A 1,153,433-nucleotide genomic window follows, 5' to 3' on the forward strand; every position below is an offset into this window, starting at 1 on the left:
TGAATGAGATCCAGTTTCCTTCCTGGTAATCAGCTCTTCCATTGTTGAGGTCATTCTCATTCCTTGTCATGCAAGCCCTCTCCATCTTCAATTTAGCTATAAAATGTTGATTCTTCCTTGTATTTTGAGAATTTCCTTGCCTTCCCTGTCTGAAACCAGCCAAGGAAAATTCTCAATTTTTAACTGCTTAATGACTGTATTAGGCCCATTCACCTCATCTCAGTTTATGAAGGTCAAATTACTTTGGGTTTGAATTATATCAGAAAAATCTACTCATGGCAGTGCTTAGATTAGGGTTTGATTGGATAACTAGGGGAAGAAACTCTTTAGATTTCTGCGAAGGGAGTAAATGTCATTAAAGTATTCAAAGATACTTGCATCATTAGAGAAGAATTAGAATTGTTGACAACAGAGAGATAATATTGATTAGCATGCATGTTTTAATTTCTACAATAAAAGCTAAAATGGTAGAGAAACTATAACATTCAACAAGCAGATAGAGAAACCTTTAATCAATTTAAACAAAAATTTAAAAGACAACAAACAGAACTGCAGGCACAAACAGGGAGTGCAAAATAAGATAGATGACTCAAAGTAAAATACATCAGTAATGACACCCTTCTTAAGTGAGCAGCCTGGCTTAACCAACTAAAAAATACAGCAGAATATATTTCATCTAAAAATATAATTATATGTTCTGTGTGATAAGTTTATCTGAACATATTGACAGAGATGTTTAATGGAAAAAATAGAAAAGAGTACATAAATATCACCCAATTGAAAGCATTTATGCTTACATCAGTTAAGGAAAATAAGCACACTTTAAATCAAAAAAGCACAATTAGAAATTTGTCACTAATTATAAAAAAATAAAGTTTTAGTTCATCAGAAACATATTTATATGAACCTGATAAAACAGTTTCAAAATAAATAAAGCAAAAGTTTACATAGGATAAGGCTAAAAATAAAGTATATAAGTTACATGCACATTTATATATGCAATGTACAAATTTGTATAAATCAATCAAAAAGGTCTACAAGGCTACAGTTTTTTAAGTCTAAAAAATGAAACTACTGCTGGAGAGTAAACATATACACATGCAAATCTGTATCAAAATGTCACTGATTAAAAATATAATAGATTTGAATATTTATTTGGTGGAGTACTAGTAACTGAAGTTTCTTAAGACATACTGTAATTAAGGTAGAAAATATAACTAAGAAATTCCATGTTTGTATGTATAAGATACAAACATAAATAACAAATGGAGCATAGTGGGAATTTAAAAAATATTTTTAGTAGTGTGCTACATGAGAGGCAAGTTTTTCACTAACACTTTATTCTGACCCAATGAGTGGAGTTTGATAGTAATCCTTGCTACAAATAAATAAATAAATAAATAATATTTTTTAAATGAAAATATTACATAATAAAAATATTACATACAGCAATTCAAAGGGTATAGGTATAACTAATATATTAAAGGATATTTGTTTAGTTATATACCCATTAAAATAATAAAAAACATTAAATTAATGAAGCATTCATCTCAATACCTAGGAAATGAAAAACCAGCAAATAAAGCCAAACAAAGTAGAAGGAAGAAAATGAGATGAAACTAGAATCTAATAAAATAGAAACAAATATAGATTGATGAATCTGCAAAGCTTAAATATATCTTTTGCAAATATAAATAAAATTTACTTACCTGTAATAAAATTGATTGAGAAAGAAAAGACACAATAAAACAATTTTAGAAAAAATGGTGTATTATTCTACATCCTTTAATATTACAAATATATCAAAATATATAATTTTCAAAGAACATTTTATCAAGAAATATGAAAATGTACATTAGTGAAATGAACAAAGTCCTAGAAATATCCAACTTATAAAAAGTGACGTAAGAAGAAATAGAAATGTGGATGAATTCCAGAATTTGCAAATGATGGCTAGTTACTTTCAGTCACAGACCCTATGTAGACTAAACCCCAACAGTAAAAAGGGGTTTCTTTTAAATATGGTTCATATGAGTCTATGTTGATAACTCAATCCTTTGTGTAAATATGGTTTTATTTTTTCAAAAATAAAATACTAAATTTTCATCTTGTAAATAATCACAATAGTTTTTTGTTGTTGTTTTGGAGGGTGAATGATGTTTTTTATTGCATGATTTTAGAGCTTTTGTTTAATGTTATACTTTCTAAAATAAAATTTTATGTTTTATGAACTGTAACTCAATATATTCCATTTTTAGTTCAAACATTTTTGAAAACTTTTTTAGTAGAATTAATATTGCATAAAATTATTTAGCAACTTGTATAATGTTAAGCAACTTGCAATTATGACAACTTCCAGTGCAGCAAGTTGTTATGAATAATTCCCCAAACCTGAAAGTAAAAGTTTATTATAGAAACATTTATTCATAGCTGATGCTCCCAAAATGTAAAGTGGTTTTCAATGGAAATTAGGAACATATTTAGTAAGCCTCTGTCACATGCATTCACTATGCAGTGTCAACTGCTCTTTAGTATATAATATCAGTCAAGTACCAAAGCTAGAGAACCATCCCTTTCATAAATGCCTCAATTTTATAAGGCCAGGAGCTACTCTGGGCTTAAAAATTATTTTAGTCTACTGAAAAAAAAAAAAAAAAGGAAAAAGAAACCTCTCCTCCTTCTTTTTATTTAAATATTGTTTCACTGTTTTTTCTAAGGAAATTGCAAAGGAAATCTTTCTTTATGAAATTATGTACACGTAAAGATACAAGTATAAAAATTAGCTCAATTATTAATTGCTATTTTAATGAATGGCAAAACTTTATTTTCCTGTGCTTGCTTAATAAATGTGAGGATCATCTATATTTCCTTCAACCAACATTAATTGACTTTTATCTCTGAATCTTAAGTGACAAGTTAAATTGCAGAACAATTAATGTCTTAAATATAATGTTTCATAGAATTAATATCAAAATATTATCAATAGCTATCACACATTTTAACAAATTATAACAATATTTGTCTGTCTTAACTGAATTTTCTTTGAAAAGCCTCAAACTTAGCTTCTTGGGGGACTCCAAAGGAATTCTCATCCTCCTTCAGATTGTAAATATATTTCTTTCTAGATAGACAAAGAAACCTTTCTAGCAAATTTTCTAGAAAGAAAACTCTTTATTTAGAATCATATAATGCTAAGAGTAAAAATGTCAAGTAAAAGGAGTGTCACAATTTAAAAAGATATATCACCACATTAACAAATATTTTAAAGATGATTGAGAATATTGACAGAATGTGGGGGGAAAACCATCTTCTCTCAATTGTCTATGCTTGTATGAATTGTCACAGGTCTTTCGGAGAGAAAGTAATGTTTGTGAAATTTAATATATGCATTACTGTTGTTTCAGAAACTTTATTATTTAGAAGTCTACTTTATACAAATAGTCACATGTACACAATAATCCAAGAGAGCTCATCGTCATATTGTTTATGGCAGCAAAAATATAGATAAATTTTAATGGTGGGAATGGTAGTAAAACGTGTTTATGTGAAATACTATGAGGCATTCAATTTTTAAAAAGGTACATGACTTCATAAAGGAATGAAGATATTGCTTAAGTATATTGTTAAGCTTTAAAACACTTTATATTTTGTAATCATACATATCAGGGAAATAGAATATTCACATACATTGAAAGGATAAGTAGCATACAAAATTATAAAAAGAAAATACAAACAGAAGAACAGAGAAAAACATTATGTTTTCTCTGTCCTTGCAGAAACTGGTTCTAATAAATTATAGATAAACCGGTTCTAATAAATTTATTTTTAAACACTTTTCTCTCTCAAGAGTCCTTTGGGAAAGTACTATGTCCTGGTCAAATGCCTGATTTACCATTACCTATAAAATATGACAGATTAATTTCACTACATTCTATAAACTGCTGCCACTTATATTCATTATTGCTCTCATCATAACTATGGTGTCCTAGCAATCTTGTAATGGTTTGAATTCCCTGCAGCTAAACACTATCATAATTTACTTGTTAAAGAAAACTCAGGAGTTGAGATGAAATCTACATCATGCAAGTGAGTTTATCAAAATAAATGTATCGTTTTTTAAAAAGAAATATTGTACATATCATATGCTCATTTTATAGTATATGAAGAAAAAGATTTATATTAGTCTCAATTTGAAATTCATTCCCATATGTAGCTATATATTTTTATTCAAATGATAAATGCATTTTCATTCTAATATGTCCAAAGTCATTTCTCCCCATGAGCTGGCTGCGAAAATTGAAAGATTTCAAGATTTCACCTACTCAAATTTCTCCCTTACTAAGAATGATACCTGTACAGAAGTTACATTTAATGGGAAATTGATTGGATGGGAATGGAAAGTTTATAATACATATTTATGCCCCCAATTTTAAACATAAACAAAACAATTTCTAATCTGTTCTATTCACAGGTACTCTTTTGATAATTTTCAACTCTCAAACATTCAAACCCTCAATCATGTAAAGTAATTCAATGTTCCTTAAATCATTCGTATAATCAAGATTAGATGATGCATGATTAGTCATTGTTACAAGAAAATGGGGAGTTGTAAGTAAATATTTATAAATTATAACCAAGATGTGATCACTCTGGTGATATTCATTTTTCCACAAAAAGTGATGAAATAATCATCTATCGCAATGTTGACAAGCTCTTTTGAATATAATAAAATATAAATATTAAACTATCAAGATCATGATTTTTCTTCTTGTGGGCTTAAATTGTTGCCCATAGAACAAAAACACTTCCATATAAAAACCTATATTTTAAGTATTTTAAGGTGCTTTGTGTTTTGTTCAAAAACATAAATAACCTTTTTTTTTTTTTTTTGGTACTGAGGCACTTGACCACTTGGCCACATCCCCAGGTATTTTTTGTATTTTATTTAGAGACAGGGTCTCACTGAGTTGCTTAGTGCCTCACTTTTGCTGAGACTGATTTTGAGATTACAATCCTCCTGTCTCAGACTTACCACACCCAGCAAAAAAACTCTTAATTTTTTAATATATTTAATCCTCATAAACATGCCCAGGGTATACTGTGTAATCTTCATATTAGAGATGATGAATGTGAGTTTCAGATAGGACAGAGAGCTTATACAAAATGCTATAACACAGATTATTTAACAAAGTGTGGGCTTGAAAACTTAAAACATTATATAATAAACAACAGAAAAATTAAAAGTGGCCAGGAATTGATAAAGAAAAAAATTCATTGATATAAAATTGTACACATAGACTTAGTAAGAGATAGAAATATATGACCAGCTCAATAATTGTGGAAAAGTCACTTTATAAAAGGATACATCCATTCATAATAAATATCATTAATACTTTAGTAACTCATTTCATACATGATAAAAATGATGGAGAACAAAGTTACACTCCTCTTCCCCTTCATTTTTCGTGCTCTTTATAAACAAGCAAGGCTATAGGATTAAGGCTATGCTGCATGTGCCCCTACCTTTGCCACAGTCTTTTTAGTTGCACAGAAAACCACGTAGTTACTAATGGTCACTGAGTTGTGGGTGGCATCTGGGCAATTTTCAATTCTCTTTGACTTGGTCATGGATACACTGCAAGTTCAAAGTGACAAAGATCCCTAAAGAGCTGCCTCATGAAGATTTGGAATCCATAAAGCCAGAAAACAACTGTTGCTAAGTCATTAAGATCGTGTAATTAACTCATTAGTGCACCATAGCCTGCCACATCATCAATAGTGCAGGCGAAAGATTCAAAACCAGTGTCAGTTTCAAAAACTATAAACTACCCAATACAAACTTAGGCAAAAGATGTAAATACATCATAGAAGTGAAAGTAAAAATGGATTATGAAATAAAAAAGAAGATTCTCAAACTCACTATTAAATGTGAAAATGCAAAGCAAAACCACAGTTTTATAGTTCCATGCCAATCATATTGGCAAAACATTAGACGTTTGACATTTGACTAAACTATTAGCTAAAAAAGTAGAATATTGAGGGTCAGTAAATGATTCCCCAAAGTAAAGACCTCAGAAACAAAGTTTCTCTCCTTCTCTTCTGTTCTTATTCACTGTTCCCCTTTCTCCTCATATGCCAAGGAATAGAAACTAGAATTTGTCTTCATTAAGGTGGTTATAGACACTGGAACATGTTCTCCCCCAGATGAGTCATAAAGGCTAAACATGCTACTGTAATCTTCTCCTGCCTTCCCGTCTTTGAGTTAGCCATAAGGAAATTCTCTAACCTACTTTGCCTAATAGTAGTAGATCACAAGGTCCTCATTTAAGAATGGGCCTGACCCCATACCTAAGAGGCAGAGAAGAAAAGAATAATCTAGCAGATGGGCATTGCTGAGATTCTCCACTCAATCTATTGCTCTTAGATCAAATCTCTTTGGTCCAATTTTATTTCTATACAGCTTTCTATATTTTTCTCAAATGGATATTCACCCTGGGTTTTATTGGTGTGCATTTTTGAAGTCTATAGTGTTAGGTAAACCTGATTAAATAAATGTATTATATTTTTTCTCTTAATAACCCTTCTGTTTTTTTTCATTATAGGAGAGTTTGGTCATGACCCCTTATGACAGGTGAAGAAAGAAATTCACTCTTGTTTTTCCCCTGAGCTATCATATTGGCAAACCTTCAAATATCTGACAATGCCAACAGTTGGCTAAAGCATGGCATAACAGAGACTCATATATATATATATATATATATATATATATATATATATATATATATCTGACAACATTTTACAAAATGTTAAAAGTGCTCTTAACTTCTTACATTCAGATGGTATGAGCTTTATAAGCCCTTCTTTGACTCCATCCTGAGAAAATTCTTATACTTGTGCTAAATCATACAACCTTTCATTATAGTCATAACAGATATTACTTATCTCAGGTGGTGACAAGCCAAACACTTGGGGGAAATATTACAAGTAAACTATTTTGAAGCAATATCTTGTTTCCTCACCAATTTACTCCAAGTTCTAACAATTTTAATTTCATACCTTTATTCTTACATATAGCAGAGGACTTGGCTCATGGTAAGCACTTGAGCATTATTGTTTAGTTTGAAATTATAAAGGAGTTACTATGTACAAATTAGTTTCTATGCGATGTATTTAATCAAGACATTGATTGTAAAGCAGAATAGGAACTGAATAAGCATCATATCAATAGTCTACATGGTGAGAATTTTTGTGGGGAAGCTGTTAAAAATAAATATATTTAATATACCAGGCATGGCTTATTATATATAACTTCCTATTTTTTTTAAAGAGAGAGAGAGAGAAAGAGAAAATATATATATATTTAGTTTTTGGTGGACACAACATCTTTATTTTTATTTTATGTGGTGCTAAGGATCGAACCCAGAGCCCCATGCCTGCAGGCGAGCGCGTTACCGCTTGAGCCACATCCCCAGCCCTGAACTTCCTAATTTTCAATTTAAATATTGTTTAAAGGTGATATTTTTCTATTATTGAAAAATTATTTAAAGTGTTATTTAGTATTGTCAACTAAGTGTTGTCAATAAGTGTTATTAAGTATTATTAAAGTGTAGTGTCAAGAGCCATCATGGGCTGTGTGTGTGAGCTATGTGCATTTGAGTGCACGAGGGGACTGGACTGACATTGCTGCTCTGTCTGGGCTGTGCCATGTATGTGTCCTTTTTGCTCGCTCTGTCTATGATCCCCACACAGCACCTGAGATGAGGGTGGCTTTCCAAGATGTCAGTCAATCTGCTGACCATAAGACATCACCAAGCCACCCTCTGTTTACTGTAACACAATCCCTTGCCTTGTTTGGGTGGAATATTCTCGAATGTCTTTCCCCAATAAATAGGAGGGTTTCAGGCATGCTCTCTTTTGCCTGCCTCTCTTTTCTCCCTTGTGGGAGCTGAGGTCGAGGAGCTGTCACTGAACCCCCCAAAAGGTATTTTCTGTCTCTGTTTGGTTATTTAGTGGCCAGCCCAATTTACCTGGATTGACCCTGACTGATTCAGTCGCTTGTCACAACAGTGTAGGACACTTTAGATGTGATAGAAATCTGTTTGATTTAGAAATGGAACTAGAATCCAGGAACAGTGACACATTCCTATAATCCCAGTTACCCAGGAGGCTGAGACAGGAGGATTGCAAGTTCTAGGCCAATCTTAGCTTTGCAAGACCTTGTCTCAAAATAAAAAATAAAAAGGATTGGGGATGGAGCTCAGTGGTAGAACACCCCTGGATTTCATTCCCAGTACTGCAAAGGAAGGAAGGAAGGAGAGAAAGGGGGGACTATGGGTGTGAGAGGGAAAGGAAGCAAGGAAGAAAAAAATGGAAAACTTACTTGTGAATTTTTTTTTTATTATTTCACATATTATATGGTCCTTTCTCTTTCACAAGCTTCCTGAATTCAAATGTCTGTGAAATATCTGAGCACAGTAAGACTTGATGACTTTCTGATTGGGAAATGGCAGTGTTCTATAAATGCAAGGAGTCTCATCTTTATTCTTTTGTAAATTCGTAGTATGCATTCCATGACATATTGGAGATCAATATATCTTTGGCTTTGTTTTATGTAGTTGGACAGGCACAATAGTGACTGAGAGTTCAGCTGGGTTTTTAATTGAATATGCTCCTAAAGATGAATCAAAACCAATGAAAATGACTTATTTTTAATTTCCTTTGGGGACATATTGCTGGCCTGGCCAATACTGAATTGCCCTATTGCCTTGTTCTTTTCTGTTTGAGTTTCTCTCTTTAAGCAATACTGCAATAGCTTCTGGCTATGCAATTAGGCATCTCTGTCTGCCTCCCCTTCAATCTTTTTCTCCTTATTAAGCTACTAGGAAAATGTTAAGCCCCTAGGCATCTGCATCTATTAATAGGAAGAGAAGATTAACTGTCACTGTTGCATAGATTCATGATTAGCAGACTGCTGACAGAGTTCTCTTTTATTTCCTCCCTTTTAGTAACAAGAAAGCCATGGGCATCATTGGAATATCATCAAGTGACTCTGCAGTGGGGCTTCTAATCTGATTCTGATGGGAGGTTATTGGTCCTCCATCTTGAATTTTCATCCACAGAATTACCACAAAGAAAACAATTAGACATTGTCCAAGACTTTGACATAATGAACAGAGAGAGAGGTCATGTGACATGTGAGAGAGCCTGAAAGCCAATGACAAAACAGAGCGTGGCAAAAAAATGATCTAGGTTCCTGCTAATTCTAACCCATTATACTCAAATTGTTACATTCCCTTGTATGTCAGGATTGGAAATTAATATCATTAAGTCAAATATTTAGAAAAACATTTTTCCATAACAATAGACAAGTTTACAAACAGAATTGTCTCAGTAGAATTACTGGAAAATGCTGGGCCCTGTGGCACACGCCTTTAATCCCGGTGGCTCAAGAGGCTGAGGTAGGAGGATCATGAGTTGAAAGCCAGCCTCAGCAATATAGGAAGGCCCTAAGTAACTCAGTGAGACCCTGTCTCTAATAAAATACCAAAAGAGGCTGGGGATATGGCTCAGTGGTTAAGTGCCCTTGGATTCAATTTCCAGTACCCAAAAAAAAAAAAAAAAAAAAAAAAAAAAGAGTTATCTGTAAAGCCAATAGGTATGTTTGTGGGACAAGGCATTCTACAAGATTGTTTAATTATTTTAAAATGTTATCTTCAAATTATGCTATTTTCAGGAAAATGGATGGAAATGGAGACCACTGTGTTCAGCAAAATAAGCCAGCTTTAGAAAGTTAAGGATTATGTGTTTTTCATATATGTGGATGCTAGAGGGAAAAAGGTTTAAAAAGGGATCTCATGAAAAATAGAAGGCAGAACACTAGACTAAAGAATGAGGAACAGTGGGAGGGAGGAGAGAAGAGAAAGAGGAGGTACTGGGGAATGAAATTGATGTTATATGCATGTATGAACATCACAGTGAATCCCATTATTATGTGTAATTATAACACACTAACAATATATATTTTTTAAATGTTATCTTTAAAACATCAGGGGACTCTCAATACATATCATCCATTTTGGTCTAGCATTTTTCCTTTCCAGCAAAAGACAATTTTAAAAACATTACTGTATTAGCTAAAAATTGGGCAACAGAGAGGTAGAAAGCATCATAATGAAGAGATTCTCCAAGTGCAGCACCTGGACCAGCAGCATGGGGATCACTTGGAGAATGTTAGAAATACAACTTCTCAGGCCACGTTTTACCTTTCATGAATAAAAAACTCTAGGGAGGGAAGAAATCTGTATTTTAAAAACCCTTCTAGAGACTTTGATGCACACTAAAGTTTGAGAACCCACAGGAAGCATTCATTAAGAATATGGTCTCCAAGGTCAGCCACTGGGTTTGAGACCCAGCCTACTGCTTAGTTGTCCAATCTTAAGCACTTCACTTAATTTCTCTGTTCTTCAGTGTCTTCTTCTGTAAAACCAAGACCATATTAAAACTGCTTATTTCTAGTTGTTATAAAGATTTAGTGAGTATATGCAAAAGGCTTATAACAATACATGATGTGTTATAAGCATTATGTATATAATCATTACTAACATTAACATAGCAAAAAACTGATTTGCAGAATTGGATTGATTTGAATTTAGCCTCAAGAATGTCTATAAGCAAAAGGGCTATTAGATATTAGGAAAAAAGTGGAATGAATCTGACAAAACATTCCGATGTGCATACATAAATACACCAAATGAATCTCACCATTACGTACATAGACAAGAAATTAATTTTAAAAAACTACAAGTAAATTGTAGAAAGACCAATTATTAACAGAGGGAAGAAAGCAGGGAATAGGAAAAGGGAAGAGGAAAGAGAAATACTGGGGTCCTAATCAGAATAAGATAATTATACAAGCATGGGATATGTGAAAATGGATTCTACTGTCATGTATAACTAAAAGGAACAAAAAAATAATTAGAAAAAGTTTTGGAAATGGTTCTTGTGGATAATACAAGCCTGTGTTGATGAACAAGAAGAACTACCTCAGAATTCAGGATATTTGTGGACTCCACACACAGTAGTTAAGAGGCATTTGCCACAAAAGTGTGATAGAAAACAAGCTTCATTCCTGAACATTTCCTCATGAGTTAAGGAAATATATACATTCTATTGATAACAATTCTCAATGTACTCATTGATTCTTTGAGAGAATGAGTATGTTTCACCTGTCCCTGGCCTATTGTCGGTTCATAGAAATCTACAAAGGAATCTGTGAAAGAAGAAAATACTAAAAAAAAACCTCTGCTTAGAAACAAAGGGTTGGAACTGGTCATCTTCCACTCATTCCCTTTCTTTGCTCTGTGCTTCTCAAGTTAGAATGTGCCAACACATCATCTGGGGGTCTTGTTCAAACACAAGTTGTGATCCATTGAATCTCTGGTGGGTCTTGAGAGTCTACATTTTCTAAAGAGCTTGCAAGAGACATCAACACAGATGGCTCAGTTTACTGGTTCCATGTTGCAAGGATTTATATCATGTTTGATTATCGATAAACCTTATTCATTCTTTTTTCAAAACACAGTTTAGATCTTCCACCTCCATCACTGCAATTCTCTTTTCCTACTACCACCAAAGTCATTTTTTCACACAGTGCTTTGATCATATTCACCCTGGGGTCAAAAATTTTCAGTAGATTTCCTAGGATGAATTTATTGATCATCAAGAGGAGGACTCAAGAAGAATTACTTACAGAGGTGACAAATTCATTTTAATATATGGATGAGTTGCTTTGAAAATGACAGGAATTATCATGAAGGAAGAATGGTCATCATGACAAAAGGCATGAAGGAAGTGTGGGCTGGTAAATGTGAAACGCAACCTCTGGTGAAGAGATGTGCACAATTGGATTTTAAGAGCAGGTAAGGACAGACTCCAGCCTGTATCCAGAGAAATGTGACAATATAGAAAGCTGAACAGCAAACTACAAGTAGTTTGGGCTTACCAAGTCATAGAGTACACATTTGGTATTATTCAAGCTTTTCAATAATTTAAATTGATTTTTAGACTCAAGAATCAGTGATTCACAAAATCAGCTTATTTAAGTCTGATTTGAGAAATCAGGGTTGACTTAGTTGAACACTAAACAACACTATGTTCTGATTATCACAGGGTCATTGATTCTAAGCTGTTCATTATCATTTCCCTTCATGACTTTCATATTCTAGTGGTTAGATTTTCTAGATTGTTTTTTGAAATGCCTTGTGGTTCTCCTTCCTCAAACCACCTGAGAAAAGTGGGATACCAAGTTCTCAGCCATACTTACTGTGTACACTATATAGAAAAATTTGTGAATTAATTTCCTCTTACCTAGAGCAGCCACTGCTATCAAAGCTGTAGCTGTGGTCTTTTAAGGGAATCAACTAGAGTCAAGGTATAAAGACAGCAGGGTCTGTTAGTCCTAAGTAGTTTGCCTTTGGGCCAGACAGATGCTACTCTACCACATAGAGATGTGGTATTTGGAAAAGAAATTATCTCAATCACTTTGGGCTGCTATAACAAAGGATCCTAGACTGGATGGCTTAAATTACAAACATTTATTTCTCTCAGTTCCAGAGGCTTGAATTCCCAAACAAAATTACCAGCCTACCTGCTGTCTAGTCAGGACCCTCTTCCTGATTTGCAGACAGCTATTGGTAGGTGAGATCTCACACAGCCAGAAGAAAAATCTTTCCCATCCCTTCTTTTATGAGAGCAATACCACTAATGAGGACTTTGAGACCTAATTACCTCCCAAAGGTAATACAATCACTTTGTGAGTTAGGATTTCAACATGAAAATGTTGAAGGAACACAAACATTCAGTACATAACAATACTTTAGAAATTTTCATATTTTTCACTGGAAAAGTGGACAAAATAATTGATGTTGAATATTTTGAGAAGATTAAAAGTCTAGCTCGAGTGGCATGCCTGTAAGAGTTGTCAGTGAATTTGAATGTGGTTGAGTTTGTATGTATTTCTTTGCTTCTATTTCCTGGAAGGGACTATGGAGAATTAATATCATTTCATCTTTAATATATGATAGAACTCATCCAACGGTAAAACCATTTAGACCTGTTGATTTCTTTTTGAAAAAAAAAATAATTTTTGACTCAATTTAACAGACATAGGTCAATTCAGATTATCTAATTTTTAATAATGTATGTTGTTCATTTTGCAAATGTCCCATATTCTTTGGGTATTTCTGTTTTCATTATTCTCTTTGAATTTCAGTTTGCACAGTTTCTGCTGATACATCTTGAAGGTCACTACACTAATTCTTTGTTTGTGTCCGATCTGACTAAAGTCTATCAAAATCATTCTTCATTTCTATTATTTTGATTTTTATTTCTAGCATTTCCTTTTGATTCCTAGAGTTTCTATCCATTTCCTGATATTATCCATATGTGTTCTAGATTTTCCAATAGTGCCTTCATGATGATTGAAATTCATTGTTTGTTGATTCAGGATCCATATCATATTTGATTCTGGTTATAAAGCTTGCTTTTCTCTCCAGACTATTTTCCTTGTTTTTTAGAATGCCCTGGAATTTTTGTTGAAATCTGAATATAATGCATTGGATAATTGAATCTGAGGTAAACAAGCAGTTAATGTGAGATTTTATGTTGGTCTGTCTGCCTACGAGACAGGCTATGTCTGTTATAGCTCCAGTTGTAGGCATCAGGGACTTCAAATTCCCCTAGTGCCCTTGGTCTCCTGTTATCTTATCCTATCTAGCCAGACAAAATATGTGGCCGCATCTCTTTCAACTACAACTCTCTTATTATACTGGAAACCTTTGAGTGCTGTGTTAAGGTATGGAAGAGGAGAAGAATACTATAATTCTGTGGTTAAATCTAACTATAAGTGAATCAGTGCCCTTGTGTAGTTACCTTTGTAGGAGTTTCTTAGTTTTCTCTTCTTCATCACCTCCTACTTTGGTGAGACAGGAAACCTACAGGGCAGAGGAGTTGGGGCAATGTCCTTCCCCAACACTGGATAAGGTACAGGTCAAGTATTTTTCTCTGGAGGGTGGGATTTTATTTTGGAGAATGCCTTGCTCTATTTCAAAATAATTAATTTTTCTACTCCTCCTGCCAGATCCACTAGGGGATTGTTTTTGACACTTTACCATGAAAATGTGGTGTGGTTTCTATTATGGGGCAGACTGCTCAGAAAACGAACCAAGTCCATTTTGTCTGAATTGGAGAGTTTTCATTTAGCCTGTTGGCAACTACTCCCCACAAGAATAGCCTGGATCCTGAGCATATCAAGGTCTTTAAAGGCAAAAGCCATATCTGGGTTTACATAGCTTCAAGCAAGCAGGGGTATAGAAGCTGAATTGAGCAGTTAGAGAGACAATACAATGGGTACATTGGTATTTCCCATGGGACTTTCCAGTTGGCCTAGCAGCAAGCAAGCAGAAGGAAAGTGGGTCAAAATGACCCTAGTTGAGTACAAGTTAGAGAATGGTTACTAACATCTAGACAATCAATCTCTGACAAGGTACATTGCCCCCCAAAATTGGGAATCAAAGAGAGAACAATTTTATATTGTATAAGAATTGCCATTTTGTGTTACCAAACATGCTAAGCTAAGCAACTATTGGTAGGTACAGAAGTGGAGTGTTCCCATGGGAGAATCATTTCTTATATGATAGGGAGTCTCAGGGTAAAATGGAGTCTGTTTGGACATTGCCCATATAGCTTGGCCCATAAAAGTTCCTAGAGTTACAACCCTTGTGAGCGTGGTTCCCCCAGTTTTATACTCAAGCAAGTTCACATTTGGCTTTTAATAATTCATAAAGGTCCTATTTAAATGTTCTTGTGGCTTCTTTTAGAAACCTAGTGTATTAATAGAAAATGTTAGGTATCATGGGACCAATATATCTGGAAACATATCTGCCACTGAAAAGACAGTTGCTCACAGTTTCTAGAGGAGAGTCATACTGTGCTACAGTGCCCACAGAGGATGCCCAGGGTCAGTCAGGAAGCAGGGAGATGGGGAAAACTGGTTTTCATGGGCGGAAACAGGCAAAAAAAGAGAAAGCAGTTTTATCATTATCTAGTTTGAGTAATTTCAGTGGTCTCTGGGGACAAGGCACTGTGCCTAAGCATCTGGGTCTAGGGTGCTTAGAGCAGGTGGATAGTTGTTCAGAATATCCAATAGAGGAGGTGTGTGGGCAGTGGACTTTAGATTGGCTGCTTTTTATTTGAAAAGTATGCTAATAAGTGAGTTTGTTTACAATCTCTAGGAAGTGGTTAACCTTGGTAGAGGCAATCTTTCAAGGTCAACAAAGTATCAGAAAACAGACAACAGAAGACATGTTTAATGCATGCTCCAGAGAGTCCTGCTGCATGCAAGCCAATCTCACCTGTGACTCTATTCACCTGTCTTTCCAGATTGCACTGTGGTGGTTTTCACTGACTCTAGTTTTCTGGTGGGACCAATGAAAGTCATAATTTTCATTTTTCTCAGTTTTTTCATGTGGTAAGAAGGGGATTAATATCTTGTGAACTTTTTAGATATTAGAGCTGAAACCAGAAATCTTCAATCCATTTTTAATTGTTTTACTAATTTTATTTCCATGCCAGGCCTAAAATATTTGCAATAGCTTCCAGTTTCTAAAGCATTGTATTGAGAAAATTTCTTTTTTTTTTTTTTTTTTTTTTTTTTTTTTTTGCTAGGTGAGCTCATTCAAATACTTTAATGATTTGCAATCAAATTGTCCTCACCTACCCTGGTGAAGAGCACCAGTTTTTATTTTTTTTTTTTTATTTTTTTTTTTTTAAATTTTTTTTTATTGGTTGTTAAAAACATTATAAAGCTCTTGACATATCATATTTCATACATTAGATTCAAGTTGGTTATGAACTCCCAATTTTACCCCAAATACAGATTGCAGAATCACATCAGTTACACACCCACGTTTTTACATATTGCCATACTAGTGACTGTTGCATTCTGCTACCTATCCTATCCTCTACCATCCCCCCTCCCTCCCCTCCCATCTTCTCTCTCTACCCCATCCACTGTAATTCGTATCTCTCCTTGTTTATTTTCCCATTCCCCTCACAACCTCTTATATGTAATTTTGTATAACAATGAGGGTCTCCCTCCATTACCATGCAATTTCCCTTTTCTCTCCCTTTCCATCCCACCTCATCTATCTGTTTAATGTTAATCTTTTCTTCCTGCTCTCCCTCCCTGCTCTGTTCTTAGTTGCTCTCATTATATCAAAGAAGACATTTGGTATTTGTTTTTTAGGGATTGGCTAGCTTCACTAAGCATAATCTGCTCTAGTGCCATCCATTTCCCTGCAAATTCTATGATTTTGTCATTTTTTAGTGCTGCGTAATACTCCATGGTGTATAAATGCCACATTTTTTTTATCCATTCATCTATTGAAGGGCATCTGGGTTGGTTCCACAGTCTAGCAATTGTGAATTGTGCTGTTATGAACATCGATGTAGCAGTATCCCTGTAGTACGCTCTTTTAAGGACTTCGGGGAAAAGTCCAAGAAGGGCAATAGCTGGGTCAAATGGTGGTTCCATTCCCAGCTTTCCCAGGAATCTCCATACTGATTTCCAGATTGGCCTCACCAGTTTGCAGTCCCACCAGCAATGTACAAGAGTACCCTTTTCCCCACATCCTCTCCAGCACTTGTTGTTGTTTGACTTCATAGTGGCTGCCAATCTTACTGGAGTGAGATGGTATCTTAGGGTGGTTTTGATTTGCATTTCTCTGACTGCTAGAGATGGTGAGCATTTTTTCATGTACTTGTTGATTGATTGTATGTCCTCCTCTGAGAAGTGTCTGTTCAGGTCTTTGGCCCATTTGTTGATTGGGTTATTTGTTTTCTTATTGTCTAATTTTTTGAGTTCTTTGTATACTCTGGATATTAGGGCTCTATCTGAAGTGTGAGGAGTAAAAATTTGTTCCCATGATGTAGGCTCCCTATTTACCTCTTTTATTGTTTCTCTTGCTGAGAGAAAACTTTTCAGTTTAAGTAAGTCCCATTTGTTGATTTTTGTTATCAACTTTTGTGCTATGGGTGTCCTATTAAGGAATTTGGAGCCCGACCCTACAATATGTAGATCGTAGCCAACTTTTTCTTCTATCAGACTCAGAGTCTCTGATTTGATATCTAGCTCCTTGATCCACTTTGAGTTAACTTTTGTGCATGGCGAGAGGAGGGGATTCAGTTTCATTTTGTTGCATATGGATTTCCAGTTTTCCCAGCACCATTTGTTGAAGATGCTATCCTCCCTCCATTGCATGCTTTTAGCTCCTTTATCAAATATAAGATAGTTGTAGCTTTGTGGATTAGTCTCTGTGTCCTCTATTCTGTACCATTGGTCCACCCTCCTGTTTTGGTACCAGTACCATGCTGTTTTTGTTACTATTGCTCTGTAATATAGTTTTAAGTCTGGTATCGCTATACGAGAAAATTTCTTTTTATAGAAACTTTTTGCAGCCTAGGAATGGGAGGGCAGTTCACTCATATAGTACCATGAGCTTTTATTTGCTTTAAATTTAAGATAAACCAATGAAAAATGTTATGATTACTTTTGTTATTTGTACAAAGTTTCCTGGAAATTATTTTACATAACAAATTAGTTATTCAAATATTATTGATGGAGCTAAGGAATTAAAGACAAATAATTTTTCTGGTGTTTTGTGTTGTCAAAAACTTGTCTATGACTCTGAAGACTCAGATTTGAACTTACTAATTGCCAACTGGATATCTTAACAAGTAATTTATACCCAAATTTCTCAGGATGTGAATATGCATAGTAGCCTATCTAATTTACAGTGTAGTTGGGCATGTGAATGTTCTAAATGTATATTGCAAAGTACTACATAAATGAAGAAAGTAATCCTTATTGATAACTTCCAAGTAAATCTTCCCAATTGTCGGTATTTAAAAGAGTCGGTTTTTAATACTAAATGAGAGAAACCCCAACCTTAGACCAAACGTGTTAAGAACAAGTAAATTGACTGATGAACGGGGGATACTAGGGGATTGCTTTTGACACTTTACCAAGTTATTATTTTGCTTACTCTCAGCCAGGCAACATTACCTAGAAACTCTGATATTAGAAGAGTAAGTGCTGAGCAAGCAAAGTGAAGAATGACACGTAAGCTTATTCAAAATAAGCAACCAAGTTCATGAGTTCTCAGGGAAGCTAATTAGGAAGTACAGATGGCTTTTATGTAGAGTATATTCTTGTTGGTGAAAGTCAAGGGGAAATCACTGTACATACTTATATATCTGTTGTCCAGACCATTAAAGGGATTTATGTTCCTGGATTAATATTTTATTTTTATACACACACACACTATGTATGTGTGTGTGTGTATGTGTGTGTGTGTATCAGTAAATACAACCAAAAATGACAAACTACAGACAGAAAATGATCACAGACTGTGCCTCAGGTAATAACACTGGGCAAAGAACCTCATTGCCCAATAATTATTTGTCCCAGGTGGGTTATAAAGTGCAGAGGTGAGGAATTGTTTTCCACAATTATGTTCCTATTTTTTTAACTTTGAAAGTGGTGAAGTTTTGCGTCACCCACAGTTTGTATCACAGATCCATAACAAATTCCAATTGAATTCACTTCCCCAAGATATTTATGTCAGTAAAGAATAAAGAAGAGGTATAGAATTTCTTGAGCATCTACAATGTACCTAGTTCTGTGGGAAGTACCTAGTTCAATACGTAGGATTTTAGAGGCACTTGGGTGACAAAACATGTGAACCTGCATTTGAGTCCTGGGTCATATAAGCTGTATGAGTTTTGACCACATGTCTATTCTCTTAATATCTTGATCTTAATCCTCATTTATAAATTGGGATAATAATTCAATCTGCCTAGGTACATGTAAAACAAATGTCACCATCCTGATACAGAGTTGATAGCTGCTATTTTGTTTGCATACATTATCTCTGACCACCTCCAAAGGAGTTCCACGAATTAGGTTTCTCTCTTATACTTTTATAAAAAACAAAAGTCAAATCGAAATAAGAACTGTGCTCAAAGGAGCAACATCGCAAGACTTGAACCAGATTTTTCCTAGCTTCCGTATTTGGGGTTCTTATCAGTCTGTTATAGAACTGTACAATGACAAAGTATTAATACATAACATTATCCCATTAGAGTCATGTGACATATATTAACACAATATATTATATATTAACAAAATGCAAATGTGTTTCAGTTGAGTTTTACCTCTTTTTGCATTGTAAACTACAAGCTTCTCTTACCTCTTCTTGAAAGCCAAAGGTTTTGACTTTTGAGTACAGTAATTTATCTCTTAATTGTGATTCATTCTTTTTCAGAAAAACTCAGACTATTCTCACAGTATGGGAAAGAGTAAAAGTTCCTAAACTATCAACTTGGCTTATGTATTAGGTCTTTATATGGATCATTGAATTGGGTAAATCCAAAGGTGAATCCTCAAAATAAACTGAAAATAAAGAACACATTAAGAAGATATTTATATGTATTACACATACATTTGGATCAATTTTAGAAAATGTATAACATATACAAAATTTAGTTAATATTAAATTTATGATTGCTTTATTTCCTGTGTAGTAAATTGTAACTAGTTTTGAGAATCAGTAATTTTTCAAATGCAACGGAAAGATGAATAAGATTAAGTTGAAGTCAAAGAAATAATCTGCATGCTAAATTTTATGAAATAGAGAAAAATGTAAAACATTTAAAAATATCTAATTTTATCTAGGTCAGTTGGCTTCCTTAACTGGTAAAAAGAAAAAAAATCTATTATATTTTAAAAAACTTAATATCAAAAATTGAAAACAATGTTTTCTTTCATTTTCAAAATCTGACTGCAAATTTAATTGAATATAGTCATATCAATTTTTTTTAATTCCTATAATGAGAGAGGAAAATGTAAATGAATAGCACATGGAAAGCTGCATATTTTGATTATGTAAATTAAAATTTTGATGTAGAGTTATTAAGCAATTTTCTCAGATGCTAATGTTTAACAGAGTAAGGCTGATTTTCTTTTTCTTGTTTTGACTAATCAATGCACTTTTATAGGATTTTTTGAGACTCTTGTTTAAACTTTAATGAAGCCAGTTAGTCTCTAGAACAGAGTAATAAGATGTCAATTGCTGAAAAGTAAATAGAATAACTTTAATAGAGAAAGCCCTTTCTCATAAGTGTACAATAAAGACAGTGGAAAATCACCTTTTGTGGGTGAGATGGGAAAACAGACTAAAGCATAAAAATTGTTTTGAATGTAGTAAGTACAATTAAAAGGTAGAATCAAATATGTTATAAGTGCATCTATTTGTAATACATATTATAAATGCAATAAAAATAGTTCATTTATCTGCTTTCTAGGAAACAATTCAGTAAATTCCAGCATTTCAAAAGTAAATGGAAAAAAAATATAACAATTCATATACTAGATACACTTTACATGTTTGAATTAAGTACACAAAATATAGGCATACTTATATCTTTTTACAAAAAAGAAACACTGGAAGTATAAACCAGATGCCAAACTAGACAAATACAGAAGTCAAGAGGAAAAGTAAAATACAGATAAAAATGGGTAAGTGACTTCCTAAAACATAAAATCTTATATATTTTGGCATGCATGTTTTAGCTATTCAAAAATTTAAAAAAATATAAAAAGTGAATGTAAATCTCAAATGAATATAAATAAATTATCCTAGCCATTTATCAATTTGGTGACATGAACTGTTTCCAGGAGACATTCAAACACTCTATTCTATATATCCTCAGTGGTATATATTTTAAGGTCCAGCAAAGGAATAACCTAAATCATAGGTATGCTAATTGTACTATTGTCATTGTAACTTTGAAACTATTCAAATATATCTTAGGATAACATGAAAATTATTTTAATGTATTAATTTAAGTATTAAAAATATAAAAGAAAATTCAGTAAAATATATTAATATAAACTCATGATATCTACATTCTTAAAAATAAATTTCCTATCTCTGCCCATGAAGGTAAGTTGAAGCAACAGAATATCCGACTGGTTGCAAAATGCCAGCCTCAAAAGAAATCAGAGCTGCATGGAGAAATTGCTTTTCCAAGTAAGGGTCAGGGAAAACACAAGTTAATTGCAAGACATCTTGTCATGCTAGAAATCAAGGACAAGTTCAATAATTGTTGATGCTATGTCAAGTGAATGCAAGACCCAGAAGTTAACACCAAATTAGGTATAATATAAACATCAAAATAAATAATGTCTGAAATTGATAATTACACAGAGAACACAGTAAAATCCATAATGAAAGTCAAAAGGAAATGTTGAAAAATATGCTACTAATAAAGTTAACTATTATAAGAACTTTTTACTCTGAAATTGGAAATTAAAGATACAAAGTTCACCCCAAGGGAAGATGATAAAACTCTTACAATTAGGTAATAACAGTCACTAAAAAAGGTGAAGAAAAAATGACAGAATTTTAAAAATCACAATTCTTTTGCCTCCAAAGAAATAATTGATTCATTTAAGGATCATTAGTATAAAACTTTTAGTTGAAAGGTGAACAGAAAGCAGATCTTTGTATAATATTATCCTACACAGGACTTTCTAAATGCAAAATATTGGCACCAAGCAATCAAATGTAATAACACTAAAAATAAAGCCACTGGATATTTTATATATATATATATATATATAAAATACAGTATGAAAAACACAGTACTTCCTATGGGATATACTTGCAACAATGTATAAAAAACTAATCAAGCATTTATACCTAACTTACAATTTGCAGCCATCATAAAAAACATGTGCAAACAATTACTTGAATCCCCAAATCACTAATTACTAGAAAATTGAGTTCTTCTCTTAAAAAGTAGCTGCCATGAAAAAAGTGAAAACGGTTCCAAATGATGAAAATTGAAGTCAAATATTTCATATGGTTATAGGTCAAGAAAAAAAATTAATAAAATACATTTTTGTTCAGGGGCAGAGGTTTAATACTGTCTGTGAACTCAATGAATTAAAATTTTCTCATATGAGAAAAATGACACAGTTATAAAAGAGAAAGTCCTTATTTCAAATGTGTCAAGACACAAGTTTAAAGATTAAACATGAAGTCTGCAATTTACTCTGAAATGTTTCAGTTAAAATGCAGATGTAGATAAAAAAAAATGTGGCAAAGTGTTCAACACTGGGTGTGTGAATTTCATTCTACTACTCTTGAGATGCTTTAAAATGTTATCATAAGCTACTTTAAAATAGCTGCAAATAATAACTTGTGAACAAAACTTTAATTCCAAGAGATGGGTAATGATTTTTTTCTACTTTTTTGTGTATTAGCAGTTGATATCACCCTCTCTTTTGATGCATGAAATGTCCTGATTTGGCCCAGTGGGAATATTTTGCATAGCATTGACCTCAGCTGATTTAGATCAACCTTACACTTAGGTCAAGAGCAAATGAGAACAGGGTGGCCCCTTGGCCACTCTAAGAAATATATTAAAATATATGATGTCCTGTAATCATGATACTTGGTTTGTTTGGAGTCAAGACATATTCATCTGTCAGCAATTGTTTAGCAATAATAATTGTATTTATGTTTTGTACCTGATTGAAGGTGGAGCCTAGAAAATTTGATGATTAAGATATTGTGGAATTAGAATGTGCCTATGAGACTTGCCTAATTTGAAACGATCCCATCACAAACGAAATTGACTTTTCTGCTGCCAAGATGCTCTAAAGCATGCCAAACAGATTCAAAACTGAAGATTTGTCTCCATTTGTACATCTTCTGCAACCCCAATAATGGGAAGACAAAGAAACCCTGACATCTGATCCCTTTCAGTTTATACCCTGCTCCTGCAGTTGCTGTTCTGTCTCCTTTGCCTGTAACCAAGTTATTCCATGAGTATGAACCATTGGAGTGCTACAAGTTTTCCAGAATCTAACAACTAGGGCAATCCACCTCAGTACATTTACTTCTCTGTCCTTGTAATAACTGCCTTTATTTTTTTAGTGTTTCCTTACTTTCTGGCACAGGTCTATCCTGCCTTATACCTTTAGTCAACCTTTTTTTGAAGGGTCTCTAGGTGGCACTCCAGCCCTTTTTGTTTTGTTTTGAGACAGGGTGTCTATAAATCACCAAGGCTGGCCTCAAATGTGCAATTCTCCTGCCTCAGCCTCCAGAGTAACTGGGATTATGGGCATGCACCACTGTGACTGGCTCTAGTTTTTTTTTTTTTTTTTAATTAGTAATACATGACAGTAGAATGCACTTATGGACTTTGATATATCATATATAGATGGGATATAACTTCTCATTTTTCTGAGTGCACATGTTGCACAATCATATTGGTCATGCAGTCACATATATACATACAGTAATAATGTCTATTTCATTCTACTGTTTTTCCTATCCCCACATCCCATCCCCTCCCCTCCCATCACTTCCCTCTACCTAATCTAAGGTAATGCTATTCTTCCCTAGTGCCCCCCACCCACCTTATTGTGAATTAGCATCCGCATATTAGAGAAAACATTCAGCCTTTGGTTTTGTGGGATTGGCTTATTTCGCTTAGCATGATATTCTCCAACTCCAACCATTTACTAGCAAATTGCATAATTTTACTCTTCTTTATAGCTGAGTAATATTCCATTGAGTATATATCCCACATTTTCTTTATTCATTCAAAAAACCTAACACCAAAAAAAAAAAAAAAAAGCAAATAACCCAATCAATAAATGGGCTAAGGAACTGAACAGACACTTCACAGAAAAAGAAATACAATTGATAAACAAATATATGAAAAAAGTGTTTAACATTTCTAGCAATTAAAGAAATGCAAATCAAAACTATTCTAAGATTTTATCTCACTCCTGTCAGAATGGTAATCATCAAGAATACAGACAACAATCAATGTTGGTGAGGATGTGATAAAAAAGTAACACTCATACTTGCTGATAGGACTGCAAATTGGTGCAACCACTATGGAAAGCAGTATGGAGATTACTCAGAAAATTGGGAATGGAATCACCATTTGATCAAGCTATCCCACTCCTTGGTTTATACTTAAAATCAGCATACTCTAGTGACACAGCCACAACAATGTTTATAGCAGCTCAATTCACAAAAGCTAGACTATGGAACCAGCCTAGCTGTCTAGCTGTTTTTAACAAAGGATCACTAAAAGAGATTGCAGACCAAAGAATATTTTGACATTATTTCTATGCTCTTTCAGTGCACAAAGCAGGATATAGGATTTAAAAAAAAATAGAAATGAGTTCATATTAGTATGTAAAATTCAAATTTGAACAAAAAAATGTTTTCTTCTGAATTTTATTGATTTTATATTAGTGTATATTTCAATCTTTCATTGAAAATGTTGTTTCAAAATTACCAAAATATAATTTTTATAATATACTACAATGTAGATTAAATGCATTAAAAGTATAATATCAATATTATCAAAAATAAGATACCAAGTGAACTTTGAGTTTTCTTTGTTGTTCATGTTTTTAAATTAATTATTTATTTAGGAATGCATGGTGAAAATGGTTGTAAAGTCAAAGCCACATATATTACAAGAAATTATGCGTTCATTGCTATTTCATCTTGTTTGCCTCCTCCCTCCCCATAAGCAAATGTCAGTACATTGCACTATTGAGTTTTTACTGTTATTCAAAAGGAAGTATACCACACACATTGTTCTGCTTTCTTACCCTGCAATATGTCTTATAGATCTAGCAATTTCAAAGCATAAGATCTTTCTCATTGTTTTCATGACCAAATTTAATCACAGAAAATTTTCTCCACTCAGTTTATAAAAAAAATTGATTAATTTAAAAGTACTAGTTTTCCTTGATTTTTTATATTTATTTTTTAGTTATAGGTGGACAATATATTTTATTTTATATTTTTATGTGGTGCTGAGTACCAAACCTAGGGTCTCACACATGGTAGGCAAGCACTCTACCTCTGAGCCACAACTCCAGCCCCAGTTTTCCTTGATTTTTAACAACAGAATATCTGATTTATTTGGTATTAATTCTGGTGTATAGTGTAAGAATCTAAGCTTTTGGGTACCAGGGATTGAACCCACTTAACCACTGAGCCACATCTCCAGCCCTTTTTATTTTTGAGACAGGGTCTTGCTAAACAGCCCTGGCTGGTCTTGAACTTGCAATCCTTTTGCCTCAGCCTCCTGAGCCACTGGGATTACAGGAGTAACCCTGTGTCCAGCAGGATCTAATGTTTTGAATGTCCCTCAAGTTCTCAGGTCCATTAATGTAAATGTATGAATTTTCCCTAGTCATTTGAGTTTCACTTTTTATCATTTATATCATATAATAATTTCCATTTGTATTTGTTTCTGTTGCTTCAAATAGATTTAAAATAAAAATTAATTATATTTATTTTCCACTTCACATATTTTTGTCATTATTTTTTTCTTCAGAACCAACTACCTCCTTGAAATTTGTGTATATATTTCAATTTTTGTTTTCATCAAAATATGCCTTTAAATGTATCTCTACACAACATTTTCTGTTAAAACTTTATATAATTGTTGTTTGCAGCAAATATTTTTATGTAACTTGCTTTCTTTCATTTAATTATGTCTTTAACCTATGCCAAAACTTATATATGATCCAATTTTAACTCACATTCAGAAGGTCTACAGTCATTTATTCAGTTTCCAATCCCCCTACAACCAAATTTATTTATTTGACTGGTTGTTTGTAAATTTGGTACTAATTTTTGGACAATACACTTGAACTGACAGATACAGTTTATTATCTTTATCAACGATAATCAATTTTGCTGTAGCAACACTAAAGGGATTGAAAATAGAGAGTTGTTCCAGATCCTGCTTGGGGTATTGGTGAATGTTCAATATATGGAGCTCATAAGCACTTTTCTAAAACTGAGTTTGAAAATACTAATCCTAAGGGTAAATTGGGAAAAAACAAAGCCAACAATTTTTTTTTTTTTTTTGCCATTTCTCCTATTAAGAAATCACTACTTGAATCTGGATTGACCACTTGATTTCTTTGACCAGCAGAATATTAGTGAATGGTACATAAGTAGAAGCTTAGAAAGTGCCTCTATATTGGATCTTGACTATTTGATGTTGTTGGAAATCCTGCAAGTACCACTATGCAAAAAAGCATAGGCTGGCCTGACTGGTGATGAGAGACACATAACTCAGCCTTGCATCCAGCCAACAGCCAGCCAACCTCCAGATCTATAAATGAGCCCAAGTACCAGCAGCTGCTGGTCAAGCCCAGACAGGTCCAACAAAACTTTGCAAGTGAACCCAGCTAAAATTACCTACCCACAAAAATGTGAACTAAACAAATGGATGTAGTTTTAAATCAGTTTTAAGACTGTGTTATGATGCAGCAAAAACTAAATAATATACACAATAAACTATAATATAAACTAATGTAAATTACAAACTATGAACAGAAAACTAACATAGATAGTAAACTACGAATCATATAGATAATAATCTATGGGCCTGTTTTAGTCAGCGTTTTTCGCTTCTGGGACTAAAAGATCTGACCAGAATTCTTTTAGGGAAGGAAAGTTTATTTGAGGGCTCACGATTTCAGAGGTCTTAGTCCATTGAAGGCCAGTTCTGTTCCTCAGGACTCCAGGTGAAGCAGAACATCATGGTGGGAGAGTGTGGCAGAGGGAAGCAGCTCACATGATGACTGAAAAGCAGAGAGAGAGTCTTCATGCTCCAGACACAAAATATATATGCCATAGCCACGCCCCCAATGAACCACTTCCCCCAGCCACACCCCACCTGCCTCCAGCCACCACCTAGTTAATCCCATCAGGGATTAATTCACTGATTAGGTTAAGACTCTATCTGAATCATTTCTCTCCAAACCTTCTTGCATTGTCTTACAAGTGAGCTTTGGGGATTTACCTCACACCCAAACTGTAACATTACCTAAGAACTATTTCATCATAATACATCTGATAGTGTTTGAATTCATTTGTGTACTGATAGATATTTAAGCATGTCTAATTTGTTGCCTTTAAAATTATGCAGTGAACATGACTTCCTTTCTCACATGAACAAAAATTTCTCTAAAGTATATGCTTAGAAGAAAACCCAAGACGTTTTAGGTCTCAAGTTCAACTTCTCTATGTATAGCTACATTGTTTTTCAAGTAATTTCATCATTACATTAGCATCAGAAATATATAAAAGTTGGTATTTCTTCACACCTTTGATATTTTAGGGTTCCTTCCATTTATGATGATATGAATATGAAATAATATTTTAATGTTTTAAATCATCCTTTCTCTGAATTCAATTTAACAAATATATTTTTATACATTTTCACATTATGGCTATACATATTTCCTTTTCTCTCTGAACTGTTAGGATTTAGAAGCCTTTTTTTTTTTCTTTTTGTAGGAGGTATTTTACATAGAACTTTATATAAAGTATATTTCACAGTATACAGTACTATGAACACAAGTAGAATTTTTACATAATTTAAGTATATTGAATGTTACTTTTCTTAATCCAGTGGTTCTGAACCTTGGTTACATAATAAAATCATCTAGGAAGCTTTAAAAAATATCAGTGGCCAGGCTGCCAATCATACAATATGCCACAATCTTTATTTGTCTTGAGCAAGTCAATACCACTCTGTTCCCCTGCTTTTCTTCTTGGCTTTCCACCTCGTCCCCTGTGTATTGGATCTGTTCTCTATCATCCTTTCACCTCCATCTCTTCTGGAGTACTTCTGAAGTATCAGCCTAAATTACTGGGAGATGTTTTCCTCTAATTTTGGTCTACAGAATAGTTGAACTTGCTGTTGTGTTTTTGGTTTTGTTTAGAACAACTAATTCACTCCTGGAAAAAAGAGAGAGAGAGAGAGAGAGAGAGAGAGAGAGAGAGAGAGAGAGAGAGAGAGAGAGAGAGAGAGAAAAGAAAACCAAAGAACAAAATTTCTGTCCATTGTAGTAGGGGAGTCAGGCATCAGACAATTATAAAAAATGGAGAATTACAACTGTGGTAAATATTTAGAAGTGGATAATAGTGAAATTATTAAATAAAACTTAGGCAGTTGGCTTGATCATTAATATCAGGTAAATCTTTTCTGAGTTATTGGTGTTTGATTTGAGATCTTAAAAAATGCACAGTTAGCATAGCTAAGCATAGCTGTTTCCTTTTATTTCTTGTTGTCACTGGAAACATACTACACTATGAGAAATAAAACATACTACACAAGTCATAAAAGAATTATCAAGTATTAAATATTTGATTTTATTGGTGATTAGATCACCAGCGGTGAAGATAAATTTATCTTTTATTTTGTACTGTTACCAAAATCCAACATCCAAGCATATATTCTTTTTTATCATAAATAAGTTGTGTAACAGACAAAAAGTCCAATTTTCAAGGGAAACCCAGGTCTACTACTGCAACAGATGTCTCTCTCCATCCATAAGAACTTCTGACCTATGCTTTTGAAGAAATGTTACATGGGCTATACCTCTGACCTCACTTTAGCTTTTTCATGTAAAATTATGTCATGCATTTTTGCCTAGTACAAATTAAAGATTTTTTTTTTTTGGATAATGCCTGTATAGGGTCTTAGTATCCCTGAAGGGCTTTTTGTTTAAATTTATTGATTGAACATTAAATAGAAAAAAATGTTTGAATATTTAGAATTTTCTAGTACATTTCTTCAATGAAGAATCTATTAGTAGTACAGTAGAATTAGAAATGTGACCCATTTGAGAAAGACTTTATAAGATCATATTGAAGTAAGGATAAGAATAAATAATGATCTTTAAAGTTTTAGAAAAAAGCACTTTTATATAATCAGATCTGGAATCTAAAACAAATGGTTATTAGTGTTGAGTTGTTTTTTAGTTCCAATAACATCCCATCCATATCAGTCAGAGCAATAATACAAAATTTTCAACTTTACAAATTCTATTTTCTATTCTGGCTTGACAGGAATGTTTATTTTCAAAAGTTAAGAATTCAAATGTAGACTACCCAATTAAATGACTACATCAGGTTTCCTTAGTTAAAGATAATGCATTTGTAAGAAATGTCAAGAGAGTATAATGCTCACACCTCTTCCAGATGCAGACAACCTTCTAATATCCTACAAATGTGGCTCCACCTGAATTCACTGTAGATATGTTCTCTTATTTGTGAAACAAGATTGAAGAACTGGAGATAGTTAACCTAATGCTGTAATTGAATAGAAAAGGAAAAATTAAAATGAATCCATTGGAAAATAATAGCCGGAATGAAGAAAAAAATGAGAATGTTACAAAGAAAGCCTGGTAGTCATAAACTCTAGACTTCACTTTAAAAAGTGCATGATTTTATTTCAGATTTGGCAAGAGTCCCATTGAACTATAATTTTTATCTAAGCACTTGGGCTTTTGTGTCAAAGAACTAGCAAGCAAGAAGAGAAGTCATTATTTTTTAAATAAGTTATTGCCCCTAATCATACACAGAAAATACCTTAGGTACTCAGTCTACAGTGTGCATAACCTCAGGCGCACCAGCACTTTTAGATAAGGACTACTTCTTTTCACCTATATACATAGAACACATAATATATAAGTACATAACATCTATAAGAACACAAATGTAAAAAAAATACATACTTTCACAATATAATAGACTTTTCTTTTTCTCTCATTGATCATTAAGGAATTTTGATTCCTCAAAAGGAATCTTTTTGGGCAATTTTAATTCATTCAGCGCCAGGACTATTGATATTGAAATAATATTTAAAATACTACTCAGGGAAAATATTCTCTCTTTAGCAGACATGCAGAGTGCATTCTCAAAGCAGGAATTTCTTAACTTATTTATAATGGATTTATTACTTTGTTTTGGCTTTTCCACAAGCTTGGGATAATGATATTATACCTTCTCTAAAATGATTTTTTGAACTGCAGAAAAATTGAAATGTCCTCAGTGCTTACATATCTACCAAAATGTTTGTTTTGCATGATGTCCTAATATACATGCACAAATATTCCCAAAAGGAAGATAACTTTACATCATATTAACATGCCATTCATTATCAAGCAAACCATAACAAAATACTACAAAAGAACATTTTCATCTCCATCAAAACAACTATGTATTATTATATTAAACCAGACTTTCTTCTGCAACAATAGTTGCATACTTGTTTGCAATGATTTATAAGTGATTACAACAACCATGTAGCACAGTTTTTACTATTACTCCCTTTCAAATTCAGGGTATTCTGCATTTTCTGGATAATTTTTTCAAAAATGTTTTTAATCCTAGCAAAGCAATGAATACTTTTGTTTGTGAATACTTCTGCTAGAGGTTTGGCAATAGTCCCATTGAACTATAGGCTATAATTTGCATCTAAATACTTAGGCAATTTATGTCAAAGCACTAGCAGGCAACAAGAGCAGTCACCATTCTCAAATGAGTTATTGACCCTTATTGTTAAAAAAAAAAAAAAAGTTGGTTACTTTCGTGCAATGGAGTCATGGAAAATTATAGGTGGCATCCAAGTGATCGATTTAAGTGCTACTCATTACTCCCTTGGTCAGTTTTCTCTTCCACCCAATCTTGTTTTCCCTCCTTATCTTCTATTTCCCCAAGAGCACTCCATAGCAAATCCCCCTACCGGCTAAAAACTATATAAATCTAATAATAATAATAATAAAGCAATCGACTGTGAAAAATAGAAACAGATTTAGACTGTGTATCTCAACTCTTCATGATTTAAAATAATTCTTACATTTTTCTTGTTGTAACCACATACTGTTTATGATTCTCTAGTATCTTCATTCCATTCCACTTATATCTTTGTACTTCAGAGGCAGGGAAGTTATTTTCCCAGAATTCGCTGTAGCTAGTGCTCTACATATAGTTAGATTTCATCAATGCCTGGAAAGCCTCCAATAAGAAGGAGGCCATTTCCCAGTGGCTGCTTCTGCTGTGCAAAACCAGAGTCAATTCAAACCAAAACGAAAGAGTCTGCAGATTCACTTGTTCACGGCCAGAGTGAAAGCAGCCTGCTAATAGAGGCTTCTTACTGCCTGTGCCTCTGTTTTAGTCAGCTTTTTCACCATAGTGACTAAAAGGCCTGAAAAGAACAATTAGAGGAGGAAAAGTTTATTTGGGGGCTCACAATTCAGAGGTCTCAGTCCATAGATGGTTGGCTCCATTCCTTGGGGCTTGAAGTGAAGCAGAACATGATGGTGGAAGGGTGTGAAGGAGGAAAGCAGCTGAGGACATTACAACAGGAAGCACAGAGAAAGTCTCCTCCTCATGACAAACTACAAATGCCAAAGATATGCCCTTAATGCCCACCTCCTCCAGCCACATCCTACCTGCCTTCAGTTACCATCCAGTTAATCCTTTTCAGAGAATTAATGCTCTGATTGAGTTAAGGCTTTCATAACCCAATGATTTCACCTCTTAACATTTTTGCATTGTCTCACACATGAGCTTTTGGGGGACACCACATATTTAAACCATAACAGCCTCATGTAATCCAGAATAGCAACTGTGAATAGACTATGATAACATCCTCTATTGAATTGTTTGGGGGCTATAAATTTAGATGTCTTATATTCAGTTTTCAGGATTTGTATTATAGAATTATTTGCATTTTTATCAATTCTAAAATTGAGATTTTAGTAGCATCAATAAATAAGTTTATTTTTAATTGCACCCAGAAAAAAAAATGTCTGATATTTGTTTCCTCATCACCTGAACAAATACAGGGAGCCAACACAATTGGTTTGGACTATATAAATTAGTGGAAAGCATTTTTAGAGCATCAGTTCCCAATTCCTGTGCCAAACTCTCTTCACTAAACACTACAAAAACCTCCAGAAGACTTGTTACATGAAATTTTAAGAACAGAAATAAACTTGTTACCATTTTCTGTATTAGATAATCTATTTCAAGGAATAGCGCCATATTTACATGCACTCATGCGCGCACGCATACACACACACATAATGTTTGGGTTTAAAAGTATGTATTACTCAAAAAAGACTTTATGATAAATCCAAATATTTCAAAAAAATCTCATATAGCATATAACATTATTTCTTTTTCTAGGAATTGTTTACTTATTAGGACATTTTCAACATTTAAGATAAAGTGTTTGGCTCCTGGTTAATGATTGTGGTATTTTATTTCTGCACTTACAAACACTACATATCTGAAACAGATCAATATATCTGGAGCACACTTTTAGAGAAATTATATCCAATTTCAAATAAGTAAACTTTCCACCTATCAAAAAAACCTATTCACTACATTATCTTTCTGCCATCCTATTCACACAAAACTCCATGCTGCAATTCTTCTATTTAAACTCTTATATAGAAATCCTCTTCCCTTCATTCCACACTCACTCCCAGCCCTTTCTCCCAATAATCATGGCTTCTTTTGGCTTCTGATACAATCTGTAATGACAAAAACAAAATCAGTTCATACAAATTTGGGTAAAATTTAAAACTTCTCAAAATTCATAGGATTTTTAGGCATTAATAAGGTGATATCTGAAGCTTTCCAAGGCATGTGTGTTAATATGATATCAGTTTCAAAAATACCTTTCAGGAGGTGCTGGGGTTGTGGCTCAGCGGTAGAGCACTCACCTAGCACATGTGAGGCCTTGGGTTTGATCCTCAGTGCCACATAAAAATAAATAAAATGAAGGTACTGTGTCCGACTACAACTAAAAAATAATTATTAAAAAAATAACTTTAGTGAGATGAATATTGATTGAGAGTCATATATTCTTGGTAAACAACTTTCCAAGAAGAACTTCCCTTTTAGAGCTAATTTTAGAATGGTGTTTTGAAATTTTCAATTTGCAAAATTTTACATGCCAAAGCAAAACATAATTTCCTAACACAGCTACAAAGGCTGTAGAACAAGAACATGGTAGATTGCCAGACCTAGCCTAAACCAAATCCTTAGATAATGAAACAAAATAACAGCCCATACAAGAGAATCAGAAATTTGAATTCCCAAAACTAAGAAATCTTTGCTTGGGTATAATTCTAAAATATTACTATTGTCCAGCAAGTAACGAGAATCAATAATAGTTGCTAGTTTTTATGCAGCTCTTATCAGCTCAAAATCTTAAATACAATACTATACTTCACAGTTTATTCATATTTCACATCTATCTTCTTTAAGCATCCTGTATTCAGATTCCTTAGCATCTCATATCAGTCCAGGCAGGGAAACAGAAACCAGTCTGGTTATTTCAAAGAATAGTTATAAGTGGAACTGGCTATAAAAGTGATTAGAAGGGTCAGAGATTAAAGAAGTGGTAAGGTGGGCCCATTTCTGAGGCTGCTGCCTTGGCCACAGAGTGCTACAGAAATGCTGTTAAGGCAGATAAGCAGGCAGTTAGCAGCCCACACTCTGATATTGCAGGAGCCTGATGTCAGCCCTCCCAAAGTTGCTGCTGGCTTGCCCCCAGTGCTGGAGCCAACAGTCACCTCCCCCAGCCGGCTATGCATAAATAGTATGGTTCCTCCTCTTCTCAGAGTCCAGTCTACTTCAAGTGCCTCACGCTGGCAAAATCTAAACAGGCATCATCTGGCAAGAGAGAATAGGAAATATAATTTAAGTTTCTAGCCCCATATAACACAGGGGAAAATGAGTATGAAATTGAACTCAAATGAATCTTTGGCACATTCATTTATGCACTATTCCTAGAAAGTACAATGCAATTATGGTGGAGCATTTGCTTTGGAGGCACTATTAATACATAGAAGTATATTATATACTATGAGAGAAGTGTGTGCAGCACTGGTGTGGTCATCAGAAGAAATATGCTAAGGATACAGTTGGGTTGCCGTACATTGACCCTCAGGTCCTTTCATCAGCTTTTATTTTACACTCAAATAATTTTACATGTTAAAAATAACAAACAATATTACAAGCAAATTTGTGTCCAATAATAACAAGCATTCAATTGATCCTTAAGTATCTTACCACTATTTGCATTGAGGCTGCTACAGACACAAATAGAACCTGTAATACAAACTACTGGTGGTTAAATTTACTAAAGTCTTCTGCTTAAAATAGCTTTTTTGATCACAGACCCTTGCTATATAAATTAATAATTTCTAAAGCACATAAATGATTGCCTTTGGTATACTATAAACAGATGCATGGATTTCTAAATAAATTCCTTAAGTAATATTTATATATATGAATATAGAAATATATATTTATATATATGAATATAGAAATATATATTCAGTATACATCAAATATACATTCAAAATATAACAAATATATATTTAAATTTATGTGTGTGTAGAAGAAGAGGTATATGTTGAGGGAATATTTATATATTGATATCTGGAGGTTAAGTTCACATTAAGGCTACATGTGAAACAATTGCTCCAAATCAGAATGCTGACCAAAGACAAATCTACTCTATATGTAATTTCTCTGGCTTTATTGAATTGAGTAGGGCATTCAGAGTTTTTTCAAAAATTTCAATTTACCTTAGAGAAAATTCTCCTCACATTGCTACTCTAAATATAATGTTTCTCATAATTCCAGTCTCTCAAGTTTGAAAATGTTCTTTTCCTGAATTACTGTTTTTAAGTGAGAGATATCTAATAACTTGTAATAAAATCATTTGCATCTTTATTTTATATTCTATTCAATATTTCCATGTTAATCTAATTATGTTCATATATTACCTAATGCTAAATCTTCCTTACATTTTAGGATAACTACAGGAGCATGTTGTATTAATCTTCTTATGCTCTGTTTTCATAAACAAATGTGTTTGGGGATATTTATAATTATTTTGAATTAACTTGAGACATTGTATTTCTAATATTCTTATTCTGTTGTGGAATCAAAGATATTACTCTGAAAGAATATGTTGAGAAATTTATTTTTTTCTGTTCTGGGAAGAAATGATGTTTGCATAGGAAACTATGTTACTTGAAGTTGTCTGGGTCTGGTGACTTTAAAGGCAATAATTTGGATGAAGGGTTCAATTTAACTATCATTTACATTTTTTGAAGTCAATAGAATATTCAAGTTTTTTACTGTTTCATGGATCAATTTTGGATATTTTAATTTTCTGGGATTTATTGATTCCATGCACAAAACATTAATATATTAGTAGTATTTTAATGCAATTTTTATGAAGATATTTAAATTCTTTTTAATATCAATGCTTTTCATGACTAATGTGGTTTTTTAATATCTGTTGCCTTATGCTAGGTACTGACAAAAAAATCATACTTTGAAGTTCTAACCTCCAATATCTCAGAGTGTAACAGTGTTTAGAGCCAGGGCCTTTAAAAAGGTAAGTAAGTTAAAATGAGGCCACTCGGTGAGCTCTAATTGAACCTGACTAGAATTCTTGTAAGGAGAGGAGATTAGCACCAGCAGAAGAGACCCCAGAGACATGATCAAACAGAGGCAAGTCCATGTTAGGATGCAGTGAGAAGACAGCTCTGGACAAGTAAAAGCCCTCTGGAGATGCCAGACCATTTGACACCATGATCTTGGACTTCCAGCCTCCAGAATTGTGAGAAAATTTATCTCTGTTATTTAAGCCATGATTTTATGGTGTTCAATGATGGCAGCCCTAGCAAACCAACAGGACTTGTATTAACCAGACTTTCCAAATTTTGTTATTTTATTGTTTCTTTCCCTGGAATCAATTTTTGGTTTAATGGATGAAATCTACTTCTGCTCTTGCTTTTATTGTGTCGTGTACTTTACATTTTAAATTGTTTCAGCTTCTTAAAGTGAATAGTTATATTTTCGTAAACTTTCACATTTAAAAAATATATACTTCTAGCTCACTCCAACAGTTTATTTATGTAGTATGTGGTTTGTATACATTTCTAAAATGTATAATCACAGTGGCATTTTGTTTAACCTCAAGAGTTAACTTGTCATAGCTTTAGATGGATATTTTGTTTGTTCATTCCTTGTTACCTATTTGTAACTAATTTCTAGAGTATTGCAAAATGCATGTATTGTATTAAAGTACATGTAAAGTAAAGTACATGTCTTATGTTATTTCTAAGAAATAGCATTTTCCTTGTAGCTAGAAACATGGTTTATTTTGAAATGTTCCACAGGTGTTTTATTCATACAATATCCATGCAACAAACTTTGGTTGAGTACTTATTTGTGTATGTATGTGTCAAAATCTGAGCAAGGCAAGGGAGAGTATCATGGACACAAAACAAGGTCACAGTGATGGTGCTTACATTTTAGTTGAGAGACAGATAAATAAAAGTAAGCAGTCAGATAAAAGAAGTTCAATTTATAATAAGTGCTAAAAAAAATAAATGAGGGATGAAGTACAGAATAGCAAAGAGGTTCTTCTTGAAGTAAGGTAGTCCTGCACACCTGTAATCCCAGTGACTCAAGAGGCTGAGGCAGAAGGATCATTAGTTCAACCCAGACTCAGCAACCTAGGGAGACCCTAAGCAATTCAACAAGATCCTATCTCTAATAAAATATATATTAAAAACAACGGGGAGGAGAGTGGGGAATGTGGCTAAATGGTTAAGTGCCCCTGGGTTCAATCCCTGGTAGAAAAAAAAAAAAGGTAATCCTACAAGTCTTCTGTGAAAAGATGAAACTATGTAAGACACAGAACTGGAGAAGAGTTAGCCCTGAGAATACTGTTAGTTGTGTGTAAGAGAAGATGATTTCCTCCAGGAAAAACAAAGCCAGCTTTTGCCTATGAAGAGCAAAGGTTGACAGCAGGAAACCTTTCCTCTAGTACTGGGTGGGGGGTGGTATCTTTAATCTAGGCAGGATGATTTACCTTTTGGTGGCCTGCTTCATCTGTGGCACTCACTGTCTGTCTCTTTGGCCCTAATGCCAAATCTGCAACTCTCCTTGGAAATAACATCCTCCTTATTTCGAGAATTGTATGCACAGATTTAATCTGAGAATGATGTAACAAATAGAGATCTGCCACATAACCTTTTTCTTTGGTCAGCCTGCAGTATCTCTGATAATAGAATTTTTATGGTTGTACTAGGAAAATTCAGCTTTCAGAAAGATATCAATTTTCATTTCTATGAGGTTGCAAAATTCTTGTTTCTCATGAGTTCTCTCTCAAGTTGATAGCATCTGCTTCATAGCTTTCTGAATTCTTGTCTTTTCTGGCTTTCTAATGGCACCTATCCAGCTTGCTAGTGCTATTATGAATTTATTCTCATAATTACATTTTCCTTGTCTTTTTCATGGGATTTGGAAAAGGAAGGTAAGTAAAAACTTGGGATCAGTCAACTTTGTATTAGAAATCCTAGAATTTATTTCAAAAGTATTCACTATTTTAAAACGTTTTATAGAATACACAATTTTGAATATTAGTGTATTAGTTTATGAAAATCTTTAAGAATGCATGTTACCTGCATAGAAGAATCATTTTTTTATTTGTATTACTAGCTTTTTTTCCCTCCATGATGTTAGTACAAATTTCTATTTCTGATATGAGTATAAAAGTGGCATGTTAGTTAATTATCTAATAAATAAAGTAAATGAATAACCATGCAGGATAATTTGACACTTCATGTGATGCATATAAACAAAATAGAAGTTAGCCAGGATTAATTATGCCTCTGTTGTAATCTAGACTCTACGTGTACATATTAAACCAACTCAGTCTTTCAAGTACCACATGGTCTCATTCATAAGTACAATCTAAAAATGTTAATTTTAGAATAGGAAGGGAGTTACCAGAGACTGGGAGAGATAGGGAAAGTTTGATCAATGGATACCAAGTTATTTTAGGATAGGAAAAAGAAGTTCTCTTCTTTTTTACTCTTGCACAGTAGGATGACTATAAAACAATAATAATGTACAGTACATTTTTAAAAACTAAGAAAAAATTTGGAAAATTTTACCATAAAGAAATGATAGGTATTTGAGAAATAATAAATATTTGAGAAGACAGATATGTTCAACTTTACATAAACATTACAGAATGAATACATATATTGAACACAAGTTATCTCAATAGGTACAATTTTTGTTTTCATGTAAAATTAAATGTTATATTTTTTAATTTAAAAATTTTTCAAAACATAGTCTTATTATTGTATTTCAAGTATGTTATATTGTTTTCCTAAGATCCCAGAGTTACCAGCTGGCCTAACTAAGATTGGATTTACTTATTCCAATTCTTTGTTGCTCTCTGTTTCTACAAAATTCAAAACCCCTAACAAATGAGGCTGAATGTTATTGGACAAAATTATCGGTGTTAAGGAATGGGTTTACAGACTGTGAAATACATGGACATGGAAAGAATACATTATATTCTGACAGAGATCAAAGAGGGAGAGAACAGATAAGCAGAGAAGCAAGGCTCCAGCTAAGCAAGGGTAGTTGCCACTCATAGCCATGAATGTTAACAGAACCACTTCCACACTATCATGGACTAGGTGAGAACTCAGTGGCTCTAGCTTTGTTGCTATGAGAACATTGGTTGCATTTGTTTGTTTTCTATTTCAGGATGCAGATTTCTCACTTTGGTACTTCAAATAGTCACAAGAATAATCAGTACTTTTCATCATTCACCTTTCCCTTGGCCTAATGTAAAAAAAAAAAAAAATGTCCTTGATAATATTTTATAGTCTTGATACTTCACTTAATTTTTGACAATATATTTTGCCCAAAATATGAAATGTTGCCAAGGCAACATAGTAACTTCTCCTGGTCCAAGGTATCTGCTGTGCTTTAAAAAGTTCAATTTAAAATAAAATAATTAATTAATAATAATAAGACAATGTAACTGAGTTTTTGTTCAATTTCTAAAATATTTTAGTCCCACTGAGTTCTATTAAACTATGTTATAAAATTTTTAAATGTGATTTCCAAAATATTCTAAGTGAATAATAATATGCCAGACAACTAGGCACTTTGATAAAGTTGGTATCTAAGACTTTCTTCCCCCTACCTAATTGCCACCCTAAAGCACCAAATTTCCCACAAAATTTCAGCGTAAAGAAACATATTTGAAAAGAATAACCAAAGGAAGTTTCACTGGGATTCTAAAAGGGGTAGGAAGAAGATTACCAATTCAAGATACCTAATTTAAAAATGCAGAACATTTTATTCACTCAAAAATGTCCATCACCACCCCCTCCGTCAACTTGCCCCAAATTTACAAAAGTAATGATTGTAAAACAACTCTATTGAGGACCACTGTGTATGTAGTAGTTCAGTTTGATAATCTGTGTACTATAAAATCATGTGTAAGACAGTCTCCTATAGTTAACACACAATGTATTTATTTTATTGTTTCAGACCACTGATAGCTTGGACTAAAGACATGGACGAGAATATATGTTTACATATATTATATATATTTACACTATGATGCTCATATCAATGTTTCCCCCTCTGTTCTTTATCCCAAGCTTTGGAATAAAGGGTGTCTTTAAATGTACATTGTTCCAATCTTTAGTAGAAAATTAAAGTGAATTCAAGTCTGAAAAAAATACAAAAGAAAATGGAAAAATAGAATAAATACACAGCAGTTAAACCAGAAAAAATGTCAAAAAGGGATAAAACTTCTTAGAAATTTCTGAAAAATAAACAGTACTTGGGAAAGGATTTCATCTTCTCTCTCTCTCTCTCTCTCTCTCTCTCTCTCTCTCTCTCTCTCAAACACACACACACACACACACACACACACACACACACGTACGTATAAGTGGCATACATAAGAAATATGTCCTCCTCCGAGAGATGGCCTAAGAAACTTTACAGTAAGGGCTGGGATTTTGGCTCAGCAGTAGAGCGCTTGCCACTAGACGTATGGGGCCCTAGGTTCACATGTATGAGACTAGTGCTCTGCCACTAAGCCACAACCCCAGCCCCGATATTTCTCTTTTATTCTAACAGTTTTTCCTTCATGAGTTGTGACATTTTATTATTGGTTTTTAATACATTTAATATTTCTGTTGATTAATCTGACTCTTTACTCATGACAAAAGAATCCCCTTTCTAAATTTGATTTGTCTGATATTAGTGCAGTTGCAAGAGTTTTCTTAAATCTTTTCATTCTTTTACTTTTAACCAATATGTGTCTTTGTGTTTCAAGTATATTTTTATGAAGCACACATGGCTGGTTTTTGCTTTTTTCCTAATCCAGGAAAATATTTTTCTTGAAATATCCAGTCTCATAATTTGATATAGGTATTTCTGGGTTTGGGTATAATTTCAGCATCATGACATGTGATTTCTATTTGTCCAGACTGCTGTATATTCTTCTGTTCCCATTCCACTGCTTTTGTATTTGAAGTGAAATATTTTTTAATATTATATTTTATCTTCTCTGGAAATATTTTAGCTATGCCTTTTTGTATTTTAGTGCTTATTTAGATATTATAATGTGAATCTATAGTCACTGGTTATACTCAAAAACTATTCTATGCACAACTTAGGAAATTTTTGATGATCTATATCCATTTTCATTATCACCCTTTTGGCTTGTTTCATGTATTTTACTTCACCTATTTTCAAATGCATGTTTATTGTTGTTAATACTTGAATAAAAATGTATCTTTCATGAGACTAATCCAAGTACATCAGATAGAATTAAAAGATCTGTCTACTTAATAACATACGTACTCTTCCTATAGTTCTTTATTTGTTCCTGTAAAACTTGGTTTCCATTTGATATTATTTCCATATATCCTGAAAACCCTCTTTAGGCACTTCTTATGTAACAGCTTTACTTTTTTGACAAAGTTTTTGCACCTAATACTTTTCGGTAATAACTTTATCATTCATTTCTAAATGGTAATTTGATTAAACTTAGAAATCTAGTATAAGAGTTGTGGTTTTGTTTGTTTATTATTTATTTATTTTATTTGTTTTAATTAATTACACATGACAGTACAATGACCTTGACATATCATACATTTGAATCAGGTGGGATATAATTTCTCATTTTTCTGAGTATATAGGCTGCAGAATCACATTGGTCATGCATATATATATATATATATATATATATATATATATATATATATACACACACACACACACACACATTAATGATGTCTCATTCTATTCTGGCCACCACTATTTCTTCTGGGAAGTTAGCTTCATTCACTTAGCTGTTTTCCTAAAGACTTTTAGTTCAGTGTGTCATTTTTGCCAATGATTATTTTAAAGATTTTTTTTCTCTTTGATGTTAAACTGAAATTGAGAGCCTAGATATGTTTTTTTCATGCTATTTTTCATGATTGGGATTTATTTAGTGTCTGCATATTTTCCACCAAACTTGAGATAAAGGCTATTATTTTCTGCAGATACTTTCTGTCCCATTCTCTCACCCATTTTCTTCTGTGATTCAAATTTCATGGATGTTGAATTGCTTCTTATGTAATGTGTTGTTTGGGCTGGTTTTATTTGTTTCATATCCTTCTTTTTTTCTCTATTATTCAGATATAATAAATTATAATCATCTAAGATCTAATCCAGTAAAGTTTCCATCAGTTAATGTACTTTTCAACTATAAATTTTTCATTTGATTCATTTCTAATTTATATTTTTACTCCTGATATTTCCCAAGTCTATATAATTGCTTAATATTTTCATCTAAATTTTTATTTGCTGATTACAATTCTGAGACATCTTGAGTATTTTTCTATTTACTGCTTTTGTCCCTGAATATTAAGGATCACATATTCATTTTTCCTGTTATGTTTTATAATTTTCTGTTTTTTATTAATTATGGTCAGGATGCATCATATAGCCTGTATTTTCTTCCTCTGAAGAGTATTAATTCTCTCTTACTAGTCAATCAAATTATGTAAATCAGCTTAGAATTACAGAGACTTGATTTTATATTTCATTAATGTTTAGTTTAACTTTTTCAGTTTTTTTCTTAGTCCAATGAAAACCCCTTAGTTCTGTTACATGGCGTTTGCTATTAAGTTGTGTCTCTTCTGAAGTTTCTATGGAAAACACAAAGTATTTATATATAACCTCTAACTTGACTGAAATATTCTGTCCCTTTCATTATGCAGAAAGTGGGATGTATGCCTAACTCTTTCATCATCAAGCTACTGCTTTTCTGCCGAGCTCCTAGGCGTCTTGCCTACACATTTATATTTAGGGGTCAGGCAAAAATGGACTTCTTTTTAAATCCTATTTCTGAGTCTTTCCTCTTAAAGACTGAGGAGAATCACAGAAGAAAAGCTTTATAAATGTAGATGTCAGTGAGATTTTTTTCAACTTTCAAAGATCAAAATCCACTAGTTTCTTTTTTTGTTGTTGTTGTTATTTTTGTTGCTGTATCCTCAAAAAGTTTTACACCAATCCAGAGATTATACTTTTTATAGGTGGGTCAGGGTGGGGGGGGGATAGTCCAAACAAACTTCTCTGCTTTATTGGGATTGGAATTATATGTTATTTTTCCAAGTGTGATCAGCTTTTTCTTGTAAAGAGCTCATATAATTCAACACTTAATGCTAAAAAAAATGCTTCTAAGTACTTTAGCAAAAGAAAAACAACTTGATAAAACATCTAGAAACTTACGTGGCAATTGTTTAAGTGGAAAAATATAAACATACTCTATTAAAGAGTACTCTCTCAAATACAACAACTAACATAATTTAGTGAGTTATTTGGATAGAGGGTCAACTAACAAAAGTCTAAAAATTTCTGCTATATAAACAGATATAACTAAGGAAATATTATTTTTAATATTATTTTTGAAGTTATCCCTATTATAGTAGCCACAAAAATTTCAGTATACCAAAATGCTAATATAGCTTAAAAAGTGCTAGACTTACCTAAAAAAAATGTAATATTTTTAAAGTATCTGAAAGTGGTTCTGCAGAAATAGAAGTAATATATTTCTACATGTATAGGTCCAATATTGTAAAGATGTGACAAATTAATCAATAAACTATGTAATGGTATTTTTACAAAAATTATCAATCAATGAAAATGAATAAAGTCTTAAAATTGATTCTTATATCTGTGGAAATTAGTAAAAGGCATAGAAGATTTCTAGCCATCTGAAAAGGATGAATTCTATGAGCAATATTGGGTAAGTTAGCTTTCTACAGGTGAAGAAAATTTACATATGCATATGTCATCCTGTAAATGAAAATACACTACAATTTTGTCAAAATGTGTTTAAAATTATTCAACAAAACACTAGTGATAAAACATAGGAAAACAAAGAAGCCCCCAAATAAGGTTAAGACATATTTGACTGCATGAAAATGTAAATCACTTATGTGATGAAGGACACTTCAAAATTTGCAAGAAAAATGAAAGGCTAGGAAAAATATCTCCTTTTATATAGAGATACAAGTATAGGTATAGATATAATTATATGTGATGTTGCTTTGCCCATACGTATCTATACTTCACATGTGAACCTGCATAAGTAAATCCAATTATATATTAAATATATATTATATACATACTTCCTTACATCCATTCTTGCAATCTCATTCAGAACTCTTAACTTGTTCCCAGAAGAAAAATATATGCACTGTCTACGTTTATATCAGCTTAAATGTGAACAAATAATCCAAAGATAAAACACAATTAATTAGTGAATTAGTGAACGTGAAAAAGTGCTAAAGACAAAAAGACAAAAAAATTAAAAAAAAAAAAAAGAAAGAAAGAAACTTGGGAACTCTAAATCAAGACTCCAATGTAACATGATTTTTTACCTACCAGACAGGCAACATATTTTTGAGAGAGATATTTGTCATTGATGAGAGTATGAAGAAATTGGCACATTAATACCAATAATAATATAATAAATTGTGATGTTCTTTCAGATGGCACCTCAGTGATATTTATAAAACATGAGATGTTCCTGTCTCATGATGAAGCAATTCCTCTGCTATCAGCACTTTTTCTATGGATGATAACACACATTACAACAGTGATTAGTCAGGGCAAGAAGTTAGGCACTACTATTATTTGTGACAAAGCAGACTAAGCAATCTTTTACTTTAACAAAGTATATCTTGGAACATGCAAAATATTTTTTAGTATATACCAAATGCATAGAAAGTAAATTCCATAATCTGTGATCAAATATAAGTGTTTCAAATCTCATTTCTGTGAACAAACATTTAATTGAGAAGGACATAAGTATTTTATTGATACCCCTGTAATTACCTAAAAATAGATCTGGTAATAGGATGATTGGGAATTGAGAATGAAAGGAGAATAAAGAACTTTTCAAACCAACAGCAAGTACTCTTGAAATAAAGAATAAATAAAATACATGTAGCTCAAAAGTTGAGGCACATGGCCCTGATTCAATTCCCAGCACCACAAAAAAATATAGAAAATGAAATAAAATAAGAGATTTTAAAAAAAGGGGAAAAGAAGCATTCACTGTGAACTTAGTTGTTTGCTAATTTTATGTGGTGAGAGGCCATGTTATACAAACCTGGCTTTACGGAATTTATTTTGGTGACTTGGATATGCATTAGATGAATAATCACAAAAACCAATTAAAATACCTGATGGAGACTAAATTTATCCTTGTTAATTCAGGGAGAAGAATAGATAGCACCTGCAGATAATTTACCTTTTACTTAAATATAATAGTCTTCAAAAAATAGACATTGTCCTGATTGCCCTGTAATCATCCTCTAATGAAATATGAAATCTAGGAACTTTATCTCCTTCTATTAAATTTTAAGCACTGTCAAATGCCCATACTCTTTCCTCTGCTGAAGAGAACTGGTTACTATAACAACCACCTAGCAGTATTACTAACCACACACAGGAAAACAAAACCCACAGCCTGAACTGCAGAGTGATTCTGTGCTTATTTAGAATCTGTCAGAAATATATTAAGCAAGAAAGAAAATGAAAGAGGTTTGAAGTTAGAATATTAATCCACAAGTAAGATTAAACAAAATACAGGACAGAGGACACTGAGGAAGCTGCTAGGGTCACCCCTCCTCCTGCTCTTTTCTGGGGGAATCACAAGACGCTAGTGCTCTAGTTATTCAGAAAGTGTCTCATTTCACTCCCCAACTGGTCTCAGGGCTGAGGGGGCAGCAGGGAGGGATAACTGCTGATGCCAGATACAGAGCAATGAAATATCTTTCTCCCCGTCTCTAAATATCCAGAAACACACCCTGATCATAGCACCTCTGGGAGAGGCAAAAGGGAAGTACAAATTCTGAAGGTTCTGATTGTACTTGCTGTAAAACAAAGACAATACTTCTTCTGCCTTCTTTGTCATGGTGAGAGTAACATTCTAAAATTGTAGGGAGTGATGTAAAAGCTACTAGCTTTATAAAATGAGCAGTATTTATTATGATTAAAATGTAAAGGACCAAATATCTGTCATGTATTGATAAATCACTTTTGTCATCATTATTTTTATTTAAATTAAATTTACTTTTTAACTGACAGAAAAAGAAAAAAAATGAATATATTAATGATACCATGTGATGTTTCAATGCACATAGTCTGTAATGTTTAAATCAGGTTAAACATATCTTTTTCCTCAAATATCTTTTTCTTTGTGGTGAAAACTTTCAATGTAATTTTTTTTCCTAGCTTTTTGATATGTACAGTTCATCATTGTTACCTACAGTCCCCTTGCTGGACAATAGCATACCAGAAACTCTTTCTCTTATCTAACATAGCTTAGGACCAATTAGACAACTTTTCCCCATTTTACCCTCCTTTCACACTCTCTAGCCCCACAATTGGTGATTGTTATCATAACCAGTTCTCTTCACCATACTATTTCAACTTCTATGAGATCAACATTTTTAGATTCCAAATATGAGTGAGAACTCGTGGTGCTTTGTTGAGAGCCACAGCAGAGTCGGAATGGCCCCTGGCATTTTGCCAGAAGGAATAGTTGAGAGGTGACACCAGCGAGCCATTAAGATGATCATAATTAAGTTGTGTATAATTGCTGTGACAGGATGATCCTGGATTGAAACAGGCTGTGTATTCAATTGTATATAGACCCCTGCTGTCCATCTCAGGCGCCCGCTACTTTGGAGTTCTGTGGGGATTCCTGGGGAGTTCGCGTTGGTTGGTGAAGTTCCGGTGGAGGGAGTTCCAGTTGGTGTGGTTCCGGTGGAGGGAGTTCCAGTTGGTGTGTGGTGTTCCTGGAAGGACCGCGTGGGTGTGGGTGGCGTTTGCTGGAGTTCGGGCAATAAAGGAGTTCCTGTTTGAACCTGTAAGTGTCTCCTGGCGGCTCGGTTATTTTGTGCCCAGCCAGACTGAGGCAGTGCTTGGCTCTTGCACCTAAATTCTTTCACTAATCTCCAGTTTCATCCATATCATTGTATCCTTTTTTTATGGCTGAATAGTATTTCACTGCGTATATTTTTATAATGGTTCAATATGGTTATTTTGCTTGAATATCAGCAATAATGCTACATTTGAAACTAAATAATATTCTTTTAATATTTTTTATTGAATATAAGTCTCTGGGAATTAAAAAATAAAATGTATTCAAAGGTGTAGCTCAGAATAGATGGCTATAGTGAATTTTAAAGAACCAATGGTTCTGATAAGGTCTAAAATATATATTCTCAATAAATAATTTTTATTTGAACTCTGCGAGTATTCATATACTTGTAGTCAATCAGCAACCTATGAGTTTTCAGAATTTAACCACCTTTAAAATGTCAAGTTCCCGTATGCTGCTAAATTTACTTCCCTCCACATAACAGTGTAGTGACCTAAAACGGTTTTACTCAATTAACTGGAACCATTTTTACAGCTGTGAGAGAGTAAGTATAAAAATGACAACCTCCCATTTTAGCTCAGCTTTTTTGAAAGTAAGAAGTAGTCAAAATAGCTTGTTTTAAAGAGAAGCAAAAAGCTGTGTGACCATCTTGTCTTGACTGAGTTCATGTACAACAAGTTCCAAACCATAACAGTATTTTTGTAGCTAAGTGACAAGCCTCTAAAAATAGAGACTTATAAAGAGAAATGCTGGTGAGATTTAACTACAGAGCTGATTGTGTTCCTATAAACACTCACCAGGCTTTTAAAAACCCTAGGTGACTGTTAGATTTGTTAAAATAGAGAACTAGAAAAGCATGTGGTAGCAAGGGTGTGTGTGGGCTTGGAAGTGTGTTTGGTTTTGTTTGATCAAGTAGTATCTATGATTTGCTTTGTGAATCACCTATCATGCTTAACAAAAAGTCTCTAGAAAAACAGCAGAAGAAAGACACACAGCCCACAGCTCAGCCCTACAACCCAAAGAATGTCAATTTCTTGGATTAAACAGTCTCATCTGTGGCAATGATGTATCTAGACTTCATAATATCCAATAGTCTTCATAATATTCAATATTACATGAAAATGACTTTTATAATTACATGTAAATATTTGTTTTGTGTTTTTCTACTGAAACTTTTTGTGTGTGTGTCAGGAATTCTTTCATTTATGTTTGTTTTGATGTTTTCCAAGGAAGCTTTGAATCTGCATTTTGATTTCTGCTTTCACTTTAAAAAACGACGGAGAGAAAGATTTTACTAAACTGAGAGAAATTAAGATTCTTAGCTAATTAGTAAGATTTGGACCAATGCCATTCGAAAACATGGTACAATTTCAGAGGGTATTTTTAAGGAAATTTAATCAAAAAATAAAACACTTACACAAAGATCCTAGCTCTTCATTAATTTGCCACTGTCCATGGAAAAATCTAACCTGTAGCTTGGCACTCAAAGTGCTGTACCATTGATCACTGCCTTGATTTCAACTAACTTCTCATTACCATTCTACACATGTCACTCCAGCGGTCAAATCTTCTAATTATCTCCCATCCCTACCAGCTTCTTTGTCCACTGAATTTCTAATGGAAATGCTCTTCCTTTTCATTCTTTTTATCCACATATGACCAACCCTTCAAGACTGACTGAAGTCTCCTCATGAAGTTTACCTGCTCATATCAGCCTTATGTAATGTCTCCTCAATTCAAATTGTAGCACACCTAAGGTTTATTGTTCATTCAGCACATGTTTCAGTCTCCCGGGTAGCATTTCTCATTTATAGAAATGCTTTCTCTCTTTTTAATCACATTGCACTCAGGCAATATAGAAAAGGGTAAAAGGTTCTGACTGACTTTCCACAAGAATTAGCAGATTTTCTTAAACACAATAATAATAACCATGATTACCAGTTACATTTATAGACTAGTCATTGTATTTACTGTATAAGAAATATATAGAACTGTGTTTAAATCCAAATTCTACTACTTCTTAACTTTAAAGCTTTGATCAAGTAACTTACTACTTCCGTGAGAATGTGTAAAAGATTTCACAAGTGTTACTTAATATTCACCATAATGAGGCAGGATAAGTTCTATTATTGACTCCATTTTAAAGTTTGAAGAAAGTGAATCCCAGAAACCTTACCTAATATCAAAAGACAAAATTACAATACATTTAGCTTAGATATCTAATTGGCTTTTATTTGCAATTCTAAAATAAATAAAAAGAATGAGTGCTCTCCTAGGTATGATGGAACAATTGTCTTTTTGTGGTGTGGGAATGTTATAATTTAGATATGAGATGTCCCCCAAAAGCTCATATTTGAGACAATACAAGAACATTCCAAGGTGAAATAATAGGGTTATGAGAGCCTTAATCTAATCAGTGTGTTAATCCTTTGATAGAGATTAACTGGGTGGTTAACTGTAGACAGGTAGGGTACAACTGAAGCAGTAAGGTTCCTGTGGGTGCCTTTGGGGTATATACTGTCCCTGGAGAGTGGCACACACTCTCTCTACTTCCTGGTGGCCACGTGCTGATCTGCTTTCCTCTACCATATTCTTCTGTCATGATGTTCCACCTCATATTGGGCCCAGAGCAATGGAGTTGGCCATCTATAGACAGAGACATCTGAAATCATGAGCCCCAAATAAACTCTTTTTCCTCTAAAATTGTTTTTCTCAGGTATTTTGTTTACAGCTGTGAAAAAACTGACCAAAAAAAAAAAAGAGAAAAAGAATAATAAAGAAAAAAAGAAAAAGGAAGCAATAATAGAAAAAAAAAAGATTTTTTTTTCTTCTTTTTGGTTAATACTAGGTTACTTTAGAGTAATAGTCTTGCAAGGGTTCTTTCTTATTATGCTGACTCTTTGTATTGTGTTCTTTTGTATTGGCTACTGTTGATTGTGTCCTTTTGTATTGGCTATTGTTAATATCAGAAAAAAATGGCCTGTTTGGAGGTTTTTCTCTCTACTTAATGTTGAGGGCCACAGCTGAATCGGGATGGCACATGGCATTTTGCCAGAAGGAGTGGTTAAGAGGTGACACCAGCAAGCCATTGAGATGATGATGGTTAAGTTAAGCTGTGTATTCAGTTGTATATAGACCTTTGCTGTCTGGCAATAGGGCGGCTCCTGCTGCCTCCTGCGCCTGCTACTTTGGAGTTCCCAGTTGAGTTCTCGCGGGGTTCCAAGAGAGTGTGGTGGTGGGTGAGAGTGTTCCTGGGGAGCGTGTGTGGAGTGCCGGTGAGAGTTCGGGCAATAAAAGAGTTCCTGTTTGAACCTACAAGTGCCTCATGGCGGCTCCGTTATTTTGTGCCCAGCCAGACTGCAGCACCTTAAAGCTCCATTTTGATTATGTATCACTTAGTATGAATGACTCCATTGTGGCTTAGGCTGGTTAGTTGGGGCGTAGTTCAGGTAGGACTTCAGTCCAGAACAATGGCCTACTTTATAAAATTTGTTCAATACTCAGAACACTGGCTGGTAAATTCAAGAGTTATGATCTCCCTGATTGAATAGGATCTCTAATCTTGGAAAAGCAAAGTATTTTCTCAGAAATACTTTGCTTTTTACCTGTAAGCAAAGTAGATTTCAGGGTTTTTCATGGCTCATACGAGAGATGGGTCTTCATTTTTACAATAAATCAAGCATGAGGTCAAATAATTTTTTTTTCTTGTGGTTCTGGAGATTGAACCCAGGGTCTCATGCAAGCTGAGCATGCACGCTACTACGGAGCCATACTATACCCCCCTCAAAGGAGTTTTTAACACTAACAAAGAGAACTGCTAAGAGACTGTGTTCTACTTGCTCTACTGTCAGCAAAGCTAAAATCCCTGCTGTTCTCCCTTAGACTGGTAGACTGAGTACCATTGGTTAAATTAGCTCTCAAGGTGCCCAAAATCAGTAAGGACACGGCCTAATAGAGCAAGTCTGACAGTTACAGTTACAAGAATAGTTTGTCTTCAGCTACAACTGAGCTTTTGAAGTTGGAACTGGTGTCCAATTAACAATTCAAAAATTAAGGCAGAATGCATAAAGAAAGGACAAGAAAATATCTCTAGCACTTTTGCTTTTTAATAGGTTTGACCTTTTTAAGGTTGGATTTTGTGACAGGCTATGCCAAAAGAAAACCTACAGGAAATAAAACTGAAAAGTTCTAAAAATACAAAGTACAAACACTATAATCTTATAAATGCTTAGGCCTGTATTCAGCTCAGAGGTCCTAAATACACACACCTCTTAATTACCACTCCATTCTCCATAAACTATACAAACAGGCAGCATGTGACTGCTGCCTCTCCCTCTGCTCACCAATTCCACTCCTCAGGGCAGTCAGTATCAGGTTCTTTAGTCATAACTTCACAGCAAGTGTGAAGGTGAGAGTCATTGATTTCCTGCAGGGCTAGGTGAACACTCTTTCAAAGTGCTTGCACATGTTGATGCCTCCATTGGCATGGAAGGCCTAGGGCCATCTGGTGTGCTACAGAGCCCAGCCCAGAATAAGGAAGTCCTGCTGCTTCCTAGATCGGTGGGAAACAAATTGTAGGATTCTATCTAAGCCACACCATTCTTGATCTCAGTTTTCTGATTTGGGAAATAAAACTTATTCTAGATGCTTTAGTCAGCTTTTGCATCTCTGTGACCAAAATACCTAACAAGAGGAACTTAGAGGAGACAAATTTTATTTGGAGCTCACAGTTTCAAAGGTCTCAGCCATAGATGGCTGAAGACCTCATTGTTAAGAGCCCAAAGTGAGAAAGCATATCATAGGAGAAGGGCCCAGTGGAGGAAAGCTGCTAAGCTCATGGCACAAGATCAGGAAGCAGAAAAAGAGGGGAAAGGGAGAAGGATACAGAGAGAATACACCCTTCCAGGGGACACCCCCTTAATCCAAACCAGCCATGCCCCACCTGCCTGCAGTTATTACCCATTCAAACTAGAATGAATGGATTAGGTTACAGCTCTCACAATCTAATTATTCCACCTCTGAACATTCCTGCATTAATGGGAGATTGTGGGGCCACCTCATATCTAAACCACTACACTAGATTACCACAAAGAATTTAGCCGTGTAATTTTACGTTAGTAAATCTACCAACCATGTAGAGTTTCCATAATAGTATTCTTCTCCTTATCATCTCTCTCTTTCTGGCAGTAACTTATATTTCATTATTTCCTATGAGCCTCTATCATCTCCTAGGATGAATTCTTTTTATTATTATTATTATTAGTTGTTCAAAATATTACAAAGCTCTTGACATATCATATTTCATACATTTGATTCAAGCGGATTATTAACTCCTATTTTTACCCCATATATATATATATATATATATATATATATATATATATATATATATATTGCAGATTCACATCGGTTACACATCCACTTTTTTACCTACTGCCATACTAGTGTATGTTGTATTCTGCTGCCTTTCCTATCCTCTGCTATCCCCCTCCCCTCCCCTCCCTCCCCTCCCTCCCCTCCCCTCCCATCTTCTCTCTCTACCCCATCTACTGTAATTCATTTCTCTCTCTTGTTTTTTTTTCCTCTTTCCCCTCACTTCCGCTTATATGTAATTTTGTATAACTATGAGGGTCTCCTTCCTTTACCATGCAATTTCCCTTCTCTCTCTCTTTCCCTCCCCTCTCTCATCCCTGTTTAGTGGTGATCTTCTTCTCATGCTCTTCCTCCCTATTCTGTTCTTAGTTGCTCTGCTTATATCAAAGATGACATTTGGCATTTGTTTTTTAGGGATTGGCTAGCTTCACTTAGCATAACCTGCTCTAGTGCCATCCATTTCCCTGCAAATTCCATGATTTTGTCATTTTTTAGTGCAGATTAATACTCCATTGTGTATAAATGCCACATTTTTTTATCCATTTATCTATTGAAGGGCATCTAGGTTGGTTCCACAGTCTAGCTATTGTGAATTGTGCTGCTATGAACATCGTTGTAGCAGTATCCCTATAGTACGCTCTTTTTAGGTCTTTAGGGAATAGTCCAAGAAGGGGAATAGCTGGGTCAAATGGTGGCTCCATTCCCAGCTTTCCAAGGAATCTCCATACTGCTTTACAAATTGGCCGCACCAATTTGCAGTTCCACCAGCAATGTACAAGTGTACCCTTTTCCCCACATCCTCGCCAGCACTTGTTGTTGTTTGACTTCGTAATGGCTGCCAATCTTACTGGGGTGAGATGGTATCTTAGGGTGGTTTTGATTTGCATTTCTCTGACTTCTAGAGATAGTGAGCATTTTTTCATGTACTTGTTGATTGATTGTATGTCCTCCTCTGAGAAGTGTCTGTTCAGGTCCTTGGCCCATTTGTTGATTGGGTTATTTGTTACCTTATTGTTTAATTTTTTGAGTTCTTTGTATACTCTGGATATTAGGGCTCTATCTGAAGTGTGAGGAGTAAAAATTTGTTCCCAGGATGTAGGCTCCCTATTTACCTCTCTTATTGTTTCTCTTGCTGAGAAAAAACTTTTTAGTTTAAGTAAGTCCCATTTGTTGATTCTTGTTATTAACTCTTGTGCTATGGGTGTCCTATTAAGGAATTTGGAGCCCGACCCCACAATATGTAGATCGGAGCCAACTTTTTCTTCTATCAGAAGCAGAGTCTCTGATTTGATATCAAGCTCCTTGATCCACTTTGAGTTAACTTTTGTGCATGGCGAGAGAAAGGGATTCAGTTTCATTTTGTTGCATATGGATTTCCAGTTTTCCCAGCACCATTTGTTGAAGATGCTATCCTTCCTCCATTGCATGCTTTTAGCCCCTTTATCAAATATAAGATAGCTGTAACTTTGTGTATTAGTCTCTGTGTCCTCTATTCTATACCATTGGTCCACCTGCCTGTTTTGGTACCGGTACCATGCTGTTTTTGTTACTATTATGTTACTATTACTCTGTAGTATAGTTTGAAATCTGGTATCGCTATACCATCTGATTCACACTTTCTGCTTAGAGTTGCTTTTGCTATTCTGGGTCTTTTATTTTTCCATATGAATTTCATGATTGCTTTATCTATTTCTACAAGAAATGCCATTGGGATTTTGATTGGCATTGCATTAAACCTATAGAGAACTTTTGGTAATATCGCCATTTTGATGATGTTAGTTCTGCCTATCCATGAACAGGGTATATTTTTTCCATCTTCTAAGATCTTCTTCTATTTCTCTCTTTAGGGTTCTGTAGTTTTCATTGTATAAATCTTTCACCTCTTTTGTTAGGTTGATTCCCAAGTATTTTATTTTTTTTGAGGATATTGTGAATGGGGTGTTTTTCCTCATTTCCATTTCAGAAGTTTTGTCGCTGATATACAGGAATGCCTTTGATTTATGCGTGTTGATTTTATATCCTTCCACTTTGCTGAATTCATTTATTAGTTCTAGTAGTTTCTTTGTATACCCTTTTGGGTCTTCTAAGTATAGAATCATGTCGCTGCAAATAGTGATAATTTAAGTTCTTCTTTTCCTATTTTTATACCTTTAATTTCTTTTGTCTGTCTAATTCTGGCCAGTGTTTCGAGAACTATATTGAATAGAAGTGGTGATAGAGGGCATCCCTGTCTTGTTCCAGATTTTAGAGGGAATGCCTTCAAGTTTTCTCCATTCAGAATGATGCTAGCCTGAGGCTTAGCATAGATAGCTTTTACAATGCTGAGGTATGTTCCTGTTATCCCTAGTTTTTCTAGAGTTTTGAACATAAAGGGATGCTTTACTTTGTCGAGTGCTTTTTCTGCGTCTATTGAGATGATCATATGGTTCTTATCTTTAAGTCTATTGATGTGGTGAATAACATTTATTGATTTCCGTATATTGAACCAGCCTTGCATCCCAGGGATGAATCCTACTTGATCATGGTGCACAATTTTTTTTGATGTGTTTTTGTATCTGATTCGCCAGAATTTTATTGAGGATTTTTGCATATAGGTTCATTGGAGATATTGGTCTGTAGTTTTCTTTCTTTGAGGTGTCTTTGTCTGGTTTCGGAATCAGGGTGATGTTGGCCTCATAGAATGAATTTGGAAGAGCTCCCTCTTTTTCTATTTCCTGAAATAACTTGAAAAGTATTGGTTTTAATTCTTCTTTAAAGGTTTTGTAAAACTCCGCTGTATACCCATCCGGTCCTGGGCTTTTCTTGGTTGGTAGTCTTTTGATTGCTTCTTCTATTTCATCCATTGATATTGGTCTGTTCAAATTGTGTGTATCCTCTTGATTCAGTCTGGGCAAATCATATGACTTAAGAAATTTATCGATGTCTTCACTATCTTCTATTTTATGGGAATATAGGGTTTCAAAATAATTTCTAATTGTCTTCTGTATTTCTGTAGCATCTGTTGTGATATTTCCTTTTTCATCCCATATGTTAGTAATTTGAGTTCTCTCTCTTCTTCTCTTCGTTAGCATGGCTAAGTGTCTGTCGATCTTATTTATTTTTTTGAAGACCCAACTTTTAGTTTTGTCAATGTTTTCAATAGTTTCTTTTGTTTCAATTTCATTGATTTCCACTCTGATTTTAATTATTTCTTGCCTTCTGCTACATATGCTGTTGTTTTGTTCTTCCTTTCCTAGGGCTTTGAGATGAAGTGTGAGCTCATTTATTTGTTGTTTTTTTCTTTTTTTGAGGAATGACCTCCAGGCAATGAATTTCCCTCTTAAAACTGCTTTCATTGTGTCCCATAGATTCCGATATGTTCTGTCTGTATTTTCATTTATCTCTAAGAATTTTTTGATTTCCTCCTTTATGTCTTCTGTAACCCATTGATCATTCAGTAACATATTGTTCATTTTTCATGTGATGTATGATTTTTCCTTCTTCTTTTATCATTGATTTCCAGTTTCATTCCATTATGATCAGATAAAATGCATGGTATTATCTCCACTCCTTTATATTTACTGAGGGTTGCCCTATGGCATAATATATGGTCTATTTTTGAGAAGGATCCATGTGCTACTGAGAAAAAAGTATATCCACTTGATGATGGTTGATATATTCTATATATGTCAGTTAAGTCTAGGTTATTGATTGTGATATTGAGTTCTATAGTTTCTTTATTCAACTTTTGTTTGGAGGATCTGTCCAATGGTGAGAGAGGTGTGTTGAAGTCACCCAAAATTACTGTGTTGTGGTCTATTTGATGCTTGAACTTGAGGAGTTTTTTTTTAATGAATGTCGCAGCACCCTTATTTGGTACATAAATATTGATAATTGTTATGTCTTGTTGGAGAATGGTTCCTTTTAACAGTATATAATGTCCTTCCTTATCCCTTTTGATTAACTTAGTCTTGAAGTCGATTTTATTCGATATGAGGATGGCCACCCCTGCTTGCTTATGAGGACCGTGTGCGTGGTATGTTTTTTCCCAACCTTTCACCTTCAGCCTGTGTATGTCTTCTCCAATCAAATGTGTCTCCTGGAGGCAGCATATTGTTGGATTTGTTTTTTTAATCCATGTTACCAGCCTATGTCACTTTATTGGTGACTTTAAGCCATTTACGTTTAGAGTTACTATTGATATATGGTTTGTACTTCCAGCCATGTTTGATTATTTATCTTCTTTTTTTTTTAATTCGGTTTGTTTCTCCATGATTAGCTCTCCCCCCACCCTCTGGCTTTACTGAGGTACTTCCCACTGTTGGTTTTGGTTATTGTGTTTCATTTCTTCCTCGTGAAGTGTTTTGCTCAAGATGCTTTGCAGTGCTGATTTTCTGGCTGCAAATTCTTTTAACTTTTGTTTATCATGAAAGATTTTTATTTCATTGTTGTACCTGAAGCTTGATTTTGCTGGATATAAAATTCTTGGTTGGCATCCATTGTCTTTCAGTGTTTGAAATACGTTGTTCCAGGATCTTCTCGCTTTCAGCGTCTGTGATGAAAAATCCATTGTTAACCTTATTGGTTTACCCCTGAATGTAATCTGCCTCCTTTCTCTTGTAGCTTTTAATATTTTCTCTTTGTTCTATATATTGGATATCGTCATAACAATGTGTCTTGGCATTAGTCTACTGTGATTTTGTATGCTCGGTGTCCTGTATGCATCTACTATTTGTACATCCATTTCTTTTTTTATATCTGAAAAGTTTTCTATAATTATTTATTTCAACAGGTTGTTCTTTCCCTTGGTTTGACTCTCTATACCTTCCTCTATCCCGATGACTCTTAAGTTTGGTTTTTTTATGTTATCCCATATCTCTTGGATGTTTTTCTCGTGATTTTTTACCAGCCTTTCTGAGTTGGCTAGACTCTTTTCAAGATGATATATTTTGTCTTCATTTTCTGACGTTCTGGCTTCTACTTGCTCCACTCTGTTAGTGATACTCTCATTTGAGTTTTTAATTTGGTTTATAGTTTCCTTCATTTCTACAATTATTGTTTGATTTTTTTAAATAATCTCTATATCCTGATAAAGATGCTGATTTGCTTCTTTTATCTGCTTATGTAATTCATTTTCAATGTGTTCTTTCATTGTTTGAATTTGCTGTCTCATATCCTCTTTAAGATTCCATTCCATCTGTCTAAGGTATTCCTTGAGTTCTTTATTTGACCATTTTTCTGATGCCTCTAGGTCCTCCTGAATATTTAGGCTGTCTTGCATTGTTTGTACTCCTTTTCTTCCTTGCTTTTTCATGCTGCTCATGTTACTTCTTGTTCTGTTTGACTGCTGAGTTACTGTTTACTCCTCTAAATTTATTTGGTTTTGTGTGTCTCTGGGGTCTCTCTTTTGTGATGGGAGACTATAACTAGAGATGATGAGTTTTGTTGCACTTTAATGCAGATTCATTCATTTCCTAAACTGTGTGCGGATTCTGATGGCATATAGTGGTCTGCGGTTTGGTCTTGGGACTTATATTTAGGTCGAATGATGTGATGGTATTGAGGTTGGTATCTCTTGGCAACCTTGGAAGGTTGCTCTACTGACGAGGGATATTAACAGGAGAATGGTCTGGAGTATTTGGGGGAAGCTAGGGACTTGGTAGCACTATATAACACCTCAGAACGTTGACCTATACATATTTAGTAAATTACACGTAAACAGCATCATGATGCTTGGGGGGAAAGGTATTAGAAGGGAAGGGAAGAAGTCACTAAAGAGAATGAGAGTAAACAGGTAGAATTCAATGAAAGGGGAATAAGGAAATTGAAAAGAAATGAAAAGACAAAAGAAAAAAATAGAAAATAAATAAAGAAAAAATTTTAAAAATAATAAAAAAAATAAAAACTAGAAAAAGAATTTAAAATATAAAAAAATTAAAATTAAAAAAAACAAATTAAAAAAAAATTTAAAAATGCAGTCTTTGAGTTTGATTAACTTCTCTTCCTGTAGGTGGAGCTGTGCCCACCGGGCCAAGCTTCTCCTCTCACTACGCAAGAACCAATCACTATGTAGCAGCTCCTCCTCCCCGACTGGGAGGGTCTCCAATCCTGAGTGCCTCGGGCTTTTTCTTGTGTCTAGTCACTTCCCCACTTTTCCTCCAGCCAGGCCCCGCTCACAGGTGACGCTCACCACAATACTGGCTACATGCCAGGTCTGCTGCTCCCATGAGCCCTATTTTCTTGAACGACTGGGCACATTCTCCATGCTTGCCATTCCCTTAGACCCTAAGGTTGTGGAGCTTGGGGCTGAGGACCCTCAGAATATTTTGCTTGCCCTCCAGGAGCACGCCCCCCGGTAGCTGATGCAAGAGACCTCAGTTGTTAGCGCTGGTGGGAGCGGTAGCCGGGGGTCCCGCGCTGTGTGTCCCGCGCCGCTCCTGAATCCGTCTGACTATTGAGCTCACGGGAGAGCTGGGAGGGCCCCTTGAGGTTTCCCTGCTGTGTGGAGAGGGAGGGCTAGGGGGTTACACACCTGCCGTCGCTGGTTTCAATGAAGTTATCTCCTCCGCTGCATTCTGGTGACTTCAGTTCTCTGCCATGGTGGTATATCATGTGAATGGCAACAGTTCGTTCCCTTTGCCAGGTGACCGAAGCAACGGGTGGGTCCTGACCGACTCTCCCAAGCCACTACCTATGAAGGCTGGGTTGGTATTAACCTTCACAGGATCAGGAGGGACCGACAAGTTGTTTCAGCGGGATTGTTTAGCCCTGAATCACAGTGGTTTGTCTGTGAGACGCAGGCAAACGGGAGACTGAATTCGGCCACTCCGGGCTCGTTGTGTATTCTGAGAGGTGCAGACTATTCGTCCCAGATCCACGTTAGCTCAGCATTGCCTAGTGATCCTGAGCAAACATCATTTAGAAGGTTTAAGACTCCCTATGCCCGCGCAGCTGAAGAGGTCAGAGACTTGATACCTCCGTGCCCGCCGCCATGTTCCTCTTAGGATGAATTCTAAGCCTTCTCTATTCATTAACTATCTACACTCCTCATTTTCCTTCTACACTCATTCATTTGTTGTAATATAGTTGTCAATGTTTTAGACTAAATAATAAATTTTGAATTTTCTAGTCCATAACAATCATGCTGTTATTTTTCCAGATCATTTTAGTAGTGATAGATATCACAGGTACTTCCTAGAAAGTATTCTCTTATCCCCCAAGTTTTGGACTTTCTCAATCTTGGAGTTGTTTTTGACTCCTTCAGCACTTTGTAGTTAACCCACAGCTATATCTTATTATTCTCTCTACATGTCAAATCACCTTTGTCAATAACTCAACTATAGGTGCTGAGAAGTGAGACTAACCAGCTCAACATGACTTTGCTATTGCCCAGGAACATAACGCAGTCAGTTTCAGAATTTGTTTCAGGAAGAAACAAAGTGCTTCATACCTTGCATAGAATTTTATTATATAGTAAGTCCGTACTATATAATATATTGGTCAGCTCTTTCTTCTAGGTGTATGTACTCTTCACATAATTGATAAAATAATTTTTAAGTGTTCTCAGCATCCATATATACTTTACAATCCACCAGGAGTTTTAAACAGAAGAACTAACTACCTAATACATGTTTTTGACACTCCTCTTATTAACCATCCCACCTTAGCTCTCATTTCGGGCATTGATTTTAAGCCCCTTTCAAACAATGTAATTTCCTTACATTATGAGAGACTTTCCCTACAGCACTTGGTCATCCACTTCTAACTCTGTTCTTTTACTGGGAAGTGTATCTGATTATTCATCCAAGCTCAACACATTCTTTGCAATTTGCCTCAATCCTCCCTATATTTTAAGACATATTTTAGCCTGGGCGTGGGATGTAGTTCAGTGGTAGAGTGCTTGCCTACAATGTCGAAGGCCCTGAGTTCAATTCCAGCACCACATTAAGAAAGAAAAAGAAAAAAGAAAGAAAGATTTTAGCCATAATAATTCTTCCAACTAATTCAAATCATTCCTTTCATCTCAGTCTTCCTATTTAGTATTTATATATACGCACTTTGAGATGTTTTGTTGTTTCCAGGTTTTAATGTTAGTTCCTTCTCCAGCAGAATGAGTGGCACTCATCAAACAGTGTGTCTTCTCCCCCCATTTCCCTGCCTCTTTGAGTTTAGGGATATGGAACTCCTCATGGTCAATGGGCTGGGAAATAACTACTAGGTGTTACTTCTGAGTAAAACCACACCAGAGCTGGACCTCAACCATTCAGCTGCTTCTTTTACCAGAAGGCTGCATGTGCTTGATGGAGCCCCCAGAGATCTGGGCACACTTACAATGCTATAGGACAAAGCTCTCAAGCTGCCTCTGCTGGTCACACGGTGAGAGCAAAATGAAATCTTTTGTATGTTAAGCCTTCAAAGTTGGTTGGATGACTTATGATAAGAGACAGGGACCATTTCTCTTGTTATTTCCTTCTTTATTTTTCCTTGTTATTTATTTAGACAGGATCTCAATATGTTGCCAGGCTGATCTTGGATTCCTGGGTTCAAGTTATTCTTCTGGCTTGGCCTTAGGAATAATTGGGACTATAGGTGTGAGTCACCATTTCCAGATTGGGGTCTATTTCTTTAAATTATTTTGTTGTTTTCTAAACAGTGTACTACGTGGTTTCTGTACAAACATCATATTCATTAAATGCTTTTAACTATATGCATTTTATTGTTTGCATTTATTTATCCCTAGACATTATTGGTAGAAATTGTAATGTCTTAAAATCATATCAATGATGATATACAATTCTTCCTCCTCTTCTTCTAAGAATTGCATTTCATAGTTTTGAAAAATCAGTTTTAAAGTTTTATAAAGAAGAGAGTTATTTGGGTGAAACTGTTACAGATTAATCAGGAAAGCAGTATGGGATAAGAGATTTATCATAGAAATCAGGCTTTACACAATTGGAGTTAATGGAAAGTTTGAAAAGGGGAGTAGAAGGTTCAGAGAAGAAATTGACCACCCAATCAAAACAGCCAGCATGTTTAGCCACTCAGGTGCAACTGTGGAGGGTGACATGGTGGAGAAATCTTCAGAAAACTTTACCTCTATGGATCTTTAGCCAAGTGTCTGGTGATGTGTCTTAGGACTACTGTTGGTGCCAAGAGCTTCTGGCCTTGCTAACCACTAGCTAGTTTGAAGCCAGATGTGGAACAGAGAAGAGTAAGCGTGTTCTGTATTGTCACTACCACTTAAGATAGAGACCTTCAGAGAGTAAATGCTACCTCACCTCTACTTTCCAAATCCCCAATTTCTTCTAGCCAACACACACACACACACACACACACACACACACACACACACGCACACAAAGGAGATTTGAGAAACAGAATGAAGATAGGCTTGTCAAAAGAGAAATTCAAGTGAAAGTAGTCTGCATGAGGGGCAAAAAATAGTGTGTTAGATATATACACTAATTAATTCTTTATTGCTTCTTCATCAATGTGTGGCAGTTACTGTCCTGCTTAAATCTGAGTTGGCTTTGAGACTGCTTTGGTTGGAAGCAGAAGTGAATCTATTCCAGGTCCTAGCTTTTCGGTTACGAGAACTTACAGGGAGTTCATTGACTGGATCCTCAGCTGTTGCCCTCCAGGGTCAACCTCTGCATCATTGCCAGGCCATGTTTTACTCCAGCTGCCCCAAATTCATGCCTGAACTTGTCAAGGGAACTAATGCAGGCCCATTCCTGTGAGACTTCGGAGTCCTGTAATTTACAACTTAATCCCGAGGTCCCTGTTGCACTGGAACACATGTGCTACAATCTGAAATTCCTTTAAGTCATCCCCTTCCTTATCCTTCACAGGCAACAGAACTATCTGACAGTGGGTAGCTCCCCCTTGCCTTCCACAGCATCGTCTCCATTTACCTTCTCAGGGTGATTCTCCTAAGAGATGCCTGTTTTATGTAATCCTGTTCTGGTATCTGTTTCTTGGAAGACTTGAATTAACATAGGCAATTTTTTATGCAGCAACAAACAACTAAAACATAGTTTACTATCCTTCCACATTTATCTATGACAGACACTAAATCATATAATTAGAGTCATACATATGCATTTTATCTATACATAATAACGGGTTTGATTATGGCATTTTTGTACATTCATTTAACATACTTTGATTGTATCCACTTCCCCAATAAATTTATTTTTATAAAATGTTTAATTGTTAGCAGTTATTCCTTTAAGAACTTCTGATATTAGCATGAATTAAGGAAGGAAATTCCTTTTGTTCAGAATATATATATAAAAACATTATAATGGGTATTTTGAAAAGAAACAAAGTCTTCAGCTTCACCAGCTCACAATGAGTAGTCAACACACCCTTTCTGATTGCTTGTCATCTAAAAGGCAAAGTACTCAGCCTTGAAAACAGACTGACAAGACAACAATTGTGTCTTCAAGAAACATATATTATGCTACAGAGAAAATGAATATAAAAATATAGCCAATCGTATCACTAGGTTAGCTCCTGTTTTTCTACCTCTATGTATTCACTACTGGAATAGACCTTTCAGAAAATAAGTCAAGGAATGCCTGCATTTCACTAGGGTTGGTAGAAAGAGTAACTTGTAAGAGAAGATGACCATTAAAAAAGATAAACATGAAAACTAAAAAGAACTAACAGAAACTCTGTGAGAATTTAAATGGTTGAAGGAAAAAAAATGGAATATTTAATATGCAGCAGATTTTTTTCAAACTGACGGCCTAAATTGATCCTCAAAAGAAAAAGAAAATAAAAAAGAAATCAGCCAACCAGAGAGTTCTACCTAACATTGGGAACTCAATGACCAGGGATCCTGACCATCTTGAGGCATTCCTATACTAAGAGCTATAGTATGATATGACTTCTATTATACTACAATAATAGTGATTCTGTCCTAGTTGTTTATGAGTGGTAACTTTCTGGAATCCAAAAAATGAGAAAATAAGTTTGAAACCACAGCAACTAGGAAGAATGAAAGCAGAGAAAGCAATTCCATTCAATAAGTAGAAAATCATTTGAAACCTTCAAAATCACACATTTATAGAGTTAAAAATCACATTTCAAGGACTATGTAACTTAGAAACCATAATAAAATTCTTCAGAAAATGAACTGTAGAATTCAATATATTTAGTTTTTTTCCTTATTTTCTAGTCTCTTTATAATAATGGCATCAGTTATTGAGTGTTTTTATGTGTCAGAAAATGCCTTCCCTATACTCTCTCTTTTAATTCTTCCCAAAATATGTAAAGTAGGCATATTGTAGATGAGGCCCATGAACCATAAGATTAAGTAAAAGTACTCAAATTCAGCTTGAAGTAATAGAGCCAAATTTCAAGTCCAACCAAAATTCTGACACACATGTCTTCCCATTTAAAATTTAACAAACATTTTAAAACTGTGCACTTACATTTTGAAAAAGTTTTATGATCTCACAGTTAGCACTTAATGTCAGCAGAATTTCACAGCACTGGGGAATGATCTCAGGGTTTGTCATTCACTGAGCTACATCTCCAGGTACCCCCAACTTATTTCTTGTTGACATAGAGTCTCACTAAGTTGATAAAGATTGACTCAAACTTGCAATCCTCCTGTCTCAACCTCCTGAGTTGCTGGAATTACAGGCTGGTATCACCATGCCTAGCAATGTTAGAAGATTCTTATGTGTCCTAAAAGAAAAATTATATAGATAAAATAAGCAAAAACATATAATCCTTCCATATTAGTCAGCTTCTGACTGAAGTTTATTTGAGGGCTGACAGTTTGAAAATCTCAGTCTATAGACAGCAGGCTCCGTTCCTTACGGCTCGGTGAGGCAGAACATCATGGCAGAAGAATCTGATGGAAGGAAGTGACTCATATTATGATAAGGAAACAGAGAGAGACTTTACTCACCAGACATAAAATATATACCCTAAAGCTACACTCCTAATGCACATCTCCTCCAACCACACCGTACCCACCTTCAGCCACCACTCAGTTAATCCCATCATTAGATCAAGTCGATGATTGGATTAAGATTTCCATTTCTCCTCTAAACCTTGTTGCATTGTCTCACATATGAGCTGTAGGGGGACACATCACATTCAGACTAGAACATTCCACTCCTGGCCCCCAAAAGTTTATGACCATCTCACAAAGAGTACCCATATTCTCAATAGTGCCAAGATTGCCTAAAGGTACAAGTCCAAAGTCTCCTCTGAGACTCAGGGCAATCTCACATTATGAGTTCCTGTAAAAATCAAAGTCAATTTACAAGTAAGTATCCAATATATAAAGTACAGAGCAAACACTTCCATTCATAAAATTAGGGGCATAGAAAGAACGGATAATGACAAAGCAAGATAGAAATCCAGCTGGACAAACAAGTCCTGAGCTCCATATTTGGGATCTGGGGCACATGGCATGGTGAAGTACTGTTCAACAGGCTTGTGTAATTCTGCCCCTGTGGCTTTCTCTGTTGCAGTCAAAGTGGCCTTTCTGTTGGCTTGTCTCTGCTCAATTCCTGCAGCTTTCCTGGGATGATGTTCCACGTTACTGACTTTTCTTTTTTTCGGGGATCTTCTCTGCACCTTTGGTTTCCTCCTCACATCTACATACTTTGCCCACTCAGAGGGTTCCCACAGGGACTCTGACCCCGCTGCCTCCCAGGCTTTCCTTTAAAATTTTGGTGGAAGCCTCCATGACCCTCTAACTCTAGCATCCTGCATTCTAGCAGAACCAATACCATGTAGTTGATGCCAAGGTCTGTCGCCATCTTGAATAGTGGGCCAGCTTCCAGGGACTCTGGCTGCAGGAACCTCTGAGTGCCTGGGTAACTGAGCATGCTGAAAAAACTTCCTAGACCCTCTTGTGCAAGAAGGGTACCCCACTGGTCTCTTCTCAAGAGAATTTTTACTTTTACTTCTTTGAGTCTGAGATGAGTGTGGTCTTGCCTGCTCTTAAGAGGTCCTTAAGCCATCTTTCCTATAGTCTCTCGGCAAAGACATTAGCATTTCCTTAATGGCAGTAATGTCTTTAAAACTGAAACTTCCTTAGCCCAGTTTTACTCCCATCTTTCATGTCCAAATGTCCAAGTTTTTCAAATCTTTCTGCTCTTGTTTCTGAATATCACAATAAGCTTGGCTAAAAGCCACCAGCAATACCCATGCCACTTCCTGAGTGATATGCTGTCTTAAAATTTCTTCTGCCCCAGATTAAGAAGTCCATCACTTTTAAAATCAGCCTCACAAAATGTCTCAGGACATAGGCAAAATGCAGCCAACATCTAAGCCAGAATATAACATGAATGGCCACTAGTTCAATTATAGATAATGTCCTCCTTTCCCTCTAAACCCTTTTGAGCCCTGTCTTTGCTGTCCATAGTCTTATTGGCATTCTGGTCTTCTGAGCTCCAATCAAAATTGACCATTACGATCCACTTACAACAATCTAAAGCATTTCCAGCTTGCACTGTTGCTACACATCTCAAAATGCCTCTCACCAATTGCAAAACCTCCCATAGCTTCTGAACCACATGGTTAGGTTAGTCATAGCAATGATTCCATTTCTCAGTACCAATTTCTGTGTTAGTAAGCTTTTTTTTTTTTCCTGCTGCAACTAAAAGACTCAACCAGAACAATTGTAGAGGCAGAAAAGTTTTTTTTGAGGGCTCATGGTTTCAGAGTTCTTAGTCTATTGATAGCCAGCTCCATTCTGAAGGGCTCAAGGTGAAGTAAAACATCATGGCTGGAGAGTGTGGCAGAGGGAAGCAGCTCACATGAGCATTGGGAAGCAGAGAGAGACAGGGAGAATCTCCATTTGTCATATACTCCAAAGCCAGATCCCCAATGCCCCATCTCCTCCAGCCATATCCCTTCTGCCTTCAGTTACCACTCAATTAACCCCATTAGGAGAGTAATTCACTGATTGGGTTGAGGATTTCATAACCCAATCATGTCCCCTCTGAACCTTCTTGCATTGTCTCACATGTGAGCTTTTGAGGGATACCTCACATCCAAACCATGTCACCATCTTTCTAAACACAACCCTCACACAAGTACACTTACTTTTTTAAAAAGTAAGATAATTTTCTATATCATCTCAAATAAAATTTATTATTTTTGTGGATACTTTATCTTCTATTACCTAGACGGATCTTAATTTCCTATCCAGTCCACCCTTGATGTGCATTTAGATTATTCCCACTCATTTTTCTGTCTACCAAGGATGCAACTAAAAACTGTGTGCTTATGTTTTCTTGCATTTCTATTAAACCCCTCACTGTTATTTCTGTACCATATACTCTCTGAGGGACCCAAATCATCATTCTTGAAAATTACAACTCTGGCAACATTTTTAAAAACAGTATACTAAGAACATTTAAAAACACACCAATCTTTCACTATAGTGTTTTCTTTTAGGCAAGAAAATCTCAACCTGAATGTTTAACTCAAAGTATGTGTTAAACTGATCAGATGGATACAAGCAAATATGAGAAAAAAGGGCAAATAGGACATGAGGACAGAAGACAGGGTGTCAAGCAAAAACAACTATCAAGAGATTTTTTGTTTGTCTGTTTGTTTTTAAGTGAATCTCTTGAAGTTTTAGAAAAAAAAAACTATTTAGGAACTCACATCCCATAAATGAATATAACAGCTGATACATCACATATGTATTACCAGCTAATTTACCAAATACTTCCCTGATGCTTAAACGTAGTTAAAAGAGCTCAGGAATTTAGTTGTTAAATAGTTTTTTCCCTCATCCTCCTCATTAATTACTTATTGGGAGAGTCGACTTATTAAACTGAACCACTATTACAGCAGATACATTTTGAGTTCTTTGGAAGTTACTTGTTAAATAAAAAAAAAAAAACATGCTATAAATAACACTATTCTTGTTAATAACAAGGCTTTGGAAATTCTAATGCTTCTACTTTGAAGATATTTATTAATGGTATCTGCTATGCTCTGAACATTTGTTCCTCCTGGTTCCTTTATTCTAATCATGCCAATTCCATTCCTGTGCAATCTTATCTCATTCCATTAAGAAGAATAAGCATTATTAAAGCTCTTTAAGGGAAGGTCAGTAGTGTGAAACCCTTGGTATATTAAAAATCAGAGGCTTAGAGGTTATTCAATAAAATGACATTTGCCCAAAGATAAGCAGGAATTAAGACAGAAGGGCCTTTAGTCTTAGATTTCTCATCTTCTGTTAACTCCTGATGATCATGGACTTCAGATATTATTATTATAATTGTAGAAGTCTCCAATTCTTTACTCAAACTTGGTAAGAAATGTTCATTGCTATAATATCTCGGATTAGAAGTCTTCATGATATACAAATGGTGGAATGAAAATACTTCTTGGACTAATTTGCATCTAGGTCTTGACCTTGATCAGATGATTATAAAGGCATTAATTCAGAGAAGCTATAATCTATAAGAGAGAACAAGAAGCTATTTCTAAAGTGTGGAGGAACAGAGAAAATACATATTCTCTTTGCACAAAAAGCAGTATTACTCGGTTTGGAATTTACTAATCAGACCTTCATCCTCAACCTACTATGTGCCAGTTTCTGGGATGGAAGCTGATGGTTAATAAAACACAACCTTTCGGTTTAGTTGGAGACACACATATATAAACAAATGAATGTCATAGAATACTGTAGATATTATAATAATAATATTTGAAGCAATGAACAGTGTGAATGACTCATAGGTTTCATTTCATCTGCCAAACTTCACAGGTTGGTAATAGCTTCTAAAGCACAATTTTGAAGAATTTGAAACCAGGTCAGTGGCATGTTACACTAGTGACGCCTGCTATAGATCTTGGGTGGAAAGGCTCATTCTGCATGTTGTCTGTCTACCTGCCATCTCTGTTGTGTAGGGTAGGAAGGTACACCCAGGTAGGTGTGAGACTTGGTTTTAAATAATAGCTGACATTTATGAAGAGCATTGAAAGTTAGATACATATATGGAGAAGGAAGTGAAAGACAGTCAAAAGGAAAAAGTATGAAGAAAGAAGTATGAAAACCAACAAATGTCATAAAATATCTTCAGAGTTAAGGTCCGCAGGTTGGGAGGGAAGCAGGCAAATGTCAGGCTGGAGATTTCCACAGCAGCCAATCACTGGTTCCATTTCATGTGTGCTGAAGAAGAGCTATAGGAGACCAGTGCTTCATAAGGCAAAATCAAATCAGAATATGTGGTCTTGGGGTTGAAAATCTTCCTTTTTAGCAAGCTCTCCAGGTAACTCTTAGGCATACTGAATAATGAGAGCTCACAATAGGAAGCCATTATATCATGATGATTAAAGTTTTCAGGAAATTTCATGCTGAGCAGCTAACGCATGTTGTCTACAGGTGTTTCCTACTCTAGAAGTGGGCCAGGCTGGGGCCTATCATTAGTGCCTGCAGCCAATAGCCTCTCAGAACCCCTCCATGGGCCAAGCTGCTGCATCCTTTCCAGCTCCCTAATTTTAGTTGGGAAGAAACATTTTCATAGTGTGCAAATTATAACCCTGGAATTTAATTGTAATTAGGAATATATACTCAGTTTAATTGGAACATTGTTCAGTAAATTGGACAAAAGGGGATACTTTATCCTAGAGTCAGAAACATGTTTTCAGCTATGAAGATAAAGAGCTTTAGTGAGAATAACACACTGTCCTTGTCACAGTGGTTTAGATTACAGTTCAGTGTTCAAGTCACCTGCTTTTAGCTACAGAGTTTTTGTGGTTTATTACAAAAAAAAAAAAAAAAAGAAAAGAAAAGAAAAGGAAAAAGTGAGTGCTATTTCACAGAACCCTTAGCTCATTATGTGAAATTTTCCTACTATTCAAGTAGCCTACAACTAATCTGGATTAGTTCTATTTACCTGTAGCTATAGTATACACCCCAGTAGATCCTTTTTTTTTTTTTATTCTGTTAATGTAAGCTTGTAAAATACAACCACAGAATGGACAGAGAAAAACCCCTGAGAGTTGGGATTTCATTACTCTATGAAAATTATAACTGCTGTTGTTGTCTTTTATGTACTACAGAAAATATTAATTTAATACAAAATATTTATCAATGCCTGGTTCTTCATTCACTTATTTCTTTAAAAATTCATTATTGCCACATTGCTGAGTGCTGAAAGCCAAATAGTAGACATGAATCAGAAGTGTTTCCCACTTCAGAGAGCTTCCTGTCTAGTGAAGGGTTATTTATTAATCAAATCATCTCAGTATGAGTCTAGTTAGAGCTGTAGTAAATGCTATGAAGAGAAGTCACATCATGGGGTGTTAAACAGGGGGAGAAGAACACATTTTGGGGGTTAGAGAAAAATTCCCTGAGAAATTACAAGTCTGAGTTGCAAACCAAAGGGAAGTAACTCTAAATTTGCATGCTGGGGTAAATTCTAGGTAAAAGGAACCTCATGTTTGCAACCGGGAGGATGACAAGTTTAGGGGACATAACATACAGGGGATGGGGGAGTTCATACAAACAGAGGATGAAGAGTCAAGTAGGGCCTTGGCAAAACAAAGTCTTAGAGTAATGTTAAAGTCTTTAGATCTTTCATTTAACCACTCAAGATCAATTAACTCTTATTAAGTATATACTACCTGCAAGTTCTGCATGTTTATTTTGCATGAATGACTTTATGAAATGCTATGGCATCATCAAGAATCCTAACTTCAAGTCCCAGCACCCATTCTCTTTGATTCTGGGGGAATTGTCTGCCAGCCCAAAGCCCAGTTCCTCCCCATGAATTGTGGCCAAAGCAGCTGCCTCCCCTAAAATTATAGCACCCCCCCACCCCAGGGCATCCTCCATCCATGGCAGTACTCAATGTCTCCCCCTACTCCCACACCTCACAGCTTTGCTATAGTAAAGTGAAAACACAGCCATGAAAAATAATGATGTATTGTTATGTAAACTCTCACTGAATGAGTTAACAATGTGTTTTGGCTGTTGGACTGTCAAACTAAACAAAATCAGAAATATAGAATATGTGACATCATATCAACATGTATGCTGGAGCCCCATACAAAATGAAAAAAAGAATAACATCAACAACATAACCAGATTTTAAAATGAAATTTATTAAGTCAATTGAAAGAGGCCAGTGGAATTCTCATTGACCAGTAAACAACTCATATGTTGCCAAATTAAAAAGTGGATGTGTTCATGTTCATATGGACTCAGCAGTTTTTACCATCTGACAATGCAGTAGCTTCCATCTTTGAACTCTCTATTCCCTTGCCCTCATGACAGTGTATCATATGTGTTTTCTTCCAGTTGTTGACTAACAATCCTCTTCTCTCTCTCTCTCTACTGTACTCCTCTTCATGTGTCCACCACTGAAAGTTTAAGAAGTCATATGATGCAAGGCTATTACTCTTCTTATTCTGACTACTCTCATGATTTCCACGCTTTCATAATTTAGCTACCATATAGATGAGATTTTTAAAATATACTTAAACCCTAAGCTTACTCCCCATGCTTAACATTTGCATCTTCAGATATCTGATGTATAGTTCCAACTGGGTATAAAACAAAACAAGAACTCTAAACTGAAATCTTCATCTTCCTTCCAAAGTCATTTCTCCTTCTATCTTCTCCATTTCAATTATGGCTCAGTGAATTTATGTACTGTGCATTTTCCCTCCTAACTATTTCCCAAATCAATGCATTATTTTGTATTCCAACATCTCCTTGGCAAATGTGATTTTTTTTCCATCTATCCCACATATGCCTTTGACCTTACCTCCCTCAAATTCAAATTTCATCCTACTGCCAGAGTGATCCATGGACACTTAATGCAAATTAAGTGTTTTAGTCCCAAGCTAAAAATCCCTCAATGCTTTCTTATTTTCTATAAATCAGTTCAAAATACTTAGCCCAGCATAGGTTTGTGAAGGTATGAACTCTGTTTATTTGTCTAGTTCTTAGCATCATTTAAATGATTCATGGAGCACATGGTTTAGTATTTAGTATTGCTGCAGAAGCTTTCAAAGAGAAATGAATAAAGGCTAGAAATGTGTTGTCATAGATTATTATGCATGGCTAGACACAGCACTGTATAGGCAACCAGGGGAGACTGTGAAGTAAAATAGCAACAGTGTCAATAACTAAGAGTAGAGGTGGTTAGTCAGAGCAGCTGATGTAGCAATCTGAACATCTGCTGAAGCATCAATGAAACAATGTGTGTCATGATTTACATCTGACTACTCTAGGACTATATGCAAAAAAGAACTTCAGAATAATTGGGCAAAATCACTTTAAAATTATATGTATACCATATCACTATACCTATTTGAGTAGTCCTTACCTAATTTGAATTACAGACCCCACTTATAGTAATTAAATGATTGCTAAAGGCACTTTTAGAAAAAGATATGTGTTTGAACTTAAAATTATAAATTTTCACATAAAATTTTATAAACTTTACTGAGCTTAGCTTAAAAATTTCTATTACAATCAACATTTAATTTTCCTTAGTGCTTCACTGGGAGGCTTAAAAAGTTACATCAAGATAAACTTCAGTAGTATGAGAATAGACAATATAGCCAAAAGGCAGACATTTGCTTTAAAAATAATAGTAAGTTAATTAGAAATTAGTTTTGTTGGTGCATCATACCAAATATTTTCTTTATTAAATTAAGATATCTATGCCAATAGTCCCAGAGAGGCATGTGCTTAAGTAGATGCATAGATTATATTTGAACATAGATCTATAACTACAGAAATAAATATAAAATTTAAAAAAATAGCTATATGCATTTAATATCTACAATCCATATGGTTGATTCATTCATGGTTTAATTTTTAAAATATATTTATGTAGACTTTCAATATTTTCCCCCTTCACATTTCTTAATTTAGAGTATGCACGGAGGCACAAATATAACAATATTTGGCATTACTCAAAGTATCTAATTAGCTTAGCAATTAACATTGTCATTAATTGTCTCAGCCCTACAGCAAAGATTACATTATTTAAGTAAAAGAGAATGAAGAGCTGAGCAATAAGTGGGTGATTCAGAGCTGTATAAATACTCCTCCTGGAATATTCATTCAAATTCTTAATCTTCATCAGACTCAGGATTTAGAGTGAGAATTATGTGGACAATTTACCCAACTTGCCACTTTGCCATCTGTCCTAAAGTAATCATTGTGTTTCTACAATAATTGCATTGTGAAATCTTCGTTAAGGAACAAACCACTACTTGGAACAATTAGGCTGGCATTGAGGCTGTTGGCCCAGCAAAGTGCATTATTCACAAATCCCACATGTTCCACATATGTTGGTCCTACTGCAGACAAAACTAGAAGTCTATAATTTTGGACTGATTTGAAAGCTTAGAATTAAAGACCAGCAAATCAAGTCAAATATCCATGTTAAATAAGGAGCAAAAGTCAAGACTTCATAAAGTCTTCTTCCCTGCACCCCCTCTGGTTGTATACAAAGTATATTCACACCAATTTGTGTCTTCATACATGTACTTTGGATAATAATGTCCATCAGTTGTGGGTAACAACTGACAAATTCAGTAATTTCATTTTACTGATATGTATGCTGACCATAGTTCTGTTTAAGATTTCCCATTTGCTTTCTATTCTTTTCCTTTGCAGCCTGCTGTCAGCAATCAGAGTTGTCTGTGGAAATGGCTCATGGCCACTGAAATGGATAAGAGATTCTGTGTGTTTGACAATCTAATAATGTCACACCCTATTAACTCTCCCTAAGAACTGAAATAATTTGAGATGATGGGTGTTCTAGGTAAAAATAACAATCAGATTGGTGCTATCTTTATTTCTTTGTTCAGGAGCATGAAGTCTACACCAGCACTAACTTATATGATCATTATGAAAATCCCTTGGAAGAAGGAAAAGATCAATCAATTGGGAGGTGGTTGTACTTATTCATAACTAATAATACATTCAAAATTGACTTGATTTCATCAAGCTCTCATTGTTTTAATTTTTCCTATATCATTTCTTTCTTTTGTTTACTTTTGCTTCTATTTTGCAGTGAATAAAAAAAGAAACATGTGACAAAGTGCATTGCTTTTGCCTAGAATTTTCCATATATTCCAATCCCCAAAAGACTTAAAATTATCTAACCACAAATATTCATCCCACTTCTCATAATTGGCAGAAACATCTGGGATATTTTTGGAAGACTTGAAACTAGAGAACCCCAGTTCAGTTATCAAAATAATGGCGAGTTCATGTATGTCAGGTTTGTACAACTTTATTATCTATAGATTCCTTTTTATGAATGCAAGAAGTCTGTGCTCTTTAAAACCAAGTAAATATTGTATTAGGCAGTATCAGGTGTAAGGAAGAAAAAATTCTATCATGTATTTACAGAAAACTAGAAATCTGCCCTTATCTTTCTAATAAATGTAGTCAGGTTATTCACTTTACAATTTATAAAGCTTCCAAATTCTCATTTTATTAAGTAACAATTTTCCTGCACAAAATGGAAACCTAAACTAATATTTTTTTCTTAATAACCATTCTTTTCCAAGCTTAAATTTAAAATAGTGTCAAAAGTAGGTAAAATAAACTTTATACCCATTAGGGGGATTATTAGTAAAAACAATTAGTGTTAGCAAAGATGTGGAGAATGGAAACCCCTGTATGCTGCCACTGGAATATAAAATGGTACTGCCTTTTTGGAAAAGAGTATGATGAATCTTTAAGAAATTTAAAATGTAAGGTAGGCATGATGGCACATTTCCATAATCTCAGCTATGCAAGATGTCAAGGTATAGTGAGCCCAAGTTTGAGGCCAGCTTCAGCAACTCAGCAAGATCCTGTCTCAAAACACAAAATAAAAAGGACTATGGATGTAGCTCAGTGGTAAAACTATTGTGTTCAATTCCCAATACTGAAGGGAAAAAAAAGAAAAGAAAATTTAAAAATAGAATTTGCCATAGAATCCTGCAAATTCCCTTTGGGGTATATACCCAGAAGATTTGAAAGCAGGGACAATATTCACAGTCATAGTGATAGGGAACATAAAAATATAAGTGGTAGGAATGTGAGATTAAGGGGATAATTCTATAAACTAGGCCATTGTGCCAACCCCCACATGATTTTTTTAAAAAAGGAATTTACTCACAATCCTTCCTGGCTTAAATCTACAGGATACACTACATTCCTCAATAAATAACCTGTTACTTAAGGGAGAAAATCAGGCCCAAAATACTGATAAGAAGAGTGCAAATTACTCTGAATAGGGAATTTTGTGACCCTTAAAACACCATTTCCTAGAACTCAGAGAGTAATTCCCCCTAACCATAAAATCTGTAAGAACAGGTTCCAATTAGAACCAGTCAGCATGGGACAAAGTGACCAAGAGTTGTCATGCACAATGGGGACTTGAAATTCTGATGGCATCCTGCTGTCATTCATAAGTCAAGACCTGGGCAGGAAAAACCAGAGGGTGGGGAGGTGTGCTGTCCTTCTCCTGAGAACCCATTCTCTCCCTTTACCCTTTCCTATCCCTTCAATAAAATTGCTATTCTGAGTGACATGTCTGAATTCTGGCATGATCTCAAGAACCCATGAAGAGAGGATCTCAGTAGCTGCCTCAACTCTGCAGCAGGATCCTGCTCTATAACAATAGGAGTATTTCTTATATTAATTCAAAAGTAGAAGTAACCCAGGTGTCTGCTGATGGATGAATGGATAAACAAAATATAGTATATACACACAATAAAATATTACTTAGCCTTAAAAAGGAAGAAAATTCTGCAATAGGCTGTCACATGGTTAAAACTTGAAGATATGTTAAGAGAAATAAGCCAGTCACAAAAGGTCAATAGTATGATTCTACTTACAGGAGGTACCTAAAAGAGTGGTGGCCCAGGGACTGAGGAGAGGGAGGAATAGAGAGTTTTGTTTAATAGATACAGAGTATCAGTTTTGCAAGATGAAGAAGATGGTGGATGGATGGATGATGGTAATGGATGCACAACATTGTAAATTCAGTTAATGCCACAGAACTGTACATTTAAAATTTATTGAAACACCTGTATTTTATGTTATGTATATTTTAACACGATTTTAATGTCAAATAATTAAGAGTTGATGAAATAAAATTCAAGTATTTATTCTTTCTTACGAATTACCTGTACTCATATATGATCATTCAATTTTCTGGATATATTAGTTTGTATGTAACATTGAAAATGCACTTGCCTTGCTTCTACAGGTATATAGTTTCTTTGCACTTATGTTATTCCCATTGTCCTTTCCACAGTTTTAGCAGCTGTTTGAAACCACATGGACACAACCAAAATGAGATATCCAGCTTCCACAATGAGCTGCTTTCATGTAAAAGCCAGCATGTGATCTGCTGAAGCAGATCCAGATTCCTGAAAATAAATAGATTACTGTTTAAATGTTTAAAATTAGAGAAACCAGACCATTTGAAAACATGTTAGTGAATGTGTGGTATACATAAAGGGAAATAGTTGGAAAAATACAAAACAAAAAGTTATTTGTAGCTATTAATGTTTGTTCTTCATAAATTATGTATATTTTCAAATTTGTCCATACAGAGCATTATATGATAGACAGTCAGAACAAGCAAAGAAGGAGGAGGAGGGGGAGACACTGCAGTTTTGTTTTCTATTACAAGATGCTGATGTGCTAATAAGTATGGATCATTTTGGAATCGCACTTAAGAAGTTTAATACCTCCTTTCCCAATTGAAAGAGTCCCTCTTATGAAAACATTGCTGTAGGACGTAACAATGAATTTTATTTAGTATCATTTGTAGGTTTCCTTAATGTATGATTATCTTGCTTTTGGAAGACTGATGTGAGGGATGTTAAATGCGGGTCCTCACATCAACTTTAGCACTGCACTTGATAGCTCCATCCAGTTCATTCATTAGGAGTGGGCATTACCACTTAACCTTGTCTTTATCCCTCATCTAGCTTTTAATCCATAGTTCTGTTTCCAAGAAATACTAAAAGGTCTTCTCCAAGCCATGAGACAACATGTTTTTATCATTGTGCAATACTCTCTTAAAAATGTGTTGCATAGATGATATTCCAAGACCACAGGCACATTAATTCCTTTTATGGCAGTCACCTGGCCCTTAATGTGAGTACGGTTCTCTCCTGATAGGAAAGTCAAAGAACTGTAAGGACTGTTCTGAGGAGTAATCAAAAAATCCGGAAATGGACTTCTTTAACTTGCCTAGGATGCCACAATAGCTCAAGTAGAATTGCCTTGGAGGAAGACTGATACTGAACTTTGCATAGAATCACCCTATATCCATGAACCAGGATTGTGAGGGTAGCATATAAACTTAATTTTTATAAACTAGATTAAGACTGCTTATAAACTCAAAGCTTCTGAGAAATGAAGCAGCAATAAACAAATTGAGTGGTACTTTTAATTCCCTGCATTTCCTAGTTTTCACTATTGCAGGCAATTAGATATTTTTTTTTTCAGCATGAAAGTTAATAATCAATTCCATTAAATTTAATATTTTTATTTTTCCACACAGTTTGTTTTTAAAACCAAAACCTATGCTGGTCCTGTAGTTCAGTGGTAAAGTACTTGCTGCTTTGCAAACAAACAAACAAACAAAACCAGCAAAAGCCAGCTAAAATCACAAACCATACATAAACCATATAGTAGTTGTCATTGTCTTTAAGAACAAACAGAATGTTTTTAGCTTTTGAACTCCTGCTATATGTGTTGTACTTATATTTTTCAGGGATCTCTCTGTGTAGCACGGTGAAGGATAAAGTCATCTGCAGACCTCTTCTCTCTTCTACTATTGATCCTTGCTCCTTTATGATATCCTGTGTAAAGACAGGGAGGACATTGATGTCATTTTACTACACAGCCCCCACTGTGAATGTAACATTTTTGCACCTTGTTCTTTTAATTCCCTTGCTTTATTGAAAACCAAGTACTTTGATGAACACAAATACTAATTGGGTCATGAAATTCTATTGTAAAAAGTAATCCATTTTGAATATCTGGTATGCTTGGGATATTAGATGCTATTTTCAGACTTAAGGAAGTTTTATGTACACACACACACACACACACACACACACACTCCTCAGGTTAACAGTATCAGCATCATCTGAAAACATGTTGAAAATACAAACTCTTGAGTACCTTCCTGGACCTATTGTATCATCTACACACTAAAGCTTTTTATGAGAATATTATAAGCCTCATGATACTAATATTTATGTATTAACATGATATGTAAATAAGGCCCAACATTTGTATTTTTATTTTATTTTATTTTTGTTACTGGGGATTTAACCTAGGGGTGCTATAACGCTGAGCTATGTCTCCGAATTTTTTAAATATTATTTTAATTTAGTTTTTTCAGACAAGACTCTGTAAGCTGCTGAGGGTCTTGCTAAGTAGCTGAGATTGTCCTTGAACTTATAATTTTCCTGCCTCAGCCTTGAATTCAAGTCACTGGGGTCTTAGTGTGCCCTGGCAACCCAACACTTTTAAGTGTTCTATCTATAGACACCATGAAAATGCTTTGCAAACAAACAAACAAGCTTTATGAGATAGGTATTACTATATTCTAATTTTATAGACAGAGTTCCCAGCCTGAGAGATTCCATAGTAGGTCTCAGTTGATAAAGATGATAAGTGCAAGAGTTGGGAATTAAATTGACCCTTGTTGGATGTCTGATCATAAGTACCCAGCCATCTTTGCTATGTACAAAAGGGCTCATCTCATCTGATTTGCTTGGTCAAACATGGAAGTAGTAAAAAGATTTTACCCTGGTGGTGGGGGAGGGTGTCATTATAACTTAGTAGTAGTGGTGGTTGCATTTTCAGGTGTAGTTCAATAGGAATAGTGTAATGCCAGATTCATGGGACCCCAATAGACCTCCAGGAGCTGAACCCAATGCAATCACACAAGAGTCTGTATTGCAAGCTCCAACCTGGGCTCACAACCTTTTCCAACTCAGCAGTCCCAGGGAGTCAGTCCTGGTCCTTTGGTCAGTGAGGATTTATAGGTTTTTTGGGGGATACTCTATGCATCACAACATCACACAGCAAATCATTTCACACCGCAGGAAAATCAAACAACAACTCTTAACATTGGTTAGCGCATTCACTGGCGGGAACAAGTTGGGTAAGGGTGATTGGTTAGTACAAGAGGAGGATTCCTTTGAACTGATTGGTTTAAACCGTCAGGGGTGTATGTGATAAACTACATGGTTTCCCAACGTTATCAACCACCATAAATTACTGGGGGGTCATCTGGCATTCCAGGTATTTTCCCTCTCTCATGCTGACTGGTGGTTGCTAGGGGGTTGCTATGGGTCCTCATCTAGCCTAACTGAGTCAGGGACAGCTGGCTGCTGCAGATCTCTCCTGTTATTTGCAGACAAACAACTCAGCAAGGTGGCTATCTGCCTAGGAGTGCTCTGTGGGTTTTTCCAAGGACAAGGGTCACGCCCCCTTCCTTGGACAGGCTTTGCTCTGAGGTAGAGGCTAGTTTCTCAAAAATGGAGTCACAGTAGTTTCTCAATAGCATTTTAGCCACCCAAATTAGGAGAACAAGGCTCAAGTCTTACATGTCTAAGAAGGAACAATGAACACCTTGTATCCTTTTCTCCAGGCTCAAGTCAACACCACTGTTACCTGTGAAAATAGATTTCTAGAAAGTTGATCTTGCTTTGTTCATGCTTTCTGCATTACCATCCTAGGAGATCCATGATTAAAGGATCACATATTAGATATGTCCAAATACAACGGTAAATATTACCACTTGCTTCTAACATGGGCTCATTTAAGTAAAATAGTGTTTAAAACTTCAATTGAACCCACTTCCTCCACTCTTTACAATCTCACTTTTCAGACTAACAATTGTTAAGATGAACAGTCTTCTGAGCACTATATCTATATCTATCTGTATATCTCTGCCTTTCCTATGTATACATAATTTCTTTTTTGATAAATTGAGATTATACCAAGCATCTTGTTCTGTAGTATGTACTCTTCTATTAATAAATTGTGAATATGTTTTATTGTCGGGTTGTATATGCATTATTTTATAGTTCATTATATAGATAAGTCATATTTAAAAAATATATTCTATATTCTATAGATAAATATTTATACTTTATATCATTTTTATTTTGCCATTGCTGTGTTGCAAAATTTTCACAAATTTATATCACAGAAACTTATGTACCAATGTGAATATATCATTAATGACAAATTCTACAAGCAAAATTGTTAGACTTGATAATGCAAATTGTTCATTTTAACAAGTAGCATCAGTTGACACATCTATCACTGATGACCTTTCACTTTGGCTACAATTTAACTTTTTAAAATGTTTTCAAAATAAGAGTTGAAAAGTTGCACAGCATTGGTATTTTAAAAAAAACTTTTTTAGCTGTGCATTGATACAATACCTTTATTTTATTCATTTATTTTTATGTGGTACTGAGGATTGAACCTCATGTCTCACATGTGCAAGGTAAGAACTCTACCACTGAGCCACAACCACAGCCACTGCATTAGTATTTTCATTTTTATTTATGTGGCTATTAACAAAATTAAGTGTTTTTATAGAGTTATTAACTATTTGCATATCAATTTATAATTCCTTGTTTGTTTATTTTACCCATTTTACTTTGTTAGATAGAGGTAATTTTGAAGTGAAGTTCTCATCATTATGATCCTATTTGGCCCTCAGAAAGTATAAAGTATGTAAGCAATCTCAGTGTGTTCACAGAAAACTAATCTTGAGGTCACATTTTGTTGTATTGTTGTTTGTATATGTCTTACCTATTTATAAAGCAAACACAATCTATAGACAAGCTAGATTCAGACTATTTTGGAAACATTTTCATTCAAAGAGATCAGTTTTGCCTATTACTAAAATATCTGACTAATAATGATTATCTAAATTATGTGTATTTAGACAACTTTATTCGATATTTAGTCTCTGGAAATAGAAACCATAAAAGGAAAAATGTTTCAAGGAAGTAGGAATTGCAATTTATGATTTGGGTATGTTCATAGAAACCAAATTGTGAACAGCTTTGAGACAAAATGTCTTCTGTGGTGCTGGAGCATGGAAAGACCCACAGAACACTTTTGAGATCAAGAGAATGGAAGAGTAGAGTAGGACAGGTTAGCTTCAAGTGGGAAAAAAAAAACAAAAAAAGACCTATAATCTCCTCTAGAAACAGGGATTAAGAGCCATCCACTGCCTACTCCCCACTCCTTAGTCCCCCCAAAGATCACCAGAATAACCTATTGATCAAGCAAAACAAAGTTTATTGAAGTTATTTTAAAAAAAAATTAGACATTTTAATAGTCTTAACAATGCTCAGAGGAAGAAAGTCAGATAAAAGTATATATAGGGTTTTGGGTTTGATCAGTGGCTTAATTAAACTTTTTTTTTTTTAATGGGTTTGATCAGTGGCTTAATTAAACTTTTTTTTTAAAGAGAGAGAGAGAGAATTTTTTGATATTTAGTTTTTAGTTTTCAGCAGACACAACATCTTTGTTTGTATGTGGTGCTGAGGATTGAACCCGGGCTGCATGCATGCCAGGTGAGCGCGCTACCACTTGAGCCACATCCCCAGCCCCTTAATTAAACTTTTTATTGAACAAGTTAGCTGTTTTTTCAGGTGAAAAATTATTTGCCTGGACAAATTTATTTTCAGAACTTCTTGAAGTTATTTATTATTTTACAGCTTATTTTCCATGGATAAGAATTTCTTGAAAAGAATGTTTAAGTGAAGTTAGCACAGGGGGTCTTCTTTACTATTCTTTCCTACTCTTAGTAGTTAAGCTCCATGGATGCATTTAGGTTCAAACCCAAGATTCCTAAAAAGGTTATCTGGGAGTCAAGTGTTTTCTGCCTTCCTGGCCTTGGCAATCACGCAATCATACTCATCCTAATATTAGAAGATTTTTATTAACTGCTATGGTATAATTTTAGAAACCTGATAGCCCCTCAGAATACCTTAGCATATGTTTGAAGGTGTTTAGATTTGTAGTTAGGAATGAAAGTTTCAGTAATGTTGTTGGTTGAACTAAGGCATTAGATAAAACTCCTTCAAATGAGAGCGTGATTGAGCTAGAGATCAGCAACTTTAAAATTATCATATTAATGCCTTCTCAGTTTTGAAAGGATAAGAAGCTATGAAGAAAGCAGGACTTTAACATCTAGAATATGAAGAAGATGAGGAGATAGTCATTCAAAGAAGAAACAAAAGATGAAATACAACAAAAAAAGCAATTATAAAATTAAGTACTTAGGTCTAGCCAGTACAGGCAATCCCAAGTCTAGCAGTGGGAATGTGATACAGGAATAATTTAAATAATAAAGTTTCAAGCTTGAAATTTTAAAATTTTTAAAAAGAATTTTAACATCGAATCAGGTCTTAACTTGTGTTCATTGCAAAAGACCTTTGTAGGACGTGTAGATGAGTGAGGAGGGTCCATTATTTAATCTAATTCCAGATCCAGATATAGGATATTTACCACCATATGCAATATGATTTGCAATTACTTGCTTGACTTTGTTTATGTATAAAAGAACATTATAATATACCCTGTACTTAATTCAGAACTATTAGATATTAATATCATGTAATTTAATTTGTGGAAAGTATGTAACACATATGCTACTTTTTCAGCATATGTTTTATCCTCTCAGCATTAGTTGTCTGACAACAATCCTCTTAAGAATACACAATGACATTTTTTAGTAGCTAAAATATAAGCATTTTTCCTGGACTAGCAATAAAATAAACAATTATGTAAATTTTTACAGTACAGATTTGAAGAACAGCAGCTAGAAGTTATCTATTTATTATATGTTAAATGATCTTATTGTCTTATGTCTTTCTTATGTATTAAATTTATATGGACATTTTTAAATCATAGCACAAGAAAAGGATAGGAAATATTATTATTTTTATTTAAAAAACGATTATTGCTTTTGACATCAACTTCCATTAGCTCATGCTTTTTAAAAAACTTATGACTAGGGTGAGTAAAATTATGAATAAATATTTAACTTTCAAGAAGTTTTCTTAAACTTCTGCCCAGGATTAGTTTGAAAATTTAAACAATGGACTCTCTTTTTAAAAAAATTTAAACAATGGACTCTCTATCTTTTAGTAAGAAAAAAACCTTGTCAGCTATATTAGCAATTATTAGACTACATTCCTTCCCATGATCATTTCTCTCCTTCCATTTCATATTCTCAAGTCAAAAATAATTGCATACTCAATAGTATTTATATAATATGTTGTCTTACAAATTATTAGAGTATACAAAAAGCTTTTTTCCCCAATAACTGAGCTAACAAAAAGAGATTAAAATTTTGTTGCTTCATTACTGGAACTTAAAAACTACATCAACACAAGTTTTCAACAAATCATTTCTTGCATTTTTCTGCTGAGTTCTTTGAAAAACCTTTTGCCTTTTTTGAAAGAGGTAGTTTGGGATCTGGCTTAGGTAAACTAAGAACCAAATGTGCTAAAGAACTCTCAGGTACTAAAGCAATGTTCCGAACTAGCCCTTTCACCACCTCCAGGCTATGGAAAGAAAAACTCAGAACCATCAAGATGAAGAATCTGTTTCTCTTTTTCTCTCTGCCTTCTGTTCACAAAAGGGAGAGATGTCTGTCTCACTGGATCAAATTGAGTGGTGCTCAAGAGAACCCTTTGGCGATTTTGCAATGTGTCCTTTAAAGTTGGCTGGCCACCACAAGTGTACCTGACTCAGAGGTAAACAGTTTATAAAGGTCAAATTGTGTCTAGAGCTGCCCAATAATAAAAAGAAACAAGAAATGTGCAATTGAAACCAGCCACCCTTTTACCTGGTGACTATTTTACAAGAGCCAGTTGATGCACTTGCAAACATGATCTAGAACTGAGTTATCTTGAATGGAATCCCACAGGCAAGACCTAATTGGAGTACTGGTCAAGCTAAGAGCTTTCCTGCATGGAAGTCTAAGGAAGAAATCATAAACAGCCATTTAGAAGGAAGGTATCACTTAAGACAAGGAAGGATAGCTGTATTGGGAAGTCACAGGTAGAAGCTGGGGTGGATTTTCTAAGCCTAAAAATCACCTCATGAACAAGGTAGCATTTAGACATTGCATAGACAGAGAACTCTGAAGACAACCCTAGAATTGGCCAACCTATTGCTTGTAACTGTGATGGTACAACACAGGAAGGCCCCATTCCTGACCCTTCCCCTGCAGGCTTCCAAGCTCAGCATGCCTGAGATGTGAGAGAGGGACAGGTTTTCAATCAAATGTAAGAGTGGGGATTTATCTGAACTGAGCCAGTATTTTAATACATGGAAAAATGAGATTTTTAATTAATTTCTGAGAATGTCTAGAAAATCTCAGAGAGAAACACTGAGAAAAGAGAAACAGAATTTGACCCATTTTGTAAAACCTTGGAGAATATTCTCAAGACTGCATGAATCTGTGTTTTTCCAGATTTTAATCCTAATTAGACCCAAATAAATGTAATTTTCTTTGTTCTCAAGAAGGTTGATTTTGTTCTTGGTAAACAGAACTATTATAAGTAAAGCCTTTATGAACATTTTGTACAAGTCTTTGTTTGAATATATACTTTTGTTTCTATTTGATAAACACCAGATAGAAGGTGGCTGGTATCTATATGACTAGATAATATTGTAGGTGTATATTTAATTTTTTTTTTTTTTAAGAAACTGCCAAACTGTTTTCCAAAGTGTTAGTATCATCTTACATTCCTATCAGCAGTTTATCAAGAGTTTCAGCTCCTCCGTATTCTTGCTATGACTTGATATACACAGTCTTTTAAATTTATATCACTTTAATAAGTTCTTGGGATATTAAAATGCTTTTAATATGAACTTTTCTAAAAATTGATAATATTTTGAGCTTTGTTATTGTTGATGTAAATTAACAATTCTGGTTTAAAGGAAATAAAAATCTTTTATTCTGAACCAAATAGAATGACCATGTCCCAGGAACACAGATTCAAGTTACTCTCAGTGATGTGTTTCCTAGCAAAACGGGAAAATATTTCCTATAGGTTTCAGATGCCATCACATTCTTAGCTTTCAGGGTGACAGAAGTGGAGATCTACTAAGCTTAGCAATACATCCTGAAAACATCACCTAATAGCTATGAGCATGTTAGATCAGATACAAAGGTGAAAAGTAAATGGGTATTTTCTTAAAGGAGCTAACATTGTCTTGAGATAAGAATTTAGGATAAAGAGAGAGAAATACTGACTCTTAAAGGAAATGCCCACAAGCCATTGAGATGCTGAAAGCACAGTTATCAATCTTGAGTAACAGGCTCTTGGTCCATGCCCTTGTAACATGAGGGAAATATGGAAGAGCAGGGAAAACTGGCATGAAATTTGCAGCTCCACCATGGCTCCACCTCCAGTCCAGCTCCCCAGTACAGCCCTTCTACAAATATTGGACCCCCAGCCCAGGAAGGGCTTCTCTCTCTCCATACAGTCCACATTCTCCCTTGAATGTGCATCTGCCTTCCTAAATAAACCTCTCTCTGTGTCTTTTTTTCTGACTTGCGCTTTCCTGTCACATATGCCAAAAACCTAGTGGGTCCTGAGTTGAAACTCCTGACTTTCCTCTGGGAACCATTCTGACCCTTATCTTGCAGACATCTCTTCTCCTGTCTGAGATAAATTTGGCTCTGCACAGCATTCCATCTCTCCACAAGCATCATCAAATGGTCTGTAAGATCATTAATATAGATGCAGCCTCTTCAGAGAACTTTAGCCTCACACTATTCATGTAATTGCTTTAGTGAAATGTCTGTTCAAGTTTTATTCAATTTTTAATAGGTTTCTGTATTCTTATTTGTGAGTTTGAAAGTTCTTTTTATATTCTGGATATAATTCCTTATTTATGACTTGCAAATATTTTCTTCTAAACCTGCCATTTTTTGATTCCCTTAAGGTGTGTTATTTAAAGAGCAGACAATTTTAATTTGGATAAAGTACAATTCATCACTGCTTTCTTCTATGGGTTATATTTTTCAGTGTCATATCTAATGGCACAGTTTTTTCCTAGAATTTTCATATTTTTTTAGGTTTCATGCTTATTAAATTTTTAATTAAATTTTGGCACATGATATGAGCTTGGATCAAAGTTCTTTCTTTTCTTTTCTTTTCTTTTTTGCATATACTGCTACAATTCTTACTGCACTAATTGTTGAAAAGAAGAACCTCTCTCCCCTGCATTGTCTGGATGCTTTTGTCTAATGTCAGATGTCCATATATGTAAGGATTTCTTTCTAGGCTCTCTGTTATGCTTCATTGATCTATTTATTGTTCTTGACACCAACAGCACACTAATGATTTCTGCCATTATAGAATAAGTTTTGAAATCATATAGGGTCAGTCCTCTAACCTTGTTGTCCTTTTTCAAAAATGGTTTGGCTATTCCAGGTCCTTTGAATTTCCACATGAATTTGAGAATCCATTTGTTAATTTCTTCAAAACACCATACTTGCACTTTGATTAAAATTACTTTGAACCTACAGCCTTGCTTGGGAAGACATGACATCTTAGCATTATCAAATCTTTCAACTAATAAAACGAGATCATTTATTTAGGTCTGATAAAGTTTTCTTCCAGTACATTTTTGTGTCTTTCTGTATACATACTGCACATCATTGTCAGATTTATCCCTGTTTGACTGACAGAACACATAAAAATGAAAACAAGTTTTCTAAAACATGAGAACTATGCATTTTATTTCACAGACAGATCAAGAAGCCATGTCCTCAAACATTTGGTTACCATATGAGGCAATAGAATTCCTTATGTTTCATGTTGATAGAATTGTTAAGGGAATAAATGCTACATGGTGGTAAATTCATGGCTGGGTTGAGCCTTCTTCAGAGGGACTTAGAGTGAAACTAGTATTTTTAGGAGAATAAATTATATAAATTTATTGTGCAAAGAACTGTTAGTAATTTTTAGTGGTGAAATTTAAAACTTTTTTTGAGTTGTTTTAAATTGACTACTCATCTAACTATGACAAGGTCAGATTGATACACTATTGTAATTCTGTAGAATTTAATTGATCAGATGAAATATCTTTTTCTCTGTAATGCTGATGAACACCAGGTCTGATAGTCTTCCCTATTAGTAAAGTCCCACAAGTCTGGCAACCAGTAAAAGTTGAACTGCCAATAATTTGTTATGGAATGGTAGAGGCACTGTCCTCCCAAGAGTCAAAAGGCTACTTGACTTTTATGACAGGTCCCTTAGAGCTTTATGTGCAATTAAATAATAATGTTAAATAAAATTTCACATGACTTTAAAAAAAAGAATACTTGAATTCACAGTTAGGGAATTTCCTTCCTTCTTGCACAATCCTGAATTATCTTAAGCTGTGGGGAAAATACTTGGTATTAAAATGCTTTTGCAGTTATGTTAATTCTTATGAGTGGCAGTTGACAGTTCAAGGCTGTGGCCTTGGGGGCTGACAAGGTTCCTACTCAACCTGAATTCCAAACAGACAGAGTTATTTTTAACTCTACTATCAACACACATGACTGTCCTTGCAGGGAAAATAAACCAAACTGATGTGATGTGTCCACTGCTAAGGTGAGAGAGATTGAAGTGCAGCCAGTAGTTTCATGTGATCCTTTAGGGCAGTAGACACCTTGAAAAAACAAAAACAGTTACAAGATAAAATTCTTTAAAAATTAATTAAAATAAAATAAATAAGAACAGCTATTTTAGTGAATTATTCAGGCATGCCAGAAGTTTACTACTGAGAAAAACATCATGAGGGGATTAATTATTCTAGATTAATTCTACCTTATCCTAGATTAATTATTTTATTAATATCTGATAGTTCAATTGTTGATATTATGGTGATACTGCAGAGACTAGTTTAAGGAGGTGCCTTAACATTATTTCTTAGGGCTATTTCTATTTTTTTTTTTAAGAAATGTGTTTAATCCTAACAACATTGTTATCTCCATGGAGAGCTTCATTCAACTCACACATCATTCAAGTCTTCATAAATCACTCAGCTATGACCTCAAACTTCACTTCACTTAATTCAACACTTACAGGGAAAAGAGCACTTGCAAAGCATTGAACTTGAGCTGGAGGGGACTCCAAGATAAATAGCACACAGCATTCACCCTCTAGGGAGTCACTGTCTAAAACTGAAGAGAGACACACAGATCAAAAGTTTTAAAACAAGGGAATTTCTGAGTATTTCTACTATTATGCTGAAGGAGGAGGAGTGAATTCTGGCTATGTGCAAGTGTAGAATAAGCTCTCTCTTCTCTTATTTATGGCTTCAGTCTCTACAAATTTGTTTGTGTTCATCATGTTATGACATATTATTAAGTAGACTATTTCACTTCCAGGTATAATAATAACTAGCAGTGCTTAGACAAAGAAATTTCATATAAAAGTCATCTGGAAGCAGTTGATTCTATGTGATCATAATTCATTAAGAACCCAGGCTCTTTGTTGTTTTTATTTTTAATTTACACATAATAATTTTTATACATAATATTTATGGAACATACTGTGATACTTTAAGAAATGTTAGCAAAGTATAATGATCAGATCAGAGTAATTGGCATATCCAGCACCTCAAATGTTTCTGTTTTAGGAACATTCAAAATTCTCTCTACTGTTTTTAAATATACAATTTGTTGTTAACCACAGTTATCCTGTGGTGCTGTAGAACACAGGAGCCATCTCTCCTATCCACTGATTCCTGTGTTCATCAACCATTCTCTCCCTCTCCCAGCTCCACCACATTTCCCATGCTCTGGTGACCACTATTCCACTCTCTATTACTATAAGTTTTTTTTTTTTTTTTCTTCTTTCCATATCTAAGTGAGAGCATGCCATGATTGTCTTTCTGTCCCTGGATTCTTCCACTTAACATAATGTCTTCCAGTTCTACTGATGTTGCTGTATATGACATAGTTTCATTCTTTTTATTACTGGATGATATTCCAGTGTGTGTGCGTGTGTGTGTGTGTGTGTGTGTGTGTGTGTGTGTATTCTTTATCCATTCATTCATCGATGAACACCTACAATGTTTCCATATATTGGCTATTGTGAATGAACATGGGCATGTTGCTGCATTTTCAAGGTGCTAATTACTAGGCTTTGTCCAACTCCCCACTCAGTCATCTTCAGCACTTTCATCATTTGGCTTCTTACCTACTTGCTGCAAAACATCTGCTTCAGCTCTCTGTGGGTATTATATTCTAAATCTAGCCAAATAAGAAAGGGGCAAGATTTCTCACTCTTTCTTTATGTTGGGGAGAAGAATACCACCCAGCATCATCTGCCTAGGACATTTCTCTTATATCTTATTTGTCAGTATTGAGTTAGGTTTATTCCTAACAGAATGACTTGGCAAATGTGGAAACGCTCACCATATTTGTCTTCGACCTTTTGTCATTTCCTGAATCTGTGGTGGGGCCTGCTTTCCCTGAGTGTGTTAATGCCCAAACAGAATTGAGAAACTAGAAACAAAAGTTTCTGCCAAAATACATTTATATAACCAAGGACTCAGAATATACTGTCACCGAAACTGAAATGAGGACATCACCACCAGGTCTAAAATAATCCCAGTTAAGAAAATAATCAGGGCTGGGGATGTGGCTCAAGCGGTAGTGTGCTCGCCTAGCATACGTGCAGCCCGGATTCGATCCTCAGCACCACATACAAACAAAGATGTTGTGTCCGCCGAAAACTAAAAAAAATAAATAAATATTAAAAAAAATTCTCTCTCTCTCTCTCTCTCTCACTCACTCTCTCTCTCTCACATTCTCTCTTTAAAAAAAAGAAAGAAAGAAAAAAAAAATGAAAAGAATCACTGGCAAGGAAGTTGAAATAGTGGAGGATGGGGACAACCTGATCACCAGGCAGGGGATGCTGGAGTGTGACACTGTTGGACAGACACATGCACTTATATTGCTCAGACCATGTTGCAGTGCCCAAGAAGCTTAAAACATTGACATGTTGATGCTCAGGTCATAGGAGAGCCTAATCTTCAGATTTAATTGGTCCAGGTTAGGGTCGAAAGTTTTCTCTTGATTATCATTTTGGTTTTTGTTTTGGTTCCTATGACAGTTGTAAAGTTTAACTGACTAAAACAGCCTTAATTTTCTACTCAACTCGACTAAAATTTAAACAGTTTTCTTTAAGCCCCTGACCTCCCTTCTCTTAGAGCATTTACTTTAGAAAACTTTTATGTCTAAATTTTTTCTTTTTCCTTTTGAAATGTATGCAAATATTTCCATAGCTTCTTACCACTTTACAAACTACTAAACATCTTTTTGAAGAATCTGAGAAGCATCTCTTTAAAAACTAAACATGGAAGGAAATAATCCCCATTTTTCTCAGTATTTGAGGAGTACAGGAGTGTGACATTCATGGGATAGACACTAATTATCCAATACAGAAGATATAACCACAGAGAAAAATATTTGCAAACTAGTCATGACTCAATGTGTTTCATACATTCCCTTGATCAACATTCCTCCAATGAACATCCTACAAGACTATGTCACTAGCTTACTCCACCACTTAAAAACTTTCAGCCTTTGTCTCAGCAAAGGCCGAATATCTGGATTTAATCTGTGCTTTCTCCCTCATTTCTAGCAGCAGTACTGGAATAAAATCAACATGTGGTCATTCTTTTTAGAGTGATTTTTTTTTTTCCCATTTAACGTAACCACATTAGAAATCCTACTGCCAGACTAGGTAACCTCAGTAGACCTTCATTCTCCTGTAGGTTATGTTCCTTTTATATTGGCTTGGAAGATTAATGGAGATAGGCACACTTCCTGACCTAAGGTGGACTCTCAGAGTTGCTGGTTACTTTCTTCTTCCCCTCAGGGATAACATGGGCACAGATAAAGGCTGGCCAACCTCATTTCCAAAGCCTTCATTTTACTTATTCTAGTTCAACAGGGTTATGTTGCTCAATTTGTCAAAACAACCATCCAGAAAGTAATTGCATTTTATGTAGTATGCTATGATAAACCAATTTAGAGTCATCAATAAAGTTTTAAGAATACAGAGTATGTAAGAGCTGGAATCAAGGATCAATTAAGTAGAAATTTCAGGGCAATGAGAAGAGATGATGATGATCTGGGATTAATTTCTTTTTTTTTTTTTTTTCCTAATTTAAGGCATCTTTTTTTTTTTTTTTTTTTTTTTATTGTTGGCTGTTCAAAACATTACATAGTTCTTGATATATCATATTTCACAATTTGATTCAAGTGGGTTATGAGCTCCCATTTTTACCCCATATACAGATTGCAGAATCACATCAGTTACACATCCATTGATTTACATATTGCCATACTAGTGTCTGTTGTATTCTGCTGTCTTTCCTATCCTCTACTATCCCCCCTCCCCTCCCCTCCCCTCCCCTCCCCTCCCCTCTTCTCTCTCTGCCCCCTTTACTGACATTCGTTTGTCCCCCTTGTATTATTTTTCCCCTTCCCCTCACTTCCTCTTGTATGTACTTTTGTATACCTCTGAGGGTCTCCTTCCATTTCCATGCATTTTCCCTTCTCTCTCCCTTTCCCTCCCACCTCTCATCCCTGTTTAATGTTAATCTTCTTCTCATGCTCTTCGACCCTACTCTGTTCTTAGCTACTCTCCTTATATCAAAGAAGACATTTGACATTTGTTTTTTAGGGATTGGCTAGCTTCACTTAGCATAATCTGCTCTAATGCCATCCATTTCCCTGTAAATTCTATGATTTTGTCATTTTTTAATGCAGAGTAATACTCCATTGTGTATAAATGCCACATTTTTTTTATCCATTCATCCATTGAAGGGCATCTAGGTTGGTTCCACAGTCTAGCTATTGTGAATTGTGCTGCTATGAACATCGATGTAGCAGTGTCCCTGTAGCATGCTCTTTTTAGGTCTTTAGGGAATAGACCGAGAAGGGGAATAGCTGGGTCAAATGGTGGCTCCATTCCCAGCTTTCCAAGAAATCTCCATACTGCTTTCCAAATTGGCTGCACCAATTTGCAGTCCCACCAGCAATGTACAAGTGTACCCTTTTCCCCATATCCTCGCCAGCACTTGTTGTTGTTTGACTTCATAATGGCTGCCAATCTAACTGGAGTGAGATGGTATCTTAGGGTGGTTTTGATTTGCATTTCTCTGACTGCTAGAGATGGTGAGCATTTTTTCATGTACTTATTGATTGACTGTATGTCCTCCTCTGAGAAGTGTCTGTTCAGGTCCTTGGCCCATTTGTTGATTGGGTTGTTTGTTCTCTTATTGTCTAATTTTTTGAGCTCTTTGTATACTCTGGATATTAGGGCTCTATCTGAAGTGTGAGGAGTAAAGATTTGTTCCCAGGTTGTAGGCTCTCTATTTACCTCTCTTATTGTATCTTTTGCTGAGAAAAAACTTTTTAGTTTGAGTAAGTCCCATTTGTTGATTCTAGTTATTAACTTTTGTGCTATGGGTGTCCTATTGAGGAATTTGGAGCCCGACCCCACCGACTGTAGATCGTAGCCAACTTTTTCTTCTATCAGACGGCGCGTCTCTGATTTGATATCAAGCTCCTTGATCCATTTTGAATTAACTTTTGTGCATGGCGAGAGAAAGGGATTCAGTTTCATTTTGTTGCATATGGATTTCCAGTTTTCCCAGCACCATTTGTTGAAGATGCTATCCTTCCTCCATTGCATGCTTTTAGCCCCTTTATCAAATATAAGATAGTTGTAGTTTTGTGGATTGGTTTCTGTGTCCTCTATTCTGTACCATTGGTCCACCCGCCTGTTTTGGTACCAGTACCATGCTGTTTTTGTTACTATTGCTCTGTAATATAGTTTGAAGTCTGGTATCGCTATACCGCCTGATTCACACTTCCTGCTTAGCATTGTTTTTGCTATTCTGGGTCTTTTATTTTTCCATATGAATTTCATGATTGCTTTCTCTATTTCTACAAGAAATGCCGTTGGAATTTTGATTGGCATTGCATTAAACCTATAGAGAACTTTTGGTAATATCGCCATTTTGATGATGTTAGTTCTGCCTATCCATGAACAGGGTATATTTTTCCATCTTCTAAGATCTTCTTCTATTTCTCTCTTTAGGGTTCTGTAGTTTTCATTGTATAAGTCTTTCACCTCTTTTGTTAGGTTGATTCCTAAGTATTTTATTTTTTTTGAAGATATTGTGAATGGAGTGGTTGTCCTCATTTCCATTTCAGAGGATTTGTCGCTGATATACAGGAATGCCTTTGATTTATGCGTGTTGATTTTATATCCTGCCACTTTGCTGAATTCATTTATTAGCTCTAATAGTTTCTTTGTAGACCCTTTTGGGTCTGCTAGGTATAGAATCATGTCATCTGCAAATAGTGATAATTTAAGTTCTTCTTTTCCTATTTTGATGCCTTTAATTTCTTTCGTCTGTCTAATTGCTCTGGCCAGTGTTTCGAGAACTATGTTGAACAGAAGTGGTGAGAGAGGGCATCCCTGTCTTGTTCCAGATTTTAGAGGGAATGCCTTCAATTTTTCTCCATTCAGAATGATGCTAGCCTGAGGCTTAGCATAGATTGCTTTTACAATATTGAGGTATGTTCCTGTTATGGGATTAATTTCTTGAGGTGGCATAAGAATATTCAGGTAGGCAGATCATCTTTATTGTGTCTCTCTAATCTACCTCTGTCTATATCCACATGTAAAACTGATTCCTTCTGTGAACATCTCCCTCTACTCCACTTGCCTGCCTTATATTATATTACTAATCCTGGACTTTTCACTCTTATTTTCTTCTTTACTTGTTTTTTAGGGCTTATCTTTAAATATGCTTTCATTTTCAACCTCTCCTTGAGCCTCACACAAGCCCTTCAACTGTGAAGAAGTTAGACCACATATACTCATCAGTTTCTCATTCCTGTAATGAAATACTTATGGATGATTACTTATCAAGAAAAGAAATTTATTTAGCTCACAGTTTTGGAAGTTCAAAATTCAAGGTCAGGTTGCTCTATTGGTTTGGGCCTTTGGCAACATAGCGGATAGAGTTAGTCTATGGCAAGAGCATACACATAGGAGGTAGTGGTCACTGTGCCAGACAGAAAGTCAAAGAGATGGAGGTGGGACCAGCTCAGACTTCTGTGATGACCTCACAAAAACTACCAAGGAATTGCACCACAGCTACCTTAAACTCTTCCAAAGGGTAATTCTCCCAGCCAGACCTGAGGACCTCCTAATAGGCCCCACCTCTTAAAATTTCCTCCATCTCCTAATATTTTCCAACCAAACCTCCAACACATGGACCATCAGGGGACACATAAAACATATTCAAACCACAACACCATCTAAACTCCTTTTATACATGAATAACTTGATGAAGTATTTTGCAAAATCCAAATAGGTCATAATCAGAAGAAACAGGACGAAACTCCCATCATCTACTTTTAAGTTCAATGTATTTTTTACTTTGCCATGTTAATGTATTTTAGAATACGTAATGAATTTGCCTTTGTATTTATAGCTTTCATTAAACTATTAAGTAAAATATAAATACAGGAGTTCTTAAGACCTATTTACTCTTCTTCCTTAAACTGACTGGTTAACTGAATTTCTGAGTATGCCTAGTGCTGCTTGTTGCCTGTCAACTGAGTAGTACACACACACCTTGTGACTCTCAGCTGCTGCATTAAGTTTTCAGGGTTGACTGAACATTAAGAGACAATCACCATTCTGACACATGAATTTTTCATTGTATGCATTTGCTGAGAAAAAAAAACACAACAGTGACACACTCTTTCTAAAATAAAAGATTCATTTTGGAAGGAATGGGATTAAAAGTGTAATTGATCAGAATTTTCATGAAGACAAAAACATAGAACTAGTAACACTATTTTCATATAAGCCTTTTTGTCACCAGAAAAACATGGCTAAATTATTTAAGGTGAAACCAGGAGCCATCTCTCCATCTAATCCACAAGTGTTCACTCATCCAGGAATTTCTGAGTGTCGACTTGGGTGCCCAGCACCAAAATGTGAGCAAAGAAACACAGTCCATGCAAGGATTGAAACCACAGTTTTGTAGGATAGTGGAACAGTAATGACAAAAAAACACAGTAGCATTTGGGAATTACTAGTGAAGGAAAGTGTCCTGAAAGAAAAAGACTCTTGGTTGCTGATTAAGGAGGGAGGCATTTACAGCAGTACTGGACCTTGGTTTGGGATCAGGCATGGAATTCCTCAGCAAGTAACAGGGAGTGAGCAATTTGAAGGTTTAAGGAAGTTACTCAGGTAAGTTTAACGAACATCTATTTAACCAAAGTGACAGAGAACACACAAGACCTCTGCAGTCTGTCAAAAAAAAAAAAAAAAAAAAAAACCCAAAACAAAACAAACAAAAAAAACCCTGAATGAACAAAAAATCAAAAACAAAAATCCATTGAAAGACAAGTTCAGCTCTCAGCCATAGTCTAATTGTTATAATTCTATGCCATAAAAAAGGCAAGAATAGGGAGAAGTAAAGTGTTGTTAAAGTATCAGATGTAATCTTAGGAATATTGTTTATAATCAAACTTTTATATTAAGTGCATATTTTCCCCTGCAGTTGTCTCTCAGGTTTACAGGCTAATCCAGGTTTTAATGCACAGTGCTCCGGCCTAGCTCACACTCCATAAGGCTCCTCAAAATCAGTGACCACCACTGTTCTTCATTTCTGTTACCAGTACATGTGGGGACAGATATTACCCCATAAATGTATAGTTAAATTTAAAATATTCTTGGCCTTGAATTTCAAGTGTTCTTAATGTGCCACTGTCAAGCAGAAAGAGCAATGAAAAAAAAAAAGACTGAAAAAGACATAGACTTGTCCTTGGGAACTTCGAACAACTGAGGTTTTTATTTCTGGCTTGTATTTAAATTACTTTGTGACCCTGAAGAAGTCACTTGTTCTCAATTTACTCCCACCTATAATAATAGGAGCAGTTCATTATTTTTTTTTCCTTCCTGTGAGTTTTATGTGCAAAATAAAACCCTTTGCAATGCACCAAAGAAAGAAAACCGTCTTTTATACATTTTGTTCAATTTTTACATATTTTTAAATTTAAAAAAAAAATTATTCAATTTATTTTTAACTAATATATAAAATCATTAAAATCGTACATAATTATGGGGTACCATGTGATGTTTTGATATTTGTGCACAGTGTAAAAAGCTGGTTAAACATATCTATCTCCTCAAACATTTGTCATTTCTTTATGATGAAAACATTCAAAATCCTTTCTTCTGGCTTTTTGAAATATATATGATATTATTGTTATCTATAGTCATACTATTGTGAGATAGCACAACAGAGCTGCTTTCTCCTATTTAATTGTAATTTTAATACCCATTGATCAGCCTTTCCCATCCATCTTCATACTTCCTACGCTCTCCAGCTTCTGGTAATCATTCTACTTCCAACTTCCATGAGATTAACTTTTTTTTCTTTTTTCTTTTATATTTCATATATAGGTGAGATCATGTAGCTCTTGTCTTTCTGTGTCTGGTTTATTTTATTTAATGCAATGATCTTTAGTTCCATTCATGTTGTTGTAGGTGACAGGATCTCATTCTTTTTTTTATATCTGTGTAGTATTCCATTATGTGTATGTACTGCATTTTTTTTTATTCCTTCATCAATTAATGGACATTTAGTTTGTTTCCACTTTTTGGCTATTGTGAATAGTGCTGCAATAAAAATGGGAATTCAGATGTCTCTTTGATGTACTGATTTCATTTTTTTATATATATCCAGTAGTAAGATTGTTGGTTAATATGGTAGTTCTATTCTTAATTTTTGAGAAACCTCCAACCTGTCTTAATAATGAATGTACTAGTTTATACATAGGTCTTACATTTAAGTTGTTAACGTTATTTTGAGTTGATTTTATAACAGGTGAGAGATAAGAGCCCAAGATCATTATTTTCCATGTAGATATCCAATTTTCTCAGTACCTTTTATTGAGAAGACTACAATTACTTCACTGTGTATTCTTAGTATCTGTCAAAATCATTTGAATGGAAATGCATGGATTTTTATCCAAGATCTCTATTCTCTTCTATTAAATTTTCTATTAAATACTAATAGTGATTTTTATTTGGCTTCATGAAATCTTACTCTTAACCCTACTACTTATTTTGTAGCAATTTGAAGAAAAAATAAATCATAAATGTAAGAATAATTTGACATATGAGAATATAATAATCATCACCATACTAATCATCCTAATATTTAAGTCCTTGTGTTCTAGACTTTCTGTTACTAAACAGTAAAAATGGATTAATTTATTTAACTACCCAAACCATTGTATGTAGATATTATGATGTCTGTTTTCATTTTAAAGAGGAAAACACAGAAGCTTAAAATGACTAGGCAACTTCTTAACATGGTATATTTAGTAAGTATTAGAATGGGATTTTTACCTGGAGTATATGTTGTATTGTCCCTTACCTATGCCAAATTAGGTAATTCTTTATCTACAGCTGCATTTTTAAAAAGTATATTTATCATGTTGAATTGGAAAGTAAATTTTTAGTATACTCTTTTGCGTATTTATTTATGAACTCAGATATTTATACCAGGAAAATTCCCAGGTAGCATTCTTCAATGACGACGCTTTCTCAGGTATCATGAATAATTCACATAACAAATTAGCATGCCCGCTCCATGTGTCTTTCCTCTGGACCCACCATTTTAGATAGAATCCCACAGTGGATTTCCTTTCTCAGACTCATTTCACTTTATTACACAAAATTCAATGCAGCTACTTCTAGGTATAAACAAATAAATAAATCAGAAAAAAAAATAATTAGTACTGTCATCCTCCCCTGCACTTCTTTGTGTGAAAATCATAGAGAATTCTTAGGGAGAAATAAAAATAGACCAAAGTCCACACCCACTTCCCTTTTTAACAAACATCCTCAAAGGCACTGGAAAGCATAGTTTCAGCTTGCTATTGGGAAATATTAATAAGTCCTTTAGAATGTTCTCAAGATTGGGATGCATTCTCTTTTCATTTTTGTTTTACAAAGACTGTATTCTGTTCTTGTGTAATTTTGAAAATAGTGAAATATGGTATCTGAATCCAAAGATTCAAACCCAAAGTAATTTATGGGACATGGGAAAATAGTTTTTACATTCTATAATTTAAAAAAAACCTCATGGGCTGCTTTGTCCTAAGTCACCTCCACCAACCTGACAATTTCCTTGAACATCTTGTCATTTCTTTATTGGGGAGAAAACTTCTCAAATTCTTCCTCCTAACTTTTTGAAAAGTACTGTACCTTATTGTCATCTATAGTCACTCCACTATGCAATAGGACACTAGAACTTCTTGCTCCTATCCAACTGTAATTTAGTCCCCATGAACCAAACTTTCCTATCTCTGTCTTTCCTACACTACCCACCCTCTGGTAATTACCATTTTATGCTCAACTTCTAAGAGATCAACCTTTGCAGATTACACTTTTTTTTTTTTAATTATAGAATCAGGCAACACTTCACTCTACAAAATGGAATAAGTGTTTCAGTGGGTAAGCAGAAGTGTTTCATTATGTTGACAGAGGGAAAAAAAGGGGAAAAAGCAGAAACAAATATCAAAGAACGGATTGACCATTTCGAATTATTTTTCTTTTAGGACAGGAACAGGAAATAAAGAAAGAAAGAAAGAAAGAAAGCCATAAATGAGTGGTTAATATCAGGTTACTTCAAGTTACCTTTTTTGTGTGTGAAATAATTAAAGCAGAAGGAACTTTCATTATATGCCCAGTGACACCGACTTCTTTGAGTAATTTTCTGCTTCTCTGTCCACTTTTCTTAGAATCAGATAACTAAGTTATGGTTTGGTGGTGTGCAAATGTAGCATGAGTAACTCTATTTTGAGTAAGTCTGGTTTCTTGGGACCCAGTGAAAGAGCTTAATGCAGAACAGTGGGCCTCCGATTATGTGATTATGTTTTGTTTAGCATATCTATTCAGTGGATATGAAACTAGAGAACAGAAGGAAACATTCAGCTAATTTAGGCAAAACAGAGGTTGGTAGGGGAGCTTATGGTGTTAGGTTAGTGATAAAAAACCAGTGAAAAATGCTTGAAAAATCAATGTCTTAACTGTTACCTATTCACTAAAAAAGTTTTTTAGGTGAGCCTAGTATGATCCAGGCATGGTACTAATATACCATCTTGCAATTTCTTTGGAGTTGGACTTCTATAAAGATATTGGATCACCTTCAGGGATTGATTCATCTTCCTCTGCCCTTGCAAAAGCCTAACTGCTCCATTCACTAAGGGCCTTGATTTTAACTAGCTCTACTTGCATTTTGATTGAGTACTTCTGAAAGGGCTTTACCTATTCACTCAACAACTATTTCTGAGTTGTTTGCTATGTACAAGAGCTATACCATGAAAACATTATGCAGGATACAGGCTGAGTTAGAATCTTTTCTTCGTGTTAAAACACTACTCAAACCAACCAAATGCAGCAAATATATCCATTTCCACATTCTTCAGGGTGACTTACTTATAAAGATTAAATTAGCAATGGATTCATCCCAAAGGAATGACAGAGAGAACTATAAGCTCCTCCATTACTTAGTCGCCAAGACTTAAGGCAGTGGGCAGATAGGGAGGTGATAACCACTCTTCTTACCACTGCACTCTTGAAACAGAGGCGTATTTGAATATGAGTCACTATCTTCAGCGAGCTTTAGTTAAAGGATAATTACATGGGTTGCCTTAGAATAGAACAAAGAAAATTAACTCAGTAGATTTTTCCATCTAAGACTAATGCACTAATATGGACATGTACACACATTTTGTAAGAAAAGAGCAAAGATGTCCTAAATCAAATTTATAAGGAGATTAGAGGGATAGGGAAATGTTTGCTTCCAATTTTGATCAAAGGAAAGTACACTTGATTAGAGGAATGTGACAAAAATTAGTGCCAAGTTGACTGCTGTTCTCCATTTTAGGGCCAATAGGAAGATTCATTTTCTGATTTATCTCTGGAAAGGGGGAAGACTTTTAAAATCACACACAATGCTGTATGTCTGGAACCACAGTATTTATTAGTTTTGTTGTCATTCCTTAATAAATGTTATAGAATTTTATTTTAGCAAGTGTGTAGCAGAAGTTTAAAAAATTCCCTTGAACTTTTCATTTTCAGTTCAGAAAAAATAAAATAAAAACAGGTAAGATATTCCTTGGGGAGTTAAGGAAAGAGAGATATTCTCCCAGTCCTCACCCACTGTCCCAGTGAAATCTCTTTCAAGAAAGTGCTCTTCGGTCTTCCTTCTACTCTAATTCAGCATTGAAAAATGAAGATCCTCAACATTCACTGTTTCCAGGACTCAATATTTTTTGGAAATTATTTTTCATAATTCAGCTTGTGGAGACTACCTTGTTTTCTTATTTTAAATCACTGAGTTATCCTCTCTTCTATTTCTACTTCATGAAAATTATCTCATCCTAACATAAGTGATACAATCTTGGCTTTTTATGGTTTCTTTTTTATATGACTTGTCTTCTGCATATTTCTCTTGCTTCTCATTGTGTCTACATACCTGACTTCTGATTTAGAAATAAGCACTACTTGTGAATAGACCAATGAATTCCAATTCTATAGGAATCACAGCTCACCCTCAAGACAAAGGAATTAAACTCCTATCAGTTATACTTACTACTTAAAAGTTATTCTGCTTAAGTAGATATTGTTAACCAAAATTAATTAAAGGTGATTACAATCTTTGGTGATAGGAGTGGCAACATTTTTGGATCAGATATAGAACCATTGTTAGGAGCATTATCTCTGGAGTCACCGGGTTTCGGTTGAACTTCTGACTTGATCATTTATTACCTATGTGATTTGTGTAAATCAGTTAAAATCTTAATGCATTTCTCCCATCATCTGTGACAGTTACCTTACAAAGTTGTAGCAATTTAAAATAAGGTTTTTCCTATTAGAGGGCTTTGGAACAGTGTCTAGTCCATAGGAAGTTGTTATCAACACTTTATCTACTCCATCTATCCTGATACACAGAGATGTCCAGTTCCCAGAATCCTTCCACTTGTTTGCAGGGAATCAAACTTTACAATATATCAAGAGAGCTGACTCCTATAGAAAAGTAAGAAGTTAGATAAAATTATCTCAGAGATTCCTTTTAGCTACAATGTTGTGTGGTTTTATAATTCTTCCTTTCACATTCCCCTCAGAATTGATTACTTTGCCTGATTTTCATCAATGACGAAATTATTAAGTGAAATTTCTTGTTATAATTGCAACCTTTTGAAGTAAATATTTTTCTTCCTTTATAAGCATTAAATATTACAAACTCACTTGTTAAGAAGTTAATATAGCAACTATACTTCCCAAATGGAAACATGCTAATCTGATAATTACCATTCTTTTAATTAACATCAGTGTTGCTGATTTCATTAGAATTGAAAGGCCCTGGTGTTGCTGTCTGATGGGGAAAACAAGATATAGAATTTGAGAGTCAACACTGGGAGAAGAATTAACTGCACCTTTGTGAGAATCTTGCTCTTCCTCATTTTAGTAACTTTTCTAGTTGTTGAGAATATCCTATGGCAGGAATGAAGTTATATTCTTGGAAATATGCAAAATGCTTTAGGAAAGAAGTTTAGCAGTAGACATATATACCAAGAACTTCCTACTGATTATACTGAACTCTGTCAACTTCAGGTATATTGCTTCCTCAGGGACAGAAGAATCACTGCAGAAAATGAAAGTTCTCTTGATAATGACATATACATAAAGGCGTATTGTGTTTTCAGCTATGAATGTGAAAGGACGTATCTCAGCATTTCCAGGCATCTCATTATTTTCTTAGTTTCGAGATTCCAAATGACCTTTAGAAACAGTTTGAAAAATATTCCCTGATGCAAACTTTAGAGAAAAAAAAATGCCCTGAGCAATCAGACACAGCATGCTACTGTTTGCCAGTCATTAATATACCCTATGGATCTGCAGCAGGAGGCAGAAGCCTAGAGGATGTATTTTCTAAATATTTGCAGGGTGAAAGCTGCCCAACTCCTGTGGGTATATTTGTGCAGCTGTCTCAGAAAACATCCCTCCATGGGGATCTGCTCTCTTCACTTTCTCCACAGCTTTTTCTTTTAACTGTTAGTTCTTTAACCTCTTGGAGCTGGGCTACTCATTCTAATCTCTAATTTCTCCCAGGCTTGCTCATTCATTCATTCATTGCTCTCCCATTAAGCACAATGCTTTCAGGTGCTTTGAGAATCGAAGAAATCAAGCAACAAGACACAAATACTGTACTTAAACAAAAATTATTAGGGCCCTGAGCGGTTTCATATGGCTGAAATCCCAGCAGCTCAGATGGCTGAGACAGGAAGATCGCAAGTTCAAAGCCATCCTCAGCAACTTAGCAAGGCCCTAAGCAACTTAGAGAGTCCCTGTCTTAAAATAAAAATTAAAAATCCCTGATACCTACACCCCACACCAAAAAATAAAAAATCATTAGGTTACTGGCTGTTTAAGACAAACTGGTTTATAAATGGTATGTTAGACACAATCTATTACCTATCACAACTGAAGTAGGTAGGTTGGAATTGCAGGGAAGATTTTCACAATCTCATTTAATCTTGAAATAGTTATAGAATATTCCTAAAATTCTGAGCTTATGAGAAAAATTTATCTATTTATTTAAGAAGACATATATTGTTACATATTAATTGCTAAAGGAAATTTTACCAAAAGGAGGAAATAATCAATAAATCAAAATCTGAAAAATTTATACAAAATTATAAATGAATAAATTTTAAACCAAAATGTTCAGTAGTTTTTAACCAATAGATTTTCTGAAAGATTTTTTAAACAGCTATATAAACCAAGTCTCTTTTGAATTTTGTTACAAAGTGTATATATATATATATATATATATATATATATATATATATATATATATATATATTTGTTACAAAGTGTGTATATATATATATATATATACACACACACACACACACACACACACACACAAACACACACATGGGGTTGGAACCCAGGGGTGTTTTACCACTGAGTTACAGAGGTAAAATGGACTGGGGAGTCTGACTGATTGAGACAAGGTCTAAATTGCTGAGGCAGCCTCAAACTTGGATCCTCCTGCCTCATCCTCTTAAATTGCTGGGATTGCAGTTCTGCATCACCATGCCCCACTACAAAATAAAAAAAAAAAAATTAAAGCAATATTTTAAACCAGAAAATAGTTTTTCTCTCTTTTTCTTACATTGGACAAATAATAGAAATATTTTTTTGAGTTATAATCTCATCTCAAGTGCAACACTTTCCTTATTACAATGTTTTGCTTCTGCTATAGAATGACATATATATATATATATATATATATATATATATATATATATATATATATATGATTTAAATACATACACATATATGTACCATTCTTAATGACAGAGAAGGAAGAAAAATACGGAGTCACACAATTTGCAGATTTTAAAAGACCTTTTTATTGGGATGTTCCTAAAAAAGCACTTCTTCACTGACAAGTAAACTTTAAATTTTTTAGCAATGAAAAGATGCCACTTTAAAATGTGTCACTTTTTACTATGGAAATTTATGTATACATATAGAAACATAAAGAATCAACTCATATCCCTGTGCCCATAATGAAGTTTCAACAAATATCAACTTTTTGTTCTTACTATTTCATCAATTCCCCCAAGACAGTTTGATTTTCTGAATAGCTTCAAATGGTAAATACTTCAGAGCATATAATTAACAGATAAGAAATGTTAGAAAATGATACTGTATCACACTTAAGTTAATTGAAAAAGATATCTGATATATCTTTTCACAGTTTATTTATTAAGACCATGATCTAAACAAGATCCACATATTGCATGTGGCTGATATGTCCTTTATAGCTCTTATAATAGTATGTTAATTTGCATTCTGTCTTAGGTGTCACCATTTTCCCTTGCCACCCCAATGCCTTCCTCTCTCTCCCATTGATATGTTTATGAGTACCCCATTTAGCCTGTAGAATTTCACACATTCACATAATAGGGATTTGATTGGCTATGTTTTCTTGATTTTTTAAAACAAGTTTCTTGCTGTATTTCTGAATTTCCTGAAAATAGGAAGCAAGCACTGTTTATTGAGTCTGCTGTTGTGTATCTCCTTGTGTTCCATCAAGACATATAGCGTATCTTGTTTTTGTAATTTAGTACTGTGCAGATTGAATAGGAATCTATTATAAAGTCATCTGTCAAATTTTCACCTATATATCTTAAAATCTACTGCCACATTTTTTCATTGGATGTTACAAAACAGCAAGGTCATTTAGTTTTGTCATTCTCCTGCAGTCATTTGCCTTGATTCCTACCCAAGGATCTTCTTAGTTTAGTAACTAAGAAACTCCTTGAAGAAGGGCTGAATAAGTCTTTAAATTCTTTCTCATTTTCAATTCTTAAAATAATCAGAGTGTGCCCGAGTAAACTCTATGGAGACCAATAATTTATGTTCTGCTTTGTCTTTTGCTATTTCTGTTTTTTAGGTACATAGGGACTTTAATATATTTTATGATTTAGGTCAATCGCAGTCATTATTCTTTGTGATTTTCAAGCTATCTTGTCTTTGGCCAGTAGCTCTTGGCTCTTCTTCCTTTGATGAATTCCTTGCTTTCAGGTATACTAGAATATTTCAAGTTAATCCTGTAAATTTCTTGTGAATATTTCAAGTTCATTTTGTAAAATTCTTGATGTAGACTCTGAGTCAGCCATTTATCTAAGAAGTCCTAATTCCTTTTACTGGAAATCTGGATTTAAAGACGACAGTCTATGCCTTAGGGCTGTTTCTTGCTTCTGGAATTTTTCAGGGTATTGAGCTGAAAAATAGATAAATTTTAGAAAATAATAAATCATGGATGCATACTGACATTTAGACTTGACATTAACAAGTTTTACTTAATGTGTAAAATTTAACTTGATTTTTAAAAATAGATATCTGTTTTGTCTTTCTAAAAATTTTAGATTTTAAATTAAGTTAGCATACCTATAGTTGCTTTACATTATACAAAAATAGTTTGTATATGCAAATCATATATTTTCAAAGTAAAAATTTCCATGATTTCATTAAAAATAAGCTTAAGAAGCAGTTTTGTCTGGTTCTTTTTAGAAAATAGAATGAATATTTCTATATTTTTGAGTTAAAATATCATGTTTCTTAAAGTCACAATTCTACATTTGCTTATTCTACCAATCTTATGTATTGTTATGTAATATATAAAATATTTGTATATTTATCATTTATATTGTAAATATACTATGTGTTCTGTGTTTATGCATGTATATATACTGTACATACTATTTCCTTTATGAATTGCTTTCGGGTTTGTTTTTATTTAATTTTTGGATTTTAATTCATGAAATACTTACATGATTCCAAAGTCAGAGCTATCCAAAAAAAAAAAAAAAAACTTTCAGAGTTTATAACTTTGTTCTTTCTCCTCCTAATAATTTTCTTACCACAGAGTAACCATTTTTATTATTTTTTTTCAGATGACATTTTCATGTTTTTTCTTTGAACACAGTTAGCTTATAAATCAGGCATGGCATGGCTATACACACCTATATTCCCAGCAGCTTGGAAGGCAGGTGCAGGGTTTGAAGTCCACAGGACTAGAAATTCAGAAGGAATGAAGTAGCAAAACAGAACTCATGAAGATGAACTGGCACCCAAATCTGTCTTCTACCTGAATGAGCAATAGCTTCTCAGCACTTCCAAGCTTCCAACTTCAATGATGTGGGTGACCTGAAAAAGAGCTAGAACAATTTGCCACAGCCTTAGCCTTCAACATGTCCCCTATTCAGAGAAGATGCAAATGGAGGTCCAGAGAAAGTTGGGGAAGATTCTGGCCATGCTGCTGCTTCTTTTAGGTCCATAGCAATGTCACAAACTATGTGAACTGCAACTGTAGCAGACTTCACAAAGATCTGACTACAAATAACATACAATTGTCACTTGTGGCTAACCCTAACAGAGAACCTAGGACAATATATGGAGAGGATGCTGAGCCACTTAGTTCAAACTAAGTTGATATCCAAAAAAGCCACCACAGGCCATCTTTTGTCAATGCATTACTTAATATTCTCTCTTTCAATCATTCTCAAATAAATGCAATGACACAACCATGATTCCATCTAACATGGCACAAATATATTTCATGTAACCAAAACCCATACTACCTTCTCCCAGAAAGAGAATACAAAAATTTTTTTCTGTCTTTGGGTAATGTTTATTCCTTTTCTTGCTGAATTGTGGCCCCTTTTTGGTACTCCATAATATAGGTACTAATATAGGTTGCTTCCTACTATTAATACATGTCACATGGCAGAAGAACAAGAGCAAAGATGAAAAAGTGTACTTACCTGTTGTGGAGTCAAATTTTCACCAATGTGACCAAAATACCTGACAAGAAAAACTTAAAGGAGAAAAGATTTACTTTGGCTTATAGTTTCAGAAGATTCAGCCCATAATTGGTTGGTTCTATTGCTTTTGACCAGAGCTGAGTCAGAACATCACAGAAGAAGAACATGGCAAAAGAAAGCTGCTCGTGAAAGAAAGGGTCTGGGGAGAAGAAAGTCCTTCCATGACATGCCCCCAGTGATTTGCTCCTCCAACTGGCTCACACCTCCCAGTATTCATCCAGCTATTAGTGCTCAAAGTCCTCAAGATCCAATCATTGCCTTAAAGTTCCACCTCTGTGCATGTGAGACCTTGGAAACATTCTAGGTCACAACCATAATATGTGTGTACAAGAGGAAGAAAATGATGATGTACATATGACTTAAATTTGTGCACAAGCACATGTGTGCATGCACACACACATGCTTATCAAGATATGGAAGACTATTCATGTCCATCATGTCATTTCTACAACTTGTAAAATAGATCATAGCTGGTATTTAATAACCATTTTCTACCACACCCTCACATCCATTAAGGCCTTGATGAGTAATTTGATGGGTGATGGTTCCATGCCTAGTAGGGTGACCTAAATATTTATGAAGGTCTATTTCATAAGAATTGCTGCCTCTGTTGAGTCACTCCTGCTTCCACTGATGTAGGATGTGGGAGTTCTAAGCAAGTACATGAGGGATCTCCTGAATTCACACCTACTCTTCCTTACTTCCTTGATATTCAGGATTAATCAAGGAAAATAAGCTCCTTCTTTTCCCTGTTCCTTCCAATTGAATGGTATGTGACTGTGTCTCCTGGTAGAAGCATTTCTACCTTTCTAGTCTAAGACCGCTATACCAGCAGAGACCTGTGTCACAGATTAAGCACTTGCATTCCCACCCCATGATTCCCATACCTATCAATCCTAACAAGAGGAAAAACAATACCACATTCTGGTCACTCATCTAGAGCATACACTTCATCCTGGAGAATACATACCGTCATCCTGCAAAGCGTGCCCCCAATCTGTATTCGTAACAAAGTCTTCAAAGTGCCAATCTAAACCTCTCATAGGCAAGCTATGCAGGCTAATGATAAATGTAAGACAAGTGGATTCTATAAATATGAACCCATTGCAGTCCTTCTTGTAAAGTGAATTTGTCAGAATTGATGTTTGTGTGGATATCGTGAAAGAGAATGAGGCACATGGTAAATCCAAGGGTGCATCATAGGAGGGAGGACAAATCCACATCAAGAATTAATGAGAAACCCCGCTGGGGTTGTGGCTCAGTGGTAGAGCACTTGCCTTGCTCGTGCAAGGCCCTTCGTTCAATCCTCAGCACCACATAAAAATAAATAAAATAAAAGTATTGTGTCCAGCTACAATTTAAAAAAAAAGAATTAATGAGAAACCAAAGTGCCATTCTTTCCATGACAAATGTACAGTCTAAAATAATCAACTTGGTAGCTGACAGAAGCCATTTACCACTTTTTGAAGTAATATTACTAATCTGTTAGTTGAGACAGTCTAAATGCTCTCTAAGTTTTAAAAGGAAGGAACATATAGTCTACATGTTGAGATTTTGGTATAAAATATGTAATGTAATTCCTGGAAAGCCTAATCTGCTATTCTTCTACAACGTGATTTTTTTGTGCAGCAATATGTCTTTGAATCACTAGAGTCATAGAGACAGATCTTCCTTAATATGTTCTACAGCTGCATTATATTCCATTATGCAATTAGACTATAACTCATTCAGCCTGCTCTCCAATGATGGAAATTTTAATTGTTTTCTTATATAAAACAGTTTTGCTTTTTAAAATTATGTTGGAGAAATTATGTTGAAATGAATAGCTTTTCTCATCATTACTCTCTTCATTTTTTTTTTTGTATATTCAGGGTAAAATATGCATTTTTAAGCTTTCTATTTTTATTTATTTTATTCAGATATAGTATAAGGAACAAAATATTCTTTTCTTTCCTTCAGATGACACATCTTTATTCAGATTCTTAGAGGAATGTATTTGTGGAATATAATTTAACATTATTCAATGAAAATCAAGTGTCTCAGTTATAATTTGAAACTATAACACACATTACTCAACAAGTAGAAATTACTGAATATACATCTGTATTAGAATGCTCATGGGGCCAGAAATAATGTAGCTCTATGGAAGTTCATGCCTACCATGCACATGGCCTTAGATTTCATCTAGTCACCAAATAAATAAATAAATTCTGCAGTATTATGTACTTTGTACCTTAATGATAAAGCAAATTCGTCTTCTAATGGCTGAAACAAATCCACACAAAAAGTGTTTCTAAAAATACCATTGATTGTTTTGATAAAATCATACAGAAAATTTTAGGACTATATGGATGCTGCAAATAACAGTGATCCATAACTTTCAGATTTATTTAAAGGAAAAATTAAATTTCAATCCATTGAGATCCAACTGAGATTAGATCTCCTATAACTCACTTTATGTCTTCCTCAGTGACAATTAATTTTTTTCTTATGATTCATGTTTGAAACCTCAGTTCACCTGGGCCAATTGCACTGACATTTCTTCTTAAAATATAATATTCATATTAAATTACTTCTCTAAAATAATTAAATATGGTGATTTTTCTTGTTTCATTTTTTTAAACAAACTTATTTGCTGTAAGTGTTAAGTTGTCTAAAAGGCTTTCAAGATACAAAGTAGAGGGTTCTTATACTGATATGAACATAAAACAAGCTGGATAGAAATTTTTGAAAATTCAGAAATTACTCTAGGAAAAGAAATGAGATGTTAAGCAAAGATGGGGACCTGAGTGATAGGAAACTGGATACGTCAGAATTGTAAAGGATTAGTGGCATAAAGAAGACATTTTGCTGGGCTGAGGCTGTGGCTCAGTGGTAGGGCGCTTGCCTAGCATGTGTGAGGCACTGGGTTCAATTCTCAGCACTACATATAAATAAATGAATAAAATAAAGGTCATGCATATAAAAAAAATTAAAAAAAGAAGACATTTTGCTAAGACCAGGATAGTTAAGACATAGAACAGGTACTAAAATGAATATTGGTCCTACCCAAATTTGACTCTTTGTAATACTGTGGTTGCATCAGAAATTTCCATTAAGAGACTCATGGATGAGTATGGAAAGAGTGAGAATATTCTATGTGGAGTTTGTGTCTTTCTTCCTATTTTATTGGTTGCATTTTACCTTCTAAATAAGAAAAATGTTTCTCATTCTACATCATTGTATTTAAAATTCTTTCAACTATTATTTATTGTAAGAAATATATTTTTACCATGAAACAAAACATCATATATCTATAAAAATTTTAAGAAACAATATGTTGCTACATTATATACAGTAGATGTTGATATTTTGCCCTCTGTTCAACTCTAGGCACAGTGTCACTAACTAAAATAACACTGATGTCCTGAACCTAAAACCAAGACTAAAACTAAATCTAATTCTAAAACTCCAAGCTACACCGCTTTTAGATATTTGTTTATGGTTGTCTCATGTGTCTCACAAATCCAACATAACTAAGATTAAAGCTTTTTCCTCTTGCATTGTCTAGATTGATGAATGAAATACCATTCACCTTGTCATGAAGTTAGAAACTTGGGAGTTCTGTTACAGTAAGGAAAACAAAGTCCTCATTAATCAGTATTCTTCCATTGTAAGTAATAGACTTTTTTCAACATAAGGTATTTATTGACTCATTAAAGCTGGTCTAATCCTGGTTTTCTTTTAAGAGCCCGGAGCTCCTTTTCCAGGTACCCCCCAAAAAACTCTCATGGCATCTCAACAGCTTCAATTACATCACATGACAATCTCTAAACCAGTCCCTGTGTCTGGGGAAGTGGCATGTGCTGATGTGCATAGGCCTAGACCTGAAACCAGTTCCTGTGCAAAAGCAGATGGGATAATGCATCATGAGTATCTGTCAAAGCTGTGCCATGTGATCCATTTTTTCTTGCAGAACACGAATTATTTGCAGCAGATTGGCTTCTTGAAGGAGAATTGAGGTTCTGAAAGGAAGAGTAAATTGTGAAATCTTTCCCAGTTAGGGAGCCTATAATGCCCATTTCACATGGATAGTGTGTCATGTCTCCCCTTGTAAGCCACGAAAACTGTGGTTAATTGATCCCATTCCTAATATATGTTCATGTGGCTGTACACTCACTCTGCACTGGGCACTCTAGAGAGGCACTTGAGATACATCTGACTTATTACCATGTGTTGAAATGTATTTTCACTATTCTTGACCTGGATTTTTTGGCTCTACTCTATGCCTACCACTTATGTAGTCATACAATATCATATTTAACATAACACAAATCATTTCTAGAGCTCTATTCCAAGGTCCTTTTAAGCATGAGTTATTACAGAATTTTAAGCATGAGTTATTACAGAATTCTCAGGCCTTCAAACATATACTTCAAATAAATACTTCCTTCAAATATATACTTCCTTTTGATTTTAAAGAAATATTTAAGTGTAAATATGATTGTATTGCTGGCATGAAAATATGACCATATTGCTAGCATGTTTATAATCCTTCAATGATACTCCATTGCCTATAGAAAAAAAGTTCCAAATCATTATCAGGCATACAAAACTCTCCAGGACAGCTCATTTTTTGCTTATTTCTTATTCCTGTTTACCCCCACATAAGCCTATGTTCCTGTCATAACAAACTTCATATTGCTCCTTAATTGCATCTTCATGACTCATAACATTATGCATTGCATATCTTTTTTCCTATGCTCAGAAAGTTTTCCCTTCTTGCTTATTAACTTCTTCCCACTGAGACACTCCAGAGTTAGCCATAGCATGTTTTCTCCCTTGTTGCAGCAGTTTAGTAAATGTAACTTTGTTCAACTATGGGTTTGTCTCTCATAATCTTGTTGCCCTGTGCTTTATCTGTATAGAACAATGTGTTATGCCACAGCACACAGAGAAAATGAGAATGCTGTTTGTAAGGTATGCTAATTCTTTATACACACAAAATAGGATGCTGCTTGATTACTTTAGCACCAACAGTTGTCATCTGTCTTTGAAAGACTGAGAGATGTCAACAATTCAGCATAATTTTAACCCAGTCTCAAACATGAGAGGCTCTACTAGGGAAAGCAAGGGACAATGCAACAAGGTAGAAAAAAAGAGAATTATTTTTGACAAAAATCCAGTATACAAACTCCCACCAAGCAAATCAAAGCCTTGATCAAAAACACTTTCCTTATGAAGAACAGTTATTATTCATTGCTACCAGTGGCCCTTAAGAGTAGAAGTTCCTTCTTATGCCACTCACTAATCCCTGGTCCCCTAGAAATGTATTCATTTACTTCACAAACAGTATTTTTTCCAGAATGATGCATGATAGGGACATCACACTTTGTCCTACCACTTTCCCAGAGAGGTCCCTCCACTGCAGAAGCTTTATAATATTTCTTAGTTTGACATGACCAGTCCATCTGGTAGTGGGCCCCAGATAATATAAAAGTTGAACTACCTAGGTAAGGTGGAGTGGAAAGAAATGCATTTGAAAATAATATTCAAGTTTCTTATAGAGAATTCGGATTGCCTGCTATTGGTAATTGTATGAAGGAAGTGAAATATAGGGGAAGATTATTTCAGAGAAAATAGAGCTATGTGTATAACACAATATTTATATTTTTAGAAGAAAAGAAGGTGTAGAGTGAGGTGGTCACATAACCAGAGGTATAGGGACATGAATAACAATGACAAGAAGTGAAGCTATGAAATGTCCTTCCAAGACTTCCTTTACATTCTTGTTTTTGTGAGGCAGCTTTAAAGTAAGGAGTAAATATGGAAAAAAAAATGAGTTGCACTGTGTTCCCCCAAAAGAGAGGCTGAAGATCTAAGACCAACTGTTTCAGAATGTGACTTTATGTGGGAATAGAGTAAACTACAGGGGAAATCATGTTAAAATGAGGTAATCAGTGTGGGTGCTAGTCCAATAAAACTGATGCCCTTATGAAAAGGGGATTTTGTAAGCAGAGAGACACACATAGAACGAAGACAGTGGAGACCCACAGGGAGAGAATGGCTGTGAGTCCAGAACTGCCAAGATTGGATGGCAAAAGCAGAAGCCAGAAGAACAAAGATTCTCCCCTAGAACCTTTGGGGAGAGCTAGGTATTGCTGACATCCTAATTTTGGATTTTTGGCCTCTAGAACTGTAAGAGACCATTTCTGTTGTTGCAAGCCACCTTGTTTAGGGCACTTTGTTATCATGGTCCTAGAACACATTCTGAAGGCAGGTTGAGAAAAGATGGAAGCCTTGGGAAGCAGCAGGGCTGCCCAGCTTCAACAGGAAATCTTCATGGCCAGCCCCAATGTTTTTTTTTCACTACCTCCGCCAATGACTCCTGGAAGCCTTCCTTCCTGAAGCCAAGGTTTTGCTGAAAACAGAATTTAGATCACCTAACTCCAAGCTCTAATACTTCGTCCTGAAGTCAGGGGAAGTTTTGCAGGATATTTTCAGTCTGGTTCGTAGCCTGTAAAATGCCAGTTTATCATCCTTTAAGTAGGAATTCTCTATACACAAACATATACCACACCCCTACCACATACAAGTACACAAAAAACCATTGATAATGGATGAATAATTTTGAAATGGTTTTCTTCAAAAAAAGTTAAAGGCTGGGTGCGGTGGTGCACGCCTGCAGTCCCAGCGGCTCTGGAGGCAGGAGGATTGCCTGATCAGAGTTCAAAGCCAGCCTCAGCAATTCAGCGAGGCACTAAGCAAATCAGTGAGACCCTGTCTCTAATAAAAAAACAAAATAGGCCCGGGGATGTGGCTCAGTGGTTGAGTGCCCCTGAGTTCAATCCCTGGTACAAAAAAAGAAAAAAAGGTTAAGAATATTTTTGTCATTTATGATTTTGTAAATGGACTTTAGGTCTACATTTTATAACTTTTGGGAATCTTGATTTTAAATCTTTACTAGAAACATCAGCCATTTGTAGGAACAGTAGCTTAATGTTTTTCACATCTGAGGAATTACCTTTGAGATTTTCCATTCTCCCTACCACAAAGCTACTTTTGTTTTATCATTTCACAACAGACCAATACCATGTATTTCCCAAAGATATTATATTAAATGGCATTATATTAAAACAACATTGCATACAATTCATTATACTAAATAAAATACAAAGTTAATTTTTTTCAGATGGCACATGAAGATAGGTATAGGTAGTAATAATGTTGATGTCTTTCATATCACTATTTAGCTGTCTTAATTCATAAGCTTTTAATAAGTAAGGATTAGAAATATTCAAATTATTCAAAAAATATTTAGCTTGAGCTTCCAGAATACAGGTACTTAAAATAATTCTGACTCTGAAAATTATAATCACTTTTAATCAAGTAAAATGTAATTAACTCCTTCTTTTCAAATATGGGTCCCACCATCCCCCTGATTTAGTCATATCCTTTGTTAGTTATTGCTAAATGCATTTATAGCTGTGTCTTTCCTTTATAAAGACCTTTTTTTCTTTTTCATTTGCTGTGCATTTGAAGAACTAATTTTATGGAAGACAGAGCTATAATGACTTCCTTGGCCAAGGCCATCCATTAACACTATATAAGGTTTGGGCTATAAATAGGCAAAATAATAATGCATAATAACTATGCCAAAAATGCTATTTAATAAGGCCACTTTCACACTTTAAGTCATGGTACTTGGAAAGTAGCCAATATAGTAGTTTACAAGATAATTTTTGTGTCCTTATAAGATCTTAAGATAGCTGAGCAGGGTAGCACAAGCCTTAAATCCCAGTGGCTTGGGAGGCTGAGTAGGAGGATCACAAGTTCAAAGCCAGCCTCAGCAATTTAGTGAAGCCCTAAGCAACTTAGCAAAACTTTGCCTTAAAATAAAACATACAAGGCTGGGGATGTGGCTCAGTGGTTGAGTACCCCTGCATTTAATCCCTGGTACTCCACCAAAAAAGTATCTTAACAATAATCTCAATCAAAAATAATTATGTTACTAAGGCCCACTGTTTTTACTAAAATAAAATACTGAAAATTAAAGCAAAAATGGAAAAAAAAAACACCCACGCTACAGTTATTTAGCTTAAACTCTAGATACTTTAGTGTGTGTAAGTGTTTCACCTGAGTAGAAAATAATGTCTGTTGTACACGATATTTTTCTTTGGTGTTCTGGAAATAAGACTAGTAAGAAACAGATTTCTGTTGTGCATTCTTTTGACTCTTGCACAATAAGACACACTGCATAGAATACAATTTTTCAAAAAACGTATGACACATATTTAAGAACTTATATTATACCAGTGATAAAACATGCTCAACTAGATTAAGCTATTGATGAGCCAGTACACTTTTATTTGTGTGTGCCTAAAATTTTAAGATAGAGAGGAATTCATTGATGCATTACTCTCCCACCCCCACACCCCAAAAAGAATAAGGGAAGAACTATACTTAGCTCTAGGGACCTAATCTCCTCAACTATATCTTTTTTCTTTACTTCCTATTCACACATATGAAGTTGAAACATGCTCTTCTCTTCACATCTGAGAGGAAATGTGAATATTTTCCATCAGTTTCATGTAGAAAACTTATGAAACAGAAATCTAATTTGCCTGGCTTCTATCATAGGTCTATCCCTGAAACAGTCACTATGAACAGGGGTCAGGGGGGTTCATGGTTGGCCTATCCTAGGTCAGCTGTTCATTTCTTGGTTCAGGTTTGCATTTTTTTTTCAGGAGGGTAGGAGATGATGTGTGGTTGTGAGTAGCTCATGAAAACATTAGCTTTATGGTACTTCCCAGTGTCAGGATTGTCACTTGGCTTCTGAAGTCTGTCCTTCCTAATATACCATATTACAGTGAACACATTTAGTACAATTATAAAGGTCTTAGCTTGAAATTGATTCAAACTATGTTTTGAAGGAATATTACAGACATCCTTTTGTGAATATTAAGCTTCACCTGGAAGAGAGACTTCTTACTTTGGAATAATAAATGAATAATAGATATAATAGGCAGGAAGTCACAAAATCAGTAAATACTTTAATAAATATGTGATCATTTCTACTTGGCTACTTAGCAGCAATGTGGTGACAAAGGACTAGTCAGAAACTAGATTTTTAGATTTGCACATTAGTTCAAGGGTTTTAATCTGAAAATGATTTTTTTAAAAAACCGTATTCTCTAATCATAAAGCATAGCATACAAACGTAAGGATTCATGGAAGTATAGCCTACTTTTTCTCAATGCATCAGGTTGGCTCATGACAGTCTTTGGTAAACTATGTGCATAATTTTAATCATTGTTTTCATTGAGATTTATAAAAATCTCATTTTACAAAACATTTCACTTTTCTCTTCAACTTTTCCCTAAAGCCCAATCCCCATTGTCTAAGCTCTTGGTAAAAGGGCATCACCTTTCTCACTGTATAACTGGTTGGATGTAAATGGAGGGAGCAAGATGGCATAGAAGACAGAAAATGGGATCAGAACATTCAGCCCAAGCAGTGAATATGGAATGAGGATGGTTCTCTGCTTTACTGGGTCTCTTACCCTCTTTAAAAATTACAACTTGATTAATCAATTCAAATTTAATTGCTCAAATGCAAACATATGTCAGCCTCTATATTTCTTCAAATTTTAAATACTAGGTAATTCATTATTTTAAAATGGATGTTTGATAATCATAACGCTCATCACAACAAGTACTCACCATTAGGTTGGTGGAGGTGGCTGAGGAACAAAGCACCAAGCACCCCCAGGTGAAAGAACCACCAATCAGGCACTGACAGAACCGCAGGGTCTCCTGGCCAATCGTAGATCTTAGCCAGCTTCTCCTGACCAACCCCAGTAGAACAAGAGACTCTAAAATCCCCCTTTTCCTGTCCCAAGCCCTCCCTTCCTGCCCTAAGCCCAATGAAAATTCTAGTCCGGTTCTCCTTGGACCCACACTGTTGGTCTGAGGGTTTGGGATTGATTCCCTGGGATTGAGATCTCAATAAAGCCTCCTTCAGCAGTCTTTTAAAAAATTTGCCTCCTTTTGGTTGCTGCTGCCTGACCTTACACTCATACAACTCAATGTCACCATTAACCTGAATAGACTGTATTTTTACACGGAGTCTTCTGGCAAAATCCAGATTACTAAAAATCTATAATTGCTACCCATATAAGAGAGTCCATCATTTAACCAAAACCCAGTAGGAGTTTCAGAGGCAAAAACTGTACCTAAGACATTATGTTCATCTGTTGGCAAATGTTTCTGACTTCGTGATTTTCTCTGTGAATATGTAAAAAATTAAAGAAATAATAATAAAAATTCCTCATAGGTCATTGTGGGGAAAACAAATAGTTTTTATTTTCATTCTTTGGAATAAGGAATGGTATTTTTCAGTTTGATGCACAAGCAACTTTAGCTTTTAGAGTCAGAAGTAAGTTATATAGTGACTGATGCAGAGATACTTATCCATTAATTTGATTTTAAAACTAATTGCATCTTCTGAAAAATAAAGAAGCAATAACTGTAATAATGTTGGAAATCCTTTCAAAATATTTATCTGTAAAACCCAGAATTAAAGATTGGCATAGATTATCATAAAGAGTTTTGTATTTCAGCATGGTAGCTACTGAAAGATGGCTGAAAATGTTGACGTACTGGGCTTTTTCCTGCAAATCTAAGGTGCTACTCTTCACAGAAGATGGTTTGAAGAGCTTTGCATATAAAGATCCTAAGTGCCAGAATGTATGAGCCTCAGGGTGCTCTGGTTTAGATTCTGCTCTACTGGCTATGGGCCCACAGGAACAAAACATAGGACTTTAATCTATTTATGGTGTCAAACAGAAACCAATTTCTGTACGTGGTAAAGAAATGAGGGGAAAGAAAAACACAAAAAGTTGGACATTTCTTCTCACCAAAGACTCATGCTGATGAAATGAAACTGGGTTCAAAAGAGCTGTCTGCAATATTAAGCTTAAAAAATGGCAGAAAAACACAGGACACAGAAGTAATTTTCATATCCAGGGTGGGACTTCTCTGTGACCTCATGGGTCCTCTTCCACACTGGAAGGCAAGAGCAAGTGCACCCGGAATCACTTTATTTATAGGGAAAAGACAACAAAGAATTTTCAATAGAATATTCTACACCAAATAAGGCAGGGGATAAAGTTTCATAGATGGAGTCTTGCTTCATGATATCTTGTGGTCAGCAGATTGATTGACATCTTGGCAAGTGACACCCATCTCAGGTGCTATGTAGGATCACAGGAGAGCCAGAGGAGAGGCGCACTTGCATCACACAGCCCAATCAGCATGCAATGACAGGCCTGTCCCCTCATATAACTACAATGTGCATAGCTCACACACACAGCCCATGGATGGCTTGCAACAATTTCTTATCCAATGACAGTGTCCTTTGTGTCAACTATTCTTTCTCATAGAGGAATCAACAATGAATTTGGCTGACCTAGGTTAGCCAACACTTTTGTAGCCAGCACATTGTGTGAGACACACTTTACCTGAGTCATTGCTAATAATCACAAGAGTCTTCCAAGTGGGCACCACTGGCTAATAAAGGCCAGAAGGCTACATCTCAGATGGTACATGACCCACATGAGATGGCACTGGTTTCAAAATCTGTAATCTTCCCAATGTGCTCTAACTACAGGATAAAATTGTTGGTTAGGATCTATTTCAAGGTAAATATAACTGACCTGAGTTGTTAGCTAAGCAGACATGGTTCTTGTGTGATTTGGTAGGTATTGAGAAAGAGATCTGTCAGGTGCAAGTAGCAGTCCTTTAGATCTGCTCCCTGCAGCACAGTGAATAAGAACCTGTACTCACACTAATTGCTGAAGGTGATAAAACAGTTAGCTCCTCTTGGGTCTGTTCCTGGTAGATGGATGATAAGAGAATGTCACAGTAGATGAAGGGCTGACACTAACTTAGATTTTGAGAAAGAAGCACATCTCCGTATCTAACTCCAGAGAGCAGTGCACATCAATGGTAATCCTGGTAAGGATCACACCAGGGGAATTCTAATTTTCAGTATATTTTTTGAAACTTGAAATATATTACATTATGTTATATATTTTCTTTAATTGGATGTATCCTAGGAATGTATAAGTAGTTTTAGAAATAAGTTTGAGAAAGAAATTATTATAAATTTGTACAAATAAAGTTTGCCTGTGAGAGCAAATGTTATTTTATTATTCAGGGGTTGATTGTATCTCCAGCTGCCTTGTCATCCTAACATTTCATTATCCTATCACAAAATACCATGCTTCTATTAGAGGAAAACTGCCCATCTGGGTCATATCAAATTTAATTACTCTAATACTCATATAATTATGGAGTTGTCTCAAGTTCCAAATGCATCCACTCCCTTAAAAATTAATAGTTTTACAATGAGGAAAAACTGTGTAAGCCCTTTAGTAGGAGGACATTTAAAAAGTAAAGAGGTGGTTAAATTGTATCAACATAAAGAATAACAAGAAAAATCTTAGAGTCCTTCTCTTTCTGCCTCCACCTCCCACCCACCATTGCCACCCCCAGCATGGAATATCGTACACTAGCAGAGGGGAGAAAAGATGAAAATGTGTTTGACACTCAACACATGTTTATTGGGTGCCTGCAATGTACCAGGCATTGCTGTAGATACTTGCAATATATCCCAAAGAAATTTAGATCCCTCCTTTTTGCTATCTTATGTTCAAGCGGTGGGTGCTTAGTACAAATGGCAAGTAGAGATAAGTGCTACAAATCTAAAAGTGTAGCAGGATTATGAATTGGTGAATTTGGAAGAGACAAAAAAGATAGATGGAACTCTTATTGAGTCTTTAAATTGTAATTAACATGTATTCCAGGTAGAGGCACTAAACCAAAAGTGTGCCTAGTTTATTCAAAGAAACAGCAAGGAAGACAGAGGTATGGGAATAAAGTGAATACGCAAGAACTTTGGGGGTGGGGAGGGAGAGAAGAGTTTACAGAGGCCAAATCACTCAAGGCCTTTTAAACTCTGTTAAGGACATAGCCTATTGCAGTATGCCTGACAGGAAGCCACTGGAGGAAGCCGTAGGAGAGATAGATCTTGGTTGTGTTTCATAGCACCATTCTTGTTCTCTTTGAGAATAGAGTGGAAGAAACACGGGCATAAGTTACTGGGAAAACAGATTTCTGCATTAATTCAGATGGTGGCTCAGACCAGTAGGGTAATAGTGGAGGTATAAAGAAGTGGTCAGATCAGGACATATTGTGAAGCTAGAATCAATATGATCTTCTAATGGAGAGGTTTAGATGAAGTTGGGATTTTTGGCCTATGAAATTGGTAAGAGGAGTTACCATCACTAGGGATGGAAAATCTCTTTGGATTTGCTATAGTTTAAAATTGTCTATCAAAGTTCATGTGTTGGAAACTTCATCTCCTACACAACAATGTTGGAAGTTAGATAGAGCCTAGTAAGAGGTAATTTGGTCCCAAGAGTTCTGCTCTCATGAATGGATTAATGTCATTATTTCAGGAGTGGTTTAGTTATTGTGAAAGTGGATTTTCTCATAACAGTGAAGTTAGCCCCCTCTTGTTTTCTTGGTTATGCACTCTTTTGTCCTTCTGCCTTCCATTAAGTGACAACACATTAGGAAGACACTAGCCAGATGCCACAGTCATGTTCTTATCCTTCCTAACCTCCAGAACTCTGAGCAAAATCTATTTCTACTTATTATAAATTACCCATTCCCAGGCAATTTGTTATATGCTGTAGAAAATGAACTAAGTAAGTTAAGCATCTATAGGAGAAGGTATAGAGTTCAATTTTGGACATACAAAATTTGAAGATGTCTATTGGTCATCCATGTACAGATGTCAAGAGTCAGTGGGACATCAAAGACTTCTGAACTGATAGTAGCGGTGAAACATTGCCTGTAATCTGAGCTTCTTGGAAGGCTGAGGCAGGAGAATAACAAGTTTGAGGTCAGCCTGGGCAACTTAGCAAGAACTTATCTTGAAATAAAAAATAAAAAGGGTTGAATTATAAGTTAAGGTAGAGCACTTGCCTAGCATGTGCAAAGTCCTGGGTATTCAACATTAAAAAAAAGCTAAGAAAAAGCATTTGAACTGGTGGACAGAGACATTGGGTAGTACATGGAAATTCATAGTTCTGGATGAGATCACCCAGGAAATAAATGCTAATAGAAAAGAGGACCAAGGGCTACACCCTGAAGGAGTCTTATACTGAGAAATGGAGGGAAAGAGAGAAGGAAAGGCCTGCAAAGGAAAATTAAAACAATTGTTACCAGGGAGCTAGGAAGAAATACAAGACATGAAAAAAATGTATCTAAGGGAAGAGACAATGATCTGCTGATTCTAATATTTCTAACTTGTCTAATGTAAGCCAGACTTACTACCCACTTTGATCCATATAGTAAAGGAAGAATGTTGATGTGTTTCTTGATCTTCAATTTAACTCAATGTCATAATTTAAAGACAAGAACCTGTACATGTGCACAGAGAAATCAAGCTGTGGACCCAGGAGTTGAAAGCACAGGTCCCACTAATATCACTGAAAGTCATTCACAACTCTGACCTTGATTATTTGTATGGTGTTGAGTGAATAGCTTTGACCTTATGTAATTTAACTGTAAATGACACATTTATTGCAGTAAATGACACATGTTGGAGGCATGAAGTCTATGTGTTTCATGTTGTAGGGAAATCTGCAGAATCTATTTTAGCTGCTTGCATGTTTGTCTGGGTTTCCACTTCACCAAACTGGTGAAGAGAAGTTTATCGAAAAGAATTCAGTTGACTCACTGCCAATTCATTCTGAGAGTAGAGGCAGAGATTGGGAAGTTCTAGACTCTGACATGCAGAAAAGAGAATCCTTATGTCAGGAAAGAATGAGTCAGCATAGAGGCCAACTAATCCTTTCCTTGGCTGAGGAGCAGGGAATCACAGCCTCTGAGTATGAGAGTTCACACTTTGTTTCCACCACAGGTGCTGAAGAAAAGCAAAACCCGGTAATGAATCAGTCAAAACCTTAAATGGGTGCGGCTAAGTTAAACTAAGTACCTGGCTGGTACCAGAAATGCAAGGGAGCGCACATAGACAAGAGAAACAGAGAGTGGCAGAGTTGGAAACATAAATCCCTACTTGGTTTATAAAAAGAAAAAGAGGGATGTTTTCTTTGTAAAAGAGAAAATCTTCAATATTCTTTATACAGTCATAGAAAAAGTTTGGGAAAACCGAGGACATTTTAGATGAGTTTTCTTCAGAAGAAAATTATGTAAACAGGTAATATTGAAATCCTTCTTTCCTCTTCTTCTTCCTTCCTCCTTCCATTCCTGTTCTCTTCGTTTTTCCTTCCATTTTTCCTTCCTACTACCCTAGCAAATTAAATGATCTTTCATGTTTTCTCCCTTAATTCTGATTATGGCTACAATTGCAGAGTTGATATAGAAAATCACTGTGCCAGGAAGAGCTCCTGCCCACCACCAATCCTGGGAGACTATCTTTCAAGATTCTAGCACCAGAATCAACAAACTGGGTATGACCCACAGCATTCTGAAAAATATTTTTTTAATCATATCATTGGAGGCATTGTAACTTGTCTTTTCAATGTTGTTTTTATAAAATAGAGAAAAAAATGTTTATGAAAGGGAAAAAATGTCAGTTTTAAGTCACTGTAAAATAAAAAATAAATAATAGTTGAAAATCATGAACATTTTAATATTTCTATTTCATGTTTTTTTCATATGTTTCATATGTTTTTGGTATTAAAATTGTGCTGGAATCACAAGATTTTCTAGCTTTTAAGAGATATTTATAGGCAGTTAATCATTTATTTAAATAATCTACAAAATGAAACATAAACACAGAATCCTGAAGTTGTTTATCTGTTTGAAATTTTGAAATGCTAACAATTATTTTTTAAAAAAGACAACATATACCAAAAGAAAACTAATTGGCATATTTTAATTCTACAAAAATGTATAAATATTTAAATTTACAGTAAAAGAACAATTATACCATATAGTAATGCTTACAATGTTTAAAATTTTTAATTTTTATGCACAATTTACTTTTATAAATGCTAAAGAACTGTGTGTCAGGCATATATTTAGAACATTTTTGAAATTACTTCTTTCTAGCTGTGACTACACTGACTGAGAAAACAAAAACTACCCCCCCACACACCAAATCATAAGATCATCAAGTCCTTTTTTGTCCCCCTTGTGCTATTCTTAGCTGAAAGTACAACTGGAACCAAGCAGCAGCTGATATTCATTTTTACACTAAGTGAATTCACAATGAAAATTCCAATTTTTAAAATAGATGTATTATAGATAAAGCCTTAATCATCTAATTTTTCATTTTCCTTTTAACTCATTAGAAACAGAAGATTAAGTGATTTGTTCTCTTTACAGAAAAAAAGGATAACTTTATAATGACACACAAGTGTCATTAAAGTGGTTTTTGTTTTTGAAGACAGAAGACTGCCCTGCATCACTACTATTTCAGAAGGATTTTAAAAACAAATACAATGAAAATTTCCTTTAGAATTTATTGAACAATATAAAACAAAATTTGGGCACAAATTTACACAAAGTATTTAAAACACATTTCTGGTGTTCACTCAACACCTTAAATTCATACAATAGCTTATAATTAATAGCAGTTTGAACATAATATAGTAAAACCAGATGCATCCTGCACTGTGGAGAAGAGGGGTTGATCTTATCTAGTCCTTATTTTAACACACTTGGAGAAAAGGGTTGGGAAGCGGCTGAATCCTGCAACACAAGCTGCCTTAAGACAATTGGATTTACGTGGCCCAAATGAATTAGAAATATATCCAGGATTTGAAGATACAAGTTATGTAGAATGACTAGTTGTGGATATTCACACATGGATTAAGATCTTGAATGTCTTTATTATAACTTAAGAATTCATAAGTTTTGCAGCCTCTGAGACTAGATTTAACATCTACAGATGGGATGCAAGTTGAAATGGTTGTGATTGTGCATGACTATCATTTCTTAAACAGTGGAAACAATGTGTGTAGGGGGGCTCAATATTGTGGGGTATACTTAAGCGATTTATGGTATGATCCTAAACACACAGCATTTTTTTAAAGTAAAAAAAAAAAATGGTCCAGCTATTTTGTTGTATTTTATTTTCTTCTCCTTTTATTCATTTTTTTCTTTCTTATTTATTAAACTGTTTCTAAGCACCAAAGCAAAATCAAATTTATGACTTATGTTTACTAGAGTCTCTAGAGCTACATTGGGAAGCCCAGAAAAATCTGATTACCCTGCAGCTTTTGAAACTTAGTAACATAGAACTAACCAATGTTCACAATAATGTATGGTCCAATTCTCTGTCAAACTGAAGGCTATCTTTACTTTTAGCTTGAAGATATTATAAAGAAAATGGAAGAGACTGTGCTCCATAAGTTACTACTTTAAGAGGCTTAGCTTTGTTTCCTGAAACCCAGTTTGCTCAATGATTCTAGAATGTTCTATTGTTCTGTAATCATGCTGTTTTTAGGAAATTTCTTTATTTTTTTTGTGGCAGGTCTTATTTCCTGTGCTATTATTTTGTAGAACTAATTTTATGTAAGTATGAATGGTGGTAAGAATATAAATATTTCTAAAGAATCAATGTACTAATAACAAAATTTTAATAAAGCCTTTTTTGTCATATTATGCCCTTTTTATAATATTTTGGAGCAAGAGAATGAAGCTATATATTAACAATGAGAAGTCCTGGTATCATTGCTGGTAGCTGTAGGATTCCCAGGCAAACTATGTTACCTGTCTGGGTCTCACTCTTTTATCTAGAAACACAGAACCTAAGAACAGATCATCTGTAAAGTTTTAAGTTTTCTGTAATTGTTTTTCTTCATAGACTTGCACTTAGAAAATAAATTTAGTAACAGCTATTATTAGACCATGAAAATATGTAAAAGTTTTAAGAAAATGTAATATATCCCCTCTAAAAGTTAAAAATCTTAAGACCTTCAGGAGTTCATTGAATATAACCAACAAATTGAAATTAAAATTATTTATAGCTTAATGAAGCAACTTATATAATATAGCAGCATTTATATAAAATGTCATATTTCATTTCTATAAGGCAGGATATTTTATTACAGAGAACAATATATAGTCCATATTTTAATATGAAGGTTATTAGAAAGCAAATTATCGTTTGGAGACAAAGTTATGCAAATCTTGTATAAATATATTACTGGAATTTAAAATTTAGACACACAAAAAAGAATTACACAGTAGCACTTAGCAACTTTAACACACACTTTTCAGTTCATTAGTTCAAGAAATATTTAAAGAGTACTCAGTATGTGCTAAGAACTATACCAGATAATGACCATACCCAGTGAACAAAACTGACAAATACACTACCTTCAAAATGCACTTACTGGGCTGGGGTATAGCTTAGTAGTAGCACTTACCCAGCATGCTTGAGGCCCTGGGCTCTATCCCTCAGGGCAGAAAAAAAACAAGCAAAATAAATAAATAAAAAGGCAAACAACATATTCTAGAGTGTGTGATGGGAGCAGGGTACTGGAAGAGGTGGAAGGGCAGATAGAAGAGAAAATTAAACTTATAGCTTGTCAGAGGTAAAGGGGATAGGGTGGGAAGGAGGACAACAGTATATCTTACTAATGAGGTGATTTTTGAATAGAGATCTCAAGAAAGTGAGCAAGAGAGCTTTGTCAGGTAGAGGGAAAAATACACTAAAGCAGAAAGTCTTTTAGAAACCTGTTAGAGAAAGTAAAAAGTGAGAAGAGATAAGAAATACAGTAAGGTGTGTGTGTGTGTGTGTGTGTGTGTGAGAGAGAGAGAGAGAGAGAGAGAGAGAGAGAGAGAGAGAGAGTAAGTTCGTATCTAAGGAACCTGAGGGTCTATGGAGAGGGCTGTCATCATGAAGTACCTTGAAGGTCTCTGAGGAGAAATGAAAAATCATTGGAAGACTGGGTGCAGGGAAGTGACACAATCACATGAATATTTGACAGAACCACTATGTCTGTTACATTGAGAAAAGACCAAGACAAGGAATGGCAAAAGTAGGGAACCAAATTATAAGTACATTGCAAATAAAAAAAAGTATGAAGTCAGTGACTCACAGTGGATATGGTGGGAAAACATTGATGCCTGGATATTTCAAAGGTAGCATCAAATAAATTTGATAATGGAAAGATGAGAAAGAGAGAAGTCAAAAGTTATTTTAGATTTTTTGACACGAGCATCTAGAAGTTTGGAGTTGCATTAACTCAGATGAGAAAGACCATGGAAGTGGGAGGATTGAAATAAGGAATGCTTTCATGTTTTAAATTTTCTATAGTATATGAAAATATTTTTGAAATAAAAATTGAATGTTTTCATTGCTTTCTGGTTTGGGATGTTTTATAATATTTTATGTCTTTTGTTGTTGTTGTTGTTAGGCACTACCATGGTATGTGTTCAAACCATCTGAATAGTCTTTGAAAATTCTTCCCTAGCTTAAAATTCATGCAGGTTTAGGTTTTCTTGTATTTTCACTAGGACAATAACAAGCTTTCAATCATTTAAAGTGCTGTTTAAATACTTCAAATTCAGCTTACATAAAGTAATTGTATTTTAAAAAATTTGTCATTAATCATTAACTATCCAACATATAACTTTTGATTAACAAATCAAAAGTATATGGGAGATATATAAAAGAACATTTGTCAGTTACTCCTCTGACACAGTATTAATATTCAAAATATATAAAGAACCCCTAAAACTTAAACAAAAAACACTGCCAAATATCTCAATCAATAAATGTGCAAATGATCTAAATAGACATTTCTCAGAAGAATAAATGCAAATAGTCAACAAATATGTGACAAAATTTAACCATCTTTTGTGATCAGGGAAATGTGTATCACAGCTACACTGAAATTTCATCCCACTCCAATTAGAAAGACAATAATAAATAACTCAAATATCAGTCAGTACTGGTAGGATTTGGGGAAAATGCAAATTTATACATTGTTGGTGGGACTGCAAATTAGTATGACCACCTTGAAAAGCTGTCTGGAGATTCCTCCAGAATCTCTAGATTCCTCCAGAATGACTAGGAACCACCATGTAACCCAGCTATCCCACTATTCTGTATTTAACCCAGAGGCCTAAAATCAGCATGCTATGGTGATATGTGTATATCAATGTTCATAGTAATGCAATTAATAATAGCCAAGTTATAGAATCATCCTAGCTCCCTGTCAACAGATGAATGAATAAAGAAAATGTGGTATATATAAAAAGAGAATGGAGTTTTACTCATCTGTAAAAAAAAAATGGAATTTAAAAAAAAGAAGAATGAAATTATGTCATTTGCTGATAAATAGATGGAACTGGAGAACCTCATGCTAAGTGAAATAAGCCAGACTCAGAAAATCAAGCATCAAATTTTTTTTTATTTGTGGAAGCTAGAGAAAAATAAAACTTTAAAAAAGGATTTCTCATGAAACTGAAGGGAGATTAATAAAGTAGAGAAAGATCAAGGGGCTGGGAGGAAAATGGGAAAGTACTGAGGAATGACGTCCATCAAAGTATGATATGTTCATGTATGAATATACCACAATGAATCTGTTTTATATATGCAATTATAATGCACTAATTAAAAGAATAATAATAGTAATAATAGCAGGGAGATCACTAGAGTACAGCAAGTTCAGGAGGCAGGAGTGGGGAATTAGATCAATTATGTACAGGTACAAATGTGACATAGTGAGTCTCACTATTATGTATAATTAAGACGGGCCAAAAAAAAAAAAAAAAGGAAGAAAGAAAAGAAAAATAATTATTTTAAGCTTTTCAATTTTAAGGGACAATGCATTTTAGTCAGGACAAGTAGAAAATGGCGGGGGTGGGGGGTGGGGGGGAGTGTCAGAAATGGGAAATGGGATTGTTGTCGGGCCTGATTTGAGAGGCCATGATCAATTTAAGGGAGTGGTTCACTGGCTCTGGCAGTGAGATCTGCCTTTCTAAATTTGTTGTCAATTACAGAGTCTATCCTTAAAAAAATTCTCTGACATTCAAACTTTTTCTTACAATTTTAGAAAACTGAGAGATTTACAAAGACCTCCAAGTGTGGATGTCTACATTTTTAGGAGCAAATCTAAAATGCTCCACCTTGGACATTCCTTCTCTAGAACTGAACCAATACAAAGTCAACAGTAGAAGGAATGCTACCTATGAAAACCATTCAAGAACTTACTAACCTTCAGAAAATGTTTGTATTTTCATTATAAAAGATTGTAGGTACATGGGGGAAGTTGTATGCAACCACAATATAGTTTTTTAAAGAGCTTTTATGGAAAAGATGAGGGCAAAAAAATTGGAATCTTCTGCTTCAGAAGACATATCTGCCATCCTCTGCCCCACTCCCAGCTCCCAATTATTTTGAGCTGCTTAATACATTTATCACAAATAAAACACTTGTGTGAAGCAAATTTATGGGCACTGAAAATAATGTCAAATACAGTAACTTATTAGTAAGAATCTCACTGATTGATATTTCTCCCCCTTTTTTCCTATTGTTTATGTATCTTGAACACAAACTGTTTTAAGATGAACAACATGTAAAGCTTCTCTAATTATGTGAGTCATAATTTATAGTAATTGATATCTAGCAGTTTAATTAAAATAAAAGTTTAATGAATGTATAGAGTTCAGTCCCCTGGTGATGAAAATGTTAGTATGATGGCATAACAATGAAATTCTAATAGCAATGCATTCATTTTATTAAAGTTAAAAATTAGAACTATAATAGTGATTAAACTAAAATTTCTAAGTGTGAGAGAGTTAAAGATTAAGTCTAAAACTCTAACTTGGTCCTACAATTCTGTACAGTGTGATAAGCCACAGACTCTAAAGAGGAAGGGGATGTTGTTTGTGGAGATAGGGACATGGCTACAGATTTAGCTTGTGCCATGGAATTGTTTGTCTTCAGCCTGTGTTAGGAACGATTGCAACCCAGCCGCCATGTCTCTTCCAAGGACTGTTTCCATTTCCCTCCATCATTCTCCTCAATATCTGGCTAATTTCTGCTTGTTTCATTTGAATTTGCATTTCCTATTTAAAGCGAATTTTCAAATTCTTCTTTCTTTTTTTGTTTAAATGTGATGTTTTTGTAAAGACTATGAATTCAATATCCAATTTAAATTTTTTTCCTGGTACAAAATGTGGAACCTGATATTTTGTACAATGAATTCGATGCTCAGAAATAATTTGTGATCATATTTGTTGACATAGAAATTCAACATGTTCCTATGAAGGTCCAGTACAAAGAGTGAATATATAAAGCAATTGATAATATTTCATAATGAAGATATTTTGTAAGGCATTTACATTATGTCTCTCTCAATCACTATGACAGCAAAAAATAAATTAACCTCCCATTAACCTTGTGACATGAGGGCAGTAAGATTTTTTTAAAACAAACACAATTTGTTTTTCAAGTTGTTCCATAGCTTAATAACACTTGGCTATTATTTATGTTTTTTATGTGCTTCTTCAATGAGATACAAATTTTAGTAGGGAAATAATCCAACATTCCTAAAAATGAATTATAAACAACTATGTTTTAGAATACTAAAAGGATTTTTAAAACTTTCATTTCAGCAGTTATTATTTTTCCCCTCATTGAAATAATGGAAAACCAAAAGTATAGACACTTTGATGGCTTGGGGGAAATAGTCTTCATGCCCCCAGGGTCATGTTTCTTAGCAGCCATTGTTGGGATCTGCTTCCACTACAGTCCTGCATGGTAGGCACCATTTTGTCTTCTTCAGAAGGTTCATCTAGACATTGGTTACTGTTAACATGTCTCAACGTGAGTCTCTGTAAAAGATAATCAATAATCAGCTCAGCCTCTTTCATCTTTAGCTTTACTAGCACATCAGATCAAAAAAGCTTTTTAAACAATCCTTTATGATTTTTTTTTCAGTGTATTACATTGTGATATGTTTGTAGAAGGAACTGTGCATAGGTGTCTCTGAGTTAATTATACAACTCTGATGGTTAAGGAGTTATTCTTGTCTAATGCACCTTTATTTGCAGATAGTTAAAGCAATTGGCTAATATTTATCATGGGTTGCCAAAAATTCAGGCTTCTTTGCAAAAAGCCCATTGTGAGCTCTAAGTATAGTTGAGGGCTGCAAAAATTAACAAGCTTTCACAAAAGCTTAGTTTTCTTAGGCATGTGTTATTCAGTAACTATTTGGTAAACATACAAATAGATGTCACAGCTGTGGCCCAAATGAACAAAACTGCTAGTGATGTTCCCATTTCAAAATATTAAACAAACCATAGTATCTGACACATTTATTTTAGAATAGTGATTCATGGCAACAAATGATCTGTCTTGATAGTATGATCACCATATTTTGATATACATTTTTAAGAATTTGAACATATGAATATCAAATAATAGCAGAGATATTATGATCAGATTTTTAAAAGTGCTATGCTTGTTTATTTTTACTTTCTTCATAATTCTAAAAGGTGTTCTCAATTATATTGAAAATCACATTTTTGAAATTTCCAGATATATCTTTTTTAAATCCATGTGCTTTATATGTACTAATTATATATAGTTTTCTTCAGTTTCATAGGCAATGCCTAGAACCACATTAGATGAAAAACTCCCCAACCAGAAAAATTTATGAAGTTATTTGTGGGTATATCTTTAAAATAGCACCCCAGATTCCCCCTTTTTTGTGCAAATTACCAAAATTAATGGTTGACAAAATCTTTCCTTCCCCTCCTTCCCTTCCTATTATTCATTTAGATTAGGACTGAAAACACTCAGAGCTGCCCTGTTGTGAGGAAAGACAGAACAAAGAATTGGCTGTGGTGGAGGATGCCCAATAAACAATAAGTAGGAAATTAAAAGAGCAAAACTACTAGAAGTGAAGGAGATTTCAAGATTGAGACCTTTGTTGTTGCTTTTTAATACATGAATCAAACTATTTATACTCAAAAATGGAGAAAAAAGAAATTGTCAAGGATAGAAAGGCAGGAAGATAGTTGATTTATTCTTTTCATCGTGCCAGAAATTCAAACACCAGCCAGTTAAAAAAGATCCAAATGAAACTAAAGCAATTTTTTTCCCTAAAAAGTTCTAGTCAACATCAAAAAAGAATCCTTCAATTTTGTTACTTACCTGAGGTCATTTGTATATATATTCTCCTTCAAAAAAATCACTTACCATTTCATGCTTCTATTAGGTCCTTTTTTTAAGAAAGTATGAACTGTACTTATATCTAATACATTATTGCCCATTGAACTATCCCACAAAGCTCTGTCATTATCTTAGTCTAAGCTGATCCCACATGACAGATGGATTCTTTGATCAATGATCAGATCAGATACCTTAGGCCAAATTGGAATAAACTGAGATCTTTTCTCTTGAAGGATCAAATTAAGTATTATCAAACATTACACAAATGATGACAATTTAAAAAAATACTAGTAAGCATTGTTCTTTCTAAAAATGCATGAATATTTCTTTTGAAGGTATTTATTAATAGCCTAAACACACTGCTGCTAAGATAACAAAGACCAACCAAAAATTTCTCCTTTTTACTGAAGTGCAGTAGAAAATCAGACATTTTAGGCTCAGATAGACTTGTGTGAATTCCTCTTCCGTCACTTACTAGCTGTGAATATTTGGGCAAGCCACCAAATCATTCTAAGGAACCAGATTTTTTTTTTTTTTTTGTCAGAAAATACTTGGTTAGATTTATAAATGCTTACAAATACCCCTTCCTCTTCTGCTAAAAATAAATAGACCTTGAGTCAGCTAACTAACTCTGGTCCCTTAGCAACCTGATAAAGATAAAACAGCTAACTATATGTTCCTAGGAAACACAGTTTATGGTAAAAATGACCTCTGATTGATAAATTGCTTCTGCAACTGAAAAATTGGTAAAATACTAAATTCATGTAAGAAGATAAATTTGGGTATTCTGAGTGTAGACTCCTGTAATTTCCAGTGTCCCATTGGGTTCTTGGAACTGCCTGTAGAGCTGGAACAGGAGATAATTCCTGTGAGGATAAGACTATTAAGCCAGGATGGTTTCAACATCTGGCTGAGTGGATCTCATAATCTTGCACAGGGCTGTCACCTGCGCAGAAGCTGTCTTCCAGAAGCCTGTAGGAAGTGCTGGGGGAACTGCCACAAGATTTCCTAACAAGAGAAACGAGCTGTGGTGGTCTCTGCCCTAGAACTCTATAAGTAGACATGGGAGGTGAAATTTTAGTTTTAAAAATGTCCCTTGTTGGGCATTGCACATACCAGGTATGGTTAATATGAAAGCACACTAATATAATATATGTAAATTGCCTTCCATGCAAGTCCTCTTTATGCAAAGGGTCTAAACTTTTCTGACTTATATTCAGAATGTCCTTATCTCAAACATGATTCAAATCCAAAAATACCCCTATTGCCATCCACTTTCCATACTTCCATTGACAGCTATGTTGCAAGCAATTCAAGGTCCATTGTGTCTTGCACTAAAATCCATTAGCTGGTACATGGGAACCAAAAAGCCTCCCTAACCTCCCAAGCATTCTCATAGTAAGGCATTGGACAACATAAAATCACATTTACTGAGTGATAAATCCAATAAAATCAAGTACTAAGATGTGTTCTTATTTGCAATGTTTACCAGAATTGCTCATCAGTTTGCTGATTTTAAATACATGCTTCATTTTATTCCTTACTGAGAAGACAGTCATAAATCATACAAGGAGAGATAAAAGATATTATTTTAAAAAAGTTTTATTGTTATAATTATACAACTTCACCACAAATAAATGCTTAGAATTTTTTCATAAAGTTATTGAAAATTACATCTTATTTAGTATTTAATAGTGCATTTTCTTAGTATTTCAGATTAAAATAACTATATACTTTATAAGGAGTGTGCTACATCTACAAACAACAAAAGCACCTATTAAAAATCAACAAAATTAAATAAACAATACAGATTAAACATTTCATTTTTTTCAGCTATTAGATATTTTAACTATGTTAGTTTTTTTTTTTTTTTAATCAGCTCTGATACAGACTCTGTTGTCACAGACATGGCTATAATTAGCCCAAGAAAACGTTGATATTTAATAAAATATTTTATTAATTATATTTATGTACATATATTTGAAATAGAAAATATATATATGTTAATGATATACTAAACACTACTTAATATATACAGTCTCCAAATGAATGAGAAGCTAAGAAGCAAAAGACATAAAAAGATGCCATACATAAAATTTTTTTAAACCATATTTTTAAAAAGTTTCCAGATTTCAATGACCAAGCATAGCAAAAGTACTAAACAAATATACTAAAGTCTGCAACGTGAATCACTAAAAATGATTAGAGAAAGTAATCAGTAAGATTCCCAAAAATATTCCTAAAAACTTCTGTTCTGGTATAGTTTCTTAGTAGCCATTTTTGCCAAGCACTATCGTTACATGCTTCCACAGTGAGATGTTGAGAGCCATCAGCTACTTTGCTTAGTGAGAGACAGGACTGGGTGGTTATATGAAGAATAGTGTGGGTCTGTTTGACAAAGAAAATAATGAATAATGACAAAAATCAAGTACAAAGGCAGTAATAAATCAATCATCCTGGGCAACACACAATTTCTACTGGATAAGGATGGAAGACACATGTCACAATAATTGCATCCATGGAGCTGTGAGCCACATTCTTTTAGATGGCTTTAATGTCAATGGTACTCAGCAGGATTGAATGGAGATAAAACAGAACTATGAAGAGGAGTTTGAGATCAAATGATGAAACATTTTGGAGAAAGAGAATTTTGGATAAAAGAGATTATGTTCTCACAATCTAAGAATAAAATGCCTTTTAGGGTCAAAAGTGTTATTTTGTGAGTATATATTCAAAGTAGTTTGTGAGTCCAGAGGATTTTCAATTAATTACTGTGCTTGGCCTTCTAATTCCTTTGACTTAAACTTTAGTAGGGAATAGGAAAAGATCTGGGGAATAATTAAGTTGTGAGACTTTGCTCTAGTTTGTACAGTATGGTATTCAATTGTTCCTGCTTGAGGAACATGGGGCTAACCTGAAGTTTTTCAAGTTTCCACATATATATTGACACATTCATTAGAGGTCAGCTGTAAAGTTAGCAAAACTTGAAAAACGATCAACTATATTTTGGCTTTTAACTTCATCAAGGTCTCCACATATAATTTTTCATTAACTAATTGATTTGACTGTTTCACGCTTTCTATAGATGTTCTCTTCAGGAGCATAGACTCCAGAAAGTCCATAGACCATGGCTACTTGCATCCGCAAGCTCAGTGCCAGCCATGCGAGACACTATGTAAGAGCATAGATTCAAATGCTGAATGAAAAGCCACTGTGGAACATAAATACAGAATCAACTACATCTCTTGAGCAGCTAAATGGACACAATCATTGGATTCACTGTTTCAAGCATTTATCTTCTATAGTAAAATGGTAGGTAATTTTACTATAGAAATATCTAAAGATAGGAAAGATACAATTATAATACACCATATATTATTTGTAAAAATGATACTTTTAATGATGTAGTTTTATTTGTTAAGAAGACTAGTTTATTTTTTTAAAAAACAGGCCTGAATTTCCCATACACACTGTTCAAAATTTCTAGGCTAAATCATCCCCTACTCCAAGTAACTTATCTTCTTGCAATAAACTTTTTTTTTTTTTTGGTAAACGTCATGTTAACATCAAAGACCCTACTGTTAGGAATTGTGAATTCCATGTGTCATTAAAAAGAATGAACTACAGGGTTTTTCGTGTCATAAAACAAAAACAAAAATTGTTTTCCTTAGGATATTAAGGCCAGGAAAAGCGACTTCATGGCATGAATAAAATATAACAATATCATAAGAAACACAGTTATAATATTTTCTTAAGAAATATTTATTACAAGAATTGTCATGAAAAACTTGAAAAAACTTTTATTTTAGGTTGTTCTAAAAAGTCACAAAATGGAGAAAATTTAAAAATCTAAATTTCACTGCCATAAAAATAACTTTTCTTTTTTAAAAACAGATAAAACTATTTAAGATACACATTTCTTAAAACCAAATATGGGGTTGGGGTCATGGTTCAGCGGTGAAGTGCTTGCCTGGCACGTGCAGGGCAATGGGTTCGATCCTCAGCACCACATAAAAATAAATAAAAAACTGAAAGTATTGTACCCAACTTCAACAAAGTAAATATTAAAAAAAAGCAAAATATGATTTCTGGGTATTCTGTTCAGGATAGACAACAATTATTAATATTCTCTGTGTTTTCTAGTAATTTTAACATTTATGTGTATTTGTACAATTAAGGTCATCATTATATATCTCTCTTCAGTTTATGTTGGTATATTTTCTATCATTAAAATAATCCTTTAAAACTAGTAGGAAATAATATCTATGAGATAGACTTGCTAAAATTAACTTTTTTTTGTCTTGGGAGTTTCTTTTTGAGTTGGAACTAGTACAAATAATGCTGTGACAAACATTTTTAACATATCTGTGTACATCTATAATAATTTCTAAAGAAATGATTAACAAAGAGCATTTTAAAGAAAATAGTTAGAGAAAATTAGAGTTTTAGAAGTGAAATTAAAAAGGTCTGAATATTTTAATACAAATTAGTACAGTTCTTTACCCAAACTACCTGTGATAATAATTTAGTAAGAACAGCAGCAGCTGCTATGGCTTACTAAATGCCAGGCTACAGTATCGTGTCAGTTTTACTGCATCTTCATTGGTATTATGTTTTTCTTAATACATAAATGTTTGCCATAATTACAGAATAAAAAAAGAAATGACAAAATAACGCTCATGATATAATTTTTATGTATTATTTTGATAGCTATTTCAATTATTATTTTTAAAATTTCCATTGGCTATCTATATTCTTCCTATGCAGTTCATTCATGACCTTATATGATTTTATATTGTGTGTCAAATTGTTTTCTTTAAAATGCTCTTTGTTAAGCATATCAGTCCTTTGCCTTTTATTTCAAATGCCTCATTAAAAGGTTTTCATGCTAACTCAATTTTGAAGGCAATGTGACATACAGGCTGACATGCAGCTTACTGCAAAATACTTTTCATTTGGGTTTATTTAAAATATTGACTATAAAATGAAGTAATAAACCCTAAGTGAGTATTGTGTTTTGTTTATATATAACATTAATTAATTGGTCTTTTCTGAAATGCAAGACATTATTATTTCCTTGGACATATAAATTTAAATCAAACTATTTTAAGGTGCATAGAAATGATTTCTGTCATTAAACATATTAATATATTTCCTTATCTAAGACAAGGGGTATCATGAAGTATCTCTAAATCTACCCTTCCAAAGATACAATTCATACTTAGAACCAGCTGGAATCAGGATAGGGAAACAATTTTGATGACAAATAATATTGCATAATTAGATCATACCTTTATTAAAGAACACTGTTATAAAACAATATTTAAATAAACAAATACAACTGACTGCATAGTTGATTTAAGAGCCAATCATACAAGTCTCAGTTGGCATACTAAAAGTTTAAAATAAAACCAATAAAATTAATTGTTATATAATGATAAATGGATTAAGAATAAACTTGGACTATTTTAGGTATTTAATTTCATGACATAGGTGCTAGGTTTCCCTTATTGACCAAGTACAGAATAACAACTCTTTACAATTTATGTGGTAAAGTTGTTACTCAAATATTAATTATGATCACCTGACAAAGCAGTCTGTGCAGTCAGTAGAATGGGATGTAAGCATTCTAAAACTCAAGCATAGATGATTAACAAGGAGGAGCTACAACTGCAGCACTTATCTATTGAAACTTCTATTCACTAGTTGTTTCTAATGCAAAATCAAAGCTAAGGGGTAATGTCTAATGGTTACCTCCTTCAAAAGGTAAACCAAGCCATTGTTTTTATTGGGAATTTTACACAGGGATATGGCTACATTGTATTTATAGATTACTTACCTTGAAATTATATTCCCATTTACCTGCTTTCTGATAAAGATAAATAAAAGAGGAGGGTAGTAAGTAAAGTCTAAATATAAGCTTCTGTGATTTCAGTAAATATTAATCTAACATAATTTACCTACTGAAAAAAATCCTTATATTTCATCTCTGAGAAACATTTCATACAGATGGGTATAGAATTCATAACAAGTATTTTCTCAGTCAACTTGCTCAGTCACATGAAAAACAAGACTTATTTTTAGCATCATATTTTGCTCCCTTTTTTTCTTTGTTGCATAGTGTTTGTTGAGCACAAGTGTTCTGATCTAAAATTAGATTCTCACACTGTATGTAGCTGCCTAGATGTTCAAAAAGAAATGTGATTAAGTGCACATACTGCAGGAAAATGTAAATTTGAAGGAGATTGGAATACACTTAGGATGTGCAACAGCCTATAAGAAAATTTGAATAAAAGAGAATGGATGAGCAACAGACTTTTATAAAAATAATTTTAAAAATCACTTTAGTGTCCCCAGCACCATTAATAAATAAATATTTCTCTGTTAGATTCAATTTAGTTTTTCTCTTTTGTTTGACTCTGTGACAATATGCATTTCATGGCACTGAAGTGTTTGGTAATTTATTCAAGAGATTATAGACCAGGTGGATATTCCATAACTCTGCTAATGATGCTCAGGTTGCCTCTAAATCAAGCAAATTAGACCAGGTAAAAAGTGACAGACAGCAAGTTAAGTTTATAATTGTGCTATTTAAGAAATATTTAGTTATTGGCTGACTATGTAGTTCAGTGGTACAGTATTTGCCCAGCATGTGTAAAGCCCTGGGTTTGAATCTCCAGAACCACAAAATACCAGAAAAACACAACAACAAAAGAGAAATGCTGAGTTAGGAAAGTGAGAAATTCTATATTTCAAATCAGAGTAAATCAACAGTATGCATTTATTATAAACACAAGCTTATTTCATTTAATTGAAAGGAAAGCAACTGAACATTAATTATATTCAGAATATGAGTAACTAAAGTGTGCAAGCATTAGACCATAGTGTCAGAGTAGTTTCATGACTGTTTATCTAAATAGACCATATTTATCGAAGAATAATTTTCCTATTATTAAGAAAAGGAGAAATCTTATGTGAACAAAATTTGGTACTGCAAATAACTGTTAACATTTGATTATCTTATTTATAATACTGTACATTTAGCTTATTAGATCTTCACCATTGGGAGCCTCTAGTTATTTATAGTTTTTCAATTACCTTGAGAAATAATGTAGTACAGTAGAAAAATTGCTAGATTAAATACCAGAAATCTGAGTGTGCAAACTTAGCCAATATTTATTCTATGCTCCAGTTTATTAATATGATAAACACAGAGCATAAAAAGCTCAATCTTATAAGACCATTCAATTGTATAAGAAAACAGATAAAATTATATAGCACTCGGTTAACTCTATTCTGAAGCAGCTGGATAGACTCCATGTTTTCAGGGCTCATGACACTGTTTCCATTTGTCTCTGGATATTTCAACAATTCTGCTCCTATTTATGACTTTCCTTTCTAAGACTGAAAGGAGTATAGGAGATAAGGTGATGGAATATTTCAGCTGTTCACACTGTAAGATTCAAAACTGTACTGATAACTAGCTTCTTTGAAAACTTTATTAGAACCTAAATCCTAGCTCTGCTGCTAGCAGGGTAATCTTTGTGCTTTAGCTTTCTCCTGATAAAGGTTGGAAGAAGAGAACTTTAAGGTACGTTTCAGCTCTGTAATTCTGTGAACTCCACCAATTTTTATTCTGCCTTGAAACTGCATGACCTCAGAGGTTTCTCAAAGAATAATAATTTTGCCCTTGCTAGCAAAGGATAAAGAACTGAAGAATCGGTGAGCAGCTCTCACCCATTTTCCACTCTGAAGACTAGAGCTACAGAGCAATGACTCATTCACATCCCAGCACCTCTCGCCCTTTGCTTCCTTTCTCTCCCTTAGACCCCCTGGAAGCCTTGCATTTTCCAAAGTGCATTCATGGTCCCCCCCCCCCCAAGTTTGCAATAATTTCCAACAGCACATAAAACACCATGGAAAGTTCATAGATATTTGGCACTGTCTAGACCAAACTTTAATGGAGATTGTTAAAATAGAGATTTGGACTTAGGGTGTCAAGCACAGTTCTCACATTCTATTTTTCTAATAAGTTCCCAGGTGATGCATGCCACTGATCCTAGAACCACCCTCTGGGTAGCAAGTATAGGGACTGTTAAGTGGACTAAAGGGACTCTAAACATGAAACTTAAAATTAAAGGAAACCATAAAAAAATAAATGTTTTATTTCAATTTTGTTGGAAACTAACTCTTTTTAAATGACTTCTGACACATAAAATCAAATTTCAAACTTGAAATTTTGAAAAGGCAGGGCATTATTCCTATCATTGTTCTATTCTCAGGTGATTTTCTACAATATGATTTACTTATTTCTAAAAATTTGGCAAAGTGATGACATTAGACAAGTTGTACAATATAATTTTCAAAGTATATAAACATATAGGAGAGTAAATTAAATTCTGACACTTATTTGTATGTAATGTGATCAGATTACTTATTTAAAATGAAATTTCTTAACATTTATGGCACATTATAAGCTTGCGTGTGTATATTCTAAAAGAAAAGTTAATGTGGCTTGAAATTTTACAGTGCTCTGAAATACTACAACAGATAACTGCTAATCATCCAAAAGGGTAAATTTTCAAAAAAAGAACATTTTTTTTTTTAATCTTAGATGAAGCCATACTTTTTACTTGTCTTGTAAACTTCCTTAGCATTCAACAACATTGTTACTGACAGAATATATACACTTTAAAAAAGTTTACACTTAACTACTAACAGGAATTACTTTAGAAATGAAGCAACTTCAGTTATAAGTATAGAAGTCATTGTTCACTCAAGAGGTACAGAAAAGTTTGAAGACTAAAAGTGGTATTCTGAAATTTGATTGTGCTATATCTTATCAAAATTAATTATCATTCCCCTATCTGAATAAATTTATGCTATAGTCTCTTACTTTTGGTACAAGCCAAACAAATTTCTGGCATTTGAAAGAAACTAAGCATCAACAATAAAATGTTTTATTTAAAAATAAATGTTACTTTAGGATTTCTACTTTTTCTGTACATTTGTCTTTCCTTCTCCTCATAGAAGAGGTAGTGCACTGATTTAAGAGTTTAGATTTAGATACTTTTTTAGTAGAGGAAAAAGTCTTCTCTAGCTTTAATGTAAAGAACAGTGATAACAGATAATAGTTGAAGATAAAAAGAATGGTGACCAAAGAAGGTGAATAAGATACTGACAGGCAAGGAGTATCAATAGAACACATTGCCACAACACAGAAAGGAATCTGGATGTTTGTCCTTAATTATGTCCCAGAAGAATTTTTGTCCCAAGAGACTAGTAACATTATATAAATTTCAGGCCAGAATTAATCCTATATAACCAGTTTTAAATCCCATACAAATTCAGTCAGTTTTCCTGATATTCATCTTAGGAAACATAAAGTCATGCAAATTAGAATGGCACTCAAAAAGTTTTCAAAAGAAGACCCGGTTTAAAATATCAACAATACTGAAAACTCTATAGATTGGTTTTTAAATATTTTTATTGCAGAATATTTTAAGCTTATATGGAACACTGCATCTGTGAGACCCATTTATCTCTACTATATTATTTATCTTGTAAAATAAAGTTCAGTTCTTCTTTGAAATACATCAGTGACCAATTAATAATGTTGAAAATGTGACACGTATGACAAATTCATTTTGCTAAGCAAAGGGAAATGAAAGTGATGAATCTGTTTCTGAGGCTGCTTCCTTATGTTGAAGAAAATATTTCTTTTTTATTAGCTCCATCTGATGGCTGAACTGATTTTTACACATTGCCTAGCTATAAATTCCCATCAATAATTTTGTTTTTTCTCTACTTTCTTCTCTATCAGAAAGGTGCGCTATATTGGCTTATTATATGACAAACTGGTTTATCAAATTCTGGAAAACATTTTCTATGTTAAGTAGCAAAGAATTCTTTGCCATATTCTTTATAATAGTAAACATATCAGGGATTACAATGGTGCAAGATTAAAAAAATTGAAAATAAGAACATATTGTCAAATTGTGCTATACGAACATCTTCATATGTACCTCTCAGATAAGTATAGCTCGCCCCTGGCCTAATTTATATTGGACATTTACATGGAGATCACATATTTTAAGCATATAACAATGATTATTCATGTTTCATACTAATGGACCAGTTTAACTAAAGCCTACTTATATGATATGCCCTCCTAATGTCATCACATCTGAGCATGAATGGTTGGAATATAATTCTTCCAATACAGAAAAACAAAAGAGTAGGATTAACATTTTAAAAATATGTAACTGACCTTAAGCATTAATTAAGGAGTTAGGGAAAATACTCTACCTCAGCATCGTATTCCCATAGTTGATTTCCTCTCATGTGGTGGCACTTTAGCATGATTACAGGTCCGTTGAGTCTGGACACATCCAAGCATAAGTCATCAGTTCGGATTTCTTTGTCGGCTGTATAAGAAAATACCTGAAAATAAAAAAATTCAGCCAATAAAATAGTATCTACTTTATAAAAAGTCACAACATAATACAATCCCATATGTGAAAACTGTTACGTCAGTTACATTTGTGTTTTCAAATGATTTCTGTTATGTGAGCTTGAGAAAGCTGGTTCATCTCCATCTTTTTCCTCAACTACAAAATAGGGACAATGCCATTTCTTTCATAGGATTTTGGTAAAGCCTCAATTTAACAAATTAAATTAATAAACACTTATTATTTGCTGTCACTTTATGTCCTGTATACTATTTTTGTTACAAAATTCACAAAAGATTAAATAAAACAAACTTTGTAAACTGTGTGGAGCTCAATAAAGAGCAGTCCTTGTTCCTACCACGTTATGACCAATTCAACTCTAGAGAATGGTATTTTTTAATCTAGAAATTTAAACCTTTCTTTCCATAACATAAAACATTGTGTGAATTTTACTAAATCGTGTTAGTGGGTTTCTTGTTTTTTTTTTTTTTTTTTTTTTCCTAGTGGGAATTGGACTCCTAGGTTGCTTAGCCACTGAGCCACATTCCCCAGCCCTTTGTATTGTTTATTTTGAGACACAGTCTTGCTAAGTTGCTTAGGGTCTCACTAGTTGCTGAGGTTGGCTTTGAACTTATGATCCTCCTGCCTCAGCCTCCTGAGCCACTGGGTTTACAGGCTGTACCATGACACCTAGCTTGTCAATGGATTTCTGATGGTTATAGGATTATCTTCTTCAAAGATTTCATTAACAACAGGGTCTTATACTTATCTTTCTTATGGTGGTTTTTGCTAAGGGTAACTATATCAGGTCTCAAAAAATCCAGAAAATGCCAAGATGCATCATGGCCTCATTGTTAGAGAATTCAAATACAAATTATAATAATTTTTGTTAGTTTGTGCTTAGTACAGTTAATTTATTTATAACATTGGCTATTAAAGTTTCATGAAGCTTATTATGAAATAATCATAAAATTTGTTTTCTTCCTTTTGCTATGGTAAGTGTGGTTCAGTGTTGGGTGGATTTCTTTCTTTTTTCTTAGCAATGCCAGAGGGAGTGTAATGGAAAAGGTCATCTCAGGGCAGACTGAGGAAATTTGAGGAAGTCAGCTCTAGGAACAATTCATCAACTTCAGATCCCTTGTCTATAAACTGAACAAGTTGATCTTGGAAGGATTCCCTCCACATATTGCTACTCAGTTTCTCCAAAAGTCACAAGAAGTTGTGAGAGGAAGCTGCAAGTCCAGACTGTTACCACGAACAACCTTAAAAAAAAGATTAAGTCCACCTCTGAAAAAAGATTTTTCACAAGGGTTATACATTTTATTCAACAGTATAAACATTTGAGAGGTATGTTATGCTAGTTTAATAGATTACATAAATATATCATGGATTTCGTGTATATAATTTAGAAAAGTCCCATCTTTATTACTTCTTCATGTTCATATTTTAATGAAAAACATCAAGTAACCAGAAGAACAATAAAAGGAAAAAAAAAAAAAAACCAAAGATAAGCCTGTATTCTTCTCAAACATTATTTTTAAAAACACAATTATAATATTATTTAATTAAATAATTGAGTCTAGTAGTGAGTCATAAACTGAGGGAGAGAAAGATCTAGAGAAAAATTTTTGCTCATTGTAGCATTATTTCAATACTAAAGGAAAACCTTCCACATTGAAATTGCTGTCATTTAATTGTAGAGACATGACACCAAAAGAGACCTCAGACCACACACATTCAAGTCTCTTACAACATGCATGATAATGGTATCAGCATGGATTATCTTCAAGCCTCTGTGACAATTTGGAAACTACCTTTTGAGATATCTCTAGAGCAGTCTGTCACATTCTTTGTTCCTGAATTCTAATTTTGATGCATTCTTTGGTGAACTAGTAGCTATCTAAAGTAATTTACATTCAAGAATGATATGTTTGTAAAATGTTTTCTGAGCCTCTATCTATCTATCTATCTATCTATCTATCTATCTATCTATCATCTACCTGAAATTATCTTTCTTAGTTGTTTGAAATTGAAAGAAAATTAACCATTGGTGAAATACTTGGCATATAAGTAGCTTTTATGAAAAATATAAATCTGTAAGTAATAATTTAGGTTTTTTCCCCTGGCATTATTTCCTATAAAATTGGGAATAATTTGGTTTCATAACTGAGAATAATTTGGTTTCGTATCTCATTTTTGTGCTTGATTGTTTCTGTGATGGTTATTTTACCCTCTATATTAATAGTCGGTGCATGTTAGTATATAACTCTCCTTCTTGATTTGATCTTGAAATGATAAGGTTTGATATGATTTCTTTATTTTTGATTGTCTTTTTAATCATAATTGCCACTTTTGTGTTTTTTAAGTGACCCTGACTGTAGAGGTTCATGGGATTCAACTTTGGATGTAGTGAAACAATACACACAGAATGCTTGCAAGGTCCTGGTACATGGAAAGCATTCAGTAACTAATATTTGTTATTATTCCAATCCTGGAGCTATTCCCAGGTGTGGACTTGTATGTGGATCCCTGCTTTGATGATATATCCAGTACTCAATAAGTTGCAGGGTTTGCTCTGGCCAGTCTGTGCCCGCCCTACAGCCATGCCCACAGTCCTGAGGAAATGGTTTTAATCCTGATGACAGACTTTCCTGAAACTTTCAACTAGTACCATCCCACTCACATATTTTGTCCCTCTAGATTCACCACTTCTGAGTTCCTCATACCTTGGAGACAACCCCAAATCTGTTGCTAGATTTTGTGAGAAGCAACTGTTCCCCATACCCAGGGTCTGTTGCTTGTCTCAGTACTCCTAGTATGTGTGAATCCCAGTTCAGAACCTGCCCAGTTGGCTCTCCTGCTACTGTAGTTGAACCTCTATGCTCAACCATAACATAAGATAAAATATTTTAAAGCCAAACACTTATGAAGCACTTTAGAGCAAACTTCCACACCTGTTGGCAACTGTGATTGGTTTCTTTCATTAGTAAAGTCTCATTGTACAATCTCACCCCCCAAATGGAAACTATTCCTTTTCTCTTTCCACCCAAATTGCTTTATCATTGGTAATCGATATTTATTCTTACTAAAGCCAGAACTGAGTCATACAAAGCTAACATTTAGTTTTAGTTGCTCTACTGCATCTTTAAATCAACTTTAAATATCATCGATTGATCAGAGACCACTCACTCTAATCTAAGGTGACTAGAAGCAGAATTAAATAACCTGTCTTTCCTTATATCATATAACTGAAAATAGAAAGTTAACACTAATGGGGCACCTACCTGAGTAAGAAATCACATGTAATACTCTTTGTATAAACATAAAGAAACTTACTTATATACATATGTAAATAAATATAAAATATAAACATAAATTTGCCTTTTTGTTTTACTGTTTAATTAATATTCCTATAAATATATACCAACTTACACCTTTGCAAAGAATAAGTCAATTTCTTTAAATAAAGTACAGTTAATGGTTTTTTGAATATTCTGTTTTATATACTGTGTTTCATATTGTCTAAATACACAACATTTTTATTAAGCAATCTAGTATTGCATATATTGCTATGTAGTCTGCCACTTAAACTGGGTCTATAACTACTTAAAAGGACATTTTTTTATGCAGTTCTTTTAATTTCAGTTGTTTTATTAGGGAAGACAGATTCTGTGTTCCCAATTTTGGTGAACTTCTTGATTAATATGCCTTCCAAAATGACTTCTATTGCCATAACCACTCATTTTTTTCTTGTCTCCTAATGTATTAGTTTTCTAGGGTTACCAGAAAAAATATCATAGAATGGGTAGCCTAAAGGGGAAAAATATATTTCTTAACATTCTGGAAGTTGAAAGTCTCAAGATCCAGATATCAGTAGAGTTATTTCCTTCTGAAGTCTCTCTCTCATATTGTCTCATAGATGGGCAACTTCCCCATGTCTTCACCTCCCCCCACCCCTTTCCTCTTAAAGGACACCAGTCATATCAGAGAAGGGACAACCTAGTTATCTCATTTTGCCTTATTTATCTCTTTAAAGACTGTATCTCCAAATACAGTCACATTCTGAGGGCCGGCAGTTACTAAGGAATTTAACATATGAATTTTGAGGAGGGCAAAATTCAGCCTATAACATCTATTAACCCTATAAAATGCCTTGAAAGAGACACTATGTCTTTTATTACTTTTAAGTGAAAAATATGGTATACGTGAGGTTTTGCTTATTTGACTTAAGTCACCTTGGAATCCAGAAATTGGAATGTACAATTTGTATTATTAATCAAAATTCTGAATGTAATATAATATCAAATTGTATCCTCTTCTGTAAGTTAGGCCTACTTTAGGTTGGCAGCCTAGGTTGGGGAAGGGTATCATTGCCTTCTTGATTTTCGTGTCTTGAGTATCTTTTTGTTTTTCACATTGCCTCTCTCCACTCTCAAATTCCCCCAGGCTGCTAGTCAGTGTTCATTCTTCAAGGATGGTAAAGTTCTAGGAGAGGTCTTACCCAAGCTGTTTGTTTCTTACTCCTTCCTGTTCTCTGAATCCATAGAGAGTATGGCTCTTTAGAGATTCCCATCCCTGAGAGCCTCAGCGCAGTGCTAGTAAGGAGGACAATGCATATTTTTATAAGCATCCACTTTTTATGATTTGACAAACTCTGGGAGGCATGTTGACCACAGGGGACAGGGCAGTCCAGTCCCCTCATTTCAGTTGTCACAAGCCAACTTTGTCAGGTATGAGTCAGGTCACATCTTGCAAAACTTACCAAGTGGAAGAAGCATACATCAAGCTCTCAAATGGTGTCCTTACCAAGTTCACGGCAACATGTAAGCAAAGGACCTACTGTCAAAAACATTATCAAGAATTTCAAGTTGTTAGGGCTGTATATGACTATACTGGGTTGTATACCCACAAATTTACCTCATTTGAAGTCAGACTCCCAGCTCCTTCCCTCTAGAAAAACAACTACTCTCTCCATAGAAAATCTTATAATCTTCTCTACATTCTGATGCTTTCTGCTATGGGTCTATTTGTGTTCCCTACATTATGTTGCCTTATCCCCCAGTACCAAAGGATGTGAACATTTTTGGAAAAAAGTTCATTGCATATGTAATTTGTGGTTATGATGAGGTCATATTGAAGTTGGGTGGGTCCTTAATCCAAAATGACTGATACTTTTATAAGTAAAAGATAAAGATACAGGGATAAAAGGTGGTCATGTAGTAACAGAGACAGAGACTGGAATGAGGCATGGAACAAGCCAGGGAACACCCAGAACTGCTGGCTAACAGGAGAAGCTAGCTGAGGCAAGGAATAATTCTCCCCTAGGTTTCAGAGGGAGTGAAGCACTTTTGACACCTTCATTTCAGACTTATAGCCTCCAGAACCACAAAATGATAAATTTCTGTTGTTTTAACACATACAATTAGTGGTAGTTTATTACAGCAGCCTTAAGAAACTGATACTTCCTCTTTTATTCCTTGTGCTGACTGAAGACTCTAAAAGTCATGGAACAGCTTTCCAACTTATCATTGAAATTTCTATAAGAAACCTGATTTTTAGATTTCACATAAATTTAATCTTGGTGCCTGGACTGAAAAGCATAACATCCTATTATATTTTCAAAAGCATCATTTTCACAATCATCTTTCTATTCGGATATATGTTCAAAAAAGTAGTTCTTTACTGTGACTAGGTGATTTGCCTGTTTTTATGCATACTTTATTGAAGCCAGATTGATTTCTACCTCTGAATTGATGTTGTGCTCAAATAAGTACAATATATATGGAATTATAACTAATTCAATATCAATTATTTTCAATGTCAATTGTTTTTATTTCATTTTTTTTTCTTTATTTTACATGTGTATATAGTTTGTTCTGGGTTTTTTCTTTTGAGGAAGAATATCCGAAGGCATTTATAATTTTTTTTAAACATTTAAAATCAAAACAACATTTAAATAATTTTCAAAGACTGTTGTGACAGTGATCTAAAATATTCTGCAATTAAATTAATTATTTATTCTACACAATTAAAGACTACCTATACAATACTTTTTTTTCAAAAATTTGTTACATTTAAAAAATATTAAAAATATATTAAAACATATAGTTACTTCTTTAAAAATACTCTTTTCACTTTACCTCTTTGAAAAATTACAAACCTGCTCAGGTTTCTAGCATAACTGTTAGGGAAACCTACTTCTAGCAGAGCAAATTGCAAAGTAGGGATACTCTCTGCTCTGTGGTATCTGGACATTTCTGGCTTCAGCTAAGGGCTGAAGATCTACACGCCCTCTGCTGGCTCTGTCTTGCTACAGGATTTCTTTTGTTCTTAGATGTAAGATATAGGCAGATGATGGATAGATATTTGCTTTGTTCATTATTTTTTATTAATGCACAATTGACAAATAAATACATATTTTGAATAGACAAAATATTCATTGGGTATTCACATTGAGTGCAGTATATTAGATTCAGCTTTATTATGTAGACTGTGATTTCTTTATATTTCATTTAGCTTTAATTAAAAAAAGGTTTTGGTTGGGAAATTTTATATCAACTATAAAGTTTCACAGTTTGGAGGGTCTCTATATATCATATCATTCCAATGGTTTCACTTTCTGGATGAAGATACTGGCTAAAAATCTATAGGACTCATCCAGTATGCCCAACCTGCCTAACGACAGGGGGCTCTTTAGACCCCACTGTCCCTTATACACTTATTAGTTAGTCATTTTAGATCTTTAGACACTCTGTGGGAAACTGTTTAAGTATTTTAAGTGAGTTAATTTTGTCAACAATCATGCAGAAGGAAAAATATAAGGGAAAAAAAAGCATGTAACAGTTTTCTTTCTCATTTTATAAAAATAAACCAGCAAAAAATGTATTAAAATAAAAGGAAAAATTGTTTAGCAACAAAAATTAGACTTTAAGCAAAAAAATATAATTTATTTTAAAAATGTGCTCCTTCTCCATATGTCACACCATCTTAAAATCAGCATGAAGAACACATATATGGAACTGAGTTTACCAGTGGAGGCACCAAGCAGAGACTTTTGTTCCCAGACAGAATCTTCTTCTATGCCTTAATTGATTTCAGGCTCCATCTATTGGCTGTTATCTCAGTGGTTTGTGTAGAGGGGAAGAAGTAGGAAGCTTCCAGCTATGACTCTTAACTTACACTTGTATGATATCTATGGTCTTTTACTGCTTCAATATTTAAAGTTCTGATATTAAAAGCAGTTTGTAGGTGTGTTATCAAGTTCAATATTTTCATCCTGACCTTAACATCATCTGCAAAACCTTAGCTCTTGTTTTTTTCATCTCACCAGATCATATTGTTGCTACATGGTATGTGCTAATTTTATCAGGACCATCCTTCTCACTTCACATTGCCAAGGAAAAGAACAAACTCCTAATTCTTAATGCATTCTGTCTTTCTTTTTTTTTTTTTTTTTCTTCCATTTAGTGCTTTGTAACTACTTTTCCACTGATAGCTTATCCACATTGCATTGCAGGCAGCTTTCATTACTGTTAATCTTTAGAGCAGGGTAATGCTTAAAACTATAGGTTTAGGCAGACCTGGTTTTGAGATCAATCACTCATCAGAACTTGAGTTTTTGTGAAGCTTTGCAAAATCTTGGTTTCCCCATCTGGGAAAAGAGCCTCATGTTTCATGGGCTATTTTAAATGGTTGAATTAGGAATTCATATGAGCTCTAAACACAGTACTTGCCTCAAGTAATGTCTGAATGTCAGTGAGTATCTGTGAACTATTCATGCATAATATCTACATTTGATTATATTCTACCTCATCTTTTCCCACTGGCAATTTGTTTTTTAAATAAAACATTGCTCCCCATATAGCAGTTCTAAGGATATATTTGAATCCCTTTGGAAATTACTGTAGGAACAGAGCAGTGCCCAATAATATCTTATTGAATTGAAATGAAAACAATTTGTCTTTGAAATTTTCTAGTCCACTTTCTAGAAAACAGCAAGAGTATAAGATACCACATAAGCAGCATGAACTAATACAATAACACAGTGTGACTGACATTTCTATTTTCTTTCTACTTCATTATTAAATCCTCCTATTTTAAATTTTCCTGATATTAAAAGTTTATGCATTTTTAATACTTCACTCTGCCCTAAAGGCATTTACAGGAAGTCTACAACTTTTGAAATCAAATATATAAGCATTCTGCTCTACATACTCATATTTTACTACTGTAATATCAAAGACTATAAATTGTAAATTTAGCCCAATTGGGAATCCTTCCAAATTATATCCCACTACATATGCTTGGATGTGCAGATGTTGCTTAATTTGACTGTGGTACATTGTGCAGATGGCCCAAGTTTCCCGTCCCCTGGTGCACATGCCTTATATAACCTCCTTCCCTTGAGTGTGAGAGAGACTGTGACTATGATAGGAAAATCACTCCAGGATTATGGAATGTTATGTAAAATGTTATATAAGACCTCAGATTAGCCAACAGCAAAGAAAGATTTTGCTGCTGGCCTTGAGGATGAAAGCTCTTGTTTTGAAGAGGGCCATGTGGCAGGGAGCTGAGGGCAGCCTTAAACAGCTGAGAGCAACTACTGGAAGAGTCAGAAAACAAATAAACCAGGACGGAGTTAGTCCTATAGCTGCAAGAAATGGAATTTTACCAGCAAGGAAACTTAGAAAGGACCCTGAGCCTCAGATGATACCACAACTATGGCCAACATCTTGATTTCAGCTGTATGAGAACTTCTGAGGACAACTCAGACATTGTGCTGTATTGCTGACCTACAGAACTATGAAATAATAATTGTCTTCTATGTAGCAACTTCTTAAGCAACAATAGAAACATATATATTGACCACCAGGAAAAAGGATACATTCAAAACCCATATCTGTTCTGTCCAAATGGAGTGACTTTTATGCTTTTTTTTTTCATCTAATCATTTATTTATTAATTTACTCAACAGATAATTTTGAATGTGTTAAATGTGTCAGGGTTTAGAACATTACATGTCCTTTATTAACGTTAGATTAAATACATAAATAACTATTTGAGTATAAGTTTCCTCCACTGTGCAACCAAATTTAAACTCTGTTCTCTGGATTCTTGTTATAGTGATTTTCTGTAATAAATTCTCTCTTTTAATGGCATTCTTTCAAATTGTATCATTCCTTAAATATTTTATTATTTGAGGAACTAATCCACAAGCACATAAATTGCAAATGATGAAAAGTAAACTCCTGCATGAATATTCTTCACTCATAGGTAAACTAAATGTATGCTTTTCTTTCATGGCTGTCATTGGTATGTACCATTGTATAGTAAGATACACAATATTTAAGGTTCTCACTGTGCCTAAAAACAGACATAGAAGTAATATATATGTATGTGTAATTCACATGGTATATATATGTGTGCATCTATCTATCAATCTATCTATATACTTCACATGACTTCTATATAAACTATTATATTTATTTTGGTATTTGTTAGTTACAAATTAATGGCAAAAGATTTTGAGCCAAACTATTGAAAAACATTTTACTAGTATTTTTGTAACATTACCTATGTCTTAAAGGTCTTTTAAAAATTTTTTCTTACTTGTAGTTGGACACAATACCTTTATTTATTTATTTATTTTCATGTGGTGCTGAGGATTGAACCCAGCACTTCATGTGTGCTAGGCGAGTGCTCTACCACTGAGCCAGAACCCCAGCCCCTGTCTCAAAGGCTTGGATTTGTAATCATGAGGTAAATTCCAAAACTCTGGAATGTGGCATATAATCAGACAAAGATAGTAAATGTATGGGTAGTCCCAAAGGTAAATTATAATGTTCCAGATGACATAAAGATACACTTCCTGTACACTAATAATTCCTCTACTCAGTAAAGATAAATGACTCTTTAGTTTAAATTACACATGACTTAAAATTAACCTCCAAGCTGGGCACAGTGGGGCATGACTGTAATCCCAGTGGCAGTTCAAAGTTAGCCTCAGCCAAAGTGAGGTGCTAAGCAACTCAGTGAGTCTCTGTCTCTAAATAAAATACAAAATAGGGCTGGGGATGTGGCTCAGTGGTCCAGTGTCCCTGAGTTCAATCCCTGGTACAAATAATAATAATAATAACAACAACAGCAACAACAACCACCACCTCCCAATTATTACCATAACATTTACATTGATATAAACAAGATTAAATTTGTCTAGGTGGTTTCTGATTCACTTATAGCATTCTGTGTTGCTGAACACTAAGAGAAGGGTCTATTTAATTTTGGTCTGTCCAAAAGCAAGATGATACCAGAAAAGACTCATACAGAAGCTCATATAGGAGTAGAGAAGGGACAGCAGCTGACAAAGGGTATATTATATATTATATTGTGGCTAACAGTAGCACAGTCCTATTACAGATTTCTGGTAACCTATGTAGAAACACCACCACAGTATCAGTCCTTTTGCAGTGGGACTGAGCTGCAATGTTTATTTATACAACACCTGCCCTCAGCTTTGCTTGAGGTGAGCTTCTGGAGAGCAGAACTGATTAGCTCCCTGGGTGTGACTAGATGGACAAAGCTGCCTCTGACAGCAAGAACCCTCAGGCAAAGGGGCGGAGGTGCTGGCCTTCAGATACTGGGATGGAAGCAAGCAGAAGCAGAGAAAGTAAACTACACTCTAGGAGCACTTGATGTGTATAAGGCAAGATGGCTGACATTTGAAATTATCTATCTATCTCTCTATTTTTTTTTTTCTTGTGCTGGGGATCAAACCTAGGGCCTTATGCATGCAAGGCAAGTATTCTACCAACTGAGCTATATACGCAGCCCTGAAATATTTTTTATATTAAATATTATATAACAGATTATAAATTACACATTTCTTCAGTGAACCTCTAAAATAAGCATAGGTCTTCTTCTTTTGCAAGTCAGAAATATGATGCTTCCAAAGGTTAAAAAAAAAATCCCATAAAGTCTTTCAGTCTGCAAGTGAGACAATCAGGTTTTGAACTAGATGTCAGGCCCCAAATCCCATGTTCTTCTCACACACATGGTATTTTATTCCTTGGTTATAAAATTAATTTTTATGTTAAACTCTATACTGTATACAGATTTTATTAGTTTTACCCTAATTTCATGTGCATTTTTCCTAGGATCGCATCAGGATATCACACTATATTTAGTTGTCTTTTCTCATTAAGTCTATTCTGAGGTCCCTTTGTAAAGATCCCTTTATAGCTTTGAGGAGTACTTTTCAGGTATCTTAGAGAATGTCCCTCATTTTGAGTTTGTCTAATGTTTCTGTCATGGTTAGACTGGGGTCATAGGTTTTGAACAGGAAGACCACAAAGTTGCAGTGGTGTTCTTTTGACATCTGACCAGAGGTGCATGGTCTCAACATGATTTACAGTGCAGCACCTTGATCATGGACCTATGGTAGTAGTTCCTAGTGTTTCTCTACTATATAGTTACCACCACGTTCTATGTCCCACTCTTTGAAGGCAAGTTAATAAGTACACCACACATACAAGGGCAGGAAGAAAGTTGGGCTCCATTCCCTGGAGGGAACCATTCACATATATCATTTTAAATTCTTATGTAGTTGAGATTTTGGAAATCAATTATAACCTGTATCTAAAAACCTCAGTCTAAAATTGGGGATCATGACTTCATGTGCCTATATTTAAAATAAAATTTTTTAGGCCAATTGGTTAATTCACTGAATTAATTAAAAAATCAGGTCTCCTTGGTGTTAGGATTGGAGCATGACAATTTCTGCCACCCAGAAGTGGCACTACTCTCAGCAGTGTGTAGACCATGGGCTGAACACTGGCAATGAGGACTAGTCATGACCACTTTGATCATTCCAAAGCATTACAATGAGCCTAAACGCATCTCTGAATGTTTTTGCTTATAACGACAACTTTTTGTATTACAACCATACACAATTATTTTACTTATTTTAAATAAGTTAAACATTTCAAATCTTTTTAAAGAGTTAGAACCAAAACATAGCAGTAGAAAATATTTTATCTGGTAGGTTTCCATTAGAAGATTAAGATGCTCTATTAGAAATTGGAATGGACACTAGGAGGTTTCCATGGTAACCAATTGAAGCCCTTTCTCTTTAATGGCAAGGTATCATTTTTGTACATACCACATGTAGGTTCTTGCTCTGTATTGGATAGAATTCTTTGATAACAGAATAAAAGAAATGAATTGAAAAAAAAAGTTCCATATTCTGTTCTTGCTTGCTGAGAAATTATACCTGGGCACCAAATAACAAGATTGGAAAGCTCTTTTCATTTTGGCTGTATTCACTATGTCATTTTTAATAACAAAAGTGCATGTCCGGGTATTTTCATGAGATTTATTACAAATAGATAAGTTATTCTTCAACAGCTCTCTAGTCTGAAGGCTTTTTGGTCCTTTTGTGTCCTCATAAAAAATCCCAGACATTTACATTCCACTATCATCTTAGCTCCTCTATGTATAAAACTTAATTTTCCACCGTCTCTGTCCAGTCCTTCAACTCTGCCTAAGCCAGTTTTCTCACTGTTGTTCCGCACACTCTGTTCTCTGTGCTTCCTGACTGCTTCGTGAAATTTCTTGGACCTGTGGCTGTCCTTATCAGATCATGTTCTGAATGTCTTCTCTAGAGAATTATGACACTTGTATTGTGAAAGATTCTTTTAAATTTCACTATGTGCCTATTTACTTATTTATATTTAAAACTGTTGCAAAGTGTGTTTAAACAGAATTAGATAGGTAGATAGACATACATATCTCTATCTCCCTCTGTGTGTTTATTTCCAGTAAGGAAAAAAAAATGTAGGTTTTATTTTTTTCTTATTTATATATATGTAGGAACAATAGGGATTGATTAAATTTTAAAAAATTAAATAAGTGAAAATATTTGTAGAAAGAATATATTCAATTTTCTCTGGGTATATCATGTATTTTGTACCAAAAAAAATCTTGAAAAGTTACACAATTTATGGAGTCCATAAGATAAAAATAAACCAATTTCTGAGGAAATTATAATGCTCTCTAATGTCTAGTCCAGTAAAAAAAAATAAATAAATAAATTAAAGGTGATCACAGGAAGGACTTTGGTATGTAATGAATATCATCACCAAATTTCTCATATAAAAACAGTTTGCTTGAATTTTAAGTTTAGTTTTGAATTCTTAGTGTTCACAGATTACGAGTAGATATTTCCTATTCAGTTTATTTTTCAATTCATAGGGATTTTCCTTTAAATCGAGAAGTAGTTTTTGGATTCTTGCATTGCTATGAGATAGTTTTCAAAATTATTGTTAATCAAACTTTCAGAATTCCTGTCTCCTGTCAGTAGACAAGAAATTTCACAAATCATCTGGCTTTGCTGCTCTTGCTTATCCAATAATAGAGATAGAGAATATTAGGACTACTAATTCCTACATTAGTTATAAGCTGAGAATTTCTCAAGTTTGCAGTGTTTTTTCTGTCAATGAAACATTATATACAATACATATGGTATCTCTTAATTTTCCCTGAAAGTATTAGCAGTAACTGGTAAATCCTGAATTCTTATTTGTTACTATGCTCTTCTTTTATTCCTCATGATAGAAGAAGAAGAAGAAGAAGAAGAAGAAGAAGAAGGAGAAGGAGAAGGAGAAGGAGAAGGAGAAGGAGAAGGAGAAGGAGAAGGAGAAGGAGAAGGAGAAGGAGAAGGAGAAGGAGAAGAAGAAAACATCAGTTTTAAGGCAAAATTGTAACACTGTATTTCTGGATTGTAATGCGTGTAGATGTATCATGTTTGGCAACAATGGCAAAATGATAGAAGGTAAACAGAATTAGACATTTATAAGACCCCTATAATTTACTCTCAGTTTCAATATCAACTTGAGGTAGACTCTGATAACTTAAAGGCATATGACGTAGACCTTATAAAAAAGAAAATGTTCACAAGATTCAAAGGGATTTAGATTAAAAAGACAATCTAAGAAACAAAATGGAATTCAAAACAAGGCTCAAATACAAAAGGCAGAAAAGGAAGCAAATAGAACTAAGATATATACAGGATAGCAACTTGGCATAACTGAAACTCACCATGTCAATAAAGATGCAAATCTAAAGGGTCTAGTGATACTCCTAGATTCTTCAAAGCTGGCTGACTTCAAGTATGGTGTGATGGAGGATAGTGTAAGGAAATGAGGAACTAAGCCATGGAGAAATAGAATATGTATGAGAATGGAGGTGGCCTTTTGAGATGTACTGGGGAATTAAATTGACCAAATTACGTTATGTGTATGTACAAATATATCACAGTGAATCCCTTTATGTATAATTATAGTGTACCAAGAAAAGAAAATTAATTTAAAAATAGAAATAAAATGTAGGATGAATGGGGCTAAAGGTTAAGTCATGTTTCTGGAACAACATTTTGTAAATCTTGCGGTAGATCCTTTCTATGATTAGAAGGAAGTTTCTCAGTTCCCTTCCCATCTTATTCACACATGCAGGCATGAACATGTGTACACACACACACACACACACACACACTCCTGGCCTTCTTCACAACATGAAGATTAGTGTCTGTATAGAGATGACATTCTTTCTATCTCTTCATTAATTAGCCAGTAAGAACTCTGGATACTCCTGCTAATGGATTTGTGTGTTGGTGGAGGGATGGAGGGATGGAGGGATGGAGGGAATAGCAGGACGTCCTTACAAAGTGTCCATGTCTTTCAAAGAGTGTATATCTGATGTCTTTACATGAGCACAAAGAAAGGATCCAAACAATTCCAGACAAGAGAATCAGAATCCTATTTATATTCATTTCTAACAAAACAAACAAACAAAAAAACATGAAGAGGGCAATTTTGTCTATGACATATTTTGTGTATTTTAGAAAATAGGAGAAACATGTCTTATTAGCAAGGTTGGATAGATGGATGCAAAAAATCATGTTCCCTTTGTATAATATATTTATTTATGAGCCACTCATAAAAATGGGGAGCACCTGTTTTCCAGTTTTCTAGAGGGTTATAAGGGTGAGAACATTGGCATGACCTGGATATTTCTAAGAGTAGAATATCTCAAAAGGTATATACCTTTCAAAAAGGGAGATAAACTTTCAGATACTTTTTTTCCTGGGCTCTAAACAATCAAAATATAATAAAAGAAATCACTGACGCTGAACAAATATATTTTAGACAACATGTAATTCATTTAAGTTCTGGTTAAATAATATATATTTTATCACTTCTCCCACTCAGTATTCCTTATGGCAATATGCTTTTTTGAAAAAATTCAGATTTTTGAAATTAGACATATAGAGTTAGATTCTGCTCTAATACTGCTCTCTGTTAGGATAAGTTGGAATGAGTTGTATAGATTAACTTCAGTTTATTCATTAATAATAATTTAAAATAATAATTATAATAAAATTATATAATTTATCTACATTTATTATGAGAACCAAAGTATATTCAATGTATGAATTATTTAAGTAATAATTATAGATACTATATAATTATAGATAAAAGAGATACTATAAATAATATGATTATGGGTGTAATTGACATTGAATTATATATTGAAAACACTTAGTATATATTATAAGAATGATAAAAATAGAAATAGGCATATTACTATTATATATTTAAAATACCAAATAAAATTCCTTTGCTCAAAAAGTATTCAATACATATTATTTCTCTCCCCAATCACACTTGTTGACTATCAGGACCAAGAATGCCTCATCTGTCCTTAAAAACATGCAAAGTATTAATAACTAAACCAACTCACACTGCTAATCAGTAATAAGACCGTCAGAGCAGGTAAATTGGTGGGCTGAGGGGGCAGATGGATGCTGCTCATTGTAAAACATTTTTCTTTTGGTAGATTTTTCAGTTAACAGCCCCAATAAGAAGAGTTCTATTGATGGTGTGAGATGAGGGAGAAGAGAGATGTTTGTGTCTTTGTGTCAAGTGTGTATCTGAGTTTGGGCAGGAGGTCATTAAATTAGGGTGGTATTAAACTTTCTGCCTTATGAGACTCTGAGCTATTTCACCTTTGACTCTGTTTTCTAGTCAGGAGCACAAAGCTATGCGATTTTTTTCAAAACCTTCTGGGACGCCCCTTAATAAAATGAACACAACTGGCCTTCTTCACAACATGAAGATTAGTGTCTGTATAGAGATGACAAAGTATATTCAATATACCAAAGTATATTCAATGTATGAATTATATAAGTAATAATTATAGATATATATAATTATAGATAAAAGAGTGTACAACTTAATGTACACTTCCCCCCAAAAAGCTTGAGTATCATTTTAAAGTTTATGCCTTATAAAAATTAAATAGAATTTAGTTGTATGCTCTTTAAGGCAAGACATTGGTTGATGATGATGATGATGAACTTCAATTAATGGGTTAATCGACAGAATATTTCTTTTATCCTACTGTGTGCATTGATACTGTGGTATCATCATTAATTTTAAAATCATTCTAATAGACAGTTGCTTCTATATGTTCATTCTGGGGTCCTCATACTGCTTTCTTATCAAGAATCATACTAGAAATCATCATGATCTCAACATATAAAAAATTGAAACTTTTTGAAGTTGGTTTGTTTTTATATTATTGACACAGAGGTCATAACAACTTTGTATTCCTGGCTAGAAAACAAAGTCAAAGATGTAGCTTATTTAACAAATCTAGGATTTCATGAAATTAACTATTATTGACAATTTTCCCAGGGCTTCTGAAAAACAAAGTCTCCTATGTGATAGAGGCTAAGTACCATCATGTAGAAACATTAGGTTTATAACACTTAGAAGAAAAGATAAATCTAGAAAAAAAGTGCTCACAATACACATGATCACTTTTTTAAAAAACCTTAAGAAAAATCATCTTATAATCTGAGTAACTCATGAGAAAAATAAAAAAGCTGAGTACAACAGATTTGCTATTTCTAAGCCAGAAACACTCTGACCAGGCCAAACAGGGCAGAATCAGAAAATGAGCTCAAGTTCCTACAAATTCTAATCAACTTTAAGTTTACAAAGATGTTCCTGTAATATAAATAATGTAGGCTTAAATTAAGAAAATATTATTTATTGATTGATCAATTGTTGGATTAAGATTTTTAAAAGCAATTGAAGCAATTTTCTAATACTCTGTGTATGCCATATTAGCTATTAACTGAAGAGGTCATTATCATTTAATACTTTAAAGATCTACTTTTAGTTATTTTATATTTTTTCTTTATATTAATATAGGATTTAGAGCTACTGACAATGCTATTTATTACAACAATTACTAAAATTCCAAAGTCAATAAAAAAAAGTCAAGTAAAAATAGAATCCCCTGAAACAATCTTTCTCTGATTAAAACATTCTGAAGGACCAGTATGACTTAGAGCCATTCCTTGTAGCTACTCACCTCATTTCCTGAAGTGACAGGATGAAATAATACCTGTCTCTGACTCTGAGAAAGTCTCAGAGCTCTTTTCCAGAGAAGTGAGTTGTTTTGTGAACACTCAGCATGACTATTTCTGGAGTTAACTTTTTGAGCCTCTACATTAATTTCCTCTGGCTGCTAAAAAGAATTAACACAAACTTGGTGGCTTAAAACAACAGAAAAATATTCTTTCACATTTCAAGGGGCCAGAAATCCAAATCAGTTTGGGTGGAAACCAAGGTACCAGCAGGACAAGGTCTTTCCAAAGACTCTTGGGAAGAATGTTTCCTTGCTTCTTCCAGTGTCAGGTGACTGCTACCACACCTAGGGTCACAGCCACATCCCCTCAAGCTCCGCCTCCACGGTCATATTGCCTTTTCCTTTTCTGTCTGTGCCCATCTCTCTCTCCCCTCACTTCTCCTTCATGTGGTTGTACTTAGGGCCACACAGACAATTCAGGGTAATGCTTCTGTCTCCAGACCTTTACTGTAATTACTGCAAGATGTAATTTACTGCAAGATGTTTTTAGCCATATAAGGTAATACAGGTTCCAGAGATTAGAATGTGGATTTCCCCCCTTCCACCCAGGGAAGAGGGACATTTTTTCCTTGACTGCAGTCCCAATTCTAAGCATTTCCATAGGAACACTTTCATTCTCTAGGTAGATGTGGTTTCTCTGAAAATTTGAAACTTGTATCTGTGTTAACATGTTCTTAAATAATTTTGAAATTTTTGTAAAAATTGGCCTACTTGTTCATTCTTCCAACAGACTTTATTACTGGAGGGAAATCTTACTATTTTTTTTTTTAGATGAACTAATTCTTCAAAAAGTTTATACATGATTAAATGACAGCATAATGGTTAAAAAAGTGAGAAATATTAGGAGTGTATTCATGAGAATAATTTCGATACTATGAGTTGAAAAGAAGGGAATATCCATGTATATTGAAAAGCAGGAAAAAAGTGTGGGTTTTGAAATTGGACTAGAGGGATGGATTTACACATTAGAAAAGTGGGGAAAAGTCATGACAAATGGGTGTGTGGACAAGGCAAGATTAAGATAAAGCAACAAGAAACCAACAATAAGAACATTTTTAAAAGTGTAGTACAGTTTAACAGAGCTGATGGAGTAAAGTTTGTGTATTCAGTAAGAAAAGTACATACAGAGCAATGTTAATTTTTTGCTGAAATAACTAGAAATTCCTTAATGGTTTTGTTTGGTTTTCCAGTTGTGTGTGATTTTTTTTTTTTTTTTCACAAGGAGTCAGCACACTTCATTTTCTAATGAAGCAGAGTACAGATAAAGACAGACTGGAACAACACAGAGCAGTACTAGAAACTATAGTAACTGAAATGTGAGGTGATCAAGGATTAGGAAAGTAGAATTGTTAGTGGAAGAAGAGGGAAAAGTAAATAGAAAAGAATTAGAAGAATTCATAGGGCTCATTATTAGTTTGGAGAAGGCAAGGGACAGTAAAATATGAGAGAGAAAATATAAACATGAATGAATAGAGAGATTACAAGGATAAAAAAGACTCTGGATAAAAGATGAAGTGAGACACGTTGAGTTTGAGGCTATACTTGGTCATTCAAGTAGAAATGTGCATTAGTTGATTTAAACCAATGGGTATAAGCCCAGGAATTGATAGGATTTTGGAGATTCCTTAGAGATAATTTGAGATGGTCTTTTTCCTAGGAAAATAAAATATAAAGAACCAAGAATAAACAGAGTAACATGGCAATAATAGATGCATTGACATGAACATGTATTCTAAGACCTTGCTGATTCTATATAAATCCCATGAAAGCAGGCTCTCCTGATATTTACTTGGAAGAAAACTAATTGTTGGTTTAAAGAACTTAAGGATGGGTGGTAGTTCATGACCCTGAACAACTGGGTCAATGTGAAATGTTTGCATTTTTGGATATTTTTTGCTAATAATGCCATATGCTAGAGCGTGTAATATGGGCTAGGATAACCAGGTTTTTCTTTGATGAATGATTGAATCAAGTTACCATTTGCTATGTGGCTCCTCCTCCTCAATGAATACGCTGAAATCTAAGGACCATGTGATAGTATCAGAAGGTGGATTCTTTGGGAGATAATTAGGTCATGGCTTTGCCCTTATGATTGGGATAAGAGTCTTTATTTAAAAAAAAAAAAAAAAAAAAAAACACCAGAGAGCCATCTAGTCCCTTCCAACATATTGGGTCATTGAAAAACAGGTGTAATCTATGAACCACAGAACAACCCCTCACCAGACACTGAATTTTCTGGCATCTTGATTTTGACTTCTTAGTCTCAAGAACTGTGAGCAATAAATTTCTATTGCTTATAAACCATTCAGTTTATATTTTTGTTACAACAGCCTAAACAGCCTAAGAAACCATACCACTCCCACTATCTTTCAGTTTCCTGCTAGGAACATAAGCCAACAAAAAACACAGAAGTTCTCTCCACTAAGTATTAATGAGATTGAAATGCTCTTGGAATAATTTCTACTTCTATAGAAGTTGTGATAACGCTGGTTCCTTCCAGCTTGCATACATCCAACTCATTTAAACATTTAATGAATGGTAGATGTTCCTTCTTTCCTCATAGGCTATTTCATTTCACTTGCAAATTTACTTTGTGAAATCCCTGGTAAGTTTTAATTCCACTGTGCAAACTCCTAAAAGGGGTCCAAATTACTGTTGAAATGGCGTCTAAGTAATTATAGTACTTATAAAAATTCAAAGTTTAAAATAAATACATATCTGTTGAATGAATGTATTCATTACAATCTGTGAGAACATTAGAATGCATTACTAAAATAATTAAGCTTTCTCTAGGAGAGGGTTTGTAATGAAAAGATAAAATGTTTGTTTACTCCTTCACTTTTTAATATACCTATCATAAGGTTAGGTTCTTCATAAGTATAAATAGTCACATTTTAGAGTAGGAGGAGGAGACATTTGTATGAAAGTGTAGGCAATATCTGATGATCTCTTCTATATCTTGGCAGGAAACAGGGTATTAATAAATGGTTAGCATAAGCTTCCCTAAAGGCTTGCTATCTTGAAAAATGGCTCTGAATCATTTACCACAATAAATTACATGGAATGTTTCCATGTGAATTCTAGCTCTTTCCAAATGAGTGGCTCTAGGGAGAAAGAAAAACATTATAAATGCATTTTCTAAACTGTATTTTTCCATCATTTTATATTTAAGTCTTTAAAAGGAAGAAGTATAACATGTAGAGGGGGTGCTTTTCATTTTTCTCCTTTTTGATTAAAGTTGTGTTGCAATTCAAAGGGAAACATTCACAATTTTTAAAAATTTTTATATTAATGCTTGATTTCAAAGTAAAGTGATAATTTTATAAATATTATGTTAATCCAATTTGTACCAAATTTTAAGTGTATTTTATGTAAATTTTAAATAAAAATTAGTATAAATACTAGAGTAGATTTAATATGTGCTCAGTAAGAGTGAGCACCAATCAATACCAATATTGATACTGATTTCTTTAGGATGATGTAAATGTCTTGAAGATACCTACTTAAAACCTTAAAGAATGGCAATTCTGCATGAAAAAGGAAAAAGCATAAAGACAAACATTGTTTGGAATATATACTCTGCTTAAAGTTCTGTATGTCAAAACATACTATAAACAAAGTGTTGAAGTCAAAAAAATCATTTATAATATGAATGGCTTGTGGTAATAACTTTATTTAATACAGTGTTCTTATAGATGACATGAGAAAAAGAATTCCTTAACTCTCAAAGGAAACATAGCAAAACTGTAACTAGGAAATTTGTAATAATGACTTTTTAAATCTTTAAATGCATTGATAATGCTTGAAGTATGTTTTAAACAAGAAGAATATCTTCCATACTAAATTGGCAAGGATGAACAACACAAAAACACAATACAACATCAATATTGGCCACTGTGATTATACACCCAAGGAAGTGTGATTGGGAATCCATGCAAACACAATGACTATCAAGCTGGTGTGGCATCAGAGAGACTTAGGTTCAAACTGGCTTTACCAGCTCAATCATGCTACTGATTTCTCGGGGTTTCCATTCAATTCATCCTGAGTAAAATCAGGACAATAACACTATGTACTTTGACCATGTTGTGAGAACCAAAGAGCATAATCCATATTAAATATCTATCATGGAACCTTTTCCTAATTTAGCCACTAGTCTTATGTACAGGGATAATTTGTCACTATACATTAAAAGCTTAACAATGTTGTATAACCTTTGATTCCACATATGTATTTGTAAACATATTTCTAAAGAAGGAAGTATGGATATTCACCAGATATCAGCTACAAGGATAGTAATTCTGGCCTATAGCAATGGAAATTTATAAATAATATGTATTGGATTACAGGAAATGAACTGAATAAATTGTAAGTTTATCTATTGAAATACATCTTATGCACATTAAGGCATTGCTAGCTGATAGCTCACAGAAGAAAAACTAAATTGAGTTTTGAGTGGTATGTCCTAAGTTTGTGAGATGAGGATGGAGGATGGAGCTAACAGTGTAAGTGGAGAACAGTATCAGTGAACTGAACAGATTTGAAAATGCTTGGACTGGGCAGGGGATGAGAAATTATCAGACATTTGTTTTCAGCAGAGAACATCAATGCAGATCAAGCACAGAATATCAATGTAGATCAAGCTGGAAAGCCATATGGGGATGAAAGTAAAAGGAGCTCTGTGGATCAAACTAAGAAATTTGGACTTTCTTCTTTGGGCAGTGGAGAACTGTTAAAGATTTTAATAAGATTTTAAATTGTACCTAACATGAATGATACAATCATAGGAATAATGACATATTTAAACCATACAGATTAAAAAGTTATAGGTTAGGACACAGATAAAGACCCGAAATTAAGTGAATGCAAAGTAGGAGACAAAGGACATTTTTACATAGAAATGCCAGGATTAGTTGACAAGAAATGAAATTCCTATGTTAGGTTTCAATTTTGGATGACCATACGAAAGAAGAAAATCATCCCAGTTTGGAAACAAGTGAGTTTAAAAATGCCTGTTGAAATTCACAATAGTTAATTAATTGTGGATTCCAGAGCCTATCAGAGGCTAGGGGATGAAGAGATGATGGGGAACTACTTCCAGAAATCCTTGTCATCTTTTTCAGAAATATGGAGAAGATAATCTCCACATTAGTAACTTCTACTAAAATACTTTATGTCAGTAAATTGTAAGGTCTTTCTGTAGGATATGGAAAAACAACCTCCAAAGAGAAAAGGAGGACAATGGGTCCCTCCTTTGAAGACAAGGTCTTTCTGAAGAATATAAAAATAATCAATCCCTATGGAGAGAAAGAAAACAATGTGCTCTGGACTTTGACCATTTCCCTGCAACAACAGGTTCTGAACTTTCACAACTGTTCCCCCTGACTGCCCAACACCACACATTCTGCTATGGTTAAGTCTCACTGAACCCTATAAAACTCAGACACCTATTGTAACCAGTTGCCATTTTCTCTCTTGAAAATGTGTCCCTCCAGTGCTTAATAGAGCATCGCTGATCCACTAAGGTCTGTCTCCATTTCTTTTACTTTCTATTTCATTTGGTGCTGGAAACCAGGATGGGGGTTCAAGGCTCTTCACCCCTCCCCATCCTAACAAACCTCTACCATTCATGTCTCACTGTCTTTATGCCTTACACTCAAAGGTTAATAACACACATGTTAAATGGCCAATGAGACCTGGAAAGTGATGGTCTCCATTGATGGTCTGGCACTTCTGTGGATCTCTGAGGCCAGGGAAGCCCCCAGCCACAAATAGCATGGCTGAATTCCCATATTGACTTTTTTCTCTTTCTTTCTGCCTCATTCAAGGTGACTCACCATACCCTCTCAGTGTACTTTGGCTAAACAGTGGCTGGCACGTGGCCCCAAACTGACCCCATTCTTGGGCTAGGTTTTTGCTGCCTCATTGCTACGTGGACAGAACAAGGACTTGTATTGGATCCTTGATTGGTATTGGAGGCATCCTCCTTCTAATCCTCTCATCTCCAATTTCTACCTTCTCTTACATGCAGACCTCTGGATCAAGGACCACTTTCTCCATTTTGTTCCTACAAGAATACCTGCCTTCTCATTCTTCAAAGAGGCAAGATCCCTTCCAGTCTCTCTCAGAGGCGCCCTGCCCCAGCCCCCTGCCACTTGGCTGGTCTTCTACCATTGGGATTGCAGAAGGGGATGCCCTCTCATTCTCTGGTAGAACTGCTGTCCAGTGATGTGAGATATGAAATGATGCTTTGATCTCAACTGTGATTGCAGTCAAACCTTTCCAACATGAGGTCTACTTCCCATTAGGTTGTCTCATAAATAATTTTAAAAACCTTCAAATTAGATGCCTCATTAGGCTTAGTACTCAGATCCAGCTGCAATATAAATTAGACAACCTGCATCGATGGCCCAAATTCAGGACCTTTGATCCCCCAAATTCTCCAGGATTTAGACAATTTTCTCCATAGAAAGGCAAATGACCTGAGGTTCCTCCTCCAAGCTTTCTTTTATCTTGCTCAATGACTTTATTATGTCATCCTTGCTCTGCTCTACAATTCATTCCTGCTGATTTCCTGTTCCACAAGCCCCCTAGATCAGGTCCTGACCCCCAGCTTTCTTTTTCATTTAAAGTCAAGAGTTGGTTTGGATTTTCCTTCACTGAGGTGTTAGGAATGTCGGTCTTGACTTGCTTCAAAGTTTCTTTTCTGTGGGAGAAATTTGGTGCGTGGGACAGAGGAAGGCTTGAGACAACTAAAGGCAGCCAGCTGAGGCCACTCCCTGGTGCTGCATGAAAGTCTCATGTCCTGAGTCTGAACCTTGCAGCCCTCAGGTGTACCAAATATTGATTACTATCTATCTCTGTTTCTGAATGATTTGGCCTAATGGTGGAAGGCACACTCACCCAATGAATCTTGGAACCTGAGATAAAATCTTGGTGTGATCTGAAGTCTTTGGGAAAGAGGTGACCCATTAATTAATGACCCATTAATAACATTAATGCTAGTGTGTGAGTCAAGCAATCTCCCCTCTTCAGAAATGCTTCCACCCCAATTCTATACATATTGTCTGCCTGTTAAACAGAGGCCCATTATGAGACTTTCTCAAGATAGAGCTTCCCTAGATTTAAAATTAGAATACCTTCTCTAGACTCTCATAAAACACATTTTCTTCTATGCTACCCTCATCTGGCAAGAAAAAGACCAGAAAATCTGCCTCACTTAATTAGAGCAAAACTCCAATTAGTGTAAAACTCCTCATCTGTCCTAGTTCAGGAATACAAATTATTTATTTTCTCTAGTGGAGACATCACCCAGAGCATTAGCAGGGGTTTTTCCCACTTCAAATTGAGGGGCATAATATGAAATCATGGTCCTGTGAGTATGATAACCCCAAACAACAAAGGGAACATGTAAGAGGTTTTGCACAAAACATCAGCTTCCCTTACTTCTCTTAGCTTCTGCCAGATTACTATCTCTCCAAGGTTTACAGAGCCTGCAGAGATTGCAAGACTTACAAGGCTTGCAGAGAACAGGTTGAGACCAAAGAAAAAACAAGTGTCACTTTTAAATTCAAGCCACTTGTGTGACCTAAATGTCTGGCTCTCTTATCTCCTCTTGGTAATCTACCACCTGCTTTCTTAACAAATTCTTCCCTAAACACTATAGCACAGGGAGGAAAGATGGAATGATCTCCTATATACAAGTCCGTTGTGCCTTGAGAATCTTTACATTAGGATTTCAGGACTCTCTCATTATTTCAATATCCCAACTGAGTCACTGCCACAGTCTGGCTGGGCACAAATGCCGCAGTCTGGCTGGGCACACAATCACGAGCCACCACACAGCTTGTAGATTCAAACAGCAACTCTTTATTCCCGAACTCACACCGGCACTCTACAAACACGTTCTGGGGAAATCCACGTTCTCTGCCCAAATCCACGTTCTCTGCCCAAATCCACGTTCTCTGCCCAAATCCACGTTCTCTGGGCTTCTATCTCCAAAATATACTGTCTGAATCACGTGAGAACTCAAGGGGAACTCAGGCAGCAGGATACGCCCTATTCCCAGCAGGAATAATCTTAAACCTTAAACCTGGAACCTAAACTGGGAACGCCCTAAACACGATTATCTTAAAACCGGGAACACCCTAATCTGCCTTGGTCCTTGAGCAAGGTCACCTACAGTTAATGTCGCTGCAACATGTCAGCAACATGGGGTACGCTGGCAAGGAAATTGTCATACCTACTTGGCTAATGGCTCCCAGCAAGTCACAACTGTGCCCAAAATAGCAAATGAACCCACTCCTTACAGACCACCGGGTCCCTCTGTCCCCTCATCCAATTCTCCTCCTTAAACCCAACCCCTGTCCCCATCACATCCTCTTACAAGATCTAAAACTCTTCCAGTGAAACATGTGCTCCCTCTCCTGGAAATGGCAGGAGCTGAAGGGACAGACTGAGTTCATGTTCCATTTTCTAAGACAGATATATCCCATGTTGAGGACAGATGAGGCTCCTTTTCTGAAAATCCTACTACATTTAGAAAGGAGTTTATACATCTGACTCAGACCTATCACCTTACTTGGGCAGATGTTTACTATATTCTCACTTCCACCCTGAGTCCAGATGAATGTGCCCATATTTGGCAAGTAGCTAGAGAACATGCCAATCTCCTCAGTACCCCAAATCCCATATTAATCCTGTATCAGATACTGCCCTCCCTATGGCTGAACCTAATTGGACATACCAATCTCAAGACTCTGGTGTTACTAGATTCCAACACATGATTACTTACCTTCTTGAGGGCATGACAAAAAAAATTCTCATATCCACGTTAATTATGACAAGGGTGGTCAGGGAAATCACTCAAGATCCTGATGAAAATCCTGCCATCTTTTTGGCTCAACTTACTGAAGCTACCAAATATACCACCTAGATCTCAGCACTCCCACCAGTACTCTCTTTTGCCATGTCTAATAATTTACTGTCAGTTATGCACCTATATACATAAAAAAATTAGACAATTAGAGAAAGTTCCAGAGATTCCTCAGCAGCAATTTCTAGATGCCACAAAGAAGAGGCCAAAAAGGAGAAAGAAAAACATCCCAAGCTAAATATCAACGTCTGGCCTCAGCCATCCATAACCCTAGAAAAAAGCACCTGCTGCTTGTGGTCTCACCAGATACCTCCTGGGCCTTTTTCTGATGTGGGCAGATAGGACACTGGGCAAAAGCTTGCCCTGAGTCTTCTTCACCAAGCCCTGTCCCAACTGCAGAAAATGGGGGCACTAGAAGATGAATTGTCCCCAGGGAAGGACACCCCTCCTTTCAGTATGACCCACTTCCCAAGTCCCATACACTGAGTTACTGGAATGATGGGGGTCCAACTCCACTGCCCATATCACTTCACATCTGAAGAGCCCCAGATCACAGGGATAGTGAATGGCCACGCAGTTTCTTTTGTGATCAACACAGGGCAAGTCTTTCCCTTCTGACACAATGGCATGGACCTACTTCCAAAGCAAATACCCCTACTGTGGAAGTCTCTGGAACCCCTACACATTCACTAAAGATAGCCCTTTTTTTTTTTGCACATTTGGATCCCCCCCACTATCCCACTCTTTTATTTTCATGCCACATTGTCCCATTCCTCTATTGGGCTGAGATCTCCTCCACAATTGAAAGCCTCTGATATACATAAAAAAACAAACAAACAAAAAGCTTAGACAATTAGAGAAAGTTCCTCCTTTAAGATCTACTACCATTTTTTAAATACATTCCAGCCTGGACCTGCTCTCTCCGCCCCTTAACCCTCCTGATCATGCCTTCCTCACTAGGATTGACCCCACAGTCTGGGACACCTCTCAACCCAACATTGCTAAACAACATCCTCCTACTCAAATCCAACTAAAAGACTCTACACATTATGTTACCCGTCCCTAATATCTTCTCACTTTCTCAACTCTCAAGGGTTTAAAGCCCATTATCTCCAGTTTAGTACAAGCTCATCTTCTTACAATAAACCACTCTCCTCACAACTCCTGCATCCTTGGTGAAAAAAACAAACAACAACACAAAAAACAATGGCCAATTCCAGCTAGTACAGTACCTCAGAAAAATCAATGAGGCAATAATCTCCACCTGTCCTGTAGTCCTGAATCCCTCTCTACACATACTATTTCATATACCCCGCCACCCACCCATTTTTTGGGCTAGACAAAAAGGATGCCTTCTTTACTATCCCCTCCATCCTACCTCATGCCCACGTTTTGCCTTAACCTGAACTGACCCAGGCACTAATTCCTCTTAACAATTAAATTAGACTGTTCTCCCATAAGGCTTCTGGGATAGCCCATAATACTTTGGTCAGGCTCTCCAAAATGACCTGGCCACCATGAATGTATCTCCCAGTCACCTCATACAATGTGTAGGTGGTCTCCTACCCTGTAGCCCCTCAATAGGACTCTCCACACATCACACTACAATCCTCCTCAATTTCCTGGCCTCCTGGCGGGTAGGTACTAGATCTCTCAATCTAAAGCCCAGCTCTGCTCCCCTCAGGTACAATATTTTAGGCATCCTTTTAACCCCAACCACCCATATTATATACGCATAAAGACTTTAGGCTCTAAAGGATATACCTTTACCTTCCTTTAAAATAAATAATTTTTCCCTCCTATGGTGTTGCATTTATTTTCACATCTGGATACCAAAATGCTCTCTTAAAGCCAAATCCCTTTATGAAGCCTCAAAATGGGATTATTTTTAACCTCTTCCATCTCCACATTCCGTTTCCTCTACCATTTCTACTTTTTAGAGTTCTCTTCTCAAATCCTCAACTCTTTATCTATCAAACCCTAATGTCTTTCTTCCTGTCCCTCTACTCAGAACATGGACAAGCCCTAGGAGTCCTTTACTAAAAGGTGGGGGATACCCCCACCCCATTGATTTCCTATCAAAACAACTTGACTCTATCTCTCAAGGCTGGCATCAATGACTCAATATTTTAGCTACAGCAGCCCTCCTCATCCCTGAGGCCCACAAATTTGCCTTTTATCAACCTATCACTGTTCTTACCACATACTCCTCTTAGATCTCCTCAGTCATTGATCATTCCTCTCCAACCCCTCAGCCAGGATCCAATTACTGTACTCTGGATCCCTTGACTGCCTTCCAGCAAGACTCCTCATTGAACCCTCCTACTCTTCTCCTAGCAAAAACCCCTTCTACCCCTGTGGTTTCTCACTCCTGTCCTGACACCCTTTACTTCTTAATGAACCCCTTTTCACATATAACTGATCGACCATTCCCTGACTCCCCAGCCTGGTTCACAAATAGAAGCTCCCCAAACAGCCCCCTTACCTCCCAGGCTATGCCTTAATCTGAGGTAAAACTACTGTGGACTCTCCCTTCATTATAACCCAAATAATTGATGCCTCAACTCTACCCCCAGGCATAACCTTTCAATAGGCTGAACTAGTAGACCTTACTAGAGCCTTAGTATCCATGGACAAATTAATCAAATTTTTACTAATTTCAAATATACCTATCACATTATTCTAACATCTTAATTTGGAGAGAGTGGTTTCCTTATTCAGAAAGAGCACCCATTTTCAATGCTAGCTATATTAAAATTTTACTAGAGGTTTACTAGTACAATTTACTAGAGGCTTTAAAAAAATTTACTCTCTTACTCTGCCTGGCAGCCATCCTCTACTGAAGAGGACATTGAGCCAAAAACCAATACATTTTCTTAGAAAATAATGAGGCTGACCAACTGGCCAAATAAATTGCTCTCTCTGGGCACCACTCTCAGTCATCATGAACTCTGAAATCCTTTCATATAACCTGTTCTCATAAAACTCCAACTTCCCCCTGACAAAACTAAAGCTCTATTATCCTACCTTCACAATCTGTTCCATTCCAATCTTCACTCCCTTCAACTATTCCTAAAGCCTGTCCTCTTCAGCTTTACTGTACCTCCAACAAATTTCTCAATCTTGTACCACCAGTCTCAAGGCTAATCCCAACTCCAATGTGAGACCACCCCGTTTGCCCACACACCAAGCTAAGGGAGCCCTTTCTGCTGTGGATTAGCAATTTGATTTCACCCAAATGCCCCTATAAGAAAAATGAAATATCTCCTGGTACTATGTTTACTGGGTGGTTGAAGCCTTCCCAACTACCAATAAAAGGACTTCTACAGTTGTAGCTGTACTTTCCTGAGAAATAATCCCAGTTTTTGTCTACCTGCCTCCCTCCAGTTGGACAATGGCCCTAAATTCACCTTTTCTGTTTCCTAAAAATTAGTAAAATTTTTGCATATAAAAGAGAACTTCCACATTCGCTATCTACCTGCAGTCCTCAGGAAAAGTTGAGAGGACAAATAGTACCTTAAAGGCAATGGGTTAACCCATCTATAGAAATCCAGGAGAATCTAATTAAGCTCCTCCCTTTGGCCTTTCTCTGGAATCCAAGGTCTTCCCAAGAAGCCTCTCATGATTAGCCTATTTTAATTCCTTTTAACAACCCTTATCCCACCTATCATTCAACCTCAATCACCAAACCTTCCCTCTGATGTTCTGAATACCCTACTGGCCCACCTCAGCGCTGCCCTCTGGAATATGTCACTCCCACCTTCCCCAGCTTCAATCTTTGGGAGGGCCCCTCCTATTTCCATAGGGGACCTAGTATACCTACCCCCTCAATCTTACAAGAAAAATGGAAGGGCCCCTTCAGGGTTATTCTGACTATCCCAACTGCAGCCAAACTAGAAGGCCTTCCTCTTGGGTCCATTTGAGCAACTTAACACTTGCTCCTACCAATGCCTCTTCTTATTCTGTTCCCACAGGCCCTACCAACTATGTATTATGAGCCTTTCAATTATTTCAGAGAAAAAAACTGAGCCTCCTGCCTAAACCTCCTAATGTCACGTTCTCAGATGACCTTCCATACTTTCTTAAAACTCTCAGAGATCTGAATTATATTTATCATATCCACTACTCCTTCATCTTTCTCCTCTTCAAAAACTTACTAGATCTTATTTTGGAACTCTGGGTTCAAGGGACATTCATTGACCTGACACCCACCCAAATCTTCTTCTTCTTATGTTTTCTATATATCATCTCTGACTTTACAAACACACACTGGACATAGGAGAGACCTCCAAATTATTCCCTTACTCGTGTGTCTAGGCATATCTGCTGAGATTGGCCCAGGAGGAGCAGGATTGGGAACTTCAATTCATTAGTATAAAAAGTTATTAGAACAGGTTATTGAAGATATCCAACAGGTAACTGATTCAGCACTGACTTTACCAAATCAATTGGACTCCCTGGCATCTGCTCCTACAAAACTAATCAGGGAAGAATGCTGTTTCAATGTAAACCAATCAGAATTTGTAAGAGACAAGGTTAAACAGGTCTAGGACCGAGAACTGCCTGGAACTAGCTAATTCCAGGTAGTCCTTAGTGGGGGATCTAAAATCACAGACCTCCTTGTTATTCCCCCTTATGTCCTACTTAATATCTTAATATTCATCTTTCTCATAATAACTTTCTTCTCTGTATTCTTTTTTTTTTTTTTTTTTGATACTGGGGATTGAACCCAGAGGTGCTTAACCACTGAGCCATATCCCCGCCCCCCCTTTTAATTAGAGACAGGGTCTTGCTGAGTTGCTAAGTACCTTACTAAGTTGCTGAGGCTGGCTTTGAACTTGCAATCCTCCTGCCTCAGCCTCTCGGCCACTGGGCTTACAGGTGCGTGCCACCGCACCTGGCTTCTCAGTATTCTAAATTTTATAGGGAAACAGCTTCTTAGTAAGGTGACCCATTTAGCTCAAACTACCTCCCAGGAACATGTCAAAGCCATTCTCCTCCTGTGCTCACAATCTGATTCTCTGAAACCACAAAAAGAGGACTTTGCCTATGATGACCTTGAGGTTCCTTCCAAACACCCCTTTTCAGCCTTGACTGCCATGTTCTTGGTACTCTCTCCTAGGACTCTTAAAAAGGAGGGGTCTTTTTAGGAGGAAGCAGCCAGACAGAGGTATCAATGCCCCTATTCATTATCACCCTTCAGAGCTTGGAATGAAGGATATGGAAACAACCCCCAGGGCAAAAGGAGGAATGGGTCCTAGCAGAGAGAAGGAAACCAGTGGGCTCTGGACTTTCACCATTTCCCAGCAGCAATGGGCTCTCAACTTTCACAACTGTTCCCTCTGACTGCCCAACCCACACAGTCTGCTATGGTTCAGTCTCACTGAACCCTATAAAACTCAGACCCCTATTGTAACCAGTTGTCATTTTCTCTCTTGAAAATGTGCCCCTCTGGTGCTTAATAAAGCATCACTGATCTGTTGAGGTCTGTCTCCCCTTCTTTTACTTTTTCTTTCATTTTGCTTTCACTTCCTTTCACTTGTAAACATTTATCACAAGTTATTCAGATTCCTCTTTGCTTTAATTATTTTAAAAGTGTTAAATAATCAACATGATGTTATTTGCTAATGAAAGGAAAGCATTACAGCAACAGATAGGAATGGAGTGTCTAATTTTGTCACGATTCTCTAAAATAGATAACTTTTATTTTTTAAAGGTTTACAAAGATTGTCTCAAGATGACCCTTTCAAATTTAATAACATTTCCCACCTGTAAACTTGCTTTTACCATATTCCTGGGACAAAAACTTCCATCGATTCATTTTGATATTTTGCTGGATATCTGAGTGTTTAAGGAGAATATATCTAACAACTACTTAAAAGCAAGTTTCTTTCTGATGTCTTGACTTAAGAACAAATAGAACTACCAAGACTCCTGTGCAAGGAGAAATGTTTAAGGAATAACTGTCATCAAACATAAAGCACACTCTTTTAGAAAAGTGAGTTTTTTTTTTTAAAAATGATGTTAACAGTTGTTATGATTTTCCTATAAAAGCAGGAGAAAGAATTTGAATATTTTTATGGGCTGGGGGCTACTTATAAAAATTCAAAACTAAATAACCATAAAAATAGATGCTGTTTCCATGGCAACATGAAAGAATAGCAGTGAAAACAGAAAGGGTAACTCTGAGAATAAAATCATAAAATCTGTTCTTTTCAAAAGTGAACAGGAAAAAAATTTAAACATGTACCAAAGTATTAATTATCCTGGAAATATAGAATTCTATCAAAGCACAAGTCATAATAATAGGCTTTTATGTGAGGTTTTAGCTTTTTAAAAATATATATTTGTTAGAATAACAAGAGAAACAGTTCATTGCTTTCAGCTAAACAATGCTAAAGAAAGAGTGAAATTTTTATCTTGCTTATGGCATTAGCCACTGAACCAACATTTTTTTTTCTTTTTCTTTCTTCTTCTTTTTTTTTCTTTTTCTTTTTTACTTTTAGGGGTAGAAATAAAAATAATTGAGAACATAAATGGATATTGTAAATAAAGGGGACATTTAATGTAAATAGACCGGTATATATTAAAGTCCAGTATGTATCATATATAATGTTAATTGTTTTAAGGATTTCACTAGCCTTTTGAGAAAAAAATTTGAGGTAAATATTTTATCCATTCTACAAATCATCAAATATTAAAGCTTAAAAATCTGAAGTAGGGCTGGGGCCATGGATTAGCAGTGGAGCACTTGCCTTGAACATGTGAGGCACTGGGTTTGATCCTAAGAACCATATAGAAATAAGTAAATAAAATAAAGGTATCGTGTCCATCTACAAGTACATAAAATAAAATAAAGTGAAATATAAGTAACTTACCCATAAAACATTCAATCAGATGAGAGTGGTTCTACAAAATGATGATGTTGTTTTTTATTTAATTCTCACTCAGTAGTCTAATATCCTCCATTTTTATTATGAAGGTGATACGCATACACAGAAAATGTGGAGTAAAAAGTGATAACTCCTATTCCAATTCTAACTTCTTTCTAGATTTCCTCTCTTTAGAGTGATCTATATTCCAGATTTCTATCCATTTCTAATAGATTATAGAGCATCCTGTCAGTATATGGATACTACAGATATCATAAATGAAAATGCTCACATCCAGTTTTCAAAAAGTAAAATCCTTTAAATTAAGTTTTACCCTGGATATTTTTCTACATTTGAATTCTAGATGATAGTATCTATAGACCTTCCTCAGTTATGTTAGCAGCATACAGTACTCCATACTATGTGGACATCAAGATTCATCTAATTATTCTTGTCTTAATAGGTACTTAGTTGTTTCTATTATTTATTATATAGTTAAAGTACTCCAAAAATTCTTCATATATAGTTGTATGCATCAATAATTATTTATGAAGATGGAGAAATACTGGTTTTAATTTCTCTCTTATCCTTAAGTTAACAATGCAGAGATATCAGAATGTATGTAGAAATTGGTTTATGTATATTGTTTACTTTTTTGCTTTATGAAGCCTGGAGTTTGATGTCTTTCTATTCTTTTGGATACTATGACAATAACAGCTAAATTTCCTTGGCCATGTCTACATGGTACTAAGGTACAAATCCATTGCTTCATGTAGTCTCTCATTTAATTACTTGACTAGTATTTATTATGTATGTACCAAATCCCAAGGACTATGGTAAGTGCTAGGGATAAAGAGAGGAGTAAGATATAGACCCTGCAAACAACATGCAACTTTTAACATGTATAATCTAGGTATATGTTAGGGTATCATCCAGACAAATATGAATATTTAACTATTTGTCCTTTTGAACACTAACCTTGCAACCTTAATGAACCTAGTGGATAGTTTACCTGGGGTACCTTCTTCTATTTTTAATCTGCATTAGAATTAGGGAGATATCATAAGTAATGTATCTTTTTTGAATTCTGTATGACATTATGGTGCAGATGATTAGTTGAAAAATTTCCCCATAATTCATTGAAATAGATGAGGCAGTCACTCTTAAATGTTCATCCAATACCCAGGATAAATGAACTAAGGGAGCAGCCATGTGTGAGTGTGAGGCCAAATAGATTCTCTGTTTTTGCACTTGAGGGTGTTAACTAAGTAACTTAATTTCATCCAGAAAGACGTAGGTGGAAGTATGTACAGCCTCCAGAAGGCTTTTTTTTTTTTTCCCCTAATTAAAGGACAGACAGGCTGTGGTAGTTTCCCCTTCCCCACTTCTTCCTGTCTTGAATGTACATGTGTTTTCTGGAGTTTCGGCAACCCTCCTAAGATCAATCAATGACAAAACTTCATTGAAGGATTGAAAAATGGAAAGATAAAATGTTTCTGTTTTTTTAATGGAATTGTTGAGGACCCAACCAATGTCCTTAATTGACTACCTTAGACTAGTTATTAAGTTACAAGATAAACCCCACACATTTAATCTTATGATATTTAAGCTTTTTTTTTTTTTTTCAGTTTCCAGATGAATTTATCTGAACTTCATTGGTTTTTAGCCTGAGAGGCCGCTCACATTCATCATGAATCAATATGACACTGTGCTGGATCATTTTTTAATACCGTGTTATTGTCCTGCCTGAATTACTGCTTCTATCATCTTCTTTCATAAAGTCATTTTCCCAAATGCCATAAGTTAGAAACTTGATTTTAAATATTTTCTTGCTTGAATTGAAACTTTGGAACACTAATTAGGATTTGAATTATTAATTGCTTTATATTTAAGGGAAAAACTTACTTTTAATGTTCTCTACAGAATCACACAGGCCCTGCATAAACTGTGGTATCAAAACTTAATCAGCACGTGTGGCCATACAGAATGAAGACACCCGTGCTGGATCAAGTATGGACACTTGTGCAATCTCAGGTCATGCTAACCAAGAAATTTTACCAATTACAAAGAAGCAGAGGCTCAAACATCTCCAATTCAACCATCTCCAATTCTACTCCTTATTACAATTGCCAGGAATTCTAAATCCTACCTCTCAAAAAGGCCATGGCAGCAGGGTTGCTCAGGCCCAGACATGGCCAAGTGACCTGGATGGCGCTCACTGTAGTGCTGCTTCTCAGTGCTTAGGGAGAATACAGAACCTTTTATATGCTCTGAAGAGATACCAATAATTAATTGGACTATCACACGAAAGATATTGTCCTAGACTTTTAGGTAGCCTTTAGTGTTGATTCAAACACTTTAAATTTTTGCTGAAATTCAAAATCTTCTAGAAACTCTGAGGCACATGAAAATTACCCAAATAAATATAGAATAATTACCACAGGAAATTGTTGCAGTGGCCAAATGATTATTTTATATTCAGTTAATAACAGAATAGAGTGTAGTCCTCGTTTGCTCAGCATGATAAAATGAGATGAGTCTAAAATATTTGTCTATTCTCATTAACTTGGGCTCATTGAAAGTATTGTCCTTTTTATTCAATTCTGCTGTCTTATATTACAATACGTGGGACAGTAAAATAGCTAATTTTGTTCTTGATTTGAAGGCCAATTCATTTGCTAAAGTAAAAATGTGTTATGAGCATTCCAGCTATGGCCTACACTCATCATTTTAACAACATTTCCCCCCCAAAGCATGAAGCTGATTAAATGAAAGTTTACCTGATTTCCTCCCATGCCATGACAGTTGAATATACCCACTTTTTCATTTTCCTTACGGCCCATGTTGTCTAAACATTGATTGGTTTCCACGTTTCTTATCTAAAGGGAACATATGCAAAAAAAAAAAAAAAAAAGGAGGTAAATAGTTACTTAAGTCAAAATAGATTTTAATACTATTAAATTGTATATTGTTACCTGATACAGGTTTATAAAAAAATTTCTCCAAGAACATGCTGCTTTAAAATATCTATTTTTTTTTATATCCATTTCTAGTCCTATGTAAGTTTTTAAACATCCACTGAAGTAAATTTGAACAGTTTTGACTTTGGCCTTAGAATCTAACCAGGAGGCACTCCTTTTTATAGTATAGTGTCAGAGAAGAAGGAAATGTCTACATGTTATGAATGAGGAATTCTTCTTAATATAAAGGAGAGCTTCAAAATTCCACCCAAATAACTACAGTCCATTTTTGAACTTTCACAGTACCATATGCAAGAAAATAAAAACAAATCAGTTAAATACTGAAACTTATGGCTTTTACATTGCCTCATTACTAGATGCTCCTTTCTGTGTATTAATAAGGATTAATTACCTTGTTTATTTCTGTGATGAAGACATAGTCATGCATCTTCTCTTATTCCTAATACCAAACTTAATGGAAAGTGCTTGACCCTAAGAAAGGCTGTTACAAAGCTAAATGGAGTTTCACATTACAAATTCTTCAAAAGAAAGATTAAATTGCCCACTGCAGACATGAGGTTTTTGGTTTACACTCAGACACTGCATTAGTCCCATCATTAGCATAAAGTTAATGCATATTTGAGCCAAATGTAATTATAAAAGCCATTCATTAAGCTTAAGGATGCTAAAATTGCTAAATCAAGTACAAATTAATATAAAAAAGGAGGAGGAGACAGAGGAATTCTATTAAATGGGACGTTTTGTATTTTTTCCTTATTATAAATCTACAAGCATATATTTCTGTATACCCATCCACTCTATTTCTGAGAATTTTGTGTCTCTAGTCCATAATCGGATATGCATATTTTCTGCTCATGCAGTATAATGACTTGGATATCTCTATTTAATTACCTGTGCCTGAGGTACACATTTATTCATATCAACAAATTGATAATAGTACAAAATTATTATATTAGCAAATAAATTTGTATAATTCATTTTTCCTGTACAGAACCCCAGGGACAAATACTGGTTTCTAGAGTTGGGAAAAGTGGCATGATGTGCGCTAAGGCCATACCAGGAAGTCAGAATAGTGGAGATCCGAGATTATACTTAGGGCTAGAAAGAACTGTACAGAGGTCCCAAGCCCCTGTTCTGATGGGCTGATATTTACAGCACTTCATCAAGGAATCTGAGCAGTAACTGATGAGAAAGGACAGAACATGCAGTAATATTACAGGGAAAGAAGCAAAACCCACATGGAGGTATAGGATTTAAAGGTATTCTCAATCTGATTTAGGTTGGTTTAGAAACTGGAGGAGGCTTGGCCTACTGGAAAAAGACTTCTCAGGTCCTACAGATAAACAATAATTAGAAAGGTGGTAACTGAAAAAAGATGTAATAAGTCTATGCATGCTACACATGGTCTAATCAACTTACATAGCACATAAATTGAATTACTTTTAAATCCCTTACATCGGACTCTTTTTCTTAAATTTTCATAAAAATCAGACTTCTTAAAAACAATAATTTGTTATTATTCATAATTAGCATGGTAAAAAAATATAAAATAGTGCCATAATACTCAGAGGATACGTATTTTATAAAATGATTAATTTACCTATAGATGTTAGCTATACAATCTCACTTAAAGTACCTCAGCTGGCACATGGTACTTGAATACATAACTAGTAAATAATTACAATCATTATAAGTTGAATCAATTATAGGATTTTTGACTCTTTGCTAGATGACAGAAAATTCAAGGTATATTCATTCCAGTACCTTCTATGATAGTTGCATTTTCAAGGGACATACTACAGATACATGCCATCCTACTCTTTGACAAATTAAGTAAGGAACTTAAGCATTCTTCCAAACAATTTGCCCCACTAGCAACTCATTATTAGTCTACTTTCTGCAATAGAAAAACTTTATTTTTTGTCTGTAATACCTATTATGAACTCATTAATGCAATCAAGAAACATCAAGAGAATCTATACCTCATGCCAAGCACTATTTGAGGTTGGAGGATATAGAAATGAAAAAAAATAAGCATAGTCCCTTTCATCATGAAGCTTATATTTTACAAGGAATGAAGGCATAACTAGAAAGACTTGTAACATGTCAGATAATCAAGAAATTTTACAAAAATTATCAAGCACAGTACAGGCAGGGAAAGTGATGAAGGAGTACTGTTTTGCAGTGAGAACCAATAAAGGAAACCCTGAGAAGATATTACAAAAGATACCTTAATGGAGCGAGAAAGCAGCCACATTTCCATCTATGGAGGAGCATTCCAGGCAAGGGAACAATACACACATGTTCCATGCAGTTGGAAAATACTGATTCAACACATTAGCAATGTGGCCAGGGAACTGTGAGTGAGTGTCACACTGTGAAGGTATCCAAGACTAAGTAATGTCAGGAACCATAAGTTTTTGAGCATAAGCATATCATAACAGCTTATTCTAGGTGCTGTGTGGAGTACAATTACAGGTTGACAAGGCTAGAAGCAGGAACTAAGTAGGGGGCACACTGCTACAATACAAGCAAGAGAGGACAGTTGCTTAGAACTGAAGGATAACAATGGAGGTGGAAGGTCAAATCTGGGATATATTTTCAAAGCCAGTAGGACTTTCAATTGAATTGGATATGAGCTATGACAGAAAAAAAAAGATGTTGAGAAATATTCAAAGTTTGGGCTGAGCAAATGATGTTTCCATTTACTGGGAACAATATTCTGAGTCCTTATATGTGAATAGCTATCTATGTAGTCTTTGTACTTGAAAATGAGTTTGGTTTATGGGAAGTCCTTGGCTGACAATATATTATTTGAGTGTGTTTACAATGTCAGTGCATTTACTTACAGTGTAAAGGGCTGCTTTTAGAAAGTATGATGACAATCAGGTGTTTTTGCCCATTATTTTTACAAGATTTTTATTTACCTGGATGACAAGCTTTCTTTTTTTGGGGAGGTGGGGTGGGTGGGTGCCAGGGATTGAACTCAGGGGCACTCACCACTGAGCTACATCTCCAGCCCAATTTTGAATTTTCTTTAGAGAAAGGGTCTCACTGAGTTACTTAGCGCCTCACTTTTGTTGAGGCTGGCTTTTGAACTTAAATCCTCCTGCCTCAGCTTCCTGAGAGGCTGGGATTACAGGTATGTGCCACCACGACCAGCAACTTTGTTTTCCTTTTCTTTAAACTCTAATATATTTGCCAATATACCTTGCTGTGATTTATATGGATTACTCCTTCAGGTATGTAGTGCTCCTTTTCATCATGTAGTACCAATTTTATTTTCAGGAAAGTTTACTTAAAATATAATCATTAATGCTCATTTTGTTTCATTACTTGGTTTTCCTGTTTAGGAAATATTATTTTGGATCTTGTTGCTTGTTTTCTGTGTATGTCATTTTGATCAAACAATATTATTTTAAATCTCTTCTTTATTAAAAAAAATCCTTCTCTTTTTCTTCTAAAATTTATACAACATTTTCTCTTAAGATTACTGATCACATGTTCTCAGAAGTTTACTGGTCATTTCTGGAATTATTTATTCTTTAATTTCTAACTCTTGCCTTCAAGAGCTAATTTCAGAGCTTTCCTAAGTTTGATTTATATTATTATCTTCTACATCCTATTATTTACAGCATTTGTCTTAGCATCTTTAAAAGAATCAGGGTGCATTTTTCTCTGACTTATGATCTTAAAGCACTGGTGTGCTTGCATCATTTGCAGGGGTACTGCGCCCCTTACTATCCATGCTCATTAGCACTCATCCAGTTGTACTCTTTCTTCTTTTCTTTCATTATTTTGGTTCCTTTTTCTTTTATATAAAAACCGTTTTCCTGATATTTGAAGTGGGAGTATTTGTTGAGGTACCATTTCTAACTTTACAAGTCTGGAATTTCATTTCTTGTAGGTTTTTGAAGAGTTAAGAAGAAAGCCCCTATTTATACATATCCTGGCTCTGTTTACCTCTCTTCTTTGTATCTGAAGCTTACATTTCATTTGCTCCTATGATCCCTACCCCCCCCCCCCTTCAATTTGGGCTTTTTTTCTTTTAAGTTTCTCTTAAAGAAGGAGCTTCAACTAATGTGTTTCAAGAATCTACACATTCCAGGATATTAAGACCCTTCCAACATTAGACAGTAGACTCTTCATTTGCCTGAACAGCCTTCTCCAAGATTCAGCTACTATTACTGAATTAGCTAGAAACAATTCCTCATGAGCAGCTACTGGGAATTTGAGTGTTAACTATGTATTCATTTCTATCAGACACTTACTTCATTGTTTCCCTGTTTCCTTCATTGTTTTCTCTGACATATCTTGCCACTTAATTTTATTGTCAATTCTTCATCAGTTTTTGATTTTACTATCTTAGCCATTATTTTAGTAGGAAACAGTTCAGAGTTTGTATGTGCTAACCTATTACCTCCCTTAAAAACATTAAGTTAAGGAATTTGCCCTATTAAGGAATGTAAAGTTATTATAGAGAGTCTTGGAATCACCAATCCTGGCTTCCAGACAGGCAAGCAGCCTTTATTAGAAACAAGGCATAGAAGGAACAAGAAAGGATGGAGTTCTAACTGAACAGAGGTATCCAGAGGTCACCCAGATAAAGGTGACAACATGCACATAGAACAAGATCTATAAAAGCAGCCTAGTGCCAGACCTGGGAATCCAGGTCAAGAAGATTAGAAGCAAAGAGACTTCATGTCCAGTACCATGTGTTGGACTGAGGTCAAGTGAATGACTTCTAGCTATGAATGGGGTGACCCAAGACACAAACAAGTTGGAAGACTGAGTGTCAGGAAACTGGGGTATCAATTTCCATCTTAAAAACAGAAGGGACATTTGGGAAGCAGAAGGGCAACAGAGGGAGGAAGGGGGGAAAGAAAGGAAAGACGTAGTACTGGCTACTGAAATGGAGTAAATTATATTCCATGAATGTATGATTATGTCAAAATGAACCCCAACATTATATATAGCTATAATACACTAATAGAAACATAAAGAATTTTAAAAATGTTTAAAAAAGTACAAAGGGCACTTCCTCTGGAATATTCCAAATGTTTCTGTCATTAGGCCTATGATATCCAGAGTAAAAAAAAATGTCACACATACCCAGAAGGCAGGTTAGTGCACATCAGATTGTTCTTAAGTCAGTGAGCCCAGCACTATTAGTATCCACTACACTGTCTTCAGAAGGCAAAATGGAATTTAGTGGTCCTTGCTAATCCACAGCAAGCAAATCATATTGCACATCAGAAGATAATAGCATATAGAAAAGCTCAAAATATGCATCTTCTGAAACACAAAAATAATCAGAGTTGCTTGATCATGTGTGATTTTAAAATCAAAAGCCTTTATAAGAATGGTTTGGGGCCATTCTTAGAACGTACACAAAGAATATATTTAAGCAAAGAAAAGATCCTGGTCTTGTCACTCGCACCAATTGCTTGGGCATGTAGGATATTTTTCAATCCTGAGAAAAATCTAGGCAACCAACAATTGAACAATTTTATTCATTAGGAAGTCCTCATAGAATCTGTTCTGTGACCTATATCAAAATAACCACAATATTTCTGAATTCTATAAAAATCTTTTGACTCATTCTTTATGTTATAAAACAACTTCGAATGTATGGCATAAGGCCAAGATAGTTTGAACTTTGTTTGCTTTGAGATTACTTTGTTTGCACATAATCTTTTACTGCAAGGAAACAATTCTTAATGGTATAAACCTGAGTGTATTTTTCCCACGTATGTTTTGATGTTTGAAATCAGCAAAACTTTTTCTCTGTTTCTTCTACTTATCCAGCCAGCAGCATCATTGTTAATATTCTTTACATTTGTACAGTGTGTTCATTAGCTTTTGCTCCCTCTGCTGGACTGCAAAAGCAAGCAGCAAAGGGAACTTCAATTTTAAGAGAACTATATATACACCCCACCCCACTACCAATTTTTGCATTTCAAAAACTTATACGTAAAATCCTTTCTAAAGATAAGACCATCTGAATTTAAAGGAGCATTTTTTTAAAAAACAATTACACCAATACATGCTTAAACTTTATTTGCATGTTATGCAACTTTTTATTTAACAGATTTCAACCTCATTTACCTTTTTTTTTTTGTACACCATAAAGAAGGAAATTGGCACATGTGTAATGAATTCTAGAGTTCAGTGTTAATTTTCCATAATATAATTGCCCTGGTGGATATATGCTAAGTTTATTATCTGTTTACCAAACTAAATAAATCAGAAGGATGTCAGCAAAATCATTATATTTAACAAATAAAAACTGACTTTACTTACACAGACAAGGGTTTAGAATAGTCTTGAGTAATGATAGTGCTATTTAAAAAAATTGTTACTACAAAAAAGTGAAGAATAAAGAAAAAAATACATATTTTTTAAAATTTTGGTTGATAACAATGACAGCAGCAACACAAATTCATGGAGAATTCAGTGAATCCCAAACTGTCTTATAGTTTGCTGCAGTTGACTCTGTCAATACATATTTAAGTAATAAAATTAGAATGAATTCCAGTCATTATCAGAAATGCGAAGGAAAAATAGGTTTTCAGGTAATAAAATAGCTTATTTTGTTCATAAGTAAGTTATCCAGCCCAATATTCTTTAAGGTTAACATTTGATGAAGAATAGCATGTTTTGCATAAAGACATCCATACTCAGCTAATCTGAAATGAAAATGACCTAATGAGTCCCAAATGTTTTAGAAATAAATCACGGGCTGAGAGAATGACAACATTTATGTGAGGCACCTGAAATGAAGCTTTCTTACTGGTTATCCTATTAAAGGGTCAAGAACACCGTGCATCTATAAATAAATCTCTCGATTACCAATGAAGACGGTAAACCTTTAAGCGCTTTAACTTCTGCATTTGCTAGTAACTGATTTTTGCCCCTAATCCCTTTAGCCTAGCAGCTTCATAGATGTCTATTTTTAGTTATTTAAATCTGCTTTAAAAAATGTTAAGAAATACAATACCATATATGCAAGGTATGGCTAAAGGATACAAAGGACAAAGAAGTACTGAGGTCAAGTCCACCATACAAAAGGCACAGACTAATGTCAAAACATGAGAATGCAAATTTAAGCATTAAGAGCTAAGTCTCTTGGCTGCAGAAATCCTCTACTTCTTTTTGCCTTCTGATATTCCTAGGTTCCAATTTTTTTTTCAGTACACTATCCTGTCGTAACCCAAAAATTTGAGACTAGGCATTCTATTTTAAAATTCCATTTTTCCATCTTATACTTGAATTAGTCTTTATATTCACAAGATCAGAACTGGCATGTTAAATCTACAGAAGCTAAAGGGCTAGTTAGGAGAGAATTTAATGCAGCAAAGAGCTCCATCTCCTTATTCCATTATGATCTGCTTACTGAGTCTAAAAACCACATGCTTCATTAAGTTACTTAAAGGTTTTAGTTCAAAGCAATTGAACAGCTTTTAACTTCCCATTGGCAACTGCATGTAATTCATGGGCTGGGTAAAATAATATTTCAATTGCCTGAGCAAAATGTAAACATATAGGATATTAAGATTTAGCTATCTGATATCAATAATTTACTGATGATTATTTTGGTGATGGCATATAATAATACTGAAATTTAATACCATACCATATTTGCCTTTGTATCTTCCAAAAGAACAAGGAAAGTTACAAATTCATAGAAAAATGTTCATGTTTGCTAATGTACAACAATATTGAGTATAAGGAATATACAAATTATTAATTCTCAACAACTTCACTGGAAACTAAGGGAGAAGTATATATGAACATGCTACCAAGAAATATTTCATTGTTTTGGTGGCCAATTCTTTGATGTCTGATACAATTTTGTGACTCTAACTATTAGAGAAAAAGTACCTTTAAATATAAGGAAATATAGCTCTTTTACTTTCTTCCAATAATGGTTAATGGCAGGAAATAAGAAAAAAATACTTTAAATAAATGACTGTTATCCATTAACTGTCCCATACTAACTCATTATCAAGATGACCAGTTTAAATTATTTATAAATAGCTATGCAAAATTGAATTGAGAAGTAGTGTTTGGTGAATATGCTCTTTTGTTTCCATGGAAACAAATGTTGAGTTGCATTTCTTTAAAGTTTTTTTTTTTGTACCAAGGATTGAACTCAGGGGCACTCAACTACTGAGCCACATCCCCAGCCTTTTTGTATCTTCTTTAGAAACAGGGTCTCCCTGAATTGCTTAGCACCTTGTCCTTTCTGAAGCTGGCTTTGAACTCATGATTCTCCTGTCTCAGCCTCCCTAGCTGCTGGGATTACAGGTGTGTGCCACCATGCCCAGCTTAAAGCTGGTTTTAAAGTGGAAAACTATAGAATGTCAATATCCCAGAAACCTCAAAACTTAATTGGGAAATTAATTAGTTAATTAATTAATTAATTAATTAATATTATTTCATATTTTAAAAATTCATTTGGTTTTCAAAACAATAGTCCATAGCATGCCATAATTTCTACTGATTTTCGTTACCTGTTTGATTATGTCTTGTCATCTCCCCTCCCCTTCATTTTAGTAGAATGGATTTATTTGGCTTTGCATCCTCAGCATGTGACACAGGATTCACCTTAAGATCTTATTTAATAAAAGCCATTTAAATGAATGAATATAATAAACTATTTTCTCCTTTCAGTTCTGACAAAACAGTGTTTTCCATTAAAACTAGCAGTTAAATTTGAGTCCTGACTTCTATAGTTAGAAGTGACCAAAAGCCAATCACAACATAATCACATTTCTTTCTATCAATTTCCAAAGTCAAGGAGTTGTTGTTATTTTGTTTTTCCTTCTTTTTTTGGTATTGAATCCAGAGGTCTTTTACTAATGAGTCACATTCCCAGTCCTTTTTTATTTAGAGACAGGGTCTCCCTAAATTGCTTAGAACCTTGCTACATTGTTGAGGCTGCTTTTGAAGTTGTGATCCTCTTTCTCAGCCTCCCAAGCCACTGGGACTACAGAGAAGCAGCGCCATGCCCAGCTATTGTCACTTTTAAACAACATAAATCATTAAAAGCACCTAGAAGATTTTTAGCATAGTAAGAAATCAGTAAATGATACCTATAGTAATTATAGTAACTGCAGATACTGGGGTTGCTATCTCTTCTTACCAGGCAAGATACTAGATGCTCTGTCTTCATTCATCAGTGTAAGCTTGCTTTTTACCTCCATTCTTCTGACAGAGCTTCTGAAAAGCTAGTGCTGTACATTAAAGTTGAGGTCAGGATTTGGAACCTCCTCTGCCTGACTCCGGGCCCTGGGATTTCCCTAATACCTCACGCTACCTGTTCAGGATGTGTCTCAGATATCCTGAAAGACTCAACCTCTCTTTTAATTTTTTTTTTCCAAAAATACTTCTATAAATTAAAGAATGGCCATCTGATCCATTACAGAAGATAATTAATTAAAATCAGTAGGTTGTAGAAAGAAATTTGTCTAAACTATATTTCATTTTTATTTTCTAAGGAAATCAATTGGGTTTCCTTGGTATAGTGCAAGAAAGCATAAAGCTGAATTTTTAATTTGGAAAAAAAAACACCTCATTGTTTCACAGGCCTGGGTCCTTCTTAAGTGTCACCTGGTTGCCCCAGTGAATATCCAAAAAGTCTTCTCTATTGATATCTGTTTTGTTATAGCATCTGGTCACACACTTTTTTTTTTTTTTTAGGAAATTCTATTAAAAAATAAAAACATTCTTTTCATATATAGTGAGGTTCATGAATAGCAAACTTTTAAATAAAGAGATGAGAATGCTGGACCTTCTACTAGAAATCTTCAATGGGTTATAACAACTAATATGCAAAGAGTATTATTGTTAGAAAAACACTCTCATGTAATCTGGGCATTGAATTTGAATCCTGGTGAGACTAGTGTTAACATGGGGTAACATGTATTAGCAAATAACAACACCACCACCCTCCAATATAAACAAACAAAATCAATACTCTGAAGCATAGGCTATTCCATGAATAAAGTCATATGTCTAGAAAATGGTCAGTCAGTGTTATAACACATGAGCCTTTTCACTACATTTTTCAAATTAAATGTATGAAGTTGAAAGGTTCTGTGGAGAAATATTAACATTCCTAATGAAGAGGCAGAGATGTAGTAAATAGGGCATGGATAAGACACATAAAATAGTCATTGAAATTTAGCTAGGATTTCATTCAGTTCAAGTATTTGTTTTTTCATTGTTATCTAGTTATAATAAGTAAGGTATGTTTATAAAGTTACAGATCAGTAAAAGGCAGATGACCAAAACAAGTATTAGACTGAACCATATTAGCTGTCAGACACTCTACCATTCTGACCTACAAAAATGACAAATTAAACTTAAAGCCATGCTTAATTAATAATTACTTCCAAAACACATTATAATATTCTGTTAAGATGCTTTTATCTACAGCAATATTAAATTAGTTCTAATTCAGAAACCTAATTCCTATTAAGTTGGAAATTACCAATATGGAGGATATAATTAATAAACAAATAATTCTTATTTTGAGAAATTAAATATGTATTACATAGATCTTTGTGTAGTTATGATGAAGTCAAATGTATATTTTTAAATAGAATACATATTTTGGAAAAGAATAGTACAGTTCAATGATGGCCAAGCCACTGCTATAATACTATGATACAAAAATTCTTGAGAGGCTGTTATAATTGTGTCATACATCAACAGATTGAACACTGAAGCAGGTAAGACAATTCAGCCATCTTTTACCAACCCAGACATTAACACGCTTTTAAAAGTATAATTACGTGTATTTTTCAAAATATGGAAAATGCATGTATTTTTCAAAAATGTTATTTATATTATCAAGCAATTAGTTATTATATCATTTTTAATGAATTGATAATATTTAAAATTATCAGTCTTGGTATCAGTACAGTAAATATTTAATTATCACCCACATAAACAAAAGCTTCTGGAAGTACCCCCCCCAAATTTAAAAACATAAGGTTTATATGAGCAAAAAGCTTAGAAATATAAACAAAAATATAGTGTGTGAAATATTAAAATGGTTCTTCACTTTTAACAATTCTCTTTGATGAATACCTTTATGATTCTTAAAAAGGTGTAAGAAATTATTTAAGATAGATCTATTTAAAAATCCTTACAACATTTTGTTCATGATGTAAAAAAAAAAAATTGAGCCCTATAGAAATTGCCCCATTTGCAAAATATATTTATAACTTAACCAAAATAAATAATTCATACCTCACCAAGTGAGTAATAACGTCTTGGGATCTGGGAGTCCGGATAGATGTTTTCTAGGTACCAAGAGAAAGGCTTACACTTCAGATTTTCTCTTAGTGTTTTTCTGACTGACACATCTCCATAATCCACTTTGACAACACCTGGAATTTTTCAGAGAAACACAAATCAGTTGATGCTATTTTCATTTTAGCACTTTTCACTCTGTTTACTTTGCTTTCAGTTTTTGTTCTCATCATTATAATTTCATCAAATTCAATTGCACGTGCATCTGCTATTATACTGGTTTTCTTAGTGCACATACAATTATCACATGAAATAGATGCAAAAACAGTTCTTCTATTGGTTATGACTTTTTAAATGCAAATATTTATCACCAAGTACTGGTAATTCTTATATCAAATAATTAATCAACTAAATGTAAATTGGTATTAATTTAGTAACTCATAATCAAAGCTTAACAGAACTATGCAATAATGTTATCTGTTTTTCTTTTTAAAAATTTCAATATTTTTGCTGATCTTTATATTTTCCCTAAAATGTGTTCACCATCTGTAGATTTTATGAGAAATTTATATAAATATGATCCTTACAATGAACTGCACATATGTGATCCAACTTTCACTTGTTTTCAATGTTAAATCATTTAAGTCCAGAAAGCAACCAGGCACAGTTAAAAAAAAAAAAAAAAAGACCCATTATTTAGGACATCCAGACCAACCAGTAGAGCCAATAAATCACCCAATAAAATATTCAGTCATTGTTTTGACAAACTGAATGTCTGTGACTAATCCCAAATTATTAGTTTACTACTTTCAAAAGTAGCAAAATTCTCAAATTCTATCACCAACTAGCTCCATCTCCTTCATCTCTTCAATCTTTTTTCAAAATTAAGTGGCATAATATAGTTGAAAAGCATTCTTGATTATGCTTAAACAGCAAAACCATTTCCTTCCAAAAAAAATATTGATCTCTTCAGTTGGTGTTTGGACAAAAATAACAAGGTCTTTGGACCTTTTGAAATCAATAATATTTGCTTGCAAAATCTTTCTATTCAGAACTTCCAATCTGGAGTGCAACCTTCAAATGAAGAGGCTCAAAAACAATTTTGTATTTTGATCACTAAAAGAATATCTTACTGTGTTGTGGCAATTGAAATGAGCTACATTATACATAAAGAGATGCCATTGGTCTAGAGTCGTAGTCTCAGAGGATTTAATTCAACAGTTACTTTTACTGTTCTGGTTCCGTTTTTGAAGTGAATAAATTTAATTGAGATGGCTTATTTAATAACAGCATTCTCCTTTTTTCATCTGAAGATTTAGTAATCCTGGCTTCAGATTTTTTTCCTAGGCATGTTTTATGAGTAGTTTTCTGACAGGAAGTCATGTCTGAAGAAGACTCACCTGCATATAATTTTACAGTGGTCCACAGAAAACATTAATTGCTCACCTTGGCAATGGGCAGTTGGTGGAGATTCAAAGAAATTATTGAGGAAAGGTAAAGCCTTCTTTACCTGCCATACCTATATCACCCCTTTGCACAGGCACACAAACTGGGATTTTGTCTTAATCCCAATTATGGTAAATCACTTTTAGAAATGCAAAATAACATTGTGATCTTATTTCTATATTTTGAGGAGAATTTTTTTCTCCCTCCAGGTTCACTATTTTACTATTCAAAAGTGAAATATTATGAAAAGACAGCAGGGCTAACCAAATACTCCATACAGGTCATATTTCCCAGGCATCTGCATTTAGGTAAGGGCATCTGGTTGGTCCTGGTCAATGAACTGTGGGGGGAAATGGACAAAGTCACTTGCAGTCTTAAAGACAGAAGAACAGCCATGAGACACCACAGGTTCCTTCCCTCTCCTATAAAGACTGAGAGACTTTGTATCCCAGCATGTGCAGCTTCAAGACAACAGGACCCTTATTGTGCCTGTGACTGTGCTACAGTGACTATGAGGCAGACCTGGAATTAACCTGGAAATGCCATCTTACTTGTTTCCAAACATTTATCTCCAACCCAAACCTCCCCCAAATTGTTTTTCAATTGTTTATGCAACAATTTTATTGAAATATCTAATAGGTATCTCAAGAATGGCAAATCTAAAATATGATTCTATAACATGTTCTGTCTCTAAGATTCTCCATGTCCATTATTAGCTCAAATAACCATCAGTTTTTCACTGGGCTAAGACAGATAATTCTCTCTATCTCACACCCACACTTGCAATTCCTTAACAACTGCCACTACTTATGCCTTCACAATATATCCTTAGTCCTCTATTGCTTCCATACTGGTCCTATCCTCTCATCTCTTAGATCAGTCCCGGGAGCCATCCTTGAACTGTGCATGAACTAAAAATGAAGTGGAAGCCATTAGACAGGAAAGTCTGATATCTGGGTACTCCCAGGGACAGCCCTACTGGTTGGAGACTGCCCAATACATGTGACTTCCTAATTCGCTTCATCTAAGTTCAGCACTGCAACAGAGATGGGATGACCTGCTGGATCCACACAGCCACACAGCCTCTTAGAGATGGGTGTGGTTTGCCAAGATGCCAGCCAACCCGTTTGCTGCAAGAATCCTGTCACACTGAGAAGCAAGAGTCCTCCTGCTGAAACCTGCTTTTGATGTGTTTTCCTTTAAATAAAGAAATGAAGCAATTTTTTTAGTTGTTGGGTTCCAGCTCCTTTCAGGACTGGAGGAACTATCAGACACTCTGCTTCCCTTTTATACCTAATTTCTGGCTCTGTCTCTTATTTCTTTCTAATTATATCAGACTTTCTATTTCTCAGGCAGCTCACACCTTCTGAGCAGAAAGCTACCCTGGCGGCGTACTGGCAAACCCTTAATAGACCAGCTTTGAAAAGGCCTCCCAACTAGCACTCTCAACATTTTACATTTCTCCATCTATCTTTTATTCACTGATGCCTACTCATTAGACAACTTATTCAAAATACAAATAAAATTATGTTACTTCCCTGCTCCTAAGCATCCAGTGATTTTCCATTGTACTGAGAATAACTAAACATCTCTTAATGATTGACAGGAGACTCTTCATTGAAATGGCTCTTGGCTATCTCTCTGAATTCATCCTTGTTTTGCTTTTCTTCAAACACACCAAGCTCATTTCTTATACAAGGTGTGTAATTATCCTCCTGTCTGGACTAGTATTAGTTTGGGACTTTCAGGAATTGTCCTTTACTTGTTCCAAGTCTTTTGTCAAACTTTACTTATCCAGGTTTACCCTGATCATATCGAAGTTGACTGCTTCCTTGCATCATCCTTGGTCATGTTCTATTTAACTTACTTAATTTTTCTCCATAGCACCAACCCTAATATTATATGACAGATTAATTTGCTCATTTCCTTTATTACAAGATTTTGGACATTTTTTTAAATCTCTTGAAGCTTAAGATATCTTATTGAAAATACCTTGTAATATATTGTGAATAGGAGATATTATCTGGAAAAGGCCTACTACAGTGCCTGGAATATAGCAATTGCTTAATATCTAGTATTTATTATAACGTATATCTGTTGTTTTTGCATGTCTGATATCCATCTGACTTTTGGTAAAAGCATTAGTTTTCTTTGAGTAGACATCCCTCCCTGACTATCAGTTTGGGTGGGGCTGTTCTCATTCCCCTTCCTAACCTTTTAGCTCCATCTAGGTGTACAAACTAAATTCACATTACTAGAGAGTCTTGATAAAATGAAAATTCTGATTTGGTTGATCTCCAGGAGGGCCTTTCAGTCTGCAGTTCAGACAAGCTCATGGAGGATGTTGCTCAGACCAGAATACGATTAGCACTCAAAATAATCAGAGCATTTCATTTATCAACCTTATATACAAACAGATAGTAATGATTGACTCATGAATGGCCCTGTGAGAACCTAATACAAGTTTACTCCAAGAAGTTGTTTGTACCATCAGAAATTTAAAGCTCTATTTCCTCTGGAATTGGTACCTGCAAAGATGATTTAAACCTGAGCTTATGGAGATACTCTATAGAGAAGGCCTTGGACAGAGATACCATGAGGAGTAAGATAAATAACCAGAAGTGTGTGTATGGGGAGGGAGGGAGGGAAGGGAGGAGAAAGAGAGAGAGAGAGAAAGAGAGAAAGTGGGCCCAGAGGTCAAATCATGATTAATTCAACCAATATTTGCTGTAGTCCATCTATATACAAGGCACTTATTCTAGATATTTTGGATAAATTAATAAACAAACAAAACTAACCACCTTGTCTATGGATTTTATATTATACCAAAGATATATATATATATATATATATATATATATATATATATATATGAATTTTATATATATATGAATTTTATATATATATATATATATATATATGAATGATACATGCTATGGCAAAAATAGACTTGGACAGGAAAGGATGATTGCAACTGAAGGAATCTTAATACATTATTACTTTTTGCAAAGACAATTTATATAAGTTGACAGTTTTTAAGGCAAGTGTTTCAATGAGACTTACAAAAGCCCTAAAAGACTTTGATGATGAGATAAAAAATGTATAATAAGAAAAAAGTGTATTTTAATTAACTCCAGGTTTGTGGTTTGATTAATAGAAAAATGATAACACTTATGGGTTGTTCTATTTTATTTAATAACTTTTCCTTTATTAATCATCTTTAAACACATTGCATGGTAGTATTAAATTCATATATTTAGAGCAAACATGTTTTAAATTTTAAATAACTATTACATGGAAGATCATAATATTCCCAGTTAGTACTTCCCTAGTACAGACCTAGTAATTCTAAGAATTCTAGTTTTCTATAATCAAGGTATAAAAAACAAATGACCTGATTGTACACTACAGCTTACAATCTAATGGATAAAAGTATCTTTTGCAGAATAACTTAAAGTGGAGAAAAGGGGAAACTATTTTCCTTCTATAAAGAATGCTTAAATAAATCAATTTTACATCTAGTAGACAAAATATAATTTACATATTAAAATAATTGTCAATATAAGAATATGAAAAATGTTAATAAAAACCTAAAATTTTATGTGTGTGTGTATGTGTTTATATATATATATATATATATATATATATATATATATATATATATATATATATATATATATATATATATATTTAGAGATGGGTGTGGTTTGCCAAGATGCCAGCCAACCCGTTTGCTGCAAGAATCCTGTCACACTGAGAAGCAAGAGTCCTCCTGCTGAAACCTGCTTTTGATGTGTTTTCCTTTAAATAAAGAAATGAAGCAATTTTTTTAGTTGTTGGGTTCCAGCTCCTTTCAGGACTGGAGGAACTATCAGACACTCTGCTTCCCTTTTATACCTAATTTCTGGCTATATAAAGTACTGCCACTAAACCAACTCAAATGGAAATAAATGAAATAGCAAGAATCTGAGAAAAATAAAAACAGTACCTTCCCTTTGCTACTCAAAAAAATTGATACAAAGAACTTAGAAGGCTCCCATTCCTTTCTTAAGCAAAAGTCAAAATTATGCAGTTAATCATAAATATTTTTATATAAATAATGTGATATTAATAATATATTTGCACATTATAGGAGTATACCAGCTATACTGTTTAAGAATTTATTTATTTATTTTTGGTGTCAGGGATTGAACCCAGGGGTGCTCAACCACTGAGCCACTTCCCCAGCCCTTTTTATTTTTTATTTAGAGACAGGGTCTTTCTGAGTTGCTTAGTGCCTTGATTTTGCTAAGACTGGCTTTGAACTCACAATCCCCTTGCCTCAGCCTCCCAAGCTGCTGGGATTACAGGCGTGTGCCACCATACCTGGCTAAGAATTTATTCTTTGAAACTTTCTAAATTTAACATAAATAGAAAATCATCCTTCATTTTATTATTTACTTTTAATAATTTTCCTTAATGTCTTTATGAGTAAAGATGTATATTTTATGTATATTATTATCAAATGTGACAATAATGATAAAAATAAGCCATGTTAAAGCCAATTGGTGATCATTGAATTCTATACTATTTAATTACTATACATATCAGAAGTTTAGGAGATTACTTGGAATTTTTGTTGTTTTTAAAACTTTGATCTACTTTTTCAATTTAATATGTCCATTCTTTATGTGCATACAAAATACCCAGGTTCCTAAGCTCTCACTAGACAGAACTGCATAAAAGGCTGGTAGCCCATCTCAGCTAATAATACACAATGATTATTTATTGAATATATCATTTACTGTTATTACTTTGACTTTATTTTAATGCAATAAGAATGAGATAATGAATTTTATAAAGGGCATATCTTCCGTAGAGAGTTGTATCATACCAAAGAACCAAATATCAGCCAGCTTTGCAGTTTATTTAATTCTCTCTGATACAGTTGAAAGTTAGAACAGGTTTTGAAGCTGAATTTTCTAGGTAGTTACCTCAAACTTCAGTTCTATTTGACATTAAAGATCTTATATTCAACTTCTTGGCTTCAGTTCATAAGGAAACTAAATATGTTTCCTTCATAAGGAAACTAAATACGTTTCCTTCATAAGGAAACTAAATATGAATAGTAGCATTTTAAAATAAAGGTCAACTTGATATCATTGAGGAAAATGGAGTATAAAATCTACAGTCTTCAGGAAATTATTCTAAGTCAGGAACTTCAGGGCAGTACTGAACACTTCAGCTGGAGCAGCAAGTATATGCAGTCACCAGCTCCCTCACTCACATATTTTATGGAAACTGCAAAAGAAATATTAATCTACTGATGATGCTATTCATCTACTTGTGTACATTCTGTTTTCATTTTTTGGTTTTATTTTTCTCCCAGTAGAAAGGAAATATTTGTGTGCAATTAATTTATTAATATTTCTTAAATTTCTCTAATTTTTCAAGGATGACTTGTAATCATACATAATAGTGGGATTTTTATGCCATATTTGTACATGAACATCACATAATTTGATGACTCACATTAAAATTATTTGAAAAGTATATATTCATTGCAGATGAAACTAAATCATAAATGAACATAGAAAAGTTTAAAGTCACCTGTAATGTTTATATTTATCTTATATTAATAATTTTTCTAAACTTCTTTATTTAGTAGATACAAGTTTTATTTTTTTTGCAAAAATTGATTCATAATATAATATGCATTTGCAACCTGCTTTTTCCTAACAGAGTGTGTCATAAACACTTTCAAAGCTAAGTGAACTCTTCTGTAACTTAAATATATATTTAAGATATACAATGAGACTTTTAAATTTAAAAGAATATTTTGATTAACATTTCAATTGTTCATATTAATGGGATTCCATATGACATTTCAACACATGCATATAGAGTGCATTGATGAAATTCAGCTACCCTTAATCCACTTTCTTCAAATGCCCAATCTTTTGAAACCTTTGATTTCAATGTTTCTATAGAATTCTATTTTACAAATTAGTCATAATGCATTTAATTAGTCAACTATAGATTAACATTCAATTTATTTTAAATTTTAGACCTAACAACCAATAAATATCTTTATACATTTTTTTTAATTTTACCATTATTTCATTAATTTCTAGAAGCAAGGTATTCTGATAACAGAGTCTTAAGGCTTGAAGTTATTACAGTCAGTCCTCCATATTCATTGATCTATGGATTTGATAAACTGCATTGTGTACCTCAGTTCTGTTCATTTATCAGCAAATAACATAATTTCATTCTTCTTTGCAGCTTAATAAAACTTTATTCTATTTATATTTCTCATCTTCTTTATCCATTCCTATCTGGATGGGCACTCTTGATACAAACAAATTTGGTGTATTTGTTGCAAATATTTAAATTTTAGAGAATTTTTAATAGTATAAAGTGTTTTAGTTTTAATATTGTAAATGATAACAATCTTCTGCTCTGCCCTTGATATATTTGAAAATGATTTTTATATCCTGAGATATCAAAAATGTCCAATTCTAATAATATAAACACAAATAAAATATAGAATGTAAAAATGTTTTACCTCATATTATTTTCATTCATTTAATCACCATGTCTTTTTTTTTTTTTACTTTCATTGTTCTTTTTCTTGTATATATAAAAAGATACATCTTTAAAGTGATTCACTTGTTTCAGTTTGCTTTAAGTAGATCTCTAATATACCTTATAGCTTAACAGCCTAAAGGCACCTTAAATTTTATGTAGAATCAACTTAATACAACATAGTACTCTATATTTAGTCATTATCTGATCTTTGTAAAATCTAAACGAGGATTTGACATTATGCTATTGGATCATTGCAGATCAATAAAGAAAAATAAGGTAGTTTCCCCAAACTTGCAATTGTACCAGCTTTCTGTGTTGTCTTGAGGTCCTGGACTATTGCATCATGAAATAATTTTTTGTTTTATAAGGTATCTCAAGAGCAATTTCCTGTATAAACCCAGGAACAGGGAAAACAGTGTTTGTCCTTAGTAACTTATTATGTTGTTTTCTTCTTACAAACACTTCTATCTTTATAACTGACATATCCTTCTACAGTCTATCCAGTATACCACATGAATTTAGTATACTATATCAAAGTATGTTTGAAACAGGACAGTCATTCATTCATTTAGCCAAGTAATAAAACCATAATAAAGCATGGCGTTGGTAAAAAGAGTTAAAATATGATTTAAGAGATTTTATTTCTACAGTAAACACATTTGTATATTCTTTCTCATTAAATATCTCTAATATCCCTATTATTTATTATTTAAGGATGAAACTGAGGCATGCATGAAATTCCAGCAACTCAGGAGGATGAAACAGGAGAATCACAAGTTGGAGGCCAGCTTTGTCAACTTAGTAAGACCCCTAACAACATAGCAAGACCCTGTCTCAAAAATAAAAAAATGATAAAAAAAGGACTGGGGATGAAGCTCGGTGGTAAAGTGCCCCTGGATTCAATCCTGAGTACAAAAAATAAAAATAAAATTTAAAAAAGAATGAAATTAAGTCTTTGGTTACATAAATTGCTAAAGTTAACCATAGAAATAGCAGAAAATAGTATAATTGTTCTAGTGGCAGGGTTAGAAGTCACTCACTTCTTTCTAATATCAAAATCCATGTTCTTTTCTACAATACTTGAATGGGGTCATAAAACTTGAGAAAGCGGGAAACAGCTCCACCAAGAAATCTTTCTCTGAGTGGTGGTACTAACCATGATAATTATCAACCTTCAAAGGATGGGAACCACTTGGCAAATTATCTCTGTTCTGACAGATCAATATGATGATCCAAGAGCCTGACAAACTTGAATTCATAGAAATAAATGATTAATAGTATAATATGATATAATTGGAATTTCCTGTATTGGCTTGACAATTAAATATAAGCTAGGATATTTCAGTGTATAATTGACTGAGGAATCAAAATATACCCATAAAGTGCCTCACAAATTGTGTTCTATAATTACTGTGCAGGAAGCTAGATTCAACTGTTTCTTCAGTTCTGTGAGACATTATTGTAACATCTCTGACTCGGTGATGGAGTCAACAATCAACGGCATTTTACACTTGTTGCTGAGAAGGTAATCATACTTGGGTTATTACTGCCTGAGTATGTACAATTTCTTTTCCTCTTTGTGGAATCACTGGCCAATTGTACTTTCTGTAATTAGTTAATAGCTATTGAAATCAATGGACAATTAAATGCATCCTGATTATTAAAAATTTTCCTTTGATTCTTTCTGGTAAAATCAAGAAAACAGCAAGATAAAAATTTGTTGAGTGGTTTCTGTAACTTAGAATAAAAAATCTGAGACAAAATGAATCGTCATTTTAAGAAATTCTACACTGTCACCCACCTGATCGCAGTCAGAATGATACTGAGTGGAAAACACATACACACTTGTAACTTTTTCTGAAATATCAGCCTTCAAATGTGAAGTAGCTTGATCAATTATTTTAATTGTTCAAAAATAGTTATGCATGTATAAGAATGCTTGTACATGCTTGTACAAAAAGCTGCATCTGCATGAATTTATATCTAAAAGATTTTATTTAGTAGGCATACTATAATCCTAGGTGAAAAGGAAGTTTTTTGTTATATTTTGTATGGATAATTTTTTTTTTTGGGTAATGTTATATTGCACAATGGTGATCCTGCAAAAGGTGGAAACTTAGATAAGAATCAGTAATTAAACATTATAATCTTGCCATATTTTAATGGAAACAATGAGCAAACAAATCTTTCCTACAGGATTTCTGAGAACTTTTACTATGCTAACATGCACTGTGAACAACCAAAGTAGATAGCATTTTCCAAATTTACTTGTCTTTTTCCAGAATTTGAAACATGCTCCTTTAAATTACTGTGAGAAATGCAGTTCTCATTGTATTTTCTATATCTATATCTTAGTCACTAGATCCAAACTGATTCCATTAAGAAAAAGCTTTAGTAGAAAAAAAATAGCTGTTATCATTTGCTTTAATTAAACCAAGAAAATGGTCGTCAAGGGCAGAGACTGAATTATGGGTCTTGAACTGTCCTGTGACACAGGCGATGCCTCTCTTGGGAAGTCTCTGTGTGAAGGCGTGGATCTGAGACTGCCCAGTTGCTATGTTGATGCCCTGTTCAATAGAAGGTTCTGTGCCAATCACCGAGTATTCAGTCCTTGACCTTGAGGTTCAAATGCCAGCTGCTTGTGGGTAGAAAGTTATGGGCGCAAGCTGATAACTGGGCTGCTCATATTCATGAGTTCTGCTTATTTTGAAGAAACTTTCTCACAATAAATCCTTTCGATGTTTAAACCTATGTAATAAACATGCCAAGCTTGCTTGTGGTCACTATTTCCATGTATTGGAGCACACATCTAGTTTGGCAATGGTATGGCAATTGATGTAACCTCATAAGGCTTCATATCTTCCCCTGTTACATGGACATAATAATAACACTTTCCTCTAAGTGTCATTGTGATTACTAAATGAGTTAATGAGCAAAACACTCAGGCAGGACTTGATGCATAGCAAGGGCTTGTTGAATGTTACTGATAATGCTTGTTGTTTAATGTGAATGAGAATTTCAAGAGGCACACGCTTTCCTAACAGAGGAGCAGGCTAGTTGTTTTCTGAGCCTGTGCACTTCTGTTGTCTATCAGCTGTCTGGTGTGGGAAAACAATCACCTCCTTTGACCCAGATGCCCTTTAGTGAGAGGCACACCATAGATCACTTTCAAGATTTCTTGGATCTGTACTCCTGCTGCTATCATTTAGGGTCTCAATGTAAGGATTTTTCTACTCCAAATATCTAATAAAAATGTAGCTGAAGCTCCACAATTCCTGCACTTGACATTTATCCTACCTACATTTGTGCACCAGGGTGATTCTGACCACACATTCTGTCACATATTCACAACAATAACAACAACAACATATCACAAATTTCAGAATCACAGTCTCTGTTAAGACATACCAATCAGCATGGCAGAAATTGGTGTTCTAAAAGAAGAACGAAAAGCTGTTCTAAAAAGCATGTTGATTCTGATGTGAACAACCAATTGTAAAATTATTCTTGGACTCTATTGTCAATTAATTTCCTCCATCTGTCCTAAACTACTATAAATGAATGAGCTGGAAAAGGCTACAGGAGAGACATTAGTCACCCCAGGGACACTGTGCACTGTTACTATGGCACAACCAATGACACAAATTTCAATAAGCATGAATTTGACTTATGCTTTTTGGAAATGGTGGAGTAAAATTTTGCTCCTGGGTTTCCCATGCAGAATTTATCTTCTTAAAGCACTGTCATGTCAAATAACGGAAACTGAAAACAATGCAATGTTTATTTATTACATATATAAGATAGAGTTCACAAAGCAGAGTCAACACTGCTATGCAGGAGAGGATCTCAGCAGTTACTAAATAAAGTCAATATTCAGTCATGATGAAAAGAAGCCAACTGTGTCAGCTGCACTATTGTGATGCTAATACTCTCCTACATGGTGGTTTAATTCAAATACTGCATAGGAATTCTAACATTCCTTTCTTCTTTTTTTTTAGAGTTTGCATTTTTCTGAAGATGTTATTGGCCTAGGACTGGACTAATATTTAATTTAACAAATGCTTTGGGCCCATAAGGGTATTGGATGGCTCAAGAGGAGAGTCGGAGACCAACATCTTGAAAGTAGGATGCATTTAATACAGTTTTTGTTTGGTTGGTTGAGGGTTTGATTTGTGTAGTGGAAATAAACATATTTTGAGTTATAACATGCCTGGAATATTCAAATATATAAAATCAAATATATAGAACATCCAGGAATCTTTTTAAAATATATGAATTTCACAAATGTTCATTGAAGCTTCTTATTTTACTTCTTCGGTCTGTTGATTTTGCCTGTTGCAAATAGGCTAATCCTTCAAAACCATTGGTCAAGATGAAGAAGGAAATGACCAGACAATTCAGAGAGGGAGGGAGGAGGAATTTCAATGCAGTAGAAGTTTACTCATTAGTAATAGTTTAAAATCACAAAATCGTATCAAAATTCTGTATGTGTTAGAAATGACCTTTTGCAGATGAAAAGCCTGAGTCTCAGAAACTTGATTGGACTTGGGTGAAGTAGCACAAGAAAATGAAAGATCTTGCACTGGAACGTGGGATTCCTGACCTCAAGTTAGTGCCCTGAACGTCTGTTCCTCCTCACAACACTTTTAATTGTTTCTCATTTTGTGTTAAAAACTGTGCTGTGTAGTCGGGATACACTATTCAACAACAACCACATATAGTTTCTTCCGTCGTCAACTTAATCTGTACATATGTAATCAAACAACACGAATGAAAATCAACAATTGTAATGACAAATATATTTGAGAAATATACAGGGTAAAAAAAAAAGCATAGGATAAGTAACTGGGGGTTAGGGAGAGGCAGATCAGGCTATCTGAGGAAGTGACCTTTGAGTTGAGATCTCGAGATAAGTAAAATGACATACCCAGGGGAGCATTGGGCATGATGGGAAATGTCACCTAGTTTTATTGTTTGGGGACATGTTGGTAAAAAAAAAAAAAATGATTTTCTTTGGCTGTTCCTGAGGATTATTCACCTATTTATTTCTGTATTATATTTTTGTACCAGAGACTCTAAGGTGGCTCAAAATCATTCGTTCCTTTCCATCAAGTGTGAGGAGAACCTGCATCTTGCTTCTAATCAAGACAAAGAACAAAAGTGATGGGGTATAACTTGTGATGACATTATGTGTAATTGTACTTTGCACCTTACTATCTGATACTGTGTTTGACTTCCTGCATTTCTGGCTTTGGTGAAACAAACTGCCTTGTGGCAAGCGGCCTCATGGAGAAGTCTAAAGAGCAGGACTTTTCTCATAGCTAGCAAGAAACTAAAAACGTCCCTCTTGCAATCTGCAAACTAAACTCTAATGATGGTCATGTAAACTTGGAAGGAGACGTTCCCTCAGTCAAGCCCTGAGGTGAGACTGCTTCCCCAGCAGCCATAGGAGAAGCCCTGATCAGTGTCCCCAGCTGGGCCACCCCTGGATGCTAACCCACAGAAATTGACAGATAATAAATGCATGTGTGTCTGTGTGTCTATAAGCCACCAAGTTTGTGGTACTGTAGCACATATCAACAGATAACTAACATGATCCTCCTTTGTGCCATTTCAGAAGTCATTGGGAATGTCCTCTTTTTTATATTGATAAGTTGAACTTCTTAGGTTTTGTAAAATCTCCCAAAAATCTAAGGAAAGAATTCTGTGAGAAATAGTATGGAGTTCTTTAGATGATAATTAAATTTCTTAACATATAATATAAAACTTTCATAAAGTTGAACTTCAGGAAATATTTGCCCGTAACTACATAAAATTATATAAACAAAGATATTTTGAACATTTTTTTCCAAAATATCTTACTAATATCTAAAAAGCATTAGGCAAAAAGCTATATAGAAATGAAGACACTGATTACCATTTTAATTCATGTGGCTTATCCACCCAAGTATAAATTCTAGATCCATCATATACCACTCATATGACCTTTGATAACTTACTTTCCTCTTGGAGGGTACAATAATTAAGTTTAGCTACTTTATTGTATTATGGTGAAGGAATAAATATTATAATACATAGAAAATACCTGGCACCGATAAAATATAACTCTTATCATTGCAAAAATGCATAAATGTCTTTTTTCAGTTATATAAACTTTTCAGTAATATTTCATAAGTTAATAATAGAGTATAGTCTTATACATTCTACTTTTAGAATTTTAAAATGCAAATGGAAATAGTTTTTCAGTTTATATTAGACTAAAAGTTTGAAAGTAATTTTCATTGACTTTAGTCATAGATTAAGCTCTATTATCTTCTTTGGATTTATAATCTCAAGATAGATTTAATAAAGTATTTTACTAATGTTTTCATGAATTCATTAATCTTAATATTATCTCTTTTTTTGGAAATGTAATACTTAGTTTTGCATTTATTTTTCCTCCCAAGTATTCAATGTTTTCCAAGTTAAGAGATGTTCTGCAAGGCAGTGTTGCAGAAAACTTTGCAAAATTTTAAGAACATTAAAATTGTATAGCTACTATAGTAAAACTGGAGATTTCCTTTTTTGAGAGAGAGAGAGAGAGAGTGTGTGTGTGTGTGTGTGTGTGTGTGTGTGTGTGTGTGACTAGAGACTGGACTCAGGGGAACTCTGCCACTGAAACACACTCCCAGCCTTTTTTATTTTATTTTAAGACAGGGTCTTTTAGGTGAGTATCTCACTAAATTGCTGGGCAGGCCTCCGATTTGCAATCCACCTTTCTGAGTCACTTGGATAAAGGTGTGAACCACCATTCTCAGCCATAATTGTAGATTGTGGCTTGACAACTATTATGGTTTAGACATTAAGTATGCCCCCAAACCTCATGTATGAAACAATGCCAGAACATTCAGAGGTGACATTATTGAATTATGAAAGCCTTAATCCAATTTGTGAATTAATTCCCTGACAGGGATTAACTGAGTTGTAACTGCAGGCTGGTAGGGCTTGGCTGGAGGTGGTGTGTCACTGGGGGAGTGCCTTTGGGATAGATATTTGGTGAGCTGAGCCTGGCCTCTCTCTCTGCTTCCTGATCATGTCCTGAGATGCTTCCTTCCACCACACTCTTCTTCCATGATGTTCTGCCTCACCTGGAGCCCTGAGGAATGGAGACAGCTGTCTTTGGACTGACACCTCTGCAACTATGAGCTGCTATATAAACTTCTCCTCCTCTAAAATTGTTCTTATCAGGTCTTTCAGTCACAGCACTGAAAAAGCTGACTAAGACAACAGACCAAAGCTAGGTTTAAATATTTATAGAATGAACATTAGTAGAGTTGTTATGGAATATACTATATAGTTCCTCAAAAAATTAAAAGTAGAGGAAAACATTAAAAATAGAACTACTATATGATCTAGTCATCCTGTTATGAGTAAATGGCCATATAAAGTCAGGGTGTTAAAGAAATATATGCAGTCCCATGTTCACTGCAGCATTATTCACAATAGGCAAGATAAAGAATCAATCTAAGAGTTCTGTCAGTGGATGAATGGCTAAAGAAAATGGGTTATATATGCATAATGGAATACTACTAAACTTTGAAAAAAAAATCCTCTCATCTGAAACAAGGATGAACCTGAAGGCCACTATGCTAAGTGGAATAAGTCAGGCACACAAATCAGAGGACTATGATCTCATTGAATGTGGAATCCAAATAACCTTATCTGGAAGCAGAGGATATGGTGGTTACCAGAAACTGGGGTTATTATCTCATGGGGAGGAACACTGGAGAGATGTTTATCAAAGGATTCAAAATTTCAATTAATTGGAAGAAATAAATTCAAGTGATATATTGTAAAACATGGTGACTATACTAATAATATAATGTATTTTTAAAAAATTCTAGGAATGAAATGTCCTCACCCTACAAATGATAACTATTCAAAGTAATGCATTAATTTAGCTAGAATTAGTTATTGCATAATGTGCACATACTTCAAAACACCATATTTTATATGGCAAATATATACGATTTTATCTATCAATTAAATTATTTTGAAAAGCGAGCACAGGTTGTTATTAAAGAAAAAAAGACAGATCAGTATGCTTTCAAATTTTAAATAGTTTTGAGTTCAACTTTTAAGGATTCTTTATTTATATAATCAAACAGTCTTCTAAGCATTGAATATGTGGGAAAATATTAGATGATATTAATGGGCCAAAACTTAATTAATTGAAAATTATCTGCACTTATCCAGGTACAAAAGTGCATGCCTATAATCCCAGCACTCAAAAGAATGATGCAGGAGGACTGCAAGTTCAAGGTCAGCTTCAGCATCCTAAAGAGATCCTGTGTCTTTGTAAGATAAATAAAGAGGGCTGTGAACATAGCTCAATGGTAGGGCATCCCTAGGTTTAATCCCCAGTACTGCTTAAAAAATATATCAGTACTAAAGCAATATTTTAATTTTCACTCATAGATGTATCCATTATTAATATGGCATATAGTAATATTAACAAAATCTTAAAAACTTTTGATCAAACCTCATTAACAAAAATTTAGTTTAGGGCTTCTTCAAAAGGGAGGGAAAACGTCATGATATTTTGCAGAGTAGATTTATTTTATTAGAAGATCTTGATAATTTCTAGCCAATATGACATGTTTTATTGTTATATACTAATATTTTTAACTCTCTTACGAAGTTGGAATGGTGACACAAAATTTAGGTAGCTTTTAAAACTACTGTTGATTATATAGTTTTCTGCATTAAAGGAGCTAGGTATCATATATTAAGCATACAGTATGCTTTTCATATACATTATATGCCTTCTGAAATTACTTCTGATAGTATGATTTCACTTTATATAGTATAAAAAAGTCTTCCTGACACTGAGACTTACACCTTATTTTCTAAGTTATAGTAGATTTAATTTTAAGTGCAAAGAGAAGATTCTTAGCAATCCAAGCCACTATAAAGGCAGCATGACAAAGTGAGGCAGCTCAATGGTTAATCAAGGAAAATAATTTTTTATTTCATAATACACAATTATTTAATACTTACCTTGGTAATACAGGAAATAATTGCAACCAGTATGCCCCTTGCATTGTTTAATAGGAGCTGAATAAAATGCATTTTATATGCATGTATAAACTATATTATATTAGGCACCTACAACAGAGAGGATGAATAATGAAGTAAACTTTCTGGATTTAGGCTTTTCCTACTAACAGGGAGAAAGGAAACACTCATTCTTCCATATATAAAATATTAGTTTTATCTCTCTTCATTGTCCTAGAGAAGATACACAAGCTGCACATCTCAGATCACTTCTGAGATTGCAAACCAAGGGGCCCCAGTAGCATTTGTGATAAATTATCAATTCCTTTTTATTTTTTATTTTTGGTACTGAGGATTGAGCCCACGGATGCTTAATCATTGAACCACATCCTCAGTGGCCCTCCTTTTAATATATTTTATGTAGAGATAAGGTGTCACTAAGTTGCTTAAGTCTTTACTAAATTGCTAAGGCTGGCTTTGAACCTGTGATCCTCTTGCATCAGCCTCCTGAGCTGCTGGAAATACAGGTATGAGCCACCACACCAGCTAAATTTTCAATTCTTAATCTGAACATTGAACAAAATGAGCAGAATAATCTGCTACCAGTCAGATGAACTTGATGAATGGGGGTTGAACTTATGTGTGATGTGTAGCGTGTGTTTGTTTGACAGAGAACTGATATCTCCTGAGTCAGTTCCCCAGATAGGAAACTGCAGGTAAAATGATCAGTGAGTCTAAAAGTCTATGTGGGCTTGAGAATACTCCCCAAAGATAGAAGTCACATGTATGTGTCCACAATGAGAAAGGACAAGATAATCCAGCCAAAAAGGAATATGCCCCCCAAATGTGGCATGACATCAAGGATTGCTGAGCTTTGCTCCATCCCTAGGCCACAGTTCTGGTATGGCAAACCCTAGCGCCCTCTAGCAGGGAACGGCCACTATGCCCTTTGTCTCCTAATTTCTTCAGCTACATTTGTACCACACATACTACTTAACTATTTAATGTATTCATTTTATGTGTTCATACTGGAAAATAAACTCCATGAAAATAAAGACTTTTATGTCTCATGTATTTTTAGATCCCCAGGACCCAGAGGAATGCCTGGGACATATTAGATAATCAATAAGTGTTTGCTAACTGAATGGCTGGATAGGTAGACTATTGGTTGTAAGTCAGATTAACTATTCTTATGTGAATTTTCATTTTTGTTTCCTTTGTGTTCTCCCCTAGGCTTTAGTGAAGTACCCTTTAAATAATTTAAGGTTAATGCATAAGCAAAACCACAGAATGATTCTTCCTTTATTGCTAAATTTAAAGGTCTGGGCTTGATTTTGTTAGTGGAGACAGTGCAAAGAAGAAAAATCAATGTCTACTTTCTTTTCCCTTCCCTTTATCCTTCCTTTCCTTTCTCTTTAAAAAATTCTCCATTGCAAAAATAAAACATAAATCTACCAGTGTTGATCAAGAGTTATACTGTGTGAAAAAGAAAATAACAACAGAACTCAGACAACTCAAAAGAAGCTGAATGGACTAAGACATTTAGGTCCTAATTAAAAAGCAATAGCTATTATATCATCTTTTAAAATTTTTGTTGACATTTACTTATGAAAATAATATGGATGAGGAGAACATTCTATTCTAAATTTTTGTTTGTTTGTTCTAGAAGTTTTCAGTGTAATGGCTACAGAAAACCTAGCAGAATCCTACTTTAATATGACTTACTTTTTCTACGTGTGAACTTACATATTTGCTAATTTACAAAAAAAAAAATAGTTAAAAACATGAAGAAATCATCTGGAATCCTTAAATATTTGCTTATAGTTCAGGGGCCTACTCTTAAGATTTTTCTTCTTTAGTTTTTTAACCTAATATTATGGGACCATAGAAAACCCAAAGATAATACTGTCCTGGATATCTATGAGTTTGAATTGAAAAAAAAAAATCTTTCCAGGATTTTCATTCTTTTGTCATGAAATTCTTATACTTATTAAGGGACAACATTAGCTTGTACTTTCTTATACATTTTCATTTGGTACAAAATATATTTAGTATGATTTTGATATGAAGTTACAAATTCAAGAGAGTTCAGTAAAACATAGACACCAAAATGCTATGCCACATGTACAGCTGCCATTCTATTAACTGAATGTAAGTAAAAGCCTTCAAGTCTTAAATTCCTAAAAAAATCAAATTGGCTACAAAATGACTATTTATTTATTTGCACTGACTCAGTAGAACGTAATAGAAGTATATTGTATGATTTGTTTCACATTGTATGTATACCTGTGCTTCAGTGTAAAGTTCCCCCCAAAACTCCTGTTCTTATCTACCCATACAACACAATATATAAACCTGAAGATATGTCATTAAATAGCATTAGCTGCACTCAAAACAGAAGTATTGCACTGAAGATGGAATTTGCTCAGAAAAAATAGTATAAATTTTAGAAAAGAAAATGAGATGCCTACCTTTTAAGGGGGAAAAGAATAATGTACCATTCTGTCTCAACCACTTTGATATTACAGGTAAGATTATTTTTACTATGGACTCTCTGAGTAAATAGAACTTCTTTGCGTATATAACTGCTCCATATTATTTTTACCAAGAGGCAAAAAAAGAGAAATTATGTATTCTTTTGACTCCCTTGTGTGATATAATGTGGGGTTTATATGGTATTTTGAAAAATCTGAATGTGTTCAGTAATGACTAGATTCTTCCAATAAGATGCAATTTAAGAGAATTATGAAACCTCAAAGTGGACATACCAGGCTATGCACTGCCAGCACAAAAAGAAAATCTAATGTGGGCTCTCATCCTTTTTATTACTCAACAAATCCAGTAGATGGAAGCCTTTCCCTTTTAAAACTCAAACTGCTTCACAAGCATGTTATTTGGATTTGCTACTGCAAAAGAAGCTGGAAATGGCTGGGGCGGTGGGGAGGTGGGGAGAGAAAGAATGAAAGAAACTTGCTTTCCTAAGAGCATATCAGAAAGACCACAATTTACCTACTTTGTAATTGGTTTCAAAATTGCATTATCAATGTCAAGTTGTTTTGACCCCTAGGAGGTGAATGAGAAAAGGAAGCATAAATTGATTGATGCTGAAACCAGGCTCTTGGTGGCTGCACAGTTTTGTCTGTCTTCCTGCATTAGTATCCATGTTCCTTTTACCCTTTCTCAGTGATAAATTCCCTAGGCTATTGGTTACATCTGTTTCCATCCATAATAGTTCCTTGGAAGCAAGGCCCAGAAAAACAGAGAAGGTTTTTCTAAATGAAACCCTCCTGGGACAAGCAGAGGAAAGCAGCCCATGATTTCTCCTGAAAGGCATGACTCAAGTACATAGCCTCTCTGTCTCCTCTTTGTCCCAGTGTATAGCTTCTCTCTTCTCAGTTGGTCCTCTTTGTTCTCTCAAACAGTAGAAAACACCCATAGATTATCCTTACACTTAACTATGCAGCAAATGAATGATTTTGCTTTAAATAACTGATCAGATGTCATCATTGTGATGACCACATCACTACTCATCTATTGATTGGTTATTAAGCTCTCTGTCTCTTTGAAAGATATTTAAAACAAGGGTAGTTTTAAGTCTGGGTTTGGAGCACTATAAGGAACAGGGCAAACTGGATATTTCTATCAATTCAAAACTAAATATGGAATAAACACTGGTCAGGGAAGCCACATTTCTTTTTAACTCTCAAGGAGGCAGTTGAACGACATTTCCATGGGTTTACAAGTCGAACTAATGAATCAAGTATGTACAGGGCATCCTTCACTAGCACAGCTAGAGTACTTGAAATCATCATTACAGAATTGTCACTGAATTGCGTCACAATTTTGTAATGTTTCCCTGGTCCTCTTATTCTTACTCAGTTCACAAGTTTATAGTTAAGCTCTAATTTAGACCCTTATCTCTGGTAATGATTCCTGACTGCTCTAACTGCTCATGTTTTCCTCGTACTAAGCAAGAGCCATCCGCTCACACTTCATCAAAAACTCATTTAACCATCTCCCCTTATGCTTTTAAGGACAAAAAGGCAATTATATTTAATTAAGATTTGAAAAACAACAGCAACCACAACTTGTCCAGGTTAATGGCATAGAAGTATTCCATTGTCAACAGACAGGAGATCTAGGTAAAGTATTGATATAATACAGCTGGGACGGGTGGTGCAGGCCTGTAATCCCAGCAGCTCAGGAAGCTGAGGCAAGAGGATTGCAAGTTCAAAGTCAGCCTCAGCAAAACTGAGGTGCTAAGAAACTCAGTGGGACCCTGTCTCTAAATAAAAAACTAAATAGGGCTGGGGATTAACCGCCCCCCTCCCCACCAAAAAAAGTATTTGATCGATGTTTATTGAATGTGGAAATTTAACATAAATCTAAATACCTTTCAGAAATACCATTAAATCTTATTAAAAATCGCAAAATGTAGAGTTTAGTCTCTTTGTCATAGCCCCAGTTTCTGTAGTGCACAAGAGTCGAGAAAGAAGGAAGCAGATAAAGGGAGGAGGAAGCAGATGTTATTTTGTTGTAGTAACTGATGAACCACCTCAGCTGACAAGTCTGAGGAGGAACTAACAAGGGTTTGAAGAGCTGTAGCATACTTTGAAGACAACTTTAGCCTCACAACTTGAGAGTCCATAAGTGGCACTCATGGATAAAATCTGCCTCAAACAAATAAAAACAAAGCAAAATACAAACATACTCCAGTTTGTTATTCAGACTCTAAAAATCCTGAAAAGTCCTTAAAACAGTACTCTTGTCACAACTGTCAACTACTACTATTACTAGCCGAGACAAGATTTATGCCTAAGATAGGAAAGCATTTGTTACTATTCTGTGATCAAAATATGCTCATGTCTTTGATTTAGTAATGTGGTAAAATACAACAATTAAAAATAGTGGAAACATGAAATGAACATTTATTTTAAAAGTAGGGTACAATTATTATGCAAGATTTTTTGGGGTAAAACTTTCCAATGATGATGTCCTGTCCCCCATCTGTATGATTACTCTCTATGATTGTCAACAAGCAGTATACTATTTTGTGTATCATTTTTTAAAACAAATTATGGGTGTGAGTTGGATAACCAGCATTCAAAGCTAAATTATCTTCAATGTTTGAAGGACAGAGACACATAGAAGCAAAGATGAAAGGACCAGAAAAAAATCTAGTGCCATTTAGATTGAAACCTTAATTTAAATGGAGAGTACATGCATATAACACAGATTCAACTTGTCATAGCATTCCTTATATTTATTTGATTACTAAAACAGTCAATATCAAGGCTTTACGTTTTCCTTTATAGTAGTATGTCTCCTCATATATTAGGTGAGATATCCTAGTCTCAGCACCAGCATCTGGTAGTAAATATGAAGTGCTGAATCTTTATTACAAAATGTATGAAACAGGTATTATTTTTGTGTATTATTCATTTTCTATAATGTTTTCATGACTATAATTGACTTTGGCATTAAAATACCTAGTAAAATGTTTTGAATTTTTTTTACAAATTAAATTAAATTTTAACTTATCCTCTAGAAGTTGTATGCTTTAAAAAAGGTGTTCTAAAATTTTTTGATATTAATGATAAAATGGAGGAGTGAGCCCACATTTTAACTTATATTAACATTATCTATTGAAAATGGAAAAAGTAAATGAAGGTTATGATGTTTTCATGATTTGAGCTCATCTATAAAAGACATGATTTTTTTTTAACATAGGGCAACATATCGTCACTGTGAAAATTTTCACATGTGCAGAAGAAAAGAATAATAATCACATGCAATTGAACTAACCAAGAATAAGCATAATATTTTATCACATTTCTTTACAATATTTATTTTCTATATATTTTCAGCTTGCTGAAAACATAATGTATTTTGCATTTTCATTTTAGTATTTTACCTTTTTTCCTAAGTAATTTTCTAATGAACAACACTATGTAAATATTGTAATGGCTACATGATACTCTATCTAATAGATGTGCCATGATTTAGTTTCTTAGTCTCCAATTGTTGATTATCAGATTTTATCCCTGTCTAATACTATAGATGACATTGGGATGAATGAAGTTGCACATAAATATTTGTATGAGCTTTTTGATAACTTACTTGTAAACCTCTTTCCCATTAGGTTTCAGAGACCATTTTGAACCATATAGAAAAATCCATAGAGCAGAGGGAATAGTGAATGCTTCTACACCTTCACATCTTGACCCCTTTGGATTACTTGTCTGAGAAAGGTCTATTCTCAAACTAGACAAATTTCAAGTTAGTGTGCCAAAAAAACTCACTCCATTTGATGAAATTAAACCACAATTTTGTATAAATCTAGGTAACTTCCTTACAAATTTTTTAAAAGACATTAATTGTTTTTGAAAATTCTTTTTTTAAAAAGAAATTTAAAGGCTTGTTTCATACTCTTTAAGTCTCAAAATTAGAATCTTCACAAAGTTGTCAGTTCTATTCACCAAAAAGTAGTTTCCGATATTCCTCATCCTTAAAGAAAATATTTCTTCCTTTCTCATATGTTATAAAAAAATAACTTATAATATATGACTTTGGGCAATAAATTTCCATTTTGCTTTTGTATTTCTCTGTATGAGATATAAGCACTTAAACTTGTGCTAGTAAGCTTTACAAAGCCCTCTGTTGGACAGATTGTTCATCCATATTTAACGGAGCAGAGGATAGGTGAGTGTCTATACATGCCTTGTTCAGGCTTTTAAGTAGTATGGCCCCAAAACACGAATGTTTCTAGAAGATATTAAGATTTAATTAAAGCACTAACATTTATGAGGACTGCCTTTATAATTGTTAAGAATATAAAATATATACAAAATTAGAAATAGTTTTAAAATTGTTTTTGAAAAAGTCTTTTAAAAAAAGAAATTTAAAGGCTTGTTTCATACCTTTTCCCCACTCACGACCAGACTACAGATGCAAACTACATAAGAAGAATTCCTTCAGTTGTGAAAAACAAAATTGTCTAACTCTGTTAAAAGAAGATATAATACCTACAATTATGTAGTTTCCTTCACCTCTACCTTTCTTAAAGACTTTCCACTCACCATTGTTTCCTTTTTATCTTCAATCAAGTTCTCTCCCTCTAAATTCTTCACAGAAGTACTTAAATATGTTTTAGTATTCCCTACTAAATACAATAAAAGTGCAATAATAATAATAATAATAATAATAATAATAAAAACAACAATAAATGGTTTTGTGGCCCTCATTTTTACGTATCCATGTTTAACTTCTTTAAACATTTATTTGTAATGGTGATCCTCAATGTGGGCAGCATATTAGAATCAACTGGAGAACTGCTATGACATTAGGCATTGGCCATTTTCAAAATTCCACAGGTGAGTCAAAGATGGCTTCACAAGTGAGAAGCACTGTCCCCTGTTTCTGTATCCACACTTCCTACACTGTCCTCAACTTACTCAAAGCTGGGTTCCATGAATGCCACCCACTGAAACTCCACTAATGAAAGTTATCAATCCTTTCCAAGCAGCAAGATCCTACAGTCACTTCTCTGTTCTCCTCTTACCTTCTCAGTACCATTTTACAAAGGTAGCTACTTCCTTTTTGCCAACTTGGTTTTTCCTAGCTTCTACAACACCATAATCTATTGATTTATTTTCCTACAGAATCCACCCTGATTCCATTTGCTGGTGCATACTCATAGACTGGCCTACTAAATGTAGTTATGCCCTGAGGCTCAATTCTGAGACTTTCTTTGTTTCAATATAAAATTTCTTTCTAGATAATATCATTTAGTCCAATGGATGTAAACATTATGGACATGAAGATAATTTCTCAGACTCTTTCTAGTAATTGTGACACAAGATTTACAAATCTAGCTGCTTATTTACTACTCACAATTGAATCCCTAGGAGGGCTTCTCCAAAAGTTTAAAACCAAACCCTGGATTCAGCCCCACTCAACCCCAAAATAGTCTTCCTTCAACTTCCCAGCAACCAGTATCTCATAACTAAAATTTAGAAGGTTTTCTATTTCTCTTAATGTTCTCTTCTATGGACACTATTAGTAAACCCTGTTGATTCTACTTTTGCAGCATACCTTGTCTATTCCATTCTTAGCAACTCTACTACTGTCATCTGAGAAGTTCTCCTTAAGACTGTGACAAACTCCTCTAACTGGTTTTAATGCTTAAGCTTTGTGACGGTTAATTTTAGGTGCCAATTTGACTGCATTAAAGGATAGCTACAATTGAAAATTCATTATTTTTGGTGGGTCTGTCGGGATGTTTCCAGAGAAAGTTAGCACAAGAATCTGAGTGGAATAAATAGACAAGATTTACCCTCAAAATGGGCATATACCATCCAATTGACTGGAGACGGAGAGAACAAATACAGAAGGCCAATTGATTGGTATGTTTCCCAGCAATCCCAAACTGAACACACTAGTTTTCTACCTTGGACATCAGAACTCCATGTTATTATTTATTAGCTTTTGGACTCCAGAACATATATCAGTGGCCCCTTCTGGATACACAGAATTTGGGGCCTCAAATTGAGAGTCATATCATCAGGATCTCTGATTCTGAGGCCTTTGAACTTGGACTAAGCCATACTACTAGCACCCCAGGGAATCCAGGCTGCAGAAGATCTGCGCTTGGTCTTCTCAGCCATGATAATTGTGTGAGACAATTCCCTAACAGATCTTCTCTTATATACCTATACAAATATGCTATTGGTCTGTCCTATATAATCCTAGCTAGTACATACTTTTTCCTCTTTACATTCAATACTTCACAGAACCACTGTAGTAATTTTTTGAATATAAAAGTCTAATTTTGTTCATATGCTTTAAAAATCCTCCAGCAATATCAATTTGCTTATGATAAAATCAAACTCCTTAAAATACTCTGAATGATAGAGTCTGTATCTACTTTTCTCCCTACATCTTGTATCAATCTATGTCCAACAAAGTATGCCTTATATATTTATTATGGAAATATTATCAATACTATTCAGGGCACTGACTTGTGTCCCCCAAATATCATTTGTTGTGACATCCACCCCCAATATGACTGTATTTGGAGATAGAACCTCTAGGAGGAAATTAAAGTTAAATGCAGTTATACTGGCACAGATATAATCCAGTTGGCTTGGTAGTTTTATAATTTCCATAATATATATGTCAGAGCTTCTGAGCACTATTCGTCAGGTGAGTATTATTAGGTAAGAACTAAGGTGATCTTGGCAGGAATTTAAAAGTCCTCCACCCCCAGTATAACATGGCAAAAAATTTTTGTGAGAACACAGCCAGCAGCTTACAAGCCAAGAAAAGAAGCCTCAGAATGAAATCTGCCTTGCTCACACCTTGATCTGGACTACTACCCAGCCTCCAAATTAAATTTCTCTTATTTGAGTTATCCAGGTCTATGACGTTCTGTTATGGTTAATGCAGATTTTATTTCTTTTACTCAGAAGTATCCTCATCTTATGGTTTTAACTTAGGTGTCTTTTGCCTCCAGTACTTGCCAAGATCATTACATAGCTGCACTTAGTCATAGGCTTCAGTGCTACCTTCTGAGAGAAACCTTCCTGAATCAGTCAATCTGAAGTTGTCATCCTCTCCCAGTTGCTCTTACCCATTTTTATTAGCACATTTTTTTCTGTCTTTGAGATTGTCCTGTTTATTTCATCATTTGTAAACCATTCATCTACCCCACTGCATTTAAACTCCAAGAGAGCTGGAAAGACATCTGCCCTGGCTACTGTGGGATCTCCAGCATTTCCAAGAGTGTCTGGCACATAATTGAAAATTTATAGATGCTTGTTGAATGATATATATCTGGAACACAAGATAAAAATTTAGTAAATCCAACTGACTTTTGCAAAAGGAGAAGGATCCCAGGAGCTGAGAAATGCTCATGTGTTATGAAGGAGCTATGTAAAGTTGACATAGTACCTGCAGGCTTGGAGTGATTTAATAGAGGTCTCTGATATCCTTATTTTTCTGAGTGGTATAGCATGGATTGAATTGTAGCACAGATACTGTACAATTATCATTTTCACAAAACCCAAGCCCATATACATTATGAATTTGTTTCAGCTGCAAAAACTCAAGCTCCTATAAATGAACCTTCCCCAAGGTAAATGAGCAAGATTTGAGCCAGGTTTGTTCACAGAGCTTACGTTCTTTCCATAGTGCCATGCTGCCTATCCCACAGTCCTTGTGAAATACAAATACATACTTGATAACATCTGAAAGATGAGTTTTAGGGCTCCCCAAGGAAACCTTGTGTCTTGAATATATTAGGTTCAATACTCAAGAAAACAAATGTCACTGCCTTTTAAAGACTCTACCAGATGCTCTTCAATTCCAGAGTACGTGGAACCATTCACTGAGGATTTGTGGAATACACCAGTGAGATCTGACCTTTGAAGGAATTAAAGAGCATGGTAGGTCAGCAGCATCTTGTTCCTCCCTAACATCTCTTACCAGTCACCAGAAAGTTGATATTAGGTAAGAGTTATTATTAGGTATGGGGATTTGGGGGATGTTATACTAATGCAACAATGATTAGTCAACATTTATTGAGTTTCCTCTGATTTGAGCTCTGTTCTCATAACTGTATAATGCAGGTGTTAGTCCATATTAGCAATGAGAAAAGTGAGGCCCACAGATATCAGTTAACTGTGCACCATCCAATGACAAGGAAATAATAGACACAGGATTCAAAAATAATAAATCCAGTACCAGAACTGTGGCTCATAATCTCAACATGGTGCCAGCTCCATCCAGTTTCCTACCTCTGACTCTGTACTTCATCTGAAGTGAAAAACCCTGTACCTTTTATCATACATAAAGTTTGTAGCAGTAAGAAAGTAACTGACTGGATCTCTTCCATAGCAGAACTGCTTTCATCCCAAACAGTAGGTTCCAGGGTTCTTTAAGAGAAAGACTGCTCTGCATGTGCTCAGCCACTTTTCCGGGTGCTGTTATCAAAGGGGTTTCTCTGTTGTGCCCAGCTTTGTCTGAGGAATATTGACCTTTGCACTATCTAATCTCCTATGTGAAAAGGATCATAGTTAGAACACGAGGGAAAAAAAGAATATTTGTGTAGGCTTATCATAACAAAAAATACCAATAATTTCTGAGAGCAAATCTTGTTTATTAGAGCCAGAGATCATTTTTCACATATTTTGTACAATTTATTATCTACTGAATTTTCTTTTAATTAAAATGAAAATGAACTAATTGGATCCATAAACAAATGTTTATTCAAAAAAAAAAAAAACCCCAAAATAAAAAAAAAAATACATTTCAAAATGTATTCCTGTTCAAAACCCAATCTTTCCTTTCTGTACTACCAGCCTATTGACTGTTTTTCTATTCAAACACCTCTCATTTTTAATCAACTACTTTAAAAAAATATTGTGAGAATCTGTATTATCATAAACCATCATATTTTACTTTTTAACTTTCTTCCCCCTGCCCTCAGTCTTCCCATTTTCTAAAAAAATTAAAAAATATTATATATTAAACTGCTTTTTTCCATAAATTATTCTCCTTTAGAATTTTTTTTTCTTGAGGTTCTGGTGATCAAACCTAGGGAAGCTCTATATCACTCTACTATCTCTACTGCCCTTTTAATTTTTTTTTCTTTTGAGATAAAGTCTTATTAAGTAGCCTAGGCTGTCCTCAAACTTATGATCCTCCTGCCTCAGCCTCCTTGGTTGCAGGGATTACAGGCATGTGTACCAAATCAGCTCCTTAGATAATTTTTATTCATGCCTGTCATCAAAAATATGTTTATAGATCATCTCCAAACGTCCTACTCTTGTTTCATCAATACAGAAGATGACAAGGCCATAAAAATGAAGACTTTTTTTATTATTAAGATAGAATTTACAGCTTCTATGTTACTTTACAGTCAGGCCCTTCCAAAAGGTTCTATTCATGTAGGAACTACAAAATATGTGGAATTTTCCAAAACATGAGAATGGGAAGATAGGTAAATCAGTTATTTTATATTTTTAATTGGTAAGCAATGAAATGGTATATAAGATTGAGGAAATTACAGCCTTGGGATTTGGAGAGTAAGTTTTGTTTCTCAGATTGCTGGTAATGGCTGCTCAAATTTTCAAGAGTTTTTTCTGACTATAATTTTTGAAGTTTCCATATCTATGTTAACTAGTGACTAAGAAAATTATGTCTTCAACTGGCTAATTTCTGGACCATTTGCCTATATCCTCTTTACTTTTTCTCAATCTTTCTTTCCTTTCTGGGAATTATTTTTCCACTTCTAGGTACTATAACTAGAGAGGGGTTGTCTTCCATTTCATTCCTAGATGAGGGTTCCTAACATCTTGAACTCCCTCAATTACCACTAATTATTTTTAGAATGATGTTGCTTAGGTTTGTATCACTTCTCTTCATTCATGGTTTACAACTCAATGGCTTTATAACCAGAAACTTTCCGCTGTGCATTAAGCAAATTCTATTTTTACCCCCTAAGGATATTATATGTATTAAAAATTTATTTCTTCATTTCATCTAGAACAAATGAAGATAAAAATTAGCAGAAATGAAATTCCATCATCTCAGTGTGTGCCTTGGCCTAAAGGAAGGAGTTCTCTCTGTTATTTCTCCATTTGCACCACTCACAGCCAAAGCAATCTCTGCCTGCTCTCCTCAAGTGCCCAGCTCAATTCCTCCAAGTCTTTACATCTTTAGTGACAAACCAGAATTGACTTATTTTTTGCAACCTGACCTAAAACTTGGACTTGGTTTTATTTTTGGTAACTACATTCTCCTTCCTCCCTCTTCTCATAACCACTTTTCACACATCAGTTAATATTTGACTCCACCCCAGTCTCTGTCCATCTTATGAGATGATTTTCCTCATTGTACATTAAGTTCTGCCAATTCTCTTGAAAACCCACTTTGGTTTTCTTCTGATAATTCTCACATATTAACACTTTTTAGAAGTCCTGACATATATAACACACTTTGGAAATGAATCCTGGCTTGGAACAGATTTGAATTTGCTTTAACAGCTTAATTCACTGTATTTGATAGGTTTTTAATCTAAAAGATAGGTGATGTCAGTTGGTTCCTCAATCTTTCTACCAGTTTCTGGGTGTCCTCATCTCTTTAGGATACAAAGCCTGATGTGACTTGTGCCTGAGGCTATGCCATGGATTCCAGGCATATTGCTCATAATTAATTAAGTATATATTAATTACATACATAGAGAGAGGCAGACATGCACACACTGATATTTATGTTATTGTATATATTATTACGTTATCTGTGTGCATACAGATGAGTATATATATGATACTTTTCAACTGTGTATTTTAGATAAAGGCATATAACTTTCAAACAAATTTTTAAAGAAAAGAGGAACCATATTTTTGTTTCAAATATGACTATTAGATTATCTTATTCCCCATGTCCAGGATATTTTGAGGAGTAAGCTAAATGAAATATAAAGAAAAATAGCATTATACATGATATACCACTAAATCCTAATGGCTTTGGCATAAATCAATCCTAAATGATGAATATGCATACATTCAGGAAAATGTTTAATATATTATTCATTAAGATTAATAACAGGAAAAAACAACAGGCTTTAGTTCTTCTTGATAATATTTATTTCTTAAGTAGTCTACTAGAAGAGATAAAAGCATCTGATGCCTGTCAATAGCATGCCTTCACACTAATGGACACAGGTCTAGGTCTCTTTGCCAACCTGATATTAAATCAGTTTTCTCTTGGGGGAAATGCTCATTACTCTTCATATTGAAAACATTCTCTGGAAATTTTGGCTGCAAAGTGGGGGTTTCCTTTTATAGAGACAGTTCATTCTATGCAGTAAGTAAGACTGTTTAGTCAGTCAATCAATCTAATTACATTTATTTACTATTTAAGAGGAAAGAATGCAGACAATGGTATTCTAAGCCTATGGTTATTTCTTCCTGCTCAGAATAAAACTGATAGAGAAATATTTTCTTCTATGATCAAAATGACTAGTCTCAGTCTGTCTATAGGATGATCTTGCCACAGTGGTCCATATTACTTTATGAAATGGATATGCCTTTTGTAAATTCAATTTTACCATTTAAACATACACTTTAAAATAATTTTAGTATGAATAATTATAGCTATGTACAAAAGTAGTCCATATTAAGGAACGTTTTGTAATATAAATGTCATGTTCTAACATAAGTTTGAAGTTTTTAATTCTCCCTTTCTTTAAAATATTACTAATTTATAAACAAAGCACAACTCTGTTTTCCCTTGGTAGCTATGTTCTCCCATTTGTTTAAACTGAACATTATGGTTGGGGATGATTTGTATAAAAACTATTTATATCCAACTGATCTGTAACCTGCTTGAAAGAAAAACATGTCTATTCTTATATCCAGGGAGCTGAATGTAGTGACTGACTTGGTGGGTGTGCTTATGAATAGAATAAATGGATAAATAGAGACTCTATAAAGTTAATCATTTTGCTTATTGGAAAAGAAGACCTCAGTACAGAAGAACTGAAAAATCATTCCATACATAGCTTTGATATGTAAATTAAGAGGTGCTGAACTAGATTTTCTAGTAATTGCTAAATTGACAATAGTTATATTTTTGCAGAAATCTAAGAATACAAATGCTTTCAAAAGGGTAGGATAACAATATTCAAGTCATAGAAGAATATGGGTCAAAAGTTCATTTCTAAAATACAACTTTGGAAAACAGCATTTATAGTGAGGTCTTATTTTATTGGACCCAAAGCAGTCTTTCTAAGGATATTGTTTTGCTGTACTTCCTAATTTTCATCATATTGTTCTTAGTTTTAATGGAATTTCCTGGAGATGAGGTGTTCTCTCTTGAACATTTAAGGCCTGTTTTCCACGGTCATCAAATGTTACTGATTTCCCATGGGATAAATGATAGTGAATGATGTGTTAATGCTTTATAAAGTTAGGTTAAATACCTTCATGCCAACAAGGAAATTGCACTATTACACTCCCTAATTAAGGTTAATTGAAAATTAGGTTTCTATTTTAACTCTGTGGGATAAAATTAGAAATTATCTTTTCAGAATTATGAGATAGTGTTTCTTTGTCTCTCAATGCAATATTGTTTTCCTGAAAATAAGTATTATGATATGATTTGAATTCTATAAGGATAATGCAACAGGATCTCATCTCTGTTTGCTTAACATAAGGCACTTATATTGCATTCCATTCAATACATAACCTGTGTGATTTTCAGTTTATATAATTCACTGCTCAAATTATATAGGATTTTAAATGCTACTTATATCAAAAAGAATTATTGAAAGGTAAATGGCTGTGACTGTTTCACTTTTCAGACTCCCTCATGTTAGTGTCATCTGTTGGTTATGCAGGATTGAAACATTTCTATCAACCCACTGAGCAGTGCTTTACTGTGGTTCCTTTGTAGATGGGATAAAGCACTTGGGTGATATTTTCAGATGAATAAAGGCACTGACTTAAAAACACAACTGCATAAACATGATGTGAAAGGCACAGGTCTGGGGAGTCAATTCAACACTTCTGTTTAGCTCTAGTCTTTATCTTTTATATCTATTCTAAAAGAGCTTCACATAAAAACTCCCTACAGACAAAGAATTTGCTCACATTTAAAGTTTAGGCTATAGACATAACCATTTCATTTCATCACAGGGTGCTTTGCTTTTTTTCATATTTTGGAGTATGGTTTAATTTTCTTCTATTACTATAATGGGTCAGAGCATGCAGAACAGTGATTACAACAAAATTGCATTTTTAAGAAAAGGTCTTGCAATTAGCTGATGGATAGTGAGAGATAACTATGGCTGGCAGAATCCTCACTAGGTCCACCACAGAATCCATAGAATAAATGAACATGACATTTACCCCCAAAAGATAAAACATATGCTATAGACATAATTCAGAAATCCACTCAGTAAAGGCTGGAGGCAAGCCAAGGCCAGAAAACATGTAAGACAGAATGGGAAGATAGGGATAAGGAAAAGTAGTGATGTAAACTAGGTGAACTGGTTGGATGAGCACACATGTGGCTAACCTAGTCTATTTTTTTAATACTTTTATTTGTAGATGGACAGGATACATTTATTTTATTTATTTATTTTTATGCGGTGCTGAGGATCGAATCCAGTGCCTCATACATGGTAGGCAAATGCTCTACCACTGAGCTACAACCCCAGTCCTGGTCTATTGGTTTTTAACCCAACTAAGGTAATAAAGTGCTAGAGAAAGATAGAAAAATAACAACTGGATTCTGAAGACTTTAAAAGTCTCAGAGACCCATAATATTAGATGGGGGAAAAAAGCTTATAAGGACCTTAATCCCAGAAAATATTTCTAGGTTAAAATAAATCAGAAATTAAAATGCTAGAGGCTAATGCCACTTTAAAAGCTGCGTCAGGGAATTTGGTACCTCAAAAGCAGATTGAAATTTTTATTTGTAGTTTAAGTCTATTATTGTGAAAACTCAATTAATGAATTTGCTATTTCAGAGTGCTTAAAAGGTTGATCTAAATTAATTATTGAGCCATATAGTCTTTATACTTTCAAAAAGGATGTAATTTCTTCTTCAATGCAAAAGAAATGGTCACTTTTAGGCAATATTTTAGTAATTTAGAGGTGATTAATCTATTACTAAATATAGCAGTTAATATTCATTATAGAACAAAAACTATCCCCTACTTGGTATCTAAAACAATGACTAGTTTTTAACTAAAAATTTTGCAGGTCAGCAGTTTGACTTGATTTAGCTAGTTAAAAGTTTTTTTTTTAATTCATTTTTTCTGGATAAATATCCTTCTCTCATTTGTGAAGAGCCTTTAGGTTGGTGGAGGTTGGCTAATTAAAGATGATTTTGACTGGATAGGCTGAGGTACATGGGACCTCTTTCTGCATTGTTTCTCAGTCTTCAATAAGATAATTTGACTTGCTCACATGGAAAATTCCCTCTTTTCAGAGAGAAGGAAAAAAAAATCTAAATCCTTCAGTCTGAGGATGAGAACTTATTCTTTTATTTTTTGCCCAAAAAAGTAAGCTTTAAGACAAGACTGCATTCAAGAAGTGAAAACTAGACTCACTTCTTGATGGGAGGGCAAGAATCTGGTCTTTTTTTTTGACTCCCTGATATTGTGTGCTAGAATAGAGACTTCTAAGCAAGATTCTAATTCTTTTTTTTTTTTTTTAATTTATTTTTTTTATTGGTTGTTCAAAACATTATAAAGCTCTTGACATATCATATTTCATACGTTAGATTCAAGTTGGTTATGAACTCCCAATTTTACCCTAAATACAGATTGCAGAATCACATCGGTTACACATCCACATTTTTACGATTCTAATTCTTTTTGCCTATGCTTTTGTGAGAAGATTTTGTGTCATCTTTTCCTGTGGTCACAGAATGTTCATGTGTTCTCATTGCCTACTTTACTCCCAGACTCCTATTTCTGAAGCAGTGACAGTCTCTGTAGAATCCATGTTACTGGGCTTGCCAATAGTGTCATATCTTACCCAGAACTGTGAACAAACTGAACCAAGTATGGAAGTCAAGGTGCAGTTACCTTAAGAAATAAATCTAATTAGTTCCCTGAAATAAATAAGGACTGAAGATGGTATCAGGAGCAGAACTATAAAGTTTAGGAAAGCCAAAACTAAATTCAGGCAGTCATTGTGCAAGCTGAGCTAAACAATGTTGATCACAAGGCTGAGCCATAGTTGTTAGAGTATGATATAGGAGCTAACTGTCTAAATTCAAAGGTCAGGAAATTCAGTGGCTATTATTCTTTCACTAATCAGTATGCTATCATATAAAAGTTCTGTTAAGCACTTACCATGTGACAGAAAGAGGATTAAACATGTTAACTTTGATTTTATGGCAACCTAAGAGATGGGCACTATTTTCACATTTTTTTTTTTTTTTTGGTAGTACTGGTGATTGAACCCAGGGTCTCTTTGCCACTGAGCTACATCACCAACCCCTTTATCTTGATACAGGGTCCTTCTAAGTTGCCCAGGATGACCTTGAACTTGGTATTCTCTTACCTCCATCTCCAGAATTGCTGGGATTATAAGTATACACCACCATATCCAGTCTGAAGTCTATTTTGTAAGAAAAGAATTTAAGGACTAGAGAGTATCTTGCAATATAGCAAAGTGACAAAAGTATACACAACTGGTATGCAGAAGAGTGTGAAGCTGAACTCAGGCCTGTCTAATTCCAAATATTTTGCAAAGTCAGAATGTTTATTCCTAAGGAGGTTGTAACTGAAGTTAATATCGGAGACCATGTAGTTATGTTTCAGAAAGGATAATAATTTAGCCAAATTCATATATTTGACTGGTATCAAAATTGGAAATAGACTCTAATTTAGGTTATGCACAGATAAAGCTTGAAGGACAAATTTGTACTATATAAATACATAAGCTGTATATAGATACACTGTTCAAAATTGATTCACAAATATGTTTCCATTCTTTGTAATGTCCAGCTGTGTTTATCACTCTCTGCTCAATAAACTCTCAAGATTCTCCTCAAAAACTATCTCTCAATATACTTAACCAGAAGAAAGTGAATAAGGTGATTTATTAGGTGTTTTCATCTGAAAAAATACAAGTGGAAAGTGCTTTCTATTCAAGATCCCTTTGTCTGCTTCCCCAATTATTTTATACAAACCAATACACTCTTTCAAATTATGTATTTTTTTTTTAAATTCTAGCTTTGTTTTCCCTTCCTTCTTTTTAATTATTTTTTAAACCAACCCCATTTTCACCCACCCAGCTTCCCATTCTTGAAAGTACAACTCACCGTCATGTGGTGCAACTCAAATGCCACTACCACCTTGACTGGATTAATCTTGGCTGCCCTCTGAGTTCTTGCATAGGACTTACATTGCCTAATATTCAGCATGCTCCCACACCAGTCCGCATCCTTGAAAGGAGGAGTTCTGCTTTATGTTTCTAAAAATATCTATTGCATAGCACAGCATATGGTAGAAACTATAAGCTCAATAAAGGTTTATTAAACTGTTTCATCTATGATCATAGATTTTTGGAGGACATCCATCTACACACAGGTTCACTGTTATAAATCTGCATCACTCTAAAAATGGACATGGGATCATCATCACAATCACCTGGTGCATATTTTCAGTAGAAAACTGAAAGTTCATAATCAATTTAGAAAATCACATTTTTTTTTTTTTTTCAAAACAACCCCATGCATTGGGATAAAATACAGTCTCTAGTGCTCCCTTACCACCTTTCTCTCCTTCCTGGAATTTCCAAACATCCAAGACCTAGTTCGAAAATAGTTGGACAAAGAATTGTTTATTCCCTTAATATTCATGATCACAAATGGTTACACTGTTTTTATGGAAGAGAAAAGGAGAAGCCTGAATATAGAGTCAATGAACTGTAAATGGATTATCATTTTCTTTACATTGTAAGCAAGAGCAGTAAACAAGGACATAAATGTTAATGATCTTTCTTTTAAGTGAAGTTATCCAGTCAGCACCATTGCATTTAGGGCAGTGCAATGATTAAACTACTGTAATATATGTGTATGTGAATATTTGCAAATACCCAATCAAGGAAGAAAAGTAGTCAGTGTAATACTGTATAATTCAAAAGAGTACGGTCATTTTTCTTTTTTATGAGATTTATTGCCAAGCATTTTTTCAGGGGTTTACTAAAATTCATTAACTATATTTTCAGAGACACAATATGGTAACTTCATATGGCATTTATAGCCATGTTCATTAAATCATTAAGTCACTTTTCTTTGCAATGCTTTTTTTTTTTTAAAGATCAAGGGCTACCATTTCAGTCAGTTCACCTTAACAGATTGCTTAGACAGCATTCTATCACATTAGGTTAAAGAAAACAGTCATTCTAACTTATAATTCATTTTACTGGGGAGCAGCAATCTAATTCATATTGATTTTGAGTAAACCTTTGCATACCTATCTGCTCCATTTGAAGCTAGGCTTGTACAAATCAATACATCTCTAGCATCAACATGCACTGAGTAATCAATGGATAAGGAAAATCATTATTTACTTCTCAGTAATTGTGTTTGCATTTGAATAAAATATAATAAAAAGTGCAAGGCCATTCTAGAGGAAGAAGTAGTGACCCATAGATCACAAGTAGATTATTTTGCTTTCCATTTTATTCAAATGAAGCACAAAGTCTGGGGAATTTTACCAGGAAATTAAAGAGATAGTCAAAAGTCCCACCTTTGCCTCACTTTCGCCCTTTAGAACTAAGGTAGTTGTCAACATTTTCATGATCTTTCACCCCTAGGAACCTTCCAGTTCATAAACAGTATTTCCAGGCACCATGGCTGGAGATAGCAGGATTGTCCCCTGGATTATGATCAGAGCTTGTGATGATCTGGTCTCTGCCCACCTGCTCTTTCTTGGCCCTGACTCTCAGTATAATTTCCCCTCTTGTCTTTTGAACTTGGAATATATACCTCGTTGCTCTAGTGTTTGAATGTCGGTTTTCCCTGGTGGATTACACCTTGGATTTTCCCACTGGCCCTGTGTTTTCAAGATCACCTTGAACAGGACACCTGCTCTAGTTCCAATCCATTTGAACTTCCTTTTCTGATACCAATATTGGCTTCAGCTCCTCTGTGAAGGATTGGAAAGGGAAGTCAAACAACAGCCACAGAAATAAAAGTAAATGAAGTACCTTGTTGTTCTGATTCACTGTGCTTTATATTAAAACAGCCCTACAAGCAGCAGGACAAATGAGTCTAGTTTCCTGCTTTCCAACATAACTGAGCAGATGGGCTGTGATGAAATTGCCCATCAAAATTTGTTTTGTCCTGTTTTATTATAGTTATTCAGATAAGGAATGCAGATTGAAATAAAGAACAGCTGAAAACAGGTTCTGTTTTGAGAGAATCTTGTGAGTGAACATATTCACAGTAGTAAGAATGCAAGCTGTACATTTCTTTCATTGTATTTTCTTGTAAACTGAAAGAACTAGAGACTGTACATTACAAATATTTAAGTAGTAAAGTTAGATGTAAGAAATTTTGAATAATACAAAGAACATAGGCAAGTAAGCACGCTATTCAAAGATCATGCAAATTAGTGAATCAATTAGCAAATAAGAATATATTTTGAAAAACAGTAAGATCATTTGTTTTTAATCCTAAAAAGAAAGAAAAACACAAAACAAAGCCAAAACAGGACCAAATATGATTTTTTTTTTGTGATAGGATATAGCATTCTCATTGTTTAGAGTAATTTATTATATTGCACAAAAAATTCAAATTTAGTGATTTTGAACCAATATGTATTTTATTATATAAGGTATTGTATAATTTTATAGCAAAATAAAATGATTCTATGAATCCACATGGAGTTGGTTTAGAATGATAAAGGATCTCTCAGTTTATCTTTATCCAAAGTAAAGTGTAACCAACTCTGAGTTCATACAGTGAAAAGCAGAGCAAAAAATTTCTGGACATACAAAAATTTGCCTGAAATAAATCACCTTATAAAAAAATGACAATATTTTCTAAGATATTCAGTTCACTAAAAGAAATAAGGGAGAAGGAAAAAAATATCAAAATTCATGGATTATACTTCCATGGTAAGAGAACTGGCTGTTTGAAAGAACATTTTTTCTTGGCTTGAGTGTATATATGTAGAGCACCATATAATTCATGTAACAACCGAATGAATCAGAAGAATATTTCAGGATGCCAAGTATACCATAAGCAATGTGCAAAAATATTCACATCCTATGGAAATATTTAGGATTTGGAAGGGCATAATCCACTCAAAGCTCAGATATACCAAACTTTGCTGAGATGAGTCAGTCAGAAATGAAGTTTAGCAGATCTTAAGAAACAATTTGCTAAATGTAAGCAAAGGAGAAAAAATTAATAATTATAATTTTATTTCATTTAATCAGCATCCCATTTTATAAGGCCTGAACAGCAACCTATAAGCTGTCCTAGCCAATGATACCTCCCTGCTTTTGCTATCATCATTTCAATGGAAAGTCAAATGTGACTACTATTCAGATGTTAATGAGTATAGTGATTCCCCTTATTTATGATCTCAGGCTGCACATGTTAATTGGAGAATTCCAGAAATAAGGAGTTCATGTTTTAAGTTGTGGGCTGCAGTTCTGAATAGTGTGACAAAATCTTACCTTGCTCATTCTGTCCAAACTAGAATGTGAATTATCTTCTTGTCCTGTGTACCTTCACTGTATGTGCCACCCGCATTAGTCACTTAGCAGCCAGTGGCCATCAGGTTATCAGGTCAACTGTGTTGTATCAGTATTGTTTATGTTCAAGTAACCATACACAGTAACCATCTCATCATGCAGGCGTTGTATTATCTCCCATCGCCTCAAGAAGAGTGAGGACAGTACAATAAGATATTTTGAGAGACTATATTTGTATAACTGTTATTAGAGCATATCTTTATAGCTTCTCTATTATATGATTGTTATTCATTTCTTACTATGACTAATTTATGATGTGAACTTTATCATATTTATGTGTAGGCAAAACCCTTTATAAAGGGTTTGGTACTATCTGTTTTCAGGCATCCACTGAGGTGTTTTATAGTGATAAGGGGAGTACTGTATGTTGACCATCCCATTAAATGACCTGTTATCTCTTGACCCATACCCTTCAATAAATGAAATTTTGTTACAGGTGAGATCATAGAGGACATACATATTTGAGTAGCTTGTTTGATGTCAGGAGAGGTACAAGTCAGTTCTTTCTAAAACCATTCTCCACAATGCCTCATGATTACCTCCTGATAATGACTAGACTCCATTAAAGAATCTGCATTCCTTAAATAACTGCAGCATCCTTCTCCCTGTGTTAAGCATTATAGTCAAACCAGAATGTTCCTGAGACAGGAAGGCTGACACTGAAATCTAATAAGGATAACTCACAAGGAATATGAAACAGGATAATAAAGCAATATAAGAAAAACAAAAATTATTAATTGCAATACAACTTAGAAGACACTCAACATAAAGAGCACCTGTGTAAAGTATCTTTAAATTATCCTAGAATGAGCTAAAAGTGATCCTAAGAGATTATATTAGTGAATCTCTGCTTTTAATGTATGGATGAAACAATTGATTTAGCCTTAGGAATTTATATACCCAAAACTATATTGCAATCAAGAGCTTCCAAGGCAATTAGAAGGTGGATCTCCCACTAACACCCAATGCTGTGTTCTTTGTGATATTATTGACTAAGTTCTGACATTTCTATGTCTTTTGGATAATGTTAATAAAAACAAGTATTGTCAAATTCCACAATTATTAGATTATATCAGAGAATCAAAAGCTTTTCCAAAATAGTGAGTGATTCCTATTCCAGTGGAAGACATGATGATTGCAGGAGGCATGTGGATATCAGTTTGTAGGTTAATAGCTAAGTATTTATTTAATGTGCATTTGAAAAACATAATATACATAACACATAACACATATACATAATACATGAAGTTATGACACTATAACTTCATAGTTTCAGGCTCAGTTAAACTGTGAGATTTAAAATTAATTTAAAGAAAAAATAAGCAATTATAGATTTGGATATGTAAGAGTAATGAAAGAGGTAAACAAATAAGTGGCAGAGGTTTGAAAAGTATTGACCTGGAGTAGAATATATCTGACATATAAAATTGTGGGTAGTGATTATCTACCAAAGAATATGTCAGTTAGGGGGTTTCCTAAGTAGTATAATTTAGTGTAAGTGATAAATTATCCCACATTAGATACAAAATGAGCTAGAATACTTCCTGATTACACCCTGTAATTTTTTTAAATATAATTCAGTTGTTATGTTTTGCTTTATTGCTATATTAATTTCAATAATCGATTAAAAAGCACTTTCTCCAAGGGTCTAGAATTCTCATAACTAAGATCTGAACTGAGCAAATTGAATTCTGGCAATTCTCAGTCTCTTAAGTAAAAACACACAGTTTTAGATCCTGAGTTTAGAAAATCAAAATAATCCACCTGAGACACATTTCTTAAACATATTCCCCACTAAAAAAACCCAGAAAATTCTACATAATAGCATATAGTTTATATTTACTTGATTAATAGCAGCAAGCTAATGGGCAAATCTCTTACTTTGTTGAAAAACAAATAGGTATCAAATCTCTTCCGAGAAGCTTATCTCACAAATCTAAAAGAATAGTGATCAAAGAAAAAACATAAGAGATTATGTTTAGCAGATATATAGTGAACAATATCTAAAACTGAAGTGTTTGTTGTCATTTTAAATTCAACCCCTTAATGACAAATGAGAAATTCTACTCTCAATGAGAAATCATGGCAAGAAAAGATATTCACTGGAAGAAAGTCAGAATGACAAAACAGACTTTTATCACCTATTAGGAAAATTTTGAATACTGTCCTTGGTACACTGGTAGCAAGAGAAAAAAGTGACCTCACAGTCCATTATCAAAAATGATCTGACCTCAGAACATAGCATCTGAAGTTCTAGAACATTATTAAGTGGATAATTTTGCCTGAGTGGCTCATGGAAAAGTGCCATTTTATGCAGTTTCTTAAGCTAAAAGCTATCTTTTAGATGCTGTGGGAAACTATTATTACATTTATAAAGAGTTTTATTATTTACACATATCAGCAATAATGATAAAGAACAACTAACTTTTCATATTTCTATAATCTTTTATTATATCACATTTGTGCTTTATGTTTATGTTCATATTTACAAAAGACATAAAGCATACATATATGTGTAAATATGGAGGTGTGTATATGTATATATATTATTTTTGTGAAATCTTAAAGGATGGATTGTACTGTAATATGTGACATACATTTTGAGGTAACCTCCACAAAAACTTGAAATATATTTTATATTTATTTATTTAGACAGGGTCTCACTAAATTGCCGAGGCTGGCCTCTATCTCACAGTCCTCCTGCCTCACCCTCAGTGCTAGAATTAAATGTTGAAATATATTTTCTAAAGACATATTTCAAACAATGCTAACAAAATTGCAATTCATCTTACACAGCTTAATTACATTTGCCTAAAGTGAAACAATAGTTGACATTATCTAAAATAATAATGTAGATTCAATTTTTCAAATGTATGAATGGTGATGGTTCAAGGGATTTGTAGCCCTTCTCCAAAGTACTTATGAGCAAATTCCAAATACCCATTAAAAGCCTAGAATTAAATATGTCTCATTCAATCACACCTTGGGTTCTTCCATCAGCTTTCATTAAGAAATGGTCTTTTAAGTACCATAAGTGAAAATAAACAACAACAACAACAAACTGAGCTGATGACTAACTACTATGTATCTCAGAGTTTATAAGAGTACATTGGTGAATAAGATTTGGTCCACACTCAGGAACATCTCAAGAGTCAGCATGATGAATAATCATCATCCAGCCCAGTGTTGCATGCCTATAAACCCAAAAGTGGCTCAGGAGGCTGAGGCAGGAAGATCAAAGTTCAAAGCCTGCCCCAGCAACATAGTGAGGTCCTAAGCAACTCAGCAAGACCCTGTCTCTAAATAAAATATAAAAAAGGATGTGTCTCAGTGCGCAAGTGCCCTGGGTTCAATCACTAATACCCCCCCCCCAAAAAAAAAAAATCATCATCATCATCACCATCATCATCATCATTGGTTACAGTTACATAACTGGAAGGATCTTGTATTTATCCCTACTCAGAAATCAGGTTACTTTCAACCTTTGAGAAGTCTTATATATCTTATTACTTTAACTTATGTTTAAATAATTGAAATGCAATTCATTACAAATTTTTAAGAGATCTTAAACTTCTAGGGAAATAAATGTAATATTATAACTTATGTTCCCCAGTTGGCCAATCCATTAATTATGCAATGGGTTCAAACCTTAAAAACAATGGATAGACTATAGTCTATTTGTACCATGGCATTCTAATTTGCCTTAAAAAAATAATATCTATGATACATGCACTATTACAAATAAATTTCAAAAAAGATTCCTGAGTAAAAAAGGACTTAAATTATAAAATTTTTACTATATGATTACATTTAAATGATGTTTTATACCAGGCATAACTAGTTTATGTTGCTAAAGCATAAGAGTTGTGGCTGTCTTGCATGGTGGTGTATGCCTATATTTCTAGTGACCTGGGAGGCTAAAGCAGCAGAGTAACAAGTTCAAATCCAGCCTCAGCAATTTAGCAAAGCCAAGCATGTAGCAAGACCCTGTCTCAAAAAATAAGAATTACTGAGGATGTAGATCATTGGTAGAGTACCCCTGGGTTCAATACCTGTGGGGATATAGCTCATTGGTAGAGTACCGCTGGATTCAATATCTGATAACAAAAAAGAAAATAGTATGGCTGTCTGTGGGAGAATGGACTTGACAGTTAAAGGGCAGAAGGGAATTATTGGAAGTGATGGTAATACATTGCATTTTGAACAAAGCCTTGATTTACACAGTTGCATGCTTTGCCCAAACTCAGCAAATATGCACTTAAGATGTTTATATTTCATAGTGTGTAAATTGCACCTCGAGAAATCTCAGTATACAAATGTTGACTCTACTTGGTGCAATAGATGTTTGTGTGTTTATGGGAAGTATACAATTTGCTTCGAAACATATGGGCTAGGGTTGTGGCTCAGCAGTAGAGTGCTCACCTAGCATGTGGGAGGCCCTGGGTTCGATCCTCAGCACCACATGAAAATAAATAAATAAAAATATAGGTATTGTGTCCAACTATAAGTAAAAAATAAATATTTTAAAAAATAAGATGGAATAATAAATGGAAAAAAGTCTAAGTAGATGGGTAGGTATGTGATAAAGCACGTATATACTACAGTAAAACACAGATGGTTGAGTTTCATGTTGTTCATTATACAATTCTTTCAAATTTGTTGTATATTTGAAAATTTTCATAATAAAATTTTGAAGATAAATGCACACATTTATCAAGCAATAGAATAGTGGAAAGTTGACATCACTTTTGGGACATTTAAAGAACATAATAACATATCCTACAAATTTTAAAAGCATTTAGGTTGCTTTACTTCATCCTGGAGAATATATGTTTAATGTTATGTATTAGTAATTAAAATTGGTTTGATAATAGGACAGATTACAAATTTCTACTTTTGCTACCACAGACCAATCCTACCAACTATGTTTTAGAAATAATTTGAGTTCTGTAATGACTTCCTCATAAGAAGTCTAATGGCACCCAGTGGTTTCAGTAAACTAAAGCATGAACATTATTTTTATGGCACTTTTCCTTGCATCTCGAATCATAATTTGAATGAAAAGGTGTTCATTTAAAAACCAGCTTTTTCTTTAATGTTAAAAGTAAGCTTTGAACATCATTGAAATGTAATCATAATTCTTTGCACTTAGGAAGAAAAACATTTAAGACACAGTTTTTTTTTTTCTTCCTACCTTCCTTTTATTGGTGCATTACAGTTGTACGTAATTGTGGTATTTGTTGTTATATATTCATATGTGCATACACTATAACAATATAATTTGACCAATATCACTCCCCAGCACTACCCCTCCTCTCCCGAAAACCTTACTCCCACTCACTGATTCCTCCATAAGCTCCCTTTGGTTTTTCTTTTTCCTCTCTAGCTTTCACATATGAGAGAAAAAATAGGAGCCTGGACCTTCTGAGTCTGGCTTATTGTACTCACCATAATGATCTCAAATTCCATCCATTTTTTGTGTGGAAATTACATAATTTTAGTTTTCTTTATGACTGAATACAACTCCATTATGTGTGTGTGTGTGTGTTTATATATATATATATATATATATATATATATATATATATATATATATATATATATAACATTTTCTTTACTCATTCATCTGTTGATGGACACCTTGGCTGGTTTCATAATTTGACTATTGTGAATTGTGTTGCTATAAACATGGGTATGCATAAAACAGTATAATGTGATGACTTTAATTCTTTAGTTTAAACACCAAGGAGTTGTATAACTGAATCATATAGTGGTTCCAAGCCTAGTCCTTTGAAGAGCCCCCATACTAATTTCCATAGTGATTATGCTAATTTACAATCCTGCCAACAATGTAAAAGTGTTGCTTTTCCTCCACAACTTCTCCAGCATTTATTGTTTCTTGTATATTTGATAACTGCCATTCTGACTGGTGTGATATGAAATCTCAGTGTAGTTTTGATACACATTTCCCTAATTGCTAATTATGTTGAACATTTTTCATAAACTTGATGGCCATTTGTATTTCTTCTTTTGAGAAATGTCTGTTTAATTCACTTATCTATTTAGTAATTAGGTTTTGTAGGTTAATTTTTTTTGACTTTTTAAAAATATGTTTTAGATATGAACCCTCTGTTGGAAGAATAGCTAGCAAAGGTTCTTCCATTCTGTAGGTCTTCTTTTCATATTCCTAATTATTTCTTTAGCTGTGCAAATGCTTTTCAATTTGATGCCATCCTACTTGTTAATTCTTGGCATTCATTCTTAAGCTTTAGGGGTCCTAATGAGAAAGTTGTTGCCTGTGATAAAAACTGGAGTGTTGACCCAAGGTATTCTTCTAGGAGTTGTATAGTTTCTTGTCTAATTCTTTGATCTCGGATCCATTTTGAGTTGATTTTTGTGCAGAGTGAGAGATAAGGGTCTAGTTTCATTCTTCTACATAGGGATAAGCAGTTTTACATATCTCTTGTTAAAAGGGTTTTGTTTTCTCCAATGTAAATTTTTGGCACCTTTGTCAAGGATAAAATAACTGTAAACGTGTGGGTTTTTCTGTGACTTCTATTCTGTACCATTGGTGTCTCTGTGTGTGTTTTTATGTCAGTACCAAGTAGTTTTTGTTACAACAGCTCTTCAGTATAATTTGAAATCAGATATTGTGGTGCCTCCAGCATTGCTTTTTTGGTTTAAAATTGCTTTGGCTATCATGGGTCTTTTATACTTCTAAATAAATTTTAGGAATATTGTTTTGTAATTCTATGAATAATGTCATTGGTATTTTGATGGAGATTACATTGAATCTGTATATTGCTTTTGGTACTATGATCATTTTAACAATATTAATTCTGCCTATTTATTTGTTGACTTTTTCTTCTTTTAAGGAATGAACTCCAGGTGTGCTCCGTTTTGTCAAATGCTTTTTCTGCATCTATTGAGATGATCATATGATTATTATCATTAAGTCTATTGATGTTGATGAATTACATTTATTGATTTACAGATGTTGAAACAACCATGCATCCCTGGGATGAACCCCACTTGATTATGGTGCACTATCCTTTTGATATATTTTTGTATTCGATTTACTAGAATTTTATGAGAAATTTTTGAATCTATCTTCATTGGAGATATTGGTCTGAAGTTGTCTTTCTTTGATGTGTCTTTGCCTGATTTTGAAATTAGGGTGATGTTGGTCTCATAGAGTAAGTTTGGAAGTGCAACCTCTTTTTCTATTTCACGAAATAATTTGAAGAGTATTGGTATTAGTTCTTTGTTAAAAGTCTTGTAGAACTCAGCTATGTATTCATCCAGTCCTGGACTTTTTTTGTTTGATAGGCTTCTGATGGCATCTTCTATTTCATTACTTGAAATTGATGTGTTTAAATTGTGTATATCATCCTGATTCAATTTGGGCAAATCATGAAACTCTAGAAATTTGTCAATGCCTTTGATTTTTTCTATTTTGTTGGAGTACAAGTTTTTCAAAATAATTTCTAATTATCTTCTGTATTTTTGTAGTGTCTGTTCTGCTATTTCCTTTTTACTCACATATGTTAGTAATTTAAGTTTTCTCTCTCCTTCTCTTCATTAGCATGGCTAAGGGTTTGTCAATTTTATTTATTTTTTCAAAGAACCAACTTTTTGTTTTAGTCAATTTTTTCAATTATTTCTTTTGTTTCAGTTTCATTGATTTCTGCTCTGATTTTAATTATTTCCTTTCTTCTACAGCTTTTGTGTTGATTTGTTTTTCTTTTTCTATGGCTTTGAGATGTAATGTTAGGTCATTTATTTGTTGACTTTTTTGGCTTTGAAGGAATGAACTCCATGCAATGAACTTTTCTCTTAGTACTGCCTTCATTGGGTCCCAAAAATTTTGATATGTTGTATAGTGTTTGCATTTACCTTTATGAATTTTTAATCTCCTCTTTGATGTCTTTTGCAACCCATTGTTCATTCAGTAGTATATTATTTAGTCTCCAGGTGTTGAAATAGCTTTTATTTTATAATTGTTTTCTAGTTTCATTCCATTTTGATCTGATAGAATGCAGGGTAGCATCTCTACTTTTTTGTATTTGCTAAGAGTTGCTTTGTGACATAATATACAGTCTGTGTTAGAGAAGGCTCCATGTGCTGCTGAGAAGAATGTGTATTTGCTTGTTGAAGGACGAAACGTTCCATATGTGTCAGTTAAGTATAAGTTATTGATTGTATTATTGAGTTCTATAATTTCTTTGCTCAGCTTTTATTTGCAAGATCTATTCAGTGGTGAAACAGGTATGTTAAAGTCACCCAGAATTATTGTGTTGTGTTCTATTTGATTCTTGAACTTGAGAAGAGTTTGTTTGATGAATGTAGACACTTCATTGTTTGGGGCATATATATTTATTATTGTTATGTCTTGTTGATGAATGATTCTTTTAAGCAGTGTGAAATATCTTTCTTTATCCCTTTTGATTAACATTGACTTGAAGTCTACTTTATTTGATATGAGCATAAAAACCCCTGCTTGCTTCTGCATATGAGTCATATGATTTCTCCCAACCTTTTACCTTTATTTCCTATGAGATGAGTCTTTTGGAGGTAGCATATTGTTGTTTTTTTTTCATTATTATTATCCTATCTGCTAGTCTATATTTTCAATTGGTGAGTTTAGGCCACTAACATTCAGGGTTATTATTGAGACATGATTTGTATTCCCAGCCATTTAAAAAAAATGGCATTTAACTTGACTTGGTTTCTCCTTTGATCTGTTCTTCCTTTAGTGTAATACCTCCCTCTGCTTATTGTCATCATTGTTTTTCATTTCCTCTTCATGGAATATTTTGCCAAGGATGTTCTGTAGTGTAGGCTTCTAGTTGTAAATTCTTTTGTTTATCATGGAAGGTTTTTATTTCATCATCAAATCTAAAGTTTAATTTTTAAACCTTTATTTTTTTATTTATTTTTATAATGGTGGTGCTGAGGATCAAACCCAGGGCTTCTAAAATGCTAGGCAAGCGCATTACTGCTGAGCCACAACTCAGCCCCTAAAGTTTAATTTTGCTGGATTTAAGATTCTTGCATCCATTTTCTTCCATTTTTTGGGGGGTTGGTGTTCCATGATCTCCTGGCTTTGAGAGTCTGGGTTGAAAAATCTGATGAGATACGAATTGGTCTCATCCTATGTGATCTGATTACTTCCTCTTGCAGCCTTTAAGATTCTATCCTTATTCTGTATACTAGGCATTTTCATTATAATGTGCCCTGGTATAGATTTGTTGTAATTTTGTACATTTGGTGTCTTGTAAGCCACTTCTATTTGATTTTCCAATTCATTCTTGATATTCAAAAATATTTTCTGTTATTATCTCATTGAAGAGATTGTGCATTCATGTGGTTTGAAACTCTGACTACCTCTATCCCAATAACTCTTAGATTTAGTCTTTTGATGCTAACTCATAATTCTTGGATGTTCTGTTCATGGTTTCTTACTATCTTCACTGTGTGGTCAACTTTATTTTTCAGATTGTGTACTTTGTCTTCGTTATCTGATATTTTGTCTTCCAAGTGATCTAGTCTGTTGGTGACGTTTTCTATTGAGTTTTTTATTTGGTTTATTGTTTCCTTAATTTCAAGGATTTCTGATTGTTTTTTTTCCCCAGACTGTCTCTGTCTTGAAGTAATCTTTTATTACCTGTATTTGCTCTCTTACCTCTTTGTTGGAGTGATCAATTTTTGCCTGTATTTGCTCATTTAGATCATTCTTTAATTCACAGATCTTTTTAATTATGAACCTTCTGAACTCCTTCTTTGACATTTCATCAACTTCACTGTCCATGGGATTTGTTATTATAGTATCCTGGTTTGTTTGGGGCAATTTCCTCTCCCCCACCCTTTTTTCCATGTTGTCTATGTGTCTTCCTTTCTTGCAGAGTGGATGTGAGATATTACAGTTTCTGCTTATAATCTTGTAGTAGCCATGCAGGTTATCTCTACTTCAACTTGATGCTGGGCTTCCAGACTCTGTAGGTGTCCTATGATGGATGCACTGCAACTAAAGGTGGTGGTAACATAGGGGAAGTAACTTGAGATATCAGTGCCCCAAGATGGATTCAAGGTCTTTTAGAGATGGGGTTGAAATGGTGGGTCTTACACTGGTTTTGGGATGTCTGTTACAAGATGCAGCTGCTTCTAGGCCTTGTCTGTTCTTGAAAGGTAGAGGCTACTATGTGGGGAATGCTATGGCCATATCATCAGTGTCCCAATATGGAAGTTGGTTAGACCTGGGCTCCCAGGTGTGGGGGTGGGTGAGGGACCTGGACCTACCATGGGCCTGAGTCCCTCGCAGGTGGGCTGAGGTGAATCTGAGCTGGGTCTGAGCTCCAGCAGGTGTCTGCTGGTGGCAAGATGTACCTGGGCCTACTGTGGGCCTGGGTCCCATACAATGGGCAGAGGCAGATCTGGACCCAGCCTGAGTTCAGGAAGGGGTCTGCTGGTTGAAGGAGGCAGTCCTGTGCCACAACCTGATCTCCAGTGGGTGTATCTTACTTCTTTTGTATTTTTACCCCTTTTATTTCTTTCTATTGCCTAATTGATCTGGCTTGAATTTCTAACTCCATGTTATATAGGAGTGGTTAAAGTGGTCATCCTTGTCTTGCTCCAGATTTTAAATATAGTACTTTCAGTTTTTCCCCATTTACTATGTGATTGGTTTTGTATTTTTCAAATATTGCCTTTATGATGTTGAGGTAGGTTCCTTCTATCCCTAGTTTATTCAGTGTTTTTATCATAAATGAGTGCTGAATTTTGGTGCTGAATTTTGTCAAAAGACCTTTCTGCATGTATTGATACGACTAAGTGATTTTTGTCCTTAATTCTATTGATATGATGAATTACATTTTTGATTTGAGTATGTTAAACCATGCTTGAATCTCTGGGATAAAACCAACTTGGTCATGCTTTACAATTATCTTAATATATTATTGGACACATTTGCTAATATTTATTAGGGATTTTTGCATCTAAGTTTATCTGGGTTATTAGTTTGTAGTTTTCTTTCCATGATATGTGTCATCTGGTATTGGTATAAGTGTGATTCTAGTCTCACAGTATGAATTTAAAAGTGTTCCATTCCTTTCTATTACATGAAATAATTTGAGAAGTATTGGCATTGATTCTTTTTTAAAGGTCTGCTAGAATTTAGCTGAGAACATTTGAGACTCTTAAGAACATTTTTGAATAGTGATGAGAAGTGGTATATAAAATAAATCAGTAAAAACACTTAAAAACTTTTAAATAAAGTGCTAAGGCACAATTATTTCTGATATATTTGTCACTTTATTATGAGACATTGATTTTTAGGTAATATCAGTTACCTAATTTTATACAATAGTATATCTCAGAGGAATAGAGTTCAGTAATCCTGACTTTCAAGTTGTTACGTTCAATAATAAATAGATATGAAACTATATTATGTAATAAAATTTAAATACATATATGTACCCACTACTTGTTAATCTGTTGTTTGAGTTAATTTTCAATTCAGTTAATTAAGATTTATTAAGCAACTAGTATGTGTGAGGCCCTGTTGCTAAATAGACTATATTGGTTAATACTATATTTTATAAGTTTGCATAAAATGTTACCAGGTCTTCTCACATCAAATATAACTAACTGAATATGTATTCATGAAAATAAGACTAGATAGCTTTTGGCAACCTTCAAAAGTGACTAGGAATTTAGCTTTTGTTTTTCTATAAGAGAAGCAACACACTAAGCTGAGTCCACACTGTGCAACTTGCTAATATCAAGACAAAATCTGTTCCTCAGAAACTTATGCTTTCTGCCAAAATATAAAGTTTAAAGAAAGAGTCCCTCATTTCAGTGAGGCAGATACCATGATGTCAGAGTTATAAATGACATCTATACCTATGTTATGAAACAGACAGATTAGGATGGTGAGAACATGGGGTTAAGAGAATAATTTTAGAAAATAGGCCCACTATGCTGATCCCCAAACGCTTTCTTTCCTAAGAAGCAATTTACCTGCAGCCCTGCTTGGCTTCAGTGGATGGGATATGTCACATTCCTCAGCAAACTACCTGTTCATTGCAGGAGAAATGCAGACCCCAAATAATGTTGATAAGAGGAACCCATGTTACCCCGAAGGAGGAGACTTTTGTAACTGGATCCCAAAACTTTGTGAGATATGGTCAGTTACTCCTAACCATAGAATCTGTAAGAATGTATGGCTAAGAATCCAAATAGAACCAGTCAGCATGGGCAAGGTAACCTTGAGTTGCCATGACTGGGGAGACTTGATAGTCTGATGTCACTCTGCTGTCAGGCAAAAGTGAAGAGGTGGATCTGGGTGGGACTCTGAATCCCCAATAAAACTGGAGTGGAGGAGAGGTGCATTGTCTCTCCCCTCTCTGAGAGGACCCACTCTCTTCCTTGAGAGTGTCCCCTTCCCCTTCCCTTTTCCTATCTCTTACATAAACTCATTTCTGTTACTCTGAGCGACATGTCTGAGATCTTTCTTACTTGATCACAAGAATTGAAGTTTAAAGAGGGGGGGTCTTCACAGTTCCTCACTTTCTCAGAAGGCCCCAGCTCTGCAACACCTATGCCACTGTACTATGGGAACTGAGACTATTTAACCTAAGAAAAATAGCTCATATGCTGCACATTTAAGATGGCATTAGATTGAATCATAAGAAATTATATAGATAAAAATGTTTAGGCATCAGCGAATTCATGTGGTTTAATTAAATATTATTTTAAGAGGCAAGTCTCCATTTCTTCAAATGAAAAGTTGTATCTCCTCAACTGAATTGTTGCCAGAATTAAATGAGATGTCAAATCTGAAAATACTCAGTCAACTACAAATATATCTATGTGTTATATTTTCTGAGCTTGGGAAGAGTCCATACATGGGGCTGGTGTCTTATTCTAATGGCAGGTGAGTAGAAACCAAAGCTTAAAGGCACATATAAATTCAAAATCAGTGTACAAAAGGCAACACAGGAATCAATGTGGATTTCAAAAAAAATTTCAAATGAGTGTGATTTCTGAGAATGGTGACAGCAGAAATGCAGTCAGGTAGAAAGCCAGTATTGTAAAAACAAATACGAAATCCCAGGCATAGAAATAGGAGCACTCAATTTGAGGAATCCAGACCTTAAGCAGCTAGAATACACTATAGTGAATTGCTGCTGTGGGGAAGTAAAGTTAAGAACTATAATAGTGCTAACTCTTATAAGTGTTCTATGCTAAACTCCTCTATAGGCACTATTTAATTTGAATTAGCAATAAGCTTAATATAATATATTGTTAATACCCATTAAATACGTGGTAAAATGAGGATCAAAGAGTTTAAGTCACTTGACAAAACTTATGTCCAAATCAAGGTCATTGTAATGCAAAGCTCATGGTCTTTACATGACTTACTTTCAGAAACCACACAGTCACCAGAGAACAAGGTTCAGAGCCCTGTGCCTGAGTAACTGTCACGCTAAGTTATACTTCAGATAACCACAGCAACAACAGTAGAATATTAACAGTAAGAATAGCTAGGAGATACTAGTTAAGAATCTGCACTGGACTTGCCTGGTTCTCCGTGTACCAGAGGGAGACAAAGTAGGTTTGAGTAGACAGACCAAATTGAGACACTGATGAGGAACACAGAAAAGGATAAAACTGAAAGTTCCTGTCCTAGTAGGACCACCGAAGGAGCTTAAGCAACTAGTGCTGGGAGTCATTTCTCATAGTGCAGTTTTGGCAAAGTGACAAACAGTGAAGTCAGACCAACTTCAATTCAAGCTTTGCTCTACTGCTTTCTCTGTTGTTGATTCTGGAAGTTCTTTCACCTCTCTGAGGCTCAAATTTCCCATTTGTAATCTGGAAGTAATAAAGGCTCATGGGTTATGAGCCTTAAATGAGATAATGCACAGGCAGAACTTGGAGCTGTGTCTGACTAATTGTATTAACATGCACTTAGTAACAAGCAGTATTATTGATTAGAAGATATGCATTTCCCTTTTTAGGAGGCGTAAAAAGTAACCATCTGTTTCATCCATGGGACCAACCTTGGCACAAACTTAGAAATCAGCGCAGGAGCAGGTTGTGCAGAGACATGGGGCAGCGATGAATGCATGGCATGTTCATGGTTCATGAAAAAGAAAGAAAGTTGAGTCAAGTGCAGAGATACTGAGTGAGTCTCTACCTCCTTGATGCCCAATTAATCATTCATTAAAAGGGATCCTGATATTTTTTGAAAGCAGATCATGAGGATTTGTATAAGTACACCCTTTAATTGGAAACAATATGTAAGCTAGACTTCTATTATTTTTAAACAGCACCAAAAATGTATTCAAGAAAAATTTCCTGCTGGAAATGGTATATGGAAAACCTTCACATGAAATAATTACACATCCTGAAAGTGCATTTAGTAGTTTGTTTCAAAGAAAAATCAACCCTATGGTTAAATTTTTATAATATATGGTTGACTAATAGATACATTATATTTCTTCTCTTTTATATGTTTATTTATAACTACTGGTTTTATTAATCAAAGAAGTTAGAATGTATATTTTTCATTGTGATAGATCCTGTACATGGATCAATAAGATCTTATAAGAGATTTGTGTACAAGTGATTTGTGTATTTTATGGGTAGTCTCATAAAGTACAGTTTTTGTCTTTATTGCATTTTTTCCCCAATTCTGCTCCAGAAACTCACAACTGCAAACTTCTACAGCATGATACAAGAAGTATATCACAAAGTTAGTACATGTCTCCAAATGAAATTCTTTCAGCTTTATTGAATCTGAGATATTTCAAAATAATAAAATCAAGCTTAATGACTACATTTCCCAAATATATTCCAGGGCCTCACCATTAATGCTTAAACAGAATTACAGATAACAGTTCTAAGACACACATGTGGTTAAAATCCTTCAATGCCCACCCCGCCTCCTACCCAGCTTCGTGATAGAGACAAGAGAGCCTTTTTATGAACCTTTATTAACTGCCGAACATCCTGTCTCCTTAACTCCAATTCCTGAATACTCACCTCCCCAGACTCCAGCTCCAACTCCATTTCCCACACACATACAATTAATCTTTAGGAAAGTCAAGCTATTTATTGTTCTCTGGTAAAATAGACTTTAAAAAAGCCATACATTTCCTTATCCTTAAATATTCTCAAAGTACAGCTGCTGGTTTCTACTTGTCATTTAAGACATGGTTTAAGTCTGAGGTTCCCTGGAGAGCTTTGTCCTGTCCACTGGTTTGCATCCCCTGCCACATGATGCCCTTGCCTTCGTAATTACTTGTCTCCTAAGTAGAAAATGAACATGTGAGAGCAACTACACCTTTTATTTCCTCATTCCTGAAATCAGCATGTTCATGTGCATATAAGAGGAAGTCAATGAATATTTTTAAATGAATAAACAAGTTATCCTCCCTATTATTCTGTTCATTAATGCCCTATTTACGTATAGATATTTCCACTTTAATTCTTGATCCAGGAATCTCATGGTTCTAGGTCACTGAGATTCTGCTGTGATCTTAGCAATATCAAAGACAATGGGCATGGGTTTCTCAACTACACAGAGTCTGGTGAAGCACAAACTAACACTTCCAGAAGACTCCCCTGGTATAGTCCTACTTGTTGGAGTCTAAACAAGTCAAGATGGCGCCTGGCATTTTGCAGAGGGAGTGGTTTGTGAAGTAACGCCAGCTAGCCATTAAGTGTGGAGATTCCTTATTGGTTGACTGCTGTATCTAGTTTATGTTAATTAAGATAAGCTGTGTGTAATGTATATATACCCCTCCTGTCCTACAATAAACAGCTCCCACTCCTGCTGTATCAATCTACACAAGTTGTTCGTCACCCCCAGGTTATTTTGCTGCAGCTGGACTGCGGCACCTACTTTTACTTCTCTTCCTACCATTCATGTTCTGCAAATATGTGCATATCAGAGTTACTTAACACTGGTCCCGTTTTACATTGCTTGTGGGCCTGGAAGGACACTAATGATGAGTCTCTCTATATTGTGGATATTAAGTTTATTTACTAGCTTTGAAATCTTCCCTGCATTTGCTTCTGGATATGCTCATCTCCCTTCCTGACTTCTCCCTCCACATTCACGTTATCCTAGGGTTTGGATTTATATCCATTTTCAAAGTCTTTCCCAATTTAAATGATTTCATAATAAATCATTGAGTCATGCTCATCCACAGCCTAAAAAGTGACTTGTGGCAGCTTTAATGTTGAATCTAACAGCAGTGTTGTTTGTGAATAATTTTATTTTTATGTGATACATTCTGATTTTTTGCCATTTTCAGAGGAAAATATTTATGTTTAAAATTTTTAATGTGGTTATTTTTTGTCCACAGAGAAAGAAAATCTTGATATCACTCTTTCAAATTAAAAGTGTTTTAAATTATGTTAAATGATACTTAAGATGATTGTGGCAATGTTTTTGTAAGCAAAGTAAGATCCTTGTATTTTATCCACATCTCATGGATAGGAAAATGTAATGGGGTAAATGCAATGATATGTTCCATCTTTTATGTGTCTAATTATTGATGATGATGATGATGAAAAAATTAATTATAGATCTTTAGATTCTGACTTTATACCTCTCTCTCTCTGGATTATACAAACCTATTTACTGATGACTCTATGTGGACATTTGTTGGAACATTCTTAGTACTCTCTAAATTTGTATTTAGTTAATAAAATATGTATGAATTGTTATGATGTCTTCAAATGTTATGGCATTCTCCAGTGATATGTTATCTAAAACATTTTAATGGAACCACAATACCTAAACTTGAAATTTAGTATTTATTTCGAAAAGCTTATGAAAAATGTAGAAAGGCAGGATTATCTGAAGGAATTCACTAGTCTTTTCATTTCTCTGACCCTTTAAAAAGTTCTGGAAAAGCTCTGTTTGATTCTGGCTATGTTCTTTCATCCTTAATGCTCACCTCTGAATAATGTGCAGACTCCAGAGGGGCAGAAATTCAAGTGCATTTCCAGGACCTCACAGAATAAAAGTGTCAGGGACTGCATTGTGAAGGCTCTCCTACTGTCTAGTATAAAATGGTATTGGGACTTCCTCAAATAGATTCCCCCACTGGGATGCACAGTTAGGAAGCAATGCATAGCACATCAGAGGCAGGCCAGGCCCAAACATGAAATAGATGCCGTGGCTTTGTTATGAATATGACAGACTTCAGGGTCAGTGCTCCTCTCAGGAGGGAATGCACACTGTTTTTCAAAGGAGTTCTGGGACATGCAAAGAAACCTAACACTGTGTTTCTTCCCTCTTGACTCAAAATTCTGACAAATGGAAAGTATCCTTAAACAAGCAATCAACAAAAGCACACTTTAACACTAAAGCCACTAAGTGGTATTAACACTCTTAAATTGGAAGTGAATATATCAAGAGGGCCTAATCAAACAAATGTGCTAAAGAACCTATTTAGGAAACCATTTACAAGAATAGGTTCTTTCCACTCTCAAATTACTGGGAAGTCATTTAAAATGAGAGACTATAAACAGCAGTGTGTGGCAGGATTGTGGAGTGATTAAGGACCAGGCATTAGAAACAAGAGCAAGGTTATAGGTCTCTCTGCAATACTTGATAATTCTGTGACCTTGGTGCTCTGTTGCCTCATAAAATGTCCAAACGTTTATGACTTCCTCCAGGTTTGTTCTTTGGGAATGATCAACAGTATACTGGGGTGTGTGCAGTACTGGGGTTGAATAATTGGCAGAGTCAGTAGAACACTAAAGAGGAATGTGTTGAGTTGACTCTAAAATTGGGAAGGGAAAAAATTGGGGAAAATCTGAGCTGGCCATAAGTCTCAATGTGTTTTGAGATGGTTTCCCTATAGGAAGGGTAGGAACCATTGTGTGCATTTGGGGATACACCAAAATGCAAAGAGGGGTGCTGCAGGTGTTGGAAGCAGCATCCAAAGTGGTCATATGAAAGTGACTAAAGGAATCCAAAGTCGAAATAAATGGAAATAAAGAGAGTCAAATGCTGCTTCAGTGGTGGCAAGGTCCTTGCTGTGTGCTTTAAAGTTAGCCAGACACCAGGAGTTAGCCACCCAGGCTTAGCCTTGCAGAATACAGAAAGAATTAGATTAAAATAAGATGTCCCTTTAGCACAGGTTGAGAGCAAGAATGTGCTGTCATGGCATTTTGGACTTACAGACAAATGCCTATAGGTCATGGCCTGCCATAATGCTAAACTAAGGGAACATTGTGGACCTAGGGCCCACATTAGGGCATTGGCGGCCAGTGAAAACCCTCAGATGTGGGACCCATTCAGAGAATCTAGTACTTCCAATGATTCAGAAGTTAAGGTGGAGGATAAAATGATAGCGGAAACTAGACCTGTAATGAAAGACCCAGCAGGAGCAGCCTGAGGCGGCTCATCCAGATCTGCTCCTAGCAAGAGAGATAACAACATACCACCATGAGACCGTGTAACCCCCACAGAGCTAGTGGAACTGGGACCTAAGTTCAGGAAGAAAACAAAAGAAAATACATAGGTATGGTTGCTCTGCTTTTGGTACACTGAAACAGGTGGGATAATGTTGAATGGCCTAGAACTGTCTAAAATGGCTTTAGTAACTGCTCACCCTGCTTTATGTCAGCAACTTTTCACCAACGCTGCTGATGAAAGTGCTTGAACATTATTACCTTAGATGCTTTTTTGTCAAATTCAGAGATATTCCCATGCCCAGAGGCATCTGAGCCTCTGTCACCTAGGTGCCTGTGAGCAGGGGAATATCTCTTAATTTGCTGATGTATTATCAAATTCAGAACAATTTTCAGGGTTGGGGATGAAATATGCTATTTACTTGCAGCCTTTCCAGATAGAATGAGCTTCACTGCCAGGATGAAGGGTTTAGTGTTACATGTGGCTCATACATCCATTTATGCCACCTTGGTATCAATATTATATCTCCATTAGTAAGGTAGCCTCTCCAGCAAGCATCACAACTGATAGCAGATCTATAGGAGAAAGACTGCAGCAATAAAAGGGAGTATGTCAAACCTAGCTCAAACTGGAAGGACCTCCTTGAGTTTCCTGTCAACAATGTGGGAGGACTTAAGAGCAATAGGAATGGAAGGAAGGAAAATTGATAAATAGCCTAATGTCATCCTAGTAGTTATGGAAGCAGTTGTTAAAGCACAAAATATTTCAGCCATTCTCTCTCAAAAAAGAAAAAGAAAAAGGAGTCAGTAAGATAGACTGGACTCCTCTTCTAAAAGGAAACAAAGACATGTGTCTTCTATTAGGAGATGCAATGGAAGTGGAACCCACAGCTCCCCGGGGAGGAGTCCTTGAGACCTTTATTGTGGGTGAGTAGGCAGGAGTTCAAGTTTCAGGAGTCTGGGCCATGTCCCTAGACCAGAGACTATATGCAGAATTGTCAACACATTGGTTTTAAAAAATATTCAGTGTAACAGCATTAGTGGACATAGGACTTCAGTGGATAGATATATGGTAATCCAGACAAATTCTCGGGCAGGTGTCCAGCTATTTTGCTTTCTTTATTTTATTATTTCTCTCTCTCTCTCTCCCCCCCACCTCTCTTCTAAATTAGGTATTGAACCTAAGGGTGCCCTACCTCTGAGCCAGATCCCCAGCCCTATTATTTTTTTATTCTGAGACAGTTGCTTAGGGCCTCATTAAATTGCGGAGGCTGGCTTCAAAATTGTAATCCTCCTGCCTCAGTCTCCCAAGTTGCTGGGATTAGAGGTGTGAGGTACTATGCCCAATCAGGTTAACTGCTACTGATGGATGTCTGTGAAAAACAGAGTCCAAGCTGTAATATTGATGCTACAATTTGGATACCTGCCAGTCACCTGCTTCCTGGTGTTCATAGCTCCCATTCCCAAATACATTATAATTACTGATATTTTATGGGGCAAATGTCTACATATTATCCTAGGGAAATTCCATTTGTGATGCCTGGAGATTAAGCATGTGTCAGTCAAAAAGCCAATATTAAGAGGGCACACTAAACACACCCCTGTTGTTCTACCTGAACCCTGCTGAATTGTTGTCAACAAACAATATCAGCTCCCTGGTGTCCATCAAAAGATGATGGGGACAATATATGAACTGACTAAAGTAAATATAATTCACCCATCACACAGTCCTCTTAGCTCTCCTATATAGCTGTTAAAAAAGCAGAATGGAATTTGGCACATGATAGTGGATTATAAAAAATTATTTATATGGTCATTTCCAACATAGCCACTATTCTGGAAGAACATAACCCTCACTGTGTTCTAAACCTTGCTAATGCCTTCTTTAGTGTGTGTGTGTGTGTGTGTGTGTGTGTGTGTTTGTATATATATATATATATATATATATATATATATATATATATGCATAGGTATAGTGTATGCATATATATGTGTATCATTAATACACCTATGTGTATTTGTGTGTGTGTATGTATACATACACATCCACACACATCAATGAGGCATTGTGCCTTGGGAACTTTATTTAAAAGTTAAGTATTTTATTTATTTATTCTATAAACCATTTCTCACTGCTACTCAAGTTTCTCAAATGTTCTCTGCTGAATTCTACCAGACCTATTTGCCTTCTTGTGGGAAAGTGGACAATGAACTTTTACCTGTACCTCAAGGATATCTCCATCGCTTTCTAAATAATGATCACATCTAATTTTCTTTCACTACTCACCAAAGCTACCCCTCCCCTATGCTTTTGATCCATTTGAAAATGACAGGATGAGTCATAAACCCTGAGAAAATACAGATCCCTGGCTTATCATTAAAATTCTTGGGTGTTGTCTAGTCAGGCAAGACCAGGTTATACCTCAAGCAGTGATGGACAAAGTTCAGGTGTTTCCACTTCCCTACATAGTAAAGCAATATAACAATTTGTGGGGCTATTGGACAGCTTTCATACCTCATCTGGCTCAATTAATATACGTGTGTGTATGTATGTGTATAAAATTTGTGTAGCAGGGCTACAGTATAGGACTGAACTGACTGGCATACTCAAGTATTTAATCAGAACAATGAACAGTATACATAGGCGCACACACTTAGGACATTAGACACATCAAAACCTGCTGAGTTTACCATCCATATCACCCCAGATGAGTTTGGATGGGAGCTTATGGTAGCCTATTCAGGGACATAAGTCCCCCACTGAATTTTGGTCACAGTTATACAAAGAAGTAGAAAATATTACAGTCTATTGGAAAACAATTTTCTGCCACTTATGCTGTCCTTATTCCTATGGAATCTGTCATCAGAGAAGCACTAGTCAAGGTCACACAACTATTGAAGTTATGATTGAAGGAAATCCCAGCAGAAGAAATTACCATTTGGCTACACTGCAGATTAAACATACAGATCGAAAGACTCTGTGGATAACTGTGACATGCTGGGGACTGCCCATAAAGAGGTATGATATTGCTTCATGTCAGAACTGTCTTGTCTCTCTCAGCACTGCCTCAATGACTGGATGCCACTGAGGGGCATATCAAGTGAGGTGATGACCCTCTTCAGTGATGACAGATAGACCACATTGGCCCTCTCCTTTTATTAGAAGAAGACAAATATGCTTTGATTTGTGTGGACAGTTATAGGATTGATGGAAGCCTTCTCCAGCAAAACAGACAATAAGGAGACAACTATTAATGGACTGATTCAGCTGAGTGCCAGGAATGGCACACCATAGGTAATTGAGAGTGACCAAGCAACTCATTTCGCAGGCCATGATATGAAACAGTGGAGTCAAGACCAGGGCTTATTATGAATTTTACACCCGCCATACAATCCAACAAGGGCTGGATTAATAAGCAGAATGAATGGACTGCTGAAACAAACCTTAAGGATTGAGATTAACTCGATGCAGGGGTCGAATGCTCATCTACTTAAAGTACTGAGGACACTAATGTGCTAATGATGAGCCCAGATATCAGTGGCCTGCAGTTGTTTCAATTATACCTCACCCATGGCCATCATTAAAGTTCCAGATAAGAGCACATCCAATGAACATTTTCTTAAACTGGCCTGGAGCATTAGTAACAACTTCTGTGGCTAGCTCCTCAGGGCATCACATCAGAGACAAGGTAGCAGAATACAACAGTTACTAATAGGGCATTATGTAAAAATGTGGATGTGTAACCGATGTGATTCTGCAATCTATATTTGGGGTAAAATTGGGAGTTCAAAACCCACTTGAATCAAATGTATGAAATATGATATGTCAAGAGCTTTGTAATGTTTTGAACAACCAATAAAAAAAAGAAAAAAAAAAGATATACACCCACAGTAAAAAAAAAAAAAAAAAAAAAAAGAGAGAGAGACAAGGAGACTGAGTTGGCCATGCACAGTACAAGTAAGCCACTGGGGGTGTTGCCTTACTGATCCCTCAAGAGGAGGAAAAAATGTCTAAATTTACAAGTAAAGCCTGCTGTGTTTGGAATCTGGCCCTCACAAGTACAGGTGATGTTACTCCTAAGTATCATCATCCAAGGAACACTTTGTATCAGTTTATGATAGTTATATATTCCAGGGGTGTCTTATTCTTTCTACACCCTGAAGCGCAAGTAGATTGGTCTCATATACTTGTTCAGGTATGCCTACTGTGAAGACTACTTTAATAACCCAAGATTACACAGTAGCATGCATACTGCCTCACGGACTGATTTGCCACACTATTGATGCCTGTTCAACATTTGGCATGTTCTCAATAGATTAGCAACAGGTAACCTATTCCTGGACTGAGTTAAGAAGCAATGCTAACCAGACTGACTGTTGCTTCTGGTTAGAACTTTCTGTGATTACAGCACTAGGACTTCCCTGGGTAGTTTTACCCACACAAAAGATGGAATGGACTGCGATAAACAGAACTGTACTAAAATCACAATCTCTCTCATTCTTTAACCTAAGTGTCTAAGCAAGTTAATGCTATCTTAATTTCCTTAGCATGCTTACTGATAGGTTCTTGCTCTCTGTACTGCTGTTATGCAATCTGAATGCCATGTGCCCATGGAGCCCTGTCCTGAGGGCTTTGTGTAGGACATGAGTGGTATAAAATTGTGAGGGACATTAAAAGGCTAATAAGGCACTAAAGGTGGGGAATGTTGGCAACTTTAGTGCCTTATTAGCCTTTTAAAGAACAAACATAAGAAAAACTATCTGAAATTTTAATTAATTCAAGTATATAAATTAAAATACTGTTATAGCATTATAGTCTTGTTCATTATTTTTACATTTAAATTGATAATTACTGCTGGAGTGATGCCCAAAGAAACTCTTTCAAACACTGCATTTCCTTAACTTTCAAATATTTTAAATAAGGTTAAATAATTTCAATTGTAATCATTACTGAGGCACTACTGAGTGCTTACTAAAACTTGCTTTGAGAGAAGAAGGACTCCAAAGAATGTGAAGAAAGGAAATTGAGAGAGCAACTCGCCACTTTCCTTACCTCCCTCCAGTCTTTAGGTGAGAATCAAAGCAGAGTGACATTGGTTGTAAAGTACAGGAATGTACTCAAAAAATATCTGAAGAAATCCATCTATGTACTGAGAATGCAACCTATTCCATATATTCCCTGGCTTATAGATGTGAGCAGCCCTCTATTTTATCCTGGCCTGCAGCTACAGAGAGGTGTGTGAGTAACAGCATGTCCAAAACCTCTTTTTCTTTGGGATTGGTAACAGTTTATGGGTGTGTTTACAGACCTGAGGTTGAGCACACAGGATAATGAAGGCCTTGTTGAACTCAAGGCACTTGGATCTGGATACACAAGCCAGCCACACTAATTCCTAGCTCTGTGATCTTTGCACTCTGCCTTGCATAGCCTCAATTTCATACTGTGAAAATAACAACAATATCTAATTCTGAGAACCATGGTGAATGTGAAATAAGGTCACACATACCAAGAGTCCACAGCAGTGCCTAATCCCTTTTGCCTTCTTTGGCTATTTACCATTTCAGAGGAGTAGAACTGAAAAGTCCAAATATTTTAAGTAAGTTTAAATAATTTCAATTGTAATTATGACTGAAAATAATTAGATATTGGGAATAACAGTTTTGGAGTAGTTCCCCAATTTTTTTTCAAACCAAATAGAGACACATGGAACTTACAGTTGATTACTGTGTATAGCAATAATGTATCAGAACTTTCTGGAAAAATATTTCCAGAAGTTGCAAGGGTATTTGGCCATAGTCTAAGAAGAATCTAGGGATTAGGCAGTATTGTTTAAAGGATTGCAAAAATAATATCCTCTGTGAATATAAGATATTAATATAGATATATCTTTAGAAATGAGAAAGGTCAGGTTTGTAAGAGAAAAGATAGGTGTTTGAATAATTACAATGTTTAACATTTTTCATAGCATATTGTTCATTTGGTTTTTGAAAGTACCTATACAATTTAATTCCTTTAATGATTTCTAAAATATATATCACTTTACTTTTACAGTTGAAAATAAATTTGGAAGTGGTAAAATGACTTTCCTAAGTTCAGAAGTATAGTAAGCCTTTACTTATGCTAGGCCCTGAGTACCACCATTGACGTGTCTACAGTGTCTTCCATGCTGGATTGGATGTAAAAATTAAAGTATTAGTATATGAGCTTAATAATAAGGAATAATATATTATTGTTGACTATTATAGAGTTTTGGGATAGAAGTTTAGAATAATTGGGGTGAGATGTATATGGTAAGAAAAGAGAGTGCAAAGTTTTCTTTAGCTTTTGCTATTTTGAGAATATTGAGATAAATCGTCCCACTGATAGCTGAAGAAGAAAAGAGAAAATTGTCAGGAAATACTGACTCGAATATTTTACCACAGATATAGGCATTTGCATCTGAGAGTAAGATAACAGTTGTGGTTATCTTTGAGGATCTCTATTCCAGACTAGAAAATCCCACAGGCACTGGACTTCTATAATTACTGGGACTAGACTTCTATAATTAATGGGACCTTGTGTTAGTCAAGTATTCCTCAGTGGGCCTCAAAAGCAATTCAGTTTTAGGATTTGCTTTAGGTCTAACACATTGCCTTTGCTTTATTCTAGAGCTGTTCTATCCACATCATCAAATTAAAAGTTCAGTTCCTGAATCATTTTAGGAACACTTCAAGTGCTCCATAGTCATATATTAGTGTAGAATTATATAATGGTTTCATCATCACAGAATGTTCTCTTGAGCATCAACTTCCCTAGAGTGTGATGAGTTCTTCTGGGAGAAAAATCCTCAACTCAGGCAAATCAGCGGTAATTGGACTATTCAGTGAGCTTGGGTTCTTTCTGTGGGGTTATTTTTGATCTCAGGGGACAATCTCTTTAATGTATCTGGTGTTCTATAATTTTTATATGTTTTCTATGTATTTCACAATCAGGAAAAATACTATGGCTACAAATAATCAGTTATCCATCAACAAAACTATTAGGAGTAAAGTTTGTGTTTATCTAAAGTCATTTTGAAGATCTATTTCAGGAGGAATGCAAACAATGCTCATGAGAAATCCTCCCTTGTTGATGGAATTATCCAAATAATGGAATCTAAAGTTGTTTCTGATCTGGGGTAAAGCTGTGAAGCTTATGGAAGTTGTGTTTTATCAATAACTGCTTATCCGTATCTATATTTTACCCCCTTTAAAACTGTGAGCTTTGAGCTCTTAAAGTATTTTCCAACGGTCTTGGATTCCACCACCATATCTTAGGCAACTCTATCGTAATCTTCAGATATATCCTGCATCCTCTAAAACTCCATCTAAAATTAAAAAAAAATTCTAACCTTTAGTTTTGAGGATTGTCTTATTTAACTTTGCACTATAATCTCCAGATCCATCTATTTACTGGTAAATGTCATAAAGTCACTTTTCTTTATGGCTGAGTAATATTCCATTGTGTATATATAGCACAATTTCTTTATCCATTCATCTGTTGAAGAGCAACCACGTTGGATCCATTACTTAGCGACTGAATTGTACTTCTATAAACTTTGATATGGTTGAGTCACTGTCATATGCTGATTTTAAATCCTCTGGATATATGCTGAGAAATGACATAACTGGGTCAAATGGTAGTTCCATTCTAATTAGAAGACGATAAATCCAATGCTTACATAATTCCATCAGAATGGATTCTATTGTCATATTTAACTACAAAGATCCAATAAAAATAAACCTTAACTAAAGTTTAAAATAATTTTTAAAATTAAATTAAATTAAAAATAAATCATTTTAGAATTCTATCAAGCTTATTGTATTTACTAGTTATTGTTTGTGCAATATGAAATGGTGATGGCATAATGAAAATGTTCTGAAATAAAATTATTTGTCTTTTCTTGGGTGAGGGTGGAGTTAAAGTCTGTATCACTGAAAACAAAAAAGAGAATAAGAATACATACATTTGGTTTGGTGTGACTCTTATGCCTCCCCACTTCTGGTACTAGAGATTGAACCCAGGGCCTTGTTCATACTAAGCAATTGTTTTACCCCTAAACTACACCCAAACACCTTCTACTGTTTTCTTAATTCCATAGCCACAGGCATTTTCAACTATCTTGAGCCAGAGAAAACAATAGGGACAAATATACATTTTTTTTAAATGAAGATTAAAGGGGACAATGAATTTGAATACAAATCTATTCCACATAATTTTCTCCGTATTGTCAAGCTAATAGCTTGACTAGTTTTATCTTATGTATTTGAGAAAGCATTGATATTAGCTCAGGGCCATTTTTGTAGAAAATTGGACTATTCAATGAGCTTGGATACTTTCTGTGGAGTTATTTTTGCTCTCAGGGGACAATCTCTTTAATGTTTCTGGTGTTCTATAATTATTATATGTTTTCTATGTACTACACAATCAGGAAAAATACTATGGCTACAAATAATCAGTTATCCATCAACAAAACTATTAGGAGTAAAGTTTGTGTTTATCTAAATTCCTTTAAAATATTCTATTATTTGTTTATTCAAAGATAAAAGCATGATAAAAACAGTGACATCATGACTTTTTTTTTTTTTTTTTAAAGGGAATCCATAACTTTAATAGTTGTTTTGCGGGTGATCCTTCAAAACTTTTAGTCATTTGTTCCATGTATAATACAAATTATTTTATTTTATTTTTTTTTTATTTAGCAAAAGTTTATTTTATTTTTTTTTCTTTCTTTTTTTTTTAATTTTTTATTGTGGGTTGTTCAAAACATACATCATGACTTTTTAAAAGTTATCTGTCAGGCCACTCAACAAGCAAGAACTCCCTTTGTTAGCTATGTAGTAATACAGACAATTTTGTTTAAATTTTATAAATTTATAGCATGTGATTATACAATTTTCAAATAAAGTCTTTTGTGTTTCAAAAGCAGAAAATTTTAGATCTAAGGTTAATAACACTGAGAAGCAATTTGTAAAGATCATAGAGACAACACATAACATCCTTAAATCGATATTATATCAAGTAATAGGTCTCAAGACTCCCAAGGAGAGAAAAGAGTGTATATTTGGAGCTGTATTCATATTTCAAAGTCACCAAGGTGCCACTCACTGAAATATTCTGTCTATAAATAGACCCAAGTGACAGAATCATATCTTCTCAAAATGCAAAATGTTCTTCTCAGGGGTTCAATTAGTCACAGTAAAAACACTCAGAGCAGCTATCTTCCCAAGCTTGTGTAGCCCATAAAACTTGGTTTTCCAAAACATTTTCATAATCCATTATATCTCATGTAATCAAAATCCATTGGAGGACTCCTGTTTCTTTCTGATTATTTCAGTAATTATAAGTAATCTTATTCACTATACATATAAATGTGGTAGCCATGATTTGGAATAAGATCTTCAAGAAGATATCTAAGGCATAACATATACAAGGTTCATTCAAGTCAGAATGTTATTTTCCAGATATAGTGAAAGGTTTGCTGGGCAAGGGAATAGTGTTACTTATTGATTGAATTTGTGTAAATTTTAAATCTAGTAATGTATAGTCAAATATACTTCTTTTTAAAATGTAAATTCTTATAATCCAACATACCAGGCCAATAATATCACATCCTAATCCTTAGTCCTTATCTCTGGAATAATAAAGTTGTCTGCCTGCTGGTTTGAAAATTTCTTGTACTAATGTGTCATTAGCAATTTTATAGTCAATTACAAGCAAAGAGCCTAATACAGTATATTAAAACTACTTTCTCATAGCAGGATATAAGATCAATATTCATAAATCAATAGCTTTCCTATACTTCAATAGTGAGTCTTAGGAATTAGACCAGAAATGCTACAACTTTTAGAAGAAAACATGGTCAACACTCTACCAGATAGGTGCAGGCACTGTCTTCTTCAACAAAACTCCTAAAGCTCAGAAATAAAATCAAGAGTTAACAATTGAATGACATCAAATTAAAAAGCTTCTATACAGCAAATGGAACAAATGAGAGCATGAAATGAGAGACTTCACAATGGGAAAAAAATCTTTGCCAGATATTCCTGGAACAGAAGATTAATATCTAGAATAAAGAATTCAAAAAGCTTACCACCAAAAAAAAATCTCAATCAGTTATGGGCAAAAGAACTGAACATACATTTCTCAAAAGAAAAAAAATATAAATGTTCAACAAATATATGAAAAAATGTTCAATTTCCCCTAGCAATCAAGGAAATGCAAATCAAAATTGCTTTCATATTTTATCTCACTCCAGACAGAATGGCAATTATCAAGAATACAAATAATAAGTGCTGGCAAGAGAGAAAAAGTGTATACTCATCTCCTGTTGGTAGGACTGCAAATTAGCACAACCACTCTGAAAAGCAATAAGATGGTTCCTCAAAAGACTAGGGATGGAATCACCATATGACCCAGCAATCCTACTCCTTAATACTTATCCAAAAGAATTAAAATCGCATCCTATGGTAATATCAATCCACATCAATGTTTATCACAGCACAATTCATAATAGTCAAGTTATAGACTCAACCCAGGTGCCTTTCAATAGATGAACAGATTAAGAAAATGTGGTAAATACACACAATGGAGGTTTACTCTGCCACAAAGAAGAATGAAATTATGGTATCTGCCAGTATATGGATGGAAATAGAGAATGTCATCCTAGAAGATATAAGACAAACTCAGAAATTGAGGGATATTTCCTCTCATATGCAGAAGCTAGAGCTAAGTAAGGGAAAGAAAAAAAAACAGGAGGGAGGTGCGGTGTCAGATCTCATGAGGATACAGGGAAGATCTGTGGAGTAGAAGAAGGAGTGGAGAGGGAGGGAGGAGGAATGGAAAGAGGAAGTAAACACAGAATGAATTTACAAAATTATACTATGTTCATGTATAAACACAGTAAATTCCACCTTTATGTTTATTGATAAAGCACCAATTAAAAATTAAATAAATAAAAGTAAGATCAGTGGCTTACAGGATAGAGAATAGGGGTAGAAAAGGGGAGGAGAAAGAAGAGGCACTATGGAATGGAATGGCACAAAGTCAATTCCATGCATGTATGATTGGGTCAAAATGAATTCAATTATTATCTATAACTATAATGCACTAATAAAAGCATTAAAAACAAGAAAATCACTTTCTTAACAATGAATGAATTTAGGAATGAATAAATGTATACATTGATTGATATAACTCTATTCCCTAGTCCCAACAAAATAAATAGCTACAATCTTCTAGATCATGAACAGTACTTTAATACTTGCTTAAAAAATAATTTAATTTGCTTTTCAGTACATCTCATTCTCCAAAATTTTAAAACCTTCTGTAAAGGGAACTGGCAAGAGCTGCATATGATATTTCAGGTACTGATACCCTGTGTATTTAGCTCCATATGAATTTGTGGTAGAGTTAAAGAGATCCTAGACTTGCAACCCAGATCAGCTTGAGTATATATTCTAATAATTTCTTCACTCTCTCTGATTTTTTAACCCTCTTTAAATGGGGATAGCAAGTATTAAATAAAATACTGCTTGCAAAGCATCTGACACATAGCAGATTTTTAAGACTGACAGTAAATACAGTGACCTTAACTCAGGCAAATTAAACTATGTGTTCCATAAAAAAATAAGTGTTTTAAATATTTTTAAAGTTAAAGCTCTTGAGGAATTGTTGTGTAACACACACACACACTTAATTATTTAGTATACTTTACTGTTATATACTTTTGCATAGAACTGTCTCAATCATGGATTGGTAAATTTTTCTGCAAAGAGGCAGATAGTAATTATTTCAATTCTTGTGAGACATACAGCCTCTGCTGTAACTACTAAACTCTGCTCCTCTACAGCTAAATCAGCCCTATAGAAAACAATAAACAATTGTGCATAAATAAATATGCATGTTTGTGTTCTAATAAAATTTCATTTATGGACACTAAAATTTGAATTTCATAGAGTTTTTTTGTCATAAAATATTTTTTTTATTTTCTTCAATAATTTAGAAATGCAAAACACATTCTTAGCTTTAATAATCAGATAACAGACTTGATTTGTTTCCACAACCAGAGTTTGCCAACTCCTGTTATTAAAACAATCTATATATACTGAAATTTATGAATGACTAAGGGAATTTTCAAGAGTAATGTTTACTATACAGATTTCTTGCCCATGTGCTGAATTAATAACACAGCCACCTTTTGAGAGGTGAATTAACTTTATTAGTAATATCTATATCTAATATCTCTATATTCAACATTTATTAGATCTTTTTGTCTTCTATGTCCATTTTCTTGGTGAGCTCATCCAGTGTTCTGACCTTAAAATCATTTACAGATTGGTGAATCCAAAATTTATATCGATAACCTGAATTTATTCTCTGAACCATAGACTCTTACATCAAAAAAACTATTCCACCTTGATGTCTAAAATACAACTCAAACTGGACATGTTCAAAACTAAATTTATGATTTTTCTTCCAAACCTCTCATAGTCTTTCTATCCCAACTTATGACAATTCCTCTATTTTTTTAGGCTAAATTTTTTGATTCTTTGCTTTCTCTCACAACATGCATCCACCTGCAAATACTCTTGGCTCTCTCTTTAAAATATAACTGAAATACTAACATTTCATGACATTTTTATTTTATCATTACCATCGTCTTTAAGTGGGATTATTCAAATAGGATCCCAAATAGTACTGCTGTGTCCACACTGGCCAGTTACAGTCTATTCTTGATAGAATATATAGAATGATCTGTCACTACCTAACACATGCTGTTTCTATGTACATCTCTCTGATAACTTTCAACTTCTGTTAGGGAAAATGAGAATGACAGTATTTGCTGTGTCTTGCAGGGACCTATATAGATGCCTCATATTTCTCATTTCCTCCACTTTCCTTCCCTCATTTGACCTCCTCTAGCACAACTCTTCCTGTTGCACACTTTACTAGAGCCATGGTGGTCTCCTTGACATTCTTGAGAGATAACGCTCACACCTGTCTGACTTACTCTGCTTCTTGCTTGTAACATAGGTTTTTGTTTCAACACTGCCTCTTAATGATTACCGATCTATTTAACACTATATCCAACACCCACTCCCAGCACTTTCTTGCTTAATTTTTCTCCATCATGTAGATACCATATGACAAATATTGAATATTTTAACCATAAAACTGTTCCATTAGCATGTAATCTCCATGATAGCACTTTTTATCTGTCTCTTTGGCTATGGTACTACCTAGTAGAGAAGAATGCTACCTGGCATAGTAAGAATTCCAAGTAAATTTGTTGAATAAGAAAGGATTTTTGGGGCACTGGGATCTTTGGTGGGTGATCTTTATTTTTGTTTCTTTGCACGTTTGTAGATCCAATCAGAAAGAAAAGAATAGCTAGGACAGACTTTAGATCAAGAGACACAGGCCTGGTGTAGTGGTGCATGCCTGTAATCACAGCAAATTGGGAGGCTGAGGCAGGAGGATGGTGAATTCAAAACCAGCCTCAGTAACTTAGTGAGGCCCTAAGCAACATAGTTAGAACCTCTCTCTAAATAAAATATAAAAAAGGGCTGGGGATGTAGTTCAGTGGTCAAGTGCCCCAGGGCTCAATCTCTGGTCCCCCCACCACCTGCAAAAAAAAGACACACATATTAGGTTCTAACGTGGTAAATTAAAAATTTTATGACTTAAACTTCCTTAAAACCATGCTAAAAGAAGATAGAAATGTATATTTCTATTATATATATGAATACATGCATATACATATACGATACATATGTGCATACCACAAACATGGATGCACATATATACACTTCTACATATGCATGATAAAATACAATATATGTATGACTTACTAACTTTACATTATTGTGAGGATAAAATATGATCAAGGTTTTTGAAGGTATTTTGTGAACTTTAATTTCTATTCAATATGAAATCATTAAAAAACAAGGGTTTTAAAATTTTTTTACCAATTATTTTAGGCTAAACAATTCATTTCATTACATATACATATTTATTTATTTTTGTCCCATAAATCTTGTAACCTGAATTGGATGAAGGACTACTTTTAAATTCAAATTTAGGTTGATGGTATAGGGATTATTCTCCAGATGTAGGAGGAAGAAAAGGAAAAGAGTCTTAGAAAAAAATTCATTTTATCATCAATATCAATACAGTACATTAGGGGACAAAAAGAATAATAAATAGAATTTAATCAAAATCATTTTATTAAGTTGTGGTAATCAAGTAAACTCAGTGAAATGACTCTTTTGTAGAACACTTGCCTAACATGCCTAAGACTCTAGGTTTGGTCCCTAGAACTACAAATAAAAGTTTATGCACTTCATTTGGAGAATTTATGTGCTATTATAGGAATGAGTATAGATGAGAAAGGATGAGGATTAGAGGAGATACATGTGGAAGATGAGGGATGAGGAAACTTTGGTAGTTTAACAAAGTTAGAAAGTTGAAGCAATAGAGATCTACTAAGAGTAACTAAAATGATGGGATTAAGATGACATTATGTCTGACAGGTTTAGAAAATATCAACATATTTTTTATTTCAAGGTCATATAGAACATTCCAATTTTTTAAAAATTGGTATTTTGAAGAAAGAAATAAAATGGAGATTTTTAGAATCAAGTTATATATTATCACCTAATATACCTGCAAAAACATCTCTGTGGTTAACAAAAATGAAAGTGATATTAGAGGCACATGTTACAACTCAGGATATATTTCATCTGCTGATAAACCTCTTCAAAGTTGAAAAAACACTCTTTCTGGCCCTTATGGAAATAGGTCATCAATTTTAGAAACCATGGAAATCAGAATTTATATCAGTAATTTGCAAAACCCAATAATTTAATATCTATTGTCATTATAATGGTATCCATTTCCATGCAAATTTTCCTTAAAACCACACAGCAAGTGTTAATCCTTATATTCATTTGATTTCTTCCTGTCCACTATGTCTCTATAAAAACTCCCGGATTAGGGGGTAAAGAATCCTGCAATTTCATTCCAATAATGAGTATATTTCAAACATCACTTTTTGCCAACACAGGTATTGACATACTAACAGACGGTGGTTAAGTTCTGAAGTATATCACAACATTTTAACTCTTGTATAAAATACACTTATTATTTTATTGAGTCACTGCAAAAAATGTTTCTCAATCACCTAAAATTCCTCTAAATTATGATTAATGCATTATTCAACAAATATTGCCCCTGTTGAAGAGTAATTCCATATTGAAAGTCCAGAGAGGCAAACATGTACAGAACACAGATAGTAATACATGTATCAGCTTTTTTCATGCTACTCTTGGTGTTAAAACATATGGTATTAACATAAACTATGAGATATCTACAAAATAATAATGATTTGAAAATGAAGTCCAGAATACAAGTTAAATGTTGATAAAATTTGTTTCTGGTTTGACCCATGACTGAATGTCTAACATATAATAGATGCCGAGTAATTATTTGTTTAATAAATGGATGAATAAACAATTCTCACAATCATATGCCTCCACCTGCATATTCATGATAAAATATGACATTTATGATTGTCTAACTTCACATTTCTGTGTATTACCAATGTCTTTTCATTTTCTGTGTTCTGATACTTTAAGATATATGAGGCCTTGTTAACCTTGTGTTATCAATGCCTACATATAGTAACTAACTCATAAAGAAACCTGGTTTTCAAATGAAAACCAATTCAGAGCTCACAGCTACACATACATTCTCTGTAAGGTTCTAAGCTGGCGGCCAATATCAACATGCCCTAAATTTTCCAGGTTTGGTATAGACATCTAGGAACAGCCCTGTGTCTGAGAATTTGTTGAAATTATTAAAAGTGCTCAATCCTAAACCTGCTTGCTCACACTGCCTTGCTCCTTCATTTCCAGAAATACCAGAACAGAGGCTCTTGCTCACACTTTACCATTCTCTGCCTCCTGACTGACCTGCAGCTTACCCCCAGGGCCTTGCATGGCACATCATACCTCTGGTTTCTAGCATTGGACAACAACAAACTTCTTCCTCATAATAGTCATTTCCTTATCTGTCATACCAAATGTGATTAAAACAGACACCAGGTATCTTTAAAATACAATTCCTCTGGAAAAGAGTTTCAACTCAAACAAGAAACGTTTCCACCTTGGGGGGAAAAAGTTGATCTCATATGAAAGTAATTGAGATACTTTTTACCAAAGTAGTTTGCAAAATTGTAAGTCTGCAAGTCTAATTTTAATTCGATGGAAAGTTTCTGTAAGACACTTTGGTAATATGCAAACCAATATTAATTTAGTTTGTGATAAAAAAACACAAACAGAACACCAACTAGATAAAATACCTAATAGTAAAATGTGATGTTTAAAATAATATATATGTTCCACATTATAGAACACATATCATATAGAAAATGTATAAAGTACTTGTTCAACAAACAAAAAACTATAATTCTGTATTCATAACAAAATTTGTATTTGGATAGTCATGCAACAAAAACTGTGAAGTTAAGCACTAAAATACAGAATGATTATAACTATTGTACTGAGTTTATGGATATTTTATTTTCATTTTTAAAACATTTCAAGAATAGAGAAAATAAACTACGTATGCACAATATAGGTATAATAAAGTCAATAATTTTTACCATATTAGTTCAGGTCTTTTTTTAATAATAAAACATTACAATATAACTAAAAGCTTCACTGAATCCCTTTTTCTCCTTGCCCATAATTTATGAATAAAGCATCATCTTTCATATGCAGTTTTAAATTTTTTTCCTACAATGGATATTCCTTTGTAATCAGTAAAATCATTTTAAATTTATCTGGAGGGGTCTTATCATGTCTCTTCATACTGAATGAATATTAATCTGCATCCCTATTTTGCATTTTAAAATGACAGCATTTCAACTTGAACTTTGCCTTAGCTTGGTGTATTTGCTGTGTGGAACTGACATTCTACCAGAGATGGCATATCATGGGTCATTTAATAAGTATCAATTATTTAAAGCAAGACATTTTAATCAATTCAATTTGTGTTCATTTATTGATAACTAGAGAAAGTCTATTTATTTAAATGTTATTCAGAACATAGGACCAGAAAATAACTTCAGTATCTCGAACAAATTTGGATTCTTATCCCAGGAATTTATCCAGTTGGATATACTACAGGCTTTATGCAGTAAATAGGTCACACTGCAGGGAGAGTGCTAAATTACAAGTAATTTATCCTAGTTCTTTTAATAATAAGTATTGAACCGTTAAGGTTTTAAACAACTGGATAGGTAGTAGTAATTATATCAAGGGTTTTTAATCAGAAAATTTGAAATTTTAAAATTTTATAATTTAATGTGATCTTATGTTTGCTTAGATGACAGAAACTCTACAGGATCTCTCAAAAAAAGTTAACTTCTAAAAGCTCTCCTTAGACATAACCATACTTTGAATAAAATGCTCTGTCTATACAACAACTTTGCATTGCTTCCAGTGCCTAGAAGGAGAGTTTCTACAAATGAAATACACACCATCCATTCAAATATCCCCTACTGGACGACAGCAGTCATCATTGGTGTGCATGGGTTTCTAATGGCCTAGATTGGCAAAACTCTGATTTTCCTCAGGGTCTTGAAGTCAGTTAGGCCAGGGATGCTTTTATTTTATTTAGTTAATTCACATATTTGTGTATTCATTTATTTTTGTAATGGAGTCCCACTGTGTTGCAACAGCTGGCCTCAAATCCCTGGTCTTGAGGGACCTAACTGTCTCATTCCCCTGAGTACTGGAATTACAGGTGTGCACCACAGCTCCTGGCTGCAGGCTGTTTTGAAAAGAGGAATACAAAGTCCGTGGCTATTGTCTTTATAAATTGCACCTCTTAAAATATCTCTACTGTTAACCATTCTAATTGTCCCCTGCAATCTGTTCTTTCAATTCCAAACATAGCAGGGGTTCATTTATCAGCTAGATTTCTAGGTGTGCTAGGTAGTTCTATATGCAGGTGGCACTCAATTCCTTCTCCAATCCACTATTCCTTCTATTCCACCCTTTGATATTATTATTTGCCTGACATTCATTCTGATACATATATGCTCTTTTACATTCATTGTCTATGAGTTACTCATCTTTGAATCCCTAAGAGTTCTGAAAAAAGTATCATATAGATACTTAATAAACACACATTAAAATGCATAAATTTAGACATAAAGGAAATACAATAAATCTGGGAAGTTGTCAAATTATAAGAAACTTGGGAGCCAGGTGCAGTCATACATGCCTATACTGCCAGCTACTGAGGATGCTGAGGCAGAAGGATTGCTTGAGCCCCGGAGTTTGAGAAAAGGACACTTAACTTCTTTTGTTTATTTTTCTCATTTGTTCTAAGGATCAGCAAAAAGTGAATTCCAAAAACATTAATTCCTATTCTGTTTATAACATATTTATACCTCCTGGAATTCTGGTAATTAAGCTTTAGAAATGAATTCTGTTAGTCCTTATAATACAGTATCATGCAGCTAAGCTTAATAAAGTATAAATCTGATTTATACTTCAAGGTATAATTATAATGTTCAAGGTATATAAATTATATATTTTTCTTTTTTTTTTCTTTCTAGAGATTAGGAGAATATATAAAAGTTTTCACAGTGATTATCACTGGCATTAAAGTTTCATTTATTTCTCACAGTTTTTTAAAAAAAATATTTATTTTTTCCATATTGACACATATTCATTTTATGACAAAGAAAATATGAATTATTAAGGGATTAAATAGAGCAGTTTTGTGTTTAAACAAAATGATTCTTTACCAGTTATTCTGTATTTTCCTTAAATACATAACTGTTTCATCTAGAAAGCTTTTTTCTTTAAAAGTTAGAAATTTGATTTATATAATTTGATTTAAAATAATGATATTTATCATTTGCAATTTGTTGAACAAAATCATTGATCAAAGAAAGGAATTTGCAAATCTTTATTTTTGCAGTTATGAATTTCCTATAACATTGGCCCACTTTGCCCTATTATTTCATACTATATTATTTTGAATTCACTTGACATAGCAATGAACTCTATATAGCTCTGTTTAGTTATCAAAGAAATGTTGAAAATATTTCAAAATATCAATGTTGAGCAATGATTAATAATAGGTATAAATGAATAGCTCCTGGTATTGTAAAAGTAATTAGCAGCTTATTCTTCTTCTAAGACAAAAATAAGGAATACTTCTCCCTGTTAAAGAAAAAAGTGGTAGATTTCCACCAAATCTGCAAGTGGCAGCTGGTGCTTCATTTGAAACTAGCCTTTTGTTTTAACAAATAAAAATCATCTAGTGTCTTTCTTGGATTCTAATCATAGAAGATAATATCAGAGAGTCCTATTCTACAATTGTAGTAACTTGCAAAGCCTCACAGACAGATGATTCCATTATTTTGGAACTGTCAATCACATACCCAGTCATTTATATTGCTTTTGATCTTTCATTGTTATGTTTCCTCATGGACATTTCTTTTCTCTTCTTTTTCATAGGATATTTAAACATTCAAGTCTATCTCCTTTCAAAGGGCATTCTAGAAGATTCCATTAATATTCTTTGCCATAGAAGAGAAATAAGATGTTTTCTTCATTCCACTTATGTTATAGATGATTCTTCAAGTTAATCTAAAAATTTTTGGAAATCATACTTCTACTATTATTATGGCAATATTTTTTTTTCTTGCCTTATGGAAAACTGTATGGGACAATATAGCTTTCCACGGAGCATAAATTCATTATGATTCACAGTCACATTTACCAAGACAACTCACCGATGTTCACGAAGTCAATAAACAACCTTTGAAATGAATTGAAACTGGAAGCATTCTAAGTACTGAAGAAATTTAAGCTGTAAATATAACACAGCAAGCAATCAAATAACTGATGTGGATTTTCAGACCTTATTATCTAACATTTCTGGCTACCATACCAAAACATTTTTGTGGGGACCCCCTACTGCAAAAAAAGTCAGCAATCATATGCCCATTTGTTTCTATCAGAAAACCTGCCATTATCCTTTCTGTCTTTCCTTGCTTAATTGTAAGCTATAAAGCTATCATACATTTTGTTGTTTCTACCTCTAAAATATGCCTAAACTTTGTATATATCTTTTCAATGACTTCAATGACGCTATTATGTGAGTTGAGGACAACAATATTTTATACTTGGTTTAGAACAACACATCTTATAGCCTCCCCTCCGATTTTCTCTTGATTCCAATTCTTCTATAACAGTCAGAATGATTCACTTTCTACTTATGTCCTTTACTTTACCCTTTGAGATAAAGTCCATGCTGCTGCTCAACTCTTCCAACCTTATTAAATCTTTCCCTTTCAGTTCCTGGACAGCATCATGCTCTTTCTTAATTCTCTGCAGGGATAAACTGTGATCCTTCTGTCAGAAATCCACATTTTCCCACTTGTCTCCCTTTTCCCTGGCTAACTTCTGCTACTTTAGAAGTTATTTCACTCAGAAAACTATTCTGCCTTTCTAAAACTATTTTCATAACCCTTGCTACATTTTCTGTTATACATTTTTCATCCTACATCATACCTTTCAACTGTATTTTAATTGCAATATTTGCTTGACCTTAGCCACCTCTATGAGGTAACATTAATGAGGATTGGGAGTGCCATCTTTTTTTCATCATTTGTTGAAGAAAATAAATAAGTGGAATTAAGATTCAACAGCAAAAAATATTATTCATATACATCTTATCATAACTCAAATTTATTGCCAAAATGAACAGAACTACCTAGTTTTCTTCCAGCCCAGGGCTTTCAAATTCTTGGCTCTTAAAGAATTATCTAAAATACTGTCATCATTCCAAAGCCATTGCATTTCTTTTATATTGTTCTCAATTTGTTTTCACTCCTTTCAGGGCTGGGAATTTTCTGCTTTCTGTACAAATAAATCTATTTTTCTATCACAAGCAGGTTTTCTGTTTTAGAGCTGAATCCTAATACTGCCAAACACCAAGGATATTAAGCTTAATAACCCACTACTAGGACCCTTCTCCATAATGGCCCTCTGTTGGAGTAGCTCTCTTTCCTGTGTCCTCTGTATGAAGGTACCCATGTGAATAGAGAGCCATACCACCATAAGTGAAAGATCCTCATCTGCTCAGTAAAATGTTAAAGCAGTGAAACAGGATTCCATTATTACCAGGCTTTCTGAAAAACAAGGTCATGTGATTTTTCCTTCCCCAAACTTCTTTATTCTCTGCCATGTATTTAAGCCGTCTACTTTCATTCCCTCTTTTAGAGTGCATTTAATTATAAAAAGGTCAGAAAGGAAAGTTTAAAATTTCACTGTCTTTTTAAAATCAAGTGTTTCTAGAGGCTCTATTGAGTCATACCTGCATGGCTGCAGAGCTAGTGAGGTCCTGGAAACACGGGAAAGAAAAGACAAGATTCTTAAAAATGTTTTTATTCAGCTAGATGTAAGGGTGCACACCTGTAATCCCAGGGGCTTTGGAGGCAGAGGCAGGAGGGCTCAAATCCAATCTCAGCAACTTAGGAGGGCACTAAGAAACTCAGTGAGACCCTGTCTCTAAATAAAATACCCCCCCCCCAAAAAAAAGGCTGGGGATGTGGCTCAGTGGTTAAGTGACCCTGAGTTAAATCCCCAGTTAAAAAAAAAAAGATTATTTTGGGGGGAAGACAGACCCATAAACAGACTGTTTCAAAACAATGTGAGATTTTAAATCCAGGTTTGAGCAATTTTACCAAAGCATTGATAATTAATGATTAATTCTGCTTGGAAAGAGCTAGGAGAAAGAGAAAGAGATTTGTTACACAAGAAAGACTCCAAGGGTGCAGCACACACCTCCGTGCTTAATGTGCTATTGCAAGAAAACATTCAGGTAACCAAGAATACCCATGTGAATCAACAGATTTACTTTGGTTGTCACAGAAGAAAACTAATGGCATTTTAGCATTTGCCTTTAGTCTTGATTCATATAATTTTATAAATTTGTCCAGTTTCAACTGATACCTTACCACTAATGTGGCTCGGGAAAACAGAAGCACAGGGCAACAGATATTGGCAAGCTTGAGAACAAAGAAATCAGCCCCTATAAAGAGGAATCATATTAGTGTCCTGGTGAAACCTCTACTGCAGGGTGATAAAGTAGAAGAGGTAGGTGTATTGCAAATAGGTCCCTCAACCTGTTTGTTTGAGCTCCTTATATTTAGGAAATTTGGTCTAGTAAAGAACATTATTTTTTAAAAATAAATGTCCAAATTTCAATTAATGAAATAGGGCATTATGTATGAGACCATTCTTTCACTTGGTTACATACTCAAAATTTTTCTGCTAGGTATCTAGGACAGAATTTTTAATTCCTATTTTACAGATGAGTTGCTGAGGAGATTCAGTGAAATTAAGTTCTATTAAAACTCAAGAATTCTTGTGAAAAACCAAGGTTTGAGCATTCTGGCTGCAAGCTCAGCATTCATTCTCCTTAGATCTAGGCTCAGTGGAGATAGAATACAGTATCTATCTTTTGCAAAACATCCATATATGAACTCAATGACAACTTAAATTCGTTCTTTGATACTACCAATCCCTTTAACTTTTTTTTATAGGTCATAATATCTAAAGCACTAAAGACTGAACAACATTGCAGGATTAGACATAAATTCATATTTGTAGTGTGCAAATATGTTTGAATAAATGAACACTACTTTTATTTGTTCATTTGTCCACTCATTCATTTACCATCTGCTCACTGAACACTCATTTATAGGACAGCATTAGTACCAGCCACTGACTAATGATATATAGATAAATCAAAGTCCCTGCCCTTGAGGAGTATCCAATTGAGCTACAGATTTGTAAAAACATAAATACAATTTTGGGGATATAGATAAAATGCCATGGGAGAAGATTCAGCAAAAAGACAATCATCAAACAAGATCTTGGAAGCATTTTTTTTAAGATGAATAAAGTATAAGGGCATTGTGGGATGAAATAAAAGGGTATATGATTAGACAGAAGCTAAATGTGTCCAGATTGCTATCCAAATGTGAGAAGCCTGGTCTGGTGAATGCTGAGTCCAAGAAGTAGTAACTTCAAATATTTTCCATAAGATAAAATCAATTATGCAATGCAGTAAACTGCCTTCAAGCCTAAAACAGATCATGTAAAGACAGCACACTTACTGTTCAAATTGTTCAAACCAATCAAACGAATTTATTCCTTAATGAAGATTGCTTGGGCATTTGCATCCAAAACTTGTCTTTCACAAACAACACATTACCCTTCTTTATTTCTGTAACAAGAAGCAGCTATTGCTTATTCCAAGAGCTAGATATTTGTGGTTTAGGAGAAAAAGAATAAAGGCATTCCAAATTAGTTCTCACTACTCTGAGACAGATGCCCACATATTCTGATGTCCTGGTGGGTTATAAAGATAGACATTACTCAGAGTATGTAAAATTGTGCATAAATGATACTTTGTCAAAATTGGATTATAGCTTCACTTTTATCTGAAGTAAGTCCCTAGAATTTTTTCATTAAAATTCCAGAGAAGTTGTTATTTGCCATGAGAATTTTATTTTTTAGTGATGAAATATATGGAATTTTCTTAACAGAGAAACAATTGTGGTTACTTAATAGATATTTTCTGACATAGATTATTTCACTGGATAGACTTGTCAAATTACTGATACATAATTTCTCCTCCTTTTCCAAAATCTTGCATTATTCTTATTTCTTGTATAGCTAATTACTTGATTACAGCTTTATTTTGTACTGCATTGTAGTAAGAAAAAGGCATACTTTTATGAAGGAAATTTCTGATAAGCTCTAAATTTTCCTTAAACCCTTGAAATATTTATAATGATGACAAAGTGTCCAGACTACTAATGACACTACATCCACTCTCCTCATGAAATCTTTTTGTCCTCACCATTCTTCCAGCTGAGTCTAGAGTAATAATTGTGAAAGAAAAAATACACACTATAAGTCCTTTGAATTTACATTATACAAAAGGACAAAAATTTAAATATAGTCAATAGGAATTTAGTAATGGCAGGGAGGACTGTATTACTAAAATTTAGAGGATATTTAACTTCTGATAATCTGTATTGATAACACAATTGAACACAATGTGAAATTGAAGTTAGAATAAAATGCAGATTTTTGGTCCATGGTATAGTGTGTTCTGAGTGAAAAATGAATCTTCCATAAAGATCTGTTTCACAGATTTCTGGAAGCCAGAGCTCAATGGCCAAATCATAGGGCTCTGGATGCACAGGAGACACAGAGCGGCATTATGAAACTGAGAATCAGACTAGCTTCATTCTTATTAGTCATAGCACAGATGGTTAGAGAGAAATAGGAAAACAGTTGTATATACATTGGGGAGGGAGGTGAGTAATGTCTGTCTCACTATAACTGGGCAACAAGTGAGGGGATATGAGAACCCTTTGTATTCATTCCATTGCCTTTGTTTTCTCTCCTCTCCCAGCTGTGCAAGAAAGCATTGTACAAAATTGATTGGTCTCAGTCCCAAATATTCCGTGAGGGTATTATTTTAATGGATGGGTTTCCTGGGCCCTTCAGGCAAAAAAGGGAATCTCTGGTCTTCTCTGCTTCTTGTTGTTAAGTCAACAGGTGTTGGTCATTCTCTCTGCATTTACAGTGAGTTTTTAAAAATTTCCTCTGAATTCCTAAGTGAGATTGTGTTGGCTAGCTTTGAGGACAGGTGCACATCATCTGCCCAGCTATAATAAAGGACCTTTGTTTCCCATTTGGTATGTGTATACTGCCTACCCTGGAAAGTAACTGGCTGGGATATGAAAGAATGCGAGAAATTTATATGGCCTCCATTTCCAAAAATGTGCAGGACTAGATATCTTGAGAAATTAAATTGGAAAATCACACCAAAATACAGAACAAAAAACCTGATGATTGATCTATATTGATAAATTCAACTATATTAAAAATACAATTTTCAGTTAGTCAAAACATCATAAAGAGAACAAAACTGCAATCCATAAATAGGGTAGAAATACTTTCAATACCTACATCCAAGAAAAAGAAGTAATATATAGACTATATAAAGAATAACTCAAAATCAATAAGGAAAACATAATAAACATATGAAGAAATGAATTAGATTATGAAAATGTCTTTAAAAGAAGATGAGATATTGATAGTCCAAAATAATTGATGCTTAACTTTGTGTGAAAAATGACAGCAAGGCTGGGTTGTGGCTCAGGGGTAGAGCGCACACCTAGCACATGCAAGGGCCTGGGTTCAATCCTCAGTACCACATAAAAATAAATATTAAAATAAATGAATTGAGTACAAACAAAAAAGAAATATTTAAAAAAAACCTGACTGTCTAGAAGATTAATATGTAAACATAAATTTAGCATCCTGATTAGATAGGAAAATACAAAAATAACATTCTTATAGATACCTATATAACATAAAAGTCAATCAGTTGAATATATATCAAAAGCAATATTGACCAAAAAAAAGTTCCAGAGGAATACAACAAAATAATTTTATTTATGTAAAAAGATCAAAAGCAGGCAAAGAAATGTGTGATAAAATTGGTAAGGAAAGAAAGTGACAGAAGGTTCATCATAATAGTTAAAAAATAATATATATATATATATATATATATATATATATATATATATATATATATATAATAGCTAAATATAAAATATATTTAGTATATTTTATATAAAAATATATAAAATAGTTAAAATGCAGAAGTAATTTGGTCAAGATGATGAGATAAATAAGATGTACACAATAACTTTTTAAGGTAAAATTAGTACCTAGTTTTTAAACAAATTTTTTATTCAAAGCTTTTTTTTTACTATCTTTAAACTGTATTTTATCATATGAATGCTGCCTTGATGATGAAAACAAAAAATCCTCAACTATGTTCCTAAAATAAATGTTAATACATATAATACAAATGTAATATAAAATTAGAGAATGAGTTTAATGATATAAAAATAAATTGAAAATCAAAAACCATGGGATTATGTTTGATAAATTTTGCAGGCAAAACCTAAAGTGAGAATCCAGAAAGGACAATTCAAAGTGATGTGATTAAATTTACAGCTCTCTGGTGTTGTAATTATATCCAATGACAGACTCTAAATATACAGAGGAGCGCATTGTTAGCACATCCCTTAAATTATCCTCCATGAGATTTTGGTAGAAAAGACAAAGCATACATCAACTGTACTTCTGTAGTAAGAGTTTCAATTGCAGTAATATGATATTGCTGACCAATATAATTTATGGAAGTTCTAGACAGCAGAGCAGCAGGACAGGTTTTATAATGTATTATTGAAATTCAAGAGCACTCTCGTCTAGTGCTCCCATGCAAATAGAAGTGCATTTCATATCCACATGGAGTTGGACCCAAGGATTGCTTGGTGAGAGGTGTCATCTCAAAAGTACCTTAATTCCCTTCCAGAACTAAATCTATGTCTGCCCACATATCCTCAATAAGGATCATAGCAGAAACCAGTATGATCTAAAGAAAATCAGTCAAAGCAAGTGTCGACAGTTATTTTCCAAGAACAGAGGAATGTTTAGTAATACTCTAGAGAAGGAGTATCAAGTTTAAGGCAATAGGAACTCCTGATAGACAAGCCAGAATAATTTAGTGGCAAAGCATGCCCTCAGTACTTGAAAAGTTCAACCTACCATAGAGAATTAATTGATATTGATTGTTATATGTTGGGGGAAAAAACCCTTCCAATAATGATATGTTTGTGTTTTCATAGTGAATTTAAATTCTAGAGTGTTTTGTCTTAAGGTCAATTATCTAAGGCCACAAAGCTGAGCTCTATTTTATCATACATCAGTATACAAAGACATATAGACACTGGCTTATAAGACAGTAGAGTCAAGGATATGTCTGTTTCAAAAGGAAGTGAAAAATTATGTGAAAAGGTGGGGCTATTTTTAAAAAAATTCATATTGATGAAAGCAGAAATTATTGGTTATCCTAAGAGAGAATTTTGATTTTCCAGTTGTAGCAAATATAGGATTCCTAGTTAAATTGGAATTTCATGTCAATAGTTAATAATTTATTAGTATAATGCAGCCCTGCATGGAAAATACCCACATTGAAATATTTGTTGTTGAGCTGACATTCAAATTTAACAGGGAGTCTTTCTATATAAGTTAACCATATTAAGAAACAGTGATTTGGGAATTAATATATTCAATATTGGAAAAACTAATGCATCTATTATAGGGGTCAGGGGGGCCAACCAGAGGATATAAAAATAAGATTAAATAGTTGTTATTACACTGTAAATTTCCTCAAACTTTAGTATGTACCACAATTACTAGAGGTCTTGTAAAATGCAGATGCCCATACAGTGGGGCTAGAATGGACCCTGAGACTGTTTATGGCTAATAAGCCCAAATTGGACAAAATATACTGAACAGAAAAAAAATTTAAACAGCAGTTTTCAAACTTTAGTGCACATCAGAATATTTTGGTGCTTTTATTAAACACATTCCTAGACTCTAACCTCAGAGTTTATTTCTAAGAAGTTCTCAGTTGATGCTTATTTTGCTAGTTGAGTCCACACTGAACAGGATAGGTTTAGAGAGCAAATCCTCACAGTTGATCTCTATGTGCCATATTTAAATATAAAACCCAAAGTTAAACATATCCTTAATTATACATAATTATGACAGAATAACTAGTTTCAAAACAAAGTTTCAAACAGAATGTTAAAAGAAATAAAAGCACAAGTGAACTAACTCAATTCCTAGATTTTTTAAGTTTAAACCCCAGTGCCAATAGCAAGATCTATCCCCTTCCATGGACACTGATCTAATTTATTAGTTGTGAAAATAATAAGATTTTTAAAAATATTTATTTTTTAGTTGTAACTGGACACAATATCTTTATTGTATTTATTTTATTTTTATATGGTGCTGAGGATCGAACCCAGGGCCTCTCATGTGCTAGACGAGCGATCTACTGCTGAGCCACAATCCCAGCCCCAAGGAGAATACTTTTTATTGAGCTTATGGTAGCTCTGAATGATTGCCTTGAGGACAGGAACACAGCTTTCTGTAGGGGAGAACCATGGACCTCTAGGTATTGTGTTTTCCTATGAGGATGGACAGGCTCATTTTTTAGGCAGATGGGCTTTCTCTGATTTGAAACACTATTTTTTTTTTGGTACCGTGGCTAGAATCCAGGGGCACTTAACCACTGAGTCACATCCCCAGAAATTTTTGGTATTTTATTTAGAGAAAGGGTCTCACTGAGTTGCTTAGGGCCTCACTAAATTGCTGAGGCTGGCTTTGAACTTGCAATCCTCTTGCCTCAGCCTCCAGAGCCACTGAGATTACAGGCATCCGCCATCATGCCCAGCTGATATCAAACACTTTTGAGTTCCTCACCAGTCACTTGCACAGGGAGCTGGCATGCCCCAGGATTTGACCTGATAGAAATGAGGTGACAAAGATACTGACTATATGGTGTGACAGTGCCACTGTGAGCAGAACTCAGGAAGAAATGGTGAATGAATGTCCTGAAAACAGAATTTAGCATGAGGCAAACGATTTATTGAGGGTGGGGGTCATTTCATAAACAAGATAGAGACTCTTCAATAGAAAACACCCACTATTTTTGGAACTTCTACAGATTTTAGCTAGAACCCCATGGCAGGGTTGAAGTATTCCCAGCTATAGACCCACATGACCATACTACTGTTGGGGAGCATCAGCCCCAGAGGCTGTTAGTCACAGTGGTGATGTCAACTTTGATTTTGTGCATTAGAATCACAGCAAATATTTCCACCTTTTCTTTCTTTCATTTTTTATTCTTATTTGTTGTATATGACAGCAGCATGCATTACAATTCATATTACACATATAGAGAGCAATTTTTCATATCTCTGTACACAAAGTAGAGTCATACCATTTGTGTCTTCATACATACACTTAGGGCAATGATGTCCATCTCATTCCACCATCTTTTCTACCCCATTCCTCTCCCTTCACCTTCAACCCCTTTTCCCTATCTGGAGTTCATCTAATCCTCCTGTGATTCCCATTATGAATCAGCATCCTTATATCAGAGAAAACATTCTGCATTTGATTTTTTGGGATTTGCTAACTTCACTTAGCATCATATTCTCCAACTCCATCCAATTACCTGCAAATGCTATGATTTTATTATCTTTTAATGCTGAATAATATTCCATTGTGTATATATACCACATTTTCTTTATCCATTCATCTACTGAGGGGCATCTAGGTTGGTTCCACAGTTTAGCTATTGTGAATTGTGCTGCTATAAATATTAATGTGGCTGTGTCCCTGAAGTATGTGGTTTTTAAGTCCTTTGGGTATAGACTAAGGAGTGGGATAGCTGGGTCAAATGGTTGTTCCATTGCCAGTTTTCCAAGGAATATCCATACTGTTTCCATATGGGATGCACCATTTTGCAGTTCCACTAGCAATGTATGAGTGTGCCTTTTTTCCCCCACATCCTCTCCAAAACTATTGTTGTTTGTATTCTTAATAGCTGCCATTCTGACTGGGGTGAGATGAAATCTTAGAGTAGTTTTGATTTGCATTTCTCTAATTGCTAGAGATGTTGAACATTTTATATACATATATGTATGTGTGTGTGTGTGTGTGTGTATATATATATATATATATATATATATATATATATATATGTTGATTGATTGTATATCATCTTCTGAGAAGTGTCTGTTCAATTCCTTGGCCCATTTGTTGATTGGGTTATTTATTTATTTTTGATATTAAGATTTTTGAGTTCTTTATATATCCTAGAAATTATTGCTTTATCTGCTGTGTGTGTGGTAAAAATTTGCTCCCCAAATGTAGGCTCTTTATTCACCTCACTGATTGTTTCTTTTGCTGAGAAGAATCTTCTAGTTTGAATACATCCTATTTATGGATTCTTGATTTTAATTCTTGCTCTATAGGAGTCTCATTAGGGAATTCAGGGCCTAATCTGACAGGATGAAGATTTGGACCGACTACTTTTTCTTCTATTAGACGCAGTGTCTTTGGTTTAATTGCTAGGTACTTGATCCATTTTGAGTTGAATTTTGTGAATGGTGAGAGACAGGGGTTTAATTTCATTTTGTTGTATATGTATTTCCAGTTTTCCCAGCACCATTTGTTGAGGAGGCTATCTTTTTGCCAATGCACTTTTTTGGTGCCTTTGTTTAATATGAGATAATTTTAATTATGTGGATTAGTCTCTGTGTTCTCTATTCTGTACCATTAAGGGTCTACCTGTTTATTTTGGTGCCAATACTGTGCTGTTTTTATTGCCATTGATCTGTAATATAGTTTAAGGCCTGGTATACTGATGCCACCTGTTTCATTCTTCTTGCTAAGAATTGCTTTAGCTATTCTGGGTCTCTTATTTTTCCAGATGAATTTCATGACTGCTTTTTCTATTTCTATGAGGAATGTCATGGGGATTTTGATTGGAATTGCATTAAATCTGTATAGTGCTTTTGGTAGTATGGTCATTTTGACAATATTAATTCTGACTACCCAAGAACATGTAAGATCTTTCCATTTTCTAAGGTCTCCTTTAATTGTTTTCTTTAGCGTTCTGTAGTTTTCATTGTAGAGGTCTTTCACCCCTTTCATTAAGTTGATTCCCAAGTATTTTTTTTTTTGAGGCTACTGTACATGGGGTTGTTTTCCTCATTTCCCTTTTGTTTATCATAGAAGGTTTTTATTTCATCATCAAATCTAAAGCTTAATTTTGCTGGATATAAGATTCTTGCTTGGCATTACTTTTCTTTCAGGGCTTGATAAATGATGTTCCAGTTCTGGGTTGAAAAATCTGCACATAACCTAATTGGTTTTCCCCTATATGTAAATCCTTTCTTTTGTGGCTTTTAATATTCTCTCCTTGTTCTGTATGCTAGGCATTCTCATTATAATTTGGCTTAGTGTGCATCTGTTGTGATTTTTTTATATTTCATGTCCTGTATTAGGTTTTCCAATTCATTCTTCATGTTTGGAAAGTTTTCTGATATTATTTTATTGAATAGATTGTTCATTCCTTTGGTTTGGAACTCTATGACTTTCTCTATCCCAATAACTCTTAAATTTGGTCTTTTTATGCTACCCCATATTTCTTGAATGTTCTGCTCATGGTTTCTTACCATTTTCACTATGTGGTTTACATTCTTTTTAAAATGATATATTTTGTCTTCATTGTCTGAGGTCCTGTCTTCCAAGTGGTCTAATCTGTTGGTGATGCTTTCTATTGAACTTTTAATTTGGTTTATTGTTTCTTTAATTTCAAGGATATCTGTTTTTTTTAAGAACATCTATGTCCCTATTGAAGTAATCTTTTGCTCCCTGTGTTTGCTTATGTTGCTCTTTATCGAAATGATCTTTTGCTGCCTGTATTTGCTCTCTTGTATCATCCTTTAATTCACTGAACATTTTAACTATGTACATCCTGAACTTCTTCTATGTAATTTCTTCTGCTGTGCTTGCCATAGATTCTAATAATGAGATATCTTGATTTCTTAGGGGCACTTTCTTCTCTTGTCTTTTCATATTGTTTGTGTGTCTTCCCTTCTAGCACTGTGGATCCTAGTCATTATCATTTTTAACCTCTAGGTTTATAGTGTCCTATAGCATTCCAATATCTCTCCTTTGAAGGAAAGAACAATGTTAACATTTTCCAACATAAACAATATAGAACCTGAAATCAAGTAGTTGCTATTAAGATGTTTACAGTTTGGTCACAATGTGCAAAAATGGTGAATTCAATTATTATCTACAATATAGTCCATTGGTTTACAAAAGGATTTACTGTTTCTGATGCTAAACAAAGAACCAAGGATGAAGTGTAAGAATGATATGCTGAGGAGGTAGGAGGTGAGGATATAGTTATTATATCTTAAGAAGTTTGAAAGAGAAATGTAAAGAAGAAGGTTAGCAGCAGGAGAAGAGAGAGGAAGTAATTTGGGGTTGACAAGAAAGTGGGAAGACAGTAGAGTACATAAAACAAACACACATATGTGTTAAGAAAAAATGTTAAAATAGTAAAAATGAAGAAAAAAAAGAGAATATATAACACAACTGTAATATATACTATTCAGACATCCCTGTCCTCAGTATGTTAATTCATGCAAAGTACTTGGTTTCCCATGTTGGGGACGTAAGGACGGGAAAATAGAGAGAAGAAAAAAAAATTTGAAGGAAGAAACAAGGTTGTTTTGGTTGGAGATGAATATCTTTCCTGCTTCCCTTCTCATCCAATAGGCGGAGTCATCTGTTGTTAGCTGGTGTCTCCAGCCTCAGAATGTTGAAGGTTACCAGGGTGGGAGGGCTGGTGTTGGGAGGAGGAAACTGGAAGTGGGATGTGGCACCCACCTGTCGCTGAAGGGAGACTGCACCTCAAGGATCTCCTTTGGGGCCTGCTTGTGTGATGTGGGTACCTGGTCTTATCTCCTTATCTCACCTGAAGGCCTCCCAGTTCCTGGTCTTTATATTGGTCTCTCAACTGTATCACACTCACCTTTTCCCTTTCTATTTCCTAATAAGGGACCTTTCTCTCTGGAGGTCTTGTGTGTTGTGCTTTGGGCGCTGTGCACCTGCTGCACCTGTCACTGACAGCTTTTTTGTATTGGGCAGTCACTGTGCCAGGTTAGTAACTACTGCGAGAAGGCGCTGTTAGAAACCATGGGTACCATAGTTTCCAGGAGTTCCAAACTGGGAGTTGCCCCCTCTAAAGATGGTGATTAAGGTGACCCAAGATGGAGGCAGCTGCTTTCAGTGATGGGGTTTCAGGTTGGGTGGGGAGAGCCAGGCAATGGCATTAGACAGTGTGTTCAGAGCTGACCTCTATATTGTGCAGCGTGTGGCTGGTGGCTGTCGGCTGTCATCAGAGCTTGTGCAATGTCCCTAGGTGCAGACAGGCTACTGTGACGGGGAGCCCCATGTTGGTAGATGGGGTTCCACACCTTAGTACAGCCGCAGTTTCTGTGCATGGGTAGCTGCTGAGTGTCTGGTGTGAGAGCAGCATATGAGTTTTGGGCGGGTGCTGATGCCAGTGATCCTGCTGGGGTGCCTGGTAGTCCTGTGTGGGTGAGTAGGTGGGAGACCTACTCTGACACTGAGGCCTGAAACCCTGTGGGGGCACAGCAACTGTGATTCCTGTGAGAGAGCAGTTGTGCGGGTGTCCTCTATCGCCCACAGAGAAGCAGTACTCTCACCAATTGAGTCCCAAGTCATGGAGCGACATAGCATGCTGCCTCCCTCTGGCCCGCCCTCTTGGACCCCCGCCAACTTTCACCTTTTCTGATTTAGATTTTATGATTCACTCACTGATCCTCCCTACTTTCTCTGCAACCAACTTTCTGTGTTGTGGCCACCCTAGTTTAAAAGGCTTAAATCTGAACTTGGGAAGTGATAGCTTTCTTCTTTTCAGGAAGATGCAGTGGTCCTCATGTAAATCAGTCTACCTCATTCCTTCAGACCAAAGCTATAGGAAAGATGATGGGGTGACATTTTCCAAATCATTCACAAAACCCTTCTCAAAATTATTCAAATACGTTTCAGAACAAATACATAAAATTTTCATGTGTTATATAGCGCAAAAAACCTCCTGAAGACAAAAATTAGATTCTATATATGAAAAACAATAAAATGCAATTGAATACTTTGCATATGGTTATGGTGCAAGACATAGTTGAGATTGTACAAGAAAATAAAATATCTAATAATAATATGATGAGGAACCAAAATGCTAAAGGGGAGTATAACTAAAATGTTAGAGCACAAATCAAAAGGCAAACAAACAAACAAACAAAATTCAATACATCAAAATCAAGGATTTCTCATTGGATGAATACAGAAGAAAATAACAAAAGATGTGAAAAAAGTTTGGAGCAATGTGATTAAGATTTCTCAATATTAACTTTGCTCTATAGTCTTAAGTTTTCAATTAGGTGAATGTGTTGCACACTCAAAATAGAATAAACATTAAAAAAAAAAAAAAAAACTTTTATGGTACCAGAGAATGAAACCAGGGGTGTTTTACCACTGAACTATATCCCCAGATATTTTTATTTCTTATTTTTAGAAAGGGTATCACTAAGTTTCTTAGGGTCTCACTAAGTTGCTAAGGCTGGCTTCAAACTTTGGATCCTCCTGCCTGAATCCCCCAAGTGATTGTAATTATAGTCCTGTACTATGCACCCCACAACATTTAAAAATGCTTTTTTTTTAAAAAAAAAAATAAGTCCTGCTTCTTATCAAGGAAAGAAAATCTCAGACCAATATCCCTAATGAACATTGATGCAAAAATCCTTATAAAATATTGGTAAACTGCATTCAAAAACACAATAAGAATATTGTACACTATGATCAAGGGGGTTTTATTCCAGGGTGAAAAGTTGGTTCAACATATGAAAATCAATAAATGCAGTACACCACATAAATTGAGTTAAGGACAAGATCATATGATTATCTCAATGGATGCAGAAAATCATTTGACAAATCCAGCAACCATTTATGTTTAAAACACTAGAGAAATGAGGGATAGAAGGAACTTACCTCAACATTTTAAAGGGTGTATATGACAAACCTGAGGCAAACATCGCATTGAGTAGAGAAACCATTTCCTCTACAATCAGGAATAAAATAAGGATGTCCACTCTTATTCCTCCTATTTAATATTGTCCTTGAAACTTGTCTGAGCAATTAGGCAAGAGGAGGAAATTAAAAGGATATAAAGAAAAGAGGAAGTCAAATATTATGATTTGGATATGAAGTATCCTCCAAAAGTCTATGTGTGAGACAATGCAAGAATATTTAGAAGTAAAATAAGTTATGAGAACTTTAACCTAATCAGTAGATTAATCCATGGATATGGATTAACTAGGTGGTAAATGTAAACAGGTAGGATATGGCTGGAGAAAGTAGGTCACTCTGATTATCTGTTTCTATGTCCTGAGCTGTTTTCCTCCACCATGCTTTTCTTTCATGATGTTCTGCTGAACTTGAGCCCAGAGCTATGGAGTTGGCTGACTATAGACTGAACCTCTAAAATTGTGAGTCAAAATAAACTTTTCCTCTTCTGCATTGTTCTTGTCAGGTTTTTTGGTCACAGTGGTAAACAAAGTGACTAAAAAATCAAATTATTTGGGGCTGGGGATGTGGCTCAAGCGGTAGCGCGCTCTCCTGGCATGTGTATGGCCCGGGTTTGACCCTCAGCACCATATACAAACAAATTTGTTGTGTCCGCCGAAAACTAAAAAATAAATAATAAAAAATTCTCTCTCTCTCTCTCTCTCTCTCTCTCTCTCACACACACACACACACACACACACACACACACTGTCTCTTTTAAAAAAAATCAAATTATTTGTTAGAGGATGACATTACCTTATATTTAGAATACCAAAAAATTTCATCAGAAGACTTTATAGCTTATAAACAAGTTGGGCTAAGTACAAGATTAGAGAGGAACATACCTAAATCAATTGCTTTCCTATACTTCAATAAGGAATCTTCTGTGAAAAAAAAATAGGGAAAATTTTTCCATTTACAATAACCTCAAAAATTAAATACTTGGGAACAAATCTGACAAGAAGGAGAAAAGCCTCTACAATGAAAATCATAGAACTGAAAAAAGAAATAAAAAACTTTAGAAGATGAAAGATCTCCCATGTTCTTGGATATGCAGAATTAATATTATCAAAATGGCAATACTACCAAAAGCATTATTCAGAGTCAATGCAATCTCCATCAAAATACAATGCTGTTCTTCACAAAACTAGGGGAAAAAAAACCGTTCTAAAATTCCTTGGAAGAATAAGAGATACAGAATAGCCAAACCAATCCTCAGCAAGAAAAGCAATGCTAGAGGCATCACAATACCGGACCTCCAATTATACTACAGAGCTAAGTAACAAAAACAACATGGTATTCACACAAAAACAGACACAAAACCCAATAGAGTAGAATAGAAGACACAGAGACAACTACATTGTTTCAGTAATTTGATACTTGACAAACATGCCAAAAACATACATTGAAGAAAAGGTAGCCTTTTAAGCAAATATTGTTGGGAAAGCTGAATATGCATAGGTCGAAAAATGAAACTAGGTGCCTATCTCTTGAATTACACAAAAGTCAAATCCAAGTGGATCAAAGACTTGAAAATTAAACCAGAAATGCTGCAACTGCTAGGAAAAAAAGGTAAGCTCAATAATCTAAAATATTGGTACAAGTACCAACTTTTTTTTTCTTTCTTTTTTTTAATGTTCCAACATTCTAAACAAAACTCCTAAATATCAAGAAATAAAACAAATAATCAATAAGTGAATGGCATAAAATTAAAAAGCTTCTGTACAGTAAAGGAAATGAATAGTGTAAAAAGAGCCTGGAGAATGGGAGAAAGCCTTTGCCAACTACTCCTCCAACAGGTGATTAATATCCAGAACATGTAAATATATAAAAAAGCTCAACACCAAAACAGAAATAACCCAATTTATAAGTCTCAAAAAATTAATCAGACGCTTTTCAAAAGAAGAAATTCAAATGGCCAACAAACATACAAAAAATGCTCAACATCTCTAGCGATTAAGGAAATGCTCACTCCAGTCTGAATGGCAATTATCAAGAAATACAGTGATAATAAATGCTGGCAAAGATGCGAGGAAAAAAGGTACACTCATACATTGTTGGTGGGACTGCAAATTAGTACAGCCACTCTAGAAAGTAGTATGGAGATTCCTCAAAAGACTAAGAATGAAGCTACCATATGACCCTGCTATCCCACTCCTCGATATTTACCTTAAAGAACTCAATATACCATAGTGATATAGGCACATCAATGTTTGTAGCAGTGCAATTCACAATAGCCAAGTTATGGAACCAGTCCAGATGCTGGTTGACTGATGAATGGATTGAAAAAATGTGAAACACATACACAATGGAGTTTTACTCAGCCATAAAGAACTGTGAAATTATGTCATTTGCCAATAAATGGATAAAACTGGAGAATATCATGCTAAGTGTAATTGGCCAGACTCAGAAATTCTGAGTCTCATATGCAGAAGCTAGGCCAAAATAAGGGAAAAGTGAGGAGGGATCCTATGAAAATAGAAGAGCTCAGTGGAGTAGAGGAAGGGGATTGAGGGAAAGGGAGAAGGGATGGGAGAAGAGAGGAAGAGTGGAATGAAAGAGACCTTATTATGCTATTTACATTTATAAAATCCACCATAAATTTCATCTTTATGTGTATCCATAAAGCATGAATTTAATAAAAACCATAAATCAAAAATATGAATCCCACTTAATAAAAAAAACAATATGAACAAAGATAAATGGTACACTGGAGAAGATATTGCTACTACAAAACATCAGACAAAATATTATGACTCAGAAATTTTGCTCCTAGATATATGTCCTCCCTCCTGATTCTTGTTTAAGTCATTAACAATATGTATGCTGCATGTACCCCAAACAGTACTTGTACACAGTAAATACTGGGTATTATTTGTTGAAGAAACATAAGTTCATGCCAGCAGGGAACTGGAGCTTCTTGGTTTATGTTAGAGTCTGTAAACAAGTCTGGATGGTGCCTGGCAAAATGCCAGAGGGAGTGGTTTCTGAAGTAACACCAGCGAGCCATTAAGTGTGGAGATTCCTTATTGGTTGACTGATGTATCTAGTTTATGCTAATTAGATAAGCTGTGTAGAATGTATAAATACCACTCCTGTCCTGCAGTAAACGGCTTCCATCCCCCGGTTATTTTGCTGCAGACGGACTGCGGCAGGTTTATAATCACAACAAGGGTGAATAGTTAAAAAGCAGTAGATTCTAAACCAATGAGTACTGTTTAGCACATCAATGTGCCTTCAGAAACAAAGAATGAATCTTTACATCACAAAGTTTGTGTAAGACAGGGAACAAAAATAATGAGATATGTAACCCAATATTATTTATTCCAATTAAAAATAAATTCACCCAAACAATACACATTTTTAAATAAAACATTAAAATAAAATACATATATTAAACTGTTGGAGGCCACGATCAAGTCAAGATGGCGCCTGGCAGTTTGCCAGGAGGAGTGGTTTGTGAGGCATCGCCACCGAGCCATCAAGATGGTGGGGACTCCTTATTGGCTGATTGCTGTATCTGTAAGGGAGCAATGTCATGACTGGATGATGCTGACTGAGTCAAGCTGTATGTAATCAGTTAGATATATATACCCCTGCTGTTCCGCAATAAAGCACTTCCCGCTTCAACCTTCAAGTTGCTTGTCACCTCTCGGTTATTTTGCCCAGCCGGACTGCGGCATTAAACAAATTACAGTGGTTATCTATAATGGGGGATAAAATAAATAAATAAGCTATTTCAGGAGTAAAATATTAATGTGCCTTGGACTAAGAAGTATGATTAAATTGTCTTTACCCAAAGTTTAGGGTAAACACTGTAGTGGGTCAAAGACGGTCACAAATATGTTGCTATACTTCCCTGAGAGACAGAGAGAATAATTAAAAATCTCCTTCTTTGAACTCCAGACATTTGTGGATTCCCAAGACTACCTTACAAGACTCCATGCAGCTTCTGCTCAGGCCCCCTGAATCATGTTCTCCAGGAAAAGCTGGCTTCCTTGCTAGTTATCTTTACTCCCTGAGACCACTTGTTGGAGACTCCAGAGACCAGCAATTCAGTTGAGCTTTTCAGCTCAGCTCAGCCTTTCACTATCACATCAAGACATTAGACATGAAGGAAAGACAACTTGGATTTTCCAGACAAGTCCATCTGCCATCTGAATACCATCAAGTGATTTAAGATTAGGAACTTTAGAGAAAATAGGGAAGACAAGTACACCAATGCCATACGGATCAGAGGAATTGTCCTACTATGTTTTCCCTAATCTCCTGACCCCCCCAAAATCATGACACAATGAAATATTATGTTAAGCCACCAAGTTTGGAGTTAATATTTTTAGTAAGAAGAAATAGAACCAAGACATATGAACAACAAAACCTGACAAATACATATTTTAAAGACAACAGGTCAAGAATATAATTACAATGGACTAAAAGACAATGAGAACCAAACTGTGATTATAAATTCTTAAACTGATTCCCAAGGGGAGTCAGAGTCCTTCAAACCAAGGCTGCCACTGCTATCCAGTTATACACTCATTTAATTGTTCTCTAAGTCTCTGAGAGCAAGACACTTGTTCCTTTTGTCTTTGGCTCTTGCCCCCATGCCTTCTTCCAATTTTAAAGGCCCAAGACAGAGGACAATATAATCCCTTAGTAAGTGCTGAGATATCATCCATCCCATTCATACCAACATAATCCTATTTCAAAAGATCTGAAGAAGCTATTTATTTCAAAAGATGAAGTCACTGTCTGGGACTAACTTCATATACTTTATCAGATTTTCTAATAGTTTGTGATACCTGCCCAAAGTTAAGAGATACTATCTTAAGGAAGCTCTGAATTACTTTCTTAGGTAAAATTGTTATTATGCAAATATTTTAAGTGTATCCATTATTTATAAATGACATTTTAAATAATAACTTTCCTAAAATCATAGAAAGCCTAGATATTTATTTATTAAGTATCTGATCCTTGGATAATGCTTCCCATTATTTTCTCCATTTATTTCTATTATTATTTTTATAATCCATCAAGTCCTTACTACATCTCAGATACAGTTTCACTGTCTTTATTCACTTTATCTCATTGATGCTCCCCAAATTTCTGTGAGATAAATATTATTAAAAGTCTTATTTTGTAGAAATAGAAACTGAGATATAAGTAGTCTATATAACTTATTGAGGATTATATAGCCAGCAATGGATCATATTTTTAATTCTTTATTAATGTCTTTTTTATTTAAAATGTTAAGTTGAAATGTTTTCTCTATTCATATCTGAATCTACAGAAAAAAGAAAAGAATGAGAAAAATAGCAGGCATTGGTTTTATTAAACTAAAATTGGATTTTAAAAAGACAGTAGAATGAAAGAAGTTGGAAGCAGGTATAGAAAACAGATCACTTGGCAAGAATCCCAAAAGAAAAGAAAGGAAGAAAGACTGCCAATGGGTAACAGGACTGAAACTCCATCTGTGGAAGACAGCTACTGTGGTCCTAAGTCTGGGCTCCTCTTGGTTTATGCTCCTTGTTACCATGCAGCCAGGCTGACCCCTGCGTTATAAACACCAGGCCCTATCCCTCCTCTTCCATGGCCACCCTTCCCTATTTTCATTCTTTATGATTGTCTACTTCTGATCCTTGCATTCCCTTTTGTTGTCCCATTTATCTGGACAACTCTTAGCAAAGTAAAGTTAGGATGTTGGTTGCTAATGTATTTTCCCTGGAGGGTTTTTTAACTTTTTTTTTTTCCTATTTATTGTCTTTTCCAGAAAGAAGTCAATATATACCATAAGAAATGAAAGTAAGAATGCAAGTACTTTGTACTAGAAAAGGTTCTACTGAGGTTTAAAAAAGAAAAGATCCTTTTGATGTTACTGTTCCTTGGACTCTGATGTAGTTTAAAGTCAAATTTACATACTGTATGATGCAGGATTGTACAGAGAATAATATGACTGTTAGTAGCATAATGGGGTAGCATCTGAAGAAGATAAAAAGAAAAGGCCTTTAGCTTTTGTGGTCCAGGGTCCAGGCCAGACCAGAGCCACCCTGAAAGATGACTGAGAAAGCTGCAGAGACAGGGGGTAAGAGGTTGGTCACAGGGGACATGCCCATCTTTACACACAGTTTTATGTTGTGGATCATGTTAAAGCATGCATTTCCAATTTTTCTCACATAGCTAACACACTTTATTTTTAGGGGAAAAATACTTCTATGAGCACACTGTAGCACCTGGCACCAATGAGCGCGGTAAGTGACATCATTTATGGTTATAAACCCAGAAACCTGACAAGTTCATGCACCACCCCAATGCTTTCCACCCTTGCTTATTTCTCTAAAATAAATAAGACATTAGAATTCTAAAATCGGAAAAATCCAATGAAATAAAATACAGCAGAATAGATACAAAGTCTCACTAAGTAGTTCATTAGCACTGGCTTCCATGTTTCATTGTTTTCCCTCTACAATGAAGAAATTATATTTTCCTTGTTAAAAGGTATACTGGAAATATAGCAAACCATTAACTTCAGAAGATAAATATGTTAGAATTGTATTCTTTATGTATTTGATGAGGAAAACTCTAACCTTAGTAAATAGCTAATCCTGAAAATGTCAATTCTTGGTACTGATCCACAGTATTCACAGAAACAATAGCTTACTCTGACATTACGTGAAACTTCTCTGAAGTAAGACCTATAACTCTTGGAAACTTTTGCTTAACATGATGTCATCTGATTTATGACCTTTATTGTTTAACTCATGAACATCAAGACGTCCACAGGCCATGCAACTACTTAGCAGACATAAACAAAGATAAGAAGAAAATGTGGTTTTAAAATTCAAAGGTTGACTAGATGCCATAGGAATTAAAAGGCAGGATCAACTATGCAGATGTCTGTTACATCTATTACCTCTAGAAGCAGCATTTCAAATAGGGAGAGAATGATGTTATGAGAGTACTTTAGATTTGGGAGAATAATGATATGGGGAAATATTATTATGATGGAATATATACTTAGCCGTCCAAACTTGTAAAGAAACTTTCTATCATTATAGCATAATACTGTATAATGATATCTCAGTTAAAATGAGAATGTCACATGGCTTTTGCACTTAATATAATAAAAGCATTTTTACTATGGCTATAGAAGGTACAGTATATTAAACAACCAAAAAAATCAGATTGTAATAACCAATATCTTCCAAACATTTCTTAATCTGGAAAATAAATATGCTCTTTTTCTTATGAAGACAATAAGAAAATATATTCTTATAAGACTATCTGTACATAGAATAAACATATGCATAAAACAATTAGTCTTTCTATAATTTTTCTTTCATATCTGCTATAACTAAAAAAATAAATAATTTATATGGTATTTTAGATGAAAGTTTAAAGTGCTGTAGATTAAATAAAAATAAAAACCCTAAAACCAAAGGAAATCAAAATATGATAGTGGATATAGAAAAATAATGTTATAGATAAATATAATGCTTAATATTAAATGCTTAGTTTACTTAATGTTTCTAATGTAAAGTATAATAATAATTTTTTTTTCAGTTAAAATGGAATCATTTATAAAAATTATCACAGGAGCAATCAGTTAATTCTTTCAGTAACATTCACTACAGGATTGTTTAGTGATCTGTATAGCAATTTGTATGAATTATGCATTACTATTCATTTTTTCTATACTCTCAAACATGGGACAAATGCTTCTGCTATCAAATGTCTGATTAAATTTATTTTATGGACTTTTAACTCTAACGTTCCTCTTCTATTTTCCTGATTTAAAAAACTTTACACATGTAATTTAAACATAAATAATTAAAATAGGGTGTGTGCTTCCCATTGAATTTTCATTTTTCCATGTAACTCAGTCAGTAGGAAAAAAGTTTCCATGAAACTCAGTCACGGGTGAGAGGAAATCACTATCTTTAGCCTTGCTTTTGAACTGAACCAGTACAATGGATATTTAATCAGTCTTAACTTTCTAATTCTTTGGATTGACATGTATCATCTTGCTTAAACACTGGATGACTGAATAACTGAATTCACTAATCTTTGCATTTCCTCTATTTTTCAGATCATATTTTAATAATAGGATTTTTAACCTTCCTTATAATACCACAACTTGTAGTTAAATCTGTGAAATTACTAGTTCATCACTCTCCCCTTCTTTCTAAAATTATATTATCCATTAAATTGCATTATAATATTCATTAGGCTTAGAAAGCATTTAGGAAAAATGTATAAAGTCTTATGAAGATGTTCAAAGATACTTTAAGATGGAACAACTTTTCGGACTTGGAAACATTAGTAGGCCATTTAGAACTTGACTTCTTATTATCATAAAGTCAGGAATAACCAATCACACAAATTTTAAAAAGATGAGAGCAAACATTACCAGAAAGAGTCAAAACTCTAATTCAATTTTATTTCCACAGATTGAGCTTATTTTAAAATAATTGCCTCTTTATAGGAAGTATTTTAAGGAAAGGCATTTATTTTGGGTGTCAAAAAAGTCATTGAATTAGAGAGGATATCTGCATTCTGATAGTCCAAAGCCTATATAATTTGTAATTTTTTTTTCTGGAATTTGGTAGGATGAGGACCACCTGAATGAGAGTCAACCTCCCACTCCATGTAAGAATGATCACTGTCTTTGTCAGTCCACTTAGTCCATTCTAGGAATGGTCACTTCTGGGAACAGTATGCTTAATGCTTACAATAGTATAAGCACTAATAATATAAGCATTAATAATAATGTAACAATAATATAATAATAATATGATGATGACTATGATGTGTAGGATTCACATGAGGATACTTCTGTGGGTGAAAGGCAATGCTAATAATAATGATGTCTAGATAACAGGCCTAAGTTAGCCTATTCCAAATATACAAGGATGGATAGTCACCTTCCTTAAAGACTTCCTGTTCCCTGGTTTTAAAGTTTATTAGAATATCTTATGTTGAGTTTAAATCTATTTCCTTTATATTTTAAATTCTGGGGTTTTCAGAGTAAGGGTTAAGTGGCTTTATTCATTCATATACATGTTTCTCTGATGGCAGGATTTTAGAAATATAAATAATAATCACATCCATCTCTTATTCAATTCTTACTAGAGAGTCTCCAGAAGATTAACATCTAGCCTCTGTTTGACTATTTCTAGATAGGAAGTTCACAGCATTGAAAATCAATCCTTTATATTTCTAGATTGTGTTTTGACATAGAACTTAAAATTGTCTCTCAGTAATTTCTTACGTTCTGAGTCTGTACAAATATCTAAGCCCTCCAGAGCTTCTTTAGGAAAAATTCAACATATTCTCACACCTTATTTCCAAGTGGAAGCCCCCATTTCTTCTTTGGTGATTCATATGACATAGATCAAAAGCTAGCTATATATAGTTTCATTTAATTTGATATTCACTTTGGTTATTTGAAAATATTCAGACACTTGGGATCGATGTTTTTTTTTTTTTAATTCCAATAAGAATTTTTAATTGAAAACATACTTATTTAAATTATACTGAAATGGTAAGGTTTCTTAAGTTTTTAAATTGCACAAAATCTCTAGTTAATCACAGTTCTCAAATTTTGTGGTGTTTTCAAAAAGAACAAAGATGTTTCATCAAAAATGTGCAAAGTTGTAAGACAAAATAATTTAAAATGTCAATGATAGCATAGTAGACCTATTTTAATTATGGCAATTCTGAAAGAATATCTTTCAATAAGAACACCATCACTATACCTTCATTTATCTTATTTTTGACCACAGAAGTAAGATTTAACTGATAGATGTTATTGGTATTCCTATATGTATAAAATACATCTTAACTTACAGAGATCATACCCAATTTAAAATTTAGTTGCTGAACCAAACTAACCAAATTAAAGGCTAATGTGAAGTCCTTCATTATTTGGCATGTTAGTTAAATCTATTTGTAAAATATAACAATCTGTTAATTCTAGCACATTTCCTGTAATTAAAACTTAAACATTTCAAGATAATTAACATAAAATTAGCTCCTGTGTCTTGTGTTAATGAATCAGGTGTTTGTGTGGGAGTGCTCTACAACACAACTTTCTCACCATGTATGTCATAGCCAGGCAAATGCCAGCATGTTGGCCACCAGCACTTAACACTGACAAATCCACAATAACAGTGATGCTGGAAAAATTACACAGAAGGTCTATGTATCGAATCCTATATTTTCAGAAATTATTTCCACTTCCCTTTCAAAGCCTTAGCCCCATTTCCCTTATGCAACTTTTCATCCCAGTCTGTATCCATTTTTCTACCTTATTCCTTATCGAAGATTCACTGCAACACTCCTTTAACTTGATAATCCCATTTAATAAAGATACACAATGACAAATTGCTAAAGGGGAGCTGCTTCCTATTGAATATGAATTAAGATGCTGAGATAATTTGTCATTAAGAGTTTATACACCCAGAAGGAAAATTCATGGCTAGTTTTTTTTTATTTGTTTTTTTGTAAGTGACTATTTTAGAGAGAGCCCCAGAGCTGGGTAGATTAATCCACCTTGTATCATTACTGAGTTTAGAGGAGACTGGGTTTCTCAATTCTTTAAAAGGCATCCTTAACTCTGCTTACTCTCCTGAAAGTATATGTAACTGGGTCGTTCCAGAATTGAAATCATATTTTATTTTAGAGCTAAAAGATGAATGCTACATAGGAATTCAGACAAATGTGGCTATCAGGACAACTAATGGCTGAGTTTTATTAAAAAGAAATATGCAACATAACCACCTGGAAACCAAAAAGCTTGTGTAAATGCCACTGAATGTCAAAGTGACAAACTCATTTCAGTTAAGAATTAGCATTCAGCTGGACATGAGTGGTGGTGCATGCCTTCAATTCCCACAATTCCGGATGATGAGGCAAGAGGATCTAAAGTTTGAGAACAGCCTCGGCAACTTAAATGAATACCTAAATAACTTAGAGAGACCCTGTTCAAATAAGATAAAATGGACTGAGGATGTAGCTCAGTGGTTGAATGAAGTACTTCTTTGTTTAATGCCAAGTACAAAAACAAAAACACTATACTCAAATTTAATGTAACTAATTTTATATTTTTAAGCTGTTCAAGTTTAGTTATGCTAGATTTAAATAATAAAATTGGGGCATTCTGAAGAATAAATGACAAGCTGCAAGTAGACATGATAAAACCTCTGCATGCACCTGAATCATTTAATCCACATTTGATTATCTTACATCAAACAAAACTTTTCAGCCAATTCCCGACTAAAAGATTCACACAACTTGCACAATTGTTCTTGATTATTTGCATTAGTTAGAAAAAATTTGAAATTTCCCATTTTGACCAGTTCAACAAACCTTTGGCAACTGAATCATGATCCATCAAATGCAACTGGGTTAGAATTTATAAATTGGAAATTTCAGACTATTGCATTAGTTGTAGGCACAAAAACTGATTAGACTAGAACTATACAGTTTTGCTTGAGAGGAGAATAAAATTAGATGTGTGAATAATATTGCTAATATTATAATATAATATTATAATAATTATTAAAATATACTAAAGGAACTCATCATTCTGTGATTCAATCCATACAAGACCTTGAGTGATATTTATTCTATGAATAAATGGAAACTACTCAGGTTTGATAAGGATAAAATTATTTTGAAGGGCTAATTATCTGAAGTAATTGTTGAATTGCTAACCAAAGACTCAGGTCACAATGATTTACCCTGAGTTTTCAAAGTCAACCTTTCTGTAATATTAAATAAATATTATTTATACATGGAGCAATTAGTTTTGTGGACCACAAATAAAATTCAAGATAGTTGGAAAGAATTAGTATAATGGGAAATAATATAATAGCTTGAATAGCGTTTTTACAAATTGTAACTGTTAGAGAAGATGCTTTTACATTTGCTCTGTGATTAAAAATAAAAACACTTATTCATAAGGAGAATTATCTGATTCAAGTATTCTGCTCATGCTTATTGTCCTGACAGATCACTGGCTTTACTAAAAAAAAAAAAAAAAAAGAAAGAAAGAAAAAAGAAAAAGAAACCAGTAATTTCATCCAACTCAAATCTAAATCATTCAAGGAATGTTTCTGAAGAATCTGGAATGTTTCAGGTTTGGGGAAAACTGTTTGAACAACATGTAAACCAAAAAAGTCATAAGGGCTAAGACAGATTTTACTGCAACAATTAATTTTTTAAAAATTGTTTATAAATTAGTTTATAACACATCTAGTAGTCATGGATAATGCACTTAGAAATGTATATAACAGATTAAGGATTAGTGATCAGAGTACATGAAGATCTATGTATACATAAAACGTAAAAAATTTCTAAAATTAACATTAGCAAAAACTATAATTCAGACATGAATAAATGATTTTTTCCACAGAATAAATCCAAAGGTAAATTAAGAAATGAAAAAGGCATGCATTCCTGATAGCAAGGCAAAAAAGCAACTGAATATCCTTGTAAATATACATGAAAATATGAACAGATAAGTATATACATATAAGTACATACACACCTAGTGATATGTTTTGGATATAAGGTATTCTCTTAAAATCTCCTATGTAAATGCAGGGGTATTCAAAGGTGAAATGATTAGAATTACGAGAGCCATAACTTAATTAGTAGTTTAATCATTTGAATGGATTAGTGGGAGGCAACTGCAGGTGAGAGGGGCATGGCTGGAGGAAAAATTTCACTGGTATATGCCTCCGTCCTGGCAACTGGCTTTCTCTCTCTGCTTCCTAACTGACATGAATTGAGTAGCTTTCCTCCACCAGGCCTTTCTTTCATGATGTTCTACCTCACCTCCCACCCAGAGTAAGGGAGTTGGCTCACCAAGGAGTGAGACTCAGAAAGTGTGATGCTAAAATAAATTACTCCTTCTCTAAATTGTTCTTGTCAGATATTTTTGTCACAGTGACAAAAAGCTGACTAACAACTTATATATGCAAAAATGAAAGGGTTAATAATACAAAGAATTGATGATATACAGTAAGTACACAAATACCATTGGTGGGACTGATGATGACAGTCTTTTAAGAATAATTTGAGTTTCTGACAACATCTATCAAAATAAAATGTACATACATGTTGATCTAATAAATTTACTCCTATGAATGTATCTGCATAATACTAACAGTAATTTCTAACAATAATTGAGTATTTAATATTTGCTAGTCATTGTTTTCAGTGATTTATATCTCTTATTTCACTTAAGTCTCAACACACCTTATGTGAAAGGAAGACATTTTAATTATAGCTCTCATTTTAAAGAAATTGGGCTGAATATATGGCTGAATGTTAGAATACTTGCTGAGCATGTGTGAAGCCCTGGGTTTGATAGCAGTACTGCAAATAAATAAATACATAAATTAATAAATAAAATCTTTTTTTCAAAAAGGAAACTAAGTGCATAGTCTGAGTAGAGAAAGGTCAAGCATAGCCAGAATTTTAAGTAACCCAGACAGTTTGTCTCCAGAACTCTTATTTCTAATGTTTTTTTTTTTTCAGTTAAATACCATATTTTAATTTATCTTTTATAGATTTAAAAAAATGACAGCGGAATGCATTGCAATTCTTATTGCATGTATATAGAGCAATTTTTCATATCGATGGTTATATATAAAGTATGTTGACACCAATTTGTGTCTTCATACATGTACTTTAGATGATGATATCCATCACATTCCACCATCCTTGCTAATCCCCTGCCCCCTTTTCCCTCCCACCCCTCTGCCCTATCTAGAATTCATCAATTCCTCCCATGCTTCCCCTCCCTACCCTACTATGAGTCAACCTATTTATATCAGAGAAAACATTCAGCATTTGTTTTTTTTGGTATTGGCTAACTTCACTTAGCATTATCTTCTCCAACACCATCCATTTACCTGAAAATGTCATGAGTTTGTTCTCTTTTATTGCTGAGTAAAATTCCATTGTGTATATATACCACATTTTTTTTTATCCATTCATCCACTGAAGGGAATCTAGGTTGGCCCTACAATTTAGCTATTGTGAATTGTGCTGCTATAAACATTGATGTGGCTATGTCCCAATAGTATGCTGTTTTTAAATCTTTTGGGTATAAACCAAGAAGAGGGATAGCTGGGTCAAATAGTGGTTCTATTCCCAGTTTTCCAAGAAATCTCCATACTGCTTTCCATATTATCTGCATCAATTTGCAGTTGCACCAGCAATGTATGCATGTACCTTTTTCCCCACATCCTCACCAATACTTATTGTTTGTCTTTATAATAGCTGCCATTCTAACTGGAGTGAGATGATATCTTAGAGTAGTTTTGATTTAACAGAGCAATAGTAACAAAAACAGCATGATATTGGCACCAAAACAGACTGGTAGACCAATGGTACAGAATAGAGAGCACAGAGACTAACCCAACTACAATTATCTTATATTACACAAAGGTGCCATTGGAGAAAAGATAGCACCTTCAACAAATGGTGCTGGGAAAACTGGAAATACATATGCAACAAAATTAAATTAAACCTCTATCTCTCACCATGTACAAAACTCAACTCAGAGTGGATCAAGGACCTAGGAATTAAACCAGAGACTCTACATCTAATAGAAAAAAAAGTAGGCTCTAATCTTCATCATGTGGGATTAGGCCCCAACTTTCTTAATAAGACTCTTATAGCACAAGAATTAAACCAAGAATCAAATAAATGTGATGGAATTAAGATAAAAAGTTTCTTCTCAGCAAAAGAAAGAATCTGTGAGAGGAACAGAGAGCCTACATCCTAGAAGCATATTTTTACCCCTCACACATCAGATAGAGCACTAATCTCTACGGTACATAAAGAACTCAAAAAGCTAAGCACCAAAAAAACCCAAATAACCCAATCAACAAATGAGCCAAGGACCTGAACAGACACTTCTCAGAAAAGGATATACAATCAATTAACAAAAATATGATGCTAGAAAGCACTTACAACAGGGAGACATAAGGAAGGCAATATCATTATTGCAAAAATACAAATTTATAACCATAAAACATCTATAAAAGTAGCAACAATAAAAATTGACCTAAAGTCTGTAAGAATTAAAGAATTCAAAAGAGTTTTGATTAATTACAACAATGAAAAGCAGTTGTATGTCCACTACACTGATAATATTGAATACAGTTATTATCCCTTATTTCAAAATAAGGCATCATTCAGCTATGAAATCAGCCTTGTATCATGTTTTCAGGACTTAGAGAAAAAATTAGGCTTGACACTAAAAGGGCTGACTATTTAATATTATATCTTTAAAAGAAATCAGCATGATAAAAAACATCTGTATCTTACAAATATCAAGAGGTATAAACAAATACAGGCCTTAAACTTTAATAATGAACCAAAGAAACCGCTTAGAAGGACAGTCTTTGATAAGCGGATATTTCTAAGGTATTAAAAAAGAGGTTAAGGGACTGGGGTTGTGGCTTAGTGGTAGAGCGCTTGCTTGGCACATGTGAGGCTCTGGGTTTGATCCTGAGCACCACATAAAAATAAACAAAATAAAGATATTGTGCTCATGTATAACTAAATTTAAAAAAAAAAAAAAAAGATTAACAAATGGGGAGTTAACCTTCAAAATAAGTTCAAGGATTTCTCTCTCAATGTGCGGTTTGTCTTTACCAGGAATACAGATCAGATTACAATATTGCCAAAGGAAGGTAATTTTTTCTCAGGTACACATAAATATCTAAAGGTTTGTTTCAAGAGTCTTTCAATTATATTTTCCATTTGTTTCTGCTAAAAACAAGAACATAAGCTGTCCATTAAGAAAAGGAAGAACCACCCAGGGGTTATATAAGGACAGCTGCTTCTAATCACCCTGTCTATTGATACACAGTGAGAAATCCACCTCCCCAAAGAAGGAAAATCAATATTTATAGAACAACCAGCATTTCAAATAAACAGCAATTGTTATGACTATAGTCTCTTTTAAAGTTCTTAAGCTTTTTACCTGTAACCAAAAGGGAAAAAATGCAACCATTTATAATAAGGTGTTCTTTGAAGAGAGATTTCTGTTTACATCAATTTATTTCAAAAGACTTGCTGGGACAAGCATTCTGGCTCAAACTGAAGCAGCCCATTACTAGTGAAACCTGCCTAAGGCTTTAAGAGACTACTGGGCTTTAAGAATCTGTGATGCCATAGTATTTGTAACCTTAAAAAGACAGCAGAAAGCACACTCAACAAATGTTGAAAATCTATTCCTCCACACTATTTCCAAGTAAATATATTTTTCACTTGTACACCCATTTAAGACATGTAATGAGACACCACCTACTCTTTCAGTATTGCCAAATGGCTGTTGGGCATGGGTCCAGATAATTAGAACATATAGTATTATGAAAACATAAGATAAAATTAAGTCGCAAATGTAACTGAGACGGGGATGAAGAACAGGTAGTAAGCATAGATAGTAAATGATTAGGTCCAAAAGATGAGGGTAGATTATCAAAGAAAAGTAAATGGGTTGCTAACACCTTTGATTGCATTTCTCTGCTCAACATACCTCCTGAGATAGACACTTTCCAATATATGTGATTATTCTCTGGGTTGCTGCTTCCTGGCACTTAGGGAAAAAAAAAAAGAGGAAGTGGGAGTCTATAAGAAAGCGAAACACACCTACTCCAGCCTGCACCCAGTTCTGGGCCTGCCTTCTCTCAGGGGAAGTCTGATATCTGCGCCAGGCTTGCTATCTTTCTTAGATAAAACTTGCCAATAGGTTTTTCAGGTGTTTAATCTTCAATACTGGGCAAATGAGGATCTGATCCTGATTTCCAAGACCCATATTATAGCTATTTTAGATCTCATTTTAAACATTAAATGAACTCGGGGTTCATTAGAAAAAAATCCAGAAGTATTTGATATTTAGGAACTTTTGCATCATGTTCCTCCATTAGATAATTTTATTGTCTGCCTAAATCATATTATGGTATTAACCCTGGAGAGCAAAATTTTATTACAATGCACACCTAAGATTAAAAGTGTCAAACCCTAAGCATATAGGTAAGTCAGTAGGGCTTTCTTTTCTGATGGTCAATTCAGAAGAATGACATTCCTGACATATGAAAAGAACTCTTTTGCTCTCTTTTATCAGTGGGTCCTTAACCAGGGCTGGATCAGATGGTAGGACAACGGCTTTTTTCCTTCATTCATTTATTAATTTATTAATTCTAATCATTCAACAACTTTTTTAAGGACTATAAAGTGACAGGAAAGCTGCTATCTACTGAAATATGGATCTCTGAGCAGATAAAGACCCAAATGATAAAAATTAAGACAGTATGGCAAGTGATAACAATGCTTGCCCTGGCATCAAACTTTAGAGAATATACTTTTGGAAGGAAAGAATACCCATGTAATGGGAAACCTGATACATCCACAAAACCAATCAATAAAGTGGACAGGTATTATTTGTTCAAAGGCACTGGAAAGAAGCAGAGTTGTTATCATAATTCAGTTCACAAAGGTCTAGTACTTAGACACTGAGTTTTGGGCAACTGTGTAAGTGGAGAATAAAATTTGGTAATTGAAGTCCTAGAATAAAAAAAGCAGAATCTCCTTACAAAATATAATAGAAAATTAACAGATACCCAGATGTTCTTCCAGAAAGAAACATAACAATTTCCTTGGTCAAAATGCTAAGCAGGTTTTAGGGACTCAATATAAAATCTTTTACACTCTTTCGAGTTTTTCACAACCATACAAGTTTGTGTGCATATTATAGTAAAGGGTACGATTCTAAGTGTCACTGTGAAGGTCTTTATGTCCCCCTCACCATATACCCACCAACTTCTCTCTTCACAAACTTATTCATGACCCAAGGAAATGCAAAATTAGAAACTGGAAAATTCTAGGGAATAGCAAAGAAATGTATAATTTTCATTTTAAGTTACAGAAAATATCAGAATCTATAGCCTAAATAAATCGTGGCAATTTTTTTTTTCTCATAAAAAATGACAGATTCCTGACAACCTGAATAACCCACTTTATCTGTTTTTGAATGACCTGAAACCTGCCTCCGGCTAGAATTGTTTTTAGGCATCCAGCTCTAGGTTCTGGCCTACTTTTACTCTTTTCCACTGAGAAGCAATGCACTGTTTCATGCTTTTGTTTTTCCCTTTTGCCCACTCTGGAACAGGCTAATTCCATCACATTCAGGAATGCTGTCTTAGATACAAGCATAAATGCCCCAAAGGATGTTCCTGGATATTTTCAGCACATTCCCCAAGCGCCATTTTTCTGTTTTCTAAAATACCTTCTGGATTAAGAGAGCCCATTTTAGAATAATGACCTTCCTCATGATATTCATTATACTATAAACATTATCCTTTTCAGCATACACAAACCATCTCTGCTGAGAAAAACAAAGTTACTAGTTTCAGACACCATTTAAACTCTAAAAGCTGCCGTTCCATCATAGTTTCAGAAATGATTCATTTATCTGTCTTTTTAACTCAATGAAAAATTATGTAACAGATGAATGTTGGGGCTCAGAGAACAATACCCTCCATATAAGGAGGTATTGTGGAATAGTAGCACCCACTTCCTGCACAAAAAATCTTAACTGGGCTTCTCCAGAAATCTTCCCCATGGCTGATTTTAGGACTGTCAGCAAAAGAGTCTCTACAAAAGAGTTCAATGTAGATAAACTTATATTTTCATGTTGCTGCCCTATTTTACTTTGCCGCTAGCCTAGAAAAAATCAGCATTCCAGGTGCTGGACACCCCCTTACTAAATTTTTCACAAACATTTATCCAGTATAATAGTTTGTAGAAATGTGTAAACAAGGCCTCTGGCCTTGAGCTGGGACTTCATAGAGATGTCTACATTTCTAAGATAAGAGAAGTCACCAACTGGGCTCCATAGTAACAGCTGGCAGGGGGAGGAAAATAAAGGGGATAAAAAGCTCTCCCCTTCTCAGGTGTTGTCCTTGAAGGGTTATCTTGCCCAGAACAGTGAAAGAAAAAGCTGCTTTTATGTGAACTTCTGCAGACTGTGAACTTCTGAGCCCCTCCCTTACATGCTGGGTATAAAATTCTGAAACTACCTGAACTCTGGGTTCAGGGGATTGATTACAGCAAAAGCTGGGCCCTCTGAACCTGGCTGCAGCCAAATAAAACTCTTTCCCGCTATCTTTGGAGCCTTGCCTCATCTGTCCCTACAACAATGGTATGCTGAGCAAGTTGATGTAAATGAAATTAAAAGGCCTTAGAAAACAGCTCAGAATCAAGGTTTCTGTAACTTTGTCTTGTACTTGCCGTCCCAGCCCCTCTGCTAAGACAGGGAGAACTTCTACGAAGTTCCCTTATGTTCTATTCCTGCCAAAGAAGAAACGAATAACTATGGTCTTTTCCTGAGCTTTGTCAACTGAACTCATATTGCAGAAAGAAAGATTAAAGACTCTTCATCATCAACACATCTGGACAGACTTGTCACAAAACACACTTCTCTTTCAGTCCTGTAGATAATCCACTGTGCCTTGTGCAGGCCCAACAAACTTTCTCCCAGGCCATTCTGTGTTCGCTAAACTCATTGAGTTCCCCTAAAAGTCACTTACTGTCCCCCAACTGTCCTCATTTTCCCCATCATGTCTAGAAAAAGGGTACATAAGTTTGTAAATCATGTGGTCCTAATAGGTAATAACTCTCCTGGATCCCACTTATCATGCTGATTTTTTTCCCCTTTTGCAAGTTAATAAATTTCCAAGGCTTTTCTCTTATTTAATCTGTTTTTTTTTTGTTTTTTTTTTTTTGGTCAGTTCATTCCAGCAAATCTTCAGAGGGTAGAGTTGGAAATCCCCTTTAACCCTATACTGATATAATTTTTCACAGTAATATTCATTGTAGAGGAATATAATGCATATATCCACAATTATTCTCAATCACTGGTATTCCTAAATGTAAGTTGTATATAATCACAAGTAACACATGTCCTTCCTCCATTACTCCACTTCCTTATTCATATTTGAGCTTATATTATTTCTGTAAGGGATGACTTGAATTCAAAAAGTATCATCAAAAGAAAATGAAAAGGTTACATAAATGTCACTGCCTTGGTAAAAATTTAACATGTTCTTACTGAACTTAGCTCCTTGAACATCTGGTCTATATTTCTGCTGTAAAGAACATCATGTCTATTCGTGAAGCTATGTTCTTGGCAATAACTTCTTGATATAGAAGAGGCCTGAAAGCATTTGAAAAAGTCCTTCTAATCAAACATTTACACATATAATGGCCTAATTTTCCTTACTTGCATAGAATTCTGGGTCCTATTGTGAAAGCTCATATTGTTTTCTTCATATTTATTTATAAAAGAAGAATTTAATTGCCTTATACATGACTTCAGAAATGATATCATGTAAATTAGAATCCAAATTGACTTTTCTAAGTCATGTAGTAGATTATATTAGAGAAAACAAGGTATAGGCATGGGTATTTTTTGTTGTTGTTATAGTATTTTAGTCAGCTTTTGCATTTCTATGACTAAAAGATCTGACAAGATCAATTTTAGGGGAGGGAAAGTTTATTTCCAGGCTCATGGTCTCAGAGGTCTCAGTCTATGGACAGCAGGCTCCATTCCTCGGAGCTCCAGTTGAGGCAGAACATCATCACAGAAGAGTGTGGCAGTGGGAAGCAGCTCATGTGGTGATCAGAAAGCAGAGAAATACTCCACTCCACTCTCCCAATTCAAAATATATACCCCAGAGCCACGCCCCCAGTGAATCACTTTCTCCAGCCACAGCACACTCCCCTCTAGTTACCCCTCAGTTAATCCCATTAAGAATAATTCACTGATTAGTTAGGGCTATAACCCAATTATTTCTTTTCCAAACCTGCTTGAATTATCTTATATCTGAGCTTTTGGGGGATACCTCACATCCAAACCATAGCATATGGGTTATATAATAACACTGATGACCACTAAGCCTACATATTAAACCATTGAAAACAAAATGCTTACAACTATGTTATAAATATAGTTGAATTTCTGCAATTTATCCTTTATCTCCTTGTCTACACTTGGAAATTTGACAGGCAACCTTTCTCTTGTATAAGTTTCTCTTCTATCTTTACATTGTTTCTTTTTTTAATGCCTTAGTTTTATAGCTTTTTTGGAAATATGTAATGTGGCTATTAAATAAAAACTATAAAATTACAAAGAATTAATATAGTAATAATTCCATTCTATTATTAGTTTTACTATGCTATTATTCTTCCAAAACATAAATTTTAATGTTTAAGACATATTCTGTCTTGTTTCTAGAAAAATATATCATCCTTCCTTAATCAGATTTAAAAAAAATAAGGCATTATGAAACCATCTTTGCTTAAACACAAACATTTTTACTCATTTCTTTTTTCTTTTTTTTTGGTACTGGGCATTGAACCAGGGGATAACCACTTAGCCACATCCCCACCCCACCCCCCTTTTATGTTTTATTTAGAGGCATGGTCTTGCTGAGTTGCTTAGGGCCTCACTAAATTGCTGAGGCTAGCTTCAAACTTGCGATCCTCCTACCTCAGGCACCAGAGCCACTGAGATTACAGGCATGCACCACCACTCTCAGCAAATTTTTACTCTTAAATTAACCTGATAAATGTCAATTAAATTTGGATATCTCTATGTACTGCTTGCTTTATTTGGATTGAGGGAAATAAAGGAGAATATAGAGATATTAACTTTCTCATTTTAAATTAAATTGTGTAGTACAACTTTCCAAGACATTTTTTCTGCAACATATGGTAATAAACACTATTTTATTTAAAGTAGTAGAAAAATAGGAATAGTGAAACACACATTGAGCATGTTTAAGTTTTTGTGTTGCTTGTAGAAGAAGAAAAATGTAAGAATTGCATACCTGGGGATATGATATAGAAGAAATCTTTAAATTCATCCATCCAAACTTCTGCCAGTCTCCTATTGTTCTTGTTAATGACATGACCAGTGCCACCAGGGAAAGTATAAGGGGTTGCCTTCCGAAAAACATGACCAACGTGGGAGCAAGTTACAATCTCCAAAGAGCCTCCACATTGCCAAATCTGGAAAAAGAGAAATCATTGTTTAACAGTTACTATCAAGAATGCAATAATAATGTATACGAAATAATTGAAAATTTGACAAATATTCAGATATTATATGTTTCAAGAAAATATTACATATATGCAAAATCTAGAATTAGCATACTTACATTTGGCAAGAAATGCTACTTTGGAAAATCATAATATACTGGTAGCTTTGGAATCATGGCGGTAAGATGTAATTGCAATAATGTCATTTTATTAGACAATCTAATTTTTTGTAGTTAACATAATTGCTATTTAATACATATTTGGTATCCAAAATTTTCAATGACAACTCTTGGAAGACATATTATATATTTCTTAATGTTCTGGGATTTACTATGCAGCTGAGGTTAAGAATTATGTAAAGTATCCACAAGACATTTATTTCTATAAAATTTTATTGTATGGCCAAAGATGCACATACACACATACACAGACACACACACACACACACACACACACACACACACACACACAGAGTTGGCCTTCTATATTCATAGATTATACATCTGTGGGTTCAACCAACTAATGATTGAAGATATTAGAGGTAAATCTCATCTGTACTGAATATGAACATAAATTTTACTTGTCAGTGTAACAAATGTCACAGACTTTATATTGTATTAGGTATTATAAATAATCTAGGATGATTTAAAGTACACAGGAGGATACGTATAGGTTATATGCAAATGCTATGCCATTTTATATAAAGGGCTTGAACATCTGCAGAATTTGGAACCCATGAGGGGTCTTGAAACCAACCTTCCAAAGTGGAATACTAAGAGATGTGTGTACACACACACACACATACACACTTACACATACACACATCCTACTACTACTTACACATACACATTCATATTACATATATATATTACATATATACTGTAAGTTTCTTAAGGAAAAGTAATAGTTATTGCTATATGGAATTTCAATAACAGCTTTAGACTATTACTAAAGTCATTTTTATTTCATAAATATGATTTAAGAAGAGTTGCTTTTTTAAAAAAAGTCCTCCATTAATATGTAAAGTTTTATTATGTTATGTATAGGTTCAATTTTTTTTTTTTTTTTTGTAAAAGAAAAGGTTTTCTCCAATTGGCCCTTCAAGTAATGTTAGGCTTAGAAGAAGGCTTCTATTGGGCCTGGGATCCATTAATAGACATCCAAATTTTACCACAAGATGAAACATGATAATAAAATATCAGCAGCAATGGTTTATGAATTTTAGGTAAATCTATATTTTTTTTAAAATTTTACTGTTATTTAAACTGTAATGTTAGCAGGAGGTTCTAATCAAACATTGAAATATTAAACAAGAAAAAGAAGAAAAATGAAATTCATCATTCCCCTCAAAAGATAGGCAATTAAATAATCAAAGTATTTAATTAATTTCTAACATGAAATCTATAAGCCTTCTCATAATTACAAATAGCTTTATATTCTTAGAATTAAAATGGAGAAAGTTGGTCTCCACTTATCAAATCAATACTTGCATAGCAGTCTGGATCATATCTCTTATGTCTTTTTTTTAAGGATGTCACTAATTTATTCACCCCCTTGAAACATCAATCACTTTCCTAATTTCTTGATTATTTCTCTCTTAATATAACATCTTCTCAAATCATCTATCTTTCAAATAGTTAAAAAGTAAATAAATGAATAAATAAAATTACAAAAGAATTTTAAAAATCAGCATTTGATCCACATCTGTATTCAGCATACCTCAGTTTTGCTTCCCTTCACTGTAAAATAATATAAAATATATCCTCTGATACATGTTATTTACTTTCCATAATTTACACTCTATTAACTGTAAAATGCTTCTTATTTCTACAGCTCCTCCAAAATTGGTATTGTAAAAATTACAATTTTTTTTCCTTAGATGCATTATTTAGTAGATTCTTTTCTTGGATTCTCCTTTTCCTCCTCCTACTTCATTGTTTATCTACCTTCTCTTTAAATTTCTATTCAAATGTTAGCTTTCATCTCTCTTTGTACATTCAGTGGATGGTCTCAATTTGCTCCTGTTATGTACATGTGATCAGAATACTAACAACCTCAATATTTACAACTCAGCCTAGACCTCTCCTCCAGGATTCAAACTTGTGTATCCAAACATTAACTTGGCACTTCCACTTGCTTGTCTCAGAGATATCCAAGCAGCTATGTCCAAAGTGGAATCATACAGTCATTCCTTTTGTGTCAGCAAGGTTTTATTTTATTTTATCCCATTATGTTGTTTTAATTTATCAATGAATAGTGTCAGTGTTTTCCCAGGGGATCAAACAAAAATAAACAGTAAGACCAAACTACATGTTATCGTTGATTCCTCTCTTCCATTTCTCATATGCATTTCCTGAACAAACCTTATTGTGGAACCATCTGTAAAACAATTCTCTGAATATCCATCTTTCCCATTCCACTTGGGCTGTTATAACAGAATTCCATAGACAAAGGCCAGGCAGTAGTTTAAACAAGAGGAGTGTTTTCCTCACTGTTCAGGAGCCTGGGAAGACCATGATCAAGTTGCCAGCATGATCAGTTTCTAATAAGGGTGTTGTTCTCCCTGGCTCACAGATGGCCACCTTTTTGCTGTGTCCTTACATGATCACACACACACACACACACACACACACACACACAGACACACACACACACAGATTGAGGAAGAGAGAGCAAGCACTGCAGTTGGGTGGCTCTTCCCCTTCTAAGAATATCAATGTTACTGGATTTGGGTCCCACACAATAATCTCAGTTAACTTTTACAAGCCCAAATAGAATCTTATAGGCTTTTAAAGTTTCAACATATGAATTTGGAGGGCACATGTTTCAGTCCATAGCACCACTTCTCCATTTCCAATGCCAACACCCCTGACCTAATAAACATATTTGTATGCCAACTGTAATAGACTCTTAATTATCTTGCCACTTTCACCGTTTCTGTCTTACAATTTGTTTTGTTATAAGAAATCAAAGTGGTCTTTAAAAATTTAATCATTTCATTTCATTCCCTGTTTAAATTCTTCAATGCCTTTCCATTGCACTGTGCATATAAACAAAATCCTTTAGCAGGTTCTCTAAGATCCCAATATGAGTATCTCCCTCTGTAAATGCACATGGTGATATTGGCCCTTTGCCATTTCTTACAATAATGTATCACACGGTTTTTCACACAGCAAAGCCTCAATAACTGCTTCTCTTCTTCTTCTATTAATATTCTGGCAACTTTGGATGCTTATTTCTCATTCTTATCTCAGCTGAAAACACTACTTCATCAGACAGACCTGTATGCTGCTTGAGTGAAATGACCAAATGAATGACAAAAATTGACTAGCAAGTTTAATTATGAAAATTATGGCAGAATTATGAGATTTAAATAGAAATATTTTAGGAGGATTTTAAATTAGATTATTGAAAATATTTTAAAATATCAAATTAGGTGAAATAATTTAGTGAAATGATATATGTGCTGTTCCACAGGTCTTGGGAATTGAGGAAATTCTTTGGATGTCACAATAGAACAAAAACAATATAGAAATGTTTGGTGGTTCATGGTGACTGAAGGATCCAATCAAAGATGATAACACAATCATACACTAATCTCTCTTTTTTTTAATAAACAAACTTTAGTGAAATAATCAGGCACTTGTACCAGCACCAGGACTTTCCAAAAGGTGCCTAGAATTCAGAACATATAAGACATGGTTTGTTGTAGATGAGAATTTACATAAGGTCTTCTTATGATGAGGAATGCAGAGTTAGTGGAGTAGCTGTTCCTACTTGCTATGGGTTAGACACAAGTAAATAGCTTCTTTCCTTCATCACAAGCTAAACAAGGAGCTAAGTGAGAGAAGGCAAGAGGGGCATTTCACTCTCAGGTAGTTACTTGCTGAACAAGTATCACTAGACTGTCTTAGTGCTGTCATTTGTATGGAGCAGAGTATGTACAGAAATTTTGGGGGCACAAGTTCTTCCCCTCAACTGTCGGAGAAAAACATGACCCTAGTAAAATAGGTACAGAATTCTGAAGGTGGCATTGGAGTTATTGTACAGCTTCTTTGCAAAATAATTAGGTCTAGTAATGAAATGATGCTGGGAAGAAGGGATCTTTAACAGCAACTGGTCAAGAACTCAATGGTCTGGGCTCTAAATAGCATGGATCATAGAAAAGAAAGAATGAGCTGTGGGACAAGAAATGTGGCAGATGAGCAACGAAATGAGAAAGGCAGTTGAGGACCCTATGTTGTGAGAGAAAGACTAAAATCTTGGTCTTCAAAAGATCCTTGGATAACATAAGGGATAGGGTCTGAAGATAAACACAGTTATAAGGAAATAAAAACTGTGTATGGAAGATAACCATGCTGGTGGAGGCCATTAGTGCAGGTAGAAGCACACAGAGCCAACAATGGGCAGTCATCATTCTTTAACCATCCCTTGGGATCCTAAATACTGGTGGTGGGGAGGCAAGTCCAAATCCATGCTCTTCCCCAAGCTCCTCTGTCATTATGAGCCTGGGGAGAAAACAGAATGTCAGCTACATAGTGTTTATGAAGTTTTGGTTTCAATATGTGAAAATAACCATAAACTCTAGTATCTGTCCTAAATCTGGGAAGGGCTGATCTTAGAGCATATAAACAGCTGGAGGAAAAAAAAAAACATTTAAAATTCAGACTGTACTGTAAGTCCTCTTACATATAAACCAGTGATTGACAGCTGTACTCAGAGTTCCTTATTTGCCTTTTTTGCAAAGACAAATCAGCACTGTGGTTGTGTGAGATGCCTAGAGCTCTATATTTCTACCCTGTAATTTCTTGGGCCTACCACAGTTTGTGGGCTTCTGGGATTTACTATATCAGGGCTCAAAACATGATGTCACAAAATATGGCACTTTGGCAACTGAGAAAATTGTAGAAACCAGAAGATCACTCTCATTTTTTCCTTCCTTATTCATCTGAAACATGGTGTTTTAGTTAGCTTTTTGATGCTGTGGCCAAAACACCTGACAAAAACAAGAGGAGGAAGAAAAAGAGGTCTTAGTCCTCAGATGGCTGACTCCATTGTACTGGGCCCTGTGGAGGCACAGTATCATGGCAGAAGAACATGACTAAGAAATGCAGTTCAGTACATGACAAACAGGAAGAGATAAAGAGAGAGCGCTTCACTTACCAGGGACAAAATACAAACCCAAAACCATGCCCATAGTGACCCATCTTCTCCAGCCACCTAACTGCATACATTATCACCAGGTTAATCTACAGTAGTTAAAATTATTAAAATCCAATTATTTATCCTCTAAACTGTCTTGTATGGTCTTACACATGAGCATTTGGGGGACACCTCATACCTAAACTATAACACACAGCAATATGGAATTCTCTGACACACTCATCTGAAAGCCAGTCATAAGACACTTGTTCTAAAGGAAGTCTTGTCTTGTATCCCAAGTCCAAGAAGAATGTGAGCATATCAGCCATGTTACATCACTCCAACTCTTCTTTCTTATCTATTTCCAGATCGTACCATTTTAATCCAATCATGCTTCCACATAATTGTCCATTTTCATTGATCCTAAATATGAAAATACTCAGTATTCCATTACCTTTGTGCCTTCAGTTCTGCAATCTCCCTTGTTTTACAGTACTTTGGTTAAATACTTCAAGGGTTCTTTTTTTTTTTATTGGTTGTTCAAAACATTACAAAGCTCATGACATATCATCTTTCATACATTTGATTCAAGTGAGTTATGAACTCCCATTTTTACCCCAAATACAAATCGCAGAATCACATCAGTTACACATTCACAATTTTTACATAATGCCATATTAGTGACTGTTGTATTCTGCTGCCTTTCTAATCCCCTACTATCCCCCCTCCCCTCCCCTCTCATCTTCCCTCTCTACCTCATCTGCTGTTGTTTAATTCTCTCCCTTGTTTCCCCCCCTTTCCCCTCACAACCTCTTATATGTAATTTTGTGTAACATTGAGGGTCTCCTACCTTTTCCATATGCTTTCCCTTCTCTCTCCCTTTCTCTCCCCCCACTCATCTCTGTTTAATGTTAATCTTTTCCTCATGCTCTTCCTCCTTGTTCTGTTCTTAGTTGCTCTCTTTATATCAAAGAAGACATTTGGCATTTGTTTTTTAAGGATTGGCTAGCTTCACTTAGCATAATCTGTTCTAATGCCATCCATTAATCTCTTCTGTTTAGTGTTATCAGTTATGAACCTTGTGATAAGTGAGGAAATAAATTTTCCCCTACACTCTGAACCTACACACACAACAGAGAATGAAATCTGGTTGGAAATCTTTTTAAATGGGGTTTCAATGCTCTCCTTTCCTCTTTAATTAGCAAAGGTGAGTATGTATGGAAGTGCTGATTTTATATTACCATCCTAACTTGCAATGAGAGTTTGAATGTATATGCACTGACCCAATGCCTAATAATGGATGTTGACTTACAAAACTTAAGGAAAACCTACCTTTGATTTTAACTCTTAGAAATGAGATAGATCTCAAATATATCTGGGAGAGACACATAGAGGTGGTAATAAATGTTCCATAACTTAGTGAATGTTCCTTCTCAACTGCTGACTGGGAATAATGTGAGTACTTCTCTCAACCACCATCTGTGCTCAAAGAATATGTTGATAAACTCATATTGCATAGTTTAGGTAAACTTCTGTCCAAAATTTGAAAGTGAAAAGATCAAGGTAGGAACACATAAGAAATATGAATCACCTAGGCTGATACCTGCTCATAATAACACTGAATAAGTAGCTGCGAATAGTGGCCCCAGCCTGTAATCCCAGCAGCTCAAGAGGATTTCAAGTTTGAGACCAGCCTCAGCAACTTAGCAAGATCCTTTCTCAAGAAAAGAGGAGGTGCTTGGGGTGTATCTTAGTGGTAGAGCAACCTGGGTTGGTTCTTAATACTGTAATACTCCTACTTCTACTCCTACTATTATTACTGCTACTGAATTAAGTAACACAAAATTAAACATTTCATTGATAAAACATTATAATTGCTTAACATTAATTGATCAAAATTTATATGGTTAAATGTTAAAGTAAATAGAACTTAAATTGAGTAGTAGCTCCAGTGACTAACATGATAATTTACCTTAGTTGTACCTTCAATAAATATAGAAAGTTAGAAAAGAAGGAAGTGATAGTATGATACATTTACTAAGAACTTGGGCTATGAAATAAGCAAAAGACATATTCTATTGGCCCTGTTACTTATTGTCTATGTGTATTGTGAAAATTACTTACGTGTTCAAGGGCTTAATTTTCCCTTTGGAAAGTAGTCATAGTAATAGCCACATCCAAGACTATAACAAGATTGTGTGTTTCAAGCACTACAAGTAGCACTTAGAATAGATGACGTAAAAAGATACCTTGCCTGTCATTTTGTTGTTGTTCCGAGAAATCAATACTGTTAGGGAAATCAACTATTCTTGCTCAAATATGTGTATTATTGAAGAATCTTCCATTTCTTTAAAATTATAACTATTATATTATTATAATAATATATTATATTTTATATTAATAAAATTAATATTTATTATAATACTGCCTTTAATATATATATATATATATATATATATATATATATACACTTTATTATTATAGTACTGCCTTTCTTTAAAAGTATAATATGTCTAAGAGTTTAGGTACACTGTAAAGAATTTAAAAGAATAGCCATTTAGTTGCCCATTAGAATTCTACATTTTGCTTTCTGAAATTATCTCCCAATGTCTGAACAGCAGTATAAACTGAATAAAAACATGCTGTGTCACCCCTATGAACAGGTGATGCAGAACTCCTGTGTATGTTCAAGCATATCTGATTGTTATTTTCTAGGCTTCCAGCAGATTAATATTTATACACTATATCTCTCTCAAGTAAATTTGACCATGTATGAAATACAAACTGCTCCTTTTCCTTAGAGAATTGAAGCTAGTTAGTTATTTGTCTTTGTTCCCAGATATTTTTATGAGAGTCTTTTGATGATAGAGAAGGTTGTTAATCAAAATGTAAAATGCCCATTGCTCATTTGATTATCTACTTGATTTTCTTCCTCCCGCTAGGAGGCAATTAACTAACATACATTATCTTTTTCATGTTTTTCTGGCACCTACATCAATGACATTGTAATTAAGGATCAGAAACTTCATAAGTTCCAACTTTGCAATCTCAGTTCTAATGCTGTTATTATTTCTAACGTTACAGCTGTTGTGTCAAATTCATGCAGTTGCATGTACTCATACTATTATTTATCTGCTTTCCCAGTACTATTTTTGGCAGAAAGCCATTGTTTAATACAGCCTTAATGATAAAAGCAAACAGTAATATACAATGGAGACCATGTGGCACAAAGGTCTTGAGTGTAGCCTACAGCTCTCAAGATGATATCCTGCCCTGCCTCTCACCAGCTAGGTACCTTGGTTACTTCATCTTTCTATATGGTACAAGTTTTAAATAGTAAAATCAAAATAGAAGGATCTACCCCAAAGAGGAGCTTTGATGATTAAGGTAAACCAGTCTGTATAGGGACAGTTAGCCTTTATGTGGGACATGGATTAAAACAGAAAAATCAAGTTTCACAGAGTTAGTGGAATAATCCAAGAAAGAAGTAATAATGATAATCCTACGGTTATGACAAAGAAATAGAGAGGGAGACAATAAGCTGACACAATTTGTGAGGATTAAACTAAACCTTAGTGTATGTATTTCCATTACCTATTACCTCCTTTCTATTAGGTCCAGCTCACATTTTTTCCCCCAATGAACAGCTCTTGACTCTACTTGCTTTTAATGATCTCAGTCTTCATGGATTTCTAACACTATGAACCAACTTTGTCACATCAATTCTGTAGTTTTTCCTCTTGCTAAATGTTTGTATATGTGTTTACATAAAAGCTTCTTTATACATGCACACATACTTATATATATTTTACATATGGCCTTATGTATATTAGTCTTATATACCAACCACATTATCTCTTTGAGAAGAAGCACTACATGCTTCACGATTTAAAATTGAGATACAATTTACCTGTAGTAAAAAATCAGAACTTAAAGATACCATTTAATCAGTGTGTCCTAAGTTTAAAAGAAATGTTTATTATGTAAGTGTTCAATATGTACTGATATGTTAATGTAATAAATAAAATATGAAAAAAATTACATGATGTATGTAAAATATGTATGTCATGCAGTTGAGTTAGGAACAACAAGTACAGATTTCTTTGTGTTGGCAAAGTGAAAACAAAAGCAAGATAAAAACACTGTTTGTTTGAAATAATTCCTATCAGCACTTTGACTCTCCTTTGTTTACATGTATCTAATTAAACTGATGACGAATTCTTTAATTCTTACAAGTGAACAAAGTCTGAAAAAAGCCTCCATTGAGATCCTGAATGCACATGATAGTTAATAAGTTGAGATAAACACAAGAGGCATGATATAATTATACAAAAGGGGCAGATTTGGGATTCTGTAGGCATTTTCTCTTCATCCTTGTAATGAAGCTCGCCAATTATTCCTCATAGTTATTTTGAGTAGAAATGCCTTAAGAGTTTTGTTGACACCGTCTACTTTTCATTGTACTGTGTAGTTGAGGGGATGATCCAGGAGGTATCACTAGAGCTGGAGACACATCTTGATGTGATGATAATATTTCAAGATGTAGAGTCATCCACACCAAGCTTCTGTGGTCTTTAAGTGTTCACTTGCCTGTGACCACAGGGAGATTCCACATGCCCCAGGACTCCTATTTTTCCCCCTGTAGTACTAAAAATCTAACCCAGGACCCTGTGCATTAAAGGCAACACCTCATTTACTGATGTTATACCACCTGCCCGGTTGAATGCTGTTTTGAAGAAGAATTATTTGTAGGAAAGAGAAAAGCATAAAATTTGAGATTAGAAAGCTGGATTCTGATTTTGAAATAGACACAGATTGACTGTAAAATTTGGATTACATTACTTAATCCTAACAATCCTTAGAAAATTCACATGTAAAAGAAGAGGGAGTAAGGTTGATGATGGCTGAGATATTTTAACAATTATTTCTACGATTCAGATTAGTCTCTTGACATCAGGTATACAGACCATATCAGAGATCATATGCCTAGATAAAAATGAAAAAAAAATTCAAAATTTGTGTCAATATTTTCCTACTTAGGTAAACATACCTTAGATGGATTGGAAGAGGAAGAAAGAATACTATTCTCTGATGAAGAAAAAGCATGAAAAAAAATGGCCCTGTGAACATTCTGTAAGGAAATACATTCTCCACCTCAAGTTATGTGAGTTGCCTATTTAATTTTTAACTTTTATTTTTTTGTGATGCTGGGGATCGAATAGAAGGTCTTGTGCATGTGAGGCAAGCACTCTACCAACTGAGCTATATCCACAGCCCAGTTGCCTATTTTAGAAAGTTTATAAAGGTTATAGAAACAAGGAAACTACAAAAGCACTTTTGTTCTCCAAGAGATGTTTTCAAGAGCTAGTTATTATACATTAGGGTAATTTAAAGATGTTTTTTCCAAGTTGGTATTGAATGTACATGGTGGTGAGTTGAATTCATAGCACATTTTATTTCCTATTCATTTGTTTCTAAAGTGATCAGTTATTTATTATTTTCCCTTATAAAGTACTTTTCATCTAAACTTAGAAATGAACTTTTTGAAAACTCCAAATTCAAACTATTTCTTATTTTTTTTAAAAAAATAATGATTCACTTTGTAAAAGATTTAATGCATTGATTCTAAAATAGGTCTTTTTTAGAGAAGGATCCCAACCACATTATACCTCTTTACATTTTCAGTCTTGACCATGGGACAGCAAAGGATGAGGAGAAAATGGATCAAAAGAATGGAAAGGTATGCTTTTACTGAGTATCGCTGAAGTAAAGAACTGCTTTGAAATGGAATTGAGAGGGCATGTGAAGGAACCAGCATGTATGCGACATATGGTGGGGCTGCGGTGGTCACAGATGGAGTTTTTAATCTCATGTCCCATTCCTCTCAAACACAAAAACTCATCCCCAGTAATTCAAATGCACAGTGGAGATACCCCCAATATACAAACGCTGACATTTTATGATGTATAATCTACTCTCACTTTTTCCTTTCAACAACTTTCATTCCCTGGAGCTTTCTGACCTTTAGAATTACCACATATTATGGTACTCTATTTTTTGGAGTCAAGAGAATTGTTATATGTTATTATTCTACATCTTTCAAGGGCTGCTTATTTTGGAAAATCCCAATTCTTTCCATCAACAGGGAAAACATGTTCTGATTGTGTTGTGGAAATATTTCATATTGTACTTAAGTGAAATGTATGAATATATGAATATAGCTGGAAAGAAATGAAGAACATAAATAGTGAACCGGATATTGAAAATCCTATGTAGTATAAGGTGGCACTGACTAAAAAATTAGAGTCTAGCTTTTCATATTTACAAAAAAAATATTGCTTTTATATAAGCACAGATTGTTCTCAGCAGATAACTCATAAAAATAAGAAATGATATGTGATAAGTCACATTCAAGACATGACATGAGATACAGTTATATTTTATCATCCTTCAATAACAATAATCTTAAAAGTCTAATAAATCATGGATGTTTTAGAAGTCCTTTCAGTACATTTAAGAGGACTATTAAGACAAGAGCAGATTTATCAGAATTTGTCTTTCCCTTGTTATACAATTAATCCAATAAGTAAATCTCAAACATGGGAAAAAAATGGATGTAGATGTTACTGAAAACTAGATAGAAAGTACCTGAGATACATTAAATGATATTCAGATCAGATATTTTGCATTTTGTATTGGTGTCCCCCTGTATCTGATGGGGTGACTGCTTGTCAGATCAGTAACATCTGCTGCTTCTAGCCACAGAGCAGCTCATGACAGCTGCATGACGCTGCCCTAGAATTCATGCCAGAATGGTCCCTTTGAATATCAGTAGACCACCTGGGTACCCAGCTGCAGAGTGCCACATCTCCTGCTCTTTTACACATGCCAGAAATGCAAAGAATTTGGATGGGAAATACCTGATACCTCAGGAAAAAAGTTACCTTTTAGTTACTTAGTTCCTCTATTGGCAAATAAAAATCCGTTTCTCTAAACTGTAGTTCCTTCATTTTTTTTTTGTTTGTTTAAATGAAATTTCCCATATAACTTATAAAGAGGTCAAGTGATTCTTAAGCATTGTGATAAATTTGAGGACAGGGAATAATCTCTGTCCTCTCAAGCATGTTCTCTCAGGACTTGTATCTACTCAGCAAATATACACTGTCCATTGACTTTATGACAAGCACCCTGCTGGGCTCTGGGGCACAGAGAAAGAATCATAAAGCATGGTTCTCTATCTTCAAGTCACTCACAGGGCAGTGAAATTGTGAATGTTAGATTGAGCATGTTAAAGTCTACTCACCAGTTTGCATGTGACAGTTGAATAGCAGTTCCCCATGATACAAGAAAGGGACTATTTTAAGAAGTACTCACCCCAAGTCTAGTTCTAGGTTCATGGTCATTTAACAACTTGTTTCTGGTCAAAGACCCAAGACATCTTATAGAAAGCTATATGTTTTGTTTCAGATAAATACTTTCAATAGGTTGCATATATAAAATTCTAATGCTACCAATGAAAATTGTGATTCCCTTTCAAAAGTCATCTTACAGACACTTTTTAAAAAAATTTTGGCTTTGAAGTCCTTAGTGAGACAAATATGAAATGCATAAAAATACCCATATTAATATTGATGTCACCTCAAGTGCTCATTAAAAGTACACACAAAGTCCACTATACTGGGAAGTAATATTGTACTTTCAACAGTTTTTCATTTTTTAAAAAGAAATTGTTGGCATTCAATGTAGATTACATCACACATTTCAGAAGAGTTAAGAAATAACCATGAAAGCTGGGGAGGCAGTGCACTGGTAGAGCACTCATTTAGCATGTATGAAGCTTTCAGCTCTATCCCCAGCACCAGGAAAAAAGAATCAAAGAAAGAACTGTGAATAGCCACATTTACAATATTATTTTGCTTACTTATCAATCAAAAACAAAGAAAGTGAGGTATGATGTATATTTCTCCCAATACCATCCTTGAAGCATAGTAAAGATAATTTCTTCTTCTGATTCAATAGAATTGCAAGATGTCATTCTACTGACATTTAAAGGTTGTAATATAGAGAATATCGGTGCTTATTCAAATGCTTGCTGAAGAAACCAAATTTTCTCCTCCTATCAAGCCCCTATATCAATTTCATATTTTTAATCTATAAATAATCTCTTTCCTTTGACTTTACTTGAGCTGAAGAAGAGCTGCCCTGGCAATCTACTCATTTTTCCATGAAATGTCTTCTTAGGAAATAGAATCAAACCTTTTCCCCTTGGCCTCTTGAACTCAGAATAGAGGAGCACTAGATTCGGAGCACAGAGAAGTGGTTTTGATATTCAGTATTGCCAATATCTAGCCACATGACAATTTCCTTAAGGCTCAAAATGCTCAGCTATAGAATAAAATAATAGCTTACTCATATTGTTCTGGATAAGACATTGTGAAATAATGAGTGTGAAACTGCACTGTCAGCTAATAAGTGTCACCCAGATGTACTTAATTTTATCTCTATCATATTCTTCTAAACCCTAAAGGTATTTATCTCATCAATTTTGCCTTCCTCTTTTTTTCATTATCATCTCGTATTTTTAAGCTTCCTATTGGTTTATATTCTATTTAAAATAAAATGATAAAATCAAAGGGAAGCAAATATGGAATAATTAGCTTGATCTTTTTTTACCTTTTATCATGCACTTCCTTTTCTGTTTGCTGGTAAATTTTTTTAAAGTTTTTCTTTCCCTATATATCCTCAAAATCTAATTATCTTAACAACTTATATTCTAGTATCTTGAACCCATCATCTCAAATTGCTCAAGAAACCTTTTATGAGCTTTCATTATTCTTACTTCTCTGCAGCATTTGACACTGTTGACAATCACCATAACTTTCAAAGTTTTTGTGACATTATATTTGTTCTTCTCTGACAGCTTTGACTTAGCATTCACTTTCTCTTCTTTCTTCCACCTCTAAATGTAGATGCTACCTAAGGACATGCTTTCTTGTGCTGCTCTCCCTGTTTTCTTTCTTGACAAAGTCATCCATTCTCATATGCTCATTTAATTATAAATTCCATAAAGCTAACTCTCAAATCTGTCACCTTCCTTATACTTTGCCTTGACTCTACAACATGATTTCCAACTTTCTCAGGAACATCTTTAACTTTCCATGACCTTAAAGAGTCAAGAGTTTCCATTCTATTCCACAGATATAGAAAGCAAGTTTGCAGTTCCCAAGGTCTTCTCTTACAGCCAGAGAAATGATCAAGGAGTATTTGTCTTTTAGCAGATCTTACTATTATTCAAATATATCATTAGAAGTTTAGTATGGGATTCTTTTCCCTTACTTTATTATAGTTCCTTATCTTAATTTAAGAATTGCAGAAGTTATGATGGTTTTTCAAATCCAAATAAGTTTGGTTAGCCAATAAAAAATGGATTTGAGAAATCATCATAACAGGGTATGACATACTTAAATAAACAGGAAAACAATCAAAACTTTGTTAGTGCTAGGTGTAGTGAGGCACACCTATAATCCCAGCTATTTGGGAGACTGAAAACAGAGGATCACACGTTCAAGGCCAGTCTCAGCAATTTAGGAAGACCCTGTCTTAAAATAAAAACATCACAAATAGTGCTGTGGATATAGCTCAGTGTTAGGATGCCTGCCTATCATTTATGAGGTCCTAGGTTCAATCTCCAGTACAAAAAGCAGAAGCAACTTTGATAGTGGCATAGAGCACGCAGACACATTTGTTAGTATGCAGGCAGGTAAGAGAAAGGTTAATAATTCTATCCCCAAATTTTTAATCTTAGTTTTAGTATATTTGCTGTTTCATAATTAATGAAACACTTTTAGATTCTTAATCCAAGTCTGGATAATTTAGATGCTGTAAAAACCATTAAGTTGATAATTTTTAATGGTAATTTTAAAAATCTATTATAAATTTAAAACTAGCTTTTCAATGATAATTACTCAGTTTCATTGGTACTTAACATTCGATTTTAGGACAGTTGGATCAAAGTCTTCTCAACATTTTCTCATACCCTCCAAGAGTCATTCCTAGTATCTACAATCTGTTATTGCTGAAATTGTTCAGTCTTATTTAAATAAATCTCATAATTAGTTTCCTTTTTAAACTACATTTCAGATTGACTAGAACAACAGTGAAGGGATTGGTAGCCAAGTACCTAAGATAGACATCACTAAGTGTGACAGTATAATCATAGCTTAAGATGTTGCACATTTATTGCAGTAGTTACCATAGAGATTTAAATTTGGCTCTTTAATGAAAGCACGTGGATTCGAATTTGAATGCATTAATGTTGGCTAGCAAGGTGCAGTAGGTTTCCTAACTGAATGCACATATATGGAAACAACATTTTTGGAATTTTGTCCTAGAAACCTTGGGAATATATATATATATATATATATATATATATATATATATATATATATATACATACATATATATACATATATATACATATATATATATACATATGAAAATAGTTCAATTCTTGAATTTTAATGGATACTTTATTAATTCATTCATTTAAATATTAGTCCTATAAAGTGCCCATATAATGCTCTTGTGATATTTCATTCATGTAATTTTCAAGAGGGAAAACAAGAGGTGGGGAATACAATGTTCTACTATACATTTAGGTACAGCTCAAATCATAAGGAAGGAATACAGAAGTATAGATAATAAAATAAAAATTTGCATATTTTAGCCCCTATTTTTCTGTTCCAACTAGAAGTCTAGACCTTGGAATTTTTAATTTACAAATGCTTTACCCATTGTACTTGATCCACATCAGTCTTTACCTCCTTTGAACTTAATGTACTACACATATGCAATTTATCTTACATTCATCTGCACTGAAATCAAGAGCTACAAATTGTGTATATGGCATTCAATGTCTAGTTCAGGTTTAGGTAGATAACTGTCAATATGATTGATAGGTAAAATTAGGGAGGTGGGGACCTGGCTGTTACTTCAGAGGTGATCTGAAGTATCATGCAAATGTTACAAAATGCATTCAAGATAAAAATTAAGTTAATGAGAAAAAAAAATGTCTTCTCACATTTAAAGGATGCTGGAATATTTTAACTACTATGGAAGTATAAGACCTGCTCAAGACAAATGAACATGTTCTGGCCTGTCTTCCATTTCCACATCTCTTGTACCTTGCACAGTGCTTGGTAAATTCTAGGTATACATTAACTGTTGAATCAATTTACCAAAATATACTAAAAGTATGAGTTACTTCTTAACCACTCCCACCTGCAATCTTTAGGCTATTTGGGATTCTGTAGATGTGAAATGGAAAATTAGGTTCATATCATTGGTGCAGAAAATCTTCTGCATTTACAGTTTGCTCTGTCTTGCATATTCCCTCTTCAAATTCTTGCATGGCTAGATTCTTCCTGTCATTTTGGTCTCAGCACAAATGTCCCCTCACAGTTCATCTCTGGCCATTCTAGGTATTATAGTTCTCTACTCTTCACCTTCCATCTCTGTCACTACACTTTACCTAAAATAGTTCTCTTCTAAACTCTCCAGCATAAGCTTGATGAGACAAGGCACTGAGTATATCTTATACATATCTGCATGCCCAAACACTAAAAAATATCTTTAAATTAATGAGTAAATTCCGTGAATTATAATTATTTGTAAATTTCATTTGAATTTAATGGCATTTTTCTCTCATTAACCAAACCCAATATGTATAAATGATTCTTCAATTTCAATGCTAAATGTATTTTTCACAAGATATTTACTACTTTAACTTTCCCATTCCAACTTAAAAAAAATGGAAACTTAATTTGTCAAATGAGTAGTTAAGAGTTTAGTAAAGGCAACATATATTTAGATACAAAAAGAAACAGTTCATTATAGGATATTTCAGGGGCACTTCAAAGGTAAATCAGCAGGATAATTGCCTTAATTTTCAATTTCATTTTGTTTGATTAAGAACACTTAATGTGAGGCTCTAGTAAAATCCAGTAATAAATATCTCAAAGTTTTCTATGCAATAATTCTGTGCATATTAACATTCTTCAAAAGCTCTTTTTAATGACAAAAATTCAAACAGATAAATTGAGTTTCTTCCTATTTGGAATCAGAAGGATCATAATGACTTTTAAGACAAATGTGGGTACCTGTGTGGTATCTGTGCACATGAGCAGAGAAGCATCAGAGAGCTGCATAACTGAAATGTGTTTCCAGACAGTAACAATTTAGATATTTGTCTATCATAAAATTATTCTTACTATTGTCTTTGTGGTACTGGGGATTGAATCCACGGGTGTTCTATCACTGAGTTATAATCTCCTAGTCCCCCCCCCCCCTTTTTTTAAACTTTTACTTTAAGACAGTGTCTCACTAAATTGCCCAAACCTGGCTTACTGCTATATCCAGGAACATCCTGCTTAATGTTTTTGAAATATCCTTGCATTTGATAAAGGCCAACTTTTCAAAACAGTTTTGGTGTCACAGTTCAAAATTAATAGCTCATTTCTCTTTCATATAGTTCTATTTTCATTCAATGGTATGATCCAAGAAGACTGAACAAAACTCTCTCAATTAGACTGACTTTTGAATGAAATTTATTTCCAATGCATATGTTTAATTAAAACCTATAAAATATCATTCCTGTGTTACATATTAATGAAAAATATATATTTTATACATTGTTATTTTTATATCATTTTCATCCCAGTTCTTCTGTTTATATGCATTTAATTCCACTCCATTTTTTAGGGCTTCATAATTCCACAATTCCTTTTACTATCCTAGTCTCAACTCCCTCAGGAAGTCTGGCAAGTAGTATATCACCTAGCACTCATTTGCAAAAGAAACCCCAATGTTTTTATTTTTTAATTTACATATTATTTCCATATTCTATCCATTAAAATAACTATCACTACAAACATGTATAGATAGATGGATATACTATGAGTACGTAGTAAACAGAATTGGTTACACATTAGATACTTTTTTTTCACACTGATAAATCACACACAAACACATACATGCACACACACACACACACACACTTAAACAGAATGCTCAAATGATAAGTTTTGTGATATCATAAAAAACAAGCAGTGAATATTATTAGTAAGAGAGTGACTATACATATTTCATTCCCTCATAGAGGTGGTTGTCTGTGTCTAAAACGCCTTTCTAAACAGTCTCTAAATAGATAACTTTTACCAGTTCTTTAACACTCAGTGCAAATATCACCTAAACTCCCCTCACACTAATTAGGCTTTGTTTTACCACATTCTATACCCGCACACTGTTGCTTAACAAAGTTGCGTTTTACTCTTATAGAATTTCAAGTTTGTTTAGTTCATTCTAAGAGAGCTGGTAGAAGCTGGCACAGTGACTGTACTGTGGACAGTAATTGTCATTTATTTATGGGACTAACAGAAAACATATAGCAAAAACTAAAATAACTAGACAATTTATATCTTGATTATATTTTAATCTCTTCAAATTTGTATTTATCTGAATAATTACACAGAAGCAACTCTGTGCACAAAACCTGTTTAGAAACATGGTGGGTCTGAGTAGAAAAAAAAAAGGAATATTATGATTATTCAAATGTGAATTGGCTCACAGTTTGATTAGACTGAATTTAAACAACCCATATTTAAGAAAATAATCTACAATGATATTCTATCTACTTTAAGATATAATCCTCTGAGAGATCGAATTGTTGGAAAGCAATGAAATTGGGTCGTCTTCTCTTAGAACATCCTAGAAACAGCAATCCATTTTAAGGGCATTACTGTATGTATGCCAGTGCAATTATTTTTTTCCCCGTTAGACCTCATTAATCATTCATGAAATTAGTACCCACTACTCACGGTTACTAGCTCTCCCTACTTTCCTCTTACAATACTTCTCTTGTCCTAGTGACGGATATTTATTGTTATTCTCAGCTGTTTTATTTTGAATTTTTTTCATGTGAGTTTTCCAACCCTTCATTTTAGAAACTAGTAAACAAAGGTGTAAATAAGCGGTTATGCTCTAAAAGTAAATTGTGAGTAGTACTGGCCACCCCAAAACTATATTTTCAAGCAAGTATTTTAAGAAATAATTAAACAAATAAAAAGAGAACCAGAGATTACACAAAGTTTTAGTGCATCTAAATCTGAAAATTTCTTGTATTTGTAAAAACACGTATTTCTACATAGTAGATTTGAAAGCTAAAATATAAAGGCTATTTAATAGAATATTCCGATTTTATTTCACAAGATATTTTAACAGAGAGATAATTTTAAAATTATCAAGACTTAGACTATATTGTAATTTTAACCATACCAGTTTTTTATAATTAATTTTTTATTTATATATGACAGCAGAATGCATTACAATTCTTTTTTTTAATTTTAATATTTATTTATATTTTTCATATTTTGCTAATGTTTGTTAATGTTCTTCTAAAGTTTGATTAATGTTGAATTTACCTGTTGTCCATTTGTTATTTTATTTTACTTTCTATATACAGGGATTGAACTTAGGGGCATTTTAACCATTGAGCAAAATTCTCAGCCCTTTTAATTTTTTATTTTATTTTTGTGACAGGGTCTCACTAAATTGCTTAAGGCCTCACTAAGTTGCTGAGACTGGCTTTGAACTTGCAATCCTACTGCCTCCTTCTGTGTCACTGGGATAATTGGCAAGGGTCACAATGCCAGGCCCATTTCATTTTTTTTTCCTAAAGGAATATATGAAGTCAAATATTTATGGTATTTAATATTCAAAATAAAATTATAACATACTGGCTTTGGATGAATAGAGTCCTCTTAGAAATGAATAAATTTAATCCATACCACCTATTCACCCAATGTTTTAGAAAAATATAAATCAATGTGATACTCTTTTGACAGCACTGCCTGGGTTCCAATTACCCAGAGGAATTTTATTCTGTGATATAAATTACACAAACCCCTCTTTGAGTAGAGAAATGTTTAAACAGTGGTTCAAGAAAGAGGAGTAGTTATCAGATAATCCACGTGTAAGCACAGGAGTTAAAATTTCAATGTATTACAATATGGTTGAGGTTTAGCCTGCACCAAATAGGTGACCAGAGAGTTGTCTGCTGGATCAGAATCATTGATACTGTTTTATAGTATTTAAGCATCTACACATGCTTGATCTCAGAATCTTTTGAAAAATAGGCAAATAAATATCTATATTAACATTAGGAGAATAGTTTATCATATTTAAAGAAAAGTTTCTCCAAATCAAATATCCATCAAAACTGTGAATCATGCATAAATTATTCAGAGTCAGTTCAATTAAAGGAAATACTTCTGTTATAGTTTGGCTTCTGTGACTGGTCAAGTAAAACTTGAGTAGTCAAGTTTTATACATTGATGAATAATCCATTTTCCTCACACTTGTATGAACTGAATTTACAAAAGGCAAAGAGTTCCAACAGAAGTAATTGTGCTAGACTGGTCTAATTTGATTTCTGCCTAACAAATTATTATGACTGACATTTCCATCCTTCAAATTTTCAACTTTTGGACATTTTTAGAGAAGACTTTTCTTTCTTTTCATGCTATTAAAAAATCTGAATTTTACAATCCCCAAAAGGTCTACAAACTTCTTTGCATAGTTTACCAGACTGTTTTGTCCTGTGGGAATCTCTGCCTTTCATCTTTTCTAAATTTATTACATCAGCTATCATTTATTTTCAACTTCATTGCTGGTAGGATTCGGAAATAATTAGATTTCACACAAAAAGTTGTGTTTTTTTTTTGGTTATATTCTTCAAATAAATATATTGATGATTTTATTGTGATTTTAGGACAAATGAGGCATTTAAAGTAATTTCTATCCTCCTAATTAAAACATTTTTGACAAAGAACTTATTTTAGGACAGAAATAATAAAACATAATAATACCATTGTAATATACATTTATAAAAAGCTTTAATAAGTATAATTTTATTTAATCAATTCAATTTCCCTAATGGGTAGATTATTAATATTATACCAACAGGGTTATTTAAAAATAGCTGGACTGTTATACTGATACTCTATATACAGATATACCATTGACTAGATACCTTGAACTACACTTCCATTTGTTTTTCTTTGAAAGATGCCTCTGTGTGTGTGTATATGTCTGCGTGTTTTCACTGTTTTAGCAGCTTTACTGAAGTATAATTAGCACAAAATGAGTGCACATATTTAAATTGCTTAGTTTAATAAGTAGTGTGAAACTTGTGAGACCTTTATGACAATCAAGATAATGAATACATAAATTATTCTAAGAATTTCCATGTACTCCTTGGTAATCCCTCCCTCTTGCTCTGCTCTCCCATCCCAATCCCCTATCCCTAGACAACAAGTTATCTGCTTTGTGAAATAAATTAGCTTGCATGTATTAAAATTTTATATGCCTGGACTCATACTGTATGTAATCTTTTTGTTTGGCTTATTTTGTTCAGCATAATTCATTTGAGTTTCACTAAAATTTTAGGATGCATCAATAGATAGTACATTTTTTTTTTGAGCAGTATTCCATGTATGCACAAACCATAGTTCATTTATGGATCTGTAGAAAGCCACTTGGACTGTGTCTGGTTTTTGGCTAACATGAATAGAGCTGCTGTGAACATCAGAGTACAACTCTTCATATGGACATGTTTTCTTCTACCCTGGGAAAATACTCAGGCATTAAGAAATAGTAAAACCGTTTCCTAGAGTTAAGTGTCCTGTTTTACATTACTGCCATTGTTTCAGGTACAGTTCTTAAAATTAATTTGCATCACCAATAGGGCTGGAAAATTTAATCTGACTCTTTCTCATGGCTCGGTGGTGTTGGTTCATTGTATTTTATCTTTCATTTCCCCCATTACTAATAATGTTAGGGATTTTTTCATGTGCTTATTGCCATTTGTATACCTTCATTAGTTAAGTGTCTGTTCAAATTCTTTGGCCATTTTTTATCAGGTTGATTATTTTCCTTTTAGGAGTTTTGAGAGGGATTTTTTTTTTCTTTTTTATGGATACAGATATATTATTTGCTAATATTTTCTTCTTATCAGAGACTTGTCTTTTCAATTTTCTTAGTGATATGGAAAAGCAAAAGTTTTTAATTTTGATAAAGTTCAACTTATCAATTTTTTCTCTAATGGTTCATACTTTTGGTATCAAAGAAATATTCCCTTAACCATTGGTCTTAAGTTTTTTTTCTTCTATGGGTTCTTTTAGAATTTTAAGTTTTATATTTGAATTAATATTTTTTATTGTGTGAAGTAAAATTTAAAATTGTTTTATTTTTCTGTATATCTTTATTTAGTTATTTTAACATTATTTATTGAAAAGATATTTTTCCACCTAAACTGATTTTACATAATTGTTGAAAAATCAATTGTTGATAAATGTGAAGATTTATATTATATTTTCAAATTTATTGACTTTATGCCAATACCACCCAGCCTTGACCACTATAACTTCATAATAAATTAAATTTGAAATCATATTTTGTTAATTACTCTTTTCTTTATTAAGCCTTTTCTTGGGAAGAAGGGCTAGTCTACATTACTTGCATTACTATGCGAATTCTAGAATCAACTTGTCCATTTATTCTACCAAAGAAAATATCCACGGGCATTTTGCTTATTATTATATTGAATCTATATTGATATGAGGGAGAATTGTTATCTCAATATCATGCTGTATTTATAAACTTAATAAATATATTTTTGCATTTATTTAGGCCTTCTTTAATTTCAACAATATATTATAGTTTTCGCCATTGAGGTCTCATACATCTATTGTCAGATTCATCACTATTGCATATTTTTGATTATCATATATAATTGTTAAATTTCAATTTGATGTTGTTTATTGCTACTATGTAGAAATGCAAGTTACTTTTTTGCATTGTTCTTATATTCTATAACCTTGATAAGATTACTTTTAATTTTAATACTATTTTGGTAACTTCCATGGGATTTTCCAGATGATATTATCATCTGAAACAACAATCTTACCTTTTTCTTCCAAATATGGATAGCTTTAATTCATTGTTTTTATTGCACTAGCTGATTTTTGTCAAATACATTTCTTGAGTTTATTTAGATGATCAATTAGTTTTTTTTTTCAGTTTGTTAAGATAGTGAATTATATTGATGGATTTTTAAATGTTAAATCAATCTTGCATTGAATATCTCTTAGAAGTATTATTTGTTCTGCCTATTGGGAGTCTTGATTTTTTATTTTAATTTAGAAATTTTACATTGATGTTCATAAGGGATATAATTTATAGTTTTCTTACAATGTCTATGTCAGTTTTTCACATCTTAAAAATGCTGACTTCATAGGTTCATAGGGTGAGTCGGGCAGTATCATCCCTTTTGCAATTTTCTGGAAAGAGTTTGTCTACAAATGTACTTATTTCTATTTAAAATGCTTGCACAATTCTCATATCATCTTATTGTAGTGTTTCTTCCATGACAAGTTGTGCTTTTTTTTTTTTTTTTTGTTACTGGGGATTAAACCCATTTCACCACTTAGTTTCATTACTTTACTAGATATTTGGCTGATATGTTTCTTCCTGTGAACTCTGATAGTTTGTGGCTGTCATGGGAGTTGCCCATTTTATCAAGTTGTCAAGGTAATTGGTTAGAAATTTAAATACTTTATTGATCTTATTTTCATTGATTAAAGAAAGAGATTTTGGTTTCAATGCCTTTCCTAAAATGTTGCTGCTTCATAGTTCATTATTGCTGCTTAGATATTTATTATTTCCTTTCTTTTGGATCAATTGGAATTATTCTCATTTCTTTTAGTTTCTTAAGCTGAGGTTAGTGATATTATATCTTGTTTTTTTCCTAATATCAATGTTTAGGGCTATAAATAACCACTGAGTATAATTGTAGTGACACTACAAATTTTATATGTTATTTTCTCATTTTCATTCAATTCAAAATATTATAACTTTCACTTGTGATTTCTTTGATACATGAGTTATCTGTTATTGGGTTATGTAATTGCCCAATATTTATACTACCCCCATGTCCCACAAATAAAACTGTGTGGAACATATAGTTACTGTTGATTATCTGGAGAGATCACAGAGCAATATCATTGTTAATCCTTTCTGATGGTTCTTTCCTAAAACTTGAATCCTTTCCTCACCAGTATGTGTGCATCAGCAAGCAGCTGAATACTCAAGTGGTCACTTCTGCATGTCTCCTGAGTTCCCTGTCTATGCTCCTCTTTTTTTCTCCAGTGCATTGTTCAGCAAACTCTAGGGGCTCTGATCTCTCCAGGCATTCAGCTTCAACTCTTCAATTCATGGTGTCCTGCAGGCTCTGTTTAGGATTCTCTTACCACCACTGAGGATTAGAAGCTTTTTCAAGGCAGTAAATCAAGGCAATTTCAGGGCATTTCTTGTTTGTTTCCCATCTCTCAGGACCACTGTCCTTTATGACCTGCTGTTCAATGTCTCGAAAGTGTTGTTTCAAATATATTTGCTCATTTAAAAAAAAATGATTCAGGTGAGTGTTAGCGAAGGGGAAAATGTAGTGTCTGTTACTCCAGGTCTCCAAGTCTAGATAATGTTTTCATTTTTATTTTTCAACTTAAAAGATATTTTATGTAAACTGATTCATGAGTGTGGGAAAATAGATTCCATCTTTGATTATTAGATCACAGTCATTATCCCAAAGCTTATTGTGGCAGTATAGAAAGAGTTATTTTACAAAATGTTAATTTCTTCTCTGGGCAGGGGGTTGCTAGAGCTACATCTTGAATGACACTTAGAGCAACAATATTTTACATGTATGTTGTATATTCTGGTCTTCAAGGATTTGCATGCATTTTCTCATTTCATTATCTATGATTGAGGTCAGATTATTAAGGACAAGGTTGTTAATAAGTGATTTCAAAAATCCTGTGGTTTGCCCAATGTTGCACAGCTTATAACCATCAGTATAAGAGATGCCAATAATAACACACTTTACGTTTATTTGGAAAGGTACTCAGCCCTATGTGCATAATCTCATACAATCTTTCCCTCAAATATATGAGGAAGTGTTCTGTCCTTCCTGTTCTACAGATAATCAAACTAAAGCTTCAGAGCCATAGTACCTTACTCAAGCTTATCGGAAAGTGCCAGGGTTGGGTTTTGAACCCAGGTTGCGTCTTGAAATCCTAGTCCATGCTTGGAACCTCAGTCTATCCTCCATGGCTTTGAGTCAGACCTGAGGCCCTTGTTGCCTTTGAACTCCTGTTTTAAAATCACCTCAACTGATTCAAAAGTGGCAATAAATCTATTTTAAAATAGACGAAAGGATATATATGCTTAGAAACACTGTTTCTTGTACTGTTATTTATGAAATTCAAGAGGTTGGTGACAATCCATATTGGTGACAGTTATGCTGATTATTATTATTCAAAGATTATTATTTAAAGAGAGATAGTAATTTTCATGGTAATTCACAATTTGGTTAGCCTATTGTATGATCAATTATTTTATATGGCTATTCATTTCTCAGTTCTATCTAATGTTTTAATCTCTAGCTATCCTCCCACATTTAGTACTTCCTATTGCTCTTCCCTTCCCTAGCTTTCTGTTTTGAAAAACAGTCACTCATGAGTACTTTATTTCTTAAATATTCCCAAGAGACTATTTACACACACACACACACACACACACACACACACACAGAAACTCCTTCATCATTTTCTAAAAATCTGATCATTTGTACTCCCACTGGCTGCATTCTTTGTCTCCCTGATAACTGTATTATAAATCCTTTTTATATATTTATGCTTCTGTTACATTTTCTGACCAGTGTCTCCTTGTTTATTATGTTAGTCCACTGAATTCCTTATTAACACATCTTTCAGCTAGATGAAAAGTATCCATCTAATTCAAAAGCTATGTGTCAAAATGAAGGTTAGACTAGTAGTAGGGAATCACATTTAACAGAAGAGTCAAAAAGAGGTAAATAAAATTTCAAGAGAGAAAAAGAAATGGTAACCAGTAGTATGAGAAGTAATAGCAATGTTGTTATGTTGATTTTTTTTTCTTATGTAATTCCAGCATAATACCAGAGTATTGATTAATGATGGGTACATACTCTTGTTATTGCATGTAAGGGTAAAAACAAATTGTTTTTAAGCTTTTTTTGTGTTTCATTTTTTCCTTCTTCCTTCCTTGGTTGATCTCATTTTTCTTTCCTCCCTTCCTCTCTGTCATCTCCTATGTCCTTCACTTTGAGAACTACACCAAGTAACAAGTTTGGTTTTTCCAAATGTCCTGGAAATTTCTGCAAATATGTACCATGGTCCTTATAGAAACTTGATAGCTCTAAGTCTGGTTCTGAAATTTGCTTTGCAGGTTATATCAGACTATAAATATATAAGCAAATATGGAAATAAGAAATTTTCATTAATGGTTGTCTCAGACATCTGTCTACAAGGAGGATTAAGAGCCAAAAGCATAGTATAACAAGGTCATTCTAGTGCTTCTAAAATAATTCATTTATCCCCAATCCACCAAAATCAGCATTATAAAAATTGGGATTTTTATCCTCAAATGTTGACATTTTCTTATAAAACATATTTATATTATTAGTAAAACAATAGTTTTTGAATAACAAATTTAAAGGCATGAATATTAAGCTTTACTGATTAGTATACCTATACTCTAAAAATATTGCTATACAAAGGATTTGGGCAGAATAACAGTATATCAATATTTCACATTCAATTTTAGGAAGAAATAAATGATATTATTAACTCAATCACTTAAAAATAATGCTGTGCATGTTTTGAAGGAAAAAATATGCTAGCCCTTATTGCTTAACATAAAGGAACATTTGTCACTCTTTTAAATTTTTGAATGTAATAAATATTAAAATTATTTACTTCATAATATCATATTTATGAAGAAAGGGTAATCCTAAATAATTATATACTAGGAAGATTATTCATTAAATAAATTTGCATTTTTCAAACTGATTTATCAAATAATAATGTCTACAATTATCAACATTCTCATGTTACTTTAAGAATTATCTAGAATTCTTTGACAATAAATTGATCTTAATAGTTATTTGAAAACAAATTAAAGCAGAACTTGCAAATTCCAATTGTACAAACATTTTTAAGCTTCAGTTCCAAAACATGAAATGATTTCAGAGTAATATTTCATTTTAAAAAAAACAAAGCAATTGAAACCCCTATTTTCCTTTTACTATGAATAAAAAACTTACTTTTGAAAACTTAAAAAATAGTTTTAAATCCCAATTTTATAGCAAATATTTCATGCAATAGGACTCTAACAAGGCTTCTAAGTAAGCATTAAAATGACCAACTGATCGGTAAATTTCATCATTTAGCAAAAGAAAATTTGACAGCAAATTACTAGGTCTGATATGTGCATGCTACAGCATACTATGTTCAGAGTTAAAAAACAAAAAACAAAAAACAAAGTAAAATGCAATTACCCTAAAAGATATTTCAAGATTCTCTCCACCCCAGATATCCATTCCTGCATCGTAAGTTCCTATCTCTTCAAAGTAGTTTCTGTCAATAGAAAATAGGCCACCAGCCATAGTAGGGGTCCTAGTTGAAAAAAACAAAAACAAAAACAAAACAAAAACAAAAGAATATCTTTTGAAATCAATGTGTGGTGTTTAAGGAGACTGTAGCAAATATTTTTTGACATTTTAAATATAAAAACTAGTATTTCAAAAGTTCAAACTAGAAACACAAAAACAAGTTGCAAGAGGTTTTAAGATTTAAAAATTACATTTTATTTCACATTTTCTATAAACTCACTTTAGATGAGTCTATTTCTGTCTTATATGTGATCAAAGAGCTATATGGAAGGAACACTGACCCCCTTAAAACTGGGGCTTCTACATTCCTTCTGAAAGCCAAAGTGAGGTCACTTTGCACAGTCTTTAAAGAGATGAACTAATTCTCAAACAGTCATGATCTTTGATAATATAATTATAAATCATTGAAAAATAAACCTTAGGAAACTAAGGACATGCTTTTTCTCTGAAAAGATTCATACTCTAATTAAATATGAAAAGAAGTAAATGCTATATAAAATGCTTATATGAAATAAGTATCTAATTATAGTTACAAAATATTTTTACATGTACTTATTGTTTCTCTTTATCTACGTCAAAGGGTAGAATTTATTATCTGACCTATGGATAAACAAAAATCCTGTATGCTATTCAGCATTTTAGGACTTTATCATAAATTCCAAAACTTTTCCTTAGTAATAAAAGCCTTTATTTTTGTTTTTCATATTCAAGTTTTCTTACAGGATACAAGAAATTAGGCCTTAAGTTTTTAAAGGTCTAATTAATTTTCAAAAAAGACTAATTAAGGACAATGGTTCATGTGTGAGCTACAGAAGTTTTTATACATAAACCATATGAAATAATGATTAAAAAATTGTTCACAAATAGAACCAGATTGGGAATGATTATTTTTGAAGTGTTAGTTGTAATATTGTGGTTTCCAACCTCATAGCACATTAGCAGCATCAAAGCATCTATCAAAAAAGACATCCATGCTCAGTTACCTCCCTCCATGGATTCAGATTTAGCTGGCCTATGTAAGAACCCATGATAGCATGTACAGCTCCTGAGAAATTCTAATATACTATTAAAGAACAGAAACACTGATCTAATAACTTAGATTTTTATTGCTCGTGTCTGTGAGAATGTTAAAGAACCAACTATTTTGGTTTTCTTGAAACTGTATCCTCTGTCACAGGCTATGTTCATGTCTTCTAATTAAACAGTTTAGTTCATTGAAAATCCACCAAATAATATTATACTTGGACATCAACCATATTGCAAAATTCTCTATTTCTCCCTGTGCTCTCACTATTTTATACTCAGGTAATTAACTGTCCATCAGTTGGAGTAGCAGAGCCTTGCTTAGTCTCAGAGCTGTTTTATTACTTTTGGTCTTGCTAGGTTCCTATCATGAACAGTATCATTGACCTTCTGAGTTATAATGAGAAATACTAACAAAGCTAAACAGATGGTAATTATGGAGTAGCCATGACCTCACCTGATTGGGGTTTTGGAACTCTATAGCAATAACTACATAAGGTAATACAGTGCTAGAGAGTCTATTTAATAAAATTAGCAACAAAAATTGCTGCAATTATCCTATCATGATGCAACCAAATGCTTAAGAATGTTAAATGATGCATTTTAAATGATCAATTCAGAGAGCATATCTATTTATCTGCTTATAAATAAAATACTATCACATTTTAATGTAAAAGCATGTGTTCAATTTCATCTTACTCTTGGTCATTATTCCTATAAATATGTGAGAAGTTCATGAAAAAATGGCTAGAAATAAACCATATTAGGCCATAAGAAAGACTCAAATAGCATTCACATTCAGTTGAAGAGTAGCAAAAATTAATAAGAGAAAAATCCTGCAAAAACAATTCTGTATTTTCTGAAGACAAGTAATCTTAGAGAGGCTTGTGTGTGGGTACACGCATGTATTATTTGTGTGTGTTGTGTTTGAGATATTGATTGGCTCTTTCACAGTCTATAGACTGTGGTTCAGAATACATACTCCCTTTAGCCATGGTCATTGTCCTACTACATGTTCTGTTCTAATTAGACTGCTCTGTAGTGTCCCTAATGAACTATTTATATGTGCCTATATGCAGCTTGAAGTTCTCTAAAAAAAGACAAACTTTGATTGTAGTTGAATTATCTGAGGTTATTTGTTTTTCAAGTTTGTGTCCATACAGTATTAAAACCACTGACCAATCAATCATCTAGTTTGGGAGTGGGTAATCATCTCAATGTAAACACCATCTAATACAAAGTAGGCCAAGATGAATTGAATGAACAGAAGTAAAACACTTAGCTCAGTGTCCAGCACATCAAAAAGAGTTAACAAGATTTGATTATTTATCTTTGCTATTGTTATTGATGTTAGTCATTCACACAACAGCCATGAGTGTCCTTCACTTAATTTTGGCTCCCCATATACATACTCTTTGTGTTGCAAAATAATTCATAACTACTTTTTATCTATCATATTGCCTCTGAGATCTGCCTCTGAACACAACTTCCTACTCATTAACCTCTCCTATTTCCATCAAAGTTGTTTTTCATCCCTAATTAATAGTTATGGTTCCTTAATTAATTCATATTCTCATATTAATAACCTCCTTAGGGAATTTTTTCTTCCCTCCTCCCAACCCCTCTCCAAGGTTCTACCATGTCAGTGAAAAATAAGCTTAGTACCCTTGGTTCTCTGTTTTTGCATTGTCTGACCCAATTTTCTTTCTGTAATTCCATGTGCCTGAATAAATTTACCATTTACTTCATCTACATCTGCTACTAAGACCCAGAGCATCTCTGGAAAGTAATGAGATAAGGCCAACTGATTATACTACAAGCCCATGTCATTGATTGGATTGTCTGCTTAATTCACAAACTGATAATAATCCTTTTATCCAAGTTTATTGATACATGTCTAATTTTTGAATAAATGTTTTCCAAAAATTTTGAATTCACTTAAGAACCCTGGAATTAGGGATGTGCATGAAGTCTAAACTCCCTCAAACTCTAGCTCAATATGTTTGAGTCTTCCTCATGACTCCCTACTTCCTCTTGTGTCTCAGCAAAGAATACCTCTGCTCCTATGCTGCGGGCTAACATTCACACTCCTGCTCTTCACCCAGCTCTCTCCTGCATACTCTGTCAGCCACTTGTTCACTGACTACTGCATTTAGTTTTATGCCTTTGAATTTTTAGATTGTCCCCTGGAGCTTACAAAGATGCTCAGTTAAGTTCTCTCCTAAACCAAAATACATCTTCATTCCATTACACAGCTCATTCAAACTAGGGACATAACGTTTCTATTCCCTCTACTGGTAACCTTATCGAAAGGATACTTTCTACCTACTCCCTCAACTTCTCTTGACCTTCAAACTAAGAAGCTTGGATCCTGCTCCCATTTCTGTAATAATTTCTTTCTGGAATTTCATTGTTCTATAGAGGTCATTCCTTCTACTGATTTGACCATTCATTTTGTAATTTTTACTGACATCCCTTCCTTTTCCTCCCTCTCTAGCTATAAGACTTTGGACATATTCTTAGTTTATATGTATCACATGAGTATGATATGTCACTAAAATGTTTTTGTGGATATATGCACTTAGCAATTATCTTCTCTTGTCCAAAACGGGTCTTTAGAAGGGTATCTCAAGGGTGTCTCTTGGCATGTTACTCTTTCTCTGCTCTTTACCTAGAGACGATCATTTGCACATGCCTATAACTGTTTTTATGAGCTGGTGCCTTATCGCTTCTCACTTCCCTGGGTGTCAATTTTGCTTTTCTAATTACTCATTTTTATTTCCTCCCAAAACCCTCCAAATTCTATAGGCTGTTATTTGTAGTGGTTAAATAACTCAATTTCTAGACTATTGGTATTTAGGTCTATTTTAGTAACATGTCTCAAATATTATTCATAATTAAGATAATGGGTAAAGATGAGTATTTTATTATTATCACACTTGTATAAAGTGTGTCTTGAAGAACTTAAGTCTTCACATGCTTCTGAATTTTTACATTATACAATACAATGATTTTATTTGGTTAAGTATTTTCCAGACGTAGAAACCAAAGGAAAATGAAATGCTATGAGTTTCCCTTCCTGCCTCATCCTGTCCACCGCACTCAGTACAGAGAGCTCAGTGGACAGAAAGAAAGCAAAGGCACAAACCCTCTTCTACTGCAGAAGTGAATGTCAAATGTGAATGAAATTTAAAAATTTTACAGCTGAAAAGTGAAAACTTTGGTGGAATATTGTACACTACACAATCATTTGCACATACAATTGTGGATAAAGATGCAGCTTTCTGTAAAGAAGAAACTTATTTTAAGGGCTTATGCTGGCTTAAACTCTGAGCAGTGAAGCTTGCTCAAGTCCTTAGAGTCTATGAAACACAAAAGAAGTCAATACTATTTGTAAAGGTTGAGATAAAATATAAAGTTCTGTTTAGTATAGGAAAATGAGTTGTTTTGGAGTCCAAGAACCCATTTACCAATAAGTGTGTGAATTAAATACCTTAACCTGTGCTTAAAGATCCTCTTTCTAATAAAAAAAAAAGCAGTTACTTTCTACCTTTTCTCTCAGTAGCTTTTTATAATCTTCATAAACTGATACAACCCCAAGCTTCCAAAAGGATGTGCAATAGTTGGTACAAACTTAATAGTTCCTTTGATTTTTCTTTTTTGCCTAAGAAGGTTCAAAATAAATAATAATACTAGCTGGAATCAGATGCATGACAATGCTTTGACTAATATGATAACATTATTCAGTATATACATGTGATATTTAATTCACATTCCTGAATCTTTCTATGGGATCTCTGCTATCTTCTCATGTCTACAGTCTGCTAAGAAAAGTCTTGCAAAACATCCCCTAAACCATTAGGAAACAATATAAAATAAATATACTCTTTCTATATAGAATATAGGTTCAAAGATTCCATCTGAGATGAAAATTTTTCTCTCTCTTGAAATCAACATATTTTAGATTTTAATATGAGGAATTAAGAATATCAAACAGTTGAACATCCCAATTTCAAATCTTTTCTTTCAAAGCATTTGTTCTGTTCATGATGTTGATCCTTCCCTATGCCAGTATTTTAATATCTCCAATTTGTATAGAAGTATCTTAAAGGTTTTGCTGACATCTATTTGTTTCTTTTCTCAAATATGAAAGTATTTGGGTTGAGAAAAGCTGAATGAAGAAAATCTAGTAGATTTAAATTTAGAAACGAACTGTTAGTTACTATTAAGTATAAGATAATTTTTACATAAGAAATTACAGAATAAAATGTTTATCATTGATTATACTAACTAGAGAAATTATAAGTTAAAGACAATGACAAAAATTTCTTATTTTGGAGGAGGGAAGAATCACAGCACTAGCAGGAGGTAGCAAGAAACCAATTATATATTATTAAGCAAATTTCATAAAAACCAAATTTTATATTATCAAATTGCTAAGTTCTGAAAAATATACATCATATGAAAAGAGTATAGGTTAAAAAATAAAAAAAAATTGGTAAAAAATAAAAAATAATAAAGTATAAATAAACCTTAATTCAGTTTTGCTGCCAAATAAATAGTGGGGGAGCTAAGTAAGTGAGACTTTAGCAGACATTAAGACTTTTATTTGTGAGAAAAAGGATACCTTAATTGCTTTGGGAAGTACTGATAAATATCATCAGTGTCAAATTTTAAATGAATCTGGAAAAATGTACTCTGGTAGGAAATAAGCAAAAATATTAAAAGAGGTGGCTGGCTAATTGTTTTTATACTTTTAGGTTCTTTTCACATCTATTTTGCAACACATGTGTGTTCCATAAATTTATCATCTACTTACTGCCAAATATATTATTCATTAAATAGTTTACAACACTTCATGAGTTAAACAAGGCATGGAGGAAAATTCCTATTTTATACTTAAAAGAGTGGATCAATTCCTCAAATGGAGAAGCCTGCAAAAACTTGACCCTACCCAACTAATTCAATACTTCTTCTGTGATCACAACACTAGAAGGATTCAGAAGACAATGCATATGAACACCCTGAGCCTTTAATAATATGAAGACATAGCAGTTGCAATTCAAGATTCTATCAATCATGTTATTTAATTTATTTGATATTTTTAAGAAATTCCTAATTCTAAATAAGTACAAAATAGATGCATGAGTTGAGACTAATGTTGATAAAATGGGATGTATAATAAGTAAGTAAAATATGTCAGGAATAAAATCTAATAATTAAATTTATGTTTGATTCATTAGAATAGCTAAGGACTAATAAAAAATCGAAAACTCCTTTGTTTTACTTTAGAATATGCTTAACGTGGTACTCCACATAAGAATGAAAGAAATCATATTAAGAATATGAATAATGACAAAGTGTAAGTGTCCATAAGGTAAGATATGGAGAGTAAAAAAGTTAAACAGATTTGAAAAATAACCAGTAGGTTTCTAATTAGGAAATCTTTTTTAAACATTCAGAAATTAAAGGGAAAATGAATATCTTTATTACTATTTATTAAGGGTCACTTATAGGGCATAATTAAAAGACTAATGCAATCCATAAGATTTAAGTCAGGTTCTTTTCCAGAACTATTCATCGCTCTAGTAGTACACACAATTAACTCCTATGGAGCCACCCTCAGACCTCATATTCAGGCCTCTCCCTCTCTCTCATCTAGCATACATATGACCAATGCCAGAGCATGAACAACATTAGAACAGAGATCTCTTTATTGATGTTTGTATGTGCAAAATCTAGCACAGTGCTGACCAGTGTGTGTATATGTATGTTTGCCTGTGAAATCAGACTCATCTCAATAGCTTAGACCAAATCATGTTAATTTTTGTGTTAATAAAAATATATATCGTGTCCTCAGATTTACCAAATGATTTGTAGGATTATCTGCATTTTCAAATCATTTTGCTATTCTTTGTATTTCATTAGGCAACATAAATGTGTATTCTTGGAGGGCTAATGTTCTTGATAAGTTTCAAACTCAAACATTCCTCAAGTTGAGGGTCACACATTTAAAAGGTTAAAGCCAAACAAAGTTATTCATGCAAAGTCAATTGGTTGCAGTAAATGTATTTCTCTCAACTTTGCTTGGCACACAGATGCTGAGAAATATTTCTCCAAGTATATGAATGGTGACAAGTAGCAACAGACCCTCAGGCTCAGAGTCTGAGACACACTTATAGGAGTTTTAAGGGACTAGGCTAAACTTTCCAGTTAATTTCATATGGGCATTTTCTATTTAGCTCTACCTAATGGTGCCAAGTAAGAATAAGGAAATATTGTGGCAAGATTCTTTAACTTCTCAATAGCTGGAAACCCAGATATTATTTAATACTTCTCATTTACAACTGATGCTAATTTTTGAAAAGACAAAACATTACGTAGTACAACTAAAACACAACTACCAGGCATTTTTTTGGCACACAAGCTCCTAGTTATGACCTCTGGCTTAACAATTTGTGTACTCTATTGTTGCATGCATAATTGAGACATTCCTAAAAACTCATACAATTTACTAACATGTCAAGAGACTTTACTGATTAAATCAGACTAAATATTCAGGACTCATGCTATTATTCCATACTCATAATTTAAAAACTTACTTCACATATCCCATCTATTATGAGAAAGAAAACACTAAGGACTAGAGACTGACCCCCCCAAAACAATAAGTATAACCATTATTAGCTGGACTCTAAATGTAGTATCACTGAATGTAGGCCACCAGTTCAAGTTGGTACTATTTGAAGATACATGATTGTATTTCTATATGATGACCAGCCAAGCATGATGACTACAAAGTACTGTCATTAGTGACATTTGAAATGAAGCATTCCACTAAGAAAACTAAAATTTTAACCTCATTTTAATCACTTTAGCTATTCAGAATTCTGTTAATCATGTGGGAAAAAAATTATCTCCAACACCTGGAATGATTTATCTATTTGTATGACTGTGAGAAAAATGATCACATCTTCAAGTAATAGATTACAAGTACAAAGAAAGTTCACATCACAGCTATGCTGATGAAAATTACCTGCAGGCTGTTACAACTGAGCCAGTGAATTAATTAACCTTTTGCCATAAAAATCTAGAAACTTCAGCAGACACTGCAGTTTCTCCACTTCTCTTCCTCTAGCTTCTTCAGTATTTTAGAAAATGAAATGGTGTGTAGTTACTAGGCAAATAAAATGCTGAGACTTTTATCAGTTCTCACTTCAATAAAACCACATGAATTCTGGTTAAATACAGAGAGCTGGGTGATTCATCTTTTGTTTCAGTTAATGAAAAATTAGTAATTATGGTTGATTTCTGTGTAGATCTTTACGTCCATGAATCAGATCAGTAATTTCGTACTATGAATGATAGCTACCTTAATTATGTATCTTTTGACTCTGAGAAAATGAAGTTTTAAAAAATCTTGTTTTTTTTAAAACAAGTACAAATGTGTATCCTTATAAAATTCATTTTCAAATCAATAAACACATTACTTATATTTAAGTGCATTGGCCAAGCATTTTGATATTTTTCATTTGGGCTTTGAAGCTTAAAAACCAGCTAACACTAAATGAAGCCAGGATCTAGCTAAAGAGGATTTCTAATAATGGTGGTATTATGTATGAGACACTGTATTTACTCAGGTTGTTAAGGGTAACTATTATTAGAACTGGGTGAAAGTGATGATGACACAAGACTTAAAAACCACTAAATTATGCTTTAAATATTGACATGATAATTTACTTGTGGTTATGCAAATTTTAGGGGACACATTCCATTCTAGTTGATGGGGTAGTATTTCCTTAAGAAGTTAATAGCTCATAATTTTTTATTACTCAATAACAAGTAATTAGAGCTGCTCTCCTCTATTAGACAATTTTTAAGATTAGTTTTTGATTATTAAGTAGTTAATAATGAATAGATCATGCTCTCAGTAGTTTGCCAGAAAGTATTTTTTAATAGAATGGATTATATGTATGTTATTTTAGAATTTTAGGATATTTCTCTATTGTTACAATAGAACGATGATTTGCCAAATTCAACATTAAAGAGTTAAATTAGTGAATATTTCCTCCAAAAATTATTAGGAAACCAATTTTTGATTGTAGGTAAGAAGTACACAGCAATGTGTTAAATTAGGAAGGCGATACTTTTGTGATAATAATACTTATCTAGACAACCAAATATGCATAATATTCTTTTTTTATTAAGGGAACATAAATATTTTACTAAAAATATTCCAAATAAATAGCTATTTGAAGTAATTTGAAACCAACAATAAATCCTTCAAAATTGTTAATAAAGTTTTCCATATGGTTCTTTACATTGTCTCTAAGTGAAGATAACCATTTAAAGGATGATAAATTTAGATATGTACCAAAACATTTTTTGTTAATTCAATTTTGAGAATATGTCTACTATGAAGTATAAACTTCTAAATAAGACATATATTTCCTTGATGTATCCAGTGTTGCACATTCCTGTCACATAAAATTTGTAGTAAATATATTTTGAATATAAGAATACATAAACCTTTAAATCATATCTGGCATTTCTACAAATAGTTCAGTTTTCCCATATTAACTTAAAGTAGATTCAATATCATATACATACATTTTACCTTTTACAATCATGTATGTATACACAGGAATAATAAATTTAGGACTGTAGAATGATAAATATTAGAACAAAAATTTATAATATTATTTAATTTTTTTAGAAACACCATGCTATTCATTGTTTGGTATGACTTACCTGACAGGCAATGTTCTGTCTCCTTTCCTCCTATCCATTTCTCTTTGGGGAACAGGATACCAGCGGAAATTTAGTTTCCAATTAAAACCCCCATAAGTCATATCTGACCCAGCCATATATTCAAAGGTATCGTCACTAATCACATCAATGATGGGGCATACGACTGTTTTCCTGAAGAAAAATTAAAACCAGTTTACATATAAACGATCATTTAAATACTACATTAGCTTCTTTGAATTGGTTTTAGCGGCTAAGATATAATTTAATTATTTTGTGACTTAAGTATGCCTTAATTTTATTTTGTCCTTTTTCTCTAGGAAATTATTTCCTTTTATTATATCTTTCTGATGGTAAACTTTATGTTATCATGTAAAATCTAATCAAATACATGAATTGATCTTCAAGTTGATTTCCAAGTGTATGCCAAGTACTAACTCAGCAGGGTGAGAATGATCTATTTCTTATAAAACCTCCACCCACAGCATGATCAGTAGATTCATTTTGAGATTATGCATCATTTCAGCTACAGCCCACTGAAAAGTGATAGAATACAGAGAGAGAGGGAAATGGATGCTAAAAAATTGGTCTGATAATTTGCCTTTCAAATTGGATTGGTTATGTTAAAGTAAGGGTTCTAAGAAAATCTTCATGAAGAAAACACCTACTAGGAAACACAACAAACAGAAACAATTAACATCATGTACTATCAGAATAAGTAAAGCTTCCCATGAAGAAAAACAGGTTTATGACAATTTCTGAGTCAACTGTCCTATAACTAAGAATTTCCAATTGTTAACAATCCAGATGAAATTTCAAGACAGGGAAACATTAGCCATTTTAGTCTCATGTTTTCTCCTACTCCTAAAGTTAGAAGAAAGCCAGGATGTTTTATGTTCTTGATAGTAACTTTTAAGATGGTAGGTTTTAGAACACTTTACTTGGGGAAATCATTAGGTACACTTTTAATCTGTTTTGCCTTCTCTCACTCTTCCCCTACTCCAAGTTTATGTGTTTTCTTGTGGGCTAAACTTTCTGTCATCTACACAATTAAAAGTTCAGGTCTCCCCAGGATTGCATTGATTGTAGCTAATTCTGAAAAACAGAGGTGTTTTTCTTACTGGGTAGGAGACAAATATACAAACAGGCTCCAAAGTAACCCATAGATGTAGAAAGAAATGAAGCATTGCCCATTATTTCTTCTTGTTTTGTAACACTAGGATCATCAAAACTATTAACTTAGTTTCATGTTTCACACTATTGGCCAACCCTGAAGTTCTCTGAAATCAGCATGATGCACCTGGCCTTGGAAAAGTTTCTTGGTGATGCTAAACACAACAAAGTAATTATCTTTCTTTCCTCATTAGATTTAACTTGGAGAAAGAAAAAATTAGATCTAATAACTTTGAACAGACTTTATTATCTAGTTATGGCAATATTAGAATTTATAATCAGGACAAGAAATAGAAGTTCACTATATACAAATGTAATACAAATACATTGTTAGTAAAAATGAATGTGCCTAATGTATGACCATAATGAAACATTATATTTAAAAATTTCTGAAGTTGAATGTGAAATACATACATTTACAAAGCAGTATAACATTTGAAAAGTTGCCAGTAATGCATTTTATGTTCCAGATTCATTCTACTTTGCCCGTCTTACTCTCCTGTGGGTACTATACAACACACAAAATATTATTAGCTGTGTATTACCTTCAGTTGACTAAAAGGTTCTCACTGCTTTCTTGAACTGCTGTGGTTCATTTTACTGACAGCCTCTATTCATCTTCCTGGCAAGTTCCAAATCCTGCCATTTATGTGATATGGTTGAACAAGCTCAGACTAAGCAGCCCCTCACTGGAGCATCTAATTAAAAACTTTAATTCTAGAAAGACTCTTTTACTATATATGATAAATGTATAAATGACTTGGTATGTAATGCTTTGTTATTGCATCAGATGGCATTTAGTGTTAGTTATGTTCATTAAGCTTCATCATCAGAAATGAATGTAGATATGTATGAGGGTTCTTAACTTCTGTAGAGAGTTACTCAGTTTTAAAATTTCACAATTTATTTGTAGAAAGTGCCAATACTATTAAAATTATGATCTCTGATTTTTTAAATCCTGATTTATTTTGGCAGTGTGTGTGTGTGTGTGTGTGTGTATGTGTGTCTTTATTCTTAAAAACCTCAAGGTGATTTTGAACTAGACTCTGACTGAGGGCACTGATGCAGTAAGCGAACACTGGTGAGAGAGTAGGAAGAACTAAACAATTGTTCCCTTATTGTTTAATTTTTTGAGTTCTTTGTATACTCTGGATATTAGGGCTCTATCTGAAGTGTGAGGAGTAAAAATTTGTTCCCATGATGTAGGCTCCCTATTTACCTCTTTTATTGTTTCTCTTGCTGAGAGAAAACTTTTCAGTTTAAGTAAGTCCCATTTGTTGATTCTTGTTATCAACTTTTGTGCTATGGGTGTCCTATTAAGGAATTTGGAGCCCGACCCTACAATATGTAGATCGGCGCCAACTTTTTCTTCTATAAGACGCAGAGTCTCTGATTTGATATCTAGCTCCTTGATCCACTTTGAGTTAACTTTTGTGCATGGCGAGAGGAGGGGATTCAGTTTCACTTTGTTGCATATGGATTTCCAGTTTTCCCAGCACCATTTGTTGAAGATGCTATCCTCCCTCCATTGCATGCTTTTAGCTCCTTTATCAAATATAAGATAGTTGTCAACAAATGGGCCAAAGACCTGAACAGACACTCCTCAGAGGAGGACATACAATCAATCAACAAGTACATGAAAAAATGCTCACCATCTCTAGCAGTCAGAGAAATGAAAATCAAAACCACCCTAAGATACCATCTCACTCCAGTAAGATTGGCAGCCATTATGAAGTCAAACAACAACAAGTGCTGGAGAGGATGTGGGGAAAAGGGTACTCTTGTACATTGCTGGTGGGACTGCAAACTGGTGCGGCCAATCTGGAAAGCAGTATGGAGATTCCTGGGAAAGCTGGGAATGGAACCACCATTTGACCCAGCTATTGCCCTTCTTGGACTATTCCCTGAAGACCTTAAAAGAGCGTACTACAGGGATACTGCTACATCGATGTTCATAGCAGCACAATTCACAATTGCTAGACTGTGGAACCAACCCAGATGCCCTTCAATAGATGAATGGATAAAAAAAAATGTGGCATTTATACACCATGGAGTATTACACAGCACTAAAAAATGACAAAATCATAGAATTTGCAGGGAATGGATGGCACTAGAGCAGATTATGCTTAGTGAAGCTAGCCAATCCCTAAAAAACAAATACCAAATGTCTTCTTTGATATAATGAGAGCAACTAAGAACAGAGCAGGGAGGAAGAGCAGGAAGAAAAGATTAACATTAAACAGATACATGAGGTGGGATGGAAAGGGAGAGAAAAGAAATTGCATGGTAATGGAGGGAGTCCCTCATTGTTATACAAAATTACATATAAGAGGTTGTGAGGGGAATGGGAAAATAAACAAGGAGAGAAATGAATTACAGTGGATGGGGTAGAGAGAGAAGATGGGAGGGGAGGGAGTGGGGATAGTAGAGGATAGGAAAGGTAGCAGAATACAACAGTTACTAATAGGGCATTATGTAAAAATGTGGATGTGTAACCGATGTGATTCTGCAATCTGTATTTGGGGTAAAATTGGGAGTTCATAACCAACTTGAATCTAATGTATGAAATATGATATGTCAATAGCTTTATAATGTTTTGAACAACCAATAAAAATAAAATAAAATAAAATAAAAATAAAAAAATAAACAATTGTTCCCAGTACTGCTAACTACTGGCACAAGGTATGTAACTTCTTTATTACTCCCTATTATAAGGTACCAATAAGAACATCTACATTACCTACTTCACACTGGGTTTGTGAGGACACAGAAATTTGCTTTGGAAATGTGCTTATAACATATTGTACTATTTCAAATTGATTTCCTTCACTTAAAAAGTAAATATTCAGCACATTTTTATGGTTTGAATTATTTATTTCTTAAACACTAATGTTCAACATGAATAAGCCAATCTTTTGTATTAAATAAAGAAAAACATTAAAAAAAAGAAAAGAAAAGAAAAGAAAAGAAAAACAGTGAAGTAAACTTTCTGAAAATAGCAACTTGGAAGAGAATTCTGATGGACAGCTGAAACTGTCCTCACAGGTTCAGTCATAACCCATGCAGACATAACACAGGAATCCCTACCTGTCTTCCTTTATTCTCGCCAGCAAGGGCTCCAGCCACCCTAATGTGCATTCACAGTGTGCATCCAGAAAAGTTATGACCTGCCCTTTTGAAGCAGCTGCTCCTCGAAGACGTGCTCGTATTAACCCAGAGCGCTCTTCCATCCTGATAATTTTTACTGGTACTTCTAAATTTTTCACATAATTCTCTAATGTCAACTTGAGAAAATCTGTAACATGCAATGAGAATTTTTTATTTCAAAAAAAATTGAAACTTTTAATACAGAGTAGAGATACTTTCAAGGCAGAAATACAACATACAGAAATGGTGACCAAATCTTAGAATTTTTTTTTTGGCACTAAGGAAAATAATATAAGAAATTTCACTAGCTAATTAATGTTATATATTCAGTGATATAAATTTTAAATATAAGCAATTGATGGGGGAAAAAAGAAATATATTTGAAAGTCATTTTGGCTGATCTCTTAGGTTAATAAAGGCCAAAAAGAATAATAACAAAACTGAATTAGTTAATTTTTCCTGGAGTGAACACTGTCAAAATATACTGATGAAAATTTGATAGGACGTTGATTGATTATAAAGCAAAATACAGATCACTGCTTGGCTATCTTTTTGACCATAATAAAGCTTTATAATAAAATAAGTACAAGAACAATATTTTATACCTCTTTCACTGGCATCATCTACCAAGATGACCTCAGAGAGCAGGTAGTGTGGGGAGCGATTTATAACACTGTAAACAGTTCTAAGGAGAGTGCTCCAAGCCTCATTATGAAACACAATGACTACACTTGTGTTGGGAAGTTCATCAGGGTAGACTTTTGTCTTGCATCTGGAAAAAAAAGAAGAAGAATGTTAATAAACTCATTTTTCATTCTGATCACCATGAGAAAAAGTATTCATAATAACACAACTTTAGACTTGAAAGCCCCTTACCAAGGAAACATTTTATGAATATCTGAAATCATTTTCCTTTTTAAAAAGTGCTATGAGTAATCACTTGGCCTTTTGAAAATTAAATATGCATAATTACTAATATTTTATTTTAACTCCTGCAGAGAACAAAGCAGCATGATTTCCACAAGTCTAAGAAAAAAAAATCTGAGAAAGCTAAAATAACATTCTGAGACTGTCAATAAAAGACCCAGTACAACAGAGACAGTTGAATTCATTTAGTGGCTGTAATTTTTATTCTTTGTTTGGGAAAAAAAATAATATTATATAAGTCAAAAATTCACAAGAACATAAATAGACATGATTCTACAGGGATTTAAAGCATGTAAAATGGAGATTGCTTTTCTGTTCTAGAATCAAATCATGTATGATTTCGATTCCATTTGAAAATGCCATAAACCATGACTAATTTCAAGACAAGGTTTGGGAGTCAAGATCTTGTCCCTAAAATTTCCTGTTTACTGGAGATCAGAAAAAAATAATTGATTAGCAGCACTTCTGAAATTTTAACATGCATGGACACCGCCTGAGGAAAAGAGTGCGCTGTGACCTTCACCAGGGCCTGGAGGGCCGACATTTGGCTCAATGGCAGCATCCTCTTTGGGGTGTCTGGTGCTAATCCACCTGCTGGTGGCACTCCTCTGCATGGTCATGTGGGCTGTGGTCAATAGGATCTGGTGGACCTGCCTGTAGTGGTGAGAGACCTCTCAGAGGTTTGGAGTCTCCCCTCATACATTTCTGTGCTTGAGGTTCTGGGGAACCTGGGTCTACTGGTGGTGAGTCTGTGGAGGCAAGGGTGAGCCAGTCCTCATCAAGGTCCCTGGTAGTGCTGTGAGGTCTCTCTCTGTGGGGCTTGCTCTTTGGGGCCTACCTGATGTTGCTGGCAATCTAGAACCCCTACCCTTCCCAGGTGTCTACCTCTGTAGGCATGGTCCTTGTGGTGGTATTGTGGGTACTATGTACAGGTATGTTCCCCTGTGTCAAGGTGGCAATTAGCTCCATGCTGCATGGTGGGGGGCAGCCGGCACTGATAGCAGCTGGCATGTGTATAAGCAGGTTGTCTCACTGCTTAGTGCTGTTACATGTTCCCTCCTACCAGCATCTATCATATATTCCTCAGAGAAGACTGTGTGGACCTGTGTGGTCCCTGAGCTTAGAAAGGTGGGACTCTCCCCACCCTTTGCATGATTCTGCATTTCTAAATAGCTCCCAGGTAATTCAGATGCTGCTGGTCTCAGGAAGACACAGATTCATGAAGAACTATAAAATGATTGTCATTATTTCTGACCTTCATGATTTCAGAAAAATTTTCAACTTTGCTTACACATCCAAACATGTCCAGATTTTACCTTTCAAGCAATTGCTACAAAAAGGTAGGTTTGATAAATAATATGTGCAATAGTCTAAGTGATCATGCCAGATTTCACATGCAGAGGGTATTCCCCATTAATTTGTCAACAATCAGACATTTCTGTCATGTAATTTTAAATCATCATGATTATAGAGTGCAAAATATTCCACAGGGCATCTGGAGCAAAATAGAAGTATATTCACGTTAAGCTATTTTTTTTTAAATATAAGGTACGGAGGGCCTAAACAATGAAAATAATTCTATAAGATAATATAAACCAGATACCCCCTGCTACTTGTGACAACCTATTATATTACACAACACAAAGTGGCATTATTAAAATTTGTTTACTTCACAAGTTAGTGAAAAACCCTAATAAAATGTTGAAGATGAAGGCACATAATAAAACAGAATATATTGTGTGCCTGTCTCAAATGATCTTCTAATCATTTAAAACAGCATAAAAATGGCCTGTTCATTGAAATCTGCGCAATACTCAGTTAAGAATGGGCATAACCCACAATCATAACAATTTTCAGCATATTTTTATTTAAAAAATATTTACTAAGTACCTACAATACAAAAGATACTGTGCCCTAGAAAATCAAAATGTAAATTTTGGAAGAAGCATTTGAACTCATAGCTATCTCTTCCTGTTCTGGTGGTAAAATTCAATTGATCTCCCTTGCCTGTTTATCATTTGACTTGTATCTCCACGCAGCTCAACATGATGTGGCAGAGAAAGCCATCTAGGTAGGTGAGATGGGCTTGGCTCTTTAATTCTATCACTGTCCTCAAAACCTACTCTTCTGCCTTAACAAAAAATCCCATTACTTTCAGCATGCCATGCACAAAGTATGACAGAGATCATCATAAATAAATCATTAAATTTGGAAAAAATAGGATGTAGACAGTCTAATAGTCAGCAACCACAGACTTGACCCAAGACTTTAAGTGAATAAAGTGTTCTCAATGTCATTTAGAATAAAAGTGACTTTTTTTAAAATAGAAATTTCATTTGTTACACTAAATGCCAACTAAGAACATATGGATGAGATATGAATATAGATAAATTATTTAAAATATCAAACTAAAAGCAGCTATTTAGGTCCAACATCTTAAACCATTTATCAAGTTTATTTTTGTGGTTAAAAATTCACTTACAAGTGTTAATTTTATATTCATTATATGTATCAAAGTTATAATGAGCTAATTTACTATTAATGTAGCTACTGTATTAACTTAGAGCAAATATCCACTGTCATTATTTAATGTAGCATAAAAATAAAATGTGAATAATAGGTTTATTAATTCTTCTTCTTCTTATATAAACAGTCATTCATCAAAGAGAATAAAGTTTCAGTATATTAGATGAATAAATTCTAGAAATCTAATGTATAGTACGATGATTACATTAATGATTCTGCACTATATACTTAAATTGTACTAAGAGAATTCATCTTGCTTTCCTACCACAAAAAATTATAGTGATACATTGAGCTGATTATTTTAATTAGCTTGATTATAGTAATCATTTCCTAATAGTTATGTATATCAATACTTCAAGGTTTACATCTAAGTATATGCAATTGTTATTTTTCAAGTATACTGCAATAACTTTGGAAAATGTCATTTATCAGAGAAGACTTAGTTAATAATAAAATAATTAGTAGGATAAATTTTAAGCTATACACATTAAATATTTTCTATGTCACTTTATCCAGTTATCTCAAATACACACATCCGTAGGAACAAGAGTTATAATTTTTATGATATCTAATGGATTTGTGATATATTGCACTGGTGTTAATGTTTGTATTTTATCAAAGTCATTGTGTTCTAAGTTACAACATGATTTTATGTACCACTTGGAAAGAAAAATAATGCTGCCAAATAAACTATAGCACAATTTTCTCTTATCAGTAGAATCTATTTAATACCTAAATAGAGAGAGGGTTGCCTTGGCACACATCTGTAATCCCAGATATTCTGGAAGCTAAGGGAGGAGGATCACAAGTTCAAGGCCAACATCAGCAACTTAGAAAAACTGTTTCAAACAAACAAACAAACAAACAAAGCCTAGGGATGTAGCTCAGTCCTACAGCACCTCTAGGTTCAATTTTCCGTACCACAAAAGCAACCAAACAAATACCTAAGTTAAATAGAGCTTACAGAAGAGCTTTCATTTGGAAGTTGATGTCAATGAATATTGCCATGCTTAATTTTTGAGTCCACCACATAGTGTCCTGGTGCTTTTTAAAGATTTTTTCACCAGTTTCAAGCTGCATTGCATAGCAGATGGGAGGCAAGTGCTCAGTTCATATCTCAGTAGTAAAATATAAAAGTTTTACTCTGTGGATATCTTGCATGGTACAATAAAGTTTTTATAAATTTATATAAAGTGATTTTCAAACTTTAAGGTAAAAATGAATTATATAGGGATTTTGTTAAAACCCAGATTCTGATGTGTAGATCTGAGATGAGCCCACGGTTCAGCATCTCTAACAAGATCCTTAGAGATGCCAACACAGTTGGTCCCGAGTTGACATAAAAAGCAAGATTACATAACTTGCTTAGCTGATGATTAGCAGAAAAAGATAAAAAATAAAAATACAGAATTGTAGTCAATGTTTTAACAATAAAATGTTTGCTTCATCATATGAAATTTAACTTTGCTGTAATTTTGTGCCTTTCTTTTAAGACAATTCTTTATTCTAGTCTAAATCATAATGCAATCAATATGAAGAAGTGTCAACTGACAATTTCAACACATATAAAGAGTACACATAACTGAACTGACACAAAGACTATACAATCAGCAAGAACCATGTTCACACATGCTTAAGAAATACTGCCTATGTATCTCTTTCCAACTGGTTGAAAATATTATAACTAACTATTGATTATATAACTCATCATGATTTTAGACATGCAAAATGAAAAAAAAATGTACATCTCAGAACAGGTAAATAAAATATTTTGATTAACATGCTGAAGAAAAAGTACTCCATGTAATGTTTATTTTAGAACATGCCGTGGGCTGGGGATGTGGCTCAAGTGGTAATGTGCTGGCCTGGCATGTGCGGGGCACTGGGTTTGATCCTCAGTACCACATACAAATAAAATAAAGATATTGTGTCCACTGAAAACTAAAATAAATAAATAAAATAAATATTAAAAAATTCTTTCTCTCTCTTAAAAAAATGAACATGCCATTAGTATTTCAGCAGGCAGAATTTTTAACTCATCAATTTTTTTCCATAAATAATTGAAAACCAACAAAACAAGAAAATAATTTGAGAAAAACGTGTCTAAGTTCTTCAAATAAAATAAATAGATGTGACTTAGCTAATGGTCTCCTCTCTCAGATAACATGAAAAAGAAGTTGTGATATTAAAAGAATAATTCCACCACGTTTCAACTCACTTTGTATATCTTTCACATAAGATTAAAGTAGGTATTTTTAAAGGTTTCATCCAAAATATGTGATAGATATTGCTTAATATACATAGCAGAGTATAAAGCTCCAATGTTAAATTGGAAGCTCCAGTGATTAAATTGTGTGTTTAGTTCCTTGGACCATTTATTGATTGGGTTATTTGTTATTTTGGTGTTGCTTTTTGAGTTGTTTATATACCCTAGAGATTAGTGCTCTATCTGTGTGCAAGTGGTAAAAATTTGTTCCCAGTATGTAGGCACTCTATTCACCTCACTGATTGTTTCTTTTGCTGAGAAGCTTTTTAGTTTGAATCCATCCCATTGATTAATTCTTGATTTTAATTCTTGAGCTATAGGAGTCTTATTAAGGAAGTAGGGGCCTAATCCAATATGATGGAGATTGGGGCCTACTTTTCTTCTATTAGACACAGGGTCTCTGGTTTAATTGCTAGGTTCTTGATCCATTCTGAGTTGAGTTTTGTACATGGTGAGAGGTAGGGGTTTAATTTCATTTTGTTGCATATGGATTTCCAGTTTTCCCAGAACCATTTGTTGAAGAGGCTATCTTTTTCCCAATGTATGTTTTTGGTGCCTTTGTCTAATACAAGATAACTGTAATTATGTGGGTTAGTTTCTGTGTCCTCTATTCTGTACCATTGGTCTACTAGTCTATTTTGGTGCCAATACCATGCTGATTTTGTTGCTATTGCTCTGTAGTATAGTTTAAGGTCTGGTATCCTGATGCCACCTGCTTCACTCTTCTTGCTAAAGATTGTTTAAGCTATTCTGGGTCACTTATTTTTCCAGATGAATTTCATGACTGCTTTTTCTATTTCTATGAGGAATTTCATTGGGATTTTGATTGGAATGACATTACATATGTATAGTGCTTTTAGTAGTATGGTCATTTAACAATATTAATTCTGCCTATCTAAGAACAAGGGAGATCTTTTAATCTCCTAAGATCTTCTTTAATTTTTATCTTTAGCATTCTGAGTTTTCCTTGTAGAGGTCTTTTACCTCTTTTGTTAGATTGATTCCAAAGTTTATTTATTTATTTATTTATTTAGGCTATTGTAAATGAGGTAGTTTTCCTCATTTCCCTTTCAGAGGATTTGTCACTGATACATAGAAAGGCCTTTGATTTTGGGTGTTCTTTTGTATCATGCTACTTCGCTGAATTCATTTATAGGTTCTAGAAGTTTTCTGGTGGAATTTTTTAGGATCTTCTAGGTATAGAATCATATCATGGGCAAATAGTGCCAATTTGAGTTCTTCTTTACCTATCTGTATCTCTTTAATTTCTTTCCTTTGTCTAATTGCTTTGGCCAGTGTTTCAAGAACTATGTTAAATAGAAGTGGTAAAAGAGGACATCCTGAAATAAATTGAAGAGTATTGGTATTAGTTCATTTATAAAGGTCTTGTAGAACTCAGCTGTGTATCCACCTGGTCCTGGGCTTTTCTTGGTTGGTAGGCTTCTGATGGCATCTTCTATTTCATCACTTGAAATTGGTCTGTTTAAATCATGTATATCATCCTGATTCAATTGGGGAAATTCTATGATTCTAGCAATTTGCCAATGCCTTTGATATTTTCTATTTAATTGGAGTACAAGTCTTCAAAATTATTTCTAATTATCTTCAGTGTTTCTTTAGTGTCCGTTGTGATATTTCCTTTTTCATCACTGATGTTAGTAACTTGAGTTTTCTCTCTCCTTCTCTTCATTAGCATGGTTAAGGGTCTGTCAATTTTATTTATTTTTTCAGAGAGCCAAATTTTTGTTCTGTCAATTTTTTTTTCAATTGTTTCAATTTCATCGATTTCTGCTCTGATTTTAATTATTTCCTGTCTTCTACTGCTTTTCTGTTGATTTGGTCTTCTTTTTCTGGGCTTTGAGATGTAATGTTAGGTCATTTATTTATTGACTTTTTTCTTCTTTTAAGGAATGAAATCCATGCAATGAATTTTCTACTTAGCACTGCCTTTATAGTGTCCCAGAAATTTTGATATATTGTATCTGTGTTCTCATTCACCTCTATGAATCTGTTAATCTCCTCCTTGATGTCTTTTGCAACCCACTGTTCATTCAGTAGCATTTTTTTTTTTGTCTGCAAGCGTTGGAGTAGCTTTTATTTTTTATTTATTATTGATTTCTAATTTCATTCCATTATGATCTGATAGAATGTAGGGTAGTATCTCTACTTTTTTAATATTTGCTAAGAGTTGCTTTGTGGCATAATATATGGTCTATTTTAGAAAAGGATACATGTGGTGCTGAGAAAAAAGTGTATTTGTTCATTGAAAGGTTAAATATTCTATAAATGTCAGTTAATTCTAAGTTATTGATTTTATCATTGTGTTCAATAGTTACTTTGTTCAGCTTTTGTTTCAAAGATCCATCCAGTCATGAAAGTGGTATGTTAAAGTCACCCAGAATTATTGTGTTATGGTCTATTTGACTCTTGAACCTGAGAAGTGTATGTTTGATGAACATAGATGCTCTATGTTTGGGGCATATAAATTTATTATTGTCAGGTCTTGTTGATGAATTGTTCCCTTATGCAGTATGAAATATCCTTCTTTATGCCTTTTGATTAACTTTGGCTTAAAATCTGCTTTATGTAATATAAGGGTAGAAAGCCTTACTTGCTTCCACAGTCCATGTAGGTGGTATGATTTTTCCCAACCTTTCACCTTCAGTCTGTGGACATCTTTTCCTATGAGTTGAGTCTCTTGGAGGAAGAATATTGTTGGGTCTTTAAAAAAAAAAAAATCCAATCTGCAGTCTGTCTTTTGAATGATGTGTTTAGGTCATAAAAATTCAGGATTATTTTTGAGACATGATTTGTATTTCCAGCCATTTTTGTTTATTTTTGATATTTAACTTGACCTGGTTTCTCCTTTGATTAGCTTTTCCTTTAGTGTAATACCTCCCTTTGCTGATTTTCATTGTTTTCAATTCCTCTTCATGGAATATTTTACTGAGCATGCTCTGTATACAGGCTTTCAAGTTTTAAAATTTTTTAACTTCTGTTTATCATGAAAGGTTTTTATTTCATCATCAAACCTAAGCTTAGTTTGCTGGATATAAGATTCTTGGCTGGCATTCATTTTCTTTCAGAGCTTGATATATGTTGTTCTAGGATCTTCTAGCTTTCAGAGTCTGGGTTGAAAAATCTTCACATATTCTATTTGGTTTCCCCCTATATGTAATCTGAGGACTCTCATGGCTTTTAATATTCTCTCCTTTTACCGTATGCTAGTCATTTTCATTATAAAGTGCCTTGGTGTGGATCTGTTGTTTTGTACAAATTTTGTTAATTCTGTACATTTGGCATCATGTAAGCCTCTTGAGTTTGGTTTTCCAAAATTCATTCTTCATTTTTGGAAAATTTTCTGATGTTATTTTTTTGAATAGATTGTTCATTCCTTTGGTTTGGAACTCTATGCCTTCCTCCATCCAAATAACTCTTAAATTTGGTGTTTTTATGCTATCTCATATTTCTTGAATGTTCTGCTCATGGTTTCTTGCCATTTTCACTGTGTGATCCACATTCTTTTTAAGATTATATATTCTGTCTTCATTGTCTGAGGTCCTTTCTTCCAAGTGGTCTAATCTCTTGGTGATGCTTTTAATTAAACTTTTAATTTGGTTTATAGTTTCTTTCATTTCAAGGATTTCTGTTTTTTGTTATTATTGTTTTGTTTTGTTTTTTAGAACCTCTATCTTCCTATTGAAGTAATCTTTTGCTTCCTGTATTTGTTTATATGACTCTTTGTCAAAATGATGTTTTGCTGCCTGTATTTGCTCTCTTAATCATACTTTAATTCACAGAATATTTTAATTATAAACATCCTGAACTCCTTCTCTGTCATTTCTTTTGCTGTGCTGGCCATGAATTCTAATAATGTGGTGTCTTGATTTGTTTGAGGTACTTTCTGCCCTTGTCTTTTCATATTGCTTGTGTGTCTTTCCTTCTAGCACTGTGGATCCTAGGAGTTACCAGTTTTACCCTCTACCCTTATATTGCCCCTATAGGGATCCAATACCTCTCATTTGAGGTGAAGGACAGTGTTATCAGATAACAATATAAACAATATATGCCCTAAAAACAAATGTTTGCTAATAAAACATTACAGTTTGGCCACAATGTACAGAAATGGTGAAATTAATTATTACCTACAATATACTCAATGGGTTTTTAAAAGGGTTTCCATTTTCTGATTGTAGACAGAGATCTTGGGGTGACGAATAGGATGATATGCCAAGGAGGTAGGAAGTGAGGATATAGAATTATTATATCTTAGGACATGTGAAAGAGAAATGTAAAGAGAAAGATTAGTAGCAGGAGAAGGTAGAGAAAGTAAATTTGGGTATACAAGTAATTGGGAAGACAATAGAGTACATAAAACAAACACACATATATATTAAGAAAAATTTAAAAAAGTTTAAATAGCAGAAATTTGTGGGGAAAAGTTAAAATAATAAAAAGAATGAGAAGGATGTACAACAAAACTGTAATATGCTTTTTAGATATGCCATTCCTCAAAAACCCTAAGTCATGGTTTCACATACTTTGCGGATGTGAGGGTAGGAGAAGCTCCCTTCTAGAGAGGGGAAAAAAAAGATTGTAAAAAGAAAAAAATTGAAGGAAGACACAGGGCTTGTTTTGGTTGGAGATCAATATCTTTCCTGCTTCTCTTCTCATCCAATAGGTGGGGTCGTCTGTTGTTAGCTGGTATCCACCCCAAGGATGTTAAAGGTAACCAGGGTGTCATTGTGCCAGGTTGGTGACTGCTGGGGAGAGGGGGGAGTTAGAAACTGGGTACCTGGAAGATGGTGATGAAGGTGACCCAAGATGTAGGCTCCTGCTTTGAGTGGTGGGGTTTCCAGTTGATTGGGGGAAGCTGGGCGATGATGTTGGACAATGAGTTCAGCGCTGAGCTCTGTGGTTTGCAGTGCTGGCCGACTTCAGAGCCTGTGTGAAGTTCTTTGGTGCAGGTAGGCTACTGCGTGTAGGGGACTCTATCAGCTGCTGTAAAATCCCAAGATGGGGTGACCAGGGAAGCTCCACGTTGGTAGATGGGGGTCCACATGGGTGTGGTGGCCAGAGTTCCTACTTGTAGGAAGCTGCTGGGTGTCCTCCGTGATTTATGCTCCGGTGGATGGCCAAATATTCTTCATGGGTGCTGCTCTTACCCATGGTCTCACTCCAGTACCCTGTAGTACTGCATGGACGAGTAGTTGGGAAACCTACTCTGATGCGGAGGCCTGGAGCCCTGGACAGCATGGTGCTTCCTGCGCCAGGGGTGGAGGGTGGGTGAGCAGGAATATCACTCACAGAGAAGCAGTATTCTCACTGCTTGAATCCCGGATCATGAAGCTACGCAGAATGCTGGCTCCCTCTGTCCTGCCATCTTGGATCCCTCCCAATGTGATTTGTTTTTAAAGATAACAATGTTAACTAATGTTTCCTGTCTCAAACTATCTGATACCAAATTTTTAAATGATATTGGTTTATGAAGACATTGTTTTCTTTCATGTAAACATCTAAATGGAACTATAAAAATGATATTATTGTGGGACCACATTGTATATGTTGTTGAGGGATCTTTATTTTATTTATTTGTATGTGGTGCTGAGAATCAAACCCAGACTCTTCTTGCACATGCTAGGCAAGGGCACTACCACTGAGCCCCAACACATTGTATATGTAAACTAACTTTTGAGTAAAAATAGCAGACTGCAATGGCAATTGATGTCCACTCATTAAAGCATGTTCCTGAGATCTGATTTTCCAGTGAATTCATAAATTTTAACATGGCAGAATTTCTTATGAACCCTGCATTGATATGCTGAATTAGTAATACTTGAAGTGAAAGTTTATTTCCTTTTAATTATTTAATGATTTATCAGTGACACCAAACAGTGTCTGACTGATAAAATTACCCCACGTGATTGAAAAATGCTAAGTGTGAGGGTTTCAGTCACAGAGATTGTGATTAAAGTGTCTGGGGTATGTATGTGGATAATGGGATTTTTGTTTTACACAGTGTAGATTAGATATAAAAAAATATACTTTTTGAAGTCAAAGTTAAGAGCTGCCACATAAATTTATTTAATCCTAAGACATATTTTTAAATATGTAAAACCTTCTTTTTGCCTACATCAATATTTTAAGATAAAATGCCCTAGGTTAATATCTCTTTTTATATCAGATTAAATTAAGATGACACTATTTTCTGTAATTATAGGTGTGCAGAGTCAGAAAGTTCCCCACTTCCTTTACAACCTCTTCTGTCACCTAGATGTACACAGATGTTCCAATCTTCTGTCCGTTTTCTGTGGATTTAGAAATACTTAGAAAAATCCTATTGCTGTACTTGGGTGAGTATGTGAGGATAGAATCATGTTTCCAATGTCTGTAAAACAGAAATATTGTGAGATAGCATGCCTATTTACAATCTTTCCCCTCGGCTATGCACACATTATGGGAACATAAACTGTTACAATTTGATTTTATCCTTTTCAAAAGCATATTGATGTTTTTAGATAAGCTATGGAACACAACATGCCACATCAAAGAAAGAAAAATTGACTAGAAGATGAGACTGTGAATCACAAAGATCCATAATTACACAGTGGTTTAGAACTCCACACCAAGCCTGTCAACACTTGTTTGGATTGCTGCTCACTGTGCCAGTGGTTACCTTTTACTACCTGAATCAAAGAAGATTAATAATTATAATTAAAATAAAGACTGGCAATACAAGTTCCCTATATGATAATTGCAGAATTATGTGTGGTTTCTATTTCCTAATAAATATTCATATCCAAAGAGAGAAACTGCATCATGTTCCAAAGCACCCATGCAAAATAAAATTTGGGCAACAGGAAAGGACTTCTTTTCATAAAATTGAACAGCTTGGGGCCTTAAGGAAAATAAAGCATGGGTTTCTTTAGGTTGATTTATATGTATAATGTGTTAAGTCTTCCAAGAGTAAGTTCCTATGTCTTAATTTCTTTAGTAATTTAAATTTTTAAAAATATCAAACTTTTTTTTTAAATTGTAATCTTCCCCAAATAGTTCTGTTTTAAAGTCCAACTGTAGGCTATAGTCATCCTTGGCCTATTTGCCATCAGATCCGTTAGATCCATTCCTGGCTCTATTTTCTCTGTATCAGTGGGTATAGAGTGAAAGGGTTGTTATCCAGCAGAATACATTTCCAATACTGCCTCATTTCTTGGCTTCTGTTTGAAATAATATCATGGGGATCTGAGGTTGGAAGCCAGGGAATTTCATTCTCTAACCTACTCTAATCCCATACAAAATTATTCATGTCTCTTCCACAGCCCACTCATTGCATGTGTCTCAATATTTTCACTTACTGAGTGGAAATAAAAAAACTTTTAAAATAAATCTAATTCTATAGACTAGGAGATACTTTAAAAGCTGAAAAGTAGGAAGGTTTATCTTATTTATTTAATTTTTGTAGAATCTAGCATCCTGTGTGCCACAAAAATATATTTAATAAGGAATTGAATAAATAAAACTTCACATTATAAAAAAACAGACTATTATATGAATTATCAGGTCAACCCGCCAATCATATCTCTATATTATTATAATTTGAATTAGATGTGTAGAAATATAAATTTTTCAAAAAATTTTGCATCTTCATTTTGCTTTTCCATTTCTTTAGATCCAGACAAATCAATAGTCAAGTGATAGGGAAAGGAAAGATTATAAACAAGAAAATAGGTCTGCAAGTTATTATGTTCTATTCTAATGCATTTCTTACTAAGGGATATAATTCCTATTTGGACATATTGGAAATAGTCCCAGGCAAGATCTGTGAATGATTGTCTCCCTCATCTGCCATTTACAATCTTCCAGTAAACTCCAATCTTCAATTTTGTCATTATCTGAATTAAGGTAAACTCATCATGATATCTATATTGCAAAAATTCTGAGGACCACAAATAAAATTATAAAGAAATTATGTGAATGTAATTTATTATTAAATTATTCTCATGACACACTAAATAGATATTACATATAAGGTCTCTAAAATTACTTGGCCAGCGTTGCTCCTGGTGGGATTCTCACCATTGCCATAGTTCTACTAACTTTTTTGCAGTTCCTGTGGCCAAGTTTCCATTTTATTCCCCATGTCCAACACAGGTTGAACCACATATCTAGGTTTGTAGATGCTTTAGGCTTAAAAACAGCTTTATTTGTCTGCTGTAACTTCAGGCCAATGCAATGGAAGCTCTTTTTCTTTCCTTGAGTCCTTCTAAAGCATATATTGCCCCTAATCCCATGTTCTCTCCAGATGTAGCTGCTCATTTTTAGATCTTCCTGTTTATTTTCCTTACTTTCTGCTTAATATTTTTGTGTTCAAAGAACCCAGAGGTTACATTTTGTCTCTGCTTCTTGGCAGCTCTTGAACATCCATGATCTGACTCTGTCAACATGTAACCCCTCTGACTAATCAACTTGGAACGATCCCTGACATTTTCTCTACTCTGTTAGTCTGATTACCAAATCTTTCAATCTCAGCCAAGGTTAGGCATGTTTCCCACTAGTTAAGCATGATTTAGAAAACACGTATGGGAGAGAATAGTAAGTGGGTAACTTATTCATTTCTTAATTAGGTAGCAGTCATTGTACTATTGTTTTATATGGATTGTCTCAATTGACCTTGATAACTGAGACCTCCTATAACCATATAGGATAATCTTCAGAGCCATGATAGGGTTATAACCTCATAAATAGCATAAATAATTTCATTTCATGCTTCAAGAACTTCCACAAAATAAATTCATTCAAACAATAAAATGTTCAGTCTCCTTCTCAAGAGGAAGAACTATTCATATAAGCAAACAATCCTCTTCACTGGATAATATATTATTCAACTGGACGGACTGCCTGCTTATTAGTTGACATCAAGACGCTTTCCTCATTATATCTACCAATTCTGCATGTTATGTCACATACTTTCCCAAACTTCAATGAGATACTGGCATTGAAAACCCTGTCTTAAGCTGCTTAAGCCCAGACTGCCCATCTCTGTGAATGACCATCTTGGCTTTCCCTTTCCAATATACTAAGACTATCTGTAAGGTTGCTATTCTTTCTTGCAGTACGAAATGAATCATGTTTCCATCAACAGGTTATTCTATCGACATGTGACTAGAAGAAAATATAATCCACACAATATTTCTTGTGAAATAGTTATATTATCACTCCCATTTGATAAGAACTTGATGTTCAGTCACTAACATGTTTCCAAATGGTGGGGCTGATTGATGAGGCTGCATGGCCTCAAAAGTTGCTATTCTCCTTCTTTGCATATGGGATAAGGGTTTTTACTAATTCAGGGAAAATTTTGGTGACAACGTGACACCAAGCTTTTAATTAAACCACATGAATAATAAACATGATAATGTATTTTTCTTCTAGTATCTCTGGATAGAAATAAATAGGTCTTGCACGTGAAGAAATTTCCTACAGTGATTATTAGAGTTAATAATGATTCTGAAACCTAGAACAGTAAATATCCATCATTGCTTGGGTCTTACACATAGCCAAGGTGAGAAAATGACACTGACATAACCTCTGGAGACTGAGATGATGTTACTACCCAAAAGTCAGAATGGGACAGTAGGTATCTAGAGTCAGACTCTATTTTTTAACTGTGCCTCCCTTTCCTTTGCTGAGAAAATGGAAGATGATAGAAGATGAAAGTGAAGAAGATAAAGAAGAAGGAGAAGGAGAATGAGGAGGAGTAGAAGGAGGAGAAGAAGGAGAAAGAGGAGGAGGAGGAGGTAATACGTGCAAAGCATTTGGGTCAGCACTTTATAGTACACATTTGTAAACTATGTGTGTATGTACATATATGTATATATTTGTAACATGTATATGTTAGTATATCTGTGTCTTTTGATTGCATATAGACATAGATGTCCTATTTGAATTAAAAATACAGAAGAGTAAATTCAAACAAAATTCCATCCAGATAGTGTATTTTAGTTCACACAGCATTTCACTGGCAAAGAAATGCATTTTGTAACCCACTGTACCACTGTTCTCTTTGTAGAAATAAAGCTTCACAAGGAAGAATCCTTAAGGAGGCTTTATGAAGAACTTTGGTACTAGTGGAGATTCTTAAAAAAATAAATTCTTTTGTCATTTGTAAATTAATCCAGTGCCTCATAACACTGCTAACTAGCAGAAGAGCAATGTAAACCAAATCAAACCAAACAAAAACAGAAGTGATTTACATAAGCCAAAACTGATAGAAACATGATTCTTCCAGGGCAACTACATGGGAGATGTCACTATATATTTTAACTCATTAACACATATAAGTTTCATGGTTAAGGAAGTTATTTTACTGTTTTATCAGCTAGCTCTGTCATTGCCCTTTGGGAAGAAACTACCTTTGTTAGGGAGAATTCATTGATGTCTTGGAGAAGCAAGCATCATTATGAGGGATTGGATTCCCAAAACAGAAGCAATTATTAAATTATTTGAGTAAACAAGAGTAGAGAACTTCACCTTTGCTTCATGTGGGTGGAGGCTTGAGATGGAGGATACTAAAGAAAAGTAAAAAAGAGACAAGACAGGGAGGTGAGCAGTAAACTAACGTAAGACTAAGAAGGCCAGTGGGCTTTTCTCAGTGATGTGATTAGCAGGAAGATCTTTAAAAGTACCAATAAAAAAAAAAAAAAAGATCTTTAAAAGTGACTAATGTCTGAAGTTCAAGTTTGATGACCATGTTGTAATTCAATTCCATCTCCTCTCCCATTGTCCATTAAATTTAGGCTATTCACAAATGAATTATAATAGTGGTTTAATGACTATATCTCTAATTTGGGAAAGAAGCCAAGTTTAGTGTCTGAACTAAAATATTGAGGAGCACAGGAAATAATCACAAAAGCAATCACAGGGCATTAAGTCCACCAAGTAACTGAAGAAATCCTGGGAAGAGCTCTAATGTCCACTGATAATTCCCCTGGGGTTTTAACCGACTCATATTTCAGACAGAGTACACTCAACTGACATCTGAGTTGTATTAAAAAATAAAAATTATTATTGCTTTAATTATTGCTCTAGTTTCTACCAGAAACTGGCAACTATATATTACTATTGGAGTTATTACTCCCATGAAGTGAATACTTAGTAAGTAGCCTTTTTTTTTCTAGGACATTAAATGAGAAAGAAGATCCTGAGTATTGTACAAGTAAGTTTAATATTCTTTGTATTGCAAAGAATTCTCCTGAATTTTGAAAATCAACCAAAATAGAAAAGAAAATAATACTATTCAAATAAATCCAATGGTCTTTGTTGTTTCAGAATATGAATTTAAGAAGTTGTTCCTTTTGTGCAATCTTTGAATATGCCTCATTTCTCCTTTTGAAAGTATTTAACTTTGTCTAGAATGTTTTTTATTATATGTGAAAACTATAATTAAAGTGACTCTCTTACAAAATTGCTTGGTACTTCCATTTGTAAAATTTGATTCTTCCATTGTTAATGACAACAGCACTGAATTTCTTATCAATAGATCTGAATTCTGGAACAGGTTTTGCTTCTGCCCTCAGGTATGGTCTTATTCAAGTCAATTGACCACTCTGGGGCTCTCACTTTTTTTTTTTTTTTTTTTTAACAACCTAGCCAGAAGTTTAATCAAAGAAGTGGTAAATAAAACAGGTCAAAGGAATCTTATAAAAACTTAAATTGTTTTAGCTTTGTTAACAAAAACCCAAATTAATTTTAAAATGTATTATTTTGAAAGTATTAACTAAAATTATTTGAAATTATGGTCTTAATGGTTTTTAAAAAGTCTCTGAGGCAATAAAACTACTATTATTCACCCAGATTCAAAGCCAGTAACTGCTGTTGACATCATAATGGTGATGCTGACATGAGGAGTCAAAAAAAATCCTTACACTATCACATACAGTCACCATAGGTCCATGGAATATTCTTGATCCTCAAAATATATTCTCTTCAGTGCAGACCAAAAAAGACAATTCTGCCCATGAACTCTTGTACCTGACGTTTGAAGGCTCTTCATCACCCAATGATAACATCTAAAGGTGCCACAGAGCTCACTGAGTTCACTTCATGTTCCCTTCTCTCACTGTCAAAATTAATTCTTTAGCAGTATTGAGTATCTCAATTTCTCTAGGAAACAAAGATTTCTCATTCATTAATATTTTTCTAGCTCTAAGGATTCCTAGTATTTGAAATATTTTATTCCCTGAAGAACTCACATATATTGTCCATGATGGGGCTCCTGTCATACATCCTCTATGAAATCTTTTCCTCAAAGTTAGTCAACTATTTGCTTTCCTAATTCCCCAGTAAACTTTATCTATCTATCTATCTATCTATCTATCTATCTATCTATCTATCTATCTAATTATTTTGGGTACCAGACATTGAACTCAAGGGCACTCAACCACTGAGCCACATCCCCAGCCCTACATTATTTTATTTAGAGACATGGTCTCACTGAGTTGCTTAGCACCTCACTTTTTTCTGAGGCTGACTTTGAACTCAGGATCCTTCTGTCTCAGCCCCGGAGCCACTAGGATTACAGGTATACACTATTGTGCTCTGCTATATTTTATATGTTTGTTTTCCTTTCCTTCTAATATAAGTACATTGTTGTGTAATTCAACCCCCGAGAGAATGGAGTCATTCTGAAGGGGATGGAAAATCCTCCTTCATATTGTACCTGGTATTCTCCAGACAAGATTGGAAAGATTCCCTGAAAGGGTCCCTTTTCCCTTTGTATTCTTCTAGTAGAGAATTCTTTGACTATACAACATTTATATACTTGATACATGCTTGAGAACTCATATGTTGGTTATGGACCACACAGTTTTAAATAAAGATGCAGCTATTGATAATAAAAGTCCAATTGGTCAAGTAAAGCTCTGTAGCCACAGCAAATTATGGAAAGAGATGATGTTTCAGAGTGAAAATCTCTTTTTAAGTACATCCTAGCATTTCCATATCATTAGACTGAGGCCAGCATTTTTAGGAAAAATGTAATAGAAGTGACATTGTGTCCCTAGTGTATCATAACAGGTGATAGAATGCTGGTTTGTGTAATTACTGATGTTAATGGTGATAACTTAAGGAAGGTAGTATCTGCCAAGTATCATACTCCCTTGTAGAGTATGTTTCCCTTTTAATAAATAAGCACCTGGTGAGGATACAGTTTGAAAATTGGTGCCTTTTTATCTCATCAAAATTTAATCCACTAGTTATATTTTATCCATTTATGATCATCACCTTTAGTATATATATTGTGCATACATTTTCTCCATATTTGGAGATGAATCTTCAGGGTGAATTCCTAGAAGTAGAATACTTAAGTCAATGCAAATGCATAAAAAATTGTATTAGGTATTGCCAAATCCCTCAACATAAGGGTGGTAGAAATTCACCTTCACATCATAAATATGTGATAGTTGTTCTCATATAATTGTAAGCAAAATGTGTCATCATAAATTAAAATTTTTTTCTCCAGTCTGATAGGTAAATTAAAATATCTCAGAATAGTTTTATCTTGAATTTTCAAATTCAGGAATAAAATTAATCATCTTTGAAAATGTTTAAAAGCTAATTTTGTGAGTGTGTGTGTGTGTGTGTGTGTGTGTGTACATTCATTTTAGTCTTTTGTTCATTTGCTTCCAACCATATTAGAGAATTTTTTTCTTTGAACTATATTTTACTATCTGGTTATACTAGTTCTCCACTGTAGCTTTTTTCTTTCTTTGCATTCCTAGTATTCTAGCATGGTGTCTCTTGTAAGAGTCCCTCTACCCATTCTGATCCATCTCATTTTTTATGTATATTAAAGCATTGGCATGTCCTTCCCTAAATTTTGCAGCATGGTTATTAGAGTTTTGTTTTGATTTCTTTCTTTTAATGAGAATTTTAAATACATAGACCTTTCATGTGCATTTCCTTAGCTTTGATACACGCAAAAACTTGTGTAATCTAAATTATCAAAATATAAAACAGAAATAATTGCTGACATTTTTTTTTCACAAGGAAATTTTGCCACCTAAATCAATCACATAACTGTTTTTGCATCATATGAATATTGTACATGACATATAATTATTTTTCCATGATATCATATTTTATGTGTTCTTTTATCTACGGTTTCTTTTGTTTTCTTTCTCTTTGTCTCCCTACTACATACAACTGAAAATTTATTCAAATGTGTCAATATATATTATATTTTAACTACAAAACAAAAAAGAACATAAGCTTCTATTTTTATATATAACATTGAATAATGAACTATTGCTGAGCATTTTCTGAATTGTAATGGATAACTAAGGGCAAAGCCATCTCCATATATCAACTCCTCCCTTCCCATCATTAACGTCTCATATGTGCCCTAAGCTTCAATTGTTATAGCTAAATGTAACATAAAATATCATGCCTCAGTGACTGCAAGCAATATCAAAATGTCAAATATATCTATTCTTAATTTTAATGCAATGCTATTTAAGAGTGAGAATTCTTAGCAATAAATATTTCTACCTGTAATAAGATAATTTTCAAATGATTTATTAAAAATGAAATAATAAATTTCATCAAAGTAGATTCACTACAATTGCATACTGAAAAAAATAGAGAACATAATCACTCCCACATAGATCTGGTATCAGTTCAGCAGCCTTTACATGTTGCTGAGATTATATTGAGCTATCTTAAATAAAATATATCTTCATTTAATTTTATTATTAAAATTTGCACATCTGTATTCTATAAAAATGAAATAAAAAGTAAATCAAATACCACAATAATGGGTTATCCTTTAAAATCATTATGATTAAAATTCTACAGTGAATATTTTTATAGTTTAACATGTTAAAGTAATTCTAGATTCTATATTCAGATAATGTAAATAAGAATTATAATTATTTTATTTCATAAATATAAATATCTCTTTCTATAATGTACAAGTCCTGAACTATACTTGAAAAAATAACTTTGTCCTTAATATTTATTTAATCACCATATTCTCACTTTATCTTTAAACTCTTTTGGGATGAAGTAGAATTCTTTAAAAGACTGTCTCTCTCTTCTGCTGACACCCAAACACCTATTTCCTGAGTGGTATCTGTAATCCAACCTGCACCATGAACTCACAATTGCTGAACCAATTCCTGTTTGAAGAGAGAACATATGTTCATTCAGTCTCCTTTTCCTACCTTCTCCCCCTGAGTAATAGCCATGCTGGCTAGATTTGGAATCTATTTCCTTATTGCTATCCCTTTTCATTAGTTTCCAGATGGGTTAGACTCTTGGTATCAGCATTGGGATTTAGTCCCCAGACAGTTAACCCAATTTCCTTTCTGGAAAATCATGTCCATAGAGACATTAAGCTCCATGATCTGGGGAGAATAGGTGGAAGGTTGACAAAAGAAGAGGGAGAAATGACTGATGGGGTTGGGGATATACTAAGTAACCAAGACCATCAGGAAACCATTTTTATAATCATGAGCAAAGCTCTTTTTGAGTGTATATTTGCTACTCTCTCATTTTGCACTGTTCATATTATCTAGATTCACTGCTGCCCATCCTTAATTTTAAGGATGAGGAAAGTGCATCACAAACAGGGGAAATGATCTGACAAGAGTCATTCTGCTGTGACTAGTATCCAGGTCTTTGAACTCCCTGAAAAGTGACTTTGCCTTGTTAGGATATCCAGGACCTAGCAGGGCACACATAAAACACTGATGTTCCCCTCTTATGAAACATATAGGAACAGACTGAAAATAAAATAAACAGGAGAAATAAACTTAATTCCGTAATTTAGGGATTAAAATAACATATGACACTTTATCATTTATAAAATATCTGTCATGATGTTGGCTACTTAGAATAGAGTTTCACTGAAATAGCACAGTACAGATGAAGAAAAGCAGTGAAATATTTCAAAGCCCTTTCTAATTGACTGATAATTTATATAATCCATTGTAGAATTTATTATAGCATATTTTAGGGATTTTTAAAAATATTTTATTTATTTATTTGTTTATTTGTTTATGTAGTGCTGAGAATCAAACCTAGTGCCTCACACATGCTAGGCAAATGCTCTACCACTGAGCCCCAGCCCCAGACCCATATTTTAGGGATTTTAATTTTGTGTAATTAAATGTTTGACTTCATACACAAGATTTATAGACAATTTACCCAGTGCTTTCTTTTCTAGTGAGTATGGGATCGACCTATAAATTGCACATAGGAAGCCGTCAGGAGTAGAACACAGGCACATGGAGAACAAATGGTGAGGAAAGAAGACAAAAAAGAAGGGCCTGATGAAACACTGGGGAAATGCAGCAAACCACAGCATTTTAATATTTTTGTAATATAACAAACAAAGTCAGAAACAAAGCAACTGTAAAAGAATTTGCAACTATGAGGGGAAAAGGTTGGAAGGGACCATCATTTTCTGGGAGGTCTACCGTAGTAGCATGGCCTCTTGGGAAGGTGGAAAGGCCACCTCCTGCTGCACTTGAAAATGCTAATAAAAAGTAAAAAAAAAATGAGTATATATATATATATATATATATATATATACACACACACACACACACACACACACATATATATATGTGTATATATATATATTCTCTCTCTATATATACACATATATACAGAGAGAGAAACAAGAAATTGCTTTCCTTGAAGATGCTTTTCCTTCAATTCAGTCTTTTTGCTCTAAAAGACAGTTTCCCTGCCATAAGGAAAATTTCAAGAGTAGTAAATAGGCTTGGAAATCAAATTCCCTTTTCCACATGCTCTGGTAAGGAATAAATTGTCACTGGTATCTTTTATTAGATGTTTCAAATAGAATTGGCTTTCACTCTCCAGGGAAAAATTACTGCAGTTGTGATTGTCAAATTATAACAAACTCAAGGTCACTCCTCCCTTAGATTTCAAATGACATATTATCCAGAACTACATATTCCAAGTTTAAGGAACTAAATCAACCTGAACCCAATTGTCATAAGCAACACCTACCTAGAAAACAAAACAGTTTAATTAGGTAGAGTCCTAAGTCAAGGAGTTATTTTAATAGAAATCCTAATCACAACAGATGCTGGCTTTGGACATAGTGGTGAGGGTGATTAATTCTTTGCTACTTATGTTTCAGTTACTTTATTAGTGGCAATAACACCAAAGTACTAGAACCCTTAATAAAAAATTCAAGTGAAGAATTTTTTTCTTACATGTAAAATTTTGTATGAGATCAACATTTAGAGAACTTCTACTACAAGTTCTTAATATAAATATTTGTTGAAATAACAGTTGATTCTTTAGAAATATATGACTGTGTGTATGTACATGTGCACATATATGCACATGTGCATGTGTATTTTTAAGATGTGGAGTAAAAAAGCAAACAAAAAATCAGGAAATTATCTGAAAAGCTTAAACTCTAGACAAAAAATATAACTTTAGAATTGCTGAGAGAATATATATATGCTGGAAAACTGGAGGTTCCTTTCTGATGTATATGACCAAAGCAACTAGTCTGTCCCTAGTTTTTTGATCTCCATTTATTTTTACCCCTTTCCAGGTTAATCACTAGAAAAGAAAGCATTGGGTAAATTATCTATAAATCTTGTGTATGAAATCCAACATTTAATTTACATAAAATTAAAATCCCTGAAATATGCTATAATAAATGCTACAATGGATTATATAAATTATCAGTCAATGAGAAATGCCCTTTATAATTTTCACTAATAATTGAAATTTTCCTTTTTTCTACACATACAAAATTTTCATTTATGACTCAGGGATAAAAGTTGTGCCTGGAACATATGGGAACATTCACTTCTGGGGGAACTGTTGAGTCAGACTGATTCTGGTACTCGCTGAAGTGGATAGAGGAAGCTGCACATAAAGCCAAAGATGCATAGTCTCAGAGCTGAATGCTTGCACATCACATTCAGTGCTCCTATGTCTAATTTTGTAGTCACGGTTTTTATTATTTTTCTTTTTTTTAACCTTACAAACTTTAAATTCTATTGTTAATTTGGTATACATAAAAAGAAGCACCCTTATTTGTAGTTAATGTATCCAAATTTCTAAAACTTCACTTTCTTTATTTAGTAATTAACTTTGAAGCCCTACAAACTGGATCTGCCCTACATTTGTCCCTGGACACATACAAAATATATCCTCATTCCTCATATATCAGAAATTAGTTTGCTCTTTCCTCAGGGCCTCTTTGTTTCAGTGTGACAGACATCTAAAAGTCATAGGAGCTGATAATGCTGGACATGCCTGGAGCAGATTCCTTGGAAATCTGAGGCAAGAATATCACTTACCCCAGAGATTGGAGAAAAGTCTTGGGGAAAGGGTTACAACCTTTCTCTCATAAATAAATGAGCTAATTAATTAATTAATGTCACCTGTGCTCAGAGACTGAAAACATCAGTTGCAAAGGTTTTGGTGGGCCAAAAGTTGTGCTAGAAACCATCCCTTCCTAGATAATACAGGGCCTGACCATGGCACATGAGGGGCCAGAAAGCACAAAGGTTTTTTTGTCACATTGATAGTTTTGGTTCCCAAATAGCATCCATATCTCAGGCCATCTGAAGACAGCTCCTATCATAACAGCATTGGGTATCAAGTTGTGACTTAATCTCCAGCAGAAACTGAAGTAACTTATTGGTGAAAACACTTTTAAAATAATGAAGCAGAATTTGAAGCTTGCTAGTACTGCAAGACATATTATTAATATGATCCCCAAATGGCAATGACTAAAACATATGGATAAAATTTTTTAGATATAGATTTAGTCTTGGGAAGGGGTAAGATTGGAAAGATGAAGACAGGTAAGGAGATTAAAGGGCAGGTTTTTGGCAACAGATTGTCTGCACTCAAACTATGTATAATTTACTTGAAGCAGAACCTTGGTAGAGTGACTTAATCATTTTTTGATTAATTTCCTCATCTTTAAAGTGAAATCACTATTAATGCCTACCTCATAATGATGTTGGGAGGATCAAATGAATTGGTACCTATAAAGCAATTGGCACAGTGCTATATCTTGTTGAATACTCTGTAAATGTTGGCCATCATTATCAACATCATAATTTATCATCATTATTAAAATAGGCTAGGAAGCAGATAAAAATTAAGGAAGCATTTAAGAGATATTTAAGTCCTAGTGATTGATTTTGACATGTGGTTAAAAGCATGGAGGAGTTGAGAAGGCTCCAGATTTTCAAGTATCAGTATAGAGTTAAGAAATACTTAATAAGGAACTGGAGAGACACAGAGAGCTTTTGCATAATTTAGTGTATATGTGGATGATATATGCCAAAAAATAATAAAATATTTTACTTTGAACCTCTAGAGTTAGTCAAATGTTGAGACAGATAATGGCAAATAGTCAACACAAAATATTTCACAAAATTAGTAATACTAGATATGAAAAATGTGCATCAAAAATGAATACTAATGTTAAGATATGAAAGACAAAAGCAGAACTCATGGAGGAGAGGAAAGAGCACTGAAAAATCCCATATATAATTCAAGATAAAATGATTTTATGGAAGTCTTAGAACATACATTAAGAGACAAAATGAACAGTCTCCACAGGATGTCCTAACTGGGAAGCCCTTTGTGACCCTAGTAAGAGGGACCCTAAGAACAGTCTTGGGGCCAGCCACCATATTAAATAGTGGAGTGATAAATTGGATGTAAGTAGAGATGACTACAGAAAAGACTATTTTTTCAAGAATTTTAGCTGTTAAGGAAAATTAACAAAAAAAAGCAACATCAAGAAGAGTATTCAGACCACAATGGAGGGTGTGGTTCTTGCATGAAAGCTGTTCACCTATTATTTTTTTACTGTAGAAGTCATGGGAGAATATTTATTGGCTAACAAAATAGTCAAATGGGAAGGTGGGCTTGAAGATTGAGAAAAGCTATAAAGTTATTGACACATGTCTATCTGAGGCTACATCTAAAATATATAGTGATTAACCTGTTTACAACCTTTCAGTAAAGTGAGAAAATATACTCCTGACTGAATATCAATGTCCTGGCTGACTATTGAAACTCCAATGATGAACAACCATTCTCTGGAGTCGCTGGTATATGTATTTTCCCTTGTATGAATCACCTTCTTCTCCAAGTTTCTGTTAATTTCCTATAATCTGATATCAGAACCATAATGAATGTGAAATTCTGATGTCCTGGAAACTAATGTCCTCATGACATCATAAGTTTATACTCATTGGACTTTCCCTCTTTTATTAGATATTCCTGTTTTTTTCTTGAAATTTGTACCTCCTAGAACCTTACTGCCTAGATAGGATCTCATTGTGTAATATATTTTGCCCACTAAGTTCAGAGGTCATTAAGTATATACAAATTCTGTCCAAACTTTTTGAAAATAAATCTTAAAACTTTTTTTTTCTGAGAAGAGTATTAATTTCCCCCTTTTTAAAAAAACATGAGTATATATTGCTCTTAGATTAATAAAAAATAAAAATTATTTAATCTTAATATTACCTAATTCTAATATCACTGAAATGCTAACTTCTCAGTGAAAACTTTGTTCTTTTTTGGTAGATATTTCCAAACTCTTTTGTATGTATATGAGGGTATAATCATTGTCTGCATGGTCCAGAAAACTCATGAGGCTAACACCTGCCAGAATATGTTTATAATATCATTTTATATCACTGAAATCTAGATATATGTAAATTAGAATACAGCATATGATGCATAAAATTAATGTACAAATTTAAAAAATTTCTATAACCTTTCTTTCCACTAATTTACAGTTATATTTTCCCCAAAACATACTAGGTTGAATTCCAATTGCATGACCAGATGTAATCCCCTTCAGCTATAGTACTTTTGCTCATTCTTATGTCTCAAAATAAGAAGTTAAATGTGAGTTATGTACTCAATATTGAGAGTTTCATTGTAAAATCTGGAATTTATACTTTATTTGTTATTTGTCATATTCTTAGGGATGGTGTTCACAAGAGGTACAGCAAAAAGTCCCTTTTGAAAAATCCCCAATAATATAAGTCTTTTTGTAAGACAGAAGCTATTTGAGTAGCTAAATAGAAAAGAAAACTAGAAAGAGAGGATTTTTGACATTGCTGCCATTATGAAGAATTTTTTAAAAGAAAAAGCAATTTACTTTTGTGTTTCTCCTTAACACATTTGAGCAAAAACACGGATACAATATGGCAAGTAGTTATTCTGATAGTTCTTCCAAGTCTACCTTGCCTAAATAAAGATGACAAGTGAACTTTATTATAGTATTATGAACCACGCTTATTTTATCTAATTTAAATAAATAGAAGAGTGATATTTGCAGCATTTCTCAAATGGAAGTCATTTAAATTTCAAATTAATTTTTTTGTGATAAATAACAAGAAACTTGCTTCATATGTAAAAATTAAAATCAACTGACTTCTTGAGTTTTATTGGAAAACAATACTCAAAAGCCAATCAATTTTTATATATAGAAAATGATGAATATAGAAATGTGTGAGGAAAATGGCTCTCTAGTTTCCCATTATGCAATATATATATATAGGTTATTATTTTATAAGGACAGAGATCCTTCAGTCATATCTTTAACTGTCACAGCTCATAATGATGACATATTCTGAATCTAGTCTTGAATATCAAAGCTTCAGAGGGGAATTTTCAAACCTAGAATATTAATATTTAATACATTACTACATGTAAGAAGGTATTGTAGAAAAAGCTCAAAGGGTTTTGTGTTTGTGTGTATCAGAAATGAGACAGTATGTAAGAAATGTTTTATGTTCACTGTGGCATGGCTAACAAAGTAAATATTTTACAAAGTCAACGATATTACTAATATTAATTTTATACTACCAAACTTTAGTTGTCCTAATATAATTATCTTAAAATTTATAATTCACAAGCAAAGTGTGATAATTGTATTATCTCTAAATTTTAGGCTATTATGCCCTTAGCCATATGATGCCTTCAACCATAGTTAAAAGGGAAAGTCTTTTGAAGTGGAGTAAAAATCTCGACTGAAATATTTTCATTGTAAGTATTCTATAAATATACAATTTCAGCCTTTTAAATATTGTTATCCATTTGCTCTTCCAAGCATTCATTGAATATTTATTTATGGACAGAATGATCTGGAAAGAGCTAGAAATTTGGAAAAAAAATTCTTCGCTAAATGGATATTTAAATGGAAGAAAGATAAATCAACTCTATGAGCTTAAAAAAAAGGTATGGAAAGATGAAGTTTAAAGAAAAAACATGACAAGTAAAACAACGGACAGAGCAAGGAAAACAGTCAATGATTATTGGCTGGAAAAGAAAACACTTTAGGCAAAACGAAACAGATACACAAATACTTAGAAGCATCAGAGAACAAGTTTGGTGAAGCAAGAGTGCTAAGAGAGAAAATTGTAAAAATAGGTCTAAGACCAGGTTATGAAGGATCTGTCACATCCCAGCAAGGCACTGGGCTTACCCTCAGGGATCAGTATAAATAAAGCAGAGCAGGTTAGATGACCAGGTTCTCATTTCAGAAAGATTCATCTGGTACTGGTAAAAATTAAGTTGGAAGGAAGAAATAGTGAAAATGGCATATTCAGGAAATTCAGCTATTATAAAAATCCAACTCATATTAGTTGAGACACAAAGTAGAAATTATTGGCTAATATAATTTGAAAATTCAAGAGAGAATGACAACTTGGCAGATGACTGGATCCCTGTGCTCAGAAAATGGTGTTAAGTGTCTCCTTATATCAGTTTGATTTCCCTCTGTATTGACTTTTCTTTCCACATGTAGTTGAGTTAACCATCAAAAGCTGAAAAAATGTTACTTTCCCCAACAGCCCCTGTGAAAGTTTGAGTAAAGACTCTCACAGATAATCTTTATTTATGTGCCTTCTGTAAACCTTGCACCACAACCATGGTAACAGATGCTCTTAGTAACACACCCATCACAAGCCCACCTATTGAGTAAGGGAGATGAGCAATTCCACTTCAGTCACAAAGACTGACACAAGGGAAAGGACTGTTCTCCTAATAGGAACTGAAATAATATTATTTAAGTAAGATGGAAGAAAGGATGAGAGGCAAATGCAACAATAGCACAATAAGCAGTACACACATGTTGGGTTCCCTAGGTGGAATGTTTTTCTACACCATGTAGTAGTGAAGCCAGAATTAGAGTGGCAGTCAGTATACATTGGTAAATCAAGTCAGGTTGGATCAAAGAGGCCAATTTTGAGTGAGTCCAGCAAGTTGGAGACTGTCTTCTGAAGGGTTGAAATGTTAATTCCTTCAGAGCCCTCCCTCCACCCTTATCAAGAACATCCCCCTGCTCCAACCTGTTGCTAAGGTAACTTGTCCCAGGAATTGCCCCTCCCTCCAGGAAGCTATAAGGGATTCAAGTCATAGTAGGAGTGGATTTAACTGACTGAAATTTTCTAATGTAAATAACTTAATGGATATAGTTATTGATAGAAATTTTGAAAACTTAGAAGAGTGATAGATGTGATATCTTCAATTCTGAATATGTTGACTTTAGAAGACTGTGAAACATTTAATTAGATATATCAACTGTATAGTCCAGAGAATAAATTAGAACTTGATATAGTCATGTATGAGTCATCAGTATATATGTGATATTCAGAGTCAAGGTCCTAGGAGTAATTTCTTGAGGAAAAATTATAAAAGAAGACAAATTGGTTTAGAATTAGCCTTGAAGATGTTTAGCGCATAAGTCGTGGAAGACAATGAAAAACAGGCAATTTACAAGAAATTATTAGAGAAATTATGGAATTCAAAAAAAGCAAATAGGTCAAGAGAAATATGACAAAAGGATAGTAATCTATGAAAGATCTACTAAAGTCCAACAGTGTGGATAATTGGATGTCACTGATGATACTCTCCAAAGAAACTTTGCTATTATGAATTGTGCTACTATAAACATGGGTATGCACATATCCCTAGTATGCTGACTTCAACTCTTGTGGATAAATACCTTGGAGTGATATATCTGAGTCATATGGTAGTTCCTTTCCTAGTCTTATGAAAATTGCATCTGGAAGACATTATGTGATGTGAAATAAGGCATTAACATTTCAGCCCTTCAGAGGACAGTCTCCAACTTGCTGGACTCACTCAAAATTGGCCTCTTTGATCCAATCTGACTTGATTTATCTACCTATACTGATTGCTTGTCTAATTCTGGCTTCACTACTACATGGTGTAGTAAAACATTCCACCTAGGGAACTCAACATGTGTGTACTGTGTGTACAGGAAGACAAATACCACATGATCTCATTTATATATGTGAAATAAAAAACAATCAAATCCATAGAAGCAGAGAAAGGAAAGGTGGTTACCTCTGGGAGGTGCTAGGAATAGGCAGATGTTGGCCAAAGGATATAAAGTTTCACTTAGGAGAAATAAGGTTCCTTTTTGAGACCTGTTGTGCAAATTATAATGTAAATTATACTTGATGATAATGTATATTTTGCAAATGCTAGGAAAGGAAATTTCAATTGTTCTTACCACAAGAGATGATGCATATTTGAGTTGATGAATATGTTAATTGCCTTGATTATTCTACCTTGTATGTGTATAAAAACATCATTGTACCCCATAAATAAATATAAATGATAATTTATCAAATAATTTTTAAAAAGGAACATAAAGTGATCACTCCAATATAATGTTCAAATATACTAAGCACAAGAAATAATTTTTAGAAGGTGGAAAATTTTCCTTAAACAAAGTTCTTCAAAAGAAGTTTGTCTAGCAGAGTTGGAATAGGAATAGCAATACGTAAATGCTGGGGAGAGACATCAAATTGCAAAGCGTTATAGATCAGAAGAAAAATCTTGAGCATGAGATAGTAGAAACTGAGTGCAGTACAGTAAAGTGAATCCTAATTTACAGATGCTGTTAGAAGTTATTAGCCTAAGGCACATCCTTTGGATTCTCTTCCTTGAAATTATATAAACAATGTTTGTATTTATTTGCACACATGCATCTTACTTGGCAAGAAGTATTCTTAGATTTCATTAAATTCTCCACTGAGGTTTATGACCTAAAAAATAGGTCAATCACTACCACCACCAAAAAACTCTACTGTATCCTCAGATTTAATTAAATTGGCTGTTATGAAGGATTTGGGTATATTCATTTTATCCAGTCAGAAAACATCTTTTGCTTTCATTTATTAATACTTCTTTCTGAACTTTTGCAAACCCTATTTTTGAAAACCATAGTTCTTCCTTTTGTTATTATGCTCAAACACACCAAAGATTCCAACTCTTTGATCTGGAATGAAGACAGGTTGGAATGGACCTGACCAAAGTTTATAAAATCATACAACAAATATAAAAGAAAAATACATATCCGACAAATTCTTAAGTACGATTATTATGAGTAATCCTTGAAGGAGGACAGAAACAAAGAGAATTGAAATAAAGATAATTACTATTTCTTTGTATTTCAATACAGGTAAAATAGTCATGTGTCTCATTATAAAAAGTATTTATATAGGATTAAATGACATTTGGATTCAGACCTTAGGTACTTTAACTCTGATAAGCAATTATGAAACAGTCTGATACTAAAGTTCATTCTAGGTAATAAAATAAATGACCCTTATCTGTTCTATGACTAGCATTCTTCTAGGCAGATTTAGTTAGCTTCATGCACACACATTGCAACTAAAACACGGTAATGCGGGACTTCACACACCAGACTCCAGTGTCAAAGATACCAGGTGAATCGAAGTTCTGTCAGTACTGACTCCAGAAAACATGGTTAAACCTAGCCACAGATTACTGTACAGAATAGTCATGAACACATAATGGATTCTCAATAAAAATAACCCAATATTGTTAAATTTCTCTTATCATGTTATATAAAATATTTGCTGCAATATGTATGAAGTGATATTATGTTTATTACAACAATGCAACATTCACGTTAGTTTTCTGACATTAGGTCATGTTTTTCTCATAATAATGACTCAAAATTTTGGGAAATAAGTTAATTCTATAACAATACGTTATGCTTGCTAAATAATATGAATACCAGATACAAAGAAGGAAACAGCTAATAATTGATGCGGAATGCTTCCTACTTTCTCAAAGCTCTTTGCAGAATTAACTTTTCGGTTATTTATTCTTTTTTTTAAATCAACTACATGATATATCTCCTCTTTGATCTAATTGGAAACTTAGCAAAAATTGTGAAAATCCTTATTGGTTGCTAAAAACAATATCCCCTAGATATTTATAACTTAAATTAAAAAAGACCAGATAGTTATTGCAGAATTGTAACAAATAAATCAACATTACTACAGAGTATACATTGAAAAATCCTGCTTCAAAGCTTTATATGTTTCCTTCTTCCTATCTAACATCACTTGATACTTACTACTAAGTCTCTGAGGGAATTTACAAAAAAACGTGACAATTGCCTCCTCAGGGGACAGATAGTATATAAATACAATCAGTGAGCAAGGTTTAAGCCATGGTAGAGAGGTATCTTTAGTTTCAGCTGGAGATTTTGGGCCTCAAACTTTTTCACAGTTTTGTCCTATTTGATTTAAGTCCGTTATCTCACAGTCCCTTTTCCTGGATTCCTAAATGTTGCTGATGAACTGATCATTACCTATTCTACACACCTTTCCTGAATGCCTACTATATCTCAACAGTGAGATAATAACAAGTTACTACTACTGTTAATAATTAAAAGAACAAAACAATATTCATGATATAAATAACAACTAATGATCACAGGCTATTTTCCAGGCATGTGTATTTATTCACTCAGTCCTCCTAAAAAGAGAGTAACTTGTCCTTCTCATTTATCTCAAGAGGAAATTAAGCTGCAGAAAATAAGATAAGATCTCTACTTTGTAAAAACTGTGGGGAGATTTATAATAAGCAGATTCATCATAAAATCAGATATGGAAAAATAGATAAATCTAGATTGTTAAAGGAGGGTGACATAAGGATTCAACAAAGGCAAACAGGAGAGGGATATGGAGATAAGAGGAACACATGATTGAAGTTGCTAAGAATATGTGGCAGGAGGTAGGGAGTAGTAAGCAGGACACAATGTTGGAAAGGTAGCTAAAAGGTCAATCAGACAGGGGCATGTGTGCCCTTTCCAGGGTTCAGACTTCATCTCTGTACTTAATAACTTCATGGTTAATGAATAACGGATGCTCTTAGTTGGGAAAGTGATATCTTTACATTATAAATATTTAATCATTCCTCTGGTAGCAGTGTGGAGAATAGATTTGAGAGAGACAATACTCGAAGGAAGGAAAACAGTTACAAGATTTTTTGAAGTCAAGGTAAAAGGTAATAAAGCTCTTCAATAATACACTGCATCAGAGATGAACAAATGAGCACATTTGATAAATAAGTCCCAATGGCTAGGTGGCTGTCTCTGCAAGCTCAGATAGCCTCTTTGTTCTTGACCCCAGGCCTATTCCTCACTCCTATAACCTATACTCTTTTACACTTTTAGACAACTATGATCACAAATGTAGGATCTTTAGCAGGTACATATTTGTAGTGAGTAAGCAGATTTAGATGTACTTCTTTCACTCAATGAAGAAATTCATGTGTGTGTGTGTGTGTGTGTACACACACACATATTTCTTCATTGTATATGTATGTACACACACATACATATACACATACATATTCACACACAAATATACAAACACATCCATGAGTTCAAAAAAAAATTTTCCATATAAATAATTAAGATAAAAATCATAATTGTCTCAAATTGTATGAATCAAATGCAATGGCAAGTAAGACATTTAAATAAAGATGAACGAAATATATATAAATAAATAATATAGAATGATTTTTCTTTTTCTGTGAGAAATTCAGACATATTCCACAATTTTAAAGGTGAAACATGTCTAGATTGGGGGGGACAGAAATGATAAAAAAGAACATGGCTCATGTAATTATTATATTTTAAAAGGGTGACTGATAAATTAGAACACAAATACAAAGCTATATAATTCTCACCAGACTTAACTGTTTTTTCCTGCAAAAATATGAAATGAGATGAAAAGAACATTTCCCTGTAAAGCAAGTAGCTTTGTTTTGTATACATTTTATGGGTCAGAAATGATAATTACTGGCAAATAATAAACATGTTGAGAAAAGATAATTGTAACTGTAATGGTATAAATTATATAGAAATAAAATACAGATCAGATGCATAATGCATAAATTTTCTAATTATCATATTAAAGACAATAAATTAAACAGATGGATTAATTTTAATTTTATACATTATAAGTCAAGAATGCATATCCAAATTATTAACATAGCAATATGCAATGTATTTTAAGTTATTATCTAGATATTTTTGATAATTTTTTACACTATCCATTTAGTTATTACGGAACACCTCAACTTTAACTATCTACATTATTCTTGATCACTATCTTAAAATGACTTGTGACTACTGGGTTAAAGAACACAGACCTGGAACACAGGAAAAGTGAACTTTCTTAAGGAGAAAGTAATTCTTAGATAAAAATATGTGAATACTATTGTGTTAGTCACTTACTTAAGTATTTATTTACCTACATACTCAATATAGTATTAATTCCTCCACGTTTAAAGCCCTATGTCAAGGAACACAGATGCACTGGAAAGGATCTTTCAAGATCCACATGATGATTATGGATTTGTAGAAAAAATTATCTCATTGACGCTTCCATCCATCCATCCATCACTCATTCAATCTACACATATGAAGTTACAATGATCACTAAGTTAGACTCTAGGATTAGAACAGCACATTAAAATGGTAGTACCCATATCATGCACTAAATGCTAAAATGGAGATTTTAAAAGTCACTGACTTTCCATTAAAGGGGAACAACTGATATTTGAGTTCAACCTTAAAAGGAATAATGTACCAGTATGAAAATGTCTGAATCACAAAAAAAAATATGGTGTCTGGGACTACTCATTTGTGTGTGTGTGTGTGTGCGCACGTGCATGTGAGTGTTTCTATAATAGATGTACAAGAAGAAGTAGCCAAAACAGAAGACAAAAATAAAGACAGAGAATGAACTATAAAAAGCCATTAGACTTTTCTCAGGACTTTTGACAATCTTATGGAGTTGGGACATTAGGGAGTTGTAAATGTCTTTAAAATGACACCAACATCATTTTATTCATTTAGAAATTTAACATTCGTAACTGTCAAAGATGAATCACAGGAAAATATAAAGTGGAAAAAGAAAACTTAGTAGAATTCTATAATTGGGACTATCATAATACAGGAGTTTTTAAAGTAGAAAGAACAACAATTCAACTTATCATGCCTTGAAATGTATCAATTTATTTTTTCACGGAATATTTATACCTTAGATATTTTTCTAGAATTAGAAATATGATAATAATAAGACCAACAGAAAGCCTCTTTTTAGCAGTAGCAACCTTTGATTAAATAAATACATTAAAAAAAAGATAATTTTAAGTTCCATGAAACAACTATAGGTGGTAATGAACTGGGAGAGTGGGATGGTGGTGATACTGTTAAGGTGATTACAAAAAGGCTATCTGAAGTGGTTGATATTTGAACTTACACTTTATTAATGAGGAGTTGGTCAGGGGTAAAGTGACTTAGAAAAGAGTGCAATGGTCCAGAGAGAATGAGCTTGAATATCCAAAGAACAGAATTACAGCATGTATGTCTGGATCAAAATGAGCTTGTGAGAATGCAATGCTATAGAAGCTGTTGAGAAGGTGGTCAGAATTCATATTATCCATGGTCTAGTAGGTAACGTAGGAATGTTGCATCTTAACTAGAGTCCAAATCTCTTGGAAAAATCACTATAGAAGTTGTGACACTTAATTATCATAAAGTCCCTTATTGTTGCTCCATGGATGATGAATTGTGTGGAAGCAACAGTAGAAACAGAGACAAAGGCAGTGACTTGTTCTAAGAGAAAAAGAAAAGTTAATTAATTCAGGACACATGATGGTGCTGGTTCAAATAGAGGGTGGCTTATAAGTGGAAAACAAAACAAAAAACAAACAAACAAAAAAACCCAAATTCCTGGTGTACTCTCCAAAGCATCGGGTAGAAGATGTTGTTATTTTCTAATGCAGGGAAGACTAGATGAGGAGCAGACAAAGGATGGGGTCCTGGGAACCAAGAGTTAGGGACAGTCTCAAGGCCTTTGGTGTAAATGACTTTGGAAGAGATTTGATAGTAAACGAAAAATATGTATACAATGTGACATGAGACAGTTCATAGAAGAGACAATTCTGCTACAACTGGAAATGCCAGTCCTGACAGTGTGACAGTGTAGCTTTCAACCTTGACAAATTGAGAGCTTCCTAATGCAGGAAATCAATAAACTATTAATCACACAGATGTCTAACATGAAAACAGAATTGGAAGCAAATAAGGAGAAATAAAAAAAAAAAAAAGGCTTCCAATCACTCCTGCAAGGTAGGCGGGCCTGCGACCCACCAGCAGAAGAGGAGCAGCGGCCTGCTGAGAGGCAGAGCCGCCCCCTCCCCCTGCGCCGGCAAGGTAGAGGGAACTGTGACCACCCACAGAGCAGGCCCAGTGGCCTGCTGAGAGGCAGAGCTGCCCCCCACCCCCCGCGCCTGCCAGGTAGGCGGAACTGTGACCACAGACAGAGAAGGCCCAGTGGCCCGCGGCGGGACAGAGCTTCCAATCACTCCTGCAAGGTAGGCGGGCCTGCGACCCACCGGCAGAAGAGGAGCAGCAGCCTGCTGAGAGGCAGAGCCGCCCCCTCCCCCCGCGCCTACAAAGTAGACGGAACTGTGACCACCATCAGAACAGGCCAGACCTGCAACCGACAGACAGAACAGGCCCAGTGGCCTGAGGAAGGGTAGAACCGCCCCGCCCCCCGCGCCTGCAAGGTAGGCGGACCTGCGACCCACTGGCAGAACAGCCCCAGAGGCCTGCAGAGGGGCAGTGCCGCTGCCTGCGCCTGCAAAGTAGGCAGAACTGCGACCACCGACAGAACAAGCCTAGCGGCCTGCAGAGGAACAGAGCTGCCGCCCGCGCCTGCAAGGTAGGCGGACCTGCTACCGACCGGCAGAGCAGGCCCAGTGGCCTGCCGGCGTGGTAGGCACATTGCCCCAATTGGAGGAGGGGCAGAGCCGCCGCCCGCGCCTGCGAGGGAGACTTTGCAACTATACAAGACCAATATAAATATATAGGGGGAAAATTCAATAGCACAACAGTTTCACCAAGTAGAAAGGAACGCGAACAGTATGAAGAGACAAGGAAAGAAAGGACCACAAGCAATGCAGGTCAACTCAACGTTAGAAGAGGTAATAGCTGCAGCAGATGGAATGTCAGATAAAGAATTCAGGATATACATGCTTCAGATGATCTGGAGTCTCAAGGAAGACATCAGACAGCAAAATCAGATAATGAAAGATCACTTCAACAATGAATTACATAAACAAATCCAAGAAGCAAAAGATCAACTATACAGGGAGATAGAGGTTATAAAAAACAAACAAACAGAAATCCTAGAAATGCAGGAAGCAATAAACCAACTTAAAAACTCAATGGAGAATATTACCAGCAGAGTAGAACACTTAGAAGATAGAACATCAGACAATGAAGACAAAGTATTTCAACTTGAAAAGAACATAGACAGCTCAGCAAGACTGTTAAGAAACCATGAGCAGAACATCCAAGAAATATGGGATAACATCAAGAGACCAAATTTAAGAGTCATTAGGATACAGGAAGGGACAGAGTTTCAAACCAAAGGAATGAGCAATCTATTCAATGAAATAATAAGAGAAAACTTCCCAGACTTGAAGAATGAGACAGAATCCCAAATCCTAGAAGCCTACAGGACGCCGAATGTGCAAAATCATAAGAGACCCACACCTAGACACATTATAATGAAGATGCCCAACATACAGAATAAGGAGAGAATTTTAAAAGCTACAAGAGAAAGGAAGCAGATCACATTTAGGGGTAAGCCAATCAGGATAACAGCTGATCTTTCAACACAGACTCTGAAAGCTAGAAGATCCTGGAATAACATATTTCAAACACTGAAAGAAAATGGGTTCCAACCAAGAATTGTGTATCCAGCGAAATTAAGCTTCAGGATGGAAGATGAAATTAAAACCTTCCACGATAAACAAAAGTTTAAAGAATTCGCAGCTAGAAAACCATCTCTTCAAAACATCCTTGGCAAAACATTACAGGAAGAGGAAATGGAAAATAACAATGAAAACCAACAGTGGGAGGTAGGACAGTAAAGGGGGGGAAATAATCAAAGAGGAAAACAAACCATGTTTAGTAACAGAAATAAACAAATACGGCTGGAAGAACAACCCATATCTCAATAATAACCCTAAATGTTAATGGCTTAAACTCACCAATCAAGAGACACAGGCTAGTAGAATGGATCACAAAACAAGACCCAACAATATGCTGCCTACAGGAGACGCATTTAATAGGAAAAGACATACATAGGCTGAAGGTGAAAGGTTGGGAAAAATCATATCACTCATATGGACTTCGGAAACAAGCAGGAGTGTCCATACTCATATCAAATAAAATAGATTTCAAGCCAAAGTTAATCAAAAGGGATAAAGAGGGACACTACATACTGCTTAAGGGAACCACACACCAACAAGACATAACAATCATAAATATATATGCCCCAAACAATGGTGCAGCTATATTCATCAAACAAACTCTTCTCAAGTTCAAGAGTCTAATAGACCACCATACAATAATCATGGGAGACTTCAACACACCTCTCTCTCCACTGGACAGATCTTCCAAACAAAAGTTGAATAAGGAAACTATAGAACTCAATAACACAATTAATAACCTAGACTTAATTGACATATATAGAATATACCACCCAACATCAAGCAGTTACACTTTTTTCTCAGCAGCACATGGATCCTTCTCAAAAATAGATCATATATTATGTCACAGGGAAACTCTTAGACAATACAAAGGAGTAGAGATAATACCATGCATCCTATCTGATCATAATGGAATGGAACTGAAAATCAACGATAAAAGAAGGAAGGAAAAAGAATACATCACTTGGAGAATGAACAATAGGTTACTGAATGATCAATGGGTTATGGAAGACATCAAGGAGGAAATTTAAAAATTCTTAGAGATTAATGAAAACACTGACACAACATATCGGAATCTATGGGACACATTGAAAGCAGTTCTAAGAGGAAAATTCATTGCTTGGAGTTCATTCCTTAAAAAAAGAAAAAAACAACAAATAAATTATCTCATACTTCATCTCAAAATCCTAGAAAAAGAAGAGCAAAACAACAGCAAAAGAAGTAGAAGGCAAGAAATAATTAAAATCAGAGCTGAAATTAATGAAATCGAAACAAAAGAAACAATTGAAAAAATTGACAAAACTAAAAGTTGGTTCTTTGAAAAAATAAACAAAATCGACAGACCCTTAGCCATGCTAGCAAAGAGAAGAAGAGAGAGAACTCAAATTACTAGCATATGGGATGAAAAAGGCAATATCACAACAGACACCTCAGATATACAGAAGATAATCAAAAATTATTTTGAATCCTTATACGCCAATAAATTTGAAGATAGTGAAGGCATCGATAAATTTCTTAAGTCATATGATCTGCCCAGATTGAGTCAGGAGGATATAGACAATCTAAACAGACCAATATCAATTGAGGAAATAGAAGAAACCATAAAAAGACTACCAACTAAGAAAATCCCAGGACCGGATGGGTATACAGCAGAGTTTTACAAAACCTTTAAAGAGGAACTAATACCAATACTTTTCAAGCTACTTCAGGAAATAGAAAAAGAGGGAGAACTTCCAAATTCATTCTACGAGGCCAACATCACCCAAATACCTAAACCAGACAAAGACACTTCAAAGAAAGAAAACTACAGACCAATATCTCTAATGAACCTAGATGCAAATATCCTCAATAAAATTCTGGTGAATCGGATACAAAAACATATCAAAAAAATTGTGCACCATGATCAAGTAGGATTCATCCCTGGGATGCAAGGCTGGTTCAATATACGGAAATCAATAAATGTTATTCACCACATCAATAGACTTAAAAATAAGAACCATATGATCATCTCGATAGATGCGGAAAAAGCATTCGACAAAGTACAGCATCCCTTTATGTTCAAAACTCTAGAAAAACTAGGGATAACAGGAACATACCTCAATATTGTAAAAGCAATCTATGCTAAGCCTCAGGCTAGCATCATTCTGAATGGGGAAAAACTGAAGGCATTCCCTCTAAAATCTGGAACAAGACAGGGATGCCCTCTCTCTCCACTTCTGTTCAACATAGTTCTCGAAACACTGGCCAGAGCAATTAAACAGATGAAAGGAATTAAAGGCATCAAAATAGGAAAAGAAGAACTTAAATTATCACTATTTGCAGATGACATGATTCTATACCTAGCAGACCCAAAAGGGTCTACAAAGAAACTATTAGAGCTAATAAATGAATTCAGCAAAGTGGCAGGATATAAAATCAACACGCGTAAATCAAAGGCATTCCTGTATATCAGCGACAAATCCTCTGAAATGGAAATGAGGACAACCACTCCATTCACAATATCTTCAAAAAAATAAAATACTTGGGAATCAACCTAACAAAAGAGGTGAAAGACTTATACAATGAAAACTACAGAACCCTAAAGAGAGAAATAGAAGAAGATCTTAGAAGATGGAAAAATATACCCTGTTCATGGATAGGCAGAACTAACATCATCAAAATGGTGATATTACCAAAAGTTCTCTATAGGTTTAATGCAATGCCAATCAAAATCCCAACGGCATTTCTTGTAGAAATAGAGAAAGCAATCATGAAATTCATATGGAAAAATAAAAGACCCAGAATAGCAAAAACAATGCTAAGCAGGAAGTGCGAATCAGGCGGTATAGCGATACCAGACTTCAAACTATACTACAGAGCAATAGTAACAAAAACAGCATGGTACTGGTACCAAAACAGGCGGGTGGACCAATGGTACAGAGTAGAGGACACAGAAACCAATCCACAAAACTACAACTACCTTATATTTGATAAAGGGGCTAAAAGCATGCAATGGAGGAAGGATAGCATCTTCAACAAATGGTGCTGGGAAAACTGGAAATCCATATGCAACAAAATGAAACTGAATCCCTTTCTCTCGCCATGCACAAAAGTTAATTCGAAATGGATCAAGGAGCTTGATATCAAATCAGAGACACGCCGTCTGATAGAAGAAAAAGTTGGCTATGATCTACATACTGTGGGGTTGGGCTCCAAATTCCTCAATAGGACACCCATAGCACAAAAGTTAATAACTAGAATCAACAAATGGGACTTACTCAAACTAAAAAGTTTTTTCTCAGCAAAAGAAACAATAAGAGAGGTAAATAGAGAGTCTACATCCTGGGAACAATCTTTACTCTTCACACTTCAGATAGAGCCCTAATATCCAGAGTATACAAAGAACTCAAAAAATTAGACAATAAGAGAACAAACAACCCAATCAACAAATGGGCCAAGGACCTGAACAGACACTTCTCAGAGGAGGACATACAATCATTCAGCAAGTACATGAAAAAATGCTCACCATCTCTAGCAGTCAGAGAAATGCAAATCAATCCACCCTAAGATACCATCTCACTCCAGTGAGATTGGCAGCCATTATGAAGTCAAACAACAACAAGTGCTGGCGAGGATGTGGGGAAAAGGGTACACTTGTACATTGCTGGTGGGACTACAAATTGGTGCAGCCAATTTGGAAAGCAGTATGGAGATTTCTTGGAAACCTGGGAATGGAGCCACCATTTGACCCAGCTATTCCCCTTCTCGGTCTATTCCCTAAAGACCTAAAAAGAGCATGCTACAGGGACACTGCTACATCGATGTTCATAGCAGCACAATTCACAATAGCAAGACTGTGGAACCAACCTAGATGCCCTTCAATAGATGAATGGATAAAAAAAATGTGGCATTTATACACAATGGAGTATTACTCTGCATTAAAAAATGACAAAATCATAGAATTTACAGGGAAATGGATGGCATTAGAGCAGATTATGCTAAGTGAAGCTAGCCAATCCCTAAAAAACAAATGCCAAATGTCTTCTTTGATATAAGGAGAGTAACTAAGAACAGAGTAGGGACAAAGAGCATGAGAAGAATATTAACATTAAACAGGGATGAGAGGTGGGAGGGAAAGGGAGAGAGAAGGGAAATTGCATGGAAATGGAAGGAGACCCTCAGGGTTATACAAAAGTACATACAAGAGGAAGTGAGGGGAAAGGGAAAAATAATACAAGGGGGACAAATGAATGCCAGTAGATGGGGCAGAGAGAGAAGAGGGGAGGGGAGGGGAGGGGAGGGGAGGGGGGATAGTAGAGGATCGGAAAGGCAGCAGAACACAACAGACACTAGTATGGCAATATGTAAATCAATGGATGTGTAACTGATGTAATTCTGCAATCCATATATGGGGTAAAAATGGGAGCTCATAACCCACTTGAATCAAAGTGTGAAATATGATATATCAAGAACTATGTAATGTTTTGAACAGCCAACAATAAAAAATTAAAAAAAAATAATAAATAAATAAATAAAAAACTCACCTTTATTCCCCCAGCATTTTCTGCCAGTCTGCTCAAGGCAAAAATTGGATATTTATGAGTACTGATACTGAATTTCATTATTTGGTATTTTTCTCCTTCTTTCCCCCAGGTCGGGTTAAAACAGATATTAAGTTCAGAATACTTTTGCTAGGGGGCCAGATATAGCTCCCAACAACAACAAAAATACAGAATGAATAATGTAAAAAAACAAAAACAAAACAAAACACACACACATACACAAACACACACACAAACACACACACAAATAAGTAAATAAATAAAACCCTAAACATTATATTTCCATTGGTTGAAATATAAAATGTGGATTGATGGCTTCCAGTGTCCATTTCACAGACTGAGTAAATTAGATTTACCTAAACTACATATTAAAAATCCTGTTTTAAAGTTCTAACATCCTATTACACAGAGATTGATGATAGTTAATATTGTGTGGTATAATTCAAAACAGCTAAAAGAAAGGATTTTGAATGTTATCATTACAAGGAAATTATAAGAATTTGAGATGATAGAAAATCCTAAGTGTTATGAGTTGATCAATAAATAATGTATAAATGTAAGCAACACAGCATTCCCTATTAAGATTTACAGTTATTATCTGTCAATTAAAAACGAAGTCCTTGTTGGGTGAAGTGGCACACATGTATGCCCAGCAACTTGGGAGGCTGAGGCAGGAGGATCATGAGTTTGAACAAACTAGTGAGATTCTGTCTCAAATTAAAAAAATGAAATGGGGTAGGGATGTAGCTCAGTACCTAAGTACCCTGGGTTCAGTTACTAAAAACAGTCAAAAGAAACAAAACCGAAGTCCTCACATTGTTTTTCTTCCCCATATCTACTTCAGCAAAACACTGCATATTAGATTCAGGATTCTGGATTTGTATTGATTTCTCTGGATGAAACTAATGTGCAATTAGATTGGAAACACTGATGGTGGTGATTGTGAATTACTGTTACAAACCCCAAAGTATTAAGGAATAAAAATCTTAACATATCTGGTTATATAAAGGAGGGTAGAGCCCAACAGAAACAAAAGATCTTAATATTTTTAATATAACATCATGATAGAGATAAACAGAAGTATGTGATTAATCAAACTTTTAATTTACAAATCTTTATAGTGACGAAAGCTTGGTATTGGCCATCAGGTAGCCAGTGAAATCTCCTAAATATTCTCAAGGATAGTAATCTATTAATTTCTTATGTGGTTTTAAGTTACTCTGTAGTCCATGGACTATTGTTAAAGAAGGATAGTTATTACCATAATCCTGATCTGTGATTGTCTACCTGCAGGATCAGTGTTAAAAACATGGACAGCAAAAACCCTGCCTCTATTTGTGCTTTTATTAAACCAAAAACAAAATCATTGCTTCTGTTGAGGACATTAAGAGCAGTAATATTCTCTGATATACAGACCGTTCATTGGGGATGATACAGTACCTAATATATACAATTAAAATATATCTTGGGCTGGGGATGTGGCTCAAGCGGTAGTGCATTCGCCTGGCATGCGCCGGGCACTGGGTTCAACTCTCAGCACCACATAAAATAAAATAAAGATGTTGTGTCCACCGAAAACTAAAAAAAAAATATTAAAATACTCTCTCTCTCTCTCTCTCTCTCTCTAAAAAAAAATACATCTATCCTTCAAAGTCTAACTCAGATATTATCTTACTGAGGCTTGCCTGGTCATGCCCATTCAATTCCTTCCCATGAATGACCAAATTTATATTTTCTCCCCAACAGATGTTGTATTAACCCTTTATATGTGTTTTTATTATTCTTCTAACATACAGTTTTCTTCCTGTCTTCTCTGCTAGAAAGAGAACAATCACTCCTGCACCAGGCACCCAGTAGGGGCTTCATAAAACTATTTTAGACTCAATTAAAATCTAAGGACAAGTAATGTAAATGCCAGAATTTACTTTCATCAATCTAGCTTAGTTGTGAAAAACATGATTGTGAAAACACAAACTATAAACAGTTGTAATAAAATTAGGAGAATCAGAGTCTTGAGATGTCAAGGATGAAAATCACAACATAGTGTCATCAATTGAATGCTATAACAGAACAAGAATTTATGTGAAGGGAAAGCATTGATGGCTACAAATCTTATGTTTTTTTGGATGTATCTGCTCAACTAGAAGTCAGTTCTATAAGAAAGAAGTAAATAATGCTCAAGTACATATGCTTATTGAGAAAAAATATTTAGAACTGGCTCTTAGCAATAATGGAATGCAAATAAAGAAACCTTTGAAAGAAGGAGATAACCACGGGTGCTTTTTTATTTTAATTGAGAAGAACATTTTATGGTATTTGGATTTGGTTGCCTCTGTATGTGTAAGCCAAAAATTATCTAAGCCTATTTGGAATAGTTATCTAAAGGGTGCAATCCCATGCTACTTTAAGTAAAGCCAATGGTGATGATATACACATGTGCCATTATTACAAATGTTTTCTCGTCATGATTGCTAATAGGTATGAGACAGTCTTCAATGCCATGATTCACAATGCAGGTAACAGATGCATTGGTCTCAAAGCTTCCTCCCTAAATTGAATTTCTGACAAGAAAGCAAAAGCAACAAATCAAACAAAGCTTCTATGACATGCGAGAATTTCAAAGTATACCTAGAGAGAATTATTCTCCCACACTAGCATCAATAGATATTCATGTTAGACTTTCTATTGTCTTTATTAATTACTGACAGTATAATTTCATCACTGCACAGGCACCCAGATTACATTATTAATACAGATCCCAACTCTGTAGGCTGACCAGGATTCCTTCCATTAACTTTAACTTGAAAATAGGTTGCACATGCTAGTATAGGCATTTCATTTACACATATAACATCTGATAGGACCTCATTCATTCACATACCAATAGGAAAAAAACCTCAAATGCTGAAACTGATAATATTATGAAAACTCTTTTTTAAAAGTTCATTTACTTGTCATAAAATAGGATTGCATTTTCTTAAGTAAAATTGTATGCAATGTTAAGTTTTCTAGGCTATTTCCTAAAGTCACTTTAGCTCATGATGAACAGCTTCAACATATGCATTTATAAAATTCTCAAGCATAATCTTGGCTATAGTTTGACGTATCCTCTCCAAGAGTCAGGTTCTAAAACTGAGTGGGCAATGGGAAAATAGTAGAGGTGGGTCCTGTAAGAAGTGATTAGACTATGAGGGCTCTTCCTGTGTGAACAGAATCAAGATCTTAATTAAAAAAAAAATGCTTCAAAAAAACATTTTGTCCTCTTGGCTTGTCTGCCATGTGGAGATATCGCCATGCCCAGGATACCATCTTGGAAGCAGAGATGGTACTTCTGTCCCTGTTTCCCCAAAGCTGGTTTGTCAGAAAAAGTAATTTTTGTTGAAGATATGACTTCTGAGGATCTATATGGACTATAGCAACTGTGTATAACTCTGGAATTCTTGCCCTATAATGATGAGACTGAGGACATAATGCATATCTTAATAACTTGATATGCTTTGAATACAAGTATCAAATAATGCAAATCTTAGAAAACTTAGGATACAGTTCAGATAAATAATTTCTTATCCAAGGTCAAAATCTGTCTTCGGACTCCAGAAGAAGTATGTTCCTAAATTAAGTATTAAAACATTACAGAAATCCCACATTGTAATATTCTTACAATCTCTATTCTAATGCTCCTCCCTCAAATTTTCTGACACAGTTATAAGACCAATTATTTTTTCACTAATAAGTTTTAACATTTATATAAGAAAAACTCCATGTGGACACATCTTGTTTAGTTTCCACTGTTAAACTACTGTAAAACTCTCAGGAAATGCCTTGTTTTAAATGCACAATAACTAAAATGTAGAACCAACCTAGATGCCATTCAATAGATGAATGGATGAAGAAACTGTGGTATGTATATACAAAATGAAAAATTACTCAGCATTAAAAGAAAATAAAAATATGGCATTTTCAGGTAAATGGATGGAGCTGGAGAATATCATGCTAAGTGAAGTAAGCCAATCCCCCAAACCAAAGGCCAAGTGTTCTCTTTGATAAGTGAAAGCTGATCCATAATGGGGGAGGGAGCATGCGAAGAATGGAGGAACTTTGGATGGGGCAAAGTAGGGAAGGGGAGGGGAGGGCTGGGGTTATGGGAGTAGGAAAGATAGTGGAATGAGAAGGACATCATTATCCTATGTATATGTATGACTACAAAGGTGGTGCAACTCTACATTGTGTACAACCAGAGAAATGAAAAGTTATGCTCCATTTGTTATAATGAAATGAAATGCTTTTTTGCTGTCATATGTAACTAACTAGAACAAAATAAATAAATAAATAAATAAATATGTAAATGACAAAAATCTGATTAATGTAACCACTGTGATATTTGATAAGGTATTAAAGAAGGAAAAATTATTAAATTTTAAGTTTCCTGAAATATGGTATATCGACTGTATACTCTGCTTGATTAAAAGAAAGCATAATACAGGGAAAACACTCCCCAAAATCAAGATTGAATGTTATTTTAAGTAATGTAAAACCTATAACAGTTATTTTCATTATATTTTATTTTACTTCCTGGACTTAAAATACTTTCCCTACTTTGTGCTATTTTTTTATAGTAATCCTAAAGAAAGTATACTATCCAAAAACAATAAAAAATTAGGAGCTACGAATTTAGTCCAGTTGTACATCGCTTGCCTGGTATGTCTATGGTTGTAGATTTGATTCCTAGAACCATGAATAATAATATTAATTAGTTAATTTTAAAAAGAATTAGAAGTAACACAAATCTAAGAAACATTAATAGCAAAACAACCAGATTTATGAACCTACCACTATGATAATTTTTAATCAAAATATTTATGTAAATGACTAAAACCTACAAAACTTACAAAGAACAAAATTTCCTTCTCAGCTTCCTCACTTGAAGTCCAGTTTTTCAGATGCAAGTACTCAGATGTTACTTTGAATATGTATGCACATTTTTATTGGAATAGTAACATTAACAATTGGAATACTGCTATATTAATATATACATAATTTATATCCTAATCCTATGTCCAACATAGTTATAATACTATTGTCAGATATTCCATTAGCTGTATTTGCATTTCCTAAATACCATATCTGGATTCTCCACTTTGTAAAATGTTATTAACTCCTTTACTCTTGGAGTCACTATTTTCCTAGAGCTTCCGATTTTTTTACTGGATTATTTCACTTTTATAATAACAGTTTATTCTATTCTGTAACCTCAGATGGAAAGGTTAAAGTCTCACTCTCTAAAAGTAGGAAAAAGTTATAATTTCTTTTTGTATTTTGTTCACCCAAATTTTCTGTTCCCAGGGGTAGTCGTCGTCTTCTTCTTGTTTTTTTTTTTTTTTTTTTTTTTGAATATATTTTATCTGTTTTTTTTTAAATTTATTTATTTATTCCAATTTGTTATATATGACAAATTAGCAGAATGCATTTCAATTCATATTACATATATAGAGCACAATTTTCATATTTATAGTTGTACACAAAATAGAATCACACCATTCATGTCTTCATACATATACTTGGGGTAATGATGTCCAACTCATTCCACTATCTTTTCTATCCCCCTGCTCCCTCCCTTGTCCTCCCTCCCCTTTGCCCTATCTAAGGCTCTTCTATTCCTCCCATGCTCCCCGCCCATCCCCATTATGGATCAGTACCCTCATGTCACAGAAAACATTAGGCCTTTGGTTTTTTGGGATTGGTTTACTTTACTTAGCATGATATTCTCCACTCCATCAACTTACCTGCAAATGCCATGATTTTATTTTTTTCTTTTAATTCTGAGTAATATTCCATTGTGTATATATACCACATTTTCTTTATCCCTTCATCTACTGAGGGGCATCTAGGTTGGTTCCACAGTTTAGCTATTGTGAATTGTGCTGCTATAAACATCTATATGGCTGTGCTACTGTAGTATGCTGTTTTTAAGTCCTTAGACCCTGAGCCTAATAGAAGAAAAAGTAGGCCCTATCTTCATCATGTTGGATTAGGCCCTGACTTCCTTAATAAGACTCCTATAGCACAAGGAATAATATCAATAATCAATAAATGGGATGGATTCAAACTAAAAACTTCTTCTTAGCAAAAGAAACAATCAGTGAGTTGAGTAGAGAGTCTACAGAATGGGTGCAAATTTTTACCACATGCACATTAGATAAAGCACTAATCTCTGGGGTATGTAAAGAACTCAAAGATCTTAACACCAAAAAAACAAATAACCCAATCAATAAATGAGCCAAGGAACTGAACAGATACTTCTCAGAAGAGGATCAATAATCAATAAATATATGAAAAATTTTTCAACATCTCTAGCAATTGGAGAAATGCAAATCAAAACTACTCTATGATTTCATCTCATTCCAGTCAGAATGGCAGACATTAAGAATACAAAAACAATAAGTGTTCACAAGGATGTGGCGAGAAAGGCACACTCATACATTGCTAGTGGGACTGCAAATTGGTGCAACCAATCTGGTAAGCAGTATGGAGATTACTTGGAAAACTGGGAATGGAACAACCACCGTTTAACCCAGGTATCCCACTCCTTGGTTTATATCCAATGGTAGTCACCTTCTTAAGGGGAAAAAACTTTATTATATTTATATCATATTGAAAAAATAATCAAATAATTTGAATGTTCAGAAAATTAAGATGTTAGAGATTATAAAAATAATAATGATAATAATTATAAAGAATATTATTAAATCTCTAAAATTCTTTCATGTGTAACCAGAATGGCATCAAGAAAATGAAATAACCAGATGATAATCCATGTTCTGATACTAAGGAGCATGTAGTTAACAGTAAGAAGCAGTCAACATTACCACTCATGATGTTCAGATATTGGTCCTATATCCACTTAGCACAGAGGTTGCCAAAAAGACTTTGCAACAGAAAAGCCAAGAAATTATTTTAAGAGAACCACATTCATTTTTTGAAATATGAATACAAACAGATCAAAAGAACACATTTTATTCCGCAAGTCTAAAACTCTATCATTGTAATGTGAGTAAACATGATTTTATTAGTAATTATCATAAAATTTATACAGGAGAATTAAAAATAAGCCCACAAAGACTTGTAGTAGCTTCTTACCAGTAGCATCTGTGTTTACCTATTGGTCATAACATATTGATTGAATCAAAGCTTTTAAAATAAACAGGAACTAGTTTTATTACAGCTTGCTTTTTATTTCTGCCTTTATGTTGCTTCTAATCTATGATTATCTAAGTATTTCATGCCTCTGTGTCTTTAGTAAATATTCATTGTCTAAAAATAAATAAATAAAAGAAATGACATAAAGGTTTGTAATTCAAGCTTGATCTCTTCTTTTTCTCTTTTGAAATATCATTTATGACTCTCTCTGTTGTATGGATCAAAATCCCAGACAACACAGCCTTAAACATAAAAATGAATTGAAAAAGTCAGAGTTCTCTGATTTCACATGTAGTTTGATCTGAATTCTCACAATATAATTTATGAGACTTTTTTTTCAGAGTATCAAATCTTCTCTATGACTTGCTTTGAGCATCTATTCAGAAATAGCTGCACCCATTCTAAGTTTTAGAATCTTGTATCCCAATGTCTAGAAGAAAAGAGACTATATTTCCTGTAGAGCTCTCAGAGGAAAGAGGAAGTTTCTTACTCAGAAGACACCAGCAAATATCTGCAGTGTCCTTTTGGTTCAAATTAACACAGTAGGCCAACATCTGATGAAATTAACATAGGCCAGAGATTAGACTTCACAAATTTAGCTTCCAACTGGGTTGGGTCAATTTCATCCAAATCATAGATCTATGAATAGAATAGGTACTCAGATTTCTCAGAGTGGAGTTGTGGTTGTGTTAACATGGAAGATTAATTGGGCAGATGAAGTGGCATAATCATTTCATTATAAGTGCTCAGTAATGCAGAGTTGGTCCACCACATATAACTAGCTACAAGTCTGAGTTCAGACACAATCATTCGTTTTCTTAGCCCCATAACTGAGAGTTTTTCAAAATTTGAAAAGCCCCTCCTGCTACTGTCTAGGTATTCAGTGCTGGGAAATCAGACAAAGGACCTTCAACATGTTAGGCAGGTAATCTACCACCAAGTTATAACTCCCAGTGGTGAAGAGGTTCATTTTGAATGACCACAAAGATGAACTATTCCATATATATATATATATATATATATATATATATATATATATATTTCATGTGGTATATACTTTGTATCTGTGGAAGCTCCTGAGCATTAAACAAAGGACAGGCAAAAAATATCATTTTTCTGGCCTAAGTTAAAAATTTGAAGAATGCCAGAGGCATAGAAACTCAGGAAAATATGAGTAAAACTGAATTGAAGGTGAAGTATTTTATCTGAACAATTTGAAGTGAGCAGTAGAGAATTTAAATCTTAGTAGAATTATGGTTTCCTAGGAATTCTTTGTTTTACCTGGTTGAGTACATTTATTGAGATAGATTATTTAATCATGTCAAAGGAAAGAGCCCTGAAGGAGAAATGACTGCATTCTCCCATGGTAAGTTTTTAGGGGAAAAATGCAAAACTGTTCTCAATAGAACTAAAATTTGAAATAGTAAGAACAATATCAACTAAGAAGGCACAGTAGTGGCCAAAACTGGTGGCTAAAGAGAAAAGTCAGGAGAGAGACAGAAATGCCCAGGGTAGGAATATATCTGTTTCCCTGAATTAGTAGTGTATAACAGGATGCTTTCCTTCTGAGGTGGTTCTGGCTGAAGAACTATAGTTGAGAGAGGCAGTTAGCACCCAGGAAAGGTTACCAATGTGAATGTGGAACCCAACTCTCAGGGTTAATATGCTTAAAGTCCTGGCTGCATCACTTAGAAATTGTGTCACTTTAAGCAAGTTGCTTAATCTCTCAGACAACAGGCCCCTGAAAGGGTGAAAATAATATTAATATTCCCCAGTTCTTTATTATATTGTGATAAATCATATAAAGCCCACAGAATGGTGTTTGACTCTCAGAGCACCTTTAACAAATCTTATGAATCATAATACCCAGGCAAACTTGAGTTGATTCTGGATCTAGTATAATTGTACTCTGAAGGGGCAATGGATACCTTGGGGAAAACACACATACAAAGACCTCTAAATGCACCATCATAGAGGTCCCTCACTCACCAGAGGTATTGCTGCTCACTCTATGGTTTAATAGAAATATTGTTTTTTCTTTGTGTCTACATTATATTTTCATAGATAAGCTTTAATCTTTTATCATTCTCTTTTAATTCCACTTTTTTTTTTTACTGTGTATGAGTGACATGGGAAAAAATGGTTTCAGTCTCTCATTGAGATCTCCATGTAAATGCTAATATTGATAAATGGTCTAGAATCCACAAAATATAGCATACAAAATACACTGCTAGTATTTGATTAGTTCATAACTACTCCATGTAAATATTAAATTGAATATTGTTTTGCATCAATACAATGTAAAATACAAAATATACTGTTAGTATTTGATTAGTTCATCACTAGTCAAAACTGCACACTAGTTATAAAGATGATATCTTGCTATTTAAGTCAGACTGCAACTTGGCTTTGTATCAGAATTATCTGTGGAACTATCTTTTTTAAGGACACATGATGGGACTGACTTCTGAAGAATTTAATTCAGTACACCTATATTGAGAATCAAATACAGTGATTTTTAAATTTTTTATTGGGTGATTCTGATGTATAATCTAGTACCAGTGATGATAACTATTGGTTGCTTACCAAGTACCAGGCACTATTAATGTGGTTTATATGTATTAACACATCTGACCCTCATGTCATTGAATCTTCAGGGTGATCCTAAAAGGTAGGGTTCTATTACCATTCCCATTTCACAGACAAAAAATGGAGATAGATACAGAAAGTTTATATGATTAGCTCAAAGTAACATGGCTGGGCAGAGGAGGAGATCTGACTAAAATGCAGGCAGGAAGTATTGCTCTAAAGGACACTGATTGCCTGTAAATATTAGAAAATAATACAGTTGTTTGACCACCAGTTTCAAGCAATCAGTTGAGGTTAATTTCATGAGGAAAACTGCCCTCAGTAGTTAGGGCAATTCTATACAGTACCACTAAGTACCTCTAAGGCATAGGGCAATTCTATACAGTACCACAGCAGGAGCTTCTTGGGATCCAGCAGTAGGTTTTTGTCAGTCCCTGTCAGTATCAGGACTGTGACTGATCAAAGACAAGGAAACCCTAGGTAACCAAGGTCCTGGAGAAAAGATGTTGAAGAAGAAAGCTTCTAACATTCCAGTGGTGTTGAGTTACAGATGTGATTCTCCAGGAACCAAAACCTGCATGCATCCAATTTATCAGTCTTGAGGAAGGCCACCTACTTTCCAAGAAGAGCTGACCTAATTCAGGAAAATAAAATGAAGGCTTGGTTTTGGGTCTTATCAAACAAAAATGAAAAGTCTGCTCCAACCCTGAGTCTAGGGTCCATCAAATAAGAATGAAGGATAAAGCTGCTAGGGACATTAATACCTTTTGCCATAGGAGAGAAGTTGGGATGAGGCACATGGTAAACACATTCGGTATGCAGTTAATTCTTGGGGCATTTTCAAGTAAAAGTGTTTGCTGTCATTCTTGAGAAATAGAAAGTGAGATGTTATTCTGATCTGAAGCAAAAGACACATGCTTAGATTTCCTTGCTAAGAAACCCAGGCATGCTGTACAATATTTGATCAAAATATTTTAATGCATGTGTCATTTACCATTTAATTATTTGAGTTAATGTTTATCAAAAGTGTCTTTATATAAAAATTGGAACTTAGAGTCACTTTAAAGAATTCTCACCAAATATGAACTTTCATTATGGTAAATTTAAGTTATTAATGAAAATTAGTAACGTGATTTTCAACTTCTGTGTTTCTAAAATGATAAAACTAGCTTTTAGCAAAAAAAAAAAAAGATGATTTAATATTTTATGCAAGCTACACCTAAGCCTTAAGCAAATAATAAAATAATGACCTTAAAACTTTTAAAATTTTGGTTAGAAAATGTTCTCTCTCAAGTTCTGACTTTAATTAACTTTAAAAATATTTCTGAAAATTTTATGTATTTGGCTTAACAAATGTTAACTATTTAGTAGAAACTTCTGTAAAAATAGAATGTCACTAGTCACTAGAAGAATAATGGCAAAACAAATCATATAAAGATAATTGTAAAGTTTTATCTCATGTTTGCACACATACAAAAGAACAAAACAAGTTAGTTTATTTTGTAATGCTGTCAAGCACAGATGTGCATATTATTTAGCAGTTACAAAGAAAATTGTAAAAGTTTATTAAAGAATTAGGCTATTTTGTTGATCATATAACCCCTATGAATATCAATGCAGCCCAATAAACCTGACTGACTTCCTGACCCATCTAGGTATCCTGTCACATCCTAAAATCCATCAACTAAATCCTTCTACATACTGAAGAGTGATTTAAACTTTACCAAAGGCACTGGAGTATATTACCCAATAATTATATTCCTATCACATAATGAATTTACATTCACATGCATTGACAAACTTTCTGAATTTCTCTTCAAGTAGTTGGCCATTTTAAATTTCTTCTGTCAATCCCCACTAAATCTGATCCAGTAACTACACCTTTCTAGATCAATGGGTTTTGTTTGTTTCTGGAACACAAGTTGCCTAATCTTTAACATATAAACATATCTAAGCCATTCACATCAATTCTCTGCTGAGGAAAAGAAAGACTAGTGAAGCAAAAAGGCCAGAAGGCCAGTTTGTGTGTGTGTGTGTGTGTGTGTGTGTGTGTGTGTGTGATTATTATTGTTCCCATTGTGCAAATAAAGAGACTCACCTTTTAAAGTCTCCTCCTATTCAAAAGGCCTCACTAAAGCAGACATCCTTGTCCACTCCTTTCAACCATTTCACATCTCCAGTGTTTACCACTCAAAGTTCCCACACCCTTGATTCCAAAGAAACCATCCTAGAATATTAAGGACACGAGGCCTAAACTGTTCAACATAAAGAGAGCAAGGGGCTACTCAGGACTCAAAATATGACTGTTCCAAATTGAGATGTTCATAGAAAAAGCTAAGGTAGACTTTGCCTTTTCTGTCATTCTTAAGCTGATACAAGTTTTACTAACTTGTTTGTATGTAATGAAACCATATTCTAGTCCGTTTAAAAAATATACTTTGCCCCTGTGCTATAATCATATTTGATCATTTTTAACCCAGCAGGCAGTCACATAGAGCTGAGATTCTAACAGCCACCTACCCATTTTCACCTTTTTAATGGGTTGAAGAGATGTATTTTCTTCAGTGGGGCATACAGAAAAGCTTAACTCTGATTCCAGCAACAATTGGTAGGGTCAACAGCTGTAATCACAGTAGACATCAAGTTTTTGAGCCTTGACTTGCTAGGCAAAGGGGATTGCTCTACATGAAGGAGGTAATTTCATGCTTGAATAACCCTGCACTATTAAATCAGAAAATTGAGTTACATTCCTCTCACTTCATGGACCCTGCTGCAAGGAAGCTTGCCTCTAAGGAGCATTTGAGGGAATTTCATCAAGAACAAGATGCTGAAAAGAAATGCACACAAAAAGGATACCAATGAGGTGTCTTTTATGATCTGACATTTTTCTTGCTGTAAAATGTTTCACTTTCATGCTTTTTTATAGCTTTTATAACCTCTTGTATTTGTCATATTAAAGCTAATGATAGAAAAATTCAAGTAGCACTGTTACAGGTATACAAATGTGAATCATTTTCTATTTTGTATTTCTTTTTCTCTATGAGATGAAGTGATTTTTTAGTAATACGGTTCAAAAGCTTTAGTGATCCCTCAACTGTTATCCTCCATTCCAGCTGTGCAGAAATGGATAGAAGGAAAATATGTGGCAGTGTTATGATATTTATTGAGATGGAAGTTGATGGCACTCTTATGTTTATTATGCAATTCAATCTAGTTTTTTTTTTCAATTAACTTCTAATTTTATCTGTCACAGTCAGCTTGGGCTACGATAACAAAATATTTTAGTCTGGGTGACTGAAACAGTAGGATTCATACTCTCAAAATCCTGGCAACTGGAATTCCAAGAGCAGGGTGCCAGAATGGTCAAATTTGTGTGAGGACTCTCTTACTGTTTTGTAGATGGCCACCTTGGTATGTGCTCTCATAATCTTTCCACTGTATGCTCATGGGAGTGGGGTGAGAAAAACAGGCTGTCAAGTGTCTTCTCTTAAAAGGGTATGGAACCCATCAGACCAGTCTCTTACCTTCTGTTAGTACTTCCCAAAGTTCCCATTTCCAAATACCATGAAATTAGGGGTTGGACTCCAATCTCTTAATTTGGAGAAGACACAACCATTCAGTACCTAAAATCATCCAACTGTTCAATTTTATATGTAATATATTTGATTTGATTAATTTTGTATCTCTATTCTCTCTATATTTGCTATCCAAAAAGTTCAGAAAGGTCAGTTGCATAAATAAACTATTTATCCCATATTACAATGTTTCCCTTATATAACCTAATTCAAAAAATATTGTCCAGTATGAGATACCAGTGTTTATGTGGGTTTGTCTCTGTGTCTTTTATCCTGTTCCATTCTGTTCATGTTTTTGTTACTATTGCTCTGTAATATAATTTAATATTACATTTATATCTGTAATCTAATATAATTTAAGGTTTGGTAACGTGATGCCTCCTGTTTCACTTTTCTCACTAAGGATTGCTTTGGCTATTCTGGGCCTCTTATTTTTTCAAATGATCTCATAATTGCTCTATTTCTATGAAGAATGTCATTAGAACTTTAATAGAAAGTGCATAAAATCTGTATAGTGCTTTTGTTAGTATGGACATTTTGATAATTAATTCTGCCTATCAAAGAATATGGGAGCTCTTTCCATCTTCTAAGGTTGTCTTTAATTTCTTTCTTTAGTGTTCTGTAGTTTTCATTGTAGAGGACCTTTCACCTCTTTTGTTAGATTGATTCCCAGGTTATTATTCTTTTGAGGCTGTTTTAAATGAGATATTTTCTTAATTTCCATTTTGGCTGATTCATCATTGGTGTATAGGAACACAATTATTTAGTTTTATATCCTGCTAATTTGCTGAATTTGTTTACAAGTTCTAATAGATTTCTGGTGAAGTTTTTTAGATCTTCTAAATAGAGGATCATGTCATCAGCAAATACAGATAGTTTGAGCTAGAAAGCAATATGGAGATTCCTCAGAAAACTTGGAATGAAACCACCATTTGAGCCAGATATTCCACTTTTGTTGTATACCCAATGGACTCAAATACAGCATACTATAGTGACATGGCTAAATCAATGTTTACAGCAGCTCAATTCACAATAGCTAAGCTATGGAACCAATGTAGGTACCTTACAGCAGATAAATGAATAAAGAAAATATGGTGTATATACATGATGGAATATTACTCAGTCCTAAAAGAAGAATGACTTTAGGACATTTGCTGGAAAATGGATGATTCTGGAGATTATTAACCTGTTGGTATGTAATGAAACCATATTCTAAGCAAAATAATCTGATCCCCAAAAACCAAAGGTCAAATTTTCTCTCTGATATGTGGATGCTAACATATCACATATAGAATAGAAGCTTAGTAGACTAAATAAAGGAAAATGAATGGAAGGGAGGTAGCAAATAAATAGGAAAGATAGTGGAATGATTCTAATATAACTTTCCTATGTACATATATGAATACACCATAGTGAATCTGTACATCATGCATAACCACAAAACTGGGATCCTAAATAGAATAAGATGTACTCTGTATAATAAGTCAAATTATACTCTACTCTCATGTATAACTAAAAAGAAAAAAAATAAAATTTTCTTAGTTTATAGGGTTATTAAATCTTTTAGATTAAGAAACTGAGGAATACTAAACTTAAATAATTGATTGAAGAATGTTACATGGAAACATGGAAAGTCATGGAACCAGAGACATGAAAAATATTTTCAATCTAGTGCAATGAGGAAAAATAAAAGACTTGTACATATTTCAAGTATGAGAAAATGCTTTATATTTTAACAATGAAAGAGCATATGCATTTTTCCCTATAATAATTTTATTTCCAGTATAATAGTAAACAAAATATGAAGAGTCACATCCTAATCTATTTGTAACATACAAATACAAATAAAAATATTCACCAATCCAATTTTCAAATAGTTTCTGTTTATCAAATATGCCTTGCTGTGAGGAGATTAATATGCTTATCTTTCTGTGATTTAACATTAATAAACACTAATTTACATGCAAAGATTCAGCTGGGTTCACAATCATAGCATCTTTTTGTGTTTTGTTTTTCCCAGCTCGCAGTTGGCCCAGTAATGGGTTTTATTCCTATTCAACATGGATATATTTTATAACTGCAATTTATAAAAACTTTTAATAGGCCTAATTAAAAACATCTTGTAACAATGAATCTGTGCTATGTAAACTTCTATTTTGTCAGTCTATGATCTATTTTTATAGCTACTTTTTTATTTGGGACTGTTGACATCCCATCCTGCATCCATGAAATTCAAGTATGGATAGCCATGACTCTGACATCTTGATCATTATTATTCTATTTGGCACAGACCATTCAACTGCCAAAAGATAGGAAAATGAGTCCCTTTCCTGTGATTTCTGTACATCAGTAAATGGCAGTCAAGTAACTACTGATAAATATTTGGGAGGCCATATTGTCAACCATTTGGGGAAATCTGTATCAAATGAGAGCAAATGAAGCACAAGTAGAGAGAAAAACAGAAATGAGAGATGGAGGGAAAGATGTCTGATTCCCAGCTGCATCAGTATTCTTTCCTTGTCTTAATTTTTCATTGAAACCACCTAGGGAACTCATATCAACTGAAACAGAATAGGAGAATGTACATTATGTGTGCCTTTTTTGGTGAACAAACGTGAATTGTGTTTCTGTATCTTATACTCAATAAAAAGCCAGTAAGACTCCCATAGGAACAGAAAATGTTATATTTTTATTATAATGTTAAAATGTTCGTTTAATATTTGTAATATTTATTAGAAAGTAGTTGTAATTTTTTCTCCCCATCCCTCGCTTTTATTTTGTACATGTGATGTCAGGTGGTTGCTTAGGTCTCCATACAATCTTGAACTCATATCTCTTGGTCCCATTAGAGTTCCTAGAACATTTAATGGGCAACACTATAGTAATAATAAGTGATAGAAAATTCAGACTTATATGTTTATGAATGTACCACTAGACTCTCTAACCCAAACCAGCATAGTCAAGAGGAAGATGTCCAAAATCATTATGAAGTAAATTTTTGGAATTTTTGTTTCTATATCTTCCTTATTCATTCATTCTCTATTCCAACAAGTTTCTATAGAAGGATTAAATAACAAAAAAGTTACTGAAATTATATTTTATATAAAAAACACAATTATGTGTTTAATTACAATTTAATTTAAAATCAGATGTGTTTGATGGATCTGATTCCAGAGTTTTATCATGAGCAAAAAGTTATTTTTCCATCTTTGTCAAGCAACATGTACAATTTTTTGTGTTAATCATACCTCCAAAAGTGGTTTTACAAAAAGAAGCTATCAGTTGCATTTTAGTATAGTATCACATTTTTAAAAATAAACAATTATAATAATGGACCAAATAGATACATCTTCCTTTTCCAACTATACCCAACTCAGTGAGTCCAATATTGTTCATATAAATATAGTAAAGCAATCTTTTCAAATGGATTTATTATGGGAGCAGAAATGAGATTTCAGTAGTTTTCTACTAAGGTAAGCATTATAGAGATTAATGATACCTTTACTAGATTCTACATTTGTAAAATACAGTTACTTTTCATAAAAATATCTCATTTAATGTACAGTTGGTTTATTATAATTTATCATTGTTTTAAAATAAATCAATAAGTATATACTCAAAATTGTGTTTTAATTTTCAATACCATAATTATCATTATTTGTAACCTACATAAATAATCTTTAGGTTTTTCAAGACCTTCCAAAATTAAGATTTGAGAACTACTGTATCATCTTGTCATGGTTTGGATCTGTAATGTTCCACAAAGTCTCACGTGTTAAAGGGTCAGTCTTCAATCCAATACTATCTTGAGATGAGGCTTTTGGGAAGTGACTGGATCATGAGGGCCTGACTGCATCAATGGATGAGTTCATCTTGAAGGGAGTGGGTCCTTCAAGGTATGTCCTTGAGGATTATACATTGTCCCCATACCCTCTTTTTCTCTACGTCATGGCCTCCATGGTGTTAGCCTATTTCCTCTAGCATAGTGTTAGCATATTTCCTCTTCTTTTTTTTTCTTGGTTCTTCTAGTTCTACATGACAATACAATTTATTTTAACATAATTGTAGAAGGACGGAATATAATTTTTTTTTTCTAATTCAGTCCCCAGTACTTCACCTTCCTTTCCACAGACCCAAGAGCAATGGAGCTGACCATGGACTGAAAACTCTGAAACCATGAGCTAATATAAATCTCTCCCCCATTGTTTTTCTTACATATTCTATCATAGTTATGAAAAGGTGACTAACACAGATTCTTAATGACCCCACAATGGAAAGAAAATCATTGTGTAAAGAAAATCAGCCACTTTGGGCTCAGATTAGTCCTGTTCAAGGCAAAGTAAACACAACTTTCAAACCTACAAAAATTATTCCACCAAATTCACAAAAAAATAGTACTGTACTTATCTGTTGTTTTGAAGTTTTAAAAACTAAAATTAAGCATAATAAACAAAACACTGTCTTGATTTTAATAGTAAAATGATTGACATAACTTTGGGAGTCAGAGTGTTTAGATTTGAAAGTTGGTTCCTCAATTTACTATGACTGTGGCCTAGACCATTTGACATCTGTATGCCCATATTTCCTTTTATGTATGCAAAGGAGACTATGAAGAGAACGAATATCAATGGATCCTAAGATTAAATCATTAGTCAGTCAATAGAAAAGACTAGCATACAGTTATGGTTTGGATGTGAGGTATCCCACAAAAGCTCATGTGTGAAACAATGCAAGAAGGTTTAGAGGAGAAATGATGGATTTATGAAAGTCATAATCCAATCAATGAATTAGTGGATGAACTAATCCCTTGATGGGGATAGACTGAGTGGTAACTGGAGGTGAGTAGATGTGGATGGAGGAGGTGAGCATTGGGGGTATATTTTGAGGTATATAGATTGTATCTGGCAAGTGGAGTCTCCCTCTGCTTACTGATCACCATGTGCGCCATTTCCCTTTACCATATTCTTTCAACATGATGTTCTGCCTCACCTTGAGTCCCAAGGAATGGAGACAGCTATCTATGGATTGAAACCTCTGAAACAATGAGCCCCAAAATAAACTTTTACTTCTCTACAATTGTTCTGGTTGGGTCTTTTGTCACACAGTGTCTGATATGCAGGAGGAATTCTTTAAATATGAGTCAGAATTTCAATTATGTTATCAGTATTGTTATTATTCTTATTATTCAAAAATGATCTTATTAAGTTCCATGATTTAAAAAGCTATTGAGAGAGGAAAGATAATTGATGACCAAAATATATGAAGGAAAAAGAGAGAAAGTCTGAAAATGTAAAAAAATTCAATAATCATGGACTTTGTTTGAAATTAGTATTATCCTTAGATACTAAGGAACTGACTAAAATGGTGAAATGTTGGTACATGTTTATCTGTAATTCATTTCCTAAGAAAATTATGATTGACAATCAAAACAGATGTGTAAATGTAACTTTCATTTACCCTGGATCAAATAAAGAAATTCATTTCTTGTTTTACAGATGAAAACCAGAAACTACTTAGAGTATATTTAAATATAAATGCATTATAGTTAGACATTAAGAGGCTACAGTTCGTGATGAAAATTTTATTTGGTTTTCTAGTTTTTTAAAAATATCTTTTTGTTAAATTTATCTCTTGTTAGTTGTAGTCAGTTATCCATGACATCAGAAAGTTTTCCATTCATTGTACACAAATGGAGCACAACTTTTCATTTCTCTGGCTGTACACAATGTAGAGTTGCACCACACGTGCAGTCATACATGCACATAGGGAAATGATGTTCGACTCATTCCTCCATCTTTCCTACCATCATACCCCCTCCTTCCCCATCTATCCCTCCCCTTGGCCCCATCAAAATTCCTCCATTCTCCCCACACACCCTCTCATTATGTATCAACATCCACTGATCAGAGAGAACATTTGTCCTTTGGTTTGGGGGGATTGGCTTACTTCACTTAGGATGATGTTATCCAACTCCATCCCTTTACATGCAAATGCCATAATTTTCTTTTCCTTTAATGCTGAGTAGTATTCCAGTGTGTATATATACCACAGTTTCTTCAGCAGTTCATCTATTGAAGGGCATCTAGTGGGTTTAGCTATTGTGAATTGTACAGCTATAAACATTGAAGTGGCTATGGCACTGTAGTATACTGTTGTTAAATCCTTTGGGTATAGACCTGGGAGTGGGATAGCTGAGAAAAACAGAATGGCAATGCTTCATCTTCAAGTTTAAATTACTCATTTGGGAAAATCACATGTTCATTTTAAATCAATAATAAAACCAAAGATTATTTTTATTAAATAATTTGCCAGAGAAGAAAATGTTAAAATAAACAGGAGAAGTACTATAGACATAAGTACTAAATGAATGTTTTTATTTGTACCAAAGCTTAGGAATATTTTGCCTTCACAGGTAAAATATTTTTCATTTAAGAAATACGTTCACATTTTGTTAGCATCCCTCAGTTTTCTGATTCAAGTCCTGAAATCTGTTTTATATACCTGAATCATAAAAAATAACTAAATATATAATAATTAAAGATGAATAAAATGTGAAGAAATACATCCATTTACCATGTTTTACTATTACCATACTGATAAAGATGTACAGTTAATGCCAAGCATAGTGGTGCATACGTGTAATCCCAGTGGCTTGAGAGGCTGAAGTAGGAGGATCATGGGTTCAAAGCCAGCCTCAGCAACCCAGTGAGGGCCTAAGCAACTTAGTGAGACCCTGTCTCTAAATAAAATATAAAAAGGGATGGGGATGTGGGTCAGTGTTTAAGCACCCCTGGATTCAATCCCAAATACAAAAAAAAAAAAAAAAAAGATGTACAGTTAATGACACAGAAAAATAAAGAAATTGGGCATCAAAGCAGATTAAGAAAAAAAAACCCATAATCATAAAACCTATGATAATAATAATAGATGATTTACCTGTTAGTTATAAAAGTAGAGATACTCATATAAGACTATTAGTTTATAAATGTAAATTTACAATTTTGTATAGCAAACTTTTAACTAAATTTATTGGGTGATGATTTTTTAAATCCTTATGCATAAACTTTAAATGCTTTCCAAAAATATGCAGTATTTAAAATCCGAAAAGATATAATTCCATCAACCAATACATGTAACTTGTAATGTGTAACTTTCAGTAAGAAATCTTAAATGCAGATTTCAAACATGATATTCCTACGGAATTTGTAAATAAGTGCTTTGTTGAAGAAAAATGGGCCAGAAGAATCAAGGAAATAAAATGGTTAACCAAAATAAATTTAACATACTACTTATGTCAAAACAATTGTAAGGTAATGGAAAATTGAAGAGCGATATTACATAGAATTATATTTTTATTTTTGCTGTTCAGGAAATCAATATATGTCACTATAAGTTTGCATGTATTTTGGAATAGCTTAAGAATCACTGAACAAAATGTAGAAAAAAAAACCCAAAATGATTATGAGAAGGCTACAGATGTCACAGATTATTTTTCAGGCACTGGTGCTTTCAATGCCATCTGTGTTCTGTGTGTTTGGACTGGTTTAAACAACTTGACAACACCTTCATAAATTGGTATTCATGCTGAGTATGTGAATTGCATTACAAACTAAGCAACATTTTTCAATAAATTTTGCTGTGAAATTTGTTTTCAAATCATCCATATAATAAAATGCACTCTAAACCAGCTATTAAGAAAACGCATGTCCAAAAACATGTGCCTCTCAAAGTTTCTGATTTGATATGCAGTTAAGTAATAAATAGGAATATGTCAGTTCACTGAAAACACTCTTTTTAAGTTTTTATCATGGAAGCAGATCCTGAACCACAAATACTGACACTTAAATGACCTTTCTTCAAAAGCTGTTTTGCCTGGATAGGAAATTATAGCTGAAATCTCTTTTAGTTATAAATGTCAGGTAAGAGGAATAGTTCTTACACTTCCTCCTGGCATGATTCATAATAAAAAAGCAAACACAGGACACTCTATTTTATAATGAATGTTAGTAAAGACTTTCAATATTCAAACTCTGCAAAACTCATTCTGCTTTAAGGGATGACTTCCACATTGTACAGTTTTCTCCTCACACTTTATCTTTTTGAAAACAATTCATGTACAATTTTAATTTCAAAACAACTACAAGAGAATCAACAAAAAATTAAATCACATGTGCAACTTACCACTAAGTTTCTCTTTTCATCATTCAATTGTAATGAAGTCATCAGAGTATAGCAGTATTATACATTTCACATTCAGAATTATTTCACTCATTTACACCACATATATTTGTTCACTGAATACTTACTGAATTATTTATTATATTTTAGGAAAAGGAGAGATAAAGAAAACAAGGTCTAATTTACACTCCAGAGGACAGGGGATGCAGCATGTAAAAATTAATCAATAAACTATAATCTGTGCTATCAAAAAAGGTATAGAATGTCCTGGTGAGGGGTGCTACTCACCATACCTGCTGTAGCGGTAAGGAAAGAGGTGGGAGGTGGGAGAAAATGTTTCAGAATGAGGGATGATTGTGTTGGGACAGAAGGATAAGTGGGGGCTTATCCATGTGAATTGGGTGGGAAAGAAAATTCTTTCAAAGGACCAGTATGCTAAAGGGTTTTATCAATAAGCCCAAGGGAAGTGCTCTTCCCAATATAAATTCCAAGCAGGTTCTGTATAATGGGGTCATAAGCACTTTTGAACTTTTGAATCAGAAGTTCAGATGTACTTCAAAAGGAGACTACAGAAGCTTTATAGGATGCTAAGATCTTTGTACTAGAATGCCAATGAAAGATGTTAGAAAGGGAGCCACATAATCATATTTACATTTAGAATATAATTCCGATAAACTTGTGAAAAGGATTGGTGTTTACTGAATGCAGAAGAAGGTTGACTGAAAACATAGTGACAGGGAGATAAATTAAGAAGTTATTATAAATCTAGCAGCAAAAGATGAAAACAGGGGGATTGAAGAGTAGGGACAGACATGGGGAATGTTATTTATACAATTAAGGACTTTGAGACTAAGGGATATGCAGCTAAGGGAGAGGAAAGACATGCACGATTTTGAGAATTTTTTCACTGATCAGTTCTCATGTTTTAGATATCATTAGTTCTAATTCCAATGTTATACTTCACATTTGAAAAATCCCAGACAAATCTTTCAATTGTACAAGCTGATGATTCTGAGTACTGGCTTTGAAGGTTGATAGGCTAGGAGACAAGTGCTCATTCTTCCATTAAGTCCTCATTTGTCCTCCAGCAAGATGCTTCTGTGTCTTCGCAGCTATTTCAGAAAGGTGAGCAAAGGAGAACTCGACTACAAAATCACTTGTCATGGTACCTGGCCCCTATGCAAAAGTAACCACAAGAAGGTGTAGGGACAGGAAAAGATGTGAGATCAGTGGCATTTTCACCAAGATTTAGTGAGAGTGAAGGATTTGCAATTATTGGATGAATTAATGACAATTCTGCCATTAAAGATTACCTTTGCACTAATTAAGTCATTAATGTTTGGAGGTCTGAAGTATATAAATCAAGTCCTTAAAAGGTTAAACTGGATACTGAAGCAAACTGATGTGTTCTTGGCCCTTCAAAAGTGAGTAGTGGCTACTACTTAGCTGCAGAGTGCTGTCATAGGAATCATCTAGCCAGGTATGATATTACCTGATCCTCTTCTATTTAGGATGAAAGAAAAATTGAAAGTTCCAAAATACCTACTTCACCTTCCTCCCTCTCCCCACTGCCATGTCTGTATGATTAACACCTTGTATTAATCTGGTATATTTGTTAGACTGATTAAGCCAATGTTGACACATATATTGTCATTAAATAAAATCCATAGTTTACATTACCGTCCATTCTTGATGTGGTGCATTTTTGAGTTTTGGCAAATATATAATGAAATATCTTTCATTATAACATCATAGAGCATTTTTCAGTCCATTAAAGTTTTCTATGCCTTCCCTACTCCTCCCCACCATATAACCCCAAGGCCTGACAACCACTAATTTTTTATATTCCTCAAGGTTTTGTCTTTTCCTCTGTTATAGAGTTGGAATCATACAATGGAGGGGTCTTTCAGACTGCTTTTTTGCATTTAGCAAAATATATTTAAGATTTCTCCATGTTTTTTTTGAGAACTCATAACTATTTATCACTGAATAATATGCCACTATACAGATCCTTTTTTTTTTCTTTTTCCATTGTACTAGTATTTTGAAATCCTTTATTTTTTTGCTATCCCTCCCCCAAAGCTGAAATCTTTTAATGGGAAATCATTCAATGTTTAAGTACTGAAAATAAATTCACCTTGTTGTTGCTATTTAACATAGTATCTGTTAAAAGACTGATTTTTTTAGCCATATACATCCTGAATTATGACTCTGTAGCTCAGAATGGAAAGAGGATTCATGAATTTGAATATATAACATGTTCCAAGGCAGTTACAGATGTTGATGATTCCTGGCCTACAATCTGAGTAACACAAATGTAGATAATAAAAATTATAAATTTGGCCTAAGGGAGTTCTGGATAAAATCAAGCCCCTGATAATATTTCCAAAAAGGATTTTTGCTTTGCTTTGATTGAAATATTAAATGAGATAAATGACATTCTTTCAATGTCAGCATGTTTAGAGGAATATAAATAATACAACATTTACAACAGATACACCACAAACTAAAGGATCATTTTAGTCATAATGTTCCTCCTTTCTGTTTTCTGAAATAGAATTTACATAATTATCCATTGTTCAGACATATCTTAAAACAAAGTTACTGCCTCTTCATTGATGTGATACCAAGATTTTTTAAAATGAATATTTTTAAATAAATTATATGTTCTAGTAGAACTTGAAGAAAAATACTCAGTCCTGCTGGTTTCCAGGAGACACAGATTCTCACAACAAAGAGCCAGAAATTCTAGCACAAAATAGGCAAAGCTCTATTTGACTTTGTGTTGATGTACATGTGCATGTCATTTAATTACCATAGTCTCCAGTTATTATGATAGTTTCTGCCCTTTTCTCTCTTCTTCTCTTTCTTTTTCAGTGGTGCTAGGGATTGAACCCAGTGCCTTATGAATGCTATGCAAGAACTTTACCGCTGAATTACATTCCTAGTTCAGGATTTCTTATTCTTTTCTTTATTATTTCAAAGAGGATGTGTTTCAGGAAGTAAAAAGAAAAAACTACAAGTAAAATTTATATTTTACTTGTAAAATTACAAGAGGATCTAGGTATAGGTTTCAGGAACTTATAATCTTGGGTAGGGGGAAAAACATCCTTCATTAATTTCTAATGAAAGAAAACATTTACTATAATCATGAAGATAGGCAGCAAACAATGGACATATTGCATAATCTGTTAATCTGGCATTAACAGAAATAATAGATATTTTCATAAACACATTACAGTTTCAAACTTCTAGCATTATCATCTGTGATCATCACCACTTTGAAATTACTGTAATTTTTAAAGGTTAATTTAGATTTAAGTAACTTTAAGGACATAGTATTCTGTTATAAATTTTAAAATATTTTGGTAAATATATTTCAATATAAAAATATATAAATATAAAATATTTAAAATTATTTTTATTTTTCACATTTAAAAATCTTCTTTTTATTTTACACATTTAATACTTTGTTCTGAGATTTGGCCCATAGGTTTAGCTAGATTTCTTAAAAGAGTCCATGGGATTTAAAGGTTAAAAATCCTAAAACAGGTAAAAATGTCCTTCCTATAAATTGCAAATTAGCACTAAGGGCTTCCTACTGGCTTTGATTATTCCTTACAGGATCGCTTTCAGTTCTGCGATCTGACTTGCATCTTTCATATTTAGTGTCTGTATTGGAAATGTGGCTGTTCTGGCAAAAGAAAAATCTGTCCCATCCTGAATATTATGAATAAACCTCAGGATATTGAAAGAGTCATGCCATCTGATATATATGGATTTCTATAAATGGATGTAATCACAGTATTGATCAGGAGAACAGCTGGAATGAACAAATTAGTTACACTATACACTGATATATTTAAACAATACACTAATCTGTTTCAGGAAGTGAAAAGAAAAAACTACAAGTAAAATTCCATCACCTGTGAGTTACATTCTTAATAAGGACATGCATCTATTTGGCAAGAATATATGGCTACTTGGCTTATTATTTTTTTTCGAAAACTGAATGGGAATTTACAGTTTTTCTCATCAAGCCTACAAAATGATAGGGACTATTACCAATTAGTTTTTCAGAAAAAAAAATATATACTGGTTATTATAACTACATGAAAATGAAATAACATCAACTCAAGTTTTTGCAAGAACTTATGATAAATCACTTTTTAATATGCAGAAGCTTTCTAATAAAGCAAATGGAAATCAATATCATTACAATGACAAGAATATTTCACTCAGTTCTCCAGTATCGAAACAATTTCTCATAATAAGAGATACAACTAAAAAGCAAAAAGCAAAACAAAACAAAACAAAAAACAGTGGTGATGCCCTAATGTAGCCTGAAAAGCCAAATCAGAATGCAAAAGTGAAAGCAGAAGTCACACTTTTGTGATTGCTTGGAATTTTCAAAGAACTTCAGTTTTCATTTTCAATAATAAATTTTAAAAGTCAGTGAACCAAATGTCAAGTTTCCTATATATCCTTACATAGAGAAAAATAAAGGATATATCTTCAAGAAAAGCCAAGCATTCCTAAACTCTTCTCACTTAAAAACTTCCCTTGATGAACAGGTATTTTTTAGATAAGGTTCACTTTTCAAATTTCACATGTGTATACTCCATATAACACTTTCCAACATGCTTGTGGAATTGTATGCAAGCTTAGAAAATGCTCAGATTTACTTTTCTGAATTTCGTATTCAACCCTGATAAACCATATTTCACTTGTCACTGACTCTTTGAATCTGTAGGTCGCAGTGTGCCTTCTGGGTGCCCTGGGGTACCACTGCTCACCACACATCAGCTATGATTGCTTTTGCCTCACCCACACCAACTTTAGGAGAATACTGGAATTTGATGAAGAGCTTGGAAACACCCTGAGGTACTGCCTCACCGAGTGCACTTAAATCCTCTGACTGCACAATTTTAATATATCTTTAATATTTCTTTCCAAAGGTATCATATATAAGAAAATCACAAATTCAAATTCATGGCAATTAAACTATGCCTATTTAAGTTCTAAGAATATGTTCATTGAAATTGGTTATTTGAAACTGGCCTTCAAAACACCTTTTATATATGGCAATATTAGCTAAACTCAGTTTTTAAGTAAACCAGATTAATATTTAATGTTGAAACTCAAGGTGAAGTAAAATACCACTCACGAGTTTACCTTACTATTTTATGTGTATTTGTTTTTGAGCAAGTTATTTCATAGTTAACTACTTCATTTTTGTGTTGTGTACACATTATATCCACTAAACAAAAATTGTCAGAATGGAAATTATGGCAAGTAATTAATAACAACAAACTCATAACAGAGTTGCCACAACCCACAATTCACCACCACTTCCAAAATGGATTTTATCACTCATGACTCACAGCAGGCCAGAGGTACAGAGCTCTCATGTGGAATAGTCTTGAAAAGAGTGGATAACACAAGCTACAACTGAGAAAGCATTTAGCACTTGTGTGTTTGGACTTCACTAGTGCCTGCCTTGATTAAAGATCCAAGAGCTTATATTGATGAGAAGATTGGCATGTCCAAAGAAGATAAGGCATTCACTTTGGTGCTAAGAAAGCCAGTGTGGATCCTGACTGCCTCTTCTAATTCTTATCTGCACTATTTAGTCAAGTTCAATTAACTTCTTGGAGTTTCATATTTCCCATCTCTAAAATGGGATCATTATTAAAACTGGCAACTTATCAGTAGTTATGATGCTTAACTGAGATGAACTATTTGATAAAATTTTATAAACTCAAAACATACCAAGTTAGAGTGTGGTTTTATATATATGTTTCAAGCCACAGGGAAATATTGCTTGTGGAGTATGTGGGAAGAAAATGGGAAGCAGGCAGTGATAACTCCCTAACATCCAAGCCTGCAAATGAGAATTTTACTACTAGATAAAGAACATTTAAGGATAAAAAAACTTTCTCCTCTGGGAAGATTGTGTAGAAGACTTTTTTCAAGCCCTCTAAGAAGTTACATCTCAAAAATATTTCTTGCCTAAGAAAATTTTCAGGCAGGAAAAGAAAATTAACATTGCTAAGTGCCTAATAAAATCAGGTAGACACAAAGGGCTTTAAAGTATATCTTTAAAGAAATCCTCGTTGATGGCTAATATCTCAACCTTTGGTAAATCCCTGGCTGAAAACAACACAAATTGACTCTTTCAAAGTTCTAGAGGCCAGAATTCTGTAATCAGTTTCAGTAGCCTAAAATCAAACTGTCACCAGGGCTGATTTGTTCTATAGGTTCTGACCACAGAGACAATTTATTTGCTTTTTCTTTTTTGGGGAGAAAAGATCAAAATGTATATGCTGAGCCAGACACATGCCTGTAACCCCAGCAGCTGGAGAGGCTGAGGCATGAGGATTAGGAGTTCAAATTCAGTCTCAGCAACTTAGCAAGACCCTAAATAACTCAGCAAGACCCTGTCCCTAATTAAAATATAAAAAATAGCTGGGGTTGAGCTGTAGTAGTTAAGCATCTGTGGGTTAAATTCTAGGTACCTAAGAAAAAACAACAACAACAAAAAAAATAGTATATACTGAAGACATGTACTTTCCACATGGACTACAGGCCTTGGCTTGTGGTCCCTTCCTGCATCTTCAAATCTCTGCCTTGCTTCTCACACAGCCTTCTCTCTGACTTCTCTTGCACCTGTTTATGAGGGCCCTTGTGATTACATGGGCTCATACATACACAGATTATCCAGGATAATCTTATTTTAATATACTTATTTATATCTACAAAGTATCTTCTGCTATGTAAGATAATGTTCCCAGTTTCTGGCAATTAGCATGTAGACATTTTAGAGAGGTGGGGCATTATTGAACCTATTATAGCTTTCAGTTTCATATGAATGATGATAGACTTATAAACTCATGATTTTTTTTATCTTACAATGGGGCCAAACCAATACACATTCAGTAGAAATTATACTTCAAATTTTGAAAGTTTGTCTTTTCACAGACTACTAATATGCTGTACAATATTATTTTATGTGCAGGGCATCAGCCATGTGATCACGAGGATAAATAACCAATACAGGAATACCCTGCATGTACTGCAAGTATTGCTAGTTTGATTCTAGGTCACCACAATAAAGCAAATACTGCAATAAAGTGAATTATATTAATTTTTGGTTTCTCAGTGCATATAAAAATTATGCTTACATTATATAGTAGACTAAGTGTACAATAGCATTATGTTTAAAAATAACAATGTTGTGCCTATCCTTAAAATACTTTATTGCTAAAATATTCTATAGATTATCTGAGGCTTCAGGGACTTGTGATCTTTTTGCTGATAGAAGGTGTTGCCTTCATGTTGATAGTGGCTGAAAGTTGGTCTGACTGTGGCATTACTTAGAATAAGACAACAATGAAATATGTCACATCAAGTGACTCTTCTTTTCACAAAAGCTTTCTATATTTTAGTAGCATGTGATGCTTCTGTTTGATAGCATTTTATCCACAGCATAACTTCTTTCAGGATTGGAATCAATCATCTTCAACCTGCCACTGATTTATCAACTAAGTTAACATCGTAGTCATTATAACATTACCCACAGTGTCTTCACCAGTTGTAAATTCCATCCTACAGAACCTATTCCTTTGTTTATTTATAAGTAGCTCCCCATCCTTTGAAGTTTTATGGTGAGATTGCAGCAAAATCAGTCACATCTTAAAGCTCCACTTCTAACTTTAGTTTTCTTTCTATATCCATCACATCTGAAGGTAATTCCTCTACTGCAGTCTTAAATCCTCAAAGTCAACCATGAAGACTGGAATCAACTTCTTCTAAACTCCTGTTAATGTGGATATTTTGACCACTTTCTATGAATCACAAATCTACTGAATGGCATCTAGACTGGTGAATACTATCCCAAACTTCTCAACTTACTTGATCCATGGAAGGAATGACTATCTATGGCAAACATAGCCTAAATTTCTTAAATAATAAAACATGAAAGATGAAATTATTCTTTGAACCATAGGCTTCAGACTACATGCTGATATGCCAGATATGAGAATAACAATGATCTCACTGGATGAAAAGATGCATTGTTAATAAATAGGAATATTTTGAAAGGAGTTTTTTTTTTTTTTTCTGAGAAGCAAGTTTCAACAATAAGTTTAAAATATTAAGTAAACCAAGTTGTAAAATAAGATGTTATCATCAAACTTATGACTTTCAAGGCCATTGGGATTTTCTGAAATGTAAGTAAGCATTGGCTTCACCAGTTGTATTAGACTTTAACAACACTCATTTGAACTTTATAACCAGGCATTGACATTCCCTCCCTAGCTATGAAAATCCTAGGGGGCATCTTCTTCCAATACAAGGTTGTCCTGGTCAACTGAAAATCTGTTGGTTAGTGTGGCTACCCAACCTTATCAATTACCTTATCCAGGTCTTCAGGATAACTTGCCACAGCTTTGGAATCAGCACTTGCTGCTTCCCTTGCACTCGGACATTGTGGAGAGGGTGTCTTTCTTTTTTGGGGGGAGGAGGGGGTAGTGGGGATTGAATTCAGGGACATTCGACCACTGAGCCACATCCCCAGCCCTATTTTGTATTTTATTTAGAGACAGGGTCTCATTGTGTTGCTTAGAACCTTGCTTTTGTTGAGCCTGGCTTTGAACTCTCAATCTTCCTGTCTCAACCTCCATGGTGCATCACCACTTTAACCTCATGTACCAACCTCTGCCAGTTTCAACATTTTTTCTGAAGCTTCCTCGCAACTACAAACCACCCAAAATTAAAGAGAGCTTAGGTCTTGTTCTGAATTGGGCTTTGGTTTAAGTGATTGTTGTGACTGGATTAATTTTATTTCCAGGCCAGGAAAACTTTCTCCATATCAACAGAAGGTTGTTTTTCTTTCATAACATGCATGTGTTCACTGGAGTAGCACTTTTAATTTCCTTCAATAACTGTTCCCTTACATTCATGACTTGGATGCTTGGAGCAAACAGCCTAATTTTGATAGTAACATCAAAGGTCACAGATCAACATATCAGATATACTGATAATGAAAAAGTATGAAATGTTTTGAATGACAATTACCAAAGTGAGAGACAGATAAATGAAATGAGAACACAGTGTTGGAAAAAGGGCACTGATAGACTTGCTGGATCCCAAGTTGCCACAAACCTTCAATTTGTAATATCCACAGTATCTGTGATACACAGTCAAGTGAAATACATAAAATGAGGTACGTCTGGACTCCACAGTATAATGTGTTGGAAATTTTTTTTTAGAAATAGATATTCAATAAACACCACCAGATAGTAAATGTTATTATAAAATCAACTTTGTGTTAGATGATTTTGCTCAATCATAGGCAATGTGTTTTAAGGATATTTAAGGTAGGTTAGGCTATGCTACTATGTTTGGTAATTTTGGTGTACTGAATTCATTTTCAACTTATGATGGGTTTAGAAGGACATAATACCACTCTAAATAGAGGAGCATCTCTATTTAATGAAACAATGAGACTAAAGGTAGAATATCAAATGAAAATTTCACCTACAAATATAGAAGAATTATATGTACTTTTTCATGTATTTAGCACATATTTTACATTCTCAACTTACGTACGCCACAATACATCTATGCAAACATAGCAGAGTCCCAATTTCTTCTTATAAATTTGCTACACACAATCATGAAAATTTATCACTGAACATGGTGTGTATTATGATGTACTGCCCAGATCCTCATCCAGGAATAAAGCATTTATTATGCAAAATGCTGGGAGTACTGCCAACAAATAGCTCCAGTTAGCCTGAATTTGAAGAGTGCCTAAATTAAGATAGTTGCCTTTCTCAAAACCGTGCCCTATTCTGAAGGCAGCCTGAACCCAATGACTAATTGATTCTGGGTGTAGTGATCTGGCCCACTCATGCCAATGCAGGACGATCTAGAGGGAGAAGTTTATCCTTAAAACCCCCCATATGATGGGATGGGATAAAGTGTCTGCTCAGACTGATTCACAGCTGAACTCAGTGGCCTGCTGCAGCTGGCTGGTACCATCTCATAATAGCTGACTCTCTGTATAACCCTTCTCTACATAGCCTGTCTTGTGAAACTGGCAGCTTATAATTAATCATAGAGTAATACTTCCATTTAGATACTACATACCAAGTATGATGGATAATTTTATGTGCCAACTTACATAGGCCACAATACATACATGTTTGGTCAAATATTATTTTATATGTTTTCATGAAGGTATTTTTCACATAAGACTTGAATAAAGCAGATTACCTTCCATAATGTGGGTGTGTCCCATCCAATCAGTTTAAAATTTTCTTAGAAAAACACTGATCTCTGAAGAAGAGGAAATTCTGCCAGCAGATTGCATACAGACATGAAGTATGGTAGTATTTCTTCCCCATGTCTCCAGTTGCAAGCCCACTCTGCAAAGTTGTAACCTGTCAGCCTCTATAGTTACATGAGTCAATTCCTTAAAATGATTCTCTGTGACATGCTGGCCTATACTACCTTGCCATTCAGCAGCTCTTCTAGGGCCCAGGCTCCAACTTTCTGCATGGATGTTGCAGGAGATCCTCCAATTTCCTACCTGGACAACCTACTTACTCCATTAGGATCCCAGCTCCTCATGCCAAACTACCTCCCATGCATTGATGCCCTTGCCCCCCTGATATGGCTGTTTTGCATGTGAAATTACTCTTTACCAAACTAGGGTCTAAAATGCCTCTCTTGGAAATACTACTATAAAGATAGCTTCCTTACCCTGTTCAGGGACTGACTGGCATGTGATACCAGGCCACTTCCAAGGGGGTCGATGTCCTTGATGGTTCACTCACTCCAGCAGAGGCTGCTTCTCCACCAGGACCCTTTCCTTACCTTACTTAGGGTCCAGAGCCCACCTAGTTGTGCTTCTGACCCTTTAAGGACGCTGATAGATTTTGTCACCTATGAATGCCTTCCTCATATTGTGCAGATTCTGACTGTGCTCTGGATCACCTATTAGCTTTGAGCAGAAGTGTTTAGAAAGAGAATGACAATGAAAATGGGAAGGGATAGGGTAAAGGAAAAGCCTTTGCTATTGCTGTTATGATCAGTCCCAAAAGTTTACTCAGAGGAAGAGGCTGGTTTTTATTTTATTTTATTTTTTAACTTTCTGAGATTTAAGTTAATTTCTGACAGTTGCTTAATCACGAAAAGCTCAATTAGTCCAAGAACCCTCTGTCAAACTTAGAAGTTTAGAGTTTTTTAAAGTGCTATCTGTGCATATTGGAGAAACACATTGATCGATCACACTAGGTATTCTAATACATAGAAAATTTCTTGTATGCCTTTCAATTTTTCCTCAACTAGAATGTAAATTTCACAGTGGCAGGGAATATGTCTTACTCGTGTTTGCAATCACAGGCTCTGGCACAGTTCCTAGAACTTGGTAGGCCCTAACAATATTTATTTAGTGAATGAGTTGAGATCCTTCAGACCAGTCATTCGGAACAAATAGAAAGTCATTTTGTTTAGACTGGTGAGACTTTAAAGAAATTGACTGTTGTACCAGACCTAGGTCATGACATCCAAACTTCACACAAAGAGCCTTAAATAATAACTTCTTTGTGCCCAAAGATCCCCAGCAAAAAGTACCTTGCCTAATACTCTTGAGATCACAATCAACTGAAAAGCTTCTGCCACCTGTGGAGTTTGACCCAGTGATATCCTTTCTAGTGAGTTCTACTAATAGCCTTTCACTTTGTGTAATTTTCTTCTCAGCTTGGAGCCCTGATACAGGTTTGATTTCACTTTATCCAGCCAATGATTAAAGTCAGTGCCTTTTGGTAACCTTTCTCTTTGATTCTCCTCTAATCTAACAGAGTACCCTTTAAATTCTCTCAATATACAGAATCAGAACCCTATGTTCCTTCTTGTCCAGGTAAGTCACATTCCAACTATTCTCAATATACATGAAAACTAAAGAATCAAAACCCTAGCAGAAGTCACAAAATGTTAATGAAGATTCAACTGCATCTTACAATGACTGAACACCCCAATCAATGGTTCATCCTTTCTAAAGCTGATTGTATTTGTATTTTGGTGATAAAGATCAAGCTGTAAGGGGAAACAGCTACATAAGTCCTAGTTAATTAGGAGTCTCAGAAAATTGTGATAATTACCTAATGTGTGAGAGGAAAAAAAGAATTCAAAAACTGAAAATAACTTTCTCCAAAAAATACGAACAGGAGGATTCATTGAAATTTGTTGATGTTCTTTGTTTTGGCAGAAAGAGAAGGAAACAAAAATCTAAACAAAAACATCACACTTCTAATTGACACCTGCTAGATCATTTTCTCCTGTTATATAAGCAAGTAATATTTTAATTGAGTTTTCTTTCACTCTATTGTTGATTTTTTAAAAAGTATCAGTATAACATGTTCCTGTGCTTTCTCTTTCAAATTCTCATTTGCAACACTGTAAGAAAATTGGAAGATTTTTACTTGCAGTGGGATTTAATTTATAAGTCAGGGTTTCAAACAATGTACTAATTTATTTAAGATACAACTACTGAGTATGAACTATTTATCAGATACATTGCTAGATACTGGAATTATAACAGTGGAAGAAATCAGCTATAGCCTCTTTCCTCTTTAAGATCAAGATTTATTATAAACTGAACACAAAGCCTTTTTCATTTTTAATAAATAATGGTTTATATTTTTTTAAACTTTTGATTGTCTGAATTCTAATTTTCGATATACTTCCTCTGTGTGTGTGTGTTAAAATTCAAATACACAGTCTATATACAAATTCTAAATTTAAATTACTAGTTTTAAGGCCAAAGTATCAGGTGCTTTCTTATGTGTATTATAAATAACTCTTCAATATTAAAATTATATGAACCATTTGTGCAGATAAATTGAACTAGCCTTTTAACAAACATGAATGGTTTTTGTTCAGTCAATTGAGTTTCTTCTCCAGAATCTCAAACCCTGTATGTGTTGCTTTCCTGAATACTAATTTTAGGCTTTTATATGCATTTTAATGGATCTATCATATCTTGCCTTGCATGGTAGGTGTTTCTATTACCTTTTGTTAAATAAATTTCTAGTTTTTGAAGTAATACCAACATTTTAAACATTCAAGCAATTACTCTCACTCCCAAATACAATTACTATAAACACAGATATGGATTCTGATATGATCTATGTACATTTCGGTTACACTTCATTAATGACCCAAAGAGCATCTATTGGGCCATTTTTATGGTAAGTTACTTCTATTACCTGATTAAAACTAATACAAATTTCTGGATTTTTTGCTTTTTTCCCATTATTATTTCTAAATGTTAATTTTGTCCTGGATGTTGAAGTATTAGAAGAGTTCTAAGCAATGCCTGCATTAATGCCTATGAGAAGGCTTTATGGGAATTCCAGACTCTGGGATTCAGTAATAGTATAAATGCCTTGTATTAAATGGCAGGTGCAGTGATCTTCATTAGGCATAGTTTACAACTTTTGAAATTCTTCATTTCAAGAAGAAAACAGAGCTGGAAGAAACGTTGGATGCTATCAAGGGCAATACTTGTATTTTCTAAGTAAAACAATGCAAAGAATACCAATGATGTGAACCTAGTAAGCCTATGACAAAAGAGAAAAAAGTTAAAATGTTATTCTTCATTTTTATCCAATGTCATTTAAAAAATCAACAAAAATTTTTAACAGGTATTTCTATGTACCCCTATTTAACTTCCACCATTTCTATCAGAGTTTAATTAGTATTATTTTTTCCTAACTATAGGCCTCTGTGTCCACTATCCCTGTTCCTATGATCCCTCTGGGTTGTTACTATGAAGGTACAATTCTGATTCAGTTAAGGAACATAAAGGAACATATAGCCACCCAGCCACTCTGTGTCACCATATGTCACATAGCCTTGGCATCAAGAGGAGAAGGACAGTGAATTGATTCATGGAACTGGCATCATTCAGGGGTTGTGAGTTCAGGCAGGATTCTGTTCTTTTTCATAAATGACTTTGAAAAATTTAGCCAATTATGATGGTACCTCTGCTACCTCATCTGTAAGTGACAATTACTAATTCATATGATATTGTGAGCACTGAACATAACAAAATACTTGAGTGGCAAACATAAGTTATAATGATAGTCACAATGAGCTGTGAATGGTGGCATAGGCCTGTAGGTGTGGGGATCACTTCAGCTCACAAGTTTGAGATCAGTATAAATAATATATAGGAAACCCCTAAATTAATAATAAATAAATATAGCAATCATATATAGATGACTATAAACACAGTATAAACAGCATAAGGTCATATATGAATGTATGTGTGTGTGTGTATATATGTGTATATATATGTATGTATGTATGTATGTATATATATATATATATATATATATATATATATATATATATATAAAACCAAACCAACACTCAGATTGTTATCAGTTCATTAATGTAAAAAAGAAAAATGATCTGAAAGAAACTGTTTTTGTTGCCATTTTTAAGCACAGCAGGAATGGATATGTTGTGTTACTTCACTTAACAATGTTTTCTTTAATTTAAAAGTATTTGTGGTTTTATAAATATATATAATATATTTTTATTAGACAATCCCCATCTCTCACTTCCCCGTCCTCCTTATATCATTGAAAATGAATAGGAAATAAGCAAGTTCTCCCACACTGCTTCTACCATACCCAATCTATGACAGAAACATGAGCATGCAGACCACATGAATTTCATTCTCCTGTTTGGTAAGCTGCAGTTTTGTGACCTAGTCTGTTAAGCAAACACTTGAAGCAATTTACTTCTGTTAAAATCATTTGCAGCTGAATTGGCACTCAGATGACGAAAACTGTGTATGAACAGCACTGAATGTCTTTTTAAAAGTTATTGCATTGTTTTGGAATTGTATGTGACATAAAAATTTAACAGTTAAATAGACATTCCTTCACAAACACACATTGGTAGTTCATGTACGAATAACAATCTATTATTAAATTCCAGCTTCATGACAATTTTTCTCATTCCATAGTTTTGTTATTGTTATTTGTTTCTGACAAAGAGCATTTATGTCACAATGGAAAACCAGCACACAGTTTTTCAAAAGAAAAAATACACTGGATTCTGTTATGTTATTCAGCCCTTATCTTTTCTTCAACCCGTTTCTCTTAGTTATAATAAGAGTTTATAAAAATATAGTGAATACATGTTTTTATGGATATTACTTGTATCATTTTTATTAACAAAGGTAATATATGTTTAAAGGTCTGGCCTCCTCCAGTAGTCTCTGAATCATAGGGTGAGAATGGCCAACTTCCCTTAATCACCTATGCAACTCTCAATATTTATCTACCACCCTTTGGATTTCTTTGCTTGAGGTCTATACCATCTGTCTAAGCTGCTTACTTGATTATTCCTGTTGTTGTCTCTTGTCCTCACAACCACCACACTGCTTATCAATTCTGGACTCACTAAAGTGATATCAATGTGGAACTTACATTCATTTACATTATTATTTTAGAGTCTACTTTGATAATCTGGAGGTCTGCATGTACTTTCAGATCCCTTAAATGCAGAAATACGCATTCTTCTTGAATGATCATTAAAAATACAATACGTATACATCAGACCTTGGCAAAACTTGCATTAACCCAAGTACACTGGAGCATTTCACCAATATTGATGCTTGTCCTTTATAATCTCATTGTTCTCACCATTTCCTCCTTATTTCATACTACTTCAGTGTAAGGGACCCTCTCAAGAAAACTCAAGTAAGGGATTCAGAAAGAATATAATTTTGGAGTCAAAGAGGTTGGTTCAAATCCTGCTATATGACTTGTAGACTATATGATAACAAATAAATGTGGATAATATAATGTGATAAGAGAAATACATTTCTTGCATATTTAGAAAGTCTAAAAACTGAGGTTAGCTGACAGTAAGTCACCCAAGTTCTAAAATAAAACTGCTGAAAAGACAGCTAGATTGATATTTAACTATGAATCTCTATCACCCACCTGCAGCCTCTATGGGGAGATTCAAATGTGAAGAAGAGTTCAGCATAATTAGGGGATTCAAATGCATTGGGCGTGTGGAAGCATGCCATACTTCTGAGACAAGGAAGGAAGGTGCTTCTCGCCCTTCCATCCAAGTGATAGGGATCCCAAAAGATCTTTGCTCAATGGTTGTAGTAGCTTTTAAGTGATTAAAATCTTACTTTTCAATAGATATTTAGAGGCTGTGTAATTATAACCTGAAATTATGCAGAGAAATATTGGGATATAACAGACTACAATAGGAAAATACCACAACTTTTTGGTGTGTGTGTGTGTGTGTGTGTGTGTGTGTGTTGTGTAGTGTGGTGTATGTGGGAAAGCCACGGATAGGTCTCAATGCCAGGACTAAGTTTGTGTTTGGAGATATGTAAGGCATGAAGCATACTAGAAGAAACTGTTTAAGTACTTGGTGGGGAAACTCACCTACTTTAGTGATGGTAGAAGTACATTTCCAAATTTTGGTGGCACAAGGAGCCATGAGTTCCTAAGTGCAAGTAGACATGGTATGAGGTAGCTGGAGTTAAGGTCTTTCAGTGGGGCTTATGTTACAAGGCTGTCTCCTGAGCAAGACAGCCCAGTAGCAAGTCCTTTTGTGCTGTTTCCAGAGGCAGAAACTTGGGAAGGACATTGAAGAAAGTCAGCTGGGAGTCATTGGTTTAGGTTGGAAATCATACAGTGAAGAAGTCACACAAATGTTCCTCACTAAAAAATGAAAATGTGGAGGCATGCTACACTGGGGAATATTATGGTTGACTAATATTAGCCAAAAACTAGGCTGACCATTTATTCTCTGAAAATGAGACTTTTCTAATCGCTAAAAATGTCCAGAAAACTGCAGATAACTCATCCAAAGCCTGGTAAAAATTCTGGCAGCAAATTTAGAAGAAATTGTGGAAGACCCCATTTCCAATAGTTCAGCCTAAAGTAAAACATCTTGTCTCTCCTCAAGTTCTTTGGTTGCAAAGGGTGAATAGTGTCATTTACTTTTTAAGTTGAATTTGAGAAGTGACCAGGAGAACTAAGGGTAGAGGATTTATAAACACTTCACATTGTGACTGACATTTAGTAGTTAATCAATAAATGTAAGGTACAAAGGAAAGTACTCAAACTTTAATTTTAAAAAACTGTTAGTCCCCTCTTCACTAAATTTCAACTACTTAAATTTTTCTCCTATCTTATATAAAGTGTATTGGTGTAATTCCTAATATTACACTGTTTGAAATTTCTGTTTATTTAAATTATTATTCTGCTCAAGGCTAAGCTGTCTTATTTAAAAAACAAGATGATAAAAATGCCAAATTATCCTAATACAAACCTACACTTCTTTCAACTAGTCAGTATCCCTCCGCAAACCTATAAAAATCTCCCTTTTAATTGCAAAAATTCAAAGTCAAGCTTTCTGCCTGTCACATCCTCTATATCAAAATACATATCATCATTCATTAATTTAAAAATTCATTCAACAAATATTTATTCAGTTCCCATCACTCAGCAGCAACTCTTCTAAGAACTGGGGACACAGCAGTGAATAAAGAATAGGAGGACATCTATTCAATGAGCTTGTGTCCTAGGGGGAAACAGATAATGAAGAAGACAACTAATTAAAATATGCACTAAAGTAGGTAGTCAATGGCATAAAGAAGAAAAATTCAGCAGAGAGTAAGATATCATGGTGATGGTGTAATTTTATATAATGTGGCCAGGAAGTACTTCAGAGAGAAGATGACATTCAGTAAAGAGCTTGAAGATAAGGGAACCATGTGAATATTTAAGAAACAAACAATCAAAGCAGAGGGAAAAGGAAAGTACAAAACTCCTGAAATTGAAAGTCTCTGGGTATGTTCCAGTGTGTATCTGTGCCTGCATCATGAGAAATAAGCACAGACAGACTCAGAGCTCAGAGTGAGTTTATATTAACAGGATAACTCTGATTGTTGGGCTGATTGGAGATGAGTGGTGCCAAGGATAAAGGAAATAAAAAAACAGATAAAACAAAACAAACAAACAAAAATGACTTAGTAGTTTATATTGCACATTCAGGTGAAAAATATTGGTAGCTTGGTCTAAAATGGTAGCAGAGGAGATGAGCTCATATTTTGAATTATTTGATGAGTCACATTTGGGTTTAAGAGAAAGAGAGTGGTCAAATTAGATCCCAAGGTTTTACCTGAGTAACTGGAAGAAAGGAGATGCTGTTTCCTAAGATGATGAACTTGAAGAAAAAAGGAGGTTATTTAGGGACCATCGTTGCAGTGTTTCAGATATGATACAGGTCAGATAAGTGTAAGATGTTCAAGTGAAGACATGAAGAATGTTCTTAGTAATACAATTCTGGAGGTCAGCAGAGAGGACTGCATTGAATACTAAGATGATACTGCAAAGAGGAACTATATGAAACTACCAAAAGAGTTGAGTACCAACAAACTGTAGGCCAGTGTGAAGCCTTCCTCTTGGGCCATACCTACATGTAGGGATTAATGTGAAGAAAAGCACTGGCAAATAATAAAGAGAAATAGTGAGAAGAGAGGTAGGGGAAAATCAGAACACTGAAGTTACTTGAAACCAAGGGAAAAAAATTATTTCAAAAGGGAGGTAAGAGGGCTGGAGTTGCAGCTCAGTGGTTGAGTGATTGCCTAGCATGTGTGAGGCACAGGTTTTATTCTCAGTACTGCATATAAATAAATAAATTCAAATAAAGGTTCATCAAAAACTAAAAAAAAAAAATCTTAATAAGAAAAAAAAATGGAGGTAGTAAACGACTGTGTCAAATTATGTTGATAAGAAATAGGAGGACTGAGAACCAATCATGGAACACAGCAACACAGAAATCATTAGCGACCTTGATAAGAGTAACTTTGCTGATATTATGGGTATAAAAGTCAATTGCATTGGTGTTAAAACAAAATGATGAGAAGAAGAGGACCAAGACACTGAGCAGAGCCAATTATTTCAAGAATTTTTGAACAAAAAAAGAAAAAAAAATGGTAATATCTATGAAATGTGTCTAAAAATGTTTTATATGTTATTTTTTTTAAAGCAGAATAAACATCCTGTGTAGGTGGGCAGCATTTTTGACACAACACACTAGAGGAGTTAAGAGAGGATGGCACCTAGAGGGTGGGCTGGGTATAATTAAAAGCATGGGCAAGTCATTCATAAAAATGAAGTCATTCAAAAAAACATAATATAAAGTTACAAATTTCAGTGAGGGAAATAAATGTGATGGTAAGAGAAATGGGAGTTTTCTTCTATTTATTTCCGTTTTTCTCAATGAATGAAAATGAGGATTGCTGGTGGGACTGCAAACTGGTGCGGCCAATCTGGAAAGCAGTATGGAGATTCCTGGGAAAGCTGGGAATGGAACCACCATTTGACCCAGCTATTGCCCTTCTTGGACTATTCCCTGAAGACCTTAAAAGAGTGTACTACAGGGATACCGCTACATCGATGTTCATAGCAGCACAATTCACAATTGCTAGACTGTGGAACCAACCCAGATGCCCTTCAATAGATGAATGGATAAAAAAAATGTGGCATTTATACACCATGGAGTATTACGCAGCACTAAAAAATGACAAAATCATAGAATTTGCAGGGAAATGGATGGCACTAGAGCAGATTATGCTTAGTGAAGCTAGCCAATCCCTAAAAAACAAATACCAAATGTCTTCTTTGATATAATGATAGCAACTAAGAACAGAGCAGGGAGGAAGAGCAGGAAGAAAAGATTAACATTAAACAGATACATGAGGTGGGATGGAAAGGGAGAGAAAAGGGAAATTGCATGGTAATGGAGGGAGTCCCTCATTGTTATACAAAATTACATATAAGAGGTTGTGAGGGGAATGGGAAAATAAACAAGGAGAGAAATGAATTACAGTGGATGGGGTAGAGAGAGAAGATGGGAGGGGAGGGAGTGGGGATAGTAGAGGATAGGAAAGGTAGCAGAATACAACAGTTACTAATAGGGCATTATGTAAAAATGTGGATGTGTAACTGATGTGATTCTGCAATCTGTATTTGGGGTAAAATTGGGAGTTCATAACCAACTTGAATTATGAAATATGATATGTCAATAGCTTTATAATGTTTTGAACAACCAATAAAAAAAAAGAGAAAAAAAAGAAACAAAATATTACGTAGCTACAATTAGAATAGAAGAATGTATCTTGGCTTATGCATTAGCAAGCATATGTACTTTCAGTTTGCATTTTGCTTTGAGCTGTTTCTGCTTAGTTAACTTTAAAAAAAAAAAAGAAAATGAGGATTGGAAAAAGGGTAACAGAAAGGAGGGGAATGCTGAAATTATGAAATGATAATTTGCAAAGTGGAAAAGAGAATGGATAAGGAAAATATCTGACTGATGGACAGTGTTAAGGCCTGCTTAAGTATAATCTTTAAAAATTAAGAGAAGTCACCATAATGCCATGAATAATCCCTAGTGAGCTCACAATTATGTTAGTACAGTCTTTTCAACACAGTACAGAGTCATTCTATTTTGTGAATCTTTTCATGTTCTTCTTCGCACTTGGAGTCTCTATGTTATCTCTTGTATCTATATACGTACCACTCATTATTCAAGAGCTAACCCATGATTCATCTTTCCTATGAAGCCCATACTAATGTAAATCTCTATGTTGAGTTTTACTCTTTTATATTCAAGAATCTTCTTTAGTGGTTGAAACTCATAGTTTGAATTATACTGCCTGGATTCAAATGTCAGAGTCATAATCTTAGAGAAGTCTCTTAAACTCTCTGAGTATGTTTCCTAATCAATAAAACAAATTGAACAAAACATAAGATACACATCATGGACTTTTTAAATTGGAAATTAAATGAGTAAATGCAACTAACCCACTCAATACATGTTCAATTCATAGTAAAAGTTGAGTTAAATATTGACTTCTACCTATATTAATATTATCATATAACTTATTAACTCATATTTTTAATTTAATATGGTATATAATCTCTCCGTAATCTCTCTGCTCTATGAGCTCATTAAGGATAGGAACTATTTACTAGTCTTGTTTTTAAATTTCTCACAATATGTTGGTCCAGAAAAAAGTCACTGGTTGACTATAAAATTTAATATTACTTAATTTATATTATAAAATTTAAAATCATCTTACATAGTATTCAATGAAAAATTATATTGGATCTGTCCATTTGGATTTGAAGATAAAACACCATCTTAGAAAATTAACTATCTCAGGCAGCTTCCTTTGACTTTTGATTGAAAATGTCTCCATCTATAGATATATTTGAAATCATTCACAAAGAAAGAAAGTATAAAAGGAATAAAATGAATGCCTTTCCTTAGAGGAAAAATAAATCAAGATTCCATAAATATAGTAGAATATATATTTGTACACATACATTTTTATTCTAAAATTATGACCATTATCTATATACCATGTCTTTCAACTTAGAATGTGCAAAATGAAATTCATTTCTTCTTTGGCATTGTTTTCTATACGTTTTAATGCAACAAAATTGCATAGTAATATTAAAATAACAAATTTTAAAATTCAAATACTAAACACAAATTTTCTCATTTACACAGTAATTACCATTCAGAAAGTATACTGGCTTCTACAGGGAGATATTGCAAGCTTATGAGAATATTAATTATGATATACAATAAGAATTTCTTGACATATGCCAACATCTCCCAAGTCAATAAAACTGTGGTTTACTACCATGGGTTAAAGTATTTAACCATGAAATAAATTCTTCCTGAGTAAAATAACATTGTAAGTTGGCATTAGAACAATTTAGTCTTCCCTTAAGACACTGACATGTGCATAGAAAACATCTGTCCATGGCAATAAAAAATGAGGAAGAATTTAATACAGAACAAATATCCCTTGCACATAGGGTTTTTCTAATAATAGAACTATCTGCTTTTTTAAATTGAGTCAATCTGCAAATGTCTGTTAAGAGTCAATCTTTTGTTTGTAGATGACATGTTTTTCATGCGGTGAATAAAAAAAAAGTCCATGTTTTACCACAAAGACTAATTTTCAAAAGATCAATCTTATAAATATTAGAATCTTAAAATTGTTTAAACTTATGCTTTGCAGAACTATGTTACTCTATGTAGTACCACTGAATTCACAAAGAGAAAATAGAAAATTATAATATTCATTGACTCTTTTGATCTGTTTACTTTTTAGTTATTGAATCACTGTAATTTTCATATGCTGAGAAAAAGTTGGCCTATAAAGATAATAATAATAGTTTCTATCATGTTTTATATATCTTAAGTATTCATATGTGAAATGAAATCCACTACCCATATTTAAGTGGTATTAATGTGTGTCTGTAGGTGTATGTATGATTGTTTCATACACATACACAAACAAACACACATATTATCACAAATCTAGTCATTCAAATTTGAACATTGGAGTCATATTTTTACTCCTATTTACCTTTGTATCCAAATGGTCACTAATTCTGGAATATGATTTTAAAATATACTTAGAACCATCATCACTTATAGTTCTTGTTATGGTTTAGATATTAGATAGAGTGTCCCTGAAAACCTCATGTATAAAACAATGCAAGAAAGTTTAGTGGTCAAATGATTGGGTTATGAGAGTTTTAAGTTAATCAGTGCATTAATCCACTAATAGGAACTAATTGGGTGATAACTGTAGGCAGCTAGGGTGTGGCTAGAGTAGATGGGTCATTAGGGGCATGCCTTTAGGTATATATTGTGTCCATGGTGAGGGGAGTGGTTACTCTCTCTGCTTCCTGGTTCCAAATCCTGAGCTGCTTTCCTTTGCCACACTTTTCTACCATGAGCAGATAGGTGCTCATGAGCACCTCCAGCCCAGAGCAACAGAGTTGGACTGAAACATCTGAAACTGAGCACCAAAATAAAATTTTCTTCCTTTAATTGTTCTTGTCTGGCCTTTTGGTCACAGCAATAAATAAGTTGACTAAAACATTTCTCTTCCCATTTCCCTACCTCTTTCAGGTTTAAAACACACATAAAAATAAGCTTTAAAAATTCAGTCATGTGATTCAAATGTATGATAGGTCAAGGTCATTGTATTGTCATGTGTAACTAATTAAAACAAATAAAAAATTAAAAAAAAATTCAGCCACATGCCCATCCTTTTGAAACCATCTTGAATTTGGTGTTCATCCTTTTTCTCCATTTTAACATTTGCTCTGTTTCTAAGGCTACTGTCTTGACAGATTCCTCACCTAATCCCATCTATGTGAATACAATACCAATAGAGTGTCTTATTGCATTTAGGCCTCTTCTATCTATAATATCTTGTATATAATACTGCAGGATTATTTCTTGCTAAATACCATTTCCATCATGCTACATTCCTGTTCTAAAACCACCTGGTTACCTACCATGATCTGTGTAAACAGGCATAGTTGATAATACTCATCATCCTTCTGCAAGTGGCATGGCTAATTACAACCCTCTACACTATTGTTTCCTTCCATGTTCTCAGATGCTTTCTATCTAAACTGTGGCACCTATCTCTATTCATCAATTATCTAAACTTTCTACATCTTAAAACTTTTCTTTCCCTTCTTCTCATTTAAAAATTCCTTTAAAAAAAACCACTTAAATGATATGAGCTCTAACTTTTAATGAGGATTAAATAGATGCATATGTCTGCCACAAACAATATAGAATAAAATACAGGAATCAAACTATTAGCCAGGCCCAGAAGTGCACATATATAATACCAGTGGCTTAGGAGGCTGAGACAGGAGGATCGCGAGTTCAAAGCCAGCCTCAGCAAAAATGTGGTGCTAAGCAACTCAGTGAGACCCTGTCTCTAAACAAAATACAAAATAGGGCTACAGATATGGCTCAAGTGGTTGAGTGTCCTTGAGTTCAACTCCTGGCACCCCCAAACAAACAAACAAAATCAAAATCAAAAGTAATAGACTTATAAACAAACTTAACATCTGTAATTATGGGTAAATACAAAAGTTATTTTAGTCTTAAATCAAAAAATATTAATAAAATATGATTTCCATGGTAGATTGAGAATGAGCATTAAAATATCTGCTTTCTCAGAATTTATAAAATAAACAATAAAGTTATTTTATAAACCTGTATAATGCATTCTTAAGAATATAAATGAAATAATGACCAGAATATTTGCCCATGTTTACCTATCATGCATATTAACAAAACTTTCATTGACCCTGTTTGAGGTGGAAGTGGTTTACTCTTCTTTTCTTTTCTTACAGCCCAGAGATTGATTTCCCTTTTGTCTTAGCCTGATTCCATAATCTGCCATCTTATAAGTCTTGTTTCAAGTAGCTCACATAAAGCTACCCACTTCTAAATTCATACTGCCAAGTATTAGATTTTACATAGTCCATTTGGTAGTAGAGAACTGTATCTCTTGGTTTTCATGTGCATCAAATTAGATTTTGATAAATGGTGAAAATATAAAATTATAAAAGATCTATAAATAGAAAAGAGAAGACAGTAAATAAACACCCCCCCCCAAAAAAAAAAAAAAAAGCCATGAGAGACTGAAAAGGCAACCTACAGAATGGAGGCATGTGTTTGCAAATGTACATTCAGTAGGGGTTAATATCCAGAATGTATAAAGATCATCTACAACTCTGTGACAAACAAACAAACAAAATGTTTAAAAATGGGGAAATGACTTGCATAGGCATTTCTCCAAAGAAAATATACAAATGAGAAAAATTGTGAAAAAAATTTAATATCACTAATCAGGAAAATGAAAACAAAAAAAAAAAATCAAAGTCATAAAAAGTTTCTATCTCACATCTGCAAATAAAATAAAATCAAATAAACCATGTTGGTAGAACTCTTGTATAATGGAATGTAAAGTAGTGTATTTTACACTACTATACTATGTACTATAAAAAAAGTACAGTGGTTCTTCAAAAAATTAAAAATAGAATTATCGTATGATGAAGCAGTTCCACTTCTTGGCATACAACTAAAAGAACTGAAAACAGAATCTGAAAGAGACATATGTACACCCACAGTAATAGCAATAGTATTCACAAAAACCAAAGGTGAAAGTAAGACAAGTATCCATCTATCAATGAAGGAATAAACAAAATGTGCTCTATACCTAAAATTAAATATGATTCAGACTTAAAAATTTAAGAAATTCTGACATCTGTGCAGTATGGATGAAACATGAGGACATCATGATTGAGTAAAATAAATCAGTCATAAAAAGACAAATGGAATTTGAGTAAGTTATATGTGAACCTGCACAGGAAAATATCCAGAGACAGGAATTAGAATGGTGGTGATCACAAGTCAGGGAAGCATGGAGTTGTTTCATGAGTATAAACTTTTTGTTTTGCAAGATGAAAGGAATTCTGAAGTTAGGCTGTACAATAATGTGGACAATGAACTTGCTGAAAGGAAAAAAATCTCCTTTATTCTCTTAAGAGTGGTTCTGTACTGGCACCTATGACTGATTAAGAGAGGAAAAAGCATACAAATTTTAGTTGATGTTAAGAAATTAGTTTCTAAATGCATGGCCTTCTCAAAAGGCCTTCACAGCAAAGAAGTGAAGACTCAAGGAAATGGCTAAATGCAGTGGACTTATCTACATTTTTAGGGATCTGGCATGAAATGACTATGGCCATCTTGATTTAAAGTACCATTTCATCTGCCCCATGACCATAGTGATAAGAGAGATAGGAATTTATGACATAGTGACAGTAGAAACAAGTAAGGGAGAGTATGAATACACAGGCAGACTTTATGTGGGGACTTCTGCTTGAGCTAGAAGCAAGTTGCAGCTTTAAGACTCAGACTATAACTCACTTGAATCAAATGTATGAAAGATGATATGTCATGAGCTTTGTAATGTTTTGAACAACCAATAAAAAAAAAAAAAAAAAAGACTCAGACTAGCTCAAAGAACAAGCCTGTCCAGCTTTTATGGCACCTACAGGATAGGCAGGATTCCAGTACTTGATGTCATCACATGTAGAGGTGGGGTTTAATTGTGACTCTACTCTTCTTCAACATGGCTCTTCATGTCATGCACATTCTCATTAAAATCTTGTCTTTACCTCGGGGTGTTTGTTTTACTATGCTAATAAAGTAAAGGTAACTACAGGTTACTATAGTGACTATTCTGTGCACTACTTGAGGTCCTTCTTTCTCATCTGGGAGAGTCCTATTACTTTCAGAACAGGGCAAACAATTTTCCTGTGTCAGTGGGTTTGATTTTAGGAGACTTATGTTTGGCTCTGGCTTGTGGGTACTTCTGCTGATAGCATAATCTCAGAAGGCTGAGCTCACTTCTCAACCTCCCACCTCCTGTTGTGTTACCTTAATTCCACAGCCTTGAAGACTGGTCCCCATTTCAATTCCTAAATTTCTGGTATGTGGGTTAACCCCATATCACTATTGTTAGACTGCCGGTCTCACTGGTATGAGAGAGCAGGACACCTTCATAACAGAAAAGGTATGCCTTCCTTTAAGCAGACATATGAGGACAGAGTGCTTTTCTTGTGCTTGGTTTTTCTCTGTTGCCTTCAGTTCAAAATGATCTTTATACTAAAGTTGCATATTCAAGGATAGTATATTCTGATTTCATTTCCACTTAACAATTCTTAACTGTGCACTTAAAATTAGGTGATATAGTAAGTTTAACGTTACATACAATTTTAAAAGAGTTCAAAGCAATAGTGTCAGAAAATTAATACATTTAAGGAGACTGTGACAAGGTATTTAAAGTATAAATGGACAGATGCAGCATGTTTTCTGCCTATCAGACTACTCAAATGTTTCCCAAAGAACATACCTAGGCATGTTTTATTCTATTTTTTTAAAGAAGTTATAGTATAGTAGTATTATTACCACAAAGATCATAGCAATACCTAAAATCTCCATGTTTCTCATATATTTACACACAGAGACACATTAAAATACACATAAACTCTTACATACCACTTATAATTTAGGTAGTGAAATTAATTTGACACATGAGTACATAAATCACAGTATTACAGAAGTTATTATTATCTTCATGGACAAAATTTTTGCGAGCATATGAAAGTTATACTAATTCTCAAATTAAAAAGAAAAGATGTGGAACAGAGATCAGAAATCCAATTAATATTCTCATTTCCTATGTCTCCTTTGTGCAATCAATGCTACATTTATCATATTTTAATTTATGTGAAAGGCAACTGTATAAATGGACAATCTCACTTATGAAAATGAGCACAGAAAATGTATACTGGTTTATTTCTATTTTATGTATAAATAAACTCTTTGTCCTTTGAGAACAACTTATGTAAAATTTGTATGCTACAGCTCTTCTTCCACTAATAATGGGAGACTGCTAGAGTCTTTTTTGCTTTATCACCTTGCAAGTGTGCATACGCAAGAAGCAGTTATTTGGTCTGGGATATAAATAGCTGAAATGAATTTTCTATTTCCTCATTTTTTTTCCTGATGAAATATATTTAAATGCCAGCTGTGTTATAACCTTCAAACAACTCAATACCAGTTCTTGAGATGCCATTAAATGTATGAGTACAAGTAAATATGAAGAACTTAAAATTTTGTTCTGATTGCCTTTAGCTTTTTTTTTTTTTAGTTGTAGATGAACACGACACCTCTATTATGTATTTATTTATTATTTTTTATGTGGTGCTGAGGATTGAACCCAGGGCCTCATGCTTGGGAGGCAAGTACTGTACTGAGCTGAGCTACAACCCCAGCTTTTTAAAATAAATAACCATTTAACAATTAACTTCTTATTCTAAAAAAAATTATAAAAAGTAGAGAATGAAGCTGATTGCTCAAAAAGTTCTCCTTCATCCAGGAAAAGGAGATAGAGAGCCTAAGAAAATTCCATAGAATAATAATATCATATTTATGGAGTGTCGAAAATATTTTACACTTATATTTCACTAAGAATTCCGAGCTGCCCTATTCATAATTTTTGCAATTACAGATGTGTTCACATAATATTATAATTAATTTTTAGAGTGAATAATTTCTTTCTACTTTCTAATAGTCTCAGTCTCTTGTACAATATTTTTGTTCTTAAGACTAAGCCTGTGTAAGGTAAACATTAGGGATTTGCTGGTTGGTTGAGTGAGTAATTGGTTTGTGTAATCACTGGAAGGGAACTGGGGATTAAAATATTAATAACTTGACCAACACGCAACATTAAGCCATAAAGTCAGGTCTTAAATATTTGTGTTGTATCTCCAAAAAGTCTCTCCACATTTAGCTTTTTGTTTCCTCTATAACTTTTGCATATGATGGAAAGGAGTCTTGTCTGAAAACTACATTTATGATAATCAGATTGCTTTCTCTACTTCCAGGAAAAACCAGTGGCATAGACTAAACCTGGATGCCAAGATGCCTTACCAAATAAAAACATGGTTTCTACTGACTCTCATGTAAATACAATTCAAATAATAGTTTCAAAACATAATAAAATTATTTATATATGCATATATATAATTATGCATTTATTTAATGTTTGCACAGCTTCGTTTGTATTTTCATGAATTTTTATATATTCTAAGCTGTCATATTTCTAGTATTAACTCTTCCAGGAAATTAGCACTTAACAAATCTGTGTATTAGTAAAATTATAACATTTTAGTGCTTAAGGTACATTCAATTTTCTCAATTTAAGTTTCTTAGAGACTATCCCTCCCTACTTTGTTCTCTGCACGTCCTCAAAGTTATGTTTTTAATATCTCTTAACAGGTTTCCATAGCTTAATGATTCATTCTCACTCTATATGAATATTAAAAAGAAAATGTCTTAGGTTAAAAATGAACAAAATGGCATGTATATATTTACTCTCTTATACACAAGTATTTAAATCCATTTGTTTCAAAATTCCGACTATATAAATTTACAAAGCCATACACACATAATTGATGAGAAATATGCTAACTTATCACTAAAGCTCAGTGTAAAATTAAATTAATATGTATTTTTTTTCAACATTCTGAATAAGACAGAATTTATAACATTCCACTTCTTTTTGTTTAATTTGTGGAGAATGATCAAAACAGAAAGAAGATTGGTTACAGTTGTTTAGAATTTTACTTACATGTATATACAGATTACAATAAGAATCCAAAGAAGATCCACAGGAAAGTAGGTTACTAAAGGCTTCCAGCCATAATTTTAATAAAAATATAAAAGTAACAATTTTCTGTGATAATTATCATCTTATATCTCAAAAATAATTCAGGAATATACATGTATTACATATAAAAATAAATCAAATATATTGAGTAAATTAGCATTGAGATTTAAATGTTCCTAGGGACCAACATTCCAGAACTTAACTTCAATTTGTCCTATTATTTGATTGCAATTGCCTGCAAAATCAATTTTTTTTTACAATATCTATTTTCCTTTGAAAACATATAATATTTCTTAGATTTATTCCTCTGAAAAGAGTATCAACAGTTTTTATATTGACATTAAGGCCAAACAGCATTAAATGGTTAGGAAAACTTTCTGAATTTAGTTAAAACATTTTAAGGGAACAGTGCAGTAAAAATCATTCATCAGTTTGGGTAAATTAAATTAAAGTACCCATATCTTTTTTTTTTTTTTTTTTTTTTCTTGCAGTCCTGGGGCTTGAACCCAAGGTCTCATACATGTCAGTCAAGGAAAATGCCACTGAGACACATTCCATTCCCACATTTTCATTTTAAATTATAACTATCTAAAATTTGACCTATATGTGACTAATACAATTTTTTTTAAAAAAATACGTTTTCATTTGAAAGAGTACTAACTATTTCTACAACATTTCCTGCCCCCGGGCCACATCCCCAGCATTTTTTATTTTGTATTTTGAAACAGGGTCTCCCTAAGTTGCTTAGGGCCTTGCTAAATTTTATTTCCACAAGTTTTAAACAACAGTTTGAATATATGATTCATAGTAAGTTTTTTAAACATTCACTGTTCCAGGCCGTACAATTGCATCATTCAAAACAACTTGTAATTGTCCCCTGAAACCTCATATATTATAATTCATCTAAAAATTTTAGATGGTAGTTGTGAGTTCTTACTCACATCATACACTGTGATATAAAAAAATAAAATAGAAAATTATCTATTTCACTAAATTATTTAATAGAATATTGGTAAAACTCTCAGAATTCAAGCAATAATAACCAGGGTAGATATGCATGTTATACTTTTTATACTAAACAATTTAAATTCTCCATTTTAAAATGCTGAATTATTCTATAGCTTGAGTCTTAATTACCCAAACATTTAATTACTGATTCTTTTTTTAATTATTATTATTTTTGGTACTAGGGATTGAAAGGGGATGCTGGGGAGGATTTTATTACTGAGCTGAATTCCCAACTATTTTTATTTTTTATTTTGAGACAAGATCTTACTATGTTGCTTGAAGCCTCACTAAAGTACTGAGTCTACCCCTGAACTTACAATCCTCCTGCCTTTCACCTCTTAAACTACTGGATTATAGGCATGTGCCACCTTGTTCAGCTTGCTCAGTTATTCTTTTTTTTTTTTTATTGGTTGTTCAAAACATTATAAAGCTCTTGACATATCATATTTCATACATTAGATTCAAGTTGGTTATGAACTCCCAATTTTACCCCAAATACAGATTGCAGAATCACATCGGTTACACATCCACATTTTTACATAATGCCCTATTAGTAACTGTTGTATTCTGCTACCTTTCCTATCCTCTACCATCCCCCCTCCCTCCCCTCCCATCTTCTCTCTCTACCCCATCCACTGTAATTCATATCTCTCCTTGTTTATTTTCCCATTCCCCTCACAACCTCTTATATGTAATTTTGTATAACAATGAGGGTCTCCCTCCATTACCATGCAATTTCCCTTTTCTCTTCCTTTCCATCCCACCTCATGTATCTGTTTAATATTAATCTTTTCTTCCTGCTCTTCCTCCCTGCTCTGTTCTTAGTTGCTCTCATTATATCAAAGAAGACATTTGGCATTTGTTTTTTAGGGATTGGCTAGCTTCACGAAGCATAATCTGCTCTAGTGCCATCCATTTCCCTGCAAATTCTATGATTTTGTCATTTTTTAGTGCTGCATAATACTCCATGGTGTATAAATGCCACATTTTTTTTATCCATTCATCTATTGAAGGGCATCTGGGTTGGTTCCACAGTCTAGCAATTGTGAATTGTGCTGCTATGAACATCGATGTAGCAGTATCACTGTAGTACGCTCTTTTAAGGTCTTCAGGGAAAAGTCCAAGAAGGGCAATAGCTGGGTCAAATGGTGGTTCCATTCCCAGCTTTCCCAGGAATCTCCATACTGCTTTCCAGATTGGCCGCACCAGTTTGCAGTCCCACCAGCAATGTACAAGAGTACCCTTTTCCCCACATCCTCGCCAGCACTTGTTGTTGTTTGACTTCATAATGGCTGCCAATCTTACTGGAGTGAGATGGTATCTTAGGGTGGTTTTGATTTGCATTTCTCTGACTGCTAGAGATGGTGAGCATTTTTTCATGTACTTGTTGATTGATTGTATGTCCTCCTCTGAGAAGTGTCTGTTCAGGTCTTTGGCCCATTTGTTGATTGGGTTATTTGTTTTCTTATTGTTTAATTTTTTGAGTTCTTTGTATACTCTGGATATTAGGGCTCTATCTGAATTGTGAGGAGTAAAAATTTGTTCCCATGATGTAGGCTCCCTATTTACCTCTTTTATTGTTTCTCTTGCTGAGAGAAAACTTTTCAGTTTAAGTAAGTCCCATTTGTTGATTTTTGTTATCAACTTTTGTGCTATGGGTGTCCTATTAAGGAATTTGGAGCCCGACCCTACAATATGTAGATCGGAGCCAACTTTTTCTTCTATCAGACGCAGAGTCTCTGATTTGATATCTAGCTCCTTGATCCACTTTGAGTTAACTTTTGTGCATGGCAAGAGGAGGGGATTCAGTTTCATTTTGTTGCATATGGATTTCCAGTTTTCCCAGCACCATTTGTTGAAGATGCTATCCTCCCTCCATTGCATGCTTTTAGCTCCTTTATCAAATATAAGATAGTTGTAGCTTTGTGGATTAGTCTCTGTGTCCTCTATTCTGTACCATTGGTCCACCCTCCTGTTTTGGTACCAGTACCATGCTGTTTTTGTTAATATTGCTCTGTAATATAGTTTTAAGTCTGGTATCGCTATACCGCCTGATTCGCACTTCCTGCTTAGAATTGCTTTTGCTATTCTGGGTCTTTTATTTTTCCATATGAATTTCATGATTGCTTTATCCATTTCTACAAGAAATGCCGTTGGGATTTTGATTGGCATTGCATTAAACCTATAGAGAACTTTTGGTAATATCGCCATTTTGATGATGTTAGTTCTGCCTATCCATGAACAGGGTATATTTTTCCATCTTCTAAGATCTTCTTCTACTTCTCTTTTTAGGGTTTTGTAGTTTTCATTATATAAATCTTTCACCTCTTTTCTTAGGTTGATTCCCAAGTATTTTATTTTTTTTGAGGATATTGTGAATGGAGTGTTTTTCCTCATTTCCGTTTCAGAAGTTTTGTCGCTGATATACAGAAATGCCTTTGATTTATGCGTGTTGATTTTATATCCTGCCACTTTGCTGAATTCATTTATTAGTTCTAGTAGTTTTTTTGTAGACCCTTTTGGGTCTTCTAGGTATAGAATCATGTCATCCGCAAATAGTGATAATTTAAGTTCTTCCTTTCCTATTTTTATGCCTTTAATTTCTTTCGTCTGTCTAATTGCTCTGGCCAGTGTTTCGAGAACTATATTGAATAGAAGTGGTGATAGAGGGCATCCCTGTCATGTTCCAGATTTTAGGGGGAATGCCTTCAATTTTTCTCCATTGAGAATGATGCTAGCCTGAGGCTTAGCATAGATAGCTTTTACAATGTCGAGGTAAGTTCCTGTTATCCCTAGTTTTTCTAATGTTTTGAACATAAAGGGATGCTGTACTTTGTCGAATGCTTTTTCTGCGTCTATTGAGATGATCATATGGTTCTTATTTTTAAGTCTATTGATGTGGTGAATAACATTTATTGATTTCCGTATATTGAACCATCCTTGCATCCCAGGGATGAATCCTACTTGATCATGGTGCACAATTTTTTTGATGTGCCTTTGTATCCGATTCGCCAGAATTTTATTGAGGATTTTTGCATCTAGGTTCATCAGAGATATTGGTCTGTAGTTTTCTTTCTTTGAGGTGTCTTTGTCTGGTTTCGGAATCAGGGTGATGTTGGCCTCATAGAATGAATTTGGCAGAGCTCCTTCTTTTTCTATTTCCTGAAATAACTTGAAAAGTATTGGTATTAATTCTTCCTTAAAGGTTTTGTAAAACTCCGCTGTATACCCATCCGGTCCTGGGCTTTTCTTGGTTGGAAGTCTTTTGATTGCTTCTTCTATTTCATCTATTGTTATTGGTCTGTTTAAGTTGTGAGTATCCTCCTGACTCAGTCTGGGCAAATCATATGACTTAAGGAATTTATCGATGTCTTCACTATCTTCTATTTTATTGGAATATAGGTTTTCAAAATAATTTCTAATTGTCTTCTGTATTTCTGTAGTGTCTGTTGTGATATTGCATGCTCAGTTATTCTTAAAGTAATACCATTACCCAAAAATATTTTAAATATATGCTTAACAGAGACTTTGCTTTAAATAAAGTAATAATAAGTAGTTCTGTATCAATCAGTTCTTACCTTTATAATCGAGATATGTCATATAATTTAATTTATTTATATTATGATAGTTGAAAGAATTCTTTAAAAATCTGAAACCATTTTTAAATTTTTCCTGAATATATAAGAATATTATTTATCCATTTCATTATACCAAGACATTTGAAACAATGTACTAAATGTAACATTATAACATAATAAACATAGCATCTACAATTCTCAAAATTATTTTGAAGAATATGCTTATTATAGTGTATCTTTAAAAACACAAATGTGGCTACCTACATACAAACATATGCATAGAACTATATCTAAATTATTTAGACCTTTAAATACACAATTTTAATATTCAGTGTTTAAACATTTGCTGGGGACCAAAAATGTCTGTAACATTTTCTTATTTGTGGTTTTCTTGAGAGAGACATTTTAAAAGCATACAGTGACGTAAAGTACCACTTAGCTAGGAATGAATCTTCTGATAATCAGCACTAGCATCTTAATAATGATTGGGTTTTATGTGAAATAATTCAGAAAGAAAAAAACTTGAATTAAATAAATGTGATAGTAATATCATGATATAGTAATGTAATACATCCCATTATAGATGAAAAATTATTTGCAACAGTTATGATTTTAGTATTAAGCAAACAATGTGTCTAAAACAACAATGTCTGTTTACATGGAAGTGTATCTTAGAGTACATCTGTAAGCTTGGAAATTTTCTATAATCCCCAGATATATCATCTGTGACTGCCAGGAGTTTTATAAGAAGTATGTACTAGAATGGCAATGTGCTAACATTAAATATTCCGAGTTTTATTAAATAAATTTAAAATATATTCTACTAACTGCAGCAGAGATTATACTTAATCACATGAAAGTTGAATTTTTCATCATTTTTCATGCAGAAATATTTTCAAGTGAACATTTCCTCCATTGCTAATAATTGAGAATTCCAATTATAAATGGCAGCATAAATTGCTAGAACCTATAATAAATAATTTTAAAGGATCAATAATGATACAGGCAATTGGCTATATTTATGCTGACATAGCAAAACAGACTTTTTTCAAAACAAAGTATAGAGTGCATTCTATGCAGGCCAGAAAATAATCTATTAAAGAACATATTTGTTCTGTATTTGACAAAGTAAAGCAAAACAAAACAAAACAACAACAACAAAAAAAAATCTCATGAAGAGAAACCTATTAGGTCTATACATTCTGCAGTATCTTTGGAAGTAACATATTTTGTTTTGTCAGAGAAGAAAACAATATTTCTCAGCATATGGATATACAGTAAGTCCCTGATGTGTAATAGATAAGTAGTCAAGTGCATCTAGTTCCAGAATTAATGTAATCTAAGTTAGCTAAAGTTCTGAGATTCTGAAATGCTTGGTTTATTAATACATAAGACTATGTAATACATTTAAACTTACCCTTCCAATCTTACATCTGGCAGACTTCTATTAAGGGCAATCAAATCACTGGCCATAAGGTTAAACTGATTGATTTTGAACAGCTCTTTCATTTTCTCCTGGTCATCTTTAGGAATCAGCACAGCCTTTCCCATTTCTCCTGGGCCTTCTTGGTTTCTTGAAATAACAGCTGTAAGACATACACAGGTACAAACATACATACAAACACAAGATAATGAATGGAATGAAGAAACTCATGTGTTGGATTAAATTCTGATGTGTATTAATTACAAACTGGTTCTATAATGTAATCATCCAGTCGTATTTATAAACCATACACCACACAAAAGAAACATCCTATTTTAATTCATTAGCTTAATGTTGCATGTTGTCTTTCAAGTGTAAACATATTAGACTAATTATGAATTATTAAGACAATAGTAAAGCAATACAAAACACCTTATCTTAAAACTTCTTAGTCATATTTTTAATACACTTATTATAAAGAGATGAAGTTGAACACTAGGGAGATCGTATTGTTCAAAATAAAAGATAACTTTTGAAAATACACCAAGTTAAATTTATTTTCACATCAAATAAAATGCTTTCATATCTGAACATATCTGCTGTCATTACATCTTCATAAAGGCCATCAGCTTAATAGTTTTTTTCCTCCCATAGCAATTTGATTTATTCTCAAATCACTTTGAAATGTATAAAAAGAAGTTTCAGAGTGGTAACACATAATTTTAAATGTCAAGGTAGATAGGTGCTTCATGACTTGAAATTCACAACAATTTTCTGAACTTGGCTGCTTATTAGGAGAACTCAGTATTCGATCTTCAGGCTAACATTCTTGCTATTTCTCCCAAGTTATCACGAAAGTTCTTAACTGCTCTAAAATGCATGTTTAAATGTGTATATGTATGTGCACACGTCTATATACATGTTAACATATAATAATAAGCCAAGTTCCAGCTGATCCTAATGTACCTTTTAACTTACTAATCATAACAATATTAAGTTAGGTTAAGGTGAAAGGGATACAATTCTGTTCTTGACTTTTTCAATGTTTTCCTATATTTTAGTTCCCATGCATTAGTCTAACTGAATTTAATTTGTACATAAATTAATGTGCAAATATTTTAACATAGCTTACCTCAAAATGCTGTAAATATAAGTAAGGGATATTATGCATGGGAAAATTTTTTATAAAGTATAATATCTCATAAAAATATAAAGTCTAAAATGATATAAGAATATGGTAAAAACTAGAACACCATTAGCAAACTTTCTACTCTCTTGACGTTCATAGTTATAAAAAAACAACAATGTTATTACTAGTATTAATCCAATATTGACTATCCAGATGGTTATTCTTTATGAAAAGTTACCCCAGTTTTGGATTAGCATGAGTCAAACAAAATGAAAGAGAATAAATACTTCTAAGGACTTTTAGACATTGGTACCAGGAGGATGATTAGCCTTAAAATTCTCTCATACATAGAAAAAGAAGTGGGAGATTTTAAATGGAAAAATATAGGTATACAACTTCAAATTATTTAAAAAATTGCCATTTGGTAAACTTGGCGTTTTTACTTTGCTAGAGTTTCCCCAAAGTTCCATGTGATAAGGGTTTATACTTCTCAATGTGGCATTATAGGTAGAAGGTGGAAACTTGAAGAGGTGGAGCCTAGTGAAAGAGCTTTAGGTAATTGTGAGACTACAGTCCCTTCATTTTTCTTTCACTTCCAAGCCATGACATAGCAGTATTGCTCTAACACACATTCCCACCATGATTTGCTAACACAGGCCCAATATACTGGGACCAACTGATCATGGACTGAAATCTCCAAAAGTATAGGCCAAAATAAACTCTTTCCTATATAACTGGATTATCTCAGATATTTGTCATAGTGACTAAAAGGTGACTAACATAATCTAAAGAAATTTTGCAGAGATTTATCATCCATCTTAAGAAACAAAATTAGAAATGACGGCTGAAATTTTATGAGAAAGCATATTTTGATCATTTTAAGAAACTAAATTCTAATGGTAATAATTTATCTTGGGAATTAGTAAATTTCAGCATCCCTAACATGAGCTGGAGTTGTTAGAATTGAATTTGAGTAAATCTGTGTTCTTGGTGAGATGTTGCATTAGGTGTTCATCACTGTGACAAAATACCCGAAAAGAACAACTTAGAGGAGGAAAAGTTTATTTTGACTCATAGTTTCAGAAGTTCAGACCATGGTCACTCAACTCCATTGTTCTGGGCCCCAGATGAGGAAAGATGCTCAATTCCTGATATCTTAGAAGAAAAAAGAGAAAGCAAGGTACCCAGCGACAAAATATAAACCCAAAAGGCATGGCCCCAGTGACCTTTCCTCTAGTCAACCATACCCGCCAACATTTATTACTGGTACAGTAGTCCTTCTCAATTATTAATCCATCAAATGGATTAATTCAGTGATTAAGTTACATATATCATAATCTAATCATGATCTTTTGAGGGATACCTCATAATCATAAGATGTTTGCATGAAGTTATATTCCATTTCTCATATTTTTAATATTATTATTATTATTATTATTTTGATTCCACAGAAAGTGTTAAAAAATGTCTGTTGCTTCCTCAGGAGTCCTTCTGATTTTGTAAGAAGAACATAATCAGACTATGATACTTCCTATTGACTACAAATATTCAATTTATATGTTTTTTTACATATTTTGGAGTATTACCTTGAAGCTATAAAAAGGATGATTTTCTCATAGAAAAGTTTTGCTTTGATTTTGAAACACTAAGGAACTGTTAAAGAATTTGGTATAGAATATTTTACTAATTTTTATAAATTAAGAAAGCAGTTTCTAAGTCATGGTTATTTATGATGCTTTGTAAAGGAGAAAGGTTTCCTTTTGCCCTCTTAGGTTTTGAGAGTAACCTAAAAATTAAACAGACAGGACAGACTTTAACAGAAATATCACACAAATTTCTTGTTACTTGTACACAGGAGTCTTCAGAAGGAAAATGAAGTCTGGAATAAGTTGTTAGGCCCAAAAGCTTATAAACCTTTTTACACAAGAAAAATAGAGGGTGACAAGAAAAAGAGACTTGGGATAGGGTCAAAAAAATTGTGGGTCAATAACTAGAAAATACATGGGGGTATCAACTGAAAGATGAGTTCTTTTAGTGAGCTTGTTTTACACAGATCCATTCTAGTATTGACACCCAGTTTGGGATAGAAAGAATGTTCTCCTCCTAGTACAGCAGGGAGGGCTTATTTCTTATGAGAAATTTTATAGCCTTCTTTCAGGTAGAAGAGGGAAGGCAGGCCAGAGAGAGCTTCCTGCATGTGCTATTTCTTGAGTGCCTGCAGCACAAAATAATCAATATGCCAAAATAGCATATTTAGAGGTGGCATATTCTGAACCTCTTCACCTTCTATAACTCTGACAAAAGAATATTCTGTTACCGAGAAAGGCACCATGACCAACATAGTGCCTCCAAAGCCAGGAAGTAAATAGTGTTAAAATGTTTCTCTATTTAAGGAAGAGAAAACTCAACTACAATAAATTAGGGCAGGGATACAGATGTTTTTGGGTTTTGTCACATATTCGAAGGAGTAACAATTTCATTTTAACTTTATGCAGATTGGAGTTTTGTCAGTGGCAGTAGGAGTAACAGAATCATGTTGCAATACGAAATGAATAAAATTAAAATTGTCTTAAATAGTATACCTACAACTAGTTGCAAACATGTGTAGTCATCCTCCTTAATCATGTAACAGTTTAGTGCATATCAGGTTTTTTGTCTCCTCCAGAGTTAAATACATTTTTCTATAATGACCTATAATAAATGTATATTTAAAATCTTTTTTTTTCCTTTTGTGTGAACAAATCTATTGGTATTTTCACCTCCCTTGAGAAAAAAAAAATACTAAATAATCAAAGTGTGGAATCAGTCTTTTTCTTTTCTGGCTCTTACCTGGAGGAATGCATCTTGCATTCAGAAAACAAAGGTTTTGTTGTTGTTGTTGTTTGTTTGGTAGGTTTTGTTTTGTTTTGTTTTTTAAATCCTTTAAATAGCATAAATAGGAAGTAGGAAAGAATAAGCAATTCGGCTTTGTGGTCTATCTCAGATTTGAGGCATCTTGTTAAATAACAACTCCTATTTTTCTTTACCTGTTGATTTTCTTTCCTCTATATAGCTTAAAAGAAGAAAGAAAGAAAGAAAAAAAGAAAGAAAGAAAGAGAGAGAGAGGGGGAGGAGGGAGGGAGGGAGGGAGGATGAGAGAGAAAGAGAGAGAGAAAGAGAATGAGAGAGAGAAAGAGAGAGAGAAAGAAAGAAAGCACAAACTAAAAGAAAAGACCACTCACAGAATGCATTTCCCTATAGCCAAGCAAAGTCAAAATTAATTTTTAAAATTATTTACTGTACCAGGCAACTATAATAGATGGCAACTAAATCTGCATTCTAGTTTCTTTATTGCTGATGTGAATGTGGACAGAAATGTCCTGATTCCAAAGTTGGTTTAGACTAAAAGATGAGATTAATATATTAAGCCATAAATTATTTACTTTCTCATTATACGATAAAATCATCAAAAAAGAAAATTTGACTTAAAATGATATTATAAAGCAAGTAGAAATATAAGAGCCAAAGCATTTTATAGTATCATTTTCTTTAACATAGTACACACTTTAAAGACTTTAAGAATATATATTTCAATCTTAGAATTAACACTGTTAGAAGAGAATCATCAAAATATAAACATAGCAACTGCTTTTCTACCAAAACTCCCACTACATATTAATTGCATTATTTATTTATGCACACTGCATTATGAACATCTTCTTATTTGCAGAATAATCCCTTTAATGAGCACTATTTGAGAAAAGAAAAATGGACCATTCTAGACCCAGGAAACAGAATGAAATTAAAGAATAAGTTGACTTTAAAGCAGTGATTTTATTCTGTTAAAGAATGCAGTGATTTATGACACACATCCATAAAAGTGTAACATGGAACCAAATTCTAAATGTTATTCCACATGTCATGCTTTCCAATTTTTTTTCAAATTGTATTCTCATCCTCAGATTAACTCACTTGTTAATTTCTGTATATTTGCCTTTAAAATCTTTCTTTTAGTTGCTCTTCTTTCACTTTTACCACTTCCAATTTGACAATTATAATAAAGAAATTTTGGCTTTAGTTCTCCTTACCTTTGAATATTAACATTCTTTCATTAATTACTCAGTGTCCTTGAAACAATGCTTCCAGATTGCCAATTATAAATCTGTTTGCAGTGAAGTCAGAAGATGAGGAAATCACACCAGTCCCTTCCTCATTCCTCTACCATTTTGCTCTCCATGCAGCATTCCCTGAACCATACTCTTCTGGTGTTCAAAAGGCTCTGAATTTATCAAGGGTACTTGTTAAAATAAGTTAAATCAGTATGTATTTGCTTTTTAGCCAATTTATCTTAAAGTCACTAATGAGCTTTAAATATCTATATTATAGCTGACATATACATTTTGAGAACTCTGGAAACGATACCCCAAGTATGATGATTGGAATGCTGAATGTTTTGATCTAAAGGAGAAACAGTCTCTTTGACCTTCTTGTGCCTTCCCACCCCAGTTCTCATACTTATTACCTAACAAAGTACAGAAAGGGACTTTCTCTGAAGTATCTCTATCTACCTAAAAGTCGGGTATCTTAGAAGATTAGTTCACTGCTAGAAAGACTAGAGTTGTGACGCCATACCGAGAAATAAGTAAATTTTTTTCCATACTACTGTCTGTTCTTTGGGTTCATTCACCTCCTCCAAAAATCATTTGTAATTCATCTCTTAAGTGCATACAGCCTACTCAGGACCCAGGAATGATTCAGGAATTCCTTTAAAAAATATATTATAAGGAAATAAATTTGGATCTGCCCAAAGACTTATCTTCACAGATAACATTGTATATGTATGCATGTATATTTGTATATGCAAGCAAATATAAGTATATATGTATTTATATGCAGTAAATGCTATATAAATCATGTTATATCTATATATGAACCCTATGCAGTAATTAAAATTATACTACAAAAAATGTTTAATGTTGTGGAAGATATTCAGGCTACAGAGAGTGAAAAGGGGGTCATAAAGCAATGTTATAAAATAAGCATGTTTTTGATAATGTATATGCATATGGTAGAAATGATGATTAGCAGTGGTTTGTTAATTCTGTTCTATAATTAAATTAAATTAGACGTATGTTTTCTTAATCAGTTTGTCAATACCTAATAAGGTAATTTCAGTTACAAATTAACCCAAATTCTGACTTCAATGACAATAGAATTAGCATGCATTTTACAGTGACTGGTACAAAGTGAAGTCATTAGACATTGGTATGATAAAATGAAGGAATCAGAGGCTAGAAGAATTCCTGATGGAAAGAAAGCTTCTTAAGATCCATGATATGACAAGCAGGTGGGAAAGAATTATGGTTAGTTCTAGCAGGAAAGCTCCTTATAGGAAATTCATTACAATTACAGATAAGGAAAATATTTAGTGACAGAACAAGCACAGGTAATAAGTTCCTTGGATTCTTTATAAGGAAAAGCAAATTCTCATTTAGGTAGTAAAATTTTAACTTTCCTTTCACAACAATCCTTTCCAAACATTCTGCACATTCATTAAAGCAATACTACTCATATACAGTAAGCGGTAGTTTGGCACATGTTACAGTCACAAATGTTTCCTGGAAGTAATTGGCACGACTTTTAACTGTTTGCTAAAGTAATAAAATAATTCTGAAATATGAAATCATTTCCTTCTGCATTAAAAATGAACTTCCTTATTAAAAATATTTAAAAAGTCCTCATCTTATAGTGGTTATACTAATAGCCTTAGTTTCAGCTTTAAATAGGAAATCTGCACAGGATCCCACTTCTGTCCACTAAAAAAAAAAAAAAAAAAAAAAACCCTGAGAAAACTATAAATTCTTTGGAAACAAAAGCACCAATTTTTTCTGAAGATGCTTTGAGATGCCTCTTTGGAAAGGACATCTCAAGTAGAACAATGACCATTATGAAGGCCGATGTATAACCCAACATTCATAATACATTGTTTGATAATAATAGCCTCTTATCATTCAATATATTATCCCAGATATGATTCATCAACTTTACAAAAACTATTTCGACTTTGGAAAAAAAGAAATGGGTACTACATTTATGAACTACACATCTATGTGAGAAACTAGCTATGTATTTTTAGAATATTTTCTGAATGTATCTTTTCATTTACTATGAAGCTACGTAAAATATCTAATAATGATTCAAATTGATTAACTAACATTTTGTCACATAAAATGTGAGGCAATTATTACTGCGTGAGTTGTTATGAGTTTACTTTAGAAGTAAAATATCTTTCACCAGCAATGTATTTAAAAATGAAATAATATTGGATTAAGTTACCAATACCCTACTGTATTTTAAACTGTAAAATTAAATCTACTGGTAGACCATGAGACCTTGTTGACACCAGTTCTGCTGCATGTCTTCTGTTTTGCCAGGGGCCTGGCTCTGCATCATTTCCAGGCTGCTCTATGAACTGGGGCGCTGAACTCTGTGTCCTCCTTAGCCTGCCTTGAGCTTTGATTCCTGATTGGTAAGATGCTGACCAGGCATTAGGGGACAAGTGATGGCTGAGGTTGTGGTTTGTACTTCCATAATTCCCTTTCTGTGGGGCAACTGACATTGGCTTTCTTCCATAAAACATATAGTCTCATGGAGATTGCCTTATGATGAGTTAATGAACAAAGAAAAAAAATGTAAGCCTAGATCAAAGTAGAATCCATCTTATATCCTAGCATTTGTTAGAAGGTGATACTTTACAACACTTCCCACGGGTGGTCCTGAATGTTAGTAGATAAAAAGAAATTTTCCATCAGGCATAAATTAAGAGGGGAACTCTGAAAGGGTCTGAAGGGATAGAGTTTGAGGTAGGAACCTAATCTAGTCCATGAGCAGATGCACACAGATGGGTTGGACAGCTCAGAAGGGATTTTCAAACAAGATTGTAAGACTGATGACAAGGACCATTGATGACATGAAGTCTGATGGAGAGAGTAAGTTGTTCTTTGAAAAATGTAAAAAATATGATGGATTTATTATTACCCTATATAATCTACCAGAGAAGATTCAATTATTAAAAACAAACAAACAAACAAACAAACAAAAACTTCTCAACAATGAAATGGGGAAAAAAAAAATCCTTCCTTGAGCTGGTAGCCTATTTCCTTTTACAGTGAACCCAACGCTTGCAAAATGGGAAAAGGAACTTGGAGGCCAAGTTAATGTAGACAAAGACTGTGTACAGGTTTCACAACAGGAACTTCTCACCATGGTTATGGCCACCCAAATTGCCAAGAACAAAAGAAAACACAGGGAAAAAAATCATATAGAACCCTTCTACAGAACCTGGGGAAAACTTCATTCAGTTGAACCATTTTCCTATTTTAGAAAAAATGTCTTCTTTCAGGGAGAAACACTAGAATGTTTTTCTCTAGTCATGATTCTGCCAGCATCAACAACTTGAAAACTTCAAAATACTTACTGGCATTGGATTTTAACATAATTTTGCCTTAGACTGATGGAAATAATTTATGGCAAAAAAAAATGTTGATAATGTGCTCAGCTACAACAACCATTAGTCTCATGCCTCAACACCTAGAAGCAGGTTGATAGAATTCTGCAAAGAGTCTTTATTATGTTACAAACAAAATCTTGTAGATTTGGGGTGCGGTCCCACATAATATTCCATATCTTAAACAATACACAGTGTATGTGGTCATCACTCCTAAAAATAGAATGCGTAGGTCTGGAAACCAAGGAAGGTTTAGAGAGTGTTCTTCCTTATGAAATCACTGAGGAGCTATTTGTTTCTATCTCTCTGACTTTGAGCTTTCTGGGTAGAAAAGTCCTAGTTTTCATGGGAAAAAAAATGTTTCCACTAGAGAACACAATCATGATAGTTAAATTGGAAACTGAGTCTTCCCTCTATTTTGAGCTCCTCAAGCTGTAGAATGGACTAACAAAGAAAAGAACCACAACACTGGTTGATGTGATTGATATTACTTACCAATAGGAAATTATATTGCTGACATACTTAGGGTAAGAAATATTTCTGGAGTTTACAGGTTTCTACACAACAGTTTGCTTCCCTAATATCCTGAGAAATAGAATAATGAGACAACCCCTTACAAGCAGGCCAATCAAGGGCTTATAACACAGAATTTTTACCACCAGACAAAGACTCTCAGAGTAGATTCAGGCAGAACTTAGGCAACTTGAATGGGAATGGATTAAATAATTTAAAATTATCTTTGAAGATTATATGATCAGCTACATAAGTAAAATCTGTAGAAATTTTATTCTATGTTGATAAAGAATCCCATTCCTTACATTTTTCCCTAGTATATTTTAAGGGAACAGTATTCAGGATTCCTAACCTTTTAGATTTTGTCTGGGAATATGACTGATATCCATGAGAATATGGTATTGAGAATTATATCATGAGAATGTGGTATTAGATATGGGAGTCCCATAGTCCTTGTATTAGAGAAATATGCATATTTTTTTGTTTGTTTTGTTTTGGAAAAGAGGAGATGCTAAGAAAAATGTGGACAGAACCTACAACTCTCCATCTGGACCTTTTCTTTCTCAAACTATGCTGCCAGAGCACAGTTTGGATAACATCGAAGATATGACTTGTTCAGACTTGTTTTAGTCAGATCATTTGCTGCTGTAACTAAAAGCCCTGACCAGAACAACTGTAGAGGAGAAAAAGTTTATTTTAGGCTCAGGGATTCAGAAGTCTCAGTCCATGGACAGTAGGCTTCTTGGGCTAGGGCTCTAGGTGGGGCACAAGAACATTGTAGAAGAGTGCAGCAGAGGGAAGCAGCTCACATGATGATCAGAAAGCAGAGAGAGAGAGAGAGAGAGAGAGAGAGAGAGAGAGAGAGAGAGAGAGAGAGACTCCACTTATGAGATACCAAATATATATCCCAAAGGCACAGCCTCAATGACCCACCTCTTCCAGCCACACTCTGCCTGCCTTCAGTTATTACTCAGTTATTCCTACCAGGGGATTAATTTACTGATAGGGTTAATATTTTCATAATCCAATAACTTCTCCTGTGAATCTTCTTGCATTGTATCATGCATGAGCTTCTGGGCACGCTTCCCATCCAAACCATCCAAACAAGACTACATCTATGAATTTCTTTTTCCTCTGGCTTTAGATTGGGTTCAGGAAGTGAGAATCATCAGTAGGAGTTTGGATATTAGGACAAAATTAAAATTAGAACAATCACTCCCTTGGTGTCTCTTGTGGAGAAGTCACAAAATGACTTTGTATCTAAACAAAGGTCATAGTACCTGTCAGGTGGTCCCCTTCATAAAAATATTACTATGAGCTCATGTTATTTTTCCCTCCCCATCACATTTTAAAATTTCATAGTGGTAATGACTTGTGCCGCAATTACTGGCCCTAATGTGCAACCAACTCTTGTTGCTTTCTTCAAACTCTGTTTACTCCTTTATAAATAGCCATTGCATTATACACTCCTGCTTGAATTGTACCATCTGTTTCATGATGAAAGAGTTTAAAAAATATCAGGGAGCTGTAGTGGATTCATCACTTAACGACAAAATCCACAGAAAATTCGTGTTAGCATTCAAGCCATCAGTTTCTCTGGATTGAATACCACATTAACTTTCTAATTTTCTTTCCTAAATGTCATCAATGTTTTCTTGTCATGTTCTTCAATTGTTTAAAAATGTATGACTATGAATCTGTAACAAATTATGTTTATTTGCTGATAATTTATATAGTCCTAAACCAAAAATAGGAAAATCAAAGTAAGGTGAAAAACAAAAGGAAATTCTAATATTTTCTACTTCACTGAAACATTTTATGCATTATTTGGGTTCATATGTCATTCTTTGGAAATAACTACAGATAAAGTGATGACAGTGTGCATTTATTCTCTAGATATTTTGCTGTTACATTGCATTGGTTGTTATATAGGAACTATTTCACTTTAATACTCACCTCCTGAGGTTGAGCATGGGCTTGACCTTCTTACCAGTTACTCTTAATGGCACAAAATTAAGAAGAAGAAAAAAATCACTAGATAGAATTTCTGAAGGCTAAAATGTGGATGAGGTTTAAATGGTAGGTATACTCTGTTACTTACCCTGATAAACACATTGCTCTTATTCATGGGATATGATTGGAGAAGTCTATATTATCAATATGATCTCTGGTGTTGGGCAGAAAGAGGGATTAGGGGGAATACAAAATATGGAAAAGGCAGTTTAGGATGGTGGAGCACATATAGTGAAAGGTGTGAGCTAAATTTCATTTTTTTTCTAAATATTAATTAGAATGTATACCTTGAGCAGGGCTAAAATATTGCTATTATACCTTATGTTGAAGACATCATTACTGTAATAAAGGTTATAAGATTTACATTTCAGAATGACCAGATGGAACTCTGATAGGAAGCTACCATAGTTCATCAGCAAATTCAGAAATAAGAAATTATATAAATTCTTCAATTTACCTATCAAGTAAAGGAACTAGATTTCCCATTACTTAAGTTTTTAATTGGTTTTTATGTCAGATATTTTTCAGAAGCTTGAGCAATAACTTCAGGCCATCAAAATAAACTGATGTAAATAATGGTACAAAAGACACTACACTGTGAAATGTAACATTTTGATAAAATATTTCTCCCCTAGAGAAACTTTCTGATAAAGGAAAAACAAAAATCCAATGTTCTACTAAAAAGGCTAACCTCACCAAACAGATATCTAATCACTACCTGCCTCCTACCAACAACCCTTATGTTTTTGTTTTGGGCATTCCAACATTTCATTGTCCATCTGTATAAACCAGCTGCTGATTTTTGTATTTACTCAATTATTATAAACCTTATTGCGCATCATTAATTTATGCCATTTTGAGTTTTTCATTGCCACTGGAAAGTTTCTGTTAACGAATATTAATAGAAAGAGGACACTAATCATATATTATAATAAAGAATAACTTTATTTATAGTCAAATAATTAACTGAATGTGCTACCTGAATAATGCAAACATGCCATAAAATTTTCAGAAATTGGTCATATATTACACTTAACTATTTAAATATACTAAGATCTTAATCATTCAAAAGCTACAAAGCCTAAGCCAACACTTATTTAATAAGCATTTAATTGAGTATAACAAAAGAAATATGCTGTCTAAAATTTAATATGGTTATAAAAATCAATATAATATGTAACCATTAGTAAGGTATATCTTCAAATGAACACAAGTTTCCCACTTATCAGGTGCAGGTGAAATATTGTCAAATAAACTATGGTCTTTATTATCTAACCTATGCTTTTATAAGGAAATTTGGGTTATATCATCAGATCAAAGGTATGTTGTTGGTGTTTACTCACCTAAACAAACTACAGATTAAATTAGTAGACTGATATTGATATAAAACAACAGAGATCTAAGCCTGACCCCTAATATTTCTGCCTGATTATATGTAATAAGTATGTGATATATATATATATATATATATAACTTATAGGTTTATATATATGTATCTATATACATATATATAAGGGCAGCATCTTTATTGACACTAATTTTGTTAATATTTGAAGATTTCATCTTTTCGATACTACATATACAGGTGCTTAATTTTTATTACATAAATTATTAGTTTAAATTCTATGTGACTTAAAATTCATGTTGTTTAAACACATTTTTGAAGATCATGCCATTGAACTTGATTTTCAAGGTAATCATGAAACTTTTGAAGAATACATTCCATAAATTTATTTTAACTCTAAGTAAAAAAAAAGAAAAGAAAAGAAAAGGTCACTCTGGCATACTTGCTTTTTCCAATGTTTGGTAACAGATTTAGATTTCTCAAAGAAATAAATAGTTGCAGTAACTTTGGGAAATACTTTTGAATCTCTCTATATTACAGGTTAAAGTCACTCAATAAGTAATTCCATTGATGCTTATGTTGCTAATGTCTTTGTATTCATGCTACTGGGGATGGGCAACTATATCATTATATGATTATACTTTCAGTTATTTTATATTTACTCCCCTGTGTCACTGCACTAATTCAAATATTTCTTCTTTTATTTTTTATCATACAGAGGTAAAAAATATTTTAGTGATTTAAAAATAAACATTTTTTCAGAGTACAACTATGAGTATTCTTTGTGAAGTGGCCTTTAAATTACTTATTGATCAAATTTTAGTTCATCTTACATTGTAGCACAGCAAAACATTTCACGATCTCTTAGGTACTGTTTCTTTGCTTTTAGCTCCATTTATTCACTCTGATCTCTTTTCCCTATGTATTCTGCCACTTCATACTGTTATAGTTTGGATATGATATGTTCCCCTAAAAGCTCACATTGGACAATGCAGGAATATTCAAAGGTGGACTTTGATAATGAGAGCTACTATAACCAAAAAAAGTGGCTTAATCCATCTGATGAACTAAAAATTTCAAAGGACTACTGTACTGGGTATGTGACTGTAGGCATGGAGGAAGGTATGTGATTTAGCTGGAGGAAGTAATTCACATGGGTCATGCCCATGGGGATTACATTTTGCCGCTGGATCCTGGCTATCTCTGCTTCCTAGCTGCGATGAGCTGGGCAGCTTTCCTCCATGATATCCTGCCTCATCTTAGGTCCAAAGTAATGCACTCGACCTACCATGGACTAAATCTCTGAAACTGAGAACCAAAATACTGAACAAGGCTCAGTGTGGTATATTCCCCCATAGAGTATGAATTCATTATGATTAATAAAATTTTTACTTTATAGAGTTTTTCCCATCGAATGTGAATTATTGATCATCACCCCTTTTCTATCCTGCCAGAAAACTATGCCTTATTAAGGCATTTTAAGCCTTTTTGTACTTGCAAGTTATCTATTTCATAAAGAGAATGAACAATAGGTTACTGAATGATCAATGGGTTATAGAAGACATCAAGGAGGAAATTAAAAAATTCTTAGAGATAAATGAAAACACAGACACAACATATCGGAATCTATGGGACACATTGAAAGCAGTTCTAAGAGGAAAATTCATTGCTTGGAGTTCATTCCTCAAAAAAAGAAAAAACCAACAAATAAATGATCTCATACTTCATCTCAAAATCCTAGAAAAAGAAGAGCAAAACAACAGCAAAAGAAGTAGAAGGCAAGAAATAATTAAAATCAGAGCTGAAATTAGAAATCGAAATAAAAGAAACAATTGAAAAAATTGACAAAACTAAAAGTTGGTTCTTTGAAAAAATAAATAAAATCAACAGACGCTTAGCCATGCTAACGAAGAGAAGAAGAGAGAGAACTCAAATTACTAGCATACAGGATGAAAAAGGAAATATCACAACAGACACTTCAGAAATACAGAAGATAATCAGAAATTATTCTGAAACCTTATACTACAATAAAATAGAAGATAGTGAAGGCATCGATAAATTTCTTAAGTCATATGATCTGCCCAGATTGAGTCAGGAGGATATAGACAACCTAAACAGACCAATATCAATTGAGGAAATAGAAGAAACCATCAAAAGACTACCAACTAAGAAAAGCCCAGGACCGGATGGGTATACAGCAGAGTTTTACAAAACCTTTAAAGAAGAACTAATACCAATACTTTTCAAGCTATTTCAGGAAAAAGAAAAAGAGGGAGAACTTCCAAATTCATTCTACGAGGCCAACATCACCCTGATACCTAAACCAGACAAAGACACTTCAAAGAAAGAAAACTACAGACCAATATCTCTAATGAACCTAGATGCAAAAATCCTCAATAAAATTCTGGCGAATCAGATACAAAAACATATCAAAAAAATGTGCACCATGATCAAGTAGGATTCAACCCTGGGATGCAAGGCTGGTTCAATAATGGAAATCAATAAATGTTATTCACCACATCAATAGACTTAAAAATAAGAACCATATGATCATCTTGATAGATGCGGAAAAAGCATTCGACAAAGTACAGCATCCCTTTATGTTCAAAACTCTAGAAAAACTAGGGATAACAGGAACATAACTCAATATTGTAAAAGCAATCTATGCTAAGCCTCAGGCTAGCATCATTCTGAATGGAGAAAAATTGAAGGCATTCCCTCTAAAATCTGGAACAAGACAGGGATGCCCTCTCTCACCACTTCTGTTCAACATAGTTCTCGAAACACTGGCCAGAGCAATTAGACGAAAGAAATTAAAGGCATAAAAATAGGAAAAGAAGAACTTAAATTATCACTATTTGCAAATGACATGATTCTATACCTAGCAGACCCAAAAGGGTCTACAAAGAAACAATTAGAGCTACTAAATGAATTCAGCAAATTGGCAGGATATAAAATCAACACGCATAAATCAAAGACATTCCTGTATATCAGCGACAAATCCTCTGAAATGGAAATGAGGACAACCACTCCATTCACAATATCCTCAAAAAAAAATAAAATACTTGGGAATCAACCTAACAAAAGAAGTGAAAGACTTATACAATGAAAACTACAGAACCCTAAAGAGAAAAATAGAAGAAGATCTTAGAAGATGGAAAAATATACCCTGTTCATGGATAGGCAGAACTAACATCATCAAAATGGCGATATTACCAAAAGTTCTCTATAGGTTTAATGCAATGCCAATCAAAATCCCAACGGCATTTCTTGTAGAAATAGAGAAAGCAATCATGAAATTCATATGGAAAAATAAAAGACCCAGAATAGCAAAAACAATGCTAAGCAGGAAGTGTGAATCAGGCGGTATAGCGATACCAGATTTCAAACTATACTACAGAGCAAGAGTAACAAAAACAGCATGGTACTGGTACCAAAACAAGCGGGTGGACCAATGGTACAGAATAGAGGACACAGAAACCAATCCACAAAACTACAACTATCTTATATTTGATAAAGGGGCTAAAAGCATGCAATGGAGGAAGGATAGCATCTTCAACAAATATTGCTGGGAAAACTGGAAATCCATATGCAACAAAATGAAACTGAATCCCTTTCTCTCGCCATGCACAAAAGTTAACTCAAAGTGGATCAAGGAGCTTGATATCAAATCACAGACATGGCGTCTGATAGAAGAAAAAGTTGGATACGATCTACATACTGTGGGTTCGGGCTCCAAATTCCTCAATAGGACACCCATAGCACAAGAGTTAATAACTTGAATCAACAAATGGGACTTACTCAAACTAAAAAGTTTTTTTCTCATCAAGAGAAACAATAAGAGAGGTAAATAGGGAGCCTACATCCTGGGAACAATTCTTTACTCCTCACACTTCAGATAGAGCCCTAATATCCAGAGTATACAAAGAACTCAAAAAATTAGACAATAAGATAACAAATAACCTAATCAACAAATGGGCCAAGGACCTGAACAGACACTTCTCAGAAGAGGACATACAATCAATCAACAAGTACATGAAAAAATGCTCACCATCTCTAGCAGTCAGAGAATTGCAAATCAAAACCACCCTAAGATACCATCTCACTCCAGTAAGATTGGCAGCCATTATGAAGTCAAACAACAACAAGTGCTGGCGAGGATATGGGGAAAAGGGTACACTTGTACATTGCTGGTGGGACTGCAAATTGGTGCAGCCAATTTGGAAAGCAGTATGGAGATTTCTTGGAAAGCTGGGAATGGAACCACCATTTGACCCAGCTATTCCCCTTCTCGGTCTATTCCCTAAAGACCTAAAAAGAGCATGCTATAGGGACACTGCTACATTGATGTTCATAGCAGCACAATTCACAATAGCAAGACTGTGGAACCAACCTAGATGCCCTTCAATAGACGGATGGATAAAAAAAAAATGTGGCATTTATACACAATGGAGTATTACTCTGCATTAAAAAATGACAAAATCATAGAATTTGCAGGGAAATGGATGGCATTAGAGCAGATTATGCTAAGTGAAGCTAGCCAATCCCTAAAAAACAAATGCCAAATGTCTTCTTTGATATAAGGAGAGTAACTAAGAACAGAGTAGGGACAAAGAGCATGAGAAGAAGATTAACATTAAACAGGGATGAGAGGTGGGAGGGAAAGGGAGAGAGAAGGGAAATTGCATGGAAATGGAAGGAGACCCTCAGGGTTATACAAAATTACATACAAGAGGAGGTGAGGGGAAAGGGAAAAATAATACAAGGGGGAGAAATGAATTACAGTAGAGGGGGTAGAGAGAGAAGAGGGGAGGGGAGGGGAGGGGAGGGGGGATAGTAGAGGATAGGAAAGGCAGCAGAATACAACAGACACTAGTATGGCAATATGTAAATCAATGGATGTGTAACTGATGTGATTCTGCAATCTGTATACGGGGTAAAAATGGGAGTTCATAACCAACTTGAATCAAAGTGTGAAATATGATATATCAAGAACTATGTAATGTTTTGAACAACCAACAATAAAAATTAAAAAAAAAGATTTCCTTTATCATGTTTGCAGTAGTTTTACATGATACAGTGCCAAGTTCTATTTTTATGTAAAATATTAATTTGAAATACTATATATATATAAATACTATAACTGAGCATTTAACTCTTGTTAAGTTTCGAGTATGATGGAGAATCTCTTTAAATTCATTTCAATTCATCTAGCACTTATTGACTGATTACCTGTTTCTGTTTGAAATTCATGGGATGTTAATGAACACTAAAATTACAAAATAACTTAAGTATAATAGATAAAATCCCTACGCTTGCATTCTTGCATCACACAAGAAATATATATCCCATAGTTATGCTTCACAAGGTGTACATTTTAATTTTCTTGTAAGATATTCTTTCTAGTACCACTAAAAAATTTTAAATGAAAAATTGTGTTATTATCCAACAGAAGCAAAAATTAAACAGGTCATGTTTATGTAATCTTCATGAGCAAGGCGTTGTTTTCAGGGTGCATATCAAGCATATAGACTGGGTACTACTTATATTCATGGAAGATGAAACACAGAAATACATAGTGCTTAAAAAACTTCCAAGTAAGTAAAGTCCTTATCAAACCCAGGCATCAAATCCTAAGAGTGTGTCTTATTTAGCAGTACATATCCAGCATCTGTTCCAAATCTCCCCACTAAGAATTATGAGCATTTCCTTTATATTAAAAATACCCACATTAGGTTACTTTAATTATCTGTTCAATAGCAATGTAAATTTTTTAAAAAAAAATCTAATTTAACTGAAACTATGGTATTTAAAAAATAAAGTCATCAACTCCCATTGTATAATTTTCAGAGCACAATATCTGGCTCTTCCTCAACCTACCATAATCTCACAGTCACTTGCTGAAATATATCTCTTTAATACTGAACTTATCATTCACATGAGAAGTTATAGAATTTACATAAGTTAAAAACAATTGAATTTTACCTTTCAGTGAAAGATACACAGCATTCAGAGAATAATACACACACACACACACACATATACACACACATATAAAATATGCTATTATACATTTTAGTATATATATTTCAGGACTTCATAATTTATGAATTCTCACAGTTATTATGACTCATAGCTGTATATATATTCAAATATTTTATCATAAAAATATTTTAATGATTATATAATTATTTCTGCAGGAAACATAAAGTTCAATTTAATATTGGAATTATTTGCATATTATTTCTTGTACACAGGCCTGTAACAAAGGACAAAAGAATAAAATTTATAAACATCAGAATAAGTAAATCAATTAATACATAATAACAAATGTTCCTGATTCTTATTCTGTTTCTATTGTTCCATGCCTTGAACACATACCTCCTGCTAGAAACCTGAGGGCTATGTATCTTTTTCTTATATAACACTGACTTAATAGATACACAGCTTCCCAGTCTTTCATGTAAATCAAATTAGCTACATCTGTGTGATTAATGGTCTCCCAAGATAATGAATTAGATTTCAGTTATAACCATTTGGGGGAAATGAAGGGGAAAATGAAACGCAGATCTATTACTTAATTTATTTCATTTTATTTTTCATTGTGCTAGGGATCAAACGTGGGGATAGACAAGTACTTTACCACCAAGCCACACTCCTGTCCTCAGTTACTAAATTTAATGTTGTAAAATTAGGACATCTTTAGTTAATATTTATTTTCTAAAAATACCTTTATTTGAGGCATTAAATATAATAAAAAAGATCAACTTTATATATTCAGTTTATGAGTTTTGACAAACATATACACTTATAGAACTACCACACTGGAACAGAGAAAATGTTCATCCTTCTCCAGAAGTCCCCTTCAGGCCTTTCCCACCATGCCCACACAGTGCTCGGGCCTGCTGATGGGCCTTCTGTCACCATAGTTTATATGTGCTTCTTTAAATCAATGGAATCACAGAGCATGTAGTCTTTCGTGCCTGAATTCTTTCCCTTAGCATATTGTTTTTAAGACTCATTTATGCTGTTCAGTGTGTCAGTAGTCATTTATCATGGGTAAACACCACGGATTGAAATTGTTTGATTGAATGATGAGTATATTTTATCTTTATAAGAAATTGCAAACTCTCCAAGTCACAATCCTACCAAAAAAAAAAAAAAAAATGTGTAAGAGTTCCAGTTTCTAAACGTTCTTGCCAGGACTAGATACTGCCAATTATTCTGATTTGGGCCATATTAATGGATGTTTAGTGATAGCAAATTATAGTGCTCTTAAAGGGCAAAATAAATTTTATTTAATAGCTTGATATTCATTTTATGAATTATAAATAGACAAATAGTAGTAGCGTTTTTATTTGTCATCTTGATACCATCCTGCAAATACTGGAAGGTAAGCATTGACTAAGGCATAGTAAGGTCATTGGCAGGAAAAAACAGCTACTTTTAATCATCTAAACTTTTCTAGTGAGAACTTTATAGAATCACACATTATATTTATATCCACATTACATAATTTGCTCTCTCTGCTGACATCATGGAAGCTAAACTTTAGGTCTTTGCTTCAATTCATCATGGTCTTATTTCCAAGTTTCAATCTCAGAAGTTTCTATACATGCCTCTTCTATTTCCCATGGCTCTGAATCTATAGAAATAGATTCTTTGCTTGCACAGCAATGTCAAAATACTCATCTTCACTTATTTCTTTTATCACAGTCTTCCTTGTGTTATGTAGATACAAGATTACAACCTACATCATTTTGCTTCTGTACAAAGACATTTTGCTTCTTTAAAATGTCTATACAGATATGCCAGCAAAATCCCCTCAATTTTTATTTGTATGAGAAAACAGTAATTATAAATTTATTTTATCTTTACTTCTGAAGAAAAATTTCCTTAAATATAAAATTACACGTTCATAGCTTTATTTTTCTTTTAATACTTTAATGGCTTCACTCTTCTTATTTGCATGTTTTTTGATGAGAACTCTGATGTATTTCTCATCCTTATTCTTCTGTAAGTAGGTTCTTTCTCAATCTCCCCTGATCTCCCTGGATGTCATCAAGGTCTTCTATTTGTGTTTAGGTTTCTGCTGTTGAGATATGAATTAAATAGGTGTATATTTTCAGCATTTATCCTGTTAGTGTTCTTTGCATTGCTCCGACCTGTACTTTGAAGAAAATGTGATGTCTTCAAACATATTGTCTTCTCATTTTCATTTCTTCTCCTTCTATTATTCCACTTGCACAAATATTACACAGCTGGATCCCACAGTCTTGGATGTTAAGAGTATTTCTGTCCTATTTTCTTTTTCTTTTTCAGGTTGGGTGATTTCTATTGTAATATCATCAAGTTTTATGTTTCTTCTGTCAGGTGTACTATGCTAACTAAATGTACTTCTCACATCTGTTCCTGGGCTTTTAATTTCCAATATTTCATCTTATGATTGTTATATCACTGCTGGAATTATACATCTTGTGTTGCATGTAGTCTACCTTTTCCTTTGGAGCCAAATAGCATATTAATAATTAGAGTTACTTTCAATTTCAACATGTGAACCATAATTGAATTTGGTTCTGATCATCACTTTGTTGTTTCAGACTCATTTTCTCTAGCCTTTGGCATGCTTTATATATATAAATTCAATAAATTGACTATTCACATACTGTAATCATTCAGTGCCTTTTAACTGTTATTATTTCTGCTTATAGAACTATATATGATAAGCTTAATTATATATATAATTGAAAGGCAAACTTGTATTGGAGAATAGATCAAGAGGTGAAGTCCTCATGAATTTAGTAATTTACTGTGAGAATTATGATAATCAAATTTAGTATTAGGCTGTTTGAGTTTCACTTTATCCCACTGGAGAATGTTTTTATAGTCAGATATACTGATATTTAATATACACATCATAAATGCATCCTAATTAAGATGAGTTGCAATAAATGAATATAGTACTGTAATTACCACTTCACCACTGAACTGAGAATATACAATACTTCAAGACTTCAGAAAGTTAATTATGGTCATTTGTAGATGATTCCCTCTTCACACCAACAGTTCCTAATAATCAGTTCTGTTCTACTAATATTATTTTTTCACTTTTTTATTAATTTCTTTGTATTTTCATCTGATTTTATTTGAAATTTAGATGACTATTAAGCCAGTTAGTTCTGAACTTTTCCTATGCATCAGAATTACCTGGGGCTCTTGTTCAATACAGAATTTAGGTACCCAGGGATTCTTATTCAGTGCTACCAAGGCCAGAAATCTGCATTTTCAACAAGCTCTTTGAGAACAAGCAGCTAGTGAACAACACAATGGAATCACTACTTTCAGACATTTAACAACAATCAACCACCTTTCACAAATTGCATCATCAGTTTTTCCTAGTATTCTTTTTAATTTCATTTATATTTGTTTCTTTATTTATTTCTTTTGTAGTTTTACCAGGGCAATGTTAGAAAGAATATATTTTTATGCAATTAAACATGTACTTTTTTTGCATTACAATTCTTAATACACATGTGTATTTTTTCACATTACTAGAATTTCAATTAAATAGAATCATACAATATTTAATTTTCTGTGTTTTATTTTTGTGTGTGTGACTTTGGGTCTAGACTCTTTCATTTAGCATGTCAATTTATATTTATTATTTAGTAGTGTTTTTGAGTAAATAGAATCTAAACTTTGTTTGATCCACTCACTAGTAGATATTTGATTATATTTTAATAGTTGAATGTTACAAATAAAGCTGCTATGTGCATTTGGCATGAATTAATATATGAACATATTTTCTTGTTTACATATTATGGAATTGGACGGGAAGGCATATAATAGTTTAGATTTATAAGAAGCTATCAAAGTTTTTTCCAAAGTTCCTGTATCATTTTCCAATTCTAGCAGCAATTAACAAGATTTAAAGTTGTTCTGTTTTCTAACCAGAATTTACTAATTTCAATTTTTTAACTTTATGCACTCTAATGGATATATGTTTCCTTATTTGGGGTTTAATTAGTACACCTAATGCCCTTACCATATTGCTGTTAAGAATCCATTTATTATAGCATCCATTTATTATATGTGTGTTTGTGATTGCATTTTCTTTTGTGGCAAAGTGCCTGGACAAATTTTTTGCCCATTTGTTTTATTGGGTAGTTTGTCGTCACATTATAGAGCTTTAAGAGATCTTTAGAAATTCAGGAAAAAATCCATGTTAAGAAACATGTTCGATGAAACCTTTGCCACTTTTTTGGTGTTTCGGGTTTTTTGTTTTCTGGTTTTTTTTTTTTTTAACTTTACAGGGTTTTTGAAAAACGTAATTTTAATTTTTAAGAAATGCAATTCATCAGTTTTCTCCATTCTGATTTGTTCATTTGTGACCTGAGAAACCTTTAATTAGTCAAGGTCACTGACTTTTTTCTATATTTTCTTCTACATTTTCAATAATTAAGCCTATCATATATAGTTCTATAAGCAGAAATAATAACAGTTAAAAGGCACTGAATGATTACAGTATGTGAATAGTCAATTTATTGAAAGCAATGTCACAGGCACAAAAAGGAGGAATTGGAAATATTCTGTTACAGGGTAATTGTGCTTTAAATAAGTGTTTTTTGTTTTGTTTTGTTTTAAAAAAAAGCAACCAAATAGAATCATATGAAATGCTGAATTAAGAGAACATAGGAAAAAAAACACAAAGAACAAATACAAGTAGAAAACCAATTACAAATATGGTATATATTATAGCAGCCTAGCCAATGACAATTTTAAATGTAAAATCTTTAAATATAGCAAATAAAGGATGATTGTCAGAGTAGATGAAAAGAAAGACCCAATGCTATGTTGTCTATAAGAAATGCACTTTATGGCTGAACACAGTGACACATATCTTTAATCCCAGTGGCTTGGGAGTCTGAGACAGGAAGATGGCAACTTCAAAGCCAGCCTCAGAAAAAGTGAGGCGCTAAGCAACTCAGTAAAATCCTGTCTCTAAGCAAAATACAAAATAGAGCTGAGAATGTGGCTGAGTAGTCAAATACCCCGAATTCAATCCATAGTACCCATCCCCAAAAAAGTGAAAGAGAGGAAAAGAAAAGAGAAATGCACTTTACATAGATTCAGACAGATTAAGAGAAAAGAGATAAGGAAAATTAGACTATGCTAACACAAATCATGAGGTTCCTTTATCTATATTAGTTTCAGATAAAGACATCAGAACAAGAAAAATCATCAAGGATAGAGAGAGAAGTTACAAAAAGATAAAATGGCCAAATCACCATAAGATACAATAGTTCTAAACATGCATGAAACTGAAAAAAAAAAAAAAAAGAACATCAACATTAATGAGGCATAATAGAACTATGTAAAGATATAGATAAGTATACTAACATATATGAGGATGTAAATACCTTTCTTTCATTAGTTATTAGATTTATCAGGCAGAAAATCATTAAGGATAAGATGACCTAAATATGATTAGTAATCAATTAGATCTAATTGGCACTTATAGATCCCCATCAATTAATACACAAGGTACATAGTTTTTTTCAAGCATACATGGCATATTTACCAGGACAGACCAAGTTCTGAAATATAAACATACCCTAAATTTTTTTTTAATTTTTTAATTTGTTTTAATTAGTTATACATGACAGTAGAATGTATTTATTCACTTTGACATACATAGATGGAGTATAATTTTTCATTTTTCTGATTGTACATGTTGTAGAATCACATTGGTCATGCAGTAATATATATCAATTATATATATTAATTATGTATATTATATATATATATATAATAACATCTGCTTCATTCTACTAACCTTCCTTTTCCCAGATTCCCCTCTCCTCCTGTCCCTTCACTCCCCTCTACCTAATCTAAGGTAACTGTATTCTTCCCTAGTGCCTTGCCCCTTGTTGTGATTAGCCTCCACATGTTAATAAAAACATTCAGCTCCTGGTTTGGGGGGATTGGCTTATTTTGCCTAGCATGGTATTCTCCAACACTATCCCTTTACCAGAAAATGTCATAATTTAATTTTTCTTTAAAGCTGAGCAATATTCCATTGAATCTATATACCACATTCCTTTGTCCATTCATCTATTGAAGGACACCAAGAACAAAGATCATACCATCTATGTTTTCAGGCTAAAATTAAATTAAACTAGAAATTAGAAACAGAAACAAAGTTGGAAAAATAAAATTGGTAATAAAACAACACATCTTAAAATAATACATGGATCAATGAGTCTCAGTAGAAATTAAAAAAAATATTTTTAACTAAATGAAAAGAGTAATACAACTTATCTATTTTAGAATGTAGCAAAGGAATTTATAGAGAAAAATTAATAGAAACAAATACATGTATGATAAAAGATGAAATAGCTAAATTCAAAAAACCAAGTTTTCACCTTATGTACTGTGAGAGAAAATAGTAACTTAAGTCTAAATCAAGTAGGAAAAAAAATACATAATACAAATTAAATCAGAAAACAATGAAATTGAAAAGAGTGACATGACAGTGTAAGTAAATGAAATAGAAATATGTGTCTTTGAAACAGTAAATAATAAAACCTTACAAATAAGGTTAACAAAAATATAAAAAGGAGAGAAGCACCAAAGAAAGGTATCAGAAATAAAAAAAAAATGCTATCATTACTGAGTGATAAAATTTAAAATGATAACAAAAGGATATTATGATTAATAGTTCACTAAGTTTGTAATTTAGTTGAACACAATGATTTCTTCAAATACATAAACTACCAAAACCCACCCAAGAATAAATAGTTAGCTGGATGTGGTAGTGAATGCCTGTAATCCCACCAACTCAGGAGGTTAAAACAGGAGGATAACAAGTTTGAAGCCAGCCTCAGCACCTTTGTGAGACCCTGCCTCAAAATTAAAATAAAAAATAAGAAAAAGGGATCTGGGGATGTGGCTCAATGGTTAAGCACTCCTCGGTTCAATCCCTGGTAAAAATAAAATAAATACATAGATAGTACTTATTAAAGAATGCCAATACCTACTAAATAAATTGATATAATAATTGATCCTTTAAAAACAGAGAAAGAAAGAAAAATTAAATGCATCAGGCCCAGATTGTGTCATTAGATAAATCTATCAAATTTTAAGGAAGTAATGATACAATTCCTAAAACCTAATTCTAGAAAATAGAAGAAGAGCAAAATTTCCTAACCTATTTTATGATATTTTTATTATTTCCAACTACCATAATTTTGGAGATGAAATAGTGTATTTGTTGAAAACACCAACATAACTAAAAAAAAGAAAGAAAAAAATACCCTGGGTTTAATAAGTGAGTAAAGCAAAGTCCCAAAATGCAAGGTTAGCATAAAAAAATTAAAAAGTAAAGAACACTTAGAAAATAAGATCATAAAAACTATATTTTAAGAAAGTACCCCCCAAAAAAAACAAAGAAAAAAAAAACTAGGCTTCAATCTTTGATTTACAGAACCCACATGTAGAAACTAAAACTGTAATAAAACAAATTAATTATTGTTATGCTTTGGCTATGAAATGTACTGTGAAAAGCTCACGGGTTAGAAACATAATATTCAACATAACAATATTCAGAGCTGAAATAGTTGGATTAGGATAGCTGTAACCTCATCAGTGGACAAATCCAAGATGGTGGGTTAGTGGGTGGCATTTCTCACAGCTCTGTGACCCAAACAGTGAGAAAACTACTTCTCTGTTGAGAGAGGGAGCCAAAAAATTACACCACACTGATACTCAATATTGGAAAGAGAGTCTTGAAGACTGGAAAATTTGGGGTATATCAGACAAGAATTAGAATTAGAATTGAGTTCCAGGCAAGAATGGGGAAAATACACAAGGTCAGAAAAGATCTATAAGTGAGGAGAAAATTTACATATGGGGAATCCCAACCAACACTGGGCCCATATTTGGCCCAATAAATTAGAAAACAAAAGTAAGTCTGTCAACCCTTTAATACCTCCAGGAGACTTCAGCGCAAACTCAGACTGGAAAATTAGATCCTTCAGTTTGGGAGTGAAACCTGTACATGAGTCCAGTACATGCAAACTGTGAGACCTAAACTGAGCTTAGCAAAGCAGGAGAATCTCTGGCAGGAAGCATGTCTGGCATGGAGTCCAGTTAACCTGGGGGTAATACAGATCAAAGAGACTAGAGAAAGCCTACCTCCCCTCCCAGACACCTTTGAACCCTGCAATGCATAGGAGCTGAGGCAGGGAGAAACTGAACAGGGCAGAGTGTCTGAGCTCAGAGCTCAGAAACAGCCCTTCAAGAAGCAGTGTTCCCAAACCACAGAACAAGCAAAGGACACACTCCTGTTCCCATGGGCAGTGCCTGGGGAGAGTAGTAGGGTAAGGTCTTAGAAATGCATTGATTCATCAATGCCCCTAAAATCCCCAGAAAATAACACACCTGGGTAATACCATACCAGATCCCTGTCCTGGGAGTTTCACTTGCAGACTTTTCACATAGAATCCAAAGACAACAATACCCAGGAAGTCAAGCTGTGAGGAAGGATTTTGCACAGCCCCTCACAGCACCCTGCTGAGAAGGGAGGCTGAGAAATGAAAGGCAGTTTGGCAGAGACAGTGTCCAAAAGCTCTCATTGACTATTCTGTTATTTTGTTGTTGTTTTTATTCTGTTTTTAATGTAAACCAAGGAGTACATGATGAACATTTATACATTTCTACACATTCATATTTGTTTTTGCTTTTTCAGTGTTAGCATTTCTTGAAGGTAGTTATTTTTTGTGATCTGTTTTTTTGTTTGTTTGGAAGATTGGGTTTCTGATTAGTACATTTTGGATTGATTTCTGTTGTCTCTTCCAGGACTGTTTTCCTTGGTTTCTATTTCTCTCTTTTCAGTTGCTAACAGCCAGACTTTAACTGTCTCCCTTACTTTTGCTGTCTCCCTTACTCTTCCTTAATTCTTTTACTTCTTTTATTGCTGTTGTTCTCTCACTTTTAAACACATCCTACATTGCCTTTGAATTTGCCTTGCCAACTCTTGAATCTATAAAGCCTTTTCTACTGTCCCATCTCTTCTTTTCCTCTTAAACAACACCATCTTTAACTGGATACTTATAAATATTCATATCTTTTTTTTTCCTCTCATTTCTACCATTTATTTAAAGGTAGTTATTTTACATGGATCAATATTTTGAGGACTTATATGTTTGATTAGTGTATATGGATTTTGTTCCTGTGATTTTTTGTATGTTTTTATTTTCTATATTTATTTTTATTTTTTTATTTTTAGATACATATTTTTTTCTCTCACTTATCAGTTTCCATCGACTCTCTTTCTTTCCTTTACTCTGCTGACAGCCAATTTCTTTTGTGCTCTCCTTCACTATCCCTTTAATTGTTTACTTCTACTTTTTTTCTCCTCATCCCTCATAAATCATAACATCCTACATCACTTCTGTTCTATTCTTGGTCACCACATGAAATTCTAAACCTTTATGTAAATTTACTGATTTTACCATGGGCAATAAGTAATCTTATCATTTCTGATTATTGTAACAATCAATATTGTGGATTTCATAACAAGAGCTATTTGGTTTAATGATGTAAATTGTTTGCATCAGTTGTTGTTATTATCTGTCTCCCTCTAAACTGTGAGGTACTGGAAACTGTCAGGGAAACTATAATTCCTCAAAATCAACTGTTTGGTTGGTAGACATATAAACAACATGAGAAAGCAAGGGAACAAATCACCTCATACAAAGCAAACTACCTCAAAAACACAATCCATCTGGGCTGGGGTTATGGCTCAGTGGTAGACAGCTTGCCTAGCACATAAGAGGCCCTGGGTTTGATCCTCAGCACCACGTAAAAATAAATAAAAATAAAGGTATTGTGTCCAACTACAACTAAAAAATAAATATTTAAAGAAAAAAAAAAACACAGAATCCATTGATATTACCATGGAAGAAATGTCAGACAAGGAGTTTAAAATGTTCATAGTTAAATTGGTCTGCAAGATAAAGGATGATGGAAGGGAGAAAATACAAAAAGCAAAACATCACTTCAATAAAGAGATAGAGATTCTGAAAAAAACAGAAAAGGAAAAAAAAAAAAACAAGCAGAAATTCTCTTAATGAAGGAATCAATAAACCAAATCAAAAAATTCATTGGAAAGTATCACCAGCAGAAAAGACCATTTGGAATACAGTCTCAGGCAATGAAGACAAAATCTACAATCTTGAAAATAAAGTTGACCTTGGAGCAAAGATGTTAAAAGGCCATTACAGAATTTCTAAGAAATATGAGATTAAAAAAAAAAAAAACACTAAAGATTTATTGGGATAGATGGAGGCTCAGAGATACAAACCAAAGGAATGCATAATCATAATCTTTTCAAATAAAATAATGTCTGAAAATTTCCCAAACCTTAAGAAAGAAATGGAAAATCAAATACAAAAAGTATACAGGATTCCAAATATATAAAATTACAACTTACAAGACCAACAGAATAGAATAGAAGGCACAGATACCATGGCCTCACATAAATACAGTTATCTCATACCAGACAAAGGCTCCATAACTATATATAGGAGAAAAGGTAGCCTCTTCAACCAATCATGCTGGGCTGGAAACTCATATGTAGTAGAATAAAATTGAACACCTATCTCTCACCCTGCACAAAACTCAACTCAAAGTGGACCAAGGACCTAGGCATTGGACCAGAGATCCTGTGTTTACTAAAAGAAAAAGTAGGCCCCAATTCTCCAACATGTGGGCTCTAGAACCAACATCCTCAATAATACTCCTAAAAGACAAGAAGTTAGAACCAATAATTGGGAAGGTATCAAACTAAAAAGCTTCTTTACCGCAAAGAAAACAATCAAGAATGTAAACAGAGAGCATACAACTTGTACCTCAGATAGAGCATCACTTTAAGGATATATAAAGAACTCAAAAAAACTTAATACAAAAAAAAAAAAAAGCAAATAACCCAATCAATAAATTGTCAAAGGAACTGAACATTTTTCATACATTTGTTGACCATATTTCTTCAAGAAGAAATTTCTTCTTGAAGAAATATGGTCAACAAATGTATGAAAAATGTTCAACATCTAGCAATTAGAGAAAAGCAAATTAAGACTACCGTGAGATTCCATCTTGCTCCAATAAAAATGGCAATTATCAAGAATACAAGTAACAATAAATGTTGGCGAGGATGTGGGGAAAGAAGTACTCTCACACATTGCTGGTGAGACTGCACATTCGTGCAATACTATGGAAAGCAGGATGAAGATTCCTTAGAAAACTTGGAATGGAACTATTATTTGATCCACTTATCCCATTCCTTGGTCTATACCCAAAGGAAAATCAGCATACTACAGTGATGCAGACACATCAATTTTTATAGTAGCTCAACTCACAATAGCCAAGCTATGAAACCAAGCTATGTATGCTTCAGCAGATAAATGGAAAAAGGAAATTTGGTATATATACAATGGAATATTACTCAGCCATAAAGAAGAATGAAATTGGGCAGATCATTTGCCTACACATGTGATGCACTAGGTTCAAACCTCAGCACCCCATAAAAATAAACAAATAAGATAAAGGCATACTTTCTATCTATAACTATAATTTTTTTTTTTAAAAAAAGAAGAATGAAATTATGGCACTTATTGCTAAATGGATGGAACTGGAGAATATCATGCTAAGTGCAATAAGCCAGTCCCCAAATCCAAAGACAGAATGTTCTCTGTGATATGGGAATGCCAAACCATAGCAAATGAGGGTAGAGAAGGGAAGAATAGATGTGCATTGGATTAGAGAAAGGAGAATGAAGTGAAGGGAGGGACAGGGGGAGGGGGATAGTAAGCACAGTAGAATTAATATGATATAACTTTCCTATCCTTGTGTTTGAATATATAACCAGGGTAACTCTGCATCATGTACAACCAAAAGAAAGGATCCTAATTAGAACAAAGTATTCTTCATGTACGTATAATATGCCAGCATATATTCTACATTCATGTGTATCTAAAAGGAACAAATAAAAAGAAAAAAAAAATAATAATGTGAAAGGACTATTGGGTAGTGACTTTAGCCAGTAGAAAGTGCCTGGAGGAAATATGTTGCTGGGAGCACGCCACTCTTGGTGATAACATTTTGTATCAGATACTTCCCTCCCTCCCCTCCCCTCCCCTCTCCTCTCCTCCTCTCCCCTCCCCTCCCCTCCCCTCTCCTCCCCTCTCCTCCTCTCCCCTCCCCTCCCCTCTCCTCCCCTCTCCTCCTCTCCCCTCCCCTCCCCTCTCCTCTCCTCCTCTCCCCTCCCCTCCCCTCTCCTCTCCTCTCCTCCTCTCCTCTCCCCTCCTCTCCTTTCCTCCTCCTCCTCCTCCTCCTCCTCTTCTCTCTCTCTCTCTCTCTCCTTACCATGAGCTAAGCATCTTTCTTCCACCATGTCTTCCCACTATGATGTTCTGCTTCACCTACATCCTAGAGCAATGGAGTTGAGTGACCATGGCCAAAGACTGCTTGCTTGATAACAAGAGTCACAAATAAACTTTATTCCTCCAAATTGATCTTGTCAGGTATTTTGGTCATAGCAATGGAAAATTAGAATCAAAAGTAGGGTCAGTGCTGTGATATATCTGACAAGGTAGTTAAGAAGTCATTAGAGAAGTTTCCTGGGAGTTTAGAAAAGTTTGGAGACGCAGGCTAGAGAAACATTACAGTATTTTAAGCAGAGCATAATGAAAGATTCAGGTAGAAGCTCAGAAGACCAGAGTGCTAATAGGAATGAGAACAGAAAAGAGGTAACTCATGCAGTTTCAGAGGGTAATGGGAACTGTAATGGGAATTGTACTAGAGGCCATTCATGAGATATTCCAGAAAAAATAAATAAAATTAAAATAATAAAATTAAAAACTTATTTACATTTTGCTCATATCCTGAGACTTTGATACTGAAATTAAAGTAATAGACCAATTAGTCCAGTGGAGGAAATTTCAAAGCAACACAGCAATCAGGCAATGGCATTGGTATTACTGGCATCTTTTTGCCAGGATTAATGTGAAAATTCAGAACAGAAACAGAGATGAAGGTTTTTAAAAATAGCAGTTTGGTCAGAAAAGTTCATGTGTGCAGATGTTTCTTGAAGAGATTATTTCCATTAAAAAGAAGCTAAATACTTTGCACAATAGGACAATAGGAAGGATGCCTTAAGGGCATCTCAGGAATCAGATAGACCTCAGCCATGGCAGGATCAAATATGTAAAAGTGAAAACTCACTTGATTTTCTTGGGGCAGCCTGCTCACACATGTGACATAGGAAGTTGTTTCCTCAGGATTCCTTTCACCTTGCCAAGTTGCACAGGCAATCAGGCTACTGCAGCCATTATCAAAGAGAGCTTGGTAATTGCTTAAACTGGTGTCAGACCCTGGAATTTCCAACATGGTGCTGGTTCTGGATGAATGCGGGAATTTGGAGTTAGGGGGTCATGGAGACTTCCACTGAGATTTGAAAGTAAGTAGGATGTAAGGACAAGTATAATGTGGTCAGAAAGTCTGTGTGCAGGTCATGATAGGGTAACATATAACACCAAGAGGATGAAACCAAAGCTTAAATGGAGACCCCCCAAAATTAAGAGAGCTCAGGAATACAGGAATATCTGCCAAAGAAAGTTGCAGAAATCAAAAAGTGGGAGGTCAAGAGAGAGGCCTTATAGGCTGCAACTGGGAAGGCCATAGGGATGGGACTACCCAAGCCCTTTGAGATCACAATTCTCACTACTATGTGCTGAGATACTAGAAATGGAGGTGTAGCACCTAGTATTTTCCTACCTGGGTTTTGGTTTTGTATAGGTTGCCTTCCTTCTTTCTATAATACTATTCCTCTTCTTTGGATTCGAAATATTTACTCTGTGCCATTGGATATTGGAATGTAATAGGTTTTTACAGGGGCTCACAGCTAGGCATTTCCCTAGAGTTTGAAAGAGACTTTGGGCTTAAACGTTTGGGCAATATCAGAACTGTTAAGACTAGAGAGGCTCTTAGAGATGGACTAAATTTTCAACTGTAAAATGGAAATTAGCTCTGGAAGGCTAGAAGCAGAATGTTATGACTTGTACATGAATTATCCACACACATACACACAAAAAAGCTTATGTGATGGAAACTTGCTATCCCACTAGCAATAACCAGAGATTGAATGGTTAGATTATGATAGTTGTAACTTTAGCAGTAATTAATATACTTGATTGATGTTATGGTTTAGATGTGAGATGTCCCCCAAAAGTTCATGTGTGACAGGATGCAAAGAAGGCTTAGAGGTAAAAATTAAGATTATGACAGCTTTCACCTAATTAGTGAATTATTCACCTCATAGGGATTAACTGAGCAGTAACTGAAGGTAGGTAGAATGTGGCTAGGGGAGGTGGGTCCCTGGGAACATGCCTTTGTGGTATATAGTTTCTGAGCTCTGCGCTCTCTCGCTCTCTCTCTCCCTCACCCCCCCTCCTTTCTGTTTATCATGTGAGCTGATTCCCTCTGCCACAGTCTTCTGCTGTAATGTTCTGCCTCACCTGGAAGAATGGAGGTAGGCAGTCCATGGACTGAGACCTGAAATCATGAGTCCCCAAATAAACTTTTCCTACTTAAAATTCTTCTTGTCAGGTTTGTTAGTCATAGCAGTGAAAAAGCTGACTAAAACAAATAATTAATACTTTGAAAATACTACTAGGTGCTAACTATAGAACAAGGGCATGGCTAGAAGAAGTAGGTCACTGGAGGTGTACCCTTAGGGATATTTTGTCCCTGGCTCCTTCCTCACAACACTCATTTGAGCATCTTTCTTCTGCAATACACCCTTCTACTATAATATTCTTCCTCACCCTGTGTCCAAAGTAATGGAGTTGGCAGACCAGGAATTTAGACATCTAAAACCATGAGCCCCAATTTAAGTTTTCTTCCTCTAAGTTATTTGCATCATATATTTGATCACAGCAATGAAAAGCAAACACAGAAATCTAAATAAAAGGAGAAATATCTTGTTTTCATGGATAGGAAGACTCAATATTGTTAGGAAATAAATTCTTCCCAACCTGATCTATAAATTCAACATAATTCCAATCAAAATGTCAGTGAAGCATCATTTATACATCAACAAATTTAATAAGCTATATGGAGTGTGATATATTTAAAATTAAAGGATAGAAGGTCTCAGGATCTACCAATTCCCCTCTTACAGAAAGTTTAACTGGCAACTGTCTACAGAGCAGAATTTTTTTTTTTTTTTTTTTTTTTTAAAACACTAATGTTTGCAAACAAGCCTGAAAAATCCACATGGTCCATAAAAATAAATAAAACCTAAGTGTGAAGTATAAGAAAAATTGTGTTCCATTAACAATTCTGTTTTTCCCTTTCCCCCTAGATAGCAAAATACCAGATGGAGAGGATTTCCTCTAGGGTCATGGTTACTTCAGGCAAAAAAAAAAAAAGAAAACCAGAGGCATTTATTTAGCTTCACCAGCATTTCAAAGTGCTTTCCATGGAGCCCTCTCTGGTCTTACCTTATGATGAACACTAGAAAAAAAATGGCATGACTAGAATTTCTGGGGTCAAGTAAAAGGAAAGAAAGAAGAGAGAGGTCATAGTGACCCAGCATATAGATCTTGGTAGTACCTCTAGGATCCTGCCAGCTACAGTTGAACTGGTTGCCCTCAGAAGCACAGTGGGAAGTTCAAACTAACTTGAGTCCCCACATCACTAATATCCACTCTCAGTCTCAGAGCCCACCTCAAGTAACCTCATCTGGCAGAGATTCTCACCTCTACACATTACAAAGAAGCCAGGAGGCCAGATGAGATTGACACAGTAGGTCAAATAGCCACTCAGCCCTGCTAAAAGTCCCCCTCATGCCAAAAAGGCAATCTTCAAGTATGCAATTCTAAGAAGCATTATCCATGATCTTACCTGTCCCCCAAAATGAGTTAACCTAACCTCAGAGCCAATCCTATATCTATGCTGAACTGTAAATCTGAAATCTTAGAGTTTCCCAGCCACAGAATGTATCCTGTGGCCAGTCTGATCAGAAGAATACAGTAGCCAGATAGCAGCTCTGCTTATTAATGGTAAAACCTATCTTCATCTCATCAGATAATGAAACCCACTGAGTACACTCTAACATCAGAGAAAAAGCAGAAGTCAGCCAATGAGAGAAAGCACAAGAATTACAGCATGTTTTGAGTTACTACCAAGTGACCCTCTAAGAATCAGAGTCTAGACTAAATAGTGACGGTCTATTGGTGCCAAATAACACTTTCAAAGGCCATAAAAGAGGGCTGTCTCCTCAAATGTACAGACAACAGTGCAAGAACACTATGAATAAGCAATGAATCTTGATACTTTTAAAAGAAACAGGAAATTAAAGAAATTCCTTAACAACCAATAGCTCAATGAGGAAACTGAAAATATTTAAAAAAATATTTTGAGACAAAAATGAAAACACAACATGCCAAAAGTAATGGGATGTGGCAAAAGCAGTTCAGAGAGGAAAATGTATAGCAATAAATGCTATGAAAAAGAGAAGAATCTCAATATTACACTTCCATGAACCAGAAAAAGAAGAAAAGGCTAAATTTAAGAAACTAAAGGAATAAGTAAAGAAATAAAATAGCAAAAAGAAATGAAGTAGGAACTAGAAAAACAATAGAAAAGATAAAAGTAGAATTTTACAGACATAAACAATTGTTTGCTAGAAAATTAGGAAAGAAGATAGAAAGTCCAAATAAATAACACCAGAAATTGCAGAAGAAAGAATATACATCTGATAGCTGAGACATATGAAGTATGATAGAGACTATTATGAACACTTATAAACCATCAAGCGGGTTAACCTAGAAGAAATGGATAAATTCCTAGACATATACAAGCTACCAAGACTGTTTCATGAAGAAACAGCAAATCTGAATGTACCAATAACTAAGCAGCTGTATTAATAATAAACTTTTATTAATGAATGACCCAGAACTTGATGGATTTGCTATTGAAATCTACTACACATTTAAAGAGCTAATACCAACCTCCTTCAAAATATTCCAAATTATAGAAAAGTTAACACTTTCAACCACTTTTTATAAAAGCAGCATTAGTCTGATATAAATACAGATAAGATCATTAAAAGAAAATAAAATTATGGGCCAATATTGCCAATAAACACAGATATAAAAATCCTCAATAAAAAAACTATCAAACCAAATTCAACAATGCATTAACAAAATCATTTCCCATATCAAGTGAGATTTATTCTGAAGATATGAGTCAATAAATGTATTGCATCACATTAGCAGAGTCAAAAACAAAAAATATGTAATCATCATCTTAGATGCTAAAAAGCATTTAATTTGATCCAATATTTTTTTCATGCTAAAAACTCTCAACAAATTTTAACTATAAAAAGAATGTACCAATACAGTGAAGGTAATATATGAGAAATCCTCAAATAACATTCATTCAACAGTGAAAAATCAATAGCCTTTTCTTCAATATTTGGAACAAAAAAAGACACCCATTCTCACCACTTCTATTCAACATAGTTTGAAAATGTTTTCCAGACTGATTAGGTAGAGAAAGAAATAAAAGGCATTCACAAAAAAAAAGCAAGATGTGAAATTATTCCTGTTTGCTGAAGACATGATCTTGAATACATAAAAACTTAAGGAAATAAAAAAGTTAGGACAAATAAACATACAGTATATAGGTAGAATACAAAATCAACATACAAAAAATCAACAGCATTTCAATACAAAGAACTATCCATACAAGAAAGTAAGAGAACAATTATATTTATAATAACTACAAAATAAATGAATCAATTGATTAATAAAACAATATACTTAGAAATAAATTTCATGAATGAGATGAAAGATCTATTTGTTGGAAAATATACAATGTTGATGAAAGAAATTGAATAATAGCAAATAAATTGAAAGATATCCTGTGTGCATTGGTGGGAAGAATTAATATTGTTAAATGTCCATATTACCCCAAATATTCTACAATTTAAATAAAATCTCTATCAAAATCCCAATATGTCTCATAGAAATAGAAAAATGCTTTTATATCCACAAAATAAAGCAAAACAAAAAAATTGCCAAGGCAATCATGAGAAAAAATAACCAAGTATAGGTCTCATTTACCAGTTTTAAAACTATGTTACAAGGCTACCATAATAAAAACAGCATGGAATCAGCATAAACAATAGAACACAATATAGAGCCAAAAAATTTAACATATGTGTATGTGGTCAAATGATTTTTGGCAAAGGTGATAATAGGCAAAGGAAAAGATAAGCCGCTTCAATTAATATTGTTGGAAAACTGGATAGTCACAGAGAGTGAAATTGGATTCTTATTTCATACCATACACAAAATTAACCTCAAGAAAGATTACAGACTTAACAATAGGACAAAAATATCTAAAGCTATTAGAAAAAGAACAGGGAGGAAACTATACAACATTGCTCTAGGCAACAATTAAACAATTAAATCCCAAATTACTGGCTACAAAAGCAAAACCCAATAAATGAGATTACATCAAACCAAAAAGCTCCTGCACAGAAAAGGAAGCAACTAACTATGTGGAAAGACAGAGCCTAAATTGGGAGAAAATATTTGCAAGCCATATATCCAATTTTAAGTTAGTACCCAGAGTATACAAAGTACTCAAACAAGACAATATAAAGAATACAAAATAAATAAGTAAATAAATAAAATTGGTAAGGAACATGAATAGACATACCTTAAAGGAAAATGTACAAAGGGCCACTAGCTATTTGAAAAAAAAAATGTTCAATATTACTGATCATTAGGGAAATGCAAATTACAACAACAATGAGATATCATCTCACACCAGTCAGAGAGGCTTTTATCAGAAACAATGAAATAGAGTTGCTTGTGAAATGAGGAAGAAACAGAATCCTTGTGTAGTGTTCGTAGAAATGTAAATTAGTGTAGCCATAATATCAAACATTATGGAAGTTTGTCAAAAAACTAAAAATGGAAATACCATATGATCCAGAAATCCTACTTCTGGGTATGTAGCCAAAGATCTGAAATCAGTTTGTCAAAGAGGTTCTTGCACTTCCATGTTAACTGCAATTCTATGCAAAAAAGCCAAGACACTGAACCAAGCTACCAAATATGGTGTGCATGTACATGTGTGTGTGTGTATGTGTGTGTGTATGTATATATATATTATATGTATATATAAAATATATTTATATACGTATATATAAAATCCATACATATACACACATTATATATATATACACACACACATTATATACATATGTATATATATATATCCATATATATACACACACACACATATATATATATATATATATATATATATATATATAATGTGTGTATATGTATGGATTTTTTAAAAAGAAAAAAGGTCTGTCATTTGCAACAGCATGGGTGGAACTGGAGAAACAATGCAAAGAGAAATATCCAGGAGTGTGTGTGTGTGTGTGTGTATGTGTGTGTATGTGTGTGTGTATGTGTGTGTATAAAAATATATACACACATACATACACACACATACTTATATATGCATATTCTTATGTTCCTAGTAATATTGGGAGTCTAAATCAATTGAAGTCAAAGATTCAGAACATAGAATGCTGGTTAGAAGTTGAAGTTGAGAAAACAAAGATCTGATAATCCAAGGGTATAAAATTTAAAACAGGAGAAATTTTTTCTTGTTGTTTTTGAGATCTATTGGATAGTATGGTAAATAGAGTTGGTGTATTCTATATTTCAATATTGCTAATAGAATAAAGGTCAATTGTTCTCACAATAAATAGTAAGCATTTGAGGTGATGGATACATTAACTAGCTTGACTTTATTATTCCACACTGTATTCATAAATCATAACACCTCCTTTTATCCCCATAAATATATATGTATTCATTAATTTTCAATTAATGATAAAATTTTTAATTATTATACTAAAAGGTAACAATAAGTATCAAAACACCAAAATAGGACAAAACTTTTAAAATTCACATTACCTAAGTTTAAGAGTTTCTATTACAACATGATAATCAGGCTTGGTATCCAGCAGAAGAAAAGACACAATGCAAGGAATTAAGATCCCATTAACCAACCACATGAATAGAGCAAATTGATTTTTTGACAAAGGAGCAAAGGTAACTCAATTGGGAAAAGAATGACTATTTTACCAAATTGTGCTATCAAAACCAGATTTTCATATGCAGAAGAAAATAAACAAAAGACAGAGCTAAAATGATACTGAAAAATTAACTCAAAATGGATCCCAGATTTTAACAAAAGAAAAATGCAAAGTGAGAAACTTGAAAAACTCTTATGAGAAAGTCTGCATAACCTTCAGTTTGGTGACAAGTTTGCAGATATATCATATAAAGCTCAATATATGAAAAAAATGATAAAATGGACTGTTTAATGAAATTAAAAATGTTCTAAGTAAAAGCAAAACAAAAGCTTGCTCTGTAAAAACTATGTTAAGTAAATGAAAAAACAAGACACTGACAATGAGAACATATTGGACAAACATATCTAACAAAGCTACTTCTATCAAAATCATACTAAGAATTATTAAAAATAATAAGGGGAGACTGAGGCTCCATGTGCTACAAGGCAGGAAATTTCACTTTCCTTTTGGGTTTGCCATTTTGGACTTCCTTGTTTTATTATCTAGGATTGTACAATGTAGTTTTAGAAATACATTATAGATCCGTGTTGTCCAATGTTGTAGGTAATAAATGGATCTGACCGTTTTAATTTAAATTAATTGAAATACATAAAAATTCCATGCTTTAGTTGCACTAACCACCTTTCAAGTACTCAATATTCACATTGGACTAGTGACTACAATATCAGAAAATCAAAATTTTAGACAATATCATCATTAGAGAGTGTCCTTTGTTGTAAGAGACAGCACTATGTAGATTGTCTAAACTGCTCCAAACTTTTGCTATTTTTGTCAAAGCTAATTATAAATATTTCAAAATAAAATTCTGTTTAACTCCTTAGGGTTTTTTTCTATCAAAGGTCTAGCTTCAAAAGAACTTTCCCAATTTCATAGCTATTTTATCAAATCTATTTAATTAAAATTATAAATACTCTATTGTCTGATAAAAAAAAGTCATAAAAGGTAATTAAGTTTTAAAAGTTGGAATATTTCTGGAGTGATGCTAATGTTTTAATAATTTTATAATTTTACTAAACAGTGTATATTTGCTTTTGTATCAGATTTATCAAGTTAAACACATAAAAATATCTTGTGTTAATTCTACTCTTTTCTTTTTTTTAGCCCATGGTGAGTATACCACTAAGTTACATCCCAAGTCAAATTTTGTTTCTTTGTATTTCTTTAATTGGGATGAGATGATGTGATGCTGAAAATAAACTTAACTTTCCTTTCCTCCTTCCATTATCATAGTACATCATCCACTATAATAGCAGTTCTCATAATTAACAGTGCTCCAGATGTTTTGTGTTCTTCAATTTGTGGGCCCATTTTGCCCAATAGATTACGAACTAACAGAGAACAAAGATTTTCTAATCTTTGCTTCCCCCCAAAATTTAGTATAATGTTTTGAAAAGAATAAGCACTCAAAAATAAATTCACTGAAACAATGGTACAGCATTAATTTAAAGGAAAAATTTGTATAAACTTATGGCAAATCTCCTATAAGCATAAAAATTTTCTTTTACAATTGCAACAGAATTAGAATGTGTTCATTTTAAGGCTTAAAATAATTATTTATTTATTTACTTGCTGATTTTCTCACTGGTTTATTTTGACAATATAATAAATTTTTATATAAAAAGTAACAATAAACAAAGTAATTTTTCTTCACTACATCCCCAATATCACATTGGGTAGGTCTGTAAGATTCTCTATTTCAGTTGTCAGGGCAATTTGGCTCACATCTAAACCAGTCTTCCAATTTAATCTTTATCATTGATAAAAGTGATGATGTAACCTCAAACTGGTAATATATTTTTATATTATTTAATTTTATAGAAAACATGAAGGGAAGAAGGTTGCTATTTATTGATACTTCCCCTAGTCATTGACACCAAGGACTACACTACTAATATTTAATTTATACTGGAACCAATAAGAAGTTACTAATAGTATTTGAATTATATAACGTAGTTGTGTTATTTTATAACTAATCAATGTTAGCAATCATTTATTTATGATACAAATAAGAAGAATATCAATGAGTTTTTGTAAGCAATGATAAATCCTTTGGGTATACAAGATTCTGAGTCTCTATACACATGAATTAGGAAGCTTAGAATCATTTTAATGTTCAGACACATTTTTTTATCATTTTTCACTAAATTTGAGATTACCATAAGATATCTCAATGTCTTTGCCCACAGCCAGTTGGAGAGATGACATCCCTCTTTTGAACCTCTTTGGTTTACAATGTAACCATCTCTTTTATCACATTAGCTGGGAATGTTCCAGAGACAGGAACTGAAAACGGAATATAATTTTAAAAATATTAGGAAAGTAGTTGAGGATGGGGATGAAAAATACTTTCAGCAATGGTGACTTTATTTTTTCTGAATATGTAATATAAATTCCATTGGATGACTTCAAATTAACAGTTTTTCAAAATATATCCACATATTAATAAGTTAAAATGATATGTTAGAAATAAATATTTACATTCTTCCTTACTATATATACACTAATCTCATATAGGATAGAATATCTACTCTCCCAGCTGAAAGAAATCTCAAGTCATTATCTGGGTCAGCACCCAGTAAGACAACAAAAAGAAATTTTAACCATGTTTTATCAATATGTTATTTGGAGAGAACAAAAACAACTATTTTATTCTATATATTCTGTGTTTTGTGAGTCACTTTGAAAATGACAATATTGAACTTACAGGTGTTCTTCTATACAACAGATAAACAAAACCACTATATTCAAGATGTAAATGACAATAAACCTAGTGTATTTAAAAATATGTCAATTATTTGTATGCCCTAAAATTCATTCAGATAAAAATTTGTAAATATCAATAAAAGTAAACTTTATTGTTCATCTATTCTTTAATGAGAAGCAACTTTACTGGGTACAACTTATGAATATACCTAGAAATGTATTCTATTCAGATGTTAAGAAAAAAAGCTGTTCTTTCCTTTTTGGCTTCTTAAGGAAGCCACAGGCATTAAACATAAGGAAATAGAATTGAAGACAAAAAGGAATTGGGTGAGGAGTGCAAAAATCAGCCTGTTATTGATAGTGGAACAAAAGTAAGTATTAAACCATTTAAAATAGGCATCCCTGATATTTCCTTGTGTCATAGATACCTTGCACATCCTAAGTGAACCTTCCACAGTCATTTTCAGATTAATATTTTTAAACATATAAACTACACAGTAGGGTTTTATTTATGTGTCCATCTTGCCCTGTAGTGACATGCTACAAAAATATCAAATAATATTTTATCAAAACATCAAAAAGCATGTATGCAAATAATAACATAAAATTTTACACAAACACAACAATATATAGCATGATATAGTAACAGATATTACAACTCCAGTTATTTTGAATTGGTGTGGGGACTAAACGATACTTCAAGATATTAAAAAACCTGGACAATGACACAAAAGCCATCGTCCCTCAGTGCAACACTGGCTATATGTCAATAACACAAATCAGATTTACTGTCATGCATATCATAAGGAACAACCCCTTTCAATACCTTTCTAACACTGGTCAATTATGCATCAAGATAGAGCTGATGAAGACATTCATTTTCTTACATGTAAGTATTTTAATACTGAAATATTAAAGAGTTCGATTTTTAAAAGGGGATCTAAATTCAATGAAGTAGATTAAGATTTTAGAAAATTAATCAAAAGAAGGTATTTTATGATAACAAATAGTAATATGCATTATATTAATAGCGGTATAATATGAAAAGTAATATACATTATGTTTAGATATAAAATTATTTTATCTTCTAGAAAATAGATTAGTATTTCACTTGTGGTCAATTACATAAGATTATAAGCTTTGAAACTACAAATATTTAATATGATAATGAATAATATAACTGAATGATGTCTATCACATTTCCCCAAAGTACATGTATGAAGGCACGAATTGGTGTCAACACACTTTATATACAATCAGAGATATGAAAAATTGTGCTGTATACATGTAATAAGAATTGTAATGCACTCCACTCTCATTTATTTAAAAAAATCATTAAAAAAATAAAAACAAAAAAAGATAACTGGATGAAGATAAGTAGTAAACATCCAAACCCAGATAATATATTAAATAAATAATGTTTTCTTTCAAAACTGAAAATTTTCTGTCAGTTAAATATTGTACAAAAAAAAACACTCAGTGCTAAATTAAATGTAGGAATTTGAAGAGCAAATGCACTAGAGAAAAAGAGGAGTTGATTGTTGTAATACTAAGTATATACTGATTAGAATTTTTATTTGGACAGATACATGTTTTAAACCACACATACTCATAGAGTTTATTTGAAGTAACAATTTTTAAGCAAAGATTTCTGTTGCCAAATAATTTTTACTTATGTGCTCTCTTATTGTGTTATAAATGTGTCTTATTAATCATAAGATTCTGGGATAATAAAGTACAGATAAGAATTTCATGAAGTTGTGAATCTTTACACCACAGCTTTGAGAATGGCAAATAACCAGTTGGGCTCCTTGGCACATGCCTGTAATCCCAGGGGCTAGGAAGGTTAAGGCAGGAGGATGGCAAGTTCAAAGCCAGCTTCAGCAATTTAGCAAGGACTTAATCAGCTTAGTGTGATCCTGTCTGAAAATAAAAAATCAAAAGGGCTAAGGATGTAGCTCAATTGTTAAGCCCCACTGGGTACAATTCTTAATGCCAAAATAACAACAAAAACCAACGTCAGAGGCAAACATGACATTGCTCATATGTTTGCTCTCATGACCTATTGTGTTTTCTCATTGGGAGGTAACCATAACTTTGCTGCCTTGTGGACTGGCTGGTGACTCACATTCAACAGAATTTAACATGCTGCTCAATAGCACTGAGTTTTAAACAGAACAAGCAGGCTTGGAAAAATAATAATAATAAAAATAATAATGATAATAATAACTATTATTATTATTACATACAGAACATATAGTTTTAAGAGTACTTCATATTTATGAAGTTGTAGATAATGCTTTATGCAATGTCTTGAGAAAATTAAATTCCTAACTCTATTAACAGTGATAAACATCACTGATATAGGACACAGTCAGAAGAATAACGTAGGGAAAATTCTCACTTGTATAAATCAAAGGGCAGTTCAATTGTTGCCTTACAGGGTTATGGAATATAAGGCTTTCATTCAATTTAACAAGCAGCATTATGAGGGAGGGAGAAACGTAGTTAGAACAAGATTACCTGGGTCTGAGTTAGGCATTATGATATAATCCATTTTATACTGAAGTATATGTGTATTGGATAAAGGTGTTATCAGATTACCATCAATTTTCTCATTTGCAAAATGAAACAACTATGCTGAGAAGCATCTGGGATATACATTAAATTCAAATGAAATAATGTCTGGCAAACTGCTTTAAAGCCTTCAGAACATTTCATTATGATTTCATTTACTGTTTTAATCTATTTTGTCTTTAATGTGGCAACTGTAGCAAGAAGTCTCCCCTAAAATCTCAGGTTGAATTATTTTTCTTCTTTGTGGTCTCACAGTATCCTGGGCTTCTGATCAAACACAAACAACTCTGTCCTCTTCATTTTTCCAGTGGTAGAGTATAGTAAAATAAAGGTGCTAAATAAATGTGGTTGCACTGTACTAAGTTAAACTTATTGTTATTTTTTTAAAATGGGAATTAGTCTTTACTACAAACACTGATCATATTTTTTAGTTGCTATTAGCAATCTGTAATCACTGATATTTTGGTTGGAGATATCAGTACAAAAATAAGCATAAAGGAAAAAGATAAAAGAGAATTTTTTACTCTAAAATAGCATAAATAGAGATACAATATAAAAGAAATATTCACCATTTACAACCTATTTCACATCTCATTTTCTTTATTCATATTATTTTATTTCTCCCACAATTGAGATACTATTGAGACATAAGTAGGGCTATATTAGTTTCAATTAATGGTACATGAAATCTTTTGAGTCTTTAAGTTTAAGTACTTGAATTTATATTTAAAAATTTTTGTATTAGTGCTTTAAAAGTAGATGTGTTGAACATTGTACATTTATTTTTTGAACAAGCACTGGGATGCAATCCAACTATTTCCTTGGGCATGGCACAGAAACTCAAGTCATTATTCACTGCATGAAGTCCTTTAAAGCAAAGAAGTGCCCTCAGCTGCCTGCACTCACAATATTCCCTGTAGTCATACTTCATGCCTTTTGCTTTATAAGCACATTCAATATATTTTTCTCATTGAAAAGGAGGTATTCATTTACCTGATCTTACCTCAGTTACCACTATTCATGTTGATTATGGAGAAAAAGATAATTTTCTGCAACTGTAAATATCTCTTAGTCTTGATACTGTTACTAGTCCCCATATACATTTCTAGGTACTCTTAGAGGCACTTCAAATTCTAGGGAGAGTAATTGTGCATTTTTAAGTATTTGGCCATGCCAGTGCAATTCCACCAGTCACAGTTTTCAGTTAATTAAGTTAATTGGAAAAGATATTTTGAGCATTAAAGGAGAAACAGCCTACATGGAGAATGCATTTCAAATTGGATAGTTGCTTTTAAACTCCAAAAGATCCACATTATTTATAACAGACATTTTACATATCTCATGAAGTCTAGCAAAACACCATCAAAAAATTGATAAGACCTCTTAAATCATACAAAATATCAAACATTTGCCCCAGATTTTCTTTTCAAATAATTTTAATTAGTTCTTATTTTTAAACTAAATTGGTTATAAAAAGAGCAATGTACACTAACTTCTACCAATATAGAGGAAATCTATCAAAAGTGACTGCAGTTACCTTGGCTGGGTTATATAAATTTTTCACAGGGGGACTCACAGACTTGAGCAGCTGTAACTTGGACTGTCAAAAGCACCATCCTGAAACTATTTGAACAACCATACACAACGAAATTATAGCATTTTTTTTGCAGATATGAAGCATGAAATGCCTCCACTGGCAGCAAGCTTCTCTATATTTAGCTTGTAGTAACAAGGCTGCCAGACGGGACTTCTGCCTATCTATATTTTCATAATAACCTCTCAGGGTACAATTAAATATCTCATTAGTTCAAAGCAGTTCTGTAATCTGAGTGATCCATTTAGTGTTTTATTATAGAGCCTTACTCTGGTCACTTTGTTTTTTTTTTCTCATAGCCATTAGTTAATATCTCAGATCTCAACGAATTGTTTAAATTGCATCATAAAGTTTAACAAAACAAAACAAACCATAGCGTTAAACATTGTATGTCATTCTCTAAGGAAAATGAAAAAAAATCTTAAAATTTTGTATAGAAGAATTATATTTTATGTTTTACTATAATAATACAAAAGACACAAGAAATGTCATTTGAATTAAGGCCTTCAATTCTACAATTGAGAATTGTCAAAATAATGTCTAACAATAAAATATCCATAAATTTTACTATGAGAATGATAAAAACTAATAACTCTTCTCTTTATTTAGTATATTTTATAATGTTAAATAATAATTATTTATGTCAATATGATTAGGTTCTTTATCTTATAAATATTTTTCAAAAGTCTTTAGCTTAAGATATTATAATAAGTACTTTTTTTTCCTCAAATCAATAGTATTTTTTCCATTTCTTTTAGTGGTGCTTTATAGTTATATGTAATGGTGGGATTTGATGTTACATATATGTACATGCAAAAGATACAACAATATAATTTGGCCAATATTATTCCCTAGTATTTCACCTCTCCTAGTCGTTCTCCCTTCCCCTGGTATCTTTCTTCTACTCTACTGATCTCCCTTGGATTTTCATGAGACCCTCCCCCCCGCCCCCGGCCACACACACACCTTTCTTTTCCTTTTTCTCTCTACTTTGCACATGAGAGAAAACATATGACCCTTGACCTACTAAATTTAGTTATAGTCCTTTATGCATGTAACAAACCTGACTTTCATCTTCATTCAAAAAAAATTTTAAAGTAAATAAAATTTAAAGTTATTTATATAGGTATAAAATATATACCATATAAACTTTAAAAGATCTGTATAAATAAATATCGTTTTAACTTATGCTCTGCTATTTAACTTACACTGTACTATCTCCATCCCCAGATGGAGAACTTTTCAATAAAAATATAGTAGATTTTATCAAGTATCTGAGCACTAGATTTCAATTATGGCTTTAGCAGTAAAAGAGGCAAAGTGTCAGTTATTATACATCATTTCAATAATATACTGTTTATGTAGCCTTAGATATTTTAAACAACTTTTATAGCTAAACCAAATAGTTGGATCTTACTGAATTATCTTTGTTCATTCCTGAAAATAATATGGATAGTATATATTTAATCATCTGTCTGAATTATCAAATTAAGAATTCTAAATTATCACTGAATAGATGGATATGATAAAATCTATTATTTTCATTCACTGTTAAAAAACTAAAACCTACATACAAGAGGAAGTGAGGGGAAGGGGAAAAATAATACAAGGGGGACAAACGAATGTCAGTAAAGGGGGCAGAGAGAGAAGAGGGGAGGGGAGGGGAGGGGAGGGGAGGGGGGATAGTAGAGGATAGGAAAGACAGCAGAATACAACAGACACTAGTATGGCAATATGTAAATCAATGGATGTGTAACTGACGTGATTCTGCAATCTGTATATGGGGTAAAAATGGGAGCTCATAACCCACTTGAATCAAATTGTGAAATATGATATATCAAGAACTATGTAATGTTTTGAACAGCCAACAATAAAAAAAAAAAAAAAAAAAAAAAAATAAAACCTAATACTCTGTATTAGAACTTTTAAATTTTTCATTTTATGTTTATAAAACATAAAATGGAACAGATGGGTAGTTATTTCTGTTGGATAATTATGACATACAGATTTTCATGAAAATTTGAAAAAAATAAGGACAAAGAGATTAGGATAAATATAAAACATCCTAAATGTCAAAAAGTTACCCTTATAAAGGTAAAGGAAATTTGAGTTGACTATCTCACACAATTTCCTGACTATGAACAATAAATGAATTATGGAACAGTTTCCTGAAACTGGAATAAGCTCAATCACATGGGTTATTTTAAGTAGTCTGGGAAAAGTGCTGAAGAACATCTTTTTTTTTTTTTCCTGATATAGGTTTTCCAAAGGATAGGATGAGTGAACCAAGTTTAGTATTTGTTCTGAGCTCATGTTTTGGGCTTGTGTTTTAATCAGCTTCACATCACTGTAACCTGAAAAAAAAAAACAACTTAGAGAAGGTAAAGTTTATTTTGGCTTAAGGTTTTAGAGGTTTAGTCCATGGTCAGTTTATTCCATCACTCTGAGCCTGAAGTGAGACAGAACATCATGGTGGAAGGGTGTGACAGACGAAAGCAGCGCAGGGCATTATAGTCAGAGGACACAGAGAACTAAAGAACATGTTCTGTTCAATAGACAAAATATAGACCCCAAAGCCATAACTCCAGCGACCTATTATCCCAGCCATACCCTACCTGCCCATAGTTACTTTGCAGTTAATCCACTGAAGTGGATTAATGGAACTGATTAGGTACTGTGCTCACAGTCTATTCAGTTCACCTCTGAACAATCTTTCATTGTTTCACACATGAGCTTTTGGGGGAGTCCTTATAACCAAATCATAAGAGTTGGTATGATCAAATAAAATTTAAATGTTTTAAAAAAGAACTTCTATTAAAATAATACTTAAAGCTAGTACATATTTCCTAAAAATTAAAAAAAAATTAAAAGGTGATTCACTTCTATCTGCACATCTTCAAAGAGAAACTGAAGAAGATAATTTACATACAAAGACAGAAAGCATAGTTTTTTTTAAATTTCTACCTCTTTCAGAAAATAACATTAATAAAATCATTTCACCATATATTAGCAGAATTTCTATATTCCCATATTTTGAATAGTTCAAATGAGCATTCTACATAAAAATATATATCTTTGTATGCTTATATATCTTCCACAATAATCTATCTACTTATGCAATTTTGTATTTTACACAATTAATAATTGTTTTTCATTTCTCCTATTTTAATTTGTTCTACTTAGAGAAATAGCCACAATAAATTTATCTTTCTTTTATCATATCTAGCAGAATTACTGACATTAAAGTATGTTAAGAACATATTTGTCTATTTAATAAATCCATTTTATCATCTTAATAATGTAGGTATATGAGATCACTTTTAAAATGGTGGCAGAATCCAGAATCTATAGGTTCACTTTCTATCAAAACAACCATAACTGTTAAAAATTATTCTCTGGAAATTGTTCTGAGAGAATTCAGAGCATTCAGCAAATGAATTAAAAAATATATCTATTTGAGAAAATCCACTAAATCTTGGTAAGAAGGGCAAAACTTTGTGGCACTTAAACTATAAGCACGCCACTTCCTCCCATCCACAGCTGAGTATGGGAGAAACTCCACTCCAGATGGACATAGCCAAGAACACAGAGCTGCCTCTCCATCCATTCCTAGAGAAGACATGTTATCTCCCCTTGAGAGGAAGCAGCCATCAGTGGTGTTCTCAGTCTCGTGCTCTGGAGATCTGTGTTCCAAAAATGACTAGGAAAACTGAACTTTATTCCTTGTCTCTCCCTACTTGTATGGTAGATGCTTTACCTCAGGTATAACAGGCCAAGAATAGGGAATCCCTGATCTCACTTGCCCTATTTCATTCATAGAACAGAAGTTTTATGCTAGGAAAGGAAGCAAAGAAGATCAGAAGCTCCCACCCCACTCGATGTCTTATCTGTAAAGCAGGAGTAAGAGATCCCTGTATAGGGAGTGTCAACTTTGAGAGAAGCTGACCACTGTTCTACCCCAGCTATCCAGCTGTGGGGCACAGGTGTTTTCCCCAGAGAGAACACAGGCGCATAAAAAGAAAGTTAAAAATTTCTTCCCTAAGAAACTGGCTGTGTTTGGAAAAAAGTGTGGTAAAAAACAAACCAAAAGAAACAATACTCTCAAAAGACAATTGAGATTTTCAGAGGTGCAATTACAGGAGGCCAGTGTTCCATGACAATACCACACTAAACCCTGGACAACTGTAAGATTACCATGAGAACCAGTTAAAGAGATACCCGAGAAAAGTCTGGATTCAAAACAACTCTCAGATTAGCCTCTAAAATTACCCCTGCAATGGAACATGAATTTGATTGGATCAAATTCTGGAGCAAAATACACTCCCAAGGCAATTTTTATACAAAATAGAACAATCAGCTGGCAATTGGTGTTAAAGAAAAACAAACAAAAAACACACCTGATACTTTTGTGCAAACACTTCCCAAAATTTTACTGATATTTAATTTCATAAAAAGCTCTGCTACCTCTACTCTTTAATTGTAGAAATGATTAATAGTATAAATAGCACTTTTCTAGAAAACATGTACAAACATTAAAAGAATATATAGAAGATATAGAGAGACTAGGGTTAATGTGCAAAAGTAAATAGTATTCAACCTAGTTAAAATTAAAGTACAAAATAGATTTTATTCATATCTGTTAATTATAAAACAAGAGAAAAATATTAGAGTATAAGAGAAGAGATGAAGGTTTTGGTTACTTTTGCAAAAATCAGTTTAGAGATGCAAAGCTATAGCTATTTTAAAGAATTATAGTATCTTGGTCACAGCTTATGGGACACTTCCATTTAGTATATTTTCACCATTGTGGTAAAATTTTTGACTCTGTATTATTATTGGTTTAGAATTACATAAGTAGTGTCTGCCTAATCCTTTTGCAATTTAAAAAAAATCATTCAAGCTACCTGACAAATGATTAATGGAAAGTGAGATACAGTAGTATAAGCTGGAATTTCCTACAAAACACTGTAAGATGAAAGACAACTATAAAAGCATATGTAGTTCTGACTCTTTTTTTTTTGACAAAGAAAAAATAAAAACATGAATAGTTGTAAGCTTCACATTTTACTCCAGGAAAATTACACTATGGCTCTAAATATCAGCATATTCCTATAAAGAGGAAAACATTTCTAATTTGTCTTCATTCTGGGGATATTGAGTAATGACAGAAAATGGACCATGAGCCTAGTGACACTATACTTAAATTTACTGAATTCATAAATTATCAGGTTTACAACTTACATTTTTTTCTATTTTATAGGGCATATATATTTGAGTAAATATATTTGAATACATTGAAATATATTTGAAGACTACTGGTAAAATAAAAATAATAATTCAACAATTTAGTGGCAGGAAGTGGTAATAGTAGACAAATTAAAGGCACCAACCTAGTTAAGTCAATGTAGAATTGCCTGTGAGATCAAATCAGTCTCATTAAAGTAAAATGAATTTGATTAAACTCCATGTTAGATTTGTGAATGTTAACATTAAAAAGATCCCTGTATAAGACATACATGTACCTAAACAATATAAAGTGCTATAAATTTGTAAAACACGTGCTTTCAGTTAATATACAATGTAGTTTGAGACTCAATAAGTAAGACTAAAAACATTATTTACCATAATATATACCTAAGGTCCTCTTTAATTTCAAATATGCTCAATAAAAAGTATTAGAATTTGTTGTATGGACCCATACTTATTTTTTTTTTTCCTGAAATAAAATACAACACATGTTTCTTTTTAGAAAAGCAAAAATATGTTATATGTATCCTTGTTAGGAAATCCTTTTTATTTTTTGAGAAACAAGGTAAGGTTTCTCAGTAGTATAAAGTCGGCACAATATCAGCAATCTTCACATTCCTTTAGAAAATAGTTTGTCATTTGCTTTTCCCTATCTGGTATCTGAAATCGTACCTGAAAGCACTCAATAAAAAGAAATCCATAAATGAAAAATGAAGGAAACCAAAATATTTCTCCCTTGAACTCTGAGGATCCTTGAGCTAAAGACTTAAGACTGAGACTCTCTGGCTCTCCTCTGCCTAAAGGTAGGACATAACCTTCCCTTACCAGAGGTAGCTGTGCATCAGCACAGAAGCTGCACCAGCAGACACAGAGAAATCTGTGAGCAGAACTTTGTTCATTAGTTTCTTTCCATAGTTTTTCCACTTAGAGATTAGAACTGCTCTCTCCTTTGTCTTGTAATGGCTTTAAGATTCATCTTTCTTTGTTAATCACTACTTAAGCTAGATTCCTATTATCTTTTGAGTCAAAATGTACCCAAGTGGCCCATAGTTTGCAGGTGTGGTCCGCTGTATGGCATTATTGGGAGATGGGTGAACTTTTAAGATGTGGGGTCTAATGGGAGGTCTTAGGTCACTGGATGCAAATTCTTGAAGGGGACTTCAGGACCCTGGTTTCTTCTTCTCATTCCTTTTCCCTTCATGGCTGTCAAGAGTTGAGCAGCTTGCTCCACCATGCATTCCTACAATGATGTACTACGTCATCAAAGTCCCAAAAGTAGCAGAATCCACTGATAATGACCTGAAACCTCCAAAGCTGTGAATCTAAACAAAACTTTCATCCTTTTAAAGTTGACTATCTTGGGTATTTTTTACAGCACAAAAACTGACAGAGATCCTAAATCATTAAATCAAATTACATTTCTTCTGTGTGATGGGCACAGTAGGCATGATTAACTTCGATTGCTTTTCTTTTATTAATTTGCCTTTTGTTTCAGAAGAGAGTCAACTATGAATTTATGTGGGTTAAGAAAGGTTGTATGTTGTTATGCCTTTGAAAAAAAAGGGTAGAGTGCACAAAGTGAACTAGATTTTGTGTATTAATCAAAAGTTATACTTGATGTTTTCATTCAGAATGCTTACTATAATCAAATATTTACAACTTTATTCCATCATATTTAACAAATATAAGTTACGTTTTGAGGGCATCAATCAGTTGGGCTGCCCAAAGTTGTGTTTATATCATTTAAAAGTACAAATCAGTATACCTTGCTTTAGTAAATATTATTTAGTTTCTGAGTTGTAACTTAATCATTGGTTTTCTAAAAGCTAACCCATGTTTTCATTGTGTCACGAAAACAATTTCAAAGGTCAATCTTCTTGTGGATAGAAATTACATTTATTGGGTAAAAAAATAGTGCTTCAAATATACATGTACACAATAAAAAGTTAATGCAGATGAATATGAAGAACATTGAGTACATTTATAATTTTTTTAATACTTGTATCTATAACTAAGGCAAACTCATAAAAGAATAGAATACTCAGAATACTTCTCTATATAAAGCAGATGTGTGTGTGTGTGTGTGTGTGTGTGTATGGTAACTAAATAGGAAGGGTACTGTCATTTTTATATCACAGTTTATTGAAATGTTGTCTGCTGAAAAATGGGCAATGACAACTGTATAATAGCTTTCCAGTGTATATTAATAACCATACTAAAAATTTAATGAGCCAAATTACAAAGTACTTGAGAACACACAGTTTCCATAAATGAACTTCTTCATTGAAAGAAATTTAGAAGATGGGGGGCAAGCCCCATTTGTATCTAAGTTTTAGAATATGTTATTACATATAATCCTCATAGAAGCTGTGTTGCATGAACAATGAGTAAACTGAGGGGCAGAGATAAGGCAGCTTGCCTGAACCTTACTTCAATTAAATGATGGAAGTAGAACACTGACTTTTTCATACCATCTGTTTCATAAAGTCAGTGAATTTTGAATGAAGCCTCTATCTGAGTTTTCTCGACATGTACATTTGGATGTAATTATTTCTATAATTAACTTTTGAGCTAAGTCACATGTGAAAAAATAAAGGTTTACATAAATGAAGAAAAGCCATTGGCATACTACAGTTGTTTGCATTTAATTTGTAGTTAGTTTTAATCAACAGTTAAAATATCCCTTTCAATCCAAAAATTTTGATTGCTACTCTTCAAATGTAAGGAAGAAAATAAAAAGTTTTAAAAAAAATGCTTTCTTTGAAAAAATGGTCTAAGTTGATACTTTTTGTCACTTAACATTTTTTTTTTTTACCATGTGAGAATTAGGTTTGCCAAGTATTTCAATTTCCTGAGCAGGCAAGGTGGGAAAGGAAATAATACCACTCAGTAGGAAAATAAAAAAAGATCAATTGTGTGGATTTGCTTTCTCTGGCATTTTCACTGTGGAAAGTCTGTAGACCAGGCACAGGACCAATAACTAGACATAACCTTGAAATTACTTGAAAGCAATTAAACTGACTACTGAGCATGGGAAAGTCAGCAGTGAATGAGAATACAGAAATTTCATTCTTAAGCAAGAATTTATTGTAAGTGTTCAAAATTGATGATCCTAGGGAATTACTCACACTATAAAAAGATTTATAAACACTTTCAAATTCAATGTTACTAAGAATCGGTCAATGTTGAGGAGCTAAAAAAAGAAAGACACACAGAATGAGGAAGGAAATCTTGCAATTCATAAAGTTTTTCTGTGGCAATACTGTTAGCCTGAAATCTTACCTGAGCATTAACAATGAGCTTCCCTATTATTTTATCTACAACAAATACCCATATTATGATTGGCAAAAAAAGATGGATTTGTTTAAATATTGAGTTTTTTTATCACTTATGATAGAGGCAAGTGAAAGCATTAATATTGTAGGAAGCACTATGATAATATAAAATATCTCCCTAAGTATGTTTAAATAATTTACAGATTACATTATATTCAATTTAAAATTAATTTCCTGAAATTTAGTGGGCTTACCTTGGAGATGTGATATCATTTCATAGATCATAATTTAGCTTTAAACAGACCCTTATACTCAAGGTATATCAACCTAACTTTTATAATTCAGGTAGAACTGGTGTAGTAGAAAATATATAAACCAAGAATGTTGTTAACCTGTTCAGTAATGTTTTCCCATAATAAATTCAAATAAATCACAAATCATTTTGTAGATTTTTTGAACCCATTATAACAAAACATCTCCATTACAATCCAAACATCATTTTTTGGCCACTACTCCTTGGGAATCAAAGAAAGGCAATCAATAGAAGATGTTAAAGCCAAATCTCTCTTTCAGTAAAAATGGAAGTGCATTTTATTTATTTATTTATTTATTTATTTTTATTTATTTATCTGTTTATTTTTATTTATTATTCCAGACAGTATTATAGGATTCCAGTATTTATGGATACAAAGTAATTCTAGACCTCCCTTTCTATAGAAGAGCAGTTCCCATACAAGCACCCTTTCATTCCTTGGGTTTCAATGTGATCTTTCTCTCTTGATACTATCTATGAAAAAATAAAACTAGAGTCATTCTTCATAATATCTAACAAACATTTTTGGAGACTCCTCAACACTGGCAGTCTCTTCAAATACTGACAATGATAGCATTTTCACCTCCACTCCCAGGCCATTACTTCTGCTGCCTTCTCCACTTAAGCAGATACTAAAACTGAAGTGTTAGTATTGCCACATCAAGAAAAACATCAGGCAGGGACATTATTAGTCAGGAAAGCCACTATAGAAAGCTAAGTCTTGAGCAGAGGTAGCCATTGATGATGCAAAGAAGATATGTTTCTCACCTTGAAGTTCTCATTCAAAGCCATTTCTCTAACCCAGAAAGCTGAACAACAGTAGTACTTATTTCTTGAATAAATTACTTGCTAATTATTATTTGTTCCTTTGAGCAAGGAACCAAAAACCATTGGTTACATTTCATACTATATATCCTAAGAGACCTGAGTAAAACATATAACCAAGAACAAGCAAACCTAACGCAGGTAAGATCACTTGAGAATTTTAGATACCTTTGTACTACATGTCTTTAGTTAAGAAGTGAAGAAAGAGAGGCACAAAAAAAAAAAAAGTAACAAAATAAATACTCAAATTAATTTTCAAAATTTATGAAGTAAACTTAAAAGAAATTTTAATGTCATATGGAAATCAAAACTCTCTGGCACATAAGGTATCTTACTCTGAAGATTCAGCACCAAATCAAATTTCATCTCTATTGTTTTTCTTTGTTATGAGCTGAGATATGTCATTTTACTGGTTTCTTTTTGATGTTGAAAATTAAATCTATGTAGGCTATGCTGTTTTTAAACACAAGGGAGATAATTCATTTAAAAATATACCTCAAAAAAAAAAAAAAAAACATGAAAATGTCCCCTTTGTTTACTTGCTGGTACCTAGATATAGGAGACTATTGAAAATTATATACATAGGGAATTTATTTGGATAGAGATATTTTATAATTTCCAGATTTTAAACAGAAGATAGGGCAAAGCAAACTATGATATTTTAGAGAAAAATCTGTCATACAAGGTTTGAAGAATCTTTGGTTGTATGGACAGGAAATTGCTTGAATTAGAGCCTGGAGACCAAGAAAACCCAAGACTCAAGCACTGTTTTATTGTGGTTCAACCACAATTGTCCATTAAATGTTGAAGGTACTTTATATTGTTAAACACCACACATAATATCAAAACATGAATACGATAAATCAATGGTCATCTGAAAATGGTCTACCTCCAAAGGAAACTACATTTGGATCTCTGGTAACACCCATCTGCACAGGAAGTTATTTGGGTGTGGTAAATAAGTAGAAAATACTTCATAATGTGTTCAGGGTCTGTGACCTAAGTTTTGGGTAGGAATATCTTAGGAATTGATACTGGTTGGTCCACTATAGATTTTTTTTCCCTATCACTCACTTGTAGCAAAAGCTAAAATTGAATTCTGGCTCCTATTGCATTGAGTGAAATGACAGGCAGTAATGTGTTTTGTCTGGTAAGAGGATACAGGACACTAATGGATATCATAATAAGAAGGTTAGTTTAAAACAGAGGTAGTCCTCTGACAGAAGAAAGTAGAAGACTACAAGAATAACTACTTCTGTCTCAAGAAGACAGGTTCACAGGCTAATATTGTGGTAGTTTTAAACAAGGAGGGTTACAAAACAAAAATATAAGTGAAAAAGTCAAGGAAGGGTACTTGAGTGAAACTTAATATCTATAAATGTGGCTGTAATGTATATAGCTTTGGGGCTTGTGAATGTTTTATTTTTCTGTGGAATGTATGTTAAAATATATGAATTGCACAGATTTCCCAGGTAAATTCAGACAGTGTAGATACAAAAGCATCCTCAAATGCACCTTAGCATACAATATAATACCAAATGTTGCAATGTGACTACAAAACATGAGAACACCATATTAGAGGCCATGAAAAACTAAACTTCAAAACTCATTTTTTCCTGTCTTGTCTCCCAAAGACTAAATGTGATTACCTGCTTATGTGTCCTTAAGGTCAGTCTCTTGAATTTGCCCCAGGAATTCCAAAATTTCCTAACACTGATATGATGACTAATAAAAACGTTCGCTAGCACAGGGTCCTAATTTGTGAATAAAAATAACTAAAGCCATAGTGTTTTGAAAAAAAAAACATTTGAATGGTCAAGAGATCAGAAAGAAAGGGAATATACAGTTGACTCCAAGGCTGGAAATGTACATTGAACTCCATGTATATTCTAAAATGTGTTCATCATTCACATGTTAGAAGAATCTAAAAAGGACAGCAAGTTAAAAGTAAGATAAGTTCTCCTTTCCTTGCCAATTCCTAAGAAGGAAATCATGTTTTGAAAAATCTCTAAGGGAAAAAATTCTAAAATATCATTTTATTGATGGTTGGAGCTAGCATGTAATCATATAATCACAGACTGCATTTAGCCCAAGTGCATTTTAAAATTTCCTTACTCCTATTTAACTATGTGCTTCCTTTATTTTCTTCATTAAATGCTAAAGGCACCATATCAACACTTTCTTCAGAGCTGCACTCAACCATTGTAGAGAGGAGTGGAAAAGAAGAGTTATATTCCAGTGATTGCTACCAGTGCATTTTTGTGTGCAATGAATAAATGATGTAACTAAGCAGCCAAATTGCTTAAATAAACGTTGCCATAGCAGACCTCCTTCCCAGCACCTTTCATTAGCTCTATTACTCAATGTTCCCAAATACAGCAAAGGGGTAGAGTGGATACAAAGTAATTGAATATACCCCAAAATATTCAGCTTTAAAATCCTGATTACCAAAGAAAGTATATGAAAATGAACCAAAGATTAAAATGCAATGTTCACTTTGTTCATCACTCTTTCACAAAAGAGGACTCAAACTAGTTTATTTTGCTTACATTTTCTAGGACTTTTATTTAAAAAGAAGTAGTAGTCATTATAATGCCTTATATTTGCACATCACTTAAAATATCATTTTAGATTTTTCAAAAGTATTCTTTTATCAATTAATGTAAACTGAAAAAAAGGAAAATTCCATGGAAAATTATTGCATAATATCTTCCATAAAGGTTGAAATGCCTGCTTTTATTCTCAAACAAAAATATTTATCAACATACTGTTTTGTGAACCTGTGGGAGGCTCATCTTATAAACGCTATTCCATGACATCCCATAGCATTCGTAAATTTTATCTCACTAATTATAAATTTATCAATAAACATCATGTTTATAATGCACTTCTCTATTTCCAGATCTCTTGACGATCAGATCTATATATGTTGAGTACCTTCTATAATCCTCTATACAGCAGTGAAGCTGGCAACAAATTACTCCCATGATGGATATGTTTATATATTCCTCAAAGCTATAGCTATGTGTTGTAATCATTATGGTTGCTTAGCAAGGGAAGAATCTCAAAATAATAAATAAATATGCCATGGCTCTAGCACTAGTATGCTATGTAAGCATTAATTCAAGTAATCCTCACAACACTAAAGACAAGTAGCCTCATTTTCCTTTTACTACACTTATAATTATTTATATATTATTATTTATTATATTTGATACAACTGAGACACAAGGTGAAATAACTCTCCTTAGGTCACACAGCAGTACGGGGATCCAAATGCAAGTAATCTGGCTCTAGGTTCTGCTCTCTGAAGTTTTTTACAGACTGTCCTTCTGTGTGAATAGAAACATGCTTAGTAATTTGTTCTCTGTCATTTATAGAATTCTTACATATACAATATATTCGGAAACTTGAAAGAAGAAAAAAAAATTATGATAGCCTGCCTTCAAAAAATAGATCATATATAATTTATTAAATGAAAAGGAAATATATAATTAAATGACTATAAGGCAAAAGTACTGTTTCCTCAATGAAGATGTTATCTACTATGGTCAGAGATAGCTCTGTCAACTTTGGCATTATTCAGGAATAAATAGAAAGATAGAAGAAACTTCTTCAATCAATCAACAAGTACATGAAAAAATGCTCACCATCTCTAGCAGTCAGAGAAATGCAAATCAAAACCACCCTAAGATACCATCTCACTCCAGTAAGATTGGCAGCCATTATGAAGTCAAACAACAACAAGTGCTGGAGAGGATGTGGGGAAAAGGGTATTCTTCTACATTGCTGGTGGGACTGCAAATTGGTGCAGCCAATTTGGAAAGCAGTATGGAGATTCCTGGGAAAGCTGGGAATGGAACCACCATTTGATCCAGCTATTGCCCTTCTCGGACTATTCCCTGAAGACCTTAAAAGAGTGTACTACAGGGATACTGTCACATTGATGTTCATAGCAGCACAATTCACAATAGCTAGACTGTGGAACCAACCTAGATGCCCTTCAATAGATGAATGGATAAAAAAAAATGTGGCATTTATACACAATGGAGTATTACTCTGCACTAAAAAATGACAAAATCATGGAATTTGCAGGGAAATGGATGACATTAGAGCAGATAATGCTAAGTGAAGCTAGCTAATCCCTAAAAAACAAATGCCAAATGTCTTCTTTGATATAATGAGAGCAACTAAGAACAGAGCAGGGAGGAAGAGCAGGAGGAAAAGATTAACATTAAACAGAGACATGAGGTGGGAGGGAAAGGGAGAGAAAAGGGAAACTGCATGGAAATGGAGGGAGATCCTCATTGTTATACAAAATTACATATAAGAGGTTGTGAGGGGAATGGGAAAAAAAAAACAAGGAGAGAAATAAATTACAGTAGATGGGGTAGAGAGAGAAGACGGGAGGGGAGGGGAGGGGGGATAGTAGAGGATAGGAAAGGTAGCAGAATACAACAGTTACTAATATGGCATTATGTAAAAATGTGGATGTGTAACCGATGTGATTCTGCAATCTGTATTTGGGGTAAAAATGGGAGTTCATAACCCACTTGAATCTAATGTATGAAATATGATATGTCAAGAGCTTTGTAATGTTCTGAACAACCAATAAAAAAAAAGAAAAAAGAAACTTCTTCCAATCTATATTCCTTCTACTTGGGTGCTTGTAGCTTAATCATTTATTCTTTCATCTCTCTGTCTATCTTAATTACAACTGAGAGACCACCATTTTTCTCAGGAAAGAAATGTGTAGGCAATGAGTAAATTAGCAGAATTATATTTTCTCAACCTACAGGATAAACTCAATTAATTAAACACAACTTACACTATTAATACAAATGACAAGATTATATCTGTAGTAAATGAAATGCACAAATAATGTACTGTTGATTTTAAGATATTTAGCAAATCTGAGGGTAGTCAACAAATGAAAATACATTTGTCTGAAGAAACTTTCTACAGGTAAATTTAAACCTTAATTTGTCTAATTTTGTATGACAACTTTTCCAATTACTTCATTGACTATAATAAAATTTTTAAGAATATGTAAGAAATGCAGTTTGGAAAAGCAAAAAAAAAAGTCACTTATTTTCCTACAGTAGTTTGCAATTGCTACTAACAATCTGATGCATATTTATATTTACATCTACTTTTTAAAATTGCAATCATCATGTTTAACAGTTTTGCAGACTCAACACTCAACAATTAAAATTTCCTAAGTTTCATTGTTTGAAGACAAGTTATCTTGAGTAGCTATGTAAGTTTCCTCCATTTGGGCAAATTGGTTATTTATCTACCCTTTCATTTTTGTATCCAGAATTTCAATACTAGAAATAATGCTAGTAAATAAATTAAAATGTATAGGCAATTGCAAAAGATAATTACCTTCATGCCAACATCTAGAAATATTTATACATTCTTGTGGTATTATTTCAAATCTCTTTTGATAAAATTTGTGTCAAATTATACCCTTACAAGCAATATACAACAATGTTCACTTGAACAAAGCCTTCACCAACATTGAATAATATATTTTTAATCATTGCCCATTTAATAGATAAAAATAGCATGTTGTTTTTGTTTTTCACTCCTTGACTCATAAATAGTGTCACAACTAGTATGAAATATATTTTTCGTTTATAATTTGTAATTCTTTTGGGGATTTGCCTGTGTGTATTCACATCTTGTAATCACTTTTCTATGGGGAATTTATGTTTTACTTTAACTTTTCAATTTCAAAGCTAGATATAACCCAGTGAGAACCTGAAGAATAAAAGTTGTGCAAAGGCAATTAATGAGTCTGGTAAATCTATAAAAGACTGCAAATCAAAACTCCCCTAAAGATTTCTAGTCTGAGAATAAGCAATATCAAAATTAATGAGGTTTTATAGTTTGTATACCCAGCTGCATTTATACATTTTTTCACTAAGCATATAAGACAATAGGTACATGATTTCAGGTCTAGAAATCTTGCTCCTTTTCACTGAATGAACTCTTAGTGTAACTTTTATTATTTATTCTACTCTAGCTATTAAAATTTTAGAAATATTATTTAGCTTCCCATAGGAATATTTACTACTTTAAGTGACAGTTAAATATACTGAAATAGAACAGACTTTAGAGACCGTCTTGGGAAATCCTACATTACCAAGTTTCATTTACAGTATATAGCAAAGCAGCAAAACCCATTTAAAGATTTACTATGCCTCGGAGGGTATAATTTGATACATTTTGCAGCGAAGTCTCTGTTTAAGTGTTTACTTGATTAGTATTCATTATGCAAATTTAATTTTTTACTAAATTTTTTCTGATAATAATGCAATGTTTTATAAAATTTGCTTCTAGGTTCACCACACATGTTGATTGACTTGTGACAATCACAGAAAAAAAAACTAGTTCCTCCATCCTATTCATTTTAACACTTATGAAAAAGTCTAGGTTTGAACAACAGGCTATAGGACTGTATGGTTAAAGGCTATAAGGTGTTACATAATTTTTCCTGAATATGAGATATCTCCTATCATTGGACAAGAGCACAGTTTTGAAACCAGAATGTATGGGCTTGCATCCGAGCACCATCATTTATTAATTCTGGGAGTACTGATAACTTAGATGAACTTTCTGTACCTTAGTTTTCTCATTGATAAAATGTATAAAATAATGATTTCTGGTGTGAAGATTACATTTTTCTTCTCAAATATTTGTCACCCCTCTTGTCAGAGGGTAATGTTTTCTGTTTCCAGTGAAGCATGACTGGTTCTATGATTTGTGGTGCTCATCCATCAGGAAAGATTATATGTCATCACACTATTAGGACATGTTCAAATACTTAAATTCTTTTGGTCAAAGAAATGTGCACAAAGGTGAAGGGTAGGCCTACACACAGAAGCTTTAAGAGTCACGTTGTGATTGAGTCCTTCTTTTTTTCTCCATCAATAGGTTGATGAAGTCCCCATAAGGACAAATCCTTCAGTCTAGGTCTTATTATGAAGAAGAGATAGACCTCATGTTGACTCATAAGAGATGTCCAATGTAAGCAAAAAATAAAATAAAGTCCCATGTTTATATCTTTGGTATGTTTGTTACACGGGTATAGCTTAGTCTATCCTGACTGATCTGTTTGTTATCTCAAAGTGTTGTTTTTAGTATTAAATGTGAGTGTGTGTGCATGTGTGTGTGTGTGTTTCTATAATGTGGAATGATTCTGGCCCACAGAAATTTATACATAAGGGATGATGGATGATTATTACTTCTACTAATAGTTCAATAACTAAACATGAGTTCTTAAAATAAAAATGACCTATGAGTATATGAAAAAGTATTAAGCTCATTAGTGATATTAGTGATAAAACAAAAATGATTAAAGCAAACATTTATTCTAGTAGTAGCCAACAATGAATATTAGAAAATATTTAAATTAATACAACATTTTAACAACACAACATAGAGATGCATATGAAAAATTCTAGTTTTAATATTTTGTGGGATGTAGTTATGGATACATTTTAAGTTAAATTGAAGAATATCCTTTGCTATATTATTTATCATAGCAAAATATTAGAAATATATTGACTGTAATAATTGGAATTAAATAAATTATAGTTTACCTATATTATTAACTTCAAAATAGATAACTAAAATTGTTATAGACAATTTTAAGTGATACTTAAAAATTTAATAATATACTATAAATAGTTTTTATTATATAAATATCAGCTATACATATATGAATGTTCTGTATTACACATGAAATATACAATTATGTATCAGAGAGAGAACATTATACAGATATTTTAAATGAAGTATACAGTAACTTCATTTTACTAAAGACAAATGCACATGAGTAATTGTCTTGTTTTTCATGCTAATTTTACATTTTATATGCATTAGTTCCTAATAAGAAAAGTAATTTAAAAATCAAACACATTAGATTTTACTTATTGTGCCGATGTGACTAACAACCTAAAGGCAGAAAAAATAAATTAAGGAAACTTTTCTTCATGCAATGTAGTTCAGGAGAAATAACAAAGACTGTGATGTTGAGTACACAATCTAATTTCAAAATCCTTCTGTGTGGTTTTAACAAAGTCATTCACTGAGTCATAGTTTTCATTTTTATGAAATAATGCACCTCAGTGGATTGTCTGAGAGAAAAAAATATATATATACACACACAGAGACACACACATAAAAACCCTGATTGAGTTTGGGGGTGTAGCTCAGTGTTAGAGAGAGAACTTGCCTACCATGCATGAGGCTCTAGGTTTGACTCCCAGCACTACAAGAAAAAAATAAAGAAATAAACAATAATTGTTCTCAATACACATTAGTACCTTAATACCCTTAATATCCATCACCTATTCAAGACTGAATGCTAGCAATATGTTACACCAGTTACTAGTTCTCCAGATCTCAAGCAAGCAAAATATTTCTTTTCTCTGAGATTTTTCACATTATAGAAACAATGCCCAACAGGAATAATTTCATCAATCACTGAACCGGTAATATCCTCTCCAAATACCATTTTACTTTTAAGTATAACTTACTTAACATAATAATAAAACTTTGTACTACTGAACTATTTTCAATATGAAATATACCAACTCTCAGTTTGGTCTCAGTACTCTTAAGCTCTTAAAAATGTTTAAGAACTCGAAATTTGGATTCTTTGTTTGGGCTATATCTATCAATATTTGGTGTACTAAAATTAAAATCATATTTTTTAAAAGTACTTATTTTTTAATGTAAAATAATAATAAACATGATAAATAATAATAGAGGCAATATAATCATATTTTCAAAAATTGACCTAAAGAATGATGCTTTTGTACGTTTAAAATGTTTTTTAAAAAAATCTGTCATAATGAAAGCTGGATTCTCATATCTGCCTTTGAATTCAGTTGCTTGCAATGGTTGGGTTTTTTTGGTTTTTTTTTTTTATCATGTAATTTTACTTCACTTGTATATTCTATTTTGAAAATAAAATAGTATTTTATACCTTTTTCATATAATTAAGTATACTCTGCTTTGATACTACATTTAAACATAGTAAAGAATAGTTTTTTGAAGGTTAGTTGCAATGTGAAACCTGAAGCTTTAACAACAAATATTTTATATTCCACCAGATTACGTCTATTAGTTGAACTTGTATTTTGAATGCTTTTAATGTATGAATAATTTTGTAACATCATGCATTGATAATCTTTGTGCTGTGCAGATTTTGTGAATGTTGAGATATTTCATATGTAATATAAAAAAATAGCATTGTAATTTTTCTCAGACCCATCTCTAAGTGTTGGGAAGCTATGAAGCTCACAGTGTAGGATGTGGTCTTTCTAAATTTCTAATTTTCACTTGAAATTTCTAGAATTATCCATTGGCAATAAAACACTGCAATTTGTTTTCCATGAAGTGAATTGTTTACTTCATATATTTTCAAGGGCAATAGCTACAAAATACCCAAGTTTGAAAGACCATGGTTTTTCTCAGTCATCCTTTCAGTAAAAATAATGTTCATGAACAAAGTAGCTCATTTAGTTTGCAACTCAAACATATGTAAGTGCCTTTACTCTAGAATGTCTTTTCACATCAGTAGGAAGCCAGGGTGTTTTAAGCTTACTTCCCATCAAAATGATGCATGCTCACTGCCTTTACTCTTATGCAGGCATCAGCAACTTGACCCACTAGGTCTTGTCTCCCTCCCAGCAGATGTCAACAAAGTGAATAAAGCAAAGACAATCTTAGTACTGTTATTTTAAAATGAGCCCTTGAGTTCACTGAGGGTTTTGGTGATCCACAGAAATCCAATGGCCATAATCTGATAATCACTGACAGATCACATTCAGTCCTAAAGTCATGCAAATATTCGTATATCCTTACCTCCCTGAACCAAGGAAGGAAATTATTGCTCTTTGCTTTATTGTTCCAGAAAAAAAGTTTTCAGTCTTTGTTTAATTCTTTGTGTTTCTACTAATCAGCAAGCTATTTTTTAATAAAAATTTGGGAGCATATTGCAGACTTATAGTCAGCTATATCTAAATGTTGAAGTTACAGCCCTACCTCCATCAGGTATAAGGTTCCCCAGAGTAGACAGATGGGTAGCTTCAGTACTCTATTATTTATGAGCAGCAACAATTTCCTATGGGTTTTGTAAAGCATTTTGAAATCTCCTGGGAGACACAATGTAATGAGGAAGCATTAAGCAAGGAAGTATAGATGTGGACTCTGGAAAATAAGTAATGATATAAGCTATAGGGTTATATTGATGGTTTTTGAGCCAAATTCATAAATAACATGGTAATAAAAAGAGAAACAGTTGCAATCAGGTCCAGTCTCTCTGACTATAAATAACAGACTATAAGCTAAACATTAATGTTTCCATCATAGACATGAAAGGCTGGTCATTCTGGATTCAAGCATGATTGCAATGCATATGCAGATGAAGTAACAGTTAATTCTCATTGTCTGTGGTAGTTATTTTCTATAAAGTCTCTAAGAACACTGAATTAGTGAATACTGAACTATTGTTCCTAAAGGAAATATAAATTTAGGCACCAGCAAAACAGGTCATAACACTTTGTCACCCAAATGCTACTTAGATTATGTAGATTCATTTGCCAAAGTTTTTATACAGGAGGTCCGTCATACCAACATTGAAAACCCGCTCATCAACATAACATCTTTTCTATATAAAAGGCATTTTGAAAATTCTTTTCAAGACTAGCTATCTGCAGAAACTTCCTTAACAACAATTTTAAACATTTTCATGTTTGTCATCCTTAGAAATATGTACCCCACACAGCATTACCCTAGAAGTGTATATGTAATTCTTTCGATGTAGATAAACATGGCCACAAATTTTTTGTAACTATTATCCTTACAACAATGCTGGCCACTATGCTTTTTATTGGTCATCTCATGAATCTGCAAATGTAGCCATTTCACCATATTTTCCATAGCTTCAGCACATACTGCAGATGTTAGTTTAGCCCTTTACACAGCAACATAACTTACACATCACAAATTTCCTCTTCCTTTTTCTAGAGGTACCATATTGTTGATTCATGATCACTGAACTCACAGCCTAAAGCGCTATAACTCATGCTGAACAAAGCATTCCTCACACAAATATTTTTCTCTTTGTGAGGCCTATCATAGCCTTCTTATACTTTTTATCTATTATAAACAGCACTTTAGCACTTGTCTACAGGCCATCTCAACAATGAAATCACCAAGAAGTACAAAAGAATTTGCCTGAAAATAGGCTGCTAAAACAGGAAAGGATATGTACTTGGAAAACTCTAATTTTTAACTGTCCTGTGCATGTCTTTGAATTACAGCAAAACTGCCATGAGTATTGATTTAGGGCTTGTTATTCAATTTTATAATATGTAGGTAAGCTTACAAATATGAATTCCACAAATAATATGGATTGCATATGGTAACATTCAAAAGTATTTAGAATTATAAAAATAATACAATCCAGAAGAGAAAGAAGTAATCATGAATATATGTTTTCCTTGTGTAACAACAGTGTTCATCATAAATTCTCTATCTTTAAGGACATATGACACTATATAAGGAATAAAAAATTAGTTTGTTATACATGCTGTAACAAAAATTCCTAGGAATTCTGGAGAATTTTAATTATGAGTTCTTCATCCAAATGACATCAATATATAGTATGGGTCAATGAAAAAAACATGTCAATTTTTATGCCAATTTTTAGTACTGAATGAAATATTGACAATAAAATCATGACACAAGAAAAAAGTGCCCACTTGTAACAAAAATGTCATAAATCAGAAAACATTTTTGAAACTTTCAATTTCATTTTGAAAATTCAGTTTGACAAATTAACATTGCTTTGATGGAGATTGACTCCAGAAGTTTTAGAAAAGGCACTAAATACAAAAATATAACTTAAAGAAAACCTGATTATTATTCATTTAATATCATAATAGATACTGTAGGATCTCTCTCTCTTTATTAAGAGTTAAATGCTCTCATATTTCTAGTCACAAATTTAAGTTTGTTTATCAAAACAGAAAACAATAATTTTTTCTAACTGTATTTTTAATGACTTTTAACAGTTTTCTGTTAAAAAGTTTCCATATTTTTTCCATTTTCCTTTGTTTTTAAAGACATCAGATATGTTATTTGATCCAAATTACATTCTTCTATGTTTTAAAGTTTAAATCATGTACATACCATATACACACACCACATGCTATACAGACCATATATAATATATATGTACCAGTATTATTTTACTGTGAACGAAAGTTAAAGAAATATTCTTGATTGTATTCGAAAATTAGCAAATCTATAGAGTAATAATGTTTTTCATTTATTTAGTGTTTTATTAAATTCTGTAAGCACTGTTTTTAGACTTTCTACATAGAAGTCTCACACATCTCTTAAAGTCAGTCTACAGTATTTTATGATTTCACACTCTTGTAAGTGGCATTTTTAAAGCTTCACTTTTCAGTTTTTTTGTTGCTGGTCTATAACAGTACAATTGAGTTTATGTATTGACCTTATATCTACAGTCAATCCTTCAGGAATTCTTATTGCAGTAATGTGTTCTATTTGGAATTATTTTCCTTCAATTTGAAGACATTTCTTCAGATTTCTTGTAATGAGCATTTCTATAAATAAATTATATAAAAAATTCAAATAAAGAATTTTTTGTGAGTATACAATTCTATTTTGACTTTTTCTGTTAGTCCTCCCCTCAAAAGATATCTTTTAATTATTTTCTTGCTTAAATAGGAAAATGTAGCTATCAGTTTTATTGTTGTTCTTGTAAATGTAATTTATCTTTTTCTCTTTGGCTGTTTTCAAGATTTTTCCCTTTATTTCTATTTTCAAATATTTGACTCTTCCGTGCATTAATGGTATTTTCTTTATACTTATATTTACACCGATTAAGGTTTGATAAATTTCTTAAATCTATACATTGATGTATTTCATCAGATTGATAGGTTTACAACATTATTTTTATAATATTGCTTTCATCCCATTTTCTTTCTTCTCTTTTTGAAACCTGATTTATATTTTCCTCATTTAATTAAGTTATACATTCCTTTTACAATCTATTTTGTTTCTCTTAATTTTTGTCATCTTGGTTTCAGCTGGTATGTTTTCTATTAGTTTAATATGAGTTCCCAATTCTTGTCTTCTGCTTTTCCATTTTTCTATTTCCTTTAGCGTATTTATAATAGTCATTTCTAAGTCTACATTTGGATTGCCAATGGTTCTACATCTATCATCTATCTTTTATCTTCTCATTCATAATCTCTTGCCTCTTGGACTGTCTAGTATTTTTTTTATTACTATTAGTGTTATATTTAGATCCTGAATGTCCCCCAAAAGCCCATGTGTAGCAGGCTTGGATCCCAGCTGGTGAAGCTACAGGGAGGTGATGGGAGTCTCAGGATATGCAGACTCGTTGAAGAAATATATCACTGGGGGCAAGTTCTAGAAGGGTATATCTTATTCCTGGCTGCTTCCTTGCCCTGTCTTTCTCCCTTCCAGCCACTATGAGGTGAGCAGCTTTGCTTCACTATAGGCTTTCCCCCATAATGTTCTGTCTCACCAACAATATAAAACGAAGGGGCCAAGTGACTATGCACTAAAACTACCTGAAACCCAATGCCAAAATAAATTTTCCTCTTTAAGTTGATTTTCTCAGGTATTTTCTCTCAGTGATGGAAAGATAGCATAAGTAGGTTTATGTAAAACACTACAAATAATCTTAAAGTTACTGTAAAAATCCCCTATGTGGGTTGCCCTTCCTGTTAGGCAAACAGGTTGAAGGGCTGAATCTGGGCTGGGTTGGAACTTCAGTTATAGTTATCCCACCCTGTATTTTCAATTATTTAAAGAATAAGATCCATTTTGTGGTTATATGTGGACTTTGTCCCCCAAACAAAATAATAGGAAGAAAATTCCATTCTGATTTCCCTTAGTAGTAATCTAATTTCTTTAATGAACCAGAATTGAGCATGTCTTTTATAGGTGGAGGGGGCAGCTCCATTTGATGATGTCCAAACATCCATTTGATGTTTCTCTAAATTCTAATCCTCACACCACAGAAGTATCAAAGGCTCCTCCAACCTCATCTCTCCACTAGACTCTGCATGGCCTAAATAACATTGTCACACTGTGACTAGGCTTGACAAATCCCCCAAGGCACAGAGAAATTGAGAAGAAAGTTAAAAATTAGTGGTTTTAGTATAGCTAGAAAGAGCTCCTCCATATTTGAAAACTTAAACTCAGATATTCTTTTACAGCTCTGCTATATTTCAGAAAAAAAATATTTTTGTAACTCATCTGTTATTTCATCCTACCTATTTCAGTGGGAGGACTTAGTGTCTGACATCAACTTAATTCCAGCTAATAGAGGAAATTGATCTAAAACTATACCTCAATTTTTTTTTTTTTTTTAAGATGAGAACATTCATCTAATCTTGGGCTCAATTTTTGACAGTTATTAAAGGTCAGCCTTACTGATTTTTAAATATGTTAAATTATAAAGATATTATTCAAAGAAGTAGTTAATCATATTAAAATGTCTACCAAACTAGGAGAATGAGTAAATTATCCTATCAACTTAGTCAAAACAGTAAGTATGTCAACATTTATGTGGAGAAAAAAAGAAAAATTAGAATATTTATCATTTTCTTAGAAATGTGCAGATACATGTTGATGATTAAGCATTTTATTAGCATCTTTTATGTTTAATTATATCACTTCTAAGTAAAGGATTAGCTTTGTGTCACATATATCTTAATGATATCATAATATCATTTTTTTGCAAAAGGATGTCTCATCTCTTGTCTTAAATGTTCATTTCAGTTAACTGAGCCCCAGCCCTTGTAATGGGATCTTTATAGAATATATTTAAATGCAAAATTTTCTTGCTCTTGAAACCAAATCTTTCATTTAATAAGCAGAATTTATAGGAATAAAATAAACATTTTTATTAAAATTTCTATTAAAAGTAAATTTCTATTAAAAGAAAATAACTTCAAATATTTGAAGTTTACTGTTTTATAGTTTTTTGGTTTTTTTTTTTTTTTCCTAATGCAGATAAATGGAGATTGTTGGAGATGAAGAACAATGTTGGCCACTGATTCTAAATCTCCCCTTCACCCTTCTAAGTAGACCATAAAATTAGCAATAATGGCACATAAATCAAAACCTAATTCAAGACTTCAACATCACTAGGAGAGAGAAAAGCACAGCCTTTAAAAAAGAGAAACAAAATATTCCGGAAGCATTTCTACCAGTCACCCAATCCTTTATATCTGTGGGTATGGATGGTGGGAGAAACAAGGCGTAAGAGATACCATGACAAAACAGGGAGTACAGCAGAGAGTAAAGATGAAACACCGACCAGACTGAATAACTAACTCCCTAAAAGACAAACTAGAGCATCAAATGTTGAAAGGAGCTTGATGGTTTGCAAGATCAGAAGTGGCAGCCTTCAAAAGCATTGCTTCCTCAGAAGAATGCGAGAAACAGGTAAGGGGTAGAAATCAGGCCATGATGGAAAATAAGGAAATTTGTGTTTCCTGTAGAAAACAAGGTTGATAAAACTTATTAACTCTGTCCTCTCCCCATTGCCATCAACACCACCATTAACTAACACCAACATTAAACAGAAAAAAAGAAAAGAATAATAGAAAGGGATATTCTTTGACTAGGAATTCTATTCACAAAATGAATAATATTTCAAAGAAGCAGATTGCATCAATGTGAAATGACTGACACAATATTGTGATGAAAGGGAATTCACTGATGAAAATCCTGTCCTAAGAAAAACAAACATGTAGTAAAAGAAACACTATAACATTCCAATTTGAATTCCATACCCTCAAACACATGATTTGGGGTCATGAAAAAATACTCCAAGTTAGAAGTATAACTAAGAATAACTGAAATGAACAAACACAGAAAAAAGGCAAATTTAATGGACTTGGGAAAGAAATGGAAGTAAAGGAACAACTTATATCAGATGTAAGATTAAAGGAAAGGATTCCAAGGAAAAACAAATTTCAATGAAAGTCTGATAAAAGGCATTGCATGAAAAAAATAAAATCACCAGGACCAAAATAATTATGTTTAACAGAGGATTTAAGAAAATGAGAGAGACAGGATTTGCATTGCGAAACAAGAAAGAGATGCCCAAGATATGTACAATTGGAGCCCCAAAGTAAAAAATAAATGCTGAGCAAAAATAAGTATTGTAAAACTTACAATAATAATGTTTTTAAATCCCCTAAATAAAAGACTTGATCCTACATGTTGAAACAGTAAACCATTACAGTTAACTGAAAACAATAAATTCTGGCATTTAACTAGAAAATATACTGGATTTGAAAAATAAATTATTTAGTATCTTCAGGCAAAGAGAAGAAATATCTTCCAAATACAAGAGAATTAGAATTATCAGGTTTCTCCAAAATAACATAGAAAGAAAAACATGAATTTTGGACCATTTTCAAGAAGGCAAAAAAATGGAAGTATCTACCAAAGATGATATATTCATCCAAAACTTCTCAAGTATCAAGGCTATAAAAGCAACAACAACAACAAAAACTAGATAATTGGACAATTACTCAGGTATACTGTATATCTGGGTACTCTTCCTGAGAAATGTGCTTGTGGATGAGCCTCTTTCAACTGAAAGAATTGAAAAAAAAAAAAAAAAACAACTTTATAAAGGGATAAATGGTGAGCATTCCATGTTTACTTTTAGTATTAAGACTAAAACAGACATGGAATCAAGAACAGAAAAACATTATTCATAAGATTATAATCTCTGACAAAATATCAAAGAGTCCAGCTCCTGAACATAATACTACATGGGATCTTTTGGAACTTACGATAGGCAATTACAAAGGTTATAACTTGAAAGGTAATATGGGGGAAAATTACCATCCTACAGCAACCTGGTAAATAGTCGATGAACTATAATTTCTGAAAAGAGCAATGTCTATAATCAAGGAGTCTTTTAGGCTGCCAATACTGTGACAGTCTTCTAGGCTGCCAATATTATACTATTCTAATATAATACACATTAGAAAGAAGGAGATGTGGAGTCTATGTTAAAGGAAATGGAGGAAAATGTTAACCATATTTGAATCTGGTTAGATGGTATATGAGTTTTCTTCACATTATTTTTGCAACTTTTCTATAAGTTTGAAAAAAATTCTAATGAAATGCAAATGTATATAAACTAAGGAGAAATAGTTTGCAAAGTATATCAATGTAGGAGCACAATAAGTGGTACCAGCAAATAACATTCAATAGTTTTGTCAATCTCAATATAAGTCAAGTACCCCAATTAAAAAATATAAACTCACATTGGCTTAATATTTCTATCTGCTCATCTAAATATGCTCTTCAGTTATCTATATCTAGCTATGTCCTCCTGGAAGCTGACTTTTAGAGACTTCACTCAATGTCTCATTGTTTCTAAGGTACTTTCCTCTATAGGTAATTAATTGGAAACGCAAGTAGGATCAGCATGCTGTGAGTTGCTGTTGATCAAGCTTGCTTTCTTTGTTCCTCTACCTATGTTTCCTATTTATTTTGAATGACCAGCTCATACAGATAGAGCCTTACTTTAGTTATTTCTCCAAGTACCTATAAAATGTCTTTCTCACCTTACTTAAGGGGTATAACAGCAAAATTGGCCTTGTTAACAGACCTCCTATCTTTGATAGTTTGGTCTATTGTAACAAAATACCATATATGGGATTGCTTAAACAGACACTTAGTTCATGAAATTCTGGAAGCTGGAAAATCCATGATCTTGCAGTTTAGAAGATTTGATGCCTAGAGATGATCTGCTTCCTGGCTTATATATATGTACTCACATGGGTGGAAGTCCAAGGGAGATTTCTGATCTCTCCTCCTTTTCTATTAAAGATACTAATCCGATGATAGAAACCCCAATCTTATTAATTTATTTAAAATTGATTGCCTTCCAAAAACCCCATCTCAAATACCATCACAATGGGGATTATGGCTTCAAAATATGAATTTTGGGGGACATAGCATTCAGTCCTTAACCATTCATCAAATTTCATAAACCATTGGTTTCCTTTCACTCTGCACATCTTTAAAATACTTCCTCCATCAAAGCTTCATTCTGCATGTATTATTGCTTTTCTGGATAAATCTTGTCTGGTACATAATGCGAGTAGGAAAGGAAAAAAGTCTATGGAAAATGCAACATGTTTAAGTACTTGAAATATTTTGAAAATTGTATATTATGAACATCTAAATATTAGTAGAAGGGTTTTTAAAGTAAGAATGAGAAATTAATCCTTTTGAAAGATCTATATGGGTCCTTTCACAGATGAAAAAATGGATAAAACATTTTGTTAATAGCGTCACACATTTTCTGAAAAGATTTCTATAGAGTAGCTTAACATTATGTACATATATAAATTGGTAGAAATTAAGCATTTATGTATGGAGATCAGAAGCATTGGTTTTAAACAAAATGAGTCCATACTATTTCTGATGAAGTCTTTATTTTCTAAATTATTACCATTTCAATTTTATCACTCCCCTTGCAACCATGGTGAAGACACTAGAGGCCATTCAAGGATATAGAAGGACAAAAACAGATAAAAGCAATTTAATTACCAAAACATGGGCATTTTCTCTGATTTTTTTTCCTGATCTTCCATCCATTTGGCTTGAAATTTCTGTTTCTGTTCTATAGTCAAAACTAACTGGTTTCAATCAGTAGATACCAAGGTGAGCTGATCAGGTGAAAGGGGACAAATATTTGTCATGCAGTTTATGGCAACTACATTTTCTCAATTGCTCTGGATCAAAATCTTAAAAACATATTTGATTCCTATCTTTGTCTCATATCTCAAATCCTGTTGACCAGGAAAAAAAATAATGGCATGGACTTCAAAACAAAAAATATGTTCATCCATTAGCTCCTCTACTGTTTCACCCCAGTCAGAATGACAAGCGCCTCTTGCCTGAATTATTGTAATAGGTTTCTAACTGCCCCCCCTAAAGTCTATTCTTAAGATAGTGGCTAGGAAAAAAAAAGAAAAAAAAAATATATATATATATATGTGTATGTATATATATATACATACACATATATATATATATATATATAATCTGCATTATTTACTCATTTATAAGTAGTGCAGATCATATTAAACTTCTCAAAAGCCTAAAATGGTTTCTCTTCACTCAATGTAAAACTAAAAGTCTACAATTACTTAAAAAGCCTGAAGGATTCTGATTCCCATAACCTCTCCAAATTTACTGACCAGTAATTTCTAACATTCCTCTCCTTCAGACAAACTGACTTCTTTTTTGCTTTGCAAAAAAAAAAAAAAAAAAAAAAAAAGGCATGGATGCCTCCTTTGGGCTAGCAGTTCTTACTGCCTGGAGGTTTAATTCTCAAATATCCATTTCACAAATGTACTTACTCAAACATCATTTTTTCAATGAGGACTACACTGATCTCTTTCTCAGTGTTGTAAGATGCCCCTTATCATACAAGTTCCTATCCTCACATTTTCTACTTTTTCTTTTTTTTCTCAAGAATTATTACCCTCTAACATTCTACAATATATCACATATACTAAATTAATAATGTAATTGTTGTACCAACCTTCTTTAAGTATTGCACATATTGATTATAGAAGTACCATTCTGCTTAGGCTTCTATCACAAAACACTACACACAGGGTGGCTTACACAACAGAACTGTATTTTCCCATGGCTCTGGAGGCTGGACATTTGCAATGATGGTGAATGCATGTTGAAGACCTGGTGAGGCTCTCCTCCTGGCTCACAGAAGGACACATTTTCATTGTGCCATCATATAGCTGAGAGAGAAAGAGTACTCTCTGTTGTATGATCTTAGAAGGATCCTAAGAGACAAAGATCTTAATTCTACTAGATCAGGATCCACCTTTATAGTTTTATTTAAGTATAATTACCTCCATAATGGCTCTATGTCTAGATGTAATCATATTGGGTGTTAGTGTTCAACATATGAATTTGGAGAAGACATAAACATTCAGTTTATAGCAATCACTCTTGTGACTCAGGTGCAGTAATTGGCACTAAGCAAGTGTTCAATAATTATTTGACAAATAAATTGATGAGTTAATATATTTAACAAATATTTATTGAGTGCCTCCAAAATTATTGGGTACTCTAAAGGTAATTTTTCTTTCCAATAAACATTTAGTGTGTAGATTAGCTACAAAGTCTAAATGATATTTAAATCATCTGTGTAGGATTAAGCCTGCCTAAATGATTCTGTACAAATATTTCAAACATGCAAAAGTGTAAAGACTTTCCATACCCTTATTTCCTTTTCTCTTTGCTTTCTCTTCCATCTGAGCCTCAGAGCTGGATCATGAGATCCAATTTCTCAGCTGTTCCATTGCATTTAATAACTTCAGTTAGGGTTATCTGTGAATGTGCCTCTATTCAACAATCAATTATGAAATTTGCCAGGGCAGGGCCTATTCTATTCCATTACTTTTCCAAGCTTTTAAAGTCAGTACTATATAAATATTTAATGAATAAAAAGAGGAAAAAGAAATAAGAAAGTGCACAGTACGTCTCCATATTTTGTTTTACAACCTGACAAACTATAATTTGTTTCAGAATCAAAGGATGAATAAAAAAGAATTAAGTTTACTTCCTGCATTTTTTCTACTGCTTTCTATAGCTACATGTAGATAGATAAAAGAAAACCACTAGTAGAAATTCATGGGCCTTAGAAGCTAAATCTAAGACATAAAGCAATTAAGTCATACTAATCATCATTTATTTTCTAACAATTTTTACTATAAGAAGGTAACTAATTTCAAAATTTCATATTAACATGCTAGTATTTTTATTTTGTTCACACTCTGTATTACCCTTGAAATACCACAAAAATGTATTAGTTCTAACATACTCAGAGAACTTAGGTCATGAGTTTCTAAGCAAAGTCTCACTGAGAAACATAACTAAAATTCAAGAAACTGCTATTATTGGTATCAGGTAGAAGTTTGAGTTAAAATTTCATTTATTTAATTATGACTCTAAAATCAATAGCTTAAGGTATATAAAAAGACTGAAAATTAACATAAGGGCAAGAATGCAAGCAATGCAAGGATTTTTTTTAACCACCATGAAAGGCTCTTGATGAAGCTGAAGCAATCAGGGAGGTTGGATTGATCAGCTAATGTTTACTTTATTCTAGGATAGGCTAATCAATATTTTGGCTTAAAAAATGTAATGATGTTACAAAGACTTTTTGATGATTAATAAGATAAGCTTAACTCTCCAGCAACATGGAAATTATGATAGATAAAATGCATTGTGAAATTTCCTTTTCTTACCAAACTGAGGCCATGCTTAAATAATGCCAAACTCAAGAGAGTAATATCGACTTCCGAACAACATGCTTTCCAATTATATTTTATCAAAAAGTAATTTTCTCATTTTTCTTTTCAACCACACAATATTAAAAAATGCATTAGCTCTAAGTAAAAGGCCAAAATCACCTTAATTCATTTTTCTTTACCTTCATGGTGGATCAGTAATTCTAACATGATGGGAAGCCTATCACGGAATTATAACTATAAAGATAAAACATTTCATTGGTTTATTTAACAATAAAATTCAGATTTTAGTTGACCTCCTTTGCTTGAGAGAATAGCCAAGTCTTGGCCTAGCAGAAAGAAGTATCATGCAGGAAAATGACAGGGTGACCATTCTATAGGACTCTATTGCTTCTCCTTGGTTAGGTCACAAGTCTCCAAAAGCCCTACTTGAAAATGTTAACATGTCTAATGAGAATGGTCTTCAACTGTGAGAAGAAAGCATGTAATTTAATAAGATGATGCTTGTGAACACAGACACTAACTAGCTTGCCTTTCAGCTCTCACTTTGGCTAGGTTCCTCATTTTTATAAGTGAATCTCATGGACTCAGACTATTCTAGTTATATGGAAAGTATCCCTCCTCCCATTCATATAGGTTTCTTCCCTAAAATTGAAGATTTGCAATATTTCTTCCAATTAGTCACTCCCATTCTCACAGCTGAAATTTAAACCAATCTTACAATTATCTGCCTACCGCTAACAGTTTTAAAGACTACATATTTGTTTTGTTTCTGAAAGTGTATTTATGTTACAGAGAGAAGGATATGTTTAAATTGCAGATAGCTGCAGTCACATAATAATACTGTAGAACTAATGGACTGAACTCCCATTAAAAGGCATTGTATTTATTTCTATCTGGATTCAATTATAATTCCATAAGCAATAATGGCTTAATTGAAAAGCAAAAATGGGAAAATACAACTCAAAAGGAAAGAACTCTGCTATGGACAGATCCATCAAAGAGAATGATATTTTCTTTTTTGCTTATTTTTTATTTATATATGACAGCAGAATGCATTACAATTCTTATGACATATATAGAGCACAATTTTTCGTATCTCTGGTTGTATACATACTATATTCACACCAATTCGTGTCTTCATACCTGTACTTTGGATAATAATGATCATCACATTCCACCATCATCAATTACCCTATGCTACCTCCTTTCCCCTCCAACCTCTCTGCCCTATCTAGAGTTTGTCTGTTCCTCCCATGCTCTCTTTCCCTGTCCCACTATGAATCAGCCTCCTTATATCAAAGAAAACATTCAGCATTTGGTTTTGTGGGATTGGCTAACTTCACTTATCATTATCTTCTCCAATGCCATCCATTTACCTGCAAACGTCATGATTTTATTCTCTTTTATTGCTGAGTAATATTCCATTGTGTATATATGCCACATTTTACACTCATACACTGCTGGTGGGACTGCAAATTGGTATAGCAAATATGGAAAGCAGTATGGAGACTTCTTGGAAAATTGGGAATGGAACCACCATTTGACCCAGCTGTCCCACTCCTCGATCTATACCCAAAGGACTTAAAAACAGCATACAACAGGGACACACCCACATCAATGTTTATAGCAGCGCAATTCACAATAACTAAACTACAGAACCAACCTAGATGCCCTTCAGTAGATGAATAGATACAAAGAGAATGATATTTTCTAATACAGACAGTTGCAGCTTTGAAGAAATGGCTGTGTCTACTAAAGAATAGTAATGGCAAAATTTCCTATTTATGAAGGAAATCAGGAGTATAAATCACAAAGTAGTTTTAGTTAAATTTGCCTAAAGAGAGTAATATGCCATCAAGACACAGTGTTACCACAAAAATTATTTTACTTTTAACAAAAGTGTTTCCTGCATCATATTTATCAATAAATTAGACACTGAACATGTTATGTTACCCACTGAAATCAGACACACCATTTAAAAACCATTTGAAGATGAGACCAAAATTTATAATTTCTTGAATATTTTATTATGGTTATAGTTTTCATTTCAAACTTCCTGTAAAGAAACTTTTAGCAATAATTTTATTGTCAGCTTGACTATTTATTTTCCCCTCCTACACAAGCAAGGCTCTGTTGGCTACTAGCATTCATTTCTCAAGGAATGTTATGAAGTAAAGAATGAGGCACCCACACTCCTGTCTGCCTGGAGAGAGTCAGTAGAAAAAAAGGGTTATCCGTTTTTTGTTTATTTTTTTAACATTTTTACAGGAAAAAAAAGATGATTTTTGAAGGATTATGAATACGCCTGTATGCACAATTTATGACTTAATTTTAAAGAATTAAAATATCTAAGGATGCTTCTTTGTCATAGTTCAGTAAATAATGCTGTTTTTCCAGTGAATATATTTACAAAGTTCAAAGTGAAATATTTACTTGACAATGAAGACAAAGGGTGAACATTTTGAATTTAATCTATGCTATATAGCATGATCTATAAGCAATAACAAGTGCCAAATTTAATGATACATTCATGAGATAAAAGTTAAATTGTCAGCTAGATTGGAAAATGACCATGACTATTTAATTTTACTGATAAAATTTATCAATTCCTTTTTTAGGGAAAAGAAATATGTTCTAAGTCTTAGATTAAGGATAATTTTGTTTATTTTCTTTCTAAATTAAAAGTATTGTGTATATAATTCCAAGACCTACTTTTAAGTATAGGTCTACTTTAAACACCTACCATAATATATAGGATCAAAAAAATTCATTCAGTTTCTATTAAATGCATTTGTTGAGTACCAACAATATGCCAGGTCTTGTGTTAAGCAATGGGAAGAATAAAAATCACTACTTTCATGGAGCTTATGATTTAAATATATATTTCCCAAATCTGAAATCTTGGGAAAATAGTAATCAACACAAATTTTTTTGTATTTTTTTTATTCACTTTCCTTCACCAAGTTTTTCTCACCTAAAAGACTTTCTCTTACCTAAATCATATCAATCAATTATCACTGGAATATGGTGTGCTGAATTTTCCCAATACATAATTTTGGTAAAACGTTTAAGAACTGCTAAATTCTGCATCTCTTTAAACAAATGGAGACACCTTCATGGACACACTATTAATAAACTGGTTGCAAGTTGCTTTGACATTGGCAATGAGGTCCTACTTTGGCCACACCTGCTCTAGCTGTACTTTTAATACAGCTGCTACTTTCTAAAAAATGGCTGGTGTGTTAAGAACCTCATGAGTAGCAACTTTACTCACAATTTTCAAAATTTTCACGAAGTTTAACTCATGTTGTAGAAATAATTACCCCTGTCCATTAAGCCAAATAAAAGATGACTGAAGACAAAAAAAAAAAAAAACCCAAAAAACACAGCCAGGGATGATGGCAAATTCCTGTAATTCCAGGGCTCAGGAGGCTGACTCAGGAAGACTGAAATTTGAAACAAACCTCAACAACTTAGCAAGGCTCTAAGCAACTTAGTGAGACCCTGTCTCAATAAAAAATAATGATTATGATGATAATAATAACAAATGGTGCTGGGAAAACTGGAAATCCATATGCAACAAAATGAAACTGAATCCCCTTTCTCTCGCCATGCACAAAAGTTAACTCAAAATGGATCAAGGAGCTTGATATCAAATCAGAGACTCTGCATCTGATAGAAGAAAAAGTTGGCTCCAATCTACATATTGTGGGGTCGGGCTCCAAATTCCTTAATAGGACACCCATAGCACAAAAGTTAATAACAAGAATTAACAAATGGGACTTACTTAAACTAAAAAGTTTTTTTTTCTCAGCAAGAGAAACAATAAGAGAGGTAAATAGGGAGCCAACATCCTGGGAACAAATTTTTACTCCTCACACTTCAGATACAGCCCTAATATCCACAGTATACAAAGAACTCAAAAAATTAAACAATAAGATAACAAATAACCCAATCAACAAATGGGCCAAGGACCTGAACAGACACTTCTCAGAGGAGGACATACAATCAATCAACAAGTACATGAAAAAATGCTCACCATCTCTAGCAGTCAGAGAAATGCAAATCAAAACCACCCTAAGATACCATCTCACTCCAGTAAGATTGGCAGCCATTATGAAGTCAAACAACAACAAGTGCTGGCGAGGATGTGGGGAAAAGGGTACTCTTGTACGTTGCTGGTGGGACTGCAAATTGATGCAGCCAATTTGGAAAGCAGTATGGAGATTCCTGGGAAAGCTGGGATTGGAACCACCATTTGACCCAGCTATTGCCCTTCTCAGACTATTCCCTGAAGACCTTAAAAGAGCGTACTACAGGGATACTGCCACATCGATGTTCATAGCAGCACAATTCACAATAGCTAGACTGTGGAACCAACCCAGATGCCCTTCAATAGATGAATGGATAAAAAGAAAAAAAAATGTGGCATTTATACACAATGGAGTATTACTCTGCACTAAAAAATGACAAAATCATGCAATTTGCAGGGAAATGGATGGCACTAGATAAGATTATGCTAAGTGAAGCTAGCCAATCCCTAAAAAACAAATGCCAAATGTCATCTTTGATATAAGGAGAGCAACTAAGAACAGAATAGGGAGGAAGAGCGTGAGAAGAAGATCACCATTAAACAGGGACGAGAGGGGGGAGGGAAAGAGAGAGAGAAGGGAAATTGCATGGTAAAGGAAGGAGACCCTCATTGTTATACAAAATTACATATAAGGGGAAGTGAGGGGAAAGGGGAAAAAAACAAGAGAGAGAAATGAATTACAGTACATGGGGTAGAGAGAGAAGATGGGAGGGGAGGGGAGGGGGGATAGTAGAGGATAGGAAAGGTAGCAGAATACAACAGACACTAGTATGGCAATATGTAAATCAGTGGATGTGTAACCAATGTGAATCTGCAATATGTATACAGGGTAAAAATGGGAGTTGATAATCCGCTTGAATTAAATGTATGAAATATGATATGTCAAGAGCTTTGTAATGTTTTGAACAACTAAAATTAGAAAAATTAAAAAATAATAATAATAATAATGGTGTGGATGTAGCTCAGTGGTTAAGCAACCCCTGTTTCAATCATTTGTACCAAAAAGAAAATAAATAGACAGATACATAAATAAAATAAAAATATGCATTTGCCCTATTTACCATGTTTCTTAAGTAACATGTGAAATGTTCCATAAATAAATCTCTTAAATAATAGAATACATATTCAACTGACAGTGATTTTTATGATGGATTTTACATTCTTTTTATCATTCTTCTTTGTTTCTCTTACAAATAATAGCAGAGTCAAAGAATGTCACTTTAGAACCTGAAAATAAGAAAGGATTATTTGAAATTCACAATGCACGTGCTCAGCAAACAAGAAAGAAAGAAAGAAAGAAGTCAAATGTGGCAGAGAAAACATTCTCAGAGAAAAAATAATGAAACAAGAAGAACTAAACCTATAAAATAATAATTAAACAATCATACATGGAAAACCTCCCGTCCATATAATAAAGTTTCCAAAGATAAAATATTAAAAGTGAAAAAGTTCCGTGAAAAAACAATGCTTTGTATTCATATGCATAGGGCAAAGGCAAAAGAAAAAAATACTGTAAGTGTATGATAAACGCAAAATAAATAAATCAGATTTCCTTAGGAAAAAAGTGATAGAAAGAGAAGCAACAGGAAGAATAAAAATCACTACTTTCATGGAGCTCATGATTTAAATATATATATTTAAATATATATATATATTCATAGGCACAATAACAGAAAAAATCCATTCTGATAAATGTATTTCTCATCACCTAATCCACAAGATAGACCCACTTCCAGTTTTTCAAACAAGGGGAAAATCAGAAAAAGAAACAAATCCAGTCTCAGGGGCATATAGGAATGGAGAAGATCTGTGCACTTTACTAATGGCTCTCAATACTTGCCCTTTAGCTATTCTCAGTCCAGATTCAAACTCTTTCTTTTTGTCTCGTCTCTTTCAAATCACAAGACCATTCTCAAATGGATGTGGAGAGGAAATGCTAACCAATGATGATTTTAAAAATATTTCATTTATATACTTTATCACTTAAGAAACTATTGTTTAGTTTTGCTTTCAATATAAAGCAATGGACTTTTTCTCTCTTTTTTTTTGCATGTGAGAAATCAAAGGCAATAAAAAAATTGCATTGATTTAACATAAAACCTGGAACATAAAAGTTTTAGGTCAAAAAGACTCCAAAGTCATTTCATAAGATTACTCTTTTAAAAAGAAAGGCAAGGAAGGAAAGAAAAGGGAGAAAAAGGAAAGTGAAGGCATAGAATAATAGGAAAATGGGAAAGGAAAATTTATGGAGCACCTATTAGTGCCATCTACTATATTTAGTTATTTTTCATGTGGTACTGTCCATGGTCAAATTTATTTTACCAGAGGAAAAGACAGTATTACAGTTCAGGAGTCTTCCTCTATATTTAATGGTTTTTTCCTTATTATATATCTCAAATCAAAAGTTATTCCTTCAACATGTAAGGTCCAAGATCTGTTAAATTCCTAATCAATCACTTTCTAAGATATCTACAGGGAAAGTGACAAGTGACAATGCATTCTGTTCTTAGGTGTGAACCAAGTCATGTCTAATTGTTCAACATTCATTTTGCACCAGCACATTGAAGGTCCTGCACTGGCACCACTGGATAAAGAAAAGTCAAGGCTCCCTTGCATCTGAAACTCACTCAAATGAAGGAGGAAAGAAAAGATATATTTAATAATAGTGACTCAAAATAAGAAAAAAAGAAGACTTTAGTAAAAGAAATGCAAATACAATCCTGAGGAATTTTTAGAAGACAAAACTCTAAATGAGATGATTAAGAAAATTGTCGGAAAAGGTATGCACTTGAATTGCCATTCTTAGAATGATAGGAAAAATGCAGCAGGCAGATATGAGGGCAAGCATTTTACACAAAATATATGGAGAAAGTGGAGGTATATGCAAGGGTCAGGAAAATACTCCTATTGAATTAAACACAGAGACAATGAAGATAATGAGAGTTTATCTGGAAAGTAAACTGAGATGGGATAATGCAGGACCTTGGCTATGATATTTTTTCTTTCATGAATTTTCCTGCTTACCTACTATAAGAAAGGCATGAGAGTGAGACTGACAATGTTAACCACCAATACAACACACACATTATCTGCTTGCATGGCAATTAGTTCAGAGGCTCAGAAATTTGGAATTTATTCAAGAGATAAATGTTATTAATGAAGGTTTTTAATCAATTGGGTCTTGATTTGGGGAGGTGAGATGATTACATGAGTAGAGAAATATTAGTATAACCATAAGAATGAGTCAAAAAGTTCAAACTTTCTCTTGTCCTGTATCTTTGATATTGCTAACAAGTGGGAACACTAGGAAATACAAAATGTTTTAGGAAGGAAAATTGTTTCTAAATAAACATTGGAAAATTCACAACGAGGATAGAACAGTGCACTGAACAAAATGCTTTCCTAAATAGAGAATCACATGTTTACTTATAAAAAACAAATAGTTGATATGCTGATGTAAAATTTATGATATGTTTATCTAGAAAGGAAACTACACTTTAATGACATCCCTCTAATAATAGTTTGACCAATGAATGCTTATACTCTATTCAGAAGGAAAAAGCTAAGTGAAATAGATTACTTAACTTGACTCAAACCTTGCTTAACAATTAATTGTTAAAGGCTTAAACTTTAAGAAGGAGTTGAGGTAATTTTTCATAATCTGCTTCTTCCAGTAATTTAAATTTAAACAAGATCGAAACTTATCAAGTTATACTCTATAGAACAGGACTTTGAGGGCTGGGGATGTGGCTCAGTAGTCTCGTGCCCCTGAGTTCAATCTCTGGTACCCACCCACCCGCCCCCCAAAAAACAGGACTTTATGCACCTTCCATGTCTCCTTGGCATAACCATGTGTTTTCTGCCAGGACCACCTCTGATCCACAGAATGCTAGAAACGATTTTGTTACTGAGTGTTAGACTACTTCTCTGAGCACCCTCTGCCACAATGCTCCCTAAATTCCAAGACACCTTTTAGAGTCCATCAGGAAGTCAAGAATTATGTCTGTGCTCTGTAAAGGACACAAAATACTCAGCGTTGGTTTCTGAAACAAATGAGATTAAAGATCAAAACATTTTTTTAATCTTCTCAAGAAATTATTTCTGTACTTTTTAGTACAGAAAAGTTAAGAGTAGGCCTGAAGTGAACTGAAAGTTAATGCATTTTGAAATGATGGAGGGTGTAGAAAAAGGTGATAAAAATATTAAGTACTTAAAATTTGTGCTACTCTTGCTTTTACAGAGAAAAATATAAGTGTGTGTGTGTTCGTGTGTGTGTATGTTCATAGACATATACTCACATTAAGCTAAAACAAGAAAAAGACAAAACCTTTTTCTCCCATACCTGATAGTGAATTTATATTTCAATATTATTTCCTTCTAAATTGATTGTTGCTTTTCAGTATCAAATGGGAAGATCCTCAGGCTTTGTTTAAAAAAAAAAAAGATTAGGAGCAGTATTTAATTATTATTTAAATATTTTGGTGGACTTTATCAATCTATTAGACTGCACTATGGAAAATTACACATCATAATAAGGAACCCCAAGTTCATGTTCTTCTTTCAAAGTAAGAAAAGTTTATCCAGGGCTGGGGTTATGGCTCAATCTTAGAGTACTCGCCTAGCATGCATAAGTTACTGGGTTTGATCCTCAGCATCACCTATAAAAAAATAAATAAATAAAAGTATTGTGTCCATTTATAACTAAAAAAAAAGAAAGAAAGAAAGAAAAGTTTATCCAGCAGAGACCATGATGCAGCATTAGCATCTGGAGGCAACCTCAGAGAAACTGGGGTAAAATAACACTTTTACCACGAAGCTCTACCCAACCACACACTCCCTTTTTTCCACTACTAAATCAGTGATATCAATAAATACATTTGCATCACCTACTATTATGAAACTTTAAAAGCTGAGGAAATTCTACAGATCTTAACTACTATTATGAAAAGAGAGGGATTCACAATAATATTCAATCTAGTATAATTAAAATAACATTAACACAAAATTCATCAAGAAAATAAACATTTAATATGATTAAGGAAGGAGGATATATTTTGACAGAATTACAGTTTCATTTGGAAAGACTTGCTGGTGTTGGTCAAAGAGAAAAGTCATCCACAAAAATAAAAACGAAATTTTCTACACTGACAAAAACTGGTGCACATGGCATTCAAATGCCAACAATAGAAAACATTTTCTTACAGAAAAACAATAAAAGACAGCTATTCATTTCTAACTTGTTACCTAACCACTAAAGGTTTATGAAAAACATATTCTTAGTATGAAAACATGATGTGGCAATGATTAAATATGTGGAAAAATTCCATCATTACTTAAGTTACTGTAATTCTATAACAACATAACTGTGTCTTAATGGATTTACTATAATTCTATAATTAGATAACTATGTTTTCATGGAGGAAGAAAGTTATATTTTAGTCCATTATGTGTGGTATATTTCCTGAATTCTGGATCTATTTGACATTTATGTCTCCTGAAATTTTTTATTTCAGTTTGAAATAAATAAATATAAGCATATATACACACACATATGTACACATGGTGATATATATCCTTTAAGTTATATATATGTACATTATATATATAATAATATATAATATTTATATAAATTATATGTATAATTATATATATATACATATGTATACATATTTATCTCTTAAATTAACTAATGAAAGACAAATATCATAGAGTCACAAGATGCACTTTGTGGTCTAAACTACATGGATGAGTATACTAGTGATGAAGCAAAACACCTTCTGAACAACAAAGGAGTAATGGATAGTAACTGACAGTGCAAATCATTTTGATTGACCATAAAGAGATGACAGAGATGAGATGTAATCTAACATTATACATTGAGATTTGTGAATATACACTAATTAAAAAAAACTTTCTACTGAATCTTGGAACCACAATAAATTTCACCAAACATCCTAATTTAGAAGAATGGTATATCCCAAATATACTTGATTGCCATGCATTTTATTTCTCTGGAAAAATAATAGCTTTATGGTCCTTCAAAATTTTCCACATATTTCATCATTCTATGCTTTTATACATGAAATATAAATATTAGAATACTTCAATAAATATTAGAATTTCTCTCTCCTACTCCCAATTCTACCTGAGACCAAGCTTGTAGAAGATGAGAAATATAAGAAAATAGTTAGATCTAATAAACAAGTGTAATTTCTTTCATCTGATAAATGTTTTCATGAAAATACATGTGATCATTTTTAAATACATTTTCCATTTTGTGCCTTATTATTTTAGAGAATTAGACATATCAGTATATTTTATCCTTATGACAAAATAAATATGAGTTACACTTCAACTGATGTTTAAATCCTATTTTAATCATTTAGTAAAATCTGAATACTATTACTCAAAATAAGTTTGGAACCATTTATAGTTCACGGAAGTAGCAGATATGAGCTATAATATATCCCCAAGCAATCAAATGTTGTAAATCAAATATTTGTCTTTCATACTAGGGCAATTTTCTCACTGCTACCAACCCCAGGAGTACATTTGGCAGTGTCAGGCAATATTTTGGTTGTCATAGCTTGGAGCTGAGATGGAATTGCTCTACTGGTGTGTGGTGAGCAGACACCACAGAGCCTGCTAAACTCCAAGGATTCTGCTAAACATCCTGAATGCATTGGACAGCTCTCACAACAAGAAAAGTTGATTTATGTTGTCAGAAGTGCTTAGGGTAATAACCTCTGTCTTAACACAATGATAAAAGGCTAATAGTAATAATATTAATACAGGATGACTTTTTAGACTAGCAAGTGACAGGACAGAGGAAAATAATAATAATAGCTTAGACATATAGAAGCATTTAGCATTCTAGGTGCTGACTTATTAACTTATTCAGCCTTCATCAGAGCACTGAGTTGAACATAGCTTCTCTTGTCCTTTTTCTATACATAAAAAGGGGGTTTTAATTAATTTATTCATTGTCATCCAGCTTCTGAGGGGCTGAGGCAGGATTTAAACCAACTCAGGATCAAATACTCTTGACTACATCAGTATGTTGCCTTCATGTTGATCAGAAAGCTGTTTCTAATAAAGGTTTGTTGTTTGTTTTAAAAAGCATCATATTTAGTAATATCTATAGAAACCCCCAGTGATTAGTCTGTACTGGAAAATTTCATTTTTGAAGATCAATAGAAGTTCAAGCACACAGCCAATGTCACTAAATCATTACTTATTCATTTATTGAGACTCTCATTCCAGCTTTAGCAAATGTACTACAAATGTCTAGAAAATGAAAAATGCAACTAAGTGAAACACATAACACTAACAAGAAAATGAGAACAGAAAGCACTTAGCTCTGGTATAATATTACAAGTGTAAAATCAAGGAAGGGCATGAGAAAGGCTCATGAAAGCACCAGAGGTCTCATATTTTCATTACAGAAAAATCAGCTACATGCTACCAAAAATTCACTCGGGGAAAATACAATCTTACTAACTGGAACATATTATATATTGGTTTCCTTACACTGTCATGATAAAATAGCACACACTCAGTGGCTGAAAAAACAAAAATTTACTTCTCATAGTTCAGAGGATAGGAGTCCAACATCAAGGTTTCTGCAGGTTTTGTTTCTAAGATTCTGAAAATTAGGATGTCAACATATGAATTTGGGAGAAATTTAACACTGTCCATTTCATACAGCAGCAACAATCCCTAAAAAGACATAGGACTTGATGTGCTCAGAACTTTTTCTTGGAGAACTATAAGAGCAGTTAGTAAAATGTCAGGGGAAAAAAAATTATAAGTTATAGAACAAATAATTCTGTGACATCCCAAAGGGTAAACTACCAGACCCAAATTGAAATTTGCCTGTTTCCATAAATAGTATTCAGGGTCTTTCCCAACTAGACATGGAAAACCAAAAAAAAAAAAAGAAAGAAAAAAAAACATTTTCTAGATGGAAAAATAAGCATTAGTAAAAATATTTCCAAGACAGTAGAAGTAAAAATCTTTCTATCGGTGAAAGGAAGAAGAAAGTAAAGCTGGAGTTTCTCTGATTTTTAAAGTCAGATTTCATATATGTTTGTTGCTGTCTGAGATTTTGCTTTTGGTTTATTTTTTTCTTAGACCTGAAAGAACATCAGGACTGTCATGTTGACTCTAAGATGATTTTTTTTCTAGAATTGAAAGGCTGCTTCTCTGTGTCTGCCAAGAAAGCAGCACCTTAGCTGCAGGATGTGCTTCCCACCACCTACTCCTGAAACAGCAGCTCTTGCCTTGAGCTGCAGGCCTACTCAGCAGGTTAGCAGAACAGACAAGACTACAGTTGGGCAAATCAGGAGGAAAAGGAACAATGGAAAGATGACCAAGGAGCATTTTTTTTTTAGAAAACACTGCTAACTACCAAAAGATAAGATGTGTCACAGCAGCATCAAAAGAACATTTTTTTTAAAAAAATATATTTTTATTTTTCAATTGTAGTTAGACACAATACCTTTATTTATTTATTTATTTATTTTTATGTTGTGCTGAGGATCAAACTGAGGGCCTCACACATTCTAGGCAAGAGCTCTACTGCACAGCCACAACCCTAGCCCCCAAAGAACATTTTTTAAGTATAAATGAATCACTCATCCAATTATTGGTCTGCAACATAACTGTTTTATTCTTATTCTTTTTTTTTTTTTTTTTTTGGTCTATTATGTTCTTTTCCTATATCCTCCAACCAGATCAACCAAACATCATGGTTAGAAGGTTAGAATATAGTAAAATCTTCCCCCTTTGACTATCTGATTAAAACACTTATTTTTTGCATCATGTGATTGTATTTCCCTTTTCTAAATGCTTTTCCAATTTAATAAAAGCTCCTCTCTGAATCATTCTATCATTCTATTAGTCTTCTCCATAAGTTGGCTTTACCCTACTGATCCACCATCCATCATCATGCATATTCCTCCAGCACAAGTTCAGGATGTTTAGATCTGTCTCATTAGTATTCTCTGAACATGTCACCAGTTGACCCATGATGACATCTTTTCTCTTATCATGACACACTTTACCTTCCAAGGATTAGAGAAAATACAATTCATTCCCAAATTATGGTTTCCAAATATATATATGGCCAGGACTAAATCTAATAGTCCACACTCTAGATATCTCATCTGGTATTTCTCAGTTACTTCAAATTAAACATGACTCACATTGAATTAATTATCTTCTCCAAAACTGTTGTCCTGCCCCAAGGTTCCCTTATAAATTCAGATAGTCCCGACAGAGGTAAGATTTGACCTTCATTCCCTGACCCCTTCACTCTACCCACGACCAATTATCCCCTAAATCCTACTAAGCTGACTCCTTAAATGTCTCAACATCTACTCCCTCAATAACCTACCCTTTAACTTGTTATTAGTCACCAAATCCAGCACACTGCTCTTGTGTCCTCTGTTCTTGTCACCCCCTCCTTTTTTCAAGGTACCAAACTACAGCTCCACAGCAGTGCAATCAAGGTCCATTCTACTGGCCCCTGGAGTAATGGCCAGTGTTTCTCAGTGTCACATTCTCAGGACAGCAGCAGCAGCCTGCCACATGACTATATCAAGTGCTACATATTTTAGACAGGAAAATGCTCTATATAAAACCCCTTTTTCCCCTTATCTTTCAAATAAATGACTACAAATGTTTAAGGCAATTCTAAGGCCACATATTGATGACACTTCCTCTGGCTTACTTCACAATTCTAGAATATTTTATACAATTTCTCTCAATCCTCCCCCCCCCCCCCCCAGTATGGGAGATTGAACCAAGAGATGCATTACTACTGAGCTACATGCTAAGTTGCTTAGGATTTTGCTAAGTTGCCCAGGTTGATCTCAAATTTGAGATATTCCTGCCTCAACTGCTTGAGTTGCTGGGATTACATGCACCATCATGCTTATCTCAAACTCTCTTTTAATACCTATTGCATTATACTATAGTCCTCACCTAACATTCCTGCCATTATTCTGAAAACTGTTTAAAGGATTGGGTCATTTTCATTTGTATACTTCCAGAAAATATCAGAGCAAATATTCCACAGAACTGTTTAATAGATGCATGATAAGAGAATCAACAAAGATTATTCAAATAAGATTAATTTTCATATATGTGTGTGCGCACGCGCGCATGTGCACACAGAGAGAGAGAGAGAGAGAAAACAAACAATACTTGTTAGAAATATTAAATAATATGAGCTGGGCTTGGTGGTACATGCCTATAATCCCATCAGCTTGGAAAGCTGAAACAGAAGGATCATGAGTTCAAAGTCAGCCTCAGCAAAAGCAAGGTGCTAAGCAACTCAGTGAGACCCTGTCTCTAAATAAAATATAAAATAGGGATGGGGATGTGGTTCAGCGCTCTGGTGCTCCTGAGTTCAAAAAAAATAAATAACAGATGACTCACTAATTATTCTTGTTGATCTAAGTACAATTTAGATAGTTGAAAACTTAGCATTACTTAACTTCTGAGCTTTAAAGTTAGTAAGACAGAAATATTATGATTTATATTTAAAATGAGTAGGAGTATGTTAATAATATTGTTAGCAATAGCATTTATAAAAAATCAGTGAGTTACTATATGTGGCATATATCTTGTGAAATATCCCATACAGATCCTAGAACACAAGAAAATATAAAACAGTGAAGTGGCATGGAAAATTCATACTCAGCAAAATAACATCCATTAAATCAGTGAATATCTGTAATCGATTCAATAAAAAGGAAATCAAGATTTTGCTATATTCAAGGCCACTGTGATAAAGTCCTTGCACACATATAATCATAAATCACTTCTTATGCTCAACATTATTTGAAAATAAAAATTTAGGATGTTAGAAAACAGTCTGCTGAAACAAGAAAGATGCATACTTTGAAAACAGGGTAGATACTTTAATAGGTTAATTTTAAGGAATATAAACATACTTAATGATATTCAAATTTTAAACATATGTAAATCAGAATATTGTGTGTTAGAGGTTTATTTTAACTAGTTCCCCTAGAATGTTAATGTTAATGGTTTAGACACATGGTTTCCCCCAAAGACTCATGTGTGAGACAAAGCAAGAAGAACATTTAGAGATTAAATGAATGGATTATGAGAGGTCTAATCTAATCAGTACATTAATCCCCTGATAGGAATTAGCTTGGTGGTAACTATAGGTAGGTAGGATGTGGCTGGAGTAGTTGTATCCCTGGAGGCATGTTTGGGAGTTTATATTTTGTTATTGAGCACTGCTATTTCTCTGCTTTCTAGTGACATGTTCCCAGCTGTTTTCTTTAACCATACTCTTCCACCATGACATTCTGCTTCCCCTCAGGCACCAAGGAATGGAGTTGGCCATCTATGGACTGAGACTCTGAAACCATGAGCCCCAAAATAAACTTTTCTCCCTCTAACTGTTCTCCTCATATCTTTGGGTCACAGAGACAAAAAAGCTGACTACACCAGTTAACTAGTTGTTATTTTCCTTCTTATCAGTCACAGTCCAAGACAGTTTATTTATGTTTTGTCAAGATGGCATTCAACTATGGTCTCCATTTTCATACTTTTGAACTTGGTCTTTCTCTAAAGTTAATCTGTATGCTAATATCACACATTTTATCCACTCTTAAATTCTATTTCTTGAGTCTTATGCTTTCGTAATGAACATATTTCCTGTTCTTACAACTTATTTATTCATATATATCCTCCTTTTTTTCCCCAAAATCCAATCAAATCTGATCAGTTACAAAGGCTTCTGTGTTCAGAAAAGCCCAGATTTCATTCATCCATTCCATTTTATACATGTGTGGATCATGTGCTTCCAATAATGATTTATACTTATATAAGTTTCAATTTTCAGTTGATCTTTTGAAAGAAAAACTGGACTTTTTATCTCTTTCTATGTAGAAGAAAGTTTCAATACATACTTGGACTTAATTATACGTTTGATATACAACCTTAACTATTCTCTATTTTTCATATGCTAGACGTTGCTCTAATTTATTTAACAGAGTTTGTTGACTTTCGTAAGGACCTGTAAGTCTAAATATAAATAACTAGCAACTAATTACTAGTTTAACTATTTCATACAGAGGTTATTTCCTCATGCAAAAGGTGTATGTATGTATTTGTGTATAATATCCTGACAGTAAAGGTGAAAGAAGGGATTTTGGAAATATTTATGTCAAAGTAATCAATAATATCATATAACAAGAATTTTATGCATCATTGACTCTTTTTTCTGACTCTTTTGTTTTTCTTACACTATTCCTCAATATATATTTGGCTTTTTGATATGAACTATTAATACCAAGCACAATTCTTTCAAGTTCTGGGTCTAATATCTCAGCCACCACTCTCCTACTCTAACAAGTGCTCACTGAAGCTCATCCTTACAAGTTTTTCCTTTTCTTAAAAGACTCATGCTGCTACCACCACAGGACCATTGCATATGATATTCTTGCTGCTTTTGCATGCATAATTGAAACCATTCACATTTTAGTTCAAATAGAACTTACTTAGCAAGTTTCTGATCTCTCAGTTTAGGTAGATAATGTATTCTGTTACATAGCCATATGCTATCCAGGACTATTTCTTCATAGCACTCATAATTGTTTGCAATTACATGGTTGGTTTTATATGTTTGTAAATAACATGGCCTTCCCATGGGCAAGTAATATGTCTTTCAAACACAGTAGACTCATATAAATAAAAGCTAAAGAGTGAAGTTTCCTTATCTGTGTTGCTATGGCACAAGTATTTTTAAAATTCTTTAATTCATTTATCCAACAAATACCTAATGAAATATAATATATATTAGGCATAATTTCAAGGGCTACCAAAAAGAATTGAACAGAATAAAATGGCATCTGTTGTCATAGAACTAATATTTAGTTTTGGGGGGAAGAGACAGAAAAATAAAAAATACCAAAGAAAATTTATATATAGTGGTGGTATACTTTCAAACTGATTATGATTATAGTATGGCCTGGAGACAGTTTTAAATTCGGTAACCAAGTAACTCCTCTCTGAAGAGGCAAAATCTGATAAGATTCAAATGATAATATCATAACATATGACTGGAGCAAAAGTCTGCTAGCTTGTCTTCCCCACTGACTGCAAGACATCTTTTGGAAAGTAGGGATGAAATCCCCAGTACTTAAAATTATGAGCAGCACAATAAGAGATACTCAGTGCATAGTCTATTTTTAAGGTGGTTGCAAAAGACACCAGATTTTGTAATTATTGGGGCAAAACATCATTTCCATTTTATGTTCAATGTAACAGAGGAAATAAATGACAATGGATTTTCAGAGACCAACTTATGATTGAGTTCCTCCTACAATGCACTTTCCACCCAGCAAAATCTTGGTCTTATGCCTCCTTTTAAGCTGCATTGCCAATAAGTTGTAATCAAATCATAGAGTTAATATATTTAGTATAAAAACATAGTTATTATGTAAATAGAATACCAATATCATTTTTTTGCAAATCAATTACAAAATATTTCAGTTTTAAATTAGTTTACATTGTACAGTAAATTTACCAGTCCTAGTTTATATGAGGAATAAAAAAGAGATAGAGAAAAGAGGATATTAGTAAATCATAGAGCTTATTCTCATGAGATTTGTAATCTTTCTAGGAAGACAAATATAAAACACACTGACTAAACATGGTACTATAAGGCAGGAGGTGTGAGAGAAACAGAGCAAGCAGTATTCAAATGTTTAAATGACTGTTTAAGGAAGAAAATATGCATATCTGCTCCCTAGAGTTTTACCCAAGTTTAGAATCCAATGGGTGAAAATGCAACACAATATTTAACTGAATAAATAAAGTAGTCCTTTTCTTTTTTCTGGTTATAGTGTTTTTATTAGTACAGTGTAGTTATATATAATATTGGGGTTCATTCTTGCCGCAGTCTGGCTGGGCACAAAATCACGAGCCACTCAAGCAGGAACAAAGTTTATTTTTTGAAACTGCCGCCAATGTCCGGTACCGCCCAGGCAGATTTTTTCCACCCATGTGGCAGAGAGAGCTCCTCCCCCGGAACTCCCTGTACTTCCCCAACCAATGGGAACTCTCCAGGAGTCCCTAGCCGGCCTAGGTGAACAGCAGGAGTCCAATATCCATATGAATGCAAATCTTAACATAATCATATCATCTCAATGGCTAGCTGGCTTCACCTTTCGACCAAAAATGCCATGCATCATATACTTGGCTCTTAGCACATTCTGAAATAATCAAATAGCATGGAATATAATTTGCTTCTTTTTAGACTCTAGTATTTCCCCTTTCCTCCCTTCTCCCCCACCCATCCCTTTCCTCTCCTCTACCAATCTTCCTATTATTTATTTATAGTATTTTTAAATTAGTGCTTTATAGATATTCATAAAGGTGAAATTCACTGTAGTATATTCATCTGAGTACAAAGCATAATTTGAGCCACCATATGACCCAGCTATCCCGCTCCTTGGTATTTATCCAAAAGAAATAAAATCAGTATACTATAGTGATACAAGCACATCAATGTTTATAGCAGCACAAATCAAAATAGCCAGGTTATGGAACCAGTCCAGGTACTTATCAACAGATGAATGGATAAAGAAAATGTGGTATAAATAAGGTCTTTCTTGTGAAACAGACACAGTGCTTTATCTGTTCTCAAATTTTGTCTTTCTACATATACTTTTTTATAAATGGGGGGAAATAAAATTAATAGTTTTTTAGGCTGGACACAAATTGTGACTGTAAAGTTTTAGACACAGCCTTATAATGGGGAAAAATATCACACCATCAGATCAATCTTATTTTTAGTTGGTGATACAGACCACACAAATTCAAAAAAGAGGAACCAAAACATCTATATTTGAAGTGTATATTAATTTTAACCTCATTTCCAATATCATGATGATTTTGAAAGATATTAGCTGTCTCACACTTTAGTAGGACTATAAACAAATTATGTTTTATGTCATAGAAGAAAATTTCTGTGGTATCTGTATATATTCTTGTGTCTGTTTAAAAATATATACTCTCAGCAGGATAAGCCAGGCTGAAAGAATTCTGAACTTCTCATTTTTCCATAGATTTTATGGCTGTCTAGATTACTTACATAAATTAATTCATGGCACATTTCTTTTCTCAGGTGCAAATTTAACAGTGTTTACATTGGTCTTGATATATCCTGCCGTAATATTTGCTCAGAAAGAAAACCACAGAATATTTTCTAACATAAAAGTGTACGAATGGAAAGCAATGAAAATTTTGCATTTTCTAAAACTATCCAGAAATTTCCTCTATCTTTAAAAATAAAAGGTGTGGATAAAAAAGAGACAGAGAGAAAAGGCCACAGTTCTCAGAAGCAAGGCCTGAATATAATAATGTGCTTATTGTAGAAAACAAACAAAATAACACAGTCTAAAAATATCAAGAGAGTTCCTCATTTAAGATAGCTTAAATGAAACAGATAACCATTAAATTTACAATATCATTTAAAATGTGTCCTTTAGCTTATAACTATGTCCTATTCTTAATTGTCGGTCCAATCAAAACAATATAATGCCCCGCCTTAACTGCAGTTCTACACTTTTTAGATGGGTTTCCTATGTTTTCTATGGATGAAGTTTCATAGCAGCTTTCTAAGAAATGAATCGTTCTCCTTAAAAGTACCACATAGTGTAATATAGAGGATCTGAGCATCTTGTGAATAATATTGTACAGGTTTGAGCCAGAACGCAGAAAAAATTATTGATTTGTTGATATAAAATAAAGATGTTTAACCTTTGCCAACTTTTTCCTATACCTTGCTGATGGAATATTTTTTTTCTCTTCTGTTCAATAATTACCATAAGAGTGAAATATATCCAGTTAACCATTCTGATGCACAAAAAGGCATCAAGGATATTCTCCCTGACTAAGAAATATCCTTAAAGTAATTTTAAACTAGTAGAAGTAAATATTGACCAATCCATATGTGTCAGATATCAAAGAATTCATAGATAATTACAATTCTCACAATAACGCCAAGAGGTATTATTGTATTAGTTTACAGATGAGAACAAGGAAAATACAGAGGTTAAAAATACTTTCACATTCATGCAGCTGATCTGTAGTAGAGCAAAAAATATGGAACCAAAAAAATGGAATTTCAGAACCTTCACCTTCTCCATTAAGTTATACTACCTCCCGATAAAAGTATTTATTAATCATAGCATATTCTACTTGATTCACCAAAATGTCAAACCATGAGAGGCATGAGAAAGATACTTTAACACTGAATGTGTTTGTTTTAGTCTTTAAAGGATACAAAAATATTCCCCTTCGTTTGAAATTTTTCATATTTAACTTATGCATATACTTGACATTTAGTTTCCTCTACCTCCTCAAATTCACATGTCTATGTTTGCACACATGCATGTATATTTCTTCTGCATCCAACAGTAATTCACTTGAGACAGGAACCATGTTTCACTTAGCTCTGTATCTCCATTGCCCAGCAAGTGTCTGACAGACATGTAGTATGCATTGAAAGAATGATTATTCAATGAAGGAATACATGAATGAGTTAAGAGTGAATATATCATTCAATAAAATTATTACAAAACACATACTTCATACACATGAAAGGGCAGGAGCAGGCTTGTACAGTAATTAAAAGTTTAAGAATTTTCTTCACATACACACACACACACACACACATAACATTTAATCTTCAAAATACCATAAGGACTACTTCCATCTACAATTAATTAAGTTTTAAGAGGCTTAGCCAAGGCAACATATTTAGGAAGTCACAGAAAAACCACTCAAACCCAGATTTTCTGATTTTTAAATTGGGTCATTCCCCACTGTATATGCTCCACAAAAAAGAACAAATTACACCTTAATTTAGACTCATTATCTTAAATATCAAGTAAAAACTGAACATATGGTATATCAAATCACCTTAAGTTTCCTATAAAAATAACCTCCATACATTTTTGAACCATGAAATTAATAAAAGAGCTGCTTCTTATACACAAGATACTTTGTTGATTAGGTACTTATATGAAATACACATTCTGGAGCTGTGGTTCTCAAACATCCTGAACATTTGGGTTCTCTGGGAAGATATTTTTTTTTTCTTAAGTTAGATATACCCTTTATTTTTTTTTTAATTTTTTATTGTGGGTTGTTCAAAACATTAAAAATTTCTTGACATATCATATTCCACACTTTGATTCAAGTGGGTTATGAACTCCCACCTTCACCCCATACACAGATTGCAGAATCACATCAGTTACACATCCATTGATTTACAAATTGCCATACTAGTGTCTGTTGTGCTCCACTGCCTTTCCCGTCCTCCACCCTCCCCCCTCCCCACCTCTCCCCTCCCCTCCCCTCCCCTCCTCTCTCTCTACCTCCTCCACTGTATAACCCTGAGGGTCTCCTTCCATTACCATGCAATTTCCCTTCTCTCCCCCTTTCCCTCCCACCTCTCATCCCTGTTAAATGTTAATCTTCTTCTCCTGCTCTTCGTCCCTACACTGTTCTTAGTTACTCTCCTTATATCAAAGAAGACATTTGGCATTTGTTTTTTAGGGATTGGCTAGCTTCACTTAGCATAATCTGCTCTAATGCCATCCATTTACCTGCAAATTCTATGATTTTGTCATTTTTTAATGCAGAGTAATACTCCATTGTGTATAAATGCCACATTTTTTTATCCATTCGTCTATTGAAGGGCATCTAGGTTGGTTCCACAGTCTTGCTATTGTGAACTGTGCTGCTATGAACATCGATGTAGCAGTGTCCCTGTAGCATGCTCTTTTTAGGTCTTTAGGGAATAGACCAAGAAGGGGAATAGCTGGGTCAAATGGTGGCTCCATTCCCAGCTTTACAAGAAATCTCCATACTGCTTTCCAAATTGGCTGCACCAATCTGCAGTCCCACCAGCAATGTACAAGTGTACCCTTTTCCCCACATCCTCGCCAGCACTTGTTGTTGTTTGACTTCCTAATGGCTGCCAATCTTACTGGAGTGAGATGGTATCTTAGGGTGGTTTTGATTTGCATTTCTCTGACAGCTGGAGATGGTGAGCATTTTTTCATGTACTTGTTGATTGACTGTATGTCCTCCTCTGAGAAGTGTCTGTTCAGGTCCTTGGCCCATTTGTTGATTGGGTTGTTTGTTCTCTTATTGTCTAATTTTTTGAGTTCTTTGTATACTCTGGATATTAGGGCTCTATCTGAAGTGTGAGGAGTAAAGATTTGTTCCCAGGGTGTAGGCTCCCTATTTACCTCTCTTATGGTTTCTTTTGCTGAGAAAAAACTTTTTAGTTTGAGTAAGTCCCATTTGTTGATTCTAGTTATTAACTTTTGTGCTATGGGTGTTCTATTGAGGAATTTGGAGCCCGACCCCACCGACTGTAGATCGTAGCCAACTTTTTCTTCTATCAGACGGCGCGTCTCAGATTTGATATCAAGCTCCTTGATCCATTTTGAATTCACTTTTGTGCATGGCGAGAGAAAGGGATTCAGTTTCATTTTGTTGCGTATGGATTTCCAGTTTTCCCAGCACCATTTGTTGAAGATGCTATCCTTCCTCCATTGCATGCTTTTAGCCCCTTTATCAAATATAAGATAGTTGTAGTTTTGTGGATTGGTTTCTGTGTCCTCTATTCTGTACCATTGGTCCACCCGCCTGTTTTGGTACCAGTACCATGCTGTTTTTGTTACTATTGCTCTGTAGTATAGTTTGAAGTCTGGTATCGCTATACCGCCTGATTCACACTTCCTGCTTAGCATTGTTTTTGCTATTCTGGGTCTTTTATTTTTCCATATGAATTTCATGATTGCTTTCTCTATTTCTACAAGAAATGCCGTTGGGATTTTGATTGGCATTGCATTAAACCTATAGAGAACTTTTGGTAATATTGCCATTGTGATGATGTTAGTTCTGCCTATCCATGAACAGGGTATATTTTTCCATCTTCTAAGATCTTCTTCTAGTTCTCTCTTTAGGGTTCTGTAGTTTTCATTGTATAAGTCTTTCACCTCTTTTGTTAGGTTGATTCCCAAGTATTTTAGTTTTTTTGAAGATATTGTGAATGGAGTGGTTGTCCTCATTTCCATTTCAGAGGATTTGTCGCTGATATACAGGAATGCCTTTGATTTATGCGTGTTGATTTTATATCCTGCCACTTTGCTGAATTCATTTATTAGCTCTAATAGTTTCTTTGTAGAGCCTTTTGGGTCTGCTAGGTATAGAATCATATCATCTGCAAATAGTGATAATTTAAGTTCTTCTTTTCCTATTTTTATGCCTTTAATTTCTTTCGTCTGTCTAATTGCTCTGGCCAGTGTTTCGAGAACTATGTTGAACAGAAGTGGAGAGAGAGGGCATCCCTGTCTTGTTCCAGATTTTAGAGGGAATGCCTTCAGTTTTTCTCCATTCAGAATGATGCTAGCCTGAGGCTTAGCATAGATTGCTTTTACAATATTGAGGTATGTTCCTGTTATCCCTAGTTTTTCTAGAGTTTTGAACATAAAGGGATGCTGTACTTTGTCGAATGCTTTTTCCGCATCTATCGAGATGATCATATGGTTCTTATTTTTAAGTCTATTGATGTGGTGAATAACATTTATTGATTTCCGTATATTGAACCAGCCTTGCATCCCAGGGATGAATCCTACTTGATCATGGTGTACAATTTTTTTGATATGTTTTTGTATCCGATTCGCCAGAATTTTATTGAGGATTTTTGCATCTAGGTTCATTAGAGATATTGGTCTGTAGTTTTCTTTCTTTGAAGTGTCTTTGTCTGGTTTAGGTATCAGGGTGATGTTGGCCTCATAGAATGAATTTGGAAGTTCTCCCTCCTTTTCTATTTCCTGAAGTAGCTTGAAAAGTATTGGTATTAGTTCTTCTTTAAAGGTTTTGTAAAATTCTGCTGTATACCCATCCGGACCTGGGCTTTTCTTAGTTGGTAGTCTTTTTATGGTTTCTTCTATTTCCTCAATTGATATTGGTCTGTTTAGGTTTTCTATATCCTCCTGACTCAATCTGGGCAGATCATATGACTTAAGAAATTTATCTATGCCTTCACTATCTTCTAATTTGTTGGAGTATAAGGATTCAAAATAGTTTTTGATTATCTTCTGTATTTCTGAAGTGTCTGTTGTGATATTGCCTTTTTCATCCCGTATGCTAGTAATTTGAGTTCTCTCTCTTCTTCTCTTCGCTAGCATTGCTAAGGGTCTGTCGATTTTGTTTATTTTTTCAAAGAACCAACTTTTAGTTTTGTCAATTTTTTCAGTTGTTTCTTTTGTTTCGATTTCATTAATTTCAGCTCTGATTTTAATTATTTCTTGCCTTCTACTTCTTTTGCTTTTGTTTTGCTCTTCTTTTTCAAGGATTTTGAGATGAAGTATGAGATCATTTATTTGTTGGTTTTTTCTTTTTTTAAGGAATGAACTCCAAGCAATGAATTTTCCTCTTAGAACTGCTTTCAATGTGTCCCATAGATTCCGATATGTTGTGTCTGTGTTTTCATTTATCTCTAAGAATTTTTTAATTTCCTTCTTGATGTCTTCTATAACCCATTGATCATTCAGTAAGCTATTGTTCATTCTCCAAGTGATGTATGCTTTTTCCTTCCTTCTTTTATCATTGATTTTCAGTTTCATTCCATTATGATCAGATAAGATGCATGGTATTATCTCTACTCCTTTATATTGTCTAAGAGTTGCCCTGTGACATAATATATGATCTATTTTTGAGAAGGATCCATGTGCTGCTGAGAAAAAAGTGTAACTGCTTGATGTTGGGTGGTATACTCTATATATGTCAATTAGGTCTAGGTTATTAATAGTGTTATTGAGTTCTATAGTTTCCTTATTCAACTTTTGTTTGGAAGATCTGTCCAGTGGCGAGAGAGGTGTGTTGAAGTCTCCCATGATTATGGTATGGTGGTCTATTAGACTCTTGAACTTGAGAAGAGTTTGTTTGACGAACATAGCTGCACCATTGTTTGGGGCATATATATTTATGATTGTTATGTCTTGTTGGTGTATGGTTCCCTTAAGCAGTATGTAGTGTCCCTCTTTATCCCTTTTGATTAACTTTGGCTTGAAATCTATTTTATTTGATATGAGTATGGACACTCCTGCTTGTTTCCGAAGTCCATATGAGTGATATGATTTTTCCCAACCTTTCACCTTCAGCCTATGTATGTCTTTTCCTATCAAATGCGTCTCCTGTAGGCAGCATATTGTTGGGTCTTGTTTTGTGATCCATTCTACTAGCCTGTGTCTCTTAATTGGTGAGTTGAAGCCATTAACATTTAGGGTTATTATTGAGATATGGGTTGTTCTTCCAGTCATATTTGTTTATTTCTGTTACTAAACATGGTTTGTTTTCCTCTTTGATTATCCCCCCCCCTTTACTGTCCTACCTCCCACTGTTGGTTTTCATTGTTATTTTCCATTTCCTCTTCCTGTAATGCTTTGGCGAGGATGTTTTGAAGAGATGGTTTTCTAGCTGCGAATTCTTTAAACTTTTGTTTATCGTGGAAGGTTTTAATTTCATCCTCCATCCTGAAGCTTAATTTCGCTGGATACACAATTCTTGGTTGGAACCCATTTTCTTTCAGTGTTTGAAATATGTTATTCCAGGATCTTCTAGCTTTCAGAGTCTGTGTTGAAAGATCAGCTGTTATCCTGATTGGCTTACCCCTAAATGTAATCTGCTTCCTTTCTCTTGTAGCTTTTAAAATTCTCTCCTTATTCTGTATGTTGGGCATCTTCATTATAATGTGTCTAGGTGTGGATCTCTTATGATTTTGCACATTCGGCGTCCTGTAGGCTTCTAGGATTTGGGATTCTGTCTCATTCTTCAAGTCTGGGAAGTTTTCTTGTATTATTTCATTGAATAGACTTCTCATTCCTTTGGTTTGGAGCTCTGTACCTTCCTGTATCCCAATGACTCTTAAGTTTGGTCTCTTAATGTTATCCCATATTTCTTGGATGTTCTGCTCATGGTTTCTTAACAGTCTTGCTGAGCTGTCTATGTTCTTTTCCAGTTGAAATACTTTGTCTTCATTGTCTGATGTTCCATCTTCTAAGTGTTCTACTCTGCTGGTAGTATTCTCCATTGAGTTTTTAAGTTGGTTTATTGCTTCCTGCATTTCTAGGATTTCTGTTTGTTTGTTTTTTATAACCTCTATCTCCCTGTATAGTTGATCCTTTGCTTCCTGGATTTGTTTGCGTAATTCGTTGTCGAAGTGATCTTTCATTGTCTGATTTTGCTGTTTAATGCCTTCCTTGATGCTCCAGATCATCTGAAGCATGTATATCCTGAATTCTTTATCTGACATTCCATCTGCTGCAGCTGTTACCTCTTCTAAAGTTGCGTTGACCTGCATTGCTTGTGGTCCTTTCTTTCCTTGTCTTTTCATACTGCTTGCGTATCTTTCCTGCAGGTGCGGGCGGCGGCTCTGCTCTCTCCTTATTCCAATTGGGGTGTCGTGGCTACCACGCCAGCAGGTCACTGGGCCTGTTCTGGGAGCTGGCGGCAGCTCTGTTCTGCCCCTACTCCAATTGGGGTGACGAGTGTACCACGCCGGCAGGCCACAGGGCCTGATCCGCCGGTCGGTTGCAGGTTTGCCTACCCTGTAGGCGCGGGCGGCGGCTCTACTCTGCCCCTACTCCAAATGGGGTGACATGTCTGTCGTACCGGCAGGCCACTGGGCCTGTCCCGCTGGTCGGTCGCAGATCTGCCCACCTTTCGGGCACGGGTGGAGGCTCTGCTCTGCCCCTACTCCAATTGGGGTGTCGTAACTACCCCGCCTGCAGGATGCTGGGCCTGTTCCTGGCACAGGCGGCGACTCTGCTCTGCCACTACTCCAATTAGGGTGGTGTTTGTACCACGCCAGCAGGCTCCTGGGCCTGATCCGCCGGTCTGTTGTAGGTCTGCCTACCTTGGAGGCGCGGGCGGCGGATCTGCCCTGCCCCTCCTACCACGCCTGCGGACCCCTGGGCCTGATCTGCAGGTTGATCACTGGTCTGCTCACCCTGCGGGCACGGGTGGCGGTTCCGCTCCGCCCCCACTCCAATTGGGGTCACGTGACCACCACACCGGCAGGGCCTGATCCGGGCGTGGGAGAAGGATCTGCTCTGCCCCTACTCCAGTTGGGGTGACGTGTGTACCACACTGGCAGGCCACTGGGCCTGTCCCGCCAGGCTGTCACAGGTCTGTTTACCTTGCAAGCGCGAACGGCGGCTCTGCCCTGCCCCTCCTACCACGCCCATGTGCCACTGGGTCACGGGTCTGCCCACCTTGCGGGTGCGGGTGGCGGCTCCGCTCCGCCCCCTCTCCAATTGGGGTCACGCGGTCACCACGCTGGCGAGCCGCTGGGCCTGCTCCGGGCGCTGGCAGTGGCCCGGCTCCTCCCCTCTGGCTCGACGACAAATTGAGGAGACTCGGGTGACTGTGCCTCACCCCCCCCTACCAGGAGACCAACTGCTTATGTCACTGCTGGTATTGATGAAGTTCCCTCCTCCGCCGCTTTCTGCAGACATCAGATCTCTGCCATGTTGGTATCCTATGCGAATGGCAGCATTTCGTTCCCCTTGCCGGGCAACCAAAGCACCGGGTGAGTCCTGACCGGCCCTCAGCAGGACCCGGACCGAGAAGCAGTTTCCGCGGGCTCTAGCCCCGGGCCAGGGAAGTTCCGGGAGCCAGAACTCGGCCGCTCCGTGCTCGGTGAAAGCTCCTATAAGTGTAAGCTCCAAGAAGCAGTCCCCGCGGGCTCAGTTCCGGGAGCCGGAATTCGGCTGCTTAGTGCTTGTTGTATGCTCTGATAGGAGCAGGGTCCAAGATGCAGCCTCCGCAGGCTCAGCAGCCCTGGGCCAGGACGGTTCCGGGAGCCGGAACTCGGCCGCCCCGCGCTCGGTGTTCACTCCGATAAGATCAGGTTCTAAGAAGCACCCAGGCGCTGAACCCTAGCAATCTGTCTGCAAGCCGCAGGCGAATTGCAGCCTGAAATTACCTGTTCTATGGCTGAATGAGCTGCGGTCAGTCAAAAACAGGGGTGGTGACGTCAGTTTACCAACATGGTGGCTGCTGGCCTCCTCTGTGGTCTGACCGGTGTGGAGAACCGAGATGGACCACTTCCTTCCCCCGTCTCGAACCCAGAATTCAGCCCTGAGTACGGTGCTTGCGTGGCTGGCAGAAACTGCAGCGCTGTAATCCTGCGTCTCTATCCCAGCACGCGCTGCAGACTCTAGCCGCGGGGCGATTTGCTGAATAAGCAGTGTTACCCTCCGTGCGACAAACCTCTCGTGTTTGAGTCCCCGTAGCTGATCCTCGTGCGATGGAAATCCTTCCTCCAGGTTCCGGAGCACCCCACTATTGCTGGAAATTCCTAACAAGATATCCTTTAGCCGTCCTGACTTGTCATACTCCCACACAGTGAAGCAGCACACGGGGGCAATGCACTCCCCTCGCCGCCATCTTCCCCAGACCACCTAGATATACCCTTTATACACAACAAATTTTAATGAGAATTCCTGGGCAGGAAAAAAAAAAAAAAAGGTTATCATATCTCATTAAAATTCCACTAGTATCTCAAATGAAACCCAAGAACCTACTTTCTGAGTCTTTCTAGAATCTTCCAGTGTTTTGTCCCCCCTCCCCCCTGGATTAGTGGTCAAATGTAGGTTGTAGTAATTAAAGAAACAACATATAACGGTTTTGAAAAAATAAAAATTAAGTTAAAAGCGAAAAGTAAGTGAAGAAATGTGTATGTATATATGTGCACACACAAACACATTCACATGGACAGAAGGCTCATTAAACATACAACTTAAAAACTATTAATTTTCTCACCATTACTTATGTATATCACAGGAATCAAAGATAAGCTAAGACTAACTTATTTGGGAATGGAGTCTGATATTTATAAACTGCTTACAGAGGAACTATTATTCTCTCAGAAACTTCTCTTTTATCCTCATTTTATAAATTTTGCATAAGTTGAATAGCAATTACTATGATAGTATCTGCAATGCACAATTTGTGGTTCACATTCTGGGCAATTAGGATATATCAGGTACATCAAGGGATCAATTTTGCTATTTTCAGAATGGATAAATTTAAACAAAGGAGCTATAATATTAAATCTCACTTTATAATTTAAGGCCTGTAGAAAATCACTGTTGCTATGATGGTATTTCTTATGCTTTAAAACAGCATCAATAAATAGAAAAATATTTAATTTGTCTTGGTAAATAATTAAAATAAATAAATAAATAATTGAAAACACCAGGAAAACAAAATCCTCAAAAACTCAGTGCATAATAGAAAGCACATTTGTAGGCCTATCAACAAGCAAAGACCTATTTGATACGTACAATGTTAGGCAAGGAAGGAGATATTCATGTCAAAGAATTTCTCCCTTTCCTATACTTGAATGCTCAAACCATATTTGTAAGAAAATAATGCTAAATCCCTTGAAATGCTTGTTCAAAGTATTTGTGTGTGTGTATGTATGTATATATATATAAATAAACATATATGATTCTAGATTCTAGATTTTGCTAAAACATACCTTTAAAATGATTTTGTTATATTTAGTTATGGTGTAGTTCTATTACAGATTGTGCAACAAATCATTCAACAAATAAGTAAGTATTAAATATCCATTATGTTCAAGCATTATTCAAAACATTATTAAAAAACACATATCTACCTTTATGAAACTAAAATATTGTTTAAACTTAGTCAACAAATTATGGTTTGCAATATTCTACTGTGAAATAGGTTTTAATTTTAAGAAATGATTGTTTAATCATATATTTGTCATGATTAAGTACATACTAGACATCTGTGAATTTTGTTACAGCCCCCATTTACAATTCAGTGAAGGATTAACAATTTTCAGTGACATTGCGTCAGTGGGGGCAAAATAAAATTTAGTTCTGGGGTCAATTTAAAGTTCTAGAATGTATGCTGAACTTTGTCAGGTGCTTTCTTTGTCTATTGAGACGGCCATATAGATTTTCCTCTTTAGTGTAATAATTTGGCAATTACATTGCTTGATTTTCAAATATTAAATGACTTTGGGATGTTCTGAATATTCTTCATTTTCTTATAATACTGTTCATTTTTAATATATTGCTATATTTCTGTTCCTTAAATTTTGTGTATATCATTGTATTTATAGGATTTATATTCATCTGAGATGTTAGTCTGTTGAATAGTTGATTCTTTTCTCTTTTTAATGTCTGTGTCTGGATTTAATGTTAGGTAAGCTGGAAGTGACTCTTCTATTTTCTGGGAAGGACTCAGTAGAATTGTTAATTTAGTAGACTCCTTGAAAATTCAGCAGACTTCACCAATTAATCTGAGTAGAAAGGTATTCTTATTAAACAGTTTTTATTATTACAAATAGTTGAAATTAATGTAGCCTACCTTTTTGGAAAATTTGTTTCATTTCTTTCATAGAATTATTTTGTTATACACTATAGTGTGCAATGATACCTTAATATCCTTATAATGCCTGTTAGGTTTACAGTAATGTGCTCTCTTTAATTTCTGATTTTTATATTTCTACCATCTCTCTGTTCTCTCATCTCTCTGACTCTCTTTCTTCCATTCCCTCTCCTTTATTCATTCTTTCATCAACCTGGCTAAGGGTTTATCAATTTTAATGCTACTTTTCAAACATCAACTCTTTAGTTTCATTGATTTTCTTCATGGGTCTGATTTTAATTCCAGTGAGGGCATGATCTTATGTTTATTACTTTGTTCCTTTTCTGCTTGTACTGGGTCTAATTTGTTCATATTTTTATATTATTTTAAGTTGGAAAAGTGGAGTACTGATATGATTTTTTCTAATCTATGAGGTCACTTCTAAGGGCTGCTTCAGCTGCATCCCACAAATGTTAATATCTCACATTTCAATATTAAAATATATCTATTCTCTTTGAGATTTCCTTGGATTACTTATAAATGTATTTAATTTTTGTGTATTTGAGGATATTGCTAATGACTTATTTAATTTCGAGTTTAATTATTTTATTTCCAGAGTAAATACCTCCTATAATTTCTATTCTTTTGAGTTTGTTAACCTTCATTTGATGACCCAGAATATGGTTAATAATAAAAGTCCCATATACATTACTGTTGTTTAGATTGATATATTAATGTCAATTAGGTTACATTGGTTGATTCTGTTCCTTGGTTCTTAGTATCCATGTTGGTATTCTTTACCCACTCTGGTTTTCTATATAGTAGTTTTATGTCAGCTAGAGAAGAATAGTGTAGCTTGAATTATAATTCTAAATTCGTCTATTGAGGCTTTCAATTCTTTCAACTTTTGCTGGAAATATTTTGTCTATGTTGTTAAATTCATATATATATATATATATATATATATATATATATATATATAATATTCTTCTTGGAATTGAGGATGTCTTCTTGGAATATTGAGTTCATTGTCATTACTTTATGGTCCCCTTAACCCTGTTAATATGCTTTCTTTGAAGTCTAGTAAAATTAATGCAACTACTTCAATTTCCTTTCTATTAATGTTTCCATGATATATATTTCTCCAATCTTTAAACTGTCAGCCTGCTTATAAAATGAGTTTCTTGTAGGCAGTATATACTTTTATATTATGCAGTTATTCTGTCTTTGAATTAATGTTTTAGACTATTTTTATTTAATGTTATTATTAATGTTGTTAGATTTAAAATATATGACCTTCCTGTTTTCTATTTGCTCCATCTTTTGTTTCTTCTTTTTGCCTTTTTTTTAATGTCTTCTTTTGGATTAGTTGAATAATTTATGATTCCATTTAGCTCTGCTATTGATTCTTAACCTATAACTCTTTAAAAAATGCCTAACCTAGGGTTAATTTATACATCCTTACTTAGTTTTTAAATGATACTAAATTACTCCATATGTATTGGAAGAATGTTATTACACAGTAATCCAGTTTTTCTATTACAATAGAAAAAATAATATTTTTTCTAATGCAATATTCAGAGCATTCCAATTCCATCATTTATGCTGTTTTATCACATATTTTATTTATATATAATAAAAATATTACATTCCTATAATTTTTGCTTTGAATAGTCTGTTATCTTTGGATTTGTATTTTAAATTTCTCTCAGGAAAGGTCATGCTTAAACAGTTCAAAGTTTATATCTTCTGCATTATATTTCACATGTCATTCAAACAACTCCAAAGAGAGACCCAGCATGATTTGGCTTTTGAAAGGTGACTCATGTGTGACAAAGTTTCTCCAATTAGCTATATTCTGCCCATTCAACAATTTTCCCTTGTTAATTTCACATGAACACTGGTGGGAAATCCTTTTTTTAAAAAATGTTCAAACTTTAAAATTTTAATCTAGTTTTCAGGAAGACATTTCAAGACACTGGTATAGGCAGTGATATTTAGTAAAAGACCCAATAGCCCAACATAAAAGCCAAAAAAAAAAAAAAAGACAAATGGGATCATATCCAACTTAAAAACCCTATACAGCAAAGAAAATAACACAGTGAATCACTTAAAGAATGGGAGAAATATATGCAAATTTTCATCTAACAAAATTGTAATATCTAGCTCAAAAAAATAATAGGAAAGCAAATAACAAATATAAAATGGTCAAATAATATGAATTGTCTTATTGTAATTTCTGAAACCAATGTATACAAATGGTCAACAATATATTTTAAAAGTGTTCAGTATACTAATAATCAGGAAAATGCATTCAAACCACATATCACTTCAGTCCAGTCAGAATGGCTACCATCAAAATAAATAAATAACTGTTTGTGAGTATGTCAAGAAAAAGTAACTCTTATATACAGTGTGGGTAGGAATGTAAATTAGTGCAATCCTTATGGAGATCAATGTGGAGGTTCCACATAAAACTAAAAATAGAATTCCTATATGGTTTGGCTATCCCTCTGGATACAAATTCAAAGGAAATGAAATCAGCTTATCAAAGAGATACCTGTATTCTCATGTTTATTGAACACTACTCACAGTAGCCAATATATGAAATCAACTGAAGTATCTACTGGCAGATGAACTGATATTGTAAATGTGTTATATATGCAAAATAGAATGTAGTGCATCCATAAAAGAAAGAAACTCTGCCACTTTTAGTGAAGTGAATGGAGTTGGATGGCATTGTAAGAAACAAAATAAGCCAGGAACATAAAGACAAATACCACATGTTCTGAATCTTATATGGAAGCTTTAAAATACTGATCTCCAAGAAGAAAAGAGTAAAATATTGATCACCAGAGACTAGAAAGATGGGAGAAAAGAGAATTAAAGTGAGGCAGGATAACAGGACACAGGATGACAAGATGATTTTAGGTAGGAGGAATACATTGTAATGTTCTACAGCACAGTAGGGAAACTACAGTTTTTAACGATCTATTATATATTTTATGAAGAACTAGAAGAGTTGAGTTCAAAGGCTACAAACACTAAGAAATGATGACTGTATAAGGAGATGGAAGTACTAGTCATCCTGATTTGACCACTGGACATTATGTACATTTATTGAATTTTCACACAATATCCCATAAGTTTGTATAATTATCACGTGTCTTCACACAATATCCCATAAGTTTGTATAATTATCATGTGTCAAGTAAAAATAAAGGTTGTTGGTGGCTGGGGATATATCTCAGTTGTTAGAGTGCTTGCCTCACATGCACAAGGCCCTGGGTTCAAAAAAGAAAGAAAGGAAGGAAGGAAGGAAATATTGTGAAATAAAAACATAGTACATTAAAAATCAATTTACTGAAAATAGTAGAAATCAAACAATAGTTCTATGTATTTGGCAAGTTGAATGCTGTGCTACTGACATTGTTCATACCAAAAAAAGAACATATAAAAATAACTTTAAAATGAAGAATATGGAAGAAACGAGGAATGGTTTGATGCCACCAATACCATTAGCTACCAAGGGCTAAAGGTTGGGATGACTAGTATAGATAAGCAAAATAGTTTCTCATTCATTTTCTTTGACCTATATGTATCAGTTGATAGTGTGGAATCTTCTAATCCCTATAAACTTCAAGGTTCTTTATAGTCAGAGGAATCACATCTCTGTCTCTCCTCCAACTCATCAGTCTCTTCCTATTTCCTCTTGTTCTGAGAACAACATAAATGCTTGAGTTATTGACCCTCTCATTTTTTTCCCTCTAGAAAGGGCAGGCTTGTCTATTCTCAAGAAAATGCATACCCAACTATACACCTCCCATTCCTACATGCCATTAAGATACAGATTTATGTGAAGTTGCTATGGACTGAAATTAGTCCCCCCCAAATTCATATGTTGAATCCCTGATTGTAAATGTATATCCAGAGAGGGTTTTCAGGAGATAATTAGGACTAAATGATGGGTGGGGCCCAGACCAACAGGACTATGACTTCAGAAGAAGAGAAAGAGAGAAAGAGAAATTGCTGGTGTCCTCTCCTCCAAGTGAGGACAAAGAGAAGGTGGCCATCCTCAAGTCAAAGAAAAAAGCTCATCAGAACATGCCCAAGTTATAATCTTGATTTCATACTTCCAATCCACAGAACTTAGAGAAAATAAATTACCCTTGTTTAAACAACCCAGTCTGCGGTATTATGTTATGGAAGTTCAAATTGACTAGTGCACCAGCTGACTATTGGTCACCTCTTCCTTAACATACAAAAGGTAACTTACGCCAAACAGATCTAAATCAATACTCTTTATCTTCCCTTTAAACCTACCCATCCTCTTGTATTCTATATCTCAGGTAACTGAAGCAAGCCAGAAGACAGAGCAATCCTGTTTTCTCCTATCTTTTCATGTTTTGACAGACAAAACAAATTGTCAATTCCATGAATCATCTTCTCAATATAGCTATAACTTCATCTCTCTATACCAGTTATATGGTAATATTGCCTCTCATTTCCTACATGGAATATTTCAGTACATTTCTCACTTCAAGCAGTTTCTTCATGTCAAGTTTTTCACCGGAGAAATCCATCTTCTGTTGTCATATAATCAATTTACAAGGCAAATCTACCAGGTTGTTCCCCACACAAACTTAAAATTTTCAGTGATACCCATTGCTTACATACTGGCAAATAAACTGCTCCACCCCTCCACCTCATATTCTGGGTCCTACTTACTTTGTTAATTCATACCTTGCTTATTCACATATTCCTTCCTGTTTAGTCATTTATTCATAAGTCAAGACTAAGTTCAAGACTCACTTTCATCCTAAAAGCAATCATTTATACACTTTTCCTCCAAGAATATTAACTGATCCAAACTTAAGAAATAATTGCCCATTAGTTTCTTTAAAGTCTCTAATCTTCTCAGAGCAAAGGAATATATTTACTACATAAGAATATTTGGTATACTGTGAGCACATATAAAAGGTTTTTGAGTAAATGAAGGAGTAAAACAATAATGGTTTCAATGAGACTACAATTGATATTTGGTAAATTAAAAACAGAATGATCATAAATTAAAATAATTATGTCATAGTGGTGTCATAGTGAATAAAAACCATGTCTCTAAAAACAATACTAAATAAAAACCACATCATATAAAACCGTATATACCACTGATAATGACTATGAATGAATGAGTATATGCCTGTGTGTATTTTTGTATATGTTGGCATATACAGAAGATTATAAGAAAATTTACCAGTACAATCATGGAAATTACTTTTAGAGAGTGGCATTAGTGCAAATTTTAGTTTTTGTTAAGTATACATATTCTGCAAATATTTTAACATTTTTTTATTTCTTTACTAAGTCAAATATAAATGGTATTAAAATGTTTAAAATATGAACAATTTGGTTCTTAAAATAATGAATCACTTTGATTCAATTTATGACCTTAGCCAAAATTCTTAGGGTTATAAGACTAAAGCAAAATAAATCAACAACAATATAGGTCAAACTCAAAGAAGCCAAGAGCAAGGAATGTAGTCAACATCCTGGGAACTGGAATCAGGGAATAAATAGGTGGTTTGAACTGGGTATATAATTCTCTGAAGACACAGAAACTCTTAATGTTGCTCCTCTCCATTCATTTGATCTCTACAACCAACTTTTCTGTTTCCTTTCACTCCTCAGGTCTCCCTCCTTTCCCCCCACCTCTCTCTCTTCCCCCATCATCTTCTCTGCCTCCTTCATCATCCTCCTTCTCTCTCCCTCATCATCTCTCCATCTCCCTCTATTTTGACTTTGTCTGCTTTTCTTGTCTAAGCAAGAGTAAATCCTTCCATTTTGAGTTTATATTACTCCAGCTTGAATAATAAAAAGATTAATATCTATAAACCCCAAACTTTTGAGAGAATTTATCCCAGCTTGAATAAGTTACATTCAGTCTGCTGTGTACAAGTGACCGAAGAAGAAGTCATCAGAATTATATCTTATAATTATAGTCCTTCTTTCTATGATTGGAAGTGCAATTTATGGCACGAGATATATCATAGCAACAAACAATGTAATATTGGCAAAATAATGAAAATGTAAGACATTTTTTCATTTATATATTTACTGAGATAATGAAATTTCAGTTGGGAGTGTATTATCTGAGAATTCTAAATATAGTTATAAGTACTTTGAACCTTGAATATCTATGTATAAAAATAGGATTAGTAGAGCAAATATTTCTAATGAAAATAACCATACATTTGGGGTAGAGTTGTAGCTCAGTGGCAGAATGCTTGCCAAGCTTGTGTGAGGCACTGGGTTCAATCCTTACCACCATATAAAAATGAAACAAATAAAATAAAGGTATACTGTCCATTTACAACTACAAAAAATTTTTTTTAAACTGTACCCTTGTATTATTTGCTCCTATATTTGACTGTGTAGATGTCTGATTTCCTAAAAGACATTCAAAATTCCACTAAAAACAAATCAGGTATTTAGCAACCAGACAAGACATCAGAAGAACTGAATCTGATTTCAATTTTCTCATTAATATATAAGTGAGAATCTTAAAATCACTTAATTTCTGAGTACTAGATTCCTCAGTTTCAAAATAGAGTGAGTAAAATCTGACATGCTTACTTCATTGCACTTAGCTATGAAGAATAAAATAGGCTAAAAATACATTGATGAAAAATGAACTTTTGGAGAATAAATTTAACCAATGTACAGAGATAAATGTCAATAAAAGAATGTTATTTTATTAAAAACATAAGAACTTGAAGATTATATATTTATCATAATTAAAGTTCATTTCAGATTTTCAAAAGGTATATATAATGAAATGCCTAAAATGTTTGGCAGAGAAACATAAATACTTTTGGTAGCCACCAACTGAAAATTATTTGTATGTGTGTTTAGGCAATAAAAAAAAATCACTGCATTCTTTACAAATTACTTGGAAGCTAAGTAGAATTTTCAGTGTTAATATTATAAATAACACCTTAATATTTATAAATAAAAAAATTCCAAACAAGCACAAAAGTAGTAATCAACTGAGTATTTTCCAAGGATAGTATTCTTAAGTTCACATTTAAATCAAAACCTTTCATTTTCCCTTTAAGAACTCTCACAGTTTATGTGATTCAGCACAGTCTAGCTACACTATGAGCTCAGAGTCTTATAAGGTTGAACTGAAGATGTTGTCCAGGCCATGTTCCTTTCTAGAGTTTAGGATTCTCTTGAAAGCTCTAATTAGCAAATTCAGTTTCTTGCAGTAGCTGGATGAGATCCCTATTTTGTTCTTGGCTGTTTTCTGAGGGCTGATCTGAAAGTCTCAAAGCTACTCACAGTTCCTTGCCACAGGGTCCTCTCTTGACATGGGGCCTTACTACTTCTAGGATAACAGGAGAATATTTCTCTCTAGGAAGGTCTCAGTCACTCTTTTTTAAAGTTTGTTCTTTTTAGATATACATGACAGTAGAGTGTATTTTGACATATTATACACACACGGAGTAAAACTTATTCTAATTAGGATCCCATTCTTGTGGTTGTACGTGATGTGGAGTTTCAGGCCAGTCACTCTTAAAAGCATGTGTGATTAGGTCAGCATCTCCCAAAACAGTGTTTGTTACCAATTTAAAATCAGTTGATTTGGAACATTAACATATCTGCAGAATCTCTCCCTTTTGTCTATACAGTTGAACCTACTCACAATAATAACATCATATAACATCCACCAGTCTGCTCACATTCATTTGAATGGGTTGACACAAGAATTACAGACACTGGGGACTGTATTATAAAGCTGCTCATTACCTAGATCCAAGGTGTACCCATCAGTGATATCCCTGGAAAGCCTGGGTGTTTACCATGGCTACTCCCTCGTGTGCTCTGAACTCTGTAGTCCTGGAAGACCACTGTAAGCTTGGCCTGCCTTTTTGAAAACTGGCAATCACCTGAAAAATAAATTCGTGCAGAATACTGAATTCCCCTCTCTGTATTTCCCTTTCTTCTAGGATCTTTCCCCCTCATATGCTCCCTATTTTAATAATGATTTGACTTACAAACAGGTTGGGTGTGATATTTTTAAATTTTTATTTTACTTCGTTAAAAAACATATCACTGAGGTTTCTAGTAGTTCTCTTTAGGAATGCTAATCTGCAAGAAGATGGTACACTATTTTTGGCACACAAAATCCATCTTCTGGTATGTTCAGCACTTGTATTCACCAATGGTTATCATTAATTTGCAATATCTAAAATGCTATTAAAAAGAAGCTACTGGTAAAATTTGGGAATTCTTCTATTTCAATCAGTAAAATTTGTAGTGGATTAATTAGAAAATAGATTTAAAACATCACTTTTAAATTTAATCTTCAGCTTAAATGTAAATTTGGTTGATAATAACCTACTACCTCCAGGAAAACAACAATTTTGCATATATATCAGATATAATCTTTTAAAGCTTTCTCTATTTAAAATAAGCGATTATTTGCATTTTAATAATGAGTTATAAATAGAAATACCTTTCATTTTTAGGTTTAGACTGGTCCAATAAGCTTTGATAATTAAGAATTTCACAGGATTATTCTAATGTAAAATTTTTGAGAGGATAGTAGGGTTTGAATCCAGTTTTACTTTACCACTGAACTACATAACCACCCCTTTTAATTTTAAGACAGGGTTTAACTAAGTTGCTTAGGTTCTTGCTAAGCTGAAGCTGGCCTCAAACTGATGATCTTCCCGTCTAAAAATTACTAAATTTGTCATTCCATTTTTTCTAACTTTAAATGCATTTTGGGGCTGGGACTAATAAATAATAAATTTGTAACAAACAACTTTAGTTCCTAAATAGAGCATTTTAAAATGTAGAGTGAAATACAGTGTAACATTTAGGTGTTTTGAGTTATCTAGACAATTTTCTGTGCATTATAAATTGACTTCACATGCTTGGTAAAAACTATAAAATGAATTAGTCATAAATGTATCACTTTCTGAATTTCTTAATTCATAAAAAAAGATTAGACTAAACTTTCCTAAACAAATAAATGCTTCTCCAGACTATATCATGTCTGATTTCATGGTATGTTTTCTAATAAAGTAGACATTTGCAAGGTTTTAATGTTTTAATGAGTGAAGAAAATTATTAGAGATGTGCAAAAAAAAAAATCATGATTCCATGCTTTTGTGATTATGTCAAAAAGTCTCTTAATGTTATATATTACTGAAAAGAATCAATAAAAATTAAAAAGAAAACATACAATCATGGTCATTAGTTTACTTCTTCTCGCCTCCAGGAGAACATTTAATTTAGCTAACAGGCCTGGGTGATGAGGCTGCACTCAGACCACATGGACTTTTTGCTATTACTGCTATCATGAGTTTTCTGCTGCACTTTCCTTTCTAAAATTAAAAAAAAAAAAGTGTAAGGACTGTATTATTTTCACAGACTACAATGATAACACAGGATACTATATTACAAACATACTTTATTTAGTAGAAATGTTACTAGGAACAGTTTTACGTTTGCTCTAGACCCACCCAGGCTTACTGCATTAGGGAAACACTTGTATGAATCTAGAAGCCTGGCTGGAAACAAGCTATAAAATCTGATTACTCACTGTTAAGGATGAACTCCACTTTATCCATACATGTAATTTTTAATGAATTATATGTAAAATGAATATTTTGTTATCAAAGTATCTTGTCCTATTCCATTTTAGTAAGACTCAAGTAAGTTACAAAATGCATTATTTTTCAATAGGATTAAACATTCCTTACATTCACTAATATTTTATTTTCAACAAAGCACCTTTTGTGCTAAAATTTTTTTCTTTAAAATTAAAAGGTGCATAGTAGCACACAATTATAAATATGAGATATTAAAATAAAATAATTATAATTTTCAAGTACTTTCACTTGGTGATACTCAAATGTTTAAATAAACACCATGATTGCTATTTTTCTAGTTATTTACAAGAATTTATAGATTGAAAACATATCATAAAAACATAGCAATGATAATTTACTCATTTATCAAACTCTAAAACAAAATAATAAAATACTATTATTTAACTGAAAGGTTTAGTTCTCCAAGAAAAGGGTTTAGCCATACGATTAATATCTCATTTATGTGATTTCACTCTCCCATAGTTTTAAACACATTGTAAATGCCATTGGCCTTCCACATTGTTATTTCTATCTTTGGAATTAACTACAAGGTTGTTCCTAATAAAAAAGTAGGGTATTTGATGATCTTCAGTATACTGATTTATAACAACAGTGCTTCTCAGTAACATTGGTAATAATTTCAAAGATTCCTTGTGTGGAAATGGAAATGTGAGTTACAGAACTGAATCATTTCTTCGGGGCATCACTGCCAGGAACAGCAGAAATGAGAACCTAATGCAGGTGAAGCCCATCCTCTTGAAACTTCTGCACAACACTGCTCCTCTAACACAGTATACAGTCACTAATTTAATGACAGTGATATCTTCAGAGAAATGCATGGTTAGACAATTTATGCATTGTTTGAATATCATAGAATATACTTACACAAACCTAGAAGATGTAGCACACCTCACACCTAGGCTACATAGTATACCTTTTGCTCTAGGCTGAGAACTTGCACAGCATGTAACCATGCAGAATACTATATGCAACTGCAAAAAGTAAATATATAGTTATTAAAGATAAAAATGGTATATCTGTCAATACCATGTTGCTTTTGTTACCATGGCTCTGAAAAGCAGGTATTGTGATGCCTCCAGCTTTGCTCTTTTTTGCTCAAGATTGCTTTGGCTATTCAGAGTCATTTGTGCTTCCATATGAATTTTAGGATAGCTTTTGTTAGCACTGTGAAGAATGTCATAAGCATTCTGATGGGGATTGCACTGAATTTACAGATTGTTTTGGGTAGTATGAACATCTTAACAATATTAATTCTCCTAATCTACAAACATGGGAGGTCTTTGTACCTTTTAATGTCTTCTTCAGTTTCTTTCTTTCATATTTTACAATTTTTATTGTAGAGGTCTTTCACATCCTAAGTTAGGTTTATTCCTATGTGTTTTAGGTTTATTCCTAGGTATTCCTAGGTGGTTACTGTGAATGAGATTATTTTCCTGATTTCTTTTTCAGTGAGTTCATTACTGCATATAAAAAAGCTACTTATCTTTGTATGTTGATGTTGAAACTTAATATTTTATTGATTGTATCAATTCTAATAGTCTTTGGGTAGGATATTTAGGTTCGTCTATGTATATAATCATGTCATTTACAAATAGAGATAATTTGACTTCCTCCTTTCTGATTAATATACTTCTCTTTTCTTTCTCTTGCCTGGTTGATCTGGCTAAAATTTCTAGTATTATACTGAACAAGAATATTCACATGTAGAAGATGAAACCTGACCCCTTTCTCTCACCCCATAGGAAAATCAAATCAAAATGGATTACAGCCCTTAATGTAAGCAGCACTGAAACTACCAGAGGAAAACATGCAGAAAAAAACTTTAAGATATTGTGCAGGAAAAGATCTCCTGATAAGAACTACAATAATAGGAAATAAAAGAAAAAAATTAACAAATGAAATTATATAAAATTAAATTTCTTCACAGCAAAGGAAACAAAGAAAGACACACTGACGAGACAACCTACAGCATCAGATAAACTCTTTACCAGCTACTCGCCCAACAAAGGATTAATATCCAGAATATATTAAAACCTCAAAAAATATAACACATAAAGTCAATCCAATTTAAAAATGGACAAATGATCTGGACCGACAATTTTCAAAAGAATAAACACAAATGGTCAATATATACAGAAAAAATGCTCAGTAATTCTAGCCCTCAGGGAAATGCACATCAATAATATAACAAGACCCCAACTCATTCCAGTTAGAATAACCATAATAAAAAAGATGATGATGATGATGATGATGATGATAATAATAATAATAATAATAATAATAGATGCTAATAAGGATGTGGAGAAAAAGGAAACCTATACACACTGGTGATAATGTAAGTTAGTATAGCCACTATGGAAATCTGTATGAATGCTTCTCAAAAGTTTAAAAATAGAGCTACAAAATGATTCAGCTATAGTATTCTATAGTATTCTGTGGTATGTACCTGAAGGAATTAAAGTCAGCATAGCATAGAAATATCAGCATGCCCGTGTGTATTGTAGTATTATTCACAATAGGTAAAATATAAAACCAAACTAAGTGTCTGTCAGTGAAGAAATGGATAAAGAAAATATGTTATATGTACACAATGAAATTATTACTGAGGCATAAGTGGAAATATCACATTGAATCCCACTGATCTGTACAATTAATAGGTGATGGTAATTATAATAAAAAAGAATATCACTAATTTCAAAAAACAGTACATTAGTGTAGATAACTTGTCATAAATGAACTTACAGGACTGGAAGTTGCTGTGGGTGTGTCAGTGAGTGATCAGTGAGTGAATGTTGCAGTCTAAGATGCTACTAGTCCTCAGTGTAGACTTTATAAACACTGGACACTTAGACTATACTATCCTTACTTTCTTTCTTTCTTCAATAATAAATTAACTTTTTACTGTATGAACTTTTATTTACTTATTTTAATTTTGACCATTTCTAATAATGCCTAACTTCAAACACACTATATAGCTGTACAAAAATATTTTCTCCCTGTATCCTTATAAGACTTAATTTTTTTTTTTTGCATTCTTAATTTTTCTATTCTCTTTCACTTAAAGTTTTTATTGTGGTTGTTGTTGTTGTTGTTGTTAAAATAAGACACAAACATACGCATTAACCTAAGACTACACAGCTTCAGTACCACGTCCACATCTTGTCCCACCGGAAGATCTTCAGGGGCAATAGTACCTATGGAGCTATCATCTGGTAGGATGACAGCACCTTCTCCTGGAATGCCTTCTGAGGGACCTTCTTGTGGCTGTCTAAAGAAGATGTCACTCTTTTCATAAACATATTCATAGTGGTTTGCTTGTTTTATACATTAACTTATAATCAGAGTATGGTCCATGTTTTCAAACATTTTAAGAAGTTTATTGAATTTACAAAATATTTTGCTAAACCCTTCACTGTAAATGTTCTTGGGAGTTCTTTTTCTGCTGCTAAAGTTTCCTTTCCCCTTGCCTTTTCTTCAGCTATGTTGACTAGGCAGTAGGAATTTTTCAGATCCACTACAATCTTATGGGATCACCATCATATAGACATTCTATTGTTGACCAAAATTATTATGCGATACATAACTACAGCATAATTATTTGCCTATAAGTCAATATCCACCACTAATTTACAAACCTTTCAAGTTTTGTTTAACAGCAGGAATTACACCAAATTCATTCATTTCTTATAGAGCAGTAAAATAGTGCTCTACAAATAATTTATCATCTTAAGAATCGAGGCACAATCCCTGAGAAAGAAATGTTCCATACACTCCTCTGCAAATATACTCTTCTTCAAATTCTGCTTACCTCCCCAGCACAGCCTCAGATATCATAATTGACCTGAATGGAATGGCTTCTCTTGGTCCCTCATTCTACTTACGTTTTAGACAGCATTTTTTGCTGCTGTGACCAAAACACCTGGCAAGAACAATTTTAGGACGAAAAGTTTATTTGAGGGCTCATAGTTTCAGTCCATATGTAACCGGCTTCCTACCACAGGGCTTCAGGTAAAGCAGAACATCTTGGTGGAAGAGTGTAGTGGAGGGAAGCAGGAGGCAGAGAGAGAGCAACTCCACTCACCAGTGACAAAATATATACCCCAAATATATACCCAAGATATATACCCCAAAGGCATGTCCCTAATGACCTACCTGACTTTAGTTACCACTCAATCCTTATCAGGGATTAATTCGCTAACTGGGTTAGGGCTATCATAACCTAATCATTCTACCTGTAAACCTTCTTGCATTGTCTCACACCTGAGCTTTTGAGGAACACCTAATCTAAACCATAGCAACCTATCTATTTAGGCTTATCTTCAGGCTTATGTGCCTTCAATTCACCAAATCTTAGCTATTTTTCTTATTATCTGTGATCACAATCCAGCCCTGCCCAGCCAATGGGTTGATTGGAATGAGTATTCCCAACATCATAAAATAAATATTCTGACCATCTCCCATTGAAGCATTCCATTAAGCTTCAATTTTTGTAAAATTTTTCCTACGACTTGTTCTGGTTGAGTATTTTGGAGAACATTTTGCTGAGCTGAACACTGGGGTGGTTTTATATAAAGCTGTCCTACTTTTTGTTGCTCTATTTCCCAAAGGTCAGGTGAACATATGGCTCCAGAGATTTGGAAGCTACTATGAGCAAGTTTAATCAGAACATTGGGCACCTATCCCAAATGGAAGTCAATTCACTGGCTTCAATTGTTTTCTTCTTCCTACGGGATACTTAAGCTTTAGGCTAATAGCCAATTTGTGCTTCAATCTTCTCAACAAAAGTTGAAACAATAGTTATCACCATTGTATACCACTTTCATAAATACTAGTATGAATTAGTTCAAGGTTACAGAAAAAAAGGTTTTTAGTTCTGTGTTGTTGGCTATATGACTAGGAAAGTACGTGTTATATTATTCTTTTAGTGTTATTTTAGCACTGCTTTGAGACATTTATCATTCCATATTCTCAATGCCCACTCTTTTATTTTCCAAAGTAATAGAGCACTATTATACATGATAAATGTCAGATGAGATTCTAATACATATTGTTAAAAACATGATAAACTCTTATAACAAGGATTTCTAAAATTTACCATCCACCAATTTCTATTTTTACATTACATACCAAAAGACTTTATTCTAAGAAGCCAAATAAATCAAAAGTGCATATTATTTATTCATATATTTACTAGAACTTTACCTTATATCACAAAGATTTAGGATCCTAACATTGGAAATTCACATTGACATTGACAATGCGATGAGGAAAGGATGTCTAATACAAATTTTATTGCAAATATCACTGAAGCTTCTCACTCTTCTGTGATAACTTGCCACCTTTCCTATATCTCTCTAAGCTTTGTCTTTTCTTTATTCAAAACTGCCTGACTGAGAATCCCAGATCTACCATTAACTAATTATTCAACCTTGAGAAAGTTATTTAACTTCGCTGTACTTTAGATTTTTATATCTGACAAATAGAAATAAAAAATAATCATCAACCCTCAAATGGATTAAATGAAATAATACGGGCTCTATATAGAGCTATCCATAGAAAGCCTTTGATAAATGCTACTTAAATTTTTAATGTTAGATCAAGGAAGATTAATTTCTGATTTTCTATTTCAACCAACACATTTCCACATATTGTTCTTTTTAAAAATATCTTCAGGTAAACATCATCTTTCTCATACTATAACTAATGCTATTATCTTCTATTTCTGTACTTGAATTTGTCTAACGCACCATGCATTCTAAGACCATACGGATATGTCTTAAGTAAAATCACTTCAATAAGCACCTTTCACTTTCTTCGACTTCCAAATAAATTCCTAAGACATATGAGGGCAAGAAATGTGCATCTTTTATTGCTACAGTATTTTGCCATGTGCATACATATAGTGAAAGGTCACAGATAACTCTCAATTCTCTCCTTAGAATGGCCCTGGGCTTTGCCATGTTCATATACCTTTCCTCACCATAATACACCTTTCCAAAAATATCATTTCACATCTTTACAGATACCTAAATTGTATCAACTAGTCAGCTTCAAAGAGAAAGAAGTCTCTTCATATGCTTATGTCTTTGCACACTACGTCCAAAGAAGGAAAATAAAATTGATGGGCTTTTATAAAAAAAAAAATTGAGCATAAATGCTTACTGATTATTGCCACAGTGGAGGGAAGATAAATAAATAAATACTGAGTGAAGACTATGCACTCTCTATTCTCCATTTCTTTCTTTTTGACCATCTCAAGCAATAGAAAACTATGATTTAAGACTTAAGTTTAAAATATACAATGCAAATCTATCTAATTTTCATTCCTTGACTGCATATCCATCTATCTTGAAACCATTTGGGAAGGCAAAGATTAATCAAATTTAATATATATATTATCACACTTTTAAAGTTCAATTTAAATCCAACATGATGATTCTCAAAAAGAGAATAGTTCATCACCTTTTACTACCATTTCTGGCATTTGCTGCTTATTCATCTCTATATATTTCATGTTTTATGCATAAATCATTTTTGTCATTTAAATTAGTTCCCTGAGTTCAATTAAAAAATAAATTATACAAAGACTTAAAAGGTGTGTAGTCTTTACTTTAGGTGCTCAGTATCCTTGTAAGTTTTCCTCAAGTCTTGGGGTGCACACAGGTTACTCAGTAGGATCATCAACTTCATAAGATCAGCTACTTAGGCAACATTGCTAGCTGAATAGCTAGTTTATTCCATCACTGCCCTGTTTTTAAATTTCTGGTCTATGATCAATCTAATTTTCCATCAAAAGATGAAAGGAGATTTTGTTTGAGCAACAAACACAAGGGAATACTATTCAGTCTTTTAAATGAAGGAAGTTCTATCATTTATGACTATATGGGTGAACCTGGAGGACATGATGCTAAGTAAAATAAGCCAGGAACAGAAAGACAAGTACTGTAAAAACTTACTTATCTGTGGACCTCAAAACAATCAAACAGAAAAAAAACATATGGCACATGGTGATTACTAGGTCCTGGGTGGGTAGGGAATGAAGAGTTGGGAAAAAGATTCAGTTTGAGAGAAAGGAGGAATGTTTTAAGATCTACTATGCCCTAGGATTAATGTAGACAGCATAATAATATATTGTATATTTTTAAACAACTAAGACTAAATTTAAGTGTTTCATCAAAAAATGTGGTTAAATGAGATGATAGTTATTTTAATTAATTTGATTTAGTCATCCTTTATTTTATACCTATATGAAAACAGCACATTTTACTCTATACATACATAGTTATGATTTGTTAATTAAAATAATATTGATTTAAAATATATATATATATTTATTTATTTAAATGCTGGCTCATGGTGTTGCTTCCTGCACCTCATGTCCTTAAGGGACTTAATGCTGAATGCATGTATTGTCTGAGAGCCCTTACAACATACCTCTTTGTTTGCCTAACCCTTGACTAACTTTAACAAAAGATGCAATAGGATGGTCAGAAAACTAAAGATGTCATAATATCACTACCTGCAAAGAATACATTTTATCGGTTTGAAGTCAATTACCTCCAAATTCATGGTGAGTGCCCACCTTATCTAATATAATGCCCAAAAAGTTAAGGGGCAAATTGTATTTCTTTTATTGTCTACAAGGTCAAGTCTATGAGGGCATTTATCAGCACCTAGTTTTGTAGTATAATTCCTCCAAAAAATCCCTAGCTTCTTGCTATGCCTTGAGTAAACATGCCAAAATAATAAATAGAAGAATAGGCTCTATTAATTTAAATTTTAATATAATTTAAATATGTGTCTATATATTTACATATATATTTCATCTATTAAAAGTTTGAGATCTTTGATTTAAATTTAAATATAATTTAATCATTTGTATGTACATGTAGATATGTGTATATATATATATCATCTCTCTAATTAAAATATAAGATCTTTCAATTTAAGGGTCATGCCTAATATTAACCTTCTATGCTTAGAAAACATTTTGCTTAATATTCATTTTGTTTCCAAAGAATAGACAGTAAGCCCAACAAATTTCCATTCGTAATCTTTCAACAGCCTAACAACTTCACATAAAGAGATTATGAGCTTCTCAATCTAAAGTGAGACTGAATTCATATTTCACAAAAAACTTTCCCCTTTTATTTCCAGCCAATTCCTCTTGCCACAGGTTTTTCCCAATTTTATTTAAATTATGTAAGCATTTTTATATTTGCTTACACCAGAGATCTGGATCTCATTCTGATTTTTTCTACTCTTTCATCCTTCAGGGCCAGCCTGTACCAAGACCTCTTCATTATGTGTATAAATGGATCACAGTTACATACACTTCTCTCCATCTCTTCCTCCTAAGTTCAAATGCATTTGAACTACTATAATAATCCCCTTATTGGTTCCCATGCTTATCCTTTTATTTCCTTCCAAACTAATTTCCAAACAATACTCAGAATGAGATTTTTATTATGTTTTTATTAGCACATGTCAATTATACTTTATATATATATATCATATCTAATTATGTCATTTCCTCTGATCTCTTTCCTCTATTGAAAATATTCTTCAATGTCTTTTCAGTATACTTTGGATGAACTCCAAAGTTTCACCAGGACCTAGTAGATTCTCAAGAGCTGTCTGTTGCCCACCTTTTCATAACTCTTCTTCATGTATCTTGCTATACACAATGAGCCACAATTCCCTGGGCATTCTGAACTCTTTCGTAGGTTTTTCACAAACAAGAGATGTTTGTGCTTGTTAAAACACTAGTATAGAATTCTGTCTTCTATTTGGATGTGAAAATTTCATCCCTATATTGGAATAAATATGGGTTAAAGGATTTAAGGAAAGGAAACTAAAAATAAATGTCCAAAACAACTTTACAATTGCAAATGTCCAAAATTCAAATTAGGAAACTGTTGCCACAAGCAATTCTCCAGGTTAGTGATTTACAAATGTGTGACCACCAAATCCCTATGTTTATATTGTTGGTGTTTACTAAAGGATTAAGTACATTGTTACAATGCAAGCACTTATTGATTAGCATATGTGATGTCTAATTTACACAAGAACATCTCATTTGGAGGAGTGCCACTCATTCTCTTTTATAAAAAAAAAAAAAGTAAATTATATTATTTAGTTTGTCATATTTTTCCTGTTTTGTAAGTCCAAAGTCAAAATGAAAGTTTTGCAGTTTCTAGGTGCAATTTTTATAAAGTGAGCAACCTCCATGTTAATGCATGTAAGTTTTTGCATATTTTGAAACCAACTGTTTACTATACAAAGCAAATATAAGGTAATGATTTGGAATGGAGTCAAAGTTGGGATGTTGTTATCGTCTTACTGCCAGATCAAACAGGCTCCTGCCCAGTGTTTCTGTACCTCATCATTGGTAATGCTATCTAGCAATTTCACATTGCTTGTAGATAATGCTTATAAATCTGGCCACAGGCCAACTTCAGAACAACCACAAAAATGGAAAAGTGCTCTGATCTGAACAAGCATGCTGAGATCATATAACTACTTACACCAAGGAAACTAAATACAGCCAAAGATTTCCAATAAAAATGCAGCATTGCAAAGCATTGCCAAATCCCAGCTTCCTATTGAATAGCATCTTAATAAATAATGAAACAGTAAAATGCATCAGGCCAACAGGCTTGAAGCCTTCTGGGAGAGATGCAGTTAGAACATGTTTCATGTGGTGTCAGGCAGTGATTGGGATAAACTCTTCTTGTTCTATAATTTTGTCATTAACAAATGTGTTAAACAGATGCAGCCTACTAAAGTTACAATTTAAAAAAGCATAGAAAAGTTAATCATGTTTTCTAGAACTTGTTTAATGTTTTGTATCTTGCCCTTCAATGTTAAGAAGCTACATGATGGGTACTGTGTTTAGTGCTGAAAATACAACAAAAGAGTTGAAAAATTATCCTCTTCAGGAACTCAAAGGAAATAAAGTCATAAATAAATTATTAAAGCTTGCTTGTTTGTTTGTTTGTTTGTTTGTATTTTGTGGTTCTTAGGATGGAACTCAGGGCTTCAAGCATCCTAAGCAAGTACTCTATCACTAAGCTACATCCCAAGCCCTATTAATGTTTAAATAAAAACTGAAATAAAACAGAAATACCATATGAACACAAAGGGAAGTAGTCATACAGTTAAACATAGAGAAGGTATGTTGTACATGATGTTGGGGTAAGGGGGCGAGTCTGGGCAGGGAACTACTGAAACAACTTTAAGAGAATTACATTTGAACTTACTTTGGAGGAAAGAAGACTTAAGCAAGAAGTAAAGGGCCTTTTCTTAAAAAAAGGGATCCTCTTTGCTGAGATTTAGAAATAATGAGTATATTTTGTTATTCAAGAATGCACATTTTAGTAAATCAAGACTAATAAATAATAATAAAAATAAGAGTTAGTACTCATTTGGGACTTTACTTTTTGCTGTTAGTGTTATATATAAATAATCACATTTAATCATATCAATTAAATGCAATTATTTACAAATTTTTCAGATAAAAGGGCCCAAGGCACTGAATAGTTAAGTAGCTTTCTCAAGTTTAAAAAAAAAAAAATCAGCAATAGGATTTGATCCTGAATAGTTTTTCCAAAAAATGCATGCATATTTGATTACAGAAATCCTTGTAGAGGTTAAAAAAATATAGTAAGAGATATGAATAATAGACTGTATAGTATTAATAACAGACATGATACTGCAAAAGATAAATGAACTTGATGATAATGAAATCAGTTCAAAAAACAGTAAACAATAAAAAGAGACATACAGTACAATAAACTGTATGTCTATAATTATAAAAATTAACTATAAAAAACAGATCAGTAGTTTTCAGGGCTGGGGTAAGGGTAAGGGTGATGTCGACTATAGAACTATATATAATCATGCCAATTACACAACTGAACATAATCGTGCACACTTAAAATTGATGAATTTATAAATTACATATAAATAAACATGATTCAAGAAAAATCATTTGAATGACAGGTAACATCATTTGGCTTTATAAAAAGATAAAATAGCTCAAGGAAATCTAGTTGGAAATATATAATTCTACTAAAAAGGTGTAAATAATATTAAACATAATAAGAATCTTGATTTTCTATATTTCACTCTTAGGATAGATGTGAATGTTAAATTCTATGGGTGCTTTAGCATGTCAAAGTCTTGTGGAGCTAGTGCAGCACACTCTTTTTTTTTTTTTAACTTAGCCTCCAAATATGCTTCCAAATATTTAGGACAAGGTTACACACACAATGATTGTGCTATGTGTGTTAAATATTGCCAATGATCTATACAGTTAATTACAAAAAAACAATTTAAGTTTTCAATTAACCATTATATATTTTTTTCCATTTCAGAATCTACATAAATCCTAAGACTCAGGAACTCAAAGAAAACGATAATATTAAAACATCTCTGACCCTAATGAAGTTTAAGAATTATGTATTTCAGTAAATGTTTAAAGCCACATTTCTTATAAATAAAAATATACCATTCAATGGATTTTCTTTAAGCTACATTTTAAAAAGTAAGCCTTCAAAATTAAAAATGACAGGTATAATCAAATATGATAGATCTTTCCTGAAGCTAACATATAAAATTTATTACAGTTCTATGATATCATTAAACATTTACCTGTCTTATTCTCACATTATCTTTCTTTTACTTTAAGAAGAAGAATAATATTTTCTCTAAATGGAACAAGGAAAGTGACATCTTTCTTGCAAATGCCAGTATGGCACAATTCAAAGGGCACAGAATGAAATATGTTCGTTTCATTTAGACCAATGCACACAGCCACATGTTAAATGGGTGTTAAAAATTAAAATAGAATGCCAAGGACATAAAGGGTTGCAATGAAATGAATTACAATGAAATTCCTTTCTTACTACTTTATTATGCAAATGAAATCTCATTTCAGTTTGTTATATTTGGAAATCAGAGGTTGAGAGAATGTCTAAAGCTTAAATCTTTTATCACTGTGAATACAACTATCCATTTAACACTGCAGTGTACATCAGTAGTCTATCAGTAGTATCAAAAAAATCCAAAATAAAATGGAGGGGGCAGGAAAAGGGCAGTAAATCACTTTATTTTAAATGAATCATCTTAGTTGTAGTCCCCAATAGTTAAACAGTTTATAAACAAATATCAAAAACTGATTAATATTTATTTGACTTTTAGGTAGAAATTACTGAGATGATTTTTAAAAAAGAAAAAAAAACATTTGGAGATGAGAGCATTTCAATGTCATACATAATTATGTTTTCCTAAGATACTATATAGCCTGCAACAGATTTCTCTGGAAATTCTACTTTAGCCCAGAATTGGTAAAGATTAAAATAACATTTATATGTACTCAAAAATATTCATAAAACATAAAGAAACAACATCAAATTTCATTACTAGATACCAAATTTCAATCTCTCTGTAAGAGAAAACTGTTTATAAACAGACTAGACTTATTTCAAGATTGTTCTTTATGTTTTTTCCAGATTAACTTTATAAAATGTATCTTGTTGTTTTCTAAATTACTGAAGATAAAATTTGCCTTTTCAGCAAGAAAATTCACTCTTCTTGTTTTTCCTCTTTCAATGCTAATAAAATAATTAATAATACCACTTTATATGTACACAGTATATTAAATATTCTCAGCAACCTGGTGTAGAAAATACTCAAACTTCCTAAAAATGAATGCATTTTTGTTTTTCCCTCACAGATTAAAAACTGCTGTCTATGGTATTTTTAGTATAAAATTATATTTATGTGATAATCTATAATCATTTTGAAAAATGAAAATGAAAGATGGTGTTCAGTTAATTAAACATATCTCTGAATGTCCAGTAAACAGTTATAGCTTCATCCAGCCACTTATTAAAGGAAATAGAAGGTGGATCTTCCAACAGGCCCTATATTACCTGCTGAAGACAGTTAAGTTTCTCACCTATAAAATGAGATCGTTAGGCACAGTGACAGATGCATGCAGAAACTAATCTGTCCCTGTCACTATTTTGGGGGGACACTGACTTCACCATACAAAGTTGGTGATAGATGACTGTTAAAACTTACAACAGAATATGCAGCTATCAGCAACCCACTTACAGGCTTGTAAAATAACACAGCATGGTATTTGCATCACAGTGGAAAAAAACTTACACATATTTATAACCTCTACATTTTGAAATTCATTTCATCGTTTCACTGAAAACAGATCAATATTTAAATACATTTAGCAGTATTTACTTACTAAGATGAGTCAAGTACATTTCCATCCTTGCAAATGGATCATAAAGTTTTATTCCACAGTATAACTTCTCTCTGAGCCTGTCACTTTGATACCTAACATTTCACTTGCCTAAAACGATAAATGTCAGAACTGTGTTTGTTCTCGTGGATTGTAGTGCAATATGAGAGAAAAAAAATATTAATTTCTCCCAGCACACATTTGTTAGAGGTGAGTGTCAGTTTGAAAGAGCATCAGAAAGCTGAAACTAGACCCTGTAAGTGCCTACAGCAGAGGGGCATTCTGTGTATATAATCATTTGTTCTTTATCGCAAGAAAAAGGATAAGACCACTCACTAATCCCACAGATGGCATAATAATAAGAGACACTATGAAATGCAGTAAATTCATAATAAAACTCTTAGAAAAAGTAACTAGTGAGAAAAAAATAGATTTCAGCCTTTTCTGTCATAGGGTAAGGACTACTGGATATGGATCACAGGTAGCATTATCCCAGACACCTAAAAAAAAATCTGAAAGCCAAAAGGAAATAGCCTGGTTCAGTGAATTGCTGATCCCAGTTAGAAGACAAAATTTACAAAATGAAACTGTGCTCTACTGTTTCTGAAAATTCTCTTTCAAAAATATCACAGGGATGAAAATAATTTTGCATGACATCAAATGAGTAGTCCCTTCAATCCAGTATTGAGTCTCTAAGGAAATAATTTGGGAAATGGATTAAGATGGTCCCCTTCATGGCTTTATACTTGTACATCAGAGTGTGAACTGAGATTACTCACTATTTAACAATGTATCCAAGTTTTTATTCATAAATGTAGGTATTTTATTTTAAAAATTAATCTTTTTAACATAATATATCATTTGATAACAAAAATTACAAAACAGACAAAAGTTAAGTTCCTTTAGTTGTAACATGGATTAAGGCCTGGTACCTATGCCTAGGTATTTCCTCAATATGTAAGATGCTCTGAGCCACTTTTACACCTTAGAGCTCTATGAAACAGAGCTTGCAAACCAATGCCTATCTCTTATTCCTTTGGAAACCTACTTATAGTTCCTACTCACATCTCAAGAAAGGTGAGATGTCAAGTTTCATATGTTTATAAGAAGACTACAGAAATTCTTAATGGTAGTTTTCCCTTTTTAACACTTCCCCTTAGTTTCTTGAACTTCAGAAATAAGCAGTCAACTGTCAACTCAATAATCTTAAGTGAATCTTTCCAAGGAACATCAAGTCCAACATATCCAAAACTCAGTTTGTTGTTTGCTTGTTTAGCAAAACCATTATCTAACAACTCAGAGCTCAAGGAGGAAACCAGAAGTCATCTCAACCACCTCCCTCTCACAGATAATTTCCACTGTCTCTAATAATGTCCATCACTCTTCCTATCTTTTTACATCCCATCAATTCTTCCTATTTCATTGCCACTATCTTTTTCCAAGATTTTCAATAACTTCCTCATAGGTCTTCCTTGATATCCACTTTTCATCCTTTCTGATCTATTTTTTCACAAAGCTGTTCAACATCCTTTATAAGTGCATATCTGACCTTGAGGTCAGCAATGTCCTACTGCTTATAGAATTAAAAGCAAAATTCTTAATCTGGCCTATAATGATTCGACAATGCCACTAGCTTCCTTCGTCTTAGTGTTCCAACAGTATTAAACTTCTCTCAGCCTCTCCAATACTGTCACATCCTCCTTGTCCCAAGGCATTAGCAAAGATGAGATCAAATCACCATTATATGCTATCATATCATGTATCACAATTACAATTCAACATGCAATTCTGCTTCTAAACTTTGTGTTCCATATTGGCTTGACTTTCTGACTCAACCTCTTAGCCCAGCACAGAGCATATTGTCTTACACAGAAGAAAGCTCCCTAACCTTCTATCAGCTGAATTAGTAAATGATAATCAACAATCTCGGGAAGAATGTGACCTACCCTTCATTTGATTTTCACAGACTTGTGACCAGATTTAAACATTTTAATCCTTTTAATCTTTTGGAAGAAGCATATCAGCCTCACTTCAATGCTGAATTTGCCCTTTTCAACTTTCTATGAGTTTTGTTATATCTTTAATGAAATTGAAGAACATCAAGGATCATACATACACATGTTTTGTTTGTGCATATGATGTTATATGCAAAGAATGTATGAGAGAATATTACAATTTGCATTTGTATTTTCAGAGCTATTAATGAATAAGAGCTCCATCATTCAATGTCATTTTAAGCATGCAGGCATATGAGTATCTATTGAAACTGACAAGCATTACACAAAAAGGTAGGATGGTAGAGGAGGAATGTTTATTTATTCAGGTCACTAAATATGCCAGTGAACATAATCTCAGGTCCCTAACTCTACCCAAAAGTGAATCTATTTTTAATTCATTCCTGGATATTTAGTTTTAAGTGCCTCTGGTTCACTTACATGTATTGATCTGTTCAAAAGTAAGGAAGCCTTTATTGCCACATCAATTTTTGATGCTGTGACCCTCAGCAACATGGCATAATATTTTAAAAAGTGTGACTAGCTGAACCACTGACAAGATTCACAAAAATATCCATACTTAATCTTTAGAAAACTATTGATTTGGTGTAATTTATTAAAATAAAAATATAATCTGAATAATTTTGCATTAATAAATTTTGAGTTTTCTGTTGGATGGTTACATCACAAATAATGTAATTTTAAAATGAAATTATAATAATAGTAGCTAAGATTATTTATCTCATAAATACATAAAATTATATCAATAAAATTAAAATTTAAAAATAAATAATAAATGTAGCCAAATACATTCATTATATAGTAAGGACTATGCAAAATTTTCTACAGATATAATGTAATTTAATCCTAATACTAACTCTGAAGTAGATGCCCTAATAGGTGAGGAAACTAAGACATTCAAAGGTAAGAAATTGCCAAACACTACATAAAGCAAGGTGGCAAAGCAAAGATCCATATCCAGGCATAATCCTATAATCCTAGAAAGTGTCAGCCCTAAGAAAAAAGTATGAAGCCTCTTCAACTTTCTGTTCTTAAACTATTGTCTCACTCAAAGAGAAAGAACATAGAAAATTTCTGACTCTTAGAATCAGTAATATCACCAATTTGGAAGTATTTTAGGCAACAAATGGACCACACTATATCTTCTTACCTCTGATAAATAATTTTGCATTAAACTCAGTGCTCCATTTTTAATGTTGTAGGAAGATGTATATAATAACTAAAATATTTTTGGTAAATCACTTAAATCCATTATGCTAGAGGATGATAGAGGCATAAATAGCATCCTCAAAAAATAACATAATTAAAGGTACCACCTTTTAAAATATGGGAATTCCCAGGATTGAGAGATCAGACGTATCTAGAAGAACCGGGGAAGAGTTCTATAGGTAGTGGGTATTAATATGGTCTTGAACAAAAGTTAGAATTTAAAATTTGAAAAGGGTATTTTAGACTTCTGAAATTTGAAAATGTTTATGAGTATCTTGGGAATCTTGTTAATATATAAATTTTAACTCATTTGCTTTAAGTGGAAACTGAGATTCTTCTGCATTTATTTATATGCTCCAATTGATGCTGCTGGTTTGAGAACCACACTTTTGGAGCCGGGCACAGTGGTACACACCTGTAATCCCAATGGTTTAGGAGGCTGAGACAGGAGGAATTCAAGTTCAAGCCAGCCTCAGCAAGGGTGAGGCACTTAAGCAACTCAGTGAGACCTTGTCTCTAAATAAAATACAAAAATAGGGCTGGGGATGTGGCTAAGCAGTGGAGTGCCCCTGAGTTCAATCCCTGGTACCAAAATATAAATAAAAATTAAAAAAAAAAAAACAAAAAAAACACTTTTAGTAGCAAGGTAGTTCTAAAAATCTAACAGCATGAATATCATGGTTCAGATGCGAGGTGTCCCCCAAAAAAATTGGGGTACAGAGAAAAATGATTAAGTTATGAGGGTCTTAACCCAATCAGTGAATTAATCACCTGATGGATTAATTAAGTGGTAGCTGAAGGTGGGTAGTGTGTGGCTGGAGGGGGGCATGCCTTTGGAGTCTATATTTTGTATATGGTGAGTAGAGGCTCTCTGCTTCATGTTCACCATGTGAGCTATGTCCCTCTGCCACATTCCTCCGCCATGATGTTCTGCCTTACCTAGAGCCCTGAGGACAGGAGCCAATTGTCTATGGACTGAGACCTCGGAAAACTGTGAGCCCCCAAATAAATTTTTCTTCCTCTAAAATTGTTGATGTCAAGTCCTTTAGTCACATCAACAAAAAAATCTGAGTAAACTAATGAGAAAATATATAATCATGCAAAGAATCTTATATGTTTTAACTACAATCAGTAGTATGTTTTCCTTAGAGCAATAATAGATAAAAACATAATAAAAATAAACAAGTCAAATTATGGAGTTCCTTAAATGACAGTTTACTACTTCTAGATATTATTGCAAGTATGATACTTATTTCTGATGCTTTCTCAAAGAAAAATATTCCCTCATGAGAGCAATGTTTAAAATAATTTAACATCATTGACATATCATTTCAGTTACAGCTAACATGCCCTTTATTATTAGAAGTGGCAGGTTTTGTGACCTTACAAAATTATTTCAATTGAATTCTTTCAATAATATATCCTAACTAAAGCTTAAATTTATTTTCCATGCATATAACATCAATATTTTTAAAAAAGAATAATGGTTATTTATATAAACAGGTAGAAGGACTATAGTTTAACTCTGGAGGATAATTGAAATGAAGAGAACAGCCTGTTATAAGCTCTTTCTAAAATTTTTGTTGGTGCATAATAATTATATAGAATAGTGGCTTTCATCATGGCATAGTCACACAAGCATATAAACAAATAACATAATTTGATCAATTTCACACTCCATTACCTTTCCTCCTCCTGACCCCCTTCCTTTTACCCTGATGGTCTTCCCTTTTATTTTAATGAGATTCTTTTTTGTTTTTTTCCTATTTTTTTTCTCTCTAGCTTCCATATATGAGAGAAAACTAGAAACTTGCATTTTTAAAACTGGCTTATTATACCTAACATAATACCCTTCAGTTCTATCCATTTTTCTCCAAATGACATTTTCATCCTGATATATGACTAAATTTTACATATATATATATATATATATATATATATATATATATATATATATCTCACTTTCTTTATTCCATTCATCTGTTGATGTAAACCAAACCAAGGCTGGTTCCATCATGTGGCTACTGTGAATTATGCTGCTATATGCATGGGAATGCAGAGACCTCTAAAGTTACTGTTTTTTATTCTTTTTAACAGATATCAAGGAGTGACAGATGAATAATATGGGTAATGTATATGGATATGGATAATATGGTAGCTCCATATTTAGTTTTTCTAAAAACCTCCATGCTGATTTCCACACAAATTTTCAATTTCTATATATGAATCTAGATTCCCACCAGGTATATAAAGGTGCATCTTCACCAGCATTGTTATTTGTATTCTTGATGATTGCCATTCTGATTGTACCGAGATGAAATATATGTGTAGTTTTGAATTGCATTTCCTTGAGGGCTAAAGATGTTGAACATTTTTTTATATAAATGTTGGCCATTTGTATTCCTGCTTTATTTATATTTATTTGTTTGAACAATGTATGTTCAGTTCATTTGCCCATATATTTAATGGGGTTTTTGTTTTGGTGGTATTGTTTGAATTCTTTATATTTTCTAGATAGTAATCACCTGTTGATAGAATATCTGGCAAAGGTTTTCTCCAATTGAGTATGTTCTCTCTTTATTGTTAATTGTTTCCTTTGCTGTACAGAAACTTTTTGGTTTGATGCCATTCCATTTATTTATTCTTTTTTTTTATTTGTTCTTATTTGTCAAGTTATACATGACAGTACAATGCATTCTAACACATCATACATAAATGGAGTACTAGTTCTCATTTGTTTGGTTGTCCATGATGTAGAGTTACACATGTTGTCTAAATATTTATGCACATAGGGTAATAATGGCTGATTCATTCTACTATCATTCCTACCCACATGTCCCCTCCCCTCTCTTCACTTCTGTCTAGTCCAAAATACACTATTCTCTCTGCCTTATTGTGATTTAGCATTTGCATATCAGAGAAAACTGATATGGAATTGACTGATTTCACTTAGCATAATATTCTTCAGTTCCATCCCTCTACCAGAAAATACCATAATTTCATTCTTCTTTAAGGTTGAGTAATATTCCATTGTGTATATATACCACAGTTTCTTTATCCATACATCTGTTGAAGGGCATCTAGTTTAGTTCCATAGTTAAATTAAATTATTATGATATGCTATAACCATTGATATGGCTATGTTGCTTTAGTATGCTGATTTTAAGTCTTTTAGGTATAAACCTAGGAGTGGGATGATTGGGTCAAATGGTGATTCCATTACAAGTTTTCTAAGGAATCTCCATACTGCTTTCCATAGTGTTTTCATCAGTTTGCAGTCACACCAGCAATGTATCAGTGTACATTTTCCCCCACATCCTCACCAACATGTATAATGTTGCTTTTATTCTTAACGATTGCCATTCTAACTGGATTGAGGTGGAATCTCAATGTAGAGCATTAACCTCCAGGACATATAAAGAACTCAAAAACTTAACACCAAGCAAACAAATAACCCAATAAATAAATGGGCAAAGAAACTGAACAGATTCTTCACTGAAGGAGACATACAATTGATCAACAAATATATGAAAAAAATGTTCATCATCTTCATTTATTTATTCTCGATAGATTTTTTTTTTTTTTTTTTGCAAACTATAGATGTACTATTGAGGAGGGTTCTGCTTATGTACACATGTTAGAGTGCTTCCCCTAGGCTCTTGAAGTTGAAATGTTTCTGGTCTTATTCCTAGGTCCGTTCTCAGTTGACTTTTTTTGCCAGATCAATATACTTTTCTAAACTTCTACTTTCACACCACTTTCAGTGAAGCATCAGAGACTGCCGATTCATAGATTTCCATGTTATTAATCTTTCTGTCAAACTGTTCTAATATGTAAATGCCCTAAAATCATCAAAATCTGAGGCTGGAGTTGTGGCTCAGCAGTAGAGCACTCAGCTAGCACATGCAAGGTACTGGGTTCAATCCTCAGCACCACATAAAAATAAATAAATAAAAATTTCTAAATCTCTGTAGGAATTAATTATCTATTAGTAATTAAACATATTTTCTGTAATTTTTTTAAACAATCAAACACAGTGAATTGACAGAAAAACATGATTCTGCAGAAAAAGCTAATGAACCTACTGTTTTCAAAAATGACCTCAAACAATTATTATTGATTAAAATTATTTTACTCACTCAATTCACATGATTCCAACAAAGCCCATTTTTTAGAGAAGAATTAGTTTACTAGCTTAAATAAAGCAGTACATTATTTCTGATAAATTGATACTTGATTAGCTTAGAAGAAAACTAGTTTAGGAATAGGAGACATACAGGTTTTATGAGGATTGAAATGTATGAATTCCAGAGATCCTTTTTAAATGAATACAAAATTTTAAATGGCTCATAATTGCAGGGAGTGCTAAACCTCAAATTTCAAAAGCTTTGTGGTAAGTAAGAGTGAGTTTAAGAATACAGCCCACATTTAGTTACAGTATATAATTGACTGGTTAATTGATAGCATGCCTACTGCATTCCAGCCACTATTAATCTGAAAATATAATATTTAATGAGTCACGCAAATATTTTACCTTTATAGAACATATGTTCTAAAGGTGTAAATATAATGCCCACCTAAATATACAAGATATATTCAGAACACATAAGATAAATGGTATGAAAATTAAAACAACATTAGAAAGAGGTAGAAAATCGATGAGAATTGGCTATTTGACCTGAGATGGTCAGGGAAGAAGTATCAGAATATTCATTTTTCTTTTTTCTCTCAGCTTTACTGAGGTATAATTGACAAAAAATATATATAAGATGTGCAATGTGATGTTTTTATATGTATACATTGTAAAAGGATGAGCATTTCAAGCTAATTTACATATCTAACATAACTATCACATCTCTATCACCTCAAAGTTACTTTTTTTTTTCTTTTTTTGGTATGGTGATAACATTTAATGGCTACTCTCTTTGCAAATTTCAAATATACAATACAGTATTATGAACTGTAGCCACAATTCTTTATTAGATCTCTATAACTTATTCATCCTGCATAATTAAAGCTTTCCTCCTTTTCTTCCTTTGATCTTTGTTTCCTGAAACTTCTCCATTCAATTCTGTAATGATCAAGAGGCAATCAGGTGAAGAGAGATTTTAAAATTTTTTTCCAGTTTCATTTATGGTAGGGAAATCAATAAATATTTACTGAAGTGTTAAATACATGAATCTGAGGGGGAAAAAAATGGCAATTAGAAAATGCAGAAGTCCTAAGTGGTTGTAACTTGCAATCTGGCAAATGAATAGAAGGCCTGAGTCCAGAGAAATGTTAGTGATGAAGACAGTGATAGGAGAGAAGAATTGATGGACGGGTATGCAGAGAACAGCTAAGTCTATAGTTCTCAGGCCACTTGCACAAAGATTCAAGTGAGAGGACTGTTACAAAGCACAGATACTGAGCCCCACTAGGGACTCCTTAAGTTATTTCAGAGACAGGGGCAGAGGACTTGCGTTCCAACACAAGGAGAAGCATGTGTATTCAAGTCCACCAGGTAATTCTACTGTGCCATGCACTGTTAAGAAACCAAATTAGATTTTTAGAGAAATGATAAACACAAATTGGTAAAAATAAATAGATAGATAGATAAAAATTTAAAAAATATCACAATAAGAATTTTAGTTTTAGCCAAGTACCAAGGAATACGATGGCAGGGTTATAATCAGGGTAAAAACAATATCATGAAGATGTGCATTACCTTGAATTAAGATTCAGAAAAAAACCCTTTGTCCAAATTCTACTCTTTTCTACTTTTTTCTAGGCATTTACAATCAAAAATATTGAAAACAACAGTCATATACAAATCAGACATTTGGTATAAAATAATTTATATTCTGTCTAATGGTGGTATCGATATGATATACTAATCAAGATTTCCAAAAGTTTCTCAGTCATCGCTTAAGAATTTTAAAAAACCACATCTCCTTCATGTTCACTATTTTACATTACAAAGGCCTAGGAAGACCAAGTTGTCAGAAACAATTTCTTTTCCTTACACAGGACTCCAATTCCCTAGGACTTTCTGACAGAACAAGTAACAGAAAGCTTGAATCAGTCTTTATTTCTAAAATATGAATTCTTCTGGTGACCATGATTTCCGGAAAGCAAGGCAGTAAGAATAACTCACTTATGCCAAGACTGATTTACATCTTTTGCATGACCACAATCCCTCTCCAATTCCAATTACCTGTTATTCAAATTATTATTATTTTTTTTTATAGCACATACTGCTTTTAAGGGAGACACAGAAGGGTATAGGCAGTGAGGACAAGATGGTGAGTAAAGGAGGTCAGGGACATATCCAGTCCAAAGGAGCATGGAGAAGGTCTTTCAATAAGGAAAACTACCTGTTTGACAGAAATGCTTGTGGACACAAGTGCTGGACCCAAACAGATAACCACTTCTATACTTGTGCTCCTAAGCCGAGGATCCAATAGAAAAACTAAAATAAATGAGTGGACATGGGGGACACTAATGAACAATAGTGAAGAGAGCATGGAAGGAAGGAGATTTTTTTAAAAGGAAGAAATTCCAAGGACCATAAAAAGAACAAGCTAAAACTTCCCCACTGAACTCCCAGCTCCAGGGCCCCTTCTCTTCAGAGAAGTTTGTTACTGAAACTTTTGCAATAAACCTGCTGCTTGCTTGCTATCTCTTTGTCCTGTTCTTCAATATTTTGCTGAATGGAGACAATGAACCTAAGACCCCTATACAGTAACAATTTTTATCATACCAGAACATACTAACATAGCTATAGGTTGTCTTTTATTCTGTTTACCCTCTGTTCCCTCCACTAGTATGCAAGCTCTATAATATCCATTGTGTTTACTGATCTATCCCTGTACATAGAGAAGTGCCTAGGACATAGTAGGCACTCAATAGATAATTTGTTGAAGGAACAAATGAAAGCTGATGTGATCATTATTGCTATTTTCAAAGTGAAGAAACTGAACAATAATGAAAGAACTCTACAAGGTCACACCTTCAGGAAATAACAGACTTGGGTGTAAAATGCAGATCTATCTCACACAAATGCTCATATGTTAATTAGTACTATATAATACTATACTGTCCCTTTAGAAAATGCAGAAGTCCTAAGTTGGATGTATTTAGAAAAGTATTCAAATATAAGAGTAAAATTTGCATGGTGGCCAGATTGTAGACAGCTTAAAATGCCAGGGTAAGAAGTTCTGACTTTGAGCTGCCATTAGTTGAAAGTTATTGAAGGACACTGAGCAGACGAGCAACACCCTCAAAGAAGTGTTTCAGGAAGATTTATCCTGCCATCAGTGTGGAGAAAACATTGGAAGTAGAAGAACATCAAGACAGCAAGATAGTTCAAAGAAAAAAGCACAATGTCAGGATAATTTCAGGAACTAGTCAAAGTAAAAGTCTATAAATCATTGGTAACATCAAGCTGTTCTTTAGCTTTGAGATGCAGACCTATTACAAATGTTCGTTCAACAAATATTTATTGAGGGCACACAATGTGCATAGCAGTATCAACAGACTCTACCTGACATTATATGTCAAGTCATAGAAAAAGACCTTCTATATGTGGTCAGGTTCATTTCATTCCAATAGGTACATATGTGAATATCATAAAGAACTTAAAGATCTTCAAAGAACCATTTTAAAATAAAAGCAGGGAGCAGTATCCAAGCTAAATCAAAATGTATTCATTCACAAAATGCTGATTCTATACTTACTCTATGAAAGACCCTCATATTAAGTTATGAATGAATTCTGAACTGAGAGTCTTTAATTAAGAAAAAATGCATATACATGAAAATAATGAGATTACAATGAGAGACATTTATTTAATGTACTAGGTGAATTGAACAGAGACATGAGTTGGCATAAATAATGAGAAACTAGTAATAGTAATGAAATAAAATATATTCCATGAAAGTATCATCAAAAATTGTGTATTAATAGATTTGAAATAATTCTCAGTAAACATCAGTTACTCTTAATAATATTGGGTACAATGGATATAACCATAGGGATGCATTTCAAGAAAAGACATTGTAAAACCCATAAAGCCAATAGCAAGGCTATAAACAGTTACTATAATTTCTCGGTTTAGCACTAGGTCAGAATCCTCAAGGTTCTGTTTCGGCTTGGCCTCTACAACTTGTCTAGAAAAGTTTGATAATTGATGAATCCCCATTTCCTTAAGGAAAAGCAAATGGGCTGTGGACTGATAATCCCTCTTAACATAGAAAAATTTCCTATTTTATCAATTGATAAATTCTATTTATATAAGATTTCATCTGAAAATGTATTCGTTGTCACTGAGAATTTTTTAAAAGTTTGGAAAAAAGTCAAGGTAAATGACTTCTGAGATTGTTAGAAGGTCTAAAACATGATAATTACTTTAAATCACTCTTTTCACTGACTTTTTATCAAATGGATACTAATTATAAAATATTATGAATACCAGTAATGAGGTCACTTCATAGATTACCCTAACTGCCCCTAATTAAAAAGTTTCACCCATGTATCTAATACAGAGCTATATGTGCATACTTTGACATAGTTTCCAATTCATTTATAGTTCCTTTTGTCGTGAGAAGAACTTCGAATTACAAAACGTAATAGCAGTCTGCTTATATAAATTGGTTAAATTTTAAATATTCTAAACATTTATTTACTTATTTTTTTCTAATGTAGGTGATATTCTTAGAAATGAAGTCATATCCTTAGGAAGTATTAAACATTCTATTTTTTATCTTAATATTAAGGTTAGAAGAATGGAAAAGTGTGTTTGTAGTAGCACCTTGAATGAGGAATAAAGTCTTCTTAACATCTCCTCAGTATCCTGATTGAACTACTTTATGATTTGAGTCAAGTCATGCCTTCATTCTTTGAAAAATGGTTATCAATGGTTCTACTAATTTCCTACACTGGGCATAACAAATTTTCAAAAACTTGGTAATGAAAAGCTACAGAGAAGCATTCTCCCATTTCTGGAGGTTTGAAGTTCAAAATTAGGTGTCAGCAAGGCTGTGCTCCAGTACTCTTTCCCTACCATTTGCTGGATTTAAATTCTAACATAGTTCACCATGACCTCACCTCAATCCCTAGGTAATTACATATGCAAAGGCCCAATTTCCAAATAAAGTCACACTCTGATTTTTTGCGAGACAAAATTCAATCTATAATAGTGGTTATATTTGGCCAATCTGTATAAAACACACAAAAAATAGAATGAACAATAATGCATGCAATCACCTTAATACTACAAAGTTTTATTCTAGGAGGAAAAATATCTTTGAAGCTTTCAGGTGTTAGAAAAACCTATGTTTGAAAATGTTATGCCTTCTTTGTACATTGATCATGTCTGCATACTATCTATTCTGTGTCTAGGCTTTTAGTTACAGTCTTGAAATGATTTTAGTGGTGAAATATTTAGGGGACAAAAATTCAATTCTTGCTCTACACATCCTTCCACTGTGACCACATTGCGCAAGCAATCATTGCATGTCCTTTCGCTTATTCACACATCTGATATACCAAGCACATTTAGGCACGGGGAGATATAATTCGTAACATAACCAGACTTCCACTTTCGTTAGGCAGGGAGGGTGGAAAAAAAGATGTAAATAAATAACATGTCAGGTAGTGAAATATGTAGTGTGCACAAGAAAGCAGAAAAGATAGGGAACAGAAGGAAAAGTAATAATTTGTATTTTCTAATAGAATGGTCAGGGAGTCTATAACAAACCAGTGACATTTAAGATAACATCTGAAAGAGGCAAAGAGAAAAAAAATAAGACATTAAAAAAAAAAAAAAAAAACTTGAGAAAGAACCTGACAAACAGAAGAGACAGCAAGACAAAGGCCCTGAGGTAGAAAGACACACAGCATATTACAAGAATAGCAAGAAAGCCAGTGTGATTAAAATGGAGTGAATCAGCGTGAACAAATGCCCATGAAGTAAACCTAGCTACAGGGGACCTGGTAGAAGATTTGGGTAAGCCATTGTAAGGACTTTAGCTTTTACTCTGAGCAATGGAAACCAGCAAAGTGGTTTGAGTAGAAAAATGGCATGATCTGACTTAGGTTTAAATTCTGATTATTTTTTTGAAGGAAGAATAAACAGGATCTGCTAATATGGAATGTGAGAGAAAAAGATGAGGATGACAAACATTTGGCTTATACAGCTGGAGTGATAGAACTATTTTTAAAAATTGAGATAGAGATGACTACAAGCAGAGCAGCTTTTGGTAGAAGATCAGGAGCTCAGTTTTATACACACACACACAGTAAGTGTGAGATGTTTCTTAAATCCACACACACAAAAAAAAGTCAATTAAGCCTTGGTCATAATATCTAAAAATTTGGAGGGAGCTGTGAGATGGATATCAAAATGTGAACATTGTGAAGGTATATTACTGTGTGTAAAGGAATGAGATTTGATTGGATAAGACCACTAAGAGTGGGTCTGAATAAACAGAATTGATTAATCCAATCCAGTTCCTGGGCTACCTGAACATCAGAAGGTGAGATAAAGAGAGGGAATTTGCAAAGAGATTAGGAAGGAAGAGTTAGACCACAAAAAGAATGTGATTGCTTCTACCATAACAGCAGCATTGCAAAGAGGTGACAATGGTAAGCTGTTTAAGAAGTTGTAGGATTAGCTAGTAAAATAAAAGTTGAGAATTGGACATTGATTTAGCAATATAGAAGCCCAAACCATTTCTGATGAAGTGATAGTGGAAAGACTGTGTAGTTGGAAGACACATGTGGAATGTATGTGGAAAATATTTTCAAGATAATTATCTCTTAATTTTTCCACAGAAATGTTTAAAGACAAAGTGATATAGCACAGATATAGCACATGGTGCTCTGAATTCAGTGTTTGGCACCTAGTGGACTCCTACTAATTGGAAGGTAATGCTGGAGAATGCTGATAATACACATAATCCTTGTAATTCATCAGGAGCATCAGGTTCCTAAAGAATAATTTCTTACCATTAGAAATTTATCCTTTGAATCCCAGCTCACATCCCATATAATAAATAATAAGCAGGATTAGGATTGGACATGCCCAAATAAATTCAAAGGGTACTTTAAGCAAACACAAGCGAACCATACCATATGACAAAAAATGATGGCATTTATGCCATTATTGACTAAGTAATAAAGATTTTCAACTTTTTACTTTCTTTGTAATATCCAAAAGGATATATTTAAGCAAATTATGATGTATTAGTTGGAATAATGTATAGCCCATAAAATTACATGATAAGAAATGTTTAATAATTCTGGAAAATGCCCAGTATATAAATTCAGTCAAATACATCAGGATAAAAAAACAAAGTAAAGGAAAAGAACTATCAGAAATATAAAGAAATATGGGGCTGGGGTTGTGGCTTAGTGGTAGAGCACTTGCCTAGCACTTGTGAGGCACTGGATTTGATCCTCAGTACCACATAAAAAAAATAAGGAAAAATAAATAAATAAAGGTATTGTGTCCATCTACAACTAAAAATAAAAAAAAAAAGAAAAGAAAGAAATAATTGAAACTTTTTTATACTAATCTAAGTGTGTATAGTTTTCTTAAAGGTGTTTAAAATCATTTTTATGTTTGTCTACATTGAAAAAAAATAGATATTTAAATAATTAAACCTCAGTTATTCTAACCCAGAAGGAGAATAAACATCCCAAAGACAGAATCTGGCATTATATTTGAGGAATTTCTAATAAAAACAACATTTTACAAGTGTTTTAATTAAATGAAAAAGATTTTATTTCAGAACTATTAATTTAAGGTAAATTAGGAATAATTCATATTAATAATGTTTTGTAGAATAGTTTATGATTCTTAATACATTTTTTCTAGTTTATTTAATACACAAATTTGGAGATGGAATAGAGATTACATCTGGAACAGACTTCTCATTAAGTCCATAAAAAAAATCCAGATCCAAACACAGTAACGGTCTTTTCTCTGTATTATCTTATCTGCAATACCCTTGCACACTGTACCAATAGAATCAATATGACAGACCTACAAACCTATAAGAAAACATGTGTGTATATTCTTTCAAAAAATATGAAACAAAAGGATGAAGGATAGTGATTATAGTGATGCCAGGTATATTTTTAGACAAATATTCTCGCATATTTTCACAAACCCAGTCTATTTAAATATATGGTAAACTTCAGTGACAACACAAATCATTCTGTTTGTTTTTCAAAAGAAAAAAATCCATGGATTTGGAATTTTTATTACAAAGGAAGGGTAAGCCTGCACAAAATCTCTCATTTTATAGACAAGGACAGTGACTTATTGGTATAGTGGAAACACTGAAAAGAGTCAATGAAGACGCTCACTCTTCTGTGTAGAAAGGCTACAACTTGTCAAGCATATCATCTGATAATATGAAGCTAAATGATCTAAGTAATTTAGGTCTAGAATATGACATAAAAGATAAATCAACAGAACCAAATGAATAGCCAACATAAGACCCTGAAATATATAAATATTTTCCATATGTTAATGGTAACCACAAAATAAATAATGAGAGAACAAATGGTTCAATACACATCACAAGTGATAATTATCTAAAAATTAAAATGTATCCCTACTGCTACATTACAATTAAATGCATAACTATATATCAAATATATATATATATATATATATATATATATATATATATAAAGTCATTCCATGTGAATAAAACTAAAACTGAAAAGCTCAAAAAATCTGATTAAAAGTAATCTAATTAGCAAATGTGTTTGAAACTAAGTCATAAATATTGTAATAAGTATTCTCACATATTGATGATAACTAAAAATCAAGAGAACCCCAGAAAATAAATGGAAATATCTATATAAAAATAATTATACCTTTAAAAATTAATCATGTAACCAACACTGTAGCCTAAGAATATAAGCAGCAATAAAACTTCATAAACTATTCATAAAAAATGTGAAGCAATCTAAAAAAATTTAGTGATAAACAGTAATGAAAATTACAGTGTAGAAAGATATGAGATAAAATACTCTGTAGCCAGTAAAAATAGGTCTTGAAAGAATATATCATATAGAACAAAATGATCCTGAAATATTGATTTAAAAAATTAAAATTGAAATGTTATTTCATAATGAACAGAGTTCCTGGGTTCAGTTCCAAGTTATTTTCTTTTTTCTTTTCAGCTTTTTTCTACAATGAATAGTCATTTTATTATTTGGGGGGAAAAAAGTGCTAGTTTGTAAAGAAATTGAATAAATTCGATTATATTCTTTATTGTTCTTCAAATGTAAGTGCCTAAAGAAGGGATAGGAGTATATATCAGAGAAAGAGCTCTTGCCTAGCACATACAAGGTCCTGGATTTGACATTCTCAGCACCAAAAACAAAAGGCAACCTAAAGATTTACTAAAATTTGGATTTTTTTTTTTTTTAGTTATTTAGCAGATTCTAGCAATAGAAAGGTTAATAGATTAATACTTGAGAACTATAAAAATGTCATGATTTCTAAAATTCTTTTCTTTCTTATCTTCAAGGAAGGAATGTTTCTGAAACAACTGGAATTTTTTTGTGTATGGGGGGTAGTATTCTCTCCTCATACTCTATACAAAAATTAACTCAAATATTAAAATGTTAAAAAAGCAACAACAACAACAAAAATCCCATTCATCTTTTAGGAAAAAAAATTTTATATATATATATATATATATATATATACACACACACACACACACACACACAGTAGAAAAATTTCATACCTACGAATACCCAAATATTGCCTAACACAAAAATAAGAATAAAAGAAAAAATTATACATTAGTTTACATCAAAATTAAAACTCTGCTCTTTCAAAGACACATTAAAAAAAAAAAAAAAGGTAAGCAGCAACCCTATGTAAAAATAGGCAAGAAATATTGAAGAAGACTGTTCATAAGAGAAGATTGGCCAATAAAATAATGCTCATTATTCAATAGTTATCAAGAAGTGCAAATTAAAGTCACAATGAGATACTAACATGAAGTTACTATATTTGCTAAAATGGGAATAGAAAATACTCAAAGTTGGGAAAGCAGACTGGCAGTATTTCACAATATTAAACATACACTTAGCATATGACTCAGCACTCTACTCCTTGGTATTTTCCCAAGAGTTATGAAAACATATGTCCACACATAGGATTGTGTATGAATGTAGCTTCATTTAAGAAGCAAAATTATGGAAACATCCTAAGTGTCCTCCGGTAAGTGAAAGGATAAACAAATTTTAGTCCATCATTATGCTATGGTCTAAATGTATCTGTCAAATTCATGTGTTTGAAATGATTCCTGATGTGCAGGTGTTGGGACATGAAAACTTTTAAGAGGGACAGGTTTTTAGGTCATGAGAGCAAAACCCCCATAGATGGAGTCATGCTACTATCAAAAGGACTTACGTGATTGGGTTCTCTCTTCTACTGTTCTGCCACTTGAAGCTACAATAGCTCTCTGCCCTGGAGGACAAAGCAACAAGTTGCCATCTTGTAACCAGACTCCTAATCTGACAGTGCCTTGATCCTAGACTTCTCAGCCTCCAATGTGTGAGAAATAATTTCTGTACTTTATAAATTAGCCATTCTCAGACATACTATTATAACAACACAAAATACATTAAGTCACAATATAACTGAATACTTCTGAGCAATAGAACATGATACACTCAATACCATGATTAATCTCAAAATATTTATGCTGAAAACAATAACCCAACACATAAGAGTTGATAGTGTACAATTCTCTTCATCAGATTTTTTAGAATAGGCAAAACTAAACAATAGTCTCTCTCTCTCTCTCTCTCTCTCTCTCTCTCTCTCTCTCTCTCACACACACACACACACACACACACACACACACACAACAGATCAGTAATTACCTGGCTAGAGTTGCATAACTGATTGCATAACAGAAGGTAATAATATTTGGGGGAAAGCATGATTGTGAGGTTGAACCTGGAACCCATTTGTCAAAACTCAAAAAATATACTCTTAACATGGAGCTCACCCCTCTTCCTCACCACCAAAGAACCAGAGACTGAGCCTAGGAACACTCTACCACTGTGCTACATCTTCAGCCCTTTTTTAAAATGTTAAGAGGAGATCGGGCGCGTTCAGGGTGGTATGGAAATGAATTACAGTGGATGGGGTAGAGAGAGAAGATGGGAGGGGAGGGAGGGGGGATAGTAGAGGATAGGAAAGGTAGCAGAATACAACAGTTACTAATAGGGCATTATGTAAAAATGTGGATGTGTAACCGATGTGATTCTGCAATCTGTATTTGGGGTAAAATTAGGAGTTCATAACCAACTTGAATCTAATGTATGGAATATGATATGTCAAGAGCTTTATAATGTTTTGAACAACCAATAAAAAAAATAAATTAAAAAAAATAAATAAAATGTTAAGACAGAGTATTGCCTAGGTTGGTCTCAAACTTGTAATCCTGTCTCAGTCTCCTGAGTCACAAGTGTGTGCACCCCACATCTGGCCAAAATGCAGCATTTTAAGAAAAACCTAAAGTTGATTTGAAAAATAGCATTCCTTAATTATTTGCTAATTTGTGTTTATATGGAGTTTTACTTATCTACTACCTGAGAGACCTATGCTACAATCATGTTACTTTGGTAATTTTTCTTTTTGGGTGGGTTTTTCACTTTATAGCTTTCCAATATTATTTTTTTTACATTCATTTTCCATCCTCTCCATTTTTTCTATCACTTTTTATAGAAGACTTGAATATATCATCAACCTATAACTTTTTCAAAGTTAAATATATATTTCTTAAGTATCCATGTGGTCCTCTATGTATGGATTCATTCTGTGTATACCACATAATATTCTACCTGAATTGTTTCCTCAGCAGCATCATTACAATGTTAATATGCTCTGATCTTTCCTAAGACTCTGTATCACACAGATAGTATAAGCAAAAAGGGAAAAGGATAGTCCTTGGCTATCAATTTGCCAGTTTGGGATGTAAACCAAATTATGTAGGCCAATAAATATTTTAGAATATTCAAAGATTGGGCCATATCTATAAACTAAATTTTTAAAGCCTTCTTTAGTCATAATAATTGAGTTATTTCAAGTTTTTTAATCAGAAACATAAACTCAACTATCATGGAAACAGAAAGTGCCAAGCTGATTAGACATTCATTCCTTCATTTTTCATTCAATTAAAAATTAACTGAACACCCATTATGAGCCCAGCACTGACTTTCATGATGAAGATGCAAACTGATGAAACACCAGTTGTCTTTGCTACAGTTTAGCCCTTTTAGGACAATGATTTCCAGTGGATGGAGGTAGAATTTGTCCATTCCCACTTTATTGGTGGGCTATCTGGAAGTTAGTTTCATCCCATTAACTTATTTAGTCAATTCCAGTCTTCACAGAATTGAAAAAATATCTTGCCTTCAAAAGACAGTATCTTATTGATTTTATTTTTATTTCATATATTCTCTCTCCTCCAGCTAGTATAAGCATTGATATGCTGACATTTCTTTCATATAATTCTGAATTCTTTTCTCCCCTCTTACACATGAAAACAAGAATACATCTTCTTTTATCTTTCTACCCCCAGTTCTGATACCAAACAATGTTTACAAGTTTGTCAACTTATTTAATATCAAACAAAAATTATGAGCAATTAATTTTTAATGTTTACTTATATATAAGTCATATATATAAATTCATATGTAATATATGTACTTCGATAAATTTGGACTTGAGTACTTACTTTTTAAAATGCCATTTAAATTCAATTTTACAAAAAAGAAAATCTTTCTTGTTCCTACTCATTAATTTTCAAAGTGAACAATTTAAATGACTATATATCCCATTGAGTTGCTAATATGAATAGTTTTAATTAATGAATAAAACTGGTAGTTGTCTTTATTTAAATAAAGATAAAAATGCCTTAAAATATATTCTCCTAAATTTCAGCTGATGACCAATAAAACTTCATTTTCCAGAAACCTTCAATAACTTGTTAAGACAAGTTAAAATTGCTTGCCCCAGCACTTGGAGTCCTTTGAAATTTCTTTTTCCTAACTATTGACCTAACGTCTAAAAATTCCTTTTATGTCTGACTCTGCTCCAATCAACTGATTTTTCTAATACTTATATCCTCATCTTCAGAAAGACAACAGTGTTACACTGATACTTTATTTTTCCCTATTATCCTCTTGTTCCAATTTTCATGTGTCCGCTTAACTTCTATATTTGAAGACCTTTTAGCTCTCACAGTAGTTCATTTAGTATCTCTCATAGCAGACATCATGGTTGGTGTTGTAAGTATGTGACCATCAAGTCTCCATTAAACTGTGTGATTCTTGAATACTGATATTCTACTTGATGAAACTCTATACATTATAGAGTACATAGCCAGTATTTTACTGAATGAGTGGACAAAATATTGACATTAATTATTCCTATTAATCTTTAAAAATAACAGTATCTCACTATTGTTTATAATCTTTAACTATCCTTTCTAAGATTTCAGAGGCTTGGCCCAAAGGTTACCACTGAGGAAAACTGTAACCTAAATTCATCAGTATTCTGCAGTGGCTCAATATATGCAAAACTGTTTAAGTCTGAAATAAATCAAGGTGAGCCAAGAAAAGATACTTTTGCTTAAAATACATTGAACAAGGCCCTTTTTAACCTAAAGTCAGTGGCCATCTCTTTCAATGTCCTCCAGAAACATCCGTTTTATGAATATTTTATAAATAGCATATAAATGTTGTGATTACTTGGCTCTTTAGAAGGAACCCAGGTATATCTAAGTCAGGGACACAGCATAGTCTTGTGATTCCAAAGTCTGTACTAAGAATCTCGACAAATCAGGCTGTGAACTCTTTCTTCTTCTTAACTACTTTTGTGACCTAAAAAAAAAAAAAATCAATTAAATTTTCTGTCTGTTTCTCATTTATAAATCAGTTTACTAATAGTACATACCCTCAATGCTGCTTTCAAAATTAATTAATTAATCAAATTAATAAATTAATAATTATAATTAATTAATTAATCAATCAAAATAATGCATAGGCAGTGTGTAGCACAGTATACCTAATACTCTTTCTTATACTTATTTTTATTCATGATATTAATGTGGTTGTATGGACTGGCAGGAGGATGAGAAAAAATTGTGGATATGAGTCTGAAAAACCAAAGCAAATATCAGAGGTCAAAATTTCACCAAGTCTGGGCTGAGATTGTGGCTCAGCAGTAGAGCTCTCACCTAGCACTTGCGAGGCCCTGGGTTTGATCCTCAGCACCACATTAAAAAAAAAAAAAAAATCTTAAAAAAATTTTCACCAAGTCTATTAGTCTTTCCTTTTCTTTTTTTAATTGGTTCTTTTTAGTTACACTTGACAATAGAATTCATTTTGACATAACTATAAATATATAGAATGCAACTTGTTCTAATTCAGTCCCCAGTGCTCCCCCTTTCTGTCCCTTACAGTCCATTTCCTTCCCTCTATTCTACTGAACTTTCTGTTATTTACTTATAGCTTTTTTTAAATGAGTGCCTTGTGTATATACATGATGGTGAGATTCATTGTGGTATATTCATACCTGTACATAGGACAGTAGGTCATATTCATTCTACTGACTTTCCCTACCCCATTCCTCTTCCCTTCTCTTCATCGCCCTTTGTCTACTCCACTGATCTCTCTTCTATTCTTTTTTATTAATCCTCCTCCCACCTTATTTTGAATTAGTTCCCCATATCAGAGAAAATGTTCAACTTTTGAATTTTAGGGATAGGCTGCTTTCACTTAGCATGATATTCTCCATTTCCATCCATTTACTGACAAATGCCATAATTTCATTTTTCTTAATGGATGAGTAATATTCCATTGTGTATATATACCACACTTTCTTTATCCATTAATCTGTTGAAGGGCATATAGGTTGGCTCCATGGCTTGGCTATTGTGAATTGTGCTATTATAAATATTGACGGGGCTGTGTCACTGTAGTATGCTGATTTTAGATCCTTTGGTTATATACTGAGAATGGGTTAACTGGGTCATAATAACTGGGTCATATGGTGATTTTATTCCTAGTTTTTTTGAGGAATCTCCAAACTGTTTTTTAGTATGGAATGGTTGCACCAATTTGCAATTCTACCAACAATGTATGATTGTACCCTTTCCCCAAATCCTGGTCAACATTTATTGTTACTCATATTGTTGGTAATTGCCATTCTGACTGGAGTGAGGTGAAATCTCAGTGTAGTTTTAATTTGCATTTATCTAATTGCTAAAGATGTTGAATATTTTTTCACATTTGTTGATCATTGTATTTCTTTTCTTTTTTTTTTTAACCATACGATGATTTATTTTTATTTTTTATTTTTTTTTTTTAGAATTTCTTCTATTGAAAAGCATCTGTTTAGTTCATTTGCCCATTGGTTGATTGTATTTTTGGAGGATTTGTTTGTTTGTTTTTTGATGTTATGTTTTTAGTTCTTTATATATCTTGGAGATTAATGCTGTGTCTAAGGTGTAGGTGGAAAAACATTTTCTCCAATTGTGTTGACTCTCTCTACACACTCTTGATTGTTTTTGTAGTACAGAGCTTTTAAATCTGATACCATCCCTCTTATTGATTTTTTTTATTTTATTTTATTTCTTGTGCTTCGGGAGTCTTATTAAGGAAGTTGGTTCCTAAGTTAACATAATGGAGAACTGCACCTACGTATTCTTCTGGTGTATACAGGGTTTCTTTTAAAATTTCTAGCTCTTTGTTCCACTTTGAGTTGAGTTTTGTGCAGGGTGAGAGAGAGAGGTTACATTTCATTCTACTTCATATGGATTTTTACTTTTCCTAGCACAATTTGTGGAAGAGACTATCATTTCTCCAATGTATGTTTTTGGTACCTTTGTTTAGTATAACATTATTTATGTGGGTTTGTCTCTGGGTCTCCTACGCTATTCTATCAGTCTTTATGTCTGTTTTGGTGTCTGTACCATGCTGTTTTTGTTACCATAACTCTGTAGCATAATTTGAGGTCTGTATTGTGATGCCTCCTGTTTCACTTTTCTCACTAAGAATTGATTTGGATATTCTGGATTTTTTTTCCAAATTAATTTCATGACTTATTTTTCTAAAATGTCATTGGACTTTTGATGGGAATTGCATTGAATCTGTATAGTAGTATAGCCATTTTAATATTAATTCTGCCTATCAAAAAACATGGAAGATTTTTTTATCTTCTAAGATCTTCCTCAATTTCTTTCTTCAGTATTTTATAATTTTCATTGTAGAGTTCTTTCAGGTCTTTTGTTAGACTGATTCACAAGTTGTTTTTTGTTTTGTTTTGAGGCTATAATGAATGAGATTATTTTCCTAATTTATTTTTCAGCAGATTCAACATTGGAGGATAGGAACACAATTAATTTATGGGTGTTGATTTTGTATCCTGCTAATTTGCTGAGTTCATTTATTAGCTCTAGAAATCTTCTGCTGCAGTTTTTTGGGTCTTCTAAGTATAGGATCATGTCATCAGCAAACAGAGATAATTTGAGCTTTTTAAAATTTCTGGGAAATATATGCCCTTTATCTAGGTTGACTGTGTCTATATGCCCTACTTTTTTTTGTAAGACTATAAATACCATTGCCTATCACCCTAAATTAGTGCTCATCATAATATATGAGTCACCTCTAGTATCGATAATCCATTTTAATCAATCACACTCTTCTACCTATCCACAAAGATTAAGCCATGTACTTTATAAACCAGACTAAATACAATCTTAGTTTAATACCTTAATTCTCTAGTCATTGGTTTTTCCTCACACACAAGAATACTCCCTTTCAAGGAGGAAGATTAGTCATATAAAATCAATGAATGCTAGCTGTCTAATAAAAGAGTCCAGGACTATGAGAAGATCACTTAGAAAGCAGCAGAAGAGGGATCCAAGAGAGGGAGGCTGCCTGTTTCCCTCAATTTATAAAAAAGAAACCAGTTACTATGCCTTGCAGGAACAAGGACACATGGAGGTACTGAACTGAGATCATGAGTCAGCAACTCCACTATTTTTTATATCCCCCAACGCAGATCCCGTAGTGGGGAGGTACAAGGGACACATATGAACTAGGATAATTTTGAGAACTTAAAAATAAGATGATGACTGTTTTGTACACATCTGAAAGCAGAATGATCCCTGCTAAAGACTTTCCTGACCAAAGTTTAACTATCCCACAGGACACCTTGATAGGGTCTAGGTATCTGTGGGAGTGAAGAAAAGTACTCAAATCTAGTTTTCAGAATATGTATCTCCACAGTGGTATCTAATGAAAGCATAAAACTTAAACTCCAATGCAAACTAGCATTTATTGATGACAGAATCCTTTATTGAACCTAAAAGAGTATGATAATCAAACACTGTTTTGGCTGGGCATGATGGCACATGCCTGTAATCCCAGTGGCTTGGGAAGCTCAGGCAGGAGGATCACAAGTTCAAAGCCAGCCTCAGCAAAAGCAAGGCACTAAGCAATTCAGTGAGACACTCTCTCTAAATAAAATACAAAATAGGGGTAGGGATGGTACTCCATGGTCAAATGCACTGAGTTCAATAACTAGTATCCAAAAAAAAAAAAAAAAAAGCTATTCTGTTGGCTGTTAAAATTATAGCATGTCCCCTTAGCCTCCACAATTTCAATTTCTGTATCACTTCTGTCATTTGTGATGCTATAAAGACTCTCTGGGGTTTTCAGGCAGATTCCCTTCCCACTAAATCACTTCTATGCCCCCATTTCCTATCTCAAACTACACATTATCTATGGACCAACCAAAAAGTAAAGACTAAAATAGTTTGCAATCCTACATGTGCCGGAATTTATAAAATCTAGAAACATCATTCAATTAGGAACTAGAAAGACTTTTAAACTACTGATTCATATTTGTTCCATGTTACAGGGATAACTGAGGCCCAGAGACACCAATTCACCTATTGAGGACATAGGCCATTAGTGGGGAAACTGGGACTAAGGTCCACTGTGGCACAGTGCTTATGCAAACCTGCCATATGATTTTAAATCTCCCTAATTTCATAAGTATACTACAGCAACCTTTGGCTTTTTAAAAATTCTCTCTAATATCTACTCTAACTCTTCCAACTTGGTAATGAGCACAACTTAATCTTCCACATAAACAGGAGTGGGAAGTATCTGTTAGTGCATTTTTTTTTAGGTGGCACCAGGATGTCGTGAAAGAGTTAATGTGCCCCCTAATAAGTGTTTATGTTATCAAAAAGCAGTCCCTTATAAAACAGAAAAATACATAGATATACATGTGTCTGTATCTAATGTTTGAACAGCTCTACACACTCTCATAAACTCCTGAAATCATCTCTTTTTACAGCATTACTCAATTATTGATGTGTAAAATGACAATGCTGACTCTGTAGCAAAGATTCAATTATATTCCACATACTCCATTTTTTAAAAAAAGATAAAAATATAAACCACTTTAGAAAAATGATGATAAAATCAGTTTTTTTAAGTTTGATAGAGTTGAATATTATAGCCAACTTCTGATGGAACAATTGCATTTCTTTACTTAACAGGTGTCTCAAATGCAACATGTCTGAAATAAACTCAGTATCCATCCTGCTCAAATCATCTCTTACAATGAGCCCTCCCTCTGGAAACTGGATCCAAGAAAGCCAAGACTTGTGCATGGAACCTATACCTTCAATATCTTCCAGATCCTGTCAAGCACCCAGATTTCAATTTTTGCCTGTTTCTCTCACATCTCATTCCTGCTGGTCTGCTATAATTGGTATCACTTCCAACACAAGACTCCTGGACAGCTTCCTATCCAGTGCCCTGAAGACAGTAGCTCTTCTCCAATGGATTGTCCATGTTGTATCCACAGTGATTCTTCCACAACACAAATCTGAATATGTCTGCCCTATTTTTGGAACCCATTGGTGTCTTATCATTTTTTAAATGCATTCTGTGGCTCTCTTTATTCATTTAGTTATTAAAAATAATACATCAAGGACTGGGGTTGTGGCTCAGTGGTATAGCACTTGCCTAGCATGTGTGAGGCACTGACTGGGTTCTATCTTCAGCATCACATATAAACAAATAAATAAACACAGGTCCATTAACAACTAATAGAAATTTTTTAAAAAATACATCAAACCCATATTCCAAATGGTTCATATCAGGTCAAAATGTTCACTCTGATCATATTCCCTTATTTCCCCACGTGCATGACAGGCAACAATCTAAATCCTATATTCATAGTTAGCCTCACTTGTTTTTTATGAAGTCTTACATCTCTATATACTCTTTTAATGTATGTTCTTAAATTTTAGGGTTTTTTTTTTTTTGCTTTCAAGTAGTCTATATATACTTACTCTATTGGGGTATAACTTATCATTAATTTACTACTTTATTGTCAAGATTTATCCATATTGATGAAAGAGCATTCATTTTGATTACTATATAATAATTCCCTCTATCTATATACCAAATGTCTATCCTTCAGTTTTTCCATTGATTGGCCTGTATGTTATTTACAAGTTTTATTCCAGTGAGTAGTGGTGATATGAACATACTTGTGAAAGAAATTTTCTTGGATATATGACTATGACTTCTGAGTCCTGTATGAATGTTTAGATTTCAGAGATAATACTAAATTGTTATCTGGATTCACCACAAAAGTGTAGACATGCATCAACTCTAATGATTGGCATTATTAACCTTTTTAATTATTGTTAGGTGAATGGATATAAATGCATGTCATTGTAGCCTTGATCTGTTTTTCCCTGATTATAATGTATATTAATTATCTCCTCATAAGTTTAATTACCATATGTGTTTGCTTTTCTAAAGTGTCTATCTATTGCTTATATTTAGGGTTATTTGGAGGTTTCTGCTTTTTCTTTCTTTCTTTTGTGTGTGTGGGAGGGCAGGATATACTGGGGATTGAACCCAGGGCAGCACTATACCCCTAAGTTACACACCCTCAGCCCTTTTTTATATATTATTTTGAAACAGGGTCTCCCTAAGTTGCGGAGGTTGGCCTTGAATTTGCAATCGTCCTGCCTCAGTCTCTTGAGTCACTGGGACTACATGCATGGACCATAGTCAGTTTATTTGGGCTTTTCTTATTAATAATAAGATATATATATACACACACATATTATCATTATTTATATATACTTGGTAAGAGTTTGTTAGCTGTATGTTCTTTGAATATCTTCAACAATGTGTGACTTCTCTTTTATTTTTTGATGTCAATGTTTCCTGTGTTTTGTCTTAGAATTTTCCTTATTTCAAGATCATGTAGATGCCTAATTTTTTTTCTACTCAAGTTAAAATTTTGGTTTTGGCATTCATATTTGTAGTACATCCAAAGTTTATATCAACTGGGAAGAAGAGTAAGGCATCTTTTTCCACACAGATTACCATTTCATTCTCAGTTCCATTTATTGAATATATACTCTTTTTCGCATTGATCTTCAGTACCGTCATATAATGAATGTTCCAAATGTGTGAGTCTGTGTCTAAGGTCTAAATAGATTTAGACAATTTATACTTCTGCTTTGTGTCAACACTGTTTTGATTACTCTAAAATTTAAGAGCTGTTATTTAAATAGTCAAATTTTAACTCTGCAATTTCTCTTTTTAAATTATTCTGGTGGAAGATACACTGAAATCTTTATTAATCTATATAAAATTTTGCATTTTCTTCTTTAAGTAGTTATTTCCAAGTCTTGTATTGTAGACCTTAACCTTAATGCCATAGCCTCTGTGAAATTTTATCTATTCACCTAGATTGTTTCCTCAGCTTAGAGCAACCTTCTTCATCCTAACATTATGTGTTGTAATTATGTGTACTTTACTTTACCATTTTAGCTGAATTTGTATATTTAACTGAATATGTGTCAACAATGGAAACTGCATATAGAATAGTGCTCCCATAATATTTCATTACCTAGTGAGGCTACAGTGTTCTTAGCTATATAAACACACTCCACAATGTTTCCCACTGTCTCCCCTTCCCATGCTTAAGTAACACATGACTGTATGTGTGTGTGCATGTGGAGAGAGGAATGATTACTTTGTGATTCTCTATAAGCTCCATGACTAGAAGAATCCCAGTTTTATTACATTCCAAACTGCAAAGGCCTTAGTTATCTATTCCTAGGATTTAGTACACAGTAAACACTGAATAAATAATTAATGAATTAATAAATGAAAATATCTCAAAAATTAATCCATAGTGGATGTTAATATTGGGTACTTAAAAATTATGTAAAGTCTAAAAATATGTCATCTTAGAAACCACCAAATCCAACCCAGAAAGATCAAATTCTGTAAGCCAAAAGTCATTGTTCAGTAGATTTAGAAGAAAAATATAAGTCAGACACACTTTCTACAAAATCACTGCATATAAATAACTCTAAATATATAGTAAAAATTCCTAAATAATCTGAAATACTAATAAAATTAAAACCTCATGTCTATTTCCTATTTTACAGGACAAATGATATTAATGTGCCAAATTAAAGTACAGTGGACTGAATGTTTCGGCCCCAAATTCACCTGTTAGAACTCTAAAAGGTTTGGCAATAGTATTAGGAGGTGTGACCTCGGGGAGGTGATTAAGTCCTCAGGGAGAAGCCCTCATGATTGGGATTAACACCCTTATAAAAATGTCTCAAACAGATCCCTCAACCATCTGCCAGGTGAAGTTAGTGAGAAGTCAGTTTTACATGAAAAACAAGCTCTTCAAAGACACCAATCAACCAGTGCCTTGATCTTGAACTTCCCATCATCCAAAACTGAGTTGTAAGTTTTGTAAGTTTCTGTTCTAAGGGAGTCACCCAGCCTACAGTGTGTTGATCAGACAAAAAGTCTTACAGATGAAGACAACATGGTTTAACTTTAAATTAAATACAAGGAAAAATTATTTTTGCCTTGCATCATTAAATTTCACAGTTTAAGGTTTAGGAGTAATCATTAAGGACTTGAATCACCAAAACTGTACTTTTGTGGGTACTTGAGGAAAAGGCTGATGGTTTTGCTTTTTTTTTTTTTTTTTTTTTGCTGAATCAGGTCATAACTTTTTGTGTGTGACTGAACTAGATGCCTCCATTCAACAAAGTGATCATTCTAAATGGTTATGATCCATCAAGACAGACTTCCACTCAGCCAAGAAATAGCTCAACAGACTCAAAAAAAAAAAAAAAAAAAAAAAAAGGCTTATTTACTTCAGGGCTTTAACTATAGATCAGTAAATCAATCCCATGTTCATTTATCAAAACCCAATGGACTCATAAAGTTCTTCTTCCTGAATAATTATAGAATAAAGCTATGAAAATGCATATAATCTACCTAAATCAATCTAGACTCAGTCACTTCCAAAGAACTTTTCTCTGAATTCTTTTTACTAGTCAAAAACTAAACAAAAACTAAAGTGAGAGTGTCAGAAACATTTTGAAAGGAGAGAATATGCAGAATTTCTACAACTGAGTGAGAGCATTTTTTTTGTTTTTTTATCTAAAGCAAACCCAGAATTTTCAAAATGTTCTCTGGACAAAATTAATTTTTGGAATTGTTTTTCTGTGTTTCCCTAAAACTTGCATAATTGAATAAATGAAATTCTATTTGAGTATCTTGACTAATAAATAACTTTAAAATTATCTATAACATTAGACATACTATAATTAGTAAATAAAGGCAAATCTCACCTTGGTAACTTAGATTCATTTTTTGAATGTTATGAAAATTTCAACTAGATTCAAATAAAATTTACCTTTTGTCATAGTTATGAAGAAAACTTTTGCTAATTAGAGAATTAATTAATGTTTGTTTAAGAGAATAAACTAATTTCAACCACCCTATGTACTTTAGAAGTACCCATTTATGAGGAATATTTCAGAAATAAAACTACTGATAGACCTTGAAGTCAACAAAAAAAGAAAGTACTGAGAAAGTTATGTGTAATCATTTTGCAGAAAATGAATCCCTATGCCTTTATCTGAAAAATCACCATTTATACAAAAAATCTCTTTAGAATTAATTGGAATCTAGTCATTGTAAATACTGAGATAAGGTAACTTTACAATAGACTTGAAATTATCTTTGTTTCCTAACAGAGAGCCAAAGATCTGCTGGCCCACAGGTGAATCTGGTGACTTGCAAGTGTTTTATTGTAAAAAAAAAAAAAAAAAAATGAATCTGATTTGGAAATCATTAGGGATGACAAATGCCATTCCAGTTTGCTACTGTCCCCATCTATCTCATTTGGGTTTTAAAGGTTTTTGGCTCCTGTGAGCCTAGATTTTAAATTTTGTGCCAAAATCTGAAAGTTCACTGAAAGTTCTTTTCATGCAGTCACAGAAGACTGGAATTTAAGATTAAAGGTATCTGGGAGGTTAACTGACTCTTCATTCTTTCCAATAAACCCCTAAGACCTAGAAGAGGGAAGTCGCTTCCATGTGCTTAAGTGTACATTAACACTTCTGCTCTTGTAATAAGGCAATACTATTCTTATTTTGAGGTTTTATATATTGTTGTCACTGCCAGTTTGCTTCACAGGTACTCACCCCTCAGTGCAGGCAGCAGGGACCTCTCCTTCTTGTCATCACACTTGTTACATTCACTGAAGTACAGCAGTAAGAAGACATCCACAAGGACCCACATCAGTGAAGTGGCCAGAACCACTTTGCAGTAAACGAATCTCCTCATGTCTTTACTTGATTTCTAGTTAACACAGAGATTGAAGGCAAATGCTCCTTGGATAGATCCACGCCACAGAGGTGAACTCCAGGTTGAAAGCAGGATGCATCCCACTGTATTAGGAAAAAAAAAGAAAGGAATTTCATTATTATATAGGGTTTTTGTTTTGCAGAAAGGAGATATAACATAAAACATGACTTATTTCATGTTCCCAAATATTTCAACATTCATGTCATCAAAATTAAAAGCCCAAGTAGATAAAAGTTGTTACCAAGAGAGCTGGCTACAATTCTAACACATGATACTAGATCCATCACTACTCTGCTGGATCATTGATAAATTAATGATTTATTCAAATTGTATTGCCTTTACCTTAATTCCTACAATGATATTCTATATAACAACAGGTTGTCAAATAGCGCATTTCTGAATTTACACAATAATACTGAATACTAAATAATACTAAAAAATACAAAAATACTAAAAAATGATAAATGTTACTACTACTATTTACCAATACTACTAAAATAGAAATAATCCTGGGATACTAAATTCTACAGTGACTCAGAGCTGGTCTTTATAGATAGGTCTGGGCATTTTACTTCATAGCATTGGGAAATTCTCCAAGCCTCAGCTTTCTCATTTGTAAAATAAGGATTATAGTGTCATACCTAAAAATTTACTGTGAAGATTAAGTATGTCATGCTTCTAAAACATCTTATAGAAAAAATATCAATTAGTATAGAAAATTTTTAAAAAATTATATCAGAGTCTCAAACCCAGCAGCTACAAGAAATAAATCAACACTTATTTACCTTTAAAACTCCCATCTGATCTGCATAAAAAGTATTCCCAGCAGATGCACATTTGAGAATAGATTAGCATGTCTTGAAACAATTTAACAGGGGAAAACAACATCTAATATAAAATGACCTAAAGTAATCAGAGTAAGAATTCTGAATGGTATAACAGATATGTACCCAATCATTGAGAGTTACTAAATGTAAATATAAAATTAAAACCATCCACGTTTGTTTTATACAACATTGAACAATAACTATCTGGCTAATCAGTTTCTATAAGTAGAATAAATAAATCAGACCAAAAATAATCCAATATCATTTGCTACATTTTAAATCATATCAACTAAAGCATAAATTTATTGATGTGAATAAGTAACATTGTTTTGACAGTTTGGAGTGAATAACATTAAATACAAAGAAATTTGAAATATTTCATAAACTTTTGTTTATATCATTACAATGGGAAATCTACCATTAACTATTAAAATGTCTCAGAATGCAAACATGAAATGTAATTTGCTGAGACAATTTTTTAAATAAATAGCATTTATGTGTTACTTTATATGAACTTAAAATTCACAAATAGTGATAGTCAAAAAAATTACTATAAAAGATTCTATTTCCAAAAATCATATAAAATTTACATTCATTTAAACTATATATTTGGAGACATTGTGGAATACACGGCACAGAGTTTCATTTGTTTTTCTGAAGAAAAAAAGTGTCATGCTAATTACCTAATTTGTGTCATTTCTACCTTATTTTTCTATGAAATTGATAGCTAAGTATTGGAACTCAGCCTATAATATGATGACAAGGGAAAATCTTTATTTTCTCTTACTGTATGCATTTTTCTAAATTTGGAAAATGAAACACTTCAAGCTATAAAATTTTCTTTCTTTAGTCGTAAGATGGAGTTTGTCTCTTCAAATGACAGTGGAAAAAAAATCCTAGGGATAAGTGTATGTAATGCCAATGGTTACTGAATGGCCCTCCCCAGATTTAGAAAGAATACCTTATATATAACAAATTATCCTTGAAGATGTAGGCAGCACCATGACTGTCATCAATGAAGAGATGACCTCTTGCCCTTTCTACATCATAAAATGCTGTGAGGCTTATGCAAAATAAAGAATGAGGACATTTTTAAAAAAATGTATGAAGAATATCATTACAATGGAAAATCTACCATTAACTATTAAAATGTTAAAAGATAACTCATTTCCTAATAAGAGCCTAACAGCTGGGCTTATTGAGAATTTATTTTAAACTTTAGCTGTGATTGAAAGTCAAAATTATACCTTATTGCCACTTCAAGAATTATTCAAATTATCTTGATTCTATACCCTGCTAGATCTACATGTCATGACATTAGGACTGAGAAATGTCTAACTTTACTATTTCAGGTGATAAAACCAAGTTGCCATTAATTTTTTTTTATTTATGCAAGTTTTTTCCTTACATAATTCAAGTTTTTAATTATATTTATATCTTGAAACTACCTCTATGTTGAAAATAGATTCAGCTTTACCATTCAATAGGATCTTATTTCCTGGCACTTACAAACTAATAATCCTATGTGTATGTTCCAATACTCCTCATCTCATGAGAACAAAACTAAGCAGAAAGATGGTACAGGATGCATGATTACCAACCAACATAAGCACAGTTGGTGGCCCAGATTTATTTAAGAGAATCAGCATCTGCATTACGTTTTTATTCCAGTAAGCTCCTATTTATTTGCAAATACTATTCTGTTTCTCAAGCAGTAAGGAAATCCAAGTTCTGCAAAGTCCCTGGCTTGCCAATCCAATGTGGATCACGACCAACTTGTATAAACTATGTGCTCCACTCTCTCCTATTATGACACCTTTTATAACATTTTCAAAAATCTTTTGAGTAAAGCACAGATATTGGCCTCTTTAAAAATACTTCTCTATTCTGTATTCAGTGGTGAATGCCTATATCCCAGTGATATCAAGACTGAGGCAGAAGGATCACAAGTCTGAAGCCAACCTGGGAGTGTCTCAGAATATGAAAGGGCTGAGGATATAGCTTGGGAGAGTACCCCTGACACACACACACACACACACACACACACATATATATGTATATATATATTATATATATTCACATACATTACACATATGTATATAAATATATATATATATATATATATATATATATATATATATATATATATTTTTTTTTTTTTTTTTCCCCTCTAGATAGGAAAATGTCAAGAAATAAAAAAACTATCAAGTACCATCTTGCCAATCAGTTGCTTTTCCCTTTTTCTCCTGCCAACTAAATAATATCAGTCATATATTCCAGATTTTTACTTTAAAATATGTACCATTCTTCCAATCTTTATTAAAATGGTATTAAAATATAAAAATAAAATCCAGATAAAGTTTAGAGGTTTTAGTATCTGTGTTATTAAAATTAGAAGAAAAACATCTTTGTTTTGGTTTTGGTTTGTTGTTTTTTTTTCAATTAGGAGGTTATTACTTCCCTGAGGAATTGAGTTTAGTTGCTATTGGACATTTTTATCTATAGTCATATATTTTCTTTAGTAGAAAATTGCATAATGGGTGCAAATTTATTCAATCTATTTTATGAGGCTATACTCAAAGCTGCCAAAGGATCCTGGAAGCTAGTGTAAGACTGCTGTTAGGGTTTCCAGAAGGTTCAGACACCAAGCAAACTTTATTTATACAGAAGCTTCTGGAAGCTGATGACCAGACAATTTTGCAGAGTTTACACACACACACACACACACACACTGATAGATGTAGTTAAGCACTAAAAAAAAAAAAAAAAAAATCCTGATTTGGCTCTAAATACGATTGATAGAAAGACTGATATTTGCATGAATGATGATCAAAATTTAAAATAGACCTTGGGAATCCACCTAAAGCCTAAACCAAAGGGTCTGCTGTAAAAATCACACCATTCTGATACACTCAGAGACAAAAAAAAAAAAGTGAAAAAGGTAATGTTCAATAAATGCCTTTTGTGAAGAGTGATGGGATAGAAGCAAAGAAATATGCCCTTCGCTTGAATTTCAATTAAGACCAAATATTCATAAGATCAAATTCAAAACTTAGGCGGCAACCTAGCATAGGATCTAAAATACATATTTTTCTAAAACACATATGTTGCAGAATTACAATGTTATGATTTGAATTGGATTCCAATACTCAATGAGCACATGAGTTAATTCAAGTTAATGCCTTGATTTTCCTACCCACATGATTAGAATAATGGTAACTTCCTCAAAAGTCTAGAATAAATGTGAATAAATCATTACACATAAAGTTTTTATAATAGTGTCTGCCACAAAGGACTCAGTATGCATTAGTGCTTATTAGCAGTAATAACAATAATAGTGTTATCATCAGGAATATTATCAAACAGGAAAAAAGAATGAAGACTCAACTATCCATCTAGAAGAAGCACATGTTCAGTTTGTTCAGGAAGTTAGAGAACACGAGCATCATAAAGGAAGAAATATTTAATAGACGCAGTTTCTTACGGGGTACGAGTTTAACAATACTCAAAACTCATTGAACTGTACACTTAAAAGCTGTGCATTTTACTTCTATGTAAATTATACCTCTTTTATAAGATATAAATTAAGATGAAATGTATATGTAGGTAGGATAAGGTTCCCTGACATCAATAATTTTTGATTAACTAAAGAATTATACCAGATGAGAGAGATTCATATTAAAGCTTTCTGATCTCATCTTCTGCCATTGTTCTCCATGCCATTCACTTGGGTCTCCTGGTTATTTCTTAAATGTGCCAATTACTACCTTGCCTCGGGAAATGTGCATATGCTGTTTTCTCTTCCAGTGATATATTCATGGCTCCCTGCTTTTATTTACCTCAATCTTCCTTCTTTACTGCTTAAGTCTCACATGACAGACAGCTTTCCTACCAATCAATCCAAAGGAGAACACACCTTAATCACTCTCCATTTCTTTACCCTCTCCACTTTCTTTCTTAGCACTTGTCATCCACAACATATTTAAAAAATAAATTTTGGTTATTATTTGTTTCCCCTATATTAAAAAGTAATCTGTATGACAATAGGATTTCACAACTCTTGCACATGCTCTTACTCCAATATATTTCAAATATATTTTAAAATATATTTATCTTAATAAATTTTAAAACTCCAACATTACTCATTATAGACTCAATTTCCCCTACTGCCCTACCCCCAAAAAATATTCCTATGCTAATGTAACAATCCCCTATAATTTACAATGTCACTAAATAGACAGAGTGTCTTTAAAGGGTAATAAGGGTAAAATGAGGTCATATGGACAGCCTAATTCAACTTATGTCCTTAAAGGAGATTACGATACAGACACACACATTAGAAAGACCATGGAAAGACACAGTGAGAATATGGCCATCTACAAGCCACAAAGACAGCCCTGCAAATAAAACCAATCCTATTAACATCTAGCTTTTGAACTTTCTTGTGAAAGAATAAATTTCTGTTGTTTACGTCACTTAGTCTGTGATACCTTGTAATGGAAGCCTTAGCCAACCCAAATTTTCTCCACTCCACCCAGCATACCAGCAGGTATTTATGGCTTGAAAGAACCCTCCAGAATATGCTATTCAGTCTCATTTCTAAATCTATTAACACATATGGTGGAGTTCAGTGTTTCACAGTAATCCTAAAATGGCTCACAGATAATAACTTTGACTTGTAAAGAAGAAACACCTTGAACATCAAGAGGTATAGTGAAAATTGGTGGGGGAGTGAGGGGGGCAGTGGAATTGTACAAATTTGTGTCCCTTTGGGCTATGAGTTTTTATGTGGAACAGAAGGAGCCATGATCTATCCATTGCATGTCTGTGTTCCTTATTACCTATAGCAATGACAATCAATGATTGACCTATTAGTCTAAATTCCCTTGCACAGATTACACTGGACAACAGATTGGCCTTTAACCATAAACTGACTGTATAAAATGAGACCTATTTATAGTGACTGAATCTAGGATCATAGGAAAAATGGTTGAAGTCAATACATGACCTGATCCTATTGTTTAAAATTCTGTTCATACTAGCCTTAAAATAAATCCTGTATGAAAAAAATTGAATGGATTTGGTCCTGGCCACTGTCAAATTAATCAAGATGTTCAATGGAATGGCACACTATAAGAAAATTCACTAGAAGCCAAGATGATCGAGAACCCAAGGGTGGGTTTCGTTGGGAGATCATCCTTCTTTGTCTTCCAAACCTCTTGCTTGGAGTGCCAAGAATGCAAGTCCTCAAACACTCCTAACACAGGCCACTTCTCAGAGTTGTGTTTCATGAGCAAACTTGAAACCCCCGGGGACAAAGACCAGTCTTTCACTGCTGCTATAAAAGGGCGACTTCCCTCATGTTCCTGATCCTTTCCTGTAAAGCAACCCATCATGTATGCAGGCATTCATAGGCACTGTCCCCCAGCTTCCAGGGGACACAGGAGAAAAGTGGAGTAGCTACAAACACCCTGATGCTCCACTACCTGGTATGCCATGAGGAAAAATGCATTTTCTCTGAGACAGGAGTCTACTCTGCCAATGAATAGATTGCCATGAGACAGCAACAAGCTAATGTACTAGCTTTTCAATAGGGTAAAACCAAATTCCAGACCCTTCATAAACTTGAAATCATCATTCACAGAAAAGCCAGGAAGTGGTTAAGCCAACTTGTGTGAATTTTCATATGTTCAGAAAACTTCCTGAAAGATAGATTAGCTGAATTTGATAATCTCTGAGGAATACAACTGACTTTTAGATTTCTATAGGTTTGAGGTTTTAATATAAGAATATGTTACTTTTAAAATAAACTACTACCTTAATTATAAAAAGGAACAACATTCCTTTAACTAATCCTATAGATAAAATTGAGAATCTACACAGTTGCTAACAATGTACTATGCACTAAAGATAAAGCAGATAAAAAGACAATCCTTGTCTTCTGATTTAGTGGAGATAAACAAGAGCATTGGAGTAGAAAAAGGAAATAAATAAAACATTTAAAGTGATTCCAAGATGTGAAATTCTTTTTAGTAGATACTTTTGATTTTGACCTGTAAATATTTTTTCGGGGGCGAGGGGGAGAGTGTGCGGTGCCAGGGATTGAACTCAGGGGCACTCAACTATGGAGCCACATCCCCAGCCCTATTTTGTATTTTATTTAGAGACAGGATTCACTGAGTTGCTAAGTGCTTCACTTTGCTGAAGCTGGCTTTGAACTCAAGATCCTCCTGCCTCAGCTTCCCAAGCAGCTGGGATTACAGACATGCACTACCATACCCAGTTTTGACATGTAATTTTTAATATTGAGAGAATGAAACAACAAAGAACAACTGGACACAGCATGAGTGAACAAAGGGTGGAGCTTTATAGAGAATGTTCATAAAGCAGCAACATGTTTACAAAGCAGATGTCTTGTGTCCAGGAAGTTTGCTTCACATGGGTCTTTGCAGCAAAGCTAGAACATACGATGTCCATTCTATGAAGATGTTACAACTGTCAAGGCCTGATATATGATGATGGGAGTTTACAAGCAATAGATTTTAGTAAAATGATAATGAAATTAAGTCTATGTAAAGGAAGCTTGTCAAAAGCAATAGATGTCCCTCAAAAAGATAATGAAATTCGGTTGTTTTAAAAGTTTTACTTAACCTGAAAATTGCTCATGATTCATTTAAGTTATTTAATGACTTTCCAGTATTCATCTTATAATGTGGCACCAGTTGTCATGCTTGTTCATTAATAGTCACCAAGAGGGAAAAACAGAAATCCAAACTGTCCAACTGGATATAAAACCTCAAGATTTAAGGCCACACTTGAGCATTGAGACAGTTCCCAATAGACATACACCAGCTAGCAGGCCATCTCCTGCAATAAATCTCAGGATTAAAAAGAAAATAAATGTTTCCACTGAGATGTCTAACCATTAGAAAACCTTAACCTCAGCTTCCTAGTTAGCCTTGGGCTTCTTAATTCTTTATGACACAGATGTAAGGAGTGAATCACAAGTGGTCTATCTCTGCAATGTGTAGAGGAATATGTTTATTCCTTGTCTGGGCTCTCTTTTCAAAACAGAGACATTTATTTGTAGAAAATAATGATAATCAATTTTAAATTCTCTTGTAAAATTATTTCAGAGTCACTCCAACTGCTCCACTAGGCAATAAATGGGAAGTAAAAAGAAAGTGAAGACAAGCAAGAGAATAGGCCTTTAGGGCACCAAAAGACCCATAGCAACATAAGGACAGGATGCAGAAGTGGCTTCACCACAGAATGCTTCAGAAGTGCATTAACACCACACAGATGTTAACAAAAGGTTATTTGCCTGCTCACATATTTCAATAGTGATTTTTATCCATATTTGATCCAAGGGAGAAATTCACATAAAATTAGCTTAAAAACTAACCACAGGTGAAAAATCTAAGTTTTTCCACTCTGAGGATAAAAACTTATTAAAGATTATATACACTTACTAATTTGATTTGCAGCTGTAGTTTTTATTCTTGCAAATATCCTAGTGAAGCTATTAATTATAAGTTAAGTGACTTGAAAGACAGGCAATTAGAGGTAAGAAATAAATAAGTAAATAAAGAACTAAATAATCAGAATACTGAAAAATTAGCTTCCAATTAATTAACAGCCAAGTAAAAGTATCACATCCCCAAGGAATCAAAATTATATTCTTATTAGCAAAGTAACCTTGTCATATGAAATTGCTAAAGACTGTAACTTGTTAATCAATACAGAGCAATCTAATAGAGTGCAAAATCCAATAATAGAAAACACAGAAATACTATAAAATAATTATCCAAAAAACACATGAGAAAGCGACAGAAATAATGCTTTTTACAATATTTAATAGGTTAGCAAAGACCACTATTATGTGTACAAGCACATAAACAGACAACTCATAAACCAGGCAATATTTTCAAAATATCTAGGAAATCTACTAATTAACTTAATTAGAAACTGTGCTAAATAAAGAACAACATTGTATTTTAGCAGAGGTGGGATACAGTGAACTCTATTTTACTTTGAAAATGGAAATATAAAATTGTAAATACTTTTTGGAAAGATGTGAGGTTTATTAAAAATAAATAGGATCTTTGACCTAGTTCCTTAAAAATCACATACTTTGAACTAGTAATTTCTCTACTGGAAACTCTCTTTTTAAAACTCCATATTAGAGAAAAGACTTTAAGTTCAGGGATGTAATTAATGCATTATTTATTTAAAATAGTCAAAATAGATATATAGCTAATTGACAGTATATTATACTGTTACTAGAAAATGTAAAAATAATCATAATAATATAAATATGGTGACATGATAATACAAAATTAAACAAATCAAGAGAGCTGCTTGTTTATTCCTTATGATCACAACTTCTTAAAACTTATTCATGTAAAAAATATAAAAATAAATGATGGGACTATAAGGATTTTCTTTGCGTTCCTTTTACTACTTTGGTTAATTTACAAATTCAGAAGTAGCATGCATTATCTAAGTTATGGGGAAAATACATGTTTTTTTTTAAAGTAAATAAAAAACTACCAAAAAAGTGGCTTGTGAGAAAACCCAAAATTCTGAGTTATCTGGTATGTCTGCCATGTTAGTCATGGGCACACACAGTTATGATGAAAACAGGGCACCTATAGAGCACAGACCCAAAGAACTCTCATGTTATTCATAAAATGCTGTAAATGAAAAAGGAAAGAAAGGCAGAATCTCTCATTAAAGTAAGGACTAACTTAAATAGTCCATTTCCAAATATCTTTTACTAGTCTTCATTACTACAGAATGTATTTGACTTTGAAAAGATGAAAGTTTGTCCCAGATTTCAAATTCTATTAAAACTCCAATTCCTTTGAAGAAAACAGCTAACTTCCCCAACCTCAAATCTCATCTAGGATTAGAATTATTCTGGTTGTAAATGTGACTTTTCTTGCAAACAAATACTAGTGAAAAGCTGTCAGGACCAGGATAGGAAAGACTACTCCATTCTAATTATTCTTACTATTAGAAGCATATATGCCACTCCAATCCAACCTACTTTTTAGAAAAGAAATAACACAAATGAGTTTTGTATTTCACTCTTACAAAGGAATTTTAATATATTATAAGAGATATATTAGAACTCCAAAATGTTCTTCCCATTTTTATCAGTTAGATTAAAATTCAAGCTAATTGAGGTACTTGAAGACTACAGATTGTTACTATAGAAGAGCATGGTCTCCTAAAAAGTGCATACTGTAATCTTAAAAAAAATGATGAGATGAAAAAAATAATCAGATTCTAAATCAAATTAACTGTGATAAAAAAATACCCTTCTTGTTAAAGTAAGACAGTGCTTGCTTTTTTATTCAGAGAATAAAAAAGGATGTATTATAAAACATATGCAATCAGTTCTATAGTACATTTGTAAATGTCTAAAATTTGTAAATGTCTATACTAAAAATGTTATTTTAAATGACTATATAAGTATTTCAATGTAATAATTAAATAATATATCTCTGAACATCTAAAGGTTGCATTGCAATTTATCACTATATGCCAATCACTGGGATTAAATCCATTTCTTTTTTTTTTTTTTTTTTTTTTTTTGGTACAGGGATTTTACCCAGGGGTGCTTAACATCCCCAGCCCTTTTTATTTTGTATTTTGAGACAGATTCTCACTTAGTTGCTGAGGGTCTCGCTAAGTTGCTGAGGCTGGCCTTGAACTCCAGGTCCTCCTTTCTCAGCCCGAAGGGTCACGGGATTACAGGCGTGTGCCACCACACTCAGCTAAATCAATTTCTGATAACAATTTTTCTTTCAGAATTATTTACCATAAGTTAGCTATGGGAAACATGGAAGTGGGCTGAGGTGGGATGTGTGCAGTTAGAGGTGGGAGAAGAGCAATTATCACTCTAATTTTACCTAAATTGTTAGGCTTCCATTCTAGAAATAAAATCTTCATAGTTGATATTACAGCAGTGAGAAGCAATGAATTATTAATAAAGAGGTTTTTTTTTTTCTTATTGCACTTTCGAGTCAAGGTTCAAATTCTAAAATCAAACAGTTCATAAATTTTCTGCAAAGGTTTTTATAGTTTTGTAGCTCAAACAGCAAAAATAAATAAATAAAGCTTGAAAATCAATATCATCCGTTTAGGCCAAGGAAAAGCTCCACTATTTATGTGGCTGAATGGTTATAATATTTTCTTTTGATTTTGATAAGCATAGCAAATACATTCTAACCACTGATTGACATCAGAACAAATCAGTAGGTGTGCTCTGTTCCAAGATCTCTTATCTATTAATTTCTGTGGAATGAAACAGTGTTCAAACAGAGAAAGAAAACTCTGGTATGATTCTCCTCCTGCAATAAAACCATAATCAGTATAAAATTCTGATTTCCAACATCCATTCAGCTCCACCCCTGCAGAACAGCAATCAACGTTTTATTTTCCTTTTTGCTTCACATTTCTGGCACAGATATGTACAAAGATAGCAATCTAAATCAATAAAGTCTATTAACCAATGCAAGGGATTTTTGTGTGCCATTTTAATTCCTGATTATTCTACTTCTCTAACATTTAAAATTATATTTCCCTTTTAACATACTTAAATTATGATTTCATCCCTTTCTCATTCATTTCATTTTCTTCCCATAGTCTCTCCTTTTTATCAATTACAAAATCACCTAACCTCAATTTTTCCAACTTTAATTTGCTGAAGACCATAAGTCTACTCTAAGTTCTTTCTTCAGGCCAACCCAAACTAGGATGGTCATTGATGACACCTAAGGCAGACAATACAATTACTGAGAACCTGAAGAAGATAAGTGATAAAAATACCAAAATTGTAAGTGTTTATATGGAAGAACCAGAAATATAATATGGAAAGAACCACTTTTCTTTAAAAAAATCTTGCAATATACATAGGGATTTCAGATTTGACTCAAGGCCCACTCATAACACCCATTTATTTGAAGATGTTGAAGAAGCTAATTTTCTCATCTAATTCTATCTTAATAAAATTGTAATAAAAGCTATACCTACTTATAGGATCACAGGAATGGTTAGCATATGAAATGAAAATCAGAGAAACTGGCACAATGTAACAAACCAGTACCCATTATCTTTTGCATTATAAAAACCAATATTATGATCACCAAATAGTTTGTTAGTGCCACTTGGGAAGAGAAAAGCAGTTATGATTCCTTCACATAGTGAAGTATTTTTTCAATTTATATGGCAAATAATTTTTAATACCTAATATGCTCCCACCCTAGCCTAAGCTTGGTCCTTGGGACATCTTATCTCACAAAGTTTATAACCTAGCAGTTTTAGATGAAATTAAAGACTTGCTTGAGATAAGTTTCTGAGGCCAGCCAGCATCATTAATAATACAAATTTCATTATTTTTACTTTGTTGTTTTTGTATATCAGTGCTACATTTTTTAAAAATAAGTTTATAATTGAGGAAATGGGAATTTTTCACAAATTTATAAGTAGGAGTTGTATTTGAGTCTCCTATAGAATCTAGTAGAGCTACCCACAAGGCAATTGAGTATAGGGACTGAACTTCAGGGAGGTAAATTTAAGGGAGTTGGCAAACCAATGTTAATTACAGCCATGGAAATTGATGGAATATGTTTGGTGTGAGTATGAGAGAAAAAACTGGGTAGTGCCAAGAATCTTACATAGAACTAATTGGTAAGAAACAAGCCTACAAATTTGACTGGGCAGGGATACCAAAGGAAGAGAAAAACGAATGCAGCATTATAGATTCTAACTGAAGGAATATTTTTTGAATAGTGGGATTGACCAGTAGTGTAAGAATAGATTAAGTAAAGAAGTGTTTAGGTGTAGTCACAGGACTAACTGTTGATTTAGAAAGAGCTGTATCAGACAAGCAGACAAAAGAAAGCCACAGTCTGTCGAGTTGTGAATAGATGTATGAGATAGAAATATTGGAAACTTTTAGCTGTGACTAGACATAAGAGCTATGGCAGCTAAAAGTGCACCTGGAAACAAAGAAAGGATTAATATACATGTTGTTTATAATGGAGGGTGTGTTGTGATGTGTTTAATTCCATGGAAAGTCACCAGGAAAGAGGAGAAGGTTGAAAGCAAAGAAAGAAAGAAAATATCCATTTCTCTTTTGGAACACGTATAGGAATAAGATTCAGAGGAAGAGGAATCATTGGGCAGAAGAACAAATCATTTATGGATACTAATAAATTAACGGGAACCTCAGACATTTCTAACTCACAAATTATATTTTCTCTGTACATGATTTATAAATAAGGAAAAGAAAAAGATATTGGTAAGACTAGAACACAGGAAAGTAGGAGAGGTTTAATATAAAACCTTGAGGACCTAAAGTTGCTTCTCAGAATAGACAGCCCAGTTGAGATGTGCATCCCAAATCCTCACCATTCATTTGGCATGTATCATCTCCTCTGTGACTCTTATGGAGAGACTTCCCTTCTTATTCTTTTATCGCATCCAAGAATGGGGTTCATTACACATGATGAATATTTTGCTGTTTTTTTGAACAAAGTATATCACTTAAAAACCAGATCATTTTAAAGATGACTGAATCAAAAATATTATTGCATAATACTGTATGTTTACAATTTCAATGAAATTAGTCAACATATTTTGAATATGCTGAAAACAATTTATGACAATCTTCTCTCCTGAAAATTAATGATGATACACCTTGCCAAACCTTTGCACTCATATGTATAGACACAGAAAAGGAGAAAAACAGTGAAGGGTGAGAAACAAATAATTTTGCTCTAAGCTAGCTATATGTTAATAGGAATAAATGATTTGCTGTCATGATTAATGTGGATAACTGTTCAAATGACACTGTCTTTTTTTTTCTCTTTCTCCATTCTCCCTCCCACTCTTTCAGTTGGACCCTTCTGTTTCCAAGATACCTCCTAGTTTGACTCTTTGGCTGCTCAATTGGGTGTCTCTGATACAGGTTGCCTGGCAACATGACCAGCAGAATACTCATCAGCCTGTGCAGTAGCTCTATTTTCTGGCTTGCAGGTGGGAGATTTGGAGAGAAATTCATGAGGCTTTCACATTGCAATTTTGTTTCATTTCAGTAGGGTGTAATTAAGGTTATTATTTGTAATGTTATTATTTTATTTTATTATGTTTTCAGTGTTGTTTAGAGGCTTTTGTTTTTCTTATAATTATTGAATTCTTTCAGAAAAATTTAAAAGACAGAAATTGCCCTTCTCAATACTTCATGTTTTTGTAGAAGTTCATGATCATAAAGTCAAACTAAAAAATATTAAAAACCCATAGGCTAGTGACAGAGAACATATGTAAAAGGAACTGAGTACTGGACATGTTCTTACACCTTGATCTGAGCAATAGTAATACAGGGATGTAACTATGTAAAAATTCACCTGTCTATGTATTTAATATTAGTGCACCATGTATGTTTTAACAAACATATAGTATACTTGAAGAACTTTTAAAGGTGATGGCAATATGAATAATGTGTGCACACATACAACATACACATAAGCAGAGGCTATACAAGCTTAGTATACATTAATTTGGAAACAAAATGAATCTCTATGCTTTTATCACAGAAGATAACATATTCTTAAAGACTAGGAATTCTGTTGCATTTAATCAGTTTAACAACAGAGACTATTTTGCCATATGGCAACATGCTTTTACTAAGAATTTGCTATTTATAGAAAGGGAGACTTAACTGTCAATTCAGATGGGCAAATTCAAGAGAGCAGACAGCACTGATAACCACAGACTGCAAATGATTTGCCATTTGTTTGAGCCTCATTGGAATAAAAACAGAATGCTACATATGCAAAAAAAAAAAAAAAAAAAAAAAAGATAACATCTGGAAATTTACTCTATGGAACATTTCATACCAAAAACTATCAATGTGACTTGCTGGTCTATCCTAGGGTGCACTAGACCTCCAATTGTCAAATGTCATGTGGCCTAAGGTAGGCAAATAGATTGGCAAACTATACAAAAACTTTAAAACATAAGGCCTTAATATCTTTATTTATCCTATTTTAGTTTTTAAACATTACCATATAATCTCCAGATCAGTGAGAAAGCATTCTCTGTACTTGCCCACTGGATCTTCTAAAGAGCTTAGTATTGAACTTGAGCAATTCTTTTAAAGTGATTTTATGTTCTTATTTCATTTGATCTTCATCATGGCTCATTTTATAAATTTATAATCTAAGGCTCAGAGAATTTAAGTGACTTGCCCAAAATTAGATACTTTATCTAAGCCAATAATTTTCACAACAAGAATTTTAAGCCAATTTTCTATTATACAACATCATGCTGTTCAAATAACATCTTTCTTTTTTAACTCCATAACTGGCAAAACCTCTCAGCAAAGTCAGCTATTATAAAAATTAAACCTTGATTTGAGTAAATAAATATTTATAACTTTATTATTTGTTAGTTACTTTTTTTTTAGTAGAGAATCTGTCTTGCGGGGCGTGGGGGAAGACAGTGCAAAAGAATCATGGTGATTTAAAGGTGTTAAATAGATGATAAAGTTTGACTCACCACCTAGTTAATTTCTCAGGTGAGGAAACTGAGGCCCAGAGGAATAATTTTTTCAAGTTCCAGATCTTACTTCAGTATGATTCAAACTGGAACCTATCTTACCTGTTTTCTGACATTACACAAAGTGCTGTTATCATAAACTGAAATTTTCAGTAATATTGCAGGGTCCCTCAAAGTATAAAAATGATGTATTAAGGAGCAAAAATTGAGACTATTGATCTCATTTAAAAGATAAAGCTCCAACCAAGGGAACCACAGTTGTCTTTACACTGTCATCAGTATCAGGTATTAACAGACTCTACCCCCCTTAATTGAATTTATGTTAATATGAGTAAAATAAATATGCTACTTACTGCTATTACAATGTGGTAGACACTTTGCGTATTTGTCATATTCAGTCCACACCAAAAAAAATTCAAAATAGTTATTATCATGCTGTTCTAGAGCTAAGAAAGCAGAACCAAATAAGAACCTTGCTCAAGGTCACGTAGCTGGAAATTTACTGAGCTCAGAACCAGTTCGATATGATGCTAGAGCCTATGATGACCGTCCTGCCTCAGAAATAAAATTACCTAAAAGTAATTTTCATGCTTTCATTGTAACTGAGATTGCTAAAAGCTTACTCAAAGCTCTATTCCACTTCATCTGCACCAGGTATACAACAGGGCAGGTGTGTGCAGCTACAACAATACATGTAACAGTTTCTTTTGAAAGTGAGAATAGTGAGTAATGATGGATAGATGGAAAATATTGGGTGGAGTTTATTAAAGTTTGGGGGAAGCTAACTTAGCTGGTTGCATGCCTCTATGTCATCACATTTTTTTTCTTTCTTATTGTGCAGCATGCAAATACAATGTCTGGGCCCCAGTATTCACCTAAAGCTACTGGAAAACCCTTGAGGATTAAATCATATGGCTAAAATAGTGGAACAGAACAGCACAATAAAACTATTTCTAATGACCTAGGAACTACAATTCTTTAACCACAATACCTGATCAGACTTTCTTTCTATGCAGAAAGCTGGGTTTATGAGGCAGGGTTAAAAAGTGATAAGGCAGAAAAATCCTGTGGGGAAAAAAGTAATAAATATACATGGTCAGATTGGAGAGAGAGAGAGAGAGAGAGAGAGAGAGAGAGAGAGAGAGAGAGAGAATTTGATAATCTCAACAGATGCAAAAGCACTTGATAAAAATTTGAAAGCTATCCGTGATTAAAAAGTCTATATAAATCAGCCAGGCTTAGTGGTGCACACCTATGAACCCAAGGATTTGGGAGACTGAGGCAAAAAGATCACAAGTTGGAAATCAGCCTAGACAACCTAGACACCCTCTCTCAAATCTTAAAAAATAAATAAATAAACATGGCTGGGGCTATAGGTTAGTGGTAGAGTACTCCTGGGTTCCTCAGTACCAGATGTGAAAAATAAAGAAATCTAATATACATCATTTATAAAATAATTAGAGTAAACATCATTCTTAAAATGGTGAATATGTTCCTTTTGACTTGGGAATAAGACCAGAATATTCATTCTTCCCACTTTAATTCAGATTGTTTTGGACATTCTAGATAAAGTCAATGAGACATAGAAAAGTATACATTTTTAAGTATGAAATAATATCTGTGTCCATAAAAAACATGCTTTTTACATAGAAAATCCAAAAGAATGTATAAAAACAATAGAAATAATAAGTGAGTTTACAAGAAAAATAAAGTTTATAAAAAAAAAAAGTCAAGGGGCTGGGATTGTGGCTCAGTGGTACAGCGCTCGCCCACCATGCATGAGGCACTGGGTTCGATCCTCAGCACCACATAAATGTAAAATAAATATATTGTGTCCACCTAAAACTAAAAAATAAATATTAAAAAACAAAGTCAATGTAAAATGCATTTTATATAAGGAACAAAAGGAAAATAAACTTTTTAAAAAGACAATACATCTTAACATTAAACTATACTTAAAACTTCTAGAAACAAACAAAATGTATAAGTACAAAACATAGAAAACCATAAAATGTGATTGGGAGAAATTTGAAAAACCAAAATAAATGTATATACTCTACACATGAATTAAAAGTCAATATTATAATTACGCCAGTTTTACAAATATGTATTCAATAATGATTGAATTCAATGCCGACTAAGAGTTCAACACATTTTGTGGAACTTGATAAAGTAATTGTAAAATAAATATGAGACAAGGTAGCTAAGGTGGCCTTGAATGATAACATGATAAAAGAATTTGTTTTAATAGATATGATGAATAATTAAAAAGTGGCCATGGTTAAAATATAATTTTAAATAGTAAGAAGAGACAAATAGCCTAATTAAATGAAAGAGACCCAGACATATGTGAAAGTTGGAGTTATGGTAAATTTGGCATTGAAGAGCAGTGGGCAAAGGAAAAAACTGCCAATATGATTCTGTAACAACTGAGTATCTATTTGAAGGAAACTTGGACTTGTCCTCTACCTCAAAGCATTGTATGTATGTACACACACACACACACACACACACACACACACACACGAAAGAGTGAGTAAAATTAAAATTTGAAACGTTTCTTAATAAGTAAAACCTTGTTTAAACAATGAAATGGTAAATCAGAAAGAAAAAAATCAAATCACAGAGAAGACATTTGCAACATATTTAACTGAAAGAGGATTCTTAATCCAAATATAACTGACTACTGAATTTAATAAATAAAAAATCATCACAATACAAAAACAGACAAAACGTTTGAACAGGCAGCTTATACATGATGCTCTCCATGTATAAACATGATGATTGAGTCACATGATATAACCACATTATTCAAAAGGAATATACAAAGCAAAATATGATGGCTAAAATTAGGAAGTTTGCATATACTAAGCTTTAGTAAGAATGCAAAAATGGAAACTTTCATACACTACTAGCTGGAATGTAATTAGAATAATAACTCTAGAAAACAGTCTGGTAGGATCTACTAATATTGAAGGTTTGCATGCAATAGAATCCAGCAAGTCAATCACCAAGTGTATATCCAGAACAAATATGCATGCATGTGCTCCACAAGAAACATTTAAAAGAATGTTCATGATATTATTCACAATGTCACAAAGCTAGAAACAGTACAAATGCCTATCAACATTATGATGGATACTCTGTAGTATTTTTGTACAAAGTAATTTTTTATAGCAGTAAAATTAATGAACTACATAAAAATAATGACAAAAAATAAATACATATTCAGGAAAGGAAACTTACACAAAAGAATACATATAACATGAATATAGATATATAGTCAGATATAGACATAGATATATCTTCACATATAATTTTTAAGTCAGGCTAACCTAAAATTTTGTAACTATGAATACAAGCTAAAATATTAAAACTATAATGAAAATTAATGAAGTAATTACCATAAAATTCAACGTCATCTGTTGAAGTAATGATGCAATAGGGGTGATGTTCTGGAAGCAGAAAAACAGATTCTGGGATACAAAAAAAAAATGTTCTACTTCTTGATCTCTGTGACTATGACATGGGTCTTATATAAACCATTGTTTTGTGCCTTATAGAAATAGTTCACAAAAAAAAAACTTATATGGTAGTAATTCTGTAATTAAAATTTATAAATAAAAACTTTCATGTGAGATAAAATTTAATGAACTTATTGTGAGTTTACTGTGTGTCAAAAAAACATCGTAAGTGCTTTTCCTCATTTAATTCTTTCCAATGTTTAGAAGGCATGGTACTATTACTGTCACATTTTAAAGTCGAAAAGCTGGAGGCACAGAGAACTGAAATAATTTACACAGAGCCACACAGTTAAAGAGGCTTCAGTTTGGCATCTGAATGAACACTGAATGGTTCTGGGGTCCATAATTTTAAGCAGTACACCATACTACTTCTCTGATACAAGGAAAGAGATACTCCCTATGCTGGGTGTTATTTTCTTTCCCCTTGCTAAAATTATTATTTAGTATGATAGGTAAACTAAGTCTAAAATATTGGTCTTTCATGGACCCAAGATATTAAATCTTTAATTTAGCACTCTATCCTTGTTTCATCTTAGGCTCCGCTAAGGAAGGAAGACAAATCACATTAAGATGACATATTTACTATTCTAATATATAATTGAGCAATATCATAAATTACACTGTTCCTGTTGCCCAGCCTACAAGTGAATGTACACGACAGATTCATCACTAAACATAAGGAATATTTCTCCCTAAAGGTCAGAAAAATATTCTCTCTACCCAAAAGCTATTTAAAGAAGGGCTAAACTCTGAAAAAAAAAAAAAAATCAGGCTATTGGCAACACCATTTTCCAGTTCAATCAACCTGGAAACCTCAATTATTTCTTAGAAGAATAATGGTAGGTTAACTAACTGGTAACTCAATGGACTCAAATGTCAGCTCTGCCATTTTTTTACTTAGGTGTCCTGGGACAACTTGGTTTACTACTGTCTGTCTGTATCCTCTTGTACAGAGTGGGATGACATTTAAAACCAGTTTAATGCCTCATCAGTCCCACTTAAGTGTTACATGAGCCTATTTCCTTCACAGTCTCCCTTTCCTCTCTACTCCTTCTGGTACGACCTCGGGCATTGGCCTCATGGTGTCATTCCCATGCTGCTATAGTAGCCTAAAATCGATCTTCTTATCTACATGTCTTCCAACTGCAATCCACTGTGAAGACATCCCTAGACTAACATTCAAAGAGCAATCTTTTGTTCACAGGATGCGCAGAATATTCTCACAGAATATTCTCTCTCCCTCTCTCTTTTCTTTAAATTACCTTCCAATTTAGTTTAAATTTACTAAATGGTTATTAACATTTTCTACAAAGTGGGCTTGTGTCCCAGGGCTTATGTGTTTTATGCCATTCATTGAATGTACAGAAACCTCTTCCGGTCTGAACTTTGGTAAGCCATTTCTTTACTATTGTGTTATCTCCCATGTGCATCAAGATCTAGTGAAATGCATCGCTATGATGCAATCTTGGACCCATGCAGTCCAGAATTACATCCACTTCTTCAGATATCCTATAATGCGTTGTTTTCACACATTTATGCCTTATATTTCTCAAATTATTTGAAGTGGCTTTGTTAACTTTACTACTTTATATCTTTCTCTTGATGTAAGTTACCATATCCTATATTTATTCACACTTGGGTATATCCTACTTCCTTAAAAAAAAAGATTTTCTTTGACACTAAATTTTTCTTTCTCCCTTTCACTTGTTCTCATGTTTCCTAGCACAGTGCTTTTCGCATTTAGGAGTATATGGTAAATATGAACTAAATCAAATGGGATAAAATTACTAAACAGAATCACTAGTTTTATCTTTCAGAGACTAAATCCTGAAAGTGAGAGTAGAAGCCTTCTATAGGTCCTTTACTCTCAAAACCAAGAATAGTGTTGGAGCACAAATCTTAAGTCTGTTCGCTTTAGAGCTACAATCTTTCAAATACTAGTAAGTTTGAAATTATCCCCCTGATAAAATTTTTCAATGGTTTGTTTTCAACTAGTGGCATATAATGGGACTGAAACGAGTGAATGACTAAAGTAGAAGAAGATGAAAACTTCTGAAGAGTCCAAAAGAAAGCATCAGTGTGGCTAGTGTACCATAAAGAACACTGCTGTGTGGACCACACACCTGAAGGTACAGAAAGACGAGGAAGTTAAGCTGAACTGCTCATTCCAAACCTCTCTGCACTGCATGGGCTGACTGAGGGACCACACACACAAGGTATGGTCATGAATTCAGATTCTGAAAGGATAACAGACCTAGGAATGGGCTCTGCCTGCAGGGAAGGAACTTTTTAATGTGACATGTTTTCTTGAACCAAACAGTTTATTTATCTAAGGCAATTTATTTTGGATTGCTGAGTGGTGCTATTGAAGCTCAACATAAGTCAACTGTTATTTTTTTTTTTCAAAATTAATCATAAAATACTCAGTACTAAATATGTTTTGTGTATATGGTTTCAGGTTTGAGAATAGTGTTTTTGTGGAGCTAAAAGAAAATTAGATCAGCCATAGAATCTTAGTGACATCTAGGTTAACAGTATAAAGAAGATTTAGAATTAGACTTCAAGCTTCATTTTCATGAATGACAGATTTAAATTTTGTTTTACATTTTCCTGATATGAAAGTTAAGGATAAAAATATGTATCTCATGATATTATTGCTCAGATTAACTGAAAAGGTTGAATATAAAATACACAGAATCGAATCAATACTTAATGAATGTTTTCCTGCTCACAGTCCTTCAATTTACACGAATTACTTGTTCAACAGAACATTGGATAATTGTTCACCCAACTTATGTGACAATCATTTCAACTACTGGTTTTGTTTTTATAAGTTTTTTCTGTCTCCTTCAAGCTAAGTATTTCACACTCCATAAGTACTTCACAATTGCCACATCTTCTCTCCAGAAAGGTCACAAATACACATGTTCATCCTAGGTCTGCAGTAAACAATAAGATATACAAATATTCTGTTTTTATATCCTCTATATGTGCATAGTGATTGAGCAAATGGCTAGTTTTTTTCATGAAAAATTCAAGAAGTACAGGCACTTTCTGAAAGTACTTTGCTTTATTTATAAAAAAAAGTTGGAGTTTAGTTTCTGTTTGAGCATGCCACTCAACAATACTCAGTGAGTATCCTTATTATGAGTAAATTTTGTGGCATGATTATGAAGTTATAATGCTTGATAAACATACATGAATTGAAATATCTGGATAAATTGATTACAAATTAATAACTATTAACATTTATTGAGCATTTATTATATACCTGAAGCTATGCTGTTCTTTACATGTATTAATACCACAAATGAGGTAGTTCTTAATTTTATATCCATTTAAAAGAGACAGTAAGAAATTTGCTCAGTCACACAGCTAGTAAGTGATAAATCCAAAATACTCTCATGTATATTTTTGAAGATTCACACATGTATGAAAATGTCACAGTGAAACCCATAATTTGTAAAAATCAATATGCATCAATAATTATAAATTTAAAAATAAACAAATGTAAAATGTTTATCTCCAATCAGAAGGCCTGATAAGGTCCTGGTTTTGTTGTTTTTGTTATTAGTAACAGTTTGAAAGCTAAAGGTATTTTAATAGTTTTACTGTTTCCTTTACATCATAACATACAAACAGCCTTCCAGACTTACTTTTCTACCTTACCATGGTATGAATGCAACAGGCATTCACAAGGAACCATACTTTGAATTTTGAACATTGACCAACCCTCAGTATTGGGTAATATTCCCTCCTGAAGCTGGGAAGCCACAGGGAGCTTAGCTCCCTGTCAGCAGGGCCATCTGGAAAGGAAACCACTGACACTCTGCAGTACACCCTGCGGCTGAGCTTGGATGCTCTAGAGCATCTGACCAGATGTGTTAAATGCATTTCCAACTTTCATCAATCCAGGGTATAAAGCCAGGTGTTCATCCAAGTCTGAATACTAAGTCTAGATTCTTAAAGCACAACTTATACCATCTCATTATTGAAATAGTAGATTGGGAGATAATATATACACATCAATACTGCCATTATTGCTTCTAAATTTGGGGGAATTCTATTTTAGAATTGTCCTCCAGACCACCCCACTTCATCAAACAAGGCAGATGAGCAGGTGAAAGCTCAGCTCTGACTCTATGATCCCTTCCAGTTCTAACATGCTATGATAACATTGATTTCTGTGATTTTTAATGAATGACAGAAGATTCTTTGGAGAACTTTGGGACTCTAATACCAAATACTTTTTATCAATGAATAATTTGAATGGTTCACAAACTTACATTCAGGAATCTACACTTTCATTTATTTCCTACTTATTTAAAACAATCCAAGTGACATGATAAACAATACAAAATAGAAGACAAAAAAATAAGATATTAAGAGCAACCAAAAATCTTTAACATTATGAGGATCATGCTTAAGCAGACCCAAAGTTTAAAATTTAATGTCAAAATGTGTTGTGCTCTTAAATACACAGGCCTTTAAATTAAAGTTATTTAACCTCTAAGTTTTTGATGGAGGCAGCATCCTTTGAAAAGTCATTTGTTCAAGATCTGGATTCATCACTTTGTAGAGACTTTGAGCAAACTATTAAAGCTTTGGGGATCTCAGTTTTTTATTTGAAAATGGGAATAAAAATAGTTATCTTAAAATATTTGGGTATTAAAGATAATGTTTATAAGAATTTAATGATACCTGACAAATATTAACACATATTAATTTAATATTTATTTTAATTTTTTTCATGTTAACACTAGCTAATAACACTAATCTCCTTTACTCTTTTCAATCTATGATTAGAGGAGAAAAAATCTTGAAGAAAGATGTGCTACATGTAGGTAATAAAATGATAATAAAATCAGTGAATGAAAATCTTGAAATTATGTAACAATTCAGACTAACAAATACATCATTTTTTTTATCTTTGGTATACATTTTCCCTCAATATTAACTTTCAAGAACTATAAATAGAAATTTGTTCTTTTATGATTGTCTGCCAAATACATTCAGTATGACTGCAATTGAATAGAAAATAGAAATACATATTACTTACTGTATATAGTGCTTGGAAATTTCAAAATGATTTGAAAACATTCATCCTCAAAATACTTCTACAAAATGCATCTGTGGAAGAGGAAAAACAATCCAAAAAAGAAAAAAATAAGCAATTTTCCAAGGCCACTGAAAAATTAATGCAGACCAACACACATTAAACATTGTTTAACAAACTGAAATACGGATTTGCAAAATATAGATGCTACACCTAGCAAAGTATAATAGGCTATGAACAGAAATATTCTCATATGCATGCAAATATTCTGAACACTGGTCAAGGAGACACTCCTAAGCATGAGGTAGGAAAAGTCTGCACGTTGGCTTCAGAATTATTTTAAGTACACAGTACTCATGGAATATTGGTAGAACAACATAAAAGCAATTCAAAATATGAAATGCGTATAAGTAAATTTAGTTGGCGATTTGAGATGATTATTCAAACACATTCTAAAATGTACTTTTGTCTGATATATGAAGACCATTGAGTTAGAAGGGTATTTTGCTTGATTTATCTAGAGAATTGTACCAATTCACTTTGTAATTGCATTTCTGTTCTAATTGAAAATCATGCACTGAAAAAAATGCAGGCATGCCTCCTGCACACCTCACAAAAATACACAAGCAGATCTATGCTGTTTTTCATTAAGTCAATGTGATTATAAGGAAAAATGATTTAATCAGGCTTTATTAATTAATTTGTTTGTTTTAGAAGATTGGTATTGGAAGATCACATTAATTTTGAAACTCAAATATTTCAACTTAAATAGATTTTATGCTACTGGAAACACTGTTTTATAAAAGAACTGTTCACAAGAAACAAAATAAAACATATCCTAATGAAGATTATATATCATCCTTTAAAGCACAGACTTCAAGTTTCCGACAGATCAGACACACCATGCACGATCTAATAATTAGTAAGTTTATTTAAAGGAATTAGCAATTTTATTTAAAGGAATATTAGTTATCAATGACCAAAAGAATTTCTGCCCAGGGAGATGTGGGGCTTTATAGTACTAAGTAGAAACACCAGTTTACTAATGCAGAAGTTGTGCTTTTTTGTTCACCAAAACCTATATAACCAAATTCAGCATTGTTCAACATTCACAACAAGTACTCTGCATAGAAGGTCTAATTTATCTTCCCTTAGTGTGTTAAAAAGACTAGAAAGACTCTTGTCTCCATCTAGTCCATCGATTGATAATTTTGCTAAAGTTGAACACAGAGCCTCTCAAATGAGATGAAGCTAGAAATAGTTAGCAAGTTTACAGCTAAATGGCAAATATAAATCAAGAAATTCCCGGAAACTAGGTATTATGATAAATTTCATTGGTCTAAGTTTAAAACTTGGAATTTAATAGAACATTCAAATTCACCTCCCTATATAACTTCATTAGAATTACAGAGTTAAAACAGCAGGTATTTGTTTTTCATACTTTACAATATTCATCCTTATAGACAAGAGGATTGAATTGAAGACTAATCCTGTGGTTAGTCTTTCCTAACTTGACAAACAGAAGCTGAACTTTAACTCTGAACAAGCTTTTCTAACAAGAGCTTCACATCACAACCACACCTGCTAGTTTCTATGCACAGCAGAGATTTCAAACTGGGTTCATAAACACTAAATCTCACTAATGATATTCTTCATGAATTACCAAAATAATAATTTTAAAAAATCTGTATGGTACCCCCATCCTTACTCACCACAAAGCCTAAACAAATAGGAGCAAAACAAAAAAAAAAAGGAAGAAACATTACACAATTTAACTTAAAAATATACTACAAAGTTGTAGTTATCAAAAGAGCATGATTATACTGGCATAAAAACAGACACTGAACATGAAACATGAAACATGGAACAAAATACCCAAAAGAAAATCCATACATATATGGACAATTTATTTTGAATACAGTAGTAACCCAGTAGAGAAGGGATAGTCTTTTCCATAAATGGTACTGGGAAAATTGGGTATCTGCATGCAGAAGACTGAAATTAAATCTCTATAAAAAACTGTCAGTTAAAAAATCAACTCAAAGTGAACTAAAGACTTGGATAAAAGACTTGAAACCATAAAGCTACCAGAAGAAAAGATAGAGGAATGCTTTGTGACATTGGAATGGGCAAAATCCCCAAAGCACAGGAAAAAAAAAAAAAAAGCAAAAATAGGCAAACTAGTTTACAACAAACTAAACACCTTCTGCATATACTCCCCCCCCAAAAAAAATCAATACAGTTAAGACAATCTACAGAATGGAGATAATATTTCGAATGACACATCTCACAAGGGGCAAACATACAGAATATGTAAGGAACTCCAAAAACCCAAAGCAAGAAACAGATAATCCAATTTAAAATGGGCGACAGATTTAATAGACATTTAACAAAAAAAGACAAACAAATGGTCAACAGGTCAATAAAAAATCAATATTTCTAATCATTAAGAAAATACATATGAAAAAACATATTGAGATATCACCTTACTCCAGAAAGAATGACTATGATCAAAACACTAAAGAAAACAAGTTCTGGGAAGGATGTGGAAAAAAGTGAATTCCTGCATACTGTTGGTGGAACTGTGAATTAATATAGCTATTCTGGAAAACAGTATGGAATGTCACACACAACAAAAATTAAAAATAGGACTCACAAATGATCCAGAAATACCACTACTGAGTATATATCTAAGGAAATGAAATAAGTGTGTTGAAGAGACATCAGCACTCCTATATGCATTGCAGCATTATTCACAATAGCCAAGAAATAGAAACAACCTTTGTCCCTCAACTGATGAATGGATAAAGAAAATTGGGTTCATATACACAACAGGGTATGATATAGTCATTAAAAATAAATCTTGTCATCTGCAAAAACATGATGGGGGGGCTGGGGATGTGGCTCAAATGGTAGCTCACTCGCCTGGCATTCATGAGGCCCGGGTTCGATCCTCAGCACCACATACAAACAAAGATGTTGTGTCCGTCGAAAACTAAAAAATAAATATTAAAATTCTCATTCTCTCTCTCTCTCTCTCTCTCTAAAAAAAAAAAAAAAAAAAAAAAACATGATGGGATTTGAGACCATGATAAATAAAATTAGAACATGTAGACAAATGCATGTGATCTCATTCATACATGGAATCTCAAAAAAAATGACCATTAGAAGTTGAGAGTAGAATGGCAGTTATCAGAAGCTCATGAGAATAGGGGAATGGCAGAACAAAGGAGGGATTGATCCATGTGTACTAAGTTATAATTACATAGGAGTAAGAAGTTCTGGTGTACTATTACATGGTAGGATGACTATAGATAATATAACATTATGCATATTTTATAAATCTACAAGAAATCATTTGAATGTTTTCACGATGAAGAAATGACACATGTGAAGACATATTTACTCTGATTTAACATTGTACAGTGTACACAGAGATCAAAATATCATGATACCCATAAATATATACAATGTTTAGGTTTCTATTAACAGTTTAAACTATAAATTTAATTTAAACTAAAAAACTGGCTTATTAACACATATTACATCACACCATGGCTTTAAAAATATTACACAACAGTCACAACTGGTATATTTCTCATAAGAATTCTCATTTCTAGCTTTTTTGAAAGAATTTTCATAAGGCTGTGCTCAGAACTCACATGTGGAACAGAGAACTGGCTGCCCTCTTCTACGGCACAAGCCTTCTTCACTCACCCAGCCCTTACTTTTGCAAACTCTTCTACTTGGTAATTTCAAGCACTAGAGGTTTTGCCCCTGATCCAAACCTTCTTTCCTGCAAAATACCATTGGAATTCTTTGCTCTGAAACTAGAGAGTTTTTCTTCTTACGTTCAAAATGTTTACACTGTTGGTTAAAGTAACTTCTTAAAATATGTACTTCAATACAGTATTATAATTCCCCAAATTAGGTGCTATTAACTAGTTATCATGTTTTAATTTATATACATATTTTAAAATGTTGAGGGTTTGGATTTCCACATATTTAAACATAGTAGATCATTTTTAAAATTAAGGGAGAAAGTTATAAACCATATCATTGGTACATCATGAAAAGAATTAATTATTTCAAACAATGATTTTAACTGTAACTGTAGACATAATGTTCCTATAGATATAATTCCTGGATTAAAAGAGATACAATGTACCAATATAATTATAATCATAAAGAGAAATCCTCCAATTTAATTAAACAAACTGGACTAGGGAAACACTGAACACTAAATGTGTAGCTAGCTATGTGACCCACAAACTTAAGTTAAATGCTAGTATGATGAAAATATCTTGAAATATCAATAAATTATGTAAAATCCTTAAAAAATATGGGCTGAGAATTCTGGTGGCTCAGGTAGGAGAAGCCACCTGAATCTGAAACTTTCTACATATATATCCTAAAAAATATACAACCAAAAAAATTTTAATAAAACAAAAAACACAAATCCTAAGCCTTTAGCCTAGGAAACTAAAAAATAAAAAGAAAATTTTCAAATTATCTATTAACAGAAAATTAAACACCAAATTCTAACAGAGCTTATCTTTCAAGTACCCACTGTACACAACAGAGATAGAAGGGATGGGCGGGGGGTGGGGAGTGAGAGGAAAATAGTTAGTTGTTACAGTAAATGATAAAATTCATGATGAAAAATACGATATAAACAATGAAATGAATAAAGAATAAAGTGAAGAAGGAAAGTCCTTTCTTTATGTAGAACATCTCCTAAAAAAAAAGATGGATTGATGAAGTTAGAAAATCACCATTAGCAAGCATACTTAACCATCTGGATCAAGAGAACATTAGTGGATCAGAACCAGTGGGTGAAAGTATAATGGGAAACACACATTTCCATAGTTGGAAAGCATCTTCCCACAAATTGGTTATTTATTACAGTGGGGGAAATTGTAACCTTCAGTGGAGAAACTTGGCAGAAACTACTTTAACTAATTGATCAAAGACAACATCATCAATAATGGGACAAATACACAGGACACACCAGAGAAGGATTCAACATCCCTTTTGTGGTATCCTTGCCAAAACTGCATAACCTGAATTAATCATCAGGAAACATCAGGCAAACCCAACCTGAAGATGCTGTGCAGAATATCTGGCCTAAAGTCTTCAAATGTCAAAGTAATTAACCACTGAGGAAATGTTCCAGATTAAAGGAAATTTAAAAGATATGACAACTAACTGCACCTGCAACTCTAGATAGGTACTATGAGGATGTAATAGCATTGTGACAATCTGAAATTTCTCAATTTTCATCACTGCAATTTGATTACAAAGAACAATGTTCTTATTCTTAGGAAACACACTAAAATAATTCAGTTAAAGAAGCATGATGTCTGACACTCTTAAATGATTCAGACAAAAAAATAGATGCGTGGGGTACAACCTTACAAATGTTTTATATGTATGAAATCATACGAAGCCTGAAAATTACGGGGACAAAAAGGTAGAAATAAAAAATATGTAAATGTCTTACTTTCACTGATATATATTGGGATCACAGATTCATAGTCCAATATAAATCAATAAAATATTTAAATAAGAAAATATTCAGTAAAAATAAATCAGAATCATGCCCCAATGTTTTTAGATAACCAAAATTTATAATACAACCAGAATGGTCCAAATTCAACTTCCTTTATCTTATATATTCTATACTTACATATTACATATTTATATTTTCTTTATAAATAATCCATATATTTATATATTAGTTACGTACAGAATTCAAAATAAATTAAAGATATGTATTTATAACTTTAATATTTTATGTACATATTAAATATATAAAATATAAGAGAATAAAAATAAATGTGGAACCTAGTTTGGGTTTTTAAATAAACCACAATAATGTAAAGTTAAATGATAAATAAAATAAAGTCCTAGCAATTAGAGAAAAAAAGAATAAGAAGGTTATCAAATAGTATTTAAAGATTATCACTACTGTGATGATATGTGGTTTTTCCTTCTACAGTTGGTTTTCTAAATCATAAATCGCAAGATTTTTTTTTTGCTTTAAGAAAATAGGGAACATGTGAAAATCACATTTGATTCTTGAAACAATACACAATATTTTCATGTATAAGTATCTTGTCTTTACTTCTAGACTATGGTTCAAATAATTATACCATGTAAACTATTTGTTAATTCTCTTTTTACTTAATGGTGAATTTGTTTTTGTGACTTTATAACAATTTTTTAACATTTTACTGCAAATTCACCTGATTGATATTCCCTTACTATGACATGCCACCATTTATTTCATTTTTAAAGGTAAGCTATCATCAAATATTGTCTACCAAAAAAAAAGCGGTGCAAAGAATCTCATGTGTGTATCTTCTGTTGTATTGTTGTTCTTCCCTTCGGATAAAATACACAGATGTGGAACTGCTGGGTTAAATAGCATGAGGCTATAGACCATAGACCATTTTTCCTTTGCTGTGCAGAAGATTTTAATTTAATGTAATCTAGTTTGCCTATTTTATAATACTAAAGTAAAAAAGTTTCCTATTTGAACATCCCCAGTATCAGGATAAATTTTACAGTTGCTGCAGCCAGAAACACTCATGACACAGGGTTGGTTCCAGCTTGTGACCCTCTAGAGCTCTAGCTCTCCATATTGTTATGTTTTCACAGTTGTGTGTGCATTGCTGATATTACATGTGTGGAGTTTAATTCCCTTTTAAATGTTTTCCAAAAAAATTGCACCAAAATTAGCCTTGAAATTAAAAAAAAAAAAAAAAAGTTCTTTCTATGAAAAGGCATGGAAGCTGAGCAGCTTCACTCAAATAAGTATTCATTTTTGAAGGAATTAACAGCATCCTTTAAATCTTACCAAGTAACAGTCAAATACTTTGTTGAACGTACAAAAGGAATATAGCCACAAATAGATGGAAGATATGTTAGAGTCTTGTAAATCAGAACACAACAAAGGACTGATTATTATGTGATAGAGGATGCAACTAAAGGCAGTAAACACTACAGAGTCGCCTGAATAATACAAACAGCTCTACCAGGTCTCATTTCTAATTTATGGCAACAATGTGTCAGAATGCCTCACCAACACTGGATACTATTAATCATCTTTTAAAAGTGCCATTTTAATCAACAGTTCTCTTCAATATTCAATTTATTTAAGCCTACCTTTTTTTACTTCCCCAAATCACTTTAGATTTCTTCAGATTCTCACAGGTATAACAACTTTGCTGTTCTGTAGATTTTGTGTTGAGCTCTCAAAATTCATACTAATGCCATTTAGTACAAAGCACCCAATAAACATGTTAGGAGTTTTACTTTGTTTGCCCCAGCAGGTCTCTGATTCACTGAAGTCACAGCTTCACACCCTTTAAACACTACTACATTTTCTTTACTGGTTGATGAGAAGGGAATCTCATGTGAGACAAAAGCTAAACCCTGCTCAGTAAAGATATATGAACTCTTTTCCTTCCCCTCATATTTAAGTCCTGTCATTGTGTCAAAGAATAAAATTAGATTAACTTGGAGTGATTTACTTCACTCCGTCATGTTGGTAGTTACCCTATTTTTTTCTTCTCTTTGAAGTGTATGGAAATCAATTGTCTCTTTGATTTATCCCTCTATTTCCCCAGATATCAAAGCAAACTGATTAATCTATAACTTCCAGGATCATCTTTAATGCTCCCTACCTCCCCCCCTTCTCTCATTTTCTCCCACTCTTTGAATTTGTCCTTCAAGAAACCTAACCTAATTCCTTACACACTTTCTATTGCAAATATGTTCTGATAAATTATCCTATGATAATTCCAATCATAAGCATGACAAATCAGGATCTTCTGAGAAGTAGAAATATTTAAATGTAATCTATCTGTTGTCCATTATTCAAATTATACCACTATGTAATTCCTCACCAGGTCTGTATGCCATGCCAAATAACATCCCGAATGGTCCCTAACTGAGGACTGTATTATCCATCTCTCTTTCTTGACTCATCCAATTAGGGAGAAGTCAGAACTCTTGTTCCTTACCTCAAGTATGTTCTTAGTCAATTCTTTGTTCGTTTTACTTTATTTTATTGACTAATTAAGGAACTAGCAAATCAGTTGTTCCAAATATTCAGGAGGCTATTCTTTAACTCTAGTCCCTATCTGCCTGAAGAGAAGAGCTGAACATTTTGCGTCTCTCACTCCTCCCACTCTCCACAAGGAAGAACTAAAGCCTGACTTATTATAACTTTTACTTCATTATCTCCTTGCCTCTGAAAAAGTGTGTTCTTTCCTTTTGCATACCCCTATATTTTGACCTGCTCCACTTCCCTGAAGTTATCCTGATTTCATTATACAAAAATTCCTGTTCAAAGACATTTAACCATGACATTTACATGTTCATATACCTAAATCCATAAAACCAACCAGAATGTCTTCAGTTAAGGATCAGCTATGTAAACCATGATGTGTTATACAATGCTGTTCAGTCCCAAAAATCATGTCTCAAATAATACTAATTAAAAATCTGTCTATATATATGTATATATATATATACATATATATACACAAATATTTAAGATAACAAAATTCTATGGGGAGTAAAGCAGCAATTGTTTAATTATAAATATACATATATATTAAATTGAAAATATTGGAGGACTGACTATTCAGCAAGATATCGAACAGTTATTCTTTTATCGACTAGATAATGTAATTTCTTATCATTTTACATATAAATAATATATAATAATTTCTAATTTTAATTTTCCTTTTCATATTTTTCCTGATTTTTCAAATCTTCTACAAAATATGTAATGCTATAATAAAAAGCATACTAGTTTAAAGATTCAAAGGGAACAACCAAAAAAAAGTATGCAGGTGAAAACAAATATACAACCCCAAATCAGGCAGAACTTCAGCATTAAAAACTGGAAACTAGCATAGAAAAAAATTGGGGCATAAGTAAGCAAAGAGATACAGTTTCTGAAATATCAATAAAATGTATTTAGCTCATGTATTTTTTATGTATTTCACTGAACCTACCAGTTGCCTCCCCAATATCCAATTTCTCCTTCATTAGCTATTATACATACTTTTATCCTCCTTGGTGGCTGCCTGTCTGAAACGTAGAGATAATGTATGGAACTCTGGCAGCTATTTTGAGTACATGAATCTTTGAATGACAGGAAGGATCCAAGATCCATAGTGACATTATAGAGCCATTTTAGCAGACATGGACTATCAATATCAAGACTTCAAGTTTTTTTGAGGGAAAAAAATTCTGATTTCTTTTTTTTTTTAAGAGAATCAAATTCAACATACACATCATGTTATATTTGTATTCATGCCTAAATTTTACAAAGATTTCTGCAAAATTTCTGGTGATAAAAGGAAATTCAAACATAATATTTCCTTAGTGGAAAAAATAAAAGTCAATAAAATTATGGCATTTTCATTGCAGGGAATATACAAACCTAAAAACTTTGTTGTAAGTTTCAAATTTCTAAACTATCTTATTATCAGGAGATACATAATATAAGAACTTCAAAATTTTATCAAAATATTAATGTAGTCATCCCCCATGGATTTTTCTTTTTACATAATGGTAAATTATATTTTGAAACATTTACATTCATAGAATAAGTATAACTTGCTCCAATTAGTATTCCATTATTGTAGTTGTACATGGTGTGGAATTAAGTTGGTTGTGTATTTTTTTATGAGGATAGAAAAGATATGTTTGATTCATTCTATTGTCTTTCCTATTACCATACCTGCTCCCTTCCTTTCTTACCCCTTTGACTAGTCCAATGAACATCTGGGATGGTATCAAACTAAAAAGTTGCTTCACAACAAAGGAAACGAAATCAAGAATGTGAACAGAACCTACAGAATATGATAAAATCTTTACCACCAGCACCTTAGATAGAGCATTATTCTCCAGGATACAGAGAGAACTCAAAAAAACTTGACCAAAAAACAAATAACCCAATCAATAAATGGATAAGGGACTGAACAGGCATATCACAAAGAAGAAATACAATTTGTGAAAAAAATATTCAACATATCTAGCAATTAGAGAAATGCAAATCAAAACTATACTGAGATTCCATCTCCAGTCAGAATGGCAATTATCAAGAATATAAGTAACAATAAATGCTGGCGAGGATGTGGGGAAAGAGGTTCACTTATACATTGCTGGTGGGATTGTAACCACTCTGGAAAGCAGTGTGAATATTCCTTAGAAAACTTAGAATGGAGCCACCATTTCACCCAGTTATCCCACTCAGTTTATACCCAAAGATAGTAAAATCAGCATACTATAGTGACACAGCTATTTCAATGTTTATAGCAGCTCAATTCACATTAGTAAAGCTATGGAACCAACCTAGGTGCCCTACAACAAATGAATGGATAAAGAAAATGTGGTATATATACACAATACAATATTATTAAGCCATAAAAAAGAATTAAATTATGGCATTTGCCAGTAAATGGATAGAATTGGAGAATATCACGCTAAGTAGAATAAACAAGTCCCCAAAATACCAAAGGCAGAATGTTCTCTCTGATATGTGGATGCTAACCTAAACAAAGGAGAGGAAGATTAAAAATTCTGATTTCTTTGCCCAGACTGGGTACATACTGAACATAATTCCTAAGTGATATATAGTATGTAGTAATTTTCAGGAAAGAGGAAAAAATTTAGTTATCATGAATTTAATGATCATTTGGCTACCATATTAAGGTAAACATGTCAAATCATATTTAAAATGAAGATAGAGGACTTAAGTGGAAATAATTAACATTTGATAAATTAGGATACATTAAAATGACTCAAATAGAAAAATTTATGTTCCATAAAAAATGTTTAGTAGTTTATTATATTTAGTTATATGAAGGATTGTTTTTAAAATTAGATTCCAAGTAACAAAATAACTTCAACAGCAGGAGAGATTACATCATACATTAAAAATGAACTTCCAGGAACTAAGGATGCTTAGATTTATTTTTTTTAAAGTGAACGCTCTTCTGAATACCATTAAACCTAAATTTAGAAGTGCAGCCTTTCGAGCCACAATGTCCAATCAGAAGTGTGGTATGATGATGAGATTAGCATCCTCTTGAACCTATGATTTTGATAGATTTGTGGTGATTATCTTCATAAGAAATTATATTAATATTTTTTATGTCCTCATCACGTTCGAGAAAATGATACAAGGTATCACAAAGAATGATTTAACAGAACATCATTAAATTCATAGCTCTTTCTCCTACTAAATCAATACTGAACAAATTTTTCAAGACATTTATTAAATGAATAGCTACACTGTGGACTTTTAGGCCCCAGGGGAGGTGAGGCGTGTGAGGCTTCCTGGTGAAAAGACTTATAACCTGAAATGGGAGACAGGTTAGGACACAGCTATGACGACAGCGAAGTCAGCACCCGCAATAGGAACACAGCCATGAGAACAGAGAAAACAACGATTCTGCTTGAGGACTTAGGGAAATCCTGTAAAGGGGATTTGCCCATTCAAGCTGATCCTTGAAATGAGGAGACAGGAAGCTCAGGGCTGAAAAGCAGCAGGAGCAAAGCAGCAGACATGGACATCTCTGACATCCACACAACACAGAAGTGATTCAGTGAGTCCTAGACACAGATTAGAAGAGGGTAAAATGAGACACGAGTCTGTAAAGGTCAACTGGGGTAGATTCCTGGGAAGAGCTCTGAATGATAAGCCAAAGAATCTGAAATGTAACCCATACAGCTTTCAAAGGTTAACAACACTTAGGAATGGCATGCTCAGTCCTTCTAGTGACAATGTGGAATAAGTAATGAACTACACGGTATCAGGCAGCATTATTTTAGAGAAACAGTCATGGGCTTAGATTAAGCACAGCCTTGACTGAGAGCAGGTGGGGTGACAGGAGCTATCCTCATGATCCCTTTCAATCTTAAACTCCACAACTTCTCTCTTTTACCGAGTAGACAAGTTGTGGACACTCTTGGGCCACTCTGGTGAGAACCATAAAGGCATTGCTATTTCAAATATCCAATAAGTTTTGACAAAAAGTGCAACTAGTACACAGTCTCTGACTAGCTGACAATGGAATTTAGAGGGGAAAAAAATCACATGGAAGATATTATTATAGCAGTGGAAAGGCAGTTTCAGTAATCCTACTGGGAAAGCCAGATAAAAATTTGACTGACCTAAATCCTTTTTGACCTGCATCATTTTCCAAATAGCCTCTACTGCTTTGGAAAGCCCAGGGGACCTATCTGTGCATGTGCAATCTAATTAAATGCATGTAGTCAGGACTTAATCGTATAAGGCATTTTGCTAGATTCAGCACAAAAAGAATCGTGTTTGGCTGCTTTTGTATTTACAGTCTAAAGCAGTACAGTTAGATGTAGATATACATCTATAGTTTAGGTTAAAAAAAAGAATTTTTTTAAAAAACTGTAGAGACAGGTAAAAATATACACATTGGCATTGAATGATTCATGAGCATCAATAAGCAGGACAACTCCCTGAGTAGTTCCACTTCAAGGGGAAATACAGTTAAGGATCAGAGAATAAATGCCACTAACCGGATCTCACTCCTGAGACCTACTGAAGGAGAAATAAAAGTGTTGTTCTCTTCAGGTTTAGCAGCACTAAACGACAAGGTCAGTCAAACCATCTGAGGTACAACATGCCACAGGAGTTCTGCGCCCTGAGGAAGGAGAAAGGGGCCAAGCACAACCAGCCTTAGCCTGGAGAGAGGAGTTCCTCTTCTTGTGCCATTCTGAGGAGTACTTTTGGCCTTGTTGGAGGAGACACCAGCATGGGTGTCCACAGAAAAACAGGCACTCCTGAGGTTTCTAACAAGGAAGGTATGAACCTGAACTGAGAAAAGTTTTAAATTGAGGTGCCATGTAAATTTTACCCGAGACTAACTTCATGGATTCTGAGATCAGAGTTCTTAAGTCCTCTGAATGACTTGCTGGATGGCAAACAGCCAAGCATATCAGATCAGAATTCTAGATACTAAAGAAACTCCTGTCCTTGACGCTTCTACAAAATTGTAAACGCACACAAGGTACACTTTGCCTACAAAGTACAGCCATAAGTAACAAGGCAGAAACACACTAAAACACACAGAAAAGTATAAAGTTCTATAAAATAACAGTACCTAATAATATCCTCATATCTCAAAAATTACTAAGAGTGTTCAAATATAAAAATGATCTTTATGGGCTGGAGGTATAGCTTAGTGGTAGAGTGCTTACCTAGCATATGCTAGCTCCTGAGTTCAATCCATAGTACCACCATTAAAAATATAAATAAATAAATAACTGATCTTTATATTTATTTATGGTGAAAAAGGGCCTTTCATGATACAATGCCTGGGCCTTATTTTTTTAAAAATAAATGTAGTGTTATTTTGCAGATGCTCATCCTAAATGAGGAAATAATCCTCAGAAGCAGAAATAAGAAAATCATCTTATTAATAGTATGAGACTTCGGTAAGCCAGTGACTTGACAGAAAGCAAAGGAAAGTGTAGACACAGAGGGAAGAGGGAAAAAAAAAGGATTTTGCCTAGTGGACCCTGAGTGTGTTAAAAGTGCAAAAGCAGTCAGTAATTGCATGCCATGAGTCTGAACCCATTGCTGAAAACCTGTCTTAAGTATGTGTGTGTCTTAATAGAATTTTGAGAACAGCTGATTTTGCATTTACATAGTACCTTAAAGTAAGTGGATCCCAAAATCTCTAGCCAGATTTATTAGCTGGTTATATATACTGACTGCTTAAGCAGGAATCATTTCATGCACCAATGAAGTACAGTTACTTCTTTATTAAAATCTGGCAACATTTTATTGGTCCACAATTATATACATCCAGTTACTGTGAGATGTAGCCTCTGATCAAATAAAAGTGCATAGGTACTTAGAGAATTACACTAAAATGGTAGATGCATATAATACTATTAAAATCATATAATAAAGCTTTATATTTATATATGATTTAAAAATAACTAGAAAATAACTCACCATCAGTTAAAATATTAGTATTATCAGTGGCAGTTGTAAAATGGGTTGGGGTGGTCATGGGTGAAAGATTTTGAGGATGGATAAAAGGTCATAACTATACAGTAAATCTTGACCAAATACATTGTTACTGAAAATAAAGTTTGGTTAAAGAAATTAAAAAGTCTATCTGGCAAAACAATTCAGTCCAATAACAGGTAAAAACAAATTCCATAATTAATAAAGGAACTGAAAATCAAGAATAAATCTTAATTCTCATAAAATAAGATCAGTACTTTATAATTAGCTTGAGTGGTACCCATGCACAAGATTGTAGAAGTTCACACTTCAAAACAGCCAGGAAATTCACAAAAATGAAAACCTGATATTGAGTAAGAGCCCACTGGAGAAACACACACACAAACACACACTCACAGCATGCATCAGTCCTGCCTATGAAGGAACAACATTTATTTATTTAGTGCTAGTCAAAAATGCATTGCAAAATTAATCATCTTGATAAATATTTCTGTACCATGGTTTTATATTATAACAATAGAGAACATTTTTGTGAATTACTCACTTCCAGGATATTGTTAAATAAAATTAAAAATGTTAGACATAAGTTTACTAGATCAATTTTCAGTAGATTCTCATAGTATAAAATAAGTATAGATGGTGCTATTTTTTGGCAAGTAGATATAAACACGTAAGAAAATAAGTCAATTGGCTGTCCATGACTTGACATCACTTTGAAAATGGTTAACCTCATGCAAGTACCCATACATGGCAGAAGATGTTACTTGATATTTAAATATTATTCATGTAGAAATTCTTTATAAAGTTATTGAAGTTCATAATAAAGTTTTCTTCTTCATCACTTTTTAAAACATGTATGTCACATAAATCTTCAGAATGGGAAGCAAGACAAGCTCTAAGGAAATACAAACTGAAGACCCAGCATCATTTTCAGGCAGTACTAGAAAACTGTACCAATCAAAAAGGAAAGTAATTTCATCATATGTAACATGAAAAGTTTTTGGAACAGATAAACAAAAATACTGTTTAATAATCTTAAAATCATGTGTCATTCTCAGAAAACATGATACAATGTATTCCTTGGCCAGTTTTATTTAAAAAATTAATAAGTACCCTTGTTTACTGAAGATGTTTTTGGAGTTGAGGAAGTTGGAGGTTACACTAAAAATTAGTCCTGGTACACTTTCAACATTCTGCAAATGATTTAGAGATAAATCAAAACAGCATGAAACATCATTAGAGTCCCACAAGCAGTTTATTAATTTATGTATAATTATCATTTGCACAAATTGTTGTGAAGGAAATGATAAACTACCCATGTTCAAAACAACATAGTCTCTTCATGTGATACACAAAAAGAATTGGAATTCAAATATTTCTAAATGAGAAATCAATTACAATGTTACTTCAAATTGTACTTTCTTCTAATTTAAAAAAAATATCCAATTAAGAATTTATAAGTATGATTAAAAACAAATCAACATCACACACTGAAAATGAAATCTGAGTCTCTAAAGAATAAAGATAATGCTTCATCTTTTTCTTTCAGGGATGAAGGCTGAGATGGCAATAGGTTTTAAAGTATTTGCTATTTTTCTACTCATGCAAAAAACATTTATATTCAATTATCCTTAGGATGACCCACCTGAGGGAAAAACAGAGTCAAAACTGATCAAGGAACTACATTGCCTCTGTGCAGTGGTGCATGCCTGTAATCCCAGCAGCTCAGCAGGGTGACACAGGAAGATCATGAGTTCAAAGCCAGCCTCAGCAACTTAGTGAGGCACTTAGAAAATCAGCAAGACCCGGTCTCTAAATAAAATATTAAAAAGGGCTGGGGATATGGCTCAGTGGCACCCCTGGCTTCAATCCTCAAAAAAAAGAAAAAAGAAAAGAAAGAAAAAAAAGAAACTATGGGGGAAAAAAAAGAAAAGAAAGAAAGAAAAAATAAAAGAAAGAAAGAAAAGAAACTATGGGGAAAATGGAGGGTAGCAGTGATGTTGGTATGTCCAAAATAAAGTTAAGGTGCTTATGCCACTATTTCTAAGATAGATGCCTTGTTTTTTGCAAAGTGACATTTTAGTATCAAGCCTTGAGGAAGATATTAAGTTTATCATAAAATGAATACACCTTTGCCTTCACACATTTACTTCCCTTCTCTCTTATATAAGATTTCTAAATAAATATTTCACTAACAATTTTACTGTTTCTGTTTCACTTAGCTTTAATGCTGTCTTTAATTCCTATTTATTTATTATCAATTGGGACCCAATTTTACAGTAACTCCATAACTCTTCCAAGTCTGAGAATTTTATTTAAGAAATAATTTAATCAGGCCGGATTTACTAGACTCCTGTCACACTAAATATCACAAAAGGACAATGGAAGAAGAGAATAACAACAACTATCATTTATTGAGCACTTGCTAGGTGATAGGCACAAAAATCAGTATATTGTATGCATAGTCACCTCAACCTTCACATAGTTAAAAAATTAGATGAATGGAAATAATAGCTCATAGTGCTGAGAGAATAAATTAGTTACTATTTTGTAAAGTACTTCAGAAAGACTTTCTTGCCCAGTAAGAGACTTGGCCTGCTTACGTGTCAGTCATTATGACTAGTAATCTTACTTTAAAAATGAGGCTACTGGGGCCGGACTGCAGCTTCCTGATACAGCACTTGCCTAACATATGTGAGTTATAGGATTGATCTCCAACCCCACAAAAACAAGCAAATAAAAATTTAAAAATAAAGATGTAATAACTAAATTGCATAGACTACTTAATGGTCTTGGGTCAGACTGATCTTAGTTGGACATCAGAATCTTCAATTCCGTTTGTGTGACAGCAGGTACCATACCACAGACTGAAAATGGGTCTTAAACTGTGTTTTACTGTGTCCTCCTAACTTTACTCTGTCTTTCTTCTTAGAATCAACGGGTAACTAATATGCTCAAAGGTTCTAATTAATTGCCAAGAACTTCACCTTTACAGATTCACCAAACCATCTGAGAGAACAGGACAAAGCACTTCTACCTATCCACAACTCACTGTCCAAAAAACTGATCTCCCAGAAAAGGTAAAAAAGGAAATGACCTAAGAGACACTACAATCACATGTGTCAAAAGAAACTAGATACTCAGATTTAAAGCATGTCTCGATGTTAATTTTTTTCTTATTTTCTCATGTCAGAATTCCCTATCCTTCTATACCACACAAAATTATGCTACAGGTAAATTTTGTTCTCAATTTTCCACAAGACATTTTTGTGTTATACATATCTTAAGCTATAAGGGAAAACTTGGAAATTTCCTCACCAACCATCCCGCTATCCCATTTATCTATATAAAACCAATTATGTGTGTATTAGTTTTCTGAACTGATGTTCATAGTTAAAAGATGCTTAAGTATGTAAATACAGAGAGAGAAAAAAATTTCCAACAACCATCAATTTAGAATTTTTGTTTTTTTTGGGGGGGGCGGGCCCCATCTGTATTCTCAGCTATTCTGTAAGAATAGCTGGCATCTTTAAAGTAACTATTTCTGATCAGCTACAAAATTAAAGTATTAGTCCAAGTGATAAGAGACAGTGAGAAATGCAAGAGCAGCTGCCAACCTAACAGGGCAATATCTGTGCAATGTTAAAATAGCCATGTTTCAGCTACCAATTCTTCTATGAATCTGCAGGCACATCAGGTAATCACAGTAATGGGTATAATTTAATAATGGAGAAGACTATAAAAATCACTGTCTCTATCTGGAAACCACTACAAAATGGTGTTTAAAATTAGTGTTAGGACTGGGGTTGTAGCTCAGTGGTTGAGCACTTGCCTCGCATGCATGAGCCACTGTGTTCAATCCTCAGCACCACATAAAATAAATAAATAAATAAAACAAAGATATTTTAAAAATTGTTTATTGATTTGAAAATGTGCAGGAAAACAAAAGTGAAATGGTGATGGAACCTTTTGAACAATCATCTGGAAATATTGTGCATTTTTTACATCAGTGGAAAAAGTCTAAGGTGATTTTTTTTTTAATTATAAAAAAATAAAGCCTTGAACAAAAAAACTTCTATGGAAACCCTATTTGGGAAAGAATGATTATAGAGTAATAAAATGCAAGATGCATGATTCTGATTTGAGTGGTAAATTCAGCTAAATACAGCATAAAGAACTAAACTTAAAGGGGTGCAGAAATATTAAGAAGGAAGTGAATACTATAATCTATAGCTAGAAGATATAAGAATTCTAAATACTGATTGGAACTTTATCTAAAGAAATTACGATTCAGTCTATTCTCAATGAAAATGAAAGGCCTCCTTGGTAATTTTCCAAGATGTGATCAGCATAGCTATTGATCAATACCTACCCAGTAGCTAGAGAAATTCTCTATATTTAATTGGCAACCTCTATCAGGTCTTCAGGTCCCCTGTCATCTTGTGGGAGCTCTGTTTTTTTTTTTTTTTTTTTTCTTCTCATTTGAATAAATCTAACTGAAGAAAAAAGGAAAGAAGGAAGGAAGGAAGGAAGGAGGGAGGAAAGAAAGAGGAAGAGAGGAAGAAGAAGAAAATAAAGAGAGAAAGGGAGGAAAGGAAGGATGAAAGGGAGGAAGGAAGAGAAAAAATAAAATGAAAGGCCTACATTAAAAAAAAATAAACACAAGGACAAAGAGTGATCACACACACACACACACACACACACGCACACGGCTGCATTTTGAAGGTAAGTATTATGAGAGCTCAACAATTTAAATGATGTACTAGAGTTGATTTATAGCACTATCAGGATTAGAATCCAATTCTTTCCTCTTGACCCAAAGAGAGAGTACTGTAGGAAATAATTGATAATGTGTTCAATAATAAAAGATTCAAGTGCTCCTATTTCTTTAAATAATATACCCCCATCTAGTCTCAACCAATCCCTCTGCCCAGAAGAAATCATGTTTAATGTTTTTAGTTTACAATAGAATCCTTAAATTCAGATTATCTTCATGGAACAGGGCGACTCAAAATAGAATCATAGAAATCTGTGCAAATCTGCAATGTCCATGTCCTCTGGAGCATAAACAACATTTAAAAAAAAATAAAAACATACTGTGACCAAACAAATGGGCCCCTTTTAGACATCTGAATTTTCTCACACCATACTACTAATTTCCCCATACTTTTCCTCCTAATAGGTATTATTACTACTGGTTACTTTGTAAATTTAATAACCATATTTTACTGCTGTTTTTCAAATTAAACTACAGACACTCTCTCTTGAGAACCATTTTGCAAATATGCTGATATTCTAATTCCTATCCTTCCATTGATTTCTCCCCAATTCTCATAACCGACATGCAACCTCTACCACCTGTATGTTTACTGTGGTGTTGCCAAGGTCAATAATGTTTTCATTTTGTTCTGCAGTCATAAGTATCTTCACATTTTACCTGAAGATTGACTTAAAGTCAATCAAATCTTGAAATTTAGTAAATACCACTTCACAGCCAACTGACATTCTCTGATTATTTCCCTGTCTTACATTTTACTTTTTTTTTTTCTGGAATTTCTACCTGTTTCTTCCTTATATTACTTTACATTTTCTTTCTAAATATTCATTAAACATTAAATATTCAAAGGGAGGGACAAAGGTGCCTCTCTTGGTCCCATATCCTACCACCAAGTAAAACCCTCGATTTTCTTAAACCAATCCTACATCATACTGAAACAACATACTGGACCTACTTCCATAGCTATCTTGCCAAGTGTTTCTCACTTAATTATACTTTGTATAATCTAATAAATAGATATAAATGTATTTTAAATATAAACATATATTTATATCTATTTTAAATAAATATATATAATTATACAGCCTCCTCTAACTATGTTGTAAGGTTATATCTGAGGAAAATATCCTTTATTTATCTTTGTCCTCCCAATGCACTTGATATTTTGATGTGATATGGAATTTGAATTGCAAATCATCTTCCTTCAGAAATTTGAGACTTATCCTTTTAATTCTTTCACACTTGCTCTGTATTTTTGTTTTCTTATTAGAACTCCAATTAGTAGGAGGTTGACTTCATGAAGACTCACTATGTCTTTTATATTTTTTGTTTGTTTGCATTATTGAGATTATTTCTGTATTTGAAATTCTAAATTTTATCTCACCTACTGATTTGAAAATATTTAATTTCCAGAAGTGTGTCTTATTAATTTATTGTTACTTTTCCACATCATCCCCTTTACTATAAATGCAAACTTTCTTGAATCCCTCCAGAAATACATTCTCTTTTTACCTTTTATGAACCCTTAATTATATGTTCCTTACATGGTCATTTTGTTGGTGCTAGTGCTCATTTACCTTGGTCTTTCATTATTTTTGTTTTTATATTGTAAATGTCTCAAATTTTTTTCTGAAATTATTTCTTAAATGACTGGTGATTCTTGGTTGCTATTTTATATTTCAGAATACAGATGGAACAGAAAATTCTGGGTCCTCTATATTTGAATAGACATATTGATTAGAAGGTTTTGCTTTGAGATAAGGAAGAATCCAATCAGGAGGCTTAAGGACACTAAGTGTCATAATAAGGGGGGGTTTATTCTATGGTTCTAAAACCAATCCCTTTTTTCCCCATCATCCCTTGACAGTACATATAATGTAATTAGGGGCATTTCAGTGGCACACAGAGAAAAATTTGCTGTTTACTTCAGGAAACAGCACTGGCGAATAAAAGACTGTGTCAATTCCATGTAAACATGTTTGATTATTTTGTTTCAGCCTTAATACCTCATTTCTGCCCTCCATTTTTCTTGGCATTCCTGAGCCTCAAATCCTTGGGGAATTGTTAATGGCAGTATACTCCTTTCTCAAATACAGGCCCCTCTCCAGACCCTAGGTAGACTCCAGTGCCCTACTTTACTGTATCCAATAAAAAAAGTTTCACATATTTTTAAGTAAAGGAAGTAAAGATATTTCTCAAAAGTAAAAGGTATTCCTCTTAAAATGGATACTCCCAAAGCTAAAGTAACTATCCTTAAAACATCTAAAATGAAACAAACCTAAGAACAAACAAAATCATTACGCTGTTGTAAATCACCGTTACCACAATGGCAATAATGTTCAGAATGATTCCAACAAAGCTCTCTGTTGAAATAAATGCAAATTGCCCATTTGCACCAATCTTAAGGCACATGGGGTAAAACTAGTTATCACTGATTTCACATTTCTGAGACATCTTTGTCTTTATTCTGGAGAATGAAATTAACATTCTCTAAAAAAAAAAAAAAGATTCATTGAATTTCCAAATTATTTAATGAGATAGTTGCAAATATCTACATTTGTAGAGGTTATTTTTCTTTACAAAAGGAATGGAAATGATGCATACATGTTATTCTACTTGAATTAGGATTTTATATAGATAATAAGAATTTGTGCATTGTGGAAGCAAAATGGGCCTATTGTGGTCTGCAACAGCAAATGAAGTGTCTCATAACTAGCAATTCAATGTGTTAATTCAGCTGCACCATCCAATTACCTACAATTCATCTCAACTTAGTGCACAACAATAAAAGTCTTTTAAAAAGCTATGATAAAAATGGTTGTTCTAGGTTACCAAATAGGGAAAATATTATCTTTCTCCTTAAGTCTGGGAGTGGGAGCCACTGAACATAAATTATTAAACTTTTTCATCACAATCTATAAATTTGATAATGAATTCCTGACATGAATTCAATAATCTAGAGTTAGTAATAAAATATATATTGGTTGTTTTACAAGGAAAATCTGACCAAGGAATGAGAGAACTGTGTGTCAACTGAAATTGGCATCCCCTCAAAAAGCACAGCATTCCTTTAGAGCCACAGGCCTGCCAAATGCCAACTGACCACAGGGCCCAGGCACACAGTTCTAAAAGTAGACAAAGGTAATGAGATGTGAATTTAGCATCCCAGCCTCCTGCTAAATGACCCAGATGCAAGAGCAATAGAGCCTGTCTTACCTATGCAGAGACTAAATGGTGAAATGAACAGAAGTTCTTTCTTATTTACTCACTTTAACACAATCAGAGCACCAGTAGATAATTCTGTTATGCTATGTGAGAATGTGTTAAACCATAGAAGACAGACACTTCACGTAAACAGCATCAGGAAGAAGGAAGTGCGAACAAAGGAAAAGATATGGGGAGAAGAAAGATAATATTGAGAAATGATAAACAGGATTCACCTAAGAAGAAAACACAGACACATTCTTAAAATCTACAGGCTATGGATAATATATGAATCATGGTAAGTGACAGGCTAGTTTCTACTGTTTCTCAGGATAAGTGACCAATGGTCTCCTTTGAGAATAAACTATAAGGAGTCAAAAGAAACATGAGCCTGAGGATTCAGAAAAAGATGTAGACTTGCTATGAAAAAAAAAGAGAAGAGATTATACTGAGTCTGGAAATTAGGATAGCCAATAATATCATAAATCCTCTTTTGTAATTTGAAAATTTCAGAGAATTTGGAAATTACATAATTTCTAAGTGTAGAATTTTATTTAAAAAACAGATTTGTGGAGTGACTCACTATTTGGAGTATGGAATTCAGATAATTTACATATTCTGATATCAGTATAAAATAAAATTTATCTTAGAGGAGACTAAAGAAAAGAACTATGAAAAGACTTAGTGAATTAAACAAAAATACCAAATAGCAGAAAGTCTCCCAAAGTCAACCAAATGTCAAGAGTAAGGACAAAATACACGACATCAAATTTTAACACACTGATTATTTACATACTTGAGAAAAATCCAGAAACTTCAGTAGGACTTTACAAATCATTTCATAAATATGAATATTTTCCAATGTAATATAAGATATTGTCAGGAGTATTTCAAGGAAACAAGCTATTTCTTGTTTTCTTCACTTATAGACAAATATCTTAGTATGGATCTTCTTTACAAAGATTGGGGTGCACTGATTCCAGGAAGGACAGACTAAGAAGTTCATGTGACACTTCTTTTGATTTCTTCTTGCTTCATTCCTTGTCTCAGGACATAGACTGGTACCATCTTGGTGAGAATGGTATATGATTAACTACTGCAAAGGAACAAATCATCTTCAATCCTCCAATCATCCGCAGATATTGATGTAGTAAGCTAAGGCTGAAGCAACTACTAGCATCTTCCCTAAGTCTAAATCATATTATCCAGACTGACAGCTAGACACACAATGGATGAAGCTGTTAGTACTATGTGTCATTACATCAAGGTTATGAAAACCATGTTGGTCTGTGGTGTGTGGGCACCAGGGGCAAGTAGAATGCCATAGTATTTCAGAATAAAAAGAGTGCCTGAGTACAGTGTACAGAATAAAATTTTCTGTGATGGAATTTCCAGCAGTTGTCTAAAGTTGTTAAATTAGAAATATAAGTGCAATGAGGAAAATGTATAGAGAGCTAAATTTATTCTGTTGAAAGAATTATTCTTTATTTTGAGATTCAGTTCTTCCATCAGAATTGGTGTTAAAATGTCCACTCTTATAAAATTATGGTAATGTAGGAGACTTTTAAAATTATTCTTACTGTGGAAAAGAAAATGTTCACATGGAGGTTGGCACTTCATTTTAAAAAAAAATTTTATTAGTGAAAATGTCAGACTGAAAACTGTTAGAATGCTGGGTTCAGACAGAAAGAACTGGTGTCATCCTTGGCCCTAACACATATTAGCTATGTGATTCTGAGCATGTATGTCCTTATTCATACAAGGGGATAATAATTATACATATTATATACAAATGTAAATCTGTCTGATATTTACTAATCACAGTATAAGTACAAAGCAATCAATTTTATAATTCACCATTTTATCTCCCTCATAAATAAGTTAGAAAGAAATAGCTCCTTGTGTATTTTGTTTCATTTTTTCTTTCTTTAAAGTAATGGTTGGTTGCATTGAGGTCTTAATAGTCATATAAATCTCACCATATCTGAAACTAATTATGTAATAAAAACCTCAAGAGTAAATTAAGTCAGTTATTATGCTTCTGATCTACAAGAAGCTACATAATCCTCCTCATATGTCAAAATCCATTTTATTAACAAAAAGAGAGATGCTTTGCTTATAAAATCAAGGCAATTAATATAAGGCAAGAGGCTAAGTTGACATTTACAACTATCTCTGTGGTGTAGTTTGGGCAATTTTTTGATTGAGCAGGCTGTGCTTTAAATTCTCTCTATTTACAGTGGATACCCGCCACATGTATCATGCACACCAAAGTGCCAACAAACAGTTTAATCACACTCTCCCTGTAATGTTCTGCAAGAGCTTAAATAAGATTTAAGCAACAATTCAATGTAATGTAGTGCATGAAACAGAATCCCAATTAATCCCCCATCAAGTTAAAACCCTGATATGATACACCTTGGACAGCTCCCATCTATGTTAACAATAAGCACTTCTTTAATAAAAAATACAGAAGAAATCTGAGCAATTAATATGGCCAGTATGTCAAATTAAATCACGTACCACATAAAGTAACCACAAATATGATCACCTCCATGAAAATCACTACTCTTCCTATATCACTCTCAAGATCTTGGGATGATTAACCATTAACATGGCACTACTTCAAACAAGTGATGTTTTGAATCTTGTAAATGAATTGTGAAGGGTAGGAGATTTTAATAGGGTAGACATTAAGAAAGAACCTGATAGTTTGGGAAGACTATAATCATATGGATATTTTTGCAAACTTGGGCCCTTGGGGGAAAATAATTTATCCCTACATTAATTTATAATTTGAATTTTAAACCCCATCAACCTCTCAATAAATTTTAAAAGGTAAAAATCATCTACTTAAATAAATACGTCCGTCCCAATATATACTAAGAAATTAAACCCAGAAAACTCAGCCAAAATGAATTTAGGGACACAGTCAGAATCATGCACCTGCAATCATTTTTTAGTAATCAAAGTAAGACCAATTAAATATATTATTATAAATATACTGCACTGAAAACAGACATAGGCCTAAATATGAATCAAAAAGAAACAAATATCAAATAAATAAAGTCCATGGTTTATACTGCTGCTCTCAAAGATAAGTACTTATAATGCTCCAAATAGATGGCCAACTATGACTGAATTAATGTGCATTCATTTTCATAAATGTCCTTGAATTCTCTAAGTATGAAATTTCACACTGGAAGGCCAGATTCTTCAAAAACATGTATGCTGGTTACTGAGTGGCAAAGGTTCTTAATTAAACAACATATCTTAAGGTAGAAATTGTAAATAGAAATCTAATCTGTTGAAATGAAAAAGGAAAAAAAAAAAAAACATGGTTTATTAAAGCAGGCAGTGCCAGATCTTTAAATGTAGTTTGTGGTTTCAAACATATGCCTGGTGGTGGGGGTAGGGGGTGTCTAAATGCATTGTTTGGGGAAGGTGGTAGCCTTTAAAAAAATCATCAAAGACAATTCTTGAGTCAATATGAGTACATATATTTAGGTCTCGATTTGGTGTTTCACATGTGTAAATCTGATTATAAAAGTAGAAGGATGAGTGTAAAACCAATGCCTGGTTAAAATCCTCAGATAAGTACACATATGGTCATTAAGACTTCAAAGTAGTGATCCTGTTAGAACCCATTTCATATATCTACATGGTTCTGATAGGAGGGACCCCAGAAAGGTGATGTATTAAAAGTTACAGTTAACAATGTGTTGTTTAGTTCAAGGGTTGTCACTTGAGAATATGATGGCTAATCAGGCAAATTAATTTAAAGGACACAACTACTAAAATTGTCTACTTTCATAAAGTGCAAAGAATACTTATGAAAAACATGTAGCTTTGCAGTCATTTTACATGGTAGGTGTTAATTCTGCTCAAGTTTTACTCTGAATTGTTTTGTTCTATTCATTTTCCAATTAACAAGAACAAAAATATCCTTTTTATTTATTTTTTTTACTTTTTCTCTTTTATTCTTCCTAAAACACCAAAGGTTTTGTAAGCCCACAATCTTTACTACATGTTACAACTATCACTGTTAATAATCAAGTCTGCATGATAGAAATTTATTTCATTTTGATATAACTGTTTAACCTAAAATGGATGCACATTAATTAAAAAGTTAAATATGTATGTTAAATCAGTAAGAAATTAGAAGTCATCTCACCCAATATCAGAATTCCTAGTTTGATTCTCCTTGCTATTTTTAAATACAAAAAATTGGGAAGGAGAGAATACTAAATAATTTGCAAGTAATCCTTTTAAAGGCAAATTGCCTTGAATGTCCTCCTGCACAATACTCATGGTAAGTCCCCAACTGTTTTAAGAGGTGGCTAACATATCAACAAAAAAGAAATACAGCAGCCCATGGATCACTACTAAAACATCGAATGAGGAGGCACTGTGTTTCCAGGAACTTCAGCAAATTTGTATATGCATTAGGTATCACACCACTGATAAGTATTTCAAGTAGTAAAAGAATCTACAAATTATTTAAGGTGATTCAGCTTACAAGTCAATTTATAATCCTCAAAATTTTAAACTGATACATCTATTCTTTTCATTAAAAAGAGAACTTTTCACTTGTTAAAAGTCAAACAAAAAATATTCACCCCAGTATGATGTTATATCTCAATTTACTTTAGGTATGAAGGCTGAGAGATGCTACCTATAAGAGCCTCTAAATTCATTTCTTAAAAAAAAAAAAAATACCAGTCAAGTTAAAGAGTTGCAAAGAGGAGAAAATTCAAGCAATGAGATGAGTTGGAAAGAAGCATAACTTCTATTTCAACCTATCTTTTACTCGTCTTCAATTCCTATTCATAGAAGCCTAAATGAAACAGAAAAAAAAAAAGAGGGGGGAGGTAGAATTCAACTTCAAGTGTATAGGCTCATTAGCATAACTGGGTGACTTGGAAGTCTATAATCAGCTGCATGCTAATCAATCAACCAACAAGTTTTCATTAAACACATACTGGCTTTCCCACATTACCCTAGGGTCTGCATATCAGAGGCAGCATCTGGTTCTTTCTACTCTAGACTTTCTGATCCAGAATTAATCTACACCAGCAACATCCTATAATTCCTTTGAAAAAAGCTTTCTTTTCCTCTCTCCAAACCTGATCTGAAACACAGTGCCCCTATTTAAGCAAGTAGCTTAAGCCCTGGAATGGGATGAACATCATAGAAATGGTGAATTAAAAGCATTTATTTGAACCAGCAGGAACAGCCAGGGAAATTCTCAATGGAGTTGTAAGTGGGCAGGGTCATAAGAAAGAGATGTGAAATCCTGGTTTATGGCAAATGACACAGAGGAATGCATGTTTTATGTTCAAAGTCTGCCTTAGGCTATGAAAATTCTCCACATCTATCTACCTATGAAGTCAAACAAACAGGGTTCCCATATGAAGGTTCTACTTCTGCAGGAAAGGAGGCATTTGTAGCGATCAGGGGAAAGGAAAGATTAATAATGCAATGCAAAAGTTGGTCAGGAAAAAGAGAGGACATGAGTAACAGAAGAAAAAAGATCCTTGGAAGGTGAGAAGTCCAAAGTAAATCATCAATAGGTCGACCTTACTTTTCAGTATTCTCAGCCAGCAGGTTTCTTTAACACTAGAGGGCATGAAAGCAAACAAGCCAAGGAAAGGGAAGACTTGGGGCTGGTGGAGAGAGAGGAGACCTAAGCAAAGGCATATTTCACATAAAGCTGGAATTTTTGGAAACCGCAAAGAAACCTGAAATTTCAAGGCATTAGGGTCAGCAAGTACCTTCAGCAAGGCAAATAAAATTTCTGGTCAGCCTGACGATGATCTCTCTCAGGTTCATTGCTCTCCTAAAAACTCAATGAGTGGAAGGCAATTTAATTCAGGCATGCCTGCTTGGTCCCCAAAGCTCCGCTCAGCTGTTAGTAACCCCTTTGCTTCAGGAAGGCTCTTACCCTTTGAAATTAGTTTTCCCTGAACCCCAAATGTTCTATGTCTGCCCACACTAACTCTTCTCCTGCAGCTGCCTCTAAAGCTGGAGATGTAGACTCTCCCCTAGGAAATTCAACTCACCTTAGTCAAAAAAAAAAAAAAAAAGTGAGGGGTACAGCAAGAGGGGCTTATGCAGTTTTCTAGTCCGAACCAGCAGCATCAGTGCACTTGGGTTCCCAGCAGCACAGGGCCCTCCAACCCTGGGTAGGGAAGCTAGTCCGACGCCCTCCACTTTGCCCCTTGAGCTCCTCATTCAGCTCTGACAGCTTTGACAAGGGCAAACTGCCTCCAACCTGTGTCCTCCCGGGCCCAGATCAGAGGTCTCAGCACCTGGAAGTGCCCAGAAGATGAGTGCTCCCCTGACCAAACGCTTCAGGATTTGGGGGAAAGGGGACGACAGAGTAGTAAGACAGAGATGGGCAGCGAGAAGCAGAAATAGAGAAAAAAAAATGCTGCAAGACGGAGAGACATGCAAAGAGAATTACAGAAACACAAAGCTATCCCAAGAACGACAAGGGGAAACAGAACGAAAGAAAAACAGATACAGGTCTGAGTGCAGAAGGTATCAAAAACCAGAGTCTGACAGACAGAAACTGAGTGAGAGAGACACACACGGAAAGAATGAGAGGTGTCTGAGCACTGAAAGAGGTAAAGAGAGGCAGAAAACGAGGCAGGCTAACGTCCAGAGACACTCAGGAACCAGAGTGTGCCGGGTGTCCGATGGAGAAACAATGTAGGCACCTCAAACCCGAGCTTCCCGCAGCTGGTGGGAGAAAGTTGTCCGAACAAGGAGACCGATCTGCCCCCGCTGCTGAACGCCGCCAGGGAGCAGATGGGGGACCCTAACCACCTCAGCTCGGCGGTGTAGCGGAAAAAAGCCCAGCGAAGGGAGGGTAGAGACAGAAAGTTCCGCGCCTCTGGATTCTCCCGCAGCACCTGCAGCCTCGAGCAAGCGTACTCCTAGATCCCAGGAGACCGCCTCGCCAGGTCCGCCCGCGCCCTTTCCCCTGCCCTGGGTTCTGCTCCGTACCCTCCTGGCACTCGCTGGGAGACTTTGAGGCACCCAGCTCCGGCACTCCGACAGACGGAGGGGGCTCGTCCCAGACTGTCACGAAGAGAGGGAGCGAAAGAGAGAGACGGAGACCTGCTATCGTGGCCAAGGATCCCACGAAGAGAGAAGGGCGGTCCACGCTCTGGATTCAGCCTCCGATCAAGCCCGGCAGGCGCCGACCAGCTGCACCGAGTACACTGCTCACCAAGCCGACGCTCACCTGGATACCGCGCTGGCCCGGGAGTGCCGCTCTGTGCGCAGCCCCAGCTCCCGCCCGCGCTCTTTTCACACTTCCTCTCAAACCGTGCAAGCCGGCTCCGGCCTCGGCCAGCCCCAGAGAGGCGCCCTCATAGCGCAACGGCGGGCGGTAGGACTCCGCGAGCGCGCCCAGAGCGGGCGCCAAGGCCGAGGAGGCACGAAGACCGAGTGAGGACTCCTAGCACATTGTCACCTCGGCAGAGCCACCGCCGCCGCCTGGTCACTTCGCCCCAGCCCCCGCCCCCCTCCCACCCCAGCCCGCCGCCTCCTCCCACCCCAGCCCGCCGCCTCCTCCCAGCCCCTCCTCCTCGCGCGGTCCCTCCCCCTCTCGTAGCCCCAGCCCAGAGGCCTCTCACTGGACTAGTATCATTTACGTAACCAGCACCCCCAGCCCTCCTCCCTCCTGGCTCCTGCTCCTCCCCGAGCTGAGGCAGTGCGCACCGAGCGCGCTCCAGCTGCTCCTGGAGCTGCCGCTCCTGCGATGTGCACAAGTCCCGCGATACTTGGCAGGCACGGCCCCCAAGAGCGACTGTGGGGTCAGCTTGTCGTGCTGGAGAGAGCCTGGCGACCCCCGACCACTCTGGGGCCAAAGGGTGCAAAATCCGGCTTGCACACACTGCCTTCGCCCAATGCGCCAGCGAGCCTCTTAGTGGGGAGCTAGGGGAAGTTCCAGCAACCCCACCCTTGCCATGGGCTCTGCGGTAGAGTGATGCTAGGAGAAACTTAAGGTTTGGGCTCTCATGTACAAACTGAAAAGACGAAAAGACTTGACCTCTTGTCCATCATGGATCATGCACTCTGACAGGATTCACCTGGATTTTTTTTTTTTTTTTTTTTCCCTGTTTGGCATCGTTAGCTGCTACTGCCACCGAATGTTCTATAAGAGCACTGGAAACGCAGAGCACTTCGGTGTACTCTTAAATATTTTAGGTTGAGGTAAAGAAAAAAGTGGGGCTTTGAATTCCTTTCTCAGTGAGGAAGGTGCGATAGTTAACACAGACTGGTATACATATTTAAGTACCTGAACGCTTGCATGTTTTAATGTGTAGCATAGCAGCAAATTCAGCGTACTAAATGCTATTAAATTAAATGTAAGGAAGGATTGTCATACATCATAAGACCAGGAATCTTGGAAATTTCTATTTATTTAGCTTATGAATTCCATTTCTGCTATGAGATCACTTAGCTCTGTATGGCATGTTGAGAAAAGCTATGGACCAGCAGGTTTAAGATTCAGGTACTGTTAATATTTGGAAGACTTAGGACTAATGCCCAATGCCATTAGGAGGAACTCTTTTAGGAAATTGGGATTGCTTTGTTCAAATCTCTGCTTTCTCATTTATTCACTGTTGGCTCTTGGTTAGTTTTGGCCCATGACTTTTTTCAGTCTGTTTCCTTATTTGTAAGGAGTGACAAAGAACCTTTCTTCTTTTCACAGTGTCTTGTCATGTGACTTATGGTTTATTTTGCAGAGTTGGAAGGGGATATAACAGCTACTTCAAAAGTATTAAGAACTATTTTGTACAAACTTGTAAGTAAAGGCAATGTCTAGAAATGTTGGCTTTATATCTTTTTGTGAATCAATTATTAATTTAAATTGGTATACTAACTACATTTAATGTCTCTTCCCACATCGTCTCTCCTGCCTCTCCTATACTACCATGGATTATGGAACATCAGCAGGACATCTATGGGGTCACACCTATTTGGAATACAGAGGCATCTTTAGTCCCAGAGTTCCAAATTATACTGGGCAGCAAAATGAAACCCTGACTCAAAAGCAAAACAAACATTAATATTTATGAAACATGTACCAGAGGTGCTGTCTTAGCCAACTTTTTCACCACTGTGACTAAAGGACCAGTCCAGAACAACTGTAGAGGAGAAAAGTTTTCTTTAAGGGCTCACAGTTTCAGAGGCCTCAGTCCATAAATGGCTGGCTCCATTTCTGAGAGCTCAAGGTTAGGCAGGATATCATGGTGGAAGATTGAGGCAGAGGGAAGCTGCTCACTTGATGATCAGGAAGCAGAGAGAGAGTGACTCCACTCTTCAAATACAAAATATATACCCCATAGCCACACCCACAATGAACCAATTCCTCCAGCCACATCCCGTGTATCTCCAGTTACCTCTCAATTAATCCCTTCAGGGATTAATTCACTAATTAAGTTAAGGCTATAGCTTAATCATTTATCCTCCAAACTTTGCATTGTCTCACATATGTGCTTTTGGGGGACATCTTACATCCAAACCATAACAGGTGCTTTAATGCATGTGTGAGGGCATAGGATCTCACTCATAACACCACAAATCTTGGGAATTTCAATTTATTTAGCTTATGACTTCCAGTTCTGCTGTAAAATCACTTACCTCTATATGGCATGTTAAGAAAAGCTATGGGCCAGCAAGCAAAAGTTTGGAGTTCTAATTCTGGCACATCCATTTATCAGTCGTATGTCCTCAGAAGTCATATGAGCCCCATCCTTACGTTCTTCATCTCAGTAAAATGGAGCTATCCCATTTTCAATCTTTGTAGTGATATTTAACTTCAGTGGCATAAGTTATATGTGTAACTGGGTATTTATATAGCACCAAAGTGTCTCCCTGGAAATTATTAGATTTTGCTGAATAACACACCATCTCAAAACACATTAGTCTAAATCAGTAAACATCTACAATGTCTGAAATTCTGCAGGTTTTCAAATAAGTTTTCTGTCCTGGCTGGCTCAGTTTGGGTCATCTATGTCTTGACAGGCACTTGTGGCCCTTTTTGTAATCTACTATGATCTACCATGGAGTCTAAACTACAGGAGAATAACAAATTACTTGCAGTCAGTAAATCTTGTAAACATCACTTTAAGTCGTGAAAATCACCAACAATGAGACGAACATTAATGATTGAAATACTGAAAAGTAGGCCATATTACTTAGTGTTCCAGAACCCCCAAAATGTGTAGTAGAATATAATTCTGAGGAAGTAAAGAGAAACCCAAATTAAGGGGAATTCTACAACATATCTTGTCTGTACTTTTAAAAATGTCACTGTGATAAAAATCAAGGAAAAGCCGAGGAGCTACTCTAGACTGGAGGTGATTAAAAATATGAGAAGAACTACTAACTACAATGTGTAATACAGAAATAGATACTGAACTTGGGGGAAAATAGCTATAAAGGACACTATTAGTACAATTTGCAAATATTATTCTATATTTTAATGATTTATATTTAATTTGTTATAAACTATAAATAGTTTTATATCAGCATTAAATGCCCTAATGTTGATAAATTTACTATACTATCTATGAGAAAATGCTTGATCTTAAGGAATGTATAAGGAAATATTTTGGAGTAAAAACATACAGTGGTTACAATATATTCATAGATGATTCAGAAATATCTACAGAGAAAATGACAAAGCAAATGTGAGGACATTTAACTTTAGGTACATTTGGTTGAAGAATGTGAAATTTTTGTCGTAATTTTGCAATGTTTCCTTAAGTTTGAAGTTACTTTTTTAAAAAATGGGAGGGGCAGTCTTTGCTTATCTCACAAGAAGATTAATATCATAGTTTATGAGCACTCAAAATAATAAGTCACATTGTACTTTTTGAAATAGACAACTAGGAATATGTATGTATATATGTACATATTTTGTCCTAGCAATTGAACCCAGGGATACATAATCACTAAGTCACATCCCCCATCCTTTCTTTATTTTTTGAGATATGGTCCCATTAAGGTTCTTGGGGTCTTGGTAAGTTGCTGAGGCTGATTTTGAACTTGTGATTCTCCTGTCTCAGCCTCCTGAGTCTATGGGATTACAGATATGTAGTTCCACTATGCCCAGCAGAATTTATCTTTTATCAGAGATGAGCCATTGCAAATATTTGTTTAGAAAAATGAGATGACTAATGCTGTACAATTAAATGGCTATAAAGCATATAGACACTTTAGATGAAGAATATATCAAAGGCAAGGATATGAGTTTAACAACTACAGCTGCCCATTCTGATTGAACAAGGCCCTAATAAGGTGGGAAGTAAGGTCCAAGGCCCTAATTAAAATGGGAATGAAGGATGAGATGGATATATTTTGCTGAAATTAAATTGTCAGGTTGTCACAAATTATTAGGAATTAAGGAGAAGGGGAAAGAGTGTAATATTAATTTAAGAATTTGAGATTGGATGAGTATAAGTACAGACGTGTCACTACTTAGAGAAACATAAAGCAAGAACTTTATTTTCTAAAATGAAAGTGTAATAATATTTATTTACAATTATAACATTTCCATGGCTTCTTAATGCTTTTAAGTAATAGTCTACAGTCTCTAACATTCCTGTAAAAACCTTTATAATCTTGGGTATTGTTTACTCCTGAATACCTACAATGAGCTTGGTACAAAGAATAGGTGTTAAAGATGAAAAGAAAAATTAAAACAACTGTCATGGATGTTAGAGTGTAGTCATTTATCCAATGAATGCACATGAAATGCTCACTTTGTGACATTTATTTGCAAGGCACTGGGAACACAACAGAGATTTTTAAAGTTAAAGATCTGCTCTCATGAATGTTATGCTTTAGTGAGGTAGGTCAGTACAACAAGTTAACTATGTACTGGTAGAAAATTCTAGAAAAATACTAAGACAAGCTAAGAGCTGAACTTTCCAACTAGTATACCACAAATGTTCATAGCTATGCCATGATATATTGATCATCTGGCATATCAGAAGTGTCCAACCAGTGTGTCCAACATGTCCAACTCAAGATGTCAACATCCAAAGTCACAAAGCCTCTGATTATAAGAAGCTTGTTAAGGGCATCTCAGAGAATGGTCTGAGCATGGAATTTCAAATGTACCCATTTTGATTGGGCAGCAAGGAGATTGGGCAGGGTTTTCTAGTAGGTATAGCTCCAGATAATAACTAATTCAAAGCTCCAGCAACATAAGCTGCTATAAGAATTTATGGTCAGTCTTCAAGGTTTATCATTAATTGATAAAGATTTTTGGAAAAAAAACTTGAAACCTTATACAATTCAATAAATTCTATCATTAGTATATTTTCTAATAATTTAATAATGTGAAGAAAATATTATTTTTAATCAATCTCCATGTTGATATATGCAAATTTGTTCAATTTAATCTCATATTCCATAAGTCGTATATCCTTTACCTAGTGGCAAATTTATGTTTTTCCACAATTATGAGATTAGTGTTTGTTTTCTTCACTATACAGTAGGATACATAAGAAAAAAGAATAGGCCAATTTATTTATATGGAAAGATGGTTATTATAGCTTCATTCAAAGCACAGAATCTTTTGCATGTTATTTTTTGTTGAATGAATAAATTAATGTAGCTATTAGTCAACTATTAAGCCTCTTGTGTAATATTTTTTTGTTTTTTATCTTCCCTGTCCACATTAGACCTTTTCTCTTTATGTTTGTAACTCTTGATTGGACAGTACTCACTACTGGCAAAGAATTGGGCAAAACAACTAATTTTCAAACCACAATGACTGTTCAGTACCATGGAGAGCAACAAATGACTGTCAAGCAAAGTTGTGGTCACACTAACCTGAATATGCTATTATTTAGTACTCATTGAAAGAGAAAAATAAAAAGCTATGAAAAAGGACAGTGTACAAAAGATTGACTACACTAATATCCACCATTCAAAAAACACATAAATAAGTACATGATGGAAAACAGAACAATATGAAAAGGCACTGGCAATCATTTAAGATGATATGGTTTTGCTGTCATTTAAGCTTCCCGTAATTCCACTAAATATAAAAGCAAATGCACAATAGCTAAATTATGAAATCAACCCATATTTCCTTAAATAAATGAATGGGTTAACATACATATGTATGTATATACATATATGTTTATATATGTATGTGTAATATATATATATATATATATATATATATATATATATATATATATATATATATAATGGAGATCTAACTCAACCATAAAGAAGAATGAAATCATGGCATTTGCTGATTAAAGGGTGGAAATGGTGGATATCATGTTAAGTGAAGTAAGCCAGACTTAGAAAATCTAAGGTCAAATGTTTTGTCTCATATATAAAAGCTAGAGTGAAAAAAAAAAAGAGAGAGAGGGAGAAAAATAGGATATTGTATAGGATACCCTAAAGATATAAGGAAGATCAATAGTGTTGAGGAAGGGGATCATGACGTAGAGTAGAGGGATGGGAAAGGGGAGGAACACAGAATAAATTCTTTGAAAATCATGCTGTGTATGCATATGAATATGCCACAGGAAATTTCACCTGTGTAAGTAAAAATAACCAATTAAATATAATTAGCTCGTCTAGCACACGGAAGTCTAGCAGAATAGAGAAAGGACAATGGGAGGAGGATAAGGAAGACAGGAGGGAAAATTGAGAGAGAACTAAAATCAAATCCAATGCATGCGTGATTATGTTGAACCTAAACTACTATGTGTAACTCTAATAAAAACCAAATGAGGTAAAATGTTCAGTGCCAACTGAGCTCCCAGCAAAGAGGAATTACATATTCACAATCTTAAGAGTTTTTTGTTTTTACACATATCAAGTGGACCAACTGGGCATATTCCTTCTTAAAAGATGAACCATAGAAGGCAGGAAATATATCACATCTTCTGTGAACTGATTATAGTATTTGGCACATGGTAGGAACACTAGATAAGTGTACTAAATTTAAACAAATTCTGTCAACAATGTTCCACTTGTTTATTGAAGCTTATGGCTAACCCATTAAATTGGAAATATTATATTCACATTTAAGAACCTAAAACTTTTCTATTTAAATTTTGAATGTGAATGTATATCAAAACAACAATAACAAGACACAGTAGCAAATGCCTCTAATCCCAGACATTCAAGTTGGATCTCGAGTTGGAGGCTAGCCTCAGCAATTTGGGGAGGCCATCAGAAACATAGTGAGACACTGTTTCAAAAAATTACACAGGAGCCAAATTTTATTGATTTTCTTTATCTTAAAGTTATATTTAAAATAGTGCCTATTGTGGGAAAATTTTTCCAGAATTTTAATTAGTTGTTTGAAGCTTTACTCATAACTCCAGCACAATCAAAGTAACAACTATAAAGTCTTTTACACAACAGAAATCTGACTCATTCTATAAGATAATAACTTTTACATCTGTGCATTAGAATCTTACACAGAGTGAGTCATACTAAGCATCAAAGTATCAAAACCACTATTTTTAAATTTAAATATTTATAAAGCTTCCCCAAATTATTTAGATTGTTTTCCTAAGTCTCATTTATCTTCAACTATCCCATTCAAACCAATTATTTATGCTATAACAAGAAAAATTTAAACAGGCAAACATAAATTATTCAATGTTTAACAGAGAGCAGGAAATAGAAAGTATTGAATGAAATACAACAAATTTTTAATCTTGAATATTGTCTAAATATATGGCTAGCAGTTTTATAGAAAGGAGAATGCCTGACTTGATTTAAATCTACCTGGTATGCCAAATTGATGCAAAGAGGCAATTTTCTCACATTAAATGACAGAAAAATGACTCTTTCAGTAGGAAAAGTTGACTGTCTCTAACATCGAGAAGTTGTGTGAAACTTGACTAAATAAAGAATGTTTTTCATTTTATTTTTTAATATTAGAATTGTTATACTACAGGTTAAGAATTAAAAAGAAACATGTTATTAGGATTTTTTATTAGTTTGGAGTATATAACATTGCCTTAAATCACAACATACAGCAATTTTCTTAAGGAACCATACATACAGATATACGATACCATATATATGAAGAGTCTTCCATATATATGATAATATTTATATGGTAGATCTTTCATATATATTTATATATAGTCTACCATATACATGATAATATTATATTATATTATATATCATACATATGATATTATATATACATATGTATGTATGTATATACATATACATAGGTACTCAGTATTTAAAGCTATTTCCAAGTTCTCTGAATTTTAAAATGGATGCTATGAGTCATAAAATACAATGGAAACTTAAGGAGGACAGGTCGACCTTATTGTCGACACAATTTAGGAGTAGGAATCCAGGCAGTCTCACGCACACACACACACACACACACACACACACACACACACACCTACCATTATGTTCTTTAGGTAATAGACTTCATTGTAAAGAAATCTATAAAAGATAACTATAGTGTAAAAGATAACTTTCATTTTATAATTTTATATCCTTTATATTGCAAATTGAAAAACATATTGTGTGTGTATATATAAATGTTTCCTTTTTAAAATATAAAGAATTTTACTAATGTAAGTAATAAGAATAGTAGTAAACCCCATAGATTGTTAAACATTAAAAAAATAGTGGATCATTAAAATTATGTATGTCATGACTCAAAGCTTAATAGTATTAGGGAATGAGTGTATATTCAGATAGAACATGAGGCAATGTTTTGAAATACTCTTGCTTTGAAATTGTCAGCAGTATAATGAAAAACAATAAAGTCTATTATTCATAAAAGTCATAGTGGTATATTCTCCATCAAAAATTGTGTAAACATGGGAACTGACCTTTAATAATTTATGTTATAAGATATTATCAATTACTCATATATGTAAAGAAAATAGAATTGAAATTACTTAAGTGCATCTTTGTCCCAGGGATATATGAAACAGCTCTGCAAAATTCTTTCCATACTTGAAGTCATATCAGTTTGACTGACATCTTTGAGTTTCTTTTGGCATGTATATGTACATGTCATGTGTAAGTGTGTGAATTAACCTATTGCAGTACAATTCATTGTTACAAAGTGAAAACCCAGAGTTATTTTATTTAATGTAAAAAGTTAGCTAGCTAATGCTCATAAAATGTACAATGGGACTAAGTGCATCATGTGACATAGATGCTGTTATATTGTCTTTTGTGGATTCTTCAATGCTGAAGTGAAATTTTTCAGAGATATTATAGATCAAAAACTGAAAATAACACTTCCTCCCCACAAATCTACAAACTATATGAGCTGCCATTAGCTAGATTTTTAAAAATTGATGTAAGGCCCAGTGTCATAGCCTCTAGGTACATATTAAAGCACAGAAAAAGTTAACATATCATAGTAGAGTCAGCTTTTCAAAATGATTCTTCTACTTTCAACACAAACAAACCTCAGAAATTAGTAAATGAAAACTCACACATATTTATTCACCCAACTTACATAATTTTTTTTGTCTATATATCATCTTCCTTCTCAGAGTCAAGGATCCATAAGCAGTTTATAAACTTGGAAGTCAAATAGACATATATTAAATATCCAATTCTGCCACTTAGCTGCTACATGACATTGGTTATGTAACCCTCTGATAAGTTATCTCATTGATGGCAAAATAAGTTTATACTAGATACTATAATAGAAGTTGTGAGAGTTAAATGTTGCATAATACTATCTAGCTATTTCTAGGTACTCATTAAGTTAAACCTATTTCCAAGTAGTCTGAATTTTAAAATGTATTGTTATGAGTCATAAAATACAATGGAAACTTAAGGAAACAGGAAGGTTTCCTGACCCCTGCTATGAATAAGACTTAGGAGCATGAGTCCAAGTAGTCAACATTGGATACATATATGTCTGTGCTATCATAGGTTTTGCTCTCCTCAAATTTTTAACTGGGTAATGATGCTTAGAATCAGAATAAACATTTGAACTATGAAATCTGCAAACGTGAAGACAATTTATTACTTTTATGATTTACATATTGCATATATGAGGAAGTCATACATATAACCATCCATGAACACATATATTCACACAGATTCTCACTTTAAAATGTGAGAATTTTGCCTCACTGGTCATAAAAATATCCCCAATAGATAGAACTTGACACCTGACACTTACTGAGGGCATGGGTTATTATATAGTCCTATATTCTTCTCTCTTCCGTCACTGAATATAAGAAGAAACTGGCTTGTCAGTCACTTCATGGTGGGCCTTTTGAATGGCCTCCTAATTAGGTAATAAATGCTCCTCATTTTGAAAATTACCTTGCCAACCAACAGCCATGCACTGAACCCTCCACAAGCTTTTCATAGAGTAGAAGAGGAGAAAACTCAACAAATTTAGTCCAAATAAACAAGCAACTATGTCCCCCATCCCTAGTTTGTCCTGAAGTTTGCTTAGCTAACTTTAGCAAGTTCAAAAATATTCTTAACTGCCTAAGATAGGAAAAAAATGAAGGAACAGAAATAGAAGAATAATGTGTTTGTTAGAACTGAAAACACTTTAATAAGACCAACATTTTGCAAATTGAGAACTTTTCTTTACAAAGTACTATAGAAGATGAATTTCATTTTTTATCACAATATGTTGACTCTTATCAACCCAATTTCTAGAATTGCAGAAGAAAATATAAAATTCTTGAATAAATTCATGTATCTCAAAGCAATTTACTTACTCGGTATTAAGAAATTGATTATCTATTATTTCTTTCTTTCATCCTTTAAAATCTACTTTTTAGCCACTGAGTTTTTTCATCAATGCCAATAAAAAGAGGAACCTGTTTTAGACCTATGACTTATAAATCTTGTCTGTGATATATCATCCTAAAATACCATTTCAATAAAATTCTAAACCTACTATTCTATTAATTATAAAGAGTGTTACAATATTTACTACAAAACTTTACTTTCTTATATTAAAAATTTATAGAAATGGTTTCTGAATTTTAAAATATTTACTCTTTAAAAATCTGGATGGATAATTCAACATTATTTAGAGAGCATTCCTCAATTTGCATTTTATAGCCATAGTTTATGTTCATAGTTTATGTAATGAAAGCCAATACAAAAAGGTGTGGAATAAGTCAGGAGAGAAATCAAGCTGCAACCTAACTGGAGAATCATCAGTTTAAGGAGAAAAGACCCTGCTACAAAGTACAGTCAGGAGAGATAGAAACAAAAGTCCAGCAATAATGATCCAAACCAAAATTTTATAGATAACGATTTTGTGTATATGTGTCTCAGTAAACACAGTGACCCAATCTTAGAAAATCAGGATAATAAATATTTTGAAGTTTGGTTTCTTTTAAAAATGAAAACTACAACAACTGGAACTATATTGCTAAAGGCAAAATGATGCTACTTTGCTCCTCGAAAGAGTCATTGTTTCCCATGTGGATGATTATGATCACCTTCAGTTTCCTTCCTTGCCTTCCTTCAATCTATTGTCAAACTTGTCCCATTAAAGCAAGTCTGCTCAAGGGCTGGGGTTGGGGCTCAGTGGTGGAGCTTGCCTAGCACATGTGAGGCATCTGGTTCAATCCTCAGCATGACATAAAAATAAATAAGCAAAATCAAGATATTACATCCATCTTAACTAAGATAAAAAAATAACTAAAAAATATTTTTAAAAAAAGTCTGTTCAAAATTCTGCACTCCTCCACATGTCAGAGTAAAAATTAGTCCTTCCAGTGTTTCTTTCTCTACCCTGCCGCATTCTCCTTCAATCATTCTGCCTTTCTTGGTATGCTTTTGCCTTAGTGTCTGTGTTTTCTGTCCCCTCTGCCAATAAAAAACTTCCTAAAGGTTGTTGCATCTTGTTCTCACTTCATTCAAGTCTTGACTTGAATGTCATCTTCTTAGTGAAAACTAACCACCTACTTGTGTACCTCACCCTTGGTATTTCCATTTCTTTGCTCTAGTTCATTTTCTTCCATTGTTAATACCACCTGTAGATTTTTCTTGCTCATCATACATTTCCTTATAAATAACTGTGTGCTGTGGATCTTTGGATATTTTACTTCTTGCTTTGTCTCCTGCTGTATGAATCATAATTGACTTATAACCAATCCTTGCGCCATAAATTGTTTTGAATAAATATATGATGGGTATAATTATTTCCCCCATTTTGTTAATGAGGAAACTGGAAGCTAGTTGTATCATTTGCCCAAGATTTTATAGCTAAATTTAAAAAAAATGACTACATTCAAATTTTGACAATCTGATGCCAGAGCTCAATCTCTTAGCCATCAAATTACAAACATAAAAAGAAAAGGAGTGTAATTATCAAAGAAAATAGAAAAATATGTTTAGTTTGATATCGTCCCATTTATTGATTCTTGGTTTTGCTTCTTGTGCTTTTAGAGTCTTCTTGAGTAAGGTGGTTCCTGAGCAGACATGATGGAGATTTGGACCTACTTTTTCTTCTAGTAGGCACAGGGTCTCTGGTCTAATGCATAGGTCCTTGATCCACTTTGAATAGAGTTTTGTACAGGGTGAAAGGTAGACATCTGATTTCATTTTGCTACATACAGATTTCCAGTTTTCCCAGCACCAGTTGTTGAGGAGGCTATCTTTTCTCCAATGTATGTTTATGGCACATTTGTCTAGTAGGAGACAAAATGCAGAATATTCCTTTGTGGATAAATATACAAAAACTTGTCTTCATTCTTTTACATCACCTATCTTATCCCTGTGAAAATAAAAGATCTTGGCTCTGGTCTAAGTAGTGAAAAAAGATGAAATCAATGTTTATATGAGTGTCAAAGTTCCCCTTGCTTCTCTCACAGCTGCCCACTTAGTTCTCCTGCCCTGTTGTTTCTGTATTTGTATTAGTCAATGTTAATCAGATATTTGTTTGAAATTACAATGACTTCATTCTTTTCTTAACTTTGTGTGTATGTGTATATGTGCTAAGGATTGAACCCAGAGTTTTGCACATACTAAGTGCATGTTCTACCACTAATAATCTTTATCCCCAATCTCCTACTTCCCTTTTAAAAACATGAATTAATTGCATTTTGTATTTTCCTCCATATTTGTTATTGGTGCATTACACTTGTATGTGATGGTGTGATCCTTCCCCAGCACTTCCCCTCCCTCCCTTCCTCCTACCTCCTAGTCCCTTTCCTCTATTCTGCTGATCTCCCTTAGTTTGTCAAGTGATTACCCCCAACAGTTCTTTTCCTTTTTTTCTCTCTAGATTCCACAACTGAGAAAAAACAAAAGACTCTTGACCTGTTGAGTTTGGCTTATTTTGCTTTACATAAGGTCTCAAGTGTCATTGATTTTCCTGCAAATGACATGATTTCATGTTTTCCTTATGTCTAAATTTAAAAAAAAATTATGAATTAACTTCATTTTGAAAGATAGCATAGAGAAAGTTCAGAATCATGACATGTGACTCATTGAATTTTAAAGTGAGTATATCCTTCTATCAATAGTATGCTAATAAACGTATAGCAATTAGCTCCCTCATTCAAAAAAAGAAAAGAAATAAAAAGAAAATGAAAGAAAGAAAAAGAAAAAGGCATTAAAAGACTCAGTTTTCATGCTGTGAATACTCCATGTTTCTTGTCATTGATTATTACAAATCATACTACCACAAAAATTCTCACAGATTCAGTTGAACAGATTCAGTCCCTTTGCCCAATTTTAATCAGATTCCTTTTATTATTGGATTTTTTTTTCATGTTTAATGAATCAGGTGTCCTGCTTATGCATGTTTTTCCCACCTCCTGGTTTTGAAAATATTTTCTCATGTTATTTATTGAAGCACTGTTATTTACCTTTAATATTTAAATTTATAATATGTTGGAGTTAATTTTCATGTGTGTTATATCAAGATTAACTCTTTCCACATTGGTATTTAATTGAGCAACATTATCAGGAAAAAAACCTATTTTCTACTCTTGGTATTTCTAACTTATTACACATACAGTGTTTATGTACATGTAGGTCTGTCTCTGGAATCTATGACATTCTAAGACCATTTTTTGATTCTTGCAGCAATTTCACATTGTCAAAATTAATGTAGTAGGATAATGTTTTGATTTCTATAATGAAAATTATTCATTTTTAATTTTTTTGGGGGGATACCAAGTAATGAACCCAGAGTTGTTTAACCACTGAGCCACATCCCTTCCTTTTTTTTTTTATTTTGAGATAGGGTCTTGAAAGTTGTTAGGCCTCACCAAATTGCTAAGGCTGGTTTCAAACTTGCAATTCTCCTGCCTCAACCTCCAGAGTGACTGAGATTACAAGCAAACACCATTGTGCTGGGCTCATTTTTCTTAATCTTGTTCTTCAAAATTGAGCTGACAATTCTCAGCCCTTTACATATCTATGTACATTTTAGAATTCTTTGTCACTTTGTCAATTTCCACCAAAATTTTTTCTTGGTTTTGTTTGAATTCTACTGAAACCACAAACCACCCTGTGGAGCAATGATATCTTTAAAATAATGACTTTGTTAACATGTTATATAGTCTCATTTATTGTCCCTTTTGTTTTCTTCCAATTGCATAAAGAATTTGTCTTTGTAAAAGTCCTGTACATCTTTACTATACTTAAGAAATTTTATTTTGGTAATGTAAATTATATTTTTATATTTAATTTCTTAATTATCTGACATATAAAGTTAATTTTTATATATTTATTTTTGTGTCCAGCAATGTTGTATCTAGCAACATATTTATACTAATTTATCAGTGGTAACTTTTGGTTTTCTTTTTTAAAAAATATTTATTTTTTAGTTTTTGGTGGACACAGTATCTTTATTTTACATTTATGTGGTGCTGAGGATCGAAACCAGTGCCTCGTGCATGCTAGGCGAGCGTTCTACTACTGAGCATCAACCCCAGCCCAGTTTTCTAGGTTCTTGCTTATATTATCAGCAATAACCATACTTGTATTACTTTTCAATGCTTCCACTAGTATAGTTTTACTGAGATGTAACTAACAGATTGTGTACTTTGTAATGAGTAGAACTTGATGAATTTTCATATTTACATTCTCTCAAAACTATCACAATGATAGTGCACATATCAGCCCCAAAATTTTCATCCAATTTTATCAACCACTGAAGCCTCCCCACTCAACAACCTTGTTCTTATTCCTAGGCAATCATTATTCCACTTTCTGTCACTTAGGATTAGTTTTTTTCCTATAATTTTACATAAATGAATCACTGAGTATATAATATTGGTGTCTGACTTTTTTTACTCAGTGTAATTATTTTGAGATTCCTCCATGTTGCTGAAGGTATCAATAGTTCAATCTTTTTCACTTCTAAGGAGTATTCCATCACATCCAAAATGATGGAGTGCTATTGCTTGGAGCATTTAATAAATCTTAATCAAGTTGGTTGAAAGTGTTCAAATCTTTTGTGTAATTACTGATTTTCAACAGGTGGTGGGAACTTTGAGAGAGGGATCTAATGAGAGGTAATAAAATTGGCCCCATCCCATGCTCAGGTTTCCTATCTTGTCATGGATACCTTGTAATGGATAATTACTTGTAATTCCTTCCCATGAGGTGACACAGCCAGATGGGGGACCTTGACAGAATTGATGTTATGCTGTTTGAACTTTCAGCATCTAAAACTATGAACTAAACAAACCTAGTTATATAAGAACCCAACCTCAGGTATTTTGCTATAGTAATGGAAAACCAACTAATAAATCTGGGATGCCAGGCTACTTTTAAGATTTGTATTTGTTTTATAGCAATTTTGACAGTGATATACAGTATTGTACTTTATGCTGCTTGGGATTCAAAGAAATTTTGAATTTCTGGCTTTGCATTTATTATGTTTTGAAAAATATTCATCACGGTGTCTTAAAATGTTGCTTTTGCTCTTCTTCTCTCTCCTCTTTCTGAGACCTCCAAAATACCAGTGTTTCATTCTATCATGTCTCTCAAACACTTTTCAATGTATTTTCCATACTCTGTCCTACGCTATGGATATTTCCTATTGATATATTTTTCCCAGTTCATTAATCTTTCTTTTGCTTTGTTTGCTTCTAAATATAAGTATAGCATAATTAATTGAAACTACTATGGATTTTTCTCCCTCTTCTAGACTATTAAGTATATTCTATCTTATATATTTCAGTCTTGGTTGCATGTTCAGTCTTGCTGTATAGTTTATTGGTGATGTTAATCTCAGTTATTTTGAAATTCATGTAATGTCACTCCCATATCTGTATTACTTGTTGGCCTATTTGTTTTAAATTTTTTCTACTGATGTCTTTTATTATTTACTCTTTGTTTGGCATTCATGGTTCATGTTTTTGTTGCATTCTTGCTTTTGTATATTTAAAGAATAAAAGATTAGCTGAGCTTCTGAATGATATTATTTATTTGGGGGGGGCATATATATATCTTTACTTTATGGCAGGCAGTTGAGTAGGAAATGATGACCATCATCTAGTTTGTGATTGAGGTAGTTTGAAGCTGTTTTTCAGTCCTTTGTGAAAGCTAGTGTATTTCTAGTTCAGCCTTCATCTTTGGTTGTAACACTTTCAGGTTCCTAAATGTACATCTTGAGTGTTATCCAAGACCTCTGTTCCTTGATACTCCCTAATCTCCAATATTTGTCTCATCAGCCTGTGAAGCTGTCAAAAGTTCCACTCAATTTCTTATCCATCAAGTGTCTCTTTTTGTTCACTTCTTGGCCTCCTTAGTACTGTGTGACATGAATCAGCAAATAATTTTAAAAGGAAACCAGATGAAGAATTTCAGGCTTATTTCAGTTTACTTCCCTTCCTTCACATTCTGGTTATCTTGCTAGTTCTCTGATACTGTAAAGTAGATTTTGATTTTGTTTTTTTCCCCTCAGTTTTTCTGGTTGTTTTGGATGGCAGAATTGTTCCATAACAACCTATGTTGACATTATTGAAAATAGAATCTCACACATCCCTCCACCCTTCTCCCCCATGTCCACTGTGCATTCATTTGCATAGAAAAGGACATCCCTAAGACTTCAGTATTTCCTTCATTTTTCTTATTGTGTGTCAACAAACTTAAACCCTAATCCGAAAAACTATCAACAATAAAAATCAGAAATGTACATACCGTCTTTTGTGTACGGTGTTTTGAATGTTAACTTGTACTTTCTAGATCCCAAAAACACCTTGTTATGGATACCATACAAACCGCTTAATAAGCAAGGATCTCCTTATAGTCTGTATTTCCAGATATTATTCTTTAAATTTGAAATCCAACCCTAACACAGATGTTCCTATGCTTTTCGCACATAGGCACATGTTGTACAATGAAAACTGTTCGAGCAACTAGGAGAAGAGCAGACCATTATGTTGTTTTTTTTGTTTGTTTGTTTTAATAATTTCTTTTTTTATTATTATTAGTTGTTCAAAACATTACAAAGCTCTTGACATATCATATTTCATACATTTGATTCAAGCAGATTATGAACTCCCATTTTTACCCCGTATACATATTGCAGATTCACATCGGTTCCACATCCACTTTTTTACATACTGCCATACTGGTGTCTGTTGTATTCTGTTGCCCTTCCTATCCTCTACTATCCCCCCTCCCCTCCCCTCCCCTCTCCTCCCATCTTCTCTCACTACCTCATCCACAGACCATTATGTTGTATATTTCAGGACGTACTTCAGCTTTGGAATGAGAAAGGTGTGCTCAAATCCTAACTTGTCAGCTTACTATACTAGCTAGGACTTAATATCTTTGCACCTCAATTCTCTTTCCTATAAATCAGACTCTAACACTTACGTATTATGAGGATTGAGTAAATTTAACTGAAGTAACATATAGAAAATGTCCAACTTAAAATAATTTTGAACAGAGTGTTCAATCAGTTTGTATTCTTTTTGAATTTCCTATGCTAAGTAAAAGAACCTAGAAATAAATCAGAATGGTGCTGAAGTTTTTGTATTTAAATAATAAAAAAGATTATTTTAAGTTGAATAGCTATGTATATTTAAAGGTAGGGAAATTTTTAACACATAAAGCAGATGGAGTTACAGTGGAGAAATGATATGAGATTCAAAAAAATTCTTCCATAGTAAGAAAAATATTAAATAGCTGAGGTTCTTATTGAATCACCTTAGAACTTAAATTTTAGGTTAATTGCCAAGAGCAAGTAATAAGGTTATAAAACCATCTAAAAATTATGAGTCATAGATGGTAAACTTAAATTGCTATGAAACTTTAAAACACATTTCATCAAATAATAAGAAAAAATTGCAACTTTAGGACCAACGGATAACACGGTTGAGTTTAGAAAATCCTGACAGGTTTTATTTAAATGATAAGAAGTCTCATGTCTAGATTGGTTTAGTAACTTTCTAAGGTTACCCACAAAAAAACGAACTGAGAAATATCAAGATTAAACTATGTGTTGAATACTTTCAATTTACCCATTCCATTGCTCTTTCCACCTTTTTGCATCCTGCTCTGTGTTCTGAAAGGCTATGGCTGGGGTCAACAAATGGGTAACATTAACAGAAGATTACAGGGAAGCAGAAGAGTGAAGTCACTGTATATAATCACCCTCCTATCTCCCCCCAGGGTCATTCTGGGCTCACTCTGTTTTTTTCTTAAGATAATATTTTTGCCAGGCAATTTTTACCACACAGCTGTTAAAAGCTGCTGTTATAAGCCTCAGGGTTTGCATCATCCCTTGCATTTTACCTGTGTTCTGCCCTTTATTAAGCATTCCTCGAATTATTGAATTGTATATGACATCCTTTTTTCTTCTAGAATCCTGATACATACAGAAATCTTGTCTTTTACAGGAAACTCAGGATTCTATGGCTTATTTTTCCCTTCTTAATACGATTACTAGAATATTGCTACCCAGAAAGTTATTCATTTATTGTACAGATAATAATAGAATGAAATGATGACCAAATATTCTCATAAGATCGGTCATTCTTGGCACAATGCCATGTATTACTGGCTTTGTTCTTTAACATATAGTTTTAATTATAAAGTAAATCTATGCAAAAATAAATATTTTGGGATAACAAGAACATTAACATCAAATAATTTCAAAACTCAGAAGAAAAAAGTGTCAAACACTATTCAATGAAATGCTATTACCAATAGATTTTATATTGAACTGCTTGGTAGTTTATTTATTTATTTAGTTTTCTACTTGTAATCAAAGTTTTTAGCATTGGCACATTATTACATAGAAAAATGTAGGTTAATAAACAAGTAATAAACTACAATGCTCCAAGCACATTAATTAGCAATAAAGATAGTAAGTAAAGCTACCTAGCACAGCTACTTTTTCCTATCTGTTATTTTATCCATTTTTGAAATAAATGTTCTAAATGAGTTTCTCCTCAGATTTTGAAAACAAATTCTAGTGGCAAACTTTTTTTAAAAAAATTTTTATTGTTGGTTCTTCAAAACATTACATAGTTCTTGACATATCATATTTCACACTTTGATTCAAGTGGGTTATGAACTCCCATTTTTACCCCATATACAGATGGCAGAAAGACATTGGTTACACATCCACTCATTTACATATTGCCATACTAGTGTCTGTTGTAATCTGCTGCCTTTCCTATCCTCTACTATCCCCCCTCCCCTCCCATCTTCTCTCTCTACCCCATCTACTGTAATTCATTTCTCCCCCTTGTTTTTTTTTTCCCCTTTCCCCTCACTTCCTCTTGTATGTCATTTTGTATAACCCTGAGGGTCTCCTTCCAATTCCATGCAATTTCCCTTCTCTCTCCCTTTCCCTCCCACCTCTTGTCCCTGTTTAATGTTAATCTTCTTCTCATGCTCTTCCTCCCTACTCTGTTCTTAGTTGCTCCCCTTATATCAAAGAAGACATTTGGCATTTGTTTTTTAGGGACTGGCTAACTTCACTTAGCATAATCTGCAATAATGCCATCCATTTCCCTGCAAATTCCATGAAGTGGCAAATTCTTTGTAGGACCAGTTTTTCATGATTGTGATAATATGCTTATTAGCTCAAAAATAGTATCTATGTACCTCCTATTTCAAACTTCTAAGCATTTTAGATTGTGAGCTCTCATAGTACAGAAAAGAAATCCCATTGAACATAAGCCCAATTTTCCACTCTCTAATTTTATCAATGATGAAATAATAATAATAATTCATACTCTAACACAGATCAGAAAATTTAAGCACAAATTGAAGATGCAAATTTGGCTAATGTGCGAGGTACATAAAACTAAAGTTTAAAAATATTGTGAAGTAGATTACATAATTCATAATTAGTGTTTTTCCTTATATACATATTGATTGAATAAAGGATGAAATAAAGGATGAGACCCTGTGATGATCTCAATAGATACACAAAAATCATTTGACAAAAATTCAAGACTATTCTTTTTTTTTTTCCCTACTCTTATTTAATCTTTATTTAAAAATTGGGGCAGCCTACAAAATGCTTCTTTTATTCGTTTAAAAAAAATTGTAATATATGACAACATAATGCATTACAATTTATATTACACATATAGAGTACAATTTTTCATATCTCTGGTTGTACACAAAGAACAGTCACATCCTTCAAGTCTTCTAACATATACTTAGGGTAATGATAACCATCACATTCCACCAACTTTCCTACCCTTATGCCCCATCCTTTCTCTTTTTCCTTTTGCCCTATCTGGAGTTCATTTAATCTTCCCACTCCACTCCCCCACACAGCATATTATGGATCAGCATCTTTAAATCAGAGAAATCATTCTGCATTTGTTTTTTTGGGATTGGCTAATTTCACTTAGCATTATATTCTCCAGATTCATCCATTTATCTGCAAATGCCATGATTTTATTCTCTTTTAATGCTGAATAATATTCCGTTGTATATGTGTGTGTGTGTGTGTGTGTGTGTGTATATATATATATATATATATATATATATATATATATATCAATGTTTCTTTATCCATTCATCTACTGAAGGGCATCTAGGTTGGTTCTACAGTTTAGCTATTGTGAATTGTGCTGCTATAAACATTGATATGGCTGTGTCCCTGTATTATGCTCTTTTTAAGTCCTTTGGGTATAGACTGTGGAGTGGGATAGCTGGGTTAAAATGGTGGTTTCATGCTAAGAGCCACAGCCAAGTAATATGATGCATGGCATTTTTGGTTGAAAGGTGAGGCCTGCAAGCCATTGAGATGATATGATTATGTTAAGATCTGCATTCTTATGGATATTAGACTCCTGCTGTCCACCTTGGCCTGCTACAGGACTCCTGGAGAGTTCCCATTGGTTGGGGAAGTGCGGTAGGAGGGAATTCCAGAGGAGGGACTTCCTGTTGGGGTCCGGGAGAACACTGCGTGGGTCGGTTGGCATATTTCCCGGGAGCATAGGGGCACTGGGGGCAGTTTCAAAAATAAAGTTTGTTCTTGCTTGAGTGGCTCGTGATTTTGTGCCCAGCCAGACTGCGGCAGTTTCACTCCCAGTTTTCAAAGGATTCTCCATACTGCTTTCCATATTGGAAGGAATATACCTAAAAGCAATACAGGCTGTATATTACAAGTCCACAGCTAACATTATATTCAATGGTTAAAATCTGATAAACTTTTCTCTAAAATCAGGATGAAGGCAAGTTTGCCCACTTTCACCACTTCAATATTGTGCTGAAGTCTTAGCCTGAGCAATCAGACAAGAAAAAAGAAAAAAAGGCATCTGAATTAAGAAGAAAAAAGAAAAATAGTCTGTTCATGGTATGGTCTCATATATAAAATACTCTACAGTCTCCAAAAACTATCAGAACTGATAAATAAATTCAGTAAATTTGAAGAATAAAAAAATCAACATACAAAAATCAGCTGTGTTCCCATACACTCATACACTATTACAAAAAGGAAATTTAAAAAATCAATACTATTTATAATAGCATAAAATAAATAAAATATTTATGAATAAATGTAACAAAGAATGTGAATATCTATATACTGGAAATTGTCAAATCGTGGTAGAAGAATTGTGGGTCAAGTTGAGGACACATGCAGAAGAATGAATACAGAGCTTTTTCATACACTATTTAGAAAAAATACACTCAAAATGGATTAAAAATTCATAAGGAAAGCCCTTTAAAATTGTTCCGGGACAAGAAATTTTTGGATAAGAACTTACAATCACTGCAAGAAAAAAAACTAAGCAAGTGGGACTATGGCAAACTAAAATGTTTCTCCATAGTAAATAATCAACGAAATGAAAAGGTAACCTATGTAATGAGAGAAAATATTTGCAAACCATAGATTAATATAAAAAAATTACAAGGAACCCATACAACTCAACAATAAACAAACATCCCAAAGAAAATATGGGTAAAACATCTTTATAGATATTTTCCAAAGAAGACATACAAATGGCCATACATGACAAGGTGTTGAACATCACTAATAATCCTGGAGTTGCAATTCAAAAACCAAACTGAGGTCTCACCTCACTCTTATTATAATGACTGATATTAAAAAGTCAAAGGGAAGTGTTGGTGAGGATGTTGGCAAAAGGCGTGTGCTACACTGTTGGGTTTATAAATTAGCTTAGCCATTTTGGAAAATGGTTTGAAATTTCTTCAAAAATCTAAAAATGTAACAACCATATGATTCTGTCCCACTTCTGGGTACATTGATATATAAAAGAAGAGGAAATTTTCAAAACAATATCTGCACTACTATATTCATTGCACTTCTTCACACTAGCAAAAACATGAAGACATTTCAATATCATTGACAGTAGAATGGATTTTTAAAAATGTGATGATCCTCCCTTCACAGATAATGGAACACTATCCATCCTTTAAAAAGGAAATCCTGCCATATACAAAACAGGAAGGAACCAAGAGGATATTGTGCTAAGTGAAATAAGCCAGAAAGAAAACTACTACATATTCTAACATATGTGTGGAATCTCAACAAGTAAAATTCATATATAACAGAGCATATTTGTGGTTACTATAGCCTAGCAGGCACAGGAAATATGAGGATGTCAATCAAGGGATATGAACTTTTGACTATAAGAAAAGTAAGCTCTAAGGTCTAAAGTATAGCATAGTGGTAAAAGTTAATGCACTGTTTTCATGAAATTTGCCAGGAGCAGAGATCTTAGGATGTTATAAAAAATAATGTTAACTGTGGGAAGTGATGGATATATTAGTTCAACTGTGGTAATTATTTCACAATTACATGTATGTCAAAGCATCAGGTTGTATATCTTAAATATATACAATAAAATACTTCCCCCTTATCTTACACATCAATAAATTCTTTATGTGCCATTTCATCTTCACGGTATTTAGGTATTGAAGCCATAGCTACTGTATGTCTTATCCAAGTATATTTTTGGTAATTTGAAAGTATAGGATTAAATTTTCCTTTTTTTGGCTTAACTACAGATGTGTAGACAAGATCAAGCTGTATGGCTTTATTTTATATAAGCATGTTAAGGCAAACTCAATTCTGTTGCTAAGTTGGTTCACTATTTCAAAAAAACTAAAATGGCTAAAATGGACATATGTTACTGCATATAAATCTGGCATTCAGACTTAGAGTCAAATCATCTTAAATCATAAGGAACAAGTGGAATCATTACCCATTAATATCTAAAAGTTAATCTGCTGGATTCCATGAATCCAAAAATTAATCTTGAAGCATATATTTCAAATATTTTAATATGACTTGAAATCAGAGCACTAAAACAACAATATAAACATGTGGTAGGTAGAAAAAAATTACTGTCTAATATTATAAAACATATATGTTATTAGAGCATCTGTGTACTTTTTCTTTTATTTATTCATTTTTCTCACATTTTCATTGGTGCATTATTGTTGTATAGAAATGATGGTATTTGTTGTTATATATTTGTACATGCATATTATATATGAGTATAATTTGGCCAATATCACTCCACACCACTTTCCCTCTTCTTCCCCAGAATTTCTATTTTGAAAGCAAGGTTAAAATTTAAGAATTTCAATTAAAAGAAATTACAATACCTTTTTTTCTCCCTTTCCCTCCCCACGCCCGATACTGATGGTTAAACCCTGTATTGCTCTATCACTGAGCTGCATCAGCAATCACTTTTTACTTTGAGACAGCATCTTGCAAAATTACACAGGCTGATCTTGAACTTGCAATGCTCCTGCCTCAGCCTCCTTATAGGCTGGTAGGACAAGCATGTGCTACTGCATCTGGTTTACAGTATCTTTTTAAATGGAAACTAAAACAATAACAACATTCCAGTTTATGAAATAAAACTATGGTATTTAAAATATTCTAGTTAGCATGGACAAGAATTTTTACTGTACTTTTTTTCAGAATTATGTTCTTTGTTGTAATTATCTTCTAATTACTCAAAGAATCAATTATACCAAAATTTACATCATAGTTTTTGAATGACAGGTAACAACCTCTATAATCTCAAATTAATTGACAACAAGATACTTTATTGGATGGCGAACAATTCTTATGTTTTCTAGGTGTATCTATTTTAAATGTGAGATTTTTTTTTTTAAGATCAACCACTATTGCCTTACACTTACTTATTCTAAAACAATTATATATACTAAAACTGTGATATGCTTGGTTCAGATTTTTAAAAATTTTTTTTATTAGTTGCTCAAAACATTACAATGACAAGAAATCCACTTAAGTTAGCTCAGGATAAGAATATTTCATTGAAAGGTGACATATGGAAAAGATCTAGAACTAGAACAAAAAAGCATCATAACAGGGACGAGGCAATTCCAGGGACCAGATTCTCTTCCCTTCTCTCTCATGAAATAACTGATTTCCTTTGAGTTTCTATTTTTCTTTGCATGTTTTTTTTTCCCAATCTTCTCTCAATTGACTTACTGACAATTGACTTACTCTGCTTACTCATACTTCATGATAGTGCAAATATTTAACTTGAAGATTTGTTTATTCTCATTGAAAAGCAAATATTTACTCAACATAGACTCTATTTTACATGCAGATGATTTAATCCAAACACGGCTCCACTCTGTGTCGTCGTCAGTTTCCCTTCTTCCTATATCTGTTATACAAGCCTCGTGTATGCCTCTTTATGTTTCCAAATTTAATTTCTACAAAAGGGGAAAAAAATCAGCGCTTGGTATAGAAATTGCAAATGGTGTCTCGATAGTCATTTTAAAATATTTTATTTTAACCTTGCTGGGTTTGAAAAAATTGAAGTAACTTTCAACATTCAAAAATTGGAAGATCTTTACCAAAGCGGGGAGAGGAAGTGCTATCCCTTGGACAAAACCAAACAAACAAAACCCCAGAGGTTCTGGCAATAGTAGGTATTTTTTTCAAGGTAACACTTACTTGAGACTGATTAGTAAAGCCCCTAGCAGGAGCTTGTGCTATCCAGGGGGACACCATTCCCAATTGTGTCTTACACTATGGCTGAGATTATTTTGCCTTTTATCTTTGTTTTCATCCACTGTCTTTAGAGGATAAGAAAGACACAAATAAACAAAAAGAACCACAGATGCTCCTTTGCTTGCAATGGGGCTACATCCCAATCAGCCCATCAAAAGTTGAGAACATTGTGGGTCAAACATACATTGAGTACACCTAACCTATGGAACATTATAGATTAGCTACAGCAAACACTGTAGAGCATTGGAAAGCTGGAGCTCACTGACTGCTGCCCAGCATCTTGAGAAAGTGTTTTACCACTTGTGACTAGTGAAATAAACCAGACAAAGAGAGAAAACAAAAAACACAAAACAAAACTACTACACATTCTTACTTATATGCAGATTTTCTTGCATGCCAAATTTATATACCACAGAGAGCTCATTGGCAGTTGCCATGGCCTCAGGAAAAGTCATTAACTCAGGAAAAGTCATAAGTGAAATCACTGCAGACAGAAACCATACGTTTTACTCTGGTCTCTGTCAGTCTTTCACATTATCTCCTTGGCCTCTGGGAGCTTTGTAGTTTGCAAACCTTGGGCTCTCTCATCTTAACACAGTGGTCAGACTGAGTCTGGGCTTCCCTGGAATAAAGAATACTCTCCTGGTACTGGGGCTGAGTAGGGCTTTAGAACAGAAAACAGAACATCTTAACTAATGAGAGTTACAGGTAGTGCAATTTCCCTTACAGGAAATGACGGCAAGCAGACCAGTATATTAATCTATTTAACTCAATATAATGAAAATAAATTTTATGCTTCAATCACAAAAGATAAAGATCTTGTCAGAAGCTTCATCAAGTTTTATGAGTAACATTGTTAAGAAATCATTTCCCCTCTTCAGAGAAATAACTCTGGAGTTTGGAGGGTATGGCTGCCTAGTACGTTCATCAGAAGGAAATCAGGGAAAATAGAAAGCTGGGGTGCAAAAATCCCTAGGTTCCCACCATATTTTGAGAGCTGCCAAAATGTAACTCCCCAAAAATGTTCCTCACAGGAAAGATGAGTTTATATTCTCTGCTGCCCGTCATTTAAATTAGGGTCCCAAAGTACAACCCATGACTCAAATCCAGCCTGTTGACTCTTTTATGAATAAAGTTTTGTTGGAGCACAGCCCCACCCACATGTCTGCTATTTTCTGTGACTGCTTTTGTACCCCACAAAGGCGGAATTGAGTAATCAGGAAAGAGACTGATTTGCAGAGCCTAAGGTGTTTAATTTCTTTTACACAGTCCAAGTTTTCCTGTTTAAATGAATTTAGTTCCCTCACTGTGAACTTTGATGAAGTGAAGAACTACAACACAAGACCATCAATAGGTGTTTATTCACACTGATATTTGTAAACAATGTACTCTGCTGTTCTGTAACTAAAACCTCCATTATTTCATGTTAATTATGCTCCATAAATAAGCATTTTACTCAAAATAAAGATCTTTTGCAATTGCATATTTAATACTCTGGACAACTTAAATCCTATAATAACTCCATTTGTTTTTACACTTGTTTTGACAATGGCGAATTGACCTATCAAGATTCTCATACTATAAAAAAATAAAATTCTTTTTTATATCTGCATGCATCACATCACAAATAACATTTGTAATTCACTGGAAAAAGTATTACTTTTGCAAATAATTGTCATGTTTAGTAATACCTGCTATGATCTTTCTAGCAATTTACTAGTCTCTACTTTGCCTTCCCCCATATTTTTAAAATAAATATGTATTTTGGTACAGAGATTCACCTAGACAAATTATTGAGTTATTGATGGAACAGGTAGGCTTGATTTATACCAGCATTATATGCTTTTAACATATGACTCTGTTAGAAATATCTCCAATGATTAGCTCCCCAAATATATAGCTCTTTTATTAACTTCAGAAAAAATAATTACTTAAAACAGAAATGCAAATTTTTCCTTTATTCTAGCAATAACCAGCTAGAAAATATATTATAAAGTTACCTCTATGCACACAAACAACAAAATATGAAGAGCTTCATAATTAACTAAAATGCCTTATGAATATAGAAATATGGCCATAAAATTCTATTGAGACTTAAAAAGAGCCAGGCATCCTGGCAAATGCCTGTAATCTCAGTGACTCAAGAGGCTGAGACAGGAGGATCAAAAGTTCTAGGTCAGACTCAGCAATTTAGCAAGGCCCTAAGCAACTTAATGAGAATCTGTCTCAAAAAAAAAAAAAATTTTTTTTTTTAAAAAGGTCTGAAGATATAGGTCAGAGATAGAGTACCCCTGGGTTCAATCCCTAGTACCAAACAAACAAAAAAAGTCAATAGATGGAAGGAAATATTATGAATCCAGTGTTTAATCAGAATCCATTCAAAGAAAAACAGGAACTCAATCAGAACAAAGAAGTATAAAGCTATTACTAGGTGATAACTCTATAGAATCACATAGAACTGTATAGAATTGCAGAATAGTCAAAGCAGAAGTAGATTCCTCCACAAAGCGAAGGAATAAAAGGGAAAATGTCTGCCATGGTTTGGGTGTGTCCCCTCTAAAAGTTGGGTGTTACAATGTGATAGTATTTAGAGATCATTAGGCCATGAGAGCACCTTTCTCATCAGTGGGATGTAGTATCCTTATAGAGCATCTTGACGGGAATAGTTCCTTTTCTTTTTACCCTTCTGTACTCTCTGCCATATGAGGACACAGCATTTATCCCCACAAGAGGACACATCATCAGAGTAGTCTTTATTGGACAACAGACCAGCTAGTGTCTTGACCTTGGACTTCTCAGCCTCCAGAAACATGTGAAAAAAACATGTGAAATTCCTGGTCTTATAAATTATCCAGTTTCCAATATTGTGTTTTAGCAGCACAGACTAAGACAGGATCCCACATATCTATGAAGAGGGGACACTGGCAGTTGGTGCTGGGTCTGAGAAAGAGTGGTGAAGCTGATTATGGGTGGATTGAAACAATATGCAAAATGAACACTATGGCTTCTGTAGTAAAATGTTGCTGTTACCAAAGGGGAGAAGTGTGGCTAGGGAGAAGTTCACAGAGCAGAAGTGGATTTGGAGACCACAGACAGTCAAGGAGGAGCAAGTTGCCTGTCCCCACAATTGCCTTGCACCCTCTCTCTAGCATCCCCTAGTGGTGAAACCTACTGTAGAGCAGCCAATAGGAAAGGTAGTTTACAGATTCCTAGTTTCACCATCACAGAGAAGAATGGGGCTGGGATTGAGACCATAGCATTTTACATTGTGCAACTGAGGTCTATTTTCCATAAGTATATGTATAGATAAAAACGAGTAAGGGGTGGCAGAGTAATGATAACTTAAAATACTTTAAAGTTCAAATATAATTTAAGAAACCCAATAGTCAACAAGTGTAATAAAGGTGGACGATAATCAACAACACTCCAACACATAAGAGGCATGTAGGGTAAATAAGTTAAATACATTGCTGAGAAATGAATTCCTTTATATCTTCAAATTATAAACAAATAGTGCTAGAATAAATTTGAGACGTCTTTATCTGATATCTTATTATTCAAACCAAAATTATTTTTAGCTGAAGCTTAAAGGTGTGTGTATATAAAATGAAAACACCAAAAATAATATAAAATTATGGTTACTCTTTTTGGATTCAGTAAAGAGAAAATGTGCAAGCATACAAAGAAAAGAAAACATAAAAGAAGACTTAATAATATTAAGTACATATATTGTACAACTCTGTAAGAAAAGCCATTAAAGCAACAATGAAAAGGATAATAATACCTAGACATTTTTCATATTTGTATAGAAAAAGAGATACAGTTCTTATCAGTCAAGATACTTTACAAATAAATAATATTTTGCTTTAGAAAAATGATCAAAGGATCTGAACAAATAAGCACTAGAGAAAAATAAAATGGCAAAAAGTACAGGGAAATTTTAATCCTCTTTAGCAATTAGAGAAATACAGATAATATAGAAATCTATACATTTTAATATGAAATTTGCAAAGGCAATATTAATACTGGTCATATAAAGGGTATTCCCACACTCAATTGGTAGTAGTAATCCAATACAAATTGGCTAGAAAACAAAAGAGCAATACATAACCCACAATCATAAATACCTTTATAGTGTCTATGAATGTAACTAAAGAAAATGAACAGTGTTGTAATTAGATTTGTGGTAAAGGAACATGAAAAGCATCATCATTCATAATAATATCAAAATTTGCACGTATAGTAAATATCTAATAATAATGAAGTTATGGTAGAGACTTTTCATGAACTATTATGTACTGATTGAAAGGCAAGTTCTAAATTCATACATTTGATAAACTTGGAAATTTTTCAAAACATGAAAAGTAAAACAAAATGCACACAATAATGTTTTTAGTATAACTCTAGCTAATACAGGTTGAGCATCCCTAATACAAAAACTTAAAATTTGAAGTGTCCTTATATTTAATTTTTTTTACTTTGCTCAATAAAATCACATTTATTAAATAAAAGGTGAAAAGGAAGAGCAAAAAGGAGGGACTTTAAAAGGTAAATCGAAAACACTTTGGAGTAATAGACATAAACATAAACAATTTTGTTTATGGATGTATACATATGTCAAAATATAAAAATATGTACATTGAATATATAAAGATTATTATGTATGAATTATACTGTAATAAAGCTGTAAAAAATGGAATGAATCTAAAGTTGATGTTAAAAAGAAATAGAATCTTAAATAGGTAAACTAAGAATGCATGAACTAATCATCAGTCTCAAAAGTTTGAAAAAGGCAAATTTTATAAACTTAGAGGAAAGAAGATCCTAAGCAACAGAGAAAAATTTAAAGATATTGAAAATGAACATTCCACAGAAGAGTCTGCAATGTCAGATGTTAGTGCTTTTAAAAGACAAATTAATGGCTGTGTGTGGTGGCACACACCTGGAATCCCAGCAGATGGAGAGGCTGAGGCAGGAGGATTGTGAGTTCAAAGCCAGCCTCAGCAAAAGCAAGGCTGAGAAGCAATTCAGTGGGACTCTGTCTCTAAATAAAATACAAAATACAGCAGGGGATGTGGCTGAGTTCAATCACCACTACCCCCTGCCACCAAAGAAAAAATAAATTAAGTGAAAATATTCTGATAAATTTGATATATAAAAATTGTATATTAATTAAATACTATATAATTGTAATATATGTGTGCATATATAGTGATGCCTCAAAGATAAGGATAAATTTTGGTAAATACATAAGGTGAATCTGCCATTTTACAAACATCATCGATTGTTCCTACACATAGAATACTAAACACCTAGATTGTATGCTATAGCCATTTTTGTACATGAAATCCATCAATGACCAAAACATCCTTAGGTCACATCTGGCTACATGTAACAAATTTATAGCAATAGTATTGTCCTCATAATGAGATCGATAAAAAAGACCTATGAAAAAAAGGAGAACCATTTTTTAAAAAGGACCTTATGATTTACAATGATTAAAGAATATACTATAGGGAAGTAGAGATATAATATTTTCTTCCAAAAAAAGATACTAGGACAATGAGGTATCTATGTGCCAAAAACTTGTGCTCATATAACTTTCTTCATACTAGAAAAAAGATTTTCAGATGGGACTAATATGCAGGTATAGAATGGGCCAGGGATTAAACTGAGTTCCTTGTTCCTTAGTAGAATTCCAGGATTGGAGCTTTGCTGAGCCTTAGCCCCACCTCTGCAGTGGGCCAGGCAGTGCTGCCCACCAATAGTATGGATGTTAATGGTAAGAACATGGGCAGTGGAAAAGCAAGGATGGAGTATCTTAGTAAATCTGCTAATTTCCTAGTGTCCATTTGATTTGGCTGGCACCACTTCACCTCCAATGAGAAGTTCATGCTTCATTTGAATCAAAGATTGTAGTGCTAGTAGATTATAAACAATCTTCTTTTTAAAACTTCTTTTTTATTTAATTTTTTGTTTGTTCTTTTTAGGTAAACATGACAGTAAAATGTATTTGACATGTCATAGATATGTGGAGTATAACTTATTCTAATTAGGATCCCATTTTCCTGGTTGTACAGGATATGGAGTTACACAGGTCATGTATTCACATATAAACATACGACAATTATGTCTGATTCATTCTACTGTGTTTCTATTTTCATGCCCCCTCTCATCCCTTCATTCCCCTTTGTCTAATCCAATGGATATATATTCCCTGACTTCCTTATTGTCTTTATTTTGTGTTAGCATCTACATATCAGAGAGACATTCAGCCTTTGGGTTTGGGGTACAGTCTTATTTAACTTAATGTGGTAGTCTCCAGTTCCATCCATTTACCAGCAAATGCCATAATTTCATTCTTCTTTATGAGTGAGTAATATTCCAGTGTGTGTGTGTGTATGTGTGTGTGCATTTGTTTGTGAGTGTGTGTATCACATTTTCTTTATCCATGTATCTATTGAAGGGTAAAAATTGGTTCTGAAGCTTTGCTATTGTGAATTGAGCTTCTATACACATTGATATAGATGTGTCACTGTAGTGTGCTGATTTTAAGCCCTTTGGATATGTACTGAGCAGTGAGATAACTGTTCAAATGGTGTTTTTTTCCCCCAAGTTTTCTGAGAAATCTCCATATTGCTTTCCAGGGTGGTTGCACAAATTTGAAGTCCCCCTAGGAATATATAAGTATACCTTTTCCCCCACATCACTACCAACATTGATTGTTACTTGTATTCTTGATAATTGTCATTCTGATTGGGGTGAGACGGAATCTCAGTGTATTTTTAATATGCATTTCTCTAATTGCTAGAGATGTTAAACATGTTTTCATATATTTGTTGACCATTTGTATTTCTTCTTCTGTGAAGTGCCCATTAAGTTCCTTTGCCATTTGTTAATTGGGTTATTTATTTATTCTTGGTGTTAAGTTTTTTGAGTTCTTTGTATAACCTGGAGATTAATACTCCATCTGAGGTGCAGGTGGCAAAGATATTCTCCCATTCTGTAGGCTCACTCTTCAAGTTATTGTTTCCTTTGCTGTGAAGAAGCTTTTTAGTTTGATATAATTCCATTTGTTAATTCTTGATTTTAATTCTTGCACTTTAGGAGTCTTGTTGAGGAAGTCAGTTTCTGAGCTGACATGATGGAGAGTTGGGCCAACATTTTCTTCTAGTAGGCGCGGGGTCTCTAGTCTAATGCCTATGTCCTTGATCCACTTTAAGTTGAATTTTGTGGAGGGGCGGGGGAGATAAGGGTTTATTTTAATTTTGGTACATATGAATTTCTTATTTTCCCAGGACCATTTGTTGAAGAGGCTATTTTTTTTCTCTAATGTATGCTTATGTTGCCTTTGTCTGGTATGAGATAACTGTATACATGTGAGTTTGACTCTGTGTCTTCTATTCTATTCCATTGGCCTTCATGTATATTTTGGTGCCAATACCATGCAGTTTTATTTATTTTTTATTTTTTTACTATAGCTCTGTAGTATAATTTAAGGTCTGGTAGTGTGCTGTCTTCTGCTTTACTTTTCTTTCTAAGGATTGTTTTGGCTATTCTGGGTCTCTTATTTTTCCAAATGAATTTCATGACCGCTTTTATATTTCTATAAATATTATTGGAATTTTCACAGGAACTGAATTAAATCTACATAGTGCTTTTGGTAGTATAGCCATTTTGATAATATTAATTTTGCCTATCCAAGAATGTAGGAGATTTTTCCATCATCTAAGGTCTTCTTCAATTTCTATCTTTGGTGTTTTGTAATTTTCATTGTATAAGTATTCCAACTCTTCTGTTAGATTAATTCCTAAGTATATTTTAGGCTATTGTGAATGTAATAGTTTTTCTAATTTCTCTTTTAGCTGATTCATCATTGATATATAGAAATGCAATGGATTATGGGAGTTAATTTTATATCCTGCTACTTTACTGAATTTGTTTATGAGTTCTAAAAGCTATCTGCTGGGGTTTTTGTAGTCTTCTAAATACAGAATTATGTCATCAGCAAATACTGATAGTTTGAACTCTACTTTTCCTATTTGTATCCCTTAAATTTCATTCTTTTGTATAATTGCTCTGTCTAGGGTATCAAGAACTATATTTAATATAAGTGGTGAAAGAGGGCATCCCTGCCTATCTTGTTTCCATGTTTAGAAGGAATGCTTTCAGTTTTTCTCCATTTAGAATGATGTTGACCTTGGTTTTAGCATATATAGCTTTTACATTGTTGAGGTACATTCCTACTATCTCTAGTTTTTCTATTATTTGATGCTGTGTTTTGTTAATTGCCTTTTCTACATCTATTGAGATAATCATGTGATTCTTTTAAGTCTATTGATGTGATGAATTATATTTATTTATTTCCATATATTGAACCAACCCTGCATCCCTGGGATGAACCTCATTTGATCATGGTACATTGTCATTTTAATATGATTTGTATGCAGTTTGCTAGTATTTTATTAAACATTTTTACATCTATGTTTTTCAGGGATATTGGTCAAACTTTGTTTCCTTGATGTGTCTTTTGTTTTGGTATCAGCACTGATATTAGCTTCATAGAATGAGTTTGAAAGAGTTTTGTCCTTTTCTATATCATGGAATAATATGAAAAGGATTGGGATTTGCTCTTTGATGGTCTGGTAGAACATGGCTGGGAATTTTTCTGGTGCTGGGCTTTTCTTTGTTGGTAGGCATCCTCAATTTCATTGCTTGAATTTGATCTGCATATATTTTCTATGTCCTATGAATTTAAATTGCATAGATGATATGTCTCTAGATGATATGTCCCTTGCTTTTCATATCAATGTGTGCATGATTGTCTATTTTATTGGAGTATGTATTTTCAAATAATTTCTGATTATTGTATTTCAGTAGTGTCCATTGTATGTTCCCTTTTTTCATTGTAAATTATAGTGATTTGAGTTTTTCCCCTCTGCATTCTTTTGTTGTTGTTAGCTTAGCTAAGCGTTTATCAAATTCATTTATTTTTTCAGAGAACCACATTTTTGTTTCATTGATTTTTTTTTAATTGTTTTTTGTTGTTTGTTTCAATTGTATTCATTTTGGCTCTGATTTTTATTATTTCCTGTCTTCTACTGCTTTTGGTGTTGATGTGTTCTTTTTTCCTAGGGCTTTGAGATATAATGCTATGTTACTTATTTGGTGACTTTCTATTCTTTCAATGATTGAGCTCAATGCAATGAACATTCTTAGAACCACCTTTAGAGTGTCCCAGAGATTTTGATACATTGTGTCACTATTGTCATTTTTGTATTTCATCCCTGATTTCTTCTGCTATCCATTCATCATTCAATAGTATGTTATTTAGCCTCCAGGTTTTAGAGTAGCTTCTATTTTTTATTTTATCATTGATTTCTACTTTAATTTTGTTATGATCTGATAGAATGCAAGGTAGTATCTCTATTTTCTTGTATTTGCTAAGAGTTTCTTTGTGGCCTAAAAATAGGGTGTATTTTAAAGAAGGATCCATGTGCTGAGAAGAAAGTGCATTTCATCAATGATGGATGAAATATTCTGTTAAATCTAAATTATTAATTGTATTTCTTAATTTTATAGCTTCTTTATTTAATGTTTGTTTGGAGGATCTATCCAGTGGTGAGAGATGTTTGTTAAAAATCACTCAGTACTATTTTCTTTGGGTCTATTTGATTCTTGAAATTATTATTATTATTATTTTGATGTACCTTAGGTGCTCCACTGTTTGGGACATAAATATTTATATTTGTTATGTTTTATTGATGTATAATTCCCTTAAGTGGTATGAAATGACTTCCTTGCCCCTTCTGATTAACTTTAGCTTGAAATCCACATTATCTGATATAAGAATAAAAACCCCTGATTATTTATGAGATACATGTAAATGATAAATTATTTTCAATCCCTTTACTTTCAGTCTGTGGATGTCTTTGCCTGTGAGGTGAGTCTCTTGTAGGGGTTTTTTTTTTGTTTTTTAATCAAATATGCCGGTCTATACCTTTTTAAAAAAAAACATTTTTATTTAAATGTTGATGGACCTTTATTTTATTTATTTATTTATATGCAGTTCTGAGAACTGAACTCAGTGCCTCATACATGCTAGGCAAGCTCTCTCTACCACTGAACCATAACCCCAGTCCCCAGTCTGTATCTTTTGATTGATAAGTTTGGACTATTTATATACAATGTGACTATTGAGAGATGATTATTATTCACTGTGATTTTGAGTTATTTCTGGTTTTTAATATGAATTAGTTTCTTCTTTGATTGACTACTCTTCTAATACAGTTCCTTCTTTTCCTGGTTTTCACTTTCATTTTTCCAAGATCTCCTAATTTTGAGAGTATGGGTTGGTAAATCAGCTGAGATCCAGATTGGTTTCCCTCTAAATGTGAACTGCCATATTTCTCTGGCAACCTTTATAATTCTGTCTTTATCTTATACTGTTCATAATCATGTGACTTGGTGTGGGTCTGTTGTAATTTTGTATATTTGGGATTCTGTATACTTCCTGTGTTTGATTTTTCCATTTCTTAAGGTTTGGGAAATTTTCAGGTATTATTTTATTGAAAAGATTGTGTATTCCTTTGGTTTGTATCTCTAAGCCTTCATCTATCCCAGTGGATCTTAAAATTGGTATTTTCATGCTATCCCATATTTCTTAGAAGTTCTGTTCATGGTCTCATAACATCTTTCTATGTGGTTAACTTTATTTTCAAGATTATATATTTTGTCTTCATTGACTAAAACTCTGTCTTCCACATAGTCTAGTTTCCTGGTGATGCTTTCCAATGAATTTTTAATTTGGTGTATTGACTCTTTTATTTCAAGGATTTCTGACTGATTCTTCTTTAGGGTATCTATGTCTTTACTGAAGCACGCTTTCACTACTTGTATTTTCTCTCTGATTTCTTTTCTTACGTCATTTTTACCTTATAGATCAGTTTAACCATGAACTTTATGGATTCCATCTCTGACATTTCCTCCATTGTGGTGTCAATGTAATCTGTTGTTGAGGTGTTCTGTGTTGTTTAGGACAGTTTTTTCCCTTGCTTTTCATATTGTTTGTGTGTCTACGCATCTATCTGGGTGGAACTCAAGCTGTAGAGGTTGTACCTTTTGAGTTTATATTGTCCATCTGTTAGTAGTACTTCACAGGTTGGGAGGGAGCCCAATGATAGCAAAAATCTATGCAAGCAATATATAGTAGTAGAGAAGGTACTTAGTTCAAAATTTGTAATCTACAGTTTTAATCGGTACAGCATGCAGAAATAGTAGGATTAGCAATTTCCATGAGTAAAATCAGTAAATAATCATGAATTATGTCTGGCATAAAATCAAGCAATAGGTTTTGTCTGTGACTTCCCCCGTACTAATTATTGCTGTGACATTTGTGATAGGGGAAGATGTTATATACATCAATTAGGATTGAAAGTTGTTATAAATATAGTTGAGTATGAGGAAAGAAGAGAGATATGAGGGCAGAAAAGTGTTTGCCAATTCAAAGGCGAAAGAGGCAAATATAGTGATGACTTAAGTTATGTTGTTAGTGAGAATGGGGAAGAAAAAATAGAAGATTATAAAGGAGGAGAAAGAGAATGGAATTTGGTTGTCAGCAAGAGAGAGAGAGAGAGAGAGAGAGAGAGGAGGGATATAGAGTAGTGGCAAAGATTATGGAAAACAAAGTCATAATATGTTAGTCAAAAACCCTAATCCTCAAAATATAGAGCATGGAAAAATAATCCCTTCAAAAAAACAAAGCTAGAAATGAATCTCTCTCTCTCTCTCTCTCTCTCTCTCTCTCTCTCTCTCTCTCTCTCCCCCCATCCTTGAATCAACCAGTACACATTCAAATAAAGCAAAAACCAAATATAGAAAATCAAAAGCAAATAAAACAAAAGCAAAAAAAGGGGGTGGTGAGGAATCTTGGTGAAAAGTTAAGAAATTAAGGAGTTGTTTTCACTATGGTTAACAAATAACAAAGTCTGTGTCCAAATGATTTTCTTTTTGAGGTATGAACTAAGCATAGGAGTATGGGCTGTGGGCTGTAGAGTCCTTCCTTTTTCTTGTGTTACTCACTGAATTAAAGGATGGAGTTTAAGACTTCCCAACTTCCAATCTTGGGTTCGAGATTGGTGTGGGTGGGCTAGGCTGCAGGTCAGGTGGCAAAGCAGCTGGCTGAGGCAGGTGGACCTGGCAGTGAAGTGGTGTACTGAGCAAGCTGGGCTGTGGCCAGGTGGTGAAGCCCCTAAGCAATCATTTGCTGGCTTTCAGGGTGCCAAGTATTCTCCCTACAGGTCTACCAGCAGTTCTTAAATGGCAGAGCATCCTGGAACTCCTTACAATAGGTACAGCCTGAGGCTCTGGGGCTCAATTCTAAAATCTAAAACATTTTGAGCATTAACATAATACTCAAAGATTTTCAGATTTTGGACCATTTCAGAATTCAGAGTAGGAATACTCTACCTGTAAGTTTATGAAAATATTTCAAAATAGAAAAAAAATACTCTCCCAAATCTGATATATTCCTTGTTCTAAACATTTAAGAGACACACAATCTATATACAAATATTAGTGTTTTATATACCAATGTGATATCAAGGACATTAAGAAAGCAATTGCATTTACAATGGCTATTATATATGGTTTGTGGTGTAGCTCAATGGTAGACAACATGCTTAACATGTACAAAGCCCTGGGTTCCATTCCCAGTACCAAACAAAACCAAACTAAATGGTGGGTACACTTGCACCTGTAGCCCCAACCCTGCTGTTTAAGAGGCAGAGGCAAGGGAATTGCTTCAGTCCAGGAGTCTGAGGAAAACCTGTACAACATAGTGAAACACTATCTCATAAAAAAAGGGAATACATTTATTTAAGGAAGTGAAAGATCTCTACAATGAAAATTATAAAATATTGATGAAAGAAATTATTTAGTCGCCACTAAGTATCAATGGCGGGTTCTTCAAAATTCAATACATAAGTATTTTAAATACCAAGTAGAATTAACTACCTATTTACTACAAAATTCATTTTTTTAGGTTAAATAACAGGTTACGTGTCATTTACATGTGTATTATTCCAAACTTAACATTATGACCTCTTCCCTGAGCTTTAGTTGCACACATCTAGAACTGCCTTAACTGTCTACTCAGCAGTTAATACAAGAAGTCTAATAGAGTTCACAAAGTGAATATGTTCCCCCCAAAATAAATTTTTATTTCTTCTGCCCTTTCCTATCTCCCTGGCACTTCTGTATCAGCAGCTTTCTCCTAGTGATTTTCTCTAAAGCACATGCCAAAATGTGACATTTTTCTCTATCCCCAACTCTATCTTTAGACCATCCTGGTCCTACCCAATCCAATGCTACTTCCAGGGTCCTAACATGTCTCTTGGCCTCGGAAAATAGTCTTCTGACTTATTTTTCCCTTGTTACTCTCTTGTCTGTCTGTATGTCACAAAAATAACTATAGTGGCCCTTTAAAAATTGTTTAGATATCATTCCCCAGTTGAAATTTCCCAAAGCTTTTTGTATTACTTTGAATTTCTTTATTAATAAATATTTAAGTAAAAATAACTTTTTTTTGATAAGTGATCCCAAGGAACACTCATAAGGGACAGAGGAAGTAAGACAGAAAAAGGGAGGAGAAATGAATACTGTAGGAAATTCTAGAAGGCATGGCAGAACATGTACCTCAGTCATCCCACTGTAAGAACACAGAAGCCAGCTTCTATTAGTCATTCATTGAGGCTGTTCCTTCAAGGAGAAGTGATTGGGATGTACACAGGGTGGGTAGAGAATGAGAAATTGGATGAGATATCAGGGATAAAAAGATATGCAGGGCTATTTCTCACTAGACTGGCTTAGTGAGTTTTTGGCTAAAACAAGATTTTGACAAGGCAGTACACAAATGAACCTAGGAAAAGGTACGGGAGACTGACTGAAGTTCAGACAAGCAAAAAGTATTTGCCAGTGGGTCAATCTACCTTTGAACCTGAATAGATATTTTCTCTTTTATTATATGGCTGTGATGAACATCCCATAAAACCTGCACATAATTTCACTGAGGGAAAGTAATTGGAGCAACAGATGTTGGAGGCTCTGAGCTATCTGCTTATCTACTTAGGACTGACCCTAAGTGTAGCACTTTGTTTGTATAATGAACTATTGCTGTTCCTGCCAGACATTATAACTTGGAGGATGAAAATATCTACCTTATGATGAGAGGTTTGGTTGTACAGACATGTGATATTCCATTATCAGGCACTGTCTCTTCCAGAACCCAATGCCATGCTAGGAAATACTTATGAACAATGAACATTTCTCTTCCACATAGTACGTGACCTTGAACCTGAATCCAAGGATCTGCTTTATGACTATCCTATCATGGATTAGCTGGGGTTCAACATGTTGTTATTATGTACCACAGATACTTCTAGAACTCTGGAATTTGAGAGATCATATGAACCAAGCAGCAAAACTACTGCACCTACCACAAAAATTGTTTCTCATTGCTGTTCTTACTTAAAACTGGCAGTCTTCTAAGTAGCCTAATAAAAGGCTCAGAGAAGTTTTCTAAGGGTAGTGCCAACAGTGCCTGCTAGATTTTCATCATATTTAAACCAAAAGCTTATCACATGTTCCATGGCATTTAAGTCACTTCATGAATTGCCCTTCCCCACTTCTATCTGAGTTGCTACCACTCCTGCTTTTGCTTACTCTGACTCTTAGTGATCCTAGAACATGCAAATTTTGAACCAGCCACAGGCTTTTTCTGCATTTGTGACCTGCATGCTCTGCCCAAATATCTCCCCAGACTGCCTCCTCCACAGGAGTCTGATCTCTATCTAAACATCAACTCCAGGTTCCAAGAGCTCTTCCTATTGCCTTTAAAGTAGCCTGAATTTACTTTTCCTTCCTTTGTATTTTTATTCTCATTCTCTGTTTTATTTCTGTACAGAACTTTAATCTAAAATTATAGCACTGCTATGTGTGCCTTTGATCTAGCATAGTTGAATGAATGAAAATAATATGAATGAATGAAAAATAGAGTGATCATCACAAATAGTCGTTTTATAAAAGAAGGAACTGTGGTGTTAATTGAATAATTTAATATATCCTAGGATGCAGGATGAAAAATGTGTGTGGATATTGGAATAAAGATGTAAAATTTAATGCTAACAATAAACTGCAGTATATTTTAATAAAATACAATGAGAAGAGTTGAGTCCAATAACAAAATCTTGGATGGGAATTTCATAAGTGACTATTTCAAGAGATTTTTCTGAATGCTTCATTATTTTGGGGAAGGAATTTATTAAGAATGGAAACACTTATTATAAGTTATGCAGCAATAATGACCTTATTTAATGAATGGATCTGTCCCACTCTCCTATAGTTATGTAATAGCTTACAGGTACTACCTGAAAGTATTCAAGATTTATGTATTTAGAGAGTAAGGAAACTGAAAGATTAAATTTTAGATGTATTAAAATTTATGAATTCAACATTTAGAAGTTATTATTTGAAATTTTATATATCTCTTAATTTAGTTGTTGGTCTTTACCTGAATGGTGTGAAGTGAATTTATATTCTCAGTGGTTCCTGGAAATGTCCCTGGGCACTTCATCTGACTTCATACACAACAATGTGGGCATATTCAGCATAGACTGAGGACAGAAGACTGAACAGAAAGCATGAACACAACTAAAAGATGTTCATGCTTCATCATGAGCTCAATATAATACAGTTATTAAGTAATCAAGTGTCATTAGATTTATGGGGTTCAAAAGCAGAGCATAGAGGGCATCATCATGCTGTTCTGACTCTCCAAGTGAACTGTAATTGCTTTAAAAAATATAAGAGCCAAATGTAACCTGTCTATAGGAGAATGGTCAGATTAGTGAACAGTTTGGAAACTGATAGAACAGAGGATTGTATAGCAAAGAGCCATCAAAAGCTTGGGAACACTGGAGTGATCTTTAGTGTTTAAATAGCTCTTATGGACAGAACCAGAAAAGTTAGTGATATTTTCAGGGAGTTGAATTATATAGTTTACTCTGTGAATAATCTTTTTGACAGATAGTGGTGCCTCAACATCATCTGAAGAGCACTGTTCAATTCCTTCCTACCTTTTTCTAGAATGTAGAATTGTCTACTTCAGACACCTAAAAGAATAAGTTAAACTGCATTTAAAAATGCAGGTTTGGCCAGGCACAATGGTGTATTTCTCTAATCCTATTTACTCAGAAGACTGAGACATGAGACAAGTTTGAAGCCAGCCTGGGCAACTTAGAGAGAACTTGTCTCAAAAATAAAAGGACTTGTCCATGGTAGAGTGTCCTTGGGCAAAATACACAGTACAAAAAAAAAAAAGTACAGGTATGTATTAAATTTAGCTGGCCTAGAATTAGGTATCAAGATTAGATGTCATCAGACCTGAGTAAGAAGGAGGGAACATTAGGAAAATTAGAAGAAAACAATCTGAGTGGCAGAGGGTTAGTGAAAATAGGTGGTACAACATTCTGGATGAGGTAGTGTTTCCAAAGTGGCTGCAATGATATCATCTTTCTTATAGTTTTTGGCAATAAGAATTTTAGAGCCTCTAATCAAGAAGTAAAGTCTACTTCTTCTCGCCTACCCCTTGATGAACCTAGGCGGTTTGTGATTTGTTTTATCCAATAAAACATAGACTTTAAGATACCTTTAATATACCAGTGGAAAATGTGTAAATTAAAGAAGCACTGATAACTCTTGTCCAAATTCCTAACATACAGAATGTCAAGAAGTAATAAATTATAGTCATTTAAAACCCTTGTGATATGGGATCGTTCTACATCAAGAAATTCTGAAATTACAAGTGTCTATACCCAGTATGCGTTATGTCAGATAGATATTTCTAGTCTCTGGTAGTACCTAAAAATTATTCTATAATCACCTGTGGAAAGTTGCATAATGTTAATGAGTATAGGATGGTTAATTTGGACCAGGTGGTTTCCTGAGATATACTCATATGATGAGCATAATATCACATAAAAAGAAAATAATCTAATGTATTTGCAAAATAGAATGATGTATAGATATAGGAAAAAATACAAGAAAAGGTACGGATGAGTATCATTCCAAGGTCTTCTCTAAAAACTGAATACTATAGGACCATATTTTCAGGTCCTGTTTTCATAAAGAAAGAAAAAAAAGAATAGATAAAGCATGCTCTCCCCCTACCCATAAGAGGGAATTGGTGAATTGGTGTGGGTGAACTGCTACTTTGATTCCAGAAGCAACTTAAATAACATGGGTATAAGACTTAGTAAAATTGAAGAGATTTATCTTTTTATTTTTTGGAGAAACTACAAATACTTAAAATATATTTTCCACAACTTAATGCCAATAAATTACATTATAATAAGTTTACTTTATCAACAGTCAGTTCTTGGTCCCAAAAAATACTGAAAAACAGTGTGTTACACTTGCTGCTTCTCCTGCACAGCCCTACCTACATGTCAGTAATATTATTTCACTCCTTTGTGTAGAAAAGTGTATATTTATATCCTGAATCACAGAAAAAATAGATAAGGATTCAAAACTTACATACAGAGTCTAACATAAGTAAAGGATGGTAATAAAATGATAAATCCAACAAAACTTCAAGTCTCTGTAAAAAGTTGATAAGAAAATGAAGCAATATAGATAAAGAATGAAAAGATAAGATGAAAGCAGAAACCATCCTGAACTTTTAAAAATACATTTTTATCTACCAGCAATATCAGTGAATACGATAATATAAAACCTGTATGTAGAATGGTTCAGATGATTTTGTAAGAGAAGAAAGCCTGGAGGATCTTTTAAAGTCAACATTCCCATGAGACATCACCATTTACATAAGATAAGAAAGGGAACATTGTGTGAGCATAGAGAAAGCAGAAATTGCCAGAGAGCTCCAGATAATATTAGAGTGGGAACAGCACTGGGCATCCTTTACCTCCATCTTAGATAAGCAAAGGAAAGAGGGTGCAATATTAAAAGGGAAAGGAATGTAAATTAGGACTGATTAGGAAAACAATCTGTAGGGGATAGACACAGCTAAATATTACTATCCTCATGCAATATTGCAGGTATGAGGTACATAAGGTAAGTATGACTGTAAGAAAATTAAATTTTCTATAACCTTGGTGATTTTAAAGGAATGTATAGATAAACATTTCAACAGTAAATGAAGTTCTCTTATTTTACTTAACTCTAACATTATAGATACTTTAGTTTCTTTCTATTTTCCTTTCAAAGACTCCCATCTTTATAATTTTTTTTACATAAAAGATTGAGGATTTTAACAAAAAAAAAAGGAATTAAGGAAAGTAAAATGAATTGCTTCTACTATTCTGCCTCTTATTTTCTCACATAAATACCTAGATGGAATCACTCTCAGTACAGGATGTTCAAGAGGTTTTACTCATAATAAACCCAAACCAGACACATCCTAAATACATTTCAAGGGAATCAGATACCTACACTGAGATATATTCATATGATGAGCATAATATCACATAAAAAATAATCTACTGTATTTGCCAAATAAAATGATGTATAGATAAAGGAAACATACAAGAAAAGGTATGGATGAGTATCATTACTGTGCTGAGTAACAACAAAAAAATAGACATACCAAAAAAAGCTCTTGCTATATATACTATTTAATTTACAGAAAATTAAGAACTCACAAAACTAGCTCATGATGACAGAAAGCTGAATGAATGGTGGTTATCTCCCAGGGAAGGTGGTATAGATAAAATGGGACACAAAGAAATTACGTGGAGCACTGGAAATGCTCCACATCTTCAATTGGGTGGTGATGAAAAGGGTGCAGGCATAGCAAGTAATTTTCAAAATTCATAAGAGTAATGTATACTTTATACTTTACTATGTGTATATTATATCTCAATTTTAAAAGAGAGATTGAAAACAACTTTTCTGGGCTCTGTGGCAAGTGTTAATTTTGAAGAGCCCTGGTGTAAGCACTTCAAAAGAAAGACTGTTGTCCCTCAGAGCAGCTGAGCCTTAAAAATAAAAAGAGGCTTGTGTAACTGACAATTGGAAGAACCATTCTGCATATATTAAGACATCACAGACAGGGAAAACAAATAGTCGTTTCAATTATGAACTCTAAATAAAGAGCCACAAGGGTGGAAGCTCCAAATGGTAAGACTTTGGCTTGCAATTTATCTACTTCTCACATGGGCAACTCTCTGTTGCAAGTTCTAACAACAGTAGTAGCAGAGATTTATTTGTTCAATGTGAGTAATTCTTTTAAGAAATTCAGGGCAGCTAATAAGAAAATATATATAAAAAGTAATTACCAGAGCAAAGGAGAATATAAATAAGACACAGATAAAGACATTGAAGATGGAGGCAATGAAGAAAGATAATTGCTATGACCACACTTTAAATTTGATTCATTTTCTCAGCAGCCAGTGAACAAAGGTAAAGCTAATCCACTTTTAAAATTCTGTCAGGAAAGAAGACAAACATCAGTCTCCCAAGGGAAATAAAAGTTTGTCTAAAATCAAATTTATGTTAAAATCCTTGCTAAGTGATTCCCACTTTATCCCCTCCCTCCCCCCCCCAAAAAAAATGGTAAAGTAAAAGATCATCAGATTGAAATAAATACACCCTGGATTCTCACCACAGATACACGACTCTGCAGTTAAATAGTCCTAATATTTTTGCACCTCTGTTTCTTTCACTTTAAAATAACAATGAAAATAATATTAATAGCTAACACAAATATGCATGCTATGGGTTATTAATTAACCAAATTAATAGCAGCCTTTATGCCCATTTCAATCAGGGTTAGAGTTTTGTCAGTCAAGTTTCAAAAGCATGATTATAAAATTAGGGCTCCAAATTATGCCTGCATTAAAAGAATGATAATAATTCTCTTTTACTCTGTCTCACCATGTGGAGGTATGAATCACATGTGATAAGTATTTAGTCTTTCTGAAAATACAATTTAGAAAATTAATTTGACATGTAACTATTTTGGATCTATACACAAGCAGAACACTTAATTAGATAAACTTGGGATACCCCAAAATGGACATGGCATTCTACCTTGATTTAATAAAAGACCATACTCTCTAGAGCCAAGGGCAAGAAAATGTTTCCCTTAACCCCATTCTTTTCTATAATTTTCTGAGCTTTGCTGATATTTTCCAGAGACTTGTTATGTTCCTTTTAGTCCTTAATTTTCTTACCCAGTCCCAATTTTATTCTGTTTTATATTAATTGAAATAATGGATATAATTATGATTTACAAAGGCATAAGCAGAAAAATGTTGATGGGATTTAGGTGAATCCATTCAAAGTACTTGTGATGATAGCAAACCACAATAATTATAACAACATTAATTTTTCAAAAGTGTTTAAAGTATAATATAAAAGGTCCATAATTTCTTCTGACTGGAGGGAATAAGGAGAAAGTACAAAGACTGATTATATAAAATACTATGAAAATTATTTTCTGCTATAACAAAAGGAGTTTTTAAGGTCAAAAGGGAAAAAAAATCTGTCAACTAAGAAATATTATATCACAGTTGTATTTAGATGGCAATACTTATTTAGAAATGGAGAAATTGTTGATATAGAGGAAACAGAGCATTTCTGAAACACAAAATGTTAGCAACCAACAAGTGATGAAATCCAGTGCATAAATTAAGGAGGTTATAGAAAAACCCTTCCATTTTAAGTGTGACGTTGGTAAAACTTAAAGAAGTAATATATAATATCAGTTGACTTCAAATCTATTTCCTTCTTTATTTTTTCTCACATATGCCAAATTATGTTAAGCTCTTCCCTAGGATCTGTGGACCCACTGGAGTGGACTGGGCATAACCAATTGTATATTATTTGATCATGATTGGTTTAGGGGTGAGTATATAATCCAAATATGCTCAAAGAAATATAGGGGAAAGTTCCTTGAAAAGATGGGGGCCACTTTTTCCTCCTTAATTAAAAGAGAGAGACATGAAAGGGGAAACTCTAGCCACATATGCTTTGATGTACGAGGGCATGGTGTTGGAGCTATGGCCACTCTCTCATGATCAAAAACGTCATAGAGAATCCACCCAAAACTCTAATGTTATTGTATGTGGAGGGCAACAACCAATCCCTGAAACTGTATGTCTCTGGTTTTCTTTAATGTAATATATTAAAAAACCCCATTTTAGTGGTGTATTTTGCTTCTTGCTGACAGAAGCATCCTAAATGGGTTCAAAAAGCTATATGAAAATATTAAAATAGAAGCCAGAAGACTGAACAACAAAAAGACAAGAACATTTCTCCTGCTGACTTCTGTGTTACTGCCAGTAAAAAATATGAGAGGGCTTAAGATATTTAAAGAGAGAGGAAACAGAAAAGCCATCTTGATGACAAGGCAAGCAAGGTTAGTAAAGAATTATAGCAGGAGAACTTAGTGCTCCTAAGTGCCCACTGCAGATTAGTGACTATAAATTTAAAGTACAAAACAGTCAGCATGGTTGTATTTTTTTTCTCTAAACATGTTCAGATATGCAGGTGCATGCACAGAGTAAGCAGAATGATAAGTTTAATCAGGGTTGGAGTTTTGCCAGTCAAGTTTCAAAAGCAGTAGAGAAAGGTAAGGAGCGGAGGGCCTCTGAAACAGAGTGATTAAAATGATTAATCATGGAGGCTAATGTGGGTAAAGAGAAAATGGAGAAGAAAAGATAAGGCAGATGACAATGAAGAATAGTTGAGTCCAAGGACTGGTTGGTTCATTGGGGGTACAAAATTGTCAGGGATAAGAAGTTAATGTGGATCATGTAGTGGTTTGAGTAGGGTGCTTATATATGGGTTTTTGAGAGGCTAAGTATGGGACACATTAATAAAATGGAGAATGAAGTCACACAGAATAATGATAGGAACAAAAGTTAACAAGAGAATGAGCTGGGTACTATGATGGCTAGAAACCAAGAGAAGAACTGTGGAGACTATTAATGATGGCAAAACAGGAGAAGCAATGTGAGTATAGAATGCAAGCAGGTCCTCTGGAAGACCTAGGGTTTTCTCTTTTAAAGAGAGAAAGAGGAAATGGCCTCAAAATGATAATAATAAATAAATACAATTCCACCTCCTTCACACCTTGTGTTATGAGAGGTGGCAGAAAAACAGGCACTAGTTGGAAAGCTGCAGGAAGTTAGCTAAACCTTATGACCTAAAGTTTCCTTAACTATAGAATGTTAATATTGACTTTCTACACAATTTTGATGGTAAAAGAGATAATACATACAACACAAGTAATCTGTCAGTATTACAGAACAAAAAAGAAAGCTTGTGTCTAACTCACATTTTAATGTGCCTACCACAGCAGTACTCACAGATCTTTTGCCTGTTGGTATTGGCTTTTAACTTGTTCCATGCACTCTTAAGTAAACATTGAAAAGCCAGGGATGAAGAGTTTCAAATCTCAACATCAAACTAAGAGTTCGATTGAAAATCATTCTAGAATAGTATCTTTGCCCTGCATCTATAGAAGCATGTGAAAATTTCCATTAGAAAAGAAAGAAAGGAAGGAAGGAAGGGAGGGAGGGAGGAAACCTTAAACTTTTAACTCAGGTCTTAAATTGAATCCCCAGAGAAAGGATCCAAAAGTTTGAATCCACAGTAAAAAACAAATACAAAAAAAAAAAAAAATCATAAATGCACAAGTACACAAGATACTATGAACAAATGGAAATACTAGATTGCATAATTTCAGAATCTTAAAGATTATGAATAATGAAATTGTCACATACATACATTAAAATAAATATTATATTTTTAAAAATGTAACGAAAGCTTGAAAATATAAAACGGAATAAGAAACTTCAAGAAAAAGCAAATTTACAACATGGATTAATTTCATAGTACACCCATTCAATGTCAGAGTCAGGCATAGGAGGTGTGTCTTCCAAGTGAAATTGTGGGACCTTCTCGTTTGCTTCCTGGACTCTCAGTTCAGTGTTTTTACTCTGCCATGTGTTCCTGCTGTGGGATGGTGCCTTGCCACAGGCTCAATAAATGTGTACTAGAGTGTACAAAGCAATGAGCCAAAATAATCCTTTCCTCTTTGTAAGTTAATCATCTCAGTTATTTTGTTATCTTAATGGAAAGCTGAATAAGACAGAAAAGATGAAGATTTACATGTGCAATAGGTCATTTCTCATTGAAAATTACTGCTTCGAAGTCTCTCCCAGTGGGTTGAGCTTAGGTATTAGATAAATATTTATTTCTCCACCTATGTGATTGAAAGATAAACATATGAACTTATATATCAATCTCATTACTGATTATATTTGTGATCTATAAAGTTGACATAAACAATAAAGAGTGAACTGTTGCTGTGAAAACAAACAAAAAATAATAAGCAAATTTTTCAGTAAAATAACCCATTCTAGAGGATGGAACAATATGTGGCACACAGCTAACTTCAAAGATGATCTATTTTTTAAAAAACTGAATGATAGAAGTATGAGTCTTCATTGTATTACTATTTTTCATCTTTCACATTTTAGTAAATATTTTTCAAAGACACAATATTTAATTAAGTAATTAAAATAATTTTAGGCCATTCTAAGAAATATATGGCAATTCAAAAGGATGAGGCCAGGGTAGCTAATAGGAAATATACCTTAGAAATTCTTAAGTGAAAAAGTTGAACAGTAATAATGTGTATAGGTTAATTGAATTTCTATAAAACAAATACATAGAAGCCTTGTATATATATTGAATGTGTGTACCTGTATCTATCTACTATCGATTTGTGTGGTATACATGGAAAACGTTAGAAAAATATCTGTGAGGATGTGCATGTGTGTGTTAACAAGTGATAATTTATTATGAGAGAAGGAGGAGGTTGCTAAAAGAGGAAATTCACTTTATTTTATAATATTTCTATATGCATTGAGCATATTTAATATGGTGATTAATAACCTTGTAACTACCACCCAGATCAAGAACTTTGCCAGCCAACTAGGAAGCTCCTGTACATTTCCAATCCCCATCACTATGCATTTACTACAAAGTAACTGCTTTTACTTATGGTAAACGTTTCCACATGTTTCTTTAGAGTTGTATCACCAAATTATACATCTCCAGACTTTAAGGCTTTGCATATGTGACCAATGTTTAAAAATCTTTTTGTATATTTAAAAAATTTTAAATCTACATATTTCCCACCATTCTTTTGCCCTTAAAACTTACAGTTAATGAACCTGAATCCTTTAACCTGCAGCATTTCACAGGAGTCTGACTTCTGCTGATTTCATACTCATGGTAAAGATTTGCATGTTCTTCTGCCATTTCCTGAAAATTGACAAGTATATCCAGAAGCTTAATCAGACTCATGTTCAACCTCTTTGAAGACTACAGTGGTATTGATTTCTTCCTTAGAGAGGCACATAATGTGTTGTTGCATCTCTCAGTGAAGTTGGCAGCTGTTAATAGTCAATGCTTAGCTTCACAAATTTGCTATGAATTGCAAACCAGTGATATTTCTATTTTATTATTTCCTGCATAAACTTTGAGATATTATTATAGAAGACCCTCTTCTTATTGTTTATTTACCCCATGTTCATGATAAATGATTGTTTATTTCCACTTCTTTACCTTTATTCAATATAGTATATTGATGCATTTAAGTTAATTGTAAGTATTTTCCTTATTACAATACAAAAGTCCTATCTTTGGCCAGTGGGCGCTTTTTCAAATTGACTCCTTTTGATATAACTTGAGCACTTTTTAATATTACCCTAGTAATCTTTGATATTTTCATTTGCAGTTGATGTAACAAGGTGTTGTAGAGTTAGCTGGGACACAGGCTCCCTCAGATATGTTATCACACATTTTTCCAAGCAGTAATAGTATTTTAATCAGAAGTATCATTGCAAGATTACATGAGGCTAAGTACTAAGGAGTCTCATTGTTCCTGAGTTGGTCTTTGTTTCTAGACTCTAGGAACATACATGCACTTGTACATATTAATATATGCATATACACAAACTATATGCATATATATATATATATATATATATATATATATATATGTGTGTGTGTGTGTGTGTGTGTGTGTAAATCAGGATAAATACTATTTTTCACACCAACAGATGAAATTGTATTTTTTCATATAACATGATGTTTTAAAATATCTAAACATTTTGGAATAGTTAAATCTAGCTAGTTAACAAATGCATTCACCTCACATAGTGATGATTTTTAAGGTTAAAATAATCATGCAGTCTTCCCATTCAAGTGAAATCCTGTCTTTTGCATAACATGGATGAGCCTGGAGGACATTATATCATGTGAAATAAATCAGGCATAGACATGTGATCTCACTCACATGCAGGATCTAAAAATGTTGCGCTCATTGAGGTATAGAGTAGAATGGTGGTTAACAGCTGGTGTGGTGATGGTGGGGAGGAGTGAATGGAGAGATATTGGTCAAAGGACAAAGAATTACAGTTAGGAGGAATTAGTTCAAGAGATCAATTGAAGAGCATGGTGACTATGGTTAATGATAATCCACAGGCTTATCTCATTTTTCTGAGTTTCGTTTCATTGCTATTTGTAGATATTATGTTTTTCACAAATTGAAGACTTGTGGCAAACCTACATCCATCAAGTCTATAGGCAGCATTTTTTTCCAGCTGCGTGTGCTCAATTTGTGCCTCTATATCACATTTTAATAATTTTTACAACTTTTCAAGCTTTTTTATTATTATCATATGTTATGGTGATTACCAATATTTGATGTTATGACTATAATTGTTGTAGGATCAAGAACCATGCCTTCATAAACAGTGAACTTAATAGATAAATATATATCTCCCCATCTCTCCACATCTTCTTGGGACCTTCTATTCTATGAGATGCAATGATAATGTAACCAGGCCAATCAATAACCATATAATTAATAGCCTTTAAATGATAAAAATGAAAGGAAAAGTCATACTTCTTACACTCTAAATCTAAAACTAGATTGAGAAAATCACATCAAAAACCAATATGAGCTGAAACATAGGCTACTTGTGCCCCAAAGTTAACCAAACTGTGAATGCAAAGTCAAAGTTCTTAAAGAAATTAAAAGTACTATTCTTATGAACACACAAATGAGAAAGTGAAAAAAAGGCTTTATGCTTATATAGAGAAAAGTCAATGGTCTGGACAGAAGATCAAACCAGCCACAATATTTCCTTGAACCAAAACCTAGGCCAGAGCAAAGCCCTACTCTCTTCAATTCCATGAAAGCTGAGAGAGCTGAGAATGCTGAAGAAGAATAGATTAAATCTAGAAGAGGTTGCTTCTTGAGGTTTGAGGAAAGAAATCATCTTCCTACCGTAAAAGTACAAGATGAAGCAGCAAATGCTGATATAGAAATTGCAATAAGTTACCCAGAAGACCTTTAAGGCTAAGGTAACTGATGACAGTGATTGCACTAACAATGGAATTTCAATGTCTTATATGAGAAGAAGACATCACTTACAAGTTTCATAGCTAGAGAGAAGTCAATGTCTGATTTTGAAGTTTAAAGCTAGGCTGACTCTCTTCTCAGGTGGTAAGGCAACTAATGCAACTGGTAACTACTCAGCCTCCACTCCCCCTATAAACTCTACAACAAAGCCTGGGTGACAGCACATCTGTTTATAACATGGTTTACTGAATATTTTAAGCCCACTGTTGAGACCTACTGCTCAGAAAAAGATAGCTTTCAAAATGACAAGGTCTGTAGTTACTTAAGAACTCTAATAGAGTTGTATAATGAGATTAATGTTGGTTTTATGCACACTCGCACAACTTTCAATCTGCAGCCCATGGACCAAGGAGTAATTTCAACTTTCTAGTCTCATTTTTAAAGAAATTATTTCACAAGACTATATCATTATTACAGAAGACTACTACCATTGGTAATGATTCTTCTGATGTATCTGGGCAAAGTAAATTGAAAGCTTTCTGAAAATAATTACCATTGAGGATGCAATTAAGGATATTTATGAGAAAAGGTCAAAATATCAACATTAATAGGAGTTTGGAAGAAGTTAATTCCAGGGCTGGGGTTGTGGCTCAGTGGTAGAGTGGTTACCTAGTGATTGTGTGAGGCACTGGGTTCTATCCTCAGCACCACATAAAAATAAATAAAATAAAAGGATTGAGTCCATCTACAACTAAAAATTTTTTAAAAAGAAGTTAATTCCAACTCTCATAGGGGACTTGGAGGTTTAAGACTTAAGACTTAGGTGGAGGAAGTAAGTTTAGATGTGGTGGAAATAGCAAGAGAACTAGAATTAGAAGTGAAGCTTAAGATATGACTGTGTTGTTTCAATTTCATGATAAAATATTAACAAGAGAGAAGTTGTTTCTTACCGATGAGCAATGAAAATATTTGTTGAAATAAAATCTACTCCTGGTGAACATTGTTAAAAGGACAACAGAGGATTTAGAATACTATATACACTTACTGCTAAATCAGGGTTTGAAAGGATTGACTCCAATTTTCAAAAGAGTTCTGTAGGTAAAATACTATTAAACAGTGTCACATGATTCAGAGACATCTTTGATGAAAAGCAGAGTCAGCAAACTTCATTTTTTTTTAATATTGGGAAATTGACACAATCACCCAAACTTTACTAACCACCACCGTAAGTCAGAAGCCATCAACAAAACAAGACTCTCCAGTAGCAACTCCCCTGACAAAACAAACAAACAAACAAAACCCCGCCAAATTATAATTCACTGAAGGTTCAGATAATTTTTTTAGCAATCAGGTGTTTTCTTAATTAAGGTGGGCACATTCTTCAACATAATGCTATGGTAATTTAATAATTTAATATGGACTATATTATAGTGTAAACAACTCTTACATTCACTGAGAAAGCAAAATCTTTTGTGACTCACTTTATTGAGATACTCTATTTACTGAGGTAGTCTGGATCAAACCCTAAATATCTCTAAGGTGTGCCTATATTATATATTCTTGAAAGATGCAAAGGCTATATATTCTTGATTTTGTACTCACATTTCAAATTTAGTACTACAGTAATTTTTAATTAAATTATTTAATTATTCTAATTTGTTACATATATTACATATATAGAGCCCGATTTTTCAAGTCATTGATTGAACACAAATATTTTCACACCATTCCTGTCTTCATAATTGTACTTAGGGTAATGATGTCTAACTCATTTCACTCTACCCCTTTGCCCCTTCCTTACCCTCCCTCCCCTTTGTCCTAGCTAAAGTTTCCCCATTTCTCCTATGCTCCCCCTCCCCATCACCATTATGGGTCATCATCCCCATATCAAAGAAAATATTCAGCCTTTGGTTTTTTGGGATTGACTTACTCCACTTTGCATTATATTCTCCAACTCTATCCATTTACCTGCAAATGCCATAATTTTATTCTCTTTTAATGCTGAGTGATGTTCCATTGTGTATATATACCAAAGTTTCCCTATTCATTCATCTACTGAAGGGCATCTAGGTTGGTTCCATGATTTAGCTATTGTGAATTGTGCTGTTATAGACATTGATATGGCTGTGTCCCTATAGTATGCTGTTTTTAAGTCCTTTGGGTATAAACCAAGGAGTGGAATAGCTGGGTCAATTGGTGGTTCCATTTCCAGTTTTCCAAGAAATCTCCATAATGCTTTCCAGATTGGCTGCACCAGTTTACAGTCCCATCAGCAATGAATGAGTGTGCCCCCCCACATCCTCACCAACACTTATTATAGATTGTATTCTTGGTAGCTGCCATTCTGACTGGAGTGAGATGAAATCTTAGAGTAGTTTTGATTTGCATTTCTCTAATTGCTGGAGATGTTGAATATTTTTTCATGTTTGTTGATTGATTGTATAACATCTTCTGAGAATTGTTCAATTCCTTAGCCCATTTATTGATTGGGTTATTTGTTTTTTTTGATGTTAAGGTTTTTGAGTGCTATATACATCCTAGAGATTAGTGCTCTATCTGATGTGCATGTGGTGGAGATTTGCTCCCATTCTGTAGGCTCTCTACTCACCTCACTGATTGTTTCTCTTGCTGAGAAGAAGCATTTTAGTTTGCATCCATCCCATTTATTGATTCTAGTTTTTAACTCTTATGCTGTAGAAGTCCTATTAAGGAAGTTGGGGCCTAATCCAGCATGATGGAGATTTGGGCCTACTTTTTCTTCCATTAGGCGCCAGGTCTCTGGTTTAATTTCTAGGTCCTTGATCCATTTTGAGTTGAGTTTTTTGCATGGTGAGAGATAGGTTTAATTTCATTTTTTTACATGTAGATTTCCAATTTTCCCAGCACCTTTTGTTGAAGAGGCTATCTTTTCTCCAATGTATGTTTTTGGATCCTTTGTCTAGTATAAGATAACTGTAGTTATGTGGGTTAGTCTCTATGTCCTCTATTCTGTACCATTCCTCTATAGGTCTATTTCAGTGCCAATACTATGCTGTTTTTGTTACTGTGGCTCTGTAGTATATTTTTAGGTCTGGAATGTCTCCATCTTCACTGTTCTTGCTAAGGATTTCTTTGGCTATTCTGGGTCTATTATTTTTCCAGATGAGTGTCATGATTGCTTTTTCTATTTCTATGAGGAATGTCATTGGGATTTTGATTGGGATTGCACCAAATCTGCATAGAGATTTTGGTAGTATGGTCATTTTGACAATACTAATTCTGTGATCCAAGAAGAAGGTAAATCTTTCCATCTTCTAAGGTCTTCTTTATTTTCTCTGTTTACTGTACTGTAGTTTTCATTGTAGAGGTCTTTCACTCTTTTGGTTAAGTTTATTCCCAAGTTTTTTTTTTTTTTTTTTTGAGGCTATTGTAAATGGGGTGGTTTTCCTAGGTTCTGTTTCAGAGGATTTGTCACTGACATAGAAAAATTCCTTTGATTTATTTTTGTTGATTTTATAACAAGAAACTTTGCTGAATTCATTTATTAGTTCTAGGAGATTTCTGGTTGAATGTTTTGGGTCTTCTAAGTATAGAATCATATCATCTGCAAATAATGATAATTTGAGTTCTTCTTTTCCTATCTGTATCCCTTTATAATTAACTACCTATATTAAAGTTGAAACTGTTGAATCTGTTTTCTTTTGACAAACTATCATAGTCCTATTTATAAAGAACACAGGGATTTATATAATTAGAAAATAAGTACTCATGTATTTTTTAAAAATATTACATATACTGCAGCTTTAGAAAAAAATGTATTAATACCACAACATTCACTGAGAACTCTCAAGAAATACTTTTGCATATATTATTCCCACATCCCACATTTTTCAGTATAGTTATACTATGATCTATATCATCTGAGAATACAATTCTCTCTCCCTTTAAACTCTCATTTAGAAATCATTCTACAGGTGACTATAGCTAATGTTTATCACTAATCCTCATGTCAATATCTCCGTAGTCATTTTGGTTGTTTGAATATTTCTCTGTAGTATATTTGTGGGGGGAAAAAAGAACATTATTTCTTGAGTTTCAACATTTTAACAACAGTTTTTTTTCTGTGACCTTTATATGAGGAAGTTAATTTTGCTGCATAGAAAATCTATGGCTCATATTTTAATTTCTTGAGTATTTGAATATATTACTCATTTATCTTTTGGTTTAAATTACTGGTGCCAAAAAGTTTGATGCCAAAAAGATATTTTTTTCTATATTTCACCTGCTTTATTTATTGAAATAAAATATGTGAGTTTAGGGAATGAAAAGTAATAGATAATTATATTGGTCTGCTTCTACTGTCATTACAGAGTATCACAGATGAGGCAGCTTAAAAACAGAAGTTTATTTCTCGTAGTTCTGAAGAATGTAAGTTTAATATCAAAATGCTGACAGGATGCATTCTGATATTCTTCTCCTAGCTTGCAGGTGGCCACCATCATTGTGTGTGCTCACAGGACTTCCTCTGGGTGATTGTGAAGAGAAGGAGAAAGCTCAATCTTTTATTACAGTGCCAGGAGTCCTATCAGAGTATGATCCGATCCTTATAGCATATTTTATCTCTTAAAAGATATCTCCAAATGTAGTTAGTTACATGGAAGGTTAAGCCTTCAACATATGAATTTAGGGGGACACGATTCAGCTTGTAGCATTAATAAAATGAAAGAAAATTAATTTTTGTGTAAGACAACATAAATATCCATTTGGATTTGGGGCAGGGGGCATAATGCTCTTGGGAAAAGAGAAAGATATGAGACACTGCTAAGCCTGACAAACTTGCAGACTTTGTCCTAGAAGCACGTTGAGTTTACAGAGCAGTCTCAACTTGAAGATACTGAAATAGAGGAATTTAGGATGTTGTGAAATCAGAATCTCTGGTGGGTTATAATGAATAATGAATCTAATTTATATTTTTGAGGGCACTGAGAAGTGAAGATCACATACCCCAAGGTAGCAGAAATAAGATTTCCTGTAGAAATATGTGAGGACAAACTCAGTGGTACTTCTAATGCATCCTCTCTCTCTCTGTTGCCATTACAAACCTCACAATCTTTCTTAGCGCAGATGCTCACCATGAGCCTGAGCTTCTGTTTTGACTGGATTCCATTCAGTAGTTTTAGAGGTATTTTGAGATTTGGTTTCTGTAATGCTGTGACTAAATGAAAGAGGCTTCCATAGGAATATAAATTTGTAGAAACTGATTGAACAAAAATGAAAGAATGTTGAAGCTATTTCCCCTCTACAGGATGCATACTGTATGTTATAAAAATAACTCAGAATGTATTATTTGCAGGGATATTTTGTGAAATTGGCCTCCATATCCACTGATGTTTTAAAAACTGTCAATCTTAAACATGGTTGTAAGATTTAGATGGGGCTTATAATCACAGTAGCATGAGCAGTGCTCAGAGATTGTACAGAAACTTTTTCTGTACTATAGAGTTTACAACAAAATGGTAACAGAGACAATTGAATAAAATGCCATCATTCATGTTCTGTGAGTAATTACTGAAGTGAGAAATAGTATAACAAATAAAAAAATCCTGAAGTAGCAGACTCATATGACTTTTATTAAAATTTGTATTTTAGTAAATAAATTAAACGTTGTAGAAACACTCTTTTCTTTTCAATTGTATTATAGCTTCTAAATATATCTGGACTTCCTGAATAACATCCATGGCACTAGCACAATATTCCATTTATAGATGCTAACATTTTGAGAAAGCCTTGAAGACAGAGATTCTAATAAGTATTCATTATTTCTAAAATATCTTAAGGGCATGTGACACTTTTTCAATCATGGAAATTGTTATAAAAATATTCTTCACATAGTAAACAGCATGCCACACATGGTCTAATATATAGCAAAGTAAAGGCTAACTAGTGTCCAATTAACTGGCCAGACATGAGCATTTTGTTTAACAAGGATGACTAATGCTCTTGGGAATATTCATGAAAAACCTAGAAAGTTGGCAGAAAGTGTTAGAAGTAGAAAAGGAAAGACACAAGAGACACAAAAAAACTGAAACTATAATGAAGACATTTTATGTATATGTGTGTGTGTATATATATATATATATATATATATATATATATATATATATATATAACTTTATATTCTAAAGAATATATTAAATGAAAAAAAATTTAGTTGAGTGACAGAGAAGAGCTGATGACTATGTTAGTGAGCCCAGGCAAGATTTTATTACAGTTAACAACAACAAAACAGCTTTTCAATGCCTGAATAAACAAAGGCTTATTTCTCCCTCAAATTATATACAACATGGCTCAGTTGTTGCTTTGTTCAATTCCTTCATTCTAGGAGTATGGATAAAAGAATGGACCTTATGCAGTGTATATCACTCTCATGGCTGAGCAAAGAGAGTGGGAGCATTTAGACATTCTGTTTGAAAATACCATTTGTCACTTTTTGTTCATATTAAATTGGCAAAATTGGCCAAACTAAGTCATATAATGAAATTGATATAGGGCAAGGAAATACTATTCTTTTAAAGCAATGAAGAAAAAAGAACTTGGAACGATAGTATAATTGACCACAGTTGATATAATGACAGGACATTAAATTAGAAAGCAATGGGTACTTATTGAAAATTCTATTTTTTTATAATTTTATTAAAGCCTTATAGTGATACATAATATTTGGGTTCATTCTGACATAATCATACATTTATAGAATATAATTTGCTTCACTCCAGTCCCAAGGATTTCCTCTTTCCATCCCCTTCTCCCTCCCCTTATTTCCTTTCCTCTACTCTACAGGTCCTCCTTCTATTTGAAAACAAACAAACAAACAACAACAAAAAAAAAACTTACAGCTTTTTAAATTAGTGCTTCAGAGAATAAAGATGAAATTCCCTGTGATACATTCACCTATATTATACATAGCATAATTTGATCAATTTCATTCTACTGTTCCTCCATTTTCCCATCCCTCCTCCTTCCCCCTTCATCTTCTTCCTCTATTCCACTGATCTCTCTGCTGTTTTCATAGGATTCCACCATTCCACCTTTTCCCCTTATTTTGGTCTAGCTTACACTTATGAGAGAAAATATTCAACCATTGACTTTCTGGGTCTGGCTTATTTTACTTAGCATGATATTCTCCATTTTCATCTACTTTCCTACAAATGCCATGATTTTATTATCCTTTATGGCTGAGAAGAACTCCATTTGTGTGTGTGTGTGTGTGTGTGTGTGTGTGTGTGTGTTATTTTCACTTATTCATCTATTTATGGGCAGCTGGGTTTGTTCTGTAACTTAGATTTTGTGAATTACACTATATAAACATTGATTTCCTTGTTTTGTTGTACTATTATGACTTTAGTTATTTAGCAGAAATACCAAGGAATGGATATCTGGATCATATTGGTTGTTCTATCCCTAGTCTTTTGAAGAATTTTCATACTGCTTTCCAAAGTGGTTATACTAATTTGTAGTCCAACTGACAATGTATGAAAGTACCTAAGTACCTTTTCCCCCACATCCTCACCAGCATTTGTGTTTTTGATGACTACCATTCCAGCTGGAGTGAAGTAAAATCTCAATGCAGTTTTGATTTGCATTTCCCTGATTCCTAGGGATGTTGAACAAATTTCATATATTTCTTGGTCATTTGTGTTTATTTGTTTGAGAAGGATCTGTCTAGTTATTTTGCCCATTTATTGCTTGGGTTATTTATTATTTTGGTGTTTTTGAGTCCTTTATATATTCTGGATATTAATCCCTTGTTGAAGGAGTAGGAGGCAAAGAGCTCCCATTGTTTAGACTCTCTTTTCACACTTTTATTTCCTTTGTTGTACAGGACCTTTTTATTTTGATGCCATCCCACTTATTGATTCTTAGTTATATTTCTTAAGTGTTAGGGGTTTTGTTAAGGAAATTAGTGCCTGTGCCAATATATTGGAGTGTTGGACCTATGCTTTCTTCTAACTGTTAAAAGTTTATGGTCTAATTCCTAGATCTTTGATCCACTTTGAGTTGATGTTTTCCAGAGTGAAAGGTATGGATCTAGTTTTATTATTCTACATATCAATTTTCCTAGCACCATTTATTAAAAAGTCTATCTTTTTTTCCAATGTATGTTTTTGTCAAGTATCAGATGACTGTATCCATGTGGATCTATCAGTGTCCTCTGTTATATTGCATTGGTCTTCATGTATGTTTTGATGCCATTACCATGCTGGTTTTGTTGCTTAGCTCTGTAGTATAATCTGCAAGAAGATATTGTGATGCCTCCAGCATTATTATTCTTGCTCAGAATTGTTTTGGCTATTCTGGGTCTTTTATTCTGCCAAACAAATTTTAGGACTGCTTTTTCTAGAGAAGAATATCATTGGTATTTTCATGGGGATTGCATCGAATCTGTGTAATAATTTTGGTAATATGGCCATTCTGACAATATTAATTCTGCCTATCAATGAACACGATAGGTATTTCCATCTTCTAAAATCTCTTCAATTTCTGTAGTCGTTATTGTAGAAAACTTTCACCTTTTGGTTAGATTTATTTTAAATATTTTTAGGGAGACTATTGTGAATAGGATTGTTTTATCTTATTTTTTTTCTGTGCAGATTCAGAATAGAAATATAGAAGAGGCATTGGTTTTTGTATGTTGATCTTGTATCCTGATACTTTGCTAAATTTATTAGCTGTAGAATTCTTCTAAAGAAGATTTGGGGTATTTTATTGGGTCATGTCATTAGCAAATAGAGACAATTTGACTTCCTATTTATAGCCTTAGATTTCCTTTTCTTCTCTGATTGCTCTGGCTAGATTTTAAAGAATTGTATTGAAAAGGAGTGATGATAGTGGTTATACTTGTTCCTGATTTTAGAGGAGACACTTTCAGTTTTCTCCACTCAGTATGATGTTGGCATTGGGTTTGTCATGTATAGCCTTATCAGTGTTGAGGAAAATTCCTTCTATCCCTAGTTTCTTTAACATGAATGGGTGCTGGATTTTGTAGAATGCTTTTTCTGCAACTATTGAGATGATCATGTGATTACTGTTCTTACTCTATTTATGTGATGAATTACATTTTTCGATTTGCATATGTTGAACCAAACTTGCATCACTGGGATAAAACATGCTTGTTCATGGTGAACTATCTTCTTAATGTATATTTTATTGAGGATTTTTGGATCTATGTTCACCAGAGACGTTTGTCTGGAGTTTTGTTTTCTTCTTGTGTCTTTGTCTGTTTTTTGTGTCAGGGTGATATTGGCTTCTTAGAATAAATTTGCCAGTGTTCTCTCCCTTTCTATTTCATGTAATCATTTGAGGAGGATAGCTGTTAGTTCTTCTTTAAACTTCTAGTGTAACTCAGCTGAGAAACCATCTGCTTCTGTACTTTCCTTTGTTAGAAGGTTTTAATTGATGCTTCAATCTCATTGCTTGATATTGGTCTGTTTAGGTTTTCTAAATTCTCATGAGTCAATTGGATAGTTCATATGTGTCCAGAAATTTGTCAATATCATCTAGATTTTCCAGCTCAAAATAATTTCTATTGATCCTTTGGATTTCAGAAGTGTCTGTGGTGATATCTGCTTGGGTCGGTCTCTCTCTCTCTCTCTCTCTCGGGGATTGAATCCAGGGCACTTTACCCCTGAGCTACATCCTCATCCCTTTTTATATTTTATTTAGAGACAGGGTCTTCCTTAGTTGCTTAGTGTCTCACTAAATTTCTCTGGCTGGCTTTGAATTCAGGATCCTCCTGCCTCAGTGATCTGAGTTGCTCAGATTACAAATGTGTGTCATCACACCCACCCTGCCTTTTCTCTCTTTTGTTATTTTCACTAATGGTTTATCAGTCCTGTTTACATTTTCAAGGAATCAACTGTGTTGGTTCACAATTTTATTTTTATTCACAATTTTATTAATATTGGCTTTTATCTTATTTCCTTACATCTACTGATTGGCATTAGTTTGTTCTTTTTCTATGGCTTTGAGTAAAACATTAGTATATTAATTTGTAATCTATTTTTTTAATGTAGGCACTCAGTGTTATATTCTTTTCTCCTAGAACTGCCTTCATACTTTTCCTGAGATTTTGATATGCTATATCTCTATTCTCATTTGTTTCTATTTTTTTTATTCCCCCCCTGATATCTTCTATGATCCATTCCTTATTCAGAAGTGTATTCTGAAGCATTTTCCAATCTCCGAGACATAGTCAGATGATTGTTGAGACTCCTGGGCTTCTATCCAATTCCTTTGTACTACTTCCACTTTTATTAAACACTATCAGGGTATGGGTGTGGAGAAGTGAATAGGATTTCCAGCAACTTCTATTTTTTTTTTTTTTTTTTTTTAGTTGAGGAGGCAGGGATGGAGGGAGGCGTCTGCAAACACCTGAGTAGGCATAAAGAAACCTTAAGAATATCTAGTATATATAGCTGCTGTTTTCATTTTTTCAAGATAAGAAACTAAAATTTATATTTTGAATTTAGCAAAAACATATTCAAATTAACAAAATGAGTTTTCAGAGAAAATATTCAAAAAGAAAAAAACTATATTTTTTATCTGTTTGTCCTTATGAGGTATATAATCCCTATTTTTTTCCCATTTGTAACTATTTTTAAGTCATTTGATGAGTTAGGTCTGTGAGTTAACATTTTGCATCCTGCAAAATAACAATCTTTAAAAGCTGTAAGAACAAGTAAACAAATAGAATTTGGTCTAAATGATGTAATAATAATCTATTAGTATTTCTTAGATGCCTACATGCTTGTATACATCATTTCCTCCCCTTTAAAATATCAGCAATCATAGCATTCAATTTTATGCAGATGGGAATATAGAAAAATCAGTTTAATTGCTTGTATGTTAAAGGTAATAAAATATAAATAAATACTAATCAACTATACCATAGGAAGACACAAAATATGATGACATTTTAAGACTCCAATTTGAAAATTAATGTTTCTATTATAATACATAGATAAAAGAATCCCTCCACATACAATAAGGGACTTTCCCTTTAAAACTGTTTCTGAAGAGGACTCTTTCTTTTAATTACTCCCTATTCATCAGGAAATAGGAGCTAGCTGATTGCAAATGCATCTTTATGGAATCCACCAGGGCATGTTTATTCTGTACCAGTTAAAATTTCCACTTTGTACCTAAAGACTTTAGAATTCAATCTGCTATTATTGTATCAACATCAATAAACACAGCATCTTTTTTTGGGAGACAAATTCACATAAAATATGTAGGATTGAAAAGTGATACATCTGCACACAGAAATAACTCAGAAAATACATAATTTCCCCATATGTTACCTTTTTTACCTCTAATTGTTCTAGCATAGTATACATATTACCATAAAAGAATAAAGTTAGTTCAACATTTAATTAAGCCTGAAAAATTTGTGTGACCACTAAACTATCCTCTCATTGAATATTTTCCATTCATTCAGGGAAGAGTAAAAGGTAATAGGAGAAAAAGCACGGCAAATGTTGCATTGTAGGATCAAGAGATCCTATTGTAGGTAGTGCCTAGCACAGCACAAATTATGTGTTGACTTAATTCAAATAGGGATAACACAGAGGAGGCTACTAAAACTTCAGTGTGAAAACAAAAGTTTTGTGGATGTTTTAAAAATTCATATTCTAATTCAATAAGTCTGGGAAGGACTTGAGATCCTTAATTTCTACCACGTGTCCAAGAAATGCCAATGTCAATGCTGTGACCCACAAATATTCAGATGTAGAAGATGCTACATTGAAATCACTTCAGAAAACAGAAGAATACAGAAGGCATTCTACATCACTGGGCCAAATAGCACTGTATTTCCAGTCTCCATCTGGGAATATGTGAATGGACATCAGCCAATAACAGCATGGGTATGAATCTCAGTGAGGTCAACCAGCAGGACATTGCACTGCTTTTCTTTACCATAATTTTATCTTTACTTCATTTCAAAGCTACTTCTCTCTGGGCATGACTGAATCCCACAGGAAAACTAGCCTCTAATCTCAGAAGGAGGTTTCTGATTCTTTCATAATGCACTTCCAGTGACCAAAAGGAATGTAGTTGATGGGTTCTTTAGGGAAACACATTAAGCCTCTCATCTCTACCCATGCTGACTGGAGGTGAAATAGGAAGTAGAGTCATAGAAAAGGTCCTGGAGGGACCTCTTGAGATTAAACATGTTGAGTCAATGTGATTAATTTTTAGAATGGTTGATCTGTGACCCATATAAAGTGAATGCTATTTTGTCAGTTCAGAAAGTGGTTTGTAAAGGGCCTTTGGTCAGATTACAACCTAACACTTTAAAAAAGGCGCAGAGCATCACCAAGTCATTCTTTAAAACCACTTATGGAAATACAGAGCACCTCTTTCCAAATGACTTATAGCCTAATGGCAATGCTTCCGGACATTTTTTCTCTCTAAGACTGAATCTGGATATTAGATGCTTTTACTGTTTAAAAAAACTAAGCCTTCCTTCCATGACATAGCTAAGAGACTTGCCATTAGGCTCTTTGTTATTCACTTCTCCTCTGTATCTGCTGACAAGGTAAGCTTTTAATTGTGGCCCGAGTGCTAGCTTTCATGTTAATGTTCATCAAATGCATTATTAACTCTTCCTTTGATAATACAGATCATACAAAATTAAAGATTAAAACATTTCTTTCCATTTGTCAAAAAATGTGACTAAAATGAAATTGATGATAAAATAAAACCTTCAATTCATTGCACCATACAAGTAGAACATAAATGCTTTCCCTTTAATGATTTACATTTATTTGCTGAATTATAAAACCTAATTTTCTCTGTGTGATGAAAGAGGTGAATAACTCTGAATAGGAAGAAATGAAGGCCTGATATTAATTTAGAAAAAAAATTATAGCACCAGAGAAAATATTATGAGACAACAAGTCTATGTTTGCCTTCATGAGATGTCATGCAAACATCAATGACTATGCCCCTTTCTGCATTAGAACAATGTATTTTATAGTAGTATGTTCTATGCTTGTTTGGAAACATGCATTGAATTACAAACATTTTCTACTACCAAGGTATTTTCTTTAAATCTCAATGTACTAAATTCATGACATAACTTTGGTTATGCTTAACTATTTTCTTTATTTTTGTAAAAGATCATTTACCATGTCACCTGATAATCAAATCACCTTATTGCTTGCAAAATATAAATATTAGAGTTTGTTGAATTATGAACGATATAACATTATATTAAATAACACATAATGCAGCATCCCAGCATAGTTTAGTTTTATCTTTTTTATGTGGTACACATTGTATTTGGGAGAAAATATTCTCCAGTCTAACTTTTCTTTCCTCATTTCCTCTCCTTCCACAACAATTAGCCCCACTTTTTCCCCAATCTGAAGCATTCCAGAAATCTGACCATGGTCAATGAGTCCAGTGGAGAATACTGATACTATACATTATAATAAATCCCTTTCCGTATTAAATACTACATCTATATAAAACTGAAGTACATCTGCACAGATATGGCTTCAAATATGGCCACATTTGCTAAATTAGCAAATGTGTGGGAAAAGAATGGAAGTCAATGTTTGAATTCTCTGATTTGAAGTGAGAACACTTCAGGGTACAGGGGAAAGCTCTCTTTTACCCACTACACTGTGGCACAATTTGATCTGTCAGTGTGTGAATTTCACAGGTAGAGTAAAGAGCATTTCAAAAAACTTTCCTTGTTATGAGGATAAAATGTGTGGCAGATTGTTTGTTTTAAGTAAATAACTGTGAATTGACTGCCTGTGGTCATAATTCTCTTACCCTTGATACAGTAGGAGAACTTAAGAAGTTCATCGAATTAAATCTTTCACCAAGTGAAAACAAAAATACAAAGCTATAATGGTAAAAATGTGAAATAAACTTTTTCAATAATAAATTTCCACCAATGGCTCTTTTTGAGGAATCAACTGTAACCTGAAATTGAATAGGATCCAAGAGGAAATTAAACAAGTTTTATATGGACATTGCAAAACAAACTTCCAGAGTTTGGTTTTTACAGGGTATTTTGTCCACCAGAAGCTAGAGAAACCACAATAAAATATATGCATAGTGGTATTTATTTTTTCCAAACAAGTCACTTGATTTTGGCCCAGGAAGTCATCAGATATTTTACCAGTGGCAGGTGACCAGTGGCAGGTGTGTGTCACTTCCAAGGACAAGGTCAGGTAATTCAGCTCACTGTTTACTCCACTGAGAACAATCCCTTTGTCTTTTATGGCAACAAACAGAGCATATTTCCATTACCTCAGGAAAGGAAAGTAGCTATAAAATTAGCTAATGTGCAATAATATCCCCCCAAATTGATTTAATTCTCAACAGATTTCAAACTGAACCATTTACACAATGCAGGAGCATTTATAATCTACAAATTATAATACTATAAATAAGTAGGAAAAATACATGAATCAAAGTATTTCCAGTATAATTTGTTTAAAGAAAAATGAATACAAACTAACATGGTAAGGAAACTTGACAGGAAAGTTAGCTTTCTCTTTCTTTATTTTAATATGTGTTTTCAGAGTTTTGAAACTGTTGCAAAGAACAAAATGGAACTAAACATATTGGAGGATTGTTTTATGTGTAAGTCATGTATTTCTTTACCAGAGATCTGAAGGATAGATCTTCTAGCTGTGTTCACGATTGCTTAAATATTAGAGTTTGTTGAATTAGAGTTTGTTGAATTATGACATATTGCTTAAATATGTCTTATTTCTTCCTCAAAAATTTCTGAAATATCACTTTAATAAAAAGTCATACTAATAGAGATAAAGAGTCTATTCTCAGAAACTAACACTCCTTGGTATTAAAAATTTTAAGCACAGTTGTGTTGAGCTACAGGTTGTTATATTTAAACATATGTCATAATTCAATATGTCATAATTCAACAAACTCTAATAGTAAATTAATAGTGTTAATAGTAAATTATCCAAAATAGAAATAAAGCAATTCCATCTACAATAGATATAAAAATAAAATACCTAAGAATAAATTTAACCAAAGAGGTGAAAGAGTTCCATAATGAAAATATAAAACATCGATAAAAGAAATGTAAGCGGACACAAAAAAGTGGAAAGACATTCCCTGTTCATGGATTAGAAGAATCCATATTGTTAAAATATCCATATTACCCAAAGCAATTTACAAATTCAGTACAATCCTTAGCAGAATACCGATGGAATTCTTCATAGAACTAGGAAAAAAACAATCTTGAAATCTACATGGAATCACATACACACAAAGAAAGCTCAAATAACCAAAGTTATGTTAAGCAAAAATAACAAAGCAGGAGGCTTTACACCACTTGACTTCAAAATATACCACAAAATTGTAGTAATCAAAACAGAATAGACACATAGACCAAAGGAACAGAATAAGGAGCCCAGAAGTAAACCCACACAGTACAGCTGACTGATTTTCAACATGGGTGCTACAAACGCACATTGAAGAGATGATGGCCTTTCCAATAAATGGTGCTGGGAAAATTCAATATCCACATCAGAAGAATGAAGGTAGGTGCCCGCAATTCCCACCAGTTACAAACAACTGAAAATGGATTAAAGACTTAAATGTGAGGAGAGAGAAGATGGCAGAAGGGGGCTAGGTAGTGATTCCCAATCTCTTCACAACACAGAGAGGAGGCCGTGAAGGAAAAGCAGAATTAAGAGGTGGGTGAAAAACTACAGGCTCTAAAACTCTTAACCTTACCAACTTAAAATCATTTGGAAAAGGAGACAAAATGTAAAACACAAAGGGAATAGCAGTGTCCTTGAAGCAGTTCAGACAGCTTAAAACCAAATCATGAAACGGAAAGCGTGCCAGGGGTCCTCAGCCATTTTGTTAAGCTCTCAGTCAACATGTCACCTCCTTAAATCAACAGGGCATCTTCCCACAACCAGACAGCTTCAAATTAAACCAGAGTGAAGTCCCCAGCAGTGGGATCTCTTAAGAATATGGCTTGAAAGAATAACTAAAGGGACCACTAATGGCTGCAAAGCACTGAAATCCTCTCCCCCTCACTGCAAACAAGGTGGCAGGGTGAAGCAGTCTATGTGGAAACCTGATCCTAACCCACCACTCTGCTCCACCTCCTGTGCACCATGTAGAGAGGCACAGCTCTGCACAACCTCCACCAGATCTGGGATCCTGGCAGAGATGGGGTGGCAAGGCAGCTTTGGCCCCCCACAGAGAAAAGCAGATCCATCAGGACCATACCAACCCTGACCACTGATACTGCAGGGAGGCTTCTTGGGAAGCCTGGGAACCATCCCCTGGATCCTGGGGCCCTATCTGCGCAAAGATGCCTGATTATCCAATGCAATAGAGATCCATGTTGGGTTGTGGAAGCCACCCGAATAAAGGCTGCTAGGATAAGTTGCCCGAGTATTCCAGGAAACTTAATCACAAGGCATGCACAGCCATACCCAGAGGGAGTTCAGTTGAGGTAAAAATTGCCTGATACAAAACAGCAGGGAGTGACTGTTCCCACCCTTAGCTAGCTCCCAGTCTGACCCATGGTCACAACTGGTGAGTCAAAGGGCACTGTGAAGATACTGGCTAGGCTTTACATCAGTCATATCCAAAAGCATGGACAGTGGGAACTAGAACACAGGTGAACCACCTGAATCCCTTTACTCCAGTACCCCAGACAGTGGTGTTGGCCAGGGGACTACTTATGTACCACTGAACATCCACAGAAAACCACAACCAGAGTTCCTGTGCTCATAATCAGCCATTAGGATCTACACTACCATGAAAAATATCCTGTAGAGGGGAACAGGTATATGGTGACCAACTGTAATCCTAAGGATGCTCCAGAGCCTGCATGCCTGCATCTTAAACTCCTGAATACAATACAGACAACTAAGCCATAACACTGCACCCTCTGAGCAGTCTGCTGCAGGATTCTGAGCCGACAACCCCAAACTGGCTGGTGGGAGGCCCATAGTAAATACATAATTAGTTCCTGTGCCCTAGCAACTCTGGAAAAATCCACAGTTAAAGAATGATGGAGGAATGGGGTTGTGGCTCAGTGACAGAGTGCTTGCCTGGCATATGTAAAGTACTGGGTTTGATTTTCAGCATCGTATATAAATAAATGAATAAAATAAAAGTTCGTCAACATCTAAAAAAGTATTAAAAAAAAAGAATGATGTGTATCTGCTAAGTGTCCAAAGCCAAACCAAGTTTCAACAAGAATTTTCTTCACCTTGGCATGGTTTTCTATAACTAATTCTTTAACTTGATTAATAGTTATTACCCTAATAGCCAACATTGTACCTTCAAATCATTTGAATGTATTTCATCTAATGGTCTAAACCATTCGTGAGAATTAATCTTTCTATTTTTGTTTCCCTACTCTAGTTTATACTTGCTTCTCCTCTTCCCTGTTCATGCTCTTGCATTGTCTGCTATTAACTCAAATACCTACAATCCACCTGTTTTTCCTTTCGACCTTGGTGTGAATTAATCTTCTCTATATTATCTCCTTCTGTCTTTTATCCTCTCCATTTTACCCAATCTTTCTTCATCCCTTCTTTCAGCCCTCATTTAATGCTATAGAAATTTTACTAAATTTAAAAACTAATTTTTCAATGTATCCCAGAGCTTTACTACAAGTTTATGCCTAGATTTGAGGAACTGTGCAGAACAATATCAATAGGCTTTTTGTTTTTCATTAGGTTGAATAGTATGAGGCTTGCATTTGACAGGATTGTAGTACACAAGGTTCAATGGTATCTCCCAAAGTGGTGCTGACATTGGGATCAGCAGAAGTCAAACACTGAGTTAAATTGGCAATATCTTAATATTTAACCAACCCAGGGTTCTTAAGAGACAGAGCTCACAAAGCAGTTCCTGGCTTAAAAGAAGAAGTGATAACTATCCTAATAGATAGATAGACTTACAAATAATATAAAAAAGCAAGAGAATAAAGCAGCCCAAACAGTACATAATGCTTCAACAAAAGACTCCATCAATAATACAGTGGAGAAATTATCAAAAAAAGAATTAAGAAAGTTCATGGTTAAAATGCCCTATGTGCTTTAAAAAAAAAAAAAAAAGTAAGGTGAAAAAGTACTCCAATAAAGAGACAGAGATTCTGAAAAAGAACCCAATGGAGATTCTGAAAATGACTCAATAAATAAAATTAAAAATTCAATGGAAAGTATTACCAAATAGATTAGACCACTTTGAAGACAGATTCTCAGGCCTTGAAGATAAAATATATAATATCAAAAATGAAGTTGACCGGTGGACCACGCGGCCTGCCTGCGCAGTACACAGACCACCCCAATTGGAGGAGGGGCCCAGTCACCGCCTGCGCGGTAGGCAAACCACGTGACCCGGAGAAGAGGCCCAGCAGCCCGCATGCGCAGTAGACAGACCACCCCAGCTGGAGGAGGGGCCCAGCCTCCCGCCTGCACGGAGGGCAGAACATGAGACCTGGAGAAGGGGCCCAGCGGCCTGCTGGCATGGTAGACAGACCACCCCAATTGGAGGAGGGGCCCAGCCACCACCTGCGTGCTAGGCAGACCACGCGACCCGGAGAAGGGGCTCAGTGGCCCGCCTGTGTGGCAGACAGACCTCCCCAGTTGGAAGAGCCCAGCCTCACGCCTGTGTGGTAGACAGACCACCCCAACTGGAGGAGAGGCCCTGCTGCCCGCCTGTGTGGTCACCTGACTGTGCTCTTGACAAACATAAGGTTTCCCCAACACCCCCACCTCATCAAACACCTTATGAGAAAAACTGATGGAACTCATCTTGGAAAATCCCACCAACCCTTAAAACCCACCAACCGGTTGGCGTGGCTACCAGCGCAGTTCTGCAGCGGATCAGGCACCTGGTTTACATCTCAGAGAATAAGAGTAGAGAGGCCACAGGTGGAAGCTCAAGTCCTCTCACACTGACTACCACCACCATCCTGAACCCAAAGACTCAAGCTAGGAATACACAAAGCCACCAACTGGAAGAAATGAAAACAGAGTTCTGAGAGACATTTTTTTCTTTCTTTTTTTCTCTTCTCTCTCTCTTTTCATTCATTCATCCAGTCTCCTCTACCCTTCCCCCTCTGGTCCTCGCAACCTCAAGATATGTGAAACCAAAAATTGTGCATGAAAAAGGTCTTTAACAACTGAATCACCAGAATAATACACTATAGAGGAATTGCATATGCCCCATCTCCCTCCTTCCTTTTTATTTCTTTTCTTTTTTTTCTCTTATTTTCTTTTTCCCGCTCTCTTTTTTCTCTTCCTTTCCTTGTTATTTATTTTCCTTCCTCTTACTCCCTCTATCCCACTTGCAACCCCCTAAGTTTTATTATTCATAAGTAGGATAATCTTATAAATACAGATAGGAATTTGAATCTATACATTCTTCCATAAATTACCCATCTATTGGTTAGAGCTTTCCAAAGTTACTAAGTTAGATTAACCCATACCCTCACTCCTTTCCCCCTAAACATAACACCCTACACCTGAAATTCAGTTTTCTTCAAGCTACCAGAAACGGTATGCCTTTCATGAAACTAATGACTATATTTGTAAACGATAATCGAAACCAACATTTGTAGACATAGAGTCTAGCTATAAATGTAGTAATAAGGAAAACGTGTGCTTAGATGATGTTCTATTGATATTGAGAACTGTTAACATTGTTTTTCTCCACAAAAGGGAGACTTTGCAACTATACAAGAGCATTATAAATATATAGGGGGAACATTTAATAACACAACAGTATCACAAAGCAGAAAGAAAAATGAGCAGTATGAAATGACAAGGAAAGAAAGGACCACAAGCAATGCAGGTCAACTCAACTTTAGAAGAGGTAATATCTGCAGCAGATGGAATGTCAGATAAAGAATTCAGGATATACATGCTTCAGATGATCTGGAGTCTCAAGGAAGACATTAGACAGCAAAATCAGACAATGAAAGATCACTTTGACAATGTATTACATAAACAAATCCAAGAAGCAAAAGATCAACTATACAGGGAGATAGAGGTTATAAAAAACAAACAAACAGAAATCCTAGAAATGCAGGAAGCAATAAACCAAATTAAAAACTCTAATGAGAAAACTACCCGCAGAGTAGAACACTTAGAAGATAGAACATCAGTCAATGAAGACAAAGTATTTCAACTGGAAAAGAACATAGACAGCTCAGCGAGACTGTTAATAAACCATGAGCAGAACATCCAAGAAATATGGGATAACATAAAGAGACCAAACTTAAGAGTTATTGGGATACAGGAAGGTATAGAGGTCCAAACCAAAGGAATGAGCAATCTGTTCAACGAAATAATACAAGAAAACTTCCCAGACTTGAAGAATGAAACAGAATCCCAAATCCTAGAAGCCTACAGAATACCGAATGTGCAAAATCATAAAAGATCCACACCTAGACACATTATAATGAAGATGCCCAACATACAGAATAAGGAGAGAATTTTAAAAGCTACAAGAGAAAGGAAGCAGATTACATTTAGGGGTAAACCAATCAGGATAGCAGCTGATCTTTCAACACAGACTCTGAAAGCTAGAAGATCCTGGAACAACATATTTCAAACGCTGAAAGAAAGTGGGTTCCAACTAAGAATTGTGTATCCAGCGAAATTAAGCATCAGGATAGAAGATGAAATTAAAACCTTCCATGATAAACAAAAGTTAAAAGAATTTATAGCTAGAAAACCAGCTCTTCAAAAAATCCTCGGCAAAACATTACAGGAAGAGGAAATGGAAAATAACAATGAAAACCAACAGCAGGAGGTAGTACAGTAGAAGGAAAAAATAATCAAAGAGGAAAAAAACCATGTTAGTAACATAAATAAACAAATATGGCTGGAAGTACAATCCATATCTCAATAATAACCCTAAATGTTAATGGCTTAAACTCATCAAGAGACACAGGCTAGTAGAATGGATCAAAAAAAAGATCCAACAATATGCTGCCTACAGGAGATGCATTTGATAGGAAAAGACATACATAGACTGAAGGTGAAAGGTTGGGAAAAATCATATCACTCATATGGACCTCGGAAACAAGCAGGAGTGTCCATACTCATATCAAATAAAATAGACTTCAAGCCAAAGTTAATCAAAAGGGATAAAGAAGGACACTACATACTGCTCAAGGGAACCATACACCAACAAGACATAACAATCATAAATATATATGCCCCAAACAATGGTGCAGCTATGTTCATCAAACAAACTCTTATCAAGTTCAAGAGTCTAATAGACCACCATACAATAATTATGGGAGACTTCAACACACCTCTCTCAACACTGGACAGATCTTCCAAACAAAAGTTGAATAAAGAAACTATAGAACTCAATAATACAATTAATAACCTAGACTTAATTGACATATATAGAATATACTACCCAACATCAAGCAGTTACACTTTTTTCTCAGCAGCACATGGATCCTTCTCAAAAATAGATCACATATTATGTCACAGGGCAACTCTTAGACAATATAAAGGAGTAGAGATAATACCATGCATCTTATCTGATCATAATGGAATGAAACTGAAAATCAACGATAAAAGAAGGAAGGAAAAATCATGCATCACTTGGAGAATGAACAATAGTTTACTGAATGATCAATGGGTTACAGAAGACATCAAGGAGGAAATTAAAAAATTATTAGAGATAAATTAAAACACAGACACAACATATCGGAATCTATGGGACACAATGAAAGCAGTTCTAAGAGGAAAATTCATTGTGTTGAGTTCATTCCTTAAAAAAAAGAAAAAAAAACAAATAAATGATCTCACACTTCATCTCAAAACCCTAGAAAAAGAAGAGCAAAACAACAGCAAAAGAAGTAGAAGGCAAGAAATAATTAAAATCAGAGCTGAAATCAATGAAATCAAAACAAAAGAAACAATTGAAAAAATTGACAAAACGAAAAGTTGGTTCTTTGAAAAAATAAATAAGATCGACAGACCCTTAGTCATGCTAATGAATAGAAAAAGAGAGAGAACTCAAATTACTAGCATACGGGATGAAAAAGGCAATATCACAACAGAAACTTCAGAAATACTGAAGATAATTAGAAATTATTTTGAATCCTTATACTCCAATATAATAGAAGATAGTGAAGGCATCGATAAATTTCTTAAGTCATATGATCTGCCCAGATTGAGTCAGGAGGATATACACAACCTAAACAGACCAATATCAATTGAGGAAATAGAAGAAGCCATCAAAAGACTACCAACTAAGAAAAGCCCGGGACCAGATGGGTATAGAGAAGAGTTTTACAAAACCTTTAAAGAAGAACGAATACCAATAACTTTCAAGCTATTTCAGGAAATAGAAAAAGAGGGAGAATTTCCAAATTCATTCTATGAAGCCAAAATCACCCTGATTCCTAAACCAGACAAAGACACTTCAAAGAAAGAAAACTACAAACCAATATCTCTAATGAACATAGATGCAAAAATCCTCAATAAAATTCTGGCAAATCGGATACAGAAACATATTAAAAAGATCGTGCATCGTGATCAAGTAGGATTCATCCCTGGGATGCAAGGCTGGTTCAATATATGGAAATCAATAAATGTTATTCACCACATCAATAGACTTAAAGATAAGAACCATATGATCACCTAGATAGATGCAGAAAAAGCATTTGGCAAAGTACAGCATCCCTTTATGTTCAAAACTCTAGAAAAACTAGGGATAACAGGAACATACCTCAATATTGTAAAAGCTATCTATGCTAAGCCTCAGGCTAGCATCATTCTGAATGGAGAAAAATTGAAGGCATTCCCTCTAAAATCTGGAACAAGACAGGGATGCCCTCTCTCACCACTTCTGTTCAACATAGTTCTCAAAACACTGGCCAGAGCAATTAGACAGATGAAAGAAATTAAAGGCATAAAAATAGGAAAAGAAGAATTTAAATTATCACTATTTGCAGATGATATGATACTATATCTAACAGACCCCAAAGGGTCTACAAAGAAACTACTAGAGCTAATAAATGAATTCAGCAAAGTGGCAGGATATAAAATCAACACACATAAATCAAGGGCATTCCTGTATATCAGTGACAAATCTTCTGAAATGGAAATGAGAACAACCACTCCATTCACAATATCCTCAAAAAAAAATATTTGGGTATCAACCTAACAAAAGAAGTGAAAGACTTATACAATGAAAACTACAGAACCCTAAAGAGAGAAATAGAAGATCTTAGAAGATGGAAAAATATACCCTGTTCATGGATAGGAAGAACTAACATCATCAAAATGGCAATTTTACCAAAAGTTCTTTGTAGGTTTAATGCAATGCCAATCAAAATCCCAACGGCATTTCTTGTAGAAATAGATAAAGCCATCATGAAATTCATATGGAAAAAATAAAAGACCCAGAATAGCAAAAACAATTCTAAGCAGGAAAGGTGAATCAGGTGGTGTAGCGATACCAGACTTCAAACTATACTACAGAGCAATAGTAACAAAAACAGCATGGTACTGGTACCAAAACAGGCGGGTGGACCAATGGTATAGAATAGAGGACACAGAGACCATCCACAAAATTACAACTATCTTATATTTGATAAAGGTGCTAAAAGCATGCAATGGAGGAAGGATAGCATCTTCAACAAATGGTGCTGGGAAAACTGGAAATCCATATGCAACAAAATGAAACTGAATCCCTTTCTCTCGCCATGCACAAAAGTTAACTCAAAATGGATCAAAGAGCCTGATATCAAATCGGAGACTGTGCGTCTGATAGAAGAAAAAGTTGGCTCCGATCTACATATTGTAGGGTCAGGCTCCAAATTCCTTAATAGGATACCCATAGCACAAGAGTTAATAACAAGAATCAACAGATGGGACTTACTCAAACTAAAAAGTTTTCTCTCAGCAAGAGAAACAATAAGAGAGATAAATAGGGAGCCTACATCCTGGTCACAAATTTTTACTCCTCACACTTCAGGTAGAGCCCTAATATCCATAGTATACAAAGAACTCAAAAAATTAAACAATAAGAAAAGAAATAACCCAATCAATAAATGGGCCAAGGACCTGAACAGACACTTCTCAGAGGAAGACATACAATCAATCAACAAGTACATGAAAAAATGCTCACCATCTCTAGCAGTCAGAGAAATGCAAATCAAAACCACCCTAAGTTACCATCTTACTCCAGTGAGATTGGCAGCCATTATGAAGTCAAACAACAACAAGTGCTGGCGAGGATGTGGGGAAAAGGGTACACTTGTACATTGCTGGTGGGACTGCAAATTGGTGAGGCCAATTTGGAAAGCAGTATGGAGATTTCTTGGAAAGCTGGGAATGGAACCACCATTGGAACCAGCTATTCCCCTTCTTGGTCTATTCCCTAAAGACCTAAAAAGAGCATACTACAGCTATATTGCTACACCGATGTTCATAGCAGCACAATTCACAATAGCTAGACTGTGGAACCAACCTAGATGCCCTTCAATAGATGAATGGATTAAAAAAAATGTGGCATTTATACACAATAGAGTATTACTCTGCACTAAAAAATGACAAAATCATGGAATTTGCAGGGAAATGGATGGCATTAGAGCAGATTATGCTAAGTGAAGCTAGCCAATCCCTAAAAAACAAATGCCAAATGTCTTCTTTGATATAAGGAGAACAAGTAAGAATAGAGCAGGGAGGAAGAGCATGAGAAGAAGATTAACGTTAAACAGGGACGAGAGGTGGGAGGGAAAGGGAAAGAGAAGGGAAATTTCATGGAAATGGAAGGAGACCCTCAGTGTTATACAAAATTACATATAAGAGGATGTGAGGGGAAAGGGAGAAAAAAAAACAAGGGAGAGAAATGAATTACAGTAGATGGGGTACAGAAAGAAGATGGGAGGGGAGGAGAGGGGAGGGGGGATAGTAGAGGATAGGAAAGGCAGCAGAACACATCAGACACTAGTATGGCAATATGTAAAACAGTGGATGTGTAACCGATGTGATTCTGCAATGTGTATACAGGGTAAAAATGGGAGTTCATAACCCACTTGAATCAAATGTATGAAATATGGTATGTCAAGAACTATCTAATGTTTTAACAACCAATAATAAAAATTTTTAAAAAATGAAGTTGACCATAAAGAAAGATGTTAAGAAACCATCCATGACCAGAATATTCAATAAATATGGAATAACATAAAGAGGTCAAATTTTCCAGGAGTGGTGGCATATGCCTTAAACCCAAAGACTCAGGAGGGTGAGGCAGGAGGACTGCAAGTTCAAAGCCAGTGTCGGCAAGAGTGAGGCACTAAGCAACTCATGGGACTCTGTATCCAAATAAAAATACAAAATAAGGCTGGGAATGTGTCTCAGTGTTTGAATGACCCTGAATTCATTCCCTGGTCAAAAATAAAGAAAGAAAGAAACAAAGAAAAAAAAGTCAAATTTAAGAATTGCTGAGGTAGATGAAATCCCTAAAATACTAGCTAAAGAGAAACACCATCTTTTCAATGAAATAATATTAGAAAAATTTCCAAATCTTAAGAATGAGGTGAAAATTTAAATGAGAGGCATATGAAACTCTAAATTTTTAAAATATATTTTATATTTTTATAAATATTTTATATTTATATAAAATCCCAATAGATTCACTCCAAGAAGCATTATAATGAAAATGCCTAATACACAGAATAAGGATAGAATTTTAAAAGCTGCAAGAGAAAAATTCACTGGTAAACCAGTAAAGAATTCAACTGATTATTAAGCAAGACCCTAAAATCCAGGAAGTCTTGGAATAATATATACCAAGCTCTGAAAAAAAATGGACACTACTCAAGAATACTATGCCCAGCAAAATTGAAGAATACTATGCCCAGCAAAACTGAAGATGATATAAAAACCTTCATGATAAACAAAGTTCATAACTAGAAAGCTTGTACTAAAAACATACTCAATAAAATATTTAATAAAGAATAATGAAAGATAAAATGAAAACCATCATATGAATGAATTATATAAGAATTGTCAAATAAGAGAGAATCAAGTAGATTTAAACATTAAAAATATATCCCGATGGGCTTCTCACTCTCAAGATAGCCCACATTCTCCCTTGAATATGTATCTACCTTCCTAAATAAACCTCTGCCTATGCCTTAAAAAAAAGAAAGAAATACATCAAATGGCATAAAAGGGCTAGAGATATATCTCTGTTGGTAGAATGCTTACCTCACATGTACAAGGCCCTGGGTTCAATCCCCAGCAACACACACACACACACACACACACAAATGGCACAAAATAAATAAAGAGCATCTCTTTCTAATAATGTTTAATTTGAAGTGTCTAAACTCTTCAATAAAAAGACACAGTTTGGCAGTTTGGCTTAAAATCCCCCAAAACACTCAGCAATATGCCATTTTCAAGAGTCTGTTCTCACAAGCAAAGACATACACAGACTGAAGGTGAATGGATGGATAAGATATACCATATAAATGGCACAAATAAACAAGCAGGGTTAGCTCTTCTCATATCAAAGTGGATTACAAGCCAAAATTAATCAAAAGAGACAACGTAGGTCATTTCATACTGCTTAAGGGAATCATACAACAACGAGATATAATGATGGTAAATATTTATGCCCCAAACAATGGTGAATCTACATACATAAAACAAACCCTTCTCAATATTAAGACCAATTAGACCATAATAAAATAATACTGGATCACTTTAGCACAACTCTATCACCACTAGATAGATAATGCAAATATAAGCTAACATTCTACCATACTTAAAATATGATTAATAATATTGGCTTTACATACATCTATAGAATATTTCATCAATCAATGGTTGAATTCATTTTCTTCTCAGCAGCACATGGAACCTTTGCTAAAATAGACCATATTTTTGGTTACAAAGCAAAACTTAAGCAAATACAAAAATAAAGTTAATACCTGCATTCTGTCAGACCATAATGGGATGAAATTAGAAATCAATAAGATATAAAATATACACCACTCTCACACCTGGAGATTAAATTATGAAATTAGAGGAAACATAAAAAATTCTTAGAAGTAAATGAGCATAGTGATACAACATATCAAAATCTCCAAGACAGCATTAAGGCAGGTCTAAGCGGAAAGTTTATAGCATTGAGTTCACACATCAAAAGAATAGAGATTTACCAAACAAATAATCTAACATGACATCTCAAGGTCCTGGAAAAAAAGTAGAACAAACCAATACCAAAAAATCAGGAGAAGACAGGAAATAATTAAAACCAGAGTAGAAATCAATGTAATTGAGGATAAAAGAACAATAAAAATATCAATGAAACAAATAGTTTTTGAAAGGATCAAAAAGCTTGATAGACACTTAGGAAAATTAGCTAAAAGAGAGAACACACAAAATAACAAAAATCAAAATGAATAAGGACATAAACTACTGAAATCTGGATGATCACCAGAAACTGTTTTGAAATTTTATACTCTATAAGTAAGCTAGAAAATCTGGAAGATATTGACAAATTCCTAGAGACATACAACCTACCAAAATTGAACCATAAAGTTATTAAAAAATTATCAGATAAATATCAAGTAATGAAATTGAAGCAACCATCAAAAATCATACAAGTAAGGAAACACCAGAACTGGATGGTTTCTCAGTTGAGTTATATCAGACCCTTAAAGAAGAATTACTAAGAGTGCCCCTCAAATTATCTAATGAAATAAAAAAGGAGGGAATATTGCCAAACACATATTATGAAGCCATTATCACCCTGACACTCAAACCAGACAAAGACATATCAAAGAAAGAAAACTTCAGGACAACATTCCTGATGAAGAAATATACAAAAATTATTAATAAAATATTAGAAAATCGCATACAAAAACACATTAAAGAGTGAGTGTACCACGATCAAGTAGGTTTCACCCTAGGGATGCAAGGTTGTTTAAACATGGAAATCATAAATATGGAAACCAATAAATGTAATTGACCATATAAGTAGAGTCAAGGTATAATTATTTCAATACATGCAGAAAAAGCATTTGACAAATTTCAGCATCCAATCGTGCTTAAAACACTTGAAAAACTATGGACAGAAAGAACCTATCTCAACATTTTAAAGTCTGAATATGACAAACCCAAGGCCAACATTATACTGAATGGAGAAAAATCAAAACATTTCCTACAAAAAAAAAGAATGAGTGAGACAAGAATGACCACTTTTACCACTCCTATTCAAAATAGTCCTTAAAAATATAGCCAGAGCAATTATGAAAGAGAAGGAAATTAGAGGGATATGAATAGGAAAAGAGAGCTCAAATTATCTGTTTGCTGATGACATAATCCTATATTTAGAAGACCCAAAAGAAGAACTCCACCAGAAGATTTTGATATCTCATAAATGAATTCAGAAAAGCAGCAGGATACAAAATCAACACTCCTAAATCAAATGTATTTTTATGTGCCCGTTGAAAAAGAAATTAGGAAAACAATCTTATTCACAGTAGCCTCAAAAAAAAAAAAAAAAAAAAAACACTTGGAAATCAATCTAACAAAAGACATGAAGGACCTCTATAATGAAACCTGAAACCTATAGAACACTAAGGAAAGAAAGTGAAGACCTTAGAAAATGGAAAGACCTTTCATGTTAGGTTTGGATATTATCAAATGGTCATACTACCAAAAATGCTATACAGATTCAATGCAATTCCCATAAAAATTCCAATAAAATTCTTTGCAGATCTAGAAAAATGAGTTCTGAAATTAATTTGGGAAAATAAGAGACCTGGAACAACCAAAGTAAGAAAAATGAAGCTGAAGGCATCTCAATACCAGATCTCAAATTATATTACAGAGCTATAATTCCCCAAACAGCATAGTGCTGGTACCCAAACAGACATGAAGACCAGTGGAGTAGAAGACACAGAGACAAACCTACTTAAATATAATTGTCTGATACTATACAAAGTTGTCAAAAAAATCTTAGAGAATGATAACCTTTTTAACAAATGGTGCTAGGAAAACTGGAAATCCATAAGTAGTAGAATGAAATTTAACCCTTATTTCTCAACCTCTATGAAAGTAAACTCAAAGTGGATAAACATTCAAGGAATTAAACCAGAAACTCTGCAATTGTTAGAAGAAACTGGAGGCCCAGTTCTCCAATATGTCAGCTCAGGAACTATCTTCCTTAACAAGACTCCTAAAGCACAAGGAATAAAATTAAAAAGTGGGATGGCATCAAATTAAAAAGTTTCTTCACTGCAAAAGAAATAAGAAAATAAAGAGAGAGCCTACAAAATGGGAGAAGATCTTTTCACCTGCTCCTCAAATAGGGCATTAATACCCAGAATATACAATGAACTCAAAAAACTTAACACCAAAAATAATAAATAAATAAATAAATAGATAGATAGTAGATAGATAGATAACCCAATCAATAAATGAGCAAAGGAACTAAACAGACACTTCTCTAAAAAAAGAAATACAATTAGTCAACAGAGATATGAAAAAATGTTCAACATATCTAGTAATTAAAGAAATTGTAATCAAAATTATATTGAAATTTCTTCTCACTGCATTCAGAATGGCTAATGCTAAGAATATAAAAAATAATAAATGCTGGAAATGAAGTGGTTAAAAGGGTACACTCATACATTTTTGGTGGGACTGAAAATTAGTGCAATCACTCTGGAAAACAATGTGGGAATTCCTCAAAAATGAAAACTGTAACCACAATATGGCCCAATTTGTCCCACAATTTGGCATATATGCAACAAATTTAAAGTCAGCTTACTACAGTGACACAGCCATTAAATGTTTACAGTAGCACAATCACAATAGCCAAGTTATGAGACAACCTACATCCCTTCAACAGATGAATGAATAAAGAAAATTTGGTATATATGTGCAATGAAATATAACTCAGCCATAAAGAATTACTTTATAACAGTTGCTTGTAAATGGTTGGAACTGGAGACTATCTTACTAAGTGAAATAAGCCAGTCCCAAAAAATATAAGATAGATATTGTTGTGGTTTAGATGTGGTATTCCCCAAAAACTCACTTGTAAGACATGAAAAAAGTTCGGAGGAGAAATGATTGGGTTATAAGTGTCTTAATCAGTGAATTAATCTCCTGATATGGATTAACTGAAGGGTAATTGATGGTAGGGTGTGGCTGGAGGGGGTGGTTGGGGTGTGGCTTCAGGGTATATATTTGTATCTGGCAAGTGGAAATCTCTCTTTCTGCCTTCTGATCATGATGTGAGCTGCTTCCCTCCATTATACTCTCCTGTCATGATGTTCAGCCTCACCTCAAGCCCCAAGGAATTGAGTGGCCTGCTGTGTGTTAAGACCTCTGAAACCATGAGCCCCCAAATAAGCTTTTTCTCCTCTACAATTGTTCTGGTCAGATCTTTTAGTCATCACAGCGAAAAAGCTGACCAAAGCAGATGTTTTCTCTGATATGAGAAAACTAATCCAAAATAAGTAATGGAAAAAAAGAAAAGAAAGATTGAGTGAGAGATAAGGGGGGGGAGGAAATTTCATCAAAATAGAGGAAAGATCAGTAAACAAAAGAGATTGAGCATGAGGAGGAATGGGAGGAGGCAAAATGGAAGAACAGTGGAATGAATCTGACTGAATATACCACAGTGAATACCAACATAAAGGTACATCCACAAGACACTAATTAAAAAAAATCTATAGATGAATTGCATGAAGATAAGAAGAGGGAGGGGAACAGAGAGAGGAATGAGGAAGAGGAAATGCTGGGGACTGAATTAGAGTGAATTATATTCCGTGCTTTTATGTTTATGTCAGAAAGTATCCTTACATTATATATAACTAAAAAGATTCAATAAAAAGTAAATTATGGATATTTTTAAGAATAAAATGTTAGAACAAAAATTTAAAAAGATACTAAATGTTAAACCTGAAACTATTAAACTACTAGAAGAAAAGATAGGGGGAAAACTTCAGGACATTGGAATGGGCATGGATTTTGTAGACAAAACCTCAAAAGTACAGGAAGCAAAAGCTAAAATAAACAAATGGGATTGCAGCCAATTAAAAATCTGGTGCACAGCAAAGGATACAATCAACAAAATGAATAAACAACCTACAGAATTTAGGAAAATATATATTGTGTATATATCTGACAAGAGGGTGTTATATCCGGAATATATCAGGAACAAAGAAAGTCAATAGTAAATGAACGAATAATCTGATTTAAAAATGGGAATAGATATAAAGAAATATTTCTCTAAAAAAGATAAATGAACAAAAGGTATATGAAAAATGCTCAATACCACTAATAATCAGGGAAATGCAAATTAAAACCATAATGAGATATCACCTCACACCAGTAAGAATGACTGTTATCCAAAAAAACAGGATAACAAGTGCTGACAAGGATGTGGACAAAAGAAAATCCTTGCACACTAGTATGTTGCATATGTCATTTAGTATAGCCATTGTGGAAAACAGTATGGAGTTTCCTCAAAAAATCAAATTAGAACTATCGTATTATCTAGCAACTCCACTCATGGGTATGTATCCAAAGGAAATAAAACTATCAAAGAGACATCTGCATCTGTTTATTGCAACACTATTTACAATACACAAGAAATGGAAACAACTTGATGTCTGTTAACTGATGAATTGATAAAGAAAATGTGCTAACTATACACAATGGCATACTATTTAGCCATATAAAGGAGCAAAATCCTGTCATTTGAAACAATGCAGATGAAACTGTAAATCATTATGTTAAGTGAAATAAGTCAGAAACAGAAACACCACATGATCTCATTCATATGTGGAATCTAAAAATGTTCATCTCATAGAAGTTGAGAGTAGAATGAAGATTACCAAAAGCTGGGGAAAAAGGGTAAGGGAAGGATATGAAATATTTGGCAATGTATATCAAGTTATGCTTAGAGAGAAGCAAGAAACTCTGTTGTACTATTTGCACAATGTGATGACTGTAGATAATGTACTGCATATTTCAAAAAGCTAGGAGGGAGAATTTTGAAAGTTTTTACCACAAAGAAATGGCAAATGAGGAGACATATTCAACTTGATTTAAACATTATACAATGTATATATATGTGTGTGTGTGTGTGTGTGTGTGTGTGTGTGTGTGTGTATTTATTTATTTATATTTATATTTAAAATTACATGCTACTCCAATAAATAGACAACTCATGTATTGAAAACTACATGGGACCCCGTTAATATAGACAACTCATGTTTTTAATGTATAAGTTAAAAAATGAATAAAAGAGGAAACAAAATAAAGAAGTCTCCTGGTGCTTGTCATAAGCTGTATTCTTACAATGACAGTAGAGAAAGAGGAGGTAGAATGATCATTTCCCACATGTATACCTCAGCTCAAGGCTTGTGCCTGGTCTACAAGTAGGACACTAAAATCTTAACTAATGTTTTAATATCTAGAAATTTTTTAATCAAGTTTTTTTGTATTTTTAAATTTTAAGTGAGATTTAATTTGAGTTTAATAACCTAGATCTTAAAAACAAATATATTCATTTTCTTGGATATTTTTAAGTTTCAAGATTATAGCTGCCCATGATTTGTTTCTTGTTTTCCTGACTGAAATGGAATTTAGCTCTTTGACACTGACAGCTAAAAAGACACTACATAACAAAAAAAAATTCTACCTTCTGAAATGACGAAGTAGTCTGCCAAAGCGGTATCATAATGCATATAGCATTAACAGAAGCAATCTAATTAGAAGAGAAAATCTACAAGAACTGTGGGAGAGTTCACTCATGTGATTGATAAGTCTCTAAAATATTACCCATTTAACATTTTTAAAATTTTACCCTCATTCTTGTAAGTACTATAGAGAAATGTGATATATTTTGGGGACACAATACACAGAAATACTCTCTTTCATTTTACCTGCCAGGATAGGTTACTAGTTTTTTGATGCAAAGATTTGGGTTTTATCTTAGTACATAACATATGATATGCAGAAGCTATTTTCTTATGTGGAAAAATGTAACAACAAGTTAACACTGTTGTCCAGCTTTGGAGAGGATTTTCTAAATCAAAATTGTTTTCAGTTAACTCTGATTTCAGAAGTGAGAGAACAGAGGGAAGGAGCAATAAGAAGCAGTAAAACTTGCTTTGTCATTTGGAGGACTTCCAGTTGAGACACTCGGCTGTACTATTTATTATAGAGTTAAAAAACTAAGTTTTAGATTGCCTAATAATGTGCTGTTTCTACAAGATATGCTGGGTTTGGACTGCAAAGATAAAGAGCAAGAACATTTTTATCTCAAAGAACAATATTGGAAATGCATAGCTTAACAAAAAATGCATAGAACCTATTTTTAAAAATCTACAAAATATTACCTTAGAACACTAAGGTTGAGTTAGATAAATGAAAAAGGTCTATTACTATGTTTCTCTGAGGAAGCAAATGTAAATATTTCATTTCTTCCCTAGATTGCACAACTCTTCTAGAGAACCATTTAGCAATACATATTGAATGCCTTAACAAAATACCAATTTTTTTTGTAGAAATTTCTCTTGAAGTCAGAGGATAAGATACAGATAAATAACCATGGTATATGAAGATTACTTTAATAATCAATAGAAACAGACATTATATAAACTTGAATATGCCCATAAAAAGCTTTAATATGTAATCATAAAAAATGATGTCTGGAAAATTTGTGAAGCTGTAAAACTTTTCAGCATGAATTTTCAATGATAAAAGCAAGTTTTATTGTCTTCCCACCATATCCACAGATTTTGCATCCATGGATTTAACCAATCACAGATCAAAATTATTCAGGAAAAAATTGTGTCTGTACTGAGCATGTATAGATTTTTCATGTAATTATTTCCTAAACAATATACTACAATGACTATTTTTATAGCATTAAAATGACATCAGGTATTTTAGGTAGGTTAGAGGTTGAAGATATACAGGAAAATATGCATGTGCTATCCATAACAAATAGTATGCCTTTCTATATAGGAACTAGAGCATCCACAGAGAACTCTGAAAACCATCTATCTCCTCGATACCAAGAGACAAACGTAGTACATTACAAAACAAAATCCCAATATAAATAATTAAAATACTCAATTATGTATTGACTCATACATAGAAAAAGACTGGAAACATATAGACCAAAATTTTATAGTGGTTAGCAACATGTCATTGAAGCCAGAATTAGACAGGCAGTCAGTGTAGATAGGTAAATTGAGTCAAGTCGGATCAAGGAGGCCAATTTTGAGTGAGTCTCGGAAGTTGGAGACTGTCCCCTGAGGGATCTTATCAAGAACCTGACCCTGCTCCAACCTGTTGCCAAGGTAACCTGTCCCAGGAATTGTCCTCCCTACAGGGAGCTATAAGGTTGTTAATGTGTCCTTGTCTACTCCATCCTACCCTTTCCCCTTCAGCCCACCTATTTCCCAACTTTTGGCCATCCCACCGAGCTTTCCTGGGCCTAGTCATGTCCACAGGAAGGAGAAAGATAAAGGGGAGAAAGAAAGGAGAACAAAGAAAGCCTAGGACATATAAAAATGGAAGAACACCTCACTTCTTGGGAAACCAGGATACCAGCTATGACCCCCTTCTCCCTTGTGGGAGAAGTCTATGTTGCCCCTTTTAATTAATTAATTAATTTTTAAATTTTTAGTTGTAGTTGGCCACAATACCTTTATTTATTTTTAATGTGGTGCTGAGGATCGAACCCAGTTCCTCACATGTGCTAGGCAAGCGCTCTGCCACTGAGCCCCAGCCCCAGCCCCAGTGTTATCCCTTTGAAAATAAATCCTACTTCATATGCTTGCCTCAGTGTGCTTCTCTAATGTTCAAACTTCAACATATGGGGAAGCAGGACTTGTCACCAATAACCGGCGGTATCATCATGGTATTTTTCCAACAATTTCTATTTAAAAAAAATAATTTTCCATAGTTTCAAAGATTATTTCATTGGTGTAGTTTATAAGTTATGAAATATTTCAAACACAGAAATAGTAGTTGAGGATACAGCTCAGTTGACAAAGCAGTTGCCTAGCATGCAAAGACCTGGATTTGATCTTGAGCACAAAACAATTCAACCAGCCAACTAAATTAACAAATGTACAGAAAATAACACAAATAGCACAGCACTGAAATTTAATGTAGAGTGTTTGTAATATGGAGTTAGAAATAAGGTGTATATGGTGGGAGGTGAAAGGAGATAGGAGGTGGCAGAGCAGAAGGATTACCCTGAGAGGATGACACATGCTTGGTAGATATGATAAGGCTTGACCATGGTCAATTGATAGGAGGGGTATAAATCCAAGTTGAGATTGCAAGGGAGCCTCAAAGTAGTAGAACCTTAAAGTCACTGATAAAAGAAGGAAAGAAAAGAAAATGAGGTTTGTAAAAGACATTTTGGTATACATTCTCATGTAGGAGAGGAAAAAAAAAGTCAGAAACTTGTTCTTAGAAGATTTTTTGTTTTGTTAATTTCAAGAATAGATCATCTTCTCTTTGTTTCAAGTCATATGTGTATGTAATTTCTAATATTTTTTGACCTTGACTTTCCTGCCAGATCCTCTCTGCTTCTCTAATCCTAAAACTGCATATTTTCCAAGTTCTATTCTTTCCATATTGATATTCTTGCTCTCTCAGACATATAAAATATTCTCATGGTTTGGTTTTGCATACCAATATGAAGTGACTTTACTCTTTTAATACACACTCAAATGTCCACCTGTCCACCTTCACACCTGAAGTCTGAGGTCAAGGTGTTGGCAGGGTTGGTTCTTTCTCAGCGCCACAAGGCCTCTCCATTTAACTTGTAGATGGCTATCTTCTTCCTGTGTCATCACATCATCTTCCTCTGCACATATCTGTGCCCAAATTTCCCCTTCTTATACAGTCATATTGGATTGAAGTCCACCCTAATGATCTCATTTTATTGTCTCTGTAAAGACTCAGCCTTCAAATATAGAGACAACATTCTGAAGTATAGGGGTTCAGGTCTCCAGCATGAGAGTTTTTAGTGGGATATAATTTAGCCCCTTAAAGCAGGTCTCAGATGTTCAATAGTATTGAACATAAATGTCAGTTCTGGTCTGTCTAAAGGGAAGCTGGCAAATAAAATAGAGAGACAGAGGAAGCAAACAAAGCCAGAGTCTTTCTATAATTGAATATTAGAAGTGACATCCTATTGCTTTCCCCATATTCTGTTCATTGCAAGTGATATCTAACCACAATTTTTTTGCAATGATCTATATAATTTGAAATAATTCTTACCTTTTTGTCTCAAATTGGACTTCTGTGGACTAATTTTTAGGACAATAATAAAATGTCACAACGGATATTCTGTTACATTTAGATTTTAGGGTTTCTTTGTTAAAGCAGTTGTTCACTTCCTCACTTTTAATAATCTTTCTGAGGTGTGCAAAAATCAAGAAATGTAGCTCCATATTTTAGATGAAATGAAAGTCCCTTTACAAAGGACAGATATTTTCTAATCCCACAGAAAATCCATGCTTTAGGGAGTAACTGCCTACATATTCTTGCTTGGCATGCATACCAAAGCTTCATCATCCGATACATGTTGTACATCTCAAGCAGAAAGGAAACTAATCAATTCTCTACAGATATGTTCATTCTAATTCTGTGACACCAAGAAGTCTGTAAGTGCATTTTCTTGTAACAATACGAGATGGCAGGGTGAGGATGAGCAAATGAGGTAATAGAAAGTCATGCCACACTCCTGAGCTTGCTCAGAGAAAAAGCTAATGTAACAACTTCATAGTTTCTGACACTGTGATTGTTTTCAATCCAATATGCCAGACCCAAAAGTAGCAAAATGCAACATTAAGACTATGTGATGAATTCTAATATCTTAGGCAACCAGACTTCAATTCAGTGGAGGCAAAAAAAAAAAAAAAACAACTTCAGTCCTTTTGCACATGATGTTCCCACTGCCAGGATCTCCACTGCTGCCCTTTACTTCAGTCTGCCACTTAGCTGATACCTAACTGCTCTCAGGTCTCATTCATATTATTATCCTTTAGAAACACACATCTGATCCTTCTACATGTTCACTAACAAATTACCATAGGACTTATCCTACTGTAGTAAAATAATCCCATGTTTAGTTATCCATCTTGCCCACTATAAGCTGTGGGGATGTACCAACCAAGTCTCTTTTAGCCATCACTGTTTCCTAACATTTAATTTGGTGCCTGGAACCTGACAAGACCTCGTAAATGGAATGAGTAAGCAATAATTTTGCTGCTCTCAAATTTGGGTAGAAAGTAGGCTATTGTTTGGGGCACAGATTCCCAAGAAAACATTAATTGTGTGTCTTAGAGATCTCCACATATAAATATTTGTAAGGTCTGATCTCTTGGTTGTTGTAATGCATCAAGAAGATTGTAACTACAACAAGAGGGTTTATTTTTATTTTTTGTTCTTTTTTTAAAAAAATTAGGAGTCTATTAGTATAAGCAAAGATTTATACTAAACCCGAAGGACTACAATTGGATAAAAATTAGTAGTATGGAACCAAGTGTTTGAAGTTGAGCAGTATTTGTTGCTATCAGAGATTAGGCATAAGCTAGGACTGCCCAGTATGATTATAGTGAACAGTACTAAGTGATCAGCAGCCTCGTTTTTTTAGTTGTATATGGACACAACACTTTTATTTTATTTTTCTGTGGTGCTAAGGGTTGAACCCAGTGCCTCACATGTGGCGAGGCAGGCTCTCTACCACTAAGCTACAACCCCAGCCCACCAGCCCATTTTGATAATTTAAATGACTCTAGTGGTTCTATCAGTGGATTAAAGTGATGTTTAAGAGAAACTTGGCTAAGGTCACCTGTACAGAAAACCTCTAAGGAATAAATCTTCAATGTTTGTCCAAAACAAGATCATGCTCTCTAAGACAGCATGACTTAAAATACAGGGGATAGAGAACCATTACATAATGGATCACTGACATAGAAAAGAAAAAGTACTAGCTACTTTGTAGGCACATATTCTGGTATTCTGACTGAGATAGGAGGGCAGCTCGCCAGACTCTGTCTCTGATGGTGTTTTGCTGAATCATGCATGGTGTCAGAAGAATAGAGAATTTTCTTGAAAAATGAATACATTACATTCACCACACATGTTAAACTAGATGGAAATGAAGCTGAACAGTGAAGAAAATGTAAACAGTTCTTGATTTATTCAGACTACAGGGGCTGACTAAAAGAAAGAAACCTGAAAGTCTTCTTGTTGTGTCTCATATGGATATTACACTCACATCTAAGAAAAATCAGAACCAGTTTAGCTATAGTAATCCAGATGTTTTATGAAAACTGTAGTCTCCAGTAAAACAATCATTCATGAGAAACTACACCTTTTCTTTTTTTATTGAGTCAGGAAATATATATATGTCAGCTTTGCTTTTCAAATTATTTTTATAAAGCAAAAATGAAACAGCAGTGCATTTGGGACTAATATTGAAATCACTGCTTATAACAGTATTCTGAAACAATAAATGTATTATTTAAAAATACTTTCTCATAGATCATGGCAGTTGAAGTTAAAAGATACTTTACTTGAATGGACTTGTGCGTTCAATTTTACCCAAGTTTTATAATTTTACTCAAGTTTTATAATATTGTATGTGCATTTTAAGAATTAAACCACAACAGTGTACTTTTCAAATGAGACACCTGAGGATCACAATCAGTGTCTCTGTAGTAACTGTATCAAATAATAACTTGAAAATTGTGTTAGTGCCGTTGGCTCAGTTTTTAATAGAATGACAACACACTTCTAACACTTTCACTATTAATTATCATCTTTTCGTGGGCTTAGTACAGAAGTCAAGTTTTCAAGAAACAGCCTAAATGAACTTCATTTTTCACCTCCAGGCAAAGAATTCTTCACATAAAAATAAATTGGGGGAAAAATTCAAAACTCTAGGTAAGTGCCCCTTTCTGAGGTTGGTTTGTTTTTTGAGCATTTACTTTCTACTAAACACTGGATTAAAACCTCACAAATATTAATTACTTGGCCATAGCAAAACCCTAATAGGTAATCACAAATTTCAGCTGAGGAAATTGAGTTTAGACAGAGCAAATAATGGACTGCAGACCACACAGATAGTTCATTTTAGTACTGAGATTTGAATATAAATCTGTCTTCAATTCCTGCTTTCCTTTTTCTATTCTTTTCTATATCCTGCTAAGTGGATTGTCATCTAACTTTCAAAGTTCAGAAAAAAAAGAAAAAAATTAAAAGTTTATAAGTGGAGTTTATGATAGAAATTGAAAACAGAATTATTTAGCAAAAAAGAATAGGGCTAAAAAGTATTTCAATTGGCTATTTTTGTACTGTTTTTCTATTACTAGTTATAAAATATTTATAAATAAAGTTTATTAAGTTAGATCAAAGAAGTAAACATTTCTAATGTTTTTGTTATGCTGTCCTTTTTTAGGGGGAGAATTTCACTTCCTCACCTCTTAAATTTAAACTGCCATGTGACTGCCTTGGTCAATAAAATGGGAATGAAAGAATAAGAGATCAGTTTTACATATGGATGGTCTTTGTTTAATTCCCCACCCACTCTTCTCTGCCATAACCGCTGGGGGAGCACTATTGATATACATGAGTATAACAGGACATGAAATTGTAGCACTTGTGTTACCACAGCAAAAGCTACCCTACTCGGACTGATACAGCCCTTATAACCTCTAAATGGAGTACAGCATTCCAAGAATGATCTCATATCAGAGAAAATTGTCATTCTAATATACACATATTTTCATCATCTCGCTATCTAAAGTTCTACCATGACATATGAATTATCAATGACATTTTGTCTTTAAAATATTAATACTTCTAGAAGGAGAATATTTTAAAAGTTATGAATTATCACTTTTTTGCACATTAAGTAATCTCAACTAACAATATTTATGTGAAATTTTCATGTGAAAATTAGGCATGAATATGGTGAAGGTGCCTGGATAATTCTAGGTCAGAATAAAGCAATAAGCTACAAAATTGTCAATGTTAAAACAAAACAAAACAAACAAAAAACCTTGAAGAATGAGTAAAGGGAGAGTATTGAGAAACATAAAACTTTAATTTCAGTGTCTCTAGGAGTAAGACAAATCTATTGTTTCAAAACTAACAAATTATATGGAAGAAATAGGCCAGATATTGGTTATGTTAGTTTTCCTTTAAAAATACCATATAATTTAGTTCATTTAGTACAGTAAAGCATGAAATTTAAACAAATGTCTAATAATATTCCAATTCAGACAACTCTTTTTGGTAGGAAAAGGTAATATGAATGCATGCTAATGTTTAAATATTTCATAAAAAACTAAATTAAAACCTGACCCACCCTTGTATTTTCCATCAAAGGTAACTTTAGTTACCGATTTTTTGACCATATAAGGCACCAAATTATTGAAGAACATCTAACTCTATCAGCTCGTATGTCTCCATTTTTATTTCATTTATATTTCTATATATTAAATCTTAAGCACATGTATAAGTACATTCTTTATACTTGTACAAAAGTTATCAAAATGCACAAATGTAAAATACTTGGTCATTCCTGTTAATAACATTGCATGAAAATTTCTACATCAGCACATATCTCATCATTGTAATAATTGTCTAGCAGTTTATTCAACTAGAGGATATTGGAATTGTTTGTGGTTTTGCTTTTATAAACAGCATTTTAGTAAATAGCTTTTTAAATTTGCCATTAATTTTCAAATACAACTTCAGGTAAACTTGTATGCCTGGAGTTGCTGAACAAATTAATTTGTGCAGTTTTAATAATTTGTATAGCTACTGCCAAGTAATATAGCTTCTTGCTTATTCTGAGCTGGGTCTCTCCAACTTTAAAATTGTGTGAATCTGGGGGTAAATAACATTTTTACTTGAACTAATCTCATTTTGAATAAGTTCAAATATTGTTTTCATATTTTGGGACCTTGTTATTTTTTTGTAAGTATTTTTTCCATGATTTTTAAATAATTTAAAGAAATTAATGTAAGTACACGTTTGTTTAGCTTACCAAATACATAAGTAAATTAATATTTTAATCAGTTTTGTTCTATACTCTCTCTCTCTCTCTCTCTCTCTCTCTCTCTATATATATATATATATATATATATATATATATATATATACACAGTGGATTTATTGAAAGAGAAGAGAGAGGAGAGGGAAATGGAGAAATTGAATGAGCAACAGGTATGATAATGATGATACATAAGACTGCAAGAGAAAGAAATAAGAGCAACTAAGGAGAAAAACAAAAGAGTGATGAGGAAATAGATTTTTTTTAAAAAAAGAAAAGAAGCAGGAAGTAAAAAAGATGCAAAATACTACTCCCAGATGTTTATGAAAAATATCTACCTTAAACTCTAGTTTCCTCAAAAATCATAACAACAATATTATTGTATTTTTCCACAGCCTCATAGAGTTAGAAATAAGAAGGATATTTAGTACAAAGGGGAACACTTCTCACTTCTTTATCTATTATGCTTGCCAAATTTAAAAAAATAGCTACCATCTTTTCTTTGCTTTGACTAGAACCAACAATAGTGAACCTAACATATTGACTTAATATTTCTGAAAATTATTAGAAAGATTTTGTGTTTCTCCTCTGATATTAATGTTCTTAGGGCAATCTCTCTGTTTTGATTTTAGATGTAACTTGAAATAATGGTTCTATATTAGATATACATCAAGGAATTTGGCTTGCTACCATATAAACGAGTGATATATGGCATCATAGTCTTAGTTTACTAACTCAGGGAAGAAAATATAACTTTGTTTTTCTGTATCACTACTTAATTTTAAATTCTTATTATGAGTTCTTACTCTCCTAGACCAAGGACACTTAATTTCAGAATTATTGCCCTTGACCATATATTCAGAACCTGTCTAAATTTCTGTTATTTGAGAAATGGTCTAATCAATATAAAATTTGTAGTCTAGCTCAGTATCTATTCTAGTTAGCATTCAGTGAAACTCAGCCCACACAAAAAAAATGCTGACTAGTTCCATACTTGAACCTGGCACCATCCTGGGTTCCTGCTATTGTATCCTGCTCTGGCATTCCTCTTGAGTATGAAGATATGGGACAGGACTGCCCAAGACCCTATATTACTCTCTGTTACCCAGGATTACAAGAGTTCAGGCTTACTGATCCTGGACACTCCTTGTCTATGGAGGAATCTAGAAGTCTGTCTTAAGCCCCTTTTATCTAGAAGTATGCAATAATATCTGGATTCACCTTAGCAAATAAACTTGGCAAAAAATTTTTGAGTCACTAAGATTAACATTTAAGCTCTTTTTTCCACTCCCACCTCTCCTATTCCATGATAAAGTTCAGATACATACCTGGTATAGAAGAGAAATAAAAGTAGTGTTTGGAGCAATGGAACCTAGCCAAGATCCATCCTGATACCTCAAACCTATTACTCATGACCTGGATGCTTCCTATTTGCCTATGGTCCAACTTATAGAACTCAAACACATAGGAATAGACTTCTTTTTCCCCCTCTTCCTTTACTGACATTATCTTTTCCTAAAGGCATGACAAAGAATGCTTAGCTGATAATATGTAAAAATGATTATGAATAAAAAGAATGAGAAAATACACAAAGGTTACCTATTACAATATTGTCCAGCACCATTGGCAAAATTCTGGGATATTTCCCAAGTAAGAGATAGTATGAATAATATAGTCAAGTGACTCCCAAAGTTTTAAATTTTATAAAACAATTATTATTGTTATTTGAAGATTTACAATCACACCGGTGACTTGATCTCATTTTTTTATTATCCACAAAGTTATTTGGCAATTGCATTTGATCTCTCTGGAAAATATAGCAATATAATTCTAACAACACTCAAAGACCCTAAAAAGTGTCTGCTGCCTGGAGGTAAGATAACAGTGGAGACTTATTCTTTTTTTTTTTTAATTCTAGCATATGTCTTCCTAAAGCATTTATAATTATTGTAGGGTTTTATATCAATTTGAAACATACTTGTTTGTCAACAAATTATATAAATAATCTACTAACATATGTATTGTAAATATATACATGTATAATAAATATCTCTTTTTAGTAGCTTTGTAGTTGGTACAAAATGTCAATCAGCTTCATTGAAAACAAGGAAGGAAAAAAGACTTTCATAAATAAATTTAGTTCACCTTAGAAGAAGATAGGAAATGATGAAACCACTTTTTTTGTCATGGGTACTCCATTTTCACGGAGGAAAAACTTGATTCAGACATGTTGACAGGCTAAAAGCAGCCTTGGTCAGGGCAGAAGAGAAACTTAGTGCCTTAGTAATCAAAGTGGAGAACTTATAAAATAAGGAGTCTAGGAAATGTTTCATCTAGGAAAGGCACAAAGCCTGGCCGCACTAAGGTTGAAGCAATTACCGAAATGTCAGGGTTACACAGTGAAGAGAAGCCACAAAGATTCTTACAGAGGGTGACAGTTTTTTTTTTTTTTTTAAACATTCACTTTATAAATGTTTTCAGTAAATGTGTGCTTGAGAGGTAGTTGGTTCAGAAATCTTTGAGATAGACAGCATCAGGAATGAAAGACATGAGCAATTGAGAAATTGAAAGAAGCTTCTCTGGGATGTTAATGTTTTCCTGGAATTGACATTTTGAAGCTAAGAAAAGTGACTTAATAGCTGCAGTGGAGCACTGAGGATGTTTTGTCCTTGGAGAGCTAAAGGGGTGTGATGAGAAGGATAAACAGGAAAACCTGAAGCACTGGTGCTCTTTGGCCTTATTGAACACATTTCAATGGAAATTTTATAGCCTCTCAGAACTGACTTGGAAGAACACCACACTTGTAAAGACATTTTTAGAAAATGTACACAACCACCATGAAGAATAGAACAATAATCCTCCTTTTTTTTTAACCTTGATTTTTAAAAAAGTTTCTTCATGCAAATTTCAAAAATAGTTTATTCTGACTTTCTCCCAAATTAAAATGTGCCTCAAAGGAAATATGTATCTTATTATTTTTTGCTTGATTTCCATAATAACATATTATGGTTATGTCAAAATTCTGACTTAAATAAAGGAGTACTTCATCAGACAGAATAGGTTTTCCTATGTAAATGACAGTAGCTGTACAAAATTTTTTCTTAATTTTTCTGTTTATTCTTTGTATTTGCAATGAGAGAGTCACGATCTCATCTCATTTGATGGGTGATTTCATAATTCAATATGAACACATATTCTAGCAAAATAATCCTAGCATTTTAATAGAGGTTCAAGTAGAAAGCAGATGTAAAAAAAGAAATAGAAATTTGGGAAGTCTATTTATTATGAACAATTGCTGGTAATTGTATAGGATTTAGTCATTCAAAATTATTCAGTGTGTTGCATTGTATTGGAGAAAGGCTATAGAAAGACAATGTGATTCTTTTTTTAGATAAATGTACAACTTTTCAATATTTTTAAGGCAGTAGAAAATCAAATATAAGTGAAATGTTAAACTTAATGTCCTAAACATTACTTGGAAATTATATATTTTGATCCAAATTAGGTTCAAGTTTAGAAAAAGATTGAAGAAAGTTCATAATAAAAAAAAATTACTGTTAGTAGGGGAATAGTTTGTGTGATAATATGAGCAATTTCCATTTAATAATTGGGGATTTTGACCTTAATAGAAATCTGAAATTGAGTAGAATATATCAACATATGAATGAGGCAATGAGGGATTACCATGCAACGTCTGTTTTATCAATTCTGACAATATATTGAGAACCAAATTTCAAAATTGCTATAGTAAACGAATCAATACTAATTTAATAATTTATGATTTGTCTCAACATTTGATTTGTTTTTGCTTATAACAATGTAGTGTATTCGATTGAATATCCTAAATAAGTTTTAAAAAGTGAAAGCACTTATGATCTATTTTTGTAACTCTGCTTGGCATTATTTTAATAATATATTAGATGTTCTAAAATGCACAGAAACCTCTTTCTGCCCTTACTCTGAACCATTCCCCAACTTCCTCTACTTGTGAGCATGGAAATGAATGTATATTTTGATACTTTTTTTGACCCACTAGACTAATATTTCTGTTTCTAAGAAAGCTCTGGATCAATTAATTTTTACTTCTGTAACAATGGCACATGAGTTAGTTTTCTACTTTTCAGAGAATATGCTTGAGCATTTGTGGTTTGGTCAGAAGTGCAATCCCAGACATTTTTATTCATAGGTAAATTTTAAAAAGGATAAGTTTATACACAAAAAATGAAAGTTTCCTTCCACATGTATCACAAGTGTGAATTTTATCCTTTATGAGTATTTGCTGGATAAAGTAAACTCTGCATTCACCTAAAAAGCACTCATATCTTTCCTAATTATAAGATATAATCAATATATATTTTATCTTCTAGTTTTCTTGATAATTAAAATAAAATCTTTTATTAAATAACATTTTTCTGATTATGAAATTAATTCATACATATTTAAAAATATATGAAATGTAAAAAAATTACTAATAAGCCCAACATCTAGTGATATCCAATAAACATCATTTTTTGTATTATGGTCTAGCATTGTATCTTGAGTTTTTCAAGATGTTTATTTGATTTTCTGATATATACTTTTGACTTAGATCTATCATGCTTATTTTTTCCATCAATAAAAATTCTTTACATACATAATTTAAAGGCTATAAATATACTATACTATCTATAACACAAACAGCAATATATATTTCAGCAAAATTTCCAGGAATAAAGTTTAGTTCAAATTCAAATTACACCTTTACCAGCAATGTATAGTTAATTATAAATAATCAACCATTTATTGATTCTATCAGTAACTATTGAATAGAAGTAAATAAATTCACAGTAGATATGCATTAAAATAGTGTTCATGGTTAAAGGTCAAATTGGTTTTGCAGATCAGAGTTAAGATTAGGGTCAGGTTTATAATCAGGTTTAGTCACTTAACCACAGGGATACAGTCTAAGAAATACATCATTAGATCATTTTGTTCTTTTGCAAACATCACAGAAGAAGGCTATGACAACACTACACAATGTAATTCTATGAGAACACCCTCATATCTGTGGTCTGTCTTTGACTAAAATGCCATTATGTGGTACATGCTTGTATGTGGTTGTCTTGGGACAAAAGTAAGTGTAAGATTAAAGGGAAGAGAAAGACCATAAATAAATAGGTATTAAATTGTGAATTAATAGTGACCTGAGATCTTCAAAAGTCCTTCCAAACACTCTTTCAAAGTCTATTATGCCATTCTCCCTAAAATTTTCATTAGATACTCTTACTACTAAAAGTAGCAACCTTTTCTCAAGAGATGTTAAACTAAAATAATCTCATATTACATTAGCTTGGTTTATTTTTTCTTTATCTAAAACTTTTAAAACATTGGGGTGGGTATCTACATAGCATGACGTCAGAGAAGGTAAAGTCTCATTCTTCTATTGAAAATCAAGAAGAGAAAGAGCATGGAAAAAATAGGATGAAGAAGAAATTTATCATCTCCCTGCAACCTAAAATAACTTCAATAAAAAGATATTTTGTACCACATAAAGCTGAAGTGCATGTACACTAAGCATGGAAGAACCTCACTAACCTGAATTATTCAAGTTAAAATACCCAATGACTGATTTGAATCCAGGGCTATAATAAGAATAGAATGATCAGAGAAGATGGTCATACTGTGACAGGAGAGCTTAATGGGTAAAAAGTACAGGGGCAATGTGAAAAAAAATCTGAAAAAATTAAGAGTAAAATTGAAAGTTTAGGTCACTGGAGCACGTATTTTATCAGTTTGCTGAGGGAAGCCCTGAAGGGGTGAGATTTAGGACTGATGAGTTTCACTGAGAATTTTGAAGATCCCAGACTAGAGTGGGAGGTCTACTCAGTACTGCGTTCTAGACAGGTATGGACAAAAAGCAAAAATGGATTTTGGAATACAAAGAAAATTTCCTCATAGTTGGCAAGAAAAAGGGCTCATGTTCAGCATGTATAGAAATAAAGGTATTTGAATCAAGTTTTATTTATTTATATTTCTTAGACACACAGTCTTAATATGTGATTTACAAGCAAAAATCAAGATAAGTTGAACTGACAAAATGTGAGCTGTTGATCTTAAATTCCACTATAAGGAGAAAAACCTGAAATGTATATTTAACTTTATGAAATAGCTACTGTGACTAGTTTTGTCACCTTTAAGTGTTGATAGAAAGAAAAGACAAACTCGACAAACATTGATATGACTGGAGAAGAAAACTGAAATAGTGAAACAGAAAACATTTAAAAAACATTTTAAACATTTAAAAAACCAAAGAATTACTGCTAAACACATAAAACTCCACATATTTATTTATACAGCATGTATATATATTTTCTTTGTCAGTACATTAGTTTTCTTTTGGGGGTCTAAATAAGGAAAATACTTATTTTGATAGTTGACTTTTCTACAAAAAACATTAATTTGATCCTAGCAAATAATCTGTGCATGTGAACATAGTTATTCGATTATCCTCTGAAGATAATGTCTTTCATTTCAGGCATAAATGCTATTTATTTCCTAATCAGATCTGAGAACTTAAAGATAGAATGTGTGCTTACCAGATTTCTTCATTTCTATATAACCTTATAAATTATTATGTTTTCTTTCTAGATTAAAGATTTTAGTAGTAATATACTTCCCCCACACCACATTTCAGGGCCATACTCTGTTGGAAATGTGGCAGATAATAATTGAAAATAACTTCCTGCAAAATCAATATGGTATAAACATTAATCAAGAATCATCACTTAAGGCTACAGAAACCGAAAAGGTCCAAAACTTTATGCTCTGGTGACAAGAGTAGGTGAGAGATGAGAATTTGGGCACTCACTATAATTATATTTTAAAGGATACTAATAAATACCTTATAGAAGATATTTTGAAAATAACTAGTCATAATAATAAAGTTTCGCTAAATAAGGAAATAAAGTTTGTATACTCCTTAAACATACTTTGTTCGTCATTCAGATTAGAATTCTCTAAGGGAAAATTTACAAGCCCATTTCTTTGTAAAATAGGGACATATGTGCAGATTTATAGTTTACCATTAAAAAAAATCCTTGAAATCAAGAGAAAGAAATAAAAGTCAAAAGGAAACAGCAGCAACACTGAATCCAGGCAACAGTTCTAGCCTCATAATACAAAATGTTGGAAACATTAGTTAAAAATATTATAGTTTGGTTTCTTTACTCAATGAGGAGTTTACAACGAGGAATGAAGGTAACGAACATAGATATATAAAAACCATGGTGCAAAAGATGGAGTTCAAAATACCAGGAATCAGAGTAAGGCTTTACATAATGTATGTTGAAGAGAAATGTGAAAAACATAGAATAAAAGATATTATATGTGAGTTGATAGAAAGAAAAGACAAACTTGACAAACATTGATATGACTGGAAAAGAAAACTGAAATAGTGAAACAGAAAACATACTAATACATATAGTAGAAGACACCATTCCTGATTAAATAGTGAGATGGCTCATCATAACTAAGAAAAATTTTAAATGACATAGTGATGAATTAAATGTATTTTAAATCCTCTCATCAAATGTCTTTGAAACCTAGAAAGAATAAACTAGATGTATAGGAAAAACATAGGAACTAGTAAATGTTTGTTAATCACTATTAAATGACAGAACAGAGTAGAATAGAACTTTTTCTTCCAGTGTCACTAAGGTTTCCATGTTTAGAAATTTTAGTTAAAATACAGGTACTGCATAGAAAAACAATGCAGTATTTCTGATAGAAATTCACAGTCCCTCTGATCTTAAGAATAAAAGAGCTGCTAGGAAGTAAGAGGGAAATCTTGGAAAGGAGAGAGCTAGAAACAGACTGCTTAAACATTTGCAAAAACACTGCTCAAGTTTCTGGCTGAACTTGAACCACACATATGTAAGATATTCACAAAAGTAGCTCAACTGGGATTTGAGTTGTTACTCATGACAGTAGGTGCAGTTTGAGTTAAATTAAGTCAATTGCCTTCTAAAAAATAGAAAATTAAAAAAATGTAAACTTTCTCCAAAGGAACATTACCAAATCCAGACTTTCTACAGATAAACATTCACAAGGTTCACAATCCAATATTAAAGGACATGTAAAGTCAAAGAAAAGTTAAATAAGTCTAGAGGTAAAAGATCATGGCTAAATTGTCCAGAAGCTGGAATGAGCAAAAAGGTTTTTTTAAAACAGGTATTAACGAAAATAAGCTTTCAGTGAAAAAAATAATGATTTTTCAGTATAATACGAGAAAATATGTAACAAAAATTATTGAGATGAAAAATATAATGTCTGAAATTGAAATTCATAAGATCAGTTTAAGAGCAGAACTGAGTCTAAGAGAAAAGAATTTGTGAATTTGAAGATATAGAAATAGAAGTGATACAATATGAATAAAAGAAACATTTTTTAAAAGTTTTTTTTTCTAATTGTACTGAAATAACTGGATATGGGGAGAAAACAAAAGCAATGAGACTCATAGCTCATACCATATACAGAAGTATCTTTCAGTTATCTTTCACCTTTGTTTTAGGTGTACAACCTAAACCCATAAAACTTCTAGAGGAGAATATCTTCTTGACTTAATAATAAGTTAAAGTTTCTTTGAAATCTCACAGGGAAAAAAAAACAACTATTGAAGAGGTAATTGACAAATTTTCTCTATGCTTTTCAGAATCACATTTAAGAAAATGAAAAAGCAAGAAATGAATGGGATAAAATATTCAGTACAAGTACATATATATAAAACAAAAAGTTATAACAATATACTGTAATAAAAATTATGTGAATGTGAAAAACAAAAAAACTAAGGCACTAGTAGAGCCATTATGAGAAACAGTATGGAAGTTTCTAAATTATTTAAATACAGAATTACATATGATCTATCACTCTGTTTTCTGCATATTACATGCAAAAAAGATGAAATCACTACCTTATAATGGTGTCTGTATTCTCAAGTTTATGGCAATTTTATTCAGAATAGTCAAGATATAGAAACCAACCTAAGCACCTGCTGATAGATGGATGGATAAAAAAAATGTATGGATTTATACAATAGAATGTTACTTGGCCTTAGCAAAGGAAATCCTGTGTTTATCATATCATGGATGAACCTAGAGGATATTGTTAAGTGAAATAAGCCAAATATCAAAAGCAAAAATATTCCATCATCTTATTTACATGTGGAAAAAAAAAAGAGCTCATTTGTATAGAGATAGAGAATGAAAGGAGGATTACTACAGGCCAGGAAGGTGGGAGAGGAAATGGGAGATATAGTTCAAAGGATAAAAAAGTAAGGCAGAGGGCTGGGAATGTAGTTCAGTGGTAGAGTGCCTTCCTAGCATGCATGAGGCCATGGTTTCAATCTCCAGTACTGGGGGTGGAGGGGTGGGGAAGCAGATATGTAGAATGAAAAAGTCCAGAGATCTAATAGACAGCATGCAGACTATAACTAATGATAGCATATTATATCCAGAACTTTGCTAAATGAAATAGATTATGGTTGCGCTTGACATAAGGGAGAAATTGGATCACTGTATGAGATGATGGATATATTAATTTATTTCATTATACTAACCATTTCACTTTTTATGTTTCTTATAATATCATGCTTATACCATAAATGCACACAATAAAACTTACTTAATAAAAAGACTAAGGCACTATTTGCCCAGTTGTGAGGATTGTTAGCTTTTTACAACTCACAACAGGAGAATTGTTTCACCAGGGAATTTGCCCTCTCTTTCCTGGAGGCAGCTCCTACTCAACAAATGGCCAAGGCTGGAGGACAAAAGCCCAGGCTTTTACTTCAGCAACTCTGAAGGGTTACCAAAGGTCCAGCTCCACTGATGTCAACTCTGAAGACAGAGGATGAGTGATGGGCATACCATCAAATGACTATGGCTTAAAGTTGTATTTCTTAAGCAGGCAAAATATCCTGTACACAAGTGTTCAATATGTAAAATGTTACACTTACATGTTTCTCTAACATATTTGATAATAAGTGAATTCATTTTAAAATAAAGTAATACCGAGCGCTTGTGGAAAAAAAAAAAGTACACATATAAAAAGAACTGGAGTTGAGACTGCAGCTCAGAGGCAGAGCACCTGCTCAGTATGCATAAGGCCTGGTCTTAGTCCTGGTACCACAAACTAACCAACAAACCAAAAACCCTAATATCTGAGATAAAAGAAACTTTGATAATCCAATAATCAAAATAACAAAATTTCAAGTTATAATGATCTAAAGATTAAAGCACATACTGACATACACAAACATTAATTGCATCTTAAAAGCATGTCAAGTGACATTCCTTGTCTCTTCTGACTAATTTTGGCTTGAAGTCTGTTTTGTCAGATATGAGAATATATTCCTGCTTCCTTTCAGTTTCCATTTGCATGACATATCTTTTTCCATTCTTTCACCTTCAGAGCATGGATTCTTTGCCTGTATAATGTTCGATTCTGAACTGATTCTCCTTTATTAGGCTACTCTTCCATAGTGATACATGCAGAACAATGTTAATAGCAATAGAATACACAGTAGCAAAATACAGGAACCAGGCTAGGTGCCCATCAATAGATGAATAGATAAAGATAAAGCGATGCATATACACAAGGGCATTTTACTCAACTATAAAGAAAAATGAAAGTATTTTTATTTTCTGGTAAGTAAATGGAACTGGAGAATATCATGCTACACAAAATAAGACTTAAAAGGGGGTTGAATGTTTTCCCTCTCATGCAGAAACTAGAGAGATACAAGGTATACAAAAAAGGGGATCTCATAAAAATAGAAGGGAAAACAGTGGATTAGAGGAGGAGGAGGAGGGGAGGAGGAGGAGGAGGAGGAGGGGAGGAGGAGGGGGGGATGGGAAAGAAGAGGAACTGCAGAAGGAAATGGACCAATTTATGCAGTGCATAAATAGAGGGAAGTCCAGTAGAGTAGAGGAAAGATATTGGAGGGAGTAAGGAGGGTAGGGAAAAGAGAAGTACTGGGGATAGAAATGAAGCAAATTATATTATGCACATTTATAAATATGTCAAAATGAACCTCATTGTGTATAACTACAATGCACTAAAAAACATTGTTTTTTTTTAAAGAGCATGTCAAATGAAGGAAAACAGAGTATATAATTCCATTTTCTGGTAGAATTTTAAAATACAAAGAACAGATCTATATGGACAACAAAAAAGCAGTAAAGTGGTTGTTAGTTATATCTCAGGGAACTGGGGATGGATACTGTGTAAGAAGAATTAGGGAATCTTCTGGTGTGGGGAAAATATTGTCAATCTAAAGAAAATTTTGGTTACACAAAGAGATCTGTCTGTCAAAACATTATATGTATAAATCTAAGATTCGTACAAATCATTGAATGTATATTATACATTTAAAAATTATAAACAAACATTGAAGAGCATATATATGTATGTGTGTATATATATATATATATATACACACATATGTGTGTGTATATATATATATACACACATATGTGTGTATATATATATATATACACACATATATATGTGTGTGTATATATATACACACACATATGTGTGTGTGTGTGTGTATATATATATATATATATATATATATATATATATATAGCGCATTTGGGGGAAGGGATGTACTGATAGCTTTAACTTATTTCAAAAACATTAAAAATGAATAGATTAATGATGAATACACGGATGTATAGATGAATGGATGTATGGCAAAGCAGGGATGGTAAAATGCTAATGATGAAATATAAATGGCTAACATTTGAGTGTTTGCATTAAAATACTTTAATTTTTGCTCTAAGCTTTAAATTTTCAAAAAAATTCTGGGAAGAAAAGAAAATCATGAAACAATATCTAGTGTTTTGAGGATACTGTGACTTAACTCCAGGATTATATATTAAGGTAAATTGATGTATTACCTATAGCAATAGATATACATACTCAAATATCAAATATATTCTACTGTCATGTATAACTAATAAGAACAAATAAAAAGAAGAAGAAAGCAAATAAATAAATAAATAAATATTTGAGTATGTATGTCTTTTGAGAACTATATTGCTCATGTATTCTGTCCTGAAAAATTAGCTGGCAGAAATAATGCAACCAGTACAGAGAATGAAAAAATTATGTAGCTATCATTCTTATTTACATTGATAATTAAAAATAGATGGCAAATATTACCATTTATGAAAATGTAAGCCAATGTAAATATAAGAATAGTCATAGAGTAAAACAACAAGTTCATTGTTTATTGTGAAGGAATTAGAGATGACAAAAATAAAGGCAGTAAGAAGACATTTAAATTAAATTTTTAAATAATTCATAAGGGTGGCAAGATTTAAGAAGCTTATAAATAAAAATTATAAGTTTAAGCAATTATGTAATGTTTTAAAAGTAATAATGAGAGTAGCAGAAGTGACCTACATAACTTTAAAATTGCTTTGTTGGGGAAAGAGAGAGCAGGGTTTCTTTCAAGAGAGCATGAACAATATGGTAGAAGTTTGGAATAGAAAATAAAATAAAAACAAATACAGAACATGCATGTGTTATAAATACAGGAACTTCACATATTTGTTATAAAAATAAGCAGAGAGCCATTTGTGTTAGTACATACCAATTACCCCAGTAACTGGGAGGTTGAGGCTTGTAGGGTCACAAGTTCAAGACCAGCCTTAGCAACTTAGGCTCTGAACGACTTAGTGACCAAATATATTCTACTGTCATGTATAACTAATAAGAACAAATAAAAAAGAAGAAAGCAAATAAATGAATACACACATAGATAAATGAATAAATAAAACAAAAAATAAAGGCTGAGGATATAGCTCAAGGGTGAAGTGCCTCTGGGTTTAATCCCCAGTACTCTTCCCCGAACACAAAATAATTAAAAATAAATAAGTAAAATAAATACAGATATATTAAATTCATATATTAAAATAAAACACTCCTAAAAATTAATAAACCTATCTAGATGCTCTACATAAGAAAAAATTCAGGAAAGTTATAAAATAACTAATGTATTAGTGAAGCTAATGCTAGATAAATAAACAGCAAAATCTAAACAAAATAAAACAAAAAAATAAGTATTTAACATCAGACGAAGTTAAAGGTGAAGATAGAAAATATTAAGTAGGACAATAATAATTACAATGGTCTGTATATTATTAATAAAATAATCCCATTCATGTCTATATACATTTATTTCTCCAAGACTTATGTATAAGTACAACCAACAAAGAGAGTGTACATGTTACATAAGCATTTATTGTACAAGTAAATATAAATAAACTTGGACTCTATTCTAAGAACTTTATAGCAATTAGATACAAAAAACAAACCTGTGGGGTAATTGTCTCTATTTCACGGATGAGGCAACTGAGGAGTTTAGTAGCATAGTTGGCAAGTCTGACTCTAGATCTGTGCTCTTACACCACTGCTAAACTCTCATGCATCTTCATATGCTAAATAATGCCATATATACATTACACACATATGGACACATATATGCATATATGTACAAACGTATACATTTATATGGTTATGGTTTAGATATTAGGTGTCCCCGAAAAGCTCATGTGTGAGACAATGAAAGAAGGCTTAGAGGTAAAATGCTTGAGTTTTTCAAGTCTAAACCCAAGCAGTACATTAATTCCCTGATAGGGATTAACTGAGTGGTAACTGAAAGCAGGTAGCTTGTGGCTGGAAGAGGTGGGTCACTGGAGGCATACCTTTGGGGTACATATTTTGTATCTAGTGAGTGGAGTCTCTCTCTGCTTCCTGATCATCATATAAACTGCTTCCTTTCACCACATTCTGCCTTGATGTTCTACCTCAACCCCCGAGAAATGGAGCCACCTCTCTATGGACTGAGGAGCTCTGAAACCCAGAGCCCCCAAATAAACTTTTCCTCTCTGAAATTGTTTTAGTCAGGTCTTTTAGTCAGAGTAGTGAAAAAGCTTACTAAAACACTATGAAACAAAACTACTCGAATATGAAGGACAAATTGAAATAAAAAATAGAATTATGTAAGTATTCATTATACTTTTTGGGTGAAACAGAGTAGATAAACATAAAGAATAAAATCTACATATTACAATGAATATATGCAATCTAGTAGATATTTATTTATCAATGTTATACAATGAAAACAGATAATTTACTTATTTTCTAAGTCATGTGGGGGATATCCAACAACAACAACAAAAACTACAAATGTGCTAGGTCCCCAAGTGTAAAAAATTGAAAAAATGAAATGAAATATAAAATAAGATATACAAAGCATGTTGAAAATGACATATTTAAACAAATATAATAAAGGTAGAAAATGAAAATAGGAACCCCTAAAATTGGGCCATTAAAATATTCTAAAAATATTTTCCTAAAGATCTCTTCAGTCTCAGTTTTCCTTATTTTTTTATTACTGAATTTTTTGGTAGATAACAATTATGTGAAATAGTGGGTTTCACTGTGGCATATTCATACATGGACATAACATGATTTGATGAAATTGACACACTTTCTATTACCCTATGTCCTTTCCTTCTGACCTACCTGCCTTATTCCCTAAATAATTAAGTCTATAATCCATAAGCCTGCTATGCCCAGGAGGCCAAGAAGGGCCCAATATGTGGTAGGGGGTGCTGGAGTAAACAAGATGAAATAGATGTCTCGGGCAGCAGTGACAATAGATCAACATAGAATGTTGGACTTAACACAGCCGCATCAATGTTTATAGCAGCACAATTCACAATAGTTAAATTGTGGAACCAACCTGGATGCCCTTCAGTATATGAATGGATAAAGAAAATGTGGTGTATATACACAATGGAATATTATTCAGCATTAAAGGAGAATAAAATCATGGCATTTGGAGAATATTATGCCAAGTGAAGTAAGCCAATCCCAAAACACCAAAGGCCAGATGTCTTCTCTGATATGAGGATGCTGATCCATAATGGGAATGGAGTCGGGAGCATGGGAAGAATGGAGGAACTTTAGATAGGGCAAAGAGTATGAAGGGGAAGGAAGAGACCAGGGGAATAGGAAAGATGGTGGAATGAGACAGACATCATTACCCCAAGTACATGTATGAAGACATGAATAGTATGACTTTATTTTGTATACAACAGAGACATGAAAAATTGTGTTCTATATGTGTACTATGAATTGAAATGCATTCTTTTGTCATGTATAACAAATTAGAGCAAATAAATAATTTTTTTAAAAAAAGGTTCTTTTAAAATTCAATATTGCTTGTCAGAAACAGTGAATGTATCAAGGCTATGAAAAACTGATTTCTGTTTTACCCCAAGGGGGTATGCAAGAACTCCCCACTGGGAAAGTGATGGCAATGGAGGGAAAGACAGACACAGTGCAGCATAGGATATTGGAGGTTAAAGTCAGCAAAAAGGGCACAGGTGCCTGGAGTGGGCAGCCATGACAGTAGCCCAAGAGCAAAGTGAATGTGGAGAGGATATCTCTCTGTGGAGGAAAGCATAGCACTGTCAGAAGCTGTATTTCATTTAGGGAAATTGAAGATTATGAAAATGAATTTCTCACTGTTGAGGAACGGAGGAACCAACATAAGTCCCTGGAAAAGTGATATATAAAATGTTATGGTGATGACCAACAGAGTAGAAGAAGTGTTGGTTCAGAGGGAGAGAGGGAGATAAAGGGGAATTCTAGGGTTTAAAATGGAGCAAATTATGTTATATGTATTTATAAACATGTCAAATGATATATAACTATAAAATATTAATAAAAACATAAAATGAATGACATAGAGAAACAGAAACAAAAATGTGAACATTTGGCTGTGATTATATGTGTGAACATGTACGTTCCCAAGTTCAGTTTATTGATAGGGCACAGGAGCAGCAATATCACCCCCAAAACAAACATATGTAATATATGGATCTTGGGTTCAGAACACAATTTACAATGGAAAGGAACCAAAGTTCCCAAGAGGGAGAAGTACCTGATTCCAGGGCTGGGGAAGGGATAACTCAAGGGAACCTGTAACATCTTGAAGATTGATGGGGAATTTCAAAAGGACCTGGGAGTTACTTAAAGAGACTCCCACTGGTCAAATCTGAGATAATATAGATATCAAAACAATAGTAACAGCAAAGAATTCAAACCCATGGAGGAGTCTGAGAATCTATGAGTGCATGCTGTTTTAAATGAATAGATGATTAAGTGAATAGGGAGAAGAAAAAACTAATTTTGCCAAAGAATTGAAAACACAAAATATGTAGAAGAGATAATGAAGGAATGTAGGGTCACCTTTTGGTAACCATTATGGTGATGGATGATTCAGTTAGAAAACATGAACAAAAAGGTTAAGGCTGATGAGTGATAGTTTGATTAGGAATGGAATGTTTACATAGTCTCAAAATACCTCCACACAAAATAATTATTAATTCCAAAAGTAAAAGGAATAATTTTAAAATGGAAAACCTTGGCAACCACCAATTTAACTTGCGTGATCAGAGTTAACACCACTACTAATTAGACAAATAAAAATCATGGACTTCTTGGTTGAAAGAATAGAATGATCAAAGTATCACTTATGTCATATTTCTGCTCCAAGTATAAAATTACCCTGTGATCTGATAAAACGCTGAGATCATAAATGTCAGTGAGTAATGGAGATGCTCTTCTAGACTGAAGGACCCTGAAAAACTATGATAACAGAAGGCGGTACATGATCCTGGGTTGAATCCATTAGCTACAAAGAGCATTGTTAAGGCAACAGGTGAAGCTTGGGTACCATTAGTAGACTATGGAAACATCTATCTCACTATGATTACTATAAATGCAAACCCAGTGTGTCCACCTTTATCAGGGCAATCCAGTGACATCACCATATAAAGGGAATATTTAGTAATCTTTGCGATAGTTAAAACATTACCTATTTTTTATTGCAATCCCTCTAAAAAAGGCAGTTTATAGGCATGTCAATCACGACAAATCTATTTGGCAACTTAATGTAGGAAAGCTTTGGGAGAAAAGTTTATTCTCTCTGCTGAACAACAAACCTAAAACCACTTTTAATAAACAATAACCTCTAGAGATCAAATTCAAAGTTGCTTTATTTTAAACATACCATTAAGCAAGATTTGCTTTTAGAAATAAAGGAGGGTAGGCCATGTCTATGGATGTTAATTAATCCCTCTAAAAATAAAAGTTCATAAATGCAGTTCCAAGCATGACAAAGAGAACTGTGAAGTGGAAGCCCTTGCAGTTGTGACTCTCACATTTTATTCTGAAGGTAATATCAAGCAATGGTGCTCTCACCTTGCCAGGAAGCCAGGGAGGAATAGTAACTGGTAGCGATGTCATATGTGAAGGCCATAACACTAGGTACTCAGAAAGGTGCAAAAGAAAAAACTGATCTAGGTCTTGATCATGGCCCTCTAGCAACTTAGCTTTCAAGACTAAAATGCTGGTGTTTCAAGTTTAAAAGAAGAATATCAAAAATTGTGGGAAAACACTAAAAAGAAATCTCAAAATGTTTATGACCTAAAACCAATCCTGTTGACTTGATCAGAATATAATTTTTGACTTCAAAAGTAGTACAGACTGTGTCACTGTAGTATGATGATTTTAAGTCCTTTGTATATATACTGAGGAGTAGGATAACTGGGTCAAATGGTCATTCCATTGTGAGGAATTGTCATACTGCTTTCCAGAGTGGTTGTACCAATTTGCAGTAGCATTGCTCTAATTGCTAGAGATGTTGAACATTTTTTTATATATATTTGCTGATTGATTGTATTTCTTCTTCTGTGAAGTGCCTATTCAGTTTCTTTACCAATTTATTGACTGGGTTATTTGTTTCTTTTGTGTTAACTTTTTTGAGTTCTTTATATATTCTGGAGATTAGTGCTCTATCTGAGGCGCAGGTGGTAAAAATTTTCTCCCATTCTGTATGCTCAATCTTCATGTTCTTGCCTGTTTCCTTTCCTGTGATTCTTGTGTTTTAGGAGCCTTATTAAGGAAGTGGGTTCTTAAATCAACATGGTGGAGTGTTATGCCTATATTTTCTTCTAAAACGTACAGGGTCTCTGCTCTAGTGCCTAGATCCTTGATTCACTTTCAGTTGAGTGTTTTTCAGTGATACAGCACATTAATTCACAATAACTAAGCCAACCTACATGCCCTTCAATAGGTTAATGGATAAAAAAAATGTGTATATACACAATGGAACATTACTCAACCATAAAAAAGAATAACTTTATGACTTTTGCCAGTAAATGGATTCATTTCGAAACTATTATGCTAACCAAAATAAGTCAATCCCCCAAAACCAAAGGTCAAGTGTACTGATATGTGGATGCTAACACACCAAGGAGGGTTAGGGGAAAAATAGAATTTCAATAGATTAGACAAAGGGGAATGAAGGGAAGGGAGAGGGGACAGGAATAGGAAAGACAATGGAATGAATCTGACATTAATTTTCCTATGTACATATATGAATACACCACAGTGTATCTCACCATCATATAAAAACACAAGGCTGGGATCCTAATTAGAATAACATGTACTCCATGTTTGCATAAATACATCAAAATATACTCAAGTTTTTTTTTTTTAATGTTACTGTAAGTGGGGTAGTTTTCCTTTCAGAGGATTTGTCACTGATGTACAGTAATGCCTTTGATTTATAGGTGTTGATTTTATATCCTGCTACTTTGCTGAATTCATTTATTAGTTCTAGAAGTTTTCTGGGGGAACTTTTGGATCTTCTAGGTATAGAATCATATTATCACCAAATAGTGATAATTTGAGTTCTTTTTTTCCTATCCATATCTCTTTAATTTCTTTTGACTTTCTAGTTGCTCTGGCCATTGTTTCAAGAACTGTGTTAAATAGAAATGGTGAAAGAGGGCATCCCTGTCTTGTTCCAGTTTTAGAGGGAATTCTTTTCAATTTTTCTCTATTTAAAATGATATTGACCTGGGGTTTAGCAGAAATAGCTTTTATGATGTTGAGATATTTTCCTGTTAGCCCTTGTTTTTCTAGTGTTATAAATATGAAAGGGTGCTGTATTTTGTCAAATGCTTTTTTGAAGTAGGTGGCATCACTATACCAGACCTTAAACTACAGAACAATAATAACAAAAATAGCATGGTATTGGCACTAAAATAGACTTGAAGACTAATGGTACAGAATAGAGGACACGGGGATGAACCCACATAACTACAGTTATTTTACATTAGACAAAGATGCCAAAAACATACATTGGGGAAATAAGAGCATCTTCAACAAATGGTGCTGGGAAAACTGGAAATCCATATGCAACAAAATGAAATTAAACCCCTATCTCTAATCATGCACAAAACTCAACTCAAAGTGGATCAAGGACCTAGGAATTAAACCAGAGACACTGCACCTATTAGAAGAAAAAGTAGACCCAAATCTCCATCAAGTCAGATTAGGTCCTGACTTCCTTAATAAGACTCCTACAGCTTAAGAATTAACATCAAGAAGCAATAAATGGGATGGATTCAAACTAAAAAGCTTCTTCTCAGTAAAAGAAACAATCAGTGAAGTGAATAGAGAGCCTACATTTGAGGAGCAAATTTTTACCGTATTCACATCAGATAGAGCAATAATCTCTAGGATTTATAAAGTACTAAAAAATCTTAACACACACACCAAAAAAATCAATAAATGGGCTAAGGAACTGAACAGATACTTCTCAGAAGATACTATACAATTGATTAACAAATATATGAAAAAATGTTCAACATCTCTAGCAATTAGAAAAATGTAAATCAAAACTACACTAAGATTTCATCTCACTTCAGTCAGAATGGCAATTATCAAGAATAAAGGCAACAATAAATGTTGTTGGGGAAAAAGGCACACTCATATATTGCTGGTGGGACTTCAAATTGGTGCAACCAATATGGAAAGCAGCATGGAGATTCCTTGGAAAACTTGGAATGGAGCCACCATTTGACCTCAGTCTATACCCAAAGGACTTAAAAACAGCATACTACAGGGACCACAGCCATATCAATGTTTATAGCAGCACAATTCACAATTGCTAAACTGTGGAACCAACCTAGATACCCTTGAGTAGATGAGTGGATAACGAAAATGTGGTATATATACACTATGGAATATTATTCAGCATTAAGAGAATAAAATCATGGCATTGGCAGGTAAACAGAGTTGGAGAATATAATGCTAAGTGAAGTTAGCCAATCCCAGAAAACGAAATGCCAAATGTTTTCTCTGACATAAGGATGCTGATTCATAATGGGATTGGGGGCGGAGCATGGAAGGACTAGACCAACTCTAGATAGAGCAAAGGGGAGGGAGGCAAGCGGAGGGGGGATGGGAATAGGAAAGATGGTGTAATGAGATGATCATCATTATCCTAAGTACATGTATGAAGACATAAATTGTGTGAATATACTTTATTTACAACCAGAGATATGAAAAATTGTGCTGTTTATGTATAATATGAAATGTGATGCATTCTGCTATCATATATAACAAATTAGAATAAAAACAATAAAAAGTATACTCTACTGTCATGTAAAACTGAAAAGATTAGAAAAAGCTAGTATAGATTGCAAGTGCATCTGGAATCATAGCCTAAGGAGGCATGAGTGCTATGCAACTGTAAACTGCAATATTTCACTAAAGAGAAGTAGCCCAGAGTCAGAGCAGAATCCCTCCCCTTTGCAGCCAATCAAAAAACATGCATTGCACTGTGTATCCATAGGACCTGTGGTCTAAGCAGACTACTTGTACCCCTAAGTCCTTGTTCATGTCCCTTCAGATTCTGCTCCAAACTAGTTTTCCTACTGTAAATTTACGTGACCAGACTTGGCAGAGCTCTATTTTGATTAGTCAGCAAGTCAAAATAGCTACAATTCAGATGACTGACTTTTCTTTCTTTCTTTCTTTTTTTTATTTTTTTAAGAATCAGGTTTTTTAAAAAATACTTTTTAGTTGTCAATAGACCTTCATTTTATTTATGTGCTGTACTGAGAATCGAACCCAGTGACCCACACATGCCAGGCAAGCCCTCTACCACTGAGCCACAAGCTCAGCCATACCTTTTTGTACTTCCACTAACAGCTCAGATTTTCTTAGTAGATACAAGGAGTTCAGGCTTGATAGAAAAGAGAAAACTGTGTGATACTTATTAATTATAACATAAAATTGAAAAGCAAAACCTCTTCCTGGGTAAAAGTTTTACAGAATAGAGAAAAGGACCTCAAGGTACAATATGAAAAACAAACACATTGGGAGTACACACGGGGACTCCAGAAACATTAACCAAGTTTCCTAGAACAAGCCTTAGGACAGTCACTATATTTAGAGATTTAAACAATATCCAAGTGAGCAACTGAGGGGCTGAATGACATGGTCCTGATGGTACAAGGCAATCAAGTAATCTGCTTTCCTAAGGAGGAAGAAAGTGTAGACATTAGATAAATGTAAAGGGGTGGCTCTAAGATGAATTCAACAATCTGAAAGAGAAGGCTGTTGAATCAGGGAGGGAATTTAAATGTTTTCAAAGGACAGTCTGCTGGAAAATCCACTAGGGGTCCTGAGTTCATACTCTTGTATTATTCAAAATGATTTGACTTAATATTAAGTCTTACTCCACAAGTTCACCTGCTATGAAATGAACACTTCACCACTGCATGCCAGCAGTAGCTTCCACTTTAGACCACCATGTTATTGGCCAGTAACTATTTGTTCAATAGCATCTTTAAATGCCTTATGGAGAGGAAGCCACTCTATGACTTAATAACATCTATTTTAAAGTATAAATGAAAAAGGTCTGAATTGCAAGGTTGCTGGCACTAGCTCTTTTATAGAAAGCAGAAAACAGATTTGTTCTATGATGTTAAACCCATCATGAAATATGGCAGCAAGAAAGCATAAATAGGTGTGCATGTGAATATTGGACATGAAAGGGATAATTAGGAAAAAGAGGAGCTACACCCAACTGATCATATCACTATGGCAGAAAGGAAATCACTCTACAAGTTTATCAAAAGCTTTTTACCTTTAAGGAAGTGTGTTAGGAACTGGTACATGAATGAACAAACACAGAACATGGCGCCTGACATCAAGAAGTTTATAGAATGACTTTAATAGTTTAATTTCCTGCATATTATAATAGTCAATGGACACATGATGAATGCAGTTGGATCACATAGAACCCACAATATTTCATGTTGTATTTGGTAGAAATGAATCTATTTATAATAACACATGGTTTAATCACATAAAAATTTTTTCTTGTGTTATAAGAAATATGGAGGTAAGCAGTAGTTGACATTAACTCATCTACTCAATAACTGATCAAGATCACAAGATCTTTCTGCTCTTCCTCTTTGAAATTTCTGTGTGTTGAATTTTTATCCTGAGACATGTTGTCCCATGGTTACAATATGGCTATTATAACTCTAAGCAACCCAATTACCCTAAAAGTCATAAAAATAAGTTAGGAGACTAAACACTCCTCCTATTTCTCTACTTTTAATACAAAGCAAAATATCCAACAAGTTCCTTCTTATATTGACATATTTCATATTGCATTGCCTGATTTGGATAGCACCCCTTTCCCTATCATAGAGGTCAAGTATACTTATCTTGAGATACAGAGTCTTCTAACCTGTTACCTACAAATAATAAGGATTTGGTTAGTTAAGAAGGAGGACTAAGCAACTTAGATAAACAACCACATTTTTTTTTCTTTTCTGGACAATTTTGATACCCATTTGCAGATAGTTCAATAGCATGGGTTCTTCTTACACAAATATGTTCCTATGTATTTGCCATTAGGAAAAAGGTGTACTAGTGTTTTAGTCAGCTTTCTTTTTTTTTTTTTTTTTTTTTTTGCTGTTGTAACTAAAAGACATGAACAGAACAATTTTAGGGGAGGGAAAGTTTATTTGAGGGCTCACAGTTTCAGAGATCTCAGTTCATAAACAGTTGGCTCCATTCCTTGGGGCTCAAGGTGAGGCTGAACATCATGGCAGAGTGTGTGGCAGAGGGAAGTGGCTCACATGATGATCAGAAAGAAGGGAGAGAGGTCTTCACTTGCCAGATACAAATATATACCCCAAAGCTACATCCCCAATTCCCACTTCCTCCAGCCACAGCCTACCTCTTCAGTTACCACTCAGCTAATCCCATCAGGGGATTAAATCACTGATTGGGTTAAAACTCTCACAACCACATCATTTCTCTTCTGAACTTTCTTGCATTATCTCACACATGAGCTTTTGGCAGACACTTCACTTCAAAATCATAACAACTTGGAATTATTCTCTCAGTACACAGATAGATTTGAACTCTCCCACATGGGCCTTGGCATTGATTGAGCCACTGCACTCATTTTTAAATCAGAAAGGTGTTAGGGTATTGTTCATGGTTATATTGCAAGGCAAAACTATCTGGCCTATCTAAAAACTAAACCTAATTTCTGCCTCACTAATCCTTTATGATAATTAACCATGATGATAACTGCTCCCAAAGAAGATTATAATATATAATGTTCTATTCATTTTCTTTCAATATAATTAATGTACACACTTGCATGCTGAAGAATTCGTCAAATGCTAATTTATGAGAGTTCAGCAAGTGATACAAAATTACAAAATGTGAATTCAAAAAAAGGTTGCAACAAGAAGATGTTATTGATCTTCTATGGGATTTGTCTAAAAAATGAGGATGTATCCTTGAATCCGACTTAATAATCTATATGAATTTAACATATATGTATTTAAATTTTCACAGAATTTAGTGATATTTTCAGTCTAAAACATTCTTTCAGAATTGTGATTCTTTCAGATTATAAAATATTCTACTGACTATATATAGCTTCTGTAAGTTTTCAGGTAATTCAAGGACTCTTTCTCTTTTTATTTCCTTTTTTATGAGAAAAAAGAACATTCTATTCATTTCATAAAGCAATCCATAACTATATCACTACTTATAATCACTGGCAATATCTACAGTGGCTGAGACATACCACAATAAAGCACACTATTTGACTTAACCAAAGCAAAACAGTTAAGTGTGTTTAGTGCTATCACTGGCTCCGGATCTGTTCTCCATTTTTATTTAGATGACATCTTTCCCATAGTAGTTTCTAGCAGTTCCATATTGCATTCCTAGCTTCAAAATGATGAAAAAGTATGAAATTGACAAATTTTAAATATTTCCTTAACTTAATCCTTATCTAGAAACCTTATATTCAGAGTAGCAATTAATATTTATCTGAAAAATATATTTAACCTGGTAGAGACCTTTCTCTCTGCTTCCTATATGGTAAAGTTTGAATATTAAATAAACATCAGTCCTGCCATGCTCCACATTGATTCACCTGTGGACCTAGTAAATGAGTCATTTAATAAGCCCTTGAAACTGTACATTATTTTAATACTAAAGTCAGGTCTCAGTGAGCTTCTGTCACATTTACATATGAATAACGTAACCTAGATGGCCTGGGACTATGCGTAAAATATATAGCCCTCATTTATTTAAGGAGATATTCCTAGAATTTCCATATTTCATAAAATAATATCTATATGCATACATTCATAGCTTTTTGTAAACATTAAAAATGTATGAATTTAAAGTCATTGAGAGAACTGGACAAGATTTCAGACTTGATCTCATTTTGTATTTCAAAACATTGAGGAAAACTCTTAAAATATAGATCTATATGTGAGGATAAAATTATAAAGCATCAAGTAAAAAATATAACACAATAACTGTGTGCTAGAAGAGGCAAATATTTCTAAAACAGGACACAATACCATTTTTAATAATGATAAATTATGCCACATGAAAATAAAGAACCTATATTTATTTATTGATGAGTAGCATTAAAAGAGTAGAAATTCAATCCACACACACACAAAAGATATTGTATTATATACATTTGGCAAAACACTACCATCCAAAATATCTAAACAACTTTTCAGATTTATAAGAAAGATCCTAAAGTAAAATGCAGAAATATTTTACTGATTCCACAAAAGAAGGGAGCTGAGTAACCTCATTGATGCTCACTGTATATAAATGTGATTAGATTTATTTGTCATGGGATATTTAAGGTAAAACCACAGGTAATATTACAAAGCTACAAGATGAGCCAGGATATATGGTATTAGGCTATGGAGCAACTAGAAATCTCAGAGATGGCCAATGTGAGTAAAAATGGATAAAGTTACTTTATAAGATCTTTACAAGTATCTACTAAAGATGAGCCTGTGCATACACTATGATCTTTCAATTCTACTCCAATCTTAGCAAAAATAAGTATAGTTATTTGTTTATACATACATTCATATACACATACTGATGAGGGAATGTAGGGGTACTTTACCACTAAGCTTTAGCCTCAGTTCATTTTATATTTTGGTTTGAGAACAATCTCAACTTAAAGGTTACTGAGGCTGGCCTCAAACTTGTGATTCTCCTGCTTTAGCCTCCTGAGTCACTGGGATTATAAGCATGTGCCCCACACCCCAGCTAGAAATGAGTACACTTGAATGTTCATAGGAGCACTGTTTTCAGAGAGAGAGAGAGAGAGAACGAACTACCAAATACCCTGAGAACAGAATTGGATACATTTAATATATATGTATGAATACATGTGCTTGTGTGTGTAATTCTAGCAAAGACCTATAAAAGCAATTCCAAATATATATAAAAAATTTTAAACATTTTTTTTCTCAGAGATCCCCATTTTAAGGTGTATTATGTTGAAATTAAAATCCTCATTAACAGAATAACTCCATTGCAATTTTAAATTTATAACAATGAGAATAAATGATGTACAACCACACACCAAAATATGGATAAATCTCAAAAACCTATTGTTAGACAAAGTAAGCCAGAAAAACACACTGTAGTTTTATTTATGCAAAGCTCTCAAACTGGCAAAAGTAATCTATTCTGGTTCAGAATAATTTATTCAAAATGTTTATCCTTGACCAGGTTAATAATGTGAAAGGAGAAGAATATAAGAAAGTTCAAGAGAAATAAATGGGTTCAGACTAAAGCCTGAGTACAGTCTTTTACCACAATTTTCTTAAAAGGGTCAGCTTTAAATTCTACATAAGATAACTGAAGCTCATATGACAATTATTATTTAGAAGAAATGACTGTGTGATTTTAGATCAGCAGCAGGGACCAATTATTTACTCATACACATACTACAGTTGAAACAAGCTAGAAACTTAATATGCATTCTGTTAGCAAAGGGGAAAAAAGTATGTGAGCTAAATTCTATATTGTATTTTCAAAATAAAGAAATTTTGTATGGAATATAGAATAGGTAGAGGTTTAGGCTTTCATATCTGAATGAGTTTTATTTGGCCTATCAATGCCTAGATTATAGTATCCTTCATCAAATTTACTTAGTAGGAATTTCATTGAAATGTGCCTCACTAAACTGTATTTCATTACACTCAAATTATGGCTGCATCAGGGAATGATTTAAAGAAAAATTAACATAAAGTATTGATTCCCTATAAAAGTAAATTTGCAACTCTAAAAAAACTATACAAGTTATGTTTATCAGAGTTAGGAGACACAGCATTGACTTACCATTTAGTCAATCATTTAATTGAACTTTTCCAAACAGCTCAAGTTTTAATGCAGAATAACTAAGTCCAAGTACATGGAAATTGCATTACATTTGTGTAATTTTTCAATTGTATGTGTGTGAATGCATGAGTGTATATATGTGATTCTAGCAAAGAACTATAAAAGCAATTCCAAATATACATAAAAACAATTTTTTTTCTCAGAGATCTCCATTTTAAGGTTTATTATGTTAACATTAAGATCTTCATTAACCAAATAACTCCATTACAATTTTAAAAAGTCATTGTTAAAGAAAAAAATAGATGTTCTATGCATTTCCCAGTCACAGTTAAAAAAATGTTTTTTTCAAGTTGTGGATGGACACAATACTTTAATTTTTATTTATTTATTTTTATGTGGTGCTGAGGATCGAATCCAGGGCTTCATGCTTAAGAGGCAAGCACTCTACCACTGAGCTACAACACAACCCCAGCCCTCCCAGTTACATTTTATACTAAAAAAAATCATTGCTAATTAAGATGACCACCATCCACACACACACAAAGAATGTTTTGTAATTTATACCAAAGGGAATTTTAGCATTCAGTACAATGTGAATATTCTATAAAGTAGAATTTATGAAACACTCTTTTTTCATATGATTAAACTGTGCAGCATATTAGGAATGCCAATTAAAGTTTCAAATTACATTTTTGGAACCAACTGCCAGTGGCATCCATCTTCCTCAAAAGTAACATCTGTGAGGCTGGCAGTATGGGACCAGAGTTTTGGACACTAAGCTTTACTTAGTTTTCCAAAAAGTCTTCTTAAACATATTTTAACTTATCCCTATCAATTTATTTTTTTGCAAAGTTTGCACACTTTCATTTTATTTTGGAATTCAAAGGAAGAACTACGGCATTAAGACGTATTAGCTTTTCTGAAGTGATTTTTGGTAAATACGAAAACAAATATCTCATCATCAATTACATATTGAAGAGATACCTTTCATTCAGGATTCATAAAAGTGGTCTTTGCAACCTGGCTACTTGAACGTTCAGTCTAATGAGTTAGAGAAAGCTGTAAGTAAATCCACTGCCTGTTTTTGTGACCAGAACTTAGACATCTGAAAAAACTCAAGTCACAAATTCTATCTCAGCTTACCCTCCTGCTCTCTTCTTTTCCAATTTAGACATTCACAGCTTCTTCAAGTCAATAACAATCTGATGGTTATATTTGGTTTCAACTTGACAGTATAAAACAGGAAACCAAGACTCTAGGATCTCTACAATCATCATCAGAATTCATTACAATGAAAACAGAGAAGAGGTCCCAGTAGAAGTTAATCTGACACAGTGGACCATGAACAATAGACAGTCCTCTCCTGGAACTCCAGGATAATATCCAACACATTGTTTCCTATATAAATATACAACAACAGAGTATAATGAGATATCTAATGTAAAAACATATGGTTTGTATAAAAATGATAAACATTCCATCAAAGAGCAGCACATTATGTTTGCATAGTGCCTCTAGTTTTTAAATGAATTCCAATACAGACCTTTCAACACTGTGAAATCAGCTGAGGAGGTGTTATTAGTAAAAATATATGAGGAGATAACTATGTTCATCAAGACTAACTTCTCACAGGTGGTAAAGATAGAAATAAGAGCTTGATTCATGAATTCTCCTGCTCCATTCTAATCACATCTTGTCACCTCTTCAGGCCATGGTGTTAGGAGAATGCGAAGATAGATGTAGGATGTGATTTGATGGCCACATTGAAAGCCCATCAGTGGCAAATATTACCTCCATCACTTTATGAGCCTTCAACTCCAGAATCAGAATTTACATTTGTAGAGGCTTTCCAACTTGCAAAGACTAACATGTAAAAAAAAATAATAATAATTAAAAAAATTCTTTAAGCTTGCACCAGCATGTCTTTTAGCAGAAACAGACAGACGGTGATTAGCAGGAGACACTGAAGGACATAGAGACAAATTTTACTATGTTACTTCCTGACTAGCTCCTGACTATAATTCAATTTTTATTTTATTTTTTTTTTTTTTTTTGCATTTGACTGTTAACAACCAGTTTCACTTTCCTTACAGCCTCCAACCTTTTTTCCCTGAGGCACATGTGTTCAAATAGTAATAATAGTAAAAGTATATTTATTTTCAATCTACCTTCAAAATAATTTTCTAAAACTTATGGATGTCTTCCATCAGTAAGAATACCAGTATGTCTTATGAATATATGAAAGGTGAAAGAAGTGAGTGGTGTTCTCAGAATTTAAAAATGATTCAAGAGTGATGCCAAAGGCAGGAGTTTATAGTCATCCTGAGTCTTTGAATAAAAAATGTGCTAATTTTTAGGTATTTTGATTTCTTATCTCTACTAGATTTGAGAATTTTGTAAGTACATCTAGCTGTAAATAATTAATGTACAAGCACTAAATGTTGAGAAAATTTTTACTTCATGCTTAAATAAGACTTCTGGCTAGTTGCTGTACTGTCTTCTAAATTCTTCCTCAAAATAAGCCACTCAACAGAATGCGATTAGATTAGCTTAACAGTCATTACAAAAGCCTCCATCTTTAAAAATTTAACATGTTTCTGAAATATTAAACATTTGTGCTACTTCTTTCTTTTTTGCTATGAAATGTACCACCAGTGCAGAAGGGTATAAAATCTGTATGTGGAAGTATTAAAATTAGCTGTAAATATTAAACACAGGAACTCAATGTGTGTTCTCTTATATAAATGATAATAATGAAATAATTCTTCTACCTCTATTCACTCTCCGAATAACACCACATTCAAGTTTTTATTTTTTTCTAGAAAATAAAATCAAATAAATTAGGAGTTGTAACTGAAAAAAAAAATCATAACTAAAAATGCATACATTGGTATCCTGGAAGAGTTTAGAAGTTATTTCCTCAAAAGATGCTTAAGTCTTTTTAAAAATGCCACAGGAGTAGTGGAAAGTTGACTTCACATACTATCTAAAAGAATACTAAAGTGGAATGGAATTCCTACAGAATGGAAGTGGAACTTGCTAATATGAGCTTTTATTTCCCATAAGTGGCAACATTGCTAGCGATTAAAAACAACAAACCATAAACAGAAGGGAGAAATAGGCAAAGCAGAATGTTTGTTATTTTGAGAGTTGCATCTGGGAATGTTCTCATGTCTGGGGAGTAAACACTGCCACACAGGCAGGGGAGCTCCATTGCTTCTGAAGCGCCCAGTGGAACTGAAGAGTTAGGGAAATACCTTCCACCCCTTACTCTTCACTATTATCAATGAAGTGGCAGGGGTGGGGTTTGGAACATGCCAGGTGAGATGTAGGCAAACCAATGTTCTTCGGAGCCCATGGTTTTATTAGGATTTAGGATTCCTCTTGAAAAGAACAAAGTCTCTTTATGAAGAACATAAAAACATTTTCCTTCTGTTTTGTGCTTTGTAGAAGGTTTTCCCATTTAGTTGGTCTGGGAAAAGAAAAGCTTGAAACTGTTTATTTTTAGCTCACTTTTTTTATGAGGCTAGGAGTGGTTTTACTACTAATAGTCTCGTTTATAAGATATAACAAATTCCTTTCTAATGTTAAATAAAACACTATTCAAAACTCAGTAAATCATTAGTGAACCATGAAAAGGTCACTGCTGGTCCTTGGTATGAGCCCTATGTTCATAGTCATTGTATAAAGTAAGTGGTATAGAGGAAACACTCAGGATTCAATAATATAATAACACAGTTAAAAGTTTTAATCTGAGTTGTGTGTAATTCAGAATATTTCCTACTCAGAGGTCTAACAAAAGGTATCATTTCTGAACTTCAGAATTAAATGTCATTACTGGTTGCCTTGGCTACCTGGGAATTTTCATTCTCTGTTGAGTAGGCTTTGGAGGACCGTAGATACTCTGTAAGACCAAAGCCCCTCCACACAGTTAAGCTTCCTCCCATCTTGCTGTCCCTCTCCCCCCATTACAGTGGTAGACCTTGCTGCAGGCAAGTCAGTACCCAGTCCAGCAGGTGCTCTTCTGTGCAGAGTTTTCTTTGTACCTACCCCCATCTCTTCTCAGTGAAGTAAGTTTCTCAATGAAACACATATCACTGGCCTTTCAATGATCTGAGAACAAAGAGAGTACTCAGTATGCCAAAGGACTTTGCCTGGGAAACCATGCTGTTTCTCTTCCAGATACATAAGTAAACTGAAAAGGCATCTGCTTAAAATTGTAGCGACTCACACCTCTGACAGCCAAGTCAAAAGTCAAGGGGAAATGGAGAAAAAAGAGGGAGCTAACCATTAAGTCAAAAACCAATATGAATTAAGTATTTAGGTTATTAATTTAGGATAAAGAATAAGCAACGGATGAATTAAAGAAGGAAAGGATAGGGTGTAGTTGGAAGCAGAGAGAGGGAATACTCTGACCCAAGGCTGCTGGAATGCCTTATGTCAGCCATTTGCTTTTTGAAAAGTTGACAAGTAACACATGCCAAAGACTGGAGATGGAATTATAACTTTAATTTATGTGTGTTTTCAAAGTCCATTGTGTTTAAAGCAGTGCAAGGCACTGAAACCTGCTGGGAGAATGGCAAGGCTGCAAAGCCATTAGCATCTACCATTTAAAGCTGTTAAAAGGCAGCACACCAGTCACAGCTGAGAGAGCTGCTGACACACTGAGGAAGGGCCACAGCCAGCCAGAACCCCATGGGAGCTAAGGAGGCTGCAGGGCTGCAAAGCAATCAGCTATTGCCTCTGAGGCCCCATGTATTTTTAAAAGACAGTTCGTCCTAGACTTTGTTTCTAAATCCAATTACCACCAAAACCATCGGTAGCAATTAACACTTAGTAGGCACACAAAAACACCCTTGATAACAATTAGGCCTTACAGATCAGTTTAAATAATAAATTGCACACATTCCAATAAAGTTAACAACTAAGCTGTGTGAGCCCAGCAATTGGATCCTGAGGTGAAACCAGTGTGGAAACCTGTTCTTGCAACCTGATGGCTCACTAAGAGCAATGCCCCAGAGACACGGTGCCGGAGAATGGCAGACGCTTACAGAGAAAATGAACTTCTTCAGACGTATATTTTACATTCATGGATAAACTCTAAGAATAGGAATGTGAAATTTCCAAGTGGCATTTGAATTTTAATTAGCTCTCAATTAACAGCTTATGGCAATATTCCTAACACTGGCATTTGAGACTCGAGACTCAAAGTGAATAAAAAGAAGTAAAGGCTAAGTATAAACTAGTATTACCCTGTCTGTTTTTTTCTTTATTATCTGAATTCAGACTAAGTGGTAGAATGAAATAATACTCAAGCCATAGAATCCAAGTATAAAGAACCATGATTTTAGTTTTGGTTAGTTTCATTTGTTAGTTTCATTTGGTTAGCTTCATTGAGGCTGCTGTGGTATTGCAAGATTCAAAAGGCAGAGGAAATATTTTTATTTAGTTTTTGATCATTGCTCATTTTACCCTTTCTTAATTACAATACTGCAAATTGTTTAACCTTCAAATTACAGTGTTTTGCCATTAAAAAGAAATCTACAACTATGACATGTTCATTTAATTTTGAATAGTGGAAAATATGGCCTACAGAGCCTAATGGAGCATATATTAGAGGATTATTTTCTTAAATATGGCAACACGTGAGAAAATATTTGGAAGAATGTGATAAAATAGTTGTGAGAATATTTTAATTTTCATTAAATTATATATATGTATATATACATATATATAATGTATATTTTATTTAATTACATTGTCAAAAATCTACATTGAGAACTCTATGATGTAGAACAGGTTTCCAGACTTTTCATTTTCATGTGAAGGAAAATTTTCTCCTTCTACGAGAAATGCCCATGGGAATTTGGTAACAATAAGTGTGTTGTCTCAGTGGAAGTATCAATTCTAAACAGAAAATACAACAAATATGCCTAAATTCATGGACACGTATTTCAGGCAAGCAAAAATTCACCATGATGCAGGAAAGATTTAAGGAATCTTAAATCTTAATTTATTCCTACCACACAATTCTCCATGTCCTCTCTTCTGCAACCAGTGACCATCCAGAAGCTTGTTAAGTTGCATTTATGAGTTAAAAAAGCTTGGAGCAGAGCCCAGAGATGACCCATGATAAAATGTAGTAAAAGCAACTTGTTGGATTACGCCACCACAAATTTGAGTTTATTTGCTAATACTAACTAAACTTCTCCTAATCAGTGTAATTACTTTGCTTCTTTCTATAAGGGCACTTATTAGAGAACACAACTTTATTGCTACACAAATCTGGGTTCGAATCCTGGCTCTATTACCTTTTAACTAACTGACATTGGCAAGATTCTCCTATCTTCCTTCACTGACCTATGAAGTGGGAATTCCAATAGCTCATTTGTGAGGTGCCTTCATGGATCTCAATGAAGAGATAAAAGACTGGACATAGTCCCCAGCACATCAAATTGAACTATACACTATGTAGTAGCTTTTATTATAATTATCTCCTAGATAAGGCTATTGCTTAAGCTATTTCAGGTTACTTATGATGACATCAAGTTCTTACTTGAAGCCAGAATTTCAGTTAATGTTTCTACTAATGTAACCCCATGCATACTATGAATGTTGTAAAGCTACAGATTTAGGCCAAATTATAATAGCAATTTTTATGAATCCATTTCAGCATCCTGAGCTTAGTAATTTTGATAAATGGCTCCTTCAAAAAGTTGGCTTTAATAGTGACTGAAAACAGTTTAGAGAGCTGATTTTAAAGCTGAGTAATTGTACAACAAAGTTCCTGTGGCAAAGCTCAGAAGAAAAGGGACTTAAAATACTGTTTTAAAGATAGGTTTTTTCATTTATAGTACAAATGTTTTTTGTTTGTTTGCTTGTTTTATTTTACATTAAATCCAACTTCCAAGAATTTTATTCTTAATGGAAACAAATTGAAAATAAAACTAGGCTGGAGAAGAGTGATCTTTATAGCATTTCTTTGAAATTTGTACTACTTTTAGAGACCACTTCATTCTTGGAAATAATCAAATTCACAATGATTAAAAGAAATCAAATGTATGGACAGGTCAGTGTGAATGTCATATTCACTTACTAATTAAACATTTTCCAGTGTCTATAATGGATACTCTACTAGGATATAATATATTACAGAACAACACAGGGAGGAAATAGTATCATTGGATGGTTGGATGCTGACACCTATTAGTACAGAAAAAGCATAAACTTAGATCGACCCTCCAGGAGTTGTAATGTAATTGGGAAATCAAAATATTCATTCCCTTTTCTTTAAAGGTTAATGCATGCAGTTCAAATTATAATTGTATTAGAGTTTAGAAGAAAGAAAATGATTTAGACCAGTTGTTCTTAATGTGTGGTTCAGGAACTCCTGGGGCTCACTGAGACCTTTCAATGGATCCCCAAGGTCAAAAATATTTTCACAATAATATCAAGATATTATTTCCCTTTTTTGTTTTCATTCTCTTAGGAGGGCACATCACATTTTCCACAGGCTACATTAGGTGTGATGACACCATTTCTGTGATATATAATGGAATGTGTACTTTTGTAATTTCATGTCTTAAAAGTTCTCGATTTTAATATTTAATTGGTATGTACAAATAGATGAACCTATATAAGCAAAAACTATTTTAGTCCTCAAAAATTTTAGGCATGGATAGGATTCCCAAGATAGGGTTTGAGATGCAAATACATAAAATATAGCTAATTTGATACAGTGTCAATAGAATGTGTAATTGTTACTGTTGTGTATAATGGGAATAAATAGCTTTATTTTTCGTAGTCTCTCTCTCTCTCTCTCTCTCTCTCTCTCTCTCTCTCTCTCACACACACACACACACACACACACACACACACACTTCACAGGAGGAGAACTGTCTGCAAAAAGCAAGCTTCTCTGAAGTTCTTTTGAAAACTCTGAGGTTCATTTCATGATAATTATCCAGGCATTTTATTTAGAAGGAAGAAACATATACCTGTTATTGCAAGGGGAGCTTTGTATTATACTCTATGCCTCTTGTCTAATGAAAATCTCCTTTTCCTTCTTTAAAAATGAAGAGTCCAAAGAAGGACCTCATACAGAATATAGAAATAGACAATGCAGCAATAAAAGTGAACTAGAGCTCCTTCTATGAGGTAAGATGGCAATTTAGAGAAAACTGTTTTAGCATGAAGAATCCATTCTAGTGTTGCCCTCTCCTAAGTCTGTGGATTCCTTTCTCTCCACCATTCCAGTTTATATCTTTATATCAGTTCTCATAGGCCATAGAAAATGTGGCTTTCAGTCTCATTAATCAAAACAAACAAAAAAGTTATTACAACCCCTACCTGCTTGAGCTCACATATTCAATCCAAATGGTCTTTAGGTACAATATTCAGATAAGCAACTTTGAGCTGGTCTGAAATTATGTTCTCCCTGGTCTTCATCCTCTGATTCCGTAATCACATATAACATTTAGGTTTTTCTTCAGGTACATATTCTCTCAAATTTGAATTTGTAATTGATCTCATACAGCGTATGGGATAAGACTCTGGTAATAGGCTGGTATGTAATGAGTGGGGTGAGGGAGAAACAAAAGAGAGCAAGACAGCACAGCAACAGAGGCAAAGAAGGCTGAGATGTACCAACACCTGCCACTGGAGTGTTGTGCTACTTGCATGTGATCCGTAGAATATAGGTCACATGCCTGTATCCATGTACAAGAGAAGCTAGGAGGTGTGAGGAGGTGTGAGTCAAAATGTGGTATAAGGATATTGGGTGACAAATACAATGTGATGCAGATTCTCTGAATGTTGGTTTGACTTTTTTCAGTATAATGATGAATGATGTATGTGATGATAAAGATCAAGCATATGGCTTTTTCTTTTTTCAGTACTGGGGATTGAACCCAGGTTCGCCTACCAGTGAGCCATATCCCTAACCCTTTTTTAATTTTTTTTAAAAAAATGTTGAGATATATCTTTGTTAAATTTCTAGGCTGGCCTAGAACTTAGGATCTTTCTGCCCCACCCTCCTGAGTCACCACACATGACCTAGCTTTCTCTCTTTAATGGATGGAAATGGTCTAGAAATCAAGACATTTATTCTTACAATTCTGCATATATCTTATTTTCTTTATTCTACTTTAAATATAGGGAAACAAATTTTAAAATCTAGGTATCTTATTCAAGGTTGAGTAAATAGTAAGTGCCTGAGGTCTTGATTCTGCAGTCTACTATGGTACAGTGGGAAGGAAAAGCTATATTATATAATAGAATGCATAAAAAGAACATTCAAAATAATGGAGAAGAGAATAAAGAAAGGGGTTCAGCTAGACAGATATGAGATATATTTCTGGGTATGTGAAATTCTATTTCATGATGCAACCGAGTCTCTTCCCCTACACATATATTCTTGTGTACATATATGGTTTATTGGAAATAATTCAGGAGTGGGGCTTTGCTCTGTTCATTTCACTGATCATTAAATGTTACAATGCAGTCATAGTATTGAAGTTATTCTTCATTTCAACCCATAAGAAGACATTTCACTGGCTCCATTGATGTTCTCCTAAGTCATGTGACTTGCTTTGCAAATAGAATGTTAGCAGGTATGTAAGGATCAAAAACTCAAAATTTGGTTGTACAATTGGATTTGCTTTCTTCTATGCTTGCCTTTTCTCTTGAGAAGCATATATGTTGGGTAGCTGTCTCTCCAAGGAAAATGAAAGACATGTGGAGCAGACCTGGACCAAAATTATACTTTGGAGACAAGCCCAACAACTCCAACCTAGACTAACTGAATTCCAACCAACTGCAAATTTGCAAGAAATAAATGGATATTTTTATAAGTCACTGGGTTTTGTGGTAGTTGTTATCAATGGCAATAGTTACATTACCTTGTTCAATAGTGGTAATACCTCATCAATAAACAGAAATTATGAAATTTCGTGGAAGTGCTGTCATGGCTCTCCACAACAAACCTAATGATTTACATAGGGGCAGATAATACTAACATCTTTATTTTACCAAGTGACTTACCCAAGACTAGTCAGTGGAGCTGTAATTCAAAATAAAATTGACTCCCATTTCAATGCTCTCTTCCAAATTCTATTATTTGTCAATATTTGCATTAAATGAATGGTATAAGAGCAAGTTTCTGAACCAAATCAACAGCTGTTGTTAAATTTACACATGCACCAAAATACTAAGTACAGTCAGATATACTTGGCTGTTCTAAAAACTGCTGAGATATGCAATGTTCAGAGGTTGATATGACCATTACAAAATTAACTGGATAAGTATAAATGAGGTTATTGAATTTTCCCTGCATTTCTATCTTTACTGTTAGTGTTTATCATGGACTTGTGAGTGCATCCAAGAATTTATTTTGTGGCAATCCTTTGGGATCTCTTTATTACATTCAAAAAGCATATTGGAGACATAATTCTGTGTTCTCATGCTGCAATAAATTCCTTGTGTTGTTAATCTGTATGAAAATATTTGGGTTTCTATTAACCTAACTTCAAGACTTCAGCCTACTTTTGCTATCTGATGGGAAATAAGTCATTGGTTCAGATGGCATTTATATTCCAGAAAGGAAGCAGCTGCTGCTAAGAAGCAGAAAACTGCAAATATCATTTATTCCAAAACAGTTCTCTAAAGTCATGTGTGCGCTCAAACAAAAGCCACTTTGCCTATTTCATTATAATTGCAATAATCTCCAAAGCTTTAAGAAGAGAGATTTTCACTCCTTCTTTGAATACTGAGGTACATTTGTACATTGAGAGAGAAGTGCATTGTATTTTCAATGAGAAAATTATACTCATGCCACTCACTGTGCACTGAAAATTAGAATAAAATTAGAGGTAGTTTGAAGATATTTCAAGGAAAGTTAATATGATGCTCAAATAATATAGTTGCACTTAGTGTCAATCAAGTAAATGGCTTATTTTCCTCAACTATAATTTTTAAAGGTAAAAAAAACACAACTTAATATACCTAAAAATAGTTTAGCATTTAATCATAAATTTTTGTAAATTTTTATAATTGAAATAAATGTTGTCCTCTATGAGTCAAAATGTTGAATGATATTTATTTTTTTTAATGTTCTGATGATGAGAAAATAAAATGAGTTTGAGATAATGCAATTCCTTATGTAAAAAGGTCAGTTGTTTCTTCTCATGCTTACTATATTAACATCTCTATAGGGAAGATTTTTTAACCAGAATGAAATGTATTGCCATTTTTAACATATCAGATATTGAAATGTGTAATAAAACATTTATGGAATTGGAAAAAATAGACTATTCTGTAGGGTATGTCAAAGTAAATACAAACAGAAATATCCATCTGAGAATATCTTTGGGAATCACTGAACAAAATATTCTGAAGATACTTGGAAGAAAGCATGCCAAAGTAACAAAAGTGACTTGCGTGCTATTCCATAGTCATAATACATGCTGTCTCCATCATTTGACAGTCTCTAAGCAGAAAATATCCTGGGGTATATAAGCAATTTTTCTGATAGTTTGTTTAAAAAAAGGAAATGTACAATAACATTAATTAAATTCTACTTCAAATTTGGATAAGCATAGATAACCACCAGACAAGGAGGAGACAGATTTGAAGCATCTATTCTATATGTAGATAAATAAAAATGATAAACAGAGATGTTCATAAAAAAGATGAACGAAATGAAGAATTACTCTTGAAAAGTACTGAGAAAGGAAGGCATGCAGAAGGATGGCAAGGAAGGAAAGAAAGAAGGAATAGGAAAATAATCTATTCTACAGAACATCTACCCTCAGGAAACAGAAGAAACATTTATGCAAATTGAACTTATGTCCTCTAGGAAGGAAAAGAACCTGAAAATATGCACTAGAATAAAATATTATATCAAATTGAAGACATAGAATTAGTACCCTTAAAATAATAAACAATTAAGATTCAATAAGGAAAAGAATTAGTAGCCTAGAAGAAAAGATTATGTTTTAATGAAGATAAGTGGAAAAAAAGACAGTAAAACATTTCCAAAACATAAAATGCATATGGAGAACACATATCTACTATGCTATAACTCACACCATTTTATAGAGACTGCTATTATTAAGGGATTTATATTGTAAAGTCTGAAAGCCAACACCCATTTCTCACACTACTTGATTGTCAGCATCACCTGACTCATCTACCACTGGCCCTCTTGAAACTTCTCTTATTTTTCTGGTCTCTACTTTTCATTCTGCATGCTACTGCCTCCTCAACTTCCCAACTTTTAAATGTTTAAGCACTTAAGGCTCAGTCCTTGGTCTTTAACATATGCCTCTCCATGCTCCTCTCCAGGTAATCTCACGTGGTTTCATGCCCTTAATTACTACCTAATTTTTGACAACCCCAAAATGCACCTTTTTAAATACAGATTTCAGTTATGAACAACAGATTTATTCTTTAATCTTCTTTATTTGAAATTTCCTTCTCATACTTAGTGCATAAAACCAAGCCCTTAATATTAACCCCAAGTTGCTTCTTCTAAAGACCTTGTCATCCAAGCTAATAGAAAATTGATTTTCATGGTTCAACCCAAAAACTTTAAGTCATCCTTGACTAATTTTTTTCTCTCAACTATATTCAGTTCCATCAAGTAATCCTGTTGATTAGATATTCAAAATAAATACAGAAGATCACTACTGATTCTGACTTCACTGCCTATTACTCTTCCTCTCAATCATTCAGCTGTAAGTCCACTGACATCCTCACTATTTCTCAAATATTCCAGTCTCCTGCCTCAAAGTCCCAGCAATTTATTTTTCCTCTTTTTCTGCTTTACTACTACCACATCATCTAATCTGGGGGTTGTTTGGGGACCTACAACATCAGTTGCTGTAATCTTTCATTCCTTTTACTTTTTATTTTTAAATTTATGTATTCTAATTTGTTATACATGACAGTAGAATGCATTTTAATTCAGAGTACACATATAGAGCACAGTTTTTCGTGTCTCTGGTTGTACACAAAGTAGAGTCTCACCATTTGTGTCTTCATACATGTACTTAGGGAATGATATCCATCTCATTCCTCTGTCTTTCTTACCCCCATGTCCCCTCCCTTACCTTCCATCCCTTTTGCACTATCTAAAGTTCCTCCATTCCTCCCATGCTCTCCCCCATTCCCATTATGGATCAGCATCCTCATATCAGAGAAAACATTCAGCATTTGTATTTTGGGGATTGGCTTACTTCACTTAGCATAATATTCTCCAACTCTGTCCATTTATCTGTAAATGCCATGATTTTATTCTATTTTAATGCTGAGTAATATCCCATTGTGTATATACACCACAGTTTCTTTATCCATTCATCTACTGAAGGGCATCTAGGTTGGTTCCAAAATTTAGCTTTGTGAATTGTGCTGCAATAAATACTGATGTGGCTATATCATTCCTTTTAAAACACATATTTTAAATTTTATTATCTAAATATAGCATCCTAGACATCCTCCTAACATAGAACTATGAAGCAGTTTTTTAAAAAATTCTGTCTCATCTCCATTATTTAAAAAACATTTACTTGAGCAAATCAAGTTTTAAGTTACAGCTCAATCATACACACACACACACACACACAGAGAGAGAGAGAGAGAGAGAGAGAGAGAGAGATGAGAAATATTTCTAATACTTCAAAAAGATCCATTTTGTTCCACCCAACAAATATTCTCCCAAAGGTAAATAGCATTCTGAGTTGTGACTTCACTGAAAGGTTGTACCTATTCTTAAAATTCATATAGAGTAAATGGACTCATATAGTACACATTTTTTTAAATGTCTGACTTCTTTCATTCATGTTATCTGTGAGATTCATCCATGTTATTGTATGTAACATTAGTTTCTCTAAAATGCTATGTAATGTTTCTCTTATATATTTTGAAATTTTTAGTTATTTTATCAACTGGTCATAGAAAATTCTTTACGCAGTTGGATGTATAGTTTGAGATAATAGACAAAACAGCAAACATAGATACATGAGTTCCCTAGAGTCACTGAAAATTCAACCTCATCATTTGGGGCCTTCTTAGTCCATTTTGAGATACACTTGATGATGGAAAGCCACTATGTATGCCCAATTTTATGACAAGAAGATAAAACTCATTCAGAATAGGCTTCTTGGACCTTCCAGAGGCCAGAAGTAAACTCAAATCCATTTCACAAATATAGAGTAAATACTCAAAGAAGAAAATATGACTCTTTACAAATCCAAATAGTCTGTGTTGTGAGTCTGCTATTGGACTTGCAAGACATTACTGATAGCATTCCCAAGTACTACAGAAGTTTCAAGTGCCATTGGGTTTGCTGAATTAGAAAATTTCACTGCTGAGCACCTTCCACTGTATCTAGCACTAACTTAAGAGTCATTTCTTACTCCAGGATCCTCTCAAAGCTAAAATAAATATCAAGCAGAGTGTAGAGCACACTTGCCTCTTCTGCTATGTTACCTTTATTATAAAAAGTCAATCAAGATTTGTTCCTTTTACTTAGTGTGGGAAGAACAATATATAACATTGTATTTAATTTGGAATTATTATCTCAAAATGAATTCTGTCATTGGATCTTTTGAAATTTCATTAAGATAACAGTTCCATAAGTTTTCCTGAGGCTTAATCTTCTCCAACCTCTTGCATACATGTCTTATGGAGGCATCTACAAAACCTGTTCATCATTTTCAAATAATACAATATAACACATATATGCCCCCAATGTGTGTGAAATGGCAAGTTGACCAAGATTGCTGGGTACTAGATTAAAACAAAGAGCAAGAGGCAAAACCATGAAGGTGTGCTGTATCATTTCTAGATGAAAGCAAATTGCTTCTGGTGGTCTTTGCTAATCAATACAGAGAAAATGGCTTTTGCTAGATCAATAGCTGCCTACCAGGAACTAGAGCCTAACTTGATTTATTCCAACTAAAGAAACAATATCTCTATAATAGCAGCAATAACTGAAGTCAAGACCTGATTAAGTTTATGATACCACATTGTCATTTTCCAAGTCCCATTTGTCTTATCTACTAACTAAAGAGTAATCATATGTGTATCTTTCAATGCTTTGGAGATGGCATCAATCTCTTGTATTTCTGTGTATTTTGTTTTACTTAAATATTAATATTACATAAATAACTAGAATATTAACTAACAAGTATACAGCTTGATACATATTTTAGGACAAATACACCATGTGACTAGTTGTCTGGAATATAAAACAGTGCAAGTGTTTCAGAAACTCTGTTTATGCTCCTGTCTACTAAATACAAATCCCAAATATATCTATTATTCTTACTTCTAACAAGAAAGATTAGTTTTGTGGGGACAGGTCCATGGAATACTGCATACATGGCATATAGTAAGGGCCTCTGAGTGGCAGGCCACTCCCCCCATGCTAGGCTCATGAGTGGCAGGCTGCTTACCCCGTAGGCATAGCCCTGGGCGTGAGGCTATGAGCTGCAGTTCCAGGGCTTGGGCCTACTTCTCGATTGGTCACTGCAAGGACAGTTAGCAGAAATTGCATTGGTGGCTGCCTGTAATCTGCTTGGCTATGGTCTGAGTATATATACATGCTAACTGTGCAATAAAATCCAACCTGCTTCCTGCTTGGTCTCCAGAGGTCTTGAATAGAGACTCTGCAGCCACACTCTCCTCTACCCTTTTCTGTGGACCTCCTCGTTGGATGAGAGAGAGCCCATGAAAGTTTTCCCTATTAATATAATTTATTTATAAACAGTAATATAATATGTGCTTCTTAATATGTTGCCTTATTTAGTTGGTACTGTATTTGTGAGATTCATCCATATTGTTGTATGGAGTTGTAGATGTCAAAATTCCATTGTTGGGCAGTATTTGATTATGTAAAATGTTGCATTTCATTTAGTGAAACTTCTCTTAATGAGTGTTTGAGCTATTTCCTTTTTTGCCTAATTCAAGTACTGCCACTGTGAACATTCTAACACACATATTTTGGAGAATATGTGCTCTGTTGAGTATATTCCTAGGAATAGAATTTCTGGCTCATATAACATGCATATGTTCAGTTTTACTAGATATTGCCAAACATGTTTTTCTCAAGGTAGCTGTGCCAATTTTCACTATTACCAGCAATATATGAGAATTCTAGTTGTTCCACGTTCTGGCCAAAATTTATTTTCCCTTTCCTTTATTGTTTTTCCTGTGTGTGTATGTGTTATCTCATACTGTGATTTTAATATAACAAATAAGATCAAGGATTGTTTGATGTGTTTATTGGCTCTTAGCTATTCTTGTGTGTGTGTATGAGTGTGTGTGTGTGTGTGTGTGTGTGTGTGAAGTGTCTAAGTCTTTCTCCCATTTTCACCCTTATAGTTGCTTTTTTAAATTGATGTGTCAGAATTTTTATGTTTTGGACCAAAGTCCTTTATCATAAAAATGCATAAAGAATATATTCTCACACGACTTATGATTATTTCACTGGAATATAATATGCATAAAGAAAAGAGAACATATCATAAGTGAATAGCCTGGTGAATATTCACATCCTGAATAAAACCATGTAAACAGCACTTAATTCAAGAGAGAGAACATTTTGGCCCATATGCTGTCCAATGGTAAATTTATTTCAATTGATAGCAGAAAGTGTTTTTTGTCAGCATTTTGATTTTATACAATTGAAAACATAAAAGGTATAGTATTTTGTCTTTGACTTCATTGCGTCAATATTATGTTTGGAGATTGGTGGGGTATCATTGTATCTTCAGTTGTATTCCACAAGCTATACAAATAGCAAGTGGAACATAGATACACCAAAGGAATGGGAATCTGGTCAGTTCAAAGAAACCAAGACTAAGCTGGACCAAGAATGCATGAAAATTACAAGATGGCTTTTTCTACTTCTGCTTCATTCTTCTTTCTTAGCCATAATTCTCCTGGGCATTTGATTGAGGGATGACGGCTCTTTCTTCTCTCCTTAGCCCAAAACAACTGCAGGAGATTTCATTCTACCCTCCAAACATTTTCATATTAACTCTTCAGCCTCCTGCAGACCTGTTTTTGAGATTTGCTTCCTTCTCCAGTATGTATCTGTTTCTTATGAACTACAACAAGATGAAATATTTATTTCTAGACTTTAAAACATCTTTTACTATAGGAATTTAACCAAAGTTGTCCACTAAGTATTCAGGAACTAAAGAAACAAGTACCCTTTGTGGATATATTAGGTCCTCTGTAAGATGAAGTTTAACTGTAACTTTATCTGATCCCCATGAGAACTCACCCTCTGACTGGTGGTATTTTGTTTTTAGTGGATTTGGGGATCCATCCTAGGGCCTTGCATATGCTAGGCAAGTGCACTACCATTAAACTACACCCTTAGCCCCATGGTGGTATTTTGTATACCTGATGATCATCATAATATTTAGGCCAGCCACAAACAGTACATTTTATGCTTTAACTTGAGATCCTTGAAACCAAACAAAAAATAGACCATCTCTAACAAATTTACACCCAGTTTCTATTTTTATCCCATATTGGATGAAGAAGGTCTGAATAGAACTACCTTTATGAAGACAGTTAAATCTTCTTGAAGGAAGACAGCATTATTAAATTCTTTAAAATTTTTTTTGATACAACACCCAGCATAAAACATCAAACTTATTAGACATTCAAGAAATTATGCACATGGCAAATAAGAATACAAATAAAGAAATGGGAAAATGTATGGAATAACTCATCAATATATTCAGGAATTGTATGAAAACTTGGAGCATTCAGTCAAAGATACTACATCTATAAAGAAAGAAACAAATATAGATAGTAATTGAAAATAAATTATTGAAGTTAATAGATTCAACAGATGGAATTAATGGCAGATTACACATAGCAGAAAACAGAAGTGGAAAACTAAGAGATGGGTTAATTTTAAGAGAACCAAAACTGTTAAAAAGACCTAGCACATGCAGTTGTATCCTCAACAAAAGAGGGAAGAAGGAATATGATAAAAGAAATAGTCAAAGATAAACTAAGTGTTTGGCTCTTGTCACAGATTCAAGATGTTCAAAAGAAATCAAGCACCCCAACACACACACAAATAGGTGTGGAAAAACAGGCAGAAGTCAAAGACAATGCAAAAGTCCTGAAGAGAAAAAGAAAAAAGACATATGATCTTTAAGCAAAAAGTAAGCATGACTTCTGACTTCATTAAAATTTGTGTAAACCTAGAATCACTGGAATTTTATATTTAAAGGGGTGTATGATGCAAAACTCCTCCACAGCATCAACAAAAATCTGACTCCTATTGTTGTTGTAGATTCAAATGTGAAGGACAAAAGTATAATATTTCAAGAAAGCTAACAAAGAAATATATCTTTATTACATTGAATTAGACAAACATTTTTTAAATAGGACTTTTAAAGACAAGTCACATAATGGGAAAATCTACTTATAATAGATGTAACAAAGTACTTATCTGTTGGTTACATAAAAATGCCCACAAATCCTATAGAAAAAGAGAGATAACAGGTAAAGGGACTAATCCAAAGAATATATTCAAGTAGTCTAGAATATGTCAATTTTAAAAACCTCATTAGTCATGTGGAAAAACAAATCCACAATGTGATACTGCATATATATTCACACACACACACAAAATTTCAGCATGAATATGAATTAAGTGATATTTTATACACCACTGGTATGAGTGTTAATTGGTTCACTCACCTGGGAAAAAAGTTTGGAAATATCACCTGAAGCTACACACATACTCTAATAGCTGAACTCCTGGTGTATACCCAACAGAACCTTACCAGAAGTTCATCAAAATTACATGCATGAGAAAGATCACAACATTGATAATAGTGAACAGAACTAATAAGAACCCAAATATTCATTGAGAGAGCAATTAATAAATTGTGACATATTCATAAAATTAAATACATGTCAGTAAATAATAAAAACCATTGGATGAATGTCACAGACATCAGGTTTATTGAACAAGCCAAACGTTAAAAATTACATAATTCCTTTTTATTTTTAGTAGTAGGTATTGAACCCAGGGTTGCTTAACCACTGATCCACATCCCCAGACCATTTTTTTATATTTTATTTAGAGACATGGTCTTGCTGTGTTGCTTAGGACTCACTAAATTGCTAAGGCTGGCTTTGAAATGGCAATCCTCCTGCTTCAGCCTCCCAAGCCACTGATATTACAGGCATGTGCCACTGTGCCTTTCTACATATTGCCTTTTCTATAAAGTTTGAAATAGATAAATCTGTCCAATGGAAAGAAAAGTGAGAATTTCTGAAGTTGGATTATATTTGGGTGATAAAGGCTCAGAGAAAAAAGAGGGAAGGACCTATGTGGTAACAATATACATCTTGATCTGAATGATAGTAATGGATGTTTTCACTTAGTAAAATTTCACTAAACTATATACATCATATAGATAATAATGGATATACCTTCTGGAAGCATATTTCAAAAAAATAACAGATTAAAATATTAAGTAAAAAGTAAAAACATGTAGTAATAAATAACAGCCTAAAAAGGATTAGAGAATTTTACTGAAATGGAAAGCAACAACTATATAGTCAATCCATATAACCAATATTTAAGAGCAATACTAATATTTCCTTAAGAGACCCCTATTTGGGTTTTTGTTTGTTTTTTATTAGTAAAGGGGACTGAACTCAAGCATGCTTTTTTATGTAGCTACATCCACATTTTTTTTATTTTTTGAGAAAGGGTCTTGTTAAGATGCTGAGCCTGACCTCAAACTTCTGCCTTGGCCTCCTGTGTCACTGGGATTACAAATGTGCATCAATTTTCCCAGCTTCCTATCATTTTTTTATAAATAGGAAATATGTAATAGTAACTTAATATTTATGAACTGAAGCATGAAAGGATAGGCCTAAAGAAAATGCCAAAATCATGATTTCTTTCTACCTTCTGGTTTTTGGGTATTTTTTTGTGTGTAATTTATTAAGGAAATTTGTGCTTTCAGGAACTTACATTTGGGAGCTGACAGAGATTATTTAATACAGCTAAATCATCATTTGCTTTTGATAGCTTTGGTGTTTTCCACTTGGATCCAAGTTATTACACCAGAGAGTTATTGAAGCTTATCAAGATCAAAGATTTAGCAAATTCCTGTTAATTGTTATGCCAGGGAAAACAGCATGCTGATATGGGTAAGCGCCAGGCTAAATAAATATTCTAAACTGTGAAAAAATGAATTCTGTAGAGGAGATGAATGTTTCTTCTTCTGACACCATCAACAAAGAAATCAATCAGGAATAAACAATTTGAGAGAATCATTGAGGCCAAATAAATGTATGTTCTAATGATGTCTCACCCCACTTGTCATCATTCCCCACAGCTGAGTGTTTAATGGAGCTCCCTGGTACCCAAGTTAAATATTTTGATCTGTAATGTGATGTGATTCTCAAGCAGAAAAAAAATGAGGTTAATTACCTCTTTTGTGGCTTTTTGCTGAAATAAGATACTGTTTTCCCCTATAAAGCAATGAAGAGTTCATGCATAATGATAGTCAGAAGAGGCATAATACAAACACAATAACCTGGGAAACTGTTATGGAAATAGGCTAAGAACAATGTGGAATGTGAAGCAAACTTGTATAAAAGTTCATGCCAATAAGTGTCGTAACAAATGTTATTTTTTTATTTCCACTAATCTCACTTGTTCTTATGTATTATCCATATCAAATTTTAATTCCCCTCTGGCTACCGGTCAAATTACACAACAACTATTACGAAGATGGACTGACTATTTTCCTGGCTTAGGATATATATGTATTCTTATGCTAAGAAGAAATTTTGATATAGGACTTTAGTGAGAGCTGCTGATTTCCCTGAAACTCCCATCAGGTGATTTTTAATACTGACTTCAGTTTCTGAAGGACAGTGGTAGCTGGAGGTGAAGGGTAATTGTTTCTTGTCACACATTTTTACCATTTATTTGCTTCTTTCTGCCATCCCTGGTTTGAAATGAAAACACAGAAGCTCCCAGGAGATATCAAAGCATTTACTATTGAGGATATACAGGGCTAAGAAAAAGCAGTTACTCCCAAAAGATTAGAAATGAGTAAAACCAGCAAAAGATATTTTTATCATTTAGTTCAAAGCCTACATAAGCAGATTGTACACAGAGGCATGGAAAGCCTCCTTGGGGCACTGGTAAAATTTAAGAGGGATCAAAAGGCCAAGGAAATTTCTCTTTTGTTGGTGGTGCTGGGGATTGAACCCAGGGACTTGTGCATACAAGGCAAGCACACTACCAACTGAGCTATATCACCAGCCCCTTCTCATTATTTTTTTTGTTTATCTCAACTACACCCATTTCTTCCAATGAAATGTATTACCTTAGTTTACCAAGATTTTAGAATTGTGGTGAATTAGAATTAAAACAAACTTTAGACATTATAGTACAATCCATTAATCCTCCCCAAAGCACTGAAAAGTTGAGATAAAGTTTATCTTGAATTTTACAGAAAGAAATATCTTAAAGTTAAGCTTTATAATTATGTCCATAAAATCTGAAATTTTTAATGAAACTTTTTTCGTTAAGTTAAAACCAACTTTTCTAATTTCCAAACACTGACAATAACTTATAATTATTGACCACTCACTAGGTGCCAGGTATTGTGCCTATAGTATTTATTCCAATTGTTCCAACAACACACTGAATTTATAGAAACTAAAGATTGGAACATTAAATGGTTTGTTCAGAGTCCATACAATTAACAAATGTTGTGACCAAGATTTCAACCCGGGTTTGACATCAGAGCTGAAAAATTATTCATATATTGAACTTTTCTCTGGTCTACATGAATACCTATAAAGTATCTCAAATAACCAATGGAGCCATTCTGTTTCTCCTTCGAGTTAAGAGTTCCCAGTGTTTTCCCCCTTTTTCCTTAATGATTCACTAGGCTTGGATATCCTTCTGTTATGGTTTGGATATGATGTGTCCCCCAAAAGCTCCTGTGTTAATGAAGGAACGTTCATATGTGAAAGGATTTGATTGCGAAAACTGGAACCTAATCAATGGATTAATCCACTTGACGAATTAATGATTCAAATGAACTAACTGGGTTGGTAATTGTAGGCAGTTGGTGTGTAGCTGGAGGAAGTAGATGACTGGGGGTCTGCCTCTGGCATTTGTACTTAGTCCCTGACTCATCTCTCCTTTCTCTCTGCCTCCCAGCTGCCATGAACTGAGCAGCTTTCCTCTGCCACACCTTTCTGCTATCACTTTTGGTCACAGAAATGGATTTAGCTAATCTGGACTGAGTCTCTGAAACTGCAAGCCCAAAGTAAACTTTCCTTCTCTACATTGTTTATATCAGGTATTTTGGACATGGTGACAAAAGACTGACCAGTACACCTCCTTTCCATTTGTGAAATAGCTCTATGTACAGATACTATATGTCAATATGATAAACCAGATGTGTTACAAACAATTTAGCACAGAGAAAGTTATGGCTACCTGCTGCTTACTTTACTTCTCATGAAGTTAGACAGGAATTTCTTTGCTGTAAAACACTTAAGACATCAGAGTTAGCCATTATAATATTTTCTGTAGTTCAGTGGTGTTTTTTTCTAAACTAAGTGTACAACTTACATTTTTGCTCAATTATATCTTCTATTATTATACTTACCAAATAATTTTGGCCTACTCAATATTTGAAGGTAAGAGCTCAACCATCAAGTATGCATTCTGTATTGTCTACTTACCTGTGGTCTTATTCAATTGTTGAAATGTTGAATGTAAATTCCCAAGGAATCATATTATCTGTTTTTTTATTTATTTGAGAGTAGGTGTTTGCCTTTCCTTTGAAAAGATAAAAGTATGGATATTTTCAGAGGTGGTATATGCATAAATCAAGTAGTAATTAGAAATTTGAATTGGAGATGTTAATTTATAAATGTGTATAAAACTGATGGCTGAATTTACAAGATAGTCAATTAAATGAGGGTTAAATAAGAGGAAAATGCTATATTATAGAAGGGATATTATAGAAGAAGTCTGGGTGATCAAAGTTAACAAAAAGGTTTAAAGACCAGACATTGGAGACTCAAAGAAGATAGTGTTAGCTCTTTGAACAATCAGAAAATGGCACAAATATGGTATTAAAGCAATATAGATAAAACAATTTATGGTCAAGCCAGGAAACATATACTCTGGTGATTTCAACATATTCTCCAAAAAATGCATATCATACTAGTATAAGTGATTGAACATTCAGGATGATAATTAGTTTCTAGAGTAAGAATGTGAAATAACGTTACTCAATAGCAAGGACCTTCATGGTATACCTTGTATATAAGAGAAGATTGTATCAAGGAATTATTCCCTAAGGAAAAAAAAAAACAACCTGAGTGACAGTAAATTGGTTGTGCATATGTGTATGAGAACTCTATGTTCTAAAGCATTTTAATCCCATAATGTTTTTCTTATACAGAAAACATCAATAATACCACATCTTTGATGCATATGTTCTAAATCTGAACTTCAAAAATGATGCTGAGATCCCAGCACATGGCCACAATGGGAAAAAGTAATGCAGTCTGATAAAAAGACCATTTTAGTTGATTTTGAGAACAGAAGATTGTGTGTCAAAGACTGGTTAATGAAGAAGTAGAATGAAGAAACAGAGTTAAAGACTTCTCTGAGGATAGACTTTGGAGGGAAATTGAGAAAGATGTGCATCATGTAGAGAAGAAAGGTTGATTGTCTTTTTGTTATTTTTTTTTTAGTTTTGATTTTATATCTTGTTATTGGACAGTAAGAAGATAAACATATATGTAGATTTAGGGGACACAGTCAATACTAAACAGGAAAATACTAGAAATATTAGATAGCATAAAATTCCAGGGAAGTTTAGAAGAATATTCACAAAAAGTTCAGATTCCCAGATACCTCTGACACTAATGTTACTACGACATAATTTGAGGTCACAAACAGGTCTTTTCAGTACAGATATCCACTTGGTTTGTTCCAACCACAAAAGCATCAGATGTTGAGGAAATTTCACCCTTTCTTGCCAGAGATAGTCCCTGAAGGACTGAAGCTTTGCCCTCATTTCCCCCTTCATAGTGTCTCTGCATCCTTATCAGACAGGTAGGAGCATGGCTTCTACTTTAATGTGGGGTTTTTGACACTTGCATGTAGCCTTCTTGAATTTGAGGGACATGGTGCTATTCTGTTGGGGAGCTTGTTTCTATAACTGCATCTCCTCAGAGGCAGAGGGTTTTAGCCTGAACCCGCAAAGATAGAAAAGAAGAATTTATCCAGTTTCATAAAGGCTACAGTTAGACACCTAGCCTAATTGGTATCTGGTTACTATGTTCAGTGTACCCCTGATCTCTATTTTAATGGTGTGAACTCATCATGAAAATAACAAGATGGCAAGTTACTCATACAGAGTCCCCTTTTATAGGTTGAGTGGACCCACGTACACACTGAATGTGGGGATGTGGGCAGAGGAGGAAAAAAGACATTCATAAAATTGAGAATTTTTATGGTCAAGACAAAAATGCCATGGTCAAAGTCAAAATGCCTTCTGTGAAGACATTTATCCATGTTTAAATCAAAGGTTATGGAGTTTAAAACAGACTGTGGGCATTCTATAGTCCTTTGAATATGGATATTTGTTTGTACAAAGTTCATTGAAAGAGGCGAACCATAATTTTTCTCATCATTTGCAAACCCAGTTTTTGTTCTCTTATAAAAACAAATTTGATCCTAGTTCCTATCTATTTTTGTACACTGATACCTGCTGTTTTTTACATTGTTTTTTTAAATTCTAATCATTTTTTCCCTCTAGGTATGGGGGGGCCATTTTAAAATTACCTTTGGGGTAGTAGAAATGGGCACATATATTTTCTCTCTCAGTGGGACAAGAGGAAAAAAAAACAGCTAGTATTATAAAACAGACATAGGAAGACAAATACTCATTTGTGGAAACTAAAAATCAATCTCATAGAAGAATGGATTAGAAGAGTGAAATACTGTTCATTAGAAACTGAGAAGGCCCCGGGCAGGGATACAAAAAGAATTTCAGTAAGGGACACTAAAGCACAGTTAAAATTACTTCTGGTTCTTTTAGCACAGTGGGTAACTATTGGTTAAAACAATTTATGACATTTTTCAAAATGGTTAGGAGAGTTACAAAGATATAAAAGTGATGAATGTTGGAGAGATCAAAATGCTTATTACCCTGATTTTATTATCACAGAGTACATACATGTATTGAATTACCACAATGTACCCCACTAAAACTATACCAATATTATGTCTCTATTTTTTTAAAAACTATCTGGTATCTTTCTGTAGCTACAATTCTCATATATTCTCTCATGACATAATATTTAACCACTTAACTTCACAGCGTACTCCATTCATTCTATTCCTCAACTTCTTTTCCTATATTTATTCATGTATTCATTCATCTAGTGCTTCAATAAATATTTATTTAGTGTCTTCTTCGTGGAGATGAAACAAGGTTTCTACCTTCTACTTGTGAAATGGAGGTAGAATGACAGGTGACAATTGTACAAAACAATAAAATGTAGGGAAGATTATAATAAGTTCTACATAACAGTTAAAACTATGTTATGGAATTCAGACTAATGAGGGATTGTATTGTAGTAGAATCATTGTGTGTGTGTCAGAGAGTACCAAGGAAAATTTAAGCAAGACTCATGAAGAAACTTAATTTGGATTGAGATTGAAGAATGGCATCTGAGGAGAAGGGATAATGGAAAAAGAATGCACATGATAGATTTTGCTATATCATGTCACAAACTTCAAAGGATGCACATAATAATTTGCAGGATTAAACTAATGTGTCAAGTCCTGAATTATTGCTAAAAGAGTAATATTCTTAGTAGTTTGTTTTTTAAAAAGATAAAAGATTTATAGGAAAACAAGTCTTGAATTTGTTTTTTAATATGAAGTGTTTATCATATGCAAGAAGGATAATGAGATGAAAACATCCCCAGAAAATGATTGAAATTATACAAATTTATCAAAGCTGAAGATATAAAACATGAGTAACATGTACTATACATAATATGTGCACATTTCTGGAATGGATAAAATTTGTTTTTATTTTCCAAATGAAGAAACTGAACCAAAGAAATTTGCCATAACATGATTTAGTGGGTCAATGATAAGAGAAAACACAAGTATGCAATTGTCTTCATCAATCTACTATTGTAAATATCTGCAGTCCTTTTAGTCATGGTTTGGTCAGAGAAGTACAATTGTTGCAAGTGTTGCAGAACAAGAGGTTATTATGACAATGTGAGCATGGAATTGTGGGAGCTGCTTCCTTAGTGCAGCGCATTGCTCTTAACTCAGTGTCCGGCATTTTCTGTAATCAACAGAATTAGCAGTTGGGAAGGAAATGTAGACATACACATGGAGTATCAAGGAAACTCTGGAATCCGTGCTGGATCCCTGAAGACTGACTGGTATCCAGATCTGTCTCTCACAATCAGCAGTTATGGTAATTCCAGCCATGTGCACAAGCTGGGACTGTTTCCTCCATACCTACTTATACTTCTGATCCAGAACTCAGAGGCACTTAAGAGGAGATTCAGTGAGATGAAGAGATTACTAGTGATTTACACTCATTTTGCAAACTCCCAGCTATTGTCTTTTGTGGCTTACTGGGAAGCACAAAGGAAGGGAATTCTGGAGCCTATAGTTCCAAAATAACTAAGTTGACAGTACAAAGTCAAAACAATCCACTCCTTGAAGAATTAACCCCATTAAATAAACCATATTTTTTAAACCATTCTTAAAACTTCCAAATTAATACTAGAGTCAAATTCTGCTTCCATTTAGTATCATGCAACTATGTTGCAAACAACCAAAAGTGTCCTCTTTCTTCCTAAATCATATCAAGTCCCTTTACCCATCTATGGAGAATGCTTATTGTTCTCCTAGTTGAATATCTCCCCCCCCCTTTTGATATCTTTTAATTTAAACAATTAAATAATCTGACCAAGGTCTAATATCCAGGATATATAAGGAACTTCCAAAGCTCACTAGCACACACACACATAAAACATTCAAATGGGCTAACTCCTACATAGGCTTTTATCAAATGTATTCATACAAATGGCTAACAAGTACATGAAAAAAAATACTCTTAACATCACTAATCATCAAGAACATGTAAACTAAACAACAAAGATATGGTATCACCTCCCCCAATAAGAATAGCTAATATCAAAAATACTAACAATAACAAGTGCTAGTGTTATGGTTTGGATGTGAGGTGTCCCTCAAAAGCTCACATGTGAGACAATGCAAGAAGGTTCAGAGGAAAACGATTGGACTGGGAGAGTCTTAACCTAATTAGTGAATTAATCCCTGATGGGATTAACTGGGAGGGAGCTGGAGGCAAGTGGCACATGACTGGAGGAAGTGGTTCACTGGGGGCATAGCTATGGGCTATGTAATTTGTACTTGGAGAGTGGAGTGAGTCAGTCTCTCTCTCTCTCTCTCTCTCTCTCTCTCTCTCTCTCTCTCTCTCTCTCTCTCCTTCCTGATGATCATGTGAGCTAGTTTCCTCTGCCACACTCTTCTACCATGATGTTCTGCTTCACCTCAAGCCCCAAGAATTGGAGCCTGCCTTCTGTGGACTAAGACCTCTGAAACCGTGAGCCCCCAAATAAACTTTCCTCCCCTACAGTTGTTCTGGTCAGGTCCTTTTAGTCACAGCAGCAAGAAAAGATGACTAAATCAGCTGGGGGAGGATGTAGAGTAAAAGGAACACTTGCACAATATTGGTAGGAATGTATATTAGACCAGCCTTTATGGATAATAGTATGGGGTCCTGAAAAAAATCAAAATAGAAGTATCATATGATTCTGTAATACCACTAATGGCATATATTCATTGGAAATTAAATCAGTATGTCGAAAAGTCATCTGCACTCACATATTCATTGAAGTACTCTCTTCACAAAAGCCAAGAAATAGAAACAGTCTAAGTGTCAACTGATGAAGAAAATATGGTACATATTCACAATGGAATACTATTTGGCCATATAAAAGAATGAACTCCTGTCATTTGCAACAATATCAACAGAAGTGGAGATTATTATGTTAAGTTAAATGTGTCAGGCATAAAATGAGAACTTCCAAATATATCTCTCATTCATGGAATCTAAAAAAGTTGACAGCATAGAAGTTGAGAGTAGAGTAATGGATATCAGAGGCTGGGGAGAATAGCCAGGAGGAATAGGAAGGAGTTGTTCAAAGGGTACTAAGTTATTGTTAAATAGGAGTAAGCAGTTCTGGTATGCTTACTACACAGTAGGGTGACCAGAGATAATCAGAACATACTTCACCTTTTTCAAAAAGATAGAGGAAAGGGGTTTCGAATATTTTTACCATAAGGAAATTATAAATGTTTAAGAAAGTAGATATGTTTAAACTGATGACATTACGTGATGTAGACATGGATCAAAACATCACATAATAACCCAATAATGTGCAATTTTATGTTTTTATGTATTAGTTAAAAGTAAATTTAATTTTTTTAAAATAATGAGATATATAAGATTAACTATGGAGATAGAGAGGGTTGATTAATGTCTACACATAACATATTCTTAGAAAATAAGGAAGAAATACAACTATTACAGATCCTGTTTTCTGCAGCTGACCATGTGTCTGAGCTGGTATTTATAATTTTCGGTTGTGTTATCCATTCTACACTTTCTTTACTCTCAGCCAGCACTGCAGCTGGCCTTGGCTCCTTGTCTAGTGGTCTTCCTTTAGGTTTTATTTCCTTCTTATTTCTCTTAGCAGCATTATGTGTACTGTACTGCTATTGTTTGTTGACTTTCACCCAGGGATATAAAGGAGATGCCTCAGATATGTTCTATGTTTCAGATGTTCTCCTCATTTCCATTATATAATTCATCCCAGTTTTATATATCATCAAATTTTATAAATCATTAAATTTTGATGGCCTGTGATTGCCTTTACATTATCTATACTGTTCATCTAGACTATGTAGTTTCCCAATTTTCTTGTGTTTTCTAAAATATGAGAAGTTATGCTTAGAATGCTTTCTTCCCTTAGAAAGTCTTAGACTTCTTCCTATAAAGATTATGCTATTTTAAGATTCAGCCTCGATTCTAGCTCATTTATTTCTTCATTCATTTATTTACTCAATGAATCTTTCGTGAGGTATTTTAGATCCAAAAAATCATATTTGAAAAGTCCAATTTCCAAAAAAATATATAAAATATTAGAACTTTCTAGTAGTCTTTACATAATTAATGCATCCACTATTGGTGATGATGTGAATATGAAATACATAGAAGAATAAATTGTAAAATAAAAAGTTGATGATTTAAAATGGTAAGGGAGAAAACTAGACAGATGAAAAAGCACATTATAAGGATGGATTATGGACAATTTCATGGGGCTACTCCATGACTTTTATGATCATTAACTATATTTTTGAAGTTTTGTATCACAATAAATGGTTGCTTTTTTCTTGTAGGGCATGGCTTTCCTACAATAATACATTCATATTCATTTTTATATGTTATGCTGTTTTTGAAATTCTCCTACCTTTCAAAGTATAGCAACATGAGCATTCCTATGAAACTTTCCTACCTTCTCTGCTAAATTTCTATGTTGTTTTTGGTAATATATATATATATATATTTTAAAGAGAGAGAGGGAGGGAGGGAGGGAGAGGGAGAGAGAATTTTATTATTTATTCTTTACTTTTCGGCGGACACAACATCTTTATTTATTTGTATGTGGTGCTGAGGATATAACCCAGGCCGCACGCATGCCAGGCGAGCGCGCTACCACTTGAGCCACATCCCCAGCCCTGATACCATAGATATTATGCATGCACTCATAAACAGATCACAAGTTTGGCAAAAAACAACATCATTTTCTAATAACAACATCATTACCTAAGCATCTTCTTATTTATCTCTGTGTACATAATTATTTTTAAACTAGTCAGTAACTTCATTGGCTTCTCCAGGCAAATGAGACTTTATTTCATTGAAACCTGCTGGAATTTCATAAGCTTGAAGGAGTACCATGCAAATGATGTATTTTTAAGTTGAAGTTTTCATCATTCCCATAATGTATAGTCAATCGACTCATTTCCACCAAATGCTTTGGGTTGAACAGAAAATACAAACTATTGGTAACACTTTGAAATTCACTTTCAGAAGGCTTGAATGCATCTAATTTTAAATCTGTCATTATGGCTGAGAATTCATCTAAAATCTATTTTCTTCTGCAAAATCCACCAATTCTTCAAATAAGAGTTCATTAAGTACTGTTTTGCTCAGTCATTAATACATATACAAGTGAATAAATCCTAGAACTTTTTGATATAAGAGGGGCAAAAATTACATATATTTGATAAAACATACATTGGAGAAGTTTGCCTTCCATTAACCAAAGTGAAGCATGTGTTAGATTTTTCTGTTAGATTTGTCTATCATCTTCAATAGTCATATCTCTAACAAGGAATCATTCACCATTTAATGTGTTTTGTCACACTGACGGAAATTCTATGTCAGCAAGCTCTTTGGTCCAGAAGGGTGCTGAGCTTGCCATGTTCTTTCTATTCTCTAATGAAAGGTACTCTTTTGAAGACAATCATGGTGCTATGTGTGAAAGGGCAAAAGTAGTACATGATTAACTTGGCAACTATCCTGTGTAAAATCCAAAATGAACCTAAGCCCTTGCCAGAATTCGCCTTTCTAACTTTCTTATATTGTTTTTTTTTTTTTTCTTTTCAATAGATATTGTAATTTTGAGGATTTGGGTTTTCATTATTTTAACATCAGGATTTAAGCATTTGGGATTATGAGTTTGGGAATTTCGAGGATTTAGAGATTTTAGATTTTAAGAATTTCAGATGTTAGAAATTTTGATCTTCTAGGAATTTTGAAGTTGAAGATTGTGGTGTTTGCTTGTGATTATGTCATTTGAATTTTAAGGTGGGCATGACTTGAAGTGGTGGTGTATACTTACTAATAGTATATAAATTCCATGCTGCAATGCCCCTTTTTACTAATATTCCTATCTCTTTTATATACCAAATGGTTTGGAGAAGCCAGGCTGCCAGATGATATGAGAATTCTGAGGAAGTTGAAAATCTATTATGGAAAATAAATTGAGAAAATTTATGACAACTAAGCTGAACTTTTTGACTATTATATCAAGCTAAGGTTATTTTTTTCCAACTTGATTTTAATTACCCAAATCAACATATACTAATTGACGGCATATTTTGGGCCTGACACTGAAATATGTTAATGCATACTTATATCTGGACAGGTATACATATATGTATTTTTATAAATGTTGTTTATCTCAGCTTCAGTTAACTACATCTCTAAAATTCAGACAACATAATAATAAATAATGCATCTCTTGGACAACATAATAATAAATAATGCATCTATTGGAATTAATTTTGAATATCAAATTAATCAGCTCATTTTAAAACAAATTTTTTTCTGCAAAATAAAAAAAATCTTTAAAACCCAAAGTAAATAAGCCCCTTCCAAATGCTTTGAAAGGTTATGTCCTCCTAGTTCAATTAAATTTTACTAACAGCAATATCTAATAAATTCTAATTAAATTACCAGTGTTTTGATGGCTGTAACTGTGTCATCTTACTTTATATTCTTTCAGACCCTAGAACACCCTAATATAAACACTGAAGGCATTCAGTGAACACGGTGAACATGAATTTATACAAAAATTAAAACAAATAATTGTAAGTATGTTTGGAAAGTGTATTTCTTTATGTAGGCAAGTTCACTCTCTGAAATCCTGCCTTACTTCAAACTATCCTTAGCAATTTTTCTCCAAAAAACAAATAAAGTCTGTGGCATGAATTTTTAGTGATTATAAATGAGTCAAATTTTGAATTAATAAAGACTACACACATCCCTACAGTCATATGTATGTTCAACCATATTGTTGGATTCAGAATGTACTAAATAGCCATGCTAAGCCTCTTGTTCTGGTTCATTCCTGGGAGAGCTCCATATACATGGTCAGATTTAATTCCTCTTGACAATGATTATAATGTGGTCAGAAAATGAAGTTAGGTGACCTTGGACACACGTGCCATTTCATTCCCTGTAGTGAAACTTCTTAGACATGACTTAAAACCCAACCTGAAATTGAAGATAGAGGTGAGAATTTAAGTGATTTAGCTCGGCTTTAGGTAGACCATGAGCTGTTTTAAAACATCACACCTAATTTAATGCAATTAAGCATGATTGACACTTTCTTTTCAGGAAGGAATTAGAAGCAAGCTGGCAATGAGAAAGAATAACTTCCCCTACCCCAAATAGACAGCTCTCCCCAGGGTGAAGTTGAGCTAATTAGCAGGGTGCAATGTAGACAATAAAGGAGAACTGTAATGTCAGCTGCTGCCATGGACTTTATTATCATAAACACAGTGATGTCCCTCAGTATAGAGCTGCAGAAAATTGTTCTTTTGGGGAGGACTGGATTCTTTAATTGGATGAGGTTTGTCACAGCCATATTTCAAACTGACACTCAAAATGTCAATCAGTTACCTTCAGGTAATGAAATCAATCTATTGTATTTCTGAGCAGCACACCAAATAGCTTAAAGCTCAGTAAACATTTTCTTTTCCCTTTTTTTTCTGACATGGCCAAAATTAAATAGTGATTTATTGTCAACACATTACAAGGAAGCTTATCAACTGAAAGTATGTTCTTTCCATATTGGCTTCCTCTTATTCACTTGAAGAAAATCTTGAAAAGTTTAGTTTTATAACATTATAGTTATTATTCATAATTGTTTGCTGATTTTATTGAATATACTTTACATGTTTTTGAATACATTTATTTTATTTTTATAGTTTTAGAGGTAAAATTCAGTAGTTATAGAAGCTTCTCTGTATCTACTGAAACATTGGGCACAATGATAAGTTGAACTTTGCTGCAATTGTTGCAAAGGTCCAGCCTACTATATCAGGAGATCTGGAGCTTGGATAGCATGGTAGAGTTGTCCCAATTTGAAGCAAGGACTAGAACTTTAGATCCCTGCATCAAGCACTCAGTAGATGTGAGATGCCCCCTAGAAATGGTCATGACCTTAAAACTCTCTTTAATTAAGAATGAATACCAAATAGGAACTCAGTTGTGTGGAGTCTTCATTAGGTCTCAGTAATTTTAAGCAACTAAGCATCCTTTCTCCAGAAAATGTACATATTCAGATAATATCAAATAAATGTTTGTGTTATATAATTAGGACACACAGATCTCTTAAAAGTCAAGATAATCTTCCCTGATTTTATTTCACTTTATTTTAGAGATGGATAAAATGAAGCCCATGTAGATTAAATGAATCTCTTGGGATCACAAGATTGTTAGTGGCAAGACAAGGTTAGATATCAGATAATTCTTTCTCTTGTAACATGAATCCATTGTTGAAGATTTGTATTCTTATGGAGATATTACCATCAACTCTTCTTTTCTTGTTGAAACCCATTCCCTTTTCCCCTTATGATAGATTATATGACTGCTTCCAACTATTTATTCCCTACTCTGTAAGAGGATACCTATACTTAATGTGGTACTGTTTGACCTGAGACACCCCAATGCTGCTCCATCCCCTGCTATATTTGACCATGTGACTTGATTTGGCCAACAGAATATCTTGACTTAATCATATCTAGACAGCCATATGAATAATTACATAGTAAGGCTCTTTTCTTCCTGCTATGAGGATATCAGATTCTAAATAGGAGCTATTCCTCCAACATGGACATGCACTAAAAAGATGTACAAAATAGATCCACGTGGTTGAGCTGTAGCAGCTGATGGACAGCATGAGTTAGAGGTGGTTTTGTAAGTTATAAACATGTTGGGAGTTGTTACCACACATAAGCTAATACACTTCAAACCTATTGCTCCCTTCTTGCAACCTTTCCATCACAATAAACAAAATGCCATCTATACCTACCCAATCCATATAAACCAAATTGATCTCTCAGATATATAAGTCACATAGTATCAGTTCCTAGCTTAAAGTTTTTCAGTGGCTTTCCAAGGCCTTTCAAATAACTTCCAAAATCCTTAACAGCACCAGGTGTGATTTATCTTCCTTTTTTCCATTCCAATCCTTGGTCACTCTGGTTCTCCTTACCCTTCTCTTCTTATTATTCATAGAGTACATCAAGTTTGTGCTCCCTGTCTGGGTCCCTGATAGTTGCATTTCTTGTTACCTCTAATTACTAGGACTCTGCTCAGTGTCATTTCCTCAGAGAGTTTTAATGATCAACCAAACCAATGTTGCCATCAATGCTTACTATTGATGTAAGCATTAGTATTATGCTGTTATATTTTCATAGTTGGGTTTTTTTAACAACTGAGGTTATCATTTTTGTTTGTTATCTGTCTTTGTGACTATAGTGTATGTACTAGGAAAAGGAATCTTATTGGTGTGTTTTACAGTAATATCTTCAACATCTAGATTCAGGTATGGCACATGGCAGACAAGTAGTGAGTATTTTTGAATGAATATAAATATTTCATGTCTAATATACTGATATACTAAGTGCACTGTCAGAATATCACCTTCATTGGTTGTTGGTTTAGTTGTTTGCATTAAATCACAAGGCCCCTCATCCTGTTAGTAGAAAGCTGAATTAATTTCATTGTCTTTGAAGATACCTTCTTTATTTGCATGCAATTGCTACTAATAATTTGAATTAATAATCTTTGAGTAGTGGTTAAATTAATAGAGACACACTTTATAATTTTTGTGAACCCAGATAATTTTGGTATACCCTCTTAAAGCTTACCATAGTGTATTTGGCAGGATACTTGTTGCACAATTTATCTTGTCCCTCAACTAGATACAAGAGAGGCTGGATAGAATTTAGAGAAGCAAAAGAGAGTATTAACAGAACTTCTGATGGGATAAATCATTTTACTGAGTTTTGTCTTCTATACAGAATCTACCTTGAGGCTTCACTGAAAACAGAGATGCAATATGAACTGAAATCTAAACCCAGGAGAAAAAATATGCAATGATTACACTTCCTCAGGTTTTCACAGCAATGCTTCACTCTTGCAATATAGAATCTGGCAACTGCTATTAGGCCTTGACAAATGTCTATATTATTACTTCTATAAATGATATAGTAATTCATGTTAGAATTGATGGTTGCATTTCCCATCACTACTACGTATCTCTGAAGTAGGAAATTGTTCATAAAGACTTGTTGAAATATATATTTAGGAAATAGAATTTTGTTATAGTGCTTCCTTTTATATCTTATATTACATTGTAGTCTGTAGGAACAAATAGTATATGCTAATACATTAGCGTTTGATGTTCATGTTTGTGAGTACAGTGCTTTAGATATTATACTGAAATGACAGATGCACATATATTTGAAGGCACAAATACATAGGCTGATAGGTGAGCCAGCAGATGTATTTATTTCACCCTGCATGGCATTCTAAACTTGTTTCAGCAACTATTCAATAGTGTAGAAGAAATTTCTTGAGAAAATATGGATTTTTAGATTGTCTTGAATAAAGAAAGCAAGGTTTGGCAGCACTGAACCTCATTACTACATGGCAGATATTTTTTCCATTTTAGGCAAGTATGTAATCTCCAAATGACTTGGTGAATTCTTATTTATCTTGTTCTTGAGCTTGGGAATCCAACTTTACATGTACAGTATACACTGTTGTATTTAACAATAATAAAATAAAAACTATTTGCTAGCTCTTAAAGATATGAATCAAAAAAAGTACTTCTTAGGTGTTTGCTATGTGCAAAGTACTATAGCATATGCTAATCAGACAGGTAATAAATGTTCACTCCAAGGCCCTAATCTAGTTGGGGTGTAGGGTATTATCTGTCATCTATAGAACTAAGACTGATATGGTCACATAAAATATAAATATAACCACATTAAAAAGTTAATGATGAAATTACTGAGTGCAACTTCAAATCAGTGTATGGAAATTCAGAGGAGAAACAATGGCCTAGAGATTTGGCCACCATCAGAGTTGGGAGGTGATCTTGGCTTTGAAGGAAGAGATGGAATAGGATGAAGAAGTAATATATTAAAAGAGAGCACAGAAATCAAGCTGGTAGTTAGGCCAGGTAGTATAATGAAAAGTTTATATACAATAATAGGGAAGATGTAGCTGGAGAGGTTTTATAACACAAAAATTCTAGAGGTCTTGAAAGAGACAGGTGTCTATTTTTATTTTATTTTTTGTAGTTTTGAACCTTATGTTTGGTGATCCTATGAGAAAAGGTCTAGAAGTACAGCTGACTGCAAACATCTTCTTTAAAAATTCACTTCAAGCCTATGCTGCAGAAGGCAGACTTGGGTATATTAATAGATCAGCCTGGATTTTCTACATCAATTGAGGGATGTTGGCAGCAAAATGGAATCAATACCCAAAGACATACCGAGGCTGTATCTAAGGCTCTAAAGGACACACAGGGAAGGGATAATAAGAGCCTTGGCTTATTATTTTACAGTGAAATCTGCCAAGTTGTTCTCAAACATATGCCTAATTGGTTTATGCTATAAGAGACTAATTGGAGATTTAAAAACAGTTAACTTAAACTTGAAAAACTTGATTCAAAGATCTATTTTGCCTTAGAATGTATAAGGAATAAATCTCAGATACAGAAGGCTATCTATGGATATAATATGGCTTGGTAATTTAGAGCTTAGTTTTTACTCTTAGGTGTTTTTTTCCTATCTGTATCCTTCTAGCTTCCAGCACTGTGACCTTAGCAAGTCATGTGGGATCTTTGCTCCAGATTCCTCAACTATAAAATGGAAGAAAAGTCAGCATCTAGCTCATAAGATTGTCAAGGAATCAAATATGGGTAAGGCCTATAAATGCTTAGCACTGTGACTGTCACATAGCAAACATTATTATTTGTACTATTACAGCAGTTCCTTTTGGTTTCTATTTTAATTCTGATCCTCCTGCTCTTTCTTGACATTCCTATAATGTATAATTCTCATTTTCTAAATCTCTCACTCAAAAAATTTAATAAATCCTAAAGTGCCCAAAAATAGCACTCTCCATTCTTTGCTTTGGACTTCCTAACTAAAACCTGTGTGTGCTGTGTATTTTTCTAGACTATCTCTTTGGACCAAACTGAACAGATTTTACATCTTCTTCATCTGCTCTGTTTGCTATGATAGAACAAGTAACTTCATGGAGATATGATTTAAGGCTTATTACCACCCCAAACCCACTGTAAGATTCACTCATACCTTTCCCACTGTTCTCTCATTTTCTTCATCATCATCCTCTGGACACTTAGGCAGCTGAGTATCTGGGCTCTTTCCACTGCCTTCTTTATTTTTCTTTCCTATTGCTGTGGCGACTAAACCAGCACCTTTTTAAAGTGTGGTTTGGGTTGCACTTCCTATGATATCTCCATCTTAGAGCTTTAACTTCACTTCCCAAAATGCAACTCAATGTCAGATACTTGTCAATTTCTTCAAATAATTTTAAGCAAGATTTGATACATAGTTCCCATCACCACTAGTGAACATTATCCTTGTAAACTGTAATAATGCATCTCAATACCATTCTTTATCATGCTGGAATTTTTTCTTGATATTTCTTTTCCTTGCAGAATAACCTTAAAATTACCTACATAGCATTTCTAATAAGGTAAATCTAACTTTATTGCTTATAGCATCATTTATCTTGAGGCTTAAGGTGTATAGAAATTATATCACAATCCTAACAATGTTGCCTTTTTTACTTTTGCCTAAGATTCAGCAAACATTGAGTACCTACAACATTCCATTTATCATAAGGGTTGCAAGATAAACGGACAAAAGAGTTGAAATAGTTTCTGTCCTCAGGATGCGCATAGTTCTCTACTCTCCAGCAACTCACTGTATTTTTTACATTATAATCCTGTACACATGTGTGTCCACATATGTATACACACACACACACACACATTTTCATATAATTAAAATAAAAGTGGTCAAATATTTAAAAAGCAACTAAAATGTGCTGTAAAAATAACCACAGTTGAGATGCATGCACATTGTCTAGTTCTCTTATTCAACTTATCCCTCACCATCTGGCAGAGTGTTATTTATATAATACATGCTAAATAAATATGCAGAATAAACCTTTAGAAGGATTTTAAAGTGATATATTTACTACTAAGACACTTTAGATTTTATTAATAAGTCAATTAGAATGTTCCATTATGGATACATAACCATGTTTTGTATATCATAGCAGATAAGGCCTTCAAGTTATGAGAATAAATTAGATACAAATAGAAAAAAATCACTTGATGCCTTTATGCCCATTAAAATGTTTACCTTTAGATATGTTTCATATTTTATTATATAATCCTTTGTCTGTAAATCTACTCACTTTGTGGCATTTACCTTAGTCTCACCTTCTAGTTTTCAGCTACCCTTTCCCTCCCAGCAATCACAAACATAATATTGTAAAGGAAATAAACATTTGTCAAATACTATAATAGTGAGATTTTTTTCATATATTAAATATTCTAGAGAAGCTGTTCTAGCTTCTATATGCTATCTGTCCCCACTTCCCACTTTTATGAAATGTCAGATTTCAGTTTCCTCATGAATACAAACATACAAATAACCTATTCTCATGTCTTCAAGGAACCAATAATTCAGAATGACTCTGAATGCCCTGCTCTGCCTTCACATAGACCATTCTTCTTGATATTTCACAAAGAAATTTTCAAATCCATAGCTATATACAATTCTCCTGTTTATTATTTGGATCTATTTATTGGTAGTCATAAAGATGTATATCTTACCTGAGAACTTCAACATCATCTTGACAGGTACAAACCACTCTAAACCTCTTAAATCAAAGGATCAAAAGTGACTGTTAGGAAATACTAAATTTTAAAAACATTATTTATTCAGAGAAAATGCACCTGTGGAATCATATTTTAGTTAAAAGCCAATCAAACATTTGCAATCATTATAAATTTATCTGCCTTCTGCCATTGTTACATTCTATCAACTGACAAACACAAAAATGAATAATAGCTCAAATATTTTGGGGTAGATGAAAATGTTTACACAAATAGGTCAACTCTCTGATCTAAATTTATGATTTTCCTCAAGAAAAATGAGGGCAGTGCTGGTAATGCACCACTGAGAGAATTGGGCATAAAAGTCAGTTATTTTAAGAATATCAGTTTATCAAAGTAAATAATAATAGGGATTTGCACGTAGTAGCATCTGTAGTTACAAATGTTTATTCATTTAATAAACATTTTAATAACTGTATTTAATAAATGCTTACTGTGTGCCAATATAGGCTAGGTGCTTTGCTATGTGTTGTGGAACAATGACAATAAAATATCTCTGACATCAGGAATTTACATATGATATTGGGGGCAGGGGCAAAGGTTCAGGTATCACATGGATATACAATACTAAAGTATATATGGCCAGCAAGATCATTGTAGGGGGTACACAGTTTGAAAATTTGTTTCTTTGCTCATTGTAAGTATTTAAAAGCCATCTTATAGATGGAAAAATAAAGGTATGAACATGGTTCTGATACAAAATTTTCTACTTAAATGAACTTACATCATTCAAGTGATTTAATGAAAAATATACAATAATCATACTGTAAATATTTGTATAATAGAAATCCAAGTTTAGGAAATCTGGATTAGCAAACATTAAATGGTGCCTTTTGACCCTCAGATTCTATAAGTCAAGAATAGAACTTTAAGGTCTGGGGATGTGGCTCAAGTGGTAGTGCGCTAGCCTAGCATGCGTGAGGCACTGGGTTCGATTCTCAGCACCACATAAAAACAAAATAAAGATATTGTGTCCACCTAAAACTAAAAAATAAAAATATTTTTAAAAGAATAGAACTTTAAGAGACTTAAAAACCAATAGAAAAAAGTCTAATGCAAATGGTTACTAAATTCCATAAGTGCTGTTCTCTTTTGTGTTCAAATGCATTTTTCTTTTTTCCATTTCAGTTAACTCGATAAAAGTTTAGGCAAACCAAACAACTGAACTCTGGGTAATGGAGCTCTCCCAAAGAATGCCTGATTGAATTTCCCTCATTAAATAGACCTAACCTTCAAACCATGGTATGGCTTTGAAAAATAGAGAAGGATAGACTCATCATTTGGAAATTTGAGAAGGGAACAGGCTGTGAGGTCTGTGGGACTGAAATATTGAGCAATGAGAACATAATGACCCAAAGAGGCAATACGAGTAGTAGAACCAGTCGCTGTAAACCAAACTCTTTTTTCCACCTTAGTATCTATCCACTGTCATATCAAGCATACTTTAACAAGCACATGTAATAAGCAATAGTGACATATGACATTAAGTCAATGAACAAATTATGTCCAATATACTCCAAGATGATAGAATAGAAAAAAAAATAACATTCTCAAGCTTAATAATTATCTAACTAAAATTGAAGAACTAAGTAACCAGTTAACCTGTTGTTATGAAATGAGAATAAAGCAAAAATAATCTTTTGCTTCCATCATTTAAAATATCTATGATAATGATACAGTACAATTCATTTCATATAAACAACATGGGCTCTTTCTAATAAGTTGCTATTAAATAAGATTATTTTCATTTTGAACACTTACAATAGCATTTATTTGTGTTAAATTTCATCTGTGGGTTTTAATCTATAATAATGATTGCAAAATTTCTTTGGATCTAGACTTGCCATTTGGCATTTTATCTTTTATAAAAGCTTTTCAACATGCTAATTTAATAGAATATTTTCTATGTATTCATACAAATAGTTCAATATTTTAACAGTTGTCAAAATTTTCAACTAAATGTCAAAGAGATAGAGAGAGAGAGAGAGAGAGAGAGAGAGAGAGAGAGAGAGAGAGAGAAATATATGAGGGAATGGTGTAATAAATACCCATGTAGTTATAATTCACTTCCATAATTATCTCATTTTGCCAATTTTGTTTCATTTATTTTACTATCCACTACCATATATTATTTCACCCATTCATAACTCAGATTACATTTCTAACAAATAAGACCTTTTCCACATAACCAAAATGGCATTATTACTCCTACAAGATGAAAAATGTTTTCTTAATATCATCTAATACCTATTCCATGATAAAGAATATTTATATAGTTGATTTGTTGAAATTGGGATCCAATCAAAGTTCATACAAAAACATTTGCTTACTATGTTTTTATCAGTCTTTTAAAGTTTATAATTAATTGTTCTTCATCCATGTATTTTCATGTCAATTATTTTTTAGATATATTTTTACTTGTAGATGTACATAATATCTTTATTTTATTTATTTACTTTTATGTGGTGCTGAGGATCAAACCCAGTGCCTCATGAGTATGAGGCAAGTGCTCTACCACTAAGCCACAACCCAAGCTCCTCAATTATTTATTAAAGAAACTGTGTCATGTTATATTTTGAACATTGCTCTATAATTTGCATTTGGCTGTTTTTTGTATATTTTTATTTCCTATAGTTACTGTAACTCACATTTAGAGCTATCAGCTCTGAGTGGCACAGGAATGCCATGTATGACTTAACTCATGTTCTCAGGGGGTATATAAAACATGATTGTCCCAAAGGGGCAATACTGACCAGTCGCTTCAATAGTTCAATAACCTTCATCAAATAGTTTTCCATCAATATTTTACCTCATGTTTAAGAATTTCTCAATATCATTTCCCAAATCTATGGTTTTATAAAGGATTGATGAATTATATATATTTTATTATATCATTCTTTCTGCATTATCTAAAATTTTTGTAGAAAGTGCTATTCTTCATATGTTTGATTACTTGGAAATATATTTGTTACAAAAAAAAAAAAAAAAAAAAAAAAAAAACAAAAATGCATTCACACTGTTCAGTTGTTTCCCTTATTTATTTTTTAAAAAATGAATAGGTGCTCAAGCAACCACTTATAGAATACTTTGTTAAAATGTTACTATGAACACTTGTATCTTTAGATATTTTAGATATTTCTATATTTTGTGGTCCCTTGGGGCGAACACATGCTCAAACTTTCCTATCTTTTGTCATTGAAGGCCACTTCAATTTAGCTCTTGTTTTTTTTTTTCCTTATTCTTTTGCATTTCATCTTACTCTCAAGAAACATGATTATATTCATAAATATTTCATCAAATATTCTAAAAAAATAAAGATCCTTTTTCAAATTATATGAGAAATATTTAGAACTGCCAAATAATTTCACAATAATTCCTCTCCCCAAGTCATGGCTTTCCCAGAGAAATCCTCACCTGATGACCAAATGAGAAATATTAATAGAGGTCCAGTCATTTTGTCCCAGTGGGGGCTCTTTAAAGGGCAATTTTCTCTCCAAGCTCCTAATGGGTCCGCTGAGGCTTTGTTATACCTGAATCCCATGACTTCTTCTTTACCCAGTCCTGCTTTCCCCTCTTTTACTTTACTAGTGTAGATCTCTAATAAATGTTTTACTCTGATATCTGCTTTCAGAAAAACCAACAAACTAAAAATATTAAATAGAAATAGTGATGAAATTACTTGACTACCTTAACCATTTGCAAGTATAATCTCCCAAAAATTATATACCACTGATGCTATGTATATCTGGTCTATAAATTTATAAGTTTTTTAAAAGGAAGAAAACAGGTGAACATTTTTATCCTTCCTACCAAATTTCTATTCACATTCCATGAATTGTTTTATAACAGTACTTACGACAACATAGCTGTTTTCAATTTTAGAGCCACAGTAGAAATTCTACTTCAGATGGTAAAAGAACGAGAATTTCTAAACGCATATGGTTCTAATTACAATTGATGGAAGTAGCAACATTTTTTACTTTTACTTTCAAAAATGGCAAGAGTGCAGAGAAACCTATATGCATCATAGTTATTGGTCTTTCTACATCTAAATTGTGAGTCTACTTAGTTCAGAAAATTACGATTAAGTTCATGCCAAGAATGGTGGCACATGCCTGTTATCCCAGTGACTTGAGAAGCTGAGGCAGGAGGATTGTGAGTTTGAAGCCAGACTAAACAACTTAGTGAGATCCTGTCTCAAAATAAAAAATAAAAATGTCTATTGATGTAGCTCAGTGGTAAAGTGTTCAACTCCATACCACAAAAACATAAAAACATCAAAAAAAAAAAAACAAAAAAACTTCTCTTGCCTCACTTTAAAAATTTCTTTATTGTGGAAAAAACACTTACCATGAAATTTGTTCTCCAAAAAAATGCTGAGGTGTACAATGGAGTATTGCTAACTAAAGATCCTATACCAAATCTTTACACCTTATTCATCCTGTACAACTGAGAGTTTATGCATGTTATTCTGCTATCATTTTTTTTTAGTAATTAAACCCTTATATCACATCAATCAGATTAAAAACACCTCCTTCAGATATTGGTCAAGGGAGTTCCAAAGTCCTGGGTTTAATTATAGTAGGCATGAATGTGCATTACATGTAAGTATTAATCTTATAATTCTTAAGCCTGGGAGGAATTCACACTTTATCTAAAGTTGTTTAAATTTGTTATTAAGATTTTTAACACACGTTAATTAGAAACTTTCCAGCCTTAACTCTTGCCCAGAATTCCAAATTATTTTATCTTATGGATTTTTCCCCTTCTTACTGGTTTTCTTCCTTCACAATTGGAATAGTTATTTCAATGGAATTGCAGATGTCTTCAAAGTCCATTCCTTTCCAGAGGCCACCAATATTTTCTTAAACTATAGATATTTTAAATAGTGAGTAAATGTTATTTTTATCCAGTCAATAATTGTTTGAAGGTATTCTGTGGGTACAGAGGAAGAACAGTAGATATAAAATCAGAATTCCTGAGTTAAGTATTATCTTCACCACTTACTACAGTGTACACAAAGCCTCAATCAACTCCATCTTTGGCATTATCACCACAAAATAGAAATAATATTCTTGCATACTCCAGAAGGTAGGTGTTAAGTGAGACCATGTGAATGTGACCTCATTATGTAAAGGGTAAAGCACTCCAAAAACGTAAGAGCAGTAGCATTCTGTGTAATACCCTGGGATGGATGCTGGTTGCCTAGCTACCCGGTGTAACAAAAGGTCTCCCTGCTGCTCTGTAACCCTTTTCACTACCTCGTTTGTTGAGTGTGAAAAAAAGTGCACAGGAGAGAAGAATGGAAAATTAGGATCCCTTGAAAGCTTGCCAGGAACATTTGGAATTAAGTGCATGGTGAAATAAACAGTTCTCCCACATATAAAAAACGGCTGCCTTATTCTAGTTGTCCCTGAAAACGTCTGGAGTCATATTTCAAATGCTTTCTGCAATCCAAGATACTCTTAATTTACAAAATCCATAAATCTTGATGAGTGAAAAACCACTCTGTATGAACACAGGATGATAGATTTAACGAGTCAATGAAAAGTATTGTTCTTGCATAATATTATTTTTTCTGTAAGTCAAAAGAAGTATAATATTATGTTTCAAACTATTGTATCTCAGAATTTTACCAGAACAGAAAAAAATGATAGTACTATTAAAGAAAAAGGCTTTTAAAAAAATCAATGAAAAATGTTAAATATATACAGGGAAAGAAAAATATCAACTATGCTCCAAACTCTGATTTCTACAATACTATGAAATTATGCCATTGGGAAAGAAAAAAAATGCTGTTTGATAAAGGACTATTACATTTAAAAAGTCATTAAAATTTAATGTGTAAAATTAAGTATATAACTCAAGCCTTGAGCAAAGACACATCCAGCATCTTCCACAGCAGAAAGCATTATACCACGGAGCACACATTTTTCTTCATATTCTTACAGGATGTAATCTGAAGTAACCTTGCCTCTAACTCTTTACAGTTAATTTTTATGAATGTTTTTAATTAGGGAAAATGTTTCACAATAGTGAGGATCTGGGAATGTGCCATATGCAGATAGAGTTTTCTCATATGAATTTTAAAAGAAACACACAGATGAATGTTTCCTAGTAATATTGAAATAGTAAAACAAGTCCATAAACACAGTGAAGGGTTACACTGGATACCATACTGACAGGTTTTGCCCCACACATTTATCCATGGAGTAAAATGGACAGAGTAACAATATAAAAAGCTAAAGAGGTAGATCTTAATGGTGGCAAATTGGTATTAACATTGCCTGGGACCCTATTGGAATCTAAAACTTTTATACACTTTGCCTGATTTTGAAAATGCATCTATGTATCATGTTGGAGTTTTAGTTCGGTAGGAATTCAGAGGACCAGTAAGAGTGAGGATCAAAGCCAGTGAGTCAAGAAGTAGGCTCAGGCTGGTGGTGGGGCAGGGGTTGTGGGGGAAAGATGTCTACACTTTGTAGCTGGAGTAGAGGCTCAAACAAGCAGTATGTGCAACAGACTGTCTCTGTGATAATGGGCTGGGGGGGAGGTCGGAATGCGGAGTTACCTCTATTAGCACTGTCAGTTCTGATCTCTTTCTCACTGTCCTAAGTCTGAGAAAAAACTGAATTGGTCTGGTGAACTTATATTATTCAATTCTTAAGAGGCAGACAGGAGGGGAGATTTTTAAAAAATCAAACCAAACAATGAATGGCCAAAGAATGCATTCTTATTCAGAAAGAAAAAAAAATCATTCAGAACATATTTACTTCATATATTTTGCATATGTTATATAGAATGCTTTCAGCCTTAACAGAGAATTTGTATTATGTAAAAAGTACAGTTTCTTCTAAGTTCTTCTTATATCCAGTACATTTTATTTTAATAATTTATCGTGGGTACTTCAGTTTTCTATTTAAATAATCACATTGCCTACAAAAATAAAATGACAGTGTCCTTTATTTTAATTCTCCTAGTTATTTCTTTTTCTTTTTTTTTTTTTTTTGACTTGTGACACTGTTAATATCTTCTGAGCAGATCTGAAAAGAAATCATGACAATAGACATTCCTGCCTTCTTACTATAAAAGAGAATGTTAAAGAGAATGGTTAAGAATTATTGTTCTAAGTTTTTGTTAGATGTTATTTATGAGAAAAATTTCCTTTTATTCTCAATTTGCTGAAATCTTTTTATAGTGAACTGTTACATTTTATTTAAAAAATTTTGCATAGACTTGACATGATAACACAATAAACTATATTATATGGTTTTGCAAAATCAACCCACTCTTCCATTTTTATAGTAACTCAAAATTTATTGATACATTTATCTTCTGATATACTCAGGATACAGTTTGCTAATAGTTTAAAATTTTTAATCTATATTCCAGGATGAGATCAGGCTGAAATATTTTTGCAATTATTGTATTAGTATTAGTATCTCAATTTTTAGAGTTTTATTTTTTTCTCCATGTGGAAATTTTGTAGGATATTAGACTCATTTGTTCTTTGAAAATCTGCCAATGTAAATCTTGAAGTGTCTTTGGACATATATTTTCAATAGAAATTCAGTTTACTACATATTTACAAAATTACTTAGACTTTAAGTTTATCTAGAGTCAGTTTTTTTAAATTATATGTTCTAGAAATTTGTCCACTTTACTCTGTTTTAATATTTATGATCATATGGCTATTTATGATATTCTCTTATTGACCATTAAATTGCTGCTCTATTTGTAATTATAGCCACTTTAAACCTCTATTATATGACTTACTTTTGCTTTCTCCATCTTTTTCTAATCACATTTATTAGGGAGTTATGTAAAAATTATCATTTGGAACATTTTTCTAAGAATATTATACCCCACAAATTACAATAGGTGGTATATAAATCTCCAGTAAGAATATTTTAAAATTTTCGTTACTAAGATTTTGTCCCATCAGTTATCTAAGTGAAAAAAATACATGGGTTTTAATATGTGTTTCATCAGGTTCTAATATAAACAGATTCTATTAGAGCTAGTCTGATTGAACCTAGAATTTAAAGGCAGGATAGTACCGGGGATTGAACCCAGGAGCACATCAAAACTGAACTACACCCCCCAGCCCTTTTTATTTTTTATTTTGAGACAGGGTCTCACTAAATTGCCCAGGCTGGCCTTAAACATACAAACCTCCTTCCTCTGCCTCTGTAGGTGCTGGGGTTACAGATGTGTACCACCTATCACACTTAGTTTGCATCTGTGAGAAATCAGTAGAGAAATGTGACCAAGGGGTAGGAAATGGGAGGGAGAAGTGCTAGGGAGTGATATTGGTCAAATATGTTGTTATATTGAATATTGCATGCATGTACAAATATATAGCAACAAATCCCATTAGTATATACAACTATAATGCACCATTTAAAAATGTTGGGAAAAAACATTAAATTTTTTTTGGAAATATCTTTATTTCCTACTTCATAGGCAATTTGTTTAAAGATAACAGTAAAATAATTTTGCTTTGTTGGTTCAAATTCCACATTTGTTAATTAAGGCAAGCTTGTTATTGTACCATCCCATAATTTTTCAGTTTTGTCTTGTCAATATTAACTAACAAATTTCTTTGTAATAGTAAATTTGTATTTTCCTCCTTGTAGGGTTGTAAGTTCTGTTTTATGTGTTTTTGAAAATATATCATTAGACATATATTATTATAGAACTACATTTTCCTGTAGCATTATGACTTTCAAAACTATATAGTAAAATGAGTTGTTTCCTAGAAATGACATTTGTTGTTGACATTTATTTTGTCTGGTTAAAATTCTTACCTCATGTTGTTTGTTTTGTTTTATGTACTGCTAGGGATTGAATACTCAGGGCCTCATGCTTGCTAGATAAATACTCTATCACTGAGATACATCCTAAAACCCTCTCTTTTTCTTTTTCTTTTTTTTTTTTTCCCTTTTATGAGATAGGGTCTTACTATATTGCCCTGGCTGGCCTTGAATTCCTGGACATAAGCTAGCCTCCTGCCTCAACCTCTCCTAGGCAGCACATACCACTGTACCTGGATTTCTCACATTATTTTGGTAAAATTTGTGTTATGCCTATTTTCATATTTTACATTAATGTTCTTGTGTTAAATTGATAACATATACAATTAGGATAATATATATTTTGTCAAAAATTGAACACATACACACACAAAATAAGTTTCCATAAATATATCAAGGAGAAACTTGGAAAACATTAAATATTTATTAAAAAATATATAAGGAAGTAAGCCTAGAATAACTAGGTTAGAATAGCCAAGAAAATACTGGAAAATAATGACAATGAGTGAGTGCTAGAATATCCAGGACATGAAGCACAGTGTGAAGACAGAATTAATAGTTCATCACTTCCACCAAAATAAAATTAATCAATTAATAAAAATAGAAAATTTGTGCAAAGAATCCTAAATAAGTATAATCAGATATATAATTGAAGTAAAATAAGTTTTTGAAAAATCTTATTAAATAAAGAATAATGTTATAAAATTTATAATTAGAATATTGCAAATATGATATTTGGAATATATTCAGAATAATTAGTTAATGAATAGAAAAATAAATACACAATTCAATCTACATTTTTTTCATGCTATATTCCCAAATAAATTGTAAAGAGACAAAAGTAATCACTAAGAAAATAAGTCAGGTGTGTTGTCATATGCCTGTAATCAGCGGCTCGGGAGGCTGAGGCAGGAGGATCACAAGTTCAAAGCCAGCCTCAGCAATTTAGCAAGGCCATGAGCAACTTAGGGAGACTTTCCCTGTCTCAAAGAAAAAAAAGAAGAAGAAGAAGAAGAGGAGGAGGAGGAGGAGGAGGAGGAGGAGGAGGAGGAGGAGGAGGAGGAGGAGGAGAGAAAGAAAGAAAAAAAAGATCTAGGGATGTGGCTTAGTGGTTAAATGCTCCTGGGTTCAATCACTGGCACCATAAAAAAGTTAAGTTAAATTAAATTGGAAAGAAAGAAAGAGAGAAAGGAAGGAAGGAAGGAAGGAAGGAAGGAAGGAAGGAAGGAAGGAAGGAAAGAAGGAAGGAAGGAGTAGTTTTCTAAGCCTGACAACCAAAGCAGACAATCATAAAGGAAACCCATGTAAATTGTCAGGGTTGCTCTGAGAGTCACATAACAAATTCTGACCTTTTAATACCCAGTAGATCTTGTAACATACCCTTCCTACAAGTAAATGTGGGGCAAATATTAACATAGAATTTAACCAATCGAACTTGGTATCTCTTTCTTCCTGCCTCAGACAGTTCTAAATAGGACAGGAAGATTGAGTCAGAACTGGGAAGCACTGTTCATACAGATAATTATGTCAACTTTAACACGAAATTGACATTTTATATAAGACAATGGGAATATCATTATCGATGGAAAATTGAATGTTTTTGAAATTTTTCTATCTCAGTGTCAGTTTGGGTAACTTACTTAGATTTTTTTTCTTTTTTAAATTTGTTCTTTTTAGTTATACATGACAGTGGAATGTATTTTGACATATCATACATACATATAGTATAACTTCTCATTCTTGTGGTTGTACATGATATGAAGCTATATTGGTCATATATTCATTCATATATGAATGTAGGAAAGTTAGGTCAGATTCATTCTACTTCCACTGTCTTTCCTGTTCAAATTCCCCCTCATTTCCCCCATCCCCCCTGTCCAATCCAGGGAACTTCCACTCCTTCCCACAATCTATTGTGAATCAACATCCATATATCTGAGAAAACACTGGGCCTTTGGTTTTGGGGTATTTGCTTATTTCACTTAGCCTGAAAGCCTCCAATTCCATGAATTTATGGGCAAATGCCATAATTTCATTCTTCTTTGTGGCTGAGTAATATTCCATTGTGTATATGTACCACATTTTCTTTATCCATTCATCTGTAGAAGGACATAGGTTGGTTCCACAGCTTAGCTATTATGAATTGAGCTGCTATGAATATTGATCTGGCTGCATTAGTATAGTATGTTTATTTTACATCCTTTGGGTAGCTGCAACAAGTGGGATAACTGGGTCAAATGGTGGTTCCATTCCAAGATTTCTGAGGAATCTCCATAAGCTTTCCAGAGTGGCTGCACCAAATTTCAGTCACAGGCAATGTATAAGTATACCTTTTCCCCCACATCCTCACCAACAAGCGGGTAGGAATGATGGTGGAATGAGTTAGACATCATTACCCTAAGTACATGTATGAAACACAAATGGTGAAAATACTTTGTGTACAGTCAGTGACTTGAAAAATTGTGCTCTATATGTGTAATATGAAATTAATTGCATTCCGCCATCATGTATAACAAATTGGAGTAAATAATAATATAACATAAAAAAGAATGAAATATCTACAGGAATTAAGGTCACTCTTTATGCTCCTAAACATAATTAATATTAAGAAATTAATATTTCTTGTTATAATAATAAAGAGTGATCCTAAAGACATGACAACTAAATAGCAAAGAATAAAACTATAATATTTCAAAGACTACTACTAGGGAAAAAATCTACTTATGGCAGTGGCTTCAGAGAGTTCTCGACATGTACTAAGCAGTCCATTTTGCAAATCATCCCTTTGTAATACCACTGTCTGAATGGCTGCTGGGTTATCTGCGTTTATTTCTATCTCTTGGCCGGCTGACAGCAAAGCTTGCTCAAGCGTGTACTAATATAATTAAAAAAAAAAATCACACTTAAAAAAAATTGCCTTTAGGGCCCCTAAAGTGCAAGAAGTAAAATTGAGAATCAATAAATGGGATGGTATCAAACTAACAAGCTTCTTCACAGCAAAGGAAACAATCAAGAACATGAAGAGAGAGCCTACAGAAAGGGAGAAAATCTTTGCCACCTGCATCTTAGAGCATTCATCTCCAAACTATATGAAGAACTCTAAAAACTTAACACCAGAAAAACAAATAACCCAGTCAATAAATGGGCAAAGGAACTGAATAGTCACTTCACAGAAGAAGAAATATGAATGGTCAACAAATATATGAAAAAATGTTCAACATCACTAGCAATTAGAGAAATGCAAATTAAAACTACACTGAGATTCCATCTCACTTTAATCAGAATGGTAATTATCAAGAATATAAGTAACAATTAATGTTGGTGAGTTACTTAGATTTTTAATTCCACAGCATTTCTTAAGAAACTACCCCTAGTAAGACACTGTCAATTACATGATATAATATAAGGAATAAAAGTATGCTCTTAGAGTAGATCTTCACTTTGTACCTGTACAATAACTTTGAGAAATAAGGTAAGATTTCAAAGAGATGACATTTGAAGTGCTTATTATCATTGAATATCTTCATAAGGAATGGTACCTTGAATACAACATCAGATACAAAAGAAGATTATTTGAGCAAAGAATGCCTGAAGCCTTGCTGTTTTACACATTTCACCTTCCTACATGTGGAGTGCACAAAGGGATATGATTCAGACTCCACCAAAGAGATTTCTTTCAGTCTTTGGTCTCCTGCCAAGATGATGAAGAGCTGGAAAGAAATAATTCTATTTTATTCTATCTCTCACAATTTTAAAAAATTAATAAGAATCTTGCTGCTTCTTAAGCTATCATATTCTCCCCTACTTTGCAAAACGTGCCCCCCACCGCAGCAAAGTCCACCTCCGATTTGGCAAACTTCTTATACACCCCCACGATGTCTTTGATTCTAGGCTCCTCATTGACTTATACTTTTTTTGTTATATAAATACACTTAACATTGAACTTAGTTGTAAAATATTCCACCATGACATTTTTCCAAATACTGTGGAACAGCACTCTTTCTTGGATGTTTATATTCCTACCTCTGATCCCTGCATTGTGGAATAATCTATTAGCTCTAGATGAGGTCCCCCTACTCCAGCCACCATATTTCCATTGCAAGGACCCAAGAGGAAACACTGGTGCTCTTTGAACTTTATTAAGGACTTTCTCCATATTTCCTCCATCTTCAAAAGCTAAGGACCAGAGGAGTTACAAAGATTGTAGTGTTCTCCTTCAGATCAATTCTTCTTCTTCCCACCTCCATGTCACCATTATTAGATGAACTCAGGTCTCTAGAATCCAGTGAAATTTCCCACTGCCTCACCCTACACTATGCTTAGCTCTCAAAGATGCTCCATGGATATCTGCCATGTTACCATGAGGACAAATCCCATCACTGTAGTCTGCACATGAAATGTCCCCAAAGGCTCATCAGATAAAGTCTTAGTTTCCAGCCTTGCATTATTGAAAGGTGGTGGAAAATTTAAGAGGCAGGGCCTGGAGGTTCAGTCTTCCAGTTATTGGTGATATGCCCTTGAAGGAGATATTGGGACACTCTTCCTTCCTCTTTCTCCCTTTTTCCCCGGTGAGATCAGCAGCTTTGTCCTACTGAATACTCCTGTGATATTCCCTCACCACAGGCTCAAAAGCAACAGGAACACCAAACCATAGGCTGAACCCTCTGAAACCATGAGCCAAAAATAAACCTTCTCTCCATGTAAATTGGTTCTCTTAAGTATGTTTTTGTAGTCATGGAAAGCTAACATATCAATGTTGCTTTTCCCCTGAACCTATCATTATTACAGGACACTAATTCCTGGGCCATCCGTTATCATCAAGACTCCAGCCCTCATATTTCCTTATACATCTGTTTTTTGGACTCTGTCTTCCAAATTGGTTCAGTTCCTGAAACATTTTCACAACTGTACCTTCTGAACCTTCAAAATCTTAGTCAGTTTCTTGAACTCCTCTCTTCCAAAAATTATGTTATTCAACTTGCTTGGGGGCATTCACAAATATGTTCTTAAAAACTTTGGCATTATGAATCATTGCATTCCCTCCAAAATTACAATTTGTTGCATTTTACTTCTTCAACCTACAACCTTTTCCTCTTGCAGTTCATCCATTTTGTTCTAAAACATTTCAATAAATGTTTAAATAGACCAAGACATAGATCTGTTAATTCTAACTCCTTTTCACTGGCCCCAACATAGCTCATGCCCTTCCTTCCTCTCCCATTAAAAGCCATGTCCCAACACTTGTATTTATTGCTGTTTTCACCATCCCTCTTTTCACAGTGGTTCCTGACGAAAATCTAATTAAATCTAATTATCTGCTCTTTCTCTGAACCCTTGCAATAGAACATGACTGGAGAAAAATACACAAATGTATTTTCTATTTGACATTAATTTCTTGACTTCAAGTGGTGACTTACTGGCAATTCTCTTACACCAGTCCATTTACTTTCCCTCTTTTAAGGAAAATTCACGCACTTTTTAAATTTTCTTGAAATCACTGGGATCTCTAGCCTATCTTCTCTCAAGCCAATTACATTTTTTTTTCCAGTAAGAAAACAGAAGCATCAGTAAAGAACTTCCTTCAAGTCCCTATCACTTTTCCTACCTACCTACTTGTTACTGTGGCCATGTAAAGTGAGGCTTCAGGTTAGGAATAGGGTTAGGCATTGTACTCTGCCTTTGTTCTTGTTACTATGGAAGAACTATTCATTTCCCTGCCTACCCATTACCACTGCCTTCACTGTGTACTAGATTTGTTCTTTCGCACCATATCAGAAATTATTCCAACAGTTCTTTCTTTCTCATTTCATCCGTTGTTTATTCTCATCAGCAAATAAAACATACAGTCTGTTCTTATTACCACCTTCTTTTTCCGTTCTCTTTTTCTTCAAATATCCTCAAACATTATTTATATTTAAGAACTCAAGTTTCATTCCTTATTTATTCTTATTTTAAGGAAATTTATGTGATTACCAACTCACTAAACTATCCATTTTTAAGGTAACCAATGAACTCAGTAATGATAAATTCATTGCTAAGTCTTCACCTTATTTATCAGCAATATTTTATATAATTAATTACTTGCATTTTCATCCCATCTCACTGGGTTCTCTTCTCAATCTGTTGCAGACAGAATACCCAAGAGAGGAGTGAGTCTATGGCTCTTTCTACACGTAGTCCTTTGATAATGTCCGGTAGTCTCATGTGTTATAACATTTTTTTTTTGTAGTGAATAGCTTTCAAAGAGAGAGGTCCTGGATATCTCTATTCATTCCATAGATAAATAAATATAAATATCCTTCCTTAAATGGCTAGTAGGTCCTAAAGGTTAAACTAAACATGTCCAAAATTCAAATTTAATGATCTTTCCATCTACCATAGATATGGTTCTATCATTATCCCAAATACAGCAAATTGAACTTCATTTTCCTATTTAACCATATGAAAAATTTTGAAGTTATTCTTCATTATGGTTTAGATATGAGATGCCCCCCAAAAGCTCATGCATGAGACAATGCAAGAATTTTAAGAGGTGAAATTATTAAGTTTTGAAATTTGTGACCTGATTAGTGAATTTATCCACTGATATGGATTAACTGGAAGGTAACTATAGGCAGGTATGGTGTGGCTGGAGGAGGTAGGTTCCTGGACGTGTGACTTTGCTGTTAATATTTTGTCCCTGAGAAGCAGAGCTCTGTTTCCTTTCTGCCATGTCCTGAGCTCCTTTTCTCCACCATACCCTTCTGCCATGATGTTCTGCCTCACCTCCGGCCCCAAGCTTTGGAGTCAGCCCCCTAGGGACTGAGAACTCTGAAACCATGAGCCCCATATCAACTCTCCCTCCACTATGTTGTTCTTGTCAAGTCTTTAGGTCACATCTATGAAAATGCTGACTAAAACTTCTTTCTCTGTTTCTCTCCTACTTCCCAACCAATCTGTCAGCACTGAGGCCTGTTCTAACTTAAACATACATCCATTATTTCACCACTTATCACTGTTACTGCTAATGATGTCCAAACAACTATTTTATTCAGTCTGGGTTTTTGCAGTAACTTTTTATGTGTGTCTGCTTGCCTCTTGACCTCTTACTTCCTATTACCCATGGAACATCCAAAGCAACTTTTTAACAAATAAGGCAGATGATATCATTTCTTTGCTCAAATCCCCTCTAATGATTTTCTTTCTCAGAGATCAAACCAATGTCTTCACACAATGATCTAAAAGGTGTGACTTGATCTGCCCATGAGTACCCTGATATTCTCTCCTAATAGGCTGACCCAGACTCAGTCTATTGCAGATCCTCACTTCTAAGCCTTTGTCCTTGCCCTGCCCTCTTTCTGAAATTTCCCTACCAGTGTATCTAAGAGGTCGACTCTTTTGGCTTCTTCAGGGAATCAGTGAGATCTTCCTAGCCAGCTGCAAAAAATAGCACCCATCTTTGTGTGCCACTGCACCCTCTGAACCCTTAATTTGTTTTATTTTTTATAATACTCATCAATAAGTGATGCTTGATTTATTTGTCTATGTATTTATTATCTGACTTATCATTCTAACCCTCATTAAAACTATAACTCCATGATGGAAAGAATTCATGGTTCTGTTCTCTGTGCCTGCTGCTTATAGGCAATATATAAAATTTTATCAAATGCATTAATAAGTCAATAAACATAGTATGCGCTCAATAAGTTTTTGAATGACTAAATTAATCATTTCCTCTTGTGATCTTCTATAATAAAATTTGTACCATGATCGTTAGCACCTAATTATAAAAATCATGTTTATCGTGAGTTGCTATAAACTCTCCCTGTGTAGAGACCATATTTTTGATTTCTCTGAGATTGTGCACAGAACTTTAGTAGAGCTAAATTCCTGCCAGGTGTTCATAAAATATTGCATATGTATGGAAATACTGATCGATCACATGGATCTAAAAGCTCCAAGAAAATGCAATAAGTTTGCTGTGATATTTATCTCTCTTGCCTCTGATTTAAAAAAAAAGCTTACTAAGAAATAATAGCACTAGAAAATCTGCTCTATCCTATCATACAGAGAGGCTCTTATCAGTAATAATACAGAGAAAAAGAGTAACTGAAGCAAAAAGAGAAAAAGGCAGAAGAAGGAAGCCAGAGTTGGAATTCCTGTTGGGTAGGCAGAGCTTTTAGACTTACCGTAAGGCATGGTTGGTTAATTAAAGATCATGTGATAGATTACCATATCTTGCACTTCCTTCCTGTTAGAACATTCAATTCAAATGGAAGGAGGCAAAGTGGACTTCAAAAGGAATTTACACATTATACAGATATATTCATATATATAAGATTAGAGCACTTTACAAATTCAACAATTTGGTATATAACCAGAGATATAACATTACCAGCTTGAATAAGACAGGTTATAATAAAACCAAGTAAAAATAATACTAAGGTTTACTTTTTTGTATAAAGGAAGTTTTACCTCTTTTGTTGTCTATGCATTAATTTAATGTACTGCTCTGTCAGTAAATCTACCTTGTATTTGACCCAGTAGTTCATTGCTGAAATTTACACCATCTCCGGACATAAACTACCTCTTCAGAGGAACGATTTACTTAGACACATATTAAGTCACCATTTAACCTTCTCTTCTCCAGGATGGAGTATATCAACTAGTTGCTCTTTTTCATAGATTCTGCTTTCTAACTACAAAATTTTCCTTCTATCTTCTTTGGTTTTTTTTTTTTTTCTAAAATTCTTAGAAACTTAGGAGGAGATAATCAAATGCTTTATTTCAAAAAGTTTCAATGGTATATACACACAGTAAGAGCTCTACCACACTGGAAGGGGACAGAAGCCTGAATTCTTTTACTATTTTAATTATTAATTAGAGTTGACTCAGACAAAAAACTTACAATGATGAGCTTAATTTCTCCAAATGGAAAAAATAGAGATGAGACTCATTCTATTTTACCTGTCAGGGTCTTGAGCTGAGATTGGGAGAATGTTTCATGAAATATATACATTATTTTTTATCTTTATTTTATTTATTTATTTTTATGTGGTGCTGAGGATTGAAACCAGTGCCTCACACTAGCTAAGCAAGTGCTCTACCACTGAGCCACAACCCCAGCCCAAAATATATACATTTTATAACTGTTCATTGTTATGTCTTCTGCTAATCATAGCCCAAAAGGAAATTCTATTAAAGAAAAGCTTCAAGAAGTTTTTTTTCAAATTAATATCAGCTAAGAAAGCAATTTTCTGTTTTTAAAAGTTGAAAACTATTAAATATGATACTTTGAAACTATTTACTGAAACATTTACCTTTTTAATGTGTATTGTGTTGTTCTTATCTTCATTAGCCACAATAATAGGGAGTAAAGTTATTAAAAAATTAGTCTCATTTTAAACTCTTTCACCATCAAAATGTGACTTCATTTCGTATGTGTGGAATTAAACATAAATGGGTATGTATTCAGCAGGGTGCAGCGGGAATTAGACAGAAAAAATCTTCTCACATAATCGGTGTTTTGTGCCTGATTTCCCTCCCAGCATGGTAAATAAGTAATCAAATGTGATTCAGAAATGCATGGAGTTTGAAATATCCCTTTCAGAGTTCTCCCCAACACACCTCAACACACACCCTGAATGTGTACCTATTTAGTATCTATTCAATATAGTATATAATACAGTATTTAATTGGAAGGAGGCAAAGTGGAATTCAAAAGAAACTTTTACATCTCATATATGTATATGTACATGAATATATAATAATATATATGAAGCATTTCCCCTTACATTTTTTTTCTTTCCTGTCTTAAGGCATCTGAAATTTACTGACTCACTTCCTATAATATTTACCCAAATATGATACCAAAAAGAAACTAATTTTTGAAGCCTCTGAAGTTTGTTGTCTTGTACCATGTGAAAACTACAGAAGCACAATATTCACAGATAAACAGTCCATAGCACAAAGCTAGTTGGGTCTTAAGTGGAGTGGATGTGGACACAAAACTTTGACCTTTCCATGGGAAAATATGAATGGCTCCTAAGAGAGTAGGAGATGTCTCTTCAACTTGGCAGAGCTCATCATATGCTAACCACCTGATAAAAACTTGTAAATATCTGCATTTCCAATTATTTGTCCTAGTTTACTTTTTATACTATGGCAATGCTTATACTCATTCAAATAATAATTTTCTTAAATCTTGAAGACTGAGAAGGTAAATTGAAAACAAATTTTGATTATGCTATGGGTAGACTGTTATAGAAAAAAAACACATATGAGAAAATCTTTACCAGCTATACTTATGACAAAGAACTAATATCCAGAATATACATATATAAAGAACTCAATAATACCCCAAAACATCAATAACCCAATCAATAAATAGAAAAAAAAAGAAACTAAACAGAAATTTCTCAAAAGAAGAAACACAAATTACCCAATATGTGAAAAAAAAATATTCAATATCCTTAGTGATTAGGGAAACACAAACCAAAACTACACTGAAACTATATCTATATAACTATATATATATAACTCCTATGTAACTCCTCAGTATTTATCCTAAAGAATTAAAGTCATCATATTATCGTGATACATGCATACCCATATTTATAGCAGCCTGATAACCAAACTGTGGAACCAATCTAAGTGTCCATCAACAGGTGAATGGATGAAGAAAATGTGGTCTATAAATAGGGACATTTATTCAGCTATAAACAGGAATGAAATTATACCATTTGCAGGAAAGTGGATGGAACTGAAGAGCACCATGTTAAGCAAAATAAGCCAAACTCAGAAAGTTAAGGGTGGTTATGTTCTCTTTCATCTGTGATGCTAGAGAGAGAAAAAAAAGAGGAGAGGGGATCTTTATAAAAATAGTAGGCGAATAAGTAGCGTAGAGGAAGAGGATCAGGGCAGTTGGGAGGGACAGTACTCAGGAATGAAACTAACCAAACTATGTTAAGTGCACATATAACCTCCACAACGGACCCCTCTATATGTATAATTATTATGCACCAATTAAAAATATTTTTAAAGAGGAAAAAAAGTACTCTGTTTAATAAGTGCTTTGTCTTCAAATTCCAGGAGCGCTCTTCAAACTAATTGCAGAGGAAAAAAGTGTGTTGTGGAAGGATAGTTTGCTATTTACCAAGATCACCACTTGACAGGTAATAAACTTTCTCAGAAAAAAGAACATTTATTTCAGTTGGGCAGACACCACAAACTGGTCTACTACAAGGACCAGACAGAGGAAAAGAATAAAGCATATGTTTTGTTTGAAGAGCCTCACCTCCTCTTCTCTTTCCTGGAAAGTCCATTTTCCTCTCTTTATGGTTTCCATTTCCTCCAAATAGTTCTCATCCTCATACTTCCTAGAAAATACACTTTGAAAAATGACTCTGTTCTAACACTGAATGTCTCACCTTCAGCTTTCACATTCCCAAACTGGAGCTAAAATGCCTACCTCCCAGAGGTAAGATAGAACACACAGAGACAGTTCAGTGAAAAAAATCTATCATAGTGCTTACAAACTGTGCTTACACATAGTTATGTTCAATAAAGATCTTAATTTTTTCCAATCATTAAATCAAACTCATAACTTAGTAACATCAGGTCACTTCTCCCAAGGAGGTATGAATGAAGACAATCCCTCAGGTACCTAGGAAGGGAGGTGACATGTACTTTACCCTGAATTATATAAATATAGAACAATTATAAAAATATCCCAATAGGACATTAACATAGAACAGTATGAGTAGAACAGACAGGTACTACATTCTATTACTTTCAACATTCACACTACTTTCAACAAAATGCTCTCCTGGATAACAATCATAGCTAACACAGAAAGTAAAAATTCCAGTTTGTTAATTATTTATACTTAGTTATTTATGCTTACCATGGGTTTCTTGTGGGTAAAATCATAAAAGTCAAAATTCCACATCACTCTTTTATTGAAGAATTTTCCCAGTGGTTCAGGACTACTAAATCTCTGTATAACATCTGTTTATTTTCTTGACAATTCATCAATATGCCACACAAAAGTTATGGAAATCCTTTTGCATTGTATCTGACATCTTTCAATGAGATGATGGAAAATTATGATCTTTAAGTCAACAGCACTCAAAAGGTAGCTAATTAGATTTTTAAATCTTTGGGGTCTATAGGATTTAAAAGTCAGACATCAGAAATTATTAAAAGAAAAGAGATTGACAGTTCTGTCCACGGACTTTATTGATTATAATAAGATATTTATAAACCCACAACACCACAGGCAAAAAAAAAATCTACAAATGTTTTGCTATGAAAAATTCAAGGGCTTTTATATAGATGCCAAGGAAATATAAAAAGCTTTCTTAGATCACTAGCATTAGAGTTCCAAAGATTAGAATATTTTGAAAATAAGTTCTGAATATCATATTTCAGAATAGATTGCCCAATAGACCCATTAGTTAGCCACTCCTTAAAAATATGGCAAAGAAAACCAACTTATTAAGAAACCACTGCAAGTAATTCCCCGCCAGGCGATGAATGTTTTCTAGAGGGAAAGAACTGTAGTAAGCAAACAAAGAGAATGCACTTCTTGGAAGAGGCTATGGTTTTAAAGTGTCTAAAAACAGAAAGTTTTCAAATATATTTCTAGTCTCTGTCCATATGGGGCATGCTTTAAACCTCAAAAGAAAACCAATACATACCCAAGTTTATTATCATCTATAAGTGATGAAAAAAATAAATTGATTGGGATGGGGAGATCATTTGGTGAAATAATGACTCATTTTTACCTCTGGCTTAAGCATATTTTTGTTTTTCTAAGAAACATATTTGATGTAATCAGCTATGAAATTTACAAAGAGTGAACTACACAAAAATTGAACCTAGAGGAGGGAAACAATAGGTTAATTATTTCCTATTTTGTATATTTTAGAATTTAAGAGTATATTTAAAAATTTTCTAGAAATTGAGTTGGATGGCTTAATGAGTAGCAAAGGGCAAGACCACTCTTAAAGCAGAAATTCTGAAACTGAAAGATGTTGACAGTGCTATTAATGGTAGAACTTAAGTCCTTAAGAGGATTCATTAAGCTTACAAAAAAAAAAAAAAAAAAAAAAAATCAGGAAGAAAGAAAAAAAGAAACTAACATCTGGGGAAAGTTTTAGTTAGAGCATCTCCTGTCCCCACAGAAATTATGAGGTGGTATGTTTTTATACTTAGTAGTGGAAAACAACTTCCTTGCTTTACTACCAATTCTAATACTTTCATAATTTCAAAATTTTGTTGCATCTAAGACATCTACCTTGTTCAGACAGTAATTCCCCTCTCTGTTAAAGACAAAGAACAAAACTTATCAGGTACAAAAGACATATATGATAAAGAGTTGTAAGCAAAATATACAATAAATTTATAAAGCTTGACAGTAAGTAAATAAGTGGCCCAATTAAATATTGGGCAAAATATTTAAGCAGACATTTCAGATATATCTCATAAAAGACATACAAGTTGAAAATAAGAGTATAAAAAGATGTTCCATATCATATGTTATCAAAGAATTGTGAATTAAAATAACTATAAGAATGACAAAAATCCAAAATATTAACAATGTCAAATGCTGGTGAGGATATGGAGCTGCAGAAATGCTCATTGTTGGTGGGAATGCAAAATATAACAGCTGTTGTGAAAGATAGTTGGGCAGTTTCTTACAGAACTAAACAAAGTACACCACTCATTCCCCTGGGTATTTACCCAAATGAATTGGAAACAGTTGTCCACATCCACACACACCAATCACACAGAATTATTTATAGCATCTTTATTCATAATTGCTCAGACTTGGAAGAAAACTATGGTATATCCATACAGTGGAATGTTATTCACAAATAAAGAGAAATGAGCTATCGAGCAAAAAAAAAAAAACACATAGACAAACCTGAAATTCATTCTTCTAAATAAAGGAAGCCAGTCTGAAAATGCCATATAATGTATGATATCAATTCTATTCTGTATGTTTTACTTACTGAAGAAATCAAAACAACAAAAACATGAAAACTATTGGGACACTAAAAAGATCAGTGGTTTCCAGGAACTGCAGATAAGGATTTGGTAGGATAAACAGGTGAAGTATAGGGGATTTACAGGACAGTAAATTATTGTGTATGATACTTTAATGATGAATACATGACATTTGGCATTTAGCAAAGCCTACAGAGAAGTAAAATACAGGAGTGAAGTTTAATGTAAGCTGTAGACTAATAAGTAATAATATATCAATATTGGTTTCTCAATCATAACAAACCAATGGAAAATGCAACTACAGGGAAACTAAAGGACTTAAGGAAAGAATATATGGGAAGTCTTTGCGCTTTAATTGTTGAGTAAACCTAAAACAGCTCTACAAAATAAAATCTTTTAATTAAAAATATTTAATGAAATTGAAGCCAGATTTAAAGTTAGGTAGCCAGTGTAGTTAGGTAAATCGGGTCTAATATCCAGTAAAATCTAAAATGGAGGCCATGCTGGCAATGATTCCCAGAAACGCAGGACAACTCATGGAATGTTAATGAAGTCCTGAAAAGGCCCTAGGCCAAAGTCCATCCCAAAGGAATGTTAATGGAACCCAGGAAACAGCCCCCAACAGATTTGGAGATAGCCCATCCCAAGAAGTGATAATGAAGTCCTTCCTGCCCAGATTACTTCTTTGGCCCACCTGTGTTCCACCCCTCGGGCCTTCCAACTTACATTCCATCACCAAAACTATAAAAATGGGAGACAACCGCACTTCCATGGATTCCACCTCTTGGGTCCCCTTCTTCCTCCAGGAGAAGTCTTTTTTGCTGTCCTTTAATAAACTTCTAATTTCTACTCTGACTTTGCCTCGGCGTGCTCTCTGGTGTTATTCTTCAACATTGGGGAAGCAAGGACTCATCACCGGTCAACAGCGGTAACAAAATCACTAGGAAAATATCTATGGTAAAAATATTATATTTCTTCAATTTTTCCAGCAGGAATTAAAACATAATTCAGAGATACTCTGGGAGAATATCAGTGACAGAGTCTTGGGAGAATTCCCCTTAAAGTTGAAATATGAACTTGTTAATTCTAAACAGGAACTAGGGGATGCTGTTTCATTTGAATGCTGTCAGCAGTAGGGATAATGGATACCTTAATTTTTATTCTAAGAGGTGGGAGATTAAAGCAAGGCTACAGATATCATTGGTTTAAAATGAAAAAAGCAGTCATCAGAACATCATTTTTGTGGTTAAGACAAGACCTTTATCTGTCTTCCCAAACATGGTTGCAGAATGGCCTCACTAAATGCGACTTATGTTTCAGGACAATTTGAGTTTGGAACATGGGGGTGTAAACATTTACTAGGACTAATAATATGAGAAGAATTAAATAAACCCTACCAAATAGTTCTTGAGGTAGAACTAAAGTACCTGAGATGCTCATTTGTGCAACTGTCCTCTCATTTTCTGAGCTGTTTACAATTCCCAGCCCAATATTTCGAAGAATACCTGTTGATTCTACTTTCAACCAAATTCAAATTACAGTATCATTAAGGATGTTTTCCCATGCATGGATTATAAAATTTGAATCAACTAACAAACACTAGGAGAAAAATATTTGATATTTTTACTTATAACAAAATACAAAATTGTATTTCTAGGTCTGAAGTGTAATGCCATCAATAAGGACTCAGGGTCTTTCTTTCTTTATACTCCTCAATGTATGGTCTGTTATTATCAGGCTTGTTCCCTCATAGTCTCAAGATGGCTTCAAAGTCATCTGCAGGACTTATATACCCACACCACAAAAACTCTAAAGGAAAAAAAGACTACAATTTTCTCCTATCCCTTTAAAGACTGAAAGAATCTTTCCCAAAAGTTCCCAGTGAATTTCTTCTTGCTGTGTGCACTGTTCTCTGTCCATATGGGGTATTCTTTAAATCTCAAAAGGAAAAAAAAAAGAAAAAGAAAACTAAAACTTACTTGAGTTTATTATCATGTCTAGTGATGAAAGGAATTAAATTGATTGAGGTGGGGATGCCATTTGGTAAGACAATGATATGTTTTTTTTCTTAATTGAAAATATGATTACATGTCATTGTATATATTCTACATGTCTGGGACTAAAGTCATGCAGTATTCTTTGAATTTAGACCAGGTTTAGCAAACATTTTCTGCAATAAATAGATAGTAATTTTTTAAAAAATAATTTAGGCATCACTAAAATAAATATGCTTGGTTTTTTGTTTTATTTTGTTCTGATTATTTCCAGATTGAGAACTGCACAAAAACTGGTGGCAGGTTATAATAGCTTGCATGCAGTGCCTTGCAAATCCTGGTTTAGCTAATCACTTCAAAAAATTACAATGGTAAACTGTGTAATATTTAAAGTCTTTATCATAGGTTCAATTCAACAAATATTTGTTGAGTACTTTTTATGTTCCAGGCATGGAAAATACAACTATGAATTCATACAACTGTGAATAAGTAATGTATGTTCCTACTGAGACAAGAAATGTTGAACTGAGAAAATATTACATAATCATAGAGAGTCAGCAAATATAGTAGTACTTAACATTGTAGAAAACTCCATTCTGAGAGACACATGACATCCAGAGATCTTGCATTTTATAAAAGCTGGTATTTAGAGAAATTTGTATTAATCCTCTCTTTTAGTGTTCCTTGATTTTCTTCATGGGTATAATTGTGTGAAAAAGTTGTGCTGGTATTCTAATATTGGAAAATATTAGAATATATAATATTAGAATATTAGAATATTCACTTTTTATGTATTCCATGAGTAAGTTTAAATTTCTTCATTGAATGAATTGGAAAATTGTCTACCTGAAGCTAGGAACTCAAGTTCTTCATGTTAGGAAGTTGGTTATATTGGGGGGCAGAGATGCTATCTCCTGTGGTGTGGGAACTCTAATCTCATACCCATGACAGTACCAAGATTGTGCAATCACTTTAGAACAAGTTCCAGAGCTTGTAAAATGGAAGGCATAGTATAATCTAGTAGCAAGTCAGAAAGGACAAAGTATTTCTGAATCAGTTTTGAATAAAAAAACACTCCAAAATTTCAATGAATAATTCAACAGTCATTTATTTTTCACTCACATTAAATGAGAGCAGTTGGTCAGCCCTCCAATACATTCTTACTATAGAACCTGGACTGAAAACATAAGCCCCTATTTGGAACACTGTGTTCTTATTACCCAGAACAGGAAGAAATATGGAGATGAATCCAGCCATCATATGTAGAGATTCTCCATTGCCTTCTTCAGATATACCCAGGAGGGTAATAGAAAAGGAATTTCAGAGAACATGGGGCCAATGTCCATGAAGAGTACTCTACTCCAAAGGGAAACAGAATATTAACTCAGCAAAAGACCATCGCCTGCTTTAGGGTAAGGAGTTCTCACAGCATTTTCTCAGATTTCACACTTGTCATCTGTGACTGTGTGACTTTTCTGGGTTTCAAAGTCTTCCTTCTCAATATCAATAAGCTTAAAAACCCAAGGGTTCATAATCACATTGTTTTTCTTTCCTGGTTTCCTTGCTCTTGTTATTTTTGCCAATACAAACTTCTCAAAGAAGAGGATTTTTAATTTCCTCTGTTTATGTATGTATGTGTATGTGTGGGCTGAGGATCAAACTCAGAGTCTTGTACATGCTAGGCAGGTGCTCTACCACTGAGCTACATTCCCCCATCCTAATATATATATATATATATATATATATATATACACACACACAATCACACACACACACTTTTATTAAATCAGTTCCATATGTAATCACTGCTTCCACTATTCCTTTTGAACATAGCTCTTTCTCCTGATTTTATTCCAGGTACCTGGTGTCTATCAGATTTTGTTGAATTATAATCTGTCTCTCCCTGAGCCATTTTATCCACCTAAAAGACCATCCTAATGCACTAGAAATCTTCACTGGGAACATGTCACAGTTAAGTTTGATATTTTCACTAGTTAAAAAGACTTCCTTATTTTATGTTTTACTGACTGAAATTGAGAAACAGTTCTACATCCCAATTGTGCAAGTTTCAGAATTGCTAGAAAATTTCTATTTACTTGAATCCCTAATTTCAAATATGCCAATTCTTTTCTGACCTCATATTTCTTATAACGCCTTCTAAAATGTAACTAATAACAATGAACTTGTGCCAGTAACATACTGGTTTGGAACTTTTTTGCCCAAAGCCATAAACCTTTATAATACATTCCCTATCTTCCAAACTATCTCAAACAAAAAATGTTATAAAATATTTTACCACTCTACAGCACTTTCACTTAGTTTCCAAAAATGAGTCTCCCTTCCTTTTGGTGCCCAGAAAATCTGTGTCACATGAATTAGGCAATTCTGATGCAGTAGACCATGAGGTTTAGCAACTATTTTCTAAAGTGGACATTTTTGTTACTGTAACAAATAACCCCCATAGCTCAGTGGATTGCCTTTAAAACTTGTCTCACACTACATGTAAACTTGGTCTGGCTGTGCCTGCTGTTATAATCTTGAACTCTGCTTGGTTCTGCTGTATATCTTCCAATCTCTGGATTCCACATGATGGTATTGCCCCTATCTAGGACAGGGCTATTTTATGGCAGAAAGTAATTGTAAGAGGATAAAATAAATCATATCATCTTTTAAAAGTTCATGTTTAGATGTGACATATGTCATATCTGCTCCTGTTTTATTAGCTCAAGGTCAGGGCAGTATCCTCCACCAGAAAGCAGCACTGCAGATTATAGGAAAATGGGTGGAAAGCAAAGTCCTATTAAAGGGAGGGAGTGACCATGTGCCCACCGGTATTATTTGTCTTCAGATAGTCTGAGGCAGTATGGTCTTTTTATGAGTGAATTACTTCACAGATCATAGTAAGGGGCTTTAAATAGGATTTAAGGAATTACAATAAACCTTTACACTTAAGTTTGGAATTTGTATGGACAATGTGTTGAAATAACCAACAAACTCTGGAATAAGTGAGATATCTCATTTTCTTTCTCCATTTGCCTAAATATTTATCACGTCCAATCTCTTTACACCTTGGAGAAGAGATACATGTTTCATGATTGGAACAAAGTTCCGGATCTGTGATTGGAAAGATGTGTTCTAAATAGCTGCATAAGATGGGTAAAGGATTCTGTATTGAAGTCAATCTGCTTATTGGTTCTATAGCATGTACCACACCTAAAGAATTTTCTAACTTCTCATTTAAAAAAATAAATATCTGCTTATTAGATCCTTAAATAGGATTATAGTGGTGAAGGTAGAAATATAAGCATAAAACACAATATTTCAATGTTATAGGTATAAATTTGCATCTCTGATTTTTAAAACATCCTTTACATCTACCTCTCCCTAGAAATTCAAATGTGTTTCTCATTTATATGAATTCTCCAAGTGAAAAATTTTAAATAAACCAAAGCATCTTATTACTTAGGTTGTAGAGCATTATAATTCATAATATTTGTGCAATAATTGTATCTATTCTCATTCTCTGTGTACAGTTGTGCCATTTTTATTTTATTTTAAATGCCTAAAAAATATTTGCCATCATTTGGAAGGAACCTGCTTAGGTTCAGCTGTCTTCAGAATAAAGGCAGTTTCTTCTTTTGTGGCAGAGTGACTATTCTTCATTTGTCCTTGCAAAGTATATTTAAAGAGAGAAGCATTTATAAAGATTTCAAAGAAGATTTGACGCTGAGTGCCACAGGAAAGCAAATGTCACCAAAACTACAATTTTATACTTCAAGAAGCTAATAGGCCTATAATAAAACACATTTCCCATTGAGATAAGTAGAGCTAAGTATTCTCATTCACAGATGAAGGAAAGCTATGCTGAGGAAGAGTATAATGTAATTTCCCCAATGTCAAAGGAGTCAGAAGTAGATCTTGGAATAGGGCCCTATTAGGTTACAGTGAAAAGAGAATTATAGAAATTACAAACCACTCACTCATATTGCAGCATTTCTACTGCAGGAATAAATAGCCGCTGTCATAGGAATCTATTTCAATGGGAAACACAACTATAAATAGCTAAGCATCTGAATTAATACAGAATAGTCACAGTACCCACATCATTTCAATGCACATATACAGCATAAAAAACTAGAAAATTTATAATATCACAGACCTTGTAGTACATCATTAAGCTCTTCTAGTTTCAATAGGGGTGGCTAAAATCATTAATTTATTCACTAAAAAGTCATTGTGAGTCCAGAGTACATTTTTTCACATATAAGGTTAACAATCTGTATTGTTATTTATATGCCATTTAATGTAATTTTAATATTTGAAGAGATGAAAGCAGAACATTACCAATGAGCTAATTATGGAAGCTTATGAAGAATGAGAACTCTGCTTATTAACTATTAAAGAGATAGCATTTATTAATAAGAACTCTTTTTTTTATTTATTTACCATTCTAGGCACATAAAATAAATTGTAAACATGGTCACAAACAGGGTAATAAATGACATTGTGTTTGGATTTTCCCAAGCTATTTGGACTTCTTTTCTAGGAAAATTTATGGAATATTCATTTCCATATCTATTATTTGTGTCTGTGCCACCAATAATCACAGTGCCCTGGCCCTCTGGCTAGACCATAAATTAAATACACAAAACATCTTAGCCTTACCTCAACCTTGAGAGGGCATGCTCACTCAGTTTCTAAAGAAATGCCATAAAATATGCTTTTGTGGCTATTTTAATGCTTCATGATTCAAATAACTACTTTAGAAGATCTTAGGAATCTTTCAAAATATGACCTTATTCTTGCCTCCTACATTTAAATGAGTATGACTCACTTCCTGAAATAAAATCATTAAAAACCTAAGTAAATAAGACCTTTTGATCTCTGTGGAATTAAGTCATTTATTTCATATCTAATATCAGTTAAAATCCACTGTGTGTGTGTGTGTGTGTGTGAGAGAGAGAGAGAGAGAGAGAGAGAGAGAGAGAGAGAGAGAGAGACCTATAAAGTAGTGAGATCTATTAACAATTAAACAAACTAAAACTTACATACCCATGAAAGATTTCTCTTCAAAGTTGCCACCTTGGAACTTTCAGTGAATTTCAATGATACTATCTTTTTCAAAACACCACAACTATCAGTATATATACTGACTGATGTCAGACTTTTTTTTTTTATAATCATGTCTTAGTTTAAATAAAAATAGTATGATCCTACTTGATCACATTTTAGCAGACTAATTTCGAATTAATGTTAAGGTGCTTCCAAAAATTAAGGTCATCCTGATAAATTTCACATTGTGTTCCCAGCCACAATCATTGTGCCTCAAGTACTGATAGGAATTCCAAATCAATATTTTAAAAAAAAAAAATTTTGAGAAACTATCAGTTCTTTAGTATAAAAATATAGTAAGGTCAAAATGAAGTTCCAAGTAGTAGTTGCCACTATAGTCACCATTCAAGTCCTCATCTCCAAGCTTCAGCTAAAGTGGGAAATGGTCAGTGTATGACCCACTTCCTCTGATTCAGGGAGTCAGCTCCATTCTGCTACAAGATGCTACACTACTTCCCCAGTCCTCTGGAGAATCCCACAGTCATTGCTTCTACTATTCTCTTCATTTAAAAATGATAATTATAATAATATTATTATAATTCATACTTAGAAGCCAAAAGCTTTCTAAATGAAACATTTCCTTTAATCATCATGATAGTTCACTTCATTTTCACAATAATCCTATAAGTATTGTATGTGTTCCATTTTACACATAATGGATTTAAAGATGAGATGTGACTTCACTCTATGCTATTATTGATTTGGCATTGGTCATGCCTAAAGTGGCCTCAGATGGTGAATGTTTAGAGCTCACTGTCAATGGAGAATTGTTCCTCAAAAGTCCCTCATCCCCACCTGGAAGCAACTCAGAGTATAGTTCCAGGAATTCCTTTTAGTGATAGTGATTTTTCAGTTTGGGAAATGCTCTACTAAACATTTTTCTTATATTAGGTTTCTTTTTTATCTACAAGCATTTCACAATTCTAAGAAGTTAATAGTATATTTATTTTCCTGAAATAATTTGATCATAGAATCTGTCTCCATAGAAATTTTTTGGAGCTTATTATTCAGAGGAAAACACTTTCCATTCTTATCTTATATATAACCCTGATGTAGTTATCTGTGTGTCACTCTTTGCAAGGTGTTGAATCCAACAGAAAGACAAATTCAAACTTTATATTCAGAAAGCAATGCACATATTTATGGAACTCTAAAATAAGCTGCAAAGGGGTAATTACATTGAATTAGCATATAGCAAAAGTTCTACAAAATCTGGAGCGTCTGTGGTATGCTCTGACAAATTCACGAGCTGAGCTATCTGTTCAAAGTCTCTTTAGTCTTTTGCCTTCAAAATGCTCTAGAAAAATCTCAAATATGCATTGATTTAGTTTTCTTTATCTCCCTTTCCTGTCAAATTCTAATTTCTGCCACAAGTAGCACTCTTTCTGCATCAAATAGGGTTCATTCAGCTGCATGTAAATAACTGCATATTCAAAGGAAAGTAACATAGATAAGGGAGTAGTTCCCTTTCTACACAGGGAAGAGGCAAGATGAGCTCAGGGTAGGTATTTCGCTGCTCCATGTGAGGCTTTCAATTAGGTTGTTCTGCAATTCTGTTAATTTTCTTTCATACAATAAGATGATTGCAACCATTCCAAATATCACATTCTTATCCTCTAACATTGAAAGGCAGGAAAAATATTTATTCATGTCACCTTTTAAGAATAAAGAGCACTTTACCAGAAACACTCAATGATATGCTAATGTTTAATTGGTTACACTTTCTTTAAGGACCCATGCATGAATACGTCCCAGGCAAGAGGAATGAAATAATTACTAATCAGCTGGTCTAGACACCACCCAGGAGCTGAAAGATGAGCCTGTAAAGTAATGGACAAAACATTGGTTTGTTTAGAAAGAAGTGGAGGCTTAACTCTAAATAGGAAACAAATAGCAGATAGTGCCTGCTCTTTCTATTCAACTTTGTTCTTACTCTTACAATATTCTCATAATATAATTCATTATTTCCATTCAGTACTACTAAAACAAACAAAAAACCTGTGAGGAAGCAAAATCCTCTATAGAAAGACAAGAAGAGATAAAGTTACTAACGTACATTTTTATGACGTATACATATGTAATGAAAGATATTAGTGTACAAATATTACTATATTGTCATACTGTTTATAAAACCTGTCATTTTTCTTTTAACAGTAGGGTACTCCTCAATCCATTGAAATGAAGAGACTCTTGAAAGGTCATTTTTTCCTTACTCAATTTTGATAGTCACAAAATTAAAAGACATTATCAACGACTTGTGTATTTTTGTGTTCTTCATGTATTTTTCTTAAAGTTTGCTTTCTTATTGAAACAAGATCTCTGCTGAAATAAAGATATTCACAATTTTTATATCACATGTATTACAACTATATTTTCAGTTTAGTTAGTTAATTTTTCAATTTTGTTATATTTGCATTTTTTTCCCAGAGAAAAAAATTGCAATTTTCATGTAGTCAAATCTACCAAGTTTTCTTTTTAAAGCCCATCATCCATGTTACTCTTAAAATGTATTCTTCCCTTTCAAGATTGTATGTGGTTTGTTTTCTGTTTTAGTTTTGTTGTTGTTGTTTTGTTTTTCTCCAAAAGCATATTTTAAAACTATTGACCTGAAGTGAGTCTGCCTGGGTTCAAATCCAAGTCCAGAACATGTTAGGTGTATTAGTTTGGGCAGTTTAAATATTTGTGAAAATATATGTAAGTCACTTTGAACCCATAGTCATAGTTTTTCTTCTAATATTTTTATTATATATTTTTCAAAGTTTCATTTGAATATAATTTCACACACTGTACAACATATGGAGTTAACTTTAAATCATTTTTTAAACTTTTTTATTTTTAGTTGTACATGGACAAAATACCCTTACTTATGTGGTACTGAGGATTGAACCCAGTGCCCTACATATGTGAGGTAAGTAGTCTACCACTGAGCCACAACCCCAGCCTGACTTTAAATCTTTAAATGGTTAGCCAGTTGTCCCAAAGCCATTTAAGTTGAATAATTTTTCTGTTGATTTGAAATGTAATCTTTATCATGACTACATTCCTTAATTGATTGTGCTTCCTAGGCTTTCTAGTTTATCACATATTTCCTGCAGTTTTACCTTTATTCTAATACTGTTTCTTAGTCCAAAACTTCTTCAGCCTCTATGTGTATTTTATTTTTTTTTAGAAGTTCCTTTCTCTCTTCCTATCATTGAAAAGTTGCCCCTGGCATCAACATCTTCTAATACAATTCACATTTTCTTACTGTTGACACTTTCCACTAATGTCTTTGTTCTCACTTTAGTTTTTACCTTTCTCTTGTATAAAACATTTTATTTTAGCTACAGTTATTATATAAAGCCTATTGTTAGGTTTTGATTTTGACCCAATATGCTTAATAAATATATGTATGTATCCCATTTGCAAATATTGAAATATTTTTCTATTATGGCATGTTTTCTGTTTGTAATTATTATGCTAAAGCTGAGGCTCAGTTCCAAGAAGTAGAGTTCAAAGAAGATCCAAGGTGCAATTGAGAGGTAGTCCATCCCCATTTTGCCCTAGCCAATTCCATTTAGCCCTCTTTTTATATGCAGGACAAAAAGGGCCCATTGCCAACAGGTTACTTACATAAGTGGGCACATACTCACCAGCAAATGTTTATGACCTTGAGTACATAGTTAAATTAGGGTGTTTATAACTTTGGTTACATACTAAAAGCACAGCTCACCAGAAGCTTCAGTGAAGAAGTCTAACTATAGCCATCTTGGGCCTGCCCAAGACTAAACCTTTATTTTATAATCTTTAATAAAGTTTTGTTTTCTATGTATTTGTATGTGTATGTTTACTACACTTTGGAGAGTTTCCTGTCTGGTTTTAATGCTTAAAATGCTTAAAATCCTATTTGTTTATTTATCAGCTTTGGTAATAACTATTGACCTATCTGTATTATGAGTGACAACTGTGAGTACATTTTCTAGGACTTTCAGCCCACTTTCGAGAGTCAACAACAGCCAGCAGAGCAGAAGTTGGCCACAGTTCCAAGCTCTACCACACTGTGGCTTTAGAAGTATAAGCAATGGCTTGTAATTAGTAAAATAATCATACCATTCACCATGAACAGTTCTTCCCCAAGGAGAAAAAGTGATTCAAGGCCCAGAAAGTAATACAGCTTAAAGAACATTTTATTGCACCTGTAATCATCTCTCAGATTCTCAGAATTATTGAGGAAGGGAATTCCTGTAAGAAAGCCAGGAAGAAGGCTGTGATACCATCATAGTGATCACCAGTTTCTCAGCTTGAAGTTTAATGAGTACAACTGTACAGTAGAATGAAGTTGGGGGGTGACTCCATTCCTCTAACCAGCACCTCCAATTTGGCTGACAGCCCACCATTCCGAAATTGTGTTGAGGTTTCACAGGGGTCACTATCACTCCATTCCCATGCAGTCACTTCTTGTATATAAGTAAATCATCATCTGGCCACTCTTTACCTCTATCTGTTCTCATCTACACTCAACATCTTGCTGAAATTCTTTGGCAAATGAATCAAACTATTGCTTCTTCTCCAGAAATTACATGCTTCTCCTATTTTCAAAACTTTTGGAGGATTCTTCATTCAGGAATGGATTAAACTCACCCATCTACTTATCACCTAGACCCTACACATTCTTTTATAAAGATAACAGTAACAATGGCCAAAACGATTTAAACCATGGTTCTAATTCAGAAGGTCATCTAGAGGGTAGATTGTCTTTCTGCGAATTAGATAAGGTGCCTTCTCTGGACTGTCTATTAGAAAGTTCCCTATATCTTATTCCACCCCTTCCTACTTTCCTACCAGACACCAGAAAAGCAGCCTAGGAAGCAAAACACTTAGGAATCACAGAGCACCCATGTAAAGAAAAGAGGTGCTGCTCCCAAGGCAGAGACAAGCACTGAATACTAAAGCTTGGGCAGGGTCTCAGTCTCTACTCTCCCCTCATCTGGGCCTCTCAGTGCAGTGCACAAATAAATACAATAAGAAGGCACCAAGAGTTGGGTGCTGTGGAAAATGCCTATAGTTCCAAAGTCTTGGAAGGCTGAGGCAGGAGGATTGTGAGTTCAAAGCCAGCCTAAACAACTTAGCAAGACCCTATCTCAAAGTGAAAAATAAGAAAAGGGTTGGAGATGTAGCTCGGTTTTCCGTGTGAAGCACCCTTGGACACAGTGTATGAAGTTGTGCCTTACCTTATGTGGAAAGAATCAGTTTTATACCCAAATAGGATATGGGTGAGAGACTCCAGCTGTGCTTGGATCTATTTCCTCATATACTGTTCAACTATTCTGGGTGCTTGCTTTAGCAACCCATGAACACAAAGGGCAAGAGAGTTAAAAACAATCACATTTCAGAATAACAAATTTTTTTTTGGTTGTTATATCTTTGTCAAAAGAAGTAACTTGCTTAACAAGTGAATACACCATGTTTTCTCTAACTGGCATGATGGTTTAAATGAGAAACAAAGGGTTATCTTCATGAGGAAAGGGTTTGGAGACAGGGGAAGACATTTTATTGGGTGGGATGAGCCCTGAAAGGACGCCTCATATGGAAACAAATGAATCTTTATAAAGTGACCTTGAAAAAACAGAGAGATGGAGGAAACAGGTATAGAGGTAGTAGGAGAGTCAGCAGTGGTGCCAGGGTTCTCTCAAATAATCAAAATAGCTATTGCCAGGCATAATGTCACAAGTCATTATGAAGCAATTCTTACAATTAACAGTGTCTTTAGCACAACTAAACAATGCTTTTTTGACAATGCATTCTTAAAAACAAACAAACAAACAAAAAAAAAAAAAACAGGCAGAGTTTGACCTAGGAAATTATAGTTCAAAACAGAAAAGTAGAATTAAAAAAAAAAAAATCTGTTCTAAATTTTTCCTTCAACTACTATTTTACTCTTTTTCTCTCATATATATATATATATATATATATATATATATATATATATATATATATATATGAAAAGGAGACACTTAACCACAAATCTCCTGCAAATCCCTTTGATCCTAACAGGCAAAAGCCACTGTTGGAGCATGAACAGCATGAGGTAATATTGTTGTGATGGGTATTCAGGTTGTATTTTGAAATTTTACTAATAAGTGAACCATATATGATGTTAAGTATATATATTTTTAATGTTTTTTAGTTGTTGGTAGACTATTTATTTATTTATATGTGGTGCTGAGAATCAAACATAGTGCTTCACACATGCTAGGCAAGCACTTTAGCATAGAACTACACCCCAGCCCTCGAATATATTTTTTCAATAAAAGAAAAAATTACTTCCTTTTTAACCATCTACTTGTTTTGAGATTGTCACACAATTTCTTTCTTTCTTAATACATTCTGCCACCAAGGATAGGTTATAAGAGAGAATGGCAACAGGGTTTTAAAAAAAACAAACACTGTCCTTATGACTGCTATTAAACCCGCAGATAAATGAAACACCTTTAAATATGTTATAGAATCAGATACAATCTTCAATACAGTTTGTTAGAAGATATTTAAAATGTGATCCATCTGCTATTAATCTCTTGACCTCCTCTGCAGTAGGTTGTCAGGGGAAGAGAACAATCTGGAAAGCCTGCAGAGTCTGACACCTCTGAGATAAACATTTCAGATTAAAGTCCCTGGTGCTTATTCAGAAATTCCCTTGATCCTCTCAGTGGCCAGCTTCTTCTCCACTTCAGGAACAGAAAGGAAGTTGGTGGTGGGCTACCAAGGGAAAACATTTTTAAAAGAAGGAAAATACATATATATGATTCAAACAAAGAAAACTTTAGGGAGTCTGGGTAAACGTATGTGGCTGTTTCTTGAGTAGCTGTACTTTGAAGTATCTCTATCCATTTGCTCTCAAGGAGTACTGAGCATATTAAATTTACACTAGAGATCCTGGGGGGAGAAGGTGAAAAATATCTGTTTAACCTGATGAGGATTAAATAATAACATTACATTTTTCTTGTCTCCACTTTCTAGTAATTGTCCATGATTATCTTTTCTTGGAAGACCCTCCTAAGTGTAGGACACACAACACCAACTCTTTCTATCAAAAAAAAAATTATACAGCTGAGTTTGTTAAATTAAAAAAAACAAAAATTTAAAAAAAGAGAGCCTTGCCTGTTTCAAAACACATACTTACAATTTATTCCTTGTCTTCAATTTTGTACTGAGGAAAATTATAATTTTTTAAAAACATTAGATAAAGCAATCTATTACTTGAACTGAAATGAAAACTAATGATAATTTTGTTAGTGTTTTGGGAGGTGGTGCTAAGGATTATGATTATAAAATATTGTTACTGGAATACATTGATATTGTCTTAAACCACAGAATGGTTTGTTCAATATGAATTTTCTGATAACATATTTAGAAAACATGTAACATACCACAATAAAAATCCATAAGTCTTTCTCCTTTTTTCCCCCTCAGTACTAGGGATTGAACCCAGTATTGCTTTGTCACCCAGCTATATCCTCAGTCCTTTTTGAGACAAGTTCTCACCAAATTGCTAAGGCCAGCCTGAACTTGCAATCCTCCTGCCTCAATTTTCCAAATCACTGAGAATACAGATGTCTGCCACCACTCTCAGAATGACTTTCTCCCCTAGTCATCATTGCTTATCCAGTGACTACAAGGGTTATTTTCCTATAGAAGGCACCATATATATTATTCTTTAATAAAGGGATGAAGGAATGGAGCTATCCTTAAATTCCTCCTAAAGAGTTTACTTAATTGTACTATCATTCACAAGGTGAATGGGCACCTTCAAATGATGTGTTAATTTGTGGACCTTGGGGTCCCTGTGGAGGAAAATTTAGCAAACAACTTCAATAATTGGTCATACAGAGATAACACTAAGTGCCTTGAGAGCATGCTAAGGGGAATCTCACACAGACCAAGTATTTAAGGAACATTTTCCCAGAGAAAGCAAATGTACGTACTAAAATCTGAAGCACAAATAGGTATGCAGGTAAAGAGAGTCAGAAAATGGAAGAGGCTGATGGGGAGTATAGAGAGGGTGCAATAAGCAGAGGAAAGAATCCTGTGAAGATTATAATGGAAGAATTTGGAGCAAAATATGACAAAGAATGCTGAGGGAACTGCATATCTCAATGTGTCTAGAAAATAGAACATGAGGGGAGAATATGGAAACAAGCAAGGGCAGGATCTCCAACTTCAGGAAGAGATAGGAGGTTTGGATACGGGCATGTGGATTTTCACAATACTGATTCAGGTTCCAGACAAGGAACTCATGCAAAGCATATAGTTTGGCTTGAGATTTGAAGGTTATATCTTCTTGTCTCCAAAATATTATCATGGATTGGTGTTTACTGGCTGATGTAGTAAAGTTCCCTTTAATTCTGTTTCTAATAGCTGGAAATAGCCTCTAGAAACTTTTCTTTGTGTGTGGTGCTGGGAATTAAATCCAGGACCTTATGCATGCTAGGCAAGCCCTCTACCATGGAACTCTATCAGCAGCCCCCCAAAAAACAGTATTTTAAAAGGTCTTCCCCTAAGGCTTTCACTGTGTACAAAGAAATGAATAAATAGAAAAGGATAAATATAGAGGTTGAGCATTCTTAATCCAAAAATCTGAAGCCTTCCAAAATCCCAAACTTTTTGAATGCCCATGTGATGCTATAAAGAGAAAAATCCCATACCTTGCTTCATGTGCTGGGTCATTGTCAAAATGCAAGTGACTCAAATATTGTATAAAATTACCTTCAGGCTTATCTAGGTAAGGTGAATATGAAACATTAGTGAATTTCATGTTTAGAAATATATCCCCCAAGATATCTCATTATGTATTTGCAGGTATTCCAAAATCCAAAACACTTCTGGTCCCAAACATTTCATATAACAGATCCTTACCCTGCAATTATTAACCCTGCCTGCCTTTGGATCTGATGGGTACTGGATGCTCTGGCCCTGACTCCTCCACCATTATTGCCTCTTCAGGGAGACATGAGAGTGTGGACATGAGGAACTAAATATTGTGTGTGTGGGGGGGGTTGGAACCTAGCCTCTGGCCTCTTCTTCACTATTGTCATGATCTTAAGGACACTCTCAGCATCTCACACCTGAAATTCATGATACAAAGTCACTGCCACTACATTAAACTCCTGGTATGCATGCAATCTGGCTTCCTATTCTCCTCTGAAATTCTGTTTTCAAAATGGTTTGAATCAGAATTTTCCTAAAGCCTTCAGACATTGGAATGGTATTTGCTTACCTTATCCTGAAAACTATGGTATACCTCTCCTGGAGACAATTTTGTTTAAGTGTGTGGAAAGAAGCTCATGTATTTTTATACTGCAGTAGAAGCAAGGCCAAGAACTGATAACCAATTTTTTTTTTAACCTCTGGGTAAAAGTGAAGTCTGACATGAGTTCACCCACACTGCTAAAATGAAAACAAGAAATGACAAGTGGCTCCAGAGGAATTGATTTTAGACTGTTTAAATCTGGACCAAAAAGGGGAAAAAGTCCACTAAAAAAATTTCATCAAGTATACCACAGTCCTTCAAAGAACACCCTTGTATTTAAGATGTTTAAAGATACATGTTTTTTTTTTTTTTTCTGAGTGCTAATAGCTCACTGCAGTATGTTGAAGCCATTTGTAACAGAGAAAACAGGACAACTTTAGGAGCAGGTATGATGGTCTTGGATAATTGAAAAAGCTCTGCCCATAAAGTCGATGAGCTTGCTTCACAAGAGAGTTTAATTTTGGTCTTGAGTCAATCAAGAAGTGATTACCAGCTCTGTGTAAAGCACCTGTCTATTACTTGCTACCTGATAGCAAAAAGAATAGAATTTAGACTTAGCTGAATAGAAGGCTGCCAAAAAGCTATTTGTAATTTCAAGGATAATATACTGGGCACCTAAGACTCTCCTTTGCTATGGTTTAAGACACACAGGATACACAGGGAGAGTCCAAATGGAATGTTATAGAAGTAGAAATCACAATGGTCAGACAGAAAACCTGGCTCTTGGTTCTGGCTTTTCTAATTGTATAATCATGAGAAAGCTATTAAACTTCCTGGAGCCTTATATCCCTCACCCATAAAATAAGTATTTGAACCTGCTGATCTCTGAATTCTAGTCTATGAGCTTTAGGTATAGAACTGTTTCTTGTTAAGCATTCATAATGGCACATGGTATTCACACAATAAATACTCCTTTCGTGAATAGAAAAACTACGTGTAAATGTCACTTAGTAACATCATACTTGTTCATGTTCATGCTTAGAAATTAAGGTAATTTATAAAACATACTGTAGTATACATTGAAAGACTAGAGAATTAAATCACTTAACTGAAAAAGGCACATATTATTACACCATGCTAATCTTAACAGAGATAGTATTTTTTATTTGTTCTAATTAGTTATACATGATAGCAGAATGCAGTTCTAATCATTGTACAGAAATGGAGCACAACCTTTCATTTCTCTGGTTGTACACAATGTAGAATTGCACCACATGTGCAATCATACATGTACATAGGGTAATGATGTTCATCTCATTCCACCATCTCTCTTACCCCAACACCCCCTCCCCTTCCAATAAAAATTTCTCCATTCTCCTCACACACACCCTCATTATGGGTCAGCATCCACTTATCAGAGAGAATATTTGGAAATTGGTTTTCTGGGATTGGCTTATTTCGCCTAGCATGACATTTTCCAACTCCATACATTTACCTGAAGAGGCCATAATTTTATTCTCTTTTAATGCTGAGTACTATTCCATTGTCTATATGTACCACGGTTTCTTTATCCATTCATCTGCTGAAGGACTTCTAGGTTGGTTCCACAGTTGAGCTATTGTGAACTGAGCTGCCATGAACATTGATGTGGCTATGTCACTATGATATGCTGATTTTAAGTCCTTAGGTATGGGCGGAGGACTGGGATAGCTGGGCCAAATGGTGGTTCCATTCCAAGTTTGAGATAGCACTTTAATAACATTTATTTTAACAAATAAATATGATAGGTATTTTTCATCAAGTTTTTCTGGTTAGTAACTTAAATAAGTATTTTGCTCATGAGAGGCAAGACTTTAATGATGAAAATGGTCAAAAGTCAAATAGCAGAGGGATGAGACCACAAATAACAGAGGGATGAGACCAAATTATTGATTATAGTGAAATTTAATTACATTTATTTTTCTTAATGTCATCATCTATATATAAGAGAGAGAGAGAGAGAGAGAGAGAGAGAGAGAGAGAGAGAGAGATTGGCAAAATCCATATTTACTTAAAATTTCCACATGCCTAAGATAAACATGCTATTTATTTTTGTGAATTTTTAGATTATACCTATACCCTTTTCAAACAGATGGGGTATGGTGTGTGCTAAATCATATATGACATTTTATACCAACCAAATGACTATGGACAGAGGGTGATAGCCCTAGAAGTAGTCAGAATGCCACTTGGCAAAAGGAGACCATGGCAGAATGTAAGGAAAAATCTTTGGAAATGCTACAGCTTTTTAAAGTGCTTTCTTAGTTAGTGATTCTGGCTGTCCTTCCATTATAAATAATGTGTTCAATGGTGATGGTGACACAATCATTTTACCAATGAAAGAATGTATTAAAAACAAACATACAAGGTATGTGTGGGAAAGGGGAAGCTCTGCCAAAAATGATATAAAATATAGCCAGGCATGGTGATGTTCACCTATAATTCCAGTGACTTGGGAGATGGAATGAAGGCAAATTTGAAGCCAGCCTGGGCAACTTACCAAGACCCTGTCTCAAAATTAAAAAAAAAAAAAAAATCTGGTTTAAAAAGGAGGCCTGGGTGTGTAACTCAGGGTAAAATGTTCTGGGTTCAATCCCCAGTATAGAAAGAAAGAAAGAAATATAGATTGATTTAAAAAAAATGATACAACAGTACAACAGATAAAGACATAGTCACAGAAGAATTAAGGACTTTCTTTGAAGTATAGATTGATTTAAAAAAAATGATACAACAGTACAACAGATAAAGACATAGTCACAGAAGAATTAAGGACTTTCTTTGAAGTTTTCTATGTTTGAGTTTTAAACATAGATCTAAAAGTTGAAACATGACTCAGAGTCACATGTTGAGCTTCTTGACACCTGTACCTAGGGTTCCTGTAATGGATAGGATGTGGTATCCCCCAAAAGCTCATGTATGAGACAATGCAAGAAGGTTTGGAGGACAAATGATTGTGTTATAGCCTTAACCTAATGGGGAGGGATTAATCTCTGATGGGATTAACTAGGTGAGAACTGGAGACAGGTGGGGTGTGGCTATAGGATGTGGTTCATTGGGGCTGTGGCTATGGGGTATATATTTTGTATCTGGAGAGTGGATTCTCTTTCTGCCTTCTGATTATCATGTGAGTTGCTTTCCTCTGCCTCACTCTTCCAACATGATGTTCTTCTACCTCACCTTGAGCCTGAAGGAATGGAGCTGACCTTCTATGGACTAAGAATTCTGAAACTTTGAGCCCTCAAATAAACTTTTCTTCCTCTCCAATTCTGCTGACTGGGTCTTTTAGTCACAGCAACATAAAAGCTGGCCGAAACAGTTCCTTTAGCTGGTGTTTTAGTCATCTATACCACTGCTGTCACCAAAAGAACTGATAAAAATTATTTTAAGGAGGGAAAGTCCAAAGCAAGACCAAAATCCAGCTGAGCAAACAAGTGCTGTAGATCCATGTCCAGCATCTGGGCCACATGGCATCATGATGTTTTCTCCAAAGAGCTTATGTTCTCTGTCCATATGGCCTCTCTTTTGGCTTGTCTGTGCTTGATTCTTGAAGCTTTCCTTGGCAGTCATTCCATAGCACTGCCATTTCTTAATCTCATCATTTTCCACTCTGCAGCTTTGGCTTCCTTCTCACATCTCCATGCATCAGGGCCATGTCAGGGGCTGCCTTTAGGGATTCCAACGCTGCTGCAATTTGCTTGGTCTCCTAGGCCTTCCTTTGAAATCTCAACGGAAGCCTCCATGATTTCCCTAACTCCATCCAGCATCTTGCATTTGTGCAGAACCAATACCACGCAGTTGCCACCAAGGACTGCCACCATGTTGAGCAGTAACCAAACCTCCAAGGACCAGGGCTGCAGCATTTTCTGAGTGTCTGGATGTCTGAACAAGATGAAACAACTTTCTAGGCTTCTCTGTGCAAGTGGAGCACCCCACTAACTCATCTCATAGGAATTTTTACTTTTACAAGCTGCAGCTTTAAGTGGGTGTGGTCTGGCCAATTCCTGAGATGCTCTTAAGCCATCTTTCCTATTGTCTCTAGTTAAAATGTTTAGTGTTTCTTGAATGGCTGTTGAACAACTGCACTTTCCTTAGCTCCAGTTTTACTCATGGTTCTTTGACCAAACTCCAAGGTTTTCACATCTTTCTGCTTTGTTTTCTGCTCTTGGTTATCACAATAAGCTTGGCTAAAAGCTGCCATAAACATCCATACCACCACCTGAATACAATGCTGCCTAAAAATTTATTCCCCTAGATTAAGTCTATAATCTTTAAATTCATCCTCACAGAAAGTTTCAAGACTTGGGCAAAAAATAGACAACTTCTTAGCCATATGTAACATAAATGGCCTCTAGTCTAATTTTCAAGAGTCCTCCTTTACCTCTGAAACCTCATTAACCCACTTTTTTAATGTCCACAGTCCCATTAGCATTCTGGTCTTCTCGAGTTTCCACCACAACTACACATTAGGCTCCCCTTACAACAATCTAAAACTTTTCCATTTTGCATCTCTAAACTTTTCAAAACTCCTTCCCTCACAAAATCCCAAAAAAAAGCTCCCAAAGTTTCTGAACTACATGGTCAGGTTAATCAAACAACAACCCTACTTCTCAGTATTGATTTCAGTTTTAGTTAGCTTTTTTACCACTGTGACCAAAAGACCTGACAAAAACAATATTAAGGGGAAAAAGTTTATTTTGGGCTCCTGGTTTCTATAGACAGCCAACTGCATTGCTCTGGGCACAAAGCGTGGCAGGATATCATGGTGAAAGAATGTGATAGAGGAAAGCAGCTCCGGACATAGCCCCAGGAATCAGAAAAAGAGAGAGAGCTCTCTTCAACATGGACAAAATATATACCCCAAAGTCACAACACCAATGGACCTACTTCTTCCAGCCATACCCTATCTGCCTACAGTTACCACCCAGTTAATCCCTATGGGAGGATTAGTGTGCTGATTAGATTGACACTCTCATAACCCAATCATTTCACCTCTAAATTTTCTTGCATTGTCTCACACATAAACTTTTGGAGAAGACCTCATATCTAAACCACAATACCTGGGTTGTTTGTTTGGTGTTGGGGATTGACTCCAGGGCCTCTGTGCAAACTAAGCATGCAGTCTTCCACTAAGCTACCAAGAGTTTTAATGTTCCTATATCATCAAATATAATCTTATTTCCAGATTTTTGTCTTTAAAAATATTTAAATATATTACGAAAGAATTTGGGTTGTGAAAATTCAATGAAAGGCAACAGAGGTCATATTTTTTTTTCTCAATAAGAAAAGATTATTTTCACAGCATAGCGTATAATAGCTTTTTATTGCAAAAACTGAAAATGAATGAAACTTTGAAAATTATTAGTCTATAGTAAATATTATGACTCCATCTATCACAACATGAAAAAATAGGGTCATTACCATCTTGAGTCAAATTGCTATTTTCTAAACACATTGCTATGGTTTGGGTGTGTTCCTCAAAAGTTTATGTGTTAGAAAATTTATCCCCTTCTAACAGTGTTGGGAGTTGGATCCTAATACAAGGTGAATATGCCCTTATAATAGATTAGTATCCCAATTAATTGTGGTACAGGGTTGTTTTAAAGTAAGTCAGTACACATTTCTTTGTTTTTATAAGCACCCTCTCTGTCCTTCTACCTTTCCACCAGAAGAAGAAGCAGCACAAAGCCCTTAACAGATATAACACCACCTTTTTGGACTTCTTAGCCTCTAGACCTGTGAGCCAAAATAATATTTCTTCATAAATAATCCAGTTTCTGGTATGATAGTAGAGAATGGACTGAGACATATAAGACATAGACAAGTATATTAAAATCCGAATATCCTTTTCTGATATATACTATCTATATATGGCAGCTATGATTCATAAATTCCTGAGGGTCCCAGGCTCTTTTCCTCTTATTTATGTGACAGAATAACATTAGCTTACCCAATGTTCTCAAATGACTCTTTTGCTCTAGCTGTGATTTTTGTATAGAAGGGAAAAAAGACCCCTTCCTTAAAGAGTATGCCCTAGAGAATACACACAGTACTTCTTGTGTTTTCTTGGCCAGAACTTAGTTCTGAAACACCTGACATCAAGTGTAACTGGAAATGCAGTTTTTATTGTAAGCAGCCGTTATGTTCACATAAATATGTGGAATAAGGATTAACATAGATGACTGTAACAAAACACTTATTTTTTACATTAATAGTCAATGTATCCTGTTACTAATGCTACCTAAGAAACATTAATCTCAGCTGCTGTAATCAAATTGTGTTGAATACAAAACCATCTTTTAATGATCAACATGCAAACCCATGCTTAAGTTTCTTGATTAAAACGTGGTATTAACAACCCTGGTGCCCAGACATCATGTCTCCTTTAGAATTTCTTTGGTTCCATATTCAAAAGCATATAGTTCTCAAAATCCATCTCATAAATGCATTCCATTAATCATAAAGGAAACCAGGTCAGAATTTCAAATTTAGCACAACCACAAAACCAACCATTTCAAAATTGATAGTCTTCTAAGAGAGGTCAGTAAGTTCATTATACTCAAAAGGGCAGTATGTGTCAAACTCAATCATAGCATGGTATTTCATCAGTACTTGCTACAGTTGATTGTTCTTTCCCCGTAGAAGCATTCTTCACTTGTCTTACAGCACCTCACATTCTCCTGGCCATCCTTTTTGCTTGTTAGTCTCTCATTATTCCTTTCCTTTGCTGGTTACACCTTGCCTCCTGACTATAAAACACTGAAATGGCCCACAACTGAATTCTTAGATCTATGCTTACTTTTATCTGTAGTTATTCTCTTGTTGATATTCTCTAGCTTCTTGACTTTAAAAACAATCTACTAGTGATTCTAAAAATCATATCTGCAGACTTGTTTGCCCTCTAAATTTCAGGCATGTATATACAACTACCTTCTCAATATGTCTACTAGTATCCAATAGACTCTCAAACTTACTATGTCCTGTTGAAGATTTCTGGTCCTTCTTATCCCAAACTACTTTGTGGTCCTTTAAATGTATTTCAGCCATTACTGAATCCTTCATTGTATCTGACCAAGAAAACATGGAATCATTCTTTACTTCTTTTTTTTTTTTTTTCTCTCACTACCACATTCAGTCCAAGAGCAAATTATTTGGGTTCTCCACCCAAAACATAACCAGAGACTGACTGGCTACCCTGATACCACCTTCTTCTAATTCAGTATCATCTCTTCCTCAAGTTTATACAGGGAGACTTGCTAATATTTAAATCTTTATGGCTTGCTCTTTGTCTTTCCCCAGAGCAGTCTCATTAAAATATCATATCATGTCACTCATATGATGGAATGCTTCCTTTCCAATGCTTTCTTCTTTTACTCAGAGAAGTTCCAAAGCCTTATATAACCTGGTTTCTTATTATCACTTCCCCTTATCTCCTAACTCTATCCCATTGCTTACTTCATGCCAGTCACCATTGCTTACCATTTTTCATACCAAGAATGCTCTTAATCTGAAGGAATTGCACTTGGTATTCTCTTTTTTTCAAAACTTCATGCCTTATATATCAACATAGCTAATTCCCTTGTCTCCTTTATTTCTTTCTCAAATGTCACCTTTCTGGTAAAATATGATCTGAGCTTCTATTTAAAATTACCTCCCCATACACGTACATATACTCATCCATCCACCAATCTAAATCTCCCTTTCACACTTTATTTTTCTCCATAGACCTTTTCACTAAATATTATTGACATTTTTGCTTTTCTTTTGTCTCTCCCAAATTTCATGGAAGTAGGTATTTGAAGGCCTTTGCTTACTACAATCTTAGTATTGAGAACAGTACTTACAACATAGTAAATGTATAATAACTATTTGTTTAAAAATTAATGTTATTTCTTAAAGATCATAAACATGACCTGGGATATCTTCTCATATCTATGGTTCTGTTTGCTATTCCAGGTATACAATTAATGGAATATTGCTTATCTCTAAATCCCTATAGTTTCTCTTTGGCTTTCCTAATTTTTGTTTTAGTTGGGCAACATAAAGATGAATTGGATATTGGACTACATATTTCCTCTATTGAAAATTTGCCAATTTAAGGATTTTACTTTACCTATCACATGTGGCTGAATGATTCACCATGGCTAAATCCCGTTTGGCTACATAGGAACAATGCAGAATTCCACCACTCTTCCTGGCGTAGATTTTAAAGATTATTTGGTATATATTATAGTAGCTTTCATTTTACATTCTAGTTTTCTTTTCTTTTTCTTTTTTTTTTTTTTTCAGTTTTACATTTGCTTCAGAGTAAGGAACATCTTTGGAGTGTGCCCATGTAAGACTAAAAAAGCATAAAAATCCTAAATATACATAACATTTGTTTCTGGGTATTGAGATTATTTTCTGTCATCACAGCACATGTGGAGTCCTATTGTACAATATGTTTTCATTTCATTTATAACCAAACGGGACAGGAGTGACAATGTGGAAATGAATAGAGTTTACCCCTGTTCAGCTTGAGAAATTGCATCTGACAGAAAATGAAGGAAATATGTGGGAGTGTTGAAAAAGAAAAGAAAAACAGTGAGATTTATCAAAGAAAAAAGTGGCATTTTTTTGCTCCTCTCCTCGAGGAAAAAATATTACCATGCTTCTTACCAATTAAAAGTATTGGCATCACTTGCAAGTTCTTTCTTATTTTAGTTTACTGAGTATAATTTATGTTCATTATGTTGGAAAGTCACAAATCACTAAAGAAAATATTTTGCCATCATTACTAATGTAAGCTCTGTTTTGGAATAGGCAATATCAAATCATAGGGGGTAATTCATAAATAGTCAAGTTGCTTAAAATAGCTCTTGATTCAGCAATAAATCTTTAACCAATACTCTACTATAAACTCTCATAACAGAAAAACCTACTAAATAAGCAAATTTAAGGAAAGTACATATGTCAAAATATGGTGTAGTAAACATTTATTATACTATTTAGCCACCACCCTCTCTTTTCTCTCTTTGATTTACAATGTCTGGGTTTTCTCTTCCAGAACCACGGTATATCCATTCACAATCTGTATGTGTTGCCTCTATTTGCCTTTGTCCCTGACTTCCATACTTGTTTATGAGTTAGGTCTGACCAATCTGTATATTTCATCTTTCTGGAAATAACGATCAAGTCGGGGAGTATTATTTCACTACATTCCAGTCACTGAGAGTTAAGAGTCAGATATTAGCAGAACTTCTTCAGCCTTTTCCAACCAGGGTTTCTCATCTGAATCACAGCACACAAAAAAATTGTCTTACACTCCACTATAACATTACATTATATAAATCCAATACTTCCTTTAGTTTACATCCAGTATGGTTGATTTCTGACACAATAGAGATTATAATCGATATACTTGGACATAAAAATTGAATTATTTTTCAGTTATTTTTGGTGTTAAAGGTAGAGTTGGGTTTTGGGAAAATAAGATTGCATTTCAGATTTATGTGAAATTGTGTCATTTTTTGGATAGTATAAGAAAATGTTTTATTCAACATTTTACCAGAGATAGACAAAAAGAAATGGGGAACATAATACACAGGCTGCACATACATGGAATGAACTAAGCAAATAGATGAAACACCTCTACTCCACCCTCTTGCTCTTGTGGTTCAGGTTCTCAGTGTTGGCTGAAGGATAAACATGCTTATCAATAACTGAGGCAGAGTTTCTCCAATCATCTCTGTTTTTAGGTGTTGGGATAGTGTGGATTAAAGATGATGATGGGTGAATATTTGTACAAGGCCAGTTCTGTCACCTCGTTAAGACTGGCAGAGATGGCTCCTATACCTATTTTTCTAATGCTTAAGTTCTTGACACAGCTCTGGGACTTGAGGCTGAACTCTGAATAGAAGGATAAAAGCATCCCACTCAAGAACCCATTTGCAGGTGATTTGTGGATAGACAATAAAAAGACATGTATGCATTACGCTTTCTTGGTGGTACCAATCTAGCAACTAAAAAGTTCAGAGACACAATAACATAAATCTGATCCATTATTATAAGGTGTCCAAACACTCCAAGGCCTCCCTTAATTATGTCTGTGCATCTCAGGTGAAATAGCCTCAAGGGCTGAAAGAGAAATAGTTATGAGATCTAGCTTTGGGTTTAAATCCCATTTCTACCATTTACTATAGTTCCTTGGGTCAATCAGTGCAATGGACACAATTAGCATGTTCCTCAAAGTGATTACTTAATAAGAGTTTAAATTTTAAAGGTTTAACCCATTGCCAATCACAATGCACACATCCAATGACTGCTTGTTAAAATTATTATTATACTTGTTATTGACTCAAGTCTCAATGTTTTTATTGCCTCTATGTTTTAAGAACTAAGGCCATAAAAGAGCTTCTTATTGATTACGGAAAGTGACACTTAAGAAACTGTTATTTGGAAGGGGATGGGAATGGAAAGAATAAGAAGCTGCAATGCTGTGTCACGGGATACAGGCTGGTGAGTGCAGGAAACTTGGTGAGTGCAGGTTTCCTGCCTTACATCAACAAAATTCCTGAGATAACACCATGTGCCACTCACAGAGGGTGAAACATTGAATCAGGCCTTCTTTCTTCCCTTGAGGTTCTCACAGTCTAGTTGGAGCAAATAGATTTAAACATACATTGTAAGTCAGGCATGGTGGAACACAACTGTAAAATCCCAGCTACTCAGGAGGTAGAGGTAGGAAGATCACAAGTTTTAGGCCAGCCTGGCCATTTAGCCAGACCCTGTCTCAAAAATAAAAAGGGCCTGGATGTAGCTCAGTGTCAGGGCTCCCTAACTTCAATCCCCAGTACCAGCCTACCCCAATAAAAAATAAAAATACACAGATTTTTACAGATATTCTATTAATGGTGTAAATTAGGCAGGAGCAAAGTATTGTAGTGTGTTTTGTCTTTTTGTCTGAAAGATTCATCAGAATTCATACATTACCCATTGATTGAATCAATAATAGTGGAAGAATATATTGAGTACTTACAATGTGCCAGGCACTGTAGCAGGGTCTGTAGATATGGTGTAGAGGATAAGGCACTATATAGATATTTTTAGATAAAACCTACCTGAATGAAGGGAAGAACTGAGTCATACAAATTTATGGATACCAGGTTTTTGGCTAAGGGGAAATACAAATACAAAGGCCTTGAGACAGGAACAAGCTTTTTATCTTTCAGGATAAAAAGACAAGGAGTCCAGAGTGGCCACAGTAGGAAATCTAGATAGAGAGTAGTAGGAGATGGAGTTGAGGAAATAGGTAAATCCTCATATTAAAATATATAGGGGAAGGGTTTGAACTTTTTGTGAAATATAACAGAAAGCCATTAGAGAGCTTTGAGCATCAGTGGTATGACCGATTTTGTATGTGTATATATTCTCTTTCATCCACCACAATCAAGTTCTGAGTTAATTATTGTCAACTATTTTAACAACTTTATAGAGGTATAATTCACATACCATGAAACTCATCCATTCAAAATGTACAATTCAATGATGTTTAATATATTCATATAGATAAGTAATATCACCACAAACTAATTTTAGAATATTTTCATCACCCTTAGGAGATACTCTGTACCCATTAAGATTTATTCTCCATTCTAGATCCACCCATACCTGGGCAGCCAATTTTTCTATTTTCTCTATTAATTTCCCTATTCTGAGCATTTTATATAAATAGACCACATGATATATGGTCTTTTGTGACTGGTTTATTTCATTTGGCATAAAGTCTTCCAGGTTTATCCATGATGTAGCATGTATCCACACTTCATTCCTTTTTGTGGTCAAATAATATTCAGTTATATGGCTAGAGCATATTTATCCACTCATGCATTGACAGATATTTGTGTTTCTCCCATTTTTTGACTCTTGTGAAAAATGTTACTATAAATGCCCTTACAAGTTTTTGTATGGATACCTGCTCTCACATCTCTTGGAAATACACCTGAGAGTGGAATTGATGCATCATATGTTAACACCATATTTAACAAAGTGGCTGTAACATTTTACATTTCCACCAGCAGTGCATGAGGGTTCCAAGTTACCCACAATCTCACTAATGCTTGTTGTGGTCTGTCTTTTTATTATAACAAGCTTAGTGGGTATAAAGTAATATCATATTGTGGCTTTCATTTGAGCTTCCTTAATGAATAACAATACTGAAGAACATGTCATGTGCTTATTGGTTATTTGCATCTTTCCTTGCAGTTACTCATTTTTATTTGGGTTGTCTTTTTATTACTGAGCTATAAGAACTTTGTATTGGATATAAGGTCCTCACCATATACCTGATTTGCAAACATTTTCAACCACCCTGTGGATTATCTTTTTGCTTTTTTGATAGTAATATTTGTATCATAATTTTAAAAACTTGGTAAGTCAATTTTTTCCTTTTGTTGCTCATATTTTTGGTATATATCTAGGAAAACATCCTATAACCAAGATCATAAAATTTTACTACTATATTTTCTTCATTTAATTCTATGATTTTTTGTGGTGCTGAGGATTGAACCCAGTGCTTTGTACATGCAAGTCAAGCACTCTACCAACTGAGCTATACCCCTAGCCCTTTATGATCATTTTAAAATGGATTTTTATATAAGGTCTAAGGCCAAAGTCCAAATTTACATTTTTTGTATGGGGATATACAGTCATACAGTATTGAATAACATTGAAAAGATTACTCTTTCCAGTATTTAATGTCACAACAAATTTTAAATGATCAATATTTTAAAAGATCCCGTGGGACAGGGTCACCTTATGGCAGTGTGACCTGCACAGTTGTTCTGCACCCTGTGAGTGGGAGGACAATGCAGTTTGTTCCAGGTTATGCTGTGGTTATATTGAAATATACACAAAAAAGTATTCTCAACAAAGGACCTACATTTTCATTATGCACTATGTCTGAATATAGTTGGTCCATTGAGGGAAAATCTAAGGTGATCATAGTAGAAGCCTAGACAGCTGTTAACAAAACTGCTATAAAACCTCAGTGGATATATTAGTCCTTTCTCTGTTACAATAATGAAATAGCTAAGGCAGGCTATTTTTTTAAATGAAAAGGTTTGTCTTATGGTTCTGCACATTCAAGAGCATGATACCAGCAGTATCTCAGCTCTGTTGAGGAACATCTGGTTGATGGCATTATAAAAGTCAGGGTGCATATGGAAAGAAGAGATCACATATCAAAACAAGAAACCAGAGAGCAATTCAGGAGTCAGGCTCACTCTCACAATGATCCTTTCTCAGAAGAACTAACTCAGGGTCCCAGGAGAATCATATTAATTGAAAACAGCACCCCCAGTTATTTAAGTACCTTTTTCTAATCAATAGGATGAACCTTTCAAGTTAAGTTTAATTTAATAAACCTTTATCAATTTATCAACCCTGAAATTTTTCTTTAAACATGAAATCACAAATGTAAGAAATTGCATTCGTATTTTCTCATCTTACCTCTATGCCTCAATGTTATATTAGCATTCTACATTTTATCCAGATTTATGTCATTTGTATTTCTTATGGATTCAAAATTTATTTTCATGATTATTTAATCTTAGAACAGATTTCAGTATTTTTTCATTTAGCTTCATTATCCCTGAGACCCTGATTTTGATGTGCATCTTGGTTAGCTAAATGTAATCAAATGGTTCTATTTTCCAGGGATTGATGAGTACTATAAACCTAAGATTTTTGCATGCTTGAGAATGTATTTGTTCTTAGCTGGATGAAGGCAAGGGCAATTATCAAAATGAATAATCAGAGATTCCTATTGCTTCTAGCTTAGAAGCTACTATGTTTACTTTAAAAAAACAATCAGGGGACAGATTTGAGAAAAAAAGATGGAAAGTTTTGAACAAATATGTTTACCTAAAGCATATAGTTTATATAGGTTGATTAGGAAATAAAGGTCTGCAGTTCAGGGAAAGATCAGAACTGATAGGTAGAAGTATTAGAGTTATTAGCATATAAAGAATAATTTGTTAGAAAAGATAAAAAATATATATAAATAAATTAAAGATTTTCATGTAATATGACTATTATAAGAGAGATCATTGAAACAAGAAGGAAAGAGAATAGAAAATATAGTTACAAGGTAGGAAGAAATTCAGGAGAGTGGTGTCATAGAAGACCAATGCAGAGGAAGATGTTTCCAAAGGAAAGGTACAATCACCCATGTCTGTCTATAGGTAGGATAAGCCTAAGATTAAAGTCTTGAAATTTCCATGAGAATATAAACCTTCATTAGAACAGTTTTAGTAGAGTGCTGTGGAATAATATGGTGGGTTATAATGGGAATTGGAATGGGAATGAATATCTAGCAGCCATATCTATGAGGGAGAGATAATTGATGTACTCAAACAACCAGAATAAATATTTCCACATTTATTTGATATTTGTATTTCAGAGAGTTACCAAAGAAAAGTTATTCATTTTTTTGGCTATCTAAAATTAATATAGTTACCCTCACTAATGTGAATTTTCCATCACTAACAAATAGTTACCAACTATAGAATAACTATGATGCATATAAGAGTCAGTTTATTTTGTGGCAAGTTAATACTTAAAATCAATGGTTTTCATGAAGCTTCAGTCTTCACTAGATTGTGAAACATTATTCTCTGTAATGGTTCTAAAGAAATAGGGGACTCTCTCCCAAGTGAGCTCTTACTGCACAAAAAATAGGTCAGTGGCTCATCCAATCTGGTGATCTCATTTGATGTAACATTTTAAGGTAAACATTTGATGTGGAGCATTGAATATTACAGCACTGAAGCATCATTTTTCTAGGAATTTGTAATGTGATGCAAGAAGGGTCTGAAGCCTTCCATTGCTTCCAGACCACCTATGACTGTCTCCTCTATACCCATACACCCCATTGCACCATTTAGAGACCACTGACAACGTTAGCAAATAATGTTTTGTTGAGACAGGAATTATCTGGCAAAGAAGCTAAGTAAAAGCAACAGGAACATTCAGGTTTATGAGAAAGTAAACCATGTTACTGAGACAAAGGCTTAAAGCATTATTTGATTACATACTGAATGACTTCAATCCATTGGAACAATTTTGCTTCATCTGATTGAGACATTATCTCTCACTTTCAGTCAAAACTTTGAGTTTTGTAGTTACAACTTTGAAAGGTCTTTAAAGGCACTTCTGCTTGTTCTAATGCCTACCTTGTGTACTTTTAACCGGTTTTTGTTGTGTTGGTTTTGTTTATAACTTAAAATAAATTTAAAACTTTTTAAATTGATGACTACTTGACCATCTTGCTTTACCTCCCCATAGTTTAGAAAGCAATAGAAGCCTAAAGAATAACAACAGAACTGGGTATGGTGGTGCACACCTGTAATCTTAGTAATTAGGGAGGTTGAGGCCAGAGGATTGCAAGTTCAAGACCAGACTCAGCAATTTAAGGAGACCCTGTCTCAAAATCTAAAAACAAACAAAAAATTTTTAAATGACTGAGGGATGTAAGAATGTAGCTCTGTAGCAAAGCATCTCTGGGATCAATCCCCAGTACAGAAGAAGAAGAAGAAGAAGAAGAGGAGGAGGAGGAGGAAGAGGAGGAGGAGGAAGAGGAGAAAGAATAACAGAGAAACCACTTTCTTAAACTTGATAAAAATTTTGCTTATTAATTCTTTAATACTTGCTGCAATAATATTAGGTTGAAACACAAAATTGCAACCATTTTAAAGATCAAAAGCAGTCAAATGCCAGCAATTGCACATGCTTCATTAATAAGCAGTTGCATTCACATTGCCATAATCTCTTATCATACATTGTGCAGCATCCCACCCTCAGCTTGCAGCTCCTTCCCTTTGTCGTGGATTAAAGCCTATTAATTCCTGGGATCCCAGTTTAAGTAATGTTTCCAACTAGAAGATTTTTCCTTGACCTTCATGCAATACAAAATCTTTTTACTGTAGACTCATGCACACCTCCTTTATAGCATGTGTCATGGCTTTTTTACTATTATGTTTGTGAATATTTGATTAATGCCTGATTTGCCCACCAGATTAAGCAACATGAGAATAGAAACCAGGTCTCTTTATATTCATTATTTTATTTTCAGTACACAGCACCATGCCTAGAATATAGCATATGCCAAATAATTATTTATGTGGTAGGTGAAATGAATGATCTTTAAAAAATAAAATATTTTCATATTCAGTAAGGGCACTCTGCACTTACAGATTTATAGCCAGCAAAGTTACAATATAGCACCTAAAATGCTAAAACATCTTAGGTAACCAAATGTCATAGTATTTAGAAAACAGATGCTTAGTTTTTAGGGCATTTTGTCTATTTCAAAGAAATTTATAGTGAATCTGACTCATTTGAATGACAGGAAGTAAATCATAGATCCTGTCATCAAAGATAGCAATTCTAGAAGCATAAATAATTTTTAAAGAATTAAATATGTTCTTACTTTTTTAAGAATTGAAATGGTAGAACATTATAATAAAATTGTAGTTGAAATTTCTAGCTATTTTTCATAGAAGAAATATATTTCTTTTAGATAAAAACTTTAAATGATATTTGGTACCTGAAATCACTGAATTTCTGTATAAACCAGAATTTTAGTCATTAATAAGTTTTAATCAATTCTAATAGGCTAATTTAAAAACACTTGACTCAGGTATTTGAGCTGTTAAAAATTTAATAATACATATAACAGAATAATTATTTCACATGGATAAATAAAATCCCTTAGAAATCACAAGACAAGTCAGTATTTACTCCTGAGATGGTCATCAATGCAGAACATTAATCAAGCAGAGTGAAAATTAAACATAATTAGAGGCTTAGGAACTACAATTAGTTTTTTGACTAAACTGAAAAAAAAAAAAAGGTTGATTCTGAATTTCGTGATAAGCACGCTATGAAATATCAAGGAAATGTCAAGCACTTTCCAAAATAGTCTAAAGAATCTCACCAAATAAACAGATAACAAAGGTATAGAGAATATTCTCCTTTCTTACAGCACTGTCAGTCACTGCTTTGCCTTATAAGTGATGGGTGAAAAGAACACAGAAAGGTCTTTCCAGGTCCCAGTTTTGAAGATAATAAATTGTGAACATTTTCCACTTATGAAGAGATGTATAAAGGCCAAAAGACCTTGACCATTAGTGAATAGTCAAAATTTAAATCTAAATTATTAAATATTTCCTATGATAAAAAGAGGGAGAAGCAGGGAATCAAAGAACTTTCTGAGGCCCAAACCAGGTCTTTTGAGTGCTTACAGCTCTTCCAAATAATAAGGCATCAGTAAATTTTCATTAATTGAATAAATTAATAAATGAATTAATGGTGGCAAATACTTTTTGCCTTACATATCATGCCTTTTTCTTATCAAAAGAATATCTAGCATCTTCTTGATACTTATGACAGCTTAAGTTCTTTCAAAAATTAACAGACAAAATAGGCAAACACACACATGCCTACACACACAGATAAATTAGTAAGAAAACTTTAGATATTAATACCAATTTTTTGAAAAGAGATATTAGACAGATTTTATATTCTTTTTGAAAATACTGTTTCCCTAAAAGCTTATAAAGAAATGTGAAGAAAGACAGAAGTGAACATTCCTAAATTTGCCAGTAAAATAATAACGGAAGAAAAAAAAACAATGGGGGAGAAGATGGATAGAATTTTTACATATGTACATCAACCTCTAACAATTTAGGAAAAATGGTAACTGAAATGATTTCTTTATAAACAATCAATGTACCAAAACAGAGATGGAGTTTTAGAATAAATTCTCCTACTCTAACTACTATTATTACTGCAATATTATTATTATATAATTATTATATTACTACTTCAAGGAACATTTTTCTGTTAGATCTTCAATGGATAGTAATTTCTGTGTAACTGTTTTTTTTTTTTAAGTAACTCACAAAAGTCTATGTAATGAATTAAATTTAAAGTGTTTTTTCTCTTACTGAAAGGTTTTATTTCCCTTGTTTTTTTTTAACAAAATTTTCTCTAGGTTAATAAATTTCCATTTCCTTCTTTTCTGCATTCCCTTTGTTTTTTTTATCTCTTCTGTCCCCTCTCAATTATTTAACATCAATTGCCCACTTAAGTGTCTTTTTTTTTTTTTTTTCCAGAAAAACTTAGTACCCATATTGCATTGCCTTGTTTTTCTCACCTGGCATATAAATTGGTGTTCTGGGGTTTCTTAGCTTAGAATGAGTTTTTAGGTGGACCTATTAGTTAGTCAATCAATTCTCAAAAAAGGGTTAGAAAAAAGATGATGTGATTTAGGTGTAGCATTATTTCCTATAAACAAATGCATTTTTGTGCTCTTAGAAAGCATTTGATCAAATTGGCTATTCTAGAATTTGCTCTATAACCTCAAAATTTTCTACAGAATGAAATAACTTAGAGGACTCGAGTGGATAAAAGATTCCTTACTTTGCAGAAAACTCTCAGGCTCCACATAAATGGAGCATTTTACCTTTCAAGCTGTGCTTCATGTATTTATGACTGTTTTCCTGAAGAGAATAAAATAGCAAAAATGAAATTTGAATGTCTGAGCTAAATTAAAATTCATGGATGCTTTTCCTGGGTGCTCTAGATTGGATGCTTTCACCATCTAGTAAAATCACAAAGATGGAAGTGTGTTCCAACTTACCATATTCAAGCCAAGAAATTACTTAAACTCTATCAGGAATAAACATGGATTTATCTACCCCTTCTCTCCTTTCATTTATACTCAGTCATCTTTGTACTGTATCTAACAGATCATTTTAAACACATGGATATTTTATGAGTTGAAATTTTAAGATTCAAAATAACATTACAATCAGAAAAGCATATTCTTCCCTTACATGTTTGAAAGACACTTGACTTTCTCCACCTGATTGACCTCACTTCTACTCATGGCCTACCAATATATTTTATAACCATCTTGATTACACACAAAAATCATATACTTGGTGTCCTAGGTTAGCAAATGATAACTTGTGATACCATGCTAAAAAAAATATTCCATAACTTTGATTTCTAAGACTAAAGGGTCCCAGGTAAAGCCCTTTGGATGACTTGGTTAGATCTCTCAATAAGTTTGAAGTCTATCATCATCTAGAATAGATCTTTATCCCAACATTTCAGACAATTGCATAAAAATCCATCACTTATCAATGGGGATTTTATGTTTTCCCATGCTGTATCTAAAACCCCTTGGAAAGCTACAATTTTTCTTCTCCTCACTCAAATTGATATAGCTTAGAAACACTAAAATCTTTGGGTTGTTGAAGTTGTTATTTTAAGGTGATTAAAATTTATTAGCAAGGTAACTAGCCCAACAACAACAATAACAAAAATCTTATGTTCTTTGTCAGATTTGTCATGCTAATAGAAAACTATATTTTTTAAATATTTGTTGCATTGTGTCTTTCTTATGGTCAACTGTGTAACTCCTTTTTAAATTGCAAGTGGCTACTAACAATTCCAGAAGTGATGTCAATATGTTTTGCACACCTTAACCATTTTAGCATTTGTGAGATTAATTACAGAAAACATTTTTAACTGACCTTTGCTACAGACACCACATAATCTTCATACTGCTCTACCAGCTTGCAGTTCCACAGATCTCTACTTTCCTACAGGTGAAATGGTTCTTACCCTCTGAGATAAAATCACAATCATTACCAGTTTTGCTCTCCTTTTGTCTTTCTATGTTTAAAGAGCTGACACTATTGGCTCTGGGCCTTCAGAATTTTAAGCTCTTTATTTCTATTCTGACAGGTCAATGTTGTCAATCAATCTTCTTTACACTCTTCACTCTCCCCTGGTGAAATTTCAGCATGGAGAAGAGGTGTGACTTGTAAAGTGAGGTGTTATCTTTACTTGAGTAATTGGACTTCCCCATGGTCTACTGATGTCAACTGTCCTAGGCTGGTAGTACAGTGGCTCTATGCCAAATGTGTTGTCTTAGTGTTGATGTTACAAATTCATGAATTAAATTTTAGGTTGCACACTGGAAGAATAACTAAGATAAAATAAATTCTGTATATGCTCTTTCTTCTAAGATAAAGTTAAAATATAATAGCCCAACAAAGAAGCAAATATGTTTTATTGACTCAGTAATAGACCTAACCTTGAGATTTAATCTCAAATATCAACATCAAAAATCACATATCACATGTATCTTGTGATGGCAAATGTATTAAGGGAACTATTTAAAAGCCAAGTTTCTTTAGGAATATAGCATTTAAATTATTTAAAAAAATATTCTGAGGACTCGTAAATACTTAGAAAATAACTTGCCTATGTATAAAATTATATATAAACACATACACAGATACACATTTTGATTTTAAGCTCCTTAAATAAGTCTTGCATATATACTTATATGCAATTATATATATGTATACAAAGGGATGAATTAGAACAGTGCTCAGCGTCTAGGATGTCTGTTAATACACATTTTTTGTATATAGTTATGTAAAAGTTTTCATTCATACATTGGAACAGAATATTGTCAATTTACTTTAAAATATTTTTGTTTTCCTTCAAAATATTTTGTCCAAATATAAGCATACAGTCATTTATGAAAGAAATGGTATGTCTGGAATAGTGACCTAAAGCCACAACTCCATTTTTATCAAAGACTGTTAAAAATGAAAAGAGTATCTTTTGCAGGACACAGTGGAGTTTGCCTGTTATCCCAGCAGCTCCAGAGGCTGAGGCAAGAGGATTGAGGTGAAAGCCAGCCTCAGCAAAACCAAGGAACTAAGCAACTCAGTGAGACCCTGTCTCTAAATAAAATACAAAATAAGGCTGGGGATGTGACTCAGTGGTCGAATGCCTACAAGTTCAATCCCTGGTACAAAAAAAAGTATCTTTTGTAATGTAATCACACATATACACCTACATTGTAGTATCCATGAAGAAAATTGAGGGAGAAATATACTAAAAAAGCATGCTTTCTTTTCCTGATAGGGAAAACAGACATGATGGACAGTATTGATATTTATTACATTTATTACTATTTTCTGTTTCAGATAAAGTAGCTTGAAAGGTGGACTAAGGATATTAAAAGAATCAATTAGAAGAATAGGAATGAGAGTAGATTTTTTGAGGAAGGATGCTTGGCTTCTAAAACACAAGCAATCCAACAATGCTCTCACACTCCTAGCCTTGGAATTTTAAGATATATCACTAGCAGAGCTCCTTCTTTTTTAAAAAATATTTTTTTAGTTGTAGTTGGACACAATACCTTTATTTAATTTATTTATTTTTATGTGGTGCTGAGGATTGAACCCAGTGCCTCGCACATGCTAGGCAAGTACACTGCCGCTGAGCCACAACCCCAGCACCCCCTGCCCCACCTGCAGAGCTCCTTTTCATTGCAATCTAAAATTTAGCATAAGTCAAAGAAAACTTTAAATATAGAGAAAGGTAATGGTTTGTGCCTTGAATATTTCTTTCTTGTGGAAATTTCTCAAAAAATACTGTATTAAAAAGACACCACTCAATGCATTGGGGAAAGTGGCATCTTTAAAAAATAGTACTGAGGAAAATTAATATCCATATGAGAATAGGGAAGTGCCTTGACCTCCTGCTGCATACCATATTCAAACAACACAAATGCAAATCAATTCCAATCCCATGTGGCCTTTGGGCTTAAATATATTTTAAAAATCCAATAAAACATTTAGAGCAAACACAGAATATATTTGTAATTCTGAACTTGGCAAACATGCTTAAACAGGATATAAAAAGCACCAACAATGACAGCAAAGAATTATAAATGTAACTATGTTAAAATTAATTACTTCTACTCATCAAAAGAGACTATTAAGAATAAAAAGGCAACGAAGAGAGTGGGAGACGACCTCTGTGCCACTCATATTCAACAAAAGACTCATTTAAAATTACATAAAGAACTCAATATCAATTAAGATAAAAACAGAAAACCAAGTAGAAAAATGTACAAATAGCTTGAGCAGATAATTCCTGAAAGGGTACAAATATTCAATAAGTACAGAAATTTGCTCAGCTTTACTAGAAAAAATACAAGTTAAAATCCCAAACTTCATTACATAGGCTGCAAAGTGGCTAAAATGATAGCAAATGTTGACAGGATATAGAATAACTCCAACTCTCGAGCATTGTTTATTTGGCAGCTCCCACTTAAAATTTAACACAAATGTAACCAATGGCCCAGCAATCCCACTTTACCCAACAAAAATACATACATATGTTTTTCAAAAGGCATGCACAAATAGGTTCATAGCAGCACTGTCCACAATCGCTCCAAGTCAGAAATGACCCAGATACTCTCTTTAGGATAAAGTTTTTTTTTGTTGTTTTGTTTTTCCTATAAGACACACTTTAATTTTTTTTATTTGTTCTTTTAACTTATACACAACAATAGAATGTATTTTATTTTTGCTTTAGAATTTTTTTACTTTGCTTTAATTGGTTATACATGACAGTAGAATGCATTTATTCACTTTGATATATCATACATAAATGGGGTATACACATCATATATACATGGAGTCTAACTTCTGAATTTGGGGCCTGTGTATTGAGTCACACTGGCTGTGTATTCACATATAAACATACGAAAGTTGGGTTTGATTTCTTTACTGTCTTTTCTGTTCCCATCTCTCCAACCTTAAAACCACTCCACCTTGTCCAATCCAGTGAACCTCCCCTATGCCCTCCCCTAACCGCCAGCCTATTGTGAGTCAGCATCGACTTATGAGACAGAACATTTGGCTTTGGTTTTGGGGGGATTGTATAATTTCCCTTAGCATGATAGTCTCCAGTTCCATCCATTTACCAACAAATGTCATAATTTCATCATTCTTTATTGTAAAATAGTATTCTGTTGTGTATATGTACCACATTTTCTTTATGCATTTATCTGTTGTAGGATACCTAGATTGGTTCCAGAGCTTAGCTATTGTAAATTGACCTGCTATAAACCATTGATTTGGCTGCCTCAAGGTAGTATGCTTATTTTAAGTCATTTGGGTATAAACCAAGGAGTAGGATAGCTAGGTCAAATGGTGGTTCAATTCCAAGTTTTCTGAGGAATCTCTATTCCGCTTTCCAGACTGGTTACACTAATTTGTAGTCACACCAGCAATGTATGAGTGTACCTTTTATCCCACATACCAACATTTATCATTATTTGTATTCTCAATAATTGCCATTCTGACTGGAGTGAGATGATATTCCAGTGTAGTTTTTTCATTTCCCTATTTACTAGAGATGTTGATCATTATTTCATGTTTGTTGATCAATGGTATTTCTTCTTCTGTAAAGTATCTGTTCAGTTCTTTAGCCCATTAATTGATTGAATTATATTGTTTGGTTTGGTTTGGTGTTAAGTTTTTTGAGTTCTTTATATATCCTGGAGGTTAATGTTCTATCTAAGGTGCAGGTGGCAGAGTTTTTACCATTCTGTAGACTCTCTCTTGCTCTTGATTATTTCCTTTGCTGTGAACAAGTTTGTTAGTTTGATTCCATCCCATTTATTGATTCTTGATTTTACTTCTTACACTTTAGGAATCTTGTTAAGGTAGTCAGTTCCTAAGCTGACATGTAAATTTGGACCTACTTTTTCTTGTATTAGACACAGAGTTTTTGTTTTTTTTATTAACCTACATCCTTGATTCACTTTGAATTGAGTTTTGTGCAGGGTGAGAGATAGGGGTTTAATTTCATTTTGCTACATATGGACTTCCAGTTTTCCAGCAACATTTGTTGAAGAGTCTATGTTTTCTCCAATATATGTTTATGGTGTTTTTGTCTAGTATGAGATAACTCTGTTAATGTGGGTTTGTCTCTGTGTCTTCTATTCTGTACCATTGGTCTTCATGCCTGTTTTGGTGCCAAAATGTGCTGTTTTTGTTACTATAGTTCTGTAGTATAATTTAAGATCTGGTATTGTGATACGTCCTGCTTCACTTTTCTTGCCGAGGATTGCTTTGGCTATTCTGGGCCTCTCATTTTTCCAAATGAATTTCATGACTGATTTTTCTATTTCTATGAAGAACACCGTTGGAACCTTAAGGAATTTCATTAAATCTGTAAAGCACTTTCGGTAGTATGGCCATCTTGACAACATTAATTCTGTGTTTCCAAGAACGTAGGAAATCTTTTCATCTTCTAAGTTCTTCTTCAATTTCTTTCTTTAGAGTTCCGTAGTTTTCATTGTACAGGACTCTCACCTCTTTTGTTAGATTGATGCTCAAATATTATTCTTTTGAGGCTATTGTGAATGGGATAGTTTTCTTAATTTCTCTTTCAGTTGATTCATCTGATGCATAGGAATGCTATTGACTTATAGGTATTAATTTTTCATTCTGCTGAATTTATTTATGAGTTCTAGAAGTTTCCTGGTGAAATTTTTGGGGTCTTCTAAATATAGAATTATGCCATCAGCAAATAGGGATAGTTTGAGTTCTTCTATTCATATCCCTTTAATTTCTTTCTTTTGTCCAATTGCTCTGGCTAAAGTTTCAAGGATGCGGTTGAATAAAAGTGATGAAAGAGGGCATCCTTGTCATGTCTTGTTCCCATTTTTAGAGGGAATAATTTCAATTTTTCTCCATTTAGAATGATGTTGGCCATGGGTTTAATGTATGTAGCTTTTACAGTGTTGAGGTATATCCCTACTATTTCTAGTTTTTCTAGTGTTTTGAACATAAAGGAGTGCTGTATTGTGTCAAGTGCTTTTGCTGCATCTATTGAGATAAACATGTGCTTACTGTCTTTAAGTCTACTGATATGATGATTTGTTTGTTGATTTCTATATGTTGAAGCAACCTGCATCCCTGTGATGTACCCCTCTTGATTGTGGTGCACTATCTTTTAAATGTGTTTTTGTATATAATTTGACAGAACTCCTTTGAGAATCTTTGAAATAATTTGAGGAAAACTAATGTTAGTTCTTCCTTGAAGGTCTTGTACAACCTTGGCTGACAATTTGTCCTGGGGCCTTTCTTTCTTGATAGGTTTTTGATGGCATCTTCAATTCATTGCCTGAAATTGATCTGTTTAAATTTTCTATAAACTCCTGATTCAATTTGGTTAGGTCATACATCTCTAGAAATTTGTTGATGTCTAAGATTTTCTAATTTATTATAGTATAAATTTTCAAAATAGTTTCTGAATATCATCGGTATTTCAGTAGTGTCCATTGTGATATATCCTTTTTCATCACAAATTTTAGTAATTTGAGTTTTCTCTGTCCCTTCATTAGTGTGGCTAACAGTTTACCAATTTCTTTTTTCCCCCCAAAGAACCAACTTTTTGTTTTGTCAATTTTTTGGAGTGTTTGTTTTAATTTCATTGATTTTAGCTTTGATTTTTATTATTTTCTGTTTTCTGCTTTTGGTGTTGATTTGTTCTCTTTTTTCTAGCATTTTGAAATGTAAGCCAGGTTACTTATTTGACTATTTTCTATTCTTTTAATAAATGAGCTCAATGCAATGAACTTTCCTTTTAGAACTGCCTTCAAAGCATCCCAGAGATTTTGATATGTTGTGTTGTTATTCTAATTTATTTCTAAGTATATTTAAAATTTTATCCCTGATTTCTTCTGCTGTCATTCAATAGTGTATTATTTAGCCTGCAGGTGTTAGAGTAGCTTCTATTTTTTTAAATTTTATCACTGATTTCTAATTTTATTACATTATGATCTGATACAATGCACAGTATTATCTCTGTTTTCCTATATTTGCTAGGAGTTTCTTTGTGGTCTACCATACGGTCTATTTTAGAGAAAGCATCTGTGTGCTACTGAGAAGAAAGTGTATTCAATCATTGATGGATTAAATATTCCATATGTGTCTGTTAAGTCTAAATTATTAACTGTATTTCTTAGTTCTATAGCTTCTTTTATAAGTTTTGTTTAGAGGATATAGCTAGTGGTAAGAAAGTTGTGTTAAATTCATCCAGTATTATTATGCTGTGAACTATTTGATTTTTGAAGTTGAAAGAATTTGCTTGATATACATAGATGCTACATTGTTTGGAACATAAATATTTATGATTGTTATGCCTTATTTATGTGTAATTCCCTTAAAAATATGAAATGACCATCTTTGTCCTTTCTGATTAACTTTGACTTGAAGTCCACATTATCTGATACGAGAATAGAAACCCCTACTTGTTTCCAAGATCCATGTGAGCAATAGGATTTTTCCCATCCATTTTACCCTCAATCTGTAAATGTCTTTGCCTATGAGATGAGTCTCTTTGAGACAGCACATTGTTTTGTTTTGTTTTTTAATTCAATATCCCAGTCTATTTCTTTTTATTGATGAGTTTAGTCCATTTACATTCCATGTTATTATTGAGATATGATTTTTTTATTCCTTGACATTTTTATTTATTTCTTGTTTTCAATTTGTATTAGGTTCACCTTTGATTATTATTCTAGTGTAGTTCCTCCCTTTGCTACTTTTCAGTTTTTAATTCTTCATTTCTTCTTCATGAAATATTTTATTTAGTATATTTTGTACAGCATGCTTTCTAGTTGTAAATTCTTTCAGCTTTCATTTACCATGTAAAGTTTTTATTTCATTATCAATTCTGAAGCTTATTTTTGTTGGATGTAGTATTCTAAACCTGGCATCTATTTTCTTTCAGTGCTTCATATATATTATTTCAAGACTTCCTAGCTTTGGGGGTCTGGTTTGAGAAATCAGCTGAGATCCAAAGGGGTTTCTTTCGAAATATGACTTGTCATTTTTCCTTTGGAAGCATTTTAAATTCTATCCTTGTTATGTAGGGTAGGCATTTTTATCATAATGTGCTTTTGTGTAGATCTGTTATAATTTTGTATATATGGGGTCCTGTAGGCCTCCTGTATCTTATTTTTCCATTTCATTCTTTAGGTTTGGGAAATTTTCTAATATTATTTCATTGAAAAGTTTGTGCATTCCTTTGGTTTATATCTCCAAGCCTTCATCTATCACAATAAATCTTAAAATTAATATTTTCAGGTTATTTCATATTTCTTAGAAGTTCTGTTCATGTTAATATCTTTTCTGTTCTTCGTATCTTTTCTCCATGGTCAACTTTATTTTCAATATTATATATTTTGTCTTCACTGCCTGAAATTTTGTCTTCCAAGTGGGCTCATCTGTTGATTTCCCTTGAATTTTAAGTTTGCTTTATGAATTCCTTCATTTCAAGGATTTCTGCTTGATTTCTTTTCTTTTTGAGTTTCTATTTTTTTATTAAAGTGATTTTTCATTTCCTTTATTTTCTCTCTAGTATCACTCCTTATATCCTGCTTTACCTCACAGATTAGTTTAATTCTGTGCATTCTAAACTCCTTCTCTGTCATTTCTCCCACTGTGGTGGAAATCGATTCTGTTATTAAAGTATCTTGGTTTGTTTAGGGAGATTAATTCCCTTGTTTTTTTCATGTTGTGTGTCTATTCATCTAACACTATGGATTTGAGGCCTGTAAAATATAATGTTCCTGAAGGGGACATATAATAACAAAAATCAATGCAAATAATAAACATCATTAAACCAAATAGTTTCTATTATGATATCTACAAAGTTGTCCTAATAAACAGAAATAATATAATCAGTTATTGCCTACAATGAAGACAGTATGTTGCAAATGGTTTACAATTTTGAATGGTGAACAGGGAGAAAACACAAGTAATGTAGGATGTGGTGATTACAAGGAAAGGGGGAAAGATAGAAGTAAAAAACTAAACAAAGGGTTAAATGAACAATAGAGATTGGCTGTTAGCAGAAGGAAAGAGAAAATGAGATTCAAAGGAAACATAAATGAGAGAGAAAATATAACATAAAAAATTAAAAATTATAAATAAATAAAAGAATAAAAACAAAATTGAAATGTATTAGTCAAATTTTCTAGTCCTCAAAAAAATTATCCATGAAAACTAACTGATTTCAAAATTGCTAGAAATGAGAAAAGAAAAAATTTGAATATGTATAATTGTCCATGAACCATGAAAGTCACAAGCAGAGAAAAGAAAAAATGAAAAAAGACCAAAGCAAAAAAAAAAAACCCATCACCACCAACAAAAAGATCTTGATGAAAAGTTAAAGAATTGTTTTCCTTGAAGTTCAAAAGATTCTCAGCTGCCCTTCTCAGCTGTTGGGTGGTGTTGTCTGGGTTTGCTAGGGTGAAAGAGATAATCTTTTAGACAGAACTCTTGGAGGGGGAGTTAGGTTTAGGTGACCTCCAGGCAATTCACTAGATGTCTGTTGGAGATTCTTGATCAGTGCACCTCCAGGGCTCTGCAATTGCCAATCCATGCTGGAAGACTGCACCCTAGAAACTTTCTTGGGTTACACTCATCTAGTAGAGTGCAGGAAGCCAACCGTGAAATACATGACGATCTTCTCTCAGCATGGAAGCCACGAAAAGATAGGTCTGGCATGGAGAACTTTCCATGGCTCTCCCACGGCAATAGATTGCCCAATGTGTGCGAGCTTTCCCTCTGCTCTGCTAGGAAGGTTCCTCATAGTAGCTCTGGAGATGGGTGTAACCCATTAGGAACTGAGCTGACTACCTTTAAACTTTCTTTGAAAAGAACAGACTATAGAATCTCTCTTATGATTCTGATACAAATAAAGCAGGTGCAGGCCCCATTTTTGCCTAGAAGCTCAATCCATCTGATCAGCTTGCTCATCCTGCCTCCACTTTTGAAACTACTTTCTGTGTTCTGTGGTGGTTGTTTTTTTTTTTTTAAACACCATTTGATTTCCTGTAGCTTTTATTTCTCAGCCATCCCATTTCACTGAGGGAAACCTCGTTTTCCACTGCCCATATGGGATGTGGGCAAGAGTAGAGGAGCCAATTTCTTAGTCCACTATGTCACCCTGCAGATCCCAAGTTTCTTGTTCTCAAGTTTGGCCTCCAAACTGAGTCTCTCCTTTCCCTGCCCTTTCAAATTCCTTCCCAGGTGTTTCTTTCCCAGGTGTTCCTGCAAGCAGCCCAATTGAAGGGGGAAGATAAGAGCCAGAGGGATTTCTGTCATCAGTTGTCCCCTGTGCAAACCTCTTTTCACATTTAACTTTCTCCTGGTCACTCAGGCACTATGTTGTACAGTGTGGGGTTTCCAGGCCTGTATTTCAGGCCAGAAGTGGGTTTTCCAGAACTTGGCTCACTTAGCTGCCATTCCCCATGCCATGGCTGCAGAATGGTTCCTTCCTCTGTTCTCCACACTGCAGGGACAGATGTGGCTTCTTTCCTGTACAAGGATATTGTACAGCGAGCCTTTCAGTTTAGTCAGGCGTTGTGTTTGATGTGTAAGCTCTCTGTACCCAGACATGCCTCAGTCCTAAAATTGTGGGTTGCTTTAATTGCCTTGTCCCTCCACTGTGCTCATGGAGGGACCTCTCTGTTCAGTGTCTCTGGCCATAGCACCAGCTATGGCATTAGAGATTTATTCATTAATTTATTACATCCAAACTCCTGAGTCACCTATCTGCTTTTAGTGTCCAGTATTAAACTTCAGTCAATTTTCCCCTTTTCTTTCTCACTCACCATGCTGAGAAGCCACCTGTTTGTTTTTTTGCTTTCATGCCACAGAGAAGTCAGGGAGTGTGATCTGCTCTATTCTGCCATCTTTTGGATAAAGGAATTGTGAAACAGTCACCAAATGAAATACCGCACAACAAATACAAGTTAGCTATAAACTTCTTTAATATTATCTTCTTTAATATTGTAAGTGAATTTCAAAACAATGTTGGAAGACAAAATTTATAATCAAAAGAATTATAGACTGTATGATTCCATGACTTCATGCATATTTGCATATGTATCTAACAAAAAAATCTAATCCATAGTCTAATTAATCCATGATTCTATTGGTTAGGATAGTAGAAACTTTAGGAAAATGAGCATGTATTGTCTAGGCTGAGCTATTTGATATTGTTCTCTCTCTTTTTTTTTAAATTTGAACTCTGATTATAGGTGTGTTCAGGTTTTGGAAATTTATTAAGCTGTATACTTATATTCAATCTTATGCATAATTATTATAGTTCAATTATTTTAAAACTAACATTTTTCTACTATTAAAAATTTCCCTTTTTTTCAATGAAGCAGCAAATATTTAGTTTTGGGGAAGTTTCATCAATTTTAAAAAGAATACTTTTTGTTATAATCTAAGAAACCAATGCCCCTTGATGACCATATATCTAAGCAACAAATTCAAATTTTCTGATATTAATGAAGTCCCCAATAAACTACTTAAATTTCAATACCTAAAAATTCAGATTCAAAGAATAAATAATGATGCTTTGGGCTCAAAATTTAACCTTTTGTTTACTATTTAAATAAATATTCTTTTTATGAGTCACTACATAATTAGGATCCAGGGCCTAAACTATCACTGGAAAATTTCTTCCAGTGAAGTTAGAAATGAAAATATCAGAAATAATAGAAATCACCTGACCAGAATAAAAGAAAATAATTCAAGGGAAGCAGCAGGAAGCTGGAATATTTCTCTGCCTTGCATTCCCCAGAAACCCAAACCAAAAGCTAATTAAGCTCAACCCATATGCTCAACCCTGCCATAGTCACTGGAATCAAACTTGAAGATTTTTGAGAAAATTTCATCCAGGAATTCAGTGGTTTCATAGTATTAGTCCTACAGTTCTGATATTTCCCTATACTAGCACCTTTATTTTCAAATAATGGTCTCTCTCTTTTTTAATGTATACTTGTTTCCATAACCAACTCTTAGTTTTCTTGTTAAGCAATTCTTGCCTAAAAACCAAGTTCCAAGTTTCTGTTTTAAGGGTACTGTTCAGGAATATCTTATTTGATGTCCCGTCTCACTTTTAAGCACTTGTGGACAGAAATCTCGCTGTTTTTTTTTTTTTTTTTTTCCCCTATGAACTGCAGATTTGTGATTCTAACTGGGTTTGCTTGGTGTTGATATGTTATGTGTGTCTGGACAAGCTGTTCCCAAGCTTTTTGGAAACCATGATCTTCTACAAACCAGGACTTTCACCTATTGCATTTATCAGATCTCTGTATTTTCATGGACTTCTACCAATGCTCCTTGCCAGACTTATTTTCTATCCACCTACTCACCTGGGAAGATATTCTAAGGTTATATATACAAATATTATGCACCTGCCTGTCTACAATCCCCCAAAATGCTGACTTTTGAAGTGCATTTCAACTTCAGTGGACCTTTCTTACCTCTGGGTCTCACCTATCTCAATCTGGTCCTCTGATTATTCTAGCAAGAAGGCAAAAATAAAATATAGAACATGTTTATTTTCCAGTGAACTGACGGACAGAGGACTGACTGCTGGGGTCATACTGAGCATTCCTAGTTCCAGTTCCAAAGAGACAAACGTGTTTGAATACTCACATCTCCATTTTATAATGATATGACCATAAATTCAATTAGTTTCAGTTTCCTCATCTCTAAAATGTGGATTATAATAGGAATGACTGCATAGGGTTAGTTTGACTCTATATAGAGAGCATTAAAGATACTCAAATATGTGTCACTGGGAATATTTATCTTAAGATTTACTGGCCAGTGGAGAAGCACCATAGAATAATGAGAAGATCAGTGACTACAAATAAATCAGGGTATAGTTTTAAATCCTAGTTTGGACACCTGTACACGGTAGTACTTTTGATTAACTTACTCTGATACTCCCTCATCTATTAAATATGATTAGAAAATTTTGAAGGCATTTACCAATTCTAACATATTATAGTTATCTTAACTATTTTTTTAATATTTTAAAATACTTTGAGTCTCATTACTGTCTGGCTCTTACTATAATGTGGTTTAATACCAGAACTTCTCAAACACACACTAGGATCCAGTGTTTTAGTGAAATATATTTTCTTTTTTAATTTTTTATTGTTGGCTGTTCAAAACATTACATAGTTCTTGATATATCATATTTCACACTTTGATTCAAGTGGGTTATGAGCTCCCATTTTTACCCCATATACAGATTGCAGAATTACATATGGAGCCACCATTTGACCCAGCTATTCCCCTTCTCGGTCTATTCCCTAAAGACCTAAAAAGAGCATGCTACAGGGACACTGCTACATCGATGTTCATAGCAGCACAATTCACAATAGCAAGACTGTGGAACCAACCTAGATGCCCTTCAGTAGATGAATGGATAAAAAAAAAATGTGGCATTTATACACAATGGAGTATTACTCTGCATTAAAAAATGACAAAATCATAGAATTTACAGGGAAATGGATGGCATTAGAGCAGATTATGCTAAGTGAAGCTAGCCAATCCCTAAAAAACAAATGCCAAATGTCTTCTTTGATATAAGGAGAGTAACTAAGAACAGAGTAGGGTCGAAGAGCATGAGAAGAAGATTAACATTAAACAGGGATGAGAGGTGGGAGGAAAAGGGAGAGAGAAGGGAAATTGCATGGAAATGGAAGGAGACCCTCAGAGTTATACAAAAGTACATACAAGAGGAAGTGAGGGGAAAGGGAAAAATAATACAAGGGGGACAAATGAATGTCAGTAGAGGGGGCAGAGAGAGAAGAGGGGAGGGGAGGGGAGGGGAGGGGGGATAGTAGAGGATAGGAAAGGCAGCAGAACACAACAGACACTAGTATGGCAATATGTAAATCAATGGATGTGAAATATATTTTCTAATTAATCAATTCTATTTTAAAATACCATCATATTTGCCATCATATTTTGAATTTTCCATTCATCATGCTTTTGTTTCTACTAGGTTGATTCAATGCTTTCATTTAAAATAATAAGATATCTTTTATCACTAAGAATTCATTACTTCATTGACTTTAATACTGCTTAACTAAGGATATTAAAAAGGCAAAAAATACAACTTATCAAAAACATCTGTGGGCTACAAGATATTGTGTGTATTTCACTGAATATTTTTACCAGTCATTATTTTGAACTTAAATTTTCTTATCATTTATTTTTGCCTAAACTAATTAATAAAATATACAAGGGGAGAATTTTTATTATGTCATGAGAGAATTTAGTGTAAAATAATATTAGATGAAATTTTTTAAAGGTATATATACATGTGCTTGTGCATATGAACAAATGGGTAAATATAGAGAGAGACAAATGTGTTTCTTCTGTATACACACAGACACACAAACAACAAATACACACACACACAAACACACACACAATTTTAAGGTGGTAAGCCTTAAAAAATAATCTGGAAGCAAAGAGACATTACATACAAGGTTTGCTAATCACTAAGAGAAAACATCCATTCAATAATGAATGTCAACTCTGCAAGTGCAATATCATTTTTCAAATGAATTTGGAGAAGAGCTCCTGGATTTCAGAGTTTCCAGTACTTATCAAGATTACATAGTTAAAGTACCTGCCTCAACATATTTTTTTTCTTCCTTCTCTCTTCTTTTCCTTCTGTCTTTTCTTCACTTATCTCCTTGTAATGTGGGGTGTATTTGTTGTCTATGGATACACAATAAGTAACAAAAAATTTAGCAGCAAAACCCAGCCATCCTCTGTCATCTCTCATCTCAGAGCTTCTGTGGGTCAGAGGCCTGACAGAGCTTAGATGAGGCCTCTGCCACAGCTTTTCACAAATCCTAATCTGCAGGTTCCACTGGGTAAGCATATGCATACAAACTCATTCAGGTCATTGGAAGAATGCATTTCCCCCTGACTAAAGGAAGACACTCTGAGGTCCCAAAGGCTGCCATGGGATCCCGTCCACTGGATTCTCTCCAAAGATTGTCTGCTTTTAAAGGCCAGCAGAAGAATATCTGACTCCAATCTGCCAAGACAACATTTTATACAACATTAAAGCAATCATAGGCACAATATTCCATCACCCTTGCAATATAATGTAATCTAATCAAAGGAGTGACCTCTGCCACAGGAGCTAAATTGGTCAGTATGGTGCCACACTGTAAGATAGTGATTTGGGAAGAATTATTTTCCAAAGACCACTGATCAAATTTACCTACACGACTGATTTCAGCCTTGGTATAGATTCTATTAAGGTTTTTTATTTTTATTTTTTTTTTTTGGTTGTTGTTGTTTAAGAAACAATAAGATTTTTAACTTTACAAATGAAACTTGTGCTAAGATGTTGGAACCACTTGAACTTTATCCCTACAGCATCATTTAAATATTTAGATCTACTACTGTTTTCACATATTTAATTGTCAAATACTTTATAAAATATTTATGCCAAAAATCAGTGTGGGTCTCATGACAATAGTACTTTGTGTTAAAAATTTATTCTGAAAATTGTATTCCTTTCATAATGACAATTAAAATATTATACTCTCAACTTCTGTTAAAAGCCAAAATAAATATTATTTTAGTAGTATTAATATTTGCAGCACAATATGAAAATAGAATAAAATTGAGCATGCAGAGAGTATATAATAAAAAAGTATTAGTATATTTTTAAATCTCCCAGATCCTCTCATAAAAACAACAGAAATGACAATAAAAAAAATTTATAGACATCTTCAAAAAAATATAGTAACAAAACATCCCTATCAAAGTCTAATAATACAAGATGGTGATATCAATGCAGAAGAGCAGGATGATATGTGCAGGACAAAGATACATAGGATACAGAAAGGAAAGCTTTGATTGTATCAGGAGCCCCCAAACCATAAGGAACTCCCCCAAATTCACAAATAGTCCTCAGTCACAGAAAGATATAAGTCATCTATGAAAATTAGATAAAGACATACTAGCTCCAAGTTGAAAGTGAGTACAAAAACCAGGGGTGCGTACTAGAGAAAATTATGACAGAGCACTAGTTAAGCCAACCCATAATGGGTTCTAGAACAACTGATCAAAATTCAAGGACTTAGACTCATTCTACAGTGGCAAGAGTTCTAATAGTAAAAGAGAGTGAAGTTTCATGCTTCAGGTAGATGGAGCGGAATGCCAAGAAAGCAAAACTTTGGTAACTTTGGGTTTGCCAAAGTCATTTTGGACCCTTTATAATAACAACAGAAGAGGGAATTCTTGAGTAGTTACAGTGCCATGACCCACTTTACACAACAGAATAGTCTCCTAAAATTACCAAAATCTCCTATCATTTAATGTGAATAGTAGTGGATTACATTCAATTTTACACAAAAGATATTAGGCAAAAATGAATTTACTATAATTATCAAGACATATAGGCCCAGTAAAATGTATAAAAAGAAATTAGAAAAAAAGTAAGAATGTATAAACAGAAAGAAATAGCAAATTCAAATTAATAAAACACTAAAGTGACTACTTAGAAGAATCAGAAAGAGCAAAATCTCAAACATTAAATTACAAATTTAGAATTGGATTTAAAAATAAAATTTACAGAACAAAGAACAGAATTAGAAAAAAAGAAAAAAATAATAACAATTTGTCAATAAAGAAGGCTCAGTTAACTTGAACTTGAAGGAAGAGATACCACAGAGAGTCAAGTAAGGAAAATGAAGAATAAAATGAAGGAAAATATCAAACAGAAATTACATGGCTAGATACACACACAATAGGTATAGACAACAACAAAGAAAGAAGGTGTGAAATAAAGTTAATAGGCAATCCTAAGAAGAAAATGTGATCAATGCATATAGGAAATACTAGAAATCATATATTCCTAAATAAAATAAAACATGTGAAGTGTGAACCTGCATATTTACAAGGGTACCTCATACAATTGGGAAAAATCATGGTCACACTGAGACAACTCCTAGTATAACCATTGGGCTTAAAGTAAAAAAAAAAAAAAAAGAATTTGGTGCATTTAGGAAAAAGACTAAATTAGTTATAAGAAAAAGAAAATAAAATTGGCCATAGACATAAACAGCAACAACTTGTCATAAGGCAAAAGAGACAAATATTCAAAGAAAAAGTGAGAGCTCAGGATTTCAAATTGAACCATGCTGAATTTCAATCACTATTATAAATTTGTAAGAGTACAGGAAATATTGAACTCAAGATCCATTCCTTAGAATTTGTTCAAGAAGGATCACATTAAGAATTTGAGGGACTTTCCAGCATTTTTTTTTCTATTTGCCTGTGGCTAAAATAAGTTAAGTAGCTGTAACTGGGAAGCTAGCATTAATCAATGAGATAACATAACCAAATAGAGTATAAATATAATGTTCTCTGACAAAAGAAATCTATTACAGCTAACAAATAATGGATAAGGCAGAATGTATGGATTATACACATTCACTGCCTCATAGGATGTGAATTGGTATAAGAAATTATCAATATCTAATTAAATTCTTAGGAAAGGGAGGGAAGAATGTGGAAGTTACTACCTAATTTCCTCATTGTTACATTATGAAATTGAGAATATTGATAAAAGAATGGGCTAAGTATATATATTAAGGTACCTTAAAACAACATGTACACACTGAATCATTTTATAGTAACTGGATGCATTTTTTCCAAATGAATCACATATCATTCAGAAAAAAATAACATACACATGCCTGATTCCCACCTCCCCCCCCCCACACACACACAGAAAAAAGATAAAGGAGGAAGGAAAATGATAAATCAAATGGTAAAATGTCTAGAAAATTATTGAAAATTGACAAAGGAAAAAACTAATTTTTTGTTTGGTTTGTTGTACAACAGATTGATCCCACCAGTGCTCTACCATTGGGCCATATTCCCCAGTCCTTTTTATTTTTAAATTTTGAGACAGAGTCTTGCTAAATTGCTGCAGCTGGCCTTGGGAGGCCTCCTGTCTGGCCTCCCAAGCTGCTGGGATTACAGATGGAGGCCACTGCACCAGACTGAGAGTTTTTACAATACTTGTTATAACTTATATTAATTGTCCTTCTATATGTTTGACTCAAAATTTGAAAAACTATTAATATAACACACATTAATGAGCCTCAGGAGAAAAAAATCAAATTAATCAATATAAATTTTCTTAATAGAATTTGTTATTACTCCAGTCTAAAAGCCAACAGTTAATGAGGGCACTCCAGCATTATTATTTCTAAAAATTTTTGTAACAAGCCAAGTACAACTAGTATCGTCCATTAAATTTCACATTAAATTTGAAGTCTTACTTAACTCAAGTAATTATTTAAATATATTACTATATAGATTATTCTTGGAAAGAAAATTATCTTCATACATACTGATATTATCTAGGGAAAATTAAAAAAAATTAATGAAAATCTACTATAAACAATATGAAAGAATAGTAGAGAGCCTTGACATGCCCACATCCATTATCTTACTATTTATGGGCAATAGCAATATCATTTAGAACATGTAATGGAAATGGAGGCTCTATTTTTAATAAAATAATAATAATAAAGTATATAAGCACAAATTTTTTAAAGTACAGCAAGAGACATGAGGAAAGTCTAGATATTATAAGAGATTTAAATGATCTATGACCAAATGAAAATGTATATCTTGTTATTTTATATGAATATTCAACTTCTTGAATGTACCAATTAACAAAGGAGTGTCTGAAGAAGTGTGTAGTGAGGGAACTATCATACCTAATATTCAAACACTAAGACTGCCATAATTAAAATAATGGTATTGGGGACTTAAAGATGGAGGATTAGTGTGAGGCAGTGTTTCTCCTAGCTCAGCTATGCAAACTCAAACAGTGGGAATACCACATCTTCCTGAGGCTTAGAATGAAAAATCATGATACTTAAGGGGAAGCCTGCCCTAGCCAAACCAGAGACTGTTTGACTCATTAATTGGGAAAAAAAAAAAAAAACCAAAAAAACCCCCAAAAACACCCTCTTCCCCAGAGATTATCAATCATCTGCAGAAAGCCAATATGGGAGCCATCATGGGACTATAGTGGGATGGAAATTGGAGACACAGATTGGTGACTTTGCAGCTAGGTCAGCATGGGCCTGTCTGAACCTAGAAAAACTGTGAATAGTCAGAAACTGGGAGCATTTCATCCAGAGGACCACAGGTTAGAGAGGCTAGAGAGAGGTAGGCTCTCCCCAGCTTCATGAGTCCTGAGGCTCATGGGGTCTAATGAGACTGACTATAGCAGGTCAGAATTGGAAGACTAGAAGAGGGTGTGGAGGAATTTTGCTCTCAGCTCACCCAATCAGTCAATCTGGTACCCACTGGGCTCCAGGAACCCACTCAGGCTGGCACTCACCAGGTCCTGGCACCAGCCTGCTCCCCAACTCCCTCCCCATTCTGGCAGCCATTGCCCCACCCCCCTGATCCTGCCACATCAAGCATCAGTCTGGCACCCAACAGGGTCACCAGTCACCAACACCACCCTGGCCCTCAACCCAGGCCATTGATCACAGCTTTGCAGCTAGCTGGTGGGTCTCAGTGCCTGGCCTTGATCTGCCCAGCACAGAACAGCAGAGTCCCCAACATGGCTGGGCCTCAACTCACCCCACATGCTGCTTAGCTGCCAGACCTGCCTGGTCCAGCACACAGCTTGGCAACTGACATACAGGAAAGAATTGCCTGACCAGGAATTTGAAAAGGTAGGGGATGGAGAGATTGAGTTTGGAGACTAATCAGAGACCAGGTATTTGGGGATCCCCACGCAACACAGGGACCTAAGAAGAGTCTCCTATACCCAAAGGATATTCTTTGGGTGTAATCTTCCAGCATGGACCAGCAATTGCTGGGTCCTGGAAGTGCTCTTACTTAAAATCTCCAGATCAGTTGGTGAAGAGACTGGAGCATATCTAAGCCAAAACCTTACAACCAAGAGTTCCACCTCCAGGATTAAGCTTCTCACCCTAGCAATCCCACACACCCTTAGGGTGGAGCAAGTATCAAACTTCAGAAAATTCTACCGAACTGCTGAGAAAGAAAGCTGAGAAACTTTTAACCCCAACAGAAATAGTTGTTCAATTTTTTAATCAAGATTTTTTTCTTTTTTTCCCCTCACATTTCTAACATTTTTGAAGCCAATTGTTTTTCATGCATCAGTTTATTGAGGATTGATATGTCTGACTAGTGTATTTCAATTTTGGTTTTTAAACTTTTATTTATTTTTTTTATTTTTAATATTTTTTTAAAAAAATATTGTATATCTATACAATATACTATATATATACTTTATGTATATATACAATATACCATATGTTTATATAAAATAGTATATATGTGTGTGTGTATTCTCTCACTTATGTTTCCCTTGATTCTCTTTCTCTTTTTTCTTCTGCTAACAGCCAACCTCTATTATTCCCTCTTTCATTCTTCCTATATTACTTCTATCTTGTCTCCTCCTTCCTTAAAAATATCACATCCTACCTCACTTATGTTCTCTCTTTGTCCATCATTTAAAATTGTAAATCTTTTTGTAAACTTAGTATTTTTTATTTTAGGCAATAACTGAACACATTATTTCTTTTTATTGCAACAAAACTGAAGACATCACAGTAGGAGCTATTTGGTTTAAGTCTGTATATTGTTTGCATTGGGTACTGTTATTATTTGTGTCACTCTTAGAGGTGAGGTACTGAAAACATTGAGGGACACTATAGGTCTACAGGGTAGAAACTGTACTGTCTCAGACCCACATTGCTAGATGGGTAGACACAAAAAGAGCATGAAAAAAACAATGGAAAAAGCCACTCCAAAAAAAACCCCAAGATGTACCAATAATAATAGAATCCATTAATACCACAGTGGAAGAAATGTCAGAGAAGAAGTTTAGAATGTTCATAGTTAAACTGATCTTCAAGGAAAAGGATTATTTAAGGAGCGAAATCAGGGATAAAATTCAGGAGGTGAAAGATCATTACAACAAAGAGAGATTCTGAAAAGAAATCAAGCAGGAATTCTCAAAAGGACAACAAACCAAATTAAAAACTCAATGAAAGCATCATTAACAGATGAGCCCACTTGGAAGACAAAAATTCAGGCAATGAAGACAAAATGTATAATCTAGAAAATAAAGTTGACCATGGAGAGAAGAAGTTAAGAGAACATGAATAGAACTTCCAAGAAATATGAGATAATGTGGAAAGACTAAATTTAAGATTATTGGAATAGATGAAGGTGCAGGAATATAAACCAAGGTAATACATAATTTTGTCAATGTAATAATATCAGAAAATTTCTCAAACCTAAAGAATGCAATGGAAAATCAAATACAGGAAGCTTAAAGGACCATGAATATACAAAATTACAACAGATCCAAACCAAGGAACATGCCTACCATACATAATAAGGATAGAATTGTAAAGGCTTTCAGAGAAAATTGACAAGTCATATTTAAAGAGAGACTGATTCAGTGGTAAGCTGATTTCTCAATTCAGTACCTCAAAGATAGGAGATAATGGAATAATACATTCCAAGCTCTGAAAGAAAATAGATGCTAAACAAGAAATCAATACCCAACAAAATTAAGCTTCATAATCAAAGATGAGATATAAACCTTACATGATTTAGAAGAAGAAAGTTAAAAGAATTTACAACTAGAAAGCCTGCACTACAGAATATTCACAGCAAAATATTCCATAAAGATGAAAAAAAGTGAAAATCAGAGAAGGGAGGAATACACTAAGGGAATAGTCAAACAAAGGAGAAACTAATACAAATTAAAAAAAAACAGAAATAAACCAAAATTACTGAGAATAAAAATCATATCTCCATAAAAACATTGAATATAAATGGCCTAAACCCATCAATCAAAAGACATAGATTGGCAAGACTGGATTAAAAAACAAGACCTAACAACATGCTGTCTCCAAGTGACTCACCTCATAGACAAATACATCTACAGACTGAAGGTCAAAGGATGGGAAAAAAACATATCACTCACATTAGTTGTGCAAACAAGCAGGGGTTTCTATTCTCATATCAGATAATGTGCACTGCAAGCTACAGTTCATCAGAAGGGACAAAGAAAGACATTTTATAGTGCTTAAGGGATTTATACACCAACAAGACATAACAATCCTAAATATTTATGCCCCAAACAATGAAGCATCTACATTAAAAAAAATCTTCTCAACTTCAATAATCAAATAGACCACAACACAATAAAACAGAATGATTTTAACACATCTCTCTTATGACTGGATAGATACTCCAAACAAAAACTAACAAAAGAAGCTATAGAACTAATAAATAAAATGAACAATTTAGACTTAACAAAGATATATAGAGTATTATATGCATCACTAATTGAATAATTTTTTTCCCTCAGCAGCACAGGGATCCTTCTCTAACATAGACCATATGTTAGGGCAAAAAAACAACTCTTAGCAAATACAGAAAAACAGGTAATACTGTGCATTCTATCAGATCATATGGACTAAAATTAGAAAAAAAAATAGATAAAATTTTAAAAAATAGAAGTTACTCTAATACCTGGAGGCTAAATAACACACTATTGAATGACAGCAGAAGAAATCAGGGATGAAATAAAAAATACTTAGAAGAAAATGAGAAAAGTAACACAACATAGCAAAATTTCTGGGATGCTTTGAAGGCAGTTCTAAGAGGAAAATTCATTGTATTGAATTCATTCATTAAAAGAATAGAAAATAGCCAGATAAATAACCTACTATTACACCTCAAACCCTAGAAAAAGAAGAACAAATCAACATGAAAAGTAGAAGACAAGAAATAATTAAAATCAGAGCTAAAATCAATGAAATTAAAACAAAAGAAACAATTCAAAAATCAGCAAAACAAAATGTTGATTCTTCAATGAACTAAAGAAAATTGATAAACTCTTAGCCTACGAATGAAGAGAAAGAAAACCCAAATTACTAAAATTTGTGATGAAAAGAAGAAATATCACAATGGATTCTACTGAAATATAGATGATAATCAGAAATTATTTTGAAAATTTATACTCCAGTAACAGTTGTCTATAGATGTATGACTTACCTAAACTGAATCAGGGGGGTATTCTCAATTTAAACAGAATATTTCCAAGCAATGAAATAGAAGACACCATCAAATATCTACTAAGCAAAGTCCAGAACCAGATGGATTTTCAGCTGAATTCTATAACACCTTCAAAGAAGAACTAACAACAATTCTCTTCAAATTTTTCCATGAAATGGAAAAGGAGGGGTCCCTTCCAAATTCATTCTATGAAGCTAGTATTACCATGATACCAAAACCAGACAAAGACACATCAAGGAAAGAAAATCGCACTAATATCCCTGATGAGTATAGATGTTTAAATTCTCCATAAAATTCTGACAAATCATATACAAAACATATTAAAAATATTGTGTGCCACGATCAAATTGGGTTTGTATCAGGGATGCAAGGTTGCTCCAACATATGTAAATCAATAAACATAACTTATCACATCAATAGACTTAAATACAAGAATCATATGATTTCAATTGATGCAGAAAAAGCATTAGACAAATACAGTACCCCTTCATGTTCAAAACTCTAGAAAAACTAGGGATAGTAGGAACATGTCTCAACATTGTGAAAGCTACATATGCTAGACTCAAGGCCAATATCATTCTAAATGGAGAAAAAATTGAAACATACCCTTTAAAATCTGGAACAAGACAAGGATGCCCTCTCTCACCACTTCTGTTCAACATAGTCCTTGAAACTCTAGCCAGAGCAATTAGACAGAAGAAAAAATTAAAGGGGAATGAAGAGGAAAAGAAGAACTCAATTTATCCCTATTTTCCAACAACATTCTATATTTAGACAACCTAAAACCTTCCATCAGGAAACTTCTAGAATTTATAAATAAACTCAGCAAAATAGCAGGATACAAAATTAACACCCATAAATCAAAGGCATTCCTATATATCAGTGATGAATATACTGAAAGAGAAATTAGGAAATCTACCCCATTCACAGTAGCCTCAAAAAAAAAAAAAAATGGGAATCAGTCTAACAAAAGGGTTGAAAGTCCTCTACAATGAAACTACAGGACACTAAAGAAAGAAATTGAAGATGGAAAGATCTGTCATGTTCTTGGATAGGCAGAAGTAACATCATCAAAATGGCCATACTATCATAAGTCCTACACAGATTTAATTCAATTTCTATTAGAATCCCAATGAAATTCTTCAGAGAAATAGGAAAAGCAGTCATGCAACTCATTTGGAAAAATAAGAGAATAGCCAAAGTGATCCATAGTAAGAAAAGTGAAGCAGAAGGCATCACAATACTAGACATTAAGTTATGGTATAGAGCTATAATAACAAAAATGGTATGATATTGGCACCAAAACAGGTGCCAATATCAATGGTACAGATTAGAAGACACAGAGACAATTACACATAAATACAGTTATCTCATACTAGACAAGGTGTCAAAAACATACATTGGTAAAAAGCATCTTTAAAAAGTGATTCTTGGAAAATTGGAAATCCATATGTAGTAAAATGAAATAAAACCTGTATCTCTCACCCTGCACAAAAATCAACTCAAAGTGGATCAAGGGCTCAGGCTTTAGAACAGAGATCTTGCGCAAGTACTAAAAGAAAAAATAGACCCAAATCTGTATCATGTCATCTTAGGACCTGACTTCTTTAACCAGATTCCTAAAGTACAAGAAATAAGATCAAAAATTAATAAATAGGATAGTTCAAATTAAAAAGCTTCTTCTCAGAAAAGGAAACAATTGATAACATGAAGAGAGAGCCTACAGAATAGGAGAAAATCTTTGCCACCTGCACCTCAGATAGAGCATTAATCTCTAGGATACAAATAACTAAAAAAAAAACTTTTAAAAAAATCAATAAATGGGGCTGGGGATATGGCTCAAGCGGTAACGCGCTCACCTGGCATTTGCGGGGCACTGGGTTCGATCCTCAGCACCACATAAAAATAAAATAAAGATGTTGTGTCCACTGAAAACTAAAAAAATAAATATTAAAAAATTCTCTTTCTCTCTCTCTCTCTCTCTCTCAAAAAAAAAATCAATAAATGGGCAAAGGAACTGAACAGATACTTCACAGAAGAAATACAATTAGTCAACAAACATGAAAAAAAATGTTCAACATATCTAGCAATTAGAGAAATGCAATCAAAACTACTTTTAAGTTTTTATATCACTCCAGTCAGAATGGCAATCATCAAAAATACAGACAACAATAATACAACAATTGGCAAGGATGTAGGGAAAAATGTATACTCATATTTTGCTGGTGGGACTGCAAATTGGTAGAACTACTATAGAAAGCAGGATAGAGATTACTCAGAAAACTTGGATGGATCCACCATTTGACCTATTTATTGCACTCTTCAGTTTATACTGAAAGGACAAAAATCAGCATACTACAGTGATGCAGCCACTTCAATGTTTATAGCAGCTCAATTTACAATAGCTAAGCTATGGAACCAACCTAGGTGCCATACAATAGATGAATGAATAAAGAAAATGTGGTATTTATACACAATATAATATTACTTAGCCATAAATGGATGTAACTTGAGAAATCATGCTAAGTGAAATAAGCCAATCACAAAAAAACCAAAGGCCAAATGTTCTCTCTGATATGTGGATACTAATTTCCTAATAAAAGAGGGGATTAGGAAAGAATAGAAATCCTTTGGATTAGAAAAAGGGAAATTAAGAAAAGGGAGGGGGAATGTAATAGGAAAGGTAGTAGAATAAATCAGATATTACTATCCTATGTGCATATATGTTTATATGACCAATGTAACTCTACATCATGTAGAAACAGAAGAATGAGAAGTTAAACTCCACACACACACACACACACACACACACACACACACACACATTCTACTATCATGTATAACTAATTAGAAAAAAATAAAATAAAATAAAACAATGATATTATTTCATTAATAATATACTGAAACAAAATGAAAATAGAATACACAGAATAGTTTCAAATACATATAGAAGTGGGTAGTGATAAAAGCTTCACATCAAATCCGTGAAAAAAAGACAAATTTTTAATAATTTGTATCAGGACAACTGGCTAGGCATATGATGTGTAAAATTTGATGTATTCTTCATATTATGCACTAGAATAAATTCCAAATGAATCTGAAATATTAGTACAAAAAAGTAAAATAAAATATAACAATAAAAGATTGAGCATCGAAGTGTAAAGAAATTGCAATACATTGAAATTTCTGTACACACAAGTTTGGGCGATATTATTAAATGTACTGTCATCAAGGAGAATCTGAGCAAGTTGAACCTTATGACATAAGAAGGCAAGGTCATTCAGGGGTAATATGCCCAAGTTACCAATAATCCTGAAAATAATGGATATATTATTGCAGTCTTATTCGCTTGACAGCTACTTCATACAAATATCTTCTTAACATTATTGAAGACTACAAACCAACTAGCATTCCTATGATGCTTAGGAATACTACAAAGCCCTTTATATATGCAGTCATAAAGAACTATTTCTAAGTTCCAAAAAAATCCTTTTATAATAAAATAATAAATAACTTGATAAGAAGCTAATGGAAATCTTTCAAGGGCGGTATCAGGCTGGTAGGACTTAAATACATTGGTCAAGTCAAACATTACTAAGAGTGAAATAACCAGGCATTTTAGACCTCTAATGTAATAACTAGGAAGTACAAAGCACAATCTCTCAGGGGCTCTTGATAATAAATGAATATGAATCTAATCTTCTCTATATAGTACTATAATTTTACCAGAAATACAGAGTGGCAAGAGACAAGGTAAAAGACACTGAGTAAACTATACTCAGTCAATGCTGGAGTATCTGACATTTCAGAAGAGGAGAGAATTTCTCCAACTGAACTGTGGAAGGGAGAAAGAGAGGAGGGGGGACAGGTAGAAGGGATGTTTAAGAGACAAAAAAACAAATATAATGTGGTGTCTTATTTGGATCCTCATTCAAACCAACTACAAAAGCACATATTTAAGACAATTAGAAACTCGACATAAATTTGGTTTTAAATAGAATTAGGATTAATTTAGTTACCTATTTAATGGTGGTTATATATATATATTTTTAAAAAGACCTTATATTCATTAGAGTTGCATACTGACATAACGTTTTGGATTTATTTTAATAAGCTCCTGAAAACCAAAGTAAGAAATGCTGGGTTTTTGGAGTTGCTAATACTCATTTGTACCAGAATCAAAATATATTAAAATTTCTATGTGCCAAATATCCAGGTTTACAGAGAGACTACCACATCCCGTTGGCATAATTGGCCATAATTACTGACTTTTCAGATACTGATGTTTATGAAATTTCTACTGTGTCTACAATGTTACATTGGTTTATTGAGAAGAAACAAAGAGACTGTCCCTGACCTATAGGCGTTTATGACTATACAATGGAGCTATAAAACATAATATGAATACTTTACAGAGCATTGCACAACTGGTACATTTTAACAGATAGTATCCATGTCTGGGAACACTATAGAATTATTTTCTCCTTTTGGGAGAGTTATTACCTTAATGAAGGCAGTTCATCACCACTGCATCTGTCTCAGGATTATTGTGAAAATCAGTAGCACTGGGTGTGGACTTAATGTCAACTTACAGAGTACCTCAGAGAAGGCAAGACAGATAGCAGAGCTCAGTTTGCTACTTTAAATACAAACCGCCATCAGAAAGTACACTAAGGAGGACAGCAGTAGATGTTTATGATGCCATCTCTAAGTTATGTGGGCTGCAGCGGAAGGAGTTATTACAAATGACAGAGCAACTCTTCATAAGCTGCTGCTGGCTCTGTTCTCAGTGAGCCTCAGTTAGTTCTGCCCAGTGAGGATATATGGAGTGGCCTAAGGCTCAAGCAGAGCAGTGGAAAATAACAGCCTTCCCAAACAGTCAATGTCTGAGGAGCTCACATGCTTGTTAAGTATCTCTGCAGTTCTAAGTTGAAAAGTACCGTTTGCACTGAAGGTTAGGTTATATTTATTTATTTAATCATCTGTTCACTCAGAAATACTTCTGATGCTTGTAATCTCCGAGAAAAAGCAGAAAATTTTCTGCTCTGAAGAAGCTTCCAGTCAAGTAAAGGAGACAGGATTTCACCAAATAATCACATTGATGAACAAAAACATAATCACAAATCGTGGTAAGGAAAAGAGCCAGTTTCTTCATGAGTCTATAACAAAGGAATTCTTTTCCAATCTCAGATGTTTGGGAAAGGGTTTTCTAAGAAATTAACCTTACCTGAGACTTGCAAAAAGAAAAGGCATGCTCTGAGCACAGCTGGTCAAGCAGAAACTTCCCAGGCAGAGGGATGTGGAAATAAAGCTGCTGCAATAGGAGGTCAACTGGGCTTTAGTGCAGACAACTTAGGGAAAAAGGAAGCCAGATGAAGCTTGAGGAAGAGGTAGGTCTAACTGTAAAGAACATAGCCATGTTAGAGAGTTTGAATTTTGAGAGCTATTGGCAGTCAATGAAGGATATTAAATAGAAATGCAACATGGTCGGCTTGTGTTTTAGGACACTCTGGTTTCAGTGTGGAGAATGAAACGCAGGGAAAACTGAACAGTGTTCAAATGGGCATTGCAAATATCCAAGTGACTAAATGAATGACTGTAAAAGAAGAAAGGTGGGTAACCATGGAGGTGATGAGCAGGCTGAAGAGATGTGTAAAGAAAGGGGGAACTGGCAGGACCTGGTGAAGCATTAGATAAGGGGAAAGGGAAAGAGAACCTCAGTTCAGACAGGGAGCTGTCAAAGAAACTTGATTTCTGGTTTGTGCAGGTGAATGGTGTGGGGACCATATTTGTGGAGAAATAACAGAAGAAAACTAGATTTGAAGGAGACAATCCATCTTATTAGTAACGTCAGATAGAGCATATAAATATAAAAATGCATAACACAAAGAAAAATAGAGAAATATGGGGGTCATTGGCCCTATGGGAAATGAGGCTAGAAACGAAAATGAGATTTCCTAAATGGAGAGTAGAAAGCCTCAAACCCAATCAAGCCGGCAGGAAGAGATGATTGTTTTGTTTGTCACTAGCCAAATGTTTTATGTTTTTTTTGTGAAATTAAGAATATTTAGGTGTGGGATGCATTTTCCTAGTTCACGGTTTTCCTTCTCATATCCTAGGCCTCTTGAAATATTTGTAGTACCTGCTGACTGTGAAGACACTGTCACAATATGGGCTTGTAAAAGAAGAAAATGTCAGGATAGTCTTGAGCAATTGCTTTGTATGGCACTTTTGAGTAGAGATAAATGAAGCCTGCAAAAGAGATTGTGGAAATAGCCAAGGTGCTGAAGGTGAGCAAGGAAATCTTTTTTAAAAATGTTGCATCATTAATGGAGAAATTTATAAAATCATGGTATGAAATGATATTTGCTCAAAGATATATTTCATGGTGTCTGAACTATAATCATTTATGTACCATAAAATATTAGTTTTAAATTTTATAAGATTTTTTTTCTGATGTGTGAAGGATATAAAGTTTATAGGCTAATGCAGAAACAGACTCTTAAGTGATGTACAAAATTTCCTTTAATTTAAACCGCATTTGCTGCCAGTTTTTCCAATTAAAATAGCCCAACCTTTAAATATGATAGCTTAATGAAACAATTTCTGTCATATGCAATTCTTCATTCCTACAGGGTCTAATTTTGAAAAACTGGGAAGTCATCATATGATTTCAAGCATCATCATCTATGAAGAGAGAATAAGGAATGAAAAATATTGAAAGTATGTGGAAGCACTTGACTGGATAAAAGTTATTTTGTTGTAATTGCGGAAGACATTTTAGGATGACAAAGAATCATCATCATTTGCAAACTTTATGATAAAAATTTATAGGGCCATTTGTCCTTTTACAAAAATTTCTCTTTCCTAGCTTTAGGTGAAGGCATTATGCTTATTTAATGTACCAGATCATGAATATTCAAATAAATTATATGCTATAATCTCCATAGAATCTTATGTGTCCATCTTCCTCCTTTGACACTGTAATTGGTTGAATTATACATAAAAAGAAAATTAAAACTGTCCTTAAGAACAATTATTCAAAAGCATTATGATAGCAATTAGGTCCAGGGACTCTGGGTCCACACAGACTAGGTTAGATGATGAACTCTGCCACTTGCCAACTGTATGACTTTTAATAGTTTATGTCTCAGTTTCCCTATGTGTAACATTGAAAAATATGTGTAAATGCCTTGTAGGATTGTCAAAGGAATGAAATTAATCCCTACACATGGTTAGCATAATGTCTGACACATAATAAACAGTGTTTGCTATATTATTTTAAATTGAAGCTTCTCTTTCCTATTAATAAAATTATAATCAAAATTTTAAAAAGTATATTTAGCACAACAGTACAGGTTTCTATCCATGTCCCTTACACAAGCCATAGAAACACATTATGATATCAATTATTATCTGAAAAGCACCAAACAGAGTTTAATCTTTTTTCAATCTGTGCAACAAAATATTTTGACTATCTAGTATGTCTAAGTGATATTGATATGTTAGGTGTAGAGATACAGATCAATCTCTGCCTTCACTACCAGAAATTATATTCTAATAAGATAGACAATATCTGTCTATATTCTCCCTGACTCCCTCCCTCTCTCTCATATATATGTAAAAATACAACAATTTCACATATTGAAAAAGATGATTTTAGGAAGAAAGCAAAGGGTACCATGTAAGTATAATAAAGAAACCCAATTAAAGTAAGTGGTTAACAGCAGGCAAAAGTATCTCACTTCAGTTCTTCAATCAGGCACAGAGAAGTTCAGGTACAAGGTTTACATGGTGTTTGTATGTGTACATATAACCAAGGTTTCTGGTTCTGGTAAAAGCCCTTTTCTAAGACACTAATGTCTTATCTTCCTTATAGGAAGATTCTTATCATATTTGTTGTGTTTTTAGCATTCTTACAATGGTGCACTCATTCACCGACTTGTTCTGCTCTAGGGACCTTGACATTCATATTTGTTTCACAGTGCCTGATCCATAGCGTAAGGAAGTGGTCTAAACCTTGGATACATTTATTTCAAATATGCTCTGAAAATTGCATCAGAAAAATGCTGAGCTAAGGAGAAAAGAAACAGCATGACAGAATCATACCAGGACAGTACAGGCACTATTGACTTCCTCAGTGTGTGGCACCAAATGCCACAGCTGAGGCAACTGACCAAGATCTTCCCTTTCAATGTGAGGATATCAAAAACTGATTTTGCAAGCTTGTTCTCAGAATCCACAATGACTATCCCTCAATGTCCCCTGTTTTCTTGTTTATGCCAGAATCCACGAGAGACCCAAGATGCCCGGGCCATCTGCAGGACTCACATATATACAAGGAAGGCCAACTTGGGAAACCTGAGGAGACTGAGAGCTCCATGGGGAATTTGTGATCCATCCTCTGCAAAGCCATTGTATCCTGGGGACCTGTGCTGCTTCCTTCCAGGGCTTTCTCTAAAACTGGGCTCTCCCCAAAACACTGCTTCACTTTCACCCTCTCAAATACCACTTCTTCTTTCTCACATTGGCATTTCTTTATCCCGGGAAAGGTGTTGTGGTCATCCTGGCTCCTCATTACCATTTCCATACTTTTCACTGTCTCCTCCCTAAAACCTATGGTTTTAAATTCTGTATCTTCAAACTCCACCATAAGGGACACCTGTCATTTCTTGGCAAACTCCACAATCACTTTCATGCCTTATAGGAAGATTTGTATTATATTTTTTGTGTGTTTTTGACATTCTTTGAATGTTGTACTAATTCACTGACCTATTCTGCTCTAGGACCTTGACATTCAATATCATACACAGGGTCATATCTGGATGCTGTCATTACCAACTCATGCACCACTTTATGGCTAAACTTCCAGCATCCCTCTCCCCAGTGTTGTTTTCTTCTAGCTTACTCTTTTGAATCCTCCTCTGCAACAATATTATTCAACCATTGTATCCCTACTTTTTAGAAAACAATTTCATACTATTGCTTCTTTCATCAACTACCAACATTGCTTTCCAATCTTCCTCATTCTCATTGATAACCATGACTATGATTTTACAAGCAGTAGTCAGAAGTCCACTTTGGCCAGCTCTGCCCCACAAAACTGCTACCTACCTGCAAACAAGATTGTAACCCCACCACTCTCCAGACAGCAAGGCAGAACTGGCTGTGTTAGTCTGTATGTGAGTATGATTAGCCTCACTTTTTACTCCACCTCTTCTACCCAACTTTAGAGCACCACTCTTGCAATCATCTTCTCACACTTTTGCATCTTGATTTTTTTTTCTCCACTGGATTGTCATCACCATTTCACTTTTGGTATTTGTCTTTCTAGAAATTACATTTTAAATGCTTTTGCCATACAAAAGTAAGTATTTTAGGTGACACATTTATTAGATTGATTTGATCATTCCACAATGTAAACATTTCAAAACATCACACTGTCCCCCATTAATATAGAATTCAAAATTGACAATTAAAAATAGATTTCAAAAGCAGAAACCTTAGAAATGTCTTTCATTTAAGAAATGTTTTTACTACACTAAGATTTCATCTCACTCCAGTCAGAATGGCAATTATCAAGAATACAAATAAAGATAAATGTTGGTGATGATGTGGGAGAAAAATGGTATACTCATACATTGCTGGTGGGACTGCAAATTGGTGCAACAACTCTGGAAAGCAGTATGGAGATTCCTCAGAAAACCTGAAATGGAACCACCACCACCACCATTTAACCCAGTTATCCTACTCTTTGGCATATACCCAAAGCACTTAAAAATCAGCATACTGTAGTGATGCAACTACATCAATGTTTATAGCAGCTCAGTTTATAATAGAACCAAACTAGGAACCAAACTAGGTGAACCTCAACAGAGGCATAGATAAAGAAAATGTGGTATTTGTATACAATAGAATAATACCCAGCCATAAAGAATGAACTTATTGCATTTGCTGACAAATGATGGAACTGGAGACTATTATGCAAAATGAAGTAAGCCAATTCCAAAAAAAAATAAAAATAAATAAATAAATAAACCAAAAGGCTGAATGTTCTGATATGCAGATGCTAACTCACAATAAGTAGGGGGAGGGAAGAATAGAAGTTCACTGTCTTAGAGGGCAATGAAGAGAAAGGAGGGGATGTGGGAATAGAAAAGATAGTAGAATGAATTGGATACAACTTCACTATGTTCCTATATGACTACATGACCAGTGTAACTCCATATCATATACAACCACAAGAATGGGAAGTTATACTCCATGTATTTATGATATGTCAAAATACATTCTACTGTCATGTGTAGCTAAAAATAAAAAAAAAAAATAAGAAAAATGTTTCAAACCCACCTTTCCCTTACTTATTGTCCCACTTCTGTTCTATCCTTTATAGCCAATCTCCTCAGGAGAATCGTCTTACTACCTTAAAGCCTCCTACTCCTATTCTCTGGAGTGCATTTATGCAGGTATTTTCCCCACCACTCACTGAAGCTGATCTTCTAGTGTTTCAAAACAACCTGCAGGTTGTTGAACCTAGTGGTCACATTTTCATCATCTCATTTGTCTGATGGGAAAGAGTGGACACAACTAATCTTTCTCTTTGAAACACCTTTTCTGTTTGGTCCTCAGGACTTTCTTTTCTCCTGGAACTTTTCTTACCACACTGGCCTCCCCGTTAGAGGTTTTGTTGCAAAGCATCCCTCATCTCCACAACCATTGCAGAATGCAATTTCCTGGGGCCTTCTTTCTTCTGCATCTACCCTAATTTCATGATTCAGTTAGTGTGTGCTTTTTTTTTCATCTACAAAATAAGGGACTAAAACTTATATCTGTATCCCACAGTTGTGTCCTGACCTATAGATTTATGTGTTCAACTGCCTGCACAACATCTTTTGTGGTTTAGATCTGACATGTCCCCCCAAGGCACTCATGCTGTGGCCCTACTGGTTGGTAGTGAAGAGGTGGACCTGTGGAAGGAGGTTAGGTCATTGGAGGCATACCTTTGAAGGTGATTTTGGGACCCAGCTCCTTCCCTATTCCCCACCCGCCCCCATACTTTGTTTTCTGGCCATGATGAAGTGAGCAACTTGCTCCATTAAGCACTTTCTGCAATGATATTGTGCCTCACTATAGGACCAGAAGCAACAGAGCTAACCAAATTTGGGCTGCAACCTCTAAAACTATTTGCCAAATAAACCTTTCCTCCTTTTCAGTTGGTTTTCTCAGGTATTTTGTCACAGTGAAAGAAATCTGATTGGGGGCTGGGGTTGTGACTCAGTGGTAGAGTGCTCACCTTGCACGTGCGGGACCCTTGGATTGATCCTCAGCACCACATAAAAATAAATAAGTGAAAAAAAGGTATTGTGTCCAAGTACAACTAAAAAAATAATTTTTTAAAAAAGAAATCTGATTGGTATATCTATCATGACATTGAGTCAACATCACAAATTTCACATATTCTAAATCAAATTCCTGTTGGACTTCCTTACCATTATAATGGCAACCACGTTTTTCAGTTGCTTAGCCCCTCAAATTTGAAGCCATCCTTCATTGCTCTCTTATTCTTATATTCATCAGTGCATATTGTCACTTCCTCCTTACCACCACCATTGCTACTACCTTGGTCTAAGCCATAATCACCTCTGTGTTACTAGTCACTGGTCTTACCTCCTTCATTCTTCCATTGTCCTCCTTAATTCTGATCTTGTCTCCTTAAACTCTATTCATAGCACAGCAGCCAGTGTGACTGCTTTAGGACATCAGTTATATCATGCCACATCTCAACTCCAAATGCTCTATTGTTTTCTTGGACAGACATGAAGATATACCATCCTATCCTCCATCAGTGAAGAAATCACTACTCAAATGTAGAGAGTAGCATAGAGTTTCCATCTATCACTCCTTCAGCATCTGCCTCAGGTGCATAAGTCTCCTCAGCTGAGTCGACAACCTGTAACCAATGACTATGCAAAGCAGGTGTACGACGACCTACTCATTTTGGCCTGATGTGGACAATTGTACCAGCAATATTTTCTTCAGAAACCCCATTGTGTTGGTCAAGTTTTTTTCTGACCTGCATTACATTTGACTGCTCTACTTAAAATTGTAACATCTCACCCAACAGCCCTCTCTAGTCCTCCACAACTTATTTTTATAGCATCTAACACACCTTATAATCTACAGACTTAATTTTTATCTCCCTTTCCAGAATATGTACTCCATGAAGTCATCCATTTTTTGCTCATCAGTATATCCCCAGAGTCTAGAAAACTGCAAAGACCTGGTAGTCACTCAATAAATATTTGTTAAAAGCCAAATAGTTCAATAATTTGCTTAATTAAAAAACATTTAGATATTTTCATTGACAATGTATTCATCGAAGACAAAGAATTAGATAAATTATAAAGAGCTGAGCATTACCTAACATACAAATATTTGGAGACTACTCAGGATATAGGTAAGTTTCATTACACTTAGTAGCTATTCAAAAAGTGCCTATTAGTTGGTAAGGCCAGGACAGTGATACAAAGAGAATGTCCCCCAAACCCATGAATATGGCTATACAGACCATAACAGTTAAACCAAACATTAATCAGTTATCAAGAAAACTTTTATACATTGTCAACAAGTAAATATGTATGAAATAACCCAGATAATAAACTGAAAAATCACTTTACTGTTAGCTAACTAGCATCTTATAGACGCCAGTTAAATAGTATTCTAGAGGACAGAAAAGAAGTGAACTCTGTATCTTTAAGTTAAGATCTCTTTGTCTGGCACAAGAACAGCTGCACATTTGGACCCATCTCATGAAGTCTCTTAAAGACTATTGTGGTCTCTGAGAAGTCAACTTGTATTAGTTCAGAGGACCAAGCTAGAAAGGTCTTTTAAAAATCAAGGATGGAGAGGAACAGGAAAACATAAATGAGATACAAAGAAAAGTTTTATCAGATACTGCAGATATTTTATTCTTAAATGTTGTCTCAACAAAGTTCCATTAAGAAATTGTATTTACTTCACTAATTAGGACCTTGCTAACTAACACTATCAGACTTAGTGACTAAAAATCATATTTGCTCAGGATTCCCTGATAGATAATTTGCACAAGGCTCTGTATGGATGCTTGTCTCTGCAGAGACCATTCTTGCTTGAAGACCTCCAGCTGAGGCACTATGGTGGTTAGGAAAGCTGCTGTTCTCACCATGGTTTCTACTTCTCAAGCTTGGTTACAGGGCTGTAGTCTTCTAAGAAAGCAAGAGAAGTCAGTTTCTCTTGAGGCCCAGGCTTGGACCGCCCACATGTCATTTCTATCCCACTCCATTGGTTGAAGCAAGACATGAGGCCATCTCTCATTAGTGGGAAATGGGGAAATGGACTCCCTCTCTCAAAGTGAGGAGTCACAAAGAAATTATTTTTGTTTTAAACATACCATTGACTTTTACAGAATTAAATAATATTTCAACTTTACAGATCTCAAGTGTGAAGAGAACTTTGCAGGTCTCCAACTGCTAAAGCATCTGGTGCTTAATGCACTTTTCTGCATTTTTATTAAATATAATTTATATATCATAAAATTCAAAATTTCAAGATAAGTAATTCAGTAATTTTTTATATATTCACAGAATTGGGTGACCATTCACACTGCAATCTACTTCCAGAACATTTTCATTATCCTAAATAGAAATCTTGTACCCATCAATAGTTACTTCATATTCTCTCCTTATCCTGTCCCTAGCAAATTCTAGATTTGCCTTTTCTGGACATTTTATATAAATTGAATGATATGATATGTGACCTTTTCTGGCTTATTTCACTTAGCACTCTTTTCAAAGGTCATGTTTATTATGACATGCATCAGTACTTTATTTCTATTTATGGTTGAGTAATAAAACACTTTAAGAATACATCACATTTTTAATCCTTTTAACTTTCAATGGTCATTTGGGTTGTTTTCACTTTGGGGTGATCATGAATAATGCTGTTATCAATATTTTTGCACAAGTTTTCACGTGACCATGTTTTCAATTTTCTTAGGTATGTACCTGGAAGTGCGATTGTTGGGTCTTGTACTCAGTATTTCTCATTATCTGAGCACTCAATTGAGCCTTATCAGTATATTTGTAAATATACTCTTACAGATACAGAGATGGGGAAAAAGTCAATTTTGGTACATGTTTCTGATCAGGCACAATACTGGGGGCCCTTATCCAAGAAAGCTTAAATTCATCACTGTGGTCTAAGGTAGTTAGGTCAGAACAATTATTCTCCAGATAAGACAGCCAGAGGACCATGATCTTTATTTATATGACTCTCAATGTTCTGTACACTTCACTACTATCATAAGTATATTTTACAATAAACAAGGCATTTCCCCTCATTGCCCTTTGGTGGTATTAATTAATGAGGTCATCGACATCTCCTATTGTTTGGAGGCACACACTTTGCTTACCAGCAGCCTGGAGTGCCAGGTCTTTCCATTTCTCTCATTGTCAAGTGAGTGTTTTATGTACAATCCGTAGAGAAGTAGCTGCCTTGCTGACATCACCTGTAAACCTTTTAGAAATGCCAAATCTCAGGCCCCACACCAGATCCACTGAATAACAAACCTGCATTTTCGCAAGATCCTCACAGATTTGTATATGCATTGAAGGTTGAAAGGCAATGCCACATAGCAAACTTAACTCATCAAAAGCCAGTAGAACTTAAAGCACTAAGCTCAGTCTTTTAATAATAGCTTTCTTTTAAGAATACAGGTCATCAAATAATGTTACCAATAATAAATAGAAAATAATTATTGAATGTGAACAACACTTGAGGCACTATGCCAAGTATTTTCCAAGAATTCCTTCCTTCCATCCTATCGCAATCAAATGTTTTTGCCCCATTTTTAGATAATAAAATCAAGGCTCAAAGAGGTCAAGCTACTTACTGAAATTCAAAAAATAAGCACTTTTAAGAGTAAGACATAGAAATCAAAGTTTATCTAACTCTAGAGCTCAAGTTCCTTATCTCTAGCCTGTCTTGCCAGTAACTTCTGCAAAAAGCATTCCCACAATCTAACCCATTTTTCAAGTAGAAAAGACAAGGGATGGGGCTACAGCTAAGCATTAGAGCACTTTCCTAGCATGTGCAAGGCCCAGGGTCTGATTCATAACACAAAACAAACAAACAAACAAACAAAAACACCCACTCTGCTTAATTTCTCAACTTCCTTAACAGATTACATGCGTTTCTACCTATTCTTGAGAACATAAGCTCTGTTGAGCGTGGGAATTTTTTTAATCACTGCTCTATCTCCAGTATCTAGAATATAGTATAATAAGCTTCTTGAATAAAGTTTATTGAATGGAAAATTAACATATGTCAAACTCTGAGTAAAATTTCATTTTTACCAATTTCCATTTCAATTTCTCAGCCTTGGACTTAACTTTACTGTGAATGCTAATGGCTGGTTCGTCCTGGAACCGGCTTATTTACCTTCAACAAAAACAAAAATAATATATCACTATACCTCAGCAGAAACTCCCCCAAATTCCATCTTATCCTAGTATTTTGACAGAGTGTAGCCTTGAAGGAGCTGTATTTGTGGCTAAAAATGCATCTTGTCAGTTGTTATTTTATTAAGAAATATCAATGAGGAAATATCCATGTAGGCCTGGCATATCGGTGCATTTTGCAAGAATTGAGAATGTGTAGGATAATGGTGGCATGCTATGCATTGAAAGAAGTTAAGATGTATTACCCAAGGGACTAACAGTGCAGGAAATTCTTGAGACCAAGCATTCTATCTCATCCATCTTACACATGATCATTTTACAGTGGGACCACTTGTTATTCACCTTCATTCCATTAGGCAACCAAATTACATGCCAAGCTTGCTTTATAAATAGAACCCTGAGTAGGTGGCCATAGCCAAAGGAAAACAAGAGAGTAAATTCATTTATTATCATCTCATCCTTTAGGCAAGAAATTGTCTTTTCCAGTTATATATATATATAGGAACTGTCAGTATTAGACAATGCAAGGAAAGGGCACAATTATTCAAATATACTTGGGAAAACATAGAAGACTTTTGGTATTGCTTTATTATACAAAAAGGATATAAATCTATATCAGACATGCTGAAAATTACTTTGTGGTCATTGAGGCAATATACACATTGATTTATTGACAAGGCTATTTTGCATCTACTGCTAATATCCAACTTGATCTGCACACAAGTCTTATATGTATTCATATCTTATTTGGTCATGGGTAGTGAATGGCTAAGTAGTTGATGAGATGAAGGAGAGAATATAATTTTGTTTGACACCTGACAAGAAGGGCATATTTGGACAGCCAAAGGGCAGATGTTCTAATTTTCTCATGAAATTTTGCAAACTTGCCTCTAATACTTCAAAAGCAAGATATTCTTAAATTTCAGTAGGGAAACTCACCTATCAGATCAGGGACATAACTTGCAGGGCCCAGGGCAAATGAAAATGGGCTTTCTGTTGACGGAGGAGAGGGTGAAAATGCCACTAAAGGTACTAAAATATGAAGTTTTTTTTTTCTTTTACAATCACTCTTCCAACTTGTCATTGTGGTTTTATATTTGGTATTTAATTTCATTCTATGAACCACTTAGAAATTTTAAATTAGCATAAATTTTACCATGCATCTTTAAATGATGAAATGACAGTTTTAAGTGTGATTAATTAGATCCTCTCAGGAATTACTGAAGATTATGTATTTTGTTATCTATTCCCAGGGTGTCAGGAGCTGGGCTAGGAGAGACCAATATAAGCCCTGTTCAGGCTGGTTGGGAGGGAAAGAGCATTCTTCCAGGCCAACTGGGTTACATGTGGGGCAAGTGCAAGACTGGCACAGCTTCTGGGTCCCCACCCACCTCCCAGGGCTCACCTGGGCCAGAGAAGTGACTGCAGCTGGGTTTCACTTCTTGCCAGTCACCAGACTGATATACCTTATCCTGACCAAGGTGGGGAAGTTAAGCTAGGTGAATCCTCTTTCGAAGGACTGCCACTGCAAACCACCACAGACACAGGAATTGCAATCTCGACCAGGGGAGCTGAAGATGGGTAGGTGAGAGGCTGCCACAGTGCTGCTAACCCAGGTTGACACCACCATCATGTTCCAACCCCAGATACTAGTGAGGTAGGGGAAGTAGGCAATCACCTCTCTAAGGTGGCTCTTGGACAAAGAACCTGATCAGGCAAACACTTCCCTGTTCATGCCCCTAAATGGGATCCAAGACAAAGACTAAGACTGACTCAGGGACACAGAACACCAATAGAGATTAGTGAAGAGCACCTGGACAGAGGAAGAGGCAGAGAGGAAGGAAATTTCAGAAACCATAAAGTGGGGTAAACTGTGCTCCTTCCCAAGGACTCTTGACTCCAGGGCACCCTTTTCTTTGGAAAAGCTTTCCCCCCCACCACCTCTTTTAAACAAACTCTCCTGCTGCTTACCTTGTTCACAGGAATCTTTCTTTGACTCCATGGAATACAGACCCAGTACCAATTTCTACTAGGCACAACCTCAATCCTTGTCATACCCAGGTCCACTCTCAGGGAGGAAGGGGAGGCCAAAGAAGGCCTAGAGTGCCAGGTGGCAGGGAAGTGAGCAGCCTAGAACCATTCCTAGGGTGGGGCCTCGTGTCCTGGACTTGCCCTCTCCACCCCCCTTACTTAACTCATTCTTTCCACTAATGCAGCCCTTTCTCCCATTTCTTTAATAGTGAGAGAACCCTCAACTTTTGGCTGGACACAGTGACACCTGGAATAAAGCAGGTGTTTTGCTGTCAGCCTTGCCACGGAGAGTTCAGTGTGGCTAAGCCACAAAGCATCAAAGCAACCAACATGTGGCAATGGTGCCTATGCTTCACTGCTTCCTTTTTGTTCTCTTCTCCTACTGTCTGCAATGTGCATGTGATTTCTGAAGGCCCAGAAGTCATCTTGAACCTGGAGAACAAATAGACCTTAGGGATAACTGAACAGGAATTTTAAAGTAATTGAGTTCCTAAGAATGCTGTGGCACAAAGCTGCCTCACCAGCTGTGGATTACCACCTGCAGACTTCACACACACAGATACACACACACACACACACACACACACACACACACACACACACACTTAACTTGGTTACCCTCCTCCCCACCCCTCCTGGGGGCTCTCTAACAGCTGAACCACAATCCTAAGCATAGTGTTCAAAGTGTAGTGTGTTTTTTATGCCACTGCCCTCACCACTGACCGTTGTTCAGGGAAAACTTTTCCAAACTCAAGACCTCTTTCCATGTCTACCCCTTCCTTAACCACATTTTTCCTTAAACTACTTGAAAAACATATGATTGCATTGTACCATAGGCTTTATTTTAACGTCTTTAACATTTTTAACTTAAAACAATTATCGTTGATTTCATTAATGTAGGAAACCATCCCTTTTTCTTCAAAGAGGTAACAACTGCTGGTTCCTTAAGAGTAACTGCATACTGCACTCTTGTTCAGTTGCTGCCAGAATAAATTTAATTCTTAGTTATAGAACGCTTCCTTCTTGAGTCCTAGTAGAAAGGTTTTAAGGAAGGTTTTCCAAGACAGTTCTAAATAAACAAGAAACCTTACCTGTATCATGCATTTCTATCTAAATTGGACAATCTTTTTTAATTTCCCTCATTTAGATCATTTAAATGAGTTTTTAGGGAAAAAAGTGATTCTCTGGATGTTAGTAGAAAACAATATACCACACTGACTTGTATTCAAGAATACAAGTGATTAAAAAAGTTAAATTACTGACAAATGAAAACAAAGAAGTTTCTATACAATGTTTACATTATGATCAACCTGTCAAGAATGGTTATAAATGTTTTAAGTTCCCACAGACATGAATTGCTAGCAAGGGGAAGAGATCAAAAAGTAACGAAGAGAGGGCTACTAGATAGAATTTAGATAATTTAGATAATTTTTCCCTATATGTTGGGGATTTAGAGAACTATTTAATAAGAATCAGCAGAATTTTATTACTCATGCACCAGAACTATAGTCAGTGTTTATTTCTTATATCTTACTGTGCCAAGACGTCTTTAAACTTATGACCAGGAAATCACATATTTCTGTATTTAGGTTTTACTTCTTTGTCTGTACGTTGTGCTTATGATCGATCACCAGCCAGAAGATAAAACTGAATATTTATGTGGAGCACACTAAAGGACCCTGCTGTGAGCTATTAGCTCAGCAGATGACGTGTGCTCCCAGTTGGAAGCTGAAGGGATGAGGAAGAGCAGCCTTGCAGCCCTTTATAAAAGGCACATAAAAAGCACCTGTTTGCCTGCTTCATTAAACTTCCCCTAATGAATGCCTCCAGGGAGCAGAACTGGGGAACTTCTTTTCCTTTCCTGCTATAAATAGAGAAAGGTATTTAAAAGTTCTCATTTAAATGTGAGTACTGTTATCTGTAACAATTTGCAAGAATGTAACACCCCCCAGGAATTTAAATGAGCCAGTACTGGCACTATTCAGGATAATAGCCTACAGCCCAAGGATGGTTCCTTGGTTTTGCTCAGTTTTGTTTTTCTATAGATCAAAGTTACAGACTTTATAGGCTTAGGCTTTCTCTGCCTAACCTCTGCCTCACCAAGGGAGGGGGTACTCGGATGAACCCCTATCTTTTCTGAGAAATTTTCTTAAGCATCCTACATCCTAATATACATAACCAAACTCTATTAAGGATACAAAATGAATTTTTTAATTAAAGCACTTATCAACGTATAATATCTCAGTTTGCTTTTTGCCTGTCTTAGGCAGGGACAATGTCTTATTTTCTACTGACTCTCCAGCCCTTCTGAATGCACCTCCCAGAGCATGCCCTCAACAATTAAGTGTAGGTGGGTGCAATAAACACAAAAATCATCGTCTTCTTCAGCTTCTGTGGCATTGTTTTTACCCTCTATGGCTACTCCATCTGTCTTCTTTACCTCTGCTCATTTCTTATGATATTCTTAAATATGGGCATTACCAGGTGTCCACCTCTACCTCTCTATTCTTCACTTATTCTTGGGATACTTCATCCACAGACTTGTTTTAAAACAATGATGGTTTCAAAATTGCAGATTACAAGTCAGTCAATGGGATGTGGAAAGAAAATATCAGAACTTCTGTTTATAGTATGTTAAAATCCCTCCCTTTAAAAAGTTTTATTTCTAATATACATTATATACAATATCTATCTATCTGTCTGTCTATCTATCTATCTATCTATACACACACACTTGTGGCAAGCTCAAAATGTTGTTAATTATGTATATAAATACATAACTGAATCCACAAGCAGTAATGTAAAAATACTAATCATTCTTGTCAAATTTGTGTTTTCTGAAAAAGGTTCTTTGCTTCACCAGACTCCCAGACCTCCTTCTGGATCTGTCCATTTCATTTGAATCCCAGTTTTAGCAAGAACTTGCTAATTGGTTGAGTCTGAGTCTGCCATCCTCCCTATCTGATCATCCTTGAAATCTAGCCAGGTTCTTCAGCCGCCTCCTCCATCCCCCAAGTGATGTGTGATCTCCCTTGCCTATCTTCAGCAGGATTCTTGGTAGGTCATTTTAAACCAAAGCTCTTGATACCAAGAATCATCTGAAATCATGTTTACCGAACCATGACAGATACTATAAACAGAAAAGAACCTGGTCCTGGGACAAGTTCTGCAAGCACCAGTGGCAAGGCTAGAGGGCATCTGGAAATTTGTCTGTGGGACCCAACAGCCAAGAGCATCTTTACCATGAAGATTTGTGGAAGGAAAGTGTAAATTAACATTGAACCTACACTGGCTACAGATACAAGGAGTGAAACAATGCATAGCAGGGTATGTTTCAAGACAGGACAATAGTACATAAGGAAAAGACCTACTGCTTCTGGACTGGTCAGGGTTAATAGTCCAGAAAGTTGATTCATAAACAGGAGGTTGTGTTGCCTAGTGGTAAGCTTTCTGGGTTTGAGTCCAGGTTTTGACATGAATCCAGGAAAGTGGAACCATCTTTTGTTGTTTTTGGCCAAAGCAGCTAATTGATTAACTTCCCTAATCTCTCTTCCCCTCCATCCTCCAGCCCTTATTATTAAATTTAGAGCATTTTAGAATTTTTCTTTTATTAATTTAGTCTGAATACCTTTGATATTTCCTTTTAATATGTTTTTATCCTCTGGTCTCAACCCTGATGCTTGGCTATGAATTTATTCTTGTCCATGCTGTATTTGGAATTTAGCCCAGTTCTATACTGAGATCTCTTTCTCTATTGCAACAATCCTGAATAAATTCTGCTTTTCTCTCTCTAACTGCACCCTCTCTGGCTTTTTCTTGACAATGCTGATGTGTGAAGGGCACCAGGGTTCACCAGCCTCCCAAGACAGAGACCATTCTCCTCACCACACAGCCACTTACCAAAGGGTGGAGCCTAAAAGCAGACCTCAGAACTCCCCCTTCCTTCCCACTCTGATGGCTACAACCTCCCTTGCCTTGTGGTTGGGATAACCTTCAGCAGGGCTTCGCACTACCAGAGTGTCCTTTGGAAAACCCAACTGTGATCTGTTTAGAAACCTTGCAGTGAGTCTCCAAAGCTTCCACAACCAGGTTCAGTTTTCCTCTATGTCCTACAGCACCATCAGCCTCTGATCTCCCTCTCAGTCATTCAGAGAGAACTACCCATGGTTCACTCAATACCACAGACAATGCACACCTCTGAGCATACACACACACACACACACACGCACACACAGACACACACATACACACACACTAGTTCTTCTCACTGCATCGCCCTTTTCCCTATGTTGTCTTATAACTCCTTTGAAAAGCAGCTCAATAGTCACCTCCAGTAAGAACTTCATGCAGTGGCTTCACAGTCAGGTGTCCTAAGCTTTCAACTAAATGCACATAACACTAGGTATAAAATATCATTGAAGTTTTCTTCTGGTTAATTAATAAGCTTGCATTCATTTCTACATTAAATGTCTTATAAATTATTTAAAATAACATACACATTTATAATTTATAATTTACATACATTTATATTACTTTCACAATTTCAGAATCATATGTAATATCTTGGGACTAAAAACATTTATCCAACTATTTTAAAATGTTTTATTTACTTGTCTATTTTTCCACCAAGGTATAAATACACTGAGAGTAAAAATCACTTATCTAATAATGTAGAATTCTATGCCATTATATGCTCAGTAAATAAAAACTGGTTTAATGATAAAAGGGCAAACTAAAGTGGGAAGGATTGTCATTCTCAACAACAAAAATGAAACAAATATTTATTTAATTCAGTTTAAAAACTAATGTAGTATTCTGGTTTCTGGTGCTATGTGTAAAGGGCTTTGAAGTTGCCACTTTGTCTTAACAAGTAAAAGACTGAACAAACTGAAAATCAACAATGCTTCTTAGATTATTAAGAAAAATGAGACCATAGGAAAAAACACTGCTCTCACAATCAGAGAGTCAGAACACATGGAGAAAGAAACCTCTTGGGAACCAGTGCTGGAATAAGAAAACCTGAATTGTAGTTGGAGAATTGCTGGAGACTCATTGTAGGTGAGCCACAAATTTAAAATACTCCCTGGAAACCAGTCAGGGTCCCCATTTTTTTGTGACTTCTTTCTTAAAGAAATCAACTAGATTCCCCCACTTAATACAATAGTCACCTAGATCCATAGAGGATAAAGGGATGTGTTCCAAGATAACTGGTAAGTAAAACCTCATATGGCACTGAATCCTATATTCAAATATATATATATATTTTTTTCCACCATATACACTACCTATTATTAAGTTGGATCTATAAATTAGGCACAGTAAGTGATTAACAGTAACAAGATAGAATAGTTGTAATAACATAATGCAATTTAAGTTATGTAAATGTGGTACTTCTCTCTCCAAATATGATGATGTAAGATGATACTTAACAAAGCACTTTACAGCTTCTTTATGAGTATATCTATTTCCCAGAATCAATACTCTTGTGCTTTGTAAATATTAAGCAATATAAGGATTACTTGAACACAAGCATTGTGACACCATGATAGTTGATCTGACAGCTTAGATAGATAGGTAGGTAATGGATAGGTAGCATATACACTGTGAGTGTACTGCTCAATGAGATGACTGATGACCCAGGTGGGAAAGAGCAGGACAACATGAGATTTCATCATGCCATGCAGAATGGTGCACAAATTAAAATTTATAAATTGCTTACTTCTGGAATTTTCCACTTAATATTTTGGGACTAGTTTATCATGGGTAACTAAAACTGTGGAAAGTGAAAATGTAGATAAGTGGGGGAATGCTACATGGGAAAACAATACTTTCATGCTTTTAGAAGGGTTTGGAGAGAGAAACCATCTTTAAAACATGCCAGAACACTCTATTCTTAACTAGTTTCTCATGAGGACAGATCTGGTTAACCAAAGCCTAAACTACTGGAGTTTGATTAGAACACAACTAATTCGAGGGATGGGGAATACTCAACTCCAATCCAATCTAGTCATCTGGCCCCATTTAAGCAGGATGTGGGGGTGGGGAGCTTGGGGAGCCCTTGTAAAGTTCACACACCAGAGTTGTGGGCTCATTAAAATACTGAGACCTTACCAAAAGACTGCACAATGCTTCACCTGCCCTTATAACTGACCAGGCCTTTACTAATGATCTACTTGTAGCACAGTTCCCTTTTCTAATATATCATGTCTGGCTACCAAGAAAAAAACATTACACAGTATACTAAAAGCAAAAATCACAGGACAAGCACCAGAACAAAACATGTCAGAGATGTTGGAAATATTAGAGAATTTAAAACAATTATGATTAATATGATAAGTGTTCTGGTAAAGAAAACAGATGGACAAGGTATGCAAAGAGATAAAAATTGAAAAAATAAACACACACACACACACACACACACACACACAAATGCTAGAGATAAAAAAAAAAAAAAAAACAACAACACTGCAACAGAAATGAAGATTGCCTCAATGGGCTCATTACTAGACTAGACACAGCTGAGGAAAGAATCTGAGTTTGACTATATATCAACTGAAATCTCCAAAACTGAAAACCAAAGAGAAAAGAAGACTAGAAAAATAAAGCAAAAATGTAATATTCAAGAACTATAGTCCAACTACCAAAGGAGCAACATACACATAAGATAATAGCAGAAAGAGAAATGAACATTATTAATTCAATAATGATGGATTGTTCTGTAAGCAAATGGCAGGTACCAAAACACAGAACCAGGAAATTCAGAATATGAAGCCACAGAAATGCAAACAAAACAAAACACTATACCTACGCAGGGGTGGGGTGGATATTACCTACAGAGGAATAAAGATAAGAATTAACTTCTGACATCTCAGGAATCATGTGACCAAGAAGAGAGTGAACACAATAAAATATTTAAATTGAAAAGAAAAAAAAAAAAAACTGGAATTCTGTACCCTGAGAAACTACCTCTAAAAACCAACCAACCAAACAAACAAACAAAAAAAAAAAAAAACACAACTTTTCCAGACAAACAAAAACTGGGGATATTTGGGATATTTGTCACTTTAAACCTGTCATGCAAGAAATATTAAATGAAGTCCCTTTTGAAAGAAAATAATAACAGGCCAGAAATTCAGATCTAACGAAAGAAAGGTAAAACACCAAAGAAAGAGCAGGTGAAGGTAAAATGAAACTTTTGTTTTAAATATTTCTAATTTTTCTGACAGTAATTTTTGAAAAGTATAGCAACAGTGTTTTATGTTTATATATATATTATATATTATATATTATATATATCATATTATATATTATATATAATGTACATTTTATTGAAACGAATGATAGCAATGATACTAGGGATGGGAGGGAGAAATTAGGACTATTTATTTAATAAGATACTCAAACTACCCATGAACAATATAGCAATATAGAGTATTTAAAAGTAGACTTGACTTAGTTATATATAGAAATTCTAGGGAAACCATTAACAAAAGTATAAAAACAAGTATAACTGATTTGCTTAAAAAAAGGAGAGAAACTAGGATTGGATAAAATGATTGATTAAAAGGACAGAAGTGAAGAAAAGAAGATACAAATTGAAACAAAAAAGCACAGGAAACAAATAGAAAACAGTAACAAATATGATAGGAACTAATAGATCTATATGAGTAACCATTTTGAATGTCCATGCTCTAAAGGCACTGATTTTAAAAAAATATATCATCAGAAAGGATAAGAAAACAAGATTCAGTTATGTGTTTTCTATAGAAATCTACTACAGATATAGACACTTACAGATCAAAAGTGAAAGGACAGGAGAAGGAAATACCATTCTAACACAGTGAAAAGAAAGTGGTAATAGTTCAGAACATATATCAAAGCAAGGAAATTTATCAGGAATAAAGAGGAGAATTACATAATGACCAAAAGGTCAATTCCCCAAGGAAAAATAGTGCATATTATATATGTGCCTACGAACAAAGCATTTAAAATATACAGGGTAAAAACTGAAAGACCCTTAAGAAGAAATACATGATTCCACTATTATTGCAAACCTCAACATCCCTCTATCAGAAATGACCAGAGCCAGCAGGCATAAAAACAGGAAGGATATAATTGAACTCAATGCTACCATCAATCAACTGGAATAGTACGTATCTATGGACTGCTTCACCCAACAACAGCAGGATTCTCAAAACACATATGGAACATTCACCAAGACAGACCTCCTTCTGGGCCCTAGAACATACCTTAAATTTAAAGAATAGAAATCATACAGTGTTGCCAATCTAGCACATTGGAATTAAATTATAATTCTATAACAGAAAAAAAACATATATGAAAAATCCAAAAATACCATGAGATTAAACAGCACACTTTTTAAATACAGGTCAAAAAAAGAAACTAGAGTCAAATTTTAAAAACTTGTTCATGTAATCAAAACATGAAGGATGACTGAAGTCAGTGATAAGAGGGACATTTATTATATTAAATCATGTGTTATAAAATGATAAATGTTCAATATCAATAATCTAAGCTTCTACTTTAGGAATATAGGCAAGGAAGAGCAAATAAAATCCCAAATAAGCAGAAGAATAAATAAAACCAAAACAGGAAATAAATAAAACTAAGAGATTTGGTTCTTTGAAAAGTCAACAAAAATTAATAATCCAGGTGAACTAAAAAAATAAAAATAAAAAAGAAGAAGACATGAATTTCTGGTGCCAATTTTTTAAACATGTAAAAAAAACCTTAGCAAATATCTCACCAAAGAAGATTAGAAGATAAACAAATGGTAAATAAGAATATGAAAAGATGCTTCATATCATGTCATCAAGAAAATGCAAATTAAAACAATTAGATTTGGGCCACCTCTATTAAAATGGCCAAAATTTAAAACCCTAACAACACTAACAAGAAGAACTGGAACTCTAATTAATCTGCTGGAAAGAATGCAAAATGTTAGAGCTATTTTAAAAGATAGTTTGGTGGTTTCTTAGAGAACTAAACATACTCTGACCATATGATTCAACTATTGTTCTATTGGGATTTATTCAATGGAGTTGAAAATTCATATCCTCACAAAAACCTGCACATGGATTTTATAGAGCTTTATTCATAGTTATCAAAACTTGCAAGTAACCAAGATATATCCAGGCAATGAAATATTATACAATGCTAAAAAGGAGCTATTAAGCCATGAAAGAACTATCAAGCCAGGAAATTTAACACTATATAATACCCATTACTAAGGTGAAACAGCCACTTTGAAAAGGTTACATTATTGTCTGATTCCAAGTATAACCATGAATCCAAAAATATTAAGTAAAAAAAATGCATCTGTACTGAACTTATTTATATAGATATTTTTCTTGTTTCCTTAAACATTATCATATAACAATACTGATATAGCATTTACATTGTGCTAAGTATTATCAGTAATGTAGAGAAGATTTAAAGCATATGGGAGGATATACATAGGCTATGTAGATTTTTGTATCTGTGAGTGGTGGGGTTCCTGGAACCAAATCCCAACCAAGACACCAAGAAATATAAATATAAATATATATATATATATATATATATATATATATATATATATATATATATATGATGCTGGGAGACAATAAAAAGATCAATAATTGTTAGAGTTGGGGGTGAAGTGGGAGAAATACGCAAAGCAGAGAGAATTTTTAAAGTATTGAGACCATTCTGTATGATACTATATGAAACTACTCTGCCTGATACCATAATATCCAAACCCATAGCTGGATTACAGATATGCCCTACTGTAAACTATACATTTGGTGATCATGCTGTGGGAGGGTAGCTTGATCAATCGTAACAAATGTACCACCCTAGCAGGAGATGTTGGTTGACAATGGGGGAGGCTGTGTGTGTGGAGGCAGTGGGTGCATGAGATATCTCTGTTCCTTACTCTTAATTTTGCTATGAGTCTAAAGCTATTCTAAAATAGTATTAAAAAAAAAAAAAAGAATTGGGGTAGTTCATTGGGTAGGAAGGAGAGTAGAATAAATTTGATATTATTTTGCCCTATGTATGTATGTATGTATGTATATATATATATATATATATATATATATATATATATATCCATGCAACTAGTGTGATTGTACATCATATACAACCAGAAGAATGTAAAATTATACTCCATTGATGTATGATGTGTCAAAAGGCATTCTACTGTCATGTATAGCTAATAAGAACAAATAAAAATATTTTTAAAACTTAGGCAAGTAACCTGAATATAGTGGTAAAGCTTTCCATTAGAAAAATAAACAGTATTTATCATCCAGTATGCATAGTGTTCCTGTATAAATAGACTCCTCTAAAAATAATAACTTGAATTTCCATCAGAAAGACTATGCTCTGAGATTCCTGCAACACATACCAAATGTAACTTATAAGTATCATTTACATGATAATTTCAAATATATTTTCTAAATATCAATGCCTTCTTTTAAAAGATTTTTAAAAAATTTTCACAATGTTTTATATAAAACATTGTGAAAAAATAATATATATACAGATATATATATATATATATATATATATATATATATATATATATAGAGAGAGAGAGAGAGAGAGAGAGAGAGAGAGAGAGAGAGAGAAGAGAGAGTTGATGGACCTTTATTTCATTCATTTATTCATATGTGGTGCTTAGAATCAAATCCAATGCCTTACACATGCTAGGCAAGTGCTCTACTACCAAGCCACAACCCCAGCCCTAATTTTCACAATTTGAAAGAGATAAAAATTACACAATTTTTAAAAGAACAAAACAAGATTATAATTAAATCTGTTGTACATAAAAAGGAAACTTTTTAAAACTACAATGGACAACATAAGAATCCACTCAAAATGTGCAATTTAAAAGCATTTTTTTTCAATTATCACCATGAGCCCATATTTCTCCACAAAACAACCTATTTTTGATTTACATAATATCTCCTGATCCTTTTGTCTATAATACTTTCATCTATGGAAAGGAAATCATTCATATTATATTCTCATAATTCCCATCAAGGTAATAATGTGCTGCTAAAAGGGCTTTTAAACTATTTTAGAAATTACCAAATTACAAAATATATTTTACATGAATTATAACAGATATGAAAAGCAGTGGAGTAGCTGAAAGCAGGAAATGACAGGAACCAATATGCTACCCCTCAGCATTTACCCGTGTTTCTCAAGCATGGAGATGAAGTCTATCTATAGGAACCACTAATGGGGTTCTCTTCTGACAAACAAGAAAGCAAGGATCAAAGAAATTAAGAATTCCTGAAGATAGAATAAATTGGATTATTTCAGAAGGCCTTTTTAAAGAAATAAATCCTTAGCTTCTCAATGAAGTTAACTTTTTAGAACCCAACTAAGCTTGACAAGAGATATCTAATTTCTGTCTTTTGGTCACCCAAAATTTTGAAGAATAATAACCCTCAAATGGACCCCTGGGTTCACTAATTCAGCTGCTAATCTTCCCAGAAAATCAGTGTCTAAACTAGCCTTCATCATTTAGTGTCTCTCATTTCCATGATTTGGAAAGAGAGATATAACAATTATCCATTCCTTTAGGTGTCTTAGTGCCTGAAATTTAAAAAAAAATTATTATACCTACAAGAATGATTAAATAATAGCTCTCAAATATGCTGCTGTCATTTTAAAATGTGTGAAGACTTTTTTTTCTAGCAAGACAGGTGGGAGTCCAGCACATAGTAACATAATCATGTGTTTATGGCTTAGCATCAGTGCCTTTGCTCTACAGAAAGATTAAAGATAGACCACATCTGCAATTATTCATAGCCAATCAAAGCAGTCATGCTCTAAAAAACAAAAGGCCTTCAGGCCACATTATGTGATGCTGAAATGCTAGCCATCATTGGTGATAGGTCCAGAACACTCTAGGTTATTCTAGATTCATCTAAGAAATAATACCAAACCGGAAGTGCTAAAACAAATCTAAATCAATGAAATGTAATCCATTCTGACAGTGCCCCAAGAGTCTGTTTTCTGTCCCCTGGAATTCCAGCTTCTAACCACTGCATTCTGTGTGTCATAAAGAGGGGGGGGAAAGGTTTAGAATTTTTATTATGAAGTTTCTCACTCAAGCCTGTTAGAAAATCCAAAAAGTTTGATTTGTACTTAAAGAAGAAGTTTTATATGAATAAACCCTAGATTGTTTGAAAACATAGAAGAAAAAGCCCAGGAGGGGGCAACAAACTCATTAAACAGTAAAAAAAGACCGCGCTTTTGGCCAGCAGGTGGCGCTGCAATCCATCATTGTTAACCAATTGGAGATTTAAAAACTGCTTGCAATATCCTGTTTTTTGACTTGTAGTTTCCTATTTGAAATTTTCCCTGTCTTTTTAACTTGGTGCATTTTGTCATGCTGTGCTCAATTGTTCTCAATCAGCAAAGAACTCAAAGGAAATTGTTAAGCCCACAGGAGTGATTGATTAGTTCTGCTAATAATAACAACAATCAAAATTTTATAATAAAGATTTTAACCTTATGGATTATTAAATAAAATCATTTAAGCTTTGAAAAATATCTACTTTATAGTTTATAAACAAAATCATATTAGGATGTGTGGAAGAGCAGCAATTTGGATCAATGTTAAACTAAATGGGTCTCTAAAAGTCCTAAGAACCTTGGTGGGCACAATACATTCATTAACTCCTTAGTATATGTCTTAGAAACATATACAAATGGAAGAAATTTAAAATAAACAGAATTACATAATTAACAGAGATTTAAGGAACATAAGTTATCTATTCCAAGGATGGAAATTATCTGGTTAGCATATGAATCTCACGCATCTTTATGTGCCCAAGGCAAAAATCACTAATCAAATAAATTACTATCTTACAATATAAGCCTCTTATTAATTCAACTCTCCCTTCACATGAAACCCATTTTCCATCTCTGGGATTGATAAGAAAAAGAAGGCCCAGAAAAGTTTTGTTCCAAAAGTCCATCAGATACTTTTGGAATTAGAATTAGGATAGCAATCTATAAAATAGTGTTCTTTTCCCAATACCAGCAATTTATACAGATCTTTTATAGATTTAGCAACTGTAATACAAAGAGAAAAAAATAACTTATGTGTATAAATTCAGTAATTCATATACATGATTCAGGTCCATGTCTTCTGGATATTTTCTTAGTATATTTTGGATTTCCATTTCAGAAACAAGACTTTTCCTATTTGTCCATTCATTCATTCTCATTTTCATAAAATATTTCTCATTACCATATACATTTCTGGAACCATAGCAGGAATTGAACATCTTTGGTGAATAAAATATAAATGATCCTTCTGTTGAGGAGCACACAGTGCAGACAATTAACAAGTAGACAGTATATGGTTCTCATTGTGATAAGAGCCCCAAGGAAAGAACAATGAGAAAGGATAATAGAGTGAATTCAGGTTGGTTAGTCAGAGAATATGTCTAAAATCGTGGAAGATGGGAACTGAAGAATTAGAAGAAACCAACCCACAGGGTAAGGACAAGGTGTGTATGTATGTTGGGCAGGGTCTGAAACTGGTGACAGTATATCCCAGAATGAGAAAGCATGTGTGACAGTCCTGAGCACTGTGTTTTCTCATCACCACACAGATGGTGTTCATTTCTAGCAAGATTATTTTTAAATGATTCTTTGTCCTTACTAGTGAATCGTATCAAATGTTTCATAATATTAATATATCTTCTTATTGGTCATTTCTTCATCAAGTTACTATATGCTGAATTACTCACTTGTAAATTTACTGTATTTACATCTGTAGTTGACCAGTGTCCTAGGTGAGATATTGTGATACTGTACGAATACTGTTTCTCCTTAAATTTTTGCCCACTGATTATAGAATACAATGGTGGACCTTATGTGCAGTGTTTATTACTAGTGTGTTTGCCTGATGGTGATGATTTCCTTTTCCTCTTTATTAATTTAAAGTGTACTATGAGGAAGGGCTTTCCATATTTTCCATTTGCTTATTTTTTCAATTTTTATTTATATTAATAATTACTTGTAGAAATGTATTTTACTCATGGGTTGAATTTCAATAATATAATCAATCATTTTATTATACAAATTGTTCCAGCTTTGGCATTATTTAGTTCCTTCAGGTTGGACTACATGTTTTTCTGATGAGCCCACGTCTTTGAGCCCACGTCTTTTCTTTCTTTCTTTCTTTCTTTTTTTAGCCTCACTTTGCTTTCTGGTATTAGGAAAGGTTTGAGGCTCAGATTATATTTTCCCTCACTCAGACCCAAAGTTAATCAGTTCTCCTAAAAGTCCTGGTTGCCTTTATTGGATACAAACTTAATTCTTAACCCAAAGTGGATATTAGATTCACCCATGGGCTCTTGATTACATAGTCTATTAAGTCCAAATTTCTGAAAAAGCATACCTGTGTTTTTAAAAACTACACAGGTAATCACATATGTATTCAGGTTTGAGATCCGTTATTCCAGAAGACAGGGACAGTATCTGTGCTATTTTTGTGACCCAATAAAAATGAAGCTGGGGATGTTCTGACTTGCCCATCCACTATTGCTAAGCCCTGCAATGCATAAACAATTTATCTTCTTCCCCAGACGCCGAGCCTCCTACCCAGATCAGCCTCTGACCCAGAACCAGAAGATGGTCAGAGTGGGAGACAGATACCAAGAATTTAGGAGCAAACAACAATTACTGATTTTAAAAATTACACACACACACACACACACACACACAAGAAATAGGTGGAAGAAAAAACTAAACCAGCAAGAAGCTAAACTATTGGTGGGGAGAAAAAAAGAGCAGTCTGTGCAAAAGAGATCTAAAAAGAGGGGGGTAAAGTCTAGAAGTTTATCTGTGGGCCTGAATTCGATAGTTTTTGATATTCTATAAAGCTGGGTAAACAACGGAATTCAAGTCTAATTAGATTTTTAAAACAATTTTTCCTACATAAATGGAATACAATGCTGGTATTTCTTCTATTTCCTGTGGAGAATGCTCCCTTTCTTCCTAATTGTCTACCTTAAATCCATCCTCTATCACCTCAAATAGCCTACATCCTTCCAGCCCCCATTGGATGCCCCGTTCTCATATTTCATTGAGAAAAAGAAAAGCAACTACTAACTTGCAATCTACTTCAAATTATATTTATATACTTCTTTTCTTACCTTATCACTATGTATGACTAAAGTTTTTTTTTCTTTTTCTTGTTAAAATCCAACATTCCTCTTCTGCCATCCCTAACTGCTATGACTCCTAGTTAATTGGCTAGTTCCCTGCCTTCATTTCTCAATCCATTCTGCTAAATTACTCATGCAGTAATATCATTCACTCATTCATCCTACAGGTATTCACTAAAAATTTATCTCTACAGCAGCACTGAGAATTAATATACCCAAATATCTAGCTGCATTAAACACTGAAGACCTAATATTGGAGACATATCTATAAACTAATAATTAAAATATTTTGCATTACGTATGATAATAGTGGCACATAGTTAGAAATAGCTAAAGGAATGAGAACTTTGTTCTCAACTATTATAATTTATGTCATATCATTTACTTAGCATAAAATGCAACAGTTTCATGACTTGTCTTTCTCTTACAGTCACCCCAACATCACAGTTCTTCCTGTATAGAGTAGTGGAGTGATTCCTCAAAAATAAATTTAATCATGCAATAGCTGTTATGGCCCTTTAGTACGACATGGGCTGGGATAAAACTTTTCAAACACTTTTCAATCTAGTGAGCCACTTGTTATTCTTCTAATCAAACTATGTCCTTTTAATTACTTAGATACTTTTCTGAAGAAAAAAAAAGTCTAACCCACAATACTAATCTCATGAATCCATTTTTGTCCAACTGACTCTTAGAACAGAAGAAGTTATTTTGAGGAGGCGGGCTTTCCTAATTCCCCCAGCCTATGCTGGGTAATACCATTAAGTGGTTCCATAGGATCACATTCTTTATCATCTACTCATCACCTTTCATTTTAACTGCTCCTTAATTACTGATCTGGTTTTCTCACTATATGAAGTTCCAAGTTCTAGTTCTTACTAGATGAAGGTGCAGACTATTTTTCCCACCATTGTTGCCTTAGTGCACATCCCAGTGTTTGGTACGTGGTTGTTGCTCAGCAAATATTTGCTGATTAAGTGAATGGAATCAGGAATGTTCAATGCTTACTAAGAGTGGCAGTATGGCTAAAAATTTTCTAGGGATTTTGTAGAGAAAGGAGGGAAGTTTTCATAGAAATGGGACTAGTAATAGCATGTTTTCAGGGGACTGATAAGAGTTCCCTGCTCCTGAGTAGAGGGCACTGGGGCACAGAAGTGGGGGCATCTGGTTGGGAAGCAGAGGGACCAGAGGAGGGGAGTGGTCTATATGCTGTTAAGTACTTAACACTTCAGTGCATCTTACAGGAAGTGTAGAAATGCCTTAAACCCCTTTAGTATTGTTAATGGAGAAAAGATAGTGAACCAACTTGGGCTATAATATTCCTTCCCTCTCAAATCTAAACTTAGAGATGAGCCAGAAAAATGGGAAGGTTGATATGTCTAAGAGTTTTTAGGATCTACCTAAAGAGGTTAAAACCCCTTAGGGTTCTTGGAGTAGAGGTTGGTGAAAAATCTTCTGGATTCCTGAAAGAAGGCCAGGAAAAATAAATAAGGATGGGAAAGGTGGCAGGTGTGGGGAAATATTCTGTCTGTATACTTTATACAATGTCTGTATACTTTATACTGTACACAATGTGTCTTCCTACATTGCCCTGGTCTGATTATTGACCAGGATTATTAAACATCAAAGCAACATTGTGAACACAGAGTCTACCAGAGGTGGCAGGATCAAAGCAAGTACCTGAAATCATGGAGGAAATAGCCAGTGATATGAGGTATAAGCATCCAGTGTCCCTTTCCCCATTCCTTCATAAATTCATGGACAATGAATGGCAGCTCCCAGAAAATGTCAGGGACTAGAGCAGAAATCCTATTAAGTTCCCTTGGAGTGAGGAAGAATGAAGGGTGGGGAGAAGAAGAAGCAATGAGTTGAATCCAAATCATAACCTAAGAAACCATCATCCATAAAAGGCCCTCACCCCCAAACTCCAGCTCTCCTGGAGGATCCGAAACCAGAGCTCAGGCTTGAACCTCTTCCTCAAAGTTACCATCATTAGTAAAGAGTGGCTGACAGGTGTGGTTGGCCACCGAAAAGGAGAACGTTAACAAATGGAACACAGGCAGCAAAACTATGGAACGGATAGAGATGTACAGGTATTGGTTTTCAGGGATATAGAAAAGATATGAGCAAGAGAGCAGGAACATGGAGCATGAAAACAACCAACTGGTAACTGGCTTGAAAAGCAGTTATTAAAATAAAGAGGTCAATAAATTTGCTTTGAAAATAGATTTGATAGCACTAAATAACTTAATAGTACTGAATGACTTAATAGACTGGAATATTAGGACAAGGAACTCTAGATAGAAGTGAGCAAAAGATAAGGGAGGAAAGAATGATGATGAGGTGCTAGAGGATTAAGAATGAGAAGAAATAATAATCAGGGTTATATGAATAAATAATAAAAATGAATTCCCCTAAATAAAAAAAAATGAAAGTTTGGAAGAATGTACTGTTATGAAGATCTCCTAGAAAACAGAGCTTGGGGAAAAGGTTACAGACTACAAAACTTTTAGAAACTGCAATTCTAGGGTGGTAAAACTGAGTGCAAAATGCAGGTGAGGGAAAGAAAGAGGAGAAGCAGAGAAGCTGTGGTGAACCGTGGCGGGTTCACGGTTCACCACAGCTTCACCTCCCCACACAGAAGATCACAGTGGGGTTCAGCTGCATTTATTTTGCTTACATTTATTTTGATAGCAAGTGTTTCAGGGAATGGGAAATGAGAAGGGCTTATCTGCCAGATCCTCCTTCTAAGTCCACCCTATGTCAAAGTTTCCCTCCCAGTGCATGAACTTCCTTGGACCTCTGGAAGTCTCTATCTCAACTGGATCCTACACCTACACTCAGAGACTTCCCCTGAGCTTGCAAGTGTGGGGAAAGCCCTGTGTATAGTGGGGAAGCAGGGATGGAAGTTAAGAAGTGGAATTAGTAAGTTTTGTTCTCTAGATGAATGATGGAAAATGAAAAAATGAGCAAACATATCCAAAGCTCAGCCACACAACTGACCAAAGAAGAGGGTGAGATGTAGTGACCTGAGCTAAAAGAAAAATTTCCCATATTATCTTTTCAAGAGATAGGTATTTGTAAGAGTTAGAAATTAATAAGGAAAAATCAGCAGAAGTTTGAGTCTGAGTGATTTAGGTGTATCCACTAGATGAATAAAATTTGAACGTATAATATTCAAAGAAGCAGAAGAATTTGATTTGTACTGGGAATGAGAGAGGCAAGAAACACAAAGAGGAGCTATGGAAAGTAAAATTCCCTAAATAGGATAGCAAAATTAAGTTCAAGGAGAGCAGCACTTTCAATAAATAAAAAAATTATCAAAGTAACTAAGATTCAGAAGGACCAGGAATAAGTTGTCTATGAGAAAACTCTTTCACCTAAAAAAATGAGAGAGATTGAAAACAAATTTAAAAATGGAAATTTAGTTTTCCAATTATGAGTATGATCTTATAATGGGCACTTATTTTATCCTTATGTCAGGGGCACCAATATCCAACAGATGGTGCCCTTATTTGGGATATTTTTTCTCAGAAGCCTTAAAAAATTTTTAATTAAATATAACATATGTTGAGAATTATTACTATTATAGAGGCCTGATGTTACAGGAGCCCAATACATATCATATGGAGACCTAATGTTCAAATAAAATTGGAGTAAACTTAGTGGGCAGAGAACAGTTTTACTATTTTTTTTACTTGTTTTTTGCCAGGCATCTGTTTATTTCTCCCAATAGGCAAATTAAAAATGAGTAATAATAACGATAATATTTTTCACTCCTCAAAGGCAAATTAAAAGTGACTAATCATCATTATCATAGCTAGCATTTATTGACTGCATGCTCTTGAGATGAGCCAGGTGTTACCAAAGTGTTTTAACACAAACTCCTTTACACAGGAGCCCTATGAGACAGGCATTGCTACCCTCCCAATTCTATAGATGAAGACAAGACACTAAGGCATCAATGTCACAAAGCTAGTAAGTACAGAAATTGTGACTGGAATGTAAACATCAAGGCTCCAGAGCTCATACTCTTAACCATCACACCTACTACTGCTGACAGTTAATTTACAAATGTTGCTTTTAGTCTCATCTGATATCGAAGTCTGCAGCTCTCTCAAATAGGGACTGTATTCTCCAGATGTTGTTCATTGTACCTGGAAGTGGTATTGCTACTATTCATGCTCCTTATTAGTACATACAAATAATTGACTGTCCTTTTTCTCTAAAAATCAAGCTTTAAAACCTGTACAGTCTGCGACATTGCTTTGTAGCAGTCAACTACAGATTCTGGGGTCATCTTCCTTTTCCTCGAAGGGCTGGACCTGGATCACATTCATTCTCTAATACTTCTTCCACTATGAGATTTAGTGGTTTCAGTAGCCTCATAGACAAGGCTTCCAACTCCCTGCTTTCACAGTTTGGTTACCCCCAATGATCCCCATGATATCTCAGTCCCTCACACCTGTGGTCACACATGCAAAAGTTACCAGTAACTACTTCCTTCATAATCTCACTTTCAAGCAATCTCCTTGCTGACCATAATACTCTATCTTTTCAGCATATTGGACTCCAGACTTGAATAACTCTTCAACTCACGTGGACATGAGTTATTTTATCTAGCCACCTATTCTCTGCCCTGCATCTTCTTTCTGTCTTAAGTTTTCTAAGTTTTCTCTTACCAGTGTGAGATCCCATGATTCACCATTTTAAGTACTACTTTGTATTCACCCAGAAAACTCTTGCTTCTATGGTGTTTATTGCATTCATTTGCCATGTCCTCAACCCTGGTAAAATCAATTCTCTTGCTCATTCACCTTATTCTGAAGCTGTACTCACGCAGGTCACTGAGGCTAGTGAAAAATACAGAAGCATCCCAAGTGGCCTAAATTTAATCTCATAACCACTAATCTCATGTGGCCTTGGTCTATTCACTTTCCCATTCCCCTAAAAATTATGTTGTTTTCTTTCTTCAGATGACTAGCACTTTCCCTTCCATAGATTTCTAGTTCACTGAGACAAAATAAATGTAATCTTAAAAGAAATTTTGCTCATTCTTGTGCCTAAATCTCTCCTAAATCTGACATGTAGACTTCTGTCCTGTTGTCTGTGAGGGACATGCCTGGGCTCCAATCTATACCCATTTTCTTCATTTTTCGCACTGTATCCAAGTCCCTGTACCACCCTCAAGGACATTCTTCTAAAAATTTCTGCTTTCTTCTGCCTGATGAATTTCTTCCTTTGTGCTGGGTCATTTCTATGACCACACAAACATACTTTCATACTGCTCATCAAAAGAGGTTTAAAAATCCCTTGGCTTCAACCATTTCCTTCCTCCCATTTCCACCTATTTCTCTGCTCCCAGGAGAATTGAAAGTTCCAGACACACTTAGTGTTGCCCTTTCCACTTCTGTCATTCTCTATTGCAGTTCTTCAATCAGTCTCTGATCCTTATCTCTCCAGCAAATTCGCTCTTGTCCAACAGTCCTTTCACATTGCCAGATACACACTGTGGTCCATTCTCTCCTTTCACAGTATTTGACTAATCACACCCTCCTTGAAACATCATCTTTAGCTGAAATCTGCAACACAGCTCTCTTTTCTGCCTCTTAAGTCACCAACCACATTCTTTGTCTTCTTTGCCCTTATGTCCTAATTCCTCCCATTTCTAAACCAATGCTTCTCCATTTCAGCTGCACATATGAATCACCTGATTAGTTTTTCAAACTACATCCATGCGCAGGCCTGAAAGAGACTAATTAAATCAGAATCTCTACAGGTGAGGTGACAGGCATAGCCAATTTTGTTAAAGATCCCCAGGCAACTCTACTGTGCTGCCAGGCTGAGAACTTCTGGAAAGGTGGCATGCCTGAGGCTGCATCTCAGACTGAGTCTCTTCCATCTGCATTTCCCTAAGTGATTTCATCTAGTCTGCATTTCAAATACCATCAATACCTGGTATCTTCTTAATTTTTATTTGCAGCCAAAACCTGTCTGCTGAATTCGGAAATTCTATGTCTAACTGCTTGTTGTCATCTATACTTGGGATAATAATTTAATTCTCAAAGTTAATACATCCCAAATTGAACTCTTAGTCTTTTTTTTCTGAAACCTGTTCCTTCTGCATTATCCCCTTCTTAGTAAATAGCAATCCAATCTTTGCAGTCACATGGATCCTTCCAGAAATAAATGTTACTGTCATGGAGTCATCATTTGTCCTGCCTTTATACTATATCTCATATCCAAACTGCCAGACAATTCTGTTTCAAAATACATCCAGACTCTGATTACTTCTACCCCACTTTCAATGGCACACACTGATTTGCATCTTTTCCCCTCTTCCTCTATTATTAGAGTTCATAACTGGTCTTCCTGATATTGCACAAAAGGGAGCAGCCAGAGTGATCCTTTCATCATTCAGCTCATGCCACTTCACTGTGTGGAGCCTTCCAATGGTGTCAATCACCTAAGCCCTCTTGACTCACTGCTACCTTCTAGAACTCATTTCCTTTACTCTCTCTCTCTCTCTCTCCCACTTACGTGCTTTCCACTCTAAGTACATCAGGCATTGTGCTGTTCCTAAATTGTGCCAGAGACATTCTTGCTTTGTACTTGGTGTTCTATATACCTGGAACATGATTTCCCAAATATTTTCCCCTGACTCACTCAAATGTCTTCTCTTCATCAAGGTAGCCCTACGTAAAATGCACCTCCTCAACCTACATTCCCTATCACCCATATTTGCTTTATATGATGTTTTCAGTTTCTCCTCAAAAGCAGGGTCCTCATCTAATCCTGGATTAGACCCCAGCACTGCTATGCCCTAGGTACGCAGCAATCGTTTGCCAAATACATGAGTCCAGCTTGGAAAGCCAAGAATTCTGGCCATAGCCTGTGAGGTGTTATTTTTAAAAACTAAAATGTCAAAGGACCAGGCAAGCCTTTTGAAAACAATGTATATGTACCTCAAAGACCTTTACTCTTGAACCTTTTGTGAAGACTCACCCTTTGATCTGGTTGTAAAGTTGAAATAAAACTTAAAAAGTTATTGCAGTAGTGTGGTTCTAAATAAATGACTATGAAATTTACATTCTTTGAGTCACTCAGGCTAAAACATTTTCTGATTACATTTAAATACTGTCTGTCATTTTTCTAAATGATTCAAGACTATAAGAGGCCTCAGCTCTTGTGAGACAAGTCAAAGTATTAGTACCAATATATACATTGATAGTCAAATAATATAGTATGAGATAAATTAAAAACATATTTAATAGTAAAAATGAGTCTCACTTAAAACAAAATTATACCTTTTATATGAACTAAAAAATTTGAATTACAGACAGGTCAATTAATAAAATAGAGTTGGGCTTCTTTCTTAAAAATCTTTATAATCCCCTGGGCCAGAAAAGAAAAGCCTTTTACAATAGCCAGGTTGGATAGTCTCTAAGGCCAAAGTTTGCATGTAGTAATTCTTAGAGGAAGCAACTACATAGTTGTGTACATACACGTAGAGTTAAATGCTGAGTGCTCGAATTTGATATTTCCCAATTACATAGAAACAATTGACTATTTTTAATATTTTTAACAAGAAGTTCCAGTTACTCAATGTCTATTTACTTAAAATTTCTTTAAATATTTTATACAGGATTTTAAAAGTCTGTATATTAACATATGCTAATTATTTATGGCCATTTCAAGCTCTTATATACAAGCAAAATTATCATTTCCTTTGCTTTATAACTTCAGAACAAAAACTAAGAAACTAAAAAAAAAAAGAAAATTAGTTTGAGTCAGGAGAACATGTGAATCCAACATACTGTTTCCTACATACACACTAGATGTCACTGCATGACCTGAAATATTGGCCATAATTTGATGTACTGCCTTATAGGCAAGATAAGAGCATAGCACGAAATAATCTCCAGGTACATTCCCCAAATAGCAGCACCCTTGCTTACATCCTACAAGTTGTATTGATACAAGTGAATTTTTTTTAATATTTATTTATTTTTGAGTTGTAGTGGCACAGAATACCTTTATTTATATGTGGTGCTGAGGATTGAACCCAGGGCCTCACACATGCTAGGCGAGCACTCTACCACTAAACCACGACTCCAGTCCCAAGTGAATTATTTTTAACTCCTCCACCAATTCTGTACACTGAACTACAAAGCGCACTGAACTCAAAGCAACATTAGTTTTTCTTTCCACTATCAACTTTATTTTCCTCATTCTGATATCAACTAGAAATGTTTGTATTTAATGAGTAAAAAAATGGTCTTTAATCTAAAAAATTAAAGAGGGGTAAATAAAAATTAACCAATGAGCTATTATGTTTCAAATTCAGTGTATAATTCTTGATGCCTTGGGTATGTCAAGCATTAGTAGTAACCAGGAGACACAAATATGAACAAGTTATTAATAAAGACCTCTGGGAACACAGATCAGGAGATTCAGAGAAGTAAGGCAACAGGACATCATCCCCAGAAGAAACATAGCTGATCATCCTTTGAATGACTCATGTATTTGAGGTGGCTTATTATTTGTGCTCTCTTTTTTTTTATTAATTGCTCATGACAATACAATGATCTGGACATATCATACATTTGAATCAAATGGGATGTAATTTCTCATTTTTCCAAGTGTACAGGTTGCAGAATCGCATTGGTTATATAGACACGTATATACATACAGCAATACTATTGTCTATTTTATTCTGCTGCCCTTCCTATCCCCTCTGCCCCTCCCCTCCCAATCTTGAGTTATAGCAGTATTTGAAATGTTTATCAACTGTACTTAGTACACTGAGATGTAAATAGTTGTTTCCCATAAAATAATTCCACCATTAAAGAAGAAACAGTTGGCTGATAACATAACCATCAAGCTCATTTTTAACTGCAGAATTTCTTTCAGTTTCTGCTTTTCAAACATGGATTGCAGATCTGTCAAAAAGCGACGTTACCTATCATGCCCTATTTCAAGAAATACCACTTTAAAAAATAATGAACCTCACGAACAGCATTATATTGAAAAGCAAACAAACAAACAAACAAACAAAGGTAATGGATATTTGGAATAGAAGGATTTTATATTTATGGCCTCTATAATTTTATACATTCAGAAAAAAAAATCCATGCTCTTTTTTTACTCAATTATTGGAAACTGATGGAACTGAAAAGACTATTTTAAAAAGCTAGGACATTTTTAGTTTGATTTTTCCATTTTGTAAGCAATTTTGAAGTAAGATCAAACAAATGTTTTTATGCAATACAACTCAAAACTCACATCAATTATTTAGCTGGAAAAAAAAAAGAAACTTAGAAATTTTGCACAGTGAATCTCAAGCTGTGCTCCCAGATTTCCTAGGAATTAAGTATTTATTTCCTATTGTTATTTGGGGTTCTTTGGAAAGTTTTCAGAAACACTATATTAAAAGAAACCATGTTTTATGTGAATTTGTTGAGCTAAAGAAAAAGGGACAATGATAAGAAGAATTCATTGCAATAGACTATTAATGAGGCGTGAGGAAAGTCAAACACTAAAATTTTATTTAAATGTTAATTCCCCAAATGTAAATGTATTTTCCTAAAACAATTCCAATAAAAATTTTTCTACATATTTTAAACTATAAATGATCAAATGATTATAAAAACTATGTAGAAATTAGAGTGACCCAGAATACTCAGAACAATTTAGAAAAAAAAAAAAAAAAACACTTTATGTGTGGTATTGGTGAAAGGACAAAGACCAGTAGAACAGAAATGAGTCCAAAAATAGACACCCCACTTCCCCCAGTATTTTTATTGTCATGTGTTCTATACCACCCTGATTTTTCTTTTCATTCTTGCTCAAGGGCTTTAAAGTCTAATAGACCAAATCCTCCCTAATCACATTTTTCACATGTATAACAACTCGCTCCCATGAACATAAAATTTATCATCTTACAATTTAATCCCATTAAGATTTTAATGATATTGCATTAATTTAGCTTGTAACGAAAACACCATCTTTAAGTATTTTTCTTTTTTTTGCATGAAGTCTCTCCATTTCTTTTCATCCTGTATTTATTCTAGTCTCGCTAAAGTTTTGTATTTCTCATAACAATTTTACATATTCCTTGAGTTCTTCATGTGTATTTTATAGGTTGATATCTTAAAAGAATTTTTTCCTTTCAGTTTTTTTTTTCTGGGTTTGATCCAGTGCTGGGGATCAAACCCAAGGCTTTACAAATACTAGACAAATGTTCCACTCTGAGCTTCACCTCCTATTTTTTTTTGGATTATTGAATTATACATCTCCCTTCTGTCTAAACATATTATTGATAATTTCTTAAACAGACAAAATGTCAATAGTTTTAGATTTCCATATATAAGTCATTTTCTCTGAATAATTCAAAGATTGAATTTGTTTTAGATTTTCAATAATTTTATGAAAAATACAGTTAACTTTTAATGCTATTAGAATATTATCCACAGGCAGAAGAGATATTCCTGTCACATGTAGCGTACAAATCAATTTCATGTTCTGGACAGAACAGCAGCAAGTTGCAAGCTTATTAAATGTTGCACTGCTAAAGCTTCCTCTTTTTAAATTTTTTTATTTGTTCCAATTAGTTATACATGAAAGTAGACTACATTTATGCACTTTGATGTATCATACATAAATGGAGTATAATTTTTCATTTTCCTGATTGTACATGTTGTAGTATCACATCGGTCATGCAGCTATGGTAACAGAAACAGCATGGTATTGGCACTAAAGCAGACAAGTAGACCAGTGGTACAGAATAGAAGACACAGAGAAAAACCCACAAAATACACTTACCTCATAATAGACAAAGGCCCCCAAAACTTTCACTGGAGAAAAGAGCCCATTCGACAAATGGTGCTGGAAAATTGGTTAATCACATGTAACAAAGTGAAATTAAACCTCTATTTCTCAACCTGCACAAAGCTTCCATTTTTGAGTGACACAGTCTAACTATGCATACTAAGAAACTTTACCTTGCAAGTTTTGATATGCTATTCTCAACATAATTGACTTTTCAGTCTGAGAAACAAGGTATCCTAAGAATCAATTGTATCCCACTGATCTCACTATTTTTTTTTTCTTCAGCCATTATTGATTATTAAACAGTTTGGAGATTCGTAATTCAATGTGTAAGTAGTAATGAGTAATGACACTGTCCACAACAGTGAACTATAAGCTTGGAGTGAAAATAAATAAGTATGCCCCACCAACTATCTCTTCTTTTTCTCTAAATGTATAAACGTCATTCAAATAATTTTTGTACTTTAGGGGACATTGAGAGATGTTTAACACTTAGAAATCAACCATTTAAAAGGTGGATATTGGTTTCTGCTAAAGAAAATGCTGTGTTCTGTATATATATTCTTCCTCTTGATATATTTCTAAATATTGTTTCTGAGACTCATCCATTTTACTATAGGCAATTCTTATTCATTTTCATTGCTATAGAGTATTCCAAAATATGCCATGCTTTGTGTGTCAGTGAAAAACATATAGATAAAAGGTGGGATGGGGTTCTCAGTCTATTTAGTACTATTATAATAAAATTTCACAGATTGGGTGACTTATAGAAAACAGATTTATTTCTCAAAGTTCTAGAGACTGGAAAGTCAAAGACCAAGTCAATAGCATCCTGTAGACTTCTTGCTATGTCCTCATTCAGCAGAAGTAGAAAGGCAATACAGGAGGAACTCCACCCATCAAGCCCCTTTGTAAGATCTCTCAATCCCAGCTGAAAGGGAGAAAACACATTGCCTGATTTTTAGAGAGAAACCATTCAAACCATAGTGTTTAGTCTATTTTTCCATCAAATTCACATTCTTCTTACAAACAAAACATATTAATTCCATCCTGATAGCCCCCCCAAAAGTTTTATCTCATTCCAGCATCCACTTTAAAGCCTAATTTCAAAGTCTTATCTAAATCAGATATGAGTGAGACTCAAGGCACAATTCATCCTCAGGCAAATTTCTCTCCTGCAAATTTTACTCCTGCTCTGAGCCTGTGATATCAAACAGGTTATGGATTTCCAAAATGCATTGATGAGACAGGCATAGCACAGACATTTCCATTCTGAAAAGGAGCAATAAGAAAGAAAGATGGGGCAATAGGTCCCAAGTAAGTCTAAAACCCAACAAGACAAATAACATTAAATATTAGCACTGGAGGATCATCATTGACTACACACCTGGCCTTCTGGACACTACAGGGTGAGGGATGAGCCATGGCTTTGCTAGGCACGGGCCACACTTCAGGATTCACATCACACATTGAAATCACGTGGCTCTGACTTTCCCAGGTCAGCTCTGGACACTAATGGCTGTACTATTCTCCCCTCACGGGTCCAATTAAGTTCATCCTAGTAAGGATTCTCTGTGGCAGCTCTCCTCCATTGGCAGGTCTCTGCCTGGGTCTCTTTGAGATCTAGGTGGAGGAACATCCACAGCTCTTATACTCTGTACACCTGAAGAATTACCAACAAGGCTCACCACCTGCACCCTCTGGAGCACTGGTCTGAGTCACACCTGGATTCATTTGTGTCATAGTAGCGATGGCCCAGGACCTCTGCACCTGAATGCAGGAAATGGTTTCCCAAGATGGTCTTGGGCAGCCAGCCCCTAGATCCCATGAGAACCCAGGGTCTGTCCCCTGAAGGAGTTCTCTATCCCAGATCCCTAATACTCTGGGTCTGTAATGGGCGGGGAACCTCAAAGCTCTCCACAATGCCTTCTGTGTCATTCTTCCATTTTCTTGATAAATAACACCTAGCTTCCTTCTAGCCCTCCTCCTTTCCTTATCGAACAGTAGTTTGGTTGTACCCTAGGTAGCTCTGCGAGCACACTTCTTCACATAGCTAGACTGAGAATTTTCCAAATTTTTACATATTGCTTTCCTTTTAGTTATAAATTCTACTTTAACTCATTTCTCTTCTCTCATTTTACTAAAAGTAGTTACAACTTCCTTCAACATTTTTCTGCTTAGAGATTTCTTCTGTGAAATATCTTAGTTCATCACTTTCAAGTTCTGCCTTCCATAAAATCCTAGGTCACAGACATAACTTTAGCAAAGTTCTTTGCTGCCATATACCAAGGATGGCCCTTCCTCCAGATTTCAATACCTTGCTCTTCATTTCTGAGGCCTCATCACAACAGTCCTTACCATCCAAATTTCTATCAATGTTTAGTTTATGAAAGCTTAAGGAGTCTCTAAGAAGATTCAGGCTTTCCCTACAGCTCCCACCTCCTGGGTCCTCACCAGAACTGCACTCAGTTCTTCATTCATGGAAATCCAAGATTTTTCCAGCATTCGCTTCAAACTGTCTCAGCCTCTATCCATTTCCCAGTTTCAAAGCACTCTTTCCATTTTTAGTATTATTTTAGCAACACCCTACTTCTTGATACCACTTTTTGTCTTAGTCCATACTGTTATAATGAGACACCAAAATACTGGGTAGCTTATTTAAAAAATAGAAATTAATTTCTTACAATTCTGGAGACTAAGAAGTTCAAGATCAAGGTCCCAGCACTTGTGAGGGCCTTCTTGTTGCAACCTCACATAGTAGTATGCAGAGGGCAAAAGAGAACGAACTTCCTCGTTATGTTCATGCAAAAGGGAGGAGCCATTCATGGCCTAATCACCTTTTAAAGGTACCACCTTCTAACACTAATACATTGGAAACACGTGAATTTTGGAGAGGACACATTCAAACCATATCAGGTTCCAGTCCCCCGACCCCCTTTGTATTCTCAGTTGTCTAAGTTTTCTAATATTGGAAATAGCTTTGGAAGTACTAGAGATGCATCGTGCAGAATTTGGATGAGTTGCGACAATGCCACTTCATGAGCTCTATAGAGATTAAATTGAAGGCAGGCTTTCCAGCAATGGTGTAGATTGCAGTTAGACCACCAGCTGGATTCGAGAGCCACCAAAGACATCATTAGCTGGGCAGGTTGTGGAGCTGATTGGAACTATCAAAGAGAAAGTGGGTCACCCAGAAGAGTTAAAAAAAAAAAACTTACTTGTGAAGCACCGCAAAAGCTTTACTTGGAGCAATGAATTATAGCTGTGAGATGCTTAGAAACAAATGGTGCCTGAGAGAACACCCTGGCAAGAAGGGCTCAGAGTCACTGTTCAGTGTTATGAACATGATGTGCTGAAAGCAGAGCGAGACTACAACAAGAAGAGCAGTCATCACGAAGAAATAACACAGGTTCACCTGGTAGAAATGCCTCCTCTGTTCATTTCAGTCAGGTTTACCTTTACCTTGGGGACAATGTCCTCTTCCAAAAAGGTGTCCAGAACAACCAAAAAAACTGACACCAAAAAGCGGATGCTCATGTTCCAGATGCTGTTTGGGAAATGTTCACATTCAGGAAATGATGAGCCACTTCCCTGAACCACAAGACAGACATCTCTAGTATAATTTATTTAATATCTAAGGTGCAAGACTTCATAATCTTCCTAGGAGTTTTATTTACCTTACTACTCTTTACTAATGCCTACAGAGATTCCTTCTAAAATGTAAATCTGACTTTTTTGGTTGGCCACTTAAAACCCTTCAATTTCTCCCCATGGCTTTCAAGTGGAAATCCAAATTCTGTACAGTGACATAAAAAGCCCTATGTGATCTGCCGTCTCTAAATTATTTGTTCATTCCGCGATTCGTAGTTGTCAATACTCCAAATATACAGAACTACTTGCAGATGCAGAAAAGTAAAATCTCTGTTCTTTTGTGCCTTGTTGCTTTTGGCATGCTTCAGGTTGCTAGCTTGCCTCCTTAAAGACTCAGCTCACGTGTCTGCATTACCACCCTCCCAAGGCCCCGTCTGGAGTATATGGTCTTCATATATTTCACATAGAAGTTTTCACAGGCTACAATAATTACCTCTTTCTGGTCTCCTTTCCCAATTCCTATAAGGCGGAGATTGTGTCCCTTAGCTCTGTAACCCTAGATAGTGTTATGCACATAAGGTGCTTCATAATTGTTTCTGGAACAAATACACTATTTGTCATAAAATTCCCAGAAGGAAGGGTAGATGTTGAAAGATAAGGAAATTGAGCAGAGCGATGTTGGCAAGCAACATGCCCAGTGACATCTATCACATTGACTTTTAATATCTTTCAGCTGCAGGATCACAGGTGTGTGTACAGTAAATGCTGGACTATTGCTGCCACCATGATCAATGTATAAATGTAGAAATGCGGCCACTCCTGCTTGTTATCTGGAAATTGGTGACCTTCATTGTTTCCCTCCACTGTGTCTACAAATTTGCACAAGATATAAATCTTCATGAGCTCCAACATACTCGTCAAAATTGAACATGCTATTATAGAAATTTTTTGTTTTGCTCCTTTTCTTCCAAAATGGTTTCTCCTCCAAATCTTTATATAAATATTGGAATCAAATAGCACAAACTTGTTTTATAGAAACTAGCAGATAGAATTCTTTCTCAGACTAATTGAGCTGACTGAGAAATTTGAGGAATGGCTTTTTACATGCCTCTTCATATCCACCTGCTTCTTCCTCTGTTGAGGCTGGTGTGATTCTTATTCCATTAATGTGGGAAGGGATGCATCAGTAGCAAAAAAAAAGTTTTAAGCTTCTCAGTGCCTTTCTCACTTTAACATCTCAATCATGCATACTTTAGAGTGGGCAGAAAATCAGGGTGAAAGAATAATTTCTGTGGAGGCAAAAACTGTGTATGCTGCACATCTAAAAATAGGATGGCACAGGTCTATGATGTATCGTTCTGAAAATTCACCATGTTCAATGGTCAGGATTTTTTAATCAAGCTTGGGGTGAGTTACTACATGCTTTTCTTGGCCCTTAAAAAGCATTAACTGATGAGAGCATTGTGGCTGCTATTCATGACATTATTCCACATGCCTGTGCATTTGAAAAAGCCCTGACTCCACAGGGTCATCTGTTAGCACAAAGATAGTCTGCATTCTCCTCCCACAGAAAGAAGTCAACCATCACCAGATGTCACCAGGTGAGAGATCCAAGGAAGGTATTTAAATAAGAGAGGAAGACACAATCACTTCCTTGAACTGTTATTGTTTCCATCACCTGGCTGTTTTTTCCTCTGAACTACTTTAGCAAATAATAAGTTTGAATACCATTTATTTTATAAATATAAATTAGTCTCTGTATTTTAGAAACTTAAAATTTAAAATTTTAATTAAAATGAAAAGCTACATTTTGTCTATTGCAAAAAAAATTGAAGTTCTAATCTTTTGAATTTTGTCACTATTATTATTTACCTACTGAGGAAATGTTTAGGGTAGGGGTAAATTTTTTTTTATGAAAAATGTCATCCAAATAATCTATTATGTTAAATGTAAAGCAATGAAAATACAAAAAAAGTTTTTAAAAGTAATACATATTATAATTAAATTCTACATTTGGTTAAATTATCTAATTGAAGGGCAATGAAAGAAATCACAGATGAAAATGTTGATATATTTATACATGTAATATAAATCCATTTGCTCAAAAAGAATACAGCTGAATTTAAAAGTCAAATAAACTGGAAACATTTACAAATATGTTAAACAAGGTTTAATGCATTTGATAGTGGCAGATATTATAAATTAATGATATAATCACAAATTATATAAAGGTCTGACCATAAAGTTTACAAAGCAGAATATAAAATGTGAAAAATTGTCCACCACAATAATAACACGTAACTTCAAACAAGATACCATTTTTTTTCCTATCAAACTTGCAACTACAATTTTTTTAAGTCATAATACTTGGTATTCAAGAACAGTTTTTCCTGGGGCACTCATTAAAAATATTAATCTATACTCCTACCAGATCCACCAAAGCAGAAACACAGAGGATGATTCAGAAGACAAGTTTGGTATGATGGCTTTAATTGTTCAGGATAAATACTGAGGAGTGGTAAAGCTGGGTCCTATGGGGGTTCCATGCCTAGTCTTTTGATGATTTTCATAGGGGTTGTACTAATTTACAATTCCACCAACAGTATAAAAGGTGTTCCTTTTTCTTCACAACCTCTTCAGCATTTATTATTATTTGTATTCTTGATGGCTACTATTCTGACTGATGTAAGATGAAATCTCAGTGTAATTTTGAATTGCGTTTCCCTAATTGCTAATGATGATGGTTATTTGCCTTTCTTTCTTTCTTTCTTTTTCTTTTTTGAGAAGTGTCTGTTTAATTCATTTGCTCATTTGTTAATTGGGTTAATAGGTTTTTTCTTGGTGTTAAGTTATTAGAGGTCTTTATATATTTTAAATATTAATTCTCTGTCAGACGAGTAGTTGGCAATGATTTTCTCCCATTCTGCAGTCTCCCTTCACATTCCTAATTGTTTTCTTTGCTATGTAAAAGCTTTTTAATTTGATGCCCTCCCATTGAGTAACTCTTGGCACTATTTCCTGCATTTTAAGGGTGCTATTGAGAAAATCATTACCTGTGCCTACTTGTTATAGTGTTGATCCTATGTTTTCTCCTAGAAGCTGCATAGTTGCTTGTATTGCTCCTAGGTCTTTGGTCCACTTTGAGTAGACTTTTGTGGAGGTTGAAAGATAAGAGTCTAGTTTGATTCTTCTACATGTGAATTGCCAGTTTTTCTAGAACCATTTGTTTAAAAAGTTGTCTTCTCTCTAATGTATGATTTTAGCATTTCTCAAGGATCAAATAATCATCAATGTGTCTCCTATTCTATACCATGGTCTATGTGTCTGTTTCTATGCAATTACCATGCAGTTTTTTGTTACTATAACTCCGTAGTATAACTTAAAGTCATAACCTGGTTCCATTCCCAGAATTTCCGATTTAATCCCTGTGGGTTTGGTTTGGGTGTCAAAATTAACTTGAGAATTCCTTCTCCAGAGGGTAGGATAAAATGGGTACTTGCATACTCTACATATAGGCATGAAGACTGATATCACCTTCGTTCAAATAATTTGGCTGTTCCTGGCTTTTTCAAAATATGATGTTGTTTTCACAAAAATTACAATTTTGTAAATCCATTGTACATTTGTACAATCTAAATATAGAAGACACTTAAAGAGCAAAAATGTTCTATGTATACAATTGATTCAAAAGCAATATTTGAGATTAACATAAATGTTCAGTTATAGGTCATGGTTTAATGAAAAATGGTATGTTCATATAGTAAAGTACTATTCTCATTAAACTGTGCATATAAGTTTTTAATGTCGTGGGACAATGCTTATAGTAATAAAAAGGGAAAACAAGTATGAAATTGTATACAAGGTATACAATTGTATACTGATTGATCATGACTATGTTACATAAAACATAGCAAAAAGACAGGAAAAAATATTTTATATTACTAAGGATGGTTATCTTCGAGCTATGAAGGTGATGAATGAATGTGGGGGATTATTTTCTGATTTTTCTGAATTTCCCAAGCTGTATAAATCTATGTTAGCTCTTCTTGAAATTATTTAAATTTTTTATTGTGGTAAGGCATGCAAAACATACAACTTGCCATTTTAACAATTTTCATGTATACAATGCAGTTGCATTAAATTCATTTGTATTATTGTGCATACATTAACAGTATCTACCCCCAAGACTTATAATCTTCCTCAAGTGAAATTCTGTACCCATTAAACAATAACTTCCTGTTACCCTCTCTCTCCAACCACCATTCTACTGTTTGTCTTTATGAATCTGGCTAGTCTAGGTACCTCATATTAATGGAATCATACAATATTATATCCTTTGGTATCTGGCTTCTTTCACTTAGCATAATGTCTTCAAATTTCATCCATGTTGTAGCATGTATCAGAATTTTATTTCTTTTTAAAATTGAATACTATTTATGCATATGCCACATTTTGTTTATTGTTTCATTTATTGATAGACATTTGGGTTGTTTTCATCTTCCAGCTCTTGTGAATAATGCTGCTATAAACATTGGTTTACAAATACCTGTCTGAGTCCATGTTTTCAATTTGGGGGAGTATATACCTAGATGTGGAATTACTGGATTATATAGGAGTTCAATCTTTAATTTTTAAAATAATGTACTATTTTCCACAGTGGCTACATCATTCCACATCTCCACCAATACATAAGGGCTCTGATATCTCTACATCCTTCAATCCCCTTACATGGAAATCTTCCTAAAATGTGTCACTCATTTTCCAGGCTTCTAAAAAGGAAAATATTGGGCAAATTTAATGTTTTCTTTTAATGACTTATGGGCATTGATGTTTTTTAAGAAACTATTGCAATCTGTATTTATTTCAGGTTTACTATGTGCTAGATACTATTCCCAGTTATTTTCATATAATAATAGATTAATCCTTTCAAAATCCTGTGGAAGACTACCCCTATTTTATAGATGAGTAAATGAGACACACAAATCTTACTTAATATCCCACCACTAGTGAGATTTTTTTTTTTAATGCCTGTACCATTAAGTTTTTTGTTACTAAAACTCTGTAGTATAATTTGAAGTCATCATCTGGTTCCATTCCCCAGAATTTCTGACTTAATCTTGTGAAAACAGCCAGATTCAAGCCATGCCTTTACACATTTTGCTAGGCTCCCCACCATTAAAGACATTTGCCTCTATATTAAACATGTCCAAAGTAATACTCTCAGCTCTGAGAAAATCTGTGCATGCTGTTTAACGTTTTTTTTTTTTTGTTGTTGTTGTTGTTGTTGTTCCTTCTGGTGTCACTACTGGTTGTCAAAAAAGCACCCGTGTTTCTAGTTATTTCCTCATTTTCAACCATGTATTGATATTAGTATCTTGCCCTCAAGAAAAACAGTTAAAAAAGAGAGTTAAAACTGCATGGAAAATCAAAGTGCATAGATTATGAGAGAGAAGATAAGAAGTCAGTCTAAGAGTAAAATATATGAGCTTATTTGTTTGGCTACTTTGGTGGTTCAATGATCTATGCTGCTTATTTCTGACTTTCTTCTTGTATTTCAGGTATTGATATTGCTATTCTGAATGACTTCTGAATGTGAGTTCTTACTCTTTATCCTGCTTATATTGTGAAATACAGTGTAATTTATTTAGGAAAAATGCTTGCCCCAAAGAAATAAATATACTTTAAATATCTTATACTTTCATTTTTTAAATGTATATTTAATATTTCCATAATATACACAAATAAAGAGTCTAGAAAAAGGTTTCGGTATTGAAAGTGTCTGGTCCCACTTTAAGGCTATTCAAGCTCCAGATTACAGTTGCCATCAATATTGGCCTGGAATATCTGTGTGAACTTCATTGTATGTAAAAGATGTAGTTTCCAGAAAGAGTAAACAAGTGTTTCTGTCATTGTGTTATATATATCACGAAATGTTGAACATTTAACGCTCCAAACAATCAAATTTATTTATTTTGGTGAAGTAGAAGAGATTAGTTGTTGACTACATTCAGAGTTCTCCCATGTATCTAAAACACAAAGTGAATTATGAATGTTTCTCACATCAAATCACCCCCTATTTTCTGAATATTAAGATTTTTATATTACATTTATTAAAGGTTTCTTCCCTACACTTGTAAGACTTTCCCAGGAAACAAGGGAAGAACAGAAGTAGAGCTGAGATGAGCCTCTGTACCCAAAATATAAAAGAAAAAGATAAATAAAAGTTTTCTGTAGAGAAGTTCTAAAAAATGAGAGTTCTGGAAATACAGGCTTCTTTGTATCCATTAAAGATTGAGTGATAAATGTAATTTTTGTACTACTAGGTTTATGGTGAAATTCCATTTGAGCACTCCAAACAATTTTACTCAACAAAAGAAGAGGGATGGGGGGAAGAAAGGAAACAAAACTATTGTTTTCTTTCTTTGATTTTTTTTTTGTTTGTTTATTTTTAACAAACTGGAGATCTAAGTTTATGTGGAATTGGCATTATCTTCTGATTCAGCAATTTTGTGGCTGGTTAATAGTTACAGCTGAAAGAAAAGAAACAGTGTTGCCTTACTTCTCTTGACACTATCTAAATATATTAGATCCCAGATCTAACTATACTCAAATTCTGAAAATGATTCAAATAACATTTTCAGCGTTTCGTTTTTTTTTTTTTTTTTTTTTTTTTTGTGGGGGCTAGTATCTCTGGTCTTGTCATGCTGGACCTTACAAATATACTATGAACTAACTATTGGTTACATAAAGAAGGGGCTAACTAGTCCCTCTCTGTTCAACCACAACCACCTTCTACATCATCCTGTGCAAGTTAACATCTCTACTGAACCTCTCCTCACTGACCTTTTGCCTTTCTGAATTCCCGTCACTTGTTTCTATCATTCATTTTATCATTACTTTATATTGTCTAACATTTTTTTATGATTTTTTTACACGTACATTATACGAAAAATATATTTATCATTCTTATGCATCACCCACATGAACAAAAACAGACTAACTGTATGGTGAGATTTAAAGAAATTCTTTTCAATTAAGAGTAATTTGTTCAAAGAAAAAAATTGTTAAGGGAGGGTCAGACATTCTTCAGGGCTGATTGGATCATGAAAAACTAATACAATAAACCAAGTGAATTGTGGATGAGGCCCAGAAGCTGGGTTTTCAACTAACTTTTCCCTCTGCTACTACCTTCAGCTAACATTCTCTCCCCCAGAATGTTAATAGATACTTAGATGAATCAAACTTAATGAAGCTGATACACAATAAAGCTTCCAAAAATTGAAAACTCTTAAATAAAGGCCATTCAATTCATGTTTGGTCATGAAATAGTGGAAAAACATTCAAGGAAATCTTTGAATATGGAAGAAATGATGCTTGGGGAGAAAAATATCAGGGCATTTAATAAACAAATAGAATGGAATTAAAAGTAGTGTTGAAAACTGCAAGACAGATACAGTGTTTTAATAGAAACAGTAAAAGTATTCTATCAGAAGGTTAGACTGGGCTTCAATTTACTATTTTCTAGCTGTTACAGATTAAAGAATCAAGGAGGGAGGAGAAAGAAAGTAGGAAGTTGGGGTGGGGGGTATCCCTGAAGTGTTGTTCTGGATCTTAAAATAATTAATCTGGCAGGCTTGTAAAAATGAGCAATAGAAACAAGTAACAGGAATTCAGAAAAGCAAGGTCAGAGAAGAGAGGCTGATTTCTAGGGATGTTAACTTGCACCAGAACCACCAGCAAAACCATAATGGGTTGAAAGCCTCAACCAGGCCCCTAAAACATCTGCAGTTTGGTTTACAATGACTAAGAATGAACTGCATCTGCTATGAAGCACAAGGAAGACTTCCAGCAGTTGGTCAGCATTCTAGGTGATGGATGTTGATAACCAATTTACTTAAATAGCTGATTTATTGCCAACAGACAAAAACACTGGATGCACATCCAAAAACTCCGCTGCAATTAAAATTACAAGCACGTGATCACTCTGTCCACCTCCTTTACCAGAGAGGTGACCCTGTTCCTGGCAACCTTCACACAAAGGCCACAGAAGAATTCCTCCTTCCCCTGACCCCATTCCTTGGACTCAAAAATCACTATAAAACTCATTTTGCTCTGACAATTGATTTTGTAAAGGGGAATGGAGAGCAGGCTCATCCTTCCTTTCTTCTTTCCTTCCTCCCTTTCTTCTTCCTTCCCCTCTTCCTTCCCCCTACCTCCATTCATCCGTCTTTGATTTCTTAGAGGGGGGGACTACTCCCAGATCCCCGCCCCACTCCACCTGACACCTCACCCCGCAACACGCACACTCTACACTCCACTAGAAAACCTTCGCAGGAGAGTCAGTCAGTCTCAGGCAAAAGCCAGGTGCATTCGCCAGCACCATCTGGCACCTGCAGCATTTTCACCACTTTCCTTCTGCCCAAAAGTGAGAGGGGTGGCCGGCAAAGGACGCACACAGCTGGCGTGGCCCGATTCCTCGGAAACTTTCAATTGAGTGCTCCCTTTCTCCACAAACTCTTTGATTATTCAAAGCAGAAGTGCACAGTGACCTCTGCCTGACCATTGGAGTTGCAAAAGAAACAAAGCAAGAAAAGGTTCTTCCTTTTGCTTTCCCTACCGCCCAATAGCAGGGCGGCGCGGCTGCCGGAAGGGGCCGCTGTTCGCTCAGAGCAGCCAACGGGTCGCTGCCGCCGCCGCCGCCGCCGCCGCCGCCGCCGCCGCCGCCGCGGCCCGCACCTCCCACGGCCGGGCTTGGCCCAGCCCCGCCAAGTTCCAACAGCCCCCAGTCGAGCGAGCGCAGGGAACAAGCACCGGCTGAGCAGGAGCGGACCGCGCAGAGGAGCTCGGCTGCAGCGCGCGTTAGAGAAGCTCCTAGGAAACTCTCACAGCCCGGACACTTTCGAAAGGAGAGAGCGAGGAGCCCCGCGCAAGCAAGTCTATAAGTAAGCGCTTGCCCGGCACCTGTTCCTCCCGTGCCACCGCCTTCTCACTCCTCAGACTCGCGCCTCCCTGGGTGCTGCCTGCTCCCGTGATGAATCCCGCGCTGGGCAACCAGACCGACGTGGCGGGCCTGTTCCTAGCCAACAGCAGCGAGGCGCTGGAGCGCGCAGTGCGCTGCTGCACCCAGGCATCCGTGGTGACCGACGACGGCTTCGCGGAGGCTGGCCCGGACGAGCGCAGCCTGTACATCATGCGCGTGGTGCAGATCGCCGTCATGTGTGTGCTCTCGCTCACGGTGGTCTTCGGCATCTTCTTCCTAGGCTGCAACCTGCTCATCAAGTCCGAGGGCATGATCAACTTTCTGGTGAAGGACCGGAGACCGTCTAAAGAGGTTGAAGCGGTGGTCGTGGGGCCCTATTGATGGGTCCTCAGGCCACAGCAGCAGGCACACCCCGGCCTTCCGCTCTTCTCCAGCCCAGCTGAGTCCACCGCTGTCAGAGACTGGGCGAAGCAAACCTGTCGGAGTCAATTATTTCTCCTGACTTCTGCCTTTTGGGATAAAGCGATCCGTTTCTCTCTAGCCCACTGGAAGTCCCCGTACCTGACTGTAGGAGAGAGCCCTGACTTCTGAACTCATCAGCAGGTGGCAAAAGGGAGCGATTAGGGCGCAAAACTTTGGAAGCTACTGCTTGCGTGGGATGCGGGGAGACCGACGGGACGAAAGCCCTTCTCCACCCACAGGTGGGCCAAGCACTGGGGACAGCTGGAGAGGGCGGGCAGGGGAGAGACCCAGAAGTCCCGATCACCTGGTGACCAGAAAAGTGACCTGTTTATACTCTACACAAGAGACCTAATGGGTACATTCACATCGTGCGCGGATTCTTGCCCACTCTCTCCAGCTCCCCCCTACCCCAGCCCTGGCGGGGAGAGATGAAACCTTCGATTGTAACGTGCCGTTTTAAGGGAATTTGTGCTAGTTTGCTTGAATACAAATAAGTCTTTTCTGCCCTAGTGGCCTGTTTGCCTGCCTGGGGGTTAGAGTTTTGTCATCCTGGGAGACGGGGTGGGGGGAGGGGGAGCCTGCGAATGTGACTGGGGTGAATTGTTTCTTTTAGTGTATTTCCAACTGGGTCTTTTGGGGAGACTAGAGCTCCAGCTAAAGGACAAAGACCCAGAATAGAACTCGTAGCTCGTGACTGCACGGTTTACGCCACAAGAGTGCTCTTGATAATCTGTGAAGCCGTTTTTGACCTTTTTTTTTTTTTTTTTTTCTTATTTAACATTTCCTTAATAAAGGCAACATTTAAGTGTTTTGTTCTGGCCTCCTGGTGGTCATTCTACCCTCCCAGCAGAGGGGGTCCGGTAACAGAGAAGAGTCTGGTTCCAGGCCAGGGGAATTCTCTTTGCAGAATCTTAGATCGCGTGGAAGGGGTAGGCGGGGGCAACACCAAGAGGCCAAGGGATGAGTGAGACAGTCAAACCCTGCGCACAGCAGCTGTCCCGGTTTCTCTTATATTTACTATTTTATATTTTATTTATTTTCAACTCTCAGGTAGGCGAGATGACAGGAGGGCCCCCGCTAGAGGATTACACTTCCGTGACAGGCTCCAGCGGAAACAGGGTTATACCGCTAATGAAAGGAAGGGAAGGCTTGGTCAGCCTTTAGGGAGGGTGTCTCTCCCCAGAACAACGTCAGCAAGACGGCTCTGGGATGTTGCTCCAGGAAAAAAGAAAATTATAAAATACGAGAAAAGTAGCTGCTAAGGTACATAATGACGCTAATGCTTCTTAGGACAAACCACTGATAATAAAACGAGATGGATTATTTTCTAGAGAAAGGATGATATTAAAAGATCGGAAGACATGATACACATGTACTAATTAGCCTGATTTGATCATTCCACAATGTGTACATGTATTGAAACATCCCATTGTGCCCCATAAATATGTATAATTACTTTGCTTCAATTAATTGAAAATAAAACAGCAAGAAAAAAAAGAGGGAAAAAAAAAAAGAGAGAAAGAGACTGACTGCTCTTTATAATTTAGAGTAGTCAGCCCGAGGCCAGGCAAAGGACTCAGAGGAGTTAGCCGAGGTGCTGAATGTCAGAGATGAGTATTAAAACCAAAACCAAGAAGGCTGAACCAGAACAGAGTTGTAGATGATGGCAGGCATATTTAGTTCTCAGTAACTGGATAGTGTTGGAAAGGAGAATCTAGAAAATCATGACAGTGAGAACAACCCAAAGTATTCAATAGCTTCAAGCTTAAACTTGATGAAAGGTTTTTAGCAGTTTATATTTGTGTCTAGGGTGTAATCCTAAATATTTCCTGGAATATAAAGGATTTACTAGGATGCTCTAGCAATTAAAATTTCACTGACTTCACAATAGCAACTACAAGACCAACCAAAATTAAACAACAAAGACGTGTCTCATTTACTGAGGAAGAAGCACAAGTGCCAATGACTCAAAGGACTGGGTTCAAAAGGTTTTTATGTCCTTTAGCATCTTATCCATTAGTTCAGTCTCAAAGTAAATCTTTCCAAAAATTGCAACCTGGAATGGTGTTTTAAATGTTAATGGTGTCAGGCTTGGAAAAAAAAATAAGGATTTGATTCCAGGTTTTGCCTATCGTTCCTATTTTTTCAACAGGTAATGGTTTGCTTTTTTTCATATCTAGGAAAGGGGTACAGTCAACAGATAATCAACAAGTAGGGTGAGTCACTGAAGGCATTTTACCTTTGCTAATGTGTAGGAAGAGAAATGGAGACATCTTATTTTATAGACAGTTCTTGTGGCACCAAGTCAATCTGCTGTCTCCATGTTTCAAAGAGAGAAATAAAGCAGAACAACAAGTTTACCCTGGGACAAACTAGACATTTAACTCAGGTTTTTGGGGCGGCAACTTCCACTAAGGGTCCCTTCTTCTTGCAGATTTGTTAGACTACCACTGAATTTTGTGCTTTGGAGGAAATTGATGTGGAATGAAAAACAAATCAGCCTGAGATTTTAGGAATCTTGCTTTGTTCTCTGCTCTGTTCAAAGTATATGCATATAGCTAGCTTCAGACATGGAGGTGGGGTTGAAACTTTAGTTCAATTGTATATTGTTTCTATAAAGTAGATTTTCATTTAAAACAAAAATCTGAAAAGTTGAGAAAGGAGCCTTCCCAAGATTCAAAACCTCTACTCTCTTCTCTGTTTTGTTCTTAATGTTTCTTCACACCTGTTTCCTCTTCTTTGCAACTCAAAAGCAAAAGTTACAGTTTCTTCTCATCTCAATTATACATATTTATTCTCTCATCTCCAGATATTGTGATTGTGAGACAAAACAGAACCTGCAAAATTTAATCCTTAGGTAGAAAAGATATAGGAACACAGCTCTGCAATCTGTGATCTATGCATTATAGGGAAATGCACACAGTCTGAAATGCACATAGCCCTGGGGACTATTTCCTGCCAACAGCCCTTCTCTCCAGCCCTTAGGTCTATTTGTTACTTAGAGAGATGCCAAGTGGTTCTGGTTTTTATAGATGAGGCAAGAAGCTTTTTACACTCCCTATTCCCTGATGGCCACACAGCAACCACTTTCCAGGCCTCACACCACGCCCTCTCACTCTGCCTTTGACTCTCTTTGTCCCTCATTCTAACAAATGCATTAAATAAAACTTTTAAATCCTGCCCAGAGTTTATGGAATATCATACTTTTCCCACAGACATGCTATAAGAAAAACAGGTTTTGAAATGTACTCTGTGTTTCATCTAAGAAAACAATGTTAGCCACCAGACAAGGTAGTGTGCACCTGTAATCCTATCAATTCAGGAGGCTGAGGCAGGAGGATAGCAAGTTCAAGACCAATGGGGGCAATGTAGGGAGACCTTGTGTCAAAGTAAAATAGGTCTGGGTACAGATGTAGTTCAGTAATAGAGTGCCCCTGTGTTTAATCTCCAGTACTGCAAAAAGAAAAAGAAAAAAAAAAAGTCATCCTGGAGACTGGGGATTGAATGGGATATTGAATGGAATAAATGCAAATGGACAGGTTCCACCATCCCACAATTAGGTCTACCATGTGCTCAGTAATCATGGGAGGCAGAGAAAGGCAGGAGGCATGCACTTCCTATGAAAGCTTGCTTCATTCTGGCATGACCCAGGAGAGTACTTTTCTGATATTTCCTGATGCTCTTCTGGAAATATAGCAGACACAGGGACAGGTTTTCATAAGACACAGCTGATAGGTAAGTGGGCTCTCAGGCTACCTACTGATGCCTCTTGGCCTAATTGGGTTGTCGACATATAAGCAGCTTAATCAATTGTTTATACATTTTATTTTTCCTAAGATTGAGGATATGAGTCTCCCCACTCTCTTTGAAAATGTAGAAGGATCTTGAGCGCTGTATAATTCAAAGGAAGGTCACATCACCTTCTTAAGTCTAAGAATATGGTAGCTCTTGGTGGATAGTCCATGATTTCTGATTTCCAGGCCACTTGGCTTCTCACAGGATGCCAAGGCAGTCCTTTTCCTGTGTCTTCCTGTGTAACTCTGAATAAAGCAAGAGAAGGCACATGTTAGATGGTAGAAATTTTGACTCTGGCCTCTAAGCAGCTGGGGGGCCTCATCCATAAAATAAGGAAGATGAATTCTAAAGGATTTCACAATTCTATAATTTCTTTGAATTAATTTGTTTAACATTTTATTTCTCTCAAGATGTTTCATACACTTCTCATTATGTATTATTTTGTCTTTCCAGTCTCAGTCATTTATGTAGAATTTTTTTCCTCACAAGTCAAATGCTCTGCCACTTGGGATATGCTATTTAAAATAATCAAAGCAAAATTTCAGACACCTTGCCAGACCTGGGAAGACAGAAGTTTCTAATCTGATAGAAATTCACCATCTAACTGGTGCCTTAAATATCCCAGATCTCTATATTTTCATTGGGTGAAGCTATGAGAGCAAGGGCCAATAAAGCTGGGAATAAGCAATTCTTATAGATACTGTAAATCTAGATCTAGATTTTATATGAGCATGCACTAGTACGTATAGAAGCTACTTGAGTATTTGAAGATTAATTAATAGCCAGTCTTTCTCTCCCAAAGTATTTTTCCCTGTGAGCTTTTGCAATAGTACACAACAGCTATTCCACATGTAGTTTAGAGACTTTCTTAGTCCTGGCTTCTTGTCATTTTGGGGGTTGCAATACACAGAAAGGATCCCAGGGTTCAGTTTGTTTTGTTAGACTCAAACCTCCTTTGAAAGCCTGTTGAAACAGCAAGTCTGCAGCAATCCCTTAAACAGGAATCAATAAATCTTTTATCCACCTGCCAAATCCCATTTAGACATGTGTGCAATAGCTCAAATGGGATATGTTTTAAAATCAGCTTCAGCAGTAGTAATGGTTTCCTAACATCTAAATCTAAAGACTCAATGGTTATTTGTTTCCATGGCCATCTCACTTTCCAGACATTGTTTGTGTTGTTTTAACTGCTTGCATTTTTACAAGTCCAGGATTAATTTTATGGCATCAACTATGATTTTAAAATTCTTGGAAAGAAAGTATAGTTTAAGAAAAATAAAGCATATGACATTTTCAGTTATATATCATAGTGGTCATAATAAAATAGTCTGAATTCATACTTTTGCTTTATTCAATTTATTATTTTATAATATTTGAGAAACTCAAAGTATTTCAGAGGAAGCTTCTACAAGGACTGTTTGAAGTACAACTAGATACATTTTTAAATATTCCTCAATCACCTTGCAAACAGTGGCTTGCTCCTAACTTAAAAAACAATATCTAGATCTAGATTTTAGATGACTATGCACTATTGTGTATAGAAGCTACTTTAGTATTTGAAGTAGCTTCAAATGAGAATAAACAAGGTTTACTTTCTACAATATCTACAAATGAGAATAAACAAGTTTTATTTTCATTCATTTGACTATGTGTTTTTGAAAGAAACAGGTAGTTCTTTTTTCTTAACCATATATAAGGGTTTGCTTGCTAAAATAATTTTTAAGTGGACAAAAGCAAGCATAGAATGATCAATACAAAGCAGATTAGGCCATCTATGATAAAGCTGCAATGAATCTCTGCCCTGCCCCTCATTTTAGAATCAGTTTCCACTAGTAGTAATATTTATGAATTCATAATTAAAACAGTTACACAGTCTGTTTAAAACCCTTACTATCTTTTACTGAAAAAAATTGAAATGGTTCCTATCTATTTGAACCATAGAACACAGACACAAACAAATATACAGAAGGGAAAGCACATGATCTTCCCACAAGATTCATATAATAAAGAATTTTTTTATTTACTATTTCTGAAATCCATGGTGATATAAATACACACATGTAATTATGTGATAGCCTACATGCTGCACAGTCTATTACAACAAAAGTTGCAATTTTCTTCATGAATTTTTTTTTCTGTGTTTGCCTTCCCCCTTACCAATTCCCCCTTCATTATGCATTACTTCTCTCGCCCACATCTAAAGATACATTGCCCTGAAAGAGTCATTGATTTTTACCAGACCAAGGCTCCAGATGTCTGATTGCTTTGGGAACAGAATTCCTCTGGGATCCAGAATGTCTCTTTTACTTTATTTATTCCTTATACTTTCAACAGGATCATGTGGTTCACATTTTAAGTAGTATCGACTAAGGCAGGTGCCTGTGCACATATGCACACACTTGGTGGATCTCACACAGTCACCTGTGAAACATGTTTATATTACTACAGACTAAAGGCAAACATCAGCCCATTGTTGGGCATTATCTTTTTTTTGACAATAAAACAACACATAGAAAAATGGTAAGTAAATTGTGGCAAAATGTTCAGTAAATAAAATTTATATGAAGTACCTGGAATCTTACAATATATCTATATTTGGAACTGTATGCTTCAATCTTCATTTGAGAGTTGGAAAGAAAAAGAAGCTAAAACCTTAAGAGACAGAAAAGCCAAAGATTATATAGTGTACAAGTTTGGAAAATCTTCAAATGCTAAGTTAACAGAGATCAAAGGAGACCCTAAATTTCAAGATGGCCAATGAAAACAGAGAGAACCTACCACATAAACTCTCTAGGATTTTACAAGCAGATTCTGAATTGTCAAAATGGTGGTTAGAACATTTCACATTTAGGGAACTTAATAAAAAGATCAAATAATTGCTGAACGGAAGGCCTAAGCATTGTGAGAAGAATGTGGAAGACCGTTAACTCCTTCTCCATTTCTCTTTTCTCTTCAGTATTAGGCTAATTGCAAACATCCTGTCAGCTAGCTCGATTATTTGTATTTTCAAAGAGCAAGGAGGCCTTGCCAGATCTTCTCATTTTGTCATCAATAAATATTTATTATTTAGCAGCCATTATAGGCATCACTCTGCCCATATTGGAAACAGAGTGCAAAGCATCATGGGATTTGAAGGAGCCTTCCATGATTCTATCCTGTCTTTGTTTGATCCATGTGCTCATGGCCCTAAGATCCTTGCAGCTTCTCCCCTTACAAATGAAGTACATGCTTCCTGTCTCTATAATTAACATAGAGTCTGAACAACTCAAATAATTTAATTTGACTTGCCCCCATGTCTTGAGGCAGCATACACAAAGCTCTACTTTACATATTCAAACTCAGGATGAACATGAATATGAAAAGCCTGAAGAAGTGCTCCAAGAGAAATTCTTGAGGTTACTTATATTTTCCTATAAATTAAGCTCAGGAATAGGTGTTTTGTTCATTTCTCCCACCATGAGTTTTCAATGCCTGAATAATTAAAAAGTATGAGTATGAAATTCTGTCTCCTATATTCCATGGATGATCTTTTTAGTTTCCATATTTTTATTGATGTGTTATCATTGTACATTATACTGGGATTTGTTGTTACATGTTCATACATACACACAATATAACAATATGATTTTGACCAATATCATTCCCTTGTATATTCCCTTTCCCTCAGCTCCTCCTTCCCCTGTACTGATCCCTTAAATTTTCATCAGATTCCTCCCAAAACACACACTTTTTCCCTTTTCCTCTCTAGTTTCCACATAATAGGGAAAACTATATGACCCTTGACTTTCTGAGTTTGACTTACTTTGCTTAACAGAATATTCTTAAGTTCCATCCATTTTATTGCAAAAGAACACATAATTTCATCTTTTATGGCTCAATAAAACTCCATTGTGTGTGTGTGTGTGTGTGTGTGTGTGTATATATATATATATATATATATATATCACTTTTTTTATGCATTCATCCATTGATGAACAATTAGAGCTGGTTCCATAGTTTGGCTATTTGAATTGTGCTATTATAACCATGAGTAGGCATATATTTCTACAGTGTGCTGACTTTATTTCTTTAGGATAAATACCAAGGAGTGGTATAGCTTGATCATGTGATGGTTCCATTCCTAGTCTTTTGAGAAACCTCCATATTGATTTCCATAGTAGATGTACTAATTTACACTCCAGCCAACAATGTAAAAGTGTTCCTTTTTCTACATATAAATAACCAGTTTCATGGATGAGCTTTCTAATAAAAAGATAGAGCCTTAGTTTTAGTAAAATAAATATCAACTAAAACAATTTAATGTTCAAGCTAGAATGGGCTGTATCTTTTGAGTCATATTCAACATAAATGTATTCAAGCTAATTTTTAAAAGAAAATTGATTTTATGACTGGTGTGACTTGTAAGCGGAAACACACTGGTCCAAAAAGTATGTGAGAGGCTGATGTTTGATGTCACCCGTGCTCTCCAGCTCACAGCTCTTCCCACATGATGAGAAACTGTGTGTGTGTGTGTGTGTGTGTGTGTGTGTATGAAAAGAAAGTTTCTTTCTGCTGGGGTCATTGAGCTGGAAGGATCTGAGTGTGTACCTAGGAGGATCCATGTATGTATGTATGCACACACACATACATACATACGTGGATCCTCCTAGGTACATTCTCAGATCTTACCAGCTCAATGAACCCAGAAGAAAGAAACTTTCTTTTCCTGGAAATATTTTTGCCCAGTTTGGGTCATGTTTAATTGCTAAATAAACCTGTCCCTGGAGTAGGTACAGGAAGAATAGTGTATTTGGTCAATGCAATGTCACCCTATGTTCAGAGGAGAGCAAATAAGACGAAATAAATTCTTCAATAATATAATATTAGATAAAATTAAGCAGACTTATTTGTGGATAAACTTCTCTTCCAAGCTTTATGACCCTACATGAAATAAATAAAATTCTCAGCATTACCCAATGTGCTGTGACATACTAATTTTGATGGAGCCTCTCTTATAACCACTCTTGTTTGGAAGTGCTGCCCTATAAACACATAAAATATATTTTTATACCTTTCTTTGAATTCTTCATAATTTTGTTCCCAAATTATCCTTCATTATAACTCTTCCAAACCCAAAGGTTTAGCTTAAATTTCTTATTCACAGGAAAATTGAACCAGCACTGTTCATTTTTTGTGTTACCTGTGCTCAGCCTGCTTTGCACTTCTGACTAGGGAAATGACCTCACTAAGGTAGACCAGCTGCTTTGTAAGTAGTTTCTTTCCCTTTGAGATTTGCACTAGTGGGCCTCTTTTTTTTTTTTTTTTAATTTTATACTATTTCTTTTTAAAAAAATTTTTTTATTGGTTGTTCAAAACATTACATAGCTCTTGACATATCATATTTCATACTTTAGATTCAAGTGGGTTATGAACTCCCATTTTTACCCCATATACAGATTGCAGAATCACATCGGTTACACATCCACATTTTTACATAATGCCATATTAGTAACTGTTGTATTCTGCTCTTGATTCTTTTTTTTAAATTTTTTATTAGTTGCTCAAAACATTACAATGATCTTGACATATCATACATTTGATTCAAATGGGGTACGTAATCTTATTTTTCCACGTGTACAGATTGCAGGATCACATTGGTTATACAGCCACGTTTTACTTAGGGTCATACTAGTGTCTATTGTATTGTGCTTCCCTTCTTATCCCCCCTCCCCTCCCCTCCCCTCCCCTCCCATCACCTCTTTCTACCCAATCTACTGTGACACGTTTCTCTCTCTTTTTTCTTCCCCCTCTTGATTCTTATTCACAAGTGGTATGGGAGGCGGGAAGTTGAAGATGTGGTTGAGAGAGGAAATTTGTCAGCTGTGAAGACTGTGTTAGGAGCTCCTTCTCATACAACTCATCACCACAGGTAAACTCATCTCTTCTTTCAGGTTTCCAGCTGTGAGAACCTCAATCTGAGAACAGAAGCACATTGCTCTCAGTAGAGGGTCTCTACATTTGGTAACAGACCCAACAGTCTCAGAGGCATGCTTGCAAAAACGCAAGAGAACACTGTGTGATTGTCAGATAGTATTCCTCTTTTTCATGGAATGATGACCCTTCTATATTTTGACAATTACTTTTCCAGGAAATGGTAATTTTAAAAAAAACTTACAATAGTTAATAACATAAGCTTCTATCCTGTACACAAATGACTTACTTTGTGGTTAATCCTTGATTGATTACTTTATACCCAAAAGCTTGATTACATACTTTTTGCTCAATGATAGTTTTTCTCTACTACTTTTTGCTGATTTCTAATTTCCTGAGTCAGTGTCCACTCTTTTGGCACCTTAACTTTTGACCACTGTGGCAAAATTCATTACATATTGTTTTATAGATCTTAGATTTTGTTTTGTTTTGTTTTACTACAAAATATTAAACCATGTGTATTTGAAGAGAGATTTCTAAGCCAAATTAAATATATAGGATTTTAAAATATTTTCTCAATGATTAATAAATATTCAAAAAATGTTTCAGTTAAAATTCTCTAATATTTAGAAGGTTTATAAGTAGACACTTTCAGAGATGCCAAAATAACTCTGGCAAATATCAGATGCATCTCTGAAAAATATCAGTATACAAAGAACAAAATCATAATACTGAAAATTTGAAAATTGATAATTGAAAAGTACTATCCATTTTAATGGAGAAATTGCTAAAGGGTTCCTTTAGATTTTCTTGTAAACATCTACTTCCAAATTAAGGTAAATCCATTTCTTTTATCTGATATTAAATATCTCAAATATTATAAATGTTGAATTTCACTGCATTCATTTCAGATGGTATATGCATTTTAATTCTTCAAAATCATATTTCTATTCTATAAGGCAAACAAAGACGTCACTGTCTTCATATACAGAAAAGCAATTCAAAGGATGAACCTTGGCTATTTGATGTTGGGTTTCATTTCATGCTTAATGTACTGTGTAGAGAAAAAAAGAAAATGTTAGCAGTGTTCCATGATTCAATGATTTTTTCAGATAAAATACTTTCAATTTATGATTCCCTGGACTCAGAAAGAGTGCTTAGACACTGAAAGAGTGCAACAAAACACATTTTACAACCAAGAAAGACCATATCTTCTTAAAGTCTAGGTTATCCTGCATGTAGAAGAAGGTTGAGTGGAGTTATAAACTTTTAATATTTTCATGTTCCAGTGAAGTTATATACCAGAATATTAAGTCATTCTATAAACCCATTTGTTTTCTTCTACTCTGTTTTTAAATTAAGAATTGAAAAGTTATTATTTTAAGAGAACTTTACCTCCATATTGATCCAGAACCACTTAATCACAATATGATATTTCCCTTATTTTCCACTATTATATTCTAATTGGATTGGATTGTTTACATGGCTGAATTTCAAGTTCTGTCCATAGAAACTTGGTGGACATCATATAAATTTTTGATTATTATAATCATATGAGTTAAGGATAACAACTGCTAATATTCATCATCATATTTTCAACATGTTACTTCAAAGCCCTTTAAATTCTAGAAGCACCATTATCAATTCCCACAGAAGAGAAACTGGAGGGACTGAGGGGCTAGTAAGTTTTTCAGGATCATCCAGGTGAACTGTTCCTGTGCTCAGAGGTGAACCCAGGTCTGAGAGCATTCCAAATCAAAAGCATTTCCATTGCTAATTCTCTTGAAAAAGGATTTACAGTACAGAAAGTTTCAACTTTGTCACACAAATGGTGCTTAGTCATTAACAACTTGGATCCACCCCTACAGCTTTGAATAATGATTTCACATAGAGGAGATGCAAAGCAATTTATCATTTTGGTAGATCAAGAGTTTGCTAGTAGCAGATGGCTCTAGGGGGGTGGGAATGTGGATTTTAGGAGGCAATTTGAAATGAGCCTCCACTTGTCCATCTATATAGTCTCCTTACTTAGAAATGTGTAGAGATTTTTAAAAATATATTTCCTCTTGGGAGTCTACAATTGTAAATCCCTTTAGTGTTCAATTATATCACATTGCTTAATTTTTATCAAACTTTACCTATATCACAATTTTTACTAAAAGATTCAATTCTAAAATGTTGGGGACTATTTAGATGATATTGAAAAAAAATGTACTGCAAAATTAGAAGACAATTTTATAGACCAGATTTATTTATTTAGAATATTGTTCTTTATTGAGAACATATTTATCTATACAACCCTTTAGAGCCAATTTCTGTGTATTGGGTCACATGGTCTTCACAACCATTTTCTTAGGTTGATTTTATTCCTGTTCATGAGCAAACAGGGGTGCAGAGAGGTACTATGTTAAAATATGGATACAAAAAGGATCCTAAGAGATTTGAATAATGTTTTGATTTTAATAAGACACACTCCCATGATTATTGTAGCATTATAGATATGCAATGAACCTAGATGTCTACAAATAGATGAATGGATAAGGAAAATGTGGCATAGATGGTTAGTGGAATATTATTTATCCATAAAAAGAATGGAATTCTGTAATTTGTGGCAATATGGGTGGAAATGGAGGGTATTACATTAAGTGAAATAAACCAGGCAGAGAAAGATGGAAGTAAGAACCTGCTGAAAGTTTAAAAAGTTGATCTCATTGAAGCAGAGAACAGAATCATGGTTACCAGAGTCTGGGAAAGGGATAGGAATGGAGAAAGGACAGTTAGTGGAGGTAGGGGGATTGGAGGCATCACTTCTAATGTTCTGTAGAATTGTAGGGCAACTATGGTTGACAGTACTTAATCACATGTTTCAAAATAGCTAGTAGAGAGGATTTTGCATATTACCAACCCAAAGAAATGGTAAGTGTTTGAGAGAAGTGACTGATATGTCAATTACCCTGATGTGACCATTACACATTATATAAATGTTTTGAAATAGCATACTATACTTCATAAACATGGATAATTCTGTATCAACAATGTTTTTACAATATAGTACAAGGTTTGCACTTGAGTGTAGAACAATTGTGCAGTACAAAGAATAAAGTATACTTATAAACAGATCATAGTATTAGAGGTAAAGCTTTTTTTAGAAGCATCTCCAAGAAATTCAATGGAATACAGAGGTTGCTAAAAATAATGAACTTAATATGTGCAGAAGCATAGAACCTCACAAAGGGAGGCCGTAGTCCAGCTCTCCTCTGTTTCTTCATTATTGCAATCTTAGAATGGGTTCGAGTCCTAGCATTGCAGTTTTTATAAGTTGTAGATGAACTTGGATGTAGTCAAAAGAAAGCAACTGAAAAGGACTCATGTTAGATAAAAAAAAAAAAATGATCAAAAGAGCCAGTGGTGTTTAACACTGAGGAAAATTCCATAAAGCCTCAGGGATGACCATATTACTGCCTACCCCCACCCCCCTGCTCAGCCTGAGGAACTGCCACAGACAAGGAACATCACAGTTGTTTAGCACAAACTCAAGTATGAAATTGACAACAGTAAGGAGAGAATGCTATACACTGAGATAATTTAAGTCTTCACAAAAAAAAGAGACATTTGTAATTATTGGAGTCATACAAATTTGAAGTGAATTGCCTTGAGAGAAAATAAAGTCTCTGTAACTGAATGACCACACAGTAGAGAGATTATGAGCAGAATCCAGAATTATATGCATATGCAGTCTAGACCACTGAGGTAGATTTAATCTTGTGATTTTATTACTTTAGACTCTTCTTTTGCTCAGGACAGCATGGCACTTGGCAGGTGGCTCTGCTATCTGGCCCAAACAAGCATCAACCTGTTTAGGGACTTTGGAGAACATCTGCTCTGTGTTACAAGATTTTTGCAGACACTGAAGTAGCAAGACCTGTGCTCCTACAAGAAGACCGAACTCTCCTTTCTTTGTTTTATGTCTAACTATACAAATAACTCCCCCATTGTGCTAAAATCATCTTTAATTACATCTTTGCCATGAATTAGTTTCTGATCTTGCTTCCAAATGGACCACTTCTAATTGTTTTGACCAGAAGCTACACTCAAAATTGCTTTGAGATTATTTTACTGAGGTAGTTGCAGACAGTGCCTTTCTGCTTTCTTCGAGTTCAAAGACTAGTCCTTAGTTGAGCTCTCTGCCTTTAAAGGAAAATTAAACTGGCTCAGGGGCACCTATTTATCTGAAACAAAAGGATCCCTGAAGTGCAGACACTCGTGGATTTAACAGGATTTTGTTTTCTTACTATATGAGTAAAAGGTGTTAATGGATAAATCATTCTTTATAATGCTGCACAAGATGTAGTCTCTACCACACTAAATAATCAAAGATAAGAAATATTTCATTCTTTATATAGAAGAAAACTTATTACCTTTATGTCTCAAGGCTTGAGGACACACACACAGAGGATGCAAGTTGGCAATTATTGTACTGTTTCAGTATCTACACAGAACTGCAAAGAACACAGACTGCACTTTGAAAGGATATGAGGTTATTACCAGTATGCTGTTGAAACGCCAAACTATCTTTCTGCAACACAGTCATTGTTTACTATGTCATGCCTCCTAAGAAAAAAATACAAAAAAAAAAAAAAAAATCTTCCCACAGAAGCAATGTTTGAGGCTAGACATTTTTGCAGAAGTTAGAGCCATTTTTGGTAGACAGAGACAATGTGGAGACATGAAGACCATCTTTCTGAGTGCTGAATAATTTGTTCATCAAATCAGAAAGAGAGAAAGTAATAAACTTTACCAAGTAGGAGACCATTCACTCATCCTGAACCCAAATCAGGTTTGTTAGAATTTCACAGTATAGTAAAAACTTGAGATATGAGCTTCCAGAAGGCAAATGTCTAATTTTGGTGAAGTTTATAGAACTCTACATGCTCATTTTATTACCATTCATTTCAATAAAGAAAATGTTATACACTTGCATTGGCTAAATGTCTTCTTAATGATATATTTTGTATTTTATAGTAAAAATGAAAAAAAAACCCACCCAGAATCATAAGACCTGAGTTGTCTGTTTCTAGGTGATGCTGTCCTAAAGCATATCTTATTATCAAAAATGTTCTGACCTATTTAACAACATTGTGTGACCTCTTAGTCCCGTATTCCAAAGTCACTGTAATTGGCATTGTCATCTTGGTATCTTGCTTAAATACTCCTTGCTCTAATATAATTTCATGTTCTGTCCTCAGAGTGGCCTTTACTTTGAAATTCTGCCAAGAACACCATCATTCTGAGCCCTAGAATTTGATTAAACACGGTTCCAAAGAATGTCTTTCAAAGGATACATCTCACCCAGTTTCTATTTATAAAACACAAAGTAGCATATGCTTTGAAAAAAACAATAAATCATCTTCCAACTAAGACTTAAAAATGACAGATGATATCTCAAACTCTAATCAGAGACAAGTGCTTCCTAGAAAGAATCTTGTGGTTTATCCATGACATATATACCCCAGGCACCTACCTGGAGGCACACAAGTTAGACAAGAGAAGATTCTAAACCTGTGGCTTAAATAAATAACTCATGCTTACAACTTTCTAATTTCTACTGAAGCTGCAGTTCTAAAGAATCAAACTAAAGGCTCATTCCTGCCCAGTTACTAGGGTGAATTTCAGCCAAAATAGTAACTTTCAGGGACCACAGTGGAAGAATTTGATTGATCTTATGTCTACTGTGCTTAAAGTGCTGTCAGGCACAAAAATCTTTGGTCTAGAGAAACACAGTCCTTGAAGTCCACTCATTTGTGTAGTCCTACCCATATGTCCTGGCTTCTGTTACAGAAGTAAACTGATCCTGATACCTGCCAAAAATTCCTCTTTCAGGTAACTGAAGCTTTTTTTTTTCAGATATACCCTTAATGCTTGCTGGGAACAATCTACAATTGTGCTGCCACCACCTCTCCTCATTGAATTTAAAATACAGCTTTGAAACTAATACTATTTTCTCTCAACAATGACATAATATGTTCCAGGGTACTTATGATAGACATCATCAAGTTCAAATTAACCATGTCTCTGGGGATTCAAGAATTTAGATGGCTGCCAACTCCCCTCATCTGGAACCAAACTAATGTTGCATTAATGTACCAGAAATGGACACATTTTCCATTCCTTTCCCATTACCATGATCTGCTATAAGACTCCAGTATGCTTTTCAATCTAGATTTTATGTTCTATGGCATGTTGACCAACACAAGTTGAAAGATAAAGAATAAAGGTGGGGAAAATTTTAGGAACTGTACAACTTAACTAAGCTGGTTTGTTTGGCTATAGGTGTGAGATTGGGAGCAGCATCTATTCAATTAATTATACATTTCTGCCCCTTCCTGTACTTTCTTTTTTAATTTTTTTATTTGTTTTAATTAGTTACACATGATAGTACAATGACCTTGACATATCATACATTTGAATCACATGGGATAAAATATCTCATTTTTCTGAGTATAAAGATTGCAGAATCACATTGCTCATGCATTCACATATATACATACAGTAATAATAATGTCTGTTTAATTCTACTATCCTTCCCTATCTCCCCAGACCCTCCCCTCCCATCACTTCTCTCTACCTAATCTAAGGTAGCACTATTCTTTTTTTTTTCTCACATCTTCATACATGTATGCTGTATAACAATGAAGGTCTCCTTCCACAATCCATGCAATTCCCTTTCTCCCTTCCTTTCCTTCCCACCTCTCTTCCCTATGTAGAGGTAATCTTCTTCCCATGCTCTTCCTCTCTCCCCCATTTTGAGTCACTCCCCTTATATCAGAGTAGACATTTGGCATTTGTTTTTTTTGGGGGGGGGGATTGGCTAACTTCATTTAGCACAATCTGCTCTAATGCCATCCATTTCCCTGCAAAGGCCATGATCTTGTTATTTTTTTAGTGCTGAGTAATATGCCATTGTGAATACATGCCACATTTTTTTTTATCCATTCATCCATTGAAGGGCATCTGGGTTGGCTCCACAGTCTAGCTATTGTGAATTGTGCTGCTATAAACATTGATGTGGCTGTGTCCCTATAATATGCTGTTTTTAGGTCTTTTGGTACCCAAAAGTTCGAGAAGAGGAATAGCTGGGTCAAATGGTGGTTCCATTCCCAGCTTTCCAAGGAATCTCCATACTGCTTTCCAAATTGGCTGCACCAATTTGCAGTCCCACCAACAGTGTATGAGTGTGCCTTTTTCCCTATATCCTCGCCAGCACTTGTTGTCTTCATCATGGCTGCCATTCTGACTGGAGTGAGATGGTATCTTAGAGTAGTTTTAATTTGCATTTCTCTGATTGCTAGAGATGATGAGCATTTTTTCATATATTTGTTGATTGATGGTATATCCTCTTCTGAGAAGTGACTGTTCAGGTCCTTGGCCCATTTTTGATTGCGTTATATGGTTTTTTTGGTACTTTCAAGTTAAGCGAAATACTAGGCTATAAGCAAAGTGTACAGAGAGAAAGAGTTCCATGAACAATTATAGAGACCAAGATGATGTCTTAAGATACCATTTGGCCCTCAAATTGAGAAGCACTAAATATAGCCATTCCTTTAATATGCATTTGAATTTCAGGTGAGTCAGCATATAAAAGCTCTCAAAAATGTTGACAAGTATGTTAGTCACCTTTCTGTCACACTATAACAAAATACCTGAGGTAAACAACTTTTAAGAAGTAAAAGTTTATTTTGGCTCACAGTTTCAAAGATTTCAGTCCCTGGCCAGCTGTCTCCATTGCTCCTGGTCCTGTAGTAAGGTAGAATATCATAGTGGGGAGCATACAGTAGAGCAAAGCTGCTCACCTTATGGTAGCCAGAAAGCAAAGACAGAGAGATGGATGGACCAGGGTCCAAGAATACCCTTCAAGATATGCCCTTCAAAGTATGCCCCAATGACCTAAATTCCTTCCATTAGATACTGCATTTGAAGGTTCCATCTCCTCCCATTAGTGCTATAGACTGGGGACCAAATCTTCAACAAGCCTTTGGGAAACCATTTAAAATTCAAACCATAACACCAACATTTCATTACCTTTCTTCCTAAAGTCCACTTGTTTGTCTAGTCTACTCATGGATCCTGGCTTCTGCTGCAGATATCTTAGCATTGTTCTTTGCTGTGAAATGTTCCTGTAATACGCTGACAAACATTAAATTACTTCTAAAATCGTTTATCATTCTCTACTCACTGTTTCGCTCATCATTCCCATTACTTAGTTTAAAATGAGGAGTTCATTTTATGTGGAAGAGATTCCTAGAAGCAAACAGGATGAGGCTATAGCTTATATTTAGAGAAACTTCTTCCCTCAGTATATTTAAGATAAAAAAATGAGAATATTCCATGTGGAAATATTCTATTAAGTCTTACATGAGGCAGAAGAATGAATTATAAGATGTCTGCAAAATCTTTTCAGGATCCTATAAAAAAATACACCTACTGTTTAAGTGTAAGTAAAAACTAAAGTTCATGTAGCAATATTCTGGCTTAGCCTATTTATGAGCTAGTACCAAAGGGAATACTCTATCACTCTATCATTTATAGACAAATATGTCAACTTGCTTCTTTTTTCTTTTATTTTCTTTCTTTCATTTTTCTTCCATAAGACACAAGACAAGTCTTTTGTGCAGTGACAAATTTAAAATCCCTTGGGAGAAAAGGCTGCATAGTGTGGCTCAGTGACTTGAATTTGGATTCTATTTCCTTTGATTCTAGAGAATGGGTAAGGTGAGTGTGAAATGACTTGGTTCCTGACACCAGTTGCATAGATTTATATCTGTGATTGATTAAAAGATCACATGGTTTTTCTAGGCATCGCAATGCTGCATCAATCTTCAAGAGAGCTGAAACTGCCATTGATTCTTCCCTGCTGCCTTAGGAAGAAAATACTCAAAGACTGCATTCAGCCACAAATAGGCAGAAGCAGAGCTAATAGTCATTTCAGTAGATGAGAAATGGGGCTACAAAAAAGAAGCAGACCTAACGAAAGCATTCATTAATATTCATATTTATAAAAAGGCTTTATCTACTTCATTTGATAAATGATTTTTTAATTTAAATGCAGAAAATATGAATGATTACTATAGTCAATAACAAGAGATGGTTACCTTGGAAACATGTCATCTTCCACAAACATTTTGAGATTTACATTCCTTATTACTTTTGTTTATGAAGAAAATATCAATTACTATTTTCTTGTTAATTACAAAAGAAGAGCATGCGGTTGTAAAAATGTTCAACCTAACAGAAGCTTATAAGGAAAAAACTGAAAATCTCTACTTTCTCCCTAAAATCTCTCTTGAGGTGGGCAACAATAAGAGTTTCAGATTTAGAGAAAGGGAGAGGAGAAAAAGATTCAAGGGTTGCCTGATACATATTTCACTTTACAAACTCAAGTATTCAAAAGCTGCAATTTGTTTTCTACAACTTTAACTTGCAATAGGAGCTCCCATACAATCAAATCAGTTGTTCCCCTCAATCACATCTCTTTCCTTGGAATTGGGTCGATGGTTGGGAGCTCAGAAAGTGCCAAGGCTTTGAGAAGAGCAGTGGTGGCATCTTGTTCCTTTTCTTATCTTTTTATGATGGCATCTACAGAGATGACACATGTCTAGCATGGTCCTGCATTGTGGAATCATACATATCCCTGTATGAGTCTCTTCAGGTTAGAGGACTCATAGGATGAAGTCAATGCTAGTCTTGGACTGATACATTTGTGGTCTTTCCTCAGCAGTAGGAATCCTCTACCACTCCTGCACCATCCTGGATGCCCTGATTTTGTGAAGCTGACTCAGATCAATCTGCCTAGACATACCACACAGCTGGTTCTGCTTCTCTGGAGAGGGACCATTTTCTGAACATATTTGCAAATATTTCCTGGTGTATCTCCACAAGCATTTCTGCAGTATAGATATCTGAAAGTGGAATAATTGGGTGAAGAGTAAGCACATTTAAAAGCTTCCAAAGTTTTTACTAATTACACACCTGCTCTAGGTTTGAGTATACCCTTTCTTCCACATTCTTGCTAAGACTGAATATTTTAATTTTTAAAATGCCTGCCAATTTTTAGATGATGTTAGCTGACTAGTAATTTTTCTTACTCATATTTCTAGTATGACAGAACTTTCATTTTTAGACACTTTTAATCAATTTTACCTCTTTATTCTACTTATTTGACTTTACTTACTTACGGTGTTTTGCACCATATAAAATTCAATATATCTGTAAGATCATACAAAAGTGTTTTCCTTATAAACTACTGCATTTTCTGTATTAGTTAGAAAGTCTTTCATTTAAAATTGTTTTATTTTTGGTTAGAAAGCTTATAGCTTTAACCTATATAAGATTATTTTGGACATGGTGTGAAGTAAAATGTTACCCCCATTCTTTATCCCAATTTGTCCTAATAGCTTTGAAATATGGTATTATTTTGTAAATCATTTCAAATGACTAGCATATCTTCTTCTAAATGGAACTGTTTATCTAAGAAAAACGTGTCAAACCATTTAAACTACTATTTTATTTGTACTCTAACATGGATTAAGTCAAGTCACTATTTTACAAATATTCTTTGCAATTATGGAATATTTCATCTCCCACTTGCACTTCAGAATCAGAGTTTTAGAGTTCTAGTGAATTCATAGAATAAATTTTGAATATCATTACTGTCTCCAATGAATCAGAGGACCATTCAATGACATCATCATTACCTGCCCCCTTGGGGACTCTGATTATTAACTCACTGTGAAAACACTGGCTCAAGCACCTCTGGAGACGAGGGATATCTTCTTACTTTCTCTTATTTCTTATGGTTATTGATGTATTTGAGTTTATCAAATATTTTGAGCCAAATTTATCCTTTATATTTTTGAAAAAGGCCCTCTACCCAGTAGTTCTAGTGCTTTGGTAAAAGATTCTTTTCTTTAATTATCTGTTAACTCTATTTCTTCATTTATTTTAACAATTATAATTCTAATAACATTTGTGTTTTTTCTTACATAAATATTTCTCTTACTTAGAAATGCAAGAACTGTGACTTTTTTTTTGCTACAAAGATGTATTTCTGTTTCTTATTTATAATGGATAATTTTAATAATTTCTAATTCACTCACTTTGGCTTTTGTTTCTATAATTCTTAGTTTCTTTTTATTTAAGAAAACAGTCTCTTGAGCATTTATTAAAGTATGTTTGGTCTTTTGCTTTTTGTAATAAATAAACTTACTACATTAAAATGAAGATTTTCACTTAACAAAGTATACATAGGAAAGCAAAGTCACCATTTTGGAATTGGTGTTTTCAGTCTGTACAACAGAAAATGAGAATGTAAAATATCTAAACACCTCATAAGGTAAATAATATAATTTCAAGAGAAAAACCAAGAAACAAACATAGGAAACACTGTTCAACATAGCCTAGGAGTCAGGGAAAATACAAATCAAGACAACAATAAAATAATATACCTATATCATGTTGGCAAAACTAAAAATATCTGATAATACTATTAAGAATTTGAGGGGCTGGGGTTGTGGCTCAAGGGTAGAGGGCTTGCCTAGCACATCTGAGGCCCTGGGTTCAATCCTCGGCATCACAAAAAAAATAAATAAAATAAAAGTATTGTGTCCAACTACAATTAAAAAAATTATATATATATATATATATATATATATATATATATATATATATATATATATGTATATATATATATACACACACACACACACATACATATATATACACACACACATATATTATTTTTTAAAAAAATTTGAAGAGTGGGAACTACTTCTAGGAGTATAAATTGTTGTGACTATTTTAAAGAACAATTTCATATTATCTAGTAAAGTGGATGAAGATATACTAAATATTTATATAATTTAATTTTTAGATATAGATCCACATTTTAGGTAAAACAAATACCTAAATCATGTCAATTCTTAGGTATAAATCTATCTTTAGATACAAAGAAATTCTTCCACCTGTAAACAAGGAGATTAGTACAATAATGGTCTTTTCAATATTGTCATAAACAACAGAAAACTACCTGAAAGACTAAGAGTAAAGAGATGGATTAAATGCAATGAATGGAATTACACAGGAGCTAAAATGGGTTATAATGTATCTATATGCATTATCAGCATGGAATGGTCCTAAAAATATAGAGTGAAAAACCAAATCAAATTTTATTATATGTCCTATAGATAATTACAAATTAAATTATACTATGTTGGTTTTGTACTGTAAATAACTATGAAGAATTTAGAAATAATGTTTGAAAAATATCAAATTTGTGATAGAAGGGTGTGGACATTGATTGGAATAAAATGAAGAAAAACAATTTTCTCTGAAATTATCATGGAAAAACATCAAAATAAAGCTAGGTTCAGTGGTGTGCACTTGTAATTCCCTCAGCTCAAGAGGCTGAAGCGGGAGGATCACAAGTTCAAAGCCAGCCTCAGTAATTTACAGAGGCCCTAAGCAACTTAGCAAGAACTTATCTTTAAAATAATATATATTAAATAAAGGGCTAGGGCTGTGTTTTAGTGGTTAAGCACTTCAGGTTCAATCTCTGGTACCAAAAGAAAAAAAAACATAAATAAAATAAAAATAAATTTAAAAATTCAAAATAAATATCACAAAATATCAACATTAGTGCAAATATAGGTATATTTTATCTTATAGTTATTTTACTCAAATGTATTTACTTTTAAAATCCTCCTATGATACCATGAATTTTCTTCTGAGTACCTCTTCTTTGTACCCAGTAATTTGCTTATACGCTTCATGCAATCAATTTTATGATTTTACCTTTATTATTCATTGGAAAATTAATTTAGACATTTTTAAGGGATTATATAACTTTTCAGTATGATGACCAGTTATTTTATACCATTTTTGTCCCATATAGCTGTAACAGTATTTAGTTTTAGGTACTCAAATCTAAAAATAGATAATTTTAGATATTGAAATTTTCTTTGATGATGGCGTATGAAAAAATTTTACAAATGCTATAAGGACATTAGCAATAACATGAGCTCTGCTTGTGGTCTGTATTGTGTGAATGTGTTCATATATGTGTATATATGTTTTCCTCTGTGTTTGTGTATATTAATGTCCATTTCTGAGAGTTTTAGACTAGAGTTTCCTAGGATTTTTTTGTTATTTTGTTTTCTCCTTGGACTCTGTTTTTGCTGTTTATATTGATCCTGTTTTTCAGTGTATAGGGCGTTTATGACTGTCAGAGATACTTGATAGATTTTTTTCTTCATCAACATAAGCTATTCCTTTTTATTTACTACTAAGTGGTTCCCATTTCATACAACTTTCATATTTCTTTCCTTAATTTGGTGGTTGTCATTTGTTATGTTCTTTTCTACTTTTTCTTCTCAACACCTTATTGTGTTTTGCCATACAATATTTTTAACTGCCAAAGTCAGGTTTTTGAGAAACTGCAGAATGAGAGCAATGTTAATCATCCAAAGTAGTTTCTCTCACACTTTCCATGATTTTCCCAATAAATTTCATGAAACTTCACATTAATTAGTATGTATTTATTACTAAATCTGAACTAGCAATATTTTACTTGTGGCACAGTTATGGGAGGAAGGCAGTGAAGTAGGTGAATCAGCAAAAGTATATAGTATAATCCCGGATTTTGGGGGGAATATTTCCTAGAAAAAGAGAAAGAACAAGTAAATGCCAATAGTATGGAATTTGTCATTTGTGTCCTATTCAGATAAGGAAGATTTTGCTTGCCAGGATAATTGAAGCAAAATTCATGAGCCTTTAATGGTAAAGGAAAGAAAGACCTCTTTTTTTTTTTTTAATTTTCATGAAGTAAAAGCATAAACAACCTTCACTCAAATATTCATTTGATTCAATAAACATTGAACACATATTCTTTTTCTAAAAATTGAAATACAGGTTGGGAATATAACAGTGTACAAAAACAGCTCTATAAAATGAGACTCAGAGTATACCACCCACCTAGACGTAAAATGGTGCCCTGGACCAAGAATTAAAACACTTATATTATAAAAAAGAGAAGAGACAGGAAATCTAGTTAGGAAGACTGTAAAAAGTGTTCACAATGTGTGAATATTAAACTGAGGATAAAAAAAAAGAAAGAACAGGTAGTGGTCATGCAAGGGTAGTAGGAGTTTACCAGGCAAAATGAACAACATGTGCAAGGTCAAATCATGGGGGAAACTTCATTTGTTCTGTCTTTGAAGCTAGCATGAAAAGAGAAAGGGATTTCATGGCATGAGCCATGAAAACTACATAGGAGTCAGTTGAGTTAGGCATTTAAGTCTTGTTAAAGATTCTGATCTTTGCATTTAAAGTGATAGGAAACCTCTACTGAAATATTTAAATAGAGCAAGGACTTCAGGATTGAATGAAGGTGATTGGCTTGATCAACATGTGCATAGCAGGATATCCCTGGTTTTCCCTCTGTGGAAAATGAATTGGAGGGATCAAGAAAAGCCATAGGTGAGGGGAACTATTGCACGAGTGCAAGTGTGAATTTATAAAAGTTTTTTTTCTAGAAAGGTAGTCACTGAACTGGAAAGAACTATTTATAATTGGACAATATTCAGGAGATAAAATCAACAGGGCTTTAAGGTAGATTGACTATGGAAGAAAGAAAGAGAGATATGTCAAGAGATGATTCCAGGATCCCTAACCTCTTCAACAGGATGGGGAGAGTATGGAATATGAGGAGACAATGATATTTGTTCTAAATATGATTGGAGTCATTGGGCATACAATGTGCATCCAGGTGATAGCAATGATACTGAGCTGGCAATAGCTGAAAATGACCAGTAGTGAGCTTTGCACAATGAAAATTAAGTTGGTTAAGCAGCAGGAAAAAAAAGGCAGGGGGGTTGAAATTCAGGTAGTGGTATTTGGACATACAACAGATTGGAATTCCAATGTTTTCACTTGGTGGTTTTTAAAAAATATATGTCTTTGTTCTCTCATTTTTGCAGTGTGAAGTTATATCTTTTCATAGGGTTTTTGTGAGGGTTAAATGGAATAATATGGGTGAAGTGTCTGGTTCAATAAGCCCTTAATCACTTTTTTTTTTAACACTCAGGGGAGAGAGAAGTAAGGTCTTATTTTCAATCTGAACTGCAACCTTACACATTGTTCACCACAGTTTCCATTTTAGATGTTTGGGAAAAGAAAGAAGGAGATTAGATGATTTTTCTCTCGTCAGACTTTTATTAGCTAAGTCTGTTTTCTGAGCATTATTCCAGCAGGCAGGCAGGCATTTTCCTAGCATACTTAACAGTAACTTATACATTTTGAGACTGAGTTTTAAAAAATGTTTACCTGCTTTATCAAAGTTGTCCAAATTGTTGCCACACAAAATTCAGGTGATTTGAACATTCATTTTGACAATATATCTAAATATATGGAGTTCAAGAGATTATGAAATATTTCAAGCTATATCCAATTAACAAGGAAACAGCTAGCTGCCCAGTTACCCCATGTCAATATGCTCAAGAAAATCAGCACTGACCCAGGGTAGGACAGGAAGCTCTGAGCACCTATAAATGGCCATTCTGAGTTCTGGTGTCACCTTGAAAACCAAGAGACATGACAACATCAGATCTGCTCTCAGCTCTCTGGTTCATGAAGTTTCCACCACATATTTTACATCTTTTTTTTTTAAATATCATTTTTTAGTTATAGATGGACAAGATGTCTTTATTTTATTTTTATGTGGTACTGAGGATAGAACCCAGTGGCTCACACATGGTAGGTGAGCGCTCTACCTCTGAGCTACTACCCCAGCCCACATATTTTACATCTTATACTTGGTCTTTGAACTCACTTCAGTTGTCTGCCTGAACTCTGCATATATCCACATGTATAACCCAGATGCTTCTTTCACTAACACTAGTAAGAAAGAACATGGAAACTGGGCTGAGACAGCATAGGCTCAAATCCTGGCTTTGATACTTACTTTGGCCAAGGGAAAATTATCTAACTTCTCTAAAACTTTGTAAATTTTAAATCTGTAAAGAAGAAACATTAATATTACATAATTTAAAATTTGCTATGAGGATAAAAAACATATATATGTATATATGTATACACACTATATATATATATATATTATATGTAATATATATATATATGTATATATATATATACATATATATATATATATTATATTGTGTATACACACACAGGTACACAATGGTCACACAGTGAACATAGCAGCAGATTAGTGCTCAAGGCTAGGTACTGAGGAAGTACACAGGTTCTTTTCTTACATGTTTTTCTGAAGCTTTTAGTACATACAAATGAATGTCTTAAGGGGTCCAATTTAAGAGAGCCACTTCCAGCAAACAGTATTCACTCCCCTGAGCTCCTTTTTACCAGGTTTATCATTACTTGGCCAAATATTATTGACCTGTTAAGACTCCAGCATTTCTAACTAATATTTTCTGGTTTTCACCCAGAAGATGCCTCAAATCTAGATTAAAACCCTACAAAGGTCCCACTTTTGTAGAGTCTAGAGAAGGAAGCAACACTTGGATAAAATTTTAATATTTCTGAGAAGATATCAGTACTTCCTACTCAGCCTTTTATTTCATTCATCTCATTTAAAGTTTTTTTTTTTTTATTTCTAGAGTTACCTTCCTTGAGTTTAAACTTTGTCCCTTCTTTGTTAATCCTTATATTTTTTTTCATAATACAAAAAAGTTCACAGGAATTAAAACACTGGTTTTTAAAGAACTATGTAAGATTTTAAAAATTCAAACATCACCTAAAAATGAAGAAAGAAAATAGAAAATCTTTCTCACCAGACTTTTATTCCTCTCCCCAATATAATCACATCATCACTTTCAGAATATATTCTTCTGACAAGACAAAAATCAGATTCACTCAAATATTAATCTATATGTATTTTTAATTAGAAATGGAATCATACTATACATCTATTTTACTAAACCTCACATGTGATTATGTATATAACAACACTTTAATGTCTGCACAGTACTCTACTGTATGGAGTATTATGCATTTATGATTTGCATAACTACTTCTCTCTTGTTGGGCATTACAAAAAAGTGTGTACACTAATGTACACATGTGTACACACACATATATATATTCATACATCTTGATATACTTTTCATTCAAGATATATTGAAGAGCTGGACTAAGTCAGTGGCAGTAGAATTGGGGTATGAAACATACTGGGGACTGATAAAGTCTAGGACAATTCCCAAGTTTCTTTCCTTCATAGAAAATTAGGTAATACAGGACGACATTTGCTGAGTGCTGGAGTAGAAACTGGTTCTCACACGGGACATGATGGCTTCAGTCTTTTACAGGTTAAATTTCAGTTGTCTAGGGAGCATCTAAGTAGAGCTTTCCAGTAAGTAATTAGATATAACTGCCTGAAATTCAAGGAACAGGTCTCAGCTGCCAAGTTTATTCTGTGGCTGACTGTGAAAGCAGACAGTCTCAGAGATTAGTTGCCTGGTCTAGGAATTACTTAAAGTAGTATTCTGGATGAATTTGAAAGAAAGCTGCAGTTACGAATAAATCCATATTATAATTTGAGTGATAATACACTACCTACAGACAGAAGGAAATGTTTTCACCTTGCAAAGATTTACTGCTAGATAGTAATCATTTGTTTCACTTATTAGGGTTAAATTTATATTCTTTGGTGCTTATATTCTTTTATTTTTAAATAATGGAAAGATCATATTTTTAATTCTGCAATTTTTGATTTGGTCAGAAAACTACCCACGAATTTCAGAAAAATGAGCACATTCTTATGCCATATGTTTTCTTGTTTATTCCACAGCACCAGTTGGAGGACAATTCTCTAAGCAGGCTAAAAGAGCATCAAATGCTGAAACTGCAAACCCAAAGTTATAAAATACTCATTAAAACATGTCAACTAAAGATTGAACAATGTCTGCAATAAGTTGTACAAGAGATGCTGCCTGTTGTACCAAGGGAAAAACCTAAGTTTGATTCTGACCTAAACAAAGGAGAATCCAAATTTTTGTTTAGTTAGGAATTCACGGCCTATTCTAAAACAAGCCCTGAAGGTAAAGGAATCCTCTACTTAGTCCCAGGAATCCCCCATCCAGCTGACTTCATGAACCTGTCAATCAAGTGCAGGTCCCATATGTCTGTACCTACAGTGTCACCCGAGGCTAGAACTCTAATTGCAAGAAGGCAAAGCAGCAGTCATTTTGACACTGCCTGGGGATATTATTTTCCATTTCTTGCAGAACAAATTTTCAGTGTAGAAAATAAAATCCCTCCCCCAAATTCAGTTTTAGCTCAAAACAAAAACCTGGAGTACTCTTAGATTATTGTAAGATACTGGTTGTGGTGGACCATATCATAACACATTATATGGACCTAACATTTAACTCTCACTTTCTCTTTCTATACTGCACAATATCTGAACAAATGTTTTTTACTGAACAAGAACATAAATAATTGAATAAAATTTAGTAGTATCCAGCCCGGCATCATAGACTTGCAGGAATGCAATATTATTTGATGAGGATGATGATAATAGCGAGAAAGGCATTTGTGATTTGGCACTGTTTTTCCAAGCTGGAGAAAAGGATTTTATATATTTATAAATTCTAATAAATATTTAAGCTAAGTAGGTCTTTGTGACAATAGATGATGCTATATATAGGTCTGAAGAGGTCACGGAGACAATGCTATTGCTAATTTGTGTTAGCTAAGGAAAGAATACTATTTATTAACATAAAAATGTATTTTAAAAAGCACTGGATTTACTAATGAATGTTGATAAATTTTGATCAAAATATATCTTCCGAAACTATAAATTATTTTACAGTTTTAATTAAATTTTTAGTGTATTAATATATATTTGGCAGAATTTTGATTCACTGAGTCTGAAAATATATAGCAATTTAGAAGAAAGTATACCATGCCTTAACAAATATTGAAGTATTATAATGAGTTGTGTACAGAACACTTTGTATTAATGATTAAAATCTATAGAAAATTATCCTTATAAAACATTGAGTAGGTCTCAATTAAAATGTATCATGGACCATTGCAGTCCTCTTGAAATGCGATAGAGAATTCAAGCCTGAGGAAAGAAATCAAAATGAAGAACATATTTGGACAACCTTCTGAGCAGAGTCCCATCAAAAATTTTCCCAGTCAATTGCAACTGGCTACTATTTCATAAGAGAGGCAATTCAATGGCCTGATAAGTGTGCTGCTGTACTGCAAGGTCAACTTCACTCTATTATAAAATGCTTTGGAAGACTGAGCTGATGTCTACAATCAAATTCCATCCAGAGAATTTTCTGGGCACAGTTTAAAGTATGGACCCTCCCTATCCCCCACCAAATAAAACAACAACAACAACAAAAAACACCCATTAAACCTGGAGATATAAGACTCAATTATCTGTGGAAATCAGAGCTCATCATCTAACACACCCTCTAAAAACCATTAAAGATCTTACAGAAGCAATCACAATGACAAAATCAATGTCAGAATTCATGATTTCTCTGAGTCTCCTTGTGTTAAATTTTATCATGGATCATTTTGGTTCAATCATTTTTTGACAGATACTTATAATAAGAAAAAAGTGTTTGAGAAAGAAGAAAGTAGCTAAAACGAGGAAGAACACAGTATCCTGGAAGAAACATATAACTTTCAGTTCTGCCCTTTCAATGCATTATGAGTTATGAGAAAGAACTAGGAAGACATAAATACAAAATGATAAAAGAACAATGACTGACTTGTCAAATCAGAGTGGCTTACATGGGCCCTCCAATAATTATTACCTGAAAAACATATAACCTAAAAAATTTTCTAATCCCTGAAAAATTAAGCCTTTCTAATGACTTCTTATCAGTCAAATTCTATCCAAGAAAATGAGGCTATTCTCTGGGGTTTTTCAACCAGAAAGATTTCGTATAGGATATAGTTTACAAATGATGCCATTGTTGAGAAACAAGCAGAGGAGGGTAGGGTAACCAAGATCTGGCAACAGCAGGAAGCCAGCATCATCCCAGGCAGGAGGGGTGATGGAAAGTAGCTACCCATGTGGTAGGAACAGGGTCATGGTGGAGAAGTCTTCATCAGAATTGGGACCACAGGCTGAAGGGTATCTCAGAAGGTACTAAAGTTATGAAGAAGTGCCTACTCACAGACACAACACAGGATACAGAAGGAAACAGGCAGAAACAGCCAGACTTCTCATCTCCTTCTACCCTTAATCTTTGGCCAGTACCTGCCTGCATTAGTTTGTTCAAACTGCCATAATAAAATACAAGACTGGCTGGCTTGAAGAAACAAAACAAAATTTTATTTTCTCACACTCCTAGTCTTCAGGTCACGTTTTCAACTAATTCAGTTTCTAGTAATGGCTCTTCCTGGGTTATAGACAGTGACCTGCTCCCTTTGTCCTCACATGGATTTTCCTTTGTACATGGAGCTCTCTGGTGTGTTTTAAAAGAAGATCAATCCTGTCAGATCAGAACCCTGTCCTCATTACCTCAATTAACCTTACTTGGAGTTCCTATCTCCAAATAGAGCTACGTTGAATGTGAGGGCTTCATCAATGTGAACTTCAGGGGACACAAACATTCAATCCACGACACTGCCTTTGGCTAAATTTACTGAGATTCCCCTGGGCACAAGACCCTAAAAAATGTCCTCAGATAGAAGAAAGTGGTGGTGGTGTGGGGGGTGGGGTGGTATGGGGTAGAATTACAATCTGCATACCCTCTTGGCATCCTTTTAACTTGATTTTAATGAAATCTGGCCAAACAAACAATAGAATTGAGTGGACTTAATACAACATGGTGAATTATATGTTCTCTAATTACTATAATGGCAAGTTAACATGTGTTGGCAGATTTGAAAGTGTGATCAAATGTTTGGCTATAGAAAATGGCTAATTTATCCCTTAAATACCTCCTCCAATACCTAAAGACTTATCATAACTGGAACAGTATAGAAGTTTCATTTCTAGACAACATAAATTTGTCTGCCAGATGAAAAAAACTGTTATAAGAATAGAATAAAAATAGAATTCTATTCTAACAAAAACACATAAAAATAACTTGGCTTCAAGCTTTCCTTATTAATCTTCTGTCCTACCCACTCACATGGTGGGCACTGTTGACAAATATAGAAAAGCAATATTTCTAAGTAGCACCAAAAACAAAAGACAGTCTATCATTCTTGTTTGCACATGGGCTAAATCTTTCATCCCAATCAGTACCCCAAATATGGGAAGTCAAATAAAATCCAAACTTAGATGCACAGACCTTATTTCCAGTTAAAGTGCTGGCTTTACAAACATTCATAGAAGAAGATGTCATTGCTCTGTAGGTCAATCAAACAGTTTTAGACTAAGTTCAATAGATACTATTTCAGGTAAAATGGATTTAATGTCAATGGATGATCAAAATAATCAACAATCCATATGAAAAAAAGTGCAATCTAGTCCTTCAAGTGGGGTTTCCTAGAATACAGTACTTTAATCACTTAAATTTGATCACAATGAATGATTCAAGATCTGGCAGTTTTATCAAGATATTTTAAAATTTCATGTTTTGATGCATTGATTTCATTTCTGAAAATCTGAGGAAACAAAAAGTTCAGAAAAGCTTTATGTAACTATTTATTAAGTCATTTATAATATTACAAATTAGAAACAATCCAACATTTTTGACAGTAAGAGAATTTCTAAATAAGCTAAGAAAGAGGGACACAGTGGGCTGTGATGTGTTTAGGAAGAGAATTTACAATACAGTGAAGCACATGCATAGGGTACTATCAGAACACTGTTATAGGAAAACACAGGACAAAATACAATAAATGTTACACTTGTTAATGATCGTTGTCTTTGAGTTTTAGGATAACAGATGTCTCTTTTTCCCATTTTTTTTTCTACAGTGCATATATTCCACATTGACCCCCTTGTACTTCAGAAAAAAAGATATCCCAGTTAAAATAATCAGTGCAAGTGTTTGACCCCCTTTTCACCTTGTGATTTGGCATCTCTTCTGTCTCCCTATATTGACATAGTAGTTTTGGAGGCCAGAACTATGAGAGCTCAGCTGGTGAATTGGCCAGCTGTGCACTGCTGCTTCCCAGTGCTGTCTTTGTCTCTTCAACTAAATTTACAATTACTTGTTGAGAACCTGTTATCTGCCAAGCATGATTTGAGGTACAATAGGAAATCAAGAGAGCTATATCATGTGTGTCTAATTTAAGCTTATAATTTTAGTGGGGAGACAATTCTGATATACTTGAAATAAAAGTTAGGGAAGAAAATAATACTTAATATGAAGCCAAGATGCTCTGTAGACCGGTGACTTTCAAATCATTCCATGTAATAATGTCTATATGTTCTATGTAAATAATGTCCATTCATAGGAGATATATATATATATATATATATATATATATATATATATAGAGAGAGAGAGAGAGAGAGAGAGAGAGAGAGAAAGAGAGAGAGAGAGAGAGAGAGAGAAGGTCTCAAAGAATATTTGCTATCATTATGTCTAATAAATTCTGTTTTTTCCTGTTTATTCCTATTCTATACTATATATATTGGTCACAATCCACCAAATTGATTCTATGACCTATTACTGGGTTCTGACTAATAGTTTGAAATATATACCTGTAGATAAAATTCTCAGAAATGCTTTGAAGGAAATAAATTATATATTACTGAAGAAAATTTGAGTTTGAGACATTCAAAATAGTGGTGGCCTCCAAGTGGGAAAGATAAGCAGACAAAAGTAATCTGATAGATTCCCCTGAATTCCAGAGCTACTATTTACCTTAAGGAACATCCAAAGGGGTGGGAGCCCACTTCAGCACTGAGAAGTACTGTCTTCAAAGCCAGACTAACCTGGATTCAAGTGCCAGTCTTGCTAATTCTTAGCTGGTTAATTTTAGATAACGTTATTTAATTGATCTATATCTTATTTCTCATACAAAAAATGGATGACTACTAATACCTACCTTTTAAGAAAACTTATAAAATTAGATCTTAATTTTCTAATTTAAGTTTATAATTTTAGTGAAAAGAAATTATCCCTGCTATGTAGTAAGTGCTTAATATGCCTTTCCTTCGTTTAAGGTTTGGCTGACTGAGTTCTGAATGTGAATAATTTACTTCATCTAGTTCCTAATTCCAAGATTGTATTGACCCAAACTCATGTCTGCTTCTCATTCCAAAGTCTCCAACTGAGCTTGGTGTTCTTTCTAGCTCCAAATCTATATTAGTCTGATTTCACAGGCCAGAGTAAGAGAATTTTCCAGGTTTATTGAGAAATAGGTTAGATTTCAATTCTTAAATATTCACTAAATAATGTAAGTGGAGATTTTACATATAAAGATCTCCATTTATAATGATAGTGTTTTAATTTTCAGAATGTAATAAATTTTGAACAAAAATTTAAATGCCATAGAAAGGAATAAAAGACAACACTTTAAAAAACAATCTGCATTCTTTTACCTCCTAATCTTTCCAGTGTCATTCTTTAACAGAAATTTCAAACCATGTTCTAAGAATGACCATCCTGATGTTTTCCCTGGCTGTAGTACATACGATAAAAATGCTTAATATTAAGTGTAATGATTTGGAATAAGAAATGTACAAAGAAAGATAAATTGGTCTGAGACAATAGTATTTACCTAAAAACAAGTTGAATATTAGAAAACTTATTATCTCTTACAATTGTTATTTTTAAAATAAGGAAGAAATAATAAATTTTATTATGGACCCTTTCTATATCAAAAGGGATGGCATGGTTTTTCTTGTGAGATTTCTAATATAAAGAAGCATAATTATGGGTAGTCTAATATTAACTCTAAGGATTTATATTTTCTTACTTATCAATGTACAACATCAGAAAAGGACGGTATTTTCTCCAGTTTGAAAATTGTCTGTCATTATGTCTATGTAACAGAATTACTTCTATGTTTTTTGAAGCCTGGTAATACCATCCAATGAATAGCAAAGGGAAATGACTTTTTATTTTTGCATTTGAATTAAGACATTTCTCGATCAGAATAGTCAAAATAAAGTGGCACAGATCAAGTTTTCTACTTTTATCTGGTTGTATTCATTGATATATTCATTTATTCATTCACTGAACAAACATTTATTGAACATATATAATGTGTCATGTTTTCTACCTAATACAGTTCAAAAATTCCTTGGAATTTGAGTCTAAAGGGTGAGACAAACTCTAATCAAAAATTACCCATAAATATGTAGATAGGTGGGTAGGCAGGCAGGGAGGTAGATAGCATTACTAACAGTGATTAAGTTTTATTAAGGCAAATTACAGATTCTCAGAGAAAAACAATTAGAGCATAATAACAAGATATCTTACATAGTGTTTGGAGAATGGGAAGACAATCATGAGCAATGAAGTAGAGATCTTAAGAATAGGAGTTAAAAGATGGAAAAGCACAGCAAAGAGTTCTCCACACAGAAGAAACAGTGCATAGGTCCCGAAGATGAAAGGATAATGACATATTTGTGGTATTAAAGAAAGTCCAGGATGGCTGGAGATCAAAGAATAGAATGATGGAAAATTGGAAAATTGGGAGGGACCAGATCCTACTAGGCTTAGTAGATGACAAGGATTTTAGTCTTTTGTTTAAGAGACGTTGAAAACTTTGAAGGGTTTTAAGAAACTGTCATAATTAATTTTATCTTTTAGAAAGATAACTCTGCTTTGACTGCAAAAAAAAATCAGATGGCAGAAGATCAAGAATCAAGGAAGGGAGGCCATGCTTCAAGCTGAGAAGATTTTTTATCTCTTATTGAATCAGGGCATGGAGGTGGGTGGTTAGAGGGTGAGAGGCAGACTACTTCTTTAGGAGGCTAATTGTATTACTTACAGGTTTATTAGACACATAACTTAATTTTTTTTGTTAGTCTCCTTATCTCTTACAGGGTGTATTAATTTCCTAGGGCTACCATAACAAATATGTACAAACTGGGCTGCTTAAAAAATAACAGAGATATATCCCCTCACTGGTCTGGTGGAAAGAAATTTGAAATCAAGTTACTGACAGGGTTGGTTCCTTTCTGGAGACTTAGAGGGCAAATCTATTCCAAGCTTCTCCCCAGATGCTGGCAACATTACTCCAATCTTTGCTCTGTCTTCATATAGTGTCCTCCTAAATATGCCCCTGTGTGTTAATGTCCAAATTCCTCTCATGGTATAATTCTCTTAGGACCCACCCTAATCTGTTATGACCTCAACTTGATTACATCTATAATGGTTCCAGTTCCAATATGGTCATATTCACAGATACAAAGGGAAGAACTACAACATTTTTATGGTGAGGAGGAAAGGCAATTCAACTCACAACACGTGAGGGTAATAGAAATACCTGACTTATAAAATTGAGGTGAATGAAGAGATAAGTCATAAAAGAACTGCACAATTCTTGTCACATAGTATGAGATCTACAAATGTTAGTTTTCCCTATAAGAAATATGAGAGCTAGAGAGGAAGAACAAATTTGACGAAGCCATACAGTTTGTTGCAGAATCAGAATTGAAGGTAGATCTTCAGAAAACCACTTTTTTTTCCTATTTTTACCACATTACATATAATTTTCTTCCTGTGTTTACTCAGGGGAAAAATGTGGAGATGTAGGTGGGAGGAAGGTAAATTATGTTGTGAAAAGTTACAAGGAAAATCATGGAGTGCTGTGTAAAATCACAGTTACATAACTACAAGGTGGGATTTATAAGCAAAAATTTTCTGGCCACTTTTAATTTTTAAGCCATTTCTTAACAGAAATTGGAGAGAAATATCAATTTCTAGAGAGAAATAACCATTAAAAGTTATCAGGGCTTTTAAAATACATATTTGTCATGGTAGCCCTAGGAAATTAATATACCATGTAAGAGATAAGGAGACTAACAAAAAGAAAAAATATAACAAAACCATACTACTACATGTTTAGATCCAGAAAAACTATTGATTATAATACTCTGAGCTACCATAGCTTCAACATAGTGAACAGGCTTCTGAAGGAGGAAACATTGAAAACATCAGACTAGTAAGAAGGATATGTGTAAATGGGAACAAAGCTATAATTCATCAACATCAGTCCTGTAATTAAATTAATGTCAACCAGTTTAACCATGTTAAATAATACAAACTATGCATAACATTTGGGTCATAGATTTGAGCTATGATTGATAGCAGAAGAGAAGTTATTCTATGAAAAAGTCATAGTTTTTAATTTTTTCATTAGTTCATTGGAAAGAAACATTTTAATAGTTTTCAAAAATACAAATATCAATATTCAATAAGGCCATTATTTCTGCTTTTTTAGAATATGTTTTTGGATTTAGCTATACTAAAATGTTTCTTTTTGAGGGCAAGAAGGTGTTAAAATACAAGGAGAGTTGTTTTAATTATTTTTTATTCTAAAAAATGAAAAAAAATCTAGCATTATTAAACCCTGTCTTGTTTCTCAAAGTATTTGTTCACTGGGTTTCTTTTGAAAAGAATATATTACATTCTATATTAAGAAGTGCACTTATTGTCTAAAATATGAAAACTTAGAAATTATGTGGAATAATTAATATTTATTTCAAAATTACTAAGATTTTTATAAAGGGGAAGGAAAATAAAGGGAAAGTGTACATTATTCTACAATATAATTATACTAGGCTAAGAAAAGGGTTGCCTAATTTGGTGTGGAAAATTAATTAACAAAAGTATTACATATAATTGTTCACTAAATCATACCTGACATGAAGTCAAGGGGAAAGAGAGACACCTTGTATCACTCCACCATCACTTTACATACACTGCTAAGAACCTAGTAGATGAGAACTTTGAGAGACCCCTATTACTTTTTAAATGGCAGCAAGGTTGAATCTTGTTTCAAATTCTCTTTAGTATCTATGATGTGGGGATTTGTGTTTTGTTTTGTTGCCATCTCCTCTACTCTTTTAAAAACAATGGGTCCTTTCATTTATTCCTCAACAAAATTTCTTTAATCATTTCAAAAAAAAAAAACTCTTCCTTTGCAGTAATACCTGCAACCTTCATTTCTAGGTAATGTAGAGAGGAGTCTCCTGATGCTTGACTTGAGTGTGTGTGTGTGTGTGTGTGTGTGTGTGTGTGTGTGAAGCCTCAAGGGGAAAAATGAATGACACTGCAGCAAATTAGGTGGATCATTAAATTAAGCAGGATTTTATGAAACTGATAAATGCATTCTGTTTGATGGTCATTTAATATTTTAATAGGGTAAAATTAATCTAGGTAAAGCCATTTTCTGTCCTGCTTTTAAATCATGGAATGTTGATTCATTTTTAAATAAAACAATTAAAATGAATTATTGCATTGATTGCAAGGCCCCTCACCTGCATTTCTGTAAGAAAATGTTAGTTCAGAAAAAAAAGGTGACAGATAAGGTGGATGACAAGCAGAATTACGGGGTCAGGTATGGGGGGTTGGGGGGAAATTTGACAACCAGTGTTTGAAAGCTGAAACCCAGGTGGTATTAATCTAAACCACCCATTGACTTGTAAGGTCAGTGACCTTAAAGAAATTAATTTATTTCCTGGTCAAATACTTTCTGAATAGGTGCTCACAGTTTAATCAATTTTCAGGCCCTAACTCAAGTCCAGATTAATTCGTGTGGCTCAAAAGTTAATTAAACCCTTTCTCCCAACAAAATAGATTCGTTCCAAACCATTTGATGTCAGCTTACAACCATTTCTCAAAAACTCTCATGAAAAAAATCCACTGGAGGTAATAGAAAGTGAGAATCCTGGGGAGCCCTAGAGTTGTTCACACAGTCTGTGGAATACTGTTCTGTGGCTTTTAGATAGGAGTGCTAACAATTTTCAACAACACACCAGTGTGCTATTGACCTTCGTAAGAACACACTCTAGCAGTCTCAAAAGCAAGGTTGTTGATTTTATGAAAATAGAAAAATCACAAGAAAATTCCTCTGAGCTTTTTCCCTTCTATTTCCAGTTATCTTAATATTTCCCAAACCAGAAGACCGAAAAAGAAACAAAAGAAATAATTAATTATTTAAAGATGTTATACAAGAAAAGTAGTTTGAAATCTGAGTGTTCCTGGAGGTTTAAAATGTACTTGCATGTTTTTAAAGCTTCCTAGCAGCTATTACAGCTGCAGTGCTTGAGGGGAAAATAAATGAAGTATGAAAGTGTCATTCGATGTAATGTGATTGTCTTCTGGCTGTAAACCCAACTGTCTTCAGTGATTGTTGAAAAAGCAATAACGTTAAGCATGTTTTCATAGGATGCATAGCTTTTCATAGCAATTTCACATAGGATATATTAGATGGTTGAGAGAAATGGGTGACCCCTTTAAGGAAGAATTAAAAAGCAAATCCTTTCCACCACTCAGAAGAAGCAAGCTGCAGAACAAACTCCAATCCTACGCTAAGGGTCTGTTCAATAGAGCTCTCCTTCAAAGCAGAAAGATGGGTAGAAGCCCTGATGGTAAAGGGAGGAGGACTCACTCACATGCTGTGTCTGTTTTTAATTGGAAGAAACACAGTCTCAAGAACCAAGGAACAAAAACCACTGCTATCTTTTTACCTTTCGGTGCACCTGTAATTGGAATCAGGCAGGAAGTATGCACATTTCTCTTCTGCCCTCATCTGAACAACACTGTCTACAAGTGTTTGAGGACATCTATTTATCATTTGAGAGATGTCCACACATGACATGCCTCAAGCTTAAAGATTAAGCCTGAAAGACAAAGTAATTGCAAGCTCAGCAGAGAAAATTTGAGGCTTCAGACAGAAGGAAAGTGTAAAAGGAGGTCACTAATGAAGCTGGGCAACTTTGCCTCATTTAAGTTAGTAACATCATTAAAAACTGTCCTAGTAAAACAAGATATACCTGTGTCAAGAATTTTACATATTGTTTCTCCATATAATCCCTAATGATTTAGCTTCTATATAAAAATAAAATTAAATAAGGATATTTCATTTATAAAATTTTAAATGGTTGAGTAGATCAATCAGAGGTCTCATATCAAGATAAATATAAAACTTGGCTATTCATTTTTTAAAATAGTCCTCCAGTGGTTTCTTAGAAATCATGTGCTCTCAGGTTCAAAATGTATAAAAATCCTCAAAACTCATAACCATATCGCTCTTCTCATATAATTACATATTTAATGGGTCCAATCTAAGACTCTCAATACTTAAGATTGAGGCAAAGCGTCTTATAGCATGAAAACCTAAAGATTCATACAATTCCAGTGATGATAGTCCCATTTGGCAGCATAAATTCATACAAAGCAATACCCGTAAACTTTCTTGTAAACAGAGCTTAATTCTTGTATTGGTGTCTCACTTTTTTGGTATATCTTATAAAAGTGATACCTTAAAAAGTGATATAAATGTTAAATGCTTTTTACATTTTACATTTTTTAAATATTGTTTAAAAATTTTAAATTGGAGTTATACATTTTGACAAAAATAGTTGTGATGGCAAAATTAAGTATATTATGCCAAAATATTTGGATGAGGATGGCAAATGTATTTTATTAATGCAAAATATTATTTTAGCATTAATATGTGGTATAGAAAATTTTAACTTCAAAGGTAATTCAAAGTTTATCAAACATTTTATGACATTAAAGGAATGCTGAATTTCAGTAAAAAAATAGGCAATACATAAATGGAGTCCTTCCATAAAAAAGAATGCACATGAATAATTCTAGTTTTCTTTAGTAGCAATAGCAGGTAAATAAAAGAAACTGATTTTTGTTTTTAATTTTGAATTCTGATATTAATTTTTCCATAATAGTTTTAATTAATGCTCTGCTTATATATTGTAAGGCAGAGATTGTAGAATAGCATTGCCAAGCTGACAATGTTAAAATTCATCATGCTATTTTAAAGTTAACTTTTTTGATTATTTAGCAAAATATTTTACACATGCAACATTTTGTGTCAAAGTAACTTCAAGCCAATCAAATAAAGAATTCTAAAGAGTTAATCATATTTTTCTTTGTAATCGATCAGAATCATATTTAAAGCCATCCAATTCACTAAGAGTAAGGTACTGGACTTATGCTTCTATGACACTCCAGCAAATAAGATGGGAGATTCAGGACTTTCAAAGGTAGTAGCTATGCTCTGATTTCCTAAGATGAACATGATGCCAATAAAGCTTTTGGCTGTGTATTCTTTGATATGTTTCTATAAAAATATGTAGTAATAATTTAAGACTTTTGTCATACTAAAATCTTTGCAATATGAAAAGAAAAGCAACTTTTCCTTTTATTTTTTCAATTAAAGATAAATTGACTCCACGAGGTGTTTGTTGTAGGTTGTGTGTATCTGTGTGTATATGTGCACATGCGTGCACATGCTTGTACTTGTGCACATAAATGCTTTAAATATCATTATTCCATAGATCACATGAGACGATGTATAAGAACATTTTGTGGAGTAGGGAAGGGTTTACTTGAATCTACAATAACCAGTGTCATAACTGCACAACCAATGTAATTACACATATCAGAAAGAAATATTTGATGACTAGGAAAGAATATTACCTCTTTAGATTGGGCTTCTCTTAACATCTAGGCAATGTTCTTGTACAGTAAAGGAAATACATGTTATCTCTCTGGTTATAAAATAGAGCAGAACAACAAACTTCATTTGACCACCAACTTCACTTTATCAAACTTATTTCTGCTCTTCTCCATACAAAAATTTCCATTTCTCCAAACTCAGTGAAGCATTTTTTCTTACCAGGATCAGTTATCAACCATGGGCTACCATTTTTATTGGCTTTCTGGCTCTGCCAGAAGATCTCACCTGGGCTCTGCCTATCTTCTACACTAATCAATTCCTTTTCCTATTAATTGTCATCAATTTGATTTTTTGTCCACCATTGGGACTTTATAATCAATACTTTGTAAAGTAACATTTCTTTAGATTATCCTAGAGACACGGAAATCTTGCCCACTGCACATTCATGCTGCCTGGTTTCAACAGGTGCCACTTTGGAAGAAGCAATTCTTTTAGCCATCTGTAATTAATGCCATGTCTCATTTTTAGCCATTCTGTAATGAATGCCAGGTCTCATTTTTAATAATCCATCCTTAATTGCAAAAAATAAACAAAATAAACGTGAAAACAAAAAAAAATTGAAAAAGAACATTCTAATTCATTCATTCAACAAATATTTATTAAGTATCCTCTAAGCACCAGGTATTCTTCTAGGTGCAGCAGTTTCCCTGTAACAAGTCAGAAAAATTCATCTCATCCTAAAATAAGGTTCTTACTGTGAGAGACTGTAAGCAGGTATACAATATGGGAGACAGTGAAAATAAGCTACAAAGATAAAGAAAGCAAGTAATGAAGGGTAGGGAGGGGGAAGTGCTGATGGAGTTGGTTGGAATCCATATGATTTTCTGGTTCATAGGTTAAAAGTAGTCTAAAACTTTAACTTCATGGAGGACAACTAATATATAGATTGAAATGTTTTTGTTTTAATTTCCACATGTTCTAAATATTTACCCAGGGTCTCCTTCCCATCTTTAAATGAATAGACAGTTATCACAGTATTAATGGTTTTGATGAGAACCCTTAGCATGAGACCTATCCTTTTAACAAAATCTTAGGAGCACAGTCTTGTTAAGTATAGGTACAACACGATTTTCCCCCAAGACTGACATCTAACTCTACCTTTTAATTTTCTTCCTTTCCCATCTTCCCTTGACCTTATCTTCTCAGCTAATTACTTAGTGTTTCCCTTCCCTCTAGTCTCATTTTTCCTAACCTATTTAAGTACACTGTTTCTAGAAGTTTAATCTTAAAACCTTTCTCTCACCAAAAGCTTCTGCAGATCAACAACACAGAGATTTCCACATCACTCTTCTCCTTTTGCCTTCAAAGCTGCTAGTGGAGAAATTCTTTATTACTCTATGGCCACTCAGTCTACACCCATCTATTATTCTTTAACTTTCATTGTACATGTCCCTTGTAGTCCTGATTATACTATAACTTTCATGATAGCAAAACAAGAGATATTTGCTCTTTAATACCATTTCAGGATTGAATTAACCATTCATAGTGTAGATGCTTAAAAATCTTGTCAGAACTAATACGTATTCAAATGAATTAGAATTATTTTTTTTCTTGGTGTTCAAGGAAAATGAATTCTAATTTTTATCAATTCTAGCAGTTTGCTACTTCAAACTCATGGAAAAAAATAAAGAATATTCCTATAACTGGTTATTAACAGGAAAGGCAAAAATATGTGTGAGAACAACAATTTCTAGTAAAGTTTATTTTGATTTGATGCTTCAGAGTGTTTTGAAACACACAAATACTTTCATAATACTTTCATAATGAAGAATACTATAAACTCTTTGAATCAGCACAGGCAATAAGATGACTAATTGCTCTGAATTGTCCAGTTCTGTTTATCTTCAAATAGGGATTTGTTTCAATTTCATAGCACAACACAGGTTTACCTCAAATTATGCCAACAAAGCAGATAAAATGTCCAAGATAGAAATAAAATGCACAGTAGATTTGGGTTTGCTGAACAAATTCTTGTAATAAACATAACTTGGGAGATTGTAGTACAAAGTAAACCCACATGAATATAATGTAAATAAAATGATTACTACTTCACTTTCTTTGGTAATGGTTCTCTTCCTGGGACTGCAAAGAAAAATGAAGCCTTAAAACATTAGCTTTAATTTGTAGCACTAGATTTTCCACACAAAAAACTTCAGGACCCAGCAAAGCCATTTGTGAAGGCTCTCTACATTAAGTTAGCAAAAACTGAATTTATATTTGGTAGTAATCACTGTGAGCAAAATACAATATGTGGAAATCAGTGCTCTCTGCTTGATAGAAATTCTGTGCCTGTGGTCTTCTGATTTAAATATCTCAGCTGTAGGTTTTTTCAAGACTTGGAGGCTATGAAATTGAGCAATCATCAATTTAACAAACAATCATCTAAAAACAGAAGCTTCCATGCTGATTAACGGCAGTGAAGACTAAATGTAGCTAATATGAACTGGCTGTTTGTAAAAATTTTCCATTTTAATGGAGTAAGGCAAGGATCAAGTCGTTATTCATATTTTATTCTCATTCTTAATATTAAAACATAAAGTCAACCTAAAATATAAGTGACCTAATGAACAAAACTGGTGAAATATAAGGAAACTAAGGCATCAAAATAAACTGAGAGGTTTTTTTTTTTCTTTCTGTAGCCCCATGATAGATTAGAATAATTACTGCTGAAGGTAAGTGAAATAGTAATGCAGAATGACTAAGGAGACAAAAAAAAGCCAATCTCATATTACTAAATTAAAATAGAATATAACATGAAAAGTATTGAGTATAATTGCTCATTATGCTTTTATAACATTTTAGTAATAGAAATTATATACATTTTCATACCATGGCTTAAAGAGCACTATTTGTAAGACTTACTAAGTTGTCTTTTCATTGTCACCTGTAGCTATGTCATTTTTCACATGTAGCATTGCACATGTAACGAGAGGGTAAAAAATTTATTTACAACTTATTTTAATACTTCTGTGTCCATTTCATTAAGATAGTCAAAGAATTCAAAACTTGAGACTTAATGGGTTGCTCCCTTCCAGCAATGATTTGCATATATTTTGATAAATTTATTATTTAAGTATTTCATGTTTTTTTCCATTTTTTATTTGTTCTAATTAGTTATATGTAACAGCAGAATGCATTTTGATTAATTGTACACAAATGGAGCACAACTCTTTGTTTCTCTAGTTGTACACAATGCAGAGGCTCACCATATGTGCAGTCATACATGTACCTAGGGTAATGATGTCCATCTCACTCCACCATCTTTCCTGCCCCCATACCTCCTCCTCTTCCTTCCTTCCTTTCGCCCATCTTGGTTTATGTAAGTTACATTTGGCTGTAACTTTCTATCATATTAAGTAATGTCCCTTTTTACTAAGTTTATCTTATGAATATTTATTGAGTTTATCAGATGATTTTAACACATGTAATGGGATAATTCTATGCTTTTAAAATGGTTAATCTCTTATTATGATAAATTGACATACATTTTTTAACATTGGTAAGCTTTCATTCTTAAGAAAAAGTTTTCCTTTGTCATAATACACACACACACACACACACACACACACACATTTCTTTGTTGTATTTGGTAACATTTTTAGGATTTTTTACATCTATGTTTACAAAAGATAAGGGTCTCAATTTTCTTTCATTAACTGTCCTTGACAGATTATATGATGGTACAGTTTACTAAAACAGAATTGCTGAGAAGCTGTCATATTTTTTCTTTTAAGAAGATTATAAATGAAATAGAGTATTTAACAATTTTTTTCTTTTTCCTTCCTTTTGATACTGGGAATTGAACTGGGGCCACTCAACCACTGAGCTACATTCCCAGCCTTTTTTGTATTTTATTTAGAGACAGGTATCACTGAATTGCTCTAGGGCCTCGCCAAATTGCTGAGACTGGCTTTGAAATCTCAATCCTACTGCCTTAGTCTCCCAAGCTGGCATGCACCACTGTGCCCAGTGAGTATCTAAACTTTATTCAATAAATATGTTTGGATAAATATTGGTTTTGCTTTCTGCAGGCTTTATGAGCTTTGTTTTGTTATTGTTTTATATCTTTTTTTATCAATTCTTCAATGGTATTTTATTCATTTGAATAGAATCACTCAGATTTTCTTTCTTCTTGAATATATTCTGTGAATGTACTTTTCTAAAATCTTGTATTTTCAAAATTACAATGCAAAATTTTATTTTACAATTGTTTAATTTAATTTTCATTGTTCTTTATTTCTCTTATTAATTTGCTAAAGATTTGTCTATTTTATTAATATATTTTAAAAGAACTGATTTGGGTTGTGTTTAATCCTTCTTTTGTTTCTTCATTTTTTGTTTGGTTAAGCATGCTTACCATGAGACTTATTCTTTTAACAAAATTTGAGGAGCACTATGTAGTCTTATTAAGTATAGGTACAACATTGTACAGTAGATCTTTAGAACTTTTTCATCTTGTATAACTGAAATTATACATACCTTAACAGAAACTCTTCTTCCAGCTCCTAACTCCTAATGAAGTATCCATTATTTATTTTCTATTTTAAATGTGTCTATTATGATATTCACTTTTTTCTTTCTACATTTTTTGATGACTTTATTAATATTTTTTTATTCATGTGTGTTAGCCAGCTTTTCATCACTGTGACCAAAATACCAGACAAAACTAAGTTAGAGGAGGAAAAGTTTATCTTGAGCTTATGGTTTCAGAGGTTCACTTCATGCTAGGATGAAGTAAGGCAGAGTGTAATGGCAGAAGGGCTTGACAGAAGAAAGCTACTCAGCTCATGCAGCTGGAAGGCAGAGAAAATGAAGGGAGGATCCAGGGACAAAATATATAATCCCCAAGGGCACACCCTTAGTGACCTACTTCAGCCACTCCCACCTATATATGGTTACCTCTGAATTAATCTATTCAGACTACTAATTCATCAAATGGATTAATCCATTGATGAGGTCACAGCCCTCATAATCTAATCAGATTACCTCTGAACATTCCTGTAGTAACACAGGAGCTTTGTGGGGGGTCACTTCATATCTAAACTACAACATTCTGTCCCTGACCCCAAATGCTCATGTCCATCTCACAGTGCAAAATGCATTTAGTCTACCTCCAGGAGTTCCTATAGTCTTAACAGTTCCAGCATTGTCCAAAAGTTCAACACCAATTCTGGAACAAGTCCTGTAACTGTACATCCAGCATCCAGGGCACATAATGGCAACGTGTGATCTCCAAAGGGCTTGGGAAACCTTGCCTCGATAGCCTTGCCAATTGCAAGGCTTCTTTCTTAGTCTAGTTCTATCCACAGCCAGAAACTATCCTCATAAGAATTCTACATTACTGGCATCTTTTAATCAGGGAGTGAGAGGCTTTCCACTGCAATCTTGGCTTTCTTCTTAACAGCTTCAAGCATCTCCCTCTCAGGGCCTCCCCTTAGGGATTAGAACTGCTACCTGGTCTCCCAGGTTTTCCTTTGAAATTTTGATGGAATCTTTCAAGATCCTCCTAACTCCCAAATCTTGAACTCCTGAAGAATCAGCACCACAGGGATGATACCAAAATCTGCCATCAACTCCAGAAGTAGCCAGGATTCCTTGGATCAAAGTTTAGTGATCTCTGAGTGCCTAGGCAGCTGAGCATGGTGAACCATATACTGGAGAAACAACTTCCTAGGCACCCATCTCTGATCAGGGTACTCCCATATTCTCTTATCAAAGGAATTTTCTGTTTTACACAGTGGAGCCTATAATGGGTGTGGTCTCACTGATTTCTGAGATGCCCTGAAGATAGCTTTTTCTATTGTCTCTGTGAAAAGTACTTAGCTTCTCTTTAATAGGGACAATGTCTCCAACAACTCCAACATTCTTGGCCTTAATTTGATATGTGCATTGTAAGTCAAACTGTGTTTTTCAAATCTTTCCTCTCAGCTTTTTGCTCATGTCACAGTAAACTAGGCTAAAAGCTGCCAGCCATACTCATATCACTGTCTGAATACTCTGCTGCCAGATCAATTAAATTCACTTTAAATTCAGCCTCACACAAAGTCTCAGGATATTAGAAAAATGTATGTAAGTTTTGGTTTTTTTTCAGAATGTAACATGAATGACCTAGTCTAATGACCAATAGAGTCCTCTTTCCTCTCTGAAACCTCATGAGCATAGCCTCTACTGTCTGTATTTGTCTTGGCATTAAAGTCTTCTGAGCAACAACCAGAATTGTCTATTAAGCTCTGCTTACAAAAGTCTAAGACCTATCCAATCTTCATCTCCATGTTTCCAAACTCCTATCATAAACCAGTAACAAGGGCTTCTGAATCACATGGTCAGGTTAGTCACAGAAAATGACCCCTCTTTGTACCAATTTTTGTGTTAGATTTTTGTTCTATGATTAAAATAACTGATAGAAACAACTTAGAAGAGAAAAGGTTTATTTTGGAATTATAGTTTCCAAGGTTCAATCCAATGTCAGCTGACTCCATCATTTCAGATTTGACATGAGGTGTAGCATCATGGTAGAAAGGAGTGGCAGAGGAAAGATGTTCACTTGTGGTAACCAGGAAGCAGAGAGAGAGAGGGAGATGATAGAGACAAAACATACAAACTCCAAGGCACACTCTCAGTGGCTTACTTCCTCCATCCAGATCCTATCTGCTCACAGTTAACTCCCAGTTTGTCCATTTAAATTAAGCGCTCATAGTTATTTCTCAGTTTGTCCAGTCAAATTATTAATCCAGGAAATCAATTAATCCACTGATTAGGCTATATTTCTCATAATAATTTCACCTATGAATATTTCTGCATTAACACTGAAGCTTTAAGCTCATATCCAAATCATAACACCATGTAAATTGTACATTGTGCTAATAGATTTTTAAGTTACTTTTCTTTTATAATCTGTGTATGCATTTAAAATTACTGTCTTATAATTGTGGTTTTAGCCAAATCACATATAATTTGACTTAATGTTTTGGCATTATCATTCAGGACTAAATATTTTCTAATTTCCATTACCAATTCTTATTGAAGTGTTCTATGAATTCTTTAGAAATTTAAAAAATTCCAAATACGTGGAGATTCTTTTCACTGTTTTCCTTACTCTAAATTTTATTGCTTTATAGGCAGGAGCATTTTATATATATATATATATATATATATATATATATATATATATATATATATATGCTTAAATATGTGTTATGTCTTCATAGTTTTATATGTGCTTCAAAAAGAAATATGTTGTAATTCTTGGGTACAGGTTTCCTTACATGTCAACCTTGTAATTGCTATTTTTCATTATATATAATGATATACATATAGCCAACTTTACCATATTAGCCATTTTTAAATGTACAGTTTAGTGTTACTAAACACATTCCCATAACTGTGTGTAACTTCTCTTTTATAGGTCTTATATATTCTTAATATATAAGGATTACATGTATCAGTAACTGCTGCTTTTTATTCCATGTCTTGGAGATAAGAGGCACAGTCACTCAAAAAGTAGGAAAAGGGTGGAACATAGAGGTCACTGCTCCATAGCAATTCTGTCTCCCATTTTTTTTCCTTCTATTTTCTCATGAAGCCCATTCCAACTTGGCTCCCTCCATAGTCAACTTATCTACCAAATCTATTTCTGTCAGGATCATCAATGACATTTACATTATTAAATACAGTGGTCATTCCCCAGGCTTCATCTTAGTTCTCCCAAAATCAGCATTTGATATGGTTTATTACTCTTTTCTCTCTGTGGCCCCACCCGTGACACTCAATTTCTCTGTTTCACTGACTTAGTCTCTATTATTATTTTTTTCTCTCCCTGATATAACAAGTTACTGCATATTTAGTGGTTTTAAACAACACAGCTTTATTGTCTTACAGGTCTAGAGGTCAAAAGTCGAAAATGCATTTCACTAACCTAATACCAAGGTGTGAAGCCTCCTGGAGCCTCTAGGGAAGAATCAGTCTCCTTTCCTTTGGCAGCTCTGAGAGCCTGCTTGGTTTCCTTGGTTTGTGGCCTCCTTTCAATGACCACATCACTCTGATTGACCTCTGTTTCTCTCATCACATCCCTTCTCTGAGTCTGACCCTCCTACCTCCCTCTTTTAAGTACTCTGCTGATAATATTGGGCACAAATGCATAATCCAGACACCTCTCTCCAACACATACACACAGGTTTTGAGAGATTTGGAGTCTATTTAGATACTTTCTACCTCATGGTCTCTTACTTATTATTCCATATCTTTGTAAACCAAACATTATCATGCCTCAAGAGTTCTATCTTCAGGTTACTTTCTTCTGTTTTTGTATTTATTTTTTGTGTTAATTTGATACAGTGACTTACATGACTAAGGGTTGACTACCCCTTATCCAAAATGCATGGGATCAGAAGTATATCAGATTTCTAACTTTTTGGACTTTAGAGTATGTATGTATATATAGCAAGACATCTTGGGATGAAACCCAAGTTTAAATAGGAAACTCATTTATGTTTCATACACACCTTATTTACATAACCTAAAAGTAATCTTATTCATTTTTTTTAGTGTGCCTGCATTTTAACTATGATCCATCACATGAGATCAGGTGTAGAATTTTCCACTTGTGGCACTCAAATATTTTGGCATTCAGAACATTCTAGAACATTTCAGATTTCTGAATTAATGATGTTGATCCTGTATATGATATCATGTTTTATAAATTCCAAATATATGCTGATAATGTTCACATGGATGTATTCAAATTGGACTGCACTGAATTCTAACTGCATTATGTGCCAGTCTCACTAGGTACATAGTAGATGTTTATCTTAAGTTCAGTGTACAGTGAATTAAACTTCTTATGTATTTTATATCCAAAAACATTCTATGAAAACATTTCTTATTTAAAATTTCATATTTATATACTCAGAATAAAAATAAAACCCATAGACCCTCCTTGACATCTTTTTTTTTCCTACAAAATATATCCATTCTACCATGAAATCTCTTATAATTTCAAAATATATTAAGAAACAAACCACACTCCTTCATCCTCACCAGCTGACTAGTGCAAGTGACCATGATCTCGAGCTTGGATTGTTGCAATATCCTTTTAATCCACCTCCTTATTTGCATTTTTTATTCCTATGGTTTATTCTTAGTTTAGCCACCTGAGTGAAAGCATAAGTAAACATTTCACCCCTAGTGAAGTCCTTTAACTCTCAGAGAAAGAAGGCCAAGGACATTTTCAGAGGCCTGCAAGGTCCTACATCATCTGCCCCCTCCTCCCCGCTCTCTCTCTTTAGGTACTTTTGTAACTCATCTTTTATTATATTCTCCTTGGCTCCCTCTGTTTCTGCCTACCAACCCCCCTTTCATTCCTTGAACACAATAGGCATGGTCTCCCTATAGGGATTTTATACTTTCTATTTTCTTCTCCTGGCATGTTATTCCCCAGCTACACCCTTGGCATGATCCCTTTCCTCATCTGAGTCTTGTTTACATTTGATCTTCTCAAGTGAGGCTTCTCTGAAGATGCTGTGATCCCCACCTCCAACCTGGGGCTTTTTATCCTTCTTCAACATTTTGTTTGTCTCCACAGAACTCCCTTCCATGTGATATACTCAGAAGCTCTTCACTTGGATGGGCCTGCCCCAGGCTTGTAGCTAATTCTATATTCCTTTTCTTAAATGTAGCCCCATCCTATGTAAGGCTCAGGTCCTGCAAAACCTGGATTTGCTTTATTTGCTTGTCACTTGTCTGGCTCCCTTCATAGGGTGAAAACTCCACAAGGGCAGAGTTTTTCATTTTGAATAATCCACAGTACATAGGGGAAGATCTGGTATCTACTACCTGAGAAATATTTATTAAATCAACAAATGAAAATCAGAAGAATCTGCCCTCCCTGACCACAAAAAGGTCAATAATATGCCCCTGTAAAAGAAATGCCATCTATATTTCAAAATAAAATACTTAAGCAGAATTAAACGATAATCCAAAATATAGAAAAATAATTGTTTCAATTTTGATAGACAAAAGTTGAATGTCTTTGATACACAAAATATCTGAAAACCAAAACAGTAAAAGCTGTGCAAAAGGATAAGGTAATTTTAAATATTCTATAGGAAAAGCAGCTCTTCACCAGCTGGAGTGAAGCAGTGCCTTTGTGCCCTTGGAATAAAGATTCCTGTAGTTCGGATGGAAGAAGCCAAGTGATAATTAAATTATTTTGCTCAGCACTTACTCTTTATTAATATTCTTATGTTGGCTCTATTCCAGAGTGTCTGGAGCAGAATATTGAGACACTATGGATTTCTCTCAAAACAGAAGCACTCACATGGTTTTGGTCTTCGTCTTTTTTAAGGATCAGACGTACATTTTCTTTTTCTTAATATAATAGTAATTTTAGGAGTGTGTATTAATGTTGGATAAGAAAATGATTGGTTATGAATCACAAAACACAAAACCAGGGAGTGCTTTTGTGCCACTGTCTTCAGTTGCAAACAAAATTCATCTGCTTATTCTAATATAGTCCTCAATTCCAGTAGAACTAGTGGTGGACTTGTTTTTTATTTATAGCAAATGTTCTTTGAACAATTACCTAGAATGATTAAACATTCTTACATGGGATGGGTCTGCTCTGTGGAGAAGCTTTTATAATTTTCTTTTCCTTTTTGTTTTTTATAAGCAACATTTATTTCACTTTTCTCTGATTATAAAAATAATTTCTGTTCATTAAAAAACAAATTATTATCTATGCAGAAATATAAAGAAGCAAAGAAAAATTTCCATATTCTCACCATGTAAACAGTTTCTATTTTTGTATATTTAGTTTACAGTAAAATTTAAAATGTTTTAGCAAAGCTGGGATCTTGCTTTCTGTATTACTTTACTTCTTGACTTGGAACTTTATTTTGTGAACACTTACTTGTATTCTAATATGTTGTTAATTTTTTTTTAATTTATAGTTTTAATTTTAGAAATGCATTTTATTTTATTTAAATGATGAACTGATCCTCATACCCATATATTTATGTAGACTTAAATGGAATCAATTGAGGTTTGTTATGGTTTGGATACAGGTATCCTCTGGAAAGCTTATGTATTAGGTAATGCAGAATGTTCAGAATTGAATGATTAAATTATGAAAGCTGTAACCTCATTGATGAATTGATCCATTTGATGGATTAATAATTTGAATGGACTATTGGGTATAACTGTAAGTAAATGGGCAGGAAGAAGGTCACTGGGGTTGTGGCCTTGAATTATTTCTTTTCCCTGGATCCTGGTGTGCGCTGCTCTCTCTCTCTCTCTCTCTCTCTCTCTCTCATAGTCATCTCCCATGATGTTCTGCCTTACCTCACTTCCCAGAGCAATGGAATAAGCTAATCATGGAATGAGACCTCTGAAACTTTGAGCCCAAAATAAACTTTTCCTCCTCTAAGTTGTTCTTGTCATTTATTTTGGTCACCATGACACAAGGCTGACTAACACGAGGTTTAACACAATAGTCTGAGTAACCAGAATCAAAGGTTCCATTTGAACAAAACCAGAACTAAGGACCATTTTCATTCAGTTGCTCTGCCTGCAATACAAGGAATCAGGCTGCCAAAAATGCATCAGCATTTTGCTCTCCTTGCATCTCTGAGGCTTAGATGACTAGTCTTCAAAGACTGTGAACTAGTCAGGCTTCCCAGTATAGTGACTTACTGAATAGGCATCCTGTGCATAATGGAGTCACACACTCCTGGCCCTGGCCTTCGAGGGCTCACTCAAATGAACAAGATCCTGTGTGAATTTCCTAACACCTGGAAGACACTAAACAGACAACAGCCTTTCCAATGTATTCTGCATTTAACACCTTTAAAAAAAGCATTTAACCTTATATAAAGGCCAAATGGACATATAAAAAAACAAGACAACTAAAAATATCAAGCCAGTGGTTTCCAGAAAAGTCTGGAATTCCTACTACCTTGGGTAGTAAAGAAAAACAATAAAATTGACAACATACTTATAACTTTCTCCTAAATTCCAGGAAAAAAATCTTGCCCTTTAATAACCAGGGTTCTGTTCTCTGGTTGACCTAAAACATTTTGAAAGCATATTTTTAATGTAAACATAAACAGTTATCTGAGAAAAATGCCACATTATAACCTTTTAGTGGCTACAAGCCCAAATTCAAAACTGGAGAGTAGAAGTGTATTTTTAGAGTTAAGAAGCACCCCTCAAGAAGAGTGAGAAAAAGGATCTAGTAATTTTTTAAATGTAAAAACTAGTGGTTAGGGCTGGGGCTGTAGCTCAGTGGCAGGGCACTTGCCTAGCACGCATGAGGCACTGGGATTCGATCCTCAGCACCACATAAAAATCAACAGATAAAATAAAGGCATTCTATCCATCTACAATGCAATATTTTTTTTAAAAAAACCCTAGTGGTTAAAATATTAAAGTTGAATCTCTTGATTCTTAATTCTTATAGTCTCATTCCAATATCTTTGCATGTATAGTTCCATTCTTTTGCTTACAAATCAAGTTACAAGAGCATTATTTGTTTCTAAATTTTTTAAACTACTTTAATCTTATATAAAGGCCAAATTGGCATGTATTTCATTTAGTGTTTATTATCATTATTTCACCTTTTAGTTTTGTGGCAGCTGTACAGATCAATTACAAGAAACAAAATTCTTTCTACCCTGTTAGTGTTCCTAATACAGATGCCCACATTTCATCAAATTTAATTAAAAAGGACACAGTATCGTTTTCTTAAACTTTTTTTCCATACTGAGTATTTGATCATTTTTAAAATAAAAGCTGTCCTACATTTCTCATATAGCTTATTCTAAAAGGAAAATCACCACAAAGCTTTTGGCTTTTTTTCCTTCTATTCTCATGAATTTCTTATTTCTAGAATAGGTACAGAATGTATAGATTTGTACCAAATATACAATGGAGTTTATATTTTTAAACATTATGAATCAACTAAAGGTAATGTTTAGATGCTTAATCATGAGATAATAGAATATAAAAAAAATGTCTGTATTGACACTCTGAATATCTGATACTCAGCACTCACTCACACACAAGCTGTGTCAGCCAATATACAAAGAAATTGCTCTGCACTTGACATCCTCCTACAGACAAGTGTCTTGGTGAACTTGTCTTTTAAAACTTAGATTGCTCACAAGATTTTCCAACTAAAGTTTAAACATTGATATTTCTAGTTCTAAGGATCTTAAAAAAAAGAAGCTCTACTTCAAAAGGCAACCATAGTAGTTATATCATTAAAACTTATACCACCATTTCTTAAAAAGTTGTTTAATTATTCATCTACAGATGGAATTAATCAATGTCCAAATAAGAGATTCAGTGGATTCTGGTAAAGAAGACAGAAAGTAAAGTTTAACAAGCTTTATACTATATAGTAACATATTAGGTATGTGCTACTCCTTCTGGTAACAACCACTTGAGCGATGGCTTGACTTCCTTTCTACTCCCCATCTTCTCTCTGCTGTCTGCCCCAGAAGGCTAACATGGATGGACAGAATCCAGAGACTTGGTCTTCCATGTAGTATTGGAGAGCTCAGATAGGATATGAGAAGGAAGGTATGGGGTCACCACAAGGATCTCTTAGTTCCTTCCCCATGAGGTGTTTTTGGACTGGATACATCCCCAAACAGAAGCTCACTGCTCCCCTCTAGGTCATCTGAGCAATCCAATGGTCTCCTTCTGTGATCTTGCAAATTTTCCCTTCTCTCATCCTCACCATCTACAGGTGTGGGTAGCCCCAGGTTTGCATATGATCTTATATGTCTCTCCTACAACTTCTCCCAATTCTTTTGTAGGCACTTTTTATAGAAATCTTCCTTAAATTATCCTAATTTGTGGGAGCCATGTGACTTCTGTTGATGGCCTGGGTATTAGGTCTCCTTTTAAAGAATCTGAATCTGTCCTCTCCTCAAAATACTTCTTCCCTTTTTAGTACATGAATTTACCCATTGCCAGTTAATTGTGTGTTGAACAAACACCAGAGATCTAAAATGAGCAAAGTAGAATCTCTCCCTAGAAATTTGGAAATGACACTAAGAAATTACAACTCAGTCTGACTATTCTTTGAAGAGGAAACATTGTTAATTCTAAGCTTCTTTCACCAAAATGAGATTTTAGCCCTTTGGGAAGGAGAAGAAAGTCAATGCGTAGAGGAGAGGTATAGATTCTTCAGTTCCCAAATTTCTAAGCCCAGTTGCTCCTGGGGCTAAGCTTCAATCTCAGCCTTGGATTCATAGAGATATGCCAATGTCCTCTCTCAGGTTCCTCCCTTTGACTTCATTTAGTGTAAGATGGGCTTCTGCTTCTTGGAACAAAAATGCTCTCTTACAGCCAAGCACTGTGCTTAAGGCTTTTACATTAAATTCTCATTTGTAATTCCCGATGCCACAAAATCCCTATAGGGAAGATAACAGTATCTTAATTTCTTTTTTACAAGACAGAAACTGAGGCTCAAAGAGGTTGAATAACATACTTGAAATCACATACCTCGCTAAATGATAAGAGTTGAGGTTTGAACCCCAAATTACAAAACCCAAGCCTCTTCTCTAACTCAAATGACAGAGTAAATTCTTTATAGCAAAACTTTATTGGTTTTGAGAAAATAAAAGAATGTATTTTTACCATGTTTATCCCAAAGTTAACTTCTAACATGAAAAACTATCATGCCAGAGTCTTGCTGTGTGACTGTTTCCATGTTATTACCATTGCTCCAACATCAGTTAGAACAGGCAGGATGCAGCCCCTGCTCGCCTCTTCAGTTTCATCTCATGTCTATGCCATTGAACTTAATAGTCCTGGCAACCTGAAGTTGTTTGAGGTTTTAAAAGTACCGCAAACCCCCTTATTGCCACACCTTCATATATTTCTTTCCCTGAATAACTTTCTCTGATCTCATCTCAACCATCATTTTCCATCTCCTACCACAAATGGGTCAGGAACCATTCCTATGAAATCCCACAGTACCTTGAGTGTCCTGTGTCAGAACCCCTCCTTGTTGTAATGAATCCTAAGCTCCTGTGAACAGGGCCACACCACTTTGTTGGATCCCTGTACTGATTCCAGTGTCTAGTAGGGAATAGGTGTAGTATTCTATAAGTACTTGTTGAATGAATGCATGAATTTAGTATAAATTACTGAATGTATTTCTCTTATATTTAAAAGTGAATATTCAAATATTTTTCAAACTCTAAAATTCAAAATATCTCTAGTGCTAACACTAGATGGTCAATACATGATGTTCAGTATATTTTTCTCTGTTTTCCTTCACCCATTTTATACAAACTATATGAAAGTTAAATTGGGATTACTATTAGATATTTAGTAATATTTTTCTACATTTTTGGGAAAATTTGAGAATATTACCTTCACACCAAAAAATGACTTAATTTAATTATTATATTGTTAGTTTTATAGGTTTTATTTCCTATGTCTTTCTCATTTTTCTTTCTCTAATGAGTTTGAGTAACCGACTAACTGAATGATCAAGAACCTGCAAAACAAAAATTTTCAAAACTTACTGAATATTTGGAAAGGTCTCACTTGTATCCTTGTTTTAGAATACTATTTATGTGCTACTGAATTCTAGACAAAAAAGCCTTTCCACACAGAACTTAGAAAATCCTGCCCTATTTTGTCCTCTATTATCTATGCTGTAGGGGGCCAACACTGGTCTGATTCTCACGTTTGTGAATTTGTTTAATTTCCCAGTGATATTCACAGCTTTTACCAAGATGCATCCAGCCAGATTTGGAACATTTTCCTTTACACATGTCTGGCATGTTGCAAGACCTTCACATCTAAAAGTTTGCATGTGTCTGTATTTTCAGTTTAAGGAAATGGCTCTTAATTACTTGTTTGTTTTCTTAAATTTGTTTGTGCTTTTTTTTTCTTACTTTTTGTTCTTAATTCTCTCATACTCTGTCTATACTCTGTGAAATTTTCTTAACTTTTTATTTCTGATCACTAATACTTTTTATTTATATCCATTCCTTTAATCTACCTAAGCCCAGTTGATTTCAGTAAGTATGTGTTTAGTTTTTTGCATTTCTTTTCTTGCTTTCTGATTATTTGATTTTCATGGTTGGTTCTTAATGTTCATGAATGTAATATCTTCTTGAATTTCTCTGAATTTTTAAAAATTATCCTTTATTTTTTGTGTTATTTTTTATTGTAAAATTTACCTGAGTTGTTTACTTTTTTTATTAGTTGCTCAAAATAATACAATGATCTTGACATATCATACATTTGATTCAAATAGGGTATGAATTCTCATTTTTCCAAGTGTGCAGATTGCAGGATCACATTGGTTATACATCTATGTGTATACATACAGCAATCCTAGTGTCAGTTGTATTCTGCTGCCCTCCCTATCCCCCTGAGTTGTTTACTTTTTGTTAGTTTTTTCCAAATATTTTATGGAGAACAATTGTTGATTGATATTTTTAAATAAATTATATGTTGATTAGTTTAATTAACAAGTTTTCTCAGCATTGTCAATATCTTTTCCACAAAAGGCAGTCCTTAGTGGAAAAGGGACTGACTACGGACTCTAGCTTTGTGGGTAAGTGGGCTGGGTACAACACAATAGGTAGATATCTTTCCAGGTGTGTAATGGGAACAAGCCAGTGAGCCAGGCCCTTGTAATTGCTAACATAAGCAAGTCTTTACTGAAGGTGGAAATTTACATGGCTATTTAATTGTGCTATTTTCTCCTACCTCCCTCTTTCCTTCTTGGAATCATCTGAGGGTCTTATTAAAACACAAATTGCTGAGCCCCATCTCTGAGGTTTTGATTTACTAGGTCAGTAGGTCTGGGGTGGGGTCTGAACATGCATTTCTAACAATTTTGCAGGTGATACTGATGCTGCTATTTCTAAGATCAAATTTTGAGAAATAAAAAAAGGGAAAATCACTTAAAATAGTAATATTTTGTTTTCAGTTTAGGAATAATCTATATACACATTCATCATACACATGTATAATAATAATGATAATAATAATTTCTGTACATAAGTATGCTCTTAAATATTAAGAGCAATTAAAATATTCGAGTACCTAAAATTAGTCTTATATTTCAATTAAAGTATATTAGTGAGTAATTTATTTAGGCTTACACTTTTAGGTTAAATATAAGAATGTTCACAGAAGTGTGAAAGCAGTATTAGAATATTTAAGACTTTAAACAATGTCATAATGAAGTACTAAAATAAAAATGAGCTCAATTTATTACATTTACAAGATGTATTTTTATACTTAGGAAGATTTGCTTGTTAGACAAACTATTTAAGGAGAAAATTGAATATACTAAATTTATAAATGCAGCTTGAAATGCTTAGATAATTTAGTTTAACCAAATTGTAATATCTCTCTTAAAAGTGTTGCTAAAACTTGTCATGTTAATATACATAAAAATAAATACTCATAAGATTTGAGATTTGAAGTTGAAGGAAGAACTAGGATTTAATTTGAAATATATAATTTTTTTTCTTAAAGAAGATGTCTCTGGGTACTTTTTTTTTCTGTGCACAAAAACCACCTTTAAGGATGTCCAATTTGCAATGAAATCCCTCAAATTCCATGAGAAACTCTTGTGTTCTTCTCTGTTTTCTTACTACTCACGGAATCAAGGAAGTTGGGTTTGGGTGCCTGGTTCATAAACTGATTGTGTTTCCTCCTAATAACTTCCTCTTCTTCCTAGATCTGGGATCAGAGTAGGTGATACAAGTTCTGCTAGCTTACATCACCTGCCAATCTTACCTTCCTCTCTCCTAGAACACTAGGAAGTATTCTAAGACACCCCTGAGCAGACCTTTGCTTGCTGGTTGGCATCAGGCATTCTTTTGGTTCCCAGGGGCAATACCAAGTTTTAAGGTCTGAGTTGCTGGAAAACTGAAGTATTAGAGGGCCATGCAGTATAGTTAATATAACATCTTATCCTGGAAACATAATTAGCATACTTTAAGATTGGTCTTTAAACCACGAGCCTCCAAGATAATTGCATGGGAAGCAGCTCAGCACCAGCTAACTGCTGAAGACAGGCCTACCTTTCAAAGTGAGGTAGGATACTTCTTCCTCTATACTATGCTCTGTCAAGGAGTGTCCTTCAGCCAGGTGACAAAGGCTTCAAAGTGTTATAGATCACCTGTGGATTCAAAAGCACATGTGCATGTTCACTTGCACATGCGTGTATGTAAACACCATTTCCCTCCACACACTCTTGCAGTCAGACTGACCTAGCTACACCCAGGTGTCAACTTTACATGGAATGGAGAACCATAATTCCTTTCTAGTCCTTAAACTTTGCTTCATAATTTTCAACTAGGTTCAAACTCCTTATTCTTATATAGAAACTCCACTGTCCTTCTGCCAGTCTATATGCAATCAGCAGACACTACCATCCAGGAGATGCATTTCTTCTTATGTATAAATTTATGAAGAAGAGGTCAAGTTTCCAATGACCTTTTACTTTGAAACTTACCAATCTCACATAATAGCTCATTACATTTAAAATAGCATTTGAAGGGAAGGATAGAACACTCAGCCCACCAGTAATACATAATTACCAAAATTCAACTAAATATCCTACTGGAAATGTACATCCAGAGTCACACATACGTGAATAGATTTATAAAACCATGCCATTTCATTTGTCTGTGGGTCAGTAAATTCTCATCTTTAAAACTACAGACTAAAAATATTTACACTGCTAGCATTTAACCAGTTCTGCTTCCTGAATTCATTTTCAAATATGCATACTTTATACATTTATTAACCAGTAAGTTATTTTTTCATAACATCTCATATCAAAGCCATAAGAGTTGCAGATACTGATCTGATAATAATATCCATCACATAATTGCAAAAAACTGATCATTTTTCTCTGTGTTCCATATTTATTTTCAGAGAGAAATGATATAGGCTGATAGCTTACTATAATTTTACTTAGTAGCAAATTGGGAAATACTCTTTAAGGATTTTTTTTTCCAAATGACAAAAGCATACCTCTTGAAAAATGTATCACAAATAGGTGAAATTATAAAGCTTCTATTTGCAAGGAACAGGAAACATAACTTTAGAATAATATCCTAATAAATAAGGATTTTTTATATACCTTTATTAATTATTTAATTTTATTTATTAAAATTTATTTATTTTTATGTTGTGTTGAGCATGGAACCCAGTGCTTCATACATGTGAGGTGAGCACTCTGCCACTGAGCAACAACCCCAACAAATAAGGATATTGATCATCATAACAAAAGGGAGGAGACAGGGCAAGATTTAAGGGTTAGTGATCCGTGGCTTATTGTATTATTCATATTCCTGGTTCATTTTCTTTTTCAGTAGGTGTCATATTGGCTTCCTCCTAAGGCAAATTCCTCTCTCAAAAACCTTGACTTTCCCTTCAGTCATCTTGGATCAATTGAAGTCACCAGACCATAACTAAACCAATACAAGTCAACAGGGTTTTGCCATGCACCAGTGAACCTAAATCAGTGTTTATAACAACTTCCTTAGTGAAAAGATATATTTTCAGTGTTTGGTAGAAACTCATATTTCCGAGACCCCCAATGCAGATGTAGTAAGTCAAATTTCTAAAAAAGAATCTGATTAATTGTATGTTTAATATGCTTCTTAGGTAAATCTCATAAGCACTGGAAATTTTGTAACTGGATGAGAATACAAAACTGGAGATGAGAAGTATTCAGCTCCTCTGTGTCAATGAGGGAGAGTGTTGATACCTCAATGAGTTGGAGTTCTGCTAAGATGACAAACAGGTAATGACCAGCAGGAACAACCACAGCAATAGATATAATCTTTTCTCTTCTTTACTATGAGCTCTTCCCTGTTGGATTGTACCCTTCCTGCTCTATCTTTATAAACACTCCTTCCTCCCTATGGCAAGGCATAGATCTCTCTTGATTAATTCTCAGTATGGGACTGGTAGTATGGTATCTGTTTAAAGCACTGTAGCCTAAGGATCATCACTGGGTGAGAGGAATTTTTCTCTGTCCTTTCCTGAATATATCCTCTCATAGGTTGTGGCCTAGGTGACCTGTGTGGAAGGCTAGCTCACTGGGTCACATGCTGACCTGTTATGGAGAGCCCCTACAAATTTATAGTGATTCTTCCCATGAGAAGCATAAAGTCATAAACCCTTGTAGCACATTGTCACTGGTAAATAGTGATGAATAGGCTAACTCTTCTTAGGTTGAATATATATCCTGTGTAAAATATATAGACTTGAACATAGAGACAGGTGGCTCAAGAAGAATAAAGATTCTACTTCCTATGGCTCTCTGATGCTAACAATTTTATGGGCATTTCTACTTAGAGCTGATGCTGGTTATAGTGCCATTGGATGCTTTATGTATAATTAACTGTAAGCGTATAGACAAAAAACAGACATTAAGTTTGTGATTAGTTTTCTACATATGGTTCAGGGGATGATAACGGGTCACAAAACCAACACCCAGTTCACACTTCTGTCATCCATGACATAGCTTGTCAGCATTTCCCAGAATTATTCCTTATCTTCCATGTTTGGAAACAAACTTCCCTTATATCACTCACTATGAGGAACTTCTCTCACTTGGCTGCCTGGATGCACAGCTGAACACAGAAAGGGCTGGCAGAGGTCAACGAGGAACAGGCAATCGAATGTTCCTACTAAACTGAAATCCTCTTCACAATTTCCATGAAAAGATGAGAAATCATTCAGGCTTTTCTGTAAAAATCACCACTTGACCCAGACCAACAGCTTCATCTTTAATATCTATAGAGAGAAATATCAGCTTTATATTCTTTGCTATGTAGTTCTTGTACAATTCACTGTAGGGTCACATTATTCATCCAGTACAAAATTAATTCTCTGGCTGAGGCTCCAGACTGTTCACATGGAAATATTTTCTTATGTATACTGATTATTTTATAGACATTACATTGAGCAGAAAACACATTGTGACATATGTTTATAGACTTTAAGAAATGAGTCAGTGTGCAATTGAGGCAGCTTGCCTAATTACTCCCATGATTTGCACACAATCCTTAACCAGCCCTTTCCCACAATGAAGCATTGCAAATGAAAGTACATAGTGGTATCCACCTCACAAACTCAATTTATCTCCCTTTCTCAGCCAATGTGTGCATTACATGATAGAATTTTATATTTTATTTTTTGCTAGAATGGAAACTGAAATCAAGCAGAGATTCACTTATTTTGTTCACTGCACATCTTCTGTACCTAAAGAGCACCAGGCACAAAATAGGTGTTAAAACCACATATAATTTAGCCAATTAATTCTGTCTTCTGTCCAACACTGCTTAGTGCAGCAGTAACAGTCATTACAGGGGTCACCAAACTACAACCAGGGGTCCAAACCCATGTGTGGCTTAATTTTGTAAATAAAGTGGCACTGAAGCAGAGCCATGCCCATCTGTTTACATAACATTGATGGCCACTTTCACACTATGACATCAGAGTAGCTGATGACAAACACCTATCTGGACTGCATAGACTAAAATAATTGCTATCTGTCCTTTATAGAAAACATTTGGTGACTCTTGCTCAATTGTAAGAATTAATAAGTGATTTCCATTTATCTAGTAAGACTACCTTCCCTCCTTTTCACACACACCCCAGTCCCCTCTTCACTCCCCTAAGAAGTCATTCTGAAACACAGATATGATCTTGTCAGTTCCTTATCTTCTCCCCTAAATTTTTCATTAGCTGAACCTCTTTTTAAGTGTATATATGATTTTTTTCTATTTTTTTAAGTAAAAAGGTCTTTCACAAAGAAGCTTTGAGCCTACTTGCTCATGTACCCATAAATGCACATTTACAACCATATTGTAATTAAATGTCCTTTCTATCTAGAACCTTTGAGCTGGTACTGCTTGGACAAAGAAAGGATTAAAAAATAAAATTGAAAGGGCTTCAGGAGAGGGTTTCTAGATATAAGAAGCATAAAACAGAGTAGGAATGGTGTCCAAAGAAGACGTCCCTGGGTTTCCCTGGAGGTGCACATACAGAGGGCTTGGGAAGCCATATAAAAGGGATCACCTTACCTAGACCAGGACTAGAAATAGCACCTGATGTGTTACCTCAACTTCCTCTATCAAGTCTATATAATACTGATCCCATGTAGTATCCAGAATTCTAAGATGACCCTCAAAATACTCTTTCCTTGGTGTCCATTTCTTATATAATCTTTTCACTCAAGTGTGGATAGAATTGGTGAATATAATGGAATAGTACCTCTATTGCATTGTGGCAAATGGTAAAATGAATCAGACAATGATCACCTCACAATCATGTAAGACTCCTTTGATGCAGGCTGGAGAGAAACAGGAAGTAGGAGAACATCTAAAACGAGACCTGAGAATAACTTCTAGGATCTGAGCATGGTCACTGGCTGACAGTAAGCAAGATATCAAAGATGCTGGTAACACAACCACAAGAAAATGAACTGTCTAACACACTTTTCCTTTGAACCTGCAGACAAGGGCACAGAAGGCCAGCACATTCATTTCAGCCTTGTGAGATCCTGAGCAAGGAGCAAACGAAAATGCCAGAACTCTGACCCATGAAACCTGTGATTAAAATTCACCTTGTTCTAAGTTTGTGGTAACTTGTATAGCAGCAGAAAACTAAAACATCATATCATTTGAAAAACAAGAATTATGGAAACTTTCCCTTAGGGTGGGAAATGCACACTTATTTAGAGATAGTACCTATCTTTCTTATCACCACATTTGAATATTCTCTGTCCTCAGGTTGTTAGTGCTTAACCCCATTATTAAGATATTCCATAAGTGAATAGCTTTGAATTGGTGTTTTGAGCCAAAAAAGGGGGGGTAGTATGGATTAGCATTTGTTAGCTTCGATTGATTCTACATTCCTGATCTCAAATTTTCTTCACAGTTAACTAGACAATTTGCTGCAGTCTGGCTGGGCACAAAATCACGAGCCACTCACAGCCTTGTAGATTCAAACAGCAATTCTTTATTCCCAAAACTCTCACCGGCACTCTACACGCATGTTCTGGGGAAAATCCAACACCTCCACCAGGCTCTGCATCCCAAAATACTCTCTGAATCCCGCGAGAACTCAACAGGAACTCAAGGAGCGGGTGGGCGCCTGAGGCAGCAGGATACTCCCTATTCCCATCAGGATACACCCTAAACCTGGACCCACCCTAATCCAGCAGGATCCTCCCTAAACCTGGATCCACCCTGGTCCTTGAGCAGGGTCACCTTTCTCAAACATTCATGCAATGTCACTGCAAATGACCTGGGTCCAAGGCAAGCCCATTTCCACAATGGAGAGTCCTCCCTCTAAGCAACATTGGGTAGGCTGACAAGGAAATTGCCATGCTTCATTCCTACTTGGCTATGGCTCTCAGCATCTCCCCCCTTCTGATTAATTAAACAACAATCAATGTGGCTTAGGGACCGTGCCTGTTAGGTTGTCCAATTCAACATATGGTTCTTACCCGTCATCGGATGAGCTGACCTCTAGGCATCAGCCTCCTGTCTTAGGTTGGTACCACTGCAATTGGATCATACCTGTCACTGACTACCGGTCCAGCATACAGCCATACTTGTGGATAGGCCTATGCACCAGTGGGGGGGTGAGGTTCTTTGCCTCACCTCTGTTGGCCCCCAAATTTTAGACCATCACTAGCAGAAGGGAGGAGGATACAGAAATGCCATGAAACCAAGCCAATTGGCGGCTCCTTTGGAAAAATTGCATCACTGGTGACACCATCAGCAAAGATATGCCAGCACTACTACAATTCGCTGCACCAAATGATAGTTCACAATGTATACAAGTGATACATAGTCCAGGCAAGTTCTGCAAACAGTTCAAAGCAGAGGAGTCTATCAATATGTCCATTTCCTCCCAAAGTAAATCGACTCCTTGATTGAGCATTACTTGTTGAGTTATATTCATTGATGCATCAGTTTATACAGTTTACTGTGATAGCTATCATAGAAGCTGTAGTTTGGTTTTATCTTTGTCTTCACTGGCACTGGGATGAAGATAGGAATTCTGGCAATGATACTAAAGAGACATTATCCTGAACAGAATTATTAAATATAATGAAAAGGAAAGGTGAAAGTAAACAAACAGATCTGTTAACCTCCTTTAAAAACAATCCTTAACAGCTGTTTACCTAATTTAAATTAAACCATTTAAATCACGTGATTAAAAAAATTCGGATCCATTTTTTCATGAGCGCTCATCATATATGAAATATGGACATATGCAGACACAGGCATACAACACAAAACACAAGAGTGCACACAAATGTACAACACATAAGACAATAGAAAAGGCCTTATAGCTTTACCCAGGTGAAATCTCCATTGCAATGTTTAAAAACTCCATAGTCAAAAAATAAAACTGATCAGAAAAACATTAACCTAGGTTTGTATGAGCTTAAAAAATAAAATAGAACTTTATGATGAGGGAAAAGGCAATAATAAAATAGATATTGAAAAAAGCATCCTGGTTAATCACTGTCTCAGATGTAAGAATAGCCTAGCTGGAGCTCTGGATATTAGCTGTTATGGATTTGAGTCAAATCATCTTCTTTTTGGTCTGTAGAAATTGCTTTGGTTAGTCTCTCTGGAATCCGAATCGGCTGCTGTTCTCCCTGTGCAAACACACAAACAGAACCCCGACTCCAGACCATCACTGGGTCAGGACTTTTCCATTGTCCTGTTAGAATATCTTTCCAAAGTACCTTAGGTTTATGTACATTTTTTGGATACATATGTCTTTCCGCAGCACTAAGCCCTGATGAATCCAAATTTTAAAAGTTTAGAGTAAAAAGGGTTATTTTAAGTTTATCTTTGGGGGATATATACCCCTTTCCAATTCCCTCTTTTTGCTTTAATAAGTACATTTTAATAGTTTGATGAGCTCTTTCAACTATGCTTTGTCCCTGTGGATTCCTGTTAAGTAAAACATTAACTGATTTTTTTTTTTCAGGGATGATGTTCCAAAATATCCTATATGCATCCTTTGGAAATTTAAAGATCCTTTTAAATTTAAGTCTTCCAAAAGCATTTTGCCTTAGTTTTTAGAATTACTTTAGTCCTTTTAATTTTTTGATGTGGTTTTAAACCGATTTCCTTCTAGTTTAATGTTTTCTAAATTGGCTCTTGTCTATAAATTTTAACACCCTCATCTGAGACTTCTAATTTCTGCACCACCAGAGATTAAAGTTGATGGGCTTTCTGAAAAAAAAATTACTAATAATATCCTTGTTCTTATATTTTATCCAATATTTGACTTTAAACTTCTCTCTTCTACCTTTTCCTATCTTGAATATCTGTATCTAATAGTTGTCTTTGCTTTTTGTATTTTTTATCTGAAATACCTTTGACATTTTTAACCATTTTCTATCTTATTTCTATCTTCTAGTTTTCTTCTAAGGTTTTTATATTTACCCTTAGTTGCTTTTTTTCTTCCTAGTGTTTTTTCCTATTTTGTGGGTTTAAAATTCTTGTCTTCCTACATCTTCTCTATCTTCCTACATCTTTTCTATCTCTTTTTTTCACCTTCCTGTACTTCTGTCTTCAAAGTTTTTCACTTCAAATTTCTAATATTCTTTCTCCAAATTGCTTTTATCCTATTATCTTCCCATTTTCATGTTTTTTTTAAGTATACCCTTTTCACCACCTACAGCTTCACTCTTTTAAACGAGGCTTAGATTCTGTTTAAATCGCTTAATGTTAGTTTACATGGCTGCCCTTCAACTAAAGGCTTTTTTTTCTCCATTAAGAAGCTTTGTCTCAATCTGCCATGTACAAATACCTTTTTTTTCTTTCTTCCTTTCTCAAGCTTTTAAAGTAAGTCTAGTTTCCTCAAAATCTTTTTAAATGGCATTTTACAACTTTTTACTTTACCACACAGAGATTATCTCATCTAGAAACATTTCTTTTTTTTTTTAACCTTCCATATTAAAATATATTTCCACATCTTGAATCTTTTAATATCTCTTTTCTAGCCGTTAACCCTTTTTATAAATTCACATTCTGAAACAACTCTTATAAAATTTCTGATTTAGACAAATTACTCCACTTTAATAAGATGAAATACTTTCATGTTTTTTTTTATGGTACTATAATACTATAATTGAAACCCAACTGAAACTTCTTATACTCTTTGTATATAAATTACACATGATAGAATCTTAACACTTAGTAACCTTGTTTCAGCAAAGACACAGACCAAAGCAATATTAAACTTTTTTTCATTTACCAATTTATGAAAACACACATAATGTTTAAATATATTACCTTATGGATCTTAATAAGTAAAGAGTACTTGATTTTATATTTAGTGGTTGATATTTTAACACTTTAGCTTTGTAAATTAATCAGATGTCTGTAAAAACCAAGATCTTAGACAAGTTTAGTAAACAGAACTAGCCATCTCTTTCTTGTTGAAGAAAAATTCTTCTACAGGATACCATGATGGTCCCATTGATATACTTAATAACTCGTCTTTAAAAAGCCATGGGCTACATTTTTGTATTGTATCAACATATGTCCTAACTGTTCTTGATCTTACTGGGGTGCCTCCCGGGTGCCTCTTTCCTCTAACAATTTCTCTTCCTCGGGGGTGAACAACTTCAAACTTTGAGCCAACCATTTTCCCCAGTTTGCCTGAGAAAGTTCTAGGAACAGGCAACTTGAAATAAAAACAAAATAAAACAAAACAAGAACACATTGTTTTTTGAAATGCTCACCCATTCTTTCGCTCTCCTTCAGGGGCGAGTAATTTCACTTACCTCCAAGTTTCAGACGTTCCCCGCACAGACCACCAAATGCCGCAGTCTGGCTGGGCACAAAATCACGAGCCACTCACAGCCTTGTAGATTCAAACAGCAATTCTTTATTCCCGAAACTCTCACCGGCACTCTACACGCATGTTCTGGGGAAAATCCAACACCTCCACCAGGCTCTGCATCCCAAAATACTCTCTGAATTTCAGAACTCAATGGGAACTCAAGGAGCAGGCAGGCGCCTGAGGCAGCAGGATACTCCCTATTCCCATCAGGATACACCCTAAACCTGGACCCACCCTAATCCAGCAGGATCCTCCCTAAACCTGGATCCACCCTGGTCCTTGAGCAGGGTCACCTTTCTCAAACATTCATGCAATGTCACTGCAAATGACCTGGGTCCAAGGCAAGCCCATTTCCACAATGGAGAGTCCTCCCTCTAAGCAACATTGGGTAGGCTGACAAAGAAATTGCCATGCGTCATTCCTACTTGGCTATGGCTCTCAGCAACAATTAAACAAGTAGTTTAGATGTTCATTTGAGCCTAATTTAAATTCTTGTAATACCAAGGTTAAAAGTGATATTAAGTGAAATAATTAAACCCAGGAAAGAAAGAAAAATTTGACCCTAAAGTGTACTTTTAGAGATTGTTCCAGTCTGGAAAATATAGATTCTATTGTAGTTACAATCTGCAAATGACAGAGGAGAGAGGGTGAGAGAAGAGGGAGAGAGAAAGAGGGAGGAAGGAATGGAAGGAGGGAGAGAGAGATTGATTTTAAAGAATTGGCTCAATCAGGAACTGGTAAGTTCAAACATCCACAGGGTAGGCTGCTGGGCTGATAGACTAGAGACCCAGGGAAGAACTGATGTTGCAGCTCAAGCCCAAAGGCTGTGCTAGTAGAATTCCCTCTTCCTTTGAGGAGATAAATCTCTTTTCTCTGAATGCCTTTGCCTGTTTGGATATGGCCCATCCACCTTATGAAGGGATAGCTCCCTTACACAAAGTCTACTGATTTAATGTTAATCTCATTAAAAAAATATTTTCATGGAAACATCTAGAATAGTGTTTCACCAAATACCAGAGTACTGTGGCATAGCCAAATTGACACATAAATGAATCATCATTCAGCCACATTTGACTTCTAAGGAAGAAAGGAAATAGTACTACCACAGGTTTAATACACAGAAAGCCATAACTATGTGGTGAGCAGCATTAAAGCAAATGGAAACAAGATGGAGAAACCTGAGAAATCTATTTCCATGACATCTATTTCCCTGAACAAGAAAAAATTTAAAAAAAAAATCAGACTGCTCAGGGAGATGATAAAATAAATTAGCATTAAAAGTCTAATGAGAAGATGGAGAGGTTTTTGATACACTGCATATACATCTCGCCACAAGGATAGATGCAGCTTTGAACTTTATGAGTACTTGACTATCTTAGTCTCCTTGGGCTGTTAGAACAATGCACTTTAGCCTGGGTAATTTATAAACAACAGCAATTTAAAGTTCCAGAGGTTAAGTAGTCCAAGATCAAGATAACAGCAGATGCAGCGTGTGGTGAGGTCTAACTCTGTTCCATACCTAGCACCTTCTTTTCATGTCTCCACACAGCAGATGTGCCACACCAGCTTCCTTGAGCCTCTTTGATAAGAGCATTGGTCCCATTGGAGAGGACTCTGCCCTGTGATGTACTTGCCTCCTATAGGCCTACTTCTTAATATTATTACATCGAGGGTCCAGTTTCCACATGTGAGTGGTGGCTGGGAGAACCACCATTAAGATCACAGCACTTTCACAAGATTTGTTTGGACATTTCAGGAAGGTGACTGAAGTGAGGAGAGACTGGGCAAATGAGGTGGAGTTCAGAGGAGTGTGTGTAACATGTACAGAGGCTCCAAGGTTCTGCCTGCCTTCATGGCCCTAGCCTAACTGGAAAAACCCTGTCAATAAACTCCATGGTTTCCATATTCTTCCCTAGGAAATTATAAAGATCCTCAAATTAGAAAGTCTATCTTGAGATGGAAAGAAATGCACTTTTGATATATAGGAGGAAAACAATGTCCTGGGTCCTTTAGCATCAAATGTTTTTGGTTTTAGGATTTTTCTTTGTTTGATTTTTGCTATTTTAGGGGGTTTGATTTTTCTTTCTTAGTGTAAAGTTTGAAGATGGTATATTTAAGCTCTTCAAAACTCTCAAGGCTTTTAAAAAGCTTAATTAAGAAAGAAATATGTATAACATTTATAAATTAATTAGACTTTGTGAAGTTTACAGAAAGTACTGTGATCCTGTTTGTTATCCTGTGGTAAAATTTTAAATATAGTTTACATTTAATATAATTTGTACCTTATAAATATACATAAAGTATAATTTAATTTTATCCAATATATTACTTAAATATTCATCAGAAGAGTAAAGCAAGTTTTACAATCTTAACTTTTCCAATTAAGTTGGGAGACATATGGCTTTGAAATTATTTTGATTGCAAAGTAGTTTTCAAACAAATATTTATATCTGATACTGATATGAATGTCCCAAAACAACATGTCCATCCTTTTCCTTGACAAAATCTGTAAGTGAAAAGACACAAAAGCAAGCTTTGCCTCTAAAAAAAAACCTACCGTTCGAATTTCTTTCCAATTGGAGTCATACTGCATTAAGTTCATCCTCTGCTATAAATTTTAAAAATCAATTTTATTCTTGGAGGAGAACATGGGTTCAGAAAAGGTTTTGGTTTTAAGACCCCTATCACAAGGGATTTTGTCTCAATGTGTCAAATCCAAAATAAATTAGGAAAACATTCTATAAGTCCTTAAAAGATCTATTACAATGTTGCCAGTGGAACTGGTACAATATCTTCTCTCTCCAAATAGATACCTTAATGTGTCTTTCCAGGTGTCCAGGCATAGCCACAGATGAACCTAAATAGAAGATTCTATTGTAACCAAGTCATGACATGTCATCTGAGCAGCCACATAGGTCTCCTCTGACTGTCCTCACTTCTACAGTATGGAATAAACCACTGTCATACTCCTGGATCCCTGTAGTTACCCCATTATTCCCATCCCTGCTGACCCCCCTTGTCTCCCTGAGGTTCATTATCAAAGGTGCAGTCAGATGGATTGCTATGGTCTGAATGTTGTTTGTCCCCAGGGTTTGTGTGTTGGAAGCTTTGTACTCTGTGTGGTGGAGTTGAAAAGATGGTGGTACTTTTAGAGTTTGTGCCTAGCTGTAGACTCTTAGGTCACTGAGGATGCTGCCTGTGGAAGGTATTAAGGTAGTTCTTGTGGAAGCCTGTTAGTTCTCACTAGAGGGTTGTTATGAAGAAAAAATAAAAAGGGGGATGACTCCCCTCTTGCTTTGGCTTCCTGTCTGGGATATCTCCTTCTCACATGCACACCTACCTCTGTGATGTTATCCACCATGAGACTTTCTCCAGAGCACAACCTCCAGAACTGTGAGCTAAATAAATTCTGAATAAAGTTACACAGCCCCCAGACATTTCATTATAGGAACACACTGCTAAAATCTAAGTTACATCACATCATTTCTGTATTCAAAACTTGCCAACAGACCCCATTCCCCACAGAAGAATCCCCATGTACTTAAAACCAACTAAGAGACTTTAAATTACCCCACCTACAATCTCTGTCATATTTCGGCCTAGAATGCTTTTCCTACCACTTATAGAGATGGCAAATTCTCTCACCAGTGTGAGTTGGTGCTCAAGCATCACCTTCCCAGTAAAACCAAATCTGACCACCCTATTTAAAATTGCCCCCAATCCTGGCTCTCTCGGATCTCTCAAATTTCCCTCTTCTACTCTCTTTTCTCTGTAACATTTATCACCATCTAATAGGTTATATAATTTACTTATTTATTATGTTTATCATCTTAGCCATTCTTCAACCTCCTGATGGAAGGTAAGCCCAATAAGGACGGGAATCTCTATCTGCCCTATGGATTTCCTCTTTGCCTGGAACAGTATCTGGTATTTGGTAGGCCCTCAAAATATGTGCTAGAGGAATGAATAACTACAGTAACTGGGGAACGGGAAGAGATGCAGGGTGTCATTTTTAAAGAGAAATATTAATAAGAATATAATAGTAATATAATTAATATTAGTAAGTGAAATATAATAATAGTATTATTTACTGTAGTCTTCCCAGTGCCTATGTATAGAACATAAAAAGTCTGATTTTGTAATATAACTGACTTTGTTATGACATAGAGTAAATGATGACATTTGTACAGATCTTTATAATTTCCAAAAGCTTTTGTTGTTTTCTGGTATTGGGGATCAAACCAAGGGCCTCACACATGCCAGGAAAGTGTTCTACCACTAAACAAGCCCATATTTATTTTATTTTGAAGCAGGCTCTGACTAAGTTGCTCAGGTTGGCCTTAAGCCAGTGATCCTCCTGTCTTAGACTCCTTGATTGCTGGAATTACAGGAGTGGGTCACCATACTCAGGTTCAAAAAATTTTATAAGCACTATTATTCTTGACTTGTACAATAACCTCGCTAAAGAAGTAAAAATATTATTGTATTTTATAGATTCATGAATTGAGTACAAGAGAATCCAAGAAACTTCCCTAAGGCCAACAAGCTCCATGTATTTTGCTTCTGGCCCAATGCCCTCATCAATACACACGTTCTCTACCAAGTGCTTCTTGGAAGAAGTCCCATATATGAGTCACTTTATAAATCTTTCAAAATCACCGAGGCAGAGAGTCCTACATACTCTCTTATATCCATATTTCACAAACTACAAATGAAATTTTGAGGCTTTCTTTCATGTTCAAGACTTTCTGATGTTAATTTTTAGTTCATCCTGATGATCACAGTACAAAGTGTAGAACAGGGGTCCAATGTGATTGGTGGATGATATGTTCAACTCTAGACCCTGTGACTCTTTGGATTTGAAGCCCAGTTTTCAGTCACTAGCTGTGAGTGTGGGCTTAGGATCTTCCCAGGTGAATATTTATTTCTCTTTTAGGAATTTCCCCTTCCCCCTGCTCCATTTCCCTGCTGGTACCTGACTACTTGTATGTAAATTTCTACCTGGACACAGCAGGACAAACTTTATCAAACTCCATGATGAGACTATCAATTCAAAACTTACATATCCCTGATAATTTAAATATCAGCAGGGAACAGGAGTCTCACATTGACTGTACTGAAAATAAACACAAGAAACTGTAATGAAAAAGACAGTTTGAGTGAGTTTTATGTGGAGACTCTTGGGCAGTTACTAACAACTCCATGCATTTGAGCAGAGTAGAGGGGTGTCATGTGATGAACTACACTGAAATTAACTGTGTTACCAAGGACCTAATTTTGCTGCAGATCTAACTCACTCTCTTATGGTCAAGATTTTTTTTATAGTGGTGGCTGAGAAATGCCTTCAAGCTCTGTGTGAGGAGCTACTTTTATTCTCTCCCCAGACACCACCTCAATTTTTTGAAAGCAATAAGCCCAGTATATAATAAGGGTGGAGGAAAATGTCAGGATATCAAAACTGAAAACCTACTTTGCTATTGTCCATCCTCCTGGGTGTTAGGGCTTGAGATGAAAAAGACAGCTTGACTGGGATCTAAAAGGCCAGAATTCTACTCCTCGATTGGCCACTAACCCACTGAATAGCAAGGCACTAAGGCACCAAAATTCAGAATCCTTTACTTTCATTTGTTAAATGAGAGGATTCAACTAAAGCACTTCAAAGATTCCTGCAAATTCTAAAATCCAATTAATCTGTGCTCTGGCTAATTATTTCATGCCTAATATTTCCTTGCTAGGCTATTGGAGGTTCTAACAAAAGATTTTCCAAGCATAAGAATATGCCATATGACTAAAATCCTGATACTGAACCAAATATCTGGCACCAAAATCAATACTTGTCCCCCAGTCCTCCTTGTGATTCTGTGAGGCTGGTAGCCCTCTGCTTTAGAGTTGAGGGGACAAATGTCATGCAAGAACTGGCCAAAGGAATGTCTGACTTGAAGGCAGGTTCTATTTTCACCACATCATATAGCCTCTCATAACTAGCCAGTTTTTATGAGCCAATAGAACTTTAAAGAATCAAAGTGAAAACACTGAGACCATTTAAATTAATGAGTCAGAGAACGCAGAGCTAAGAAAATTTAGAGGTCATATTCCAAGTTCTTAATTTTACAGTTGTGGAAAATGACACTAAGGGAAATTTAAGAAGTGACAAAGGAAGGAATAGGGTCCTTTACTTTCTTACCATCCTCCCTTCCATCTTCCTTCTTTCCACTCATTCCACAGTTCCCAAAGTAACCATATGATATGACATGACTATTAGAAGAAATGCTCATATACTCTCCTAGTTTCCTCCCATGGGCTACCAGATGTCTCTTTTCAATATGACTTCAGCATGCCTTCTTTCTCCTTTACTACTTTAGACACTACTATCAACATATGATATTCAATCTAGAAGAATATGGAACTTTGGGGGGGATGTTTTTAATTAGGCCACATTACTTCCCAAACCTCTGCTCTTTCTACACATGAATAAAGGGAATAATTGAAATAAAAAGCTCTGAAGACATAAAAATTGCAGTGTTAGAGTTCAGCTACTATTCATAAGCTCTATTGAATTTTTATTCACATATTAAGTAAAAATAAACATTTTTTTTTCTTGCATCTTAAACTGTTCTGAATGTCTTGGAGGCAACAAATAAATTCAGTGGCTCCTCATGATGAATACATTTACTAATAATATTTGATACCTGCTCTTCTAAAGAGAAAGAAAACACATTAAACAATGAAAATTAAACTCATTTGTAACAAAGTTAATGAAAATTAAAATTAAAAAAAAAAACAGTTGACACAAATGCAGTAACTAGAGAGTTGGGCACATTGCAGATAGTGAAATCCATCTAACACCTGTACTACCACTCAGGCAAAGCTTTTCCTTTGGCTCTCTCAGCACTCCCATCGCTCCCCCCACCCCCAAATAAACAGTTACACAGGAAAGTAAAAATAAAGTATGGTGGAAAGGGAAAAGGAAGAATACAGGATCCAGCACTATAAAATCCTAGGTGTTATGATTTAATTTCATTGCAACAAAATGTCCTGCAAGCTATATATTTCTTAATGTCACAGGTAGAGTCCCACGGCTACTTTTTTTTTTTAAGAGAGAGAGAGAGAGAGAGGGAATTTCAATATTTATTTTTCAGTTTTTGGCGGACACAACATCTTTGTTTGCATGCCAGGCAAGCGTGCTACCGCTTGAGCCACATCACCAGCCCATTTTTGATCAAAGGCAGAAGATGGGGGCACAGAGAATTGATGAGCTCCTTAGCTCAGATACATCCGAGGTGGTCCTCTCTGATTCATCAGCAAGAGACAAAGAGAAGACAAGAGCAAAAAGTAAGACCTACATTGGTGATGGGTATCATAAGCCAGTTTACTTTACACTTGATATCTGACACCCCTTATTGTCCATGCTTAGTGTCAAAAATGGAAGGCATTTGTCCTCGTTGGAGGAAGAAAAAAGAAGTCTACTGGAGATTTTGGTGCGGGGTGGGGGAGGGTAAAAATAGTGCTTCTTCAGCAGCCTGGACAAATGTCTGTTTCAAAACTATGCAAGGCAAGTATCAATGCTTTTATTTCCCTGAAAATTGCTCACCCCTTTTAATGTGGTGCTCCACTTAATTAGAAGGAGAAAGACTTACAAATGAACCACCCAATTAAAATTGCCCTTAGCTCAAGTCAACTAGTTTGCAACTAATTTTCCTCTGCTTATTTAAAAGATGAGTTCACTGTTTTCCTGATACATCAATTCAGCAGAAAACTTCCTTGCCCAGCTTAGAAGTTATTCAAACTCCTAAAACTCTAATGCCTATGGAACACTGAATACTGAATCTAGAACTTTTTGTGAAGAAAGATTTATATCCTTTAAGGGAAAACAAGGTGGTTGACAGATTCCTTAGAAAACGAAATTTCTCAGAGGAAAGAAATTTTATCATGTAATAGAAAAATGGTTTTTCTGAACTTTATTCCCCTATGATAGGATATAAATTACCCACTTTATTTTCCCACATAAAGAATGGATTTTACTGGGAAGAAAATAAGATGACATGCAAGGAATAGGAGGAGTATCAGGGAAGGGGGAAGAGATCAGGTAGAGGTAAAAGAGGGTAATGAAGAGAGTTAATTTGATCAAAGCATTTTATATATATTTATGGAAAATTCACAATGAAATTCAACATTTTATATAATTAATATGTGCTAACAATTATAATTTAAAATTTATTTTAAAAGAGTGGGTTTTAAGTAGATTATTTTTCTATTGAAAATATTTTACAGATCTGCAGCTAAGTAGGCAACATGAACATTGGCCATTCATTTTATGTTTTAAATTTTATACACATGGGCAGATTCTTCCTCTAAACCTTCAAAGCTCATAGTTATACCTTTCCCCTTTATGTGTACCTAACAGTACCTAGGACATTGATGGATCTAAATTGTATCCTCAATGACTAATTTTGAATTAATTTGAAAATAGAGATTTTAAAATTTCTCCCCAAGACATCTAAATATCTAAATAAAAATGTCCCCAGAACAGCACTTGTGTGTGAACTGCCTATTGGCTAAGTAAACTGGGTGCACATATGAGTTTTTTCTGGAGTAGCATATTATTTTCTAAATTATTTTGAAAAATCATTTTTGAAAAATCAAGACAATTTTACATGAAGATCCAGTTTCCTCTCTTGCTCTTAAAAATGGGAAAATCTGGCAAGTTCAGACCTTTGTTTCAAATGGCAGCAGTCAGTTGGAGTAAGTGGTAGATGTTTCCTTTTAATATGAACCTTTCTTTAATTGTCTGCAGACCACAGTCTCCCATGGCTCTATACCCAGGATGCTTCACTCATTTGTATTACATTAATTCCAGAATCTGTGCTTCAAAGAATAGTCCATTTCTTCACCACCTGAAAACATGGAGATTTCAAATGCTATTTCCTTTCTACATTTCCTGAATTTAAGTGCCGCAGTCTGGCTGGGCACAAATCACTAGCCACTGAAGCAGGAACAAACTTTATTTTTAAACTGTAGGAAAACACTTCACACAGCTCCCGGGGAATCGTCCTGAAGCCACGAGGCTTGTCCAGGAACCCCCAGCCGGAAATATCTCTCCCGGAAATCCCTCCTCCTGCACTTCCCCAACCAATGGGAACTCTCGGGGAATCCCCGGAAATCCCCACGAGAACTCCAAAATAGTGCGAGAACTCAAAAGTTGCGGCAGAGGCGGATAGTAATGCCTCGCCTGTCAATCAATACTGTTGGCAAAATGCCAGGGGCCATACAGACTCAGCCGTGGCTCTCAGCATTTAAGGGTAAAGATTTACAGAGAAATTAAATAGTCAGATCTTATTTTTTCATGGTAATTAATTACCTACCTGTTAGTGACACAGTTACACAGTGACCAACTAAGATCTTCTAAACAAAAATACCACAGAGATTCAATACTTATTTCCAGCAGGTTAAAAAAAGAAAAAAGAAAGGTAATAACTCATTAAATTTGTGACACTTTATAACCCCACCACCACCACCAAAATTGTAGTTGGTAGTTTAAAATAAAGGAACAGAAAAAAAAGGTTCTTTTCTTCTTTTCAAAGTTCTGGTATGAATTTGATACTTCTGCCCCAGGACTATATCTTAGTTTTCATATTAACCTATTCTACTCTTTTAATCCATTATACTAACCACATAGTCCATCCAGAAGCATTCCTTATCCCTTTCCTGGTGCTAACATTCTTCTTTAGAGGACTACATTCTATTTTGGATTTTTCTCTACTCATCATGGGTTTGTAAAAGATCTAAACACAGCAGCTTGGTAATGTCTATTTTCCACTGATGCCCATGGCATCTCTTAATTGTAAATTGGGTATTCCACTGAAAAATCCATTTTAAAACGAATTTATTCTCGAGTACATGTGTTATCATGACAACTTAGATGAATGAATCAAAAACAGACTACAGCAGGTCACAGTGGTGCAAGCCTGTAATCCCAGTAGCTCAGAATTCTGAGGCAGGTGGATTGCAAGTTCAAAGCCAGCCTCAGGAACTTGGTGAAGCCCTAAGAAACTCAGTGATTTAGAGACCCTGTCTCTAAATAAAGTGGGGGAAAAAGGGCTGGAAATGTGGCTCAGTGGTTGAGTGCCCCGAGGTTCAAATCCCTGTTACCAGAAACAACAACAAGGAGACAGATTAGAAATACATATGTAAATGAGACTTCCTGGTTTACTGCAGCACTATTCACAATAGCTAAAAATTAGAAACACATGTCCAGCAACTGATGAATGGATAAAGGAAATGTGGTGTGGCCGCCTCTTCTGGAGTATAGACTAGAACCCATTCCCCCGCTCACAGAGAGGAACACCAGTGTTGCAATTCCTTATCCACCATGTTCCCTATCCACATGTGGATACACCCAAATCACCTCCATCTTGGATCACTACAGTCACTGCCATAGCCCTTCTCACTGTAGAACAACAGACAGGGTCAGGAGGCAGGTGCCTGTTGCAGCACTGTATGCCACAGGGTGCTGTCACCAAACAGGCTGCCCAGTGCCATCGCAAAGCCCATCCTTCCTGTCCCATCTCTGAAAGCGGTTGTCTCCATCTTGGGACACCTCCACTGCCATCTTGGATTACCTCCACTGCCACCTTCACCACCTTTGGTTGGGGCAAATTTCATCTTGCAACACCAACTGAGGCCTGGAAGCCCAACAGCAAGATACCTACAGGCTTAACACTACTCCCGCCACCAACTAGGGACGTGGCTGCTTCCACCTAGGGACACCACCAGGAAGACCGTCACCAAGGTCCCTGTGGGCCCAGTTTCACCAGAGGCATCTCTACTAGTGTGATAGCAGTCACCATCCTGTTGCAGAGGCAACAGGGAGCCTTGCATGGGGTCGCCCCCCTCTTTTTTTTTCTCCTGCTAACAGCCAACTGCTGTTGATTCCACTTTCACTAGTCCTATAATCTAATACCTCTGTATTCTCATATCCTACCTCATAAACATCACATCCTACCCTTCCCTCTCTCTCTCTGTCCACCACTAGAAACTGTAAACCCTTATTCAAATCTATTGGCTATATGGTAGAAGATAACCATACTCATCATTTCTGTTTATAGTGGTAAAACTAATTGATTTATGGCTGCATATTAGTTGCATTGGGTGCTGTAAATATAGGTCTCCCCCTTAAAGGTGAGGTATTCCTAACCTTCAGGGACACTACAAGTTTATAGGGTAGAAACTGAAATACCTCAGAGCCACACTGCAAGAGAGGAAGACACATAGACAACATGAAAAAACAAGGGAGGAAAATGCCCCAAGCGGACTAAGATACTATAACAATTTAATCCATTGACAACACAGTATATGAAATGACAGAGAAGGAGTTCAGAATGTACATAATTAAAATGATCTGTGAATTAAAGAATGACTTAAGTGAGCAAATATATGCAAAAATTGATTATTCCAACAAAGAGATAAGAGAGCAAATACAGGTAGTAAAAGATTAATTCAAGAAGGAGATAGAGATTGTGAAAAAAAATTAAAAAACAGAAAGCCTTGAAATGAAGGAAACAATAAACCAAATAAAAAAACTCAATATAAACAGACTAGATTACTTGGAAGACAGAACATCAGACAATAAAGACAAAATACACAATCTGGAAAATAATGTTGACCACACAGTGAAGATGGTAAGAAACCTTGAACAGAACATGCAAGAATTCTAGGATAATATCAAAAGACAGAATCTAAGATTTTTTGGGGAAAGAAGAAGGCACAGAGTTTCAAACCAAAGGAATCTACAATATCTTCAATGACATTATATCAGAAAATTTCCCAAACATAAAGAATGAATTAGAAAATCAAATATAAGAAGCTTATAGGACACCAAATGTACAAAATTACAACAGATCTACACCAAGGCACATGACTAATGTACAGAATAAGGATGGAATTTTAAAGGCTGCAAGAAAGAAGGATCAGATTACATATAGGCGGAGACCAATTTGGATCTCAGCAGATTTTTCAGCCCAGACCCTCAAGGCCAGGAGATCCTGGAACAACATATACCAAGCTCTGAAAGAAAATGGATGCCAACCAAGAATCTTATATCCAGCAAAATTAAGCTTCAGATATGATGACAAAATAAAAACACTTCATAGTAAACAAAAGTTAAAAGAGTTTACAGCAAGAAAGCCAGAACTACAGAACATTCTTGGCAAAATATTCCATGAGGAGGAAAAAACAAAAACAAAGAAAATCCACAATGGGAGGAACTACACTAAAGAAAAGGCCAATTAAAGAGAAACCAAGTCAAGTTAAAAGCCAAAAATAAACCAAAATGACCAGGAATACAGAAAATATTTCTATAATAACCCTGAATGTGAATGGCCAACACTCACCAATTAAAAGACATAGACCAGCAGATTGGATTTAAAATAACAACAACAACAACAACATGCTGCCTTCAAGAAACTCATCTCACAGGGAAAGAAATCCACAGACTAAAGGTTAAAGGATGGGAGAAAATCTATCACTCACTTGGACCGTGTAAACAAGCAGGGATTTCCATCCTCATATCAGATAAAGTGAACTTCAAACCAAAGTTAGTGAAAATGGTAAAAAAGGACATTTTGTACTACTCCTGGGAATCATATATCAACAAGACATAACAATTGTAAATATCTATGCCCCAAACAATGGGGCATCTATGTATATCAAAGCAAACCCTTCTCAAATTCAAGAATCAAAAAGACCACAGCACAATAATACAGGGTGACTTTAATACACCTGTCTCAACACTGCATAGATTTTCCAAACAAAAGCTGAACAAAGAAACTAGTGAACTCAATAAAACAACCAATAACTTAGATTTAACTGGCATATATAGAGTATTCCATCCAGCAAGGAGCAAATACATTTTTTCTCAGCAGCACATGAATTCTTCCCCCAAACAAATCATATGTTATGCCACAAAGCAAGTCTTAGAAAATACAGAAAATTAGAGATACTACCCTGCATTCTATCTGACCATAAGGGAATGAAACTAGATATCAATGATAAAATAAAAAAATAGAAGCTACTTCAACACCTGAAGACTAAATAATATGTTACTGAATGATGCATGAATAACAGAACATGTAAGGGAGGAGATTAAAAGATTCTTAGAGGTAAATGAGAACTCTGATACAACATATCAAAATCTCTGAGGTATTATGAAGGCAGTGCTAAGAGAAAAGTTCATTTCATTAAACTCCTTTATTAAAATAAGAAAAAGTCAACTAGTAAATGACCTGACATTACATCTCAAAGTCCTAGAAAAAGAAGTACAAACCAACACCAAAAGCAGAAGACAGGAATTAATTAAAATCAGGGCTGAAATCAATGAAATTGAAACAAACAAACAAACAAACAAAATTCAAAAAATTGACAAAACAAAAAGGAAATTCTTTAAAAAAATAAATAAAACTGACAAACCCTTAGCTACCCAAACGAAAAGAAAGACAGAGAAAACTCAAATTACTAACATTCATGATGAAAAAGGAAACATCATGACTGACACTATTGAAATACAGAAGACAATTAGAAACTATTTTGAAAATTTATACTCCAGTAAAATAGAAAACGTCAAAGACACCAACAAATTTCTAGAGGCATATGGTCAACCCAAACTGAGTGGAGAGGACATACACAATTTAAACAGATCAACTTCAAGCAAGTTAGAAGACATCATCAAAAACCTAACAACCAAGAAAAGAAAAGTTTGGGACCAGATGGATTCACAGCTGATTTCTACAAGATCTACAAAGAAGAATCAATACCAATATTCCTCAAATTGTTCCATGAAATAGAAAAGGAGGGAACCCTTCCAAACTTGTTCTATGAGGCTAGTATCATCCTGATACCAAAACCAGACAGATACCTCAAGGAAAGAAAATTTCCGGCCCATTTTCAGACCCATATCCCTGATGAATATAGATGAAAAAATTCTCAATAAAATTCTGGCAAATTGCATACAAAAAACATATTTAAAAACTTGTGCACCATGATGGGGTTCATTCCAGGGATGAAAATTTGATTCAACGTATGAAAATCATTAAATGTAATTTACCGCATCAATAAACTAAAAGATAAGAATCATATGATTATTCAATTGATGCAGAGAAAGCATTTGACAAAATATAGCACCTATTCTTGTTCAAAATACTAGAAAAACTAGGGATAGTAGGAACACACATCAAGATTGTAAAAGCTATCTATGCTAAACCCAAGGCCAACATCATTCTAAATGCACAAAAATTGGAAGCATTCCCTTTAAATGTGGAACAAGACAGGGATGCCCTCTTTCACCACTTCAATTCAACATAGTCCTTGAAATGCTAACCAGAGCAAATAGACAATAGAAAAGGGATACAAATAAGAAAACAAGAACTCAAACTATCATTATTTGCTGAGAACATGATTCTATACTTAGGGGATCCAATAAACTTTACCAGAAAAATTCTGGAATTAATAAATTAATTCAGCAAAGAAGCAGAATATAAAATCAATATGCATAAAACAAATGCATTTCTATACATCAGTGATGAATCCTCTAAATGAATAAGTTAGAAAAACTACCCCATTCAGAATAGCCTCAAAAAAAAAACAACTTTGTAATAAATTTAACAAAAGAGGTGAAAGTCCTCTACAATGATAATTACAGAACACTAAAGAAAGAAATTGAAGATATTAGAAAACAGAAAGATCTCCCATGCTCCTGGATAGGCAGAATTAATATTGTCAAAATGGCCAAACTATCCAAAGCACTATACAGATTCAATGCAATTCCATTTAACATCCCAACATCATTCCTTATAGATATAGAAAAAGCAATTATGAAATTCATTTGGAAAAAAATAAGAGACCCTAAATAGCCAAAGTTATCCTTAGCCAGGAGCGTGAAGCAGGAGGTGTCACAATACCAGAACTTAAACTATACTACAAAGCTATAGTAACAAAAACGGTACAGTATTGGCATCAAAATAGAAATGTAGACCAATGGTACAAAATAGAAGACCCCAAGACAAATCCACAAAAATACAGTTATCTCATACTAGACAAAGGTGCCGAAAACACACACTGGAGAAAAGATTATCTCTTTGAGAAATGGTAATGGGAAAACTGGAACTTCATATGCATCACAATGATACTAAACCCCTATCTCTCACCATGTACAAAAATCAACTCAGTGGGAATCAAGGACCTAGGAATTAGAGCAGATATCCTGTGCCTAATAGGAGAAAAAATAGGCCCAAATCTTCATCATGTTGGATTAGGCCCCAACTTCCTTAACAAGACTCCTAAAGCACAAGAAATAAAATCAAGAATCAATAAATGGGATGGATTCAAACTAAAAAGTTTCTTCTCAGCAAAAGAAACAATCAATGAGGTGAACAGAGAGCCTACATTTGGGAAGTAAATTTTCACCACACTTACATCAGACAGAGCATTAATCTCCAGGATATATAAAGAGCTCAAAAAACTTAACACCAAAAAAAAAAAAAAAAAAAAACCAACCCAATTAATAAATGGGATAAGGAGCTGAACAGAGATTTCTCAGAAGAAGATCGATCAACAAATATATGAAAAAAATGTTCAACATCCCTAGTAATTAGAGAAATGCAAATCAAAACCACTCTAAGATTTCATCTCACTCCAGTTAGAATGGCAGCTATTAAGCAAGAACACAAACAACAATAAGTGTTGGCAAGGATGTGGGGAAAAAGGCACACTCACACATTGCTAGTGGGACTGCAAATTAGTGTAGCCAATCTGTAAAGAAGTATGTAGATTGCTTAAAAAACTTAGAATGGAAGACATGAATTGGTGTGAATATACTTTGTATACAACCAGAGATATGAAAAATTGTGCTCTATATGTGTAATAAGAATTATAGTGCATTCTGCTGTCATATATAAATTTTAAAAAGTAATTTAAAAAAAAGAAAAAGAAAACTTGAAAATAATGGAGTCACCATTTGACCCAGATATCCCTCTCCTTGGTCTATACTCAAAGAACTTAAAAACAGCATACTATAGTAATGTAGCCACATCAATGTTTATAGCAGCAAAATTCACAATAGCCAAACTGTGAAACCAACCTAGAAGCCCATTAGTAGATGAATGGCTAAAGAAATTGTGCTATACATACACAATGGAGTATTACTCAGCAATACAATTGAATAAAATTATGCCATTTGCTGGTAAATGGATGAAGTTAGAGCATATCATGGTAAGTGAAGTAAGCCAATCCCCAAAATACAAAGGTCAAATGTTTTTTCTGATAAGTGAATGCTACATAAGGGGTGGGGTGAGTGGAGGAACTTTGGATAGGGCAAAGGAAAGAGGGGGTAGGAAATATGGTGAAATGAGATGGACATCATTACCCTAGGTATATGTGTGATTGCACGAATGGTGTGACACTACTTTGGGTACAACCAAAGAAGTCAAACATTGTGCTCCATTTGTGTATAATGAATCAAAAGCATTCTGCTGTCATGTATAACTGATTAGAATAAATAAATTAAAATTTTAAAAAGAAGAAAATACGATGTGTATATACCATAGAATACCAATCAGCTATAAAAATGAATAAAATCCTGTCATTTGCAAAAACATGGATGAAACTGGAGATTGTTTTGTTAAGTGAAAGTAGTCAGATACAGGAAATCAAGTGCCTCATGATCTCACTCCTATGTGGAATCTAAAAAGGTTAATCTCAGATAATTTAAGAGTAGAATGGTGGTTAGCAGTATTGAGGGAGAGTAGCTTAAGAGGAGAGAGGGGAAGAGGTTGATCAATGGGTACTAAAATACCATGAGAGAGGAGCAAGAAGTTCTAGTGTGCTATTGCACCTTAGGGGGACTATAGATAAAAAATAATGTAGTTTTCATTTTTAAAAGAAAGAAGAAAGGATTTTGAAAGTTTTACCATAAATAAATAATAAATAGGGCAATAGATATTAACCTGATTCAAGCACTAATTGAAATTATATATGTATCAAATTATCACATGGTACCCCATTAATATGTATAACTTTTATGGTTTTATGTACCATTTAAAAATAAATTTTAAATGAAAAACAGACCATGTGCCTTTAAAAAGGCAAAGTAAAAAAAAATGGAAAACACAGAAATATACAATTTTTTTTTTCTTCAGTCCTCAAACAACCTGCTTCTCTACCAATATACTGTCTAGCTTATTTTCAGGAACTAACTTAATTTATGGAATATAAGAATTCCCAATGTGATTGACACTCATACTTCTTTATACTTAACGCTGCTTAATTCTTAAAACGATTCCAAGACGAAGCAAATAGAATTTTTCACTGATGAAACAAATTCAAGTAAATAATGACTGCTTTAAATATGGATTTGCAAAATGAAAGTGTTTAATAACACTCTGCATATGATCCCTTATGGGTGCATGTGTATGTTTGTATATGTTTGTGATAATTATATATGTCTATAAACTCAACAGAAAGACTATCTAAATTGTCAACCCCATGATACATGGACACCAAGAAACTGGTTTCCTTAATGATGGTTACTAACATTTAGGAGATTTTACAATTTCATTATATTTTACTGTAATATTTGATATTCTTTTATTATTTTCTAGAGACCTGCTTGATAATTTTTAGAAGGTGAAGTTATTTAATTCAAATTTGCTTTAAAGCAAGGCACAGCATTCCAGTTCATATTTACACCAATGTCTCAAATATACTAAAATATGAATAGCTAAATAAATAAACTTCAAAATTGACTCTTTAAAAGTTCTTATAATATGTAAATAATGATATTTGGTGCTTTCAATAAAACATTTTATAAAATAAAGCAAAAAATAATTTTTATTCATCTGAATTTTATAAATATTTCTCCTTATTAATAAGCCATTTTTTATTTTAATCATTCATTAGTAAATTTTCAGTCTGTCACAGGGCTTTATGACAGAGTGAGTAAATTTAAAATTTCATATAGCACTGGAGATATCTTTACATTCTATTATTTCATATTTACTCCTGATTTATACATTTCTTACTCAGATTTCATTATATGCTACTTTAGTTATACAACCAGTAAAAAATAAGAAAGTAGAAACAAATAAATGAAGTAAAAAAATTTACTGCATTGCTAAGTAAGCTTGTGGTCCTCAAGCAGGTAGACATTGAAAAAGAGGACAGTGCTATGGAAGACACCTGTTATCTCAAGACACCATCCTTAGCAGACCTAGTTTCTTATTAATCATGTCAGGATCACCCCAGTGTAAGCAGAAGCAGGTCAACCTTGATAATTGGCATTGTTTATTTCTAGATTATCTCCTAGATTACAGTGGGCTTGTACTTTTTTGTCAATGGGTAAAACTATGGCATTATTTTCCTACATAATACAGGGTCATTGGGGAAAAAAAAATGATTAGAAGTCCTTTGTGTAATTGTTTTGTTTCTGCCAAAGAAAAAGTCTCAGTGACAACAGTACAAATGAAAGGTGATTGGCTCAATTGATAATTAATGCTGTGCTTATAAAGTTTAGATGACTCTTCAATAAAGTATCAATTTTTAAATTCATATCTTAGACATTTTTAAGGCTGACTGAAATACTGTCTCTTCTTGCTAATATTTTTTTTTTCTGGCTAATATTCGGTTATATCTTCTCTGCAGTACAGCACTAAGAATCTTGTCATCACTCAATGATTCAAATCCCACAGGGATATATATGAATACCAGCTTTATATCTAGTGTCATTCAGATTCAAGATTCATATTTCCAGTTTCAAATTGCGTACAAAGAAACCTGATATTCATAGGCAAGATATCCATAATTGGATTCATTATCTCTACCTTCTTCCCTCCTTCTTGCTTCTTCTTCCTGGCTAATGACATTATCGTTTCTAAAAAATAAAAAAAATTGTGGTAAACATTAATAATGTCCACCAATATATCTGGTTCTCTAAGTTAAGCATAGCTTAGAGACATAATAACATAATGAGAAAATATGGTCTTTGTTGCTTTAAACCATTGAAAATGGTGTATTGTTTTTAAAATAAAGCTGAGTTGACTGTGACTGCTATAAGCTTTCACAGATAAGAAGCTTGATATCAATTAGTCAAGATTAATCTTAGGTGAGTTTAACATGAAAACTTAAAACACAAAGGACAAAGATACCTTTTAACTTGTTTTCTATGTCACGTTAAAGGAGCCCAGAGGCAAGCATTCTGGGCTGCAGCAAGACCCTGGGATCATCAATGGCTAAGGTTTCTACTTCTGATGCTCTAGAGCCTCACCTTGCAGCATTTGGCTGCACTTAACAGTATCCAAGTATTGGAAGTACTCCATTTCATCCAGCCACATCTCAGCTACCTCAAGGAAAAAAAATGGACAAAGCAAACACTTTTATTTGCATGAGAACTTATAGAAAGTACACTATACCTCTCCGGAGTCGGTGTTCATATGCCACATCCAGCTATAGCAACTCCGAAATGCAGACTTTTAGCTGGGTGGCAATGTGTCAGCTAAAATTCTTGGCAATGTTATTAATAAAAAAGGATAAATATTGAAAGGCAACTATAGTATCAGCAACAGTTATGTTTGACTAACATTTACATCCTAAAATTTTATTAGTCCCACTTTCAAAATGTCTCTCAATTCTGACTCTTCCTCTTGAGCCCAAATACACAGAGTCTTCACTAGGACTATTGCAGTCAATTGACATCTGCTTTTCCTCCATCACTTTCTTCTTTCCTTTTGAGAATTATAATTTCTCAAAGTTTGATGCTTAATGTAGCTATAAAAATAACTAGTCTGTATAATCTTTGTTCTATATACTCTACTTCTCATTGCACAGTTTTCAGAGGGTCCCCATTAAGCACAAAATGGAGTCTGGATTTCTTAGCATGAGATTCAAGAACTACCATTGTAAATTTGATCACAATACATCTTTATACCATCATCTCATACTAAACTATGTACACTCAAATTCGTTCCTCCTGTGTGGAATTATGCTTTCTGTCAAGAAAGGCTCTGGACACAAGCTTTGTACACACCTTTAAGTCCTGAGTACAGAAGTACTGAATTGGTATTGCACCCACTGCAACACAATTGGACTTTACCTCTACTCAGACAAGAAAGGTGCAGCTCCAAGAGTGGGCATCACCCGTTGGGGTTGAATTATACCCATTTGTTTGTTTTAACACTACTCTTTGCCCTTTTTTGGATAAAATGTTCCATGGATTAGCTTCCCCCATTAATAAAATCCAGGTTCCAGGCATGCTCCGCTTCTTTCTTGTCTGCTTTGCCCCTTGTGAGAGCTGCGATTGAGGAGAGGTCACTGAACCCAAAGAAAAAGATATTTCTCTGTCTTTGTATGATTATTTCGTGTCAGCTCAAATTCACTTGGAGTGACCCTGATTGATTTAGTCATGTGAAGCCGCAGCTTTCCTCTCCCTGGGGACGAGAAGGGCGTCACATCCACTCACCACTGCAGTTCCCACTTATCCAGCACCAGCTGAAATTTCACTTATAGGAAGATTTTCCACATCTTCTAGGACATTTTAATTGTTACATCTTCCTTATACTATGAAAATATTATTTATATATATATATATATATATATATATATATATATATATATATATTCAGGTATACATTTATATATTTATCCCATTGGATCATAAAATATTTTATTGTCTTTCTTCACTCAGTGCTTTTAAAAGTTTCATATGCCTAATGGAATAATAAAAATTTCATAGGCCTACTAATGATGCTTAATTATTTCCTACTAGGGAAATAATTGTAGAATGAGTATGTATATGAAAGCTTATGTCACAGAGATAATATTATATCCATGTAATAAATATTAAAACATAATCATAACTGGAATATCATACAGTTTTCTGTGGTATTAACCACAGTTAAGTAAGATAAAATTGGCTATAAATCAGATTCCCAACTTCTTCCTAGACTTGTCATAATTTATCTTAAATATCCTTGATGTCCTAATTAACAGTCCTAATCAGGGTAAATGAAACAATGTTGTCACATTAACTGCTTTATTTTGAATACAAAGTAGTCTGATTGCTGCCTAATCAGTTTGATTAGCACCTAATAAAATGTATTTCCCTAAAGGAGACTCGTAAGTATTGATTTTTAATTTTAAATGCCTGATTTCTAGACTAAATCAACTAAGTGCATTTTTCTTAGAAAACTCAGTTGGTCTCTTACCCTTTTTAAAGTACTTGAAGTAATACTGGTATTAATAAATAGAACCAATATCTATATATAGACATTATAGATGCTTGGTTATTATGAGCTGGATATAATATATTTGCTCAGATAGGCATTTTTCCAATTATTTGGCCATATTCATATTCATAGACCAGTGATGTCGTTCAAAATGAACTTTGTTCATTTTTTAAAATTTTATTTTAGTTGTTGATAGGCCTTTATTTTATGTATTTATTCACATGTGGTACAGAGAAATGAACCCAGTGTCTCACACATGTGAGGCAAGCACTCTACCACTAAGCCACAACCCTAGCCCTTTGCTCATTTTACTTAAGATAAACACATATCTTTATGTGTAATCTCATCTTGGGATAGAGGACTTCTTAAAATATCTCCTATCCTTGAGTTACCACCAGGAACTATATCTACTCCAAGATCTAGAGAGTGGGACCTATTTGAGCACAGTTATCTCCAGTAGATGAGACCTGCTTTGGGGCCTTGAGGGAATATGATCAACAAGCTTAGGAGAAATGCCAAAAGAATATCAGAAAGAAGGGAATAAAGCCCAACTAATCAGTTCCTTTAGTCTACCAACACTCTAGACATTTTAGCATACACACTGCAAACACTCTTTATTATTGTTTAAGCCAATCTGAATAGGTTTCAAAATTAATATATCACCCCAATCAGGGGTACAGGCTCAAAGAGGTCTAGCCCTCTCTGCAATTAACCACCATCAAATTTTCTCTAGCACTTTAAGAAAATAACAGGTGCTTTTGAAAAACAGTCTAACTGATAATTCTTTAAAATAAAGCCACCAAAGGAGGGGAAAACATTGTTTAAATATTGGCCTCTGGAAACCATTAAGGATGAGCCCTATTAGTCAACATATATAGACTCTAGAAGTGTAGCCATGATTAACAATAAAATACCTTGAATTTAAGTAGCCTAAAGGAGATACCACCTCGACTACTTTGGCTGTTATTGATCCTGTTTTCTCAGTTTAAAGGATCTGTGAAAATTATTCCTGCAAAATATTTATTTTCTTTTCAAGGCTATTGTTTCTATATTGATAACATAAACTATTTCCCAAACACATAAGGTATAGGCTTGTTTCCTAGTAGTAATTTGTTAAAGGCTGAAGAATTGACATTTACTCAAAAAAATGCAAGTTAATTCTGTTATTTACCCTTATGAGAACATTGCCTCTTTATAATATGAATAAAGCTGCAGAGAAAATGACTTTAAAATGAAAGGTCAACATACTGAAGCATATCACCTAATTATTCTGTGTTACAGAACAGGAAACATTTTAATCTCCATAGTTTATCCCTGAATTCGAATCATTCTAAGAGTGAAAAATAACCCAAAGTTCATTTTCCACCAAAGAAAATGGCAATGGCATTAAAGTCAGGATTCAAATAGGCAAAGTTCTAGTTCTACTAGTAAATTATGCCATTTGTAGAAAGAATACAGTGCATTTTAATATTGAATTTAAATATTTAGTTGTTTTCTGAAAATATTTAAAAAATATGTAAAACCAGCCTCAGCAACTTAGGGAGGCCCTGTCTCAAAATAAAAAATAATTTAAAAAAAATGGCTGGGGATGTTTTCCAAGGGTTAAATACCCCTGGATTTTAAACACCCCTAGATTCAATCCCTGGTACCAAAAAACAAAAACAAAACAAAACAAAAAAAGGGCGGGGGGAGGCGAGAAAGCAAGCAATAAAGAAATATGATTTGCATGTATTTTCTTTGGTTGGTTCTTGATCTCTGTTTATCATTATTTATCTGCTCTATGCATTATAGGCACATTTGAATCATTAATAATTGTATTAGTTTGCTTGGGCTGCCATTACAAAATTCCAGGCTGCTGGCTTAAATAATGGAAATTTTTTTCCTAAGAGTTTTGAGGCTGGAAGTCCAAGATCAAGGGGAAGCATATCTTTTTCCTAAGAGATATTTTTCTCCTTGTCTGGACCTCTCCTTGCCTCTTCAGAGTCTTCCCTCTATGCGTGTGCCTTCCTAATATCTCTTCCTTTTCTCATAAGCAAATAAATTTGAGTAGATAGAGCCCTGTGTAATGGCCACATTTAACTTTATCGCCACTTTAAAGAACCCATTCTGAAATATGCTTATATTTTGAAGTATTTGGAATTGGGAATTCAATATATCAACTTGGCGTGTGTGTGTGTGTGTGTGTGTGTGTGTGTTTGAGTAGGGGGGTGGTGTTCACTCTGTAACAGTCATCACACTTTCTTTTTGGATAGAAAATGTACCAATTACAAGTACGTTCCTAAACACTTTCAGTATCCTGTCTTGATTGTTAAGTTAGGGTAGGGAGCATATTGTAATACATGTTTCTTCCATGAAGAAAATATCTGGCACAGAGAGGAGGACATTTAATACTTATCAAGCCAGGCATGACAGCACACACCCAGCTGATCAGGAGGCTAAGGCAGGAGGATTGCAAGTTCTAGGCCAGCCTCAGCAATTATAGAGGCCCAAAGTAACTTGGTAAGACCCTGTCACAACATAAAAAATTAAAAAGGGCTAGGGATGTAGCTCAGTGGTTAAGTGCCCCTGGGTTTAATTTCTGGTACAAAAAAAAAAAAAACCCTTAATGAATAAATAAATGCATTGATCTAATAAATAGTTATACTTAGTAAATTAATATGCATATGTTCCACAGGCTTCTCAAGTGTAACTTCACCAAAATTGAGCTCCCTCCCCTCCACTCACGAATTTCTTCCTTTTCCTGTTGACCCAGAAAAAATCCTTTGCCTCTCCTTTTTCTTTTCTCTTCTTGCCAGTCACCAAATCTCACAGATTCCACCTCATCAATTTGTGTTTAAGCCATGTAATCCCTTTTCTTATCATGAAGTTCATATCCCATATTATACAGTATATATTATTGCAACACACATTATATTTTGACATATATTATTGCAACTAACCATTGCCTCATGATGCTGAGTGACACATAAGGCCCCTTGCTTTATCTCTTCTAACCATTATTGTGTATTTCTCCTTAACCTAGAACATAGTTCCCAAATCTCTCTTATTGTATTTACAATTTTCAAGGTCCCACTTGATCCTTGGTCACCTTTTGTTTGAAGCTTTTGTTGAACATAGGCCCAACAAAAGGCTTGTTCTAAGCTTCTGCTCTCAAAAACTGGCCAAAGAAAACTATCAGAAAATCTAAAACTGTTATAAACATAAAGATAATTTAGTAAAGTGGCTGAAGTTAATAATTTCAGGGATGACTAGGCTTCATATATTCAAAGAAAATCTGTCACTAATAAAAGAAGACAAGATTTACAAAAGCAACTTTGATAAAATAACTGAGGTAACAGTCATTGTACAAGATTGGTGAAAAGAAAAATCTGAAAAATTAATGAGAACTACAATTAAAGATTTTAACATAACAAATAATATTGCATTTATGACTAAATAGACTCTTAAAGATGATATTTACTCTTAAGTAATTCTACAAAATTTATATTTGCTCAATAAAAATAATATTTTCATTTGATAAGCTGAGTCCAAAGTTAAATATAAAGTAAATGAGCAAGAAGGATCACAAAAGTTTTAGGGAAATTATGAGTAATACTTCACTTCTAATATTACATGAAATTTCAGATGGATTATCACTTTGAATGCAGTTTGAAACCATAAAAGTAACAAATGGAAGCATAGGATACTTCATTTATATGGCATTTGTATTAAAATGGACTTTAAAATATGATAAATTCCAGAAGCCAGTAAATAAAACATTACACATCAAAATGTTCCACATATCAAATTCACTATATTCAAATATGCCAAGTAGAAGGAGATAGTGCCTTCCAGTTGAGTGATTTGAGATGTACTGAGTGAAAAAACTATTTACAAAGTGTAGGATATAAGAAAAATCCTAGAGTAAAGGAGTGGTCTAAATGATAATAGTAGGGCAAGGAATTCCTTCTTTGTATGAAGAGGTTAAAGAAGAAGCACTTACTGGACACACAGAGAGAGAAATGTGTGCCAGAGAGCTAACTATAGAACACAGACACCCTGCAGGCATGGAGGGAGAAAACCAGGATAATAGGTAACCTGCCCTTACTCTCCCTTCTTCCTTTAATCTCTTGCTAATACTTAATCAGTGGAGCCTAATCAGTATCCCTCAGTCCATAGAGTTTCTTCTTTTTAAAGCATAAAATTAGGATTTTAATAAAGGAGCTTATTAGATTGGATACAGAAAAGAAACTGTAAACTAAGATATGTCAAAATATTGAAGTGCAGAGAATGAGGGATGAAAAATCAGAAAAAATGAAAGATATATTAATATTGTCAAAATTCTAAAAGGAAAATAGGCAAGAGAATATGTGACAGCAGTAGTATTTGAATACAAGCTATCCAAGAACATTAAAGAACTCTTGAGTATTTCAACAAATGGTGCTAGGAAAACTGGATACCTGCATGCAAAAGAATGAAGTTGGACCCTTACCCCATACCAAATACAAAAATTAACCCAAAATGGATCAAAAAAATCTAAATGCTATCGCCTAAAATACAAAAATAGTAAAGAAAACATAGGAAACAAGGTTTAAGACATTAGATTTGGCAATGATTTCTTGTAAATGGCCAGAAAAGTGCAGATAAAAAAGAAAAAAAATAGATAAAATGAACTACATTAAAGAAAAAAAATCTCTTGTACATTAAAAGATGTCACTAACAGAATGAAAAGGCAACCTATGTCATGGGAGAAAATATTTGCAAATCACTAATCTGATAAGGGGTTAATATGCAAAATACATAAAGAATTCCTTCAACTCAACACACCAACACACACACACACACAAACTCAGTACAACCAATTCTATTAAAAAGCAACGAAGACCTGAATAGACATTCTCCAAAAGGACATATAAAAATGCCTAATAAGTACATGAAAAGGTGCTAATATCATTAATAAAATCAGGGTAGAACAAATTAAAACCAATCCACAGTGAGTTACCACCTCACTCTTGTTTGGATGGCTAATCAGTAAAAGGACGTGGAGAAATTGAAACTCCTGTGCACTATTTGTGGGAATGTAAAATGATGCAACAACTGTGGAAAATGATCTGGCAATTCCTCAAAAATAGAATTATCATAAGATTCAGAAATTTCATTTCCAAAAGAATTGAAAGCAATTTGAATTGATATTTGTTTATTAATTTTATAGTATTATTCACAATGGCCAAAATGAGGAAGCAATATCCTTTGATGAATAAATAGATAAATAGAATGTGATTCAAATTTACATATGATGAAATATTATTCAACTTAAAAAGGAAGGAAATTCTGATACATGTTACCATGTGGATAAAAATTAAAGAAATAATGCTAAATATAATTAGTCAGTCACAAAATAAAAGAATTACTGTACAATTACACTGTTGGAGTTACCTAGAATAGTCAAAATTCATAGACAGAATGTAGAATTATTGTTTCCATGGGCTGAGGAGAAGGGAGAGGGAAGGGTATTTCATGGGTTTGAAGTTTTGGTTTGGGAATATTAAAAAAAAAAAGTTCTGGAGATGATAATAGTGATGGCTGTTCAACAATGGGAATATACTTAACACCACTAAACTGTATAATTATAAATAACTAAAATTGTAAATGTTTATTGTTTGAAAAATACAATTTCACAAAGAAGTAAACTCTTCATAAATTAGTCCATGAATTCAATGCAATTTCAATCAAAATTGATTAGATCAGAAGCAAAGCAAATGATCAAAGCCAGTTGGACAGATGGGGCTGAATGCATCTGAGGATGTACAAAAACTGGATTTGGTATTATTTTTTCAATAAAATAAAAGCTTGTCTTTGCAATTTCACTTCTTAGCATTGTGTGTAACCTATAGTAGGAGCTTTGTGAGTCTCCTTAATAATTAAAAAGATTTCTGGTAAATATAATTTGCTTTTCTTAGTCAAAAGTGAAATTTTGTTTGTATAACTGACTGACCCAACTTCCCAATTATTCTTATCTTTCAGGAAGTAAAGATTTTTTACAAATACTGCAAACAAGGGGCAAGACTATGAATTTACAATTCATAAGAAAAAAAGGGAATGACCAACAATCATAGAAAATTATATTAGTCTCAGATATACAATTAAATGACTTGAATTAAAGCACTTATTTAGCTCTACTTTCTTTTTTTTTTCTATATTCTAAAGTTCCAGAGCCCAGGTGGTTCCAGTTTCTACTTTCTTTTTTAAAAATTAAATTATTTATTTATTCTAATTTGTTATACATGATGAAAGAATGCAATTCATTTCATATTACACATATAGAACACAATTTTCAATTCAAAGCATTTTCACATCATTTATGTCTTCATACATGTACTTAGGGTAATGATATCTAACTCATTCCACCATCATTCCTATCCCCTTGTCCCCTCCTTTCCCCTCCCTCCCCTTTGCCCTATCTAAAGTTCCTCCATTCCTTCTATGCTCTCCCCAATTGCCATTATGAGTCAGCAGCCTCATACCAAAGAATATATTTGGCCTTTGTTTTTTGGGATTGGCTAACTTCACTTAGCATTATATTCTCCATCTCCATCCATTTACCTACAAATGCCATGATTTTATTCTCTTTTAATGCTGAGTAATGTTCCATTGTATATACATAACAAAGTTTCCCTATCCATTCATATACTAAAGGGCATCCTGGTTGATTCCACAATTAGCTATTGTGAATTGTGCTGCTATAAACATTGATATGGCTGTATCCCTGTAGTATGCTGTTTTTAAGTCCTTTGGGTATAAACTGAGGAGTGGGATAGCTGGGTCAAATGGTTGTTCCATTTCAAGTTTTCCAAGGAATCTCCATACTGCTTTCCATAGTGGTTGCACCAATTTTCAGTCCTACCAGCAATGTATGAGTGTGCCTTTTCCCCCATATCCTCACCCAAACTTATTGTTGTTTGTATTCATGATAGCTGCCATTCTGACTGGAGTGAGTAGTAAGGTGAATAGAGAACCTACAGAATGGGAGCAAATCTTTACCACAAGTACATCAGTTACAGTACTAATCTCTAGGAATATATAAAGCACTCAAAAACCTTAACACCAAAAAAAACCAAAAAAAAAAAAAAAAAAAAAAACCAAAACAAAACAAATAACCCAATCAATAAATGGGCCAAGGAATTGAACAGACACTTCTCAGAAGATGATATACAATCAATCAGCAAACATATGAAAAAATGTTCAACATCTCTAGCAATTAGAGAAATGCAAATAAAAACTATTCTAGCTCTGCTTTGTTATGTAATTCCACTGAAATGTGAATAAATAGATAGCAATAGAAAAGAAGGCTATGGTCAATTAATGATGCCCAGAACTATTTACAGAATAGCATACAAAAGCTTGGTTATTGACATAAAAGAGTAAGTGTTTTAAGCATCAATATTGGCATTGAGAATGCTAAATAAAAGTATATACTAGTTTGTCAGGCAAAATCCATGTACGGCTCAGTATTGAGGTGCCAATTACTTTTGAAGGAGATGAAGGAAGGGATACAAAACATGGTGGTTAGTTTAAAGTGAGCATGAAAGGGAGTTAAGCCCAGGTCTCTTCTGCTTCCCTGCCATCCATGTGTTTATTCTTCCTTGTAGAGAAACTACATGGGTTATTTTGTTTGTTTTTGATTTTTTGTTGTTGTTTTTCTAGAAAAACCAACCATATAAGCTCAAGTTTTGAGTAATACTTACTCAAGACATACAGCACACTTTTTTAGAATTTATACCCATATTTTATTTATTAGTGATATCATAGATAGTATTGACATAATTACATATTCAATTGTTTACTTTTAACATATAAAGACACACTTTATGGGGGGGGGTGGTTTTGTATCTTGCAAACTGGATAAGTTAATTAGCACTGGGAGCTTTTTTGTAAATTGAGATATCATATACAGACAATAATGTTATCAGTAAGAGAATTTTATTTTATTTTTCTGATCTTTTGTTTTTTTAAAAATTCTTACCTTATTGCATTGGTTAGAATTTATTAAATATATTTATAATAATATTGACATCAATGCCTTTTTCTAGATCTTAGAGGGAAAACATTAAGTTTTTCATTACTAAATATCATCTTATAGGTAGTTTTAGGGAAGTAAATTTTATTATCATAAGTCACATTCTATTTTTTGTATGCTGATAGCTCATATCATAAATAGATGTTGAACATCATTAAATGTATTATCTTGGTGAAAAAAATGTTTATTTAGAATTAGCTGAACTCAGTTTAGATGATCCCAGTTTTGTTGGCATCATCCAAAGCATCATAGTCAAAAGCCAGCTGAACATGTGTCTATCAGGACTGATCAGGGTATGGACCTTGACCACATCAATATCATAGATCTTTTTCACAGCCTGTTTGATCTGGTGTTTGGGGGCTTGACATCCACAATGAATGTAAGTGTGTTTTTGTTTTCTACCTTCTTCATGGCAGGCTCGATAGTCAGGAAGAAGTTGATGATGGCATAGTAGTCAAGGTAATTTATCCTGCAGTATTTTTTCAAGAATATCTGGGCTGCCTCCAGGCCTATAGTGTCTTGAGAGACCAGATGGTAGGGTATCTGCATCAGAGCTCTTTTTTTTATGGCTATGAACACATTTTAGCATTGCCTTCTCAATCTTTAAAGACTTTGTTTTGGCTTTGGCTTTTGCACAGGCAAGAACTTTCTCCTTCACATTTGGCACCATGTTGGTGAAAAGGAGTTGAATGTTTTCCATCATATATATTGATATGATATTTTCTATTTAGTCTAATATATCATACATTGTATTGATTGGTTTTTCTTTGTAATAATTTTTATGGTTTTAATATTAGGATAGTGCTGATGTCATAAATTAGAAGATTATCCATTCCCCAGAAGAGATTTTAATTGGTATTATTTATTCCTTAAATATTTGATAGTATTCGTTAATGAAGCTATATGAGATGGTTTAGGGAAATATTAATGATGGATTAAATCTCTATAATAGATATAAAACTGTCCAGGGAATCTATTTCTTGAGTGTGTTGAATAGTATACTATGTATATGAAAGAAATTCATTCATTGCATTTACATTATCAAATTTATGGGCATAGAATTGTTTGTAGTATTTCATTATCGACTTATTTATTACTGGGTAACAAACTGCACTTAAACTTAGAGACACCGGCTTAATATATAAAATATTATTTTCTTATTGTTTTCATGGATCATGAACCCATAAGTCAAAGGAAGCTGGTTTATCTGGATACTTCTATCCTGTCGTCTCTTAGGAAGTTGCTGGTAACATGTCAGCCAGTGCAGTGAGTTCATCTGAACTCAACTGAGAAGGTGATTTATTCCAAGCTCACTCAGGTAGCTATAGCAGGCCTATGTTCTTGCCATGTGGGATCCCACAAAGCTGCCTCACAATATATTATTTGAATTCCCTCAGGGCAAGCAATCCAGACGAAGAAAGAAGAATGCCCAAGATTGAAGCCATAGCCCTTTTATATCCTTGTCATTAGAAGCAAGCCAATAATTTCAGCCAATGATCCAAGGAAAGGGATTAAATACAGATATGAACACTAATGGACATTGATCTTAGGGATTATTTTAGGATTGCCTTCCACTCTCACGATCTTTTTGAAGTCTTTGGGATCCGCAGTAATATCTTCATTGTTTCTGATACTGATAATTCATATCTTCTTTCTTATTCTCTTGGATGGTCCAACCAGAAGTTTATTAATATTATTGATACTTTAAAAGAAACAACTTTTGTTTTCATTGTTTTTTTCCCTCCATTATTTCCTCCTTTTGTTTATTTGAGTTTACTTAACTTTTTAACTCATTCATTCTGATGAAAGCTTGGCTATTGATTTTTTTGAGCTTTCTTCTTTTCTAACATAAGCTTTTAACTCTACAGTTTTGTCCTGAAAGAATTATGTGGTACAAACACCATTTTGCTATGTTGTATTATTATATTCGGTTGGTTCAAAATATGTTATTTTCTTGGATGTTTCTGTTTGATTCATAGATTCTTTAAAGTAGGTTATTTAATTTTAAAACATTTGGTGTTTTTCTAGACACCTTTCTGTTATTGATTCTAATATAATTCTATTATGTTCCAAGAATGTGCTTTGTAAGGTATGTATTCCTTCAAATTTATTGAGCTTTCCTTTTTGGCCTAGGATATGATTTATCTCAGTGGATGAACCATAAACACTTTAAAATATAGTTATGTGTTCCTTTTCTGGGAGAAGTGTTCTCTAAATACCTATTAGGTTTATGGTGTTTTTCTGATCTTCTATATGCTTACTGACTTACTATCTACTTATTCAATCAATTCTTGAGAGAATAATAAGTTAGCAACTGAAATTATGGATTTGTTTATTTTTCTTTTTAGCATCTTCAGTTTTTACTCCATATATTTTTAAGTTCTGTTATCGTATACCTGCAGATTAAATTATTCTTTCCTTTGAAGAATTGTGTCCTTTTTCATTATGACTTTCTTTATCTCTGAAAAAGTTCCTTGTTCTGAAGTCTACTATGTTAGATACTAAAGAAAATTTCAGCTTTCTATTATATAATGTCTAGTTAGCTTTGGCTGCTATAACAAATACCAGAGAGTGAATGGTTTAAAAAAAAATATTTCTCACAAGTCTGGAGGCTGAGAAGCTCAGATTCAGAGTAAGAACATTATCAGGCTCTGACAAGGTGTGAACTCTGTTCCTAACTTGCAGATGATTGCCTTCCGCTAACTTGGTAGACAGAGAAAGCTCTGACACTAGAAAAGCCCAAACTAACTCTCTCAAAAAGGTGGATTTTGGTGACCTTTTGTGGTGTTCTTCTCAAGTGAGCGAGTATACATATCTTTCCTCATTCTGTCATCTCTGTCTCTCTTTATATTTGGAGTCAATTGATTATCCTGCACCAAATGGGTTGAAAAAGAATTGTAAATTTGATGTTAGTTTGGCTTTTCTTCCTTGTTTAAATTTTTAATTATGTTTAGGGGCTATGGTTTAAACTTTGGATGTATCCTCAAAGGTTCTTGTGTTGGAGGCTTGATCCAAAGGGTGGCAGTGTGAAGGAGGTGGTGTGGACCTTTAAGAGGTGGGAACTTGTGGAAGGTTCTTTGGTCAATTGTGGGGTGTATCCTCCTCGAAAGAGATTAAGATAGTCCTCACATGATCCATTGGTAATTCTCTCTGGAGGGCTGTTGTAAAAGCCTATCTGATTCTATACAGCTCAATTGCTGATGTGATCTCTTGCCCCCACACACACTCCCACCAATGTCTTCTGCCATGATGTGACCCAGACCACAAGTCTTCAGCAGAACTGAGCCAATGAAAATGCCATGCCCTTAATCCTCCAACACTATAAGCTAAATACATCTGTTTTTGAAGTTAGTCTGCCTCAAGTATTTTGTTATGAAAAACTGACTAGTATAGTAGGTATTTCACTTCAACTTAAAAGAGTTTAAAGTAAAAATCCTTGATATGACTAGTTTTCATCAAATATAAATAAAATAATCATTCCACATCCATGAATTTGACAAAAATTAAAAACTATAGCCTAGCATATGAATTAACAAGGCTATTATTCACTGTACATGAGAGTATGATTTGACAAAATCATTCTTTAGAGCAGTTGGCTATATATATTTAAGTTGTAGAAGTGCACACTCTTTGATCTGACAATTCTAAATAATTCTAATAGTTCTGAATCATCCTGAATGCTCAAAGATGTATGTAGCATGGCAGCATTTTGGAAATATCATTTTGAATGATAGATGATCATTAATAATGACCACCAATAAGGAAATAGAAAAATTAAGTTTTTGTCATATAATCACTACTATACATGAGTTCAAACGAATTAATCTACACACATTAAAACTTATAAATCTCAAAAACAAAGTTCAGTAAAATTAGTAGGTTGCAAAAGAATATATAGAGGACACATTTATAGAAAATATGAAAACATAAAAATAAATCTTTGTATTGATATGGTCTTATACTTAGTATTTAGAATATGTAAAGACATGCCTGAGGATGAATCATTCCAGTCACAGGAGAGCAAGAACTATGCTGTGAGGAGAAAGGAAGAGATCAGAAGGAGGGATTGATATGTACTTGTGATATTCATTTAAAAAAAATATATATATATAGTACAATATCTGGTAAAAATAGATTATGGACACATTTGCTGTATTATTTTGTACATTTAAAATACTTCAAACTAAAAATTATTTTTTTTTACTTTTATTTTATTTATTTGTATGTGGTGCTGAGGATCGAACCCAGGGTCTCACATGTGCTAGGTGAGTGCTCTACCACTGAGCCACAACTTTAACATTCTTAAAGAATTTTAAAATCCTTTAAAGTTTAAATTATTCTCATGTGAAATGTTCTGGTCTAATTAGATAATCTCTTTCAAAGCACTTGGACGTATCTTGGATAAGAACTACCCACAGCAATTGGATTTTTAATTGTCTAGTAAGAACAAAAGAGAGAAATCAAAAGGTCTCACTTCATTGGTGTGGGTGTTTCCAATTAGGGACAAATGAACTAGAAGGGGATGTTAGTTGTTAGCAACTGGGATATTCCTTGTCAGATGTCATCCCTGCAAATGCCTGAAATTGTTAATCTAAGTAGTAAGGTGATAGTTTGGATCTATACCACCATCTGTTAGTGGTGTCCTTTGGCAAATATAGCCCTTGTGTTGCTATTACATCCTGGTCAGCTCAGAGGGATTAAAGGTTGATAATGACATAACTAACTACTGGATTTATATTTAAATTATTCTACTTTTCAAATGTCTCTTCATGGTACATGTTTCTAACACAGACTTAGGTGGCAGTCTAGGTTAAAATGCGAATATACAATAGGAATCAAGAGCTATTTTTAAAGGCCTTTTTCTTCCACTTTTTTTCTATATTTTTTATTGGTGCAATATAATTGTACATAATGGTGAGATTTTTTGGTATGCATTTGTACATGTACACAGTATAACAACATAATTTGGTTGATATCATTCCCTAGTAATTTCCCTTCAGAACTATAAACAAGTGGATAAGGCCCCTTTCATATCTGAAAACTTCATTTCTTGGTTCATATAAATTCTTAATATCTTTCCTACATATACACATCTGAATATTCAATTCAATCATAAACTAATTGTATGTATCTAAAGGCCTCTGGATAGATATGCAGTAATGTCATATTATGAGGATTTAAAATGAGAGTGAAAAATGATATAAATTTATGGCTGTGGCTAAGATTTACTTCCATTAAAATAATGACAAACAACAGTAAAATATTTAGATGTAATCTTTGCTATTTTGAGATGTATTAACAAATATGGTTGGAAATATACAATGTATTTTTTAATACAATTAGCACACATAAAGGCCAATGTAATAAGCCCTGAGCAAAATGAGGATGGAGAATTATGTTTGCTGGGCCTACATATGTCAAGATTTATGTTTCATCTCCAGGTCTCAACATTTGTAGAAAAGATATCTTCAAGGTTTCTAGGCAAGCTTTAAAACTGTACAAAAACAACAAAAAGCCAGTATAACAGCTCCTGGCCCCAGATTATTTCTGTTCATCTTATTTTTGAAATCTTACATTCCATTATTTAATACACAGGCAGAAAAAAAATTTCTTGTAAATGTTTTAGTTTTGCTAATTTAGGAAATTAAGAAATGTAATATAATTCTTTATTAACACAGATCATTAGCATTTTAATCAGAATAAATTGGTAACATAATGTAATAAAGAATAATCAAGTTGAAATAAACACCTTCAGTAATCAGGTTTTACCCAAATTACTTTGCTGAGATACAGTACTTAAGTCTGAATGATTTTTCCATTAAATGTGTTTCCAATTCTAAGTCAAGATGATGTATTCATGAAACACAAGTACTCAAATAAAAGTATTGTTTATTGTTGCATCAAATTCCAATGCAGCATTAAGGTGCCTACACAGAAATCAAGTTATTTTTGGAAGTTTCCAGATCTCTATTTCTCTTTCTGTCCTCCATTTATCCAATGTGGGAAACAATACATCATCTCCTAAACACAATCTCAACTAGTCTCTTTTTATCTAGGAAATCGATCCATACATTAATTTAAAAAGTATTTTATGAAAGGAAAACTAGACTGAGCTTTAAATGCTAAATGGTTTTACTTGCTTTTAGCTGATTAGTATATCTGGCATATTGGACAGTCTCTAATCTCTGCATCTTTGGGTAATAAAATAGAAATCAGCCATTAATGAATAATTCTTAATTTATCTCGTGCTATGTATTCCTCACTAAGAAAGAGACTTTACACACAAAGGAAACTTGTTAGACAGAGCCTTTCTGCTTCTAATGCCTTGAAACAGACATAAAAGTGACGTTCTTATTCCACCAAAGACTTTTCCAGAAATGTCAAACCACCTGAACAAGTGGGGATGATATTTTTGACCTGACAAAAATGACTAAATGTCAAATTTTAGTCATTTCTCTCAACACTGTACTACATCTATGTAGCTTTCTTATTATCCTTGGTCATCAGATCTACTTTTTCTTAATTTCTTTTGCATGACTGATATATAATTTCTGTACTGCAAAGCTATTAATCTAATCATTGAGTCCGATCAAGAGAAAATGACTCCATAGTGTGTTACCACACTGCTTTAGGCACCTTGCAAATCTTATACTCAATTCTCACAAAAAAAAACATATGAACACATCATAATATGAAAGCATTCTATGAATTACTTAGAAAAATCTAAGAATCCTCTGGCTGCCAAGAAGCAGCAGACTTAGAATTCAAAGCCAAGTGATTATACTGCAAAATTCACTAATTCTTCTATCCCTTCATTTTCTTTTATAGGGAGGCAGCTGTGATTTATAAGAGTACAATGACAAAATGACTTTTAGTTTTTTTCTTTAAAGAAAGCATATGTTACCAACATTCATTGAACAATTGCATTGAGCCATGAAGTTTTCCAAAAACTTTGGATGAATGGTCTCATTTGATCCTCATGCAGACCTTGTAGGTATTATAATCAACCTCAGGTTACAGTCTATGAACCATCAGTTAGGCCCAGATAATTTCCCATAGTCACAGAATTAATAAAGAATGCCCATACTCTGAGATATCAGATGAAACTAAAATCAGGCATGACATCACAAAGTTACCCAGGTTTGAACCATTGCTTTCATATTGTTGTATTTATCTGTTCCTTAATTACCACTTTATACAAAGACACTATGCCATGTGCTAAGTTTACAGAGAAAAAACCTAAAATCTCCATTCAAATAATTTGTGATATATTTGCAGGGAAAAAGTAAATGGTGATTACAAGGTTCTGTCATGGACATACCCAGAGATTAATCATGGGGACACACAATACATAAAAAGGAAATAGACAAATATGAGCTAAATCATATTAAAATTATGGCCTATATTTATTCATAGTATTTTCCCTTCATAAAAGGTGATATATTGTATATGCTTATTTCTATTTCTTTTGCTCCCAACTCCTCTGATGTGTTTTTAAGCAAATTTTTTGCAACATTTCCTTTGTTCATATTCACTGAGAAGTCTAGCTGCATTATCAGCCTGTTTTCTTGTTTCCTATGAAAAAAAATCAATAAAATTTTTCTTTTACTCTATTGAGCACTGTGATATTTGGTTCTGTGTTGATGAGATAGAGCTGTCATTTCATTTTTCTCTAGAGAATGCTCTTCATTTGATGCTCTAGATTGGGAATTTAGAAATCCAATATATTTGGACATTTCAGTTCAGAAAGTCCCTGGCTAAACTATTCTCCTGTTGCAACAATCAAAACATTGGTCTTTATTATGAGTACTAACCCAGGCATCTTGGTTTGAGGATGGTTCACACTAAAAAGCTATTTCTATCAATGTATATGAGGACATGATGACCTTTGGCATCTTGAAATGTCAGGTTTAATCCTTGAGGAGGATGATATAGGGCAGAAAAATAGGCATTTTTGTACAAAATACATGCTGAACTGGGTAAATTCTTAGTGATTAACGGGGCATAGACAGGGCATAAAATAGGACTGGACCAAATGCATTGGATTGTTCTATTCGCCTGAGGCAGGAAAATGATGAACAAGCTCTATGTCTGCCTATTTCACCCAGAGTGGACCATAACTAACTCTTGGTTGTTTTCTAATCTGTTGTGGTCATATAGCAGACCTTATAAGATAGCTCACGTACTGTCCATATATCCCTATTACCTTTAAGCACATTATTACCTTAATGTGTATATATGTTCTTCCTTCCCCAAATAAATCCATTCCCTACAGTTAATGTTGTGACATGGAAAAATGTTTCAAAGTTAATTAAAAGGTGTACTTGCTGTGGGAATACTAATAATTCAGCTTAATATTCTCCCACTCTAGCAAGATGGTCCAGTATTAAAGACAGACCCCTGTAATGAGTATAAAGAGAAAATGGTTCTGACTCCTTTAGGAACTTAGCACTTAAGTGATGTCTGCTCAAACTCTGTCACATCAGAAAAAAATAGTCAAGCTCTTACAAATCATAAGAATTAACAGTGCTAGGATTTTATTTTTTATCTGCTTTATTGAATTAAAAATTAATTAGATGGGGCCAATTCCTTAAAAGACACAACCTTCCAAAACTCACACCAGAAAAACTAATGTTCTAAATAGGATTGAATTTATTAAAGAAGTGAAAAATTCACAGTAAACTAGAAATAGAGGGAAATTTCCTCACCTTGACAACTTTCTATAGAAAACCTACAGATAAAATCATACTCAAGGTCAAGAAACTCAAAGCTTCCCACTAAGTCTAGGAACAAAATGTCCCATTTCCTTTTCAGCAGAATACTAGAAGTCTTAGTGAATGTTTTAAGGAAAGAAAAGAAAAGGTAAATATTGTTATGGTTTGGATGTGAGGTGTTCCCCAAAGGCTCATGTGTGAGACTATGCAAGAAGGTTAAGAAGAGAAATGATTGGGTTATGAGAGTTTTGACCCAATCAGAGAATTCATTATCTGGTAGGGATTAACTGAGTGGTACCTGAAAGCAGTTAGGGCATGACAGGAGTAGATGGGTCCCAGGGTCATGCCTTTGGTGTGTACATTTTTACCTGGAGAGTGGAGTCTCTCTCTGCTTTACTGATCATCATGTGAGTTGCTTCCCTCCACCACACCCTTCCTCCACCTTGACCCCCAAGGAATAGAACCTTCTGTCCATGGACTGAGACCTCTGAAAACCCCCAAATAACCTTTCCTCCTCTACGATTGTTCTGGTCAGATCTTTTAGTCATAGCGGTGAAAAAGTTGACTAAAACACATAATTGAGAATGAAGGAATGAAACTGTCTACACAGATGTCATGATTGATTGCCTATGTAGAAAATCCATAAAAACTGGGGAAAAAAAACCCTCTTGAAACTAGTAAAAGAGTTATATCAAGACTGCAGGATTTGAGGTTAATTTATAAAATTCAACTGCTTATTTTTATACTAGCAAAACCAAGTGGAATTTGAAGTGCTATCATCTTAGTGAAATAAATCAGACCCCCAAATTCAAAGATATAATGTTTTCTTGACATGTGAAAGCTAGTCCAAAATAATGGTTAAAAAAATAGAAAAAAAATGGATGGGGAAGAAGTGGATTGAGGAGGAGAGAGAAGAGATAGGCTATATAAGGGAAAAACAGTGGAATGAATCTGACCTAACTTTATTATGTACAAATATGAATATACTGGGGGTTGGGCTGTAAGTAAATAGCAGAAAGATCAATAGAGGGAAGAGAACAGGAGGAGGGAGCAAAGGAGGGAATGGGGAAGTACTGGGGACTGACTAGAGAAATGTATATTCCATGCTTTTATAATTATGTCAAAATGAATTCTAATGTTATGTATAACTAAAAAGAACCAATAAAAAAGTCATTAGCCAAAAAAAGACTTAAAAATAACAACAAAAATGCAATGTCATGAATATTTATTCCCCTAACACATGAAATATTTCATCATAGATATAACAAAATATGTACGAGATCTATGAGAAAAACTGCAAAACACTGATGGAATAAACCAATGATGAACTAAACAGAAAGCTATTCCATGTTCATGAGTAGGAAGATTCAGTTGTCAAGATGCCAATTCTTCCTAAGTTGATCTATTCAATGCATTTCCATTCAAAACATCAGTGAGTTATGTCACGGATATTGTATTATTCAGCTTCACATTACTGTAATGACATCCATGAGTCAGTCCATTAAAGTATAAAGATAAAAGGTTTATTGCTCATAGTTATGGTGTTTCCAGTCCAAGATAGGTAACCATATCATTTTGGCCTCTGGTAATGGAAGCACACCAGAGCAGGGATGCATGGGGGAGTAGCACTGATTGTACTATGAGCTGGGAAACACAAGAAAGAAACAGGAAGGTGCTGAGGTCCCACAATTGCCTTTTAGGGCATACCACCAAGAACCTAAGGATCTTCTAAAAGACCCCAACTCCTAAAGTTCCACAGTACCTCCGAATAGCACTACCCAGGGGACAAAGCCTATACAATATGGACTTGGTGCAGAGATATCCAAAACTTGATTCTAAAGTTTATATAAAGAGTAAAAGACTAAGAATAACTGACACAATATTGAAGAAGAACAAAGTGGGAGGACTGACATTCCCTGACTTCTAGAGTTAGTGTAGAGCTATAGTGATCATGATAATGTGGTATGGGGGAAAATAGACAAGTAGATCAATGGAACAGAATAGACCCACATAAATACAGTCAACTAAAATTTGAAGAGGAAAAAAAGGCAACGTGATGCAGAGAAGATGTACTTTTTGAAAAATGAACATTCATAAGCAAAAAAATAAAAATGAATCTTGACACAGAACTCATACCACTCATAAAAATTAACCGCAAATGACCACAGATCTGAATGTAAGATGCAAAAATATATAACTCCTAGAAGGTAGTATAGGAGAAAAACTAGATGACTGCATTTTCCTTTGAATGGGTATCAATTTTTAGATATAACATTAAAAGCGCTATCAATGAAAGAAGAATTGAGAAACTTGATTTCATTAAAACTAAATTTTTCCACTTTATAAAAGAAATTGTCAAGAGAATTAAAAAAAAACTGCCTTGGGCTGGGGATGTGGCTCAAGCAATAGCGCACTCACCTGGCATGCACGGGGCCCTGGGTTCAATCCTCAGCACCACATAAAAATAAAATAAAGATGTTGTGTCCACTGAAAACTAAAAAATAATTATTAAAAAATTCTCTCTCTCTCTCTCTCTCTCTCTCTCTCTCTCTCTCTTTAAAAAAAACTGCCTCAGAATGGGAGAAATATTTGCAAAAGACACATCTAATATATCTTTGGACATATTTATTTTGTCTAAAATGTACAAGGAACTCTTAAAACTCAACAAAAATACAAATAAACCAATCAAAAAATGGATCAAATGCCCTTCAATAGATGAATGGATAAAGAAACTGTGGCATATATACACAATGGAATATTACTCAGCACTAAAAGAGAATGAAAATATGGCATCTGCAGGTAAATGGATGTAGTTGGAGAATATCATGTTATATGAAGTAAGGCAATCCCCCAAAAAATAAAGGCTGAATGTTCTCTCTGATAAGTGGATGCTGATCCACAATGGGGAGGGAGGGAAATGGGAAAAAAAGGAACTTTGATTGGGCAAAGGGGATGGAGGGTGGTGAGTGCATGGGGGCAGAAAAGATGGTGGAATGAGATGGACATCATTACCTTAGGTATATAGAAGACGGCACACATGGTGTGACGCTACATCGTATACAACCAGAGAAATGAAAAGTTGTGTTGCAATTGTATACAATGAGTCAAAATGCATTCTGCTGTCATGTATACCTAATTTAAATAAACAAGTAAATGGGTTTTTTAAATAAAAAATAAAATAGCAAAAAAAAAATGGATCAAAGATCTCAACACTTTACTAAAGAAAATACACAGATGGCAAATAATCCCATGAAAACATGCTTCACATCACCAGAAAAATGCAAGTGAATAAAGCGATGAGACAATGAAACACCACCACCTACCTATAGAAATAGCTAAAATTCCAGAACACTGGCAAAAACAAATTATTCCATGGATAAAACCAAAGGTAAATTTCATTATTTGATGGTGGGAATATTATTGCTAATTTGAAATGGTTTGACAGTTTCTTATAGAACTAAGTATATCTTTACCATATGATCCAGCAATCATGCTTCTTGGTATTTACTCCAAGGAATTCAAAATTGATTTTCATGCAAAAATCTGCACACATCATTTATAACAGTTTCATTCACAGTTGTCAAAACTTGGAAACAACTGAGATATCCTTCAGCAGGTGAATGGATAAACTGCTACATGCAGACAGTGAAATATTATTTAGCATTAAAAAGAATTGGGTATTCAAGTCATGAAGAGACATGGAGGAATCTTAAATGTATATTACTAGGTGAAATGAACCAATACAAAAAAGGTCATATACTGTATAATTCCAACTATCTGACATTCTTGAAAAGGAAACACTAGGAATATATTAAAAAGTTCAGTGGTTGCCAAGGGTTCTGGGAAGATAGGGATGAAGAGGCAGAGCAGAGAGGCTTTAAGGGCAATGAGGTGCTCTATATGATACTACCATGCTGGATACATGTCATTCATTATACCTTTGTCCAAACCCATAGAAGACACAGCACCAAGAGTGAATCCTAATGTAGACTATGGACTTTGAATGATAATGACACATCAATGTAGGTTCATTAGTTATAACTCTAGAAGGACATTCTGATTTGGGAGAGGTTATACATGTGTAGAGGCAGTAATATTTGCAAAACATTTGTATTTTGTGCTGTGAAACTAAAATTACTATAAAAATAAAGTCCAGTAAAAACAATTGGATGCAAATTTGGCCTTTTCCTTATTATTGTGTTCATAATCACTTCTCTAAAGACTGCTTAAAAATGAGAGACAAAAATATACATGTTATCTAGTACAAGTAGTTCTAATAAATAAGATCATACACACCAGCTAGCCCTTTTAAATATATTTATTACATTTTCTGTTCATTCTAAGCTTGTAGATACATTAACATTAGATGTTGCTTAGTTTTCTGGAGGAGATTTTTTTTTGAAACCTTTAAAAGAGTAAGTATCACCTTTCCAAACCCATATCATCTGAAAATTTGTTTTGTTCTGTTGATTTTTATCAGACAATTGTAAAATGGAGACTTTTTTTATACAGCTGCATTATTATTTTTTCTTGAAATTACAGAAATTTAAAAAATATATTCTCATTTTTACTTCATAACGTAAATAGGAATTTAAAAAGTGAATTATGTGTAGAGGATGTTTCTTTTTAACTTGGAGGACATCATCATTGTTACAACCAAACCTATTATGCACCCACATTAGGGCTTGCAGACTTTAGGATAGATGTGCTTTCTCATGCCAACTAACTCAATAATAGTTGAGGTAATATGAATTAAAAAGTGGCAATGTATAAAATTGAATGATTATCCTGTTATACATGTGGCTATAAAAAAATACTTGATAACATGTTACTGAAAAAGTACATTGTGAGGTGGACCATTCTGATCAAGCAAAGACAGAATTACTTATTTTAGGTGTTTCTTAATTTTGCTTATTCTTTTGATTGATTTTTAAGTAAACTTTTCTGATTATTGAAGTCATACAAGGTTATAATATAAAATTTAGACTATGCAGAAGAGGACAAATATTACAATATAAGTGTAATCCAATCTCTTTTAGATGATATGTACTAAAAGCCACAGAAGAACAAGGGTGGTCCAAGATGTGGGGCTGGGGTTGTGGCTCAGCGGTAGAGCGCTCGCCTAGCACATCTAGGCCCTGGGTTCGATCCTCAGCACTACATATAAATAAATAAAAATAAACATATTGTGTCCAACTACAACCAAAAAAAATAAATATTTTTTTTTAAAAAATCAAGATGTGTTAGACTAGAGAAAAGACCAGTATGGCATTATAGAAAGGAGGTGCAGCCCAACATTAGAATATCCATAAAGTAATTGGGGCTGTAAAGACTTTGAAAAGACCATATTTCAGTTAAATGTTTTGTCCACCTTTTCTATCATTTAGAAGAAGATGAGTTTTAGGTTCTTTATTTAATAGGACTCTAAAGTTAATCACTGCCCCTACTCCAGAGATGAAAGGATATGGCTTATCTGGGATTTAAGTTAGAGGAGTTGGCAAAAAGAGAAGAACATGGCATCCACAGGGTTCTGCCTTAACATGACTTAGAGGGTTTTCTTTGTAGGAAGCAATGGTTCAGGCAAAATCTTGTTTAGCTAATAGTTGGGTTAAGGCAAGTTTAGAAGTGATTCCACCTTGGCAAATACAAAAGCAAAGAGCTCTGAGTGCCTTCTTGATTCTCAACATCATTCTTGGGATTTTGCCACCATTTAAGAGCTGTCATTTAGGACTAATCTTCCTCTTCTGTGTAGGCAGCATAAATGACAAACACCATTTTCAAACACTATCTTTCTCTATTGAAATCATAGTGATGCAAATTTTTCTAGTCAATGAATTCTTTTGAAATCAGTAGAAATATTGTCTTAATAATACCAGGCACTATATGATAGAAAAAGGATAAAATTGAGTCATTGCATCATTATATAATCAAATGCATCCTTTATCTGCCCTGACTAATCAGAGGCATATTTATTCATATTTTAAAACAGAAAATGCACAATTCATGGAGCTTTGTCTTTTTTTATGAACTCTTCTCCTCTGAAGAGTATTCAAGTTTCACTTTTAAGGAATCACCATCTGATAAATGCTTGACCCATGAAGCCCCATGTTTCTTCCTGACAGTCCATTAAGTGGAATCCAAGACCTAGGAGTATGAAATGTACTTATCACAGTAATGCTACTGTTTGTAATGATTGCCTGAATATTTATGCTTTTAACATAATCTTTTGCCACCCTCTAGGAAGACACTACATTTGTTGGAACAATACACAAAAGAAGCTTCCAAAAGGATGTCAGACTACTCAGATCTCTGTGCTCAGGAGACAAATTCATGTCCCTAGGCTCTGAAATGCTGGCTCTCACCTGACATGGAAAACTACTGTGTACTCAAGACATCACAATAATTAAATCCCAATGCTTTTAGCTGCAGTGATTTGTTCAGAAATTAAGAGTACTTTTATGGTCATCATGTTAAAATAAACAAACCTTGCACACATAGATTTTAATGCATTCCTTAAAAATCCCAAAACACACAATAGACCCATATACGGTGCTTTTCCAGGACTGGAACCACATGAGAACTGGTACACTCTATAGGCTTTTGGAAAATACATTTCATTTCCTATGCACAATTTTCTATATTAGGCATGGGTTACAAATATTTGTTCTACAGAATTAATGTGCTACATTTTAAAAAACAAACTTTTTAAGAACAAAGCTTGTCATATTCTAAAGAGAAAAGGGTGAAGCCTTATGAATACAAATTAATTTCCAGACACAATTCCTCTCCAAATGAAATGAATTTACAAAGTATGACTTAGAATTCATCATTTGAAGGTGCCTAGGTTGGTTTACATATTAATCCACTTCCTAGGCATCTCCCTTTGTGACCTGGCAGGCTTCAGTTATGCACAATGGCACAGAGACAGGTTGCTGAAAGGTCTGTTCTTTAAAAATGTCACTCCACGCTGTGGAATATGTTTTATTAAGGGTAATGGGAAACGTGCAGATCCGGTGGTGAATTTGCTTTTCTTTCCTCAGAAGAAATTTGAACACAGACTTAATAGGGAAATTTGTCATTAACAAAAGCAGGATGGCCTGGTGTCAAGAGCCAGCCTACACTTGAAACAGAGGACCCCAGCCTAACTTCTCAAGGAAGTTGATCATCACATCCCAGGGTGACCACTGTCTGGGGCCAAAAATCACATGCTCAAGATTAAGTATTGCTTCAGAGAAAGCTAATTAAGAGTCAGGGAGAAAAGTTTCCAGGACATCATAAAATGAAAACTTTTTTTAAAGCAATAATAAGGATGCATCAACATGACTCATTTTGCATACTTTTAATAAGATAATCATATGCAGGTCAAATCATTTGATTAAAAGCTTAGTGACTATCAGGAGTAGTAGCTTGCAATAGTGTGGATTGCCTAAAAGTGTCAGATCCCCCCCCCCAACATTAGACCTATCTAAGGATTTCTCTTGCCTAAGTAAAATGTCTTCCTTTTATTAATGGGTTTTTGATACCAATGAGCTTATATAATTTCTATTTCCTTTACTGAATGACCATGACTTCCAGGATTGGAAAGAACTAGACTTTGGAGTCCTACAAAATTGTGATGGTGTCCATATTCTGTTCTTAGTTCTAACAATGCTGTCTTCAAAGGTATGTGATTTAATACAATTTCATGAACTTGATCTTTGAAACTTCCTCCTCTGGAAGCAAGACTCAGAAAAGAACCCCATGTTTGAGTTTTGATAGTCACTGTCTTGAAATCTTCATAAATTTATCTTTGGATTTTTAATTTGTTAATGAGAGCTGATGGGACAATGACACATGTACCAGGGTCTTGGAGCCTCAGCTTAGGTGTAGTTCTATCTCCCATAATCTACCACCTCTCCAGAACAGTTCTTAGCTGTCTGCTTACTCTCCTCTGTATGGCAAGTTCCACTCAGGCTCCTCCTCCAAACCCATCCAGTAATCCCTGCTATTTCTGCCTCTAGAGGAGTCTGGGCAGGTAAGGACCAGGTTGGGCTTGCATGCCCTGAGCAACTATAAATGCAGCATGAGGCTCTGGGTACCTGTTAGAACTGGCAGTATCCCTAGAGTAACCTCCTATCTAATGAAAGCAGCATTTAAAAGCAAATTAAAAAATACTATAAGAATCTGAGAGATTGCAAAAAAAGGAAAAGCTCTTTTCTTTTGCTCTTTGAACATGGGGGTCCATCACATTTTCATCTGGTACGTGGCCTCACAAATTATGTAGTCAGCCTATCAGTATGATCTTGTGCAAATTATGTAACTCTTAGAAGCCTCAGTTTCCCCATTTACAAACCAGGAATGCGAATGGTACCTAAATACAGAGCTATAATGGGCACTGAATTTTTTTAAAAAATGCATTTAAAGGGCTTAACATAAAACCTTATACATAAGGAGACTAATAAGATTATTTGTTTCAAAAGTTACACACTGAACAAACTATGCTCTGGCTTTAAATATTCATGTTGAGGACACAGAAAAAAAATGTGTAATTCAGTATATTTCTGAAAATCCAGGTCTATATAAGAATACTGAAGTCATAATTTCTTGAAATCAAATATGATGCCTATATTTTCACAGTAGGATCTCTGCACTTAAATGAAAAAAAAAGAGGCTTTTGTTTTAAAAAATAAAAGAACAAATTACAAAATGTTTTTAAAATTTAGAAGAAAAAAAAAAGATGACCTCTTAAGGGATAGTCACTTAAGGGATGGTGCAATGTCACTCTGCTGGGGGTGGTACCACATGGAGAGAACACCTGGCACAAAGGGTGTAGATTAGCATGTCCAGCCACAGAGGACCTCAGTTACAGTGACCATTCTATTTTCCAAAGTGGAAAACACCCAAAGGGAGTGTCCTAGCCAGTATTATAACTAGTCTCTATAAACAAATTGCATAGAGGAAATGGAGAGTAGAGGAGATGGTTAAGGACTGAAGTGGGGAAAGCATAAAAAGAATTTGGTGATTTCTTAGGCAGTAAAACAATGTGTTCACTTTATACTCTGGAGGTGGGGATAATTAAATGTGATATGTCTAGTTATACCCCCTACTAAATTCCAGAAGTCATTTTATAATCCATACCATACCAACACTGATTTACTACCTAGAATAAAACTTTCCTTTGCCCTTACAGAGAATTCTTCATACTACTCAGAGGCATTCAGAATAAACTAGACTCATAGAATCTTGCAAGGTGTTCTTCAGAAGAAGAATCAGAGCAATCCCCTGCTTCATAGAGTTCTGAGCTCTCACTGTTTCTTGGCAGGCTACACCTTAAAGATATTCCAATGACAAACTCAGTAGGTACACAACTTAAAAATTAAGGTGTGGCTTCTTTTAAGATTTATTACTAAATAAATGGTAAGAATATGAAATCACCTATTGCATAATACCCATCTTCTATATGAAACTCATAAAAAGAATTTTTATTTGATAAAAGAAAAAATAATGGGAGAAATGTACCATAAAACACATCTGAGATAAAGAAATAGACATAATATTCTAAAATTGAAATCACTTTCCTCAAAGTAAAATTAGCACCCTGTTAGAATCAATATCTCCCAGTCTGATACATAGTTTTTACTTCTGTTGTATTTCTGTGTTTTGTCCACTAACTTAAAAGCAATTACCTTTATTTCAGATTTCTAAGCTCTTGAAATGCAAGTATCATTTCTTTCCTCTCCAACCTGACTGAGGTATACTTAACAAAAAAATAAAATCATATATACGAAAGTTACACAATATGGTGTTCTGATATACATATACATAGTGTCACAGCTGATATACATATACACAGTCACACTAATTAACATGTCTATTACCTTACACAGCAACCAGGTGTGTGTGTTAAGAATGCTGAAGATCTACTTGCTTAGCAAATTTTATTATGAACCATAGTCACCACACTGTACATTTTTTTTTAATTTTTAATTGTTGGTTGTTCAAAACATTACATAGTTCTTGATATATCATATTTCACACTTTGATTCAAGTGGGTTATGAGCTCCCATTTTTACCCCATATACAGATTGCAGAATCACATCAGTTACACATCCATTGATTTACATATTGCCATACTAGTGTCTGTTGTGTTCTGCTGCCTTTCCTATCCTCTACTATCCCCCTCCCCTCCCCTCCCCTCCCCTCCCCTCTTCTCTCTCTGCCTCCTCTACTGACATTCATTTGTCCCCCTTGTATTATTTTTCCCTTTCCCCTCACTTCCTCTTGTATGTACTTTTGTATAACTCTGAGGGTCTCCTTCCATTTCCATGCAATTTCCCTTCTCTCTCCCTTTCCCTCCCACCTCTCATCCCTGTTTAATGTTAATCTTCTTCTCATGCTCTTCGACCCTACTCTGTTCTTAGTTACTCTCCTTATATCAAAGAAGACATTTGGCATTTGTTTTTTAGGGATTGGCTAGCTTCACTTAGCATAATCTGCTCTAATGCCATCCATTTCCCTGTAAATTCTATGATTTTGTCATTTTTTAATGCAGAGTAATACTCCATTGTGTATAAATGCCACATTTTTTTATCCATTCATCTATTGAAGGGCATCTAGGTTGGTTCCACAGTCTTGCTATTGTGAATTGTGCTGCTATGAACAGTAGCAGTGTCCCTGTAGCATGCTCTTTTTAGGTCTTTAGGGAATAGACCGAGAAGGGGAATAGCTGGGTCAAATGGTGGCTCCATTCCCAGCTTTCCAAGAAATCTCCATACTGCTTTCCAAATTGGCTGCACCAATTTGCAGTCCCACCAGCAGTGTACAAGTGTACCCTTTTCCCCACATCCTCGCCAGCACTTGTTGTTGTTTGACTTCATAATGGCTGCCAATCTAACTGGAGTGAGATGGTATCTTAGGGTGGTTTTGATTTGCATTTCTCTGACTGCTAGAGATGGTGAGCATTTTTTCATGTACTTGTTGATTGATTGTATGTCCTCCTCTGAGAAGTGTCTGTTCAGGTCCTTGGCCCATTTGTTGATTGGGTTGTTTGTTCTCTTATTGTCTAATTTTTTGAGTTCTTTGTATACTCTGGATATTAGGGCTCTATCTGAAGTGTGAGGAGTAAGATTTGTTCCCAGGATGTAGGCTCTCTATTTACCTCTCTTATTGTTTCTTTTGCCGAGAAAAAACTTTTTAGTTTGAGTAAGTCCCATTTGTTGATTCTAGTTATTAACTTTTGTGCTATGGGTGTCCTATTGAGGAATTTGGAGCCTGACCCCACAGTATGTAGATCGTAGCCAACTTTTTCTTCTATCAGACGGCGTGTCTCTGATTTGATATCAAGCTCCTTGATCCATTTTGAATTAACTTTTGTGCATGGCGAGAGAAAGGGATTCAGTTTCATTTTGTTGCATATGGATGTCCAGTTTTCCCAGCACCATTTGTTGAAGATACTATCCTTCCTCCATTGCATGCTTTTAGACCCTTTATCAAATATAAGATAGTTGTAGTTTTGTGGATTGGTTTCTGTGTCCTCTATTCTGTACCATTGGTCCACCCGCCTGTTTTGGTACCAGTACCATGCTGTTTTTGTTACTATTGCTCTGTAGTATAGTTTGAAGTCTGGTATCGCTATACCGCCTGATTCACACTTCCTGCTTAGCATTGTTTTTGCTATTCTGGGTCGTTTATTTTTCCATATGAATTTCATGATTGCTTTCTCTATTTCTACAAGAAATGCCGTTGGGATTTTGATTGGCATTGCATTAAACCTATAGAGAACTTTTGGTAATATCGCCATTTTGATGATGTTAGTTCTGCCTATCCATGAACAGGGTATATTTTTCCATCTTCTAAGATCTTCTTCTATTTCTCTCTTTAGGGTTCTGTAGTTTTCATTGTATAAGTCTTTCACCTCTTTTGTTAAGTTGATTCCCAAGTATTTTATTTTTTTTGAAGATATTGTGAATGGAGTGGTTGTCCTCATTTCCATTTCAGAGGATTTGTCGCTGATATACAGGAATGCCTTTGATTTATGCGTGTTGATTTTATGTCCTGCCACTTTGCTGAATTCATTTATTAGCTCTAATAGTTTCTTTGTAGACCCTTTTGGGTCTGCTAGGTATAGAATCATGTCATCTGCAAATAGTAATAATTTAAGTTCTTCTTTTCCTATTTTGATGCCTTTAATTTCTTTTGTCTGTCTAATTGCTCTGGCCAGTGTTTCGAGAACTATGTTGAACAGAAGTGGTGAGAGAGGGCATCCCTGTCTTGTTCCAGATTTTAGAGGGAATGCCTTCAATTTTTCTCCATTCAGAATGATGCTAGCCTGAAGCTTAGCATAGATTGCTTTTACAATATTGAGGTATGTTCCTGTTATCCCTAGTTTTTCTAGAGTTTTGAACATAAAGGGATGCTGTACTTTGTCGAATGCTTTTTCTGCGTCTATCGAGATGATCATATGGTTCTTATTTTTAAGTCTATTGATGTGGTGAATAACATTTATTGATTTCCGTATATTGAACCAGCCTTGCATCCCAGGGATGAATCCTACTTGATCATGGTGCACAATTTTTTTGATATGTTTTTGTATCCGATTCGCCAGAATTTTATTGAGGATTTTTGCATCTAGGTTCATTAGAGATATTGGTCTGTAGTTTTCTTTCTTTGAAGTGTCTTTGTCTGGTTTAGGTATCAGGGTGATGTTGGCCTCGTAGAATGAATTTGGAAGTTCTCCCTCTTTTTCTGTTTCCTGAAGTAGCTTGAAAAGTATTGGTATTAGTTCCTCTTTAAAGGTTTTGTAAAACTCTGCTGTATACCCATCCGGTCCTGGGCTTTTCTTAGTTGGTAGTCTTTTGATGGTTTCTTCTATTTCCTCAATTGATATTGGTCTGTTTAGGTTGTCTATATCCTCCTGACTCAATCTGGGCAGATCATATGACTTAAGAAATTTATCTATGCCTTCACTGTCTTCTAATGTATTGGAGTATAAGGATTCAAAATAATTTTTGATTATCTTCTGTATATCTGAAGTGTCTGTTGTGATATTGCCTTTTTCATCCCGTATGCTAGTAATTTGAGTTCTCTCTCTTCTTCTCTTTGCTAGCATGGCTAAGGGTCTGTCGATTTTGTTTATTTTTTCAAAGAACCAACTTTTAGTTTTGTCAATTTTTTCAATTGTTTCTTTTGTTTTGATTTCATTAATTTCAGCTCTGATTTTCATTATTTCTTGCCTTCTACTTATTTTGCTGTTGTTTTGCTCTTCTTTTTCTAGGATTTTGAGATGAAGTATGAGATCATTTATTTGTTGGTTTTTTCTTTTTTTAAGGAATGAACTCCAAGCAGTGAATTTTCCTTAGAACTGCTTTCAATGTGTCCCATAGATTCTGATATGTTGTGGCTGTGTTTTCATTTATCTCTAAGAATTTTTTAATTTCCTCCTTGATGTCTTCTATAACCCATCGATCATTCAGTAACCTATTGTTCATTCTCCAAGTGATGTATGCTTTTTCCTTCCTTCTTTTATCGTTGATTTTCAGTTTCATTCCATTATGATCAGATAAGATGCATGGTATTATCTCTACTCCTTTATATTGTCTAACAGTTGCCCTGTGACATAATATGTGATCTATTTTTGAGAAGGATCCATGTGCTGCTGAGAAAAAAGTGTAACTGCTTGATGTTGGGTAGTATATTCTATATATGTCAATTAAGTCTAGGTTATTAATTGTGTTATTGAGTTCTATAATTTCCTTATTCAACTTTTGTTGGGAAGATCTGTCCATTGGTGAGAGAGGTGTGTTGAAGTCTCCCATGATTATTGTATGGTGGTCTATTAGACTCTTGAACTTGAGAAGAGTTTGTTTGATGAACATAGCTGCACCATTGTTAGTGGCATATATATTTATGATAGTTATGTCTTGTTGGTGTATGGTTCCCTTGAGCAGTATGTAGTGTCCCTCTTTATCCCTTTTGATTAACTTGGGCTTGAAATCTATTTCATTTGATATGAGTATGGACACACCTGCTTGTTTCCGAAGTCCATATGAGTGATATGATTTTTCCCAACCTTTCACCTTCAGCCTATGTATGTCTTTTCCTATCAAATGCGTCTCCTATAGGCAGCATATTGTTGGGTCTTGTTTTGTGATCCATTTTACTAGCCTGTGTCTCTTAATTGGTGAGTTTAAGCCATTAACATTTAGGGTTATTATTGAGATATGGGTTGTTCTTCCAGCCATATTTGTTTATTTATGTTACTAAACATGGTTTGTTTTCCTCTTTGATTATTTTTCCCCCCTTTACTGTCCTACCTCCCACTGTTGGTTTTCATTGTTATTTTCCATTTCCTCTTCCTGTAATGTTTTGCCAAGGATATTTTGAAGAGATGGTTTTCTAGCTGCAAATTCTTTTAACTTTTTTTTTATCGTGGAAGGTTTTAATTTCATCTTCCATCCTGAAGCTTAATTTCGCTGGAAACACAATTCTTGGTTGGAACCCATTTTCTTTCAGTGTTTGAAATATGTTATTCCAGGATCTTTTAGCTTTCAGAGTCTGTGTTGAAAGATCAGCTGTTATCCTGATTGGCTTACCCCTAAATGTGATCTGCTTCCTTTCTCTTGTAGCTTTTAAAATTCTCTCCTTATTCTGTATGTTGGGCATCTTCATTATAATGTGTCTAGGTGTGGGTCTCTTATGATTTTGCACATTCGGCGTCCTGTAGGCTTCTAGGATTTGGGGTTCTGTCTCATTCTTCAAGTCTGGGAAGTTTTCTCGTATTATTTCATTGAATAGATTGCTCATTCCTTTGGTTTGAAACTCTGTCCATTCCTGTATCCCAATGACTCTTAAATTTGGTCTCTTGATGTTATCCCATATTTCTTGGATGTTCTGCTCATGGTTTCTTAACAGTCTTGCTGAGCTGTCTATGTTCTTTTCCAGTTGAAATACTTTGTCTTCATTGTCTGATGTTCTATCTTCTAAGTGTTCTACTCTGCTGGTAGTATTCTCAATTGAGTTTTTAAGTTGGTTTATTGCTTCCTGCATTTCTAGGATTTCTGTTTGTTTGTTTTTTATAACCTCTATCTCCCTGTATAGTTGATCTTTTGCTTCTTGGATTTGTTTATGTAATTCATTGTTGAAGTGATCTTTCATTGTCTGATTTTGCTGTCTGATGTCTTCCTTGAGACTCCAGATCATCTGAAGCATGTATATCCTGAATTCTTTATCTGACATTCCATCTGCTGCAGCTATTACCTCTTCTAACGTTGAGTTGACCTGCATTGCTTGTGGTCCTTTCTTTCCTTGTCTCTTCATACTGTTCGCGTTCCTTTCTACTTGGTGAAACTGTTGTGCTATTGAATTTTCCCCCTATATATTTATATTGGTCTTGTATAGTTGCAAAGTCTCCCTCACAGGCGCGGGCGGCGGCTCTGCCCCTCCTCCAATTGGGGCAATGTGCCTACCACGCCGGCAGGCCGCTGGGCCTGCTCTGCCGGTCGGTAGCAGGTCCGCCTACCTTGCAGGCGCGGACGGCGGCTCTGTCCCTCTGCGGGCCGCTATGCTTGTTCTGTCGGTGGTCGCATTTCTGCCTAGTTTGCAGGCGCAGGCAGCGGCACTGCCCCTCTGCAGGCCTCTGGGGCTGTTCTGCCAGTGGGTCGCAGGTCCGCCTACCTTGCAGGTGCGGGGGAGGGGCAGCGGCTCTACCCTTCCTCAGGCCACTGGGCCTGTTCTGTCTGTTGGTTGCAGGTCTGGCCTGTTCTGTTGGTGGTCACAGTTCCGTCTACCTTGCCGGCGCAGGGGGAGGGGGCGGCTCTGCCTCTCAGCAGGCCGCTGCTCCTGTTCTCCAGGTGGGCCGCAGGCCCGCCTACCTTGCAGGAGTGATTGGAAGCTCTGCCCCTCCGCGGGCCACTGGGCCTTTTCTCCACACTGTACATTTGATCCTCAAAACTTAGTCATTCTGCATAGCTGAACCTACAATTATGTGACCAACATTCCATTTCCCCCACCCTCCAATCCCTGCCAGAATAATTCTACTCTTTGATTTTATTCTTTTAAATTTGGAGATGTCACATATAAGTGAGATATGCAGTGTGTCTGTGTCTTGCTGTTTCACTTAGCATAAAGTCCTCAAGCTTCATCTATGATGTCACAAGTGGTAGGGTTTCCTTCTTTTTAAAAAACTGAGTAATATTGTATAAACACATATTGCTACAGTTTCTTTACCCATTTATCTGTCCAAACTTAGGTTATTTCCATATCATTTTTTTTCTTTTTTGGATTGACCCCCAGGAGTGTTTTTACCACTGACCTACATCTCCAGCTCTTTTTATATTTTTGTTTTGTTGTGAGTCTTGCTGAGTTGCTGAGGCTGACTTTGAACTTTCAATCCTCTTGCTCCAAAATTGCTGAGATTACAGACATGCACAGCTGGACCCAGCCATTTCCGTATCTTGTTTGATGTAAATGATGCTGCAATGAATGTGGGAATATACATAACTCTTCAACATACTGGTTTCATTTATTTGAGAGATATATCCAGTAGTAGGATTACTTGATCATACAGTGATACTATTTTTAAATTTTTGAAGAATATACATAAAGCTTCCATAATTAGATACCAACTTATGTTCCTATTAACAGAGCACAAGGTTTTCCTTTTCTCTAAATCATCTCCAGCATTTGTTATCCTTGTATTTAGGATGATAGTCACTATAAGAGGTACGTGATGGTATCTCATTTTGTTTTAATTTGCCTTCTCTAATGATTAGTGATTTTTATGACATTTTGGGAGAGATGTCTACTTAAGTCCTTGCTCATATAACCAGATTTACCAATTGCTAACTTTTCACATTTCAGATTCTCTTTATTAGTTGCACATGACAATACAATGATCTTTACATATCATACATTCTCTATCTCTATCTCTCTGTCCCTCTCTCTCTCTCTCTCTCTGTTTACACACTCAAATATTTTAGCATGTATCACAAAGAATAATAACATTTCCTTATTTTTAGAATTAAGCACATGATATTTCAGCTATGAAATTTAGCATTCATTCAAAAATATCATCTGATATATCTTCCATCTTTTAACATCTCCCACTTTTAAAATATTAAGATTCATGCTATAAACTCTTATCCTATGCTGACTTCCTTGCAACAGATTACCTTCAAATGTAGCAAAAATTATGGGGAGGGGGTGATGATCTAAAAACATAAGAAGAGTTAATAAATTATAGTATCACTGAGTAATAGAATATTAGGCCTCAAAAAAGTGGGGAGGATATGGGACAATGCTCTGATATAATGTTAAGTGAAAAAAGTTTGATATAAATTTATATCTGTACTCATGCAACTTTTAAAATAAAGGTTTATTTTATGCCGGTAGATGGAGAACACTTGGGTTAGGACCACAAAGAGAAGACAGACATGATTTATCTCACTTAGATATCTCTTTGGGAGGAGTGGACAAACCTTAACATAGGAGTAAGATGGTTGGACATAGTGGTACACACCTGTAATCACAGTGGCTCGGGAGGTTGAATTAGGAGGATTTGGGGTTCAAAGTTAGCCTCAGCAACATTGTGAGGCCTTAAGCAACAAGGCAAGACCCTAAAAAAATTATTTTAAAAGGCTGGGGATATGGCTCAGTGGTTAAGCACCCCTGGGTTCAATCCCCAGTACCGCCCCCCCCCAAAAAAAATAGGAGCAAAATGAGGTAAGTCCATAAGAGAAATAAGGATATCCTGCTGCAGAAAGCTGTTCTAGTCAAGAGGAATGGGGTTAAAAGGGTCGCTAGAGGACGTAATGTATACACGAATGGGCTAAATAACCAATATTCTCAAGGCTATCTTTAAGGGCTGGGATTATTATGGGTCCCATTATTCTTTATGTTTTATACATTTCTTTGCAGGCAGAAAAATTACTTAAGATTTAGAAAAAAATAATTATTATTTAGGATTTACCCAATGCCCATGCTAAATTGATTAGAATGCAGAATATGGAGTTAAAACCTTCTTTAACCTTAGAAAGGTACTTTTAATAATAAAAATAATAACTATTAAATTCTGTTACCTTCTACCAGTGCTAAATAATATTTCAGTAAGGTTGTTTTGTGAACAATATCTCTCTGGTTATATGTTATATGAGCATGGTAGATAGATGGCAATATAGAAATGCACTAACTCACAATATAATGGAGCTTCCTCGGATGCCTTATAATCATGCCACTTTTCCTTTCACTACAGTGATCATGCATGTACCAGCTGATAACTGAATAGTATAACAAGACTAAAGTCATTCATCCATTGAGGTAAAAATATTGTAGTGGCAAATGCTATGCATTTTAGAAGAAACCTGTCATCAAGTTATGTAATAGAAGACTATATATATGCATGCATATTTTATTTGCCTTCAAGATTGGTTCTCTTTTTATTTAATCTTTCTCTCTTTTATTTTATATTCCCCTTGGCATATGTGTAATGCTAATTAACATATTTATTAAAACATAAGGTACAAAGAACTCATTTAAACTATTTACAGTCTTTTATATGGAACTGTGTTGTGAAAGTTCAAATTAATAGAACAAAATAGGTGGTTGGTGAAGTAAATAAAATGTCAAAGACATACTGGGACCTTGAGCAAAAGCAAGGGTCAGCATGAAGATGACAGATCTATATTGCCATCAACCTAGAAGCAAATGAATCAGGTGATGGTGTCGGGGTGGGGGGAGAGAGGGAAGAATATTAGGAACTTCAATCGATCTCTGGCATTGCTTCTTTACTACCTGCAATGAGGAGGAGTGGACAAACTCCTTCTCCCCCACATCATTGTAATGTGTTTGATAAAGTTAAATGGCTCCTTTAAAGATAATTTAATTCCTTTTAATTAAAGAAACCTATTTTAATAGCTAGCACTTTGATACATGTGGTGCTCACGACTCCCAACATATTGAACACCACTGCTCATTAGGAAAGTCTTTAAAAAGTCATTTAGTGTAGACAGTATCTTCTTCTTAGCAAATGCAAACCTATAATTCAGGCTCAACCTAATTGAAATATTATTCACAAACTCAAAGACAAATATTGTAAACATTCCAACAAGTTAAGCCTTGGTATGTAAGATCACTGGACATATAAGCCAGTATATATCTTTATAATGGGAAATAGACAACACAACATTTTAGTTTTCCTTGCTTTTATTAGGAATATATGTACCAGCAAGGACCTAACATTATCTAGAGGCTAATAAGTCAAGTTTCATTGCTTTTGTCCTTGAAAATGGCTTTAGATTTAAACATTTATTTTACTGATGAAAACAAAAGTCTAAACTCCAGAAATCTAAATTAAATATAATGATGTATTCTTTCTGCTGAGTATTTGTCTTACCAGACAGGTTAAAAGGCAAGAGGAATGATTTGATCTCATTACCTTGCTGCTCCTGGTGAGTGGTGCTTATCAGAGATGGTGAGAATTTTTATCACAGCTATGCAACCAGAGACACTGAACAAAGGGAGGGGGTACCCAGCCTCCAGGTGGTCATTTTCAGGTAATTAATGCCTTAGGGAAAATTCAGCTCTGTAACAGTAGAACAGCCTAGTAAGCCTGCCAAGGAAGTGGCCATTTTTAAAACATTTCTCTTTTTAACCTTTTTCCCTGTCCATCACATAGCACAGTACACAAGAGATTTGCTTTATAACAGAGGAAACTGTTAGAGAGTATAGAGAGTAGTTTTTCCTATAGGCATGCTGACAAAACCCAGGTATTGTTTATTGAGATGATGATGATGATGATGATGATGATGATGATGATGATGATGATTTTGTCAGTTTAGCTCTAATGTTACAGAGCTAAACCCAGGGTCGCACACGTGCTAGGCAAGAGTTCTACCACTGAGCTACATTCCTGAACTGAAAGTATTCAGTTTTAGTAATCATTACACTCTCTGGACTTCGTTGAGAATGGCTTATGCACTTTAAGTCAATTATGCCATATACAAAATCTAACAGAGATAATTACTGATGTGGTATGAAGAGGAATATTTTCTTATGACTTAACAATTAGACTAAAAAGGCTTCTGTAGCTGCAAAGAGCTAAATGTGTCAGAGATACTATTTGCAAATAAGAAAGTTGTAATATTTCTAAACCTCAAACAGCAATTGTATATCAACTAAATAGTCTTATGAGATATAGACAAGGCATTTTGGCAGTTTAGGCATTGGTGAAGGGCTGTGAACTAGACCTGTCATAATGATCCATCATATGACAGTGACAACATTTATTGAGTACTCACTAAGTGTCAGAATCCTGCAAACATTATCTTAATGGCAAATCCATGAAACAGGTATTGCTATCCTTAATTTTACAATGGAAGAAATAGATATATAAAGAGGTTAAATAATCTGCACAAATTAACAAAGCCAAATAGAGAGTGGGACTAGAACTTGGGCCTTCTTACCAAAATTTGTTCTTTTTTTATACTAGAGGTCTTCCAACTTTGGTGTACATGAGAATCATGTGTGTAGGCCTAATAAAGACACAAATCTATAAACCATACCTAAGCTTATGATTCATTAGATTTGGGGTGGGATACAAAAACTAAACTTCAAAAACATTAAATAGTAATAAAGATTTAACTATAATTATGTTAGTAATTTGAAAGTGGGATTATTTTATTTTTATGATTATTAAAAACGAAAAGATTTTGTTGAGAGAATAACAGTTCAAGTATACAACTGTTAATAAACACCTGCCATGTACTAGGTATCAAACTAGAAGCTGATGTACAGAAATACAATGATCAATTGCAAATGATATTTATCTTGGGAGCAATGTCAACAATATAAAAAAATAGGAAATTTTAATCCCTAACCCCAGCACACATACAAACATCCATTTTGACAACCACCTAGGGGAAAAATACCTTTGTGCTTGCCTCGGAGTCTCATGAAGGGATCTCAGGATATCACTAGGACAAAAGACAACCTAAGAATAGATACACTGAAAAGGGTAAGAACAGTTTCACTTCCCTAGCAACCTTCCCCTCAAAAGAGCACAACTCAGTGCTAGGAAGACTCCCTCAGTCAGTATTTTTTTTTTTTTTTCCATTTTGGAAAGTGTCAGCAAACTGAGCACCTAGTTACCCAATCATTCCCAAGATGCTACCCAAGAAGGTTGCTTCTTTCTCTTTCCACACAGGATAGTAAGGGAAATGGCATAGCCAAATAACTTGGCAGAGTAAAGGGGCAGTATCTCACAGTAACTGGGGTACAGAACTCAATAAACAGGCCCAGTTTCTACTAACCACATGTAGACTCCACCAAGAGGCCTGTCCATCATAGGATGTACTATCTTGTCAGCAACTTCCTATTAACTCATGGTGATCTCCTGTAATCTGTGTACCACTTCTTCCCATATCTGGCATCCCCACAGACAGAATCCATAGTCTGCAAATTGTACATGAGCACATGCCAGCAGCTGGCTTGACTCAGCTGGCTTGTGAGACAGTACCTACCATTTGAACACTTCAAGTCACTGTCCAATGGAAAATAAATGGGAGACTTTCAGCAGCTGGCCTGACTTTGTGGAATTGAGAAAAGTTATACAATTCTAAGGTTTCCGCACAAAAGAGAATAAGAGGAGTAGGGTGTGTGCATCCTTAGGAAAGTTCTGAGAGAAGCCCAGACTCCTAAGCTGGCTGATTGGTAAAGTCTGGCTCTGTAAAGCCATTTGATAAAAACTGAAAAATAAGATTATTTTTTCAAAGATAGCTATATAAGGTTTTAAATAACAACAACAATAAAAACAACAAGGGGTAATAAAAGGAAACATGACACCACCAAAGGAATACAATATTTTTCCAGTAATAGACCCCAAAGATACAGAGATCTATGTATTGTCTGAGAAACAATTAAAATAATTGCTCTAATGAAGTTCAGTGAACTATAAAGAACCCAATAGAGAAGTCAACAAAAACAATGAAATATATTAACAAAATTAGAGGTTCAATAAAGAAAGAGAACGTATGACAATAACCAAACTCATACTCTGGGGCTTAAAATTCTATGCATAAAATTAGAAGAGTAACAGAACATGTCAACAGCAGACTTGATCAAGTAGAAAAAGGAATCTATGAACTTCAACACAGTGCATTTGAAACTAGCCAATTAGAGAAGGAAAAATCCAGGAAGAATGAAGAAAGTCTGTGGAACTTACGGGACACCACTAGGTGAACAAATACATACATTATGATAATAGCTAAAAGAGAAGAGAAAGGAAAAGAAATATAAAGCTTTTTTGAAGATATAACAGCTAAAATATCCCAAATTTTGGGAGGAATATGTATATCCAATTTCATAGAGTTCAAAAAATCCTAACATAAAATAGTTCCATTGACACACATTACAATCAAATTATTTTTAAAAGACAAAAAATTTTGAAAGCAGCAAGAGAAAAGTAACTCATCACACGTAAAGGAATCAACCTAAGGCCACCAACACATTTATCAGCAGAAAACTTGCAGGCTAGAAGAGAATGCACTAATATATTCAAAGTACTGAAAGAGGGAAAAAAAAAAACTGCTAAGAATATTGAGCCCAGAATGCAAGTCCTTTTAAACTAGAGATAAAAACTTATCCAGACCAAAAGGAGAAAAGAAACAAAAGAAAAGAAAGAATCCTGAGGAATTTCATCCCCCTGTGATCTGCCTTGTAAGAAAGGAACACTATTGGTAAAGAAAATTATAGGCCTGTATCCTTGATGATCACAGATTTATATAATAAAATATTAGCAATTTGAATTAATCACCACATTAAAAGGATAGCACACTATGATCAAGTAGGATTTATTCCCAGGATACAAGAATGATTTAATAGATGCAAATCAATAAGCATGACCCACCACATTAAAAAAAAAAGGATAAAAATCACGTAACCACCTCAATTAATGCAGAAAAAGCATTTTAAAAATTAAACATCCTTCATGATGAAAACCCTCAGCAAATAAGGCACGAAAGGAATTTATCTCTACATTAGTTCGCAATGCAAAGCTAAAACAACAGGCCAATTAGGATCCTTGAATGATGAAAACTTCAAGAAATAAGATTTTGTAAAAATAATGTACCTTAACATTTATATTCAATGGTGAAAAATTAAAATGCGCCTTCTGTAAGATAAGAAATAAAACAAGAATGTTCACTCTTACCACTTCTATTCAAAATAGAGTTATAAGTTCTGAATGGAGCAGTTAGATGAAAAAAGGCATTCAATTGAAAAGGAAAAAAGTAAGTTTGTCTCTGTAGATGACATAATTTTATATGTAGAAAATGCTAAAGACTCCAGTAAAAACCTCAAAAGGTAAAAAAAAAATATAGAAACTCTGCAGGATATAAACATAATATTCAAAAATCAGTTGTATCTGTTATTATTTAGGCAGAATACTGTTGGCTGTCTATATCCATGGATTAATTCTGAACCCACAAATCCAACCAACTATGAATCAAAAAAAATTTTTTTAAATTGTATCTATACTGAACATATAGACTTTTTTGGACAATATTCCTTAAACCACATACTATAAAAACTATTATTATTATTATTATTATTATTATTATTATTCTAGGTAATATAAGTGATTTAGAGATAATTGAAGTATTTGGAAAGATATACAAAGGCTATAGGCAAATACTTTGTCATTTTATATGAGACATGGGCATTTGCAGATATTTATTTCTATGGAGAAAAGAAGACCTGGAGTCAATCCCCTGTGGATACTCAATTTAGTTCTCTTTCCATAAATGTATAGTGTTTACCAATTTCATTGAAAATCTTTAATGAAGTAAAAGGAGATAGGTCAGAGAGATAGCACATGTAACATCTTTTATTAATATAAAAATTACTATTTTTCCCTGGTGCAAATACCAAAATTATCAACGCTGCAGAAAAAAGACAATATTGCAACACTGTATTGTGATTTTTTTCAGAGATGGTGACAATGATGAATTACAACTCACTCTAAGTGCAGATAAGGCTGTGGCATTAGCCCTATCTGAAGCCTGGCAGTATTAGATGGGAAGGTAGCTATGTATCCCACAGGCCACCAGTTCAGACAGAAGGTGCTGTAGACTAGATCATTTGCATACTTTTCTGTGGATCTGTGATGTTTCCTTGGGATAGACTTTGAAAAATCACTATGTCTCTGGGTCCTTATTAGCCAATAACTCCTAAAGGGCTGTCAACAACTTCAGAAAGATACACTATGTTCAATGGGTAAATATATATGGCCCCATATATGTATGTTTGTAACATTTGCATATGTGTGGAAAAATAAATATTTACTTGAAAAAATCAGCTGTATCTCTATACAGTAACAATGAACTATCTGAAAAAGAACTTAAGATATTAATCCACTTTACCATCACATCAAAATGGATAAAACACTTAGGGATACATTTAACCAAGGAGATGGTATATCTGTGCACTGAAAACTATAAATATTGATGAAGGTATTTGAAAAAGACACAAAATGGAAAGATATCTCATATTCATGGGAGAAAGATTTCATACTGTGAAAATTTCCATAGTTCTGTAAGAAATATACAGATTTGATGCAATCCCTATTAAAAACAATTTTTTGGTTCACTCTTAATAATTGTTGTCACATCATTTGTTGTATTTATGACTTGGATGTTCCTAAGTTGTGGTTGCTACAGAGAGAGGCAGATTCCTTACATATTGCTTAAATTGTATTTTTCAACTAGGTGGCTGTAGTCAAGTCACAATATGGCCTAATTCAGAAGAGCTGAGTCTGCTAAGGAAGGAAATGAATTACGTGTTGAAAGACCTATAGAAATATTTACCAATATTTACCCACAGGAACCATAAGGTACTGGCATAAACAGACATGCAGACCAATGGAACAGAATAAAGAACTCAGAATGAAAACACATACATTTATTGTCAACACATATTTGATAAGTATCCAAGAACTTACAACAGGAAAAGACTCGTCTTTTTGGTAATGGTGCTGGAAACTGAATACTCACCTGTAAAAGGATGAAATTGGATACTTATCTTACAACACAATAAAAAGCCAACTCAAAAAAGGATTTCAGACTTAAACATAAGACTTGAAACTATATAACTATTAGAAGAAAACATAGGAGGGATACTCCTTGACATTGGCTTGGGCAATAATTTGGGGGCACAAGCACAGGTAACAGAAACAAAAGTAGACAAAGTGACTGCATCACACTAAAATTTTTCTGTAATAGAAATGGAAAGAATCAACATAATGAAGATAAAACCTATAGAATGGGACATTGTATTTGCCAACCATACATCTGATAAAGAATTAGTATCCAAAATACTAAGGAAATCAAACAACTCTACAGTAAAATATATTAATAATCTGGTTTTAAATGAATTAAGGTTTTTAATAGACATTTAAAAGACAAAACAATAGGCAACAAATATACAAAAATGGCCAGCATAAGTACAATAAAATATCACTTCATATCTGTTGGAATGATTACTGACAAAATATGAAACATAAGAAGTGGAAAAGAAACCCTTATACACTGCTGATGGGAATGTAAATTAGTACAGTCATGAAGAAAATGTGGCAGTTTCTTAAAAAATTAAAAACTGGTTATATTTTTAATCTGCTTATATGAGTCAACAATCCCATAACTGGGTACATATGCAAAGGAAATGAGATACTTGCACTCCCATGTTTGTTGTAGCATTATTCACAATAAACAAGATGTGGAATCACCCTAAGTGCCCATCAGTGGAGGAATGGATAAAGAAAATGTGCTATAAATACACAATAAAATATGATTTAGATGAAGCAAAAAGGAAATCTTGCCATTTGCAAAACAAGAATAAACACAGAGGACATTAAGTGCATAGAAAGACAATATCAGATGAACTCAGTCACATGTACAATCTAAAAAGTCAACTTAGAGAAACACAGAATAAAATGGTAGTTATGAGAGATTGGGGAGATGTTTGTCAAAGAACAAAAATTTTTACTTAAGCAGGAGGAAATGTTCAAGAGATCTATTGTACATTGTGGTGACTATTAGTAATAAAACATATTATGAACTTGAAAATTGCTAAAGAAGATTTTAAGTAATCTTACAACAAAAACGTATGTCATATAATGCATGTTAAATAGTTTGATCTAGGGACTCATGTGTGTGTGTGTGTGTGTGCGTGTGTGTGTGTATTATATTGTATTTGATAAGTATATTAAACCTTTACTTGTTGGTTAAAATTAATTTTTAAAATCAATAAATATATATTTCGAATATATTTTTAAAACTTTCAAAATGGTAAAAAAGAAAATATGGATTCTAAATTTCCACATGTCTAAGTTTTAATACTCATTTTATCAACTTTAGTTGTGTAATCATAAATTAATTAACCTATTTTCCTATTTATAGCCCATTTTTAAATCAAGAAAGCTAACAAAAGCATTTTTAGAACTGTTTTGATAATAAACATATGGTAAAATACATTTTAAATATTTATCACAGTGGTTGTTCTATAAGTGGTATATAGTGGCTGTACATTATGAATATTGTTATACAGAAAAGCTTATCTGTATTTTACATTTAGACTATTATAATTATTTCCTTAGGTTAGAATTTTAAAAATACAATTACTGAGTCAAATAGCTTAGGCATTTTTGAGGCTTCTCACTAATATTAACAAGTTACTTTCCAAATGGGTTGGATCCATTCATATTCCAGCAGCTCTCTATGCACTGAGAATTTTTATTTCTTAAAATTAAAGATAGTAAATAATCAGGTTGCATTAATTATCTTAATCATGTCTTAATTTTTAGTAGTATCAAATCAATATGTTGAAGGGTTACTGTTATCCCCAAATTCAAGAAACAGTGTTGATGTTCACTATTCTCGCTAAAAAATAAAAAATAGTAGAATGAGGATTGTTGTCTATTTTTAAATATATTTGACAGATTCTGAGTTTGTGGATTCTACATATTTTTTCCCTGAAATTTTGCTCTCTCTGATTATTCTACCTTGGAACACATATTATTTCTTACCATCACTAGGAAAAAGAAAATGAACGTTTCTCAAAGCAATTGAAAAAAATGTTTAGGAGAAAAAGCTTGAAAAGAATGACTACAGTACGCATTTGTGGAGTTGCTATTTTTTAACATTCCCACTGATTCTAAGTAAACTATAAATCTCAAAAATTCTATGTCTCAGACTGTTCACAAATTACAATATCTCACATAAACCTACACTGTGTTAATCATAAATTCATATTCCTTGCCACATATTTCATATACTTGCTACACACAGCGCAAACTTAATCACTCAGTGGATAATCCTTGAGCTTGGGAGACAATGAGAAATGAACACTGTACTCAAAGAAAAAGAGGAAGCCTTTGGACGAAAATATTCAATCAAAATATTTCAAGTGAAGGATCACATTTTTATAGCATGTCAAACTACTTCATATATAATTCATAGTGGGGGAACATAAAGAAACAATTCATATTTTAAAGTAAAGAATGTAAAGCAAAATAAACCAGATTCAGAAAATAAAGGGTCATATTTTTTTTTCATATTGGAAGTCAGAGAGAAAAATGGAAAAAAGTGGGGGAGAATCTCATGAAAATAGAAAAGACACTAGTAGATCCAAAGAAGAGGACCGAGGGAGGGAGGGGAAGTATTGAGGCATGAAATTGACCAAATTATTATGTAACACCTACGAATGTGTAAAAATGAAATACAATATTATGTATCATAATGCACCAGTAAAAATAAATAAATAAAGGCAAGTAAAACTATCTGAAAAACTGTCTAAACCTTTTGTTTCCAAAACACCCATTTCAGTTCAGACATCAATGGTTTGCCAAAAATAAAACAATATCCATCATTGTGTCTATACAGAGGAATGCTAGAGCAGAATAAATAAGTAAAAGTCCTTACCTTTAGCCTTCACTTATTTTAGGTATAATTTAGAAAAGTTTCTGTTAAACTACTTTTATTGTATAGATCTGGAATGTTCCCAAAGGCTCATGTGTTGAAGGCATGGTCCCTGTTTTAGTCAGCTTTTTCACTGGTGTGACTAAAGGACCCAACCAGAACAACTGCAGAGGAGGGAAAGTGTGTGTGGGTGCTCACAGTTTCAAAGGTCTTAATCCATAGGCAGCAGACTCCATTCCTTGGGGCTCGAGGTGAGGCCCAATATCATAGCAGAAGAATGTGGCAGAGGGAGGCAGCTCACATGACGATCAGGAAGCAGAGAGAGAGAGAGAATCCACTGTCCAGATACAAAATATACACCTCATAGCAATACTCCCAAGAACTACTTCTTCAACCCACACCCCACCTGCCTCCAGTTACCACTCAGTTAATCCCAACAGGGATTAATTGACTGATTTAGGCCATAACCTAATTATTTCTCCTTTAAACCTTCTTGCATTATCTCACAAGTGAGCTTTTTGGGGACACCTCATATCCTAACCATAACAGTCCCAGATGCAGTAATGTTCAGAGGTGGGCTTTTTGTCAAGGGATTGGGTCAGAAGGGCTCTAACCTTATCAATGTATTAATTCATTGAGGGAGTCATAGCTGACTGGATTACTGGGACATAGTAGAAACTGCAGGAGGAGGAACCCAGTTGGAGGAATTGAGTCCTTGGGAGTGTGCCGGTGGAGACTACATCTTGTCCCTGCCTTTCACCTGTCTCTGCTTCCTGGCTGCCATGAGTTGAGAAGCTTTCCTCCACTAAAGCCTTTTATTAGGATGCTCTGCCTAATCTTAATCCCAAATCAATGAAACCAGCTCACCATAGACTGAAACTGTGAGCCAAAATAAATCTTTCTTATTTTAAGTTGTTTTTCTCAGGTATTTGACACAATGCTAAGGTGTTTTATTGTTTCTTCTTTCATTAATGTCTAGAATGAATTGGATTTTCTAAGTTTCTACCATTTTTCCTAAGATTTTGCAGTGAATGCTGATGTGCTGTGTGTAAACCCTGATTGGTAACATGCCTCCATTCAGAATCTGATAAGGAACTTCTCACTAGACTCATAACATTTTCATTGTGTTTGACAAAATAATCTACACAGACACACACACACACAAATCATATCCTCCCTAAGTTGAGACTGCAGACATTCTGATGTTGCCTCTGAATCTTACCTTTCAATCTAATGAAAACTATTATCTTCACAAATCATGTAGGTTTACTTGGGGTCATTGAGGGCTGTTTTTATTTGTTTGTTTGTTTTGTATGTGTGTGTGTGTGTGTGTGTGTGTGTGTTTTGTTTTTTTCTTTCATTAGTATCTTCATGAAAGATCTTCCAAATTTCTGTCATTTCTGCAACATTGTGCTCTAAGTACTTCATATATGTGCACATGTATATATGAATGTTTGCTATGCCCTACCTTCGGGACAATAGCTCTCTTCTTCTACACTTATATCAGAGACTATTAAAATGACAGTTTCCACACAAAAGAATGACTTGAAAGAGTCTCTGTGTAAACACAGGTCATTTAAAGTTTCTCTCCGATCCTAAAGTAATCTTACTTTTGTAGACACTTTACATAGAAGCAACTCTTGAACATGTATCCATTTGCTATACTAAACATGATTTCACTATAAAATCGTTTGAATTTTTATAATTTTCTTTTAAGATCATGTGGACATGAGTAACTTTTTCAAGCTTGGCTATAGTTTTTCTGGCAACCATGTGGTTAGTTTGGAAATTCTGTGACATGAAAAATAATATCTAATCTGCCAACAGTTATGAAATGTAATGCCATGTGCCATGAATTAAAAGACTGATAATTTTCATGTTCTTATATTATCCCCCACACACGTATACACATGTTTACAAATATACCAAATATATTAAACACCTGTTTTCTACCACTTCAGACTCTCAGCTTCACCTGTGTCTTTTTCCAGTGGTCCCTGTTCAGGGGTAAAAGCAGAGGTTTCCAGAAGTAGGAGACCAATCTTGACAATATTTTATTTCACATCTACACCAAATACCTCTTACATCCTGCCCTGAGGCTTCCCTAGCAGATACTGCCAAACATCCAAGTATGCCCTGAAAGAAATTTGGACCTGAAAGTTGGGAGGAGCTGAAATCTGTAAGGAGTTAGAATTTGTTTGAGGTACTGGAGATTTAATCCAGGGCTTTGTGCATGCTAGGCAAACATTCTACCACTCAGCTACACCTCCAGCCCCATTTGTATAAACTTTTGATCAGCTAGACATAGAGCGTGTTAGGTAAATTCTCCCTTTCTGGTTAATCTAGGCTCTAATGTTATCTACACATAAAATTTCTGAAAATGGTACTCAAGAAAGTGTACTGAGTTTAACTTTTATAAAAGTGTAACTTTTATAGTGTGGGATTGGTAGAGGGAAAATAAAGAGCATCTATTTTCACTTTTTTCATAGCTTTTTGTGACATTTGAAGAAAAGGAGCATACCCATATGGTGCTTTCATTAAAAATAATTTAATATATATTAACAATGAAAAATATTGATTTCATGGAGGCAGGTTAAACACAAAGAATTTTAAAGAATATTGTGCTATCAAGACCTTAGCACATCTGAGGACATTTCTAGCAATTCATTTCAAAAGCTCTATTCACAGAAATTGCATGTGAAACTAGGGAGTTGTAGAAACTCAAGAATGTATAAAATTGGTACAGTCTGGGCATCACCGATCTATGAAGACTGACAAATCCTTCTTTTTAAATTAAACACAAATGTCACTTTAAAATGTATACCTTTCCCTAGGAATAAAATTTATCTAACAACCTCAGGATTTAGCAAATGAGAAAGATCAAACTGGTATTGATGTCCAGGAACAAGCAGTTCTTACATCCTGTTCTCACTCAAAACAGCACCCTAGACTGTAACATGAGCTATATTAAGGCTGAGTGAATCCGTACAAACAAATAAGCAGCAACCAAAACACAGCTTATCACCTCAAAATTTGGCTCAATTTGGTGAGAAATTGGAAAAGTTTTAATTGAATATATTAAAAGATATATAAATGAGCCTTTTATGTGGATTAGAAACATACAGAAATAAGGGAATAAGAATTGCATCAGTGTTACTTATAATCATTTTCTGGAACTTATAGCTGAAGATATTAAACTAAACTTGACTTTGTGTAAGGTAGGAGAGAAGTAGTGATTAGCATTATTTATTTATTTTCCTTGGTCATCATCTCACCTCAGGAAGTTTAAAATTATAATGTCCAGGATCCTTAAGTATGTCACAGATGCAGAGGTACTAAGTTATAACCATTTCATGCAAATGACATTAAAGCAAAATTTTCCATAACTTCAGAATTAGGCCATAAGGCAATATTTTGCATATCTTCTAGTAAGTCCAAAAAGTAATGTTCTTAGCACACACTCAAAAAAAGCCACTACAACCAACTGGTGACTTTATGAGACAATAACCTGTGCTTTCATACTCACATTTATATCTATAGAAAAAAAAAGTTTAAGTATTTGTGGATTCACTAGGTGACTGACTAGATAAATGGGTGAATGAAGGTATGAATTAACAGGTAGCTGAGTGAATTATGAGTAGATGAATAACTGACTCATTGAATAATTGAAAGGATGAATGAGTGAACAAATGCAAGAATTAGTAAGTTCATAAGTTAACAGGTTGAATTAATAATTAAAACACATAAAATATCAATGTTTACATAGAAAAGTGCCATTTTTTTCCTGTTTTATCCCAATGGCATTCAGTTCTGTCTGCACATTGAAATCAGCTATACAGCTTTTTAAACATATATTGGTTCCAGCCAGGCCCAGTACCACACATCTGTAATCCCAGTGACACTGGAGCCTGAAGCAGGAAGATCACAAGTTCAAGGTCAGCCTCTATATCTTAGCCAGACTTTCAGCAACTTAACAGGACCCTGTCTCATAATGAAAAATAGAAAGGACTGTGGATGTAGATCAGTGATAAAATGACCCTGGGTTAAATTCCCAGTACCTAAGTAAAATAAAATAATATAGTGATATAATATAATATAACATAACATAGAAAGTATATATTGCCTCAGCCTGGAAATCTGATCACATTGATCCAGGGAAATACCCATTTTTTTGAATATATATTCATAATTTCATTCTGTAACCAATGTCCAGAACAACTTCTACCCTACTTTTACATTCACAAAATATGCCTTTTGATAATTCAATTTTTACATTTAGTCTCTTCCTCTAAAATCCCCTGTATTTTCATCTGTCAGTGTGAATTTCTATTCTCTGCATACCCTGTCTTACTCCTAAGGTCTTGATTGAAAAGCAGGGACCATAAAAATCAATGCGCTTTTTTTTCCAACAAGTTAAGTTTCTGTGTTCTTTAATGCAGATGAAGAGGGAAGGATCTTCAGGTGAGGGAGGCAATGATAAGAGGTAAATATAGCAGATGCAAAAAAAAAAAATTGTAAATTTACTTTAACATGGCTTTAATCATCATATCCCAGAGCTCAGACAGAAATGAATGACACCAATAAGAGGAAAACATTCTTGTTCATCACTTCATTTAAATCTGATTTAATACATGTGAATATAACATAGTGGTTTGAACCTTATAAAATATTCATAAAGTTTATCCCTATAATAAGACTGATGGATAATAATGATGGAAAATATTATTTTTCACAGTTTATAGAAGATTACTACTTGAATAAGTTAAATTATAATAAATAGTCCATGTTTTGAATCAGATACATATGAATTCAAAACCCAGCACTGCTACTTACCAGTTACATTTCTGAGAGAATTTTGCATAACCCTCTTGAATTCTAGGTCCCTTGCTTATGAAATGGATTAATGATAACTCCTTCATTGGATTGTTGGAAGTAATAAATTTGAATACAATATCTTAATATTACCCTCAGAGTGCTGAGAGAGTAAATGCTTAAAAAATGAAATAAAAAATAAAAGATAACAGTGCCAATAGGTAATAGAAGATTAAAATACTATATTTCTCCCATTTCTCCACACAGGCTGTCATAAAATGTTTCCTTGATACTCTTACAACAGTACATTTTACTAATTCTATGTCAAAGATAATATTCCCTGTATCAGGGCAGATTCTTTCAGTTGTATAGAAAATTCAATTTAAACTAACCTCCAGCAAAAGATAGAGCATATCAGTTCCAGTAACTAAACAGTCCCAGGGCATACCTGACAATAGTCCCAGCAGGAAACAAAAGACAAAAAATTATCCACATCTAATTTTATTCATTAAATTTCTTAGTTCCACTTCCTCAATATTTCATTTTTTAATCAAAGGATTTCCTCATGATTGCAAAATGACTGCCAGAGCTTATGGGACTAGCAAATCCAGTCCAACTCAATAAAAAGAAATAGAGTCCACATATAGTACCTCTTGTTAAGGAAATGATGTGTAAAGAGAGATTTACTGAGTGGCCTGATGTATGTCACTCTTGCAAGCCCTAAGCTAATCAGTATGGACAGGGGAATGGGGCAGTCCAATTGGCTTAGATGTTTCCCAGGTCCATCCCTAGTCCTTGTGTGCAGGGTTCCTTCCACATGGATAAGGAATGGAGAAGAGCTGAATTCCCAAATAAAAACAATGGTTCTTTGTATCATAATGCATCTTTTGCATAGAAGAAGAGGTGAATGTAAATTCTTCCATGTCTGTATTTTACAAAGAAAAAAATGGTATCCTGGCTAATCTTTTTAAATTTTTTTTATTTTTATATATGACAGCGAAATGTATTACAATTCATATTACACATTTAGAGCACAATTTGTCATAGCTCTGGTTGTATATAAAGTATATTCACGCCAATTCGTGTCTTCATACATGTACTTTGGATAATGATGTTCATCACATTCCACCATCATTTCTAACCCCATGCCCCCTCCCTTCCCCTCTCACCCCTTGGCTAATAAATCTTTCCCTATCCTAGGTTGCAAAGACACTATCACATTTTTTTATTTTAGAACTCTCATAATCCTGGCCTTTATTTTTAGGTCTGTAATAACATAACTGAGACACAATTTATAGCAAGTTATTTTAGATTTCATGATATCATTGACCATTACAAATTTGCTAGGGATTGAGAAATAGGTACCCAGAGAGAATGCTAGAAAAATTCTGCATTCTTTTTTTTTCTCATAAGACAAACTGTAGGTGGGACAGACTAAAAAGAACAAGATCCAAAATTTATATTTTATTACCTTTTTTTGTATCATTTGATATATTTTCCCATTTTAGTGATGATTAGATTGACTAAAGATGGTTTTTTTATACACTTAAGCAAAAGCTTTAAAATGGGAAATGGTTACCTGGTATCAGTGTGAATGCAGTGACAGTTCCAGCAAGAGATTCTCTTGCCAGAATATAAACCTTAGAAATTTTAGGCCTTGTTTTAATAAAGTATGCTTTGTCACTAATTGCTTTCTCATAGAATACTGAAGATTAATTCAAAAAACATTAATTTTTAAAGTAGAACAATTCCATGGAAATAGCACCAACACACAGTTTAAAAAATGTAATATATTCTCCCCAAAGAATTACAGTTTGATTAAAGATTCTCCTTACACTTAAAATCAGCAGGTGAAAAGTCATAGAGCTTTTAAATATTCCTCATTTCTGCTTACCCACCAGGAACTTTAAAGATACAAATGGAGTGGGTTATGAGCCTCTGCAGGTGTTGGAAATGAAGATAAGCATCTCTTCAATAAACACTCATTTTTAGAACATAAAAATATTGAATAAATCCTAACTTCCATTACTGCAGCATAAAACTATAGAAAAGCAGCCCTGCACTCCTGTTGAACTTCTAAGATATTCTCTGGCTTGCTTAATACAGATATTTCCCTTGCCAAGAGTTTTGAATTTTTCATTCTGACTCTGGTGTAACCTTAAAGGTGAGTGAAAGAAAACTATTTTTGGGGGGAGGAAAACTTAGAAGTTTGCATTTATTTGTGCTTCCCTTCTCCAAAGAACAACATCTCTTTTTATTATTTGTGGAGCAAAGTGTAGATTTTCTGAGTTCAGTTCAATTCATTTTGACAAATGCACACACTCAGATAACCGACATACCTATCAAGATGCAAAATACTTCTGTCATCCCAGATGTTTTCTTCAGTACCAAGTAAATCCCCACTATGCCACCAATCCATTATCCCTACCTCTGCACTAATATAATTTGTTACTTTTCATTGCTGAATAGTAACTCATATTTATTCATTTCCCTGTTGGTGAGTATTTGGTTTATTCCCAGCTTGGGGATTTTGTGAAACAGCTGCAAACATTCTTATATAAGCATTTTTATGAACATATATTTTTATTTCTGATGATAATAGATTAGGAGTGAAAGGACTAGGGGAATAGGAGTATAACTTCATAGCAATTTCCAGATAATTTTCCAAAGTAGTTCTACGATTTTAGATTTCTGCTGGGAAGGCATGTGAGTTCCAATTGCTCTGTAGCCTTATCAACACTTAGTAATGTCAGTCCTTTAATTTTATTCCATTCTATGTGCCATCTCATTTGCATATCCCTCTACAAATAATGGTAATCATTTTAATAGGCTTATTTGTCATCCTTTATGAAATGTCTATTCAAGATTTTTATCTTTAAATATTGGTGCTTTTCTGTAAATTTAAGGAATATTTTCTATAGTCTAGATAAAGTTGTTTTTTTTTTGTCAGATATAAATTATACAAATTGTTAAAGTTTGGATATGTGTTGTCCCCAAAAAACTCATGTATGAGGCAGTGCAATAATGCTCAGAGACAAAATGATCAGGTTATGAAAACTGTCACATAATCAGTGATTTAAATCACTGATATGAAAAAAATGTAAGCAGGTTGGGTGTGGTTTGAGGAGGTAGGTCACCAGGGGCTTGCCTTTGTATTTTGTTTATACTTTGTCCCTGTTGAGCATAATGCTCTCTCTCTCTCTCTCTCTCTCTCTCTCTCTCTCTCTCTCTCTCTCTCTCTCTCTCTCTCTCTCTCTCTCTCTCTCTCTCTCTCCTTCCTGGTTGCCATGTCCTGAGCTGCTTTCCTCTGCCATGTGCCTCTTCAATGTTCAATGCTGTTCTGCCTTATCTCAGGCCCAGACCAATGGAGTTGGCCACCTGTTATGGTTTGAATGTGATATGTTCCCCAAAAGCTCATGTATGAGACAATGCATGAAAGCTTAGAGGTGCAATGATTGGGTTATGAAAGCCTTAATCCAATTAGTGAATTAATCCCCTTATAGGGATGAACTGAGTATAACTGAATGCTGGTAGGGTAGGGCTGAAGGAGGTAGGTCATTGGGGGCATACCTATGGGGTATATATTTTTTATCTGGCAAGTGGAGTCTCTCTCTCCCCCCACTTTCTGATCATGTGAGCCACTTCCCTTCACCATACTCTTCCACTATGATGTTCTGCCTTACTTTGAGCCCTAAGAAATGCAGCTGGCCATCTATGGATTGAAACCTCTAAAACTATGAGCCCCCAAGTACACTTTTTCTCCTTAAACTTGTTCTTGTCAGGTCTTCTAGTTACAGCATCAGAAAAGCTGACCAAAACACCATGAACTGAAACTTCTGAAACCATGAGCCCAAAATAAACATTTTCTCCTCTAAAATTGTTCTTGTTAGGTCTTTTGGTCACAGTGGAGAAAAAGTTAACTAAAACAGAAACGTTTCTTCCCCAGCATGTACTTGCCTATTCATTTTATAGTAAGTCTAGTTTTTAATTCTTTGATTTTATTGAAATTTGTTTGATAGCCAATCTTCATGAGTATTTATAGTGCACTAAAAAGAAGGATTATTCTGCTCTGTTAATGTTTAGTAGTCTATAAATGTCAATCAAGCCAAGCTCACTGATAGGATTGATAGAAGGTGAAGCCTTTGGGAAACTTCAGGATTCTATATATATGATCATATCATCTATTAACAGGGATATATTTATTGCTTGTGTGTGTGTGTGTGTGTGTGTGTGTGTGTGTGTGTGATTTACCTGTTCAGAACTTCCAGTGCATTGTTGAATATCAGATACATTGTACTGACTGATGTGTGTGTCAGGGGGTGGGTACTGGGAATTGAACTCAGGTGAGCTTTACCAATGAGCTATATCCCCAGTCCCTTTTATTTATTTTCTAAATTTTGTGACAGGGTCTTGCTAAGTTACCCAGCTGATCTCGAACTTGCAATCCAAATCTCTGGAACCACAGGTAAAATCCCAGCTGTTTTGACTGCCTTTTGTTGCATGGCAGAATGAATATATAATTTTTAATAGGCAGCTTAATTCTAATTGTTAGTATCTTGGTAAAGAAGCTTACATCTCTATACTCACAAGGGACCTTGGTCTATAATTTTACTTTTCTTATGATATCTTTATCTGGCTTTGATTTCCAGTTATCAGTGGCTTCAGGATTTTGGAAAAGTTTGAAGTCTTTGTTCAAAGGTTTTATACACTGACACAATCTAATTGCTATAGGTCTTTTCACATTTCCTACTTCTTGTTGAGTAAATCTTGGTGGTTTACAAGTTTCTAGGAATTTATGCATTCCATCTATGTTATCCAAAGTGTTGACATACAATTGTTCACAGGATTCTAATAATTTCCATTTCTTTAAGGTTGGCAGCAATAATCCCTCTTTTATTTCTGATCCTAGTAATGTCAAGTATATTTAAAACTATAAAATATAAATACAGGGACACTCAACCACTGGGCAACATCACCAACCTTTAAAAAATTTTTTTTTAAATTTGGGACAGGATCTCACTAAGTTATACAGGACCTTGCTAAATTGCTAAAGCTGGACTTCAACTTGTGATCCTCCTTCCCCAGCCTCTTTACATAGTTTTATAATGTCTATATTGTTGTTGATATTCTCTATTTGGTGAGTGTATGTTCTCAGGATATTTATCTTAATCTGTTACTTCTGCCACAGCAAAATAACTGAAATCAGGGAATTTTATTTTTTAAAATAATTATTGCACATGGTTCTATAAGCTGGGAAGTCCAAGATCAAATCTTAAGTTGATATGTGGTGAGGTGACTTTTGACTGCAGCCTCCAGAGGAGAAGAATGCAGGGTCCTTACATAGGGAAAGAAATAGAGGGGAAAAGAGAGATCCTTTCCACTTGAGCCCTTCATAAAGGTTCTAATTTGTTTCAGGAGAGTCAAGTCTTCAAGACTTAATCATTCTCAAAAGGCCACTCTTCTGCAAAATACCACAATTGGGATTAAGTTTTAACATGAATTCTAGAGAAGACACATATTCAAACCATGTCCTTTAGTCCTTTGAACGAATTTAAAACAGCCGATTTTCAGTTCTTTTCTACTAAGTCCAGTACCTGCCCTTCTGCAGGGACAGTTTCAATTGGTCATTTTTCCCCCTTTGTATGGGCCATACCATTTTTTTTTCTTTTCATGTACCAAAAGATTTTCATCAAACCTAGACAATTTAAATATTGCATCATGGCAACTACAGAAATCAGATTCTCTCTTACCCTCTGTGTCTTGTTCCTGATTGTTATAGTTGTTATTTTTGTTTAGTGATGTTTTCTGAAGTTACTTTGTAAAGTATATATCCTTTGTCATTGTAGCTTCCAAAGTTTCTGTTAACTCTGTGGTCAGCAAGGGTTTGTACATGGATTTTTTGGAATCAAATGTCTGGCATTTAATTATCTCCCAGACTGTCTTTGTACAGGGATTCTGAGTATGTGTTGGGCATACCTCCATCATCCAGCCAGGTAGTCTGCAACTATGTCCTTCTTCAGAAGCCCTTAATATCAGCCAGAGATTAGAGTTCAGAGCTTTCTTTGGTCTTTTCTGAGCATGTGCAAAGCCCTCTCTATTCATATTGTTCTAGATTCCTAGGAGAATATTAGAACTCTTTAAAGCCTTATTCCTCTAAGCATCTTATTCTTTGTCTTTTGTCTCACGTTTTTGGTTAGAATACATTTTACACAAGCTATTATCCAATGCCTCAGGAGGTGACTACTAAGTTTATTTGTCTCTAAGTGTTTTTGACAAATGATCCCAGGTATTCAATTTAGAATTGGGCAATTTTGTTGTTGTTTCTGTTCTGTCCCATTGTTTTTCGTCTATGACAAGCAAGGCTCAGCATAGTCAACACACAGAAGAGGATGCATATTTAAAAACTGTGCAGAAATAAAGACTCTGCGAAATGAAGGCATTATATTTTATTTCTTGAAAATAAAATTTTTCTTAGAACTAGCCAATCTATTTTTTATCTTTCAAGTACTAAATGCATATGAAATGTTTATATAAGTATTAATATTTATATTTGTCTTTCTTGTACTGGGGCTATCAAGTTACAAAATGTAAGCAAAAGAAATTTTAATTTTTAATTGTGTACTGTTATATCCCTATATAGTGAATATGTTTGATGCCTGATTATCATTTTATCAGTTTTCCTGGTAATATCACTCTAAATTTCTTTTGAAATATGAATCATTCCCCCATCTCAGCCCTTGGATATGAATTACCCCTTTAAATTGATCTATTTTATATTAGCTTTAAGAATGGATTTTGACTAATTAAAACCAATTTGGACACAAATTGCATGATTTAGACTCAAGAATCCAATCAAAAATGGACACAAGGTCTAAGCCAGTCAAAGTAAACAATATTTGTGTCCTAATACCTGAAAACGATTTTTTTTAATCTTGTTGGACTTGCCCATATAAAGATGTGAAACCTGGAATTTATATACTGCATTAATGCAAATATAAAAGAATCAACATAATACAAAAGTACACAGTTGAAAAAACTATTAAACAATCCAAACCCCAATGACATTGTGAAACTAAATTAAACAGTTCCTGGAGACAGGTGAGCCTCTGAGGTGTTTGTTTTTTATTTGTTGGTTGGTTTTGTTTTGTTCTCTTTGCCTTTTGTAAAACACAATTGAATCTGGATATTCTTTCACTTTGGACCAAAATACTCCCAATTTGTTTATTCTTTTGTCACATTTATCTATGTTTAGAAAGCACCTCTCTTACCAAACTTTTGGGCAAGTTTTTGCCTAACAGCAGTCTCTCCCATGACATGAAAACCTTAATTCAACCCCACAAAGCTTATCTTGCAGCTCAATCTACATTATGATCAGAATCATCATTCACCCTCTCAAACAATAAATCCATCAAACTGACCTATAAAAAGTCAGAATATTAGGCCAAGGCTAGATCTTGTATATTCATATCAAACCCAGGGCTAACATAATATCATTTAAAAAATTTAAAAGATACATATTTGCAACAAAACCTGAGAATCATCCTTTATCAATTTTCATTCAGAATCTTACCTTATCCAATTTCAGAGTTGTGTGTTTCCATAGAAACGTATAAATTTTTGTGGCAGGCAGCCTCGAGGGCTGCCCTTACCAACAGGATGGACTGAATGCCTTGCTTCTAATAAGAAGAATATGGCATAAATTATGGGATGTCAGTTCTGAGATTAGTTTATAAAAAGACCCTGGCTTCCTTCTTGGGTGCTATGTCTTCTGGGCCCTTTGCTCCAGGGGAATCCTGCCACACAATACAAAGCAGCCATATGGAGAAGGCCCTGGGCGTGAACTTTGAAGCAGAGCTCCTGAGATCTGACAATAGCCATGTGAGTGAACCTGGATGTGGCTCCTCCCTTAGTTGTGTTTGATAGCTATAATCTTGTCAAATCTAGATCCATACTCGGGAGAGGCTCTGAGCTAACACTACCAGCTAAATTGCTCCCAAATTTCTGGCCCAGAAAATGTGAGCTCATAAATATTGTTTTAAGCTGGTATGTTTAGGGGGAATTTGTTATGCAGTAATAGATATCTAATTCACTTCCTTAGCATGCAGTTCTAATACACCTTATTTCATATTTGGATATTTGTTTTAATTAAAGCACTCTTCTAATCTGCCTATATTTTTATTCTATCATAAACTTTATTCCTCCAAAATAGGGTCTTGCTTGTTTTAACCAAAATCTATTCATGAATTTAATGAACATACTTAAAGACTACTAAACAGAGCCTTAAAAGGGTACCAAGTTTTCCTCGACTACTCTTCTGAAACATGATATAATGTCCGAACAGGGGCCATTCTTTCTGCCATGGCTCCAGAATGAGATATCAAGTGGATGAGAGTTACCACAAAGATATAGACATCCTTGCATCACTAATTTATAATGCAGAATTCTTAAATGCTGTATTTCTGATCTGAATTCAGAAATATTCAAAACAGAATAATGTAGCATGACAGGGTTAATCTTACATACAAGGTTGGCTCAACATTCAAAATACCACCAAGAAATTTACTATATAATATATAATAGGAATATAGATGAACAAGCATTATAGCAAAATTTAGCATATATGCACGGTTTTTAAAAATGTTTTTTCAATGATAATAGAAGATGTATCCCTGGGAAAGAAAACAATACGTCTTGTTAAAGCCAGGAAGTACATGATTATCAGAATATCTATAAAACTTACTAATAGGCCTTCAAAATAAAAATTTTAGGGGAGGATATATTAGTCAGGTTTGATGTAAAAACTAAAAATCAGACTACACACACACACACACACACAGACACCAGTAACTCATGGGGGTACCAGAGATTGAAGTAGTCAGGGACACTCTATCACTGAGCCACATCCCCAGCCCTATTTTTGTATTTTATTTAGAGACAAAGTCTCTCAGAGTTGCTTAGCACCTTGCTTTTGCTGAGGCTGACTTTGAACTTGCAATCCTCCTGCCTCAGCCTCCTGAGCTGGGATTACAGGCATGCACCACTGTGCCTGGTTAAACCATACTTTTTTAATGCAGACATTAGTTATTGATTTAGGTGATATTTATCTAAGCGTATGAGGCCATGATTTGAAGTCTAGCCTAGCAACACAGCAAGATCCCCCTTCAAAATATATATATATATATATAAGGATTTGAAGAAAGTGTAAATTTTTAGCCTCTTCCTCTCATTGTCTGAAACCTATGTAGCCTCTTAATTTTTCCTTCAGAATGGAGTGCTGGATATTTAGAAAAATTCACATTTAATTGCTATGGGCCAGATGATACATATTAAATATTGAAAAATCTAATTTAATAATAATAAAATATTTTTCTTCTTTTTCTCTTCTGCATTTCATTATTCCATGTTCATTTTCCTCCTATTTGGAAATCTTCTAATTCTTAGCTTTTATTTTGGATTATTCTACCCCTGAATCTGTCATTAGTCCTCATTATCTGAAGACCAACAACATCAAATACTAACAAAATATAATTTGCTTATCAGCATTTTCCTCATTTCTACTGCTTCTAATATTACAATAGTCTGTGAACTGAAACATTAAAAGCAAAACCTCTAAACTGTCAGTTTCCAAAACATTCAAGCTCTTCACCCCCCAGGGGAGCCAAATGATTTGCATTATCAAATCATTATTACAATATATTCATTATCACAATATAAAAAGCTCAAGAAAATTTGTTATAGAATTTACCTAATCAGAGAAAATTGAACACAGGAAATTTAAACAGAAGTAGGAGTTGGTTCTCTTGAGACAGACTTGTGACATTTGTTCAAAAATTGGCATTTGATACCTTAGGAAGAGAATGAGGAACTACACACACCAAAGAGTGGTACCAACTCTGTAATGTAGAGCCATAAATGTAAGTGGGGGTGGGGTGGGGGGAGGTCAGGTTGAATTCCATGGAAACCATTAGGAAGACAGGAGTGTGTATCATATATTTCAGAAAGATTCCCATCAAAACATTTCTTAGTGTTTATTTGCTTTTTAATTTTAGTGCTTGAAAGTCTTGTAAGAACTCTTCAGTACTCCTCGGAGCTAGACAGAAGAGGCATTCCTGTGCTCAGGAAATAAAAAATAGCCCCCAGGTTTCCATCAACAGCATTTTTACTTGATTATTTTTGTCCTGTTTTTCAAATGGAATATTGAATAACTACCTACCTTTGTCTCTCACCCACACACATTCTAATATAACTGTTTTTTTCTTGTTTGCATCTATACCAGCTTGTGTACAGTAACATCTTGCATGAAACATTCACTACAAAAATAAATTACTGAGTTTCTTTACACATCTGATTAGATGACAGGATTAATTTTAAGGATCATAATTCTAAGTAGGTGCCTCATCTTTTGTACATAGATTCAATTTATTTTATTATATTTTGAAAGCATTAAGGCTTATTTTAATGTAAAATAGTTTCAAATGCTAAATATTAAATAAAAGAAAAACTTATGCCATCACTTTAAATAATACATTTTTAATTTTAATATATTCTTTAGTTTTTCATCTGTGCCCCTGTTTTCATAATTGGAATAATGGTATATTCAAAATTTATTCTGTTTTTCATCTATTTGCATATGCTCATAAAAGTTACTCCCATATTTTTATTGTGTAAAATAATAACACAGAACAAAAATTTTACCATTATTATCATTATAAAGCTTATAATTCATAATATTTTTATGTTCATTTTTAAAACTTTATAATTTTCCATTCAGTATATGCAATATCTTCTACTTCACTGTTATACAATTGTTAGGAATTTAGGACATTTGTATTTTTTTCAAAGCCTAATAGAACATGATGATGGGCAAATTGGTTTATGTAATCCTAAGGTTTTTAAATGATTTTCTTTATAAGATAATTCCCCACAAATGAATCACTGTTATCAGTTTACCATGCCAACAGCAGTGTATGAGCTTACCAGTATCAGAGCTAACCTTCAAGAAGACCTCTCTGATGAACCATTTTAATAATGCAAATACTTGTTCTTGGTTTATGAAAATTTTTAATTGATGCTTGTATTTCTCCAATGTGCAATCAATGCCATTAACATAGAGAACAAATCACCCCTCTTTACAAGGGTGAAGTATGATCTCCAATGCACTAGCATTTCTATTTCTAACTATTTGAAACAATTATTATGATATCATTAAAAAAAAAACACACACACAACATTCACAGGTCTCAGAACGGCTGGCTGTAATTAGAATGACTGCTGAAAATGCAATTGGAAATTTTCAGACAGCATCCTAGAGATAAAAACAAATCATTTTAAAATTCAGTTTAAAAGATGGAAATAATTTTTTTGTCAAAAGAAAATACAAACACTAATAAATTGTACAAATTCAAATTGTACAAATCAAATTCTAAATATACACATGTGACTGATAAACATCAAATATTGGATTACACAAAAGTAATTCACTCTAAATAAATTCTGTCAGAGAGAAATATGAGGAAGTTAGTTAACTTTTTTTATCATTACTCATGACAATACTGATAAAATTCCAATCACATTTTTTTTGGTAGCAAACATGTTTTATTTCCATACATATAAGGAGGTAGGAAAAAATCTGGCTCTGTTTTCCAGGGAGAGTGGACAAAATAAAGAAAGGGATTAGTGGAGGAAAATGAGTCAACATAATGTTCTTAAAGCTTCTGGGTCATAATGACTCCCTAGTCACAGATTCTACTGTTGTTTATGATTCTGAGGCTTAAAATAGCCGACATCAATACATCATAATGCACGCCTGGCTGAGTGATTTGCTCATTTTATTTTCAAATGATGACCTCTGTGACCATCCCAATATTGGCCTTTATAGGTGGGAAAAGGTGTCAAATCTCATGAGAAGTATCAGAAGTATTAGAAAGATGCTCTAGCAAATTCTTCATAGGGCAGACATTCCTTTAAAAGATTATTTTTAAAATAATGATGAGAGCTAAAATATAAAAAGGAAAAAGAAAGGCTATTATGGGGAAATAATTAAATCTCTATGGGGTAAATCAATGGTCAACACTGACTATGCAATAGAATCACTGGGGTTGGAGTCCGGTAAGTGTTTTATTCTGAAGTTCTCTAAACTCTAAGGTTTAGCAAGTGTTTTCAATCAAGGTTATACACAATTATGTTTCCACCTGCACCTTAACAACACATTACAGTTTCCAAAATAAGTTTCCTTCATTATCTCATTTTATCTTTACTAGCAAAACAATGAATTAGAGTTCAGGGATTTTTATACTTCTTTTACAAATTAAAACTTGGAAATACTAAGAAATTAGGAAGCTGTCCCCAGATAGTAGTTTACAGATTTTTAATACCACAAAGAGGGAGCAGAATATGAGATTTAGAAATCCAGTGGGTCTAATGAGAAATATTTCAGAGTTCAGGAGGGGATGGGGATAGTATAAAAATGAGACCAAGAGATCAAAGATAAATTTTGCCATATTTTTGTTCCTACTCTAATGGTTATAAACTCAGAATTTGTATGGTCATTTACAGAACATGGGTGAGGATGGACAGTTGGCAAACCTCAAGAGACCACAATATGCACAGTACTTGCAAGCTGGGTTCCTTAAGAGCAGGTACTTGGTGGACCTTTTGCTCTCTACGATCCCCAGCTAGGGCCCTGCAGCTTATTTTTGGAATGATTAGATCAAAGTAGAATTTTAAATTACCCAAAATATTAAATTGTATTTTCCAAAACTGTAAGATTACAAAATCCTCAGAAATACTAATTTAAATTCTGTTTCTAGCCTAATGATTTCCATGGATCAAGGACCTAGAAATTAAACGAGAGACCCTGAGCCTACTACAAGAAAAAGTAGGCCCAAATTTTCAGCATTTCAGCTTAGGACCTGACTTACTTAACAAGACTCCTATAGTGCAAGATATAAAATCAAGAATCAATAAATGGGATAAACTAAAAAGCTTTTTCTCAGCAAAGCAACAATCAATAATGTAAAGAAGGAGCCTACAGAATGGGAGAAAATCCTTACCATGTGCACCTCAGATTGAGCATTAAATTCCAGGATATATATTTAAAAAAAAGTTTAAAAACTTAACACCAAAACCACAAATAACCCAATCAATAAATGAGCTAAGGAACTGAACAGATACTTTACAGAAGAAGAAATACTGTCAACAAACATATGATAAAATGTTCAACATCTCTAGCAATTAGAGAAATGCAAATAAAACTACACTAATACTTCATCTCATTTAAGTCAGAATGGCAATTATCAAAAATACAAGCAACAATAAATATTGGCAAGGATGTGGGGAAAAGGTATACTCGTACATTGCAGGTGGGACTGCAAATCGGTGCCACTAATCTGGAAAGCAGTATAGAGATTCCTTAGAAAACTTGGAATGAAACCACCATTTGACATAGTTATCCCCACTCCTTGGTCTATTCCCAAAGGACTTAAAATCAGCAGACTACAATGATGAAGTCACATCAATGTTTATAGCAGCTTACTTCACAATTGCTAAACTATGGAACAAACCTAGATGCCCTTCAACAGATGAATGGATAAAGAGATGTGGTATTTATACACAATGGAATACTACTCAGCCATAAAAAAATTAAATTATGGCATTTGCAGGTAAACGAATAGAGCTAGAGAATATCATGCTAAGTGAAATCAGCTAATCCTAAAAAAAATCCAAAGGCCAAATATTTTCTCTGATATATGAATGCTAATTCACAATAAGGGGGGGTGCAGCTATGGAAGAATAGAGGTACTTTGGACAAGGCAGAGGGGAGTTAAGGGAGGGGAAGTTGTCTTGGGGGTAGGAGAGACAATAGAATGAATCCGACGTTATTACCCTAAGTGCGTATATAACTACACAACAAGTGTTGATTCTATACCATGTACAGTCAGAAGAATGAGAAGTTATACTTCAATTATGTATATGTCAAAATGCATTTGGCTGTCATGTGTAACTAATTAGAACAAAAATAAATTCAACTTTTCATAATAAATACTATAAATAAATTAGACATAGAAAGAAGGGATCACAACATGATAAGCATCATATATAATAAATCCACAGCTAACATCATGCTCCATGGTGAAAAGCAGAAAGCTTTTTCTCCAGAATGCCCACTCTCAACCCTTCTGTTCAACATATTGTAGGAGCTTCTATGGTAAGCATTTAGGCAAAAAGTGAAAGGCTACAAATTAGAAAGAAAGAAGTTAACTTGTACCTGTTTGCAGACAACATAACTTATATACAGAAAACCATAAAGACATCATCAGAAAACAAAATAATACCACACACCCATTAGGTCTAATGAATAGACTCAATAAAGCTGTCAGACATAAAATCAACAAATAAAATTCAATAGCACGATAGCATGTCCATACACTAAAAATTGAACTACCCACAAAAGAAATTAATTTCAAAACAAATACTTATAAATATATTTAATCAAGGAATTAAAAGTCCTATACACCAAAATCTATGAAATGTTGATTAAAGAAATTGATGAAGACCCAAATAAATAGAAAGGTATCCTGTGTTCATGGAATGGAAGAATTAATATTTATTTTGAAAATACCCCTGTGAATCAATGCAATCTACATGCCCAATCCCATTCAAAATTCCAATATTTTTCACATAATTTTTTTAAATTTTAAATTCTGAAATTCAAAAGACAAACCAGTCAAAGCAATCTTAAGCAAAAAGAATAAAGCTGGAGGAATTATACTATCTGACTTCAAATTATGCTACAAAGCTGTAGTTATCAAAGCAGCAGCATGTACTGACACAAAAAGAGAGACACAGACCAAGGAAACAGAATAGAGAGCCCAGAAATAAATCCACATATTTATGATCAACTTATTTTTCTAAAAAGCTGCCAACAGCATATAATGGAGAGCAGACAGTTTCTTCAATAAATGGTACTGGGAAAATTGAATATCCACATGCAGAAGAGTAAAATCAGACATATACCGTATACAAAAATTAACTCAAAATTTATTTAAGACTTAAATTTAAGACTTCAAGCTACAGAAGAAAACATAAGGAAAAAAACTCCATGACTTGAGTTTGGGCAATGATTTTTTAAAAATATGAACCAAAGGCACAGATAACAGAAGGAAAAACAAATGAATTGTATTACATCAAGTTAAAAAGAAACAAAACCCCAAAAATCTCCTACCCACAATATATCACCTCATTTCTATTACAATGAAGGGCTATTATCAAAAAGAGAACAAGTACTAATAAGGATATGAAGGAAAGGTAACCCTGTGCACTGCTGGTAGGAATATAAATGATTAAATTGATTATGGAAAATGATTTGAAAGTTCATCAAAAACTAAAAACAGGACTACCACATATACAGTAATCCCACTATTGGGTGTCTATCCATATTAAGTTGACATGTTGAGGTATCTGTCCTCTCATGTTATGGTAGCATTAATCACAATAAACAAGATGTGGAATTAACCAAAGTATACCCATCAACAGATGAACAGATAAAGAAAATGTAGTATATTGACACAACAGAACAGTACTGAGACTTTAAAAAAAGAAGAAGAAGAAGAAAATCTGTCATTTAAGCAAATAAAAAAACTTGATATTATGCGAAGTGAAACAAGCCAGGTACATAAATCATTCTAATAACCATCAACCCAAGCATGATGTACTTATCAACATCCTCCCCCTATAACCAGTCCCACAATTTAGCACTTATGGTAAATAATCTCTCTCAACTTTAAGATGACTTCTATAGCCATGTGTCTAATGTCTAAAATCCTGTATAACAACCTCCAAATGAGTAGCTTTTATAAATTTGTTATTTATGTAGTCCAAATTTAAAGTAGTGACATCACTTGAGAAAGAAAAAGGGTTTGAATAGACATTTCTCAAGGGAAGATATACCAATAATCAATAGGTACATTAAAACATTCTCAGCATGATTAATTATCAAGGAAATGCAAATTAAAACCTCTCCATGGTAGAACAATTAACTAGCATGTACTAGCATTTCAAGAAAAATTCAAACTATTTGCATGCATGAAAAATGCTAAGGTTCCAAATACATAGATCCCCTTTGCTTTCAATTTCCTGTAGACCCTGGATGTTTCAGGCAATCTCTTCATACTTATCCCAGCTTTTCCTCCACATCCAGCCCCTATGTGAATATTCTCTTCTTTTTTACTGTCCTGCAATTTCATTACTGTATGATATAGTTTGAACCAACATCTCTTATATCAATTAAAAATTCTCTCTCTAAAGGAGTTGAGGGAGTGAGCAGAATTTGACTTCCTCTCACAAGATTCTGGAAAGGAAGAAGCTAGGAACCTACCAATATTAATTATTTTTGCACCAGACTAAAGGGATTCAAATGAAAGCACATTTTTTATATATATACCTGTTCCTTAGTAATAAACCAATTTTATCTTCTTCACATAAAATCTCAATAATGGTAATTTGAGAATACAATGTTTTGTAACAGCTAATGGCATACAGCCCTCGTAATGTGTAGAACAGATGTGGAATCTAAGAACGACAAGTATTGCCCCAATTTGAGACCTACCAGAAACAACTGAGACTATACTCTGAACTACATGATGATGTTAGTAGGATAGAAGGCAATAAAAGTCTTGTAAAATTGCTAGGGACAAATGAGAACAAGAGAAATATGCTGATATCTTCGAGAAGCACCAAGAAGCAGATGGCTGAAATGCTACAAAGAGTTTGGTTTTGAGGATAGAAAAATTTAAAAAATTAAAAGGCATTGAACTAAATTTGATAAGATGCTAAGAGGTAATTGTGTTCTACATCTTCCATTTGACTCTCCAGTTCTATTCCTTACACTTTCCTACTAGGTTCTGTGCCCCAAAGGGCTGATCTGCATTGATTTATGTCTACAAGCTACTTTGCAGTTTTGCTTCCTATTGGGTATTGCTGAAGAAAAGGATAGAGAGGAAATATTTATATAGAAAGATAGTGTGAATAAGGTTTTTATTTTTCCAGCTTTCTTCTGTCAGGTCACAATGAGGTGGCTGCATCTTCTACTGCAACCCACAGGCCTATTGTATAGCCATGCTATGAAGTTACTCATCTGGTTTCTTCCTAGCCCTTTTGAGTCTTGGTTGGCTAAGAGTTTCCATCTTGCCAGCTCTTTCATACTTCAATCTCCCTTGCTGATTTTCCTATAAACCCCACCTACTCTTTTATGAGTGTTTCCTTTAAATACCAACTTAAAATATGCTTCTTTTTCTGACATCATCCTAATTCAGCAATCTTAACACGAAAAAAAAAATTAGGTTAACATGCTCAGAAACATCATTGCAAATAATTTCTCAACAAAATTATTTTCTTTATCCTTATATCATCTTCCCTTAATTTTCTCTCATCAATATTCTTTATAGTGTGACATATCTTTATTTATCCAAGCTAAAGGGAAAAAAAATCTGTCACATAAAATACAAGAAATTTTATTAAAAATCATAGTATTTGGCTTTTGATAGCATTATATTTATTGGTATGTTATGGGGAATACATTTGTCTTCAAAGATGTCTTATATTTATTCTCTAAAATAAGTTTGCTCTTGAATGAGATGGGAAGCCTAGATGATCACTGGATTGCAGAAAAATAAAATGTAGCCTTGTGTGAAAACATGGCTGTGATTGTTAATGGTTCTGATACAAAGTGTCCCCCTGTATCAAAGCAGGGATGTTTGGTTGTAAAATGTTTGGATTCTGAGAGCTGTAACCTAATTAGTCCATCCTGGTTTGAATGGACTGACTGGATGGTAACTGTAGCCTGGGAGGTGAGGCTAGAAGAGGTGGATCCTTGGGGGCATGCCCTAGAAGGGTACATCTTCCCTTTGGCCCCTTCCCCCCCACCACCTCTCTCTCTCTCTCTCTCCTTCCTGACCTGCCATGTCCTGAGCAGCTTTCCTTTACTGGACCTTCCCCACATGATATGCTCCCTCATCCTGGGCCAAGAGCAATGGAGTTGGCTGTCTATGGGCTGGGACCTCTGAAACCAGGAGCCCCCAAATAAAATTTCCTTTCTCTAAGTTGTTCTTGTCAGGTACTTTGTTCACAGCAATGCAAAAGCTAACTTAAATAGTAATCTTTAAAAAGTATTTGACCTTTCTTCCCTATAACATATACATGAACTTCCTTACAAATAGAAGGAATGTAAGATTCACAGAGAAGCAGAATGTTTTGAAGAATTAAGGGAGCACCCAACTATCTCAAACTGTCTCTTGCAAATAGTAAATGCTTGAAAGGTTTCCATTAGCTATTATTTGGGTTTGGCTAAGCGTTGACCTCAGCTTTCTATCCCCTACCTCCCTTCTTCTTTGCAGGCACATTTATCTCTACAGCTGGAACCGCATGACACATAACTAACAGCTTAAAATAAATTTTCTATGAAATCCTTTTTTGTTAGCAAGAGAAGGAACTAGGGGTGCCTAAGAGAATGGAGGTTTATAAATGTGAGAGGTTGGATTAGCAAACAGAGAAGAAACAGACAGTGTGGAATGCTTTATATGCTTCATTATTGATGTACTTCATAATTCTTCACATTTCGGTAGGTGGAAGCACAAGTTTCTCAGTAAAAAAATATATAAAAGATGATGACAGAGGAGGAAGATACGAATAAAGAGAAAGGGAAATGTATAATGAAAAGAAAAGAAACTACTCCTATTGACGCCTTCAGTTAAAACTATCTAAGTAAACCAAGGGTCAGTTGTGCTAAGCTAAATTACGAAATAATTTCTAGTTTTTTGTACTTGCAATGGAACATTGTTAATTAATTTCTGGCTTAGGATTCAGTTCAATGTCACAGGAGATCACCACTCTTCTAAGCTCTTACCTGTATGTGGATAACCCTTAAACCTAAAAATGACTTTAAGCACTGAATGTTTAATACTAGAATATTAGTCCAAATGACAGATGTTTGTGGTAGGGCGCCTCACAGGGGCCTCAGGTCTAACACAAAGGTGACCACATAGTCTGCAGATCAGTAGATGCTTTTACTGGGTGGCAGGTGTTACTGTATGGCTCCTCTGCAAGTTCTACCTGTTGGTACATTTTCTGCACTTTTCTATTTCTGGTTTAAAGTTGCAGACAACCTAAGCATTAATGAAGTAAAAGGGTAATCAGAATTTGGAAAGTCAGTGGAAAACCACAATGACAATAGAAGCATCAATAACAAAACCCTGGCACTAGAAGGAAGCATACCTACAATACAGTGATAAACTGTTTTCTTTGTGTATTTTCCAACTTTCTCCTAAATTATAGGCTGGGAACCAGGCTGGTTAATCTGCATGCTGTCCTCACTGAGAAATCTCCTATGCCCAGATGCATCTTCTGTTCTTGAATCATAACTTCTCTCTCTGTTGAATCTGTTGAATCACTCAATTTGAAGGATTTTTCTAACTCAAACCTCTTTTCAGTTGACACATTGTGACAGTCTCATTCAGAGAGACCTGTTCTTGCTGTCTTCGAACGGAATATTTTACTCTGCCCCAAACTCAAAGAATATTTACTATTGTTCACCTCAGCATCAGCACTACAATGATTTAGTTCTTGAGTAGCACCCAGAATAACCCTTCATTATTTACTTCTTTCTAATTTTGAATCAGTTGCAAAACTAATATTTTCCTTTCCAAACCATCAATCAACTCAATCACATAAATTATAAAAAAAAAAAAAAGTTTGTTCCTAAATGCTCAATTCATCATTTCAAAGACAATTATAATGGGCTACATTTCTAAATTTTACCACGTTTCTAATTCCATGTTGTCAACTCCTTAAATGAGCATTCTTTTCTCTCACTATTGTGTGCTGAATATACTCCTCTCTTTTGAAATACTCTGCAATTTCATGCCTCTTCCAGTTTCCTCTTTAGACATTTTCAGGTAATTTTTTCAGGTTTGCATATTTTAAATTATCTTCACTGCTTCCCAGTTGCTAGTAGAAAAATAAAGACCTCCTTTAGGTTGACATTTAAAGGGTTATTATTCTCTCTTTGATATATGAGTTTAATGCTCATTAACACTAAAATGAACCAGCTGAGAAAAGGAAAAAAAAAAAAGCTGTCTTCAAAGAGCCTGGAATAAATAATGTAACAGTCCTTCCCTCCTCGCCAAAATGATATTAACCAATTCTACATTCCTTCAAAGTGAGCTTTTAAAAGTTTAATATTGTATGCTTTTACTTTTCAAAGGTGTGCTAATGCCTTCCTGGAGTCTGATTGCTGTGTTAGGAATTCTTTTCCCTCAAAGCAGATTTAATACATCCTATTCCATCCCATTTTCTACATCCATCCTGTAAGATTAAATTTAAAAGAACCCCAAACACCAAGTTATTTGAAACTTAATATAATCCTTTTAGGGAATATTGTGAACCAAGCAAAAAAAAATCTTGTCTCTCCTCTAATTAGAGGAGCTCCAACAGTAGGTAAATATCTATTCATATAAAAACTTAGCATGAGTATTTCAATCAATGTTTTGTTTAATTTAAAAAAAAACTCAGAATCCCTCTCTGCTCTATATCTTTACCAGTTTCATTTCTGTGTACATTTATTACTCTCCTCTATCAGAATATTTTAGGCTAAAGTCAAAATCACCCTGCCTCTGTTAAAAACTACTAGGACACAGTTTGCTTATCTGGCCCTCTAAATCATATGCTTTCCCTTGCATCAGCCAAGAAACATCTTGCCATATGAGTTTAATGGCAATCACATATATATGTTATTTATATATAAATAACTTTTAACAGATGACCTGTCTTGTATGAACCACATATTAGAAATGGTTAAAGTTGCTGTATTTTCTTTCTGCATCATGAATTTCTAATACCTAAAATGAAATTAAAACCTGGAGTTTCTTAATACAAGAAATACTTGGATTTCCTTGAACAAATATTAAATTCTCATAAGGGCTCAGGAATTTGATGTCTTGCCACCTAGGTGCCAATCAAGTATAAGAAGTCTGTCTTCAGAGTCTCCACCTCAACAGGTAGCCTTTTTTATCCATGCCTACATTGTTGGAAACAGAAATTCTTCAGGAATGAGTGGGCACCTTTATTGTGCTAACTTCAATTCCTTCCTGGGGTCCCCTTTCCAGAATTTTCCATTTACTCAAATTCTCCTTCCTCAAGTTTCAGTTCTTAATGCTGATCAGGATCATCTCATGGTTCAGTTCTGTGGAGCAGATTGAATGCAGAGATAACAAGATAGCTAGAGTTTTCATATCTGATGGGCCTTCCTCCTTCAGCAGTCTGGATAAGGAGGCAGCATTTTCCATCAGCTCACTGGCTTCAGAGCATTGAAGACTGAGTGGATCTTCTAATGTGGCTTTGATCCTTACTATGGCAAATAAATAAGAATTCACTAGACTTGATTCAGGGAAAAGCAAAGTCACGTGTTTGAATTTCCAACTGTTTCTCTCTCCATTTGAGAAAACGTTTTATTAGCCTTTTATTTCTCATTCTTTAATGCACCTGTAATTTTCTGAGAATTTTCCCAAGCTGGGGATTCTGATCCAGTAGGCCAGAGATTTGGCATGGGATTCTGCAGCTCTAACAGACTCCCAGATGATGCTAGTCCACAGATAACACTTTGAGATACAAGAAATTTCAGAGGCATAAAAGAAGTTCTCAGACTGTCCGTGGGGACTTCCTTTCAATGCAGGATGCCAAAGTCCATACCAAGGATCTGAGGTTGAGTCCAGGATTTCATTACTATTTAGATGCTTAGGCTTCAGAGTGTCACATCTCTACCCATGTTCTCTAAGTAAAACAAGTTCAGGGTGTGCTGGATTCAGCTTTAGACAAGACATTAGTCCAAGATACCAGTCTTGGCTTGGTAATTTCCTGTCTGTGATCTGAGATAAGCAATTTAACATCTCTTAGGGATATAGTTCCCAAGATTATAAAATAGGGAGTATAATATCTGCTCCACTGGTATCCCAGCATCACTGTGATGTGCCAGTGAGATCACATATGTCCATAGCTATACAAATGTAAGCTATCTGGCAACCCTCTGTAATCATGTACAGAGTCATTTGATACCAAGATGCTGTCACCACCTTCTTCTTGATGTGGTGCCAGACACACTTTTCCAGCCTTTGAAATATTCAGAGAGTATCATGATAATATGCTCTGAGTGAGCCCTGGAACATCACCAGGAAGCCTTAAACACTGTAAACCACCACTTAGCATTTGCTTAGGAGGGTCCCTGAAGAGGCAGGCTGTGCCTGTGTCTGTCAAGCTGGTTACCCTTCACATCAGGAAGAATTTCACATGCAAATTTGAATCTATAAAGCTTCAGTTTCCTAAAAGAGATCACCTCTCTCTTCACACCCCATCAGGATCTTTGATATTCTTTTGTTCTCAGAATCTAGTGCTTTGGTTTAGAGATCTGTATGATACTGTGATGAAACCCCCTTTTTTCCTCTATAACTAATAGAGAAAAGGAACAGTAACAGTGTTTGCTTCATAAGAGTCTCTGAGGCCAAAGGCATGATGATGTTTTTGATAAATTGAGAACAATGCAAGTGTCAAGTGATACTCTAGGTGTTTCTATTTCTCCCATTTCATTGAACATCTATTCAATTCCTTAGCTCCATCAGCCAACAGAAAATATCCTCTCATCTTTCCAAGAGCATCCCCTTCCACCCCCAGCTCCCTCACATTCAACATCTGTTGTTTATTCAAGACACAGGACATTCCCATTGTGGAAAGATCATAATTCACAGATATGAGAATGTACAACCTCATGCAAATAATTTTTCAAGCCAATGTGAAAAGTCCAAACTCAATAAAATCAGACATGTAAACTATTTCACAGTATCTGGATCCACATTCATGCTAAGAATATGGATACATGCAAGAATTTTTAAAATTCCTTTTGAACCCCCCAAATTTACATGCAGTTTGCACTGAACTCAGTTGAATTGGCAAGTCTGTGAAATTTACAGGAAAAAGAGGCAACTCATAGGAGGCTTAGTGTTGTGAATGTGTTTAGGAAAATCCCACTGTTTCCATACACTTACCATTCAACTGCCTACACCCAAACTTCAAATATCTTCCCCACTATACCAATACAATGTATGATGAGAATGAGATGATGAACAGAAAACCTAAGTAACTTACCAAAGAAGGCAGTATAAAGTAGTGAAAAGAGCATCAGCTCTGATTTAGGTTCATATTCAACTACTTTGGGGTAAGTTACTGAATTATTTGTTTTCTTTTGCCATAACAAAACACATGAAGCTAGGAACTTGTAAAGAAAAGAGGTTATTTGGTTCATAGTATGGGAGGCTAAAAGGTCAAGATTGGACAGCCCCACATGTTCAACCTCTAGGTCCTCTTGGCTGCATCACATGATGGATGGCATCATAATACTACACAGGTGAGAAAGAGAAACAACATGATAAGACATGATGCCTGAGGATGGGGAATGCTCTTTTTAAAAATAGTTTTATAAGAAGCATTTTATAGTTATAATAATAATGGGGTTCATTTTGAGATATTCATTCTTGTTCCAATTCAATCCTCAGTACTTCCAATAGCCCTCCCCTCCTACTTCCCCCTGCTCATTTTCCTCTCCCTTACCAGTCTTCCTTCTATTTTTCTATTATTTTTTATGTCTCTACTTGGTACATTAGAGATATAAAAAGTGGCATTTATTATAGTATACTCATATACGCACATAGCACAATTTGGTTAATTTTATTCTGCAGTCTCACCCTTTCCCATCCCTCCTCCTTCCCCCTTGATGCCCTTCCTGTACTCCACGTCTCTCCATTTCATTTTCATGGAATTAGAACTCCCTATTTAATTCCTTATATCTCTCTCTCTAGCTTCTACATATGATTGTCTGAGTTTGGCTTATTTCACTTAGCATGATGTTCTCTAGTTCTATCCATTTATCAGCAAATGAAATGATCTCATTCTTTATGGGTGAGTAAAAAAACACAATTTTTTTCTTTAGCAGTTGTCTATTGATTGACACCCTGGTTGGTTCCATATTTTGGCTATTGGGAATTACAATGCTATAAACCATTATATGCATATATCACCATAGTACACTGATTCCTAGCCTTTAAGGAATCTTCATATTGCTTTCCAAAGAGATTACACTACTTTGCAGTCCCCTTTATACTCCCCTGTTCTCACCAGCATTTATAATTATTTGTATTCTTGATGATTGTCATTCAAATGAGTGAAATGAAAATTTTAGTTTGGTTTTGATTTGCTTTCCCCTCATTGCTAAGATATTGAACATTTTTTCATATACCTGTTGGCCATTTTTTATTTCTTCTTTTTAGGAAATGTCTGTCTAGTTCATTTGCCCATATATTAATTAGGTTATTTGGTATTTTTGTTTTTCAGTGTTAAGTCCCTCATATGTTCTGGATGTCAATCCCCTGTTGGAAGATTAGCTAACAAATATTTTCTCACATTCTGTAGGTTTTATCTTCACACTCTTGCTTCCTTTGTTGTGCAGAAGTTTTTTTTTTTTTTTTTAAATTTTATACTATCCAACTTATTGAGTCTTAGTTTCATTTATTAAACTTTAGGGTCTTGCTAAATAAGTCAGTTCCTAATCCAATAAGTTGGAGTGTTGACTATATGTTTCCTTCTAGCAGGTGCAGTTTCTAGTCTAATTCATAGGTCTTTGATGCAGTTTGAGTTGAATATTGTTCAGAATGAGAAATAGGGCTTTAATTTCATTCTTTTACACATAGATAACCAGCTTTCCAGCACCATTTATTAAAAAGGCCACCTTCAAAATATATTTTGGCAACTTTATTGGATATCTATGAGATGACTGTCAGTATGCAGTTTTATCTCTGTGTCTCTCTAGTCCATTTGTCTTCATGTCTATTTTGATGTTAATATCATGCTGATTTTGATTCTGCAGTTCTATAGTATAATTTGAGATCAAAATCTCTGTAATAATATGAAGGCAGTTTTAAGAGGAAAGTTTATATCAGTGAGGGCCTACATTAAAAAAAGAAAGATCCCAAACAAATAATCGAATGTTATACCTCAAGGCCCTAGATAGCATGGGAAAACTAATCCCCAAACCAGTAGAAGACAGGAAGTAATTTAAAGCCAAAATTAGTGAAACTGAATATTAAAATATCAAGAGACCAATGCAACAAGAGTTGGTTCTTTGAAAGATAAACAAGATTGAAAAACCTTTAGCCAAACCAAAGAGAGAGAAGAGCCAAATCAACAAAATAAGAGATGAAAAAGGAGATATCAGCACAGACATTTCTGAAATCCAAAGGATAATTGGGAACTATTTTTAAAACTTATAGTTCAGTAATTATAAAACCTAAAAGATATTGACAAATTTCTAGACAAATAGGGCCCACCTAAATGGAACCAAGAGGACATAGGAAACCCAGACAGATCAATATCATGCAATGAGTTTGAAGGAGCAAAAAGTCTTCCAACAAAATAATATCTGGGGCTAGAGGGATTTTCAGTTGATTTCTATCAGACTTTTAAAAAAGAATTAATGTCCAATCTTCCTCAAATTATTCCATCAACTATAAAAGAAAAGAACACTCACAAATTCCTTCTATGAAGCCAGTGTCACCCTGATACTAAAACCTACCAAACAGACGTCAAAGAAATAAAACTGCAGACCAATACTCATGATGAACATAGATCAAAGAAATCTTAATAAAACAGTAGCAATCAATAATCAAAAACACATTATGAAGACTGTATATCATGAAGTTGACTTCATCCCAGGAATGTAAGTTTGGTGCAACAAACATAAATTAATAGATGCAATTCATAACATAATCAGAGTTAAAGACAAAAATTACAGGATCATTTCAATAGATGCAGAAAAGACTAAAAAAATATGTTAAAAGAAATTATGGATAGAAAGAATTTACCTCAACATCATAAAAGGCTATATAAGACAAACCCAAAGCCAACATTCTACTGAACAGAGAAAAACCGAATGTATTTTCTCTAAATCAAGGTGTGTATGTCCACTCTTACCACTTCTATTCAACATAGTTCTTGAAAATCTAGCCAGAGCAATCAGTCAAGAGAAGGAAATTAAAGAATACAAATAGGAAAAGAAGAAGTCAAATTATTTCTGTTTGCTGATGATATGACGCTATACCAGACTCAAATCTCTACCAGAAGATTTCTAGAACTGATAAACATACGCAACAAAGTAGCAGGATACAAAAACAACATTCATAAATTAATAGATTTTTCTATATTCCAATACTGAATCTGCAGAGAAAGAAACAAGGAAAATAATTCCATTCACAAAAGCTAGTGACCCCTCTTCCCACCCAAATAATATACTTGGGAATAAACCTAACCAAGAAGGGGAAAGACTTTACAATAAAAACTATAGAACATTGTAAGAAATTGAAGACAACTTTTTAATATGGAGAAACCTACAGTGCTCATTGATAGGCAGAATTGATATTGTCAAAATGACATAGATTCAATGCAATGCCCATCAAAATACCAATAACCTTCTTTAGAGAACTATAAAAAGGAGTCCTAAAATTCATATGGAAGAATAAAAGACCCAGAAGAACCCAAGAAATACTGAGCAAGAAGAGTGATGCTGGAGGCATCACAATACAAGCCTAGATGTTTTTAATTTTTTTTTTAACAACTCACTCTCTTGGACACTAACTAGGGTTCCATGAGAACTAAATTAATCTCTTCCAAGGACAATGCACCATGAACTAATTACCTTGCAGTAGATTGCACATGTCTCAAAGATTCTACCACCTTAACACCATCACACTGGGGACCAAGATTCTAAAACTTTAGGGGACAAACCACATTCAATCCATTTAATGACTGACATCATCCAAGCTTCACTTTCATGATCTGTTAAATGGGGTTCTTACCACCATTCCCAATTGGTATAGAAAGGCTTATTCAGTTAAACCTCAACATGATATCTGCTGTCTTACAGGTTCTCAATATTTTTTGTCACTAATGATTGAGGACGAAGTTAATAATGTATAAAGAAATGAGGTTAGCGAATAAGATAATAAAGGATGTCCTCCACTCTCTCAAGGGTATGATCCTACCCATCATTATGAATACAGATTAGGAGCTTAATTAAAGGTAAAGAGTACAATCAATATAGTCTTGAGCTAAATGAAATGTGAATCAATGTTTAACCACATTTTTAATTAAAAAAATGAATATACACACATAGTAAAAAGAATTCCAAAGAGTAATAGGAATAACACCATGGGTCATCTGACTCAATGTTCCAGCAACATCTCAGAAATAATTATTGCTGGTTATATCTATATTCTTATAATTTTCATGTTCTTTTAAAGCATTTAATAACTTATGTAAATATTACCATTTTGTGTATAGCTATTTACATAAAATAGACTAAGACTATAAATATACACAAGTATAAATATGCACATATAAAGGAACACTACACAAAATAATGGGAATATTCTTCTACCAATTCAAGGCAGATTTCTTTTACATTATTTTCTAGAATTTTAAAGTTTTATTTATATAAGTACTGAATAATTTTGTTAGGCTAACTTGACAGTCTTTTTCTGTCATTAATCATTTTTTTCATACATTAATTTCATTTGCCAATTAAATTATTCTACCATTTGTAGTCATTTGGGGGCTTATGTTCTTGTGCTTCCTAGGTAAGATGATGTTATTTAACAATAATGATAATTTTAGTTCTTTTTTTTCAATTTTAACACTTATTTTCTGTTTTCTAATTACATTGGCTAATATATAAACATGTCATTTAACACATTTTCTTTTCTAGTTCCCACAGTGGTTTTCCTTCCTGTCTAGTTATATTGGATAGTTTTGTAGGAAACCATAACTATACCCCCAAAAATCTGCTCTTCAATCTGCACCTCCACTGAACTGAGAGGGTGCTGTGATACTCTTCCATGACCAGCTGTTCAGCCTGTGCCACTTCTGAGTCTCAGGCTCAGTGCGGCATGCCCCTAACTGCAGCAGCTACCACCTATGGACAACCATTGGCCTGCACCATGACTGGGACTGAGGCTGGGTGCTGTAAACCTTCCTGCCACAGAGGTTTCCAATGTTGGAGGAAGCTGTTGACAATGAAGATTTCTCAAGGGAAGCCAGAAGGAAAAGCCACCACACTCCCAGCTCCCTACACAACTTCCACTGCCAGCATGGTCACCTAGAGGGCAAAGCAAGTCTATAGTCATGTGCATCACATGCACTCGGGCTACTAGAATGTCACAGCGCTCTTTGCCCACAGAGATGGACAGACTCTCCAACCTTGCTGTCAGTAACACAATTCCATTGATTATAGCTACAGAAGCTATGGGAGACTACACTGCGACCCACAGGTGGAAGCAAAGCCATTAGAACCTACTAAATGCATGACACCTTGACATGTATTTTTAAGAGACAGCTTCTAGTACAAAGCCACCTTATAAAATTAGTAGAACAATTGATCTGCCAGATGGGAAAACATCAACATGGGACATAAGAAGTATTAAAAAGCAAGGTGACATGACACTTCCAAAGGAATGCAGTAGTCTGTAGCAATAGACCTCTTAAAAAGGTCATTGACAAAAGGCCTGATCAAGAATTTTAAAAGAATGGTTGTAAGAAAACTCAATGAAGTACAAAAGAATACAGATAGATGACCCAGTGAAATTAGGAAAACAATTCATGATGTGAATGAGAAATTCAGCGAAAAGACAGAGAAATTCAACTTAACATTGTAGAAGTTAAGGACTCAGTAAGTCAAATAAGAAATATAGTTGAAAGCCTCAACAACAGACTAGGTCAAGCAATAAAATGGTTATCTGAACTTGAAGACAGGTCTTTTGACATATTACAGTCAAAAAGAAAGGAAGGGTACCAGGTGTGATGGTGAAGGCCTATAATCCCAGCAGCTCAAGAGGTTGTGCAGAAGAATCACAGGTTCAAAGCCAGTCTCAGCTACTTAGTGAAGCCCTCAGCAACTTAATGAGACCCTATCTCAAAATAAAAAATAAAAAGATTTAGGGATGTGGCTCAGTGGTTAAGTGCCCTTGGGTTCAATCCCTGGTCTCCTGCCCCTCCTTACCCCCTAAGCGGAAAAAAAAGGAAAAGGAGAGAGAAAAGGAGGGAGGAAGGAAATAAAGAAAAAGTGAAAATGATAACAGTCTCTGAGATTTATGGAACATCATGATATAAGCATATTTGTATTTTTAGAGTTCTGGATGTCAAAGAGAAGGCAAAATGCATAGAAAACATATTTCATAAAACAATAACAGAAAACTTACTTAATCTTGGGAAAATATGGACATTTATGTACAGCAGGACCATACAACCCCAAGCAGATTGATTAGAAGAGACCCTCCCAGAAGCATATTATAATATCCAACTCTCAAATTCTTGTCTCTCACAAGACAAAGAATTCCAAAATCCTCAAGAGAAAATCCGTAAGTAACATTTAAAGGAACTCCCATAGGACTAATGAGGGATTTCTAGCAGAAACCTTACAAGCCAGAAGGGAATAAAAAGACATTTTCAATATCATAAAAGAAAAAAAAAAGTGTCAATGAAGAACATCATACCCAGCAAATCTTTTCCTTCAGAAATGATGAAGAAATAGACTTTTCAGGACAAACTAAAACTGACAGAATTCATCACCAGTGGAAAGGCATTATGAAAGATGTTTAAAGCAGTTCTACACCTAGAAGTGAAAGAAAAATAGTCACCATAATAAAAATACATGAAAGCATAAATTCCATAAGAGCAAATACACAAGAGATAGAAAATAATCAAACCTTACCAACAAACATCACAATAAAGGAAAACAACAAGAGAGGAAAAAATGAACAGAGTATTCAAAACAGAGGAAAATGAACAAAATAACAGGAATAAGTCTTTATATATCAGTATTAACCTCGAATGTAAATAGATGAAATTCCTCAATTAAAAGATAAAGATAGAATGGATTAAAAAATAGGACCCCCCAAATATGCTATCTATTAAAAACTCATTTCACCAGCAAAAACATATAGAATGAAAGACAGAAAAACATACCCACACAAGTGGAAACCAAATGTGAGTAGGAATAGCTATATTGATACCAGAAAAATAAAGTTTCAGATGTAAACTGTAAAAATAGACAAAGGTCACCATATCAAGGGATCCGTTCAAGAAGAAGATATAGCAATCATAAATGTATATTCATCTAATTCTGGAGCACCCAATTTTATAAAGCAAACATGGTTGGCTATAAAGGGAGAATTAGGCTCTAGCACAATAAAAACGGGACCTCAACAACCCATTTTTAAAATATAAACTGATCATTTGGATCAAATGAAAAAAAAAGCAATGAAATATAAGAGTTAAACTATGTCATACATTCAATAGACAATAGATATTTACAGAACATTTCACCCAACAGCTATAGGATGTACATCCTTATAACCATGAAAAGTCATTCTCTATAGTAGACCATATTTTGGGCCACAAAATTTCAACAAATTAAAAAAAAAAAACTCATTGAACATATCCTATTGAAGGAGAAATGGGTAATTAGAGAAATGAAAAGACAAATTTAAAAATTTCTCAAAATAAATGAAAATGAAAATACAATATACCAAATGTATAGGATACAGCAAAAAGAGTGCTAAAAGGAAAATGTACAGCAATAAGTGCCTACCTTAGAGTTTATTCAAACAACCTAACAATGTATTTCAAGGACCTAAGAAAACAAGATACTAACAAACACAAAATTAGCCTATGGGAAAAGACTATAAAGATTAGAGAAGAAATAAATAAAATAGACTAAAAGAATTACAAAAAAATCCATGAAAGAGTTGGTGTTTTAGAAAAAGATAAAAATTGAGAAAATTTTAGATACACTAACCAAAGGAAAAAAAAGAGAAGAACCAAGTAAATAAAACCACACATTAAAAAGGAGAAATGAAGAGAAGGTAAGAGAGAGGATTGGGGATAGGAAAGATAGTAGAATGAAATAGACATTATTACTGTATGTATACATGTGACTGCATGACCAATATGATTGTGCAACATGTACACTCAGAAAAATGAGAAATGATATCCCATCTATGTATGATATATCAGAGTGCATAAATGCATTCTACTATCATGGATAACTATTAAAACAAATAAAATAATAAGAAGAAAAATTATAAGAAAAAATGAAACTGGAAAAAAAGGAGACATTATAATTGATACCACAAAAATAAGAAAAATCACCATGTACTATTATAAACTCTAACCAATGGTTCACAAAACCTAGAAGAAATGGAGATTTTATATATATATATATATATATATATATATATATATATATATATATATCTCAATCACACACACACACACACACACACACAATTAAACCATGAAGATTTAGAAAACCTGAATAGACCAATGAAAATAGTGAGAATAAATATTGCAGTAATAATCACTCTCCCAACAGGAAATGCCCAGGACTCGATGGTGTCACTGCTGAATTCTACCAAACTTTTAAGAAAGAACTAACATCAATTTTCCTCAAACTATTCCAAAAATCTGAAAAATAGTGACTCTTCCAAATTCATTCTATGAGTACAGCATTACACTGATACCAAAATCAAACAATGACAGAACAAAAAACAAAAACTAAAGACCAATATTACTGGTGAACATAAATATAAAAATTCTCAACAAAATACTAGCAAATTGAATCTAAAAGTGCATCAAAAAGATCCTTTATTGTCATCAATTAAAGGAATTTAACCCACAGATGCAAGGATGGTTCAACAAATACAAATCAATGACTGTAATACATCACAATAGAATAGAAGGCAAATATCAATGATTATCTCATAAATGCAGAAAAAGCATTAATTAAAACTCAAAATGCCTTCATAATAAAAACCTTTAACAAATTAATTACAAAAGGAACATACTTCAACATCATAAAGGCTATTAATAATAAGCCCATAGTTCATGTCATACCAAATGGGGAAATACTGAAAGTGTTTCCCATAAGTTCTGAAACAAGACAAAGATTTCCAGTCTTCACCTTTCTTATTCAACACAGTTCTGGAAAACTTAGCCAAAACAATTAGGCAAGAGAAAGAAACAAACATATACAAATAGGAAGGGAAGAAGTCAAGTCATCCCTGTGTGAAGATTATATGAATCTATACATAGAAAATTCTAAATATTTTAGGAAACATGACTAGAATTGAAAAATAAATTCAGTAATGTTGCAGCATATAAAATCAAAACACAAAAATCAATAGAAATTTTTTACACCTGTAAGAAACTTGCTGAGAAAGAAATTATGAAAGCAATCCCATTTACAATAGCTAAAAAATAATTAGAGCACATAGAAATAAATTTAACTAAGAAAGTGAAAAACCCCTACAATGAAAATTATAAAACGCTGATGTAAGAAATTGAAGAAGATACATACCCAAAAATGGAAAGACCTTCTTTGTGCATAGATTGGAAGAATTACTATCGTCAAAGTCTCCACATTACCCAAATACATGGATTCCATGCAATCCCCATAAAAATATCAGTGATATTCTTCACAACGATTGAAAACCAAATCCACTAAATTTGTATGGGAGCAAACAGAATTTGAACCAAAGTAATCTTGAGCAATAAAAACAAAGCTAGATGCATCAAAATGCCTGATTTCAAGATATATTACAGGGCTTTAGAGCCCAAGTCTGGCAGGAAAACAAAGCAAGCCCAGACAATAGACCAATGGAATACAATAGAGGTCCTAGACATAGATCCATGCACCTACATCCAACAGATTCCTGACAAAGACACCAAAAATTATATATTGGTAAATGACAGCCTCTTTAAAAAAAGGTGCTAGGAAAACTGGATATACATACACAAAAGACTGAAGTAATCTTTTCTCACCATATATTAAAAAATCAACTCACAATGGATCAAAGACCTAAATGTAAGATTCAAAATTTTAGAAGTACTCAAAAAAAAAAATCAGGAAAATATTTTAAACATTGGGTTAGGTAATGATGTTTTGGCTAAGACCTCAAAAGCCAAAATAGACCAATGGTATTATATCAAACTAAGAATCTGCTGCACAGCAAAGATAACAATGCATAAAGTGATGATACAACCTACAGGATGGGATACACAATTGTCACCTATATTCAACTGACAAAGGATAAACATCCAAAATATGTATGGAACTGAAAAAAAATCTCAACAAAAAAAGAACAAATAATCTGATTTTCAAATTGGCAAATGATCTGAACAGACATTTATTAAAAGAAGAAATACAAATGGATAACAAATAAATGAAAACATTCTTAACATTATCAGCCATCACAGAAGTGAGACACAAAACCACAATCAGGTATCTTCTTACCCCAGTTAAAATGGCTATTAACCAAAAGACTAAAAATAGTAAAGGCAGGGGAGGATGTTGAGAAAGGAGAATTCATGTACTGTCAATGAGCATGTAATTAATACAGCCATTATGGAGATCAGTAGTTCCTTAAAAAAAAAAAAAGATACATATACCAGAAGGTTCATCTTTCTCCCTTCTGAGTCTATATCCCAAAGAAATCAGGATATCAATAAAATACCTGCATTGACAATATTGCAGCATTATTCACAATTGCTTAGATATGGAATCAACTAGGTGTCCATCAATAGATTAATAAAGAAAATGTGTTATGTATCCACAATAAAATATTATTACGCTATAAGCAAGAATGATAACCTATCAATTGAAGCAAAATGGCTAAAGTGGAAGACATTAAGTGAAATAAATTAGATATGGAAAAAAAATACTGCATATTTTCTCTCATATGTGGAAGCTAAAATAGTTGATCGGAATAGTAATTAATTACCAAAAGATGGGAATGTTGGGAAGAGAGAGCAAAGTGGGATGGTATACAATAAGCAACAAAATGCAATTACATAGAAGGAATAACTTTTAGTGTTCTAAAAGCACAATGGTGTGACTAGAGTTCACAATAACGTTTTATCTATGTTATGAAGAACTAGAAGAGAGGAGTTCAAATGCTCCAAATATAAAATAATAAGAACATGGAAATTTTAGTTGCCCTGATTTAATCAGTATAAACTATATACACATATTGAAATATCTCAGTGTACCCCATAAATATGTACAATTATTATGTGTTTATCAAACATTAAAAGAAAAATGTTAAGGAGATGGAAATGCTAACTTTCCCGCATGTCATTACATACACACTGTATACATGTACTGAATTATCACACTGCACCACATAAATATCTACAATAAAGATAATAATTTTTAAAATGTTTAAAGTGTAAATAATAGTATGATAATTGACATCTTTTGTAGCTTCCATCTTTAATGCTATTTCTTCCATGCTTCAGTAATGACCATGATATAGACTTAAACTTCCAGTATATAGTCTATGGTATTAATAGTATATCTTTTTAATTTAGAAAGAGTTTTCCTTACAAATAAATGCAAAATTATGAAATACATCTTATACATCAACACGTTTATACCTATTTGTAAATAAATGACAGATTTTATAACATTAAATGTTAACAATTGCATTCAATATAATTCAATTCCTTCAGTGAGAGAAAGTAAGAAGGAATATGGAAGACAGCAAGAAGAAAAAGAGCATGGAAAGGAGACTGATGTATAAGTGTCTCCTTATGTCTCCTCATGTTAAATTTACCTGGTCATTGTATTTCCATTTGTACTGTATTTCCATTTGTAGTCATTACCATTTGTACTTCATGGTGATATAATTAAATTAGAATAAAAAAGTAAGATTATTTTTTCTCATGGCTCAAAAATACTACCTATGAATGCTTATTATAATTTAATGTTCATTTAGTTGTGGTTATAATATAGATATTTCACAAAATATTGAACCTCAACTCAATATATTCTGCTCCCAAAATTTTCTGTTTAAAATCAAACATATTTGCCTTTGGCTTCATGCATACGCTAGTCAATAATTTTCCTGATTTTTTAATAAAGAATACCAAAATGTTCAAGATGGTGCTGAGAGTGATGAGAGTGGGTAGTTTTCTCATGTAGTGACTTAAGATCTTTACTGTGGTTCAACAGCTTTGGAAGAACATCTTCAGGAAGATGGTATCTAGGCATTTTGCAAAGCTTAACCCCCCAGGTACCAGCATTTTTGTCACTACCAACTGGTTTGCTGACAGTGGTTGACAACCATGTTTTTCTTTTCAAACTTGGCTTTAACTGTTGAGTATTTCACCTTGCATCTAGCTTCATGGAATGGATAGCACATCTGGATTATCTGTTAATTTCTTTGACAAAGACCTGATTTCAGCTGCAATGGGGTTTCCCCTTTGAGCTTTCTATTCCTGAGGCCACCCTGCTTCATCTTGCCATCAGCCTCAGCATTCTTGGCTTCAGGTTTCTTTCCAGTGACGGCTTTTTGGCTTCATTCATCATCATGCAAGATGGAAAAAAGGAAGAACAGACAGTTCTTGAAAAATATATCAATTTTTAAACAGGATACAGAAAGAAATAACAAAGAAAATATTGGCAAATTAGAATGCAGTACATTACAATTAAGGGCTTATTTTCATAAAATCAGTAAATACATAAGTGCATTAGAAGCCACAGAGAAAGAAAAGATATTTCCCATATATACAAATGACAAAGGAACTGAATCTAGAATATATAAATAACTCCTTCAAAATAATAATAAAATGAAAAAGAACTCAATTAAAAAAAAAAAAAAGCAAAAGACCTAAAAAAATGTGTGGGAGATATTCAACTCGACCAATAAGTATTAGAAAATGTGTTTAATTCAATAAGTCATCAGAAACTACAAATTAAATACACAATGTTTCTTAGGTATTTGGGATTATATTAACAAAACAAAAAACTGAATAATAAATTTTAAATATTTGCAGATATTTTATATGTAAAACTGGCATTTCAAACTAATTGGAAGAGATCATTTCACACATGGTTTGGGGAAAACAGTCTATTATATATCATCACTTCATATCATAAAGAAAAAATATTCTAGGTTGATTAACAACCTTGATATAAAAATAAATTATTAAATGAAAATAGAGAAATTATGGTTTTCTCAAGAGGAAAACTTTCCTATATAAAATGAAAACCCCAAGAAATTGATGAAGTTCACCAGATAAAATTATAAAGGTTTTGTATACAATATGAAACAAATAGTAGTCTGTGTCAAGTGACAGACTAGAAAGAAAAATGTTATATAACTCCTACTTATATGACTTTTATTATGGACAAAGAAATAATATCTATAATATATAAAAATATTTACAATTCATAAGAAAGATATAATCTCATTCAAAAGAGAAAATACTAGGACTGATTAATGAAGGGGAAACTAAATTCAAATGACCTTTAAAACTATGAAAAGATGCTCAACCTCATTAATAGCTCAGAAATACAAATTCTAGCAATAATTAAATATGATGTTATCAATCATTTTGGTAAAATTTAAAACATAAATGATAACTTAAATTGGTGATGATTCAGAAATCAATACTCTCATGAACTCTTGATGGAAATATAACTGGTAAATTGGTAATTTCAGTATATTGTTTTAAAATGGAAGGATCAATCAAACTTTTAACTTTTTCTATTCTTTAACCTGACGCTTCACTTCCTGGCATCTGCCTGCAGAATTACTGGCATATGTACATAAAACTATATTATTTGTAATAACAAAAGATCTAGAAGAAACTTAAATACTAATTAATAAATCATGGCATAGCCTTATCATGGAATACTTTTTATCCATTAAAAATAATGATGTAGCAATATATGCTAAGATCTGAGAGAAAGAAATTGCCTCAATCCATTTTGTGCTGCTATAACAGAATGCCAGAGACTGCGTAATTTATAAAGAACAGAAATTTATTTCTCACAATTTTGGAGGTTGGGAAATCCAAGGTCAAAGTGTAAGCATTTGATGAGGGGCCTTCTGTTGTACCCTCATATAGCAGAAGGCAGAAAAGCATAAAGGAGCAAAATTCCTCTATAAAAACCTAAAATAGGAACCTAATCCCATTCACAGAAAGATTATACAACCTAATCACCACCCATATTCCCCACTTCTTGATACAATCACACTGGCAACATCTAAATTTTGAGGGGGCATATGCAAACTATGGAAGTCATGAAATAATATCTTAAACATATTGTTAAAATAAAAGAATGATTTGTAAAGAAAAATGTTTACTATGTGACCATTTATGAATTTTACAGGAAATACATAAGCTAAATGTGTGTGCTTCTATTTAAAAAGTCTACATAAATATGGACCAAACTATTAACAGTGGGAGGAGGCTACCATAGGAAAATACTGTTTTTTAATTCTTTCTTTGACTTATTTATTCTATCAGATATTCACATATTCTATTTACAGTTTTTTAAAATATATTTTATTATTATTTTTTTTTTAGTTGTAGATAGACACAATATCTTTTCATGTGGTGCTGAGGATCGAACCCAAGGACTTGCACATGATAGGCGAGCGCTCTACCGCTGAGCCACAACCCCAGTTCACGCTATCTACAGTTTTTAAAAAGAAAAAAAAGGACTTATTTACAATTGAAAATTTGCAATTCATCATATGAAAGATGATAGAAGAAATGAATACTAAAGTGAAACCTGGGTGACTACCATGTGACACCTACAGTCATTAGAAAGACAAAATAGCAGTTGCATTTATGAGACCATCTTCATTGTGTGTACCCAGGTTAACCAGAATGTACTGCCCTACAGGCAACAGAATATGGAAGTGGATAAAAGGCTGAGAACAAGTGAAAGTAGGAGGTGAGTGGTTGTTAAGTAGTATTCAGCAAATGAAAGCAAGGAGGTCAAAGCAAAGAATGTATCCAGATGTAGAAAACAGGAGCTTTTAACAAAGAGAAAGCCTCCCAAAACAGAGTTTGTCAAATAAAGGAATTTGGACTCACCCAAGTTCCATTTAGGTGCTCATAGTTATTATGACCCAGGCTATAGAGAAGTCTACATGGAGCAATTGCAATTGACAGAGGGCATTGAGGTCCAGACTTCTTTTATGAGCCAGCCTCTTCTGCAGTGCTCTGCACATCTCTGCCCCACTACAAGCACCTCGGTTTTTCCTTTGAAGTTACTTACTTTGCTCCATTCTGCCTGTTTTGAACAAAATAGAGTTGATTAAAGAATACTATGGTGCCAAATAGTAATGAAGACAGAAGGAAGGGTGGTACCATTTCCTAGATAATTACCACAATCTCATGGGCCCTCCCCACAGGGTGCTATCCTTACAGACTGACACAAATGCCTAGGAGTCCAAGTCTCCAATAATGGCAGTGATTGAAAGCTACAGGTTAGTTTAACAACATTTATGACAATTACCAGAGTCACCTCTGCGGAACATCCCTAAGGAGTCTTGCTGGAATGCCTGTTATGGTGAACAATAAAAATAAACTGAGTTGAAAAAGAAAAATATTTCTGACATTTATTGTAGGAAGTAATTAGAAATATGAAAAGGATAAAATTTGGTTTCAAATAGTCCACAAAACTAAGAAATAATATTATGTAAAATCACACATACACATTATTGTTTAACCAAGAGAAAAAGATATTTGATTGTCTCCAGTAGAGACAACTAAATGAAAAATTCACCCTCCTGTGATAGTCATTGAAAATCAGCAGCTACTTAATATAATCCTCCATGTGAGACCTTCATGAGCAAAGGCACTTTAATTTCCAAGTTTGATCTTGAGCAATATATAAATATTTCCCCAGAAACCATAACTCTTCAGACACTTTTTAAAATCATAATTAATTATGATAACTATGGCCACCACTGATATCACCTTCTGTGTGTGCATTCTATAAGCAGATGACAACTATAACTATCATTAAGGGCCGTTCCTTGAACTTTAGTAAAGTTGAAAAAATAGGGTAAGCAGCACTACCCTGGAAACAGGATAATTAAAGTTATGAGGATGATTCCAAGCCAAGGACGAAGAAGCAGAATTCAATGCCAAACTTTTTGCCTAGTGAAGCCAGAATTAGACAGGCAGTCAGTACAGATAGGTAAATCAAGTCAGGTCAGATCAAGGAGGACAATTTTGAGTGAGTCTAGGAAGTTGGAGACTGTCCCCTGAGGGATTGAAATGTTAATTCCTTCAGAGCCTTTCTTCCACCCTTATCCAGAGCCTGCCCTGCTACAACCAGTGCCAAGGTAACCTGTCCCAGGAATTGCCCCTTCCTACAGAAAGCTATAAGGTTATTAATGTGTCCTTGGCTACTACATCCTGCCCTTCCTTCTTCAGCCTACCTGTTTCCCACCTTTAGGCCATCCCACCAAGCATCCCTGGGCCTAGTCCTGGGCCTAGTCACCTATGCAGGAAGGAGAAAGATAAAGGGAAGAGGGCAGGAGAACAAAAGAAGCCTAGGACATATAAAAAGGGCAGAACACGTTGCTTCTTGGCATACCAGGATGCCAGCTATGGGCCCCTTCTCCCTCCTGGGAGAAGTCTATGTTACCCCTTTTTAAATAAACCCTGCTTTATGTGCTTGCCTCGGCATGCTTCTCTAATGTTCAAACTTCCTGTGGGGCAGGAAACAGGACTCGTCACCGAAAACCGTTATCACTAGTATCCTTACTAACAGTTATTTTTATCTCATATCCCACTTTTCCTTTCTATTTTCTAGGGTTCACCATTGTTTGTTTTGTTTTATTTATTTTTGAGATGGGGCCTTGTAATGTTGTCTAAGCTAATCACAAGCTCCAGGGCTTAAATGATCTTTCCTCCTCACCCTTCCAAGCAGCTGAGGCTATAGGCACATGCCACCATGCTTGGCCTAGTGGTTCACAACTGTGTATTTCTGTTGCTTAAATTGCATTTGGATACAAAACAAAGGAAATAAGGTCTAAGAGGTAGCAGTGCACAGTAAGAGGACTTTGGGCACTGAAACTACTTATTTCTAATCATAACTCTACCACTTATGGATACATAATCTTAGGTTAATAAATCCCTAACTAGGACACAGCACTAATGCTAGAACTCAGCATACTACTACACTGTGAGAACTCAGCTAATGCCTAATTATGGATCATTAGCCCATGGAGCAGAGGTTCTGTCTTGTTCACCATGATTGTACCAATACCTAACATATTTGCCACAGATTAAGTGCTCAGATCACACACTGGAACATTGTCTTAGAAACCCAGTATGATAAGATCTGCTATATGTTATATATGTGTTAGAGTCTGTAAACAAGTCAAAAATAACACCTGGCGTTTTGCCAGGGGAATGTTAGAGTTCGTAAACAAGTCTGGATGGTGCCTGGCAAAATGCCAGAGGGAGTGGTTTGAGAAGTAACAAAAGCGAGCCATTAAGTGTGGAGATTTCTTATTGGTTCAGTGCTGTATGGAGTTTATGCTAATTAGATAAGCTATGTGGAATGTATAAATACTGCTCCTGTCCTGCAATAAACGGCTCCCACTCCTGCTGTATCAACGTACACAAGTTATTCGTCATCCCCCGGTTATTTTGCTGCAGCCGGACTCTGGCAGATGGTGGCCCGTTACGGGGAGCCCCGGGACACTCGGGGGTAAGTGACGAAAAAAGCTGCCCGTCCATAGATAGGACGGGAGCAATCTGCTCGTCCCTAGGCAGATAGGGCGAGAGGAAAAATGGCCATTTTAAGAAAATGGAGAAGATTGATACAGTATGTTTGTGTCTTGTTTTGTCTCAGTGTATTGTATTGTCTTTGTGATGAAAATATGGAAGGGGTGAGAAGTAAATTACTAAGGGAAGAAGGCACCCCAATGGAACCAAGAATAGTTAGGGCATGTGTTGATAGAAGCCCAGGAACTCTAGTCAGAAAGAAACAGAAAGTTCAGAAGAAGAAAGATTATCAGAGGAGGAAGGATTATCAGGAAAAAAGTTGCAGCAAAAGGCTATTACTAAATACTTTTCGTTACCGGAGGGTGCGTGAAGCGGAGAGGCGGCTGCCGAGTGTGCAAGCCGATCACAGCGCAGCAAGGATTTTCCAAGAGGCGGCATCGACTGGCCCTTCCCCTCCTCCTGGCCGGGGAGCTGGCTCTTCCACTGCCGCAAGCCCAAATCTAAACCTGACCTGGAGGCACAGTCTCGCAGGCTCTTGCTCCCTGTGCCCAGTAGCAGTTTGAGTCCGGGACACTCCCCAGGGCGATCTGGGGCTGCCCAGGCGCTACAGCCAGCAGAAGACACTACCAGCGTCCCTGATGTTTGGTCATTTTCAATGCCAATAACTAAACTACAATGGTTCTCCCTGACCTGGAGGCTGATAAATAATGAGTACTATTAATGCTTATTTCAAATGCAAAAAAACCTTGAGATAATGTACTAAATTGTTCAGAAGGTTGTTTTCTTAGTGCAATGCTACAGGATTTTCTTTAGCCATCCGGAGTTCCTGCCTTCGTCCCAGTGCCGGTAAAGACCAAGGTGGAAGAATTTCCAGTGTTGTTGAGAACCGGACGAGACTTCGGATCAAGCTAGCTGCCTGCAGAACTTACCTGGACTATGATTTAAGCTAGCTGCCTGCAGAACTTACCTGGACTGTGATTTACCTGGACTGTGAGTTAATCTATTGAGACACTGCTTTATCTGAACTGAGATCTATTGAGACACTGCTTTACCTGGACTGAGACAACAAACTGTAATCTATAACAAATTGTAACTCGGTATCTTTGCTAAAGGTGTCATTGCTGGTATAATTTTTCCAAGGGCTTCTTGCATGGAGCCATCAAGTGGCTTGGTATTGTGGCATTTTGTATCCTCCCTTTCTGTTTGTAGCAGGTTATTTATGGTGTTTCTCTAAAAACCACTATGGTCGTTATTTAAATTAAACAAAAGGGGGAAATGTTAGAGTCTGTAAACAAGTCAAAAATAACACCTGGCGTTTTGCCAGGGGAATGTTAGAGTTCGTAAACAAGTCTGGATGGTGCCTGGCAAAATGCCAGAGGGAGTGGTTTGAGAAGTAACAAAAGCGAGCCATTAAGTGTGGAGATTTCTTATTGGTTCAGTGCTGTATGGAGTTTATGCTAATTAGATAAGCTATGTGGAATGTATAAATACTGCTCCTGTCCTGCAATAAATGGCTCCCACTCCTGCTGTATCAACGTACACAAGTTATTCGTCACCCCCCGGTTATTTTGCTGCAGCCGGACTCCGGCATATATGAGGACTATAGTTTATCTGCATTAGGAGTTGAAAATCAGCTCTCAAGTTCTAGTGCTTAGGAACTTAATACTTTGACACTCTCTTGTTAAGAACTAAGGCTTTTCCCTGAAGTCCCATACTTTTTATAACTAACTTAAGCTTCCTTCTAAAAAACCAGGTCTCTTCAATTCAAAGGAATATTTTGGAGCTCTAAGATTATATAAGGGAGAAGATGTATTGTTAGCAATCTAAGAAAACATCTTTTCTCTAATTTGGCCAAGTATCTCAAATAAACATTTGGAGAATTTCACATGTATTTCACTAAACATCCACTGTTCTTTATTCATAAGTTGATATCGAGCAATTATATTGAAGCCAAATATTTTAATACTTTATATAATTGAAATTTATTCTAATATTCCTGGCTTCTACAATTATGAGACAGTGAGGATTATTTTGTGTTCCAGTGAACTCTCAAAATTAGATGTGAAGAGGAATGACTGACTTCAGGACAGCATATTGCTATTCTAACAGGAGGGTCCTCCCTAGAAAGTTGAGAGGATGTTTAGTAATGGAGGCTCCAAAGCTTTGTGTAGTAAATGAGGACAGATGAAACTAGGTTATCTTGCAATGCTTATTAGTGAATTACTGGATCCTTAAATTAGTCCCTTAGAATAATTCCTGTAGAGCCTGTGAGCACTGTTGTTGCTGTTCACTCACTGCATATGTCTTCTAGCCAGTCTATGCTAGCCATGTAGCATTTTTCTGTTAATAATAAATGCGAGGGCCCAAATGCCAGCTAGGGTTCAGAACACCATGCAGAATGTGACAGTCCCACCCTCACTGATGGATGTTTGATGACTCAGATTCCAAACTCAACTCTATATCATCAACTTTAACCATCAATTCTGCATACTCACTCCAATATTTGCTATTCTTATGCATCCATCTCATGTCCCCTCTTATTAACTCAGGTTTATCTGTTGATAGCCCCTCTTTTTTTCTGGGTTGTGCCCCAGAGCACAGACTCAAACCCACATGATGCAACCCCCTCTCAAATTAAGCAAACTTAATCCTCATCCTATGAGAGGGAAAAATAGCCCAAAATATCAAAGCAGAGTATTCAAACTTGAGCATTAAATGGATGCTTTTTAAAAGAAAATTGCTTATTTTCCCAGAACATGACTTAAATTATTTTTAAATAGAATGTGGCTTTAGAATATACAAATGAAATTAGGTATAAGCTTCTTTTACAGATCTTTGTAATTATTTTTAAACATCTATAAAACCAAACAAAATTTACAAATTTAATAGAAACCATAAAACAAATGTAATTCAAATTAACAAAATTAATATAATGTGACAGTTAAAGTTATTTTACTGAAAATAAATTTCTGCTTTCCAAAGGGAGACTGTGCTTCAGGGATCTCTTTTTGTGCTTTCTCCTATGATGTAAGAACCTGGTCTTATCTCCTTATCTCGAAATATGCCAAGAAATATAAATGAATATACTATTCAGTCACCTCAGACCTCAATATCCTAATTCATGCAAAGTACTTGGTTTCACCTAAGTTGGGGGTATGAGGGTGGAAGAATAGAGATGGAGTAAAAAAATTTAAAAAAAAATCTCCTAAGAAGAAACTAAGATTGTTTTATTGGAGATCAGTATCTTTCCTGCTTCCCTTTCTCATCCAATAGGTGGGGTCTTCTTTTGTTAGCTGGTATCTTCATCCTCAGGATGGTGAAAGTAACCAGTGAGCACTCCTTCATGTTCAAAACAATAGAAAAACTTGGGATAACAGGAATATATCTCAACATTGTAAAAGATATCTATGCCAAGCCCCAGGCTAATTTCATTCCAAATGGTATAAAATTGAAAGCATTCCCTCTAACAACTGGAACAAGACAGAGATTCCCTCTTTCACCACTTCTATTTAAATAGTTCTTAAAATACTGGCCAGTCAATTAAACAGACAAAAGGAATTAAAGTGATATGGATAGAAAAAGAAGAAATAAAATTAGCACTATTTGCAGATAATATGATTCTATACCTAGAAGACCCAAAAATTCCACCAGAAAACTTCTAGAACTAATTAATGAATTCAGCAAAATAACAGGATATAAAATCAACACCCATAAGTCAAGGGCATTTCTGTAAATCAGTGACAAATCCTCTGCAAGGGAAACAAGGAAAACTACCCCATTTATAATAGCCTCAAAAAATAAAATACTTGGGAATCAACAAAAGAGGTGAAAGGCCTCTAGCACAAAAACTACAGAACATTAAAGAAATAAATTAAAGAAGACTTTAGAAGATGGAAAGATCAACCTTGTTCTTGGATAGGCAGAATTAATATTGTCAAAATGACCATACTACCAAAAGCACATATTTAATGCAATTATAAACAAAATCCCAGTGACATTCCTCATAGAAATAGAAAAAGCAGTCATAAAATTAATCTGAAAAAATAAGAGACCCAGAATAGCTAAAGCAATTTTTAGCAAGAAGAATAAAGTAGGTGGCATCACTATTCCAGACTTTAAACTACACTACAGAGCAATAACAAAAACAGCATGGTATTGGCCCAAAATAAACTTGTAGACTAATGGTACAGAATAGAGGACACAGAGACAAAGCCACATAACTACAGCTTGGGAGAAAAGTTTTACTTCTTGCACATAATATAGAACACTAATCTCTATTTTATATAAAGAACTCAAAAAGCTAAGTACCAATAAAATAGTCCAATCAATAAATGGGCCAAGGAGCTGAACAGATACTTCTCAGAAGATGATATACAATAAATCAACAAATATATTAAAAATGTTCAACATCTCCAGCAATTAGAGAAATGCAAATCAAAACTACTCTAAAATTTCACCTCATTCTAGTCAGAATGGCATCTATTAAGATCACAAACAACAATAAGTGTTGGGGAGGATGTGGGGAAAAAGATACACTCATACATTGATGGTGGGACTGAAAATTGGTGCAGCCAATATGGAAAGCAGTATGGAGATTCTTTGGAAATCTGGGAATGGAACCACCATTTGACCCAGCTATCCCATTCCTCAATTCTATACCCAAAGGACTTATAAACAGCGTACTACAGGGACACAGCCACATCAATGATTATAGCAGCACAATTCACAATAGCTAAACTGTGGAACCAACCTAGATGCCTTTCAGTAGAGGAATGAATAAAGAAAATGTGGTATATATACACAATGGAATATTACTCAGCAATAAAAGAGAATAAAATCATGGCATTTGCAGGTAAATGGATGTAGCTGGAGAATATAATGCTAAGTTAGCCAATCCCAAAAAAACAATTGCCAAATGTTTTCTCTGATATAAGGAGGCTGATTCATAGTGGGTTGGGAGGAGGAGCATGGGAGGATTAGAGGAACTCTAGATAGGACAAAGGGAGGGGATGGAAAGGGAGGGGGTATGGGGGGTAAAAAGATGGTAGAATGAGATGGACACCATTACCCTAAGTACATGTATGAAGACATGAATGGTGTGAATATAAACTTTGTATATAACCAGAGATATGAAATATTGTGCTCTATATGTCTAATGAGTTGTAATACATTCTATTTGTTGTCATATATAACAAATTAAAACTTTAAAAAAATAAAAATATGTAAATTAATATCAAAAAAATAAAAGAAAATCACAGTTTCTAAACTCTGACTAGTGCTGACTGTGTGCTACCCAGGAATTATTCGTCAGTTCCTTGATATAGGTGGCCCCACAGGAGTCACTAAGGAAAGGGTCTCATGGGAACACCATACTTTTGGAAGTGGCTTTAAAAGAACTGATGGGAGTGGTCCTGGGATTGCAGCCAGTAGGAGAGATCACTGCAGACTACAGCACCGTGTGCATGAGAACCTGAGCTACAAGAGTCTCCCAGGGCCATTAGTTCTCCCATTGGCAGCAGGTGGCTAGCCAAAGCTGCCAAGAAACACAATCTACAATTCAGGGTTGCAGATAAGAGGGTGAGGTGAGGAAATCACATTTCAACTCCCAGACCTCTCTTCAGCGCTTCTGGATGAGTTGCCACAGTTGACTGACAGCTGTGAGCTTTGTCATTTTTCCAATATGCAACTCACTGCGGAGATCAATGAGTTTTCTTACGAGAAAGTAGATAGTATAAAATTCTGTGAAATTAAAGAGAAAACTTAAATCATAACTAGATTTTTGTTATGGTGGATGTGGCTCAAGAAAAAAAGAACAATATATAAAAAAAGAAAATTCACTGGACATTGTGGTCCACACCTGTAATTCCAGCTACTCACAAGTCTTGAGGGAGAATGATCACAAGTTCCAGACCAGACTAGGCAACTCAGTGAGACCCCATCTCAAAATTAAAAAAAAAAAAATTAAAAAGGATTGAGGATGTATCTCAGTGGCAGAACATCCCTGGTTTCAATCACCAGTACTAAAAAAGAAAAAAAAATTCAAAAAAAGAAAAAAAAATTCAAAAAAATTACTTTATTATAATTTCTACCCAGCTAAAGATTAGGGGGTGAGAAAAAACACTGTCACCTAGGAGTTACCATATAAATGACAAGCACCAACTAAGTGGACATCAAGATTATTAAACAATATTAGAAAAATCTGTGGTTTTTAAATAGTCTACTTTGTTCAGATCTGAATTTAAGGTTTAGGTTTTGTGATTTTACAATATATACTCTGATATGAATGAAAAGATTATCTTTACCACAGATTATTGTACCAAAATCTTTTTTTTTGTGGGGGGAGGGCAGGGAGGGTACTTAGATTGAACCCATGGACATGTGACACAGAGCTACATCCTCAGTCCTTTTAAATTTTTTTATTTTGAGACAGGGTTTCACTAAGTTGCTTTGGACCTTGCTAAGGTGCTGAGGCTGGCTGTGAGCTTGTGATTATTCTGCCTCGAAATCCAATTTGCAGGGATTACAGGCATGTATCACCATGCTGGGTTCTAAAATCTATTAACTTCTGAACACACAAAGTACATACTTGTATTTCACTAAAATTGAATTAAAAAAAAAAAAAAAAACAGGTGCTCAAGTTGGAAGAAAAGGTTGATGCAATTCTGACATAATTCCTGAGCACTGACAAGGGTCAATGTATGTTTTGGCATTTCGCTTTCCAATAGTTGAATACTGCCACTTAGCACCACAGAAAATAACAGGGCATAGGCAATTGGAGGAGGAGATCTTCTCCAAGGCTCAGGGCCTGAAAGATCACAAGTACAGCTGCTGAAATCAATCTAATTTAACCACTAAATTAACATTCCTTTCCTGTTGCAACATCGGCATAAAGAAGAAGTAAATTTTCCCTTTTTCTCACTTAGGAAAAATATACCATATTTTGAAATCCAAGAAAATTATAGGCAGGAAAATATTTACTATATCTAAAATATTTACCATATCTAAATGTCTAAATAATCATAATTATGAATCACATCTTTGTGGTTCTGCCAATAAAAGAATAATTAAGAAATAACAATGGCATTAATAAGTGAAAGTTAATTGGCTTGTGTCATTTATTTCACAAGACAACTTAAAGGAACCCTATTAAATTAAATGATGTGTATATTTAGGCTGAAATTCTGATGGTCCACTCTGAAATCCATTAAATAAACTTTTCCTCTCAAGAAAAAGATGCAAATGCAATACAGAATCTTAAGATGATTTTGATTATGTCCAAATGAGAACCTTATTCCAGGCTGATAGCACTGTCATATGACTTTCTTATCTATAAACTCTCTGCTAAAAGAAAATATATGACAAACCAAGAAAAACATAAACTCTCTATACCCTACAGCTTATTTGCCTCTATTTTTAAAACTGAGTTCAAATTTCAAAATTCTCATTTAAAAACTTCAGACAATTGGCTTGGGGTGGGAGAAGAAATCTAATGTGTCTGCTGGCACCGTTCCAGCCTCTGTGTCATCAGCCTACATTCCTGGGAGCATCTCCATTAGCTAGAGGTAAAAAAGCTAACATGCAGTTTAAAGTGAAGAAAAAATATTGAGAAGAAGAAAAATACCCAACATGCAAAAATGGTGAAGGACCTTTAATCAATATTCCCAGACATCCATTAGTTAGGACAATCAGGAAAAGTATTATAAGTTCCCATGTTCAGATCTAAAATATAATATAGATATGGCTAAAGGAAATCAGACAAGAATATTTTAAAAGATAGGGCCTCCCTCAGATAATTTAATAAATCTACTGTTTATCTTGTGGATTACAAAGTAATTTATATTTGTAAAAATCTTCCAAATTCAATTCCCGAAAAGCTGAAAGCCTATTTTCTTCTTTTTTAAGTCTAGTGTCAAAGAGGGAATTGAAGGAAAATTGAAAGGGGATATAAGAGTACCCAGTCAACTTGATGAAGGGAAGAAGGATGCGTAATCTGAGTTTTGAAAATAATTTCGTGGTGTGTGTGTGTGTGTGTGTGTGTGTGTGTGTATTTTCAAATCATGAGTTGCAATCATTCTGAGTGAAGATGATTACTTCAGTCCTAGGTTTTTAACTGCCTTGTATCATCTGTTGTAAGAAACAAAAGAAATTAAAGCCACCACCATCACAATGAATTATTTGGGAATCCTTATATCACAGCTAGTAAGATTGTGACTTTATGCCATCACTAAGTCATCATCAGACAGAGGCTGATTTAAGACATCAAGATACATCTTCTGTCATAAAAGAAGCTGCTTAAGAAGGGTGTATTGTGCACAAAAGTATTATCTAGTATGGGATTGAAAGGTAAAAATGCTATAATATTTTTATATTCCTGAGAATGTCAGACTGATCTATCCAAAAGAGAAAAACATCCACAACACTCTCAACTTATGAGGATGAAAAATTAAGGAGTAATTTTTTCCTCAGATTCTACTAGAGTCCTTTCTTATCTCATCCCAATCCCCAAAGTGATGCTAATCTTCAACATGCAGGATTGAATTTGTAGGCTTGACAATTTATTCTTTAAGACAATCCCTCCCTAGGCCCTTCTACATAGCCACCCAGTGTGCACTCAGAGGATGCAAAAAAGAGAAGAACCACATATAAATTGATTTTATCAAATATTTAATGCTTCTATCAAATTTCTTAGAGTAGAAAGTCTACAGCCTTTCAATACCTCAGGCAACTGGATCAAGTGATTTTACTGGGCATCTCAATACCACAGGTGCTGACTGTATCATAATGGAACTCCATTAAGGGAAAGAGTTTATTTGCTCTCTTACCTTTTAAGAATGACTTCTCCTCTGCCATCTATTAAACTGCTACAGTGCATTCTCCTGTCAGAGGTCACAGCAACTTGTGAAGTAGAGGAGAGATCTAAACATTTTCCAAAGAATTTAATTTCCAAGTGCTTTCTGGGAAGATAAAATCTGGGAGGCACTATTTCTTAACTGACCCTCATCAAATGCATGCTTTTCAAGCTACTATCAAATCATCAGTTAAAAAAAAAAAGCATATAACCAGTCTACAAATACTATTCATACTTGTAATAAAAGAACAGCTATAAATGAGTGATTAAATTAAATGTATCTTGTACAGACCCATTCACCCAACAAGCATTTATAGGAAATCCAATTGGTTTCTACTGAAAAATGGCAGATGATTGCCCCAGATAAGTGGTCTGTAATTTATTTTCACTTTATAAAGGGGTGTTGATTAAACACTACATAAAGAATTTACCCAGAAGGTTAATAAATATGGACACAAGAATAAGATCTTCGGCACGATAGCCCTAGTCAGGCTAAGAAACAGAGGGTATGAAAACCGTTCAGCCTAGAGATGAGTGACCAGCCCAGATGTCACAAGCTTCAATGTTAAAACTAGTGTGTTTATTTGCCGGAAAGATTAAAGTCTTGAGGAAGAAAGGTGAGAGAGCGATGACATTTCTGATATAAAGCTGAAACTTCTCAGATCGAAACTCTCATTCACAGAGAATGAGATGGAACAGAATGATGGCTACTGATTCCTGTGCAAGCACCTCCCGTAACTGAAAACTTCACTGGGTGCAGGAAGTACGAGACTGACCAGAGCCTTGTAGAACAGACTCACCCAGGAAAATCCACGGGCAGGATGACAACAAAAATGTCTATTGCCACTCTTTAGAGATGATAGGCTTCAGATTCTAGTTCCCTGTTGTTTGCTAAAAATAAAATTGGTCAAAGTCATTTTCTGCCTCAAATATCTGAATTTGGATACAAGATATTTAACTCCAAGTCTTGTCTACATCCTTAACCATCTCTTACCCAGAAAGTCCTAGGGTTGTTCAAAGAATATGTTTTAATATTTCTGTCTAAAAATTAAAGAACTTAGAGATGAAATAAATTTAACTTGGATTTGCACACCAATAAAGATTGATGGAACTATATTGATGGATTGTCCATATTTTGGTATTATCTCAGTTCATCAAGATGCCCAAAAGCATTAAATGCACAAATTTTGAATATTTTTTTCAAACAAATCATGCATTTGATTAAAAGAGTAATAGTATACCCATAATTCCAGTGGTTTGGGAAACTGAGGTAGAAGGAGCACAAGTCTGAGGCCAACTTCAGCAATTTAGCAAGGTCCTAAGCAACTTAGTAAGACTCTATTCCAAAATGAAAAAATAAAAAGGGCTGTGCATATGACTCAGTGCCCCTGAGTTCAATCCCCATACCAAAAAAAAAAAAAAAGTAAAAGTAATTTCAAAGCTCAAAAGGATAGAAGACACATCTTTGTCCAATTGCCTCATTTTATAAATCATGTAAATAGAGCATCCCTAGGGTGTCACTCAGGACCAGGAAGGACAACCAGAGTACATAATTCAGACATTTTATTTCTGCCCTACACATATGTCTACCACAGGCATGAGTAACCTGAATTTTCTTTTTGTATTATGTCCTTCAACAATTCCAGGTACCATATCAAGCTCAGGTATTTTATCCTACATTACTTACTCAGAACATTGTTAGACATTATATCAATCCATATCCAGGTGATTTGTAAGGAACAACTTCAATTAACAGTCACTGCCAAAAATATTGTCATTCCAATAACTAGCCTTAATTATACTTAGGCTATCTATAGAAATAATGAATTTTAAATTTATCAGACTTTGGAATCGTTTTACATGAAGCAATAGAATGTGCACATTTAATCTAAGATTCACTAATAATCCTGTCAAAGTATAATATATATAGGAAAATGGATCATACAGATTTTCATTATCTTGCTTTAAATGAAATCCCCACAAAGTCATCTTTTTTCATAGCCCTTAAATCCCATTAGAGCCAGGTATGGTGGTGCATGCCTGTGACCCAAGGAGCTCAGGAGGTTGAGGCAAGAGGATGGAGAGTTCAAAGGTAACCTCAGAAACTTAGTAAGGCCCTAAGCAATTTAGCAAGAACTTGTCTCTAAATAAAATATATAAAGGGCTGTGAAAATGTAAAATATAAAAAATATAAAAAGGATAAAGTACCACTGGGTTTAATCCCTGGTAACACACACGTACATGCACACACAAATCCTATTAGAGCTGGGTGAGCTGGTGCAAATCTGTAATTCCAGCAATTCAAGGGACTGAGGCAGGATTACAATTATGAGGTCAGTCCCATAATTTAGTAAGACCCTGTTTCAAAATTTAAAAAATTAAAAGGTTTGGGGATGTAGCTCAGGAGAAAATCATCCCGGGGTTCAATCCTCAGTGCCAATAAATAACTAAATAAATCCCACTAGATTCCTAGAAAAATTGGAATATGAATACATCATATAAAAATGTAGCCAAGTATATATAAAAGTATAGGGGAATTGGAAGGTTTTGGAATACAGATTTAGTTGCTATACTGAAGTGTGATTAGAGAAATCTGAACAAAGTTAAATACAATGTTTATGGAATTAAATAAGTCATGTCACCTCTCACCCACTTTAACATATTTTTTTTTTTTTGTCAATTTCTAGCATCATCCTAGGAGACTGCGGCAACCATGTGATCTATTCATTCAAACCCTCCTGCTTCCTTTGCCTCATTAACTATAATGGTCTTCATCTCCACTCCAAGAAATATGGCTGATTTCCTCAAAAATTCCCCCAATGTTAGCTCACATCCCCTCCCCTCTCCTTCTACTACATTGGTCCTACAAATTCTCAGTCATAGGTCAGTCCTATAATTTGTCAGCAAACATATTGTGGAGAATACAGTATAATCACTCAGTCAATGCCATGACATATTTGAGAATTATACTTTGAGTGGACCACTCAAATCTTCTTTGTCCCCTCTGGAAAATTTCATTCTCATAAATTCCCTTGATATCTTTTGTGAAACTATGACACCTTATTCAAGTATCTTAACATTTTTCAATTCTTTCTCCTCAAATTTCATAACCTACTTTTACAAAGAAAACTAAAATTATCACATTAATTGGGCTTGAATTACTCCAATGCCCTCACCTAGGTTAAAAACTGGTCTCTGTTCATACTTATTTTCCTCTCACTTCAGAGTATGAGGTAGCCATTTTCCTGCTCATCCCAGCTTTTATCTCAGGATTCTTTCTGTTTCCATACAAAGATTCCTCGGTTAGTCTTAATTAGTATGGTACATTTAATACAATTAATAAACCCAAGAGCTGGGGTGTATCTCAGTGGTCAAGCACTTGCCTAGCATGTATGAGGCTCTGGTTCAATGCCCAGCACTGAAAAAATTAATGATAAAACACAATTAATAATCTAATATTGAAGCACTTTAAACTAAAACCCATGCTTCCTTCAGATTTATTTTTTACCTCATGTCATTTTTTGCCACTAGGGACTAATCACAATGCTACATTGCATTTAGTTATCAAGTCTCCATAGGATTTTCTATTGACTATGACAGTTTCTCACACTTTTCTTGTTTTTGATGATGCTAACAGTTTTGAAAACCACTAATAAATATTTTGTTGACTTGTCTTTCAGTTGGGATTTGTCTGATTTTTTCTCATGATCAGACCATAATTAATCAGTTTTTTAGGGGGAAGATCACAAGGTAAAATGGCATTTCAACACGCCATACCAAGAATGTATACCATCAACATATCACTGTTATTAATCTTGTTTACCTAAGGATATTTGTCAGGTTTCTATATGTAAAGTTATTCTTCCCTGCTTTCATCTTTATTTTTGGAAATAACTCACTATGATCTAGACTTAAGGTAATGTGTGCATTCCAAATTTATTACTATTCAGTATCATGTTTACTGCTCTGTTTTTTGTCTTCATGAATAAATTTTAGAATTAGTTTGTTAGTGCTTATGAAATAATTTGTTAGTATTTTTACCATAATTGCACTAAATTTACAGGCCAAGATGAAAAGAATTAACATCTTAACAATATTGGGTCCTCCAATTGGTGAACAAAGAATATTTCTCCTTTTTTTAGATCTTTGATTTCTATCATCAGTATTATAGATTTTTCCATACATATCCATATCCAATACATATTTTGATAGATAGATACCCAAATATTTCATTTTTGGTATTATTGCTGAAGTCCTTTAATTTCAAATTTCAATTGTTTATTGCTTGTATCTAGGAAAGCACCAATTATTATATTTGAGAAGTACTGAAAGATTTTGTAGACTATGCTTCAGATAGGATTTGTCTGATATTGACCTTATATACTATTACCTTGCTATAATTATTGATCAGTTACAGAGATTTGTTTAGCTGTTTTGAAAGTTTTCTATGCACGCAATCATCCCATCTGTAAATAATGGCAACTTTATCTCTTTCTTTCCAGTCTACATACTTTTCATTTCTTTTTCTTATTGAATTATCTAGGATTTCTATTACAATGGTAAGTAGCAGCAGTGAGAGAAGATACTCTTGCCTTGTTCTAGTCTTAGGGTAAAATCGTTCTCTCTCTCAACATTAAGTGTAATATTAGCTATAGAAATTTTGTCCTTGTTCTTCATTAGATTATCATTTTTCCCTCTATTTCCATTTACTGAGAGTTTTTATCATGAATTTGTGTTATGTTAAACTTTGTCAAATACTTTTCCTGCACCAATTGATATAATATAGCTTTTCCTTTATGTTATTATGAAAGATTATACTGATTGATTTTTGAAAGTTGAACTAGCCTTGTATTTGTGGGAAAAAATCTCACTTATCCATGGTATATAATGACATATAATTCTTTTAAACATTGTTGGATTTGATTTTCAATATTTTGTTGATGATTTTGTTCATGAGAGATATTGGTCTGTAGCTTTCCTCTTTTGTAATAGCATTATCTGGTTTTCATGTTAAGCAAATTATGTTCTCACAGAATGGGTTAGGAATGTGAGCATTTATATTTCTTGGCATATTTCAACAGGGAAATCAACTTGAAATGGATCTTCTTATGGGGGGAGATTATCTTTGAGTATCAGGTTATTTAGTTCTCCCTATGACTTCTGATAGTTTATTCTTTCAAGGAATTGCTTGGTTTGATCTAAGTTATAAAGTTGTATGTGTAGAGTTTTTATTAGTATCTCATTATCAAAATGTCCATGGAATTTGAGTGATAACTTTCTTATATTTGCAATTTGTGTCTTCTCTATAAATTTTATTGAATTTTTACACAGAAACAGCTTTATTTTTCTATATTGTCTATTTTTATTTTCATTAATTTCTGACCCAAAGTTTTATTATTTTTTTATTTTGATTTTCTGATGTTTATATTGCTTTTATTTCTCTATTTTCTTAAGGTAGAAATTTGGGATATTGATTTGACATCTTTTAATATGTTTATTTAATGCAAAATATTTCTGAGCACTACTTTATGATATCCCACAAAGTTTGGTAACTTGTATTACATTTGATAATTTGTATTACATGAACTATCATTTAGTTTAAAATATTTTAAATTTCTTTTGAGACTCTTTTCACCAAAGTGTGTTCTTGGAAGTGTTTTCTTTAATTTCCAGAGATCTGGGAGTTTTCCACTTCTCTTACTAATCTGTAGCTTAATTGCATTGTGGTCTGAGAACATACTTTGTGTGACATCTATTACTTTAATTTTTCTGGTGTATATGGTATATTTTGTATAATATATTTTTATATATATGCATATATTTGTGTGTGTGTGTATATATACAGAGAGAGAGAGAGAGAGAGAGAGAATTTTGTGTCTTGGTGACTGCACGTGAGCCTCAGAAAATTTTATATTGTTATGTGTGATGTTCTACAGTGACAATTAGATTAGGCTGACTCTTAGTGACAGGCCAACTATATCCTTACTTGTTTTCTGACTGTATTATCTACCATTTACTGGTGTTCAGCCCAACTGTAATAGTGTATTCAATTCTATCACTTTATCTTGCTGTTCTTTGATGCTACATTGTTAAATGCATACACATAATTTATGATTTTATCATTGTGTAATGACTCTATTCATATTCTTATTCTATAATCTGCTTTGTCTAGAATGTAGCTACAATAACTTTCTCTTGATTAGTGTTATCATGATGTTACTTTCTCTTTTAAATAATATGAGATTTTTCATAGAAAATAGAGAGTTAGGTCTTGTTTTTTGTTGTTGTTTTTGTTTTGTTTTTAACCGTGCTGGTAATATTTTCTTTAGGGCTTGGGGTACCAAGGACTGAGCTCAGGGATACTCAACCACTGAGCTACATCCCCAGCCCTATCTTGTATTTTCTTCAGAGACAAGGTCTCACTGAGTTGCTTAGCACCTTATTTTTGCTGAGACTGGCTTTGAACTCAGATCCTCCTGAGCTGCTGGGATTACAGGCATGAGTTACCATGCCTGGCAATAATTTTTAATTAGATTATTTAGACCATTCACCTTTAAAGTAATTATTGATAAAGATTTGTTTAATAGCTACCATGTTTATTACCATTTTCTCTTTTTTTTTTTTTCCTTTCCTCCTCTTTTTCTACCTTCTCTGCTATGGAACAGTTTATATGATTTTATTTTATCTCCTCTCTATACTGATCAAATGTATTTTTTTAAAAAAATTAGATGTTGATGGACCTTTATTTTAATCATTTATTTATATGTGGTGCTAATAATTAAAGCCAGTGCCTCACACATGCTAGGCAAGTGCTCTACCACTGAGCCACATCCCCAGCCCCAAATGTATTTTTAAATCACTTTTTTTCATTGCTCCAGAATTTACAATATGTATTTTAAACTAATCTGTGTATACTTTCAATAATGTTACTCTGATCCACATGTTGTACAGACAGATTATAAAAGTGTTCCCACTTCCTCCCACCAATCCCTAATGGCATTCCTGCCATTCATTTCACTTATCTATATCCCATAACCACCAATATACTATTAGTATTATTTCTTTAAATGAAAACTGATCTTTTGCTGAATGAAAAAATATTTCATTTTCTTTTTGTTTATTACTTCTTTATTGCTCTACCTTTTCTTATGTTGGTCCATGTTTCTGACCCATATTAATTTCCTTGTGTCTGAAGAACTTCTTCTAACATTTCTTGCAAGAAGGTTTGCTAATGAGGAGCTTCTCAGTTGTTTTTTTACCTGATGAAGATTTTATTTCTTACCTGTGAAGGATAATTTCAATATGTTGAATTTTGAGTTAGTGGGTATATTGTTCTTGGTTTTTGTTTTTATCTGACACTTTAAATATTTTACTCTTTGGAATGATTTCTGATTAGAAGTCTACTTTAATTCTTATCCTCGCTTTTCTACAAGTAAGGTGCCCACTATCACCACCATCCTCAAGTCTCTCAAGATTTTCTCTTAATCTTTGATTTCCTGCAATTTAAATATGAAGTGCCCATATATTTGGTTGAAATGTATCCTGCTTGGTATTTTTTCTGGCTTTTTGGATTTGTGGTTTGATGTCTGTCATTAATTTAGGAAATCTCTCAGACACCATTACCTCAAACATTTCTTCTCTATTCTCTTTCTTCTGAGTTTGGTTTTACAATTACACATATGCTATGTCTTTTTATGTTGTCCTTAAATTCTTAGATGTTTGCTTTATTTCTTTGTTTCTCTTTTTCTCTTTGCATTCAAGGTTGGAAAGATTCCATGACCCTACCTTACTGATTCTTTCTCAGACACATCAAGTCTACAAGTGTGTGCATAGAATGCATTAATTTTTTACAGTGTTTATAATTTCTAGCATTTCCTCTATTTATTTCTGCTTTTATTACTCAGCTGTTGTTACATGTTGTTTGATTTCTAAATTGTATATCTTTGCATGTATATCATGGTTATTTTGAATACCCTGCCTAACAATTTTAATATCTGTGCCATATTTGAGCCCATTTGTGATTATTGCTTTGCCTTCAAATTGTGCTTCTCTTGCTTTTGGCATGCTTTGTAATGTTTTGTCAAAGCCAGACATGTACTGGGATACAGAAAATATGAATTGAAATAAATATGTCTTAAATTTGAGAACTCACATTAATCTGGCTAGAATTTATATTGCATTTAATGTTTTCCAAACTTTGAAATTCTCATATCTCCTCTCTTTAGTATCAATCTGATTTTGGTCTTCTCTGAGCACTCTTCCTCAGAGAAAATTTTCGTCACAGTCTATTCATCTATAATCTACTATTTTATACTATGGCCCCACTAGTGTGATGGAAAGGTATGGGAAGGAAGACATTCCACTGTCTAATTAAATGCTGGCCTCTTAGTGTCCTATATCTCTAGGCTGTGACATTCCCATGTTTCTCCCTAACAATGAAGTGATTTTTTTCCTGCTCCTTTCTGTTTTCCCTTGCCACAATGTACACCATCTTTATGCTTGAAACTCATATTACTGTTAACTATTTTTCCCCTTTTATAGACAGGAAAGCCAGAGGGATCTGAAATAGAAGGAATTCTCTCCCTTCTGGGATAAAACTCTGTGTCTTTCCCTGAAGAGCAGACTTTGTCATGGAGAACACTCTGGACCTGGTCTCACAATAAATCCTCATTCACTCCCCTTGCCAAAGCCATGAGGAGGGGCTCTTTCTCAAAGTTTTACCAAGAGTTCCTGGAGATAAAATTTATAGAAGTGTGGGGAATCCCCCAAAAATGTATACTCGAGAAATTTTAATTTATCTGCAAAATAGCTGAAAGCATAATACTAAAAAAAAAAAAAAAATGGACCTAGCTTATTGCTGGCACAGAAAATTTAATAAATAGTCAACTTTACAATTATGGTAATAAAAATTTTAGATTCTATATTATGCTTGAGGAACAAAAAAATAATTAAACTGCTCTCAAGTAGCCAACTCTCAGAAGGAAAGTAGACATGAACACAATTTGTTTTATAATATTTAGTCCAATATTGACATGGACTAGCTGCATCTAAGTACTCGAGAGAAAAATAAAAGATGTATTGGAGAGGTAGCATGTGCTATTTCCTAATAAATTCATGAACTATTATTTATTTAGTGTTTATTACTAGCTAGCACTGGGCTAAGGCTTTGTTAAAATTTAGATGTGGGCCTAACTGGATATTTTTTTATTTTATTTTGTTTAATATTTTTTAGCTGTAGATGGACACAATACCTTTATCTTATTTGTTTGTTTATATGTGGTGCTGAGGATCCAACCCAGGGCCTCACTCATGCAAGGCAAACACTCTAACACTGAGCTACAACCCCAGTCCCCTAACTGGATATTTTTATATTCAAAATGTGAATGAGCCAATATTATTATTTTCATCTTAGAGACATGAAAACTGGGGATTAAGGAAGACAAATGACTTCCCCCAAACTTTCACTATAAAAAGTGTTAAATCAGAGATCAGAATTCAGGACCTATAAATTTTAGGGCAGCTGCTTGTCAATTGTGCCAGAGTAAATATTTTTCCTGTTATATAAAGGAGCTAAGACGTTCTGCATTTTTCTCCAAAATTCAGCAATCATTCAGCTTAGAGCACTTCAAAGCAGGAAAGGATGAAAATCCTCCATACCGGTGATATATTTTAAAACAGATTTGTTATCTGAAGCTTTCTCTATCAGCTAAAAAGTGTCAGTTGAAAAATGATCCTGTGCAATAACTAGCCATTCTAGTATATTTTCCCAACTCTAAACTGCATCATACCTAAAGTAGATATTAGATTGTACACTGTAAAATGAGTGGGTAAGTTGATCTTCAGGAGTCAAAATATGAACACAGTCTGAAGTGGATATAAAATGGGAAAATTGGTACTCACTTAGCTCAGCACTTAAATCACCTACAGTGCAGAAAATAAAAGTAATTCTAAAATCCATGAGACAGCTTCTCTGCTGGGAAATAATGGATTAAACCGTGGATTGGTTTCTCTGTGTTGGTCATCACGATAGCCTAGACCTAATAAAAAAATGGCCTACAGATCTGCCATGAGGGACTGAGAAAAATGGCCTGGACTTCAAGTTTCCCATTTCCTGCCAATGAGCTAGAGCACATTGAGCTCACAGGGAAATTATATTGTCTCAGCAAAAATATCTTCAAAACTGAATTTTATAAATTTTCATTTGTACTTGGTAATAACCATGCTACCATTTCAGACCCCCAGTTTCCTAAATAAATTTCAGAAGAAAAGTTCGAATGCATAAAAGATAATTTTTGTCAGGTTGAATGCTTTAACATGCATAGTCTGTCAATTATCTTACTAGGCACACATCCTAGAAAGCAGCATTGTAATGAAGTTTGATGGAAAATGAAGCTGTTGCTTCATGTACCTGTATAAACAAATTGAGACATACAGTTTCTACTTGTAGAGAGTTATAAAAGTGTCACCCCTCTCCCCTTACGACAACAAAAGCCAAAGAAACAAAATATTTTGCTCTTTAGACTCAATCAGGGCACTGAGGTAACTGGGTAATAAACTAGCCCAAACTATAAGGAGATACACTACAGGACTTGAGCATTTTCTTACCAATGGCAGATGCTCCCAGAGAAAGGTTAAAATTCAGCTGGAAATGTTAATAAATTGGTGGAGGTTGATGTAGGTGGACCTCCTGGGAGTTGAAGAGGCAATAGGAGTACACAAATACTTATAAAATCCTTCCTCCATGGACCTTACTGTGTGCCCTCTAACTATTATCCACCACAACAAAGTCTCCTCCTGCAGGATACAGGCGTGTAGGAGAATGCGAGCCACTGTAGCAAGAGCTCGAGGTGATCCAGAGTCTTTTTTTCCCATTTGCCCCTAAGGAACAGAGAGATGCCTTGGGGCAGGAAGGAAAGACAAATACTATTGCCTTGTGGTGCTGGTAAAAACCTATTCTTCCTAGGGAGAGAAATAGGAAAAACCTTCTACACTTCTGGGACAGGGCAGAAATACATAGTGGGATAAAAAACAAAAGCTGGAAGAGGACCAGGAGTATGAAGAAACCTTCATTCCAGAACCCAGGAGCACCATGACTGCCCAAGACTAAAACCTCACTAGAATAACTAAGTATTTGTTCCCACATCCTCACTACCAGGAAAACAAGTACTGAATAGCAAGCAACCGTGGGATACTTACTGCTAGAGAGGAATGGTAGAAAGCCAGAAAAGTGGAGAAAGAGGAGATCTGAGTCAAAGCTGACAGGAAGAACCAAAATTAAGCACAGATCAGACTTTGATAAATCTTCTGGAATTAAGATCTAACCCTAAACACAAGATATTTCAAGAAAAATTTGAAACCTGAGGTACTCTTAAAGTATTCATGACAAAAAAGAGCACCCAATCAATTCAACTGCAGACTAGATTGGCTCAGATCCCCTTATGAAAGGTTTAGCAGAGGGAAAAACATGCCCATTTTCAGGCATAAAACTATTCTCTTTTGTCTCCACTGCTGTACATAATACATAAAGCTTTAACAATAAAAATAATGAGGCATTTGAAAAAGCAAGACACACACCCGGCTACCTGAAAAGGCTTTAAATAGGATCAGACTTAGGAGTGACAGATATTGACATTATATCCAATCATTAAAAGTTTAAATAACTATCATTTATGTTTCAAAAGATTTAAGAAAAGGGTAGAACATATGCTGATAGGAGTAATTTCACCAGAGACTGGAAATCATAAGAAATAATCAAGTGGACAAAATGCTAGGAAAAAAATACATAAGAGAAAAGAAGAATACCTAGGAAAAGCTAATTTATAGACTCAAATCAATTGAGGAAGGAATCGGGGAGCTTGAACATAGATCAATAGCAATTATAGAAAATGAAACCCAGTGAGAAAAGAGAGAAAAAAGGAACACAAAGCATCGGAGGGCAGTGGGAGAATATCAAACCATTTAACATACACATTACTGGAATCACAGAAAGAAATTAGAGAACAAGGTGGGAGAATACTTGAAAAAATGGACTACAATTTTGTAAAATTATTGGCATATAACAAACTATATATATCCAAGAATTCAAAGAACACCAAAAATAACAAATATGAACAAACACACACTTTTCCTATTCAAACTTTTGATAGTAAAAGTTAAAGAGGAAATCTTAAATGAAGGCAGAAGAAAGACACAACTTACAATACATTACACAGAGGAAGAAAGAATTAAAGTAGACTTCTTGTTGGACATAATAAGAACCAGAAAAATGAAGTGACCATCTCGATCTCAAAATGCTACAGGAAACCAACTACCATTCCAGAATTCTAGGAAAAAGT

General features: G+C 34.1%; 2 protein-coding genes and 1 non-coding gene across 4 annotated transcripts; 2 read left to right on the top strand and 1 right to left on the bottom strand.

Annotated features, from left to right (window-relative positions):
- Positions 1-131,618: 131,618 nt before the first annotated feature.
- Positions 131,619-604,192, bottom strand: Galnt13 (polypeptide N-acetylgalactosaminyltransferase 13). Of its 2 annotated transcripts, none has more exons than XM_071619398.1 (11): positions 604,051-604,192; positions 443,011-443,179; positions 344,430-344,596; positions 343,765-343,972; positions 339,508-339,678; positions 329,620-329,737; positions 301,778-301,958; positions 187,351-187,490; positions 175,888-175,986; positions 139,725-139,859; positions 131,619-131,774 (listed from the first exon to the last, which is right to left on the bottom strand). In XM_071619398.1, the coding sequence occupies exons 1-11, from the start codon at positions 604,190-604,192 to the stop codon at positions 131,619-131,621; spliced, it is 1,686 nt and encodes a 561-aa protein (XP_071475499.1). The 2 variants fall into 2 exon arrangements, with proteins under 2 accessions (XP_071475499.1, XP_071475498.1); XM_071619397.1 differs by having other exon boundaries at positions 131,619-131,804.
- A 137,277-nt stretch (positions 604,193-741,469) lies between these two features.
- Positions 741,470-741,598, top strand: LOC114094852 (small nucleolar RNA SNORA51). Its single transcript, XR_003583151.1, has one exon. It is a non-coding gene; the product is annotated as a small nucleolar RNA SNORA51 (small nucleolar RNA).
- Positions 741,599-953,092: 211,494 nt separating this feature from the next.
- Rprm (reprimo, TP53 dependent G2 arrest mediator homolog) lies at positions 953,093-953,422 on the top strand. Its single transcript, XM_027937923.2, has one exon. It carries the CDS (start codon positions 953,093-953,095, stop codon positions 953,420-953,422), a length of 330 nt encoding a protein of 109 aa, XP_027793724.1.
- Positions 953,423-1,153,433: the final 200,011 nt, after the last annotated feature.

This window comes from Marmota flaviventris, chromosome 11 (assembly GCF_047511675.1).
Source record: "Marmota flaviventris isolate mMarFla1 chromosome 11, mMarFla1.hap1, whole genome shotgun sequence".
NCBI classification, from domain to species: domain Eukaryota; kingdom Metazoa; phylum Chordata; class Mammalia; order Rodentia; family Sciuridae; genus Marmota; species Marmota flaviventris.

What these genes read in the sequence shown, in the direction of transcription:
- Galnt13 (XM_071619397.1), bottom strand. Translation starts at nt 604,192, where the DNA reads ATGAGGAGATTCGTTTACTGCAAAGTGGTTCTGGCCACTTCACTGATG. An exon ending in ATCTTGAAATATCTTTTAGG is followed by an intron (nt 301,959 to 329,619) that starts GTAATTGCATTT and finishes CTCTTTTTCCAG; the next exon opens with ATTTGGCAATGTGGAGGCTC. An exon ending in TATGGGAATACGATGCTGAG is followed by an intron (nt 131,805 to 139,724) that starts GTAGAGTATTTT and finishes TTTGTCAAACAG; the next exon opens with ACCCACACTATTCTTCATAT.
- Rprm (XM_027937923.2), top strand. Translation starts at nt 953,093, where the DNA reads ATGAATCCCGCGCTGGGCAACCAGACCGACGTGGCGGGCCTGTTCCTA.